This window comes from Anthonomus grandis, chromosome 6 (genome assembly GCF_022605725.1).
Source record: "Anthonomus grandis grandis chromosome 6, icAntGran1.3, whole genome shotgun sequence".
NCBI classification, from domain to species: Eukaryota; Metazoa; Arthropoda; class Insecta; order Coleoptera; family Curculionidae; genus Anthonomus; species Anthonomus grandis.
Genome location: NC_065551.1, coordinates 30,287,242 through 31,316,728, shown reverse-complemented (window position 1 = coordinate 31,316,728; position 1,029,487 = coordinate 30,287,242). Strand labels below are relative to the sequence as shown.

Here is a 1,029,487-nt window from a genome sequence, read left to right as displayed (position 1 = left end):
GATGTTAATTTACGTTAATAAGAAAATGTATGATAGATGCGAGTAGGTATAAAATAATATTTACCAAGGAGCCAAATATTAATAAAAACATTTATGCCTATGGTGAAAATAACAATCTTCAATTCCCCAACCTGTATATAGTTCTCAAATAAGTAAGTTTATCGGAAGAAATAAAATAAAATAAGACTGACTCTGGCTGAATGTTTTTATCATTTTAACTTTTACTTTCCCATTGTAGATGTTTTGTTTTTACTGCCAAACTGGATGCACTATAGCAGACTAATCAGATTGGTTATTTGCTACTGTTTGTGATGCCTTTTAATTTTTTTCTTTTAGTTTTGTGATCCATATATCCCGAGATTCGCATGGAAATAACCTTGTTTTATAAATATAATATTGGCATCTTTATATTTTCAGATTCTTTGTAATATATAATATGATATGCTGGATATTTCCGAATTTTTCAAATGTTTTGATATCAAAAGTTACATTATATTAAGGATTTTTGCTTAAAAACTAATTTTTTGGTCTCATTTTACTTAAGGGTCCTATAGAACCCTTCCTGAAGAATCGTTAAATTCGTAGTGATCTTAGACAGACCAAAAGGTTAAATAAAACAAGAGTAGCAACAACTTATTAAAAGTTCGATAGTGATAATGTCATTTGAAAATTTGGGAAGGTCCTTAATATATTTAAATAGATATGCCACTACGGAATATTTTAAGATTTTGAGTTGAGTTGAAAAGTAATTGCAGTAAGGGTTTGACACCTTATATGATTATAGAAAAAATTGAATTATTGTTAAAAAGATGTTTATTTCTAACCTTGACAGTTATTTGGTCTTAATCCGATGCAATTTTACTAATTTACGGTTAGTTTTAAAATATACCACTATGCTAATGTGGGTAAAACGTTAATAGATAAATTACATTTTACCTGATAAGAAATGTCAACCTAAATATAACATTTAGACCTAGCCACATCATATACTTAATAAATATAAGTGCATTTCGTAATAATCAGTTCTCCATTTATAAGATCTCACAAAGTGCAAAACCGTTTAAAATCGTAACCGCGTATCATATATCGCTTTAATTGGACCTACGAGAACATCATGGACATACCTTTAAAAAGATCGCGGTTGCACCTTGATATTGCAGCAACGGAGCAATATATGGGCGTCTTTAAATCGGTACTGAACCATGATTATTTAAGAAATAATCAGTCTACGAATAATTTCACCAATGTTTGTCATACGCGTTAAGAGCTATAGTTGCGTTTTTAACAACAAGGTGCGAATTGGATCTTGCGAAGTGCCTAATAAATTTTGATCGTCTGGTATTGGTTTTTACGATTGGAAAATTAAAGAATGTGATCTGGTGCGTAGTAAATCTGGTGACCGGGTTTTTTTTGGGAAGGTCTGGAGAAGAAACCATGAAGGCATTTTTTTTCGTGATGTGGTAAGTACTATTTAGAATTCATAGGATATAGAAGTTGACTTTTTAACAGTTTTTAATTAATTAGATCCAAGGTTCCAAATGTTTTCTCTAAAGTATAAGAATTAAAGCTTCTTTAATACAACTTCCGAGGACATTCTACTAATGTGCTTGGCACCTGTAGTCTTTCAAATGTTATGCCGTTCAATACTTGCTAATTTGTTTTTACTGATTAATTGGTATCTGTTAAAATGACAGTATGTAAACTGTATGCTGGCATATATATGTGGACAACGGTGTCTTCCAGCACTCTCTTAGGGGTGTGGTGGTATAAAAATACTATGAATTTAACTTAATAATAAATGTGTTAACAAGTTGTATAGGAGAGAAGCAACAACTGGTCTATGGGAACCAGTTTGAAACTTTTATTTCTTTTGAGTGAATAGTTTTGAAGGAACCATGAAGAAGAACTACAAATTATTAGGAGTGGTTAGGTCTAGTTAGTCGAAGGGCCAATGGTTAACTAAAAGAACTATTACATATTATATAATTACTCTAAAAAGAGCAAAAAAATCATAGCACTCACGTGACCTTAAAACTCACTAAGTCAAACGTTACTCAAAATTAATTAATTGAATCCCAAATAAACCTCAACTACCGAAAGTAATGACAAAAAGGTTATGATAGTCACATGACACTGAAACTTAATATATCAAATATTTATTTATTCTTAACCAAACAAAGGTTGTAAGGGTCACGTGATTGAAAAGATTTTCTGGTTATATGGTTTATCGTTGTTATAACGTTTACCAGAAAAAGTGAAAAAATTGACTTGTTTCAAACAAACTGATTCTTTGGGAACTTCTGGAATGTTAAGATTTCCTATGTTGTATGTAAAAGCTAAATTTGCGATTAAAAAATAAGGTGTAATTTTCATATGGTACAGGGAAAATAAAAATTCATAAAACGCGAAAATTCTAATTTTAGTGGAAAATGTATGGTATTTATTAGGAAAAATCTTACAAAAGCACCTGTACTAAAAAGAATGATTTGTCTCATATGAAACATTATTAAAACAAACATGTCATTAAAATCCATACAGTAAAAAACAAGATATAATTTTTACAACACAAGCGCCTGGACTAAACCAACTAATATAATAATCAAGTTCGATAAAACTTTTGATGATCACTGGTATTGGCCATGTTCTGTCTCTCTTTAACTTGGATTGAACTATGAATAATTAGTATTTAAAATATACAGGGTGTACAAGGATAGAAAGAAAATTTCGGTCAATGAAGACTGCAACACTTGTTTTTGTCCAGATTTAAGGTAAACGCACTAGTCTTTGACCCATTAAAATACTTCTTGAAATTTAAAGTAATACCAAAATTAGAAAGTTTTATTAAAATGTTTAGCAATTTTATCACCATGTAGCTTTATTAGTTATTTTTACGAAAATTACTTTTAAGACAACCGTAATATATTTCAAATATTAAAAAAAAAATTATTTAATAAAAAGTGTTTGACCGGTTAATGCACTAGTTCTTGACACTTGAACACAGGAAATAATACCCTTTTTGATAAAAAAACACTTTTATTTATCAAAAAAAAAATTATAACCAAAAATAAAAATTCAAATTCTTTAAAAAAAATTCAAAATTAAACTGTATTGAAAAAAAAATATATAAATCATTCCAAAACACTTAAATATTTTGCAACTCCCGGCACGCTGTAAGCCCCTCTTTTATTAATAGGTTGTGGCTCATTAATTGTCTCCAACACGTCTTCTTCAGAATCCAGATGACGTCATCTTTGTCTGGCCACTTCCAGTTTTTTCCGCTTTTAGTCATTGCCTTTATAAAATATTCCTGTTTTCCTTCCACCACCTTATGCTCTAAAACAATACCTGGGAATACCGACTCTTCATACTTTACCACAACATATGATTTTTCGGCGACATCTGAATTTTTTATGCTCTGATCCTTACTAGGCTTACTAGTTTGTTTAACTATTTTCTTCTCTTCTCTTTTGGCTTTCCTCTCTAACTTTTCCTTTTCTTTCTCTTCTTTTTCTTTTTCCTTTTTTCTTTGATAGATATGGTAATCTTCAGAAGAAATCACAGCTGGTAGTTTTTCTTTCTTTCTTGTTTCGGACTATTGGTGTGTTTATCAGCGGGCCAAAATAAATATCTCTTAAAAGGAGTAGGAAAGTCACTGTTGACTTGCTCATAAGACAACTCGGGAGTTTTATAAATATTTTTATAAAAGTCCCGGCAGTATTTTTTCTACTAATATTATTTACTTTATCTTCAATAGTTGTTATTGCGTCTAAATCAGTTCTTTGTCGCTTTTTTGGTATTACAGCTTCTCCAGAGAATCTATTGTTTTTAGGAGAAGCTTGGAACTTTTGAATTTTTTCAGGCATATTTTCTTCATCTTCAAATGGATCTCGATGAATTTCAGCAACTGTTGTCATTGTTGTTTTAATATTTGACTGTATTTGAATTTAGTTTTTGACCTGCCAACTTATACGTCTATAACTTAAAAGGTGTTACTTTAAGTATAGGACAGCAAATAAAATTTAAAATATAGGTGCTTTGGTCTGTAATAAAATACTAAAAATAATTTACATTAAAAAAGTATGATGATAATAAAATAAATTTTAGTTATTCTCATCTTTTTTTGCTTGATTGACCAAATTGCGTCAAAAGTTGACCTATTTTTGTTTCAATGTTTAACAGCATTTTTTATTGATGTTTTTATATTTGACCGTATTTTAATTTAGTATTTGACCTACCAACTTACATCTTTATAACTTAACACGTCTTATATTTAGTATAGGTCAAGGATTAAAATTTAAAATATAGGTACTTTTGTCTGTTATAGTCTTTTGCATCTTTGACCAAATTGTGTTAATGGTTGACCTATTTTTGTTTCAATGTTTGACAACATTATTTATTTATGTTTTTTTTATATTTTTAAAAGAAAAGGTAGGTCAGATACTAGCTGGTTAGTAAGCTACTACGTTTTTACATAATGGAATTTTAAAATTTAACTTCTATAGTGCATATTAAAAGAATATCGAAAAATCGTAAAGATTAACAAAGCGTTAGTTATTGTTGTAATTAATAAATGAAAAAATATATAATTTTTCGTTACAAAGAGGTAATTTTTATTTAATATTGAGTATTTAAAAAAACCCTAACCAATAAATATCCTGCTACAGTACATTAAAACAGGCAAAACATTTACACGTTTGTATACAGGTTCCTTAACATTTCGCTAGCAAAACAGATCTGAACTGCATTGACAGGTTGCACACTGTCAAAAAACTATTTATAATCGTGTCTGTAGCAAAGCAACCATGCTTAAATTTATTGAGTTGACAGAGAGAATGTATAGACGGCGTTATAAGGCAGTCATATAAAGACAATAATAAAAAAAAATCCTTAATATTTTGAATTAAAGTGAAAAGCGGTCAAAGACTAGTACTTTTGCCTTAAGCCTTTAATAATTAATTCGTTTTAGATGTTTCTATAAGTCTTATATTGTGTTTAAATTTTGCTATTACCCAGAGTATTTCTCAGTAACTACCGTTTTAATTTATCTCTATGTCTAAAGAAAGTTTGTTTGGTAAAAACAAACTTTTTGGCATAAATTCATTATTATTTGTAACACTACATTTTATTTACTTTTCCGGAAAACTTTCCTGGAAATACATTATTTTATAAATCTCTGTTTCGTTCTGTATTTTATAGTAAAATGTATTAATCAAGTTAATTAACATACTGTTTACTTTCTCTACACTATTATTAGCCCAGGACTCCAGTTTTCAATAGTTTATCATAGATGAAAGGTAGTTAACTCATTTGCGCCTCGATTAAGATATTTAATTACAAATTCTCGTAGTTTGTCGATTTTGTGAACAACGGCAGCAATTTGATAAATAATTGTTAAACCTTTTATTGCACATCGAAGGAAATATTTTATTATTTTATTTAAACAAAAAACCTGAGGTTCTGACGTTTCGGTTAGTATTCTTTGGAAATAAAAAACGTCAGTTTCTTTTAGCCAAGTGTCGTTAAAATGTGTGAAACATTTAAATTATCATTAAAAAACTGTGTGCTCTTTAATATATGACTACTATTTTGTTTGACATCAAAAGTGAATAATAACAATGTCTTTTCGGTAATAATCATACGTATGTGTCTTGTTTCACGCTGGTGTAGGCAGTGCGAGAAATGCAGAAGAAACAAAACTTATTTTTCCACAGTTCGTTACCCAAAAGTCAACTTCTAAAAAAGAAATCTAAATCCCATGTTATTTCAACTAAAATATAAAGGGTTTTTTTTTTAATTTTTAAATCATAATCAGATTGAATTAATAGTCCAATTTTATTAATAGTTTCCTTACTGTTTAAAATCTACGCAATAAAATGCTTAATTGTTTAAATTAGCGTGAGCAAATAGTCATTAACTTAATTCTATTTGCAGTACGCTAGTATATTTGATTTAAGTTACTGAAGGATTCTGTATAGAAGCACCCTATATTTGTTCAGGATTGTTTAGTTGAATAATGGCTAACCAAACTACATTACGCGGTTACGAATAAGTGGGAGTGCGAAGTAATTGGATTGTTTTTGCGGAGTCCTTAATTAATGATTTTGACAAACTTCCATTTATTTGCAATATTTAATTTTGTTTAGTTAAATCCTAATAACCCAAGTTTTTTAAAATGAAAATATTCATATAGTTTTCTTTGGAGAAATCTGATCTCGAAAATCCACCAAAACTAATCAGTAATCATTTATTACTAGTTTTATACTGTATTTATTTTCTAGTAATATTTTTCAAATATTAGCTTGAAAAATGTATTTTTTAAAACGACATCTGTATATACAGAGTATTTTCTTAATATTGCAAAAGAAATCAGAGTTCCTTAAATGCATATTGCAAACGCAATACTTTTGACATACAGATGCCTTTAAGAAAAAACTAAACTTTTTTTATCATATACCTCTCTATGTATTCTTGTGGAATTTTGTTTACAACTACTCTTAAATGTTCTCAATGGTTTACTGATGGGGTACATGCTTTAAAAAAAGACGATAGTGAGACAAGGCAGTTACCAGGTTAAACAAAAAAAAATTAAACAGATTAGGAAGACTATACGTTGCTAAAAAAACTATTCACACCTTCCATAAAGAGAGACAAAAACTTCATACTTTTCAAAAAATGCCAAATAAACCTTTTACGACTTAAAGTTCTTAATATGATAGGAGGGTCATCTAGCGTTTGAATTTTAACTAGCTGTTCTCTTTTTCTTCTTCTTCTTCTTCTTCTTCTTCTTCTTCTTCTTCTTCTTCTTCTTCTTCTTCTTCTTCTTCTTCTTCTTCTTCGAGTATTCACCAGGGTAAACCAATGGTCTGAGCAGCAAGATATCCTTTCCACATTTGACTGCTCATCCACTGCTGAGGTTCTGGCTTTGTAGTATCTGGCATTGGGGATTAATTAGTACAAATAAAGTGTAATTGTCTAAGCTCTAGGGTGCGAGGTCAATATTTCTATGCCACAATCTTTTAGGAAAGAGCTAACAAGTCGTGTAATTACATCTATTTGCTGTCATTTTTGTCTAAATTTAAAGTTGGGAACTGTGTGAATGCTCTCATGAGTTTTGTATATAAAATATCAATCTTTCTGTGATGTGTCTGGCATTCGAAAATTTTTTGCAACGAAACTTGTTGCAATGTACCCACCTCCTTCACTTTTATTCTGTGTAAATCAACTTGACATGACCTGATCTAATCATATTCAATGTTGTGTTTCCTTTGCTGTTCAGGCAAGAGTGATGGAATGAGAGCTTCTTTAGTAGACTGCTAAGAGCTTTTGCGTATTTCACTCCCTTAGTGATGCCTTGATCTTGATCTGATTTTTTCCATGCTAATGAAAGGGATTATTTTAGTTCTACTAGAGGGAGGGCACACCACTTTCATTTGCCTTGCCTCCTTGGCCACCTAATCTGCCTTTTTATTACCATAAATGCCAGTGTGAGTGGAAATTCATGTTAGTTTGATATTCCAAGTTTTCGAACTTCTCTATGGCTCTGTAGATAGCCCGTAGTCAAGCTGATCAAATTGAGTTTCCGTTTGGTATTCTTTCTTTAATACTACCCAGTACGCTACAGTGAATTTATATTCCCACTGTTTTGTCTGATCCAACTAATCCGTTGGATTCTCTTTTTAATTTCATATTAAAAAATGTTACCTCCTTAATTTAGACGTCTGGGCTGTGAAGAACTAGTGTCCGGCTCTATCTTGCTTTGGTGATGTTGCTTGACATGAGGGCAAATGCTTTATAACAATTAATTATAGATGTTGCTACTGGAGTCTTGTATACCAAGGTTCTGCATGTAGCTGTTATTTCAACTATGGTCACTCACAAAATTAGGACAAAAGCAACATGTTCAGCCATTTATTTTACCATATATAACTCACTTTGCATTGATCAAGAAGGGCTTCCATCATTGTCCAACTGCATTTGAAGCTTTCCAATCGCTTGATCAGGTAGTGTACAGTCTTGGTTATATTCGATTACTCAAAAGCTTTCGACAAAAATACGATGCTCTGGAAACAATTTTGAATTTTGCCGAGTTAATTACGGATGCGTATATGTTCTTTGAGAGTTACTTGTCAAATCAAAAACAAGCTGTAACACAATATTAGAATATTTAGTTTAGTTTTCTTATATCTTCCTTAATTAAAAATTTTACAGTTCAAATGTATGCTGGTGATACGCAATTTTCCATTATTTTGCTCTTAAATTTACGATAATTAACAATGATCCCATGACCGTGGCAATCATAGAGTACTTTAAATTGGAGTATCCTAGAAACTCTTAATAACGCTTTTATTTTACGAAAGAGGCCTATTAGATGTTTATTTAAGATTTCGAGAGACTTGTCGTTCCTTGTCTTACTGTGTCTTACACACAAACTTTTTACTTTGTGCTGAATTTTTATTTTAGGTTGTTTCTTATTTTTAAGAACCATAACGATAGACTTAATAGAGCGGATGCAGGTTATATAACTCGGTATTCTTTCTATTACTAAGTCAAATGAGTGAATGAAATTAGAGCAAAAACGCTGTGGCATGTATTTACACAACGGTTTTAAGAAGAGATTTTAACGTTGACGTTAACCAGATGTTTTTTATTGGCATCCTAAATAGAGTAAAAATAGAGAGAAAGGAGTAAAAATATATCTAATTCAAGCATATAATTCTTTAAATTTTGTAAAAACACGATGAGGCACACCACACCAAAATCAAAGTGAACATTCTTTTTTCCCTGTTTCGATTTTCAAATTTTTGTGAGTTGGCAGCACTGAAAATTAATGCAAATTTGGATCTTCTCCTGTATACACGTAACCTGAATGCGCATTACAGCAAGACCATCTACATATTTAAAATGTTTTAAAATTATGCTCTTAATTCGCATAAAAATAATTCTCCTAATTCGCACCCTAAAAGGGTTTACGGATGTGCTGATACATGCGTTTTTTCTTAATTGTTCGCATTTAGCTAAAGCGCATTAACGGTTATGTGTAAACATGGTATATGTTAGATTGTCTATTTTCTACATCTATACAAATAAAAAAAGAACAGTTGTATAAAATGGTTAGAAGATTTTTGATCATCTACTTCTATCCATACGATAAAGCAAGATTTTTTTGTTAAGTAAGGGCTATTACAGCCGTACAGGGTATTTTGCTGAAAGATTTTAGCCCAATTTAGGTTTGCAATTTACATCTTTCCATTACTAGTATTTTATTTGCATGCATTTATGTGTTTACATTAGGATAAATTATAATAATTTTCTGGTCCAATTTTTTGTTTTACTGTCTTATGATTGGCCATTCTTAGCTTTACTCTTTTTTGTAAAATTATGGAATATTTTAGTCTTAGTTATAGCAGTAAAATTTCAAGCCTTATTGACGAAAAATACAAAATTGACGAAAAACAAAGAAAAACACAAAGTCACGGTCTCACAACATGTAATAAAACGGGCTACACGTGTTTCGCTCTACTTAGAGCATCATTAGGTTTTTAGAAGCTATCCACACACTTCACAGTACAAATCTTTGGGATTTCAAGCCTTGTTAACAACAATATAAAAATTTCTTTTGATTATATCGCATATTTTGAATATGATTAAGAGCAAGGCTTTTGGAAAATTGGAAATAATAATAAAGAGTTTCGAATTTTGTAGAGTTAAAATATTTATTTTATAACTGAGAAACACAAATGTCGAATTAAAACTATGAAGTCTTTAAAATGATTAAACGTTGTTTGAACTGAAAAGGGCTACCTGGGCTACTCGTTCGTGTTAAGTGGCAATAAATGCGTTGTCGTAACGAACATTTGACTCTTTCCGAAAACTTGACTCCTAGTCGAGCGTTGTTTATCGATTGCTAATTAATGATCTTGCCAAAAAATCGCAAAATATTACGAAATATTTGCATTTTAAAATAAATATTAAAATAAATTTCGTATATATTTCAACGCGAATTTTTTTTTCAATCAATCAATGTTCAATCCTGCTCCCTTTCATCCTAATTAAATACCCCACTGACTAATAAAGCTATCAAATGAGAGATGCATTTTTTTTTTGTATAAATGTGTTAATAGAACTGTAAAGGTTACAATATGAACAATTCTGTCTGAAAATGTAATATTAATAATAAATAAATTGATGTGTGATTTAAATTTACAATTTGGTTTGGGTTTTTTTGTGAATCCTTCAAAAGTCATCCCGGATATTGATTTTCATTAGCATGATCATTTTAAACGAATTTCTTAAATGTCATTAGTATCGTATTTTTTCCCCATAAAATAAAACCCTCACTATGGTTTTATTTTTCAAATATATAAATTAATTTGTTAGACACTTCCAACAAAATCTGTCCCTTCATTATAGGTTGAAAAACACGGTATCAATCACCAATGAGTATGTGTTCTAGATAGGACAGCTTTCGATATTTAACTGTTATTAGTAGTTCACGGACGACTCTTGCTCTATTTAAAACCACTTCATTTTTCTATATGGGATTCATAAGTAGTCAATGGTTCAAGACTATTAATGGTTGCTATTGAAGGTCCAAACCTCAGCCCCATAGAACAGTATGGACCATATGTAGCAGTTCATCAAATTTAGATTAATATTACAGAAGAATGATCTAGTTTTTTCAAAGGTTCCGTGAGCTGTTTCTATTCTGCACTTGACATATTTATCCGGGTCGAGATGCTTTGCAATGTAACAGCCAAGGTATTGGAAATATGAAAGTCTTTCATTGCTTTCAGCATTTATTAGTAGTACATGATCATTATACGGCTGATGACTGAAAACCATAAACTTAGTTGTAGTGATATTTATGTTTAAGCCCAACTCTTGTCCCATCACGTTGACCAAGGCGTTGAAGATCCTGGAGATCATCACATAAGATTGCGGTGTCGTCGACATAACGGATGGTATTGATTTGTTCGCCATTAATCTTGACTCCAATATTTTATCAGATTTGAAGTTATTACGATATTTAAAACATACAAGTCCCAATACCATTCATAACTATACTTGGCATTCCGATGAATCTAATAGACACGGGGTTCTGGAAGATTCTGGAGTAATGTATCTTCAGTTATACTGAGATGTTTTAGAACACTTAAAAATGTACAACTTTACAATTTGTAGCAACAGGCTTTTGGTACACGAACTAGAATTTCTTGAAAACACCATATACACTACCGGACAAAAGTGGAGAAACAAAGTGTCTTTTGTATTTATTTTTATATTAGTGTATTTGATCATTAATTTTTTATTTTTTTTTAATATAATTTTGTTTCTAGTCTTCAGTACCTCAATAAAAAATTAAAAAAAAAAAACAAGTGACAACTAATATATTTTATTCTTGTTTTTACAGGGGACAAAAGTGGAGAAACACTATTTTTATTTATTTTTTATACACAATGTATTTGTTAGTTGCATATACAAAGACTAATAATGTGTAGCAAAACCCTTATTTTTTATAACTTCAGCACACCGACTTCGCATAGACTTCATTAGGCTGTCAATATAATCTGCTGAAATGGAATTCCACTCCTCTTGAAGAGCTGTGAACAAATCATCCTGATTTTTAAATTTATCTTTATTTTTTTCCTATCTAAATGGTCCCATAGGTTTTCTATCGGGCTTAGATCCGGACTTTGTGCGGGCTATTTCATAAGGGGTTCATTTCATTGTTGTCTTCAAACCATTTCTTTACTACTTTTGCGGTATGCCTCGGATCGTTATCCTGCTGAAACGACCATCGAAGTGGCATATTTTCTTTTAATATGATCCTGAAGAATTCTTAAAATTTGAAATCTGTCCATTTTTCCTTTAACTTTTCTTAATGGTCCTACTCCTGATCCGGAAAAGCAACCCCAAACCATGTATTGCCTCCTCCATGTTTCACAGTTGCCCTGGTATACTTTGGATTAAGTCTAGTATTGGCAGGACGACGAACCCATTTCATTCCATCAGATCCGAATAGGCAGAACTTACTTTAATCAGAAAATAGAACCGTTTTCCACTTTTGGGTTGTCCAATTAAGATGTTCCTGTGCAAATTGGAGTCTAGCCAATCTATTCTTTTTAGAAATAAATGGTTTTTTGGCTGGACAACGGTATAAAGTCCAAATTCAGTCAAACGACGACGAATAGTACGCACAGATACCAAAACCCCATCAGGTATTTCATTATAAATTTCTGTGGCGGGCATAAAGGGATGTTTTGTTGCCAACATTTTTATTTTTCTCTCAATTAACTATTCGTTTTCCTTGGCCGTCCATACCTTGGACGGGTAGTCAAATAGGAAATAATATCTTGTATGCTCTTGTATCTTGATTTTATTGTTAAATTTGTAAATGTTTCTTCACTTTTGGCCGGTAGTGTATATATAAAAAATATACTTCTAGCCATCACTCCTTAATTAGAGCTCTAGTACCCAATAGTACATTAAAATTACACCTACATATTTCTTCTGATAAGGGTGAAAATATGCATTAACATTACAGCCAAAATGGTAAACAAGGGTGCACCTTAAAAAAATCCATAATTAATTAACAAAATGTTCTGCATCAAAACCTGGGTTTCACTATTAACATTTATTGCTATAATAGCAAACTAATCATAATATGCATATGTCTAACAAATTTCAGGGTTTCCGCTCGACATTTTGCTTGAGTTAAATGTTACTTCATTAATATCTTTACATATTTATTTATATCGAAACGTATCCATTTTTATTGGTTCTCGAAAAAAATTTGCATTTTTTTCATTTGGCGCGAGATGAATCGCAGGTAATTAACTATAATTGGCCTCCTTTTTTGTAAATTTAAACGAGCGGATCCACTTGACTCTGTCTTGGCAAACATTTAGCAATTTCAGATTTAAGTAAATAAAGCCATATGTTTAAATATACGTGTGCTTAAGAAAAAAAACTTATGTTATACTACTGACATCATACCTTATATATTCAATCTTATTTGAATCATTTTGATTAAATTAAAAGCAGTAATAGGAGAAGTAATTTAACTGCAAATATCGTACTATTTTTCTTATCAGAATTCTAAAATGTTAATACAAAAACATTTGCTCACGCAAAAGCCTTGATAATGTAATAAAAGACGCCATAAATGGAACACCCTATTTATTATCACATTTTTAGTTAATTCGAAGTGGTCCCATGGTGTATGTAGAACACTAAAATCATAAAAAAACTTTATCACTTACCAAAACTCTTCATTTTACTCTCAACGATGTTAGTATCGGAAGAAGACTAAAACATGAAGTATCCGTGAAATAAATCATACAGGTTGGGGAATCGATCATTGCGCATAGAGAGGTGCTTAAAGACGATATACGGCAACACGCACGCATGCATTTCGTGTATTAAAATATTCATTATCCTGTGTACTGCATAATGAAAATTAAAGCGTTATTTTTATAAAAAAAGGCTCTGATAAAAGAAGAGCAAGTTAAACAGAACAGAAAAATGAAATGAACTTAACAAAAATTAATTCCGTTTCTACTCTTTTGGGTGAATAATAAATAAACTTAACGTAAAGCCCATTTCGTGATTCCGAAGAATTTTCTCTCGCAATTTCTCTAAATTTGTTGGCTTACTAAATACGTATTTGTAAACTGACTTCTTAAAAACTCTAAAAATAAAAGTCACTTAGGAGAAAATCTGGCAATCTAGGAGGCCATTTAAGTACCACTAATAAGAGGGTTTGGAAAAGTGTTTGTTCAAAATTCTTTTACCATAATCGCTTTATGAGCAGATTATGGAATTGACAACTGCCGTGCTCATTTCCTTGAGAGCAATATCGAATAATAGAAGGATTGTAATGATTATTTTCATTTGCTTTTTTTATCATTGTTTTACAAAATTTTAATTGATCTTCGAGAAATATATCTTCTGAAATATTTGAGAAATACAATTTTATGGTCCAGCTCCTCTCCAACACTTCTACTTGATCGTGTTAAATCTTCTTCTAGTGCACTACAAACCATTTCTTGCAGTCATTCTTTCTGCTCCTAGATTCTTTCGATAGAAGTTTTTTGCACTTTAGTGTGGATATCGCCAAATTTTAAACTACCGTCAAAATTATTTTTTCGCAAGGAATCGATCTATATTCAATATTAAAATAAATCCTTATTTTTCACTGCCGAATTTAATAATTTGTATCGTAAGGTATTAAATAATAGCACTGCCATTATTTTGAACAATCCGTAATCTTCAATTCTCCAACCTGTATATTCTTCGGTTTATGTTATTTATTATTAAGATTAAACAAATCTCCAAAAAATGTTAATATGTTCATATTATTTTAAATATTTATACGACACATGACAGCAATAATTATTGGATTATGTTAATCTTTAATCGATCGAAGCGGAACACGTAGTGGCGAAACCTGAATGAATGTTCAAATATATATACATAATATGTGTTTCTTGCTTTAGAGAAAAAAAAAAACTGCAAGTTATAATTTTTTATCATTTTGATTTTGTTGAATGAAAACTGGATTCTTATATTTAAAAGATTTTTTTTTTTTTAAATTACTACGCTTCTCGTGTGCAACTTTTAACATCTTTATATCCCGGGTTATTCAAAAAATATTTAAATGTGAAAATATTTAAAAATAATTTTATTTTAAATGATCCTAGATACATACGAGTAATATAGAAACTGTTAAAAGTTCTACGTATTTTAATATAATATTATTTTGTAACTAGGCAAAATTAGTTAAAATTTATAGTATGATTAAAAAATATATTATAATTTAAGTAATTAAAAATTAAGTGATCAAAAAATAGATTCAACCCACACAAAGCCAATCAAAAAAGTGGAATTCCGTGAATTAGTAAATCCGTTCCAAAAATGACACCAATTTAAATTAGCTCTTTGATGCTTTTTAAAAAGCTTGGAACACGATCGATAAATAGTATAACATTAATTCCGATAGAATATCCAAAAAGATGATTACAAACAATATATTATATACTAAACATATAATTACAAAATATGTAATTATAACACCCCACTTTCAAGAATTTTATAAAGGGTTACGAGATCTCTTCTGTGATAACTAATGCAGACATAAATAAATTTAAAGTTAATTAAAACTTCAATATGCACGGAAAATGATTCATCCATTTCGCTCATTGTAAAAATTAGACTTATAAAAAATATTGTGTCCTATATTCTGAAGAATCGATATATGACAGACGTGAATATGCCACCTTAAAATAGTCAAATTGGTGTATTGGTCTAACAATGACGTTCTTTCGACGACTTTGTATGGCGTCTTTCTAATGTATTTAAAGAGACTTTAAGTGACTTAGTTTCTGTTTCAATAATGTCCAAACTATGAAACTCACATGAGCAAAAATTAGACTTAATTTGCTTTCAATTTACAATATTTAACTTATGTAAGTACCTTTCTAAGTCGACAAAGGTGTAGTGTAATTTGGCACCGTGAAGATTAATAATTTCCTAATCTTCGATTTAAAGAACTAATGGTTTCATAGATAAATAAATTTTATTAAAATTTTTTGTATTTGCATCTTTGTAAGGTAAATTATTGTTGCAAATTACGCTTTATAGTAAATGTTATAAATAAAGCTTGACTAAACATCATCAAGACAATGGAGCAGTGATATTATCACAAAAAAATACAATTTAAAGATAATTAACGAGTTATCTGGTTAGCTAACTATTTTTTATATACGTATTTAGGTAAATGTCTTACCCTATTTAGAAGCTTATTCCATAGCTGAACTGCAACGAAATTAAGAGATTTTTTTAAAGTCAACTCTTTTTTGATAGGGTATCCTGTAACTGTTTCGAAATCTAATATGATATGAATGATCCTGCGTTTCAAATAGAGTGCTTCACCTATTTTAATAATTTTGCGATTATAACAAAGTAATTAACGTCCGCTAGTCATTGTTAACATATAATGTTTATTTTGGTATAGAGCTATGTGGTTACGAAATGGTATTATATTGTAGGCAAACATGTATATGTTTGCGTACATATATATGTATATAGGTTCGCATACATGTATTTTAATTTTTTTATATAGATTTCGCAATTTTTACTATAAATTGCACTATATGTACAAAATGTTGCTATAATCGAATGAAGATAAATTACAGTTTTAGATAAATAATATTTTGTTTGCAAAAATTTTTATATGCGATATAATTTATTTATAGGCATGTATGATATGGGACTTTTTTTCTTAATAAGGGTGAGAGGGTACTATTAAAATAAATACTTGTGTTTCTAGCTTCGGTAACCACCGGTATAACAATATCGGGCAATGTCACCTGTTAATTAAAAAATTCTCCATAAATTCAATAGAATTATAATATAGGCCAAAGTAGCCAAGTTTAAATAGGAGCATTTTATGATTGAGGGTATCAAACGCCTTGCTAAAATCTATTAAACACTAGCAAAGGAAACTGACCTTCCTTTTATCTACATTTGCTCATATACAGTGCATCCCTAAAGTTATGTCTAAATTCATTTAAAATTCAGGGGTGTGTTCGAAAAAAAAAACGCTCGGACCCGTCGATTTTTATTTCAAGTTGCGCATTTTTGTACGTGAAGTTTGTATATACAGGGTTGCTCAAAAATAAATTACGACCATCAACTTCATTTTTTCAAATGAAAGCACCTTTTTTTATTTCATCTTTGAATTTCGCGTGGAATTCTACGTATGTATATTACCAGCAGCTATAGCTACTGGTAATCAAGAAGAAAATGGAATTTGTGCACTTTTTGTTATTGCAGCTATTATAAAAAAAAACTGTTTTATGCATCATGTCCTATACCTAAAGTCAACAGTTATCGAAAAAAAGACGATTCATGTAACAAATAAAAAAGAACAAAAATTAAGTTAAATGTTCAAAATGGTTGCCATTCACGGCTTGACAATATCCAAGGCGATCAAAAGTCTCGTTGCACATTTTCAATCATTTACGGAGTTATGGCGCGCACTTCTCTGCGATTTCTCTGTTTCAAATCGTCTAGATTATTTGGCCTATTAACAAATACCTTCGACTTGAGGAATCTCTATTCCACACCACACATTTAGTTTTTGAGGGTTCTGGGTGTTTACTTCCATCATCCATTCGCCTATCGAAATCGTCATCAAATAACTCATACACAGGAATAACTTTGTAGGGGTGATATTTGTGCTTTTTAGCTATTCGGTGAACTATAGATTTCGCCATGTGTAAATTTGCCCCAATGAGGAGTGCATGGATTTTCTTCCAAAGAAAGCAAAACGTCAAGTTCATTTTCATCTCGAGCAGGACGACCAGATTTCGGCAGATCTCTCACATGACCGAATTCTCTAAATTGAGCCTCTATTCTACTCACCACCTTTTGACATATCGGAGGACGGTCAGGATGGATTTCATTGAATAATTGAGCAGCTTCTCTTTGAATACGTGTTCTATCACCAAACCCAACCATGCACCGAAGTTCTATTTTTTCTCGTTCCGTTAACTTTACCATTGCGAAAACCGCAACTTGCTCGTACACTTCACACTTGACAATATCTGTTTGGCGTACAACTGTCATACAGTTTCTATGAAAATCTACGGTCACGTGGTGGAAAATTGAGTGTGTTTGCCTGGAAGTACGTCCAATACTTGAATTTTTAAATACTGCCTCATCACCATTTCTACCGTAGTGGCCAACGTCAATTGCAGTAAAATTGCTATCTGCATCCGCTATAGCCAATAATTGCAATGAAAAATGACTTTTATAATTATGAAAGGCGGATCCCGTCTTGGCTGGACAATGTATTCTAATATGTTCGATACTATCAATACAATTTGGTAAATTCCAAAGTTCGTCAAAGCGTTCGGCTTTTTCAATCCATTGCAATTCACTTGGAAAAGGCATGAATTCCATTTGCAAACCTGACCAAATATTGTTACAAACTTCTTCAACTAGTCGTCCACTTGTAGAGTCTCCTCTCATAAATTGGAAAGATAACTGCTTGAAACTCATTCCGGTTGCCAAGTATCTAAAAGAAAATCTTATTTTTAGGAGCTGCATGTAAGGAGAAATGTAAACATTTAAGATGTGCTTATATCTATCATTTAAGGCAAAAACCACCACGTGCTGCAAAGAAAAAATATTATTTAGCAGACTATTTGGACTTTCTCGTGCCGTTCACTAAATCTAGGCAACAAAAGGGTAGCATTCCATCTCCCAAAAATATATATGAAGAAACAAATAATATTTCGACTCAAGAAGAATCTTCATGCATTCGAAGAATCCTCTACAAATGAACCTTTACTAGTCACTGAAAGCGCATTAACTCGCAATAAAAGTTTTGCAAAAAAGCGCAAAGAAGTGGACCCTCTATAGAGAAATGTGCCATTGATTATTTTACATTGAACAGCCGAGGCCGATCGGAAAAACCGGAAGATGCTGACTTGCTATTTCTTAAAAGTCTTCTGCCCGATTTACAACGAATGGCAAACGCCCAAAAACACGAATTTAAATATAAAACAATGCAACTTATTGGTGAAATACTTTATACAAACCACCACCAAATAATTTTACCCCATCACTTTCAACACATTCTCAACAGATTTGTTATAATTTAAGCAACAGTAACTTTCACCCATTTTCAAACAGTTCTCAAGCGCAAACTACGTACTCTTCAATCCAAATAAGCACACCTACGACATCTCAAAATACCGATTATGACTATTTAAAGTTGTAATACATAATAAATACTTACACAATTGAAATGAAATTTGATTTAGTTACTTACCTCATTGTAATAATTAGTTTTTCCTTTGGTGTAATGGATTCCCGAAATTTTGTATCCGATCTCTTGATAGAAGGTCCAATTATGTCTAAAAGTACTAAAAATGTCTCTCGTGACCTTCTATAAAATGATTGAAATTTTGCTTGATCTTCCATCATTTCTTCACCAGTACAACTTTTAAATATACTGCGATGAAGGTTAGCTGTACTATATGGATGAACCCAATATTTTCAAGTATTTTTCTTCTTTCGCCTTTGTAATATTAGTACCGATAATAACGCCACAACTTCATCCGAGTATACTACTAAATGTGCGAACTACTAATTTTTGTTTCCTACATTTGTGTTCAACAGTGTTAAAATAACATGTCGCAGACATGTTCGAAACAAATGTCTTATAAGTATGCGATCGGCCTAAGGTTTAATATGTTTGTCGTTTGTCTTTCAACACTTTATCTCTGAGTTGCGGTTATCCTATCCTGTCTATTTTTGGTTTATAAAATATATGTTCCTAATTTATTTGAATTCCATCCTATTCAAAATTATGAAGCTTAACATCACTATAACAAGATTCTAATACCATGTTTACAAGCAACCGTAAATGCGAATTACCGTAAACGTTTTAGCGTTCCTAATTCATATTATTTTAAAACGTTTTAATTATGTGGATGATCCCGCTGTAATACGCATTAAGACTCCCTGTATACGGGAGAAGATCCAAATTTTGCATTAATTTTCAGTGCTGCCAACTAGCAAAAATTTGAAAACCGAGACAAGGAGAAAAAATTTGTACTTTGATTTGTGGTGTGCTATATCGTTTCAAAATTTAAAGAACTATATTCTTTTCAATCAATCAATATTTTACCTCAACCTAAGTAATTTATCTATAAATTATTTAGGTTGACAAAAAAAAAGAGCTGATTAACGTCAACGTTTAAACCTCGTTTTAAAACCGTCGTGTGAACACATGCCAATGCGTTTTTGCTCTAATTGAAATTAGCCGCTAATTCGCATTAATGTCACGTGTAAACTTAGTATATTATTTGAAATTTTTCTGTTTTTATTTGTAGGTTAAGAGTTGAATAAATTAGAGCATGAGCGGAAATTGGTAACACGTTGCTGCAGCAGCAATCTATATTTTTGTTTCTTATAATAACAATAATTTAACTTGACGTAGTTTAAACCATATCAATGTGAGAAATATGTTGGCTAAAATTAAACGTTTCTTGCAGTTTAATTATTTTATTTTTGTGAACAAATTCTTTTATAAAATCTACTAACAAATATAGCAGTATCAAAAATGGTACAGGCCTTCTTAAAAGTCCTTAAATAAAATTGTTCACGTTGGATCCTGGAGGTCTGTGAATTGATTATTTAATTTAATTTAATTTATTATACTCATTAATAACTCATTGAGAATTTAGATGTGCAATAGATAAGTTTTTATTACTATATGATTTTTCACTACTTATTCGCTCACTATTTACAAAAACATGATCATACAACAAACTTTCGCGTAATTATTATTGCCTAATTAATTTTTTTCTTTTTATTTGCCTCTGTATATGCGCATAAATGATCTTATTCAATTTTAATATGTAATTAATAGAAACATGATTTTTAGACCTTTTTATACATATATCACTTAAGTAAAGGGCTGCTAGATAATAATTATAAAAATTATCAAATAAATAGAATTGCACTAAAATAAATAAGAAATATTATACACTTTTCAGTTTTTTACGATGATCTTAACACGAATGGGTACATCTTCTAAAAACAATATTTTTTTAATTTAGTACATTACCTAATGTCTAACGCAATAATAACTTATGCAAATATATCTCCAAAATACCTAATTCTTAATTAGCACAATAACAGTGCTGATGTCATAAATAAATTATTAAAATTAAATGTACTACTTGAAAAACTCATAATATACTTACTAAAAAAAGATAAAAATAAATTTGAAGAGACTTTATGTGTAGCAAAAATTCCATAGTAATAAACCAAATACCAGGGGCAATTCACAACATATAATACCAAAATTGTATTATGACTAAAAAACGCCAAATAAACACCAAACCTTGTTGACCCTAAGATAAATGAAACTAATCTAGCATCCAATAACGAGGTGTTTGTATAGGATTAACTAACAAAGCCTAACAATACTCCGATAATTATTTAACAAATGGTTTCAACAATAATTAATTGAAAATAAACAATAAAAAATTTAAATATTGTTCGGCGCGGGAACGTCAAGAACGGAAGGCGCACTACACAATAATTGTCGGCACTTTGATTTTAATTTTTTTCTCATTCATCAATGGCTTCGGGGCTCCTCCGGTCATTTTTTCTCAGTTTCTAGACGGTTTGTTTGTTTAACAATTTATTCGTTATTTAGAGGATTACGTAATTCCCAGTCAATCTTGATAAATTAAAAGGTGAATGAATTCATATATACATATTATACGATTGGTGATGAATTTTACAATTTTTTTAATATTCCTGAAATGCTAATTCAACCTTGACAGTAGGATGTCCTTCTTTGAGTGGGGACCGGGTATAAATAGTTTTTATTATCTAGTTCTCATCACAAAATCATCCTGGTACAACAGCTATGAAGATCCTACTGGTAAGTACCAAATTTGTTTTACATTCTTTTTAAATTAATTAGTTCTATTTGTTTAAATATTTTAATTTTATATAAGTGTTTTAAAAAGTGTTTTGATTGCTTAGAGGGAGCCACAGTAAACAGTAACATAACCTTTATGTATTTTATTTAGACCATCTATGTTTTCTATAAATATTTTCTCGAATATTACATGAGTACATTATACTGGCGAAGTACAATTAAATATTTTTTTAACGAAACACTTTCTTTCTTAAAAAAAAACTCCAACATTAGTGTTTGTAGTTTAAAAACTCTACAAAATAGTTTTAAAATTTTATTTTAAGTAGTACAATAATTCAGTGAGTTTAATTATAGAAAACATTTGGTATATAGATAAGTTTTGTTACTTTTTCGAATTACTTCTATAAACAGATCTATTTCCTTCAAAATTTACATAAGAAGATAAGTATATAATTTTGTCTATACTTTTATATAGAAGTAAAGCATGAGACGAAATGCAAATATTTTCGTCTAATATTGTCGGATAGATAGAAAAAGAAACATAATTCCCAATAACCAATTTCCAGTATTCATACGATCTTTTATCAATATGTACATACATTCATATTCTGTACAATCTATATTAAAAAAATTCAATATGCATTACTTTTAACATTTGATATGTGATAAAATAGGTTAATTATAAGTGACTTTCTTATACTCGAAAAACAAGTTACCAGGTATCACATATATTCAATACAAAGTCAAGAGATGACACGTGTTTCGCCTGTAGTAGGCATCGTCAGATCTTTTTGCCCACGGTAAAAATTAGAAGTTAACAAATATGACGGAACAAAAACAGTAATAAAACAAACTCTACAGTTTGCTTATATTTTTAATATGGGATAACTAGTCTCCGTCCTATTTTGTTAACTTTTAATTTGTTACCCTGGACTTAAAACTTTTGTTGCTCATCCGTTTTTCTTTTCATAAGTGAATACATAAGTAGAGCTAATGATACCTGGTATAGGCGAAAAACGTGTCATCTTTTGACTCTCTTATAGTTGAATTACATATAATATTATATTTATTATTTCTAACTTACAGCGTCGAAATATTTAAAAAGATACATTAAACTCTTAACGATACTTTGATTTTTCATTTAGTATAAAGCTATAAAAATATAAAACATTTAACTAAACATGCGGCGCGATACGTTTGCAATACCGTATTCGAGGATTTTTAATGAATTAATTGCTTTATTTATATCTACAATATAAGTATTTAATTTACCCCTATTGCAAATAAAAATATGCTTGTATTAAAAAATATTTTCAAGGCTAATTAGGTTAAATGCTGCTATATTAATCAAAATCTAGTACTTAATTATTCAGCATAACTTAAATGGATATTAACATCGTTTCTTTTTTCCAATATATGTATGTGTCATAATATATAAAGTAAATTCTAATATGAAAAATATCTTTCTGCTTTTCAAGGAATGTTATTAAATTTTGGCCTTATGCAGAATTTTACAAATATATTTTTCCAAGTAAAATATTCACTGGAAAATTGAACACTTTATGTATTTGCTCTTCTATTCAAAATAGTAAAACTTCAAAAGTCTATTGTAGTTTTCCTGATATCCGTACAACAATTGTGCAATTAAATACCTGTTTTAAAATTTACCTATTTTACTATTTATTAAATCAGTAATACTAAAACCATTTATTTCCTTTTAGCTTACCACCTTCGTGGCCTTAGCCACCGCTGACGTGTCCCACTTGCTCAACCAGCAACCTGGCTATGCTTACCAAACTCCCCTGTCGAGCTATGGAGCACCCCAGGCCTCAGTCCTTGGTGGAGCTTCCAATGCTGTATCGTACAGCTCCGGAGGCAGCCTTGCTCTACCAGCCGCTTCAGCAGGAAACTTCAATGGACAATCATTGAGCTTCACCTCTGGCTTTCCGTCCAACGTTGGTGATGGCTTGACTGTCCAAAGCTACAGCAACGTACCCGCTGGTGTGGCCGTGTCTTCTACAGCCTCGCCACTGAATGTCGATTTCTCTGGCGGATTTGTTTCTTCTACCCCTGCTTCAGTACCCTCAGTAAACTTTGTGCAATACTCGCAGCAGCAACCCGCTCTGGGCAATGTACAATACTCAGTAAGCAGTACTGCCGCCCCCGCATTCGGTGTTTCCCAATTCGCTAGCGATGCATCTTTGAACTCCGGATTCGGAAGTGCTCTTTCTGGAGGATCTAGTTTTGGTAGCTCTGGTAGCTTTGGCTCTTCGGTTGTAGATTCTAGCGCTGCCAAATTTGGCGGAATCGGAGGAAGCATTAGCAGTGGATTTGGTCTTAGTGGGGGAGTTAGTGGAAGCAGCAGCTACGCAGGCAAAACTTCTGGAGGAAGCCTCGACGAGTCATTTGGTGTAGTTACTGATGCTGCCAGTGGTGCTAGCCAGTCAGACGTATCCAAACATTTGTATTTCTTCGCCGCCCCCGAAGAACCCGAAGAAGAAATCCAAGCTAAAATTGACCTGCCTCCTGTACCGCCAAAGAAATCCTACAAAATCATCTTCATCAAGGCTCCATCATACCGTCTACCATCCACCATCAATGTACCAGCTCAACCTCAGAACGAAGAGAAGACCCTCGTATACGTTTTGGTTAAGAAACCAGAAGTACACCCCAAGGTCAGATACCAAGGAGCACTGCCAGCCAAACCATCCAAACCTGAAGTATTCTTCATTAAATACAAGACTCAGAAAGAAGCTGAAGCCGCCGTTGCTGACATTCAAAGCAAGCATGGTGCTCAAGGCCAAGTTATTGCTAACTTGCCTGCTGGTGTACAACTCGCCAGTCAGCAAGCTGAAGCTATTGCCGCCAATGCTGCTGCCGTAGCTACCGGTGAATCTGCCGGCAGTTTCGGAGGCATTTCCGCTGCTGATTTTGGATCAAACGCTGCTGCTAATTTTGGTTCAAGCGCTGGTATTGACAGCTCATCAGTGTCTGTGGGATCAACCGGTGCTGGATTCGAGACTAGATTCTCTGGTAATGCCGCACAAGGAAGCCAAGGCGTATCTGAGACCACTAGCTTCCAACTTAATATTCCCGTAAGCTCCACTGCTAATACCATTGTTGAAGGTAGCTCTGGTGCTGGTGCCTCTGGTGTCGAGGAGTCTTCTTATCAATCTGAAGGATCCGTAGCTGAACAAAGCAACGAAGTTTCCGGATCCGCAGGTGCCGAAGAACATGTAGTAAACATTGGTGGTGCTGCCTCTATCAATGCCAGTGGTGTGGAAGGACATGTTGCTGCCGATGAAAGTGGAAACCAAAGCGAGAGCCACAACGCTCAAGTTGGTTTTTCTACATACGGCGTTCCTAGCGTGTAATTGGGACTTTTAAAACTTAGTATGTAGGATTCCATCATAGTCATATTATTGTCAAAATACCATAATAGTCCAAGCATTCTTTCAATTAGCTGAGGTTTTGAGCACTGCCATTTTGAATCTACAGAGTTATTGAGAGGCTATTTTGATGCAAAAACGCATTTTTAAACTGGGAAGTATTGATATTTTGATGCTCAATAATTAAATGATATTTAACTCAGGATGTGATTTTGTAAAATAATTTTAAATAAACATACTTGTAAATATTATGTGCAATAAAATAATGATTTTTGAAAAAACTGATTTTGTATTTATTTATTGACCTTTATCGTAATTTATCAAGAATAACTTGTGTAAATATTTTATTTACTCAAAATAATATCTACAAATACAAAAACTCAATCAGTCAATTTTATTTAGATTTCAAATTTGTTATTAGTGTATTACGCTATGTAAATATTAATATACAACTGTCTGCATTTTCCCATGATCAAATTTATACCAACATTTACTTTGCATATTTTACCAAAAGCGAAAATGTCATCCCAATTAATTCGTTGATTTAGGCAATTAATAATCTTTTAAACGTTATTATAATTTTACAGAAGATCTGGTTTTTATTTTAAAAATTCTCGTTTGACCTTTAAGATGAATAACTTGGTTGGTTTTGGATCATTTAAATACGGATTTGAACTGTTATGCAAATTGTGTTTTATTTTTTAAAAGCTAATTTATGGAACTGTGGATGCTAATTATGCAAATTCGAAAACTTGATTTTATTTTTTTTTATTCGGTTATTTATAGCATGTTGATCGGGACATATTTTTAGAATATTATATATATTTTTTTTAATTCTCAGTGTCAAGTCAATAAAAAAGAAAGGCGTGCAAAAAAAGTGAATATTTATGCCATTATAGACTGGCCTATTCATGCCATAATTTTTTCTGTGGCATTTAACTGATAAGAACAATTTTGGATTACGAGTGAGTTTTTAAGCGACATTAAGAGTGATAATAACAATTTTTTTATGAACTGCACAGATCGACAATCTTTAAAAGATTTAAGAGATTTCCAATATAATTGTAATCAAAGTCTTCTATAGGTATGCCAAGTTTAAAGGCAACAAGCATAAGGAATTTTCTTTGAATTTTGTCCAATAATTCAATGTATATGTTATATTGTCGTGACCAAACTGGACTAGCATATTCTAATATAAATCGCACATAAGGGCTCGCGAACATTCAATGTCATTAAAATCCTTTAAAGTTCGACTCATAAAAGCCAACACCTTCATAGATTTACTACGAATAGAATTTATATGGTAATCAAACCTACGACCACTATCAATATCCACATCCAGACCTTTAATTTCATTAACTCTACGCAAGATATCGTTATTATTGCGATAGTCAAATAAATAATTATATTTCTTTTTAGAAATTGTTAAAATTTTAAATTTTTCTGCATTTAGGCTCAATCAAAGGGCTGGCCAGTTGGTTTAACCAGGGCCAAAAAAGAACAAAATAAAACTCAATCCGTTGGCCGAATTTCATTCAGAAATTATATCAAAATCATGTTGCAATTTTAAGTAATCATCAAATTCGTTAATATTTATAAAACGTTTAAAATCATCCGCATAGAGAAGATACTCACAGTATTTAATTTATTTTGTTAGTTCATCAATAAATAAATCAAACAACAAGGTATGTAAGTCCCCTGTTGAACACCAAAGTCGTTTTTTATCTCTACAAGTGGTACTTTATTGCAAATAATTTTTGAACCAAAGAAGCAAAGTGCCATGAATTTGGAACTGCAACTTATTAATAAGAAGATTGTGTTGAACCCTGTCAAACGCCTTTGAAGAATCATCAACTTGTTGCCGGTTTTCCAAACCGACAAGGATTTAACATATGACAACGAGTTGTCAAAAATGGAACAAGTTACTGATCAAACGTGATTCGTGATATGGATAGTAGCGCTGATTTTTACTTCAATTTGTAGATGATAGATGTCAAAAAAAATCGTTTCCCTAGAGACTTTATTTAATAGAATTAAGTCACTTTTACTATTAGTCTCTGTAAGTGCAGTTCGGTTTCAGTACCATTTGTCTTTGTCATTATCAAGTATAGCTCTTAACGGAGTAATCTTGAAGAATTACAAGCATATTACGAAAGATATGCTATATAGACTCTGATGTTTCATATCTGTACCTACATGTAACTAATTTTTGTCTCTTTTTTGTCTTTTTTTTTATAAAAAAAAGTTTTTGTCTATTGCAAAAAATCCTTATGTGTGTAATAATTTCTATGAATTTGAAGTTGATCTGTAAAATAGTTTTTGAATATTTGTCGCCGATTTGAAAAGCGTCGTTTCGAGAAAAATGCGATGCGTTTAAAAATTGAAGGTTTGCTCCCTTTGGTTATGTTTGGCATTTTGGTCATCTATCCATCTTGTATTATCGTTACACTGATTTATGGTTCTGAAATTCTAAATATCTTTTTGAGACAGGTAGGTGTTCTGGTTTTTCCATTCAAATACAGCTTGTTCCTTTCGAATTTCTAATTTATTAAGTTACCTGCAAAAGGTAGTCATAATGTTATAGTTTAATTTATCAATGAGCTTACCATTGAGATACATTTTGTGATTTTAGTTATTGCAGTAAATAAGTCAACATTAGTTCAAACGTTTATCTTAAACATGATTGAACTACTACTAAAAAATCTACAGCAAATTCTCGAATATATTTCTATAAATCTTTTTACTTCTATACAGTGGTTTCATTTCAAAACGATCCACCCTTAATAACTTTCTTAAAAAAAAAAAAAAAAAAAAAAACATCTCAAATTAGATATACAGGGGAACGTTTAATTATGCATTTACTGAAGTTCTGTCAATCACCTCCTCACCTCCAGCTAACCTCACTTTAATATGTCAAATGGGAACCCCCATCGTGTGATACATTCGCCAGTCAAATTTTCTTCCAAAAAAAAATGGCCCGATTATTTCATTCCCATAAATTCCTGCCCAAACATTAATTTTTTGGGGATATTGGGTATGGCCTTCCCGAAAAACATGCGGATTTTCATTATCCCAGTATCTACTACTATCAGCTACCATCTACAGTTATGTCTGTTCACCAGGTCATTTAAAAAAAAGGTCGATTCGTCACTGAAGCAAATGTTCTTCAATAAATGGGGATCGTCGTCAATTCGCTGGCACATCACTTCACAATATTGAATTCTCCTATCAAAATCATCTTCTCCGAGTTCATGAAGAATATGGATTTTATGAGGAAAGAACTTATTTTTTTTAAAAACTTCATGTACGGAACCAGTGGAAATATTTGTTAGTTTTGCGGCCTTTGGTATAGACAAAGTTGGATCCATAGCAAGTTGTCCTAGTACTTCAACTTGGCATGCTTCATCGACAACTCTATTTTCATATTTTTTCTTATTGCAAATCGATCCCGTCTCTTCAAATTTTCGTATCAATTCTAATACGTATTTATGGCTCACGTTTCTAGATATTTTCGCTAACTATTTGCTTACATATTTACCGATTTAATTTTTTTGGTACCGTTGAATAGAGAATTTTACGCTCCTTACTATGATGTATCACACGATGGGGGTTCCCATTTGACATATTAAAGTGAGGTTAGCTGGAGGCGAGGAGGTGATTGACAGAACTTCAGTAAATGCATAATTAAACGTCCCCCTGTATATCTAATTTGACGTGTTTTTTTTTTTTAAGAAAGTTATTAAGGGTGGATCGTTTTGAAATGAAAGCACTGTATACAGTTTCTTACAATAGATAACAAATTTTTAAAAATATCTATTTTCAGGTATCTATGGTATCACATTTCTTCATCCACTCAAGATTGCACTACAATAGCATCGCATCTGCACTGCGAAAAAAGCTTACCAACTGGAAACTTTCCTGGAATTACGGAGCTCCATGTTACGCATATAGACTTAAAAATGTTAGACTTCAATAGTCTGCAAAGTTCTTTTCCCGAATTAAGGAATTTAAGCATTATTGGAAGCAATATCACACAGCTCGAAAAGATTGTAATGCCTAATAAGAAAATGGACTTAGAGGTAATTTATCATAGTATATATCCTTTAATTAAAATTTAACTTTATTTAACTTATTTTTAGGTACTACATCTATCCTGCCTTCAGATCTCCTCTCTCTGTGATACCTTTACAAGTTATTTCCCTAACTTGAAAGTATTGAATATATCCGGGAACTTTATCAGTGATTATCCCTTTAAGCAATATTTTCTTCCTTCGATAAATGCAGTGTACTTATCAGGTAAAATAATGCTTAAAAAAACTTATATACCTTTAGTTAGATATGCATTTATTACATAACTCAAATGAAATTTTTAGGTAATAGATGGAATTGCTCAAAAAGCCTGGATTGGGTATTGGAACTGAACAGAACCATTTTCAAGGATTTGGAAGAACTGATTTGTTTTAAGATGCCACACAATAATAAACCAATACTTGCTATTGCTGAATTTCGCAAGGTAAGTATTGTTAGAATAACAACCTGTATGATTCTGGATACATCCTTGTCCTTTTTTAAGAGGAACGCAACCTAAATGCCTTAGTTTTAAAACTACTGGTTACTAAAACTGTCGAAATGGAAATATATTGATTTTGAAAAGTTTCCCTATAAACTGCCAAAATGAAAAATCGGTTGGCCTATCTCAAGAACTAAGAAAAATACTTGATTCAAATATCAAGCAACATTCATCTACGCCTAGCCACCTTTGTATGCTTTTTCTAGGCGCGTTTCTTTTAATAAAAGAAATCACACTAACTAACTACTTATAACTACTACAACTAATTTCATTCACAAACAAAAGTTACACAGTTGAAGTATTAAACCAAAGACTAATACTTCTATTCTATATCTGGTCTCCTATATTCTTCTGATATTAAAACGAATCAAAAGTATTAGAACACGTTTGCACATCGTTATCACGTTACACTAACAAAAAACAAAAACCCAAAAGCGGATATTAAACTGGTGAAAACTGTCACTGCAGCTAGTGCTGCCAACATAAATCTGGTGACTTGTAGTTTCGAACTAATAATTGAAAGATAACTATGTCATTTCTATGGCGCTCAATTTAAATATACTTAATTTTTTATATAGTTTTGTAAAATATCAGTAGAGATTTAAATGAAATGTTGTGGTGAAGTGGTAGTATATTATATTTTAATTTATAATTAAAAGATTTAATTAGTAAAATGTTTCTAAACCATCGTATAAGAATTTAGAAATTTTTTGGTTTGGGTTTTTTCATTTTCGAGTATACCCCCCCGTATCGATTTTTTCAGAAAATTTTTTTTTTTTCGAAATCGAACTAACTATACCAGCTTGTTCTTTAGATCACCTACATTACGAAAACACCGGGTTATAACAGGATTCGAGCAGAGCTAAGGGAATGAGAGCACTTTCAAAATTCGGAAAAAGTCGTTTTTTGACCTTGTTTTTGAGGCCAAAAATGGGCTCCAAAAATGCGATATCTCAGCTACTAGAAGAGGTACGACCTTGCGGATAGTCTCGTTGGATTCAGAACGACGAAACTAAGACAAAACCGTTGGAATTTTCCCGATAGCTCCGATAGAAGCCAAGATATCGGCCTTCAAAGTTTGGGTTTTTTCATTTTTCGGGTATACCCCCCCGTATCGATTTTTTTAGAAATTTTTTTTTTTTCGAAATCGAACTAACTATACCAGTGTCTTCTTTAGATCACCTACATTACGAAAACACCGGGTTATAGTAGGATTCAAGCAGAACTAAGGGAATGAGAGCACTTTGAAAATTCGGAAAAAGTCGTTTTTCGACCTCGTTTTTGAGGCCAAAAATGGGCTCCAAAAATGCGATATCTCAGCTTCTAGAAGAGCTACGACCTTGCGGATAGTTTCGTTGGATTCAGAACGACGAAACTAAGGCAAAACCGTTGGAATTTTCCCGATAGCTCCCATAGAAGCCGAGATATCGGCGTTCAAAGTTTGGGTTTTTTCATTTTTCGGGTATACCCCCCCGTATCGATTTTTTTAGAAAAATTATTTTTTTTTCGAAATCGAACTAACTATACCAGTGTCTTCTTTAGATCACCTACATTACTAAAACACCGGGTTATAACAGAATTAGAGCAGAACTAAGGGAATGAGAGCACTTTGAAAATTCGGAAAAAGTCGTTTTTCGAGCCAAAAATGGGCTCCAAAAATGCGATATCTCAGCTACTAGAACAGCTACGACCTTGCGGATAGTCTCGTTGGATTCAGAACGATAAAACTAAGACAAAACCGTTGGAATTTTCCCGATAGCTCCCATAAAAGCCGAGATATCGGCCTTCAAAGTTTGGGTTTTTTCATTTTTCGGGTATACCCCCCCGTATCGATTTTTTTAGAAAATTTTTTTTTTTCGAAATCGAACTAACTATACCAGTGTCTTCTTTAGATCACCTACATTACGAAAACACCGGGTTATAGTAGGATTCGAGCAGAACTAAGGGAATGAGAGCACTTTGAAAATTCGGAAAAAGTCGTTTTTCGACCTCGTTTTTGAGGCCAAAAATGGGCTCCAAAAATGCGATATCTCAGCTTCTAGAAGAGCTACGACCTTGCGGATAGTTTCGTTGGATTCAGAACGACGAAACTAAGGCAAAACCGTTGGAATTTTCCCGATAGCTCCCATAGAAGCCGAGATATCGGCGTTCAAAGTTTGGGTTTTTTCATTTTTCGGGTATACCCCCCCGTATCGATTTTTTTAGAAAAATTATTTTTTTTTCGAAATCGAACTAACTATACCAGTGTCTTCTTTAGATCACCTACATTACTAAAACACCGGGTTATAACAGAATTAGAGCAGAACTAAGGGAATGAGAGCACTTTGAAAATTCGGAAAAAGTCGTTTTTCGACCTCGTTTTTGAGGCCAAAAATGAGCTCCAAAAATGCGATATCTCAGCTTCTAGAAGAGCTACGACCTTGCGCATGGCTTCGTTGGATTCAGAATGACAAAACTAAGACAAAACCGTTGGAATTTTCCCGATAGCTCCCATAGAAGCCGAGATATCGGCCTTCAAAGTTTGGGTTTTTTCATTTTTCGGGTATACCCCCCCGTATCGATTTTTTTAGACAAATTTTTTTTTTCGAAATCGAACTAACTATACCAGTGTCTTCTTTAGGTCACCTACATTACGAAAACACCGGGTTATAACAGGATTCGAGCAGAACTAAGGGAATGAGAGCACTTTGAAAATTCGGAAAAATGTCGTTTTTCGACCTCGTTTTTGAGGCCAAAAATGGGCTCCAAAAATGCGATATCTCAGCTTCTAGAAGAGTTACGACCTTGCGGATGGTCTCGTTGGATTCAGAATGACAAAACTAAGACAAAAACCATTGGAATTTTCCCGATAGCTCCCATAGAAACCGAGATATCGGCCTTCAAAGTTTGGGTTTTTTTCATTTTTCGGGTATACCCCCCCGTATCGATTTTTTTAGACAAATTTTTTTTTTTTCGATATCGATTTAACTCTACCAGCTTCTTCTTTAGATCACCTACATTACGAAAACACCGGGTTTATAACAGGATTCGAGCAGAACTAAGGGAACTTTGAAAATTCAACATTGAAATTTATAAAGACCCGTCGACAGCAAATAATGTAATTTAATTTTCCTCAAGTTTTCATACAAGTTTGCTGCGTTTAAATCCTTCTTACATCGTTGTTTAAAATCCCTATTTCAGTACGGGCTCTTTAGAAGGAATTGCATATAATAAAATTAATATCCACATGTAATGGTTTTTTTAAGTACAATTAATAAATTGTTTTTTAAGTTTTATAAGAAATACGATTTATCCTAAACCATAATTAGAAAAAGAAGAGTTCAGGAACACATAGCTTATTATAATAAATATAAAAACTTACTTAATATAAAGGATACAAAGTCTGCTTTTGCAAACCATTTGCTGTCCTGCCAACATTCCGTCAGTATACCGTATAGTGTTAAAGTGTGACATGAGTCTTTCATATCTTGCGGTTTCTTATCTTTTATCCCTACATGAAATGCCAGACAGAGTCCTTTTCTTAATCCACAGAGAATGTTAAGCGCTACTCCAAGGGTTGATCTCATTACTTCTATTATACAAAACAGTCTTCATAAGTTTGGCATACTATTCAAATTTTAATGGACATTATAATTACAAAAAGATTTTTTTGAGAGACCATATTGTAGTTCAAAAATTAAGGGATTAGGCTGACATTTAAGAAATTTTGTTTTTGTCAGAGAAATCCATAAAAGTCTTTTAAAAAACATTCGTTAGAACTAATCTGTTTAATAATTTCAGATAACAGAAGAAACCTGTACCCCGAACTGTTCCTGTCATCTAATAAAGTGCGTTACTGCCATTGAAACGGGCGTTTTAGAGCCAATAATTGAAGTTAACTGTTCATATCGGGGATTTACCGAATTGCCGGCTACATTTCCTCCTAAAACAAAGATATTGCATTTAGAGGGTAATCTTATTAAGGATTTAGGACCGTTGAGAACAAATTGTATATATAGGTAAGTTTTTTTTTCTTCTTTCCTAGGTTTTGCAACTCTGGATGGGTCTAAGCCGGTCCAGTGCCTCCACTTACTACTGCTGAACTTTCTGAAGATCGTGAATTTCAAAAAGCATACATACTATCTTGACGCCAATATATGATTTGTAAAATTGAAAATTAATTGAGGTCGTATTTTTCGAAAAACAGCTGTTGGAAGTTGAAAAAAAGAAATTTTTCAGGTTTGTTTTTAAATTGTCAAAGTTTATTGACTTTTTTTTAGGACAACATTTCTTTTCATATAAAAGTAATTTATGTGAGCTCAAAGGCAATTTTATTGTCTACGTTTTAAGCCTGAATTAGTCCAAATCAATTGAAAAGCGTGGAAGTTATGACCTGTAATGTCAACACATATAATTTTTCGGCCCTTGCACTAAGAAATACCCTTTTACTCCTGTTGAGTCTCATTTTCATGAAGATGCATCCAGCAATACTCACGTCCGAGTTCCTGTGAATATGAACAAAGTTATATGTTAATTTTTTCATAATTTTCCAGTAAATGTATATGATTAATATACTTTGGAGTATTACATTTTTCAATACTAACCAATGGCATTGAAGTTTTTCATCATTGTATATAAATTCCAGTTTTTTCCTGATATTTAAAATTATTGTTGTTTCAGAGTTTTGGACCCATCTTTGTAAATAATTTTTCATTTCATTCCAGGCATTTGGAATCATCCTGTATTTTCTCAAAAGACTTTAAAAAGTGTAGAAATGACAACATATATACTGTTAAATTTTGTTTTATTTATTGTTATATATTTGACAAAATTCATTTTATTTTAGAGATTTATTGGACTTGTTCTTAGATAATAACGCAATTTCAAATCTACACATCTTAGAGAGCTCCTTTTGGCTCACACATTTCCGAGTATTTTCATTGAGAAACAATAAGATATCAGAGGTAGGTAACTAAATATGTATATCATTTCATCACTAATAACTCCAACAAGTTTATAGTAAAATAGTAATTCATAATTTATTTAGGTTAACTTACATTAACCAATTAAATTTAAAATAGTTACCTAAGATGATTTTTTATATTCATTTTAATTAATCAGTTAGTTCAAAAATTACCTTTTCTTGATGAAATTTTAGCTTCCCGTTTATGCAATAGATAATGCCTTACAACATAACGGGAATATGCCAAATGCTGTAAGATTGTACCTCGGAGGAAACCCATGGAGATGTGATTGTATTTTTGCTCCAAGATTAAAAGTAGTACATTGTCATTTTTAAGGAACTTTTTTAATATTTTTTTTAATAGGAAATGCTTCAGAAATATGCTCCACAAGTGACTGATCTTCGCGAAGTCAAGTGCTCAGAAAAGTCCGAAAATCGTTTGATTCCCGTAAGTATTTATTCCAGGCATTTAATGAATTAACTGAGAGTAATTTTAATGTCTAGTTATTATTATTCATTTATCCATAAATTTTGCAAGTATTACTTACCTGAAATTGTCCCTTTTTTATCGACTTTATAAATTGCCATTAAAATTACCTTCTATTTGCCGTCGAATAATAATTAGAGATATTACTTCTTTATTCTCTACTTTTGCATAAAACTTTTAATTAGTTCTGGCTTCAGTCGAATGTCTTAACAAAAAACTACAGTTTACTAAGTCGAACTTAATTTATTAATTTTAATATTTTCGCTTAAATAAGCTTTTATGTTTTTAAGTTAATAAAAATTCTGTAAAAATTTATTACTTTTCTAAAATAGTAATTCATTAATCATTAATCATCTTAATGTTACTTGTCGAATTATGTTTCTAGCATATTGTAGCATTTAATTTTTCCATTTAAATTTTATTAAAATAAAGGAAATGCTCGGGCTCATTGCTCAAATAAATCATAAAATAAATTATTTTTAATTATCAAAAAGCAAGAATTTAAATTTATAAGTAAATCGAACGTTTTGCATAGTGGCGGCGCTTGTATCGCTACACTGCGGATTTCTTGTTTCCGTCTTGATTTATTGGATTCTGGTCACACCTCTATTGTTCATGTGTGGCTAACGTCACGTTTGTCTTCTTTGGGTGTGGAAGGGGAATCTTTCACTTATCAAGATGGCTATCGTTGGCGATATGTTTACGACGCGACTACAGCGCACTCTTCGCAGCTATTGGAACTATTTGAGAAATAAATTCAGTCATCGATATTGCAGGTAGCTACGATACCGACTGAGTCATATTAAGAAAAACGCGGGATATTCGAATTCAGTATAAGACGAGATTTATAATGAAATTGGTAATATTTGCAACCTTGATCTTCATCATTGATTCGATGTGGACGCATCAGTAGTGTCTGAAGGTCTTTGATTTATAAAAAAATAGACATCTGCTGTGTATTATTATAGCAAACATTTAAGAATGTATTCTGTTATTGTTGATAGTTCCAGGTTAGTTATATTTCTATATATAAATTTTACTCAAAGCCCGATCTGCTCAGATCTGATGGAGATTGCAATTCATACTACCTATTCCAACCAAGACAAACTAAATTAAACTTCTTAGAGCCTCAATGTAAAACTTGAAAAAGAAATATCCTGTTTTCCTATAATAATTGACATAAACTATTTTTTTCCAGGTAATAGATTTATCCCGAAGTGCAGTCTGTCATTCACCGTCAGAGTACACAATTCAAGAGGCTTTGGATCTGCTCAATGGTGTCTTAGCTTTTTTAATTGTCTTGGTTTTGGGTAAACTAGCTTATGACTATTACCACTTTAAGAAAACCGGAAGGTTGCCTTGGATAGTCACTAAGCTTCCCTAGCAGTGTGATTTTTAATTTTTTGTTAAATATATATATATAGATAAGTTTACACTGTAAAGAAACAATGTAGAAACTGAAAATATTTATTTAATAAATTAGTAGATAGTTCGTTGTATATAATACTAAGAAACCCAACTAGAATTGTAAGTCTTTAGATATTATGTTAAATACTTAACAATTTCACTATAGATCTATTTTTTTGTAAAAATTTTAAAAACAAAGTTTCAAACAAAGTTACTAGTCCAAGTTAATAAGCATTTTTCGATTTTTGATCCCAGTAAATGAACTAAATATTTACGAAGTTTTGATAGCCTTGATTGGTGGTGCATCAGGTAAATTGGTTATTAATACTATGCCACCATAGAGAAAACTGTTAATAGCACGCCAATCAAATTAGAACTCTATTTGAGTTCCTGACGTACAAAAGTTGGGAGCCGCATCGACGATGTTGAATATTTTAATTAGCACGAAACCCTAGTTTTTTATTGAAAACTCCTATATATTATGAACAAAGGCAATTAATTCTAGAAACTGGAAACTTTACTTAGCAATGCGTATCGACGTTAATTTATTCGCGCGATATTTTCAAAATTAAAAACCATACAGTTATATGGTACATGTTGCGCTTGCCTATAGCCCACTGCTGGAAGAGATACTGAGAATCAACTTTGAGAGCCTATTTGTCTATAGTACTTAACAATTATTTTCTTCAAATGTAAAGTGTGCATTCATATATAATAATTCTAAAAGTAGTAAACGTGGTTCTGGATAGAACTACTGATATGTGGAACAAATAAACACTAGGGGAGCCTCTGATTTATCGTATAGTTAGTATTTTATAATTTACTATCAAATTAATAAACTATTTCCATACAAAATATGGAAGTAGCAGCGCAGCATAACTCATTACTCAGATTAATTGATGAACTACTTAAAAGTTGAAGGCAAGAAGTTAAGATATAAGTGATAATTTTCATTATAGCACTTCAGTTGCGTCTTATAGATAGTTTTGTCTCAGAATAAATTACCAGCTTAAAGCGTTTTCCATCAGCTGTTTAGTTGTTTATTTTACAATATCTGATTCTGAATGATGAATCTCTTCTTTGATTCAAAGCCAGAGAGTGAATAGTTAAATATATCACTGAGCCTAGTTAACAAGGCGTAATGCTCTATATATTTAGCTTTATCCTGGGATTTAGTCATGATAGTAAATGTTGCGAGATGTCTATGGAGCATATTGAAATTATTTCTATATAATTCGATCACCGCAAAATAGACTCGTGGACCAGTGTCAAACGAGTAGGTCTAAAATTCCCTTTCTTAAAATGTCTCATCTTAACATAGTCCTTCTTTCCGATCCTTTGAGATGTTAAGTCGTTTCCTTTAGCATAATTGGAGTACACTAATACACTCATCTGGACCTAAATTGCTGATTGAGTCTACCTATGATGATTCTAATCATATCGACACCCAGGTTTTACGTCTCAATGACTCAACAATGAGAAAATTCCTGCTTGGGCTAAATTATTGCATTATTCGAAGGCAATTGGGGTTGAGTTGAAATTTAAGAGTGAGAAATATCCAGAAATCATATTAATAAATTATTTAGTCCAGGCAGTTGGGCTTAAATGTCTTTTAGAGCAAAAGAAGTGCCTGATTTCAGGCTCTTGGGGTTGAATTCTTTTTAGAGGGTATGAATTGTAACCATATAATTTTGAGACAGTATAAAACTATGAGAAAATTACTTCCTGGACTAACTTATTGCGTTAGCATATTCCAAGCAATTGATGTTCAGTAGTAATTTGAGGGGGAGAAATATCCAGAAACCATGTTAATAAATTATTGAGTACAGGCATTTGGACACAATTGTATTTTCGGGAGAAAAAGGAAAAGGGTGTCTGGAACAAATTGTTACCTCATTTCAAACACTGGGGGTTGAATTCTTGTTGGAAGGTAAGAATTGTATAGATATCATTTTAAGAGGGTATAAACTGCTTTATTCCAGACAATTGAAGTCCAGTTGCAATTTGAGAGTGAAAAATATCGAAAAATCATAAAAATAAATTATTTAGTCCAGACACTTAGGCTCAATTGTATTTTAGGGAAAAAAAGTGCCTGAAATAAACTGTTACCTCATTTTAGGCCCTTGAGATTGATTGATTGATGATTTCTTCCTAGAGGGTAAGAATTTTACAAATATTATCTCAAAAAGGGTACAAAACTAAAGAAAATGAGTTCCTGGACTAAATTGTTGCTTTATTCCAGAAAATTGGGGTTTGAAATTTAAGAGTGAGAAATATCCAAACATTTTGGATATAAACACTTGGGCTCAATTATATTTTAGGGTAAAAAAAGTGCCTTAATATAAACTGTTACGTCATTTCAGGCTCTTATTGGGGTTGAATTCCTCTTAGAGGGTAAGAATTGTACAGATATCATTTTAAGAGAGTATAAATAAAAAATGAGAAAATGACTGCCTGGACTAAATTATTACTTTATTCCAGGCACTTGGGCTCAGTTATATTTTAGGGCAAAAAATTATGCCTAGAATAAATTTTTTTTTTTTTCAGGCACTTATTGGGGATGAATTTTCCTTAGAGAGTAAGAAATCTACAGATATTTTAAAAGGGTACATAACTATGAGAAAATGACTGCCTGGGCTAAATTATTGCTTTATTCTAGGCAATTGGGGTTGAGTGGTAATTTGAAGGTGAGGGAGGAATCTCCAAAAATCATGTTAATAAATTATTTAGTCCAGGCACTTGGGCTCAGTTATATGTTAGGGCAAAAAATGATGCCTAGAATAAATTATTTTTTATTTCAGGCACTTATTAGGGTTGAATTCTCCTTAGAGAGTAAGAATTATACAGATATTATTTTAAAAGGGTACAAAACTATGAGAAAATGACTGCCTGGCCTAAATTATTGCTTTATTCCAGGAAATTGGGATAGAGTTTTAATTTGAGGTTGAGAAATATCATTATCATACCGACTATTTTGTTTGTTACCATTTCTATTTAGAAAAAATTAATATTCATCGATCGATGAAACAGAGATTGGGAAGAATTTTAGGCATGGCTAGGGATGACTTGACGACTCATGAATTCACAAAATTCCATTCTTACAAGATCATTTTTAGTCGCAAAGTGTAAATATAAATAATAAATTTACTTAAAAAAACACAAAGATACAGTGGGTATAGTTTTTTCTTTAATATGTTATTTCTAGGAACCCTAAAACTTGCTCCATAACTATTGGTTTAAGCGCATCTATCCACCAGTAAGCATATGATTTTAACCAAGGGGCGCACTCAATAAAATGAGCGTACGAGGTTCTTGCTAATGTAGTTAAATTTTTTAAGAATTTATCATTTAACATGGCCAACATATTTTCTACGCTTTTTGCCTTGCGAAGTTGTAGCAACTTGTTTCCGAGTTTTATGGCGTCACCTAGTGTGTTACCTTTTTTTCTTCTTGAACCTAAAAAAAATGGTTTTTTGAAATATAATGATTTTTTTCCAAGCTTATTGTTTTAACTTGATGGATTATACTTTTTCGCAAAGTCGGTCAAAGTGGGCTTAACAAGTAAAATTATATCTAATCCGAGTTGTTTCTCAAACTCCAATAAAGGCCCAACAAAATTTCGGCAGTTCTTGTTTTCCATATTGAAGTCCGATATAGAATTTGGTTTTGGGCCTATAACCAGATGAAATACTAAAAGAATTTAACACATTTTTTATGTAAGTTAAGAGTTTGCTCCAAAAATTAAAAAAAAAAAAAAAAAACGTTTGTAGTGGCAGTCAGATGAATTTATTTAACAAAAACGTGTTTTTTGTGCGCAGTGGATTTTTATATTAAATAATACATATACTTACAATAACATATTGTCAACGTAACAATTATGTTACTTCTCATTTTATTAAAAATTTACTTAAAAGAATTTGTCTCTTTAAGCTAACTGACACTATTTAACAAGCATTCATATTTTTAAAAAATGCTCTACTAAAATTTATGCACGTTTAAGTTAAATTAAAATCCCGTATAGCGATGTTTTTATCGACATGAAATATTTTATAGACAAATTAGCATACTGCGTTAAAAAAATCTAAAAAGTAATAGCAAATAATATTACAATGCATAGGGAATTCATTAAGTTAAAATCGAAAGCATGATTAACTAAAAAATGCCACAAAATATAGAACTTATGATATCAAATAAGATCAATGAAGATTATGAAACTAGGAAAAAGGTACATTTAAAACTTTTCACTTTGTAAAATAATTTTGAAAGGTATATGTATATACAGGTTGGGAATCGATCATTACGATTTTACTAAATTCCTATTTGTAAATGGTCTTCATAACGTTAAGAATAAAAGTCATTTGTATATCGCCAGTCCCACTAATAAGACAGTAGTCAAATGTTAGTTGCATTTGTTACCATGCCATCAGCTGTTTCATTGCCGTCTATATCTATTTGACTGGAAATCCAGATAAAACCAATATGTTTACCATTTCTATTACATCTGCATTTTGAATAGTTATGAATTCTGGGTGTTCAGAACTATATTTCTAAAAGTATATAATGAGGTGAGACAGTCTGAAGCAATTAAGAATTTACTGGAAGATGACGTTTTCATTAAAGTAATAGCATGTAGTTCTGCTGTAAGTGTACTGGTATTTAAATATAATTGACAACTTTGTGAAAAATGTCTTGTGAAAAAGGCTGAGTTGGTATGTGATTTTTTTTTTGATCCGCCTGTAAAAATTATAATATGGTCGGACTAATTATTCTCAATAATGATGTAAAATTAATTTCTTATAATTTTGTGATGTCTGGATTCAATTTAGGTCGATTTATGTTTAAAACGGGAAGGATTTGGGTGTGCAGCAGCTTGAGGTATACTTGGGCGTTTAAAGTACCATTAAGAAAAGTGGTCCTATAATATAGTCGCCCAAGATACCAACCCAAACATTAAATTTTTAAGGATACTGAGTACAGAATTACAAAATTCTATTGTTCGTCACTGTTCCAGAAATATCCTGTATATGAAACATTGGTAATCATGTTTTTTTCCAAACTACTTTATAAAAGCTTTTACTTACCAACCGCAAGTTATAAAAATAACTACAAAATGTTTAAAACGCATTGCAGTTTTTAAAACATAGGTTTATTTTATCATACACAAAGAGTGTACCGAATATGAAAAATGTATTTTAAAAAATGGGTGTCTTAAATTATTATCCAGTACGCCTGTTTTTCCATAATAATACATTTTTTGTGGCTAATTAATACACGGTTATATTAATATACAAAATTTGTAATGTTTTCATTTTAATAAAAATTTTATTGTAAATGGGAGTGTCGAATAATAATAATTTTATTTTATTCATTTAATATAGATTCAGTAAAAAATCCTTTAGTTTCTTCTAAATTTAAATTGACATATTAAAGATATTCAGGTTCCAAGGTTTTTCTCTTTAAATACTTAATGTGAACAAGAATTAACGTGGCAGACTTTTACAGTAAAAAGAGACAATCGATCTTCCAATAGTATCTTAGTTAACTTTTACTTTTTTATGTAATCTTCTTTCCCAAGGTGGTGTTGACTTTTTAATACTGGAATGCGTAGGTACTAGAGGCGTATGAAAAACTAATTAAAACAATTAATTATCCAATATTATAGTATTAAAGCTGGCCGATTACAATGACATTTTCATTAATAAAAGTAATTGAATTTTTCGGCGCCAAAGGAAATTACGCGCAATTTTTTCACAGGCCTTCGTATAAACCTTTATTAAAAAAATAGGATTTCATTGAACTTTAATTTAATAAACAGCTGCTTTAATGCTTGCAGGTTCTGTGTACAATATGTATGTCAATATTTCAGCATAAAAAATTAGAGACAAAACATTTTAATTCATCAAAACCTTGCTTAAATCAAAATATTATATTGATTTTTCTTTACTCAACATTAGCCAAATCTATTGTAGCATTTTTACAATTCAAAAGGTGTGAATTAAAACAATCGATGCAGGAATATAGCAAATGATTTACCTACACACTTACACTGTTCAGCACGATCACTTACGACTAATACAAGTATTTATTTTCAACGTATTTACTTATTACTATTTATGTACGATTTAAATATCGCGCCAATATTTCGAACTGTACTGCACTTATATGTCAACTAACTCCCAATGGCGACGCAGCTCCTTATATACTTGACTGACCTTACACGATTCCGGAAGATTCGCTGACTTTCCACGCGTCTCCAGAGATGTCGTGCGGTGTATCCTGTTGTGTCATTCCGGAATGACTAATTATTGGTGGTATCCATCGACCCAGGAAGAAATTTCGGAGGATGTGGTTTTTTGCACACCATACCTTGTTCCGGACCAGCGCAAATACCACAAATAGATCTGTTGCATTTCCTGCATAAATGAGTACCTCTCGTCTCCTTTGTACAAACGGAATACACTCAATGATTGCTTACTTTCTGCTATTGAATTTGGAGGATCGACAAGTTCACGATTTACCTCGGAGATCTTCAATATTGACAGGCTTGAGTTCATCATTCGCGCTTTGAATTAAAGGTTCATCACAGATCCTTAGGCAATCGGATTTGATCCAATCACGTTTCCTAGATTCTCTTCACTTTCCAAGCAAGTATCATCAATAGACAAAGATGTATCAAGCTTAATTTAAAATACGAAAAGAGCTTCGTAAGGTGTTCTTTTAATATTTTGATGAAACGCTCTATTCTTCATGAGTTGTACAAATCTCAGACCATCACTCCAACATTCACTGTCAGTATCTTGCATCCAACTTTTTCGCATGTTTTCGGTGGCTTGTTTTCCATTGCCTTGAATTGAATAAATTGTCAAAACAGTGGGCTGCCATGGCAGTTGTGCATATAGGTCTCCTGATGGACCCGTCATGCCCCACTGGGGGTTACCAGAGCCCAACGGCCTTAGAGAAACCGATAAGGCTCTCTGGTCTGAAGGACTTAAGTCACTCGGTACACTGAAAGTGTTACCCATGTATTTGAACCTGGCGCGCGTGAGTGCTGGGCACTCCCCGACTACATGGTCAACGGTTTCATCCTCTTCACAGCACCATCGGCATTCCGGGTTGTCCGCAATACCGATAGTATGGAGATGGCTTCTTAAGTGCCAGTGACCGGTTAAAAGACCTGTCACTAGCCGAATTTCGCGTCTTTTCAGGCGTAGTAGATTTTTGGTGAGACAAGCAGAGGGCCCACCTATGTGCGCTTGGGCCTGTCTCATACCAGGGGACTCAGTCCATCTTCGGTGGGTCCACTTGTCCAGCAGATCCTTCATTGACGCGACCGCTACGCATTTGGCGATACCAACTATGGGTTCCGGCCCCATCGACACATTTGCGGATCCCAGTCTGGCAAGAGAGTCCGCTTCCTCGAATTCCATTGCCTTGATTTTGCGATTCTGATCAAATTCAGTCAATAACTTATAAGACTATTTATTATATGATTTGCAAGTTCTCTTTCATTTTCATTATAAATTGTACGCTACTTTCAGGCCTCGTAATATTATAAACTTAGTCAAATGATCCTGGTAAACAAGTAAACAGTCTCCATCAGGATCAGATTGGTAATCAATCAAATCTACTTGACAAAAAGGTAGATTAAGAAGATCGTGGAGAGAAATAAACTGTTCAACGGAAAATAGAGGTCTACAACTACAACTACATCCTAACTTGACACCTTTGCTGGAGTATTTTTGATCGGCCACAGTATTTTTTAAATGTAAGGGCAATAACGAGTAATTTTAGATATTTTTCTTTCATGTAATAAGTACTAGACACCATAAAATAAACTTATTAGCCTTTATTGCTTGATACCCATTTTATATACAAAATAATATATTTATTTGAACCATTGTTTTAAATTCATTATAAAGTTTATTCTTTTGTATATTGGAAAACTGTGAAAAGGAACATATTGAAAATTCGACAATACAGGAAATTGTAAAATATAATTGTAAGACGTGACTTTATTTTAATTATTATTTTATGTGGTTTTTGTCAACCATCAAAAATGATTGAAAAAGGCAACGATAACTGATGGGAATGTTAAGGGTGGACATGTAAAGTTAAGGGCTATCTTTAGGTTTTATGTCTTAAGAGGTTCTTTGAAGATGACAGAAATAAGCGGGAATAGCACTTATATGGGTAAAAAGGTCTCTTCGGAGAAAGTTATAATGTGTGGGAATATTGGTCTCTGCAAAATCTCAAACGCATAGGCGATGACGGATCTTTACCAAGATTCTTAAAAGGGATATTTCTAAGATGATCCTTTTTAGAATTCAGTTCGACGGTAATTTAACCCAAAAACAGTCGCGCTTTTCCCTAGTGTTTGTGGTTAGTGCCTTTAATGAATTCATTATACCTGTCATATTATAAAGGTGGGAGTTTTTACTGGGCAATATTTTCCCTTATGTTTTTTCTATTATTTTAATCATTATCAGTAGAATGAGAGTAAAATTTAAATGCGCATCCTTCCGTGCTAAGTGTACTCAAATGATTTTTGTGATATTTAAAAATTACGTTAGCAGGTCGTGAGAAAATCATTTTGTTATCAAAGGTTTTTATTATTAATAAGGTTTACATTTAATCAACTTTAGTAGTATTTGCGTAACATTTCAGTCAACATGCAAGATGGTTAAGAATGAAGTACAAACATAAAATTCCTAAGTGGATTTTTTTTTAGAGAGTTTCCTTCCAACTTGCTAGTTTTATAAATTTAACATATAATTTAAAACCATATTTGTGAGACTTGGATTTATTGTAATGCTTTAAACGGCATGACACAAAACAGTATGAAACTCTATAGCTGGTATTAGGGTTTATGCTAGGGATGTTTAAGTAGTGTCCAACATCTGGCGTGGTACATTTTTGTCTTAGAGAAAAAGGAACTGAGGCTTGTAAACCACTTATTATAATACGGTACCCATAAAATAACTTTTGAAAAATTTTTCGTTACCTAAATCAGTTGACCCGTAAACGCCTCGGTGACAAGTAGTGTCTGTGTCTTGGGTCCATATGGTGTCTGGCCGGGCAATTAGAGAGAAATACAAGGTGAGGGTTTTTCACAGAGCATTATTTTATCTAAATTAGTTTATTAAATAATTCAAACGCTTTGGAGATTTTACCATAGCTTCGGTTTTGTCTTTGTCGGAAAAAAAAGCAAAAGAGAAGAAAAAAATATAAAGGATAGCCAACAAAAGTGAACATCCAATTTGTGTAATGAGTTACTATATGAATAGTATATAGTACCTTTGTTTTTAGAAAAAGAAGCATTTGCTAAAGAAACACGTGTCGGCATGTAATTCCTTAATTTATTCTGCTTCCTATACTATTAGTACCTCTCATTTTACTATATATAAAGCAGAGATTTCATTGACTCAAACAACTTAAAAATAATAATAATAAAAGCTAGTTTTTGAAGAAATGCATATGACTGTATTATATATTATAAAAAATGTAAGCATTAATGTTGCTGTGGCTAACTGATGGCATAATAGTTTCTTAGACTGCACAAATAAATTGCATGCATGTCGTTAGGATATCTAATTGGTATATTCATATCTATCAGGAATATCTTATATCTCACTACACTTTTGGAATAAAAATTCGACTTTCTTGACCTTAAGAGAATGAATTTTAGTAATTTCTTACTAGAACCTAAGATATTCACTTGCCAATAAGAAATAAAATATTTTGTCTCTTACAGGCACTCCTAAAATAAAAATTCAAATTTTTTTACTTTTCGTGAGTGAATTTTAGTCATTTCTTCACAAAAGCCTGAAAGTATCTTCAGAGTAGTAAATAAATCAATCACTGCAAAATATTGACCACTATAGAACCTAATAATATATTTACTTATCAATACGAGACAAGAGATTTTGTTTCTTATAGACACTCTTGGAATAGAAATTTTAATTTCGTTACGTTTAGTAAATGAATTTCAGTCATTTCTTTAGAAAAGACTAAAAGGGTCTTTAGAATAGTCCATGAATCAATAATTACAAACTATTGACTACAGAGACTACAGAGACAAAATATTTTGTCTCTTACAGGCACTCCTAGAATAAAAATTCTAATTTCTTGACTTTAGGGAAGGAATTTCCTCAGAAAAGCCTAAAATGGTCTTTAAAATAGTCCACAAAACAATAATTGCACAATTTTAACTACAAAAATCCAAGACATTCAGTTTTCAATAAGTGAAAAATTTTTTTGTCTCTTACAGGCACTCCTGGAATAAATATTCCAATTTCTTGACTTTTGTTTAGTGGATCTTAGTCATTTCTTCAGAAACGTCTACATGGTAGTCCAAAAATCAATAATTGTAAAATGTTGACTATTAGAACCCAAGATATTCACTTGCTAATAAGAGACAAATTATTTTGTTTCTTAAAGGCACTCCTCGAATACAAATTACAATATCTTGACTTTTAGTGAATGTTAGAGCCAGTAAATAGTTTGAGGAAACAATTTGTGTGACATTTCATAGATTAAGAGAAATTTCAGTTTAAGATGCAATGCACATGTTTTTCCCAATCAAAAGTTTATGATTTTATTGATGGTATAACGGAAGGTCTTGTGATCCCTTGTCTATTAATTTATGACCGAAGACACGTGTTTCACAGGGGCTCAGTCGAATGGCCTTTGAAGCACGTATTGGGTTAGATAAATGTGTTTTGCTTTTGAGAAAACGGAATTCCAACTTTTAGTATCGTTACGGTTTCGACAGCCATCGAAAGCCAATATTTTTCTCGACGGGTTCTTTTTCGAATTTCGAGGCTTTGCTTGCTGAATATTTAACTTACCATTAATTATTATCTATCTTTTTTGTTGTATATACTTTTCAACGTTACTTGTTTTCCTAATTTGGTCAGTTTAAGAAATTAAAGGATTGTGTTTAGAAAAACTGCCTTTTATTTCAACCGAACCGACGTGTTGCTGAGACGGGTAGTTTTGGTGACGCGACAGTGAATAAATTTTACTCGTTTTTTTAGAAAAGACGAAACGGGTCTTCAGAATAGTCCAAAATATAATAATTTCAAAATTTTGACTACTAAGATCGAAGATATTCACTTGTCAATAAGAGACAAAATATTTTGTTTCTTACAGGCACTCCTGAAATAAAAATTCAATTTCGTTATATTTAGTAAATGAATTTTAGTAATTTTTTCAGAAAAGTCTGAAAGTATCTTCAGAGTAGTTAATAAATCAATAACTACAAAATTTTGACTACCAGAACCTAAGATATTCACTTGCCAATACAAGATAAAATATTTTATTTCTTACGGGCACTCCTAGAATAAAAATTTCAATTTCGTTAGTTACGTTTAGTAAATGGATCTCAGTCATTTCTTCAGAAAAGACTAGAAGGGTCTTCAGAATAGTTCATAAATCAATAATTACAGACTACTGACTACTAGAGAACCCAAGATATTCACTTGCCAATAAGAGACAAAATATTTTGTCTCTTACAGGCACTCCTAGAACAAAAATTCTAATTTCTTGTCTTTTAGTGAAGGTATTTCCTCAGAAAAGACTAAAATGGTCTTTAAAATACTCCACAAAACAATAATTGCACAATTTTGACCACAAAAATCCAAGACATTCAGTTTCCAATAAGAGACAAAGTATTTTGTCTCTTACAGGCACTCCTGGAATAAATATTCCAATTTCTTAACTTCTATTAGACTTTAGTCATTTCTTGAGAAACTTTTACAAAAATCTTCAGTGTATAAGTTTCTGTTTACATTTACTTCAGTTTATAGTTCATAAATCAATAATTGCAAAATTTTGATTCCCAGAATCCAAGATATTCACTTGCCAATATGTGCCTGTAAGAAACAAAAAAATATTTTGTTTCTTACAGGCACTCCTAGAATAAAGCTTCCAATTTCTTGACTTTTAGGGAATAAATTTTAGTCATTTCTTAAGAAAAGACTAAAAGAATTTTCAGTAGTTCATAAATTAATAATTGCAAAAATTTGACTACTACTGCATATCTTAGGCATATTCAGGAAATTAATTTATTTAGTTAAGTGAGAGACATTATAATTAATCTTAAAAACAAAAGTAGCACAGATATATTTGGTCTTAGTGTAAAAATCGTAAAATTTGTAGTAAATTAAAAAAGAAAGTCTTTGTTTGAGTGAAGGTATCTTTCCATGTATATTAAAAAAAGCTGTACTTATACCTATCTAGAAAAAGAAAATCATGATGCACCAGAAAACTGCAGACCAATCTACTTTCTCCTCCGAATAATCTTTAAAATTCTAGAGAAAGCTATGGCAAAGCAATTAGTTCAGTATTTTGAAACTAATCATTAATTAACGAAAGTCAATTTGGATTTCGAAAAAATAAAAATACTGTTTTGGGTATCCTTGACTTAATTTCAAGTAACTCAGGGCTCTGTTCTAGGTCCAACAGTATTTACCAATAGCTGATTCAGATCCTGACTTTACTCTTTTTGCCGATGACACCACAATATCTGTCAGTGCCGCCGCTTTACGGTCCTCCAATTGAAATTCAGCTTAAGCACTCAACAGAGGGCAGAAACCTGGTTTAGCTCGAATAATCAGCTTCTCGATAAATATATTATCAAAAGGGTAGTTTTTTTTAAACCAGAGTACTGGAAACTTTCAACTCATTACCCGATGAAACCAGGTTTCTAGGAGTTCTTGTTGATCTCCGTCTCTAATGGGAGGCTCACATTTCTATTGCGTCCAAACTATCGAAGAACAATAAAGCGACTAGAGTATAATTCAAAAAATATAATGAAAAGATAAACAAGAAGGGAACTCAACAATCTCGACCGCATTAATAAGATTTTGCGATAGTTTGTAATTTAAGTTAATCATCGATAATGTTCGCTTTACACTTATTAGTAGACGAAACAATGAGTCACTTTCAGTACGCAATGCAAAATGAAAACATTAGCAAACAGATATCAAATTACTCAGAATTTTCAGAACAAAGCAGTATTGTTCTACTAGTAAATATATCGCAGTTTTATAGCCCATAAACTCGAAACCACGTAAACAAAATGCAGCGATATTCGAAACCCTTGTCGATAATATTTTCCGCTAACCTAATCTTCCAGAACCATCTACGACGTAAGCAGAATCGCTATTGACTTGAAATGCCACATTAGCAGTCTCAACCATATAAAATGCCTTGGTGTTCAGTTAAATTATTATTATCTATATTATAAGACTAAATTTCTTTTAACATTATTAATTCTTCCTTTGATAATTATTTGTAAGGAAAATAATTTAATAAGCGTTTTACAATAACAAAATCTAGGCTATTGTGACTTAACTTTTTAATAATTTTTCGTTATTTTTATAAATCCTCATTTACGAGGAGAGTCATTTCGTCTTAGAGACCTTCTGACACATCCCTTTACAACAAAAGAGATTAAAAATCATTCTACATTTTTACATAATAATTACATGATATTATGTTTTATTACAATTAAACAGTCACCTTGTCAAGATCCTACATTTTCTTATTCTCCTTAATGACATGCTGGAAAACTTTTCGCCAATTCTTTGCAGGGTCACTTCCTTAATAGCGTGATGAAATTGACATCGTTTAGTTTAAGAGTCGTATTTTTTTACTTGCATTCGCACCAGTTCTATAGCATTTAGTTTATGATATAGCTGTATAGGTGCAGCCTAATTATACAAACTTTTTTGCTAAAGTTAATGTTGCTGGTTGTTCTTTTTGATCAAATTAAGTTCAAATTAAATACGTTCTATGATTCATTGTTTTTCTTTAAGATGGCATTGGTATGTTCTCTATGTGCCGTGAATGATAGCTTGAGTTATCCATAAGCATGAAGAATCAGTCGGAAGAATCATTTTGTCCAAATAGTCTTGATGGATGAAAACTTCAATCCAGGAAATCTTCTTTTAAAAATTCGCTTTCGTATTTTATATTCCTTTTATATTATACTCTTGCCTTTTGCTAAAGGCGCTTAAAAAGTCTTGAAAACTTGATGGGTACTAATAAAAAAATCAAAACTTCATTGATATTTTTTTTCCCTTTATCCCTGATAAAGTACTTTCGGTTGAACTTTCTTCCAGAAAAACTTTATATTGTCTAAAAATCTCCCTCGAGTTTTCTAGTTATTTCTAAAAATTTACGTAGGTAAGGTAGGGATTTATGTCTTAAAATTAAAAAAAAAACAATTTTTTTAAAATTGTACATTTGATATTTTATTCAAAGACTTCTTTTGGTTTTCTTGGAAGATTCCACCTCACCGGCTACAATCTTTTGGTGTAATGATTTGAAAACGTTCAAAATTCCACTCGTTCGGGAAGGTTTTTTTATAGTTTCTTAAGTTTGTTCAAGATAATATACAAATTTACTCAATATCTCATTGAAGATTTTGGTTAGGTGAACGTTGATTAGGTGAGCCTTTGATCGCATCAAAGTCGCTGGATTGTGCTTAAAAATCTATAGTATCACATAGTTATACATGGATCGAATCTAGGACAACTACTGTTCTTGCTTTTTTTAATTATCTACCTCATGGTACAATAATCTTATTTTCATGTGTGTATGTTTAGTCTAGGTTCTAAGATCACTTGATTGCCTTTCTTTATTCTTTAAGTTAACTCCAACCTCTCGACGTCTCATGATTGTATTAATACTTTCTTATTTACAGGTCCCACAAGTGGCCCTTTGATAAGGGTGTCTAACTTACACACTTTTAACTAAATACGAAACATGCAAGACTCGAAAGATTTAAGAGTAACTTTAGGATAAACATAACGCGTGGGAAAAGACCACATTTTTTCAATGGGTTCTTTCATTTTTAGTAGTATAAATAGGGCTTGCGCCCTTTTAATTAGTTAGTTAATTCTTAGAAGTGAAAGTGACCGAATCTCCGTGTTTTGTAACTTAAACCCAAGGCCGTCTCTAGCGCCGGGGCAGGCTGCTTCTTAGGGGCGGAAAAATGCTTGACAAGAATTTCGAGATGTTTGCAGTTGCTGAATAATAAATGAAAAAAAATCGTTCTCAATCAATCAAAATTCCCTTTTCCCTATTATTTCTGTAGTAATTATAATTTGATATTTTTTTCTTTGCGGCCGAATTGCCACATAGTAATGCCTCCTGATATTGCCGCTCCATGACCGTGCGCTTCGCATCAAATTTGACAACGTTATGGCAGAGCACCTTAGACGCATCCAGAGTAATAAAAACTTGAAACGGTTTCCCCACTATTTGGGCCCAATTATTCAAAATGAGATAATCTCGCTAATTTCGACAGAAATCAATAAAATTATTTTATCTGACATACGAAAAAATACGTATTTTTCAATCATACTGGATGGTACCCCTGATGTTGCGCATAAAGAACAATTATCAATCATAATTAGATTTGTGGATGTAATGAATGACTTAAAGAAGATAAGAATAAGCGAAAATTTTCTAGGATTCTGCCAGATTACTGACGTAACAGGCGAAGAGATATCAAATTTTGAGACCGAAAAATTAAAGGAATTAAATTTGGATATTTATAAATTGCGAGGACAAAGCTATGACAACGCAGTCAATATAAAAGGCAAAAATAAAGGAGTGCAGCGCCAAATTTTAAATATAAATCCTCGAGCTTTTTATGTGCCCTGCACTGCATATTCTTTACACCTTTTTTTTTTGAAACAACAAACTTTTTTGATTTAGTACAAGAACTATATGTATTTTTCTCTTCTTCCACCAACCGTTGGGATATTTTTAAAAAAACATTGCAAACTACTGACACTAAAAGCTTTATCAGATACTAGGTGGTCAAGTAGAATAGATGCCTTAAAACCACTCAGGCACTGTCTTGAAGATGTGTGTAACGCTTTGGAAGATTTGAGAGATAATGCAAGTAAGGTTATGTCTGCGAGGAATCAAGCAAAAAATATTTTAGAAAAAATAATAAGTTACAAATTTATATGCTCGCTGGTAATGTGCTATAAAATACTTGAAAGGGTCAACGTTGTCATGTGATGAAAAGTTCAGCGATCTATTAGATGAAGCAAAGAAAATTGCCCAAGATGTTGAAGCGGAAACAGAATTTCCTGTAACCCGAATTCGAAGGAAACGTCAATCATTTAGTTACGAAGTAATAGAGGTAAATGTCGTCAATCCAACAGACAATTTCAAAATTAATTTATATTTTTATATGCTAAACGTTTCTATTAATTCAATCAAAGACAGATTCGATTTGATGAACAAAGTTAATAAGCCATTTTCATTTTTAAACTCTCTATTTGAGCTTTATCCGGATCAATTGTTGATGAAATGCTGCCAAGATCTATATCTACTTCTCACGGATGAGGCAAGAGATGAAAAAGACATAAATGGTGACGACTTATTTAGTGAAATCAAAGTGATACGCACTTTCATAAAATCGGAGGCTAGCGCAGAAAAATTACTTAAATGTTTGGGAGTTGGGGGCTTGGCTTCAAATTTTCTAAACCTGACCATAGCTCTCAGAATATATTTAACGTTACCAGTGTCAGTGGCAGAAGGAGAGAGATCCTTCCGCAAACTTAAGTTGATAAAGAACCATCTGAGATCTACGATGTCAAATGAGAGACTTTGGGTTTGTCAAATCCACCCTTGTCAGGGGCGGTGTGGACAATACTTGCCTCGGGGCGCCTCATACCTTATAGACGGCACTGCTTAAACCATTATTATTATAGTAGTAAAAAAAATTCGTGTATTAATTGTCTTTAGCTGCGTCCTTTTGACCACTAATCAAAGAGCACACAATACTTTTTATTAAATACCTCTCTAGTGCTCTTGAATATAATTTACTGTTTGCAGATGATTTAAAGCTCTATGCCAGGATTAATATAATGGACGATTACGCTTTTCTACAAAAGAAAATTAATATTCTGCATAGTTGGTGTGATAACAGTAAACTAGAAGTAAACGCATAATTAAGATATAATTATTATTTTCTGTCACATATTCAGTCCATCGTGTCGTCTGCTAGTAGGGCTTTGGAGTTCATAATACGCAACTGTAAACGATTTGATAGTGCGTTGTATACCTAAAGGTACTGTAGTATTCTTTAATTAGTTGAAAGCTTGATTATTTTTGTTTAATTTGCTATCCTATCTATCAAGTTTATGTTGATGCACTGGACAATGTTCAAAGAAGATTTTTAAAATATGGCATTTATCTAGAAGGCAGGTTTAATAATGGTGTTTTGCTATAATAAGTTAATATTCAATCTAAAGTTATTAAAGATCCTCATTTGTCTTAGTGTGTTGTATTAAATAGTTCGTAGTCTTGCTTTTGGATGATAAATTTTGCATATGCCACAAATCTCCATTTTCTTCCTTTATACAGGGTGTTTTTTATATATTGCGACAAAATTCAGGAAAGTGTTCTTTGGATAAAAATTCGCAAAAAAGTTCCTATAAACATAGGTCCTAAACCTTTTAGATTTTGAGCTACACGGTGGTAAAGTTTTAACAAAAAAATGATTTTTTTTCGATAACTTAAATACCCCTGTAGATATTTGTCCAAAGATTGGTATACAAGGTCTGTGTATCCAGAGCCATTTACCAACATACTTTTAACATTTTTATGTTCTCCAGTGGCGTGTGTGCGGGTTTTCCGCTGAATACTTTTATAAAGAAAAATGGTACGCCACAGGTTTTTCTTGTATTAAAAAATATTTTTAAATTTCTCGTTTTATTTGCAACATTTTTGATCCCTTGGACTTTGTCCGTTAAATGCACGGTTATATCTACAGGGGTATTTAAGTTATCGAAAAAAAATCATTTTTTTGTTGAAACTTTACCACCCTGTAGCTCAAAATTTAAAAGGTTTAGGACCTATGTTTATAGGAACTTTTTTGCGAATTTTTGTCCAAAGAACACGTTCCTGAATTTTGTCGCAATATATAAAAAACACCCTGTATATTTCGGACGTACACTAACATTTTTAATGATAAAAAATACAATTGCTAAACACTTCCGAGTGAAAATATGCTAAACACACCTCAATTAAAATTGACAAATATGATAAAAATATCAATCCTTTGGATGTTTTAGTTAGTTTAAATCTAATTCCTTGCATGTTGAAGTACAATGTAATATACCACACTATAACCAATAACTTACAATGCATTTTTTATGTCAATTACCCTGCACGTGTATTTAAATGATAACTCAGCATATTATCTGCTTACAGGGTATTATACAAATAAAAAGGATGCGTGTGCACTAATATAAACGTATGATAATAAATTTGTCCATAAAATTTCGCCTAATAGTAAGAACTCTCCTGTGGCAGATCACCAATCTACTTTGACCTAAAAATAAGAAATAACTTTATTAACTAAACATTCGCAGGTATTTTGGGTCACAATAAAACAATTGTATATAAATAATTAAATAAATGCGTAATCTATAGAATTGATCAAACGTGCTGCTAGTTGAAAACCATGACAACCTTCAAACAACTTAGTGTCTGTCAAGTTTAGTATTTCTTTCATGTCGACTCTTGAGCCATCAACGGATAAATGATCCAGGAATACCAGATTATTAAGTAAGTGTTACTTTAAATATTTATAACTATTTTAGTTCAGTATTTTTTGTAAATATTATATTAATTTGTAATTGTTTTCAAAATGGTTTGTCTAACATAAAACTCAAGAAATCATCTTAAAACCTTCAAGCCACAATTTCTGTTTATACCGGAAATTACTCTGATTTGAATATTTAATTTGTATCTGAATGATGTCACGATGAATCTTTAACTTGAATTTGTATTAATAAAAAGAAAAGATGTTGACGTGTTTCATAACCTGGGTGATTGAGCAATTTACGACCCAACAATTATTAAAAATATACTATGGTGCTATTACGGTATAATCATTTTTATATTAGTCTAAAATGTTTTTACTTTATTCCTATATTAAATAAATAAAATCTACGATAATTAACAATACTTTTTTAAAGCTGTATACCAAATTACCTTTATTAATTCAGGAACGTGGACGTTTATCGTCTAATCGACATTTTTAATTTTAAATTTATTAATTTAAAAATTCAATTTTTTACTTAAGTATATAAAACTGTTTATATTAGTCCGTCAAGGTGCGTAGTATAGTTTATAAAAACATAGGTCTGTCACCCGAATCACGAACTGTTTAGTTTTTAAAAAACAATTTGCAAGGTATTATCATTGGGAATGTATTGTAAAGAGAAAACATCTTAGTTTTGAAAATTACCACGAATTGTTAGTTTAAGACTGATATAAATAGTTGTAGTTTTGGGCGAATAAATCAGTATTGAATTCTACAATCAAGTGGTTCTTTACTCAACCTATTACGGCCAAGCCACCCGTGCCTGTAAACCTATAGTGAGGCTGCTATAGGGTAATAGGGAATTAAAAAGGTTTAAAGGAACCCTCCCTAAATCTTTTCATTTATTGTACAACTGTCATATTTTTGACATAACCTATCTAAAATTATTTATAGAAAGGGTACAAGATAGCCATCAAGCGGCAATAAACCATTGGCATTACATTTTTTGGTAACGAGTCTTTAATGGTTTCATTTATCGAGTTTATTTAATAGCGCAACTGTTATTATTAGTAATTAATTTACATTATTAGGAGCCGATTTTACATTGTAGTATTAACTAGGGACTTCTAAAGATACAGATGTAATAAACAATGAAAGTTTTGATAACAGGTGATGTTATCAACTGAATTCAAAAGCCACTAAGAAGAGTTATTCATTTTAGTCATTCATTTTCATTTCATTTTTTCTAAAAATAATGTTTGTCAAGGAAAGGCGATATCCAAGCGATTTACTGTACAAAGAAAACTGCTAATAGATATTCACCAAATCTTTTCTTTTAAGATGCTAACAAGGCAACACAAAAAGAGGACCGAACTACAAAACATTACACACGATCACAATACTAGACATAAAAATAATAAGATAAATAAAACTGACAGGACATATAAAAGAATTGGGCAAAGATCCCTACAATTCTTGGGACCACATGTATACATACCGCTTCATTCCACAGAACTTACGAAATATTTTATATATTCCATCTTTTAAAACAGGCCTAAAAAATGGTTACTGGAGCAAGGTAGAACAGCTTGCATAAAGTATATAAACTTATATAGATTCTAAACCTAATTAACAAAAATAATCAAGACAATTTTGAAGTTAGATAATAGTGAATATTGGGATCAATGCATGAGAATTCGTTCATTGTATTACGGGGGTAAGGAAAGAAAAAAGAAAAAAAAAAGAAAGAAAAGGGAAAAAGAAGGGAGAAACTACAATAAAATTTTGATATATAGACTTACCGCTAACATAAACATTCATTAAGTGGGATAGATTAAAACAGGAAAAATAATCCCTAATATAATGGGGCACTCATTTATTATTAATATAAAGTTTGCTTATTGTTGTATATATTAATGCTATTATTAGGTATTGGGTAAATTTAAGTTATAACTCTAAACCCACGCACAAACCACTGGTTTCAGTGGGGTTTACTTATTATTTATTTCTTTACACGCTTTAGAATTAAGGAAAGTAATATAGGTTAAATTGTAATTTGGAAATAAATAAATAAATAAATAAAAAATAAATTAAAAAAAAAATTTTTTTTTAGTCGACTCACTGATTATTATATGGGGATAATAGAGATTTGATTGGTTTTATTTGGAGTCCATTGGTATGAAAAAGGGTTTCATTGTCTAATTTCCAGACAATTCAAAGGTCGATGAAAAAACTTTCCTGGTCTAGAAAAATATTCTATATTTTTTTAAAATCTTATAAAATTTTTTTTACGATTTAAATTGAATAAAATATTAGAAATACGTTTGTTAGTTCTTGGATATCAATTGGTCTTTCTAACAATCCAACGATCCTAACTAAACACACTATAAGAACTACCTGTCCACGTTTTATTCCCATGCTTTTAACCAATTATTTTTTCACTACTTTCTTTAACCAACGTTAAAATATATCCAGCAACTTGAAGGACGCTATTTTATCATTACGTAAATCAAAAAGTGTTTTTTTATCACTGTATGAAAATATGTTTAAATATTTTAATTACGCTTACATTTACTAAATAAAAACAATTTTTATTTATAATTTTAACCGGTACGCTTCTTAATTTTTTACAATTTTATAAGTTGCTGAAAGTACCCTTGTTTATATGGAAAAAAGTCTTATTTTGACTTCAACAGAATACGCTCTTAAAATATTTGCACCGATTTTTATAACACCCTGTATATATAAGAAATAAATTCAAAAGTCGTAGTTCTGCCACTTGGAACCACTTGAAAGAACCCTTAGTGTCCCTATAAATCTCAAATGTTTAGTGCATTACTATAAGGGTATTCCATTAGTCGTTATAGTATCAAATTACGTTGCTTGGTTCCCAAGATAAGGTGTTGTGGTTTGACTTAATTTTGACATACCTATATAAAAATATATAATTAAAGGTGCATCATCATAATGAATTAAATTGTCCGCACTAATCAGAAATTACTTTTAACTTACTTAACACTTTTTTGTCGATAAATGTAAGCACTATATAGTCGCGTGTTAATACTCAGTGGGCAAAGTACTTCTTCAAGTAAGCAACCTGCTATTAATTATTTTATAATTTCTGTATATTTATGAAACTTTGTGTATTTTTTAAGAATATCTTTTCTTGAGTATATATCTACATTCTGGAATGTTAATTTTAAATTACTGATGATGGCCCATAGCCAAAAGCACCAGGCAAAATGCGTATTTTAATTTATTTCGACTTTGCCGATAGTCAGTTGACGAAGTCTATATTACTAAAATTTTATCTAATGAATTAGTTAATTGCATTCTTAAGAGTTCTGTTGCTGAATAATCACTTTATAAATCTAAATACCTTATTAAATTTTCTCCTGATAAATAACCGAGTCACGCGACTCGCTATTGCTTAAATTTTATTTTAATTTCATATTTCAGATAAAATTATAAAATAAATAAAGTTTTTGAAAAACTATCTAATAACTATGTTTAATTTTATTGAAAAATATTAAGAAAAAACATAAAACTAAATAAAATACAGCAGACGTAAGACATTTTATTACCCTATGGAACCCGATATCGGGATCAAATGTTTAGAAACGTTGACGTGGTTTCAGTGAATTTTTAGTTTATTTTCTTTAAGAGTCAAACCTAAAAAGTCACTTAATAATCATAATATTCATAAATTATCTTTTGAAGAACTTTTTACTTGGGTCAGTTAATCTGTAGGCTGGTTAGTGAAAAGTAGTGCCTACGTCTCGTTTTTATATTGGTGTTTTGTCAAATATTTGCAATAAATTACAAGGTAAGGGTTCTTACATAGCATTAATAAGTAATTCATTAATTATGGTTTGTGGACTAATGTCACCGGCAGCGGCATCATTCTTACATTATATACTGTAATATTCGGATACATGACTTTAATTACATATACTTACAATATTGTATATTTACAATCAAAAGATAAAATAGTTGCTCACGAATTCTTTATCTTTTTCAGGAAGTCATACTTTAGTATTGATATTTGTGTAAACTTTGCATTATTAATTTGATGTTTATGGTCTTATCTTAATGTTATGTTGATTTATGCTATCTTGATAGAATTAATAATACTCCTATCAAAATTTTTCGAGATTTTCTATATTGTTTTATGTGTAATATACCTACCCACAATAATACTATTTGAACATACATATATACCTATATTTTTATTATCATAATTTATTAAGTACTAAATAAGTGCTAATTAAGTACTATCTAAAACATTAATATTTATTTTTTTTTAGTTAATTAAAACATTTTAATTTTTTCCATCAAAATGTATTATCTTGTTTCACAATTGAGCCAGCAAAGTGGCCCAAGTGCAAAAAAGGAGTTTTGAGATAATTGACATTATAAATATTTTTATAAAAAGTCAAACGGAAATTTGTATCGTAAAAGATTTATTTATTATAAGTTTACAACTTTAATAATAATAATATGGCACATAACATTATATTGGAACAAAATAATTTCAAAAAACATTATTTTTCTGTAAAAAAAACCAGTTGGGCCACTCTGCCCTTTAAAATTATTAAAAAAAAATCAAATTATAGCACTTGAGCCTCAACGTCTTGTTCTTGTGTCGCAATATCTTCATAAACAGCATTCTCACAATTGGTTGTCAAATTATTATAAAATTCATGGGCGATTGGGGGTATATACCACAGAAGTCCTTAAAGGTCTTTATACTTCAATTTTTCGATAGGTCGGCCTCTGGGATACAAAACATCTAACTGGAAGGCATCCTGTCTCATCTGTTAAAGCTCTGTGAGTTTTTTAGTGACATTCACATTGTAGAAAAGAGCGGCATCATTATTAGAATATTTGAAATAAATATTAAAAGGTTCCTCGGATTTAAACTTTAGCCACTGAATTTTTAGCCATTCGACTTTTACATTTTCTTCTCCTTTTTTTCGATTGGTTAAAAGTTTTTCCAAATTCACTGTACTTCTAAAGTCACCACTTGTCATCTTTACTACTTTAAATTTATTGGTCTTTTTGGCACTTAAAATTACTTTAATCCAATCATCTGGCAAAAAAATGTCTTAGAAGTAGCGTTTTTGCTTTTCAATCAGGCCAAAATCTTGGTCACACTTGGTTGTGATCGATAACTTTCGGACTGAAGTTATCCGAATAAGTAATGTACGCACAAATTGCAGCCATTTTTATGTTTCTATTCTGGCCTCCGCACTGGTCGCTGTACATAATTAAATTGGGAGTTTGTACATAATGCATGATACATGAGCCTATTTCTTGAGGTCCATGTGATGCAATTCCCTCATGCCAGAGGTACATGTGTGCCTGGTTTGTAGTTAGGTTATGGATACCTAAACAATATGTCCATAACTGCCTTTTGTAGTAGGCTATCCCTGTAGAAATATTAGGCGTAGGTAATGTCTTCATAAGATCAAATGCAATGGTCGTTGTGGAATTTGGATCTTGTTTTGGATCTTCTCGCATTCCATTTCGAGCTGCTTCTGCCTTGCGTAAATGAAGTTCTTTTTCCATTTCCACTTTTCTTTTATCTTCGCCAGTTAAACTATTTATTTTTACCTTCATAGAATCACATTTTTTGCACGTATCAGTTGCAGGATACCGGAAATGAAGATTAAACTCTTCGTTAAAAATTTTTGAAAACACAAATTTTGACACTTTCTGTTCACACTCATCACTTTGTAAATACAAGTTGTATAATTTGCTTATGTTTAAATCTGGTGAAAGATATTCCCGGTTTGGATTTTTAACCCTGCTGTAGTGCGATTTATACTTGGCAAATTTGTTGACAAAATGTTTAACATTATCAATATCCACCTGATTAGTTTTGTTTTTGGGGGGATGCTTACCTCTTCTATCTATAGGCGGTGTAGTATGCTTGCCACCCCTCGTTTTATTAATTAGAGCTCAAAAACCCTCAAAGCATTTAAACAAAAAAGTTCACAGACAATAACTTCATCTCTAGTTTCTTTGGGCAGTTTATAAATACGTGTATTACTACGTTTGTTTGGATCTTGAGAATACGTGAAACGACCCTTATTAGATACTGTTACTTGGTCATTGATATAAGATGTCTGTAAATTGAAGTTTGATAAACTGTAAAAATTCTCGAAGATGCGTTTTCTCTCCTGGATACTTAGTAACAAGTGGCATTGTCTGGACCAATTGCATTCTCCGTTAAAAAAAGTTTCTTCTGCAACTTCGTTCCCCCTGTAGTTAAGGTAAGATTTTCCGGAGTTTCTTGCAACTTTACTTTTTTGCCTTTTCCAACCTTCATGTTTTGTCTTTCTTTTTCTACCTTTTTTTTCCTCCACGATGTTGGCATTAGGTGCAATGTTCTGAATCGACTCTCCAGAATCACTTTCGGACTCGTCATCCGTGGGCGGGTGAAAATCCGAACCAGAGTCTATGTCAAATTCACTGGGTTCGGCTATGCTAGAAATATCTGACATTTTCCCCTGAAACAAATCAAAATTATCTTATAACTTATGGTTACGATAAGCCGAAGCCAAGTCACTCCTTGTAATTTGTTTTTATTTTCAGGTTTTTTTTTTTAAATGTTATTCTTAGCTTATTACATGCATGCCATACGTAAACTTAATATTTCTAACTTACCTGTGCTAGCACATCAACAGATTTGCAAAAATTGTTATAATAAAATATTTATTTTCCGTTTACACTCGACAAAATAGAAAAACACTGACAACGAAAACGACAACTTTTCAAAAGTCAAACTGGCCCAACTGCTAGACCAACTGTCACTCAGGCCACTTTTCTGCTACATGTTATGTAAATCCAGTGTGCCGGCCCAAATGTACTAAGAGAGAAAGGTCAATTGGGCCACTTTTAATTTGTAAATAATAAAACGGTATCTACGACTACGGGCCTATCTGAAATATGAAATATGTAATTTTTTCACTTGGCTGCTCCTCAATTAACATTAAATAAAATCATTCCTATGATAAGTGGTTACATTAGTTTAAGATTAAGAATAATTAAGTTGTTTTGTTAATCAAGGAGTAAACAATCAAGTTGTTTACTTGATTGTAAGTCGTACCTCATTACGATGTTATTGGTGGTACCTGTTGATAATTTACGCTATATATATTCAATTGTAAAAGTACATAGCAGTGGTATTCTCATAGACTTAGTGCACTACAAATCTTAATCTCTCAATAATATTTAAGTAATATACAAATATAGTAGTAAACAAACGTTCAGTGCATCTTTTTCAGAAAGTCCATTACACTAGGTAATAAACGTTGCAGTTATTTTAATACTGAATCCTTCATAAAACGGAACAGATATGGTCATATTATTTTCATATATAAGGGAAAGTTGGATGTAGACTTTGATCAGTTACAGACTTTTTATCACCACTCATCTCCTCTTTTCAATACAATTAGAAAAGTGTAGGTATAGCAATTTGAGTTCATGTAAAATATAGCAAGTAAATAAGAACTTGCCCCACTATGCCATGATATTAGAGGATGGTAGTGATTCAACATCATGACTAAGTTAAGATCAAAGTTTTCGATTATATTTTTGGATAACCGATTAATGGTATTTAAAGAACTAAAACGATTTTTACTTTATTTCAGCTTCAACCGGTATAATTTCAAAACCAAATGCAGAGAGGGTTCGGGCCACCCAGAATGCCATTCGGCTATAGTCAGCATCAGAGATATTTTCATCAACGGTAAGTGAATATAGAACGAGCCCCGAATATAAGATTATATCAGATATCAGAAACCCCTGGGAATAAGAACCAACAAATTTGCTCAAGTTTTCCAGACTTCTTAGTAATTTATCACAAAAAAAGGTATCTATAACAAAAAAATACAAAAGTACTTGTATGGAATTGTGTTTATAGATTGCCAAAATTGGATCTATAGTTATTTAGTTTTTCATGTTCCCCTGCCTGGTTTTAAGTATATGGAAATATAATCTCCATATTTTGTATAAGCAACATTTTAAATAAAACAGCATGAAAACAGAGATAAATTCATATCACTATGAGCAGTAGCACGGTTTCGCTGTAGTATAGAGCTACGTCGTGAGTTGCAGGAAACTAGAAGAGGATATGCTAGTCCCTTTATTGGTTCATCAGAACCTGCAGACTAGTTCTGATGAATAACAAAGACCTGACCTATTGTCTTTAGACTTTTACAAATACAATCATATTTTCTAATTTAAAAAATAACAGGCTACATCCACCTTTCCATCACCTGTTTGCATATTTTTAAACTGGATGTCAAATTGGGTTGTAAGAAAATTAGATATAATGAATTCCATAAATCAATATTGATTGTAAGTACATTCCTAGTCGCTACCACAAGCGACGCCGCAAGGAGACTAGAGGTAAGAAGACTGATCCCGCGCTTCCCAAATGAGGTGATGCAAAATTGAAGATTGCCACCTTGGCGCTGTTGGTCAGAAGTGTACCTTGCTCTAATTGGCTACTCTACACGTGGCACTATTCTGTCCTGTTTATATTTTCATTCGCCTGAATCTCACGTTTTAATATAACAGAATTAATCACGAATAAACAATGTTTTAAATTCATTATCAATGGGGATTAAAGTGTTAAAACGTTCGCTGTTGCATGATCGGCTTTAATCCGGAAAAAAGGGAATAGAAGTATCATCACAATATTGCACAGGGAATTATATTGTAATTATTGTATTAAATTGAAAAATAAATAGTAAAAGCTTTGAATCGAATATAGATATTGGCGATGGCATGGCATTTTCATAATTAAGTATTAAAATAACTTTTGAAACTGGCGAGTGCAAGTGTAAGAACAAAAGTGAGAAATGGGTTACGATTTTGCAATTTTGCTAAGTGATGGGTGGGACATTGACTACCCTTTAACTTCTCTGTTATTTCTCTCTGTGACAACTTTGAAGAAAAGGATGTCCCTGTGCTCTCACTCTTATGAGTTGTAGCTATATAGGTTTCAATATCTGTATCTGCATACATATCGTCACTATCAGAATCTACAATAATTCCCGTATTGGTAGTCATAAGTTTAACAGCCATAGTTTCATTGGAATCAGATGAAGTTGAAAAAACCACATTATCAGTTTTAGTTTTATTTATTGTAAGTTGTAAAGGAAGACCACAGAATTTTTCTAAATTGTGCATTGCTTGAAGGTGGCATTTTAAATTTGTTGTGTTTTCAGAAGTGTTGATTTGCACCTTCTAAAATACTGCCATTGTTTAATTTTAGGTGGCATTTTCTTATGTCTGCAAAGATAAAAATACCATATTAATCTGACGTTCGAAATGTTTTTTAATAATCAGCCTTTTAGTGATGCAATTAAATTATTTATTTAAGCAAATATTTGCTTCTTTCGCTAATTTGAATTTATTTTATATATCACCTATTATAAATTTATGTTTAGCGCTATTTTTATGGATATGTATGCCTTTTTTTCTTTTAATTGATGATTTTGCATTATGTTGCTGTATTATTTTTTTTTGTGAGAGTTTCAAGTTCAAGAGTTGGTTGATCTGGTTGATCAAGAAATTCAATTTTCATTATATAATATTATACTCTTTCTTATTTATTCTTTCTAATGTAAATAAAAACATCTAGATTAATAAGAGTTTTGACGTAACTTACCTAATATTGTAATTAACGTCCAAATAAATCACAAATCTAATCAACAATCGCCATCATCAAATGATCAACCTAATTGTTTTTAAAGCGATGGAACTAAACTTATTGAACAATCTATAAACTGATATTCACTAATAGCAGAATAGTACAGATGTAACAAGGGAATCCCCTGTTATATATGTGAGAGTAGTAATGGGACTATAGTTGAATACAGAAATCGAGTAATATTCAATTCCCTAAAGTATTTAATTTTGCCCATTAGTATTCGATCATTATATATTAAGTGAAAACCTCGATATCGTTTAATGATTCTTTCTGAGCAAATAAGCAAAATAAAAACAAATTTCCAATAATTATAATTGGTCATTTTTGTTTGAAGAAATGATAAAAAATTAAAAAGGATTTGATCATAAACAATTAATAAGAAAATTACAATGCTTTGACAACGATGTCAAAATATCAACCATCGATAAGAAAACATCAATGAACATCGCCCAACACTAGTGCTATAATTTGATTTCTCAAAATTAAAATGACTGTTTACGGATGTTTTGTTGTAAGAGGGAAGGAGACATTTCATAGAATCTAAATAAAAAAGAGTGGGACAGCTATATACGATAATGAGCAATGACCGCAGTGACGGACGACATACTGCTGCATACTGCTGGACTATACGAAGGCATTTGATCTTATCAATCATAAAATTTCAGTTTCTATTCGTAATTTTTTTGGTTTTTCCGACAATTCATGTAATCTAATTTTCTCGTATCTTTCATGTAGAACACAGCAAGTCAAACTTAATAATAGCCTTTCTTTATCACTTCCGGTTGAGCAAGGCGTTCCTCAGGGTAGTATTTTAGGACCCCTTTTATATACTGCAAGCTTTTACTCTTGTCTAAGTTTTTGTGATTATCACTTATACGCAGACGATACGCAACCCTATATTTCTTTTAAAAAATCTGAGTATGGTAATGCAATTAAAAATCTTAATTCAGATTTACAAAATATTTATTTAAAATCTAAGTCAGCTTTTTTGATCTTTGGTGAGGAGTATCTTCCATATAGTAACCATATCTATTGATGGCAATACGATTCCTTCTAAGACCAGTTGCAAAAGTTTAGGTATTTTATTAGATAAAAGGCTGAGAATCAAAGATCACATTTCATTATTATTAAAGAAAGCCTATAAATTATTAAAAATTATTTATGGACAAAGACATTGCTTAAGTAAAAAAATAAAAACCATGCTTTGCGAGTCTCTAGTCTTATCTCATTTTAATTTTTGTAGCCCATGTTTAGATTATGCTGATCGAAACAGAGTACAAAAGGTTCAGAATAGCTGCCTAGCTAGATCTTTAAAATTTCTGGTCCAAACCCGATTTCACACAAGCTTACAGAAATTAGGTAGCTTAGTATGCAGAACAGGTTTATTCTACAAAAAAAAGGAGAAAATTCCAGAGTATCTTTTTGATAGACTAACATTTCGAACCGACATTCACAATTTAAATTTAAGACACCATAACTATACCAAGACATAGAAAAGAATTATTTAAAAGGTCTTTTACCTACAATGTGGCTGTGGCTATGGATAATGTTGTCGACTATTCGTTTTCTTTTGATTGGTATAGGAAAAGCACGTGGAATATATTGTTTTCAAGTCAGGCTCAGCGAGTATGATCTACATGGTATTAAGATTTTAAGTTTGTTAAGTACAATTTTTATTATTTTTATTTTTTTTTAAATATTTAATATGTTTTATTTTATTTCATTTCATTTTGAGAAATGGTCGCGAATGAAACTATTTTAATTATTTGTTTTGTTCTGTTCTCGAGCTATATAAATTTATTTTGTTTTTGTCTTTAAGTAACAACGTTTTAAACCTATATATATGAATTATTTTAGCGTGCTACTTATAATAGTTACTCTATTTTGTCTCGATTTTTTTTTTCTAGTTTAATAGGATATTGGGGGAGAATTGGCACTTAGTTGCTTACCAATACTCCTTTATTTACCAGATATTGTTTTAGGATTATTGTGATATATATGTTTTTTATTGTATGCTGGCAAATAAAAACTTTTTATTATTATTATTATTATTATATCCTTATTTTGGCGCCAGATTTAAAAAACTGTTTAAAAAACTACGCCACCGACGGAAGAAGATCTTTTAAATTCATTATATTTTAGCAAACATTCTTTATGTGTCAATGAGTTGCCGTGTGCAGTAAATCCGCTATTAGTTACCCCAATGTAAGTATTAAAAAAATGCAGTTTGGTTGAACGATCTAATGGAATGGAAAATTAATTATTTTTTTTGAATAAATATTTAAAAAAATTTCTTTGGGCGGACATGGATTTATTTGATTTTGGATATTATATAAAATTACTATAGTTTATTTTTGAGAAAGTTTTATTTGAGAAATTTATTTTGCTACTACCTTATAAGAAAATTTTTAATTTTATTTCCCTGCCTAATTGAATTTTTTTATTTGAGTATATCTTGCTTATTATTTTTTATAAAATTAATTTTTTACATTAAATTGTGCTTATTAATAAGAATGAAAGTAGAAAACATTATATGAATACTGTAGGAGCAGTGTCATTTCCTCACTGTGGATGCTTTTGCTGGATAAAACTTCATCCACGTAAGGAAATTGTTCACTTTGCTTCCTTTTGTTATACAAATAACTATTATTTTTTTAAGTTCTCTATATGTGGACATATCAAAAGGAAAAGCCCAACTTAAATAATAGGGTATTGTATATTTGGAAAAAATAAATAAATGGAAAAAAATTAATAAATATATAAATGTTATTAATCTTTTTGAAATAAGTACATATTTTTTTAAATAACTTTTATACCTTATTATTTTGGTAAGTGAAAACACCATGGATTTAATTAGTTATACTATTATATAAATGTACCATACCAAAGACATGTATATGACTGATTTCAAAAGAAACTTAATTATTTTATGCTAAAATACTAATTTACAATTCGCAGTTTTGATTAATACTTATAAGAAGAAACTGCAAGAAACTTATGAGGTTGTGTTTTTACAAATATTTGCCTAAAACTTACATAAAAAATTATAATACACATATACATATATACTTAAACCTATAAAAATATACCTACTATTATATAAAGAAAATACTGATAAATAGAAAAAAATATACAATTTATAATTTTTATTTACTGCTCCTTCTTCTTCTTCTTCTTCTTCTTTGATGGAAAATAAACTTGTTTGTCCATTTTTAGTTTACCTGCATTTGTCTTATTTTCCTGTTCCATCATTGATGTCAGTTGTCTTATGCACCTAGACATTTACAGGTATATGTTAATACATCTTATATAATTTTATAAAAAGATAACTTACTTATCATAAGTTTCATCATTTAAAGATCTTAAAAAGTTTGATACACTCTCAATTTCAATTTCTCTTGTTGATTGCTTGTTCAATTGTTGTACTGCTACTTAGTGATTTTCAGTCGTCTTCTCATTAACAAATGTTTCAATTTCTACACTATGACTAGCTTCAATATTATTGGAAGAACATTCCCCAAGGAGTTCACCTAAAACAGAATCGCTTCCCTTCCTTTGCTCATACACCATAAAGACAATAGAAAAATAAGGCTTACAGCCATGCTACTGGTGATCATCCAGGCCCGTTGTGTTGATACCCTAAAGGACTATAATGTTACCTGCACCATAAATCTTGACATTTAAACGAGAAGGACATACACCATTCATTATAATGGGACCACTACATTTTATTGTTCACTTACTAGATGTGCTTTCAAATCCTAGAAACAGCTATACATTAAGTGCATGTTTAACAATCTTTCACTAAATAGTAAATCTATTTAGTGATATATATACTAATCTCTTCGATTGCAACAATATAATTTTTCAATCTTGTCTTCAATTTTCCTTGTGCAAGCAAGTGCATAGTTTGTGCTTATTTTATGCTCTCTTAACCATTCCTCAAATCTTTCTTCGCTGGAAAAATGAAAAGTTGAGGACTCTATTTTGATATCATGACTTACCTGTAAATGAACTTCAAGTTTTTGATCACAGGAGTGAAAGTCTCACAGGAACACTTAGTCTTTTTGCATAAGGGACTAGAAATGTGTGACTTTTAAGGTTATCTGGAAGCTGCTGCTTATGAATAACCTTAATATGTCTAAAATGGGCACCTCATATTATTAATATTACTAATAAGGTCAAAAAATCATTAAATGTCCTAAGAGCACTTTGTAGGGTATGGTGGGGTGCCGACCCAAAAACCCTCCTAATTGTCTTCTTTGCTTTAGTACAATCCCATCTGGATTTTGGATCAATTTTTTTCAAGCCTTGTTCAAACACTGCACTCAATAGATTAGATGTGGTTTTTTATGAAGGCTTACGTATATGTCTGGGATGTATGCGGTCTACCCCTAAGGTTGCACTTTTGGCAGAAGCCTCTGTCATGGATCTAGAACACAGAAGAAAGATAATTGCCCTTAAATTCATTTCTAAAATCCTATCTATAACAAATCACCCGACTATACAAATAATAAATAATATCCGAATGAAAGTAATCCATAGACCAGGGGTGGGATGGAATGGGAACAAAATGCCATATTTAGTGGAAGCATTACAATCTTATAGGCCACATTTAAAATCAATTTATAGGGGTCCAACTTTTCCCTGTTATGAGATTGACTTTCCTATTCTTTGCAAACCTTTAAAACCCATAAATCTTAACTGTAAAAAAGGGGATGGTATATCTAAAAACATATTTGCGGCAGAATCCAACAAATTAAAAGCCCAATATACATTTATTTTTTCTGATGCATCAAAAAAATGTGAAAGGGTGGGGTTTGGCATATCCATCCCCTCTTTGAATTATAAATTCTCACAAAGACTCCCCAACAATTTAAGTATATATAAAGCAGAAATAATTGCAATACATGATGCCATTAAAACTGCTATTAACCAACAAATTAAAAATGCGATAGTCTTTTCAGATTCAAAGGGAGCCATAACAAAACTCTGCAACCCTTCCTTTGCAGCTAACTCCGAACATTGGGTTCTGTCTACAAAAAGGCTGATTGACACAACTAACAGAAATGATTATAACATCAAATTATCCTGGATTCCAGGACACTCTGGTATAACCGGAAATACGGAGGCAGATACTCTGGCCAAGATTGGGACAGACTTAAATATTCCTAGAAAAATATTATATGACATAAAAGATTAAAATGAAAGGTAGCCCTTATTGCGACTGCGGTATGCTTGATGACCTAAACCACATATTTTTTGAATGCCCTATTAATAATATACCCGATCTAGACTTGTATAAAATCTTTGTATTGAAAAAGAAAATATCACCATTATCCATAACTCAAATTCTGTCTGCCCCCGACGACGAATCAATAGAAATAATCATGCGATTTATAAACATCAATAAGATTAAACTTTGAAGCTCAACTATCCAATACCCCTCTTGTATCCTACAATCCCGCTTGTTTTAGTGCTTGGTGTGGTCCCTCATTCCTTTTGTTGTAATACTAACGTTTTCCTCCCGTATTATAGCTACAAACCATAAAGCCGACGGCCGATACAAGACAAAGCTATAGTCACAAGCTAAACAGAACGAGCAAAGTTGTAATATAAGAAGATATTTCGGAGATTCCTGCATGGTCCAGAGCCAGACAAAGAAGGAGTATCCCCCAAATCGGGCTGGCAATTGCCTCGCAGCAAAGCCATCAACTAAACAAACAACAACAACAACCTTAATATGTTTGTTCTTAGCTGAAATGGAAGAAAACATTTTACTGCATAAGTGGCACATATTTTTGTTGATAGTTTGGTCCTGATTCTGATGGTTTTCAGTAGGGCCGTCCATCTTTACAGCTAAAATCGCTGAATTGGACTTAATACTGCTTTTCAGGTATTATTTTAAAACACTATAAGCAACAATATGGTCGATATTTCACAAAGAAACAAAGGAAAGTTCAGTATAATCGCAATAATCGATCAAATTAGTTAGAGCTTTTTTACGAAAGTAAACAACCAACACAACAAACGCAAAAAAAGCGGGAACATTCGTGTCGTTATTCTTGTCATTCACGTCAAACGACCGAATTTTTCTCCGAACATACACGATCACAGACGCCACTAAAAAGCACCCGATTCCCGTCACCATTCGGCTATCTCCGACTGTTCCATTCGGATATTTAAATATTATGTGAATGGCGGGATTGGCGGGCAACCAACAAGAGAGCAATGTTTGCTGCTAGAAGCAGAGATTTCTGGCAATAAGAATTAATGTAAATAATAATTAATGAAATAATAATTTAATAAAAATAAAAAATAGCGTTTTTGGAATAATAATAATTATTGATTCTCTAAATAAATTAAATACAAATAAAAGATGCAAACAAGAAAATTGAATTATTAATTTTATACATAATACCCTAATGTAAGTATCAAAAAAATGCAGTTTGGTTGATTGATCCAATAGAATGGAAATTGAATTATTTTTTTTTTTGAATAAATATTTTAAAAAATTTCTTTGGGCGGACATGGATATTATTTAAAATTACTATAGTTTATTTTTGAGAAAGTTTTATTTGAAAAATTTATTTTTCTACTACCTTATAAGAATATTTTTAATTTTATTTCCCTGCCTAATTGAATTTTTTTATTTGACTATATCTTGCTTATTATTTTTTATAAAATTAATGTTTTACATTAAATTGTGCTTATTAATAAGAATGAAAGTAGGAAAAATTATATGAATACTGTAGGAGCAGTGTCATTTCCTCACTGTGGATGCTTTTGCTGGATCAAACTTCATCCATGTAAGGAAATTATGCACTTTGCTCCCTTTTGTTATACAAATAACTATTATTTTTTTAAGTTCTCTATATGTGGACATATCAAAAGGAAAAGCCCAACTTAATCAATAGGGTATTGTATATTTAGAAAAAATAAATAAATGGAAAACAAAATTTATAAAATATTGTAGTATTGTACTTTAATTTTACTATATTATTTTTTTTTACTAAATGTTATTCATCTTTTTGAAATAAGTACCTATTTTTTTAAATAACTTTTATACCTAGGTAGAGAGGTAATTTTGGTGAAGTGAAAACACAATGGATTTAATTAGTACTGTTATATATAAATGTACCATATATTAAAAGTTTTATTTTATAAATGCTGCAAAGACAAGTATATGACTGAGTTGAAAAGAAACTTAATTATTTTATGCTAAAATATTAATTTACAATTTGGAGTTTCGATTAATACTCATAAGAAGAAACTGCAAGAAACTTATGAGATAGGTAATATTTTTTCAAATATTTGCCTAAAACTTACATAAAAAATTAAAATACACATATACATATATACTTAAAACTATAAAAATATACCTATTATATAAAAAAAATACTGATAAATAGAAAAAAATATACAATTTATTATTTTTATTTACTGCTCCTTCTTCTTCTTTGATGGCAAATAAACTTGTTTGTCCATTTTTCGTTTACCTGTATTTGTCTTATTTACCTGTTCCATCATTGATGTCAGTTGTCTCGTGTACCTAGACATTTACATGTATATGTTAATACATCTTATACAGGGTGTCTCACGACGAATAGACGCGATCGATATCTCGGAAACTACTTTTTCAAAAATTTTGAAAATTTGGCAACATGGCACAGTCGATGGGGGCTACACAACTAAAATATTTTGACACTTGTGACGTTTCCGGTTATACAGGAAGTAGGTGTCAACTTCGTTATTTTAAATGGAACACCCTGTATATTTTTACATTTTTGGCTTTTACGTGAAATTCTAAGTATATTTTGTGTATAATGTCCTATACCTAAGTGTAACCGTTTTTGACATATTTTTAATTTCATGTGAAAAACTATGTTGATAAGCCCTAACATAATTACCGATTACTCCCTTTTAGTAGCCTTTATTTATTGGTTAGTTTTGGTTTTATTTTAGAGGAAGGACCACTTTAAAAGTCTATTTTAATATTTGGCTAAAAAAAGATACAGGGGGGTCAAAAACTAGCATTAAAAATTAAAATGAAAAAATCATTAAAAGTCATTTTTTTTAAATGGAAACCCCCTATTTTTATAATTTTTTCATAAAGATAATTAAAAATAAGGTTAACTTTGTATTAGGTTATCTAGTCCAAAAATTGATAGTTTCCGAAATATTGGCAGTTTAAATTTGGCCTAATATTAAAAGCCGTATAGTAACACGGCTCAAGGATTGTTGATTAGTTGGGCATGACGGTTGTCATAGTGACCGCTAGAAACGGCAGTAAGATAATGGATTATAACAGAAATGTACACTTTTTAATTAAATTACACTTTTACGAAGAAAACTTAAATAGCAAGTAACTTATAAATTTAATGCATATAATCCATTGTCTTACTGCCGCTTCTAGCGGTTACTATGACAACCGTCATGCCCAACTAATCAACAATCCTTGAGCCGTGTTACTATACGGCTTATAATATTAGGCCAAATTTAAACTGCCAATATTTCGGAAACTATCAATTTTTGGACTAGATAACCTTATACAAAGTTAACCTTATTTCTAATTATCTTTATGAAAAAATTATAAAAATAGGGGGTTTCCATTTAAAAAAATTGACTTTTAATGATTTTTTCATTTTAATTTTTAATGCTAGTTTTTGACCCCCCTGTATCTTTTTTTAGCCAAATATTAAAATAGTCTTTTAAAGTGGTCCTTCCTCTAAAATAAAACCAAAACTAACCAATAAATAAAGGCTACTAAAAGGGAGTAATCGGTAATTATGTTAGGGCTTATAAACATAGTTTTTCACATGAAATTAAAAATATGTCAAAAACGGTTACACTTAGGTATAGGACATTATACACAAAATATACTTAGAATTTCACGTAAAAGCCAAAAATGTAAGAATATACAGGGTGTTCCATTTAAAATAACGAAGTTGACACCTACTTCCGGTATAACCGGAAATGTCACAAGTGTCAAAATATTTTAGTTGTGTAGCCCCCATCGACTGTGCCATGTTTCCAAATTTTCAAAATTTTTGAAAAATTAGTTTCCGAGATATCGATCGCGTCTATTCGTCGTGAGACACCCTGTATAATTTTATAAAAAGATAACTTACTTATCATAAGTTTCATCATTTAAAGATCTTAAAAAGTTTGATACATTCTCAATTTCAATTTCTCTTGTTGATTGCTTGTTCAGTCGTTGTACTACTACTTGTTGATTTTCAGTTGGCTTCTCATTAACAAACATTTCAATTTCTACACTATGGCTAGCTTCAATATTATTGGAAGAACATTCCCCAAGGAGTTCACCTAAAACAGAATCGCTTCCCTTCCTTTGCTCACACCATAAAGACAATACAAAAATAAGGCTTACAGGCATGCTACTGGTGATCATCCAGGCCCGTTGTGTGGATACCCTAAAGGACTATATAATGTTACTTGCACCATAAATCTTGACATTTAAACGAGAAGGACATACACCATTCATTTTAATAGAACCACTACATTTTATTGTTCTCACACTACATTTGCTTTGAAATCCTAGAAACAGCTACACATTAAGAACATGTTTAGCAATCTTTCACTAAATAGTCCAGTGAATATGTACAGTATGTAATAAATACTTTGCTTGAATTGAAATTGCTACAAATTTACCTCTAAAATCGCTTCGATTGCAACAATATACTTTTTCAATCTTGTCTTCAATTTTTCTTGTGCGAACAAGTGTGCATATTTTATGCTCTCTTAACTATTCCTCAAATCTTTCTTCGCTGGAAAAATGGAAAGTTGAGGACTATTTTGATATCATGACTTAACTGTAAATGAGCTTCAAGTTTTACAGGAATACTTAGTCTCTGCATAAGGGACAAGAAATGCGTGACTTTGGGTTACCTGGGTTGCTGCTTATGAATAACCTTAATATGTTTGTTCTTAGCTGAAATGGGAGAAAACATTTTACTGCATAAGTGGCACATATTTTTGTTGATAGTTTGGTCCTGATTCTGATGGTTTTCAGTAGGGCCGTCCATCTTTACAGCTAAAATCGCTGAATTGGACTTAATACTGCTTTTCAGGTATTATTTTAAAACACTATAAGCAACAATATGGTCGATATTTCACAAAGAAACAAAGAAAAGTTCAGTATAATCGCAATAATCGATCAAATTAGTTAGAGCTTTTTTACGAAAGTAAACAACCAACACAACAAACGCAAAAAAAGCGGGAACATTCGTGTCGTTATTCTTGTCATTCACGTCAAACGACCGAATTTTTCTCCGAACATACACGATCACCGGCGGGAATCGGGTGCTTTTTAGTGGCGGAAAATGCTTAGTCGACAATCAGACAATCTTATTTTCGCAAGAATTGACCATGTGATCGGCAGTCGAATTTTCGTATAATTTGTGATGTAGGCGTTTTTTTATGGCTTTCATTATCTTTAATTTTTTATATTTTCGAAAAAGATCTTACTGGAAATCTAGCTTTCTATTCAGGAGGGACCGGCTGAAATTCAGAGACTCTGCCCCCCCCCCCCCCCCCGACGTCGCCATTGATGCATATTTTTTTGAATGGAAACACACACAAATTTACAAGTTCATCGTGTTTCCAATTACATTTATAACTGCTTTGTAAAATTAATTTTGAAATAAACAGTAATTTATTATAATAATAATATTAAAGTTTTTTTTTTAATCGTAAGTAATAAATCAAAAGAATCCCGAATATCGATATTTGTTCCCCATTCCTAGTCGCTACCGCTAGGAACGCTAGTCGCTGACAAGACAGACGTCACTGTTTCCATTTCTCTCAGTAGCATGCGCCAATTACGATTCGCGATATACGCGTACACCACTAACTAATCTAATAGTCGCGTTATTAATCGTTTATCTGAGCGTTTCTGAGATTTCCTTTGCGGAATATTATGTTTTATTACCCAGTTTAAAAGTGACAATAACACCATTGTATGGAGTCCATAACACGAATTCGTTTAGAAATGTTTACTTGGTTGTTGTTTAAGTAGATCTAAAGTGTAATAGGTATTTTAGCTCTTTAAAATATCGGCTATTGAAAATCGTCGCGTTTTGATGGGTCTGAGGTTATGATAAGACCAAAACATTAAATATCGTCGGTGATTTCAGGTAATGTATATTATTTATTTACATATTGATTTTATTTTCTTAAGGATAGGTTTCGTTGGCTTTAGGCCCTCAAAGTCATTAATGACCTCGGATATTATGGCAAATTGGCTCCTACTGCATTTATATCAGTCTTTACATCAGCCAATTTTAGTCGATCCAATTCCTCCTAAAATAAATATGATCTTTCTGAATGTCCCATTTTGTACAGATAAAAATACCTCTATAAAAATTTCTATATACCTAGATGCCGGTTTTTTAAGTTTGGTTAGGTACCTACATAATATGCAGCCTGTTACTTCAGGTTGCAATTTGTAAAGGATGATACATGAACTGATTTTAAGTCTAAAGATACCTACACGGTCTTAAAGGTTTAGTTGGATATGGAGGTAATTAAAACTCTAAAGTCTTATTTTTATTTACGCCAACGTTTTGTCCTATATTAGACCTCAGGGCGCTGAAACATTCACAATACCTGTATCATTGATCAATAATCACACTAGTCAAAACAATTAAAATGGTTAATATACAGTTTAAAATAATAAAAACATAATAACTTTTTTAATAATTTAACGGAAAAATTTATATATAAAAGATACCTAAGTATACAATACTAGCTTTATTTAAACTAAAACATTTTTTTTTCAGTACCCAGTTCTATAACCTACAATTAAATTTTATAATATTCTATAGTCACCAAATGCTACAAAACAAATATTAAAGGCATATAGAAAAACATGAGAAAATTATAATTTTCTTTCTTGCCTATTTCTAGGCACTTTAACAGAAAGTTTATAAGAAAATAGAGGATCATCACTACAGTAAAATTACGTCTCTCAAGTGACTCTATATTGTAAATATTACATAACTCGGTTGAAGAGGCATTATTGATGTAATATTTGTTTTCTCTAAAAAACATGAAATTTGTTTCTTGTTTAAAATATGCTGTAACTCATATTTGTATAATTATTCATAGTAGGGTTCCAAATTATGCAGGCATATTCTATTCAGCTTCTTACGTATTAGGCATATTACAACTGCTTTAAAAATGCTGGATTATTAAACTCTTTAATATGAACCCATATACAGTATTGTGCATAAATATAGCAACAAGCGATGTTTTCAAAAATATTATTTGCTCCTTTATTTATTCCATATTATTTCTTTACTTTTAAGTACACGCCTCTGTATTATTTATAAATATACCGAGATATCATAAGAATGCCAATGCAGAGTAAGGAACTTCATGTTTGTTTATTTAGACAATGTGCATAAATATAGCAACATTCTTGTTTTGCATTTATTTTATCAGTTAAATATCGATTTACCTGCTGTAAAGTTGTTATTTTTGAATCTCAGAATTAACTTAAAATGGGCCGCTCAAAAACCGTCTCTGGTGATGTAAGAAAAATTATTGTGGAGCATTACGAAAATGGTGTTAGGCAGAGTGACATTGCAAGAAGCTTACGGCTTCACAGGTCAATCGTATCCAGAGTTTGCAAAAAATTTCGCCTTACTGGAACAGCTGCACCGGCGCCCATTCCTGGTAGACCCAGAAAAACAAATTTAAGGATGGATAGGCAGCTGCTACGAATTTCCAAAGAAAATCCTTTTTTGTCTTCTTCCTAAATTTTGGCAAAATTAAAAGAGGGTGGAGGAGTAAACCTCAGTTCAAGTACCGTAAGGAGAAGATTACTTGATGCCAACTTACCTGCTCGTCGCCCCGCCAAAAAACCGTTACCCTCAAAGAAGAACGTCAAGGCTCGTTTTCACTTTGCCCAATCTCATGTCCACTGGTCTGTAGCTGATTGGAAGAAAGTCGTATTTAGTGATGAATCTAAATATAATTTATTCAGGACTGATGGAGTGATGTACGTCAGACGCCCCAGTGAACAAAGATTAAACAAAAAGTACATTTGCCCCACAGTTAAACATGGAGGGGGAAATATTCTTGTATGGGGATGTTTTTCGGCTCGTGGCATGGGACCCATAGTAAGAATAGTGGGCAAAATGGATCGTTTCATGTACAAAGACATTCTGCAAACACATTTAGTGCCATATATGGATGAAGTCATGCCAGTAACAGCCATATTTCAGCATGACAACGATCCAAAACATGCTTCTCAATTTGTTAAGAGGTGGCTATCCGATGAAAAAACAAATGTAATGGTCTAGCCATCTCAATCGCCAGACCTAAACCCTATAGAGAATTTATGGCATTACATTGACACCAAAATCAGGCACCTAACATGCTCTAATACAAATATTCTCTTTGAAATAGTGGAAAAGGTTTGGAAAGAAGTGAACAATGACTATATTATGAAATTAATTGAGTCCATGCCAAGACGATGTGCAGATGTTATAAAGGAGAAGGGGTACTACACGAAATATTGAATTGATTTTAATTTAGTTGGATTATATTTTTTTTAGAAACAAAACTATTTTTTGTTGCTATATTTTTGAATAATAAATTTGCATAAAACAATTTGGTGTTTTATTTATTATGATACAAAAAATATGATAATATGAAAATATAAACAGGCTCTAACTATTCTTGTAAATAATATATAAACCTTACTTATAAAATAGATACTAAAAGATATATAACAGGAAAGTTCAATGTTGCTATCTTTTTGCACAATACTGTATTTGAGATGTTTTGTATCTAATAAATTTATATATAATAATAATAATAATAACGTTTATTATTTACCATGGAAATTACATAGAATATAAACTTACAGGTGTATTCAATAATTGAGGTAAATAAAAGCTAATGTATCAGACTCCTGCATTGAAAATGCAGGTTCTGTTCTACCTACATAGCTACAACATAAAAAACTTTTTAAACTAAACTACTTTTTAAATAAAACTAACGAATTAAACTAACAACTAATAAATTAAACTAACTACTAGATATAATGTACATACATTACATCTAGGTAGTTGATGATTTGGTACAGATTACAACAATACAACAATTAAATACGGAAGAATATATCTAATACTAGCCATTCAATTACAATTTATAAACAAGAAAAATGAAAAATAAATCTTCTAGCTCAAATATGCATGTTACTGATTATCCAATAAGATTTGCCTTACTTTTGTTTTGAACCTTTAAATGGAATTCGAAATATCAGTTATATCGGGTGGTAGCGCATTAATGATATGAGAAATATTATAAGAGAATGATTTTTTGAAAAATTGATTTTTGTGTTTAGGAATAGTTAAAGATTTACTTCTTAAATTTAAGTGATGAATGTCTGTCCGAAATGTAATTTTGTTGTATAGGTAGGAAGGACTGCGGTATTTAATAATTTTATAAAATAGCACACTGGAATGTAGCTTACGTCTATTAAACATATTAAGCCACTTAAGATCATTGAGCTTATGTGATACATGACCTCGCCTATTAATGCCATAAATAAAACGAATCCAAGAGTTTTGCATTTTTTGAACTCTATAGGAGTCTTAACCATCTAGACAAGGTCCATAAACCACATCACAATGATTAAAATTTGACAACACAAGAGAGTCGCATAGCTCACGTTTAATATTCAGATCTAAGTAATGTCGATGAGGGTACATGGTTTTTAGAGCACAATACGACTTTTTAAGATTATTTGATATATGTCCACTAAACTTTAGCTGTGAATCGAGTGTTAAACCCAAGCTCTTGGTGCTCTCTACTACTTGAAGTTTTTGATGTCCAACAAACAAGGAAATTCTTCATAAATAGTCCTTATTTGAACGTTACTTCCAGAGAGAATAACTACACATTTTTTAGGGTTTAATTTTAACATATGCTTACGAGAGACTTTAATAAGTGCATCAAGATCAGCATTTATATGGTTCAAAGCAGTTAAATAATCAGAAGGTGCAAATGAGTGATACAACTGCGTATCATCTGCATAAAAGTGATACTTACAGTATTCAAGATATTGAGGAAAGCATGTTATATAAATACTAAATAGTAGTGGCCCCAATATACTACCTTGAGGCACCCCATTAAGAACTGAAAGACGACTTGAAAAGGTTGCATCAATTTTTACCATTTGAGACCTATTACTTAGAAATGACTTTATTAAAGCTATAGCATGATTTGAGAATCCTATGTAGTGCAGTAAGGCTACCAATATTTGATGATTTAAAAAATAATATTATAAAGTTATAATAAGGTATAAATATTAATTTTGGACGAAAATTACTCAGAAACCTTATCGACGCTTTTAAGCAACACATTATCAGTGTCTTGCTTTTTGCGTTTTCTTATGTTAAGTAACCTCTTAGGAAACGTTGGTTCTTGGTTCCGATCAGTTTTTATAATATTTCCTTTTGTTCTTATAATAACACTATGATTCAGGCTTCACCCCTGCTTCTTAAGTCTACAGATGTGGATAAGATAATAAAATATTCAACTTTCACGCAATATGCAAGTGATTCCCAGGTATATATTCCAATGGCTTATTATAATTTACAAATAATTCAAGAGGGGTTAATACTGATTTAGATAATTTAAACATATAGATAATAAATCATTTAGATTTAGCAGCATTTACTACACAATCGTATAGTAAATGCTGCTAAATCCAAAATTTTGAATTTTATCCTCATCTTGCCAGATATTGAAATACGCTGCATTCCAATAGTAGTAGAAGCAAAAGATCTGGGGATAATTGTTGACAAATCTATATCTTTTTAACGCATAAAACATAACCATCATAACATATCATAACATATCATAACATCACCATCTTGGTGATAGAGCATTTAGAGATAAATATGACCCACTGAAAACGTCCATCCTAGATTCAAGTAGTTACATATGTATTAACCTCTTTCAATTCGATCAAGATTATTTTGATAAGTTTCGAGGCGTTGATAACCAATAATCAATTCGTGGAAACAATATTGATTTTATTTATTATTTTAATAGCTAGGTAACCAGATTATATTTGAAACTTTATTGAGTTAAAGAAACATATAGTGATCCCTCGTAAAGTCTCTGCATGTATGTTTGCTCCAGATATTATATTATCAAAATGTTGGGAGAAATTAAGCCTAGGGTTTAAATACTTGACCTTGACAATGTGATATTAATAGAGTAATACACGAATATGTTTGTTGATAAAGAAGTGAGTCGTTTTTAGTGACAACTTGGATGATCAAATAAATTAATGGAATTGATACATTTCTAGAAATTATTTAGTTTATGTTAGACGCCCTCTAGAATGGACAAAAAATAATCAGGCCTGCTGTGAGGAATGGCGACAGGGTTCTTTAATAGTATTCCCTCTTTGAGATAAACTAAATAATACCAAACGTTAAAAGAAATATGGGAAAGATTGATTTTAACCTTTTATCGAAATCTACTTTGTCGATTCGTGTATCAAAATCGGAAAATCATTTCCCGCTCTATAATACGTGGTTGTGCTTCCCTCCGCAGTATGGCGCCATATGACGAAATTTTCTTATTCCAATTTGCTACAATTTTTTACGGAAATTATTTAATCTCTTGAATTTAATTTGTGTGGGCTAGAATGTTCGGTTTTAAATTATGGAAGCATTTGCATAGGCTTTCTTCAACCTTAAATTTGTATTAAATTAATTAAAACTGGTTTAGATAATTATGTGGATTCAGGTATGCGTCGAATCGAAAGCCTGGTATAGGTTTTTCTTATTTCATAGAAAATTATGTTCTTTTTTAAATCTAAAGAACCTAAAAATTAAATTTTCAGATGATCCAGACACTATTAAGAAAATTAAACGATGATATAGAAAATAATCTAAAAACTAGAAGAGAATAAGAATAAAAGGATACTATTTATGAAAATATGAGATAAACAAGAAGTTCCTGGACCACCAAGTGGTACCAGTAAGCTAATACACCTATTAACATAATTTTAATAGTAACGTTTTTACAGTGTTCTTTAGGAGACGTCTTGGAAACTTTAAGGTTTCCAACTTTACACAGTGTAAATAATCTACAAATAAGTTTTTCGAGTTTCATGCTGTCCTGCCCACATATTCGAGAATTTCAATACATTTCAATAACGATGTTACATTGAAGCAAGTTGAGTTGGTTGCAGTTGAGTTGAAGAAGGAAAATTGAAGATTTCTATAGTGGATGATCGAGAATAGGAGACTCTTACTCTACTTCTAGGCAGCTGAAAATTATACACTTAAATTGCTTTGGAGGAAAAAAGATCCTAGACAAAGCAGGAAAATTGCAGATTCTTTCAGTAGAAGTAGGAGAACAGGAGAGTCTAGCTCTACTTCAAGGCAGCTGGAAATCATACAATTTAACTGCTTTGGAGATATACAAAATTTTCCGAGAAGAAAAAGGATGATTGCAGATTTTGGCGATAAACAAGATCCTTTAAGATAGAGAGGGAATATTGTAAATTATTTAAGTGAAAAAAGGAGGACAGAAGAGTCTTGCTCTACTTTCAGATAGCTGCAAGTCATGCCCTTCAACTGCCTTGAACATATACGAAATTCTCCCAGACGAAGAAGGATTATTGTAGATTCTTTCAGTGGAAGAAAGAGACCAGGAGAGTCTTGCTCTACTTTCAGGCAGCTGGAAATCATACACTTCAACTGCTTTGGAGATATACAAAATTTTCCAAGAAAAAGAAGGATGATTGCAGAATCTTTTAGTTGAAAGAGGAGAGTCTTGGTCTACTTCTACACAGCTGAAAGCAATAAACTTCAACTGCTCTGGAGATAAAAAGATCTTTCTAAGCGAAGAAAGAAAATTGCAAATTATTTCAGTGGAAGAAGGAGAACAGAAGAATCTTGCTCCAGGCCGATGGAAATAATATATTTCAGCTACTTTGGCGATAAACAAGAATCCTTTAAGATAGAGAAGGATTAATGTAAATTCTTTAAGTGGAAAAAGGAGGACAGAAGAGTTTTGCTCTATTTTCAGGTAGCTGCAAGTCATGCCCTTCAACTGCCTTGAACATATACGAGATTCTCCCAGACGAAGAAGGATTATTGTAGATTCTTTCAGTGGAAGAAAGAGACCAGGAAAGTCTTGCTCTACTTCCAGGCAGCTGGAAATCATACACTTCAAATGCTTTGGAGTTATACAAAATTTTCCAAGAAGAAGAAGGATGATTGTAGATTCTTTAAGTGGAAGAAAGAGACCAGGAGAGTCTTGCTCTACTTCCAGGCAGCTGGAAATCATACACTTCAACTGCTTTGGAGATATACAAGATTTTCCAAGAAGAAGGATGATTGCAGCTTCTTTTAGTTGAAAAAGGAGAACAGGAGAGTCTTGATCTACTTCTACACAGCTGGAAGCAATAAACTTCAACTGCTCTGGAGATAAAAAGATCTTTCTAAACGAAGAAAGAAAATTGCAGATTAGTTCAGTGGAAGAAGGAGAACAGAAGAATCTTGCTCTAGGCCGATGGAAATCATATACTTCAGCTACTTTGGCGATAAGCAAGACTCCTTTAAGATAGAGAAGGATTATTGTAAATTCTTTAAGTGGAAAAAGGAGACCAGGAGAGTCTTGCTCTACTTCCAGGCAACTGGAAATTATACATTTCAACTGCTTTGGAGTTATAAAAAATTTTCCAAGAAGAAGAAGAATGATTGCAGATTCTTTTAGTTGAAAAAGGAGAACAGGAGAGTCTTGGTCTACTTCTACACAGCTGGAAGCAATAAACTTCAACTGCTCTGGAGATAAAAAGATCTTTCTAAACGAAGAAAGAAAATTGCAGATTAGTTCAGTGGAAGAAGAACAGAAGAATCTTGCTCTAGGCCGATGGAAATCATAAACTTCAGGTACTTTGGCGATAAACAAGAATCCTTTAAGATATAGAAGGAATATTGTAAATTCTTTAAGTAGAAAAAGGAGGACAGAAGAGTCTTGCTCTACTTTCAGGTAGCTGCAAGTCATGCCATTCAACTTCCTTGAACCTATACGAGATTTTCCTAGACGAAGAAGGATTATTGTAGATTCTTTCAGTAGAAGAAAGAGATCAGGAGAGTCTTGCTCTACTTCCAGGCAGCTGGAAATCATACAATTTAACTGCTTTGCAGATATACAAAATTTTCCAAGAAGAAGAAGGATGATTGCAGAATCTTTTAGTTGAAAAAGGAGAGTCTTGGTCTACTTCTACACAGCTGAAAGCAATAAACTTCAACTGCTTTGGAGATAAAAAGATCTTTCTAAACGAAAAAAGAAAATTGCAAATTATTTCAGTGGAAGAAGGAGAACAGAAGAATCTTGCTCCAGGCCGATGGAAATCATATATTTCAGCTACTTTGGCGATAAACAAGATCCTTTAAAATAGAGAAGAATTATTGTAAATTCTTTAAGTAAAAAAAGGAGGACACAAGAGTCTTGCTCTACTTCCAGGCAACTGGAAATTATACATTTCAACTGCTTTGGAGTTATAAAAAAATTTCCAAGAAGAAGAAGAATGATTGCAGATTCTTTTAGTTGAAAAAGGAGAACAGGAGAGTCTTGGTCTACTTCTACACAGCTGGAAGCAATAAACTTCAACTGCTCTGGAGATAAAAGGATCTTTCTAAACGAAGAAAGAAAATTGCAGATTAGTTCAGTGGAAGAAGGATAACAGAAGAATCTTGTTCTAGGCCGATGGAAATCATATATTTCAGCTACTTTGGCGATAAACAAGAATCCTTTAGGATAGAGAAGGATTATTGTAGGTTCTTTAAGTGGAAAAAGGAGGACACAAGAGTCTTGCTCTACTTCCAGGCAGCTGGAAATCATACACTTCAACTGCTTTGGAGATATACAAAATTTTCCAAGAAGAAGAACGATGATTGCAGAATTTTTTAGTTGAAAAAGGAGGACAGGAGAATCTTGCTTTACTTCTACGCAGCTGGAAGCAATAAACTTGAACTGCTCTGGCGATAAAAAGATCTTTCTAAACGACGAAAGAAAATTGCAGATTAGTTCAGTGGAAGAAGGGTAACAGAAGAATCTTGTTCTAGGCCGATGGAAATCATATATTTCAGCTACTTTGGCGATAAACAAAAATTCTTTAAGATAGAGAAGGATTATTGTAAATTCCTTAAGTGAAAAAAGGAGAACACAAGAGTCTTGCTCTACTTTCAGGTAGCTGCAAGTCATGCCCTTCAACTGCTTTGAACATATACGAGATTCTCCTAGACGAAGAGGGATTACTGTAGATTGTTTCAGTGGAAGAAAGAGACGAGGAGAGTTTTGCTCTACTTCCAGGCAGCTGGAAATCATAGAAGAAGAAGAAGAAGGATGATTGCAGAATCTTTTAGTTTAAAAAGAAGAACAGGAGAATCTTGGTCTACTTCTACACAGCTGGAAGCAATAAACTTTAACTGCTCTGGAGATAAAAGGATCTTTCTAAACGAAGAAAGAAAATTGCAGATTAGTTCAGTGGAAGAAGAATATAAGAATCTTGCTCTATGCCGATGGAAATCATATACTTCAGGTACTTTGGCGATAAACAAGAATCCTTTAAGAAGGATTATTGTAAATTCCTTCCTATTAAAAATTTTCCGAGAAGAAAAAGGATGATTGCAGATTTTGGCGATAAACAAGATCCTTTAAGATAGAGAGGGAATATTGTAAATTATTTAAGTGGAAAAAGGAAAACACAAGAGTCTTGCTCTACTTTCAGGTCATGCCCTTCAACTGCCTTGAACATATACGAGATTCTCCCAGACGAAGAAGGATTGTTGTAGATTCTTTCAGTGGAAGAAAGAGACCAGGAGAGTCTTGCTCTACTTCTAGGCAGCTGGAAATCATACACTTCAACTGCTTTGGAGATCTGCAAGATTCTCCTAGATGAAGGACAATTGCCAGATTCTTTCATTACGAGAAGGCGAATAGGAGAGTCTTGATCTACTTCCAAGAAGCTGGAAGTTATACACTTCAACTATTTTAGAAATGAACAAGCTCCTCCAATAAGGAGAAGGCTTTGGGCAGAATCTTTTAGTGGAAGGAGGTTAGGAGACTCTTAGAGAGCCGTTTATTTAGACCCTTAGTGTTAAATATTAGGGTTCAAGCAGAATAAATGAGAACACTTCCAATAAACCAGACAAAAAAAATGTATTTCAAATAAACTTAAACTACGCGTTACAAAGAATGAAAAACGGAATCGAAAAACTAAAGAGCAATGCTATTGCCTCCCTGAAGTCTCTCTGTCTACTACTTAACTCACTATTTAAGTTACTGAAAAGAGAAAGGCGACCCTTATTTCGCCTAACGGCATGCCAGATGGTCTCGCATATGGAAACACTTAACAAAACAAACAAAAAAAGGTCTTTGCCGTTTTTAGAATCTAATAAGCTTAAGGACCAGTAAAGTGCCAATAAATTTAAAAACATCCATAAAATTCAACACTTAGGCTAATTTCTCTCCATACTTTGTAAGATACAAACTATTTAATCCAGTTATTATTCATCAGTTTGTATTGTCTTTTTTAGAGCTACTGTTACCTCTATATGTTTAGTTTTAGCTCAAATGTTGCCAGTAAAAATTCGTAGTTCTGTTTAGTTTATACATAGATAACTAATATAGCATAATTTATTTCAGGGAGGTGCCTTACCATAGAACACATATGCGAAAAAGGCATCATTTAGACGATATCTACTATCCAAATTATGAGGATATCAATGAATATAATGCGAGAAGACGGTAAGTTTCAAAAAAAGTAACCAGTATCTTTGAACATTACAACAAACAAAAACCAATTTTTTTAGAGAACCGTGGGAACACCCTTACTGTGATAGATATCCCGTACACACCAGAATACACGTTCGTGAAGATCTTTGGAACAATCCACAACAGGCGAGTGAGAAATGTAATTCGACAAGGAAGGAAACGTTACCTAAAGGGAAAACCTTCGATACTGTCGTGGTAGAACAATTCTCAAACAGTGACGTGCCTATTAAACAGGAAGAGGAAGTAGAGGAACGGTTTAGTCCTATGGTTGAGGATAACTTAAAAAGTGACGAGCCAAAGCAGGAAAATACCGGAGAGAGTTCTCGAGACTGCCTTAAATCTCAAACAGGAAGTGGTTTTAGTGATATTAAAAAAACTGTGCCAGAAAGAAGTTGTGAACAGTTGTTTGAACAAACGGGTTCTACCTATAATTCAGGATCTGAATTTGTAAACGCTAAAATGCAATATAATAAAGATTTAAACTCAAAAAAATTACAAAGTAGCTCTTGTGCCAACATAGAATCAAATAAACCTAATTTTGTAGAAAGTCTTAATGACAGTGATATGGAGTCGTTTAAATTAATTCAAGAAATGGAACCTGACGGTTCATCAGAAAAGCCCAATCGTAAGATAAAAATTAATTTACCTTTCCCAGTGGCTAAAGGTAAAACAATTGATTTATCTGCCGACAATTCCGATACCCCTCTAGAAGACATACATACTATTGAAAATGAGTTAAAGGATTTACTTGCAAAGAACAATAATGACTACACTAGCCATTTAAACGATAGGAAAACTATTATAACTACAATTGATATTACGGCGGATAGTGACGAAATTAGTGACAAACTTAATAATAAAATAGAAACTATTGATCTGGTTAAAGATGATGTAGAATTAATCGAAGAAAAGTGTGTGCAAAAGAAATGCGTATATCCTGTACAAGTTACAAACATTGATAAAGACAGTAAAGCCAATTTATTAACAGAACAAATGGAAAAGTTTAAAAAGGAAGACACTAAAGATTTTGTGATAAATAGTGATTATCAGCGCACAGTTGGCGGAGAAACACGTATTTGTAAGTATTCAATGTTATTTCGCCTTAAAAACATTCGTATTTTAATTAATTAATATTTATGGTATTTTGACAATCTCCACTATGACGTCTATTTTTCTATTTAGGCCTAAACAAGCACTATTAAAATTTTTTGATCTGGAATACAAATTTGATGCAATAACAATGTCACAGTTTATGAAACTCAGAACACATTTCGTTCATGTATTTGTATTACTTGAATGGTATGTAGTAATTGCGAGAGGAGCTTAAAATAACAAAATAACATGACTATTTCGTATATTGCTGAAAGAGTGATTTTCTTGAATGAGGTCCAACACATTTAAGTTTCATCCATGTTTTTTACTGCCATAAACCTAATCCTTCTTTATAATATTAAAGAGATTTATTACGGGTATATTTGGCAGCGATTTCTCAAAAAAAAATCTTTTAAATAGACTAGAAACTCTTTCAAAGTGATAGCCAGGCAAGGAATGCTTTATATTAGGTGCGTTTACTCATTTATCTTATTCTTCTTTGTTCTATACCTTCTTCATATGAATTTCCCACGTTTTATAGGTTAGGGTAACTTAAGATTAATTTTGTATTATCACGTTGCGTGGTTGTATGGCACTTAGTAACAAATAATAATGTCCATTAAAGAATGCTGTTTTTTTAAGTTAAATATAGTAGTAACGTCTGCAAATTGTTCAAAAAGTCTTAGAAATTTCACTGATTCGAAATATAGAGCCTCCAAAGGAGACATATGCCACAAGCAGTACTGAAAGGTTATAACGATTATTTATTGTGAATGAGGTCAAGGACGATAATGAAAATTGTGTCCTTATTTTTGAGCTGACTGAGTAATGAGGTTATTTCTTACTACAGTCCAAAGAGGTTACCCAAGTAACACATCATATAATATTATCCTTAAATATATGTTTATTCAATGATTTTTTAGTAAACTTTTTTGTTTTGGTATATTTATCAACCGTATATGGTTAAGGTATATTTATTAAACTGTAGAATATACAGGGTGTCAATTTGAAAACTTCCCACCCCTATTATCTCGAAACGGGTTAGGTTTTTATAAAATCGCTAGGACACGTCGATTTTATTATCGAGGGGGAACAATTTTTATGCAGAAATCACTTCGCCTCTTTCAACCCCCTACCCCCCAGAACCTCCCTCTCAAAAATCTTAAATGGCAATAGGGGTTGAGTGATACCTCATTTGAAAGAACTTTTTATTCTCTACATTTTGGCACCCTATTTTTTAAATTTGAGTGCTGCGTTGCCTACAAATTCTTTTGGTCATGAAAGATAAACATTTAATTTTTTTTCCTAACTAACCTAAAACCTAACCTTTCTAAAAGCATATTTATCGAGCTTAGATAACAGTATTCCATGATCCACACAGTCAAATGCTTTGGATAGATCACAAAACATTGCCGCCGATGACTCTCCAGAATTCAAGGACACATAGACGCTCTCCAAAAAGCTAAAAACAGCATCATGAGTCCCTTTACCGGCTTGAAATCCTGATTTGCAGACAAAATGCCATTATGATTTAAAAAGGACAAAATTCTACCGCGAAGTCTGTGTTATGTAAGAACCGAGTGTATGTACCAACTTATGACGAGGAAAACCAAGAAGAGAAGGATGAAGAATTTCTAAAATTAGGTTGGTTGTGTATGTAAAATAAGTCTAAAAGTAAATATGTGAATTGAGAATTAAAAATGTTGTCACCTGCAGTAGATTCTGGCGCATGTGAGTTAGTATTGCATATAGATGATTATTATGATTTATTTTCAAACAAAGAAATTAAGTCTGTTAATTTTAAGGCACTGGTGAAAATGTGTCAAATTTGAAAATAATAAGTATGAGTTACCATTGATTATTTTAGACAGTTCTAATTGATTTGTACTATTATTAGGATGTAAATGGTTAAATATTATTAATCCATCTTGGAAGAATACATCAGTAGAGTCAATGTCAGTCAAGTCAAAGTCAAGTTCAGTCCATCCTAAGTTAAATATCAACAAAAATGTGACTAATAAAGATCGAATTGAGTCTATGTATCATCAGGATTAGAAAATATTGACTGCTATATTGATGATATTATAGTCCATGGATTTTATTTTGAAGAATGTCAGGTGTGTTATGCAGAGGTTGGTGGATTTTAATGTCGAAGTTAATGAAAAGAAACGTGTTCTTTATCAAAATCGTATTGAGTTTCTTGCACATAGTATTGACAAAGTATTGAATGCAAAAATTGAACCCTCACCCGAAAATTAAACACACTTTTTTACTAAATTGAAGCATTTGTATAATTTATGCAAAACATGTGTATATTTTGTTTGGTCAGATAAGTGTGAAAATGTCTTTCTAAGCCGGAAATAACTTTTAACTTCAGAAAATGTCTTAACGCATTGGCTTATTGCAACACTATCTTATCTCGTTTTTATTTACTTACTATTAGAGACACACCCTCAATATCAACAGGTATTTCTATATCAGAAAGTCCTAATGATGACGTTATTAATAGAAAAGAAATAGTTATATGGCCTAAATCAACCTGTGCATGTAAAAAATATATCATTGAAAATGTAGGGAAAAGGAAAAGTTGTAAAAGTTATTAATCATTCTACCTACTTAGTGCAAGTTAACCAGGTTATTAAATTTATGCATGCTAATGATATTAAACTGGTCCATATAACAATTCGGATAAATATGAATGACCACCAATACTTTTAGTGAATCTAGGTATAGACTCTAAAATTAGTGTTCCTCAATTTCTGTGCTGGTAAAATGCCAAAGTAATGTAAATGTATCCAAGGAGATTTTGGAGGTACCATTTGTACATAAATCAATTGTAAATAGTTCTGTATGTCAAACTGCAAATGCATCAAATAGTAAGTAAAAGCTTTGAGGACCTCTCGAACAGGTCGAGTGATTAACTGTCCCAAACGTTTAAATTTTTAGTTTACTTTGTTCTTTTAAGAAGGGGGAGAAACGTTGTATACCCTCCTCATGTGAATTGTCCACGTATTATAGGTTAGAGTACCCCACCTGGCAACAAATAATAAGATTTATTAAAGAATGCTGTTATAAATAAATGGTTGTCTTTTTTAAGTTAAGTACAATAATTCAATAAACAGTGCCCTTATCGTTTTGTCTTTATTGTTGGTAGCAATGGTTAGTAGACCATTTAAGTCACGAATACTTAAATTACGCAGAAATAAATATACATTGTCAAAATACCATAAAAACATTTAAAATTAAAACCTTCATTAAATTCTGATCATTTTTAGCCAAGCACTACGACCAACCACCAAAGTTAGAAAAAATGGTCGACGACTTAGATCCGATTCATGTAAATGTAACGAATTCCGATACAACTCCAAAAGAGATATCGGATGATGAAAGGTTTCTGAGCAATGATTCTTTTAAATTGACGCAAGTATATCAACAGACCATAGGTATATATACCCAAAATTCATCAGGCTTACCAAAGCTTGAACTTAGGACAGAAAAGACTTCCTTAGCAGAAACTGATTCGATATATCTACCAACATGCAGCAGAAAAAGAATTACAAGCCTTACCGATTCACCGAGCAAAAAAGCTACTTTACGCAAAACTAAATCCATTGGTGACTTGCGTTCTAATATTAATGATGAATCAATTACAAAAAACAATATAATTCCTCAAGTTAACTGGTACTCTGATATATCTGAGGATGAATCTGCTCTGCACCCTTATTCAGATGTCTCCGGCATTACTCAAAACGACGGATATGCAAGTGACTCTGACGCTACTGTTGATTTGAGATGTCTCAATAGAAAGAGCACTAGTAAAAGGAAACGTTGTAGGGTGCTAACGACATCATCAGACGAAGAGGACCGTTTAAAAAATGCGAAAGCTGTAAAAAGGGAGTGCAAAAAAAAGGAAAAACAGAAACCAGATAATAAAAATACCAAAGATGATTCATCAAAAGCCAAGTTCAATGATAGGTTAGATCAGCAGCCAAGTTCTATAAACTCAAAAAGTGAGATCAGTCCAGCGAAAGTTAAGCGACGAAGATCCACTTTCACTTGTGATCCTGAAAATGAAGGTGTTTTAAAGCGGGCCGACGACGAAAGATTCCGGGATAGATTTGTGCATCTATTTGGAAGTTTATCGGAGGATGATGATGATGATTCGAGGCCCGATGAAATAAGAATTGTGACAAAAAAGGAATATCAGAATAACAAAATAGTCAAGGGTCCCGTTGAAAGTGAGGCCAGTACTAGTAACAGTAAGTTTTCTTCTTTGTTTGTTTTTATAATTTGAAGTAAAGGGTGTTTCAATTAAAGCGCAAGATTTCAGTGTTGATTAAAACATGGTTTGTTCATTTGGGAATTATGTATGAAACAAAATATCTTATAAACGGCCACCACGGCTTCGTTGGTATATGCGTGCTCTTTTGACGAAATGTTCAATAACGTTATTGTATACATGTTGTGGTGTTTCATTGATATAGAGTCTGATTTCAATTTTTAATGCTTCGATGGTTGCAGGCCTATTGGCATAAACATGAGATTTTAAATGCTAAAATCACAACATGTCGTCCAGATCAATAGCTTCCAGATGAACCACAGCAAACGATGTTATCATAGCACAATAATGTTCGCCATTTACCATTGCTTGGTTTATTGATTGTTTTAATTTTCCTTCACTAGCGCAAGGTCTTAATAAATCCCTGACACTGTAGCCGAATTTTTCACGAAGCTTTCACGAATTTTTCAGCCGAATTGCATCACGTGTTGCAGTTTTCCTAATTGAAAAGGTCACTTGCCTTTGCTAGATACATTAGCCTCTTTATTGGTATCATTCTAAAATTGTATTTTTCTATTGCAATTTACCCAATTACGTATGAAAACACTAATTTTATAATAATTATTCGCGTATTTTTAAAGTGCGTCCAGGATATAGGTATTAGAAGAGGCAAAATCTCGACTTTTTGGCCGGTTTTTGCGACATATCCCTGTCTCAGTTCTTTAATATCTTCGGTATCATTCTAAACTTGTGTTTTTCTACTGCAGTTTATCCAATTACGAATGAAAATACATACACTCTTCGTGCCCTGGTAATTTGGTAACTGAGATTTGGAAGGTTATTATTTGATTCAAGTTCAGCGGATTCTGGGAGGTGAGTGCTAAGCAAGAAATTTAGAGTTTCTTTCCCAGGATGTGTAGACTCCATTTGGGATATTGAGTCTTACTGCAACAGTGGTATTTTTAACCTCTTCGCGGTACTTCCTCCACTATTCAGTTTCTGCCTTTCGGATTCGTTTGTTTTATTCGGTTAAGGGTTGCTTCTAAGTCTTCATTCTACCAGAACGTGTCTTTACTGTTGTTTCGTTTCAAAGGTGGACAATTGTCATGATATGACTGGGCTTGGCCAGCTTAATATCTGGACAACCTTTACGACCTCGACTTTCGAATTTTTTAATTATAGTTTTAGCAGTAGATGAATTTGGAACATTATTTCATAGGAATTTATGAATAGTGGCAATTAAATTTTTACCTTTTTACAATCAGGACGCGTTGTTCTACCGTATGATGCTCAATTTTGTAGCAACTCCCATCTGTCAACTTTCGATCTGTCACGTCATAATCATGTTACATTAGGATTGTCAAATATGGCGCGCAATTCAAATTTTGCCTTCTTATTGAATCACCATTTGTAACTCACTCATTAACTAAAGGTTATTGAGATATAAGTCAAAGAGTCTTTTGGTTGTTGCTAATGACGTTTTTTTTTGTAGATAGCAACTTATCCAACCATAGTGAACTTGGAGAAGGTGGGCCAAATAAACGAAAACGTAAATATACAAAAGGTTCATCAGTGATTACGAGGCAGAAAAGGCGAAAGGTGCCAAAATCGAAAAAATTCATTGATAAAAGTGATTCCGATTCTGATGAATTACTCAAACCCCAGTCGTCTGAAGTTTCACAAAAAACATTAGCTACCGACTCTAGGGCTAGTAAAGTTACTATAAAGAAACCAAATCAAAGAGATAAACCAATTACGGAGAACAAGATAAAAGGCAAAATTAGTCGACCGCAAAAAAATATTGCAAAGACCGATATGAACTGTCAGGGTAAGAAAACTGACAAACTTGTCATTGACAAAAAAAGTCAAGATAATAAGAAAGTAAAAAATAAACTAAATGAAAAAAAGAAAGATCAGAATAAATCAGATGAAAAAGGAGACACAAAAGGCAAGGTCTTAGAAAAACCCAAAAACCATGAAGCTTTAGGCACTGAAGTGACTGCAGACAAACAAACAAAAGCAGAAAAAAGCAAATCGGCTGCTGCTAGTGATTGCGTCAAACTACCAATCCGTTATTCATCGCAAGTTACAACAGAGTTTCCTCAAGAGTCCTGTTGCACACTGGTTCTATTAAAATCGATTTATAAACCGCGGCAACTAATAACACAAAGTGTCGCAGATAAGTGTGTGGATAGATGTCACATAAATGAATCTCCAGATGTCCGCAATGACTCGATAACAGCTTACATTGAAAATGACATTATCGAGATTCAAGAGCCCACACCTCTAGTCGATCTTACACAAAATGAAGAAGATCTTGATTTAACACCCGAAAAAAGCTTGCCTGATGATTTATATAACTTGAAACGTGAAATTTTGGATCTGGAGCGAAACACACAAGAAGGATGTTTAGTGACTTTGTATCCTTCCGAAGAGTCTTCAGCTGATCAAGAGGTTCAAGCTGTGTCGGCCACGGTGCCTCTTACAAATAATCGTAGTAGGAGTGAAGAACTCTCTGATGAGAACAAAGTTTTGGATAGCTGTAAGGAAAGTATAATGAGTCAAAATGTTTCGAAAAAGGAAGAAGAGAATGAAACTGATATGTCAACAAATGTTAAGAGTCCTGATAGAGATTCGTCTTTACCTGTAAAAGAAAATGAAAACTTCACGCCCGCTGTAAGTACAGCTTCGCTATCAGATAATCCAGGTGATATGTGTCACTCCAGTACTATTATAATTGATGGAGATAGAAGTCGTAATTCTCTAGATATAGACTTGCAAAGTAATGCAATTTCTTCTACTTCAATAATTCAAAACTCTCGACTATTGGAATATTCTAGCAGTTCAAAGAAGAGTGCTAATTTGGAGGATTACTCAGTAAATTCTTCACTTGCAAATCCATCGACGTTGCCGACAAATCGATTGCCTATGGCTCAAGTTGCCAGTTGTCCTCCTCCATCAAATTCTTGTAGAAAACCAACTGTAATAGAGTCTGCTTTGCCCGAATGTAATATTAGAGCTGTTAATTTGCAGCCGGATAATTATAAGACTAATGATTCCGCTACTAAGCAAACATTGAAACATAACGAGTTGATTACATCCGAAGCCCGTAATTATTGTCCCGCCCCAATAAATTATGTTAAAGAGCAAGACAGAAACGTTGCAACAGAGCCGGTTTTACGGCAATGTACAATTAGAGCTCCTAACTTGCACGATACCACTCTAAATAATTGCGCTACTGATAAGCAAACGTTATTGCAACAATATCGATTATTTATTGGTCAAGTGGCTGCAATAAGTTCCTGTAGAGAAAAAAAATCTGATTTTGCAATAGAATCGATTTTGCCTAAATGTACAACGAATTCGGATATGGATAATAATTCGACCTATATTCATCCTATCAGTAGTCAATCGATTTCGCAACATCAGTTACCTATAACTCAAGTTGCAAATGATCCTACTCCAACTAATCTCAATGAGAAAGAAGGAAATAATATTACAGAGTTTAAACAGCCACCCTCAATTACTCCCCAAAATAATAGTTTTTTGGGAACTTCAAATTGGTTCCGTAAACCACCACCTAATATACCGCAAAGGAAAACCTTGGTTGCCGCTTCCAATCAAGAAATGTATAATAATACAGCTTCTACAATTACTCAGAATTCTACTACATTTACAGTAACCACTGAACCGAGTCAGAAACCTTTGCAGTACATTTTTAATGGAACATCTTTATTACCTCTTGATGAGCTTCAACTATCTGCAGATGAATTTGTTAAAATCATACAAATTTTTATGAAACACCTTTATTTTCTTATGCATTTACTAAATGCCCAGAATCTGTATAAAGATGCGTTAAGAAGCAATTTGTATTGCCAGGACTTTTTTAGAGTGGAATTAAATCGCTTTCAACATGAGATAAATACACGGATTTTGCTACAAGCGACCAGCTTTTTTAATGATTTATCTTTTTTCTTTGAGATTAAGGCTACACAAAATCTATACAGTACAATAGAAGATTTAATAGGAGCAATAGTGCTTAGATTAAACTCGATCCGAGATATACCAAAAAAAGTGTCTAAAGTGACGATATATTTGTTACTTAAAAGACTGATGGATCCTTATGCAGAGAAATATGCAAGAAATCCTATGTTTAAAGCCCTTATTAACGTCATAACACACGTAACTCAAAAGGCAGGTAAAAAATCAAACGATCAGTCGTTGAAACGACCTGAAATATTTTCGGAAGATATGCGAAATACTTTAATAAAGCAAATCGGACAATATAGAAGCATGCTAAAAAACACTTCATCTTCTGCCGAGAATAACAACTTCGGAAAATCTTTAGATGCTCTTTCACCGCCAAATGTATCCCTTATACCTGTAAACAATAAATGTTTTGGTGATAATCTCCAATCTTCATCTGCTGGTAACAATAAAAGTTTTCTAGCAACAAATATACCTTCTGTTCGACATCAATTTAATCGCAATACGGCGCATACATTTGTAACTCAGACGTGTGTAACTCCACTTGATCAATTATCACGTATGGGGAATATGCCTAGATATTTACCAAATCATAGCGTTACAACTCGAGCCACCAATATGAATAAATTAGCACCACAACACTTTTATGGAAGCAATCCACAAATTGTTTTGAACAGAGCTCAAGGTGTTTCAAACTATCATTCACAACCAACAATAAGTCATTCGAGCAATGTTTCGGTATCGGATATACAGCAACGAAATCAAAATTCGGTTCATGAATCATTACCATCTCAATCCTTATTCGGAGCAAATAGTTCTAGTGCAGTGAATGGAAATGTTGCCATTAGATCTTTATTTCCTATTAGTACAACATCAGCCATCATGGTGCCTACATCACGAGTAATTACAAATGTTTGTAATACGGTACACAGTACTCACTCCTCCTTTTTTTACGCACCAGCTGCAGTCTCAAATTCCAATGCTATTGCACACAACTTTACTACTAGACCATCCACCTTTCTTTCTTCTGCAAAACCATTATCCAATGCTGGTAACAAAGCAGTTTACACTGCTTTTGAGGATGCTACTGATGCTATGTCTCTTAAACCACAGACATTACCAATCAGTGATTCTTATGCAGGCCAAGGCGCACCGGGATTAGCCTTAAGGGCACAGAACTTTACTGGACCTTCCACACTGCACTCTTCTACAGAAATTCCAATGTTTCAGCCAATATCCGGTATATACCAAAAAGAAGAGACACAATACATTACTTCAACAGTTGACAAGCCGCTTCAGGCGGTTTATACAAATACTACTCAGGATACAATGAATGTCAAGTCTGTTATACCACAAATAAGTCATTCATATGAAGGCCAAGAGTCATGTGAGTCAGTCTTAAACCCAAATGCCAAAAATTCACATAGATCGTCAACATTGCATCCTTCTGCAGAAATTCCAGTATTCCAACCAGTATCCAATATTGCTACATACCAAACGGAAGGCGGAAAATACACTGCTTCAACAACTGACAAGTCAGTTCAAGAATTTTATTCTAAAACTTCTCTGGACGAAATTAATGCCAAGTCTGTTAAATCGCAAATATTTGCAATAAATAACTCTAAACTAGGCCAAGAACCATCAGTTCCTGTGCCGACTTCAAATGCTATTGTACACAACTTTACTCAACCGTCAACTTTGCAGCCTTCTGCACAAGTTGAAATGATCCAATCAATTTCCAATATTACTACAAACCAACCTAAATGTGTAGAATATACTGAACAGTCAGGTCTTCCTAAAACGTCTTATGACGTATATGAACGGCAAACATTTCCAATAAGCGATCAAAATATTAGCCAAATTCCGGATTCAGCACAGCCTGAGATGATTGACTCAAGCAAGTCACATAATTTATCCAAGAGAAACGGATCTAAGAAAAATCGACGAGCGACCAAAACAGGTTCTGATGCCCTGGAGACTATAGAAGTTTTGGATAGTAGTGATGAAGAAATAGAAGATGAACTGAACATTCCTCAAAACACGACTAATACTGAGTCAAGAGGTCTACAGGAAGATTATGCTGAAAGTTTCAAACCTGATGGACAAAATACCGCTGCATCTGTGACGGACGACGTTGCAGCTTCCGGAATCTCTGAAGATGCCATTACCACTATCGATTTGACATTCATCGATGATATGGACGAAAGCGAATGGAAAAATGAAGTCGATTTCGTGTTTGTAAAGCAGGAGCAAGCAAATAATGGAGGGGACCAAAGTGCAAACGAGGTGAGAGTGGTAAGTAAGTTTTTTTTTTTAATATAATTCTTAGATAATCTTATATAGTATCATGTAAAATGAACCTTCTTTTCTGTTAACCTCCTTATCATCATATTTTATAAGATAGAGAGAGGTGTAATCTTGCCAGACTTAATTTGTTCAGCATCTCTGATGAGTTTTATTAGAACTCTTATAGTAAACTACTTTGGAGAGCTTCCTCGTGTCTTGATGAGATAATATATTTTTTGTATAATTCGAAGGTCTCTGTATATTCTAATCTAAAATAGAGCTTGATTATCATCATATCTCAAGATATTACAATAAGTCATTTTCAAATTCTATACTACTGTTATAGGAATTTTCAGCCTTTCGTTCGGCATTATGATTCACTACGTTCAACAAGTTTTATTAAAGCTCTTGTAATGAAATCATATGATCTAGTTCGGTAGTCTAGGGTTAAGAATACGGAGTCATTTTTAAGGAACTCCTGTAAAAATATTGTAAATGATTTGATGAAATATAGGCCTCTGAAAGTCAATATCTTTTTGGTTCGGTGTCGAACTACTAAAATAGGCTTTTTGGACGTGCACACATAAAGGAAAGTAAAAAATATTGAATTTATAGCATCAATAACCTGTCGGTGTCTATCTTTGTAGATTGAGATGTTTTATGAAATATTGGTATTTTTCTTAAAACGTCTTGCAGATGCCTTTTGATGGCTTACTATGATGTCATAACCACATTGACTACGAGTACCAAGGATACTTGTTTCGTTTGTTATTTTCATATAGCTTGGCAGAAATGTATAATAATAGTTGTCAGGTTTGTTTTTACAAATTAAGAATAAGCAGTTATCACGCAAGTGATAGAGCAGCAGTGGTTGCTTCAGTATGCCAAATTGAAGAGAACCTGATCGACGAAAAAAAAATGGGTAAGTTGGTTAATGTTTGGCGAATTGCTCTTATATGTTTGAAGATCCCTTGACATCTAAAATGTATCTTCAGTTCTTACGAGAAGAACTGCCTGTGTTACCGAATATTTTCCTTCAAAGCATACAACGGATTTGACTACAGCATGACTATGTTCCCACTTTCTTCTCCACTAATAGAAAGTCACTGAAATTCTTCCTGATGTATGGTTTGACAAAGAACCTTAGTTTCCTAATCCCTCCAACTCACCGCAATTAAATCCTTTAGACTAGTACGGAAATATTACAATTTCGACTTGAATTTAAGGTTCACATAATGAAATATTGTCCTTTACCTCGAGGAACACACTATATAAACGAAAGCTATTGGGCCTAAGTCATAGAAAATTCATGAATGATTATTTCTGCGGAAACCTTTGACCTTATCCATAACCATGTCCCTCTGGCTTAGGTGGTAGTTAGTTGATTACTTGATTTATATGTAATTAATGCGGGAAGCTAGTATTCGAACCACATGTACCCTTTTTAATTAAATCCGTTAATCAATAACATATTTTTTACTGTCACGGTAGATTTCTTTATTTTACTAATGACTTGAAAAACTCAATCAATGCTTCGTGTTTACTCCAGACGTTGAAACTCGTTGCAAAAAAAAACATGCTCAAAAGTACTCAGGTGTTCCGCTAAGGAACATTCCTTGTGTATTGTCTCTCGATCCTGCATATTCGACCACTTTAGTTCAGGTATCTGACATGATTACAGACCCTTCAAAATAAAACGAATACAAGAATTTTGCGTGTTGTAAAATTTGTAATCTTTTATTTTATGTTACTTCCAGGGCTGGTCCGTACTCAAAATTACACTATTCTGTATGAGAGAGAACCAGGGTTTCACACAAAACCTTTCTCAACTGTAGTTTGAGCATATCTTTACTTTTTGATAGAAGAATAATGCCCAGATTCTTACATTTACTCACAATCGTAACTCGAGTTTGACATACGTGAATAGCCAGACTAATCGATGCCCACTTATGATCAGGACCAAAGTATATTGCGATCGACTTCGACGGATTTAGTCGCAAGCCAATATTTTTAGAATATTCAGCTACTGACTCTAAACTCTCACACTCGTGCATATTTCCTTTAGAAAAACTGGTCTAGATCCGGATGCCCTACAACCATTGATAATACAATGCATATCACACGTATAAATAACAAAGAGTGAGGATCCCAAAATTGACCCCTGTGGTACGACTTTGCACAGGCGTTAAAGAAGATTCTGCACTCTCGAAATGCACAAACTGTGTTCTACGTAATAGATATATCTGAGAAAAATGAACAGATAAAAGAGAAAATCCCGAAAAGAACTCAACTTAGAGTACAGCAGTTTGTGATTTATTGTGTCGAATACTTTGCTGTAAACAAGCAGAAATAGTGCTGTAGTTAGGGAATCAGTTGCCTTATATACAGTGGTGGCCAAAAAAAAAAGAGTGCCTGGTTTTATTTGAATATTCCTAATAATATATTGTGCCACATAGAGAAAAAAAACAATAACGATTTCATATTGGTACAACATATGCCATCAGTGATAAAAGAATAAATACACGTTATTCTTTGCCAGAGGAATTTTTAAAAATGGCCATAAAAAATTATAATTACAATGTACCGCAAAAGAAACGACAGCATTAGATAACTGGGTCAGTACTTGGTAGAATCACCTTTATTCTTGAGAACGGCTGCGCATCGTCGTGGCATCGAATCGATCAGTTGGCATGTTGGCATGTTTCAACTGGGATGGAATACCAAGCTTCCTGAACTTCTTTCCACAAATCTTGCTTATTTGTTGTTTTTTTATAAGCTACTCGGTTTTTCAGCTCCTTCCAAAGGTTTTCAATAGGATTAAGGTCAGGCGATTGTGATGGCCATTTCAGAACCGAAACCCTATTTTGTGTAAACCATGGTTTAACAATTCGTGCCGTATGTTTAGGGTCGTTACCTTGTTGATACACCCACTTTACAGGCATGTTTTCTTCGGCATATGGTAGCATGACTCTATCCAAGATATCCAAATATATTTCTTTTGTTATGGTCACTTTAATCCAAAATATGGACCTACTCCATTGTAGGAAAAACGGCCCCACAGTTTGATATTTCCACCTTCGTGTTTAATTGTGCCTATTGTGTTCCTAGGATTATATTCTTCATTCTTCCTCCTTCTAACGAATAATCTTTCATCTGATCCGAATAAGTTGATTTTCGTCTCATCGCTAAAAAGAATGTTGCACCAACTTCTTTGAAAATGTTAATTAAAATAATTCTTAATAAATGCCAGTCTTTGTTTTATATTCTTTTTGCTTAGGACTGAGACTTTTCTGACCACTTGACCATATAATTTTTGGTCTTGCAAACGTCTTCTTATCGTCCTAGTGCTAATACTTAGGCTTAAGTTTCGTTTTATAGAAGTAGATGTGGGAAAAGGTTGTTTACTAACTTCGCGTACAATAAGCTTATCAATCAGTCTTCTGTGTGGTTTTTCTTGGACGGCCTTGATTTTTAGGAACATTTTCTGTTTTACTTTGCTTTCAAAATTCTGGAGATTACACAAGGTGATCTTTTAAGCACATTTGCAATAAATGCATAGGATTTATTTTGACTCTTCAATTACAAAATTAGCGGCTACAATGCTTTGCGCAACCCATACTTACCAACGCGATGCACAAAAAAATATTCATACTTTTTTGTCAACAAGATTTTCAAACAATAATGAAGAAAAACTTGCTTTTAAAAAATAAGGCTTTCTTGGTTTATTTATATATTTTATCAAGTAAACAGATTATTATGCCGGAAGAAAATGCGTAGTATTTTATTGGCAAATTCTAACATATAGCGAAGCTAATTCAGTTTGATTTGAAATTTGATATGCACTCTTATTTTTTTGGCCACAACTGTATATATCATCTAGAACCCATAGTAAAATAGGAGTTATACTATAGCCCTATAAAAGCCTTATTGAGTAGGACTAAAGAGAGACTAGCGTTTGAGATAAGTAGTCACTTGGGCGTAAATTAATTTTTCCTGGATCTTAGAACATACATATATTCACAACAAATATAATTTAGATCGTCAGATTTTAGAAAAAAATATTACGAAGGTGGGCACGACCATTGTTAGTCAGTTGAAGAAGTAACTATTTGATCAAATGGAACAGATTGAGCTTTATTAGAAATTGAGCCAGTTCTGCAAGATCCTTGATGTCCTTAAAGAGTCATTAGGAGTTAGTGCAAAAAATAAACATAACTATGCGGATGATACGGTAATCCTGGCAGAGACAGAAAGAAAACTGCAAAGGCAAACACATAAGTCTAATCAGACTAGTGAAAAATACAACATATCAATCTCCATTAAAAAAAAAAACAAAATCTCTTCCTATCTTTTCCAGAGAACCATTAAGATGTAAATTCGTAATAGTAACAATCCGATAAAATCACAGGTCAACAAAACCGCAATAATTTGAATATGTCTGAGAGTTATCATCTGGAAAAGGAACTAAATGCGCATTGATAGTAAAGTGAGGATATACAAGTCCTGTGTTAGACCGGTGCTAACATATGGTCTCGAGACTTTAGGTAACACGAATAAGAAACAGAATTTCCTCAGAAAAAAAACCATCAGAACCTTAAGAACAATCGTAGGAAAGACACTCAGAGGTGAAAACGAGCGCCCTAAGAGAGGTATGCAAGGTGAAGTGAGATATGGGAGGAATAGAAAAAGATATTGGCGTGACCATTAGACCAAGAGAGACTGGAATGGAAAACCAGCAGGCCGAAAAAAAGCTGGACTCACAGGATAACCAACCAGATTACGCCTTTGCAATTAACAAACCTTAAGATCTTCTCGAAGTATAAGAAAAATATAGAGAACATTCACGTTGGCATAGATTACTTCGAATGACAAGTCTACAAAAGACAGAAAATGCTACTAGTTTATTATTTTTCGCTATGATTTCCACTGATTACATTTAGAATACATTCATTAAGGCCCGGTTGTACAAGCAGTGGTTCAACTTAAGTTCCACTAAACTGCAGTTCTTCGTTGAACGTAGTTCAGAGGTTCGTGTGTTGTTCCAGTACAAGTTTAGTTAAACTAGGTTCTATTTAAAGTCTGCAATGGCCACATAAAAAAGAAGTTTCCTATTCATTAAAATTATTTATTAACTTATTTGTTTTTTGTCTGTTGCCGATTATAAGTATTTTTTAAACACAAAAAAAGACCGTAACTTCCGAAGTGTTGTTTGTTTAAAAGTGTTTTGTGCCGCCTTGCTGCTTGCCAAACCGTTTGGGTCTGCTTATCTGACATGGAGAAAAAAATTAGGCAAGCAATTTCTCCGTGAGAGAAGAAAGTGTTCTTATTAAGTTAGTAAAGAAATACAAGGAAAGCATAGAATGTAAGAAAACGGATCACAACAATAATGAAATTAAAGCAGAGACCTTGGAGCAAATTTGTCAGGAATTTAACAGTGTTCTCGGAGAACCCATTAGAACTGTTACATTTCTAAAAAATAAGTATGAGAATATAAAAAAGGGCCAAGCAAAAATTTATAACAATAACTGCAAGCGAGAGTGATATCCATGAAATATTAGGGAGCCAACTTACAGGACTAACATCAAAATATGACATTGATGCTACTGCAGGTTTTTTAACTTCATTTTCAATCTTAAATATTGTAAACTTTTTAGAATCAATTGTTATTCAGATTAAAAGCAAACAAAAATGCTGACGATATTCTATCTAAGATCTAAAAGTATTTTTAAAGTCTATATAAATAGTGTAATTGAACTAATACAAATCATCATACTTGTCCGTAACAGATGAAACTTGTTCAGAAATTCTATCTTCTATGAATTTTACAGCTTGCTTTTCCAACCTAAATCTAGTCTTAAATTCTTTATCATCCCAAATGTTCAAATGATCCGGTCTATCACTGTACACCTGTGATGATCTAGGGTGTACAATTTTATTTACACTTACACACACTTTTTATAACACTGTACAATGGATTAATTCCGCTTAACCGGAGATCGTTATGAACAACTGTTGATATGCATATCAGATGAGTAATAAGTCACTTGTAGCACCAAAAACATAACTTACGAGTTACATTTGATGCATCGCTGACCTTCATGCGAAACATATTTCTAATATCTAGTCATTAAAGGTGTAAAGTAAATTCTGGTTTACATTTTTTACTTTACTAAGCTGATATCTAGACACATTTAATCACATCATCGTGACGAGGACAAGTCATGAACGCATTGTCTTTTATTTTATTGTTCAATTATATGCACCTACATAAATAGTTTTTATAGTTGGTTAAAGTGCTTACAAATGTAGTAAATTTATATATAAATAAATTACTTGATCACTTGGCATTTGACGTATTTAGGGAAAAAAATATACTGTATATCTAGTTCGACATATGGAATGGTTCAGCTAGTTCTTGTTTGAATATAAGGTATGACAAAAGAGGTTGTCCTATTTGAAATTTTGGGTTAGAGCGTTTAGGAGTTGACTTACTCCAAAAATACATGTTATTTTTTTATAGTAACTGAAAATTGCTATACCCTCTATTTTCAAAATTTTTATCCTCTATCCGCAGCTTGATGACCTTGAGAGGTCAAAAAAATTCTGAATGCAAGATGCTTCGCCTTCATAGTTCCGGAATAAAAAAATGCTAATTCTGGCTGCAGAAACCGTCTGACCTTGAAATGACCTTGAAATGTTACTTCTACTCTATGACTAAATTGAACATAAAATGTTTCGCTTTTTTTGATTCCATGTGAAAACAAAAGTTGACTTTAAAATGACCTTGAAATACACTATCGGACAAAAGTAGAGAAACTTCTAAAAATTCTTTGATTTACGGAAACCATGTATTTAAATTAAATATTTACTACAAATATTGTAGTTCTCAACAACTGCGTTTTTTTACCGCATTTTACATGCCTCTTATCAGTTGTTTATTTACAATAAAAGAATTCAAATATTTTCGGATGGACATAAGTAGAGAAACCTAAATATCAATCGTCCAAATTTAGTATTTAGTTCGCTTTACGTGAGTTCTGTTGATAGTTTTGCATAGTTTTTTTAATCAACATGCCTCGCGGAAGATATTTGTCTGAAGACCTTCGTAGAAAAATAGTTGATGCACACAAGAGTGGTATACGACAAGTGGACATTAGTAAAACGCTTAATTTGCATAAGTCCGTTGTTAGCAAGACAATTTCTAATTTTAAAACACGAAATTCAACAAAAAGCATTAAAAAAAGTGGCCGCCCAAGAAAAACAACCAAACACATGGAAATGATGATAAAAAGAATTGCCCAGTCTGATCCTCACAAATCAGCAAATAAAATTTTAAGTGAATTACCTGGTGTTAATGTTAGTTCTAAGACCATACAAAGACGACTGAGGGAAGGAGGATTATTTAGTAGAAGAGCCGCTAAAAAGCCGTTTATTAGCAAGAAGAATCAGAAGGCCCGACTCAACTTTGCACAAAAATATTTGCATTGGACAACCAACGACTGGAAAAAAGTTCTTTTTACTGATGAAAGTAAGTTCAATTTGTTTGGGTCCGATGGAATCTCATGGGTACATCGACCACAAGGCAAAAGATTCGATCCAAGATATACACAGCCTACGGTAAAGCATGGTGGTGGCTCCTGCATGGTATGGGGTTGCTTCTCTGGGTTCGGTACAGGACCATTACACATCATTGAGGGTATCATGGATCGATTTGTGTATTTAGACATCCTACAAAATGTAATGCTACCCTTTGCTGAGGATAATTTACCTTTGACTTGGATATTCCTACAAGATAACGACCCCAAACATAAATCAAAGGTTGTCAAAGATTGGTTTTTATCGGAAAATATTAGGGTTATGGACTTTCCTGCGCAAAGTCCCGATCTTAACCCGATTGAAAACCTCTGGGAGGAACTAGACCGGCGTGTAAGGCAACATCAGATCAGTAATAAAAATGATCTTATAAAAGTTTTACAAGATTCCTGGAATTCTATTAGAGAGGAAACCATTATGAAACTGTTGGAATCCATGCCAAATCGATGCCGCGAGGTGATTGCCAATAAGGGATACTCTACTTACTATTAATTTTTCTAAGATAGAAATAAGAAATAACTTGTACTTTTGGAATAAAATTTAGTTTCTCTACTTTTGTCTCATAAATATTTTGTTTAATTAAATTAAATCTTAGGATTTTCTTCTACAATTTATTTTACTTTATACAAATTAAGTCTTAACAATTATTGTTGATTTTCATTATGTGTAGAACTGCATTAGTTTTGAAGTATTCAAATAAAACGCAAATTTAAAAAGTTTCTCTACTTTTGTCCGATAGTGTATGTACTTTGGGTGAAGGAACAAGTTTTTTCTAAAACGTTTTGTACACCTGGGATATCGTTATTATTGTTATACGCTTATAATTGCCATTAACGTTAATTTATTTTTTGTTGATTTAAGCGGAATAGTCTGGGACACTTCGAAAAATAGTTACCGGACTAATAATAATACACATAAATCAGTTTATTTACAACTAAAAATTATCACAAAATTATCTATCGTACAGTTCTTAAAGAAGTAAATAAACAATAACCACAGAAGTAGCAATAGACAATTTGTACCATAGACAACTTTGCTCATGTTGCGCTTATGTAACAAATAATTTTATGTCTTCATTCAGGTACAAGCAAAAAAATACCAAGTAAAAGTATAAGCAAATTTAATGTCTCTCATTGAAATGTGTGTCGAGTCTAGCTATATATATTTTTCCTGCAAATAAATTTATAATGAATCACATTTTTATCGCCTTATGTATAATTTAGTAAATTCTTAAACGCTTCTTTGCTTATCTGCCGAATCCAGTTTCTATTGAAATCCAAATCATCCAATTTCTTAATACTTCTGGGAACCGAGTTATACATTTAAGAAATGTAATATTTAGGGTATATTGCTTACGAACAGTTTTTGTATTTTTCCGTTACTTTTATTTTAATTTTTAACCCGAGTCGCAAATGCATTATTTAAATTTTTAATGGATAAACAATTTTTGACCGAATAACTGCCGCAGATATAATATCCCTGACTTTTCTCGTTTTTTTTTTAGGCTTCTACTGACAGCGGTTTTTCCAGCCCTATTCAGACTCAGGTTTGTTTTATTTTTTATAATTTTATATTAGTTTAATTTGTATTAACAAGCGGTGATTTTTTTTTTTTAATTTAGAATGAGGAAGTTACGACATATGTCGCCCGTAGGCTGTGCAATTGTGGAAAACCTGGAAAATATATCTGCATCTGCGAGGTCATGGACACCTCCTACTGCGGTCCGAAATGTCAGGTAGGTAATAGTAAACTATAACAAATAAAATGTTACTTAAAACTAAAATAAAATACTATTTTAGCTTAATCACTGGGATACACATAAACTTGTTTGTCGTGCTGTTATAGATAATACAACTTAGGGCAATTATTTAAAATATTGAAAAAAATTAGGCAATTTTCTATAGCTTAAAAAAGGTAAGTATTAATGTTTATAATTTTTAACCATTTAGTTAGTATGTTTAATGTAGTTTCAGTATATATTTGTCATCATTTTCTTTTTTGCTAACCTCAATCATTATGTATCAGATCGTTGAAAAGTCCAGTTCTACATTGGAATTTTAGAACTCGAGTGTTATATTAAATAGTTTCCGCCCTGGGGCCGTATTTTCGAAACCATGCGAGAATCTTCGAATGCGAACAAAGGTGCATTTTTGAACAGCATTCGAAATTTCATTCGCATACGAACATGAAATGTAGTGGCAACGTAGCAAAGTCGAGTGCTGTTGGAGGCCATGTCAAACGGGATGAAGACGATAAAGATTTTTTACTAACCTAACCTGAAATTTAAGTTTAAAAACATCGGGGAATTTTGAGATTTTTTTCATGGCGTTTCTTGGGTTTTTCGAATTGGCTTTTTCTTTAAGTTAAAAAATAAAAAAATATTGCGTTTTTGTGTCGAGTGAGCAAAAGAAAGAACTAATTTCATTTATGCAAGAGCACCCGGAATTAAAGTCGGGCAAGTTCACCCAAGATTTTTCAGCTAAAACTGCACCAGCCTTTATGTGGATAAAAGTAGTGGACAGATTACACAGTCTTCTATCTGCCAGAGTTTCATCCAGGCGCTCATCCAGTACCACTTTGTAAATTTTCTTTAAAATTTCTGAAGTCGTCAGCTCATTTGATCGACTACTGCGATGTTCGTCTTGGCAGCTCGTACGGCCTCGTTTAAACTCTGCTACCCAATATTTTACAGTTGTTAACGAAGGAGCAGCCTCACCCAGAGTAGAATCCAGTTCAGCTTTTATATTGGTTGGGCTGAGGCCTTTCAAATAAAAGTATTGTATCACATAACGATGACCAATTTTCTCCATTTTCTCAAATTCACTGAAAACGTTTATTATTGATGGCTGCCAAACAAATACTAAACAACGTGACGTCTTCAAACAGTCAAATGGTTTCAAAATTACGGTCCCTGGTCGTTTAAGCACCATACCAACGTCCACTAATGTTTTATTTCGAATGTTAATAAATTTACTGAGAATTCTAAAGTTTGCTAATAATATAAGATTTAAACTACGAAAAATTTTGGTCTACAGGTCTCAATTTCTTGGTCTTAATCGGTAGATGTTGTCGTCAGTAAAAAAGCCTTGTTTGGTTGTTTCTCGTCTAAAATCGGGTAGACAGAAGAGTATTTAATACATTATGAATTATTTGTCTGTCCGTTAGGATTATCCACTGTTTCGTGTCGTCTTTAAAATATATTTTTCTAATATTATTCTTTAGCGAAGTAGGAAGTGTATTAAAAGCTCTTGGTACATAGAACTGGAAACTTCTTTGGTCGACCGATTAATAACTTGTTGGCATTGCCTCCAAACGTTGATTTTGAGCTCTGGTAGGATAAATTATATTGTGCTAAGGAAAAATAAAGATCTTCAAGTACTTTTAATCTAACCGCGGACGATATGAAAAAAATCCAAAGGCTGGAATACGACGATAAAATATACGCCTAGTAACAGGTCTACCTTCTGCTCCAAACCATTGGTCAGCGATCTGAGTAGCAAAATTGTCTCGTAGAGCTCGTTGTCTGAAGCGCCTATCTTGACGCTCTGTGGTGCGACTCGGTTAACCAGTATTCGTCATATTTCTCTACCTTCTTCTATCCATATCCGACACACAGTCATAATTGCAGCACAGTTAATACGCCAGACATAACACAAACTAACCTCTCGATAGGCATGAATTGTACCCCTGTCAAAGTCGCTGTTATGATGATAAATGTGATGTCTTTTAACAATCGAGGCTTTTTGTTGTGTTTAATACTAGTAAATAGACGAGCAATTAATAATCAGGTCACAGAAAATGCTTTGTAATGTAAACAAAAAAGATAATAATAATAATAATAAATCATTTTATTGTTCCAATTAATTATAACAATTTTGCAAATACAAAATAAATATATAAATGAAACAAATGGCCTTGATAGTCAGCTGCTCTCCAAAAGGAGAGGCTGTTAAAGCCGTAGAAAAATTCTAAGCCGTACTTACATTTAGTTACCTAACCTAAGCCTAATAAAAGAAAATTGTATGTATATAATATCTTATTTTCTCTGAAATGCATATAAACGCCCATAAAAACTCATTCACTGAGAAGCCGCTGTCTGATCCTTCTTTTGAAACAGGATAAAGATGTGTTAAAATGAGTAACTTGAAATTTATTTACGGTTGACGCTATGTTATAAGAGAATCCTCTTTTAAAAAGTTCCTTATTGTGCTTGGGGATCGTAAGGATGTGCTTTCTACGTATATCTATATTATGAACATCAGTTCGGTAAACAATTTTCCTACTGAGATAGATAGGACACTGAAATTTAATGATGTTATAAAACAGACAAGCCGAGTGCAGTACACGCCTATTGAACATTGACAACCAGCTAAGTTCTTTAAGCTTATGTGATACGTGTTGTCCACGTCTTATGCCACATATAAAACGTATGCATGAGTTTTGAACCTTTTGCACTCTCCGGGCCTGTGTTGCATCCAGAAAAGGACCATAAACACTATCCGCGAAGAAGTTTAGTGTCACAAATTAAACCCAGGTTTTTAGTGGAATTTTTAAAAGAAATATTAGCGTTTCCGATACTTAGATCCAACTGACTCAAGATATTTTCACGTAGTTTATCATTATAAAATAATAAAGCCACCGATTTCAAGGGGTTCAACCTCAGCATGTGACCCTCGGACACCTCACAAAGCGCCTAAAGATCCGTATTTATTCTAAGGTTAGCCTCTGTCGCATTTTCTGGCTTAAAAGAGTATAAAATTTGAGTGTCGTCGGCATATAAATGATAATCACAATGGCGAAAAGAATTAATAAAATTAGACGTGTAAATTGTAAAAAGAAGGGGGCCCAAGACACTTCCCTGTGGGACACCTGAGTGTAAAGTCATTACCTCAGAGTACTTCCCATCAACTAATACCCTCTGCGTCCTGTTACTTAGAAAAGATTGAATCATAGATTGAGCATTAAACCGAAAACCAATATAAACCAAAATACTCAACAAAACATCATGATTTAATAAGTCAAAAGCTCGTGAATAGTCTAGAAGTACCAGAACGCTAGCTTTGCTGTTATCCAATTCCCCATTAATACGGTCTGTAATCTCAGCCAACGCAGTTGTACAACTATGTCCACGTCGAAATCCTGACTGCTTTAATGGCAAAATATTATTACTTGAAATAAAGACAGAAATTTGCATTGCCATAACTTTCTCTAAAATTTTGGACATAGCTGGTAGGATAGAAATAGATCTTAGATGTCCATAGTCATTGGGCTGATTTACTTTTGGAAAAGGAATAGCAATGGCCGACTTCCAAGCACTCGGAAATGTTGATAATCGTAAACAATAATTAATTAAATGTTTAATATAAGGAATGATAAAGGGGCAGCACAATATTAAAATAGTACTGTTAATATCATCGCTTCCAGAAGCCTTAGATTTCATCCCAAGCACAATATTGGAAATTGTATCTGTTACCTTAGTGAAACAGAATTCCTGATTGACTTTTTTATTATTCTTGTAAAATTAGTAAGGTCTTTGTTAGGAGCAGAGTTTGAATTTGTTGTGCTAACAAAATGTGAATTGATCTCGTTAGGTTTTTTTAAATGAGTCGGAAGTGAATTTATTTTTCTATTCACAACATTAATTTTTTTTAATTCAGCCCACTTTTGTCTAGAGTTACAACTTTGGAATTTTATATTTAGGTATGCTTTTTTTTCTGCGCGATATGCTGTTGTAAAAGTATTACGAAGCTGTTTGTAATATTCCCAATGTTGAGGCAAACGTGTAAGGCGAAATCGATTTAGTGCATCATTTCTTAGTCTTTTTAGTAATTTTAGATTATCAGTAAACCACGGACAGTATGGTTTAGAACCAACTTGTTTTATTATTTTAAGAGGTGCATGTTTATTAATTAAGGTAGTTAATTTAGTGGAAATAAAATTAACTTTTTCATCCACTGTATCCAAAATATAAATAGCATTCCACTCAATTGCTTCCAAGTCCTGCTGAAATTGATTCATATTAATCCTTTTGAAATTTCTAAAAGTTACATTAATACTGTCTGATGTAATCAGATCCTGATCAAGCAATGTACATTTGTAAGATAATGATCAGAAATATTAATATAAGTCAATTAAGCTCTCGCTATTTTGAGTCAATCTAGTTGGTTCAGAGATATACTGAGTCAGATTAAATGTTTCCAAGATGTTATTTAAGGCCACAGTATTAGTAGAGTATTCATTTAAAAAATGAATATTAAAATCACCCAAGCACAATAGTTTATTATAAGTTGTGTAAAAATGCAATAAAGCGTCTTCAAAGCAGGATAAAAATTCATTACAATTAGTATTAGGAGGCCTACAAATTACACCCAAGATAAGAGGGGAGCTGTCATTAATAAGCAGGCTAATCCATAGATGTTCAATATATCCTAAACTCTCGCTTTTACACACCGAAAAATTAAGGCCATTTTTAATATAAATAGCTACTCCGCCTCCCCGTGTGGGTCTATCAAGTCTCAACAATTGATATCCCTTAATATAAACTACACCATCAAGAACATCACCAGACAGCCTCAGTAACACCAAATATATAACTATATTCATATATATGACGCTTAATCCCATCAAAGCAACCAAGCAGCGACCTTACGTTCATATGACCAGCCTTCAACATCATGAAAATAATTAAATATAGCAATTAAATAAATAGAAGAAAAAAAAAACCGAGATATAAACAGGTCTTAATTGTATGTAAACATGCATTGTACAAGAAATACCGGTGTTTGATCCAGGCCAGATAAAAGAACTATATGACCCACCAAAAAAAAATAGAGAAAATTAAACCTAGTTGAATTGTTTCTACCAAATTTCACTCAATTTAAATTTATATTAAAGCTAATGTATTAACTAAACTAACTAAAAAATTAAGGTAACTGATAGTTAATACATTTAAATCATAAAAGGAAGATAAAACGTTGTCGTTGTTACCATAGCATGCTTTAAATTTTTGGTTGTAACACTTCTTACATATGTTTTCCCTTAGTTAAGAATTCTGTTGTTCCTTATATAAGACAATTCCCTTTCGATTCTATGCATTGGCTTGCTTTTACCATCACTGCTTTAACCGTTAAATAATAAATGAAAGTATTAATAAAATTCTTTTTTCTTCCAGGCCAGTTAGTTACCAAATTATCACGCCGATGAATTATTTATCAACGAAGAGTAGTTTTGTTCGAAAAATTACTTGGATATTAAAAATGTAATATGCGTATTACGGTACTAATTTTAACGATACATTTTTCTGTGATAATAATAAGTTAATATGTTTGGCCTTAAGCTAATTTTGAATGTTACTAAACAGCTATGTTAAGTTAAAATTACTTTATTTTTATGCTAATAATATTAGCTTAGAACGTATTTGTTGTTAAAAGGTCTCTATTTTAAGCTACCTAACTTGTCAATAAATCTCATGGTTTGATACCGATATACTAAATCAAATACAAACTCACTTATCTGAGTTACGTAAAACTTCCATATGGTGCCAAAAAAGCCTTTGCAATCGTCAAGTCTGCTGTATTAGTATAAATTTTAGCTTCCTAGATATAAATTATTTAATTTAGTTAAATGTTAGTTAAATATAGAAGTTTTGTTATTTAACTTGAAAATGCCATTAATTTATATTTTGTTGAAATCATTTTTTAAGTTCAGTTAATTAGTTGAGTTTACCTTGTTAACGATTTGTTCAGAGGGGCCTTAAAAAGACCCTCTTTTAACTTTAGAGTAACTTTGTCAGATAAACTAATATATTCAAAAGACTATAATTTTGCTATAACGGGTTTTCCGGTAACGGCTACGGTACCATCAAGCTTTTTCCAAATAGTATTTTTAGTAGTATCTAGTAAATATAATTAGATTTTATCTGACTAAAGTAGTTATATTTTAATGTTATAATTTAAAAAATATTTTTTTTGTTAACAAAATATATATTTTTTATTTTTTCAAAAAAAAAAATTACCAAAACTAGTATATGGCTGACCCCTTACTTAAATATTCATGTAGTATCACGGGTAAAATTGGGTAGAATTTTTAATGTGGTCGTAATTTTTTTTCTAAAGCATTAAGTTAAAATTTAAGTACAATGGTAGCTCTATAGTATTTATTAGCTTCAAGAAAGCTTTTTTACAGTTATTCGATTTCTAAGATAAAATTAGTAAGATACCCATTTTTACCGTACCTCTGTAAGATATTCTGTGATAATTTACGGCTACTTAAGCGATGGCGGTTTTAGTTTGTTAAGCATACAGCTACCAAAGATATTTTCCATTTTTCTACTTTTGGTAATAAAGATATTTTTCATACATCGTGTATTTTTTTATCTTTAAAAACTCTATATGTCCAAATATCTGCCTTCTAATAGAATGACGTTTCAAATATCTTCTATCAGTATTAACTGAGTCTTCGGTTTTTAAAAATAACTAAATATTTTATATAATAAGCTTAGTTTGCCGCTAATAAGCTTAGTTTGACAGAATAGCATTTCCGTTATCCCATGCCCTCCATATAACGGACTCCTGCTCGGTTTTAATTTCATTAAATACCCATTTAATTGACAGATCAATTTACCATCTTCTTGTTAGCGATAATTTGCGAGTCGCCTCCGATTTGTTCGGGTAACTAAGAAGCTCCTGACAAATTGCAGTTATGGATATTACCTCGCTTTGTCACAGTAGACTCACGAAATGCTAGGGCTCTAGTGGTTTAAGAGAATAGTTGAATTCACAGCCCGATTACCCTTCATGTGATTATGTCCGTTGATCAAGCTAAGTCTTGCTCTGTTCTAGGCGGCGCAAAAAATGTCTGTCTGCAATTTAGGTTCGTTACGTTACTGTGGATTAGCTGTTGTGTGGCCAGGATTATAATTTTGTTTAGACAACACTTGTAATAGTCCCGAATACTTGGAAAAAGTGTAATTGGATGTTTCTAGACCGTGCATTAGCTCGAGTCTATCTTATTAAAATGACCCGAATAAATGTTACTCGAATGGTACTAATGTGCTTTATGTTGAATATGTAAGGTTTTTCCAATGCGAAGAATCCACTCTAGCAAAACCCACTGCATAGGGGAGACCGGGGCACGTTGGACACTTTTTAATAAAAACTATTATAAAAAGAACAAAATTTGACTTGGAGCTTTCGTTTTCTACATATTTGGACAATAAAGTTTTTGTAAAAACAAAACATCAAAACAACTTTAAGATTTTTTTTCACGCATTTTTATTTAAGTACAAAATATGACCATAGTGCCCCATACAGGGGCACCTTGAACACATCAAAGGGGTACCATGGACATGACACTAAATATGTAAGGCTTAACTTAAAAACATCTATAAATGTAACATTATATGCTTTATCCGATATGATAAGACTGCAAATCGATGTAAGCTATTTGCCCTTGCAGTTCCACCAATCTGAGCTGGAGAAGGAAGATGCAACACAATATTATCAAAATCTATAGTAGACTGATCATTGATCTATAATAGGGAAAATAAAATTGTTACCATGCTTGCGTAAAAAATTTACAGTTAACTCGCATTGACTCGAATGAGTGTCTGTAACTTGCCCTATATAATACCTTAACGTTTTTTTTCTAACAAAATTTAACCAACACAAAACTATTTGCTGAAATATCGGCAATGTCTAAAATAACCGGATCTGGTTCTGGTTCTAGGTACGAAGCATTCTCGTCACTATCTGCCCGAATAACATTTGTATCGCTGTCACTGTCACTAATTTCATTTAAGTCCTTTTTCTTGGTTTTACTATATTTAGAGATATCTTTTTTTACTGCTTTTACTTTAGGTTTCTGCTTAATTTTTTTCGAAGTCTCGTCTTCTTCTAATCTATTTATTTCTGGCGTAGCCGTGCTTTCGGGTATGGGCGAATCATGTCGGAGGTTACGATCTGTTTTTCCAGAGTTTCCATAAAAACGTAGAGGTATAAATTGGGGTGTCTAAATTAAGTGTTGTCATTATTAGAGCCGCTGATATGACCACAATTCATTGGAGTGTGACTAAGCTCAGTGATTCTTGAAGTCGGTGGTAATTGCAAGCGTTCATCATCTTCACCTGTAACGTGCTCATCCATTGGAAGATTGGTTACTTCAGCTGAGAAAAAACCACTATCTTGAAACATATTTTTGTCAAACGGGAATATTCCCGTAGCGCGGAACCCGGATATTATATTTCTCATGCTAAATGCGAGGAGATAAGCCTTTCGTAACAGTTCCGCTATGTCATATGGAGTTATCCTTTTCCCTAGATTTTCCATTAACCAAAATCTAGAACAATGAAAAAAAATATACCTAAATTAATAAAAAATATAAATTAATTTTAAAATTTTATAGCTGTTAAGTTATATAATCGTAACACCTTATCCAATAATTGCTTTACTAGAAATGACTTTACCATAATAGTTGCTAGTTAAATCATTGCGACATGCAACAAAAGTTTTTTAACACCTACCTGCAAGTATCATTGTAGTAATGTTTTAACGGCCCATAAAGTCTTATCAAGTGGCTGCAAACGGTGGCTAGTATGTGGAGGTAATGTTAATAGTTCAACGCCATTACTTTTCGATAATTTTACTGCCCGGATGCTAATGTGAGCTTCATGATTGTCCATAATAAGTAATACTGAAGAAGCTATTGAGGCTTTTGAAAACGTAATAAAATGTTTAAGCCACTCTATAAAAAGATCTGTATTTATCCATCCGGATTGACTAGCAAATCCAACAGTTCCAATTGGAGCCCCTTTGATCATGGAAAATGGAAATATCATAAATGGGGGTATTGAATTGCCATATGCATTAATAGCACAACAAACTGTAGTTTTGCCTCTTTCAGCCAACCTTGACCAACCTGTTTACATCTAATCATATTGATTCCAATAGAGCGAAAACAGGTCATTGTCAGAAAAATATCTATGTAATATAAGAATTCTGAACAAGAACTTAAACGTCGGCGTGAACTAACATCTGCAAACAAACAGACCTCGTATGTTAGCTCTAGCAAAGACGAAAGTAAACTCCGAAACAACCAAGGTTCAAATGTTGAATCCTGGATAGGATCTCCACACCCGATTTAGGTACAACTTCGGACTCGCCCTCTTTATTAGAAGCCAGCAGAATATATTTTGCCAGCGGGAAGAAGCTCTGGAAATTCCAGGTTCCGATGTTATATGGCTTTCTTTATAAATCACCCAGCGATACACAGTAGTGCACAGCGACATACAGTTTTTGATTAGTCACGATCTAACGCAGCTTATAAGGAAGCCAACCAGAATCCCTGATAGACAGGGAGACTTTGCTAACTTCCTGGATCCTGACTCGTACAATATGTATTCATTTATTTACAGTCAAGGCTCTCTTACAGACAGACGTAGCTGTCCAATAATAAGAAAGCCCGTTATATCACAAATACCAATTAGTAAACAAGTTTTACATAATAATACTTACAACTACGGAGAATTCATTCTAAAAATTACATCACAATCTAGCCATCTTAGGTGTCGTTTAAAGGCATCAAAGCTCAAAAAAAATGAATCAATATTAGAATGCTTTAACTCTAAACTATTATACATACGGGTACATCTAATAATTAAAGAATTCGATAAGTAATTGGAAAAATACCTAGATACTACAAAAGTTTGTCTATTTCGAATGATGTAGGGATTGATGTTAAAATTGAGTTTTTCTAAAACAGATGAAGAATCAACGATATTGTTTACAGTTTTGTATATACATATTAAATCAAAATTCTCAAGTCTTTTCTTTGAAATGATGTCTGTTTCAGGACCAATGATCCTTTAGTGTGTGGAAGCGAGATGTCAGAAGTCACTTTAACAAGCATGAGAGGGTTATATTCCGAACACCTTGAAAAGCTCTTCAGACGTTGCGTGCAAGCAAACTATCGATACCTGTAAATAAATGTAATAATATGAGAGTGATGAAAAAACTTGTCAATTGCTCAAATAGATCAAGATTGTTTGTTTCTGTAGCAAAATCATTTGGCTATGTAGATTACAAAATAAAAATTCCATCATTGACTAGGCAAGATCGTTCCATTGCAATGGCCGCAGTGGAAAGGCAAACTTGCCGAATCAGATATTCGCAATAAGCTCTGCCGTAGATCCACAAGGCAAAACACCAGCGATTTTGCCAAGAAAGGCTTCTTCGATGCCAGAGATAGTCTTCCGTCACAGAGATCTTCAACAAGTTCTCCAAGGCTTAAACACTAATAGGTCTATTGGCCCTGATGGAATACTACCAATAGTGAAATTAAAAAAATGTGTGGTCGTGCTGACACCACCATTGTACAAACTGTTTTCTCGTTCATACAGAAGAGCTCTGTTCCCTGGTAACTGGAAACTTGCGTGAATTCAATAGATACCAAAAAAAAGGAAAAAAGACGGTACCCATCAATTACCGTCCGATTACTTAAGTGACGGCAATTGCCAAGATATTGAAAAAAAACTTGCCAAGCAGCAATTTCTGAAATACTTGGAGTCTACCAACATCATTAGTACCGTCAGTGTGGTTTTCGAAAACACAGGTCTGCTGACGAACTATGTCACGCAGGTTTCGACCAAGGCTATTGAGAAATATGGTAAATCCCGTACAAGCTCGGGATATTTCAAGGGTCAGACGTGAAAACCTCGTAAACAAACTGTATTCTTATGGTTTGTCATCAATACCACTCGATGCTTGGCTTGGAAGCTTCCACGAGAACCGATCCATCCAGATTATCGTCGATGGACCCATACCTAGAGGTTTCAAATTAACGTTGGTGTCCCTCAGAGATGCATCTCGTAAGAACGACCTTCTCGAAAAGACTTTACTAATTCAATTTACAAGTTTGCTGATGACAGTACATTGGCTAATTTTAGTTTAGGTGCCAGTAGAGATGCTAGTTTTCTTTTTCTAGTAAATAGCATACTCTCAAGTTTTTGAGGTTAATGGACAGTGAGCACGCCATTTCTTTATTATTTGAAGAGCCGCTTGCATGGTCGCAAAACTTTAAAGAGAGTGATTGAGTTTACCAATTGGTAGACTCACTATGTCATCTGCATAGGCTATTGTGTAGTGGTCATCATTATTTAGTCGGACGAGACTAACCAGAACATCACAATGGTTAGTTTTGACCTCCTTCTCCTTTCATTGTTCAATTATTTTAGCCAATATATTAAAAATTACTCATCGAGCAACATTTCAGGCGTGTTTCTTGTATTAAGCAAGTGGGTTTGGACGAAATATTTTACCAATATCGTTGATTGACAAAATAAACTGGATGAACTCTGTAGTCCATCCACCTTTTAACTTTGTTCTGCTGATCTCCTAGCTTGCTTTAGCGAATTGGTGGTTAAGGCTTTATTCTTTAAAGAACTTTCTCACAACCATTGATTTTAAGTCGAAGAATGATAGTACGGCTTCCATAGCATTGAAGGAAACACAACTCTGACTTCTCTCCATGTCTTGAGTTATTAGAAATTTGGTATGTTATAAAAATTAACACATCTCCAGGGGTATTAGTAAAAAAAAAGATGGATCTATCAGATTTTATGTGAACTATATGTGACTGAATGATATTACGAACCAAGGAAGGTTGCTGTCCTTTAAAAATTTTATGTTAAAATTATATTAATATGCTGTTTTGATCATATGTACGTACATCTTTATTAATCACACCAGATACAAAGTAGTCTACTAAGTCGTCAAAAGTTACTTCAAGGAAAAATGTAGAGAATAAACTCAATTCTAAATAAATAAATTATCAATTATGAAGTTATTTATTTGTTAAAAAAATCACTTAAATTCTAAAAATAGAAAAATAAAGTTATCTGTTAATACTGGTTACTCGTTTTTTACTTTTATTGGCCGTTTAGCTTTTTGTTCCGATTTTCTTCGATGTGTTGATGTGACATTCAGTACCATATTATAAAATGACTCGTCGACAGTTCGGAAGCACTTCCAAAGTCCGTATCTGGCCTCCCAGTCTTCGAAGAATAAGTCCGGCTTATTCCAGAGTATGTGGTTTTGGGCGTACGTATAGACTGCTTTTAGCGGTGGATTTAATTGTGGTGCCATATCGGATCTACGTTCCATGATTTCCGCCACGTAGTTGTAAAAAATCTATGGATAAATAAATGCTGTAAAAAAATAATCCTGAAAACAAAGGGGGCAAAATTGCACTATGCTTGTTTTGGTTCTGTGAAGTAACGAAAGTGGCTGCAGATTAACCGTATGCTGCAGGCAAACAACATGAATTTTGAGTATCGTTCTTATTAAAATTGAATAAGTATAGCCTACATGAACGCAATTAGTGTGATATAGTAACTTTACACTTAAACGAAATAAATTTATAATAGCATACGAATAAATCGAAACAAGCATGCGGTCTGAGCGCATGAATACGAAACGAACTCATAAACTTTAATTATGGGGTGCTTAGGTACCTAACAGTAGCGTGTATGTGACTGAACAATACAATGCATCTCAAAAAGGTTCTTTATATATAATATCTTTCTGAATATCAATTAACAAGAGGTTGGTATCATCAAACATTAGTTCAAAGTTTACTTATAAAGCTTACCTCAGCCCTATGAACATAACAAACCAACGTCATAAGCGACATAACCATGGCATGTACATGATGACATGACACCATGTCCGGTGGATTTGTCAATAAAAAATACTCTTGCATGGCCATTGCGAATGAAACTATACTTGATGCAACATAGGAACATGGAATTTCGACGCAAATAATTGCTAGATTTGTATAGATGTTCTCTAAGTTTAATCTAGAAAAAAAAAACAAAAAGGTAAATAAAAATTAATATTTAAGGCTCATACTACCTTCGATAATAATGCTGCCGTAGGCCTTTCATCATGACTCTGTTTATAGCCAGTCTATATCTTTTGTAATATTTACGATCTCTTGCACTGTACCTGGCTATTTTAATGTTATATGATACTCCTCTAAAGAAAATTCTAAAAACAAAGTTTTCAAGTACTTTCATCATTTTTAAAGTGAATTTACCGTGAGTGAGTAAACACTAGGAGTAAAATATTTACCTTGGCGTTTCAAATTCTAATTTGTTATGGTGCCTATCCCAAATATTTTGCATAATCCTATTTGCAAATAAATGATGAAAAGCATTGTCCGATACCATCATCATCATTAAACTTTCAGTTAACTGATCTGGAATAGTCTCAGAAAATCTCTGAGTATGATACCTTAGAGCAGCGTATTCTCCGATACTACCAAACTCGAGAAGTGTGCTGTCTTCCATCTCGTAAGATGTAATTTTGGTGACTATGATTACCAGCTAAAAATCATGAGTTATTGAGAAAAATTCTATATTTGGGTAAAATTTTCTAGTGTGTTTTTAATGACTAGACATTATTTAAAGTCATAAAATAAAATAAACAAACTTTTCGTAGCCATTTATTTCCTCTAAGGTGACTGTAAATGATGATAGGTGATGATCTTCTATTAGCCAATAGCCTCCATATGATCAGTATTTATTTATAAAAATTATATAATTTATTTGCACATTTACACTAATAAACACGATCACTTACGACTCTACTAGAAATATATTTTATTTTCACCGTTTTATTTATCAGTATTTATGTGCGATTTAAATCTCGCGCCAATATTCCGAATCAAGCTTCGACTGAACTGCCTCCTAGCGACGACGCGACTCCTTATATACTCGGCTGACCATAATTCCGGAAGATTCGCTGACATTCCACGCGTCTCCGAGACGTCGTGCGGTCATGATCGTTCTGTGATTACGTCCAAAGACAAAATGTATCATCTACTGTCAACAATGGAGACAGTCGTAAAAGGGATAACTGTAAAGGATCTATATGCTACCTCAGAAAGGCTTAAGGTTTTCATCATTGTATAGATGGTTAAAAGATATATATGTTTAATTTTTTATTTAGGCATGTTTGTTACGTATTTCTTATAATGTTTTATACACTTATGGAGACAAAAAAAATCCAGAAATTAGGATTTTCAGTTAAAATATGCTTTATACCTGCAACAATTCTATTTTTTACATAAAAGGTCTTATTAATACCATACTTACAGTTTGGAGTATTTAATTTATATTGTAACTTTTTTTATGCATTTTAAAACCCTTTGTTAAATTTATTTTAATTCATCTTAAAATAAAACATTTAAAAGACAATTTAGTTTTGTTTTTTTTATTTAAAATTTGGTCCCATATCTGTCGTGCCAATTTATTATTCTTGGTAAGTATCTATAGCTAAATATCTTAAATGTCCTAAATAAGCAATGTCTTAAGAACCAAATTTAAATTAAATAATATTTTAGTTGATGCGGTAATTCTTGATTAAAGATGAGTGATGTCTGAGATGCAATATTTTAAATTTTTCTACCCAAGATGGTTGCCCTCGTCTTTGTCAATAAAGCTGTCAACAAAATTTCTGTCTGTTCATTAGACAACACGAATTTCTCTATATTTGTGTTCTGTGGTTTTCATGTTCAAACAGTTTGGATTCTCGGGGTAATAATACTTCATGCCGCATCAGACCACCAGACTTAACCTAAAAGTAGAACCACTCTAGAGGTCCTGTGAAAACCTCTTTTTTTCTACACATGCTGGGAGAGAGAGATTTTCAGGTAATATAATATCAGGCTAAATAATCCAGCCTTACTATTTTGTTAATTCTCTCAATAACATTAGCAGTGGCAAGCAGTAACTTGGAAACTCTAGTTTCAATACATCAACATTTGAAAAATTTGGGTGGAACACCTATATGAAATAGATAGATGTTTTGACGTCTTATTCAGGAATAAGGTTGTAACCTGTAAAATTCTATAATTGTCTTGAGATTCGTATAAGTAGGTACAAAACATTTATTTTCTTGTAAAGTTGGCAAACTCTACATATAGCTGAAAAGTCATGCAAGAATTTGCGGAAGTTAAAATGAAATGAGAAATGTATTAAAATTAATCGGTTGTTGGAGAAAGATGAAACAAAACCAAATGTCCAATGCAAATCGTCCAAATAACGTAAAATCTTGTTCACAGTGACGCGTTTTGGCCCTCTTGGGCCTCATCAGCCGCCCTATGAAATTTCACTCTGGGGATCCAAACTTTAATGACCCCTATGCGGTAATAATTATTAAATGTAGGTTTTGTTCGGTTGTTCCCTAAAATTTATATAGAGTCCACGTTAAATAAGGAACTTCCGTTTTTACAATTTATGTTTACTAAAGAGTTGTTCTACAGTCCACATAGATATACTTAAAAGATGTTGGAAATTCATCATCAAAATTATGGGCGATGCCATTATGAGTGAGGTCTAACAAAACTATCAAAACTCAAAAATTGGTGTTAAAGCCAAAAGTGTTTTAAAGAGAACGCAGGATACAAAAAGAGTAATTAACTATAAGCTTTCTAATATAACCTCAATTTTTTTAACATTACCAGGTTCATTAAATCTGTATTATTCAAGTTCTTGGTAATGTTCCTCACGCATATATTTAATCCCATTCTCATTGGGCTGTATCGGTAAATATGTTCCGGCTTTGGCTCAATGCTTTTTCTAAGCATAACTAAAAATCTCCTAATCATGGTCTCAGACATTTGATTCCATCTGATTTTCTCCAGTACTTCGTAGAGTACTTTTATCATCATCCTGGGCTCGATATCTGACTGGAGAGAAGCATGTTCAGCAGTTACTAAAAGAAACAATTCGTCATTGAAATAGTAAACATGTTATTATTATTTAGACGAGTCACCTAAAATGTCTTCTATAGCTTCCTCTATATCCCCATATAAATATAGCAATCGACAAACCATTTCAGTTAAACGAAATTCAATTGTCCAAAGTCGACCTTCTTTGTAAAATATGATAAGTGAATTTAGTACCACCCGATATACAGAATTTGGTAAAGAGTGTATGAGTCTGTTATATGTGTGCATGCAAGCTTCAGCTTTTCTTCTAAAAAATGTGAACAGCCATTTTTGCTACGGAAACTATGGTTATTCTGGATATCTAGACAAACATTACTTTCTTGTCCATGTTATAATGGATTTAGTCCCTGTTCTAAAACGCAATTGGAAATGATGCATGCAGCTCATTACCGACCAAACTAAATGAACCACATGATGAGTTTTGACGTAACTTATGTCCATCCTTGCTATCACGTCATCTATCATGTTGAGAGCTAAAAAAATATCTCATGTACAAGAAGAAACTTGATGTTATATCTTATCTAAGTAGATACTTTTCCAATATTAAGTGAAGAATGGGAGTATAGTGAAAAATATGGTTAGGTGACTGTTAATATACAGATGGAATTCAAATTTAGTACTCGCGTCTTTAATTTCCTATATAATATATAAATAAGGATATTTGGTAATTAATGTATTGGTTAATGTGGAAATTAGTATTTTAGCTGTAGTCAGTAATAATTAGTAGTTCATTGGTTTCTAGGCAAGTTTTGCTAACTTGGGTAATTGTGTTATAGAAATATGGTGTAATTGATATAATAATTGTTTTAATAAATCAGTTCGGCTTTACACATTACACAAAGATATGGTTGTTTTATTGGTCCTTTTAGGACGATCCCCTTGACATATTACATGGCGACCCTGCGAGTGGCATAAGTATGCCAATATGTTCTTGGGAAAATAGGAACCAATAAAAAGTTGTAAATAATAGTTTTATAGAAGAAAAAATAGTTCCATACATAATTTGTGAAAATGGGGAAAAATCAATCGAAAGAAGAAACCGTAATTGTACAAAGTGGCAATAGTAGTGGCACAACAGCTACGGCTAGTAACGCCGAGTGGCGTGTTGCTGATATTCTAACAGTTGAAGAATTGGTGCTCGTGATAATAGTGTGCCTGTATATTGTATTGTGTTGTTGGTCCCGATATGAAAAAAGATTAAAGCGGCAAATACGTCAGGAGGTAATAAGGAGTAGAGAACAAATAGTATAAGAAGTAAATGAAGAATAAAAATGTACACAGTTCTGTTTGCTCTTATTTCATCTCCCGTGACCAGTGATATATATGTTCTATGCAAGTTCCGAAGGAGTTTAGGTATATTTGGGAGGAGCTCAGAGTTTTCCACAGAAATTTAAGAAAGGATCCAGAAGATAGAAGGCAAAACGTAGATAAGACTACACGTTATATAAGTAAGTTAGATAGAATTAAAAATGAATTAGAAGCTTTAAAATTAAAATTTAATAGTGGCTCTTTTGAGGAAAAAGCTATTCCCGAAAATAAAGAGTATGTAAAGAATATAGATCAGTATTTTAAGGAGATAGGTAGTGTTTTAGAAGATAGGCTACGTTCATCTCGAACTGAACAAACAGCATCTTGTAGTAAACAAAGTAACTCTGACCCAATTACAATAATTAATGTTCATTCTAATTATTCGGAAGAGAAAAAAGTGACGGAAAAATTTGATATAAAAACAGCAGCAAACCTGCTGCCTGTTATGGATGGAACTGAATCCACAACAAAACAGCTTATTGATACCATTGACTTATTTCGCGATTTATTAGACTCCGACGGTAAAAAGTTGCTAATTAATTACGTGTTGAAGACCCGTCTTTCCCAAAATGCAAAACTTAGGTTAAAAAGTAGCTATACCACATGTGATGCTCTTATTAGGGATTTAAAAGACCACTTTCTTACAAAAAGGTCAGCATCAGCATTATCATCCCAACTGAATAATAGTAGGCAAGGTGGAAATCTATTGAAGATTTTGGAAAAAACAAGGTGATGAAGATAGTTTACCTGTTTTGACTAGAATAAATGAAAAGTTGGCAATAGCTGCTTTTGCTAATGGGTTGCAAAATCGTGATTTAAGAACGATTATAAAAGCGCGCAACTATTCCAAACGTGGTGAGGCCATTAGAAGTGCTAAAGATGAGGAACTCACGTCCAAAACTGATTCTCATCAGGTCTTCCGTCTTCAAAGTCGAGGAAATTATTTTCAAAATAGTAGTCGGGGCAGAGGTTTTTCCACTTCTCGTTCTACCACTCAAAATTTTAGTCGACCAAATTTTCGATATAATAGCTCCCTTAGAGGACGCTATAATAATACTTTTAGAGGACAACATTCTACAAATAGATCAGGACATAACTCACACCTTATGGCATCTTATGTAATCTAATGAGTAAAGAGCCAACTAATAACAACCTCCTTAATTGAATTTACGTGCTTCATTTTATTTATGATTATGAACGATATTGTAAACACCGAGAAACAAGTTGATTCTCCGTCATTCCGGAATGAAACAAGTGGCACACCGCACGACGTCTCGAAGGTCAGCGAATCTTCCGGAATGGTCAGCCGAGTATATAACGAGCCGCGTCGCTGCTGAAAGTCACTTGTCAGTTCAGTGAACTAATATTGGCGCGAGATTTAAATCAGACATAAATAGTTGTAAATAAATACAGTGAGAATAAATATTTTTAGTTGTCGTAAGTGATGTGTAAATAAATTCGTTGACTATTTTTCGATTGTTTTAATTCATACCTAACTAACGGGTAAAAGCGCTGGAATATACTCCATGTTTGAGAAGAGTATATTTTAATATAAGTTAACATGGAATTCAGATATCCGTAAATAAGACTATGTACTGAAATGATCAGCAATAATCATAAACTAAACCAGATATTCGATATTTGTAATAGCTTATTATAGAACATATGTAAAGTTAATAAAATTGATGAGTGATGTATATAGGATTTTGATGAGAGGTGTATATAATACTCTCTGACGGGTAGTCTACAATTATATAATTCGAAATTCTCTGCAAGGAATTGAATGTGCAGTGTATTTGGTCAAACGATAAGAAGTAAGATGTAACAAGATTAACTTGTGCTACTGGAGACGTCAGTTGGAATAAGAAGATCACATTTCTTTTTCCACTTAATATGGTTGCAGACTGAAATCATTAAGAGTAATCTGATAAGAGTCTACTAAAGAATTAGTGTTTAACTTCGCCTTGAAAGCTAATTTTCACCTAAATATGTTCATATTACAAGTATTAGCGACCCTGTTGAACCACTGCATCGTTTCTTCCATAATTAGAAATTAATACGTGACTCCATCATTTGTAATCATAGATTCAATTTCAACAAAAGCTGCATAAAAATCTGGAGAGATTTCGAGACTAGAGAATTTCTCGTTTAGAAGTAAAGCAGTCTCCAAACATTCTGGAAATAAATCGATTCATTCTGCAAGTATCAGATTTAGAGATACGGTCAGATTCTTTTCGATTTTCGTGGTTAATACTCCTATTAATGCATCAACATTTAACAGCCATAAAAATGGTATATTTTATTAATATATTATACCTGCCGTTCTCTTGACATGAAGCTCGTGAAGGTCTTTTATATGCTTCAGACAGCAATTACATATTTTCTTTACCTCCCTCTCAAACTCTTTCTGGGTCATTCGATCAAGAAGCCCAAATTTCTTATAAAACTTCTTTTTTAATTCAGCCTTTTTATTGATAGTAGTATCAATATCAGAAATATGAAACAAATCTAAAAATACAAATAAGGCACCACTTGACTGCCATTATTAATTTTATATCATATATTTCTTACAATTTAGAGATTCAGAAGAAGAATTATTGTCTTCAATATTTTCCCGGCTTTTTGGTACTTTATCTTCATCATTACTTTTCTTGATACTGTTAGTTCCCTGAGGCATCATGTTCATTTAAAAGATTTATTTTATTTATCACGGTAATAAAATAAGTGCATATTTTTATTTAGTGACTTAAAAATGGCAGTTTGACAACTGGCTGTCTTCATCACCTGTCTTTATCAGTATGTTCAATTTTCGAAATTAATTCATAATTTGATTCACAAAGAAGCTATATGGTTGCTTCATACTTAAAATATGTAGTTCAATAACTTGATAACTTCTTCTTCCCCTCTATCCACCTTCGATCTTACCTTCAATAAAATGAGTAGAAAAGGAAACCTGGTTTCTATATATTTTTGGCCATTAAAGAAAAAGGGTTGAACTTAGAAGATATTGTAGCAGAAATATGCCATCAAAAATGTACAGAAGAATATACTAACATTTTAAATGACTCCGAAAAAACATTGGATCTAAAAAATGAAATATTAGGTAAACTTCCCTGCACCAATAATCTATATGATAGATGATATCTGACAGCAACTACAAGCAGTTACATTTTTCATTATACCTGTGGATTTACCTTTCACTTCCTTAACATATTAGCATTGAAATTTGTCATTATTTAAGTCCACTTTAGGTTATGATTTGTTTAATCAGAACGTAGCGTCAGGTTACAAAATACCTTGCAAATCTGTATGACCAGCTGTAACTGAACTGCACGTACTGTATATACATTTTTGTTAACTTTTATAAACTATTGATCAAGCACTTGATAAGCACATGTTTTTGTATTTGTTTAAAAGTACCTTTACCTTAAAAAGACAGCTAAAAAATTATCCTTATTAAGGAGATTGAATACGATCAAACAAAAAGGAGAGAAAAATTTTGAATGCAGAGATGAACTTAATGAAGCTTTGGGAAATATGTAATAGTTTTAATCATAGGTAGAAAAAAATGCCACAGGTAGAATAGTCGGTATAGTCCTACCAGACATAACATATTTTGGTCAGATATGATGATCTAACATTACTTTACAACCTTTAATATAATTTCTAAAACGCAGCTGACGATGTTACATTAAAAAATATCGCACGAGAGGTTTAATATCCCAGAATTAACATAAACTTACATTAGAACTATACAGGTTGGAGAATCGATAATTACGTATAGACAGGCGTTTAGGGCCAAATTATGGACCGGCTGATAAAGTGTCTGAAAAAGTTACCCTGCTGGTAACAATAAAAATTGAATTATGAACTTCATGTTTGTCTTACCAGCGGGATAATTCTTGCTTACCAGTAGAATAAATTAACAACAGGACAAAGCAGCGTATAAAAGGTTTACCAGGAATTTTATAACCTCAAATTTTTCAAAGAGTTCGAGCTTGCATATTTTTGTAAGAAGTTTGTGTATAATATTCTAATTTTGTTCTTATTCTGTATAAGTATTTTGTGAAAATGAATAACAATCTTATTAATAACCAATTTTTTCATTTGGATGTGCTGTCGGATGAGGAAGAATTAGAAGATTTTATAAAGATTATTTATCGACGACCGCGTTTTATACAGGAGAAAATAGACCATCTTAATTACTGGGCTGATGTAGATTTCCGAAACAGATTTAGATTGTCCAAAAAATGGTTTACCGCTTGTCGCATGAAGTTGAGGAACTTATTAAAAATTCAGCTTTAAAGGCCCACTTTGAAAATAATGAACTAAATGTTTTATTAATAAGAGATAGTGGTTATGCAATAAAAAAAATATTTAATTACTCCCTTAGAAAATCCAACCAATAAAGCTGAAAGGTTATTTCAGTCGATAATAAGAACTCGAAATATTATTGAGAGAACTATAGGAGTATGGAAAAGGTGTTTTCCTTGTTCAGCTATAGGACTTCGAACTAAAATTGACCTAACACAAGATGTTATTGTTGCAACAACTATTTTACACAACCTGGCAATATTAGAAAATGAGAAGTGGCCACCAGAAAATGATGAAGAGATAGAGGCTCTTATTAATGATTTACAAATGCCTGATGATGTTAATCAGCCTCATGAAAAACAAAATGATCAACACCGAAGATATTTTAATAATAATTATTTTAATAGATTGCATTAACTTTATCAATTCAGGATATTAATTTCAATATATAAATTTTGTTTATTTTTCTATTGCACAATAATAAAACATATATACATATTCCACAAAAAGCAGTCAATTTTAATAAACATTTTTACAAGTAAACAACGCAATAAAATAAAATGCAAATACCTACTAATACTAGTATTAACAGAAAGAATATCGAATTTGGCACAAAACAAGTATACAAGCATCTATAACTATTATCACAAATTAAAAACCAAACACGCCCATTATTTTTATTTATTTTCTCAGGACCGCAGATTCATAACCCTAATTTTTCTTTTTTTCTTAAGATTACTGTACTGGCCACAACAATTACGTTGTTGCCAACCTGTAAACCTTCTGTTACTTAACAACAGGTTAAAATTTGGTTCATAATTCCTCCTACAGCTATCGGTAGGTTTAGCGAGAGGATAGAATTTATCTGCCTGATAACACACAGGAACTTTCCCAGCTGGTCCGTAATTTGGCCCTTAAAGGCGAAATATGGAGTCATAAGCTGGTACAGTCAACAAAATTGAAAATGTCCCTCGCTCCGTGGCTCTTTACCCATTTACACGTAATTTAAGCACAATTTGGCTACACTGTATGAATGAAGAAAGTATAGCGGCATTTTTCGAAAATAAGTAACGGGGGCTGATGCGGGGGCAGCTTATGCGATCGATCCCATTATAACATTGTGTATAAGGTACCATTGTAAATTTTAAGATCTATTTTTAAGGAGGGTTTTTCCATATTAATTGGCAGCACGGGGATATGCAGGTAAAATATATAAGGTGGTAATTATAAATAAATTTGATGGTAAGTAGTATTGTACTGTCTTTTGTGTTTATAAGTGCCTCGAGTCTATTTACGTGTTTAATTTTTTTTATTTTTTAAAGTGTTTTATGTAATATTTTTTCATAATGCCAAGATTGCCTGGACAGAGGGAGAGTATCATGGAAATTCGTACTAGAATTATTGTTATGAATGAGATGGGTGCCACCTTACGAGAAATAGCAATGGCTACGGATCTTTCAGTAAGTTTTTTTTTGTATCCATTTCGTTTAAATTTTTTGTTAGGTAAAATCTATTTAAACTAAACTATGAAATTTGTCAAAAATCTTCAAAAATTCTCTTTAACTTTCATTTAAAAAAAAAAGGTTTGTTTTTATACGGAACCAACTTTTTTTGATATCCCGAAATAAGCTAATAAATTTAATAGATCAAAAACGAAAATTATTATCTCATCGTCCTGGAAATCTATTCAAATAGGAGGGATTTCGAGGGTAATTTATAATTTTTTCATTCAATTTTTTATTTAGAAAAATAGCTGAAAATCACATCTCTTAAGTTTAATTTATCGATAGATATGTAAAAAAGTTATAAAACTTACCTATATTTTTTAACAAAGAAAAATATACATGTTATTGGGTCTATCAAAATAAAAAATGTTTTTGTTTTATTTTTAAAGTAAAATCATTTTACATATGATTGATTATTTTTTTTGAGGTAGTATTTTTTAAATCCAAGCAACCCTTATGCAGGGTGAGTTTTTTTAAGTGTTGCAACGCGATATCTTGAAAACATTCAAGTTTTTTCTAAATATTTTAAAAACGAAGGTATAGTTTTTTTTTTAGATAATAAATAAATTTAATGCAGTACCATACCCTAAAAAAAGTATTAATGGGTTTAAAGGTTTCTTAAAAACGGTAGTCGAATGTAGTATAGATTGGCGATATTTTGAATTTTAAATTTAATATCTGACTCACTACTGCACCAGTTGAGGGTTAAGGGGAGTGGCCCTATTAAAAAATGTTTATTAAAATAATATTTAGTCCAAAACGCACCGTGAGCCAATCCACTACCTATTTACCGCATTATTTCTATCCATCTAGTATATTTTTATATCTGTATTATTATTGTATTTATTATTATACCTGTGAATGGGTTTTTTATGCCAAATTTAATCTGAAATATTTTCACTTTGAAAACTTTGTCAATATTTTCGCTTTATTTGCTTTTCACCATATATTAAAAAAAGTTGTCATAGAAATATATTTTGACGTAACGCTCTGAATGTTTTAAAAAAACACCAACAAATAATATAAAATTATATTATTGTTAAGAGACGCTGTTATTGCTTTTTTAGTACCTACTTTATTAACTTATTCTTAATAATAAAATATTTACTGCTATTTTTCATCTATACCTATATATATAGGCCACCCCTTTGCTAAACTGTTGTCGCTAACCTAATAGTATAATAGATATCTATTTAATTAATTAATACTAATTACTGCATTTGCTTTTAAACAGGTCAAACAAGTTAGACGCTGGATCCAACGTCAAGAAGCAGAAGGGCATGTAGAAACCAGACAACATCCTGGAAGGAAACCTGTATTGACCGAAAATATGAGAGAAGCTATTGTTACCCAAGTAAGAAATAACCCTTTCACAAATAGCCGGGTGGTCAAAGAAACCATGAACTTGGATGTTAGTATGCAAACAATTAGGAATACTCTTCGTTCAGCTGGAATAAATTGTAGACGACCAGCCAAAAAGGCCAAATTAACGGTCGACAACGCAGAGCGAAGGCTTAGGTTTGCTCAAGAAAATATTGACCGAGACTGGTCAAATGTGGTATTTACCGAAAACACGTTTTCTTCGGACATAAGGTCCCATCAATTAGTGTGGAGACCTACAAGTACCAGATATGATTCCCATTATGTCCAAGAAACTGAAAAAAGCGGGAGAATAACATTGTCATTATCGGGTTGGATGACCCAAAATGGACCCGGAATGCTGGTAACCACGCCACCCCAAATAAATTCCGTGGAATAAATTCCGATGGCCTTCATACAGAATAATATATCCAGCTGGACCAATATCCTTTATGCACGATAACTGTCCAATTCATACCTCCCGTATGGCAAGAACATGGTTTGAGGAACATCCGGAATTTAATTTAATTCCATGGCCATCCAGAAGCCCCGACTTAAACCCCATCGAAAATTTGTGGGGTGAAATGGTGAATTCTTGGGATACTTTTAATCAAGGCCAAATTAGATCGAAGGAAACGTTACTAGCCCACGCTCAAAGAGTTTGGGAATCTTTCAGAGGGAGACCCGATTTTAGTAATTACGCGGGATTAATGCGGAAAAGGCTGCAACAATGCATTGGCGCAAATGGTTTTTATACCAAATATTAATTAAGAAGCCATACCAATACCAAATGCACCCTGTGACATTAAATAATTATTATTAAAAAAAAAGGTGTAAGTTTCGAAAAAAACACAATACGTAGGCTATTTAAAAGTTTAAATAAAAAAGTATTTTTATTGTAGATTTAAATTTTAATTATACTTACTAAAGCTTATTAGGAGTAGTGTTGAATGTTATTAATTGTTATTAAGATGTTATACTTAAAGAACTGTAATTTGTCATTAAATAGGAAATAAAATTTTCGCTTTGAAACTGACCTTTGATCCATTACTTATACGTTTTATAAGGTTTAAAAAAAAGTAAATAAAAAAAGATACGGGACTACTACAATTAAAGTTTAGTAATTAAAGTTAACTTCGCTTCAATAAAAAAAATATAAAAAATAGTTTTTTATTCAAGAAGAAATCACGAGAGTGCCTTATTTACAAACGGAAATATTACTTTATTCATCACTTCAGTAAAAAAGTGTGCTTTACTCATGAGAACCACATAGATTTTTTTCTACCTCTTACCAAAATATAGATATAAACAATTTAAAATATGGATTTGCCGAACAACATTTTGGGTTAATCGAACAAGTGGGGACAATTTTGAACAGTTTTTGTAAAAACAATGTCCACTTAACTTGATAATAAGTAAAAAAAAATTTAAATAACGCAAACTAACTTTCTTAATATGCAACTTTTACTATACGAGTATAGGCAATTTTTGGTATATCAACCAACTTCTTTTGACGAGTTCTACACCCTGTATTTTTATATAGGTATACTTATAAATAAAATGTGAGGAAAAGAAACAAAAATCTTAATTTTTTTCCCATATTATGGTAGTACTTAGTACAAGTACTTAGTTTTACAGCGCTAGACAGGGTATTCCAAAATAAGTAGTTTTGGTAGTATCTCAGCTCGTATTACGTTATTAATGCTAGGAGGCGGTGCTAACCATAGCGCGCTATTTTTTATGAAACCTTTAATGAATTGAAATGAAACAGAATTTTGAAGAGCGCATTTAGCCAACGTATAAAACACTATAGCGCATTGTCCTAAAAACTTTACATAAGGAAGAAAAACAAACTGATTGATTTTTTTAATATCAGCTGCACAGCCACAAAAATATTCGAAACGTCCCATTGCAAAAACCCCATCTACTGAAAAATGAGTTCCGTCACCCCTGCCTATTTATACACGACTAAACTCGATCGATACTCTACACACTAGCGCCCGCCGTACGCTACCCCTTTCAGTCAAAAGCCATGTTGCCAAATTGTAAGGCAACGAAGTCCGGGAGCAGATGCGAGAGACATTTTCAAATTTGCCGACTGTACGTAAAGCAAATACATTCCATCAAGGCAAAAATCTAGGTTATTAAAGTATATATTTAAACCATGTCTTAGGATATTTCAGAACGGTGAAATAACTCAAAAACAAAGAAACTTAAAAAATGCTCCTCCTTTTAAGCAAAACAGATATTTAATAATATTGTTGCTATTCCTACTATTGAGTATTTCCAATTCCACTCTAAAGTTGACTGGTATAAGCTTTTAACGGTGTTCGAATTATTGCCCCTATCTGCAAAATTTAGTAAAAATCAAACTCCAAGACAAATTAAAACAACTTTATTCAAACAAAACATAAACAATAATAATTATCGCTTCTAAACAAACTAAAGAGATTACAATGGAGCTTTATGAACTAAATTAAACCAGTAGCCGCATTCGCATCTTTTCGGCTCCCCTTTATGCAGCCACATCCAAACAATGCTCACTGAAGCTTCTTCACATATACAGCCAATAATTCGTGAATCAAAAGCGGAAGGAATTTCGGTGGGTTGAGCTCTGGTGCCAGGGCCCCTTTTGATCCTCTTCAGATCAAACGGATCCTCGTTGCCAGCCATTATTGCTAGCAGTTCACGTTTTTCTATACCTGTGGCATGCTCTATTGGGTCCCCCAAGGTAACTTTTCCTTTTCCCGTAGGTTTTGTGGTAGATATTGATCTGCGGAACGCTCTGGGAATTAGTCTTGACCAAAATGATGACATTTTACTTGTTTAATTAATTTTTTTTTAAGTGCTGTGACAAGTTTTAGATTTGACAGATGCTTGGCGTTTTAGTAATCAAATCAGCGCTTTGTCTGTTGTGACTGTAGGTAACCGTAGTAACTGAACCAAACGATTATTATACATGGTTGTTATTTAATAATGGCAGAGACAAACGAGGCGCGCAACTAAGCCCAAAAATTTATCCCATATACAGGGTGTTCCGTTGATCATGTTACAAACTTCTAGGGCAGATAGAAAATGTCAAAAGAAAAACAAAAATTAATATAAACATGGGTCCGAAAAAGCTTCCTCAGGGAGCTAGAGCTCTTTGAAAATAACCTTAAAAAACTAGTTTTTTTTTAATAGCTCCGGAACTACTTTAGCTACCGCAACCAATTATGAGAGGTAAATTATTGTTAGTACGTTTATTCTTTTGAACCTACTAAATAAAAAAAATATTCACCAGGGGTTTCAGAATCAAGGGGGTATTTGGTAAATTTAGGTCCATTTCTGTAAGACTTTAATTTTTGCCCGTTTGGGCATTAGATTATGATGTTCCTATGCTTTTTACATAAAAAAGGTACTCTTAGTAAAAGTCGGTAAATGGTAAATATCACCGTTTTTGTGAAAATTGACGATAAGCAAGTTATGAGATACAAAAATGAATTACCTATTATTATTAATAAACATAAAAAAAAAATCTGGCGTACATAAAAAATAAATGTTTAAAAAAAATTAAGGTAGCCACTTTATTAAATTGGTACTCAAATTAATTAACTGTCACTTTAATTACCTTGAGGCATAAAATGTTTAAATGATTTTAAGTGTAATAAAAAACCAACAAATTAACAATTTTAGAAACGTAAACAAATTTTATTAAAGATTGGTATTACAAAAATAAACTTTAAATATTAATTGCTCAAAATGCCGGCCGCCACGATCGATACATTTATTGTAGGTATCTACGCACCATATTAAGGTTGACGTGGTTAAAAATATCAGGCGTGGTTTCGATTACTTCAGCAGCTGCGGAAATTGTGGCCACCAGGTCTTCTTCTCACTCGACTGGAGTTTCATGTACGAGACTTTTCATATGCCCCCAAAGAAAAAAATCTAAGGGTGTCAAATCTGGTGAGCGCTCTGGCCAGGTGAGAGGGGCCTCCGCGGCCAGTCCAGCGCCTTACAAAATTTTCATTTATAAACTCGCGGACAATAAGTGAAAAATGAGCTGGCGCTCCATCGTGTTGTAGCTATAAGTTCTGTCGTATATTTAGGGGCAGATCATCTAATAGTTCTGGGAGTACATTTCTTAAAAAAATTAAATAAATATTTCCCGTTAAACGAGGAGGCAACATAATTGGACCAATTAAGCGTTCTCCAACAATGCCGGCCCACATATTGACCAAAAACTTATGTTGATAGCTCCTAAAATGAATACCATAAGGATTTTCCTCACTCCACACATGATTATTCTTAGCCTCGTCAGTAAAAAGGACATATTTTGAAAATTGAGGCTCTTCTGTACACCGGTCAAGAAACCACTGGCAAAAATTCACGCGGGGCATAAAATCATTGGGTCCTAATGAAAGCACCTTTTGCATGTGGTAGGGCCGAAGAAGCTGTTCATTAACAACGTTCCATACCCTAACATGATTTACATGCATCGCATCAGCTACTGCTCGAGTACTTACTGATGGGTTATCTTCAAATCGCTGAAGTACTTCTTCCTCAAAATCCGGGATTCAGATGTTCCTTTGCGCGCCATTATCTTGGCGTTTTATTTTAACGGAGCCAGTCTCCCTGAGCCGTTGATTGACCCTTTCAAAAAGTGTGTGAGCTGGGATTCGCCTTTCGGGAAACCGCTCTTCATATAGTCGAGAAGCAGCTCTACCATTACATCGAACTTCCCCATAAATTAAAAGCATATCGGCGTATTCAGCAAAAGTGTAATCTTCCATTACTTAACCGCAATAAAAAGGGAATTAATATCATGTAAAAAATACTGACAGTGGCAATGAATTAGCATTATTATTATTATTAAAATAATTAATTCAGGTGCTGTATCTTAGTTTGGTTTTAGTCAATTTCCACAAAATGGTGATATTTACCGACTTTTACTAAGAGCACCTTTTTTATGTAAAAAGCATAGGAACATCATAATCTAATGCCCAAACGGGCAGAAATTAAAGTATTAAAGAAATGGGCCTAAATTTACCAAATACCCCCCTGATTCTGAAGCCCCTGGTAAATATTTTTTTTATTTAGTGGGTTCAAAAGAATAAACGTACTAACAGTAATTTACCTCCCGAAATTGATTGCGGTAGCTAAAGTAGTTCCGGAGCTATTAAAAAAAAACTAGTTTTTAAAGGTTATTTTGAAAGAGCTCTAGCTCCCTGAGGAAGCTTTTCCGGACCCATGTTCATAAGAACTTTTGTTTTTTTTTTGACGTTTTCTATCTGCCCTAGAAGTTTGTAACATGATCAACGGAACACTCTGTATATATATTATTAGAATATGTGTCAATTTTTTCATCCAGTTTTTGTTCTCGAGTATTTTCAGATTCATGTTTTGTTGTATTATAGGGTGCCTATTCTTTTTATAGCATGTTTTAAAATCAGTTTTTCTACAACCTACTAGAATCCTGGTACAGAATACGTGGCCACTCTATACGTAAACCACCATGAATAAGCTGATCCTACAGAGCCTTAAAATAAAAATCAAATTTCACGGGCAGATTCTTTTAAAATGCCATCTAGCGCCTTCAACTTTCATGACGCTGAAAAATTATAGATATATGAATAATAATTTACTGTCTAGTTGTGCATCTGGTTGTTTGTCTTTGACTTTTTTTTGACAATCCTCTAACCTAAATTATATTGCATGTCCCTAAAATTTATTTAAATGCTGGAAGTGGCCGCCATTAGGAGGATTTCAAACCAGGTATAACGAGTCATTCCAACTTTCTACATCTTTTGTTTGTGAATATTTGACATTTTTGAAATAATTACATTGAGACACACAGAATCGGAATATTTATTACGCTTCACACGATGAAGTTCGAATAACCTTCAACAATAAATAAGAGAGAACTAGTAAGTCTACAATCAGTAGAATTGAGGCTATGAGTAGAGAGACTAGAATTGTTAAAGATCTTGGCAGACCAGGACGGACTGGCTAGATACACTAGATTATACGAATAAACATTAAACATAATACAGTATAAATTTGAAAACAAACTAAAAATACATATAATAAAACAATATTTATCATAAAGCAATTGGAACAAAATTTTTAATTAATCTTTAAAATGATTATATAAACTCTAACAAAAGTTTTATTCACAATAGTTTTTAACATCTGTATAATATTGCATCAATTAGGATGAAATCTTTACGGTTTTTAATATAATAGGGGCTTATTGGACTAAAAACAATAAATTTATACAATTTTAGTTAACAACGGCAATTTCTTCTACTTGATAGTAAAATATCTTCAATTCTTCAATAGTTGGTGCCCTGTAATAGAGTAAAAATTATTATATCCTTCTTTGGCCTATTAATTTTTTTTTAAAGACGTTTAGGAAATTGATTGTGAGGAATTGATAAGTGATTAGTCAATATTTTAAGAGGTTTTTTTTCGTATGAGTCGACAGTACAATGAGATTCGTATTATTGGTATATCATACGAAAAAGACCATCTATCTTGTTAAAATGATCCAGACATGTCAAACCAAGCTTTATGGTTCCATCAGGATAGAGCGCCTTCCCACTATGTGCGATTGTTAGAAGATTCCTAGATAATGTCTTCTACTATATGATATTTATCTAGTAAACTAAATCTTTATTGAGTAAAAACATCCATTTTTTTTCAAATTATGCATTGTACACGTGCCAACGAGATTATACACAAAATATTTTTAAAATAAAATTTAAACTTCAGTAAAATTAGGTATGCTTAAACTAATTTTCAATTACCCTTTGTTTGTCCTTGTTTCCTAAATAATCAACTTACTTCCGTGCTCGTGGCACAGACCAAAAACTAAATTATTTATTCTATTTTTCTTTAAAAATAACTCCAAACCACCGTTGGGGTGAGGTTAATATCGTATTCATGACAGAAATTTCGCCTCGTAATCAGGTCATTTTTTCAACTAAAACATGAAAAACGCGGGTGGTTATTTTAGAATTTGGTTGCTTTTCTCATTTCCATATTCTATTACATTTTGCAGCATCTTATAAATAAGGTTGCATTAGTAAACAAAAACTTTTAAATAAATTTATAGGTAATTATAATTAAGTTCTTAGGTTTTCTTTTAGATTCACTTTTTTGGTCGTACACCGCACGATATCTCTTCCGGAACAGCGTTCTGCCGAGTATATAAGGAGCCACATCACCGTCAGATTAGTGAAGTAAAGTTCGCAATATTATTGGCGCGAGATTTAAATAATTAATAAATAAATACAGTAAAAATTTCATGGTTTGTGTCATATTTGGTCAAATTTGTGCAAATTTTTCTCGGTCCTTTTTTATGTCTTCATTTTACTCTCGCCATGAAAATTAATCCTTTATTAAGCTTGTATATATGTACATAGAAAATAGCCCATAAAGACTTTTATGAGCTGTAAACTGAGTAGTTGACATTAGCATGATTATAACGTAATTTCTTTTATAATATTAGCATTCTATATTTTCCTACGCATAGTATCAGAAGTTCTAATAATATGTGTGGGTGAGAGGTGTTTTTTATTTATCCCTTAAAATTAAATATAAATAAATTAGCTTTTTAATAAACCTAGTTAAACTTAAAAGCAAATTCTTCTAATGGCTATAACTTTTTAATTGGCAAACATTACTTAGGGGGTTTCCTTTATAAACTTTTAGGCTGTAAGTCGAGAGTATAACGAAATAGGAGTTCTTCTTCGCCGACCCTGAGGGCATTTATAAAGTTCAGTCAAAATAGATCCTCCAAGTAATAAAGCCGCCCATAGCAACTAAAACAGACATGTTTCCAAATAGGATATGCATATAAATGTCAGTTAAGTCGGTTAGTAGCTGTTTACTTTGAATTTTGCGCAGAATTTGTTAATTTTAATAAATATTCATGTGTTCTGAAATGTAAGATAAATATAATAAAGTAAATATATTTTTAGATAAATTTAAGTATCGTCAAATAATTTCTAAGTAATTATGCCATTTTAATCCACTAAGGGGTAGTAATCAATAATTAAACAAAAATAGATTCATTGGTGGGTGCAATCAAAAGGTGTACGAAAAGTTCAAATATTAAGTCAAGACTTTTAACTTACAACAGTTTTATTCTTCCCCCGATCAGACAATGCTGGGGAAACATTTAAGGATCCCAATTAAATAACCTTCAAAGAACTCAGACAAAAAGATCATATTTAAATCAGTGTAACGACATTCCGGAATGACACAACCACGACATCTTTGGAGACGCATAGAAGGTCAGCGAATCTTCCTGAACCATGGTCGGCCGAGTATATAAGGAGCCGCATCGCCGCTGAGAGTCAGCCGTCAGTTCAGTGTAGTGCAGTTCGGAATATTCGGTAAAAATAAATATCTTTAGTGGTTGTAAGCGTATTTAGTATGTAAATAAATCAGTTGACTATTTTTGCGTATCGAGTATTTTAATTCACACCCTATTCAATAGGTAAGATACTACATTAGATTATTACACACTGTGTAATAATCAAGTAAGTATTGTGGAAACTTTTGAACCAGTGAATCTTATTTTTTCTATCAATAATGAAAACCTAGATACTAATTTAAAAATACCAGTTACTACTTAGCTACTCGTAAGCAGATTGTGAGGGTGTGTAATTGTAACTTTAATGAGATCTCAGTTATTCCCAGTATTTTCTTCCTTTTTACTCTCTATATAAATGGAATTGCTACTTTTAAATACTATATATATTTCTATTTGCTGATGATTACAAGTTCTATTACACGGTTTTAAATCCTAGTGACTACCTTAAATTGCAATATGATCTTGACTTGCTTGTTGCATGGTATAAATTTAACTGTTTTAAAATTAACAAGTTTTTGAGGTATATTGCTTTTGCTGTAGATTAAATAAATTATTATTATTATATTAATTAAAAAAAATTCTTGCATATAATTTTAACAAGTGAAAAAAACTTTTTTCCTCTAGAGATTTATCCAAATTAAAATCTTGTTTCGGCTAACTTTTAGCGCTTATAACCGAAGTTAAAAGCGCTCTCTTAAGCTCACCAGAATTTACCATTTAAATTACAGATTATTATAGTCCTAACTTCCCTCCATAAACTTCTTAAATTTATAAACGTATTCCCTGTGTTACCTTGCATATATCAAATATAATTGACTTTAAACTGATATAGAGCAACACGTGGCCTAGTGGTATAGCGTAATTACAAAGTTGCTTAGATTACAAGCCATTCGTAGTTAATTGGAAGACCGGACCTAAGCTGAGCATAATTAAGTGTTCGAAATTTGAATAGTCAAACGCTAAAGAGGTATAAAGTATATTATTAACGTTAGTGAAGGTTATTCGTTAAATTAGAGGTAGAACATGCTATACATCAAAGTCTTGTTACTCTTACGTATCTCATAAAAGGCTTAAAAATTCAATTCAGTTAACTATAAAACTATTTAATTTTTTACGCATTTGCCACTTTAAATAATAAATGCTCATCATGTAATACTATCACGCCCAACCATTTTCATTTCGCAAAAAGGAGACGACCGAAAAATTTCATTATTTTTAGTGGCTTGTCGCTCTATCTACTGCAGCAAAGAAAGGGAGATAAGGAGCTCTCGAAAACTTGTCGTCGTGTATCTTTTGAAAACCACCTAGTCTTCACTTTACCGGCAAGTTCTTTTGTTGAAATTGTATTCAAGGAAGTGTCGAGCGAAAAAAATACGCGTTATTTTTATTATTTCACCCAGGGAATTGTCGTTTGTTAGGGTGTCAGGTCAGGAAGTTGAATCATTGTACCCATTTAGTGAAAACGGGTGCATTTACTTGGGTGGATAAATGGCCTAATAAAAGATCAACTTTCTGAGAATAACGTAGAAAATGTCTCAATAAATGTCCTAATAAAAAGGAGTTTATTTTAATTTTAGGATATTTTGGGTAATTTTAAGGGGATCTCTAAATTCGAAAAAGGTACAAAGTCGCTGCTTAAATTATGACAAACATGCATGATTTGAGGCCTATTAAGGTTAGAAAATTTCAAATTTTTCTGGAGGAAACTGCAAAAAAAAATTGTTTTTTCAAAAGCAAAATGAATTAAACTTTTTCATCAATATTTTTTTTCTTATAGGCACAATATTGAATTGTACTCACTTTAAATAATCCTTTTTCAACTATGAACTTGTTAAGACATTAAGAACATTTGAAGGTGCATATTATTTTATATGTATAAATGATTTACCACCAATCTCTTTCTTATGAAGGCTTTATGGAAAAGACTCGAAATAATTGTTGGATATTATATATGTAGATGTATATATCGGATTCAAAATTCCCACACACTTCTGTTGTTCCAGTGTTCTTCTTTCGGCTCTCTGGTACTCATTGCTTTCTTTATGCCTTCCGTCCAAGTTTTTTTTTTAGTTTTCTGCGATTTGGTAGTACCCATTTTGGACAGGAAAACATATATACCGATTTAATTGATTGTAGTTTCCTTTGAAAGCTGGTGAGTTTCTTTGCCAAAGAGGTTCCTATAAGTTTTCTTGTAGATACAATGCTTATTGAGTATAGAGTCATTTTTCAAGGTATTGAACAAATCTTGATACTGTCAAAGGCTTTACAAAACTCTAAAAATCTTGAAAATTCATAGATAGATTTTATTGATTTTAGTTTCATATGAAAGCCGATGAGTTTCTTTACCAAAAGACTTCTACAAGTTTTCTTCTAGGTTCAACCGTTTTTAAGTTATTGAGTAATGTTTCAATGGATTAAAAAAATCTTGATGCCGTTAAAGGATTTACAAAAATCAAAATATTTTGGAAAATCGCCTATAGATTAAATTGATTAATTTAGTTTTATATGAAAGGAGATGAGTTTCTTCACCCAAAAGATTCCTACGAATTTACGCGTAAATATTACCGTTTCAGAGTTATTGAGTTTTTTTTAAAGGTTGAAAAATCTTCATACAGTCAAAGGCTTTCCAAGAATCATAATGTTTTAAAAACTCATGCTTAGATTTTTAAAATTTTTCCATTTTTCAGAATGATCAGCTGATTTTGCTCTATGTTTGTCATTATGGAACTATCTATTCCCATACGTTGTCATACGTCCTCATTTCTAATTCCATCTCTTCTTGATATACCCAGTGATCGCCTAAAAACATCCATTTCAGTCGCTTCAAGTTTACTTTAATTTTGTTCTGTTATTCTCCATGTCTCTGTTCCATTACTTAAACTGCTGTTAATGAATATTTCATATATGTTGTATTTACGTTGTTTTCCAATAGTACACCTTTTAGAGAAATATGACCTATTATTCTTCTGGCTTGTGCTATTCTTTTTATTACTTCTTCTATCGTCTTTTCTAGACAAGTCAAACTTTACACCAAGATTCGTGTAAACTTTTCAACTAATTACTTAAGATGGTTCTGATCCTATGGGGAGGTATTTCGTTTTCTGTGTATTAATTTCCAGTCCACACTTATTATACTAATCCTGCTATTTCTCTTTCATTGGTACATAACTCATGCTACGTACATCTTAAATATTATAGGTAATGCATAGCAGCCTTGGTGTAAACCTTTCTCTATCGAAAATTTCTGTGACAAGTTATTACCAATTTTTACTCTTGATGATGACGTCTATCATACAGGTTCTTAAGAGCGTTCATAATAGAGTGACTAAGGTTGGTTTTCTGTAAAACTTTCCACAACTTTTTGACAAGGACTGTATCACAGGCTTTCTAGAGATTTGTGAGCAGAAGATGGGTTTCTTGGTTAATCTGTTTTTCTATAACTTGTTCTAAGCAGAAAATATTATCCGTACACGTTCTTTCAGCTCGAAATCCTGACTGATCTTCCTCTTGTTTTATATATTCCTGGTCAATGAGATCTCGGATAATTCTCCCATATAGACCACTAATGATACTTATTACACATATACCGCTGTAGCTTCAAGTTCAGTTCAGTTGATGCACCAAGTGAGTTGTGCTGCTTTTCGATTGACGTTAGATACTGGACTTAATGTTTTGTGGCAATGTTTCTTAATTGGGTCTGTCATTGTATTTACTATGTTTCTTTTATTTGTGGAGTGTTGTTGACGAGTATCTTTAAAGATAACAGTTGGGCTTCTAGTGTAATTGATAGTGTGCGGAGTGATTTAATCTTGATGTTGTTACCTTTAGATGATAGTTTATTGATTTAATTTTGGGAAGGTTTCGTAGCATGTAAAATATTAATCTTTAGTATTTGAGAAAATATTTGCATGCTAGAATCTAGAGATTTTACAATACTACTCCTAATATACATAATTTCTTTGGAAAATTCATTTCTTTAATTAGAGTGACAGTAGGTAAGCAACCTTGTTAGTTTAAAGATATTTAGTAGTTTTGAGAAGTTTATCATTTTTCTCCATAACTACATTAATTTTACCTGACATGATAAGGTGCGATTCTTCTAGATGTTTAATTTGTTTATTGTATTGTGATTGTCTTGTTCCAACATTATAATCTTGTTTCGTCCAGGTTATTTATTCTGGTCTCTTATAGTTGCTGCACATCGTAAACCTCAGTGCACAATTCTGTCGAAAGCCATTTTCTTGCCATTAATATCTTGTTTCAAATTGGTTTTTTTCCACCACTTTTTTCGTTTTTCTAAGGCTATTAGCCTCCGATAACCCTCCCTGGGGCATGACATGCAAATTTCACCATTTCTTATCCCCCGTAAAATAGGAGCAAGTAACGTTTCCAGATATTATGCTATCGTAAGTTAAATGGACCAACCAACATGGGCATATGTGTATACAGTCTGACAATAAATAATATTATTATTAAAGGTTAATTGAAACGAAGAGAGAGAACCAATAAACAACTCTTGGACCAGCATTTTTAATTCTTTATCTCTTTAGTTTTACGGTCTTTTGTTGACTCAAATTAGTGCCTAAACTGTAGATGTGAGACAGATTTCCGTCTCTAATAATGAACTATGTCTATTGCCATAAAAATTGTTTAGAGTATAACGTCAATATAGTTTATCCAAATAGTTAGGGTAGTCATATTAGGCTTAGCTTCCATAGATCAAAGGAGAACAACACAAAGTCTCGGTCTCAAAAAACTCTTTTATTGTTAGAGTGGTGACACGTGTTTCGTTCCTAAGAGCATCATCAGACCTGAAAATAATGTAAACAAAACCAAATGAAATTACAAAAAGACCTTAAAGTAGAACGAAAAAGTATACCTCAAAAAGGTTAAAAACACGCCCGACTGGGTCAAATATACACATACACTGAACGGTAAAATATAAGTTTAAAAAACTAACGTCACAAATATATAAAAAAAAATAACATAGAACTTAAATACAAGAAAATAATAAAAAAAGGTAAAAAGGAACTATCGAGATTTAAACCTACAACCTTACAGCAAGACTGTTACCGTTTGCTGCGTTGACCGCTACGCCACACCGTTCATGCGACAGCTTGAAAAGAAAGGAGGGGACTACAAGATGTTATTAAAAATGAGTCCCACCTTAAAATTGAATACGTCGTTAACGCAAGTTAAAACTGGACTATTCTTCGCTCTTGTAATCTCTAGCTTCTCTAGAAGATTCAGCTTTTTGCCCTTTTGGCCATCATGAACCACTGCTACATTATTGGGGTAGGAAAAATTATGACCTGCTGACAATAAATGATTAGCAAACGCAAACACTTGATCTCGACAGTATCGGTGGCTTTAAACTTGTTCACCAGACCTAGATGTTCTTGTACCCTTGTTGAAATTTTCCTCCCGGACTGTCCCACACAAATCGCAGGGCAATCGGCACAATGCAAACTATAAACTCCCGATTTCTAAAAGAATTTTTTGAGACCGAGACTTTGTGTTGTTCTCCTTTGATTTATTTATATCAGGGTCTCTTTGAGAATATGGACCACTTTTTTCAATTAGCTTCCATAGGCTGGGTCTAATTGTTTTGATCCAATTTTTTAATTTATTACTAGAGAGCACACGTTTGCTTAAAGTTAAAAAGATCCTAATTAATCAGGAGTATTATGACTTTCAGGGGTTTATGGACTTACCACCCATTTCAATTAAACAATTTTAGTAAAGTTTCTAAAATCCAGAGGACCAAATTGCAACAGGCGTCCAACAACGTGGACGCTACGTTAAAAAAAACCCGATGGCAGAGTCGTCGGTCGGTAGTCGCTGGATGTTCGACTGCATCCACAGCGCTTATGCTGACTCAGTCTGCCGTCGCGACGCCTTGGCTGCGGTTAAGGCGAATCCGTCGCCGTCGTTGTCCCAACATTAAACACTTGTTGAAAGTTAAAGGGACGCACTTTGACGCGTAATTTATGCGCTTAATTTCTAAATAACGTTCTGTTTTTTTTTATGTGATGGTATTTGAGTTTTTTTTTGGTAATTGAACTTTGAAAGAAGATATTGCAATTATTAAGGTATGTTTGCTAGGGGTAATTTATAGCGTAGAATTGTTTTGTTTAAAATGTTTGATACGTGTGATAAGATAATTGATAATAAAAAAAATAGCAGTAAAGCGAGATGCAGTCTAAGTCAATTGAGTTGAGTTGACAACTATTTGGAATTATAAATTTAAATAATATTGATTTTGCAAATTTAATTTTAAAAAATGCCATAAATTCAATTTTCAAAAAGGAGCCAAAAGCAGTTTAAAAGATTATTGTTTAACTTCTGTGAAAAAAAGAGTGTCAAAATTATGAACAAAAGGAATGTTTTACCTAAAATAGAATTCATACCAAAAAATACATCTCTACTAAGCCTAACTTTACTACTATCCATACGGATTGAGAAATCATTGGGCATTCCATACCAAAATCTATGGAATACAAGGGGATGACTATGGTGAATCCTGCTATTCGGAATTTTTTAACAAATGCATTACATCTGTCCCAGAAAATCTGGTGTGTTCTTTCACATAATATTTTTACTAATGAAGAAATACTGGACAAACTTAACTCATTGGATGCCAATAAAGGATCAGGACCTGATGGAATCTCACCAGTGCTTATCAAAAACTGTTCATGTGTGTTGGTTGAGCCCAAGAGGTCATTTGATACATCTTCATTTCCCTCGTATTGGAAGCTGTCAGTTCCCTATTTTTAAAAGTGGACGCAAAACTGAGATTGGAAATTATAGGGGTGTTTCTTTGCTTTCAGTTTTCTTCAAAATATTTGAATCAATTTTGACTGATGAAATATTTTACACCTTTAAATCCTATATTTCTACGAAACAACAGGGCTTTTACAAAAGTAGATCAAGCCTAGCGGATTTTCAGGATTTTTTAAGTGAAAATATCGAAAAAGGCTATCAGATTAATGTTGTTTACACCGATTTACAAAAAGCATTCGACAGTGTATACCATGGTCTATTGATAAGGAAACTTGAAGCATTGGGAGTACATGGATCGCATCTGAAGTGGATCGATTCATATTTAATTAGTCGTACTCAACAAGTCAAGCTAAGGGGAGCAAATTCAAGGGAAATTCGAGTGACTTCTGGAGTGCCTCAGGGATCACATCTTAGGCCAATTTTGTTCCTTTTATATATAAATAAAGCTGTATCTGTTTTTAAACACTGTGGAAGTCTTTTATATGCTGACGATCTAAAATTTTTTCGAACTATTGACTGTGATGAAGACTGTTCCTTAGTGCAACATGATTTAAATAATTTTAATCAATGAGTAAATGATAACTTAAGAGCGGAATATGTCCTTTATAAACAATAGTTAATGTGTGTTTTAAATCGTAAGTCTACATCCAAAAATAAGTCCAGACTCCTGCAGACTTTCACACAAGAAGTGTTTCAGTCTCTATGCTAATATTAGTCACCGATTCAATATAGTGCTTATTCTTAACAAAAATTATTCAAGATGTACGTTTTGACAAGTGAAGTACACATCTTAGATCTTCTTCATCAGGCACTTTTGCCAATACCAGATGAGACTGATTGAAGGAATGATAAAGCTGAGTAGCATCTGCTTAATAATATGACTTAGAAGTTTTTAAGCAAGATGGAAAGTTGTTTGTATATATATTAATATTTAAAAGTCTTAGTATAGACCCTTGCGGAACACCACAACTTACCTACCCCATCAACGTCTTATTTACCCCTGCAAGTTTCAGTAAATCAAGATCTATTCGAAAGATAACTTTTCAGAAGCAGAACTACATCCCCACAACGCATTTGTCATAAGCAGATTAAATTATATCATCTCAGTCAGTTCTGAAATGATTACGTATTTATAAATGTATTATTTTTTGTAAAACTTTTGATAAACTTACAGGAATACTTACCAGGCATCGGTCTTAAAAGCTAAAAAAATGGTTTCCTTTTCGTCTTTTTCTTCTTCTTCTTCAGGTACTACCCGATTTGGATGTTGGCAATGATGTTGATATTGTAGTTTTTTTGCTTAAAACTACTAAGCTTTTCCCAAACCAAGTTCGTAAATTCAGTAGCTAAGATGTACTTTGATTTTTCTTGTCAAATCTTGAAATTCAGAAAGTTCACCATCTGAGAATGCGCTTGTAACAAAGCAATATCTAGCGATGGAAATTGAAAACGAATGACTCTCAGTTGTATTTTTGCAACCTTTTTAATAGAGAAAATAACAATCGACTACTCAAGTCTTATTGTGTGTCTTAACTCAATGAAACTCCAATTCAACTCAACTGCCTGGCAGATAAATTGTCAATAAATTCATAGGAACTATATGGATATCTTTTTATAAGTGATAAAAATATTGTTTTTCTTTTACGGACTTAAACAATCTTGGATACCGCCTACCCAATTAAATATGTAATAACACAATTTGCAGAATGACTTCTGCAAGGAAGTAAATGTGAATCCATCTAATTTTAGACTAATTCAGTTGCAGTCCAATGCATCAATTAAACTCTTAGTTTGCTTTAGAAAATCCTTCTGTAACACGAAATTAAAGATCTATGAACTTGCTACTTTCATCATCCTGTTCTTCATTCCATTGCTTCCTACCGAATCTGTAGTTTGTTTGTTTTACAGAACTACAGTTTCTATGATATTCATGCCGTTATTATTAGAATCTAGAATTAAGTTGGACTTGTCCTTACTCAGGTAATTAAACCATTTGTCAATATGGATCTCACTTCTATTTTATACAACCATAGATCCAGTTCTACTACAGAAAAAATGGGTGGTTGTGCTGACACCACCATTGTGAAAACTATTTTCTCTTTCATACAAAAGAAGTCTCTTCCCAGAGTAAAAACTTCAACCGATACTCAAAATAAGAAAAGAGACAGATTTTACAAACACTATTAGCGATCGTCAGCTAGCTTACAACTAATCACATAGCGATCGAGAGCTATACCTATATAAAGCTCATCTGAAATATGGAAGAGTTGGAATGTCAAGTTTGGCTGAACATATTTGATATACTAGCCAGGTTATAACTGATACTCTTTTCAAATTAATATCAGTAATATAGTGCAATGTGGCTCAAGGTGGCTTTTTTCACTGCGGCCATTGTTGATCTATTGTGCTTCTCCTGTCCCTATGTATTGAATTTATTTCGAAAACAAAATCAGCATATCCCATATTCCTTTTATGACCAGTAAGGTTGCCTTAAGGTTTTCTTTCCTGTAGATAGCCCTCGTGGCTACCTCCTTCTGTATAGCGGAAAGATAGTATCAAGAAACTTTAGAACTACCATAATTAATCAAATATAATCCATATTGCCAACTTTCATTAATTACGTCCATGTAGTTCATTAACAATTTGCAATTGATTATTCACAAAACGCTAAGGAAAGAAAAAATGCCAAAGTTGTCATACTTGTCAAATATCATTATTATATTGTGATTTTTTCAAGCTTCAAATCAAATAAACAGTTGGTAATATGGATATAAGAAACGTCAAACGTCGGAACTGTCATAATTGTCAAAATACGTCACAGCACTCTTAGATTATTTACATGTATGAAGTTAAGGGACAGGACTAACGTCGAATCGCACAACTACAATTTTTGTCAAACATCAAATCTCAAAAAGTCATAATTCCGCTTTTAACCAGTGTATCCGCCATTGTTTTCCGGATTGTCTTGGTTATTTAATTTCATATGTTTCAGTTACATATAGGGTTGGGAAAATCTGCTCACATAACACAACAAAATAAACGATTATTACTTCTGTCTAAACTTGACATAATAAAGGTCCAACCATGCAAGTATAACATTGAGTAATGCGCAGTTGCCAAATCTTAACATTATACCTGCAATCCTTAATCAAAAAAAAACATTCATTATCTAATAAAAAACTTATAACAGGATAACATTAAACAAATACATAAAATATTCAATTTAAATATATAAACCGTAACATATTTATTAATGAAATTACCGATGCTATTAGCTTTTCCATTACACCTATTCAGATCGTGGAAACAGTTCGACAATGCCATACCTATTAGCAATTTTCAGTAAATTTTGATTTAATCTTCATTAGCAGTGGGTTTTCAATTTGGAAAAGCGAATTGGTAACACGGCATTAATTAAAATTGAATTGTTAGATCAAAATGGTCCGATGAAATGAGTCGCAGTATGTTATAAATTACACTTTGTTGTCATATAGCCTTTAACAAGTGATTTGATCAATTTGTAAGAGTGTTTTGATTTGGATTTGGTAAGGACTTTCCAAATTAGGTAATTATTTCTAATAACTTTTCAAGTAAAAGTGTATATTCTAGTTAAATAGAATAAAGCCGTTTATTTTAAGGGCGATTGAAAACCTATATATGCAAGAGTTTGGTAAGACAACCGCTTTTACCAAATTTCTCACCTTAATAATAAAAATTTCATATATTCCCTAAAGCTATAAATCGTAATGTACATTACATTTATCTTATAATCTCGTTGAGTCAAAATAAACATTTCTTAAGAATATCAGATCTACTTTCTCGGCCACAGACGTCCGAGCGATTTGTGAGATACGAAGTGGGCATTATATTACGTTTTCGAGCCGACAAATCTTCCCGAAATAGTCAGTACAGCTGTTGCTGACCTAAAAACCCGAATTGACTTTTGGCACGGCTGCCTTTTTCTGGATAGCTTTCTCTAATTCCCATTTCATTAACTTGTCTTCAGAGAGCATTTGTTGGGTTCAATTCAGATTTCAATCCTGAAAGTGTATTAACGAAACCTCGTACCTAAAAATCTTTAATTTCGAATCCAGACATTGCAGAGACGAAAAGTTTCAACAGCATATTATTATCCACGTTAGTGATTTATTAATATATCCGAACATCAAAGGGTTTACAGGCGTCTCGGAAATTTTGCTTTAATTATATTTCAGGTGTTCGGAACAATATCATCATTACTCAAATGCTCACAATGGCTCAGATAAATAGTGTAATTAATTTTAAACTCGCTCAATCGATCACGGACTCACAGAAATTGCGGGCGTGTAATTGTCGAACAATTACCATCTTTTATAGGAAGAATTTTGTCTTAATTAGTATTTCATTGAACATTTAAGCAATCAACCGTAAGGGTTTGGTACTCGAAGCAATTAGTCTCACCTGCGAATAATTTGCATTATCGAATTCAATCGGGTTCAATTAGTAATTGGTTGCATCCCGCGAGGCACATAAGCTTAATAGATCTGACGAAAATCCACACAATAATAATTATGGTAATTGCAGTTATTCTCGATTACCAATTCTTACTTCTATATTTATAGTATCATAGATTTTGAATTTTTTAAAGGCCTTGCGGACTCATATTTGTAAGGAGTTTTATGTGTTTTTTAGGTACTGAATATGTACCTGAAGTATTGGCAAGGTAAACAAATAATTTCATAATAATAAAAATAATCCTGATTTTCATGCGGATTTAGAAAGGGATTTAGTATGGCTTCGCTTTATCATCGGTGCTTGATCATTTTATTAGTAGAGTTTAGATGAAGGACTTGTTAGTGTTTTGTAGGATTTCTCTAAACCCGTTGACACTTTAGACCACAAGCTCTTTCTTATTAGCTAAACTTAAGTACTACGGCTTTGAGACCGATGCACTTAACATGGATGGTTCACTTCCTCAAGACAGATCGCAGAAGTCAATTTAATTAACTCGGCATCAAGTAATATTTCTTTAATAATTAAATCTGATGTACCACGGATTTATGGAATATATCCTTCTTACCTGTTCTTAATCCTCCTTGTCCTCACTTTTCCATTGTTCTATTAAGGTCACTATTTATAGAATGTGACTGTTCGAAACAAAAAAACCTGCAATTTACAAGATTTATAATAGCAGAGCTGCTCCACAAACTAACCAAACATATCTAGTTTCTTGCAAAACTGGCAACCCTATACCCATCTAATTAACCCTAGTTAAATTATTCAAAATAAATTTTAACTGCAATTAGCATGTTTACCTGAGCTTTCTAAAGAAATATCGATTTCCTAACTTAAGCCAATGAGGAATGCTTAATCGATTGATATCTATTGACATATGTGGTAAAGGACATGTTACAGTTTCCAACATATACCCAACCCAAAACCACCAATGTTTGTTTATTTCAGTGTTCAATTTACACAGTAAATCCGAGAAAAATTATAGTATTACCAATAAACTCAGAGGAAACTCAATGGAAACTGACCAATACCCAATTGGTGCAAATGTGTTTTATTAGTTTTACAATTATTCAATAGCACAGAAGCTGAGATAATATTACTTAGGAGGTTTATGGTGTTCTTCATACAATTAACGCACTTATAGGATTGTTGGATTTTCTGTCAAGATTCTTCAAAGTCTGCCAGATTAAGCTTTCTTCTCTCTTGCATGTGCAATTAATGGTTTCTTTTAAAACAACTACATTTTCGAATAAGCTCATAGTCTCTATTGTAAGATGACCTTTCTTACAAAGCACAGCATTTTAAGCAAATGTAAGTTCAGCTTTCGGCAAGGATTAATCACGAATGATCCAACGTCTGGCTTTTCTTGAGTATTAGTGACGTAGCCGCAGCAGCTTTCTATGATTTCTCCAAAGCATTTGATTGCGTGAATTACAGAGTATTACCGGTATTAAGTTCCTTTACTATGGTTTCAGAGGGGTTGCTCTGGAATGGTTTGAATCATTTTTGTCTGTCAAAAAGGCAAATTGTCAAGTCAATGGATGATTTATCTGCTGTAAGCCCAATAGATTAAAAATCCGTGCTTGACCCTATTTCTGGGTCATGTCATTAATTTAAGTAGAGTCAAGTAATGCCGTGATCCTAATCTCCTGTCTCTAAAGATAAATAAGATAAATTTATTGGCATTTAAGTTGGTTTGCACTGATTTGTTGATACAGGTTAAAAAACTGGAACTGTAATAAATTTGGAATTTATTACAGTTCTATAAATCCATATTCCAATTTGTAAATCATATTTTATATGAATTTACCTTGAATTTTCATAAATGATTTTTGAAAATTTTAGTTGTGTTATGATGTAAGGATTGTGTATATCCTTCTCTTATTGAAAGCCCCTTGCGCTACGGAATTGCTTTTTGCTACATTGGATAACGCAGGTGCCACTAAACCTTGTTTACTGTTCTTTATAATAACGGTTTATTTTTTAAGTCTACTTTCTGGTCCATTTGATCTAAAACCCGAAAATGGTCATAATCGATATCTTTATGTGTAAAATCCGTGCATGTCGTTCATATTTGACAATATCAAATTTATTCAAATATTATTTGTCAATTCAAACCCCTATTCTACTACCGAATGCTTTCCTTTCTCGGGGATTTCATAGGCGTGGTAATAGGATATTGGAACCCAGTTGTTAAAATATTCCTCACAATTATATTTTTTTCGACTAAAAAGTGACCTTTACATAACTAACTTTACTACCAATAAAATATAAACACTACATACAATAACATACAATAATTTTATAATTATTAAGGTAGTATTATTTACTAAATGGAATTCCACCGTTACTGTGTTCACATTTTTATTAATTTAATCGTTTTATTAATTTAATGCTTAGATAATTTTTCCTACATTTATTCAAATAATAAGAAAAAAAAACATTTTAATTTAATTAAAAAATATTTAATTTAATAAACAAAAAAGTTACATCATCAAAGAGCGCGTTATTTTATTTTTAAGGGCTTTCAGATAAGGCATAATTATAAATCAAATTCTTTTTGAAATAAACATCCATAATAATATCGTAAATTGGCTCCTTTATGTTTCACTTTAACTCAAGTATTATTATTGGGAATTCTAAACACAGGTGACTGCAATTTATCAAAACAATTTACAATAATGTATTTATTTTTGGAACAGAGAGGTAGGTTAATTTTAATTTTAAAATAAAAAAGTGCTTACTTAAAAAAGCACATGGCATATTTAAGGTATATATATATAAAGTAAATTTTCAGGGCAATCAGGTAACTTCGATTAAAGTTTCCCACTTGAACAAATGCCTAAAAACTGAAAACGTGGTCAGTTTTCCCTTTTAGGGCTTAATAAAAAATGTTTGATGTTTTTTTTTTTGAACTGTAATTTTAATTAAAAGAGGCCATTCATTTCGGACGGTCAAATTGGAATGTTAAAAAGTTACTGAGTATGGCACATTTGAAACTTTTTACTTTGATGTTATATGGGTCTATTAGACGAAAAAATGTTGTGAATTTTAGTACCTATATTCTAGAGTACATATATTATTTATGTAAGAAATTTAGAAACACTTAAATGAATGAACATATGAATATCAACATTGTCTTAATTTATATCATAATGGGATTACTACTTTAACTTAATCTATAAGGATCTATTGAAGGACTTTACTTAAACCATAGATATATTCAAAATTACAATATTATGCAGATTTAAATTTTTTATTATTTAGGCATGTAGTATCATTTGAAATCAATAAAATCTGTTCGAAGTTGCAGAATAGTATATAATTGTCCTTATTAGAGTTGTTTTGTCACAGTAATGTTTTGAGTTGTTCTGTAATTATGAAACTGAAATGCATTAAATCCTGGTCCTTGAGTTATTGTGTGAGAGTAGCTTTATTCTAGATTTTCGCATATTAGCAAGATCGTGTGGCAATCATCTAATAAGAATTCAACAAATTGCAAATATTTAAAACGTAGTCGTGTATTAAAAAATATATTAATGACAGTCAAAAAACGACTTAGGCATTGATTAGATATTACTCAAGAATATAAAAATTCAACTTTTTCTGAATATACAAATTTTTATAAAAAATCAACTGAACCTTTTACTCTTGTGGAAGAGTCTCTAAAAATCATTAAGAAAATGAAAGAAAAAGATCAAATGTATCCAACAAACTAACTGTTTTCCTGAACCAAACCTTAGATCGCAAGCAGTTATACTGTCTTGATATACTTCAAATTATTAAGAGAATAGTTTAACAATTTTCCAAAAAATCCACACAAAACGAAATACTTCAGCATATTCTACAACAACTAATAAAACTCATGACTAAAGAAGTTTGAAATACTTTTCAGCAAGATGGTATAATATGCGGAAAACTTTCAAGACTAAAATTAAAGACTGGATAGTTTTAAAGAGCAGAGACGCTTTTAATAATTTAATTAATTTAAAATACTTGAAATGATTATGGTTTTTTTTGTTTTTGGTAGGTATATACAAGTACGTTTTTGAATACTGCTACCTGTTTATTACGCATGCTATTTAGTATTTTAGTTGATACTTAGTTTATATTGATTTCTTTTAAGTGTATATTAAATAAATAATTTTGTACCATCACATGACTTAGTTTTTTATAATAATATGGGTTATTCATTTGCTGAACCAATTTAAATTAAGAAGATACTTATAACCAATGCGGTTTGTTTGCAACCGCTATTCACAGGCCATAATACGGGTCATCCATGCAATATACAGAAAACATTTTGCGTAATAGTTAGACTTTCGTATCTGGGTTAAAGTTACTACTGTTGTTATAATTGTTACTACTGATTTATAATTATGCCTACTGTTACTAGTAAAAGAAGTATCATTGCTGAGTAATTTCTTCCACTTTTTCTAGCCCAAGCAATACATCATATTTATATCATTATCGTTAAATACATATTTATTCAATGATTTCTCAGTAAATTTTTGATTTTGGTATATTTATTAACCGTATATGGTCAAGGTATATTAATTAAACTGTAGATTGTACGTATATTATATACTATTCTTTTTACAGGGAGAACATTTTGGCATTTAAAAAAATTGGCTCAATACGAAACAAGGATTTAAAAAATTTAATTTATTTTAGAAAAATGCAGTGGTGTACTTTTATTTTATTAAATAATATTTACGATAAACCCCTTATGGACACTACTAATAAAAATGACTTTTTTCTTGAAAAATGCTTCCTGATGCATAAGAAATATCTGCAAATTTAAAAAAATATCTACATTGGTAATAAAATTATTTATAAAAAAATTTAAAAGTTTTAACACCCTGTAGATCCGAAAGTAAGACCTTTAAGACATTCATGTAAAAAATATTTACTTTTTGTTGGAAAATAACCCTGTAAGATTTGTCGGAAGAGTTCCTAGATACCCGGTATAATAAACCACAATTTAATTTTACATAGATACCTTTATTATAAATTCCTTATCAACAATTATTTAACGATTACGATAACAATAAAGGTTTAATACTGGTTTTCTATAGCTAAATATTCAACGTTTTGGTGATGGTAAGTATATTTGTTTATCAAACGCATTTTGTAAACGCCTTTAAATAGCAAACAATATATCATACCTTAACGTTTACAGGTAATAAAGTTTCTTGTTACAAACATAAACATAATATCAAGTTCCTCAACGTATATCACGCGGGCATTTCATCCGATATTTATCGTTGAAGTTCAACCAAAAATGTAGACCTGGTATAAGCCAAAAATAAACGTTTATTTAACTACCTACATGTTACACACGGTACGCTATCTCAACGATATACATTAAATGAATACTAAAATTCTCCTAATTAAATCCTATATCTAGTGTTTTTTTTTTCAAGAACTAAGCAAAAAAAATTTTTCAACAGTTTTTCTTTTTTTTAATTTGTACCTAAATAAAATACCTCCGTTTAAAAATTCATGTTTTCGAGCCAAAAACGAAGGGATGCCGTTCCACCAGAGATATTATTCCGAAACTTTGTTACGGATTTAACGTTGAGGGAAGCCAACGTATAAGCTAATAAAACCGCTAGTTCCGCATCGCTCGTTTGTAGAAATATTATCCCACAGGGATTATGTTTAAAACTAATTGGGATCGGGTTCTGGAAGATAAACGCGTTTAGGTATTTAAGTATTTGTTATATTATCCCTATGCCTATTATTATTATTATCATTATTTCAACAAGTGAAAAAATAATTTAGTTTCTTGCACTAGGTCCTAAATTTTTAGGTATGTAGAGCAACAGTCTGCCTTGCACTTCCCATGATCTTTTGTGATAGCTCAATTTTCTGAAGATTTTGCTTCTATATTTCAAAACTTTCAACTTTATTGGCATTGTGGTGACTTTTATTTGGTACCACATTTTTTCCAGATTTACTACCAAGCTTTCCTACTTACGTTATTTCTTCACCATTCAGGAGTTTTCGGACTATATGACAGGTTTGGCATATTACCACCTTTTGCATAAGTGTCATAATAGTTGGTGATTATCCGATGTCCTAAACGTGTTTGGAAAGTCTTGTCGATATTATCCTCTTTAACGAAATTATCAGTGGAATTATTATCATTTTTTCAGCTTATTTGCTTCATATTTGTTCATTTTTTTCCCTTGAGTTTTGCTGAGGTTGTAAGTCAATGGCACTGCATCGTCGATAATTAAAACCAGTTTTCTTGTTTTTGTCGAGAATGACCATGTCGGGTCTCTTGTAGTTAACTGTCCTATCCGCCGTTATTGCTCGATTCTAGTATAGCACTTGCGAGTCGTATATATAGGACGTCCCATTTGCTATGTGTGATTATTGCTATTTCCGAAACTATAGGTGATACGAGGGCAGTTAAATTAGAAAAAAGTTGCCAATTTTGATGCTTATTCTAAATCCTTTTACAGCGTTGCAAAATATTTAATAGTTTGTGAATTACAGGGTGATTTATAAAAAACACCAAATTCGTGCTCTACAAAATTTCACCTTTAATTTTTTTTATGACATTTGGTATCTTGGCAACAGCTATCAACTTCTTTTTTTTTAATACGGACCTGCTTTTTTTATAACTTATTTTAAAAGCATTTTTTATTCCCTTTAACATGATGTACCTCATTTATATGTTTCTTAACGTTTCAATGTAATAATAACCATCATCAGGAATTTTTCTTTAAAATTTAATTAATTAAAAGGTTAAGCTTATTAAACTAGTGGTTATTTGTGTTAAACCCGATGAACCCTAATCTAAATATTAAAAAATGTAGCTTTAAATTATGATACTTTTTATTTAAATTTACTTTCAATTTAGTTGGTTTTTACCAAACAAAACTAATATTTTTAACAGAACTCATCAAGCTTTCGCGTCAGTTTTTATCCATGTTAATATTTGTTGGATTGGTAATAACGATCCTATAATTGGCCCGCAAGATCTCCTGACATAACACCCATGGATTTTTCCGTATGGGGTTTTATTAAAAACCAGGTTTATCAAACAACGCCTCTAAGTTTAAAAATAAGAGAAGTGTGCAATAAAATTTCAATTCATTCAACAACGTTCAAAGAAAAATTGTAACCGATGCGCACAAATGCTTACAAAATATTGGTGGTCATTATTATTTAATATATTTTATTTATTTTAAATAAGTTCTGGATGTATGTGTATTCATTATTATATTGTTTATAAAAAATATTTATTTTATAAAGTTAGTCAGATTATTGTTGAAATATTAATTTTTTTTGATTCCTTTCTATTATTCCTCCTTTCTATATTGATGTTAAACATTTAGAAGCAATAATGGTATTTAGCAAATGATGTTTATAAATATGTTTAAATAACAACCAAAAAGATAAACTTTTTACTGTATTAATAACTAATAAATTTAGATTTAAAAAAAAATCAGGCCTGCATTAAGGAAAAATTCTTGATGATGGTTATTAATACATCGAAATATTAGAAAACTTATGAATAAGATAAAATATTTTAAAAATGCTTTTAAAACAAGTTATAAAAATACAGGTCCGTATTTAAAAAAAAGTTGGTTACAAAAAAATTAAGATGAGGTTTATAGAGCTTAAAATATTATAAAACTTTGTAATGAAAATTAAGTTTCTAAAATCGATATTTTTGGAAACAATAATTAAAATAAAATTTAGCGTTTTTTATTAATCACCCTGTATCTCGCGAACTAAAACACATTTTGCAACGCTGTAATAGGATTTAGAATAAGCATCAAAATTGACAACTTTTACCTAATTTAACCGCCCTCGTATCTCCTATAGTTTCGGAAATAGCAATAGTCACACATGGCAAATAGGACACCCTGTATAGTGGACGGATTTCATGAAGACAATATTTGAGACCCACTTGTTGGTGAATCATTTTAGCAATTGGATTGTGGCCTTGGTCTAGTTAGACGTTGTCTGCAAGTTGTCGGAAATCTGTAATGACGTGTTCTATCGACTCACCAACTATCATACATTTTCTGCATCTATTTTGCTTTGCAAGTTTAGGGCCGTATATCAATCAAGACGAATATTTACTTAACCCAGCTAGTTATAGAGTATTCACTATAAAGTTTCAAGTAGCAATGAGGACAGCTTTTTGCATAGTCTTATAAAGGTGCTCACTAAGCCCAAGTATCTCGATGTTCTTTAGAAGGTATTTTGGATAGCTACTGTTATCGGAATAATAAATGGCAACGTTTGGTTTCTTTCCATTTTTCACAATCTATGTACTTGGCAATCGTATCATTATGTTTATCAAATACATTGCTGTTATTTTTGGTACTGCTACGTCGACAAGAGTTGTCCGCCTAGGATTCTTATCTACAGGTATGAGATCTGGTCCATTCTGCATCACATGCTGGTTTGTGAGAACACTGCGAACTCAGTTTAACTTATAGTTGTTGTTTTCGAGAACATACTAATAATAATAATGTTACTAGGGGAGATTGTGCTTAGGAGCACTATGAGTTTTAGTGATACAAATATCTTCTCCACTTAATCCTGCCTCTCTTAGTATTCTATCGCTGCGAATGCCTGACAGCCTACAATTAAGTGTTGAATGCTTTCCTGACGAAATATCTCCCCGTAGCATCAATGCCTATAAATGGTGTAACGAAATTGGGAAGCAACGTAAAGGCAACATATATAAAAAACCCATTAAAAGCAGTTTAACTTAGGAAGCAGAGACATGGAACAAAATCGAAGAAAACTTGAAGCTACTGAAATGGCTGTTTTTAGGAGGTCACTTCGAAATGACGACATAAGACAAGGAATAGGAATAGATGGTTCGGTAATGACAGACATAAAGCAGAATAGCTGATATGGTACGGACATGTCCAAAGGATGGAAGAATCAAGACTGCACAAAACTACTAAATCCTCCTCATTTTCTGCAAAGAAAACTTATACAGAAGACAATTTTAATTTTACATTAAAAGTTGTTTTTAGTGTACATACTATTTTTAATGTTGCTATTTACAAACTTTTTAACTTCTCTCTCGGCAAATTTATTTTCCCATAAACAAATGCTTTCTCATTTAACAAAATCTAGAGAAAAACAATTCGTTCTACTTGACTTTTCGACCGCAAAAATCCAAGCAATTTATTCAAATTTATCCCATTTACCAACGTATCTAGTCGAGTAGTCCCTCAAAAAAAGGAAAGGTTGCTGAAACGTATTATTCTTCAAGAATTTTAGTAAAACCCTCGCTTTACTTCCAAGATTTTTATTTCTGTTGAGTATCGTTCTATAACCTAATAAGTCAGAGTTTCTTTTCAGATAGTCAACACGCAACAAATTGAGACCCCGTATTTCATTCCGGTTAATATTAGACATACAACCTTATATCTTAATTTAGAAATCTCGGTAAGTTATGAGGTAAAGTTTGATTTCATTTCTTTAATTTCAAATATGAATTTAAGTGCCATAAAATTTTTCTCTCCAGTCAAGCGTAAAAAAGCGACTTTCAATAATAATATGTTTATGCTACTCTTATAAGTTATGCACTATATTTTCTTCATCAATAAAATTCATACACTTACTAATATAAAAACGGTTTTTAAACAAAAGATATCATTGATTAAGCTTTTTTTTTCTTTTATTTAACTACCCATTATAAAAGTTTCCAGGTCGAATTATACCTGCCATTTCTCGTAAATCAAAGACAAAAATAGCCGTGTATTACCGAACTATCGATTTCCATGGGGATAGTGAATGGGGGGGCTCCATGTCGGAGTAATAAGGCATCCTAACATTTATCGGGTCTAACAACAGAAAAAGTCAAGGCTGAAAGGGGGCTTACAAAATTAGTTAGTTAGTTAGATTAGTTAGAAAGTTAAATAGCAAAACGTGTCTAGGTCACAGTGTACTTAAATTCTTAAATATTTTATGCTAAAATCGATACGCTCATGTCACTGCAGCTTATTTTTAAGTTATTAGGTTATTTTAGTAACAAACCTATTTGTTATTATATTTAACTAAAATGAGAGAGATATGTTAAGTATTAGACGTACCATATACTTATAAAAAATTTATTTAATGGAGTAATACGCGTTTCAGTTTTCGTTGTTTTCGCAGTCTATACATTACGCACATTTAATCTTTTAACAAGGTAATCGAATAAATATACAAGCAAACCGAAACTTGAACCACTCCTTTTCAATGTATAAATGATATTGAGGAATATTTTATTTGCTGCAATTGCCTGCTTTAAAACCAAGCTGTGTTGTCAAACCATTCTTTGAAAAATTACAAAATAATCTAGATAAGCTATTTGACTAGTAACAAATGGTGACATATTTTATGATAGTGGACACCATAGAAAGGATTCAGTTCCGTTATTACCAATTTCTATGAAAATTCATTTTAAACGTCTTTAGGCAGGCTGTTTTAAATTGGTTGAGAAATATGGTGAATGACTTCCAGTTAGTTTGGCCCAGTTAAAATGCCTTTAGTTTTAAATATTCGCTAGTGTGTTGATAATGGATGACATAGAAAGGATTCAGTTCTATTATAAACAATTCTCTTGCAAATCCATTAAATAGTTTTAGTTTTATAAGCTTTAAATTTAAAATTAGTTGTGACGAAATGGTGAAATGTGACCCCCAGTAAAAATGCCTTTACAAATAAATATTGACTGGTCGGTATAAATCCTTTAAATCTAATATTTGTGTCATCCAAAAATTGTATTTTTTTTAGACGGTTGAGGTATCTACTAAATTATCTGGAAATCTTCATAAATAGACGATTTTTCCACGCTTTTCTGGTAAGAGCAATAACTTTCACAAAGAAGATCTTTTCCAGTTTCTAGGCTTCAAAATTAATTGTTATTTTCTTCCAGGGATTTAGGCACAATTCTATTGTTTTTCCAGGGTTTCTTTAATAATTTCTGACGCTTTCGAAAACCGTAGAATTTTCCAGGCAAGTGTTTTAATAACCTACATACAATGAATTTCCATTAGTATACCTTAGTATTGGTGTATATTATTTACACCCTCTAAGACGTGATAAAAAATTCAATTACAAAATTAATCAATACAGTCCAAGTTAACAACAGTCTTTATTATTAGAGACCTTGGTATTCACTGAATAATCACGTCCAGTTTAAGGTCTTTTAGATGCTTGCATTTATTAGATGAAGAAATATCTGTAATAGAATGTAAATAAATTCCTTAAGAATCCTCTGCTATGCCCTTGGACATCCTTACTTAGAAAATGAATCTTGTATTTCTGGTCCCTGTACTATGAAATTCTTATCAACAATATCAAATTGGTTATATAGAAGTTCTTAAAACTTGTAGCATATAAGCGAAATGTTTTAGATAATTATGAGGATTCTTGAATTGCTGAATATGGTTTCTATTACTAGCAACAACACAAATACATAAGGACATCATAAAGCAGCATACCCCTAAAATAGCCGATCTTGTTTTAAGAATTATGAATCTATACATAGTTTAGATGACTAAAAATAATCAAAACTTACCATTGGAATCTAAATAATTTTAGGGTATATAAAAAATTCCCTATTGTACAACATATATTTTTTTAAAAATTCGTTTAAAAATATTTAGTTTTACAAAAAAAAAACAATTGAATGTACATCTCGTATTTGTGGTATCGCCCACATCCAAATGAATTAAAACGTAAACAATGGTTCTTTATTACTGCCAACCGACAAAGGTATAAATTACACCAGTATCAGGTCCAATTAAGTTATGCATATGTATGCGTTGACTGAATGTGTTGTATGAAACAAAAATATGTTACACGAAGCAAAACAAATTGTGGATTGACATTTATATATTTATTTCGTAATTTTCATGTAAAGAGTTCAAAGAATTTGAAATATTAAGGTCAGTTAATAACGATATATTATTTCGTTGTATAAATAGTTGAGCACTTATTTAAATTATAAGGGCATGTACTTGAGAAGTTTATGGAAGCCCACCTATATTACTAGAGAAGTTATCATTAAATAAAACTACATTTATTATATAAGCTATAGAGTTTATCAAAAATTTATAGGCTTGTGATAAATAATATTAATCCATAGAAGTTTACAAAAATGTCCTCATATATTCTTTGATGACTTTTTTGGTTATTATTCAGTGATTTTCTGAAATTATCAGAGTTTATGATTTATTATATGCAGATACGAAAAATAAAAAAACACTTTTTTAGACTAGAGAATTTTCCTTTCTAAAAGCTTTTATATGAATTTAACCTTAAATTAAATTTTAGACTATATGAACGAATTAGCAATTATTGACTTTTTTTTAACTAAATCTGACTATTTGCTTTTACAGCAGCAAAGGTTATAATACTTAATTTTATATTTTCATTTTTTATAATTGAAACAAACCGTAGATAAAAAAATATTGTATTTTTTATTTATTCTTATGTTAAGTCGTATCTATACCTTAAAAACGGACGCTTACTTTAAAACGCAAACAATGGTTCTTTGTTACTGCCAACCGACAAAGGTATAAATTGCACGAGTATCACGTCTAATTAAGTTATGCATATGTATGCGTTGACTGAATGTGTTGTATGAAACAAAAATATGTTACACCAAGCAAAACAAATTGTGGATTGAAATTTATATAATTATTTCGTAATTTTAATGTAAAGTATTCAAAGAATTTGGAATATTACGATCAGCTATAGTTACCAGATAATAGTTCTTCATATTAATATTCGTAATATCCATAGTTAAGCAAGTTATTTAACTTATATGCTACAAGCTTATGGAAGTCCATCTATATTATTAGGGAATATCTACTATTATAAAATTAATTAAATTTGCTACAACAAATTGGGTTTATTAAAAATTCAAAGCGATAAATGATGTGACAAATGATATAATTCCATAAATGTTTACAAGAATCTACGAGAAGGACGAGATTAAGTGATGAATTAGATATTTTGTTTTCTAAAAGCATTTATATAAATTATATCTTGAATAAGATTAACCTAATATTAAATGATAGTTTTTATAATGGTTTATTGAAATTTGAAGTTCTGAGTAAACTTTTGATTATTTTAGCACTTTTTGATCTTTTTTCAATTACAATATTTGTATGTTTCACAATGGTGCAAGTATACGATAACTTACTACCCTCATTTCTATTATTTCTTAAAAAAAAATTCATAACCGAAACAAAGGATGGATGGATCTTAAGAAGTTTTGTTGAACATTCTCCATTTCTATAATTATTTAACTTTTGATACAAAACGAAATCAAACAATAAAGGTATTTCAATAAACATTGACGAATTCTACTGGATCTTGATTTATAATATATATAAAATAAAATCGTTTATTTGCAATTGTCTGATTTACAAATCTGACTACTTAAATCCATTATACATATTTGCACTACAGATAATTGCTGGTTACCAAATAATTGCGATATGCCAACCAATACTTAAAAGTTAAGAGGGACATGCTTAACTTATTTAATGCCAATGCCTTGTTTTTATTTTAATAAATTAATGAAAAATGCTGAACATGTACTGACAAAATTGATCAAACATATACCTAAGCATTTTATTTTTATCCTATTTTTTAACAGTCCTAATCAAGAATTAATTTAGTTTTTTTTTTAATCCTAAGTATAAATTCCACTACAGTTTTTAAGTTTATTAAATTAAAAAAAATAACAGTAAAAAACAAAAAGATTAGTTATCTTATAAAAGTAGTAAATTGTTCCCAAGTGGCTTTTTACGTAATATCCTACTTAATGGAAGTTATTAATCGTCTCACTGACTCATTTATCACAAAAGAGTCTCGGAAAAGTCAGAAATCCGGCAGCGAATCTTTTTTATGACAAGACTTTGCTTTTCGCATTAGAAAAAAGAATGTGCACGGGAAAATTCAAAGCCTCAAAGGTTTTTCGAGTTTATTTGTTTTCCTTCTATTCGGATTTTTAACGTAATAGATTGTACTTATTTCGGCCAATTTTTACTTAACCGATATTATTTACCCTGAGAGGTATAAATGATTTTCGTGTTCTCTGAGACAATGTTGTTGCCAAAGTGGTTCATTTGGGGCGACGTGATACAATAGAGAAAAGAAACAATTCAGTTTTTTGTGATATGTAGAATAGGAATTGGAATTATTGACATCTTATTCTTTCATATTTGGTAAATTCAGTAAATTTTAGTAGATACATACGATCATCAGTACGATAAAATAAATAAGGTCCTTCCATCTATGCGTCAAACTGTCCAAGGTTCTAGTTATCTCTGGATCTTCTATAAGACGTATGTCCTTCTTCTAAATGGAATTAAGCAGCTTCAAGTGGGTTTTTAAAAAATTCACCATATTTTATCCAAAAATTCAATATTCTTTAAAGGAAAAGAACATAAACAAATAGCATTAATTGAAACTCATCAAACATACACAAATTTAACATCAAGGACATATAATCTTGTATGGTCAGGTATCTTACTTGTCAAAAAATGAGTATCTTTAAGAATTATGGAAAAATTTTTCATGTATTATAAAGGTTCTACTCACCACCAACGTATAAGCTCTTAGAATATCCTAAGCAGAAGAAATGACTTTACTTTAAGAATGAATTAATTATGTAACACTAGCAAGCAATAAAAAACAGTTACGTATATATAACTCACTATCTAACAAACAGTATGCTAAAAAGTTTTAGAGGTAAAAGCTTAAAATGAAAGAATAACAACTGAGTTATCTAGTAACTTGAAATTGGCTTTTTACCTGATTCTATTTGAACCCAGCCTAACGTCGATTTTATACCCTCTCTCAGAAAAAACACAATCTGAGGCCTTTTTTGCAAGTTTTGGAAACAACAATGTCAACAACGAAACTGGATTGAAAACTTAATTAAATCGAAAGCCATAAATATACATAGTAAGGTAGCAAAATTCAAGTCAACAAGCACTAAACGAAATACCAATTTACCTAAAAAAAGAAATATATTATCAAAAATACATTTCAGGGTAAAGGTTAAAGGCAAAAAGCTAAATTGAATTTAAAAACAAATATACCCTTACCCGATTCTCGTGTTGGTCGAATCGCGTATAACTTTCAGGCTATACAAGCCGAATTTTAATTTAATTTGTAGAAGATGTTTACTTAAGCTACAGAATCACACGTGCTGCTATTTAAAATAGGCTTTTGTAAATTTTTTTATATACATTACATTTTAAGAATTTTTTTATAAATTAGATTTTTAAATACTTCTTTTTAAATAATACTGTTGCCTAAAAAATACACTTATTACAGTTTAAAGGTGTTATCAATAATAGGATATGTATAGAAAGCTTAGAAGAATAATTAAGAGTGTAAATTTTCACAAAATTGTATTATTAAGAAATATTTTCCTAAATTCTATATTCTATATATAAAAAATTAGGTTTATTTAGGTACCTCTATGAGAAAAATCTAAAGGGTTTAGATCTGGTGATCGAGGAGGCCAAGTTACCTTCTCTTACCCAATGCCTATTAAAATATTGCTGAACATCTGTGGTAAAATATGGTAGTGCTAAAACATGCCTGAATCACCCATCAGGACATATTGCTAAAAGTATTTACTGTAAAAGATGATTCTGAATGGGTCTGATAAACGTAGTAACAAACGATTTTTTCAATTTCCTTCAGAAGTGAGATATGCAATGTATATTTTAGTAAGACTTGGAGCTCTCCAACACATTTTAATAATGCTGATAATCCTCATAGGCTTAGGCATAATGCTATACCCTGGTCTTGATAAAAATCTCAAGTTCTAACTGAACACAATTATTATCCCATGAAACTGAAACAACTATTCTCTAATAAATCTGTTGAAGTTAAGACTGACACCGCAGCTTATAGCAGGTTATGGAACGAAAACTGCAGAGATTAGAATGACTGTAGACATCAGGTTATTATCCTCCTCTTTATGAAATGTCCATGCATTCAGGAAACTCTATTTGTTTAAAATCAATCATAAACTATTCTGATAAGTATTCTCTTCTCCTCGTGGTATTCTAGCTAAGGCCAGTCTTTCCAAAAATAGTTTAAGTTACGAACAGTTGTCAAAAACTTATACTTACTTCTGAAAAATGGGAGAGTTGAAATTGCCTCTAGGTCCTTGTACAATGATAGCCATAATGAAGTAATTTACGAATTCATTAATTCACAGTTAGTTACTAAATAATCACAGTGCTCTGATGTTTGATGAGATATCCTTATGTTTGATTTTTTTCCAGTTCAGACCAATTTTTGGATTTAAAGGTTTAGGCACACGCAAGCAAATTAGGCTCTTATTTTTATGATACGGGGTCTACGAAAATTGTATAAAATGCCATTATCCAGTTCCTTTACTCAGCATACAATTAAAACAGCCGCTCTAAAAATGTTGATTGTTGTAAAAATTAACTGTATTAAAGATCTACAGTCAATTGATCTAGATTCTTGTCAATTGATAGGTTTGTGTAACAATTTGTGACCAAACTGGCCCCAATAGAGTACTGACAGAAAGCCTACTGCCTATCAGTTTATTGGAAATAGACAGTATATTACTACGACCTCTGATATACCATATTTACTAAAATACACTAGACATGATCTTGTTAAAAATAAAATTTAATTTGATAAGGGAAAGTTTGGCACTATACAGTACATTAAGCAAGCTTTTCCATGTGATGACCCAAAAAGAATATATATGTAAGTGCCTTAATAAATTAAGGGAAAATCATGTTTTTATATGTACGATAAGAAAATGGCACAAAAGTCAACACAACTTTTTCTAATCTGTTTGGTTTGGGATAGTTCAGTGCTAATAAAATCCTTTTAAATATTTTTAGATTATCTCTAATAACATCTATTATAATAGCTTATTGTATATTATAATATATAAAGAAAATTAAATAAAAAATGTACTAAAGAAAAACATTGTTTTATTCCCATTTTTAAATCGTACACTATTGTTAACTGATTATTGCAGTACATTAACTCGTTTAGATATGTAAAATAGAACTGAAAAGTTTTATTTTCTCCTGATCACCTAATCAAAAAAGTCCCTATTTGCCATCAGTAACATTTTTGATAAGACGTTTGCTTTAGATGTTGCATTTATATAATAAAATGAGATTTCTTATTAAATGAAATTTGATTTTACCGCCTCAATTTGGCTACGCCTTTCTACCACTTTAATTGGTCCAATTAGGCACGTCAAAGTTAGTTACAACAGTTTCCGTTGCCAAGCGAGAGTACGCTAGTAGATTTGTCAAAAAAATTTCTATCAGTTTGTAAGCAACCACCACTTCTCTATACTTTGTGTTTTGTGGTTTCTGCATAACAAATGCATAGCGATAAAATCACTTATTGTCAAAGTATTTACCTATTTTAGAACTTAAAACGGATAACGGATTCACGTGGAAATATGGCTTAATTGTTAGGCAAATCCCAATCATGGCCTTACCGACACCTGTGTTGACAACCTGGTCATATATCCATCTATGCGTTACATATTGGCGCGTAATTTGAAATTAAATCGCCTGGTCGGTCTTACTCAGCTGATTGGTATTCCCCATATTACACGAACACACGAAATGATACTGTAGTATATATACATTATTAACTAAATTAATAATGTCTGCTTGAGGCACACTGCAGTTGTTTAAAGTTTTAATTTTGGAATGTAATTTGGTTGTATCTTATAAGAAATTGTATCGATAGTACTAAGAATAGTAGCGAATCCTAAGCTTATATGAAACTATCAGACAATCAGAGGTTTATCATTATTTTCTGTGCGAAGCTTTATCGCCAATGATCCCAAATGCTTGGGTACTGTACCTGTAACAATTTTTCTAATAAAATAAACGTTTAAGTAATTTTTATTAATACAGCATCTATTTTTTTTGAAAAACTAATAATTAGGTCTACGCCAGTTCAAAACCGCAAAATACACCATTCCCTGGTAAAAATTGACTGGTAAAAGATTATTTCTGCTTTACTGTAGAAATTTATTTCTAAAAAGTTACAAAAGGCTGGATTTGCCGACTGCACACGAGATTGTGTTAGAAACGAGATTTAAGGATGAACTTTTGAGATTCATTTTTAAAAGCATCCGTAATTGAGTTCATACACTTCTCTACACAGGTGATTTTTCAATATGCTTTGGACAAGAAATGTATTTTTAGAATTGCGTATTTACTTACTAATAAAACAAGAAAACTTTTGAATCAATCTATGGACAGACGCATGCAAGGAAAATAAAACAAAATTTGCTTTTAAATGTTTATAACAAAATCAACATTATCACATAAAAACAGGAGAATAAATTATTTAGAAAAAATACTTCTCCAAAACATTCTATTAGTTTCCCCCTCAGGATCATTTTTTTGGGTTTTCTTCAGTTCTTCTTCAATGGCATAATTAAAGGCCTCTTCAATACTCTTGAGCAGAACTCCCATTGAGGTGGAGCGGAGGTGGCCCATTACCCATGACTGCGCTTTTGGTATGAGCCAACTGAGGGAACCGAGGCCTGACGTATCGATTTCAATGTCACTAGAAATAAAAATAATAATTTACTAAGAGATTAAAACAAAGTAGAAAAATATACAGGATATAAAATTTTAATCTATGAGTCCCAATGTATAGTCACAAAATAATTAATCGACAAAAGTTGAAAAACGACGATCGGGATTTCCATTTGATAGCATTGAATTTTACCTTGAAGTTTGATACATTTGAAGATCATTGGAAGGTTAAAATATTTTGTTTTAACGAAAAAATTCTTTTACGGTAACCTTGATAGGGTCAAATTTGAAAAAAGTGCACAGGCCCAATAATTCAAATGTAATAAATATTTTAATTAAAGTAAGTACTACACAAGTTCGTTGTCAAAGTCAAGGAAAATTTTGCTCTTATCTTCTTCATTAACATCGAAAAAATTTCAAAATTTTAATGTATCCTTGGTAGAGTTTTCTGCTTTTTCTGAATCCCCTGTCAAAAATAGGAGTTTAAAAAATATCTTGACTAACAAATGAGCTTCAAAATTAACCTCAAAATCGAAATCCAAAATTATCAAAATAATGATGCCCATCGTGTGAACTTGTGTCGGTGTGTGTATAAATTTTTTGTCTTAAAGTGTTACCCAATACATGAAACAAAACTTTCACAATCTATATAATAAAGTTTTTAACTCGTTTTACAATGTAACATTAATAGCAAAGACATTTGTGATATTCTTATTCTATAAGCTATCAATCATGTTCCTTATTCTAATGAACGTAACCTGTGAAAGGCTTAAAGGTATATGTAAGGTGAATGAATATAGCCATGGGGACTTATTTGATATTGGATTGAATTAGACCATTAAAAACTCCTGGTGTTACATCAAAATTTTTCAAATAATTACAAAATCCTCCACGTTGATATTAATTTATATATGTCACAATTTATTACATAATATTTAAATTTATTGAAGTTGCAGCAAAATTGACTTGTTTAGTGGAATTACTGCTGCCAACTGTTAATTCTTTTTTTTGCTCTTTCGCATGTAACCGGAGAGATAGATCTCGAGTCATTTTCATTAGGTGTATTTCTTTTTAACCTTTGTAGATTCTTGATTATCTCTGAACTCCTGCTCTTCATCACAATCTCAATATAGGACGTATTTAACTTTGTTGCTCCAATGGCTCCATTCCAAAAATGTTAAAACTTTATTTACATTTTCCCTCTAAATTCAGATTTTTAGGAGTTTCGTTTTTACAACAGTAGTACATCATAATTTTGATAAATGTGTATTTAGTATTCTACCGCGCTAGAGAATATATATTTTCATTTCCTGGGTGTTTTATTTCTCGTGGTAGCCCTAATAAAAGAGATGCGGAAAAATATGCTTTTTACTTTTTGTATATTGTATTTTTAAATACAACAACAAATTCCGGTTTTATTTTTGTTTAATCAGGAAAATGGTTGCGAGATTAGTTCTTTTACTCTAGCATTTCATTTTTGTGTAATTGCAGTTTTTAAATACAGTCCTTTCTTTCCGCTAACTTCAGTGTTTAGTTAACTGCGCTAGGATGATAATAATTGTGAGGTATTTGTAACATGTTTTAAAAAGATTGGGAAGAAAATAATAGTTCATTATTATATCATATCAAAATAATATAGCGATGTGACTAGCTATAGTACGATAAGAAAACCCAACTCTTTTGTTAAAACCGTCCTTCTTTTATGTATGTTTAAAAGCCATGTCAATTGGGACAATTCCACAAGAATTCTTCATAAAGGTAATTTCTTTTTAGAACAACTTTAATTTAACCAACAAAGAATTTTATTATCGCGATAAAATGCCGGTAATCGTCGCAGACGTCTGTATGTTTCTTCTTGCGAAAAATTAATATTTGTGCTCGCAATTTTATTGCAAACGATAAGCGCTCCCTAAAACCAGCTTTTGTTTCTTATGAGGGTATTTAATTTGTAGATTAAAATTAATTTGTTAAAAGATAATTAGAGAAATATATACAGGTTGGCGAATTGAAGATCATGCAGTATTATGTCTGTTCATGCTCGTTTCGAAAGTGCTGTGAGGCAATTCGGCAGTACAACGTTAAGATTTATTTTTAATTACATTTAAATATAGACTGATTCCTTGTGAAAAACAATTTTGAAAGTGGTTTTGATTTTTCGTGACATCCTTTTATCTTAGATTTAAGCTCCTAGATTTTTTATCTAAAAGGTCCAGGAGCAAGGACGACTGGAAGAAATAGTTTATAGTGCCCCTGACGTGAACTAATTTAACTTAAAATAAAAATGATTAGTATGTATTTAGTTTTAATTTTCAGCTTTTATATTATGTTTATTATTAATATTATTAAAATAATCATCTTGAGATTCCGATTCTATATGGACTGTATACTAATGTATGTAAAGCTTGGATCAGAAAAATATTTTAGAAATGCCTGCACTTTCACGTAATATTTCGAAATTTTATTGCACGTAATGCAGTAGCGTCGTTAAAATAACGACGTAACGTGCGTGCACATACTTCATCTTTAAGCCCCTCTCTATGCCTATTGATAGATTCTCCAACCTGTATATTTATTATAATGCAGTTATGTTTTACATCAGAAGTAAATTATAACGCTTACTAAAACAAAATGAGTGGCATTATCTCAAAAACTTTCATGAAAGCCTTCGAGAAGTTTTGCTTCGTTTGCATTTTATAATTGGAGGGCGAAACATTTTGATTCAACTTCATTATTACGATTAAACCGAATCTCATGCAGTTAGAAGTTTATAATTTAATATTCTATTGTAAAGATTTCCGACTGTATTAAGTTATACTTGTTTGTAATTCACGTATAAAAATTGTATATCAACGGAATTATTTCATATTTATTAGAACTAAATATACGTATTTTATTGCAAACTTCCTATATTGCAGTTAAATCAAATCGAACCTTTGATATACATGGTATTTTTTTAAAAAGTAACATATTGTTAACGCAAATAGAAGATATACAGGAGGTGAATAATAATAATAATAAAAATAGCTAAACTGCTATGCGGTGTAAAAATTTGAATTTTAAAATTTGAGGTACATGAGAATTTTTTAAACGTTTGCGAATAAAATTGGAATAGTGGTGCGTTCGACGATTGTCCACATTTAGCCAATTATAACCAGAGATTAAATGTGATACATGGTCGTATTTACGTAATCGATACATAACTCTACAGCACGCATTTGACACCTTTTTTTATTTTGCATTTATCTCTAACAGTTACGATCCATAAAGGGAACTGCAGCAGTTAAAATGAGAGAGAACCAGGTTTCACATAACATTTTTTTCATATAAAAAAAATTAAATATGCCTGTTATTTTTTTTTTATTACTGAGCATAAAACCCTTTTTGGTAACATTTTGTAGATGTTCCCAAAATTCGACTATATCTGTTTAATTTAATATTTTATTGAGATCTATATAGAGAGAGTATATTTTTCTCTTTCTGGTTGTCTCCTGCATATCCTGGCAGTTAAGCAAAGAGCACATTTACCGCGCACAAATGCACATGATTTGTGTATTTTGTGTTATCGGCCACTATGGTCGCGCTGTAGTCCTTTTTATCCTCGGGTTATACATATAGTATATAGTTGTAAAATTTGTTGTAAAGATTGTGTATAATTTGTATATGTATATATTGGGCCACGGCCTCCTCTACTTATGAAGGTAAAGACGGCCGTGATTGGGCAAATAAAGAAATTTGATTTGAATTTGATTTGACATTTGGGTATTGTCAGCATAGGCATGCATAAATTTGATTATAAAGAACTTTTACTATAATATATGATATTCCAATTTCGATTTTCCACAGGGTAGGTATATCACAATATTATAGGTATATAAAAGCCCTACACATGTGTTTCTTCTGATGTAGTTATGGAAAAGCAGAACCCGATTTCACGGTTAAAAATATTGATATTATAAAATTATGTTTTTTCCTGCATTGATTAGTAACTGATTGTAAAAATTGAATAGTATATGTGTTGATTTTCTCCGGACAAGATAGATTTCGCCATAAAGAATTGTGCTTTTGATAAGTAATATTCAGATCTTGTAGTGTTCCAAAGTTAAGAAACATTTTTCAATTGCGAAATATTACATAGAGTTTTTAATTTTTTCTTCCTTTTTATGCGTCATAAAGTGTGATTTCTTAAGAATTAATTTTTATTATAGTCGACCTCCAATATAAATGGAAAATTTATCTCATATAATACTTAATTGGCAACCATGGATAATATTGGGTTTGCGCAAAAATTAGGTATTTTTGTACGAAAGCCTATGTTTAGTTTCTTAGTGAATGGCGCCAGTTCATTGAACCTATTTTACTACTGACTATGAATATTTCTACTATGGAGTACTTAGACTGAATTTCTTGTTAAGTATCAAAAAATATGCTAAATTATTAATACATTTTTCTAAGCATAATTCTTCATGTGTATATTTTATTTCACATTTTTCTTTTGGATTTTCCGTAGAATATTTAAGAATAACAATAATAAAACATATAAATATTGATAATAAGACTGCTCACATTTCCTATACTGTAAAATATGACAGACAAACTCATAGAAGTTATTGCAGTAATGCAAATATTTTTTATAAAATGAAGAGAAAACTCGGATCTAATGTCTTTAAGTACCTTTGGCAAATGCATCTAATTAACTTGGAAGAACAAGCGATGATGCTAAACTAACTAGAATTGCATATACCACAAGGGTTGTAAAAAATATTCCCTGAAAAGTTCACCTACTGAGAAATTAGGTATGAGTTAATGTAAAATATATTTCAAAAGGAATAAAAATGAAACGTGTCTAAAAAGTATACGAGGATTTTTTTAAGAAGTGTTATAATTTCAGTAATAATAAAGTTTGTGTTCTTTTAGGTGCGGAAACAGATGCCCTATGCTTTTTCATTTTAAAGTTTTAAACGCAATTATGTTATTCTTTCTACAAGGGAAATGAGCTGTGAGATTAGTTTTTTTATCACCTAGTTTACGTTTGTGTAATTTCAGTTTTTAAATACTAAGATACAATTGCGTCGTTATATTTAAAAAAAATATTGTTAGCTTTAAAATTGTAGATATCGATAAAATATTTTAATTAAATATTTTAACCTTTTTGTTAAAGCTGTCTTTTCTTAGGCTAATATCTATCTTCAAAAGCTACGCCAATTCGGGCAATTTGACAAGTATTCTTTCTAACAGTGATTTCCCTCTAAAACAATTTTAATTTATCCAACAAAGAATTTTATTATCGCGATAAAATGCTGGGAATAGTCGCGGACGTCTTTTCTTGCGAAAAAATGATAATTGTTCTTTAAATTTTATTACGAACCCTTAGAGCGGTTTAAATTTAGCTGCGGTTTCTTATTAAGGGATTTCATTTATAAATTGAGGTAAATTTAATAAAAGAATGTCACTAGTAATTTTTTTTTAAACAATGCAGTTATATTTTAATGTTTTGCATTAAAGGTAAAATATAATTCTTAGTAAGCAAAGTGAGTGGCACTTTAATGAAAGAGGTCGGAAAACTTGACATTTTATAATTGAAAAACGCGTCAAACATTTCGCGTCAAATTTACGATCACATTATAGTGAAATTTATGAATTTTGAATTTTATAATTTAGTACTCTATTTTGCTTATACTAATCTTTTTTTATATGCGTAATTTCATTATTACCGCTATTACAGTACTACCAAGTTGCAGAAATCGGGTTATTACAGAATTGTATATTACTATGGTGAACATATAGATGGAGGCATATGTTCAGCAATTCTACAATAGCTGGTTTAAAAGTGTAGTAAAAAATTAATAAACATAAATTTATTAATAAACTAAAGAAAATCAAATATTTAATAAAAAATAAAAAGCTGAGAATTTATTTTTCCAGAATGTTTTAACTCATGTATCTTTAAACGACCAGTTTGTAATATTATAAATGTCACTTCGCAATAATGAAACGAAAAAAAGATGCTAGTAATAAATACAGTGTAAATAAATGTTTCTACTATCTATAGTAGCCTTAAGTGATCTTGTTTAGTGTGTACGATCACCAAATGGGTGTCCTATAATAAAATATCCATTATTATCACGAATTTCTGCATAGATTCCCCTGCAAGACAATTTTATTCTGCTTAAAATGAAGTGTCACATGATAGAAGCCATTTATCAATCACCGTGAGGTTAACTGTAGTTTAATAAAATATTTTAAAGTTTCTTTGGAAGGTTTATTGACATGTCTAATTTGCATACTATAATAGTACTCACTATATACATTTTAGGTTCTTCAGTGCCTACCGTCTATTCAAATTTAATATAGTAAATCTCTAATTTTATAGTACTATTTAGCATTTTATAGAAAAAAAATATCAACATAAAGGTTTGGAGCATAATATACCAATAATGTTCATAATATTTAAGGCATAAAAAAATTAACGTAAAAACCATCCCTTTATATTTCCTACAAAATATTTTACCTGAACTTAAAAATACCCTATACAAAAAAATATTTGTGTCCTTGCTAAAATGTATTTAAATTGCCAAATTAGCAAAAACGTACCTGATTAGTAATTAGTCAAATTTCCTCAAAAACAGAGATGAAATAATAAATTCAACTTAAATTATTCAGATTTGCCCTAGAAGTTTAGCACATCTGCCACTGACTGGTATTTCATTAATTTTTTGCCAATTTGTTACTGCATAATTAAATAGATATAAAAACTGCATATAAAAAATTTTAATTAACGGAGCAACGCGATATTTCTTACCTTAATAATCGAGCCTCAATTTTCTCCACTTTCGTTTTTTGACAACTTCCCTGGTTTTTATCGAATGACAATTTAACAAATATTTCAGTCACGTATACTTGCGCCTTCACACTTCCTGATAGCTCATTGTCTTCGAATTTCGTTTCAAATTGTTCGTAGCCATGCTGTAATAGAAAAAGTAGTAATTAAAAATATTGTCTTAAAGTTAATATTCTAGACTGTTACTTAAATTTGTACAAGCAACTTTTATTATGAATTAAATTTTTGTTGCGTGTTCTTAATTATTTGTAAAGAAAACCAGAAAGGGCAAGTGCGTTACTGTCTGCTGTTTCAGAAAGGTTTTTATAAAGTATGCCATACAGCTCATGCTCTGAATTACTTAGAATTTGTTAATGTGTAGCAACATATATTAGAGTCATGTAGCAACAATTCAACTTGGCAACGTTGCGTTACTCCTTTGTAAGTAAAGAACGAATGAGATGCATGTCAGGCGATAATGCGGGCCAATCCAAACGACTGATGCCTTCCGATTCCATCATTTTATTATCCATAAAAATTGTTTGCAATTTACTAACTCAACTATGTATAGGCAAAACAATTAAAGTAACTGGACAAATTGCTAGAAGGCTTACCATAATGGGGCTCAATGAAACATTTAAAGTCAATCGAGTGAAGGTGCACATAAATCTGCTTTATACAATATCGAGTACAAATGGCATAAGCTTAGAAGTACATAATGCGAACAACATTCGTATTCCCTGTCACGGTAAATTGCAACAAAGCAAATTCAATTTAGATACCATTGGGATGCAGCGGTTTCCACTACCGGGGCAACTAAGAGAGAATAACTGTTTGCAAAAGCAATGTATCATTTAAATTTCATACCTACTCTCCCTTTCTCCATTATTCTCTATAATTTCCCATATTCCAGGATTCCGTTACGTAACCTTAGAGTGTAATGGTTTAGAGAGAATTTACATACATTTAGGTGGCATACATTAGCAGAAGAGTAAATAAATTGGGGTTATTGTTAGCTTGAAGTATTTAAAATAACAAACCCTTTATAAATTACAAATGTATAATTAGCAAATTAACTTTTTAATAGTTCTTCGAGTCTAAAATGAAAATGCATAAAGTTTACCCAGCTATGAAATTCGTTCCGTAATGCATAAGGAGAAGTTAGAGCAAACTATTTGTCGGTGCATTGGAGGTAATGTACAGAAATAATTTGATTACAATGATGATAGACCCCGTGTGGAGGTTTAGCTCTACTAACAGTTTGTTTAATGGAATTTTTTTTATATTAACTTTTTTAATTAAATATACTATGAAAAAAGAACATAAGGCAGGTCTGTTTATACTAGTAACCTAAGAAACATATGATACATTATTATCGTTAAATATACATATATATATTCAATGAATTTTTTTGTAAATTTTTGGTTTTGGTATATTTATCACCCGTATATTCTTATTCTTCTTCTTCGTTCAGCAACCCTTCACAGTCCACTCCTGGACATAGGTCTCCCATATATTCTTCCATGTTTCTTTGTTCTGTACCAGTTGGTGCCATCTGTTGCCCACTTTGTTTTTGACATCATCGAGCCAGCGTAACTGTGGTCTGCCAACGCTGCGTTTATGTATACGAGGTCTCCATTGAACCATGTGTCTTAACCATCTCAAGTCGTGTCCTATCCAGCTCCATTTCAGGTGGGCTATGCGTGTTATGACGTCTTCAACTTTAGTTCTTTGTCTAATACTCTCATTTGTGATATGGTCCCTCAGGCTTATTTCTAGCATCATCCGCTCTATGGCTCATTGGGTGGTCCTAAGCTTGTTAGCTGATTTAACAGTGAGTGTCATGGTTTCTATTTCGTAAGTCATCACGGGCAGTAAGCAGGCATTGAAGACCTTTCTTTTCAAATTAATTGGAATAGTTTCATTTCTCAAGACGTGTGACAGTTTAACACGTCTGTTTATTTCGGCAGTTTGATTTTCTTTGCCCAATTTGATGCAATGTCCCAAATATACATATTCTTCGACGTTGTCAATAATTCGGTCTTCTATATGTACTTGAATATTGTCAGGTCACATAACTTTTGTTTTATTTAAATTCATGGTTAAACCTATTCTTTTCGATTCTCTTTGAGGTTCTGCCAACATCTCCTGTAATTCTATTATATTCTGGCTAAAGAGTACTATATCATCCGCAAAGCGTAAATGGCTCAGATGTTTGCCATCGATTTTGATGCCTCTCTCGTTCCAGTCCAGAGTTTTAAAAACGTCTTCCAGTGCCAGTGTAAACAGCTTTGGGGAGATGGTGTCCCCTTGACTTACTCCTCTTTTTATTTGAATTTTGTTTGTTTCTATCTCTTCCGAGATTTTAACGGTGATTGTCGCATTTTCGTATTTATGTGTTTGAGAAGCTGCTTATATCGAGAGTCGATTCTTGCATTGTTCATGGCCTTAAAAATAGCCCACAACTCTACGGAGCTAAAAGCTTTATTATAGTCAACAAATGCGAGGTGTAGTGGTTCATTGTACTCGTTGCATTTTTCTATTATAGTGCGAACGGATTGTATGTGTTCTATTGTGCTATGACCTTTTCCGAAGCCAGCTTGTTCCGGGGGCTGATAGGCATCTAGTTTAGCTGTAAGCCTATTTGTTACTATCTTTGTCAGAAGTTTGTACGGGTGGGGGAGTAAGCTAATAGGTCGATAGTTGTCGATTCTCAACCTTTTTTGTACTGTAAAATCACCTGGGCCTTTTGCCATGCTTGGGGTATCACGCCTTCTGTCATACATTTATTAAGACGAATTGTCATTGCTTCTACAGTAGTTCTTCCCCCAAGTTTTATCATTTCAGCTGTAATTCCATCTTCCCCTGGTGCTTTACCGTTTTTCATTTGAGACAATGCTAGTTCTACTTCTTCTCTGGTGATGTCAGGAAGATTTTCGCCTACATTGAGAATCGTTTTATCAACTCCGATTGCTTGTTCTGGGTTGTCTCCTGTGTACAGTGTGCTGTAGAAATTTTCCATGATATTCATTAAATCTTTACTGTCCTCTTTGAGGTTTCCGTTTGCGTCCCTTAGTTGATGTATTTGGAGGTGTCCATCATTGTTACGTGTTTTAAGTACTTTCATGTTTTTGTTGTTTTCTTTATTAAATTATTTATTTAAATCTTCCCTTGTTTTCTTTTTTATCAATCTGGTAATTTCGTTGTATTCATGAGTCCCTTTCTCCAAGTTTCTTCTCTTCGCCATGAGTTCTCTAGTTTCCTTTTTTATTTTTGAATTATTTTTCTTGGTAGTGGCACGTATCTTTTTGGCTGTCGTTCTAATATCAGTACTTATTCTGTTTTCTAGGTCGTTTATATTCAAGCTGTTCAGTGCTTCTTTATTAGATAATTTCTTGTTGAGTTCAGCTTGGAATTTTTGGCGGTTTCTTGGATTGTTTTTAATGTGGGAAATGGTTGTATTTTGATTAGCTTATTTCGTTCACTCTTCACGTTTATTTCTATTTTAGCTCTTACCAACCTGTGTAGCGACCAGTATCAAAGCGATTTAGGGCTGAAACGTCTTTTATAGTAAGCTTTTTATTGGTTAGTACGTAGTCGATCTCGTTTTTCGTATTTGAGTTCGGGCTTCTCCATGTCCGACGTCTCTGTTCTGATTTTTTGAAGTAGGAGTTCATACAGTACATACTTTCTTTTTGGAGATATTCATTATATATTTCTTAAACGTAGAATAAACGTATATCATATACTATTCTGTTTACAAAAGGGAGAAAACTTTTGCATTTAAAAAAATTGACACGGGATTTACTTATCTACTTTTTAAACTCGATTACTACACGTCGAATATTTGATGAAATTCTTCTGAAAAATCACTGTTTTTCGACCATATTATCCAATGTAATCACGCTGTTTTGATACTAAATATTTATATATAAAGTTATATCAAATTTAAATAAATAGTGTTATTAATTTAAATATTGAATAAATATTTTCTGCAAAAACAATATTTTTCATTAACAGAACCCTTAACCCCCCACCCACCCCAAACATTTTCCCAGTAAGAATTTTTTTTGAAAAATCAGCGATTTTATAAAAAATATTTATTAATATACATATAAATAATTATATCAAATTTAAATAAACAAACTGTGTTATTAGATTAGATATTAACGACGAAACCAGCTGTTAATCATGCGAATTAATTTGGAAAACAATGATTTTTGAAAAGAATTTCTTACTGGTAAGTGTGTGGGGTGGGTGGGGGGGTAAGGTTAGGGTTAATAAAAATCGCTTTTTTTTGCAGAAAATCATTGCCTAATAAAAAATGCTTTTTAAGAAAATTTTAGGTAATAAAAAAGTCTAAAAAGAAATGGGAATTGCATTAACGTGTATGAAACAAAAATTATCCCAAATATCCCAGGAATTCAAATTTGCTCAAAACTAAACCAGGATTTAAAAAAATAAAATTCCATGTGTACGGAGAAATGCAGTGGTGTGCTTTTTTTTATTAAATAATTTTTACGATAAATCCCTTATGGACGCCATTGGTAAAAATTAATTTTTTTCTTTGTACGTCAAAAAATACTCAATGATGCATAAAACGAATCTGCAAATTAAAAAAACTCTACCATAGTAGTAAAAGTATTTAAAAAAAAGTCTCATTTCATTAAACGTCTTTATTAATATTAAATTCTTCAACGTATATCACGTAGATATTTTATCATTTATTTATAAGTGAACTTTAACCAAAAATATACATCTGGTGTAAGCCAACAATAACTATCTTTTAATTTACTTAACTATTGTGTGTTGTTTGGGAAAGATCAAAATGTGGTTATAGATAAAAAAATTTATTTTCTTCTTAAAATTTCTAGTAATATTAATTTTCAAAACATAAAGTTTTATTTCAATTAGGAACTAAAAAAAATATTAATCGATATTTAAGTTGGCTATATATTAGCATTTAGGACGCAATTTACGATAAATCCAACCAAAAAATAAAAACAACACTCGTTACACACTCGAAAAAGCTCTCCTAACTTAATTTTTTTCCGCCAAAAGTCGATAATACGTACGTCAATAAATATTTTATGACATCCTGCTCCGTCTTACTCCCGAATTCTGTTTTTTTTTTCTCGAAGGAAACATAGATATTACCTTATAGATGAACTATAAATTATAGAGTAGCCATTAAGTTCGAAAAAAATAGCTCGATAAGGTCGCCATCGATACATTTTTTTATAGACCTTTTGCTTGATATCGATTGAATTAAACTGTGGTTTTTTAAGTTCAGAAGTTTTCTGGTTAAATTATAAAATTCTATGCCAGGAGTTTCAAACGATATTTTGTTCTTAATTGGTCTTAATGCTTAGTTACTATGAACTTCATTTCTGAGGGAATTTCTTCATCAGAACAAAACCGCTCTATACTCTAAAGAGTATACAACTGACATTTTTTGAACTTAATGGTGACTCAACTCGTTAAGTTTAATTTTTTTAGTGATAAGGTTCTTTAACTCTTAAATGCATCCCGTTGACTTTTGGCAACATACATATTTTTCCCAATAACGAGCGAGTTTAGGTAGGAAATTCAGCGCGCTGCATCGTGTAGTCAATTGTTTACATACCATCGCATGAAACAATCGGGGATCTAGGTGTACACGTACAGGCTCTAACTTGTAGCGGAATATAATCAGCTGTTTGACGTATTCAGCAGGACGCTTAGTAAATAGAATTTAGTGTGTCATTTACTTGAGAAAAATAAAAGCTACACTGTTTACAAATTGTGTTTTATAAAGAGTAAGGTATGTATTTTATTTCAATAAGTGCGTAGTTTCAAAATAATTTTTATATTTCATGTAAATAGGCGATTTTCTTATGTTGCTTTTTGTCTACATTATAGCATTCGGGAACTAAATCTGACATCACGCTTTGTTGCGTTTCGACAACAGTATGCATTTTGGGTATAGATAATGATATAATTTTTTTTTTGTTACAGGATGAGTGATCAACGACGTTTCAAAAAGATTCTATCAGAGCAAGCCTTGCATGATTATTGGGAAAACTTTACAGGTCTGGAAAGTGACGATGAAGTTGAGAGCGACTCGTAAAGCTTGGAGGATAGAACCTACAACCCTCAGGAAGATTTTATTTAAGAGTCTATAAGCGACAGCGAAGAAGAGATAACTATAGAAAATGAGTCAAACGATATTGATTTTAGCTTGCCATCTTGCTCCAAGCAGCAAGACTCACCTCCTAATAAAAAACCAGTAAAAGGTGTAAAACATAAAAAAACATCACCTGGAAGCGGAAGTGTTTGGCGCTAAATGAGGATCAGTTACGCTTTCACGGAAATACAAAACTTGATGATAACATCATGCAGCTCAATTTTTTAGCTATTTTTATCCTGAAGATCTAATAAACAAGGTTGTACAACAAACGAATCTTTATAGTTTTCAAGCAAAACCAGAAAGGCCTCCGACATTTACAGATGTTGACATCCGGCAGTCTGTAGGAATACTAGTATATATTATGTTCTTAGTCCATATGCCTAATTCCCGGTCATTCTGGAGTGAAGATTTAGAATTTCCACAAGTGAGAAATGTCATGAGTGTAAATAAATTTGAACAGATTCGTCAATACATTCATTTCAATGACAATCAAAGCTTTGTACCTAGAGATCAACCTGGTCATGACCGACTTCACAAAATAAGACTTTATGTGATTATTTGAATGAAAAATTTTCCTCTGTATCACTAGAGCAGCATCTTAGTATTGATGAGCAAATGTGCTCTACCGAAGTAAGGCATTTTATGAAGCAATATATGAAAAATGGGGCTTCAAATTTTTCGTATTGGCGGGGATCTCAGGCTATGCATTTAGATTTGAAATCTACACAGGTCAGGATAACTTACAAAGGCAGAATAACGAACCTCATCTGGGTTCTACTGGTAATATTGTGGTCAGATTATTAAGAATTATACCACGACAACAAAACTTTCGCTTATATCATGACAACTACTACACCAGCATTCCGCTTATGGTGTATCTTGCCAAGGAAGGTATTTATTCATTGGGTACAGTTAGGCGCAATAGGGTAACGGACTGCAAACTTTTTACGGAAGCTGCTCTAAAAAAGTCCCCCCGGGGTACTAGTGAGAAATATGTTTCAACCATTGATGGAGTTGATGTTTCCAACGTAATATGGAAAGACAATAAGTATGTGGCTCTGATCTCTTCCTTTGCAGGGAAAGAACCCTTAACAAAAGTCAACAGATATGATAGAAAAGAGAAGAAAATAATTGAAGTAGACTGCCCATATGTAATTCGAGAATATAACAGGCACATGGGCGGGGTAGGTTTATTAGACAGCATAATGGGACCATATAAAATACAAACAAAAAGTCGAAAATGGTACATAAGAATATTCTATCATTTCTTAGATTTGACCATTGTAAATGCTTGGCTTTTGTACAAAAGGGTATACCAAGAAAAAGGAAAAAAAACTATAAATCAGGCAGACTTTAGGGCCGAGATTTCAAAATGTTTATGCGATGTAGGGAAGGGTGCACCTAAAAAGCGTGGAAGGCCAAGCAGTAGTGTCGAAAATGAAATAGCGGCGAAGCGCAGTCGAGAACCAACACAACATGTGCCTCCAAAAGAAGTACGCACAGATCAAGTCGCTCATTGGCCCGTCATTTAAAATCTAAAAATGAGATGCAAGTACCCTAACTGTAAAGGCTTTACCCGCACAAAATGTGAAAAATGTGGTGTCGCTTTATGCCTAAATACATAAATTAACTTAAAAGAAAAAATTCATGCTTTTAAGGGTTAAGAAAGGAAGGCTTTGGTTTTAATTGAGTTCAATTATTTACTGGTGATTACGGTAAATAGAATTTAGTTGAACGAGAAAATCGTGTTCATATGGTTAAGATCATACTGCCTTTGATTGATATTTTTAATCTGAACTTCTTGAAAATATTACTACATTAGTCGTAACAGAAGAAACAGGTCAAGCCATTGCAATATCTAATCAAGAAAGATATTTCTTTATTCACATCAGGGAACTGAAGGGAGATCCTCGCTTCGAAAATATATATATATAAGAAGATCACAGATTAACTAGAGGATCATTTAGTATAAATTGTATATTTTTTAGAGACGAATTAAGAACAAACCAGTTTTCTTAGCAAATAGCTTCAAAATCAAAACAAGATATTTTAAAGAGGGAAAAAAAATTAAGAAAATGAGTCATTTTTTGGCGTCGGTTTTAAGCCCAAAAATGGGCACCAAAAATGCGATATTTCGACTAATATCAGAGCTACGATCTTGCAGATGGTCTCGTCGAAATTAGAAGAACGAAACTAAAACAAGACCGTTAGAATTTTCTCGATAGTACCCATAGAAGCCGAGGTATCAGTTTTCGAATTCGAAGTAACTATTGCAGCGGCTTTAATTGACGTACAACAAAATAAAATTTAAACCAGTCCTCTAGAACATCTTTACACTACTAGAAAAAAATAAATAAACATGCTGAAATTACCAAGTTATTGGTCAAAGACATTTTTGAATCTATCGCACCAAAACTGTTCAACATACTACCTTAAACCCTGCAAAATAATATGAAGCATTTTTAAACCAAGCGTCTTTAAAATGTCTCTTAAAAATTGGATGCAAAATGTCTATAAATAAAATTATAGGCTTATTTATTGTGTTACTATTACTAGTAATTAGTAAAAAGAATTTAGATAACAAATTCCCTTTGATGAAATTAAATTTAATAGCTATAAAAGTACAATACTCATTTAAGTTATGCATATTATATTTTTATTTAATTAATGAAATAGACTTTAAAATAAAATGAAAAACCTTAGACCGAGAGTTTTAACTAAAAATATATTGACAAAAAATTAATATATTAAATTATCAAGTTATTCTAAATAGTTGAGAATCCTCCCTCATAGGGATTAAAATTTCAGTTTTCTAGTATAAATTTACATAGTTGTACTATTCAAACCTAGTAAACACGCTGTCTTTTACTTAATTTTGCTTAGGAATAATATACATTTTATTTAAAAACTAACACACCTTTTTATATTGATGACACATCATTTAATTAATTTTACAGGACTTCACTTCACGATTTACCTATGAAGCCCAATAATTTCCAAAAACCTGGTATATTTTGTATGTATACCTTTTAAAAAAAAAGATTAACTATTTTTGGTCTTGTAGTAGTAATTTAAAAAAAAAACATAGTTCTCCCTCTTATCGCCCCACCTGATTAATAGCACAGATTACTACAACCCTGCGTTTTATATGTGCAATATTTTAATCAAGCAAGTTCAGTAAAGGGATAATTTAGGTACAAATTTTAATGTACTCCTTAAACCATCTAAAACCTTTTAAGTTTTTACAGTTAATTGTCTTCAAAACAAAAAGTTAATATATAAAAAAGAAAACGGCTGCATAAAACAATAAAAAATTACCTAATTAGGTCTTAACAGTTAGAAAAGAGGATCGTTTAAGGGGTTTATTAAAAGGATCCAAACGCTCTTTTAAGAACCCTAAAGAATGACTACCAACAAGAGGCGTTTCCATTAAAAATTAATTTAATAGCATAGGCGTCGTAATACCCTTTTAAATTATGCATGTTTATTTGCTTTTAGTGTCCGTCTTTAAATATTTCATAAAAAAATTATCCCCGTCCCCGTAATTCAGGCATATAATAACAGCAGCTATGGAGCTGACAGCTTGTAATAGTATTTTCAAGTACCTCAATATATCTGCATAACTAAACGTTTTTCTTAAGGCAATTGCTTATTGGGTAACAGAAGATATTTATTTATTTAAACCAAAAAAAACTTATAAAAGATTTTTACGCACTTTTGCTGTAATGTTTTTAAATAATTTAATTATATATCAAATGCAACCTTAGGTGCCTCAATTTCACCTTTTATAAGCATCCATAATTTATACGACCTAAAATGAAACCAAGTTTATCGTAAAATCTGCACATATAAACTAAAAAGGGGCCCGTTTATATTCAATTCCGTTATAATAGGTAACTCTCCTTTATCTTCTGTGCGGGTCAGATAATGTCGCCTATGCCCATCAAATATTTTAAATGCCCATGAAACTGGCTGCCTAATGACCTTTAAACCTTTATACCTTTGCTATTGCTACTCTGGAATATTAAAGAAAAGCGGGACTCCTGAGGCCATTTCAGATATCGATTGTGTCGTTTGCTTCGGAGAGATATTGTATGTGTTTTAACACAAATTCAAATACATATTGTATTTTACTTGTATATATATTTATATTTTATAATCCAAGCTACCTACTCATATCCTATTAGAAATTTGTTTTCTTATTGACAGTGTATTGAAGCAAAACAAGTTAGTTATAAATTATATTGTCAAAAGTCAATGGGTTCCAACTTGTCACTTGACAGCTTTTCTGGCAGAAGTTTTTATGTATTTGGTTCCATTTTCATAGTTACTAAATAAAATGGATTTTTTTTACAATATGAAATATTTTCATTTGGGTAAAAATCTCTATTTTCTCTATTCAAATTTAATTTGTTTTAAATAAACACTTACCTTAAATTCTCTCAGACCAAGAGTTCCATAAACGAATAGTTGCCGCTCGTCTTCAAACAAGCTTAAATCGGACAATCGGCTTAGGGTGGAAAGATCCTGCAACAAAACGAGGTTATGGTCAAGGAGAGTAGAAACGAGCACAGCTTTGTGGCATTTCGTTGTAACGTCGACAATTATTTTCTGTTAACTCTGCACAAATAATGATTTAAATAAAAATTAATATTAGCGAAAAGGGAACGAACAAACTGAGCTACATTGTGTACGATTTAGGTTATAATTGCAGGGGATTTTCTTTCTAAAAACAATGAACCTTGCAATTTCCCTAAACTTGTGCCACTTTTTCAGTTAACTAACCTTATATGTCGCTAACAACTCGCTTTTAAGACCGATATCATCAGTTAGGCCCCTTATAAATGAAAAAAAAATTGTTTATTTTATTCGTTTAAAATTTATATTACTAGAAACATATTTATTATTATTTTATTATATATATTAGTAGGAAATTGAAATATCAATAACAGCTATACAAGAAGTTAATTAACTAAAAATATCACGGTGAGCCATTAAAAATTAGCAGATTAAAAATTTAAATCAAGCGTCTTGATTTAAATAAAAATTTTAAAATGGAATTTTTGAGTAATGTGATAATGTGAGTAAAATCATTTTTTAAACAGTTTAACCAGAGTCCACTTGTAGCCTTCAGATTGTCATGAATGATGTCCTTGAAAAATAACATTTCCGGGAGATCCAGAATATTTCCAGACCGTCAAATACGGTTGAATGTCAAAAAGTGCACTTTTGGCTCGCAGATCCTTATGAATGTCCGTCTCAGATCCAGGAATCTTAGACGATCGTTATAAAATTATGTTTATCGGCTATATTTGGTATAAACACGTAAGAAAAATAATATTTCCAGAAGATCCAGAGTATTTTTAGACCATCAAATGCGGTAGAATGACAAAAAGTGCACTTTTAGCCCTCAGATCCTCATGAATCTCCATCTCAGATTCAGGAATGTTGGACGATCGCAATGAAATTGTATTTATCGTCTGTATTCGGTCTAAGCACGTAAGAAAAATAACATTTCCAGAAGATCCAAAGTATTTCCAGGCCGTCAAATGCGGTAGAATGACAAAAAGTGCACTTTTAGCCCTCAGATCTTCATGAACATCCATCTCAGATCCAGGAATCTTAAACGATCGCTATGAAATTATATTAGTCGTCTGTATTCGGTCTAAACACGTAAGAAAAGTTACATTTTCAGAAGATCCAGAATATTTTCAGACCATCAAATGCGGTAGAATGACAAAAAGTGCACTTTTAGCCCTCAGATCTTCATGAACATCCATCTCAGATCCAGGAATCTTGAACGATCGCTATGAAATTATATTAGTCGTCTGTATTCGATCTAAACACGTAAGAAAAGTTACATTTTCAGAAGATCCAGAATATTTTCAGACCATCAAATGCGGTAGAATGACAAAAAGTGCACTTTTAGCCCTCAGATCTTCATGAACATCCATCTCAGATCCAGGAATCTTGAACGATCGCTATGAAATTATATTAGTCGTCTGTATTCGGTCTAAACACGTAAGAAAAGTTACATTTTCAGAAGATCCAGAATATTTTCAGACCATCAAATGCGGTAGAATGACAAAAAGTGCACTTTTAGCCCTCAGATCTTCATGAACATCCATCTCAGATCCAGGAATCTTGAACGATCGCTATGAAATTATATTAGTCGTCTGTATTCGATCTAAACACGTAAGAAAAGTTACATTTTCAGAAGATCCAGAATATTTTCAGACCATCAAATGCGGTAGAATGACAAAAAGTGCACTTTTAGCCCTCAGATCTTCATGAACATCCATCTCAGATCCAGGAATCTTGAACGATCGCTATGAAATTATATTAGTCGTCTGTATTCGGTCTAAACACGTAAGAAAAGTTACATTTTCAGAAGATCCAGAATATTTTCAGACCATCAAATGCGGTAGAATGACAAAAAGTGCACTTTTAGCCCTCAGATCCTCATGAATATCCATCTCAGATTCAGGAATGTTGGACGATCGCAATGAAATTATATTTATCGTCTTTATTCGGTCTAAACACGTAAGAAAAATAAAATTTTCAGAAGATCCAGAGCATTTCCAGACCATCATATGCGGTAGAATGACAAAAAGTGCACTTTTAGCCCTCAGATCTTCATGAACGTCCGTCTCAGATCCAAGAATCTTGAACAATCGTAATGGAATTATATTTATCGTCTGTGTTCGGTCTAAACACGTAAGAAAAAAAACATTTCAAGAAGATCCAGAATATTTCCAGGCCGTCAAATGCGGTAGAATGACAAAAAGTGCACTTTTAGCCCTCATATCCTCATGAATGTCCATCTTAGTTCCAGAAATCTTGGACGATCGCTCTGAATTTATATTCATCAGCTGTATTTGGTCTAAACACGTAAGAAAAATTACATTTCTAGAAGATCCAGAGTATTTCCAAACCGACAAATGCGGTTGAATGACAAAAAGTGCTCTTGTAGCCCTCAGATCCTCATGAATGTCCATCTTAGATCGAGAAATCTTGGACGATCGCTATGAATTTATATTTATCAGCTGTATGCGGTCTAAACACGTAAGCAAAATTAATTTTCCAGAAGATCCAGAGTATTTCTAGACTATCAAATGTGGTAGAATGACTAAAAGTGCTGTTTTAGCCCTAGATCCTCATGAATGTCCATCTAAGATCCAGAAATCTTTGACGATCGCAATGAAATTATATGTATCGTCTGTATTCGGTCTAAACACGAAAGAAAAATTATATTTCTAGAATATTCAGAGTATTTCCAAACCGACAAATGCGGTAGAATGTCAAAAAGTACACTTTTAGCCCTCATATCCTCATGAATATCCATCTCAAATCCAGCAATCTTGAACGATCGCAATGAAATTATATTTATCGGCTGTATTCGGCCTAAACACGTAAGAAAAATTACATTTCCAGAAGATCCAGAGTATTTCCAGGCCATCAAATGCGGTAGAATGACAAAAAGTGCACTTTTAGCTCTAAAATCCTCATGAACGTCCGTCTCAGAGCCAGCAATCTTGAACGATCCCTAGGAAACTATATTTATCGTCTATATTCAGTTTATGCACATAGGAACACATAGATGCACATTTATCGTAGAAAATATAATAGAGCACACTGCCAGCATAAGTTTTCTGTTAACGTATGATGTGGACTCTATAACAAGAAGCTTGTTTAACCTCCTATTTTTTCAAATACTAAATTAACAGTTAAGGCAGTTTATTTTAATTTTATTCGGAATATTTTACTAATTTGATTATTTAAAGTAGGAACGTTCTTTCAACATAATAGTGAACAACTGACTTTTTGAACAATAATTATTGTTGAGTATTAGGGTACAAATATACAAATATAGTACAAATATTGTCAGGTATTTAATTAAATAAGATTTTAATATTATCAACTTGACCTAAGCTGTATTTTTTGTTGATTAATATACAAATATCTACCTACATTTAAATTCGGTCTTTTTATCATAATTTTTTTTGACGGTTTGAACTAAATTAAAAAAAAAATTAGAAATTCCTGAAGTTTTCCGTAATATTCTTCAAGATTTTATTGCAGCAAGTATATTACAGTTCCCTTCTATTAAAGTCAAACACTTGACAAACAATGACGAAATACGTGCATGCGCGTTAGGCACGTCTCTATACATAGTGATCGATTTCCCAACCTGTATAATATGAAAGTACTCTAGACCTAGTATCTTTCGTTTATGGTTCTTTTTTTATATTAATTAAGCATGATTATGGTTATAATAAAATAGCTTAAACTGAAAAGGTAATACTTTGTATTAAACTACCTAAGATATCGAGCCATTAAATTTAATATGGCATAAAATAGCGCCCTTCTAGGTTAAATCTTAATGGTTTTAGTAACGCCGTTAAAGATATTAGGACTTCTTTAAATACTCTTCAAGTGGCAGAGCAAGAGAAAATGGGAAATTATTATTACGTCACTGTTATTACGTGGAAAAGTTAAATTACATAAAAAGTCATGAAAAGTATTACTAATGTGTGTTTTTATTTTAATTAAAGAATATGTATTTTAGTAGATTTCTAGTCTAACATTCCCATTAACTTTAGAACCGTTCTAATTTGGTTGATATTTTCTTATAAAGGCTTATTTGGTGAATACAAAAATTATTATCTCAGAAAATTTGTGAGGTTGACCTTTAATTCCTTTTAAAAGTTAAATTACGAGAATTCTTAAAACTAAGCTCTGAATAGACTATATGAATCTCCTTAAATCCTTGGATCGTTGCATATTAACTGTAAATTGGAAACACTAAGTTGCTAAAAAATGACGGGTAAATAAATTAACTAGATCCACCTTTAGCAAATCTGCCATTTAGCTACATACGATTAGGACAGGAGTTTTGCATCAACTGCAACTTTGCACCTCAACTTCTTGAAAAATACTATATAACCGACTTGGGTTTGGAAGTTTTATATTTTTTAGTAATTCACCTAATTAACTGTTCTATATTTTTTTTGGGATAATATTAAATTTCGTTTCTAAATTGTGGTTGGCTTGGTTAGAAAATGTGTTTTTCTAACGTACTTTATTAAACTATAAGAGAAAAACGTCACATTATTTCTATACTCTTGTAATTGTCAGACTGAATTTATTTTTTCACATATTTTCTATATCATCTTTTTATTTTCTAAATAGTGTTTGGATCTCCTGGAATTAAAGTTTTTCTCTTGTAATGCGTTTAATTAAACCTGAAAAACATCACTTTATTCTCATCCTCTTTTAATTTTCAGATTGACGTAAAGATATATAAATGAGAACTCGATTTTTTCACCTATTTTCTATATCATCGTTTCATTTTCTAAATAGTATTTGGATTTCCTGGAATTAGTGTTTTTCTCTCATAGTGTGTCTAATTATACCCGAAAAACATCACTTTATTCCCATCCTCTTCTAAATTTCAGACTGAGATAATGATATATAAATGAGAATTCGATTTTTCCACATATTTTCTATATCATCGTTTCATTTTCTAAATAGTGTTTGGATCTCCTGGAATTAGTGTTTTTCTCTCGTAATGCGTTTAATTAAACCTGAAAAACATCACTTTGTTCTCATCCTCTTTTAATTTTCAGATTGACGTAAAGATATATAAATGAGAACTCGATTTTTTCACCTATTTTCTATATCATCGTTTAATTTTCTAAATAGTGTTTGGATCTCCTGGAATTAGTGTTTTTCTCTCGTAATGTGTCTAATTATACCCGAAAAACATCACTTTATTCCTATTCTCTTCTAAATTTCAGATTGAGATAAAGATATATAAATGAGAATTCGATTTTTCCACATATTTTCTATATCATCGTTTCATTTTCTAAATAGTGTTTGGATCTCCTAAAATTAGTGTTTTTATCTCGTAATGCATTTAATTAAGCCTGAAAAACATCACTTTATTCCCATCCTCTTTTAATTTTTAGATTGACGTAAAGATATATAAATGAGAACTCGATTTTTTCATTTATTTTCTATATCATCGTTTCATTTTCTAAATAGTATTTGGATCTCCTGGAATTAGTGTTTTTATCTCGTAATGTGTCTAATTATACCCGAAAAACATCATTTTATTCCCATCCTCTTTTAATTTTCAGATTGACGTATAGATATATAAATGAGAATCCGATTTTTCCACATATTTTCTATATCATCGTTTCATTTTCTAAATAGTGTTTGAATCTCCTGGAATTAGTGTTTTTCTCTCGTAATATGTTTAATTAAACCTAAAAAACCTCACTTTATTCCCATTCTCTTCTAATTTTCAAATTGAAATAAAGATATATAAATGAGAATTCGATTATTCCACATATTTTCTATATCATCGTTTCATTCTCTAAATAGTATTTGGATCTCCTGGAATTAAAGTTTTTCTTTCGTAATGCGTTTAATTAAACCCGAAAAACATAATTTTATCCCCATCCTTTTCTAATTTTCAGATTAAGATAAAGATATAAGAATGAGAATTCGATTTTTCCACATACTTTCTATATCATCGTTTCACTTTCTAAATAGTGTTTGGATCTCATGGAAATAGTGTTTCTCTGGCGTAGTTTATAAAACTACAAAAGAAAAATATCACTTTACTGCTATTATTATATAACTATACATATGGAAATACTATTGAAATTCTTATTATTAAAAGTTTCAAGGTTGATGAGAACCTCGCAACTGCGAAAATATTTTCCATAAGGTATTTTATTAAAATTCATTGTTTAACTTACTCGAATATACCCGGGACCAGAGTTAAATATTCCCGTTTCAGTGCTGGATAATTTTCCTCTATATAAAACTTCAAATGGGGGAGTTTCTATTTGTCTGATGTCTTTGGCAACTAAATAGTCTTTAGCTGCACAAAGTAAGGAATCAAATAGACTGTTTGCTTTGGTTGAGTTTGATTTTGCGGAGGCCCTGAAAATTAAATGAAACGACCCTTAGCATATACTTAGCTTAATCATCTTGTTATTAAATAATAATAAAAATATTCTTGAACATGTTTGTTTACCTTAGTTTTTCGTCTTCGTCAGCCAGCGACTCTTGAACTGAATATTCCACTACAACAGCCTTCAGTTGGTCCTTTAAGACTTTCGTCAAAATTTCTTTAAGCTGGTACCATATTGCTTCAGCGATAATTTGTTCTGAAATATTTTTTATAATCAAACAAATAAATGACCAATATATTTTCCATAGCTCTTTGGCACCAAGATACAGGATTTTAAGTAAAAAATTAACAGTTTTAAAAGGCTACTGTCGATTTTAATTAAACATTTATGCCTCCTGTAAATACGGGACTATAGTTGGGTATTTTTGTGTCTAAATTTGAAAACTGTTTTCGTCCGTACTTAACAAAACTCACGTTAATTTAATATTTTTAAATTGTCTAACTTTCTTTATTTTTCATTATCTTGCATACAACAATAAGTACCTCTCTGATATATTTTGACTTTCATACATTTTATTTACATTAACATATTTGCTTTAGATTTTAATTCTCTAAAATGCTAAAAAATATCACAGTGAATCAGTTTTTTAAGGTCTAATCTTATTTATTTAGAGATGCTTGCTGCAAATTAAGTTAAATAATCTCCCCCAATGCCACATTCAGGCGATTTAAACGTCCACTGAAGTAAAAAAACAGGTAGGAGAATGAAAACGGACAAGCAAAGAGGATAAACTTAATTGTTAGTTTTTTTTACCTCCTGTGGGACTGGTAATCTTGTTTTGGACTTTGGTCTCTTTATCCACGAAGTAGCTTACCTAAAATTAAAAAAAAAAAAAAATTTTATTTCAACTATTATCTGAAGTTTGATTGATAATATCTTCTATAATATAATATCTATACACCATTTTTGATTGAACTTCAACAATAAATATCGGATAAAATGTCCGCGTGATATACGTTGAGGAATTTATTATTATGTTTATGTTATTCACGTTTAACAATAAGGTTTATTACATGTAAATAATATATAATTATTGTTTTATAAAAGTTAATGTGAAAATATAATAAAATAAGCTTCTAAACAAATATAATTACCATCAACAAAACATTGAATTTTTGGTCATAGAAAACCAGTATAAAACCTTTATTTTAATCGTTAAATAATTGGTTGATACGGAATCCAGAATATAGGTATCTATTCAAGCTTAAATTGTGGTATATTATATCGGGTGTCCAGGAACACCCAACAACTTTATAGGGTGATTCTCAAACAAAAAAGTAGATTTTTTTTTATATGAATGTATGTTGTAAACATCTTAGTTTTGGATTTATAGCGTGTTAAAAATATTTTTTTTTTTTTAAAATAACTATTAATATAAATTTTTTTTACATTTGCAGATGTGTTTTATTACCAGAGTATATATTTGTATCTACGTTTATGAAAAGTATACCGCATGCTACACAGTGGCATATTTGTGATATCGATGTCATTTTATCCAACATTTGAGGTGTAGTAATCGACTTTAAAAACTAGATATGTATTTACTTTTGTTTTTTTAATGCCGACATTTTTTCCTTTTTGGAAACAGAATACAGTTTAATAAATATACCTTAACCATATATGGTAGATAAATATATCAAAACTAAAAATTTACTAAAAAACTGGTAAATAAACATATGTTTAACAATAATAATATACGATGTGTTGCCAAATATTTTAATTATGTATTTCTTGGTTCAATTATAATTTTTATTTATATTTATACCTTTCATCTTTTAATTCTACTTTATCAGTTTTTTTATATTATTGGATATAGCATGGGATACATTTTATTTCAGTATTCTTTGCCTAAGTTAAAATCTATCCTAAGGCAATTTCGCTATTTCCAAGATATTTGAAAAGAGCGTTGGCACCCAAAAATAGAACGAAAATATACTTACGGCAAGTTCTGTTTCTCCCCAGGCATACTCCACGTCGTAATTTTCTGGCAAAAAAGAATCTCCCTGAATCAGCATTCCTACTCTGCCTGTTACCGATATATCGTGGAAAGTAATACTAAAAAGGAAAACATTTTATTTATTCAATAAATTGCTTTTAGAGCAAACTCGAATTTGGGTTTATTTATACATTGTTCAGTTTAAAATGTTGTTGGTGAATACTCACTCACTCACCTAATATCTCCGTTACTAGATACAGGCAGCACCTTTTGCAGGGCCATATTATTCGTTTCAAAGTTACCGTGAACTGTCAGGTCACCTAATTTGAAGTCGATATCCAGACAGAGTTTGCATAAGTTTACCGACAAATTGATCACCTTAAAGTCAGGCAGCCAGGGAAGTTTCATATTGCTTATTTCTCTAGAAAATTTATGCGAAATGTCAGTTAGGCGAGACTAAAGGATTAATACTGGTAAAATTAAAATACAATCAGCTGGTAAGCGTACGTATTCCAAAAAGGGTAAGTTACCTAATTTAATTTCGTTTTGAAATATTACCTAATTATAATTTTCTGCTTAGTCTGTGTTTTATAAGAACTTAACGTATATATACCCATCGATCAATCTAGCGGTTCTATTATGGATTACTTGATAGTGAATGCCAATGTGAGCGCAATATGATTGAAAAAATGATAATGATGAAAAAATGTGTTTTATGTTTCACGGTGTATTATGTGGATGTAATTTTTTTAAATTGCGTGGAAATAGAGTTTTTGTCTCGTAATGTGTCTAATTATAACCAAAAAATATCATTTTATTCCCATCCTCTTCTTATTTTTAGACTGAGATAAGGATATATAAATGACAATTCGGTATTTCCACCTATTTTCTATATCATCGTTTCATTTTCTAAATAGTGTTTGAATCGACTGAAAATAGTGTTTTTCTCCCGTAGTGTGTCTAATTATACCTAAAAAACATTATTTTATTCCCATCCTCTTCTTATTTTTAAACTGAAATAGGGATATATAAATGACAATTCGGTTTTTCCACCTATTTTATATATCATCGTTTTATTTTCTAAATAGTGCTTGGATCGGCTAGAAATAGTGCTTTTCTCCCGTAGTGTGTCTAATTATACCCAAAAAAAATTATTTTATTACCATCCTCTTCTTATTTTTAGCCTGAGATAGGAATATATAAATGACAATTTAGTATTTCCACCTATTTTCTATATCATCGTTTCATTTTCTAAATAGTGTTTGAATCGACTGAAAACAGTGTTTTTCTCCTGTAGTGTGTCTAATTATACCCAAAAAACATTATTTTATTACTATCCTCTTCTTATTTTTAGACTGAGATAGGGATATATAAATGACAATTCGGTATTTCCACCTATTTTATATATCATCGTTTCATTTTCTAAATACTATTTGAATCGACTGGAAATAGTGTTTTTCGTCCGTAATGTATCTAATTATACCCGAAAAACATTATTTTATTCCCATCCTCTTCTTATTTTTAGACTAAGATAGGGATATATAAATCACAATTCAATATTTCCACCTATCTTCTTTATCATCGTTTCATTTTCTAAATAGTGTTTGAATCGACTGGAAATAGCGTTTTTCTCTCGTAATGTGTCTAATTACACCCAAAAAACATTATTTTATGACCATCCTCTTCTTATTTTTAGACTGAGATAGGGATATATAAATGACAATTCGGTATTTCCGCCTATTTTCTATATCATCGTATCCTTTTCTAAATAGTGTTTGAATCGACTGGAAATAGTGTTTTTCTCTCGTAATATATCTAATTACACCCGAAAAACATTGCTTTATTACCATCCTCTTCTTATTTTTAAACTGAGATAGGGATATATAAATGACAATTCGGTATTTCCACCTATTTCTATATCATCGTTTCATTTTCTAAATAGTGTTTGAATTGACTGGAAATAGTGCTTTTCTCTCGTAATGTGTCTAATTACACCTGAAAAACATTATTTTATGACCATCCTCTTCTTATTTTTAGACTGAGATAGGGATATGTAAATAAGAATTCGATTTTTCCACCATTTTCTATATCTTTGTTTAATTTTCTAAATAGTGTTTAGATCGAATTTATTACTACTATATGTATACTACTATTAACCATATTCCGTATATTCAATAAATAAATAAATGAAAATAAATAAATTTCGCACGGACACACGGAGTTCTCTCTATACCAGAACAACAATTGCAAAAAGAAATTAAGTTGCCATTTCAAAAAAAACATCAACAGACAGCTCGAATTTCTCTAATGGGATTTAGTGCTGATTGAACGGTATTAAAGGCATTTTAAAAGGCAAAAATCAGACCTATTAACTGTAGGTTCTTTCACTATAGACAGATCTTTACGAGATAAAGTTGATTGACTTAGAATATAATGTATATTTGTTCAAAAAATTAATCGCTTTTGAAGAACAGTGACAGAAACCTGTAGGTCTATTAATTGTAGACTCAAAGTAAGAAATATAGTACTCTGAATTGATATACCGACATTCGTTCAATAACTTTCAGAAGGAAGATAATCATAAGAAGCACCCAAAATCTACGAATATGCAAAAATCAGCAATTTAAAATCTTCGGCTTCCGATACAGAGCTGCTACTAAATTTGCTTTTGTTACACCTCAAATATGGAACAATATTCCAATTGAAAAAAAAAACTTTAGCAATATCTACATTTTCAAAACACATTAAAAATAAACTTTTGCAAGAGCAACGTACAATTTAATGAAAATGTGAGAAAATGTTGAAATTATCTGACTACTTGTGGCTAGATCTGTGCGTTCTCTGTCAGTCCAATTTATAAATAATAATGAATTATTAGTGCTATTCTCCTAGTGACCTATGGGGGGTTCTTGTGCTTGACCGGATACCAAAATTATTGTCATAAACTGAAAATTATTAACTTTATTGTTAAGTATAAATAGTGATTTTTTTTTCTTTAGGTTTTAGTTTTTTATAGGTTTTAGTTTTTGGGGCGCTCTACACATTTCTGAAAATAAGTTCCAGACTTGTGAATCGGTTTATTAATCGCAGGGTAATCCTTTATTTATCATCAACCGAGATTATTGTTATATTTAAATATGAAGTGTAATTTATTTTGGGATAAATAAAAAGTTTTTGAATTTGAATTTGAATTAAATAGTTACTTCCATAATATTGAACATTATCAGTACAATTAGGGGTAATTGAATGATTAGTTGACATGAAAAATCAGCTGGAAAAATCTCAATAGTAGACTCTTTAGTCAGGATACCACATAAAAACACTCTCACGCTTGTTAAAATTGATTATCTCGAATTTAATTCGACACCTTACTTCGGACTTTAATTAGGTAAATTAAATTTCTCCCATATCACACATTTCTTTAGCAAACAAAATCAAAGTACCGTCATCCAATTATTATAAAACGACCAGCCAGCAAATCAAAATTAATATTGCACTGTCATCCGAAACGGATCAATGGCTTTCTAGTTAATTCCTGATTCTGCAATTGCCTTTCTCTGGCTTATCCTATATCCCGTTATAAAGTCTCATACCGTATGATCAGAATGTAAAATTGTGTCCTATTTACATACAAAACATTGACTTTACCTAAAGCATTAACTTAAGCCTAATCAATTAAAAGTTTAAATTAAAAAGTACTTACATTTTCGTGTTATCCAAAGATAACAATATGGCGTCTAAGTTATGGACTGTCTTGATGAAGTCCTTTCGCCGATGGTTGCGTGCCATTTCGTTGTTGAAGGCCTGGAAACGTAAAATCCAATTTCGTTTTAAGTGGTAAACGTAATTAGGCGGCCGCAAGCAGCAGGAGTCTACGTTACGTAGTTTTGTTATGAAATAGATGGGAGTCTTAATTTTAATTATGTTTTGAGAGATAACTAAAAGTTGGTTTTGGTTTTGCTGTAAACGGGCTATAACCATTTATTACCTGAGAGATAAAAGCGCAATAAAGTATACCTTTATACAATGCATTTCAGAACTAATATAATATAATGTGGCGTTTTTATCGTTCTTCAAGGACTGAATGAAATACTCGATTGCACAAAATAGTATACTAATTTATTTACACACTTATTACATAATTATGTTCATCGTATTTATTTACAAATATTTTCTTTAATTTAAATCTCGCGTCAACTTATTGACAGTACAAGGGTGATTTTCTTCGAGTGATTTTCATGAAATACCCCATGAAAATCATGATAAATATTTTTTAGTAAAATTTTGCTACAACATATAGTTTAATGTTTCCTTTAAGCAATTAATACAACGAAACGCTTTAAGAATATAAATATGCATTGCAAAAAATATTAAAAATCAGTTTTGTCAAAATACCTGTTATTGACATCATCATATCCAAAAAAACCAATGATTGAAAGCCAGTAGTAGATACTAATAAAAGACCAGTTAAAAGTACTGTGATATTGTATATTTTGGAAATATACTACAAAAGCTTCATTTAAACATACTGAAATACAAACATCTATGCACATGCATACAATGACATGCATTGGCCTTGATATATTATTTTGTTTTAGTAGTTCAGCTTCAAAAACATCCACAAGTGATTTGAATTCATATTTAATTCGCTCACCAGAAGATACTAAATCAGGGGTAGGCAACACACCAATAACACTATTTTTTTTATATATGACACTTTCCATCACACACAAAAATTTTTTTGTCTCCACCCAAAGATGTCAATGACATTACCCTAATGTCATCATTGTCAACTAGTTCCTGCACAATACAAATATATAGGTATGTAGTGCTCTTTCTTTTGCCGCCAAGAAACTTCACTAAAATAAAATTTCCTATTTGAATGTCTCCGTTAAAAACTTGGCAAAATGATTTGTTTCGATCTTCAAAGGGGTATACATCATCCGAACTATTTCCACTCTCTATTCATTCTTCTTCCTCACCAGAACTCTCTTCTTGTGGCTTCTCTTTCTTCTTTAAAAGTTTTTGTTCCCTTTCAAATTTCCTTTTTGCTTTTTCTTCTATTTTCTTTATTTTCTCGTTTTCTTTTTTGGCGTGATACCTTCGCCATGCGTCAGAGGTGACAACAGATGGAATTTTTTCCTTCATTTTCCTTTTTTTTGTTTGAGGTTTTGGGTCGGGCCAAAATAACGCCTTCTTAAAAGGAGTTGGAACATTTGATGTAATTGACACTTGTGTCAATTACTGGTTTCCCTACTTTGTTTGAAAACAATGAAATATTGGCAACATTGTCTTGATACGTATTTCACACTCAAAATGTGATTGGTCAAAAGTATTAAAAACCAATAGTTGACAGTTGTGTTAATAACTGGTGGAAGGAATAGTCCTTGAAACCAGTTATTGACACCTCCACTTTTTTGTAAACAAATAAATATGGGGAGATTTTTTAATTTATTTTATCTACTTTTAACTTTTTAAACAAAAATAAACCACAGAAAATAACAATACATACTAATGATAAATTTTTAAAATGGGTCACAAAAATTTACTTACCTTATTTTTTACACTAAGGAGCACAAAAAACACCAAAAATTTGGAACACGGGTTTACAACATGAACTGACCTGACAAAATGACCAGAAAATTCTGGAAATATGTTCAGGGTTGCCAGATTTACAGAGGATTGCATAGGTTTCACATTTAATATGAAATTCAAATGCGTTTTCTTATTTTAGGGAAAATTGTAGAATGGTGTCAATGATTGGTGAATTGTCAATAACTGGTTGTTTACCTAAAACCTCTCTACTGTGTAAGATTTTACTTAATTCATTCTTCCTGGCGAATACATTCTTTTCATGCATCCAGAATCTATTTTTATTTATTCAAATTTTGGACAATGTACTTCCAGATTTAAAAGTCCAAGGCAATGATTTCCAATCGTTTGGAAAGATTTGTTGTTTAATGGATACAATTAAACCGTGTACTATTGATTCAGTTGAATATTCTGATATAGTTTGTATGGAGCTTATCTTCAATTTTCAGTTATGTAGGAGTGAAGAGGGGCATAAAACAGTGTCTTTTATCTCACTTTATGACTTTATTTTTTTAGATGCTTAAATGGCCATTAACCATCATTATTTAGCCGACCTTTGTGTCTACGATTATAAAGAATTAAAAAGTTAATATCAGGATCTCGGATTACAAGAGCAAAATACCAAGAAATAGATCAAGGACTATAAATCGTTTATTGATCTGTAATAATTTGGTTAGACCACTTCTAGAATACAATACATCCGTATATCCCTACCGGATCTTATATAATAGGATAGTGAGCCTTTAGATTTATTATATTTTAATAAATAATAAATTTGTTTGGTGCCTTTTATGTGTTTGTAACCTTTTTATTGCACCTAAGAAATTAGTGACAAAGTTTATGGTTGAAAATATTTTGTCTATTTTTAGTATTCAATGATTATTCTAATTTATCATGCTAAGATGGAAGGAAAATGAAAAGAAAAATGTCATTAGTTGCAAAGCGAAATTTGCCCTCGTAAAACTACTTCTCAATTTGATAAGACTATTTAAAGAATATTAAAACTTGATCCCACAAATAGTTCCAGATAAATTAGATCAAGATACTAGAGAAATATGGGATTTACGTGACAAGTACGAGGGTGGTCCCAGAAGTACCCGACGCAAGAAAGAAAACACGAAAATTTTGGAAAAAAATCTATTTGTTTTTCAACATAATCTCCTTTCAACTCTATACACTTTTTCCATCGATATTTTATAAGTTCGATACCCTTTTTATAATAAGAACTGTCTTGCGCCTCGAAATAGCCATTAACTGCAGACATCACTTCTTCATCGTTGGAAAATCTTTGACCACTGAGCCAGTTTCTTAAGTTTGGAAACAGAAAATAATCTGAGGGGACTAAATCTGGCGAATAGGGTGCATGAGGTAGAAATTCAAACTTTAATTCGTTAATTTTGGCCATTGCAATAACGGATTTGTTAGCTGGTGAAACAATACTTTCTTCTTAACCAAATGCGGCCGTTTTTGCTTGATTTCTACGCTCAAACGTTGCAATAAGTTCGCATAATATTCGTCGTTGATAGTTTTACCTTTTTCAAAATAGTCAATGAAAATTATCCCTCGCGCACCCCAAAAAACCGACGCCATGACCTTGCCTGCAGATGAAACGGTTTTCGCCTTCTTTGGAGCCGGTTCTCCCTTTTGAGTCCATTGTTTTGATTGTTCTTTTGTTTCAGGTGTGAAGTGGATCCATGTTTCATCCATGGTTATGAAACGACGCAAAAATTCTGCTTTGTTGCTATTAAATTTCGCTAAACACTCAATTGAAACATCTTCACGACACTCTTTTTGCTCGAGCGTGAGCAAACGCGGCACCAATCTTGCACACAGCTTTCTCATGTCAAAATTTTCAGTTTATATGCAATGTACCGCACTTTTTGAAATGCGTACTATTACCGCGAGCTACACTTTCAGTCGACGATCATCCAGTACCGCTTTGTGAATTTTCTTTAAAAACTTCTGGAATTGTCAGCTCATTTGGTCGACCACTGCGATGCTCGTCTTGGCAGCTCGTACGGCCTCGTTTAAACTCTGCTACTCAATATTTTACTGTTGATAACGAAGGAGCAGAATCACCCAGAGTAGAATCCAGTTCAGCTTTTATATTGGTTGGGCTGAGGCCTTTCAAATAAAAGTATTTGATGACCAATTTTCTCCATTTTCACAAATTCACTGAAAACGTTCACTATTGATGGCTGCCAAACAAATACTAAACAACGTGGCGTCTTCAAACTTGAAACATATGCTTTATAGATTGTATACTTTCTAATACACTGATATTTTCCAAACTACTACCGACATTTCTAGGTCAGACCGGGTACTTCTGGAGCCACCCTCGTAGAATGCTAAGAAGGAGGCTCTTTGATGAATGTCTTTATTGAAAAATTGTTCTATCAAGAAAGCTCTCAATAGAGTTTGCTGGAAATCAACTGGCTATCGAGAAAAATTATATGCTTCTCTTTTAACTATTTTTATACGAAACCAAGAAAGATCTAAAAAAAGAAGCAATGAATCCAGTTTCTATACAAAAAAGTTATGGAGCATAAAATATGGTTTATTGGTCTGTGGAGGATTTTTCCTATCTAGGACAGACCAGTCAGTCCAGATAGGGCAAAATAGATCAACTTCCAATGTCCAATCCTTGGACATCCTTGAACATTGGAAATTGATGTCCAAAATGGACCAAGGATTGAACCTAAATAGCCATCCTATTCTTGAGACATCTCAGATCGCCATATTCAAATGGATTTTCCATATAAAACATTAATAACAACTATTTATCATTATTAAATCAGAGTGGTCGTAAATTGATCAAGAAACATTTCGCATATTGTTAAAAAAATGTTTTTTTTTTTAATAAAATTAATAGATTCATATTTTCATCTTATATTATTATATATATAAGTAAAAATTATTAGAAAATATAATCGTCGTTCTTGAAATTTTCCGTACTACTTTTTATCATGGCCCCTACGTAGGTGGACTATCTAAAAATATAATTTAACACAAACTTTAAAAAAACCTTATTTTTTAATAACGTAATGGAGTTAATGAAAATATGAAATCGTTCTAATTAGACCCTCGGAACATCAAACTCTTGACTAAGGTAATCCAGGGAGATTAAACGAATGCTTGTTTGGTGTCAAAAATGACAAGGGATAAAATTATAAAATTAGACATAGCTTTAATTCAAATGAATTTGTAATAATGAAAAACAAAAGTTGTAAAAAAGGAAAGAAGTCTCATTAAGGGATGTTTCATTTTTAAATAATCTTAAAAATTTTTTGCGATGCTTTAAGCTAGTCGAAAAAGTTTAGTTTTATTACTGTATCATGTTATTAAAGTGCATATAATTAAAGTAAAAGTTCAATAAGTCAACGTTGTCAATACTTATTTACTATAATAGCATATTCTTACCGAAACAATATTTTCCTGAATGACAGGCCGGAACTGCTCGAGGAACTCCACATATTCACCAGTCAATTCTGAAACGACCATTTCGCTCATTTAATTTAACTAAAAAATCACAAAACAACCACAAAAAACCAAAAACTGTCCATATTTTTATAAAAATACACACGCACGCAAACGTCACAATTTATTAATTAATCTATCCATAAACATGATTATTGTAAGTGATCTAATTATTTGTTTTTATTGCCAAGTAAGTAACTTGAGTGTATTATTTACACCTTAACCTACAAATTTGTATACAACAACGCGAGCAACGTATAGGTAGTAAAACGGTGTACCGCTTTCCGTTCTGATAAGTAAAAGTTATTATAGTCAGCTTCATAAATAATGTATTAATATTTTGTAAGATTCCGGTTATGTAGGTTAATCTTTTAAACTTTACACTAAAATAATAAAAACATCAAATCATTAATATTATTAAGTATCAAAATATTAATTTCAATCAAAACATCTATGTAGAGCCTATCATTATGTACAAAGTTATTAGCACTGATAAAAAATATTTAACCTTATATCCCCATATAGTCATATAATAAAACAATACACTTTTCCTTCATTTCTGGAAAAATTAAATTATAAGATTTTTATGCCTAAATATCATATAAAGTGTTGCGCAGTAAACATGCACAGTTTCCAGGCATATTCATAGTTTCTGATCAAATTATGTCATTTCTACTCATAATTTCTCGCTTGTGTATAAATGGGTACATATATTGATTTTGTATACAGGTTGGGGAATCGATCATTATGCGTAGAGAGGTGCTTAAAGGCGAAATATATACACAAAATAGAATCGTATTTTCAAAAATTTTATTACGCTATATGTAGCATAATGAAACCTGCATCGTTATTCAAATAAAAATTAAATGACAACTCTGATAAAAGTAGGAAAAACACTAAATAAAAATAATAGTAATAATAACGTTTAATAGCCCATATAAACTGTACACCGCTGGAAAAAAAATTATGCGGATAACAGGGCGATTTCCTTAGCATCCTAACAAATTTAAGGCTAATAGTTCTGTGGTTGTAACCTTTGGTAAGTGGATGTCGAGGCCACAAAATAAATAAAATGTAAAGATAAATCTAAATTTGCTATAAGAATAAGTGATAAATATAAAAGTAGGAAATAGATAGAGGAAAAAAAGAAAAAGGGAAAAATCAGTCAGAAGAAGAAGAGAGGCACTGCATTTACATAATGGGCCTACCAATAGAAGTGATAGAAGTTTAGTGAGCCATGTACGCAAAATGGTATGTGTCAAAACGCGGATCAAGCGTCAGTTGTGTTAAGTATACTTTGACATTTCATGATGAATCGTTTAAGTCAAGAGCAACGTATATCTATCATGAAAAGGTATTACGAAAATGCCTATTATCGTGCTCTTAGAGAAGATTTTAGCCATCGTGGACGGCCTTTTGAGCTTGCAATAAGGCGCACAATTAATAAGTTTGAACGGGAGTACACTCTTCTGGATAATAAGCCACCAACGCCACAAAAAAAGTGCAAGGACCGCTGAAAATATCGCCGCTGCAAGAGAAAGTGTTGACGCGAATAACAATGTGTCTGTTTTGCGCCGTTCTCAGCAATTAGGCATTTCACCAATGTCTCTGTGGCGCATTTTGAAGAAACACTTAGGCCTATATCCACATAAGATGGTTCTAACTCAAGAATTGAAGCCTGCTGACCATGGTTTGCGAAGAACGTTTACCGACTGGGCCCTGTTGCAGTTGGAACAAAATGCCGATTTTGGGAAACAAATCATCCTTTCAGATGAAGCCCATTTTTGTCTTAGTGGCGTTGTCAATACGCAAAATTGCCGCTTCTGGTGTCAGAACAATCCCCAGAAATTAGTACAGGTGCCATTACACCCGTTAAAAGTGACTGTGTGGTGTGGTTTGCATGTCGGTGGAATTATCGGTCCATACTTTTTTGAGGATTCAGGGGGGCGTACTGTGACAGTCAACGGAGAGCGCTACCGCGACATGATAACAAACTTTTTTTGGCCTGCAATTGATGATGGAGACTTCGGACAGAATTTGTTTCAACAGGACGGAGCAATATCACACACCGCCCGAGCCACAAGCGACATGGCAATATCAACTGGCCACCAAGGTCCTGTGATCTTACTCCCCTGGACTTTTTTCTTTGGGGATATGTGAAGTCGAAGATGTATTCTAACAATCCTCAAACCATCAATGAGTTGAAAGTTAACATAACTAGGGTTATTCGCGAAATTCAGCCCAATTTGTTAGAAAAAATGATTGAAAATTGGGTTCATCGTCTGAACGTCTGCCGACATAGCCGAGGTGGACATCTTAATGATATTTTGTTTAAAACATAATGTTACATAATAAACTACAACATGAAACATCAATCATAGAAATTAACCAATTCGTTCTTATTTTTTAGCAATTTAAACCTATATCATTCTTATTGGTAGACCCTGTATTAGATATAAGCAATATTTTTCCAGATAATACCCTTAAATGGATCCCACAGATGGAACCAAATCCAAGACTGCTGACCGCATTATAAGAAAACGAACATTTAAAAATTTCTTTATTTTGCTTTGGAATATCAACAAGATATCTTTGTCCAATGTTTACAACATCAGAACAGGGCAACAATTTGCTAAGATTTTGTAGAAAAATTTAATGAAATGTCTTCGGATGCCAAATATGAATCTTAAAAAAGAGTTTTGTAAGATCAATGCGTCGTTTAGTTACAATATCGAGACACGTTCTTATATTGTGTCACAAATATGGTGAATATAACATTTTTAAAGTTGAATAAGCTATTCTAAGTTTTAAGGTTATAAGTTCTTTAAAGCGTAATTTATGATCTATTATTAGACCCAGATTCGTTGCCAATTTTTAAAATTAAATTATTTAATATATTTGACCGATGACTATCACCGGCAAAGAAAACTGCAATGGATTTTGTATATAGGGTTAAGTCTCAATGATTACTTAACACTCCTGATACCCTCGTAAGGTCACTGTTTATATTTATGTTAACTTTCTGTACTTTGGAAACATTAAAATTCAAAATTAATTGAATATGGTCCGCATACATGTAATAATCACAATACTGAAGACAAGCCTCATAGCTATGCTCCTGCCTTAAGCCCGATTGCTTTTTAGGTAAATTGTTTTTATTATTTACGAAAGCATTAATTAGAATTTGCATAACTTTTTCCATAATCTTAGATAAAAAGGTAAAATAGAAATAACGAAGATCTTTAAATTCCCTAGGGTGGCTATAGTTAGACCAATGGATCACATTTGCTTTATGCAACTTTATGGAAACACACCACAACTTAAACAATGATAATTAACTGGTCTCAGTCGGTTGCATTTGATATAACATTTTCAATTATCTTTATATATCCATATCGTTTACAGTATTAAATAAAAACAAATTTGTGTTATTGTGCTATTTAGGAAATATATCAAGGTTTCTTGATAATTTTTTTGTATAATTAGAATAAAAATAGTTATTTAGTTCCTCTACGTCAGACAGGTGTTCAGGAATATTGTTACATTACATTATTTTTAATTATATTGCCATTTTTGTTTAGTGCTGCTCTGTCGAAAAGTCGTCCTTAAATACGCATTTTTTTCAGCTATTATAGCAGAGATTGTCAGATTGCAAAGATCTTTGTAGTATTCCCAAAGATGCGGATTTTTAGTTGCTTTGAATTTATTAAGAGCTTAATGGCGTAATTTTATCAAAGAGCGAATATTGTATGTGTATATTGAGAATATTGTATGTGTTTTGCCCTTTACAGTTTCTTGCACTTTAGTGTGTCATTTATTATAATTTTGAAGACAAAGGGATGTCTTGGAACTCAAAACTACATATAAAGTTGTTGTTTCGTAAGGAACCGGTCTATTTTCAAATGGAATTGACAATAAATCCCTACATTGTACTGCCGAATTGGCTCCATAAAATCATCTAATAATTTAGCACTCTTTCGGAAGGGGTATATATAGCCATAATAGGTCGCGAATAAAATAATAACGCCTTAAAATTCAGATAGTGCGGCGTACAGTCACACAGCAAAATGAGGCATGCCGTTTGTATTACTTTTATTCTGTAAAAAATACAAAAAGCAAATACCTATCAGTCAGACTCGAAATATTCCATTATTCTCAAAGGGACATAGATGTATAATAACAAAAATTAAATTCTCATAAATGTATCCGACCAGCAGAGGCGCCCGCTCATTAATGTGTAATCTTCAATTCCCCAACCTGTATAGAGCCGATCGTGATAACTGATGTCACTATGGAATAACAATTCGGTTCAGTGCAGATTTTTCATTACTTAAAGTATTTATTAAATTTTCATGATCGTTAATGTTGATTTTAGGACCTATATGAGAATATGAGAAAAGAGTCTAATTTTTGAGACTTAAAAACTTTGAAAATGAAGCACAATTATATAAAATATGCCATATACGAATATACGAAATATACGAATTATATAAAATATGTGAATCGAGTATTGCATTTTACCAGAAAAATAATGCGTCCTGTCCAATTTTGTTTTTAGTGATCTAATTATCTTATTAGAAAAAAGTAATATCGTGATTTTTGAATATATATTTAAATAATTGTACCTGACCGCGGTTCCTTTAGACGTGAATCCGACTATATATGGAACCACAAACTCTCGCTTTTAGATAAGATAAATTATTTTAAACAAGACGCTGTTAAAATACAGCATTTTATCGGTACTTTAGTCGAAACCTGTTTTATATTTCAAATATCAATTCTACAGATATATTCCCTATAGCGATTTTCATTAAATACAGTGCGATAACTTGGAATAAATTCACTAAATTAAAGGTGTTTTTTTTTTCGGAAATATGCTCGGACACGTCGACTAGTATTTTAAATTACCTTTATTCTAATATAAAAAAAATTTATACAGAGTGTCTTAATTGTGATATATGACGTCATCGATAATTTTTTTTAAATGGCAACCCCATTTTTTTCAGTAACTATTGTTAAAGGATTTAATGAGTTATATATTGGTGCCAAATTTCAATATTTTTTCTGCTTGTTTTCTGCTGAAAAATGAATGAAATTGAATAATCTTTTATTAGTGGTTCAAAATTGTTTGTTCATTTACAAATAATTGATATAATACCCTAAATGGAACTGAAACTAGTAATATAACATTAATTGAAAATAATAAAAAATCGCTGAATACAATTTCGATATAAGGGAAGGAAAAGAAAATAATATAATACTAAATTTGATCCTCCTTATTAGCCCTTGAACTCCAGCCACTCCAACTTTATAATCTTAAGTGGTAACCCCCTGCTTATGAGACCTTACTTGAAAGCTCTTGAAAGGTACTTTTAAACAGTACTCCAGAAAAAAATAAACTTAGTTAAATAAAATATTACCGAATTAAATTAAAATTGCATTTTTCGCGATTAATTGAATATATCTTTATGAACGTTTCTATTACTATCATAGCATTAGCTTGACAATATACATACTTGTTTCTGCTTTGGTACACAAGGAGATAGTAACTGGTACGTTGACTTCTGCATCACTCATTACCAACACATGGTTGTTCCTTGCCTATTTCTTGCCAGTGATTCTATTCTCTAATCTAATATCACTAAATTCGGTAACTAGACCAGATAAGTTAAAGAAGAAGTCTACGACCTATACTCACGTACAGAAGCAATAGGAATCGCGCAGAAAGTGGTCGGATTAGCCAAAGTTCCTTAGACCAAAACAGCCTCACTGAGAATTACCCCAGTATGTTCGTATTTCATACCGCAGCTATGAAAGTGAAAAAGAAGATTCAAATGTGAATATATTTTTTTTTTCGGAATTTTTGACGGGGAGGCCTTACTTAGGTCTCAGTGAATAAAACAACTCCTTTTTGTAGCCTAAAAATACGCGTATTAGGGATGCACTTGATTCAGGCTGAATAACATTTTCTGATTTAAAAGTTTCCTAGTAGATGGATTAAAAGAAAAAGAATATTTTTCTCCCCTTGATTTCTTTTTGTGGAGACATTTTTAAATCGAAAACCTATACCAAGATTAACTGCATCATTAATAAAATTTATCAAATTATACCCAATATTCCTTTTTGAACAGTTGCTGTGCTACCTTATGAAAGTGAACGAGACATTTGGAACAATTAATAATGTAAAACATAAGTACTAATCAATAAAGTTAAATTAACTTTCTCGGCAACCCATAAGCTTATATCTAAAAGAAACGAAGCGAATTAAAAACCAATTAAAAGAAAATTGAATGGCCTTTCAAAATATGTATCACAATCTAAAGAAATAAAAAAGCCCATTTTAAAAAATAAGGGCGAATGCCGCTCTCGATAGAGGGTTAAAGTTATAGTGATGGATGGATATTTATATTATAGCGTTGCCCTCTTGGGTACTTTCCTGCACATTTTTTTTTGTTTTTTTTTAATGTTTAACGTAAATCCCTTCTTAATGAAATTTGGAGCTACTCTAAAAGGATAAAACCACAATTCTGCAGGATAGAACTAACAATTTAAAATTTAATAACGACATTAAACAGCTAATTAATAAAATAGAATTTGAGTTTGTCCGACGGCTACCAGAAATAAGAAAGAGAAAGATGTTAATCTTAACACGCGTCGACGTACACCGCGCGACATCTCTGGAGATACGTGGAAAGTTATCGAATCTTCCGGAACAATGGTATACTCTGTCCGCTAGGAGGCTTAGTCTGTCTGAATATTGGCGCGACTTTTAAATCGGAAGATACAAATACAGTATAAGTAATTGTTTCTTGTAAATCTTATATCATTCTATTTAGTGTGTACGCATGTAATAAATCAGTTGATTATTTTTATGCATTGAGTGTTTTAATTCACACCTACATAAAGAGCAAAAATGTAATAATACCGCTTCTCTTGGTTATATAACAATATTCATTTATATTTACAAACAATTTAGATAAATTTCCTGATTTATTGACATAAACTACACAAGGCAGGTTATGTCAATAAATAAAAACATATAATTGTTATTATGTTTTTAATAATCTGGGTAAGATTCGGAACGTTTATCACATAGATTTATTTTTTAGGATTTGTACCAGTATAGTAAATTTATTCGTAGGCTCTTAACTAAAGTAGACATATTAGGAGCAAGGGTCAGCTCCTTGATGCGTCTCTCTCTCTGAATAATAAATGTTCAGTTTATCCCTTTTTTTTCCTCGTTTTAAGGATAACGAAAGATATTTACCAGAAACTATCAAAAAATCACTTATCCTTATTAGGTTATTCAATTTATCTACTTTAAGGCTTAACTGATTTATAATTTAAGCAATAGAGTTTACAAGTAAATGAAATAAATAACTAAACAATTTCAATATTTCATTGAGAGGACCTACTTAAGTAGATATTTTTTTAAATAAATTTATAATAATTAAATGAGGCTCTAAACATAAGAAAATACTTCTTTTTAAATACATCATTAAACTTGAATTTCATGGAAGCCTTATAAATAAATATGACGAACTTAGAATCACAAATGCCTATGTCTAGGCATAACCATGAATTAGCTATCCTATTATAATATATACATATCTGGAAATTAGAAAGTTTGGATTGGTAATAATAACTCGTAGGGCATAACAGCCGAATTAAACTTTTTTACACGCATTTCCAATATATTGTTCAAATGTAAAAATTTGCTTTTGAGTTCCAGAAACCTACTAAAGGATCGCATGGTAATAAGTTCATTGTTCAAATGAAGTTATTACCTGAAATGTTATTAGTTATTACATTTAAAATTAAGGATATTTGCGTCACACCAGTCTTCTATTTTCAACTTTTCTAAGTTCAACAAATCTGTTCTTATATTAGCATCCATTTGAGCAGCATCTCAGTTATGCCAAAGGATAGCGGTATTATCGGCAAACTATGTAAATATGTAATCAGATATCTGTAATTGTGAAAGATATTTCAAGTAAATTATGAAAAGTAGAGAATCAGCACTAATCCCTGCGGTATACCTATATTTATATACGTTCACGCTCACGCAGTCAAATGCCTTTGACAAGTCACAGAGTACTGCTGCTGCAACCTCACCAGTGTTTAGACTGTTATAGAGGAGATATAGAAAAATAAAGGTAGCATTTTCTGTACACATATATATTTACAAAAGCTAAACTGTTGAAAACATAACAGGCCAAGCCTATTTAAGAATGAAACCATCTTCACCTTAACATGCCATTCCACAATCTTGGCCAAAGTAGGCCAACTATAAAAAAATATCGTAAAATAAGATTTTACTAAAGCACCTTAATTTTTTTAACACCCTGTAAATTTAGCCTCAAATTAGATAACCTATTCATACCTGATTGGATGATACCTGGATATAACATCTCTAAAAAAGCTATGAACAATTTCTTGGAATTAACGGATCCAAAATATCAAAAGTTGTTTTTAAATCAAGGGTTTCTCAATAAACTAGTAAATAAATATAATCATTTACTTCTTGTTCAATCAAAATATTTGATAAATCCCAATTAAATTAGGTTAAATCAATAGTTTTATATCTATGGCTTGTTATTCACCAAATTTTAAATGTACTAAAGTTTTTCTTCGTATTGATAACTGTTTGTTGATTAAACTTATTAAACAATAATAGTATAGTAAACAGCCCACAAATATATAAATTATAACCATAAATCTCAAATATTCCCAAAATAAATAACACAATATGTACGTCCTTTAATTTATGACACATATCGGTCTGGATATAATAACATACGCCTCTCAAAACTTACTAAACCGTAAATAGCAAACAGCCCAAATGTAATATTCGTCAATCTTATTTGACGTTCCATTTGACCACTTTTGTATTAATTTATGAAATTTATACTTGGAGTATTTCATTTAATATGTTGTGTTAATTTTGAATGTTTACAAATTTATTCAAACTATTATTTTTTTATTACTAACTTTAACGAAATTACCGACCGTTGATTTTTCCAGTGGCTAATCATTTTGTGGCTTTTATTGAAAACGCGATACTTCTGCGAGTAAACATGATACTTTCAATGGTTTGCTTGAAAATATTGGTGTGCATGTTAAGAACATAAATTGCCTTATATAAGAATTAAGAGTTAGGCATTGTCCAAAATATTGGCAACACCATTTCCTCTTATCTGTCCTTCAAAATATTTCTTCAAAAGTAATACATTCCCCTGTCAAAGTCAGATGTTTTATTGTAAAACAACGACGTAACGTGCGCGTGGCCATCTTTCGCCTTTAAGTACCTCTCTAATGATCGATTCTCCAACCTGTATATAATTTTCATTTACATTTACGACACGGCATTATTAACTATGGACTAAGGTCAATAAATTTCAGGGTATTCTAATTGAAAGATATCTAGTAACGTATGTAGAATATATTATGTTCCACTTGAAAATAATAAATGCTTTACGTTAATTGAAATATGTGAAGTATACAGGGTCGTCCATCGAAAACATATACAGCAAGGCATGCAGCACAGGGTGGGAAGGAACTCTCTGGCAAGATCCAAAAACACGTCAAATTTGTTTCTGAGGGAGAAAATTTGATTAACTATTTTGAAAAACATGGAAAAATGTACAAATCAATTTAATTTCAGTTCAAAATTTACGACAGTAACTACACTTGGGTGAATGATTTATAATGAAACTTCATTCATAAAAGTGCACAAATAGAAAAATACCATTAATTGCTCGTTCAATCACAAGTTTGCAAAAGTGCAAGCGACGATCAACGTCATCTTCATTTAGCACTAACCGAATCCTATGGAAGGGAAGAAGTTTGATTTTTTTTTTAAATATTGGACACTTGAGTTTAGAGCACTATCCATCGCAATGTGCCCCAGTAATGTTTATATAGTACAAGAATTATAAGTTGCCTCTTTTTCTTATGAACAGAGCCTATTTCGTGAAATTTAATCCTGGATTCCCGAGCAATTTTTCCAGAAATATGTTTGTCCGTTGGTTACACAGTTCTGCGATTTTAGCATATTCATTGCTTTTAAAAAAGTTCTTTCTTTCTCTCTTACTATTCCTGGTAGAGAGTTCCTGTGTGCATGGCAAAATGTTAGATGAATGGGTTAGAACATGAAATAGTTTATTATTCCTTAGGAACGTTTGGAAGATTTTCAGAAATATTACGGTCTGTAATAGTGCATCATTTCTAGGTTCTGTTTTTTCCCTATTTAAGGTTTTTCCAAACCCCTTGTCCACGGTTCTTCCAACAAATTAACCAAGCTATTGTATAAGTTCTAAACTGCTACTAATATGCTTCAAACTTCTTCGGGATTTGCAGGATGCAAACCAGTTGCTCTAGCCCTTTACACAATCTATCCAGTAGGCTCGGAAAATTATCCTTTAGGTCCACGTATAGCCTTGAAAACAAGACTCCATTTTCCACTGATCGAGAATCTCTTTCCATTTTTATTTTCATTGTGGCGAATACATGGGAATAATGGGACGGGAGTTATGTAGAAGTTCTTTGCACCCCATGCATCTATCACCCTTGGTGAAAAGTGGCTTTCCAGGTTGTCACTTGGTTCTCATTGGTTCTCGTGGATTTGACGTAAGGCAGAAAAAGCTCGAATAAGTTCATGTCGAACTAACCGCTCGCATATTTTGTTCATCCACTTTGCATCCAATTGGCATCAACATTCAAAGCTTTATTTACAACCATTGGTGGTACAAGTTCTCCATTGGCATTTCCACAAACCATTAATCTAATGGTGATACAGGAACGCTCCTCAACTCTTTCCACTCTTTTCGCTTGCTTACCTTGGCACCACCATCTTCCTGAAGCCAGGATTATCAATCACCGTCATAGTTATACAAGTTTGAGTTTTTACTTCTCTAATTGCTAAATCAATATTACTAAAGACATTTAAAACTTCATCACGATACACTGATTCTCTGAATGTATTTATTATTAAAGCCAGGTAAAAGTAGTAATGTTACCGATTAATGCCCTCAGCTCTTAAGGCTTCTTAACTAACATCTTATAAATAATTCTAGGAGGGGACTAATCTACTACTAGACTAATCTAAGGACAAGGGGTTTTATTTAAATTCTATTTAGTCTCTATATTCTCCAAATTTTGTTCGTTTTGTCTCCTAGACGTTTTAATTGTCTTTACAATTTTAGTATCAAAATAAATTAAAAAGAGTTCTCTATTATATTCTGATTTTCCCGGTATACTTTATTGAAAACGTTTTTTATCATTATAACCAAATATATGCCATCCTATATATTCCTTTGATCAATGAATAACTTCATTCCACAATCAATGCGAGACTAATCAACTAATTAACTATTTAAAGAAATATTGAACAAAACTAAATTGATTCTCGTACAAAAAGTATTATACTCGTAGAGATATAATCTGTTGTTGATAAAAAAGGTCAATAGAAAAATAACAGATTTATATTATTTTTATACGTTAATAGGAAAATATGCACTTTAGCAGCAAATTTTAAATCAAAACAAGCAAAACTGCAATACTGCAAACAGAGTGGAGACCCGGATTGGAGCGCACTCAAATTATAAATTTGTCAGCACATTAATTTTGGCCGGTTTTTCTTCCTGATTTATTTATCGGTTAGCCCAATAAAAAAAATCCTCCTTTGAAATACGAAAATGTCAGAACAGTTTCCAGCATTTTAAATTAGTTGGCTTTTTGAGAACGTTTTATTTTTGTTTGTTAAAATCGTAAATCTGTCTATAAGGCAACTTTTTAATATTTGTAGGTGGTCAGAAGTAATGCAGTCATTTATCGAGGTTTACATACATTTAAAAAATGAAATTCTTGAATATTTTAATCTTGAAAACTCACTCTTTTGTAATATATTAGCCATAAGGGTATTGACTTTATCGAAACTTAGTTATTAGGCTCAACATATTCGATGTTTGTCATACGTGTTATGTGTGTGTCACACGTGCAAACATCAACCAAATTTGTATTTGATACTTACCTTGACTCATAATACCATTTTTATAAAACCCACCACAATATACAAAGAACACTAATAATAATTTAAAAATCATTTGGCTTACATGACAACGTACTATCGCGAAATAATGATACTCCGGCAAATGCTAATGGAAATAAGATCGGGTTATCCGGGAGGTCACCAGAATAAATTTACAAAATTATATTATTATTTTTATGACTCATAGTCTATCAATTAACATTAAAAGTGTTTTATAGTATATATAATTGAAAAAGCAGTTCTGAATAGACTGCGAAGTCAGCAATATATAGATGCTACTATTTTGAAACATGGCAATTCCATTTATATTTCTTGAATTTACGCAAAAATTAAAAAAGCTTTTGATAAGAACTATTGATTCAAAGAAAGAATGTATATTATGTGAATAAATAGAAAGCCGGTAATGTTAAAACTTAATTTAAACTCAAAATATTTAAGGAAACGTCTTCGAACGCAATCTCTTCTATGATAATTTTGTACTTTATCGGTTTCCTTATTTTATCTTTCATTAGGTGACATTTCGATTACGAACTGGCCCTTTCGATGTATTTTTTCAACATTTATTGCCCATTACCTTTTTAATTGATCACCGTTTTCGTACTTCTCCTTTTTATAATGCTTTGCAGCTCTGAAATAATAGCCTTACTGAATCCAGCGCTTCCCAGTTTATGGACCGTTTTTATTCTGGGATCAGGTGCTTTTTTTGGCTTGATTGAAATTTAACAGTAAAAGGCGAAAGCGCGTTTTATTTGTCCCAGTTATTCAAAGGGATAACATATTGAATGATTTCGAAAGTTTATATAGTAAGTTTGCAGTATTGATACATGTTGAAGCGTTTTAGCGCTTAGGTGTGAATTAAAAGAATCGAAAATAGTCAACTGGATATGTTCATTTTTACCGTATTTATTTACAACTTTTTATGTCTGATTTAAATCTCGCCCCAATATTCCGAACTTCATTGTACTGAATCAGCGCCGATACGGCTCCTTATATACTTAGCTGACCATAATTTCGGAAGATTCGCGGGCCTGCGAGACGTCGTGCAAGTGGCATACCGTTTCTCGGCGTTTCTAATATCGTTACAATTTATTAATTAAATAATAACAGTTTCTTACGCAATTTAAAGAGATCACCGCTATGTCGATGGCACATTTATTATTTGGGACAAAGCTAGCGAACTTTCTCAAGCACATTAATAATATTAGGCCATCAAGTCCACGATGCAAATGATTGGAAACTGAGTCGGTACTGCCCTTCTTAAATATTATTGTAAAGAATAATAATGGATGCCTAACGTTACCCTTCACATACATCAAGACTTACAGCAGAACAGGTATCCAAGCAAACTTCGTCTTCTTTCATTTCATTGCCTTATGTGTTTTTGACGTTGGCTATTAACAAGGGAATTTGGAAGGCTTCTGAATAGTTAGGTTGATTCTAGTCGAAACTTAATATGCTTCATAATATCTCCGAATATATCTGATATCTGAAGAATGCAGCAATATAAAGGGATATCCATTTTATGCTTGGGAAAGTAAAGGTAAATAAAACACACAAGATATTCAGATGGAGACGAAATTTTTATTTTGTTTTAAAGATTGAATCATTCCATTATATGTGAAACACAATATCATTTACATGTCCACCGCGGGACCTCTGACAAACTTCGATCCTTTTAAAAAAATTTCCAATCACTTTTCGGCACATTTCAGGTGATATCTCGGCTAGAACTTCACGAATGTTGGCTTTAAGTTGTTGAAGAGTTTGAGGGTTATTGGTGTAGACACAATTCTTCGCATAACTTCACAAAAAAAAATCCGAAGGTGTGAGATCACAGGATCTTGGGGGCCAATAGATATCACCTCATCTTGAAATTAAACGTTCTGGAAACTTCTCTTGCAAAAGAGCTCGGTTGGCCTGTGTTGTGTGACTTGTGGCCCCGTCCTGCTGGAACCACATGTCTTCCAGATCTTTTTCTTCGATTTTTCTCCAAAAATAATTGGTCAACATATTTCCATACCGCTCAGAGTTTACTGTTAAGGCTCTCCCACGATTGTTTTCAAAAAAATACGGACCAATGACACCACCAGACCATAATGCACACCATACAGTCACTTTTTCGGGATGCAAAGGCCTTTCTACGATCACCTGAGGATTTTCAGAACCCCATATGCGGCAATTCAGTTTATTTACGTAGCCAGACAGCGTAAAATGAGCCTCATCACTGAAGAAAATTCTGCTCGTATGAACATCAGCAGCTTGTTGTTCAAGCGAATGTTCTGCGTTGTCCAGGGTCTGTAGGCTTAAATTCTTGAGTGAGTTGGACTTTGTACGGATGGAGCTGTAAATCCAAATGCAAAACTCGCCACAGTGAGCCGTAAGACAAACCCAAATTTTGAGCACGCCGAGGAATTGACAAATTTGGGTCTTCCTCCACACTTTGAGCCACAGCAGCGATATTTTCAGCTGAACGAACGTTACGGTGATTCACGTGCCTTACAATATCAGTAACCGATCCAGTCTCTTCAAATTTTCTTACTGTGTTCGAAATTGTTTGCTCTGTAGGACGATTATGTCGACCTTAATCAGCTCGTAAAGCTCTAAACGTTGACACAGGGAGATCACCATTTTTATAGAACAATTTAATAATTTTAGTACGTTGTTCGACTGTTAAACGATCCATATTTATAAATGGCAATTACTTCAAGGTAGATTCTATTGTGATCCATGCATTTGCTTTATAGAATGAGACTAGGAAGAGATAATACTTGACCAGTCCTAATTTCTGGTTCCATTGAAATTTTGCTTGTAAACCACTTTTACAAATTGTTAAACGCGTTTCCCTCCTTTTCAATTTGTGCTGTTATTTCTGTTGACTGATCCAATTTCGGCTGTGGTTCCAAGGTATGTGTATGTCTCTACTTGTTCTACGTTTTGGTTGCTTAATGTCAATTGCATCGGAGTGTGTTGTTTCTCATCAGCAGAACCATGCCTTGACTTTAATTGTAGTTCTAGTCTATATTCTTGACTTGCTCTGTGTATGCTTTGCACGAGTCTTTGAAGCTCGATGAGTATTTATCCATTCAATTTCAGAAGATTTATTCAGAGTTATATATTAAACAAAAGCATAGATATGACTCATCCCTGTCGTACACCCTTTTTAACATTTATCTTTCCACTGTGTACAGTGCACATCCTCATCTCAGCACTTTGGTTCCAATATGAGCAGATCCTTGCCATCAATATGCATCTTCCTGCGTTTATTCCTGAGATCATTTTCCTAAGTTTAATGAATGATGAATATTTAATGAATTTATGAGAAGAAACTATGTTCTAAAATTTATATCTATAACTCTGTTAGTTTAAGAGATAAGATCAATTGGTCCCTGGATTTCCACTTTTTTTCAAATTCCAAGGCTAATCTTCTAAAAGTTTTTGAAAAAATCTTTGCTTTGAGGAAAATCCTGAAATAGGTGTTTGATAAATTTATTAGAAAAATCTGTCTTTCGAATTTCACATTTTTAACTTTCTTAATTTCAGAGTTATGACCACTTTGTTCATTTGATTCCCATTTTTTTAAAGATTTTTTTCCAGCTTCCAAGACTAAGGTCTTTACTTTTAAAAATTTTTTTAGAAAATCCTTAAATATTTACTAGAAGAACCTGTATAACAAATCTCGTATTTTTAGCTTTCTTAGTTTTAGAGATATGAGCACCTTGTTCCTTAAAATTCCAATTTTTTTAAAAACATTTTTTTGCAATTTCAAGACTAATAACTCTATTTTAAAAGGCTTTTGAGAAAAGTCCTGAAGTAGGTATGTAATGAATTTACTAGAAGAATCTGTGATATGAATTTCACATTTTTAAGTTTTAGAGATATAATCACTTTGAGCCTTGGAATCCCAATTTTCTTAAAGAAAATTTTCTCAACTTCCATGACTAATATCAATACTTTTAAACGTTTTTGGGAAAAACCTTGAAATAGGTGTCTAATGAATTTATTAGAAAAAGCTATATTTCAAATTTCACATCTTTAACTTTTTTGGTTTCAGAGATTTGAGCACTTTGTCCCTTGAAATCCCAATTTTTTTAAAGACGTTTTTGTCAAATTCTAAGACTTATAACTCTATTTTTGAAAGTTAGCAAATTAGTTTGTCAGCGAGTTTTTTTGAAAACTTACATGAAAAAACAAATACAGTAAGAGTCTGTTACTTGGAATAAATTTGATAATAAATAAGCTCGTCGATTGATTAAATTGAAGAAGTGGTGTCGTTATTTTGGACAAAGCGTAATCTTCAGTTCCCCAACCTGTATAAGAGTTTTCTAGCCAATTACTTTTTTCACTAGTAAGATATTTTCTACCTGAGTAAGTAACTCACTAACTTACTAGCTAGTAAGTTAATTACCTAAAATATGTCTGATATATTTTCGTTGAGTTTTAGGCAGTATGTTTAATTGGCACGAATGTGCTATTGATATGTTTTAGTAATGAATAATATAGATTCATAGGTTTCGCATAAACAATATTTCCTTTTATTCTAATGAATACAATAGATTTTATAAAAAAATACGATCATACCATTTGTGTAACTCCATATAAAATGTTAAGGCCCCTTAAGATGTCTAATTCCTTAATAATTTTTTAAACGTCAATGGACGACGGCGGCTATTACAAAGCTCCTCGGTAATTGTCCAAATTAAATAATAAATAGTGTAACTTTGAGGTCAAAGTGAAGGATATAATGTAATCGTGTGTTAAAAGTGGTGTGAAAAAATTAAAGTTCAGTATTAAGGTAAAATTGAGAAACTGTAAAAAAGTTTGTTTTATATTGGATTCACCAAAAAATCCTGCAGTTAAAAGAACAGATTGGGAAAAGGAAAAAAGCTTTTGTGAGTCAAATAGGGCAATTTGACTTGTAAATGAAATCGGTATTTTTCCCTTTTTACTGCTTTTCTATTAAGGTTTAGATTTTATGGTTATTTCCAGTCACTATTCGTAATTAACTGTTAGTGAATTTCGGGGTGTTAAACTTAAATTAAAATCTATAAATAGTCTTTCTATTTATTACTTCCGTATCCAGTTGTTCATTAAGTTCTAGTTAATTTTACTAATAGACGCTATCCGCCAAGCATCTAATCCATTCAGCTCTCGTATTTTCTGTATATAGCATGCCGGGTTTTACAAGCCGTTTGGCAAGCTTTTATATTTATATAACACCGATGTTCACAATTATTTTAAATCCGAAATAAAAGGGCTTTCAATGTACTTAAAGGCGTAAAATATATTCAGTGCAGCCGCTGAATTTGATTTCAATACCTCTGGGTTTTATTTTTCTGTTAGTATTTTGCAAGAAATCCATTTCATGTCGTTTGTTTTATTTGGGAAAATGTTACGTAAATGACGTGGGATTATGTAAAAGGAAGTTTCGAGTACAGTGGCAAAAATATGTAGAAATATTACACAAAATTCGACCTGACTATGACAAGGTGTCTTTAGAATATTCATTAATATACAGGTTGGGGAATCGATCATTACGCAAAGAGAGATGCACGCACGCATGCGCTTTGTTATTTGCCTACTACGTTATGGTTTGTGAAGACGACGTTAGTAAGTCTTTGGATATCAGTGCTTTATAGTTTATTCTTATTATAATAACGCTTTAATTTTAATTCCGAGAGAGAATAGATTTTTCAGTTGGATCTATTGCCAACAGTAGATAAAGAACAGTCTATAGAGACACAGAATAGAAAAATTGAAGAACAACTACAACTACATATTTGAGTAATAATAATTTGATGTATTGTTTTATTCATAGTTCATTTATTTTGTTGATATTTGCAGTAAGTTTTACTAACCACAATTTGGTCTTTTGTGCGATCAATGCAAGTAATTTAAGGCACAAAACACAATTCGCTCCAATAAGAAATTTTAAATCTTTTAATTATCACCTCTTTCAGTCCGAACTATGGATTTTAGTTTAGTAGTTCCCTGGAACAACATTCATTGTTGACAGAGATAGAGCACTTGCAAATTATAAAAAACCTAATTGAAGAAAATAATTTCTGCACTAATTCCAATAAATATAAAATCCTAAGCAAACTTGGTCAGATTTGAAACATTTGAACCTGAAAGTAACCGAAAGGCATGGTATTCCTATGTAAATTGCTTATGTTGATGTAATTTGTAAAAATATTATTGACTCACCGTCGATTTTTACACGATTTTAATCAAATGTCTGATACAAGCTTCAGTTTTTATTCCGTGACTAAGTATGAAATTTGCCAGTGCCTCAATAAAATTAGAACAACTGCTACGGGATATGACGAAATTAACATAAAAACATTAAATTTATGTCTTCAATTTATTTTACCCTACATAGCTCACGTGATACCATTGCCTTAAGTATGGAATATTTCCCTCTGCGTGCAAAAAGGCATTGATTATTTCAATTCCTAAGGTAGTGAAAGTTGAGTCATTGCAGCAACTACGTCCTTAAAGTATACTTCCCTTATTATTCAAGAGTCAATTTTGCTTACACAGTTATCTACATATCTAACAGCAAATAAAATTATTCCTTGTAATCAATCAGGTTTCAAAACGGGGCGCATAAGCAGCACAGCACTATTGACTATACAGGGTGGCCATTTGAAAACGAAACAGAGCCTATTTTGGGTTCCTCAGAACATTTGCGAAAAAATCCTCGGACCCGTCAATTTTTTATTCAAGGAGGAACCATTTTTTTGCTAGTTTCGCCCCCCTGAGGGCAAAGCCCTAGCGGGGGTGACAAGGGCCCCCAAAATTTTAAATGGAACGGGGGGTCGAGTGATACCTTATTTTGAAGGTATTTTTATGTGCACTATAACCCTAGAGTTTTAAATCGTTACTATTTGCCTAGTCGACACAGGGGCTAATAAAAGTTACAAAAAAATGTTAAAAAGTAAAATTTTAAATAAAGGGCTTAAAGACAAAATCAATCAAGTAAATGTTCAAAATGTTGACCTTCGACTTCCAAACAATAATACAGGTTTTGTTCAAACCTTTCCCGTACATTTTGCAAAATTTCTGGGGTAATTTGACGACATTCATCAATTATTCTTTGTCGCAAATGGTCTAGCGATGTTGGCTGACTAGCATAAATTTTAGTTTTTAAATGGTCCCATAAAAAAAAATCTAACGGGCTTAAGTCCGGGGAACGAGGAGGCCATTCAATAGCTCCTCTTCTTCCAATCCATTGTCCTGGAAACGTTTGGTCCAAATATTGACGAACCCTTGCAGCATAGTGGGGTGGCGCCCCATCTTGCTGAAATACTAAACGATTTTCCAAGTTATTTTCTAGTATCTCCACTAATGCTGGATGAATTGTATTTTCTAATACCTCCAGCTACATCTCTCCTGTTAAATTGCCAGGTAAAAAAAAGGGGCCTACGATATGTTTACCAAAAATGCCAGCCCAAACATTTAATTTTTCAGGATGTTGTGTATGCACCTCACGAAATATTCTGGGATTTGAATCAGCTCAATAGCGACAGTTGTGACGATTCACAGTACCGTTTAGGAAAAAGGAGCATTCGTCAGAAAAACATACATTAAATAGAAAGTGTGGATCATTGGCGGCTTGTTCAGATATAATTTCACAAATTTGTACTCGCCTATCAAAATCGTCTTCGTTTAGTTCTTGTACGAGATGCATTTTGTACGGTTGAAACTTGTTTTTTTTTTAATATCTTCTGAATGCTACTTCTCCATGCTCTGCTTATCAGACACGGTTGATAACTCCCTTGTGCTCAGTGTAGAATCTTAAACAATATGGCCTAAAATAGCTACTTCTGAAGCTTCATTCACCACTGGATTATCCATTTCGCGCTTTTTATTAGCCACACACCCAGTTTCCCTAAATTTTTGAACCAATTCCAAAATGTACTTGCGATGGACCTGTCGATTAGGGTGTTGTAGTGTATTAAAGAGCTGGGCAGTTCTATTAGCATTTTCATTGTTCGCAAAGAAGAGAGAAATTATTTCAACCCTTTCAGCAAGTGAATAAACCATTATCACACTCAATTTTGTAACTAACTAACTTTAAAGAGCTATTTGTTTGACACACTATGATCTGACAGCAGTAATTGACAACTACTACTAAACTTCAAAATGTTGCTATAATAACAGTCTCAACAATAACCAAGAGTTCCCTTGCAGAATTGGCATAGATACCTACGGGTATTAAAAACAAAACAACAGAAAGTACGGTTCACAATTTAGGAGAACAAAATTTTTTGTATTTATTTAACTGCTAAATTTATAAGCATTTTTTTTCATAACAAATGTCACCCCTGCTAGGGCTTTATCCTCAGGGGGGCGAAACTAGCAAAAAGATGGTTCCTCCTTGAATCAAAAATTGACGGGTCCGAGGATTTTTTCGCAAATGTTCTGAGGGATCCAAAATAGGCTCTGTTTCGTTTTCCAAATGTCCACCCTGTATATACTTATGATATAAATGCTAGTTTCGATAAAAAGAAATTAACTGCACTAGTGCTTCTGGACTTTAGCAAGGCCTTTGACAATCATGAGTTACTGTGCTCTATGTTTTACTATATAGACCTCTCTAATAACACAGCAATATAGTTAAAAAAACTAAGGGACTGAATGGAGTGCCTCAGGGTTCCATACTAAGTTCATTTCTATTTAATTTGTATACGTTCTGTTTTAGAAAAGCTTTTTTGTCTTATAGCAGTCAATTCTATACTGACTCCCTCTTTTTTATCAAATAGAAGTTATGAAGCAACTTCTGCAATTAATTATTATTTAGCAACTTTTAGTAACTTATCTATAAGAATCGCAATTTAATCTTAAACTCCTCCAACTTTGTTGCTATTATTTTTGGCAAAAAAGCTATAAAGAGAAATTTAAGGGAACACATATATTCATGATATTGCTATTAATGATTTACCTTTACTACTTAAAGAGTCAACTAAAAATATTGGTCTTATAACAGATATCTTCACCAAGCCTACATTTATCTAAGATCCATATTTCAACATCATTTGTTTTGTAGCAACTAAATTTCTGCGATGTAGTTTATGGACCTTGCACTACTTCTCAGGTACCCGATCATAAAATCTAAATACAATAAATCTGAGTGGCTTAAGATGACACAACGGCAACAGCTACGTAATGTATAAACACTGATGTATTTAGATTCTACGTCAGAAATCTCTGAACTTGCCTGTAATGCCGTATTGAAAAACCACAACGCAATAGAGCATACGAAATGTATGCGTGAATGTTGCCATATTTCGTCTTTAAGCAGCACACTGTGCGTAATGATAGATTCTCCAACCTGTATATATTTACCTAAAATTCATAAAGTATATATAATATTTTTTCCACAGTAGTGTCCACATATCCGTCCCTGTATAAAAGAAATATAATTTTATAGACTTGAAAAAAGAATTGAAGCTATATAAGTTCCTTTCTACTAATTTCAGAATCCCGACTGACCATTACTAGTATATAGAAATTATTCTCAGGCGATACTGACTTTAAATAAGGTGACTTTTTGTCTAAGCCTAATTGCAGTTTTTTTAATAGTGTCAAGAAAATAGAAAAGCCTTCCTGGAAGAAATAAAACTCCCTAAGAACAATTACGAATAAAAAGTTTCCGGCGTCGACTAATTCCATGCCGTAACAGACAAGGGAAAATAGAATAACTGGAAAAAGGGTAATTTTATTTGCAATTCAGATGGGTTGTAGATATTGGCCTAGTGCAGGCTTATGTTATTAAATCTGTTCATTCCGTAAACAGATTCTTAAATTGGAACGCAATAAGGCACTTTATAGGAAAATTACTAAACGGGATAGTTTTAAAGCAGTTTAGTGATTATTTATTTTTTTTATGGATAAATTATTTATTTTTATGTTTTATTATAGATTTTCAGAGCATTGAAAGTTTGTAATTTCTATTATATTAAATATTTGTTAAAAATAGCAATTATTATTATCAAGACTTTTGAAAACAGTAAAAGTTCTGTTTTGATTTCTTTATACTAATTAGTAATCTAGAATTAATAATATACGAAACGGATGGTGGGGAATTTACATTTCTTTAAATAATTATTTAACTATTTCCTGTATTGCTTGTGTAAATTTTGTTCCAAAATTGGATAGATGTAAATATATACTTACATCCAGATCTAACGTATTTAGCAAAAGGAACATTCGTAATTTTCAGAAAAGCAAAAGTTTACTAAAATATCTTCGAAACTGCATGAGAAGGTAGTGACTGTAGAATAACTTAAGAATTGGTAATCAATGGCGAATTTCAATAATATGATTGATAATCGAAGAAAATGTCTCTTGGAAATCTAATGGAAATCTAATCCACTTAAATGGGACACCCTTTATAATAATACATTATTCAATAGCACTACTTTAGGTCAAGTTAGTTTGGAAATATTTCAACAATAATTTCAAATAAACATATTTAATAAAATCGATATAAACATTTTTAAATCCTGACCTGTACAGCTATACACACAACACTTGGAAATTTATTGATTTTTACTCCAGGGTAAAGTCAAGTATAAGGAAATATTTTACTTGCAAATTTACCTCGAAATCTAAATATTAGTCGGATAATTATTTTTATAAGTACTTTGTAATGAAAAAAGTCTTATTTTTTTAATAACCGATGATGTCTATTAGACCATTTTGTTAGAATTACTAATTTTCCAGAAGACCCACCACCATAGGCATAATAGCTAATAACTTGCTACAGCAGTGACTGTTGACCTATTTTCTTGTTCTATATTAGTTTAAAAACTAGGTTAACATTTTTTAAGTGTTTTTCTTTTAATTAGAATATTTCGCTATCTCAAGAAATCATTAAAAAAAACTTCATAAAACATCAAATTAATATTACTTTCCTACTCTCTTTATGTTTAAATTATTCTAGCTACTTTACAGGACCTTTAAGGTCTGTATCTCTATACGATTTAATATAATTAACAAATAATATTAAGTATGTCTTTGTTTTAGATTATCTCCGCACTAAAGAAAAAAAATCACAAAATGCTCGCTAAAATTACCAGTCAAGATGACAGCAGGAGAGATGCAGTAAGATAGGATGTCAGGAAGAAGCTAAAAACTTCGGCGTATTGGCGGAATGACGCTGATTCTTTCCGTGATTCTGACGATTATTTGCGCTATAGGAATCGCTTTTAACGGATACACAGTTCTCGTTATACTTCTAACTAGGCAGGTCAGTAAACATTTTTTTTATTTTTATCTTTAGCTCGATGTATTCAGAAAAAATCCAGAAGTTACTTGAAACAACGGAATTGCAATTTCTCTCAAGCATAATCAATGTATTCTCCATATAACGAGCAATTTTTTAACATCTTGATGTAAACAGATGATCACCGCATTACCAAGATAGCGATCTGCATGTAGCGTCAACTAGAGGTTAACGATCTCTATAAAGAATAACGATAAGCCATTGCCTTATTCACCCGCATAACCTTTTATCGAAAACTTTTAGGTGAGTTTTATTAAAGAGGCTTAGTAGCATCAGTAAGAATGTCTACTTTAATTTTTAAAAAAAATTTTAACTTATAGCTCCCATGTATAATAAATTCTAGTTCCGTATGTCATTCTTACACATAGACGTAAATATAGTTTCCACTAGGAGCTTACTCACCTCTATTAAGCCACGTGCCTTGCAGCGTTGGGTGCAATTAGTCAAGAAAACGTCGACACCGTAACCTTGTTAGGTTACAACGTTGCGCTAAGGGCTCATATTATTTATGAGTATGTAAGATAAACTTTTGTGACAACATACTTTATTGCAGATGGTGTAAAACGATATTTAATACACTATGCAAGTAGTAGTTGTATCCAAATATGTCAATAACTTTTATACATAAGGATGCAATTTAAAAAATTGATAAACATTGTTCTCTAAACTTATAATAACTGAATTATTTATTAAATCCAAATAATTCAAAGTATAAGCATACTAACATACCAAAAAAGGCAGAGGTTCTGCTATAAAAATAATGAAAATAATCCTATAAAAATTGTCTTACTTTTTCTTTAATCCAATTAAAATTGTAAATTAAAGCATAAAAGCTTAAGTTATTACCTGTTTTTAACGAGAATATGCTTCCTCTCTCAAAAATTCTTTTAGGTTAAAAATCTTCATTGAATGACTGGGGTTGGTTGGTTTAAAAAAAGGTCTTAAAATGTAAAAAATTATATCTAGCTTTAAAATTCCAAAATAGTGTGTTTTTTTCGATTAACATGTTACCCTTAAATCTTATATCATATTTGTGTTGTAGTTGTTTTATAGTAAAAGTCGAGAAGATAAGAAATAATTTTAACTATACCGGGATTTAGTTAATAAAAGAAAGCAAATATGCCATTTTCCTAAACAGGTATATGCAGCTACTTCTAAATCCCATGCACAGCACAGTATGTGGATATTTAGTCTCTAAAACAAATATCCTATTTGAGTTTCCCCAGATTATTATATAATAGGTAAGTTGAGATTGGACATCTTATATTATTATAAAATTTTTGATGAGCAACCCTATATTTATTCACTTACTACAAGCTGTTATACCGGTTTAGAGCTAGGCCTCTGATCCAACCTTACTCCCAAAAATGATAGAGTTCCAGTAGCCCTTAACAAGCAAAAAATAAACCACCTGTATTTTAGACACATTTAGCAGAAGACTATTTGTCATAAAGCAGCCTCCCGACTCTTTTAGTAATAAAATAGCCATTTAAATTTTATTCTATTAGAAAATGTGTATTGTGTGCATTTATGTTATGCATTAACATGTCTTGTAGCTTTTTCTTGCAATTATTATTTATCTTTATTATATTAATATTCAAACCATTAAAATTCACTTTTTAAGAGTATATATACATAAAATTTAGAGAAGTAGTTAAATGTACAGTACAGAGTAAATGTTTTTAAATTTTAAATGAAATTTTATCAAGTTAAACACGGCATTAACGAAAATTAAACATAAGTGTTTCATTTTAGTAAGTGTTTATGACCAAGAATAATTCGAGAAATGACTGCGAGTATGCTATTGCATATTTTGTAAAAAATATGTAGTAATTATTTGCTGTAGATAACATAAAAACTGAAAATGTACAATTGGTTAATATTTATATAAAATTTATTATTTTTTAAAATATTAAAAATTCTAGGGATGTTAAAAGGCAAATATTTATTAAATCATATTTGACTGAATTATAGAAAAGGATAATAAATAATAAATAAGGTCTTTATTGCACCAGAATGTATCAAGACAAAAAAGTCTGATCTAGGGCTAATCAACTTAACCTACAATTACAAAAAAAAATGTATTAAGTTATATAGATAGGGATGATAAAAACTGATAAATAATATGAAAATAAGCAATAACATAAAATATATACAGGGTGTCCCAACCGTCACCGATAAGCCGATAAAGGGCAATAGACCAGGTGCTCAGGGATTCAAAAAAAATCTATCTTGAGTACTTTTAAAATTATAGGCATTCATAGAAAAACCGAAAAAAATTGACACTGTGGCTACAAATTTTCGAATTTCTTAACAATTTTTTTTTATGTAACCCTAAATGGAGAGGCACTTATTATATCTGCATAAAATTGTCCTACCGCACCATGTAAGAGAGCTAGAGTCTAAGCACTTTTAGTCATTTGAGGACTATGCCTAGAATGACTTGTGTGACCTGTAAATTTTGTTTTAAACCTATTTGTACCATTACTGGCCCTGGAGCTCAGCAATTTTTATTGCTTGTGATATTAGTTTTAGGCGTCCAGATTGTAGCAGCAATTTTTCTTATATTGGGAACTCCTTTGAGTTTTAAAGTTAATAACGAGTTAGAAAAAGGCACAGGTAAAAATCTTCGCTATTTGGAGATAAATACATTATTATTAGTTTTAGAAGTATCAAATACCTTGCTAGTTTTACTTGTATATAAAGGAGAAACATTATAGAGTGCCAACGTTCTCTGGCAGGCACCTTTCCAATTTATTTTGCAAAACAAACTTAAAACTTTCTTGTTAAATAGCTCTACTAGTCCACCTTATAGTTTAAATGAAATTTACTCGAGTAGTCTTGAATAAATATCGAAATGTACTTCTTAAAGTAAAGTTTCTTTGGCATGTTTAAGTGTTGTACCTACTATATAAAATAAACTGTAAAATGTCCTAGATATTTACTTGGTAAGTATATATATGACAAAGTAAGTTCATATAAGGTTTTAGGAGCTTATTAAACATTCGTTCTCTTTAAAAAAAATTAATTAAATTCCGCAAACGTCCGCTTATTTCCAATTTAATCAATATTTCCATAAGTTAAATTCAGACCAAAGCATTTATCGAGCCGAGATCCCCCTTTAACTTAAAAGGTTGATTTAAATTTTCCTATCTAGATTAAATATCTAGGAAAAGTCAATGAAGTAAACGCCAAATTAAACCCGTAGATCTTGACGATTTTCTACAGACAATTAGACGAACCCTATTTCTGTTATTTTCTTAACTTTGGGAAGGTTAGAAAATTATTTCACCGCTAGAAAGCAAAGTTATAATTAATTTAAGATTGATATAATTTAAATTTTAATTAAATGTTACTTTTGAAGAAAAATAATTTTAACCTTAATATATTTGTAATAAAGTACTATTTTTTTACTAAAGTGAATACGTTAAATAAGTTAAACGTTTAATGTAAAGAGTATTTAACCTTGTCATCTAAATTCTACTGGGCTTCCGCTTGAAGTAGTTTACTTTATTTTAGCATTATTAAGGTTTCATTTTATGAATGAGTATTAAAATTATAGGTGTATTTAATTTTATTATATACCAAGTTTTAATGAAAAAAACTGAATTTGTGCACGTCATTTGTTAGCTTTTAAAATATTGCTTTTATTTAAATTTTCAGATGGTTCTGGTAAAATAGCCTCTTTCTTCCTAAGACAACTATATTGCATATAGATTGTATTATTGGCATACTTTCAAAAATAAAATATACATTTTTCATAGCCAAATTTGAATCATTAAGATCCAAATCCTCCGTTGCGTTTAAGATCTTGCTCCTTACTTAATTCATGGCATAAACTCCGGCTTGGAAATAAGACTTTTCTCATAATCTCTCTCTTCAGTCGTGGTAAATTTGTTGCATGTTTTTCGATATCCTCGCATATTGAGGCGACGTATCAATTTATCAATGCTAAGTTTTTTGTTGATGGTTTTGCTTAGTTTTCTGACTAATGACTCTTAGTCTTCAATCTCCTGTATCCTTTTTAAATGAATCTTCTTATGCAGATTTTCCTGACACGGTCTTAAACATACTTACCATCGTTTTTTTTTTTTTTTATTTTTTAGAGAGGTTAAAAAAATCTGCAAACAGACACCCCGGGCCGGCCCGGGATAGTGTGGGGTTAAGGCTTTTTCCAGCCCCGACCCACTAAAAACCATTCCTCTAAGTCAATTTTTCAGGGAAGCACACTGGTTACATGCTTTGTCAATTTTATTCAAGGGAAAATGCACACTTATACATGCTTGGTCAATATTTTCAAGGGAAAATGCACACTTATACATGCTTGGTCAATATTTTCAAGGGAAAATGCACACTTATACATGCTTTGTCAATATTTTCAAGGGAAAATGCACACTTATACATGCTTGGTCAATATTTTCAAGGGAAGATGCACACTTTTACATGCTTGGTCAATATTTTCAAAGGAAGAACACTTTTACATGCTTTGTCAATATTTTCAAGGGAAAATGCACATTTATACATGCTTGGTCAATATTTTCAAGGGAAAATGCACACTTTATACACGCTTTGTCAATATTTTCAAGGGAAGATGCACACTTTTACATGCTTGGTCAATATTTTCAAGGGAAAATGCACATTTATACATGCTTGGTCAATATTTTCAAGGGAAGATGCACACTTTTACATGCTTTGTCAATATTTTCAAGGGAAAATGCACATTTATACATGCTTGGTCAATATTTTCAAGGGAAGATGCACACTTTTACATGCTTTGTCAATATTTTCAAGGGAAAATGCACATTTATACATGCTTGGTCAATATTTTCAAGGGAAAATGCACACTTATACACGCTTTGTCAATATTTTCAAGGGAAGATGCACACTTTTACATGCTTGGTCAATATTTTCAAAGGAAGAACACTTTTACATGCTTTGTCAATATTTTCAAGGGAAAATGCACATTTATACATGCTTGGTCAATATTTTCAAGGGAAGATGCACACTTTTACATGCTTTGTCAATATTTTCAAGGGAAAATGCACACTTATACATGCTTTGTCAATATTTTCAAGGGAAAATGCACACTTATACATGCTTGGTCAATATTTTCTAGGGAAAATGCACACTTATACATGCTTGGTCAATATTTTCATGGGAAAATGCACACTTATACATGCTTGGTCAATATTTTCAAGGGAAAATGCACACTTATACATGCTTGGTCAATATTTTCAAGGGAAAATGCACACTTATACATGCTTGGTCAATATTTTCAAGGGAAAATGCACACTTATACATGCTTTGTCAATATTTTCAAGGGAAAATGCACACTTATACATGCTTTGTCAATTTTTTCAAGGGAAAAGCACACTGGTTACATGCTTTGTCAATATTTTTTACACGTTAGTTAGTTAAGTCTAGTCAAGTCACGTCAAGTTGTAAATCTTTTTAATACGTTAAATAAACCGAAAAAGTACTTCTTACAATCTAAAAAGGACATTTTCAAATAATGAAAATTAATGTTTAAGATGAAATACGAAACCTATACATCACAAATGTGTTTGCTGTGTATCTACGATTGGATATTAATTTTTTTAAATCCCATTGAATTGTCGTTATAAGAACCTTTATTTCAATTATATTATAAATACAAAGCAATTTCAATAAGGAAATTTAACGCATAAATTTCCTATAGAGAATCCCCAAGATTTTAATAAATTCTAAATTCTTTTTTTTTAATAAAATAAATATTTTGTTTGTCTATTAGAGGCCCCATAATGATGTTGCATTATCACGATTCTGTTTAGAGTGCAGATTTAACGAATGATTCGGCTTTTTCAGAGAGAGAACTAATAAAGAGGAAATTTAACGCATAAATTTCCTACAGAAAACTATTAAGATTTTAATAAATTCTAAATTTCTTTTTTATAAAAATTAGGTTGAAGTGCAAATTTAGCGAATAAATCTGCCAATAAATATTTTCTTTCTTGTTTATTTAGAACCCCCTTGTTTAACTAACATAATCTTGTTTAAAGTGCAGATTTAGCTAATTAAGAAGAGAAATTTTAATGCAGAAAATTTAACGAATAATTTTCCCATGCTCCCTTAAAGTATTAAAACATAACCACATAGAAGAAATAAAAATCACAAAATCGAATAAATTTACAAAAAAATTTTTGGAAAAATATTTAGAGTGATGTAAGAGTACAAGAATTTCTATTTATATTTTAAACCCTTTATTAGTTTTATTTAATTGTGGATTTAGCGAATAAATCCACAATAAACTTTTAATAAAAAAGTTTTTCAAAAGAAGTTTTGAAAAAACATTAGAATTTAATGAAATCTGTATTTGTATTGTAACCCCTTAGCGATTTCATGTAAATATGTAAATTTAGCGAATAAATTCACAGAATTTTTACTTATGTCTTAATTTCCCCTTAATAGTTTTATTTAATTGTGAATTTAGCAAATAAATTCACACTTTCTGAAGAGACTTAGAATTATAGTTTTATATAACCCCTTAGTGATTTCATGTAAATGTGAATTTAGCGAATAAATTCACCTAAAAATTTAGAAATTTTTTTATAGACTATGAGAATTTCTATTTATATTTTAATTCCCTTTTGATAGTTTTTTTTAAATGTGAATTTAGCGCATAAATTCACCGACATTTTTTAAAATCTTTGAAAAAATCTTTAGAGTCTGAAAATTTCTATTTCTGTTTTTCCCCTTTTAATAGTCTTATTTAATTGTGAATTTAGCGAATAAATCCACAAGAAACCTGAGAGAAAACATTTTCAAATTTAATTTTGCAAAAATTTTTGACTGTTTTTGAAAATGGAAATTTAGCGAATAAATTTCCTTAAAAAAATGTTGTTACAACTTTAAAGTTTGTGTTCAGAAAATTTTGAAAAATATTCGTAAAATCCGTATTAGAATTTATTAAAACCCGTATTTGTTTTATATAACCCCTTAGTGATTGCAGGTAAATGTGAATTTAGCGAATAAATTCATCTAAAAATTTTTATAGACTATGAGAATTTCTATTTATATTTTAATCCCCTTTGATAGTTTTTATTTAAATGTGAATTTAGCGAATAAATTCACAGATATTTTTTAAAATTTTTGGAAAAATCTTTAGAGTTTGAGAATTTCTATTTCTGTTTTTCCCCCCTTAATAGCTTTATTTAATTGTGAATTTAGCGAATAAATCCACAAGAAACTGAGAGAAAACATTTTCAAATTAAATTTTGCAAAAATTTTTGACTGGTTTAGAAAATGGAAATTTAACGAATAAATTTCCTTAAAAAATGTTTGTTAAAACTTTAAGGTTTGTGTTCAGAAAATTTTGAAAATTTTGTTTTAGATAACCCCTAGGTGATTGCAGGTAAATGTGAATTTGGCGAATAAATTCATCTAAAAATGTTTAGAGACTATGAGAATTTCTATTTATATTTTAATTCCCCTTTGATAGTTTTATTTAAATGTGAATTTAGCGAATAAATTCACAGATATTTTTAAAAATTTTTGGAAAAATCTATAGAGTTCGAGAATTTCTATTTCTATTTTTCCCCCCTTAATAGCATTATTTAATTGTGAATTTAGCGAATAAATCCACAAGAAACTGAGAGAAAACATTTTCAAATTAAATTTTGCAAAAACTTTTGACTGGTTTAGAAAATGGAAATTTAACGAATAAATTTCCTTAAAAAATGTTTGTTAAAACTTTAAGGTTTGTGTTCAGAAAATTTTGAAAATTTTTAAAATTTTGTTTTAGATAACCCCTAAGTGATTGCAGGTAAATGTGAATTTAGCGAATAAATTCATCTAAAATTTTTTATAGACTATGAGAATTTCTATTTATATTTTAATTCCCCTTTGATAGTTTTATTTAAATGTGAATTTAGCGAATAAATTCACAGATATTTTTTAAAATTTTTGGAAAAATCTTTAGAGTTTGAGAATTTCTATTTCTGTTTTTCCCCCCTTAATTGTGAATTTAGCGAATAAATTCACAAGAAACTGAGAGAAAACATTTTCCAATTAAATTTTGCAAAAATTTTTGACTGGTTTAGAAAGTGGAAATTTAGCGAATAAATTTCCTTAAAAACAATTTTGTTAAAAGTTTGTGTTTAGAAAATTTTGAAAAATATTTAGAATTTATTAAAATCTATATTTGTATTAGAACCCCCTTCGTAATTTCTTGTAAATGTGAATTTAGCGAATAAATTCACCTAAAAATTTTGAAAATTTTTTTATAGACTAGGAGAACTTCTATTTATATTTTGATTCCCCTTAGATAGTTTCATTTAAATGTGAATTTAGCGAATAAATTCACAGATATTTTTTAAAATTTTTGGAAAAATCTTTAGAGTTTGAGAATTTCTATTTCTGTTTTTCCCCCCTTAATAGTTTTATTTAATTGTAAATTTAGCGAATAAATTCACAAGAAACTGAGAGAAAACATTTTCAAATTTAATTTTGCAAACATTTTTGACTGGTTTAGAAAATGGAAATTTAACGAATAAATTTCCTTAAAATCAATTTTGTTAAAAGTTTGTGTTTAGAAAATTTTGAAAAATATTTAGAATTTATTAAAATCCGTATTTGTATTAGAACCACCTTCGTAATTTCATGTAAATGTGAATTTAGCGAATAAATTCACATAATTTATTTTATTTCTGTTTAGAGCAAATCCAAAATCCAATCGTAAATACACATGCTAAAAAAATCCACTTTATTAAAATATACCAAAAATTTTTGTATCCGTAAATTTGTTTGGATTAGAACATTTTAAAATTTGAATTACTCTTATTGAAACTAGAATTGCTTTGTTATTATTTACATGTGAATTTAACGAATAAATCCACAGTAAAATATGAATTAAGTTCCAATTTTCATGTAAATTTAGCGAATAAATTTACTCAAGAATTGCTACTAATAAAATTTGAACACGCATCTCCAATCCTTATATTGCCGATTATTAATTTTTGCACAACACCACCAAATTAAACTTTTAAAACTTGCATGCAATTGTAAAGAAAAATTGGTACTTACCATTTTATTCCAGCAGTACAGGATCCACATTAAAAACACTCACTAAACCATCACAGTAAAAACACCCAATCACTAAATACTTATACTATACCAGTAACCCTAAGGGATCTATTTCACAAGATTTTCATAAATTCTAAATCCAAATATCATTATCTTGTTTAAAGTGCAAATTTAGCGAATAAATCTGCTGATCGGAGAGAGAAATTTTAACAAAAAGGAAATTTAACGAATAAATTTCCTGCAGAAAACCCTCAAGATTTTAATAAATTCTAAACCCCTTTTTTATAAAAAAATAGTTTGAAATGCAAATTTAGCGAATAAATCTGCCAATAAATATTTTGTTCTTTGTTTATTTAGAACCCCCTTGTTTGACTTACATAATCTTGTTTAAAGTGCTGATTTAGCTAATTAGAGAGAGAAATTTAACGAATAAATTTCCCAAGCTCCCCGCAATTAATTTTTGCTTTGTTGTATTTGCAACACCAAATAACTTTTTAAAATTTGCATGCAATTGTAAAGAAAAAATGGTACTTACATTTTAGTTCAGCTGTACAGGATCCACATTAAAAACACTCACTAAAAAAAACACCCAATCACTCACACTATACCAGGAACCATAAGTGAGCTACTTCCTTTGGACCTACCTCGACCGCTGCCCAAAAACGACTGAATTCGAAGTGCTCCACAATAAACCTTTCACCCACCCGAACGTGTCCGAGCATGCCCGAGAGACTCCACGTTGTCAGTAGAGGCTGCGCGCGCTTTTACTTTCACTTTTCATGCGCGTTATGAGCTACTTAATTTTTAAGAAAATTTAAATAAATGTACCTTTTATTTAAATAAATCCTTTTTTTTTTAATTAATCGATCAGTATAGGGGAAAAATCGGGATGAAGGACCAGATTAAGGGCTTGTCCATAGGCCATTTTGTCATCTAAAAATATTTATTTACCTACATTTATTTAAATATTTATTATTCCAATATACACATACCTTTATACGGGGTGGCCAAATAAGACCCGTTAATTTGTCAATCAACAGCGTGCTTTTTCCTTTTTTTCTTGAATGTGATCGTAAGAAAATTTTGGAAATTAAATCCGGCATTCTACTCCTGGTACTTTTTGTAATTTAAAAAATCAATCAAATATTCCCGTTGATCGCTTTTTGAAGGGTTGCCTATCACCCAAAGCATAAGATATCGGTACCCACTGCCATCCGACCTTTTCTACAACACTATAGAGATAAAAAAAACCTCATTTGTAATAGATTACTAGTATTTGTTTTTTTTTCAGAATAGGATTATTAAGACGGAAAACTATATCCTTATGATCTGATAGATGATGTAGGTGAAGAACCCTGGAATAGCCCTCCAAGGAGTCTCTGTTTGTAAACACATTCATCGAGATACAGTCTTTAGCGACAAATTCAAGGTGTCCAACATACAAGCCATAATTTCCAAAAACTTGGCAAAATTGTTATTAGAGGTCCTGTATATGGTAACAAGCTGGGCCGAATATTTTTCTGTTTATTCAAACAATATTTAAAATAAAAATATCGGCATAAACTCATTCGTTCATTCTGTTGACATTGTGAAAATATCTTCTCAATTAGATTAAATAATGTTGTCATAATATTTTCTCGAAAATATATTAAAGTGTATATTAAAGTGTATACATTTATTATATCATCCCTTTAATGGTTTTCCATATTAGATCGTATTTTTGAGAAAAGCAGTCCCAACTGCAATACTCTTGGTAGCTGTATTTGTAATAGGATCATTGATATGCCTAAAAATTAATATTTATAACATATGTGCATTCCTCACAAACTAGTCGAAAAACGAATAAATCCACTTCCTAAAAGAAAGGTATATATTATGTGATTCTATATGTCTACATGGATAAGAATTTGTTCAGCAAATATAGACGATGCCAAATTCCATAAAGAGCATACAAAAATAACACAGAAAGATGAAATAGAATCAAAGTTTCTGTTGCTCCTGGCACATATAGAATTGTCATCGAACTAACTAAACCAGAGTTTATTCCCTTCTCCTACATTACGAAAACACTGAGCTACCAAGGTGATATAATGGGATATGGTCTGAGGAAATGCGAGTACTTTGAAAATTCGTAAAATGCCTAAAAGGTGAGATCTCGGCTAATAAGAAAGTGACGACCTTGCATATGGTCTTATTGAAATCAGAAGGGCGAAACTAAGTAAAGTGCATTGGAATTTTACCGATAATGTCCATAGAAATCGAGATATGGACATTCAGAGTTTGGGATTTTTCAGGTACCTTTTTTTTTTCAAAAGAATTTTTTTTTTCTATATCATACTAAATATACCAGCGTCTTGTCTCATCCTATACATGACGATCTAAGTAAAGTAATTTAGTAAATTCTGCTAGACTTTCACTCAGACAGAACATTCTTGATAAAGATTACGGATGCATCATATACTAGATGAGTAAAGAAAACAATGAGTATGATTACAAGAAGATACTCTGCCCGAATCATTTTGTGCTCAGTTTTCTAGAACCATCTTTATAGATCAAATATCTGGCAAAAAGGTCATATTAGAATGAGCTTACAACAGAAAAACAAATCATTGATTACACTTTACTACGCTGATTGCCCTAACAGTATCAAACAATAAATCAACTGACTAAGGCAATGAGGCTCAGCCTAGTTCAGACCAATTAGCATAATGTCATTTTCTCTGTATATACTCGAGAATTTGGTACCCAGACACATTAGAGACAAAACTTTAATTCCTCATGAAATATTATTGGACGAAAAAAATTATATTTAAATGTATTAATGCAACAATTTTGTCCTTCGTACCTAACGAGCTAAACCCTAAAATTATTCAGTAATCAAACATTTATAAGTTGAAAAGTTCTTAATTAAGCATTGATTGGGTTTCGAAGTTCCGCTTATCGCAAAGGTTTTAAAAATGTCCCTTCAATTAACATGTAACATCGCAAACCAGAATTACGTAGCCTGAAACCTGAACGAACCCTATTAACCCAAAGAAAGGATTTAAATAGTCCAGGGTTTAGAAAAGAAAATTTTAAAAAGCACGAAATTAAACGGCTTTCACGCTTCGCCCGCAATTTTTAACTATTATGGGTCATTTTACTTATGTACCCTTTTATATACAATTTTTTCCTGTAAAACTAATGGCTTCAAATAGGAAGTAAAACATGGGATGTTTTTTTTTTAAACTGTTAATATGATGTTAATTAACCTAAAAAATAGAAACACTTGGAAAAATATGCTTCGCGCTGAAGTAACTTACTAATTTCCCTTATTGGATTGCGAAAGTTTCGATCCTTTTAGCCAGGAACCCATCTGTGAAATTTGAAATTTCCTACCCCGTAACGTAATCAGTTACGGAAGTTTATCACGAATTTAACTCAACTCCTCAGCGTGTCGCACAACTTAACATCTGAAGGTACATAAATTCTTGAGTGTCGCCCTAAATTTAGTTATTAATAGATCACCACTTCGTTTCTTTCGGTTTTAATTCTGGCTCTTATCTTGAATATTGGTATTTTAGAGAAAAACAAATTGATTTTCATGGTAAAACAATGAAAATCAATCCTAAATTCTAACCATTTAGGAGCAATCAAGGTCTTTGAAAGCTTTTGTTCATAGTATTTGAGTACCAATTACAGACAAGCATCAGGAATGATGATAAGACATGCAGAAGAAGAGAATAGGAGGAACTAACAAAGATTCTTAAAAAGGGCTATTACTAAAATAACTATTAAGTAATTTAAAATTAAGAGGCGCAGAACTAGAAAACTTCAAAGAATGTCGATGTTACTCCTCTGGTAAACTGACCAGCCATCTCAATGGAATTCTTTTAATTCCAGTATATCTCTGTAAATAGTCTTCTTTATGAAGTTTAAAATATGAATACTAACAATTATAATAAATGAGAACCATAACAACAAAATAAATAAGAACCCCTAAATCATTAATGCATCAATTACATGCTCTTGACACAATCATCAAATCAGATCAAATATCAAATTATTCAGGTTTTCTGGAAGAAACCTGTCTGGATAAAACTTGAATCTCCTTTGATATAAGAATTGCAATTATCCTTTTACTACCCGATTATAGCAGTTTTAATAAAATTATTATGTCGATTAATATAAGAAGCAAATTTGGTTTATTTGGATGATGTCATAATTCTCAGAAAATGATCTGAAATTTATCATACTAAAAATAGAGTAGAAGTGATAAATAATACAACAAATAACCTTGAAAGAGAGCGAATATGAGTGGATATTAGCAGAAGAAAACAGCCCCAAAAGATAACGACAAAACTCAATTTTTAGTAACTACTAGATTTAATAGAACTGTTATTAATGTTAATTAATATAAGAATCAAATTTCGTTTATCTTGATATGACCTTTGAGAGTTACTAACTGAGCTTTGATGGTCTAACCGTTAATTGAGAGGGTAATACAGTACTTATTTGCATACGTATATTAACAGTTACGTCCTTTAAAACGTGTCAAATAAAGTATTATTTAGTACTTGTATAAAAACAGAGCAGAAGTGTTAAATAATGTAACAAATAACCTGGAAAGATATTGAAAGAGACCTGCACGCTCAACTTAAAGAGGAACAGATAGAGGTGCTGAAAAATAAAACCACATAGATTAAGACTAAGCAAGTATCACTTATTTTCAAGTCAGGATATCATCAAGCTATAATTGTTCCTGTTAAAGTCACCTACAAAGAACATAACAGATTCCATTGAACACTAGAAGAAACCAAATTAAAGTCGTTAATGATTTGAAGCTTATCGGATAAATCAATCTTCCTATACAGGTTGGGGAGTCGATCATAAGTGAGGCTTCGAGATAGATCGGAAAGTTAAAATGAAAGAATGTTATTAAATCTATTCAGGATAAACTAAATGCAATCAAGAAGTAATTACTGCTCAAGCGTCTTCAATTATCACAAAATCATAGATAGGTAAAAGTTTTAGTAGTATTCTATTTGATCAATTTCTTCTATAAATACCATCGCCTGTTATTTTAGGGAAATATGCCATAATATATTTAAGAACATAACTTACTGAGGTTTTATTAAAAAGCTTTTTGTCTAATTTGACAGCAATTTCCCAAGCTTATCATTTTTTCCTATTATAATAATGAAATTTTTATCTATATTAGGGGTTGAGGTTGTCACGATGAACAAGTAGGTCATAATAAGTGTGGCACTAATGACAATCTGATGTCTAAATTACGTATTCCGGGAAGCATTGAAAACGTACGCGTGCTATAAATACCCGAAAAATAAATTTGTATTAAATTGAATTTTGTGGCCATACTATGAAAAGGTATAAGATAATTTGGAAATGGAGACGCTTAAAATTAATGATTTGCAAGTTAGATCCAATTGAAATCAAAAGCGTTTTAATTTCCGCCTTGTGGAGGGAAAATTTGATTTATAGTATCTAACCACGGAGTTTATAAATTATTTTTAATATTAAATCTTGATTAATATGATGGCTACATATAAAAAGAGAAAATTACGTTTTTCTTTCAATATGCAATAAATAGACTTCGATTTTTTTTTCAGAGGGAGAGTAAGTCATTAACATTGAAAAGTACATTTTATCAAGAATAAGCATAAGTACTTTATACAGGGTGATTTTCAAGCTATGCGCATAAACTTGGAAAATGGTAGATGAAGATCAATAATGAGTAATAATGAGAAAAAAATTTAGTAAAATATTTTTGGTTTCCGAAATTAAGTTAAACAAATGTCAACAGAACGCGTATCAGATGAACTTATTTTGTTTATTAATAACTGATAGTAAACAAGTCATAATGTTTGGAATCTTTAGCAGTACTTAGTTTGTTGGTGGCTGTGATCGTTTTCGATCGTTATTTTCACACGAACAAAATAAAAGCGCCAAATGTAATGGCACACATTTTTACAAACGAAGAACTTGTCGACATGGTTTTGGTTTACTGAGAAACGCATCAGAATGCAGTGGCAGCAGCTGATCTGTATGCCCAAAGATTTCCCCAAAGATATCACCCGAGACGTGGGGCTTTCTTACGTGTTATTCAGCGGGGTAGAGAAACTGGCAATTTGCGGCCGCGGCCTGGACAAGATGGAGGAGCTATTAGACCTAGGCACATTCTAAATCTGTAGGGGGATATTTTAGAAGTTATCGAAGAACAACCTGGAATTAGCACTAGAACAATTGCAGCGCGATTTGGAATATCGCAATCTACAAGTTGGCAAATTTTAAGGCACGAGTTGCTGTACCCGTTTCATGTGCAGAGGGTACAAGCCCTACTTCCAAGAGATTTGCCGCTTCATTACTAGGCTTTGGAAAATCCGAATATTACACGGAGAACATACTTTCAACAACGTTTTTCTGTAAATGTATGGGCTGGAATTCTGAACGGGAAGCTCATCGGACCTTTCATTCTGGAAAATCGTTTGACTGGTGCTCGGTATTTAGAATTTTTGCGCAACAATTTACCAGTGCTCCTTGAAAATGTGAATCTCAACGTTAGGCAGCAAGTTTCTTCATGATGGTGCTCTACCACATTTTTCACGACCAGTGCGACAACATTTAGATCGTGTGTTTCCCAGACGATCGATAGGCCGTGATGGTCCAGTTAGCTGGCCCTCTCGCTAGACTTTTATTTGTGGGGTCATATGAAAACAATGGTGTATGTAAACGAAGTTGATACTGAGCAAGAGCTACGACATCGCATAAACGCTGCCAGTGACGCAATTCGCCTACAGCCTGATTTGGCCCGTGCATGTACGTCTTCATGGATTCGACGAGCTCAAGTCTGTATCGAAAATAATGGAAACAACTTCGAACAGTTGCTTTAAATTAGTTTAAATTAAACATGTTAAAAAATACACGTTTCATCTCCAAAACTAAAAATATTTTACTACATTTTTTTTTTCATTATTACTCATCAGCTATCATTTCCCAAGTTTATGCGCATAGGTTGAAAATCACCCTGTATATATTAAGAATCAAAAAGCTTAATTTGTTCAATTTTAAGTGGTATTTAAAAATAAATAAAATGCAAAATACTGGTAATAAAATTGCATCGGGGTTTCGATTCTCTATAGGGCTCCTAATTGAATAAGAAACCAAGGAAGTACATTATCAACAAGATGTAGACTAGCAGCATATCTCGGTAATTCTGTTTCCAACTGCTGAGATATTCATTTCCTCTAGCAAATGGAAAATTCTTCCGGAATTAAATAAATTCAATTTTCTTGGAAATTCGGTAATATTTTAGGAGCCGCTATTTGGGATTTTAAACATTTCGGCATTCAGTGCTCGAATCCGCTAGTTTCATGGGCTTATAGATAAAGGACCTAAAACTGTATATAAAAAATACAACAGTACAGAATTGAGGCAGAAAAATACAAAATATGCAAAAGATTTTAGAAAATCTATTAAGTTTTAAGTAGTAAGGTAAATTTTTACAGGGCCTTGAGTAATATGGTAAGTGATTGAGCCTAATCAAAAGATGTAATATTAGTTTATTGTACATGGTTTTTTTTGGGGATCCCAAATGCATTTTCCAAATCAAATTCGCACAATGTTTGACGTATAGATTTTGTAGACGTGATGTTTCTCTAGCATCAATATAAGTTTGATATTACATAGAAAAGTAATTGTGAGTTTATGAAACATATCATATAGCTAATAATCTGTCAAACTTCTAGCAACTTACCCATACAAAAACAAACAATAGACCGTATAATATTTCAGCTCCCATTCACGGTCCATACACTCCAATTATTTCGGAAAATATAAGGGGTAGAATATATAATTTTATTGCCATTGATAATGTAACTGAAGAAAAATGAAACCTAAAAGAATTATATGCTCCAATAAATTCTCCATATTTTCCACTTTCTTATATTTCTTTGTTTTTTTTATGCCTGAAAAACTCTCAATTTCCAAATATTTGCAATATTTTTAGTCTTTTATTCCCAGATTTAAAAAAGAGGATAAATACAAAACTATAGTTGATCATGTTTTTGTTAATATCTAGAGATTTATATGCATAAAAATATCAGTTTACTGATTTACTCAGCATGAGTTTATGAAAGAAAAATCAATAATAACTACCTATTTTATTTTACACACTTTGTAGCTGATACTTTAGATTAAGCATTTAAAGTAAATACAATATATATAGATTTCTACCCTGCGTTTGACCAATCAGGTATTTTGTTACAACTTTTAAGGATCTATATGTAATAGAATAATATTCTTTTATATTATAGCGTTTTTCTCTTTATTAACGTGTCAATTAAAATAATCGATACACGAAAATAGGGAACTGATTTATTTACACACTACTAAACACAATCACTTACGGCTACTAGAAATAATTTATTATGTATTTATTTACTAGTAATTCCGCCGGATTTAAATATCGCGCCAATATTTCGAACTGCACTACACTGAACTGACAACTGACTCCCAGTGGCGACGCGGCTCTTTATAGACTCGGCTGACCATGATTCTTGAAGATTCGCTGATCTTCCAATATCGTTACAATATGTTACTGGGATATTTACATAATAATGATAAATGTTGATAAAATAAAGGGTGTGACAACAAGTGTCGTTAAATAATAATACGAGTAGGTGTAATGTTGGGACACATTGAAAAGAAATCAACTTTTGTGTGAATATAAATATAATAAATAAAGTCACTTTACCTCGAGTGGGAGTTTAAGGTCTTGGAGTTGTTTTTGATAGAAAACTTTATCTTGCACACTATATAAACTCTAGCAAAGTCTTACAGGAAGAAATTTTAATTTTATGTTGTGTTTGGTTTGATTATTTCATTGGTTCTAGGTTTTCTCTACCTCACGTCCTGGGTTTTATAAAATTTGGTTAATAATAACTAATTAAGGTGTAATTTTCTTGTCAGTAGATTTAGCCAAATTAGACAAACCCTCCTGAGTTTCTGATAACCTGTGAAAGAAGGTACATTAAGTGTAGCAAGTTTTTCATGCCTTGCTTTGCTCAAATATGTATTGTATTCTATATATATTGTCTGAACTAATGCCTGAAGACTTTTCTTAATTATTAAAAGAAAACCCTACAAGATGAAAAAAATTGTTCAAACCCTATTAGGCCTTAAAGGAAAAAACTCCATTAAAATTACATTATGCTGCTTAAAAATTATTGAAACTTTCTAGTCGAGTATGTTATTGGTTAATATGCTTAAATATAAATAAACTAGATTGAATGTAACTTCTCATTTTTAGCCAAAGTATATTAAAGCAAAATCAAATTTACTACATCTATAAAAAAAATATAATAAAGGACAAACCTAAACCTTAAAACAAAGTGATAAGCCCCTCGGGGCACTTTACAGCAAAATCCCGCCGCTTCGCCAATTACACTAATGCAAGAAAAGTTATCGGTCTAGACGTGCATTTTTCAGATAGGAAGTGGTTGATTAGACAGGCTGCTAAAAGAATTGATCGAGTTTTAAAGGAATTACTAAAATCAACGGTATTTGGTAGAAGCAGATTTTTATTTTCAACCACTAGCGGAAACTTACTTTAATTCTTTTTTCCTTATTTTCAGGTTCATACTGCCAACAACATTTTACTGCTACAACTTGGAGTAGTAAACATCTTTATTGGAATTCTTTTTTTAATATTTTGTCTGCCGGGAGTAAAGGGTAAGTAGCTTCTATTAACTAAATAAATAATATTAAATAGCCATTTTAATAAAATGAGCGTATATAACTTAGGTTTAGTGAAATGCTTTTGTTTAAGAACTTATTATAATTAACTTCCAGGAAAATTTTTAAATTAAAGTGAACGAATAAGGTTTAAATAGAAATGTCGGTGGTATTTGATCAGGTGTTACAGTTCTTATGTAAAACATCGCAGTTGCTTTAAAAAAAAAAAGCAAAACTATTCCTCAGATATAAAAAGGGATGTTGCAGCTATGTAAGTGGTTTGGGTCAAGATAAAATTGAATATTTCAAAAGTAATGGACATTTTGTAGTTCCAGTGATAGCATTAAGATATAACTATATTTTTTATGCTTCTCTGGTATTTTTAAATTGAGTTTTAACTGGATTATTGATTTTCTTATTTCGGCAGGTTCTTTTTTAAAAAAAACTTGAATTTGATCGTAAAACTATTTATGGAATATTCGCAAAAAGCGTATATAGCCGACTAAGCTGACCTAATGCAATTTTTATGTAAATGCGATATTCAGGGCTTAATTTTTCAATTTCGCATCGAAATTGCTCAGCTCGCTGTCCGCTTGAAACATTTTTCCATACATAATTTTTTTTCGTCTATAATTGATAAATTTTTTGGCCATAATAACAAGCTTGCTAATAATCGATCTTTTTACTTTATATTAGTTTTTTCAAAATGTTTTAAATATAAACCTGGGAATTCTACATTAGAATATGTAGTGACAATTGAACCTGAAATGTTCGATTTCGTGTAAAGTACATACAAGACTATGAAATATAAAAATAAGTATACAGGTTGGGGAATCCATTATTACGCATGTATTCGTGCGCTACTCGATTGCTATGTTTTTCAGTCTGACGTCTAAGTTTCTTTAAATAAAAGAGTCAGGCAGACTTTCTTCCTTGGCTGAGCAATATGTTTCTCGTACTTCCAAAAGAGTTTCCGGTGAAATGGAATTGACACATTCAACAATTCTTTCGCAAGTCCTCTATGGTGGCCTAATAAATTAGTATTTGTAAATGGTGTCTTTAAGATTCTTCTTTTTTCTATTCTACCGTCTTCAATGAAGGTTTGCGATACATTGGCAAATGCGTATCTATCTTGTGAGGTTCTAAGGACTTGCACGAAGTTCAGGCTGGTCCTGTTTCTTTGACTACCAACTTCTCTCAATTATTAGTTAATATAACTTGTACTTTTCATGCCTGAGTAAGTGGCTAGGCATAATAAGCTGATGAAAAAATAATAGCGCTTTAAAATTCAATAGTTAAGCCTGCAATCACACAGAAAAATGAGACATCCCGCTATTATTATTGTTACTCTATAACAAATAAAATTAGCAAATACCTATCAGACAAGAGGAGGCGATGTTGCGGTTATTTTGACGCGGCGTAATCTTGAATTCCCCAACCTGTATATAAGTAAATAACGATAAATCTGATTGGCTGATTTGCTTGTAGATATCGAAGCATAAGTTCTTATTTGTCTGTAATATAAAATTAGAATTAAGCAATAAACGTCATAAATGTAAAAATTTAAAATTCATGGTTCAGAAAGGGTGTAAATTTTCAAAGTTACTACCTTATTACACTGTGATATACGAGCAATATTAATATTCAGGATATTACATTTCTTGTTTATGTTTCGTGTCATGAAAATGTTTCGGAAAATATGCAGCTATTCGTTTTATAAGTAATATAATATGCATAGATTTAGATGTTGTCAATATAAAAAGTAAAGAAAATCCACAAATTCCGTGCGTCAAACTAAAAAGACAAAGACCTAACTAGGACAATACTGATCCAACAATGATAGCATTTATGATCCGAAGGCCTAGTGTATTTAGATTTTTACATGATGGCTTTTTCATTTAGGTGAAAAAATTGCGAAATAAATGCCGGCTTCGATCTGGTCACATTTGCATCCATAGGAGAGGTTTGCTGTACATCAGAAGCTAGATTTTTTTAATGGAGTCTTCAAAAATCTAGTAATTTTAAAATCACTTTAGTTTCGTAGTATGATATGCATTAAAGGCTTTAAAATTTGACTTATTTTCAACTTAGAAACGCAGTTGTTTTTTCCCATTCATTGGGTGTAAATTAAAACAATCAAAAATAGCATTTCAGTACGAGAACACGATCACTGACTAAAGATATTTATTTTTTTACTGTGTTTATTTACCACTATTTAAATCTTGCGCCAATATTCCGAACTTTACTTTACTAAACTGACAACTATCGGCGTTGCGGCTCCTTATATACTCGGCAGAACGCTGTTCCGGAAGATTCTCGCTAACCATCGACATGTCACGCGATGTACCACTTGTTTCATTCCGAAATGACGGAGAATCACCTGGTTTCTCGGTGTTTACAATATTTATTATTGGTCAAATTTTCCTCTACAATAAATTTCGCAGAATTTCTTTTCTAAAATATATTTAAACCAGTAGTTACCTAAAACAAAACGATTACTAAGGTATATTATGCATAAAATATGTTCTTATTTCTCAGTTCGCTTCTCGAAAGCAATTCGGGTCATGAAATTTAAGATGCAAACTTGACTCTCGTCACCCTCCGTAAATGCAAAAGCATTTCAAGAAAAAGGTTGCGTGTGTCAAGAAAAACCAATAGATACCCTTTTAGGGTTGTAAATCAAGGCTATAAATAGTCGCTTCGCGAATATATTTCACGCACGTACAGTTGCCGAGGAGTATTATCATTCCGGAGATAAGATCGCAGCAATGGGGCATAAGCGTGTTGACTTGGAGTTATTACTAAAGAAATGAGGGTGACGTTTCACGTAATTTGACTATTAAATAAGCCTTTCTTTAAATTAAATTTAAGCTTTAACGGTTTCATTTGTTTTCCTTCATAAAATACATCTCACGTTCCCAACTAATAATGGAAAGGTAGGATCTAACAAATAGGATCTGATATACTATGTTAGATGTCTCTACAAGTCCTTCACGGGAATTTCGACCATAGATTAATACTTCTTAGATAGGAAACTAGTCTTTCATAAGAACAATAGACTTGATAAATTGAATGTTGCGCCCTCTCAATGTCGAGGAGTAGTACTGACCGAAGTGAAAATTATTTTGTGACGTAAATTTAATTATGGCGCCAAGTTTGAATGTCGATCTACTATACTGTTCGTTTAAAATTAATGGGAAATGTGTGGTTCTTTCAGAAATTAGTAGGTAGATTGAAAAAGTGTTAAGTCCTCTATTTGCGTACTATAATTTCTTAATTTGACTTTCTCGAAAAGAAAGTTATCTGAGTGTAGATTTCCTCATGATAGATTGATTTTTTTAATAAATATTTCCAGCTAAAGATATATACATAAATTGAAAAAACATGCAGGAAAAAGCATTTCAGGGGGGAGTTAACTAACATAAACGGAATATCCAATAATAAGTGAATGTATGCTGATGATACAGTTCTTATAGCAAGCACACTCCAAGATTTACAAATACTGGTGAACAAAGTAAATGAAGAAAGCGAAGAATCTGGACTGACAATAAACGTGAAAAAAAAGACAAATTTATGTTGATTAGCAAAAGAACAAGTAATGACGGACAAATCTACATACACAGCCAACCATTACAATCAGTAGAAAAATACAATTATCTTGTTACCATTATTTAAAAAGATAACGACTACTCTCAGATTTAAAATAGAAAAAGCAAGATGAGATTGCTAAGATGCGATATGATATAGGGACATGGATCCTGAATTAAGAAGATATAAGAAGACTGGAGGCTTTCGAACACTAGACATACCAGAGGATACTAAAAATTAGCTGGCTAGAAAAAAATAACAAATATTAAAGTACTAACAACAAAGAAAACCATATTTTATGAGGGGTTCAAAATACAGTTTGCTACTGCTGATAATACAGGGAGAGATTCAGGAAAGAAGTGTTGGAAGAAGACGCCACTCGTGATTAAAGAGTTTGCGTGACTGTTATGGTTCAGTTCTTTATATCTGCTGTTTCAAGAATATGTATAGCTAACCTTCGGAACGAAGGTTGGCAACATTCTTACTACATTAAAGATCCAGGCAACTCCTTTTCGTTTCGCAATCTAAAAATTGTTGATGATGGATAGAGGTTTTCTTTAGACTTTTACAAAGAAATATGCCGAGTGCTTTTTGGATAAATTAAAAAATGGGAGTTTCGGTGGGACAAGTGTGTCTTGTATTTTTGTTAGGTCTAAGAATTTTATGATCACCCGTATAAGCCCAGTCAATATTATAGTTAATAAATAGCGTCTCTATTTGGTCAAGTATATTTATTGTTGACTAAATGATTAACTATACTTATATATTTTAAATAGTGGCTATATATTTGATATATAAAAAACTAGAGATAATAAATTTCATAGCAACTCGATTTGCTCTTTCTCCTACATGCAGTTTTTATGGTAATCATGTTCATTTTTCCTATGTTATTTTGTCTTGGGCTACTAGAAGCTTGTGGACTTTCCAAGAGCTCAATTTCAGATATTATTGTCTTTAAGTGAATACATTTTGGTTAATTACATTTTTTACTTTGTTTTAAAATCTGTATTAAAAAAACATCCAATCAAACGCATTTAGACAAATATAGCTCTATGAAAAAAAATACATCTAATAGAAAATCTCTATAAATACACTAAGTATTTAATAACTGTATCGATGAGGGACACGAGTTATCGAAAGTTCATTCATTAACCTACAGGCCGTAATATTGATAAATATAAAATTTAATCACATTTATTAAACACATCATACGGTATCTTTGAAAGAATTTTAAAAAATATAATAAATAGAAAAATGACGCATACATTATAAAATATTATATTCTTTACTTGATTTTACTACCCAAAAAAATAAAAACCGAGTATTTTCGTTTTCTTGCAAGTTAATCAAACTTTACAGATACATTTTCTTGAGTGTGTCTTGCGACCTAAAATTGAATAAAAAGGGGAAAAGTTTGTCAACTAGGGGTCCCATAAAAGTAAGACTTCTTTGATTTATATATCGATGTTTCGACTTTATAAAGTTATCCTCAGAGCACTTGTTTGTTCTGTAGAGCAGAATATTGCTTTTTGGCAAACCTGAAGAACTGATCAAATATTAACTGAATTGAACTGACGCATTTTTACAATAATAAATCAACCGTTAACTTTAAATATTTTATTGCGGGAAGTAGTAAAACCTATCATTATGCAGCAACGGCAAACCCTGTCAAAACGTTATCGAAAACCCATAAGTTAATAAACAGCTTTTCCATTATTATCGAGAGCCATTTTCGAAACAAGTTAAAACAAATGGGATCATGATGCAAATTCTCCCGTTTTGTTTGGCGAAATGTTACGGGGCCGTTTTGCATCTACCCCTGCAAAATTTAATAAGCCTAAATCGATTAACGCCGAAAAAGTTTTTAACGGTTGTCGGTTAAAAAGTTTTTTTTTTGTATTTAACTGGTCAGAGCTGCGAGCATTTTAAAGATTAAATCTCGCAAACCAGTTTAATGAAAAAAGGAACAATGAAGTGGAAGTGCATTGTTATGTAGTTGAAAATGTTGCTGCATTGGCTTAGTTCCGGATGTTTTAATTTATAAACGCAAATGTTGATTTTGTGCTGAATTCTTTATACAATAAAAATTATTTTACATTATTTCAAAATGATGTTGAAATGATGATCGTGACAAACCTAGATCCTGATCCCGCAGGCCTACAAGTTGGACCATTACCAAATCAATGTCCCACAGTACTTCAATCGAATATTTCTAAATCGGTGGATAGGGAGACGAGGACCGATGGAATGGCCAGCACGATCCCCTGATCTGACATCAGTGGACTTTTTTTATAATACCTCAAAATATAATCTACATAACAAAATCCCTCGACTTATGAATAACGGTTGCGACCTAAGATACGTTAAAAGAAATTTCTATTTAAGATTAGGATGTTGCCAGGACGTTCGTGGCGCGCATATTGAATATCTCCTACATTGACATTAATTTTTTTTTATTGTTTAATTAAGAAACAGTATTACTAATTAGTTCTTGAGTGTGTTGTAACGAGTTTATGTAACCAAATAATTCACTTGGTTTTAGTGATTACTTATGCAATAAATCGGAAAACAATTAGCATCTCCCAAACAGTTGAAAATTGGTATACTACATTCTATGTAAAATATATCTAAAATATTCTCAAGAATTCAAAACTTGAGTAATATGCAGGATGTCGCATTTTAAATAAAAAAGTTGATATTCACCACTGCTAAGTGAAAATACCAATCGACGTGTCTGAGCGTTTTTTCGAAAATATCCCTATTTATTTACTATGGAATTTATTTTGTTTGGCTGATACACACTTTACTCGTATACTTAGAACCTTTACGAACCTATTTATGAAAAAGTATAATAAAAGTAGATTTATAAATGTGAAAGAGTCAGTTATGTCGTATTCAGAGTATAATAGTCGCTGCTGCTTAATGCCCCATAACGCTCGTAAAAATGTTCGCAAATGTGCCGCTGGTTAAGTAGCATTAAATTTTTTCGTTCAACTCTATTCCTTTGTTGTTTTAATTTAAGCAAGCAACTATAATAATGATCCTGGTTTCACTTTTAATCTGTATGTTGATGATCCTACTTTTCTCAGTAAATAAGTTATTGAAACGTTTATGTGTTTTCTTTTAGATATGTTAATGTCTAACAATTCTTGTTTCTGACAAACTATTTGGTGTGTCTCGGGATAGAGTTAATGATTAATAATAGAGTTAATAGAATCATTTAATCACAAAGAAAATAGGAATTATCTTTCACACTATCAAGAAGTATTTTCCCCTTTAATTTTACAATCAGGCAACTCATTTTAGTTGTTTTTACTCGTTGTGTTTGACCTAAAATAAATTGATAATTGATGGTAAGCTTATGTAAGCACATCAAGACATATAGCAACTTTTCAACAGGAAAATGCTCGGCAGTGAATAAATGTTGGGCGCCACAAAATATTTAGTTTCAAGTCTAATCTTTTTTTTAATGTCAATTGCAAATCGCCAAAATTACAACTTAATACTAAAATCATCCGTTATATTTCTTGGTGCAACTTAAATTAAACTTAAAAAAAAAAGTATATTTTGTATATTCGCATATTTTGCTGTGGAAGTTAATAATGTATCATTGTTAACAATTCCGAATTCTTATAAATATTACTTATATGCATCTAAAAAAGCTACGAAATTTACATTTTTATAATTTACAATTACACTTTTATTTATAAAAAATCTAAAAAACAGGTAAACCACCATATTTGCGTGAACGATTTTATTATAGCCAGCACGCATATACGACACTCGCAATATCAGTAAATTCCCCACACCACAACGTAAAACATTTAACTTTCCGAAGTAATTTAGTTTTATAGGGATTAAATCATGGAACGAAATACCGGAGGAACTAACTTTCAAAAAATTTATAAAACTAATTAAAGTTTAATTATTTTCTAAGCAGAACGATGCTGAAAATTTCTTTTCTGGGTATAAATTCTTAGGGTTTCACACCGATTGTCGGGTGCGTACCCTTGTTCAAAGCCTCGTTAATTAAATCTTCAGCTATTGTTTGATATTTCTTATTCGCCTTAATGTTATTCTTTCCTTAAAAGCATAGTAATAATTTTACAGTCTCTTAGTTATGTGAGTGTAGTTTTTACATCATAAATACATTTTGTATTCTACTATAGATCACAGTTTTTCAATATGTCAAGTAATGAAGATGCTTCACCATAATTTGGTAAAATTCAGATGCAATTAAGAGGTTTTAAGATTGACCGTTTGTATGCATTTGACTTTTTCATGAGATTTTTTATACTAAAATTATTCAGCTATTAACAGTTTGTAAAAACCACTCTCTATATCAAGCTTTTTGGGTTCTTTTATAGTATTTAAAGAAATTTAATTATACTTAATATTTGTGAGGGTATTGGACCGAATGTGTTATACTATAAAAATTATTTGCCCTTGTACTATTGTATTGTAAGTATCGAGGCTTAGCAATTCCTTGGGCATCTGTGGATCTGAAAAAATATAATAAAACCCTTTTTTATCTATCTTGCTTTAAAGACAGACCTATATAGATACAAATCTTTTTAATTATGACAACTTTTTAATAAAATCTTTCGACAGTAACACTGAATATAAATTATACGGATATCAGCACATCAAATAGAGAACATAATAGAAAATTTACTATAAATTATATGAGAATCCAAAAATAAATATACTCCTGAATATAAATCGGATGTTAGTTATCAACTACATTACTCAAACCATGAAAAACACACTTTAGTTTTAATTATTTTTCGACCTAAAATTAACGATTCTTTCGATTACAATGTTCGCGATAAAATAAGATAAATTAATATTCAGTATTTACGCTTATTGCTGTTATAAATGCATTCCGAGAGTTGTTCCAGGGCTTCTGGTGAATTTAATCTGATTCTAATCAGTGCATCCCACCTGTGTTCTATTAGATTGAGGTCTGGCGATTTAGCTGACCAATCCATAACATCAATATCCGTATCTTGCAAGTTTGCAAGTGCGGTCAAGCATTATCGTGCATTAATACTATAGTGTTTTTACTGTTCATTAGGTATAAATTTCGATTTCACAAGAAGAGCCAACTAACTTATTTACACACTCGTACTTCTATAAACACGATCACTTACGGATTAGTAGAAATATTTATTTTACCGTATTTATTAACAACTAATTATGTTCAATTTAAATCTCGCGCCAATATTCCGAACTCTACTGACCTGACAACTGACTCCTAGCGGCAATGCGGCTCCTTGTATACTCGTCTGACCATAATTCCGGAAGCTTGTCTGACCTTCGAGATGTCGTGCGGTGTGCCACTTGTGTCATTCCGGAATCAGCTGATAACATACTCTTGCAAAATGCCCGTTATATATCTTTCGGCATTTAAAGTACCTTGTTGAAATATATAGAGGTCAGTACAAGCACATAAGGGTATTCGTTACTAAACTATAAAACCTCCTCCAGTAAATTTTGATTCATCAGGGAACAGTACAGCCCTCCACTCATCAGCGATCCAGTTGCCAAATGCTTATCTGGCAGCACGGTATTGTCTGGTAAACCGTGGACCAGTTGCTCCTAGTCTTCGTCTTAAATCATTTTCTCTCAGTCTGTAGCAGTTAGAATGCTTGATCCCGAATTTTTGTAAGTTTCTAGCCCTTTTTGCGTGATTTCTCAAGTTTTTAGGTCTAAAAATCGACCGGCGCTGCTGTTGTTGTCCTTAGACTCTTGATCTGGACGTCTGGTAAATGCTAGAGTATACCTGAATGGTCTTAAGACCCTACTTATTGACGTGTCGGCAACATGTAGAACGTCTGCAATTTTTTCTGGACTAAATACTTCACCGGACAAGGCAATAACAAATTGCGCTCTAGCTTCCGTTAAATGCCTTGTATGTCATATTGTTAATATTCAAAATAAAATAATTTATGATAAAAGAGAACTTAATTTTTACTTACTAAGCTATAAGCAATTAGATAACATTAAGATTCCAGTTTGTAACTATATAAACCAAACCAACCGTTAAGATAATTTATTGATTAAACTAAGAGGTTTTTCTCATTATTTTCCAGAAACAGAATGGGCCAGGGCAGGCACCTCATGTACAGTAAATGGATTTTTATTTACTTTTTTGCATCCCCTTGCTCTGTGGACTATATGTGGCCTGAACTGCGATCGCTACTATGCAATCGCCTCACCGCTACATTATACTCATATTGTTAGTACAAATAAGGTAAGAAAATGTTCATCATTTATTAGCATCATGTAGCTCCTAACGCATATTTGGTCTATATATACTGTAGGGGTTTTTTTTTTCTTAATTTCGAGCCACACTGTACCAAGTACTAAACTATACACTCTTAACTTGCGACGAAAATGTCAGCTACGTGTGGACTTACCAGAATTAAGCCAAGTCTACTGATTAACTCGTGTTGTATTAACATGAGAGTCGCTTGACTAAATTATCTTAATCTGCTTTATAAAATCTAAAATATCAGCCACGTGTAAACGTTGTGTTAACTAGCCAGAATGAAGCCAAATGGACTTATATTAACAGTAGAGTCACTCGAGTAATTTACTTTATTCTTCTAAGTTAGTGGTTGCATCTGAATTGGGCTTTATAAAGTCTAAACTGTCAGTGAAGTAAAATTGGAAATATTGTCGCGAGATTTATATAGTTCTAAATAAATACAGTAAAAACAAATATCTCTAGTAATCGTGAGTGATGGTGTTTTCGTAAGGAATTGTAAGCTAATTAATGTATTAACATTTTCATAACATAACTATCTATGTACAACAATAAAAATAAAGTTATTTAAATCTACATTTCTCTAACAAGTTATGATGTATGAAAGCATTAAATTTTAGCTTCCGCAGAAGTGAACTGCCATACGATAAATTTAAAGTACATGACAGACGTAACGTTTTCAGCGAAACTTACAACTTCCCTATCGAGTTTTGTAACACGAGTGGTTTCAGGCAGGCTTTTAACACCTTACAAACTGAAAATAGTAAACTAATACCAAATTATGTACACCTACGGAATATTTATTTCGCTTTTATGCGGTCGTAGATGAAAGATTAAATCATGAATTAGTTATTAAGGTGGCAAGTTGCTTGGCCTTTTAGAGGGTGAAATGTTCTTGACTTTCATGACTCGTTTGAGGTAAATATATAAAAGGGGTAATTTTTTACACAAAGGACTGTTATTAATTATTTACAATCTTTTACTGGTTGCCCTTTTTTTTTAAAGTTGGGAACAAAAGAAATGGTTACAGTTGGTATAGTGAAATATTTAAATACTAAAAAACGTTTTTTTTTAAGATATATTTAAAAAAATACCTTAAGACCAAGAAGCCACTGTATAACCTCGTAAAAATTATTATCATTCACGTTCCATGACTATGTTATCAAGCGCCACGGGTACTCCATCCAAAACAACTGCGAGAATTCCTGAGCTGTTTCCGAAATTCATCTACTCCTTTACCAAAACGCAATTCATAGACTAAATTATGACACACTAAACACTGGTCCTCCATTCCTTTCATTCGTCGTGTTAGTATAATGGGACTGGCTGAGTGGATCTTTGCTGATGTAATTTTGCATCAGTTTACAAGCTACCTTGTTGTCTGTGACAAACGATTACATGCCTTGTTTGCCTTTGTTAACATTTGCCTAGAGATTCAAATATCATATAATATAATTGATTATTAAGAAGAGGAAGATTTTATGTAATATATGCAAGACGCACTCGGAAGGTTGACATGTGATGAAAAAAAGAAGAAAACCTGCATGTTAAATAAAGTACTCAAAAAAGTTATTTTTTTTATACGAAACAGCACTTCAGATACTAAAATTATACAGTTTTTAGTTGGATCATCATGTATTAAGTAGTATGTGATTTTCACTCAGTGAAAGAATTTCAGCGTAGTTTCTTAGTACCAATTCTAACTGCAAATTTTATCATGCAAATAATTTATCAACAAAATTATCATAAGTAAATTAACCAAATCCTGTGATAAGGTCACGAGGGAAAAAAATTAATTGGTCAGCAGACTACGATTTCAAGAGTTAAAAAGAGCACATCTTCAATTTTAAGAATCATTTTCTGAATAGTCATTAGTTTTGGATATAGATGCTAGCAATTAGAGCCATTATCAAATAAGTCAGAATTTGCTTCAGAAAAACGCTTTCAAAGCCAGAAGTAAAATATTGATTGACCAGACAAGATTTGGTCTATTGAACAGTTCCATAATTATTTGTCCAACGAATAATTTTTAGGATCGCTATGCTTCGCTGAATTGGCTATTTTAATTGACAAACCCTAAAGGATCTAGCAATTTATTGTTTCTTTAACGTACGCTTCAAACCACGAGCGGACTTGTTAAGTTCCTGTCCAGTGCCGATTCCTTCTATTCCTCGATATATAGATGGCGGTGACAACACGAAATTCTCTCCTCGAGACTAACGACTGTCAAGCATCTGATATGTGCTATTATAACTTTATTTTATTCTTTAGTTTGTAGAGGCTTTAAAAATTATCAAATTCATCTTGGCAGTAGCACATGGCCCTAATAACGTCTCAAAGATGAAGAAATGGGAAGAAAGATGAAGAAATGGGACGTTTATAAAATTAATGTTTTATTGCTAAGGGTAACTTGATGGTTAAGTTTTGAAAAATATATATATTGCCGGCTCTAAAACCTTTAAAGTGAAAGGCATACTGAGCTCTATGATATTGATTGGTCATACAAAAATTATTTCCTGAAAAAAGTATGGAACAGAAAAGTAATATTTCGTAGTCCTTTCACACAGATGTATTCCGGAACTTTAGCTTTGATTTTTTTGTGGATGCATAATACAATTACCAATTTAATTACCATCGCTACAAGCCTCGGTAATTTCGTTAATTTTACTAATTATAGTAACGAATCAAATTTAGGCCCCAACTCGATTCGTATTTCAAAGCAACATTAGGGTGTATAAACCCCTAAAGTACGAACCAACAAGGAAAATTTACCCCTTGGTTATAAGCAAAACACTGTTTAACTAGGGAATGAAGGGTCGAAAAAACAACGGCATTTGTATCCCAGGCATACACCTACTCTCATAGTGTTTATCAGCTCGTTTTTCGTGTAAATGTAGGTGGTTATTTTTCTTTTTAACGTTCAGCTTGTATATTTGACAAGGGCCTTAATGGGAAGGTTTCCGGCATATTTAACTACATAGCATATTATATTAGGGTTAAAATTCTTAGGTAAATAGTTATTTACCTTAAAGGTCTAACTCTACAAAAAAAATATCCATAAAACGGTACGAGCTTAAAAGTTTGCGTAGAAAGGAAGGGTGCATTATAAGGTAAATTCAATTGCAAACTTTGAACTTTTAGAACGTAAAAGGTATATGAAAATATTTTATTGATCAACTAGCATGTGAGTTAGTATAGCATATAAAAGTGTTTATATGTGTAGAGGGAACTTTTTATTCACTTCATTTAACTCAAATAGTTTTCTTATGGATGCCACTTAAAATTTTTGGCTCAGGCAATGTACTAATTGGCACAATTCAAGCGCAAGTATACTAAATGTCCTGATTGAAGTTTCCAATGCCTTATTCCTAGAATAGTAAAGTGTATTCTTGACGTAAGTGTGTTTCAAATAGAAATTACATTTCCGAGTTCCGTTACAATATAAATAACTTCATTTTCAAACACTATTGGATTATTATCTCTCTAATAAAAAAAATCATTAATACAAAGCTCTATGCTTAAGTTAAAATCTTGGTTTTGGTTCGATACCTTTTAGTCGCTATGTTAATTTTTAATATACCTATTATTAAATTTCATTCAATTCATATTTGACAATGTTAATATATATTTTTAAATACTACATTTTCCGAGAGAGCAGTTTTTCGATGTTCGTTAAAATTCAGTTTCGGATCCTTTATTATTCCTTATTTATACTTCCGACCGACTAAAATCATTAAATTTTTTTGTACCAAATAAATTTAACTATTATAAAAAACATTCCATAAATAAAGATCTTAAGCTTTTATCAGAATTTTCTTGACAAAATAAATGATGGAGATAAAATACATATTTTAACGAGACTTTAAGAAGACAACACAAAGTTAAAGTCTCATTTTAATTTGGAAGCGTAAAAATATGTGTAGAGCTATGTCATATATAAATAAATAAAAATTAAATTACCGTAGCGTATTCATGTTCGTTAGGAGTAAACTAAAACAATAAAAAAATAGTCAACTTACATATCTATTTACACATTTACAATAGGAAAACACGATTACTCACGACTACTAAAGATCGTTATTTTAACTGTATTTATTTACAACTATTTAAATTTCACGCCAATAATATTGCGAACTTCACTTCACTAAAAAAACAACTGACTACTATCGGTGATGCGGCTCCTTATATACTCAGCAAAACGCTGTTCCGGGAGATTCCCGCTTAATCTTCGAGATGTCGTGCGGTGTACCACTTGTGTCATTCCGGAATGACAGAGAATCACCTAGTTGTTCTGTGTATTGTATCGTTACATTATCTTAAGAAACTACATACTAATGTGCCAACTAACAGACAAAAAACTTAGGCTAGAATATTACTACCTGCCAAACAAAACTAAAGATATAAAAATTAAAAAATTGCAAAATTGCCTCGGGAATGACCGCATGTTTTCTAAAAAGTCGAGCTCTTTATCCTTAGGGTTATTATAGGAAATAATGAGATTCCGATGGCAAATGATTTGCAAAAGCTCTAGATCAGCTTTCTGTTACTTCACCGTTGTTGTACTTATCAATAAAGGCCATGTGATCTTTAATATTTATTGAAATTTTTCTTACTGATTGGCCCATGTAAACAGCATTCATCAGTAATCATACTTCAGAATGTGTACCTCTGATTTTAATACAAAATTGGCTTTGCATAGGACACTAACTAACTGTGTTTTTAGCCTTTTAGTCGGATGAGAGCTATTACCAAAAAATAACATTAATCTAAAAAATTGCCTATTACTTTGTTGGTGAATCAGATTGTATGTTAGTTTGTTCTCATTTACAAAATTTAAAATATAATTTGTGAAATGATATGAAACAGAGAGAACCCATTGTTAAAGGCAACATGCTTGATTATACCAAGTTTCATAAATAAGGCTTTCCTGGATGACCTGATAACATTGAATGGTCAATAAAAAACATCCTGAATATTGAGAACTGAAGTGTATTAATCGATGTATATAAATTTATATGTTATAGTGTGAATTATATTATCCTTAAACGATTAAATAAATTCCATGCTAAAGTATTAACAAAATAGCAACTAACCCTATTTCGTTATCGGAATTTCAATAATGGCATACCCGATTTAATTGAATATGCGATTACGTAATATTGTATCCAATGTAGAGAGGAGCCGCATAACGAGCGCATAAAATGAGGTTTCCCAGAATTCTCTAAACGAAGCTGACCTGTTGCCCTTTAATGTTAATAAAATTTATCGAGTGTAAAGCCGAACGTAGGGACCTGATTCTAATCACATTAGCGCTTAAGTGTTTCACTCTCTTAATAGTTTTTTTAAGGTTATAGGAAGCAACTGCGGAAACTGTTGTCACTTAAAAACTCTAAACTTTTAAACCATTTAAATTTGTTTTTGGGTAATACTATTAAGATTTATCGGTCGTACTATCTAGGAATATTTATTTTCACCTTATTTTTTTACTATTATTTATATACCAATATTCCGAATTTGCGCTGCACTGAACGCGGCTCCTTATATACTCGGCTGAGCATGATTTCGGAAGATTCACTGACGTTCCACGTGTCTTGGTTTTTTGAATCTGTTGTTCGTGAATTTGTTCACTCACTTTTTTTTACTTTTTGCACTTATAGGCGTAACTAGCCACAGGCCATACATAAATATATCGTTTTAATATGAAGCGACTACAAAGCACCTTCCACATGTGGACTGTAATATTTTCGTGTGACTCATATGGAAAGCAGAGAGGGATGGTATGACTCTAGTAGGCTTACAATACTAAACAGGGAGAAAATCTGATACACGTACGGCTCTACAGTGAATCACACAGGTGATGCAGGCTTTTGTGAAGATGCTCCACTTACCATACAAGTCTCTGTCTTTCAGGCTTAAGTATTTGCTCTGATAAAAGGCAGACGAAAAGACGCCATTAAGACTATTACTGCTAAAAAAGTGAGCTCCAAGCCTGTGGTATATAAATTTCCTAGACGAACTGGTGAAAAGGGGCTGCAGGGTTCTGGGCTTCTCGTCATTCAGACAGTTCTAGTAATTAGGAAGCGGACCTCTATTTCATAAGTTGTATATCATCATTGCTATTCTTACAGCTTCATCTGATAAATAATACACTGAACTAGACACTTGGGAAACGCTGTGCGAAATATGAGAAGAGTTTAATTTTGTCAAGATTTTATTGCAAAATTTGATTAATGAAACTTAGGTTTTCGTTAGAAGTAAAAGCCTCTGCAAGCTAGAACTAGGAAATATAGTCGCATTTTATAATTTTTATATGACAATGACATATCAGATGCTTGATAGTCCGTGTAGTAGTCTCGAGGAGGTAATTTCGCTCCATTACCGCCATCTATATGTCGCGGAGTAGAAGCTTTTTCAGTGTTCCGTAAATTGCCCAAACTTTCAAGGCCCTGGTTAACGACACTAGCATCTTCGGGATAAAGTTAATATTAAACTAAATCTACATAATTAGAAAGTGATATAAAAGGTTAGTTACGAGGCAGATATGCCTGACAATCTGATCGAGCATTGTTTAACTGGAAGTGAAATGGTGGCCACTAACTACGACGTTTATCAATCGAGGGACAACTCGTTGATAACTCTTTATTAACTCTTAGTTTGATAACTCTTAGTATTAGCCTAGTTTAAACTGTTGGAGCTCTGAAATTTAAAAACAAAAATTAAGATTTAATAAATATATTTTACTACATGTATTTTGTAAGTTCTGTAATAAAATTATTAAATATTAACGATACGTTTAGGATGATAAATTAATATTTTTTTCTGTTTCAGGTTATTATAGGTTTACTAATTGGTTGGGTCAATTCATTCCTCTTAGCCATTCCGCCGTTAGTCGACGCCGCTCCATACAAGTTCCTGCCCGGTTTAGGCGCCTGCGCCCCCGACTTTAGAAGTGGTAATGGTACCGTGTGGTACGCTTCCACATATACAGGGTTCACGTTTCTCATTCCAGCTACTGTGTTTATATGTTGTAATGCAAAGGTACGAATTTTTTTCTATACCAGATGTTTTATAGTTTAACAGAGGACTCTTTAAGAAAAGATCAAATTTTCCCTGAAAAGCAATAGATGATTATAAGTTTTGCATCAGTTAGTCGTTTTGGAGAAAATTAGGACGAAGGGATTTTTTGATATAATAAACATGAACATTTCACTTTTTTGTACTTCGCTCATATAAGAGCTCATATTATTTTGTTTGTAAAAATATTAGTTATCCTTCAGCTTTTAGTTATATTTGTCCGCATATTTTCTTAATTTGTTAAATGATAGTGATGATGAGGATTAAAAATTTCAATAGAATTGTTAGAGTGTACATTTATCCTCATTCTTAAAATTCCGAATCCTTGTCAATACAAGCATTATCCACAATTGAATCCAGAGAGATGGGAACAGATGATCTACAGAGAGAAAAGTTTGACTCATGAAGCACTGTTTAGTCTACAAATTCTGTCTCAGAAATGCATGGACCAGCACACTGCACCTAAACTGCCCATCTAATCGATAGAATAGATATTCAATAAGAAATCTCTATTGGCATCAAATAGCAAAAATAATTTTAAATGGAACCAAAGTAAATGAGGAAACCGTCAACAGCATAAGTTCTGTGGTACTAACGGCCGACACAGCTTCAGAATATTATCGATAGTGTTCAAAGAGCATGCTCACACCATGAAATAAGATCAACATTAAGAAAACGAAGGCAAAGGTAATTAGCAAAAATCAGAATATCGCCATTCCACTGCAAATTGACGACAAAGTCTTAGAAATCGTTATAAATATTTGAGTTCCTGGATTGAAAGAGACACAAACCTCTATAACGAAATAAGGTCTAAAATTAAGAAATCACCCCAAGTATTTGTGAAGTAAGTGACTGCTCTCTAATTCATACCATGGACCTGAGCCTGCGTTTGAGACTGGTACGGTATTACGTCTAGCCAATTCTGTTGTACGACGTTAAATTATAGTGAAATTAAAATGAAACTCCCTGTAAATTTCAATTTAGTACATAGAACTGACACACATAATTTTAATGCTTGTTTTTCCTTTCAGATTTTAATTATAGCGAGATACCACCGTCACCGAATCGCCTCCGCCATATTCGAGGTGGCTCTGTCGGCGCAGGTAACCATCACCCATCAGCGCAATCCGTTTTTTGTACCAACGGTAACGGCACCATCTGCCGGTGGTCCCAAATTCCGCGGTTCCAACCCTATTTTGGCTGTTTTTTTACTAGTTGGATCATTCCTCGCCATGTGTGTGCCATACTATGTTTTAATATTGTTCGAAGCTATGTCTAAAGAGGTGCAAAAGTCAGATTTTGGATTGGCTGAAGGGATAAAAGTTAATTATTTTTATATGGTGGCCGGAACTTTGCTGTTATGTTCACCTGCTGTAAATGGTGAGTTAAGATACACTGTTTAATGTTTTTCAGGAGAATCTTTTATGATGGCCATAGTATGTAATTTTTTTTTCTTTTACCGAGATTTATAGTGTAATAACGTGTTCATTTTGGTGCTGGCAAAACAAAAATGTAATATATGTATACAAACATCGACCCAATCAAACGCCATACTATTAAAGCAGTAATTTAACCTTTTACTTAAAAGAGCTTTCCGATAAAGCTTTAGGAAATGAACCCTTTAAATCTTAATTTAAGTGTTGAACGTCTGTGCGGTATTTACTCTTCTCAAGCAAGTAAAGAGGACATTTTTTAATTATAATTTATTAAAATAAAAGAAAAAAATGTAATTTTAATTTTCCAATAGTTCTCGAGATTTTTTGAAATTCTTAAAAGTTTCGAAAAGAATTTGCAAAGTATATGAAAAAAAAATTAATAATTTTTATAGGTTATTTATATGGTCTAAAAAACAAAAGCCTAAAAAAAGCGTTTATGAACTACTGGAGAAAAAAACAAACAAAAAGTGAAGTAAACCATGAGATCCAAGCGAGAACCCCGAGTACTTGTGGATCGAGGAGACCATCATTGACTCCCTTTGGAATATTTACCAAAAACGCTGGAGTTTCCAGAAGGATGTCCGAAACTCTTATAGATGTAAATAAATCCCTAAAATGTCCACAGAAAAGTAAAATTAAGAGAATCACGTCCGAGTTCATGTGGAGACCATCATCAGGTAAAGATTAGCACTTAATATACAAAAAACATACTATTAGTGTTTATTTTTTTCAGCAAACAATTTAAATATGTCCCCTAAGGAAGAACAGCCTCCGAAACCAATAAAACAAACTATCAGCTGTAACACTTTAAGGGTCCCAGAAGAAAACAATATTAACCCAGACGACGAACCGAGAGTCTCAACAGAAAAAGACGCTACGTATGAGTTGCCTGCAAAACCTTATAGTCCCGGAATACTTTTGCAGAAAATTTTTAAATTTGAACAAGAGAAAATAAGTAAAAAAGGAATAAATTTTAGAGAGGGTGGTAGCCCGAAAAGGTTAGAAGACATATTTTCACATTTTGAATGTTTATGTAGCAATTGTGAAACAGGTAAATTAGGTTCGTTTTGTACGGTTTAAGATGTGTTGCATTAAAAAATTGTATTAGTTTGCTTAGCAACTAGTTATTCATGAGATTTTAATTTTTTTTTGCTTTTTGTAAATAATATAAAAAAATTACTATTTTTTTTTGAGGAACTTAAACAGGAAAAACAATTAATCAGTTTTAAAAGTCCTCTTTTTTAATCTACTGCAGAGTTTTTTTCCCGTTCGTTAGGTGTCGCTAGTTGCAGGCGATCCAAACTTTATTAAGAAAATGAAACGATGATATAGAAAAAGTTGGAAAAGTCGAATTCTCATTTATATATCCCTATCTCAGTCTGAAAATTAGAAGAGTATGGGAATAAAGTGATTTTTTTCGGGTTTAGTTTGAAAAACACTATTTTCAGGCGATTCCAACCTTAATAAGAAAATGAAACGATAATATAGAAAAAGGCGAAAAATCTTTGATCCAGCCAGTAACCAAAGTGTCATCAATGCAACCCATACTCTCAATAATCTTATCAGCTTCGTCTTTCTTGGTCAGTGGTAGTCTTCCAGCTCTTTGTCAGACGGGACGAGTATTTCCTGTATTAATTTTATACTGGAGTATTTTGGCCCTTCCTTTCTTCCCGGTAAAACAAATGTCTCGATATCTATGAACCAAGTATCTCAGACTGCTATTTTGGTTTGCCCGATGACGATACCAGCTCTTCTAATTCTTATCCGCTTGATGTCCACTGTAGCAATTTGTCAAAGTATTGCTGAAACTGCAAAAGAGTGTTCCATCTCCATGGCCTTTAACATCACAGGATAATGATTGACAATCATTTGGGATTATGAGGTGTGAATTGTACAAAAATAGCCAATTGATTTATTTATACATTTACACTACTAAAATCGCTTACGACTACTAGAAATATTTGTTTTCTCCGTATTTATTTACTACTACGTACACTACCGCTCAAAAGTATTTGCCCACATATGACTGTTTTAAAGTTATAACTAAAAATAATAAACTCATCAGTTATTCTTATGAAACGATTTATTTATAACAAAATGAATATAAACAATACATTAAATTTAAGAAAATCTAATTTTGGATTCATCTACATGTCCGCCTCGATTTTTAATAACAGCTTCACAGAGTTTCGGTAGTCTTCTAATTAATTTGTCCAAAGTTTTCTGAGGTACCTTCTGCCACTTTTCTTGGATGTTGTGAAGGATCCACAAGTGTTCCTTCGATGTGGGGCATGATTTTCGCACTTGTCTATCCAGTTCATCCCACAGTAATTCGATAGGATTGAGGTCCGGTGATTGTGGGGGGCCATACCATAACTTTCAGAAGATGTTGCCTTTGTAATTGACCTAAATATTGCTTGCACAATTTCGACGTATGCTTGGGGTCATTGTCATGTTAAAAGATGAAGTTTTCCCCAGTTATTCAAGTACCAGAAGGAAGTACATTGTCACTTAAAATTGTTTTGTAACCCTCTTTTCGAAGAATTCCCTCTATTCTAATCAGATCGCCCACTGCAGATCCTCCGAAACAACCCCACACCATCACCGAACCACCACCGTGTTTAACTGAGGCCGCCGTACAGTTCTCAGCGACCCTTTCATTGGTATAACAGCGAACAAAAACTCGCTTCTTCGTTCCAAAAACCTCGAATTTCGACTCGTCACTCCAGAGAACTTTCTTCCAGTCATCAATGGTCCATTCTTTGTGTGATTGGGCCCACTCAAGTCTTTTCTTCTTATTAACATCCTTCAGTAACGGTTTTGATACAGCTAAACGTCCTTTAAGACCAGCATTATAAAGTCGCCGTTTTACTGTCGAAACACTGACCGCTTTTTTACGCTCCTTGTTGATTTTTGCTGTGATTTCAAATGCGGTAAGGCGTCTATTGCGTTTGCTTGTAATTATAATATTTAAATCCTCCTTTGAACTGGTTGCCTTTGGCCCTCCCGATCGAGGTTTGTTGCTAATAGTCCCTTCTCTGATGAATTTCCTAACATTATAATCGACAGTCCGCCTTGGAATTCCCAAATCCGTCGAAATTTGACGGTTAGTCTTTCGAGCCTTATGAAGTCCAATGATAATACCTTTTGTTACTCTACCGATAACTCTTTTGTTTTAGCCATTTTAAAGAATGTTGAAAAACCAGCAAAGAAACGGTGACAATCGTCAATAAGCAAGCGAAATTATTTACCAATGTTACACAAAACCAATTCTTGAAGACTAAACACCTTTAAATGTTTCAAATTTCATCGGAAACGAGCTGTAAACAGATTAGTTTTTTTGAAGAAGTGCATATTTTCACTACATTGTTTGTTATTTGCAAGACTATTTTTAAATACTCAGCGTTTTTCAACGAACCATAGTTGATAGGTATGCTGTTTAAGCATATATGCAATTTACAAAAGAGATACAATTTAAATATAGGTAAAAAGATAAGATTTTTGTATCTAATTTAAAATATTAAAAAGAATACATGGTGGGCAAATACTTTTGAGCGATAGTGTATTTCTGATTTCAATATCGCGCCCATATTCTAAACTTGACTGCACTGACTCTCAACGGCGACGCGCCTTCTTATATATTCGGCTGACCTTGATTCTGAAAGATTCGTTGACCTTCCACGCGTCTCCAGAGATGTCGTGCCGTCATTAAGAGAATCAGCTGGTATTCTCGGCGTTTCCAGTATCGTTACACTATGCATAAAAGTATACAATAAGATAAGAAATATGTTTAGTAGTACCGTTGTTTTTAAACGCTCTTAATAATTTTCCTTATACCCAAATGATACACGATTCGCGACGCTTCCGAATGCAAAATTACCTTTAAAAGCCTTACCGGTTTGTTTAGCTAACAGCTGCAGTTGAATAATCAATAGAACAACAGGGTATTGAGTATTATGATTTTTTAAAATGTTCATTTCTAGGTCACCAAGAATACTTATAACGCGAGCGTTTTCGGAAGAAAGCGATAAAAACTCACAAAGCAGCTCGCCGAGTCGAGAAATAAACAAGAAACATTCCACCTCGGCTTCGAATTTAATTGAAAGAAAGTGGCGGCAAATAAAATATCAAGTAAACACTTTTTTTTAGATTTTTTTTAATAAATAAAAAATTCATACATATTTCAGGATGAAGATACTGATAGCGACTGCGCAAAATCAAATTGCACAACGAAACCGCTGCTGGGTAGCAGCAGCTTAAGCAATCGGTCCTCCGAATCGTCGGAAACATCCGGATCTTCGGGGAAAATTTATATTAATATTGATGGTAGAAGAATGTCGGTAAGGCCATTTTTAATTGAAATATTAAAACTAAAGAGTTTGTAATTATACTGGGAATGGTTATTCATATTCTCAAGGCGTCAGAAATAAAAATTAAACTGATAAATGCACACGTACGTGTTGCAGATTCGGTTTGCCTTCGATGCTTTTTAAATTTATGAATTATTATAAGGTCATTTCAAAATCAAAGTAATAAATGTGTACGTCGATATGTAATGGTTAAAGTGAGTAATAACTCGATTTACGGGGTGCGTCAATAAGGCAAAGATAGTGCCAAACTGTAAGATAGTAAACGTAAATAAATGAGACACGTAAAAAAATAAATAATGTCAATTTATTTTATTTTTTTCTTTTTTAGTTTTTTACTACTGTTTGCTATTAGTTTGCGAGTAAGATTTAAAAAGTAATTTTAATACATTTTCAAAGCATGTATTTTCTTTTAATTTTATAAGCATTATGAACACACAATATCAAAATAATAATTGGTATGGTAATTTTAATTGAATTATAGTTAAATATGTCTAAATATATGGCTTTTAGGTGGATACATCGGAAACCGAAAACTCAAACGAAGATCAGCTTCTACTCACGTGGAATTCCCACAAGAGATTCGGCAGACCTGAAGACGCACGCAGATCTCCGAAACCCAGTATTATGAAGGTCACCGTTCAAACCAAAGAAATTGTTCTTTAGTCTAGAGCTGCATCGTAGCCGACTGATTTTATATGTGAATTTTTCCCATGCTTTCTGTAGTATATGATTTTTGGTTTTTCAGCTCAAATTATCACATATTTAACTATAAATTGCGATTTTAAACGTGCCGTATAACATAAATGTGTCTTGTGATTTTTTTTCTTATTGTGATATTATTTTTACGAACATCTATCTAGTCAAGTTGATTTTGTCCTGTTTTCTAAATGTGTACGTAATATTGGTGCGCAAAGGTGAATGTTATGTGCTAAAATATTAATCATTCCAACTAGTATCTAAGTTTTAGTTTTAGGTTCAGTTTTAAAACTAATTAATGTATGGGTTTAACAGCAAATTGAAATAAGGAATAATATTAACCCATTTATTAAACTAGGTTGTTCGAAGAGCTGATTTTTTACTTTGTAGAAATTGATTTATTAAGGCTAGTAAAATGCTTTCAAAAAACTAAATAAAACATTCCACTTTCACAGGAGTCGAGAGATTAAAAAAGTAATAAAGACAAATTCTTGCCTAAGCTTGCACAAACATAAAATAATTAGGAGAAACAATGAAAAATTTTAAAAGAAGGCTTCTTTTTAAATTAAGCTGATAGTACATCTTGATACGGTAAAATTTTTGACAAAATCAGGCTAAAATATTTATGTCAAAATGCAGATAAAGAGGATAAACCTTTAAAAGGGTACTAACGTTAAAACAGAAAAATACTTTTATCACCTTAGCTAACTGCATGAACATTCTCCAACTCTCTCCATTTTGCAACAATTCAGGATCGTATTCTCTTCCCATTGCTCTCAGAATAGGACAATGTCTTAGACGTGATCTCTCTAAAAATCTCCGCCCTTCCGGATTTTGTTTTCAAACCATTTTGATCACTTTTAATTACTTTGATAGTGTCGGGTTTGTTATAGACCTATAGAACTCGGCATGGTCCAAATATCTTGCACCGAACTTTTCATTCGGAACACTAATCACTATAATAGACTATCAATTTAAGTCTTACTCCGTACGTGACCACTGGTCGTATGACTATTTTATACATTTTCATTTTTAATTTTTGGGATGGATTCTTGCTATTAGTATCTTCTTTTAGAGCATGTACGCATCTACAGCCGTATTGGATTCTTATTTTGACTTCGTCGGATATACTGTTTTCTTCGTTGATTATGTTCAAATTGTACTCTGTCATTCTAACGTTTTGCCCTATCTTATCTCTTGTCGTTTTTTTATCAACATACATGTACTTTGCTTTATCCTCGTTAATTTTAAGACCCATTACTTCCGACTGTCTTTCAACTTTATTGAATGTCATTTTCAAATGCCAGAAGATCCCTTGGGCCATTAATACCAAAGACCTCCATGGTCAATTCCGGTACTCTTAAGGCATTTTCCATACCGAAAAATATCGGGTAGAGGGAATTACCTAGTTTCAGGCACCTCAATACGAATCTGATATTATCTCACCCACTTGTATTAGATTTCTGGAGCCGTTGACACTGTTAAACTTGTTAACTCTACCACTGAGTCTCTTTGAATACTATTGAATGATAAAAGAAATTAAATTCCTCGAATTACTAATTGAACTATTGATTATATAAGCATGGTGGAGAGGGTTAAATGTGTTTTTTTCTGATTAAAATTAAATTAATTTTACTATTACGTCCTTTTTGAAGGGAAAGCGAACAATTTACAACTGCTAAGACAAACTCACACAGACAGACTGTTAGACATATCAAATTAACCTAAAATAAGGCTGCATTCACAGGTGTGTATCTAAATAGTTGGATTGTTATTTCAACAAATATTGCCAGTAAAAAATATATAATTCCTGATGTTGCCTAAGAAAGGACTATCCTACAGCCATAGCTTTAGCTACATTTCTCAAAAGTTATATATTATATTCTCTTCCTATCGTATACTTTGGTAGACAAATATTTGTGAAGCGAAAAAATCTATGCGAATTATTGGTGTTCAATCGTTAGTCAACATTTACCTTTGGATTCTAAACTTAAAGTGGAGAATCTAGAAGGTTCAAAATTCTTGCCATGGACCAATATTTGACTTAAAGAAGTACAATCACCTTAGTGATGATATGGAGTAATAGAGAATGAAGAATCATAGACTATTCGACGTAGGTTCTTTTTTACATAGAGCTTCTAATGTTACTTTTATATACATTAAATGACAAATTTTATGAATAATATTCGTGCAATACAGCTAAACTCTTATCTAGGGATGGGTTTTTTAAAACTTGTCAAAAAATACCAGATTTCTTTTTTTTTTTTAAATTCTAGTAGCATTTCGTAACTTTATGATAGGAAAAAATTAATTGATAGAGGCCAAAAAGTTACCCATTTTTCAACACCACTATGTACATACCTAGGGACGTATGTTGTTGTACCTGGAGACAATTATACACAATGTGAAAACACTTTATTAAACATTTATTTTCAATAAAGTATCACTTCAAAATTCGCTATAAAATATTTAGCTCGAGATTTAATATTGAATAGTTAGTTGATCGTACTGTTTCGCGTTCAGGTTGTCTCAGGACAATGTCGCTCGCCTCCAAAGTGAAAATGTTAGAATTTTTGAAATCCACAAAAAATATGTAAGTTTATAATTTTTTTTTTTAGAGAAATTGAACTTTGAGAATCAGCCTTGTAACTTTTACATTTTTTGCAACGTAATACCCCTTATTTTTTTCGTCTATTGTGTAAGGCTGTAGTTACCTACTTCAAGATATATATTGACAATTTAGCATTTCCAAATATGTATCTGCGTCATCTTGATTTATGAATTCCGAATCTGATGAACCCTCTTGAAAACTGGCTTCTATTTTCTCATTCTTATTACTTTCTCTTCTTAATTCCTTCTACTTTATTATTTCTATTTCTTCTGGGATGTCTGTTATGATTCTAGACTTTCCAACTCTTTTTCTGTTATTGGCACTTTGACGGGGGGAGGAGGGATTTTTAGGGGTGCGTCGTACCATTTCAGAGATAAAAGACTTTCTGGTTCTCTGGTATGTAAAAACCTCAAGAATATTAGTTACGGTTGTTTGACCTTGACCCCACCCTCTGAACTTGTAGAACATCCAGAATTATTATTAAATTCCTCTTTGTAGAAGTGCATTTTGTTCTATTTTTCACAAGGACACTTGAAACAATTAATTTGCAACCTCACAGACTTAATTTGATTAAGAAGCCAATCTTATATTTAATACGATTTTCATTACATTATTTCCATATAATGGACTTCGGCGTTATAAAAAAGCGATGGAATATAAAGAGCGACATATATTAGTTCATTCTTAAAAAAGAATATAAATGCGGAAATGATCCTAATATAAGAGAGGCAGATCAAGAGTCTGAAGAGTTCCATAGTGTGGAGCTGAATAACGTGACAATCAGAATGCATGTTTCCAAAATGAAGAGATACTTTAAGGTTCAAATTCTTTAACTCACAAAATGTGGCCAATAAGCTTCTCTTTGGTTTATGTTCATAAGAAATCTGACTTTCTTGTAGAGTGAAAAGCACATTCAGATGACCCTGCTCGAAACGAAATGACATATTTGTGATGTGACTTAAAATAGAAGAAATAAACCATTAGTGATACTTCAAGACCTAATTTCTCTCTAATCTTCTTAATCTATAATCTTGGTGTGAAAAAGAAGTTTACGTCAGTTAGTTACCAATTTACAAATTTCTCTGTCAATGTTAGTTCGCCTTTAAAGTTTTATACTTTATATCACTCAAAGCCAGCTGTTCATTTATTTATTGTTTTTATGTAAGTAATTAGATTGCTTAATTGAATTAAAACTTATTAATTCTTTATTTAAATAAAAACAGGGTTATTACATAAATAACAATCAGAGAACGCTATTTGAACTATCAAAGTTTGTAGAATCATATAAATTAGAGGATGTGAATATTACATATCTTTATTTATTTGTTAATAATTATACAGTGCGGTCCCAAAGTAATAAATTGATAATTGACTACAAAAAAATTACGGGAGCTAGTGTTTAAAGGAAATTACATTTAGAAAAATGCCAATAAACATGAGAACTACATTAAATAAAAAAATTTTCGTAAGACTTATTTCAACATCATCACTGGTTTTATTATAAATTTATTACAACGCATTGTATACAGTGAATACAACTCTATATAAAAACATAAAATATTTATAATCCATCTTTTTTCTAATTCAGGGATCTTGTACAATATATTAAATAGTATTATAAATTCTCATGTATCAGTATTACTAGAGGCTATCAAAGAAGGCATAAATTATATTTATTTTCAAAATAGGTACCTATATGAAATATTTTAATAAATGTTAGAGAAGTTATTTGTCTTTTTGTATAATATATAGAATATTATGATGATCAGGGTCACTTGTTTTAGATAAATTGAGAATACTACTTTAATAGGAATACCGTGATCGAAGAATATACTTGGTAAGAACTGTATATTTGTAAGTCCTAATATGGTATAAGGTTAATTAAAATTTTATGTTAGCACTAATATCACATTTGCACCATATGGTATGTTTTTTAATTAAATGTTTGTTTTACAAGAAATTCCATGGTGAAAACTATATTTAGATAAAATTATCCTTTTTGGATCAGGTCTTAGTTTCCTACAATTTTTTTCTTTATAATGACTTAAAATTGTCTACTCCTTGTATCGTAAATAGTCGGAAACTAATTAATAATAAAAAGAAAGATCTACGAATCAACCAAATTTATTCTACATACAAAATAGCTAAATTGTATCCCTGTAACGAGAATCCTAATCGTAAACTTACATACATCGTATTTGCTTCAGTTTGATGTTTAATCTATTTTGAATCTATCACTAGCGTTTGCGTAGAATTGATGACACATTTCATTGGTCACATTTCAACAAACCAGTGAATTAAATGCTAATAAGCATGCACCAATATGAGACCATAAATGGATGAGCATTAATTTTTCTTAAAATAAAGATATCTCAAAAACCTGTTCTGAACGTATCTGAATTTGTGCAGCGCATTAGATTACCCAGTATTTGTTTTGTTAATCCCCAAGGTGTATTTTCTTTTTTACTATTGTAGTGTACAGAGAATTTAATTCCATTATTATTATAATTATAATTGATATTAACTTTTAAAAATTACTTGACATGACAAAATTTTTAAAAATGTACATAATATTCAATATTTCTAGGTTATAAAAACACGGCGTGAAATTGCCTTTAACTAGTAGAAAATTTATTGCAATGTAGATATAAAATAATGTCAAAAGGGTGAGATCATTTTTTGAAATGTATTAACACATCATATTTATTAAAGCATCTTAAAATCTTGAGAATGTTACGCAAAGTACAAACCGAAAGCAAACTAGAATACCAATGGGTTCTTTTCTATAAAATAATGAAAGTAATTTTACAAAATTATATATGATATTAATCATCCAAATTTACGTATTATATAAAGGCATGAGTTTGCAAGAATGATATGCATGATAGCAATAACACGTCATAGTTTTATTAAGATTTGATATTGGCAGCGTAATTTAAAAAAAAGCAGCCGATAGCATTGCATCGTCAAATATTGACCAACTCTGTCAAATGCTTTTGAAAAATCAATAGAAACAGCTCCTAGTTGCTTACGCCTTTAGCGTCCAAGAGGAAATCCGAATATAGCATAAGATTCGCCACTGTTGACTTCTGTTATAAGCTTGTACTTCCATGCCAATTGAGTAGATGATGGTCTAATAATTTTAATATACAATTTCTCATTATTAGATAAAAATATAAGAAAAAGTGTTTTTTTTTCTTAAACGCCTTATGAATCGTATACATGCCTGTAGTGATCAAATTACGACGGGATCACATCAGGTCCTGAGGAATAATTAAACCTACAACTTATGATAGTGTTATAGACACCAAAGACTTGAAAATCTAGCAATAGATTTTTAAAGGTAAAATTTTAAAGGTATTTTAAGTCAATTGACTAAAATTTATTTTTATCTGAAGCAGCTGAGTGGTTATAGCATTTGATTAGTCAAGGCAGTTGAGCTAGAAATACACTTCAAATTTTAGGCACTTTACTAATATTTTAAAGCCAATTGTTATTTTGTTGCAGGCAGAGTATTGTTGCATTTGCCTTATTTTAGTCCAGTATTTCCTCAATTCTTGGTAACTGAGGCAAGAATCCTAAAATGTATTTTTATCTAATCAGTTGAGTGATCAAAGCATTTGATTATTCCCGACATTTGAGGCAAAAATTCACTTCTAAGTTCAGACACTTCTGATATTCCAAAGCTAATTGCTGTTTTATTTTTTGCAGTTTATTGCTGCATTTGTTTAATTTTAGTTCAATATTACGTCAATTCTAGGGAACTGAGTCAATAATCTCATCATTTAATTGCCTCGACTAAAATTTATTTTTATTTAGGCAGTTAAGTAGTCATAGCATTTGATTAGTCCAGGCAGTTAAGCTAAAAATGCACTTAAAATTTTAGGCATTTTACTGATATTTTAAAGCCAATTGTTATTTTGTTTCTGGCAGTGTACTGCTGCATTTGCTTAATTTAAGTTCAATATTGCCTCAATTCTAGGCAACTGAGTTAAGAATCTAATCATTCAACTGCCTTAACTGAAATTAATTTTTATCTAAAGCAGTTGTTAGTAATAGTATTTGATTAGTACAGGCAGTTGAGCTAGAAATTCACTTCTAGTTTCAGGCATTTTCTTGGCAGTGTATTGCTGCATTTGTTTAGTTTTTGCTCAATATTTTCTCAATTCTAGGCAACTGAGCCAAGAATCTCATCATTCAATTGCCTCGACTAAAACTTATTTTTATTTAGGCAGTTAGAATATAATTTGATTAATTCATGCTGTTGAGTCAAAATTGTACTTCAAATTTTAGGCACTTTACTGATATTTTAAAGCCAATTGTTATTTTGTTTCAGGCAGTGTGTTTCTGCATTTGCCTTATTTTAGTCTAATATTTCCTCAATTCTAGGCAAGTGAGCCTAGAATTTTAAAATTTATTTTTATCTAATCCGTTAAGTAGTCATAGCAATTGATTAGTCCAGGCAGTTAAACTAAACTTGCACTTTTAATTTCAGGCACTATACTGATATTTTAAAGCCAATTGTTATTTTGTTTCAGGCAGTGTGTTTCTGAATTTGCCTTATTTTAGTCTAATATTTCCTCAATTCTAGGCAAGTGAGCCTAGAATTTTAAAATTTATTTTTATCTAATCAGTTAAGTAGTCATAGCATTTGATTACTCCAGGCAGTTAAACTAAACTTGCACTTCTAATTTCAGGCACTATACTGATATTTTAAAGCCAATTGTTATTTTGTTTCAGACAGTGTATTGCTGCATTTGTTTAGTTTTTGTTCAATATTTTCTTAATTCTAGGCTACTGAGCCAAGAATCTCATCATTCAATTGCCTCGACTAAAACTTATTTTTATTTAGGCAGTTAGATAGTTATATAGTTTGATTAGTTCAACATGCAGTTGAGTCAAAAATGCACTTCAAATTTTAGGCACTTTATTGATATTAAAATGCAGCTTTTTCCTTAATGGTATTGTGAACAGACATAATTGCAGATATCAGTCGGCTTTTAATCCTAGATCATTTAAGGAACTACATACCCAATATCCCGAAAAATTAAATGTATGCACTGGAATTTTCGGCCACCGCATTATTGAGCCATATTTTTTACATAGAAATTTAACCTTGAGTTATTGTAAACTACTATTGAGAAACTGGAAACTACTACTTTAGTTACTGCCATTGAGGAACCAATGGCGCTCATTGGTCAGAAAATTTAATTTTTCTGCAAGACGAAGCACCTCTGCCGAAAGGGAATTTTTGGATGAAAATCGTCATGGAAGATGGATTGGACGGAGAGATCCAACTGAACGGCCTGCCAGACCTCCTGATTTGTCACCCCTTGACTTTTTTTTGTGAGGTCATTAAAAATTCAAATTTTATGCAATGCAGTCCGATTCTTTAGAATATTTGCGACAACGAATAGTGCACGAAAAATTACACCTGAAATGTTACATAATGTGCCCGAGAATTTCGAGCAGTGTCTCCGCTTTGTATGGAAGTTGGAGGAGAGCATTTTCAATATTTAATTGATTTAAAATAGATTAAATATAAATATTAGAACATTTTAATTTAAAGCCAATTTTTATTTTGTTTCAGGCAGTCTATTGCTGTATTGGTTTGTGCAATATTTCTCTTAAATTTTGCAAAATAGCTGATAGGAGATATAAGATCCCTAATGAGTAAATTAAGCGTGTCTTATGAAAAATTTTCTTAGTTGATACAATATTAGTCCATTATACCAAACAAATATTTAGATAATATTATTCTGGTTTGTTAAATTATTCTTGAAGATTACAGACATACTTTTAATTATTATATCATTATTTTATTCAAGGAACATTCCTGTAGGAATCTTCAGTTAACTTTTTCATTAAGGTTTTACAAAAACTTTTATTTTATGATTTTTTCAACAAGTATATTCTTAGTATCACTCCAATATAAAAACAAATGACCTTGCATTCATCGTTTGGGATTTGTTTTTCTATTCGCATTGTAATATGCAAGTTAATATAAAACTTAGTTAAAATATTAATATATATTAACTTGTATAAAGTAAATGCCTACAAACAAAAAACATCCCTGTAAAAAACTCAATGTTAGGTGATACGCGTCACATGCATGTAGTATATATTATTCAAAAGTTCATCAGCTCGATAAAATCAATATATAAAATTGTATTATGTTTTAGTACAAATAAATGTTACCTAAAAGTTGTTATGTGATATTTTATTGATTCCATCTCAAATAGTCCATGGACAAATAGTTTTGCAAGGCACTTTTTATAAGAACAAACTCAATTAGTATTGCTCCATGAATTCATGAATTAATTGGCAACACAATACACAATATTTCCCAAGAAGGCCCATACTTTCATAATGAATTAGCATTTTTTTAAAGAATATTCGATAGGAGTACTATGATTTTAAGCTGTCAGCTACGAGTAAATGTCTCTATAATAGTAGAGGAACCTATACTATGACCTTCACTGATCACGTTACAGGTTAAAACAATTTTTTTCATCTACAAATAGGTTCTGCAAACGTTTTCTGAAAAATCATGTGCAAAGTATAATTAATTAATGATTAAATAATTAATTGTTTAGCAACATTGCACGCATTCCATTGCGCAATAAATTATGTACAAATCAAAAGTATTTAACTTGTGCTACATGCATCCACTAAGTTGCCTCCTTTTTCCTTGTCTAGTTATTGGGCTGCCAGGTGTATACAGGTAAATCGCAGTAGCATGATAATAACATATTATTTTCCAGGTATAATTAGATGCATTACGGAAGAAAAACACTATTTCCAGGAGATCCAGACACTATTAAGAAAATAAAACCATGATATAGAAAAAGGTGAAAAAGTCGAATTCTCATTCATATATCCCTTAAAAATAAGCAAAGAATTATTATAAAATTGGGTATTTTCATACATAATGGGACAAACCTCAATAGAAAAACACCATTTTAAATTATTGCCAAGAATATAAAAAATTGAAACAGGGATATATCCGAAAAACTGACTAAAAAGTCGAGATTTTGGCTCTCCTAAGACCTGTATCCTGGACGCAGTTTAAATAAGTGAAGAATTCTTATAAAATGAGTGTTTTCATACGTAATTCGATAATTCTCAATAGAAAAACACAATTTCGAATTAATACCGAGGATATTAAATTATATTCTAAATACTGCCTTTGCATCACATTTTTTTTAGAAATCAGCGCATATCTTTATCAAGCGAATAGTGTGTTAACTATTAGCTATTCTAATGAGGTACCCATTTTAAAATTCAATAAGGAAATTTACATTGTTCATGCGACCCATACAATTTAGATATGCAAGCTACATATGTACACGTTTTGTATGGGTAATTTACCACTAAGTCTGCGGCCGATAAAATTACAAAACCCAGTTTAGCATATTAAAATAGCCGAGTGACCTAACCTAAACACCTCTTTTACTCTCGCAGACGGACCCAGTACCGCGTGGTTCACGCTAATGGTACGACGAAAAGTGAACGTTTCTATTCGTACCGGAATTATTTAGACCTTTATAGTGCAACATAGTAAAATCTCGTATAAGGATACCCAATATCAAGTGATTAATTGTGGCATTTACAAAGGAGGGCAGAAAGGAAACAGGTGATGGTCTCGTACGTCTGTTTTGTATTTGTTATTGTTTTGATTTAAAGTGAATATGTGTACATACCGGTTAGGGTACCTAATATAACGGAAGGTCATAGTTAATATATTGGCACCTTTTAAAATTATATACAGAGGCTTTTGTGTAAGTTACCAAACAAGTGATAAAAATATAGTTTTGGAAATGTCATAGTGATAACATAATTACAGGAGTTATTTTTGCCGTTGTATATTTATAATTAATTCACTTGTGATTTATATTTATTTGTTCCTTAGGGCTTTGTGAAGAATAGAAAAATGCAACAATACAATTTCAATTTGAAAGTAATGCAGGAAGAACAAGAGAAAATTATCACTAAACTTTAATGTTAATAAAATTAAGAGACAAACAAGAAAATGTTAAGGAAATATGCATGATTTCTTAAGGGATATGTAAAACTTCTTTTGATTGCAATAGAAAATAGAGATAATGGTTAATGTCTTTAACCCATCAAGACGCTAAGGAACAGAAGGTGACTCCTTTAGATTTAAGACTTAATATAGAGAGGCTAGACGGATCTGATTGGAGTTATTGAAAATCACTGTTGACTCAACCCTCATCTGCACCTATTGGGAGTGAATTAAAACTCGCTGTGCCTGTGCTGTTGTAAAGCACATAGAAAACGTGATTCAGATTAGATAACCCAGGGAGGATGAATTAGGATAACCTGTGGTAATCACTATAATACGTCAATATTATTCAATAATTTTAGACACAACCAAAAACCATATGCGAGCATTTAGGATTTTGGGAGGTGTAGGAATGGAATCGTATGTGTCACTGTCCATTTATAATACCAATCACTAGACGTATTTTACGTCTGTTTAGGCGTAGTAATTGTCTGATGACCACAGCGTCAAATATTGTGTTTCTTAATAGCTCGTCTTATGCCAAGTGCTTTCATCCATCTCCAACGAGGTCTATTATCAATTAGATTCTTTGTCGATGCGACGCATTTTCGTAATATTTGAAACATTTATGTTATTGATAGCTCTCTCTTGATGGTTCTATTCTTCATTTAATCCCTTGTTCTGGGTCCCAATTTATTAACTCTCGGAGACTTTAGTTGCATCACTTGCTCAATATTCTTCTTATTTACCTGATTTGTGTGAAATATCAGTGTTACTTACAACCATAAACATAACCTTCGTTTTTTTTTTTTAAATTAATTTTCAGGCCTAAAATTGTGCTTATTTTTTTTACGTGATTCAATAATTCCTGAAGATCGTTTCCATTATTCGCGCTTATTATCTGCATATCTGATTATGTTGATGATACTATAATAATATACCTAGTAATAATAATAATTAATTAAATCTCGTTACCATCTAGACTGCGGTGCTTAAGGTACGATATTAGATACCTGCATTGTCGAAGGCTTTCTCATAATCGATGAAACACATGAAAACATCCTCTCTTTGGTCCTGATAATTTTGTACCAAGATTTGTATACTGAATATTGCTTCTCTTGTTCCAAAACCCATTTTCAAGAGACCGTTTGGGTAACTGTCTCTTGCCGCAAGCTTGGAAGTTCCTCTGGAATATGTCTTAAATATTAATTCAAAGTGTAACCCATCTGCATTTTTATTGGAGGAAACTTCCATCTATATGTCAAAGTATAGGTTAATAACTACATCGAAATTGAAAAAAAAATAGCAAAAGGGTTTGATGAAAGAGTAGAGAAAGCGGTTTAAAAATCAATTCTGTTTGGTTTCAGTACTAGGTACTAGCATTCGGTAACTTTTCCTTGCTAATACCCCGCTTTATTTTAACTATTGTTTTACCAATATTAAGTATGGTTAGTGCGTTTTTACCCCTGTAGCTGAAATAAATTTTCGAGGTCATTCCCAGATTATTTCCTCATATTAATAAATATAATGTATAATAAAAGAATGATTTAAGTTAAATAATAATTGCTCGATTAGGAACTCTCACGATCATAACTACTTATTTTTAAATCCGGTAAATAACACATACTACGCAGTGAAAAAATCTGTGAACAGCCTATTTACTTATGGAAACTATTAGCGTTAAATTAAGATATGGGTTTATGAATATCGTCAATTGCGTAAAGGACAAGAAGGACAACATGCCTACCCAATTCGAGAAAGAACAGGACATCCATCGAGGACTCCTTTGATTACTTCTAAGAAGCATGTACTAATTATTATTATTATTACTACTATATCAAATAAATTTTTCTCTTAGTCCACAGATACGGTCACAGCTCCGATAAGTTATTCGTTAAATTTAAACTGCTTAATTTACTTGAGGCAGTTTTATAAAATTATGCAGAAATCAGACGAGTGATCAAGGTGACCGAAAAATATTATTTTAGAATTCGAATACCAATTACACAATATGTTCTATGGATATTCACTCAGTGTTCATCAAAAACTGAACTAATATTTTATAGATGATCTGAATTACCTGTGAATATCTTAGGACTATTCAGAGAATGAATCAACAATTTTAATATTCCTGAAATATTGTCGTTTACTGAATGTTGATTTTCACATATTCAAGCACAATTGTCTGATGTTAGCTAATATCCCTTATGACAGATATAGTCAAACTCTAAGCTCTTGTAATATAGTTAACATAAAAGAGCAAGTTTGAGTCTGTAGATTTACCAATTTTTTAAACCTACATATATACTAAGAGATCAAGTAATTTGGATATCCTAAAACTATTACAAACTTCACTATCGATAGAATCTTGAACTCTTTATACCTTTAAAACTAGTTGAATGCTAAAATACCCATCCTTTATTTCTATCTAGATTTTGAAATAGAGATAAGATCTTATGACATATTGCCATGCCAAAAAATTACATTTTTACACTCTTATAAAGAAGTAATGCAAATTTAATAACGAAATTGTTAATGGATGCGGATGATTTGAAGCGTCATCATCATATATCATATACGACTGCACTTTTTAAAACTTTATTCTAAACCTAATTACTATTATCAGGTAACAATTTTCATTTATACTCGAGATCATATTCACGCCCACATCCATAAATAGACTTGAACTTTTTAAAGATTTATCTAGTAATATCTAGTAAAAGCGCTTTCACATGCCTTGTTCACGCCCTAAGCATCAGCAAGAGTATGTACATACATACATCGGGCTTTAACTTATTTAATAGTAAAATTGAAATTGCGTAAATCTGTAATGGCGATTGTTATTTGAAGTAGTGTTTTGATGGAGAGATTTTCGTTGACTGAAAAAATTCCTTTAATCATTTTATCAGTAGTTCCTCTGAATTCCAAATTATGATTAATGTTAAAGGTTTCTTCAAGACTTTTTAGAATAAAATTCAATCGCCAAAATCAAATCTCCCTAAGAAAATTTATTACATCCATGTGGCACGACTTTATAATATAATTTGGATAATTTTTGTTTCTAAAAATACCAAATAAATATTAACCTGCTGAATTCTAGAATTAGACTAACGTAAATTAGTGTTAAAAAAATCCCATAATCGAAATGCAGTTTCAGTAGCGTGAGGGTGCATATAAATTAGTTTTAATTTATAGCGCATAACATGCTTCAAATAAATAGATATTCTGGAGTGTATTTTGTTTATTGATATTGCATGCATACTACCATTTACTGATTATGGTTTTTTTTTTTGTAAAAAATTGTTTATTGCAAAATTACAATAAGTGAGATCCTCTATTTCAATTTATTGTAAAGCCATGAAGATGAATTAAATATAATTCGAAACGTTAGCAAAAAAAAAATAAATAGTTTTCTTTGGCACTTGACTAATTTACCCAGAAAACACCGCAACATCTAATTTAGAATTTTGGTCATTAACTCACAAGAATTTCTAAAAAATAATAGAAGAACTTTTGCATTTATCATATACCTTTGCTGATGTCACCATTTATAGCAGGCAGAAATCTATACCCTATATTGTAATTTATAATTTTATTAAAATAGATATTGAAATTTCACATTGACATCATTGGAGACCCCACACTAAGAAGAAAGGTCTGTAATCGCATAAAAAAGCTATAGAAGAAATAGGACTAAGTACTACTAGAGTAAACGGGGAAAAGATCATGATATATGTGCAAAAAGTTAGAGACGCAAAAATAGAAAAGGGGAGAGTATGGATTATGGATGAGTAATATAACATTATAACTAATCTGATAATTCTTCCACATTCATCTGACCCTTTTTCTATTAATTACACCGCATATTATTTTTATTATCATATAAAATTAATTTAAAAATAATAAATATTTAATTTATTGTCTTCCTATTAGACGTAGCGAATATTTGGCGCTTATTCACTCTGTACATTACATAATTTGTAAAAATTTCCATCTATAAGCAATAATTAAAGTGCAAAATTTCAGTGAACATCCGCATATTATTTTTAATATTATATAAAGTTATTATAAAAAATATGATTTTTTAAACGTTTGCTTGCAAGTACAGTGTGAAAATTGCTAGTAATAATGTTATTATTATACATTACGTGTGATAATTTGAAATAAATTAAAATTTTTCAGTGATTTGTTTGTATTTTTATTTGTTTTATGATGACCAACGGTTAAAAAACGCATAATTAAAAAAAATGTAAACAAAAATTCTGAATGGCAAATAATTGATTACATTATAGATAATTTTTGATAGTTGCATCATAAATCTATTGTCTTCTACCAGACGAAAGATTTTTTTATTGCTTTAGACCATTGTAAATTATTTGAATATGATTATTTACCCATTAAAACTAGTCAATTGAATTAGTAAGACGTATTAAAATAACGTGGTGGTATTTTAATAAAAAAAAATCGTAACTCACAGTCATTTCTAGTAGAGTTTTCGGTTATGTATGATTTAGTTTTTGTTCTGCCCATTTTTATAATATGAGGTATGTAGATGAATATTTATTTAGACGTACATATATGGGTCGAATTCCTCACTTAACAATTTATGAATATGGCACGATTATTATTAAATTATTTAAGTTTATATCACAAATCTTAAGTTATTTCCTGTTAGTTCCAGTTTAATGAAAATCGCTTTTCAAATTTTAAGTTGGATTTTCACCTTGCAAATTCCTCTTTTTGTGATCCTCCTGTAATCTTTAAACAAAACAAACTTCTTTTACTTTCGGGGATTAACTTATTAAAATAGTTAAGGGCATCTTCTGCTCTATTGACCTATTGGGACACTTTATTTTTTTCTAATTTATATTTTGTCCCTTATATTACAACTACCTTAAAAAAATAACAAAATAACTTTGAGTCTTTATTTTTATGGCACCTTACTTCTATTAAATCACTCTCATTGCATTATCTTTGCAGTTTTGATAAAATAATTCGAACGCTTCTATATTATACACGTGTGTAACATCTTAGGAGATATCTCTGTGGCTCATTTTTTACTTTCAATTCACAACTCACATTCACAATTTACTCTTGTGTTCAGTATCACTGCGATATACACTTACATTTTATCACTAAACTAAATATCTGCATACGAATAAATCGAAACATAAGCACTCTATCTATGTGAATGTGGATGGAATAATAATTGTCGTACTTAACATGAGATCGCGTGCTAAGATATGGGATACTCTGGTACCTAATTATAGTCTAGATGCGAAATGGAGAATCGAGATACAGATCGACCTAAAACTTTCGTATCTGCATTAAAAGAGCGACTTAAGGATTCTTTATTTCCTTGTTGAATATCTCCGGATTTTTAAAAACGGTATTTTAATAAGCACCAAATTACGCAAATTTTTTAATCGACTTTCGACCTCGAAATCCCAATGGTGTCTCTCGAATTTATGAATTATGACTTGACGCGTTGTACGTTTAAGCAAATATGAATTTAGAGCTTATTTATTGGTCAAGGCTATTAAATTATTATTTAAGCGTTGACATTATTTACTAATACAATTGCAAAGAAGATTAATCAAAATGCTTCCGTCAGATAAGTTAAATAAAAATTACTAAAATTTTATCCATTTTCCATTTAAATATGTCCAGGTAAAAATATATCTAAAGAACCATATTAAAAGGCTTTGATGATCTATATTTTAACCACATAAAAGATATCAGAACAAATGCAGTATATAGGAAAAGACGTCAAGTATTATAAATTTATTAATGCAAGTCTAAATAAAACATTGACACCAGTGGAATAACCAAAAGTATCCAAAAAATCCCTTACTAATTCTTTTCTCATTAATTATATAACAATAGTTCATGCTCTTTTAAAAAATAAAAGAGCAAGAAAAAATAAATGAAATCATTAAAAAATAACAAATAACATAATTACCAAGAAGTATGGACACACTTAATTTATGGACAAGATATTATAACCTTGATGCTACTTAGAGATAGAAGAAGAACTCTTAAAGATTCAATTATTAAATAATTTTTACATTAATATTGTTTTATGTTTGTAGGTTAGCTGAAGAAACTTTAGGCCACCAAAAGGCATAATGGGGTATTACCGTTACTAAACTAAGCTCTAGGGACATCTGTGATAAAAAAAACTGAAAATGACCATTACTTCGCTGGACTTTGTGGATGGCACAATTAAAAGAAGAAGATGGTAAGTTTCTTATGTTAATCATATTTAAGTAATAAATTATTGTTCATTTAATAAGCAATTCCATTACCTTGGAGCTGAACGAGATCTATTAAGAATTGGTGAAGGAGCTAGGGAACGCTCAAGTCGTAATTTAAAATAAATGAAATGTTTAAATTACGATTATGTTTCGGATGAAATAACAGGACCCGGATATGCAAATTAAAGAATAATTTATTTATGTAAAAATATAAAAAGGTGTCTTATTACCTTTGCTATAAATCCATGCAAAAAGTTTATTTTACCAGAAATCCAAGCACGTAGAAATCCTTTGGTGGAGGTACTAACAAAATTTAAACGATTACTAAATCTATGAGTTTTTTTTGGAATTTTCCAAATTGCCTAAAAGATTGTGGATTGAAGGACCAAAGGTCTAAAGCTCATGTGATTGAATTGAATCAAGAAGCTTAAAATTGCGACAATCTGGCTAAAAGAACTTCATTAATTTAGCTGATTGTTTAAGAACTTTGCTCATAGAAGCTTTAAGTTATCAGATACCACAGTTTCTGTTTAAATTCTTTCTATGAATCTTATTAGTAAAAAGACTCATAGATGCGAAAACACAGTCAACCAATCTTAGTAGTTTCTTTAAAGTCTTTACTTCTGAAATAGTTCTCAGCAAGAGTAAACCAATAAAACGGAAATCCTGTCTTACGAGCAGAAGGCTGTTTTTTGAAGAAACATGCTGAAAAAAAGCAGCAATTGTTTTTTTTGCAGTAATCCAAGCATGTGGAAATCTTTTTGTGGAGGTCTTTTTGCTTTTATAGTATTATGGGATTATGTACCCGAAACAGGGTCAAAAGTACACTTTTTCGCATTCTACCGCATTTCACACTTCAGCTACATCTTAGATCATCTTGAAATTATGTTTTTCTGACTTAGTTATGATGTATATAAACGAGAGAGAATATTTCATACCGATCGTCAAAGAATCTTGGGACCCAGAGAGGGTTATGTGCATAAAACAGGGCAAAAGTTCATTTTTTCGAATTCTACCGCATTTCACACTTTAGCTACATCTTGGATCGTCTTGAAATTATGTTTTTCTAACTTAGTTATGATGTATACAAACGAGAAAGAATATTTCCTAGCGATCGTTAAAGAATCTTGGGACCCAGAAGGGGTTATGTGCCAAAAACGGAAGCAAAAGTTCATTTTTTCGAATTATACCGCATTTCACACTTCAGCTACATCTTAGATCATCTTGAAATTATGTTTTTCTGACTTAGTTATGATGTATATAAACGAGAGAGAATATTTCATAGCGATCGTCAAAGAATCTTGGGACCCAGAGGGGGTTATGTACCCAAAACAGGGTCAAAAGTTAATTTTTGCGAATTCTACCGCATTTTACACTTCAGCTACATCTTGGATCGTCTTGAAATTATGTTTTTCTGACTTAGTTATGATGTATATAAATGAGAGAGAATATTTCATAGTGATCGTCAAAGAATCTTGGGACCCAGAGGGGGTTATGTGCCCAAAACAGGGTCAAAAGTTCATTTTTTCGAATTCTACCGCATTTCACACTTCAGCTACATCTTGAATCATCTTGAAATTATGTTTTTCTGACTTAGTTATGATGTATATAAACGAGAGCGAATATTTCATAGCGATCGTCAAAGAATCTTGGGACCCAGAGGGGGTTATGTGCCCAAAACAGGGTCCAAAGTTCATTTTTACGAATTCTACCGCTTTTCACACTTCAGCTACATCTTAGATCATCTTGAAATTATGTTTTTCTGACTTAGTTATGATGTATATAAACGAGAGAGAATATTTCATAGCGATCGTCAAAGAATCTTAGGACCCAGAGGGGGTTATGTACCCAAAACAGGGTCAAAAGTTAATTTTTGCGAATTCTACCGCATTTTACACTTCAGCTACATCTTGGATCGTCTTGAAATTATGTTTTTCTGACTTAGTTATGATGTATATAAATGAGAGAGAATATTTCATAGTGATCGTCAAAGAATCTTGGGACCCAGAGGGGGTTATGTGCCCAAAACAGGGTCAAAAGTTCATTTTTTCGAATTCTACCGCATTTCACACTTCAGCTACATCTTGAATCATCTTGAAATTATGTTTTTCTGACTTAGTTATGATGTATATAAACGAGAGCGAATATTTCATAGCGATCGTCAAAGAATCTTGGGACCCAGAGGGGGTTATGTGCCCAAAACAGGGTCCAAAGTTCATTTTTACGAATTCTACCGCTTTTCACACTTCAGCTATATCTTGGATCGTCTTGAAATTATGTTTTTCTGACTTAGTTATGATGTATATAAACGAGAGAGAATATTTCATAGCGATCGTCAAAGAATCTTGGGACCCAGAGGGGGTTATGTGCCAAAAACAGGGTCAAAAGTCCACTTATTTGCATTCTACCGCATTTCACACTTCAGTTACATCTTGGATCGTCTTGAAATTATGTTTTTCTAACTTAGTTATGACGTATACAAACGAGAAAGAATATTTCATAGCGATCGTCAAAGAATCTTAGGTCGCAGAGGGGGTTATGTGCCAAAAACAGGGTCAAAAGTCCACTTCTTTACATTCTACCGCATTTCACACTTCAGCTACATCTTGGATCGTCTTGAAATTATGTTTTTCTGATTTAGTTATGATGTATATAAATGAGAGAGAATATTTCCTAGCGATCGTCAAAGAATGTTGTAAAATCAAAATAAAATCATCAACTTCTATTGTTTTTCTAAAACTGGTAGCTTTAACCTTCTATTTGTAGAGAAGTTTTGCAAATCCTTCAAGCGCAATTTTTAAATCGTAAAATTTTAAAAACCCGTTTAGTATAGAATTACAGTCCTAAATTATTATAGCACCCTTATCAACACATTGTATATTTTCTGTGCTTCTCTGATGATTAAGAATTTTTTTATGTGTAACATTTTCTGTTTTGCTTTACATAAAATAAACGTGATTTACTGGTTACCTGTAATGCTAAAAGGTAACAAATTTAACGATTTTTTTTATGAAACACGTATTGCGGTGAACAAAGGAATATGAAAACCTGGTTTTTTTTTATCATGTTTTGTAAAATATACATTAAAAAGTAGCTTGCTGTTAAACATAAGATCACGCAAAATCAAGATAAACATACCGAAAATCATATATGTCACTACCATGGCTCTATTTATTTACCTTATTTGATGATAGGCCTAAGGTTTATTTGCTCTTTTTCATAGTAACTTGCAAAATGTTTATTTATTTTTATAAAAAATTCATGTTCCTGATTAGATCACATTTTTTTTCTCACGAGACTTTACATCGGAAATTTTCGCCAATGTCGTATTCCGTTAGTTATATGTAGATATGGATGCAGCTAAATCATTTAAAGTCGGTAAATAAATTAAGTTATTAAGTTTTTTGTGATAATAGTGAAAATAATAATTCATTTGAACACAATGGCTAAGATATCTGAAAGTGCTAGAAATGATGAACTAAAGCAGTTAAATGATGAAGAAAACGTTTGCACGATAAATGATAGACGATTAGGGTACGTAATTTAAAAGCACGTTATTAATATGAAAAGTGAATACCTTTTACTATCAGTTTCGGTTTTTTAAAATAATTAAGTTGTAGATAGTATATATATAGGGGATGGCGCAGTGCTAACTTTCTACTCGGATTACTTTGCCTTTTTTATTTAAGAGTGTTATATTACGTTTAAAGCAAGTGGGTAAATAAAAGTAAAGTAAATGTAAAAAAATTTCAATAAAATATCGACGTGAACATATCAAAATCATCTAATCTTAATAGTCATCAATATCAATGTAACTTTTCCCAGTTTTTCCAACAATATCCTGCTATTGATTGATTTGATGTATGTTATTATTTTTGCATAAGAAAAATCACGACGTCCAGACGAATAGCAGAGCGCACGGAATCCATGCGTGAGCGTTGCCGGATTTCGGCTTTACGCACCTCTTTATACGTAATGATCGATTCCCCAACCTGTATAGTATAATAATGGTTATGGACTTATTTTGGGATTTCAAAGAGCTTAGTTCTATCTATCTATAACCTAATAATATTAAATTCATAATTAGTAGTGCGACCAGAACTTCGTGGAATTTCTCTAATAAGTATAATCACGCAAATCACCCAGCTCGGCTGAAAATTGGGTGGATTTATCCCGTTTCCGTAATGGCATTTGTCGTCACATTGATGTTATTAATTTTTAGTTTTGATGAATTGATAAAAAACGAAACTGGATATTCAATTGTGCACATATCAGGGTTATACCATTAAGAAAACTGATTCACAATGTCTGGCTTAATCAATGGGGTGTTCATTCCTTTGCTTATGTCACAGTCAGCGTAATATTTTGCGGCACTCTTGAAAAAATGTATTCTAGCGCTTTTACCGTTCGTGATCACTTAAGACTGCTAGAAACATTTATTTACACTGTATTTACTTAATACTACTTCGAATCGCGAACTTTTCACACGTCTCCAAAGATGTCGTTGCAGCCCCGATTGCGACATAACGATGGTTTCGAATTGACGGAGAACTGTATCAACTGTGTTCAATATCGTTACAGATTGAATATTTGGGCTGTAATATTCAATCAACGGTTACAGTATGCATGCATTTTTCGTTGCCTCCACTTACCGAATTTATGATTTAAGCGAAAAAGTGCTCTTAAGTGAACCAATCTCCTTGTAAATAAATTTAAATGTCTAATAAATATATCAAATTTATTATGCTAAATACATTTCGTAAAAACCACTAATAATAATTATCAGTAAGCCACACAAATACCACGTGTTTCAAAAATTTCAGAACTAATAAGTTGTGACTTCCATTAACAATTTCGCGTTTATTCAAAACCTGAACAGTTTATTACGGTAAACAGTATTAAGGTACATACGGTAAACTGAAAAAAAAAACGCTGCTGGGCTTAAAATTTAACATCTAAGCATAAAAAGCAATAATGATTATTCGTGTCCTTCGTGAGCTACCAACTATGGTGCGCGATGTAAACCTAGTCGGTAATTATACCCAATCGGCGGGGTCCACTCATCTATACCAGTTTTTTGCTTTTGCTTGAAAAAGGTCCTTAAAAATGTTTCTTGTTGCCTTTTGATCTTCTGTATTGGGTAAAGTTACTGGCAAGAAGTCACTTCTTATCGTAATTTCAAAGCAAGCTTCCAAATAAATTTGTTCTTTATTTACTCGTCTATACCGTGATCTCTTGTGAAAAGTAGTGATAATTAAATAAAAAAATAAAATGCCAGAAGTTATTTTATTGTCAAATCCGGAAGAGGTGAATAGTCTTCAGCCGAATAAAAATGGTGAATCCAAAGTGGATAATAGGTACAGGTCGCGGAACACAAGGTAAGGACACAGCCCTTACAAGATATAAATTGTTTTATTTCCTTATTGTGCGGTTTGGTGTTACTTGTAGATATAAAGTGGTTATTAAGTAAATAAAATCCACTGTTTGCCCATGATTTAAAAAAAAAATCAAAATAAACCCATTTACCACAGCTACTTTCTTCCAACTAGTCGCGTTTTTTTTTTAAGCGAATGAACTGCTCTTAATTGACTGTTTTATTTTCGATGTGTCTAATTAGGTATTTCTTCTAAATACTGCCTATCCAGGAAAATTAATAATAGTAGTAAAATTTAAAATTGGCATTAAAATAAGGTCAGAAGAAGAAAAACAGTTTGTAAAGCGATCCACGGAATATATTTATATATAGTATCTTCGACATAATTACCATTTTTCTCCTACCATGGAAGTTTTAGCAGTTTAAGGGATCTAATTCCCACAAACTTCCCGAATACGTCCCTCATTTACCCCAATATCGATCCACCCTCCATTTGTCAACTTCACATTTCTAACCTCTCGGTTCCTTTTAAATATGTAAACCGAATACGCGTATCAAAGCACTAAATGGCCAAAATTTTAAGTTTTCACCCCTTTTGGGCACCAACCTTTTGACTTTAACGGTTAATTTATAACGATGGTAGACTTTAGACTGCTACTTTATCCAGATATAATACGTAGAACGGGGTCGTTAAGACGAAGATGTCGGTCAAACAAAGGGGTTTCTTGTAATTTGGAAAGGAGTTGTAGTCAGTGTTTATGCGGATCAACAGGCAAATACGACGATGACGTTTTTGAGGATGGTGATGACGAAGAATTGTAAGTTGCTCGTCATGCATTAATAATTAGTTATCTAATACCTACTTAAATTTAAATTGCAAATTTAAAGGTTGATTTTTTTGTTTAGCATAAGTAAATTAAACTATAGAACAAGCTTATGATAACCGAATAATTTATACACTTCCGCATTAAGATTTTACACATAAAATACGAATAGATATGGCATCAAGGCTAATAGTAACATCCTTATTATATTGTTTAGAAATGGAATAAATTGACAATAGATAAACAAAATCCACAAAAGGTAAAACCTTGTCAGTGGTTAAAAATTAAATTAAAACTATAATATTTTAAAATGTAAATGTATGAAACTTATGCGATGACCAGAAAGTGGTGGCAATATTTCTGCTAAATTATACATTAAGCCTGCAGTATATTAGCAACAGGGTGTAAATCCAACTGACTTAATAGAAATTTCGAAAATTTATATTTTTCAAAACTATAATAGTTACATAAAAGTTGTATAAAGTAGAAATTAGGATATCGTAAAATTATTAGGTGCTCCTGGAATAATCTCTCGCAATTTTAGCATGCCATGCCTATATCACCATTTTAAAAAATAAATAAGACTCTTTTGACCGGCTTAAAATTTTACGCTCTTTCCACTACCCCTTTCCCCCTCCTTGAAAAATGTCAAATTTGCTGCATAATTTGAAAAAAGAAATATTTTTTATTAACAGCATAACGTTATAGTTCCTTTACTTCTAATAGAGGACAACACTTAAAAATAATGCATACGTTTATTGGTATAATTTCTTACCGCGCCTAATAAAATTCAAATTTGGCGCCAATTTTGAACACGCCTCCCATCACTTCTTAGTTCCGGTGCGGCTTAGTAGAGGGAGCCCAATTTGCGTTTATAGTTAACTGTAGGCACACCTACATTTCTGGTTCTGCTGGACCATATTCATGGAAATCTCCTTAGATGATCAGTTTAGACAGATAGAAATCTGAATTTAACTGGAAATTATTGTATACTATTAATAGTTGATGCTCTTGGAATAAATTCTTAATAGATTATTCTATTATATTTATATTTCTGACCGTTATTACATCTGCATTACTTTTGTAAAAATCAGACGAAGTATTGGGCATTTTGCTGATGACGCATCAATTATTTCGCATGCTGCTAATGAAAAAAGTGTCACAGCATCAAGTTAATATTTGATGTTGTTATGAAGAAATTATTCTCAACATTGAGAATGTTCTGAAAACAGTTAGAGCTTTCAATTACGAGAACTGTCACTTACAAAAAAGAGCTCTTAGGTTTGTGGAAAATACCATTCAGACATTCTTGTAAACCAATGTTTATTTATACAAAAGTTTAACTGTACTATACTTGTATTTACGTATACAGTAAGGCCCTAAGTTTAGATAAAGAGCAAGGAAGTTCTGCCAAGGATTCAATGCAAAATTTAAAAGTTATTATAGTTCCTATTTATAGAAAAATTATAGGAATTAAAAAACTAAAAAATACATATAATCTAAACTAAACTAACAATTTTCTTTCAGTACGCATAGCATAAAACGCTATATAATTGGAGCGGTAGCAGTACTAGTAGTATTAGGAATATTAGTAGTAGCTTACTATACTGGGGCGTTCAATAGTAGTGAAAATTCACCGGAGGCACAAAATGGAAAGGAACCACCACTTACCCCGACTAATCCAACAAAATCTCTTCCTCCATCCAGCTCGATTTTGAGGGTGTTCAAGAGGGCGGCAGTGTGTGCTGATTCCGTAGTTTGTGCATCCGTTGGCAAGTAAGTACATACTTTTGTATATTATTTTGTTGTGTAGGGTTGGACCTAATTAATTTATGTTATTTTGTCCTTCGGTCCTGTGGTTACAGAAATTGCTCAATAGAATGTCTTATATGTTGCGACAGGCTGTACTTATTATACAGTAAATTTTATTTTCGTTAACTGGAACTAACTGTTGCAAAAATAGAAATGAGTTTAATGGATACAGAGCTATATTAAAAAAAATAAATATATTTACAGGAAGCTACAAATTTGAAACATTCATTAGAACTGTCACGTATACAGTCAGTAACATACAAAAGAGTAGTTACACCCGAGTTAGTGAATCGAGTTTATATAAAACTCCTGCTCCCTTTGTACTTGGTCTTGTTTGGAATAAAAATATGTTTTCTAATGTAATTAAACAGCTCCTTAACTGGCCTTTAAATTCAAGAACATCTGAAAGAGTTAAAAAGTACAAAAACTAAAAGAAGGTTCTTCGAATCAAGTTTGAAAAGAAGGCAGAACATATTTATAAAAGAACTAGATATATTTAACTGAAGCATAAACAGAACCCACAGATTTTGATAATATAGAAAACTTATTGAACTAAAATGAAACAGATCTAAAAAAATCATTAAGCAGCTTCCTTAATATAAACCTGATAGAAATCTAAATTTAGTAAACCATCCCCAAGGAAATAAGTGAACTGAATAAATTTAAATATAGCTCACCCATAACCGTGTGAGACAGGTACAAGAAAGTTCATTGTCCCAAATTAATTTAAACACCACAAGTTATTATTAAATCCATCAATGTCAACAACCGTTTTAAATAATTTAAATACAAAATAAAAAGATTGCACAATATTATTATTTTTTGGATCAACATATATTCGCTAACGTTAGGTATCAATTTCCACGTATTGTTTTACTACTATCAGGTTATAGAAAGATCGATAAAGCCGATAACATATTTGAGTTTTTCTAAATTGATAGGATTCTGGAAATTACGATGATTAATTGTTATATTTTATTGCACAAATTTAAGTTAAAATAAAAGGCGTTACATCCTTTAACAAACTGCCTGCTCAAATAAAAACATTACCACAAAAACAATTTATTTCAACAGTTAAAGAAATGTTGTCTGAAGGGGTGTTCTATAGTTTTGATGAATTTTTGCAATTTTGCCGGCCACCTAGTAGTGATCATTTATTTTTCAATGGATTGATAATCCAGATATATTTATTAAGTTCGTGAGCAGCAATCTTCGACATCTTTTCAAAAACCTTTTAGATTTGTCGGTATTCAAACGTGGTTATATCACGAACTTAATAAAATGTTCATTGGCTGCTAATGCATATGGCTACAATATTCAAAAGTGACCACTGCCTGGTGGCTGCCATTTTTAAAGTGGCTGTGTCCTTTTTATGTTGGTCACTCTAAATTATTTTTAGTGTTGCCAACAAAAAATATATTAAATAACAGTAATGAAGTTGACGACGCTGACGTTTGACGTGTAACTAAACTAATTTTTTAAACCATCATTGGGACTTATAGCGAAATGAGAGATATCAAATGTGGAGTACCCCAAGGCACTGTAATGGGACCACTTTTATTTATTATATATATAAATAGTCTTTTTTCTATAAGAACTGTGGGAAGAATTATAAGTTTCGCCGACGACACAGTTGTTGTCTACACAGGAGAGACCTGGCAAGCTCCAAAACAAACAGCTGAAAATGATTTTCAATTAATTGCAGATTGGTTTAAGAAAAGCAAACTAACATTAAATGGGCAAAAACAAAATATATTAGTTTTAGTTCTTACACCAGAAATCTTCCCCAAATAGGTGCTTTAGAAATTAATCAATTGTTGTCAATTTCTGCATCACCGTCCATAAAATATTTGGGTATTATTGTAGATCAACATCTTAAATGGGATTTACAATTAAAGCAGTTGACCAATAAAATTAGAGGTTTTAAGTATTTAAAACAATACCTAAGTATCAAGAACCTTAGCATAATATACTATTCGTTGGTTCAATCTCATTTGACATATGGATTGATCGGGTGGGGTGGTGTCCGGGATTGCCACTTATAGCAATTTGAGCATCATGCTAAAAATTATATTTAAGAAAAATCGACTACTTCCAACCAGTTTACTTTATAAGGAAACAAAAATAATGGACATGAGGAAACTTTACTGTTTCAATTTAAGTATGAATATATATAGGAAAAAAATTATTCTTGAAACTTTATCGCACACATACCCCACAAGAAATAGGCTTAATTAAAATGTGCATGTTGGTAGTAATAAAAAAAGTATTGGTCAGCATCATTTCAAATATTTAGCACCAAAACTCTATAACATTATACCAAGACCCATACAGGAAAAAATGTTTATAGCAACGTTTAAAGTTTATGTAAGGCAATGGATTGAACAGACAGATGCGACTATATTTCATCATTTGGTGAATAACTTGTAACTTGTTCTTATTCTTTTTGTAATAACAGAGCGATAACTTTTATTAAACGTTTGATAATTCCCATGCTCTTTTGTTGATTCCGATGTGCTACTGTGAGTATTTGAATTTAAATAGTGTCGTCTTTTCTTATTGTTGTGCAAGATGTGGTTGTCCTTATTTTTAATATTGTTTTAAAACCGGCAATAAGAATAATTGAATATGGACAAATACAAATAAATTATGAGTGATGTACTGAAATACCATTGATGGAATACTTTCTCGGACTTGACAAGAAAAACCCGATATTGACCTTTAAACCCGAATTGGACTATATATATCCCTAAAGAAAATGTACCAACAAGCTTCTAAATAGAGCAGCTTCGGTACTAATCGTTTATTTCTTCCTTGTACTTATACATAAAGTAGAATAAGTATTTTGTATTTAAATTTTGTAATTTTGGAAATAAACGTATTATTTTTATTATTTGTAAGGATAACCTCTCAAAAACTCTAATTGTTTTGTTTCCCTACAATTGGCACAACTGAAATTGGTCAGAGTGACCAACATCGAAAGGACACGATCGCGCAAAATGGCGGCCACCTAGTAGTGGTCATTTACTTTTCATTGAATTGGCAGTCCAGGTATATTTATTAAGTTCGTGGGTGTTATGTTTGGTATTGCCTACTTTTAATTAATAATTTTTTTAGTTTCGTACCCTTTTTTAATAGTTTATGTTATAAATAAGTTAAGTATATTTGATTGATTTTTCTGTACACCGATCTAAATAGCACTATATTAAATTTAAATTTTGCGTTTTTGTAAAAAACATGAGTCGTGAGTTGCATATTTTCTTTTGCGGCATTCTTCATCGCCATAGACCTGTACTTAATCTACAGTTATTTTTTAATGGACACAAGTCAATACCGCTCTATTTGTGAATATATAGGAATAGACTGAAATATCTTCTTCTGTAGTTCGTTAGAGTTTTTTTAGGTTATAGGGTCATTTCGCACTGACTTATCTTCGGGATAATTGAGTGTATCGGTTACCCATAATTGTGAAATGTTCTTTATTTGTCTAAAGTAAATTATGTCTTTTACATTTTGTATTTTGGGCAAATAAAAAACTTTTCAATTTGCGCTTGAATATTCATCATTATCTTTTATCTTTGTATTCTGACGTTCTTAAAAGCTTCTAAACAGGAATTCATTTAAAAATCTATTAGGATCTCACAGTAAAATAAGAATTAAAATGGAAAATATTGGGCATAAAAGGCATCTCACTGCGAAAGGGGCTATATCCACTTCCGCTAATTTCTCAGTAGATGCAAAAAACTGTAGCAACTAAAGTATAGGTAGCGAAACCTATATCATTATTATAAATAATTCATAGCAACTCATAATACTAAAATAAGCAGCGAAATTAATCCGAAAATTGATGAAAAGAATGCTATTTAGTTTTAAAATTTGAATATAGGGCCATTTGCTGTAACCAAATGGATATAGGAACCTTTGCCACAGCCACATAAGGATATAGGCTGTTTTGATATAATAATGCAGTTTTAATGAATAACCAAAACGCCTTTTATTTTTATTATTTAAAGGTGTTTACAAAATTTAAAAACAAAATTCTGTCAAAAAAAGAAAACAAAACTAAATTCTTAAGAAACATAATAATATTTTGATAAATTTACACTCGATCAGCAAGTTGCTCATTTTCATGTCCCTCACAAAACTCATTTTCTTCAAGATCTTCTGCTTCATGAATTGCTGTCATGGTTTTCAACACATTTTGGTAGAAAGAGCTTTCCTCCATTGTGGTTCAGGTTTCGCCAAAGTGTTTTTTCAGAAGATTCTTAACATCTTGAATCTTTACTGCTTTAAGTGCCACTCCCATAGGTATCTGACCTGGCAATGTAGCATTTATCATCAACTAATTTTTATCCCTTTTTTTACAATTAATTTGCCAGTGGATATATCGCTATTATAAGATGTTTCTCCCCGGAGCAACACATTTTGCTGTGCAGATTTCGTAAGGATAAAACGTTCATTAAATTTAAAGTGTTTCTGCGAAAGTCTTCCAATCATAAATATTTAAGTCAGTTCCAGGCCTAAAAATAGTAGAATGCTCTGAAAAAACTGTCTCATATTCTTTTGGATTTATTATCACTGGTAACTTACGCAATTTCTTTTCTATAGAAGCAAACACGCGGTCAGCGGGTAACAACGAGTGTCCAGTAATAGGAAAAATAACTTGTATTTCCTTAATGTTTGGAGGTGCGACTTTTGCTAAAAAATAGTGCAGCATTCCGATCATAATCGAGTTACGATTTTGCCCACCGCATCCCTCAGCACACAACCTTATTGTAGAAATAGATGCCAATAATTCGAGGATCGACAATTGATGAAATACCGCGGAAGCAATTTCATTAGCACCCTTTTTATGCTCGTGCTCCATCGAAGTATAACAAAATACATTTTCAGGATACAAACCGTCTTTTAAGCTTCCCTTCACAATGGAAAAATTGTAAATGTAAATTTGTCGACTATAGTATGTCGTCTGATCTTGAACTTTAGGTAAAACTAAATTTTTTTGACAATCATAACTAAGTGTTAAAAGATCTCTTGCAGTTTTATAAAAAAAGGTTTATATCGCATTTTATGAAATGCCATGTCAGTCATGAATTTATTTTTCGTTTGGGCATTGGTTTCAGTTTTAAATTTAAATGTTTTTTTTAATTTTGATAATTCGTCAGGCTGTTCATTATTGTACATTCGATATAATTTATTAATACTAAAATTTCCAGGCAAATATCGTCGGTTAGCAGACTTAACTCGAGAATAATAACTTTCACAGCATTTCAATTTTTCTATAAACCCTCTAATAGCGGTTTTCTTCCTGTCATAGAAATGATTAGGTCTTGCTCCACCTCTCCTATCCACTGGAATTCTACCCGTATTTAGAAATTTTCGAGCTAAGCCTTGAATTCTTTTCCGTGAGATTTGAAGAATATCAACAAAGGTTTGCTGACATACACGTAAACAAAACTTCTCCGTGCCGGAAACTCTAATGTAGTAGTTTGTACTAACTTTCTTTGTAGATGTAGGCTTCTTTTTAGGACGTGGTCTTTTTGCAGTTGTTACCTTTACATGTTTGATGATAAAAGCATCCTGAGAGTTCTTCTCGCGAGTTGCGTAAAAATTTGCATGAAATTATTTGATGTCCCTCATAGTTAGCCTCTTGCATTTATAAGACTTGTTCAAATGGTCGCAACGAGGATATTCTGGTGGCCCTGGAGGATCGTATCTGAAATAATAAAAAACAAATTTTAAAAACCTATATAAAATTAATCAATTCTTTTTTAAACGTTAATGTTTAGAGTGTATTAAATTATCTGTAAATTTTAAACATTAAAATAATAATGCCTGATTTAAATTAATACATATTAAATTTATATATCGCTAATTTAAAGAAAAAAAATAACCAACCTTTTAGATTTTGCTAGGTTTCTTTTCCACTTGCGACGATCTCCAGGAGTTCGCCTAGCTTTTCCTGGCTCTGATGGAGTTATACTCTCATTCATAGTCACTAAACTAAATAAACTTAATTATTTATAACAGTTTATAATAATATTTATGCAGGAGCAAATTAATTAATAAGCTCTTCCTGTGACAAAAAGTAAACAACAACTAAACGGTCTTCGAAGAAACTTTTTATTTACGCGGGAACTTTCTAGCCATTTCATTAGTTCATTGGATATAGGCCCGTTTGACGCGATCAAGTCGGTTAATATGGAGCCCTTTGCCGCGACACCTGATATTTACTAGTAGTTTTATATGGGACAAAGGCATTTTTGGCGTATCTACATTTTAGCCATCTAACAGGCGGATCAAACAGATGTAAAATTGACTTTTAGCTAATTTTTTTTTAAATCGGATATGCGTGCTGTGACACGCCCTCTTTTAAGTTATATAAAATACCTAGTCAGTTAATTATTAAAATTTTAGTAAAATAACTAATACATACACTTAATAACCAACAACGAGATGACAAACGTTATTTTTTTTATTTTGATTTGCAAGTGACCGTCATGAAAATTGATTTACGCGGATTACACCCACAGTGTCGGTAAAAGTAAATTTAGAAGTGGGGACTTTATTTCTCAAGGCATCAAAAATACCAGAATCTTCCATCATGGTATAATAAAAAGAAAGTCACTATTTTTAACATGTTTCCATATCATGTTATCTCTTCGAGCGGTATCGAGCTTAAACCAATAACAAATATTACGCAACAACTGCCTAGACTGCATTATTCTTATCAACAATAATGGAAAAAAATTAAAAACAACATTACATATTATGTTGAACCAATAATAAATAAAAAGCGACAACGTTGCACTTCTATAAAACGCTTCGCGATAATTCGTTTCTAACTGCGAGTGCGCGACCTCTCGAAACGCGCATATAAATAGCGCAGCGGGCGTGTAAAACGCCATAGTTGAACAAAACAATCTCTAGACAGAGAAAGTCAAAGTGACACACAAAAATCAAAATCGTTTCATTGTGAAATCATCAAGTGATAAAATGCAAAATAAAGCGAAAATCTCACCGGAAGCCGAAAGCCATTTGGACGAATACGATCGTTACAACTTCGAATACGATAAATATCTATACGCGGGCCATAGCGGTAAGCAGAGAACAAAGAAGGAAGCTGAGGCGCACACCAATCATTTCGACCCCAATGGCCATACGAGGAAAATCCTACAGAAACTCTCGAATACCGAAGCGAACAAGAAACACAAGGTCTAAAAAGTGAGTTGATCAATCGATTTTCCCTATCCGAAAGACGATTTTCTTGGCTGTAGTTAACCCGGACTGTGATTTTTATTTTTTAATATCGGACCTATTTTGCGCTGTTGTCGAGTATCGATACCAGCCGCGTCCATTTTTCCTCCTCCTACTCCGAACTGCAGAGGCCCCCTAACACTCTTATCAAGGCCCACAATGGAAGAATAACGGAGTTAATGACTGCTTTAATTATAACTGTGTTACAATATTAATTTAATAAATTATTACTTTAATTGTTGTAAGGTTTTTACTGATTGGTTCTTGTATATTTATGTACAGGTTTATTTTCTGTATAGATAAGTGTACAAGCAGTTTTTTTAACACTGGGTGTTAAATAATAAAAAAAAGTTTTTTTTTGTACTTCTTGTTTTATTTTCTAAACCCGACTCGCCTAGCACGTGATGAGATTGATGTGGTTGTTTGTAATCAACCTTCAAAACTAATTAATTTAACTGGTTTTGTGTGGTAATGTTATTAAACACTTGGCTCGGTATCAACGTTCTATAACGTCAAGGTTAGATTTGTTTTTGTCGGGCAAATAGCGAAAACCTGCTGCTGTTCGACGATGAAAACAAAGAAAACGTGAGCTTGGCCAGTGATTTAAAAATTAATTTTTCAAAACCTTTTAATTTGATAAGAACGTTTTGCTTTGTCCGTACATAAAGATATTTTAGTAATTAGGCTGCATGTAAGTAGATAGTTCTCCTATATTGCCCTAGTTAGAAAAAAAGATTGCAAAAATGTATGTTTTGAGATAACTTAAAATTTATTTGGCTGCTACTTTGTTATAAATGGGGTTATTAGGTATATGAAATCTTATATTATATGGGTTATTCTTAAAAAATTACCGGATAATACTAGTACAATTGAAATTAAATAAATTCGTTTTAAAATGTGATTTTGATGAATAAATCCAATAAAAGTAAATTAGTTTATAGAATGACCATAGTGGTCGAGCTGAATAAAATATATTTTGGCCAAATTTTCAAAAAAATTATTTGGGTGGAACACGGACGTGACATGCCATGACCACATGGACATGATCTATTTTCTTGCTAGTACAAAAATTTTAGTTTTAAATTATAAAATTAATGCATTTTAATAGATTTAAATAAAAAAACATGATTCAAAATGAAACTTTATTCTTTTAATGATTTTTATAACTGACAGTAAGAAAGTAAGTAATCTTATATAATTTATAAAAATGTTATAAACAACACTTATTTGCTAAAACAAGTTTGGGATGGAACTTAAATTTTTAAAAAGGTATTCGTCTTTCTTCTCAAGATACTCAGGAGGATCTAATACCATTTGAATTTCCTGTTCTTCAATAACAGCTATTTCTGGTACTTCTGGATATTCAAACGTTTTAGTTCCAGTTTTTTTGAAAAATTTACCAGTATATTTGAATCTACGGATAATATACACGCCACATAATGTCGATTAATTTTTTTCCCAACAACAAACATATTTTTTTTAAACTGGTGAATCTGGTCTTTTTGAATTTTTGAAAGTGGTATATCATCACTTGTATCACTGTCAGATCCATAAATGTCATTGTATTGTAGGCGTTCGTGAACTGGTGACCAGAAATTATCGTCGTCATCATCATCCTTTTCATCTTCCAAAATATTATGAGATTTATACACCAATTTGCCCAAGTTGTAGTGACTGCAAGTTGTATGACAATTTTGGCAGCTCAGCCTTCTAACATAGATGGTGTTCGGTTCAGTACGATGCCATACTAACTGGTGGGCTCGTAATGTTCCTTTAAAACTTGGAATGTCATTTGGAACATTTGTCCATTTCGATAAATTTTTGGTCATCAATCGGTATAATGTGGATCCCTTTGCAAGCTTGCTTAAGTTCTTGAATCGGTATTTCCAAAGTGGATAATATATCTTTTCCTCTTCCTACTAAGCTATCCGCAGTGCGCTTCAAGCACCCGCCGACACCATCTGGCGCACCTTTTCCATGCCCAGCTTCACTAAAATGCCACACCATATTTTCAACATTAAGTACTTTTGTTAGATGTGAAGACGCTAGGTAAAACATTGATTTATTTATTGCGATACTGGGTCGACGGGCCATCGCTGCAAAAATTAAGGGTTTTTTAATTTGGAATTTTTTTTTTTACTTCCTGTAATAGCGGGTCTAAATGTGCACAAATCGCAGCAGGGTCGTGTCTTAAACAGTTAGAAAGGGTGCAATAAGACTCAGCTTTCATATCGCCACCATAATAGATAACACAGGTGTGCAAACTAATTTGCTGCTTTGACGCCCCAAAGTGAGAACTGCGGAAGCATATTTTCCAGAAAAGTCCATGTGGATTAATACTGTTGTATCCGACAGTGACTTTTTAACTAAATCAATTGCAGCGTACTGGTGATTTATGTTACAAATATGTTGCATAAATCTGTTTAACGTGGCTTTAAAAATATTCACTAGTTCTTCTTTGGTGCAAATTTTCGTTAACTTGACGGTCTTCAAACATATTTTTTGCTGACCCTTAATATCAACTTCATGTCTCTGAATAGCCCACGTTTGATAGGATATTTGTTCGTTTTTTTCGTAATGATTAAAATTAACGTTTGTATCTTTGCACCGCTCACATTCCCGTTCCAAACATAATTCTTTGGGAAATTGATCACAGCAAATACGTTTTACTACCTCATTCATACTTGATTCGTTAATAATGGAATTTTTTTTAAGACTTTCCAATATATAAGGCCCATATTTGCATGCTGTTTGCACAAACACGTCTCTCTATTCTTATAATTGGGAGACAAAATCCAAAATGGACGAAACTTGCAAAATGTCGAATAGCTCAACTTTTTAAAATTAGGGTATAAAGCTGTAAACTTTTTGTGAAGATTCAGAAGCGTATCATTTAACAGCCGCTTCTGTTTCTTAACTTTGTGTTTTGTAATTGTTTCTTTTTCTCCGGCTGTTATTCCGCTATTTTCATCTTTTTCTAAAAAATGTCTGACTTTCATTTTTGTCATTAAGATTCTTGCTTGTGTATGTGCTTCTTTCTTCCATCTGATGTGAGCTTCGCCAAATGTGTACGAAATTTGTATATTTTTACCACTTCACCATTAAGCATCGATAGAAAATAGACCTTATTTTTATTTTTGGTTTCCCGGCAATAGTTTTCTTTTACCTGCTCTTCAATCACTTCAGCAAATAAAAGTTTTTTTTTACAGCTGAGGGTACCGTATATTTTTTTAACAAGTTGCTGACGTTTGATTTAGGACTTTGTATTTTAGAAAAGTGGCGATGATTTGCTCTGCTTGCTTGGGTTTTATATTTATTCACGCGCTTTTTTAGGGTATTTACTAAGAGCTCCGAATCCCTAATCTTTTTTTTCATTGTGTTTCGGTTTTTCCTCGCTAGTTTTTGTCCTCTTATTTGTTGAGGAGTAATGTTTCTCGATCCGCTTGGCCCAGGAATATCTTCTAATATCGGTAAAGGGCTGGATGGTGGGGTGTTGTAGTTAAGAAAATTATTTTCAGTTTCAGCGTGTTTTTCGGCATCTTTTTTTCTCTCCCTATACGTCTTAAACGATTTCTCCAATTTTTTCGAATTTTTCTTTGAACTCGATCACTAAACTCTTGAATAGGGCGTCGACTTCGTTTTTTTCGTTCCCTATCTTTTCTTTTCTCTTCTTTATATCGCACAGGATCAGCTTTAAATTTTTCTCTTGCTTTGCGCATACTTAATTTCTTCGCTTCTCTTCTTTTTTCTAGATCTCGATCGCATATTTTCTTTGTTCTAACCATTTAATACCTTAAAAAAAAAGTGTTTTTTAGTTGATGCATTAGTGGGTTATCTAAAGCTACGCAATAAATATCTTTTTATAGATTATAAGCTCATAAAGAAAAAGTTGTTAAAAATACTTTTAATGTGTATAAATAATATTTAATTGTCCACGGAATCACGTCTATAGACTTTATCCACCGGTGACCGCAATAAAAAATAGTAACACTCTTAAAAGTTAAAACTAAATCTTTTTGAGTATACTTATACTTATTTTTAACCCAAACGTGGTTTTGAAAATGTACAAAAATTAAGTAAAATTTTTGTTCGTTTAGTTTAATGACACATGAAACTAAAATAAGTTGGTGACAGTCCACGGACGTGACATATCACGTTCTGTGGTTACAAAAAATAAGGAAATATATATTTGTTATTTTAATTTTGTTTTATAATTCTTTTTATTATAAAGTAATATAAATATATATTACATAAAAAGAAGAAAATTTCGTTTGTATAAAGAATTTTTCTAAGGTTACGTAATTTCCGGCAGTTTCAGGAGAATGACCCATATATCTTCTATTTTAGAGTAAAAAGCAGATAGACTTTTAAGTAGTTTGCTAAATAAGCTTTCTATTTTAAATATTAAACCTCAACTGCGACTATTACACATAAGGTCTTTCAATTAAACAGATATGGGTTCTAAGATAAGAAAATAAACCTCAACAGAAATATATTTAAATAAAAATGCGATATTATTTCACGCGTTTTTTTGCAATAAATATTTTCTATGCAGGGTACCTCAAGTAGAAACGATGAAGTCAACATTAATTTTTTGACATGACACACCCTGTATATCATAACATTTTCCAATTCTACGATATACCGGGTGACACAGAAAAAAGGGAACACTTAATAACTTTTTTATTTTTCAACATAAACAAATAAAATTTAGCAGCCTATTCAAGAAATTAAATGCGTTTATTTATGTGACTTAGTTTTTTCTTCTTATGGACTTATCTATCGACCGATTTAAAAAATAATCACATCAAATTATTGAAAAAAAGAAACCGCATTTCAAAAGTGGTTGTTCCCAATAATGTGCTATTTAAAAAAATAAAGTGAATGTCAAAATAAATAGTTTGGACATTTTAAAGAGGCGTGTAAACGATTTAAAAATGCAATTAAAACTATTTTTCCGTGATTACTTGATTAGAAACTAAAACTTTTAACTCATTCATGGCACCTTATTTTAAAATTTAAAAAAATGATTTTTTCTATGAGAATAAAATAAAAAGTTGCAAATAGAGTATCACTGTTTTCAGAATATAATTTTCTATCGAAATACGTAATAATATACCAAGTGTCCCATTTAAAATAAGAAAGTTAATGTCTTTTCCTGTTAAACCGAAAGTGATGGAAAACAATAGAATATGTCAAAAGATGCTCTTATAACCATTCTATCGATATACCAAATTTCATTTATTTATCTTGAAAAGTAAAAAAGTTATTAAGTGTTTTTTCCTGTCACCCGGTATATTCTGAATACTTTTTGTTTATCGAATTTGACGTAATAGACTAATGAAACATACGACACCAAAAAATAAAAATGCATACAAGATTTACTGCAACTGATGTTGTTCATTTACTTCAATCCATTTTTGAAGTAGCGTCTTAAAAAATAACTTCCAATTGCACATTTTTAATCACTATTAATATAATTTCTTGCCGAGTTCTTTGCTTTAAATCAGCAACATTACTTGGTCTATTCACATAAACTTTGGCGTTCAAATAGCCCCATAAGAAAAAATCTAATGGGGTTATATCATCCAATCCATCTGTTAGGAAAAGTTGCATCAAGAAATTGTCGTTACTAGGTATGTCAACGTCTTGTGGATCAGGGAATAAAACAACTAAAGCAGGGATAAGTTCAAACTTTAGAAAATCCCAGTAGTGCTCCCCGTTAATTGTTTTTTAAAAAAAAAGGATCCAAATCTTCGATTTTTTACAATACCTACACACATTAATTTTTTGAGGAAGCCGTTTGTGATATTCTTGGGTCCAACGAGAATTTTTGATTGCCCAATATCTGCAATTTTGCCTAAGAAATCACATAAAAAATTAATGTTGGGGTCATCGTTTCTACTTGAGACACCCTGCATTGAATCAAATGCACAACAAATTAAGCATTAGTTGCAATAAATCTAGAATACATTTTTATGTTTTAATTTCATATGTTTCGTTAGTGTTGTTACGTCATATTTGACAAACCATTGACTTTAGGCATATGGTTTGCTACACAAAAATTATTCGGAAAATATCATAGAATTGTAAAACGAATAGTATTTTACGTAATTTATTATTTATTACTGTTATATCTTAAAAAAATCCGAAAAGTTTCTAACAACTAGGGTCGCACTAGTCCTCCATCGTGCCAATTCTTCCTATGTGATATCTTCAGGGTGACCAAATATTCCTTAAATCCTTTGCCATCACTTTTTGCATTTCTACAATTAACGATTCAATTTCAGTAATTAACTACATAGCTTTCAAATTTATAAGATACGTATTTTGTAGATAATAGAGCATTTATAGTTCAAATTGTGATTAACGAAGTAATTAAAATAATAATGCTCGAGCCCTGAGATATAAAAGCCACAACTCATAAAAAATTGATTTGTGAGTAAAAAAAAGTTTTAATTCGAGGGTTTAAACTTGAAAATATAACTTTTGATTTTCTGTTATCTTAACCCTAAATAACAACTGCCTACAACAAACTATTTACAATAAAACGTTTTTTAAATATGTACTTCTACTTTAAGTAGTAGACAATAGAAATATATTTTGTATATGCTTTTTTGTTCATTATTTGAAAAGGATGATTTAAACCATGACTCTTAGAAAGAATCAAAACGAAATGTTTACAAACACTTACGAAATAATATAAAAATAATACTCAATTTTACAGAGACATCTTGGAAAAGAATGGGACTGCTGCTGACGCAGCCATCGCCACCCTTTTTTGTAACGGAGTCGTCACCATGCAAAGCATGGGCCTAGGGGGCGGTTTCCTGATGACCATTTATAAACGGGATGAAAAGAAAGCGTATTTTCTGAATGCCAGGGAAAAAGCCCCGTTGGCCTCTACGAATGAGATTTATAAGAGCAGTGAAATGACTTCAAGATCAGGTAAACATAAACCTCTTTTCCAGAACTTGTTCGGTTGAAAGAGAAGCATATAAATTTTAGATGGCTCTTGGAACCTAATAGTAAATATGTAACATATTTATGAATTTACAAAAAAAAATTAAATTATGTAGTTCCGTATAGGCAAATTTCTTTTGTATGTAGGTATGCAGAAATAGGTACATACGTTGCAATTCATTTACCTATTTAACATATTTGAAATGCTTTATATGTAAATCGCAATTCCTGCATATTTAATGTCAGATTAACCTTTTGCAAAAGTTGTAGAGGTAGTTTAATTTTTTAGGTAAATAGTTTATTTTACTGTAATAAGGTAATTGTAGAACAATGGCTTTTTTATTTGCCATAAAATTTTATTTTTTATAAAAGGTACCTGGTAATATCAAAAATATTCCAAAATGTTGAAATAAAAGCGAACATAAAAATTAGTGATTTGGGACAAGTTGATCTATTACTGATATTCAACTTATTTCTTTAGCTGTCCTATTTGTAGCACCTCAATAATTAGTTTTATTAAACATTTAAACGATATGTTTTATTACAGAACCTTTTCAACGGAATTAAAAAAATAAAATATTTAACAAATCCTAGGGCCGCATATTTAGTCAATTAACTATATTTAGCATTTGCTCAAGTTAAATAACATTATTCGTCTTATCAGGATGCTGATTATAGGCACCTGTATTTTTTTTTCATAAAAACTCATATAAAAATTGACCTGTTTAATAATATGTGCCTCAGCGTGTATTGCGTTTCTGCTTTTTTATAAGTATTTAAACAGCTCCTGATAACTCTATTAATGATTAACACCAAAATTTGTAATTTTTCCATTACTATCTATAAATAATGTATAGGAGAATATTAGATTATTATTAAAAACAATAACATACCATAAAATCTTTATCAGTGTTATCGTTTTATATTTAGGTCATAATAAAACATTGTTTTTTTTATAATAATACGGTTTAACGAAAACAGCACGTACGTGTATATAATAGATTCGCTATCTAGTAAATGATAAATGTGCACTCTTATCCGAATTCAAAATAATCTATAATAAGCTTCTAGAACAAAATTCGATTAATTAAATGTAAAAATCGGTAGCAGAGAATCTGAGAAAAGAAACCTCCAGTAGGAGTGACACCCTTTAATTCAATTTGTTTTTATCAAATCTTCCCTTAGGAACTCTTAGTTTAAGAACCGTTTAATGCTAATATTTGCAGATGATATTGAAATATACTATACCTTATAGGAACTAGAGAGTGAACTCTCAGATCGTCATGGATAACTTTTATGTCAATGTCAAATAATCCATATGGATTTTTAAGTATAAAAGGGCAATCAAATATTATTTGCAAGAGCAAAAGATCGTATGTTCTTCAGTTACTTTTTCATTTATATTTACTAGAGCCAAAGATCAGTTGCAGAATTTAAGAAGCGACTTTTTCATTAAAAATTAAGCACAGGAGTACTGTTCGGGTATTGCAGCATTATATTCGTACGTAATTCGTAACAAATTTTTCCAAAATTGTAATCCTGAATACTCCAAACTATCCTTTTAATGTATGTTTCTTAGATGTGAGAAAAAATTATTCTCAAATGTACTATCAATCAACATATTTGTCATAACTGATCCGACATGAATCAAGGGATTTACCGGCACGAATCAAAGGTTTGGGCTGATATTTTCGGTGATCACATAATTGCACCACTCTATTTACCCGGGATTTTTACTTAGACTTGTTAGAGCCCAGCACTGATCGAAATTATAGAAAATCGATATTTCAATAAGACGGATCTCCTCCCCGTTATTCATGACAGTTTATTCAGCACACTAAATAAAACATTTCCTAGTAGATGGATTGAAAGAAGGGTGAAATGGTCTGCGAGATCACCCGATTTGTCTCCCTGTGATTTTTTTTGGGGGCATCTGAAATTGTTATTATTAAGTTATTATTCACCCATGCAGAGCTCTCGAACCTTAATACGATTTCTTTAATTCGAAGTACCATATATCATTCTAGAAAGTATGGTAAGAATAACCCTATTTCTTCCTAATCTCTGTGCATAACAACCCCTTTAGCTCGGCACGGCTTTATAATTCAATTTTCCTAATTTTTAAAATGCTAAAAAGTTGAATCAATACGCATATTATAACCGCTAGTATCAAGGGCACGTATTTCCCATTTTATAGTGAATATATTTTCATATATCATAAAGTCTATTATTGTAAAATGCTAAAACCGTCAATAAACAAAAATATGTAATGGTAGCATTTTCCGTGTAATACCACAGATTTAACTAGCTAACGCAAGTTATCGTTGTGTTAGCTAGTTAAATCTGTGGTAATACTTATTTTAATTACCAAATATACACGAACTTTTTATTTAACGCGCATTAGGGACTGAATTAGCAAATTTTATCTAAAGCTCGCGTTAATTTGCACTAAGCATGTAGGTTTCCAATAATGATTTGTTTTTATCTTTTTTAAAAATTTAAACGTAAATTAGTCTGGTTTGTAATTTATTATTCTGTAATACGCATTAATCGTTCATGCAAACCAGAACACGCCTTGAGAATTACGAGAATATTCTCGTAGTATATAGTCTCGAACTTAACAAAAAAAACAAAAATTTAATTAATTAATTTATTGTTATTTTTTAAGATAGTTTTTCTGTAAATCTAGAGATATTTTCCAAGGATGCGTCCGATCCAAATAGAAGTGCACACTATAAGGTAACTTCCTTTCTTTCTGTGTACTATGGATTTAAATAGTGTATACAGTCTTTCCTCGAACAAGTTGCTGACAAATGTTATTGAGTCAATGTAATTAAAGGTCAATCGAATAAGAAAACTCAAAAGTATTTGTAAATAATTTAAAAGCAACAATTTTTGGCAACACAATATCAAATTTCACAGAGCACTTAATATACGTGTTGCTCCACTGTTTACCAGAAACTGAAGTAACAACTGGATAAATAGAGAAGTCTAATTTTATTTTGCTGCAACTAAGTAACTATAGATACTAGTTTTAGTATAAAATATCATATGTATTAAAAAAATATATTTATATTTATAAAATATATATATTAAATTAAAAATATATATTTTATTAAATATATATTTTTTTTAATATAAGAACAGGTCAACGAAAAATAGACTATACCATGATATATTAACATCATATTGTGCTAGAATATTATATATACAATTGCAGTTTACCAAGCGGATTGATGGAAAACATCTATGACTTGTCCATTTTAATTCTTTTGAGAATTCCAGCTGTTTCGTCATATTTTTATCCAGGTACTGTCCAATTAAAGTAGTTATCTAGTAAAATTAGATTATAATATATGTAGGATTATCTGAAGGACAACAAGCAGGCATCGAAGGTTCAGGCATAAATATATGCCTGAATATATATTATCACAGATTTAACGAGACAAAGTTGTTTGTCTCGTTAAATCTGTGAAATTATACATTGCATACATTTATAGTACAAGCATTAAAGAGTTTATTTAAATGGTCGAACTTCTAGATTCTCTAAATATAAGTAAAAACTCAATTTACGATCATGCATAAGATTAGTTTTTTAAGTAAAAGGTTTCCCATCCTTTCTCGAAGTACCAGTCAATAAGTCTAATGCAGCTTTTACAATTGTTCATTCTTTCAAGAAAAATATATCTTCTTGGTATGATTATCGATAATAACAGTTGATTTTTATAATATTTTAATACTTTAGAGCCTAAATACTTTAACAAACAAAGATTTTGGCTATTATTTTACTTTGCGACCATTATTTTTTCCTAACCTGCATTTAATTCTTTTTTGGTTTTGACATTTCAGTACAAATAATATTGTGCAAGTATCGATTCACGCCTTAACTTTCTTCGTGTTGTCTTTTATATTCTTTCTCTTTTGGTTATTCTCTTTACATTTTCTTTACGTTTTACGTTTTACGTCTTCCTTCTCTTTATATCATTGATTTCTGCTCTTCTATTTTAAGTCGGGGTGTTGCCGGTTCCTCATTTTTAGTCAGGATATTGAATAATACTTGCAATCACTTACCCTTTTCAATAAATATACTCAAGTTCCCAAATATTTTTGTTATTTTTTGCTAAAAAGATATACTTCTAATTAATATTTACTTGTTTTCTCAATGAAGTCTTATTTATTTATAGGACCACTTGCTATTGGTGTCCCAGGTGAACTACGAGGCTACTGGGAGCTGCATAAGAAATTCGGAACCCTATCATGGAAGGATCTGGTTCAACCTGCCATAGACGTTTGCAACAAAGGCTACATAATGACCAAACATCAATATATGGCATTGTTTAAGAACGACCTTAAGAAATACAAGGATTCAACTTTCAAGTAAAAAGAAACCATTTTAAACAAAAACTTTCTTTTTTTTAAATATTACTTTTATTTAGGGAATGGTTTGAAGAGAAGAATGGCGACTACAAGAAGGTCGGCTCGAGAATCGTACCATCGAAACTTTGCAGAACTTTAAGTATTATCGCTGACAATGGTGGAGATGATTTGTATAATGGCACCCTTTCGAAGATGTTTTTAGAGGACGTGAAGAAGATAAATGGAATTATAACTGCAGAAGATTTACAGCAATACAAGTTAGTTCATATATTCAAGAACCATCTAGCTTGAAACATATCAATATCTAGAAAATAGTACAGTTTAGAAGAAAAAGTAACTTAGTATTAAGGGTCATATTTTCAAAAGGTTACCTTTGATTTTTTTAACCCTAAACATATACTTTTTCCTACGGAATTTTGTCGTACAAAAAAGAAACAACTCAGTCAAGTCAATTTGAATGAACCATCCTCTATATCGTTGTAATTTAATAGTGTACAGACTGTTGAACTTTATTGCTTATATGTTGGGGTTATAATGATACTTTTTTAGTGCTCAATGGATGGATCCTGTCAGCGTAAAGTTCAGAAACGAGGACACTCTATATACGGCACCACCTCCTGGAGCAGGTGCTATCCTTTCTTTCATCTTAGGTATATTAGACGGGTATGAATTTAACAGAACCAGCATCGAAGATATTAATTCGACAGTACTGACATATCACCGAATGATTGAGGCTTTCAAATATGCTTACGCCAAAAGAACTGAACTGGGCGATACGAATTTCGTAGATATCAAAAATGTATGTAAACCATTACTGTTGTATATATAAAAAATGTAAACATTTATTGTTTATAGCTTTTATCAAATCTTACCTCGCCAAAATACGCAGAAAGCATAAGGAAAAGGATTATGGATAACACGACTTTTCAAGATCCCAGCCATTATGGAGCAGTGTACTATCAAAAGGACCAGCATGGTACCGCTCACATATCGATAATTGACCAAAATGGAGACGCTATTTCTGTTACTAGTTCCATCAATATATAGTAAGTATCTAATGTATATGTATGTGACTAGTTTTTTATACTTACTTCAATGATATAAACATACCAAGCTTGGGAAAGCAAAAGGTTCTTTTTACGAGCATACCAAAGAATTTTTTATCTGTAAAGTTTACTTAAATTTTGAATTTTCTTTAAAATTCATTCATAATAGTTTAAGGAATGTTTTGTTATTGTTCCTTGTAGATCACCAAAAACATATCTAGTGTTGTCCAGGAAATTGTGTATTGTGTCCAATTAAAAAATGCACATACACAAATATTGGTTTGATTATTAGGAAACTTTATGTCAGACTTATTACGAATTAAAAAAAAACTATTTCTATATTATACAACGCATGGACTACTTAAAGTAAGTTCTTTAAGTGTGATGTTTTTAGTAAGGAAGTGTTACTAGGCAAAGTAGTCTTTCAAGCATTGTCAGTTATATTCTGACCAAAGGAGGGAAAAAAGTAAACTCAAAGTCCAAGTCTCATAAATCAGCGTCTATTAAAATCGTTATAGAGTCAATAACGATACACGATGGTGTAAACTTATTTTATTTTATATTTTTTTATTTATGTTAGTGTGTGGTTTTTGTATTTCGATAGGTCTGATGATGCCCTACTGCGGCGAAACGCATAACCTTTAATAGACGCTGATTTATGAGACTTGGACTTGATGAGTTTACTTTTTTCCCTCCTTTGGTCATATACTTAATTCTCTTTGAGAGTAATGGATGATTATTTTGAGTTATATTCTGGTAAATTGTTGAGAAATTTTGCTTTACCATAGAACAGAGCCATAAGCAGAGACCATCGTATTAATTTTCTAGGAATTCCCACATATTCTGCGACAATTATATACAAAATCTTGTAAGTTGTAAAAGTATCTTGAAAACTGCATTCACTACTCGGCAACATTGCGTTTTTCTAACTGCGCATCACAAATCAATAATAAGTTTTATCTAAGACCTACTTCCAGGGATCTCTCTCTTACACTCATGTCCATATTTAGTGACAGAATCCTTAAGCATGACATTCTTTCGAGCCCCCTCACTCTACCATTTGGGCAGTCAGTCATACTCGCCTCCCACCTATCTTGAAAACCGCATTAACTACTCGGCAACATTAAATTTGTATATCTGCGCATCGCAGACCAATAGTAAGTTTCATGTAAGACCTACTTCCAGTGATCTGCCTCTTATACTCACATCCATATTTAGTAACGGAATTCTTCACTTTTCGATTTGGGTAACCAGTCTAATTTTACCAATTCCAGATTTCTTACTCTTTTGAAAGGCTCAAGATACTAGTTCCAATTTACCATTTAATCCAGGATGACGAATATAGGACGGTTTTATCGTTGATTGAATAATAGGTTTATTCAATCAATTCAATTCAACCTATTATTCAATTAACGGTTTTATTTTTATCAAGTTAATTAAAATAAACAACTTGTTCGTTGAAAACAAGTCACAAAAATTGAGAGAAAAAATACATTTTATTATTTAAAAGCCTTAATTAGATTTCATTCATGGTACACCTACCCCTGTATTTGCAACAGTTGATAATTGGATTCAAAAGTATCCGTTCATTAACGAGCATCGTTCAGAACGATCCGTAGATGTAAGTGCTCTGGAAATGATTACACAACCCAGGATTTCATGTTAAGTAACATGAAAAAAATGCATAAAATAGTTGAGGCCTTAAATGTTTCAGCACTATAAGTGAAACATACGGATAGGTTTCTGTATCTATAGATGAAACATGGACACAGGACAATACTTCCGGGATGAAACAATATCAAGTGAATCGTTAAAGGAGAACAGGTTTCAAAGAAGACAAAATCATTGAGGAAAAGAAAGTGAAAAGAAACGGGACAGATTATTAGATCCGTTAAATGAGAAAAATAAGATTATTCACGAGTGCATGTCTGCGCAGTTTTAATGGCTAAAATTAAGGAATGAAGTTTGATTTAAATAGATTATCCACCATATTCGCCCTATCTGGTCTCGAGTGAATTCTTATATCCATTATAATTAATTATTCTTATTTAATATTCGTTTTTTAAACACTACTGACTGACTATTTTGGGTTTGAAAGTATTCGTCTATTTTCCTCAAAGGAATCTTGATAATTTACAGCAAAACGAAAAAATGCAAAGTTTCAAAAACTATTTAATTAAATAGACCTCAATGGACAAATTTAATATCATCAGAGACACATATTATCTACTAACTATATGTGTGTGTGTCTATAACTGGCTATATTATGTATTTTTTGTTTTCACCCATTAAGAGATGGTATACTTTCAATCACATGTACATGCCAAATAAAAATAATTGAGTAATAAACATGGGTAGATTTAATGTGAATTTTTTCTCATTTTAGTTTTGGTAATGGAAGAGTGTCAGAACAAACCGGTATTATCTACAACAGCGTAATGGATGACTTTTCGTTTCCATACTTTAAAAATTACTTTGGTCTTCCCGGTTCACCCAATAACGAAATGAAGCCCGGAAAGCGACCGTTGTCTTCCATGTGCCCTACCATCATTGTGGATAAAAATGGAGACGCTAAAATGGTTGTAGGTGCTTCTGGGGGAACTGTGATTACGTCGTCTGTCGCTTGGGTAAATAAATTTATTTGAATTATATTTTTATTTTATTACAGGGAATAGAATGTAATGTTTTTTTTTATATATTTTAAGACCATAATAAGAAGTCTCTGGTTCGGAGAAAATATTAAAGAAGCAGTAGATGCTCCTCGAATACATCACCAATTGTATCCAATGAATGTGTTTTATGAATATGGTGTCTTGCAGGTAAATAATTATGTTAGTTTTTTTAGGAAAATTAGGTTCGAATATATGACAGGACTGTTCAGAGAGGAATTATATGGATTATTTGTAATAGAAGAACTAAGTATATGTAAGGGTTGCATGAAAAAATTGATCAGAATTAAACCATACTACTATCATCTCTGTGATCTATTTTAGGGATTGGGATCTATTAAAGGGAAAACACAATATCCTTAACTTCCTAACAGTTTATTTAGGAAATTATTATTAAATATGTATTTGAACATTTTTCGGTAGTATTTTATATTGGAACTTTATGTTCTTTTTCAGCAAGTTCTTGATGGTCTAAAATCCCTTGGCCATCAATTACATCGAAACTTGGCATCAATAATATGCGGGCTCCGTGTAGTCGACGGAAAAATCACTGCTAATTCGGACCATAGAAAAGGAGGTGATGTGTTTGGCTTAGTTTAATATTTATTGCATATTTTATGTAATTTAATATTTTATTAACAAGATCATCAGTATTTTCACAGCATTTATATTATATTTTATTGACTTAAAACAATAGTGGTTTATCTCATTGCATTTGATTTTTTTTTTGAATATTTTGTACAAAATGTTGTCCGTGCTTATATATTTTATATAAAACATTATTTGTTTGTGATTTGTTTTAATAATAACTTAAACATATTGAATAAACGTTTTATGGTTATTATTTTTGTTTAAGTTTCTTTTACTTACCGTTTTTACCGCATTTAGGTCGTTTTAAGTTTTGGATCGTATTTGTCGGTTAGCGAAACAATAATTTACATATATGTATAAAATTTCATATAAAAAACAATATTATTAAAATCTATAAAACAACACTATAATTTGTGTCAAAGGCGTTAATTTAGGACTTACCCAATTAAATTTACAGAATGCAGTTCTGTAAATTTCTGTTCTGTAAAAAAGCAAGGAAATTAAACTTAAACCAGGAAAGTTAACCTTAAGCCAGTCTAAAACCAAATACTTTTATTTTGCTTCAAGTGTACCTGAATTTCCGTTTTTGCGGACACCTGAAAACGTCATCTCAACAACAGAAAACAATAAATATCTATATATATAGGTATTAGATCAGTATTTGCGTTGGGATAAGCAAATAGAATAAATTATCACCAAAATGAGATTTTTGATTGGACGCTTTAACTTTCTACAATTTTTTTTAACGATTGTACAACTGAATATACTATACTATGCCTTTATTCAATCCTAACTTGACTATGGAATAGCCAGTTGGGGTACTGTAAGGCACTGTAATTTGGATAATGATTCAGAAATGGATCAAAAAAATAATCTACAACAAAACTAGATTGTTTCCAATTGAATTACTTTAAAAAAAGGCTAAAATTTTTAATATAAGCCAGTTCTATGTTTTTAAGGTTTTGATGTGTATTAGTACGAAAAAAGGTTTCCTTATTAAAAAAAAACAAATAGCGGAAAAATCAATTGGCAGTATTTGACACCAAAGCTCTTCAATACCTTACCTCAGAACTTAAAGAGAAATTTTTGAGAAATCATCTAAAATTAATATTAGGTCGCATAGGGAGGTTCAGAGGGACAGAAAGGATATTTATCGCTTTTTCTAGTAAAGCGGTAAGTTTACCGCTTCAGTTGATTTACGAGCAATTTTATATTTTTAATAGCATTGTGTATCTTGTGAGTGATTTTATAATGGTTTGCGAGTATTGTGATAGTCCTGTGTATACAATTGAATAAAATGTTTGATCTGTAATAAAAAATAGAAAGTAAACCCCAAATAGAGACGCGGATAGACCCATATAGCGCTAACAAGCGACAATATTAGTCGCTTCAGTGGTTATTGGTTTATTTCATTTTATTTGTCTATCTAAGTAATCATTTATTTTATATTAATAAAGAATATTTGAAAGAAACTATTACTATTATAATTATTATTGCAAATATACAAGGCTAACAAAGTTTATAAAATAGATGGTGGAACGATGCACTTTACAAATATCGCGCAAGATATTAAATTAGACGGAAAATTGTATAAATGATATTTCAATCTATTTTTCATTAGAACTGCGAGATCATATTTTTTAAAACACTTATATTAGCTCGGGTTGTATCTATGTATGTATTTAACGGAATCTTTGATCTTAATTTGCACTGGTTTCTAAAAGTCTGATCAACTTAAAACTTTGCATACGTATCAAGGACCGATGATAATGCAATAATTTGATAACTGTTTCCCGTTGTTCTTATTAGGACTGTCAGGATTAATAAATAATACTTTAAGGATTAATAAAAAAACGAAAAGAATACATTTTTAAAGTAGAAAATATTTTTTAATTACAAGGAGTTTTTATTACAGTAGTAGGTCAAACAATCAATGATAATTAATTCCCTCAAACAAAAATCATAATAAAATTTAAGTTATTAACAGAATAATTCAAATCAAAGTAAAAAGCGATTTTGTTTGATAATAGCTCGATATATTAACTGTCACATTTAATGTATTTTTCCATTGGCAACTATCTATGAAAGAAGAGTTATGAAAATGAAGTAAAGCGCACCCACGCTTTTTACTTTGATGTGAATTGTTCTGTTAATAACTTAAATTTTATCTAGATTTTTATTTGAGGTAATTATGATTGATTGATTGTCCGACCTTCTAATACTGTAATAAAAGTGTGTCCTTTCAGTTTCTTTAAACTATTATTTATTTAGGTCGAAAATAACAAACCCTATAGTTCAATACATTCTGCCGATCATTGTTTTTCCATAAGAAGACAGTCCAGCAAGGTTTAACGCTTTCAGTGTGAAAAAATTATGATTTTGTTTTTAGGGTGACATATTTACATATACCCTAAAGAGGCCGGTATTCACCGCTTGTCGGTATTCTCCAACAAGTCTTAAGTAAGTATTTTCGTTTAAATTTCCCAGTAAAAATGGTCCGTTTATCTATTATTCATCAAAAATACCAACCCAAACGTTTCGTTTCTGAGCATATTGTCTATAAATGTCATGATAGGTCCTTAGATTTTTGTCGTTAGGTTCGACTCTGATGTTCTGTTGCTTGCACATTGTTGTTGATTGATTAAAATACAATACAGTAAGTTCCACTATCGAAAATAATTTTTCCATATACAAATATAATTTACTACTACTCTAAATTAAATCTTGGATATGTTAAATGGAACTTTTCCATTTTTTTTACAGGATTTGTACTCTTGAATGATACTGTCATCTTTTTAATTGTTTCACAGAGCCATATTACACTATTAACCCATTGGTGCATGAAGTAGGATGGAATAAGAAACACATTTTTTATTAAACATTTGTTTAGTGTACTTCAAATAAGCAGGCAAATGTGGAAAAAAATAGAAGTGTATACATTTGAAAAAAGAACAGTCCCTTATGAGGAACATTATGCTAAAAATAACAAAATAAAAATTCTGATAATGAACAAAAAATTTATTCTTTGATATGCCTATTTAGTGTGATAAGCCTTGAAACATGTTTTGGGGTGTAAGCCCGCATTACATTTTACGCAAACAAAATTTGCCTTTTTTTTGCAAAATGCACACCTTCTATCAGTCTCAGAATATTCCACCAACTGATTGACATTATCAAATCTAACATCCAGCGGTAAGGTTGGTCTTAGTTTCCCTTTTACAGACTTTACGCCATATGAATGCAGCAAAGCTAGGGCTATGTTTCTTCGAAATATAACTAAAGAAGAACTTATTGGATCCTCAGGGTGAATTATTCTTATAAGTAGGCACGCATTTACTATGGACACATCAAAAAGATAGGCAAAAATTGGCCACCACCATTTTCTTTGTCTTATTCGAGTTGGCAACCATGTTGTCTAATTTATCTACCCCACCCATTCCTCTATTATAATTATATATTATGCCTGGCTGTGGAACATTTACCTTAGATTTAGTTGTTCTGCAGTAACGTGGAGCTGTTTTGTTTACAGATACGTCAAAATTTGAAGCAGCTGCTACAACTTTGTTGTCCTTCCTGACTTATGACAGGAGCCTCTTTTTTCAGTTTTCCATTCTTGCTTTGACCTTACCGGGCTATTTTCTACTCGATTTTCACGTAAAGTACCTGTGGCACAGTAACCATCCTGAGACAATCGACTAAGTAATTTTAACGAAGTAAAATAATTATCAAAGTAAAATTGATAGCCTTCATTTGGTGGTATTTTAGCTTGTTGAATTAGGGATAAGACAACGTGGCCTCTTATTCCATATTCTCGGAATCAAAAGCTAAAAGATACCCATTGCTGGTACAAAGAGCCCAGTTTTTGAACCCAAATCTTATGGGCTTCCCCCTAATAAATTGTTTCGCATAACGTTTTCCATAATAAGGAATCATGTTCTCATCAATACTTAGTTTTTCAGCAAGACCTCCGTACTTCCTATAATTTTTATTTAGTCGCCCAATAACCGATCGAAGCTTATAAAGTCTATCATCCTTATCTATTTTGGAATTATCGTTCATGTGCAAATTCCGTAAGTCTCTCAAAACGGTTGAGGCGAATACTTTCTGCTAATATTTTTGGAATATCATTTTTAGCTCCCCAATACATTCGTTTGTTTGGATATTTAGCATACCCAGAAAGAGCTAAAGCACCGAATACAACATACAGTTCGTCATGACATAAATTTAAATTTTTTTGAGATGCATACAGATGTTGTTTCGGTAAAAATATGTTCACACATCGTTGCATCAAAAAAAAGTTGAAAAAATGTTAGTGGGGAAGTAATATTCACTAAATCAGCTGGTGGCTGCTCGGGGACACACGTGAAATTTATAATAAAAGACGGCTCTTCGTTATTCCAATTCCGTAATGTTTGAGTTGATTTTCCAAGCTTTTTTTTTTTGTTGGGGTTTCTGCTTGTGTTTTAGTTTTTTTTACAAAATGAAAAAGGGGAAGGTCATCTTCGGAATCATATTCTGCTGGCCTTCTAGTGTAAATAACTGCCTCGCATTCTGTTCTCAATATTGCCGCTCCCAAAGGGTTTGGGTTAGCCTCATGTTCATCATCCGATTTATCGCTGTCTTCATCCGTTAAAGCACCGTCATCGGGAGGAATTAAGTAAATGGAGGCTTTTTCGGGCTCATCATCTTCTAATTCTAGCAGTAATTCATGAAGACTCAATCTGAAAACAAACCGAACTTCAGTGGCTAAAATGCGTGACGTCCCTCAAAAGGGACGGAAAAATTTATTAAGTCTTATTAGGCAAAAATTTGTTAAAATTTTATTATAAGATAAAGACATAAACAAAATTAAATGCCTTGTTTTTGATTTTAACCAAATCTTGTGGCGTTAAGTTTCAAAATATTACTCAAAAATAAAACAATACTTACCCGCCACGTGCTGTTGGGTATAAACTAGGGTCCATGCTGTTTTCCTAATACAATATGGCACTGGAGTACGACTAGCTCGTTAAAAGTTCGTCAACAGACCATAGAGAAATGAATATTAAGAGTCCAAAAGCAGCAGCGACAGCAGCAGCAGCAGTGACGAGGACGCGCCTACCCCTAGTACCAGCCAAAAAAAGTCTTCTGCTCCAACATGTGTAAAGCAGCCATTTGAAGGCAAAGAAATGCCTACTATGTTTGATAACCATGAACCTGAGCCAGTTTTGAGTCCATGGGGTTATTTTAGTAGATATTTCAATGATGAGTTTTTTGAAATGGGGGCAGCATTAACTTCTCAGTATTACTTGCAACAACATGGTAGGGAAATCACTCCAAAATTGACTGTTGAAGACATTAGGCAATTTTTTGATATGCATGCGATTATGGGATGTTTTAAGTTTCCTAGAGTCCACCTTTACTGGAGTATCAAATATCGATTACCTCTCATAGCTAATGTTATGGCGCGTGACAGGTTTTATAAACTTCGAACGAATTTTCACGTAGTCGATAATCTATCAGTATCGGATGATATCAAACAGAAGAATCATCTCTGGAAAGTTCAACCAATGATAGACCGAGTTCGACAAAGATGTCTTGAAATTCACAGGCCAGAGAGTGGTTGTTTTTTAATTGATGAGAAAATGATACCCTTTTTAAGACGATGTCCTATACGTCAATTTGTCAAAAATAAATCAAGGCCGGTTGGACTTAAGAATTTTGTCATTACAACGTCTTGTGGTACAATATTGGACTTCGAAAAATACCAGGGTTCCTTGACGCCATTGCCAACTTGGTTTAGGGCCATCAGTTATTCTTCGTTTAATACAAACCTTTCCACCTGGAAGCTTTATTTTTTTTGACCGATATTTTTCCACAATACCATTATTTGAAAAATTAAAAATGGAAGGAACGGGATCATAATGACAAACAGAGTAAAAGGATGTGTATTTCAAAAAGATGCTACTATGAAAAGAGGCGACGCAGAAGTGCACGTAAATAATGATACGAAAGTATGTTTGACAAAATGGAAAGATAACAAATCAGTCGTCATGGCATCTACGGCTTTTGGAATAGAACCAGTAAAAACTGTTCAGAGATGGGATAAAAACACAAAAAAGCATATAGAAGTATCCTGTCCAAATGTAATTAAAGTTTATAATGAAAAGATGGACGGAGTTGATATTTGTGATCAAATGACTGAGGCTTATCGAACATACTTTAAAACCTGAAAATGGACATTTAAAACCATTCTACACTTATTTGACATAGCTATTGTGAATAGCTAGATGGAATATCGAAATGACTGTAAAAAAAATGGATATAGCTCAAAGCAAGTCTTAGATTTTTTGCAGTTTCGACTAGCATTAGGAGAATTTATGGTTTGTGGAACAAAAAAAAGAAATCTAAACTATGAATACGCTCAAACGGATGAAAATGAAGAACCTTCTGCCAAGAAGGTAAGATATACACCTCTACCTTGTAAAGATAAAAGATTCGATGGGTTTGGCCAGTACATGAGGATCAAAAAAATCCCAACACTTGTCGCCTGGAATCCTGTCAAAGTAGATCAAGAATCAAATGTATTAAGTGTAATGTTTACAAAAAAAACAAAAACAACTTTAAAACATTTCATGTTAAGTAGTGTATTTTCGTAGAAATAAACATTTTCAATATATTTTTCGTTATTTTCACATTTGTGCCAGTATCATTTCGACTCCTATCCAACACAATTGTGAGAGTCCCTAAAATCTTATCAAATGTGATTTTTATTTCTGAAAAAAATTAGGATTTCTAATGAGGTCATAATAAGCATTGGCGTAAAGTTTTGTCTCAAAGTTCTAAAAAAAAGTAGACTCGGGAGCGTAAGAGATATACACTAATGGGTTAACACCTTTTTGACGCTTATTTTGGGTATATAATATATAAACTTAACCTGCAAATTATTTGTGTGATCAAACTCAAACAATTTTTTGTATTTTGTTATGTGTTATTCAAAGAAGTACAAACAAGTTTCCGAAAATTGTCAATATAGATCAAAATAAAGCCAATAAGAAAACAAACAAAAATAATCAAAGCTTATGTGGAAAAAAACCTATATTTAATTAACCTGAACAAAGTTTAAAGTAGGGGCTGTTTTTGTATTTCTATAATACAAATATGAAATATTTTAAAACATTAATAACTTAAATGTTAAGGCATAGTGTCAACTTTCCTCTTCGCAATCACAGTTATTCAAACAGCAAACACCCTGCCGGATAAATAGCGGCACCCACGATTTAAGTACAATATTCAACGTAATAAAAAACCTGATAAGTATATAAACAAAAGCAATAATCGTTCTGACATACCTAAATCGTTTTGTCGATAACCTTTAAATAACCATATAAAAAAAAAACTAAAAACAAACTTAGAAATAAATATAAGCAAATCCTAGAAGCTAACTTATTCACTTTCAGAAATGCGACAAAACCCTTCCAAAGATTTCGTGATCGAATTTATAGCTTTAGCTTCCTCTTTTTTTTGCTTATGCTTCTTCTTTTTGTTCTTCTTCCTCTTGAGTCTGCTAGGACTTTCCGTTTGGCTACGTTTCGGCTCAATTTCTTCTTCACCTTCAAGATATTTCCTCTTCTTTGAAGAGCCCTCTTTGTCCTCCTGCACGTCCTCTTCTTGACTGATATTCATCAGGAAAACGGTAGTTGCAGCATGATTTTTGGCCTCTAGTTTGCGCTTTTTCTTCAGCTTTTTCCGCTCCGCTTTCGACAAGTCGCTAAAGTTCAATCGGGCTTCCTCAAAGGCCCTGTGATTATCCACGTCGAGTTCATTGTTGTTGTTTTCTGAATCCTGTTCGATTCCCTCGTCGCTGTTATTATTTGCGTCGTTCGAAGAGTTTTCATCCCTTACCGAGCCCACTTCACTATCGAAACTCGTATCGGGATCGTTAGTGTAAATTTTCGTTACTGTCTCGTTAAAAGACACACTTTTCCTCTTTTTCTTTTTTATGTTTGACGTACTGGGCATGTCCGGGTCGTCGAAAGGAGTATATTTTTCATCGTATTTGTCTTTTTCGCTTTTGATTTTTCTCAGTTTTTTTTCTACCTTACTACAATTGTTGTCGGAAAGCGAGACCTTTTTCATTTTTTTCAAAAGTAGCTTTTCTTGTTTTTCAATTCTTGATAGTTTTCCGCTTAATTTTAGGCCGTGACGAGCACCTAAAAAATATCTATATAGACATTGTTCAAGTATTTGAAATGTTTCTATATAATCTAATAATCTGATATTTTTTATAGTTATTAGACAATATAAAATAAAGTTAACTGATGTAAGGAGTATTGCATAGAATTTCAAATTGTGATTAATAGGAGATTAGATGTTTTTCTTTCTGAAGTTCGACACTAAATATGCTAAATTCAAAGTACAAAGACAGAATGATGGTTGATACCTAATCTAGACATTCTAAAAGGCAAAATTAAACCTTTAACAAAAATACCTTTGTGAGCAGTTCTGCCTCCACAAGCAGCAAAAAGATCGTCATCAGTCAGTCCTTGATAGCTCTTCAACGCTTCAGACTCTACGACAGGCACACTGTAGTTTTCCGTACCACCTTGAGTGAGTTTAGCAGTTTTTATAAAGGAACCATATTCAAGTGAGGTATTCCTTTTAAGGTTTTTTACTGAATAGGTTTTGGTTGATATCTCCACCGCATCTTTATCCTTCACGGTCATTTTCACATCGGAGCTGCTTTGCTGCGAAGGTAAGAAAAGGATATAAGTCCTAAATATAGAAAAAAAAATATTTTATATTATTTTGCCAAATAAAATAATTAATTTTATTATAGCAAAGTTAGTATATTTAACGTTGTTTTTTTCATCAAGTTAAACAAAACTCTGATTAAGATAAAAACTTTTCATCCACAATTAACATTTAAATAATGAATACTAAAAATGGTGAAATCTATCCTTAATAGAAAAAACTGGAACCTTAATTAATTACGTTATTAAAATGGGTTTATTTCTGATTTTTTTAGTGTAAGCTACTTGAGGGGAATAAGGCCTAGATAAGAAAAAAATTGAATAAAGTGAAAGACTGTAATGTTAATATTTAGTTTAATACACCAAAGTGCTTATAAGGTTATATTAATTTTAACAAAATTAAAAAAAATAATCTCTAAAAAAACTAGAAAACAAAAAATAAATATTAAGAAAAATAACGCAAATCGGCCTTATTATCCGATGTAGGTTTAATAAAGCCTGTACATAAAAATGGCCATTTTTTGACACTCAAAATCATCCATGTCATTGACTGTTAAGCCAATACATTCCTCATGGTACCATTTAAGACATTTGCTGCACTGCCTCATATCGGCCTGCCTGTCTTCCTCACATTCATGGCAATACCGTTCGGTACTTAACTTTTCCCTGGAGCTTTCAATATCTTTATTCAATTTGGCACGACTTTTGTTCTCGGTAAAAAGACCTCTAGTGACTCGAGTTCCTTTGTAGTTTAGAGCTTTTTTTCGATTTTTTCATTAGTTTTTACTGGTGTGGGCAAAAGCTCATTAAAAGAAGTGACTTTTGTTGTTCGTCTCTTTAATTCAGCAAGAGGGATATGGTCATCAGTCGAATCCGAGTCAGAAAGAGTAAACATTGGAATAGGAAAATTTGCCAGACTTGTTGGATGCCATTCCAGACGAACCAGGTTGAGGAGATTCAGGTGGACGCCTATTTTCTTTGTTGGTATCATCCGGTGCCGGTACGTCTGAGAGAATTAAAGGAGCAAATGCTGTTTCTGGAATTGCCTCGGGATTTAATGGAAACAGACCAGTAGCCTTAAAACCATTTATAATGTTACTATGTGTCATGCATTTAGACCAAACATTTGAAAGTATGATGTTAAAACGTGATTTGGTCAGCTTTTTGTTAGGATTCTGATCCAAGAATAATAATACCTCATTATCCCAATGATGCTCAAATGAACGATATACAGATTTGTCGAGGGGTTAAAGCTCATGTGTTGTATTCGATGGCAAACAGTAGAGATCTATATCAAGTGAGTCTCCAACATCAACAATTGACAAATCAAGATGACAAGCTGCACCATCAAAAACTAAGAGGCCTGGACTTTTGTATCGGGCTAAGTGCTTGAGGAATTCTTTAAAAAGTTCGTTAGTCATGTAGCCTTTACTTGATTTTTCCACTAGAGTTTCTGGTGGCAAATTATCATGTAATTCTGGCTTTAGCCTCTTTCCTTTAAAAATAATCATAGGAGGTATTGGTATTCCAAGGGCATTGACACATCCTGCAATTGTCAAACTCTCTGCATGTTCTCACGATTGAAAGTGAACACGTTTTACCCCTTTCTTAGCTAAAACGGTTGGCTGGTGGTGAATAGTCAAGCGGCATCCTTTTCATCCATATTATAAAGTCTTTCAGGGTGATTAATTATATCAAGATCATCATACATTTTCCCTATTTTTGAAAAATGATCATCATATTACCCGACAGACCTTATTACCTGCAGGTACCTTACATGTTAGTGCTTACATGGAAGAGTTTGAACATTTAAGTATTTTCTGCATAAAGTGTTTTATAGAAAAGAAAGGAAAACTGGATTAGTTTACTGTTGCCAGAAAGTCTCTTAAAAATTCTCAATATATTTCTTCAGAGCATGCAAGAAGCGTTATGATAAATGATGTTTAGTAAAAGTACTTATCTTTTTGGTAATTAAGTAAGTTTGATACCATTAAAGAATACAAATTTTAATCAAACCTCTATTATTATATCTTGGCGTGTGAGTCTATGTTAATGTAATAGATAATTCATAAATCTCTATTATTTTATATTCTAAAATAATCAATCTTCAGCTATTGTAGAAATAGAAATTGTAAACAAAGTTACTCCTTTTATGACATAAAGGCGCACACAAGCTTTTCTAAAAGATATTAGGGATATTAAGGATATACGGGAATATTAAAATTAAAAAATGGCATATACTCCTTACCATCTTAAAAAAAGTAAAATATTTCTCATTAATTAAGTATTTATGGTGGCACTACAAAATATATTATGTTATAACAATAATTAAAAGTACTTAAATGTGCATGCTTTATGCCTTAACTATAATAATTGTGGAGTGTGGAAAATAGTGTTTACTTCTAACGGTTAAGTTGAATGTGGAGTCAATTAAATCTTTTTTCTTTAATGCTTACTTTCCACCTTTATTAGGCCTTCTTCAGGACAAACAGTATAGACCAGAACATAAAAGTGTTGGTGTGTAAGCAACAAAATTATGAATAATATTTTAAACTGTAGTGGTAAATAATGATTATAGATCTATATATATTAAAAAGATATTTAAGGATCCTCATAGGATGAATATCAATGACAAGATAATGAAAACCTTTAAAAGCAAATTTGCAACAGATTTTCCTGTATTTCTTCCTGGGTTATCTATGTATTCTTACCAATTCAAATTAAAGAGGTACGTTGTGGTTTGATTGACCTATTTGATGAGATTGAATGAATTCAGTTTATCACATGAGTTTCATTTACAAAATCCTATATCAATCAAATATTTTAAAAAGTCAAATTTCATATTTTTTTTTAGAAGAATTAGAGTCCTTCAGGGAAGCAACTTTCTCTAATTTTGCCCATTCACTACCAGTTAAACTTTCTGAGCTAGACCTCAAGTCTTCACTTTGTACATTACTAATTCTTTTAAAGCTATAACCACAGATTTAACTAGCTAGTTAAATATACGAGCGTAGCTAGTTAAATCTGTGCTATAACCAATTAAGAAGGGAAGAATAGCTTCATTGAAACAGGGCCTTTAGGCTTTCCTTAGTGTACATTGTTAATTGCATAGCAACATTCTGCTTGCAAAGTTACAGTGACTAGAGTTAAAAAACAAATTCTTGCATCAGCTTATCACAAATATAAAAACACTGGACAAAAAAATTATTGATGATTTTGATTATCTTCAAGTACAAGAAGATCTTACCCGAGTTAGAAGAACAGATTAGGAGTAACATAAAAGTTTTAAATATTGAACAAAAAACTTGATAAAACTATGATAAACAATAATTGTCTAAATAATAAATACCATAATTCGAGAATCCACTTCTAGGATAACATACAATTCAATGACCACACCTTGAAAATTCTAAGCATTTTAAAATAAATATAAGTCTGTCTATGTAATATCTTATGCAGAAAAAGGTTAAGTGGTTAGAAGTTATGAATGAAATAAATATAACAAATTGACAAATAACATTATTGGGTATTTTTACCTGTACATCAATGTTATCAGCAGCAGAGTTAAAAACCCTCTCCCACCAATTGTTGGTGAATTGTTCACCAACGTCATGCCCAATTCCGGCATTATCAAATTTGAGTTTTGGTTTCAGTGCTGTTGCTATACCACTTTCGGTCCGTCCCAAGCCCTTACCTGAGAGAAAAATTTAAGAACATAATTGAATTGTCTATTGTATAAATGTATTAAGACAGTTTCAGTTAATACAGTTTTTTTTTAATATATTAGTTAAATGTATCCCAACTATTTAGTGTAAAGTTGATGCATTGCTTCACTCTCAAAAACATGCTTGTACTGCCTTTATTATTTCTTTAAAAATCTTCTTCCTCCTATCTCTCTCGATATCTAACATATCTCTTACCTTAGCATACCAGTACATGTCAGCCTACACTTTTATGATGTAGGCTTAAATAACCAACATTTTCAAATCAGTCTGATGTAATTACATAATAATCATTCAGTTAAAGTCAAAGGGTATTTTACAAGGGAATTTTGGTATCCACCTCTTGGGAATTATTTTGATTATTAACTAGAATCTGACAGATTTATTTAGCCTAAAACTTATATCCCTTAGACAGTTTATTTACAGTCCTGTTAATTAAGTTAGTGATAGTTTATTGAAATTAAAATGTGGAGACCAATCTAATATTCAGGTCAAAAATACACAATTTTTTTTACACATTATTTTCATGAGATAATTTTCTACTAGAAAAACTGATATAATTAAAAACCAAATTTTATTGTAAGAGAAAAGTCATTAAAACATTGTCAATAGAACACAGTAACTCAAAAAATAAATTATACAGTATACTTAAACAAGGTAGAAAAAGGTTCTTTGAATCAAACTTTTTAACATTCATTGAGAGAGATGTTTCAAATATAAACAAATCCACATCAAACTGTAAATAAAACCTTAATGTCTCATTGACTAAAAGGTGACAATAATGTGCAATGCTGAAAAAGAGTTCTAAAGTATCTCTTTGTTATTTATGTTTTAGGTGTTAACATTTAAACTTTGACTACAATGTTTAAATATAAACACCAATAACTTCCAACTAACTGTAATATGGTATTTCCTGATTGGAATATTACTATGGCATTTTACGCATTTGATAAGGGATGACCACAGAGTGTTGATTGCTGAATTAAAATGTACTAGACTCTCTGAAAAGCTGTTAACATGGCTAAAAAGTCAGGATGGTTTCATTGTATAATCCTTTGTTGAATACAAACTCTTTTTTAGAAATGATTCTCAACAAATAATTTTGAATTATGTTTAATTGATTAAGAACATTCGAGTAAAGTTCTCCACAGGAAATAATAGAATATCTTAATATAGTGATCATAATGAAGATTTTTAAGGAAATGTCCCACAGGGTACAGTGCTGGGGCCAGTCTTGTTTAACATCTATATGAATGGGATTTTTTCTGTGTTGAATGAGGGAAGGGTTCTCTGTTTTGCTGATGACAGTGTCATTATAGTAAATGGCAATACATGGCAATCAGCTATTAGAAAAGCAGAATTAGCAATAACATACATAAAGAGATGGTTGGATTTTAGTTTGTTATCTTTATAATATTGATATGACCCATTTTATGATGTTTGCATTGACTCAGGCAACCCTTCCTAAAGTTCAAGAGCTCAAGGTACATGATTATCTTTGCGATATATAATCTTTGCACTGCAAATGTCAATCTACCATTAAAAGAAAATGTAATATTAAGTATCTAGGTGTATTCATGGATGAAAATTTAACTTGGAAATCACACAAAGAATTTGTAACTGCTAAAATAAGGAAGTTGATTTATAAGTTTTATGAGCTATGTAACATCCTACTAATTAAAATTCTTAAAACTATATATTTATCTTTAATTGAATCAATTCTAAACTATGGTATTATTGTCTGGGGAAATGCTTGAAAAACTTTTATATCAGCTTTAAATGTAGCACAAAAGTATATAATTAAAATAATGTATTTTAAAAACAGAGGATACCCATCTGAATTGCTATTTCATGAATGCAAATTATTGACTCAGATTAGAACAACTCTACATAGTGGCAGAACTTTAGATTTATGTTAAAAATAGATTGTTATAAACAGGAAATATCTCATCAATTAAATACTAGAAATTCATCTCGGCAAAATGTTAATATACCTTTAGTAAATAGTTCAGCCATACAGAGACATATCTATTTTCTTGGTCCCAAACTGTACAATTTCCTGCCTCTTTCACTAAGAACAGGAAACTATCGTCAAATTAAACAAAGATTTAAAAAATGGCTTATTGATAGTGAGGTAGCTATTAATAATTTTGGCTAGATTAACTTGTTAATTCCTTCTCACTAGATTTCTTTTTCCACTAAATTAGCATAGTCTCCTTCCATAAATTAACATTATATAACCTCATTATTATTATTATTATTATTGTTTATTGTTCATTTACTTAAGTATTTCTTAAAAATGTAAGTATTAACTACTGCACATACAGATTTATAATCCATTCTGCAGTTTAAAGTAAATTGTATAAAAAACAAATGTATTAAGTTTGAATGAATTGAAATTGAAATGTTGCATATCTGTGAAAATTTGTAAATGAAGTCTCACAGCTTATTTGTTAGATAAAGTGTTAGATGTCAAGTAATGCTTTAACAGTAATTCCTATCATTAAGGGAGAATGCTACATTAATTGAAAGTTTGTCAGAATTTAACCATGTTCTTATTTTGCACAATCCTAAAATTATTTAATTTTTCAAACAATCCCAAGATGAGCAAGTAAACTACAGTACCATATCAAAGGAGGTTGACATACCATTTAAGTATAGGCTTAACAGTATATATATTTTTACAATTTCAGTCATTGAGGTAGATCTAGTGTTTGTGTCTCCTAATAAAAATATGCTTCAAATGAGTGTTTTAATCAAAAATTTGCAGCTCGTAGCAGAAATGAGATAATGGAATGAATCAAAAATCGAAATGTTTAAAATACATCAAAGATCGTCTTTTGAAATTACGAGAAAAAACAACAGTTTGTTTTACTCCTGTATAATATAGCCTAATTGAAAAATGCTACTTTACAAAATGATTTTAAAAAATCACAACAAATGTATCTAAAAACTGATGGCAAAATCGTGAGAATCTGATAAAAAATAAAAAAATTATAAAACATCAAACTTGACCAATATTTCAGGGTGGCAGAATTTTGTGCCGGCAAGTATAGTTGTTATACACTAGAGGATGTGATGTGCACAATTATGTTAGGTATATTTGAAGGACAATCACTCGAAAATAGAACAGTGTTACTTCTTTGGACTATCTTTAGGTCAGGTCTTGACAGTTCTGAGTCAGGTGTCAGCAATATTTAAAGCCCCTTAAGTTTTTATAAATAGTTCCCTGAGACTAATCTATAAAAGATTTCTCCTGTTAAAACTTGTAACTTTCACAAGTATTGGAAGAATTTTTTGAACTAGTTGAGCATCAACATTGGAACTAAAGACCTGTAAGTAAAATTTTCAGGTAATTATCTCAAGTAAACTTAAAAATTTTGAATAGTTTGAAGTATGATTATGACAAAATTATGAATCGTCTTTACTGTTGAATTCACAGCTATGCTAAGTTTATATTGAATAATCAGGCTGAACAAGAATAGTTATTAATTATGAAGCAATCACTCTTTCACATGCAGTAAAAAGTTTAAAAATTATTTCCTTATACCTTCGGACCATCCATATTTTTCAAGCTGCTTGCGGGCAAAGTCCATTCTTTTTATATATGAGATTGACAAATCTAGTTTTAAGTATTCCTACTTAAATTACAAAAGTTTTTCAATTTACAGCATGTGTATGTTTTTGTTTTCCACTTTCCACATTTTTTTCTCAGAATTCACAACACGAATGACAAGTGACAGATGAAAAACTGCGTAGTAGTTCATTTGCATTATACAAAAAAAAATCCGATGTTGCCAGATTTTTAGATGGACAGTGTATAAAGATAGTGTATAAAAATCCGTGTACACACCCATTTACTTAAAATTTTGATGACTTTAGTGAAATGGGACTATAAGAAGTTTGGGATCTAATCTATGCAAGCATGCAACTTTACTCTACAGTTTAAATAAGTGCAAAATTTATTTTGTTAAGTTTAAACGGTTACCAAGTTGCACGAATAAGAAACAAACTTATGTATTGGGATACTGAGAACATGCAGATTTATTTCGAATGTTATTTACTATTTGGAATGAATGTCCGAAAAGCAGTATGTCTGTTTTGTAACAATAATTAAGCTGCCAATATATTCAGTAGCGAAAATGAACATGCTACTAGTTCGCAGGTTTAACTTCAGATATCATAATACATAATATATACAGGTTGGGGAATCGGTCATTATGCATAGAGAAACGTACACGCCTGCATTTCGTGTACTCTGCTACGTCGTTCTTTTTCAATACGAATCATTATCCTGATGGACATCTTTATTATGTCGGTTATTATTAATAAATATTATGTTTTAACTATTACATAAAACGTAGACTATACAAACTTTAATTACATGATTAATAATTTGTCGTAGAACAGAAGGAATGTACGCATGAGAGACCTCTTTTGACCTATGCATTTGACTCATGCAGTCAACTTTAAATTTAAACGCATTGCGGTGTTCTTGGACTTAGCTAAGGCCTTGATACAGTGCCGCATAAAAATTTGAACTGAATGGTATCAGAGGTTTTGCCTATAAAATATTTAAAGGCTACTTCACGAAAAAACTAAAAACTTGAAAAAACTAAAATCAATTACGATGTCATGTATGTAATACATTGGCCCGACGGAATTTAGAATATGCTTTTGTTAGTTAGACAACCACAGATAATGGTATATATTAATAAGATAAAAAAAGAACAAAACAGATTTTATAAACTCACAATATCTATTTTACATGAGCTTATATGAAAGTGTGCTGACCGAAATTAATATGGTTAGATTAAGTATTAGAGGTAGTTTATATGACGTACTATAAATTTTTAATTATTTAAAGTATAAAAAATATTCCATTTAACACCATGTTTCTTGTAGTTCCAGAAATAAACTTTATGCACTTTAGAGTGTATGTAGATATGTAGGTATTTTGTTTTCTCTTTCTAATTTGTGACAGTGAGCACTTTTCACATGTAATTATATTTTCAATTTGCTTGTCCACTATTGTCATTGTACGCCAAATTGCCTCCATAAAACTATCCAGTGTTTCCTGAAGCCAGGAAGTACAAACAATGAACTGATTTATACTGCATCATCTATGGTTAAGGAATTTACAGAAAATGATATGTTGATTTTAATGTTAAATGGTATTTGCTCGTCAGTCGATATTTAAAAAAAATTTATACATTTACACAGCAATAGTTTAGTGATGACAAGCCCTTACATGTATCCAAACCATAATGTAATTTATAATAGCAATAAGGCTCTCTATAGAATATTTCACGCAAATAATATTAATCTAAATAGAATTTTAGAGTCTAATCATGCCAGCAACTTTGGATCAGATTTTCGGCATCATTACTGTATACCCATATTTTAAAACATTTCAAAAGTAGCATTTCATCAAAAAATGTGTCCACAATAAAACCAAGTAATCAACCTGGACTTCTAGATACTGACTGTGATAGGGATTCTTTTTTATAGATAAATACCCAAAAGATGCAGCTCACTCACATTCTATAAATAACATTGAAAATAAGCATGCGAAAAGTTTCAGTAGTTTTATTTTAAATATACAGTCTCTAAGAAATAAAATGGACGAGCTTCATCTTTTACTTGATTCATGCGATTTTCCTGATATTGTATTACTAACTGAGCACTGGCCTAACGAATGTTTCTTAATTTCTGATTATATTCCTATATCAATTTTTTGTCGGCAACACTCCATACATGGAGGAACAGCTATTTTGGTTAAACAAACAATTGAAGCTTTTTTCTGTAAAATTAATAAGTATGATAGCTTTCTGTTGGAGAAGGTTTTTGAATTCTCCCTTTGTTTTTGTAAGCGATTTAATTTATATGTTGTTTGTGTTTATAGACCACACAGGAGATATTGGTATGTTCCTGGACAAACTTGATTCTCTATTATCCCAATTGTCTCTACACTCCATAGTTATATTGGCTGGTGACTTTAATATTAACTTTACTGATGTAAGCTTGCCATCATATCATACATCCCTTTTAAGTATATTGGAATCTTATAACTTGAAGATGCATGTTCTTTCACCCACACGTATAACATCCTCATCTGCAACTACTATTGATTATTTGTGTACAAATTTAAATGATGTGTCATGTAGAGTACTCTCATCTGGTATTTCTGACCATGAAGCCATTCTCGTTAGGATTCCATACAACACTGTATTTCCTTCTTCTCATTATATAGGAAGAATTTTCAGCAGAGCAAATTTTAATGCTTTTTCTTCTACTACAGCTTTGGTTAATTGGAATGCAGTTGAAATGGCTCCTGACCCGTTTACTTTGTTATTTCATGTGCTATGTGACAAGATCAATCAGTGTTTTCCTAAAAAGAGGCTTAAAATGAAAAATAGAAAACCATGGGTCACAGGAGGCCTCAGAACTTCAGCTAAAAACCTCCGTTTTTTGGCTAAGTTGTGCAAGTTTACAACTAATGCAAACATTATTCTTTATCATCAGAGATATCGTAGTCTATACAGAAAGACGATAAAAGCAGCAAAGGTTAAATATTATAGTGACCGCTTAAATATGTCCTCAAATAGGCAGAGAGAATGTTGGTCAATAATAAATGACTTCAGGCATTCTCACAAGAAAGTTTCAGAACCAGAAGTAAGACCAAATAGTTTAAATGATTATTACTGTAATATTCCTCATTTATTGCTCGAGGATGTGAATACTAATATTGATCCTTTGAAATATATTCAACAGGTGTCAGTTCAAAATTCTTTTTTCTTTTATCCTGTTAGCCTTACTGACGTTAGAGATGCAATTAAAAGCTTAAAAAACCATAAATCATAATAATTACTACTCCTTTTGTCTGACCCAGCATTGAATGCCTTAGCTTCTGCCATAAACAATTCCTTTCATAATGGCATCTTTCCAGCATGTTTGAAGGAGGCAGTGGTTATCCCTCTTTATAAGGGTGGAGATTTGAGTGAGCCTTGTAATTTCCGTCCAATTTCTATATTATCTACCCTCTCCAAGATAGTTGAAAAACTTGCAAAAATCAGAATTTTATCTTTTTTGCAACATAATTACATTTTATCTGCAAATCAGTTTGGATTTCAAACAGGAAAAGGGACTCATGACGCTGTTTTCGGCTTTTTGGAGAGTGTCTATGTGTCCTTAAATTCTGGAGAGTCCGCGGCGGCAGTGTTGTGCGATTTATCCAAGGCATTTGATTGTGTAGATCATGGAATACTGCTGTCTAAGCTCAATAATTATGGCTTTAGAGGTGTGGCATTGCAATGGCTGCAATCCTATCTGTCTAATCGTACCCAAAGAGTTACAGTATCAGGATGTTTATCCGATTCCAGATCACTTAATACTGGAGTAACTCAGGGTTCAGTGTTAGGACCACTATTATTTTTGCTCTATGTAAATGATTTGGGTTCATTAAAACTGCAGGGCAAAGTGGTTCAGTTTGCTGATGATACCACCATTTTATGGAATCATAGAGATTCTGATAATGTTCTAACATTATTAGCCCAGGTTTTTAAGGATCTTAAGATTTTATCGGAGTGGTGTGCTGCAAACAGGCTTGTATTTAATGTGGGCAAAACCTTTATTATGGGAATAAGTGTGACGTTCAGGGCCTTATGTTTAGTGAAAACTCCCCCTTGCAAAACAAAGAAAGCTGTAAGTACCTTGGTATTACCATTGATGGTCGCCTTCGCTTCGAAGATCATATCCTAAATCTTGCATCAAAATTATCCTCTGGATGCTTTGCAGTAAGAATGGCGGGGCATGAGCTGGGAGGGGTAGTTGCACGTTCAGTGTACTTTTTCTTTTATTGAGTCCCATCTTCGCTATGGCTTGCCTTTTTGGGGTTTAAGCAACAAGGGATTATTAAACATAATTTTTGTGATTCAAAAAAAGGCAGTTAGATACCTATGTTCCGCTGGGTTAAGAGATTCTTGTAAACCTCTCTTTATATCTCAAAAAATCCTAATTCTTTTTTCTCTTTTTATCTTAGAAACAGCTACTCTTATTCATAAATGTCCTAAACCTGCCTCTAACACTGGTCATATGACTCGCCAGGTTAACGATTTTCCCTTACCAATCCCTACATCCTCCCTCACCAAGAACTCACTTATATACCTTAGCAAAAAAATTTACAACCATGTTCCTCTATGTATCAGACAAATTTTAGAAGTTAAGAAATTCAAAGAGGAATTAAAATCACTTTTATTATCCAGGGCATATTATAGCCTTGACGATTTTTTTAATGATACCTTTTAACCTGTGCTTTAACATCATTTTAGTGTTTTAGTTTTGTTTCCTATTAAATAATTTAATTTACTTCCTCTAAATTCTGTTTTATTGACAGCTTTACTTATTTTTTAATGAAATTTATCAAAAAGATGCTTTTTTTTTCTCAATCTGTTTTGTTATGATTAATTTTGGTAATGTGTTTAAATTTTATGGTAAAGTATTTTAGATGTTATGTTTGCTTGAAATTTGGAATTTTTTAGTTTTTAGGATGCTTGTACACAAGATTTTGTTGTCTTACGTAATATAGCACATTTTCTTTCTTTCATTCATTAATTTAAATTGTTGGTTTCAATTAAAAGCAACGGATCAAACATAATATACTTAATCAGAAATATATAAAACCTTAAAACTTACCTTAGACTTGTGGGTGACCTTGTAAAAACTAACCTTATCGGTGTCAAATACCGTTCATTGCCTTCCCCGCTAAAATTTAAATTGTACTTTTAATTTTCTTTCTCATTTATTATAAATAATAAACATACTGTATTATTTTTTGTCGGGGTACTAATAAAAAGACGTTTTTCAAAAAATAACTTTTCAGTTTAATATTAGAAAAAATTAATCTAACAAAGATCCAGCATCTTTATCAACCAACCAATACACTTGTCCATTAGTAGGCTGCACTAGTCCAGCTGGCAACTTTTCTTTATTCACATGTATTCTCTTAGCCATTTCAGCTTTTTCTTTACCAGCTATAGCAAAAACACACACCCTAGCATTATTTAGCACTGGAAAGGTTAAAGTAATTCTGCTCGGAGGGGGTTTCGGTGAGTCAGTAATTGGGGCAACCCACCTGTTTGTCTCTTGAACAAGCTTATGGCCTGGAAACAAACTACACGTGTGTCCATCAGGCCCCATTCCCAGCAATAACAGGTCAAATTGGGGCAGTGGATTAAGCGGCACTAAATTTTTTATTTGTTCTTCATAGTCCTTGGCAGCTTCATCAGCAGACACACCTTGTTTCAGTATCACAAATTGGTCGGCGGTGATGTTTACTGCCTTAGTGTCAACTAATTGGCGTTTGTAGACCCCAAATGTAGATTCTGGATCATCTACAGGTACAAGCCTTTCATCGCAGAAGAATAATTTCCATTTTGTAAAATCTGATTTAACTTTCGGAAGGCCTGTTACTAAGAAGCTCACCAAAGAGCCTCCTGAAAGACCCACAGAAAATGTCCCATGTTTTTCAATGCTCTCTTGGGCTGTTTTTTCTATTATCTTGCACAGATCCTCAATTACAATGTCTTTGTTTTCCAATATTGTAACACCATGTGCCATTTTTTGATTTTTAACACTTTTTATACAACTCAACACTCCTAAAAGTAATATAAAGTAGACTTGAGTAGGCTGATAAATCATACAATTTGATATCTATTATCAGTTTTTAATGTTTTATGCAAAATCATTACTTGACCCCTATCTAACCTTACAATTTGTGTTGATTTGACATCAGAGTACTACAGGTACCAACTTAGAATTTTGACAGTGGTGGTGGTACTTACTAATACTAAGACTCTACAGTGCTTAGATCTGGCAATACAGCATATAGAATGAAGTTCATTTGCATTTTTTTAAGACATAATGCAAATTGTCCAGATTTTGAAAATATAGGAATAAATAATGTCGTCATAAAAGAAACTATATATACAAAGAACATATATTTTTAGTAAAAATTAGATTCCTCATTTATAAGTTGTAGATACCATACTATATTAATAATAATAATAATAATAATAATTTTCTTTATTGCTTTCAAGATCTAATTAAAATAGACAATAGCTGAATAGCAACGTCACAAAACAAACAAAATCATAGAGAAATGAATATTAAATAATAATACTTTTAATTACTCTATGAACAAAATTAAAATTTGATAACATCTACACAGTACATACTGCTAATAAAAATAGTAAGAACAAAAAGATAACTTGGATTGGACATAATATTGGGTGCATTACCTTACCACCTTTATCTCAAGTATGATACATTATGAAGATAAATAAGTTAGTAAACAAACCCTTAATATTAATCATAATACACATTTAAAATTGTAAATCGAAACTATAGATACACTTGCCCAACAGATACCTTGCAGTGTCTTTCCTAAACTTCATGATATTTTTCTCTTGCCTTAGGGCGAGAGGTAATCTGTTATATGTTTTAATAGCAGCAAAGACCAAGATCTTTGAAAAAAAGATAGAGTGATGAGTTGGGACACTCAGTTCAGCTCTCCCCTTGTCACAATAGACATACCTTCAGCATAATGATCTTCATTAGTTTAAAAAAGATGCAGGTGTTTCTTTGCAAAAATAGCTAACATAAGAATGTACAGAGCTGGAACAGTGAGTAGACCAAGCTTAGTAAAATAAGTCCTACAAGACGTTTGTGGTGTGAGGCTGAGTATGCATCTTATGATGCGTTTTTGTGCTATAAAGACTGACACGGCGTCAGTTGAAGATCCCCAAAACATCACACTATAAGTGATTAGAGATTGGACCGATGCATAGTAAATCAGATGTTCTGACAAGGTTATGGAAGTGTCATCAGCATATTGGTTGATAAAACACCCTGGAAAACACTCACTGAGACCATTTACATATAATATGAATAGTACTGGGCCTAGAATTGAACCCTGAGGCACTCTCTGTACCACCAAGGATGGCGCTGAGTAAACATATGTACCATTGCCAGAGCCAAGGCAAACTGTTTGTTCCCTCTGATCTAAATAAGAGGCTATAAGCACAGATATAACTAGCTAACGCAAGTTAGTTGCGTTAGCTAGTTATATCTGTGCTATAAGTCTGGCACAGTTTCCCCTCAGTCAACAATGTTCAAGGATTGACAGCAGTAGACCATGGTTGATTGTGTCGAAAGCTTTCGATAAATCGAAAAAGAGTCCGGCAACTTTTTCTTTTTTGTCAACATTTTCAATCACAAAGGATATAAGCTTGAAAACTGCCAACTGGGTTGAATGATTGGGCCTAAAACCAGACAAGCTATCTGAAAGAATAGTTTGCCTTTTTAAAAAGTTCATAATACGGATATAAATGACTCGCTCAAAGATTTTTGATGTTGAAGAAAGGAGAGATATTGGTCGATAGTTTTCTACATCCTGCTCATCACCCTTATTTTTAAAAATTGGGAGAACTTTCACCTTTTTTAGTTTAGATGGAAAGATTCCCATGTGCAGACAGGCATTTATTATGTGAGCTAGAGGCACATCTATATGGTGACTAGCTTTTTTGAGTATGTTTATTGGTATTTCATCAAGACCAGCAGAGTATTTATTTGGCAAGGCCGATAGAATATGCTGAACTTCCTTTGAATCTGTGGGAAAGAGGAAAATAGTGGGGATGTGACTTCCTTTAGGCAATTAACCAGAAATTGAAGGAGTAAGAGATGAAGCATTAAATTTCTTTAAAAATATGTTGGCTATCTCATCCAAATTTTCAATAATTTCATTATTGCTAGAATTTAGGGTGACAGGTTTAGATGACTTTGACTTATGTAAGCATTGATTGAAAATAGTCCAAGCAGTTTTAGTTTTATTATTTGAACAGATAATCTTGTTTTCATTTAAAGAAGTTTTATAGTTAGAAATAATTTTTTTATATTCTGTTTTATATTGATTATAAGCTGCCTCACTACTTGTTTCCTTGTACCATACATACAGATCTTTAATATGACTAGAATAATTTTTAATTTCAGAGTTTACCCATTTTTTATCAGGATCCTTTATTCTGTGGCTACTTAGAGGAAATGTTACATTAAAATAGTAGTAGAAAATATTATAAGAGCAATCATATTTTAGATCGACTTCAGTGCAGTTATATACATCTTCCCAGGATTCATGTGTTAAAAGATCATTAAACTTCTTAATGTTGTTTTCTGTGTATGAACGTTTCTTTATAAATATTGGCTTTTTACTCGAGATCTTTAGGTATTTCTATGTGGAGTTTCTGACCATAATGATCTGATATATCTGAGAATAATGTATTACTTGTTACCTGACATTCAGCCAAATTGCTGAAAATATTTTCAATTTGAGAGCCAAATTGTCCTACCACCCTGGTTTTACCCTTTATGTGTGGTGCTAAATCATAGCTAGCTAATAATTGTTTGGTAAGAGAGGAGTTCTGATCGTTTACTAAAAAGTTAATGTTAAAATCTCCACAGACTACCAGATACCTGTTGGCCATGTATATAGTGTGTAGCAACTCATCTAAAATTGACAAGAAAGTATTAACATTACCCGAGGGTGATCTGTACAGACAAATAAAATAATAAGATCTATTTAAAATAAGACACTGACAAACGCAAAATTCACACTGTCTTTCAACACAAGCTGTTTTAACAATTAAAGGATGGAAAACTGTATTTGTTTTTGCAAGGGTAACAGTTCCTCCTCCTCTAAATTCAGTTCGAGATGAATAACAAATTGGTCGATAGTCCATTAGGGCCAAAAACTGTATATCATTGCCCTGTAGCCAATGCTCAAAAAATATCAGGCTCTTCTTTGGCCAAAAGCACTTCTAATTGAAGTGATTTATTATTTATGCTCCGAACATTCAAGTTCAATAAGTATATACTGTCCCCGTTTGGACCATCTGGCAATTTCTTGCTATCCTTTGAGTTTTCTAGGTTTATGGTGATTTGTTTACTTTTTGGTTTGGAAGATGTACAAATATCAGGTACTATATATTGTTAAGTAAAAAAACACTTATAATGATGTATGGGGCTTTTGTAGAACCATTATTGCCCTATGGAATTTAAGTATGGGGTAAAATGTTCACAAGTATTTTCAACCTTTAATGATCTTAAAATTATATTATATATTGTAAAAATTATATAGTAATTTCTATGAAAGCCAAGCCGTTCCCAACTGAGCACTTGTAGTCAAATGATATGTGCAACATTCGACCTCTGTATATATTAGTACTATGCAACTCTAGCACTCTATTCAGAGAGACCCATGTGTTTCCCATAGTATTAAACAAGAAAAAATGTTGCCCATTGTTTTAATATCTTCGACTCTAAAAGATGTCTTAATAAAATATTTCTCATTTATCTCGCTCCAAAATTTTATCTTAAAGATCCAATGAAATAAAAGCTTAAAAATCAACATAAAAATCAACAAATTTTGTTGTGGTAATATCAATTTATTCTTGGGGTACATTATTACATGTGAGTGTTATACAATTATTACTCCTGCACACTTGGAAGTACATATGAGGGTGAAAACATTAGAGGTGCGTTCTTGGACCTAAACTAGTCCTTTGAAACAGAAATATAAATTATATCACTAATGTGTATACTATATCACTAATGTTTATTGAATATCTTTATAACTTATACTTAAAATATCACTTGTTCGAACAATACTTTTTGGGACTACGCCTGGAAGGTTATCTTGTTTCAAGTTTTCAACAACAACATTTTCAAACATAAGATCAAAAGTTCGAATTTGTGCTGTTACTTTTATTTTATCATACATTGAAATTTTACTGGGTTTTGCTAAAAATCGAATAAAATGTATTTGTAAATCTTCTTGTAAGTCAAATTAGATTACCTGGGAGAGAGGCTATAAGATAGAGGAATCTTTCCCTCAGAAACGAGGCGGCCTCCTGCTCCTCTTTTGACAATTCCTTTGGGGTTTCTGTTTCTAGTTGCATTTTGCTTAATAATTTTTCAGAATAAAAAAGTAGTGTTAAATGTATGTTTAATTTTATTTATAGGTTAGGACTATGACAACAAAAACAGTTTGGCCAACCTAAATTACATTGCAGGCAAAACAAGTTACATCACAAAAATTCCAACAATAACTATTTAATTCAAATACACTATTTTATGTACAAACTAGAAAATGTTAAATGAGCACCCTAAATATTAAAACCAAGATCCCTCATACATTTTTTGTGTGCCTCAATTAGGTCTCCGCAATGTTCTTCACCTTTCTCTATAATACTGAAAAATATAACAGTAAACACTATAATTGTTTATTCAAATTTCTAAAGCTTACCATTGATCTCGGACCTTTTTCGTTTCAGGACATGCACAACAGGGCTTCAACTTTTTAGGGGCTTCAGTATTTTCTACTTCTTGCGAAACTGAAGCGGCTTCGACCTTTTCGCTTACGTTTCCCATTATTATCGGCCTACAGATTAAAGACTTTTATACGGACAAGAGCTGACAATACGTACATATATTTAAAATTATTTACCTCTTTAGTCTTATCTCCAAGAGTTTTTAAATTTAGATATTTTTCAAATTTCAACTTGAGTCGTATCAAATTGACATATGACAGTCCTAATCAGGTGTTTTTGACAAGTAAATTAGGTTAGAATTCTAAGGTTGCTTTTAGACGGTGGCAACAATTGCGTAGGCCATGTTTTTTTTTAACATTAACATTACTTTCAGTAACAATATAGCTAAAAAAATACTAGCAAAATGACAACAGCTCCTATATTGTAAAATTTTCAAATGGATATTTGGTATCTAAAGGTCTTAAATTAAAAACGCTTTCTAAAAACTATTCCATTAACTATCCGAGATGTGGCCTTTCCTAATGTACAAGTAAATGACGTGAACTTGTGTTTTGTATGAAGAAAGTAGTCTTCATACAACGATCAAAATTTTCAATCATTAAATGGTTTTATGGAGGCAATTCGGAAGTACAGTGTAGGGAATTAATTTTATGTCCTAACAATCCTGATAAAGTGGCCGCTACTCGTGGTGGTGGCTGCTTGGTCGCAGCTTCTCACAACATCCACCTAGAGAGGGTTAACTTGGAAGACATCCTTAACTCCACACCACTTATAGATATTTTAGGTTGTAAGCTCACTTATGGTTATTTTGTATTTTATTTATTTGTAATCTATGTCCCTCCTTGCACAACCGAGAGAGACTTTCAGACCTTGTGTGAAACAATTATGTCACTGGATCTGGTCCACACAAAACGCGTTATGATTTGTTGGAGATTTTAATGTTCCGTCTTATCAGACAACCGAAGCTAGCAGTGTCAAGTGCAAGCTTTTGACCATCCTATGCGAGATCCTTGGTCTTAAGTAGTTTAACAATATTCCAAATGTTAATAATAGGCTTCTTGACTTGGTTTTTTCAAATTTCGACGTCAGTGTCATCAAAAGTATATCACCGCTTATTGACGAATATTTGCATCATCCTGCTTTGACAATTTCTTTTAAATCGACTTCCCCTCATAAATATAATCCTTCTATAAGTTCAAATAATCTACAGCAGTTTAACTTCAGAAAAGCAGACTTTCCACTCATGTATAATTTGTTGCTTGATGCAGACTGGTTGTCCGTCTTGCAGTCTTCTGACGTTGACAGCGCTTGCAAGGAACTTTACAAAAGACTTGATTCAGCTTTTGCTGCTTCAGCACCTTTAAAACAACGAAGACGACGGCGATTTCCAGTACAGTTTTCAAAACAAATTATTTCTAATATCTTTAAGAAGGAAAAAGCATATCGTGACTATAGATCCTCTCCAACTGAATTTAATCTTTCCAGATACAACAGGCTTCGTCAGACAGTAAAATCTGAAGCCCGTGAGGCCTATAACTCATTTGTGACCCAAGCCGTTTTTTGTCACTGATCCCTCATCGTTTTGGTCTTTTGTTAGAGCTAAGAAGGTCAAGAGAGGTCACTCTTCACTTCCGTCTAACATGTGCGATGCCAATGGTAATTCTTTTCAAGGAAAAACAGAAAATATTGTGCCAGCTTTTGCCAAACTTTTTCAGACTGCCTATAAAGATCCAATCAACCTCGCAGAAACCTATCCTCCTTCTAATTCCTAAAACCTCATTGACATTCTTCCATCAATTACCACTGAGGAAATTATTGCTGCTAGTCGTAGGCTAAAAAACAGGTTGACAGCCGGTCCAGATGGTGTTCCAAGTTTTGTGACTGCATGTTTGTCCTTTGTCAGCCTTTATGTCATATTTTTAACCTTATTTTGAAAACTGGCAAATTTCCAGGCGTCTGGAAATGTGCTAAAGTAATACCAATTCACAAAAAAGACGATATAAACAGAATCGACAACTACCGACCTCTCTCCATTTGATCCATTAGAGATGTTGATGATGATGTAACTAATGAAGAGCAAACAAGATGAAATTTTAGAAATAAAAGAAACTCATCATTCTGCCATGTTTTCAGTATGAAAGATGGATTCAGATAAAAGAAATACCGGCTATCAAAAGGAAGATTCCAACGCAAACCAAAAATTACTAGAATATAAGATTTTAAAACGAAGAGACTGAGTAGAAATTTACACGGATGGGTCATTGGAAAGGAAAACGGGAAAAGCAGGATTTGGAGTATTTTGTCCACAAGAGAACCACAAATATTCTTCAAGGCTACCCGACAACACTCAGATATGTACGGGAGAGGTGGTGGCGATATACAATGTATTTCTTTATTATAGTAATAAAGAAAAACTTTTTATAGTAATGTTCTCAGACTCAGAAAGTGCTATCAAAACTATCTCATTAAGAAAAATAAGAACTGAAAATAAAGATTTAAACAATAATTGTGTTAGAGTTTGTGCTTGTTCGGTATTCCAAGAGATATATAGAAACAAGATGATCTGATTGATTTACCTCAATAGTCGCCGCCAATATATGTCAGGAAAGATGCATTGAAATTAAGAACAAAGCAAAGAGAGAAATCTTTAAAAAGTGCGTTACGTAATACTTGAACACTCTCCAAACTTTATTAATAACCTAAAACTTTATTAACTAAAGGATAGAGGACCAATGGCATAGTTCAATCACGAAAAATGTTAAAATTAGTTTGGGACACGATTTTACGCATTCGCGAACTTATGAACTGGGCCTTACGTAAATGTGAAGTTTATCCTTTCACATTCCGGTGACCTTAATATTATCTTTAATCTTCTCTTTCTCTTTCTTTATTATCCTTCAAGAAAAGGACAGAGCATGTCAGATCACATGGGTTGGCAAATGTCAAAATGACAAATGTCTAATGTCATATTGACAGGGACGCTGTCGTTTATGGCTTTCTATCAAGATCAAGAAATTCTGTGGTGTTGTGGAGTTAAAATTTATGATAAAAACGATATTTTGTAGAGGAAATCTTCCCATTTAAAACAGGTAATTTAATAACAAATTCTTACTTATAATTCCCAGGAAGCAGTTTTCTACGATATGAAAAGTCCAAGGATTTGGTAAGAAGCTAAACCGACAACGCCTCCCCCAGCAGGTTTGTTAAAAAAGCCATTTCCACCTAAGATATGTTTTTAGTATATCGTTTACTATTTATCTTAATTTTTAAAGTTAGCCCTTAAATGTTAAATTGAGATTCAAACTTATTTCTTTTATAAATTGCGAAAATGTGACTTTTATGCTGTATTGATTTTTGATAAATTTACATCGTTGCCATGTTGTGTTGTGACTGTGGCCCCATAATTGAGTTCTGAACTGAGACCTACTGAATATTTAATTTTGTAAATAATGTCTTACGGTAAGTTTTATACACAAGCAAAAACTAAATATTTAACTACAATTCAATTGCTGAGTTAAATATTTTTTTTTACAGATTATTGTATACTTGAAATTTTGTAAGGATGATGGAGCCAGCTGCTCCTGGTACTGAAGATGAAACTATTGATCTGCATTTTGTGACTAAACAGGTAATTTTAATTAAGTAACTAAATACTCTTTAAGATCTTGTTGTCAGTTTTGATCTGTATTTTTTTGTTATTTTATTTTAGTATTTGGTATATTATTTAGATATAGGTAAGTATTGACAATTTTATGATAACTTTTATTAAAAAAAATGGTTGAATATTTTTGAAATGAAACAGGTTGTTTCATTTTAAACTGTCATATAGAAAGATGAGTCTAGTTTACTTCTTGGCAGCAGTTGTTGGTCAAAAAATAGATTTTTTAACAGGTTTTTTTCTTTAGGGGTTCTTACATTACATTGATAATAAATTTCAGTATTTACAAAGAACATTTCAGAAATTTTTTATATGCTATTCAGGTATATTATGATTGATATTATATGCCCAATCCTATGTAATTAGGGTTATTCAAAACTAAGTGTAAACTTGCTTGGGGTACAAACCCTTTATTCAGGAATTATTTAGTAATTCAAATTCACAGAGTTGACAAAGCCTTGCTATGAGCTAAAATAATCCTAATAAAATACAAATATCATAGAGTACAGAATGTCATTCTTGAGTATATCAAAGGGAAGTGGTAATATACATTAAAAATTCAACTACATTAAAATACATAAAAATAAAACTTCATCAATAATAAGACTCATTAATTATGGAAAACGAGAAGAAATTGACCTAGTTGCAATAACATATTCGTCAAGGGTTTTTCTTTAGATTTTTCTTAAATTTAACAGGCCAGTCTATTGATCTAATGTCAAGAGGAAGGTGGTTACAGATTTTCTTTCCTATATAAACAAATTACTTTTATTTGCTCACTATGTGGTATGGGCAATCGAAACTGTAAGTGTGTTAAGGAATTTTATTCACTAATTGTAATTCTTCATTTGTATAATTTAATTTTGTTACATTAATAAGAGGTGTAACTTATAGATTATTGAAATTATTAGTTTTTTGGTGCCTGAATATATGTGAGGAGCTTATTACGATCATAAAAACTATATCAACTCATTTTTTTACTCAGGGTAGGGGAAATTAAACATAAATATAAAATAATACATGTGTGTACAGATGATATAATGCACATAACAGGTAATACTTTATCATATTAGAGGCATTTATTTCCAACAGGTTTGTTACCCAATTACAGGAAAGAATATAAGGAAAAAAAATATTAAAAAAAAAAAGAAAAATTTACCGAAATGATTATAAAAATGAAAAATGAAAATGCTTAACATTCTATGCACCTAAACAGACTATCTATATACATACTAGAAAGACTCTGCATCACCTATTTACTTAATACCTTCTATAATGGACATTAAACTGTCAACAAAAATATCGAACCATTCATGTAAATTATTATTAATATATTTCTGACACATTATATTAATAGGGGATTTAAACAAAATATTAGTCCTAGCGGGATTTACATAAAATAATCTAAAATGCCTAGAGTTTATTCTTGGTACCCAAAAATTTAAACCAGCCAAAAGGGTGGGACAGTCAATCTTGTTATGAATAAGGTTATATAAGAATTTTATAAAAAGAATTTCTCTTCTTTTTGCTAAGGATATAATATTTTTTTTTTTTACAGGATCAACCCCATTACAACAGTAAATTAAATACAAAATCAATTGAACCTAACCATACTTAACAGTAAAATACTAACTATTAAGCAGTAATAAAGCCTACTTATAAATGTAAAATACCGAAAATAGTTTTATAACTTAAATCAATATAACAGAATTCTAAAAATACTAAAAACATACCCTACTAAAGTATAATATTTAGTATTGCACTAAAAAAAAAAAAAAAAAAAAAATTAAACAATTTCTCTTATTTGACTCGTAAATCTAGATAAGGAAATGCCCAAAATTTCAACCTCCCTAGTATTGACAATTCTTAGAGTTCTTTCAATAGGAGCAGGTAATGCATAATTGGCGCTATGAAATGGTAATGAAAAGACACGATACTGCCTTAAATTCCTAGATGGAATATTAAATTGTATTGTCATCAGAAGTTCTGGACAAATTATCTGACCATTCAATAATTTATACAAAAAAAATAAATCTGCATATATCCGTTTTTGTCTCAATGTCTTCATATCAAGCATTTCTAAAACAATATCATAAACATGATCATCCGGAATTCTTATTTGAAGTTTATAGAGACAAAACCTAATAAATTTGTTCTGAACTCTTTCCAAGGACAAGCAATTATTCATGTAAAAGGGCGACCATATCACTGAGCCATATTCCAGCAATGAAACAACCAATGACATGTATAACCTCTTACAGGTCTCTATAGAAAATTCTTTACAGTTCCTTAGTACAAAACCCAGATTCTTAGAGGATTTGAGAACAATATTGTTTATGTGTGCATTAAAGTTTAAACGAACATCAAACGAGATACCAAGATCTTTAACTATGCTGCAATATTGAAGTGTACTTCCTTGAATGTTATATGAAATGACAACCTTTTTAGTACGCTTGAGAAAACTTATATAATTGCATTTGCTTACATTCAAAAACAAATTGTTGTTAACACACCACTCATTCAATCTATCCAAATCACTTTGCAACAAAATCTGATCCAGTATTGATAAAATCTCTCTAAAATCTTCAAATCATCAGCAAATAAAAGGAAGTCACTGTTCTCAAAGCAAGCACCAATATCATTCACAAAAATATTAAAGAGCAAAGGTGAACAGTGCCCACCTTGTGGAACACCTGAAGTGACATTAATATAGCTTGATCTTGCATTACCTATTCGTGCCTGCTGGGTCCTCCCTGACAGGGAATTTACAAACCAATTCACCATAAGATTAGAAAATCCAAAAATATCCAATTTTCTTGCCAAAATACTATGGTCAACTCTGTCGAACGCCTTGGAGAAGTCGGTGTAGATTACATCCATCTGACATCCCCTCTCCAAGGCATTCAACAGATTCTGCTGAAACACTAACAAATTAGTCACAGTAGACTTTCCAGAAATAAATCCATGTTGTTCGCTAAGTAACAACTCTTTACAATAAAAATATAATTGATCATAGATAAGACTGTCCAGGAGCTTCGGAATGGCTGATTGTATACAAACACTTCTGTAATTCTCGATTTTGCTATTGTCGCCAGATTTCAAAATTGGCATTACAAAACTATGTTTCCACAAGGTTGGAAAAATTGCAGAATCTAAAGATCTTTTAAAAATTATAAAAAGAGGGTATGAAATAGTACATACACACTTTATTAGAAAATAATTCGGAATGCCATCGGGTCCTGAACTAACTTTGGGTGGCAACTTGGTAATTTTATCAAAAATCAACCCAATGGAAAGGGTGGGATTAGGAATGGTCATAACTAACTGCTTGCTGATTGATAAAAGCACCATTATTGTTTATATTATTAATAGGACTATAGACTGTTGAAAAAAACTGGGCAAAACCTTCAGCTATCTGTTCACAGCCAACGAACTCATTATCATTATAATACATTAAATTAGGAAGTTTATTAATTGATCTTTTATTGTTTATGTTATACCAAAAACTTTTAGGGTTAGTGTAGAGTAGTTGGTCTAAGTTTGAAATATAATTATCATAACAAATATCAGTCAAAGTTTTACATCTAGCCCTAATGTTTGAAAAAGTAATATAATCTGCCACATTATGACTGACCCTGTAGCATTTGTGTGCAATTTTCTTTTGCCTAACTAAATATCTTAATTCAGCTGAAAACTAACTAGGAAACTTTGAAGTTTTATATCTATATCTAATATTAAATTTATTTAAGTATAATTGATTATCCAAACTCGACTGGAAAGACACCTTCCTCTCTAAACCACAGATACCTCATAAACATGCGCTGAACGTGCTCAATATCATCTATCAGGTATATCTAGCTGTAGATCAATATCATCTATCAGCTATAAATTGGGTACCAAATTAGAGATCCGTACTCTATTTTTGAGCGTATGTAAGTGAAAAAAAGTAGTTTTAAAGTATTAATATTTTCAAAGTGCCGACAGTTTCGATAAACAAAACCCAACAATTTGGCAGAGTCAGAAACTATTTTTGCTATATGCTTAGCGAAACTTAATTTTGCATCGTAAGTAATTCCCAGATCAATCGCCTCATCCACTCTGGCCAACAGAACATTGGTAACAGTTTTCTAGAAAATGAGAGAATAGAGCATTTATTAACATTTAGATATAGTCTATTGATATTGCACCAATTCTCTACTTTGTTAAGATTTACCTGAAGGAATTCGCAATCGTCTTCAGTATCTATTTTTGTGAACAATTTTATATCATCCGCAAACAGTAAACTCTGACAAGACAGTAAATTGGCAAGATCATTTATAAATAATAAAAAGAGAAGCGGGCCCAAGTTAGATCCTTGCGGAACTCCCGAGCACACTTAATATATATGAGACTTAAAGCCTTCATATTCAACAAACTGTTTACGACCTCGTAAGTAAGATTTTATCAAAGCAACTAAATCCGTAGAAAAACCAAAAAATGTTAGCTTATGAAGAAGTAGAAAGTGGTCAATTTGGTCTCTTTGCTTTGCAGAAATCAAGGTATATTACATCAACCTGACCTCTATTATCCAAATGCTGACACAGATACTCATTTAGGCAAGCCAGGTTTACTGTACAGGAGCGATTTTTAATTAAACCAAATTGATTAGGTGCTATGTCTAATTTGACATGGGCATATATTCTATTATAAAGAACTATTTCAAAAAGTTTGGCGAAATTACATAAGCTCGATATAGCTCTGTAATTTTGAATGTCGTTCTTCGGTCCCTTTTTGAGTATCGGGGATATTCTTGCAGTCTTCCATTTATTGGGAAATACTGTTGAAGACAAGATAAGATTAAATATGTGGGCAATAGGCCCTGATAAAGCGCGAATACAATCTTTAACGACAAGACTTGGTACTCCATCGGTACCGGAGGTCAACTTACTTTTTAGTTTATTAGAGGCGGTGACAATTTCATCTTCCGAAAAATTATAAGAGCAATTTAGAGAGTTGTTAAAGGCTTTGAAAGAAAGTTCCAAATGCATCAACAATTTGCTGTGGATCTTTTATTGTACGATCCTGAAACAGCATTACTCCGAGAATACGCGAAATTCCTTTCTTGTTCTGCACATTGTTCCAAAAATCGGAGGGGTCTACATTAATTCGATTTTCAGCTGTTCGAGAAAATTCTAAAAAAGCAATCCTAATTTGTTCTTTAATATTGCTTCGAACTATTTTAAACTGACTTTCATAATAATGAGTTCTGTATTTCTTGAGTTTTTTTCGAATTAAATTCTTTATGATATCAGAATTAAACCAGACTGGAAATTTATATTTTTTACGATTTTAAGCGGAACTGCTCTATGAAATATTTCATTAAGTGTACTGTAGAAGCTGTCGCAAGATACATTAGGATCAAAAGAGGCAAACACCTCCTGCCATTCAGCAGCTTTAATTAAGCTATATAACATGGGATAATTAGCACGTCTAAAATTGAAATAATTCTGTACCAGTAAATTGTGGGTGAAATTATTAGTCTGAGGTAATTTACCCTTAAAACTCATAATTAATGAGGGATGATAAGAATCACATTCAACAAAAGAAAAACTACTCAAATGAACTTCACACTCAGACAAATTGGTTATCACTAAATCCAGGATTCTTTCATTGACATTAAGGACGTCGTTACATTGTACGAATTCCATTATATTCATAAAAGCCAAAGTTGATCTCACAATAGAGTCATGCTGGCGACTAAGAAAATTGGGGATATTAAAATCACCCATTATAATTATTTTCTTGTCTTACAAATATTGCATTGTTTCAAAGTAATCGTACACCATATCATAAACCCATTTGCTACTAGCAGGAGGTATATAGACAATAAATACAAAGCACGTAAAATGGTCAAAGGACAATTGCACCTACAATCTCGATAGAATATACAATTTGAAGCAAATCAGATAAATTTAGAGGTAACATTTTAAACTCGCGTTTAACAGCTAACAATACACCTCCACCCTTCGACAATCCAGTTCTGTTGTAACTAATAATGGCATACATGGTAATTTCATAAAGGTATGTACATATTTGTTTCAGTAGGAGAAGGAACTCTGTATCAATTTTGTAAAAAACAACAAACATTTGTTGCTTATCCTAACTGAATAAGAGCTATGAGATCAATTACATTATTGCAAATCGCAGAAATAAGGGACAATAAATAAAATGCCAAATAAGTTCCAAACACTTCAGAGGCTTTCAAAGTAAATTGGAAATTCATAAAAGATCCTTTATGATTTTCCAGTTTTAGATTTTTTCTAATATAATGCAGACATAATTCTTTAAGATTAAACCATGTTTAATAGCTAAAGGGTTATAGTGTAAATCCAAATTTGCAGTATGAAGTTCTTACTCTACTGCCAATTATTAAATTTACGCATCACATTAGGTCATACAGCTGTGGGGATATATATTATTAAAGATAATCATATAACAAGTTAAAAAAAAGCGGTACAATATACCAATTTTTTTTACATATACAATACATTTCATCATTATTAATTTTTTTAATAATGGCCTAGTAATAGAAATACATAATACTGAAAGTAGAGTTTTTATTGAATAAATAAGGTTGACTGGTATATATGGATGTTACCAAAAGTATTGTCATCGCCTCAACCCTTATTTGCATCCTCTGCTTGAGAACTAAACTTTTTTTTAACGCGTAGGTTTTACCGAATGTTGAATAGTGTAGTGAACTGCTGCCGTATTTTGCTATTATGTTGTGCTACACAAGTGTCTCAACATTTCAGGTGGATTTCGTCCCCCTTTGTGAGTAAAAGAAGAACATTCAAATTTGAGTGTTCTTTTTTTTCTATATATAATGGTCCAAACTTATTCAGTTGTATTTCTTTTAGTACAACTTATTTCCCTCTTCTTTACTTCGCGATTCGTATATTCATTATATTTTTGGTTTCAATAATAATCGATTTTTACGTGTTTATTCCGATTCGAATCTAAACTTTTAAGCTCAGATACGGCTACATTCTTATTATTTAAGTATGTTTACACTGTATTATGATGTTATTGCGTGATTTTTAAAAGGTTTTATAAAGTATTTATAATTAATTTCATTAACCAAACAGGTTGGCTATAAATTCATAAGTGAACATATTTTCAACAAATTTTTCCAATAGGTATTTAAAGTAAGAATATTTGTTAAAATTTTTTTATTGATAAATTATTCTAGAACTGATATAATGCATTACTTTATTATTATAGGAGACTGAACAGGAGCGCCTACTAAAGCTAAAAGTTTCCAAAAATGGCAAGCCTCTACAAGTGTTCGAACTCAGTTACACTAATGGGAGTGAAAGTTGGTTTTGTAAGGTACGTCAAAATGTATGGAAAAATTAATAATAATTCGTAACTAATAAATTCGCAAAAAAAAGTGACACGGTAATTTATCAATAAATGAAGACTATGACTTAATATAGTCACTACCTATGGTAATTTTGAAAAACAGATTGACCTCATGACTATTGGGAGTATAAAATTGTCCATCTTAATAATAAAATACCAAAAAATTGTTTTATTTAGATTTGTTCAAAAATATAAAAATAACATAATGAAATAAAGTTGTAACTGTTAGAGCAGAATAAAAAAATGGTTATTTATAAGAAAATCAAAATCTGAGTCCCTATAACTGTACTTGCATAAGTAGAGTGTACTGAAGAATATTTCTTCGAGATTGCATGCATTTAAATCAAAAAAGTCATATACTTCATCTAAGACCCAATCTAAACATGTTAAACTAATCATGCATATTATATACTGGTAAATTTTTTTATTGCATCTTCCTCCTTTACCATATGCATATACTATGATGTACATTTACTGGTTAAACAATTTTTAAATTCAGAAAGTAAGAATCAAATTTAAATGAGTATATGTATTCCTTTATAAGTTTATTAAAAACTGTAATACTCTGAATCACTACAAATCAGCAAATCTTAGTAAGCATGTCATGTCAAGGATTCTATAAAACCTTCCTTTAAAAAAACAGTTCTATCAAAGTCAAAATCAAGTTTATTGTGCATTAATATAGCATATATACACAAAAGGTGTTATTCGGGTAAAACGATCTTCCATAACACCATACATTGTACATACAATTATGGTACTGTTAAAAAAAAATAATAAGAAGCAAACAGTTAAATAAAAATAAATATACAGACAACTTAAGCCTACTAACACAACCCAGACGTAGAGTATTGAGAAGAGCAAAATAAAAAAAAACAATTAAGCTATCATCTGCTGTAAAAACTTGGTGTATTGATTCTTAAAGGAATAATGACCAGAGCCAGCCACCAGCAAATAATTTGAATTTAGAAATTCCACCGCACGGTAGGCAAAACAGTTTTCAAATTTTGTTGTGCAATAAAAGGGAATATCAAAATGAGCCACATTTCTAAGGTTAAGGTTATGTAAATTGTCCCTTGCAGTCAAATATTCTGTAAGATAAGATGGAGAGTTGTGTTTTACAATTCGATATACAAACATAGCAAAGTGGAGGTCAACACGAAAATTGTATTTTAAATGTTTATTATTGATATATAATGGAGTAATGTGGTCAAACTTACGACCCCCATAAGCAAAACGCATACACATATTTTGAGCCTATTGTATTTTAGTTTTATACTCTTCTGTAAGGTAGCTGTAGTATACTGAGTTACAGTAGTCTAGCTGTGGCAGGATTAAGGATTCTACCAAGAGGTATTTAATATGGGCAGGAAGAACATATTGAAAAGAATAAAGGGTCCTCAATTTTAAGTAAACAGAGCACAGCTTCTTCAAAACATGCTGCCGAAAATTCATCGCAAAGTCCATTACAAGGCCCAGATTTCTAGCATATTCAACAGATGGGATAATTACTCATTTTATATGAATGGTTGTAAAATTGAACCTAATAAACTTAGCTTTGACGGCCTTGGACTCAATAATCAGGTGTACACTTTTTTTGGCATTAAGCAACAATCCATGCCCAGAAGACCAGTCGGAGACATTGTTCAGATCAACATTGACACCAGCAAGTCCCTCGCAAAAATCTTCAGGATAAAATGAACATAGAAGCTGAGTGTCATCAGCATATAGATGTGATGAGCATTGATGAATCTGAGATGGTAAGTCAGCGGTAAAAAGGGCAAAAAGTACAGGACCAAGAATGGACCCCTGAGGCACTCCATGTTGAAGATATTGAATGTCAGACCTAGCCCCATCAAGGTCCACAACCTGCCTTCTATGCTTTAGATATGATGAGAACCAGCCACAAGCTTAATCAGAAAATCCAAAAAAGTGCAGCTTAGCAATCAGCATGTCATGGTTAATAAGGTCAAATGCCTTACTATATTCTAAAAGTATCAGACAGGAGACCTTTGATTAATCCATGTTTTTAGATATGCAACTAGTAACCCTGCTAAGTGCCGTTGCTGTGCTATGACAAGCTCTAAATCCAGCCTGAACATCCGGCAGCATGTGTTGAGAGTGAACAAAATTGTTTATCATGTCGGAAACCAGTCGCTCAAGCATTTTCCCAAAGATCGTCAACAGGCTAATTGGTCGTAATTCATCCAGACTACCGACATGCGTTGTCTTGCGTAGTCTACTATGTTGAATGCTTTTTGGTTTCTAGTGGCTATCTTGAGAATATAGATCTTAATTCGTTGATTCTTTATTTGAAACATGCTCTTTTTTTAAATATGGTAACAATAATAATAAGTTTATTTAAACATAAAAATAACAGTTACATATAGAATAAGAAGGCAATGAATAAACAAAAGCCCGGATTTAACATAATCTAAAAAATGAATAAAATAAAACAATGAGAAATAATAAAATCAATAAAATATACAATTAAAAAAAATGTACCTACAGCTAAAAGATTTACAATCAATAGACAGATATTTATGTATTTATAAAAACTAATCATAATACATTTAAAAATATTGAAACTAGTTACAATTATAAGAATCTGTTGTGACAAAAACTGACAGATTGATTACTTGCCTTTTAATCTTCTTTCTCGTAATTTTGAGCTGCAAACTTATTACTTACTTAATGAAATTTAAGTTCCACATATATATAGTTTTCATTGGGTTGCATAAGAATATTACATTAAGACAGACTATTGGTTTTCAGTGTCATATTTAGGTTTTTGGAGTAATATCCAGGGTTCTCATTTTTTAAAAGAAATATTATTAATAATAGTGATAGTTAAAAAATGATCATTTTGTAAATAAGAAAGTAAAATGCCTAGCCTTTAGTTGGAATTGTTTCAATTGCCAAACATTCTCTATACAAAGGAAGGAATTTATAGATTTAAATATATTAATAAGTTTATGGTTAAGGAGGAAGTAGGAAAGGGAGACAAAAATAATCTTCTTTACATCTGTAAAGTGTAGTTATTATACTCTGGAATTTTTGAATCACTAAAATTTAAGTATTAGAAAACAACATTAGAAAATAATAAATGATTAAAAGAAAAAGTATTTGAATCCAATGTTCTCAAGTATTTCTTCTCATACACTCTTGGATTTATAATTCTTGATTAATATTTAGTTTTATACCATTTCATAAATGAATCAAATTGAAAATGAGAAATCTATGCAAGACATCAAGGTTTATTATGCTTAGTCAAACATTTCCACTACTAAATGTGCCCTGCTTCTTCAGTCAACAGAAAATCTTTAGAAATTATTAGAGAAAAAGATTAACTACATTTGCTATATATATATTAAAGCAGCATTTCTTTCCTCTTGCAAATTTCAAAGTTCTTTTTAGGGTATTAACAGCTTTGTGGTGATTATTAGAGTTTAAGATTAAAGAGCCATACAGTTTCTTAGAAGACTGAAGTGTAAAACTTAAACTTCATTTTTAAGACATTCTGCAATTCTAGGTTTGTGACTGCCCAGTCATGGGCAGAGTGTATCAACACGAGATCGGACGTAGACATACGCAAAATATAGCGGCCCTTTCGGGGGACGTTCCCGAATCGACTAAAAAAGAAATAACTGAAACCAAGGAAGAATTTAGCTCCCCAATTGAAGTGGCTCCTGGAGAACCTGTACCTCCTGGATTTGAAGGGGAGCTCAACCGAAATTGCGATATACAAGTAATAATTAAATGATTTATTTAAGGCTTTTTATGTTTAAAAAAAAAAACGCATTTTTTAGGAGCGACTTGATGGTTTTAAGGTGGGCCCTCTGGTTGCTTTGGAATACCTTATTGAGATGTACGATTTTGACCCAGCAAAGGAACCGTCTTATTTATGCATCCTGTGCGATAAGAAAGGCGACCCAAGGACCGTGTTAACCCATTTGGCTAGTTATAATCATATTTCGCAGGTTAGTAAATTAGTGTTTATAATGAGGCACTTAATAATCTCTTAAAATCCTTTAGTACCTCCAAAAACACTTTCCCACTTGCTATCGAGCCCTTGCTCCGTACATGACTAAACAGTATAAGAGAAACTGGCAAACTGTTTTACAAAAAGTGGCGGAGGCTATAGAGAAGAAGTACGGAAGGCTGAAGCCGTTTTCTCTTGATCATGATAAATTTGAAAAGGATAGGCTTCATTATTTGGAAATAATCTCGAAGGGAAATCATTTTTCTGAGCAGATGGGTCCAACGTTTGTGGAATTGATTGTGCACGAGGAACTTACTAAAACATTTGATGGTAAGAGTAATATTTTAATATTTCATTAAATGGTATTGAAGACTAATGAATTTTAGGGTAGTAGTTTAAAACTAAGATATTGCGCTTTAATTGGAGAATCGATTTTCTTAAATTTTTTATTGTATTACTAGATCAGCTTTCAAAACAATTTGCTTAATGATTTCGAATGGGACAAATAAAGTGGTTAATACGTAAAGTAGGTTAAGCTGTTATGCATGTTATTTAATTACATGCCGTGAAAATTGCCATCTTTAACTGTTCTAAATTTTAAAAACCCACATCTTTATAAATAAGAGTTTAAATGGGATCCCACAGAAAAAAGTTATATGGTGATAAGTCCGGAGACCTGGCGGGCCAATTAATAGTGTAATTTAGTCCACTTACGCGTCCATTAAATACGTTTTGAAGTTATTCCCTGTCTTGCTGTGCATTGTGCGCAGCCATCTATTTGAAACCAAATCTCGATGTCAGGTACAACTTCTTCCAATGCTGGTCCAATTTGATTTTTATTTAAATGTGTCTCCTCCCAAATATTCTTCCATAAAAAACGGTCCAATAATTTTATGAACAAAAATACCCACACAAACATTTACCTTTTGAGGGTACTGGGTCCTTATAAGGACCTACCTGTGTTCGTTTTCTTTACTCCAGTGACGAAAATTTTGAACATTTGGCTCATTATTTAAGGTAAAGGTGCATTCGTCTATAACTTCAAAACAGAAATCTGTTCTTCGGATTCCATCGCTTTCCCTTAGTTTCTGATGTTTTTGATATTTAGAGGAATGGTATTTGTATTTTTTTAACGTGCGCAGTATAATCTACTATGATCTTTTCCTACAACTTCTCCAAGAGTTCTGCTGCTAATTCATTTTTTTTTGTTCAACATGAAGTAACATTTCAAAATCTTAAATATTATCATTATTGTTTTGCTCTGAGGATTTGCATTTACTAACTAAAATGTCTATCAGAGAAATTCACAGAGAACATTTCATAATAATCATAGTTATTTTCTCTTGATTAGTGTTATAATAGACAGTTTTCGGAGATGCATATGTTTTGACCCTTAACATAGACATAAACGTTTTCTTAGCCGCTGTTTGGCAGTTCCCCAAAAAATGTTTTCGAAATCGGTGACACGTTTACCGCTAACTTAACGATAGCAAAATACTTTATTTCCAAGAAATTCGTATTCGTTCGTCTACAATATTATATCTAATTTAATTAGTTAGCCTTATTTAAAAATTGGAAAATACATAAATTTACAATATGATTGAGGATTTTGCAGCTCTAGAATCAGACAATTATTATCTATAATGTTTTATTTTGCTGGATCAACATAGGGATTATTTGCTAGGGTGTCGATTAGAAGTATTTGGTTATCTTCCTACATATGACCCTACTTTTCTTGAATTTTGTCAAGACACTGGAATTTAGATTTGGGTTGGTTGTGGTCATTGTTATGCAAAATAAAAAAACAAATATCTTTTTACTGCTTCAAACAAAGGGAGACTAAATAAACTTCAAAAACTGTCTAATTATTCATACTGACCACTAAATAAATAGATGACAACATTTTGACATAAAATTTTGATAATTTGTCTGGTGATTTCATTTTTTAGTTGGTTTCAACTAAATTCTAAATCGCTTATTAGAAAGTAATGAAATTTGGTATGGTGGCTTATCTTACTCGCACATTTAAAAAAGTCTAATACAGTTATTCTGTAAATATACAGGGGATCCAATATTTACTGAAAGATCCATAATTTATGTGAGTTTCTGCCTTAGGGGGAGCTTGGCGATATAACCCGGGATAATAAAATGTCAATTAAAAAAACTGTACCACCGTAAGACACTGTATTCTTCTTTAGTCGAATGTACGTGTAATACCAAGGTTTTTGAGAAAATGAGGTGTTTAACTAATTGCCTACGACTTATACACCTATTCTTATAGGATCGCTAGTTTCAACTCAAATATTTCGGTACTCAACTCTATGTAAATTAAATAAAACAAGGAAATAGTTTGTTCCATTCGGCTTTCATTGTTCCAGATGAAGGCAAAGTAATCAAAAAACAAACTGCCCAATTCGGCGGCCATAGTTTCATCGAACGTCCGCCGGTGAAGGAGCCACCGAAAGCGAAACGTAGCCCGTCGCCACCGGTGGTAGCGAAACCAACCAAAAAAGCGCGCCCGCAAGGGCCGGAACCTAAAAAACCTTTCGAAAATCGTCCGCCTCTCAAGGGCAACCGTGGCGAGAGAAAACGCAGTTTATCGAGTGTCTCCAGTTTATCGAGCGAAGATGAATCCAGGGGCAGAGGTAGGAGATTCGCTAGGAATAAATCACCTCCTAGGGTTGGCAGAGACAACGCGAGAAGATTTAATGATAGGAGGGACGAAAGGTACGCCATACAGAGTATTGCTTCATTAATTAAGGTCATATGTCAGCAATGTATAGGCTGGGGGCTTTGGAGACAACATCGAACTTATTTAAAACACTTTTTCTTCATAATAAAAATTAGTTTTACTCTCAAACATCAAGGAAAGTAAAACATGTTTAAGAGCTAAAAAGACTAAAACAATAATGACAATATAGAACACGTTTATTATTAATTAATTGAACAATAATAATTCTCTTTTTAATATGTTCTTCTAAAAATTATGGGTTGTCCCACGATGAACTACAGCAACCGATTTCTAGGATAGTAGGAAACTTTGGACTTTTTAAAAATTTAGTAATATGGATTAAGATTACAGGTCTATCTTCTAAAAATAATTTTTACTATGCGATTTAGCCACTTCTATATAAAACTGACAATATTTTTATTATAATTTTTTTTTGTTTATTGACGATTAAAAAGTTTTATAGGGTGATCACTTCAGACCAGGACATGGTTCTCTTGCAAGATGATCTGAACAGATTGTGTGAATGGTGTGTTGGTTGGTAATGGTTTGGAGGTACACTGACTTAGTAAAGGACCTTGGTATCTTTTTTGAGGAACAATTGAATTTTAATAGCGATGTTAATACTATTATAACTAAAGCATCTAAGGTCCTTGTTTTTGTCCCGCGCAATTGTAAAGACCTGTCAGTTAAAACTTGCAAAAGGTTGTACATATCACTTGTTGTCTCTTTGTTGGAGTATAAATCGATAATTTGGTCTCCTTTTTACATGAATAATTGTATAGAAGTGGAGAGAGTTAAAAATAAATTTTTTTACGATTCCGCCTTTACAAACATGGTACCAACTGTGCAATGCACTCTCCTGTCGAAAGAACCTTGAGGCTAGTAAACTCTAATGGAATTAAAGTTTTGGGAATTTCCTAATTACATTTTACGAGTCTTATTAAGAATTTGTAGGATTTTGTTTTTCCGAAATAATTTTGCTCCATGATTAGTATTTTGAAGTAAATTTGATCATTGTCATTGATAATAATATATCTTGTTTTTTTTAGCTAATTTTGCAATGCCAATTGTTTACATTTTGAGAGATTGTAAAACAGTTTAATTATTCTTGTTATCAAAATTAAATCTGATAATTATTGTTAATTAATAATTAGTGGTTAGGAAGTCTGGCTTTTTTTTTTCAGAAATATTTATATTTTTTGTAATGGGGTTGAACCCGTGTATTGATTAAATTAAATAAAATGAAATATTTTGAATGGAATATCCTATGTATTATACAGGGTTCCATCTATAACCTAACACATTTTAACTGCTTATAAGTCGAGAACGGAAAATGACTACAATGTGCGGTTTTCACAGAACTTGATGATTTTCAAAGGCCGATTTCTCAAAAATTTTAAATGTAACACCCTGTACTTTTTAATTTCACATGAAAACCTGTTAAATCCCCTTTCCGAAAATGTATAAATTGTCTTAAATTCATAATTTTTTTTTACAGAGCCAATTTTAGTAAATGACACCTTTTTGAAAATTTTCCTAGAATACATATTCGGTGATTGATGAACATTTTCTGGTAATTGCCTATGTATCGCTTTAGCATGATCATAATTAAATAATTTGCGCTATTGCCATGTCTATAAAAAGTATTTATTTTATGTATTAAATTACAACTATTTACAACAATTTTAACAACAAACAATTGAAGAAATTAATTTTAATTTATAACTAATAAATTAGCTGCTGAATATGACCCCCATTTTGCTCGGAACACAAATGTAGACGGAGAAATAAGTTGCCGAAGGCGTTTTGTAGCATTCGCGGTGTAATTTGGTTTACTATGTTGTTGCGCAGTTCATCCAAATTTCTTGGGGTTGGATTGTAGCAACGGTCTTTTACATATTCCCATATACAAAAATCTGGAATGGTTAGATCGGGAGAATAAGGTGCCCACTCGATTGGACCTGCTCGCCCTATCCATCTGTTTAAAAATTTTTGAGAAATCGGCCTTTGAAAATCATTAATTTTTTTCCTCCTATTTCAGGTAAATTTTGAAACTCGGCAACACTGTCAAAAAAAACTTTAAAAATATTGATGAAGTTCTGTGAAAACCGCACATTATTGTCATTTTTCGTTCTCGACTTATAAGCAGTTAAAATGTGTCAGTTTATAAATGGACACCCTGTATTGTAACGAAATTTAGGAATACACTTTTATTGACAACGTCAAAAACTCCTTTAAACGTTAACCGGGACTCGCGTTTAATTGTTTCTATGCGTGGACTGTCGTTTAATTGTTTCCAAAGTAAAAAACCTGACTAAGCTGAATAAGATGAATAAATTTCACGCAACGCGTCCTTTTTAAAGACCCATAAAACAATTTAAAAATGTTTAGAATTTTTCTTCATTGTTTTTGCCGAAAGAGACCAATGATTTCAAAAGAATACAGTCAGACAGTCAAAGCAAGCAAGGATACAAATTCTTGAAAATTTTAAATACAGGGATCTACATTAATATAACCTAAATTGAGACAAAAATGGAACTCTCAAACAAGATGATTACTTAAAAACTAGACTCTATAGATGAAAATATTAAACTAAACGTAAGTAGAGTCCTAAATAAACCCTTCTAATCAACTTTATAGTATTTTGTATATTTTAGGTACATATGCCATACTGAATTCGTGATATTGAAAGCTTTTGTTGTGAAGACCTTCGTCTACAAACGTAATTTTTTACATGAAATTTAAACTAAATCAAAAACAGTTAGACCAAGGCACAAAATGGTGTTACAAACTATATGTATTACATTACAACAAAGATGTTGCCGGTTTCATATAAAAGTGTCAACATGACATTATTGCAAATATTTTTATAAGGTAGATGTTTACTCTTAATCCACATTCACAAGTTTTCTAAGGGGAAAAAAGTTGTATTTGGGTACATTTGGCCAAGAATGTGTGTTTGTTGCTTTCCTCAAATTACCTTTGGTGGAAACTTAGGCAAATTAGGATAAACTGTAATCAAATAAAAAAATAATAAACTCAAAATTGGTATATTTTATGTTGTACGGTCGGACATTAGATTTCCGAGTTTGGCCAAGGAATTTATGGGGCGCGACGAATTTTTAATCAAATTCATGTCAAATCAGTCATACCTATGCACTTTTTTTTTAAATACATATCTATTCTGTAATTTGTTTTTCAATAAGGTACAAGATATTAAAATGTAAGTTTCTACTCTGGTTTTTATGTAAAGCTCAGATATCGACATGAAAACTGGGAATCGGAGGTTTTTGGGGAGACATATGATTTTGTTCTATTTTTTAACATAAAGTGCAGAGGGTGCTAGTTACAGCTTATTCACACCCTATTTCATGCCATAACTTTCATACTAGTAGGGTTTATTAAAGTAACTGATTGAATAATGATTTTTATAAAAAAAAGGTGTACTGCATTTATTAAAGCGTTTTAGAAACTGTTGCACAGTCAAAAACACTAAACTCCTGGCTCATTAAACTAATGTCAGGCATATTGACATTAGTTTTGACTTTTATTTTTTATCTAAATTTAAAACATAGGTCTTATAACGTTAATAATTCCTAGGCTTAATGGATATTCCAATATTGAAATGAGAGATTTGAGTTACATCTATGTTCAAGTAAGTTTTAACAGTCGTGCGGCATCAAGATGGTACTGGCAACAATATCCAAATAGAAGGCACCCAAATCAAAGTATTTTTAATAGATTATATGGTCTGCTAGGAGAAACAGGGAGTTAAGAGTTAAGAACTTAACGATTACTTTTATTCATTGCTGACACCTTGCCACCCTTAAATAAAACTTGTTAATGTAAAATTAATTGGGCTTATAGATAACTAAAAAAATGTCGCATAATTTCAGAGGAACTTACAGACCTATATCGCCCAAACGACGAAATAATCCGATGGCAAGACCCAGAGACCTTGAGGATGAGAGGCGCAGAAATAGAGAAAAAGAGAAGCAACAGAAAATGGACGAATACGAAAAGTTGTCTAAGGCTATCGAAAATGACGTAGAGAAGTTCATGAAACAATACGAAAAAAATCCGGAGAAACACCCGAAGTATAACGAGGAGTGGAAGTTATTTTGGAATAAACGGTAATAATAATAATAATAAGTTTCTGTGGCTGATCTTATACAAACGCTTATTTACAGGTACAAGGAACTACAAATGGAAGGTAAGGACGCCTCTAAATATGATTTCAAGCCAGAATGGATTGGTTTTTGGGGAAAAAGAATGCGAGAGCTCGCCAATGAGGATCTCGCAACTCGAAAGGAAGGACTTAAAAGACGCTTAGGTTTGTGTTCTTAAAAAAACGTTTTTTTTTTCATTTTGAGAATCTAATAATAAATTTTGTGCTTCTATTGTAGGACTTGCAGAAGAAATTGTTCCCGTTAAGTTTCGAATTGGAGGCGGACCTGTAATGCCCAGCAGTAATCTTAAATCCGAACCGAAGAACACCCGGCCTACGATGCCGATGGCCGCGCGGCCGGATAACGATCCTGAGGTGATTATTGTTGAGGACAGGAAAGACCCCCCACCAAGAAGACCGTATCAAAGGTGAGTTTACGCCCTGGATTTTTTTTTGTTAGTATACTGGGTGTTTACTAAACATGCCGCAAAAATATAGGGGATTATTCCTCGGACCAAGGATATTTTGTTCTTTTATGATTTTTGATAGGACATGTCCAAATTTTAGAAAAAATTAGACGTGTTAGATATGTTCTGTGTTTAATACTTAAAGTCTTGTTAGTGAAGTCTAGTCCTGAAAGCTATCCAACGTCGAGATGGCTGAAATGCCTGACATTTATGGACTTGCTGATGGCAATTCAATAGAAGCTACTCGGATGTACCGTAAACGATTTCCGATCGTAATGTGCCTAATAGAAAAACTTTCCGAAATATACATCAACGACGTGAAACAGGAGCATTGAAGCGAAGTGGAGGACCAGGAAGGCCAATGACATTAAGAACGGTAGAACTAGAAGAGAAAGTGATAGCTATGGTAGAAGATCTAGGTACTATCGTGCCGAAAAAAAACTGGGACAGCAAAATCTCCTAAATCTCTTGGTCTATTAGAATAATATACTTTGATGTTGTCAAAGTTAATTTAATTTTTGTGACAGCCGCGTTAACAAAATCGTTTTTTCAAAATGCCCGCATTATCTTCTCAAGAAAAAGCAATAATATACACTCGTCTCATGGATGGAGTTCCTATAAGAAGAATCGCAGAAGAATTGGGCATTAGTAAAAATACCGTTTTCTTATCTTAGGCAAAAATTGCAGAATATGGAGCTATTATAAGAAATCCAGGTTCTGCTCGACCAAAAATTTCAAACGACAGTCAAGATAGAGTTAGTTGGCTTTCTAAGAAACAATCCGTTTGAAACAGCAATGAAGGCGAAAGAAGACACGCATTTTCCTGGTTCTGCTAATACAGAGTATTAGGATAAGAAATTCGGAAATTAGAAGTTGCTGTGCAACAAATAAAATATTTTTGACTGAAGCAAGCAAACAGAGAAGATTACAATTTGCCCATCAATATGCACACCAAAACAACATATGGAAAATGGTAATATTTTCGGATGAAAAAACCTTTCAATCGTGCAATAATGGCAAAATCCGCGTTTACAGGCCCTCTAATACCAGATATGATGAAAGATATACACCTAAGACTAAGCAAAGTGGACGTTTTAGTATAAACGTTTGGGACTGGATTAGTTTTAGAGGACCACGCATTTGTCAAATAGTGCAGGGAAGGCTTAATGACTTAATATATTGCAATATCCTGAACAATGTTATAATGCCATCGGTTGGTGTAGTCTATGGGCAAGATTTAATCTTCCAACATGATAATGCTCCTATAGATAAAGCCCGTATAGTTCAAAACTATCTAGACGAAAGACGAATTCAAGTTTTACCGTGGCCCTCGAATGTATAAAGATAACTTTAGGCCTAGAAATCAGAATGAATTACGCCTAAAGATAGATGAAGCATGGGACCAAATAACCGAATAATATACCAGAAACTTAATTTTAAGTAGGCCACGACGTTTGCAAGCTGTAATTGATAACGACGATGCCCTTACTAAGTATTAATAATTTGTTATTCCATATTATCAAAATAGATATTAGTTCCTTTTGGTTTATTTATAAAAAGTTTTGTATTAGTATTATTATTTAAATATGTAACTATTAAGACTCCAAAAATTCATAATGAGTAAATATGCATACCATACCCAAGGAACGCGATTTACTATAATAGACTAGGAGACAATTCCCTACCTAAATTTTAATGTCCCAGTTTTTTTTCGGCACGATGGTGCCTCTTCCTTGAAAAATTGCAAATACTTTAAATATGTAAGTAACGGGACAATTTGGAAGATTTTTAGAGAATATTTGTTGTACCCATACCACATACAACGGGTTCAGGCTTTTCACGTATTGCCTTCTGTCAATAGATTTTGCACATATTGGTTTACATACTTCAACTACTGACTCTTATTCTTTTTACCGATGAAACCAGTTTCTCAAGAAATGCAATAAGGAATTTTCACAAAAACCATGTTTGGGGAGAAGAAAATCCACATGAGGTACTTGAAGATCGTTTTCAACATCAGTTCATGTAAAACGTTTGGGTGAGACTTATAGGTGACTACCTAATTGGACCGGTATTTTTGTCAGGAAGACTTACCGTAACTTTTTCGAACAAACGCTACCTTCTAAAGGATGCACCATTGGCTACAAGAAATATAATGCGGTTTATGCACGATGGTGCACCATCGCATTTTAGTATTTTGGCTCGACAGTTTTTAACAGTAACATAGGGAGATCGCTGGATTGGTCGCGGTGGACCTCACGTATGGCCTGCTCGAGCCTCGGAGCTAAACCCATTGGATTATTTCCTATGGGTACACCCACAGTCATTAATTTATACTATTCCAGTGGAAGATGTAGAAGATTTGAGAAATCGGATAATTGCTGGATGTAACGCAATCAGAAACGATCCTGGTGTCTTTGAAAGAGTCGAGACGATGAGGAGGAGATTGGATTTTTGCATCCGAGCGGAGGGTAGTCATTTTGAACAGTTCTTGTAGATTAAGAAACATTACACATGTAATTTTTTGGTAATAAATAATTGTTATTGTCTCTTAAATTCTCTTTCGTTCTTTTAAAATAGTCCAAGGAATAATCCCTTCAATTTTTGCCGCATGTTTAGTAAACACCCTGTATATCAATCCTATAATTGGAACCTTTGGTGTGACACTTAAGTCACGAAACAGTTTTAGCACTAACCAAAGATCTTTAATGACACGTTATTTCTTTATATACGTCATGTAATTTCCTAGATAATGTTGACTTCTGAACGAAATTGGTATCTGGGGATTTTTTGACTTGAATATTTTGAACCTTAATTTAGCTTTTAGTTGTAGAGGGCGCTATCTACGTGTCGTTTATGACATTCAAAAGGCTCACGACTTTATGCAACTTTGTATTATATTTTTGCTCAAAGAAATTAATAATTTTTAGCCGAAAAAGGTACTTTATTAGATGTCGCTAGGATCAATCGTTTTTGAAATATTTTAATTTGAAATAATCGATGCATGGGTTTTAAAAAAGTGAAACAAGATCATCGTTTTCCCTTTCCCGGATTGTTTGTTAATTTTTAAGTTTTTGCAATACAAATTTCATTTAAAGGATAACCATCTTGTAGAATGTCACTAGAAAAACATTGATTCCGGTTTATTCCTAAGCTAATTAACTTTTCCAAGTTCATTAATAATCTAATTAATAGTATTCATGTCAACATTTTTGTAGAGATGAGTTCTTCCCTCTTCATTACTTTGACATAAGGCATTTATGAACAATTGAAGAAGCAGTCAGTCATTTCTGGATGTTAAACATGTTTTAGCAGTCGTAAACTTAGTTTAATATCAGTTTTGACCTGTACAACCTATTTCCTGTATAAAATTATTTCTTGCTTTCCTTTTTAGGTGTTTTATTAACGGAATTAAAATTACATGAATTATTTTTACTGAAAAGCATTTTGATTCGCGACGAGACTAAGGATCTCAATAATCCGTTCTGATGATAAAATAATTGTATTTTCCCTTATAATTACAGACAAAAAATCGCAATTATCATTTTAAGGTGTTTGATTCTCATAGTGAAATAAACTGTGATAATAAACCTGCAACTTATAATGACCGACACTTTCAGATAAATCAAATATTTTTCAGCTGAAAGTTTTAACGTTTAAGAGAAACTTGTAATTAAAAAACTCAGTTTTCACAGAAAAATAACTTAAAACAAAATATTTTTGTGAGAAATTATTTTGCCCTAAAAATATACCTAACAATATTATCCACGACACACACATACTGTATATTCTGTGAACAATCTTAAAACCACGACTTTCCAAACGATTATGATATACCGGCAACTTTCAATTTTCCCCAGAGAAAGATCGCACAGTCCTTGGGAAAGCGATGTCTCGCCGCCACGTAGCAGAGGTCACCGTTCGAGGTCAACGGATCGGCGTAGACCCATAAAACCCAAAGAGAGATCGCCTTCGCGACGAAGCATGGAACGTGACACTAGACGACCGTTACTAAAAGACAAGAGGTCACCTGAGAGAAGACGAACTCCGGATAAGGGCAGGAGGAGCGTGGAGAGGAGCAGCAGGAGGTCGCCGGAGAAGCGAGGAAGATCCCCGGAGAGGACGAGAAGATCGCCGGAGAGGAGCAGAAGATCGAGGTCCAGAGAATTGAGGAACGATAGGCCGAGGAGGAGCTCGCCGCTGCTTAAAGATAAAAGATCAAGGTAAGTTGGAAGATTTGATTTGAACTTTATGATAAATTTTCACTATAATTATTTCTGAGCTAAATAAAACCAAAATGCCATTATTTAATCAGTGTTTTTTTCACACACGAGCTTTTTTTGAGCTTTTGGTAAATTATGCGGGATCTAACGCGAACAGAATTTTCTTCCTCGAAATTGTCATACTTAACCCCCAAAAGGCGTATATCTCAGTACAAATCTGTTAAAAACAATCGCAGCAATCCTACCAAATAAATATAATTGAATGCAGTTGTATAGAACGTTTGTCCGACCTAATAATAAGTTCAAGGTATAGTTTGCGTATTCCAAGGCCTACCTACAGCGAGAAACTTACTCCCTTTTGAAAAACTTTGTGGTGATTTAATATTTTCAGTCCTTCAAGAATTATTCTATCATAATTCTTCAGTCCTTGAAGAATTATTTGAAAAAAATTGGGATATTAGATTTCGCGGTACATTTTTAAAATTAAAGAAGTAGAATTATAAGACAAACGTTTTTGCCAAATAGACTGCTTGATTTTTGGTATTCGCTACCCGTAGATGTTATAACTGCTCCCTCTGTAAACTGTTTAAAAAAAATCGTTTCGTTTGACAAATTGGACTTGTTTAGTATTTAAACTTGGAAAACTTTTTTTTTTAATTAAAATAATAATAATAATCGCCTGATGATATTTATTGTGCAGTTCTTAAATGACAATAATGTTTTCTGGAACAACAACTGATGTTGGACGATCTTCTCGTCATATTGAACGAACGGCGGAACTTGAAAGGTCTAAAAAAATATTCTCGCGAAAGAGTTTTTTCGCAAAATTTTCGAATTATTAACACTTGTTAAATAGCACAAGTTATGCTTAAATAACAAAACGTTCTAAAGAAGTTAAAACGGTAGACTCAGATGGAAACGTTAAATGGCGCCTAAAGCACGTAAAAGAGCAAACCCCCAAGCAGCATACAAAGTCTACTACTAAACAAAATTTATATTATATTAGATGTATTATATGCTTATTAAACAATAAAATATGTCTCATTAAAAATATATATAATTATTTTTTTAAGCTACACGTGTTTTGCTCCTATTGGAGAATCATCAGCCTAGACTTAAAAAAAAATATATACATATATGTTTAACGAGACCCTGACTTTTGTTTTGTTTTTTTTATATGGTCTCTTGGAGATAGAATGGAGAATATGTTTCTAATTAAATTATTAGTTACCGACTTTAATCAAAATAATTCCGTGTTGTACGGGACCATATTTTATAAATACCTATGTGACGACAGTTTACTAAAATTTTTTCTACTACCGTGCGTAAAGTACTCACTTTACACACTTTTTAGGGTATGTAAAGTTTAAAATTGGACGTTTATTTGACATTTAATTTATAGTAAATTAAACATTTAATTAATAGGTAGCAGAAAAAATTATTACATGTGTGTAAAATACCCTTTTTTTATTCCATAATAAGTTCATCTACGTTTTGCAAAGTGTTAATGGCAATATTGTGTTTTTTTTTGAGATAATAATTTTTTTTTAAGTTTCGTTCCACCCGTCTTTATTACTGCAATTTCCAAATTTATTTGTTAAAAACGCTGCGCAAATAGCACAAGTTGTAAAATTCTTGTACTGTTTATAAATATTCCGGTCATTTTGGTCACTGGTGTTCCTAAATTTATCTAGTGCTTTATGCCGTTTTAACCTTATCATTTGCCTATAAGTTTATAAAAATAGTATTAAAAGAAAAACCCCAACAGCTGTTTAAGGTCAGCAACGGATTTAGCAAATAGGCTTAGTAAATATTTTGATATTTAAAAAAAAACACGAATTAACTTTATTATCTTATATAAATCTATATAAAGGTCACTATCCTAGGTCACCCGATTCATACAAATCGGGCAGTAAAAGCTACCCAAGGGAGTCAGAATTTTTGCGAGAGAGAGATCTTGTGAGAGAACTCGATATCAAATTGGGCGGTACCGGGATTATCCCAACGGAAAGGAATCGGGACAGAGCCAGAGAAAGTTCTTATGAGCGCGACGTTAGGGCCAGAGACAGGATTAGAACCGTCGCCGACTTACCGTGGGAAAGAGAAAAACGTAAGTTTGTTATTTTAATTAAATACATTTCGAATCTTATGTATTAATTGACACTGACACAAGATATGATTGAAAAAGTAGCTGCATATAGAATTCGTATGTCATTTTTTACTCATAGTAAATTTAATCAAGCTGTATTCAAGTTTATAGCCATGATTATTTATTAGACTTGAAAGTTCTTTTTTTTAAAGATTTCAAACCTGACTCCATGGCTGGTAAGTATCATCAATCATATCATTAATTTGATGTTGAATAATATGTTAAGCATTATGTTAGGATACTAGTAGTTATTTTTTTTATACCTAACGCTTCTTCAACATCTAAATTATCTCGTTCTGAATATTTTATGCCTATTATTTAATTTAGTTTTAGACGTCTGTGTCTAAGATGTAAAGAAAATTTTAATATTAAAAAACTAATGCAAAGATTGTTTAGCCAACTGTACTAATTTTACAGTTCTGACATTTCATTAAATGTTAATTTAATAATATTCTCAAAAAATACGAATACAATAGAAAAACGTGTAACTTCTTTGATTAAACTACGTGAAAAAAATGGATTTTTTTCCTAATAGCAAATAATGGATGTGGTGATTTAATTCAAAGAGAATGAGTTCTCTTTCTCAGATTTAGAATCTGTTTCTATCATCAGCTCATCCTAGTTCGATGTACAAACATTTCATCCATTCATCTCAAAGAGACCAACATACAGAATTACAGAATACGCACATCATATAATCACAGGCTAAAGTCAAAAATATTAGTCAAAATAAAATTAAAAACTTAAAAATAAAAGGAGCTAAAGTGCTTCATGAATGCTCTAAAGGTAAGAAGCTTGACCTTTTGGAGAAAATGGAAATTACAAAGGCAAAAAAGAGTCGTGTGTTTGAATGACGTATTTACTTTCGAATCAAATTTCATTGTTAAGTATTTTTTTAATAATTTTCCTATTATTTTAGTCATAATCTTCAGCTTACGTTGGATAAATTGTTGACATCTGGGTAATTTATTATTAGGTCTACATAGCTGATAAGTTTTACACCCATACTTCTAATCTTGTGGTACCGGGTTCGATTCTCGAAGTTTGTGTATGACTCTTAACGGTTTTTTTAGTGTTTTTAGTTTTATTTCAACTAATATTTTTCATATTAGGCCTGATGATGCTCTAGCTAGAGCGAAACACGTGTAGCCTGTAATTATATGTCGTGAGCCCATAACTTTGTGTTTTCGTCAATCTGGTTCAATGTCTTGATGAGAAGTTGTGGTTTTTCTTTTTTGTGCTCAGTCATAGATTGGTCTAACAATTTTTAGGTTTTGTAGAAATTTTGCTTTATTTCGATCCATCGCATGTTAATTTTCTAAATATTTGCATTGCAGAAATTGATGCTTAAAAAATAATTATCAGTATAGTTTAATCCTAATAATTGTTTTTTCATTGTCACCCTCATTCGTTAGTTGAAAACCAGTTTTTAGAAGATTTGAGGTCTTTCACTAAAAAATATATAACTTTGGGTTTCTTAGAGTTAATAACTTTATTTAATAATATTAACAGCAAAAAAAAATTAAAAAACTGTTCTTGGATAATTCAACTAAAAAATATTTCTTTGTACTGTATTCCCAACATTTACATAGAGGCATTGAAAGAATCTCTGGTCCTTATTTTATAAAAATATACCACTCATATTTTAATACGCCGTGTTTCTAAGGATATTCTTCTAAACTCGTCCAAAAGTAAGATGTGATCGATAATATACCTAATTTTCGATGGTTTTTATACTTTAAGCATCATTCCTAAAAAACCCATTTAGTTATATCTACAGTAGTGGCCAAAAGTAGATAGACAAAGTATTATTTACATATAATGGTTTAAAGATTTACCCACAGGTCCCCTAGATTTTAAATTATTGTTATTTGTAAGGCGGTCTATAAAAAGATACCAATAAATTTCATTTAAATATTTTGCTTGCTATCAGATAAAGCAATAATATAAATATAGCTGGTCAAAAGTATATAGACAAAAACAAATTTGGAATTATTTTTTTGTCTAGATATTTATAAAATAAAATTAGTATAGTATTGCTTCTCTTTAACTCAAGGTGTAACATGCCAACATGCGGAATTAGATTTTCTCTTTATTTAAGACAACGCATTATTAATGCATATCGCGCGGGTGATCGTCAAATTGATAGTGCTCGTAGATTTGATGTTAAAAGAAAAGCTGTTTGGGCAATTATCAAAAGATATGAACTGTTTTGAGCCAAAAAATAAATCTGGTCGACCAAAAAAAAAATGGACATTAGAGCTGTACGCAAATTAAAACAAATTAGCCAGAATAACCCTTTCATGACTTCTCGTCAAATTCAGATAGAATTACAGGCTCTAGGGATTTGTAATGTGTCCTCAAGGACTGTAAGACGAAGGTTGGTAGAAGAGAATCTATTTGCACGTAGGACAGCAAAAAAACCATTGCTTTCAAAAAAAAAAAAAACGCTTAGCCCAATTGGAATTTGCCCGTCAGCATATACAGTAATCCCTCGTCAACCGCGTGGGTTCCGTTCCAGATAGGGTGCCGCGGTTGGCAAAACCGCGGTTTTCTAAAAACGAAGAATATAAAATATTAGTGTGGAAATACGTAATTAAGACACCAAATTTACCTTTACTTATGTATGTACATATCTATATTAAAAGTAGATACATAATGATTTTGTTATAAACGTATACAACTTATTTTCGAAAATAATGCAAAATTGTCGGGTGCTTCATTTTTTTTATGAGTTCTTTTTGGATCTCCCTATACGGATGCAGTAGCCCATTCAAACCATTTGAAAACTTTAGGCTTCTTTTTAGTGAAGGATCTTCATCATAAACTAAATCTTGCAACTGTTGTGCGGTTGATAAAATTTTTTGTAAACTACTTAACGTTAGGGATGTAGTAGTAATTGTAGTAGTCGTCGGCTCATCGGGGGTTTCATCATCTGTATTGTCTTCGATATCTGATGTATTTTCCAGGATTTCAAGCAGTTCTGATTCCGATAGTTCACTGTCGTTCATAATCGATGAATTATCATGTCCGATAACTCACTTCTTTAACATCAGTTGATTGCAACTCGTCGAAACCATCGCCATGAATTTGGTGCAAGATTTTTACAATCTCTTCAATTTCGGTTGCTTTGTCAGGAATTGTTCATGTCTCTGCCACAACCTCTGGCCACAACTTTCTCCAACAGGCATTCAATGTTGATGAACGTAACTCATCCACTGCTTCTTTAATAAATATTATGTAATGGGCGATATTAAAAGCTTTCCAACTTTCAGTGACTGTGAGACCAGGATTTTGTTCCATGCTATTCAATACATACACTATCGGACAAAAGTAGAGAAACTTTTTAAATTTGCGTTTTATTTGAATACTTCAAAACTAATGCAGTTCTGCACATAATGAAAATCAACAATAATTGTTAAGACTTAATTTGTATAAAGTAAAATAAATTGTAGAAGAAAATCCTAAGATTTAATTTAATTAAACAAAATATTTATGAGACAAAAGTAGAGAAACTAAATTTTATTCCAAAAGTACAAGTTATTTCTTATTTCTATCTTAGAAAAATTAATAGTAAGTAGAGTATCCCTTATTGGCAATCACCTCGCGGCATCGATTTGGCATGGATTCCAACAGTTTCATAATGGTTTCCTCTCCAATAGAATTCCAGGAATCTTGTAAAACTTTTATAAGATCATTTTTATTACTGATCTGATGTTGCCTTACACGCCGGTCTAGTTCCTCCCAGAGGTTTTCAATCGGGTTAAGATCGGGACTTTGCGCAGGAAAGTCCATAACCCTAATATTTTCCGATAAAAACCAATCTTTGACAACCTTTGATTTATGTTTGGGGTCGTTATCTTGTAGGAATATCCAAGTCAAAGGTAAATTATCCTCAGCAAAGGGTAGCATTACATTTTGTAGGATGTCTAAATACACAAATCGATCCATGATACCCTCAATGATGTGTAATGGTCCTGTACCGAACCCAGAGAAGCAACCCCATACCATGCAGGAGCCACCACCATGCTTTACCGTAGGCTGTGTATATCTTGGATCGAATCTTTTGCCTTGTGGTCGATGTACCCATGAGATTCCATCGGACCCAAACAAATTGAACTTACTTTCATCAGTAAAAAGAACTTTTTTCCAGTCGTTGGTTGTCCAATGCAAATATTTTTGTGCAAAGTTGAGTCGGGCCTTCTGATTCTTCTTGCTAATAAACGGCTTTTTAGCGGCTCTTCTACTAAATAATCCTCCTTCCCTCAGTCGTCTTTGTATGGTCTTAGAACTAACATTAACACCAGGTAATTCACTTAAAATTTTATTTGCTGATTTGTGAGGATCAGACTGGGCAATTCTTTTTATCATCATTTCCATGTGTTTGGTTGTTTTTCTTGGGCGGCCACTTTTTTTAATGCTTTTTGTTGAATTTCGTGTTTTAAAATTAGAAATTGTCTTGCTAACAACGGACTTATGCAAATTAAGCGTTTTACTAATGTCCACTTGTCGTATACCACTCTTGTGTGCATCAACTATTTTTCTACGAAGGTCTTCAGACAAATATCTTCCGCGAGGCATGTTGATTAAAAAAACTATGCAAAACTATCAACAGAACTCACGTAAAGCGAACTAAATACTAAATTTGGACGATTGATATTTAGGTTTCTCTACTTATGTCCATCCGAAAATATTTGAATTCTTTTATTGTAAATAAACAACTGATAAGAGGCATGTAAAATGCGGTAAAAAAACGCAGTTGTTGAGAACTACAATATTTGTAGTAAATATTTAATTTAAATACATGGTTTCCGTAAATCAAAGAATTTTTAGAAGTTTCTCTACTTTTGTCCGATAGTGTAACTGAAAGTTCGCTTAACATAATATCTTTTAAACGCTGCTATTATTCCCTGATCCAATGATGTAGTGTTAGGAGGCAGGAAACGATGTTTGGATCAGCAAACTTTAAGGATTCAGGATGGCCGGGAGCATTATCAACAAGAAGTAAAGCTTTGAATGGCAACGATTTTGAGGTTAAATATTGCCTAACACTGGCTACGAAGCAGTTCAGATTGGTTAATCTGTAAATAATGTTGCAGTAACTCAACCTTTTTGATTCGCTCTCCAAAACAGCGGCAGATCTTTTTTGTTTTTATTTTTTAGAGCACGTGGTTAAGAGATTTGTATACGAGCAGTGGCTTTATCATGTGGTTACCTGAAGCATTAGAGCAAAACAGAAGAGTAAGCCTGTCCTTAGCAACTTTAAATCCTGGTGCGGATCTTTCAGTTTGAGACACAAATGTTCGAGCAGGCATCCTCTTCCAAAATAAACCTGTCTCATCGGCATTAAATACCTGATCTGGATGATATCCCTTACTTTCAATTAATTTTTTGAATTCCATCGGATACCGATTAGCTGCCTCGTGATCTGCAGAAGCCGACTCTCCTGTAATTTTTACGTTGTGCAGCGAAAATCGCTTTTTGAAATTTTCAAACCAACCCTTACTGGCTCGGAAGCTTACCGTTTCCTCATTAGACTTTAGGTTCTCGAAAAGACGCTTAGCTTTTTCTTGAATAATTTTTTTGCAGCACTCGCATACGTTTCACCTGCAGCAAGACAGTCTAAGAATTGAATTTTTGTGTCAAGAGTCATTACATTTCGCTTTCTTTTAACAAAATCGTGGCCTGGGGACGCCATTATATTATAACTAAATAATTAACTCAAGAAAAGGACAATCACACTATTATAATTTGCTAATGAATGTAACTTAAATGCGTAACTAATCACACGCCACGTCGCGCCGTGGCTGTGCGTTCCGCGAAAAAGGAAACAAAACGATTCCTCGAAAATTAGAATAGCAGTTTTCGCGCATAAGATCGCGACGAAAACGCACAGCGCTGTTAATTTGTTTGAAAATTTAGAAAAGCCGATTCCGCAAGACAAAACCGCGGTTGATGAGGGATTACTGTACACTGGACAAAGCATGAATGGAAAAGTGTTTGCTGGAGCGACGAATCGAAGTTTAATTTGTTTAATTCCGATGGAATTTAATATGTTAGACGTCCTTCTGGCCAGCGTTTGAATCCCAAGTACACAAAACCCACAGTTAAGCATGGAGGTGGATCAGTGATGGTTTGGGGTTGCTTCTCAGGTTATGGAATGGGCCCGTTACATCGCATAGAGGACATAATGGACAGGTTTATGTACAGGGATATTCTCAGAGATGTTATATTGCCCTATGTCGAAGACAATTTACCATTGAGATTTCAATTCCAGCAAGGTAATGACCCGAACCATTCCTCCAAAATTATGAAGCAATTTTTCAAAGAAGAAAAAATACTAGCCATCCCAGTCACCCGATCTTAATCCCATCGAAAATTTATGGGAACATGTAAATCGTGATATTAGAAACAACAAACTATTCAAATAAAGGTGAATTATTCGAACGGTTGCAACAGAAATGGAAAAATATTGGTTTTAAACTCATAGACAATCTTATTGAATCAATGCCACATAGATGTCAGGCTGTAATAGACAATAATGGGTATTTTACAAAATACTAATATTGTAGATGGTTTAGTTTGTAATTAAAAAAAAATACTTCGAAAAAAAAAAGAGTATTGGTTATTTTTTAAATTTGTCTATCTACTTTGGTCCAGCGTATATTTAGTTATTTCTTATTATTTACCAAATTAGGTGATTGTTTCTAAAGAATGTTTTATTATTTTTATACATGTTTATGTTGCCCATAATATACTTAAATATCTTTATTATAGAATTTTTATTTTCTTTGATTTTTTAAAAAAACCATTTGTCTATCTACTTTTGGCCATTACTGTAGGTGCTAATGATTATTTTCTTATATCAATGTATCTTGTAGATATTTTTTTAATAGTTCTTGCTACTTGTATTTCTATTATGATATTACTTTGTAATTAGCTTTATCCTTGACATCATTAAATAGACAAAAAAATAAAGTTAACACCAATTAAATTATATGATTATACTAATTACAATAATTCTATTGACCACATAATTACAGTTTATGGACATGGACCTCCGCCAATGCGAATGCATGACGATTACTATGCCCCTCGCGATCCCTATCGTCCTGTTTTAAACTTCGTACCCCCACCTGGTGTCCAAGAACCAGAACCTGATGATGAAGAGGTAACTGAAACGTTCTCGGTTGATTTATTAAAATATAACTTTGCATTATATCGGTAGGTTAATATTGTCTCGGTACTTCGACTACTTACAGCCCTCGAAGAAAAACTCGGTTCTCTAGGACCCAAGATCATCGATTTGCTGGCCCAAGCATTAGCTTTGGAGAAAAAAGAAGCGAATAGTAGTGAAATCTTGTTGGATAATGAAATCAACTGCGTTATGTTCGAAACTGTAAGACAACTCGCCATTTACTATTTTTTAAATCTCTTTAATTGTACTTTATAGGTTAAGGAGAAATTAAAGGGACAACTTCTAGCCGGTTTGGTAGATCCCCTGCAGGAGAGAGCGTTTAAAAAGGCCATACAAAAAACGGCAAATTTAATACATATCGCCAGTCAACGGAAAAAGACGACACAAGAGCCCCGTAAGATATTATTTATTTATTTTATGACGAAATTTTATTTTTTTACGTGTTTTAAATTATTTTTAGCTTCTGCAGCAGTTGCCGTACCCGGAGTGGGAGCAGTGGATAAGGCAGCGATTGCAAAGCAATTGGCCAGCGCTCTAGTAGCTCAAGGAAAGACTGATGTAACGCAAGCTGAGTTAGAGCAGTTAATAAATGCAGTGGTAAGTAGCAGAATTTAATTTATTTTAATAACGGGTGGTTCAGAAAGTTGTTCATTTTTTGACGCTTCGTATAAAATTTGGTAGGGGGGCGCGCGTGCTCAATCGATAGCTTGGTTCAGGGAAATTTAGTCACCATGCAGCGCGCTATACGGGAGAGCAACGCTCGTTTTGTTTACGAGAGTATGTCCGTAACAAAAATTCGGCCACCACTGTGCGGCACATTTTGATTTGCATGACATTAACCAGTGCCCAAGCCCACAGCTGATCGTAAAATGGGTACGTAAGTTTAACGACACCGGTTCGACGTTAAATAAACGAAATTTGGGTCGGCCAAGAACAACGAGAGTTCCCGAAACGGTTGCTCGAGAGTCTATACGCCGAGAACCGACTTTGTCTTCTCGCAAGCGCGCAGCGGCATTACATGTCTCCAGATCGTCGGTGCTGCGAATTCTTCACAAAGATTTAAACATGCATACTTACAAAATTCAATTAGTGCAGGAATTAAAGGAAAATGACTCTCCTGCAAGACTTTTGTTCGTCAACGAAGTAATAAATCGATTTCAGCGATTCAACAACATTTTTTTCTCCGATGAGGCTCATTTTTACCTAAATGGCCATGTGAACACCCAAAATTGTCGCTGCTGGTGTGCAACAAACCCGCAGCAAAAACATCAAAGGCCCCTGCATAGCCCAAAGGTCACGGTTTGGGCTGCAATGTCGGGATCAGGAATAATCGGTCCCTATTTTTTTGAAGACGCTCGTGGCAACGCAATTACCGTATTTTCGCAGTGTTACATAGACATGCTTCAGACATTTTTCGCTCCCGCCCTTCAGGAGTTTGAGGGATACAATCGAAACACTTGGTTTCAGCAGGACGGTGCCACCTGCGACACCTCCAACCTGTCTTTGCCTGTCGTTCAGGCGCTTTTTCCCAATAAATTAATCTCCCGAAGAGGGGACATTCAGTGGTCCGGGCTCCGTGACTCCCTGCGATTTTTTTTTGTGGGGATACCTTAACAGTAAGGTGTACAGCAACCGACCCGCCACCCTGAATGATCTAAAGGCCAATATCCAGCAAGAAATTGAAGCGATAACTCCAGAAACTTGCCAACGCGTTATTGAAAATTTTAGGGCTCGGCTTGAGGAGTGCCAGGAAAGAAATGGGGCACATTTGGCCAACGTAATTTTTAAGACATAAATTTCCCAAGTTTTCTGTAAATTTTAAGAATAAATTTGTTACAATTGATCAACGGGTTTTTTTTTAAATTTAATTTTATAAAATTAACAACTTTCTGGACCACCCAGTATCAAAGGGTTTATTTGTGTAAGTGTGGAATAGGAATAATTCTACGTGAGAGTGTAGATTTCTCCTAGTGATTTTAACAGTGTCTAAAAACTGGTTGCATGGATATTGAGTATCGTTTTATATTAATGTAATTAGTGTGATGGTAAAAAACTATATCTTTATCTCAATCTGAAAATTAGAAGAGGATGAAAATAAAATTGTGTTTTTCGGGTATAATTAGACACATTACGAGAGAAAAACAATAATTCCAAGAGATCCAAACACTATTTAGAAAATGAAACGATGATATAGAAAATTGGTAGAAATCAATCTATACTAAGTAACGAATGAAATAGTAAATAGCGTGCGAGTAAATCGAAATGTAGTTGGAATAATGATGATTCACGTAGTCCTATGGTTAGAACCTTTGGGGTGACACAAATTACAAAACTTAAAAGATATTGTGTACCAACTAGACCTTATATGGAAAACATAATTCATGATGCCATTACTCAAATATCAGTTGCTAAAATCGAAACAACAGTTTTATACACATAAAGAAAATTGAAAGTTTATTTGGAATGTAATGGAAACAGTTTGAACATATATCGGTCCATTTAAGGACCATAATTTGAATATAAAAAGGAATTCGTTAATGAATAATAGTCCTGAAATATCACATACACACTTCCTTTGATTCTGTGATGAATTAGTTTAAGTATTAATTTATTAATTATGATAACAGGCTATATCTTATTAAAAGCTTGAGAAAACAGCTATAGTAATATTAATTAGACATTCGAAGGCGTACATATGCTAGATCACGGTACATAAGTTTTGAGTAAAACTTTAATACGCTGTAACTTTAAAACGAGCAAATATATCATCGTCCGGTTTTTACAATATTTTTGCAAATCTTATCTAGTTTTCAAATTTTTACTTTTCAAATATTATGTCAAAAATCTACCATCCAGTTTGGAGTAAAATGAAAAAAAAAACTGGAATTGCTACAAATCGCGCCCTTTAGCTCTTTTAAAAGGAACTATAGAGTAGTAATGGGTTTGGACATTTAAAACAGTTATATTTTCCAATACTTTCCCCACTCCTACTCTATTCGTGAGCCTTAAACCAAAATTATGGAGAATTTTTTAGGCTTTATAAGAGTACATACACTGGTGGCCAAAAGTAGATTGACAACTACTTATTTTTAAAATTTGTTTATATCACGGTTTAGGAAATGATAAATTAGGTGGGACGGTACTTGATTAAAAAACAACGGAGCCTATTGGTAAAGTTTAATTATATTTAAACTATTTATTCGTAACACCCAATTTTATTTTAAAAAAAATTTAAAGCTAAACAATTTTCAAGTGGCCAAAATTAAATTGACAAATTCAAAGCTTACTAAAATAAAAATAAGTATAGAAAATTTAAAGGGTTTTATTCAATAATGCCTTGCATAGCCTCTATTTCTTCTCACTTCCACCAACCTTTTGGGCATTGACCTAATTAAATTGTCAATATAGGACGTGTCAATGGATATCCAGCATGCCTTCAAAGCTTCAAAAAGTTCTTGTTTATTTTTGAAATTTTTACATCGGATGTGACGATCAATGTAATCCCAAATGTTCTCGATCGGATTTAGGTCTTGTTTTTTGTTTCACAGGACGCCTAACATATTTTTCACATCAAAAAAATTACCATATGTGAATCAATCAGTTACCATCGCTAGTTATGTTTAATTATTTTAGAATAAAGCTAGAAACGACGTATATCCAAATGACTAATCTAATATGAGACAAAAATACTTACCTAATAATCATATATTATATATTCAAACTTATTTCTAAATATGGAGCCGACATATCTATATAGTTAGTCTAGTTATGAAACTCAATCTATAGTAAGAAACTATGATATAAGTATAAAATAAATCGTAAAATTCCAATAGCACTTAAAGGAATTTCTTAAACACATCGTATTTATAAATTCACCATCTTATTTGTATTTATACAACTTTGATGTTGATTCGCAATGAATCGTTTTATAGAATATATTTCCGATTATATTATAGTAGAATATGTGCTGTTGCTGTTTTTTTAGTTTATATCTTCTTAACTTTGATTCATCACTAAAAATAACCGTTTTCTATTCGGAGACTGTCCAGTGACTATGTTCTCGAGCAAAGCTCAATCGCGCCCATACGTTTTTTAAACTTAGCAGTGGTTTCTTTGCAGGACGTCTTGTTTTTAAATCACTATATTGAAGTCTCCTTCTAATGGTACGACAACGAACTGAACCCACACCGTCTTCTTCCAAATGCAGTTTGATTTTTTTTGAAGTTGCGAATGGGTCAAGTTTTGCTTTTTTCAAAATTAATTTGTCAACACTACTAGTGGTCTTCTTTGGTCGGCCAGTTTTTTTTTAGAGGAACAACGCTTCCACGGAGATTAGAATTTTTTATTATTTGACTTACAGTTGCCCTCAAAAGAGAAAATTTTTAAGCAATATCCGCCTGTTTAACCTCTTTCCGGTAATCGTCGATTATTTGCATCTTAATATCGATCGATAAAGTTATACCACGTGGCATTGTGAATATTTTTCAAAACTAATGGTAAGAAAAGTCAAATCAACAGAAACCAACGCATAAAACTCAGAGACTCAATAAATATGTTGTTTGTCAATCCAATTTTGGCCACCTAGCAGTCGAAACAAAATTATCACTTCAATTTTTAATTACGTTATAGTGTAATACGGAAAATAATTTCTAGAATTTTTTTATGGCCACTTTTATAATAATAAAAAAGGTTCCATTGTTGCCAGACGTACAGGTCTGAGATATCTGGTAAAAGGCCTACTATTTTTAGAATTCTCTATTTGTTATTATACCTTGTTGAACATATTAATTTATTAAAAACACAAAAATTCCGCGTGCCGATGAAGATGGTGTCGTTAAACTTCTTAACATATTCATAGAGTTAGAAATAGTCGTGTTTTTAACATACTTTTGTAGTATATGCTTATCATTTTTCTTTTTAATTTATATGTTAAAAAATTGTTTGCCTTATAATATTGTAAATTTATATATATTTATTGAGAAAAGTTCCTTAGTTGTTTTGAGATGTCATCGAACTCTCCAGGACTAGCAATTTACAAACTCAATGAATACAAACTCGTTAATATTTACTGAATTTACCGATTGAAAACCCAAGCAGTGAGAATTTTTGAGAACTTTGTTTCTTGTACTAGATTAGTCTTTTTGTCAAAACAAATCATGTCATTCAAATGTTACATTTGAAAATATCCTGTAAATATACTTTATAATCCTACTTTACCTAATGTTTCAGCACTTTCTTGGCGAAATATTAGCTAATTATTGTATACGAATTAAACATTTTAAAAACTAATAGCAGACTCATTCATCAAACATCTTTTTTTTGAAAAATGTACCGATCTGATGATGCCTTAGGGCGAAACACGTGTAATATATATATATATTTTTTTAATAACATATCTGAGACCGTTAACTTTGTGTCCCTCCTGAATATTTAATATTAAGAGGTCTCTTCGAGAAAAATGCACCACTTTTTTGAATCTTTATTACAATCATCCATACAATACATTAAATCAATTAAAATAAGTTTTTTTTGTACAATTTAGCTAAATAAGCATGTGAGTACTAAAATAAATTGTTCTTAGGTTGGAATGGCAGAAGCATCAAAAGGTTCTGGTAAACCAATGACCGCCGCGAGCTTCCTCTCGCAGCTATCAGGTGGCGGTGAAAGCAGTAAGGAGCAAAAGAAGTTCGAAAACCCTAAAGAAAAAGTAATTATTCCTCGAGTAAAATCAAAAGAAGAAAAGTTGAAGGATACTATTAACGACTTGGACTTAATGACCGAACCATTGTCACCCGGTACGCCAGAAAAATCTAGCGCCAGTCATATGGAGAATCTGTCAGATTCGGATTTGCAAACGTTACTACAAAACTTTAAAGATTTATCCACTGAAGAGCAAATGAATTTGATTAATTATTTGAAGAAGATGGAGTTCGACGAACCCGAAAGGGTTGAAAGGTATAAATAAGAAACTTTAGCATTTTATTTTATGCTTATAAACAATAATTTCAGGTTAAGAAAATTCGTGAATTTAGGACCCGAGAAACCATCTAAAGAGCCGATTATAGATGTTGATAGTCCTAGAAGGAATGGTAGGGATGATTTCGACGCGCACGATAAAAGAAAGAAAACAGAAAAGATACATTTAGATTCGGAAGATGAAGATTACAGTTACGAAGGTAGGAAACTTATTTCACACATAATTAAATCGAATGTTTAGGAAACCTGTCAAGTAGCAAAAGTAGTTTTTTATCGATTAAAGGAGACTTTTATTAGAGACTTCCTAATGTAACACTTTTTTGTAAAATTATTTACTTAACGGTTTTCTGGGTTTTTAGTTAATTTATTTGTTATTTTATGAACTAAGAAAATTTACTTCTACTATAAGAAAATAAACTTTTTTAAAAACGCTAATGAAATATATGTAAAAGTTTAAATTTGGGCGTCGTCAGTAGGTTAAAGTTTATTCAAATCTGTCATCGTTTTAATGTTAATAGGCACCTGCAAAAATTCAAACATAAGTCATTACAGAAATGGAAAAAATTAGAAAATTATCATAATACTTCTGAGGTTTTTAATCAGTGGACATTTTAGATCATTAAAAGCATACTTTCTCACCCTGTTTTGATTATTTTCGTATTTTGCTTATACATCACAGTTTGGACTTTTCATCCCGAATGTGACCAAAGTATTTCAGTAGAACTTTATTAATTTCGTCACCCTCAGAGAGATAAATTATTGTACTTAGATCATAAAAAGGAAAGAAAAGAAATTGAAGAAGTAGTCCATACTTGCAGTGGAGTTAATATGTCAAAGGGTAACTAAAATAGTTTCGGTCATTCTCCACTAAATTTATTTGAAAAACATCTATCCTACATGTTTCAGGGATATACAATGAGGGTTTTCATCACAACACATAAAAAGCCACAGTGCTTCTACCAAGGTCAAAGGTTAAAATTACTAACAATAAATAAAAAGGGCATATTAAGATGCATGAGAAAGTGACTAAACAGGGTCTACACAAACATTAAAACTTTCTAATTTGGTTTTCCAACTGTGCCAAAAATTGTCTATAGGGTTCAAATCAGGTGATCGGGCAGGCCAATCCAATACTTGAATTTTTTCAGATAGCAACAATTTTCTCTTCAATATGCATATAACTGTCAGGTTCTCCTAAGTTAAGTTTTACTGTTTTTATAAAAAATGGGTTATTGGACCCAAAAAACTCTTTTTCGAGATTTTTTGAGAAACACAATTTTGTTTGTAATCGTTACTTTAGATTCAGGTAGTCATTTAAGGTCACTATCAGTCGGATAGTAATCTCTGTTTACTATACTCATTTGAACTAAAATGACTTTCAGACAAATTGTCTGAACGCTTTGTTGTTGACTGAATATGCCCAATATATTCTGCATAAACAAGAAAATAATTTAAGTTCTTATTAAGTTACTTTGAAAATGGCTTGTAGTCTTTAAAGTCCAGTTAAATGATAAAGAGATCTCGATCTTCAGTAGAATGTGGCTTATGTATTTTGTTGCCACAAGCACCTCAATTGTCTCGCCTTATCTTCTCCTTTGAACAGTGGTATTATTCCAGATTTCTTAAATCCAAGGTTAATTATAGTAAATAAAGGCTTTATTAAAAATATATAGTTCGATTTTCTGAAATTATTATTTAGCTCGTCTGAAAAGGAAGCATTTTTTTAAGGAGTTAATTGCTGTTAAGAGACTCAAAATTTGAACCACTGACAAGGTTTTATCTATTGTGATTTTTTTTTTACATATATAACAATAAAGCAAACATGCTTGGGACTTCTGGATTAAGGCAAGGCATTTGACACTCTAGATCATAATATGCCTGTGGCAAAATCACATTTCTTTAGTTTTCCTCAGGCTTGTGTTCAGTTTTTTTGTTCCTACCTTAAAAATCATTTTCACTGTATCTTATTACCTAATTTAAATAAGATATCCGTTTATTTACCGGTAAGCAACGGAGCTGCACATGCCTCTATCTTCGACTTTCTTTTATTCCCACTTTTGGTGTAAAGCTATACGACACTCTTGAGCTATACGAGTTTATAAGCCTTGCTTAATTTAGGACAATTTTATCAAAAATGTAACGAAATATTAAACAATATTCATGACTATGCAATACAATATAATCTCGAGTTAAAGAGTAAGAACTTTTCACAATTTAATTGTCTAAATTTCTAATATTTTAAAGACTCACATTAAACAAGTCAATAAGTCTAATCTATAAAAATTTGAGGATTTTTTGATACTCGGCTTTCCTTTGAGTTGACAGGGCTATCTATGACTAAAATAAATTTATTTTCTTAAAAAACATGTTACATGTCATCTAAAATCAAGTACCTTTTATGTAACATATTAATTCTATCTTTATTTCGCTATGGAGATACTGTTTAACACAGCTCCCTCACAGAGGTAAGTTCTTGTATCAGTATAAAAAAATAAATGAGTATAAAAAAAAAGAACTCTTCTTTACACTTCTCTTTAAACATTCGTTGGATAATTTAATAAATCTCAATCGTGATTTATACAACCTGATCAGGATGACCCGGAATTTCGTAGCTTCTTTGCAGTACTTCAAAATCTAAGATGCTTAGCCCATACAAATAGGGACTTTTTCGTTGTAATATCAAAAAACTCCCTATATATATAAAGTGGTAATTTAAAAATAGAGACAATTAAGTACTTAACTGAAATATATTAAACATTTTTATTATATTATATATCTATACTTTTTCACCAGATGTTGTTAAAGCCGCCTCAAAGAACATCAAACAAAAAGAAATGGAAACCAACCGTAAACTCGTCGAAGATTCGATCGTATTTAGTAGCGCTCAGAAAAGCACGGGAAATCTAAGCGATGCGAAATCGATAATTTCCAGTCTAATGGGGTCTTTCAGTTCCGCGTCTGCTTCGAGTAACATGTTGGGACTTCCGTCCGGACCGTCGTCTTCTATGGCAGCTTTAAGTAGTCTGACCACGACGACGTCTTCTGCGGACCTCACTAAGGCCCTGAACGGTATTAACATGGATAATTTGGCCAGTATAGTCAGCTCCGTGCAAAAGGTCAACCAGAACAAGCAGCTGAAATTCGAACCTCCACAAAGTTCACCGAAGAAAGAGTAAGTTAATTTTTAAATGATACATAATATAAATGACGGTTGGTGCTAAAGTATTTGGGCTTTCGAGAGGAGACAAAATTCTTGTCGAATATCGGGATAAATTGGAAGAAATAACTCGCAGTAATGTGGTCTAATATCGAGTAAACTATAATTTTTAGTATTTAATACTATTATACTACTGGGTAGTAGATATTATGCAGGTGTCGGTGAGAAATAAATTTCATTTTGATATCCGTTTATTACTTAAAAATTTGTTGCTAAGATAAGTTTCCAAATAAAAATGTATTACTTCTTATTTAATTAAGCTTTGCAAGTGAATGTCTCTTTTTATTAAAACATTAATTGTTACTTTTTAAAGGCAAAAACCTAGTAGACTAGGAAATCGCTGATGCTTTTGATTTGGTAGACGGAATTGCTCTATTTCTTTTTAGTGCGTATACATTTATTTTTCCTAATAGTAAAGAAATAGCCCATACTTGCAGTGGAGTTTTTTATTATATTAAAAAAATGCATTTTAACAGATTCATAGCTGTTTCTGGATAATCTGTATAAAAGGGGAATTGAAATAAGTAAAATATGAGCACAAGAAATATAATTGTAAACAAAATTGCAGCAGAAACAATTTTACACATAAACTCGAATAAAAACAGTTCAACGGAGGTATGGAGGAATCTAAAAAGTACGTAGCATTCAAAATATTGTTGATAATAAGCCTCAAATAGCAAATTTAATACTAGATTTTCATAAAACGGAAAGTAGTATTCTATTTTCTGAGTTAAAATAAAATTTCAATGGCTAAATTGAAGGAAATATTATAAAGTTTGGAGAAAATGTAGGAGGTGATGAAAGTGGAGTATCAAAACGAGTACTTTATCTGCAGTCTGTGATCGTCTTTTGGACATCAGCACCTCTCTAGAAAATGGTGTTTTCCAGAATAGTGCAAATGATTATGTTATTTTTGTTATTATTTTTTGCATATTTATTATATTTTGCTTTACTCCTTAAATAAATTCCTTATGGTGATGAGATTAGCAACGTAAGTTTCTAAATTGATATTTTCGATATGAGGGGTGTTGAAAAGGGCAACGAGGTACCATATTTCAGCAGTGAACATTTCCACGAGTTTTGTGGAAAACATGGTTAACACAAGTGTCTAAAAGAAATAAGAAAATAAACGCATAAAAATTGCAATGGCAAGTATGCACATAAAAATTTTAAAAAAGCAATAGAAAGTATGTTTTTCAATAAAAAAAGGAATTTTCTTGAAGACTTCAATTAAAGTTACAAAACATAATATTTCTCTGGAAATACTAATAAAATATGTTAATAATTAACTCGATGATTTTATTACTTTTGGAGTTATAATGAAAAGAATATATACTTAAAAAAATATTTTATCTATATTTTGGAGGTTGACAAGTTTTCTATCGTTCTTAACACCAATTTAATACATCAATTAATACTTAAAATAAATTATGCATTTAATCGTGTTAAATTTTTTTCTACTCACATGAAATTTCTTGAAAACCCACTGTAATATAACATCCTCTATAAGATCATATTTATTTTAGGTTATTCTCTAATCCTCCGAAATCTAATCCTCCTGCCTCAAAACCTGCGGAATCAACACTACACATTTCGCCACCGGTAAGAACCTTACAAACGGATAAAGATATATTTTTCGAACCTCCCAAAAAAATTCCACCACTAATGAATGCCCCGATGAGACCGATGGGGGGTCCCGTAAGACCAGTTGGACCGCCACATTTGTCCATGGGGCCACGAGGGCCGGGCCCGAGGGGTCCCGGTATGAACATGCCGCCAAGAGGTCAGTTTCAACAGAGGCCCCCTTTCGGGGGACCCAATATGAGGCCAAGGCCGCCTTTTATGGGAAATCAGAGGTTTGGTGGGCCTCCCAGGCAAGGGTTTAATCCTAGGTGGTAGTTAAGAGTTAGAGTTAAGTAATTGTTATATTAAGATATTCTTTTGTAATTCTGGAAAGGACGATTGTGTAAATATAAATAAATTGCAGTTTGAGTATTTGTTCATGATTATTCTTTTAATAATTTTGCACCGATCATAAATGTAATGGTGTAATAAACACAGGAGGTGTAGTTGAGGGAGTCAGAAGCCAAGGGGTCCAAGTAACATTTTTTCAGAAATCGATCCAAGTGTAAAAACTGAATGGTGAAACATTATTTTATATTATGACAAAGAGAACTAAGTGCGCTTGAACCCCTTTGACACTCAAGCATCAGTCATTTAGTAGATTACGCGCGAAGTGGAAGAGGTTAAGTTTTGCAAGTTTTTACAGTTTTTAAGTTGTTTTGAAGTTTTTTTTAAATCAAAATGGTTACTTTTGATGAAGACCAAAATGGTAAGTTCTCAAAGTGCTATATAATTTGTTGAAATATGTTTTCCTTGAACGTTATTTTTAAAAAAAATTTATATCCGTTTAGTGATAATTCCGATATTGATATGGACTACGTCCCAAATCAAAATAGTTCACAGATCACATTTATAGATACAAATGTAATGAACATTTTACCGAAGAAGTGCGCATCTCTATATTTTCAGATTTCAGGATCTCGGAAAGAAACAAAATGGTTGGGACTTGCAAACTTCATTCATTGTTTCATGTGTTTCTAGCATATTCCTAAACGACCCAATCGACTTACAGTTTCTCAAAAAAACGTCAGCACAATCATAACGTTGAAAAATTATCGCGTTTGTAAGCAGTTTTTTTTGTGTACGTTGGATATTTCTCAGAAGAGGTTCTATAACGCTGTCAGTAAACTTGAAGAAACAAGAATCGCCCATACACATCAAAGAGGTCGTCATACTTCTGGAAATAAACTAAGCGAGGACACTATCAATTTAGTGAGAGAGCATATAAATTCCTTTCCTAAGTTTATTAGCCATTATACAAGAAAGGATAACCCAAACCGTAAATATCTATCTCCAGAATTAAATATTTCAAAAATGTATAGTATAAAAACTTTTGTTCACAACGACGAACAGAGCCTGTAAAAATCAGCAAATACCGTGTTATTTTTAACATTTTTAACTCAGTTCAACCTTAGTTTTCACCGACCTTACACCGACACTTGCTCAACCTGCGATATTTTAAAAATCAAAATGGATGCCCTAGATCCAGGTTCTGAAGAAAAGAGCCTTACTCCGCGATCGCGAGATTCATTTAAGGAAAGTGTCTTCTGTTAAATCCTTGAAGAATCAGGCCACTACCTTAGCTAAAGAATCCCCCCAAACTCGTCGTGCCATATGTTTTGACCTGCAAAAAACTCTACCCACTCCATTTGTTACATGCAGCCAAGTGTACTATTAACGTCAACTTTGGACATACAACCTTGGAATACATGATCTAGCTACTAGTACTGGCAACATGTATATGTGGCATGAGGGAATGACAGCGAAAGGAGGTTTTATCACGTCTAATCAAATATATTGAATGTCCGCCACCCATATAGACACTTTCAGTGACAACTGCGGCGGACAAAATAAAAATAAAAATATAGTAAAATTCTGGACCTATATTGTGCAACATACACCCACATCAAAAGCGTAGGTCATCAATTTCTTGTCTCTGGCCATTCGTTCATGGAGTGCGATCAGGATTTTGCCCTTATAGAAAAATCAAAAAGGAAGCTTACAAACATATTTACTCCTGATGATTGGATCCATTTTGTGGGAGGCGTTAGTCGCAAATTTATTGTGGTTAAAATGCAGCTTCAGGACTTTTAAGTCAATATCTCCAATGGATAGCTACATGAAACCAAACATTGTAGGTCTTAGTAAGATGCAATGGTTGCATTTTGAAAAAGCCGAGCCTTACAAGATGTTTTATAAAGAAGTCTACAACCAAAAAATCGCATTTAATATAATGGACCTAAAACAAAAAAATACTACTGGACGCCCAAGGAATTAGCCAACCACTGTAGCATTGCCAAATTTGCATGTTACCCCACCAAAAATCAAACTGGCTAAGTATCGGAATCTCTTGCAGCTACTACCTTCTGTTCCGCCTGTCCATCATAAATTTTACAAGGATCTGTTATATGAAGGAAAAGCCTCAAGGCTTCAACAACAACAAATTAATGTCACCCAAGGGGGATACAGACACTTACAGAAATTTTGAATCCGATGATGATTAATATGTTTTTCTTTATATTGAGTTCATGTTAATTTCTCCATTAGAATAAACATTTCTTCATTTTGGTAAATTGTTATGTATTTTATTTTTAAGGCAAATGAGTTTAAGTGACTGGCGTATAAGTTTTAACTCGCAAAAAAGCCTTACATAAACCAAAAAATGATGTCTAGAATTTATGAAATGCATTTTGAAACATTCAAATTACAATATTTAATAAAAACAGAAATATAAAATACCACCAAATATTTTTTAATGATCTAAAACTTTAAATCAAACATTCTCAAAACTTTTAATTTGTTACTTGGACCCCTCTCATTTGTTACTTGGCTTCTCACCCCCTCAATTTTAAATTGTTTACAGTTACAAACCTAGTAAAATTCCATGCTTTTTCTGTCAATTTTATAGAGCAGGGTCTTAAAATTGGCATCGTTTCTTTCTTTGTCTTTGATTCCGTTTTATGCATACTGAAAGTTAAAGATGAGTGAGTAAGTATGATGCAATAAATAAATCATTAAGTTTTTAAAACAAAATGAGAAATCCTAAATTTAAAAACGTAATAATAATGAGATTCTGTTACATTTTGTATCAGATCTCTTATTAGCCAAGTTTATTTTCTGTTTCATTGCTATCAAATTCCTTAAACGGGTTTTCAGATCAGACCAATAATTTGCACTAATCTCTTCTGGCATTTGTAAAACTTTTGATTTGTGTTTTGGATCATTATCTAAAATAAGAAAAGGGAAGCTTTAATATACACGTCTGGTGAACTCAGGGTGCAAAAATCATATATTAACTTACAAAACTGTCGCGTTAATTGATTTTTCAATTTTTTAACGAAACTGTTGTACAAAAAATCAAGAAATTCTCAACAGATTCATTAAGTTTCTCGAGAAATGTATAGGTAAATAAAAAAAGTAAAAAATATAAGTGTTTTGTTGTTTTTCTCAGGCGGAAGTAGGTCACACTTTTGTTATAACAAGATGGAAAATGGCCAGCAAGATGTTGCACAACAGGCAACCTAAACGTGAGTATTATATTTTCAGCCTGATACAATACCGATTTTCCAACTACTTTTGGACTAACAAAATTTAACGCAAGTGAATATAAAGGTACTACAAAATATGTATATTATATTACTTCCTAGTTTTTCTTTTAATGCCTTCAATCTTCTATTTAACCAGTCTTTATTCATAGAGAGAACGCTGTTAAACACAAATTTGATTTGATTTAAAATGTTGATGGATCTCTCGCGACACTCGCATGTGGGAAAAAATAATAAAAATGCACTGTCAGCAAGAGTACTCAGTCACTCGTAAACACTCATTATCTAATAAAAGGAAGAAAAGAAAAGGAAAATAAGATTTCGTAGGAGTGGTTATAAAAACGCACTTATTTCTAAATAACCCTTATTGAAGAACTTAGCATATTTATGTCTTAAAAAATGACTTGAGAGTGAACCGTTAATATTTTCAAATTTTGCTTAATTTATTTAAACTCAATATTACCACTTATATAATACATAAATTCTTTTAACAATGATTATAGTCATAAATGACATGGTCTGATCGGTAGAAAGAAACGTACATGATCTTAAAAGGCTAGATCTCATAAACTTGACAAACTTAACTTGTGCTGAACGTTTTTGATCCTGTTAATATTTATCTGATAATTAGTGAACCATATTACATTAGCTAATTGAAGGTTAGATCTGATCAGAGATTACAAAGATTTAAATGCAGGAATCCTACTGAAATTTCTACATATCTTTACAAAGCCCAACAATCTGTTTGCTTTAGATTATAATATGATGTAAGTGATGAGAAAAACGAAGTGTAGGGTCCAAATAGACACCAAGATCCTTTACTGTCACAATGCTTTAAGGTTTCATTATTAATTGAATATTCTACAGGATACAGACTCATCTTTCTATTGAATCTCGTGACCATGTAACAACATTTATTAATATTAAGAGACATGTCATTTAATTGGCACCAAGAAAAGATTATATTAATGTCATTTTGCTACTTCTTATCTTACCCGTGGCATTTTTCTATTACTAATAAATAATGTAATAGAAGAATGCCATGGGTAACAAATAACAGACGATCGGTGAAATATGAGCGACTACAAGTGGCAACCTAATAAAGGTTCAATCTGGAAGTAGTTTTTAATAAAAACGTTTATATGTGTATTTGGCAACTGGCCCTTTTAAGATATACATACTTATTTTATATCTTGGAAGCTGATGGATCGTTGGAAAATCTATATAATCGACGTCTTGTTCGATGTGATCGATTTTTTCTTAAGATCTTTAAACAAATTCTTAAGGTAAATATTTATTGTGGTTCCGCTACTTATGTCCCAATAAGAATATTAGTTTTTTTTAATGATGCATTAATTTAATATTGGTGGTTTCTAAAAATAGAACAAATTATTTAAAGGTTCTCTACTTTTTTCCGATAGTGAAATATCAGAGCTCACCTATTTTTAATAATGTATTTATCTATAATCTATTAAAATTTTTGGACTTTGTTGTGCTTTTAAAATTTTATATTTTGTTTAATCAAGAATTAAAACATGAAATTCTTTAGTTTCTCAATATTTCTGGTATTTGCATTGGATAAAATATTGCAGACTCTGAAATATTTATGTAAGGGCTATAAGATTATTTATTCTGACTTCTAGTACTTTTTTTACCTTTGCATAATTTTTATGTCCATCTTGTTTTTTTTTTAATTCAACAGTATTGCAATATAATAATAAAAATGGTAAAATAAAAACTTGGTTGATGTTCTTGTTATTCATATAAATAATTAGTCATTAACTCATTCAGTAGTTTTTTTATAAAATTTTTGCAGTATCTCCTTTTTTTGGTATTAGAACAATTATATCTTTTTCCAAGCAACTGGGAACAACCCAGATTTTCGTCTTTATCAATGCAGTCATTGATTGCAACATTTTTGCCAATTTAAACTAGGTGAAATACCATACTTTAATTTAGTTAGTTTTTTTAGACTAGCACTTTTTTTACATTTGTATGAATCATCTGTAATTTTTATGACCCACTAATTCCTCAGCTTTAAAATATATAGGTATTTGAAGATTCTCTTGCCATAAATAAATAAAATGTCAAGACATAATAAAATAAAAAGTACTGCCAAATTATAACTTTCTCCTCAAATATTTTAAAAATACAGTCCACATCAAAATATTTCGTTATTGATTAATAAGAAAAGATAATTAAAAAGTCAACATTATTTATTCAACAAGCCATAATTTTAATTTCACTATGATCAACTGTCTCCAATTTTCTCTGGATCTTCTTGTTTCTGCCTCTCCCTTTCTTTTTCCACTGTTGCTATTTCTGCTGATGCAGTCCTTAATGTAAATACTATTGATAAATTAGCTATGACTGGATTGCCATCAAGCTCCAAATGCCTTATCCATGAGAGTAATGAATCTTTCGATGAAGTTCCTGTTGCACAAAGAGCATAAATGACACCGTCTTCTTGCTCATGCACTGATGGCACTTGCACAATACTCTTTATAGGTGGCTTGTAACTAAAAAATGAACCCTTTATATTTTTTATGTTTTCTACATTGTCGGCATCTTCAATGGTATCATCAAATGTCCTAGCTTGTCCACGCAACATGAAATAGTTAATGTAATTTCCTCTAAGAAATACACTGAAGGGTCCCTCAACAAACACTGGATGTTTAGGATCATTTTCACTTAATAATCTTTTTTGGGTTACACTTTGGGCACCAATAATCCATGTGTCATCCACAGAGTCTTTAATATCAGCAGTGTGGTATATTGTAACTTGGTTTGTGGGATCTACATTGCTTATTCTTTCTATAGCGAGCTTTGCTAGCTCATAGGTGTCACTTGGAAGAGGATCTGGAAGGGGAAAAGGTGAGGCATATCTCCACTTTGGCATCCAGTACATCATTCTCCAAAATCTTCTAACTGGATATCCCCTTCTACCAAAGATAGCAACCAGCTGATCTTCCATATCGAAATCTGGTAAAACATGATTTTCTTCCATCTGTTGTAACAAATCTATGATGCACTGTTGTTGTTTTGGGTAATGCATAAACTCTGCTTGAATTATATTTTCCGGGACGAATTTTCCTTTTGGCATAACATCAATTAATGCTCGATAAACCTCGAGATCTCTCTCCACCCCGAACTCTTGCATATGCTTCAAAGCGGAATAGATGAACTCTACATGGCCCCTTCGATAAACATGTTCTTGATTAATGAAAATATTAATCATTTGAAGGTAAGTGTTCTTGTTTTTGTTCTTGCAATCGGAAAACATGTCTCTTATCATGACGGATTTGTCTTTTTGGTCATTATCGTCTTCGTTTTTCTTAAAATAGCGGCTCGAAGTGTTGAAATATCTGGGGGACTTATTAACTTGGTTCGCTAGCTTGTATAATTGAGGTCCTTGACGAAGCAGCTTTTTGATAAACATTTTTCTCTTAACATATAGTAGATTATTCTTTATTGTCATAAGTTATATTACATTTTTGTTTAAAAAGGCCATCAACAGACATCAGTAAGTTAACCTATATTCTAATTAATTTTTGACTTTTGTTTACCTTCACTTACATAACCACAAAAGTGAATTTTTGATTTGATAGTAGTTCAAATAAACGATTAGGCTGCATCCACATGGTTACGTAGTTACGGACAGGTTAAAGCTGAAAATAAAAGCACAAAGTCTTGCTCTTAAGCTATTCTAACAATGATTATATATTCTTATACACCAACGCTCTTAAAGATTGATGTAACTACATCAAATAATTATATTTATGCACTCTGATGATCTGTGAAAGGCATTCGACTGTGAGTTGTGGTTTTCAACATATGTAGGTAGACGTCGACAGTATGTCTCTCTGGGCTTAGAATATACGCCTCTGAGACGAGAAGTGCCATTGAGATCTGTTCTAAGACCTCTATTTTTCTTCAGTATGTCGCAGACCTTGGCATACAACAAAAATTAACTTTGTTTACTCATATGACGACTTTCTGGCATAGTCCTAACAGCCCGTTCGAGAAAACACTTGTAGGACTAATGAATTGGAACTGATGGAGCCCTATTGATTCTTGTCATTAGTATTTTCCTCAACAGTGACCATTTGGGTGACTAGTGCCATCAGTTCCCAATAGTGCTATATTATACAATAATGTAAAATTCATATCAAATACTGGTTTTCTTAATCGAATGCATGTTGTATTACAAGCATATAGTAACGAAGTTTAACAGTATTCTTATATAAAGTGATTTGTAAGAAATTCGTTTTCAAAATGCCTTCTACGAACTGAAAGGAGCATTTATTTTTTCAGTTTCTTGTTTTGATGTTCTGCTTTCGTTCCTTTTTCTTCATCCGATTTTTTTTGCTTTAGCACAGAATTATTTAATTTGTGTTGGCTCTTTTTTTCCATGAAAGTATACGCATCTTGAAGTCCGTTTTTTAATCACCAGTTCTGGAAATTTTAAACACTCAAATTCACATTTTTTAGTAAATCTAATACCAGACATATAGCAGTGGCAATCCTGCACATGTCAATGTGTTTTTTTTGCTCAACGTTCTTGCTTTTATGTTGATTACAAGTTTCAACAGACCAGGAACATGTTCTTTTTTCATCTTTAGTGAAAAGATGTCCAACTTTGCGTTACCTTATTTGTTGGAATTGAACTCTCTTGACCAATAACGATTTTATCCACCAAATTTTGCTCATTATTGCTGTCTACTCACTAGTGAGTCGTATTCAATTTGCAAAGGGATTTTCGTAGGATGAAGACCTGATGTAACCTGAGTAAAACGAAGCTTTTGTGCTTTAAAGCCAACCTAAGCGATGTTTCTATTGCTGTTAACACGATCGTTCAGTTTCGTAGTAGCAACTTTCTTGAGGCTCAAATAGTTGATCTGGCCTTAAACTCTTTGGTTGGAGGTAATTCCCAATCAATATCAATATTGAGCCGATCTTACCAGTTTTTGGTCACAAAAGAATTGTGGTATTCATTTTTCCTCCGCGATCCCATTTAAAAACTCTTAAACTTAAAATATACGACCCTTACAAGCTTTTCGTTTTAGACCTGTAGTTCGGGAGCAAAAGCAGAGAGCCTATTTTTATTTCCGGTATTAAGTTTAAGGAAAAAATGCTTTAGATTCCTAAAAACCTCAATTTTTAATAGTAATATCTTGTATTGCATACCAAAATGGACCAAGGTTTAATATAATAATAAATGTGCCTCCAAAATATATTTAATTAACATGATATGGAATAATAATCTATGTATTAATAATAATCTATTATTTTATAAAAGAAAGGCTCACAAATAAAAAAAAATCACTTTTCTCTAGGCTAAACTTTTCTGTTCCAATCAAATTTCATTATTTTTTCTTCTTTTACTTAAGAGCAGAATAAATTAAAATATTTTTTCTAGAATATACTATTTTTTGGTTTCGGGATATTGGTTACTTTTATATCACATTCTTTACTATAAAGGTAGCTCGTATAATAAAATCGGTGCTATTCGTAAAATCAAATATTCAGGTAAGAGCATAAAAAATTAAATACTTTGTCATAATAAAAATCGTTTATTGTAAAAAAAATTAACTTAAACATATATCACAAAGACACTGTACAAAAAAAAAACTAAAAATTATAACAAGATTCTAAAAACCTACAAAAATTTGTACAAAGATGGCACATTCTTCCAAAAAAAAGGCAAGAAGGCAAATCAGATCCAAAAACTAAAACTAAATTCTTTCTACTTTATTTACAAACATTTATAGCCGATTTATATTTTAAGAGTTTACACCATTTTTTTGTTAATGAGAAACTTTAAAACTTACCGATAATGTCGCTAATTTACGTATATTCTAAACTTACAACCAAAGATCTCTTAAAATTAAAACGCACTGCTGTAGAACTTTATTGATTTGAGTAGGAACATGTAAATGTGCAGATTTTTCAAATGTTCACTTTATATTTTTCATTATAATAAGCTTAAAAAAAATGAGGTAAATTGAATGGACATTAAAAACTTTTATGCCTGAATATTATTTGAGCATATTGTACCAATGAACATGGGAGTAATGAACCTAATTTCTTAGGGTAAAAGTTTAACTACATCCATAATATTGTTGAGAAAGTCTATAAGATCCTCTCCTATAGTATTATTAAGTACACACTATAATATACCTACCTTAAGAAGCTACATAAACAACATAATCAAGCGACACATTTAAGTATCTACGCTTTTAAAATAAATACTTTGTATAAAATGTACATCACAGACTATTTACATAAGGCAATATGGGAAAAATCAAATTTTCTGTTTTATTTGTAGAATGACTTCTGATTCTAGAACGAAAAAGTTTGACGAATTTCAAATTATTGTTTTTTTTTTAGAAATGGATACGATACAGTTAATGTAAGTCACAATATCTCGCATCGCCTATTAAGAACAAATTGAAGTTTTATTTATATAATAGTTTCGCTTCCGCTTCTCATATGGTGAGATCTGGGAGTTTTTCGGTGAGCGTGAGCTCGACTACTCTGCCTAGAGCTGGTGTAAATGGTGCCAGGTACTATAAGACCGGAATGATGAGTAGGTGGGTATCTGAAATTAAAAGCAAGATATTAAAATAGAGTTGTAATATTAAATTTTGATATTATTATCAGAAAGCATACATCTCATATAAATAGTGTAGGCAGTGTAGAACAGCACAATTAGTAAGACCTTGGGTTTTTTAAACCTGTAGTTATGTGGATCTCCACAACTATCAAAATATCTATGCTAACGTAATAATAGAGATTAGGCTAAGTATTGCTAGTATATAAAATATATATATAATAAGTATCATTTTATTGCTTGCATATAAAAGCAGTTTACTAAACAGGATCATCCAAACATTCAGATAAGACTCTGAAGAAGCGCACCAAAAACATCCAGAAAACAGTTTTCTAAATAATTGTGTACACTAAGTGTTTCGGTTAATAATGTCGATTTTTTCATTTGATTTAAACATTTATCATCATACAGAATCAGAATATTGTAATAATTAAAGTACTGGCCATCGTTAGAGGTAACTTTATCCCATCTTTCTGGCAAGGAATCCAAAAGAAGCGCTCGTTTTTGGAAAACAACCATCCAATGCTCTTTGAAAGATTGGAAATGTTCGAAAATGTTGAAATGTTGAAAATAAAAGTTCGTGCTGCATTGATCGAAATAAGTGATAGTCAGAAGGACGAAGTCTAAAAATTATTTTTTTCACCAGGTTTGAGCAATTCATAATAAATAGCACCCTTGATATCCCACTAAATACAAAACATAACCTTTTTTTCGTGGATATTGCATACAGGTTGTAATGTTAATGGTTAACCTGGATTGAGCAACATTTAATACTTCTCCTAACTGCTACATATTTCAGTTGCATTTTCATCCAATAATGCAAGCAAATACACTTTTTTGGGTTGGAGCATGTTTACCATAAGCTTCAGCCAATAATAGAGAGCTTTCAGCAACCGTTTTATTCAAATGAAAGAATGTAATGGCGCTTCACCGCAAAACGTCTTTTGCTGGTATAAAATTCGACATTTTTGATGCAAAAAAGAACAATGTGGTTCACACACGGAAAAACCTAAGCAAAGGGGCTTTGAATCGCTTCTGTTTACTTTTTAAAGCACAGTAGATGTCACTAGTGTTCAGCTACTATTATACTGTAACGCCATCTCGAAACAAAATCGACATTATTAACCGATGAAGCAATTAAGAAGCATGAAGTGCTGCGTATTAACTCTATTATAACCGTATTAAAGTTATTAAGTCAAATACCTTTAAACTCTGGAAAGCACTTGTCAAGTATCGAGCAAATAATATTCTGGAAAAGCTTAGTGACTCGACAAGAAGATGGCGCCACTTTTCCAATTTCACAGTTTAGGACATGGTATCTTAAAAAGTTCTGCCCAAAAAGAAACCGACTTAATAAATCATAATCGTAGTTACGTATTAAAAAAATTGCGTGAGATATCTGAGATGGTATGGAGAGTGCGCCATGATAATCACTGTTTTTTGGTTTCGCGTGATCATCATGATCTGCTGTGTAGAAAAGGATAACACAGTGGCTGGATTTATCTACGCAGCTTTATTGGAATGTTTCAAGTGAGTTATGACAAAAGTGCGTTAGCTATACTTCGAATTACGCTTCCACCCATCTTATTCGTGTTGCAAACGAGTATTATTAAGTGCGCTGGAGTAGATCTAATGAGCTAAATGAATATATGTTGTTTTTAAATCAATCTTATCGATCCGCTATCGTATTCTGGCAAGAACGAGTAGTAGTAAGCCAATGCTTGCAACTTAATTAAAAAAAAATCACTGTTTAACAAAATTTCCTTTGCTTAACAAATCAACTTACTTTAATACTGGATTGTTTTTGCTCAATTGTGATCTGGGTCCTAGACGTCTCAAAGTCGTTTTCCATACTTGGGCAGATTTTCTGCAGCAGATCCATAAAAGTGTACTGATTCCCATTAAGAATGACATAAGATGACGTAAAAGAAGGAAGAACCATAGAGAGGGTTTTTCGTCACCTGCCAGCCATTTTTCCCTAAAAATAGTACAACTCATTAATACAGACACTTTTCAGATAAATTCTTTATATGAAGCTTAATTACCTGTTGATATATTCCACAAAATAACTGACCATCACCAGAAATATCATGAGACCATACAAGGCAGATATGTATCCCAAAAAGTTTTTTTCCTTCCGTGGTGGTCCCTGGGTTAGGGGTGCAGCTGCTGGGTTCAAAACCGGTGCCAGTTTAGTTCTTCTTAAGCCCGGAACCCACCCCAAGGCCAAAATAAAAACTCCCACGCAGAAATATATGAGATAGGGTATCAGCACCAAGTTCCTGAGAGTTTGGAGGTTTTTGTTGCCAATGAAACAGGTGCCTATAATAAAGAATAAAGAAGCATGATTTTTAAGGTCATAGGATTCTAAGTGGTTGTCAATATTCGTGTATAATAAAAAAACTTTCATATTCATGGACCCACTTAAGTAATTTATTGACGAATTTCTCAATAGTGTATTTAAATCTTCAATTGTTCACTGAAGTGGTGACTGAAAAAATTGAATAAAATCAAGTGTTAGCAGTGTGAGTTTAGTTAAATGACCTCATCCTTATTCATATTGAAAATTAAACCTCCTACTCCTTATTACAAGAATTGCATTGTGTTAATTTTTTTAAGCAATAATCCAGTGGCTTTTTTTTACAAAGCACTAAAAGAATATTGAGCACTTTCAGCATTTTGAGAAAAAAACATGAAAAGTAAGTTTTTGAATACCACAACCCAAACATAAATTCTTCGTTTTTTTTCGTTTATGTTCGTTCATACACGTTTGTGCTCGGGGTACCTACATTCTTTTAAAATACGTGCTCCAGAATTTTACATCACTAATAATCGTTGCAACCTTAATTAACCTGTGATTACATTTAACATCACTTATTTAAACTCTCTTAAGTGCCCGCGACAAGAAATTACCTTAAACTTAAGTTGGATTTCATAAATATGTATTACTTAAAAAAATCGCCTATACAAATAGTCATTTGTATAGGCGATTTTTTTCATACAATTTGAGCACCTAGTGTTTGGAAAATAACAAGATCGTAAAGTCCAAATAGGCATTGAAATCGAAGCTTATTATTTACGTCGTAAAGCAGCGAAACTCGTTTTCATTTTTAAATTAAAATACCGAAAGGCGCACAGATGTAAAGTTAACGACTCTTCGGCTCATACGCCAATTTAAAATGAGGTTAGGGCTCATAAAAAGCGCCTTTACGCGCGTTCTTCGAACACCATCGTTTAAAGATAAATTAGTTGCTGCATTTGCTCCGAGATAAATTTTATCTTAAATGAGCTGGTGTGACATACGCTGTTGTAGGTGTTAATGAATTTAAAGAGTAAGTGACCCCATACGTAAAAGATGAGCGACTAGAACTTCAAATTTTAAATTAAATCGGTCATTGAATCTTAAAGACATGCATATTCATCTTAAAATTTGCATACCAAACTTGTTCGTTTAATGAGTACATACATATACGAAATAAGATTCCGGTTATCTGTGCAGGTCAAATAACCCACTCGACCGTTTTGTGGGCTACTTGTGTTGGTAATAGCCGTGACGTTTCGTGGAAACAATAGTGCACACAGTTCTCAGCTTCTCGTTATCGCCTGAGAATGTGCATATAGACAGTGAAAACTCAACATCTATTTTGCACAATTAAATTTAATTTGTTTTTAAAACAGTGAATTTTGCATTCATGCATACATTTTTTTAACAGGGTATAGTCAAATGCAACTGTTATTGCAATTAATAAATAAGTTTTTGTTCGAGTTACTTTGTGTTTGTGTGTAAGGATATAATAGACTGAGAGAATAAGCCCTAAACATCGTGAAAGAATGAGGCACATAGAGGAAATATTTAAAAAATCAGTTGAATAAAATCCGCCCAAGATGGTCCCCTAGAATCTTTGCACCCTCACAATCTGTACAAACCACGAGCCATACCAGGGAGATCCCATAACAGACCTCAACATTGTGTAGGCAAAACATAAAATGGTTTATAAACGGCATTTACTGATTAAGCGTTAAACAAGTCAAGTATTTGATGCAATATTCTGAATAATGGAGGCATCTGACATGTCGTGAAAATTGGTGAACTTGACCTACTGAAGACCATTTTATAACATTTTGCTGCATTACAACAGAATCAAAATGATCTACACGTTTTACTTATCCGTATTCATAATTATCCATCGCATTCACTGTTAGGGGCATTCCGTCATTGATTTCAGCACCCAGACAAACTTGATATTGTTTCAGGTCAATTCATGGAAAAAGGTTGCTTAATGGTGTTTAAATAAAAAAAAGCAAATTTCTTCATTTAATATCTAAGCAACAACAAATCAAAATCCAGTAACAAAGTTGCCCATTTCACTGTAACGATTATTTTATAGATTTAACACCAAGTTTAGCGACACTCATTCCTGCTCGTCACAGAACTCCAATTACAATTAGAAGAGTATTTGAAGTAACTTAAATACGTAACACCTATGACAAAAACGAAGGTGTTTAACTTTAATCAACATTCTTCAGTAAATGCTAAACGCTCTTCGCGATGGCTCTATATAGAAGATTGTGATTTGCCGTTTAACCGCCTATCTGGGTAAACGAATTATACGGCGATTTATTTGGCATAAACTAGCTGAACAACATTAAAGTTATTATCTGTTAATGCGTTACACTTCTCTGATTTTGTTAAGTGAAATACTTGTTTTATGTAAATCCAGGAGTTTTACAAACTGGTCAAATTATGGAGCTTTATGCTTATAATCTCACGGCATCCGGTACATACCAGGATCAGAGGTCCACCATCAGTAGCGTAACGAAGCCGTATTCAAATATTTAAATACACGTCCCTGCGCCTCGATATTTTTGTTTTAAAACTCTGTATGACCGTTTCTACATGTAATGGAATAATAAATGGTCAATCTAAAATAGTAGAAGTCACGCTTGGCATTTTTGACCTAGTGTAGATGTAACGTATTCATAAGATGCCATTCACTACTATGGTGGTTTGTGACTTGAGTAAGGCGTTCGACGTTTTGTCGTCAAAGCATAAATGTAATCCCACCCTCAAAAACAGGTTAATAGACAGGTTTATAGTTAGGCTGACATAATAACGATGACATCCACGATGTGTAGATAGATGATTGTAGTATATTCACAGCTATTTTGTCATTTTCATATATATTTTTAATTATGTCGCAATATCGGTAGTCAATTCTACAATCTTGCAATGCTCTTAACGTGACGACTAGTTCTACTAAAACGAAAGCCTTTTTAAAGTCAACAATTATCAATGCCACGAGAATTTACTTTTTCATCGTTTTTATTTTTGCACAAAGACCTCTTTGGTTTGTTTCTTCAATCCTGCCATAGTTTTTCTAATATTTCTTTTTTTCTTCTGCTTGTGTGATTTGTATCTTGGTGTTTTTTCCATTATTTTTATATAATTCTCAATTCTCTCTCGTTCTTTGTATATTCTTTTCCTTTATGTAAAACAAAACTGAGAATTATAAAAAAATTAGTGAGTATCAACAGTGATTAAATTTAGACAACAGTGTTTTTATTATGAATGGGTTTCTTTCGCTTGATACCTCCACTCCTAGCTAGCTAATCTTTTCACCTACGAGATTATTTTGTTTACTGCCATTTTACACCTTTTGGCTTCTTTAAAGATTACAATAATTAACTGGGGTTTTTCTATTGTAATGCTTATGTTAAATTTTTGTGCTGTTACTTTTGTCTTGTATAACATGCGTCTTCATTATGTCTGCTATGAAAGTTGCATCATCTACATAGCATATTACTTTAATGGCGCGATTGCTATTCTATATTTGTGAGGGTTGCTGAGGCGTTAACAAGGGAGATTGTTAATATTGGTGTTCCTCAGGGTCTGTCCTTGCATCCATTAATAAACATAAAATCATTAAATTAAATGTTAAAAATACACTGTTTGCCGTTAATGCTAGCTCCTTCTTTGCAACTGATAGACTTGGAGATTCCTTTGAGGGTTTTGTGTAAATAAACTTCTGCTTAATGAATCACACACATGCATTCTCTCAACCGTTCTTAGGTTTCTTTTGGAGTACAATGAATCTCCCATTTAACAGGTCGTAAAAAATTAAATCAAACTTAGAAATTGAGTGTCCATTTATTAAACTACAACGTTAATCGTAAAGTAAATCACATTAGGCCTCAAATGGTTCGATGTTGAACTGTACTGCGATTTTTTCATCATGAATAGACCTACTCAAGGGTAAGACTGTGTATGCATTATACCCATAAAGAAAGTAAAATAAGAGAGACGTCAAATGATAGCACGTTTCGGACACCTTATTTTCCAGTGGCTATAAAAGGCGGCGCTACCGACACTGGGACAGCTAATTAGAGACATTATCCTAATTGACAGTCATAATTGTCAAGATGTCGTCACTTTTTTGCTCGAACCTTTTTCTTGACTCAGCATTTCACATTTTCCTCATTTTAAGAAGGTTTCTATTTATCTAAAGAACTCATTTCAACTCATTTGTTGAAAATTTAAGCTGTAATATAATCCGTCTAATTTTACAATTTACTCGCTTTTTAGACTGAAATATGAAAATGTTGCATAAATAAATTTGAGAAAAATTGTATTCCTTTTGAATCTGCTCAGAAAGATTTAAAAACTCGTTTTGCTCTAATATAAACATTTTTCTTATCTCTAATAATTTATGAGATATATAGGTCATAAATTTGTCGCACGCCTTAACTTTAAACCTCCCGCCTTATACTGAATTCGAATATCCCGCGTTTTTCTTGACATGACGCAGTCGGTATATTAACTACCTGCAATATCGATTATTCATATTTATATCTCAAATAGTTCCTATGGCTGCAAAAGATGCGCTGTAGTCGCGACGTACATTTAATTCTGTAATTATTTTTCTATTTTTTGTTCTGTAATTACATAATTACAGAGTTGTACTGTAATTATGTAACTGTTGCTTTGTTTGCGTGTTGGTTTGTATCCTAGCCATCTGAAGAAGTCTCAAAACCGAGACGAAACGTCATGCTATAATAAATAAAACAAGTAAACAGAAAGTGAGGCTGTGTTTTTGGAAGCCTTTGATTTCTATTTTGTTTTGTTTTTCGGATTTATATTTTGTTTTTCTGCATCAGTGTAACAATTATATTTTCTGACAATTGTTGTTACTATATGTTAATTTTTGTCATACTATTTGTTCTATTTAGAAATTGAGACAACTTTACTATTTTCAAACTTTTTCATTATTAAACTAATTATTTATTAGAAACGTATCATCCATTTTTCTCTAAGAGATCACACAAAAACAAAACAAAGGTAAGAACACAAAGTCACGGTCTCATCAAATCCATATAATTCGTTCAAAAACACGTGTAGCTTTGAACAAATTATATGGATTTGATGAGACCGTGATTTGGTGTTCTTACCTTTGTAATTATTTATTTATTGCAGTCTTTGGGATACAAACAGAACATGTCCAAGATTATTATTATGATATTACAATTTGTATTGTATTATAAATTAACAGTGTTAATTATATATTGTATTAGAATACTTGAAATCTTGTATTTTTATTTTCCAGATGATTAAATAATATATTTTTGTTTACATAAAATCAGACAGTTGTGTTTTATTTTGATACCTGTAATTTTAATAAACATTATTACTGAGGAAATATTCTGTTTTGCATATGACATATTAGGTGTATTAATATTATCCGAGGATATTTGTGGAATTGTAGGAAAAGTGTTAAACTGGCCAATTTAGGAACCTACATCAAATTGCACAGTCAGTCGGTGTTCTGTTTGATTAAAATAGATGTGTATAAGGAAAATTTGTTTTTTTTTGTGCAAATTATTTTTATTGTTTTTCTAACTTAAAAAATATAAAAAGGAAATGTGTTCGAAAGAACAAGCATTGATGACAATCTGTTTTAACCGAGTGGAGTACCTGTGAAATTTAGAAGTTTTCTCAAGTTGGGCCCGTCTTAGAATTCCAATTTCCTGCGCTTAATTGAATTCAAATTTAGCGCCGGATTTTACCGCCCTTCCTTTCAAATCTGATTGGTTAAACGGGTTGCCAATAGAGTTATGGCTTACAAATTAGTTCGAACTATGGCACCTTCAGTAGAGGGCCAAGATTTCTTCAATATATTTGTGTTTTGTGATGATTATAAAGCCTAAGCTACGCCACTGCCCACCAACCGCATAAAACCCTGCATGTAATTTAAATAGCAGTCGTGGAAGAATATCCGAATAACGTAACGAGGCAACTCGGCTACCAGCGCCTGTCACCGCACAATTTTTAACGAGCCCGCGCATCGTATGCAAATTACCCTTTTGTTGTTCGCAGCAGTCGCCTCCGACTCGCCTGGACCATTTCTCTTGCTGTTTTGGTTTATTGTTTCTTTTGGACGAAAACAAAAGAGATCCGATGGGTCGTAAATATTCTTATCCTTGGCCCGCTAAGGTATACTCTTCTTCTTCTTCTTTTCTTTGCTGGTTAAGTAGGATCTAGATGACCGAGATATACCATTGAATTGTCTCGCATCTTGAAAAAGATGGCGGCCAGTGTGTAAGAATACCGTTCTGCATTAGGGTCGAGAGATACCATTATTATGCTGATAAGGATCTGGCTGGCTGGTTGTTTTACTCATTATGGAAGATGTATGGTTGTTTTAAATAGGGTGACTCACCTTATAGGACTAATAAAGTAAGGAGATAGGGATCTCAAAGAAATATTTGCTAAACTGAGTGGGATATGTTGTGTGCCACGTTGAACTGCTAAGGAGAGATATCAAAGAAGATTTACTTCGCAACATATACTTATTAACCTAATAGTGAAATAAAAAATTTCGAACCTCAAAATATTAAAACGTGGTGGCATAATAGACCATAGAGTTGTAGAAAAAGGTGGCGATCCTAAACCTAAAAGTTAGAGTGTCTTGCCAAACTTTAATATAATAATATTGTTAAAAAATAAAGTAACAAGGGGAATAACCCTGGAACTTGACGATTCTGGAAATCTTCTTGAAGATCTCTTTCTGACATGTCAATTAAGGAAGGATAAAACTATAATATATTGCATAAAGAACCTCTCTTCCAAATTTTCTCTTTCTAGGTCGACCAGTCTATGTAAAATCCAAACAATCATCCCTGGCTCAGATTCGGATCCCTAGACGAAGAAGTTTTTCTATATTTTCTCCTATTTAGAGTAAGAAATTTTAAAAATCCTTTTGCAAGGTGCTGAGTGATTTAATAACGAAACTTTCCTCCAAATTTTAATTCTCCAGGTCAATCGCTCTAAGGGAAATCATAATTCACATCATTGGCTGAGTCTAGAATCCGTAGACGAAGAAGTTTTTCTAGATTTGCTCCCAGTAATGTTGGAATTTAAAAGAAGCTATTTGCACAATGCTGAGTGATTACATAAAGAACCTGTCCTTCAAATTTTATGACTACAAGTTCTATGACTTAATGAGAAGGCTCAAAAACTTTTAATTCGCTTTTTAGTTTTTCAAATTTAAAGGTTTACCATCTAGATGACCGAGATATTCCATTATTAATCTAACAAGGACCTGGCTGGTCTGTTGTTTCACTTATTATCAAAGATGTAAGGTTGTTTTAAATAGAGTGACTTACCTTATAGGAATAATAAAGAACTATTTGCTGAATTAAATCAGATTCTTATGTACCAGGTTGAACCACTAAGGAGATATTACATGAAAGAAGATTTACTCTGCAACAATTAAATATCAAAACTGAAAATATCAAAACTGTGGTTGCATGAGATAGATATTAGAGAATTACGAAAAAGTGGCGATCCTCATTTTGAACTTAATTTTAAGATAAGGATGACCCAAGTGATATTGCCTTGCCAAAGTTTAACTCTACATTAACTGGAACATAAAAAGCTAAATAAGATTTGTCAAGACTTACCAGACAGATTACTTAAACTAACTAGAGTGAAGTTGTGAATCACTGATCAACATGTGTACATGTCAACAGATTTTAACATATTACGAAACTAGGAAAGTCGGGTGTCTGACTACTTAACTAAGCGAGGAAATCTGCTCTTTGAGATAAAAGAAAGAGAGGACAGGATATATGAAAAAATAGTTTCAAGATATCGCAGTAATCGAAAGTCGTAGACTTGGGCACTTTTACAATTCCGGAAGTCTTCGTGAAGATCCCCTCTGGAAGGTTAATTAAAGAAGGATGAAACTAAATAATAAATAGGTTCCAAGACTCTAAACAAATTTTTTCGTCTTTAATAAACATTCGATAATCTGAGCAAGATGGTTTCCATTTTTCAGACCAGGGATATTAGGGATAGATTTTTTTAATCAGATCTAATTTGAAAATTACCGACTCGAAGGAAAAAATAAATTTTTGCATAAAATATTCAAATATCTAGAGATTGGTTCTTCAGCGGTCATCAGATTATCTGAAACCTTGAAAGAAGGTACACATATTTTTATTGATAGGTATTTTACTACGAAGAAAATCACGGTCACTGATACGAGCACGAAGTCAGGAATTTCTAGGAATGTGTAAATAAGGTCTGAAAAGATAATGACAAGACTTGGACGAGATTTCTCTGAAGTATCAGTTAGAGCAGATGATAACATTTCGGTGGTTTGATAAGAAAGGTATTCTGCTCACTTCTACGGGCCTACAGGTAGAATCTTAAGACGAGTATAACGGCTGGTCTAAAAAAGTGGCAAAGTACTTGATAATTCCAAGACCAAAAATTGTGAACAAATACAACTCCTGCATAGTTGACAGAATGATAATTCTAGATCGGATAGAACACACAAACTGCGAGTAAAAATAGATTACCCTTAATCGTACTAGAAGCAATCTGGCTCCCTCTGGTTCGAGAACCCCTACGTCTGTAACAAAACAGGAGACTCTACATGTACCAATTGAGGCGACTAAAAATTCAAGATGCAAATTGAGGACAAATTTTTTTGCGAAAAATGTAACTTATTTTTGTGTCTAACGGGCACTAACAATTACGTCAGAAGTTTTCATTTACGTTATAATGAGTAGTGATTTTGCCCTGATGTCCAATGTATTGGACCTCTTTTTTTTGTACTTTCGTACCAGAAGTATCAAAACTACCAAATATTAACCTCATATTAGTCTCGAGACTCAGGAGGTTATCGAAGCAAACGAAGATCTGGAACTTTTACTATCCCGGGAAGATTTCGATCCCTTTTTGAAATGTCAATTAAAGCAGGATCAAGCTACGTAATAGTTTTCTTTTTTTTTCCAACTTATGCTGTTATCCTGGATAACTTTTTGAAGATCATTATAAATTAAAACTGCCACGGCAACTAGAGAAGGATCCAAAACCCTTTATTTCGCTTTTTGGTTTTTCAGACTCAAAGGATACAGTGTGTGCTGTTTCAATAGCAGATTGAGGAATTCTCTTGGAAACCCAGGTAAAAAAATAATGACAGAATTTTCTAACAAATACCGGGATGGTCTAATTCTCCGATTTCCAATAAACTAGCAATATCCAGTCTTATTTTTTAAAGCTACTGATACCATTTTCACTATGTCGAATGACGAAAATTGTAAGTAAGAAGTTTCTTTGATATCTATGGCATTTTTAATTATCAGAAGTCCTTCGATTTAGTTAGGATTGATTAATAATTAGAATATACCTAGAATCCTTTTAAAAATTAATATTGTCACATGTTCCACATAACTTAGTACTGAATTCTTCAATTTTTTTTTAATGATATTGATATAAGTTGACTGACAATATGTGCAGATGACACAACAATAACGCGGTTACAGTGACGAATTAAAGCAGAAGTTGTTTTAATTTTACCTGCTTTTTGTGTTAAGATATAAGAAAGCATACCTAGAGCCTTATAATAGTGACTTATATATCCTATATAAGTCACTATATCCTATACTCTTTTAGATTGCAATAAGCAAAATCCAAGTCTTGGAGGTCTTCTAAACTATTAGTATACATACCAATTTTATTTTACGTTATAAACTGGCTACATTATCGCGTTGACTATATAAAATCTTAAGTATATCTTCCTGCTCAGAGTGCAGAATGTGCAACCAGTCTCCGCTCAACAAAAAAAAAATCCCGACGATTCATAACAGATTTAACTCGTTTCTTATGTAAATTCGGGGTCCCAAAGTCGTAAGTCTGGTTAGCGCGTCGAACAGGTTGTAAAGAGATATAAATGAAAAAATAATTGCCAATTTAAATATTTATCTTTCTGAGGAGGTAAAGGCGGATGCCAATGAGTCGTTAATGTCACCAAGAGATCTTATGAGGGTAATCTACATTTCTTATAACTTTTTGTTAAAGTTATCAACTTAATTTACATGAAAATTGAATATAATATCCGATTTATATGCTGTCGTTGTCCATATAAAGTGGTTTTTCTACATGAAGTGGTAAAAGTCCTAGCAGAGTTTTTAATATATTGGCGGATGACTTCATTAGTTTTCTTATAATATATTTGCAAGTGCCTCACTAATGACGAAGCAATTAACCACTATAAATTTTCAATCAATTCATTTTTTAGCAAAATGGGATTCCAGTACCAACATTTCCTTTTACTGTGAAAGAGACTCTTGATTTTAGGGTTGAAATAAATGGAGAAAACTGCAAATATCTCAATTCTTATTTAAAAACTCTCGAGTAATCATAACTTTTAGTGAAAACTCCATTTTTACCTGTCAATTCGTCGGAATCTACATCACTGCGTACCAAAGCAGCAACAGTTTGAATTGCAGGAAAACTCCAAGCGGTAACGTGTAGAGCTGTTGTAAGGCTGCCCATTCTCTCAGGTGTCCAGGAAAGTCTGGCACTGGCTAACCACCATGCGCAGAGGCATACCCACCTATAATTAAGAAAAAAAAAATAATTTCGGAAAAATCCAACACCTGCCATCGCCGTTCCGAAATAAGTGGATTAAATCTTCCATATAACTTTATTTTTATTATTTTATGGAATGTTTGTCGAGCAATTTGGGATTTTTATCGTTTCATTTGGATGTGTTTATGATAGTGCGGAACGCAGTTTGTTTTATTACGGTAATGTATTGATAAGCCTGGAAACATATTAACAAGTGATAATGGTTAACTAGAAATAAATTAATATACGGTTTAGATTATCATTATGTTATTGAATTTTATCCTGTACAAGGACTGATGAGAAACTCACAATGAAAGTGTAATAGATGACAGTCATTCTCAGCGAGAAAATTTTATTTTATCAATAGATAGTTTTATAGAGTTTCTATATATACAATTAAAAATTACTAAAAAATATATTTTGAAATTACTGGCGAATATAATGCTCAATATATTGAATCTGAATTTAACACAATATTTTGAATTAAATTGTTGGATTTGAGTTCGCCAAACGTTTTTAATTTTAACTCTGATACAAAACTGGTACAAAAAGATATTTTGCAAAAATTTTAAAGGAATTATCCACTGAAGTGGAAACACAGTTCTGCTAAATTGGTCTCTTGACAAAAGATTAGGGATAAAAATATTTAGGGAAACATCAATTCCAACACCTTGAGAATCAGGTCAAGGATGATGTCTTGTACATTTGTAATATTGTTACATTGTTTTAGAGTATTGTAAAAGCAAGGAAATCATTAACAATTATGAACACAATCAAGATTAGCAAGATGATCAATAAGTAATTGCATAGTTGAATATATACAGTAAAAATTAAAATTACACAAGTCCTAAACTAACATTACATCGAACGATGTCTACTTCTGTGATCCTATCCTCAAAGTGAGCTATATTGATAATGAAAGAAGGTAGATCTATTCGCACTCCAATCATGACACCACCACTAGTGACATTCCATATAAATTTATCACTGATTTGACCAAGTTGAAAATACACGTTTTTCATTTATTTTAAATAAATGAAAGTTTTTCAATATGTTAAAACTACACTAGAAAAAGTTTATTTTATGTCCTAGATAGGTGAGCCAAATAACGTATTTTACAGAACCTAAGTTTGTAATGCTTTTAGACATAAATAATAGGAAAGGCTTTAAGATATATTGTATTCATTGCATGCAATGTATCAGTCATATCTAGTCATCTATCAATGTATGCATATTTAGGGATACTTTTAGAGAAATCATCTTCTACTGTTGATACGTATTCCAGTGTTTCAATTTTCTGCTAAGGATTTCCTGCAATTTCACTGTCAAATTTATAAATTGTATTTTAACAGGATTGAGGTATTATTGTTACCGGTTGATGATTATCGTGACGATGGATTTAATTTTTAATAATTTAATAATGTTTGAAGCAGAATACACAGGACACTAATTGGGAATTGGAAAAAATTGTTGCTTCAAGTTTTAATAATAAGTGATCACCTCATTAAAATTCTCATTAATATCACCCAGTTAAGAGACCCCATTTTGGAACTATATCAAGAAAATTTGATAACAATGAATAATAGCGAAGTACATTTATCTTTAAAAAATGCGCTTTAAAATGATTTTTAGAACATTGAAATAATATCTCCGGCTAATCTGCAATGCATACTAAGCATGTATTTACTTAACGGTTGTTTCCTGCATGCCGTTTATTACACATGCAATGTGATAAATGTGTAGTTTATTAGCCATAGCTGCTTGACTGGATACCATTCGGCAGCTTGTAAATAACATCTTTATTGCTGGTCTATAATTATTTTTGCTCTTTGGGAGGACTGACACCATAAACGATTGTAATAAAACCAGGATTTTTTTTTAAATTAATAGTACCAGGCCTTTAGAATATATTATTATTTCAATGGTGCGATGACTTTTTTAAAATAACTTATATATGTATAGTATATTCAGATCACATTTATTAAAACATCTCTAACGTATTTTATCAATACTGAATATTGTTTATACAAGAAGTGCAATTAATCAATTTATAAACTCTCAAAAGTGGACAACATTTGACGTCAATTATTTAATTAATTCTTGACTTTTGTCCGCCCTATATAATTTTTGTTTAGCTGTTTTTCATTTGCTTTAAACAAGAGAATTTCTATAATCGTAAAAAATGCTTTTTTAACATGCAATCATTTGATTGAAGCGCCTTGTAAACTTTATCGGAAAAGAAAATAGAAACGCATGTCGTAAAGATATATAAGATATATTTTACAACTGCCGTTTGATTTATTGCTGAAGTCGTAAAGTCTCACCGTGTCTCTTATTTATTTAAGTTATTTTTATGGATTCGTGTTGCACGTTAGATACAGTGTACCGGGTTTTCGGCAATAATAAGATTTTATAAAATATAATATACAGGGTACCTATACGGTTGGTTGATGCCACAAAGCGATCAATTTTCAAATTAGTCATCTCTATGAATGATTTTGAAGTACTATCAAATTTTTTAATTATTTTCACAAGAGGAACTTTACTTTTGGTCCATCTTATAAATCTGACGTTTTTCACAGCCAATTACCGCAATATATAAAAAAACTTAAAGCATCTTTGGCTAAGTGGATAAATTTAACAATTTAAAAAAATATGTTTGAAATTAAATTGTCAGGAGGCAGTAGAATTTCTATTTCTATCGAAATTCCATAATCTTCTTCCATAAAATTAAGACAGGATCAACAATCTCGTTTGCGAATTAAGTTAGAAGTGTCGTTTTCCGCATAACCGATCAGTTAAAGTGGTAAGGTGTAATTGGTGAGAACGACACTAGTACCATCTGTCCTTAATGTTGTGATGTACAAAATAATAATTCGCAATATAAATTGTTTTTATACTTTATCTATAAAATACAATTTTTTGAGTTATGACGATCTTATATAAATGGAGCGGTTATGCTTACCTGCCTGCAGTTACCACAAAACTTGCTAGAAAGGAGCCTTTCCAACGGACTTGCTCCTGGTTTAATGACCTAAATAGGGCAATTGACATTGAAATTTTCAGCCTACCCTTAATTGTATTTAGAAGGCTGAGTTGGTTCTGTCAACATGCAATAATTTCTGTAATGCAATGTAGATGTGGTAGTACCACTAAATTATTTCTGAAATGAAGATCTATTCAGTTGCAACCTATGATATAAAACTTCTCTACGCATAGTAAATAGAAAAGGTCTTGACTATTTATGTGAGAGAAGTTGTTACAATTTAGTATCTCTCCTCAGTAAAAATCAAATCAGTAGTTCTTATTTTTAGCTACTGAACTAACTCTATGATGGTTCCTTTCTCTTTGATGATTCCAAAGGTATATTGGGCAATTTCTAGTGATATTTTAAAACGATTTATCTGCGTCTGTTCCTCTATGCTGCTCACAAGGACTCACATTTAAAGCTTCACAAGAGTTGTCTGTCCTCTAAATTGGGGTATACCATTTTGAAGTATCTAGGTGGGTCCAAAAGTTACACAGTTCGGTATTGAATGCAGTTCTGTTTTTATTTGACAGTTTTAGGATTATTGATGATGAATTTACCCTTTTTACTGTTGACCCTATCATTGAATGATCTTTATTAAATAAAATATTAAGGTGATTCCGGAATCTATGGATGTCTTGGTTCCTGCATATGCCTACCGGATAGTAAATTGTAGTTTTCAAGTGATCGTAGGGAATCTTATTGTGGTTTAAAGTTGGGTTTTATGTGTGCCTACCGAAGTTTTCCTATTAGACCTGGTGTGGTTACTTTTCTTCTGCTATTTCGCCCAACTAAAAAGTCTACGTGTAACGAACATATGTCACGCTCAAAACAAGCCGAAATTAAAATTTACAGTACTTGCTTTAAGGATTAATCGCAGACATTTTCGATATAATACAATACTGATACTACGCTCGAAATTCTTTTACCCGTCACTCTGGCAACGTAATCCTCGTCCCCAATCTCCAAACAAGCTCTCAAAGCCGCTTGTTTAAATCCGGACTTAAAAGTCGGCGCGATTCTCACGAATGCCGCCCATGTCATGTCTCCTTATCCGTCGCATTATCTCATTTATGCCTCCATCTACATAATAAACATAATAACACGAGTACCGAGTAATCTAAATCCAATTTCCCAGTTGAGCATTCCGAAACATCTTGGCTCGTATCGACAAAGAACGAAGTAAAGGTATTACAATAACAACGGCGCGAGAAGTTGCAAGTAACGCTTCTCGTTAACTCTTCGCTCGACATAAAAGAAGATCCTTTTTTTTCTTTATGATTTTCGTGGATGACTGGTCTATTATTATTGTAAGATGAAATTGCTTTGATTGCTTGGGATTTTGGTATTTTTATCATCAAAGTTGCAGCTAAAGTTTGTTTGTTCAGCGTTGGCATCATAATTATAACGTTTATTGAGACGTTTGATGAGGAGGCCAGTATAACATTCTTAAGAAGGTAGCAAGAGATTAAATACACTTGACGTTTGTTGATGAGCGTTTAATTTGCCACACCTGAAATTCTTCATAAAATCTTTGGCTCGATAATTAATTCAGATCGCAGGTGCGCGAAACTTGTGAAATCAGAAAGTTTGGTATCATATCGCTTCTTTTTTTTCATTATTATTATAGTTGCCTTGATGATTGGCGGCAACTATCAAAACTCTTTGAGTATAAACTTCAATGGAGTAAAGTTTGATGCAAGAAGAGCATCGCATCCTTGTCGACAAGTTGAACACTTTAACAGTTAAAGAAGATAATTTTAAAGGATCTAATTTGAGAAGCATGGACCAAGAAACTCTGTTGGCGAATGTAAGCCAAAGTATACCGGCCAGCAAGGTCTCATGTAGTTCCGTTAACCAACCACCCTTAACTTAAACGAACCGTCTCTCTAAAGTATTAGAAAATTAATTACATCAGATATTCAAGTTAACGAGCCGCTAACATACCGCCGACCAGCACCAGTCCGGTGAACCTGCTGGTACCTAAATCAGGCAAGCAAGAGGGCCAAGCTGCGGAACGATTCATCACCGAGATTGTGATCGACAGGTATATAAAAAGGAACATGCTGGTTTCGGGATTGCGCCCATGTCTACAATGTGGTAGAATTTTATGAATATTTAAATAGGGATTTTAATGGTGTATAGATTTAGAGATGTTTTTTTTTCGAAAGAGGATCATTTAGCCCTTTACAGGTTGTAATAAGGAAAAGAGCGTTTAGCTTATTGAATCAGGACTGACATCAGAAATTACAACGATAAATGGAGTGGCTAGAGTTAAAGAAGAGAATATAAGCATGAAGGTACGCAATAAATTAAGTAAAAGAAATGCTGAAATAACTAAACTGAAAAAGAGAAATATTAAAGATTGTAGAGGACTTTTACACCAAATTAATAGAACCAGAGTCAAGCATCAAAAAATATCGAAAGAGATGCCAAATATAACTGAAGAAGAAGTCCTAAAGTCGTTGTCAGAAATAAAGAAAAACAAAGATCCTGACGAAGACAGTGTTGTTATTACAACAGGAGGAATTGAGTTAGTAAACGCAACCAAACTCTTCAATAAATGCTTAGATGAAGGAAAAACTCCATAAATATAGAATAATACTACTATTGTTATTACGCATAAGAAATGCAACATCAGACACGCATCTGAACAAATTATAACATTTTCCAACAAACTATTTAACTTCACCTGTATCAGCCAAGAGAACAAGCAGTTTTCTGATATGGAACAAATGACCATCTCCAGGTGATCAAATCATTAATAGAAAAAAGCATAGAATACAACAAGTACTTAATACTAGTATTCGTTGACCATGAAAAAGCATTCGACTCCATACATCATCATGAGTTGTTTGTTAAATCTTTTGCAATCTATCCTATAGACCAACGATATCTTTCCACATTAAAACGTCGTGTCGTAAATTCAGCGATTTAACGGATTGGGTGTTCTATCAAAAAGTACCAAACTTGAATAAGTGTGGTTTCTCTGGTTCCGAGCTTCACTTAATTGAGTCATATTCCTCTGAGAGCACTCAAGAGTAAGTCTAAATTAAAAGACATCAGATAAACAAATAATTTCTAATGGTAATATCAAATCGAGTCAGGTGAAAGTTTTGTAGTCTGATTGACAATCAGAAGTGTATGGTCCTGACTTAAAAGGGTATTCCTGATAGAAGTACATTCTAGAGAGAAGTGTGTTCCTCAAGGTACAATTTAGTAAATGCTTTTAACCAGAAGGAAGCCAAGATAGAGACTTGAGATGTTAATGGAGATGTTGAAGTATTTTATTGAGGAGTGGGATAAAAACAGAGAGAGAAGAATAAAGGGAATAAAAAGAACAACAAGAAGAACGAAAGAAGAAACAAAGTCCTAAAGAGAGAAAGTGAAAAGCGACAAAGTAAATGATAACACCTGATGAAGGTCATGAGAGAAACGCGATTTAAAAGCAGATCTTCAAAAGGGGCGTCATAAGAGAAATAAACAAGAGCAATAGAAACGAGCTTCACAACTTCTAGAAGATCTTAAGATAAAACAGAGATAGTTATTGACCCACTTTGAAGCAACAGTTACCAGAAAGAAATACTAGAACTAGAAATAAAAGTAAAGCGTGCAACGAAAGTTCGAGGGCATAGAAGCATAAAAAAACCTACTTGAATCAGTTCGAGGCTGATTCGCTAATCAGCAATGATCGCTATAAATGAATGTTACAAAGATCAAGACTTTGATACATTGGTCTTTATTTCCATAATGGCCCTTACTCATTAACATCTTTCTGATTTTTCTAATAATATCAGACAGCCAGGAACATGATCTGGGTTTGCCTACCCATTATCTTAGCAGAATCAGTTCTTAATAATTACAGTATTTTTTACTTAAATTTTGTATCTATTTAGGTTGTTAAATCAGTCTGGAAGGTAATATCTCTGGCTATAATACTAGACACTATAGGGGCACCCATATCGAGTATATTAGAACTACTCGCAATCAAAGTGGCAAGCAAACAAGAAAACGACAACGTTGGTGGTACGACACACAATATGTGGCTACCAGCCCGCGTCAAACCAAATATTTAACTTGTACTCCAAAGTTGGTGTTCGAGTTGTTCGACCAGTATAGGTATGGTCCACTTTATTATGTACTAAATGGTAAAAAAAACACTGGGTGTGTTGACACATGTACTGGTTGTTTAATTTAGGAGACCAAAATTGTGGTTAGACAGTCACTTTGCTTGTACAAATACCTTTTTGGGTGGCTTTCTTGACATCTTTTTGAAACCGTTGGTCGATATATACCTAAGCTATAAATAATACATTTGTGACGCTAAGGTTTTAAATGATCCGACTTGTTTCATTGGAGAACATTTTGTATTTTAATCGAATTTTACTCACATACCCCAATGTGTCAGCAAATGTTAAAAAAATGCTTGTTTAGTTGTCCCACAATGTACTGATCCAGTTCTTAGAGTGCCACCCTGACCCCCAACTCTAATAATACAAAGATGTTCGTGGAATTTTTCTGGATATTTAGACCATTTCAAGCATTTATATATCTTAGAAAGAACAACCCAACCTAACCCGTGTTAGTTAATTATGACAAGTCTATGGTAAATCTTTTTATTTATCCCTTGCTATATAATGATAATGAAATCCTTGATATTAGTAAATCTGTTCCCAAAAATTTTTGTACTGATACCCTTGGTTGCCTACTGTGAAGGTGTATTTCTGACATTCTTCCTGGTTTAACCAGGTGACGCCTCTTCTGCTAAAGATTGTAACTCTATTAATTTATTATCGGTATTTTGAAAAAATCCTTTTAAGAAACAACTTTTTAAACTTTTTGGATAAATTTAATGTTTTGTCTCGTCCCAACTGTGGGTACAGAGCTGGTCTCTCTACAACTGATACCATTATTTCGCTATATACCAGTTTTAAACCACTTTGATTAATAATAATACTTTCGACACTATGAACCACACTATGATTGTAATCAATTATGATATCAGGCAAAGATTTAGAGTGGCTAAGCACTTATTTAGGTCGAGAGGTAATTAGTCAAACTACACTCTTTGATTGGGCAGATGTTTGGACTAGGGTTTCTCAATGGAATGTTCTAGGATACATTCTGCTTTGTATAAATTGCTTGCCTTCTAATGTGAACGGTTTTGCAAATGTCGGCCATAGTAGCAGATATGACGCTTACTGGCTAGTAAATTCGTAGCCTGTTGGGACAACTGTTACACCCTAATAGTTTTACTATGCTGCCGTATAATCTAGCGTATATAGTTTGACATTTAGCAAGTGCGAACAACACTAATTTACTGTGGAATACGACAGCTGTCAAATACAATAAAGCTCGAAATACAAATACTACAAGTTTTTTGTTTATAATATGGTTACTATAAGACAACTATCAAAATACCAATCAAAATACCCTCACGTATCCAACTGCTAAATAAAATCCCAAAAGAACCGATGCAAGTCTAATTTTAACCGTCGATTTATAATTTAAAAGCCGATTTTATTCTTTCACAACCTTGTCAGTTTACATTTCTGTAGTTTAAATTAAATTTATATGGCCGCAATAAATAGGCGTGTTGTGCCCTGCCGCCCAGTTTATTAGTTTTAGTATTGTAATGTTTTATTGGCACGGGTGCACGAGTTTATTACGTCTTGTAAAGTTTATTTTCAGAATGCAAAACTGCAACATGCGAGTGTTGTAATTATAATTTTCTTCATTTTATTAGCTAGACAGTTAGTAAATTACTGTGGTTTCTTTCGTCAAGTGGGTGTTAAATTATTGGTACTTATTAACTGTCGTGCTAGCTGACAGTCACGCCTAATCAAATATTGAAATTTATCAGTATTATAATACATAGTTCATAATAGGAAGTACTAAGGACTCGCATAATTTTTTGCGTACTTTGTAGTTAATGATAGACAATGGTTTGAGCGCAAAATAGGATTTTTTAATTACGTCATAAACGTGGATTTTGAATCTCAAGTCCTCCTCGAAAATCACACCAAGATTCTTAATGTTATCAACTATGTTTAACTGCGTTCCCCCCACGAATAAGTGTGGAGTATCCAAGACAATTTTGTTCTTATTTTTAGAAGAGAAACACATTACAGAACACTTGCTAGGATTTAATTTTAAATTATTGGTCGACGAGAAAGTTGGAATACATGACAAATCTCATTTATTCTACTACAACCCCCCCCCCAATACGTCATCAGACTTAAAAGAATAATAAATTTGCGTACCATCCGCAAAGCCCTGAATACTGCAATATTTAGCAACCTTATACATGTCTGCTATGTACATTAGAAATAAGATAGGACCCCAGAACTTATATAAGAGCGGTTTAACTGAGCTTCATTTTCTAATACTACCAGTTGTTTTCTTTCAGAAAGATACTACCTAAAGAAGTTTAATGAATTATTATCGAATCCATATTAGGTCAATTTTGCTAAAAGCACGCTATGATCCAACGTATCGAAAGCTTTAGAAAAGTCAAGGAATACGAGCGCTGTAGCATCACCTCTATCTAAAGCCTCAATGATTTCTTACTATAAACTATGTACTTTTTTAGACAGTAATATTGTTGGTTTTTTTCTCAATGCCATTATTACCCATTTCTTCCTGTTATTCTTTTTCTTTGTTGTCTTTTTCCTGTGCTTACATATTCTTGTTCGTTCAATTGATTTTGTTTATAATTATCTCCTAGCAGTTAAAGTAATTTTCTATTTATACCAATTAAATTCTCATTTATTTTCTTTCTATTCCAGGCAGTCATATTCAACAACATTTTTATTAACTATTCACAAACAACCAAAAATAACAACCCAATATAAAATATTCTATCGTCTAACTTAAGCAAACGGAATCACTATATTCACTGTGGGTGTTTTCATAACCGTTTAGTTGTGATTCGGAGCAAATTCGAAAAACCTGAGAAATTCACATGACGTTTATTTTACTCTTAATAATGTTATCATTTGTCAGTTTTCAGGAAATATTCTAAAAACTTTTGCATTATTTATTTAATTCTAGACTTCCTTGAGATGAACTGAGATTCTTTGACAAGACACTTTCAGGTACGTTTTAATAGTCTGGAAAAACTAGTTGAATGATCTTGTTGTGACAATTGATATTTCGCTTTGGAATTTTATCCCATACAGTAGAAATTCTTAACCTTCGCGATACAAAACTTATTCCAAAAGACGAGTCATTCGCTTCTCTTATATTCCAAACAGTTCATCTCATATTTTACGATTAATGGTGAATCCAATAAAGACTTTCCTGTGCTGACAGCTACAAACCGATCTGTTTGGTTATGATTCTATTTATCCTTTCTGTATTCTTCATCTAATTTATATACTAGATTTTTGGCTAATTAAGCTACACACACTTCCGGCTACGTGGGTTTTTATTTATCTTTGATCCATAGGTCAGTCTACTTCCAACTAGTTTTTGCATTTCAGTTTTCCAGTCATCCAATGAATCTTCGAGGCTGTAATGTAAAAAACACTCTTGAAGTTTAGATTAATCATTTCGATAGGTAATTTTTCAATAATAAATTATGCAGTGCAAAGTAATGACCACGCCCAGTTTTGTGGCCGCTCAAGTCCAATTTATCGAAAACTGCAAACGAGCTATTCATGCGAGTAAAACGCCCACAGCATCAGCGACCGGTATATAAACGAAAAGCCGAGTCGTTCAAAACCGTTTATTAACAACACAGGCCGTTATTGTTTGCCTTAACTCGAAACACGGAAATTACTCTTTCTGCACTCAACTCCTCCTTACTTTTCACGTTTTATAATTAAAGCTGATGCGTCGTTGGGTATACTGAACATTTCTTATATTCGCCAAAGCAAATACAGGTTGCGTAAATTACTGTATTTAAGTAAATTGCGAGTGCAGTAAACATTTTCTCGGGTGACGTGTTAAAGTAGGGCTTGTTTGGCAGATGTTTGCCATTTAGGCGGATAACTTAGCAGGTCATTGCTTTTCATCGGTTTATGTTAATTTAAAAACTATTATCGTCGTCCTTATAAAGGAAAAGTTCATTAACAATCACGGTCAAGCATTTATTTTCCACATTTTTGCCCGTAAAGGAGCTAAATTAAACACACTGATAACCCCTATTAAACCAAATAGGGCAATTATTGTTGAATGCAAATTGAATGTTAAGAGAGATTCAATCTTATATATTATTAAAAGAAAAAGTTGAAAATTTTAATAATTATTATTTTCGATTCATTTTCAAACTTTGCAGAGATGCTCAATATGGATTCGAACTTGGATATCGATTGGATCCAGGATTGAAGGCTGCGGATAACACTGATAACGGTCATAATTACAAATTCCTGGAAGAATTAAAACAATTCTAAAAGCAATGAAAAATGATTTCAAATCTGTGAAAAACATGATAAATAACCGTCAAATGCCTGGAATAAAATTTAAACATTAGGCTTAAAGTACAAGGGTTAATTTTTTAATCCAGTTAGATATAAAAATTAGGTAGAAAATAGCAATAAAATGAATTAAAATAAAATCCATGCCGTTATTGTTTAACGTTTCATACATTTTATTATTTTATAACAAAATAAAGACTTCTTGTCAAATTCTAAAGTGAATAAAAAAACTAAAACCTTAAATATGCCAAAATTCTCTCAAATACCGTAATATTTTACTTCAAATTTGAGTTTTTGTCAAACCTAATACCAAAAAAAGTAAGTTTCAGTTAAATCTGTAGAAAAATTAAAAATTTAATAAATTATGCCAACATGTTATTCGGATCGAAATAATTTCTAATTAAATCGCAAAACCCCTTTTATATTTCTGAATCTACTTTTATTACCAATTACGTAAAACAAATAACTGAAATTTAATTTTCATAGACATATTTGTACCCAAAAACTAAGAAAATCTCTAACATTTCTATCTCCAATAACAGTCTAACAAAAATGAAGCAAAAACTAATAGAATTTTAAAAAATCCCAATAATAATTGGAATTTCTCGCAAAATAGTAGTAATAGTACGAATGGCCAACCAAATTTCTGTAAAAAGTCCTTATTAAATAATTTCTTAGACTAGAATTACAAATAGTAAAACCTACCCTAGGTAACTCCTAATGACTTGTGGTAGTAAATCTTCAATATTAATCTTTAAATTCAAATTTTGTTTAACTCACGATTTTTTTTGTAATTTGCGTATTTTACAGTGAACGGATCGAATATGGACAAATGCTGTGTTATTATAGAAGATCGGATTTTTTTCTATTTTTAGGAGAAAATTTTAGTAAAGTAGTAATATCTATAAGACTGTAAGTCGAGTATTGTTAAAAAAAAGCAAATTGACAGAAAAATTATGTGTATTCTTGAAAATTAAGATACGTGAATAGCCGTGTTTATCTTTACACATTTACATTTAAGCCCAATACTCCTAGGCATTGCAGAGCTGATCTAAAGCAATGTTTTATCGCCTATTTAGTATACAGGTTGGAGAATCGATCATTACGCATAAAGGTACTTGAGCAGAAAGGTCGAAGTTATTACCAGAAAGAAGGAAACATCGGTTACTAGATACTGTATTAAATCTGGTACAATTGCAAGGAGAAACAAATTAAAAAAGGAGGTAAGGCAACAATAAAATACTCCCTCCTGCTCTAGCAAGTTTTTCCATGGGTCTTTTATTTAGATATGACTCACAAAAAATCTATTTTAGCAAAGTTTTAGATAAATAGAAAAACCAAATGGGTTTTCAAAATTAATTCATCAATAAGTTTTTATGGCACTTAGACTTCGAGAATCTTATAAAATATAGAAAATAATATTTAAACTAAAATGACAGGAACTTAAAACTCTTCATAATACATGTTAATCTTGTAAGTCTGTTGGGACACCCTATATAAATATGTAATATATTACTCGAGTTATATAAGCGATATGGATATACGTATTTACATAATATCCAGGATTAAACGGTAAAATACGACAAATATGCAGCGTTTTATGAATATTTATGATAAACAGGCAGGCGCCTTTGATCTTTAACGCAGGTAAAAATCGATTGCTTATAAAGAACAGTGTAAACATAATATATCGTTAAATAATGAAGCCACATTTTTTTCGCACATCACCAAAACCGTTTTGTAATGATTTATTAAAAAATTAACCAAAAGATAATATACAGCAAAAGCTCCTGCTGTTACAAAAAAGAATGAAGCCTAAAAATAGATTTTATCATTAAACTGGTTAGTTTTACTTTGAAAAAAAAAATTAGGCATTAAACCGATTCAGTTGAATTGCAAAAGGTTAAATACAAAATACCCATTCCTCTGTGTATTCACCAGCTTTCTCGTATAGTAAAATACAAGTTTACTACCGAAACTCTTTTTCTTATTTTTTAATAAGCTAATATTGTACTGCTTCTAATTGATTCATTATATTTCTGAACACTATGCATAAATTAATATTATCAGCATCATCCATAACCTGTATTGTGTACTGAGTAATCTGTATTGAGCGCTATTCCAAAGTCCAATTTGAAGTAATTCTTGATTGTTTTACTTGATTTCCATTCAAGTAACTTCCTAGTTCATCTCTACACTCAGATTTTTGTGTCATGTTTATTCACCACTCACGAGTTTGCAAAACGCAATCAAAGAGTTAGTAATTCTTAGTCACCAATAAAAAGGCTTCCTTCCAGGTCCAAGGTCCACCATTGCTATGGTTTAGATTAGTATCATCAGCAAACTAGTTACTGCTAATGCAGGTGTATATCGGTGATCTTGATTTGATACACACATTTATATAATACATATTTCAAGTATAATCCTCAATTAACAACAACCAACATTTTTTTAAAAACCTACGAACTTCAAACAAGGGGAATTGAAGCCGATGAATGTTGAACAATTACGCTTTGCATTCACTTTTAAAATTGGAGAAGGGTGAAAATATTTTGATTGTCCCAGAGTATAACCTAGGCCTAAGTAAAGAATTAGATATTATGGTAACCATCATTAAAGGTATTTCTACTGGCCTTAAGTCCAAGTAAATTTGAAAGAAATCAATCTAGACTAGGGACACTTAGGGGGTCGACTCAATCGCATCCCTTATTCGAGAAAACCAGACTTATTCGAGAAGTAATCTTTTAGTGGAGGTACTGTTCAGTCTCGATGAGCTAGATGCATTGTCAAAGAAAGGCCCTAAGTTAAACATTGGTTGTACAAAATAATAGTGCATCAACAGAACATAATCGTTCGTTAACTTCCCTTGTAGACACTAGATCGACATATCCTGGTCATCCAGTTGGTAGTACTGCAGGAGTAAGATTTTCTGATTTGAGAGAGCTTACAGCACTGCTACGTCAACACTATGAACCCCCAGATTAGAAATCAAGACTTTTCAGAGAAATTTTGGATAGGACACAGGATCCGGTTCTATTGTGAAGGATGAGCATTTAGAGAAGATTATCACCAGTTGTGAGTTCCATAGAAGAGTTAGAGAAGGAATGTTTGAAGTTGGAAGCTAAAAAATATAAGACTAAGCATTATACCCCACCTGGAAGATCGTTGCTAACTTGCTAGAACCTGATTTGAAACCGAAACTTCATCAAATCCAGAGCGTAACAAGTTTTTTAAACAACCATTATTAATTCCAGCTACGTTATGTGCTGTATTAAATTTATTATAAAATGAATTCTGAGAACCGTCAAGAGAATCCTATAAGGAAATATATAACTGCATTTTAACCAGAGTATACCCTGTCAAGAATAACTAATAAGGTACATACATAATAAAGCCCATCATTGTTCTCAGTAAAGAATGAGGAATATCAAGTAGATGAAAGCACATGGAAAAAATTTTCTTGATTTCTATGTATCAAAATTATATTATGGTACTTAATTCAGGTTTACATCTAAATCGCTACGGTAATAATAAATGTTTTCTGTCCTTCTTGATAGTTTTCTCCTTGTCTGACTGCATCTCGTTATGGGCTCGTTTGTGTTTTTTTTTTAATTCTAGGTACCTGATGGTCCATGGGTCACGCTTGATTTCAAGTATGAGACTTTTTATGGATATTTACAGGCCGGAGTCAAAAGAGGTTATAATTTATTGTTTATGACATATATTATATTTATGACGAATTTTATTGACTTAGGAAATTTCGTTTAAAGTTTATTACTTCAAAAATGTGGAAACTAAGAAATACCTAGAGGCTTTAGGTTCCTACTACTATAAATATCAAAATCGGTAAAAACGATAGTCGCTTATTATCGCTTATAGATATCTTTCACAAAAGTAGGTTTACAATGTTGAAACTATGACTTAATTAACTCAACGAGTAAACTTGATTCGTTAATCATATACGAACGTTGGACGACGCTCTTTATCTACTTCTCCTAATGAGGTGATTCATTACGGGATTATCTATCCTCTACAGATTCTGATGGTGGTGAATCAGTATATGCTCTTTAAATTTTCAATTTTTAAAAGCACAAAAAAAATTATTTAAAAATTCAACACGACTACTTAATGTCTTTAGCATAGTAGGCCAACGTCATACAACATATCTCGTTCATAACCAGGCACCTCTTCGTAATTCTTCGCCCGACCTTCCAGATCTTCCATTTCATGTTCTTTCACGAAAATTCATTTGCACTCTCCTTCTTGCACGTATTGTTAGCGGTGTCCAAAACACTTTATTAAAAATAAAACTGGAGGAAGCACGCATATGGCCTCGCCGTCGAGTTTTGTAGTTTTTTTTTTCTTATTGTAAATATTTATTTTCACGGCAGAAGGCATTATGGGATCCGTGTTTAGCACCCGTTTTAACAACGCGGGATGGTGCAAGATCAGTGGAGTTATACAGAGAAAGGTATTTTAATGCGTTTGATTTGCTTTTCAGGTTCGAGACCCCCCAGCAACCATATATGGTGTGAATTAGATGTTAATCCTTTAGAAATATTTCTTACTAATTTTGTTTTCTTCTAGTTTTTGCTTAATATCATCTTAAAATCTCAAGGTGGATCGACAAAATTGTCTAATTAAATTTTAGTGTTTTATAGAAAGTAAAAAATAGTGATTTTTTCATAAGGTAGTACTCACTATGATTTCCAACATAATTAATTTGTTTTTTAAAATGTATCGTTAAGTAGTTTTTCTGTACATCAAGATTAACGCTTAAACAATAGTGCATACAATAAAATTCCTAAATCTCTTTGTCGAACGACAAATTGACTGACTTGTTATCGTTTATCATGTGTAAATAAACTTAGTGCAAGCAAAGTTGTCTGGAAGACTCTTTTAAATGTGATTCCTGTTTACATAGGATTCACAAACAGTGCGTAAATATAACGCTGTCAGAAGTGAAATGCATGCCTGTACAGACGGGAGTTCTATTATTAATATGCGATTATTGTAAAATATTAATCGCAAGAATGCCTTCTATGATGAAATAATTGAAAGAAATGAAGAAGGATGTAGGAGACATTATGAAATAAAATACTCTAAGAAAGAGTCATATCAGTTGTGCAACACCGTTAACCGATAATAAACAATCCATTAAACATGCCCACAGTTGTTATTAAATCCACAAGAGCACAAAAAAGCAAAATAGAAGTGCAATCATCGATAAATCCTGAAAATTTGAATCTTGTAATGAAAAATATTAAAGAAACAAAAAATTAAAAAATCATAATTAAATGTGGTACAGAACCAGACATAAATTTATTTAAAAAGGAAGTGAAGAAAAACTTTAAAATTTTAAAAAAGAGGTACGAAGAAAAACGTCTCCTGAAATAAAAATTGTTTTGTTTACTTAAGAAGATTCATTCGACAATGTAGAAGGTAAAATTCGTAAACAGAATAAATGGACAAACACTCAGGAGTACGTAAAAGTAACGTACATTAAACGTCTTAAAAATAAACAAAGCAAGTTATATATGCTTTTTAATAAGATGTAATAATAATGAGAAAATATACATAGTATGGGAATGTACGTTTATCAGTTTATCAAAATGTAACAATTTTAAGATGTATTAATTGTCGGGGCTTTCATCATAAGAGAGGAAAATGTATAAGAAATGAAAGATATGCCAACTGTGCGGAAGATCATGGTACCAATGCATGTAATGCAAAGTTTGGAATTTTTCATTTTACTCGAATTTTTTCCCCAAAAATTTATTTTTTCGAAATTGATCAAACTATACCAGCGGCTTGCTTCCATCACCTGCATTACGAAAACATCGGGTTATAACGAGATTCGAGTAGAACTAAGGGAATGACAGCACTCTGAAAATTCGGAAAAAGTCATTTTTCGACCTCGTTTTTGTGCCCAAAAATGGGCTCTAAAAATCCGATATCTCAGCTAATATGAGAGCTACGACTTTGCGAATGGTCTCGTTGGATTCTGAAGGACAAAACTAAGACGAAACCGTTGGAATTTTCCTGATAGTGCTTGTAGAAGCCAAGATATCGACCTCCAAAGTTTGGGATTTTTCATTTTTCGGGTATACCCCCCCGTATCGAATTTTTTTCACCAAAAATTGATTTTTTTCGAAATCGAACTAACTATACCAGCGGCTTGCTTTCATCATCTACATTACGAAAACACCGGGTTATAACGGGATTCGAGCAGAACTAAGGGAATGACAGCACTTTGAAAATTCGGAAAAAGCCATTTTTCGACCTCGTTTTTGTGCCCAAAAATGGGCTCTAAAAATCCGATATCTCAGCTAATATGAGAGCTACGACTTTGCGAATGGTCTCGTTGGATTCTGAAGGACAAAACTAAGACGAAACCGTTGGAATTTTCCTGGTAGTGCTTATAGAAGCCAAGATATCGACCTCCAAAGTTTGGGATTTTTCATTTTTCGGGTATACCCCCCCGTATCGAATTTTTCCACCAAAAATTGATTTTTTTCGAAATCGAACTAACTATACCAGCGGCTTGCTTTCATCATCTATATTACGAAAACACCGGGTTATAACGGGATTCGAGCAGAACTAAGGGAATGACAGCACTTTGAAAATTCGGAAAAAGCCATTTTTCGACCTCGTTTTTGTGCCCAAAAATGGGCTCTAAAAATCCGATATCTCAGCTAATATGAGAGCTACGACTTTGCGAATGGTCTCGTTGAATTCTGAAGGACAAAACTAAGACGAAACCATTGGAATTTTCCTGATAGTGCTTGTAGAAGCCAAGATATCGACATCCAAAGTTTGGGATTTTTCATTTTTCGGGTATACCGCCCCGTATCGAATTTTTCCACCAAAATTGATTTTTTTCGAAATCGAACTAACTATACCAGCGGCTTGCTTTCATCATTTATATTACGAAAACACCGGGTTATAACGGGATTCGAGCAGAACTAAGGGAATGACAGCACTTTGAATATTCGGAAAAAGTCATTTTTCGACCTCGTTTTTGTGCCCAAAAATGGGCTCTAAAAATGCGATATCTCGGCTAATATTAGAGTTAACACCTTGCGAATGGTCTCGTTGGATTCTGAAAGACAAAACTACGACGACACCGTTGGAATTTTCCCGATAGTGCTTATAGAAGCCAAGATATCGACCTCCAAAGTTTGGGATTTTTCATTTATCGGGTATACCCCCCCGTATCGAATTTTTCTACCAAAAATTGATTTTTTTCGAAATTGAACTAACTATACCAGTGGCTTGCTTCCATCATCTACATTACAAAAATACCGGGTTATAACGGCATTTGAGTAGAACTAAGGGAATGACAGCACTTTGAAAATTCGGAAAAAGTCATTTTTCGACCTCGTTTTTGTGCCCAAAAATGGGCTCTAAAAATGCGATATCTCGGCTAATATTAGAGTTAACACCTTGCGAATGGTCTCGTTGGATTCTGAAGGACAAAACTACTACGACACCGTTGGAATTTTCCCGATAATGCTTATAGAAGCCAAGATATCGACCTCCAAAGTTTGGGATTTTTCATTTATCGGGTATACCCCCCCGTATCGAATTTTTCTACCAAAAATTGATTTTTTTCGAAATTGAACTAACTATACCAGTGGCTTGCTTCCATCATCTACATTACAAAAACACCGGGTTATAACGGCATTTGAGTAGAACTAAGGGAATGACAGCACTTTGAAAATACGGAAAAAGTTATTTTTCGACCTCGTTTTGAAGTCCATAAATGGGCTCTAAAAATGCGATATCTCGGCTAATATGAGAGCTACGACTTTGCGAATGGTCTCGTTGGATTCGGAAGGACAAAACTAAGACGAAACCGTTGGAATTTTCCCAATAGTGCTTATAGAAGCCAAGATATCGACCTCCAAAATTTGGGATTATTTATTTTTTCGAGTATTTTTCGGTATCGATTTTTTCACCAAAAATTGATTTTTTTCGAAATCGAGCTAACTTTGGATTCAGAAGGATGATCTACTTCATCTTTACCTATTTGAAAATGGCGGCTTATTAAAAATATGATTTTTTATTTTAGCATTCCTTCTTTTTAAAACGATTTTTTCATATTTAAAATTGGGTCTTCGAAAGTCACTGACGAAGCCAACCTGCCTTGACATGATATTGGCTCCCTAAAGTTACTTTTTTTTTTTGGCGATTTATGGTCCTATTTTTTGCAGCAAAGATTCAAAGTCTGTCGGTGACATTCGTGTAAAATTTTTATACTGTCCGCTGATCCGTTGTATGAATACGCGTCTTTATTTACTAAGAAGCATATAAGCCATTTAATCAATAACGCAGCTTCTTATTACAAGCAACCAGCAAAACAGAAAATATGGAAGATGGTCGGATATATTCCAAACTTTGAGTTTCTTAATAAATTTTAAAAAATCATATTAAATCATTTATGAAATATTTTTTTTTTATAAAAATTTAAAAAGATTTTTACAATTGCCATATAGGTAATCTTAGCTGTAATAATAAAAATTCCATCAAAAAATTAATGTGACCAGTCCTTTAGTTTATTGCCTTTTATCACCAACGTAGGCCAACATGATTCAGAGAAAATACATGATGCAGGTATGGCCTTATGCACGAAAATGAACGAGCCCTTTATAAAAACTGGCTGACCGCTCACGTGGTGCCGGTGCCATGCCAGTCACATTTTACTAAATTACGATCGCGAGCGGTACCAAACTTACTGTTCGGATACTTTATTGCTTTATAAATTTTGTTTTAAACGACCGTTTTAAGAATTAAAAAAAACTGGTTTGAACACAAAACTTACCATATAAAACCGATTTAATAGTACCTAAACGTGATATAGCGCGAGATTTAAACGAAACATAAAGTATAGCTGCCAGAACCCTATATAGCGTTAAAAGTAAAGATTAGGCACCTTTGCAAAGAAGACTTCCTGAACCCAGAACCCTTATAATCTCTTGCTAACAAAGATATCCACGTTTATCTGACGTGTCACTGACAAGGATTGATATCTCAACTAATGGTTTTTGGTTGTCTGTCTTTTGATAGGTTTTAGTCCTACACAAACACAGGTTTTCAATACAACTTGGTCCCAGGTATAAAGGCAGTTGCACTAAAGTAAATGAAAGATAAAACTCAACATATTTCTTATCTAGGAAGTATTATAGGTATAGAAAAAATGGCCTACAAACATGTCAAAGATAAGAAACTTGACCATAAAAGAGTACAAAGGTTTGCTTTAAGCCATGAGTACCAAAGTTTAGACTAGTATAATTATTAATTCTTAGTAATAGATTCTTGTAAAATTTTGATACAGAAAACAAGACAGAAACACGTCAGAAAACAAGATCGTAAATTCATGTAAGAATGTTCTGAATATCATTAGCTAAGACGACATATTTGTAATATGCACACATACCTATATATGTCTGGTAATGTACCTATGGAGGCTGTTTAGTCACCGTTATTTTTACATCCAATTTTTGTTCGCTTTGATTATTCCTACTTTTCTCTGTTATTCTTCTTCTTAGTGACTTTATGAAATCAGCTACTTTTTTTTAGCTCTTCTCTTTCCTATTACTCCTTCCATCCTTTTTATTTCTTCTAGTTTAATCGATCTTTCATTCAAGTTAACTGGTTTATATACCTGATCCATTTCAGCAGTCCATTGCCTGGTTTTTACAATATATTTAACGTAATTTAATAAGAGTCAATTAAGCATTATAGTAAAAAAAATAGCACGGAGAGTTTAATGATGAAAGGAATTTTTTTTCGGGATACTTCGTAAGACATAAATCAAAGCAACAAAGATGATACATGAATCACTCGTTTAATTAGATGCAATATCCCACTTGTAAATGAAGACATATATCATGTGTATATGACTATGCAAAGGGCGATTTCTACTTATTATACGGACTAATAAACAACATTCACTGGAGTGAGTTGGAGGACTGTGCAGATGTGAATGTAAATATGTACGCAGCTTTTCTATGAAAAACTATATGTCTGTATTGGTCATTCAATACCCAAAAAACATTCTAAGCTCATAGCAAAAATCAAACGTAAAAATCATCTTCATAGGCAAATAAATCCATGTAATAAAACTGTTTCCAATTCTCCATGTAATAAAACTGTTTCCAATTCTGCAGTTATAGATGAATATAAGACATTGAGAAGAGAGGTAAAATTGGTTAGTAAGGAAGCATTTAGATCTTACTATGAAAATGTCTGCACATTAGACACACACAAATAATTTCTGGTTTTTTATTAAATCTCGTAAGGTAAATAATAACATTCTAATACAAGTATCTTATAAAAACGACAATGTAACCGTACAAGTATTGCAAATACATTTGCGCAATACATCGGCTCTGTTTTATAAAACTCAAATAGTCTTGATTATTCACTTAATAACTGTTATGGGGTTTTTTCTTTTTCTGAGATAACGGTTAAAGATGTTCTTCAAAATATTTAAAAAACAAAAACCGAAAAAGACCACTGTTAAAGACAATATTCCAGCATATACAATTTGTACATTTTTATGGGATGTTTCCAGACAATTTGAAACATGCAGTTATTATTCTTGTGTTTAAATGTGGAAATGTCGCTCAGATAGAAAATTATAGATCAACTTGTATCATACAGTCCATTTCCTAAAATCTTTGAAAATTTGCATTATAATGAGATTTTGCATGCCGTTGGAGATATGTTTTGTCCAGAGCAGCATGGATTTTTACCTGGAACGTCTACTATGTCTAATCTATGTGTTTTTACAAGCAGATGGCGTTAATAACAAAATTTAATTAGATGCTATTTTGATAGACTGCACCAAAGCCTTTGACAAAATGGATCTCACAATACTAATTGAAAAACTTATCAAATTCAATGTTGATCTGATAGACAATGTTCAAAAAATATTGCTAAGATTCCTTTACGTTAAGAAGTTTATCTATATTTAATATCCTATATTACTATGTAGAGTCATTTGGAGGTTCAGAGACTGAGTAATAGAAGAAATTTGCAATCAGTCTTTTTTATATATTATGTTAGAAATCACATTAAGTATAAAAACTGCTTTTTCGTAAGTAATATTATACTTTATGTTCCGCAGATATAAAATTTTTTAATTCCACTACCAATCGAATTAAATTAATTTTTGAAAGGAACTTCTAGTCTCTTAATAATATTTGTTGTTTGATTTCAATATTTTTATTTGCTCAATTGTAGTCTTAACTGTTCATTTTTGGTACTTTCCTCTTTTTGCTTTTTTAATTTTCTTATTTTAGATTGATTATTATCTCTTTTAATAATTATTTATTCGAGTTGTAGGCATAGGTATAGGTGTACCGGTTATTCGATATATTGATAATAAGCACTCTTTTAATGTGAGTTGATTTTGTGTTTTAAAGGAGTATAAATAAATAAATACTTGCCAACACGTGTTTCTGCTTTTTGGCTTCAAAGCAGGGCAACCAGAAATCCAGAAAAGGGATCTTTTTTCTATCTTTTTTTCCTTTGCAAAAAAATAAAACATTTAATTTAAATATTTATTAATTCGAAATCTTTTCTTTATTATTAAGTCCCGATCTCCAAAAAAAGTCAATTTAGAGTGGACCACCTATCCCACTATCAACTCACATCACTTGAATGAAAGTCTGCTCCGATCGACTTTTTTCGTGTATTCAGGCCTGTGCGATCATAGTAGGTACATCAAAAAAACCTCGTTAACTGCTGTCAGAGACCCAAAAGCCAACGATGAGGAACAGAACTCGAAATGAAAAATACCTGAACGAGAAAGGCGTTCCCGACTTTTTAGCTTCATTTTTGGGATCGTTAATGATCGTTACAACTTCTGGTTATAGTAAGTCATTTAGTGGTTTCTTTTTTTTTTTCATAATGTTTTCGGTTTCATTCTCCTTTTGGAAACGTATATGCGAGACCACATGTTTATGTTGCATCGAGAAGTATGAAATTTCGTCTTAAACGTTTTAAGACTGGTTAACTGTTAAAGATCAAAGACAAGCGAACATGTGCGGTCTTTTACAGCGCTATATGTGAGGAGTAAAATTTTATTAGATGCGAAAATGTGACTGACGATCAGGACATTATAGGAAAACAAAACTTAATATGTCTGGTTTATGATTACAAATAAAAAGATTAAATAAATATTTTGATATCATCAAACGGGCATTACTAATATTGTTAAAATGGCACCATCAGACTTTTAGTATATTTAAACTGAAGTTCAAAGAGATCGATTTGTCAAATAGCATAAAGCTTTCTCGGCGGGTAAAAATAATTACAAGCATTAATTTGACACGTCAAGATAATAAACAGACGGATGGGAAATTAATTAACAGTAGCACGTTTAAAAAAGAATTCAAAAGTTGATGGGTCTCGTCAAGTTGTTTTTCGAGAGATCAAAAAAACATGAAAGGTATAACCTGGATTGTTTTTCAAGTGAATTGTTTTTAATTAGTTGAGACTGAGTATGAGATATGACAAGCTTAAGTTAAAGTTTAGAGTTCAAAGAAATAGTACGCCTTTAAACATAGACTTAATTCATTCAAAATACTTTTAATTTAGATCTCTGTAGGAAGTCGGTCGCAGATGCCACTCATCAGTCCGGCAGATTGTTTTACTTAAAAGCGCATTTCATAGTTATTAATTGTGGCCAAATCCAAAACAGACATTTAATTTCCGAGCGATAACTCATTATAATAACTCAGCTGTCAAGTTTTATAACCGAGTCCGGACCGTATGTTTTGCGTCCTTGTCTAGCATTCGGCCGATGAATGAGGATAGCGCTTCTTTTTAATAATATGTCGGACCAGGGAAAGGTCGAGAGTTTTATTTACTTTGGGGATTAGGATACAGGTCCGGATTTGTCAAGTTAAAGATAAGATTTGTAGGGTCTTATTTTTCAGTTTTAAATAGTCATTTATCATTTTCAATAATTATATAAATGATTAATTCTTCTTTTAAATTACTTCTGTCCATTATACTTTACCTTGTTGTATCGCATCGCTCTCCTAGTTTATCCGCGCTTTCAGTAACTGAAGTGTAATTTTGATGATTTTGACTGGTAAAGAAAAAAGAGGTAGACAATACTGACCCACAGTTAATACTCTTAATGTTGCTTCCGTAGAAAATAATTTATTTTGTAATTTTGTATGCCCAAAATTCTGGGGAATTAATTTGTTTATTTTAATTGACAGCGAATTTCAGTGATAAATAATATTAATTTCAAATAATAATTAAGAAAAATGAATTTCCTAGGAAAATTGCTTGACGGTAAAATAAATCTAAAATCTAGAATTTCCATGCCCATGATGGCTGAATTCTAAAAGGATGTAAAAGGTTCCAGATACTTTAATTTACAGTTTAACGCATGTCTGTTACATGGCCACACAGATTTTCAGATCCGGTGAACTTAATTTTGCGGCATGACTTTTAGATGGCGCCGTACGTTCTCATTCCGCAACAAGGTATGCGTACCAAGAATGAATTAATGCACTAATGACGGAACGTGCTATTACTTTATCCAAAACTATCGAAATACAAATATTATAATCGTTCAGTATTGACATTCCTTAAGATTGTTCCTATCCAATACTAGTACTCCATATATTCTTGACGAAAAACCAACTTTACAACAATGAACATGTGTGATAATGAATGGAACACGACGCGACGGTTTGGTAATAAAAATTCAACTCCAAGTCTCCTAATCATCCCAGATGGTTTGTATTTGCAAGCATTGACTGTATATATAGATTTGCTCCCATACATATATTACCAAATAATATGTGACATGTTGATGAGCTGGGCTCCCTATGTAAATTATAGGGATATTGTAGGTACGCTTGCGTAAAACATATCCACAAAAAAAAAGAGAAAAACTATGAGGAAGACTCTCCCAGAAGCATCTAAACTAAATCAATATAGTTTAAAGTTTAATTCAAAATGTCTGTTCAATCTACAAACACTATGGTATCATCTTTTCAATTTACAAATAAATTCTTATCTTTAATCACCTACATTACTTAAAATATAAAATAAAAGCGTAATATTTTATCCAGTACCACTCTGTACTCTCTGCATCTAAAACAGCCAAGATTTTAAAAGGCTCTAAACGAGAAATTGATTGCCTTCTGGCCCGGCAGACCGGTCACCTTCTTAGCGGAGCCGATTTACCAAGAACCATCAGGAACTATCGGTAGGTACCTTATAAAAGCTAAAACAAATAATAGGCGGTACCATAACCGAAGATTTATTAGGTTCTAGAACCAGCTAATGGATCTGCTAAATCGTGCCTAGTACTATATCTAACGGTCGGAATAAGAGAGTTCTGATTTTTACGTATTAAGTAGTTTTACATAAGAGTTTAGTTTGAATACGATCTTATTGATTTAACTGTTTTGTTGTAAAAAATGTGACACCTTAACTAAATGCCTTAGATTGCTGATTAGAACAGAAAATCTTACCAAAAAAGGTGAATACGGCGCCATAGTATATTTGAACTGACCATTTCGTCGGTGTTCCTTTTTACTTTTAAAATATCCCAGAATCAGAAATAAGCAAATAAGTTGCAAAGATAAGGGCATTTTCGAAAATGTGAACAGTGACAAAACGACTAGGTTCTTAAATATCCAAGGTGATTTATCTTACTGTATAATAAGTTAATTTTGCACCAACTTAATCATAAGACTTTCTTTTCAACAAAACTAACATCATCAAGAGAATGATTAATTAGGACCCGAGCGCGACCTTCCAGCGTCCCGCCTGATTGCCCCTATGATTTACCAGGCATTTACCAGTTTACCTCCCATCGCGGGGCGGCGAGATCAAAGGCTTCCATATATCGCATTATTTTTCGATAATTCGACGAGTAAGCCATTCAAATGTCCCTAACCGTCTTTTGTTTTCGCTGGTAACAAACGAGCCTCGATCGAGAGAACGGCTGAAAACCAGCGTCTTGGCAGACCCTCCTTTACTTCTTTTTTTCCACGCCATGTTTTTGTTTCTTTTTTTTTTTGTTCTTTTAATTCGGTTTTTTAAAGCGGCCGCGGTACCCAGGTGAACGTGCGAAGGTGTTAACTGGGATTCGATTAAGGATTTTTTTAATTGGCCCGAGCACAAAGTGCCTGGGTTATAGGTGCTTTGGAAAGATGCGATTTCCTAAATGGTGATTGCTCTTGTAAAATCTGAACCGGATACTAATAAGATTATATTGCATTGTCTTGTATCCAAATCGCTTACCGGACCTCTAATGCGCTCAGCAGAATTGAAGAATAAAGAGTTAATGTAAGTCTACTTCCAAAATAAATGTTCCACTTAGAAATTTAACTCTAATCTCTGATGAATTATTAGATTAACTTACCAAGCGTTGGCGGCCATTCCAAAATAATACAGCAACAAAAACACAGAAGCACAAATTGCATTTGGCAATCCGTCAACCGATTTCAAGTCGCTGGGGTCTGGCATCCAGCAGGACGTTCCTGTAGGTCCGGCAAATGAACGTAAGGCCCATCCAACTCCGACTAAAAAGGAGCATAGAGATAGACCTAGAAGGGGTGGAGCCCTGACTCTACCACCACCTAGAGCTGAGGTCACAACTGACCCTAGACTTGCAGCCATACAAGCAAACGCCCAAGCCGTGATCCATACCTAGAAATAAAAAAAATTATGAATGAAAGTCGAATATTCAATCATATCGAGAAAGCGGAAAATATCGTTTATAAATATGTTGAGATTTAATTTAGATAACTAAATAAGGCATAAAAGTGATTTATAGTTAGATGTTTAAGTATCTCAGTTGCTATTAAACAATCCCTGTTAGCATCATCAAAGCATTACCTGAACATGAAGATCTATATGAATGCAGAGTTGTTATCTGCTATATTTTAGTTTTATTAGAAATGATGTCCAATGTCACTATTGGATCCCATAAGTGTTTATAATGTTGCTGTAATTCTCGTGGATATTTTACTTCATATGGCTGGAACTTTTCACATTGCTGGAAAATCAATCTTTTAACCATTCTAGGTTATCTTCAAGGCAAGAAACTCATTATAATCAAAATAGGTATTTTAAATCTAATGTAGGATCCTAGGTAGAAAACACCTTGGTAAATCCCTGTTGGTTCATTATTAGGGGGAGAAGAGGTTTTATATCTCTTTAAAAGTAATCGCAGCTTAACAACCAAATAGAACAGAAATTGACAAATATGAGAGATGGACTATGAAAATACCTAAAATAAATTTAAAATAACAAAAGAGACCTTGAAAAGGGAAAGAATTTCTTGGTTCTTTATTAGCCTATTCTCATAAAGCAAATTTATGACCATATGAACTTCTTATTCCTTAGTTCTAATTATAAATACATATGTATGTCTTTCAAAAACTAGTAATATTTCCCATTCCAATACCAGACAAACTAGTACTTAGTAACTTCTTCATACTTTTCCCATTTACATTCAACCAGTGCTTTCTTGTTACTTTTATAACCAAGAACCAATAAATCAAGCCGTAATGCTATAGATTTATAACCCACCTTAACTCATTCCGTATTTAGACCGCAAAAATCCGACATAGCATTAACCAATAATTAATCAACTCATCGGATAAAAACTAAAATATGTTACTCTTCCCTAAATGGTTCCCATGGCCATAGTTATATGGTACTTAGTTCTAGAAACGCGGACTGTTAAACTGCGTAAAAACTGGTCTGAAACGCTTTAAATATGTCTAGTACTCGTCTTTTATGAACAATGACAAGCTTAAGATTCTTACTGCTTCGAAGTACTGTCGTGGTAGGTCTACTGCTCTGAGGAAACAGATATGTTATGGTTTTTATTAAAGCAGTAAGAAATTTAAAGCAATTGAACTTGAAAACTGTGGTATTTGCCTTTCTTTTACGAAATTGGGCTTTTTACAAATTCATAATTTAATTGGGTCTATGTCATTAATCACTGATTTTTTATTTATGTGAACAAGAGCAAATGAGTGGAATGTCGTAATGTAAAACATAATTTTAATGCTTGTTTCTAATTGTTACCTATTCAACAAGTCTGAGTCTGGCGTTTTGAGGTTTTCTTTAATTCCGTCTATGTTCCCTCTTTATCTTCTTGTTTTTAGGGAAGCAGTAATGATTGAAAAATTTTAACAATCATATTTTTTCACTTTTTCTTTCAGATTTTCTACGGTTTTATAGTTAACAGCGCACGTTATATATTATTTCCCTCCTATAATCTCGACTATCTGTTTCTCATTTAAAACTTGGATGTTAACCAGCTTTGGCTCGTTATACAGCTGTTTTTGTTTTATCAAAGGATGTTAGTTTGTTAGTTTAAATCTGTCATTCGGAAATAATAAAACAAAAGTGTAATCGATACCGCTTGACGGAGCGCCGTTTTGCTCTGCTTAAACGAAGGGAGATCAAAGAAGGATGCTTTTAGACAACACAAGAGAGAGATTCCTTACTCCTCTGGATGTCTATGTTTATTTGGAAAGAAAATATTTCGGGAGGCAGCTTTTAGATTTAAATGCGTTGTGAATTATTGAATAAAAGGGTTCTAAATAAAATTATTTTGAATGACTTACTTCAGCCGTCCTCTTTTCTCCCTCATCGAACATTCGGTTATTATCGCAGTTGGTAGGGGCACAACCAGGAACTCCGTTTCTAATGCTGTGAGGTGAACACTCATATTTTCTTACTGCTGGGTCTACTGGGGCGCTGATATCGACTTTTTCTTTGGGACCTTCCATGCACATGTGATCCTGGTTGTTTTCAACAGGAAAACGAGAGCAGTTTAGAGCTTCAGGCCATGGAAAACCGAAACCCTGAAATAAAAATTAATGAATTAGTACCTAGTTTATATAGGGAGATTAGGCTAACTTTATATATTTTTTAATACTTCAATATGTATGCACTTGATAAAAGTATCAATACACAAAATACGTAATATTATTAGTACTTTTATAAATAAAATCTTAATATCTGGAAAACAAAGCTAGAAACAAAAAAAATATAAAAATAAATAATAATATTAGTTATATTGGTGTATGTATATATAGTTTTTTGTCATCGGAATTGAAGAATCTAATGGAAAAATATAATTCCTTTTCAAAATGTACAGTATCCAAGATTTCAGCAAAAATATTCCTCGGATATCACACTGATGTTCTATAGAGTATAATTATCAGTATATTTCTATAGTATTCTGAGACCTTTCAGCCATACATTCCTGACATATCTTAATAAAAACTAAGACAAATACAATTTATGTTTCATTTGATAATTAGGTAGATTAAAAATTGTCGGGACGTTTATATTTTCTCATACGTACCTGTGTATTTTTAGGATAAAATTATGTTCCTTTATTTTTAACTTCATGTTTGAGAAATAATGAAAATTATTTTAAGAATTATTTATTGAATCTGATTTCTCAAAGTTTTTAATTTATTTTAGTATATTTAGAGGTCAAATAATAATTTTGAGATATTTAGGTAGGAGGATATCCCAGGACTTTCTGTATATTTCTAAATATCTTAAGTAATATAGTATAAACATTTTGTGTGCCTTAATAGAATGCCTGATATGAAGCTATCTTAGATAAGTCTGGTTGGATACTTGATTTTCATGATAGATACAACAATTAATAAATACATCAGGTAAAGAATACTGTATTTTAATGTATGTATGAACAATCAGTCTAACTATATTTATACAAGCACCCCAGCTAAGTGTATTGTTAAAATAAATGAAAACCATGAAACTTGTGCTTTTAGCGTGTTAGCTAATTTATTAGAGGCAAAAAAACTTTTAAATTAACCTTTACATAAAAATAGGGCCAGAAATAAATATATTTGTTTGGAATGTGATAGAGTTTTATAACCTTGGCTATGTTTTCTAAGGATTTTAGACTTTATTGTCAATAATTAACATAAATGTTGTTTACCAACTTGTGATAATAATACCTAGTTCTTTAAATATACATACAGTAAAACATTTTCATTTTATTCAGTTAAGAAATATTAAGACAATAAGGGGAATCAAAATGTTTTTCAGTATACCTTTTTTTTTAAAACCCGACAAAGGCAGACAGTAAGCAATAATTTAAAAATATATCTCTAAGATAGATTACTACTATTTAAACAGGATAAGGAAGGATACTTTTGAAAGCCTTTGCATGATTGCTATTGATGTATTGCTAAAAATACCCTTAACATAAAAAATTGTAATAATTCATTTTAATTATTTTAAAGTGGAAATTTAGTATTTTTTATATAAAGCGTCCAACAGGAACAGTTTAAATAAGTTTGTCAGTTAAACAGGTAGTACACAAGTTGTTCAATTCAAAAACTTTAAAATATTAAAAAACCTTTTTTAAAAATGTATATATTTTTGATATTGTATTGATTTATATTCTCAAGATTCTTCCAAACAATTAGAAAAATATCTGTATTTGTTGATGAAATATTAAAAATCTTTTGTTAACAGGACAAAATAGCAGAAACATCATCTGGACCATCGCCATCATAAAAATACTTCAAAGTTTTAGTAATTTTAAATTATCTATTCCTACAAGGTAGGTAGTATTTAAAACAGGTTCAGCCGAACTTGACTTTTGAACTCTTCCATATTTGAACTTGAAGAAGTAATCCATATTTCACATAAGTTCTTTGAATCTGACATTAAATGATGTTCTTTTTTGCCCTATATGTATGTTTTATCACAATCATTACAATTCATCTCATAGATCCTGGACTTTTCTTTGGTCTTCATTTTATTTTTCATCCTACTGTCATAACTATTTCCTCTAGATGGCAATTGATTTAATTGCTTCTTTTTCTTTATTATTAAATTGGTTACTACTTATAAAAAATGCGAATAAATGATGTACTAAAGAAATGCATGCTAGCCATTGTATGCAGAAAACAGTAATTAGAGTCATTATAATAGTAATGTATCTAAAAGTATGAGACAAGAGTATAATATAAGAATGAAAGTTGGTTATATGGTTAAATTTTATGGATGAAAAACAGTTATTGAGCTGTTCTACAGAATAATTAACATTGCACTTGCTTTCTTCAAACACAGCACATAATCTCACCAACATTTCCTAATACAACTTGTCGAAAGTATTTTCTGCATTTAACTCCATGGCGGTACCCTTAAGTTATGCATATAAAAAGTTGCATTGAAAAATTTGTGTTCCACGCAAAGTTTTGTTTATTTTTTAGTTTCAGTTAAATTTAATTACTTCTCATTACATAATTTCAAAAACCTTTTTTACTATTTATTATATTATATTACATACTATGACATAGATGAAGAAAAGAAGGAAAGAACAAAAGCAAACAAGATGCAAGTAATCGAAAAACAAACATACCTAGAAGAAAGAAAAACAAAGTGACTACAAGAAGCCTTAGTAATACTTTGTTCAATGGAGGATTGTTAATGATTTTAGGGGCTCCAGTTCTGAGCAACCCATGCTTTCTTTATGTGTTGTTTTGTTTGAATATTAGTAGGTTTAGTACATGCATTTTGGTACTTGGGTCCTTAGTTTTAAATATTATTCAAAAACATAATTTCAATTGTCCTTTAATAAAATATTCCTTTTCTTGGGTCACAATGTTAAAGACCAGAAACTGCACTGCAGAAATCTGAATTTGTAGGCCTTTTAATTGCATATATAGTTTTTTTATTTTATTTATAATTATTGCATGTATTGCATATTTACAAATAAAAAAACATTTATTATTAAAATTATATTTATTTCAATGATGAGATTTTCTTTTTGTGGTGGTTGGTATTGTATGCATAATATAATAATTTTACATTAAATTACATACCTACTTAGATGCTTTCTTATGATATTTGTATTTAAATTTTTTTTAGCTTTGTCAAAAACATTTGATGTTATTATAATGAATCATATTTGATTTGATTTACTGTATAGTACCTACTAATAGGGATTTCTTGAATTATTAAAATAAATTAAAAAATATCTGGATGTTATCCTAGCTTTGAAAACTCAATTTTTAATTTGTCCTATCCTAACATTTTGCAGAAGCTATACTTCTAAGACTGCATATAGTAGGTCTTTCAAATACCTTGCATATTTAATATTTGCCCATTATTTGTACAATACCTTCCTAGTACCTATTCCAAACTACTTAAAGGTAAATTAATCTACCACAGTAGCCTAAGCATCGAAAACTCACCTGTAGTACAGGATAACACCTTCTTCGAACATTTTCACACAACCCCCTGCAAGGTCCAATCGGATTCGCGACTTTCTCGGTACACATGGGCACGTACACAGAACACAAAAACAATTTCAAATGTTGACTACACCCGTATTGTATCAGAGGTGAGTACGATTTCAAATTATAGTCCGCCTCTTGTTGTACATCATTACCCCCCAAGTTCGGCATTCTGGTCATGTTATACCCCAAACCCCGGCACAGTTCTACGCGTATCGGTTCGCATGTCCTCAAAAATGGTTCGGCCGCCGAGTTTCCATTTAGAAAAACGACGGAAACTAAGAGAAACCCGTAAAATTGAAACGAAAACATCGTCACCACGACCGCCGCGAAAGACCGCTTTTCTCGGAGTACGACCGCACGGTCCAAAAAGTTCATCGGCGCTTTCGAAGTGCCCGAGTGCGCTTTTGCCGTCTCCTTTTGTTTTCTTGCGGTTTCTTCGGTTCGGAGATGATCGGAATGCAGCTGCTACGTTGCCCACGACTCAAAATTTCTGAAAATTGAAGGAAAATCATGAATCACACGCCAGTGCTACAAGCTTCAATACACAGTTTTTTGTAGCACTCATGACAAACTGTGCAAAGGCGTTTGACAAAGTAAGTCACAAGGTCTAACTTAAAAGCTTGGGCTGTTTGGATTTGCTTGGATTCTCTGAGCATATGTACTGAGTTTTTTATTACTTCATATCTTTATTAGGTACGTTATATAGATAAAAGTTTACTAGTTCTCCACCAAGAAATAGTATCTCACAAAAAGCTGCTAAGTATACAGAATCTTAAAAGACTTAGCAAATCAAGCCTGGACATTAATATAGACATAGACAATCCAGATCAGTGGATCCATAGGTAGTAAGGTAGTTTTTGGCAGGGAATATTTTTTCCAACATTTTTATAAATATGAAAATATATAATATTCCTACCATTCTTGTCATTAAAAACTACTATTTTTTGGATATAGCCCTTAAATTAAATTTTAAATTATTAAATAATGCCAAGTAGCTGATCAAGTCGTTCCTCTAATCCTTTTTGAAATTATCAGGAGGAAAGAAAAATACAAAAAGGTTCAATGGTTTTATACCCAATTCTCGCTCTTTGTGAAGTGCCTGGAAGAAATAAATGATTAAATTCTTGACTAATTCCAGGCAGTTGACTGGTCAGATGTCCAGGTAAATTATTAAGCCGAGATATAAGGCATTATTATATTAAGGCATCAGTGAGAGTGACCAGTTCCAAGTCTAAAATGGGTCGAAGCAAACTTCCAGGAGCTTTATCTAAAAAACTGGCATCCTTCCAAAAAAAAAACCATTCGTACCATTTTTGTTCGTCTCATTAAAACTAATATTTTCGGATATAACCTTTAAATTAGATCTTAAATTATTAACTAATGCCAGGCAATTGACTGAATCCTGTCTGAAATTATCAGGAAAGAAAAAGACAAAAGGATTCTATGCTTTTAGACATAGTTCTCTCTCTATCTCACTCTCTTTCTTTCTCAAGTGCCTGGAAGAAAAAAATAATTGATTATTGACCAATTCCAGGCAGTTGACTGAGTCATTCCTCTAAAATTTGCCGGAGTTCTACGCGTCTCATTAACAACTACAAATTTAAATATGTTATTTTTTGGTTTTTAAATATTTCACTAAATTGTAGGTGAATTATAGACTACTAGATTTTTTCACATTTGAATCGATATAAATAATGTACGAGTCGCATGGCTTTTGGAAAAGAAAATCTCCCACCTTTCGATCCGCCCCTGATAAAGCAATGAACATTTGTATTCACTGTATTTGTAAGCACCTCTATATAGAAAAAAAAATAAAAAATTGTAATGCAAATGATATAATAGCTTTAATGAAAACTAATAACCTCGAAATATCGAACTAGCAAAGGAATATAAAAGTTATAGTATAACTTTATTACTTCATATCGTTATTAGGTACCTTATATGCATAGATGTTCACTAGTTCTCCAACAAGAAATAGTATCTTACAAAAAGATGTTAAGTAAGTATACAGAATCTTAAAAGACTTAGCAGAACAAGCCTCGACATTAATACAGACATAGACAATCCTGCGATCAGTGGCGGATCCATCATTTTTGCGAGGGGATATGTTTTCCGACATTTTTATAAATATGAAAATATATAATATTCCTACCATTTTTGTGCGCCTCATTAAACACTACTATTTTTGGATATAACCCTTATTTTAAATTATTAACTAATGCCAGGTTAATTAAGTCGTTCCTCTAACCCTTTCTGAAATTATCAAGTGGAAAGAAAAATACAAAAGGGTTCCATGCCTTTATGCCCAACTCTCTCTCTATCTCCCGCTCTTTGTCAAGTGCCTGGAAGAAATAAATAATTAATTATTGACTAATTCCAGGCAGTTGACTGGTCAGATGTCCAGGTAAATTATCAAACCGAGATATTAAGGAATTAGTGAGAGTGACCAGTTCTAAGTCTAAAATGCGTCGAAGTAAACGTCCGGGAGCTGTATTTCGAAAAATATCATTCTCACCAGAAAAACCATTCTTACCATTTTTGTTCGTCTCATTAAAAACTACGAATGGGTTTAACCCTTAACACCATTAGATCACTATTAACTGAGATATCAAGGCATAAATGCGAGTGAGCAGTTCCAAGTTAAAATAGGTCGAAGCAAACTTCCAGGAGCTTTATCTAGAAAACTGTCATCCTTACAAAAAAAACATTCCTACCATTTTTGTTCGTTTCGGATATAACTCCTAAATTAGATCTTAAATTATTAACTTATGCCAGGCAGTTGATTGAGTCGTTCCTCTAATCCTGTTTGAAATTATCAGGAGGAAAGAAAAAAACAAAAGAGTTCTATGTTTTTAGACATAGTTCTCCCACTTTCTCAAATGCCTGGGAAAAAAATTATTGACCAATTCCAGGCAGTTGACAGAGACATTCCTTTTAAATTTCCAAGAGAAAGAAGAGGTCTACACGCCTCATTAAAAACTACAATTTTGGCTATAACAATATTTTTTGGTTTTAAAATATTCTGGCAACATATGCAAGTCCGTATCTTTGAATTTCCCAATATGACTTTTTGTTAGGATATGACTTTTTGTTAGTAGATTTGCATCACAACCTGGATTTCTCCCGAAAGATCAATATTTAGTAAGTAATTGATGTAAATAAGAAAAAGCTTAATACAGACTTTTAAGGCATGAGAAAATTATTTGTTTTTCTCCCACTCAAACTCAAAATATTTGAGTTCGACACTATAGGAACCATACTTAAGTTTGAACATCAGTATTTCATTTGATTGCTTTCGACCAGGCACAGAATATTGTGGTAGAAGTCAGAAGACTTACTTCAGTAAATGATGTAGATTACCCCAAAGTGAAGGACTGAAAAAGATCTGCAGCGCTGTGTTTTTATATTGGAAGCTGATCGTTGTTAAGTTTTTCTGGGCTGCCTTGTATGTAGCAATTTTGGACCATAAGGTCTAATTTTATTTTCTTTAATAAATCGTCGTCTCTGATACATTCAAGTGTAAATTGCAATTTCATAATTTGCATTTCTTCTTTATGCAAGTAGTTTTTAATGAAGACCAGTTTTATTAAATATTTTGTTAACGTTTCATAAGCCCCTTCTGGTACTTCAGTAGTCATATTCGATAAGTTGTAATATTTTAATTTTTTTTTTGTTATACTGTTTTAGCTTTAGTTACTTTTTTCTCTTGTTTATTTTGGATAGCATGACATAGAGATAAAATAAATATTTAATAATTAGATTTTATGAGTAATTTTAATGATGATGTAAAACTTTGAAAGTGCGACATGGGAAGAAGGAAGGTATAATAGGTATATAAGAAGGAATAGTGGGAGAAAAAGAAGAAAGAATAAATTGATGTTTACAAGGGAAGCTTTTCTTCTAAAAGATTGACATCATTAACATCACAGTTTAAAAAAAATTGTTTAGCGACAAACATATGATTCTTTATTATGCTACTTGGATAGACCGTACGATTACAAAAAGTTAGAATAACCAATTACATACCAGAAATCTCGTTAAATTGCACTCTATCAAAACCAATTCACATCGGCAGCGTTGCAAGTCAAGAATTCACTTTTCCCGAAAGCTTTCCGAAGCACGTCGACTGGTACCGAATTATTCAAATAAGCGCGCACCCGGCTTGTTTAGGTAAAAAAGTCAAAAAGCTGACGACTTTTACGGGGCAACCTTTTTTTATTCGAATTTTCAGTTGCTTTTTCTCCTTTTTATTATGTCCGTAGGTAGCCGAAAGAATTCGCAGATGGCACGAGGTAATAACTTTTTAACTTGCAAACTACTTTAACTGTTAAAAGCCGTAGCAAACTGAACTCACTTACGATAACATTCAGCTCTTTTATAGGAAACCTTCCGAGTCTTCTCCATTGTTTATATTTATCTTTTTAGTAAATTACGCGGTAAATGTATGAAGTTTTTGGAAAACAGACGACTTACGCGTCGCCACTCTTTGAAAAATCTACCGTGGGCAAATAAACGAGGGAGATTAGATAGTACGTAGTATACAGCGGTAGGTACTCATTTATCAGTATCATAGAAAATCCTTAGACAGAGGCCCGGTGTTTTTTAATTAGTACCAGAAAGGCGGCAATTTGATAAGGGAATACAATATTTGCCCAACGTGTACCGAGATGGGTTTATTTGAATTTTCTAGTTTTTTATCACCCCTTATATATTATAGTTATTTATAGGGAGGTTCTAAAAGGAGAATTTAATTGACAAGCGTCGATAGGCAAGAAATATTTTCTGTAACTAAATCTACTATATTACATATCAAGGGGCAAAAGTAAGAGGGAAGAAAAAAAAGCCTAAATGCTTGAAAAAAAATGATATCACTGAATAAATGTGAAACACGATCACAATTATACTATTTATTGTTTAAAAATAAAAGCAAAAGTCTACTACATAAATATAAATCAATTAGCTTACTGTAAAAACTACGCAAACTGTTGACAAGGATAATCACAAGTCGAATAACAAACAAATTGGATGAATATCAGTCAAAAGATAAGCAGCATCCTCGCATATATATACGGAGTGCGTAAAATATTGAATGATTGCATATATTACACTTGACTTTTTTTATTGCATTATCTTCAAAAACATTTTGAAGAATAAAATAAGCAATTAGAAAACGGAGTGTTCTAGAACAAAAAAAAAACCGTATCCTTTTATCATTCAACTCTTTCTTTTTAAATTATATTATATTTCAAAATTTGCTTCTTAAAACGTACTTTTTTTAAGTAAAATCAAATTGCGATACTTTAATGTAACCATTTAATTTTATTGCTTCTAATATTTTCAACTATTAGTATATTAGTAAAAATTAGTATATCAGCTGTCTAAATAAAAAATACTACTTGATGATTGGTGTTTAAATATATATATTAGTATGAAAACAATAACATTAGTTTAACTAAATTATTTTGAAAACTTAACAGTTTACTACCATATACTGAACTCTGTAAAATATATTGAAGTGTGCCAATGCACTTATAGAATGGAAATTAAGTCGATACACATACGCTTATAATCAAAAACGCCGAAAAAGGAGCCGCCATTGTTGATTTTGGCCAAGAAAAAAAACCAAATTGCGGTAGATCTATGAGATACGGGATCCCACCACAACCTTTATATCTTTTAATTATGGTCTTTTATGTTTGGCCATAACAAGATTAAATTCGAATGCGCTCCAAAAAGCTTCGGTAGCACTACAAAGTAGTACAAAGGCGGCGTTTTCTATTTACCTGAAAAGTCTAATATAATATAAAGTACTGTTTGTCGTACTGCGTTTCTCACAGCGGGCAAGCGGATGCTGATCAAAGGCGAATTCTAATATCAATAAGCCGGTTATGAAATTAGGGTAAATATTATGTTGGATGTATGGAAGAGAAAACGGATAATTTTTTATATTATTTGATATTAGTGAAGCTTTTTGAGCATATGGTATATCGTTAGATCATGGCAGATTAATTTTAGACCTCAAATAAAAATATTATGAACATAATTATGAACAGTATTTTTGAAAAATATTGTTATATTTAAGAAGGTATAAATGCCGTTCAATTTAATTTTGCTAACGTTTTAACTATAGACGGTCAATCTCAAGATTCTCCTAAAACGTACAGCTTTTCACATACAATATTAATTATTTCCTGTCTGATCTATTTAAATTTATCTTACTATCTACATCTTGTTCATTAGGGTCAAGATGAGAAGCGTTTGATCCTGTATAGAACGTTCATCCCTTGAAGCTTCTTCAATAGATTCAAATCAAATGGATTGTGCCCGCAATCGAAAGCCTTCGACATAATACAGAATACCGAAGCTGTAATATCACTTGTATTGAGCCCGAGATACAGCTCCCGAAGAAAGCCAAACATAGCATCGCTTGTGTTTTTAGACATCCGAACTGGTATGGATCAAGCAGTTTATGTCTATTGAGAAATGAAATGACCCTCACTTTAACCAGCTTCTCCACAATCTTTCCTGGCACAGAAGGCAATGCTATAGGACGAAAATAGCAAGGTTTATTCATTGAATACACTAGATCTGGTGTAGGTACCAAGCCCAAGTATTTGTAATGATTTAGTTTGCTAAATTAGACTCCTATAATGTCAATCTTGTTGTCTTTTGATTTAACAATTGACAGACAGTATGCATTCACCTTGAAAAATTCAGTATACATTCTTTCCTCAAAGGCTCTGCTCAGGAAGTCAGTAAAATCCAGTCAGTTGCTCTAGGTTGACCTCCAGTCTATGTGTCCCAACCCAACCCTTCACATGATCTAGAAAGAAGAATTGGAAAATTTACAAAAGGCATAACTGTCGCATTAAAGTATCTGGAAAAAGATAATCATGCTTATTTGAAGGATTTTAGTTTTCTTGCTCTAACTTCATTTCTCGTATGCGAAGCTAGAATAGCGGCTGAAGTTATTTAATATCAAAGCAGACATTAAGCTTTTGTGAAATTAAAGAGATTTGAAAGAACTTCCTGAAATAAAAACATCTTAAAACGATGAAACCCTATGATACTCTCAGATCTGTCAACAAAGAAAATCTAGGATAGAGGCCAAGTTCTTGAAGACAACAGTAAACGGATAGATTTCCATTTCCTGATATACCTGTTCCTACCAAAAAATTCTGACACCAATTAGCTCCATTTCTTGCTTATACTGGCCCGTAGGTCAGTATAGTAGGTCCTTTTACAAAGCTATTAAAAAACTCTGTGAGGGCCTGCATGCAAATTGTCGGCCGTATTTGTTTTATAAATCAAGATTAAAATTGGCCCACCAATTTTACCATGATATGTGGTTGTTTGCTTAATACATTCTTAAACCGGGTTTGTTTGATTAGAGGTTCAAGATCAAGCTTTGGATCTATTATAAAGGGATATTATCGACTGAAGAAGGACGGTTTTATTTTTTATAGTTGCCTTTAATTATAAATATGCATATACAGAGAATCTAAAAATTAAATATAATATTTTTTTGGGAATAATTTACGGATTTGAGCAGAGTGATTTAATAATTAGTCTTTTTTTCCAACAAAGTAAAATTATTAATGGAATAATTGTAAGTAATAGGAATCGTTAATTTATATTAATTAACGACATTGCACTTAGAAACAAGGACTTCAGTAGAAGTTGAAAATAAAAGATGCCGATTTCAAGCCCTCATATTCGATGAATGGGATCGATGGGATCTGGGAAACAAATATGACTGAAATAAACTAATTAAATTGAGGTTAATGGTTAACACACTATTATAAAATATTTGAAATTATTGTTTGATAAAGTATCGAAATTGGCCGGTATTTGATTTTCCGATCAGAAGCCTTGGCTTTCAATATAAGTAATATTGTAACTTTTCAGATTTTGCTCTATGGACAAGATGGAGTCTTGATAAGGATAGCTTTATCTACACACTGGAATTTGAATTTATATGTTTCATTCAGTGCTTATTATTGAAATCCCTCTAATATAGATATACTCAAATCTAAAATTATTTATGTATTACGTATAAAGAACAATATCGAAAAAAGTCTCTGCATTTGACCGCAAAAATGATTGGGATACTAATTGATATCTTAAAAATATGTCTTTAACTATTTATCATCAACATTTATCCAGAATTACATAAATTATGTAATTTATAGAATAAACAATACGTGTTGAAATATTTGTGTATTGTTACCTCCAATCTAACTAACTAAAACATTAGGGTGAAATAATTATTGACTCTCAACTACCAAGCAGTTTCACAGTATTAATCTTGTTAAAGTAAAATAAGAAAATGAATGGTTATCATGATAAGGTGTGTTGATCGTGTTGTATGGTGTAAGAGGTACTTAACAACTATTTATAGACACGCCATAGCCAGAATGGTTTTTCTGTTATTAATGTATTATTTATCAGCGCATGTTGTTTTAATATTTTAAGCAGATTATTACACAAAATGTAAAGATACGTAACTTTCTGACATAGAGGCTTGCCCAGGGAAATGAAGAACCATCATTTATATGCATGTTAGCTCTTGCATTCCTGTAATCTCTGTAGGTAATTGCTTTCTTATTACTTTTTAATTTAGACATGTCAAATGTTGAAGTACACATGTGTGTAAATCTCATATACACGAGACAATAATGGTCTTCTGGATCGAACACGAGGATCATCACTTTGAGGTCATCGGCTTTGAATATTTCAAGTTCTGTCAACTGAGAACACTAGTTTTTAGATATATTACACTTTTATTGAACTATGTATCTTATATTTTTTTAAAGCCAATGAGAAAATTAATCAAATCAATAATTAAGTTTTAAGAACTTATACAAATAGTTTAGAAATGTTTTTGAAAATCATTCATTTTCAGTACAAAATACTTAAAAGGGTTCAACAGATTTTATTAAAGCTCCTTAGCAATCTCAGAGTATAACAAACTTTGCCCGTGTATGCCTTTATTACTAGCAACTCCTGTTCTAATATGTATTTTTCGGAAGGCTCACCTGCACGATAATTATGAGCTCAAAAGTTCCGCTAAGTAATGTACGTGGACAAATATTTGCTGCCTCGCATGGGTCTAACGAGACAAATAGTCTACCGCCACGTTAATAGACACCTTATTGTGTGCAACTACGTATTCTACGTTGACTCTTGCCCTTCTTTTCAAGTTCAAATTGTTTTGTGTGTTGTTAACACGTCTTGAAGCTAGGAATATAATAGAAGTTTTGTTATTTGAGCTTGTTATTTGACTATTTACAAGAAAATAACAAAGTAGATGAACGCAAGTAAAATTTGAAGTATGTGAAGACTTATTAAAACTAATTATAATAAGAATATTGCCTTACATTAAGTAACAAACCATGTCCAAATGATCAATTAGATTCGAGTCACCATTTACAAGACTTTGCATTCATCGTTTGGTAAATGCAAACGGAAGGTGAGTGTCATTAATTAAGTGAGCTGAGAATGCAACCTTATGGCACCTTCTAAATTTGAGATATACAACATGCAGGTCTGAGCAGTTCCTCTAACTTCTGTTTTTACAGCAGTTTTACCTATCTTTAGGCCTGTTTCGTTATTTTTGATAATGTCTCCTTAAGAATTTTGTAATTTTTTAGGATGGTTATTGTGTACAAGATTTTGTCTAACGTTATATTGTGTATTTTCTTTTGTTCTTTTCATCTGCATATTCTGAATGTTTTCTTTACCTTGTCTTACTTGTAACCTGACGAAACGATTTCATCAGGTTCTTTGGAGATTCCCTTAGAATGCCACAATTTAGTAATTATATTTGAAGCCTTTAAGTCATAGTAATAATTAATTTTTTTTATTATTTTTTTTTGAAATAATAATGCAATCGAAACTGGCGAAGAACGTCAACAAACGCTTTTTCTGAACACTGATGCTCTACGATGATTCTTACTATGGTAAGATAAATATTCTTACCTTGACTTGAATTGAATGAGATAGATCCAAGTTACACTGAGATTCATTTGGATTGGCATTAAAATATCCGTCAATAACTATTGTGAAACCATTTTTTTAATATTATGATAAATAAGAATCTACTTCTATAGTCGCTTATTTTCCTGACTTTGATTTTTCTCTTGAGATCAACTGTGGTAGGCATACAATCTTCTATTTTTTTTTACTCGGTGTGAGTATCATTATTTATTAAATAATTTTTTTCACATTCGTTAAATGAATAATTTCGTCAATAAAACACTTCATGAGAATTTATTCGGTGCCATGTTGATTATTAAAAATAAATTATTTTATAAATGATCTTTTTCAAAGATGTGATACTGTATTACCGATATAAAACCGATTTAAGGAAATAGATGTCAAATAACTATTAGTTCTGTAAACGGTGTTTTTTGGTTTTGAGGCTTTTTGATAACTAACAGGTAAATAATAAAAGTTTGATAACACATAATGATTATCCGGCCTGTTACGTCTATCGTAAGCACGCGGGGCTTCGCAAATATAACGAGATAAGACAGAAACTCGTTAAGTCCGCCAGTTATTATTCTTTGTTGACACACAAATTATAGGTTATGGGTTCTTGGATGGTCGGCGACTCCCTTCGTGGTGCCCCCTGCCCCCAAGTCACCGCACCGCGAAGATCGAGAAGAACCGAGTTCGAAGATAATATGAAGAACGATCCAGCAACATTTTCTTCATTTATTCTGCATTGTTCGCTGCAAGAATTTATTTGATGGATTCAGAGATAAGTTCCTCGTTTTGTACGCCTCGTCTGGCTATTGCCTAGTTAGGTGTGGTAGCTATTTATCTATACATATGATTTATTATTGGGTAGGTTAGTTTTTTATGTCTTTGGAAATTCCGCCAGTATCTATATATATTAAGCCAGGGTTACTTAAGAAGAAGATATAAGTGTACAATACTGGAGGAATATAAATATTGCTGATGAATTAGGTGTGTCTAAATCTCTTAGCTGTCTTAGAAGAACCATAAATTTGAGAGGCCTGTTACCTCTTTCATTGCTAGTTTATTGTAATGCTTAATTTATAATATTTACTAAGGAGCATTACTGGTGAATTGAGCATGCAGTAACTTCAGAATCTAATAACTACAAAAATGGACATCCCGATTATAAAAAGGGACCTTAATCTTTGTTATCGGTTGAGAAGGCTAAACAAAAATGCTGCATATAGATAGACTAGAAAAAGATAATCAACTTTTTCTTGATATGTCAATAAAAACAGACACGAATTGTTGAAATTCAACATTACCGCCAACAACTGAAACGTTTTTCATCCATACAAATATTTTCTTTTTAATTTGGCAACCTCCGTATTAACGGAAACTACTCTTTCCTCCTCCCACCACCCACACGACAGGCTCTCTCTCAAGAGAGCGACCGATCGAAAACAAATGAACTGACGCTTGCGCCCAGCTTATTATATCTGGCATAAATTTTTCTATGGATGTGGTGTAGTTGGCGAGACAGACAGATAAAGACAGAATCAGTAGGATAGGCATAAAGTTGAACATCTTCCAAGCTTTTCTAAATAAATAAATAAACTTGAGATCTTGACCCAGTTTGTGCTGTTCCATAGTATGGAAAAAAGCCAGACTATTGGGCGCCAGACATTTATATCATGTAATTTTATTTTTAAGTAGAGATGCTATAGAATATTTTATAGATATACTATAAAACTATAGTTTTAATTTTTTAAATATAAAGTAATATTTCGTCCATAGAGTCGAAAGATCTAAATATAGAAGATCATTTAGATGGTCAAAGATCAATGAGGTGTATGAATGAAGGAGTAGTGTAATTTGTAAGATCGTAAGACCTAAAATAGGATTTGGACCCAACTAGTGCATGTATATACATACATACATAAATGATGAGATTTATGAGAGATAAAGCAATATTTTTTCCATTAAAATTTCTTACGGAGTTTAAAGAGCTTTGAGTAGAAAGACTACGATCTTAACATTACTTTCAAATTTTCTAGTATGCTTTATTAAGAGTCGTGTGTTATAAATATCAAGTAGTTTAATACTCCTATGGGCTATATTCAGTACATATGTATGTATATCTCCCTGCGTATAAACGATATAAATCAAAGCAATTTATTCGAAACAACTAGGAAGTCTATTACAACCTACAACTATGGGTCAAGTAACATTTCTGTGGAGAATGAGACCTTAAGAAGGTTATTTATTTAAGCTGGCAACGGAAAGTGGGATTAATATAAAGGCATTGACCTGAAATTAGACCCTTTTAAGTTAAGTAAATTGAGAAAACTGCTCTTGATCGTTTTGAAAACGCAATAAAAATTTTAACCTTCTAGGAACAAATTATAAAATTCTGAAAGAAGAAAAAAGAATTAAGATTCTCTGGAGAATCTCTAAGACATTGAGTCCCTTAAAAGTCTCACAAGAACACAAAACATACGCTGTTCATAAAACCAACATATTGCAATCCTTCTTCCATGTGTTGTGCGGACCTTTCTATTTTCAATTGTTTTTTTCAAAATAAGGAAACAGATAAATTGTGCGATAATTTGTTGGTTCTTCCTGAGATCCCTTACTCTTAAATATAGGAACTATCGGGAAAATACCGGTAGAAATATCCTGGTTTACAAATTTGACCAACACAACAACTATACGTTCTCTAAGAATTTGAACTATCCTAGTATTAATATCAAACTAGTTTCTACTCCTACTGTTTTTAATCTTTTAATTTTTTCTCTTAGAATATTAAAGGAAGTCGGCTGAAATGAAAATAAACGATTGTCTATAGGAAGCAAAAAATAAAATTTATGAAATTTATTACTACGAAGCTTAGATTTCTTGATCAGTTCAAGATATTTTTATAAATTTCCCAGAAGAAGTCTTCAGTTGGGTAGGAATGATACAAAAGGACTCAAATTACTTTCATGAATTAAAAAAATTAAAACAATTCCTGGCAGTTAAAATAATATTCAGGACACTTTCAGAGAGAAATTAAGGCCTTTGATTGCCTAGAAAAGATGTGATGAATTAAAAAAATATTCCAAGCTTTGGAAGAAACTATTGCCTTCAATTGTCTCAAAGTTTTAACTAATAATTGATTGGAAACAAACTTCCTGAAAGAAGTCCAGACCCTCAACTTCCCAAAAGAAACATGCAATAAGTCCAATTACACCTAGACTTATTGGAATCTAATAAACAGTTCAGCTAATTGAAGCTGGCATTGTAGACCTAAGGACATCAAAAATTAAAAAATCACGACTGCGACTTCCTAGAAAAAATTACTTGAACTTCATGGATTTTGTGACATCGAAACTTAAGTGTATGATTAAATATAATTAACAAGGAAAAAAGTGGAAAAGTTCAAACGAGATAACATGAAAAATTACTTCAATTTATTATTAAAATATTCATGTTTTAGGTTCATTATAGAGAGGAAAACTCAAGACAGCTGTAACTATTTGCTACCCAACCCGTTGAATCCATACCAAACAATTTACATAACTGGCATGAAAAATTGACTTTAATTACTTGGAATTTAAGTGACTATTTCAGACAATTGAAACTTCTTTCATCAGCATTTTTCTGGAAAAAATTGAGGCTGTCAATTGCCTAGAAGTCCGGGAAATTACTCTCAATAGTTTCAACTGCCTGGAAATCACTTTAACTTCAGAGAATTAAAAAAATATTACAAGAAACGCTTGAGACCTTCAACTGCCTGGACATACCAAGAAAGTAACTTCATTCCTTTCAAATTGCAATGAGTGCCTAGAAAAATTGATTTTAAATATATTTTTTTTAAGTATAAATCTGTATTTTAATAGGTGACTCCTAACTCCTTCCTTTTCAAATACAGGAAAATTTTTGTTATTTAAATGTTCCTTCAAACTTCAAGTACAAGAGAAACACACCTTAAAGAAAAATTTACTACTCAGTAAGTTAATCCTAAAGATGAACTAGGCTGATCGTAATGATATGAAATGGAAATGCATCAATAAACTGTAGCAAATCATTTAGAGGTTATCGTTAATCATCAATAAAACCTTTCCAAAAGTAAATCTAACACTAGTGACACTTGACTTTCAAAAAGCTTTTGATACTGAAAGAAAGTCATTTACACTTTCAATTCTAGTTGAAAGAGGATTCTCTCTATAACAGGTGATATGATAATTGATAAAATGACTTCATGTTTTGTAACTCGTGCGTTCGTTTTACCTCAGTTTTAGCCTCGGACTACTTTTTCAGTAAGCAAATTAGCAGACATTTATTCTAATATGTAAAGATGAGTAACAACACTATACTGATTGTTTTAGTGTCAGTCTTTGCAACGTGATAACAAAGCACCTATAAATATTGAGTAGTTATTTAGTGGATTAAAAATATATTGATAATGCTTGCCATAAGACCTCTATAAGAAAAAAATTATTGATAGAAAATTTGGAGACATTTTAAATTATTTATTACCCTTAAAATATTTTGAATATTCAATGACGACATATATAGTTGAACCAATATATCGCAACCATAAGCAAGAAAATGGATGATGGTCGCCAAAAAACGAAACGCTAGGATCGATACATCGAAACTAATCGATTTTCACGGCTTGGAAGCGGTTTTTAATTGTCATACACCTCTGGAAATCAAGATGTTTCAAAACCATGTATATTCTTGTTTTCCTATTTGGAGGCTTCCTTATTTGGGAAACGCAACGATTGATTTTATGGTGTGTGGAGGATTCAGGCTAGAATCCCCTGACAAAAACCTTTTTTATTATTTTTTTACGTTCGTGTTTTTTATGTTTTTTGCGTGTCAATTTCATCGGCCTCAGAGCGCTAGCGTGCCTGTGGTAATACCGCAACTTCGCATTTTTTAAATGTAATTCGTGCATTCCCACCCATTTGTAAATCCCTAACAGTTACCCTTACGTATACGATACAGGAAGGATACGATAAAGTATTTAAAGCAGAAAAAATTCTAAACATAGCATAGTCAGCAGCATCGTTAAAAACACATCTGGAAACTGATCTAAAATTTTTGCCAAAAAATCCGTCCAGCTCCCTCATAAATAAATTGAAAAGGAGTGCAAACAAATAATAACCCTGTAGCAACACTTAAAACATGATTTAAATGAGTAAGGGCACAAATTTGTCAATTTTAACCCGAAAACAGATTAGTAAACCAACACAAAAAAGTTGCAATTAAAGGTTTTCTTGATCGCCAGTATCATTATAATTCATTTACATTTGCTACCAAAAGTTGATATTCTTATGCATTTTATTTTAAGTTTTTCTAAAATCTCTTTATGGAATATCAAGTTAACAAAAGATAAATCATAATCTGATAATAATGAAGTGTTAAGAAATACATTAATGGTATTAGTTTAAATAGTTAGTGTGTGTCAAAGTTTTTTGCAATATCCTCAAGAAAACCAATTCGACAATAAATTGAACATTTTCTATTTGTAGCAACTTGTTACTTCCTAATAAAGCAATAGAATTAAGTCCGTTTCCGCCCGTTAAAGTAGATGTTAATCTAAGAACATCATTCACTAACGAGCAGACAGTATCAAACGTTCATGTCAACACCCTGTATAATTACATACTGAAATATATATGTCCGCACGCTCTTCTCGCATTCCTAAATCGCGCGTCGACCACTTTTCTTCGCTGTTATTAATTTAATTACCGAGAATTTCGCAGAGAAATTTATGCTAGACCGGGAGAAAATTATAACGGAGAACGTTTTATGTGAAAATTAGCACGCGAAATTAATACACGCATGCACTGAAGGCTACATAAATTACGGGTTAAATTATTTAATGATTTATTTGACTTTGTAATGAACACTTTTTTTAACTATTATTTAAATTGTGTTTTTTTTAATATTTAAATTATTATTTACCTGCAAACATGTAATACCAAGTAAGATATTTAAAATAAATAAGAATAAACAAAACCATACGACACCTTAAGATGAGGGAATGTTCAGTAAAATGGGTCTGAACTTAGAAAGCTTTACCTGGAGGTAGAGGCTGTTTACCGAAAGATAGAACTAGAGAATCTAGTACAATATAGAAAGTCTTCTCCATTCTATCTTTTCTTATAAATACCTCCTGAGTTTGTTTGAGACGTAATTTCTTGAAACGAAATAACAAATCGAGTCTATAAATACAACGAATAAAGTCTACACAAATTTATTAAAAATTAATAAATCATTTAGCATTTAGCTGTACAATTTACTTCTTGCAGGGACTATATAAAATAAATCCTAGTCACAAATATGATAACGGTACGATGCAAGAAACCCAACATTTTGGATGACTTTAAAGTAACCGCGTCAATATGTTAGCTTAAAACTTAAATCACTACTAAAAGTTACTTCTCATTAAAACTATCAACATTTCCTGTAATATGGTTTCCAACTAAATAGTCACATAAAATAGGTTCTTTAAGTTTAAAATAGCAGATAATTTTAGATTTATTAACATTAATTTCTAAAGACTAGACAGAGAAATTTACTAGAGAGTTCAAATCGTCCGCGTATAATAGATATTCACTGTTACAAAAATTATGAGCGACATTTTCTCCCTTTTGTAAATAGAATTGTATATGACATACGTATATTCCATAGTTTAATAAATATACCTGGACCATTAGCGGTTGATAAATATATCAATAGTTTTAATTTAAAAACTGTATTTTTAAACCTATATAATGAAAAATTGTCTAGGATCAAAAAAAAACGGAAATTTCTTTAAAACTTATTGACTTATCTTAAAAAATTAAAGTTTCACTTATTTGCGATAAAAAATGGCACAACTACCATTGCAATTTTCATAGAGATGCTCTGCTGCAATTTGAGAAATAAAATAGGGTTGTTTCACCTTTTATTATTTTCATTATTTATAATTTTCTTAAAAAGTATTTTTCTCTCAGGCAATTATTTTCTGCAAAAAAAAACGGTTTTTCATTAATCCTACCCTTAAACCACCCACCCACCCCACTTAACTTACCAGTGAGAAATCGTTTTCAAAAATCATTGTTTTCCAAAATACTATGCATGAATAATAGCTAATTCCGTCGTTAATATCCAATCTAATAACGCAGTTTATTTATTTAAATTTTATATAATTATATATATGTATATTGATAAATATTTAATACAAAAACAGTGCTATTAGATTGGATATTATGGATAAAAAATAGTGATTTTTCAAAAGAAGTTCTTACTGGGCAAATGTTTGGGGTGGGTGGGGGGGTAAGGGTTGTTTTATTAAAAAACAATGTTTTTGCAGAAAATATATATGCAATATTTCATTTAATAACACTCTTTATTTAAATTTTATATAATTTTATATATAAATATTTTGTATAAAAACAGCGTTATTAGATTGGATAATATGGACGAAAAACTGTCTTTGTTTGAAGAATTTCATCAAATATTTGCGGTGATTCAATTGCAATTTGAAGAGCAATTTTTTTTAAATGCCGAAAAATTTTATCTTCTGTAAACCGAATCGTATATGATATACGTATATTCTACAGTTTACTAAATATGCCTTGACCATATACGGTTGACAAATTTACAAAAACAAACAATTTACTAAACAACCCTTGAACAAATATTTATTTAGCAATAATAATATATGATGCGTTGCTTGCGTTTTCAATAAAAAGCGTGTTCCTGACATTAAAGAGTTTTCCTGGAGTAAGTGTGTATTCAGAAAGGAGTGTCTGCTTGAATGACGTTACAATATGTATTTCCATCTAAAAAACACGAATGCAGAAACTCGCCCCTTTTTACACCCTTTATTAGGGAAATCCGCAGACACAACGTGGCAACGCGGCCCTCTCGAGCACGCGTTGCGTGTTTTCCACCGTTTATTTTCAGTTCCTTCAGCATTTCCTCCACGACACTCGATCCACACCATCCCCGGAAAAGCGTGAAAGCGCGGACTTTACTCAAATTTCCGTTTAAAACCCCCCCAAAACGATAAAAAATATGCCGTGCACGTTCACATTCGATTTCCTTTACGTGATGACGCGCTCTCCACTGACCAGGTCTCCCCGTTAGCGGTGACTCCGCGTGATGCATGATGCAGTTTTCTTTTTTCTTTTGTTGATTTTCTCGTGCAAGTGTCAAGGCTACCGGGATTAAGTAATATGCAAGATGAAAGTGGATGCGAAAAATGTTGCGGAAAATAAAAATGCTGCTTCAGGGAGCAGGGCTGGGGATGCTGGAGTGCATTCTTGGGTAAGACGAAAATTTTTTTATTGTTTTTTTAAGGTAGTTGTTGATGATGTCATAGTAAGATCATCAAAGATGCCTGTTGATATGAGAAGTTTAACATTTTCAATCATATTGGTATTTTATTGAATCTACATCTAATATTGGGTAAAAGTTAGTTATAATGCTAAGATAAAAATGATTCGTTTATGTGATACAATGTATTTGAAATCTGGAAAATAAGTTTTGAAATATTTTTTGGAGGTAAAAAAAAAAGTAGAATTTAAAAAGAAATAGACTTTCATTATAAAATTTTTCTCAGAAACGTTTAACAACAAAGATACAGGGTGTTAAAATTAAGAATAATTATTTAGTTATTTATCATAACTTTGACACTACCAGCTCAATTTTAATTAAATTTCGCATGCAGTAAATTGTCAATTACTGATGAAGCCAATGTTTAAAAAAATTGTCAGTGGCGTAATATACGGAGGGACTTGGTCCTTTTTTGCCTCAAATCTGCGAGGCCATAAAATATTTTTTTATAAGAAGTCAACTGTTAGATTCTCCATTTAATTTGGAAAAAAAAGTGTGCTCTTGCAAAATTGTGATTTAAGGCACTGTTTTTAAAATATCTTAATTTAATTGTTCAGAAATACGTGCTAAAATGTAAAAAAAATGTAATGTAAAAAAAAGGAAATCGAGCTTGGATTTGTAATAAAGTTGAATAAAAAATCATAAGTTACTTTAAGTCTTACCAAGTCCCTCCGTATGTCACGCCAGTGACAATTTTTTTAAAAAATGGCTTCATCAGTAATTCACAATCCACTACAATAACCTGCATGCGAAATTCAATTAAAATTGAGCTGGTAGTTTAAAAGTTATGAATAAATAAACAAATAATTGTTCTTAACTTTAACACATTGTATCTTTGTTATTAAACATTTCTGAGAAAAATTTTATAATGAAAGTCTATTTCTTTTTAAATTCTCTATCACGCATTAAAATTAATGACGTTTAAACTGGACCACCCTGTGTAATTATAATTTTTCAATTTGTGAGTAGATTGGGACTAATGGTTTATTTGCCTTTTTAATGGTTTTTGGGACTTATCAGTATATATTGGAGAGTATATGTGTTGCGACCTTTGCACATTCAAATTAGAGGTTATCTAGGTGTAGGTTGCAATATTCTGTTCATTTTTATCTTTGTATCAACCGAGCAAATCTTCTACAATATTGTGAATTCCAGTATTTAGGACTTAAAATAAACTTTGTCTACTTCTTTAAAACTATGTAAATGTGTAAGTATAAAGATAATAAAAAGGGAACGTTAACAGGGGTACTGTTCCTTCCAAATAAATAAATAAATTATTCTCGTATATCTTCTTGACTAATTAGACTTATTTTAGTCCAGAATATTTAGGGGTCTACCCAGTAGTTAATTGTAATGCTTTTTTTTCAGAGGAATCCCAGCATTTTTTTACTATTTTAATTATTATTTGTTAAAAGAAAAATTCTTAAGAAATCATTCGTTAAAAATGCTTTTGGGTGTGTATAAATAAATATCAAAAATGCATCTAATTTTTAAAATTTAAAACTTCTTTTTATACCGAGAATACTAATGTTTTGTTTACGCCTTTATTAAATTATCATTTTAGAGTCAAATCAACAAATACAGTGACTATCGTCAATGTCGTAATAACGTCTTAAAAATACATTAAAAAAAGACATCTCCTAGTACAGAGCTTATACAAAGTGAGCCTCTAAAACAGCATTGAACCTTTGTGACAAAAATTAAAATTCGGAAAATCTGAATATTTGTCATATTATTAGATCAATACTCAAAAATTAAATTAAGTTGTTCTGACTTATAACAAGTCAGTAGATATAAGTATACAGGGCTATTTTATGTTAAAACACAGAAATGTATTTATTTATTTTATTTTTTAACAACCAGCGCCAATTACAAAATACATAATTTTAACAATTAAATATCTTAAAAATAAAAACAATATAACAGTAAATAATAAATAAATAAATACATTTTATTTCCAAATGATTCACCATATGTAAACATGGGATATTGTCAGGTACAAATATATAAAATTTCAAAAAAAAAACAAATCAAATTGCAAATATAAAGGAACTAACATACATAATCTTATCAACCTGCCAACGGTATAATCTGTTCAAATTTTTTTGAATTGAATAAAAAACATTCTTACAAAGCATCTTTTTTACCTCCAATTTAAACTTATTCATCTTTTAAATCTGTTTGATTCTTATCGATAGTTTATTGTAGACTTTAATTATTTATTCTAGAGAAGGCTTTTGAAAATACTGTGTAAATTACATTCTAGTTGATATTTGCTTATATGCACTCTGAATAAATTATAATATATACCATATTATTAAATCTGGACTAGAAAAACGTCGGCAGATTTGGCCCAATAACATATTTACTTTCGTTCTAATGGTAGATTTCAAAAGTTTTAGAAAAAATCAATAACATGGAGATTGGACGTTGATTCTGTTTTTTGGGATTAAACCCTAGATGTGGTGCAACTATAATAGAATAAATAAATAGTGCATCAGCCCGTTTATATAATTCTGATTAGATAAAAAATTAAAGGAATGTAAATCTATTATTCGTTATGTTTTAATTAAAAAATATTTTTAGTATGCTGTTCTTTCCTGCTTGGGCTCGTTATAGGACAAGTGACATTTCTTGTTTTCCGCTCTTTTTTCCATCCAACTCAGTAATTACATTCCAATTAATTCGATGAGTATTAAAGACGTAGAGAAAATGTGCAGAATTAAATGTTACTTAAAATAGGTTAATTAAAAACCTAATAAAGGCTAGATCAGTACCCTAATAAAAATGTATGGCTTCTTAATTTTTTTAAATAGTCCACGCATTTAATCTTCATGACTGAAAATGTGTTATATATAAGATCGCATACTGCGAATTTTCTTTTTTTTATAACAATTGAAATTTTTGCTTTTAGCTCTCCATTTCCTGCATTGTGGTCGCATTGGGAATTTTTGCTATAGCTGTCTTTATCATCCGAAAATGCAGGTAAGTAAAGATATATTAAAAAATTATTTAATATCACAATTTATTTTCGATTTTCTCTTATTATAAATAGTTAATTGCTTTTAGTAAGCTGCGCGTACCAATATTCCGATTTACTCAGGTAAAATGCCGATTACCATATCTGAAACATTTACTTTCGTATGCAGGGTATTTTTAAATTGAATTTTCATTTAAAAAATAAACTTCGAGACTCTTCTTTAGAGAAATAAAAGCAACTTCTTTGTAATAAATATTCAAATTCAGTCGCTGACCTTCAAGTAAACTTCCCCCCTTCATTACATCTGAATTCGAGGTATGTCGATATTATCCCTTTTCAAATCTTCATATTAACACTGTTGCTATATTAATTATATATGATTATGATGATCAGTATTGCTACACAATGTTGACCAAATGACTAGGTGATATTACAATAAATTGATACAACTGTGTTACGGTGTCTGCAATTTAAGATTTCTTGACCGCATTTTAACATAGCGAATACTTGAGTTCGGAAGACAGTGACGCAGGTCTTAAGGGAGACTCAGACTTGGCAGATATAGAAGTTTTCAATTCAGTACTCAGTATCTTATGCGTAATCGATATATACGTTATCGATTCCCCAACCTGTATAATAAATAATTCCTATTTTTATTTTGTTACGCTTATTAAACACAAGCTATAAAAAACTATATAAAAGAATAACGACGAATAACTTAATTTAATTATCCCTCAAAATAACAAAGGCAATTATACGAGAAATAAGTATATACTTTGGTTAAAAATGGCTTAATTATAGAACTCACAAGGATCTGTTTCTTTTATTAAAATCGCATATACTTGGGGGAACTATTAAGTTCCATTGAATAATTAGTAATGGTATATGAGTAAATTTAAATATTGTCCGGGTCAGAAATGTTCCCTTAATATGGTTAGTTTTTTATAATAAGAATGTTGGCTAATCTTGGTTATCAGGAAGTTTAAAGAATGCCTGTGCAACTTTAACATCTTGAGCAGCTTTTATCTATGATTAATATCCATGTCAAGAAAAACTATGTTATACACCAGATTACCACGGTATCATTTTACTAGGTGTAGAGGTGATCCGAAGACAGCTTTTTATTTCTTCTGAAAATGCCATTGATGACCAAAAAATGCAGCAGTATATTTTTTCTATAAACTTCTTAACAATGTCAAGTCTCGCAATATGCAAAACAAATCTTTCAGTTTTCTTCACATTTTGATTTTAATAATTCTGATGTAAAAATGAGTTATTTTATAGGTAGCACCTATGGCTGCTGTCACATATTGCTTAATAATTGCTTCTCTTGAATCAGATATAAGTCAAAAACTCATAAAAGAATAATATCTAAGGCGGAAAAATATGTCAATACTTGATTTGTAACTCTCGACCCCGATCGGTCTGTAAATGAATAATCCTGTATGAGTGGATGAGTAGATTCCAAACACCACACACCACATAGTTTGTACCAGTTTACATTAAAACACATTTTTTATCACTCGATATGGTTTGGTGTTTTCCTTGTGATACCTATGCTCTTCAGTGGGATTTTATTATCTTTTTTATAAAATATTTCAATCAGACGGTACTAGCAGCAGTAGAATATTTTATATGCAATTTTAGGGTGGTGAAAATGCAAGGAATCGCTCGGTCTGATAATTTTATTGTAGTAAGAATTTTCTTTTAATTTATCGAGGATACACTGAAAAAGGAATAAAGAATCAGATAGGCTAGCCAAGTTTCCTTACTGCCTCTTTTAGACAGGAAAATATTTTTATATTTAACAATTTTTTGATTATTTTCTCCCTTGGATCATTGCTAGCAAAATGAACCAAATATCATCCAAAAGGGAAATGTTTAGTTTAGCTCTTTTTTTACATAGTTAAATCAAAAAACTAATATTAGGTAAATTTAATTATTTTAGTAAGAAACTTAGTAACCCAAAAGTAATTATGAAAAAAAAAACTCATTGAAAAATAGTTAGCCGAGAATAAAACACAGAAATCGTGCTTGTGTTTACATCGACGTTTCGACAATTTATATTATCAACCCATTCGAATGTTTTTAGTTAGATTTTGCTTACGTAAAAGCATGACATGAATGCCGTACATGTTCCAGGACAGGTCTTTATAAAATAAAAAAACTTATTTTTCTGTGCTGTTTTAGTGACCCAGTTTAATTATAACTTTTAAGGGTTAAGTTGGATAAAGGGTCAATTAGAACCAAGCTCTTTAAAACTTTTTTTCTTTCAATGTCAACGTTTTGGCCTATATTAGGCCTTCTTCAGAGTGAACAGAAAAATCAAAGCTTCTCGTTAGATTGTAAAAAATTGGTTTATTGACGATATCAAACTGCTGGTGTGTAAGTAACAATAATAATAAGAATATCATCAATCCTGAAAAGATAACATAAAAAACTTCATTTGTTAAGTGTGGCAAGCAGTAATATAATGAAATTTTTACATGTAATTAAGTAATAAGAGCCGAATAATAGGATGATAATAAGAAAAAGCCTCAGGAAGCCTCCTTGAAGGGCATACAATCTACCACTCAACGGTATATAAGAAATTATCAACGTTAGTTGTTGTAAAGAAAAACAGCATTCTGTGTTTTAATCTCCTGGTCGTATTTAACAACTCTCCTGAAGAATTAATTAATGTTTTAAGAATTTGAATTACCGACTATTTCGAAATGCTAGCACGGCTTGATAAATTATCCAAGAAGCAAGATATAAGTTTATTCATATTATAAACTTATCCTAAGATAACACTTAAAGTAGTCTTCTGTACTTTACCTCGCACTAAACCAACAGAAGTGTCTCAAGCTTATAAGTTATTGTTTTATTTCAAAACTCATGACCGTCATCTGCCTGTATTTTATTTATTAATTATTTAATTAATGTTCGTTTAATCCTTCACTCTAATGTCTACAGTCCACCACTGGGATAAAAGAAATATGTATTATACCATATAATTATTAGGGAAATAATGAGTTATTTATGTGGGTCTGAATAAATAATAAAACATTGTGTGGAAGAATATCATATGGCTCGCTTATCGTTTAGCCACCATACAATAACAATTTATGGATTTTACCACAGATATAACTAGCTAACGCGTTAGCTTGTTATATCTGTGATTTTACTGTGTGCACAGAACGTGGGATTATTGCACTAAAACTAAGCGATTTTCCATTTGCATATTATATTTACATTTATATTCAAATTACAATGAAGCCGACTTTTTATTTATATTTACTTTTGTAAATATGTATTTAATTTAATATTGCTTTTCATATTATAATTTGTCTATCATTTTGAATGAAATTTCAGAACCTAAATTGAAAACCTCCTTCTAAAAGTCTGTCATCACCAGAGAGAGATAAAATGAATTACATATCTGTTGGTATGAGAGGTAAATAATAATAAATGATTAGATGACCATATCATTATTTTTTGTTAGCCCAATGCAATAAGATGTTCATGCTTTTAAACCTAAGATATTTATCTAGAGAATGCCATCCCAGGCAACCTGTAGAAGCATCATGCTACTGTTTTATATTCATTGCGAGCCCATGAAATTCAGAAACAACTCCTACCTATCATATTTCAGGATCTAGCTTTATCTTTTATCCAGCCTTTTAATATAATATAAAGCAAACAGATCGGGAATTTCGTTTATGTACATTTCACTCAGCCTTGTACAAATACGAAAGGAAATTATTGGTTTATTTATTAAATCACAATACAAAACCATTACCCTGATGGTACTTTTCATCGCTACCTAACTTTTTACAGAATGTGGTCTAATGGTAATGAAGTATGACGTAGTAGATTTAAAAAGAATATATTTCCAACAGAATGAACACTCTGAATGTTCTCGCGTTGTCAAACTCCTCTCTACCTCATTTCTACTTTGACAGTAAAACTTTTGAAATATTTCGTATATCATTATAAAATAGGTCACTATGAGACTCTTTATTCATTAAATATAGTTATCATTGTTCTCCTTTCCTAAAAAATAGCGCCTAATGAAGTATCCTTCTTTGTCTAGACTCGAACAATAAAGCGTACTCTAATTAGACCTCAAATCCCTATTCATGGAAACCGCCCAAGTGTAGTCGTTCTACCTACTCATTTTACCTTTTTTTTTCTCACTTTAATAATTTCCACAAAATACAAAGCGACATATATTCGTTTTACTGCAAATGGGATTAAAGCCATAGAAACGAGCATTTTTGATTTAGTTCGTTATGTTGCTCGCTAGACGCCGGACGGCTCGTTTTAATTCGTATGTGAAAATTAAAATAGTGTAGTTGAAAATTCCTTTTAAAGTCTTGCGTGATTAAGTGATATGTTTAAATTCCCATTAAGTTAACCCAGTTAAATTCGTTTTTGCAAGAATCCCTCGGAATGGAACAGAGTTCTGTTATTTATTCTTTTAATTAACATTTCCTACCGAGTTGCCTGTCAAATTATATATAAATTTGTTATCAGTGTATTCTATTTATATTATTCGACCCAGATCATTAAAATATGTTTAAGCAAAGTTTGAGTTTAACAATTGTATAATTCTTTAAAGTAAGTTACATATACCAAAAGCCTCAAATTTAAATGCCAAGAGCAATATTCGCAACATTGTTGAGGTGTCTAGGCAAAAAACTCCCAATTCGTCTGACTGCGATGTTTAACCTTTACCAAAACATAAACAAGAAAGACCAAGAGGAAAAAGAGTCGCAAGTGATCGGTCACGAACGGTGGTACCAAGAGCGAACCTCGCGATCGAGCCTAAAGAAAAAGAAACGGGTACCGCGAAGAGCTCATAGTGCTGCGGAATTTTCCCATACGACTCTTTCTGCAGCTAATAAGCGTGCAGCGTTTCGGAATAGGAGTCAAAGCTCAGAGAATAAAAGTGACGGAGAAGGGAGCAACAAGACTCCCCAGAGGGTTGATTCTCTAGCTAAAGTATTTTTCGGGTATAAGAGGTAAGGCCTTCATAATTATTAAATATTGAAACCTGTCTGGTTCTTCAGGGTCCAATAAGAGTTTTTTCTACAAAGTCTTCAATGAACTCGCTAATTTTATGCCTCTAGAAATTATAGATTCACAACTAATTTCCTATTTATTTAAAATTTGATACGCATTGGTCTTCAACTATTCCATTTCTGTTTAGTGAAGTAGACAATTATTTTTATCTAGAAATTAGTTTGTCTGCTTGTAGTGCTTTTCAGTACTTACATATCAGACTTTCAGTTACCTTATGAAATGAACGAACCACCCTTTATGATTTCTTAAAAAAAAAGCCTCAATCTAGATATACAGGAGGACGTTTAATTTTATATTTGACAAAGTTCGATCAATTAACTCAAGCTAACCTCACTTTGATATGTCAAATGGGAACCTCCATCGTGTTACACAACATTGTAATGAACATTAAAATGTCTATTAAACAGTGCCAAAAAAATTAAATCGGTTGACGTACTAGCGAATAGTGAGCTAAAATGACTGGTAATAATGAATCTTTTCTCGACGTTATACTTTGATATTTCAAATAGCTATCCTGTAGTGTGATACATCATGTCGAAGGGCATACAATCTACCACTCAACGGTGTATAAAAAATATCACTTTATAGACTTATAAACACTAAAATAATTTAATCAATTCACGGAATTTATTTTATTAAGTGCTCCGAATGTGTCCGTTCTTCGCGAGACAATAATAAAGTCTGTTTTGAAATTCCTCACGAACATTGACAAGTCTTTGTCCGGTAATATCTCTATATGCTCGAATAATTCGATCCTTTAAATCATTCAATCATATTTTCAGGTAGGGTTTTATAAATACCTTCAAAGGAAAAAATCTAGTGGTGTTAAGTCTGGCGATCGTGCGGGCCATTATGTATTATGTACTTTATTCCAGGCTAAATGATGGTGTTGTCGTTGAACCAGTTTTCTGCGATCTCACTAAGGCATTTGATTTTGTAAATTATGAACTACTTTTAGCTCTATAATCGTTAGGTGTAAAAAATAATAGGTGTCTTCAAACTATAGACTTTACAGATAAAGATAGTATTGATTTATATAGAAAGATAAATAAAGTATAGATTTTAAAGATTTTACTGTACTTAATTTATATTAATGAATTGCTTCTATGTCCAAATGAAAAAGTGAAGTAATTGAAAATTGCATCAATCTTTGCAATTTCTCTTTTTCTTGATAAAAGTTCTTCAACATTCATAAGCGTATATTGAGTAATAAAAATTCGAGTCACGAACTTTTATAGATGTCAGATTGGAAATTAGATTGAACTTTAAAGTTTAATAAGCAACCTTCATGGGTTACATGAACGTTTTTATTACAAAATACCATGTAACATATTTTAAATTTATTTTATGATCAATGCGACCCTATTGTCTGATATTTTACTTCAAAAACATCAATATTTTTAAATGTTTAATTTCTCTAGAAATAGAACGGATCCAATCGTAGTTCCGTATAATATAAATTTTATTGTTCCACAATAAGAGGGGCGTTATATGTGGATTTTATGTCCAGAAATAGAAACTACAACTTAGATACAATAACAATCTATCAAATCGAAATCTATGTTTGTATCAAAGTTATGTACGTTCGACGATGGACTTTTTTATTGATTGCTTTTAATAAAATTAGAACCAGAATATAAAAGTGGTAATTAAGTATCGCTTTAATTTTGGTATACTTAATTGCCAGGGTTGTTTTACCTACTGAGTGTTTGTTAAATTATTAAATATTTTTTAGACAATCAAGTCAATCGAAACACGAATACAGCGCGGTGAAGACCGATGGAGGAAACGAGAAATTTCGCGGTGAAAATAAGATCAAAAACGATTCGTATCTGGCTTGCAAACGAAACTTAGATGATAATGAACGATACGAGTTAAGAGGTCAGCTTGGAGATATTGGATATAGAGTTGATAAAAATTGGTAAGTAAACACCAATTGCTTACCGGTTAACTTATTTTCATTTATTCTACTTACAAAGCTTCATTAAAATAACTGGGAAGATTAGGTTAATTTGAAATTGATTAAGGACTTACTTCATCCTGAATGACAATGATGATGTGAATTTTTTTATTTATGTGTACGTTGTATGTTGTACGGCCAGTAAAACCTTTTTCAAATCATAAGAATTTCTTCATTGATGCCCCCCTTCATTGATTCTAATGATTTCTTAATCAACTTGCCACTGAAAAAGGTTCATCTGAATCAATAACAACTATGTCATTTATTTCAGGCCTATGACCCTTTGCAATCAATCTGCACGCTCATCTTTATTAAATATTTTTACAATGATAATTACTTAATAATAAACAATTATTATTATATTTGATAACTCTATTACAACCATGAGAATCTATCTGAATAGTCCTTTATTCCATTTAGCGTGATATTTATTTTTTTTTTAATTTCGGATCAAAATTCTTTTTGTTTTAAGTTTTGTCTGGATGATCATCAATGATTGCTTTGATAGTCATAGAAAACCATTATGACCAATATTCCTCATAATAAATCATGCAATTGTGTATATTACAGCTAACCACAATATTGGAATGGGTGAAAAAAAAACAATAGATCTTTTATGATGCCTCTTGCTTGAATGCTCTCCTTATTGAGCCTCATTGAAATTTGCCTAACAAAAGAACTAGAAAAGCTGGATTTAAACGATATTTTACTTATTAATACTTCGCTCGAAAAGCTGCCATACTTAGCCCATATAGAATTAATCAGCGTGCAGTCACATATGACTAAGCTGTTGATCTTACAGATCCTGGAATACAGATTGGTCAATCCAGGAACCTATGTGCAAAAAAAAATATAAATAGACAGCTCATAAATACATAAGTATCTTCTTCAATTGTGGTTTTTTAATCACGAATACATTTACGTATTTCTGGTTATATTTGGTTTACAGTCGCCTAATCCAACTTTTCTTAATAATTTAATTTTTTCCATTCATTTGTCATTTCATAGCAATTATATGCATCTTTTACATGTAGGTTTACCGTCCACGATAAAATACTCGGTGCAGAAAGACTGCTTACCTTGGTACCATTACCGTCCACATGTCCAATTACCCCTAGTCCGGAAACGCGTGAAACTCTTCTAGAACTTTTTAGGTACGTAGTTAAAAGTCTGCATACAAGATATTTTTTAATCAAGTTTCTCAATACAGAGGTCTACAGCATCCATATATTCATCCCGTCCTAGATATTGATTTTTGGAAAGAAGGTGCAGCCATCGTCAGTCCTTTAAATCCCACTGGTAGTTTAAGGGATATGATCTACGCTGGTTTTTGGCAAGATGATTATGATAAGAAATATATTACTAGGGGAGAAGGGCTACCATTAAGAACCGTAAGATGACCTGAATACAAACTTTTAAATAACTAATTAATGTGTTTTTACAGGTGCAGTGTTTAGGAAGGCAAATTATTGAAGCGTTAATGTTTCTTAGGAGTAAAAATTTTCCAGCCATTTATCATTTGCATTCAGGTAATTAGATTTTAAAGTAATATTAGTGATATTCAACTGTTGTAGTATAACTAACGAAGATAGATAATTAGAGTACAGCTAAGCATTATTAGCAAGTACCAAAGTATTTCCGAAGTACTTACTTTTTCCCTGATACGTAATGGTATTTTCACATAAACCATACGTTTTGTCTTTTGGCTGTGAATGAAGTTTTTTTTATGTGCGTTGTGTTGGTTCTCTTTTATTTTTTAAGTATTTCCAATAAGAGCTGTACAAGAAAGTTCTGTACCCTAAGAACATAATATAGTATTTCGTGAGTATTTTTTGCAATTTTTGCAATTGTACTTTGACATTTTTTGCAATTGTACTTCCCTTAACTTCTTCAACCATGAATCACTCCTTCTTCTGATAGATATTTAGGAAATTATTTCCTCTAATAACATGTCCCAAGTATTGCAGTTTGCGCTTCTTAGTAGTAAGTATCAATTCTTTCTTTTTCTGTATTTCTCGCAAAAAAACTCTACATTTGTCACTTTCTCTGTCCACGATTCTCAGTATTCTATTGTACATCCACATTTCAAATACTTCTATTATTCTTGCATCTTCTATTCTTCTAACCCTTTTCTAGAGAGAAGTCTAGGATCCCATAAAGAATTGTATAATAACATAACAGGAACATACGGAAATAAAATTGGTTCAAACTGTTATTTGAAATGATAAAATTAAAATTTTCAGATCGATAATGAAATAATAAGTTTTATTTATCGGATATTTCCAGAACAGAAAATTTATAATAAATAAAACACACTACTTGCATTCAGCGTATAATAAATTGAAAATTGCTGCCTAGCGCTTTCGGCCGTAGGCCATCATCAGGGCTTAAGACATTATCAAAGCAACGACACTATTTAAAAAAACGGTATTCAATATATTTGCCTATGGCTTCTTAAGTACTTAGGAATACAGCAACCAACTGATACACTGATTAGAAAATTTATAATTTTTTTCATGCCATTATTACAAAAGCAAGAATGCGCAACTTTGCCCTAATTTCACTATCTTCTCATCCTCGACTTTATTGTAATCCTGCTAGTATAGTAATAATAACAAAAACATTTAGTAATCTACGAGAAAACTAAAATTAACTTTTTCATATACCGTTCTCATGTAGATTATACCCGATTCTACTTTTAGGCAACATTATTATACAAAACGGCGTGGCACGTTTAGCAGGTCTAGAAAACCCCATTTTAGGGCTTCTGCCAAAAGCCCCTGCAGCACCCGAAACTCTGGGTTTCGGATACCTTCTGTTCGAAATGACTGCAGGATACGAGCTGCCCAGTCCTCCCAGTCCGGCCCATCTTCAGCTAGAGCTGGAAAGGGTACCAAAAGTGGCCGACGCTTTGGAGTTAATTTTCCAGTGCACAAGGTTAATTAATTGTGTTTTTAGTTTTTATTTCATGTAAAATAATTATTTAAACCTTATTTTAGAACCCCGACTTTTGAAGAACTGATACGATGCGACTTATTTAGATGCGTCGAGTTAAGAGAACTAAGGGGAGCCAGCATAGTTCAAACCGCCTCTCCACCGCAGGTTCTTCAACTTTTAGACGTTATAAGAAATCCTTCGTTGCCAAGTCCATTATTAAGACGGTATGTTAATATTTTAAGCTTTCATTGCTTTTAAAAGGCCATTTCATAAAGAAAAATTTTATATGTTCAACCTTTTACAAAAGATTTATCGCTAGGGCGCGATTTAAATGGAAATCGCCACCCAAGACGACCTTATAAAAATTCACAATGTGGGTTTTTCTATAACGTTTTGTCAAAGTTCGTGCCAAATGGCGTTAACCTTTTACTTTTTTAGTATTTATTTTTTTATCGTCGATGTAGTTTCCGACGTTTTCCATAAATTAAGTTTGGAAAACGAGAGTTTTATATTATTTACACTTCGTGTCTTTTATTAAAAGTTTTTTATTAGTATCGGTATCGTTAACGTGCCACGAAACGTTTGGAGTCAAATAGCAACGTAAAAAATGCTCACGCTATATTTTGTTTAATTAAACTAGTTGATCATATTTTCTTAGGAATCGTATTTTAGGTAAATGTCATATTTCCCCTATTGCTTTCTAGGTGTAAAATAGGACGTATTATAAATCTGAAGAAAAAATTCCACAGGGCTAACGATTCAATTTGAACAACAGATTTTTAGATTTAAAAAATAGTTGTGCACTAAATGTGTCCGATATACTACACTAAAACAATAGGTTGCCAAATATCATAGAATCTTGACACTAAATAAATTTCTCGACATAATATAGTGACAGTCACTTGGTTTAATTGAAACTTCATTTTTGAATTTATTATCTCTTGTCTCTGTAATAATTTTAGCTCTGATTCATGTAGGAGTTGCATTATAAAGAGTATACAGCGTGTTCTAAATTGGAGAGTGATCATTGGAATTGGTCGGTTAAATTGGGACAAGCTTATAAAAATTCTCATTCTTTGAATTAAGTCCGCCAATTTTATAATACATTACATGATCTTGAACGGAAAATTAGCCAATGAAAGTCGATGGATGTGCTACTGTAATTAATATTCTAAGAGCCTCAAATAAAGAACTTCTACATTTGCAGCAATTTTTTGATGATGTTCAAATTTTAAGACGCACTTGTATCAATAAGACAATGTTGATTTATATGTTAATTCGTTGACATTGCTATAACCAAAATGCGTATCGTATACCCCATTATTTCTCTTGTTTTATTTAAAAGAAAAACGTGACAACTCAATTCCCTAATTAAAAAATAAACGCATCCCTTTATAAACTTCATATAAAATATATTTTGCTTTTCGTTTTCTTTGTCCTCAAGTTTTCTACCCTATTATATCTATTTATAGCCAACGCAATAACCACCCATGAACCAGCGTTCCATTGTTAATTTCCCTATGGAAAATTAAATCACCTAATTAATATTAACAACATAATATACAGTTGATTAACGGTATATGTCTTTTGTCTCCTAAAAGCAATAGTAGAATTCCAAATGGAGTTATTTCGCGTCGAACAACAGGACAATTTGGCAAATGAAGTTTCATGTTTTGCTGACATTATTTTGCGCCAAATTATGGTGGTGTGGCGAGGTATATTAATGGATATCGTTTTTAGCGTATTAGCAGCTTTGTCATGAGTAATAATTAATGGAATTTCAGTAATTTAATGACTAGTTAAAATGTGTCTTTTCGAATAGTATTTGGTTGTTTAAATTTAGAAAAGTTACATCATTTAACTTAAGCTTTCAAGATTCCTAATACTTAGTACGTAATTTAGATTTGAACGCCTTTTATTATAATAAATAAGAATGTGTCTTCCCTTTTGTTTAAAAGTTATTTTCGCTCTCAAATTTTAAATTTTTTTTTATTTCTTATTTACTTACTGCAGTCGCCACGTTTCTGATGATCTCGATACTTGGTATCCGTAAACCAAATTTGGTAAAGTATATAAAATAAGAAAAAAAAGTATATAGACTGCTAGACTGCTTTGGTTAATTTATATTAATTTATTCATATAAAAAAGTAACAATTTTAAAAAGGTCGTAACTGTATTAGGTAAGCAAGTAGTAAGCTGGTATACTCTGTTTGCAGTGTTTAAATTTTTGTATATAAATTTAATTATTTTTAAATAACTATGCTTTCATACGAAAGCACTTTCTTCAATTATTGAGAAAGTGCTTGACCTCCAGTTTATTGAGACTCAACTTTATATACAACATTTTAAAAAAACAATTTTCAAAAGTGTTTCAATGGAATCGTATTATTTATTAATTATATGATGCATATAAATATATCTCTGGGGAATGTATGCCTTTTGCGGATACAGATATTATGCAGCTAAAAAATAACATTCCTCAAAGGTGCATTTTATTTTTTATAATCAAATAATATATTGCTCTGCATAAACCAGCAGTCGTTACCTGAGTGGCCAGATACCTAGACAAGCTCAACCCGGCAATTCTTCTTTATCAGTTCCTCTAGAACTTTCAGCACAAGTTGCAGATTATTATGACTATATTACAGTGTCCACAATTTAAAATTTTCTGTATGCTGCCCCCTAGCACAAAAGCCTAGACTACCTCTGTCATTTTGGAACTGTGTTCCAGATACTTGCACTTTTTACCAGGTACTGCAAACATAGAACTCTCTTGAATACTTCTGCCTGCCTGCTATATGGGTCTCAAAGGTCCATGGGTCCCAAGGACCTTTGAGATGGACCTTGGAATAGATCCTGAAGATCAACTGTTGCAGGTGCTATATAGTTCATCAAGCAAGCTATGAGGATAACCTATACTCAATCCTCGAATTATATTGCAAATAGATCGGAAGGTTCAACAGAAAGTGCTATCGAAAGCCCTGCTGCAAACCTCACAGGTATCCTTCTTTATTCTGATATGTGTGTGTTCATACTAGGAGAGTTTGGAGCCTGGAAGTATACCAACAGATCTTCATCGTACAGGCCTAAGCCATTGACTACTAGACACCCCAGGTTTGGTGATAGCTGGTGGATGATTGGCGATATAATTCTCCCTACATATTATTAATCTTGGCAAATACATAGCACTGCGAGACCATAGCCCATATCTATCTGACCAGATAGGGTTCTGAAAAACCATTTTAGAGTGGACGGCAGGTTATTGTAAAAGGAGTGTTATAAAAAAAAAAGCCTTTCCATTTAATACAGCTTTCCACCTTCCTCCTTCCTCATGATGTGGAGTAGCCACCAAAGATCCATGAGTCTGGTAGACGTATTATTGTACATACAGTGGTCTTTTAACTGATATGTGTTCTTTTATGAACCGATCAGGTTTAAAGATGGATGAATTACTTGTTTTTTTAATGTGAATGTGGCTGGAACAACAAATTATCTAAATCCGAACACAACATGAAATTCAATTCACCTTCCTGATTCTCTAGTTATAAAATATATAAGCGGAAAATTCAAAAGCCTTGCTCCTAATAAATTACACCCCTCATTATAAATATTTCCTTAGACATCCAATCAGTGCGGGTAATAAGTTCTTATCACGCGAGTAGACGTATCGAAATTTGATAGGTCGTAAATTAGGGAAGCCGTTTCTATATATACCCTCGCATGATGGTAATTTAGGGAAATCTGTCTTACAGCGCCTGGAATATCGAAGGGCCTAGCACCGTATCGCACAACAAATTGTTTCCATTTTACGAGAACGGTTTTTTTTTTGAAGGTTAATCGTAGATAAGATCAGACTTTTTGCCTTGATTTATAACAAAACGATATAAGTTTTAAAAAAATTACAGACTTTATAATTATAATATTTATAGACAAACTGTTTATATAATTGATTAGGGTGTCCACTACTAGGCACCACAGGATTTAGGACAATACTCCTTGCTGTGGGCAGTCCCTATTTGTCAAGGTTTGGACAACCTTGCTATTAAGGCAGACAGATATATATAGTACTGAGCTATGACACTGAATAGATTACTGCAGGAGTGTTGTCAAACGCCGTTCAATATCTAGTAACACTTCCAAACAAATATGTCTATTTCCCAGAACACCCTTCACCTTTTTTCTTACGAGATGGATCAGGACCAGATCCGTGGATATGCAATGTTATAAGATCTGCTAATTAACATTATTATCGGTCTTGAGCTTCATGCAACCAATCTTACTTGCTGTGCACCTCTGTATCTAGACAAACTATCAAAAACAACTCTATCGACAACAGGTTTAAAAAGACAGTGGCATTGGAGGCCGATGTATTCTTAAGGAATAAAACCACATCTTGTAATTACTAGACTAAAGTCTTACAGACTGTCTTTTTTTAAAGACAGTTTCTAGTTGTGGAGACTATATTGCAATGATATTAGCAACTACACAAATACCATCTGTTCTTCCTCATTTCGGAATGTCACAAGCCGGCACGACATCTCTGGAGACAAATAGAAAGCTAGCGAATCTTCCGGAAAGTGTTCTGCCGAGTATATAAGCAGCCGTGTCGCTTGACAGTTCAGTGCAGTGCAGTTCGGAATATTGGCGCGATATTTAAATCAGATATAAATAGTAGTAAATAAATACAGTAAAAATGAAAATGTCTAATAGTCGTAAGTGATTTAATTCACACTGAACGAGCGAAACATTTTCTAGGTATCTGGTTAGACTATGAGCTTGGTGGGGATTCTTAAAGTTCTGCTATTGTTTGGGGGTTACTGACCTTGGCTGTAAGGATCGCTATATATCGCAAGCTTTTGTCTAGACGAGAATTTTCGCTAATTCCGACTCTAAAATCTGTTACCGTTCGTCATTTTTACAGTTCTAAGTGAGAAGTACATTTTTCTTAGGTTATCAATTATTTTAAGTTTAGATGCTAAAACATTCCATTGATGAAAAAAAACGCTTTGATTTGAAGAGTATTATAAATAAATTTTAATGAATTATTATTGAAGATCGATATTATAAATAAATAAATACACGATTTATTAAAAAACAGTGTTTGGCTTAACTTCACAAATATTAACCCAAAAGTACTCCTTCCTACCCTACTATATTGTTATAAAAAAAAGCTTAAACTCTATAACGACATTATGATTGAGGCAGAATAAATAGAGAATCCGAGAAAAAAACAATAATACAGATTTTATGACATTTACTTGATAATTACTAAACCTATAAAGTATTAATCCTTTAGGTTGGAATAAAGCCATTAATAAAATTCTAAAATTATCTGTATCACATGCTATAATATTCTATATATTTAAAACAAAAATATATATTATTAGATGTATAGATGTTTTCTTTTTCTAATCCCTAATTTTAGGCGAACGATTTTTTTAGACAAGAAACCGTAGTTGTGATAGAAGACTGTAGCAAACGGGTGCTAGAAGATATCATGGAAGAGGACAGCGAGCTTAGCGATAGCAATAGCGTAGCCGGAGATTGCAGTAGCGAGCTCAGATAGTAGTATAAAGTAAAAGTAGAGTAGATTATTTAGTATTTCCCCTTGTTAGTTTAGTGTGGTTTGTTTGAAAAGTAGAAAACTGTACAAATATAGTGGTCTAAGAAAAAGTGTAACTTACTGGAAGAGTTAGTTTCACTTTTCTACTTTTCAATATTTCAACTCACCTCTTTAATATTTTTTAAGCAATATAAAACAGTAGTGTTAATAAAAGAAAATATACGTGAGTTCAATTATAATGCCCGTTTCAAAGAAATCTAATTTTAAATTCTTGATCAAGGATTTTAACGAAAACAAATCACACAAGAAGTTGTGTGCAGAAGTTTCTTTAATCCGCTTTACATATCGCATTTTTTTTCCAAAAGTCTTCTCGTATTACTGTCATTTGCTTAGAATTTTATTGCAAAAGTCGGCATTTCTCAATGGTGTTTTTAGATAAAATTAATATTAAGAAGACTTATTGGATTGTTCTTTTAGGAACGTTGAATTTATACTTGTTTAATTAATATAGGAGACAGTGCATCAGGCAGTATCTTATCAGTGTGACTATGCGGTGAAATTGGACCGATTTCGTTGCATAATGTACATTCCGCAAGTCTCCAAGAGGCTCCATGGAGGTCTTTTTAAACTTTCCACAGATAGAATTATAAATTTGTACGCCAATGTTAAAAGGGAAAGTACAAGTACAATACAAGTGAATTTGCTTGTTTCAATAAGTCGATTCTTCGTATATACCGATCATCGGCGACGTATCAAACTGCGCAAGACTCGATCACTAATATTAAGCATAAAATTCTGGAATAATTTCATTACCGAAAAAGTAAACTTTCAGCAAAATAAAATAATCCAGCAAAATGAATGACCTGACTGGAATTTAATGTTAGACAATACCTACGAAAAACAGCTGACAAGTTGTAAAGAGCACATATGCATAGTTAAAGCTAAAATTTCTCTGTAGCAACTTCTCGCGGCATTTTGGTCGCAAGTATCCATTTTAGCAGATCACAAGATCAAACTTATAATAACACTAATAATAACTTGATCACTATCCATAGTATTTATTATATTTCTAAACAAAAACATATGATTGGCACTACTCATCAACTAACATTTTTCTAATTTTTCTAAAATTCTGGTTATCATAGACTAGAAAAATTTTGTTTATTTATTTGAATGTTGTGAATTTAGACGCATTCTCCAAACTTTTCGCGCGAAATATCCACAATGAGATAAACTAGCGTGATATATCAGGAATTTCAGTATTCTAATTTCAAAGTAATCTTAATAATAAAGTGAACTTATATTGCGGCGACCTCTAAGGTTAGGAGTTCAAATCCTACACAAGGTTAACTCTGTACTTTCCTGTGTTGCTGTTATAAAAATTATAAAAGAAACTTGGCCAGAAAAAAAAATTTAAGCCTTGAAATTTCCGGCCAAAAAACGTTTCAACAACATGAAATAATTGCGATCTGTATTGCGGGTTCTTAGAATTTCTTTGCACATATGTATATATCTCATTTGTCTCCACATTGTACCATTTGAATCAATACATAACATTATTTAAGACCTTAAAACTTTTATACTTATTTCAATCTACAAATCAAATCATATAGCAATCCTTACAGTGCGCTTACCTATTTTTGCTAAAAAATCGAGTATTTTTATACTTGAAAAATTAGATCTGTATATTGCTAGTGTATAGAAAAGTCTTATTGTTAACATCTACTTTCATCTCTTTTTAACATACTTCTAGACTCTATTGATGAAAAATAATAAAAATCAAAAATAATTCAGGTATCTTACAATGTTAATTTTTTGTTTCTTTATTGACAACGTTTTGAGTTCAATAATCAAAAACTCAAGCAATCAAAGGTAACTATTAGCTCATTCTTCTTACATATCTTTTACTTAATACGTACTCATTACCATTTATCAATGTTATAGGGTGTCTTTAAAGTTGAGTCATCAATATTTTAATAACATATGAAAGTTCTTGAACCAAACTTAATGTGCGTGAAAATTTAAAAAATAATAAAAAACATAAATCACAATAAATGACTCAACTTTGATGTGACAACCTTCGTTCGGGTCTAAAAATTTTTGTCAATTAAATTCGAGCCTCAATTTATGTAAATTTCATTAATTGCATCGATTAATGTGCATGTATGTATTGTTTTAACGTAAGTAATAGTATTATAGTAATAATTATTAGTGTAATTTTTTAGTTATTGCTAGGTATTAGTGTGTTTAACAAAATATCGTTAACCTTAACAAACAACTTCGTAAGAAATGTTCGCTGTTAATTTTACTAACGTTAGGTTTGTGCCAAATAAAGAATTTAAAGCCTTAAGTTGAGTTATGATTATTTCTACATAGGATCACAGTATAAAGAACAAGATTCTAGTTTAGTTTTTTTTCTATTCTAGTTTATGTTCCGTGATAGGATGTAGGTACAAATTATTGGCAAAGTCTGAAGATTTCACTAATCGTAAGAGAGAAGAGGTCAACTAGATGTAATTCAAGTTGTGCGTGTTTGTGACGAATAAAATACCGTTTTGAAATTTGGGAAAGTTGACATATAACCGAAAAATCGAATTTCTGCAAAATGGTTTTTCTTTGAATCAAAGTAGTGTTTTTAGATTTAAAATCTGACTTATATGAATATATTTGCCTCACACATGTTATATCATAAATCTGTCTTTCTTTAACAAATTATCTAACGAGGTACTAAAATATAAATTTTACTGTGTTATCAGGACACATGATGAAACACAGACTTCTATTGAAGGCTTGCAAAGCATCTGAAAGTATTTCGTCAAAAATAGACGTCAAATGTCTGCACGAGTAAAAGGTCTTTTTTTCGTAGTTAATCAAAGACTTTTTAAAAAATGTATATTAAAGGCTTATATTCTAACATAACAAAAGTTGATAATAAATCACTAAAAGCCGAAAAGTTCAATCTTCTGATTTAGGAGTAAAACAAGTAATGCATAGGACCATTTGTTTTAAAATTTCTTTTTAAACACACCCAAACAAAAACTATTCGGAAATATTTTTGTTTTTTCAGTGGGTATTCCAATTTTTTCAAATTTCAAAAATGTATTTTAATTTTATCATAATAGTAAAGTGGCCTTTAACCGGGAGCCACATAGTTTGCTACAAATTTGTACTTCACACTGTATATTTAAAAAATAAATCTATAAATTATTAATTTTTAATATTTTTTCTAGCTTGCCACGAAGGAGATTAATTTTATTTAACAGAAGTAACTCAAAACCTATTTATTACGCTATATATTATAAAAAGAAGAAGTTCAGTACTAATAAGATATTTTGTAAGAATGGCTAAAAACCATATGTACTTTTCAATTGTCTTACTTAGGCTTAGGAAACGTCCATCATAAATACGTAACAGTTTTCCTAATAATTAAGAATTATAATGTCTTTTAAAAATAAAATATATTTCTTAAAAAAAGTCGTTTTATTTTACATAAACAAAAGTAACGCGTCATCCTTAAGTCCTTTTTCTTAAAAACTTCGTAGACTTTTTCCCAAATTCTGTTTTATGCCCAGGCTTCGCTTGTCCACTTTTATTTATTCCTATATACCACTCTGGATAGGCCACGGATTTATAGCATGTGTATGATCGAAAAGTTATTTCTTCGAATATAGTTGCGGCTTGATCTGGACTAGGCTGCAAAACATCTTGAAATAATAAAATTGATCCAACAATTTTGGCTGCTGAGCGTACATACCTCGCCATATAATTTTCCGTTATCGTTAAAACAGAGATAAAACTGAGATTCTAGTCCTTTAAACCTGACTAAACCGGCGTCACCGCCAGATAACCTCACAAAGTATGCTGCAAGGAAAAAATATTCGTATTAATAAAAAATATATATTTAATAACAACAAGTACACTCAAACATTCATTCATGAGTTATGTAATAGCTGTTTCCCTAATTTGTGTCGAAAGTACCTTTCTGAAACCGGTAAAGGAAAGTAATAAGAAAAAACAGTTATATAGAGTTCAGTGTCGAAAAGATACTTTTTACTAGATCATAAACTAACGAGAAATTTAATATAAACTATGTAAAAGCGGTTTTAAGGTATGGGAAGAAATAGAACTAGCTATGTTGATCCAGGTACCTCCTGCTAACAGAATGTAAAACTACGATTTATGATGGGGTCTACTGGATTCTTGATCTTCCTGGATTTGTATACTGGAGTATTCATTGCGAGGGATAAACAGAGCGTAAAGCTTTAAAGGTTTCTGGCTTTCCCAGATTTGAAAAGTAGTTCTCAAATGAGTTTGTAATAATTATTTTGCTTTGGTGGATCATAGGCGATCGGACTACTTCGATTTAAGTAAAACTCAGCGCTCAAACTACCATAATAGTTTTGGAAAAAACAGAACCGGATTTTTGACCTCTATTAGTTCATTCAGTTTTGAATTGAAACAAGATAAGCACAAGCTCAGTTAAGCTAAAGAAAGATATAGTTGCAGTACTGTAGACTTTTCTAGTAAGCCATCACTCAGAAGTCCAAATGAGGTCAATGAAGAATTCACTAGTATGCATTCAACAATTAGAATCAGAGAAAATATTTAATCATATTTGGCAGTAGTCAATATAAAAAGGATAAGAAGTGAAAAAAGTTCAGTGCTTTTTTGACCAATGCTATAGATGATTTGGATAAATCCAAGTTTGTTTTTATTGGTTTCTAGTACTAGTTGACTTTTTTCTTTGATTGAGAAATTCGAAACCTGAATATCCTATTGATGTTAAAGAGTTTTAGTTTTTAAAATACGCCATTAACGATCTATACCTGAATTATGGGTCTGTAATTGATGGCCAAGTGATTGATTTACCATTTTTCAGTGTAATAATAATACGACTTTTTATGTGATTTTTCCATTTCAAAAGTTGATCATCATCATTCCTATTTGGACTTTGGAAACTGCTGCCCTGAATAGACCTGACAACCTGATGTGGAACCAACGGGGTTCAACCTTCTGTTAAGTTTAAATACCTATATATATTTCTCCTTTTACCATTTTTACTTGGTTGAGTTACGAGTAGAATCTTATAGTTATCATATTGAAGTTTTCTCTTTTTCACTTCGTATAGAATCTCTACGATCTTCTCTATTCTCCTGAGAACCTACAGATTGCTTATATATCAAACCCATGAAATTACCAAAATCCTACTGATGGTGTGTATCTTGAAAGCTTCTAGTTTCCGCAACTTGCGAGGGTCCAAGTCTCTATATTCAGACTGGGGACACATAACATACTTTTTAACTTTTGAATTGTTTGGTCCGGACTATAGAGCAGCTTTTTTAATATTTATAAAAGGTGTATCGGTTCTCTCAATGTAAATCTTTATTTCTGACAGGATGGAACAGAGATATACATACAGATATACTCAGGATCCACCTATGATGCGTAAAATTTGGCATTATAGATTAGCCAACTGGAGATATTTAAAACAGTTTCTCTTTTCGTTTTCTTGAAATGATGTCTGTTTCAGGACCAATAATTTTTCAGCGTGTGTGACCGGGTCAGAGGTGATTTTGGCAGGTACGAAGGTTTATATTCCGAACACCTTGAACAGCTCTTCAGACAGCAAACCGTGGTTCGATAAAAGTGGCACCAAGATAGTCGACAACAAAAATGCTGCTTATGGCAAATAGTGCCAACACCCAAGCCGTGAAAATCGGGTCAACTTTGTTGCTTTGAGAAATGCGTGCAAGCAGACGATCGAGATCTGCATCAAGATCGTTCTGCAAAATCAGTTGGCCAGAATTTCTGTAGATCAGAAATTCCACAATTGACAAGATGGTTTTATTGAAATGAACGCATTGAAAAAGGCAGACTTTCTGGATGAGATGTTTGCATCAAATTCTACTGTAGACCCACAAGGCAAAACACCACCGAATTTGCCACGAAAGGCTTCTTCGATGCTAGAGATAGTCTTCCGATGATCAAGTTCTCAAGGGCTTAAACATTAGCGACCTTATTATTATATGGTTTTTGAAAATAGAAGTCTACTGGCGATCTATTGTACTACGTCACGCAATTTTGGACCTAGGCTATCGAGAAATATGGTGAATTACGTGTAATAGCTCTGGATATTTCAGAGGTATTCGATAAAGTCTGGCATGCAAATTTTTTAAACAAAAGTTGCTTGATTACGTCCAGAAGAGAGTTACACACAATTTTAATGACAATTATATGGTTGGTGTTTTTCACATTAAGTGTCAAATCATTTTATCACATTATTCATAAAGCCACATATCCTGATCTTGTATATTTACGGTAAGAGGCATTTTATCGTCTGCATAATGCAAATTATTTAATGAGGTGTAGTTAACTAGTATTATTTTTTCCAAGGATTTGGCGAAGATTCCTTCTAAGTATAAGTTGAAAAAAAGTGAATAAAGAATACACCCTTAGCATTAATTTGCACTACCTTCGTCTGCGTCAGTTTGTATATCTCTTATGTTAAGTTTTTTCATTCCAGCACTTTTATGAATTGTTTATGTTTTACTTTATTACAAACTTTATTGTAGTCGATAAAATAGTCGTATATAAATATTTTGGTTGATATTAAATCACCTCTTCATGAGTTCAAACAAAGCCAGGACTCCATAAGATGGCGATATTTATATTTGAGATTGATTTGGGTGTCTGGAATTTTCAAGTTTTTTTCTTCCATAAGCATTAATGTTTCATCAGTCATGCAATCGTTTCAGTTGTCCAGCTCTCCGGTATACTGTCATTCTTTTCACTGCATTCCTGTATCTCTGCTTAACAAGAATTAATCAATTTGGTTTCATTGTCTCTCATCGATTTCCAGCGACGAATTGCTTCGGTCATTTGAAATGGACCAGTGACTTGCTATATACTGTAGATATTAAGCTAAGCTTAGAGAGAGTGGGTTGCTCCTTACTTTTTGTTTTGTTTTGGTATATTCTATAATATGTAATAAAGCGAACTGGATAAAAGATATAGAATTTAGAATAATGGCTTGGTTCGATTAGATATTAAGAAAAAATTGTTTCTTTACAGAGCGATCTAAAATTTTGTTAGCACCATCACATCTGAATATTTTTAAGACGTAGAAAAAAGCAGATTATAGGTCGTCTCTGATTAGTTTGCAGGATAATTAAAGGTTTGTTCCCTTACTGAGTTTCCATTTCGAGAAAGCTATTTTTGAGAAAAAAAGTTCAAAATAAATACTAAACACAATACAACTAACAATAACCTACAAAAATTACCTACTATATGGATCTCCTTCTTCATCAGTTCCTGATACTACACCATTACAATTCATTTGTAAAAAATACCCTCGTTCGCAATATAACTGAAATTCGTTTCCAAAAGGGTCTCCTTCTTGTTCCATTACTAATTTTGATTTTGTTAAAAATATTTCTCCTATTGACTAATTATGGTTAACTGAATAATTTCAATTTAAGAACTCTCCTTATTCCTAAAACGAATAATCCTTTAAATAATCGGTCCATTACTAATGTGATGTCTAACATTTTTACAGGTTCAGCACTCTAATACGAGTTTTACCAAAATCATAAATAGTACGGATAATTTGACGAGAAGGTTAACAAAAAAAAACAAATAAATTATTTTTTGAAAAAAATATATTATCGTTATTTTGATACCTACGTACGTATTTATAATTAACAAATGCAAATCCTTATGTTTCGATAATAATAATGTTATTAAGCTAATTTTCTAAGTGGTTATTAAACAATCTTTGGTTGATAAAATACTTACTTAGGATAATACAAATTACTAAAATTAAACTCTGGTATGACTTTCTCATAACTTGGATCGTTAGAAGAATTTTATTATTTAGATATATATAATATGATTTTATTATGATAAAGGTTATTCAAATCTCGTTCTTCTCGGTAAGAACTTAATGGCTCTTTGACCAAACTTCGTTTTAGATCCTTTTTTAAATTTTCCGGATTTTTTTATTCCCATATACCAGCCCAGGTGGGCGTACTGCCTTGATAGATAGTTATTGTATGAACCATGGAATGACTCTATAAAAACTGTTGCGGGCGAATTAGGATCTCTCTACAAAAAAAAATTAAGTTAAAAAAATCTATTTATTATAATATCATTTGAACCCAAATTGTAAATAACAACGTAGACCATATGTAAAAATTCTAATGCTAAATATAAATAGCTATTTGAAAAAGCCTCGCCTTGAAGAAAAATGTATGGATAATTAAGCAGGCGCCTATACATAGCAAAGTAGTAAATATTTATTAAGGTTGTCTGCATTTTATAAAGATTTTTGACTGGGAATGAGAGTAAAAGGGAATCAATTTTATACAAAAAAATTGTCCTCGTCGTATTTTAAATTATTTAATAGAAACGTACTAATTCCTTGACATATGTTAAATCAGCTATTTCCCTTATAAATGTTTCATAAGTTCAGCCAATTAATAAAAAAATAAAAACATAGGTACAAAAATGTCAAAATAGAAGTTTCAAAGAAGTGAGCCAATATTTATGGTTTTTTTATCAGTAAACTTGCTTAGGTCTACTCCACTGATAACTAATTCGATCTAAATATTGTAATTAAAACGGATAATATGCAATGTTGCCAAGAAGCAAATAGATTGTCGTCGTGCTGTCTCTAATAGTTTGTCTTGAGATGTCTTTGAGAATTTTAAGATAAATAAGTCTATTTCATATTTAAATGTATAGTACTTACTTCCCCATATAGCCTCCCCTTTTTATGCATTGCCACATATAAATTAGTTGTAAGCCCTCTAAATTTAACATGCTCAGGAGGCAAACCGCCTGATTCCCGCTCCAGATATGCTAAAAATTAAAAATTATTCTTATGCTTTACAAAAATAGTTTAAAAAGATTATTCTTTAGCGATTTCACACAATTTATCTAGAAATGCAAAGTCCAAGGTACAATATAAAATATATTATTAAAAAAAATACTCACTATAGGGATCATTTTCGTCTCGACTACCCCGAACTTTCCCATCAGGATAAACAGCTAAAAACCAACCACTTCTGCAATACAACTGCATTTTCGAACCCATATACGGGTTTCCCAATGGAAAATTGCGAGGATCGACGTAGGCGTTTCTAAATGATGGTTGTGAGGTCGACGGTGGAGGCCACACAACCCTTCTTACCATTGGAAATGTCGACATTGGAGGTGCGGAGGGGGTTATTTTTTGTACATTATCACACCTAGACTCAGGTTTGTTTCAAATATTCATAGCTGCTTTATAAATATCAGATAAACTTACCAAGAAACATTTCGTTTTTCTCTATTGTGAAGACTGTCTCGAGTAGCATTAACTTTTGAGAAATCCTGTTCATCTGCAGAATCACCATCACTGTCAGAACTAGAATCACTATCCTGTTGATTAGGCGATGAGGAATATTTCCCAAAAGCACTCATGATTTGTTTATTTATATCAAAAGCAAAACACGACTGCTTCCCGATTCTCAATAAAATATACGCTTTTCAACTAAATTACCATACAAAACATGTAGAATATTATCCAATAGAGCTCGTTGAATGTGTAATGTTTAAACTATCGCGCTTAATTTGAAAATTCCGTCGTCTAAAAATATCATATAAAAGCGCGCAGACTTAAAATAAATCATATTGATAGGTTTATTTTATAGGTCACATTATTGCCCAACTAGTTCCTTAATTTCCCGGTTTACTATGAAAACACGTTGATACACTGACTTACCTGTGGAATATTTACTGATGTAGTCATGTTTGTCTTAATAATATTTAAATTAGGTTAAAGTGATTTTAAGTGAGTCAATTGATCCTAAAAATGTGGAAAAGTGCGAAGACGACGCCGACGCGACGCTCGAAGCTTAAATATTGATTTGCGTCAAAATTTTAGGAGCCCGTTGGAAAAAATGGAAAATTTGTTTTCTTTGCAATGTATGTATAATTTATGGAATATTAATAATGTATTTAACACTATTTTGAGTATACGCCTAGATGAACATGTATAACTAATTTCATTTATTCCATTATCTCTTTAATAAAATTTGTATTGTAATTAGTTTTATTTTTTATTTAGTTCATCGCACCTTTGAAGAAATAACGACAAAAGAGCCACATGCAGAATAAAGGAGATGTCGCTCATTCAATCATTTAAAAAAATTAAACTCGCAAATAAGTCAAAGCCTACAAGCTTAGTTTTAGTGACTTCTATGATATAAAAGTGCTTTAATTCTGAAGGAAGTCTTAATATAGCGAAAAATTAAAATGGTGACTAAATAATACAAATGGTAGAATTTCAAATAACTCAAACTCAAACTCAAAAATGCTTTATTGTCAATATAAACGTAGAAGTTGTAGACAAAGCCAATAGACTGTACATTAAAGGAATACAAACGAGAAACTAATTTAAAATAAAATAAAATTATATAAAACTTTGAAAAATACTTAAATGCTAATCATTAAAAAATTCACCTAAACTATAGTACGCTTTACTAGCAAGAAATATTTTCGTCCTTGTACGTAGGCTTTTTTCAGTCTTAAGTTGTCTTTTTTCTAGTAGAAGTTTATTAAACAGCTTTATACCTTCATATATGATAGAGCTACGGACAGCCTCAACAAATAATTTTGTCGCGTATTATAGTGGCTTCCTAAGTGGAGTTCCTGTTTATATTTTCTAAAAACTAAGCAAACTGTTTCCAAAATAAAAATACTACACAGGGTTAAAATATTATGACTTACAAAAAGCGGGCGACATGAGTCACGAGGCTTGGCCCCACATAGATATCTAATGGCCCTTTTCTGGAGTACAAACACTGAACTAAAAAGTGAATTTGAACATGAACCCCAAAACCAAATTCCATATCGAAGGTGCGACTCGATAATCGCGAAGTATGCAAATCTGGCGATGGAGAAATTAAGACTGGTGGCAATAACCCTTAGGGCGTAGCAGCCGGATGAGACTTTTCTACATACATTCACAATATGGTCTTCAAATTTAAGGAACTTGTCTATGGAAAGACCCAAAAACTTACTGAACGGTGGCATGGTGATGGCTTCGTTATTTAAACATATATCATTTGTATTACATTTAAAATTAAGGATATTTGTTTTGGAAACATTAAATGTCAAAAAAATTGCATCACACCATTCTTTTATTTTTAACAAATCTGCACGTATATTGGCTTTCATTTGAGAAATATCAGAGTCGTGCCAGAGGACGGTGGTATCATCGGCAAACAATGTAAATTTGCCAGTTACCTGCAGTTGTGGCAGATCGTTCACATAAATGAGAAAAAGTAAAGGACCAAGTACTGATCCTTGCGGAACACCCACATTTATATTAAGTTCCTTAGAGATACCACTATTAAATCTGACAGCCTGGATACGATTTGATAAGTAGGAACGAAACCACTCAAGGGCAGTTCCTCTGAAACCATAGAGCTCCAGTTTCATCAGCAGCACTCTGTGACTCACGCAGTCAAATGCCTTGGACAAGTCACAGAATACCGCTGCTGCAACTTCACCAACATTCAGTCGGTTGTACAGGTGCTCTAGAAAGCTAAAGATAGCATCATTTGTGCTCACAGACTCACGAAATCCAAACTGCTGAAGACTCAATAGGCCAAACCTATTTAAAAATGAAACCATCCTCACCTTAACGAGCCGTTCCACTATCTTGGCTAAAGTAGGCAATAACGCTATAGGTCTAAAGATAGGTTTCGATAAGTATCGCTTAAATTACACAAAATTAGTTACAATGGTGAATGGATCTCACCAAAACTCAAAACGACCCGTTAAAAAAAACGATTTTTATTAATAAAGTTACGTAAACTTATAAACACTAACATTGTTCCAAAATATTACAAACTTGTTTCCGAATTATTTGTTTATAGTTTTAATAATTTGCTGTAATTTTGTTTTTTATAAAGTTTAGTTGCCTTAATAATTTAGTTTTTAAATAAAAAAAAGAGAAACAATAACATATTTGAGTTTTACTAATATTATTTATAAGAATTTATAGATAAGAATAAAATAATAAAGATAAGAATTTATAGAAAGGTTGTTTTACACAAAAATAGAAAAAGTAGCATATAAGTTTATTAACTAATATATCAACCTAAGATATGTATAACAAAAAGCTTCAGTTACGTTTTTTGAATAATTCATAAATTTGCACTTGCGTCAGTACGTCTCCAAAGGTGCGATATAGAGAATGTAAATTTGAAATCTTTCAATGACGCACCAAAATTTGATTGATTTTGAAATTCTAAAAAATTAAGAACAGAAGATTTGGCTGGTCATTCTCAGTTAAATCTATTTGTTTAATCGACTGATCTGGAAAATGCAATTAAGAAATTGCCTGACAAAAAGAATGTATTAACAGTTTCTCCATATTGTTAAAAGAGAAACCTTGTGTTTTATTGAAGATAGTATAAAACTATAACAAATTAAGACGTTTAATTGTGCCGTTTCATTAAATACTCCTCAGTAAACACTTTTTTATTTGTCACTATTTTTGTTTGGGAATCAGTTGAATTGTGCAGATTACAGATAAAAAAATATTAATGAATAAAATTACTAATAATAAATGTCAAATGACACTGAGTTTAAACATAGACTATTTTTTGCTAAGATATTTTAATGAACCTTTCGGATTATTAATAAAATTACACACCTTGACTATGGAAGAAGCCCAGAATTACGCATGGAATTTTTCTTTGGGATAAAATCATCAACAGTGCTATTTTCTCTGAAATATCGAAATAATGAAATAATCACATTATAGTGATTGTCTTATTACTAAATCATCTCGATCTAAGGTATCCCGGGCAACCTCTGGTCTCAGAAATTTCAAAAGTTTTATGACTATAGTCTTTATATAATAAAGGATAATCTGTTTGGGACTTTTGAAGATTATATTTATTTATTGCATAAGTACACTATAGAAATAAAATCCCAAATGGTACATTCATAACTTACAAAGTACACATGAGCAAATCAAAAGGTCAATAATCAACAAATTTTAATTTTCTCTTAAAAGCTAATTAAGCTAGAACCAAAAGAAATGGATTCTAGTAAAGTTAGAGTTGTAATTTTTCATAAGTCGATCAAGAAAGCTTTGCTGACCATAATTGTTTCTGTGATAATTCTCATTAAAGAGGCGCCGTGAACGTATTGATCTAGAACATACATTGAATATAATCTAGTTAAAGAGGTAAAGAGCCCTTCGTTGCTTTAAAGACTCTAAGCCAACAAACTACAGACGGATATATCTGGGTACAATTCTAAACTAAACTTAAATCTTAAAAACTTAATAATAGATCTAAACTTAAATAATAGATATTTTATAAGCTTATTTGTTGCGCATTTTCTAAAAGATCAATACCTTGCAATTGTAAAAAGGAGACAATATAATAGAATTATAGTCAAAGATTCTACGGATTGAACTATTGTAAAGACATTTTATTGCTTTGGTATCACTAATATGCGAACAAGTCCTTTGGAAAAAACCGAAGAATCTATCTCTCATGGCTATATTGTCTCAGTGAAATTTAAAAAGTCATACATTTACATCTTTCTACGTTAAGTTTTAATAATTATCATCACACCAAGAGGCTAACCTGGAAATTTTATTTTGTACAATTAAAAAGTCAGTAACAGAATTTATAACATAATATAGCTTTAATTCTTCTGCATACAACAAAAATTTACCTTTTTTGAAGACATAGACAGTATCATTAATAAAGAGTAACAGTTGTGGCCTATTTTATAGTCCACAAATGGGAACCTTGAGAAAGACCAGGCTTAACATTTATTCCTTTAGACATAGCACAAACAGTATATTGGATACGGTTTTTCAAATAGGAGACAATCCATGAAAGGATTTTCACTTGAGCTTTTGTATCAAGAGCTTATGAGGCACTCTGTCAAATGCCTTAGCCAGGTCAGTATACCATACCACATTCACCTGTGTGCTACTTGACGCGCATTTTGAATTAAACAGTTCTGGAATACGGCTAAGCTGGATGTGGTAGATCTTCCTTTGAAGAAGCCATGCTGTTGTTTCGCAATATAACTGCTAAAGGTTTTAAAAAGTGTGAATATTTTACAAAGAGGTTCAGCTAGTGCTTATGAAATTTTTTAAAAGAAAACAGCAAAAACTCTATCTATTCCTGGGCAGTTCAGCTGATCCAATTTTTCAGTGATTTCTAGCACTATGAAAACATGAAAAGATAAACCTGTATGGAATGGTTCACAAATTGGTGCAGGATGTACATTGCAGAAGAACTGCATTGCAAATTACGCAATAGGAATAAATCTTGCCTGACAGAACATATTTGCAATAGGTTATATTGTGTTGTGTGCTTATTCTCATGATCTAGTAATGGTGGGTCTGTTTTTTGAAAATCTAAATGATTTGTACATATTAACAAGATTATATGTATAACAGAAAGTAACGTAAAGAATTTTTACGCTAAATACCCATCATACGTATTTGGTTGTCCAATTTGGCATTTTGACTTGCGAGCTGCTAGATGATGAAACGTTAGTACATCCAGGACCTATCCTATTAAAAATCTGTAAATAGTCCGAAATTGTTAATGTACTTTTATTTTTACTTAGAAAAAAATCATAGAAACAATTCCAAAAAAAACTTCAACTTCTAGCCTTAGTTCTGTGTAGGTTAGAACTACTAGACCGGTGTATTAGAACTACTATATATGACACTGACAATCAGCTGTTAAAAAATAAGGTTAGGAATAGAAATATTACAAAAAATGGCAGCAGCTGAAAAACTGACAGGTATTTTATTTATTTTCATTATTTACTGTTAGTTATTTAATCTTCAGTATTGTTATTCAAATTATTTTCAAATTTCTAGGTTTTGCAGATAAAATGTTTGGTCCTCTAACGTTCGAGGATAGAAAATATGAAGACATTCATATCACAGATACAGAAACCAAGTGTCTCCTATGTGAGGATAGTTTCAACTTGAAACTTCGTCTGGATATATTCTTAAGCCATTTATTTGATGTACATCATTGTGTAATTGAAGACGTACAAAACATTAAAAATTTGCCGCAGTAAGTACATTTATTGTTCCATGATAGGTAAAAACTCAGCACTAAACATTTACTGCTATGGTAAAACATAGTGTATAATCTTTAAAGTTAATCATAATATACTTGATTCCCTTGTTTACCACTGACATAATAGAATTCTATTATGTCAGTATTTTTTACATTTCCATTTAAAAATATGGACCAGAAATGAAGGTAAACTAGGTACTTCGTCTACCCTACTTGCAGGAAATGTGACTAGAAAACAATAAGGTTTTTCATAAAAAATTGTGCAATGGAGAAAGCAGATTTTTTTATGAATTGCATGCAGAGAATTTTTGAAATTATTTTTGAAAACCAACAACAGTTTGTCCCTGGCCGATCTACAGTCGGTTATAGTTTTCATTGTATATCAGACCTCTGCATTAACCACCTTGGAGGAAGGTCATCAAATTGATACAATTTATATTGACTTCTCCAGAGCATTTGATAGAGATGACCACAGACTGCTGACTGCCAAATTAAAATACATCTAAAAGTTCAAAAATGTAGCAAAGTTTCAGTATCAACTATGACTACAAAGTCTCCTTACAGCATATAATCAACCAGTACTATGCAAGTTACAGAAATGAAATGGATAAAATCAATAATTTCCATACATTGTTAATTACTATATGGAACTGTATAAGTTCCAATAATAATAAAAAGATTTTACATCTCTGCAAATTATCAAAAAGTACATTATGTAATATAAAATTTTAATAACAATATTAATAATGTATATTTATTTAGCATAAAAGCTCCAAAGAAAACAATGTAATGTAATGAACACAGAAAAATACAAACAAGAAAATAATAATGATAAAGCAATTAGAATAAAATCCTAATGCCCTGAAATAATTGAAACAATATCTTTCAATATTTCCTTTAGAAATTTTAGGCTAAATATACTGTTCTTTTTACCATTTCATAGAATAAATTATGCAATCCACTTCCCTGTCGAAAGAACACTTACAATAATTATTAATTTAAATAAGATTGAAATCTTGGACATATCTTTATCCAATTTTAACAGACAGATTAAAGACACAATTTAATTACCGGATTGGTTTATTACTGTTATAATTTGTTTTTGTTAAGTTGTAGTGTTATATCAAATATATAAATATTTAGGATACAATACATAATTTTTTAATTAATCTTTTAAATGCATTAAAATTTTTACATTTTTTATTATTTTTTTATCAGGCAATTAAACTCTAACAAACCTTTATTCAGAATAGTGTTTAGCATCTGTGTAGTATTGCATAGATTTACTAGGATGAAATCAGTATGATTTCTAGTATAATAGTTATGAATGTTTATAAGGCAATTAACCCTATCACAAATTTAGGTAGATATAATTTTATTTTTGATCTCAAATAAAAATATAAAAACATTCAGCATTATTTGTTGCTTTACAGACAATATTTGTGAAAAATTTAACATGGTTATACAGCTCTGTTTTGTACTATCTGAAACTCCGCTATTCTATATTTGGGTATTCTAAGCAATAAACTTGAACATATTGTATTTAAAAACTTAAAATTGAAATTAATATAATATATTAAAATTTAATTCATCAGAGTGTATAGAGTGAGCTTATAAAATTTAACTACACCCAAGATCACTTCGACATTTTGTCAAGTATATCAACAAATACATGACAAGACATCTGAGAACTGTTATGTAAACTGCAGCACTCTCTATAGTCTAATTTAGCAATCATTGGTGTAACTGCAATTAAATAAACACTATGTTATTGAAAAGTGAAAATCTTCAAAATATGCAGCACTGAGCAAAACTGAGGATTTATATCAAGATGTAAAGAGAGTTCTCCAACATGCGACCACTAGGTCAATCCTAAGTGACACTAGTTTTAAGATAAAAGTCTGTTTAAAAAAACATTCACATAGAACTCACATTTAATGCTATAGCTATGATTGCTTAAATATTGGAAAATGTAGTTGTTGGCTTACATACTTCCTCTGACCAAAAAAATAATTGTAAATTAGTTTAGTTCATTGATAAATTCCAAATAGGGACTAGGTGGAATAATATGAAATTGCAGATTTTTTCCATTTTTTATGTTATACAACCCAGGTGGTTGGCAAAACAATAATATTTCGCGTCATTACTATTTTGTACTTCATATTTTTACCTTCTCTAATTTATTTAAATTTTGTATGAATATTTTAAATAAAATTACCAACCACATATTATTCAGAATGTCTAGAAGTAAAGGAATTCTTTTTAAATTAAAATGCTTTACTATAACGTGATAATTTTCTAGATTTATATAATGAATTTCAACAAAAAGGTAGGTTTTAAACAACAGTTTAATATTAATTTGATGCAGAAACAAGTACAAATATATTTGTGATTATAAACATTAAAAGAATAAAGAAATTATATGCAGCATCTCAATTTCTCCACTCTAGGCAAACTTTAACTTAAGCTAATATTAAAAGCCAATATTATTTATGACAGGAAGTTTGCCAAGTATTAACTCATTGTACCTTTACTTAATGCAGGTTATTGGGTAATTCTAAATTCCTCCACCTTAAAAAATAATTCATTAAATTCAATATATAGTCTAAATGTAAATTGCACCTAGATTGTTTGTCAAAGTGCTTGATGCTGCTCCAAGGCATATTTTTACTTTATCTTCAGAATACTATTAAATTTATAATAGAAGCACAAGTTTCAGTACTTTATATGGTTACATTAAATGAATCCAGTTTTAATGTTTTGTTATTAAAAATCAAATGTTGTGACAAATTATTGGTTTTCAGGTACATCCTATATTGGCGAGACCGTTTTAAAACAGCACCCATAGAGGAAATAATACCTTCAGTTAAAGTGGAGGTAACTGGAGGTCAGTACTTTTTATTAAGCTCCCTACTTAAAGAAGATCAAGCACTAAGGCACAAATTAACACTGGATTATGTAATGAAAGTTCATGAATTTGAAAGGACTGATGAACATTTTATTCGTCAATGCTTGTTATGTAAACTCAACTATGAAGGTATATTATATAATATTGATAAGCAATAATGTCTTATATGGTATTCTTTAAACTTGTAGGTTCAAGGCAAGGATATTTAGAGCACCTATCGGAACAACATAACCTGCAGCTGGGCAACCCACAGAATTTGGTGTTTATTGAGGATCTTGTTCACCATATTAATGCTAAACTAGAAGCATTAACATGTATATTTTGCGAAGGTGTTTTTCCTGACAGGAATGTACTAAAAGAGCATATGAGGAAGAAGTTACACAAGAGGATTAACCCTAGCAATTCAGAGTATGATAAGTATTATATTGTTAATTACCTTGAAGTAGGAAAAAGTTGGAGAGCCATAGAAATGGAAGATGACAGGTACAATGTTACTATGTATTATTTAATTTTTCTTGACAAAATTATTTTATTTTAGGTATGCCCTTCCAAGAGGAGTAGAAGAGAACTCCGATCAAGAATATTCAGATTGGAATGAAAAAGCGGATAGCATAACATGCCTCTTTTGTCCTCATACTGATACAGACATCAACATATTGTGCCAACACATGGTCGCAATTCACACATTTGATTTTGTACAGTCCACTGAGTCTTTAGACTATTATCAAAAAGTGAAACTAGTTAATTACTTGAGAAAAATGGTTCATATGAAGAAATGTCCCTATTGTGGAGTGTATTTTGAAAATGAGGTGGAGCTACATTGTCATTTAAAAGATAAAGACCATTGTAAGGTGCCTGAAATTACATGTTTTGATCAACCCGAGTAAGTGATCATAATATATTTTGAATTTAAAATATTTGAATTTGAATTTAATTAGTTTTATAGTAGGAAATTTATTTTAGGTTCTATTTTCCAACATATGAAAACGACGCTTTTTTGTATTTGATTGATGATGTTGAAGATTGAGTCTGGTCTTGAGTTTAATTTGAGGTTACTGAGATTTTATTTTACACTTAAAATGGACTCTTCTGACGTGCTGTGAAATATTAAAAAACTTAATGGTTCTTATTTAGTAAAATGTAAAAATGTTCTTTTATTATAAAATTAGAACAAAATAACTACATGTTTTAAGGATTCTGAATATTTAATAAGAATGTACTTAGAAAATGTACCATGTGGAGTCTCCGAATAAAGATCGTTTTAAGTTTGTTAAGTGTGCTGAAATGAAACAATGAGGTAATATATTTGTGATTTTTAAGTTAATTTTAGTATTTCTATATCCTGAATTATATCCTCGAACTGATACTTCAAACATAAATTTTGTTGTACAGATCTAAACTCTTCATACTAGCATTCCAAAGGAAATAAGGATAATTTCAATTTTTTTGCTCAGGTTGTGTTACTGACGTTTGTAATTGAGGCATCAAAAGAATCAGTTTTTATTTCATTAAAACTGGGAAGATCTGCTGTTGTTAGTTTGTTTTAATTTCAGTTACTGTTAGTTTAAGTGAATCTAAAATTATTTTGACCTTATTCGTTCGCAATTTAATCTGGTTTCTTCCCATCTATTTTCCGTAAATATTACGAGGGTATCGTCAGCATATGCCAAAATCTGACCACCTATGTCAAGATTGCGAATTTTTTTAACATAAATAACAAAGAATCTAATACAGTATCTTGTGGGACACATGTTTAGATTTCTTTTGATTCAGTTAGTGTACTGCCAATCTTAACATATTGAGTTCTCCCGGGCAAGTAACGCTCCGATACAATTTCTCTACCGCATACTCCTGTAAGAATTTATAATTATGGATAATATGTATAGATGAGGGTAATTCAAAGTAACTATTCCCTACTGTCAATAAACCTAGCCTAGTGCAAACAACTTTGATAACTATTTAATCTCCACCAATATATGTGCTTTACTTTAACGAAGATAACCTATTAAGTACCCTTTTCGAGTTAATTCTAATATTTGCTTTCTTGATATGGATAGTGATTTTCGTTTATCAAATAAATAAGAAGTGTTTTGAATATTAGTATTATTGCAAAGAATATAAACAGTTTTGAAAAGATATAAAATTATCAACTGCATACCCACCTACAACCTTATCTTAAAATTTCAATTAATATAATGTGGCTCATGGTCACTTTAACGTTATTTTGATTGTATCAATCATGAATTTTTACTATTCAATCATTTTGATAATTTATTTATAAACCAATTGTTATATATTTTTTTCGCATCGATGATCAAGTGCCTTTATCATTCAAAAGATACATTTTATGTAAAAGTTCAAGTGTTTTTATTATCAACGCGATATAAAACGTTAGTGGTTTGGAAAAGATAACGTTTAGTTCAAAATGAATGTTCGAACGGGCCTCTTGTGTATTTTCGCGGTCATTTCGGTGGCTTCCGGTTTTCGCATTAGAGTAAACGAAGAAACTAGTTGTGTAAAATGCCACGATACAGACGAAAATAAGATAAATGTACATTTGGTTCATCATTCACACGACGACGTCGGATGGCTTAAGACTGTTGATCAGTATTATTGGGGATGTAAGTAATGTGTTTTTTTCTAATTGTGGCATTTTCCAAATCATTTGTTTTATTAAACAGTAAACTATACAATCGTAAATGTTGGAGTGCAGTATATTATAACCTCAGTGGTAAACGCGTTATGGGATCATCCAGAAAGAAGGTAAATACCATTATAAATAATGTATAAAAACTTCTTTTTAAATTGATTTAATATTTCAAAGGTTTATTCAAGTAGAGACAGGATTTTTCTGGATGTGGTGGAAAAACCAGGATGAGGTCATGAGAAATAAGATGAAAACCTTGGTGGAAAATGGACAGTTGGAAATTATTAACGGGGGTTACGTGATGAACGATGAAGCTTGCGTGAATTATCAATCAACAATAGACCAATTTACATGGGGGTTCAGGTAATATCAAATTAAATGAGATATTTATTTTTTAAATTAGAAAAACTCAAATATAAAATTAATATTTTATATAAAAGAAATTATCTATATATTATTTTAATTATGTTGTGCTTTTTTCAGTTATCAGCATTAACAGTTTTTAATAGTAGTATATAGAGTCGTATAAAAATACATATATAGGTTATTTTAATCAACGCACTAGAAGCAAATTATCTTTGATTATTTACATATTAAACCGAATTACACGTTTTAAATTTCTACTATCTATCTATTTATTTGATAACTTTTAGGTCTTTTACTATTTTACCAGGAATAATAAAATAACCATTGTTATTTTTATATGGTTTGAAGGCAATAATGAAGCTCCTTTTTCGGGGAAACTAAACTTTTTGTTTCTTTTCACCTTATGTTATTTTTATGTTAAATGCTCTTTAAATTTCAACTTAATTATTATCCAAGAGCTAAAAAAAAGATCTGTTTTATCATAAAAACATTTTTTAAGAAAGTACAAACATTACAAAAATTTAAAAGGTGAATGTTAGCTCGCTAGTAGTTACTCAAAATTAGTACTCTCTTAACATTTGCTTTCGAATCGAGTTAAGTAAATAAAATTGCATTTAATTTGGCAGCAAATTATGCCAAGTAGATCTTACATAAATACCACCTAAGCAAAATAATTATGTAATTGTGTTATGTTCATAAATTAATATTTTACTTAAATATTGCTATTTAGTCCATAAAAGCGTAGGATACGATATGCATTCAAGAAGATCCTGGTTTTTTAATGGAAATAATTTCGACAGTTGAGGCTTAACTCCATATATTTTAAAGGAAATAGGATTTCAGCACGTTTTTTACCTCCAGAAAGATTTATAATAGGTAGATAAACTTGGAAAATACTTTTACATTATAGGCCACCATTGAATCTCCGAGTATACGAATTCAGAAATGTTTCAAAGCAACTTGAAAACATAGACATAAGACAATAGGTATAAGACAATATTAGGAGGTAAGATTTAGAAACTCATTATGAATCCAAAAATTCTAACAAAAACAGGCGATGGTAAGTTTTAGTATTAATGTGGTAAAAATTATTTAGATCATTAGATCACAAGCAATACTTTATGTTACCAGATTTTCAAAAAAATCCGATATTGCTTAACTTACCACCTACCGTAATACACCGTATATATTTACAGGATGTTTAATGGAAAAGGAGATGTTTTAAAGTAGAAGTTATGCAGCACGTTATGCAGAGTGTTTAACAAAGAAAAAAACACTTTTTTAATTCACCTCTAACTTCTACTTCTAGAACAACTACTACATTGTTATTCTAGATTTGGTGTATTTATTGTGGCCTACCTGAAACTTACGACTACGAAAATAAAAAAATCCAATATTTAGTAAATTTTTCAGGGTGAAACAATACACTGAAAACTCTCGCTATATATTTCAAATGTTATTTTAATAGCGAACTATATAGGGCCATAGATTATTAGGTATAATTTCTGTTTGCATTTGAAATATATCGCTTTCCCAATGAAACACCATGTAGAAAGACATTAATTAATTATAAAAAAGTATCATATCTACTATATAATAGACGAGATGCAACAAACAAACCTATAACTTGGACTTTAAATACCTGGAAGACTACAAAATTACTGCAAAGGCCTAAAACGCGAAAAACTATTTCCAACTTCTGGATGACATAAAAACAATTCAATAATTTAATTAAAAATAACATTAAATATGTCATTAACATTTCCAAATAAACATTTCAAAATAATTCGCTTAAGATTTGGTACATTTAAATATTGGCTGTATGTTGTATGATTCATTTACGATTTGTGTGATCAGGGTTATTCCGACTTTTTAGCATTTAATGCTCTAAATGAAATTCTTGACTCATATAATATACTTTAATAATTGCACGATAAAAATTAAAAGGTTACATATTTCGCCCAACTAGGGAAGCGTCACACACAAACATGTTTTCGTTTCTTAGATCTGAATGATGCCCTGGTTGGACCAAACATGTAACCTTGTGACTTATGTTCTATAGATACCGTCTCCGCGAAAAATGGAAAATTTTATTAATTTATATACTTACACATTTTCTTCTGTTACTCTTTTTAACAATTAACAATTTCTCTAGAGTTCTGGATGAGACATTAGGTAAATGCGGAATGCCAACTATTGGCTGGCAAATTGATCCATTCGGCCACAGCAGAGAACACGCATCGATTTTATCGAAAATCGGATTCGATGGTCTGTTTTTTGCTCGGTTAGATAACAACGATCGGGAGACTAGGAAAAATGAATCGAACATGGACTTTTTGTGGAAAACTAGTGCGAATAAAGGTGATAATTTTTTTATAAAAACTCACTATCTATCAGTATAATCTAAGGATTTATCTGTTTATTATTTAGACGACAGCGTTATATTTGGTAGTATGTTCGGACCAGACAATATCTACTATCCACCCTCTGGATTTTGTTTCGACGTTTTATGCGGGGATGATTCTATTGACGATGATGTTACTAATGATGCTTACAATTTAGAAAAAAAGGTGATTAATAATAATAATTTAATATACGAATCGCTCCCTAGGTAGGCTATAAGTGTTTTTATAGGAGATAAAAAATCCATTAATAATGTTTTGGTTTATTGTTCAACTATATTCTCAGATTTTAGATATTATCATGTCATATCAATGGAGTTCCACATCATTCTTAAGAGGGGATGAACAGTTTTATTTTAAATCAGATTTGCATTACTTCAGAATCCTAAGTAATTACTCTAAATTTTAAAAGATGATCTAATGAAATAAGATAATACTTGTCTAGTAGCAAAATAGTACATAATTCCCACAAAGTTGTTACCGAACCCCTATTTGTCATACAATTTTTCAATCGGCAGGTATGGCACATATTTAATCCCATTAGATATTTTGATGTGTTCAAATATCACTTTTTACTGAGGTACCTTTTCAGTTCTTAAACTTACTTAAAATAAAACAATGTTCAAATTATTGGTCATATGCCTAGAGAATTATTTAAACCATAAGTTATTCTGTGGTTGAATATGAAAAGTTAATTGTTACCTTAAATCCTGCTTTGCCAAGTTAAAAAAACAATTTAATAAACCATTAACTGACTTAAATAAAAGTGTTAATTCAAGAGGAGTTAATCAAATCATACTGTTGTTGTCGACTTATAAGAATTATGGTGAATTAACCTAAGTACGTGCTTAAAAGTACATACCGTTAAAAATATATGCTATACTCTATAGTCTGTAGTCAAAATCATGTAATTTTGAATATGATGTCAAAACTATTAAACAATTCTCCTTAAACTTGCCTCTGGTGAGAAGTATTTGAGGGCAATTTCTCATAACACCGAGCATTTTACTACAAGTGTAAAATAAGGTAAGTTGCATTTCCAGCAAAGTATATTTGAACCGAACATAAATCAGATCGAGTTAAACATATAATGTTTCATTTAGATTCATTAAGTTGAATTTTCTTATCCATCGTATATTATTTAAATATCTTAAGCTTTTCCTAAAGATCCACTTGCATTAAGCAGAATTTAAAGTTTGGTCAAAAGTCTCAAACTTCCAATCATCAGACCTGACCAACAGTTTCAACTTACATTCGTGAAAAACAGCAACTTTAAGACGTGTGCACTACGGATATACTTTCGTATCCGATAATTTGATAAATACATACAGTTTTTCATTTTTAAATTTTAGGTTGCTGACTTTGCTGCTTACATCAAATCATATACAAAATACTACAAAACTAAGAACATCCTCATTACCATGGGCGGTGACTTTCAATATCAAGCCGCCGAAATAAATTTCCAAAATTCTGACAAACTTATCAGGTATAAACGTTATTCTTCGCCATAACTTCATCTAAGAGACCTGCTTATAGCCAAATTAAATTTTAGGGCGTTCGAAAACCACACCGAAATCAAACTATTATATTCAACACCCTCATGTTACTTAAAAGAAGTTTACAAAATTAAACCATCTTTAGTGACGAAAACCGATGACTTCTTCCCCTATGGTAGTGCCGACCATACCTACTGGGCAGGATATTTCACATCCAGGCAAAACTTTAAGAGGTTCGAGCGTATAAGTCATAATGTTTTGCAGGTGAGTTCACACGATATCCGGAAAAAAAATTAAATATTCTTTTAATAAGTAAAAAATATATTCTTTAGGTAGCAAAACAAGTATCCGCTTTAGCTCTTGCCTCGAATAAAAACGTCAGTGTAGAGCCAATTAACCGACTTAGCGAAGCGATGAGTATAGTTCAACATCATGATGCCATAACTGGAACAGAAAAGCAACATGTAGCACACGATTACACGAAAATACTTTCCCGGGCTGTAACTCAAGTTGAAAATAAGTTTACAGAAACTATTGGGTATGTATTTTTTACTGTCAAAAGGCTTGAGTTGAAGTTGGGTTTTATTTTTAGAAAACATTTATTGGGAATAGATCTGTCTTCGTATACAACACTTTCTTCATGCCATTTGGCTAATATGAGTATATGTGCGGTCACACAGACTGCGGACCAATTCGTTGTTGTCATTTACAATCCTTTGTCATGGGTGGTTAATCAAACTGTAAGACTACCGGTTGAAAATGGTAGTTATACTGTTAGCTCATCAGATGGTAAGTTTTTTTCTGAAATAATATTTATAAATGCATCAAATACTCAGGACAACTGTTTCCTGTTTCCTGGAGAGTCCATTTTATAAATAGGTCAGTCACTATATCGCCATGAAGGCAGGACTTTTAATAATAAACTATTTTTATTTAGCCCCAAGTTGCTGCTGGGTCTTGAAAGGTGTATGAAGTGTAACTCAAAAGTAATCAAAAAGAAACATAATTTAATCTGTGTTCTACCAGCTAAGAGTTTAAAAGACAAGTGCAGAGGACATTTGAGAGAACCATCAGTCACATCAAAGGCTTTACTATAATCTAGTAAAATAATGATTTATTCTTTATTTTTATTATTAACAGATTCATTGATAATAGTGAATCCTTTGAATATGCTGAAAGATGCCGACTTTGGCAATCCAAAACTTCTTCAAGACGAAGGTCTCTTATACAAGGTGTCCAAAAAGGGTATTAGCAATGTAATGTTTGCACAAACCAATGAAACCATATTTCTATGATCATTTATTTATGGCAAATTAATGTACAGTCAATGGAAATTTATGAACCAAAAACAATGTTATCTAAATGGTGTCCGTTCGAAAACGAAGATTATTGATAACCCGTCCACATATTTCCCTTGATATTAATCTTATTTGCTCCTGGATATTTTGCTTTAATTGATTTGTATCAGCCGGATTATTCTCGTAGACCTTACTTTTGAGGTAACCCCATCAGAAATAATCAAGTGGCGACAGGTCCGGGCTCCTAGAAGGCCAGTTAATATTGCCTCTTCTTGAAATGACTTTATTGGGGAATAATTGTTAAACAGCTTCAATTGCCCGATTTGACGTATGGCATGTCGCACCATCCTGCTGAAACCAGGTTTCTAAGTTAAAACCTTGAAACTGTCGGAGAGATAGTGCAAGAAAATCTTGTAACATTGCACAATACCGCTCGGTATAAACGGTAAGTGCCCGTCCATTTTGATCTTCAAAAAAATACGGCCCAATTATTCCATCAGCAGACATAGCAGCCCATACGACCACTTTGGGGCTATGCAGTGGACATTCGTGTTTTCTGCGAGGATTAACGTCAGACCAGTACCTGCATTTTTGCATATTTACGTGGCCATTTACATGAAAATTAGCCTCATCACTGAATAAAATGTTATTGAAATCGACGAATCGTTCCATCATTTCATTGACAAATTCTAACCGTGTATTGTAATCCCTCGGTTTTAATTCCTGCACTAACTGTATCTTATATGCATGCAGATGCAAGTCTTTGGTCAAAATGTTATGTAAAGGTGATCTTTTGAGAGTAGTCGTCTGACTTCGCTTCTGATTGACGTACTCGTTCGATGTTTTCTGCACTTCTTACGATTCGTGGGCGGCCTGGATTATGAATTTTCATTGTGGATCCAGTAGCTTCAAACATTCTGATCCATTTTCTAATAACATCAAGGCTAGGTGATTGATTGGCAATTGGTAATGAGCGCGATATAGACGGCGTGCTGTCACGATTGAATTATTGTTTTGGTAAAATGCACGTACACAAAAAGCGCGTTGCTCTCCGGTAAACTGCTCCATTGCAACTGAAATTCCTTTAACCCGTTTACATTTTGACTCCCACCGTAAGTGGCGACGTTGCCTTAAAATTAAATACACAAATAAAGTGCTGATACCCTATTTGGACACCTTGTATATATTCTGTAAGAGAAGCAACTTTAGGAATGGCTTAGTTAAATGAAACCACGTTCATGAAAGTACAAATTTAAAATAGTCCACCAAAGCAAATTGACTTTTTTATAATGAATAGTACAAAGCCGTTATATTAAGTAGAATAGCGGTTATTTCGTGCGCATTTCAATATGGGACATCAATGCGGTTCAGAAAAATCCTCGTCCTTCAGCTAAGGATAAGCGATACCTCTAAGACTTTCTTTGTCACTCTTACAAATTATCAATTGTTCAAGAACTGAATGAAAATCATTTGAATTGTTGATAACGAATGTAGATTTTCAGGAACACACTAGTTTCGAGACTGAAGATGAATCTCTAGAACTTAAAGAAATGCTTTTTCAATATTTTAGTTTAAAAGGGAGACTAATAAAAGGCCATTCAAAGGAGACCATATTCTTTATGTACAGGAAATCAAGAGTTTAGCTCTTTTAGAAGAACTCTTCCAGGCAATTGAAGAAATTAAGTGTTAAATTTTTAAAGCTGTCATTATTATATTGGTTTTTACGTCTTGGATGAACTCTAAAGAGATTGGTCTTGTCTCATCATTCTATCTGTTGAATGGCGAATTTCCTTACAGAATATAAGAAAGTCATGACTGGATAAATCTCGGTGCTGAAATCAATGGCAGAATGTCGAAATTTGAACTGTAATCGGTAAATTACAGTTAAAAGCAATTCATGTATTTCTGACTAATTTTGACAATTTGCTGGAGATTTTAAGAAGATTTGAATACCACTTGAATCTCACATATTAAATTCGGAATTTTTTTCTTATGAAGGCAATTTTTATGATTTCTTCGACTTTTAACTATTGACAGGACCATAATAAGTGAACTATTGGCCATAAGTTCACTTAAGAATCGTCATGGATTTCTAGAGCCTCACCAAGACTTATCAGAAGTCAGAGAACTTGGAAATATCAATGAGCCACCTTGGTAAGGTTAAGAAAGTACTAGTAAATTTTTACCCATAGCGTTTTTTAATTAAAAAAAAACAGAAGTAAATTTAGGCGATTTAATAATTTAAATCAGAAAGAATTGGATTGAATTAATAAAAGTACTAAAATATTTGAATTGTTCTACTCAACTTCTGGAACTTTATGATTAAAACTCTGTAAGTGGATTAGTTATGTGTGATAAATTCGAGTTAAATCGATGTGCATGATGAGGCTTATGTAAAAAAGCAGAATTTGCTACTGATGTTCAGAAAATCCCAAAGAACTCCACCAACGACCCCTTTATAGTCTTAGATTACTGCACAAAAGACAAATATAAGGTTACTGTTTGGTGCGGAGTGACACTATTCGGTACAAATGGCCCCTATTTTTTTGAGGACCTGAAAATCCTCTCACAGTCAATTCGCAATGTTATGTAGAAATATTAAATACATTTTTGAAAGCGAATGACGAAGCTCATCGATTTAAATACTGTATGGTTCCAATCAGATGGCGCCACAGCATGAGCGTCAATAGCTCAATTGCGAGTACAGTCATTTCGCGGAATGGAGATGTTCCTTGGCCGGCGAGATCTCCCGATCTTACGGCTTGTGACTATTGGTTTTGGGGTTATCTTAAGCTTAAGATCTATTTAACGATACCAAGAGGGCCATAGAAGAATTGAAAGGAAACATTCGCAATGAAATTAGCGTAATACCACTGGGTATGCTACAGCGCATAATGGAGAATTTGCGAAACTGTTTAGAACATTGTGTCCGCAGTGAAGGACGTCATTTCAGCAAAATTATTTTGCATGAATAAAATGGCATGTAATACACTTTAGATAATTGATATGTAAACATCTTAAAAGATACATTTGTGGTTACATATTAAAAGGATCCTTTGGCGCACTCTGTATATTGTTGTGCACCCTGTATGAGTTATGTGTGGAATTGTTTTGGGACAAAATAATTGCCTGTTAATTTGCTTATCGAATTAGGAACTCAATGTATAATGCCAGGCTAAATTGCACTACAGATGTTCAAGAAATAACAAATGTTTGGAAATTCAATTATGATTTATGTAATTATGTGTCCAGAGCCTTTCATCTGCTCTTATGTCTCAGGAGGAATGCATGAATATCATACAGGCAGCATGCTTTAATTTAATTAATCTACCTTAACCTGAGTGTATTTTTTCTACATACACAACTCTACCAATAAACAATTTTTTTTTAGGAAATCTATCCCACGATGTCTTATCTCCCATAAATGATTTTTCGTATGTTACTCTAAAAAATGTAACTCCTGCCAAACGTGAACTCGTTTTTATAGCATCTAACTTACCCCCATTTGGTGTTCGATCATATTATGTATCGAAAGTAGCAGAAGAGACTGGCAACAACATTTATCAAAACTTAGACAACATCCTAAAGTTCGGTAACGAGGTAAGCATTGAATTTTTGTCATAAATCATTTTATTGTAAGCTACTGTATAAAATCTACCCTAATAAATTTTAGAACATTGGGTTTGAAATTAGCAACGATACAAATCTGCTAAAGTCGGTGACCATGAATGGAAAAACCCTTGAAATCACTCAAACATTTTTGCATTATGTCAGCCACAACGGGACAAATGATACAGACCCTTCAGGTGCATACATCTTCAGGCCAGATGGAGAAGCTATACCATATAAAAATGTCCAAATAATATCGAAAATTCAAGGAGATGTCGTTGATGAAGTGCACCAAAAGTTTGATGATGGAATCACACAAATTATTAGGGTGTACAAGGGCTCTCAAAATTATATTGAGTTCGATTGGCTTGTAGGACCATTAGATATGTAAGTTAAACATTTTCATAATTAGGAACAACATATTTTGAGTATTATTTTAGATCTGATAAAAGGGGAATAGAAATTATCTCGAGGTTTACAGTACAAAACTTCAATAATAATCAAAAATTCTATACAGACTCTAATGGGAGAGAAATGATAGAAAGGATCTTAAACTATAGGCCAACATACTCTTATAACCATACCTACGAACCAATTGCCAGTAATTATTACCCCGTAACATCAAATATTCTTATTCGTGATGAAAAGCAAAATTTAGAGGTCGCTATTTTAAATGACCGTTCACAGGGAGGGAGTAGTTTGGCTGAAGGAGAAATTGAATTAATGGTAATTGAACATCTTAAAAATAAAAAAAGTTTAATTTTTGGTTATCTATTTAAAAGGTTCACAGAAGAATGCTTAAAGACGATAATAAGGGAGTGGACGAACCTTTAAACGAAACTGAATTTGGTCAAGGAATAGTTGCCAGAGGACAACATTATCTAGTTCTGGGACCCAGCTCTGACATTTTAAGTGACGGTAAATTGTTTTTTTTTAGGAAATATCAAAAGTGTACTATACTTTTAAATGTGATCCCTTAAGTTCGGGTTTAAGTTTTGTGGGTCTAGGTAGTCTATATACAACCAAGATTTATCAAACTATTTTTAACAAAGATGTTGGGAGTAACAGGATTGTATAGATGTTTAAGAATTAAGAAATTAAATTATTGGACTTAACGTTATTCGAATATATAGAGTGGTTTTATTATTTTTCTATAAAATTATAATATAAAGCTCTAAGTAAATAAAATCAATTTTGAATGTTTCAGGGAAAACCGTAAGAGCCCAAGAAAGAATTCTTGCCCAAACAATGTTGCAACAACCCTGGATTGGAGTTGCTGATGCCAGTAAAATCCCTGAAGATGAAGTAAATAAGTTACTCACTACAACCGTAAGTAATATTCTGTTATAAATAATTGATAGAAGTTGGGTTATAGTCCAATTCGTTTTATTATCATAATACATAGATTCAATATATTTTATTGAGTAATTTCTCTTTTAACTTTGTCATTAAAATTGTATACGCCTAAAGTTTTGCTTAGGTAATGTGGGGATGTAAGGTACAAACAAGAAGTTAAAAATAGCCCATTAATGGTTTCTTAAATAATTAATATGAATTTTGACAAAGAAACCATTCGTTAATGATTTTGCAACACTCGAAAGGGTTAGAATGAGCATCAAAATTGGAATCAAAATTCTAATTAATGTTAGTTTTCAAAACACTTAATTATTTTTCCGTTAATTTAGTACACCGCTCTAAAGCAACCCACACCCGCAAATATAAACATATTGACCTTTGAACCGTGGACTAACTCTTCTTACCTGCTAAGATTAGAACATATCCTCGAGAAAGACGAGGACCCTAATCTTTCGTCTCCTGTTAGAATTGACATCGAGGTAAGTTAAAATTTGATGATTCTTTTTTTTTTGTGTTAATTATTAGTGGTTACAGTAAACTAGAATTGTTTTAATTTTGTCACATTGAAATTAATATAAAATATTCTAAAGTGGTATAAAGCTATGCTTTACAATTTGCCTATTCCTTTTCCACGCTGACGACTTTAGATCTGAGAAGATTTTTCTACAAATACAATTTATTCTGGATTGTAAACTCCTCCTCATCAATAACTAATAGAATTTTGCAATGAGAATCAATTATATTGAAACTTTGATGAATGTTCTGTATTATCTTTTTCTCGGGGTATTACAACTATTAATAATTTATATAGCTACAAATTAGAAAATTCTTCTTTAAAAAGAGTATCTTATATAAACGAACTAGGGGTCCTATTTGACTTAAAAATGACTTTAAGTTAATGATTGTAGTACAATCTTAGGTTTTATAAAAAGACAACGTGAAAAACTTTCAGAATTATAAAAGAATGATAACACTTTATTAGCACAGTAATATGGAATCCTAGATATAAAAGCAACATTAACAGACTGGAGAAAATCCATAATTTTTTTATGTTATAAAACTCATTTTAGTATTATTTAAGATTATTAACAACTTGTCAAATTCTCCAAATATTTTTTCTAAAATTATGTTTACTATACCTGCTAAGTTCCGACTTAGAAATCATGCTTATTATCACCATAACTCCTCTTTGGTAAGAACGGTAAAAGCTGTTAATTTGCATTTGCACTAGATTTTGTGATTGGTTAAATACTGATGAACCCATATATGTTGAAAATTACAACATCATAGCTAGATACAATAGAACAAACATAACGCATGGAGGCTGGAGGCACATTGATAATGTCCACTAATAACGACTTTTCAGTAGTGACAAAGTTTGATATCTTATTATCTGAAAAATTGTTTGAATTTTCCATTGTTTATAATAATTCACATGATCTCTACATTGTTTGTCTGTATAGAACACCGACTCTGATATACAAAGTTTTAGCCAGAAACTACTAAGCTTGCTAGAATCCGTGCCCTTAAAAAGCAAACTAATTTTATGTGGCGACCTTAATATTGACTATTCCAGTGTGTGTGCTGCCCAAGAATCACTCCAGTCTATATTCGAGTCAATGGGCTTGATAATGCACATAGATTCACCCACCAGAATAACTAAAAATAGCTCCACCACCATCGATTACGTAGTATCATCCTTTGCTCCAGAACTCTTAAATTGTACTGTTTTCAGTTCGGGCTTTTCAGATCATGAAGCTATATTAACCAGCTTCTCTTTGGATTCAATTAACAATAGCACTTTGAGTAAATTAGGCCGTGTTTATAACAAAAATAATTTTCTAAATTTTAAAAATCATTGTCTAACGGAAAACTGGAACTTTCTTTCAAATGATGTCAATAATGAGTTCTCCAGATTCTTAAATTCAGAATCAGATATTGCAAGTATATATTTTCCTCTAAGGCGAATTACAACTAAAAAACAATAGCCCTGGTCCTCCAAAGGTCTTCGTGTATCGGCAAAAAACATGCGCTCACTTTCCTACCTAAAGAAGTTCTCAGAATCTATTGCTTTTCATAATTACGTCAAGCAGTATAGGAAAACTTATCTTAAAACAATTAAAGCTGCAAAAGAAATCTATTACAGTTGGAGGCTGGCAAAATCTGGCAATGTAGCTAAAGAAACATGGTCTATTGTTAACGAACTAAGAAATAAGTCTACCTCAACTAGCACTATCTCTACATCACCCGAGGACCTAAACAATTACTTTGTAAACGCGGCAAAAAATCTAATGGCCACCATAACACCTTCTGATGATCCTCTGTCATATCTGTCTAATGAAAATTTGCACAATTTATTTTTTACGCCAGTATCATTTACAGAACTTCAAAGTACAATTAACGAAATAAAAAACAAATCATCAGCTGGTACAGATGGGCTTACTCTTAAAATGTTTTCAAATATGCCTGATTGTACTCTAATCCATTTAGTAGACTTAATCAACATGTCATTTTAAAATGGGGTCTTTCCAAACTGCCTTAAAACTGCAATAATCATTCCACTACATAAAGGAGGATAAAGATCAAGCCTCAAACTATTGTTTAATTGCACTTCTTCCAACCCTCTCAAAGATCATAGAACGCCTGGCTAAAAAAAGGTTTTCGTCATTTTTGTTTAAATATAATATCTTAACCCCTTATCAGTTAATCAGTTACTGAGCAAAAAATGCACCAACGATGCTATGTTCTCCCTATTTAACAGCGTTTATTCAAATATCAACAAAAATTACTTAACAGCAACAATTTTCTGTGACTTTTCAAAGGCTTTCGATTGCGTAAATCATATTATTTTAATTAACAAATTGCAGCACTATGGATTCAGAGGTATATCCCTTCAATGGTTTAAGTCATATTTGTGCAACAGAAGTCAACTTGTAAAGGTCGATACGGCAAGATCTTCTTGTAAACCAATTGAATGTGGGGTACCTCAAGGTTCCGTTTTGGGTCCTATGCTCTTTCTGCTGTTTATAAATGACCTGGCCAGCCTGAACATAAGCGGAAATATCTGTCTTTTTGCTGATGATACTAGCTTCACTTGGAGCAATCCGAATGCAATGGCACTACATACAACAATTTCCAACGACTTGGTCCTCATTAAATCGTGGTGCGATTCCAATTTTTTATGCCTAAATCTCTCAAAAACTAAAGTCTTATCATATAAAACGACCATTTTTCCATTTATTCTAAACAATACCAGTTTGGAGGTTGTTGAGTCTGTCAAGTTCTTGGGTCTTGTTGTGGACGGCTCTTTGAAATGGCATTTGCACATAGATACGTTATCTAAAAAACTAAGCTCGGCATGTTTTGCCATAAGATCAATCTCAAGAGAATTAGGCTTTTTCACGGCCAAAACAGTTTATTATGCCCTTTTTGAGTCACATCTTCGTTACGCCCTTCCATTCTGGGGTACATGCTGCAAGACCCAAATTGAGCGTATATTTAAACTTCAAAAGAGAGCGCTTCGCTACTTATTAGATAGTAGAGCTCACTGCCAAGTAAATTTTATAAAATATAAGATCCTTACTCTTCCCTCGTTATTTATATTTGAATCTGTCTGCCTTATCCGCAAACATGTGTCGCAGATTCCAGAAAGACCATCCCACAGCTATTCACTAAGGAACGTAGATCATAATCTTCATCTGCCAATTCCACGGTCGGAATTAGTAAAGAACTCTATACTTTATGCAATAATAAAAATGCACAACCATCTCCCTTCCGTAATAAAATCGATGACTACTTTTAGTTGTTTTCGCAATGCCCTAAAATCTTTACTACTGCAAAAAGCCCTATATACAGTAGAAGACTTTTAATATTTCCTTTTAAAGCACACACACTGGCGTTATTAGCTACCTATTATATGCAAAATCTTTGCCTGCTTTTTATTGTAGGTTTTTTTTTTTAAGACTAAAGTTTTTGACAATTTTTATACATATAATTGTGTGTATATTTGTATATAAAAATTATTTTATTTATGTATTTCGACCAAATTGTACAATTTGATAATTTTTACAGTATTTTTGTTTTGTTATATACCTATTTACTTTGTGTGTATTTTGTCTGAGTATTTTTTTTTGTAAATGTAAATTTTCTGACAATAAAACAATTTGATTGATTGATTGAGTGATACTGTAACCCTAAACTGTGTAAAATTAAATTTGATTAAGTATTTAGTTAGATATTAGTGGTTAATTTATAATACGTTTAAATTGTTATTATAATATTAGGACACCATTTTTGGATTTTATCTGTTTGTTTCCTGAAGACTAAATAAGTAAATAAAATGTAAAACTTCGGATTACCTTTGAATTTCTGATTAATACTCTTTTTCTTGTGAACAACAATTAATTCGGTCAACAAATATTTCATTTTCATTAATTACTTCATTTATAATTCACTTTGAATTAACGTTTCGCACTTTTAACAACAAAATTCCATACACAGACAACCTTAGCAAAAAATTGTTTAATTTTCCTAAGACTCCATAGTTTACAGAATTTCATTGTCTACAGATTCTGTCATAATATCTCTCAAATTCGATGAATTATTACACTGCACAACAAATCGAAGGTTATTTTATGTTGACTGAAATATTTTTATTGTTTTGTTTAATAATTCGAGGCATCTGATTTCGAATCTGTCGTCAGTTTTACTCTAACAGCTCGAGCTGTTTAGATATAGCTACGTTCTTCTCATTTATCTTTATTTTTGGTTTTTTATCTATTATAGTCGCGTTTTAGATAAATTATTGTAATTTTCATCATGACTTCGCTAAGAAGAGTCTGCATTAACGATCCGAATTGTTTTTGTTATATTTGTGGTGAATATGTTTTTCAAAAATTTCGATTGAATATGTCAGACTTTGTGAAACGAGCGTATTTAGAGTGTTTTGGTTTTCTTTTGGAAACAGATAACAAGTGCTGGGTGCCCAATATTGTGTGCAAAATTTGTGTTGAAGAATTACGTTTATGGGCCACTAAGAAGAGACTCTCTTTTAAATTCCAATCCCCAATGATTTGGCGTGAACCTTTAAATCATCACGATGACTGCTATTTTTGCGTTGTTAATATAAAAGGAATCAACAAGACGAACCGCTCCAAATGGATTTACCCCACATCAACATCAGCTGTGAGGCCTGTAAGGAGCTCAAAAGATACATCTTTACCATTACCATCTACATCTACAGAAAGTTCTGATGAATTGAATGAACTGAGTAGCATGAGCGATGACGAGTTTGTTCCAGAAAATCTCTTTGAACCAACACCATTCGATCAAAGTGCACTTGATGATTTAATTAGAGACCTTGGACTATCCAAAACTTCGTCTAAATTATTGGCCTCCAGATTAAAAGAGAGAAATCTTTTAACTAAAGAAACTAAAGTTTCTTATTACCGCACTCGAGAAAAAGACTTACTTCCCTTTTTCGCTGAGGAGGATAATTTTGTATTTTGTTCTAATATTTCTGGTTTAATGACTGCCATGGGCTTGCAGAAATATGAACCAATCGATTGGCGTTTATTTATTGACTCGTCAAAACAGAGTTTGAAGTGTGTACTATTGCACAACGGAAATAAACTAGGCTCCATACCAATAGCACATTCAACTAAAGTTAAGGAAGAATACCCCACAATAGCACTGGTCATGAACAAAATCAAATATAACAATCATAAATGGGTGATTTGCGTTGATCTTAAGATGGTGAACTTCCTTTTAGGACAACAAGGAGGCTACACTAAATATCCTTGTTTTATGTGTTTATGGGATAGTAGAGCAAAATCAGAACATTGGTCAAAAAAAAAAGAATGGCCCTCTAGGGAAGCACTACTTCCAGGTAGTCTTAATGTTATAAATGAACCTCTAGTGCCACGAGATGTATCATATTGCCACCCCTGCACATTAAACTAGGTTTAATGAAGCAATATGTTAAGGCATTAAATAAAGATGGTGAATGTTTCAAATATATTTCAAGGAAATTTCCAAGTCTAAGTTCAGAAAAACTCAAGGCAGGTATATTTGATGGTCCACAAATTCGCAAGTTGGTAAACGATCCTAATTTCACCAGCTCAATGTCAGAAATTGAGAAGAATGCATGGTATTCCTTTGTTTGGGTTATCCAAAATTTCTTAGGTAATAGGAAGGGTGATGATTACATTGCGCACGTCGAAGAGATGTTGTCACACTTCCAGCGGCTTGGATGTAACATGAGCATCAAAGTGCACTTCCTACACAGCCATTTACACCATTTTCCTGAAAATCTCGATGACATGAGTAAAGAACAGGGTGAACGATTCCACCAAGATCTTCGAACCATGGAGGAACGATTTCAGGGTCGCTGGGATGCACATATGTTGGCCGATTTTTGCTGGAGTATTCAGAGTAGCAGTTCATTCAAAACTAGTAGAAAATCATATAAAAGAAAATTCCTGAGTGTATAGTTCTTGTAATTAAAAATGTTTGTACGTTGAGTGTATTTTTAATTCCCAAAAAATACTCCCTCCTTTTAACTCAAAAACTAGAGCTGACACATATAAACTGATGACATTATTTAATATCAGCATTAAAAATAGGCCTAGAATCATAAAAATATTCCATGCAACATACATGCTGTTGGGCGGTGTTATATATTATTCCACGATCTTAGGCCATTGGATGTTTAATGTCACAATTTATCATCATATTTAGGGCCTTTATTGCATTATTTATAAATGAAAATATTTGCAAAAAAAAAACATTTTTTAGGACCTATTTGCTTCCATCAAAGTCACCGACATAATCGAAACAACACTGGGAGGCAATCGTAAATTGGACTTGGCCAAACCTAAATTCGATTGGAGTTATGAAAATCATAACATTTATAATAATGCGATAAGAAAGGATGGACAAGGAGTAACTTTGGAACCGATGGATATTAAAACTTTTATTATCCAAGTGTCCAATAATTAATAGGAAGAAATAGTTTATTATTGTAATGTATGTGTTCAATTTAAATAGAGGGTGGTAAACAGTAAAACTAGTGATTTATTTTGTAATAGATAGGCTTTTATTACTCAGGTAATAAATTTAATAAAAAAAATTAACAAAAAGCTATAATTAAAGTAGCAAAACAAAAAAATAAACCTATCACAGAAAAAGTACAGTGTTACTAAAATATAAGAAATAAAGCTTAAGCTAGGAGAGGTTATAAATTAAATTTTGTTAATGCCATTACTAAAACAATATTTTTTCTTTTTTCTCCAATTAAATATTAGGGTGAGTATTGTATAATACTATATTGATTATTTCACCGATTTACTATGTATTTAACATTAGATCTTTTTTTAATAACCTTCTAACTTCTAATAAAAGAAGGAGGGATTAAGTGGGTCTTTGAAACCTTATTATAAGTAATAAATATATAATTTCTTTTACAGTTACGTTTGATAAATAATTAAAAAACTACTCACGTACGAAAAAATATTGTAGATTATTAATTTACTTAACAATCCGAGGCATCGAAATCGACACCACTGCTGTTAGGCGTCGAACCGGTACTGGGCGGCGCCGCTGGTTTTTTCCTCGCCAATCTGTCAAGTTCCGCTTGTGCGTCAGAACGCATCGTCGCCTTATCAGGTAACGATTCTGCTCCTAAAAAGGATCACCAATTTAATTACAAAGTATAATAGCCGAGCACTGAACACAAGCAAAATTGATCTATCGATCTGTGTTTGAATAAGCTAAATCATGTATGCTACACAGGGTGTCCCAAAAGTGGACGTCCAAACAAAAGGAAGCTATAAAGGAGGTTATTTACAATCGTACATATTGTCGACGGTTTAACAGTTATTACCTTCTTTCTGATTTTAATAAAAATCTGAAAAAAGATATTTGAAATATTATATAGAAAAAAAAGTCTAGGGTGTTCAGGTCCGGTGAGCGCGGCGGCCATTGGATGGTTCCTTTCCTTCCAATCCTTTGATTATTAAAAGTGAAAAGAGTGGAGTGCATCGTGTTGCAGCCACACATCTTGCACGCCAAGATAGAGATATGTTTTCAAATAAATTGCTCAGGTTATATTGCAAGAAATGTAAATAATCCTCGCCATTAAGTCTTCTTGGTAATTCGAATGGTCTAATTAATTTGTCTTCAATAATTCCCGCCCATAAATTGAAAATTGATGCTGAAACCGATCAGACGAGGATATTGTCTATTACTATACAGCACCTCCTGACAAAACTGATTCCTTTTTTTATAGTCAGTGCTTGAACACGGTACACATGATCAGGTTATAGCAGATTCCTTTGAAGATTCAATAAACTGTGAATTTAGGAAGTCCCGAACGTCTTGATATGCGACAAACAGTTGTTGGATTCTCTGCTGCAATATCCACAATAGCGTGTCCATCACAAAGTCTATAACCACCATTTGTGAAAAACTAAAAACACCATAAACTCCAAAAAGAGAAACGACGCAAAGTGTAAGAAATCTAATAAAAGGTACATAAACAAAGTACATCTTTGAAGGCAACATTTGTAACAAATAACAAGCAAACATGTGAGCATATTCTTTCTATAATTTTTTTATAGACTGCAGGACACTATTTTAATAAAAAAACACAAAAACCGAAATAACTTTTAAACCATCAGCAATCAGATAATATACACGGTTATTTTGATTCCAAATAATCAATCGTCTATAAAATCATAATACTTTTTCGCCATTTTAAAATGCTTTGGAATTGTCAACAATATTTTATAGATTTTATGTGAAGAATACATGTCACATTTATTACAGGTATCTTCAATAGGGGATTTCTGTCTTAGATTAAACTGGTTATTAAATATATTTTCAAAAAACTGAAAACTAACTTGTTTTCTTTGAGGTCAAAAGGTAGAAATTTAGCGTCAGTTTGTAATGCGATACATACGTAGGAAATTTCTTGATATGTTCAATGATTTTGTTTATTTTCTCTTATCTCCAGATTCCTAGCTCATCTTTTATTAGGACACAACGGTTTTTTCTAATGCAGTATTAACTCGCTTCGTGAATATTTGATTATTTATGTAGGTTTCACGACAAACCTCAACGTCACTAAGCAAATATGGCCTAGTAAATGATTTTCCTGGTTCATTCTTAGCTCACCTTCTTTTAATAGGCATTTCTTTAACTGTTTTAGCAATCTAACTCATTTGCAAATCAAGTCATAGATTTTTTGGGAAAAAAGCTCTTTTTCATTCGCTGTTAATAATTATAGAATATTTTTGCTTCTTTTAATTTTCCTTTCACTGTATAATGCGTTTTATTCGAATCTTTAAATTTTTTTCTTGTAGCGAGGGTCTATCTAAGATATTTATGGTGTCGCCCTTTTTTTGGACGTCCTTTCCATTCTCCTTTTTCTTGCTTCAATTTTTCCAGTAGCTCAACTTCTCTAGCGTCGAATAGAGAGCCTAATACATTTTGTTCAAATCATCAAAAAAAAAAAAAAAAAAAAAAAAAAAGAAACATTTATAAACAATCAGCTTACCCGACTTGTTTGCCAATGATGTATTAGGCGATCCGGTCTTCTTATAAAGAAGCGAGTTAAAGAAATTAGCGAGAACACCCTCTCCGCCTGGCGAATTTACCACTTTAGACCCATCTAACTTTCTTGGAGAAGCTTGGATACCTGCAACAAAAGTAAGCCATTTTTAAGAGAAATACTTGTTTTAACGGTTTTTGAGCTAATAATTATTTTCCATATAGAAAAATGATAAAGTCTTATTTAATAGAATTAATTTCAAATAATATATCATGTAAATACTTTTTTTTAAGTTATGCCACCGATGAGTCTTAGCCAACGATTATTGAACATTTCCAGCAACTTTTTGTAATTGTGCATTGGACGGATTTTCCATACAATTTAAGTCAACATATACGATAATCAATTGTTTAAAACTGACTGAACAATTTGAAAGTATTTTGCAGAATTTAGCGATTCTTCGTAAATGTGATACTTTATTTTGTATTCTTTCAGAAGGTATTTTAGCTTTGATCAATAAATATATAATAAAATTATTTTAAATTTGTTCATTGGTTTATTATTGATTCCTCATAGGGTTGATTCTTTTATGGGTTTATTGTTTAATCTAAATCTTTTCTTTAAATTACACATTGCAATTCTCCAAATCATTTAAATTATACAGGTTTATCGTAAGATATTCAACAGATTTTAGAAATTTAAATGATGTAAAAAACATTATATTTCTCTTATGTACACTCAAAATGAGAATATACTGCAGAGGTTTGGTCACTGAGTTCTGGTATACTTATAGCTTAGAAAAAGCACAAAAAAACCTTTAAATATTTATGGTTTAAATGCGATAGTGTTTACCTACCTCAAGGTTTTCCAAATGAATGTTTACTTACTACAAAGTAAACAGTCATTACTACTATATAAAGTTTTCAAGTTCGTAGACGATAGTTCGCTCTTATGTTGCTATACAAATTAAGTCATATTTCTAATGATCGATCGAGTTGTTACCAAATTACATTTCGTTGTACCTTAATATATTTGTAATTTTTGTAATAATGAGATGAACTTTGATATTTTTAATATTACATGAATTGTCATATATCGGATTCTGTAAAAGTTTTGTTAGATGTATGGTAAATTGTATATTCTTGTTCTACTCTATACTCTTTCTTTTGAAAAATAGATTTGACAAGGGATTTTCAATTTGTTTTTGTATATTGTTTCCTTATGGTTGTATATTGTTTCCTTATTGTGAACTATTAATGAATCAATTTTTGCCTTGTAAATGACCTTTGTGTTGCACAATAAATAAAATAAATATGATTACAAATGAATTTTGATAGTTTTTTATTCTTATTCTTTCGGAATGAACAAAAAATAATGAAAAATAATTATTATTAACTGGAAAACAATTAAAGATAAGACAATTAGGAAAAAAGATTCTTCATAAAGTAATTATAAGTCCAAAAATGGTTCTACATAGGTTCTATCTAAAATATGAAGATGATGCTACTGCTTTTAAAAATTACTATACATAATTTAATTATCCATACCTAGTAAATTTTCAAACTGACACCCCACATATGCCTTTAATAAACTTTTCAACTTGTATTACACTAAATATGAATATCTACATTTTTTAAAAAGATTTTTTTAAAAAATACGCTAGCAAATAAAAACCTTACCTCCCATAGGTCCTTGCCTCATTGCCGTCTCATTTATACGAATACCAGGAACGGCTGGACCCCCAAAGGAATTCTGTTGCAATCTGGCTAGGAATGTTTGTTCATCTTCTGCCACAAGTTCTGTTTCTCTATTAATAGCCTATAGAAAAAAATATATTAATTTTTAAATCTCTGATTTGATTTTATTGCATACCTTTCGAGTTGTAGGTTGTACAATTACATCTCTATAATAATCTTCAGGCTTACATGAATGCATATTTTCATACAATATACTGATTTTCTTCAAATTGTCCCAGCCAGCTGGAATAAAAACTGCATCTTTTTCAACAACCAGAGCAGGAGTATGAAAGGGAAATCCATAAATCCTGTGAGTTAAGTACCTGCAAAATAAGGAATATTAGGACATTAGTATTCATTTACTTTAGTACATACTTATAAAGCAGATCACAATTCTTATCTTCCTTAGCACTAGTATAGAACAAAGCAGCTCCATATTGTATACAAAATTTCCTAATCCACTGCTGCATGAAGTCCAAGTGTTCATCCCTATAAAATTTAAATATAAAAATTAAAAATATCTTATTAAGTATTCCCAAACATACCTATAATCATGTTCTTTCTCTAAAGTTTGAATATAATCAGTTTTAGTAACAACAACCACTATATCCAATCCTAAATTACAAGTTAATGTGCCATCCGGTAATGCACTACTATCAATGTCATCTCCATCATCGTCTCCCAGATTTCTGGAGCTTCTTTTCATTGGAGAAGCAGGATCTAGCTCATCACCTAAATAACGGCAATGTACAGTGAAAAAAGTTAGAAACCATCTTAATAATGTATACCGGGTTCAATATACTCCAGCCATTTTTTAATAATTAATTGCTTTCTATTTTGCCTAAAATCGATATCAAGCTTCAGTTTGTCAAGATGATCAGCTAAAACTGAAGCCCAATGTTGTAATTGCTCCAAAATGCCCCATGGAGTTGTCATTGATACTGTGAGAATTATTAAAGTATCCTAAAAAAAAATAATTGATAGTTGCATGTATTTTTGTTATAGGGTTCTCATGACACCCTTGAATTTAGTTTATGTTTTATAATATTAAAGATATACAAGTCACTACTTCAGATTAGGTTGACAAGGCAAATCTGGTGTTGTTCAAATGTTCATGCTCAAATCAAACTTTAAAAATGACATTCAAAGCAAATATATGATTGGAGGCAATGTATCAAGAATTTGTTGAAAGGTTTTTTGCAGAAAAAGTACATGTCAAAAATTATAGTATAAACAACAAAAAGTGTTCAACTCAAATACTTGTATACTAGTATTCTGCAATGAAAACAGTGATGTGAATACAATCATCTACATGTAATTTGTAAAGATTTATTAAGATTTTTTAAAAGAAAGGTTCAGGCAGTAATTAGCAATATGAAATAATTAAACCAAATATATTCCCATCTAATTGTCAGTTATGCACAGGAGTTCCACATAGTGGGAAAAACATTTTCACAAATTAAAAGAACATTCAAGATTGCAACTAACATACCGTTTAATGTAAAAGGACATACAAATATTTAAAAAAGTTACTACCGTTTCATGTTTATACTTAAATTGTTATATTGGTATATTTTTTAGCTTTTAATAAAGATGTAACAATGTGTTTTAATAGATCTATATGTTGTAATTTATTTCTTATGACAAAAATGTAATATATTGGTTAATTTCCATAAAACCCTTTATTAGGTATCCTGTGTTTTACTTTTATAGTATGTAAGTAATACTAGTGTCAACCAATTAAAACAAAATCTGTTATTTAAATACTTAGTCGATTTCATTTTTTTTCTAACTTACTTATGTTTATTTAGTATGTCTACATAGTCTATTTTATATGTTTATCTTTTTCTATTGTAATTAGAGTATAGAAAACTTTGTAATGGGCATTATGCCCATGGATATATGATTAATGAGCGTATATTTTTTACATGAATATAAATTCTCAAAAATTCATTTTCTGATGCTTTTATAGTCTGGGTTGGTTTGGATTGGGATGGGTTAAGTAGGAATTACACAAATTTTAAGAGTTTTTGCATGATTTCAGTTGTAATTAAATCTCAACATATATATTTACTTACTACCACAAATTTTTATAGACAGCCACATACATAAATATTATTTACCTGAAAAGTTTCCTCATTTAAAGCAAATTTCAGTAGATCTGCATGAGCTGGATCACCATCTAAAACCCAGACACTCAATCTTGTATGGTCATCTCGATAATCATCCCTTACATTAATGTAAGCATACTCAAGTCCTGATCCTTTGCTTGAATTCTCTATCCCTTGCAATTTTGCAACCTAAAAATAAGTACTGTTATGTATGATGTATGCCAAAATATGTTATCCATTTTAGGTTTAACATTGATGTGTTTGGATGAATTTAGTGAATTGACCAGTGAATGGCAAGTAGATATACTGAAAGAATCCTGTAAATCATAGAAATTTAAGGCAGTTTTATCTCACCATCGTTGTTTTTCCACTTTCATTGTCTCCCAAGACTACGATTTGCTTGTTGGGGTTCAACTTTGGGTTTCCGTGTTTTTGGACGTCGTTTAAAATACTTTGCCATAAGTTCGTATTTTCTTCACCGTTTCCATCTGTTGTGGTGGAATGTTCGTTCGTTAACGGCATCGTAAATCGTTATTCTCCTTATTAACTTTTTAGAAATTTCTGGGTTTATTTTTCTCACCGAATATTTGGGCGATGACCAATGACCGGTGACAGTGACCGATGACAACTGTCAAAAAATGACATTGACTGTTGCAAATGGAAAAGATGATGGTGATGTAATATCGCGTTTTTCACGTGCTATTTAAGTGCGAAGAAATAAGAGGCATATACCGGGTGGATAAGTTTTCTTTAAAAAGTCCCTTTTCTTTATTTAAGTAAGCGATTTTATTTTTTTAATTTTTCGATTTATAAGCAAGCAGTTTTTTTTTAACGAACAAATAATAATACTAAGAGATCAAGAATACATAGAGAATCCACAAATACTCCGGACGACGACACCAACTACAGAAATGCATATAATTAAGTAGTGTAAGGGTATAATTTTTATAAAGAAATTAGGACTATGAGTATAAATATGAATAGAATTCCTTAAGATTATTTAGGCATACATTCATGTTACCAAAGTAGGTACAACAGGAGACTGGAGTTGTATAGCTTTTTTAAAGTTGTTTGAAAGCTCTTTTGAGTTTAGTATTTAGAAAGTTTTTGTATTTAGAAAGATATATTTTCATTTACAACAGATATTGGTAAATACATAATGTCTGTTGTAGGTATATGAAAATATACCAATGCCTGGCATTGGGAAAATTTATAATTATTTAAATGAAGAGCTACAACTGCCAGTTTCTTTCATTTTAAATTTGTATCTAGTCTGTTTATTTTCCCTATGAAAGATAAGACTATAGGACAGCCTTGAATGCAATAGACCCATATATTAGTCAACATCCAGCTTTCAGTTAATAAATAGTATTGCATAAGTGTACTCTTCCACAAAACACGACAACTATTTCCAATGAGAGGCTTACTGATAGATTAATTTCATGCTGACATTCTAAATTTAGTAGAAACATTTCGGCGTATATCAATTAAGTAGTTTTTATTCAATAAAGTTATATTATTATAAATAAAAAAAGTTTATTTTTTTTATACAAAAAGAATTAAACATTATAAAGAAAGTTATTGGCAAAACTACCCAAGTACGCCTTTATTGTTGCCTGTATGTCACTTTTATTTGTAAAGAAAAATCATTAATAAAATCTATATTGTTTTGACGATTTTAATTATTTACTTGTTTGATTGGATATTACGGTAATACTATTAAATTTCAGAAAAACTTGAAAAAATACGCTCAATTATTGAAAAGAAGAAGAAAATAGACTTATTCACGTATTTAGAAGAAATATGAATTTAAATCTTTAACGATACCTTTCGTTATATTTAATCCACTCTAAGACCAATAATTCTTAAATACAATCATTTACTTGAGGTAAAATAGCTTTTTTTATGTATCCAGGAGCTGAGATTTTATCTATTAACCTCTGAGTTCGTTTCTGTTTTTCAATATCCTACTTAACATTACTTTTAATTGAAATTGAAAAAAATGAAAAAACCTATTTACTGAATATGAAAACCTAATTTAAACCAACTTTTCGGTAGTTAAATCTACTTAAAGAAAATAAAATATTTAGTATGTTATTTTAGTGAACCAGTTTCATTGTTTTTAGTTTTAAGGGTCTTTTTTTCTTGATTGCCAACGATTTAGCCTATATTAGGCCTTCTTCAGAATTGTTTTCTTGCTTGCACACGAGTAGTTCGATATCTTCAAAAACTAGACAATTAGAAAAGCCTTAATTTTTTTATGTTCGCTCTGAAGAAGGCCTAATATAGACAAAATCATTGGCAATAAAGAAAAAAAGATATGAATGGCATGGATTTTACTTAACCCACATCCAACTTAACCCTTAAAAGTTAAAAAAATTAAATTATATAAAAATGTTTCGTGAATCTCCTTATTCTTCTTAAAACACTCAAGCGAAGCCTTTTTTTTACATGTAGTTTAGTTTACCTATACTCTCAGCAAATTATACAAATTATGCCTGGTCTAGACCTCTAGTCCTAAATATTCTGTTATAATTTTAATCTGATATTTGACTGAAAAATTCGCGCGTCTAGTTTTAAATTGGATAAGCAAAGAAAATTTTAATTTCTCTTTTCATATTCATAATGACATCTATATCCGTGTTTTTTAAACATGAATGACATATTAAGCCGTCATCTGCCTGTCACACGTGGAGTTGTGCATATATGACCTACATACTGGAGTGCTATCATACCCCCCCTCAATACCCCCTCAATATTATTCTATGGGTGCTATTCCTGAAAATATATTTAAACACTATGATATTAAGAGCAGTAGAACTTGCAAGCTAGAAGAGAATATAATTGATATATTGCAAAAGCATATAATTAGAGTCGAACGTCAGGTAAGTTCGTTTGATTAAGTAAGAAATTATTATCACTGAAATTATTAATGCAGTGGCGTTGTATTTTTAATGATCCATTATAATATAGTATATCTACTATATCTTATATATACCATTATAATAATATATTAATTAGATAGGTTTGAAACATTTTTTTTTTGCATTCGCTAAACTACTATCCTTTTTTTATACTTTAGCCTTTCCTATACTTGGATAACTAACTTGTTGGAAACAAATGCTTTTCTTATGAAATTAATTTATGACGGTGGTGTTTCTTAACGACAATTGACAGCTGGTGTTAGAGATGTTGAAAAAGTAACTATTCATTACAGGAGTACTCGTTGCTCATTGATACCCGAAGTAACGAATACCGAATTCAAAAACATATGATTACTTTGATTACTACCTAATACCTATACTCTATACTATTTATACAGCATCAAGCGCAGACCACCGTACGTATGTATGCACGTTTTAAAGTTTTTTCATCAGAAGATAATTTTAATTTGGCCAAAGAACACTTGGAAACAGAAGTAGCTCGGATGATAGGTGCAGAACGCCGGGATTTACCACGTGAAACTGAGCATCTACCAGAAAAAGCAGATTCCGAAACGGAACAACAGGAAAATTTAATTTGGGCAAATTTTGATAAAATTGAAACTGCGCGAAAAGAAATTGATGCAAAAACAGCAGCTATTTTAGAATGTCGCTCTTATATAGCTGAGGATCTTTTGAACAGAAAAGAAAATCCATTAGACTGGTGGAAAGCTAGAACGGCAATATATCCTCATCTTTGTAAATTAGCAAAAAAATACTTATGCATAGTAGCAACATCAGTCCCATCTGAAAGGACATTTTCCACCGCAGGACAGATATTGTCAGAAAGGAGAAACAGGCTAAAAGGTGAAAACGTGGAAATGACCATTTTTTTACATAATAACCAACATTTATAAGTTTTATTTTTCGAAATGTTACGTTTTGTTGTTTTTTTTTATAATAATAAATATTTTTTAAAACAATATATTTTAATTAATAGGTAAATACCAAATCAGCATTTTTATTTTTAATTAAATTTTAATTTTTTTTATATTTATTATTAATTTTTGTGCATGATTATTGTCAATCGATACCGATAGCGGTATTTTACATGCAAATACCAATAAAAGTAACACAATCAGTACAGTAATCATAGTAATCAAAGTAACGAATGCTTTAAATGATTACTTAATAGTCGAGTAACGATTAGTAACGAGTAATCAAAAGTAACGAAAATCAACATCTCTAGCTAGTGTCACTTCAGTGTCACACACCGCATTTTTCTCGTTATAAAACCGTGAAGCAACCTTAGCAATTTATAAATCTTGTAAATGCTCATTCGTATTTAAAAAGCATGTTGGTTGGTATTCGTACAACGACATTGACACGTGACAGCGGTGTATTTCCATTTAGTTAGTAATTTTCGTTTTCTAGGTGTGGTAACAATAAATTTGTTGTGTCTGTGCAGTGTGTTGAGACTGTTGGGTGTTTCTTCGCCATTTTCTTGTGATTTTTCCAATAATTCTTAAAATTTCCATGAAAATTAATGACTCTTAATAATCAAATGTATTTACCGTGAACTAACCGCTTCATATAAACCTGGCAATGCCATAAAAAGGTAAGCAAAAACTTCATTGATGTCCCTATAAACGTTTGTTGGCCTCTTCACCTTTTACAAGCTTGACATTTAAAATTGTAAAAACTCATTGGGTATTGCAAAAATAAGTGGTTGCAGTAATAATGTTTATGTCAATAAGCCAGAATTAAATTGGCTGCTTTTAGGGTGTTGCAATTTAAAACTTTATGTTATTCCCAAGGGTGATCACAGCAGGAGTCATACAATATTGACTTTTTGGGTTTGGCAGTGAAAGTTAGATAATTTTATAAAAATTGATTTTAATGTGTGTATTGATGGAACCAGTATTATGAGTCAAAGCCTTGTTATCAAGACTATAGGAAATAGATATCATTTGAGATATCTTTCCTGGAAGGATTATATTTAAGCCCAACACTATGTTTTGCAAGTGTTGGCTTCAGTTAACCACATAACTACTGGCTTTTAGAGAAAGGTCAAGAGACGATATATTTTTAAATTGAGAATCTTGTTTCTGAAATGCTAGTTGCGAATTAAATGATAGAAATATTAAATTTCACACTCGTGAAAATCCCATTAAGTTAGTTTTAAGGGTTGCACACCCACTAAATTGTATTAACCAAAGGAAGATAAGTTCTTCAAAACATAGATGTTTGAAATTCAATTAACTACATAAAAAATTACAAAAGGAATTTCTTTTCTAAATTGAAAACTAAATTCTTTTATCACTTTTCGTGAAGAAAATATCCCTTCCAGTTAAAATACATAGAACATACATGCAAGGGTTATACATACATACAACTGAAAAACTGTATTTGCAGATGACACAAGTGTATAGTGATATTGAGCTTGAAAGTCTGGAGCGTTTTGTTAATACAGATCTTGAAAAGTATTCCAGATGGTTACTGTGTAATAAACTTAAAATTAATATCTTAAAAACACATTTTATAGTCTCTAAACAAAAAGTAAATTTTCTAGACATCACACACACACTAATATTTGGGAATGAATGCACACTAAATATTTGGGACTTATAGATGAAAACTTGACGTGGAGGGAACACATAATGTGAACTATAAAGTTTTCCAATGATAGGTGCTATATACCGGGTTTGAGACAGTTTAAAATCTAAGAGCAAGATGTATATTTACAATTCCCTTTTTCTTTTTCGAGATTCATGTGATCAGGTTGATTTCAATAAAATGCAGGTATTGCAAAATAAGATATTCAAGGAGTTATTTAAAATTGAATTGCATACAAACACTGTGGAGCTATATAGGGAGTTGGGTGTCTTAATGCTGAACAAATAAAAAAAATATATATATTCACAAACATTATACTAGGACTCAACATGACATCTATTGAGGTAATAATATTAGGAATAATGTAGGTTTATGTAATCCAGCTTATCAAGCCATAATATCAAGTACATAATAACTTAACAAGAATTTATTAAACAGATGAACTCAGTTGAAAAATTGTTAAAAAAACTTTTAAATTATTTGTTAGAATAAGTAGATAGTAGGTATATTTTTGTTGCTTGTGATTTGTAAATCTCTAATATATTATATTAAATTTTAGTTTGGTTAAGGTTAAACACCGTGAATGTTATATATATCCTTGATGCCAGTTGCACTGTTTTAAGGATTTTTACAATCATAAATTTATAAAATAATTGAAGTTAATAAAGAAATTTGTTGCCTGACCTAGAGATGACAGTAGCTGTAGCACATCTATTTTTTTGTTTGTATTCTATAGCACAATGTCTCACCATATTAAGATTAGAGAACCTCATTTTTAATAATCTTTCTCAAAGCTTTAAAAACATTTGATGATTAGAAGGCCTGCTCTGACTTGAATAAGACAAAGAGTTCAGAGTTCTCTCTGAGTGCCACTTCAAGGGTCACACTATAGTCCATTACTCTTTATTTTTATAAAGCCGCTAAATGGTCTTAGATGCTGAAACCTAAATTCCCTCTCTCTCTCTTTATTTTTATCTTTTTATTTAATTTTATACTCTTACAAACACCTTAAATGTAGTTAGAGGTTTGAATCTAAATCTAACTTAATCTAATCTATTGTCTAAATACATAATATCAACTAAAAGTAATACCACAAAATTTATCTGCTATCAAGTTTCCAGTATATAATTATTGTGCCAAGCAAGTTGATGCTTTTTCATTCAAAATATATCCAGATCTAATCTTTTAATTTATTAATTACATACTTAACTCTAAGAGAGTATCAGCATCATATAAAAATCCCTTCTTGTCAATCTCATATTGGGTACATTTATTGATATTTGCCCTAAAAGCTGTGAAGAGCTAATAGATCAAAAATATCCTACTGTTTGATCAATATTGGTCAACAGTTAATACACCTGTCTTTCAGTTGATCCTTGTAAGAAGTTAGAATGAGAAAAGCAGGATATACCACATATTTTTTAATAGGCACATTTAACAAGCCTTTTTTTTAATTTCTTCAAGAGCATGCACATAATTATGTAACCTGCTTTGGACCCCACAATACCGCACCATATTCCAATTTAGATCTATTAAGTTCATAAAATAATAATGAACATGACTTCATCTATTTACCTACTTTACTTTTAAGCAGTAATTACTAAAAACGAATAATTTTGAGACACAGCCAGTGTTGTGTTAGAAGATGAATTAGATTGTTTTCATACAAATCACAGCAAAACTCAATAAGTTGCCCTTTCAAGAATATTTGAATATAAAATATCCTAAAGGATATAATATAATTGTGTAGCATAACAAATAATTATGTCATTATGTAATATACAATATTAGGTCTGGGGGACAAAATTCATGGCAAATTAAGTATGGAAAAAGTATAGATAAATTGTTGGCAATGGATTGAAAATGTTTGTTGCAACACTATTTTGCACTGTAATACTGACAGATCTTGTTTTACCTTGAAACATGTTTAAAACTATATCATTGATCATCATTAGGGAAAGATAAATAGATTAAATTCCCTTGTGTTGTTGACATTAGTCAATTTGTTCCTATCAATAGATTGTGAAGCAATTATCTGGGATTTTGGAGCTGAAAAATCAAGATGCAACAAATGAGTATTAGAAAAAGGAGTTCTTGACTTGGATGTAATAGTTTAAATAAAATACATGAGACTCCGATCATTTTTATGTTTGTAATGCTCCTAAAATAATCAACAATATTATTGATTAAGCTATGATTGTATATGACAGATTACCCTGAACTATGGAATCCAGACAAAAACAACTGGGATGGTCTGTAGTCAGGTAACTTGGGTGTAGAAAATGTAAATAAAAATGCATTATCAAATCTTGCTTGTAAGGTGCTGGCAAAGATCTGTAAGTATAAAAAATCCATGTGGCTGTTGTTTCTTGTCAGTCACTAGTATAAGGAAACTGTTCATTGGCATAGATACTGGCAGTCCATGTTTAAGAGTGCACAGCAACAAATTGTATTGAAAGGAATATGCTTATTTTTCATTATTTAAAATAACATAATATGGTGGTTGCATATTTTTTGGCTGCAATGTATAACTTAAACCAAGTCATAAATATTTTCAAGAACAATTTATATAATTAATTTGTGGAACATTCAGAAAGTGGTTTCATTGATAGGAAAGTAAAATAATATATGATATAATATGGTATACTAATTTTTTTTCTAAGAAAGTGTATTATTTGCATCCCTAAATATTTGAGGTGAGAAACAATTTGCATTGTTAGTGTAAACATTTTTAGGTCATAATAAAAAATTGTATCATTTTTCTTTTATTGTTTATTCTCTAACTTAGTCTGACCTAAAACTAAAACTTTTTTATTGTAAATTTTAAATTATTCAACTAATTATAATTATCTAAACAATTAAATTAACATTTCAACAATAGTAAAGTTGAATGTTTGCATAAGATGTGAAGGTGTATGCATTATTTTATGTCTAAAAAATGTTAATGGTGCCACTAATAATATTATTCTGAAAGCCCACTCTATGATTGGTTTTCTATATGCATATATAAAGCAATTTCCTAAAATCCTACTATGATTTTTTTCAGTAGTTTTAATAAAAAACACATCACAACATGGAATTAAGGTATGCATATGTATTATAGTGTTTTTGTAAATGGATTGTATTTTCTAAATGTTGGCACTTATTAACACTTTTAAGGAACATATCATAACCCAATTTTATCCCAAATTGCCATTCATTAAGCCAAATCATAAACATGTTACACTTCATAAAATAACTTCAATCTCAACTGTTTCAATCTCATAGATTCTAATAAAATAAACAAGCGAAGTTTTTACAGTAAGACATTAACCATCTGGCTTTACATTATAATTTATGGAACAAGTAGAGCATGCGGCGACGAAGTATGAAATTACACACAAACGCGATGAGCCTTTTATATCCTTATTATCACACATCAGGATATGAGTCATTTAAAAAAAGAACTAGTAGATCGATTTTTGCCGTTCAGAGTACAGTTATTTAATAAAGTGAGTTTTTTTTTTAAATCTAAAAACTTTATAAGTTAAATAGAGAAACAACTGCTTATATTCCATTTTATAGATTGGCTGAGAAAAATTAAATCATCCCGAAATATCCCTTATATGTCAGGCTTTAATTTGAATCTCATGGTTAGTTTTTATAACATCTGAAAAATTTAAATCTACCAGTTAAAAATAAATAAACACATTATTTAAATTTAATGCGGCACGTCTGTTATTACCTCATTTAGTAAAGTAATACAAATGACCCGCAAACGACATTTAAATGCGACTAGTAATCCTACCTTGCTTCCTCTTGAAACATTGTTTAGTGAATAATGTGTACTTTAAAGAGTGGAGAGAAGTGTATTAGCCTTTTGGTTTTAAAAGCGATAGTGGTGAAATGTGACTCACAGTTCGTTGATTGATTTATTAGGATTCTTAAGTTGTGTTAAAGTCTGTGGGTGATGTATTGTAACTTTGGCATTTTAAGTGGTTTTCCTCATTTGTTGTATTGGATTACTTGTGTGATAATTAGAATTGTTTTGTGTTTTATTGTCTATGAATAGATTTTGTTTAGAATAATTAGTGCACATCCTGATTTGGTTAATAAAATAAGGTATAGTTCTACAGTTTACGTTATCCTTGCTATTCCAAAATAGGATTTGCTTATGTTTTTTATAATCTCTAATTATAGCCTTCGTGTCTCATACTTGATTAATCATATAAATTCTAGTAAGAGGTGGAAATAAGTTTTTACTTCATTAAATTTTACCATAATATCATAGTTTAAAAATTGATCTTTTTGCATATTTTTACAGATTAATTGAGATCATTTACCTAACCCTAAATGGTAAAATTTTAGGCCCTGTGTGTTTCAAATACCATTCACTTTATTTTTATACAAATGTATTTTAGAATTCTATTCCCCAACATTCAATGATGGTTAAATATGACTGCTTCTATCTTAGAGTTTTTGCATCAAAAGTTTAGCTTTGAATACTATTTTTTGTACAAAGTATTTATTAAATTTTATATCGTTTGATATACATTAAATTAATGTTATTCTTTTCCTATTGTCACACGTTTTATATTGAAATCAGTTTTTGAACGTCTAAAATTTTTAATAATTTAGCATAAAAAATCCCTCACTTGTATCTTGACCTATACATAAAAATTCTGGTTGCAATGCTACATTGTTTCAAGTGTAAACATTTTACAAAGTGTTTAATTATAATTATAAAATTCCTAATATAAAGATATCAGCAATATCTTTATATTAGGAATTTTTATGACGCACTGAAACAGGTATAGAAGGGTTTGGATTTGGATCTGGAGTATTTACAACCAACAATATACTCAAGTGCTGTTAGAGATATGTAATAAAAAAAGTGATTTTTAAATATATTTTTTATCTAGGAAGGTTTTTCTTTTAACACAATTCCAGCATGTAGAAAAGCTCTACCATAATTGTGCTTTGGAGAATTTTATATTTTTTATAAAAATAATTGTTAGCAGTGGGCATATGAGTATTTCTATCTTATTTAAAATAATTCCATTTTAAAACAGTTGTGAACGGCCGACTTTCGCCTGACCGGCTAAAATATGTATATTTCCGTTATTTCTATAATACAAACTGTCATCACCTGTCTGGTCGGATTCCGTGTTATTTCTTTCCCACCGTCAACATTAGATATGATATGTAAGTTACCGGTTAAAATCACGTTATAGGCTTGTAGCTTACACTCAAGAGATAAGAAAAATAAAGCGTTTTGGAGTAACACATTTTTTGCAAAATACCTGCACAAAAAATATATTTAATCTTCCATTGAATTAGATTTTTATTAGATATTTACCGATGTATTTATGGATGGGCTGAAATTTTCAAGAAAAAAAACAAGGGAAGACTAGAGAGAGGTATTCGTTCATAGTGGATTTATTTATTTATCATACCAACAGGTTTTTAGTTTTTATTTATCAGAAAACTCAAATATAGCTACTGTTCACTGTTCAAAAATGCAGCAAATGTTCCACTCTATACTGTCTAACGAAAAGCTTTAATTGCAGTGTACAACTGATGAAATTCAATCAAATAATATTTAACCAAACTTGATATCTCCTATGGTTTGACAAGTCATCTGATCAAGTTCACTAGACATATTCAATAATGTGGAGCTATCAAAAGATCCTTAAATAGCATTGGCATCTTGTTGATTACAAATTTTAAGGTAAACAATATTTTGTTCATACTGTAAATAAGATGGACAAAATTATCTGTTGATAAAATAATTAGTTTATCATAATACCCAAGGTCGTATTGCCAACATCAAAAACAAACGTTGCTTTTAAAGTTAGTATTGAGTTTCGTGGGTAATTGAATAAAACGCTGTTTAAAATAATGTGAGTATTTTTCACTTTTATAGCAGAAGTTGCTTTTTTTATTATTTTATTATCATTACATAGTTTTTTAAAAATGATCATGACAAATGTTTTATATAGTTTAAGAAGCAGAGTTTTAAGTAAGGTACTGAGTGAAATTAATGTAAAATTAAAAAATAATAACATAAAAAGTGCCACGACGACGATGTTGCTTAACCAGTGTTAAAACACTGTTGGCAATTTTCAAATTCAATTGGTTCTTATTCGAAAAAAATGCAATTTAATCTTAAAGGCTTTTTTCTTTTAAAATGAAAATTACAGGTTGCCTACATCCTGTATAATTCTCTTGATACTGTTTTTAAAAATAAAAGGCAATTATTGAACCATTGCTTTTATGTAACGCTTCACTTATAACCTGCACAATCGAGCTTTCGTTTAATTTGATTCTGTGTGTTGGTTTTATTATAGAGAGTTTTGAGAAAATGACACAATATAATTTAAAAACATGAATTATTTTAAAAAATGTGTTGCTACACTCTGACCTAATGCATGTTTAAGTAAAGTAATTATTGAATTTTTTCCAGAAATTTGTGAGCCTCATGAAGCAACAAATTCGGTAATTGATAAGGGATAAGATCGTTCTAACATGCCACTACCGAAGAGGCTTATAGAACCAGTCCATGTGACCAGAGGCACCCTGCCCGAAGATTTGCCTCTACCATCGGAACTCGAGGGAGTTACGAATGGAACTTTAGCTAACACTGTCAGGCAACTCTCTTCGTTATCTAGGTAGGCCAATATTTCATTATAAAGTATAATTCAACTTTTTGAGAACTACTGCTTAGTTTTCAAGTACTACTTTTTCAGGCATGCTGAAGACTTGTTTGGAGAACTGGCAAGGGATGCCCAACAAATCCATGATAGGTCCAATTCCTTACAAGCTAGAATTGACAGGTTAGCTGTCAAAGTTACCCAGTTAGACAGTACAGTAGAAGAAGTTAGTCTCCAAGATATTCACATGAGAAAAGCGTTTAAGAGCGCCACCGTTTTTGATCAACAGGTAAGACCATTCATATTTTAATTCAAAAGCAAACTTAATACGTTTACATTAAGTAACAAACTTACATCAGCTTATCTCTAGAACAGGCTAGAGCTTCATAATACAAAAGATGTTCTCTCTTTTTAAAAAAATAGTACTACTATGACATCTAACAGGAAAAGCGAAAAGAACTTTATGAGTTGATATTGTTAAAGATTAAAATTATTGTTGGTATTGTATAAAGATTTAGGTTGTAAATACTTATACTGTGTACACCAGTTCAATACTGATTTATATTATTTAACAATTATATATTTAACAATTTTGTAGAAAAGTAAATATCAATTTTAAGATAGGAGCTTGGTGCTTTTTGAATTTTGTACTCTTTTTATTCAAAAACAGATCATATTCTTAAAAGAATCTTAGACTCTCAAATTCGAAATTTTTTAAATGTTAATGATATTTTGCCCCCTAAACAGTCTGGGTTTAGACAGAATTTCAGTTGTGCCTCATCAATGGTGGATGTTATTGATGACATCATAAAATCTAGGGATGATGGTATGATTTCTGCCCTTGTTCTATCGGACTATACCAAAGCCTTTGATTTTGTTAATCACAAAATTTTTAAGTCTTAGGTCTTTAATTAAGTCTATATTTCACTATATAGGTTTTTCTGATAAAGCTATTAATTTAATTAATTCTTATTTAAGAGGTAGGGTGCAGTGAGTCAAGATAGAGGAAAATGTATCTGAGCTCTTGGAAGTTGATAATGGCGTGCCTCAGGGTGGTATTTTAGAACCCTTATTTTTTATTATTTATACTTTTAGGTTTAATTTTTATTTAAAAAACTGCCTTTACCATTTTTATGCTGACAATGCTCAGTTGTATTACTCTTTTCTGCCAGAAGATGCTAAAAATGCGGCAGCAAAAATTAATCAAGACTTACAAGCCATATGCGATATTTCTTCAAAACATTTTCTAAAATTAAATCCTTCTAAGTCGTCTGTAATGTTTATTGGTAATAAGCAAAAAATAAACCATATTTTAAACAGCAACACTATAAATATTAAGATGGGTGATGCTAATATTCCTGTTGTAGATAATTGCAAAAGTTTGGGCTTAATAGTAGATAGTGATTTTATCAACACGTTTCTAATGTTCTAAAAAAAGGGTATTTTGCTTTAAAATTAATTTACTTGCATAGGCATGATCTAAGTGAAGATATTAAAAAAATGTTGTGTGACTCTTTAGTGCTGTCACAATGCAATTATTGCGATGTTGTTTACGGTTGGTGCCTAGACTATAATAACAGGTGCCGATTGCAAAAGTTTCAGAACTCTTGTATCTTTTGGCATACGCAGACGTAATCGCGTTTCACATAGACTTTCCGAGCTGGGGTGGTTAAATATGCAAAATCGTAGGGTTGCTTATTCACTTACTTTTTTTTATAAAATTCTTAAATACCGTAGTCCACCTTACCTATACCTTAAGATTACCTTTAGAAATGATGTTCACCATTTGGGCTTAAGAAGAAACACAATTCATATTCAAAGACATAAGACTCAATTATTTAAAAGGTCCTTTTCCTATAATTTTGCATATCACACGAACTCTTTGGGCATAAATTTTGAGTTGGGTTTGGTGTCTGTTCAGACTTTTCGCAAAGGAATGATGGTGCGTCTGATGAGTCAGCAGCTATCTGCGTAAAATATTGAAGGGTCAATATTGTTAGTTTGGGTATGCTTGAAAACCAAAAATCTGTGTTTAGTGTGGGTAACTTATGTGCGTGTTTTTTTTTTTTTTATGAGAGGTACTATGTAAATGTTCTAAATTTTTTTTGGGTAGGTGTGTATAATTAAACTTAGTCTGTTACAAACAAGTTTCAAAATTTTTTTTTAGTTAGTTTTTTAAGTTTTGGCCACAATGTTAAAGACCAGAATCTGCCTTGGCAGAATTCTGAATTTGATGGCCTTTTATTTGCATAAAATAATAAATGTGTATTTTTTTTTATGTAGTTATGATGAGTTTGCAAATAAAAAAATTTAATTATTATTAATATTATTAGTAGTTAACAGAGTTAAAATGAAACCAAACCATCATTGTGGAGGCATCATTTTTTGTAAAAAATAATATCCATGCTAAAGAATATGCTTTTTTTTAACATGAAGTAATAACATCTTTGAATTTTAATTCGCAATCAACAATTAACCCAAAACTTTTAGCTTAATCACTAGATAGTATACAGCATTATTACCTAGTTACAACTTTAATGCAACTGACAAGTATAGCGATGAATTTGCTGGAACTAATTTTTTATAGGTTGGCTTCTAAAGTTTTCTTATCCATTTTAACGATAACTTTAGTTTTAGCTTTGTTTTTGCTAACCAGCAAAATGTTTTATAGATTTTTTCTCGAGCCACAATGCCTACAGCCATGCTAGAAACGTATAAATCCTGCGATAGGCCGCCCCCATTGGACAAACTGAATTGTTATAGAGACGACGGCAAGGACGGCCTTAAGTTCTATACTGATCCGAATTACTTCTTTGAATTGTGGAGACAGGAGATGCTCAATGATACTGAAAGAGTGATTCACGATAAGGGCAAAAATAGGTAAGACCGAAACTGACGAGATCGTGTAACATTCGAATCATTTTCTAACCACTTATGCAAAGTAATTAATAAAATTTTAAATTTATTATATATACATAAAATTATAATAATTAGGGCGCACAAGGGTGGTGTTCTGGGAGGTGCAAGGCAAAGGAAAAGGGTGCGACAGCCTCACAATACCAGGGAAGTACATAAGCAAAGGGCAGCCGAGCATGGAGAACACTTCATGCCTCAAAATTCAATTTATAGGTGAGTAACATTTATCATATTTTTAATTGTCTCTTTATGTCAATCTAAAAACAGATTTTAAGCTTACATGAAAAAATATTAGTATTTTACTTAATTAGTGAAAAGAACTTGTTTTTCAATAAATTATTAATAAAAATTTGTGTCACCAAGAAGTGAAAGTGATACAGACAGTTTAAGATCTATTGGTTGTATATCAAATGAACGTCGCCTATGCTAATTTTGTTATGCTAAAGTGTGTTTCTAAAATTCTTCTTGAGAGAAATTCAACAGTGAAAGAATAACAGTAAACTGCACATTTTATTCTTTAGTATTAAAAAAGAAACTTCTGGACAAAAAAGGAGTTCCTTAAAATAATTTTTTTTCTGCCATTAAAAATTAATTGTAATTTTTTTAACCTCTTATAGTCGCGCCGCTGTTTTCTTTTTTTTTGCACAGGATCTTGTGTATTGCAACAACGTTTGAAATCAATTTTCGCGACTTTCATAGAGATCTTTTCCGTTAAAATTTTTACCCTATATTGAACCGCAGTGCGAGCATTGTAAAGTAAGAGCTATGCCAATAACTATTTTGCGATGTGCGTAGTTTTTCTATTCTAACTGTAGTTTCACTATCAGTGGGCATCGTAGGATTTTTATGAAATATTTAATTTTATGTATTTTATCACTAACCCGTGAATTACTTGACCGATTCAATCCGTACCGGTGTTAACCGCTACATACAAGCAAATTTTTTTTTATCTGCAAGTAAGGTGCCAATATAATTGTCGATTCTATATTTTTGAGTGGCTCGCATATTTTTTTTTTGCAATTAGACTTGCCAGTAAAATTTGCCACTTTATGTAATTAAATTTTAATTTCTTTATTTTTAATTTGAAAAACACGTTATAATTTGTGCCTTGGCATCTGTGTCTTATTACGTAAAAAAGAAAATACGAAGCTGTAAATATAGATTTCTTAAAAAAGTCAATTTAGTCAGATGTTACTCTTTTCGCCAATTGATTTCCGTAATTATTACTTATAATTAATGGAGTACCCAAATTTATGTTAGTAGTGCATTAACAAAAACAGAAAACAATAATGAGAAAATTATCTGAGAAGTTTTTGGCAATTACGAGGATTTGAAGTTTTCAAGACTCTATATAAGTTAATTTCTCATAAGCTAAAATTGTCATTAAATAATCTTTAAACTGCTTTTACCACAAATAACGATGGATTTGATAAATATTTTTGAGTTCCTCATATGTAATGTAATGTAAATCCTACATATATGTAACGTGTTCCCGTCTGATAACATTTGTATTTTTTGTAAATAAATCTTAAATATCGCGGCAAAATCACATTGTTTTAAATTTCATTGAAAATTTGGTATAATTGCAGAATCGGGCGTCATTTTTTACCCGTTTCCCTAGGCTAAGAAATGACAGCCGATTTCGTGCTCATAATAATTTACATTCCGACATTTCGTTATTATGTTAACCACTCTCATCATATTAAATTTACATTTTTCTTTTTAAATCTACAACTCTACTCTATTGAGCTGTTTAATCTATTTTTTTTTCTGAATACGTAGATTCAAATAGAGAAAAGTAGAATATTAGGATACATTTATTCATACGATTTTTTGGTTGCCATTCAAGACATATTTACTTATTCCAATAGTATAACATCAATTATAGTAAGGCCAAATACGCAAATTATACAACACAAACTGATAAAAATAATTTATTTTTACTATTACAATAAATATACAGTCTAGATCTCCGCCATCTATTTCAACACTAAATAACTCCGCCATTTCTTAGCCGATTATGACAGATGACCAATATTATGAAAAGTCATTTTAATCAAAAACCGAAACAGCGCGTTGTAATTATTTGGCTGTACATTGAAAACAACCGTTCAATTGTGAAAACTTTGCGTGCGTATCGTATGAAATACGGGAGACATTCGACACGTTCTGACAAGACAATACGTAGTTTGACCAACGATTTCTTTGAATACGGGTCTGAACTCTAGCTAATACCAACGTCCCAGCAGCAGTGATGAAGCAGCGAAAAAGGTGTTTCCAGAAATGGCGTTGTTATAAAAAGTGCGATGTTAGCGCACTTTGTTTGTCCGAAAATGCGTAAATATGGTCTAATCAACTACTATATTTTTAACAAAATGTTGTCACACGGACTTGCCACACCGCAGTCGTTACCATTGAGTTTTTGCGAAGCAAGTTCATAGGACAAGTTGTATAGTCGTATACCCAGACTTTTTATGTGGGGGCTACTTGAATTGAAGAGTAAGGAGCAAACCGAGGAGTATTAAAATTCGACCGACATTGTATTGTACCCAATTGGCAATAAATGGCGTTGTATGTCCTAAATGAATTTTATTCATTTGTAAATCCTGAAATAACTAGATAATACAACAATTTATTTATTATAATTCGACAAAAACATTTTAATGGTGAGAAGAACTGAAATTGAGAAGAACTTAAAATAAGAGTCAGAAAAGACAATTATTCTTTTTTAACATTCAAACTGCATTTTGTTCTAACCTACCCAACTTTACCACAAGACCGTTTTTATAAAAAATTATGACAAACATGATTTGGAATCAAATTTTGCGAAACAAATTCTTTCATTAGTCAGAGATGAAACGCAAATTTAGAACGATCTGCCTTTTTTTACTGGACCTCAGGATTTGGCCTTCCTCTTTTGGATGGATTTTTTAAATACATTTTCGCGAAAAGCCACAAGATATTTGTTTTTCTTTCATCGTTCCAGCTCGTTATTTGTATTGCCATGAATTTCAGATATGATTTTTAGTAGAGGATTTTTTAGATATGATAAATGAACATTAAAGATTCAATAAAAAATCACTTCCATATCCACTCTTGCCATATTTTCGTTGTAATTTTCTATTGCTTTGAACAAACATAAATTTTATAATTAATCACATAGTTTACTTTTCCTTTAATTTGAATTTCTAGAACGCCTCAGCAAACGAATCAATATCAGCACGAACCAGATGGCTACGGTCAGGATCATCGGCCGCCCAGGCCCAATTCTATCGAAATCAGACGGTCGTATCAGCGTGAGGAAATGCCAGACGGCATGAATTCTCCATCGCTTCTTTACGTAAATAATACTCAAATCATAAATAATTATGACGACCAAAATGCTTACCAACATGGAATATATGGTATCGGCCAAGGACCCATGAGGTATGTTTAACAGTATCGAATAGTTTGTGTACTGATTTATTTAAAATAGAAGCATGGGTTAAATGTTATAAAATATTTGAGAACATTTTCCACCCTGTAGGTTCGCTAATTTAAAGCGGTCTATATTTTAAAAAAATAACTGCAAAATAGTTTAGTTAAGTTTGCTATTTATAATCTGTTCAGCTCAGTTTAGCATCTATTAAATATTACACGCGTCTCAAAAATTAATCAACAATAAAAATAAAAGGCCTAATTAATTTAGACAGGAAAATGAACAATTACGAAGTTTCCAGAAACATTGCGGATAAAGAAAGATTATTTACCTGTTTTTTTTTTTTAAATTTTTAATGTGAGCTTCGTGTAATTTGATAATGTAGATTGAAATATTAGAAGTTAAACGATTTTACTTCTAATATTTGCTCCAACCAAATTATAAACTTTCCCAACCAAAATCTGTATTTTGTAACCTTCAAACAAAGGAAAAGAAGAACAAATTAAAGAAAGAAAATGAAGAAAGTAGAACAAATTAAAGTTCTAAAAAACTTATTAAATAACGAACATTTTTACTTAAAAAAAAATATATTTATTTTTTCGTGTTCATTAATATTGTTGCCTTCAAAATAGTCCCCATTAGATATAACGCACTTGTGCTAGCGCTTCTTCTAATCCTCGAAACACTTCGCAAACTCGATCTTTGCGATAGCCTTCAGCCCTTTTCAGCAATGCGCAAATTAATGTCATCTACGCTTGTAAAAAGACGGCCCTTTAAGGTTCTCTTTATTCTTGGAAAGAGGAAAAAAGTCACACGGAGCCATGTTTGTCAAATATGGGGGCTGGGGCATCGTGGCAGTATTGTTTTCGGCCAAAAATTCACGAACAAGAAGTGTGAATAGTATGAAAAAAAACTCATGAAAAAACTGGAAAACACCTAGACTCTGACGACGAAAAACATGTTGGTTTTAGGCGTTCTTGTTTTTGTTAATGGTACTGTTTTTTGATTCGAATGAAGCTCAAATACTAGAAATCTGCGTAGACCTGGGAACAATATAAATCTAACTTGACTTGAGTTATAAGTTGATCTGTCTATGTATCTATGTATGATTATATGATAGGTTACTGTTAACCTACAAGTTTGGTATTTTTTCAAGTTATAACTTCCTTATAAAATAGATAATACTAAAATAGATATAAATAAGTATTGATTTGGAATTCAGTCTCCTAGTACAGTTAGGAGTTTACGCCAAGAACAACACTTTACGTAATCATTATTATTTCGTTTTAGTTCTGAATCGTTATCTGGCACACCGACGCGATCAAAATCGCGTCCTAGTCAACCACCGCCAGCGCCTCCTTCGAATCAGGGGACGCCGACCTCGACGCCCACGAGGGTGCGGGGGATTCCCGCGGGAAGGGAGCAGCTGCCGCCCCCGCCTCCACCTCCCGAGGCCACCTCGCCTCCTCCGAACGGAATTCCTCCTCACATGATGCAGGTAAGAAAGTTTAAAACTCTTTCATGTAACCAGTATACGAACTCGGGTAATTTCATCTCAACAATTTTTTGTATATTAATAATAATAGTAATATATTTTTTTTTTGAACATGCAAAATAATTAAGACGACGTTTTGTACGTCTGTGTAATTTTTAATTATTATAATCCGCTAAGCGCTTTGGGCCTGTTAGACCATCTTCAGAGCTGCTTTGTCAAAAAGTACACAGAAAAACACACCACATAAAAATGAACGTAAAAAAATTGACTGATGTACAATTTTTTATCTTTGGATAACTAAAAGCAACCAATAAATGTTAAGAATTTAATCGAAATATAAAAACATAAATAGAATACTAACATATGTATTGACATATAAAATCAAAAACAAAATACTATATAAAATAAGATGTCTATAAAATGAAAAATAAAATAAAATTATAGCCATAAATAATGTTACTCTACGTTAATGGTATCTTGTTTCATGTGCTTGTAACAACAAAACATTTACAGAACCATGCTCCAGAACTAATTCTGAAATCTGTCACCTATCAAGAATCGATAATAAGCCCGTGGAAAAGAAGGGAGAGAGAGAGAGAGATTTCAGAAATAGGGGAAAAGCATTATAGACTTTGCTGATTTGATATGTAACGGATCCATAGCTGATCTATGTACAAGTGGAGTCAAAGTATCCTTAAAACGTACATATATTTAAGTCATGAACATCTGTTCGAAACTGAATCTTCCGATAAGGATAAATGGAAGATGGTCCTTTATTATTTTATTATATAAACACGCCCAATTTAATTTCTTTCAGCCGGTCATATTTAACCAGTTGATTTAAGCTTTATGACTTACTGAATTACGCTGTCTTATGCCAAAAATAAAGCTTTAACAACAGTTTTGTACTATTTAAATTCTCTATGCGGTTGCAGCCGTAATACAAGGGCCATATACTACACAAATAATTAAACACCGATAATACCAAAGAATCACAAATTAGTTTTTAAAAGTGAGTACTTAAAATGTTTTTCTAATTATACAGTAACTTCGATTTATACATGGCCCTCCTTATTGACACTGAAGTTTGCTTTTCTAATCTCAGTTTGTAATCAAGGATCAATCCGAAACTTTTTACTTCATCACTAAACTCGAGTTGTGTTCCATTCATACTAAGATTCAAGTCTGTCAAAAGGTAAAATAACATCGCCACAGTTTTCATTGCGTTAAGTCGAAGGCAGTTTTTTAGAAAATTGGTCTATTATTTTCTACTTGTGGTGGCAAAAAAGACAATTACGAGTATAGCTGGGTATCATCTGCGTATTGTTGGATTTTGCCTCTTTTAAGTAATTTGGCAATAAAAATTTATAAAGAGAATATAAAATTGGACTTAATACTGACTTTCACATCAATATTACTCCGACCTTATACCATCCAGAATTACAGCCTGTTCAAATAATTAAAAAAAAAACTGAATTGCTGAATTACTAAAACCTGCGCAAGCCATAATATGTAAGAGTTCCTCGTGATTTAAAGTGTCAAACCTTTAGAAAATTCGAGCAGTATCCACAGCTTCTATTGATTGGAAAAAACGTCATTCAATAAGTAAAAGTTTTAAGAAATTTGGCAACACATGACTATATAATTTATGTGTATTTAAATTTTTTGCCCCTTTGTCATAAAAACTTAAAAACGTTATAAAATGGTGATTTACTATATTTGGATTGCAAACATCATTAGGTAATTGAGGTCTGTTATTTCTCTTCGTAATATTCAATTTTTTCAGAACGCTCCACATAGACCTAGAGTTAATTTTCGGGGATCCTAACAAAGCCTTTTTCTCTCTCAACATAGACCTATTTACAAAATTCCTTATTTCCTTGTAAGGTTGCCACTTTGCTCTTTTTATCTGTTTTATACCTTTTTAATTTTTCATAAGTTACATTTTCTAGTTTAAGCAATTTATTTTACCGAATCATGAATCATAAGGCTTACTAAAAATACATCTCATTTCCGGTGCACGAATAAATATGTTTTTTCTTCTATTATATTCAAATGAAAAATATTCCACGGTACAGATCTTAGGTCATCCTACAGATTTACTTGGGAGATCCTTTTAAAATTTCTATATTTTTACATCTGCTTACACACAACCCTCACATAAAACGCTTTATGATCGGAAACATCCGCCACCGTGTTCCGAGAAAACTACCTCTGAACTTATTACTTAATAAAATTTATAAGAGTGAAGGTACTGGACGTTATTCTAGTTGGATCATTAATATCTTGTTGTAATCCTGTGGGGTCAAGGGTGTCCAAAAATTGTTTAGTAGTATTATTAATGGGCCTTAACTAATCTATTTTAAAATCCCCAGGACAAATTATAATTTCAAAGTTAGGAACTATATTAAATAACATTTCTTCAAACATATTTAAAAAAGTAATACAATTACTATTTGGTGGTCTATAAGTACATCCAGTTACATTGCTATAACATGCATACTTAACATTTATCCTCTAACTCGTTAGTCTTTACAAGAAATTGTTACTTCAAATCCGTTCTAACATAAATTCGAACTCCTCCGTCTATGACAACACCATCTGTAGGTTTGTTCTCACTGCAAATTTCTTACAAGTTTGAAACTGTTTCCAAACCATTCTTGATGCGCATGTGTAAAATATTACTACTTCTGATCGATTTGAAACCGTCTGTGCGAACATCAAATACGGGTTAAGTGGAGAAGAAAAATAACCTCACTTTTTTATCCCAGTAGGAAATGGGAAAATAAATAAAACATAAACAAAACAAAAATTATACTACAACCTTGAAATAGCTGTATATATTAATAGAGTTTAAGATTGTGTGATTATTTGCTACTTCAAGACTTACTCTAAAATGCTCGAGAAATTCTATTCTATTAAATTGGGAGACAGTTTCATGAAAATAGTTTTGACTTTTGGGCTTTATCCGTTCTTCAATTAAATCTTCTTTAAAAGTTTGTGTCGGAATCAACATAATTCTGATCAGATTCTTCCGACGATTCAAAAGCACTTGTTTCCTTAATGTTTATGTTTACACTAATCCAAAAATATAAAATACAATTTTCAAAACGAATATCAAGGACTATACAAAACGACAAAATAGAAACAACAATTTAGAGGTTATGTTCATATTCCGAAGATCGGCGTTGACTGGCTACACGAATTCTCTGACACTTTGCTTGAAATAAATCCGAAAACAAGTCTGACTATGAGATGACGATCAGAAATTTGTGTAAGAACATCAAACTTTTGATTTGAAACCGATCAGAAGTGCCTGTGCGAACGCATTTTACTCTATTGCGCATGTGTATTTGTCGAAAACTTGTTTCTTACTGCTGTGAGAACAAACCTCCTGTCTCTCCGTATAAGCGTATATCACAATAATTTTGCCGTTTCAGCATCGTATGTCGGAAAGTCCGCACCGTTCCTCATCGATCACCTCCCCCGATTTATCGCACATGTCGCCACCACTGAACCACTTACAAGAACTGCCGCCTCCGCCGCCGGTACCGCACGAACAAATGAAGCAGGTTTCGCCGCCGAAACAAACGAACCCCGTATCACCGCCTCCGCCGGCGGTCGTGGTACCGCCGCCGCCTCCACCGCCCCCGATGCCCATGAACAGCGTTCATGCGCCCCCCGGCGCGCCCATCATGAATGGCGATTTAATTAGGGCGCTCACCAGTCCGCCCAAATTGACACCAGTTAAGGATCGAGTGTTGGGCAAACTGGCGCCGCCTTTGGCCGATCCTAGAAATGATTTGTTGAAGGTAAGTGGGAATTTTTGAACCGTTTAACAACGAGGAAATGTGAAAGTACTCGCAGAAGAGATGTGAACACACCACTCATTTACGATTGTCGTGATGTTGAACTTCCTACTATTAATTAAGTCCTGAGGATGATATAAGTCGAAACGTCGACATTGAAGTAAACAGGTTTCTGTTTTATTTCTGACCCCACCCAACAACCCTCCGCAATATTGAATATATTGGGTCACAAACACGAAACTGAAAATGATTGATATTGTTGGGGAACACAACTAAAATATTTTGATAGTTTTGGCGTTTTCGGTTATACCAAAAGTACATGCGAACTTTGTGACTTTAAATGATATTCTCTTTATAATATTATATTTTTAAATTCTGCATAACAATCTAGGACATTTTATGTATGTCTTAAATCTTTAACTACTAGTTTTTGGAGATAATTTAAATTTTATCTAATAAATGACGCTTGCAGGTCGTTAAAAAATCATAATTCTAGTACGGAGGTTTTCACTATTAAATCTGGGCTTTTATCTTTCAAACAAGAGGATTGACTCTAGTAGTATTTACATAATATGTGACGAGCAATAATTCAGGTCGATTAAGGAAGAATTACAAAAATGGAAGTGAAAAAATTGCTCATTTATTAAAATTTTATCGTACATATTATTTGAAATAAGTGACATTTGATAGTTTTAACTTTAAAAAGTTTGTAATTCTACTTTTCAGTTTTTGCGAAGAATGAGTTTTACAGTAATATCACAGCATAAAGAAACCAGCAGTCGCAATTCAATAAAAATACATTGGCTTGAATAAGCGAGTTCGGTGCATGTGTACTAACGCAGGCGCGGCATATTTGCTTATAGTAGGGATGCCGCTGACACTCGCTACGGTCCACTCGGCTTTTGCCTTGGCTAGAGCCGGACTAGAAACATTTTTTTAGATATTATTATTTTGTAAAATAAAAATACCTACATAGTACAAATATTTATTTTTTAATATTAATAAAGTTCATACATTAACAAAATATTTAAACAAAAATAAACATCGCATTTCTACATCTAACAACGACATTATAGAAGAATACGTGCAGGTTATTAGGTATGTACCATAAATTTAAGAGACCATTCTTTGAGTAATTTTAAAACAAAAAGTTCATACAAACATATGTCCAGAAATTCTTCGTTCTCAATATACAGGGTGTTAAAATTTAACAACAACTAAAATATACGCCACTGACTTTTGTGCAATTTTTATTATGTTCTGTGGATTATACAAATAAAAGTTTTTTGTCTCTTGAATTTTTTTCGTAACTTGCTTACTTAATAATAAATTCCAAAAGAAACTTTTCCCCAAATTCCTTGTGTGATCCAGGGATATGCAATTAAGTGGACTTTTTTTTTCTCGAAAAATAAGCAAGATACGAAAAAGTTGTATTTGAGTAAATCAAATAAGATATTAAAAATGGCACAAAATTCAGGTGCCCCAATTTTTTTGCCACAAATATTTCTTCAGGTCCCGTTCGAGATTACACTGAACCTAATAAATTTAATCATGTTAGGGGTAAATTAGCTCCTTAATGTTATAAATAACACCGCCAGAGAACTTGCGGACCTATATTCATATGAACTTTTTGTCTTAAAATTACTCAAACAATCGCCTGTTAAATTATTTATGGTACATACTTAATTAACACCCTGTATAGTAACGCTTTTAGATTAACATCTGACTACATAGTAGTTTAAGGATTTAAACTAATTATACAAATAAAATAATATTTCAAAACAAATAGAAACTTTTAGGCCAATAAATTAAGACAAATATTTGGCAACAATTCTAACATCTGCGAATTTTTGTTTAAACTAAAAAAACTCAAATCACAATTATTTGAATTGTTCTTACATAAAACAGCCGCACAACGACTCATTCCCCGCGATTCTGTAGCCATTTTAATCAAAATCACAAAACAAACACACAAAAGTTTTTATAAAAAACGCTACGCTTTGTAAAAACGCTATCAAAATAGTCACTAAGTACGGCGCTGAACTAGGCGATACACCTATGAAAACAGTTCGATAAACAGTGAGCTCGGCATCCGGAGAACATGGCTGCGGCATGGCTAAGGATGCTATTTGTTCGCTTACATTTTCGAGCGGAGTGCGACTGCTGGTTTCTTTATGCTGTGGTAATAACTTAACTCAAAACTCCGCAACAAGGACTAATAAAGTCGGTTCTCTTCTACCAAACTCAAATTGGGTGTTATCAATGACAACCTCCTTATAGGAAAAAAAAAATATTTTTTAACCATTTGCAAACCTAATTTTTTACATCATATTTAAAATATATTAAATTTTTTTAACATTGAAGTAACATTTGTATTGCTGTTATTCGTAATGAGTTACTTATTTAGTTGGGTATTACGTCACTATTATAGTAAATATCAATTTAGAAGAAATATGAACATAAATCTTTTAACGATCTCTTTCATAATATATTTAATCTAAGCTCATTTAATCTTAAATACAATAATTAACTTAAGACTTACAATAAGACTACTATTTACTTTCTTTTCTACTATGCTTTATTTTGAATATTGAAATTGAAAAGAACGGAAAACCTACAAAATATAAATGAAAGTTTTATTTTCTTTAGTGATTTACATTTAACTCATTATTTACAGGCCATAAGAGACGGCATCACCTTACGAAAGGTTGAGAAAAACGAGCAACGACAAGAAAACGACCGAGGAGTGAACGGGCTCCACGACGTGGCGAGCATACTCGCCAGACGAGTGGCGGTCGAGTTCAGTTCGGACTCTGGCAGTGACAGCGAGGCTGACTCGGAGGGCTGGGGCGAAAACGAGACATCGGCGTGACATAAAAGAAAACCCAGTGAATTCAGCGAACAGGGGTACTAAATTTCATATAAATACACTCGCTTAAGTTGCAGTGTTCCCAAGCAAATTTGGTGTGTATTAATTTTATATTTCTTGATAATAATTCATGGGCTCCGGATATCCGAGATTTCACTTATATTGTGCTGTAATAGTTTAGATTCGATATTTTAGCCAAGCAAATTGGTTTTTCAATTAAAATCTTGCTGTGCAGACAATGGTAACTAATTTATTTGATCGCTATAGTAGGATGTGGAAATTTAGTTCAGTTTGAAGTTTCGTTTTTTTTTTTAGGTGCTAATAGACACTAAATATGCATTTTTAAAGTTTAAGAATATGAATGGTGATCACATTGACCAGTGTCCAATTAAAAAGTTATTTATAAGAGTTTCAACTTGATTTTGAAGTATGTTTATAGTATGTATGAGAGTTGCTAGAGCTGACATAAAAAGAAAAGGGAGGTTTGTGATTCAATGAATTCATATTAACAAGAAGCATCATTCGATTTCGAAAAATCACTTATCTTTACTGATGCGCTTTATTTTGGGGCTTTTACAGTTATTTTGTGAAAAGAAGTTCAACATTACAGGATTATTATTTAATGAGTCTTAAGATTGCTTTTATATTAGAATTATCATATTATTTCCCATCAGAATTGGGCCGATTGATTATTGGGTTGAGTAAGGTGGAAAACCACGCGCTAGTAGGATGTTGGGTTAGGTTAAGCAACCGAGGGTTTTGTAATATTTTGTAAAAGGAATAAAATGGCTCTATAAACCTGTCAATCTGTGCTCTGTGTGTGAAATTTGAGCTCCTTATCGATGAAAATTCCAAGAAATTTGCTTTCAGGTTTTATCTCAATTGAATTGCTATCTAGAATAGTTTTAAGAGACTACACTTGAAAGATACCAATTTTGTTTTTGTGTGATTTAGTGATAGCAGATTTGAATGGCTTCATACTTTGAGCAATTTGATCCCAGTTGACAAATACACATTGACGTCAGGTGTACAAACGAATACGAATATCAGGAAGAGAATTGAACATGTAAAAAAATTCTTCGCTGACACTATGCAACAACATAACCTCTTTCCTATAATCGTTTGTTACTCCTGATGCCACTAAGAAATTATGAACCTGTTACTTGTGCCACCTTACCTGCATTTTCAGTATGATCATTGAAAGTTTAGCTGGTTAATGTTTTATTCCACGGATCCTTGTTTTTCTCGTCTAAAAAATGGCTTTTGAAGGAACCATTAAAGGTATCCAGTACAAATTAAGAAAATCGATACAGTGAGTGTTGATGTTTTGCAAATATGACATGAAAGAATACTTAAGCAGCACTTTTATTAAGTGCGGCTTAGATAATGTTTTATGATTTAATGACTTGCGGAATTCGAGTAGCCAGACATCGCTAACCGTTTTTATCTCAGACCCATCAATCGGCAAGAGTACTAATAAAGTTTATCGAAAAATTTATCTTCTTTTCATCTATGAACTTATCTTATATCACTCTATGGCATTGGGTGTATAGGAAAATCAAATAATATAAATTAATTTTGCCATTCAATTAATATAAAATGTCTGCTTGCAACTTTGGTATTTAAAGAAAAATAAATGGATCATAGTAGTCAGTTAATTTGGCCAGGAGCGCACTTATTAAATAAATAATTTCAATTCATTAGTAATGGTATCACAAAACTTCCTATTCACAGCCCTTTATAAAATTTTAAGATATATTGTGATCTATTAAATCAAATATATATTTATGTTGCCAAAAACGTGCAGTACCCTATTAAACAAACGCTTTTGTAGTGCAAAGTAAAAATATCGTTTTACAAAGCTGCTGTAGCAGCAATTTTCTTTTTGTATGTATATCTACGAAATCACTTTAAAATGTTATACTAGATATTAACCATTTTATTCCAAACAGTGTATGCCAAATCCGCAGTATTACAAATTGAATAAAAAAGGCAAACATAATAGCTTTCAATTATTTATTGTATATATTGTACTTTTTTCAGTTTATTGTACAGCTTATAATTTTAAGCCAAAAGATAGTTTCTTTAAACTCATCTTGCAAGTATAAATGTGTATAGATAGTTTAGTAACTCGTACTATTGCAAATACTCTTTTTAGTAAATTTATTTTATGATTGTAAAATATATTTAATGGTAATAAAATCAAAAAGAATTATGCATATAATTGTATGTTTTTTTTAACGCTGGAACAGAGGGGCTAAAAAAGTAGAACGACGCATAAGGTTTGTATAATTTTTTTATTTAGAAAATAAATAGTAAAAGGTTAACAACAAAATAAAACTCTAAAAAACCAAAGTATTGTATAAATAAACATCCAATTTGTAAGAAGCGAGTGGATGAATTTTGCTATTTAGTCAAGAGCAGACTTACTAAGTATTATTATTCGAAATAACTATAAAATTATTCCTACATTACAAAAAGTATATTAAACAATTCCGTTTATTTTGTGTGAGTATTTTCAGCAAAATTCGAAATAATTGGCACAAAAAAATCGAACAAAACGAATAATAACTGCTCTAGAGATACAGTTGGTTTATATAACATCAATTCTCTTATTAGTTATACAGGGTCTAATCCTAGGAATCACGAACAATCAAATATAACTGTATTAAGTAAAATATCTACAAATTGCAGAAACTGCACACAAACAAAAATGTTTAACATTAACAATAATTTTTAATCACCCTGTATATGTCGCATACGATATTTAAATATCAAATGCGTATACATTTAATATTAACTACTCAAATCTAAATACTATAGTTATTAAAAAATTTTAACAATTTTACTAGAGATACACAGTATCGACTTGATGGGAATATTATTATAATCATAAATCCAGAATCTTAAAAATAACCCGATGAAAAATATTTACGAACAATGAAAATTGTTTACTTGACATTTTAACATTCTGGTTTAATACTTACTACAATTTCTAAGTTATTATAACATCTAAAATCGTATATTAAATATAATTAAAAATTGATGCGTTTTTACCAACGCACTTCAATATGAAGGCAAGTTTTTTTTTTACCGATTAACATTAGAAGGGTGTTATTATAGTAAATAATAAAATATTATTATTTGGATAAGTTTTCTTATATTTCATAAAGGGTGATCAATTCAAAAATGCAAGTTTTAGTATACTTTGTTCATTACCTTTAACACAGGTATTTTATTAGAAAGTTATGCAACATACTATGTCTTTTATGAATCATCTCAACTGGACGACCTCAAAAATGGGTTAGTTATCTTACAGTCACACCAATAAGCAAAAAACTCTGTTTTTTTTTCACTTTCTTTTAACCACTATCCCAGCCAATCAATATGGTTATTCTAGTTATTGATTACGATCCAACATTTGTTTTAAAACGAAATCAGCAAAAAGTAAATTATAAAGTATATATCTGTTTGCAGTTAGATCAATTTTATTATTCAATAATTTAACATTCCAAGAAAGCCTGGCACTAGCGAAAATATGAACGTATTATTAAACGGTTAATTATATATAAATCACCAAATGACTAAAGGTAAAAGTGTAATTTCAAAAATTCTTTTTGTGATAGTAAAAATTGTAGCAAAACGTTTAATTGAAGAGTGGAAATTCAAAAAAATCTAAGTGCCACTGCCGGCAAATTTCAAGTAACACTTGTGTAGTAGTCTACGTGCCAACGCCAATAGCATACAAAAGGGTCTATGTGCCTTTCGTATTACCTTTGTATTATTTTCTGACGTCAAAACCTGCAGCCGGTCTAAGCGCAGGTATCTTTTTTAGGTTAAAGGGGTCTGAGTGCCAAGCACTTAACGTCATTAGTATATAAAATGGACGCACGTGCCAATGTATAACGGAGCGATAATGCAGTAAAAAGACGCCAAAAAGGTACTGAAAGTGTTAGAAAAAAAGAAAAAGGTGCAGAATTAGTGGTTTACAATATTCAAATTATAAAAGTGTTTTTGTGCCGCCAAAAAATCCGCCTGAACTTGAGGTAAGCCATTTCGATAAGCAGGGTACTTTTCTTTTGGGACTGATTTAAGCTATATACGTAGGTCGCAGGAGACATCGTATAATATGCCAGAACAAAGTCGTCGCCAAAGTACGATTACTTATACTGTTCCTAATGGTAGTGGACAACATGTTCAGGTTTGTCGAAAAACTTTTACTGACATATTTGCACTGAGTCATAAAAGAGTGCAAGTACTTGACGAAAAAAAGAAAATGGGACATACTACGTACACAGATCAACGTTGTAAAGGAACGAAAATTAAAAAGTATTTGCCAGAATTTCGTCAGCATGTCAGGGATCATATTCAGAAAACTTCCTCGCGAGGAAAATCACTACAGCCGGAATAAGTCAATCAAAGAATTTCTAAGTCCAGATTTAAATCTGAATCGTATGTTTTTGGCGTAAAATGCAAAATATCCACAATCAATCGTTACTTATAAGTATTACTCAATGGTTTTTAAGAAGGATTTACAACAAGGAGGTAGGAAGGAACAAGTTACGCAAAAACTGGAATTGAATCATCGTAAAGCGGAAAATGCAAGAGTCACAATGAACACCGACATTGCTAAATCACAAACAATAGAAAGTGATGACAAAACTATTTCGATTGATTTAGAACAAGTGCTTTTATTCCGACACTAACATATTCTGACATGTTTTACAGTCGGCAGTTGTCCTGTTTTAACTTCGGAATTAATTTGTCAGATACAGATGATGCATTTATGTGCCTCTGGGATGAGTCACTTACTGGGAGAGGTGGAAATGAAGTAGCGTCTGGTCTGCTAAAAGTAATTTTGCACTCAAATTTTCTTAAAAGAAAAAATTTGGTCATGTGGAGTCACAATTGCATATGACAAAACAAGAACAAGATTATTTTAATGTTGATGATTTACCTAGTTTCTAAGGGTATCTACGAAAAGGTTGAGCAAACATTTCTGATAAGTGGCCATTCATATCTCACTTGTGATAGAGATTTTGCACAAATAGAAAAGAGAAAATTGTTGCGTAAAAAACTACACTCTCGAAAATATAGAAAAAAAAATAAGAGAGGCACGCCACCAAAGACCTTTTAATGTACTACGTATGGAAAAAAAAAACGATTTTAAAGATTTTCAGAGCATGACAGGCGAATATCTAAATACGACTAAACTACAAATTTCACAAATAGCCTGGATTAAAATTGAACAGGGGCAAAAAACGTTGGTTAAAACCAAAAAGACCTTCTCTCAGCTCAAGGAATGGACCACTTGTAATGTTCTAAAGAAGGGAAAAAGGTCGACTGAAATTCCGGTAGCATTGGTTCCAGACCTCGACTGCAGAAACCGTATTTCAGCCGAGAAGCTGAAAAACTTAAAAGATATGATGGACTATATTCCTGTTAAATATGTTCAGTTTTATGATAATATCATAGAAAAAACACAATCGAATTAAAAGGCTCCTTTGGACATAGACCCTTTTGACAGTGTATTATAGTTGGCACTTTTAGTGGATTTTGTGTTATGATTAGTTTTTCTCAATGATAGTTTTTGTTTTGTGTATAACAATATAACACGTTTATTGATTCTTGTTTAATTTGCCTAATAAAACTATTTCAATACAAATTCCAAGTTTTTTTAATGTTATATAAATTTTTTTGTCAGTATCTCAGTTTCATTTTTTTGGCACTTAGACCCTTTTGAATTTCCACTCTTCAATTATAAAAATTTCATTAAAAATTGAATATGTAAACTTTCGATACGATGACCACCTGAAAGTTCTGACCATAAAAAAACTTTCAGGAAGTCGTTAGATCCATGGGTGGTTAGAATAATAAATATTTAAAATAACTCAAAGTTAACTAAATTTTCTCCTTGCGATAGATAATTCCATAAAAAAATGCGTTCATATAATCATAAACTTTCTTTAAAAATGAAAATGTAGTTTTAGGAACGTCGTGTGTAATGAAAACGCCTTACAAATAAAATGTCTCGAAATTAGTGTTGAATGAAACGATATTCTACATGGAACAGAAATGTAATTATTGCTTTTTTACTTTACGATAAGTTTAATATGCTCGGAATCGAAATTATTTTGTCAACCCTAAAATTAAAAGAAAATATTTTGATGTTGCTTGTTTGACTTATTAGAATTATGTTTGCTCACGTTACATTTTCTGTGAACACGTTAATATTAATATAACAAAAATTGTAAAAAAATATTACATACTACATTAATTAGCAAAGATCTTACTTAACGAAGTACACTTTTTTCCTATTAATTTTTCGTTACTGCGAAAGATTAAAGAAAAATATTCTTAAAGACTTATAACAAAAAAAAGTAACAAAGAATTTATTTAACTTTAAATTCCGTAGCTACAGTCCGCTACATAAAGAACATTCGGTTAAATAAATATAGGATTTCTCTTAATAACCAATCAGTGCTCAATTAATTAACCTCGCAATAATCGCTATTAAATATGGGAGTCCATTGTCAATGGGACAATATGTGCATCAAATCATTTTTTTACTTCTCACCATAATTACGTTTTAGCAGAGAACATCGCTAGAATAGCGGCGCATATTTTCTGAGCGTTCGTCTCGTCCGGATACATTTGCATCGCCTGAATGACTTGCTCTTCAGGAAATATGGCGGATAAGTGATAATGAAGTTTGCGACGTTCATCTTCCTGGTTGCCAATGGGGTTCCACTGTTGCCCGGGCCACACGTTTAATTGAGAGTCCGAGGAACTAGACATACGGTGCATGTGTCTAACTGGTGCCGTTTGCTGCAATTGCAAATACACCCTTTTAGTACCTTTATTTAAAATAATGTTTTTTATTTAACTAAATTTGCATATAAGTTTGATTGATGAAAGATTTCTTGTTTTTCTAATAAAATTAGTTTTTAATTCCTTCTAAAACACATGACCGTTTATAGGATTATTGAGATTTTAATTTTGACCACAAAACTATTTTTGCGACTGTTTGCAGTCGCGACTGAAGAAAAAGTTACGTAACTAATTCAATAACTAAATTCCAAACTAATATTGCACGTTTTCTTTCTAGACTTTTTCTATTTCACCTCCTGTTTAAAGCACTTTATCCAGTTTGGAGCTATTGATTTTATTGAGTTTTTTATTATCAATAACTTCAACAATATAGAAGTAACAGACAGAAAACCTCAACTGCCTTGAATTATTGATTGATTTCTTACAGGCAGTTGAGATTATATTTTAATCCATATATTCGTCATGCTTAGTTCATGGTTTTTGCGAAAAAAATTGATAAGGACAAATTTACCGATGGTTAAAGCCTGCGAGGGACAAATCAAAAAACTTAATCCGCAGACAGCAAGACCGTAAAGTTAAATTTAACAGAAACACGTAGTAGCATCCTTATTTCTTCTATTTCCGGATTAAGGAACATCCTGACTAACCCATCATTTTGTTTTATCCTATTTTCGAAAGTTGATATTTAGAAATGAATTTTTATATCTTATTGTTAGTAACTATATTTGTTTATAAGATAAAATTTTCAAACATTTAATTTGCACTTTTTCAATTGTATCTTCATAAGTGGATTAAACCGGACCTCATATAATTGAGGCAAAACTGAATTTACTATCGACCAATGCTTAATAGAGAGAAAGATATAATTTAGCATTTTTCAAATACCTAAGGTTGCGTAAAATCAACTGTACATTTCTAAGCATTTTCGATCCAAGTAATTAACATGTTTATCAAATAAGAATTGACAATGACTAAAGACTATTTTCGCCTACTATTTTTTAGCAAGCTGTGTTTTTTTTTGGTTGGTTACTATTAGTTTTTGCGATGCACTAGTTCATCTTACCACAATTTTATTTGCGTTAATGAAGTAATTTATGTAATGTGCTAGTAAAGGAATGTGTGTTCCTACTTCATACTTTCCCTGATGATGCTAATATAAGTTGAGAAACACGTGTGGAAGGATAAATAAATAAAATAGTAAAACCAGATTCGTTTATGTGAATAACTAAATTATTTTACATATTGTGTACATAATGTTATTTTATTTTTATGTTATTTTTGATCAAATCCTCAAATCGCGTTTAATTAACACATTATTTAATTGTACTGTTACAGGATGATACTGTTTTCTTTCCTATGATATGAAAGGACCACACATCTACCTATATTAAAGTATATTTTATTCTCGATTGACCACTGGATGAAAATATACAAATCTTTTTGTGATTCCCAACAGTCAGCAAGGCTTTTTATTATCTTGTAAACTATCCGCAAACAATAAATCTGTTGCTTTTTTTTTACTTTTTTAATACTATTTATAAATAATAAGGGACCCAAATTGGAACCCTGAGGTACACATGTTGGAATAAATGGCTGAGATTTATATCCTTTAATATTCACTGAATAGGGGACATCCCTATAAAGATATATAATATGATATGTATGATAATTCTCATAAAGATATCCCTTAAAAAATTCTATTAAATTTTCATGAAATCCAAATTCATATCTTAGTTTGTCTAACAATATTGCAGAAGAAACTCTGTCAGAAGCTTTTTTAAAGTCAGTGTATATTAAATCTATGTATTTGTTGTCGAAGATTCAAAGCATCAGAGATCTCTTGGGTATCACGTAAGTTAAATTACTTAAAGCGGACTTGGATTTAAGAAAGCCATGCTGAAAAACGAAAATGCTCTTTTTCACTTTATTTTATATTATTTTTGATAAAATAATATATAATGGCTTAAAATGTCCATAAGTTTTTTTCTCAGTGTAGTTTCTGACTTCTTTGTAAAAAAAAACAATTCCCTCATCAATTTTAAACAGAAAAGGCCCTTTTGTTCAAACCCGCTAAGGGTAGCCGTTTTCGCGATAATTCAGTTTTTAGTCGCTCGATGTCACAACGGTATATTCTAATGTTTTAAATAAAAAAAATTATTTGCTTTATTTAAGCACGAAATTAATTTATTAAATAATGCGGATTTTATAAAAATTGTTTAAAATGTTCTCCATTTTCAGAAATTACAATACAGAAATTTACACGCCTCAGAAAATTAAAATTAACTCTCTGTATTAGCTAGAAGATTATTTGTGGCGAGTTGAATGCGTTGCCATAGTTCCTCTTCATTATTCACTGTTGCCTTGTAAACCACGGACTTATATGAGGAGACTTCTTAGAACATTGAAAGGGTAGAATTAGTAAACAACAACTTTGTTTGAGTTCAACTTGTGCACAGGGGCAAGGGGGTGTTTTGTTTACAAACATATTCATCAATTCTTTGTTGTCAAGTTTACACGCATTTTCAAAAGAGAAAATTTTCAACTACAATACAACACATATAATAATGTTAATTTAACTGATATTCTAAACGTAAAAATAACATCTTCAAAGCAAGAAATAAAATATTAACATTCTTATTCCTAAAACCGCTTCTAAAAAATTTGAAATGGCAACACTGCAGGCAAAAGCTGATGTCGTCTTGCAAAATGTCACCTTGACAAACGGCTTTGTGTTTACATTCGGCATTTGTGAAGTTCTGTATTTTTTTTTTAGTTTTTGGTTAAAAAAGGAAAAAGGTTGAGTCATTTCAGTGTTTTTGTGAACTGTTACGATAGTACAAAAACCTGTGCCGCAACATATTAAAAAAGCGATTTAACCCGATCTTTTGGCAAGTAAATACCGATATTGTCATAACATCATATCAAGGGACAACCGTCGTCATAAACGTAGAATAATAAAAACTTATTAAGAAATTTATAATAATTATAACATATTTAATCTAATTATTAATAAATATTTATCATGTAAATATTTTTTGACGACGTCACTGGTAAAGATCACTTGTGTCAACAATGCGATCGAGCGGCGTTGCGATGTGGTTGCTTTTTTCTCTTATATACGTGATCTACATTCATTTAACTTTGAATGTTGACTTCCTTATAGAGTACCTTATCATATTTAATGAAAAAAAATGCTCCATATTTTATTAAAGAGGAATAGCATTATTTTGCGCCTGTCAAAATAAGTGACAAATTTTTATGATATTATAAAGTGTGTTTGTTTGCCATTTCTACATAAATATTTGGCATCATTGCATCAGAGATGTTGCAAGAAAACAAATTGCCCATAGTTCCACGGCAATGCTAATTCTAGCCTTTCAATGTTCTAAGGGAGACTTATAGACTTAATATGGCTCCAGAAAAAAAAATCCAGAAGAGTCAAATCTGGAGAACGTGGGGGCCAATTTACGGAAGCATCATTAACCTCTACCTATCCACTTATTTGGGTACCGACCATTTAAATAATTCCTGACATCTAATCATAATAGTAAAGTTTGCCGTTTCTATAAAACTGTTATAAATCTTTCTTTCTTTGAAAGACTAGAGGTATTACTTGTAATAAATGATTAAGTTGGTTGGCAATAAATAAAGATATATCAAACTTCTAGAAGGCAACTATTCTAATCGCATGTAAAAAATGCTCTAACTAGACCACTAAAAGGTTCTTGTCAACATTTTAGGATATAAAATACACTTACCCCGTGTTGAATCCCTTGCAAACCATGCCAACCGCTTTGTTGAGCAGTTTGTCCGCTCCGGCAAGAATCCGGCGCGCTCGCTATTCTTGTTACCCCCTGATGCACATCCCACCCGGAAGTCCCGAGATAACCCGTCGGAGGGCCCAGAGGACTGGGACTAAGAGGGGCGTACCTCCTAACGGACGTCAGTCTCGCATCGCCGCCCGGATTTAACGTTAACTGCCTCTGCAACTTCCTGTGCAGGTTATCCGGTGACGATGTTTGATACGCAAAAGTGCCCAGGGTGGGTTTTTCGGAGGTGTTCTGAAACGTGAACGCGTCTGGAATCGGTTGATAAGACGGCGATTGGGCCAAAAGTCCCACGTTGTCTACGCTACGTGACTTCGATACGACCGCGTGTTGAGGCTCTTTCGGTGGCGGTACGTTGGAACGAGTACGGCCCAGAGGATTTTTTCGGATGTCTCCGCCTAAAAAAGAGACAATATTTAATTTCAGGTGTTAAAGAATGCGAAGTGAGATGTTAGCATTGGGATGTTCATTAATTGGTACCATTAGTCGTTGGCTATTGCAATCATTTTCCAAGGTTTATTTATAAAAAATTACCTTTTTAATGCAGTGCGGTCTGACGAGTGTTTTATGAAGGAGATTTTTTTCTTTTCCGGTCTTTTATTACACTATCAAATTGTATGTATCTGGGCCTTGTACCTTGGAATGTTTTTATTACTTTAATAAGCAACATTAAGATAATTAAAAATCGTTTCTTATCAAATGTCAGTAGGGACATACATTTTCAGTTGTCAAACTTGTAAGCATTATTTAATTTGTTCAAGATTTATTTCTTTTCATTTCATACGTTACAAGTAATTAATTCATACATAAATTGTTCCTCAAGTCAAAAATACATAATATCAAACTTCCACATTAATTTATTAATTCCTTCATTAATTTAGTAAAAAAATATAAAACACAATTTTAATAAAACAGACGCAGTTCTTAAAATTCCTAAGGCCAGATTAAAATTAATGAAGAAATTGTTTAAAATAGTTATATATTTACATTAAAGTCTAAAAATTGTTTACAAGTATTGCAGATATTTCCTGACTCTAGAGCTATAACTTGCAGCGGCAAAAAATTTAACTTCGGCAGACAATTTGGTATAAAATAAAGGTGCATAATAATGCACATGAGATGAGATGCACCAAATGAGAAACAGGTTCTTTTACATCAGGAAATTAATTCTTATATCGCCACGGCGCGGCGCCTTGTGTCAGTCATGATTGTGATAAGCATTATTGAGAATGTTTTCTTGTTGGTTTTTATGTTCATAGATGAGATACTCATAAATATACCTTGATGAAATTATTTTAAATGTTTAGGTGTTGGAAAGTAAGTCTAGCATCCTCCCTATAGGCTTTTATAGCCAGCAATAACCCGAATAATTCTTCCTCTGCAGAGGAAAAATGAGAGCTGCACAACAAGAGTGCAGCTCTCATTTTTCATTGAGACGGTCTTATCTGCGTTCAATGATGGTCTTTTAAAATAAATCACTCTTGAAGGAATCCTTCACCACGTAGGTTAGACAACGACACACTCTGAGGACTTCTCTCACTTCTGGCTATGGATGTGTCATCTACAAATTGCCAAATTTTAGCAATGCTCAATCTTAACCCAGTCAAACAGGTGACCCATAAAGAGGGTTCTTTGTAGCTGGACAACAGACGCAAGCCTTAATAATCAATCCCATAGCACACAAATGAGACAAAACTCAGCAACTATTTTATTTTTATCAAAAAAAAGTGATTAAGTAGTTTCCAAAAATGTATTTTCAGAAATTGCAATTAAAACATTGACATCAGAGGTGTCAATAGGCCAAAAGCTAAACCAATCTGTATGCAACTAAAAAAAAATGGCTGTAGATACTTTTGTCCGGGGAAAGCGTATGACTGAAATTTCTAAATAGGTACTTATACTGAAGTAATAGTAACAGTGTCGTCCAACCAAACAGTCAAAAAAATGGGAGTGTATGTTTGCACTTAAATTCGACTGACAAGACTAGAGAAAAATATTGAAAATTATCAATTCTGGCTTCCGTCTAACCCTAAATTCCAACCAAAATATGATTTTCAAAAGAGCCTGGAAAAGGTAGTTTGTTTGGTGGTGGTCTAAAGTGAATATAGGATTATTTACCGAGACACCAAAATAATATGTTGCCTTCCAGCAAGGGTTTCAGAAAGATACTATTAACTTTTGAAATCGTCGGCACAATCACCGAACATAAATTCAGGAACATTTCCAAAAAAAAAAATATCTTTGGCTAATAAAATAAATAATGTTAAACAAATGTAAGTAACATTAATGCTGCGTCGTTACCACGAAGTTATAGACAACTATTAATTTTTAAATAAATCTCTCAACTTATAAATTATAATCATAGCTATTGATTTTGTGACTAAATAGAAAAAAGTGTAATTGCTGTGAGTTGAACTGCTTTGTTATGTTTTAAACTAAAAAACTTCGATGATGACAGGGCATTATTCCAGCTTTATCTTACGTTAATGTTTCTAACTAATAAAGCAGTTTCTGTAAAAAAAGACTTATGTGGGCGTTCAGGTGAAAACCGTTTAGAAAACAAAATATCTACAAATACATTATGAATATAAATATAATATAAATACATATAAATTCACAGATGAAGAAACACAGACCTGACGCCAAGAAGAATTTTACTTATAAAAGATCTTCTGTGTGCTCAATAATATTAGTAAATTTCTGATGAACTTTTTTTTTGGATGAGAAAAGATGTAGTTCGGTGCTTTTTAATCAACTTTCTCAAGAACAATTGGCATTGATTTAAAAAGGTAAATGTTACAGTGGAAAAAGATAAAGGAAAAACATGTTAAAAAATTGGCTTATACTAGAAAATATAAACATCATTAAGACTATTTCTTACCGTCTTTACTTTCCCTAGCTTGCAAATGTCTTTGGGCATGTTCCGACAATCTCTCCGTCACACTCTTGTGAGGCAACGGTCCTCTCTCAGGATGGTGATATTTACACTTATTACCGTAAGTGCATTTCTTTCCGTAAGGACATGGAGGTGGCGGAGGTGTTCCGCTTACATCACCCTGAAACATGTAAATAATAATTCAAAAAAAGTAGTCCATTTTTCTCAAAGAGACCTCTTAATAAAAATTCAGAGATTGGAGGGACACAAAGTTCAACTTAACCTCATTCTGCTTGTTTTATTTTATTTAGTTTTGAAACCGGATATAATGTGAACTTCAGCAATATTTTTTATATATTTATTTTTTATTTTAACTTAAATGTTTGTGGTTTTACCGGTAAGTCGTATTGTAATTCGTGTATATGCATTGTTGTTTTTTATACTGGGGTTGCTTTCTACTTTTAGATCTGATGATGCCTTAAGGCGAAACACGTGTAATAGTTTTTTTTTAAAATAAACATAATCTAAGACTAAGGACTTTGTGTCCCTCCAATCTGTGTAAATAATAATAATGATAATAATCTTTAATCAAGTATAAGTATATACATATACAATAAAAAGGCAAAAGTGGAGTTGAACATAATTTGTTTAGCTGATTTATGCACTTATCCTTAAGAAGAAGTAGACATACACTCCTTTAATAAAATGAAAAAAAGATCCTAAAGCTAAAAAATTTAAAAAGATTTTTTTTTCTATAATCTAGGATAAAACTAGATGTGTGGGCACAAGATTTGATTATTGGCGGAATTAGCTATTATTATGATTTTTAAGTAATATAATTTTTCAGTATTGTTGCCCTTAGAAGTGGATATCACAAGGACGGAGATAGCTATCAGTGGGTGAGGGATCGTCTAAACTTGCCTACACTAGAGTCAAGAAGAATTCTATTAGATTTATGTTTTCTATATAAAGTAATAAATGCTATAGACTGTCCTCAGTTCTGGTCACTTTTTGAAACATTTCACCGTACTAATTAGCGCATCATCAAAAATTAGCATAGCGACAAAAACTAAAACAATTTATGTAAATTGTTCTTTCTTCAATCATGGTCTTGTTAGTAATTTGTGTTAAATTTAATTTGCTTACTGTGGAAATGGATTCCGTTGATAAACACATTAAAAATTAAATTAAATATTCTTTGCAAAATTCTTCCCTTTAGTTATCAGTCAAATTTTAGTTACTTACCCAACATTTGAATTCAACTCAAAATTTTATTCCATCGTCAATCCTACCTTTAGTTTGCGATTATTACTGCATCTGGTGTTAAACATTTCATTTTGACTCCAGAATACCGAAACATCTTTCGCATGATATGAAAATATAGGTATAAAGGGATGGTAAAGTACCAATGCGCAACGGAAGGAAACATATTCTGTTTATTTTGGACTCATTGGGTCATTTTTACTAGCCTTAAGTTTTGTTATATATAAATATATATTTACTACTATTCGCGTTTGTTAATTTGTTTCTAAAGTTTAATAAATTGTTAAATTTATTGAATATTAAATTAGCAGTGATTATTTTCGCCATTTACTGCAGATAACATAAATGTCTTTAAATGTATTAATTTGCACGTAACATTTAATTTTTTATTAAAGACGATTTTATATATTACTAAAAGCTGCATATATCAAAATGATTATAGAATAGTGGGTTTTTGTTTTAAAGTTTTTTTATGGTTAAATCCATTCTCAATTTTTAAAAAGATTATAGTAGAATAATTTCGAAATGGCAACCAATAAGGTTTAAAAAAATTATAATTATTTTCTATTACTTTTCAGCATTTTTTTTTAAATTTTTCCAAAATTGAAAACAATATACCCATTAATCTCAGTTAACTAATTAGTCATTGGTACAAAAGCATTTAAAATTAAAATGCCACGAAAAAAGAACGAACATTCAACTTAAAAGATAATGGAAATGCCCTATTCAGACCTCCTGATTAAAAACTTCCTGACCCAGCATTGAGTTCCTTCAGCACACACATTGATTATACAGTAAGAATCAAATGTATTATTTATTACATTACAATTTGTTTATGGTAGAACGCGACTGCATGAGAATTTTAGAAATCCTTTAATGAAAATTAAAAAAGCGTCGATTAGCCTCGACAAGAATAATCAAAATATCAAAAATAATTAATAATAATCAAAGTTAGAAGACTTGCGGGGAACGTTTTGTATAATTTATTACAGGAACTTAATACTTCATGCCAGTAATTGAAAACGTATTAGGAAACCAGATTCTTTGCAAATTGATTGTCATTTAAAAATGAATGTTTACTACCTTATATATATATTTACCTACATTAAGTTAATTCTACATTGTTAGTATATGTTTTATATCTTTATACTAAATAAATTAAAACTATAATGTCATAAAAACTATTAATTATAAAAACAACTTGAACAAAACAGGAAAAAAAAATGTACAAGTCTTTAAATACCTTTTTTGGTTGCCCACGAAGAAAATTGTCCAAAGTAGGTCCAGATCTACCCAAAGGATCGTCGGGCGGCATAAAGTGGTCATTGACAAAAGAGAACATCAATATTCTTTCTTCAACAACCTTTCTAAATTCCGCACTTTCCTGACAAAGGTCCCTAAAGATAAAATCTACTTTATAGAAACCTTTTTAAGAAAAAAAATTTCTTTACTCTTACCTATAGTTGTCATTGCTAACTACTACGCCATCGTTTTGTGCGGCCAATTTCAAAATGTACCTGTCATCATAGCATACCATTCGCTTCCCACCTACTAGTCTTGACGGTGTAAAAACCAACAGTCTTTCTCGCTCTAGCTCAGCCAAAATATCTTGGTCTCGCACCGGGTTGTCTGGACGGGGCGCCTCTTTTCGCCATTTTGGCACGAACACTGTTATGTCTTTGTGACCACGAGCCTAACACAAAAACAATAAAATCTTTCAAAAGTCGCGCTATAATAATGTCATTTATATTCAATCAATCTTGCCACAGTCAGTCACTTTAAGTGGTCAAAGTTACTTTGAATTTGTGACATGTAACAATTCAAACAATTAACACAAGAACTGGTATTATTTGATAAACGTGGACATTGTAGTACCTTAAACCAGTCGACGCATATCTTGATCCCGCGACAGGAAAATATCTCCTTGTTTCCATGGCTCATTGCAACGTTGCTGCCATCTATAACGATGGGTCGTAAAGTTGTATGACCGACGTCGAGTAGATCAAGCCTGAGAATAAAATAAAACTGATTTTTAACTTTAAGCCTTTCATATTTTTTTTGCAGTTTCATAATTGAACATGAAGTAATTAGAGAAATAGCGCTCAGTTAATTTTGAGAATTAAAATAACAGAAAAAAAAATTTGACAAACACAACGATTTGTCCCAGCTTTCAGATAGCTTTACAATGTTTGTAAATGATATTCCCATTCTTACATATGTTTTGTTGAGCTTAACAAGAGAGTAAATGACCTGCAGTGTTTCAATACATCAAAAACGAATGTCTTTATCTTTAAAACAAATGGAAATATCGTTGTAGATCAAGAACAAATTTCTGTGCAATATTAGTTACCAAATTTCTGACACTTAGTGTGGATAATGTATTGAGATTTTGAGCGGTATATTACACTTGTAAGCAATAAAATTTTTAAGTGTTATGCGCTTAAACAAAATGAAGTTGTAGAAGAAATTTTGACTTTATTATTGTATACTAACTAAAAATTTTATATTTCTTTAAAAAAAAACGTAAAGGCGTAATAAAATTGCTGACCTGACAGACGGCCTAACGTACTCGTTGTAGGGTTAAAATAATTTTCTTTAAAAAGCGTTTTTTCCAGTTATTCAACCAAATAACTTGTTTTGTGAAAAAAACTCAATGATGAGAAATTGCAATATTTCACAGATGTTTCATAATTATTTTTTAATACATTAATAATTTCATCATTATCAAGATAATTATTTCATTCATTTTTCGAGTTGTTTTTCATATTAGCGGTAAGTAAAAAAAAAACTATACTATGTGTAAATGCAAGAAATTACAGTTTAGTCAAAGTCTCGAATTTATATTTAATGATTTATTAGTTACACATGTTTCGCCCATAAAGGCAACATTAGAGCTAAATAAAAATAATAAAACACTATAACCTATTAAAATTAACATATATAATAAAAAGAAGTACCTGATCAACAGTTTCTAAAATTTACATTCTTAGAGACAGCAAATTTAAGGCGTGCACACTTCGGATAGATTACGGATACTATATTTTATCGTTAAAATTAAATTATTTATCTTTACAAGAATCTAAAACAACCGAAAACATGAATGAAAATATTAGTAATGAAAGTTCGAAAATTGTAGTTTTTTATAAAAAGTGAGTGTAAAATGAAGGACTATTTTTCAATTACGTATAGGTATCTATTTCCGACTGACTTCATTTTAAAATTCCGCTGAAGCACAAAAATATTCTCCTCAATTTTTAAAAGGATTTCAAGTACTCCAAATAAGGGTATTCTATTTCAATCAAATCTAATGTAGATATTAAAATACCGCAGCACAATAAAGCCACTACAACAGAAGACAAACTGACCAAATTAAAGCAGCCCAATTACTAGAACTCGTCATTATCAAATAAATACTGGACCCTGAGGTATAACCCATAATTCAAAATAGTTGGAAGCTTTTCACTATCTTTATTTAAAGTGACAATAATTGTAACATATAAATTCATGTTTTGTCAGTATTTTTTGGTCTAGGTTTTTTTGTTTAATTCAATTGAACAAAAGTATTATAAAGTGGATGGAGTTTCACAATTAAAAGCAAAATTTGGGGAAAATATACAAAAAAATTCATAAAACAATGGAGAAACAAAAGAAGTTACACATATAATTGTTCTTGTTTAAAATAGTACTTCGAATAACAATATACATTCTAGATTTTTTTCTAAATAATTTATTTTCATTGATGTTTCTTATTTTTAGTGGAATAATATTAAGCCAAATATTGACAAATCTATGATTTATATTTTTGTTACTTCTTGGTATTTAAATGTGCTTGTTTATATTATTTCGCATATTATGTCCATTATCTACATAAATCTTGGAGTCATCATTTTTATGAATTAAAAAACAAACCTCTAAGATAAAAATAGTGTTCAAGATTTAGTATTTCATGATTATACAATTGAAAATAGTTTATTTATTACTTTAAGTATATGGACAATATTTAACTGTCTAAAAGCTTTCATATAGACTATTGCATAAAGTATTATTGAGATGTTAGAAGCAGTTTGTTTAAAAGGCCTCTCAATAAATATAAGTTATAAATTAAATTTCTCAAATGTTTTGTAAGATACAAAAAAAGCTGATCTCAACTCAAGTGCTTATCAATATTAATGTGGTCAAGATATTTAGTGTAGGAACTCTCTTTGATTGTATACTTAAAATTTTCATTATGTATGTAATTAAAATGAGGACGATCGGAATCGGTGGGAGAGAGCTATATAATTTTTTTTTCGAGATTAAATTTCAATTTACAACCGTGGAACCAATGCTTTATTTTTGACAGGTCAATTATTGTTTTCTCTAATACAGTGTCCTAAACTGATCCATTATCGGTGTGTAGGCCTGTTAAAGAGTTTATATATGTGATAAAAAGTATTGAACTCAATACTTTTATTAACTAGGTCTCAAAAATCTACGTCTTTTGTATACTATTATTTTTTTGAGAGGATATAGTTTTTTTTAAACACATTTTCTCAGTCTTTCTTTAACACATATTTAAAAAATTATTTATAACACTAATTATAATTGCATAAATTTGCCTTGTTCCCGGATTTTAAAATTGAATTCACAATAAAAATTTTGAATTGTTTTGGAAAACTTTGCCAGTATTAAAAAATCAAGTTAATTATATGTACAAAAGGTGTGCTTAAATATTTAAGTGACTTTATACATTTAACGTCAATGTGATCTATTCCAGGAGCACTTTCATAATTTCGTAAAGTACATATTCTATGTTTTATTATTTCATTTGCATCTACAGATTTTAAAAATAAAGATTTGTTTATTTACTGTTAATTCTACCCCAAAATTTTATTGACAGTTACATCTATATCCGCAAAATAGTTATTACAGTAATTCGCCAGACTCTTAATATTACGAAAGGATTTGTATTATTATGATCTGTTACAGGTGAAGTGGGTTTATTCCCATTTTTATTTTGCTTATTCCCATTTATGGCATCATATATCAAAAAGGTCTATTTTCAGATTTTTCCCCACACTTCAAACCTAGTTGCAAATTCTTCTTTTAGTTTTTGTATAAGTTTTTAAAAAATTCTATAGGTTTTGTGTATTTTGTTGTCCGCTTCTTTAAAATTTAATAAATGTTTCTTTTTGACATTGTTTCTATGATTTTGCGTTTAGTTTGTTTCTTTATATTAGGTTATTTATTAAAACAGTATAGGATACTAAGTAGTAAATATAATTTTACAAGTTTACTTGCACCAGAATTAATTACGAAACTAGAGATAAATAAAATATGTAAAGACAAAGATTTGAAAACGAACCAAAGATATCTGTTTCAAAATAGTAAAAATAGAGACATTTTCCTCACCTATCTAATAGTCCTAAATCACTAACAAGACTCTCAGTGGGACTGCTATCACACGATCCCCCTTTCTGAGCGCCTAGTTTTATCAGTTCTGCCAGCAGCTCATTCTGAGTAGGGTCTGGTCCCAGTTTTTGTAACGCTGCCTGGACATGCTTCTCGGTGTATCCTAGTTTCAGTGCAAACTCCACCCTGAAAACATTAGTTGAATTCCAGTTAGGCGAGCGTTAACATTTATTTAATATTAGAACGTTCTTAAATCATATTAACTAATAAAAACATAATGAAAGGTAATGTAATATCCGAGTTAATAACTAATTATTAGAGCAAGTGACTATTACCAATATCAAATTGCGTTATTATATTTAATGGCAGTTCATTTAGATAGTGATAGATTTTCATAATTAAATTTACGTCTGACGTCTATTTCAGTGTTGTGTATAAAACTAATGAGTTTGTTTTTTTTTATTAAAAAAATATAGTGTGAATTTCCATTAGGAATTTACCTCGCATTATATCCAGGATTGGTTTCCTGGGCACCTTGGACATACTCCGCATATTCCGCAGCTAAAGTATCACTGGCCGTTCTAGAAACATCCTGATGGCTCCCAGATAGTACCTGGGCTCCGTCGTATCCCTCACAGTCCGAGTCATAGGAAGAATCCTCGCCGGTAATGGAAGTCTTAGACAAGTTACAACCTTCTAAGCAGATATCGTCTACATATTTCTGAAAAAAAGGACTAAAAGTTACTTTTTCTGCTTTAGCAAAAGTTCTTTTATATATTTTACTAAGATTTCTATTCGCTATATTTAAACAAGCTAAGAAACATGTCTTAAAAGGTTAATAGATGTGTTGTCAATCGCCCCCGTACTATTCGATATAAAAAGCAGATTAAAGGTTAAATTAACATTCTAAATGATCATTTAGTTATGTGTCAGATGCCATTATCGGTTAGTGACGTTAACATTTGATTGATCATACATTACATATGTACGTCAGGAAATTTATTAAAAAACATGTTGATATTATTCTGACTTAGGCAAAATAATAAAAAAAAGTAGACACTATAGGGCTTTTTGGGATTAGCAGAAAATGGCATAAAAAAAAATTAAAAAGTTAAATTCTCATTTATATATCCCTATTTCAGTTCAAAAATTAGAAGAGGATGTCACCCTGAACCCGTTTTGTACACTTAATTTAATAACGTTTTATTACTCTCTACTTATTGGAAACAGACTATAGAAACTCAACGCTAAGGTTACAAACTGGACACAACTCCAGGGCTCTTAATTTGTAGCACTATAGCTTTGGTGGGCATTTTATTTTTGAGTTATTGACATTTTTCTTTAATGCATAGACATTTTTTTTGAGTGTAATAAATTATTGAAGTGCAAATAAGATTTTTGAGGTTTCACTTTGGATTTGTTCAAGGGTGTTAAAGTACATTTTTTGTTTGTTTCAGGCAATTGAATGTCTCCTGGAGAGAAAAATCAAATTATAACCATTGTATCATAACCATAATTCAAAAATTATTTATGTACAGATTTGAAAATTTGCATTGAGTTTGTTCGATTAAATTCATCAGACCAGATCTTAATACAGAAAACTCAACACTTGTAAAGAATGTAACAAATGAAATTTGTTTCAAGAATATTCAAGTTACTGATACAGTTCATACAGGTTTATAATTTCCTGGATATTACACGATTCGATCAATGGTTTATTTATGATTTATATTGTGTTTGTCAGGAAATAAGTTCATACATAAAAAAATTTTGATCCATGAAGCAATCTTAATTATGAGATTAGACTTATGAATGATAATAATAATGTATATATCAATATTATATATATGTTCCATATCCCATCATATTGCGATAAATGTACAAAATGTAAACATGAAATAAATCTAAATTTAAATTTCATTTGATTAAAGTCATAACAGTCACAATACATATGTTTAACGATAAAGAAGAATTTTTTTTAAAATTCTTGTTCAACCATTAATGCTTTATCAGATTTAAATCTGTAATGGTAGATAATTCTAAACGTTTTACGGCGCACTAAGGATAAAATTCATATGACGTCAATAGATAATCCCACAGTAATCTTCATTTGTATAACTGGTTCTAAAGCCGTCTAAAAATATAAAAAACGCGGAAATTGTTTATGATAATGGCTATTATAAATGGCTGTTTTTTGAAAGCAAAATTAGTGCTCCCACTCATTTTTGGTGTGTAGCCTAAAGAAATAGACAATATTACTTCTGACCTACGCTATGAAAATAAATATTGTTAATACATACCATATTAGGTTGATATACTAACAACAAACAAGGTCACTCTTATTATGACTTGCATTACATCAACCTGTATAAAAACTATAATATAACCTCCCCACTTTTATTATTCTTTACTGTTTCTTCCAAACAGTAAGAATTTCTCCGAAGTCATAAAGGAAATTCCGATATGTGTATACATTTCTGAGATATCAATCGTTTTATGATTTTCCCTGGTCACACCCTCACATACCCAAGGCTACCTACCATTTTAATTTGGAGATCATAAATACTGAATTGCGGACGTCAGATTCAAGGTTTTAAAGATTCATTTTGTTACATAAGTTACGTCAGGTGATCTAAGATGATGAAATTTTTCAAAAATTACAGAATTAGGTCCGTGATGGGATCGATGTAATTTTACACACTGAAAAACACAAGGAACTTACAGTAAAAAGGAAAAAATAATCTTGTTAATGTATAGTCTATAAATATAGACTTCTCAATAATGACTGAGGTACAGGTATTAATCAAAAAAGCTCAGGCAACTGTTTTCAAAAGGGTTTAAACATCGATTATTGCCTGAAACCTCAAAATAAATATTTCATTCAATTTTGAGAACTTTCCTAGTCTTCATACCGGTTGATGATCTCCTTAAAGATCATTCCTATTACGAGTTATTTAGTGCCTATGTTAAGACAATATATTTTCTTAGGATTAAATGTGGATGTTTAATAGATTATTTAAATAGTTTGTATTCTTCTTTATATTTTATAATAGTATACCTTATACTATTACTCTTCTCCCTTATAGCAAATAATCCCGAAAATAAACTGAAAGAACTGGGATCCCTTATATTTTTTCTGGATATTTTTTCGGTATTAATACCTGCTAGCTTGGTGAATGCGCCAGGCATCAGACATCGAGCATGAAACTCATCAACTCAACTCAACAACAAATATTGGTAATCGAGAAGTTGGTGGAACTACGTGGCAATATTGGGCTCCTCCACACTATGTTCAGGCATGCGATGGTTAGATAATGAATTAGTTAATTTATGGCAAAGATGAGCTGTAGATTTGTCTGCTATATCTCCTGATTTGAACACAGTAGACTTTTTTGTAGGTATTCATTGAAATATTTGTTTTGTGAGATATTCAAGTTGGCAATAGTATAAGGCAACTCCGGGTGAGCTCCAAAGTCTATATCTCTTCTAATTTTAGCTTTGTTCAGGCTTTTTATGCCTTACTACTTTACATCCCAGTAAATAAGCGGTTTGCACCGATGAAACACTGTGTTCGTTAGATGTAGATCACTATGTTGGTCTTTTCTTTAAGAAATTTGTCTAGTCTGTTCCTGAATATATTTTTATTTTCTGCAGTCACAAGAAATTCTAGAAGAGAGTTCCATGCACTAACCGTAACGCTGCCGGTGAGGTAGTGTTTTCTTTGCAAGAATGTAATTTCTTCTGTTTGGAGTTTTTTAGTCTGTGCTTGGTAGTTAAATGTGCCTTTTAGAGCTTCTTCATAGTTGCCATAGATGATTTCCTCCTCTTTCTCTTTTTTCATTATGAGTTGTTTAATTGAATTTATCCTTATATGGCAATTATGGTATGTCTCAATAGGAATTCTGGTCGCTCTCCTTTGGACTCTTTTCAAGAGCTCTTTGTCTTTGACAAAGTAAAGATCCCAGATTATAGGGCAGTACTCAAATTTTGATCTGATAAATATTACATACAATTTTCTTATGAAAGCTAGAGATTTATTGCAAAATGCTCTTCGTGTAAGGTAGATCAGAGAATTAGTTTTTTTTAATAATTTGAGCTATATGTGTTGCCCATAATTTGTGGATTGCCTTTTCCTGTATGCAGAATAGTGCATTCGTCCTTGTCGTTGAGTTTCATAAGCCAGTCTTGCGTCCATGATTCTACGTCCTAGTTCGTATGTTGGCAAATAATTTATCAACATCAGTTAATGGATAGCAGTAAACCTTCTTGTATTAGTTTGCAAATTTGAATGTACGTGAATAGCACGAGTCTAAGAACTGAACCCTGAACAACGTCACTGAGTACTGCCTCACTATGAAGCTTCTAGATTTATGGGGGTCACTATGTGCCCTCTTATTCCAGCAAAATGGTTTAACTTTTAAACGAGAAAAGCTTGTCAAAAAGCTTTTTCGTAGCATAGATAAAGCACATCTATTGGTTGTCCATTGTCTATAGCTTGTGTCCGCAGTCATTCAAGCATCTTAGGAGGATTGGCCAATAATTTAGATTTAGATTTAGAGAGAAATCTTTAATTAATTTTGCGTCTTGCCTGGTGCTTAAAGAATATTAATTAAAACAAGGTTTTATTGCTTTTGGTCTTAATAGTCTTTTATAATAAGCTTGATTTGGTCCATAAAAGACTCGCACAGATGGTGTAAGCCCACTGAATCCAATAAGGTAAGTCAGAAAACATTGCGGAAGTCCCTGACCAACCGATTATAAAACAAAGGATGAATAAAACAACTGCACAACAATAATAAAAGTCATTTAGGCGGAACTAAATTATAATATAAATATTAGTCACATAATAAGATTGTAAATCAAAAGGCAAATAAATTGCTTATATTACAACATTTACTCACTTTTTGGAATAGCAAATTCATAGAATTAAGGTAACTTAGTAAATGCTAAAAAGGTTCTGATGAGTGGTGATATTACTTCCGAGATTATTTTATCGAGTCAGCTTATATTGTAACGCCCGGTGATGTTGAATTTTAATTGAGGGAAAACCTCAGTTACCAACACTTATTATTATAATTTCTTTGAGAGTTTCACTATCACTTGTGTATAATGCATACCGCAATTGCAAATGCAATTATATGTTAATTTTGTGAAATTTCGAAATGGCTTTATTACCACCTTCCATTATTCATTAAAAAAAAAAATGTATAGAATATTATGAATTATGCATGAGCCTACCTGTAAAATCATAAATATATTTTAAAGGTAATTAAAACGATTTGGCATTGCGTAACAAATAAAATATTTTTGCGAACCACTTAACAACGGAAAAAAAACTCGTGTAAAAAAAGTTACCTACATAATTGACACCTATACAATTAATGATAAATATACATCATTTACATTAAATTCGCTTTGTGCTTTGTAATTTGCAATTAACACGATGGTAAAAGTACTTCTGTCTGTCTATCACGCTATAGCGAAAAGTAAAACCGATACCCGGAACTCGGGGGATTTGTACGTGTATTACGAGAATCTAGCAAAAATGCATTTAATGATTATGTAGTCAGGTATTTCGCATTAATAATTATTAATTTAAATTCTCTGGAAAAAATCTTTTTCACCCTACTTAGTGAGATTTTTTTATTATTAGTAAAGGGAATCAGGAAACTGCAGTAATTATAAAAAAACATTAAAACGACAAAGGCTGCTAGTTTAGAAAACTAGACTTAGAACTAATAAAAATTTGACAGTCGTCTAGTTTTAAATTGAAAAAATTGGATATCCACAGGAAATTATATTAATTAAAAAAAAAAAATAAATTAAGTATATGATGTGTGGTCAAAAGGAGAAACATCGGATGGTTAGTATAAAAATATCAATAAAAAACATGCAAATATTAACTGAAAGATCACTTCAAAAATATTGGAATATTAAAACATTTAATTGCAGCAATGAAGTTGCTTTGCAGTAAAAGCTTTTCAATTAAAAGCAATTTAAATCTAAAATATTAATTAAATCTATGCATTTATGGAAACCATTCTTTAATCGATTAAAGATTAGGAAGGAAATACCTCTTCGATTTTTAACAATTCAACTGTTTAACCATTTCTTAAGCTAACCTTATTCCCTTATTAGATTTTAAGTGATTTTTCATAAAATGGATAACTATATTCTTCCGTTTTACTCGATAATGATCCATTCATGTATTTTGTAATCAGAAATCTGCACAGTTGACAAAAAGCTCTTAAAGATAGAAAAAGGTAATTTTTTTTAATGATTAAAAATCATAGCAGTAATTTAAAGGTATTTCGACCTGGAATAAGTAGAAATGTTTTTTTCCCTTATAAGTTTGTAAGAATTGATCGGCTTGGGACAATTGACGATTGACTGGAGAGCCTGGAATTAATAACATATTTATCACATATTTTCAGGATTTTTTGAACCAAACAAGTTTTTTATAAGTTATCGTATTTCCAGGGGTTCATCGACTTGGATCGACATCTTTTTTCTAATCAGTCTGAAATTACAAAATATTTATCTAAGCAGTGATTTAAAAATTCACCCACAGAAATGATTTAAATAATTATCTTCATCCATTCATACGTCATGGGATCCAATCTTCCTCCATTTTTAAGAAATTTGTGTATATAAACAAGCGTTTGAAAAACCTCGAGGTCCAACAATGGATTACAGGTTTGGATTCATGCCAGAATCTTAAAATGCAACTATAGAAAACAGCAAATATGTATATCTTCAATCATCGGTTCAAAAAGCTTATATGATGACTGGTGGAATAAGTTTTATATATTATTTTATTGGTAATATTTCTCATCAACAAGTCACTTTTTTAATTCTGTCGACTTTTCTATGATCAAAATTTCACATCGCACACATACCAACAAAATACCTAAGGCATGTTGCCTATTTCCGCTTATGATAAAAAAACAACTTAAGTTATAATTATTTTGTATTCTCCGAATACGATAAAAAAAAGAAAATTAAAATGAAGCCTTCTGATACCGACAAGTCAATAATCGCCAAATGTAATGAAATGTCTTAACTTTTCAATATTTCTCAGTTCAATAAGTCTCAGATCTCGTATATTGATTTCTTTTATCTTTTCTCCTCAAATATCAAAACGCATTAATGTTGCTTTCTTTTTAAATATTTTTTTCTTTTTCACTCTCTTAAAAGAATCAAGCAGATGATTAATTTGGCTAGACATTGCTACTCATAACTCAAGCTTTATTAAAATTTTATTAAATTAGTACTTAGTAAATTAGACCACAGCATCCCATCTTTAGTATTTTCAAACAGAAGGTATGAGCAGGAGTATATTTTCGGACTCTTGGAAGGACAGCTTTATTAAACCTCTATTAAGGTCTGAAGAAGATAGAGCCTCTATTGCTAATAATTATCGTCCCATTTTTATACTCGATTTTTGAAAATTTCGGCTATGACATTCTGATCCATTAGTGCTGCAATCATTTGAATTTAGACCTTGTTGATCTATAAAGCTAAATCTATTCACTCACACAGACTTCACATTGGATGCCTTGGAGAAGGGTTTTCAGGTAAACACAATATACACCGACTTCTGCAAGGCATTTGCTAGAGTCCCACACAACATGCTGCTTCATAAGTTTAAACTGCTTGAGGTTGATGGAACTTTGGGAGTCTTGGTTCGGGTGCCACTTATCTAGCCTTATAAAAGCCTTATTGTTCGATTTGGCAATAAGACTTTTTTTCTTTCTGCAATTACCTGATTTTTGCAGATGATCTGAAACTAATCTATGTTGTCAAATCATTCCAGGACTGTGAAAAATTACAATATAGTCTGGATAACCTGTTTTACTGGTGTTTGAGAAATAGTACGTCATGGAATTCCTTTAAACGTAAAACTTTGAGCTTTTCCCGGACTAGACGTTTTAGGATAGAATTTAGTATATGTTATCAGACCTTGGTGTTGCATTAGATAAGAATCGCCAGTTTAATGTTCATTTGAATAAAGGTGTTGCTAGGGCCGTTCAGATGCTTGGATTTACTAGAAGAAGCATTCAAGAATTTATGGATATAAAGTCGTTAAAAATCCTCTACTGTGCCCTTGTGCGTCCTCACCTTGAGTACGGTGTCTTTTATCTGGTCTCCATACCCTGGAATTCATATTAATAGCATCATCTGCATCACATTGGTTGAGCACAAGTGCTTAAAACTTGTAGCATCAAAGAAGAGACGTCTTAACCCTTTATAAAATTCTTGTAGTATCTTGTAATTGGCGCTGGCCGTTGATAAATAAATAAATTATAATTATAGTTTAAACTATACCTGTTATTTTCTTCTTTACTTTGTAGTTCCCCTGCAGAACCTTAACATCCTTTGAGTTTCACTAAAATATAAGTGTAGGGAGTCTTTTTACCTCATAATGGTTGGTACTTTTCATTGTGATGTGGTTCATAATTCTTTAATTTTTAGTGAAAATTAGTAACAGCCATCTATATACAATGACTTTTGAAATGCATGAATCTATCAAGTATTACGATTTTCTCAATCAAAAAACTGATTTTATCCTTACATATACACTTTTTTACACAGTAATGCCAGCAGCTGAGATTGTATTTTCTTGAAGGAATTTATCCACGCAAATTTGGCTAAAAATTTAATCACGTGTGGGCTATATTTTTAGAAATTCGCATGTCTTTATGTTTAATTCTTTAGGGAAACATAAAAAACGAATAGATCTTTAATTATGCTAATTATACAAAAACTTACTATTATGCATAGTATTCAAAGGTTTTCCTACAGTTATCATCTGATTTCTAAGTCCTATGTCGTTTCCAGTGACAAAGACGGTGGAATAATTAAACTCCTTGTTCTTTTAATTTACACCTGGGCGTTATGGGTCTGGGAGAGTATAGGGTATTCTCAAACAGATGCTGTTTCATGACTGTCTATTTTGAGTACTAAACGGTCCGAAGAAATTCAAAGAAACTGGCATTAATTTAACTTTTAGATCGCTTTTCCCTTGTGTTCTTACTCACTAACTAATACGTTTATCTGAATATTCGAAGCAGTTCAAAAAAAATATGAGAAGACCAGACTCAATTATGAACTCGAATTACTAGAAAATTATCTTTCACTTTTGTGTTAGTTTTTAGTAAGCATTTCTCAGACAAGTTTTCGAATAAACCGCTAATCTTCAAATGGTGTGTACAGATACAGTTTTATAGATTTTAACTGTAAATTTAAAAAATTCATTTCTTGGTAATGAAATTATTTAACGGTGTAATAGCATGATAATTTTTATGCTTGAGAATAATTCCTCAATTATTGTAAAAATCAGAAAGCACTTCATTACAATACAATAATCTAATCAAAAGTAATCAACCTCGTCATCCTTCACTTTTCCTTTTATCGGACCTCGACGAACAAATATTTAAAAAAAAAATCAACCACGTGATTGTAATAAATAAAGGATGTTAATCGGTAATTAAATTATAGTAATTATTTTTCTAGATATGTTTACAAAGCAAACATTAGGTATAGAGAAAGGATTCCGGATCTACCACGAATTCGCCGCGTCTCATTTATCAGATAAAAACGTTAAAAAAAATCACGGTGCGATTTCGTGAGAACCGCAGGCGTTAATAATAGTACCGGCTTCAGATACTAATCAGGTATATTTGAAAATCTTTGTCATTATTGTTATGTGTAGTGAAACATTATGGAGAATAAACGTTTTATCGCACTGATTTTTGTAAAATTGTTTGCGGGATAAAAACGGGGAGATTAAATGTTTAAGCTATATTTTATTATAATTTTTTGGTGCATCCATTTTGTATGTAAAGTGTCGTTTGTCATTTCTTATTGATTATATTGGATAGCAGAATCAAATGCACAAAGCAGAATTCAAATTCAAAACATGCTTTATTACCATAAATACGTAGGATTTGTAGACAAGGCTATAAGTAATTATGTAAAAATCATGTTTTAAAAATCATTTTACACATAATAAAGGGTATTATTATTTTTTCGCCGAGTATTGTGGTGTCTTGCAGATCAGATATGTTTTGTATTTTTTGTATATCAAGCTTCAAGTTTTCACTATAAATAACCAGTATAAATGTCAATGAAAATTTTCTGAGCCTTTAAATAAAAGCCTATATATGGCTCTTTTGGATCTGATCGCCCTTTTCTGTAACACAATAACAGAATTAAAAAGATATTGACTGCAGCAACCCCATAATGCGATGGCTTATCTCAAATGACTTTCTACAAGTGCAAAAGCTTTGCTGTCAGTCACGTTCTGTCTTAAATTTACAATGTCTTCATGGGATTTCAAATTATCGTCAATGTTCACTCCAAGGAACTTATTACAGCTATCTAACTGTTCGGACACATTTCTAATCAGTGGTTGCTGATTGGTACCAGACAGCAAAACCGCAAAGTGTCCCTTAATGTAGAGCCAAGCACTGAAGCCTGTGGAATTCCATGTTCTTATGAGCATAAATCCAGTAACCTTAACCAGTTTAACTCCCTAAAAGTGTAAGAAATATGGGCATACTTTCATAACTCAAATATAAAATGTGGGCAAGTATTTTGTACCTTCTGAATATGGGTTTTTTCAATGAAATCCATACATGGATAAAATTACAGTAGATAAAGTTGGACAAGATGGCCATTATTATGTAGAATTTTTATCAAAAACGTAATAAATGTATTCGCGAAATCTCAGCTCAGGGTCCAAAATCAAACCTAAATTCTTGACACAATCCACCTTAGGAATACCAATGTTATCCAGTACAATATTCAAATTTACTTTAGAAAAATCCTTTTTAGGGCCAAACACATGATATCTGATTTAACAGGGTTAATTTTGACATTGTGCTCTGAGGCTAATTATTTAAATGAATTTATATCTTGATTAACTAATAAAAATGCATTTAGGTAATCACGATGGTCAAAATGAAAATAAATTTGAGTATCATCTGCGAAAGCCTGTAGTTCATAGTACTTTAAAGCCCTAAGTAAATCAGAAGTGTAAACAATAAAAATGAGTGGGCCAAGAATAGACCCCTGGGACACTTCAGATACTGCGCTTCATCAGGCAAAGAATTGTTAGAAAATATTTTTGGAGATCTCTTTTTAAAATAAGAATTTACAAGTGATACTGATTGATCTCAAAAACCATAATAATTTAACTTTGCTCTTAAAAGGTCTGGCTTGATTAATAGTATCAAAAGCCTTTGAGAAATCCAAAAGTACCAGTACTGTTGAAATTGTTTTGTTAATTGCTGTTATTATGGCATCAAGTTATTATGACCCAAATTTGTCAATTCCTCAGCGTGCTCAAAATTTGGGTTTGTCTTACGGCTCACTGTGGCGAGTTTTGCATTTGGATTTACAGCTCCATCCGTACAAAGTCCAACTCACTCAAGAACTTAAGCCTACAGACCATGGACAACGCAGAACATTCGCAAATTGGGTGCTTGAACAACAAGCTGCTGATGCTCATTTTTCGAGCAGAATTTTCTTCAATGATGAGGCTCATTTTACGCTGTGTGGCTACGTAAATAAACAGAATTGCCGCATATGGGGTTCTGAAAATCCTCAGGTGATCGTAGAAAGGCCTTTGCATCCCGAAAAAGAGACTGTATGCTGTGCATTATGGTCTGGTGGTGTCATTGGTCCGTATTTTTTTGAAAACAATCGTGGGAGAGCCTTAACAGTAAACTCTGAGCGATATGGAAGCATGTTGACCAATTATTTTTGGAGAGAAATCGAAGAAGAAGATCTGGAAGACATGTGGTTCCAACAGGACGGGGCCACAAGTCACACAACACAGGCCAACCGAGCTCTTTTGCAAGAGAAGTTTCCAGGACGTTTAATTTCAAGATTAGGTGATATCTATTGGCCCCCAAGATCCTGTGATCTCACACCTTTGGATTTTTTTTGTGGGGCTATGCGAAAGACCTAACCTAATTCATTAATCAATCTATTGAAGAACTGTTGAAAATTGGCTAGTAGGCGAAAGTACCTTTTGTTTTTTTAAATTGTATCGCATTTTTTAACTTATTAAAATATACAAGCGTATAAACTATTCTTTGTGATAAAAGCCCAAGCGTTTTGTTTGAAGATGCGTATTTCAAATTCAAACTTATAGTTCCATTCTATTCTATTTCCATTTTATTTAAAAAGTTGTATCAAAAGATTACTATTCTTAAATAAAGCTTTTATCCTACTGTAATATTTGCAAACGTGTTCTGCCGACTATTGCTATACTAACAAAATAATATTAATATTTAAATAAAGTGTAATTTTTGCATTGGATTAACACCAATACGTTTTCTGAAATAGAATTAGTTGTCATTGCGGATATATGAATCTAAGCTTATCTTCAAGTCAAGATTATTAGTCTTAGTTATAGTGGAGTTTTTTTTCCGTGATAGTAAAACGCTTATTTTAACATTAATCAGTCCGATATTATGACATAATAAGAGACTAATAAATAATGTAAAATTTTTCAATCAGTCATATTACGTAAATATTAATCTAGGTACTGACCTCGCCGAAAGTAACAGTCATATCCAGACAAATCGGTACCCGGATCTCGCAACACATTCAACAGCTTTATTTGGTTACACGACTTAAACAATCGAATTTCGATCGAGAGAATCCGTTTCACGCTAACATATTTTTATCAAATGCAATAGATAATAATAGTTGCTTTAAATCCAGTGCACAGCACCGTCACTTAACTAGCACTAATAATCACTAGATCTAGTTCACAGTAAACTACATAAAATCCAATAATTTGCTCACTATTGGTTATTTTTAAAACTGCAAATGCAGCCTCCCGCGACACAGATGAAACGACGAAACGTTCGAAACGACGGAGAAACGTGTAATCGCTGGAAGAAACCGCGAAGAGCGGTGAAGAAAATGAAGATCCGGATAATAAGCCGGATGTAAAAGAGAAAGAGCGGGCCCGTAGCCTTCTACCAGGCCGTTGAAATTGTGTAAAATTTTCGGCTCAGCGAGAGAACCGACTATCGGCCAGTTTCACTACGTTTGCTTTGCTCGGGTCGACGATTTTATTCGACAATGAATGAATGAATGAAAACATAAACCGGACCTAGAGAGTCGAAGTGTGTGCGTTTCGTTTCGTTAGTCGCTCTTACCTCGGTACTTACAATATACAGATATTTAAGGACAGACATTTTACAGTATGAAAAAAATCTTCAGTATATTACTTGGTCCACTGAAAAAAAAATCGTGAAAAGACTATTTAGAACTATCTTTGGGCATTTAATGCTTATAATTAAAATTGCATTAAGAAGTGCTCATATGATCGTAAGTGAAAAGAGAATCTCAAAACTCAATTCATGAAAAATTGAATGAAGATGACGGTACGTTAGCCGTAAATAGAAAATGGAACGTAGAATTTTTCTGAAAATTTGGTATAGTTCACTCAAAGATACCGTTGACTGCTATATTACCATAACGTCAAAAAGTCAACATAAGGGTCCAACTTTGTTAAGAGGTGATTAAGAGAACAGGGTCAGATTGAAAATGATTCTAAATGAAACTTACTAATTAAATAAAGAATATTATTTTATTAGAAAAGGTTAATCATTATATATAATTCACTCAAAGATATACCGTTGGCTCCTACTACCCTAAACCAATTAGACCATTAACCCCCATTGTGCTAGGTCCAACGTTTTGAAGAAATAATAAAGGGAACAGGATCAACTTGAAAATGATCTAAATGAAGTAAAGATATCATGAGTATCCAACAAAGTTTCGTCAAGGTAAATTATTGGTCGATCTTCATCCCTATATTGTTTTAAAGCCGTTAAGTATTTATCACACCATTCCCGTAATCGTTGAGATTCCATTATTGCTTAGATTTTATTAGTCGCCTTATACTTAAAACCCATTTTAAGCAAAATATTTTATAAACTAGATATGCTACAAGAAATATTTTCTTCGTCTTTAATTAGTCTTTTTCTTAAGAGTAACTACAGTAGTTTTTGATTGTTCTTCATACATCTGATAAATATTTATTTTTAATACATCCAAATGACTCTTATCCGGAGTCGCTTCGCTTTCTCCTGAAAATTGTGTATTTCCCTAGTATGTACTTAACTTGAAACAAAAGTGTTTGTGTCAAACCACACGTCTCGGCTGCAGCATCGTCAAGTTAAAATCTCTTGATAGTAAAGATTTAGGAACTTAAATGCCACTAAGAAATTATCACACTCAATTTCTTCTTATTAATACTAGACCCTAGATAGGTAATTACAGACCAAACATCACAAGTTTTAATTTGGACTAAGCTCAGGTAAATATACATATTTACATTTTTTGCCATTGATCGTACTTACTTAATATTTTGCAATGCAGGTAAATATTAAATTTCTAATCCGGCTCTGACCATAAATACGATAATTTTGGGTCGTTTTATGATACTACAGATAATTAGGGTTTTATGGCGATCAAAAGATCAACGGTATATCTTTGAGTGCACTATATAAAAAATACACAAATTTATATACTATTATTTTAATAATATTACTTATTTCTTCCTCCAAAGTAAAGCAAAGTGACGAGATAGTTAAATAATATTTATTTATAAAAGTATATAAGAGTAAATAACATTAATAATAAAATAGGATCATAATATACAGTGCGGCTCTTAATTGTCCCTCCCCCTCTTATGTTTTGAATACATTTATATAAAAATTTGAAATTTGGAATTTTGGTCCCTAGTTCATTTTGCAAAATTTTAAAATAGCGGCGGGACACCATTTTGAAAAATTAAATTAAATAGAAAGCGAAAATTAAATAATAATTAAATAGAAAATTTGAGAGGGGACCTTTACTTAAACCTGTTGGAAAATGCGGTAGAACCACACCATCCTTGAGATTATTGAAGACAATCCTCATGAATTTGAGTCGGAAACTGAAAAAGAAATGTTAGAGAATATTTGACTAATACTAAGACTAATCGGTGGATTGGTGGTCGAGGGCCTACCGAGTGGCCATCCAGGTCCCCCGATCTTACACCTCTGGATTTTTTTTATGGGGGCTATACTTGAAGCAAAAAGTCGTCTACGTCACCCAGCCAGAATCTATCTTCGATCTACGTGAAACCATAATTAATGCATTTCCAACATGTTGGTGAATAGTTCTCCAATAGATTATTTTATTGTCTTGAAGTTAATGGTGCACATGTTCAACATCTTTTGTAGTGAAATAGTTACATTTCTATATTACCTAAAGTTATTATAATGTTATAATTATTTTAAATAGAAATAAAAATGCGAATAATAAGATTTTGAAGGGCTGCCATTTTTGTTATGGGTCTAGGTAATGACTTAATATTCTAGACCATAAAGCATTTCAAACGATGTATCGCATGACCTTTCTATATATTCTAATTAATTTAATTTTTCAAAATGGCGTCTCGCCGCCATTTTGACAGCAGTTTTTCAAAGTGAACTAGGAACCAAAAAGTAGTATCGCTCTATCGGTATAAGATATTTTGAACACTGCAGCGTTGCCGTGTATATAGAAGAATAGCAACACCTTTGATTTTTTTAAATAGAACATCCTATATTTTTAGATATTTTGATTCCCTGCTTCATTCTGAGTTTTTTTTAGTCATACTTCTCTAAACCTAACTTAAGCGGTTTTCTTCTTTTTTCGGAAAAAAAAAATGTGCGTGTTTTTTGTTAACAACCAAGGGATAACTAATTGTTCATTTCTCAAAAACCTCAAATCTTAAATATCATTTTAAGGGACTATCTTGATTAACTTCCTGTAAGCTGATTCAATTAGCATTATCGGCAGCGTCCTCAAAAATTAAATTAAAATCTTTCGTTTAGTAAAATGGTAAAAAGTTAATTTTTTTAAATTGAACACACTATATTTTATTTTTCACTCTAATGGCCAATTAAATTACCTTTAATTTAATATAACATATTCCTATACCAAGGTAGGCGCGTTTTAAAAATTAATATTTTTCTGAAAATTCATAATTTTAAACATTTTTATTTTGTAAATTCCTTAGATATAAAAATGTCACAACAGTATAATAAATACCAGTTTTTATTTTACTGTTTTTCAAAAAATATACAGGGTTTTGAAAAATAATATATTTTTTTCAAAACCCTGAAGAGGGTCGAAAAAAAAATAGATAGGAGGCTCGATTTTTTTCAAAATTTCACAAAAAGCTTATATTTCAAAAACCAGCAGAAATAAAGTTCTGAAAATTTCTGCATATATTCCAAGGATAATTCGAATAAACACCTATTTCACCATTTTTTTTAAAAATTAAGTGTTTTAAGAAAAAAAAATGTGGAATCGATTTTTTATTTTAAAAATTTATAAAATGTCCATAACTCAAAAACTTAACAAAAATTAAATTTCTATACAAATTCCAGGAATAATTTAACTATACACTAATTTCAGCATTTCTCAAAAAAATTAACAAAATGTTGAGAAGAATTTATTTTAGAAAGATATTTTTTTTTCAAAACTGCCCATATCTCAAAAACCATTAAAAATTAAATTCTGAAAATGTCTATACATATTCTTGGGATCCAATTCTTGTATTCTTACCCATATCGCGAAAACCAGTAGAAATAAAATTTTGAAAATTTTTACACATATTCCTAGGATAATTTAACTGATGGATACCTAGATCAACGTTTTTCAAAAAATTCACAGAATTTTGAAAAACAAAACATTTATTGAAGACGTCGATTTTTTTAAAAAATTTCACAAAATGCCCCTATTGCAAAAAACAATGGATATAAAATTTTGAAAATTTCTATACATATTCCCGGAATAATTTGAATGGACACCTATTTTAACGTTCTTAAAAAAGTGTATGGAACTTTGAGAAAAAGAAATTTTCGGAAAGGTCGATTTTTTCCAAAAATTTCACAAAATAGCTATATTTCAAAAACCAGTTGAAATAAAATATTGAAAATTTCTCGATATATTTCATGTATAATTTGACAGGATACCTATTTAAGCGTTTTTCAAAAAATCGAAAAGGTTTGGAGGAAAAAAATCATTTTGGAAACGTCAATTGTTTTTCCAAAAATTTCACAAAATAACCAAATCTCAAAAACCAGTGGCAACAAAATTCTGAAAATTTTTACATAAATTCCTGGAAGAATTTGACTAGATACCTGTATTAGCGTTTTTTAAAAAATGTACACAGTTTAAAGAAAAAAAATTGCAAAATGCTCATAATAACCCCCATCGTCTGATACATCATTATAAGCAGCATTAAAATGTCTATTCAATAGTGCAAAAAAAATTAAATCGGTTGATGTACCAGCGAGTAGTGACCAAAAATGTCTGGGAATCATAAATATTTTATCGACCTCAAACTTTTGTATTTCAAATAGCTACCCTAAGTGTGATAGATCATTTTAAAGGGCATACAATTTCCTATCTAACCAAACCGAAAAAATCAAAATCGGTTGATGTATAAATTATTTTACTGGTAAATCGCTTTAACTTGCATCAATTTTTTTTAGAGAAGTAAGATGGAAAATTCTGAAATAACATTTTTGTTCTTATCTGTTTTACTTACTTCCTATATTTATTGATACATTTATCAGCTAATTAAATGACCAGTTTTATGGGCTATAACGAGTCCCTCGTTAGATTTACGCTTATATGCCATCGTTTATCTAGTTTAATAATAGCAACCAATTTTAGCACACGCGAACCGCACCCGGATGTAAAATCATCACAGATTTAACTGCCGCTGTATAGAGAAACCGGACTTTGAAATTAATTTTGTTTTCTTTTTTGGTCCGCTTTTTAATTTCGATAGGTACTTTAATGGTTTTACTACCAGAGTCCAGGAATCATTAAATAAATTAAATAATCAAAATTTACATTGCAAAAGTGTTAATAAAAGTCTAGACATTAGGGGTCATGATCGAGGTAAAATCATTTTAATTTATTGATTTTACTTCGATTGAATAAACATTCTTAAAGCTATCTTAATGACAATGGACAGGTAGCAATTACCTGTAGAAAAATATGGTTTTCTTCGAACGTATGTTTACAAGGGTATTCCCACCGTTTTTTATACGTTTCTTCTTTGAAATATTATTGTTTTGTTGCATACCTTCTATTTGTCGAGAAGGTTTTTGACTTGTTAAATATTGTGGTTTGTAAACTAAACCTACAGGGTAATTCCAGTAATTATTGGACCCATTGTTTTTCATTTTAAATTAAAACAGACCTATTGATTTGCACCTTCTTATTGTGCTTGATTTTTATGTGCAAAGAAATTTTCTTGTAGTGACACAGTTACAAAACATGAATAAACAAAAAGTTAGTTATTGCACTAAAATTTCCTATGCCAATTTTTGTTCATTATTGCCTATATCTAATAAGCAATGATACTCATTCTATTTCACATTTATTGTTTCTTTCTGGCTTATTTGGTTGTTCTAAATAAGTACTAATATTATATCTTTGAGCTTATTGATAAAAATTGTCTCTTTGAGGACTTTTTCTGGAACTCTATTTTGCATTACTATTGAAAATTTTCTATGTTTATGTTTCCAAATTTAGAATCTCGCAAGCTAATTAAATTACGTTTTAATTTAATTCATCTACATCATACACTTTATCTGCTTGGCATTTATATTATTGAATGATTGTTGGTCAATAGCCTTTGAACCACTGATTTAAATAATGTTCTTCCAGTACACACACAGTGTGTAGCGTGAATCTGCTTATCCTATCAAGTTCTAGAATTTCTAAACGATCATAAGCTCTTCAGAAAGAAAAGATTACACTTATGACTGCATTTTTTTTAAATTTAAGCTCTTTTTCTATTTCTTTGCTGTAGTACTCTGAAATAAATACCAGGTTCATCCTATACTTAGTTATATATAACACATATATTTCAATTCTTTGTAAATAATGTTAGTTAGTGGTATATTCGAAAAAGGGGCCAGCTATAGAAGATTACATGCTAACATTACTGTATCAGAAGTACTTACTGCTATGTTACTGTGCTGAATGTTATAGTAATAAGGTTTTCTTAATTTTAATATCCAATCTCCACAAACACTGCATAGCAAAAGGATTGAAAATATTTGCAATTTTACATAGATTAAAATATTCTATATTGGTAGTTTACATTTAACATTTTCAGCATATTTTTCTCCAATTTACAAACCATGGCAATATCCTGTATATGAAATCCTTTACTATCTAAAAATAATTCTTACTCAGAATCACTGAAATGTTACTAAATGGCCAATAAAAAAAACAGAGATTATCGTTCTAATATGTGTGGTGAAATTCGATTTAATTAGCCCATTAGATTTGCTTAAATAAATGCTTGCATGTAATATAAACAAACAATTTCAATTATGATAATGCAAAATGGAAACCAACTGGGAATGGTTGATTGTTACTGTTTATAATTAAACTGATAGTTGAATTAATGTATTAAGATAAAGTAAGATCTTGTACTGGAAATAGAATAGTATTTTTGAATGCCCCAGAACCCAAAAATGTTGCTTTATGGTCAACAATACATTGTCACGCATAACTTGTGACATCTTCGTTGAACTTTTAATGAAAAATATCTATATTTCTACTAAGCCAAAATTGCCAAATAGCACAGGGGCATCATTGGTCTTTTTTCAAAAATAAGGAAGAGAGCCTTGCACTGTGACCTCTGCTAATGCACTAGAGTGATATGAAAACTTTACCATCAAATATTGGGCTCTAGGACCTGAATCTAACCTTATGAATATTTTTAAAATAATATCTCTTTGCAACTTTATAACATATGATCAAGGTGAGTAAACGTAATGTTAGTGCTTGGCATAGAGGTAAAAATGTTCACAAAATGAAGCTCACAATTGCAATTCACTAGCAAAATGTTTTTTTGTGAATATGGTCAATGAAACTACATCATGTTGTAATATAATCCACAGGCGAAAATAAAATAATAATAATAGTTAATAGGTTTGAATGCATGTATGATGCTTTTTTTTTGTAGTTTTGTTTAAATCTTTTCTATGTTATTTGATTAAGACTTTCTATGTCCTACAAGGTTTGGTTTAAATTAAGTTTACCCTCTATTATTTTATATGCAACTTAAAAGTAAAAGAATAATAAATGTGCTTTGCCTATTGACTAACTTAGAAATTAATGATTAAAAGATAAGGCTTTTTACACAACATTATTTTGTTAGTTACAACAAAGAATGCGAAATTTCAAGATTCTTTATTTAGATATTGTGCATAAGTATAGCAACAATTTTTGGTTCATATAAATAAATTTTGTTGAAAATCAATTAACTTGCGGCAAAGTTGATCTTTGCAAAGCACACTTTTTGTCTAAACCTCTACAGTCAAAGAAAAATGTTAAGTCCCAACTTAAATTTGCACAATCTCATATTCACTACGGTTAAACATGGAGGGATAACAAATATTCTTATATAAGGATGTTTCTCAGTTTGTGGTATCGGTTCAATAGTGCAAATTAATTGTTTCATGCAAGATATTTTGGAAGCTAATTTAGTGCCATATTTGAATGAAACAATGCCACTAAGAGCTATATTTCAACATGATAATGATCTGAAGCATGCTTTTCAGTAAGTTAAAAGTTGGTTACCTCTGAAAAAATCAATGTAATGTCTTGGTTATCACAGTGTCCAGATTTAAATCCAATAGAGAACTTGCGGCATTACATTGAAACCCAAATTAGATATCAAATGTACTCTAATACTGATTGCACTGTTTGAAAAAATAAGGGAAACTTGGAAAGAAGTAAATAAATATCATGAAGTTCATTGAATCCATACCAAAGTGATGTGCAGATGTTATTAAGAAGACGGGCTACTATACTAAATATTAAATATTTTCTTATATTATAAAATCCAAAAAGTCCAAAAAAATTAATATTAAATAATTACAGTTGGGCATAAAATAATTGTTTAAAATCATGTACAAATCTCCCTGATACATGAAATGTTGATAGTTATTTAATGGATAATTATGATGTTGCTATCTTTTTACAAAATACTGGATTCAAATTTGAATTTTATTACAGGCATTGATTGAAACCTTACGTAGATAAGATTTCAATCATCTTATTGAAAAGGAGCAGATGGATCGTCAAGGATTCATGGATTTCAGACAGGTATAAAGATCAAAAAGTACATAAAAAGTGCACTTTATTGATTTCTACCGCATTTGATGGTCCAGCCACTCCTTAAATTATCATAAAATTTCACTTTTCTTAAATAGTTAACCCCAATAGATGTGAAGTATCATTTCATAGAGATTGTCAAGGATTCATGGATCTCAGATAAGTTTAAAGATCAAAAAGTGAGTAAAAAGTGCACTTTATCGATTACAATTTGAAATGTTAATGGTTATTTAATGGAAAATTATGATGCTGCTATCTTTTTACAAAATACTGGAATAAAATTTTGTTTGAATTTTATTACAGGCATTGATTGAAATCTTATCTAATCATCTTATTGAAAAGGAGCAGATGGGTCTTCTTTCTGTTATAGTCTATGCATTTGTACATGCCCACTAAAATAATAACCCTTACATATGAATGACATTTACACAAATTGTGCCATTAGTGCATATATATGGTTCGACATATAAGACCTCAATCATCCCAGGTCTGAACCTCATATGACATATCTTTCAATTTTGCAAAAATTCCACAGTTGATTTATTAAAGATAAACATTAGCCAGATAATAGAGCAGAAATAAATATTTTTCTTGGCAAACAATGAGAATTTTACAAAAATGTGTGGGTATTTTCAATACTTTTCTGGAATTTATTAGGATATTTGGTAAATTTAGATATTTTTGGATAATTTAGTCGACAACAAAAGGCAGAGTTTTTCCTCTCGCCTATTTATATAATGTACCTAAATAAACATTAATAGTGTGGATGTTCTGAACCAACTACTACTAATATAGATAACACCAAAGTATTGTATGACATAATTAAGCAAGAGTTTAAATGAGTCTCTTTCCATCTACATCCAGTTTGCACCCCGAGACTTAATTCATGATGTTCTTAAATGCCATGAATTGACATTTACATAAGAGGATCTGGTTCTTACAAAAAATAAACATAAAAGTAAAAGTGTCCATGTTCCCATTTTCCGTGGGGTCAGATCCGTCTCGAATACGTTTATATTTATCCGCCTGGCCCAGTTTTAAACTAGGTAAAGTAGGGTCTGACAGCTTCATTTAATTTTACACTCACCTGAAGTCTGGGAATGAAATCTGCGCTTACGGTCCTTACTATTCCCTCGGGACCACTAAGAAGTACCTCGTAAACCACGGTATTCTCACTATTATTACTACATCGGGTTTTTTCTTTTAAAATAGCCGCAAAGAGAACCAAAATCCTGTCGAAGTTCTCTTTCAGAAACGGTACGCAGGCCGCTCTGATTTTTACCGTACCGATTGCGTTTTTTGACATCTCGTACTATGTCCATTCTTGCATTTTGTAGATGTTGCGAAGATTTATGTTTATTTTTTAGTTATTTCGAAAAAATAACGTGAAAGTTTATTTTGAGCAAATTTGTTTTCGCGACGACATTTTTTGTTTTTCGACGTTTGTCTACCGATCGGAACGCCATCAGGTGGAAATATTTTGACGGTGGCCACACGAACTACTCAGACATCACTGGTTAGGTTTGCTTAGGAGACTTTTAAGCGAATTCATTGACAAAAAGCGTGAAGGACAGACCAAAAAATACAGGAATTGCATTTTAAATCATAAAAAACCCTATTAAGCTTAACAAGAAATGCAGCACTGCGTCACGATAAAATTTACAGTATTAGATTTATTAAACATTAAAGAAGACATAATATTTTAGTCCAACATATACGACGTTGCTGACTTTCCCTAATTAAAAATATTTTCCATATAAGTACCTATGCACTCTATAACGAGTGGGTTTTCGAAATTTATGGAAACGTTGATAAAAAACTATCAATTTATTTATGGAAGAATTTATCTCTTGTGATTCTGCAGGAAAAACTGCAAAGTACGTTGCTACTACTGTAAAATATGGTGGCGGCAATATCATGGTGTGGGGCTGCTTTTAGGCTTATAGAATAGGTCCTATTTACAGAATTAAGGTTCTAAAGTGGCCAAAAAATTAATGTTTTAAAGTGGCCACCGCAATCGCCAGACCTAAATCCCGTAGAAAATCTTGGGCTATATAAGTTGCATATCTTTGACTTGCTGTTTTATGTTGAAGTGGTACAATATATCTGTGGCTTGTTTCTAAAAGGGCCAAAGTCATAAATCGCTATTTTTGACAAATTGACTTTAAAGGTAATGAGGTCGCATTAGGTTTGGTTTTTACAACATAGATATTGGTTTTTAAAAAAAAATCTTAAAAATGTATAAAATAAATTTATTTTTCAAAAAAAATTGACATTGGCCTTTTTTTAATAAATAATAAATTAAACTAATAACACTTTGGCCCAACTTAAAAAAATCAAAATGAAACTAAAAACACAAGAAAAAACTTCGTAAAAGTCGTTGCACATACATTTTGATAAAAATATAGGCACCTAAAGCGAATCTTCATCATCTTCACTTTCACCAAGATTATCAATTGCAGTCTCAAAAGAAGTTAGTCCATTAAAACTGCAGATAGTATGGCTGACTGTTTTTATCAATAAATGGTAATAAGTCCCTCAAATGTTGTACTTTATTTTTTGGAATACCTAACGGTTTTTTATTAATAGGGAAAATTTTTATTGCATTTTCGGAATTACGGGTTGATTTTCTTAATAAATTTAAAGTTTGATATGGCTCGTCTTCAGCAAAAGTGGTTTTGTATTTCAGCAGACCAGGATTTTCAGTAGAATAGTGAATGACTCTTATTTTAGCCCAAACAACAGGGTTTCCCAAAGTATTAACTTTTTTGTTCTAAAACTTTCCCGAAAGGAGTGACTTAAAATTCAAGAATTCTTCCTGAGCCATCTCATGCACAAAAATTGGGGGTTTCCTAGGCACTAAACGAATTAAATTGGCCCAGTCTCTAGAAATTTCTATTTTTACTGTGGTATTTTTTCTAGCCTTTTCAATGGCTGCATAAATTTGGTCGGCTTCCATATGAGTATGTCCCGGAATAAGAAATTTGTGATATATGCTGACATGCCTTGCTTCTCGTTTAAAATATTCTTCAATAATCGTTAGCAGCATAGCAGAAATTAAAATGTTTTTGTTTTGTCCAGAACAACAATCACTGTACATAATTATTTATATCGATATTGGCCTTATAAGAAGTTATATAATATTGGATTCCTGGGGCCTATGTTCACATTGGCCCTTTTATTGAAAAAAGAGTATAAAATTGAAATGTTGACATTGGCCTTTAGCAGATTTGTAATTTTTTTCCTGTGAAAGATAGACTTTGGCCCTTATTACACATAATCTGGTCTGTATGCCGATTTCAAAAATGCACTTAAGCCCAAATCTAAAAAAAATGACTTTGGCCCTTTTAGAACCAAGGCCCAGATATATAATGTACATTTAGATTTCTTCTTTTTCGTCTGTTGTGAGTATGATTCGAAGCTATTTTAAACTGATGATTTTTATAGTAAAACATGACAGTAGCATGAAAATACAGTAGACTTCCACTTAAATGTGCGTGTACAATATTAACGTTCAGTAGAAGAAATCTATCCTTCCTAAACATGATCCTCAATACGTAATTTTGCATTAAATTTACTGTGTGAAAGCATTATCATCTGAAATATGTAATGAATGCTTTGTATTTATGAATAAGCCTTTTACTGAGAACTACAGCTTGTGCTCATACCACTTAAGGTACTTGTCAATTTGTACTCCTAAATAGGTTACTTTATCAACCTACCATTACTATACATAATAATACTTAATTTATTTAAATCTGGCATATTTTTTAGAGACATTTTATTTTTATCCAGCAGTTATTATTTGATTATTGCTGGTCCTCTCTGTTGTTCTATTTCTTAGCTTTACAAGTATCGCCACTAAACAGATATAGTATCTGCATACAAAATTATTTCTTCATCTAATTTGGAGGTTTTTAATAGCGAGTATAAATAACAATGGGCCCAAAACTGTGTCTTGTGGAACTTCCATTTCAATAGTAAGTATCACTAAATATAAATAAATAAAGTCATTTAGTTTTATTATTGTTTTAAATAAAAACCAATATGATTTATAGACTGCTATTTTTATTCAAAAAAGATGACAAAAAAAATCCTTATCATATAACCTTAAGTATAAATCCTCATTAATTTAATCTTACACTGTAATGTCATACAAACTTATGAGGTTCTTATTGGCGGAGACACTAAAATAACACCATCGCCTCTAACAAAAAGCATGGGAATATTTCTTTTTGTCGTTTTATAAACTTCTTCATAAGTTTCTTCATCAATCTCTACTGTTGTAATAGTTTCTTCAACATCACTCAAGATCATATTCATATGCTGGTCATAAGCCTATAAATAAATTTAAAAAAAACATAAAGATCAAATCAACTTTTTGTTCATTTTGCCAAAACCCCAAAAAAAATTAATATGAATGATATTTTAACAACTTCTCAGTATAAAACATATATAGCCAAATTTATAAAATCGGTTCAGTTCAAATTCCTTTTAAGTCACAATAAAATTAAAATAATAAAGTACTGTTAAATGCCTCTCTGGTAAGTTTTTATTATTTCCTATTTAAATACTTAAAGTATTTTTTTTGTTTAATTCGAAATTTATATATATAATTTTTAATTTGAACAGAGCAATTTAATAATAATAATAATAATAATTTCTTTATTGCTTTCAAGATCTAATTAAAATAGACAATAGCAATGTCACAAAACAAACAAAATTAAAATTTGATAACATCTACACCGTATATACTGCTAATAAAAATAGTAAGAACAAAAAGATGGTAAGAGCAAAAAGAACAAAAAGATAATGTTGGACATAATAATGGGTGCATTACCTTACCACTTGTATCTCAAGTATGATACATTATGAAGATAAATAAATTAGTAAACAAACCCTTAATATTAATCATAATACACATTTAAAATTGTAAATCGAAACTATAGATACATTTGCCCAACAGATACCCTGCAGTGTCTTTCCTAAACCTCATGATATTTTTCTTTTGCCTGAGGGCGAGAGGTAATCTATTATATATTTTAATAGCAGCAAAGGCAGGAGATCTTTGAAAAAAGGCAGAGTGATAAGTTGGGACACTCAGTTCAGCTCTCCCCCTTGTCACATAAGACATACCCTCAGCATAATGATCTTCATTAGTTTGACAAAGATGCAGGTGTTTCTTTGCAAAAATAGTTAACATAAGAATGTACAGAGCTGGAACAGTGAGTAGACCAAGCTTAGTAAAATAAGTCCTACAAGACGTTTGTGGTGTGAGTCTGAGCATGCATCTTATGATGCGTTTTTGTGCTATAAAGACTGACACGGCGTCAGTTGAAGATCCCCAAAACATCACACTATAAGTGATTAGAGATTGAACCGATGCATAGTAAAGTTGCTTCAGACAATTTAGGGAAAGCTCTTCTCGTAGACGCCTTATTAATCTGCAGAAACTATTTAGTTTTTTGCCAAGAGTGTCTATGTGTGGGACCCATGTGAGACAGGAGTTAATTTGTATACCAAGGAATTTTAAGGAAGCCACCTCTCGAAGAGACTTTTTTTCAAACTTTACAAGTAGGGAATTTTGAGGTAAAGTTTTGGAGAATGTCAGTAGCCCAGTTTTATCAGCATTTAGCTTCAGAGCATGATTGTCACACCACTCCTGCATCCTCTCTACCACCTGAGAAGCTCTGACAGATAGTTCTTCAATCAGATGTTCTGACAAGATTATGGAAGTGTTATCACATATTGGTTGATAAAACACCCTGGAAAACACTCACTGAGACCATTTACATATAATATGAATAGTACTGAGCCTAGAATTGAACCCTGAGGCACACTCCCTGTACCATCAAGGACGATGCTGAGTAAACATATGTACCATTACCAGAGCCAAGGCAAACTGTTAAGATTAAAAAGATAATTAAATAATTTAAATCAGTTTTATTATGCCTTGAGTAGTCTGCCCTGTCGTGAGTTCATATATAAAATTAACAACACAGGTGGTAGTTATGTTCTCATAGATGCGGATAATCCTTCAGACATTAAAAGGATTTATATTTATATAAAAAAATTAATATTCCCAATACATAAATATAATTTTTTTACTTACATGTAAGCGGCCCCTTAGCTCTCTATCATTTCTCATTTTAACATAAATTTTCTCATCAAGACTCAATCGTACCAAATCAAGGGGTTCCTTAACCGTAATTTGGGGCACCTGTAAAAATAAGACAATGGTGTAGGTTTGCTTTACTTTAGGCTGTAGAACTTAGTTACTGGTTTTTAATTACTTACAATATCTAGTTCGTCAGCCATACTAGAATTTGGAATAATACAGATTTTGGAAAAAAGTGTTTATTACAGAAATGCCTGAATGTATAATTATATAAATTTATAATTTATTAATTGTTGATATTATGTTTGTGCATATTTTCTCACAAATAGTATTTTAGGTTAGGTTCTGGCGGAAACGTCAAAGAAAACTTCATTTGTCTTAAGGTGCTTTTACATAAGCGATCTGCAACGGCGACTGTAGCTAATGACATTTTTTCGGAATACCAATTATTATTTTACTACATATGAGATCACGTATAATAAAAGATTACACATATACAGAAATACAGGTTAAAACTAGGTTAGAGTAATCCAGATGCTACAGAGCGAGTTGTAGCGGACAGTACCTTGTACGTGTCCCCTGGCAAGGACTTTCCAAACATATAGTGAGGGTATAATCTCAGCAGCCAACATAGGATTAAAAAGTATGGCAGAAGCTAATCTCTTTAATATCCTGGTTTCAGACCAACCCACCCACTTGCCCATTGCAAGCACCTTAGATATCCTCGATATGGTTTTTATCAAAAAGTCTCCAGCCACATCAAAGACTCACTTCTAATAACGGTATGGTCTATCATGAAGTTGGCAGTGACGATAAAAATTCACACAGTACACTGAATGACGTGACGTAGTTACAAGGAACCGTGGAAAAGTTTAATGGAGAAATGTATGAGGCTCTCCAAGTTGCGAAGAGGACCACTCCTATTACTTCCAACAAACGGACAAAAAGGACATACGTGGTGTACATGTCCAATTCCCTGGTGACTTTAAAAACAAATCTGGCCGTCGCATTAGGAGAGTATTTAGTGGGAACAATTTGAATTTATTTTCTCAATCTATTTCGTCTGTTAACTAGAATACAATTCAGACTGCTCCACAACCTTTTTCTGCCTTTTATTATACATTACGTGATAAAATAAATATCTGCTTTCCCTTGGTTAGACTTAAATCCAAGAGACGAAAACCATGGATCACCGCGGGACTAAAAACATTGGCCCAAAATTTGCGATGCTTAGCAAGACTTCGCAAATCTGTTGACAATCAATTCATTAGGTCTTATTTTCAGGATTACCGGAAAATTTATAGGCGTCTGATAAAAGTCAGAAAGGAACTGTATTACAATGAGCGCTTAGACTCGTCCGGTAACAGACAGAAGGAAAGTTGGTTAATCATTAACGAATGTAGGCAGTCTTCTCGTCGGCGGTTGGTTGAATCGGACTTGAGGCCCGATGATTTCAATGACTATTTTTCTAATATTGCTGAGAAGTTACTGGGAGCAGTTCCCAGTGATGGCGATCCATTGCAGTATCTTAATCGAAATGCTATCAACCAATCATTCTTTTTCCATCCTGTAGATGCCACCGAGGTCCTTAAAACAATTCAGTGCTTAAAGAATCATAGGTCTTCGGGTTTCGATGGTATCTCTTCACGTCTGCTGTCACTTCTGCCTGCGAGCGCTTTGGGTGCTTTGGTTTGGGCAATCAATCAGTCATTTCTTCAGGGCGAGTTCCCATCCTGTTTAAAGGAAGCTATGATTATCCTTCTTTATAAAGGTGGTAGCTTGGACCGACCCTCTAACTTCCTTCCCATATCAATTTTGTTTACCCTCTCCAAGGTTCGTGAGCGGCTTGCAAAAAAGAGAATTGTCTCTTTTTTGACCAAATACAATGTCAGAGGATGCCATTTTCAGATTCTTGGAGAGTGTGTATCTATCTATGAACTCCAAGGAGGCTGCAGCAGCGGTGTTCTGTGATCTGTCCAAGGCCTTCGATTGTGTGAATCATGGAATACTGGTGTCAAAGCTTGATTCTTACGGATTTAGGGGAGTGGCTTTGGGGTGGTTCAAGTCATACCTGTCTGGTCGCACCCAGAGGGTGGTTGCATCTGGATTTTCGTCAGGGATAACACACCTTAAATGTGGTGTACCTCAAGGGTCAGTGTTCTGGTGTTAGGTCCTATTTTATTTTTATTATACGTTAATGACTTAAGCTCTCTATCACTGCATGGACTAGTGGTTCACCCACCTCCCCACTTACGAGAAACTCTCTTATATTTATTAGTCGTAAAATATTTAATCATGTTGCTTTTTCGATTAGGACTGTTATATATAGACCTTAAAAAGTTTAGGAGAGAACTAAAGAAATTAATCTTACCAAAAGCTTACTACAGCATTGAAGAGTATTTTAACGACTCATTTTAATATTTAGAATTAATTATATATTTGTTGATCAGATTTTTTTTTATTATTCTTGTTTTATGTTGGTTCTTGCGTTTTTTCTTCTTCTTTTTTGGTTTTTTCTTTGATTATATAAAATATGCTTCTATGTATAATCAAAATCGATTCTGTATTCTGTTTTTTTATCCTGTATAACCAAATAAATACTAGTATTATAAATTCTAGGATTAGGAAGCTTTTAGCACAAGTTTGTAAACTTAGCAAATAAAATATATTTTGACTTTGACAAAGTCTCTCCCTGATGAGATCAAAGAGGCTATCAAATACCGTAATCGTTGGAAGAGAAACCTCTTTAGGTCAAGCGATCTTAATGGTAATACCGTTAACGATCCTCAGCAAAAGGTTGAGGCCTTCTTGGATGCTCGTGAGAGTCAGTTCTCCTTAAACCCTTTCACCAATTCCGTTTGCGATGTTTCCTAGGACTGAACAAGCAGTTCTTTATGCTAAAATTTTCAAGCGGAGAGAGGAGAAACGCAGTCTAAGTCACCATGTCAAGCAGATTATTTAAAACATGGCCAATAAAGAAGCGCCGAGATGACTAATATGCATTTGTGTAAAAACTCTATTGCTTAAATTATGTATTATTACACTAGCCAAAAATTTAGCATAGAAAATGTCAAATAAAACAACAATTTAAAACTTAAAATTTATTATAACACGGTTACACATTAATACTTTAATAGACAATATAAAAATATGAAGACATTTGCAAAAACCTAATAATATTTAATGCAACCTAGTATTTTACCACAAACTCAACTTTTGGATATTGTTCAAAAATAGGCGTCTGACCTACTAGAGCAGTAACAATCAGTAATTGAAAACAATTTGTATCACATAGCCTTAAGGGTACATTTGAATAATTATTTTAAACATCTAGCTTTCAATATAGTACGTGTTTATTACTAATATTGTACATAATTATTTCGACTACAATTGCTGTTAGTACAATTATGATAATAGCGTAACAATTTATACACCAATAAAGATAAATTCATACTTAAATATTACCATAAATTTATCGCCAGACGCAACTTTTTACCATGGTGGTCTGTATGCAGGCTGTTGGGGATTTTGTGGATATGTTCCAGGTGGGTAGGCTCCTGGTTGCTGGAAGTTCGGCGGTTGTTGATAATTTTGGTAATTTCCTGTGGAAAACATGTACAATGAGACATGCCAGCGCGGGAACTTAAATAGGGTATTCCAAAAATCCACTGTAATATTTTAAACTCATTCCTCATTGAAAAAAATGTTTCTTCATGGAAACTAAGCTGTACTACTATGCATACAATAGGCAAAACAAAAGGATTTTTTAACTATCTTAAATAGCCTATAGCCCGAGATTTTGTTGAAATGTTTGGTGTTAATTCTAGCAATAAGAGGCGAATTTTGGCCTGATTATTAAATAAAGTGGTATCAAAAGCCTATCTAGTATTTTTTCGAGAAAAACTGCAACAGAGTATTTGAAATCCCTGTATCTTGGAAACCAAGCATTTACGAATCCAATACTAACCAATAAACTTATTGGTTATTAAAAACCAATAAGTTTGTTGGTTTGTGTTAACACTCTGCATATATATAATGATAATAACAAAAGTCACTTGTCATTGTCCTTTTAGTCTTTGAAACAATATAATATTGAAAATGTGATGAAAAGTGAACTTATATAATTATAATAAACTGAATATTAAGAAGTGCAAGTGTATGTCAATCTCAAATATTTGCAATGAAATAAAGCACAGTTATAGGTTAGGTAATACACTTCTAGAAAATGTCGACTCTATGAGCGATCTAGGGATCATAGTTGGTAACAAACTGACATTCAATAAACACATCGATGAAGTTGTTAAATCTTCCTTGAAAACTCTTGGTTTCATAATCAGATCAACAAGAGAATTTTAAAAGTCTCGTGAATTTGTATAATGGCCTAATTAAGTCTAAATTACTTGATGCAGCAATCGCTGTTTTCGCTGTGTTTGAGTCAAATCAATTTTTGTAGACTGTTAAGATTTATATGCTGTTTACCTAATCTGCCTAAAGTATTTAGTTTTTTTCAGTTTATTGGTTTGTATAATTACTTTCATCTGTTAAGCATATCCATTACCCAAAGTTCGGAATCCATCTCGTGTTGAAGATTTTAGACCAATTAGCTTGTTACCTGTTGTATCAAAGGTACTTGAGAGGGCTGTGCATTCTCAGGTAGTTGAGTACCTTGAGGAAAATAAACTTAAAACTTTTATCCCATTGAGCTCTGTATAAAAGTTGCAATATCGGTGTTTCAATCCCTGCTCTTGCAAATTCTTTAAAAGTTATTTGTCAAATAGGCAGCAAAAGTTAAAGAATAAATAATGCTTTTGTACCAGGGGATATTGTCTCGAGGGTACCACAGGGATCAATTCTTGGTCCCCTACTTTTCCTTCTCAAACTTGCTCTCCTTTTCAAACTCCAAGTCACAGGTCTCAAATTTATTAAATTAAAGTCAGAGGATTACATGTGTTTCTCCCATGCTAAGCATTATCAGATTCTCTTGTGTATTCACTAATAAAAAAGAACAAAAAAGAAGCAGAGGACAACACTACATGATACAAATCAAGCGTAGAAATTAAGTTCAACATATAATTGGTTTATATGAATCATGTATCATGTAGTGTTGTCCTCTGCTTCTTTTTTATTAGTGAAGACACAAGTGGACCTGACTTTAATTTAATAAGTTTGAGACCTGTGACTTGGAGTTTGTTTTCATTACTATTTCATTACTATATTGACAAAAATTAACTTTTTATAAATTCTGGTAAAACACAGGCAATCCTGTTCTCAAGATGAAAGTACCTTGAATAATGGAGCACCAAGTAAATTAAATATTAAGGGTGTTGAATTGGAATGGGTAGATCAAGTAAAAAACCCGTGCCTTTGTATGGATAATCGAATGTCATTTAATGCGCATGTAAATAAGATCTGTCAACAGTCATATTATAAATTAAAGTCATTATATGAATTTAAGGATATTTTGCCTGCTAGTACAAAAAAAATCCTTACAGAGAGTTTAGTGCTTAGTATTGCTGGATACTTAAATATTGTATATGGTCCTTTTTTAACTGAACAAAATAAATATAAAATCCAGAAAATTAAAAATTCCAGTGTAACATTTACTAGAAATTTGCCTCGGAGGGTTCATGTGAGTGAGCATGTAAAGCAGGTCTATAGTCTTAATATGGCCCAAAGAAGATTTTGGGTATAAGCTGCACTGTACATAAATTACTGAATTTTCATGAACCAGAATATCTGTCAGAATTCCTTATTCAAAGGGGAGATACACATAATGTAAATATTCGCTATAAAAGCACACTGGCAATCCCCCCGCATTAGACTGAATTTCTGAAAAGTTCTTTCATAAATACTTCAGCCTGTATTTACAATGGCCTACCTGCAGAAATTAAAGATTTAGGCATGGCCTCTTTTAAGTCTAAATAAAAAAAAATTTTGGAGACTGCTGATATTTTAATAAGGGTGTAACTTTGATTCTGGTATGGTTCTCTGAATCATTTTTGTTCAAATTTTTATTTTTAAGAAATTTGTGTGTTGAAAAGTGTCGTTTTATTATTTATTGTGGTGGTTATTAAAACACGCCTAGCGGTACTTTCCACCTTTGTATGTATATAGAATAGATTTAATTTATTTGTTGCATACAAAAAAGATTATTTTATTTATTTATTTGCTGTATGCCGGTCTCTTTGAGAAAAGATATACTATTTCTTGGAATTAAAACTAAATGAAAGTAAAACTGAGACCTTACTGTTTTGCAGAGAGAACAAAAGGGTAAAGTTGGAGAATGATGTAGTAAGTCTCTATATTGATACGAGTCTTAGGTTAAGAGAGCATGTAACAAAATTGTTACAAAAGACATATGTTAAAATGAAAATATTGTACTCAAACAGGCATATTTTAAATTTTAAAATGCGGAAAAAATGTGTGAATCTGTAGTTTTGTCAATCCTAAACTATTGTAGCATTGTGTACTACCCCTGTCTTGATCAAATTTCTAAAAATAGGCTTCAGTATGTGCAGAATGTCTGTTGTAGGTACATTTATGGTTTGAGAAAATATGATCATGTCTCCAAAAAAATCAATGATCTTAGTTCGTTAAGAATAAGCAACAGAGTGCGATAACATCACACCACTTTTTTGATCGAATTGTTACCTTCCACAATATCCATGTGAAAAGCTTTTCATGAAGAAATTCGCGATAGAGTCTTTAGACATAATTATGCGGTACTCTCTAACTCGATAAACATAGAAATAGACAAGAAAAAATATAGAAAGAAAATATCTTTCTATACGCGATTAGCACTCGCTAATCTTTTTTCTATGTCATTCGGCATCGTTCGGCTTTAGATATTCTTATACTACCCAATCTACTAACATTAGCCTATTTTTATAGCTAATGGGATTTTTCACAGCCCACAATGTCAATTACTGAAATGTCATTCGACATTATCGATCTTTTAAGTAATAAGTATGCTTTGTTATTGTTTCTGTTTTCATCCTATGTCCATAAGGGATGCTGATAAGGGAAAAGTTTTCTTATAGATTTTTGAAGTAATTTTAGGTATCAATAAGACGGCGAATTTTATGATGGATCGTCCTAATTTTATCTTATCTCTTTCCTAGTGTGTATTTATAATAGCTTAATATAATTTTCTTTTTTTCTTATTTAAATATATTTACTATTAAATTTATGTTTTAATATTTGTCTTAAAATATAGATTTAAAAATATTATTAATTTTGCCTTAGAAATGGAAGAGAAGGAACAAACCATTAAATTAAGGATAAAAGGATTATATATATTTTAGGACTATATAATGACTATATATTTTATATATAGTATTTTCAAAATTTGTGAAGAGTAACAAAACCCATTTTATTCCCTTCTGTGGAATCACTGGGAATTTCCCAATTTCGGGGCGTAAATAAGCGTGGATAAACTATATGACCTTATAAACTTAATGATCGTTTTAAACCTGAAAAAAGTAGTTAAAACAAATTATAGTTCACTCAAAGATATACCGTTGATCTTTTGACCGCAATAAAACCCTAATTATCTGTTGTAACCAAGTGATTTAAGTAAGTTATTTTTTTGTGGACTTTTATGGTTTAACATTTTCTAATAAAATACTATTCTTTATTTAATTAGTAAGTTTCAATTAGAATCACTTTCAAGCTGACCCTATTCCCTTTATCACTTCTTAAAAACGTTGGTCCTTGCACAATGGGGCTTAATGGCCTAATATGAGAATTCGTTGATTTTCAAATCTGCTACAAAAACATCACCACAACAAAGATAAATACCTATTTTTTTCAATGTACTAAAAAGAGACGAAAGTAACAGCAAGACCATACAACCTCTTTCTATATTTCTATTCCGAAGGTTGCCGACGGCAACCCGAACTCTACCAGATCGAAGCCAGTTGAGATTGAGAGTAGGGTTTAGACTTTTTTTCTATAATAGAAAGAAATTTTCTTTCTATCGAGTTAGAGAGTTTGCTCGCAGGATCGTCTGACTGTGCCAGAGCACAGAACAGCACTTTTTCAGGGTAGTTTTAGTTATGTAGCTGTGAGCAATTATAACTCTTTAAATGGTGATCTCAAAGCATGTCGTATCGGTTTCTTTAAACGGAAATTTAAAAGCTACCTTTTAGCCTTGCAAGCATATTTCTAGGTATCACTTCAAGAGGTACACTAATTGTATAAGAATTTATATTCTTTGTTAGTTTTATTGTGAAATAATAGGTTAATTGGGGCAATTGATGGTTAAGTGTAAGTGTAACCCTAGGTTAAACTTCCTGTTAGACAATGTTTGGTAAATAAATAACTAGAGAGCTCTCCTGTTAATTAAACATACACCAGATAATTAATTTAGAATTTTTAAAGTGTTTACCTGGCCAAGTTCCATATGGATTATACCCTTGAGGCATTGGAGGGGGCACATAAGAAGGATACGGGGCCGTGGTGCTTCCATAAGGGATGGGCATCCCTTGAACATAAACAGGATAAGGCAGGTTCGGTCCTTGACCTGGTGCCAGCGGTTGGGGCCCAGACGACGTTGTCGGTGAAGGATTTTCCGGTTTCGGTTCTGGAATTTAAAAAACAAAAAATATTAAGACATCAACCAAACGGTTCCATTACCTGTATGGTAACTAGGCGTTGCCGGTGGTACCGCTGGAGTAGCCCTACTACTCTCCTGGGTTAAATCCTTCATCAATTCCTCTTTTTCGGTTTTTCTCGCGAAACAAAAGTCGGATACTTTATTTTGGAAGGTTACTAAAAGCTATAAAAAGTATAATGTTTAATATACATATGACCATAAAAAAAAATTACCTGTGTTAAATCGTTATAAAATTTAGTGCCTTCTTTAAGATTATTTAATAAGTCTCTAAAAACGTCGTGAGCGGCTGCCAGTTGACACATCATGGCATCTCTACCTCCACCGGTGCTGCCTCTTTCTGCAGTAAACTCTTGATGCGCTTGCTGTAAAATAATATTATTTCGTTTTGTCGATGTTCCATTCTAAACTTTTAATCTATTGTTATATGCTTTATTACCAAATGTTTTAAAGATCTATAATATTATTACATCTAATAATAAAAAACTATTTTTTTTTTAAACTTTACCACCCTGTATCTCAAAAGTTAAGACATTTCGGACATATATTCATAAGAAGTTTTATTCTTAAAATAGATCCAAGAATCACCCTCTTGACTACTAGAATGTTTTTGATATTTAATTAACATCCGAGAGTATAACATATTAATAGTTTTTAATTCGAATGTCAAGTTTAATAATCATTTCATGTACAGGCTCTTAAATCTTTGGGTTTTATAATTAGAAACAGTGAGAATTTTGAAATACCAACTATAATAAGATTATATAATGCCTTGGTGAGACCGCACCTGGAATATGCGTCACATATCTGGATGCCTAGGACAATAACACATATTGATCAAATTGAAAAAGTTCAAAAAAGATTTGCCAGGTATCTCCATGTTAGAAACCACAATGAATATCCTTATATGATCTCATATACGAGTATGCTTAAGACTTTTATGATAGAATCTCTTTTGGATAGGAGAAAACAACAAGCGGTGATAGCGGTGATTCTTTATTATAAATAACATTAAATATTGTAACTGTGATCTTATAAACTTCATCAAAATAAATGTACCAAAAGTCACTTTAAGGATTTGGAATCCACACAATTTATTTTGTGTTATTTCTGACAGCGTGTCTCCAATGAATAATGTGATGGCAATTACGAACCAGTTCCTTAATCAAGTTCATGTGGATTTATTTAATATGTCTTCTGCAGATCTAAGGCTGACTCTTAAAACTAGATATAGGTATAATATAGATTTATAGATACAGTGGTATCCTATATATTTTTTTATTACAACCCATGTTATATTTTTATTTATTTTAATTTTGTTTTTCGTTGTATTTTATAGTATTTTAAGGTTTTAATTTATTTTTTGTTGCTGCCTTTACATGTAATTACTGTCTGCTCAGTGTTTGTAAAGAGAATCATAAATAAATAAATATTCAGTGATATAGTGTTAATATTTTAATCTGTTGCTTCACTTCAATATTAACCCTATTTTAACTTTTTTTTAAATACTTTTTTTATATGACCTAACACTTCATCTAGTAATTAATTAATGATATCGTATTTGTGAACCTTTTCTTAATATTTCGTTAAACCAATAAAGCTCAATTTAACTTACCCTGATCCTCTCAATAAGGCTCTTCTGTTTCTCCAAACTTTCAGCGACCTGTTTTTGTAACGGACCGTAAGTTTGACCCAACGTCTGATAAGACAGGGCGGGCTCGTTAATCTCGCCCTCTTTAGACAACGCCAACAAAAATTTGTCTTTCATGTCAGTGGTCGCGCTTTTTAGCTCTGCTTCTATGGCCTCACGTTCCGCTTTAATCGTTTCAACCTGTTAGCATCATCAAACATGAGATTTAATGTAAAGTAATTCTTTTTTCTAAATGTCGATTTACCTCTTGCATCAATGATCTCAAAGTGGACACAGACGAAGAATTTTGGAGACTACTTCCGTTTCCGCTTGGTAAGGAGGATTCTAATTCCGAAGCTGGTTTACTCAGGAGCTCAATCATTGGTTTGTGAGTGGTAAACTTAGATTGGACTAATCTATCAGCCTAGAGATGAAGAAAAACTTTTGTTCAAGCTTTTAACAGCAAGAAAATGAATTACACTGATAGTGAAAAAAACTGTATAAGTGACAATTAAATCACAAAACAGTTTTTATTTCACTAAAAAACTCTTAAATATTAAAACTCTTAAAACTCTTTAAAACTCCTTATTTCACTCTCGACACATGAAATTACGACGATTGATATTATACCCGAAAAACATCATTTTATTCCCATCCTCTTCTAATTTTTACTCAGATAGGGATATATAAATGAGAACTCGATTTTCCCACCCATTTTCTCTATCATCGTTTCATTTTCTGAATAGTGTTTGGATCGGCTGAAATAGTGTTTTTCTCCCGTAATGTGTCTAATTATACCCGATAAACATAATTTTATTCCCATCCAAAATCATCGTCATTTATATATCCCTATTCACACACGACAAATTAAAAAAAAAATTTCATACAACATTTAAATGCTGAATTATACAATTGACTATAGGGAATTGGGACTTTTAAATCCATTAAGAACAGTTTTTTGATTTCGAAATATTACTAAATTTTCATTTCGATTAAATTTTCTATTGTTACTAGCTAGTTTTACTGATTTTAAATTTTAATAATAAATAAATAAATATATTTTTATTTGGTCATCAAATGCACATTACATTTGCCCAAAAAGGTGAAGATTAGCTAAAGCTACTTTTATCTTTTAACCCTAAAATTAAAAAGCATTACAAAACTTTGACAAACAAGCAGTAATAGTAATATAAAAATTAATCAAAGAACAAATAGAGAGAAAACAAAAACTAATTAAATATATTTGTAAATCCCCAGAGAAAAAAAACTAATTGTGCTATTGTTCCTCCAAGAACATAGTTTTATAATCATTTTTAAAGTGAGATATTGGAATTGAAAAATTAGGTCTAAATCGATTATAAATTGTTACGGCAATGTAAGTATAACTACGTGAGAAATGAGCTGTGCTATGGTGTGTCAATGTCAGAGTCTTATATCTCTATCATGAATCGCATTTTTTGGAATTTATTTCTCTAACAAATATTTTGGCTTTTGGTTTTTATAGAGCCGATACATAAATGTAAGAAAATAAAACTTAAAAAGAAATAACATTTTTAGCCACTGCAATCGATAAATATACATGTTTGGCGAGTTAAATCTTACGGATTGGGTTTTAATGTATTAGACCTAATAGATAGAGAGTAGACAGAGAAGGACTGCATCGGTAACCTCCCACCGATAGCGACGCCGATTCTCCGTACCGCTCGCAATGTGAATTTAATTTCGGCTTGCTCGCAGTGATGTTTAGCAAGCGCTTGCTAAACATCACTGCGATTTGATGGAGATTTCTATGGAGATGGGTAGGTTAGCCTCGAATCAAGTATTGGAATTTTACGCGCACACGAAAGATAAAAATTTATGTTGTTTTTTAACGTGTTCATAATCGCAAGTCAAAAAAACAACTTTAATATGCTCAAATCTTAAAAACCTTTGGTGAAAACTAAATACAATATTCTAAAATAAAATGAAAATAACTCTTAAACAAAATAATAATTTTAATTAAATGGATTATTTAATAAGGTGTTCAAATACACCTCCTTGTTGGGCTTCACAGTATCCCAACCTGTCGTAAAATTCTCTACGTACATTGGCTAACATTTCAGGTGTAATGGACCTAGAAATATTAATAATTCTAAGTCGCAATTCGTCTAAATTAACGGCTCTTTCATGTCGGTGTTGGTAAAGAATTTCCGTCAAATAGCCCCGTAAGAAGTAGTCGCAAGGCGTTAGATCTGGAGATCGCGTAAGCCATGGTATGGTACCTTTTGTGGAAATAAGCCGTTCAGGAAAAGTGTTTGTTAAATAGTCCTGCACTTGTCTAGCGTTGTGAGCGGGACATCCGTCTTGTTGAAACCAAATTTCCTCAAAATTAACATCCAAGTTTCGTACAGCGGGTATAATATCTTGTTGCAATAAAGGTAAATATCTCTCAGAGTTTAAGGTACCATCAATAAAAAAGGCCCTACAATGTGATTGGCTAAAATACCAGACCAAACATTTACCTTTTGCGGGTATTGAGTTCGTAATGGTACACTCAAATGTAGATTTTCTTGAGACCAATATCTCATGACTGAAGAATTATGTCGACCTATAAGAGAAAAAGATGACTCGTCTGTAAATAAAATATTACTTGTGAAGTCGTCATTTTGATCAATTTTTTCTCTTAAGATTTCACAAAACTCCAAGCGTTTTATTTGATCTTCTGATAAAATTTCTTGAGTGTTTTTAATTTTATAGGCTTTGTACTTATTTCTTTTCAAAATATCACGCACTGTATGACTTGGAATATCAAGTTCTTCAGAAATTTGGGAGCGAGAACAAGGTTCACTTACTTCCACAAAAGCACACACCTTGACTTCAGGTGTGTATCAGGTGTTCCACGAGGTTTCTGATCGCCTCTAGAACATTTTGCACACCGATTTACACATCCCGACTGCTCAAACTTATGCCAGATATTATAAATTGTTTTTAGCAGTAGGGACTTGCTGATCAGGATATGCAAATATAACACGGCCGACAACTTCTTCTGCACTATCCGCATGACAATACCATTTATTCATATTAATCTTTTGATCAACAGTGAAAACCATTTTTATTTTATTACTGTATCCGTCTTCGTACCAAAGATTGAAATAAATTGTAAACATGATCGGCTAACACGTACATAGGTATGCGAGGAATTGCAACCGAACTTTAACCGGACTGATAAGCGCAACGACGACGCGATAGCCGCCCAGGGTGGAGCTAAGTTTGTTCTCGCTCTACTCCGTCTCCTTCTTACACATTACGCAAAAATCATATTCGAAATTTTTCAACCGCCGAACGTGTATATGGACACATGATAAAATTTTCTTAAATTACACGCAAATCGACAACACGTATTTTGTACACGTTGCAGTTTCTGCTGGGTTATTTTATGAAGACAAGGATAATAAATGATAAAACAGTAATTTAAAATGCTAACGATACTGACAGTTTTTTTCTTGTCTTAAAATTTAAAATATGTTTGTTAGCATAGAGCAAACGCATACGCAAATAGCACCTCTGCAAAACAGCAACTGTCCTTGGAATCTTAAAGAAGAATCAATAGTTAGACCTAGAATCTTGACGCTCTCGGCAAAAGCCAAAGGGTTATTATCATTATTGAATGTATATATTTTTTTTCAACGTTAGCACGACGATTTTTATTGGCGAAAAAGTAATGCGTTAGTCTATGCCTACAAAGTGACCAGTATTTCACATAAGCTACAACATTAAGTGATCTTCTTATTTGCCCTATATATTTCTCATCATAATCGTTACAATTAATCTCATAGATACCGGACTTTTCATTGGTCTTCATTTTATCTTTTGAGTTTCCTATAAGATTTCTTAATTTGGCCAACTTTTGATAGACCATTCTTAGACTTAATTCTTTATTTAAAAACCCTATCAAAGCAAAGCCTTTTGTCATGATATGATTATATTGTATTGCAATGAATGTTTGCTCATTTAAAATCAATTTCAACGCAGTTTCGGTAAATTAAATTGGAATAGACGCAGTTGAAGAAAACCACCTATTTTTAAATTACATGCGTAGTATGTTATATTCGTTTGGATTTGGTATTCAGCATGTCGCGTCATCTTTTGTCAAAAATCTTTTTAATTTTTTTTATTGCATAACGGCAGCCCATTTCATGCGCCGAGGGTTGTTTGGGAGAGTATTTCTGGGGGTTGCTTTTCGGAGATGTTTCCGTCGCGCGACGAGGGAAGGACAGAAAGTAAAACACAGCCATCGAGGGTACTACTTTAAAAAAAAATTATTGAATCGTATTTAATTTGTGTTGAAGTGGTTTTCTGAAGATTTTCTACAGGTTAGTAAATTTAAAACCTATTAGTTTGTTTTTTTTTTATTGGCAATGTGTACATATATTTTTATTATTGTTTATAAATTTAATATTTTGCGTGAATAGGAGGAAATAACTTATGCATGTATTTATCTAAAATTGTTTCATGCTGAAGAGAAAATTAATATTTAAAGTGATCGAATAAGATAATTTATTTACTGAATTTTTAGGTATATTTTCAAAATTAGTTTTTTTTTATTATTTGTGTGTTTCAAAAGTAAGCTAGAGCCTTGTTGAATCTAACTAACATTTCGACCCTGACTGGGTGAATATTCAGACGTAAGAGAAGAAGACGTAGATAAATAAATATATGTTTCGCGAATTTGTCCGTCTATCTGTGATAATACCTAGAATATTGACTCAACTATTCAACTCATAGCTGGGTAGCCACCCGTATGGGACCTCAGTACCTTCTAGTGATGGCTGGATAACTAACCCAACTCTCTTCAGTTTTAAATGACTAGTATGTATGAGGAATTAGACAGGAACAGTAAATAAATTATCTATTTTTTTTGTAACCGAAGGCAGAACTCATTAGTCAGCATGATTCGATTTTCAGGGAATTGAGATCGAGGGTTTCTCTGCCGTGCTCTTTCCCCTCGTGAATTCCAGGCTGAGTACGGCATTATTTTTTTACATAAATAAACTAAGTAGGTGTATTATCAAGACTGCATTTTCTTTAATACCATCCTAATAATTCAAATTTCCCTAATTTTGTCTTGTCAAGCTCATCCGAGATAAGTAAAAGAGAGAGTGATTCTGTTACAAAACACAACGTAGGAGGTATTGGTTTCTTATTTATTTATTTTTTTCTCGTTCGATCTTTTCTTATTTATTTAAAAAAAAACTTATCTCATCCATTCTTTATGGACGAACCTGGGTTTGTTATACTACACAGTTAAAAAAAACTTTAATCACCAAGAATATACTTTGCACAGTTTCTAAGATTCAGCTTTTATATACATATATTGTTTGTACATACTTGTTTTATTTACTTAATTTTTTCTAATGAAATGATTTCCTACAGAAACACAAGAAACATTAAGATTTTAGATAACTTCTTTTAAATAAAGATTTTGAGTTTGTTATAGTAACCAGCAATAACAAGCATACAAAAAATAAAAAATTAATGCATAAACAAAAAAACTACTTACCTCAATAGCATTTGTAATAATTTGCCTGTACTTAGCAGCATTCGACCTAAACATTTCAGTTAATTTATCAGAAGGTGTTCTAGTCCACTTATCCTTAAATTGTTGCCTTAGTGCATCATCTGCAGCTTTTTCCTCATTTAACATCCTAAAAGTTATAATTTTATTTGTATCATTAAACATTTTATAATATGTAACTTTTACCTGTCCGTTTCATCCAAAACATCTTGATTCCTTTTGAGCAATTCAGGTAATTCTTCAATCATCTTACTTAGCTCAGAGATACCTCCTAAAGATGCGACAGTCTGAGCTTTTTCTATTATGGATGGTGGTAAACCAGTATTTGAATCTGTTACTTCTATTGCAGCGGGAAGGTTCAAACTGGCTAGCATTCTAAAAGAAAGTAATCAATAAATTACATTAAGTATAAAATAAAATTAATGATAGTGGCTGTTCTTAAGTAGGTATAAGAGTATATTATTATATCTTACCCATTAAGTTCTTGAGTAGACTCTCTTAATTTGGTTATTTCAGTGTTCACTATTTCAGTTTTTCTTAGGTCATAGGAAGCCAATGCTTGATGGACGGCAACTGGTACTAAGCTCGAGAACAGGTCTAAAAAATTATAAAATTTTACTCTACTGATATATAAGACAAATTTTAATTATAGTGACATTAATAAATATATAAAGATTTTATAATTTCGTTTAACCCAACCCAGAAAGTTGACAACATCGAAGATTAAATAGTTATTTATGTAACTAGTGTGTAAAATGATCCTTTTTTTATTCATGGGAATGACAAATTTCTTATTCATAAAAAAGGGAATTTTACACAGGTGTAGCATATTAAAATTTGTCTACTACCAAAGAAAACATAAAGACAAATCAAAAATACCAAATTACTTTACGCACTGGTGCATAAAAAATTTAATTTTATAAGCCCTGAGAAGTGTGTAAAGCGAGTACTTTACATTTAGCAGTGCTCATCCTTACTCTACCTTTAAAGTTTTGAGACATTTTTTCAGCCACAGGTAATAGCTTGGCTAAAGGTGCTCTTCCAATGGGCTCCAAAGATTTATAGTCCGGAACGCGTTCGTGATAGATAAAGTCATTGTCCTTCTCTACTTCAGCTAAATTTCTCTCTGCTTTGTTCAGCAAGTCACTAAACAAGTTTTTACCAGATCTAGATTGGGCGGCTTTGAATTTTTCTATCGCGATCTAAAAATTATTATAATCCATAACCCACATGACATAACTCAAATGACAAATGGGATGGAATTTACCCTAAGTCTGGCAATTTCCTCTCCTATAGCTTTTTTCTCTCTGCATACTAAACTTTGATAAAACTCAGCGACGGCAGAGAAGGCAGCCTGTTTTCCTCCAATCTAAAAATATAGATTCCATATAAATATACTATATATATTTAGCAGTACACTTACAGATGAAATCCATTCCTTGTCCCAAATAGCCCTCAAATTTTCTCTCTGGAACGTTTTTAAACATTCAGCATATAGATCGTCAGCTTGTGCAGCAAGTTTCGCCACTATTGAATCTTTCATATTGTCTAACAAGTAAAAACACTTGATTTCATATTATATTGAAAAAAGAAATAAAGAATTTCAATTCAATTCAATTTATTAGGTAATAATGCACAGTATATAAATACAATAGACATAAATGACACCTAGATACAGAGGTATCTGTGTGTGCCACATGATTCAAAATAATACATCAACTTAACACGTTGAACGCCACGTGCTCACCGCAGTCATCATTAAAATCAGGCAGGGGACCTCGTGGTCACGGGTGGACATTTCTTGTGTCACTTGTCAGGACCAACATTTGTTATTTAGTTTTATCGATATTTTGGACTTGGTATGACCTTAGAGTAATTATTTTTGATAAATATTTTCTTATTATGGTATCTTTACTTGGTTTTTTTCATGATCCACCGAAGGTCACTTGGTCCTAGAATGTAATTTTACATCTTGGGACCAAGTGTTCATCGGTGGGCATACTGCTTTTTTAACCGTTTTTTTATTTTAATTTTATGTTTTGTTTAGGTTTTTGTTTTACAAATTAATTATTTGTTACGGAATTAATTAAAAATGACTGGAAGACGCTTAACAGATGCTGAACTTGCCGCTGAATTAAAAAATTTGACTGATTAGGAAATAATACCAGGATTTTCGGATGATTCAATCAATGATCGAGATTTTGGGCCGATACTGATACTGAAGATGGAGGAAATAATTCGGATGAAGACCCGGATGATGCTGTTCCTTTAGCGAATCTTATAAATGGCCGGAGATGGAAGCCTGTAAATGGAGACCGTTTAACATTCGATACATTTCCGAACAATACAGGAGTAAATCCCGCCATAGCTGTTGAGTTAGCTGGAAAAGATCCTGTGGATTTTTTCAACTATTTCATAAATGACGATATAATAAAACTGTTTGTTACGGAAAAAAACAGATTTGCTTCACAAAAAATTATCGGCATTACAAACTCCGGCAATCAGACGGGTAAAGAAAGAATTTCAAAGTGGGTTGATACCAATCCTTTGGAAATGTGTAAATTTTTAGGAATTATTATTTAAATGGGCTTACTTCAAGTACCACAACTAAGGGATTATTGGTCTAAGAGTCTCCTGTATCAAAATAATATTCCTAAAATAATAAGCCGAAATAGATTCGAAAACATATTAAGCATGTTTCATACTTGTGATAACGACAGTTCAAGAGATATGGATAATCGCCTTTATAAGATAAGTGACGCCCTAAAAATGATCCAGTACAAGTTTCAAGAAGCATATGTTCCAGAAGATATTGTTTGTATCGATGAAAGCAATGTGCCATTTCGAGGAAGGATACATTTTAGGCAATACATACCGAATAAAAGACACAGATACGGCATTAAAGTTTTTAAGCTATGTGTAACAGGAGGATATACTTGGGCATTTAAAGTCTATACAGGCAAGGAGAAGACCGATAATATAGCAGTCTCAGAAAAAGTTGTAACTGAATTGATGGATGGCGACTTAAATTCAGGAAGAACACTCTTTACGGATAATTGGTATACAAGTGTCTCGTTAGCCGATAAAATGATAGAGCAGAAGACCCATCTCGTTGGAACGTTAAGAACCAATCGAAAAGGCAATCCTCCAGAAGTTACTAAAGCAACTTTAAAAAAAGGAGAAGTAATTGCAAGACAGAATGAAAGGAAAACAGTAGTGCTAAAATGGAAAGACAAACGGGATGTGTTGATGCTTAGTACCAAACATAACGATTCAGTTACAACTTTTTAAAAAAAAAGGAAAATGTATACCAAACCAGCTGTTATGTTAAGACTACAACAAAGGAAAAAACATTTATCGATCTCTCAGATCAGATGGCAGCCTATGCCCCCTACTGTCGCCGTACTATAAAATGATATAAACGTGTACTTGTTCATCTAATAACTGCTACGACAGTTGTAAATGCCTTACATGTATTTAACAAGGTACATAACAAAAAAATGAATATAACCCGATTTAAAGAATGTATTGCTTCGGCCCTGGTAGAATCTACTGATAATTTGGATATGCCATTAGCTGCTCACCCATCAACTTCAAGAGAGTCCCAAAGACAAGTTCACACATTAAAGGAAGTGGAGGGTCAAAAGAGGGTGACTAGAAAGAGATAGTAAAGTCTGTTATACAAATATGTCAAGACAGCATAATTCAGCCTATGCCCGAAAAAATGCTAAAAAGGTGAACACTATTTGTCAGCAATGTCAACAACCAATGTGTATACCGTGTTTTAATGACCATAAGTAAATTATTTTTGTGAAATTGCTTAAGAATAATGTTAATTTGGTTTAGAACGTTTTTTCAGTTACTTATTTTTTGTTCAAAATATATATTTTTTTAATTTTTCACAAATATTATGACTTGTTTTGAGAATTGATAAGTCTCATTATAAACTTTCAGTCGGAAAATAATGTTTTATTTCCTAAGAATTACCCAGTATTTTTTTGTACATTATCAGACCAAACTACCAAGTCCAAGTAAAAAAAGATTACATTCTGGGACCAAAGTTTATATTTTAAATGCTAAATATAAGCAAAACGTTCCCACCGATGAGCACGTGGTCTCCAAATATAATTCGTAGTGTGCCCATGGGTGGTCATATTGTCATAGCAACTAAAATCACTAATGACTAATGACCACCGGTGATCACTTTGCCCCACTACAAAAAATTAAAATGTCCACTGGTGGGCATGTGGCGTTCAACGTGTTAAATATACATAAAATATTCTCTCTACAAAGAAATACAGTAAAAATTGATTTTACCAAAGCTGGATTAGTAAGTAAAGGTATCTAATAATTACATAATATAATACTGAATTTATAATGTATAGGTATATCACACAGAACTAAGTTAATAATATATAATGCATATATAATGAGCTCTAGAGATTGCCCGTTGATCACATTTTAGATAATATTCATCATATGTGATCATTATATCTATCCTATAAAAACCAAGAAATTAACTGGAAAAAATTGATATTAAATAAAGTATATGTTAGCTCACAAATTTTGTTTTATTTATTTTAATATAATTAGTAACTAAGACATTAAACTTTTTAAAAAATTTTACTTGCTTAATTTCATTTGGCAATAGGTTATAAAATGTGGGGCCCAAGAAAAATATTGTTTGCTGACTTAATGTTCGGTTTACTTTAGGTAGGAATATATTTTTATTTAAATTGCACCTGGTTTGATGATGATGATTGGTAATTGTTTGTTTAGAATGATGGTTATGTACATATATAGGAACAACATGTTGCAATAAAAATTGTCTAATATCACTTATATCACCTTTATACAATTCATTAGTTGAAAACAATCTGGGTTTCTTAAACATTATTTTTATGAATGAATTCTGTACAATTTTAAGTGCACCGTTACTGTTTTCGTAAGCTGCGCCCCAGGGCAATATTCCATATCTTAGTAATGGTTCAATTAAATAAAGCCTTATATATCAAAATCAGTATTTTTCTTGAACGAATTTCTCTAAGAATATAAAAATTATGGATTAGTGCTCCAATTTTTTTTTTTTTTGGTTACGAATTGTTAATTGTCTTATGTATTTGGTATATTTTATATTCTTTTTTAATACCAGTTTTTTTTCATGTGGCTATTATGCTAAATAAATGATGTTATTATTAACTTACCCTATATGTATTTGAAAATTATAAATGAAACACTAATTAATGAAATAAAAAATTAATTTGAATCAACTTACCATGCATTGACTTATGAACAAAAACTTCTTGAGCTTGGGCCAGCATCAGCTGTGATAGAGCACCGAGCGTATCAGGATTTAGATCTGGAGTAGGGTCACTCTGAATTGCTAGCATTACTGTCGACTTTAAGTGACTAAAAATTCCTGCTGCTTGCTAACGATTTGAAAGTAAATTTAATAATAAGTTAAGGTTTTGTGAAAAAAACAATAGAATAATGAAAAATTACTGGTTTACCTGTAACAACTTGGCAGCCAATTTGAGCCCATCATCACTTTCAAGGCTTTGATTCGCGGCAATTGCACTTTGAAGTCCCGCAATGTTGAAAAGAACACATACTTTTTCAAAGCTAAGTGATGGTACAGCTGAAATGGCATTGTATTAACCAACTTGTTGTAAAATTTTGATTGTTCATCACAACAGCAATATATAATTTATTTATAGACATTCCACTAAGAAATTTGTAAGGAATGCAGAATATAAACAAAATTTATAGATAAGAAACGACGAAAATAAACGCGCGTATAGTTCATTTCAAACCTTTGTACTGGTAACAATTTGTGTTTTTTGCATCTACAAGCCTTGTCTTTGTGTCTTCCACAGTTTAAAATGGGTAGAAAAAAAAATTGTGATCCGTCAAGGCGTAAAATAATTTTTATGCTAAGGGAAAGAGGTTGGACTTATAGTAAAATAGCTGACCACCTAAAATGTTCAAAAAAAATGGTTTTCTATGCACTCAAACACATAAAAGAACATAAAACGTACGAAAATATTCCACGCAAGAAAAGATCTAAAAAAACCAGCTAACGAACTGATGAAACTATTGTTCGAATGGCTAAAATGAATCCATTTTTAACCTCCAACCAGATTAAAGAAGAACTTTCTCCAGCTATCGCGATATCATCACGAACTATAAGACGACGACTTAATGAGGCCAACATATTTGGACGAGTATCCCGCAAGAAACCACTGCTAAAGAAGAAAAATCGCCAGGCTAGATTAAAATTCGCTAAGGACCATATTAATTGGACCATAAAAGAGTGGAAAAAAGTATTATGTTCTGATGAGACAAAAATAAATCGCATTGGTAGTGATGGTAGAATATTAAAATTTGTGAGAAGACCAAGGGGTGCGGAAAATAATCCGAAGTATACAACCAGCACAGTCAAACATGGAGGTGGAAATATAAAATTATGGGGATGTTTTTCGTGGCGTGGTGTTGGTCCATTAGTGAAAATTGACGGTATTCTTGACCAAGAAAAATATAAACATATTATGGAGAACCACATGTTGCCGTTTGCTAATGAAACTTTGCCGGTGTCTTGGGTTTTGCAACAAGACAATGATCCCAAGCACACGGCAAAACAAGTCTGTAAAAAAATGGTCTGACGATAACCATGTTGATGTACTTGATTGGCCCTCATGTAGTCCGGATCTCAATCCCATTGAGAATCTTTGGAGAGACCTGAAAAAACTTTTAGAACATAAAAATATTAAAAAGCAGGCGTGGAAATCGATACCACTGGCGAGATGTACATCTGGTGGAGTCAATGCCCAGGAGATGATTTTTAGAGCTGTCATTGAAAATAAGGGATTTTGCTATAAAATATTGATTTATTTAGGGTTTAGAGTTCTTATTTTGTTTTTTTAAATTGATAATTCTATGGTTTCTAATTAGTTGTCCAATTCAATATTTGTATAAAAAATTAACTTTTTTTTTAAAAGTATATATATGTGAAGACAAATCCACTAAATTTATGGTAATATTAAAGGTAAATGTTAGTTACGACAATGGGCGAGAAATTTAAGAATAAACAATTTTATTTACAAAAGATTTATGATTTTTATTAATTTATTCACACTGTTTCTAATTAGTTGGCCACCACTGTATATGGATGCACATAAATTAAATGTCGATATTTTTCTAAATATGATTGAAATGAAAAGTACAATTTGCAATTAGTATCCATTCTTTCTTTTAATATACCATACTAGACACTAGAAAGCCATGCCATCAAAATAATATACAAGAGGCAAAGAATAAGAGACCAATATACCCAAGATAAAATTACAATTCATAGTATTAAAATTTCTTAATTTGTCTGATTTGATGTGCTCTTTGATATCTCTTGCAGTGGCGCCTTTACTTAATGTGTTGATTACAAAATCCTACTAAAAAGTTGCAAGCTTCAGACATTTAAATTTTACTATTTAACAATATTTTACTGAAGTCACAGGAAATTACATCTGAAAAACCTCAGAGCTTTTACACTATTTTGTTTATAAATCAGAAATGAACTAATGGTAATTTTGCAGGTAATTAAGGAAATATTTAAATGGAGTGCTTTAGAATAGGTAGCTTCTAACCATCATATTGGCATGTTGATAATAATGCCTTTACATGAAGAATTTAAATCAATATAGAACAAACATTATTTAATAATTGCTTTATCTATATCATTTGGTCACAATTAGAACTCAATTATTCTAACTGTTGTATACATCACACTATATATTAAAATTTTTTTAACCTTAAATACCAAATAAAATAAAACTGAAACTTCATGATGACATATTTTTTTAACTAATTTATCATTTGTATATGAATGAATTTATGAATTACTTTAAATGCCTGTTAATATTTTTCCTTTTTACTGGTCTGGCTTGGACTTTTACCAAAATACCACCAATATAATACTTGGAATTGCAATCAACCTAAGATGATACTGCTAACTATAACACAAAATGGAGCTTTAATACCCATTTCATTAAAGAAGTGATAAAGTTATTTACAGTCACAAACAATAGTCAATGACAAAAAAGTAGTCTATTTTTCTCAAAGAGACCTAATTCAAATAGTTTATTGTCCAACAGGAAAATTCCCAATTACAAGACAATTGAAATAATTAAAATTAAAACAGTACAAGTTATAAGCACCTTAAATAAGTAGTACAAAAAAAAATAAGATCCAATATAGAGTGATAACAAAATTTAAAATTTAAAACAATAGCATAATTGTAAGAATATAAGACACACTAACCAAATGATAACAATCACAGAAAAATAATCAGGTATCATTCAAATTAGGAGAGGAACACATCCTTTTTTTAAAAACATATTCAGTGTTGCTAAAGATGTAGACCTCCTAATAATAAAAAAAATTGTCCCTCCAATCTCTGAATTTTTAATAGTCAATGAGGCTGGTGGTTGTATAAAGAATAAACACACTAAACTAAAAGTAAACAATACATTAAGTTACAATACTATAAATTATACTATAAATTCTACCAGGTTCCTAATATATTCATTTCTCTTTTAATAAAAAAAAAAATCTAAAAATGAGCACTGTCTCACTCCTATTTACAGGAGCATAAGCTTATCGTCATTCCTGACTTTGTTCATTAACCTAACATTGGGAACTATAACAAAAGCTTCTTGAAAATCTAAAGCTACTGACAGAATTGGTAGATGAAGAATTCTATATGTTCCAAAGATCTACTTGAGAAATGTTCTAAAGTGGCTTAACTAGATTATGGGAGAATGTCTTGCAAAGGTATGAGGGGCAAAAACCTTACTGCTTACAGTAAGAGCTGTCTACTTATTATACATATTTATTGGTTCAGGTTTTTTTCAGGATTGGTGTAATGGATTTACAATAGGTTTTTTTTCCAGTCATTGAATAAACAACAGTGTTTTGATCTTACAGTAAAAATCACCTTTAAAAATGGTCTAATACTCTTCTCTGTCAACTTAAGTATACAACTGCAGATTGCACGCAGGGCCAGATTTGCATTTCCTTAATCACCTTAATATACTAAACTTATCAATGGCAAGTTATTAATACATTAAATAAATAAATAAATAATATAAGAAGAAAAACAGTTATCATTTTTACTTTATTTAGCAATTTGTCTTGTTTTAATCCGTGAAAGGTGATATTTTCAATTAATTATTCAATAACTTATCAAGAAGAATCAAATGATAAAACAGGAACATTGCCAGATTGTAAAGCTATAGGTAGAAAAGTTTATAAAGAACCGGCTGCTCAATATGCGCACAAACCCATTTTTCAACACAAAATCGATAGAAAATCCGGTGGCAGAGAGAAAAGACGATCACAATATATTTTCTCTCCCTTCTTATTAAAGAAACCGCAAGAACAAATCAGCCGCCCTACTTCGTTTCTTTGTACCTGCCGGGGATTTAAAGCCTATGCCGTAGCCTGAAGGCCTACTCAGTGTCGTCTCGTACGGAAAGTGAGTTAATCGTGTTATAAGGCTTTTAAAATCTGTTGTGTGTTTTTTTTTAAAGTATAATAGTGAAATAGACTATAGTTTTTTTAGTTAGACTATCCGATTTTTATTGTAAAAGGTAAGTAAAATTGGTTTAAATTATTCAATTGTCTAATAATTTAAAAAAATAAATGAAAATTAATTACTGTTAAAAATTATATTATTTAAAATATACTTTGATTTTAAGTGACAAAATAATAGGTATTTAACTTGTATAGGTATATATGTACAGCCTAGAGTGTGCATGTGTTAATAAATTTTTTTACTTTCTAATTTTTTTTTAGATGTCACGTAAAAAAGTAGGCAAACAAGGACAAATAGAGAGATTATTTCTAACGTGGCAGCTTTTATGAAAAAAGAAGCATAGCAAGGAATTACTAATATTCCTTTGAAAAATTTTAGGTAAGTGAACAATATAAATTCATATTTTATTGTATGATGTTTTCAAATTTTAATTTTTAATGTATTGATAACTTACAATAATAGTATATAATTATTTTAGACAATGTACATTAGCTGCCACTCGAGTATCCCAGTCAACTTACAGAAGAGTGGTCCAAGAGTCAGAAGATATAGAAAATATACCTTCCTGTTCCAGCAGGCATACAGGCTCATCTGATGAAGAGATTGAATGGTCTGCATCGGATTAATCTGATTTAGGTTATAATACACTATCTGATAGTGAATAAAAATATATAATATGTAAAATAATGAAATAAAACTTTAAGCTTATACCAATTTGTTTCTTTACACAAGTCGTTTAAAATACCTAATCCTTAAAAAAAAATGTGAATAAAGAATAATTTTCAGCTACCTATATGAAGTTCTGTTTTAAAAATAATTAGCGAACTGCATCCTCCTGTAAGTAAAACTATTTTTTATTAGATTTTTTATGGGCAAATCACAATGCTAAAAAATATAATTTTAATTTATCTACATCTTTTTAAACGAATCTCAGAGCAATTAAATTCAAATATATACATTCTTAGTTGGTATTTCAACTAAATCAAACGCACTTATAATATCGCTAGCTATACCTACTAAAAATCTAGGGCTATTTAAACTCTAGTACAAATAAATATTAATAATTTCAACAAGTGTGCTGCCTCCACTGTCTTTAGACCTCAACATAGTCATCTGACCCAATCGATAGAATAACAAGATGGGCAGATTTTGCCGCCTGTTGATGTCACCGGTTCTTTATAAACTTTTCTAACTATACTTAGTAACACTTTTAACAATATTTTCAATTAATTCTTATGAAGAGATTCGAGTGTGTTGGGTTAGTTTGAATTGTATTGGGTTGGTTAGTATTGCGCTAGCTTGGGATGAGATAGGTTTTAATTCATATTTAGTTACGGGAAGATAAACAATATTGAAAATGCATTTGTATTGATTCATCCAGATGATTAGGGCCACCGAATTTACAGCAACTCTACTAATATGTACATTAATAATTGACTAGTTATCTGAAGTTGTTAAACAAATCAGGCATTAGTGGTTGCAGCAAGGCAGGTTTACAAGAGGTGGTTGATTAAGAAAAATTGACTCATTTACAAATAAAAAATAATACTTACTTAGGCTGGCTTTATGACCAAAAATATTCCCTCTGTCGAATGCATCTTTCCACTTAAAAGGCACTTGTAGCTCTTGAGCAGGTATTTTACCCTCCAAGGCTACCAGTTGGTCATAATACCTAAAAGAAATAAAATCCTCAACCGCGTATTATAATTAAGCAATTTTATAGATTAATAAAAGAGATGAATCATACCCATAAATAATATCCAAAGAGCTCTCATATTTTTCAAAGGCTTTCCAAATAGCATTGTTCCGAAGCTTAGAAAATTCATTTACGGCCTCCGTACAGTTTTCGGGATTATCTGCGGTGCTATATCGAGATTGAATTAAGTTTTTTAACGGTGTGGTGATATCAACATCGCTGGGTCGCTTTAGAGGAACGGATAATAAGTCAGCCATCTTCACAAAACTGTTTCTAAATTGATTTGAATTAAAAATAAATTCCAATGAAGTTTATTTTATGAATGATGACATGACAACCGAATGCCACTAACAAATGTCAAAATTAAGGTGGATTTACATGCTTGGGCACTTATCAGAATTCACCAGTTGAATTAACCGGTTAATTAAAAAATTTTCCGTAAATCGCAGGTTGCCGCTCAGTTACTTAAATATCTGAAACGCTTCGGTTTTTCGGAATTTTTTTGACAGTTGGCGGCATTAATAATATCGATGTCTGTTTATGTTTATATTTTTTAATTTTTCAAAGCAAACCAAACAAACTATGGAAAATGCTAGAAAGGTTGCCACAGTTTTGGTGTATATGAAACTAAAAACCAAATAAAAACGACACGGTTCCATTGTAAGGGTCTCAGTTTTTGTTGCAATCAGTTTCTGGCTTTTATAGTCGGTACCTATACACAAACAAAATTAATAAAAAATTGTATTAAAGTTCAATGTTATCCTTCTACTATCCTCACTCGACCGTCAAAATAAACTTACCAAATTAAAATATTCACAAAAAATCAAAATGAATAATGAGCAACAAGAAATTTACAAAAACTAAACCGCAAAAAAACACAAAATTAGGTTAGGAATTTTAGGAAGAATATATTTGACCGAGATTCCACCTTAAAATCCCCGTTAATCCGATGCCTCGTCGGTCGCAACCAGCTGATCTCACCGGTTAATTTTGAAATGTGGGAATTTTTGTACCGAGTTAATTCTGAAACGCCTTGGTTACTACCGGTGAATTCTGAAAAGCGCCCCTTATGTGTATGGATGCTTAGCTGGTTAAAATATGCCAGTGTGTATGTGGATGCAGCTTAGGTTATTTACACCTTAACTGTCAGTCATTTGTCAAATGTCAAATCCATTCTCTATCTTTCAAAAAATTCTAAAAAAGAAAATAGCTCGTGTTCAAATTTAACAAATTACCAAAAATGGCAAACGACCCCAAAAAGAATGATAAGAAAGCCGGTAAGGGTGTAGACCCTCAAGAAATTTTAGCGGGATTTCAGACTCTCCGTGCAGACCAGCAGAAACTATCAAGTAAACTTTCGGAGCTAGAGTTAGATCAAAATGAACACAAGTGAGTCCCAAATGGGTCTTATTTATCGGTTTTCTTAGCAATTTTGTGTTAAATTGTAGATTTTATCACTGTAATCAGAATACTATTTTACAAAAATGCCTTTTATACTAACCATGATTATATGCCCATCTTTTAATATTTTCAAGAGGTCAATATAATATTCAATTTGCTGTTCATACATTGCATCAAAAAAATATAATCTATAAGGTAGGCCAACTATCTCTATAAAATACATTTACCTGCTTGGCATATGTTAAAATTATGCATTTTATTCATCCCTTTATATTGTTCCAAAACTAGTATATTTTTTTCTACTTGGAATTGACGACTCAAGGAATGAATTTTAAAAAGAGTTTGACAATTGAATTTGCAGAAACTAAGAAGAGCAGAGAAGAACATCATTTAGAATATCTGGACTAGAATACCTTGTCAGTCTATATTTTCATATGTAGAGTGGTAATTAAAGAGCACAATGCAAATACTTGGATTTTGCCATAGGCCATAGAAGAATTTTTACTATGCCTTTAATTGAATCTCAAATTCAAAATTTCTTTATAAGTTATTCTCACTCAAAGTTCTAGTAACTTGGGTTAAAATTTTATTTTATGTGTAGATATGTGAGCCGTTCAGCAGAAAAGTGGTGTAACTCCCTTAAAGTAGAAAATTGATATTTTGCATCTGGATGAATTAAAAAATCACAGTAACATATTCTTTACTTTTTTGTACATATTTATAATAACCCTGTACTAAAATTTCATATGGTAAACATTTTTACTGATTGCGCCCATTAATTACATTTTTGCCGCCCAACGTCATTCTTCCAGTAAGTTTTTTTCAAAAACATAGCGGAAAAGTGGTATAACTTGGAGAGTTATATCACTTTTCCTCGTAAAAGTTAACCAAATTTCACAAAACTGATGAACTAAAGAAAAATAGTAGCTGCAGTAGGTTTACTATGATATCTATTACTGATAAAAGTGTTCAAAACATATAGAGCTTGAAGAGCAAAACATTACTACTACTTATCTTACATACTAAACTTACAGTAAGGAGAGTAAGAACAAGTTATTAAACAAATTAATCTTCATCAGAATCGGATAATGGACCACTGTCAACAGCATCTTCTTTTGTCAGTAAGTCCAGGAAGAACTGATGCTAAATCGGGGGAATCCACTGAAGAAGTTCTATCATATCTTTTTTCTTAGCTACAGTAACTGACCTACACACTACGTACCATAACACTAAAAAAACCTGACTAAACAAGAAAAAGCGAGTTTAATAGGACCTGGCGCGACATCGGAACAGCATGGTGCTGACTTATACCAATAGACAATACATGGTTTTGATTTATACCAGTTTTCGACTAAATATATTAGACCAGTAGAAACATAATTAATGGTATAACGCAAAAATTAAAAAATACTGACATATACCACTTTTCCTCTGAGCGGCTCATGTATTAATAACCAGAACAGTTTATAGATTGGCCTTTGAGAGGATCTTAGTTATATGTGTAATGTGGTTCAAATACCATTATATGGCAAATATTTTGTAAACATAGAGACCAAATTCAATATTTCAGAGTATTTGTTTTTTGGAAGTCCTCTTTCAATAATAGCAGCATATTCATTAATGACCTGGCCAGTTGGAATAACCAGAATATATTAAGATAATGTCTCATTATTTCTATTAATAACTTGTAAGTTTAAAGAGTAATATTTGTTTCTCATTATCTGGATGATTTTTCTTGTTAAGCTAACTCACTTTAGAACCAGAGAGGATCGATTTATGTTACAAAACAATAAATTTCATTATTCATTCATCTTTGTAAATTTGAGCAAAATTATCATGATTTAGTTCCCAAGATCTTTTCAGTAATTTATATTTTAGGGAGAACAATAATTTGCTTTTTATGTGAGGTAAAGATAAAAACTAGTGAATAATGTCATTATTTATGTATAAGAACTCAGATTTATATTTTTTTTAAAATATCACATTATTTGTTCAATTACATTGTAAAACTTATATGCAATGTACAGCTCTCCTTTTTTGCAACATACTGTCTCCAAGTATGTTGCAAAAAAGTTCATATCTGTAAATAACTCTTTTTTTTGGATTTACAGCACATATATTTATACCGCATTTATTTATACAAAATTCAATAAAGTACCCAGAAATTAATAAACAGACATATTTTCTATTTAATTTATGATTCAAATAAATGCAAACTTTTTTTTAGGATAGTGATAGAGACCCTAAAAAACGTCAACGAAGACCGAAAATGTTTCCGTTTAGTTGGGGGTATTTTGACAGAAAGAAAAGTCAAAGATGTCCTGCCTGTCCTTCAATCGAACTCAGAAAAACTGGGAGAAATAATTGAAAAGTTAAGTGAACAAATCACCAAAAAAGGCCAAGAACTCAATGAGTATAAAGAGAAGTATAACATAAGATTTAGAGGTTTAGACAATCCCAAAGAAGATGCAGAACCCAGGAATCCAGAAGGCGGGGAGTCATCTAGAGGGAATGTCCTAGTTTCTTAACAGTTGCACTAATTATGTGAGGTTAGATTTGCTTTAATTTCATTTCAAAAACTCTTGATGATAAGTGATGAATCTAATAATTAATTTTACATCAAACACCAGAATGTTAAACTTAGCAATAGTTATTATTAAAATATTTTTATTTCTGTAATTGTACATAATGAAGAAGTGGCATTTAATATAACATAACATTTTTGGCAAAAACTTATTGCTATTGCAAAATTTTAAACTATGCAACATGGTTTGTTTACTTATTGAGCTTCTTTATTGCATTTACATTCTTTGTAAAAAGATGAGTTAATTAACAATAAAAACCTTTTTATGACCTCTTGTAGTATAACTTCTCGTCTTAAATAAGATCTGTATATTAAAAGAAAACAGAAAACAACATTAAGAAGTTTAATGATCTTTTAACACATGAATCCTGGGAAGATGTATATAACTGCACTGAAGTCAATCTAAAATATGATTGCTTTTATAATATTTTCTATTACTATTTTAATGTAACATTTCCTCTAAGTAGCCACAGAATAAAGGATCGTGATAAAAAATGGGTAAACTCTGAAATTAAAAATTATTCTAGCCATATTAAAGATCTGTATGTATGGTACAAGGAAACAAATAGTGAGGCAGCTTATAATCAATATAAAAAAGAAAAAAAAAGAATATAAAAAATTTATTTCTAACTATAAAACTTCTTTAAATGAAAACAATATTATCTGTTCAAATAATAAAACTAAAACTGCTTGGACTATTTTCAATCAATGCTCAAATAAGTCAAAGTTATCTAAACCTGTCACCCTAAATTCAAGCAATAATGAAATTATTGAAAATTTGGATGAGATAGCCAACATATTTTTGAAGAAATTTAATGCTTCATCTCTTATTCCTTCATTTTCTGGTCAGTTGCCTAAAGGAAGTCACATCCCCACTATTTTCCTCTTTCCCACAGATTCAAAGGAAGTTCAGCATATTCTATCGGCCTTGCCAAATAAATACTCTGCTGGTCTTGATGAAATACCAATAAACATACTCAAAAAAGCTAATCACCATATAAATGTGCCTCTAGCTCATAAATATCTGTCTGCTCTATAATCTCTAATAAATGCCTGTCTGCGCATGGGAATCTTTCCATCTAAACTAAAAAAGGCGAAAGTTCTTCCAATTTTTAAAAATAAGGGTGATGAGCAGGATGTAGAAAACTATCGACCAATATCTCTCCTTTCTTCAATATCAAAAATCTTTGAGCGAGTCATTTATATCCGTATTATGAACTTTTTAAAAAGGCAAACTATTCTTTCAGATAACCAGTCTGGTTTTAGGCCCAATCATTCAACCCAGTTGGCAGTTTTCAAGCTTCCTTTGTGATTGAAAATGTTGACAAAAACGAAAAAGTTGCCGGACTCTTTTTCAAAAGCATTCGACACAATCAACAATGGTCTACTGCTGTCAATCCTTGAAAATTATGGACTGAGGGGAAACTGTGCCAGACTTATAGCCTCTTATTTAGATCAGAGGGAACAAACAGTTTGCCTTGGCTCTGGTACATTATGTTTACTCAGCGTCATTCTTGGTGGTACTCAGGGTTCAATTCTAGGCCCAGTACTATTCATATTATATGTAAATGGTCTCAGTGAGTGTTTTCCAGGGTGTTTTATCAACCAATATGCTGAAGACATTTCAGAGCTTCTCAGGTGGTAAAGAGGATACAGGAGTGGTGTGACAATCATGCTCTGAAGCTAAATGCTGATAAAACCGGGCTACTGACATTCTCCAAAACTTTACCTCAAAATTCCCTACTTGTAAAGTTTGAAAATAAGTCTCTTCGAGAGGTAGCTTCCTTAAAATTCCTTGGTATACAAATTGACTCCTGTCTCACATGGTTCCCACACATAGACACTCTTGGCAAAAAACTAAATAGTTTCTGCGCGTTAATAAGGCGTCTACGAGAAGAGCTTTCCCTAAATTGTCTGAAGCAACTTTACTATGCATCGGTCCAAGCTCTAATCACTCATAGTGTGATGTTTTGGGGATCTTCAACTGACGCCGTGTCAGTCTTTATAGCACAAAAACGCATCATAAGATGCATGCTCAGACTCGCACCACAAACGTCTTGTAGGACTTATTTTACTAAGCTTGGTCTACTCACTGTTCCAGCTCTGTACATTCTTATGTTAGCTATTTTTGCAAAGAAACACCTGCATCTTTTTCAAACTAATGAAGATCATTATGCTGAGGGAATGTCTATTGTGACAAGGGGGAGAGCTGAACTGAGTATCCCAACTCATCACTCTGCCTTTTTTCAAAGATCTCCTGCTTTTGCTGCTATTAAAACATATAATAGATTACCTCTCGCCCTGAGGCAAGAGAAAAATATCATGAAGTTTAGGAAAGACACTATTATTATTATTATAAAAATATGACTAAAATATTTTTTTGTGTGGCAATACACATATTAATTTGGGATAACACCATGCCTTATAGAATTAAAACTAAATTGAACATTATTTCATAAATATTTATTTCACAAAATACATCTTAGAGTATAATTATACTTATCATTAGATTTTTCCTATATGCCAGGTTTTTGCAATTCTTTCAAAAAAAATACTGTATTTTTGTTCTGAATCGATCATCACTGCATATAAAAGCATTGTATAAACCTGACATTTACACCATAGTAAAATGACTAGTAACTTGTGTTTATGTCTAATTAAAGTATCAGGCTAAGACAAACATAGAGCAAAGAACAGAATATGCATCTTGGGATTTAGTACGTAATTTCCAAAATAATACATTAATAGAAAGCCGCATCTTAGTGCCCACTTAAAATTTGATTAACTATTTTAGGCTTGATGTGATCAAAAGACTCATGTATCTTTAAGGAGAACTTTTAAATAAAAAGTTGTATATAATCATTGAGTGACTGCAAATTATAATGCATATATCTTACTGCTTATTTTTAATCACAATCTGATGTTGGTCCTATCAGAGACTCAGTTTGTTCTGAAGTTTTTGATTCGCCATAGGAGGTACTAAAACAAAAGCATATATTAGATGTTCAAAGAAAAGTATAACTTCACTCATAGTGGGCTTATTGTACAAATTCTAAAAAAAGGGAAAGATATACAATAAGCTCAAAATTTTCCAGAAAGTTGATATTGGCAACTAGTCTCGCGACTTGCCGCATTATCAGGTCAAGGACTAAAATTGTAAAAAAGAAGAAAGGAAAGGAACATTACAAGTAAATCAAAATTAATATATGGAAAGATTAAACAATAAATTTACAAAAATATACCAGACAAATTATAGCAGTAACATAGATAACAGCAACTTTGTAATTATGAACTCAACCAACTAAAAAGTACTTCATATTGGTCAATTGGACCTGTAGTTTCATTTACTAGCTCAAGATCAAGCTCAAAAACTCTCATCTCATTTCTCTAGATGTAGCAAATTTACACAAGATAATCCTCGGGTTATATAAATAAGTACTGAACATATTTTTTTTTTTAACTCTTTCCATAGGGTCAAGTGGTGTAAAAATGAGACACCGAAGATTTTGGGTAGAAATAAGACTTAAAAAATTATTTTAATGAGACGAAAAAAGGATGTAATAAAGTCTAAATATTCTAAAACCTAAAGACACATTCATTCAAACGATAATATGAATTTATACATGAATTATTTAATCTACCGTAATATAATGCAATTTTCATGACAAAAACTTTTAAAATCTCAAACTTTTGTTGCGCGCCCGTTGCGGTTAAGATCGCAATGTGAAGACTGATGTGTCACGGCGTTGTGGGAACAAGCCGGGTAGTCTGAAGTAAGTTGCTAGAAGTAATTGAGTGTGTACGTGTTTGCTGGGGTAATTTTGAGACGACTGTTTGTGTAAATATCAGACAAGTCATGGGGTAAAAATAAGACGTTAACCTGTATAACAATTTTAGGTATACCTACATAAAGAGCAAGCCAGAATGCCTAGGAATTACGTTCCAAAGGCAAAACCCTATACAGACGACGATCTGAAACAGGCGCTTACCTTAGTAAAGGAAGGTAAGTTGTCTATTCGAACGACAGCAAAAAAATTTCGCATTGAAAAAAATGTTTCAAAACGTAGCCGAAAACAAGCGCTATCCGATGAACAAGAAAGAGATTTGACAGAAAAAATTAAAATTATGGCTAAATGGGGATTCGCCTTATCCAAACAAGAAATTTCAGTTAGTTGTGCAAACATATGTTAATGAAAAGGCTATAAAAACCACATTTAAGGAAGGCAAACCTGGTAACGATTGGTTTCGTTCGTTCTGTAAAAGAAATCGACTGAGCCAGAAGAAAATGGAACAACTAGAAAAGTGTAGGAGAACAGCTACCAGCTACCCTTTTATAATATATTCCTTCTATGATCGCCTGGGTGAAACAATCCAACAACTTGGTTTGCAAGACAAGCCTGCACACATATTTAACTTGGTTGAAACAGGGTTTAATATGGATTCAGGCAGAATAAAAGGAGTTGGAGCATTGGGCCAAAAAAATTCATAGAAGCATAGAAGGATCTGGTAAAGAAATATTACAACCATGGCGTTCATTTCTGCTAGCGGCGTATTATTACCGCCATTAATTATATATCAAGGACAAAACCTATGGAGCACATGGAAGGGATCAAACGATTTGGAAGGAACCTGCTATGCTGTCTCTGATAAAGGCTGGATGGCAACTGCGGTCTTTAATAGTTGGTTTTCCAAATTTTGTTCAATGGTTTCCGAAAGACCGCTGTTACTTATAATGGATAGTCACGTCTCACATCTGAATAGGGGAACCATTGAACTTGCCATATAAAATAATACCACATTGTTTAAATTACCACCTCATGCTAAAGATATTTGGACCTCTGAAACTAAAATGGAACCAAAAGCTTACAGAGTGGCAGAGATTAAAACAGAGACGTCTCACCAAAAGCAAATTTGCTGATTTGATCTGCGAGTTATGGAATGAAGGTATTACAGAGGCTATAATAAAAAAGTCGTTTGAATCGACTGGCATATATCCTTGCTCTAGGGAAAAATATCCAATCGACCGTCTTAATAAAATTAAATTGCAAAAATACAATGAAAGTGTTCAAAACCCCAATCCATTAGATGTGTTTGAATTAAACCAAGAAAAGGAAAATGATAAGGTTGTATCAAACAATGTAAACAATAGCGAGCAGAAAATAATTGAAAAAGAAACAACAAACGAGACTAATGACACTAAAACATTTCAAGATAATAATGTTGAGCCACAACCGTCTTCGTCCACTTCATTCGAGAATATTTTGCTAAATAAGATAAACAAAACAAATCCTGAAATAAAGCGAAGGAGAAAAGTTAGTTCCAGTTGTGCTGTTTTAACTAGCGCCGAATATTTAGATAGTATTAAGGAAAAAGAAGTGTCACAAAAGAACCAAAGAAAAAAGTGACAAAAGTGGCCTCTTCAGATGATGAAAGTGTAACTTACCGAGAAGAAAGCGACATTGAAAATATGACATTAGACGAACTCATAGACGAGGAAGAAAAAAATTATGCAGCCGAGAAATTTAATACAAATAGTGACATAAATATTGGCGACTATGTTTTGATTAAGTTTTGTACCAAAAAAAAAAAATGCATTACGTTGCGCTAGTAGAATCTATTGGGGATGACGAATTTTGTGTGTCTTATTTGCGTCGAATGGGGGACAAATTCATATTTCCTCAAATACCTGAAAAATATGAAGTACCAAAGGATGACGTAGTAATGAAACTACCTCCTCCAATAACCCATGGAGGTACTGCCAGAGTTTCACAGAAATTTGTGTTTTCTATCGCTATAAATAAGTATAATCTTAACTAAATCGTTTAACTATAACTACATGCAGAGTATTTGGAGTTTTTTTATTTATTTAGGTAATATTTTTGATATACCTATCTAGAATTTATTTTCTGTTTTTTATTTTTATTTTATTTTCAAACTGCGACATGAGTTTGATTGAACTGTTTTTACATATTTATGTATTTCTTATTAAAGGTTTTTAGTATGGGGTAAAAATGACCCAAAAAAATGTTTTTTTTTTTTTTTTAATTATTTTCCAGTTTTTATTGCATTTTTTAAATAAATCTGAGAAAAAACGTACAAAATATTGTTTCATCTCATAATTTCCCCATACCACGGACAACATCATAAATGCCTGAAATTGCCATGTATCATTTTTACCCACCCCTGTCTCATTTTTGCCCAAAATGGCAGGTAAATTGATGACAGGAGTTTTATTTTTTTTCTTAACACCCATAAGGATATCCTCATTTTGTCATTTCTATGTTATTCAGCATCAAAATCTACATAGTATGATCATTTTTTGAACATTTATTTCAAAAAGGAAATGGTTTAAAAATTAAAGTTTTATAAAATGTCTCATTTTCACACCACTTGACCCTACATTAATTTAAACATAATTGTACTGATAATATGACAAGTCTATAGTCAGAACTATTTTCTAATAAATATCAATTTTCTGGAAAAATTTAGTAGGTTTTACTCCTAAATGTGACTGTAAAAAGTACATTAATGGATTTCAAACATGTTTTAAAGTGATATACTGTTGAATATTTTTTAAGCTCACCGTAAAGCCATTGCTTTGTTGCACAATTTGCTATAAAAACATCTTATAATACTGAGCATAGGATCCCAATTATCCCAATGGCAACATATTGTTACCAGCAGGAATCCCAGAATCATAAGTATGACTCCAAAATAAAAGAGGGAGGAAAGTTTTGTGTGTTTTAATATCACATCTGCTATCAGTGTCATGGGTATAGTCATGCTGAACCCTGTCATGGTTATTAGGGGTGAAGTCAGAAAGCATGCCCTAAAAGCAAAGCAAAATAAATTGGTTAAGTTGTGACTTTTACTCATAATGGATACCATAACATTAGGGTTTGTAAAATAACAGTCCCCATTAGGCCATTAAGGAATAAAATTGTTAATTGTTCCCTTGTAGGCCATTCGAATGGTTCAACTTTGGAAATATGTAGATATAAAAATACTGGCCAAAGTAAAAGAAGATTAAATAGTCCTAAAAATCCTGGAAAAAATTGTAAATTTTTTAGAACTTGAAAATATTGGCGTAAATCTTACCTAAAAACTTAGAAATATCAATTTTCTCTTCATCAGGAACAATCTTTTTCAGAGATACTAAAAATACTGAATAGAAAAATGCGCTAACTAGACATAATACTGTTCCTTCAGGAATGTGCAGCTCTTTTAAATCATTGCAACCAATAAGACCCTAAAAATGGTATTGTCTATGCAAGTTATTATTAAGCCTTATTACTTACAATTCCAATGAAGATCACTAATATGGCAAACATCTTAGAAATGGTAAATTTATCACCATTACTGGCAGGACACAACGAAGCCAACATAAGGGTAAAAAAGGTTGATGAAGATGACAAAATGTTAACGGTCCTTGCTTCAGTTTTGGACAAGGCTACTTGGTAAGTGTAACTTGCAACAAACCACTAAAAATTATTACAAATAATAAAACATTTATTAAAAATAAACAATATTTAATAACAGCCATAATATCTAACTTTGGTAGCCTTTAGGCCTAAATCTAATCATATTAACGATTATGTACTACTTTAATTACCAGTATTATTATGAATATTATTTTTATTTATTGTATCTTTTCTTGAATTTTACATTATCTACCAATAAAAAATTAGTATAAAAATTTTTCTTATGTGTGGCTATATAGAAGTCAAAGTGCAATAAAACTATATAATTTTGAAAAAAACAATCTTTAAAATAGGAAATATATGTAAGTAAAATTCATTATCTTATCACATGCATAAGTATCCTTAAATAAATCCTTAAATTTATTGATTATCCCATTTCTAGGGTTTGTTTAATAGTTCAGGAAGCAATTTACTAAAATTAATTTGCCATAATAATGCCAAAGCCTAATTTTGCCTTGTTTAAAAGAGCTTAATAGAACATTTATTTACAAACCTTGCTTAATCTCTAATATATGAAGCATGTAATTGCTTGACTTATATGTTTTCATTACATGCTAATTTCCATCAAGTAATTGATAATCCTATTATAAATATCCTACAATACTTTAAGTCATATTAATGTCTCTGTCATGCCTGTAATATATTGGTTTGATTCTCTCATTTAAAAAGAATAAATAAGGCATAAAAATTTTTTAAATCTTTTTAGGAATGTTCTTAATAGAACTTACCAACAGACTCAAATTTATTGAGATATTGTCTATTAATTCAAGTATTATGTATTCACATAACAAACCCATGAACAATTGATTAAATAAATTCTGATCTATAGATTTAAAACTTATTAATAACTTACTAATAAACAAAACACAAATGCCAGTTTAATAACATATTGTACTGGTAACTTAGCTGCATTAGTTCGACCGACAACTGTAGCTTTCAAGGTAGCTTGATAAGAGAGCCTCGCCAATAAAGCGTCGGCAGCATCCAATTCCGATAGCTGCCTAACTTCAGCTAATTTACTAAATCTCACCGACCTCACTGTATCCGAGTCACTTTCAGTTCCAGAGCTTTTGTCTTTATCTGAAACCTTGACAGGAACATATGTGGGTGTACTTAGTCTAGCCTCATCCAAGCCACTATCGTCTTGTTCTTGTTCTAAATAGACGTAATTATGAGGACGGATGCAATAGTCTTCTTTCCAAACGGGCCAAAATAAGTAGCCAAACAAGTACAAGGTGAACATGCCTGTTTTAATGTAGGCGCAAAAAAATGGCTTTTCAAACGTTTCATGTTGATAAAGGTACTGGAAATATGAGTCGTATCTTGGAAACATATTTTTTTTTAAATTTCTATTTACCTTGGTTAATGCTGAGGAAGAGACCCAAATAACATCCACTAAGATTATAACTGTTAGACCCAAATAAATCCTCTGGTTCTTGGATAATGCTGTACTGGAATCCATTATTTTACAGATATTGAATTGTTGAATTAAAGGGCTCATTATCCAATAATTGCAAAAAGCTGTTGTGAAAACGCGGAAACATTATGACAGTTTATGGCTGTTATAGGCAGCAAATTAATACTTTTAAATCTTTGGATTTGGGTTTACATATTCATGTAATATAACGATAAAAAACGCTAAGCTGATGCCAAAATTAAAATTGCACAAAAAATTAAAAACAAAAAAAACGTCACGGATGACATGTACGTGTAAACTAACCTCAAACTAGAGATTTTAATGGCAAAAAAAGGCGGAGTCTAGGTTAAGGAATGGGTAGGTTTACATAGTTGATTTTATATCGTAAAGTTCGCATGTAGTCTCATCAAAATGGGATGTAAAATATATAAATTAAAAGCAAAATTTTCATATATATATATTTATTTTCTACTTATTATTCCTATTAATAATGAACTAATTAGGTATTACGGTTTAATTTAACACTAATAAATAAGTTAATATTTATAATAAACAGAAAACTACAAGTTTGGTCAAAACTCTCAAACTTATTGAATTGGTTGCACATGTTTCGCCCTAAAGCCATGATCAGACTTGATGAACAGTTTCTAAAAATTAGCCTTTTTAAAAACTACTAATGCTGTTTTATTTATGCTAAGAAAATGTGCAATTTTTTACACACGACAAAAAATATATATCTAAAGGTCTAAAATAACCGATTTTTCAAAATTACTACATAATGAACTTAGTTATAGCACAGCATAAAGAAACTTAACAGCATAAAGTTTCTTTATGCTGTGGTTATAGTAACATCTAATATTAAGAGAAAATTCTACGCAACACAATTATACACAGTACAACAATATTATAGTTATGTAAAATCAAGTAAAATATTTGACTGGCTAATATCTAAAAATTCATTTAAGCTGTAGAATTTGCACATGCAAATTTGCGCAAATAAAACTTTGGTGTATTCATTTTCGTTCATTTCAAATTGCACAAGTAGTTACAACAGTTGTATTCTGATGTGTAGTGACCAGTGATTAGGGTGTGAGTTTGTGAGCATAGAAACATAAAAATAAAGTAAAACGAGGAATCGGGAAGACGAAGTACTTGCAGTAGCTGCCGTTTTAATAATCAAAAAGTTGAGAGAGCCAAAAAAGCGGAGACCAAATAAATCTTGGATTGAAAAGAGAGCAACTTACTCTCATATTAATTTAATTCGAGAATTAGTTAATCAGCCAGACGATTTTCGTAATTTATTACATTTAGTTAAACCAATAATAATAAACTGTTACTGTTATAAAAAGTTCTATCACGCCACATGAAAGATTAACGGCAACTTTAAGGTTTTTGGCAACTGGTAGAACCTATGAGGATCTCAAGTTTTCTACGTGTATTTCTAAATCCGCCCTCAGCAAGATAATTCCTGAGACGTGCGATGCCATTTACACAGTATTAAAACAAGAATATTTAAAGGTATGTAAAACTTATTATTAACATATTATTATTATATCTACTGTACGCTAGAATTAGTAAAATTCGCTAAAAATTGTGCAGCAGTTTGCGATTCACTGTCTTCGTCTTGTTCAGGAGGAGGTAATTCAGAATTTCCTGGAGAAATTGATGTTGAAATTGTGGAAAAATTTGATTTTGATCATAATCTAGTTGATAAGGCGTTTGATTCTGATGAGACACTGGTTGTGGAATTTGTTGCTAATGATGCCACGTCACTGGTGAAGGTGGCTGATATGATGATCCCATAAACTCTCTCTCTTTAGTTGAAATTAATTATCATAAATTTACCCAAAATATCCGAAAACCCCAGCGAAAACACAGAGCAAAAACAATAAAACAATACCGAAAATTTAAACCCGGCGGAAACCTGTCAAAACAAGAAAACGGCGTCCAAGTGCAGGCGCACGATCGAAACTGTGTTTAAAAAGTTGGAGTGTCGTTTATACCATAGGCTAACGAGAGAAGTTTGTCTAGTTATTCTATTTTATACGGTCATGCATTTGCGGCAACCACATGCAAAATATCTGATTGCGCTAAATTCACTCAAGTCAAGCTTTTTGGCTTGTGCAAGTGAACAATTTTGGTTTTTATGCAACAGTTTACTTGCGCAAATTAGGCATGCACAAGTCAATTGTCGCAAATTGCATGAGCGTGAAAACGGGCCATTAGACAACAACACACAGTTGTAATTTTTTTTTCATTCATTCACCTAATATGCATCTGCAATTTATTAAAAAATTTAGGTCCAAGATAATTGGACTTATACATGATTAATTATTAGGCATTATATATATACATTATTAACCCTTATGTCTTCCTTTAGTCTAGTATTGTGATTCTGGCAGCTACTTTGCATTTCATATTGATTAAACTAGACACCTCAGTATATATATTGAGGCAAGAGTTAAAATTTGAAGTTCAACAAATGATCTATTCACATCAGCCTTGTAGTCTAGACCTTGGATCACAAGAAGCACCCTCCTATGTAGTGAAAAAATTCTCTCTTACCTTGAGAGGTGTTTCAAGCCAAAGTTATATATCACATTGAGATTGAAAGAGTGTATGATATAAACTGTCAATAGTATAGACTTGTCGACAAGTCGTTTCATATTTCTTAGGAGAAAACTGGAAGAGTTTAATTTTTTAGCAGTGTGATCTTTATGTTCATTAAAAATAATAAAATGTTGTCTATATGTACCTGTAAAAGCTTCACACAGATTTTGTATTCGAGCATTAATGTATTGTAAGAAGAGGTCTCAAGTCGGTTTCGAGGTATAACATAATTAGGTTGTTTTAATGTTTCTTAAGAACCAAACCTCGGATATAAAATCTAAAAATTCATAGTCTTAGAAAAAAAACGTTTGCAAACAAATTACCATATTTTTAAATGAAAATGAATTACTCCCCGAATACCAATTAGGTTTCAGAGAGGCGCATGTAGCACCATAAGCGTCTTAGTGTTGAATCTTTATACCAAGCTTACATACTTATATAGGTTTTGTGACTCTTTACTCTTTTTTTTTAAATACTACCTGATACATAATAGAAAGCAGAGTGTTATATCAAGGTTCAATATTGGAAAAGAGTATAAATCATATTTTTGATATATACTCTTTTCCAAACTTAATTCTTGCTGCTATCACGGTTACATACTGATGCTCATATTCAACTTTGAATGCTAACTCTCAGTTTTTGTTATTTGGTAATAACCGCCAATCCAAGTGTATCTAAAAAGGTTGTAACCCTATTATAAACAACGGAATAGTACCCTATAAAGCATCGGCACGAAATCTTGGGTTTATAATGGACTCAAATTCAAACCGAATGATGATGTCTCAGGCTATTACCGTTGATTGAATATTAAATGGAAATTTAATTGCTTAGGCGATTGTACGCGACTATCAAGATGTATTATTCTTCTAAACATATTCGGAGTTTTAATTTAATCTTAGGAAAAAACTATGTGAAGTTTGATTTTCTGATCTACATAAGCCAAATTTCAATATTGAAAATTAATAAATTCAGGGTGTCAAACATGAATGCTAAAAGTTCATTTATATTTATCTTATACTATAAAGCATACAAAATAACGGTTTTGATATCATTATATATTTACACAAAAAAAAAACATTTTAATGGTAATTCCCTTATATCATTAGGAAAAGTATATCGTTACCATTATATCATGTCACAATAAATCAATTCTAGCTAATTGCGAGACTTTACTGTTGATCGTAACTACGACTGTAGGTTATGACTCTTATTAATTGGGAATTGATCTAATAATTTTTTCTAGAAGAATATCAGATTTCCCATAATCTGTTAATTGTTATTATATTCAATGTTCTTGTAAGCAACTACGAGTATATATAAGAATTATGCAGAATCTTGTAAACATTTGATTATATTTTTAAATTTTAAAATACTTACTCTCATTAGCTGGGATTTACATATGAGTTTTTTCTTCACATAATGACGTACGTACTGGTCTTTCCAGTATCTATATGCAATAAAACAAAGATTAAAAGAAGGTGACCAACAGTAGCCGATAGCATTTCAGACTCGTTTGTCGAATTGTAGCAAAGTGATAAAATATATTTTTGTTTTTGTTGTGAAGAACGTGTTCATAGGCTGATAATATGTACAAGTTTACGCTGATTTCAAGTAAGTATAGCAAGTATTTATACATATTATTATATTCTTTATTTAGCGATGATCCAAACATATTTAAAATACGCAGTATTCTGTTATTTTTTTAATAAAATATTCTAAACTAGTCAAGAAAAAAACAATTTAAAAAAATTAACAAACTAGACCTTAGCGACCTATACGTATTTTATTAGTATAGTATATTCATAAAATATAGATACATTAATTATATAGAGTCTCATTTAAAAAAAACCTATTCTAAGCTTGGACTTCATGACACTGGAAATTTCTGATAAATAAGTTCATAAAACATTGAATAGGATTCGCCACTGTTTTCAAATAAGTGTTAATAATTATTTTTGTGATTTTACAGAAACTTGTTCTTAGTACAAAATTAATATTATAAAAAAAAAGGCATGGACGTTTTTATGATTTTTTTGAGGGTTATCATTCTAGAATTTTATTAGATTATTTCGTATTTTTCGCATCATATTGTTACAGTTATTATTTAATATTAAATTCCCTGGACATGGATAAGTTTTTTATATAGGAAAAAAACCAAAAAGTTCAGATTTTGCGTAGTTGGCAATTCTTCTGCAGATAAAACAGCCACACTCCTACTACTTGTAAAGAAACTAAAATAAATTATCCTAAAAAAAAATAAAAATTATTCAAGGTCCATATTATCTGAACTTTTTCTTAAATAAAAAATGATCTCTTGTATGACCTTGTGCAGTTTGGACCATGACCTATCAGACACCATATATTTGCAGGGTGTTAATTTTGCAATTTTCAATACACCTATTTTGCGAAACAAAAAATAGTAAAAATATAATTTTTAAATTAAAATTTAGCTTCAATGAGAACAGAAAAAGATGCGTATAGGCAACAGAGATTCTCAATAAACAAGTGTGACTAAGAATAATTTTAGATAATGGTTAATTTTTATTATAAAATCGTACTTAATTAGATTTATTAAAAAACCTAATCATTACTCCCTCTCTCTCGACTCTATTCGTAATTATTTTATGTTATTAGATTTTAAAATTAATTACGCGTTTTTGCCTTCGTCCACATAAAAAATTGATGTTTAAATTGATACAAACTATTTGCTATTGCATCGATGTTCAAGACGTAAAAACCCGTAGGTGAATCAAGACAAACTACCTGTAAATTAAGTAACTATGATTTTTCTTTAATAACTGAACTATGTACAAATTTGCACTTAATTTCCTAGGTGTCAATAACATTACTCCTATGCTTGAGAAATTATATGAAAAAAAAATTTGCAGATGAATATCCCTAATGACACCTTTGTGATACCTACAAGGAGAATAGTTTTCGAGTTTCATTTGAAATTTTCGGTCTTACCCAGATTTACATGGACTGTAATTTTTTGTAATTAGTGTGTATGTAATTTTGTAATCTTCCTTAATAGAAGCTTTGGAATAATAAAATAACTATAAAATGGGAACCTTGAATTTCTACCAACCAAGCTTGGAAACGAATGAGGTACTAGTCCAAAGTAAGCAGAGCAAAGATTCAGTTAAGCTTAAGTTCAATATTGATTATTGGTATGCAATGTTTCTTACAAGAATTGCAATCAAATTGTACTATTGTGATACTAAGAAATTTCCCACAGGAAAGGTCATCAGATGATAATCTTACATATTAACTTATACTAAAAACTAATATATTTTTCCTTCTTTCAGTTGTTGCTTTGATGTTGTTGCTGCATCACCCATGCTTAGCGCAAGACGACAATTTCTTATCATTTCCTACAGGCCAAGTTAATAATAATATCCAAGGCAATAGTAATGAACAACGTCAAAGTAAGTTATTGTATAGAAAAATCTTTAATTTAAGAAAGTGATAAAAGTAAAAAATAAGCAATATCATATACTGTTATAAAATAGAGTTTTCCAATTTAGAGTAGAGTGGGACATAAGTAGCAATAAAAATGCTGTAGGATCTGCTGAGGAATATTTCAATATATCTGCATTTTATGAATATTTATAAACATCATCTAATATTTCACCTGCACTAAGCATAAAAATCTCGAATTGAAATTGAATATATATAATACAAGGTTGAGTTCTTTAAATGTCAATTCATGAAACGCAAAAGGTGAGTATTTTTATCAAATTAAATCAAATCTTGACCAATGACCAAAATTATAAAGTACAGAATTAAATTATTAGGACATATTAGAAATCAAACTTTCATACAGAATCAGCAGATAAATGCAGATAAGAAAGTAAGACTCCAAAATGTAAAATTAATATTGTTATTTTAATAAATACAAGTCATATAGAATGCTTATAAGAGAATCCAATATTTTATATTATCGAAATCGATTTATAAATTCGAGAAACAAATAAAAAGAAAAATGGTCTATTGTAAATGATATACGTTTAAATAATAATTCATCTTCCAAAATCAATACATAGCGCCATACTGAAATCAATAAATTTTACAGCTCAATAGCACGAGACTTTAGGTTGATGAGTGTTTTTTTATTGCACATGCAGATCTGGCTAAATTAAAAGAGATCATGTCATGTATCAAACATTAAAAAAGTTTCGGGGATGATGGTCTAGTATTAAACATTATTCTAAAATTATCTAATACGGTTCTTCAATATCAATACGCAATCTTTAATCTCAGTATTTCTATAAATTACTCTTGGGGAATCAATAATTTTCCCTGACTATCTGAAGCTAGCAAATATCATCTTTCTGTGACCTTTCAAAGGCATTTGATTTTATACAAATCATAGAATAGCAATAGGAAGTAGCCTTGAAACGGCTAGAGTCATATTTATCAAATTAGAGACAAAAGGTTTGTATGTTAATTCCACCGAATCTGATATATTGATAAATTTCTGAAGTGTCCCTCAGAGCTGTGTTCTGGGCTTCTTGCAATTTTTGATTTTCATAAACGACTTGCCTTTCTTGGACATCAGAAGTCATTTTACATTATCTTGTGGTGCTACAAAAATCATCACAGTTTCCAGGAGACTTTTTATACCTCACTTTGCCAAAACCAATGTTATTACCTGTATGGCAAACCGTTCTTTTGATATTCCTTTTAACAATAGTACTATTATGAATAGACCTGCACCAAAGTTTTTAAGGTTTACCTATTGACAGTGAGCTAAGTTTTGAGGCACTTGTAGTTGCACTTGAAAATATTTTTTCTGGTGGCTTTGCAGTTAGAGTAACTCTTAGTGAACTGGAAAAGTCCATGGAAAAAATGTGTATTATGACAATTTCTTTTAAAGCTAGTGCTTAACTTATTGGTCTTCGATGCATTAAGGGAAAGTCTATTGGCCAAAAACCATTCATGAATATTTTTATTGCCATCACTTATTATGTCTAACATGTGATTAGAAGCAAAGTATTGGATAACATTACCAGTATCGTCTGCAAAAAGGATAGGTTTTAAATATTGAACATTTGGAAGAATACTCATGTATATAAGAAACAGCAGAGGATCGAGGGGAGAACCTTGTAGTACATCATGTATGTTTCTGTTAGTTGATACATTATTCATAAAACCAACACCCTGAAGGTCTGACTCTGCTTTAAACTAATCTTTCACTATTAACTATTGTAATTGATATAAAAGAAATACAATCAAATGCTTTATGAATCTATGCCCAATTCCCTGATATGTTGTGTAAGTCTATATATTGCCAATATTATAAATTTATCATTTCTAAAACCAAATTGGGTGTCCTTTTAAATAGATAGTTAAATGGTCCTCTAAATTGACCCAAATTTTTTTTTAAAAGTATGGGAAAGGGAGAAATTGGACGATAATTTGTTAGATTATCCTGAGATCCCTTACCCTTAAATATATGAACCAGTTTCGCTCTCTCAAGTACACTTGGGAAAATATCGGCAGAAATAGAACAGGCATGTACTTAAGAACTGAGGTCGATGAAGTGGGAATATTACTACGAGTGTTATTTTACTTGTTATTATATTATGTTTCATTATTTTAGGTGTATTTTACAGCTGTATTATAATTAACTTATATAAGAGTGATATACGGGATCTTTTAAGACTTGATTGAAAAAAAAATAAAAAAATTCGAAAAATAGTGATAGTACGTATAATCCTAATCAAATGTATTATTTATATCATTATGTCAATATAATATACATACATATAATAATTACTATTTTAAAAAGTAATAAGAAATTTTAATTTTCTGTTTTAAACCTTTCTTGATAAGTTCGTTTGGTGATATTAATAAAAAGGTTTATGTAAATTACATAATTTCCTGTGCATAACCCCTTTTTGGCAATTCTCAAAAAAATGGTAGTTTAGATACCTTTTAAATAAAAATATTGCCATCTCAAAAATCAATACCTAAAACTTAATGTCCTAATTTTAGGGCAAAATCAACCTCCAAACGTCCCATTACCAAATTTACCGATAGACGATACCACCACTACGACCGCTTCCCCAGTATTCAGATCTTGTGTGGAAAACTGTAGAACTATTCAGAACTATAATCCGGTATGTGGAAGTGACGGGGTGACTTATAATAATCAGTTCAGGTTGCAGTGTGCAAGAAGATGCGGCCTAAGTACGTTATATACATTTTTTGCACCTTTATGTGAACTTCAATTAATTTTATTTATTTTTAGACGTTGAGATGGTCCGTGGAGGTACCTGCGTTTCTCTGTAATGATATTAGAGCTATATGACAGTCTGAGTTGATCATTTCATTAATATATGTTGTGTTACGTTTCTGAAATCAGGGTATAGTTCTCCTATAAGTCATATAGTATACTTGGCTTTCCAGTATCTACCGCTTCAGTATATATAGGAATAATGCTTAAAATTGACTTGATATTGTATAATTAACTTAATAGCGATTACTTAAAAGTGACAATGCTAATTTTCTATGCTAAGTTGTTAATGATATATCCTTTTAAAATAACAGGTATTTAATAAAGATTTAAGTGAGTAGGAAACATTTTTGTAACAATTGTTTAAAAACTCGTTTTACGAACATAATTTAGCGTTTCATTTTTACACCTATATTTATCTGAAATTAATCTTTTCTTAATCTAATTGTAAGAAACTATTCCAAGAAGCGATTGCGATGATTGGATAAGATATGGAGTAAAGTTATAATTACAAGATCAAACGAACTTACCTGAAGTGAAGTTCGATCTTGATTTTATGAAGCGTATTTCCCGAAGTAAATCACAATAATGTGTGAAGGCACCTGTTTCAGGCACCTGAAATAATTTCTTGAAGTCGCTTTTAATTATTTTAAGACACTCGATTTCGTTTTCTATTTCTTTAAGACAGTTGAAGTATTTCCACATATTCTTAGAAATTTAAAATAACGTTTTTCACTTAAAATAATTTCTAATTTTATTCCAGGCAGTTGAAGCCCTTTTCTCAATATTTTAAGGCACTTGAAATAACTTCTAATTATTCTAAGGCACTTCTTGTTGTTTCATATTACTTCTATGAAGTTAAAGCCATTCCTAGTTATTTTAAGGCACTAGAAAATATTTTTTGTAGTGATTTTTATTTATTTTAAGGCCCTTGTCGTCCTCTTATGTTTCGTCCAGGCAGTTGAGCAATTTTAAATATTTTAGGCACATGAAATGATGTCTTGAAGTCGTTTCTAGATATTTATAGGCACTTGGTATAATTTTTGAATTCTTCCAGGCAGTTCAAGCCCATTTCTCAATATTCTTAGATACTTTAAATAATGTCTAATTTCGTCCAGGTAGTTGAAGTCATTTCTAAATACTTTGAGACTTTTGAAATAATATGTTGAAGTCGCTTCTAATTATTTTAAGGCACTCGATTTAATTTTCTAGTTCTTCCAGACAGTTAAAGCCATTTCTACATGTGCTTAGGCACTCAAAATAATTTCTTGAAGTCATTTCCAATTATTTTAGGGTCACTTGAAATAATTTTTAATTTTTTGCAGTCAGTTGCAGTCATTTTACTGATTTTAAGGCACTTGACATTATTTCTTGAAGTCGTGTCTAACTATTTTAAGGTACTTGATGTAATTTCTCATTTCGCCCAGGCAGTTGAAGTCTTTTCTACGTAATGAGGGAAATACGCTGAAATAAAATAAATAGTTTGGGAGAATTTACTTAATGACTTATCAAATATTATCTTCTGACCGTCTGTTCAATCATCAGGTTGCAATAATTGTAATTCTTGCAGTACAGTTATTCAAATATACAGTACAGTAATTTGCCAAAGAATCTGATAAACAATTTAAATAGCAATTGCTAACGAAGTTGTGACCCGTAAAAAGCAGGAGTCTTGACTATCGACTTTTCTTGAATTGTAATGTTAGTCGTTTTCCATAATTTCGAATTATCTGCATTAACATTTTTCGGTAAAAAGATTAAATTAACAATTAACTTCTAAGGATCTTAAGTATGAACCTCATGTTTGATCCTGGGATACATATACGATGTCTATTAACAGTGCCATTGAGAGAAAATAACGCTTGTCTTAGCAGCATTTACAATTCTTTCGAATACTACTTCACCCAATTATTGTAATAGCTGCCATTATTATCACGCAATTCTTAAAGAATTTTATATAGCTGCCATTTATATTTGTAGCGTTTTTCCCGTTCCTTAGGTATGAATTAAAACAATCGAAAATAGCAATAGAACAACTAATTTATTTACGCGCTTCACTACGAAAACACGAAATCACTTACAACTATTAAAGATACTTAGTTTTGCTGTATTTTTTTACAAATGTTTAAATATCGCGCCAATATTCCGAACTTTACTTCACTGAAATGACAACTGACTATTATAGGCGATGCGGCTCCTTATATACTCGGCAGAACGCTGTTCCGGAAGATTCTCGCTTAACCTTCCAGATGTCGCGCGGTGTGCCACTTATGACATTCCGGAATGGCGGAGTATCAGCTGGTTTCTTGGTGTTTACAATATTGTTACGTATTGTTAAACAATTCCTTGTTTGTATTCAATATCCATACTTACTCACCCTAACAGGAACAGCGACTTCTACTGCCTGATTTCTCATCAAATTTTTGCTAACAAACATATAATAAAATGTCCAGTAAAATGTTTAAAATTTACAATTGCACAACGATGCCAGCTGCTACATGGTTCCAAATAAAACAATAAACTAAAATTAATATTTCTAACTTTATTAAATATGTTAAAAACATACAATAAATACATTGTCTGGATGTGTATGTGCTTATAACTAATGCCTTTTTTAAACAGAGAATATCATAATATAGACGCATTATTTTCCTAATAAACCTATTTAAAGTGAGTGGGACAAATAATATGACATTCCACTCATGGACAACATCAAAACAATTAAATATCATTTAAGACAGATAACATTATATCAAGAGATGAAATTAAGGAAAATGTCATTGTCTCATTCTTTTAAATTTAAGGTAGTAGTGAGCTTGTTCTAAATTCGACTTATACTAAAGATGACTAGTTTGATTTAAAGATTTTTTTATAATTTAGATTGTTACATCTGCTATAAGTCGATTTGGCTCTACAAAATATATCTTTTTTGATTCAAAATTATTGAACGTGATCTCACAATTTATCAAATAATTTCCCTACAAACCTGGCGGCGTTAATGCGTAATACAATAATTTCTAAATACAATCCACACATCCTATATTAATATTTAGAGATAAATAGTAATAAAAATTCTAGGTATAGGTTTTTAGGTTTAGGTATAGAGACGGCACGATAACATTAAAGCTGTATAGCAGAGTTTTTGGAATCTCTAATGTTTAACCGGCGTCTGACTATGCATAAAAATATTTTTCCCTACTAAAACTAAATTTTACTACTAAAATTTTAATATTGCATCAAAGTAATGTTATATCACTTTTACTATAATGAAACAAAATATATATTATGGGCTATAAATTGTAAAGATTGAATAAAACAATTAAGCAACCAATGTTTGTTATTTTTTTTAATAAACATTAAAAAAAGCACAAAATTGTTCTTTGATTAATTTTTAGTTGATTTATAAAAGTTTCCAATCAACCTAAGTTCTACAAAATGGAATGTATTTACACTGATTAACTTGTTCTATTAATTTACCAGTTATTGTTTGCTCTAAAATTAAACTTGACAATGGTATATTGAATTTATTAGATGATGATATCATTTTTATGAAACCCAATAAAATAGAAAATACCTGTAAATGCTATAAATTTAAAATGAACTTTCGTAGGTCATCAAAAAATATAAACAAATATTAATAGACTGCTGCGAATATTTATTATCTTTTATAATCCGGTTCGATGGACCAAAAATGTTGGGGGTTAATAATAGCGGTGCCCATTTGTTTTTGCACACGTTTAATACTACATAATAGCATTTAAGGTTTATTTGCTACAGATTGATTTTTGCAAATGATAATAATGGTGTATGTATAAGAGCTTAAATATTTAATACAAAACACTTTTGGTAAGCTCTTATTAAATTGCTTATAGTCGATCCATAACTGTTTTAGTTCAACTTTTAAATTGTTAAATGGACTGAATCTTATATCAAAGAACTAAAACTGTTTTTAGATCTACTATGGCTGATTTTGTTTTAATTTAATAATCGTTTGGGTGATCTGCGCTGCCTTCTACTTGATTATCGTCATCCTCATCGTCGCTGTCTGTGTTCACGCTGTTACTCTGGCGCGATTCTTGTTTGGATTGTGCCGAGTTTGATGGTAGAATTGTATCTGAAGAAGGAAAATATAATTAGTAGAAAGCGGGTTTATATGTCGAATGAAATATAAAATTATATAGAGCCAATACAGAGCCGTATATTTATAAGACGTGACAAAAGGGATAAAATATGAAAACTATATAAAAAATATAGAGGAGAATATTTATCCTTAACTAACGATGCGGGCTGATGAAATATGTTCAATCGACGAGTATTGCATCTTATTTGTTTTTTTTAATTAATTAAGTAAAAGTCTCCGTCATATTTACATAAAAGAATATACGCACAATAAGGAATTAATCAAAAAGTCATTTTCATACTTGATTACGCACTACATTAATAAGTTTAACCCTTACGCTACCCGATGTGACAATTGTGACTTCCTTATTTACTAGTGTTATAAGGATCAAAAAATGTTTAATCTGGGTGGAGAACCGTGCGACATGATTGTGAATAGTGCATTTTATAGGTGTGCACGCGCAAATCGTTTATTTTGCCGGGAGTGCATTCTTGTCATAACCTAAAAAGTTTCAGATTATTTTCAACAATGGCTCGTGCAGGTAAGTTATTATTTATTTATAGAATTTAGGGGAAAAAAGAAGTGCTTAATATTAAATAGGTATAATAAACTTCAATTAAGTGTATTGTTCTTAGAGATTAAAAATATCTTTAAAATTGTTGATTCCAAGAATGGTTTTGTTATGTATATCACAATTGTGAGCCACGGGAGTTAACGTGGTTTGGTTTTAATTAAGTTGGATACAATTAATTCTTTGTTACAGGAAGAAGTAAGGAAATTATTGATTTGGACCATCTAAGGGATGACGAGGAGGCATTGTTCCAACTTCTAGACGAAGTTGGGTCGGATTTAGAGTCCGAGGAGGAAGAAGATGAGTTTGAAATTCACGAAAAGATCCCAATTGTAGCACCAAATGAAGCTGATAGCTCTTCAGATTCAGAAAATGATTTACCCCTCATACATTTCCAGACTTTCCAGTGGAAGCGTGGACACTTTAGGAGCAAGGATTTTCCTGTAAAAGAGGGCTATACTCCATCCATCGTAAAAACTCCAAACAAATATTTTGCTAAATATTTGGATGATGATTTTTTTGAGTCAGCCGCAAATTTCACTTCCCAGTATATTTTGCAACAAAATGCAAAACAAAACAACTTTACCTCTCAAGAAATTTTTCGGAATGAATGCTTTGATGGGATGTATTCATCTTTCAAGGATACCATATGTATTGGAATAGAAAATATAAGTTCCACTTAATTGATGGGACCCGACAAAGGTTTTACATGATACGTGTAAATTTACATGTCGTTGACAATCTTAGCGTATCAGAAGAGGAACAAAAAAAGAATAGATTGTGGACAATACAACCGGTAATTGATTTAGATGTAAAGCCATTAAAAGAAAAGAAAAGACAGCTTTTTCTATTGACGAACAAATGATTCCTTTTTTGGAAAGATGTCCAGTTCGATAATTTTCTTAAAAATAAACCAAGACCAGTGGGACTGAAGAATTTCGTTCTTACGACATCCGACGGACTGGTATTGGATTTTGAAATCTACCAGGGCAATAAAATTAATTGACGATTTTCCATTTTACCGTTCTTTTCCTTTGAAACTTTGTCTTTGAGTATTTCAATATAATTGTCACATAAACCTCGACTGATTTTTTAATGACGGGAGAAAATACTAACAGGGTAAGATCTTCACTGTCTTATCGTATTCCTTGTGAATACTTGAGCAATATAATTTTTATATTTACTTAATTTATCACTTGATTTAATGCTTGTTGTTCGTTAAGATCTGTACAAAAATGAAATTATAACTTATGACCACTTCTAAATCAATGTTCGTGTGATACATTGAAAGTATCTTACGCGGTTCCTTCATATTCCATTTTTTTGAGATATAAGAATCGCTCTAATAAGAAATTAGATGAATGTTTTGCCTATGCACAAAATCCTTAAAGAATATCTTAATTATTTCGTAAGAAATTGGAAAATAAGGAAAAAGCTTTAGAATGTTCACTGTGATGAACTTAATGCCACTAAGATATTATATTAGTGCATAAACTTACCACAATTAGGCCTAGAATGAGTACGAGTATTAGCAAACTCAACTCCATGCTTGTCGACGCACCAACACATTCCAATTGCGCTGTGGCATTGTACCGATTTGTAGTAACCTTGGATGTCACATTCTGGCACATATACTCCTAAAGCAGCACGAAAAAATTAAAATCAAAAACACAAATTAAAATAATCCTAATTTCAAGCATAACCTAAATGGATACTGGAGTATTATTATAAAATAATTAAGAATGAAACTAAAAATTATTATGTTAAATATTCATTTTCAATTTGAAATTATTTACCTAATATTTCTGTGGAAATTTTACGTCTAACGGCAGCGCAAGGCCTCTCCGCCCGTTGGAAACATTTACACCATTCCTGGGGCGAAACGATTAAATCTTTGTCGACGTCACACTGTTGCAAAAACGGCTTAAGACAGATTTCGTTTTGATCGTTTTCCAAATCGTACAATTCTTGTAGGGACAGTTTAGAATCCGCATTTTCGTCGAGGTGCTGGAACATCCATCTTACTTCACCTTTGCAAGCTGACGGGAAAAGAGCTGAAAAACAAGAATGACATATAAAATAGTATTAGTACTATAAACTTTATATTTTATGTATATATATGATGTCATATCAAGTAGCAAATAAAGACAAGCACCCTTTTATATTTGAAACTTACTTGAAAAAAAACTCATTTATTTTTTGTGCCAGTTAGGTCAAGTTCCCTATAAGTTTCAAGTAAAATCTTATAAAAATTTGAATATTATTTAAAATAATATTCTCTATAAGCAGCCGGATCAAAATCACTGGAAGAAAAGTTATAGGATATCATACTTCTATTTCAAACAACTGCTTTAAGTAATTTCCATATCATAGTGCAGCGTTTTTCCCGTCCGTTAGGTGTGAATTAAAACAATCGAACATAGTCAACTAATTTAGTTACACAGGTTACTACGAAAACACAATGACTCACGATATTTATTTTTATTGTATTTATTTGGAACTATTTAAATCTCGCGCCGATATTTCGAACTTTACTTTACTGAACTGACTATATCGGCGATGCAGCTTCTTATATATCAGACGGAGCGCTGTTCCGGAAGATTCCCGCTTAACCCTCGAGATCATCATCGGAATCAGGAGAATCATCCTCGGAACGATTATAGTGGATACCCAGGGCTTCGAGTTAATCTTTAACCAAAGAGTTCTGAAGATAGACGATGAGGAAGTTGTTTTCGATCGTGAGAGGGATTACAGTGTTCGAGTGCTTTTTTCGGAGAAAGCTTGAATACGGAGCGAGGTCAATCTGTAGGCCTGCGTTGATAGCAAGACCATGGACGACCAAGAACTTTTGTACAATGCTGAATAGTGGTTAAATAGAGAAACTATATGTCAAGTTTCATATCTCTAAGCTAACGAGTCTAAGAGAAATAGTAATAATTGTCACTGGCCCTCATTTTTTGCTACTAGAAGTTGTTATCATAGACTGATATCAATCCTTTCGTACAGTACTGAGTGGTTAGATAGAAAAACTACGTTTGAAGTTTCCATGTCACTTTCAAAGAAATACTCATTAATGTCACTGAGTCCGAATCTGCCAGACGAAGGTCGTTCCTTTCATTTTCCGCCACTTAATGTTCTTATATAATGGTTCCATTTTTTCTTTAAAGAAAGTTTTCGTTTCGATCATCATCATCAATAAAGCCAATAAAAAAACCGATCGCTGTGTTTCAATTACAAACAGTTTTGTTTCATTCGTGTTTTGGATTCGGCAGTATTTAAAAATGGATCTTTCGTAACAAAACTTAACGAGAACTCCCGATGGAAAATCATTATTTGGTTCTGACGAGACTAAATTGCCACACATTATCGTAGGTGATAAAGCCTTTTCATTCACAACACAACGAGACTGTTGGTCGAGGCATAGCAGTCGAAAAGACCCTTGTATGTGCTGAAACGATCTATTAATTTATTCCCAATAATCTATTCCTGTGAGGGTAATGAATGTCAATCATTATCCTGCACTGCAGTTTCAACAATACTTTGACAAGTTGCAGCTTGGACATCAACTAACCTGAGGCCATCGAAAGGCACCGGTTTAAGGCCAGACCATACAAGGAGGCTGAGGCATTTGGTCTATAGATTTCGAGGCTCTTTTCATACTGGAAAGAAAGAAAGGACCAACGTAGTTCAGCATAAATTAAATAGAGGAAATGCTTGTCCCATCGAGGCTGATAAGATTATTGAGAGTATGCCCAATGAAGGCGTCATAGAACCATCTAGCTGTCCATGGTGTTCACTGGTGGTACCGGTAAAGAAGAAGGACAGCTCGACCAGATTCTGCGTAGATTACTGGCAGGTTAATAACATACCTAAAAAAATTGAAGATATTTTTGGACGTAGACCTACAAAGTGGATACTGCTAAGGTGAGTTAGTCCCTGAATATCAGGAAAAGAGGACCTTTACGATGGTTACTAAATTATGGCAATTTAATGTAATGCCATTTGGTCTATGCAATGCCCCTGTCATTTTTGAATCGGTGAGGAACAGATTTTAAGAGGACTGTCCTGGAAGATATGCCTGGTTTACTTTGATGATATTATTGTGATATAAAAATCCTTTGAGGACCACATCAAAAATCTAATTATTCTGGATTAAAGTTGAGCCTAAAGAAATGTTATCCCTTTCAAAGTCACGTCGTTTTCATTCAACGAGTTGCTGTTGAAAAGGCAAAGATCGAGGCTGTCAAAGATTGGCCAGCTCCCAAAGACATGCATGGCCTAAGCAGCTTCTTGGAATTATGCATTTACTACCGACGCTATATTGAGGCATTCGCCAACATCGCTAAATCACTGAACTGTCAACTATCGGCGATGTGGCTCCTTATATACTCGGCAGACCGCTGTTCTTAGATTCTCACTTCATCTTCGAGAAATCGTTACACTTATTCTTTTCTCTTTGATGGAGCTCCTATGCGAAATTTAAGAATAAAAGAATATAAAAACAAGAAGGTATTGTTTTATTATTTTATATACTATTGGTTTAAACTGCTCTCAATTTAGCTTATAAACAAGTGAAAAAAAGACTTTCTCAACTTGTCCGAATATACTTGCAAATACGTCAGTACTGCATGACTAAGAAGTTTTTCTCAAAGCCTAGAAATGCAATGCGTTTTAAATTTTTAGTTTATCTACATGGCAATGTTTGTTCGATTACATTCGAATTACATTTTTCTAAATTTAAGACCACTTTTAAATAATATTTATTAAATTCAGAGAATTACGTGGAATATCCAGTCAAACGGACCTGATATTTTGTGACATTCATATGGGAAATATTTACCTTTTGATTTATTCTTTGGTCTTCTCCTTCTATTAGAATCAGCCATAACTACAGAGAACCAATCCAGCAGGCGATTTCCCATGGCCTGTAAGGCAGTCGGAGAACACTGCTTTGAAATAGGAAGGGCAGGGTCCAGGCCGTTAATTGCATTGCTGTAGGCTTTATCATCTGTCACTTCATTATAACCCTTAAGCTTTTCCTTGTCGTCGCCGTAAAGGAAATTATTCTCCTAGAAAAATACTCTTATATAAAGGTCTGAAATATATTTGTAAAATAACAATACTTACCTTATTATACTTTGTATACTTAATGTACTTGTAATGTTTGTTATCATATTTGATTTCCTGCGGCACGTATGAATAAATGTCGTTTTTCAATGTGGGTTTTTCCAGGCTGGCGCCGTTTACTGCTCCGCTACTAATGGTTCCAGATTTATCCAGAGTCGCTTTGTATTTTGTCATGAAGTTGTTTAAACGGTCAGGTTGGCGCTGTTTTTTATGGACTTTTATGTCTACTTCTATAAAGAATAAAACGAAAAATTGATTCATAACTATATACATAAAGCTCCTTATGATTACGTATTCAGAATCCACAATAAGAAAACCGTAAATTCAAATTTAGTTTCCAATCATAGATTTGTAGACGTATTGGGAAAACAGATAAAGAATAAGTGAGAATAGTGATCAAGTATATTTGGGCTGCTACTTATTACACTGTTGTCGAGATTCAAGTATAACCAATAAATTTTCAATAAACTGTTAGGCTTTCAGTTCTTAGGCCCTTTCTCACACCCCTTTTTGATAAAATATGCGCTCAATGACAACTTTTGAACCCACTAAATAAATAAACTGGAGAAAAGTCACACGGTCAAAGTTTAGTTGTTACAGTCGATCTTGGCGAGAGTGAGACATTGTTCACGAATTACTCCTAATTTCATTATTCCTAACATGGGTCTCTCTTCAGACTCACATTCGACAAATCTTCTGAAACAATCTTTTATTGTTTCTGACTTTCGAATGCCTTAATGGTTGCGCTTCTGTATATACAGTTCGTGGTAGACTTTTTACCAGAACTTAAAAGAAGCTTTCATCACAAGTACTAAAAAAACCAAATTCATTGATTTGCTGAATACCCTACATTTTGTGATAAAGAGGGCGAATGTCTCTAAGTCTCTCTAAATCGTTTTATGCTATTACAACGTTAAATTCCATAAAATGCAAGGCATGTAAATAATTCCTCCTCACTTTAAAAGCCGATTTGTAACTGGGAATAAAATAATTACTACAAGCTCTTAGCGGGGTGTTTATAGTCGGCACATCTGTTCATCTTCGCAGGCCCAAAATGCAAATTGCAAGGTTCCACAGGTTTGTAATTAATAAACTTAGATGTTGAAGTTTTTTGAGGAGCCTCTTTAGAACAAAAGAGGACTTTTTAATGGAATAATATTTGAATAATGCCTCTAAAGCTGATGAGTATGTCAAGGGTAAAATAAATGAGAAAAATGTAAATACAATACATTAAACAAAAGAACCAACTTTAAATTTCACTCAAAAGGTAATACGGAGATCTAAAATCAGTTTATAGTTAGTTCGCATACCGCCCAATGAACTACACGTAATCTAAAAGGCAAAATCTTAAGGAACATACACGTACATAGACGTGTGCAAATCCAGATTGCAAACAAGATTAGAAGGACCTCTGGAAAGCAATTTTCGTTTATATAACGCTCTGGGGCTGGAGTACGTATTTGCCTTTAAAGAAGTAAAATAAGATTAAGGTTGCTTTTACTTTTCTGAAGTTTAGTGTGATTTTTAGTTTTAAATTTTGCCGACATTTCTGGTGGAATTGCAATAAAATAAAATATATACACGCTCTAGAAAAGGTTTAAAAGACTGACTGAAATTGAAAAATTTGTGATGAATTCTTCCAGAAACCGTTCTGAACGTATCAACACCTGGATTTCTTCTTTTATTTAAATCCAGACACCATATTATACTCGTAGAATAAATTATAAAAAAAACACAATTTTGCCTGAATGAGATATGAATGTTTTGAAATATCCAAAGGTGGATCTAGGATCTAGGCAAATAAAAATACTTTGTTTAAAAGTACCTATTGTAAAACATGGAAGATAAATACAGCTTATTAATTTATTAAATTATTGCTTTCTACCCTTATTTATACTATTCATTCCTTCTTTACCAGAGAGTGTTTTCCTTGCTGCTTCAAATTTTCCAATATTAAGCTGATACATAAAAGAGCCAATGCAACTGACCCGTCGAACTATCGATCTACTATCCATTATATCTAAATTGGAAAGCCTGGGAAATATATGCATCATTGACTTCTTTACCATCTCCAACCTTACTGAATAAATATCAGTTTAGGTTTCCACATCAAAAACGTATTGATGATGCTGCCCTTTCACTATATGCAGAATTTATTTAAACTGCGAAATCAACGGTAGTTTGCTAAGTATTTCGTTCCTGTGTTCTATGATTTGTTACAAGCATTTGATTGTGTCACGGAATACTAGTTTTGAAGCTTGTTAAGTACTATTTCTATGCTACTTAGTTTGAATAAATTATATATAAGTCATATCTATCTAAGCTCTATCATTAAATAGCAGATCATTAAATAATTTCTAATGGGTACTCAAGAGCCTATTTTAGGTAAAACACTCTTTAATTTACATCAATGACTTTGGAGCGTTTGCTGATAATTGCACAGGAGAATTGACATTAGAAGATCAAAATTCAGTCTGATGATTTAACTTTTTTCCCTTAAGTTATCGAAAACTGAAATTCAGAGATATGAGCCTAGAAAATATTGACACTCATGATTTTAAGATACAATTTTGACTCTTTCTTTTGATAAAAAACTTGCTTTAGGCTATTATAGTTAAGGTCTACTGTCAAAAATTCAGTATCACTATTGTAAAAACTAGATATTTCATACTGGTCAAATCAAATTTAATATAGTATGTTCCATTCGTTGCATCCCTTTTAATATATAGCCTTTTACAATCCCAAAAAGAAGATCTATTAGCTCGTTATGTCTATCATTTTTTATTAAAAATAAAATCCCTTCATTGGCAAGATTTGTTTTAGAAATGGAGTATGGTGTGTTATTCATACACATTTCTCTGATTCTTCGAATAACAGAATAAAACAAACACACCAGGAACATGTTCTGGGTTTGACAAGACTATATTATTCTAGCATTTTCCCTGTTCGTTAAGGTGTGATTTATTTACACACTTACACTAATAAACACGATTATTAGAAATATTCATTTTCATCGTATTTATTTACTAATATTGATGTCCGATTTAAATATCGCGCCAATATTTCCAACTGCACTGCACTGAACTGTCTTCCAGTGGCAACGTGGCTCCTTATATACTCGGTTGATCATGATTTCGGAAGTTTCGATGACTTTCCACAGATCTCCAGAGATGTCCTACTTAGTCATTTTCGATGGAAATTGATTTTTTTGTCAACTTTGAAGGACCGTATCTTAGAAAATGTCAGTCGTATGCTTTTCCCAGTGGTACCACACCATTTAAGAGGTCTTAAGTATTTTAGAAACGTTGGAAAAATATATTGAGTATCAACGGTTTTTTCTGGAAAAAATTCCACAGCTAGGCATTTTCGATGGAAATTGCTAAAAATCGATTTTGTTTCTCAATTTTGAACAAGGTCGTAAAACTTTCCTATTAGTACCAAACGATTCAGAAGATCCCAAATATTCCAGAAACATTAGAAAAATTATTTGAGAGTCAATAACGTTCCCTGGAAAGAATTCCAAAGTTGGCCATTTTCGATACAAATTGATTTTTTTCTTAACTTTGAAGGGTCGTATTTCAGAAAATATCAGTCGTATGACTTTTCCAAGATACCAAATAATTCAGAAGATCCCAGATATTCCAGAAATGTCTCCTATCTGTTAATTGTCTTTCTGTGAGTTTTTAATTATCAAATTTTGCGAATTCCTGACAAACCTCTTAATGCATTTAATTGGATTTAAATTTAAGTTGCTCTCAAGCTTCAACTCTCTTTTGCACTGAACTGTGGAGCTGACTACCAGCGGATTTAATTCTTCAAATGAAGCATCTTAAATACTAGAAAACTAGATTGGCGCTTCATTAACATTTGATTTAAATAGCGCGCCAACATTTCGAACTGCACTAGACTGAACTGTCAATTGACTCCCAGTGGCGTCGCGGCTCCTTATATACTCGGCTGACCATGATTCCGGCAGATTCACTGACTGAGAAATATTGTAAAAATTTTTATATTTTGTAGTAACTATACAGAAGCAAAGCAAAATAATAAAATATCAAGAGAGTGTCAATCCTATAGATCAAATATAGGATTTCATCGTTGGTTTGTCTAAGTTAGAAATGTTGAAATGATGCAAAGTCTTCTGAATTAGTCAGAAAATTAAAACACTTCTGCTGGTCTATTAAGAGATCATGAAGACCATTCAATTCATTGAAGAACATTCCATCAAGGTTCAAAATAGAGCTTGGAAAATATATTTCTTGAAATCCATAAAAGCTATCCAATCTGTAATCATTTCCATCCATTAAATAATCACTTGAGTTATTACACAACTTGTTTCTAAATACTTAACCCAGTAGCTTCAAAAACTAGACGATCTCTTTACATCAAAGTCTAATATTTTAAAACAACTTACCTTTACAAGGACAAAATCCTTTACAAGCGACCTTAACAGATGTTTGACGAAAACAGTTATGATAGTCTAATCGACAGAGGGTACTATAAGTGCGATTGTCTGTACCGCAGATAAAATCTGGCTTCACTACTGGACATATGTGACATCTGAAAAAAGAATAATTTCACTAACGCAAAATAAAGAGAGAAGAAAAAACTTACGGATCCTCACTAACTTCATCATCAGCATCATCTTCGCTATCATAAAATATATCATCATCCTCCTCCTCGTCTTTTGGATCGTCCGTTTTGGAAGTCGACTTTGGAACAACTATATCACTAAAAGTATTTATATTAATTAGATAAAATTCATTTTATATGATATAATTTACCCATTTTTCTTAAGTTCCTTTCGAGACACGCAAACAGCGGTAAACGAATCTTCTAGCAGACATATTTCTTTCTTCTTACAATTTAACGGACGGCATAAATCACCTGCAAACAAAGCAACATATTTTATTTAAAACCAATTGCAAACATAAGTTTTAAATCAAATTGCTATCGTAATAATTTAAATAATAAACTATGTTAACACGTATTCGTTCATTATTCTTTTATGATTATCGAAAATAAACACATGTTTAATTAAAATTATTTCTATGCTAGTAAATTAACTAAAATAAATTTGGTTTTAATATAAACTTCAAATGTACAACTTCATTAATATAAATGCTATTTATTTAATATCCATAGAATAGAGTAATATTACAGTTATATTTTAGCCTCCCTTTAATTTAAATTTATGTTTTTGAATGCATTTTCATTTTTTAGTTAATTTGAAAGGAATGAAAGGTTTTAAATTCTATTTTACTCTTTGTGATTCTCATGGATAGTAATTAACCAGTTGGAGTAGTAGAGCTTTTAACTAGAAAGTAAATGTGAGACGCATAATAAATATTATAATATGGATGCGTTTAGTTAAGGCGGATAATTAAGTGAATAGAAAACAGGATTTAGGAGAAGGAGGATACTATAAAGCAGACATAATCAGACCGATGGTCTTAACTGATATTTTTTTTTGCTTATTGGCTTCTTCATAGTACCCAAGAAACCGAAAAAAGTTTATTTAATGAATTATTAACAGGAACAAACAAATAATTAGTGTGCTCACCCATCCAATTTTAAATAAATAAATTCAATCGTAATAAATAAAGTCAATCGTATCCATTTAAGTTATGCCTTAATAATTGTATTATTTTGACTGGTTTAGAGTGTTGCAAATAGCATATTCCACATGATGACCCCTTTAAAAGTCGCTCGGTCTAGCGTAAGAATTTTTACTAGAAAATAGGATTTATCAAGGCAAACATTCGAAATTTCCAGCACTGAGGTGCAGTTAAAAATATTTTATTCAGTATTTGAATCTTCCAATGTTTGTTCAATAAAATGTGAAGAAGTACGAAATAATCGTACGTACACGTAACCCAGATTACCTGCTTCTTTATCTGGCTCTGAAAAAACTTCTCGCATGTCTCCTACTGAATGACTGTATCTATGTTTTCTTCGCAAAAGCCAATAGCAGTTCTGAATCTTGATATGCACGACCTTCTGTGAGCTCCAATGCTATTCTTCTAACTACATATTTCAAGGCAAAATTAAATAATAACGGTGAGAGGAGGTCTCTTTGTCTGAGTACTGATGTTACACTGTTTCCTACATACAAATTAGGAAAAAAGGAAGCATTAATCTATCTCTATCTATATTGAGGATTATTTAAAACAAAATTTATTGTTGTGTGTTAAGCAATATGGATTTAGACATCAACATTTAATGGATACAGCAGATAGGTATTTGTGTGATAAAATTCTGGACGATTTTAAATGCAATTTCCATTCTCAGGCTACATTTTACGATTACGATTTGCTTTAAATGGCTACAAATTATTTATTATTGGAGTAATCTGAGGTTGTGGGCGATATCAAATTGATTAAGCTTTAATTGACTTGTCTAAGAGTATTTTACTTATTGATGAATAAATAAATCAGACTTATGCATTGCATCTCTCAGATAAATTTCTTTCTTTCTCTCCTTCTTTATTTGATTTTGTTGAATTTAAAATACATCAAATGTCTGTTCTATGCCGCATTGCTTAATAATTCTTTCAGCCTAAAGTACGCGAAGCAAGTTCTCTTCCCTTCTATTAGCAATAAAACCTATTTCATAACCTCTGCAGTATCTTGTATTTATATATATGTATACAGCGGTGTATAGAAAACTGCAAAACGAAAGAGCATTTTATTGAAATGCGATCGTAAATTTTCCTCGCTCGCGAAATAAAATATCTCCTCAGGAAAGACAACAGACTAGACGACCGTAACAGAACCGATATTAGTTTTCAGGTTCGGTGAATTAAATCGGTTTTGTTTTTTTTGCTATATAAAATCGGAGAGAAATAAATAAGGAAAAACTAAGATATCATTTGAATTTTAAGTTTATTGCTTACATTCTTATGTTTTTTTGTAATCTTTGACACACTTAATATGAAATTCTATAAAAATTACAAGATGTTCATCATCGCCTACGGCCAATCTCTTCACAATTAAAATTTGAGACTGTGGTTTGCCTTTATTATCAATGAGAAGGCTTTTGATAGTGTAAAACTGTAGGCAGTACTTAGTACAGACTATATAAAAATGAATCAAGGTGATGTGATATTTCGAAAACTCTTAACCATGGCCTTGGAGGATGTTATTATAGACTGATATTATAGCGATTATTTTCTATAGCTTTTTCAATCAGTAAACATTACTTTTTACACTTAATAATCCTAAAATTCTTCCACCAAAAAATTCTGTAGGTTGACGTAGGTTGTATTGTGACCATCCGTTTAATACTAATATGATTTTTTCCCTGAATTATCAGATATAGTGATGTAGATTCACCAGAGTATAACATGAGGTCCTAATAATAATAATATTACGTTTATTTCCAAAATTACAAAATTTAAATACAAAATACTTATTCTACTTTACGTACAAGTACAAGGAAGAAATAAACGATTAGTACCGAAGCTCCTCTATTTAGAAGCTTCTTGGTACTTTTTCTTTAGGGATATATATAGTCCAATTCAGGTTTAAAGGTCAATATCGGGGTTTTCTTGTCAAGTCCGAGAAAATATTCTCATATATTATATTGTATCTATAATCTTAATATTATTTGTATCTGTCCATCTTCAATTATTCTTATTGCCGGTTTTAAAACAACATTAAAAATAAGGACAATCACATCTTGCACAACACATACCATAATAAAAAGACAACACTATTTAAATTTAAATACTCACAGTAGCACATCACAGGAATCAACAAAAGAACATGGGAATTATCAAACGTTTAATAAAAGTTATTGCTTTTTTATTACAAAAATAATAAGAACAAGCTACAAGTTATTTACCAATTAATGAAATATAGCCGCATCTGTCTGTTCAATCCATTGCCTTACATAAACTTAAAACGTTGCTGTAGACATTTATCCTGTATGGGTCTTGGTATTATATTATAAAGTTTCGGCAAAGTATTTAGACTGTGATTTCGGTGCTAAATATTTGAAATGACGCTGACCACTCCTTTTTTTGTTCCTAGATTTTATAATCAAGATTTTGTGCTTCACGTAACTTCTGCTTTATTATTACTTGCTCATTAGTTTGTCTATCAATCAGAAAATGCCACTATCTTACTTCATGAGAAATCCGTTTATCTCCATGTTTCTTAATAAGGCCGAGCACACAGTTTGTTACAGACATTCTTGTGCCACTCGAGTTTCTCATTTATCATTTCGGTGCTCACCAATTCCTGAATGTGCTATTAAACTATTTTATCAACTTGAAGTCACAGTTGTTATAAACTAAAATGTGAGATTTTCCAGTTTATTCGTAATAAATTATATTATACTTATTGGAATGAAGGAACTGCCCTAGTTTTCTTTAAAGTTTGGCAGTTTTGGCACCGTAATATACACATATCAAAGGAAAAAAAGCCGTTTTATCGACAAAAAATTGGTGTTTCAAGGATAAATTGTGTTTATTATTTGTTGGACATTTCTTTGAACACACCTTATCACAATTATCATATTAAGTTGATATTAAATAACTAGCTTAAATTGTTAGAGATAAATAAAATTCATTTAATTGCCTTTTATTACCTTTGTTTCATTTATCAATTTACATATTAAAAGAAAAGAAGCTTAATAAACACTTAACATATTATGACATTAATTATACATGATCTTATTTTATATTTCACTATTTCTACTTACTTTAAAATGATTTATTAAAATATGACAAAATATTTCTGCTTTTCCTAAATCCCAATGTTTATCGTTTTAAGCCAAACATTTATTACTTTATAGTCCATTCATATAATGAATGTCGCCCACATAAATCGGGATCAGGATGTTGCAACGAGAATTTAGGATCGATACATTTTATATGTATACGCCTCAATTAATGGATCAGAGGGTTCGGCTATATGCGGACTATTGCGTATGTCTTTGGCATTTACTAATTACATTATAAGTCTGAAAAAAATTTAATGAGATTTTGATGTGACAGGCTGCAGGGCGTTTTATAAATTTGTAAAAGTTCATTTTTATATTCCTATCTCACTCTGAAAATTGGAAGAGAATGGGAATAAAATGATGTTTTTCGAGTATAATTAGACACAGTACGGAAGAAAAACACTATTTTCAGGTGATTCAAACACTATTTAGGAAATGAAACGATGATATAGAAGAAGATGGGAAAATCGAATTCTCATTTATATATCCCTATCTCAGTCTAAAAATTAGAAGCGGATGGAAATAAAATGATGTTTTTTGGGTATAATTAAACATATTATGGGAGAAAAACACTATTTCCAGGTAATCCAAACACTATTTAGAAAATGAAACGATGATATATAAAAAGGTAGAATAATCGAATTCTCATTTATATATTCCTATCTCATTCTAAAAATTAGAAGAGGGTCGAAATAAAATGATGTTTTTCGGGTATAATAAGACATATTATGGGAGAAAAACACTATTTCCAAGTGATTGGAAACATTTTCAAACACTATTTAGGAAATGCAACGATGATATAGAAAAAGGTGGAAAAATCTAATTCTCATTTATATATCGCTATCTCAGTATAAAAATTAGAAGAGGATGGGAATTAAATAATGTTTTTCGGGTACAATTAAACATATTATGGGAGAAAAACACTATTTCCAGGTGATCCAAATACTATTTAGGAAATGAAACGATGATATAGAAAAAGGTGGAAAAATCGAATTCTCATTTATATATCCCTATCTCAGTGTAAAAATTAGAAGAGGATGGGAATTAAATGATGTTTTTCGGGTATAATTAAACATATTATGGGAGAAAAACACTATTTCCAGGTGATCCAAATACTATTTAGGAAATGAAACGATGACATATAAAAAGGTGGAAAAATCGAATTCTCATTTATATATCCCTATCGAGTAGATTAGGGATATATAAATTAAATCAGTATCAAATATCAAATCAAATATCCCTAATTGAGTGTATTACAGTATTGTTTTCTTTAATCATATTCGGTTACAATAAATTCATATAAAGAAAAATCAGATTCTAAAGTTGCCCCTTTGAAAATGTATGTCTCTATTATTACTCGAAAAGATCAATAGCTTTTCCATTAATATTGGATGAAAATAAAGCGAGGCCAAAATGTATGTAATTTACTTATATAAATTTAACTAATTCAGGTAGTAGCAAAAAACATTAATAAAATAGATGTTAATGCTTATTATATAAAACAAATGTAGTTTTCTCATTTTTAATATATAATATAAATCAGAAAACCATTCTCTAAAACACACCCCGATTTTAATCCAGTTAAAATCGTTCCACTCTCTCCGAAGTTCTATAAAGTAAATTGATTTCTGTGAAATTAAGCTACAACAGCCTACTCCCAGAGGGTTGTTCGGTGAAGATTCGCCTAAAGGATTCGAATTCCTTTAATTGCTTCCTAACTTTAAATCCTCTACATTCAGCTGACTGGAGCCACCGGGATCGAAACGAACCTATGACCCGATTCACATTTAAATTTAATATAATAAAGAGAAGTGGAGTGTTAAGTTGTATGAGGTAGTTAATTGTCGCTAACAAAAGCAGTGAACTGATGAATAGGCAGCCAGTGACTGTGGTAAAATTATTTGGGACAGTATTTAAATATTTTATTCATCTTATCAATGATTGTATTCAAACTCAAAATCATATGTGATTCCGCTAATGCAAGGTAGCTTTTAAATGCAGAGTCTTACAGAGGAAGCTAGTTTATTGGCTAGAGGCGAAATATGAGGAAAAAATAAACTTACAGTCGATAATCACTGCTAAGAATTTGCTGCTATCAACTGGGTTCATCTATTGATGTATTCTGCAAATTACGTTTTAAAGAGAGAAGCTTGAGTAACTTGTCTTCCCAACATTTAATTGAAGTGACTGACATACTCCAAAGCCTTTGAAACATCGTAAGGCTATAGTTGACCCTTCACCCAGATTGAGTGATTTAATTAATTACATATATTAGTTATGTTTATTTTCTCCTGGAAGCTAAAGAGACTTGTACTTAAGATCTGGTGTAACATCTAAAGTAAGATGGGTGTTATAAGAAACATTTTTATTTTATCATCTGAAGAAAAAATAATTACGGACTTTTCTTCCATTTCTTCAAGAATGTTGAATCAGTTTTTGTTGCAACTTTGACGTTATTCCACAATAGTATTCATTCTAGGTGTCTGGGGAAACTTTAGAAGTAGAAATGAGATGATGACGAATTTTCCGACGAATATCGTTTAGCTATTTTACATTATGAGTGGTAGCGAAGTCTGTCAAGCAACTCAAGTAGTAAAATTGTCTTACTAGTTTGATTAAATGGACAGTCAGTTTCTAGACAATCAATAAATTTCCTTTTCTTGGAACAAGAAACTCAAGTCTTCCGAAGATGCTTGGTAAGCCAAGATTTTTCAGATTTTGTCGCGGGTATAATAGGCAATAACATTATACATCTCCTCTTCAGTAATGGTGAAATTTATGCAGAAATGTTAGACACAACTATAGGACATCTTATAGTTTAGGTGGAAAATCAAAGGGACGCCAATGGAAATCTTGCTCTAGATGAACATTTGCTGCATTTCCGACAGGACGGAGCGCACCCGTATTATGTACGCCCAGTAAGAGAGTGGTTGGATAATCATTACCCAGAGCAGTGGATTGGACCCATAGAATGGCCACCTAGTTCACCGGATCTGACACCGCTTGATTTTTTCTTAAAGGATCACTTGAACTCCGTTGCATTTAAAACTCAACCAGATTCTTAAAACGTCCGAAAACATTTTGAATACCGGCTGTTCTTATGCTTGGAGAAAAATGGAACGCGTTTCGAAAAATTTTGAAAAAAAAATTAAATGCTGTTTATGTAGAATTTTATAAGGAACACAGACATGATAAAAAAATAGGGGTTGCCTTAAAAATTAAAATTTTAGGTAGGTACACTGGAGGTCAGGGGGTTGAAAGTAAGACGACAACAAATGCCTCAAAAATCGTCCCCCTTGATATGTAAATTGACGCTTTTCGCCTAATTTTCATACTCTCATTGGTAGAGGCAATTTTAAATGCTGTTCGTTTTTAAATTGCCGGTATAGACTTTGGTATAGCTATCCGGTTGTCAAAAATTGGCCTTACGAGAGCGACTAAGTACAAAATAATAAAATATAAATAACTACTCGAATCCTTTAAACATGACTTTTTTCTAACTAATTTCAATATATGTGAAAATGCAGTAAATGTCGATCTCCTGAACAATCACGTTTATATTACTGCGCGATAAGAGCATAAAGGAAAAATAAATCATAAAACTGGAAGCGAATGTCAGTAAGACTGCATTTTCAATTCGAACAATATTTCTAGCGTATGCATTAAAATATGCATGCCAGTCAATAGGGGAAGAAAAATGTATTGGCAATTTTAAACGACATTTTAGACGCCTTTAAGGTGCACGTAAAAATATTGTTCGGTTGCGTTTATACAGACTGTTTCATACTTAAAATGTGTTAGACGTAGTCCGTTATTGGAAAGCAAAATTATCCAGATATATCTCCAATAGGTTCATTTTACTTAGGATTTTCTACTGATCATCATACAAAAATTTTAATAAATGGTTGGGGCTAGAATGAATGCTTAAAAAATATTTTAAGCTTTGCCGCGTTAATTGGGTGTAAGTATTAGAACGAAGAATTTTTTTTGTTATGCTGATAATAATGCCGAAAAACATGACCGACAACGGATTGATGAAGTCACGCGCCCAGTCAGGACTCATTTACTTGTTCGCATGTTTCTGAATAATATAAACGGTTTTCTGAAGATGACCAACATCCGGGTCGACTTGTTTTTGATAGCAACTACGGAAATAGTAAACAATATCAACAAAATTGTGTCTGAAGATCATCGTACTCGTATAATTGACTAAAGATGCGAGTAAAAATGCCTATTAAGAAACTGTCAGAGAAATTGTACTGATTGAACATGAAGAGTCTGCATGAAGCTGGTTCCATAAAATTTGACCTCTGACCAAAACTTCGTCCGTTAACAGACCTGCTCACATTTTGTTGAGATATTGTAGGAAGAGCATCTCTTCCTACTAGCTTTCTTTGCATTAAAAGCTGGATATTTCAATACGGTGTTGAAACTAAATGGCAATCGATGCATCAACAAGAATAATCAAAATCAAGATTTTAAGCCATACATATACTTTTTTTGTAAATCAACCATCTCGTAACAGGTTTCAGACGGTGAAACTGTAAACGAAACTTATTATTTTACAGTTTTCGTAATACTGCGAGATCAAGTTTGCAAGAAACGACCAAAGTTGTAAAAAAAACAAGAAAGTTGCACCAAAAATTTTTTTGAAGCATTATTGAGCCGCTGAAGACATTATTTTGCCCGGACACTAGATAGATTTGGTCAATTTTAAGTCTGCCTTCTAAGGAACCTGATTTAAGCCGATGAATTATGAAAATTGGCAGAGCTCCTAAATATCCTTACAAAAGAAGATTCTGCATTGCTTTGACCAGTGGAAAAAACGAATGTAACGGTGTATGGTGAGAGGAGAGGAGTACATTGAAGGGATTTCGATTTCAGAATAATTTAAAAAAATAAAACTGAATGTTTAATAGCCAGACTTGTTGATTTTGACATTTGGCGCAGTCAGTAGGATACCAATCTTTAAGCTTTGTTGGCCTTCTATCGATTTACGTGGAAAACCTGTCAGAACGAAACACTTCGAGAGGTCGTTTCAACTACTAAAACTTAGTTAACTAAAATAGTACATAGCTCTTAAAATATCTTGCTAAGGCGACTAAAAGGTATTAGCTTAAAAAAAGAAGAAGACAAAAAAGTATTCAACAACCACATATTTAGATGCAACCACGAAAAGTTTATTATAAATATCATTATTCTCAAATATTTGATGCTTAACTATAAAAATTATAAATATTCTTTACTAGTATATGAGAAATCATTTAGTAATAACATATGGAGAGCAGTTATATAAGCATAGCTAATTTAAGAACAATCTATATTTACGAGTCAATATCCACGAGTAATATCAAACAATTAATTATGAATTCCATTAAAATTAAAATACCTGCCAGCCCTAGGTGATGAATTTTAGATTAGTGGAAAAGCTCATGATATTCGGATTATCCAACATCAGTTAGTTACTACTCACTAATAAGTGTGATAAATCTTAGTTTAGCGAAAATCAAATTAAAATTCCTTTGCACTTTATTTTCAAAATCAATAGGTCATCTCTCGTTATTGTCTATCTTTCTCGTGTTAATTAATAAGAAATAACCATCTATTATTTCTTATATTACCTTTTTAAAAATAAACAAGGAAACTATATTCCAGACTCAATATTCTTAGAATGATATTTAATATTCGTACTTGAGGTTTGTTCGATGATAAGTGTTCGCAAACGTTCCTCTGTAGTATTTAATAGCTCCGCCGTATTAAATAATCTAGTTTTCATAGCTTTTTCCTACACACAGTTGTCTAATATCTCATAAGAGCTTCGTAAATCAAACAAACCAATTTGGCAAATCAGCTAAGCCCAGCTAGCTCATTGCTGTAGTAGTTACTATTATCCTATTGATTGCTAATCAGAATAACTTCTCAAAGATGTTACATGCAAAGCATATAAGCAGCGTACTTTATATACATTATAGGAGGCCTACTAGAAACTTTAATATTTTACAAAATGGTTATACTAGTTCGAGTATGTTTACGTCACACTTTTGATACTTTTACGTTAATAATCAAAATCTGTATCTCCCAAAAACATTTCCGGGAAAAAGTATCGAACTCCGATTTTTGACACAATAACTTTTTAGTGAGCTTACCAGCGAAACTCGAATCTCTACTAGAGTTTCCAATATTCGAAATAAAAAAAAATGTTTTTGATGCAAAAAAGGAAGCCAATACAACTGACAGGTATGAAGCCCAAGTTGATTGAATTCCCTGAATGATAAATGTGTTTTAAAGTTTGATGGGCATCGATTGATGTATGGGACGACATACCGATAATTTGTCCGCAGATACGTTTTACACCGTTTTATTTCTATTATCAAAATGGCATTTTTTTGGATTCAGAATTCCGATCTTTAATAATATGTCTTGTAGATGAGCTTATATTGATAATAAAATACAAATACTAGGTACTTACTTGAGGGATCATGTATCCATCTTTTCTTTTCGCCAACTTTAAACGATTTAGAGTCATCCTGCAATAAAAATTAAAAAATTAGATATAAAATACTAAAATGATTCACTTTTTAATCAAAATTCAAAGCAACGCGGAAGAGGAATTTTAAAATATATTACGCCTCTTTGCTTCCAAAGTTCAAGCACGATATTTTAAAGTCCTAAACTACTCTTAATTTAAAAGGGTTTTAAACGTAAAGCAAGTGGTTTTGTAATTACTTAAAATAACGAATAAAACTTGAAAAAAAGGATTTAAGTTTCGAGTAGTTTGCTTAATGAACCAAATCATTTTGTCGCCTTAAAACAAGGAAAAGAGTCACCCTTGTCAACTAGAGTGTTCTTCGCTGGTTTTCAATAGGATACTTAAAAGTGCATCCCCCTTCTTTGCATATAAAAGGTCGTTTCTGGGGGTCTATTTTAAAATCCTTTACGATTTTGTTAGTTGAGTTTTTTTTGGAAAGCTGTTTTATCCGAAGAAAGTATTCGGGTTTACAATTTAATTACACGGGATTTGCGAAAATCAGCCATATACATGCTAGAACACTTGCATTCCGAAATACTTGCTAAAATAAAACTAGACTAATATTGTTATGACCTGTTAGTTTAAATAAACAATTAAGAGTATTAAAGCTGAAAGATTTCGATGCATTTTTTGAGCATCTAGAACGGTCAGATATATGAACATAGAAAATAAAAACAGAAACAGATGTGGCCTTATTTATATTGATATGAGACCTGAATATGTAATTCTCCCATGTTTGACAATAACACTTTAAATGAAAATATTATTAACCAAAAGAAAGTTGCAACTTTTTACGCTTAGTTGCAAGTAAAACCAAAAGCATCTACTAATCTTAATACTAAAGACACATTTTCTTGTCAAATTTATTAGTTCTATTGTTCCAATGTTTGCGATGATACTTAAATCATAAAACAGTTTTAATCTTCTCCTGAAGATGCTAACATCGTTAGCGAAACACGTGTCAAATAAGAAATAAAGAACTGCTTCAGTATCACCATTTTTAAACTTTACTCGAATATAATGAAATCTTACATTTATACACGTAATTTAGTTGCCAAAATTTTTTCTACGTATTAATTTTGAATGTGGTCAACTAACCATATAAGTTTAGATTTTCCGCTCATCGATTCTGTCGGTAATGAATGGCATACGGGTTTGTGTTTGATACAAATAAACAATTTGTATTTTACCATTTATAAATTATTGAATTTATATATTTATTTACTTGTAATATTGTGTTTCTCTAGTTTTAGACCTTGAACTTGTAATCAAAAATTGTTCCTTCCTTAAAATTTTTAAAAATGTAGCAATCATTTATATCAATCATCATAATCGTTGGTTTATAAAGTTTATGTAAGGAAAATATGTAAAATCTGGCGATGTTGTATATAATGTGATTGATGACTTGTGTTGAAGCTTATTTTATGCTTTATGCCTCTGAGAAATTCTGTTATATAGTTTACAGCGTTAAATACCAATAAAAGATTCGTTGTCATTAGCCCATTGAACCAATGAATGATTCTTTACAAAAAGTCTAGCAACTCTTACTACAAGTGAAATGACAGAAGTTCTATAGACCTATAAACGACCTATATCTGCGGACTGGTATGAAGCTATTAAGAAGTTATAGCTTAAAAGCGGTAAGAAGTTATAATAATTTTTCTCTAAAACTATGTACTGAAATGGGAAGTTGGAATACTTGCTCTTCCCTTTCTACTCGCGTTTCATCTAGTATTAGGAACGGTGCTATGCCATTACTGTCCATATTTAGTATAATTCTGAATTTGACTATTAGATATTCTTTTACAGCCTCTTTTTTTCAATAAGGATGATTACCTTTCTGTTCTTAGCCTTTACCTCTATTAAACAACTATATATGCAAATGATTCAACATCCAAAAACTTTTAAAAGTTTCAGGTTTTTGGCTACACCACAATTCATTTGGCATAGAATTTAGAGTTAACTTTGTTTATGTCTAAATGTCCAACGTTGTTGAGCTGTTGAGCTAAGAGAGAAGTAGCCCTCTCTTATTGAGACCATATTATATTTTGTTCGTATAGATATCATCAATTTCAGGCTAAAACATGTTGGTAATAATCGACCTTTCATGATGGTTGGCTGCTTATTTCTTATATCTGTATTCTTTCCTGAAGATTATGGCAACACCACTGCATTTACCATTTACTTCTACTATTAGAATTTTTCTTATATTTCTACTATGCTTTGCCCTTAAACTTTCTAAATAACATTTTTAGAGAGATAGTTTGGTAAAATTTGACGAACGAAATAACGTTATTCTTAGGCTAAATTCACGATGGGGTTTTATACGACGAAATAAGGCCAAATAAAATAAATTTAACGATAATAAAACTATATACACCTATTATAAATGAGTAACTGTTTTTAATATATTCACAAATTAACAAGTAAAGTAATAAAAAAAAAAAAGAAATACTTGGCTAAGATTGTGAGATTTTGTTTCCTTCCTCTTATGATAATGACTATGCTTATCTTATCTTGCATAAAAATCATTGTCAGTGGAACATTAAATTAAAATAGTCAAACATGCTGAAATACAATATATTAGTTCTTTACAAAAAGACAATCGACTACACTCTAACAGAGTAGATCCACCGTATATAAGTGGCTTTTCAAAATTCGAATACATTTAGGTAAAGTTGATCTTTTAGTGTTCGCTCGAGTTTTGTTGGAAAATGATTGTCTCAAAGGCATAGCCCCATGAGAACGTTTCGCAATAGAAAGGAAAGTAAAGTGCATGATGTCATGGGAATATAAAGTTTAATAAGCTCTAGTCTTTTGTTGTCGTTATACATTGCATTTTTAAGTTTGTAAGAGGAAACAAAATGAATATTAAAAATTAATAAAGAGGTAAATTATCAAATTCGCTTGTAAGTGCAATGTCTGATTTTTATGGACACATTTAAACAAACTACAATTTTAGAAAAAAAAGAAAAGAAAGTTGTTTTTTTTGTGCACAATTTGTTTTAAAATAATTGGAAATGAGGCAGAAGCGTCAAACTTCAATTCTCCAGAATGCAATTTTCTTTCCGTAAACTGATTGCATAACTTGTAGCCTTAAATGCACTGAATTTTAGAAAATACAAAATTACGCGATTTGACGAGTACTGATTTGTAAAAGTTTTTCAATAAGTCAGTTTATAGCATAGAATCTTAAAGACCTTTTACTATTAGAAAAACTTAGCAGCAGAAAAAATTAAATTAACAAAATAGAGCTGGCTGTAACTTTACAATGTGAGGAAAATTCAGGTAATATATAATTTTTAGAAGAAGAAAGAAAGAAGAGCCATTTAAAAATACTACTATTAGTTTCTATAATAGAGATAGATTTTGTGGATAGGGTTTACTACCCATCATTAGCGAATGGTATGGGGGAGTCCTCGCCTTGTCGTTAATTATTCCGGCAAGGTCAGGCATTTTAACGTTAATGAAAAAAATAGATAAACAACTGTATGTGAATCTATATACTTTGAACTGTTTGCTTCACAAGAGTGGACTGTAACACCTTGGGCGATGGAAAACCAAAATGCAGTAAGCGGAAGTAGGATGAAATACTGTTCATTTAAAAAAAAAATAATGGTAAAATCAGAAATTCTCGATATGCATCTCGATTTTTACGTCACGCCGCCACTAGTGTTGGGTACCAGGGCATCTCATCTCATCTTCGGAACAAAAATTATTATTCCACGAGCTTATGCTTTAATTTTTTATATGTAATTTATTTTTTACTTAGTTTTAAATACTTATATACTATTACATAAACTATATTAATGTAGGTGATACAAATTCAATTAAAATAAAAACGATTCTTAAGGTTCCAGTGGTTTGTCTACAGCCAGTGGTTTCTTGAAGTCATAGAAATCGATTTACGTTTTAAGCGGATATTCGCAATTCTTACTAGAATTGTACTCTCGTACAATTCTCTTGTTAGTTAAAAGCTCGTTGCCGTTGAAAGGCGTGTCATATTATCTTAACTGTTGTGAATGCGCCTTAACACCGTACCGAGCATCGTACGAAATATAAACGTAACTTAAGTTTACATATGTCAGGTTGCTCGCGTAAATATCAGTATTGCCAACCATAGAATTATAATTACTATAAATAAATACTATAAAATTATATAGTATGTGTACAATTATTCTTCTGCATGCGTAAAAATCTTTAAAAATGTATAATATCAGCACCAAACCTTTTTAGTAGAAAAAATAAACTGTACATTTAAAAGTAAACTATTACCCTGAAAACTAACGAAAATGTTACCATAATGACCATAATGTGCAACAATAGTGGTCATAACTATCTCGGCTCCCTTCTACTCTTATGCGGTAAACAAATACAGATAGATGCCTAGCGAAGCCGTGACTTAGTCGCATTATTTTATGACGTTTTAGCGTTGATTGAATATTTTAACCCCAATTTCTTATTTCTGTGTAATTTGGCGAAGACGATTTTAAACTTAAATAGATTATAGTTATAACATCTTAATAATCTTAATATATAATTTCGCATATGTGAATATGTGGTACAATTAAAGGTCTTTTATTATAACAAATACTTTATTTTATTTATATGATATAGTAAGTACCGAGGGTATATTCCGTTTTTATTGTTTTCGTGGGTAAAAGTTAAATAACAGTATTTTTGTACTATTTGTACTATTACTTTGGGGGAACTTGGATTATTATGTCCAACATATAAGTTGGCAGCACTGGTACATATGGAAATACTAGGTTACCAACTACCGGTCACTACTACTAACTTTTATCAAAGCCATAGGACTGTACAAGGTAATATAATTTTAAATTAGCATCAGTATCAATTCAGTTTATTAGATCGCAATGCAGTTCTTTTCCCTTTTTTAATTTAATATTTCAACCATCAATATCACACTTTATCTTTCTCTGCCACTTAATTGGACATTCTGTTGATTCAACGGTGTTAAAACGTATATTAAATCCATTATGTCAATAATAGTGGTCCGCTAAAATGCCCGTAATTTAATATATTCGCCTTTAGTTAGGATATATAAAATCACCTTTGTCTGCTTGCTGCCATTTAATACGCTTTAAGCTACGAATTACCCAATCAGCTTACAAAGATAATTCAATTTTAGAGAATAGAGGATTGGCGATTCCGCTTCATTTACGATAAATTGTTCAGAAAACCAAATTATTTTTATTTCTCCTTTAAAAAAGTCCAATGTCTACGGTGAAAAAAATATTTATTACCACAAAAAAGCCAATGAATAAAAAGTATCAAAAGAACGTATTAAACTTCATTTTCCCGGGGTTTCTGTACGCTTTGTTTTTCTTCCCTTTGCGAAACGTCCTCGCGGGACCATGTTTTTGATACAATCTTTTTCCAACGAAACTCCGGCAAACACTAAAAGGTCTCCTTTGTTTAAATGTACTCGAATCTCGAAAAGCCACTTACTGTCTGCCGTTATAAAAATGGTTTTATTTATCTCGCAAATTGATACAAATCGTATTTCCTTATATTAAACGTTAAATTAATTTTTCTGCCTTATTAAAGAAGCGGCACATTTTAATGAAAAAGGGGCATTTGATAGTAAGATTTTAGGATGATATTGATGTTACATTATTGATATGTTTTCTTGTCTAATCACAACTTCAGATTTTTATTATAGTATATGCCTTCTATTGGCTATGCATACCTTTTAACCACCCAATAGAAGCCTCTGGTCTAGTACAGAAACTTACTAAAAGAATATTAATTAATTAAATTTTCTACTAACCAAAATCAGCATCACCCTGTAACTGACATACCAATGAGCTTCATTTCGTGAAATTCTAAGTTCTTAAAATGAAGTTCACTCACATTACAGATTTTGCTTGAGGTATGGCTTATAAAACCATTAAACTAAACTTTATTATATAAAACTCCACAGGAGATTTATAATCGAAATACAGGGTGCTTTGAAAAAAATGCATTTTTTCAATTCACCTCTAGAACAAGCTGGATTTTTTCCTCATTTGGTGTCCTATTTGACAGGTATGCAGTTAATGAATTTTTGTACGTTTTTATTTAGTTTTATTTATGCAAACTGTAAATAATTAATTTACTTAAGTCAAAGTCAAATATAGCTTTATTCTTTTGTAGCACTTTGTACAACTTTGTTAACAAAAATATAAAAACAAAATAATCTAACATATCTACACATATTATGATGTACAACACAATATCACAAAATGTTAAAAACTAAATAAATAAATGAATTCAAAACACAATAAGGGCACCAAGTTACTAAGTTAATTGTTCCTTTAATAATTAACATTAAGCAAAACTTAACTACATCTAAAGCCTAAGCTAGTCTAAAAGTGGTCTTAGAAATATTCCTCTATAGTATAATATGCATTTTCAATTAACCTTTAACTTCATCTCTTTCTTAAAAGGCTTATGATAATATGGCAAGTTCATATTAAATACTGAACGAGTATTATTCGTATTAAGTCAATGTGTTACCTAATAACCTTTATACATCAGGCAAGCTGTCTCAAGAACAAAGACTCATGGAAGAGTCAAAATTTATAAACTAAGAAAATTAGGCTTACGAGACTCCTTATACTTACTCCTTATACTTTACGTTCGCAGAGGTATCTGACGGCTCTTATCTAGGTATCTTTTCTCCAAAAATCTGTTACAAATCATAAAAATAGACTGTACGCCCAGACAAACATCTTCCTATTTAAAGATACATTTAAAAAGTAAAATATTCGTTTTGTATATATTAAATGTTAAGTAGGTAATGTCGCACTATCCTTTAATTTGAGCCAGGTCCTGGTTTATCATTTCAAGGAGACTACGTGTCATGTCTATCGACCTTACGTCATTTACATACATAGAAGAGTGGACCAAGGACAGAGTCTTGTGGTACCCCTGCAATGACACTCAACTCCTCCGATTCGTAACTAGCAAAACGAACCTTCTGGCACTTATTTGTCAAAAAGGACCTTACCCACTTTAAAATAGAGCCTTTAAAGCTGTAGCCTTCACAGTATTTTATTTGACACACAGTCAAAGGCTTTTACCAAATTACAAAACACTACTGTGGCAACTTTCTCATTTCTGGATGTCTCAGGAAAATTATCAATCAAAAATTGTCATTCCAATCTAAAGAAACTTTATTATTAATTTGGCGCAAAACATCTACAATGTCTAATCAACAATCTACAATTTGTTAGGCTGTTATATAGGTGTAACGTGAAATCACTCTTCAGAGACTCTTGTTATGAGGGATATTGGGTCAGCTGAAGTTATGCAGGTGCTATTGAAAAATTGAAAGAACTTATTGTGTAGCTGTCAAAAATTGCAATTATTTGACTTTACACTTTGCAGTGAGTTAACAATGCTCCAGGTCTTTCTGTTTATTACTAGCTGATTGTAACCTGTCACTATGATATTTATTTTTAGAATGTTTAATGGTTTTTCGATAAATTCTTCTCAGTAAGGGTTGCTGTTTATCGCCGAGTGTTATCCAATCAACGTTCCTTCTGTGGTGTAGGTATTAAATAAGCTTATGTAGATTTGTGTCAAAGCCATTCTTTAAACCACTGAGCGATATTCCTTATTAAGTTATGCTTTATTTGTGTAATATATTTTTCGAACTATATCCTAGTGAAAGTTTTATTTTTCTAAGACCTATTTAAGGGACATTTATGTCCTTATTATAAGTTTTACTTTATTTCCGTAAAATTATTTTAAATGTCAGCTGTGTAAATAAATAATGTCGTTACTTTAGTAGCTTCAAGACTACCAATACCTCTATAATTTGTATATGCCTTACTTATAATGTCCCAATTTGTCAAAGCATCGAGTGGTTAGGGTCAATTCCACCAGAATAGCCAGATAATATAATTCCTGTTTCGAGAGCAAATGCGGTTTGCCCAAGTAAGGTGTTCGCTGAACTTGACAGATTGTCTTTTATGCTCTATTATATTCCAACACACAAAGGGTAATAATGTAAGTTAGAGTATTAAATAATTTGCTGATGTTTAATAATTGTTAGGATCTCCGCTTAGCTTCAGCTTTTATTAAAATGAGATATTTAAAATAAAATTAGCTTGCTCATCTGCAAAAAGGCACAAGAAGCGATAAAACGCTAAGCGTTTTCAAATTTTAAAGCACCGCTCGACAAAATAAATAGTGTAGTTCAGATTACACATATTACGTTTACCAGCTAACAAAAGCTCTAACATGCCGTAAACTTTACAAAGCATGCATGCTACCTTTTGGCATGTAAAAATTGAAACGAATTTCCTGCAAAAAGGCATATTTTCATGAAAATGCTCTTGTACGGTTCCGGTACATATTTAATACAAAAAAGTCGCTTAAAATGTTATTAGACAACCCGTTTTTGCTAAATAAGATTATCCTGGTAAAGTAGAAAAAAGTTTCAACCGTTACAAAGGAGTAAAACTGTGTCCTATTTGCAATAAACTCGGTGAACATACGACCAGACAGAGACGGTACAGTAACATCCAGGGGCACCCCAGAGAATTTTTCCATTCCGAATCTACCGGACAAGAATAAGGAATAACGATAAACACGAGAACTCCGAGAGCCAGAAATTTGATGGGTTTCTGGAAAATGTGTCTATAGTAAAATTTTACGTTTCTTACTTTTTTAAGTTATAAAAACAAACAAATAGACAATTTAGAATAGTTTTAATATTATAATTTTAGAAATATTGAAAGAATTATTCTGGACGTTGTTAAGCAGAGGGGACCGTTAAGAGAACATTTTGTTAAATTTTACCAAATATTTTTAGCAGTATTAATACAAAAAATGGAAACTTGATATGAACGAGTAACAATCAATCAACTTGTTATCGATAAACGTTTTTAGGCCACTATGCATACAAAGAAAGAAAAACTATATTCTTTGTAATAGGTCTCCAACATTTATCTAGTAAAAATAATCTAACAGCTCACGAGTATTCTACAGTCAAAATCATGCAAAATCAAGTTAATTGTGAAGATGACCTAGTTCAAGTTCCCACTATCTCAGGTATGTTGAACTACTGGAAACTTCTTTTGTAAGCATCTATTTTCAAAGTTTGTTGGCTTTTATTGATAAAGGGCATTCAATATAGCCCATGTCACTGGTAAAATTTCATCCTCAAATCTTTGTCGATATTGCAAAACAGAGAAATATTGTACAGTATCCATTCGTTTTCTATGCTATTATCCGTTCATTTTCTAGATGTTAATAATCGATTGGCTCCTCGGTAAATAAAATGACGTGGAGCCCAGTCTGACAAAACTAATGCAGCAAATACGTCACCCTTGGAAAAACCTTAATTTGGACTAACCTTGAACCTAAAAATATGGCGGACATTGGTGGACTTATTGTTAAATGAGTCGAATATAAGTCCTGATTAAAAATACATTTAAAAAAGGTGCCATATAATAAGTTATTGACTACACCTATAGTTGCTTGTATCATTTTCTAGGATGAAATTTAAGAGATGTAAAGAAATGGATTTTGACAAAACAATCAAATCCGATTGAAAATTCAGATGATTTTAGTGATTTAGACTTATTTTAATATCTGTGGTTCCTAAAAACTTGGTAATTAAAAAGGACATTAAACAAACTAATAATGATAGTCAATTTTCAAAAAAAAACACGAAGTACTCTAATATAAACTAACCTAGAGTAAATGAACTGTTTTCATAAAATATAGACAAAATATGTTGAGCCGTCTGCCAAAAATACAAACGTCGCAAAAATATTTTATCCTAATAAACATCATTAGGCGGATTGTTTAGGTTATACTCAGATAAATCCAATATTCAATGATTCACGAAAGTTGTTGTGTCTTATATACGTGAATAACAATGACGAAAATATATTTGAAACAAATAAAATACTTAAAAAGCAGACGTTTCAATTTTTTTCTAATGAAATAAGGATTTTTTTATTAAATTATAACACGTTCTCCTTTTCCTATTACCGCCATATTATTCCCTTTGTGTTTTTGCATCCTTGGCAGCTTCCGGCATTGACTTCGGCTTATTTTACCCTTGAGAAATTTCCCTTAATTATTTTTATTCGTAATAACTTTTTTACGAAACGAATATGCATAAATAAGAGATGAATATTCTTAAATATAGATTTGTAATCCTAATAGTTGTCTCTAAGATTTTCCACGTCCTACAGTGTTAATTAAAAACAACGTTCCAGGAATAAGGTGAGAAGTAAATTAGTGTTTGATTGCAATATATCCTGTTTCCAGAAAGCATATTATTGTGCTGCCTTCTAGACATGTAGTAATAAGGCAGGCTGGATCTAATAACAAAGCTCTACTGAAAATTGCCAGAGTTCTCGGAAGCACAATTTTAAACAAAATATGAGAGAAAACAATCTCTTGATGGTAGAAATATAGCAAAAGATAATTGACTATCCAGAATTACTTCCCAGCAAGTAAAATTTTTACTTTAATAAAAAGCTCTGAAAAAGTCGGCATAATTTTTTGCTATATCAACTATGAACAAAGAAATATAGCCAGGACCTTGACCTCAATAGCAAGTAAGAGGCTCTTCGGTCATGATGAGTAAATCAAGCAGTCTTGTGTGAAAAAGTATGCAAAATGAATTTAAATAGGTAAATATTCTTTAAAAGGTTCCCTACAATCGTCTGGCTATATTAAAGACCCTTATAATTTTCAAAAATTAATAATTTACCACGAAATATATAATTGGCGCAGTCGGTTGGATTGTGTCCGTTGAATAATGTTTTTCATTATGAACGAGACATATTTCGTTCTGTTACTTTCATGCACGATTTGGCACAATTACAGACTAAGACGCTGCTGCAGTATGTAGATTACACCGCGATGGTAACTTCGTCTTATAAAAATTATATAAAAATCTATTTTACAAAAACACATTTCACTTATGGAGATTCAACTTCAGGAAGTCCTAGGTGGTGTTCTTTTCCAAATCCTAACAGAACTTCATCAGATTTATCAAATATATGTATGCTGCTCCATTGATGAATATGTTTTTAGGAGGATACAAAGTAAAATCAGTGATTCTCAAACGTTTCTAAACATGTCAGAATTGTTACAAAAAATATATGCGTCATATCCATTAAAATTATGCAATCAACTACTAGGAGTTTTATGCTGCCTCAAGGGTGTATTATTAATACTGAATTAGAGTCCCTTTGCACTTTAAAATTTATTCATAGACTAGCGAATGATCGGCATTCATTATCCCGTCTTAACCAGCTTAAAAATGAAATTGGATAATAAATCCTGCCGAAAAGTCCGTAATCCGTTCAACACTCTGTCCGAACTTTATTACTTTCTTCTCATTTCCGGGGAAAACTTATTCCACCAAATCCGGTGGGTAAATTATCGCTCTCTTTTCGAATCATTAGAAATATGGGGTACTCGTAAATTGCAACACTTTTTACTTTGTCGGGAAGCCGAATAGTCGATAAACCGAGATTTGCACTGAAAAATAAATCTTATTAAATCGACAAATTAAATATAAATATTAAAGTGTAAATTACAAGGATTTTTTTTATGGCCAAAGTAATTATAATAAGTGGAAATTGCGGAATGTTATTAATTTGCTAAAGCTTATAAGCTTATATCCTTAGGAATGTTTATTTATATTTCGCCCGTAGCATAAGTCCAAAGCTATTAAAACACTAAAACTGCATTTGCCAACTTTTAGGCTAACTCCAACCTAAGTAGAATTAGTAAAGTTTAATCTATAGCAAAGCTTTAAGGTTTCTATTTATAGTTGAATACAAAATTCTAGCTTTCTAGTTTAGTAAAAACTTAGCTACAATAATATTGTGAAACGGATGATTGCTGTAAAACGAGTCATTTTAAGTTAATAAGACTTTGATATAATGTCTTGGCCGCTGATTTCTTTGGCGAAATAAAGTTTTATTGAGAATATCTTAAATACATAAACTTAATTTGGGATACTAGTGGATGTACGGTTTCCGTAATAGCATTCCATGGGTAAATAAAAGAGCTGTGCAGTTTTTATGGAATCATAAAAAGATTGTCTAATAAAAAAAGCAATACTTCAATTCGATGGACATATCATTGATGGATATATCAGATAGATTGAGGGATATATCAGTGTCATAGTATTTACAAAGCAAATAGAAGAATCTGGAGAGGGATGCTACTTTTCTTACGCAACTTTTAAATTCAAAATTAGCAATTTTAATAAAATGTGGGTATTTTTAAACTGATAAGCGTATTGTTAATTTTAAAATAAAATAAAATAAAATTCTATTTAAATATATCTCTCATCACTCTTCAGCGCATTCTCGCATCAACTTCTGTAATTCTGCGAATGACTTCAAATTCAAAAATCGCGTAATATTGAGAGCTGTCAACGGAATTTCTGTCTGATCATCAGGCAACTCGCATTTCTCTACATTTATGTTCTATAATAAACTACAGTTGAACGATTCGAATCTTTATTCAGATTCGAGTCGTACTAACTTACTGATTCATATTATTGTTGTTGTTTTTACGATTCGTATGAGTCCACAGTATCATGAGATTCGTATCATTGGTAAAAATCGTATGAATACGACCCATCTTTATAATAAATAACAAAATTGGATAAAATGTCAGGAAACGCGATCCTTTTTAAAGACCCATGGAACAATTTAGAAATGTTTATAATTTTCTACAATGTTTTTGCCAATGGAGATCAATATTAGCAAGAGAATACTGAGAGTCAAAGCAAGCAAACATAGAAATTCCAGAAAATTTAATCTACAGGGATTTGCAATCATATATCTAAAATAACCTGAATTGGAGCCCACCAACACTATAGGTGAAAATAATAAACTAACGTAAGTAGAACCCTAAATAAGCTTAACTAATCAACTTAAACTACGCAATACGAGCAAAACAGTTAAAAAATCATAAGAATAATTAATGTTTATGAATGAAAAATCGGATTTTTTTACATCAAGATCAAGAAACTGAAACACTGTATTCAGAACTTTGAGATAAGCACGTACAACCTTAAGCAAAGAATATTACGGTAAAAAAAAATTACACGCTCTTGATAAACATTTTTTGTAAACCTACATATTTTGGTAGACCAGGACACAATAGAAAGTTGTGAAAACGTTATTTCGAAAATGAAAAATTAAAAATCAATACCTATAAACGATGCTAATTTAGAATCATAAATATTATTGAGAGCATGCTAAAATGACACAATAGTTCTGATAATAATTTCGAAACCAGCACAGCACGCCTCTATTTTTTCACGACTTTAATAGCTTTGAAAAAAATATGATCTTTTTTTTGCCGATGCAAAATTGCATCGCATTACTGACTAAATATACAAAATTCTACAAAACAGAGCAGTTTTTTTAGGCATTCAAGACATAATGAACTATGAGCCTTCCAATAATAATAAAATGATTCTTTGGGGTCAAAATATGAGAACTGCTTTAATTAAAATTTTGTATAGAAGTAATTAAGAACTGCCACAATTTCGAAATCCTTTAGAATTCAAACTTAGAAATCGTGGTAGTATATGCGAGGAAAGCTTTGTGCCAAGTCGCGCTACTTTGCTGCTGGCGGCCAAACTCGATTAGCGGTTAGTGGGTCGCGTTATGGGGGGTGTGTTGCATAATGGTGGTTTGCAAGATGTGAAATTTAATATGCGTTGACTCGAATATCATTAGCCGAGTTAATTAGGTTGTCAAGCTGTTATATATAATCTCAGTATAATATTCTTTTGAATATTATTTTTGAAGCCTTTAAATCTTTCATTAATATCACAAGAAAAGTAAATGCGTCAAATGGATATAAGATAAATGGGAACGTAATATCATTAAGCTCATCTATCGGGCCTACTAGTATTTAGTATAAAATAGGAGGGCTAGGCGGCCATACGTATCTCGAAAATGGTAAGATAGAAGGTCAGTTAAATTATGGCAAAGTTGCATAATGTGGTGAAAATGTAAACGATGACAAATATTTCTAGAGAAATCTGAAAAACCAATAATTAGAAAAAATCTTTAAGCCGAAGAGGCACAAAATACACTTTTCGGTGTCACTTTTACATGATCGTGATTTAAAATTGATAATAAGACGATTCTTTTAGCAACCATTATCTTTTTTTATGGAAACCATATTGAATAAAATTTACTAAGCCTCGTTTATCGTTTTAACGATGTATTGCACTTTCATATTAAAAATAATTTTAGGGCAAAAATTATTTTATGGCAGTCTTATGTATAGAATTAAAACAAAAAACATCAAAGGCCTTACAAATATCCATACGTTTTTATCTCGATTTCAATTTCTTATGAAAGCTCATGCGTCTGTTCACTAAAAGATTATCCAATAATTGTTTCAGATAATTTCAATAAAATCCCTTTGAAAAAGAGTGTATCGTATTGTAGCATTTTTACCGTTCGTTGTGATGTGAAATAAAACACTCGATGCACAAAAATAGTCAACTGATTTATTTTATACGTACACATTAAAAAAGGTCACTTATGACTATTATAAATATTTATTTACTATGCATATCGATTTAAAAGTCGCGCCAATATTCCGACTTGAACCGGCCTCCTAGCGGCGCGGCGGTGGCTCTTTTTACATAGTATACTGCATTTCAAAAAGGTAGAGAGTAATCAAAAGTAAATTTCCGAGGGTTTTGTGATCATACATGGGCGTAGGTAAACTTATTACCTAGTTAAAGAATAAAGCGAGAAAAAAGCTAGGGTTCGAACGCTAGAAGAAGGGTACAGGTAACACCGATAAGCGTAAGGGTTAATATACTAATTTGGCAGTTAAAATTGGCTTCATTGTACTTCGGTCAGGTAATCTGGCAGATGTAAATAAATAAATAGGGCTGGTACAGTTTACTCAAAAACATACCGTTGATCTTTTGACCGCAATAAAACTCTAATTATCTGTTGGGTCATAGAAAGACCAAAAATGATCATATTTATGGCGAGAGTCGGATTAGAAATTTCTATTTACCTGAATTGCAAAATATTAAGTAGGTATGATTAATGGCAATATACATATTTAGTAGCTATTTTTATTAAGTGTTCTACAAAATTTGTAGTCTTAATTTAGCATACGACTGTAATAACCTAGAGCATGATAAACAGTTTTCAAGCAACACTGGCTCAAATTTAAAACCTAACCTGCTTATTTCGTTACTTTAAACAAGTACTAAGACGCTATACACATCCATTACCATAAGCTATGATCTTACTCGAATTGAGCATAAATACCAGCGATCGTAAATCATACAAAATCCGTATGCATAAGGTTACTTACGATTTTGAGTGTACACCAAGCGCAAATTTCCGATTTAAAAAGATCGTTTTTCTCCCGAAGAAAAGTTTTGTCTCATAAATTTATTCCGTTGTGCAGTCACATGTTTCTTGTTGCTTCGCTCCTCGTACATAAATATCGTGAACAACCTTGCAAGTTTGTCTTTACGGGAATTTACTTATAATAAATAGGTTAGTCTTATATTATGCATTGTAGGAGGTTATTAGTTTAAGGAAATTGGACAAAGATGAATTAAGGAGGAGGTACGTATTTTTTATGTGTATATAGACAATACATTTAAGCTTCTTCTAAATGAACTACTTAAAATAAAAATATTGCACTCAACTCAGCTGTTTCAAGCTTATAAGCCGTACCTTTTTACCAATAAAAATGCCAGAGACGATTTTGAGTCGTGACAGTGTACTAGCTCGCATATGTAATTAAGGGAAATAAAAAAGGTGATTAGAAATAAGAAAATTATATTAAACTTGCCCTCAATATAGACCAACCTTTTGTCAACTGCCAAGAACAATGATATTAAAACAATGAATCAATCCTGAAAGTTAAGGTGTCACACAGTGGTAAGGATTAATTAAAATATCAAGTATCTTATATAAGGTGCAAAATATGACTTGGATTTTTTAAGTTGATTATAGTTTTAGCGCAGTTGATGAAACCTGAAAAGGTCCAAGAGAAAAACAAACAAATTGAATTATAGAGCACTCATGTAAATAAATTTTATGAACCCATGCAGACATATAAGGCACCAATTGGGCACAAACATCGAATATGTTCCAAACAAAACCCTGGAATAAAAGTTCCCAGATTTTTAAGTTCAATTTGGTTGCTCCGGTTTGGCTTTGTTGTCCTTGTAATAATTATAATCATAATATATGCCATGAAATTGTATTTATTTACTAAAATGTTTGCTGTATTTTTAGAAAAGCCACCAAATTTCTATTTATCTATTGATCTTTTATTTCTTTTTCTTATTCAAGTGCCTATTCATCCCAAATATTGGCGATCATCTTGATTTTTTTTGATTTTCCCTTGGAGAATGGACTTTTAAAACTCATTTCTTCCAAGTAATTCTTAATTCTCTTCATCACTGCCTTGTTGGTCACTCTGTCCACCCATGATATTTTTAAGAAACCTAAAGAATGGTCGAAAATCTGCCATTGAGCTCTTTGTTGGCCCCTGTGACTTTAACTAATTAATGGGGAAAACCTTCTCCTACAATAACTTTTAGCTTCCACTTTCTTGTTGTGACATAATAATACTTCTACCAGATTAAACAGGGCCTTTCTTAAGACTTCCTTTTTATTACCTAACCCAGCATTGAATACACTAAACGATATATTTAACATGCAAGAGTATGTAAGTTTAAAAGTTTCAGGCTTTTCCTTTAAAAGTTCAGCCATTCGCTTACAGTAGTTAGATGGAAAAAGGCTGTTTCCAAGTAAATACCGAATCGTCTAATAAGTTCGGATTGTTGAAGTTCTGTTTATAAGCGCTGTTTCTAGAGGACCTATCGCTACTCCATTTACTACGCATAAACTTCGCATTATAATTTTATTTTTTTGAATCCTTAGTAAATTACTTTTTAAGTTTATGTCAGGGAAAATGCATAAAAGAAAATGCCTTGACGTTCTATAGTATTTAGCTTGATAACTTTTCTGAAGTGTTTTAAAATTTTGGTATGGTATTGGTAAAACAATGTCTAATCTTTTTATTAAATTGCTTTTAAGTTCTGTCAGCAAATGTTATATATGATATTGAGTCGAAAATAAGTGAATTCGCGAATAAGTTCGATAAAATATGTACCAAAATCATTGCAGTATTTTTTTTATTCTGTATTAAATATTGTAAAATTTTTCCCGTTCGTTAGGTAAGAATTAAAACAATCGAAAATAGTGAACTAATTTATTTACACACATACACTATCACTTACTACTACTCGAAATATTTATTTTAACCGTATTTATTTACAACTATTTATATCTGATTTAAACATCGCGGCAATATTCCGAACTTCACTCCCAGGACTCGGCGGCTACACGGCTCTTTGTATACTCGGCTGACCATAATTCCGGAAGATTCGCTGACCTTCGAGACGTCGTGCAATGTGCCACTTGTATCATTCCGAGATCAGTTGGTTTCTCGGTGTTTATAATATCGTTACAATATATTGTAAGAAAATTGAATAAGCTTTGAATGAGATTTTTGACAACGCAAAATGTAATAGGACGTCCTTCAAATGGACAATATGGCGTTCTTAGGGTCGAATAGTTAAAAGCAGTAGTAATAACGGTGTAGGTGGGTATCTCTTTCAATTTAAAAAAAATATAATTTATTTAAAACCGTTTCAAATATTTCCAGGTCCCTAATGGTTTTGAATGACATCCAATAAAAATTTCTTGGTTCTTGTCGTAACTTGATAATGACTTGAGCGTTCTCTCAACATATTTCTAAGATAATAATCAATGCAAGTCTTAAAATTAGGATATACGTTTATAATATACGTATTTAATTAAAGATATCAAACTCAACTCAAACTAGAATTTGTGATTCACAAATGTTGTGCCCTATTTCACATTGCAATGTTGTTCACTAATTGGCGTTAAGACAAAAGGATTTTCCTGCAAAGGATACAGAATTAGGGTTTAAGATTTGCATATGGACTGCAAAAATTTGATCATGTATCAAACAGTTTGCATGATTCTTACTGGTTTGAAGGTGTATGAGTGTTTTAAAATACATATGGCTTGTATTTTTTTAGATGAAATGAATCTAGCCTAACTACTTACCTTTCTAATAAGCTAATTAAACGTGGAAACATCAGTAATTGTCACACACGTTTGAAGTAAAGTGTTAGATGTTGAGAAGAAGCAGTACAATGATTGAAAACTCTTAAGATGTGAACTTTCTAAAATATTCTTTAATGTGTAATATTCAAAAAACGTATACTTACTTATGGTGACCTAATTGAAACATAGCACCGCCAAAAAAATCCAGATCAGGCTTTATTAAAATTCTCAAAGTGAAACAATACTCTAACAACTTTTTTTCGCAAAAACACTTTATATGAAAGATTAGATGAATAAATCGGAAAATAAATCAGGTAGATCGGCATTTATCGCTAAGGTAAAAAAGAAGATGTCTCCCTTTATGTCAAAAAAATACAGCTTGTTTTATGATCATACCTTAAATTAAAGATATGTATGATGGCATCTTTACGGTTTATTATTTAAAACAAAAAAATTAAATTATGTTAGAGAAAAGATGAAACAGAATACTAAATCATATTATCTATTTACATTGTACTTAATTAAATAATTATTACAAAGTGTCCATCAAATTGGTCTAAGCGTTTTCTGACTCTCAATTACGAGTTAGAAAACCCTCATATTTCACATTTTATTAAAAACATTCGATATTTAGTGAAAACGCTGCTCCCGATTCGTAATAACTACGCCATACATATAATATAATAGCCAATGGGATTAAAATCAAAAAGAAAATTGTCGTTTAAGTCAGTTACATACAATGTGCGCAAGCATGTTTATGTTGAAAGTAGATTCCTTCAATGTTTAGGTTTACACCAAACAGTAAATTTCTTAAACTATTTAAATTAAATTAAAAAGAATCTCGCTAGTTAGTCTATTTAGAAAAATAAGTCCAACAAGCTTATTGTCCTAGTCTGCACCATACATTCATAGAAATTTATGCTGGGAGTGTGATTCTCGTGCAGCTCCTAGATTTTGATCGGTTGTTTAAATATGCATGTTTACTGAATTGTATCTCTATAAAACAAAGACCGCCTAAATATTCTTTGACTTTCAAAGACGCTAAAATTCATTCTTCGAAGAACCTGTGGACTCAACTTGATGCTAACTTCTGAACTATTATTAACCACTTTCTTGATATTTATTTCCATTTTAGCATCTCTAAAATAATATTGGCTGTTGTGGCTGTATCCCTTCTTCTTGAACTTACCTGTACAACTTTCGAACTTGAAACGCTAAAGCAGCATTTGGCACTTGACCTTTATAATGTACACAGTAAAAGAAAAATAAATATTTCAAAAATATTGAGTCAAGGCATGACTAACAATATTCATTACGTTGACGATAGGGTCATATGACTATAAATTCTTAAATAATGTGGCGCCCTAGTCATGGTTAAACTTGTTTGACATGAAAAACTTTAAGCGCCAGATTTTATCCGTTTAAAGTATAAATTTCATTTTAAAAGCTCTAAGGAAAAATAAATTTAGGGAAAGTAAAGAGAAATAATTTTCCATATTATGTTTTTAAGTTGACAGCGAGCTAACAGAACACGCTTTTCAATTTTGCAACGCTAAAAGTAATTTATCGAGATTATTGCCAAATCTGTTGTGAAAATGTCAGACAAATCTAGCTTTTTCAACAGAAAATAAAATAAATGGCCTTAAAAAATCATTTATAAAATCCCCCATTTATTGTTAAAAAAGTTTTTTTTTCTATTCGTGCTTCTTGGGAAATAAGATGAAAAGAAAGGAACCTCAATAATAATTCACTGATATCTTAAAACTCTCAGAAAGGAACGACACCTCTTTTATCTTTTCCAAGAAAATTTCAAAGATTTATTGCTTCAGATTGACGTTCGGTAAAAATATAAAGAAGTATTTCAGGGAATTTTATGCTCGAATAATCCGTAATTTATTTTAATGTATTTATTGACAATTATATTATTGTTTTGCGTTTTGTCGATAAATCGCAATTTAAATGCGTTATGTCGGAACCCAATTCTATCAGTAAAACTCATTTTCCCCATTTCGAAATTAATTTGAGTAATATATTTTCGGGTGAAGCTGTTATTGACCAGTGGGATAACAAACATTGCGGTTTAATAATAATTTGTGTGCTAAGATATTTATAAAATGTATACACATATAACATTTTATTACGAGGTACAAATAATTAATACAAAAATAAAATTATAAAATTAATTTCATGTAATTTAAATTGGATTTTTTGGTAGAATAAATTGGAAAGAGTTATTATTAAAGTTTTGCCCACTGCGTCTTGCTCCAGTTAAAATCAAAATAATGTCGAAGTTCCGTATAGAACGAAACGAAACTTTCTTAATTTATTTAACTGCCTAAAGTTCCGGATTTCTATTATTGTTCAGTTCGGAGTAATGCATTATTCGGAAGCCAGAAATGCAGCTCGTAATTGTGGCCTCAATACTGGGAAATTTGTCAGAATTTTTCATGAACTATTATGGTATAAAAATTCGATTAGAAATACAGTGAAAGAAAAACATTGTTAATTAAGAACCTTCGGGTTAATTTAGCTTATAAGCCAATATTTACTTTACTTTACAGGGGCCTTGTTTAGCGAGTTGTATTATTGTAGACCCATAAAAGGTAAATTTAAGAAAGTCGTGTTTTGTGCCTTATTTACCTTCTGTTTTTGTTATTTCTCCTACATGGAAAAAGCCCAATAAATGTACTCCTTCCAAAAGAAGACTTAAAATAATAAGCTGTAAAACAATTAAAATATTATAGGAATCTATAGATAATTGTAGATAAGAATTTTATGAAAAAAAGATGGAACAAAAGCCAAATGATATTAGGTAAAACAGTAAAAATTTCTTGATTACCTCGAGGTTTTTAATTTGGAACAAAAATATTCTTTTTAAAAAAATTTGAGTGAAAAAAAGGCAAAATAGTAAAAAAAAATTAAACTCTGTTTTGTGATAATCAAGATTATTTCCTTGATACATTTTATAAAAAATTGGCAAATTTTACTTCCTACTATGCATTACTCAAGTATGATCGGTATTCCTAATGCCTATATGTTAATTTTTTTTTAATTTCTTAGCTTCAAACTTCGTTACAAGTCCGAAAAAGCCGAAATAACAAAATTACCCTCATCAATTTCTTTCAGAAAAAGACCACAAATTTTAATTATCACAGATTCATATAAATGATTTCTTCAGATTGGTTTGTTCCCACATATTACATTACTAATGTAATAGTAATTTTGCAATTTTAACTGCTCTCCTAAGACCGGTATCCTGGACGCAGTTTAAAAATAAGCGAATACTTATGTACGAATACTATGAAATGAGTGTTTTCATACGTAGTTGAATAAATCTCAATAGAAAAACTTAATGTTGAATTGATACCGATGATTTTAAAGAATTGAGAAAGGGATATGTCCGAAAAACCGACCAAAAAGTCGAAATTTTGGCCCTCCTAAGACCTATATCCTGGAAGCAGTTTAAAAATAAGCGAAGAATTATAAAATGAGTGTTTTCATACATAATTGGATAAACCTTAATAGAAAAACACAATTTTGAATTGATATCAAGGATTATAAAGAACTGAGAAAGGGATATGTGAGAAAAACTGATCAAAAAGTCGAGATTTTGGTTCTTCTAGGACCTATATCCTTGACACAGCTTAAAAATAAGCAAAGAATTATTATGAAATGAGCATTTTCATACGTAATTGGATAAACCTTAACAGAAAAACACAATTTTGAATTGATACCAAGGATTATAAAAAACTGAGAAAGGGATATGTCCGAAAAACCGACCAAAAAGTCAAGATTTTGGCTCTCCTAAAACATGTATCCTGGTTGCATTTTAAAAATAAGCAAAGAATTATGATAAATTGAGTTTTTTCATACGTACTTGGATAAACTACCTAAAACCTATATACAAGCAAAAATTTAATCATGCTTTATTAAACATTAATATAAATAATAATTCAAATAAAGAATAACCATTCATGGCTCAACCTGCGAACCAAGACATCATTTAAATTATCTTCAGGGTTCTATTGACCCTATTCGAGAGTTCTTTTTCTAGAAAACAATACGTTTCAAAATTAATGTGGACTTACTTAACTTAAAACGACGCGCCCTATATTTTAGCCCACTATTTTTCTCAGTTAAGAAAAATTGGATACTATAAATTACAGTTTCCACCAGGAACCTTCTTTATTCCCATGCTTGTTTAACGTTGCGTCCGAGCATTATGTAAATGCAGTCAGCTTAATGCGTTTTTTAATTTATAACCGCATTAGGGAACAAATGAAAATTATACTTTTGATTTATACTACGGCCTTAGTTTTTAATAAGTTAATTGGATAGTTTGTTATAGATCTTTCAGTGTAGTAGCCCTAAATAAATAAATCATGCTGTCGCACCATATGTACATACGCTGATGTTTGTCATTCAACAAAGTTTTGGGGAAAAAAACTTCAGTGTGCAGAGTTATCCAAAACCATTACGAGCTGAACTTTGTCAGGAAGTTTACAGTATTGCCAGAGCGTTTAACAGAGTACTATATAACAAGCGATCGATACGAATGAAATAGTTTTGCTGCTTTAATATCCTGAGGGAGGAATCGGCGAGGGCTGTTTTATTTCCTTTTGACTTTGTCCGCCATAAACGTTAAAACCGGGATGTTAAATATGTTATCAAAATGCATGGCCTTGATGTAAAGCTGGCGTTTATTTAGGGAGTTTGGGACGAAATTACTGTCCCTTTTTAGCATAATGATACCATACATTTTAGCATTGTTACTATAAAGAACAACATTTTATGAGATTCTTTAAAAGACTAAATTTATTATATTACACCATCGGTTTTAATCTTGTTAATAGCAATATTATCCTAACTTTATTATGGTTTTTTGGGTCATATTAATAAAAGTTTATATGTTGTAAAAATAAAGTCGTTTTAAAATAAGTACGTTCATAACTTTTATGGGATATATGGATTTCTTATCAGCAAGGTTTTAGTTTTAACCATTAAGTTTATCCGAATTTTTCCATACTATTTTATGCTTTAAACATTAAAAATACTGACAGTAAAAGTACATCTAGACTAACCAGCTGTAACTTAGATAAGTGCGAATTATCCTTTTAAGTTATGCTTTCAACAGTATACTTAAATATATTTCACTAAATAATAAAGCGAAGAACCTGCTACTTGTTCAGCCTCTGTATGCCAAAGTACACTGCAAAAGTACCCATGACGGTTTAACAGTAGGGCGTAATGGCGAGTTACATCTGCTATGCATGATAAAAACCATTTTTTTATAAAATTTATTGGTTAAATTAATTTAATAGTTAGACCTAAAAGTAATTTTTAATTTAGACTATGCAAAAGGCGTAGTATTTGATGATGTTTCTATAATGTTTAAATGAAAATAGTTCCACATTAGTTTCTTTCTAACCCAATAACTTTACACAGATCAGATTGGCAAAGTCGTTGAAATTAAATGCACGAGGTAGCACATCTTATACCTTAAAATTAATACCAAAGTTTGATATCCGGTTACCTAATCCCCTTACCAAACCTAAGCCACCAAATAGAGCCTTAAGCGGCATTTTCGTCTTTGAAGTATAAAGACGCTTCATTAAATAATGTTCAGTATCTTCAATTTTATTTAAATGTAACGAACATGTTATTTTATTTTGTTTTAAACGTGTCTTGTATATACAGTTTTGACACAAAATAATACGTTAAATTTCAAAGAAACATAGGAACTAGCCATTAGTAGAATGTCATGAAATTTTGCAGAATGATAACGCTTGACCTACAAATCAAAAAGCGTTCACGGACACGAATCTCTAAAAATTTGTTCTTTTCGATTATAGTCATTTGAAGTTATGCCGTATGTTAACTTAGTCTACCCTTATATATACTCTATTTACTGAGAGGGATGGCTGGGAAATACAACAATGATAACTTGACATTATGTGTAAAGCACACACATAATGTTACAATACCAATTTCTCTCACTACTAGATTTGCCTGTCGTGTATCAGCTGTCGGAAGTGACTTCATGGAGGTTAGATTTAATAACTAGAAATGGTGTTTTCTGGTATACTTGTACGACATGAAAATTCAACTTTTTCACTTTTTTCTATACTAGTTTCACCTTCTTAGTTGTTTGAATCTTCTGGAAAAAGCGATTTCTTGGCACAGTTTGTCTATATAAGAAAAATATAATTTTGTATTATAATTTCCTATTTCTTACCACAGAATTCAACTTTTTTCAATCTTTTTATATCATCGTTTTATTTTTAAAATATTGCTTAAAATAGCTGAAAATAATGCTGCGAAATTTAATTACTAAAAACCATTGGAACCGCCAAAACTTGATGCCAAATTTACTTGCTTCCAAATCCCAGATATCAATTTCCGAAGACGATCTAAACAAAATAATCCTACGTATCTTTATTATTTCGTATTTCTCTTCATATTTTTCTACACTTACCTTTTATTCATTTTTTAAACAAACAACATTACATCCTAAGCTTCATACATTATTTCGAGCATGTACCATGTAGTCATGATATCATGCATGATAATAAAGCTGACGTGCGTCCTTCATTATTATTACAACAGTAAAGCCTTAACAGCATCAAGTTTCCATCAACAATGTCGAAACAGTATTATGTTTATAATTAACAATCAGCATGTACAAAATGTTGCGCGGTAACCAGATTATATCAAAATCTAATTAAGTCCCCGAATCACAATTTAAATGGGTCTTTAGGGGCGCTTATTTCTAGGCTAGTGAAAGAGGATTTGTTTGCACTTAGGGCTAGAGATCTTAGTGGAGATATTTTTCTTTTTTTTAATTTATCGTTTTTCTGGTCTAATTATTATGCAAACTATGACATATCCTAAATATTATTATGTGAGTTAAGTACTACTACAAGAAAATTCACAATCAATCTTCTAGTTATAAACCAAAGTCTGTTAACCAATAAATCTCCAATCTACATTTAAATGACCCTATCCGTAGTAAAGTTCATGTAAAGTTTAATGAACAGTTGCTACACAGTTCCCATATATTAAAATTAATAAGCTAAATTTTCCGAAACCTATGGAAACTGAAACATCCCGAAACCGCCCTATAAATCCAAAAGTGGCCTATAATAGCCAAGATATCTAATAATATATCGCTTTGCAACTTCTGGTTTTAGTCGGTATATTGTTGAGTAGCCCAAAATACTCCGGTTAGCAGATATCCAACTTCGGATGTACAGAATACAACTTTGCTGGATCATATTGAGAAACTTTAAAGGTAATCTAGCAAGTGATTTACATTTAATAATCAAAGTTAAGGTAGCTTCTAACAATGTTTCGTTTAAAATAATAAGCTACCTTATACTTTACAAACACTGTAAAGTTCCAAGAATAAACCTATATTTTTAGAAAAATAATAAAGCTTTTATGCACCCTTACAAGTACACATATTCTCCAGGGAACAGCCGATTGCCATCGCACTCCTCCGGCTTCTTGGTAAAAATATCTTTAGTTGACCTTATTTCGGTTTTATATGTTTGTAGGTTATAAGGTCCGAATAAAATAAAAACTTATATAACGCTGTAAATGGTCAGTTTTATGTAACGAAATTTCTAGAACTTCGGTTATCTTGGTAAGGAGGGTTATTTAAGGACAGTAAAATTGTGCTTATTGGCAAAATAAAAAGATATATACTTAGCAGATATTTTTTTATTCCATCCTTCTCCATTCCACATATAAAAAAATTAAGGTGGGCCAATAAAAACAGTTCAGTAAGGTTTCAGTCAGTAGTTGTCCAGGCTTCGCAAGTGAAAATGTTAAAAGAATGCTTAGATATCTCCGTCATTCCGAAATGACACCGCACGACATCTCGGAGGTTGGCGAGAAGCTTCCGGAACAGCGTTCTGCCGAGTATATAAGTGGCCGCATAGACAACAGTAGTCAGTTCAGTTAGAAGTAAAGTTCCAAATATTGGCGCAAGATTTAAATAGTTGTATGTACATAGTAATGTGTAAATAAATTATTTAACCATTCTCGATTCTTTTAATTGACACCTAATGGAAAAACGCGACAATAACTTTAACCCCCTATCGAAGGCGTCATTCACCCACATTTTTTGAAATGTTGTGACACTTCTTTTGATCGAGTATTAAATTTACTTTAAAATAGCACTTTTTTTTAATTTGAGCTACGCGTCGAATTTATAGCGTTCTTCTCTTAATTTAAGACATCTTAAGATACATATGCATTGTATTTTTAAAGACAGCAAAAATATTTGTCGCGTAAATTTAAATCAGGTTAAATATTCTTTCCAACTTTAACTGACGAAAAATTTAACTTGTGTATTGTACTGCCAATTCCATGTATTACCGACAAGAGAGAAATTTATGCATGTTTATTTTCGATATTTTCAACTAGTTTAGACTTTTTGACACAAACTTTTTAATAAACGCGTGTCCGAATTACCGTTAAGGAGTTTTATAAGTTGTTGTAGACTTACAGCGAGCCTCTCCTTGACTATGACTACTTGCGTTAATATAAACTTTTGTATCTTGTCCATAATTTATAGAATCAAGTCTATACCAAGATTACTGTGCGACATAAATTTCTTTGAAATAAACTGAAAACCGACTGCCACATTGGAAAAAAATGCGGCACATACGAGTAAATTTAAAATACAATTCACAGCACAAATTTTTACTGATGTGGATCCACTTTAGGTTCGTTACCAAAAAATGTTTTCAAAGTAACCAAATATTTGTTTATTAGTATTTAAATTAAAAAAAATTATTTAGCATTAAAAAATAGTTGCCTCTATTGAGTAGAGAGTGGACTTATTGACTTGTATTTTATAAACAATCAATGTACAAGAGTTATGGCAACCACCATAAATAAAATTCCTTTAAATTATAACTAGTGGAATTCTCCATTCCTTTGAAGAAGGCAAAGAGAAACTAAATTACCTCAATTATCTCTAGACCCAAGTAATCACTTTGTCTAAAAACAAAACAATACACCAAAAATGATCGTAATACGTTGACAGATAAAAGGTTTTAAAACCACATTTAAGCCAGGCTAAATAAAAACCCACAAAGTCAATTATCAATGCATAACCTAAATGTATACTATTAACGGTAATATTTGTTTTATTTTTAATGTTGTTTCTTTAAATACTTACCTAATTAAATATTCAGTAAGTTTTAATACGTCTGAGTTAAATAACCATTTTGGAAAGAAGCAACTAAGGAGGTTATTTCAGATTACCCTTACTATTAGTTTATTTAAAAGCGCATACCTATTTCATGTCATAATTCTTAAACTAATAAACCAGATTATCCTAGCATCAATTTAGTTTTGCGTTGTCGTTTGCATATTTCGTTTTAACTTTATTACCTCGACGAATATTTAACCATCCAAGTTGCATTTTCTTTCACCCCTTGTTCTGCTTAATAAATATTCATGCTCGCTGTGAGTAACATTAAACATATGATAATTTGTTCCATATATAAAGCACAAATAGCTTCTTTCCACCCCAGAAATTGCACGGGTTATATTTAAGTGAAATATCCCAAAAGTGTTTTGCATAGTGTTACCCTGCATGGTTTGTTAACCAAGTTATTTGTAACGAAAGAGAGGGTGTATCACAAGATATAATATGTTTAAAAAGTTATTAAGGTCTGTTTAAAATTTTAAGGTTAAAATAAACAAGGATTATAACATTAAATATTTTTTGAAATATTTTTCATTATGTAGTGTTGCTGTTTCAACATTATGCTGCCAAAGTTTTCGATATTCTAAATATAGAACACTCTGTATGTACTCATACTATATACATACATAATTTCTAATCTTTTCTAATCACTCTTAAATATATTTATTTCTTTTTAGATTATTTGAAAGAATATAAACTTTTAATAAATCAGCTCGTTTTTAAATCTGGTGACCAAGTTACACACTTCTATTAAGCAAAGAACATATAATGCGTTTTCAAATTTAGTTGCTGGAAACCTCATAGGTTGCCTAAAATCTACTGAAAAACATCTTGGTTTCAAATTGATACAAAATAGATCTGCAAGACATCAAAGAAAGAAGAAAATCAAATATATACCTCTCCAAAAAGGTCCAAGAGGTTCATCAATTTATTAAATACACTTCACATGACTGGAATAAAATTGAAATTTACTCCAAAGGCCTGAAATATGTATATGAATAAAAATGCCCTAGAAAAACTTGAAAATAACTCCAAAAGCCTGGAAGAAATTTGAAATTAGTCCATATCGCTAAAATAAAAGTGAACGTTACTCCAGAATTCAAAAAAACAAGAAAAATATCCTCAAGCAGCATTAAAAGCTGGCTTTAAATGCCTGGAAGATATTTAAAATGACTTTGAATACCTGATATGAGAATAAAATTTACTCCAAAAGTTTGAAATATACTAATAAAAATTCTCTGGAAAAACTTGAAAATAACGTCAAAAGTCTGGAAGAAATTTAAAATTACTCCATATCCTTAAAAGTTATTAAGTTATCCAAAGTTACTTCAGATGCCCGAAATACACGAAAAAAATCCTCAAGCAGTATTTTAAACTGACTTCAAATGCCTGGAATATATATAAAATGACTTCGAATGCCTGGATTGAGCTTGAAACTTACTTTAAAAGTTTTAAATATATGAATAAAAATGCCCTGAAAAAAATTTCAAAAGCCTGGATCTGAGGCTTCGAAGATATTAAAAATGACTTCAAATGCCTGGAACGAGATTGAAACTTACTCCAAAAGTCTGAAATATACTAATAAAAATTCTCTGGAAAATTTTGAAAATACACTAGACTAGAGACTAGCTAGAACCGCTTTTAAAAAGAGTTATTTAACAGAAAAAAAAAATTACCAATAAATTATTGAAATATTTACGCTAGTGTCTGGTTTTGTAGCAGAATGACTAATGCATCAAATATTACTGGAACATTAAAGTATGATAAGATCCTCCTTAAATTGTTTGAACTTCCGGATCGCTTCTTGAAGCCTAAGCAAACATAACTAATTAACTAACATTACAAGTTAATCTGCGTGTAAAGCATGTTAATATTGAGGCAACTAACTATAAGAGCGTGTTTACTAATTCCGGTCTCGTCAACAATCCTAATCTATTAGGATTGGTGGTTCTTACTCCAGAGAAAATGGAAATTGTTGCAACTAGAAACAACCGTCGGCATAACAATTACGTAAGGTAAATTTAAGGTAATGGAATAATCCCTTGGAATGCTAAGCTATTTACAGGGGATTAAAATGCAGCTTTTGCAACTTTGGTCTGGTGCCTGAACATGGTTTGGAAAGTAGGTGTTTAATAATTATTGGTCTATGTTTTCTTTTAAGTCGAATATTACAAATACTGTATACGATTATCTTACATAACGTCCATTGTTCAAAAATTATACAATTTTTTTGAATTTGCAAAATATAATGGATGCTAATGCATTTCATCATTTTTTTTCATATTTATTCGTTGTTTCTTTTAATTCCCTTGCTCCACGACTAAAAAGAGCATATGGGAGAGGAGAAATATCCAAACAATACTACCGTTGGTACATAAAAGACATTATGCTTTAAAAATGATTTTCAGATATGGAAGTGCGGATTTTATACATACAATTCTATTTAAAATTTTTAACAATAGGAAAAGTCATTCTTGACCGATTATAAAAAACCGTTTCTACTAACTCTACAAATTAAAAGTAAAAAGTAGTGTGCAACAAACGTAATAAAGAATATTTCAATACTTAAAATTATCTACATAATGTGCCTGAATCATGGTTTTAAAAATATAATCAAGTTCTTTTAAATGCATAACTAAAATGAATATCGTTCGCATTTTTCAATGTTTATTTTTTAGTAACACGATACGAGAAAATGGGAATACTCGTAAATAATAATAATAAAAATTTCAGCAGATTATTATATGCCTGTCTATGTAATTATTTTCAAAAATTGATCAAATGTTCAAGTAAATAGAAACCTAAGCAACTAAACTTTTGCAGCAAAAGATGACGGTTAAAGTTTCAAAAAACAAACTCCTAAAACTTTTAACAAAAACATCACGAAAATTTGCCTCAACTAAAGTGGGGTTGTATTTTAGATAGTGAACAATAGAAGCAATAGTAAAATAAGTTATTTGGAGAGAAACCTGACATTTTAAAACTCCCGATTTTTTGATAAAAATTCTTATATCAATAATAAATAATATAAATAGTGAGAGCTTTAGACCATTCTTGAATATGAAATAAAGTTATTCATTATTAATAAAGTTGAACGTCCTTAGTGTAAAAGGGAAAGAAAGTGTCGCAGGTTTAGGACTTCAAATAAAGCTGATTTTGTTTCAGAAGAATTGTCAAAGTTTCAGCCTTTATTTAGGCCATCTTCGGGACTGGAAATGGTACCCTACAGTTTACAAATAAATTAATACATAAATAAATTAAAACATTTAATAAAAACCACCGTAAAACAGACAGTTTTATTTTTTTATGTTCACATAAAATTTTAAAGATTATAATTTACAAAAAAAGGAGGAGAAAGCATGCATTTCAATTTCGAATATGTACAGTAAAAGGTAGTGTTAAGATCTACATACCTATTTCATTACATTAGTATTATTAAGGGAGTTTTTAAAGTTTACTGGACAAAGGTTTTATTTATCATATTAGATCATAAACAAACAGTTTTATCTCAACAGATACATTGATGAAATAAATCGGTGAGTTTAAAAACGTGACCATATCTAAAATGCAGACAAACGAGCAATTCAAATTTCCCGCTGAATGTAGTTATCGGCCCAACCACTAGCGGCGCTAAAAATTTTTCCAAGTAGTCTTCTGACAAATTTGCTAGCGTCTTCTCGCTTGGTAACGGAAACTCTTGTATAAGTAACCTGACAGTTTGACGTGCCTAATTGGACCAATCAAAACGTAGAAAGGCGTAGTCAAATTAAGGCGCGAAAATCAAATAATTTAATAATAGATCTCATAATATTGTTATTTAACCGTAATATTTAAATCAAACGTCTAATCAAAAAAGTTTCTTTTTGATGAGTGCATCAGATATTGAACACAAACATAGATTTAATAGAGGATAATAATTTTTATTACTATTTGTTAGACCCATTTAAAATGTACATACTTCTACAGGAAAATTTAAATCTATTGGGTTGTGAACACAAAATGAGGGGTCAAATATTTTGTAATATGTATTTATAATGGCCAAGCTAAAAATTAAATATTTAAAAAGTGAAACATGTCGATTGAAACTAACTGAATTTGACTTTATTAAAGACTAAAAATTGATTTGATGTAAAACAGTTAAAACATACTCCTGGTATTGAAAGAGATAATTTTTCTGGAAAAAAACAGTAACTAATTTAAATAATATTGAAAAACAAATTCAAATGATGTTCCATCAGTCAATGTCAACAACGTCATTTCTGTCAAATTTTGCCAAGCAAAATGGCGGACATACGATTCCGATCTAAGGTGAACTATGGTCTGAGCCATACTAGAGAACTCAATATAATGGCATTTGTAATTTTTTAACAAATTTGAAAATTTTATAATAAATTTAATCGATAGAGTCCAGCTTCCATTTCCCGACAACGCCTGGCTCTCTCTTTACTCAAACAAATTAAATAAAAAGATAAAAATGTTTTCAATTATTTTCTTTCCACTTTGGCGAACATATCTGGCTTTGTAGCAAGCATATCGCGGAAAAGATTTTTATGGCTTTGATTCCATTATGGCGTCTAGCCTTTCACAGTGGGACGTGGAAGAAAATGAAGGCCGGCTCTCGTACATAATAGATGACCGGCTGGATTCTGGATCCACGGAGCCAGCACCGTATAGCATTGTCTAATATTAGATATTCATGTATGGAACGATATCAGCGTAATGAGAAACCATTGTTTTCAGCGAGAAAAGTAGCACGATAACCGTAAAGCTAGTAGTGAGTTTGTGTCAGATTTTAAATATTTTATTGTTTAATAAAACATTAATTTCAGTTGCGGCGAGAATAATTTATCAGATCTATCCTAGTTGAATAGAAAGCAAATATATCATCAATTCTCGTCTATGTGGAATATTATTTATAAATTTTAAAGACAATTAAATTGTTTAGGGATATACGCTTTTAAAAGCTTGAAAGTCGACATGAATCAATACCGGAGATCGGAATAAATATTATAAAAATCTCCCTTGAATATCTAACTCTTTTTCTAAACGAAAAGGGGTGGACCGAAGTATTTTGGAGAATTTATGCGCCATTTATCAATCTTGACAACACTGAACAGCTATGTAAATACACTGAGTTTTCAGTGTAATTTACAATAATAATTCATGTAAATTCAAATTGCTGCAAATGTTACTGAGGAACTACAATTAATTAATTAAGAGACATGCATTCAAATGATAGTTCGTGGTGAAGTTCACGGTTTATAGTGCGGAAGTTATTGATTCGCTAGCTTTTATTAATGGTGGATAGTAAAAGAATATTATTTATCGGGTCATTAAAAAGCATTTGCAGCTAAGAATCAATGATAGTTTTGTAAAAGTAATTTTATTTACTTCGGGTCATAAAATTTAATATTACAATTATTACCTGAAGTTTCTTGAGACACAATCCTAATCAAATACATCTCGTTTTATCCGTCTTCTTTTTCTATTATCTCTATTCATTCGGCATCTTGCTTAATAGCTTATTCGTATATTTTTTGTAGAATATAAAAGGAAAGAGTTTACTTTTATAATCAGCAATTATTTTAAATTTTAAGGAAATAAAACAAATAAATTAATTTTGTTGAATCTATATACCGATCTAAATAGAAACAGAGTATTTAACATATGCAGATACAAAATTTGAACCGAATAATGAATAATCATATTAATCAGGTTTAAACCAACCAGATTTATTACTACCACTGAATAGTCAGATATATGTAGATAAACTGTAATCAATTGTTCATCAGTTTTTATGATTGTGGAAAACTTTTTGATAAGGACAATAATGATAACCGACAATTAGACGTATTTTACTGACCTTGTTTCTATTAATGCAGACATATTATTCCTATACGTTTATACCTCAAAACCAAGGACGAATCTTAAATTAAATAAACTGAACATGGCGTTAGCTCAGATCTTTTAAAGGAACTATCCATTTTTGGGCGACTCCATGTATCACCAATTTCTGCAATGGGGTTTAAGGTTCCATTACTTATTCTTCCCTTTTAAAGTATTTGTACAGCGACATCTATCCAAAACACAGTACCCAAATAGGACCGACCCTACTAAAAATAACGACCAAATTCTTGACGTTCGTAGCAATCGCCCTACTTTTCTAGTTATTCTTTTAAATGGCTAGAAGTGATTTGCTTCTTACTAAGTAATATATATGATTTTAATATTACCAAAGCACCTTGTGATAAATTCTTTGTTAAGTGTTCTTTAACAGAGCAATTGTCATTGGATAATCAAAATTTTTTAGAGTGACTAGACACTAGTTTTCTCACTCGAATTATTGACACTAAGTGCAAAACTACAAGGCAATCTGAAAATACACGGTTACTAATATCTTTAAAAGATATTTGTATGAAGTGCGATATTCTTTAGGAATCATAGAATTAAATATCTTATTGAGTTCTTGGAAGAAGTCGAGGAGTGGTACATGCTTTACATTTACAGACTTGGTTAAGGCCTTTGACAACGTAATCATAATTATTAATCTAGCGTCCATTTTCACAAATTAAATTAAATTTAATAATTATTAATTTTTATTTTGTTGTACTTTACCTTCATATAATAGTAGTGAATTTTATTAATGTACATACAATATTCAAATCCCGTAATTTCAATCTTAAAAATATATTGAGTGAAGAGGATGAGCCACATTACCAGACAAGATTTTAAAATGATGTGTTGCATCCAAGATAGGACGACGTTTTTTTAAGAAATAACACTCTATATAGAAGTATATATCATAGATAAAGATAGTAATATGCAGACCAAAATATATCTTGAAGTTAAAGATAATTCCAAAATCTTTAATCTCCTAGTCAAAAAGATACTATTAATAGAATAATTAGAAATTACACTAAATCATAGTATATCTAAATAATTAAATACAGTCTCCTAATAGCATAAAAGGACAAAAAGAGAGACAAAGTATTTAAACTATTGTTATTTTAAACGTAACACTTTTCGTAGAACTATTGATTGGACTAAATTCACATTTTAATAAATAACATCAACAAAATAGATAAACATTTACTTCATTACTGAAACAATTTAATTTCAGCAGGTCAGTTCCCTGGATACTTATTTCCACGAACGACTAAAAATTAATAAAATTTACAGTATTAAACGCAAAACGGTTTTTGCAAACTTAATTAATTTCTTTTTACGAATACAAAGTAAATGTATTTTCTAGTAATAATATTAAAGCTAAACGTGGTTTTCTAAAAAAAAAACTTACTTTTTTGCGGTAAGTTTTTATTTAAAAGTGTGAGATTGAAATAATTTGTTTTTAAGTCCAATTTTGGATTCTACGTTCACGTACTAAAGCATAGACATTTTTCAAATGGTTTTTAAGATTTTGAAAGAATATTCAAAAAATTTTTAAAAATTGCTATAAATATAATAAAATTTTACAAAATATTGAGTCTTTGCAATACAATTTCCCTGAACTGCTTATAGTATTAAACCATCTTCTAATAAAACGTATGAATAAATTTAGTCACCCCAAGTCATTATTAATTTCCTTAAGCTAATATTTCAAAGCTATGTCAATAATTCATTTAAATAAATCTTTAAACTACAAAATATCTTCTGTGAATAAACTTAAATTCAATTTGCAACTGTATCGTGGAACCCCATTAAATTAAATCAACATTTTCGAAAGCTTCGGAAGTTATTTGATGCAGCCAATTATAAATAAACATCTACTTCACTATTGAAGCTTTTAGTTGCACCAATAAGGTCAGTACACAGGAGACGTATTTTCTACGAACGATTCGAAATTCATTAAATTTAAAGTATTATATAGTTTTACAAAATTCATTAAAAGTGCAGTATTATTGAAGTTAATTTAATTAGTTTTTGTACAGATGCAAATAAAAATGCATTTTCTAGTAATACTGACATTAAAGTTAAACAGCGGTTTTCGAGTAGATTTTTATTTTCCTGCAGCAAATTAGTTTAAAAAAAAATGAGTTTCTTAAAATTAAAGGCAGACAATTATCTTATATTTTTAAAATAGGTTATATTTAGGATTAGATATTAGAACAAATTATTTAAAAAAAAGAGGTATTCAATTATAGTGACGTAAGACGTAAGACGTACAAATGAATATTCAGTATTGCCTTCTGTCGCTATTATAGCTGCTATAGAATATGTTTGCAACCTACAAATCATATCCTGAGTTATCCGTAACATAGCTTTTGCAACTGAGTAATGAGCACCAATTTATTTTTCTAGTTTATTTTTCCACAAGTGACAAATATCGATCAATCATTTATCGAAAGAGTAAATTTTGACTTATTTGAGCACAGTACAGTACGTTCTCTGGTAAATAAACGTTTATCTTCTCTCATCTCTCAGTTCTCTCTTCTGGTAAACAAACGTTATTAGCATCATGTTATTCGGTGGACTGAGAACGAGTCGCTGCTCTTCTTATCTTTAATGAGTCTCTTTCTAACTGTCTGATCACTAATGAGTTTTGATCTTAAGTTTTTGCCAGCTCTTCAGATTTGTGTAGAGACTTGGAGCAAGATCTGCTTATTGAGCCTGGACACAACATATTTTGTAATTTTTTTGCTGCTTTTATAGGGTTTATTAAAGGTTGTTAGTGCAGAGACCAAGATGTTAAAGATTTACCATAATACTTCATTATTTATCTATCTATGTAATTTAAATGTACATGTCTATGGCTGTGCCTAGCTCTAGAACCATAATACGGAATGACGTGAAAATTTGCACTGTTATTAGTTTTTACCCTTGGAAGGTTACATGCATGGTCTTATTTGCAAACTTGCTATCAAACTGACAATGATAAGTGGCTCCCTCGCTGCTAGCTGTACAAGTGAAATCGGTAAAGTTGAAAACGTTATTGACAAATCCATGTGTTTGGAGTAGAAACTGTCGATTTGTTCAATGTACTCTCTTTGAGGTGAATACATCATACTTTCATCTTTTATTAAGAGTGTTAACTTTCCACCTACAGTCATCATCTAGGATGCGCATACATTTTACATGTATTTATTTTGTTTGTATATTTATGTTTATTGTTATATTTTGTGTGCTTTGTTTTGTTCTGTTTTTATATGTTTTTTTTATTAGCTTTGTCTACAAAATTTTGTAATTTTTTGACAATAAAGCATATGATTAATTGATTGCGAAAGAAGACACGGGTTTAGCTTAGTAAGATATAGATAGATATTGAGTCCAAGGCTAGTTAGTGCTCAAAATATCCCAAATACTCGCTTGCTCATACAGTATATTTGAAGCATTTTTTTTATATAAACATCATCTTAGCCTCTCTAGGTAACTATTCATCATCTATATTTACCGAATGAATAGAATCATTAATAACTTCCATTCCAGCAACCTTAAGTTAATGAAAACACATCATCCATATATAAACAATATTGAATTTTTAACTCATTAAATTTAATGGCGATCTTACGTGTATAAAGATGAATATCAAACAAGAATACAATATTAAAATTGTTTAGGGTAACTACTACTTCTCCATACATAATCATTGGCATATTTTATTTTATGGCGTTTTAATATTTTGAATTCATCGATTTTAACCATTTTTACATGACTTTAAAGTGTTATCTATTTTTATTTGTTTACCATATTAAGGAGACAGTATTTTTTATATAATAGTAGATATATTTTTAAAGGCTTAAGTATATAAGTATATGTGTATTATAATTTTTTATGTAAGTTTTAGGCAAATATTTGAAAAAACATTATCTATCTCATCAAGTTTCTTGTAGTTTACCTAGGTAATTCTAGTTTCTCTACCTAGGTATAAAAGTTATTTAAAAAAATAGGTACTTATTTAAAAAAAAAATGACATTTATATTTTTAAGAATAAAATTAAAGTACAATACTACAATATTTTATAAATTTTGTTTTCCATTTATTTATTTTTTCTAAATATAAAATACCTTATTGTATAAGTTGGACTTTTCCTTTTAATATGTCCACATATAGAGAACTTAATTTTATAAAAAATAATAAGTAAGATATACTCAAATAAAAAATGTAATTAAGTAGGGAAATAAAAACTTTCTTATAAGGTAGTAGAAAAATAAATTTTTCGAATAACACTTTCTCAAAAATAAACTATAGTAATTTTAAATAATATCCAAAATCAAATAAATCCATGTCCGCCCAAAGAAATTTTTCAAAATATTTATTCAAAAAAAAAATAATTCAATTTCCATTCCATTGGATCGTTCAACCAAACTGCATTTTTTTGATACTTACAATTAGGGTATTATGTATAAAATTAATAAATCAATTTTTTTGTTTGCATCCTTTATTTATATTTAATTTATTTAAAGAATGAATAATTATTATTATTCCAGAAACGCTATTTTTTATTTTAATTAAATTATTATTCCATTAATTATTATTTACATTAATTCTTATTGCCAGAAACCGCTGCTTTCTAGCAGCAAACATTGCTTGTTGTTGGTTGCCCGCCAATCCCGCCATTCACATAATATTTAAATATCCGATTGAGACAGTCGGGTGCTTTTTAGTGACGTCTATATTAAGGTACTTCTAGATTGTATAAGCAAATTAATTTTTATATAACATTGGGTTTTGGTATCGTAGATAAAAGCCAATCAAGAATGTATCTGAATAATAAAACTATACGAGTCCTGGAAACCAAAGCTGGAATATGCTTATCTATATGAAATTTCTATTATGTCAAAGATATTTAACTGATTAACAGAGCCGTATTAACAGATACTTATGAAATTAAGAGATCTACTTAACTGCAAAAGACTAAATTTATTAAACCTCACAATACTAAAAGAGAAGAACAAGAGAAGATCTTATAAAAACCTGTGAGAGACTCAATTAATGGTCCCTACGCAAACAATTATATTTTTTTCTTTTTTCATAAGCTCCTGGAGTATTATATAATTGAATTTTCTTAAAATTTAAAAAAAAAAATTAATTGCAATAAACAGGGAGATTTGGCCAAAGAAGGATGCCGTCATGGTGATACATTTTTCTAAATAAACCACTTTGTATTATTGTAATTAAGCATTACTAATTAAGAAACCAGCAAAGAAAGTAGTTAAGAAAATAGTTAAGAAACCCTTTTCAAGAAAACGATTTAAATAATTTAAATGATCCATTTATGAAATACCTTAACCTTAACTGTACCTATAATTTTTAAAATGCGCTCGGATATCTCCGAGTCCGAGGACGGAAGTATAATTTCCAGATTCGTAAGAAGATGCCATATATATTTCTTATGAAGCATAATGGGAGGCGGCTGCATTGCAAATTTGCCAAGGACTCGGGGAACTGGATAAAATATGGAACGGGTCACGATGCCGGAGCATGTTATGAAAGCGATTCGTTATGCGTTTGGAATAAAAAGTATGCATTTTTGTAAAATAATTTAAGCGATACTAAACTAAAGTTGAAATAGTTTGCAAGTTGATGCAGAAGAATTCAGTGAAATTTATTTATTTATTTCCGAACAAAATATGTTGAGGAAATAAAATAAATATTTAAAAAATCTTGCGATTTATTTTAAGTATTCAATACTCTCGAATCAGAAAAGTTAAATATAACGTATAACGAAATAATTTTGATGAAGTGAAATCTATTAAAGCCAATTATAAAAGTACATAAAATTATCAATAAAGAACGAAATTACCTTATTACTATTTAAGTGAGGTAGAGTACCTATCTGACCAGTTAAAAGAAACAAAACACAAGCATACACAAATTCCGCTATTTTATTTTCTTACTTTAAATATTGACATTCAACTAATATGATTCATCAGATACGATGTATAACTTAAGGAGTATCGTAGTTGAAAAAATGTATCGCCTTATTAATAGACTTATCTAAGGCATTTGACAGTATCACTTATCCCATCTTTTTTAAATGTTATCGGACCTATATTGTCTAATATTTACGTAAACTATCTAATTGGAGCTCATTGTCTACGCTGATGATACTGTGGTCTAATGCTATTTTTATGGAGAATCATGGAGTGCTGTGATAGAAAAAGTTATGTCTGGTTTTGTGAAAATAAAAATGATATTTGATAGTCTCCAACTTACTGTAAATATGCAGAATTTCGCTTTTGCGAGTGAGTTGAGATTGTAAGTCATTTTATCGCTATCTTCCATGATGTTATCAGGGGGAAATGAGAAGTAGATTGAAGTATTATCGGCACACAAATGAACTGATGAGAATTAAGATTTTTACATAACTTAGACCTATACAGGTTGAAAAAAGTAGACTAAGTATAAATCCTTCTAGCACGTCGTAGAAGGTACTAAAATAATTAAATTAAATTAATGTAATTAAATTTCATCCTATAAAGCTTCACCGACTGATCGCGTCCTATCAAGTATTCTCTGATTAGAGTTCTCCAAAACCTAAAGATCTTAGTATTGTCAGTATAGATGGTAACTTCATTTGTCAAAGGATTATCAACTCGTTGCTATCAGCCACCTGTAATATACTGTTTATCACTTTTAAAAGAGTAGTTGAACAGCTGAAATCCTTCCTGAATCCAGATTGAACAGCAGGTAAAATTCATTCATTCATTTTTAAGTTTGCTCTGATCTGACTCTACGAAACTCCCTTCAGTACCTGAAGTGAAATAGCAGAGAAAATGCTGATTATCCTAAGTTCAGATAGTTAATTAGGTAAAACAACTTAAGATATGAAGATTTAATAGTTGTCATAGAAAACAAAGGTTTACCTGTAAAATGGAACACTTAATTAAAATGCTTTATTTAGCACAAGACATGTGTTTTTTCTTTCAACAAACATGAAATAAAAATTTAGTTCATTAAGTTAAATGGTGTAACCAACTATAAGAAATCATTATTTCGAATCGTTAAAATAGCTTTGGTTTTTATCTATTGCTATTGACATATTCCAGTAATTCTAATACGGAAACATATATTACCTCTCTAATGTAATTCACTTGGTCTATATGTTCTGTAAAGCTGATATTAATTGGTCTTTAGTTGGCCTTACAAACATTACAATAATTGATTTTGTAAACATGTAATGCAAACGATGTATGAAAGTATATTAATATTATTACAAATTAAACTTGTTTAATTGAAAATGCCTTATACAAAAAGGCAGTTTTCGGATGAAAACAACTTTAAATGTAAAAATTAGGTTTTTCTATTAGGTAAATTTAATTTAGCTTTCAAATTCAATTGTTTCAAAACTAGCTCAACTAAAATTTACCCAACAAACTTAATATTTGAAGCCTGGTAATTAAGCGAGAAAAATTATCTCTTTTATAAGATTTCCGACTTAAATCTTTTAAAAGTTTATGGTAAACTTGTTTGAGACATTAACATTACCTTAATAGAGCTTTTCTATTAAAAATCTGATGAGTCTATTTCAAGAGATTTAATATTTAATAGTGCTTAATGAAATTTTAGTTTTGTTTGAGAACTTCTCTGTATTCAAATATTCTGTTACCAAAAACTTTCGAATATCTTAATGATCTGAAAGGAATGGTTTTCATTTTATAACTCTATCTGGATTTCGTCTTATTCCATATTTGGTTTAGATCCATAGTTGACGTTTTGCTAAAGAAATTTAAATTGAACAGAAACTCCCAATCTCAAAGTTAGAAATAAAAATCAATTTCTTATGAAATTTTACATCTTTAGAAAAAAAACTTTAAACCCGTTCAGATATGTGACACATCGTTTATGTACATAAAATACAGATAAATATTTATACAGAGCTATAATTATGATGATAACATGTAAGAAGGTGTACATTTAGAATAAATCTTAGAAAATACACATTTTGCCATGATATACACCAAACACACTTTTTTTACAATTTATCGATCCAATTCTATCAAAAAACATTGATGTGGATAGAAAATTAAAAGATTTCGATTGATGTATATAGCTAGAAAAAAAATCTTTTGCAAAGGTTCTTAATTAAAATTTTTACTTATGAAAAGTAAGAAATTACGAGATTAGCTATATTTGGTTTATAAAAAAATACATAAGGTAGAATAGATTATGTCATGCGCTTATTTATACATTTCTTAACGGTTAAAAATATTATTAGTAGTCAAAGATCGTGAGAAAAATGGGTATCCAGAGCTAGATAATCAATTGAAAAATACATTTCATCTCAAATTCAATCAAGTACTGCACTGAAGGTTCCAGTAATACAAAATTAATCGTCCAGGGATCATCTATTTTTCACAACCAAATATGAAGGTTTCGACGCTATATTAATTATAGTGATCATTTTTCTAGCTTATGATTTAACAAGCTCCGAAATGTATTCTAAGAATTAAATTAGGAAGGTCGTAATTAAATTAATAATTAAATGTTATAGTGATAGAATTTTTAAGAACGTAATTTTTTTATTTAATATGCGTCAATATTTGACGTATTGATAAATTATAAAAGTCTGTCAATGGCATACCAATCAAAATATCTTAAAGAAACATTTTTGGGATTAAAATTACCAAATTATCAGCATTGGTGTATGAGTCAATGTAAATGATCAGCCAATTTTCCCATTATCTGTATATTTCTTGAATATTCATCCTTGATGGGGCTCTATAACAATATATTTTCCTATTTCCAATACACGAGATAAATCTGTTCATTTTTTGTGATCTATTTTTTAGTTTTTCAATCCGAAACAATTGGCCAAACTTTCAATCTAAATAAAGGCCATATTTAGTATTATTTAATAAATTAATCAATTTATCAAATGATGAGTGTAGATTACAATGCTCGAAAACATATTTTACTCTCCTGCTGATATAGATAACGTACAATTCATTCGAATTATACGTTATCAACGAACGCATAATTCCTGTTCCATTAACACTTATATTTCTAAATTATTATAAATTCCTAATATTTGTTAAATTTATAAAATCTATACGGATTTCATGTTGATATTAAAGTAAGGTATGATATGTTAATTAAAAAAACCATATTTCCAAATAACCAATTATAATTAATATTTAAGGTACGATTGATATTATTTTGAGCCTAAAAATTGATTTATAAATGATTTTTGCAAATTTCATCATCATACTGAAATCATATAATTGACTTATCCAATTCTGACTTGACATTGTATATAAAAATAAGGAAGTTTACTGATAGGCCTAACTTTTCATTGATATAACTACATATCGTTTCCCTCTAACTTCATTTGATTCTGTTTCGATAACTGAGGTATAAAGCGAGGAGCCTTATCGTGTATCTTTTCAAAAATTAAGGTCATCAGAAAATGTTTGCTGACTCTAACTGCTCTGAATATGAGAAGGTATCCTGTGGCCCTATACTTTACCTTTTGTTTTAGGGAAACTAAGACTGTAGATGCTAGAAGTAATAAAGAACAGAAAAGAGATAGCACATAATGAAGAGCCTTTAACAGGGCAATGACCAAGGAATTTAGAAAAGACATAAAAATACTTAATACATTGAATGACCATGAAATTTTTTCTGAAATCCAAGGGATCGTTGAGGTAAGAATATCATAACCAAAGTCCTGGCAGTACTGTGTCAAATCAAATGGATATTTTGTCAGTCATTCTATACTCAACTGTACACCTCCTCTATGTCAGAATATAATACTGCCACTGCATATATATGCATGTGACCACGGAATACGTTTAGCATACAAAAATGTCCCTTTGAAGATAGGATGACATGTGAGGTACTGAAAAGTGGAGAAGATATCTTATAAATGAAGGTGCTGTTCAATAGATGTTTATAGATATTTGATATTTAAAAAAGGCGAGAATATAAACATTACTATTATACTGATATAAAGTATTGACAAAAATGCTAACAAATCGACTAAGAAATAATTTAGGCGAATATCAACCATTCGAAGAGACTGGTTTTCGGAAAGAATATAGTACAATCGATCACCTTAAAACAATAAGATCACCAAAAGAAAAAAACTACCGAGTATACTGCTCCCTTACATTGGGCTTTTGTTGATTTCCATAAAGGTTTCCAATCTATCGAAAGATAGTCTTTTTTAAAGGCCATGAATGTAGTCAGACTTGATACTCGACACTTTTGAAGAAGAACATATAACAGAGAGCTACTTTTCACGTAAAAATCAACGATGATCTAAAAACTAAAATTATTCCGATGGACTATTTCAATAATATAAATTATTTCGCTTAACAGGGGTGTTCGTCAGAGAGATACTAGATTACTCACTCATAGAGGGATACTATTTAGACATATTTACAACATATTTATTGCAGAAAATATGTTATGCGGCTGTCATTGCAGGCTTGCTGAATTCTTAAAATTAAATCATTTCTTGTTAAAACGATATTAACCTAGACTCTATCTTTAATAGTTCTTTTTATACTTGTATCTTTAATAGTACCTCTATATATAGAGGTATGACATATAGAGGTATGAGGAGCAAATTCATCTTTTTCGCCGACGATACAACAATCCTCTAGCTTAGTTGAATGATTGGAATATTGTGGAAATGCCAACACACATAAATGTATGTTGTTCTATAATGGTAGAACTTTTGGGATGATTATTGCGATCTTAAGTCAAAGTTCATATATGTGATCTTGCAAGCAAATTATCTTCGGTGTCGGAAATAGAGAGGCACAAAAAATTCTTTCATAAATTAACAAAATCATCAAATCCAAATATCGTATATAATAGAAAATAAACAAAAAATAAATATTAAAATATTGGAGGCAATTCTTAAAAAAAATTATTTTTTTACTTATTTTACATATTCTCTTGCTAAATATAGGATCAAGAAACTAATCCTACTATATAATACATATACCTTTTCATTGAGAATGGCCATTCGAATCCCTTAAATTTAAAAATGTGATTGGCGAATACAGATACGCAGAATAATAGCCCCTTTTCGGGTCGGAAAAGGGTCGAGAGTTTATGCCTTAATATTCGCATTTTAGGTGTTTAAATTTTATGGTAAGCCCGTTATTACGGATCGGTTCAATACAAAAATGCCGAATTTGACGTGTTCCGACCTCAAATGTCGATTTGGCCTAGGGTCTCTATGAAAGAGACCTTTCAAGCGAGTCGTTCGAAAGAAATTGGAAGCTATACGGGTAATATGTATGGAAATTTTTGGCTTAGTGAAACGTGTTTATGCTATCAAGTGAAATTTTAAATGATTCTTTAACTATCTTCGAGCACGCATTCATTATAAATCTATTAATTTAGCTTGGGGAGTGAGTTTAATGAAAACATTATTATAATCCTATAGGAGAATACACACAATACGTAATTAAAACACCCTCTATTTACTTTACCAAATCGCACTATGTCGACAATGCATTAATTCTGCTTAGAATAGCAGCTCGATGAGCGAGCCTAAGATAACCTCGTTATGCTTATAATTTGCGTTCCTTCCCTAAGCTTATGATTAGGCATAATGGAGTTTGCATTAGCGAAATGTTTCTGATACCATCTGATATTATGCACCTGTATCGATTTTGGACGTAGAATTATTCCAAAGAACTAGAGAAAAAGAGCTGAACAAGTACATTATTCCGATAACTGTATTGGAAATTATGGTATGCATGAATGAAATGCTACTCCGGGAAAGCAATTCGTCAAAGAAAAAATAAAAATCAATGTGAAACATAAAATGGAACATATGGAGTTCGTGAGGAACAACGGAATGGACCAAGAACATTTTAACAATAGGATCGATGATGTTACTGAAGATCCATCCTTTTCCTAATAAGAGAATGTCGGACTATCATTAAACACCCCAGAAATTCGTTTAATGTACAATGCTTTTAGGACTCCCCTGTCTATTCTGAAAGTCGCAATATTTCCAGTGTCGAAATTTGTTCAAAATATTGACTTTAAACCAATTAATGTTGTGGTTGTTGATCCCGACCTGTTCAGCTACTTCTGATCTACATTTTCACATTGGCATAATACTATATAAAGTAAAAGGAAGAAAAAAGCAATATTATGTGAGTTCCAAGGTATCAGATTGTATAACTTATAAACCAAGAAAACATTGTAGGAAAAAGATCTATTGGAAAGAGAAAAATATTTTAGATCAATCACTGGAGAGAAGGTTTCTGCTCTATCCCAGAAGATGGAGTCAATACGTGTAGAAGAGACAAGATCGAGGATATACGAGTTTCATAAACTTGCGTGCTAAGACCACACAAGCAGAACCATATCTTGGGCTCATAAAATATTTTTAAAAAAGACAATGGTCTTTTTGGAATCAGGAATAAACAATGAAATAAACCTTTGCTAGAGCACCAAAAAATTAAGAGAAATTTAAAGACTGATATCAACTGATCACAAGTTCTCTTTAAAAAGCTCAGTTACAACAACTCAAGTACATAAGTAAACGTTATTCAAGCCTGTAAGAGATCTGATTACGTAACTTCTTAGTTTTGTGATAATTGTCCTTAAAAACATTCATCAATGCGTAATTTTCCCTTAACAACATTTACACCAATCAAAACTTAGGTTTTGTTTAGGTCAAATCAATAAATACAATTATCTTGAATATGTAGAAGGATCATTTATGGCCAATTTTTTTTTGTTTAAGGAACCATCATGACAATTCTGAGCTACTAATTACATTATCTGATATTGAACGAATTACTAGATTTTTTTATTTAAATACATAAAACTGTTCAAATAATATTAGTCCTTTAAATCGTGCATCTTGTGACTATAAAATGGAAAGAGTAAAAATTTAGTTTGATTTTAATACAGTATTAAGGCTTTCAACATCTAAAGTGCCCACTCTGTTATCAGGTATATATAAATATTGATCGAGCGAAGCAGCTGCACGAAATGCGCAAAATTTGTAACGAAAGACTGGACTATTTCTTGTTAAGATTTGTGATAACATCCAAAAGATTTGAAGGCATCAGTTTTTTTGTAAATGTAATATGATGTAAGTTAGGGTGAATGTGTCAGACGATGATTTTAAATACTCTTCCCTCAGGTTGCCGTTATATCTTTTCTTATATTTAACTTAATCCATTACTTCTTTAATCTTGACGTCATTTATCTCAAGATCTACTACCACTGTCATGTTACCTTTTTAGTTATAAGATGTATTATATAAATAAGAAAGCTTTTTCTTACTGTTATTTCTGATGGTCTCTCTTTCTTAAGCTGGTCAGTACTTCTAACTTCATACTAAAGTAATGGTAGCTGAATCAATTATATAGAATAACTCACGTCCCTCAAGTAGCCGAATATTTTAATTATCGTCTCATGGTCTTGCTCTAAGATGATCTCTTTAATTTCTTAGTAGAATCATATCCAATAGGCTTCTGACAGACTGAATAGACAATAAAGACACTGCCAGTCCGACATTCTCTTTATATTATACACCATTCTTTAGTCTACTACCTTAGAAATAATATTTTAATAAATACTTGTCCCTATCTAAACAAAAATTGTCATCAGGCATTAGGAAAGTAAAAAGTTGCTTTTACTGTTTTATCGATATATATCTATATATATATTTTCTCTTTACTGGATATCCAGCACTACGTATTTTTGCCTTTATCCCAGTATCTGCATAGATTTTTCATCATGATCATCAAAATTCATTACAGCCAGCAATTCTCTCAAGTCTATATGCTAATAGGTTCTTTATATACCAGCTTATTGGGACACTTAACTCATCAGACAATTTTGTATATTCTATTTGCTTTTAATTTTTGGATATTCTCATTTATAGGTATAGTAATATCAATTACATGTTCAACTGGTCTATCAGTTGTACAAAGCGTCCAACATATTATATTTAATTTCATTTTTCGAGATAAAGTTCTTGATAATGTTGCAGTACCAATACTATCAAGTAAGTACAGGCAGCTAAGATGTATTGAATAGTTTCTGTATTTAGTCCATGTCCATCCTTACCTGATTCATGTTTCATTGGCAATGTAAGTACAACAAAAATCTTTGTTAATAGTTAATATAGTTTCGTCACATTTACGTCATCCGTTTATGTATTCCTATACATTTCAGTTTAATACTCTTAACAGTGGGGATATAAACTTTTAATGGTTATAGGTATTTCCACTTTTGACAGTATATAAAAGAGTAATGATTTACTCGAATAACTAAACAATTCACTCAATTAGAATTAGCTAATAGAGATAGATAACTATATGAGGCCTCTGTGATCTCCCGATTTAAACTCATTAGACTTTTTCCTCTGGGGTTACCTAAAACAATTAGTTTATACTACTCCAGCTGAAAATGGTGGAGAATTAAGAAATAGGATAGTGGAAAGTTGCGCAACAATTCGAAACACAGCAGACATTTTTGACTTCTAGTTTTACTCTACTCCTAGTTTATGTTTTACGTCATATCAGTTACTTTTCTCTTTTATACAAACGTTTGATTTTATAAGAATTAAAGTGAATAAATAAAATGGTCAACTCAAAAAATATAGTACGTGTCGCCCCCTTATATTGACATCAAAATTACCAAAAAAACTCAATTTGGCGCTTTAGAAAATCTCCCTATACCTATTTTCATATAATTATTCTCGTTTACTTTTAAATTATTCAGAAAAATTGAAAATTAAATAAAAATGTTAGCGCCCTGTATCTTGGCAGGGAAGCATCTGCAGATATAGGTTTGTAGGAAGTTTTTTCAATACTTTAACCCAAGGAATACGCCCTTAAATTTTCGTGTAATATTAATGACTCAATCTGTATTATGTAATTTATATAGTTTCTCATTACTAATGGTGTTTGACCCAAGCACCTTAAAACCCTTGCTTTGATCATTATTAACGTTCTGACTTATGCTAAAGAAATAGCAAAACTTTACCTAAAAAAAAATGTTTTTTGCAAGCCATCAAATTGAATTACGGACCAAAAAACTCATTCCAGAAAATGGCCCTAACTTTCGCATGCATTGGCGTCTCGATGAAAATTAGTTCGAAGAAACTCCGCAGGAGAAATCCGAGTTATCGATTTTATCATTAGCGGAAAATTGGGGTTTTTGTGCCGGGGTTAAAGTTTAACTTTGGATAAGATTAGGTTTTTAATGCTACGTTGGGGGAGAGAGGGAGAGTCTTATCACTCCTAATGAATATTTACAGCTTCTGCAAATTGGCACAAAAAAAATGGTTTTTGGTGATTTAGTAATTTCAATTTCTGTTCCTGATATTCTTCATGGAATAATTCTGAAATTACTATCAAACCATAGGTGTTGGGAATCTATCTAGCAATAGATTCTCTATTAATGTGCACTTGTTCTACTCACTGCTAACTTTTCAATACGAAATTACGTTTTATTGTTTCTGTTTCATCAATAAAATCAGTTTCTGATTAATTCTTTTCATGATTTTAAAAACCTAGAATAGTATGAAAGAGAGAAAAAAACATTTTGGTTGTCTTTTCAGAAAATAGCTACAAGCTTTCAGGAACAAATAAAAAGAACAACCATCAAATTCATCACATCACAATCAAATAATGGATTTACTCAAAAATCTCAGAGGATGAGTAATAACGATGACGTTTGACGAAAACGAAATGATTGAGATATTATAATTTAGAAGTGTCGGATATTACCTGAATGTCTGCTTAAAAGAAGTGACAAAATTAATAATTTATTGAGTAGAATTACCGCCGAGTAAATGGAAGTGTTGTTAAAGTTCAGTTAATTTACGAGCCTGTCCTAATACCGAAAGTCTATGAACTATATATTTCAATCTATCTAACATTGGATTGTGAAGTGCTAATTATACCTGAATGATATAATAGTAGCTAGACTTTCACACAAAGTTAAAACTGCCATATTGGACTGGCGCGGTAAAACTTTTGCATCTGCTACAATTATTAAACTTCCTACTATTTACTAACACACATTCCTCGCATAGAGTTTAACCCTTAGGTTTTAAAGCTATAGTTAAAAGTTTTATTAAGTTTATGGTGTTAGTGCTTAAGGTGTAACCATATAATATGCGGAGAAAAATATGCAAAATCGGTGTTTATGGATTGCTACATTGCTCTAGCACCTGGGCCTTTGGAGAGTAATTTCTTCGGAAACAGTTCTATTGTAAATCACTGCTAAGATTGGGATCGTAATTGTATATAGTTTTGGCATTTTAATAGAATGTTTTATTAATGCCCACTTAAGTTGATGAAAACAGTATCCAGTATTAATGGGCTTTCTGAAGAATATGTGTCTTTGTACCCACTGACAAAAAAATCAATCAAGGTAGGTGATTATAGAAAAAAGTCGAGCAATTCAGTTATTTTTTATTTTCACTATTAAATAAGGGAATTCTTATTATAAAAGGTCTGCAAGTTAAATTTTACATTGACGTTTTTTTTTCCGAATCCCGGCTGATAATTTCATCAGTAGATAGGCGATTATCAGATATATATCAAGTAAAAAGCACGGTTTCTGACGAAATCAAAATAATATATTTTAAATAAAAAATTTCCGCATTTGTATAATAGCCAGCGAACAAAAAAACCTAATACTTTATCCCAGCCTTACTTTCTCATGTAACAAAACCAATTTGAGAATCCGGAAAAAGCTCCGAATAAAGGAAATGACGAAGAATATACTTTATCTTGTTCCGGAAAAAATTTAGGAGAAATGTCAATAAAAAACCGCCTAAAAGGGATCAAAATCGTTGATAAATGAACGACCGAGACCCTTCCTGAAAGAAATTTACACATTAAAAACAGTTCATCCGTGCCCGATCAAACTTATTTTTTTCAAGCTTTAGAAAATCGTGATATAAAGCAGCATGACAATTTTTTAAAATTTAAAGATCGATTTTTATTACTAATATTTATTTTAGTTAAAAAGCATTTGACTAGCGTAGACCGTAAATTTTATTACGGGATGTTGATGGAGAAGTTATAGGATGCGATAAAATTGGTTGATAGTAAAACTAACCCAAATAAAATTAATGACCCACGTACAACGTTTAATAGTTACGTATAGGGAGTCTATATGAGAAGTTAGCAATAATTTTAAAATTCATTCGATGGAATTAATGCATAGGGAAAAATTAAATGTAAACAAAATTCTATCACCTATTTTGAATATGAAATGAAACATGGTTGTTTTGGAAGCACAAAACCGGACATATTGACATAAATATATAAACTATTGATATTTATATTGGATGATGATCAGTTTTTTTATAATATAAATAATTGTGGATGGACAGCGATGGTATATGAAGCAGCTTCTCGCAATAATTATTTATTTAAAATTCATATATTACATAGTTTTATAAAATATTTTTTGCTAGTTAAAAACTGCAAAAATAAATTTAGTAATCTAATGAGATGATCATGGTTTGGTGTAGATAAAATGATAAGCACAAATGGCAAACCCTTTAACTTAAAATTTTTAAATTTTATAAATTGTACCACTGCAAAGTGCTGTATTTGCAACCTGAACAAAAGAGGCATTATATTTTTCTTAATAATTTATTACAAGTAAGAGGTTCATAATGTTTCTCTATCTTCTCTATGACAACAACTATATAAACAAACATTTATAAGACAGAGATAAATACAAAATTAAAAATGTATTGTTTTTCTTTTGTGGCTCATTCCCATGTATTGAATAAAACATGGTAATGAATAATGAACGATGTGTTAAATAATACAAATGTAATGCTCGGATATGTATTACATTGTTTAAAATGTTCAGTGTATCATTATAACAATCTATCGATAGTTTATGTGCATTACTAAGATAAAATGGCAGTGGCAATAAAAAAAAGCAGGTTTTTAACAACACAAAGACCGAGTTAAAGAGAGTGACAGAGAGTGAATGAACAATAGATCGGAATCGCATCGAGATTTTATACGATTTTTTTTTACTTGTTTTTTTTTTTTAATAAATAAACGAGTTTTAGTTGAAAACCGTAATCGGTATGGTATTCGAGAGAAACATAAGAACTATTGATGTAACAATATACTTAAACAATAATAATTTTTAAAATTGTATATTAGCTGTAAAAATAAAATACATATTCGGTTAATTATAGGTACTTTATAAACGAAATTTTGAAAATTAAATATATACTTTATTGAAAAATAGAAAAGAAAGTTTTATTTATTTGAAAACTTATGCCGCTAGTATATCAGATATGAAAATTGATTATTTTCTGCATGTCTACCAGAAATATTGCTTTTTCATATACGATATTTGGCATATACTTCGTCAAATAAGATCTAGGTGGTATTCCATGGTCATTGGGGATAGAGGCTGAATTTCTAAAGCTGCTGCATGATGCAGATGATGGAGTAATAGCCTGGATTACCGACATCTTCAACAAAATCTATGAATCTGGAAATATCTTCAAGTTGTCAAGAAAATCTGGAGCAAAGAAGTGCGAGGAATATCGGACCATCAGTCTGATGAGTCATATGCTAAAATTATTTCTTAAAATCATCTACAGAAAAATTTACAACAAATATAAACAGAAGAGCAGATATTCGAAAACCAGTTTGGTTTTATATATATAGTCAGAACCATAGAGGCACTTTTTGAAGATCAAGTCCTAATCTAGAGATGCAGAAACGTCAACTGCGATATTTAATTAATTATGAAAAAGCCTTTGATCGCGATCAACATCACAAGACGAAATCAATATCCTTGGATGATAAAGATATCAGATAAATCAGGCAGTGTATATAAGAATATCTCTTGAAACTGAAGTAAAGCACTTAAGATGCTAGGTAATTTTCTGGATACTCACAAAATCCACCACTCAAAATCAAAATGCTTAGGACAGCTCACATTATATAAAGGTGCTAAGAAGAAGAATTAAAAAAGATCTAGAAGTACACCATTAAAAAGAAAATTAGAACAACTGTGGCAGGTTTTGAGAAAAGTCGATACTCCCTACTGCAAGCAATAATACAAGTAAAGGAATTGGGTAAAAGAGAAGCCGGAAGAAGAACTTCATGGTTGCGGAACCTATGAACTTGGTTTAGATAAAGCTCAATAGAACTGTTACAAGAAAACTTATAACTGCCAATATGATTGCCAACAACCTAAACGGATAGGTACCTAAAGAAGAAGAAGAAGAAGAAGAAGAAAAAGAAGTATATAAGGATGTTATGAATGTTTTAACTTGTTAACATAATCTTATGTTCATATCCAGGCTTATCTATTTTTGTACGATTGTATAATATTGAATACTAAATTGAAATAACTTCTTGCCGACCTGAATTGCCCTTTTGCCCAATTATATTCGGCAACGTCAAAAATATTGGTCCATTGTGTTTCTGTGATATGCCACAGAAAAAATTGCCAGACCATAATTAAATCGTTATAAAAATTGCATGTTATTATAAGTTATGTAATTTAATGATAAACATATGCCCATATAGGGTTTTGTAAATATGAATGCAAAGGCCTAGCTTTATAATTCAAAAATAAAAAAAAGGTTCATATAGTGGGTAGAGTACATTTAATAAAAGAAGGCATTCACTGATTTTTTGTGCAAAATTTTCTCTTTAAGTAAAAAGACTTTATTTTAGGTACTTTTTAATTAAAAGAATCCTATCTTCTGTGGAAGTCCTGCAAAGACCATTGTTTCACAGATATTTTCATTTGTAAGATATTTTTTTCCAATTATGAGAAAAGTTTTCATTTTTTGATGTTTTGAGGGTAATAAGTTTTGCTTCTACCTAAAAGGTATTTAGATTTAATTTTTAAACATGTTTTAATGCGATAGGAAGTGCGGTATTTTAACATATGAAGCCTTCAGAGGTAAAGTGAATTAAGTGACGGCCATTTACAATGTTTTGTTTCATACATAATTTCCAAATGTATATTTTTTAAATCAATGTATATTTCAATACTTCAATTGCTACAGAAAACCAAGTTTTATTGAACACTGATCTTGCGATTTTATTGAAATCTTTATATGACATACCATTTTCGTCTACAAGATATAGTGAGAAATTATTATGATGGTATTCCTTTTACCAGAGGATCAGCAGATCCGGATAAAGGGATTAATTAACACAACTCTTTGAGAAAGCTAACCTACCTTGAATTGTCAAGAGACACCAAAGTCAATTAAATAAAATTAAGAAACAGAAGCATCAATGCTTATGGCAATAGGGAATTCAATTCTTAATGGCACGGTGGCCGGCAACTTAATTTGTATTTTTATTATTCTGGTTTTGAATATTATTCACCTTCTAATTCTAATCTTCTAGGTATCTTCTATGATGAAATATTGATATTTTATTCTGTTTAAAATTCTTACTTTTAAATTCAGTGCCGGTTAAATAATCGTTTTTTTTTATACAAAAGAAATACTTTTTAAGTGATTCTCATTTTTCAAATATAGTGACAGAGATAAGATATTAAATACAAAAATAATGTTATGTATTTACGAATATATTATTTCCATTTCAACTTGATTCCACACTTCAGTAAATGGCAAATGTACACACCGGACTTATCTCTGCTTGATGAGTTCTCACAGAAAGTAATACAATATATTTGCGAATCTGAAAATCGAATATTTATCCATGCATCAAAAATTAATCTGTTTCGTTTATGCGCATAAAACTAGAGATGATCTAAATAAAAACGTTCTAAAGTTCTATGCTGAGCTTTGGATAAATGACATGACGCTTAAACTTAAAGGGACCTAAGGAATCGCCGTTTATCAAGGGGTGAATAATGAATTTCGCTCCGCTTGATGAAGGAAAATACGAACGTAAAATTTTAGCCATACCATCCGAGTTTAATCTCTGTTATAAAGATATACGTGCTTACATTAAAGTGAATCATTTAATGCTTAACAGGGCAAGGCTGTGTGATACTTAAAATTATAGTTACTGCTTAGCCCATTTAATTTTATTGCAAAAAATCGGCTGCAATAAAGTTCCTTTATAAGTTTTTAATTAGCTTGAAATGCCTTCCAGATAAAATTAAGGTAAAATCAACAGCATTTCAATGCGGCAAATATTGGATAAATCCGGAAAATTGCGAGGCGTATCGGTTACCCTTTGAATTTCTGCGCTATTGCTGCCATTATTTTCCGAGAGCAATTGGGATCAATTAGCCGAAAAATTAAGGCCATTGAATCTGGGAATTTAAGGCCGTAAACGTTATTAACCGAAAGCCGAAATTATTATTGCGTTGCTGTCCTGATAACATTGAATGGGCACCGATAAAATTTTCATTGCAAATTGGAAAGTTCGTCCTTTCATCGGGCACATTTTCCAGAAGAAATGACATTGATGAGTACAGGCTGATTGCATTTTAGTAATTAAATTATGCGCAAAAAAAACAGTTTGGTTAAAATTTAAATAAATTTACAATAAAAAACTGTTTGAAAGAAGTTTTGATCAGCCAAGCATGGGCATTTTAGAGGTATGATCTCGAGCATGATTTGCTTATGGACATTCAACTTGAAAGTAGTTTTCTAAGCTTCAATCGCGAGTAAATAATTTAACTCTGACGTCAACGATCTTGAAAGACTTGTTGGAATATAGCTTTACTTGGCAATCGATGACATTAAAAACGGCATACTTGAAACAGTTTAAGAGCACAATGGTTAACAGAATCAAAAGCTTGAGATACGTCACAAAACATTGCTGTAAAGACTAAAACTCATACTATATATTTTACTACGGAAGAAAATGGGAAATGTCACCATTGTCCTGAAATCCAAACTGCGACCTACTAAAAATATTGTTAATTAATTATGAATTTAGCGACTTTAATGTGAAAAATAAAACGCAATTTCACTTTATAACGGTTCGGTTATTCAATGTGACATTCATCAGATAATTTTTGTCCTTTTTCACTAAAAACAAAAATTCTTTATTATCACCTGCGAGCGAATTTCAGATTTTATGTATATTATTTGAAATGTACACAAGTGTAGTTGGTCCCACTTTTTTTTACCCTTGTGTACAATATATGGAATTATTATGTATTTTTTATTATTATGTATGTATTTATTATCATCTGTGTTAGTTGCCATATTCTCGATCGCAGCACGATCTGTCTATTGATTACCAAGACCATTACTATTGATTTTTTTAGATTAATTTACTTGCTTATTTAAAATTAAATTAAAATTTAATGTATAAAATTTATTAAAACCTTATATAAGTCCTATAAACAGGAGAAAACTAGGAATATTATTAATGGCATAAAGGAAACGACCTAATTTTGCATCAGCTTTCCGAAAATCGTTGATAAGGTAGATAAGAGGTTTATCGGCCTAAAATCAAGGGACCGGTAAGCTGGTAAGCTTTCTAGTCTTGCAAACTGAAAAGATTTTAGCAGAAATAAGACATGTAGTGTAAAAATAGGGTCAATCCAAGAAGGTTTGAATAAAACTACTAGTATAGCAAAATTCTAACAGGTTTCAGTATCGATGAGCATTATTGTTACTTATTCTCGATTAAAATTATTCCCATTTGCATTTACTGCTGGGTATAGGAACCTTAGTTATAGATATTATAGATAAATTATTCAGTGTATGAATTAAACAGAAGAAAAGTATACAGCCTTGGCGAACACTTTTCAGAATCGTAAGTACCTCCGACAACTGTTTAACCTTTGCTGTTTGTTTTCAGTAAAAATTCGCTATAATTCTAATATTTCTATTGTCAATATTCTGTTTAGTGAATATTTTAATGGGCTTATAATTGGCTAACTTTGGGCAGAAATTATATAGTTGTTCGAGGATCAGAATATTCACTTGCGTTGGTTTTTTAGAAAGGGGTAATTACTGTTGAATATAAATACTCATAACATCATTGTCTAAGAGTTTAAGAAGTTCTACCGGTAGTTTGTCTGGGCCATTCGTTTTACCTCCCTTCGTTCGTTTAATTCTATAAAGAATTTTTTCCCGCCAAATTGGTGAGTCAGTTTCTTCTAAAAGATTGGTCGCCTAAAACTGGTTTAAACCCTAAAACTTGTCAAAGCGATAATTCTCACATAAATGTTTAATATAAAGGGCAATTTAAACTCTCGAAGTATAAGAGCTCGTGGCACTAAAAAGCAATTAAATAAAAAGTTGGAAAACGCTCAAGATGGGATACTTTGTTTTAATGATTATTACTTACCCTGTATAATTTTATTTGCATTTTCTTCCAGAGAAATTTAAAAAGTTTTTTACCCTGACGAGTCAAAAAACCATAAAATCGGTTTTATGTTAAATGTAACTTTTACGCCATTAATGTGCTTAAGAATTTTATTCTAATGCAATAGAAATACAAACTTGATTTATGTTAAACTGATGATTCTTGTAAGATTGCAGTTTTCTGCGTATTTCTATATGGTTTTTCATGGTTGAAGTTTTCATTAAAAGTATTTATGTGATTGACATGAATAGGAATACCGACTTATGAATCGTCCGCGTGTTGCTACAAGGAAGAAATTTATATATACATACATATACAATAAAAATTATACATACATATATACACACCAAGGTGAATTAAAAACGGTAACGGTGATATCTGGAAATCTCTGAAAAATCTGAACATCTGAAACCTTGATTTATTTTTTGAGACCTATTATGTCTATTTGATAAATATGCTTTAAAATAATTCTTTTTCTGAAATAAAGATATCGTAATTAGCAAGATTTTATGGTTAAGGGTATCGAAAGCTTTATTGAAGTCCAGTAAAGCCATACATGTAGGAAGAATAATTTCTGTAGTAATAAACAATAAGTAATATTTTCCGAATTCTGACTGACATTCGGATATTTTTTCCATTAACAATTGTTAGAGAATTCACTTTATTAACAATTTATATTAAGATACAAGGCGAAAGGTTTCTATTAATCTTCTAATTTCTATAGGTACCATATAGTACAAAATTTTACACTAATTGAAAATTTGTACTAAAATCGCTTTATGCGTGGCAGGAAGCCTCGCACCAGCACACAATTTTTTTTAATTTCAAATACTATAAATTATTTCTTAGTGATGCCGGTTCTCTGGTTTCTTATAGAATAAAGCTAAATTACTAATATAACACTAGGTGATAAATAGTTAAAACGATATTGGTAACTCCGCGAATATATCGGCTGTTTTTCGTCAATCAAGCAAGCGGGTACACCGCGCGACATCTCTGGAGATGCGTTGTCAAATCTTCCGGATTCAAGTCGTTCAATATTGGCGCGATTTTCAAATCGACATATATTGTAGTAAATAAATATAGTGCAAATAACTATCTGTAGTAGTCTTAAGTGATGAGCATGAAAACATTGAATGTGAAAATGCACAAATTGATTTAAATTTAGAAATAAGGAACAATAAATTTCCAATGAAGCAAATATATTTGAAAATTTTGTTTATATTGGCTTAAACTCAAACTAGCATTTGTAAGTAATATTCTTATACATTTTCTTCTGTTACTTTAGTTGATCAGACTTCAGAGCGAGTATCGCAACCTGTAAATTTCATTATTTCCAAATTTTTTATATGATTTTCTGATTTTTTTATTTTATTAATATATTTAGCTTCTCTTAGAATGTGCCTTTGGTTTTGCATGCCCTAGCAATATCTCGTATGTAAAAGTAGATTTTCAGAGTTAGGAAAAAGCTTTCGTAAGTAAAAGTAGGTCCATATATTACCACGGACTATCCCACGTCAACAGCAGCCAACCCTTTACAAACGATTTTTTGCAGCGTTTCCATCCCCGCCATACCCCCATTTTTAATGACTTGACGTTTCTAACTGTCTCCATATTTTATTTTGCAATTCCCTAGCGTTTTGGTATGCAAATACTTTAAATTAAATTGAGGAGGAATCATATATCTTCCTCAAACGACCGCCGGCCTGTTATCTGTTATATTTCAGCGCGTATAGCATTTACGGTTACGAATAAAAATGACTGAGTGGAAAATATCTTTTTGGCTAGGCGAGGATTACCATCATTTATAAAATTATTTGATAAAGTTTGTTTTTTTTTGTTTATAATAAATTAATAAGCTAGAAAACTAGTGAGAAAAATAAAGGAATCCTGTTGCATCAATGTGATCGATCCTCTTTTTTTTGTCAAATGAGACATTTCTTTAAATTCCAACCTTTCTCATTTGATTTTGCTCCTTTTCTATTAACCATACAACCTGATATTTGGATAAGGATAATCTCATTACATACTAGTTCATTCGGAGTTTTTTGCCTACTTTATTTCGCATTTACCAAGACATTTATTTATACATAACTGTCGGTACAATTTTGTATTACTGTACCCACGTTTCTCAGGATCTCAATGGTGGTTTTACGAAATTTACCAAATGCCTAAAACTCACCCTATCTCTACAATGGAAGTTTAGAAATACCACTTTATTTCTTAAAAATTCATTATTCGGTTTGACCTGGAATCACTATTTATCAAAGTTCTAACGTCACACTCTAATAATATATTCTATAACGAGTATTTCTCTATTTTTATGAATTCTTTTGTTTGAATAGTTTACCTTTTTCGCTCCGGATACCTTATTTCACGTTCTAAAGCATGTAGAAAACGCCTCGGTACAAAAGTGCATGTATTCAAATACTTCTTCACCTTTCAGTAACCTAAAGAATTTCCGATATAATGGTAAACTTGACGAGCAAACATCAGGCACTTAGAGGGATTTATTAGAGTTATTTATTGCTGATAGTTTCACAAAATGGTTCAAAGCCATTCATAAATTTGACTTTGCCTCTTAGTCAGATTTTACGACTACTCGTCTCACACCATCGTATAAAAAAATCTTAGCTCAGAACTATGTCTATTATTGATATTAATGTCTATTAAAAAATATCTTAACACTCTTAACAGAACATGAATAATTTTAGTGTAAAGAAAATCACAATAGTATTTTAGATCACCATTAACATGATGACCGCTTAAAATATTTCTAATTAAACCTGATCACCAACTGGTTTCTCTATGCACGAAAAATACGAGAGTCTACACAACCTTAACTCGGATTATCTACTCCACCTATTCCTAACATAGAAAATCCTCTGTTAGGATGGGTTGGGTTGTATTTCTGGTTGTACTCGTATCATCCTGCTCACTTTTTCAGGATATAGTCTGGAAGATGATTTATATCAAACAGTGACATAGTTTCAGACTACGTTTTGAAGCATAAGACTCAGAGTAGAGCAAAGCATGAATCCAAAAGTATTTTATCAAGAACTTTTCCTTTCGTTCCAGTTGTCTTTGAAATTTTTCTATCCCAAATAGAAAAAATTGATTTGACTTCTATATAAAAAACTCAGGAGCACTTCACTAAGAGAATCTTCATGACGACTCTCTAAAAGCCAGCAGGATAATCGAGGCATCATTGAATTTTACGAATTTTAATATACATGTCCAGAAACTAGTATCTTCAGTAGCTTATGGGAGGTTTAAACTGCAAGATGCAATGCTCTAATTACCATAGATCTTACACATTAAGGAAATATAACTGATTTAGACAACTGAACAAATGGGCCGATATATTGACGTCATCTAAATGAGCACTTCTTTTAACATTTAAATCTTGATAATCGGCAGTCTGATTCATTTCAAATAAACGTTCCAATGTATCGAATAAAATTAATCATTTGAGTAATTTTAAAATTTATCATATCCAGCCGCAAGATATGACGTAAAAATAATAAAATTCCTAAATGAGAAATTGCTATTAAACGTATATGAAAAAAGTACATCAAAGAAATATTTAATGAGATATACAGGATTATTTAATGATATGGAAAAAAAAGAAAAAGTCTTATAAGGAAAAATTGCTTTTAGAACATTTATTTAAGATTCGAGAATCTAATGGATTTTTCGCATTGAATCTCGCCTGATCGGGCTAATAATAATGGATCTGTTAAGTGGATTAGTAATAGGTTTCCGAGTTTGCCATTAAGAGAGATGATGGAATTCATTAGCTACCGGAGGAATTTAAAAAATATATTACGGAAAATTTAAAAACAATTATTGATTTTACGTTTTATTTTATTAATGAAAACTCACAGAATGCATCGCTTTTTGCATAAAGAAGTTCCATTTTCAAATCATCACTAAAAAAGTTTATTAAAAACGATGAAGGTTCGCGTCCGTTATAAAACAGTAGGAAAATGTTCTTACACTGTACCGGCAATCTATAAATTGCCACGAAAACTTTTTATCGACGTCGCGACGCCTTGGAAGCAAACGGGTATCGGACTGAATAACAATATAAGTTTAGCATTTGAAAGTTTGTCTATTTCCAGAAGGAATTGATTTTAATACGGTTGGGTGCCGAAGATTTCATGAATCCGAACAGCGTGAAATGTTTGGAAATTATATACAAATTGACTTTCTATGTATTGAATGATTTTTACATTGAGAGGATTTTAAGAATATCATCAGAAATATGCAGTTCAATATTAGTTTTAAAGGTCTCTAATATTTTCTAAACAGGGGTAACGAATTCTGCAAAGAGATTTCTCGATTCCCCAGGTATGCGATACAGAGCAGCGGCATAGTGGACTTGTATTCTCGGTCTCTTTTATGTCAATTTGGATCGAACTCTAGTTAGTAGAAAAAGGGTAAGAAAAACGCCATCGCTCTCTTATGAATTTAATTTGTTATAGCGAGCTTATACATTGATTTTCGCACCCTAGGTCCGAGTTAGCCAGACCTGTATAGAGAAATCGAGATACATGAAATTACGGCGCGCAAAGAGCCTTGTACAAGAGCTGCAAGGTAAATGCATTTGATTACAAATAAGTGTCTACAAATAATCTTTGCTGTTACTTTATTCTTCTTTTACTCTTTTTCATTAATTTCCCGTTCACCAAATAGAGGGAATAAAGAAATTATATGACGCTTCCAAAGCAGAAAAGTAAGCAGTCCGAAACCTGCAAAAACTGGGAATTTTAAAATTACTTTAGTAATTGTATGCTTGATATACCTCGTAGAATATTAAGATTTATACCTAATCCTTAAAACTCAATGCTAAAACGTATTAATGCAAATAAACTTATCAACTTTTCAAAAAAGTTTCAAATAAATTAATTAGTGTGGATGAATTGAAAAGTAAAAAAAAATTATACACAAAAAGATTAAACACGAGGGAAAGAATATGAAATTGAACGCATACCTAATGGAGATCCTGTAAATAATTCGTCTAACTTTATAGGAGATCCTTCTCCATAAGGCTAAACAAAAACCAGAATTTCCCTAAACGTTGTTATGAATATTTACTAGATTTATAAGCAAAAAGATTAATGACTACCATAGAGAAAATCCAAATTTATCTAAATCACGATCCTACTTTCTATTTGTCAGGCATCGAAGAGATGAAAGGAGAATTTTGGTATTTAGGGCTGAACAAGAAACATCCCTTACCAGGAGAGTGATAACTTGCGATGGAATCAGCTTATATAGTATTTCTTCAAGGCCAATGCAGAGGTTCTAAAGCAATTTGCTCATAACATACCTTCATATCCCTATACTGCAATGACAGTTTCTTCAAAAATTTTTTATAAATCATGCGTTCATATGATCCTTCTTATAATAAATGCGTCACGATTACTTAGATCAGAAGCATGCCTTAAGTGTATATTTAAAAAACTAAGTGCTATTTCAAAGCCCTAGAACTGTCAAAATATTATTTAATTACCTTTACCTTCAACACTTTAACTAAAAAAATCGAATATCCAATATTACAGGCAATTAACAATGTGTGTGTGTTCGTTTATTACATAATGTACTATAATAAGTAATTACCGCAGGAAATGTAGGTGCCTCGCTCTATAATATACATACTTGGAAATAACTTTAATTATGTACCTTGCGTAAAGGGAAAACTTGGAGCTAAATATACCCTCGTCTTATTTTGAAGGCGTAAAGACAGTTATTTTGGGCTATTTACGATCTCTCATAGCGTCTAAGAAGCATTCTCTTTAATTAAATGCCTACTTGGTTTAAATTAATATTGTTATCATTATGTTGTTGTTTAAAATTACAATATTACTTAAAAGGATTTGATAAATAAAAGCAAATACGAGTAGTTCACAAATTTAATACTTAGTTCCTAAATATTCAGGAATGTTTGTAGCAATTTAATTGAGACAGCAAACTAAAGGATTTATTGTACAAATTTCTATTAAGCTCTAAATGTAAAATGGTTCAACGGTAATTCACAGTGGAAACTCGATGTACGCTAAAGCATCGAAATTCCCATTTGACGATGTCGAAATAGTAAACAGGAACAAATACAGTCGTGGGACTTGATGGTAAATTGAATTATCAGAAGCAAAGGATTAACAAAAATTCAAAAAAATTGGCATTAGCTGTAACATTCATTCGTTCACTTCATGTTTTTCTTTGTATTTCATTACTTTTAATTTACAAGAACTTACCTAGTAGTCTTATGAAATCAGCATTTATAATGGTCAATTTTTTTTCATAAAAATCACTCATTTCCTTCAGCACTTAATTTCATTGTTTCTCTTTTTTTTCTTGATGCTAGAAAAATTTAAGTTATCTCTACTTCGTAATGTCTATCTGAATATCATGTCTTGTCTAAATGACTTTATGTTTTATGTCAATGATTATTGACATAAATTATATTGTTTCAGCCTATTAAGAGATATGGCAAAATGACAGATGACGAGAGGTTAGTCAGGTCAGATCGAATTACTTAACATTGAATTAAGCTCGTTTTTACAGGAAATTTAGATTTTTCCAGACTATTAAATTATCTTATTTTTTTTCATAATAAATATATCAATTAATGTTCCTTTCCTAAGAAGTCATTTGATTGTTCTGAAGGCACTGGGTAATAATTTTATATAATTAATAATAATGATAATTAAAAATTAATAACTATTTTAAAATGTAGTTTGACTTATCCACATCAACACCCCCAAGTTGTTTAGGAAAGAGCTGATCCAGGAGTTTTAGTACCAAATACCTAGCAAATGCTGACGGATTGACTTGTAATTGATTCCAAAGGGTTGCAGATAGGCCAAAATTGTAATGTAAGTTGGAAGGATATTCCTATTCTTCCTGAATATAGGGCTCTCCAATTTACTTTCAAGTCTCTCTGTCCTGTGGTATCTATAACCAGTTTCTATAAGTAATTTTCTCCACGTCATCTCTTCTGAGGTCTGCCTACGCTTCTTTTTGTTTGTCTCGGTCTCCATCTTGTTGGTATTGATGCCTATCTAGCTGTGTCACTTCTTGCTATATGCCTTGCCCATTGCCGTTTAATTTTAGCTATACTTTTCACTACATCTGAATCTTCGTTCCTCCTCTTATTTCTTAATTTGGTATTTTGTTTTTTACTGATGCCCAATATCGCTCTTTCTATGTCCCTCTGATAAACTCTTTAGCAGTTCTTTCAGTGATAGTCATGGTATCCAGTCAGTAAATTGTCACTGGTAAGATATAGATACCATACTACCTTTTTCCCAAGTATATATCCAATCTTCTCAAATGCAGCCCAAGTAAGTTCAATTCTTTAATAATTTCTATTGTGATTTTCTTTTCTTATTCTGACCTTATGTCCCAGTATGTATGTTATATGTGCTCGCTGACTTTTTCCATTTTTTCGTTCGAACACTTAGGCATCGTTAAATTTTTCGTCGTTCATTTCTAGTCCTATTTGACACGATACATTTTTTAGTTGTTTCAAATAGTTTGTATCTAATCTACATCGCTACTAATGAGCACATTATCATAAGCAAGGAACACTAGTGGGCCTTAATTTTTAATCGCCTTTCGACCATCTTTTTTGCTCATATCCTGCCAAAACAACCTTATATCCCAGTGCAGGAATCTTTAGTGATGGTGATTATCTATATTGTTGCTAAAGCATTGCTACTTTATTAAAATTTTAATTAAAATCTCCCATGAAAAACTTATCCTGTGACATTGTTTGAGAACTCGCGTTCTTAATCGATGTGTATTATATTACTTAAACACTAATTATTTAGAAACACTAAATGAAAAATTTATTTCTAATCTTAATCTAATTCAATTATAAATCTTACTAAATGTGAAAATGGTGAGCTCCTATAAGTCAAATATAAATAACCTTTAGGTTCCATCCATTTAGGCTAGTGTAGGCTTCTGTGAAGAATCCTCAAATACAAACAAAGCCCTTGAGGGAGTATTCTTCAAGCTGACGTATTCGTCATGTTAAAGTACAGAAAGGAATTCTTGAATTAGGAAGGCCCCGAACCTAAATCCCAACCCGCATATAAAATGTGCAGATTGGGATAAAATGTGTCCCATTGCTTAAGAGTCTGCTCGATAGCAGGACTCTGTAAAAATGGACAGGTCTCACATTAGAGTGACTACTCTTTTAACTTAAAACTGGTATTCAGATGAGATATCCACAATACGAACAATCCAGAAAGTCACTGGAGTTGGGGGAAGGAGGAAATGGTATAACGCAATCTTTAGAGTTTAGCCAGCGATATTAAACTTCTCAGACTAAAACACCTCATTGGCCATTCAGGTTATTGGCCTCAGATGGCTTGTGTGCATTAGGAACGTAAAACGCGTTTTAATTTTCTCAAACATTAATAGTCGGAATACCAGGATCATAGGAAACCTGCAACAATGAGTCACAGGGAATTAATAGGTAACGGAGCAGCTGCATTCCTTAAAAAATAGACGAAGTGCGAAAAAATCACGCAAAAAATAGCAAGCGTATAATCTTTCTGTAAGAAAAACATTAGTTTAATGCTTAGGTTAAGAATGCTAATGCTTAACTTTGCTATATGGTTTGGAAAGTGATAAAAAAAAGAGAAATGGACTAACAAAATCGCGAACATAGAACATTTTGCATTGAACACTTTGCATTGGCAAATTAAAAAGGATGAAGGGAATCATCAATACGTTGATGAAGAGAGAGTTGGATTGTGGATGAGTAATTTAGATGAAACAGTAGGAGAGCAAAATATTCGTTAATTAAAATCATAAAGAGAAGATGTAAAGGAGATCAATAAAAATGATGTGAGTGTGAGTGTAAGCAAAAGGAAATGGCTCAAATCCTTGGCTCGAAAAATGTATATCAACTCACATTAGCCAGAAATAAAAATAAAAATGCTGTGGTGATTTTAAAACTCCAATGAAAAGTAAAATTTGAAGTAGCAACGTCTGTCTATCCAGGTAAAATAGGCGTAAGTGACGCTTGAGTCCACTAGTTTTCAAAAATGTAGATTTTTATCCTAATGGAGGGCTGCGAGATATATCTATACTGCTGAGTTGAGACCAAATTAAAAAAGTACAAAAAAACTTTACACGTATAGCGTGTACACACATCAGAGCTCAAATTATGAATTACGAATTGTAGAGAATTTTATGTAAGAGAATGAAGAAAAATGAGAATAGAATACTAAAAATTGTAATACAATAGAAGTGATAATGCACTCTAGTTTTTAAGAAAATTCCAAAAATATTGTATTTTTAGATCCAGTTGGAAAAATTATCGAAGAAACTTAGATTACTTGAATCAGTACATAAAACCATCCCAATAATTCGCATGTTTATTAGATTTACCAAAGCTTTCGATACAATTTCATAAAATAGAAGGTTCAATAATCCCTGGAATTTTTAGCCAAACCTCTACACTACAGAATTGAATAACGATAAATATTTTTATTAAAATCATTTTATTTTTTAAATAAATGAATAAATTTAATTTAATAAACCAATCGAATAATATTGCAACACATTAAATTTATTTTTTTGCCACGCTAATTCCAATTAATATATAATAAACTGAGCCATAGTCATTTAAAATATAAGGATTCGAATTGTCCATTAATTCAAACTGGAAAACGATAGGTAGGTACGTTGTTTTCCGCTCCAATTATAATCGCTTAAACATATTTCCGAATTAAGCCGGCTGGAGAGAATTAACCAATCCGAACGTTTTATAGTCGACGATCTACTGTACTAAAATGGGGTTTTCCGATATGCTACTGTTCGGTTTTGCTGACAATGTGCGGCACCTTTTTTTAGGTCTTTTTTAATCTATTTAACAATACGTTATTTGAAAGATACGTCGTTTTAAAAGTGTTTTTTTTATGCAATATTATTGCGATTACGGAGGTATATATTTTTTTTTAACTCAGTTAATTAATTTACATACTGAGAAACTCTGGAGTTACTATGGAGTAACCGTACAAGAGGATTTAAAATACACGTCCATATATCTAGAACAGGGTTGGGACAACATCGGGATTTTCCAAAATAGTAAACGCAGAAGAAACAGATTCAGATAGAAATGTGGATCAGAACAGACTCTCTAAAGCACTGACATCAAAGATAGATAAAAAGTCCTCACTAAAACTGATTTACTCCAATATCCACTACTTTAGTAGAGTAATACTGATAATTTGTTCGCAAACATCGTCAGTCAATATCTTTACCCAGAATTGGAAAAAAATTAGCAAGGCAAAGGGGAGTCACATATGAAGTGAGACTTTTTTATATTAGTGGCTCACAGGATTAAGTCTGACAATACATGAATTGAAAATGTTAAAAAATTGTCCGGATCTTAAAGTGAAAAATTGTTCACAGAAACCTAAGATAATCGAACTTCCTATAAAGATAAGAAAAATATAGTTAGAAGCTAGAATAAAAAGCAAAATCCTTATTTGAAGATAGAGGAATACCGTCTGCTGAACTTTAAGATATAATGAAGGATAAATGATGGCTTCGTTGAATCTTACAATTATAAAAAAAAAGCAGAATAGATATGTCTATTTAAGAAAGAGAAATTTAATAAATACTTTGACTATTGAGACGATGCGATAATTCTAAATGACGATAAAAATTATGCTAAAACTGCAGCAACCATTTTTAATGAAGAAACCAAAGAGTGGTAAGAATATAAGCCTCACGATAACGAATTTTTTACCACATTCATAAAACAAGACCTAGCTATGCCTTCTTGGGTTACTTACCTACCTAGTGTTAAAGTAAGAATCTATAAAACATTAACATTAGTCTACTGTAGATTTGAGTTAAAACATTTTGAGCAGTATAGGCTGAGTAAAACTTGGCAAACCATTAATCTTTTGGGCATTAAAAATTCATAACGTTTTTCTTTACAATAGGCGCTGATCAAACCTCTCAATATAATATATCAAGAAAATCAGACTTGTGACAAAGCTTTAGAACATAGTCAGTATTTGGATTAAAATACATCTTGTTTTGAGAAATAGCGTCTTTTGATCTGTAAGATATATAAAGATTAGTTACTTGTGGATTGCTCATCGAATGGGGTATCTAGATGTAATAGTTCTCATCAATACTCGCGAGTCCTCAAATTATTTAATGCAGGAAAGACCTCTGAAGAATCAAGTTCATGATATCATTCCTGACTATAACAATAAATTGAAAAAAAAGCAAAGGTTCTAAAAATTCTGGAATACATAAACTACAGTAAATAGATAATAAAAAAGAAGATTTTATGGATGAAGCTCTATAAGGGCCTGGATAATGCCCCCAGATTAGACTAAATTTAATTATCACAATCTATGAAATCAAACTATTCGAGGTTTGGAAGCAATTAACCACTAGAAGTAATAAAGGAATTATGAAGTGCTTCGAATATTTTAGATGCTATTAACTTGGTGTCTCTCTGGTAGTTTTAATTGAAATAGAACTTGTCAGTTTTAATCTGCATCTCTCTTATCATCCTAATAGTATTTTCTTGGATTTCGTATTTTATTGATGGATTATACGCATAAATGAGGACGCGGTAGGAATTTTATTTTATTTTAATATTTAAATATTTTTCCTTTTTTATTGATTGAGTTTTTTTAATTTCAAAGGTAATGAATAGACTCTTGATCGCCTGATTAAAAAATTAAGTCTCAACTAACGTCAAGCACAAAAGTTGTTTGTGCTTTGTTAAGTTTGGTTATATGTAACTCAAAAGTAGTAAATATGTACTTCATTCTATGTAAAAAGAGCTATAAGAATATTATTTTAACTTTCTAAAAATGGAAGGATAACGGAGATACGAGAGTCTTAAAATACAACATTTTTAAAATTTTCCTCTATCTTAAAAACTAAAACGACTAAAAATATAAATTTTGCTATTACGAAAACCGCATCTCGTTAACGTCCTGTATATAGGACACCCTGTATATAGATATAATTGACTAAATTTATAAATTTTTGTGTAAATACTTTATTGCATGCTAACATAAATATAATAATTTAAATTTGAAAAAACATGTTTTATTAATATGTTATATCAGGAATAATCTCTATAAATCATTTAATCTGTCCGTAATTCCATATTTTACTCCGTTTGGCAGACTAGTTTTCTACTTATTTGCTATTCGGGACCGAATAAATTCAGTTCCGGATGCAGGGCGTGCCTTTCGGAAAATCGTATTAAAATATTGCCTCGTAAATTCGAATAAATTTATATAAAATGAAATGCAAATATTAGTTTTTAAATAGTAGTTGTACGTTTTCATTCGTACCCACTGCAGCCATGTATAAAAATATAAAAACATTTATATACATACTAAATATATGATTTTATATTCAATTTTTTATGCATATTTAATAGATGGGCATATCAGTGAACTGTTTATTTTTTTCCAATAAATAATTCTTTTCACTTTTAAATAGTAAGTTTAAAATTATGTTTTTATTATAAAATTACCCATCCGAAAATTAAAATTGATGAAGCACGTTCATTCTGCAATATGGGCCTTTTTAAAATATAAAATGTAAAAAAATGGCATGCCAAGTAGAATTTTAAATAGGAATGAGTCTTCCATGTAGTTTTTTTGTGTTTAATGTTTTTTCGAATAATATTTTTAACTATTTATCTTTAATCAAAAAAGCTACTAAAATAAATATGAAAAAAATTAATACTCATGTCATGTAATATTTTAAGTACCATTTGTTAAGTATATATTAATATAGATTTTGGTTTTACAGAATATATTTTCCTCCCAGACCTAGAAGACCTTGACTGCTAATCGAGTCTCGATCATACTATCCTTCCTTATTCAAATTAAAACAATCTCTAAATTATATATAAATATACAGGTTGGGGTAACCATGACTACGCATAGAGAGTTTTAAAGACACAATATGCTAAACAATACGCATTTCGTGCGCTCTACTACACGCCTGCTTCGTCATTCTTTTTCAGTACGATGTACCATGTCAAAATTTTTACTATACCTACTATGATAAAAGTAGACAAATTGCAAAAACTATTTAATCAGATCGGAGATTTAGATCAATCAACGAGAGGAAGCGGTGTTGCCCTTGTTTTGGATAATTCTCCAACCTGTATTTGTTACTTTACTTACTATAATATTCATGTATACCTTGATTTAAGAAATCGTTTTCATTATATTATCTATATTCATTACACCTTTTAAAGTAGTAAGGAGTTTTGCGTAATTAGGAAAATCTCGTAATAGATTATTTTATTTTTTTATATTTTAAATTTATATATTTTTTTTGATCGACAAGAATGGATTATGTCAAACTTCTGAAATGAAATATCGTTAATAAGCAATAGAAAACCACAAGTAAATCCTTAAGTAAACGGGGGAATGATAGCGCTTTACCGATTCCCTTATTTATCACTTGCATGCATATCACCCAGGATCTATCAGTGTGTCTTGATAATAATACATTCCCGCCAATTACCTCTGGTTCAAATACGGTTAATTAGTAGAATATAAGAAACGATATCGTTTTTAACTTGTGAAATTAATAAATTAATTTCTACACTTAAGACCCAAGTTGTTCAGACCTGTATACACCTTATAATGAAAAAATATTTATGAAGCTGCTCCTTGGTAGAAAAAGTACAAAACTGGAGCTGCCATAATAAGACCTTTAAAAAAAAGAAAAAAAAACCATAATGCGATACATTCGTGATATGTTACGATACATCTGTGATAGTATTGCAATTAGTGTTTATTGCGTGTCAATTGTACATTTTTAAAGAACGACGTGTTCGAACGGAAAAGGAAATAAGCTTTTAAGGAAATCAAAGTCGCACCGACAAAAAACGAGGGGGCACTTTCCGCACGTGGAATAATTAATGAGGTCTAGATCCCTTTATTTACAACGTCATATCACGTAATCGCTTTTAGCTGAAATTAAGCAAGGCCGTTCCAGGTCGTTAAGGAAATTAATACTAGGTCGCCCTTATTCAGGTCTCCAAAGGGGTTGAAATGGTTTGGCCATCATATATCGGCTATTTTCTTTATTAAAAATTATTTTTCGTTTTAGTTGAAGCGAAAGGTGAAAGTAACTAATAATTACAAGGCAGCATTAACCTAAATAAAAGCAAGCCAGTACCATTAATTTGCCATGTTAAGTAAACCGACTTTTAAGAACGAATTTATTAATTTATCAAGGTGTGAGGTATTTGGTACATTATTTTCGATATTTAGAGGTCTGTGTCATGTTGATATTGTTTTTCCTATTTATAACAAAAGGATAGGTCGCGGCAGAAAAAATAGGGATGATACTTGCCTGTTGTTATGTAACATTTTCCGTGCTAACCTTCTTTTTTTTTAATTAAATTTACTTCAAAATCCGTTGTATTAGAGCTGAGTACGCAAATTAAAATATTTAATTTTATCATTACAGCTAAAAGACGTAATTATTATACACATTGTCGTATTTGAAAACAGGGAATCACCCTACTTAAAAGGGCTTTTTAATACGCATGATATCATACTATATTTCAAAATACTTCACCAATGACTTTCAAAAATCCTTGACTTTTGCTGCAGTTTAGCTACGCACTGAGCTTCCAAATAGTAAAACATTTATCTATGTCGTTAGTTATCTTTAAATTGTATTTTTTATAATAATATTACCCCTACATCAAGCCTTAGTGTAATGTCTTCGATCACCGGTCTAAAATTATATTTCGATTTCACTTTAAACCATGGCGCCATCCAACAGTCATACTTTAATATATGAATTAAGGTATCTGAAGCGAAAAAGGTAAAAAACGAAATAAAACTAGATTGTTAATTACAGAAAAAACTCTAGTCTATAACATGTTGCACTAATTTTCAAATCAATAATAATTATACAAATAAAATTTTCAATAAATTTATTTCGTTTATTTTCAAAATGTATATTACCGACAATTTATTAATGAAAGTTTATTTATTCTGCTTTGCGAACTTTTTGGCAATATTCGTGTTTCATACGAGAAAAGGTCATTTTCCGGTTATTTACAGACCGGAATTAATAAGGTCATTATAGCAGAAACTGACAGGCATTTATGCTATTATCCTGAATTGTTTATTCTATTTATAAACCTTTTAATTTATTACTTTATATAGGACTTTTTTCACCTATTTATTGTAAAAATGTGGATTTTTTTAAATTTCGCTAACGACTAAAAACCAATAAGAAACTAATAAAAACCATGCATATCTTTCTAAAAAATTAAACGTCACAATCATTTTATAGCTGTAAAAAATCTCACTAAATTAATATGATAAGAGCGATTCATTGCATACCACAAAATAAGTGATGAAATTAACTTTGAAATAGTTAGAAATTTATCACGAAAGTTGTCAAGTTCCCAACTTATTATAGCGATAAAAAAAGCAGAAAATTAAGACCTGGGTGTCACTTTTGATAAGAATTTGAGAAGGTTTTCAAGTTGCTGGATTTTTTTGTTAGAAATTATAATAATTTTTCAGTTGAGGCAACCAGACTCGCGTTTACTATTCCCTGGTCAGATCAGTCTTAAAATACTGTTCTGTGGTAATGTCCCCCTATCACCAAATTCATATTAACACTCTTAAAAAGGTTTAACATACATTTTTAAGACATTGTGGTTATAGATCTCATATTCCGTTGGTTGATCATGACTACAGTTTTATTGAGAAACATCTGATACTGATGATGCTTGCCAGTCATGGGGAGGTCTGTGGTGATATTGATTGTACCTTTCTTTTTTAAGTTGTATATCATTTAATATTTTATATTAAAGGCTTAGATATCATGCCTCGTTCAATGCCCCTTTACATAGAATATTCTTGGCCTATCAGGTAGCCAACAGATCGTTTGTTTAAGAAATAGCGCAATGAATTAAGAACCAAGCAGAACCATAGTGGATTAAAAGAGTCTCTTTAAAAAAATCCTCTTTGTATTGCTATTTTATCAGTGATGATATCACCTGTATTCTCTTTTAAAAGGTGCACCCTTTGGACATGGATTGGAAGTTGGATCAAAGTTTGGTCTATTTTATAAATTTCTACATCGGCGTCTAGCCTGGGCTATTATTATTAATATTATTATTATTAATATTATATCTGCATTTTTAAATAAGCCAGTTTCTATTTTTACCTTTTATGTTTATGTAGCAATGAAGCTAAATGAAATGAATTGAAATATATATTTGAAATTTTCGTGCTCATAAACGATACATGTCTGTTTAAGGAAATAAAGCGACAAAATATATTTTTAAGCAAAAATGTAACACATAATAATATAACATTTAACTCGTAGTTTATTTCAGATGTTTTACATTATCGTAATTCGATAAATGGACGGAAAATGCAAATGGACTGAGTGAAAAAACGATTTCTTTGACCTTTACGGTATTATTACCAAATTATTTGCGAGAAATAATTACGTGTAATTTAATTTAATTTGAGTTTCATAATCTCTGTATAAAGCCTAATACGAATCAGAGAAATTCCAAATATATCTTATCTTTTGAAATCCAAGTGTTAATTTCCTTCCACCCTTCGCACAAAATTATTAATAATTCGAAAATCTTTCGAATTTACTCGTAAATGTACGCTTCTCGTTCACATTTCAAATCCTTTAGGAACACATCCCTCCATGCCATGGAAACATTTGAGTGTAAGTCATTCGAAACAATTATATTACTAACCGTCGACGTCTGGATTGGGGGAGAAGCCAATTTCCTTATTTTTAGTAGGGAGAAGCAGGCACGGTAAAACGAACAAAAAAACGTCTTTGTTGAAATTTTTCTGCTTTTTCCCTTATTCACATTATTTTTTTTCGTGGTTCAAAGCGAGGAAAACGTAGGTCTATTTGTCTGTTTTTTAGGACTAACGAACTTAATTGGCCTTTTGTGCATTGACGCGAACTTAGCCATTCATTTAACTTAATTCATTATTACGGCTAGGGTTCAGCTTTTTGCTCTTTGAATTCCTAATTATCTGAAAAAATTTTTTTATGTAGCTAGCTTATTTTAGATACCTTGAATTTCTTTATTAATATGATTTTATAACTGGCGGTTAATGCAGGAGCAATAAATTCAGTCACAAAAGCAATTAAATGATTACCAAATTATTTATACTAGTTGTGATTAGTTGTCATACAAATTTACTAGTTGATGCCTTATAATTTGCACTCTTTTGATAATTCATTATTATTATCTAGTAAGACACATTATGAATGGTTGTGGCTTGCTTACTTCCGCTATTAAAATTATTGATTCAAACATTACAATAAAATATATTGCTGTTCGCTGACCCTTACAGTTTGATCTACAATGAAGTAAAAACCATTGTTTACACACTAATATCTTTACTAATAGAGCATCTCAAATATCAGTATCTCTGAATTAGAGGCAAAAAGTGTATAAATATAACAATCTCATAAAGAAAATAATACATGATACTAATCGAAAAAAATACTTCTTTATTTGCTTCGATTTTTTTTGGAAAGGCAGAACTCATTATTAGCAATATTTACTGAGGAAGATGAATAGTGTGCTGGAGGTCAAGATTTGACTTGGAAGAAAGACTTCAAAACTTTTTGAACGGATTGATCTCTGGCACCCAACATTTTCAACTTTTCCTATTAACTATCATCTTCTCAAACGACCAAGTATGTGAGGATATTAGTTTTACTTCAGCCTCTTTGGATGTGCGTTCCAAGTTTCAGGATAACAACTAAAATTTCAAAAATTTTCAACTGACCAGCATAGCAATACTATATCAGATGTGGGAACTGCACCAACCAATACTCACTAACAAAAATCAATTCTTATAGTTACACAAAAAAGAATCAAATCGATTCAATTGCTTTTGTCATTTGAGGATTACCCGCAAGATATTCGTCTAATAGAAAAGTGGTTCTCGGGCTATGAAGTAACTTCTATTAGAGGAGTGCACAACATAATCCCTCTACCTCTGTGACAGAAGTCATTGCAAAGGTGTGCACAATTTTGTGAAAGATGACATTGGAATTGTGAAAGAGATGTTAGACTTAGAGATGCTAGATGTTAAAATTAAAGACAGCAATGTGAAAATTTAAGATGACTGTCATTCAGGACATTAGATCATATCTAATATTATTTGTTGTATACATCGTACTTTTAAAATTATGCCCTATAAAATTATTTTTTATAGCACTTTGAGATAATGTTAAATAGAGCCGGATTTGACATTTGATATACTCAAGGTCCATCATTCTAATATGAAGTGCGTCAAGACCTGTTCTCTGTACTAGCTAAATGTGCTCTAGCGCATTGCGAATGTCTGGACCAATAGATAAGGCTTTCTACAAAAAGGACTGACAAGTTTAAGATCTGCCTCGGTCTAACCCCAGATTCGGACAAGCACTCAAGATAACTAGAGGGAGAGACTGGTAGAAAGATTTTTTACCTTAGAGGTGTCACATCAAAAGAAAACCTTTAGGGACGTTTGGGACGCTGTGTATTCTCTAAAGGAATAGTTGCTTATCGAGAGTCTGAGAAGCCTGGATTTGGACTAGAGGATGACTCTCGTTCTCTAACGGACTCTGGTTAACGATCATAATATCTGCGAATATCCCAGCTGTTCTTGGACGTTCGGGAATGATCTCGTCCACGTTAGTATGATAGTCATATCGAATAATGTTTTTACTGTACAATAACTTGATATTTTTTTAACATTCATTCAGATTCAGCCGATTCTTTATTAACCATTGGTGCAATTCCTGTAAATTCCTTTACACATTTTAACTCTTTCACTGAATTTAGTTATGATAATCTATGATTTTGGGGTAATTTTTTTAGCTACAGAAGTTTTTTATGAATTTCAAGCATTCTAAGCACTTTTTCATTATTAATCCAATAATTTGATACTATTTTTTGGTTTTCATGAATTTATTCTCATTTTTTTCTTCAGTTTTCTGATAGTGGGTAAATTTTTTACTTATTCCAGGGATTCGAGATAATTTTTTAATGTTTAACCCGTTGCGAGCAAGGAGCGGGAACACCGGGCCACATCTAAGGAATAATAGTCTAGCTATATAATAACTATTGTGATGACTCTTAAAGAGGGTGTTTCAAAGTCAGAGATTGAGTCATTTATTTTAACTGGTTGTAGAACTTTTGAAAAGGAGTTGATATACCAAAACTTACCCATATAAAAGTTGCATAATAAACACATTTTTGTTATTCTAGGGGGATGCCGTGTAAATTGTTACCGTTTTTGTTTACTTCTCTTATTAAAATTTGTATTATTTTATGGTTTTCAGTACGAATCTTTGATTTGATCAGTTGTATCAGTCTTCTAATAGTACGTATTTCATTTGTCCCATTAGTTAGTGCGGTAAAATGGCGTATGTTTACCTATGGAGAATTCCAACAAAATGCAGCTGCAGCATGCAGCTTGCATGCAGAAAGGCTTCGTTGAAGAAATCATCCAAGGCCTCACGTATATTTGTAAATTGAATTATTGGACTTCGTGACAAAGAAAAACGAGGAATCTGACATGTTATAATGACAAAATATGTTAGAAATGGTCTTAACTTAAGTTGAAATTTCTCGTAGTAAAGTATCGAAGACAATACGACAAGAACAGTATTATCATTATCATTATCAACGGATACAAGCGTTACAACCTGAAGATGATGATGGCTTCTAAAAAAGTTGGGCAGAAATAAAGATTTTACGAAATTAATATTATGTACAAACAAGGCCACATTTACACGAGATGTGGCGCAAAATGTCTGCAACAATCATGTTTGGGCAGTAGAAAATTTGCACGCTGTAAAAAGATCTAATTTTCAACATAGATTTTCATTAAATATATGGGCTTGGGTGATAAATGCCAAATGAACATAATCTGCCACTGCTCTAAATGTGAGATAGAATATGTGGTTCTTACGTAATGGAACTCCACCAGATTTTAGATGAGAAGTTAAAGAACATCTAAATAATGTGTTCCCGAATAGATGGATAAGGCGCAATAGACATATTTCTAGGCCTCTTCACTCTACAGACTTCACACCTTCCGATTTTTAGTGTGGGGCTATTTGAAAGAGTTGGTGTATAATAATGAAGCAGTAAATACTCCGTAAGACCTTCACGAGCGCACTGAAAATTTTTGTGATTTAATTCGTGGACATCAAGATTTTATTTTTGAAGCTTGTTGTGGATTCGCCAAGTAAGATTGTGTATTAATCGAGCAAATTTAAACAATTTTTGGGAAAACGGTCGAAACGGTGAAAAAGTCTGGTAAAGTAGCATGGTCTTTTAATGGTAATCATCCGGATAAAAGGGTAAATTATCCTTGTGTAATTGATTTGATGAGGAAGCTTTAAGAAACAGGGTCAGTACGAAACAGAAAAATGAAGTTTAGCATCCAGTATGAAATGAAGTGATAGAAATTAAAGTGTTAATTGAAAGTGAAAAATTGTTACTTCATATTCTGGCGTGTCTAAAAGTACCATTCACAACATTTTAAAATTAAACAAATCCCATGCTTACAAAATCAAACTCGTGCATGAGCTAAGTGAAGATTGTTTTGATCGTCGTGTACAGTTTTGTGAGTATTTTAGTAATAGGATCAATCGTGAGAAAAAATTGCTGTACAATATCTGTTTTTTGGACGAATGGTCCTTTTATTTACAAGGTGAAGTCAATGCCGACACAACTGTCGATACTGGAGCGACACTAATCGTAATTTATTTCGAGAAACACATACGCAGCGACCTCAAAAACTTAATGTATGGGCTGGTACCCTGGAAGATCATATTGTTGGATCTTTTTTTATTAATACAAATCTTAATACTGAACATAACTTGGAACTTCTGCAGAATATATAATGCTTCTGCCGTTCATCATTTTTTGAACGACGTATTTCCTGGACGATGGATTGGCCGGAGAGGTACCGTGGAATGGCCTGCTGGATCTCCCGATCTTACTACTTTAGTTTTTTTTGCGGTCATCTTCAAACCAAAGTATTTGCCACAAAGTCTTGAAAATCTTCGAGATACGAATGTTAGTTAATAACGCCCTAAATGTTCGCTAAAGTGCGCAGACGTTTTGAACAATAATTGTGTTTTTGTATGGAGGCCAACGGATATCATTTTCAACATTTAATAAAATAGGTGTTCGATTTGATACTTTTTATTTTATTTTTTTCATTTAAAATCAGTTTTATTTTTTATTCACATTTATTCATATTTTTTGAGAGCGAATTGATAAAATAAGAGAGCCCTACTCTTATGTAGCGAATAAAATCATCTTTATCTCAAGGTACTTCTCGACCCCTATTCCCATTTTAAATAAATGGGATGACGTCAGAGAAACGAAATTTCTGTCAATAAATGTCTCCCTCAATATAAAATTTTGACGTGTTTGGGACAGGTTGGACTCTTTCATCTCAGACATCTTGTATAGTTCGTAAGACAAACAATTTTGCAAGGTAAAACATTTAGATGAGTTGAATTATTAGGTTTTTGAGGCTAAACTTATGCATATAATCATCCAAAAGTTCAAAGGCTGTCATATATGGCTACTGCCCCGACAAAAAGGCAAAGAGGTTTTTTCTTATATTATGAATTACCCAGTATATTATTTAACACTCAGTGTATCTGATCAGTAGGAATTTGAATGCCAATATTTATAAAATAATTTTTCGGAAAATAATATACGTAGGTATACGTTATAATTTGAAAATACTCGGAAAAATTTAAATTTTCTTTTACAACTTTTTTCCGACGTTTCGATAAAGCGATAAAAAACTAACCCTTAAATAAAATTTAAACAGCAATAAATGCTTCAAGTTTCCTCGTGAATTATCGGCCATCAAATTACCCCACTAGCGTCTTAACATCAATCCTATTTAATAGGTACTTGTCTGACCATCTTAAGGTATTTGAACATTAATAAGCACACACTAAACCAGTATACCTGAATCCGGTATTGCCCCACTATACGCTTCTTTCTATCTATCTACCTCAACCGCGGGCTCGCAAGAAGTCGGTCGAGATACAAGAAGACCTAATCTAAGAAGAAATAAAATCAACGAACAGACTCGGCTCACCTCTTCAGCGAACTCGAAGTCCCCTTCGAATTTTCTCTTGCGTTTCGCCTCGGCCTGACAAGCCACCAGCCCGACCAGCAGGAATAACACGAACACCCTCATCGCCGTGAAGGTGGTCTCAGTCAGTCGAAAAAAAAGGGGCACAAATTATCCACGTACCAATTCGGCAGTTTTTTTTTCTTTATTGTCTTGTCTTGCCACTTTACGATCGGTCACAAAATGTGGGCCCCCGTGAACGACGTCGCGATTTTACTTACGTTCCACCGGCAACGACCGGACTTTGGTTTATCTGAAGACCTCAGTTTTCGCTCTCCTATACTCTTCGGTATACGATGATGTGAGAGTGCGCGGGCGCCCTCTAAAGAAAATAGGCGTATGGAGCAGGCGAAAATGTCGATCGGGCGCAAGCGGTTTCCATTTTCCGCGGCATTCCCGTTATGTCAGGGGTGGTTCGGAATATAGGGCTGTTTTTCAGTTGTGTAAATGTACTGTTAGTCTTTTTTAGTTGTACTGGTTAAGTACAACTTGGAATATTAAACCATATGATTGAGCCAATTCTTATCACTAGGTTTATACTGGGTCTATTCCATGAACTTATAAATACATATACGTGTACTGCTAATGGCCACCATGACCAAAAATAACCGATGCTTCGTGACAGCCATTTTTACAGTGGGTGTCCAAACACCACAGTTACGTAGTAAAGACATATTTTATACGTACTCTACGACATAATATACGTTCATAGTACGTATCCCAAAAGACGTATTACGTACTAGAAACGTATATAGGACGTCCACTTTCCGCAGCACTATTCTACCTCATACTTACATACTTTCAGGACCTTTTACGTCATTTATTGGACATAGTATAACGTATCTAGAATGTTTACACGATGGTAAAATGTATTTGGGAGAAAAAATAACTTATTTATAAAAACTGAAAATATATTGATTAGAAAAAATAAACGTTCAAGAAAATACAAAAAAAAATATATCATTTGTTCTTCACAACTGTTGTGAAATAGTCTTTCTTTGTGGTTCCAATCCCTGTTTGCAGTGTTGCACCTTAAAATTGTATTTTAAAATAAGCAAATTATCAAATAAGTATTTTATTACTGATAAAATGAATAAATATGCTCTTACCTACCTACTCTAACTATGCTCTTTACCATGAATTAGGCTAGATCGTAGTAGATCCTTCCTATCACTGAGTGAACAGTAAAACTAAATTTAAATGTAATAAGAATGATATTATAAGTTGAATGATGAATAAATGTCACAAGAGTGTAAACTTTTATTACAAAGGGACAAGGGGACAACCACGAATGTAATAAATATACCTGAGCTGCTAATGCCTATGGCCCCTATACCCTTGATGTTGGTCACTCTGAACATTTTCAGTGTTGCCAACAAAAGATATATTAAATAAAAGTAATAAAGTTGACGACCCTGACGTTCAGGGCCTTAAAAGGTTGGGCGATTTACGGAACACTAAAAAGATTCTACTCTTCGACATTTAGATTGCGCTAAGAATCTAAAAGTACTTAACGAACTGCTTTTACAGAGAGTGTACGGATTGTAAAGCCTCAAATTATGTCATATAAATTGCGGCAAGCAATTTACAAGGTTTTTTTAGAGATTTATGGAAAAATGCAAGTTAGAAAGAAAACCTCAAGTATGTTCAATTTCAACTGTGATAACGGCATTACTGCTTTGAGTCAATTTTCTAGGTCATTTCAAATGACCCAGTTGTTAGCCTATGGTTAACTGTGTTAACTATGTTTTAATTCAAAGTCCGACCATGCATGGCTATATGAAATTTTCGTCAGCTTTACAACGCTCCTTCTAAGGTCGTAATAAATAATTTTAAGAAATCATCTATGCTCTACTAAAAATATAAATAGTTATCCTAACTTATCCATCCGAAACCTAAAAAATCAAACCACTGCCATTATACTTCTTTTACTGTTCCTACGTGCTACTTTAGTGCAACGGATAAATCCTATAAAACGTGCCGATTGCCTTTGGCTTTTCCAACCGAAATTCCATTATCAAAATTACCCTTCGGCCAATAAATCGTCACCAACACCCACGTATTGGCAAAATGTAACCCGTTCCCCTACATTTTTGATAATGTTTATTCTAACGTATTCCATAAATATCTAATGGTATGTGTCTTCACGCTTATACCTAAACTGCACCAGCCCATTCTTTATTTATGGGTTTGTACATTAAAGCTGAAGTGGTTTACAGGGGTTTGAGCAATTTTCCAGGGTATTTATTATGTGATGAATTATCAAAGAGTCTTATAAAAACGATGTTTAAGCTTTTGGTCACTTTGATTTTTAACCTCATATAATTAAAAAATGCAACGCTCGAATAATACTCTGCTTAAAGATGTTCTTTTTTTAAAGATATTAAAAATATTTCTCTAACTTATTCCAACTGGTGTTGATGGCTTGCAGCGTACGTGGTTCATTGCAGTTGATGCAGTAGATATACCTTTTGGATTTAAATATTTTTTTTACTTCTGAGTAATCGCTTTATCTATATAACCTTAACAGCTATCTTTCGTAGATTTGAATGTATTATTATGCTTTAAACTGCTTGATCCTGGATCACCTCTGATTAGCTTCTCAGTTATCTCTCGATTACCCTTGAATCATCGTAAAAAAGATATATTGATCCGACAAAGCAAATCGTATATCTGATCTCCCAGATTATTGTTTGTGATTCAATTACAATGGTAAAGTATAATACACAGATTTAGCTCCTCCACTTCCTTGGGCTGTTCAGACACATCGCAGAACGTCAGCAAAGAATAAGAAGTGATTGAGTTGAGGCTTACGGATCATTATTTTAGGGTCTCGCTAAAAGTCAGCATAATGATAAGGCTGCTTCTATATCTTTGGCACTGAACTATTTTTAGTCTCTTGCTCTTTCCTTTCTATTAAATTCCTTTAACGTTTTGATTAAATCTCTCAAATTCTGACTTCGGTAGGTCAGCAGCTTACTTAATGAGTTTAACACATAACTTACACTAACTAGAAGCTTAGTTTAATTTTCTGCTAGTTGCTCACATAAATTTTAAATATTAATAAAGGCTTTCAACGTTCTCAGAATAAGAACTTACAAATATTGTTTAAATTGACGTATCAAAACATCATATTAGGAAGACATATATATTTCTTTATAGTCCCCGAACCTTTCTGCTGTCACTTCGTTGTAACTCAATAAGTAAAAAAATGGTTTTATGAGTACACATACGAAAAAAATCTTGTCTTGGCGTCACTCCATATCCGTCGTAAATTGACACTTGAGAAAGTGGCAGCGCGAAGCGAGGGAAAACGGAAATCGACAAATATTTGACCTGATTTACCTGATGGGCCGATATCGGGGTGCAAAATTCATTTTTCCTTTAACTATATACTTTTTCTCTTAAGTCTGAAGGGAGTGTTTATTTAAAATCGATAATGTTGTTTAATGGAAATTCGAGATAGAAATTTGTTTTATAAATTCAAAATGTACTTTAGATGTGTCTTGTTTTTAAATAGTGTTAAAAATTAGCAGCAGAAACTCAATTTAAAAAGAAAATAAAAACATCGGCACGAGAACATGAACAACCTCGTCGATAAGTCCTGATTTAAGTAAGAGACAAAAAATAGAACTAGTGCGGATGGCAAACAATTAAAGAAGAATGTTATCGAGCAGATCTATCAAACTAAGCAGATTAATGAAGAGATGGGAAATACCGGCATAAGTTTCTGCTTGTCAGCTTTATCTGCTTGTCAGTTTTAAATGGTATTATAACGACCTTAACAGCCGGGCAAATACTAGCGGCTTTCGAGAATTCGACTATTATCTTCGCCTAAGCCTAAAGGTGCGGTAAGGATGAAGCAAACCTCGCGATAACTCAGGACATGCGTAGAAAGTTAATGAATGTTCGAGAACAGTGGTCTACCTAATATATAAGAAGCCCTCGCCACTAGGAGGCAAGTTTATAGTCATTATGTTTAGTGTGTAAGTGTGTAATAAATCAGTTGACTATTTTTGTATATCAATAAGTGTTTTTTAATTTGCACCTAAACGAATAGTTAAACTATATGAAAAAATTAAAATACTCGTCCAGGCAGTTGAGTAGCAGCTACCACTCTCTTTTTTCTATATCATTTCATGTCACCAAATGCACTCAATTCCCTGGAAGAAATGTAAAAAACTCTTCCAGGCTCTACAATTATTTCTTCTCTCTCTGAAATGGTTAAATGCACTCAACTGCCTGGACAAATATTTTAATTTTTGAGTGGCAGCTATCACTCTCTTTTCTCTCTCTACTTAACAAACAAGGAATATGTGAGATCACATTTTCTGTCATCTCTATATCAGTAAATGATCGACTTAACAGTATCTAGGATGGTATATTAATTGACATGTCAAAAGGGAGATCAACTTTCGCATGAAGGGTAGTACAAGTGATGTGATATATTTCATTTTTCAAGTTTTCATTAAAATATTGTGCCTAGTTAGAACATATAATAGTAGGTTTAGTATATATTTAGAGACCGACAAGTTTCGGCCTGCTACAGTTTTAAGACGCTTAGCATTTGCAAAAATTACTGCAATAGTTTCATCGCTTTCCAAGAAATATTTTGGGACGTTCTTCAATAAGCTTTCCAACCATGGTCATAGAAGAGACTATAGTGATCCTTGCTGGACGTTTAAAAATGCTTTACCAAACTTTCTTTTTAAGTTCATCCTAAAACAAGAAATATACAAACGTATCTGTGACTAAATCGAAGCGATGCTAAAAAATAGAAGAATGCTTCCCTACAAAGGGAAGAAGGGCATTACAGGTCTATGACCTCTTTACCATCATTCAACTATGAGATGTAGAAGTACAGAGATGCGCTGATAGTCTGAGAATTTCAATTCAGCCAGTCAAACGGTGGTTTACTTGTAATTATGCCATTTTGCAGAAACAGAATACTGAATAGATTCAGACCTATCGTACTCAAAGGTGAAACGTATTTCGTTAGGGAATTTCTTAAAATCACCCTATGGATAAAACGTTCAAGCGAGAAAAAAATGCCACTCTAAAATGCGACATCTAGAGTTGCAAAGAGGCTAATGAACAGTAACATTATCCTTTAATATAATTTATATATCCAGTAATGGGTTTAAAGGTAAGGCGGATAGACTAGCGAAGTCTGGATCCGAAAAAGGCCAGGCTAGATAGAAATCAGGATTAGCTTTAGGCATTACATATTATACAACAAGACAAAATATACGATATGTATTCGTGGGATGTATTACTAGGGTGTATTAACTAATATGTATTACTGGGACAAGTTATAATGCGTTTATCTCAGAGCTAAACAGAAAGCTTAAAAGTTATATTTAGGCATTAAAAGAAAAAGTGCCATAGTATATTCTGGTTACTCTAAAGATATTGAATACATAAAATTGGCAAATCATGCTGAGTGTAGATTAGGCATGAACAAAGAAAAAAACATGACACATACTATATGAGCAAACCTGAAAAACATCGTTTATACACTGTGTCCAAAACATGTCGGGCATTTTAAAAAACTGAATGTTTAATAAATAAATGGAGGAAGACTGCAGGATTTTCATTTTACCTTAATCTATGACTCCACTGCAAGTATATACTATTTCTTCACTATCGTTGATACTGTTTTTCCATAAAAGGAAGATAGAAAAAACACTTCGTCCAATCAAGAGATGGAACTCCTTGAGAAGGTGGACTTAATGGAGAAAATTTAAATAGATAAAAGCAACAATAATAGACCAGTGAATCGAAGTGGAGAGTTATAATAACCGAATTTGAATCCCTGACAGTACAACGAGTAAGATTCGGTCTCATGACTCCTGTGTTGTAAAGAAATCCTCTGACAATTGCATTTCTACTAGGGTAAATCCTTGTCGCAGAAAGTCCTAGAAAATTCCTTTTATTTTTGTCTTAGAAATTTTGTTCTGATTGGCTATGAAGGCTATTAAACATTCAATCCTTGGACAATTTACTTACAAGTCACGCTATTCTATTCAAATACCACAGAGCTATTTTAACCACATAACATTTAAATAGTTTTTACGTGTAATGTAGTTTTTACCTCATTTATCCGACCCCGATATAGCAATAAATCGGTCCATTTAGACCCGTTTTCCTTCACGTTCCATCCAGAATCACAGAAATCTGAGCTCGGCTACGTCATTTAAATGGGTTTTTTGCCGAGAACTTTAAATTCTAAGTGGAGCGGGAGGAGTCTAAGCCATAAATCGATGAGAAACAGAGCTTTAGTCAGGGCAAGAAAGATCAAAAGTATTTTAAACGTTAGCGCGTTATCAACTTGATCCTAATCTAATCAATTAAGTTGTAATTTGGCATGGTGGTCTTTAACTGGAGCTCTATACAAAATGCCTTAACTTGATCCTGAAAATATGTGAGATTATCGAAAAAAATTACCAACATGTAGTAGACTATAGTTTCTATAGAACTATCAATTTACTTTTGTTTCAGTTTCTTTTCTATTCATATTTTTCTAAATAGTAAAGTCACTTTTTGATTCCAGAAACCTTATTTTATATTTAAACGTTAGATGGCGCCGCGGTATAAAACTTAAATGGCTTACTTTTCAGATCCGGTGATCTTGGATGGTCACCACGAGGGTGCAAACAGTTAATTTCTCCGAATTAAGTGCGGGAAATATAAAATGTACTTTCTACACTGGAACATTGAGGGCCCACTATTATTCCTGATATATCGAGAGTAGAAAACGTTTGTTGTGAATTAAACGTATCTGATAAGTCCAAATAATGTATCTACCCTAAGACTAAAAAAATCATGATTCTGATCTCATCTAATACATGAAGAGTTTTACAACTGTTATTTCAGAAATTTTCCCGGACTAAGAAACTAAAGAAAAAAAAGCCTTCTCCACTAGTTTCCCGCTGGGCTAGTGCTGACGGCCGCCCTTAGCATCGGAATTTTTGCTACGCTCAGGTCAGATTGAGCGCATCACATATAGAAACTCGACTGTTCATATTCTGTACCACGCAGTAGGATAACGTGAGACGCAAGGAGCGCCAACCCCGTTATTCGTACGTAAGACCCGGACTTGATTTTATGGCAAATTGAGACGGGAAAATTATGGAGACGCCGTCGCCAGCGAGGTTATTTCCCTTATTCCTCTATTTGCGACATCAGTTTTGGCACTATCGAATTTAAAGTTTATTGGTTATGGTTATCGTTAGTCCGAGTACCATAATATGGTAATATAACAAAACAGTAGCGAAATCTCTTGCGAAACTCGTTAAGTCAAAAGGGATTGAGAAAGATGATCTAATGGATGAGTGTTAACAAAGAACTGAAAACTTAAGGACTTGATATCTAAGGCAATTCCAGTGTGAAAGAAATCAAATACTTGGGAGGTAGTTTTTTTCTACAAACTCCAAATCCAAATAAAGCCAGGGCCTTGTTTTCAGTTAAGCAGATGAGTAAATATAGATTTAGAGAAATAATGGAAAAAGATCTTAGGCTTTTAACTGACTGTAGGCATTCCCGAACACACTTTTGACATACAGAATTATTTTTAAAAACTTTCAAAGTGGTATTGTAACCAGGAAACTTGAACGTAAACCAATTTTAACGAACGAAAAGGACGGCAAACTAGAAGAAGAATTGTAAGAGCGGCAAATATTGGAATTTCCAACCCAAAGGCTCTGCGAAGAAGTCTCATCTTAATTTCTTTGGGAATAAAAAAGATAAAAGAACCGTTGGGAAAAATTGACATTCTGGATTTTTCAAATGACATTCTAACATTAGCAAACGTAGAGCGCATGCAATGAATACTAGTTTGCCAAATTACACCGACTAATAGTGAAAGATTATTTAAAAAAATCATCAGCAGATAGTCTAAGCTCTAAAAGGATCTAAGTTCATGTTGCATTTACTGTCACAAGAACATGGCGAGAATAATGGAACTATAGTAATTTATCTTAATGCATTGGGGAACCTGGATTTGAACATTTCAATTATAAAACAAGGTAAAAATACATGACATTGAGTGGCTGTGCCTAGCAACCAATGCAACGAGTTGCAGTCTCTGAATAAGGTTGTATTTAGGTCTTTTAAACAATTCTGAAATGACAGATTATTAATGTTTTTGACTTGCTTTAAGCAGTATTTACGCCTGTTGAGAAAAAGTGTAATTCCTCAATCTCGCAAAGACCTGTAAGACAACATTTCCTTCTGATGACAGCATTATGCTTTTTTCTCCTTTATGGCTGAATCTAAGTCCAAAAAATGCAGAAATAAATGATACAACTATAAGCAGTTATCAGAAATAATTTTTTGAGTCAGAATGAAAAAAAGCTCAGAAGAAAAGGAGCTAGTATCTGGGTTATCTCGTTTAGTATAACCTCAAAGTAAGAGATTCAGGCTGTAACAAAACATCGCACAGTTTTCCTGAAAAGACCAGATTTGGCAGCAAAATTATGAGTTGTAAGAAAAAGGGCTCTAAATTATAAAATAGAATACCTAACTAAAGATTTGTTAATGTAAATCACTACCCAAACAAAAAAAAAATCGTTGAATAATTCCAAAAATTAACATTTGTATTCATGGTTTTGTTACCTTTGTTAAACTGCTTAACTATAAATTTGAGTCTTTGTTGTTCCTGTCAATTTTGGATTAATGAAGCATGGTTTGTATTTAGGCTCCTGATAATCACGACGAGTTCCTATACTCCAAATATTCCAAAGAAATTCTTGTTTTTGCAAATAACACTTAGTTTATTTTTTTTATTTATAGAGATAGTATAATAGTCTATGACTTTCAAAAATGTTTCATTTGCTTAATATTCAACAATATATATACACATTTAAGTGTTTCGTAATGTATTTTATTTGACCAAATCTTGTTCACTTTCTAAATTAATAATATATTTTTCCTAAGTGGGCCTTATTACTTAACCCTACAGTACATTTGTTGGTCTTTGATAATACATTAAATACATAAAGCGGTGGTCATGAAAGTTTTAAATCGCATAAACTTTTTACTAAGAAACACGTACATAAACTTTTAATAGGATTAACACTGACGACAAAGGAGTCCTGTGGTTACGCGAATAATCAGTAAAACGAGCAAAACTAGATAAAAAGCTGCTTATATTTGACACCGTTCTTCGCCATATTCTACTTAGTATTAGTTTTCATGACCTCCGTTGCTTGATTATGTATTTAGCAATCTAATAATAGAACGTTAGTTGGAATGGTCGAGATGTGGAATTTTCTTTTCTGCAATAAAAAGTGGTCCAAACTTATTTGGTACCAAGAGAAATTCGTAAGCTGAAATTTGCGTATTAGTCCATGAAGATTGATCCTTTGCAATCAAGAATGTAATATTGAAGTGAGTCTACAGATCTAAACTGTCTAGGGGCGATAACATTGAGTCTTTCTGTAGTAGCTTCTAGGTTTCTTGGGATTAGTAGGTCCACGATCCTCCACTTGTGACTTGGGTTGGGTTTCTCCTTGAGGTTATGTTCAAAAAGTGTAAAAATCAACATTTACGTTAGTGTGCTGCTTGTTAATAAAACTTCTGTATGTACCAAAAACAAACTTTAATATCATGTTTATTCTAAGATTTATATATAAAATTTGTACCCATAGTCTAAGCTGTAACTTATATTATCGTCTAGGCCTAGTTGTATAGTTCTAGTATTCGCAAAGTCATAAAATGACAATTTGCAAAATCGAGCTTTGCTAAAAGCATCCACATAAAAAATCCAAAAATAAAAACTTTTATAGTTTGGTGTAAAAAGTAAAATCTAAAAAAGAAACATACATAAATTAATAAACTTAAAAAAAAACACCTTCAATAACTCACTACTAAGAGGATGACTTACATGTAAGTAGTGATCAAAGATCTCTTCGAAATAGTTTTATTCTCTTTCAAAAAATGTATACGAACATATCGACAACACGCCAACGAATACTCATAACGCTCCTTATCGCCTTCTGGCATTTTGACAAAATTAAACTCAGAAGTTTCCCTGTCAGGTATTCGTTTGAAAAGCTCTTGGGCTTTGGTGTCTACGAAACTCCACTCATGCGTTGTAAAGTAAGATACAGCCATGTTTGCTATGTAGATTTTCCGTTGCAGTTTTACTATTCTATAAATTAAAACGGTTACATTTTGCAAAAAGTACAACAATAAGTTTAGGCACCTCGGCTCATAACCAGCTATTTGAAGAAGTTTATCAAAAACCAGAGCGGGAATAATATGAAATATAATGATCATTAAGTTGAAATACAACCAATTTCCTGTGACTTCACCGTTAGGAAACCACAATTTGTTTTCAAATGGTTCGTCCCAACGAATCCTCTTTCCATACTCCACATATTTCTTATACGTAAAGTCTTCAATGCTATATTTACTACTATGGTAAATTGATACTTCGTCACCATCTCTAAAATCACGTAAACTGATTGCATGTTTTTTTTTAAAGCATAAATACTCACTTTGAAATTGATTTATTCCAAGCGGCAGCAATAATTAACTTAACAACATTATCGACTGGTATGTACTCGGTCTTTATATCTGAACCAGCATAAAACACTCTAAAAATAGCTGTCACTCCTGCTAACAACAGACCAACGGGTCCATTAAAGTTATCGACCCATCCCATAAAAGGTTCCGAGTAACTACTAACCACTAAAATTTTAAAACAGGTAGTTTTTAGAATTTTTTATGCATTTTGAGAAGTTCTTCCTAATGATTGTAAGAAGATATGATATACATATACGGAAGCACATGAGGAAGAACATAGAGAACGATGAAAATTCTTAAAAGTATTATTTCGTCAGGTATAGATCAAATTTCCATTAGAGAAATAAAAATAACTATGTATATTGCCAAACCGCTTCAATACCGACATATTTTCAACAACAATAGTCAGTTGTTATTCCTATGCACAAAGAGAAAACAGAGAACTACCGCTCAAAAAAAAGGTTTTTATTTAATGATAAATATCCCTGATAGAGACTGCTAAAGAAGTTCTCTCAAGAAAATCGGATTTAAGCTTAAGCCTCCACTTGAAAGTCATATACATTAAGCTTCAACAGCAGTATAATTGGATGCTTTTGACAGATCGCAGAATACTCCTACGCGTAATAATAATGTAAAAAACAGTATCTGGAATAGTTAATAAATCTACCGTCACTTCTTTAGCACCATATTTTCCCCACAGCTATTGGAAAAATTAATTTTACAAATATGTTGTCAAACAAATATCAATGTATCCCTTATTTGATCTAAAGAAAACATGTCGAGCTTCTCCTTCAGCCTTATCGATCTTATTTTGAAAGCCAACTTAGCAGCATCTTAACTCACCAATATAAATAATTCACAATCAGCTGCGTCTCGCCTATTCTATGTTTTGTAATAAGGTACACTATCGCCAGAGGTATATTTAATAGTCCTTCCAATATTTAATAACGATTCTCGGTTTAAATATATGAAACAACCGCGAACAATTGGCCAAATACAAGCTACGTCTCGTAAAACCTAATGTTCGAAACGTACTTAATCACGGACAATAAGATTTCTAACAAATAATACTGCCTAAAAATCTGTAAACATAGAAAATATCAAATGGTCTAAACTTCTAAGACGATTCAAATCAGTTTATGCACCCTAGTCTCTAGTATATGTATACTGTTGAAAGACGGTTTTTTTTTTTAATTTTACTCATTCTTCACTATATATAGTGGAGTAACCGGAGTAAATTATCTACTTCTCCCAAGATACATCCGGCATCATCCGGCCTGGCTGCCGGCTTGAATAGGTTCAGCTGAGCACCTATTCTAGTTCTATTTCTATATATACGAAGTTGCATATTATGATCCATAGAAGTCTTCTTTTACGCTTGAATAGGGCACCTAATCGGTTAATATCATTTGTTACTGTTTTGAATATCTGCTGAAAAAGCTTTAAGCAGATTTTTGAATCTGTTGACGTTAGGTGGGAACGGATAGCCGTTGAGAGATGTTGTACCAAATTTTTGGAACCAATAAGAGTATTTGTCATTGCTCGTTGTTAAATAATCTGATGCATACCAAAATATTCAATTTTCCCATTAGTAGTAAGATGTCGGTATATCATAAAAGAAACAAAGGCGACAATATCATAACTCTAGATCCGCTACATCTAAAAACCAAACTACAACTAACTATCTTGACAGCTGGTGGAAATGTGGCAAATACGATACAGCTTGGTTCAGTTTCGAATACTCTGGTATGAATCCTTTCTTTTCTTAGATACCTCTTCCGCAGATACCTCAACCTAAGGGCTTTCACTGCAAGATATTGTAAACACCGAAAAACCAACTGATTCTCCATCCGTAAGTTTTGAATGACACAGGTGCCACCGCACGACGTCTCGAAGATCTTCGCTAATATTCCGGAATAATCAGCCGAGTATATAATGAGCCGCGTCTCACTGGGTCAATTGTCAGTTCAGTGAAGTAAAGTTCGGAATATTGGCGCGAGATTTAAATCGGACCAAAATGGTTGTAAATAAATACGGTGAGTGATCGTGTTTAGTAGAATAAGTATGTAAATAAATTAGTGAACTATTTTCGATTGTTTAAATTCACACCTAACGAACGGGAAAAACGTTACAATATTTACAAGGGAGTAAAAAAAGAGATAGTATTAATGGTATTTGCCGATATATGTTTTTGCTTATTAGACTTATAAGTAAACTGGAAGAAAGTTTATGATTTTTTCTGTAGGTTTCCTTGACAATATTCATTACTGATATTATTAACTCTGATTACTTCATAATTACGAAATGTTTAGATCTGCTAATATCATGTGAGAAAATATTAATCTCTTCATTTTCTCGTAATTTATAAACTATCCCTTTTAAGAATTATTCCAGCTCACCAATAGATGGTCTACAGATCACTGTAGGTATTCTTCCTTTTAGCAAGTCATTTACACAATGTTCTGCCAATTGTTTGGTGTAGGTATAAGTGTTCGGAAATCCCTCTATATATTTTTGTGATAATATATTTAGGACTTCTGTATTGCTTGTCTCTGCTACCGCTATCACTTCCTTCCAATCGCCTTGAGGTGGATACAAAATTTCATGAACTACCTAAAAAAAAACAAATATAATTATACATATAATTTTATAAATTATATTTTCCTCATATATTTAATATATATAAGGATAATAACATTTATAGCATTTTTTTAAATCGATACAATAACAGTTTACCTTTCTATTGTTAGTGTTGCAGTAGGATGTTGAAATATGCACGAAAACTTCGATTTGCTTCATTTCCAATGCTAATAGAGCCGCTTCCCGAGCTCCTCGGATGTTTGTAAAAATCGCGTCTTTTAGAAAATCATCGAACCTAACCGAGGCCGCGCCATGAAAGTATATGTGGATTTCGTTTGTTAAAAGTGCTCGATCAGATTTGGATAATCCTAAAAAAGTTAAACCTGCTTGAAGGAAAATAACGTTTATTCCTAGCTTTTATGCAAATATTTTAAAAATCCCTAATAAAAACCAACGTTGGTAGGATTTTCATGCACGAACATGTGGCCGTCTGAAATGCAATTTGTAATACTTTATTAAGTTTTGACTAGTAAATATGATCGAATTATCCTCACACAAAATGAAGATAAATCCATTATATCAGATAAAAATAGCGGGCTTAGTGACGGAGCAGGAGAATGAAGAATCAATAGACACATCCTGGGGTACCAATATCACAAAGGTTGATAATGTAAAAACATTATCAAACAGCTTTTAAAACAAAATACTTCATCATAGACCTGTTTTTCTTAAGCCTCGAATAGAAATAGTATCACGATTATGACCCATTTGTATGTTGTCTAGAAAACAGCTGCCGGATATGGAGCAATAGATGCAGAGATGGAAAATTGTGAGCATCACTCAATTATTTCAGTTCACACCACCTTTGCAATCAAAATCAATGTTCTGTATTGACACACAAATGTCAAACTTTTTTTATATAATAGATTTGTTAATGACTGCATACTGCTAAGGATTTAGAAAGGAATTATTGTGGTATGATCAGATGGTACGATAATGAATCTGCATTTACAGAGAACAAAATCCAATATGTAATAGATCAATGAAGCTGACGAGAACGACTTTTTAGAGTAAGCATTGAACGCTCTTACTTATAAGAACCAGAAAGTAGACAGTAAGATTGATATAAGGTGCAACTGATAAGTCTATAGAAGATTCTTGCCTGCAGTAAGCAAGCAATACATGCAACGATTAAAATTCTGGACTAGATGAAAGTGTTGCTATACTATGTTTAGTTTAAAACATCATTTACCCTATGTCAGTGATAAAAAATAAGGAAAGGATTAAACTATTTTACTTAAGTTGTCTGGTTTTCCATTATGCTATTTAATTGCCTGACGTAAAACATGTTTGGATTGCAGAATTTTGTACATGTAATTATCTTTTCTTCTTTGTGCATATAAAATCTGATGATAACTTAATAACAGTTAATTAATAATCGGATGATGCGTAAATCATGGTAATATTTTTAAGTGGGTTGTGAATATAAGTAAAATAGTTTGCTTAAAAGGTTATACATAGAACAAATAACAACCAAAGACAATAATTAAAAAATTCTTTTTTTATTAAAAGAACCCACTACAATTAATGAACCTACTTGTCGACTTTATTGTATATCAAGACCCCGTATCGAATTTTTTCATCAAAAATTGATTTTTTCGAAATCAAACTAACTATACCAGTGGCTTGCTCGAACTTGCTCGAAATTGCTTGCAGAACTAAGGGCACTTTGAAAATTCGGAAAAAAGCTATATTTCGACCACTGTTTTGGGCCCAAAAATAGACCCTAAAAATACGAGATGTTGACTAATATGATAGTTACAGCCTTGCGGATGGCCTCGTTGGATTCAGAAGGACGAAACTAAGTTAAAACCATTGGATTTTTCTTGATAGTGCCCATAGAAGCAGAGATATCGACCTCCAAAGATTGGAATTTTATATTTTACGGGTATACTAGAGGTAGTAACGACAGCATCTCGTGGGTGCAAAAGAATAACTTCAAAATAAGTGTTCTTGTTTTTCAAGTTCAAATTTATTATATCTTTATCATTTAAAGAGAACAGTCTTACCGAATCCTACTTGAGTTGTATCGCCAGCTATGGGAATTAATTTTTTTAGCTTATCAGAACCTGTTTCTTTTATAACATTAAAAATCTGAAAAAAATATATTAAATTATTAATATTTTGTTATAATTATGGTCTTTCTTAAAAAAACTATTCTCAATTATTGCATAGTATATTGCTGTCGTAAAGTAATGATATAATCATTAGATTATTCGGTACATAATATAGGTCAATCAGGTATATTATATAAAATAATATAATATACCTAATTTATTTAATGGTATATTAATGTAAAATATGTTTTGAAATTCCCAAAATGCTTCTGCTAGCTTTTTGGAATATCTCAATAAATTTAGTATAATTTAAAAAAAAGTCTATATTCATTTAAATTAATAACATTATTTAGAAAAAAATACATGGTTATTACTCTAATAAATTAATACTTACAGGATTCTCTAAAATAGCTTGAAGTCGTTCTTGAATACTTTTGCCTTTTTTTTCCCTCATTAACACATAAATATTGCCAATATCTGGAATGGAGCGAAGCAACTTTTCTATAAGAGCTTTTCCCACAAATCCAGTTCCCCCCGTGATAAATATGTTTTTACCTTAAATAAAAAAAAATAAAATTGACTTCAAAATAAATATACTTAGATATTAATAACTATTATAACTTTGCACAATATTTCTATAAAATATGTACGCAGTACTAGTATTGATTAAGTTTTTTTGCCCTATAGAGGACATATCTGTCGTGTATCAGTACAGTATTATTATTACATAAGAGCAAAAATATAATAAATTAACAACATTGTAAATCCTAAACATATTTGGTCTAATTATACCTAGAATATTATTGGCATATAACTGATTTTTACTGCCACTTAATATTCTTCTTATATTTAGGGGGTAATAAATCCTCGTTTCCTGTAATTATCCACACGTCGATGAAATTGATTTTAGTCATAATAATATGTAGGCAGTCCTTCAAACTATCGTTTAAAAAAAAAACTTAAATATAAATAAAAAATTAATTTACCTTTAAAATATTCTTTAATTAATGGTTTCCTTTCCATTTCGCCTTCACTGTTGAACACCCACTAGTTTTTTAAACCCGTTCGCAAACAATATAAAACAATTCTGATGTAAATTTATAATAATAGCAGTAACAGTTACAATTTATTACGGATTAAATATCTCGAGTGAGCGTTACTTTATGCTTAAATATCTATTTATTATAAGTTTAAATTAATATAAAAAAGAATTTAAATATTAATTTATGTAACTATATAATATTTTTATCGTCTAAAAATACTTTTTGAAAATTATTCACACATTATCATGTGAAATTGTCATTATTTATATTACAGACGCTACCGCTTGCACACGGTCGGTAATCTTAAAGCGTAATATATAATTATGGATAAAATTATGGTTTTCCATTCTATTTAATTTCGTTTATAAATTCCATTTTAGTTCTTTTTATAAGATATATATAAATTGTCTTTTAATGTTTTCTATAGAGGATATTCCATTGAAGATTCGGTGTATTTCAGTTCAAAAAATAAAAAATCGCAAAAAAAAAACAATTTCTTGGAAAACAAAAGACTTTTTAAATTACCCACCCTATTTATTATTAAATTCTTTGATTCTATGATCAATTATGTGTGTTTTAAAGTTTATTTTTATCTATATTTTGCTCGATACACTGGGAGTCTCTAACTTGGCACGTCGATAACTATTGTTAAAGGGTTTAACAAGTTACACATATTTGCCAAATTTCAGCTTTTTATTAGCTGTCTTTTTAAAGCTATTTAACAATTATTCTAATTCGAAAAATTTATTTTATTCAATAGCCTTTCTTTAATAAGTGTTCAAAATGTTGCCAATTTACTAACTGACAATATCCTAAACGGAACTGAACCTCGTTTCCATTTCACTTCAGTTTTCGTCTTATATTTCTAATTATTTCGCCGGAAATTAATCTACACTCCTGTCTTATTCATTCTTTTTAAGTATTTGCCGGTTTGGTCCTAAAAACTTTGCTCTTCAAGTAACCGCATTAGAAAAAGTCCAAAGGTGTTAAATCCGGAGACCTGGGTGGCCATTCAAAGGGTCCTCTTCTGCCAATTCATCAACCTGGAAATAAATCATCCAAATACTCACGGACAGGTCTTGATGCTTTGAACAAAATAGCTAAGTTTGCAACTAGGTCCCCCTGCAAGAATTCTAAATATCGTAGTCCCTTAAATTTTCTTGGAACACCTTTGGTTTAGTCAATTTACTTTAAGCTAGAGACTGGCACTGTATTTATATTTATACTCGCACTATATTTATTAGTTTTTTATAATGAATTATTCGTTAGATGAAAAACTAGAGCTAGTAGAAGCAAAAAGTTTTTCACGAAAATGGTTTGGACACACCTTAAAAAAAATTCCTAAAAAAAAGGCAAACTCAGTAAGAAAACTTATTTTCCAAAGATAACTTAAAAATTTAATATATTTCATACTATTAAATTTTTTGCCATCAAACCCATAATTTCGAATGATCAATCAATCCTAAATAAAATGGTCGATGTAGCGTGAAATCCAGATAATCCTAATTAATAACCAGACGTTCCGTTTGCGTCCGGACATAATGATTATAGATTGCGGGACGGTTTTTTCGTTCCAAGACTCCACTTATCGATTAAACCGGAATGACCATTAATCAAGATGGGCGTCAGTGCCAGATCTACGTACACAAAACAGTAAAATTAACTGCATAATCCGTCCTGCGATGGACGCGGACAAAAACAAACCTGTCAACTGATAATCACTTGTGTCGGCACTGTCTTTTAGACGGTTTTTGCTGCACCGTTAGTTGCAGGACATTGGAATTTAGGACTTTATCTGGATAATATATATTTTATATACAGGATGACTGTATATCCAACCCTCCTGGAGATTAATAGAGAAAGTAAACATTTAAAAATAAAAAAATAAGCAGTAACGTAACTAATAGTGTTTCTTCACATAAACCTATGCAGTAATGCCACCGCACTTAAGAAACTTTTAATTAATCTTTGAGTAATCACAAAGCATTTTTTATATTGCATTTATCAAAGATATTTACTTTGTGATCAGTTACTATGAATGTTGCTAATGTTATGGATCATGTACTTTCTCCGATATTCATTATGGAAATTTGTTAAATTCTACCTTTATTTTTAAATATCATTAAGCCCCTATATATATATAAAATAGCCCTCTATGGTAAACTATTGAAATATGTACGAAAACTTCGACTCGATTCATTTGCATTGCTAAATAGGTCCGCTTCCAGAGTTCCATGGAGATTTGTAAAATAGCGTCTTTTAGAAAATCATCGAATTTTATTGTGGTCGTTTACATACAACAAAAAATCTCATTAGCGCAACTTTTGGAACATTTTTAAATCTAGTTAGAAATATTTACGACCGATTGCTAATTGCACCGAGTTAATTCTTCCTGTACGAGACCTAATATGTAATAGATAATTTATAGGAGACATAATAGGATATATTTCTTTACAGTAAATTTGAATTCACATTTGAATCTCAATTGTTGATAATGATTAATTCATGAATCTACTAATGAATGGTCATCAAAAGCATCCTCCAAAAGACATTCATTCCCAAAATAAAAAATCATTGTGCCAGCTTTAACTTTTATTACTGTTGAGACCTTGCAATACCGGTAAATTTATTGGCTTTGTGATTGATGCTTACATTAGAAAAAAACAACCTGCCTACTCAACGTCAAATGAGTGTAAATAACTCCTAATAGGGAAATTCGGCTATAATAACAAAATGACGTTTAGGAGATTAATAAAACGCCCCTAAATGTCGGTGCAATTATTAATGGTCCGTTAACGGTCCATTAACTTTTTGGACTCGTAACAGAAAGTCGGTGCAAATGGCCGTAAATTATTGCAGCTACAGATACTCGTATTTGTAGAATAAAATAGATACTTGGCAAATTAAAAACCTTTATTTTAATGAGGTTCTTCAGCATATCCAAACTTAGCTTAGTCGAGTTAGTTGCAATTGTCGAGGAATTATTGAAGGACTATATTGTCTCTTGACATCAAGAATATCTTGAAAACAACAAAAACCCAAAAAGATGCGACGTGCAAATATTTCCGATGAAGGATTTCATGCAATATATAAATAAATTTGCCATTTGCCTATAAAAAAGCAAATAAAATATAAATAAAAAATAAGACACAGCATAATCATAGTTTAAGTTATTTTATCCTAGTCGATATACTCCCATACAATAGTTATGTTGTTTGGATCAGAGTATCTAAATTACAGTAATGCTTTATGTCTATATTTGGATATATCTAACAACATACATGAAGCAACGCTTCTTAACTTCAACTTTAATTATAGCATCGATGTACGTTTAATTTATCAGTCACTTTGTAAAATAGATCTGCGTATAATATATTACTAATTTTAAATCCGAATATTCTTATGATCCAGAAGTATCTCTCTGCTTTATTAAACATTACGTTCGCAGTGTAAAATTCGATGAATCTGTTTTAAGAATACCCTGGAAAGTCAGTTTTTCGACACTTTAGGCGTTTAGGCCTATTTCTAACTAAAGAGATTTTTGCATCCAGACCAAAATGCCCAAAATAAGATAAACTATTTTGTAAACATAATTTGTTCGACAATAACAAATCTACTTTATACCTACCAATACTACACTTGCGCGCATAGAAATCGCCCCGTTATAAACTTTTGACTTTAACTATATTTTTTTTTAAGAAATATGCTATTTAAAAGACAATTTAATATGGTTTAATGTAAGTATACATTTATGAAAACTTATTTTGACCTATGTTTAACACAGTGAAATTAATGCTTACGCAAATAAATCTTTTTTATTATTAACATAAATAGGGTTACCGACTGTTTTAAACTTTACGCCTAATTTTTGAATAATGGGTATGACCCTCTCCTGTCCTAATACCATCTTTTTTACGATGAGGCATAGATCTAATCAAGTTTGCTATTGTTTCTTGTGAAATATGAACCTACTCTTCTTCTACTGCAACAATAAGCTCTAGAATCGAGTTTAGGATATGAAATCTAGCTCGAATGCTGCGTTTTCGCTCAGCCAAAAATATTTGATCGGATTTAAGTAAGGACTGTATGCTGGCCACTCCATAACTCGACTTTTGCAAAATACTATTATACGATTGTTGCGGTGTGTGGCCTTACATTGTCATGCATAAATGTTAATTGGTCTTCAATGTAGTCGACATAAAAAACTACATGAAACCTCTTCTTTCGGAAACACGGTCGCCCCTACGAATGAACTCAGGGTCGGTCGGTCTTAGATCATGCAGGAATCATCTCGATAAGCACTTCGCTCTTCAAATGAGCAATCGGTAAATCGCTAGTTTAGTTTTCGGTGCACTTTCCTGCTTCCGTCGCTACCATAGAGGCATATTTTGGTCTCATCTCAGTACAGAACAGACCCCATTAAGATGATCCCGTGTCCGTTTTGGACCAATCGAAAGTGTTTTAGATGTCAGGTTATAAATCGCAACTGTTTTAGAGGTTAGGACTAATATCCCCTCCTTGCACCTCACAGAGCTGTCGAGGTCCTTAAATGGCATTAAGGTGGCGATTTTTTAATGTTGTTGACACAATAAAGCGGTGCTCACGAGCTGTAAATCGCCTTATGCCTGTTCCAGGTTGTCTATGAAAGGATAGAGTCTCCTCATAACGTTAACACACTCTTCGACGCGCGTTTCATCCAAATTGCAATTGAATAATATGCAAATTTCAGTTGCAAATTATTCAATTAATGTTCTTTATTTGTTTACAGTGAGCCGATTTCTATTCATGCAAGTAAACATCAAAAAGTCATGTTAGGATGAATTGTCAAATGAACCTTATTAGCTTGCACTTGCATGAATTCCGTCTTCTCTGTTGCTTTTGTTAAAGAACGCATAATCATAGTCATAATATCAACCGTAGTATTAGGTGCTGATTACTTGAATTACAAAAAGTTTCAATCAGAAACTGATGGTCAGCTGCTTCAATTTGATTTGAACATGGTGACCGACTTATGATTAATAGTCTAGATGTCAATGTTAAAAAATAACGTGCAAGATAATAAAAATATCTTCAATAGCTTAAACATTTAGGATTCCGGTCCCTTAAGTAAAATACTGCGATTACGTATTTGCTTGTAAAGCTTTAAGTCATTACTTTCTAATAACTTTTTTCCTACTACTTTTCACAGAATTGATTGAGTGTGTCAAATTAACTTCGTCTGTAGTTATCCCGATTTGCCAATATTGCCAACATAAAAATTTACTGAATACGCTATAATTAAAAAACATATTTTATTAAAATACTCTAATCTTAGAAACTAACATCAGTTTGATCCATACAAGTAACTTTTGGTTTCCGCTCAAATTCGGGCAAGTCTTGAGGACAATCTAAAAATAACAAATTCGTATTATTAGAGTTCACAAATGCGTTTAAACATATGAGAAGATCATAGAATAAAACAAATACTAAAAATAAAACATACCAACCATAATACGATTGTAAAAATAATATACACTTAAGGCTTATATCAAAAAGATTCTTATTCTTTAAAGACAAAGCTAGAATACCTCAAAACAAATCTCGCTTTAAAAAATAAACAACAGATTAATGAATATCCAAGGTATAAAAATTCAATTTTTTATTTATTTTACCGAATTCTTCCATATGAAATTTTAAAAAATGTTTCCAAAATTAAATTTTGACTTTAATTTTGTTTTTGTTCCCCTTCTTCAAACCCAAAAGCTTATATTCAAACAAATGTTAAATAAAATTCAGCAAAAGAAATATTAATTAAAAATAGAAATTATTTTGCCATATGTCAAAGATATCCAAGAAACGTTTACGTGAAACATGCCTAAAACTACCAGGAACGCATTAAATATTAAAACCTTTATCCTTCATAGAACATTGTGAGAGATTCCAAGAATATTTATTTGCCTATTAAAATGTGATATTCATGAATTTCGAAAAGGACTCAACTCGGATTTTGATCAAATTTGACTTTTCCGCAAATTTTTCAGGTTCAATAGTAGGCCAACATTTTATGAAGGAAAAGGGCTCATATCTGATTTTGTTCTTACAAATACGAACTCGTGGTTTTAAAACAAAATTTCGAAAAGGACTCATCTCGCTGAGTTGCACGCATTGCGACGCGTTTAGTAAATGAAGCGAACCAAAAAGGGGATATCTTATTTTTATAAGACGTGAATTTTATTGGAGTATAGGCATCGTAAAGTTTGCTTGTTTCAGTCGCTTTACGACAGTTGCTTGGTGTACGTCAAGTTTGTCATTTGAATTAGTAAACAATCACATATTTTGGGTACTGTTTCGTTCAACGTTACTAGTTTTTTTCTAAACAATGAGCGAGTCGAGTAGTTCGGACGAGGCAGATACAGGAGTAGAGAAAAAGAAGCGAGGAGTAAGAAATAGTGAAATGTAATTATCAAAAAAGCCAAAGTTAAGGGACTTGCACACACAAACCACGTGGGTAAAAATATTCCTTGTAGGAAATCTGCGCGTAGTTGTAGGTAAGTATATACCTATGTTCTATTACATAATTAAAAAATAATAGGAGATGTGGATAGAGGTAGATAAATAATGTTATTTATTTAGTAGGTAGATATTATATTCAATATATAATATATACAAAAATGGTTTTGTGAAAAAATAGTTTTATCTTTGTAGGTGCATTCGAAAATGTTTCGATCTTTCCGATTATACCAAAAAAGCAATATTGAATCGCATAAATGGTTTTAATATCAAAGATGAACAGGACATATATATTCAAGGATTGATGGAGGCGTTCCCTGTGAAGGATACTTCTAAACGTCAAGAAGATAAAATTAGTAAGCCAAAGAGTTACTCTTATAAGTATTTTATCGAAGCAGATGGAAATAGAAAAGAAGTATGTAAAGTAGCCTTTCTAAACTTGCAAGAGAATTCGACTACTAAAAATTGCAAATAAAAGCCCCCACGATATGCGAGGAAAATCTGCCGGGTCTAGAAGCAATGTAATGCCCGCAGAAACATCTGCTTTATTTGACAACTTTATCGAGTCAATTCATGTTAAAGAAATTCACTATTCAAATAAATGTTTTGAATGTGACAATATTGCATGAGAGATTTTCGGCAAAATATCCAGAAAGCAAAGTAAATTATCAGTTTTTTTGAAATTATTTCAATGTAAATTTTGACTTGGCATTTGGAAGGCCACAAATTGATGTGTGCTCAAAATGTGAAGAAATTAGCGTTAAGCTGAAGAATCCCCATTTAAACGATAATGCCAAGAGGGTCGCCAGTGCGGAGCTAATCATACTTAAGCGTCGGCAGAATCTACCACTGTCAGTACTTCCAGGGCAAGAAGTGTTCTGTTACCGCCAACTTTGGGTATACGAATTCTGCGTAAATAATATGAAAACGGGGAAGGCAACTTTTAATATCACGAGGCCAAGCGTTGAACGAATTACCTTCGTTTTTAAATGACTTTATATGTAAAAATGTTCCTGAAAATATTACAGAATTACATTTATTCTGCGACGGATGTCCTGGGCAAAATAAAAATAATACCATAATAAAATATCTTATCGCTTTGTCACTTACTCGAAATTTAAAAGTTTTTCTTTATTGTCCCCAAAGAGGTCATTCCTTTAATGACTGTGATAGAGATTTTGCAACCATAAAGCGTAAGATTAGAAGAGAAGATCGTTTATTTACTCACGAGCAGTATACGAATTTAATACTCAGTAGCACTAAAACAGACAAATTTTGTGTAAAAACGATAACTTATACCGATATCATTGATTTCAAGGCATGGTGCAAAGTACACTTTAAAGCAAAACCGTTATCAGAAAGATGCTATGGAAAAAAAGTTGCTAAAGAAAACAAAGTATCTTTGCAAGTTTCAACTTTTTATGAACTTGACTTTAATCCAGAAAAGCCTGGTGAAGTTTTATGCCGCCCCTTCATTGATAGCGAAATTAATACTGAAACTTTTAGTCCTTCAAAAACTAAAGGTATTTGTGCTAATCTTCCTACTGTTGAAGACTTTCCATGCTACTCCTCAAAACTGCCAATAAACAACTTAAAAATGACTGACTTGAAAAAGTTGAGGCAGTATATACCTGCAGAATATGAAGACTTTTACGATAGTATTTTGAGCTGGCCGACTACTGACAGAGAGGCAGGAGCTGACATCGAACAAGACTTTTAGCAGAGTTACTTTTTATTTGTTATTATTTTCCAAATAAATTAACAAAAAAAAAATTTGATCTTTAAGGATTTTTTTTAGTTTTTTGTATCTTTCTTTAAAAAATAAAGTTGAAGTTTCTTTATTAATGTTCTTGTGATTATATAACCTCTCAAGGGGTGCTTAAATTTCGAAAACGGCTCATCTCGGCAAATTCTAAAGTCCATTTTCTCCATGTATACTTATTTGAAAAGAAAAAAATTTGGCAAGGTTAAGATGTCAAACAAAGGTTGTGAATATTAGGAAAATTCATATTTTCGTAGTTCAAATCTGTCAGAAGCAATTCAGTTTTTAGCTTTTCCTGGAAAATTACGTTTTTGCGAGATAAGCCCTTTTCGAAATTCACGATTCAGTTATTTAGGACATTTTTTAATTCTTGTTTATCTCTTTAGATGTGCCATATATTTTCTCGATATACATTGCTGTAGGTCAGCTATTTTCTCCGTTTTTTTTTTGATGAAATTGATAGTTTTTATTTCATAAAGTTTATCAATAAAAATTTCTTATTCGTTAGAGAATTTGTAAATCTAACTTAACACTTATAAACAGATATGCAACACGCAAAACAAAAAAATGCATTTTGAAATGATTGAAAAACTACAGATACAAACCTTCAAATGGTTTTTCCTCTTCAGCACATTGATCGACAACGTAACTTAACATTGTCGTGCTAAATGTGTCGTCTCTCTTTAAACTTAAAGCCTTATGGAACCACTCCACTCCCTCCGTATAACGATCCATTAAAACATGAACATATGCAATTGCTGATAAAGTTGCCGAATTTTGAGGCTGTAAAGACATGGCCTGAAAAAAAAACGCAAAAATATAAGTTTCAAGCAATAAAACAGTAGCTAAGCTATGTAACCATTGGTAACAGTTAAAAATATTAAAAATACATATATTAAGTACTGTAAAATATGCTTGTAAAACTAATAATAAGTTAAAAAGCGAATTCAATCGACAATCTTCAACTTAATAATGAATTTCGGCAAGCTTTCAAATAGCCAAACTTATTTTTAACAATTCCGGCAAGTGCATCCGTTGAAAGAAGTTTTTCAGCAATGAAGCTGATGGACATGGACATGGATAAGATATGACAAAGAAGTACTCAATTAAACAATCGAAAATCGTAACTTCCTTTAATTTCAATTGAACGTTTTTTAAATAAATTTTTGAAAAAAACCTCTACCTACGATTCTGTTACAAACATGTTTGCAAACAAAAAAAGGTAAAAAAAAATTGAAATACTTGTCTTTGATATTTTTGCTATTTAGTTTTCTTTATTGTATGTTTGTTCTTGTTGCTTTACATATGTTTGGAAACAGCGATTTGGTTTTATATTTTATACCACAGGGTTGAAAAGTGATCAAGTGCCCCCTGTGACCTAGTCCAGCAATTTTTACTTCAAAGAAGTTTTCAAATTAAAATAGGAAAAATTTGTTAAATAAACATTTTTTTTAAATAAGATATTTGACACCATACACTTGACAGAAAAAAAGTGACGCGTCTCTACTGCAATAAAATCATACAATGACAAACGAAGATTAATATTTTATATGATCAGTATATGGATAGATTTTATGGCTTACTTGATTATGGTACTCTATTGCTTCTTCATACTTTCTTAATTTCCTACAAGTGTGTCCTAAATTGTTTAATAAAGAAGCCCACGTTATCGGTATAGGCCACTGTTTTATCCTTTTTATCTTATCTAAAGCCTCTTTAAAATGTTGTTCCGCAGCTTCAAACCTAGAGAAAAATATATAAACAACAGTAACATTTAACATCTTTTAAAAACCCAGTAAATAAATTCTCACTCCTGATTTTGGAAACAAATCACTCCTCTTTCGTGGAAAATAAATGGATCCTCGGGTGCGATAACTTGGGCTTGATGAAAGAATTTTTCGGCTAGTCTAGCATTGTTTGTAAGACCGCATTCTAAGCCAATATAAAGAAGCGGCAGATGACAGCTAGATATAATACAAAATTGAATATTGTTAAATTTGATACTTTAAATGACGTACCCTTTCATAAGTTGAGATGCTTTGAAATAGGCGGCCATAGCTTGATCGTGTTCATTTTCGATGGCAAACGAATGTCCGTATGCGAGCCAAGCTGGCCCGAAAAGTCTATCGAGACAAGTGGCTTTTGCTAAGTACCGTCTTGCATAGTCACTTTTACCTAAAGTTTGTTAAATAAAACAGCTTTTTGTATGAATGAGTGCATTGTAAATAATCCCTGGTGGCACAAATAACAAGAGGTCATATTATTATTAAACCAACTGGTCAGGTTCTTATAATTATACATAAAATCAAGTTTGAAGCTTGGAAACGTACCGAAGTAGACATAATTCGAAATAAATTAGAAAACTCTTAATAAAATGTACTTTTTCATACACCAAAAAATGAAGGAAATTTGAGGATCGATTTGAGGATAAAATCGTGGTAGAATTAAGGCATTGTATACTTAAGAAAGTTTAGGTAAAGACATTTTAGCAATAATCAATTCACCAGTGGCGAAGCGTACGAGTAGACAAGGTAGACACTGTCTACCCAAAATTATCCAGTTATTTGTTATTAATTTATCACGTAATTATTTCATGTAATTGTTGAATTAAAATTTAAAAAAAAATAACACAGAACGTAACCTCTCCTTACTATTATTAAATAGTATCTAAACATGATGAATCCGAAGGCGCGCCCCGCCTGACGCACCAATTAAAATAAAAATGTAGGGTTGACACCCAATTAATGTATACGAGCCCCAAGAAGACACATTGATATTTGTCTTCCGAAATTTGAAACATCTAATCGAACCAAATAGACATCAAACGGGTGACAGAGGTCCGGCCGCATCAGTATTCAGCCTATTACGTCTGCAAAAATTACTCGCGAGAAAGACATTCGAGCTTTTGTCTATCGAAGTCGCCCAGCTATTTTATTATGGTTGAGGGTTATTGTTTTTGGACACGCTTGATCTGGTCCGCCGTAATACATGTTCAGTTTTGTTTTGATGAATCTGCATTTGGCATTTGGTGCGGGCGCGTGCTATAGTAATTTAATAATTAGTATTTTTATTTTTGGGTGTATAGAAAAGATTTTTTTAGTGGATATTTTAGTGGTTATTTATCAACGACTGTTCGATATTGGCAATTCTATTTTAGTTGTGTTTTTTTGTAAGTTGTATTTATTTTTATCTATCTATCTTTTTATGCTAGTAGTAATTATTTTTTTTTTATATCACTACATAATTTTTCCCTTTGAGTTAATATTTCATGCGCCTTCATTCTCTATTTCATTAAATTGAATAATATCAAATACACATTTCTTTCTAATTAACGATTTTTATTGTTTGTCTACCCGAAAAAAAAGTTCACGCTTCGCCACTGCAATTCACTGATACAGATCATTCGTTAATAATTTCTGGAAGGTTCACAGACAATTCAAAATATGCATAGAACGTTTAATCAGTTCTACGTAGAAGTTCAGTGAATACTCGTGGAATGTTTTCCACGGCTACGGACGTATGCGCGAGGGCACTCTGAAATCTGGATATGGATTTGTCAAATTTGATGATTACCGTGACGCGGATGATGCAGTTTATGAATTTAAACGCAAAAGAATCCAGGGAGAACGGGTAACTGTGAGGAGGGCAAAAGGGTCTCCTAGAGGGCGAGACCGCTGGGCCGATTCCAGAAGGAGTAGCAGTAGAAGAGAAATAGCGGTAGAGATCGTTACGGACACGCACTGCACATAAAGTGATAATCGAAAACCTCTCCAGCAGTGTCCTGGCAAGACCTGGACTATATGCGCCAAGCAGGTGGGGTTACTTACACCGACGCCCACAGAGATAATAAAAACGAGGGCGTAGTAGAGTTCGCGAGCCGCAGCGATATGAAAAAGGCTATTGAAAAGCTGGATGTCACCGAATTGAACGGTAGACGTATCCGAGTTGTGGAGAACAAAAGCAGGAGTCGTAGACCAGGCGAATCGAGATCCAGAAGCCGCTTCAGATCTAGATCTCGCAGCGAATCGAAGTCTAGAAGCAAATCCAGAAGCAAGAGCAAGGAAAATAAAGCATCTTGCTCCCGTAGCCGCTCGAACAAAGGCTTCCGGTCCAGATCCACTTCGAGGGAAGATAAAAAGAATCGCGAGGACCGCTCTAGGTCCTGATCTAAAACCAACGGACGCGAAGATACGTCCAAGTTTTAGTAGGTCTAGGTCAAAGAGCAACTGAAAATGCGCCTCCGATTCGGGATTTTTTGGTGTTAAGCACTTTAAGATTCATTTAGGTTAAGAGATTTCTTCATAATAACTGTATGACGCCGGACGACGTTCACTAACTTTTTTATTTCTTCAATTATGTTGTTTTTTTTGGTAAGCATTTCTTCTCGGCCGAGATGGGTTTTTTCTGTAGTGAAATATCTATGTAGGGACAGTTTGTAGTAGAATTTTGGCATAACACAACTTTATTATATAAAGTTTTGCAATTTATTTACTTCAATTTTAAAAATGATTTTCATCTAAGAAATTTGCATGGTAGTGACATTAATCAATGTTATTTTGAGAAAGCTTCTTTCTTACCTATGACATAATAATAACATCCAACGGCGAACCAAGATATGGCCAAATTGGGGTAAAGATCGACCAGCATATGCGCTAATGAAAATAGCTCTAAAAAATAGAACATCTGAGTAAGTAGGTAACTATAATTAATAATATTTAAAAGTCAGTAGGAGACACAAATAAAGAACATATTTTCTTGAGTCGAGCAGAGCTATTTTTTAAATCTTTTTTTTTTTTAACAAATCATTGTAAGCAACAAATAGAGGCACCTGATTTTTTTTTTTGGCTACCATGGTAATTTTTTCGTTCACAATGAATTTAAAATTTTCCGACGTTGGCAAATAATAAATTAAATATCAAATAAACTTCAGATGTACTTACTGAGCGCATTAAAACATGCATAAAATGCTCATTTAAGGTGAGGAAAAAAATTCACATCCTATTTAATAGTTTCTGATTATTTACTTTTAGACTAGAGATGTTAAAAGTGGACAAACTAGATTATAAACTGAGTCCAATTGAAACTATAACTAAAACCTCTTGGCAAAAACTTACTAATGCTTTCCTTTAACTCCGACAAACACGAAATATGAATGGGTAAACAAGCTTCATGATACGGATCCTTATTCAAAATCTGCTCGGTCAAGTTTATACAGCTTCGATAATCACAGTTATAATAATACATTTCTGCTTGGGCCACGGCCGCTTCGAGACATTCACGTAATTTAGTCAATATGGAGGTGTCCACTCTATCTCCCCTTATTCTCTCGCCAGTAATCGATTTAGATCGCGAATTTCGTTCATGGAATTGCGCTACTGTAGGCGTACTTATTGAGGTTGGTGCGGTATGTAGACTTGGTGAAGAAGGAAGCGATTTGACGCAGCCTGGAGTACTGCTGACTCTTTTGTTGTTTAAAAGGATTGTGGGAGGATGACGGATTACATCCACCACTGGGATGTGATATTTTTTAAGTTTTAATCCGTAGAGCATTCGGATAGCTTCTGCTTCGTCTGGAGTGCACTGCTGGTCAATTGGGATGTATCTCAGAAGTTCCTCTTCTAAACAGTTATGTAAAATACAAATGCCATAATTATTAAAATGATATATAAATCCAGTTATTAATTTACCTTCTGCAGCACTTAACATTTGATACTTAATAAGTAAGTCAAAGGCTTCAAAACAATGAACATCGTAATAAAGAGCTTGCTTATAACATTCTGCTGCTAAACCTCTGTTATCCATTGCTTCTAAAATTCTGCCTTTCAGTAAGAAAAAGGCTGACAAAGATTGCTAAAAATTAAATAGTTAAACATATGGAAAAAATATTATAGACTAGATTTAACTTAATTACATACATGTTTAGGTGTGTCATCATACAATATCAGTTCAATCTCTGATATATTCGGAGCAAAACTTATATTTGCAAAGATATTGTTTATATCACTGTTGTTTACTATTTTAAGTGCTTCATTTAACTCATTTGATTCGTAAAAACATCTGGCCGTCAGATAAGTACATAATATATTAATCTGAAATAAATCATTTAGTAAAAAAGGATAAATAAATAAATATATTGCTATATAGAAAACTGGCACATAATAATATATACCTGCCTGCTTCCTTTGTAAGGGAAAATATATGTCACCCTAATCAAATTTAAGAAAGATTATATAATCAATTTATTCTAAATTCACTAAGTTTTTATTATAAAAATCTTTGACAAATTAGGATGAAAGTTTTTATTAAAAGCATTTTTTGGACATATAATTTAGAACTTAAAACCAATAAGATCAAAGTTAATAGATCAATAAAAACAAGCAAGTTTTTCAAAATATATTTAAATTGTTAAGATTACAACTACCTAGTTCTGAGTTGTTATAACATTTGATTCTTTGTAAAATATAAAACTTGGTACTTTAAATGAGCTGTTGTGTTACCAGTTGTTACCTGATTGGGGACAACTAATCTCAGGTGTAGTGAAATATATAGTAGTATACTAAATATATATACTTGTATACTAGATTCCTGTTTTTTAGTAAAAAAATTGTTAATCATGATTATTGTCCCAATCTTTGCAGTTAATTTATTTGGTAAATTTGTATATGTTCATGCCAGTTTAGTTTTATCATCCACCAATAAATCCAACCTATTTTATATTTGATACTCTATTTATTTTGTGATTATTTAAGTCCAATAATTCATACAAAATTTTTCAACATTTTTCGATGTCCATAAGCTAGGGTTTTATCTATATCTACCACTCAGTATTCTTTTCAATATCCTATGTATCTCAGAAAAAAGAAAGATCTTTAAAAATATCCAAATAGTAATATATAATAATTAGTAAAGTAATCACAATCAAAGTCAATAAATGTATGCTAGCATTATATTTTACTTGCTACAACAGAACAGTATTGTGGACTATTCAGTTAAAAATGGTCTTCAAAACATTCAAGAAGATTCATTGAAGTACTCTACAAAGACCTTTAAGGACAGACTAGTATCACCAATAGTAAGCCTATATTAAATATTTCAGTCATCTATAAAAGGTAATAAATGTCTCAATGACACATATGTTTTAAGTTTGAAACTGGGACATATGCAATATAAATGTTGTGAGTTTATTGTAAAATGAGTCTTATTATCATCATATGACCAATAACTAGAGATCAGTAAATTAAAGCACAAAAAGAGCTGCTAGAGAAAGGCAATAAAAAAATTAAGTTTGTCGATAACATTCTATAACTATTATTAGATCAATTTTATATATATAAATATTTAACATTTACATTGTTAATAATGTTTAGGTAATTTTTAATCAACTTATGTAAGAGTTATATACTTTTTTATGCCAATAAATAAATTGCAATGTTTGTAATACAAGTTTTTTTAAGGCAAAGTTAGTTTTTAACAATTAATTCTAATTGTAGTTGGATTAAAACAAGGGAAGCTAAACAAACTAGTTTGATAGTGAAGAAAAAGCTTTAAAAGAACTAGTTTTATCTTAAACTAGTTTCATGTTCACAATATTGAACCATACTTCATATTTGGCACCTCCATGATCACTTTAATTTATTAACATTTGAATAAAAAGTAGTACTTTCCCCTTCTATACTAAAATAAATTAAATACGAATATGAATTTTGCTCTTACTTTATCAAGCCCCTTTGACTGCAATAAAGCTGCAGCTCTATGATACTGCTTTTGCAAATACATACATTGCGCTAACCAGTAAATGTCTCTAGGGTTATCAGTGAGTGTTACGACTTTATCTGCCCAGAACAATGCTGCTCCATATATATGCTAAAATATATAATTTGTTAAATAATATGCATTTAGCTATACATTTCTAAAAAGTATTTGAAACCATGATGTACAGGTATTACCAGATCTATGTATTTTTGAACAAAAGCCCTGTATTTTTTAACAATTTCGGTAACTTTGTTCGTAGTTTTCATATCTGTTTATAACGGAAAATTAGTTTAGATTGTAATTTTTTTTAAATAACTATATTACTATTTCTTCATTTGGTTTGTTGTTTCTTTCAATGACAGATCTGTCATTAGTGACGGAAAAGTGTGGTAGTTTCTGGTAATACTGCTAAAGTGTACGAAGAATATTTGCATGTATACGTAACACAGTACTTGTTAAACAATAATTAACAATAAAAATACATAAATGTAATATTCACAACATTTTATTTAATTTTCTAATAAATACTTTTCGAAATTAAATTGAAAGTCTAAATTGACGTCATTCAAAATATTATCGTTTTGGGTGACACTCGTCTTAGTAGACACTACCATATAAAGATGTCAATTTCTTTTTGAAATTTTACATAACCTAAAAATTTTCAATCTTTAATCTTTTGTTACAGTCATAGAGTAAAAGGAAAATCTTGGAAGGCAGACGGAAATCATAAATAATGCTTAGATCCTTGATATCAGCATCAAAAACAATAACAAAGTTTGCAATTCAAACTCCCTTATTGGCACAAAATGTATCCCAACATTCAAGTCTGGTGTCCTCTGCCTTTAATAGGTATTATTCGATTATTCAACCAAAAATCACTGCCCCTTTATTAAACAATTTGGGGACAAACCATTTCCTAAGTAATGTCCCATCAAGGTCGATAACAAAATATTCCATACGAAAAGGGAAAAGGAAGAGTAATAAGGCAGTTCTTGCAAGGTAATGTTCTAACTATTAGGTTAGCATGTAGGTATGTGTGTGTATTTAATAGTATTTACTTGTACTTCATTTTATTAGTTGTTAGAATGGTAGCTGTTATTTCCCTTTTCACTGTTAATGCTGACATTATAAATTAATTAGTTTCTAATATTTTTACTTCTTCATAAGATTATGGCATCATCTATTGTAAATGTAATTATTCCTTCTACGCCTACAGTGCCTAGTAATATAGACTAAACCTGAAATTATTCCCAGTTCATAGAACCTTGAAGTACTCAAATCAAAATCATTTATTACAAAGATAGAAATATAATATGTATACAATAAGTGTGTAAGATTAGTGGACATAATATAGATACATTTTTCACTCCATGTATCATACTTTGTAGCACAACTATTATCCTTTTATTATAAAACCCAATTGCGTCAATGTAAACATCTACATGGAACATCATTAAACATTAAATTTATTATAGCTTAAGTTTTTTACAAGTTTTGGTAAATTATTCCACATTTGTACACCTACTGCTGAGAAAGATTATTTGAATATTTCTTGTATTATGTACATGTGATACAAATGGTACATGTGATATATCCAATTATTACTTATATTTTTCATCCGATGGTCTTTTAAAAATAGGGTTGTATGTGACCTGAATATTATAAAAAAATCTATGATTAACTATATGGATATGTTTATTACACATACATTCATTTTATTAAGCACCATTTTGATGAATAAGTACTCATTTTGATTTTTATCAGACCTTTTGAAATAAACCTAAGCAAATAAAAAAAAATTAAATACATAAATAGGTACGCTAGATTGAAAATAAGCATGTTTTGGAAATTATGTATTTTAATTCTTTATCCTCAGGTTCTACAGACTGCATTGGGGCATCTGGATAAGGAGAATTGCAGGTTGTCACAAGAAATTGTGGAAAAAGAGCCCTCCAAGGAGGAGGCGACTAAGACAACATGTGTTTTGCAATGCCACTCAGAGCAGGATGCTTGACAAGATGGTAAATAACTTCTGGAGAAGGCCTAAATACTATGTCGATAATCCTTATAATCCATATCATACTAGAGAGGAGTTTCAGTTTACATACACCAAACCTAGACCATACTCACCTCCAGAAAATGTATAAGCTTAGTCAGGCTTTGTAATTGGTTTAATCTTAATGAATAAAATTTAGTGCTGTTTTGAAAAGTTTTTATTTGAAATGCCACAGACAATAGTATTTAATTTTATTTAAGAGATTAAAATTAACAACTTACCCTTACAAAATACTCAAATATATGTGATGGTATTAATATGTATAATCACTTGCCCCTGGATTTCATGGTCACGAGTGAAGCAAGCAGTTTAACCATTCTGTAAAAATTTCATTAATTAAAAATGCATATTACTGCCTAAAGAGTTTTATATTTTGTAACACTTGTTATATGGAGATATACAGTGCGGCTCTTAATTGCCTCTCCCCCTTTTATCTTTTGAATGCATTTATATAACAATTGGAAATTTGGCACACATCATTAGCAACCTAAATACTAATTTTTGGTCCCTAACGCATTTTGCAAAACTTCAAAATAAAATTAAATAGAAATGGGGGTCATGCGACACATCGTTTGAAAGCTCCCACTGAATGCGTCATAGTTCTAGAATATTAAGTGAATAAGAATAATAGTAATTAAGAGTTGGTGCCCTGTAATAGAGTAAAACTGAATTTGTTAGACCCTTCTTAAGCCTATTAAGTTTTTTTTTTTTTTTTTTTTTAAAGAGGTTTAGGAAATCTGCAAACAGACACCCTGAACGTTGGACAGGGTAAATTCCCTATTAAGCGTCCAGGATAGTGTGGGGTTGGAGTTGGCTATGCCCCGACCCACTAAAACCCATTCCTCTGGTCAAGTTTTCAGGGTTAAAGCACACGGGTTACATGATTAGTCAATAATTAAGGGAATGCAGTCTTTTTTTTTAATTTTATTGGATCTCCCAACTTACCTGCATTTTAAATATTATTGTCCTTTATCAATGATTTTTTTTTAAGTGTATCCAATCTTCTCCCGAAGATTAATCATTACATCAGAGAGTAAAATAGAGTTTTGGTTAGTGGTAAAACTATTTTGTGATTAGAGCTAGAAAAAGGGTTATAATTAAAAGTTGTTGGTAAATGCACTCCTTTCTAATGTTCTAAAGAAATGTATCCTACTTGCACCATTTTATTAGAACATCAACACAGAATAACTTTGCCAAAATAGCATTGCTTATAAGAAAGATGTGTTTTTGTGTAAAAAAACATGGAAATAAAACAGTTGGATAAGTAATTGCTTAATTTCTTTTACAATTATTAATAAATCAAATTATATAAAAAATTAGCATTCTTCTTATTAAAGATAATCCTATAGCTCTCCTTTTTTTTAAAAATCGGCGTTCTTTGATCATCCATTGGTCTGATTAAAACCAAAATTCGTTATAATAAAATCACCTTTTCTGCATCCAACAATGTATTGTTTCATTTTTACTTCAATTCTTTGAATCACGCAAAATTCTAAAAGTTATAATTAGCCATTATTAAAAAGCCATTATAACATATTATTAAATACCTCATTATCCGAAAATAGTTCCTCATCTTCATCACTTGTTAGATCATCAAAATCATGCAAACTAAGCTTTAATGTTTGCACACTGTGAATACCATGTTGTCCCAATAGTGTTGGATTATCCCTTATAGTGGCATAAAGCAACTTGGTGCTTAGTGTTACTCCAGTTTTTACCTAAAATTAAATGAACATAACTATGAAAAACATTTTCTATAACATGACTAAATTTTACATTTTTGCTTGCTGCATATGCAAAAGCCCTATTGCTCATTGTTCTTTCTAAGGATGTTTTGGCCTTAGGCAAAATGCCATTTTCATTAATTGTAATATTAGACTGCAATGTTTCATCTTCTATATTGTTGGAGTTTCTGAGAAATGGATCAGGAATAGGCATGTTGAAACCATACTGGAATTTGCCATCTCTTATTTTGTATCCTTTGGCTTTTGTTACCATTGCGGTGATAATGTTTTTAAGAAAATCCTTGAAGGGATTCATAAGTTATCATAAAATCCACTCACATTTACCAATTTTGTATTTAATTTTTGAATTAATAGAATAGAAAGTAGATTTTTAAAAAAGCTTTAAATAATATACATTTTTACCTTGCAAGCATGACTAACTATCTGTGTGACTTCATCCTCGGCTTTTTCCATGCCACACTCCCATGCCACAATATTAATTCTACATAATATAAATCCACTATAAGGTGTAAAGAGTTCTGTGGCTGCCTTTGGATATGTAAAATTTGATGGAAGGGTTTCTGGGTTTTTTGCATGGACATACTCTGCAATAATTTTATTAAATAACATAAAAATAATATTGGTTTTATAGAAATAATTTATTTTGGTCACCTGTTAAAGAACTAGACAAATAATGAAACTAGCAGATAGTAACATAGTTGTAACAAGTAAAAAAGCATGATTTCCACATATCACATGACTTTAATTATGTCACTATATGAATTGATTAAAAACTAAATAAACTTGTTATCTTTAGAAGAATCAACTCAAATTTGTAACTCTATTTTTTGATTATATGCTTTAACCTGTAGACCAATGTTCTTAAACAAAGTGACTTTGTCAACTTGGACAAACATAAAAATTATGTAAATATTTGAATATATACCCCCTATTATAATACATATATGTTATAATAGCAAATAGGTGGAAAACTGATGATAAACTAAGCTGCATTCATTCAATTTGCATGCAGTTTCTCTAATTTTAAATACATCTGTGTTATATCTATAAAAAAAATAAATTCTACCTTACACACCTAGGTGACTCAACTCCTTAAGTTAGACTTAATTATAATATACAATTTCTTAGCTAAGAAACTGTAATAATAGTTTTTTAAGAAAGAAAAAACTTTTTTTTCAGTTAGTTTTTAAAAAACTAAATTTAATCTCTCCATTAACCAACTTAACAGTATTTATTTCCTCCTAGTATCTTTTATATCAAAATCATTAATTAATTGCTATTTTAAATAGTTAGCATACAGGAATATATGCCAACTTGTTAAAAAACATTAAGTAGTTTTCCCTTAGTAGAAAATAACATAATAAATTTTTACTTGTGTATGCTGCAGGTTCAAAACAACCCGAGCTATGCAGCTGCCTTACTGGTTTAACTTTAGCGGTGGAACTTGCTTTGTTTAGTATTCCCAATAAAAAATTATTGTGACAACTGATTTGCTCTTCATTATAAAATAGATTTCTGACTTTTGAATCGAATTCTTCCTTTGTTAAGGTCGGATTGAACAAAAACCACTGCCTCAGGAAGGCAAAATATTGTGGTTTTAAGTCGCCCAGTGCCAGTTCTAGATTTCTTCGGGCTTCATTAACGTCTAAAATGATATATAAGAACTTACATTTAGTTGATGAATAAATTTAAATCATAATATTTTTACCCATGATTGTGTTTAAAGTAATCACTTTCAAAAATTTTTGTTTATTTACAAGCATAAACATAATACAAAAATAATTAATTAATTTAGGAATTGTGTCAAAGTGAACTGTCATTTGTCAACAGTCTTAAGCCCGTCTCAGACATGCAATATATTGCTGAGATTTGTAGTGCCAGCAAAATGTAGAGATTTTGTTTCCTTAACCTCTTACCGCATATATGGCACAATTACTATTCCTAAGCCTTACCCTTATAAACCAAACCTCAATCCAAAGTATTTATGCATGATATGTTCATATATGGCACAAATTTCATATAACCGGCCATGTGACGCCATCTCAATACACAAGTGTCTACGTAACAACTTTTCCGATGTAGCGCACTGTTTCGCCCCGTCGTCTGATCGCCCCGTGGCCCCGTCGATTTATTTAAATATGTACTTGCACTTTATATTATCCTGTATTGATTGTACTTAGATATTAGGTTTTTGAAGCCGAACGGAATGGTTGTTTTGACTTTGATAGATTTAATTATACTGGTGACACGTTATTGAGTTATTTTACGGATATACCTGGTAGTAATAAAATATGTTTTGTTTTATTACTACATGCCTACCCTGTAAGGGGTTTCAATTTTTTTAAAAGTCTAGTCGGACCCGTCGATTTTTGTTTCGAGAGTGTGGTATTTACTTTCATACTCTTTGGGACAGTATTTTGTGTTTTGTTGTGTAAGCTCATATGAAAAAAATTGTTAAACTTTATACTATTCCAATAAAATTTGGTACAAAGTATCTTCTTAAGAAATAAGAAGACATATTTATATTTTTGCAAAATTCGAACCCTAAGGGGTGCTAGGAGCTTTCGAAGAGTTAGGGGTTGTTGCCCCATTACTACCCAAACATTATCCGATTGGAATCAATTTTGGTACATAGCATCTCCTTGAAAAAATAATTGACACGTGTTTTTGGTTTTTCGAAATTCAAGCTTTAAGAGAGTTAAGTTAATTATAATGGCAACATTGCTAAAAAAAATTTCGCGGGTGTAAAGCTAGTATTATATATTTCCTTTCGATTATTCGAATACCCTGTACGAACAAAACTCGAAAATTACCTTAATTTTCTGTATGTTTAAGCATTGTTTTTTATATGATTTTAGGCCTAATTAAAAAAAATAAAACTACAGAAGTCTAGTTTTGTCCTTTCTGAACAAATATTTTAAAACCCCATATCAAAAAACCTTTTAGATTCTTAGATCTCATCTATCCAGAAAAGCCATTTTTTGGCCAATTTTCGCAGGCGTATGAAGCCTCTTTTTTTGGGCGACTCTCTGTTTGTAAGGTTGGCGCATCAGCTATAATTTTTTTGGCGAATGTGCACCTCACGTTATTTTAATAAATTGTTAAAAGTTGATCCAGAGGTCATAATTTTATTTAGAAATACTACCTACATATTTAATATATCTACATATTGACCTACCTACCTACATATTATATTTTATTTCCTGGTTTTTGGCTTGTCTTTTAATTAAATTTATTTTTTATTACTTCTACGACTGCACAATTTCACCTGGCCGAATGAAACCTTTAAAACGAAGTATTTTATTAAATTTGTCCTTATTCTAATTTAAAATCATAAAGCTATCTCCTCCCTCTATTAAGGTACCTACCTGGGGGTTGCTGGTTGCCGATGCCGGGTTAATTCCATAAGGTTGGTGAATATAATAATATTGTATTGTCATAAGACAAGAACCCAATGTTTGTGTAAAATTTTGTTACAATCGGTTAAGTAGAAGTAGTTCAAAAGTCAAAAAGTTAGTGCAATATTTGAAACAATCAAAATGTACATATATTTTAGATACGGGCCAAAGATGAATAAAACTGTTAAAAAACAGATTTTATTAATACTAATATACCTAAAATAACTCAATTAACGTGTCACCAGTAAATCTATCTAAATCAAAACAACCATTTCAGCTTTCAGCCTCGAAAAACGTTTTATTTATTGTACAGGTAATACAATTTCAGCGATGGCTTAACGGGGCCACGGGGCGATAAGGCGAGGGGGCAATACCAGTGCGCTCTATCTGAAAAGTTGTTACGTAGACTCTTGTTCTCAATACGGCAAGTTGAAGTTTTATGAAATTTTGCAAATGGCCGTTGTATTGCCAGGTGCTTCTAAGAATAGTGAAATTTGATCTTCAATCATGGGAGTTTCTATTGAATATTTTCATTCAAAAAGAATATTCATATACAGTGAGGCCTTCAAGAAAGTGATCCTGTGGGTAATTTCAAGTATTTCCTTATATTTTGGTTTTTTTTTACTAAAAAATTGTTTGTGCCATATATGCCACAATATGCAGTTTTGTGCAAAACTGTCATGGACATATATGGCACAACATGCTTTCTGAACCAGGTATTATTGTATTTTTTCTGGTATTTTAGGAAAATGGATCCGAAAGACTTCGATGGCTCAAAAAAAACTTCTAGATGAAACTATCAGATGATGATATTCCTCCTATTATATTAGCCCCAGAGTCAGACTCTGAAGACGATACAATAGAAAATAATGAATCAAAAATGGTTATCCCAGAAACAGATTCAGAAAGCGTTTCACAGCGAAGATGATATGATATTTCCTTGAACCAATTACGGTGTAGTCTAATAAAGAATAGAGGTAAAAATCATCCAACTTGGAAGCGAGGTCATTTGATAACATCAGATAAAGATATAAAATTTCTCAATTCTACTAACCTGCCTAACCTGAATTGCAACAAGCAGATTCCCCTTATGCATTTTTCAAATTTTTTCTAACAAATGAAATCATCAATGATATAGTTTATCAAACTCTATTATATTCAGTAGAAAAAAGACTTCAAAAACCTTTAGATCTTACTGAAAATGCACTAGAACAGTTTATAGGCACCTGTATTTATATGTCAATAGTGCAATTGCCAAACGCTAGAAGTTATTGGAACTGCAGCCTGAGTCACCAATTGATATCAGATGTTATGTCATGATGAACTTTTCAAAATCTGACCGATTCTAAATAAACTACGAGAGCAGCTACTCAAAGTTTCAAAAGAGGAATTTTTAGCTATAAGTAGATGAACAGATAATTTCTACAAAAGCGCGTTTGTCCATAAAATAATATAATCAACAAAAACCCACAAATGGGGATATAAAGCGTTTGTTCTTAGTGGAGTAGTAGGATTTTTCTACAATTATGAAATTTTTGCTGGAAGTCAGACCAATATTTTACCTGATCTGGGGGTGAGTTCAAACGTGGTTCTGCGGCTAACACAAACAGTACCCAATCATAAGATATTTGTCGATAATTGGTTCAATAGCGTTCCATTGCAAATTTATCTTGTCAATGCATGGATTCTTTGGAGGCAATGAACATAATTTAGCTCTGGCAGATTTCAAAATGGCAGTAGCAAGAGTTTTTGTGCAAAGTTAATAAAGCTGGTTCTACTAGAAAGCGGGGTCGTCCAAGTGGAGCTATGGAAAATTTGCAAAACAAGAAAAGAAGGGGTCCAGCAACCGATTTTCCTATGCAAGATGAACAGATGATATGATCATCTTCCATTATGGTGTAATGAAAGGCAAATATGCAAATATTCCTGTGGCGCAAAAAGCTTCATAAAATGCGAGAAATGTAATGTTTTTCTCTGTTTAAACAATGATATCTCCGACTTAATTAATTTTTTTAATTCAAGCAACTTTCTATAATTATTGCCAAGTTAACCGAAATTAATTCGTCGAAAACATAAAATACCTATACATCATTAATTATTAAAAAAAAATTTGATAACAAAGGTATATTGTTATGAAAAATTATTGATTATTATTATTAACAAAGGAAAAAAAATATCTATAAAGCTTCTTTTTATATTAAAAATAGCGGCTCGTCATAAAAGGCGTGAATTTCTAAGGTCCATTTATTATGTTCATTTATTTTTTTAAATACGCTCTTTGATTTTCACGCCAGTATGTTACAATAGAGAGGCAAAAATATTACAACCTCAATTATAAAATATCCAATTATACAAATTTTCTATTTAAAATAACAAGGCGTCTAAGTTGGCGCCTATTTTAATAGAATATTTATTAAACGCTACTAAATATTTAGTTAATATGACTAGAAATTTTTCCTAGTGTTTTTATATCCTCCTGGGAGCCGGACATGTTTTTGTTAAGTTAGGGTTGTGAGGCTTTTAAATATAAGAAAAAATACATAAATAAACATTGTTTACCAATAACTTTTTTAATTTTTTTTTCTTACTTTGACAGATACATGACGTCTATTAAAATGGACATTGGGTCTTAACCTAAACAAAAATTCCTAATATGTTATTTTTTTTCAATACCATTTCAGTCTAAACCTAGGAAAACGCAGAAAATAAATGCAAAGTTAAATTTATTTGCTATGGAACTCCATGAAACAGTTTCTGTTGCCAGTAATGCAGAAAAATGTGTTGCATGTAAAAAACTTGTTTTTTTTTGGCACAAGAGTTAATTTTACATTTAACCGAATTTTTTAAGTCTGTGGTAATTTCTGGAAAGTGTTGTTTCCGTTTTCTTTCGGTGCCTAATGACGATGACGGTGAACCGACAAAGATATTTCCCTCAGGATTTCTTCTAGTACCTACACCTCGGATGTTTTCTTGGGATTCACTTTGTGGGTTGGGTGTAATTGTCAAAAGTTGAGTGGCAATTTCGATTTTAAAATCTAAATATTGTTGTATTTTTCATGGAGGGATTTTAAATATTTTTTTATCTCTTCGATAAAAAATCCATGAATTAGCCATTGCTAGATCAAAGAAATGGAAAATGACCCTTACAGTCCATTTTTTTGATCTGGCTCGAATTCTATAATAGATAATCATTCGGTCTATCAAGTCTATTCCTCCCATACAATCGTTGTATTTAGCAACAACGTAAGGTCTTTTAACCTGAATGTATTTAGAGTCTTTTTTAGACCACCTTTTACACTCATCGCTAGGTTGAATTCCTAGAGCAGTAGATGCCAAAAGTACAGATTTTCGACCATACCATTGTAGAACTACTATTTCGCCATCTTGTATTACAATTTGTTCCGAGCTGCCTCTACCTATCTTGGCCATAATTTTTTCCGCTGTTAAAGTTAAATTTGCTGCCGCTGGTACACGAGATTTCATAATGGTTCCAGTACAATATTTCTCTTGTTGACGAATATATTCGAGAAGTGGTATTGTCGTGAAATATCTATCGCAGCACACATGACTTCCAGGAAATAATGTCCTTCCAAGGCGAATAACAGCAGTAGGTCCAACACCAAGTTGTTTTACAGAATCATCTGGAAAAGTATCTTTTCCTTGATATAATTCAAAGTCTACGACAAGACCATCAGGGGCAGCAACAACAAAATTTTTTAAGCCCTCTGGATTTGGCTTTCCTCTAACGAACTACTTCATTTTACAAGTCCCTGTAAATGGGATCATCTGTTCATCTACAGCAACCACTTTCTCTCTAGGTAGCTGCAAACACCCCTGCCATACTACTTTTATAATAGGACGTACTTTCCAAAGACTGCCTGACCTGCGTACCTTTTCAGCGATGCTGCCATCAATGACCATTTTAAGGTTACTTCTTATAGCAAAAAATCTATATTGAGTCATTGTATCTGCAATAGCTGAAACTTTAGTGGTTTTTGCCCAGTACATTCTGATTTTGGGATATTTTAGACAGGATATCAAACAAACTATTCCAAAAAATGTTTAATCTCATTAAGAGTCAATTTAAGAGATACTCCTTTAAGTTCAACGTACCTTGCATTTGTGCAATCACACACTTTTTGGAATAACTCATCTTCAAAGTACATGGCTAAATACGATTTTGCAGTCCAATCATACCGGAGCTCCGCGCTGCATTCACTAGACGGGCCTTCAAAATTTGGAGGTAAAAGTATCATCTCTTCTCCACTTTCGCTTTAAAGGATCCACATGTTGCTTGGCCATTTTTAAGTTTTCTCTCAGGACACTAAGATGAATATCTTCTTCTTTCTCCTCACTGCTGCTTACTAGTTCTTCATTAATTATTTCTTCTTCTCTCCCCATTAAATTATCCATAGTTTGAATTTCTTCTTCATCATCAGACATTTCAATGTCAGAGTCATCATTTCCAATGATTTTTAGTATTTGCTCCAATTTTTCGTCATCTTCCCCTGGCCGATCCATTTAAATGGACGCGAAGAACTTAGGGTAATACAAACCTTATTTAATTTTTTTATTATTGTAATGTTATTTAAATTTGTCTATTAAACATTTGTAAATAAAAACTTTCACAAAAATCATTACAAAACGTTAAAAAATAGGCCACATACCATCATAACGAAAACCGTAGTGGATGCGAGGTATAAGCTGCTTAAATAATAAATTAACGAAACTGGAAACATAAAACTGGCATATCCATTTAAATGTCCCAGGAGGATATTACAAATCAAATCTATCATTCTCGTAAAAGAACGTATCTTGTATAAAACTATACATCCTAATGAAAACACGTAAAAAACTATTTTATAGGTATTCATTCATCCTTGAGATCTCCAGCAGGAATTTTCAATCATCAGCTGTAAACATGCGCGTAGGCGGGAGTTTTCTCATAATATACTTAATTATATACTTCCCAGTTCACGTATTCGTCAACATTCGGAAGTATGGAATTATTTTTACATTCTTAGCAATTTTTCAATGACTTTTTCCTTATGACCACTCCAATAATATTATTTGAATCTGTACAAAAAGTTGGTAAGTGGTGGAAATGTTCTTATCTGCGTCGACCTTATGCCCCTTCCGCATTATCGTCTCGTAATCGCGTTATCTCACCGAACGTGAACTTGTCTCACTCCTCGCCGTTGCCATTGACGCTGTCACTGTCAGTTCCAAGTTTATTTTCGTCGGGTCGGGTGCCTTTTTTTAATTCGCGTCTGAGTTTCCGTAATTTTTGTGTAAACAGCAGGTTAACAACAACTAAAAAAATGGCATGCACCAACCCGAAACAAGTCTGCATCATCGGCAGCGGAAACTGGTAAAAAATTATCATTTTTTCATTCATTTTAACAACAAAAAAAAAATTAAATTACCTAACCTATACCTATTTGTTAAGTAATCAGTAGCTTGGCAGCGGATTTTGTTATTGCGTTTAATTTAACGATAATGTCAAGGAAAAAGAGCTTTTAAATAATGTACAATATTTATGGGGAATTAATTTTTTTAGGGGCTCAGCTATTGCCAAAATTGTTGGATCCAATGCGGCTCAATCAAAAGCTTTTGATGATAGGGTTACTATGTATGTTTATGAGGAAATGATTAACGGAAAGAAGTTAACCGAGATTATTAATGAAACCCATGAGAATGTAAAATATTTACCTGGACATAAATTACCACCCAATGTGGTAAGTATTAATTACTAAGGTAATAAAAGGTGTTTTTCCTGAAGAACTCAAAATAACTAAAGTAACATGCAATTTATAAAAATGGGAAAAGTGATTGTGTCAATAATTACAGGCCAATACACAGTTATATCTGTGTTTTTTAAAATAGAGAATGTAATTAAATATAGAATGACAGATTTTATAAAAAAGCATGTTAAATTGGATCAGCTTCAGTATGGATTTGTTAAGAATAGCAGTACCCTAGGAGTAATTACGGATTTTATAAACCACATATCGGAAGTACTTGATAAGGAATTATTTTTTGATGCAGTCTTTGTCCATTTAAAAAAAAAGCCTTTCATGTTGTCAGCATTGATATTTTATTAAGAAAACTGCAGGGTATGGGTTTTAGGGAGACCATATAGAATCTAATTATGTCTTATTTAGTGGGGAGAAGACGGTTGGTTACAATTAAAACTAATACTGCCGTCCTTAGTTAAAACATCCTAACTCGCAAATCGATAAAGCTGAAAAAATTGAGATTTTATGAAAACTAATATGCAGTCCTCATGTTTTGAAGTAATTCCCTGATTCTTTTTATATGCTTAGAAATTTGCTTTTTACATTTGTGGGTGAAGTTTAATAAAGGACTAGATTCAATATTTGGTGAAATTTTCGAAAAAAAGTTAGATAGGACTTTTTAACTTAGGAAAGTAATTATAATAAAAAAAATATATATATTTGGAATAATCTTTATTAAAGACACAAAATTACTAACTAATAAAACATTAGAACATTAAAAAGAGTATGAAGGTAAATCATGAAATCATTATGAATGGAAATCAGTTACTCAAAAAGTGCTTTACTCTTACTGGAAATCTACATTTTCTTCATTGTCAGTATCACTATTTTGGGAAACGGCTAATTCCTCCAGAATATTATTCGGTTAGCCGGAATAATAGGACGTAGCTTAGAAATCAAATTTTGTTTTCTTTTTAATTTTACACTTCAACATTGTGTTCGGCAAGAAGGTTTTGGTTCTTCTGAAAAGGCATTTTTGTAGTACAACACATTTTATCCCCTTTTAAAGTAATGTATCATATTCTACAAGTAAGTTTTGGGAACATTGTTTGAAGCATAAACTTGGATGAACAATCTTTCCATTCAAAAAGGTTTTGTATGTTCATCTCTTTTACATGGACTTTAGATGAGTTTGCCTTTTCTACAGACGATTTAAAATCATTAAAATCGAATACCTTACCGTACCTTTTCAATAATTGTTCTACCTGGTAATGGAACGAGTCCGCGGAAATAAAAGTGTGACCAGATTGAAAGTATTTTATTTCCAAATTCTGCAGTTTTCAGATAGAGTTTACAACGTAAACCAAAAAAAAATAAAGCCCAAGTTTTGTCTTGAGCTGCACAATCGTCAAGCCAGATCGTAATATAAGTCTCTGTTATATATAAAAAAAATTTAAAAAAAAAGTGAAATTAAATTTTCCTTATTTCGACCCGCAACCCCTTTGCTTAGCACTTTTCGAATATGCCCCTATTGGCATATTCGAAAGCATTTCATAGAGTTTGAAACCTGGACTATAAATTCTGCCATATTTTCATTTAGGCTCTTTTTTTACGACTCGTAGAATTTTTCTCCTGACTTTTGTTGGCTCTAAACAACCCTCCCTGTATACCGATTTTTTCCAAAAACCTTACAGTTCTCAAGCCTCCATTGAACTTTTAGTCCTGGAAATTTCAAGTGGTTTGAAGGTTTCGAATTTGAGTTATTGTGTTCCAAAGAATTTGACATTATGCCTCCTGTTTTGAACAACTTTTAGATTCTTGTCTTCCAGAGACACCTAAAACCCCTAAATATAAAAAAAAGACTTAAGACTCAAAAATCTAGGATAAGAGTAGCCATTGATAGGCTAAACCTTATATTATACTTCTGAATGCACAAGGTGTGTCTCTCTCGTCTCATCAATGAATATTCTACAAACAGAAAGCTACTTAGGACATTTAAATTTGGGATTATCGTCTTTTCTGCACATAGAACAATATATTTAGGTGAATTTAAGGCATAAAAAATGTAGTTAGGACTTTCTAATTTAGCCAAGGAGGCAGATACCATTTGATAGGTCAATAAAATGTTATAAGCCAAAAAAAAGAGAATTTTGTAGTTAGGACGTTGTAACTAAGGAGGGCAGAATAACAGTAAGGTACTTTTCAACAAGTTTGGAATACCTCAAGGCTCTGTACTTGGACCTCTACTGTACTGCATTTATGTTTTAAACATGAGATGTGCAAACGTTAAAGCCCATTACTATGCTTTTGCTGATGATATCATATTATTGTATACAGGTGACTTCATAAAATCATTAGTAGAAACTATAAATCAAGACTTAAGATTTTATTTAAATTGGCTCTATTATAATAAACTAAAAATTAAAGCTTACATTAATAAGCACATACCAGAACTAAATATAAAAATTAATAACTTAAGCCTTAATGAAGTCCAAAAATATTTAAGATTAATCATTGACAATCAATTGAATTGGTCAGAACATATAAGATACATTTCCCAGAAAATAGGAGCAATGATTCCTACTATCTAGAAACGCAGAATTTGTTTGAATTCATTGACATTTTTTATATAAAATGTGTCCACATGCAAATTCTCTCCTTCACCATAGGAATATTGTTTCCATTAAAATTACACCTTTTTCCATAATTTTAGGTGTGATTTTCAGGAAAGTTGCTAAACTAAACCTTATTACCAAAATAATACGCACAGATCATTAAATCATAATATAAGCAATTTATTTACAATTAAAAAAAGTGTATAATATACATGTTAAACCACAATATTTTTTCAAAAGTTGCTTTTCATAAACTGGTGTAATTAACTCCTAATGTAAAAAGAATTTGATGTATGAAATAAATATTAAAAGAAACAAATTGAAATATTTCCATTGCAACAAGAATATATCTACTCATTTAAACTCTGCAATTATTCCTTACTTAAAATTAAGGAAATGTTTGCAGAATACTTTTCATCCGTCTATTCGGATGAGCAAGTCAATGACATACCGTCTTTTGATTTTGATAAATCAATTTGTCTGAGCAATTTAACTCTGTCAACGCAGGATGTTTATGAGGTTATTATGTCCTCTAAGAATAAGCTCTGCGCTGGACCAGATGGGATTCCGGCATTCTTCCTAAAGAAATGTGTTTGTGTTCTTACGAAACCAATACTGTTCATTTTTAACAAATCTCTAGGTACTGGTTCTTATCCCACTCTCTGGAAGAGAAGTTTTCTAAAACCCATTTTTAAATCTGGTAGTAGAAATTAAATTTCCAATTATCGGGCTGTGTGTAACCAATCTGAGTTGCCAAAGCTGCTTGACTGCCTGGTCAGTCATAGGATTGCCTGGGGTTTTAAATCTTTATTTAATCCTGAGCAATTTGGATTTATAAAAGGCAGATCTACTGATGCTAATTTGGTGCTGTATGTCAACTACCTCTACCGCAGCTTGGAGAAGGGACTTCAGGTTGACTCAATATATACAGATTTTTCCAAGGCTTTTGATAGGGTTAACCATGGGATACTCTTGCAGAAGCTTAGGGCTTTAGGTATTGTGGGGCCTCTTCATCAGAGGTAGAATCCACATTGTTAATCTTGGAGGTACATGTTCCTCTGAAATTTTGGTGCCATCTGTGGTGCCACAGGGCTCCCTCTCAGGCCCTGTTTTGTTTTGCCTCTTTTTGATTTAGTTTGGAAACTTGAAAATTGTCGTGTGCTAATGTTTGCTGATGATGTGAAGCTATTTAGGCCTATCACATTCCTTTCTGATGCTGTGCTCCTGCAAAAAGACCTTAATTTGTTCTTTGATTGGTGCCACTTGAATAGAATGTCCCTTAATATCAATGAGTGCCATAAGATTACTTTTTCTAAGCAAAGAAACCTTATTGCTTTTCTTTATAAAATAAATAATGTAGCAATTGGTGTCAAAACAGAGGTTTCTGACTTAGGAATATTTATTGACTCCAGGTTGTCTTTTAAAAGTCACATCGATCAGGTGACTGATAGGGCAATGAAAATGCTGGGTTTTATCCAACGGTCTACAACTGTATAACTGCTACATTGAGCAGATTGAAAAACTCAAAATAAATTTTTAAGGGTGGCTGCTTTTAGATGTGGTTACAGGAGACAGGAGTATTACTATCAGTGGGTCAGGGATAACCTGAACTTACCCACATTAGAGTCACGAAGAACATTACTCGACTTATGTTTTATGCACAGGGTTTTAAATGCTACTATAGATTGTCCCGAGTTATTGTCTCTTTTTAAACTTAGGGTGCCTTCCAGATTGAATAGACAATCAGAAATGTTTTCAGTCCCATTCCACCATACCAATTATGGTATTAATGAGCCAATTACACAAATGGCTCGAAATGCTAATGGTTTGTCAGGACAGATAAGCTTTTTTGACTCTAGGATTACATCTTTTAAGGGGCAGTTAAAGAATATTATTTCATAGGGGCTTTAATTAATTAACTCATCTACACCTTTCATTGATTTATAGGTAGTTTTGTATCTGAATATATATGTTTGTATGGGTATGCTATGTAACACTTTTGTAAATGGATTCCGTAAATAAATAAATAAAATTATATGTTAGATGTTGACTCCGTACAAAAGAAAATTTCTCTAAGAAGAATAAAAATGTCAGTTCTTAATTATAATAAGCTATTATCTATTATCAATTTACTTGAAGTAAAGTGCTAATCCTTAGGATAGACTGGTTCCACTATCGTATTTAATTGAACAAGAGTAAGCCTATATAAGAGCTATAAGAAGAGTATTCATTTTTAAAACTGGGAAAAGGAATATCATAGAGAGATCCTAATATATCATTCCCTTGGTGAAAATGCATGGTATTGCACCATAAACAATTTGAATTTATTGTACTTTGATTCATAATTTTAATAATTACTATAGCAAAACATCTAGACTATATAAGTATAAAATTGCAAACAAACCAGTTTTTTAATGAAAATTTAGATACAAATCTTATAAAATATAAATAAACTACTGTAGAAAAGCATCATGATTATTTTTTTAAGTCCTTCAGGTTAATGGTAATGAAGATGTCAAAAAATCTCATGAAGAAATCAAAAAACTTTTTAGTCTGGGGTAGGTCCAGGAATTGAGAGCATTTACATTTTCTAACCATATTTTAAACATTGAACAGAGAATTCTTTTTTGAACTTAAGGCATTATAAAATAAAAAAAACCTTTTTAGTGTTATTTTTTATAGGTAGCAATTCCAGATGTGGTTGAAGCGGCCAAAGATGCCGACATTCTGATTTTTGTAGTACCACATCAGTTTATAAGAACATTATGCTCAACCCTATTAGGAAAAATAAAGGCGACTGCCATTGCTCTCTCCTTAATTAAGGTAGGTACAAAAATGTTTTTTTACAAATTAAATTAGTCAGTTGTATTTGCTTCAGAAACATTCACTTTGAATTAACAAATCTTTCTCATTCGTGATTCTCGAGCATCATACCATCTATGACTAATATTGGCATTATCACAGGTTAATAACGCAATAGAAATACTCTTAAATTGATGCCAAAAAACTGTAGCACGTGTTATTTTAGTGAATGTTATAAGTATTACTTAATTATAATGATGTCATTTAGGTTAGATTGACGAAATTTTATGTTATTTAAAAACATGTTTTATTTTAATTATGCTCAAAAGGAAGGTTTATAATGTTTATGTAAATATTGTGTTTGCTTATGTTTTCTAATCTATTTAAATTGTAATATTTTTGCTACATTTGCAAATGATTCAAATTTAAATTAGCAAGCCTATGAAACTTATAATGCTAATAACAATATTTCTATAGATATTACAGACTGATTGCTATGAATTATTCAACATAGAACTAGAAACTTAATAACATTATCCTTATTTAAATAGGCTATTTTGCCTTTGTCAGAAAACATCTAGAGTGTATCTGCAGGCTAAATTTACCGCACATTTTTTATAATTACGTCACATTAATAATTTGTATTAGGCTTAATCCGGTAATAAATTTAAAAAAATTATAAAAAGACTCGTATTTAAATCGCCGATAGACTTAATCTGCTACACAGTGTAAATGTGAACAAACATTTTATTTTTAACTTATCTAGAACTGTTGTTATTTGTTTACTCCGAAAAGGTAAAAAGTTTATTGCAGTTTATCAAAACCCGATGATAGTCTCGCGGTACATACGTAAAATATTATGTAATAAAACGATAGCATCTAGGTGTAATTATTAAAAATGGTATTCTCATTTATAAATATCGGTATTTGTTGAATACGTTTAAAATCACGTTCTTTAGTCATGCATTTTATATATTGACAATATTTTATATAAAAACTGAATATATTTCCCTTATAAATTACGATCACTATTACATGCGTTTTATCTATTAAGAATACTCTTTTAAAAAAAATTAATTTCATAAAGTCTCGCGAAAATAAGCCTGGATGATAAAAAACAACGCTTTTTATTTATTATATACCGTTTATTTTTAGTATATGCCAAGGTCAGATTTTCCTTAAATATTCAAAAGCGATTCAACAGGCAGATCTAAAAAACCGTATTAAAATTTATCATGCTGACCTTATGCGTGAGCTATAATGTTGTTAATTTAAATTTATTTATAAGTGCAAAAACATAATTAGAATGTGCTTTAATTGTATGACCTGGCGGCATTTAGACATTTTTTAGCAGATAACATTGCCAACATCGTGTTTTATAAGACTATTGTTGCCGATGTTTTTATATTCATGAATAATTTATAGGTCTATATCATGGTTTCCCTACTCGAGAGTAAATTGTGAGTTTTCCGCATATTAATAATAACAGTGGTTTCAAAACTAGTCTTTCTAGCACATCATGTTTTAATTTACCAATTTTCCACTATTTGCCTTTGACTAATACAATATGACAGGGCCCAAACCACATTGAGGTGCTCTGTCTCTGAAAACATAATTCTCTAACTTACTCGGCAGTACTTCATGACTGACACAGTCAAATGCTTAGGTTGAATCTTAAAGTACAGCCTAAAAGTTACTGCATCATTTATATATCCAAAAAACTAAGTGTAGCATCAGTAAACACGTGTAAAAAACGTGTCATACTGGTTTTTGCTATGGGTAGTTAATTTTTATCCTTAAAGTAAAGGGATCATTTAATTCGAAACGTGGTACTATCGAAATATTTGATATAAAACAGTTAAACCAACAAAAAAAATACTAATTCGTGTTCGTTGTTTTCAAGCACTAGGGTCATTTAATAAAAGTATCTCATTTACATTATTATTATTATATATCAGTAGTCAAATATTTATTTATATAGTCAATTACAAACACCTTAACAGGTAAATTACTGTAAATGTTAAAAAAAAACACAAATAATATGCAATAAGCTTATAAATCAACATACATAAATCAAACAAAAAAGCAAAAAAATAAAGTAGCTACATATATTATCTAACTTAACCCCCTGTTCCTCTTATAACCTTATTTTTAAAACTATTACAAGACTCCCGTAAATAGATCATACGAACTATAGTGCGTATTATACAATTTTATTAGTTAGTCTGTTACTGCTCTAAATCCATAATTGGTACGGTGAGATCGTTCATAGAAAAGGATCCTTTGACGTGTAACCCTATTTGGGACTTTTAATAATATCCTATTTAAAAGATAAGAACTATCTATTTTACCGTTAAGTAATTTAAACAAAAAATAGATTCTGGCATTATTTCTTCTAATTTCCAAAGTTTGCAGCCCAACTAGCTAGTTCTAATGTTATAGCAAAAAGTTTCGTAAGGGAACCTATGGTTATAAAGTAAAAATTTGCAAAACTTATGTTGAACTCTTTCTATATGATTAATATGTATGTTATAAAATGGTGACCAGACAATACAGTTGTATTCTAAAACACTACGAACTAAACTATTGTATAAACCTTTTATGGTTCTAATATCACTGATTTGTCACAATGTCTCCTAATAAAACCTAGTATTCTAAAACCCTTCATCGTGATGTTATCAACAAAGCATTAAAAGTCAATTGATGGTCAAAAATAACGCCTAAATCATTAAAAGTGTCTACACTTTCCAGCAAAAAGCAAGGAACAGTCTTCATCACAGTCAATAGTTCGAAAAAATTTTAGATCGTCAGCATATAAAAGACATTCGCAGTGTTTAAAAACAAATACAGCTTCATTTATATATAAAAGGAACAAAATTAACACAAGATGTGATCCCTGAGGCACTCCAGAATCGATCTACTTCAGATATGATCCATGTACTCCCAATGCTTCAAGTTTCTTTATCAACAGACCATAGCATATACTATCGAATGCTTTTTGTAAATCGGTGTAAACAACATCAATCTGATAGCCTTTTTCGATATTTTCACTTAAAAAATCCTGAAAATCCACGATATATCATTATCAAATTATAGTGTTCCAAGAATAACTCGATATTTTCTGCTTTTATACTTCATAATATACCATTTAATAAGTAATGTTTTTATCAAATAACTCTATTATGATAGGGTTTCGACCGTGCAGAAGGTGGCGGAATCGACCTTATTTCGCACATTATTACAAGGCATTTAAAAATCCCTTGCTCAGTTCTCATGGGTGCCAATCTTGCCTCCGAAGTAGCCGACGAAATGTTTTGTGAAACGACGATAGGATGCAAAGATGCCACTGCGGGACCCGTATTAAGAGATATCATTCAAACCTCTTACTTCCGGGTCGTAGTTGTTGATGATGAAGATACCGTTGAAGTCTGCGGTGCTCTGAAGGTAATAAATTAACCCCTCTAAAGTAACCTAAAAATTCTGATTATTGATTTTTTTTTAGAATATTGTAGCCTGCGGTGCGGGATTTGTAGATGGTTTAGGTCTGGGGGATAATACGAAAGCGGCAGTAATCCGTTTGGGTCTGATGGAAATGGTTAAATTCGTGGACGTGTTCTATCCAGGCGGAAAACTGTCGACCTTCTTTGAGAGTTGTGGTGTGGCGGATTTGATCACCACTTGCTATGGTGGTAGAAATAGGAAAGTCAGCGAGGCCTTTGTCAAAACTGGCAAGTCGATAAAACAATTGGAAGATGAATTGCTTAACGGACAGAAGCTGCAAGGTCCGTACACCGCTGAGGAAGTGAATTATATGTTGCAGAATAAAGGAATGGAAGAAAAGTGAGTATTATATTTTTTTTTACATTTATTATACACTATTTATATTATTAGATTTAAAAGTTTATGATGTAAATGGAGCAACTTTTAATTTATTTTCTAATCATGAGGTATTTAATATTTTTAAGCGACTATGTCGTTTTTCTGAGCCTCAGCAATAAATACATACAAAAAAATCCAGATTTTTGTCAAAGGAGTGTGAGTAATTAACGCAAAGTCTTTTTTTCATGTGGACATAAATGGAGGAACTATTTGTACACACGTTATTTACTGAATATTTTTTGTTCATATCAATTCGTTTCTTAAGAAGCTCAATTGTTTGCCAGAATGCCCCGACGTGTAAATTTAACAGTTCAATTAAAAGAACTTATAATTGAGGAGTACAACGCCTTTAATTAAACAAGTCGTCGCCTTGCACACATAGGGGCGTATCTGAAATAATTGTATTTTACAGGAAAATCATTTTAAGATGTTGGCTCAAGAGAAACTCTCGCTGTGAGAAAATGGTTTGGAATTTGCGGCTTAAATTTTGTGCTCATGTGGGCATCTATGATTAGAACAATTTGCTATTATGAAATTTTAGATAAGTTTTCCAGTTTTTCCAAAAATCAAAAAAAGATTGAGATACGCCTTTTTGTGTGCTGTAATCGAATTGTTTTAAAAAAGTTACGCCCTTTGCAAAATAACAACAACCCATGGTAATCAAACTTTTATTCGAAAAATTAAACATTTATTAAGTTTCAAATTAACCTAGTACTTCAAAGAAAAGTGCAAATCCTGGCCTGGCCTAAAAAAATTCTTATCGCAAAAAAATAAACGTAGGTTCCTTAACGCCCTTAACACTATTTTTACTAACATTTTTGTTAATTTTTTAACTTAAAAAATATATCATAATAAACCAAAAGTAAAAAACTCTAACAAAAAAACTAAACTATAACATAAAACGATAAAAATAGGGACTTATTCATGTGGAAGAGATCTGTAAAATGACACATGCTCCTGAGATCGAATTACAGGAGTTTCTCCACTGCACAAAGAAATTAGGTCCCGATATTTTAGACATGTTATCTTTGGTCGTTCGTTGTTAAGTTCTCCGAGGGAAAAATGATCTATGTTTGTTCTCTTCAATGTGAGGCTTCTATAATGTTCATCACAGTGAGACACTTTAAAAAAAATATTATCTGGCCTTTCCTTTTCAACTTTAATTTCAAAGATTTCTGTCCAGTTGATGTGGTTTCTGTCATCTTCTTGGCGTATGCTTAAAACTCTTAAATCTTTCGACAAGCCTTTAAAATCTATGAAATCGGAATAATTCATTGGAATTACATTATAGGGATTTTTAGCCCTAGCTAGTCTAAAAATAACCGAGATGGAACAAATATGCTTCCTGAACGCGAAATGGCAGTACTTATGGCAGTATGGACTGAGTCCCCTTCACTTTGACCATGAAAGAGCTCAAAAAATCGAAGACGAATTTGTTTAATGTTCTTGCTGCTTCTTACAAAATATAGTAACATTATAGCGAATTTTTATTTTGGCCGCTACAGCTATTGGCAAATAAATCTGCAGATTTAACCTCTTTTTCATCGTAATGCATCAAAAATTTGTAGATACATGTTGATATTTCCGATAAGCCTCTTTTGCTGTCAATTTCACTCCATGTATGTAGCAAAAACATTCCTTAGATGCCAAATTGTATAATGTAAACAATACTATTAAAAAGTCGTATCTAAGATACGCCTTTTTGTCTGCTGTTTTAAAATGACTTGATGAGATACGCCTAAACAGTTTGCGTGCATAACCCAGGCAATAAATTATATTGAGTTACGCCCCTTTGTATGCAAGGCGACGAAGTGACAATTGCTAAAGAACTAAATCTACATAAAAGTTGGGGTTGTAAACAATTTAAATTGTGGTACAGTAGAGGCACTACTGCTATTATTCGGAAGCCAGGTAGACCTAAAAAAACTACATCTGGAGGTTCTATAAAAAATCCATTAACCTCTCCTGAAGATATAAAAGAAACTTATCCAACCCTACATCTCTCAGTTCGATTTATTAAGAGCCAGAAGAATAGTGAAAAAATCTTAAATTTCAATGAAAAATAGACAAACGCGTTTGAGTTTCGCAAAAGAACTTTTGGACTGGAAATATAATGAATGAAAAAACATCTTGTCGTCAGATGAAAGTAAATTAAATTATTCGGATCGGATGGTATGACGTGGATTAAAGGTCCAATAAATCAAATATATAACTAAATAATATCTTGTTTTTGCTAAAACAAGATATTTGGAAGCTTATCGTGAGTATTATGTATTCAATACCAGATATTTTGGTCACTCATCATTAATACCAGTTATGGTACTCATTTAAAGGATTTTAAAAAAGTACAAATTTATTCCGTATAAGTACCAATCAGTTCAAACGCTTTTGCCAGGGGATCCAGAGAGAAATCATGTTTTTTTGCCATTGGTATCTTAACATCTGTCGCCAAAGTGTGAATAACTCTTGTTACATTTTATAGACTCAAATTCTGGAATGTGTAACAGAAAACACCGCTTCAGTGTCAACGTTTGGTGCGGTATAATGGGTTCAAAACTTGTTGGCCCGTTCTTATATGAAAGCACCCTCACTGGTGAAAGACGGAAATTTTGAATAATTTCTTAGGCGAATTGGATCTTATAAGTAGACTGCATTTGCAGCAAGTTGCACCTGCCCAGAACTACAGAAGTAGTTATCATTTTCTAAGTAAATTCTCTAATGATTAGTGATAGGAACATATGGCCCCATCCAGTGGCCTCCCGGATCGCCAGATCTAACCCCACTTGATTACTTCTTGTGAGGTTACTTAACTCTTAGCGGCGCCTAATTGAGTTGGTAATAATAAATACCTAGTGGAGCCAAAATATTTTTTTTACGAATTTTTATATTTTTTGTAAAATTGTAGCAATTTAATACATTAGTAATAATAAAAAAATGAAAATCTGCCAATCAGTTTTTTGTTAAATTTGAATAATTCGGTGGATCATATTGTGGACCACCGCGACACAAAATAAAAAAACTAAGAGTAAGATAACAAATTTATTTAAAAACTCATACAAACTTGGGTACTAAAAATTACGTTGCGTGATAACTTTGGAAACACTCTTTACGTTTTCCCAAGCACAAAGGGACTTTACATATGGAACATACACAATCCGTCCTTACTGGGTTAGTCTTAGTGCTACAAAGCGCGCATCTTCTTCTGGTACTCCTTGTAGGTTGATGAGCAGATGACTGCTGTCTTATCTCTAAGGTTACGTAAGGTTTGTATTTTTTTATTTCAACATCTGATGGTGCAACCAAATTTCTCTTTCGATTACAAGCATTTCTGAGGTTAATATATGACACTTCGTCTAAAATCTTTAGCAGACATTTTTGGTAACTCCAACCTATTATAAATAATATTGGAATTTACAATTGATGCATCTAATAAGAAAAATAATATTCGATGCAACCACTTTTTACTGCGACGGTCAATCTTGTAGTTAGAAAGTCTTTGGTCAAATATGTCGACTCCGTTCATATTAGAATTGTAATCGAATATAGATTGAGGACATGGAATTTCAGTAATTTGTCCACTTCTTTCTTTTCTTTTTACTGTTCCTACATCTTCTGGCCGATGAAAATTTGATAACATGTGAACACATCGACGGTCCTTCCATTTTGCAGCTAACAATCCGCTACTGCTTGTAAACCATTGCACATCACCGCGTTTCAAATTCTTGTCTGGTTTAAATTTTGGCATATGACGACGATTAACATTTACGGTTCCAACAGCATGGATTTTTCTTTCTTTCAACTGTTGAAATAGATCGACGCTAGTAAAAAAATTATCAACATATAACACATGGTCTTTATTTTCTAAGTGTTTTATCAAATTTGTAACGACTCTTGAACCAAGGCACATTTCTATCTCACCAGTAGGTGATTTTCCAAAAAAATAAAATTTTAGGCAATAACCAGATTTATCAGCTAACATCCACATCTTATATCCCCTTTTGATTGGTTTTTTTGGCATGTACTGCTTAAGGCTACTACGACTCTTAAATTTAATCGTTGATTAGGAATTAGGGATTTTTCAAAGTTATGAGTCAACAGTTCTAGCATAGGGCGAATTTTATAGAGCCTATCATAGTCTGGGGAAGATTTTGGAGGCATCAGAGAATTATTATTCAGATGGAGATGACTCAAAAGCCATCCAAATCTTTTTTGGGTCATTACTGAGCTGATAAAAGCATCATGCAATTCGGGAGCAGTTGACCAATAATCCTTATAGCTGGGATTAGGTTTGATACCCATTAACAAATTTATGCCCAGAAAAGCATTAATTTCACACTGATTTGTAGGGACATAGCTTTTCCCAGTTGAAAGTTTTTCCTGCTCGGCATAAAGATTTGTTTGAAACATTAAAGTATCAATAATTTCCTTAGTAATAAACAGTTCAAAAATCATATACGGTGTTGGATCATTAATGTCTTTGATAAACTGAGGAATTCTAGAAGGTTCGGTAAATTAAGGAAGAGGATCAGGTCTATGAACATTAGACCAAACAGGAATTTTACCTTTTGACCACTGTTGTTGTAGTTCGGAAAGGGGGATATTATCACTTGGATCTTCCTCCTCAGAAACCGGCAGATCTCCTTCCATATCTGTAGGAACTAAAGTTTCGTCCTCTATATCGGAGGAGTCCATAGTAATTTCTGACTCAGACCCCGAAGGCAGTGTATCGACATAAAATGTGTCGATTTGTGTGTTGACTTCATCGTAAGTCAAACCTCCTACCGTCTTAAATGGCAATGGCTCCATACCTGCAAGAAAATATTGTATAGGTATTTTATAATTTGTGAAACTCAATATTCTAAGTGGAGCGGTGGTAGTAAAAAAGGCCCACATAAAAACAATGTTTTTATTTTACAACATACTAATAAATATATGTAAATTAAAATATCTATACTTACTGGAATGATGTAAGCTATCACTTTTTGCAGGATCTAATAGTATTTATCAATTTAGACACAGATAACTAACTTTCGTTTATTTTAACCTCAAATTTAATTCGTAACAGGTGTTTCATCAACGCTGCTATCCACCGAATAAGAAATCTAACCGCCAAAGTAAAAAAAAAAAACGTTAAAATATCCACGGAGCGAGCTTCAATAGGTGGTTTAAATTTTGTGCTTCGGCAGCGCATTGCAAAGCAACATCAAAATATGGTCTATTTTTTGAACCACCGAGCCTTTAAACCATTAGTCAGGGTGGTTTAAATTTTCGACCATGAATACTGAGTTAAAGAACCAAATTTACAAGAGAAGGTACGATAACGTCGACGCTTTAAAGACTGCAGTCAGGGAAAAGATAACCCAAATAGGTGGTAGGACCCCAGTTAACCACGTGCCCAATAGAGTATTGAAGAACAAGGAAGAACAATTTTCGAGCGTTTTCTTTAAAACAATTGTTTGTACTTACAAACAATGTTTTGTAAGATTATAAGTTGATGATAAGTTGTCGATACATCTTAATTGTTTCAGTTTGGGTGTCATAACTTCATTAATTTATAACCTAAGAGAAAAGTCGTTTCACATCTGTTTTTGTCCGTATAAATTAACCAAGTGAATGACGACAGACAGTGGCTATTCTATGAACGTGTATCTGTGGAAGTTGAACGGATTTTTTTTTTCTTTTTGGTTTAATCCAACCAACGTGACTTTTTAAGAAAAATGTGTAGACGAGGTAATTGTCCATTTGAATGACCTTCACGTAGTTAAGCAAGGTTCTTTTTGTGACATTTTGTTATCTATGTAATAAACCGCAGCACGTTATCCAGGATTACGTGTTTCTGAATTTTTATATACGTGTATACGAAGTTAACTTAATTTACAACAGAATGATTGATTGAATGGTGAATTTTTCATAATGAACCTTATCAACAACCCTGTAATTCATAAACCAAAAGGGGTACACTTTTGAAAATTGGTACATGGGTTGTTCAATTAAAATTATTGGACACCTATTTCAGCATTTTTTAAAAAAGATACAGGGGGTTGAGAAAAAAAAAATTCAGAAAAATTGATTTTTTTCATAATGAACCATATCAACAACCCTGTAATTCATAAACCAAGAGGGTTACACTTTTGAAAATTGGTACATGGGTTGTTCAATTAAAATTATTGGACACCTATTTCAGCATTTTTTGAAAAAGATACAGGGGGTTGAGAAAAAAAAAATTTTCAGAAAAATTTATTTTTTTATAATGAACTCTATCAACAACCCTGTAATTCATAAACCAAGAAGGTTACACTTTTGAAAATTGGTACATGGGTTGTTCAATTTAAATTATTGGACACCTATTTCAGTGTTTTTTGAAAAATATACAGGGGTTGAGAAAAAAAAAATTTTCAGAAAAATTGATTTTTTTCATAATGAACCATATCAACAACCCTGTAATTCATAAACCAAGAGGGCTACACTTTTGAAAATTGGTACATGGGTTGTTCAATTAAAATCATTGGACACCTATTTCAGTGTTTTTTGAAAAATATACAGGGGGTTGAGAAAAAAAATTTTTTCAGAAAAATTGATTTTTTTCATAATGAACCATATCAACAACCCTGTAATTCATAAACCAAGAGGGCTACACTTTTGAAAATTGGTACATGGGTTGTTCAATTAAAATTATTGGACACCTATTTCAGTGTTTTTTGAAAAATATACAGGGGTTGAGAAAAAAAAAATTTTCAGAAAAATTGATTTTTTTCATAATGAACCATATCAACAACCCTGTAATTCATAAACCAAGAGGGCTACACTTTTGAAAATTGGTACATGGGTTGTTCAATTAAAATTATTGGACACCTATTTCAGCGTTTTTTAAAAAATATACAGGGGGTTGAGAAAAAACATTTTTTCAGAAAAATTGATTTTTTTCATAATGAACCATATCAACAACCCTGTAATTCATAAACCAAGAGGGCTACACTTTTGAAAATTGGTACATGGGTTGTTCAATTAAAATCATTGGACACCTATTTCAGTGTTTTTTGAAAAATATACAGGGGGTTGAGAAAAAAAAAATTTTCAGAAAAATTGATTTTTTTCATAATGAACCATATCAACAACCCTGTAATTCATAAACCAAGAGGGCTACACTTTTGAAAATTGGTACATGGGTTGTTCAATTAAAATTATTGGACACCTATTTCAGCGTTTTTTAAAAAATATACAGGGGGTTGAGAAAAAACATTTTTTCAGAAAAATTGATTTTTTTCATAATGAACCATATCAACAACCCTGTAATTCATAAACCAAGAGGGCTACACTTTTGAAAATTGGTACATGGGTTGTTCAATTAAAATCATTGGACACCTATTTCAGTGTTTTTTGAAAAATATACAGGGGGTTGAGAAAAAAAAATTTTCAGAAAAATTGATTTTTTTCATAATGAACCATATCAACAACCCTGTAATTCATAAACCAAGAGGGCTACACTTTTGAAAATTGGTACATGGGTTGATCAATTAAAATTATTGGACACCTATTTCAGTGTTTTTTGAAAAATATACAGGGGGTTGAGAAAAAAAAAATTTTTCAGAAAATTTTTTTTTTTTATAATGAACTTTATCAACAACCCTGTAATTCATAAACCAAGGGGGTTACACTTTTGAAAATTGGATAAACAGATAAACTTTTTTGTTTAAAATAGTTTTTCTGTCTGATTTAGAAGAACGTTTTCTTTTAGATTCCCCTTGTTTACCGCCATCCACAAAATCTGCACGGGCTTACTGGAACCCAAGGACTTCATCGACTGCATCAGAAACCATCCGGAGCACATGTAAGATTAGAATTTTATCAGTTTTTGTTTTTTTTTGTTTGAACCCCACCCACAGTGTGGTGTGCCTAATCTACTTGTTATATTTATTTAAGTCTTATTTTTTCCCGGGTATTTTAAGTAAAAAACGAACAAACAAAAAATTTTGCGCTTTATAACTTTTTGTTATATTATTCATAAGTTTTTGCAAGAAAGCTTGGTACAGCATGGAAACTGGGATGCGTCATTAAAATATCCATAAAAAGTCATTTTTTTGGTGAACAGTAATAAAAATGGAGCAGTCGCAATTATAATAATTGTAGCTCTGTAATGGTAACTGTAACATAATAATAAAATTATATTTTTGTTGATTGTACGTTCTAGAATTGTTTTTTTCAGATATACCCCCAAACATATTGGATTCCAATAACCCCTCCCATCCTTTTACTACCTGCAACTCAAAATTAATTTTACCATTATACATCGTATTTGTATGTATCAAATTTTCAAATAAACTATTTATTCGACCAACTTTATTCAAAATTACTAAAAGTGTTGTTTTTTTTTTGTAGTTTTGTTTAAATTATGTTACTAATCGGATACCTGTTGTTTTGTTTTAGGGATTCTAAAATCGATCATTCAAACCCAGAAACCTTAGATCTTGAGCAACATAATAGCAAACTTTAGACACGACCATCTAATAAGCATTTATCACTGTCCTTTGTGATAGGCATGCATTTTGTTTGTTAAAATATTTTTTTAGGTATTGTATTAGGGCTACGCGAAAATGGATTTTTAATCAGGGATATTTATATAAAAAATATAATAATTAGTTCTATTTTTCTATAAATCATTTTACATTTACATTCACAGGTCTAAGCTTTACAAAAACTTTTTACGCACATTTATGAGAATTATGACTTTTTTATTTCATTCATCATTTTCCATTTAAAAAAATGTGCCTTTTCTACTACACTATTAAATTCCATTGAACAGGCATATCATATCATGTTGGTTTTATCGTTAAGAATCCATTTTTACTCATATCCATAACTAGGCGCATTAACACTAATACCTTCAATCAAGTTTTCTTATCGTTTGCTGTTTTAATTTTGCGTTCGATTTATGTTAATAATATTCAATAATGTAAACTATTTTAAAGTGTTATCGTTATGCAATCGCGTTGTAATATTAAGGCAACGAAATTTACATATCGCTTTTAAGTCTGATTGGTTTTTATTACACCTATTTGTATAATTTATGTCATAATTCAACTAAAATGCATGTTAATCGTATTGCACAGCAAGCATATTCTACCTGATAATGTAATAGTCAAGAAAAGTATTCACAGATAAAATTTTATTTCCTTATAAGAATTTTTTTAAAATTTCTCATACGAATCCATGAAAGGGTGTATTTTAAGATTTAATAGCATGTAATTGCATAGCTAGTTTCCTTGCTTAAACGAAAAGGGGTGTGCTTTGTGTCTTACTCACCGTACATTTAATTTAATTTTTATTTTACAGGGTTAAACAATGTGGAAATTAAGTTTGTCGCTACTCTTCATAAGCTTCTTGTAAGCTGTCCATTTTTCTTAACTCTACGTAGTTCAATGAAATAGTAAGAAAAGTGAAGACCCCGTTTTTCGTTAATACTACGAAGTAAAATAACGACGTTACATTTTTAAGAATTTTATTTTATTTTGATATTGAAGTTCTAGTCGGTATATTTTTTTTAAATGTTGTAATTATTATGATTGTTGTACCAACAGTTTTTTTTATCTGAAGAGAAAAGTCTTTTAAAAGACACAACAAATATTTCGTATATTTTTTTTTTTTATTGAAAATTATTGTAATTTTTGCTTTCATTTTGTTGCTTGGTTTTGTTGGCTATTTGTTTTGTATTTTTAATTTTGTATACACTGCTAAGACATTGTAATTCGATGTGCAATTTAATTTTCAGTATCATGTAATATATGATAATGATTTAATATTTAATAGAGTGGTTCACTTGATGGTTCATGAAAAAATCGAAGTTTATAGATATTCATGAGGTTAAAATCTATAATCTTTGGGTATGTCTTAAACGTGCAATTAAAAAATAGGGTATATAATACCAACTTCACGTTTAAAACAAAGAAATTTCTAGTTTTAAAGACATTTATTTGTACGTTATTTTAGATCAAAATGTACAATTACAAAAATGTTAGTAAGTAATTTTGTTGTAAATAAAAGTAATAAAGTAATGCATGTGTTTTTTTTTACAGTAAGATCCTCTTCTAAACAAGATATATAGCTAAATAATAAATCATGGCTTTGTTTTTTTGTGAAGTATAAACTAGAGCGAAAGAAGATCCTCCGGTAAAGAGAAGGTACAATACAAAAAGATTTAAATCATTCATGATAAAAGGTTTTATTTAAAGGATAAGGACATATCACACTCACGTTCTTTTTTGGAAAATTTATTTATACTAAGCTAATAAGCAAAAATATATTTAGAATAGTTAGTTGTACCTATAAGAAATTTTAACATAATTACATCACAACTACACTCGCCGGCACAAAATTCCGCCACCCTGAAATATTGCCCAAGTTTGATGTTTTATACATTTTTTATCAGATTCTCACGATTTTGTTTTGAACCATCAGTTTTTAGATACATTTGTTGTGATTTTTTAAAATCATTTTGTAAAGTAGCATTTTTCGATTAGGCTATATTATACAGGAGTAAAACAAAATGTTGTTTTTTCTCGTAATTTCAAAAACTCTGTAGGAAAATTAAGGTGGATAATTCTGTTTACATACTGTTCCTTGTAATCTTTGATGTATTCTAAACATTTCGATTTTTGATTCATTCCATTATCTCATTTCTGCTGCGAGCTGCAAATTTTTTATTAAAACGCTGATTTGAAGCGTATTTTTATTAGGAGAAACAAACACTAGGTATATCATAAAGTTAATAAAAAAAAACAATTTTAATAGCGTGTATTTCCTCCTCTCGCAGCAATAACAGCTTGCAGTCTTCCTCGGCATCGAATGAATAAGGTTCCTTATTCTTTCTTGAGGAATAGCCTCATATTCTTCGATCAGCGCTAGTCGTAAGTCTTGCAAGATTTGTGGTTGTACAGGACGACGACGAACGGCCCTTTTAAGTTGATCCCAAAGATGTTCTATTGGGTTGAGATCCGGGCTACATGCGGGCCATTCCAATCTTGGGAGTCCAACTTCATCCAGATATTCGCTCACTACATGTGCAACGTGAGGTCTAGCATTATCATGCATTAATGTAAATTGGTTCCCAATAAATGCGGCAAATGGGACAACAACTTCTTGAAGGATTTCCTCAATGTAACGGTGGGCGGTTAGAACTCCATTTTCAATAAATACAAGATTGGTGCGTGCTTCGGTAGAAATACCTGCCCAAATCATGACTGAACCGCCACGATACGAGATTTGTTCTGAAATGGTGCAGTTAGCATATCTTTCATTTCTACGTCTGTATATCCGCTCACGACCATCCGGCGTCCTTAAACAAACCCTGCATTCATCTGTGAATAGTACGTCTGCCCACTGTTCTAAAGTCCACTCAAAATGCGATCTTGCAAACCTCAGTCGGTGTTGTCGATGCCGACGAAGTAATTGTGGACAGCTTGCTGGCCTTCGTGAATAAAGTCCAGCTTCTGCTAATCTTCTACGTATCGTTCCTTCACTTATACTTACTCCATGAAGTATTCGCAAGTCATTTTTTAGACACACAGCAGTAGATCTTCGATCTCTTAAAGAACTAATAGTGACAAAGTGATCATCAGCTGCAGTGGTCATTCTCCTTCTGCCAGAGCCTTGTCGTCTAGTAAAAATTCCCGTCTGTAAATACCTATTCCAGGCATCTCGAACTGTAGACCGCGGAAATCTCGGAGTACGGGAGACATAACTTTGGCTACGACCATCCTCTATTAACGCAACAATTCTACTCACGTCTGCTGGAGTTAATACCATATTGACACACAACAAATTATAATAGTGACACTGTCAAACTTCATGTTACATTAATTGCGTCCTTAGCCAACGTCGATAATTTTTAACCGAAAAATTGACATTAATTATCTAAAAATAAGCTTGAAATCAGCGTTTTAATAAAAAATTTGCAGCTCGCAGCAGAAATGAGATAATGGAATGAATCAAAAATCGAAATGTTTAGAATACATCAAAGATTACACGGAACAGTATGTAAACAGAATTATTCACCTTAATTTTCCTACAGGGTCTTTTGAAATTACGAGAAAAAGCAACAGTTTGTTTTACTCCTGTATATTATAGTCTAATCGAAAAATGCTACTTTACAAAATGATTTTAAAAAATCACAACAAATGTATCTAAAAACTGATGGCAAAGTCGTGAGAATCTGATAAAAAAATTATAAAACATCAAACTTGGCCAATATTTCAGGGTGGCGGAATTTTGTGCCGGCGAGTATTTTTTTTTTTCCTTACATACTATCTACCAATTTATTTTTTGATCAGTCAGAAAGCCGAAAAAAATGATAGTATTTGCCAACACGTGTTTCTGCTTCTTGGCCTCTTCGTGGCAAGATCACCAGGAATCAAAGGAAAAGAAAAAACACATAAGGAATCATGAACAAGATTTTCTGACTATCCTATCCATTTGTTATATAAATTTTCCGTGCTATTTAAGTATGTGAAAACTTGTTTTATTGATATTATTACATATTGCACTACAAACTTACAAAAAAATTTATGAAATTTAATTCGCTAAAAGCATTTATGACTAAGGGTATCAAACCACTTACTAAATTCTAACAGACCCAAAAATGTATTAGTTTTATTTCTCAATATATATAAGCACGTCATTTATAGATAATGTCATATTATAATTAATATTTTAGCAATTTTCAAGCTGGTTTTCGCCACAACTCCATTGTCACTATTTAGAAAAAAACTGTTTATGGTTGTTTTAAAAATACTAGAAATCTTCTACTATTTTAATTTTTTGCCTTCAGAAGTAGGTGCAAGGTGCTTTATTATAAGAATTGCTATAAAAATTACCTTACTAAAATGGAGACCAAATTTGCAATGAAGAAACCTTGGAGGTTCGCCTAAATAATTAATTTAAAGTATACTTAATGCTTTTTTTAATACCCGTTAATATTAGTTTGAGCAAGCTTTTCCTTTGTGTTGATTAAGAGTTAAAAATAACTCTAAGAACTGGGTTAATTTGGATACAAAAAATTATGTCACGAATTTGTATATTGATGTTGACAAGGAACACATGCAAGTGAGAGAAAAAAAATTTCTTGCTAATTATAAGAAATCAATAAACCATACCAGAAGTCAATAAATAGTTCAAACTCCGATAATAAGAGTAAAACAGCTTAGATAATTATATACTCTAAATCAACCAAAAGTAGAAAATTACAATTAAAATCTGAGACTGGTGACTTAAGGCTTTCTCCCAGCAACTTGAATTAAATATTAAACTCACAAAAGATCTAATGTGACTTAAACAATAAATATTTAACATAATAATGCAATTACCAAATTTAATAAGTCTTTTTCTGGCAGTCAGTATGGATTTAAGAAATCAAATTCACCAAAATTAGCAATTTTGAAAACAGAATTTATTACTACTCAAATTGATAAGAATGACAATGTAAGTAGCTGGATTGTATATTTCGATCTGGCAAAGGACTTTGACGTGATTGACCAGGAAATCCTTTTTAGCATATTTGAGAAATCTGGTATTACAGTTCAGATTGAAACCTTACTTAATACCTATAGGATGCATTTTGATATTTCAGATCTGATCAGAAATACCTTCAATTGAAGATTCTAGATACTACTCATATTTGCCTTACAACCTAAATAACCCTTATTATTTTAAAACTAGTCTTAAAATTTTTCACAAAAGAATTTAATTGTTTGCAACAAAGACCAAGGGGATAATATAAATAATACACCTCAAAACTATACAAAATAAGCATTTTTATTCTTATCTACCTTAGAAATAAACCCATTGTAAAAATCGGCAGCAATCATAATCTTCTTACCTTGTACTCCGACCCTTTTTATAGTAATCCAAGTTTTATCGGCACACTCTACTATTAACACCTTATTTTTTCTACTATATTCAACAAAACCTGGTTGCACAGATTGCCTTTGATCCCCATCCCATATGTCAATATCATATAATTTGACAGGTATCGAGTTCCATGTTGTCGTAGGTTGCATTACGGATTTTAAAGCTCGGTGTAAATTGAACACATTTATGGCTTTTGAGGACGACCAGTTTACTCGGGCGAATTTGGGGGTTATTTTGGGAGCTAAAAAATAATAGTATATATTGATATATCTAGCTGAAGATTGGTTAATGTAGGTAATTAAATGTGTGATCACCTGGAGTGCCTGGGACCTATACCCTTTGATTTTTATAAATGATTTGCCATTATTTGTAAATGAAGCATACATAACCCTATTTGCAGATGATACTTCAGCCATTATTCATGCTGAATATTATGAAGCAAGGTAAACCAACAGGAGACATCTGAATGGTACAAAAGAAATAGACCTCATCTTAATTTCTGTAAGACAAGCTTTGTGGTCTTCACTCCACTTAGAGGACATCATGAGCCAATAAACTTCTTGATAGGGATAGAGAATGCCATGCACTGACACCTTACCTGAAGTTCCTATATTAATGAATTGAATAAAAGTCTTTCGAGCTAGAATTATGTAATTTAGCGACTCATGGATTATGTAGATTAGAATACCCTAAAGATCTACTACTATTCAACAATTTGGTTTACAATAAGATTTCTTTGTTTTGCTGATGACCTCAAGTGCTTTATGTCTGTGTCATCCGTTCATGACTGCAGGCTGATTTGGAAAGACTGGAGCTGTGGTGTCAATGTAATGGCATAAAATTGAATACATCTAAGTGCTATTTTTTCTGTTTCTCAAAGAAGAAAAACAATTTAATTTTTGAGTATAAATATTCATTGAGTGGAGTGCCCTCCATTGTCGACTTAGGAGTTACAATTGATCACATTGATAAAATGATATCCAAGGCTCTAAGGATGTTAGGATTTGTGAAACATTGTACTGTTGAATTTATCGATCCTTTATCATATATTGTTTCTTAAAAAACTAATAATAAAATGTTTTATTTCATTTACTAAATTTCAATTTTTTTTCTCCATTTAGTGTATTATTTTATCCTGATATAGATATATGATAATATAAGTGCCTTTATGGCTTTTAACAAAGCTAATAAATAGTTATCTCTATATGTAAATTTTTACCATAAGTGATCCCATGCTGAGGTTGTGTCACAGAATTCTCCAATCTATCATGAATATGCCTGATGGTTTCAACTAGACAATCTGCCCCCATCTTCCCTAACTTCTCATGTAATTCTGGCATTTCAATGTGTGGTGGTATATCGCACTTCTCTTGCCAAAGAATGTTGCCTGTGTCAAATTTGTTTGGATTTATTTTCATTATTGTCACTCCAGTTTCTAAGTCTCCATTAGCTATAGCATAAATTATTGGAGATGCTCCTCTCCATCTTGGTAGTAAACTAGCATGTACATTCAGCATACCTCTGAAAAACATCTATTTTTCAATTAAATAATGTCATAAGTCAAATGTGAGGAAACTTACAGCGGGAAAATATTTATTAGATCCTCAGGTATTAAGTTTCCAAATGAGACAACTACTCCCAAATCATAGTTGTTTCTTACAAGGTTAGGAGGCCACTTTTGCACAGTTAAATTGTGTGTAGTAGAAAATTTCCAAATTGGGTTTAGTTGCGAGCAAGTTACCACATCCAGCACTTTGAGTAAGGCCCCATTATTGTTTTGGCTGTTGAAGATTGTGGGATATTTAAACAGTTTCTTAACTCAGGTGCAATAATTGTAATTGACTTACTATTCCTTAAATAGAGCATTTAAACTGTATAAAGAAAACTCATCACTACCAAAAAAGAGAACTCTCCAAGGAGGTTTTACATTTGTGGAGAAATATTTAAAATTTAAAGGTCTATAAAACTGATACGTCGATTTTATAAAATTATAAGAATGAGAGAGATGCTTGGTCATTATAGGTTTAAATTAATCGAAAATAGCTTATAATATAACGTAGTTAAAAAATAAACTGAACCACAAATTACAAAATAAATAAAAACTTCCAAAAGTCGATATTTTATGAGGTTAGAACACAGACACAGTGTTGCCGGAATTCCCTACAAAATCCTTAGGTCTGTCCTAAGATTATGAAATAAATCTTATTTTTGAATTTATTAATAGACGAAGCAGTTTTGTGGACCAAAGAGAATAATAAAATAAAAAGATTTTTTTATGTTTAAGAGCTTAAAAACCAGTTCTGATACTAGTACACATTTTGGCGGTACAATTTGGGATCCCTACGTAAACAATTGTGCAGTCTCTGTAAAGTGGTCCTTCCCTATGTATTTTGGGTAATAATTACATTTTTTGCAAGACCCTACATAGGTAACCTGTGGCATCTTAGTTTTTTCTCTTCTCTTTTTGTGAGCTAATTTATCATTTTGTTTAATTTATTTTGTAGTTATTGTCGTGTCCTTACTTACGTATAAGTAAAAATCTGATGAACTCTACAGATAAATTCGGAGAGTCGGCAACGCCGCGAAGATCATACGTGCGATCATAACCTACAATTTTTGACGTTTTGTTGCTTCGTTCCTGTTCAATTCGAATATTTGTTTATCTTTTATGATTAAATAAAGTAAATACATTTCAGTAATTCAATCATATTATTAGGTTTAGTTTAAAAATCCAGACACATCATGGCAAATTTTGGAAAATCATCCAGTTTCCCAAATGTTCCTCATAGTCGTTCAAATGATAAAAATCAAGATGAGGTGAGAATGTTGCAACTATTTTTTAATAACACATTTGCTCAATTTTTCATAATTTACATTCCTGTTAGGTGACTAAACCTAAATTCTACGTTGATTTCTCAAGGTAGGTCTGGATATTCTATATCCAGAGAGAAAGAGAGTGTACAACATATCTAAGTGTCACTTGTTTACTCTAAGGCTTAAATTCACCATTGATCAGGCTTAAATTTTCAATATTTTAAAAAATACTATTGCAAATACCTATGTCAATACAAAAATACTACTGTTATGTTTGTGATATTATTAGATTATAATACAAGGGATGATTAAAAGAAGTATGTATGGTTGGAGTATAGAAAAGATGTTGGTCAATTATAATAGCTTTTAATAGCAAAGCATCCAAACAAAATCTGTAGGACGAAGAACTATTTGCCCACAATTGGGTGGTACAATACCCACAAGTACAAATAATAATAAAATTGAAGTTTCTTTATTTCCTTAAGTACCAATACTATGTACATAAAAAATGTGTATTCTCTAAAATCTAATGTACAGTACAACAAATAATTAAGTCCTGTTAAAAAGACTTCAGTGTATTAACTAATAGTTAATTCAAAGTTCTTGTAATATTCCTTTTGAGAGTATAAACTCAGTAGTGTTTATTTAATTTTAGTTAAAGAAAGTGGCTGATCAAAGGAATGAAAGGAAGAATCTTGTATAGTTCTTGATACAGTTTTAATGTATTAAAATAATGAAATATTGGGCCAAGAAAAGGTTCTCCCTGTATTCAATTCAATTCAAGAGTGGCTACTGTGTCAAAGTTAGTTTCATATTACTCATTATATTACAACATACCTATCATTGATCAGTGTAAATTTAAATTTTATAGGCTTTTACATATACAGCTCTATTAATTTTTTTAAAACTAACCAACATTTTTATGGACGCTAGGATTTCCCTAGAATATGAACCAGTATGATAACTGAATGAAATTCTTAACATAATACATACGGTTCCTTGGTGTGGTGTCCTTTCTATGAATGCCATGTTGGCTACATCGAGAGTGTTCAGAGAAGGGTTTTAAAGTTTCTTATGTTTCGTGAGGATGGAATATATCCTGTTAGGGGACATGATCATGATCTGATGTTAGGTAGATTTAATCTGCAATTTTTAGCCAAGTTGGTCAATAATCAAATAAATTATCCTCCTCTCTTGAACGATATTCTATTTCATGTACCACAATTTGCTTCTAGAGCAAATATCACTTTTGATTTAGATAGCGCCAGAACTAATATTAGGTTTCAGGATCCCGTACATCAAATGTGCAGAATTTTTAATTCAGTATCATCAACCTGTGACATATTTGTATGCTCCATAAAGGATCTAGTTTTGTCTCTGACAAACCAACAGTTACCATAATTCCTTTTCTCTTCCTTTTTTCCCTTGTCCCCCATGAATCCCTTTCTTTGTTCATTCTAATGTTAATTTACATCTCCTTTAATTTTGATATATACATGATGTTACTATAGTAGTTTAAGTTTTCCTTATTTTTCTTTCTTTTTGTTATTTAATTTATAGTAATTTAATACTTGTTTACACTTTCAAAACATTAATTGTAGATTTTCCTGTAACTGGGCTTTGCCTGTTGGAAATAAACTGCTAAATAAATATTGGAAAATGTTCCATATAAACTATTCTGTACAACATTAAAGAAAAAAACAAATCTGTTATTTACTATACTACTGTTATTTACTATAATCTGGAGTAATCTACTTAAACAGTTCTTGTCTATGTTTTATCACTTTCAAAACAAATTATAACCAGTACTACTTACATGTCTATTATTGGTATTTACTTAGTTTGATAAATACCCTAATCTTAAATAGTTCAAGTAAGCATAGGGTAAACTCCTGTTTAAAAATTGACCGACGTTACAATGTTAATTTAGACGTCTTCTTCAAGGTCCATTCTATACATTGCAAGTTTGCTTTTAAACCTATATGATAAAAATGACTTCCCCAGATTGCACATAGTATATAGAAACCGAATTTATGTACAAGGGTGTTAAAATAATTTGATAAACAAATCCCTAGTTAATTAATAAAAAAACCACAATGATCAGAATAATTATTTAGATTTTAAATTAATGATAAAGCTTCTACTTTTCTCAATAATTCTTTACTTACTCAACATATCTTTCCAGGAATAATTACTATGTTGAGCTTGATCCTCTCCTTTTGATTTGCATTCTTATTAGTGGATAACATAATATCTAAATGATTATCAGTTTCTTGAGAATTCGTCTTTATATTTTTATTGTTGCTCTTCATATAAAAAATTATATTTAAATATAATAATATAAAAAAAATATGATTGTTTATAGTTTATTGATTAGATTTTCTTGTAGAAGTTATTGGAACCTCTTAGTTATATTTTACAAGTGCCCGGCAAGGAAAATCGGCCAAAACTAGCTCGGGCTTTTAATTTTTGGTTACAAGTACCTGAAGAAAAGCTAAACATGGTGGCTGATATTGTGCAGCTTTTGCATAACGCTAGTCTCTTGTAGGTATTTTTTTAGCCTTTCTTTAAAAACATTGTGATAAAACAATAAATATATTTCAGAATAGATGATATTCAAGATAGTTCTATACTAAGGAGAGGAATTCCAGTGGCTCATTCAATTTACGGGATTCCTAGTACTATTAATGCGGCCAATTATGCTTCATTTATTGCATTGGAAAGGGTGCAATTATTGGAACATCCAGAAGTAAGCGTAAATGATATATTACCATCAACCAAGAAAAAAACTATATAAATACAGGGTGTTCCGTTGATCATGTACAAACTTCTAGGGCAGATAGAAAACGTCAAAAGAAAAACAAAAGTTCATATAAACATGGGTCCGGAAAAGCTTCCTCAGGGAGCTAGAGCTCTTTGAAAATAACCTTTAAAAAATAGTTTTTTTTTAATAGCTCCGGAACTACTTTAGCTACCGCACCGAATTTTGGGAGGAAAATTATTGTTAGTACGTTTATTCTTTTGAACCTACTAAATAAAAAAAATATTTACCAGGGGCTTCAGAATCAGGGGGGTATTTGGTAAATTTAGGCCCATTTCTTTAAGACTTTAATTTCTGCCCGTTTGGGCATTAGATTATGATGTTCCTATGCTTTTTACATAAAAAAGGTGCTCTTAGTAAAAGTCGGTAAATATTACCGTTTTTGTGGAAATTGACAAAAACCAAACTAAGATACAGCACCTGAATTAATTATTTTAACAATAATAATAATGCTAATTCATTGCCACTGTCAGTATTTTTTAAATTTGCCACTGTCAGTATTTTTTACATGATATTAATTCCCTTTTTATTACGGTTAAGTAATGGAAGATTACACTTTTGCTGAATACGCCGATATGCTTTTAATTTATGGGGAAGTTCGATGTAATGGTAGAGCTGCTTCTCGACTATATGAAGAGCGGTTTTTAAAGGTTATTTTCAAATAGCTCTAGCTCCCTGAGGAAGCTTTTCCGGACCCATATTTATATGAACTTTTGTTTTTCTTTTGACGTTTTCTATCTGCCCTAGAAGTTTGTAACATGATCAACGGAACACCCTATATATAGTTTTTTTGTATCTAAAACCAAAATTATTAAATTTTTAGGCCGTCTCAATTGCATTAGAACAAATTCTAGAATTATATAGAGGTCAAGGAATGGAAATTTATTGGAGGGATAATTTTTCTTGTCCAACAGAGGAAGAATATAAACAGATGGTGATAAAAAGTAAGTATATTATAATAATATTCCTTTCCTTTATTTAAAAAGTTTCACTTTTAAAATATCTGCTTTAAAACTCGAAAGTTTTAAGGAACCAAGATGATCAAAATGCATTTCATTAACCAAATACGTAATATTGGCTTTTAACAAAGGCCTAAATGTCTTTTAAGAGTTTTGAGATCCCATTCTGTGCCATAGTGATTAGGGCTATACTGCCCTGCTTAGGCAAGTTGTCCTAACTGCTAAATATTAGTTTTGAGAAATCTCACATTTTAATGTATTTGTATGCACTTTTTTTATTTATTTAATCTGAATATTTTTTTTCTAAAATAACACTAATTTAGGGTTAGGTTTATTAACTCTCTTTATTCTCCAAAATATTTGTAGTTAGGACAATTTAAACAACAGAAAAATACAAAATCCTAAGCTCAAATATTACAAGTGAAAAACAAATAATAGCAACTTTAGAGCCTAAAAAAACTTAAACAAAAATAGATGATAAGGTACATATACAGGGTGTTAGGTTTATTATTTGCTAAATTTTTGCTAAACATTTTTTAACTCTTCTTTCAGCCAATTAAATTTGCCAAATGATGCACCAAACACCCTGTAATTCTTAAAACTATTCATTTACAGTTCATCTCACCAGAATCATCAATCAATGAAATCGGTAGATTTTCCCAAAATAAAAGCCTGTTTGGTGGTATATGATCCTTTAATTTACCGATTAAATTGTTTTTTTCTAATTAAATTAATTCCCTTAGGAGCATTTCTTTGTTTTGGCGTGGTTAGCTCATATTTGCAAAATTTAGCCAAAAATATATTGTCCAACTGCTTAAGTTCATCAGAAATTTTTTCTTTATAATATAATATCTTTCAAAATTTATTCGAATTATATTTTTTAAATAAACGCGGTAATTAAGTTTCTGCTTTGAAGTATAATCAGTAAAAGTAAAAAAATTATAAACAGTCATTTCCAAGACATTAACTTTCCTTGAATTGGCATTTTGAACTGAGTCTCTAAAATCAGTAAAATCATAAACTTTTTCTAAAATCTATTTAAGACCATTCGTTTTAGGAGTCCTTGCAGTTTTTGCAGTTAGGCCAAAATGAACAGTACTATTTCGGGTATTTCAAATACACATAGGACTTTCTCGTTTAGAAGGCCGAAAGATTATTGCCATTTACCGTCTTAACCTTAAAAACCATTTTTTGCAGTTAGGACAACTTGCCTTAGCAGGGCAGTATACTATATTTTCTGAAAAAAAAATATTTTAATCTTGTCCATCAATAGATAAATAATATGTGTATTACTACAGTATATACAGTTAACTTCAACATTCCCACTCTTAAAAGCCTAGGAAAAATGTTCTTATTGCATCAAAAACTGACTAAATAGAAAAAACATGATAAAAAAAAAGAGGCTATTAAAAACTTATAATAATAAACAAATAATAAAATAATTATAAAATTTATTAGATATTCACTCCATTTGTATTTTAAACCGTTTTATTTTAGAAACGGGTGGATTATTTATGTTTGCTATAAGGCTTATGCAGCTATTTAGCTCCAATAAAGAGGATTTTACCAAAATAACTGCAATTTTAGGACTTTATTTTCAAATTAGGGATGACTATATTAACTTAAATTCCAAATATGTAAGTATTGACTACAAAAATTAATCACTAGGGTTAAGACTGTGATTTTTTAGTATATGTTGCACAAAAGCTATTGTGAAGACCTTACGGAAGGCAAGTTTAGTTTTCCGATAATACACGCCATAAAAAGCAGACCTGATGATCAACAAATTATACGTATCCTTTTTTGATATTGATATTAACCAAGTGGGTCCTAAAATATATGTCTTAACTAAAATTGTATAGATATACTTAGACAACGACCAAAGGACGTCGAAGTAAAGAAGTATTGCGTGGCATTATTAGAAAAGTTCGGAAGTTTCGATTATACCAGGCAAACACTTCAGGATTTGGAACTTGAAGCTAGAGAAGAAATTAAGCGATTAGGGCCAAATAAACTCATGGAAGATTTATTAGATTCGCTTTCAAAAATGGAATAAAAAAGTGTAAAATATGTAATTTAAGGAGACATTATGAGAAAAAAACGTATTTTTACATGTTTCTTTTTACACAACTTTATTTGTCTTTAAGTATACATGTACTTATGAATTTTATTTGCCTGAAAATGTTAATATACAGTGCATCCCAAAATTTATGTCTAAATTCATTTAAAATTCAGGGGTGTGTTAAAAAAAAAACGCTCGGACCCGTCGATTTTTATTTCAAATTGCGCATTCTTGTACGTAAAATTTGTATATACAGGGTTGCTCAAAAATTAATTACGACCATCAACTTCATTTTTTCAAATGAAAGCACCTTTTTTTTATTTAAACTTTGAATTTCGCGTGAAATTTTACGTATGTTTCATGCATCATGTCCTATATCTAAAGTCAACAGTTATCGAAAAAAAGACGATTCATGTAACAAATAAAAAAAGAACAAAAATTAAGTTAAATATTCAAAACGGTTGCCATTCACGGCTTGACAATATTTAAGGCGATCAATAAAGTCTCGTTGCACATTTTCAATCATTTCCGGAGTTATGGCGCGCACTGCTCTGCGAATTCTCTCTTTCAAGTCGTCTAGATTATTTGGCCTATTAACAAATACCTTCGACTCGAGGTATCCCCACAAAAAAAAGTCCATTGGTGTTAGGTCAGGCGACCTAGCAGGCCATTCGATAGGTCCTCTCCTTCCTATCCACCGATTGGGAAAGGTTTCATCCAAAAATGTACGCACAGTGGCAGCATATTGCGGAGGAGCGCCATCCTGCTGGCAAATTAGTTCTTCGTCAGGATAGTCTGGGTACAATGTATTTGAAAATAAAGCTAGTAATGCTGAAACTAATTCAAATTGGAGAAAATCGAGATATACTTGTCCCGTTAAAGTCAAAGAAAAAGGGACCTATTACTCTTCCGCGCACTATTCCACACCACACATTTAGTTTTTGAGGGTACTGGGTGCTTACCTCCATCATCCAATGCGGATTTTTTGTTGCCCAATATCGACAATTTTGTCTGTTCACACTACCATTCAAACAGAACGTGGCTTCATCGGAAAAAATAATATTTGTTACTAAATTATTATTTAGATTGCACATGTTTTGTAAGCGTTCACAAAACTCATATCGAAATCGTCATCAAATAACTCTTGCACAGGAATAACTTTGTAGAGGTGATATTTGTGCTTTTTAACTATTCGGTGAACTATAGATTTCGCCATGTGTAAATTTGCCCCAATCTGCGACAGAGGAGTACATAGATTTTCTTCCAAAGAAAGCAAAACGTTAAGTTGTTCATTTTCATCTCGAGCAGGACGACCAGATTTCGGCAGATCTCTAACATGACCGAATTCTCTAAGTTTAGCCTCTATTCTACTCACCACCTTTTGACATGTCGAAGGACGATCAGGATCGATTTCATTGAATAATTGAGCAGCTTCTCTTTGAGTACGTGTTCTCACCAAACCCAACCATGCACAGAATTTCTATTTTTTCTCGTTCCCTTAACTTTACCATTGTGAAAACCGCAACTTTCCTCGTACACTTTACACCTGACAATATCTGTTTAGCGTACAACTGTCAATACAGTTTCTATGAAAATACGCGGTTACCAGCCAACAATAAAAAAAGACAAATGAATGGAATTTTGCTTTGTATAAAAATTCTCAGAGATAAAGTGACTCGTATAAGGTGAACTTCAATAATAATGTTTGGTCGTCTTTTATTCGATAACCGTTGACTTTAGGTATAGGACATGATGCATGAAACATACGTAGAATTCCACGCGAAATTCAAAAATGAAATAAAAAAATGGTGCTTTCATTTGAAAAAATTAAGTTGATGGTCGTAATTTATTTTTGAGCAACCCTGTATATACAAACTTCACGTACAAAAATGCGCAACTTGAAATAAAAATCGACGGGTCCGAGCGTTTTTTTTTCGAACACACGCCTGAATTTTAAATGAATTTAGACATAACTTTTGGGATGCACTGTATAAAGCATATTCGTGATAAAGGTCATTTCATTGTAAATTTACATTATATTAAAAAATTAAACTGTAGGCTCTACACCTGGTGTTTCCCTTATTTCAATTTCCTTATTTAAGACCCTTTTTAATATTATTTTAAAGGGTATTATAACGTATTAAAACTTCAAAGGTATTAATCGATTATATATCAATCCTAAATTAACACCTACGATTTGTTTCTTGAATATTATTGGGCTTATGTTTATCATGGAATACTTTTAAGTGAGTTAATTCTTTGGACCACATTACAATAGTGTCCAAAATACGCTGTTAAATTATTAAGAACTAGATAATAATAGGCGAACTGGTAGGGTTTTAATAGCACTAATTAGTAAGAAAAGTAAATAAGTTATAGTAATTAGTGAACCAACACAGGTAATTGAAAAACTAAACAAAAAACCCTTTCCTCTGTGACCCTGGAACCGCTCGTGAGCATTACTTTAGGGTTTTCGCCTTTTTACGACATTAATTTTGCTTCTTCCCTCTTTCTTGCCTCTCTTCGCATCTCTTCTTTTATTTTGATATTCAGTATGTTTCTACACATTTTGCTAATACTGTCCCGATCTTTCTCGCTGCGAAGCAACAATTGCGCTGCATTTAGTTTTGAAACTGCAACATTGCAGATTTGATTGGCAATTTCTCTTTGAGGTTCGAAGTTTTTGCACTCTTGTTGCTAGAACTGTAACATATGAGTGGAAAGCATAAAAAACTTAAACAATTCCCTTGTATTAAAAATTTAAACAAACACGAAGGATGTTACCACTATTAAAATTAAAAAGTTTTATTATGAAGCTTATGCTAGTAATAATTAACAAAAGTATATTCTTTCTTAAAACTTCAGTATGTTTTAGTTCAAGAGTGTATTTGAACCTTTCTTCTTAAAATCATCTAAGAATTCATCTCCTTAAGGAATGAAGTTTCACTTGAATTTTAATAAATAAATTACATTTAGAAAGAAAATTATATCCTAATAATAACATAAAAATTATTTTTAAATTTTCATCTATATATATGCCCTCTGAAAATTATATTTTCTATATACCTTTGTCGCAACATACTTTGCATGTTTCTACGTTCTCTGAATTTATTTTCAAATTTGATAGTAATTTAATATAATTATGTTTACATAAAAGTAGACTACATAAAAATCACGCACTCAATTAATAATTATTTATAGTGATAAAGCGATAAAGAGGCATCAGTATTTTATCGGTTGCAAGAATTTTTTACTGCCTACTGTTATATAAATTGGGTTGTACGTTCACAATCATTTGGCAGTTACAATGATGATTCTTATTCTTATACCGTTAGCGGTGTTATTATTATTTTTATTAAAATATAAACACTCTTATTGGACTAGAAGAAATATAGCACAGGATGAACCCAGTGTATGTTTCGGAAATTTAAAGGAGTATCTCGTGGGAGATATAACCATGAATCAGGCTATTCAAAAATCTTATCACGCCTTGAAGAAGAAAGGAGTAAAACATGGTAGGTCCAACCAATTTATATAATTATTATAACTATTTGACTGTTTATATTATAGGTGGAATATATTTTTTGTACCAACCAGTATGGATACCAATTGATTTGGACCTCGTTAAACGTATTTTCACTGTTGATTTTGAGCATTTTAATTCGCACGGTACACTATTCTTTAGTCACGAAAAGGATTTCGTCACTATGAATTTGTTTAATTTATCTGGACCTAAATGGAAGACGTTAAGGGCCAAGTTCACGCCAACTTTTACTTCTGGCAAAATGAAATTGATGTACGATGTTGTGTCGGTTATTGGAGATCGTCTGGAGCAATACGGTAAGTTGTTTTTTATATTTCATAAAAAGCTTGTCTTTTTAGCAGCTTAAAATATAGATACCTACTATGAAGCCATGATTATATAAAGCACTGAAATAGTTATAATAATATGCATATAGATCAAAACATAAGAAAACTAACCTAATTTTAAATTAAGTGCCTTAAAACAAAAAGGGGAAAAGTTACTATACAGAAATATTACTTATACATACATTTTTAATTAAAAAACTCAACAGCTTTTTTGGATTTATTTAATGATTTGTTTCTACAAACACAGTATTTCTACACTAATTTGTATTATCTTTAGGACTGTGAGGAATATGAAAGCTGTTCGTAAGCTATTGACAATCAAATATTTAACGAAGAACTATGTTAACATTGTTTTTTGATAAGTAACAAAGATTGAAATAAATCATTCATTTAAGTTCGTGTATTCGCATGTATGGTATACCCTATTACCTACTTTTCTAAATATTAAAGATTTATTATATTTAAATAAATACAGTGTGTATCAGCCAAATGGAATAAATTCCATTATAAGTAAATTCAGCTATTCTCGAAAAAATGCTTAGACACGTCGATAGGTATTTTCACTTGCCTATTTTTTCCAACAAAACAAAATTATAGAGAGTGTTTATCATATAGCCTGATGTATATTACTCAATTTTTAGATTATTCAGAATATTTTCGACAATGTGATGTACAAATCCCTATATCAATTTTCAACTGTTCTAAAGGTATTAAGCATTTTCCGATTTATTGCAAAAATTCATTACAACCCACTCAATATTTATTTTCCATTTCAACATACCTTCTTACTGATATGAGATTAAGAAGAATGAAATTGTGTTTTTTGGTTTAAGATGCCTGGCTTGGGAAATTATTGTCTGTCAGCAATAGTTATCAGTGTCATAGACGTTTGAATTTCATTAACTGCTTACCAGCTTATTTGACAGAAACACACAAAATAATAATTCTACAGATGATTGGTTATGAAGATAACACAGGGACACAAATGCAAGTTGCTCGCAATGGCATGGCATGAACAAATTTGCTAATTTTTCTTCCATATCCTAAGGGACGATTAGTAGATAAGGCTTGGACATGTAGTGCAATCAAGCAAATTGGATATTATGCTTGAGTTTGAGGAAAATCCACATACTTCCGGTCGAAAACCAGCGCCAATGTTCGATGTTACCAATTCATCAATTAGCCGAACATTAAAAGAAAATAACGTGCATCCCTATAAATTGATACCAACTTATGGAAGATGATTTTGATAGGCGAACATCTTTTTGTGAATAAATGATGGCAAAGTTAGATAACAATGAAATCCAGTTAAAGTATGTTTTGTTTTTTGATGACTGCATCTTTACACTTCATGGCCATGCTAATCGAAAAAATTACCGCTATTAGTCTAAAGAAAATCCTCACTGCATGAGATAACAACATACCCAACATCATGTAAAGGTCAACGTTTGGGCGGGAATTGTTGGGGATCATATCATAGGTCCCTTATTTATCGATGGCAATTTGAATGGTGATCACTATTTAACACTGCTCCAAAATAATGTCGTGCCAACTTTGACAAACTTAAATTCTGATCCAGGAAACCCACAAGCGCTGCAGCTAATATCATACGGTTTCAGCAAGATGGAGCACCACCCCATTACCAAATTCAACGTCAATCGAGTATTTCCAAACCGATGGAATGGCCAGCACGATCTCCTGATCTAACATTATTAGACTTCTTTTTATGTCAAAACTATTCTCTAGAAAACTAAACCCTTCGACTTAAAAAGGCGAATAACGGTTGCGGTTGATACTATCACGCCTGAAATGTTGAGTAGCGTCAGAAGAAATGTCTATTTAAGATTGAGATGTTGCCAGGACTATTTACTTGTCATGGAATTTATTCCATTTGGCTGATACACAATTCATACTAAAAATTAATTACTTGAGTTAGTAAAAAATAAAAATATGGTATGTATAAAAACTGGGAATAGCCCCCGCTTTATTGATTCACTGAATTTATTTATAGTGAATATACTACAAAACAGTCGTTAATAAATGAAAATTTTAATAAATCAAGCACTGAGATAAGCTTTTTGATTTTAATGTCGGTCGCTATTGTTTTAAACTAATGATCTGGAGATCTGTGGTCTCCGCGCTGATTTAGTACTTTTTGCTGGTGACACATAATGAGAGCAAAAACTAGGCAACATTTTTTAATGACTCATTTAAAAGGTTTAAATATGTCTGAACATTTTCTAGAACACTGCATCGATCTTAAATTAACGTGGAATTTTTACGTATGACGTACATCTAGATTCTACAGTCTTATAGATGTGGTCTCTTAAACTGATCTTGTGTCTAATTACAAGGCCTTTTCCTATGCTCGCTATGCTCTTACAGCTACCATGAAGATGTTATCAACCATTGTGAATTTTGGAAAATCTATGTGTAATAAACTCACATCCGCAAAAATAGGCGTTTTTGAGAGAAATGTTTCAAACAAGAGTTTCAGACTCTCGGACCTAAACGATGACCTTGAAATTTATAATCAGGTACTTGAAGATCAACTTTTATTTTTCAAATTGAAACTCCTACGGAAAATTGTATATTTGGTTATATGCACGAAGGTCCGGCTTCGGCAGGTAGCAAAGTCTATTTTCTAATCTAGTTGTTCTATTTTGAATTATTTTAAAATCTGCTCACTTCAATATTTAATAAATAGATAAATGTTTTATTCTTTGGTCATTTGCTTAATGATTAGAAAACAAAAAATGTTTGATAGACCTAAGTGCTTCAAATTCTTATTTTAAATTACTGACATAAAAGTATGTACATACCTATTATATACTTATATAGCATTAATAAATTAGTTTTGTATCTATGAAAATGTGTACCTCGACTTTTTATCTAAGGTTGTATCAATAAGATAAAAAAAGAAGTTGAAAGCAACTAATTTGTTTTAACATTCTAGTTGACGAATTTGCACGAAACGGTAAACCAATTGAAGCAAAAGACACTGCTTTACGATTCGGAAGCGATTTGATTACTACATGCTTCTTTGGCGTTGATTCCGATAGCATTAATAAACCAGAAAGCAGCGTATTCCGAGAATTCGGGCAGAGAATTGGGACTCTACGGCCGCTAAAGATGTTACTGGAAAATATCTTCAATTGGGACTTACTGGCAAACCTGGGTTACAGATTCTCAGATAAAGATATTACGGATTTTTTCACGGAATTGGCCCGTAATACTGTTGAATATAGGGAAAAGAATAATTTTACCAGGTAAGTTTAGTTTAGTAGAAATCCACCTAAGCATGCGTATTCAGCGGAGACACTCGAGTGTTGCACTCAAGTAGCTTTTAATTACCATGTTTACAGGCAATCAACAAACTCGCTGTAATGCGTATTAAGGTTCCGTATATACGGTAGAACATTCAAATTCGCATTAATTTTCAGTGCTATAAACTAACAAAAATTTGACAACCGAGACGGCTTTATTCCTCTTTGATTTTGTTGTGGTTGTACTTCATATTGTCGCACAATTTAAAGAATTATGAAATAAAAACACAACATAATTCGATAGTCAATTTTTCAAGTAATAAACTAACTAGTCAACTTAACCAATTTTTTTAATTCCTAGGTTGGCAATGGTAAACAGCATCTTAAGGTGGAATCACTTTCTTAATCCTTTCATGTGAACACTAGCCAAACTTAATTATCTCTAAAACGATTTAGCCACTACTTGGTAAATGTTTACTGTGTTTATACATATTCTTGAACATTCAACAAATGTTTCACGTAGGACCTAAATAAGTCGACTATAAATTTTGTAAAATAAAAAATTTAGGGAATTATTTATGCCAGTAATTAGTATATTCATGGTACATTTTATTGCCTTACGTTCCAAGTCAAGTAAAAAATCTCTTTGTTTAGTAGAAAATCTATAAATAAAAATTTGAAACAAATATTATCACTGGTGTCCTTTGAGCACCCCAAAAGTATTTCATTCCATATCCTATGAGATTGAGCATTATAAGGTATTCCAACATATTCTCCTTTTTCATTTGCCTAATTCAGAGACGTGAATACCATATTCTATGAATAATTCTAAAGAAGGCTTCCAGTAATATTGCTTCAAGTTTCGGCACACTCAGGAGTTGGTAAGACTTTAGTAACGAATATGTGTTCTGATTGAAAATCAATTTAATAGCGTTAACATATCATTAACCGAAATCTAACCATTACAACTAATCTTTTATTTGTGGCACTTTTTTGAAAGAGTTAAAAGGAGTAGGCATTGTGAGATTATTCTAATGTGTGTGAACTAGATCTTGAAATGCCCTGATAATAGGTTCTTCAGGGGTTTGGAATGTCAATAGTAGGGCTGAAGATTCCTTGATTTTGGGTGAGGTAAGTTGCTTCCAAGATCTTCTATTTTTTCTAATTTTGCACCTTGCACGAAGTCCTTGCTTCTGTCCAACGATTGTGTAGCCATTGGACCAAGTGTTTTCTATTCCTGATCTGAAAACCTTTTCTATTTGGTGATGAAATAGTCCATACTTGCAGTGGAGTCGTAGGTTAAGGTACAATCAAAATCCTGCAGTCTCCCTTTACTTACTTATTAAACATTTAGTTATTTAAAATTCTCTATATGTTTCGGATGCAGTGGTGTCCATCATCAGGGGGTAAAAGGTTTAAAATTGGTATTAGATATACGACCCAGGGTTTGATTCCACGTCAAAAAAAACCTCTATTTAATAATAATAAAATAAATCTTTTCACGGAAATTTATTAAAATGTTAGAAGCGAATTATCGCATTGTAATTCACATATTGATAATTTTTAAGGGCGTTTGTCACTAGGTATAATTTAATTTTAATCTTATCATGAACTTTTAGACTAAGGCATGTTCGACCAGATCATTATTATCAGATCAGATTTAATTGCCGAGGTTTGCGATTTTTTTTTCTGCTTCACTCTGTATATGCAGCTTTTATTGTTATAAATATTTTATTTTTAGAGGTGACTATTTGGACATTTTAATACAGTTGAGGAAAAAAGGAGCCCTTAATGATGATGAAACGCTTAACGATGGCGAAGGTGGATTTCTAACCCTTAAAGAAATGGTTGCTAGTATGTTTTTAGTGTTTGCCGCAGGTAAGCTTCCCTACCTACCTCAATATATTTGAATTATTATTTTATAAACCTTAATTTTCATAAGAAAACTGTGGAAAGAATGATTCCTATGTTAACTTAGTGTATGAAAATTCTATACAAAAACTGTTTTTTTTTTAGCATTTAAACAACTACCAAATTAACCTATCAAGTATTTAAACAATTACCATCCCCTTTCAATTACGCATACTAATATAGAACATTTTTTACTATTGGTTAAAATAATTTAAAGAACTTCTCTATTCTTTAGTATAACTAAATGATTTTTAAAATATTTTCGAATTGTCTATATTAATTTGTGAATAAAAAATTTCTGTATTAAATTTTTGGTTCGACAATTGTTATTTATTGATGAATTTAAACAATTTTATTATCAGAAAATAATTTAAAAAAATTATAAAAAGTGTTGGTAATTTACAAGCTGCGCTTATTTATTGGCCATCCGGGCGTTTGATTTCAGTTTTTGGTCCAGGTTTCTATATAAAAAGATGAGTTAAAGAATCAATAGATTCATAGAAGAGGCAAAGGAGTTTCGATTAAAACCAAACATTTTCAAATAACCATTTATTTATTTAAATTATTAAAAATATTAATTAAAATTCGTTACATAATATTAAAGATTTAAATTACTTTAAATAATACGAAAAACGAGCCTAAAGTCAAAATTTTATAACAAACCCAACAGTTGGAAAAAGCACCACCTTACTTACCTGTATACCCTATGTACTGATTGCAAAATTTTGATTTTTTAATAAATAGGAAGTTTTTAATTACACTGCGACATTTATGACACCTATCTGTTATGATTCTTGATCTGGATCTGTTATAGATTCAACTAACACGAATATCAATACCTGTTTTGTTCAGTACCTTTCGAACTCTCATGGAATCAAAGGCATTATTTACACTGATAAAAAATGTACTTATATCCAAATTATCCTCCCTAAAAGACATCTTCAGTAGTGCAGTAATCATTATATGAATGAATTTGTATTCTTTTTTGAAAGAATTCGTTATGGTGTGAAAGTTTTTATTTTTGTTTAAATTTTATTTTGTCTTTTTAGTACATCCAGTGAACCAATTGTTTCAAGATCCTATTGCCAACGTTTTCTTATTTTTTTTTGTCTCATGGTTTATTTAGTTTTCAATAATATATAATAAAAGCTTTTCATAATTATGAATTAAGCTGTAATATATATTACCGAAAGAATTTCTTGTTTTAGGATTGGACACGTCTTCTTCGGCAACTGTACATTTACTATTCGAATTAGCAAAAAATCAGGAGATTCAAGATAAATTGAGAAACGAAATTAAATCTTTAGCAGATAAGAGACCCGATGGCAAACTTACCTACGATGATTTGATGGAAATGAAATACGCTGATATGTGTATTTCAGGTAAAAATATAATTTAATATATATTTCAAATTATCACTCTGTATATATTTTTTAGAAATACTAAGGATGTCCCCGTCCTTGCCAGAAGTACCCAGAGAATGTACAAAAAGTTACAAGGTACCAGGCGAAGATGTTATTATAGAAAAAGGTACGAGAGTTATGATCTCAGCGTTTGCAATACAAAACGATCCCGAAATTTATCCGGATCCGGAGAAGTTCGATCCGGAACGTTTCTCGCCAGAAAATAAAAAGTTAAGACATGAATATAGTTTCTTTGGGTTCGGAGGAGGACCTCGGTCATGCATAGGTATGTTTAAAATTTAAATTTATATAAATATGACTTGTGCACTTCAAATCCACGCAGATCTCATTTGTTGGTTAATTTTAGTTCATATTAGATTTTTAAAAATGATTTTCTTATGCTTTGCGTTTATTATATGGATTAGTTAGTTTGAATATAAAAATAGTTGCTCTCAGGAAACTTTGCACATTTTTTTCTTATTTACTCATCTTTTTAAGTACTTTTTTTATTTTAAAAATTTAAACTTTGAGTGCCTAATTTTTCAATTTTTTTATTTGTCGCTTCAATAATGATTTAAAAATACGATGTTGTTTAATTCATTATAAGTACTCTCTTCTTGAAACTGTGAGACTTTGCTTGTTATTTATATTGAGTCTTTTTTTGGCTTTATTCATTAACAAATGACACAGATTAAAAAAAAATTAATATTATTATTAAAAAAAAAAATAATATTTTAAAGTGCATGCATTTATCCCAAGTTAATTGAAACTTTGTTTCAATTTTGTATTTGTAAACATAACGTCTCAAAAACTTTAAATGTTTTGTTTCCCTACAATTGGCACAACTGAAATGTCAGAGTGGCCAACATCGGAAGGATACAATCACGCAAAATGGCTGTCCCCTAGTAGCGGTCATTTACTTTATATTTACAGAATAAACGATCTCTGAGATCGTTTATTCTGTGTTAATTATTAATTAATCCATTATTTAAAATATATTAACTAAGAATCTGATACTCAACTGCAATTTTGTTATCAACACCTCTTGCTAATTCTATCCATAGACACCTTGTATCAGATTTTATTTACAGAAGTTTTAATTTGAATAATTTCTTATTGATGTTACGTTTGTTGTTTTAGGAAGCCGATTTGCCATTATGCAAATAAAATTGGCCCTGTCCAAATATCTGACGAATTACAAATACACTTTAAATCCGAAGACGCCAGAGAAATTAACTTTAAAGAAACACACCATATCTTTGACTCCACGCGAAGATGTTTTATTAGACGTTACTCCTCTTAACTATTAGGTTTTAAATTTAGTTATAGTATTATTTTTATAGTTGTACAAGTACTGAGACTTAACATTTACTCTTGTTAAATAAAAGAATATGCGTAATTAACAAAAAATCGTTTATTTGAACAAGGCGGTAAAAACCTTCACCAATCGGGACTTGAAACGTTACTATCGGTTAAAACCATTATCAGGTTGATTAATATGGAACAAACTAGCGGGCGGGAAACCCAACGCAAATGACTCGAATGGGTTCCCACTACCAAAACCGAGAGATTGAAACATTTGAGGCGTTGGCGTCAATACAAAATAAGTAGTATTATTATTACCAACATTAGGACTTTCAGGTATGTCATCTTCTGTTTCATCAGGTGCCTGATTTTCAGGAGTTGAAATGATATTTTCTTGCGAGTTATTCGGTGTACTTGTGGCGAGCGGAGCATTAAAAGAAGTGCCCACTTTTGGATTTATTTCTTCAACCACAGATTCTTCTTTAGTTAGGTAACCTTCGTCATTCGTAATTGGATCTTTAGTGTTAGAACTTTCATTATGAGCTTTAGTATCACTTGACATGTGATTTGAATTGGTTATCGAGACCGAGTTAACAATTGAAGTATGTTTTTTGCCAAATTTACTTTCTTTTTTATTTATGGCACTAGTTGGTTTGTCCTTACTTCCTTTTAAGCTTTTATCAATGCTTTTGTTATTACTCATCTGATCTGTGTTTACTTGTGAATCCTGTTTGTGATCTGTACCAACATTGCTTACATTTGGTTGATTATTTCCAGTAGATTTATTATTTTTGTTAGGATCCTCATTGGTCTGTGTTGATCCATTGGCTGCAACAGCAATATTTTCTTCATCGTCTACGTTTGTATTGAAGCTTTTATCCAAACATCCTAGGCAGTGCGAACAGCAACATGTACCGTCTTCCAATAAACTGTCACACTTGCCACAAGCGCATTTTTGAGTCCCATTATCTTTAGTGGTACTAGTGGCAGCACTTTTCTTTTCGCACACAACAGTTTTCATCGTCGGATCGTAGCAAATCGTAATATTACCACTATCCTTTTGCGTAGTTTTGTTATTTCTTACCTTGGCTAATGACTTTTTTACTTTTATTCCGTGACTGATTAATTCATCCATTGATCTTTTGAAACATGATTGCATCGTTTTTAAGGAAGATACCGAAGCTGACTGTAATTTAGAAGAAAGCTTTTTTGCAACCGTTTTTGTTTTTTCCTTGCAACAGTAAGGGCTGATCCCGATTTTTTTCGTCTTGTATTCATCTGGACACATACAAAGTATATTGTCTGTGTTTAATGCGGCTCTTCCATCTCCGCATTTTGAAATAAAGCATCCGCAACTGTAGCATAAATCTGCTCGATCTGAAATTGACAAGGTTAAGGTAAGAAGTTAAAAAAACATTTTTACACCTTTCCATAAAAATTACATCTAACATAATCGTTAGCAATAATCATTAATTTCAATTAAAGAATTTCAGAAAAAGCAAAGGCTTAAACGAAAGAAAATTATGTTAGAATATAGTATATTCTTTAATAAGTGTGGATTATGTGATATTGTACACGAACAGAGAGGTTTGTTACCTGAGTCAAACTACTTCACAAGAATAAAATTTAGAATTCTGCGCATGTTATAGAGAATACTTGTACAAATATCAATTTCGGTTTCTTTTAGATGGCCCCACGATATCAAAGTGCAAACGTTTACTTTTTCAGATCCACTGACTTTAATTTATATCTCGGAGCTTTTAGATTGCGCCACATCTACTCATTCCGAAACAAATGTGACATACAAAAATTATTTATAATACAAAGAAATAAGAATGAAGTTATTCCTTTATCAAACTCTATATCGGGTTCCACATATAGCATGAAGAGTTGTGAAAAAAATTATTCTAGAAGTCTTCTGAAACTGCCACATCGTTCTCATGCTTGGGTTGTTTGATGCTCCGTAAGAATTGACTGTTTTGGGGTGGCATAGAAGCTTCGCATGAAGTGGAAGTGCTCTTGGAATACTGTTCTGTTAGAAAGGTTGGTAGGATCCTTAGTAAGAAGCTGGTTTATTAAAGGTCCTCTCTCTTTTAGTCTAACATGGCCTGGAAATGTCTTTCCATTCAACTAGGAAGAAAGAAATGATATAGACTTGATTTGAAGCCTCATGCGTCAACCTGATTCTCAAGAACCAAAACTCGGAGGGCTACATTGCCCTCATATTCTTATTGTCCCCATAACCCATATGATTAAGATGATCTTATTACTGCTGAGAGAGATCAGAATTAGAATGTGCTGCCGAAAGGTTCAAGTTAACCCATTCATGAGGCCTTAAGGAACCAACCGTAGCAAATACACAAAACCAGTCTTTCTCGATATATTAAAAGTCTAATTCCTCGCTGACAATCGAGTTTTTTGGGTCAGATCAAGGCAGGAGCCTACCAAGATCTTCACTTCTAGTCACCATCTATATGTTCGACTCTTTCTGTTGCAACCTAGGCAAACCTCAAGACATGTTAAAATAAAGGACATGCACACCAAAGCATACGAAACATTTCGAGAAATTTTCTAATCAGTGACATACATGCTGAATCAACTCATACCGTGCTGATTATTCCTCGATAATCAGAAGGTCAGAAAAGGCGCAACAACTATGCTGGAAATCCTAAATAATAGTACTAAAAGCGATCGATCTATATTCTTCTTGGACAAGAACTCTGAAGAGCTTGAATCAAAATTCTTAAAGCACCGACATCTGCGTTCCAAGATACAAAATGTTATCCCCGCAAAACGTGCAGAAATTGATGAAGTTGAATTGGACAAGACCATCTCTGTTTTCAAAGAAGTAGAGCCAATTGAATTTACTGAAATTACGGAAAAAAATCCGATTTTAAAATGTGGAAACGTGTTAAATGAAACCTCTTCCCAAAGAGCGATTAAAAACAGTCGAACCTCTTGATCGGTGTGAGGTGTATTTTACAAACACATCTACCAATCACAGTAGTTTCAATTTTACGGAATTTGAAGACATATCTCCCTAAGATGACTGAAGAAGAAGGACCCAACGGGTTAGCGTTACTCAATATTCAGCGTAATATTTCAGTGACTAGTGAACAAATACTGGATTTTATTGCGAAAAAAGAAAAGAAGACTAGAGATTACTTTGTGCTGACAAGTTTATCCAGATGATCATTGAATTCTATTGTGGATATTAAGTTGACGTTGATTCTGAAGTACAGTGTATCAGTTGTATCAGAACAACTGATTTGTACTGAAAATTATGCCTTGCATTAAAAAGAATATTGAATTTTCTTTTACTTTGCAGCCTCATACAAAACTATGATTATGATGGAACTTTAACTGTTTCAGTTCTTGATTCTCTTTTGTTAGCTCATCTTTTCTAGACACATTGCAATGAACTAGATTGATTCAATCACGATAAAAAATTAAATGTCAGCGCACAGAAAAAAATTTGTTGCAAAAAATCACTATACTTTTGAGTAAACTGTAGAAGAGCACGATGTAGAGAATATTTTGACAGTTTGAGGAACAAAATGAGCACTATTACATCCGTTCTGAGTTAATACTGAGGCAATCGGGTTCAAACAGAGACAACAATTCCACATAAAGTTTTAAAATAGGCAACCTATAGTAATTTTCTCTCTATAGTCTATATAGAGTATTTGAACTGCTCATCTCTTACATTTTTATTTACCATGCACTGAAACTGGTGCTCCGCAATACAAAATAGTCTCCCAACAAATATTTTCTAGATCCGTCCCTGAACTCCATCAATCTGTCAAAAACAAGCTGTTCGCATTATCAAATTGGTTCATCCATCATAAAAGTGACAAAACTCCGAGAAGTACACACACATAAACCATGATGTACAAGGATATATATATATTGAATAAGGATTAACAAATCTGCAATCCTAGCTGCTTACTGTTTTTTCAATGATTATCAATCCATTTACTATAATTAAAAATTAATACTTGCCTTGTGAAGACATATTGAAAAACTTCCTCTGGTTTTCAAACTTCTTGCAAAGGTCCTTTTCGACAGAAGAAAACAGCATTTTTGTTTTACCAAAAAGTTTCTGCATCATTGATGGCTTCTTATTTAACTTACCGTTACATGCACACATTTGGTACACAAAATAGTCTATCGGGTTAACAGTTTCGTTATTTTGAGCGATCTGGTGTTTAACATTTTCGTACTTTTCCAAAGTGTCTTTTAATTGGATCAGTGATTGATCTAACGAGTCGGGATCCTCGCTTTCAGTGACGAAACCGCTTAAGTAGGGTGAAATTAGTCCTGGGCCAGAAACCGTAGAACTAAGTGAATCTTCGCTTTTGAACTCATTTACCAAGTAGTGAACGTCCTGCTGGCAATTTCTTTGATATGTTTTTAAAAAATTGTCCGTTTGCCAATTGGTCGAATGAAATAAATAAGCCAGCAAAGTGTCCGAAGTCTGGCAAGTTTTTGTATCGCCAAAAATGATTGAAGTTTGCAATGATAAATTGTTAAAGACGCAAAGACTGCTGGGATGGTTCCGGTTTGTCAAAAATGGAACGGCGATACATATTTGAGACTGTTTGGCTTTCAGCTCATGGTGGGAAATCTTTGTGTTCTTATGTCTTGATAAGTCATTTACTGTACGCCGGTAAATTTCATGTAAACCTAAATTAAACAACAGTATTTATTTATGTTAAGACTCTTAGAACATTAAAAGGCTAGAATTAGCATTGACGTGGAACTATGGGCAGCTTATTTGCTTGCAATATCTGTGATGCAGTGATACCAAATGCTTATGTACAAATAGCAAAAAATACTCTATAATATCATAAAAATTTGTCACTTATTTTGAGAGGTAGAAAACAATACTACTATTCCCCTTCAATATTCAATCAAGAAGTCAATATTCAAAGTTAAATGAATATAGATTGCGTATATTAGAGAAAAGGGCAACAATATCGCAACGCCGCTCAATCGCATTTTTGATGCTACCGACACAAGTAACCTTCACCAGAGACGTCGTCAAAAAATATTTACAAGGTAAATATTTATTTATAATAGATTATTAATATAATATAATTAGATACGTTATTTTTTAACGTACTTCATTAGAGTAAAGGTATCTATCTAATAAAAAGCATTTTTATAGAAATTAAATATTTTATAATTATTATAAATTATTAATGGTTTTTAACATTTTAATATGCCATTTTTCTTCAAGACCAAACTCGAGTTTGTTTTTGTTAATAGCCTATTAATAGATAAGAAAAAAATAGGAAGATTCTTGTATTTTACATATACTTCCCAATCAAATTTTTATTTAGGTTTATTTCCCATATGATCCCATATTCTACGCTTATGATGACGGTTCTCCCTTGATATGAAAGTATCGGTATCTACTTGTGAAAAGATCGGCATAAATCGCCTTTTTTCCATGGTGCGAAACAAGTTTTTAGCATCGGAACAGTTCACAAAAGCACTCAAATGAGACCTTTTACCTTTTTCAACCAAAAACTAAAGAAAAAACGCAGAACTACAACTACAAATGCCGAGTGTAGACACAAAGCCGTTTGACAAGATGACATTTCGCGCATCACTGAGCTTTTGATTGAGATGTTGCCATTCCACATTTTTTAAAAGAGGTTTTAGGAATAAAAATTTGAATATTTTTTTTCGTTCAAAGATGTCACTTTTGCTCTTAAAATAGGTTATATCTTTTCTACTTTTTATCTTTAGTCCAAAATCCAACACAAATAACTTAAATTAATATTATCATATATGTTAAATATATAGCTGAAAATTTCCTCTTTTGAAAATCTTGTTGTTTACTGATTCTAGTCTTTCAATGTTCTAAGTTATCAATTCAACAATTATAGAAAACGAAAAACAGAATTGTAGAATCTATTGGGAATATATTGGAATTTAAGGATACTCACTTCTACTATCTATACTGGTACTATCTGTCCCAACACCCACATTTAATGCTTTTCTTGAGAGTTCTTTTTCCAATTTTCCCTTCATAACTTTCTCAAGAATCATCTTATATAAAGCTTTTGAGAAATAGTTTAAAACTACTCTAGAAACATATTCCTCATCTTGTAAAATCTTGGATGCCTTTGATTTGTTGGTACAAGATGAAGCGTCTTCATTTGCTTTTTTCGATCTTTTTTCTGATTGTATCTGCAGTGTATCTTTTGCAAGAGGTTTTACTAGAGGCTTACATTTCTTTGGTTTTGATGTGAACCGTTTTAAGCTGGTCATGGATATTTCAGATTTCGATCTAGCAAGATAAAACTCTTTCTTCTTTCTTTTATTTCTACTGTTCGAACTAGATAGGGAACACTTTGATGATACATGGTTTTTCAGGCTGTCACCAGTGCTGGACTGCGGAGAGAACTTGTTCTGTAATTGTTTGCTCAAATTTGTGGCATTCTTCTCTTCTTTGGGAATATTGTTTATGAATTCAAGGAACGATTCTGAAAATAGCTTAGGTTTTTTATTCACGATTTGCGAGCATACGTTGCCTCTAAGATCTTTTTTGCGTAAACCTAAACGGTAATCGGTTCTGATGATTTTAGTTTGTGGATAGTTATTGCTTGTACTCGTATCGTTGACTTTTAAAGATGATTTACTAAATCCAAAATCTGTAAACAGGAAAAAAGAAAATTAGTTAAAGAATGATATTTCCTCTGTTATGATGATTTAGAGAAAAAAAGATGCATGGGATTTAAATATGCAAAATGCACTAAAAAATTGAAAAGGACTAGTGCAGATAGATATTCCTTCATAGGCCCATCAATATACCATCAGCAATTTAAAGACGGAATGAATGTATGTTTTGTGTCGCAGTTTAACTATCCAAAGCAACTATAGGTACACGTCAAGTCAAATCTTGGGTGCATAAGTTAATATATTAGCGTGCAATAACAAATGAAGTGACAACAAAAGAGCAACAAAAAAAAGAGAACTCTATTAACTAGTGTTTGATACAAATTGAACGAAACAATTCAACTAGGGGCTTGTGAACCATTGTAGTTCTCTCTTTAATTTCAGGCTTGACTTTGAAAGAAATTGGCCAATCATGTATGCATAAAATCTAGAGATTTACCTCTTTGCGTAATGTATAATAACTGCACTTCTCATTGTCTCTTGTTAGTTTATTCCAAAGTAAGACACTTTGATTTCAAGAAAATATTATTTTAAATTTTATTACCTTCTGACATTTTCTCCAAAACGTTTTGTGATGGTAATGAATCCAAACTAGGTTTATAAATCAAATCTCTTGGCCAAGATGTCTTCGCAGCAGCGGCTTCAGTTCCCAAATCAACCTTCTTCTTTCCTTGGTAAACTGGTATTTTACTAACAAATGTTTTTTTCTTGTAAACACTAGACTCTGGCACATGTCTTAACACTTCCGGCTTTTGTAGGTTTTGTAAATACGAAGATCTGCGGTCATAAAAGAAATTTTGATGGCTCGGTAAAGGAGTCTCATCGTAGCTTCTTAAATAGTTTATTGGGATAGATTGTATATCAGCGATATTTATATTCAACACCCTATTATTGGGTATTTCATCCTCCCTATTTGGAGTATTATTTCTAAGATGGGTATTTTTGACGACTTTCTCTATTTCGTTTTCCACTCCAAAATACAAGACAATATATGAAATTTTAATTTCAACTGGTGAATCATTCACAAGATTTATGTAGTAGTTTAATTTTTTTCGAATAAAATTCTTTTTCCATATAAATTCTATTTGTTCTTTGGAAATATCCTCTTCCACGATAAAATACATAACAGTTCTAATTTTGTTCCTGTAAAGATCCTTTTTTATATCAATAGAATTTTTAACCTTTTGCAAGCTCATTTCCAATGATTCTTTAATAACTCTCATGTCCTCATCGTCTAAAGGCAACGATCTAATACTTGGAGCATATGGAAGGCACTTCTTCATTCTTTCGTTAAGAATTGCTTTTCTGCAACATTTAGCCGGTCTGCATGCTCTTAGCAAGTTATCGGTTCCAAGATTTTCAAGTTGAACAACAATTTTGTTATCTTTGTGTTTTATTCCTTGTCGTCTCAATTTGGAATCTGCTGTACCAACATCGAATTCTAATGAAGAACAAACTTTGGTTCGACCCAACGGAATATATCGGTCTGCAACATAGTAATTTATTGGTTGGGTTGAAGAAGATTGTTTTTCCAAGTCTTCACTAAATATATCCCTAAGGCTAAGCTTTCCAGCTCCAAGTTCTCTAGGTGTTACAGTTAAAGAAATAATGAGTTCTTGGCCAGTGTCAGTTTTAAGACACAAGTTGGTGGTTTCAAACATATTTATTCTTGAACAGTCCACATCCCTTTGCTCATCTTCTTCATCACTACAGACAATACTACCTCTGGAGTCTTTGTTATGAAGGATGGTAGATTCTATTTCTTTTGGTCCCGTCCGCACGTCACTGTAACTAGTACCCACAGAAAATGATGGTCTCATAGCAACTGACTTAGTATTAGTTAATTGGTTAGTCCCTTTTACTTTTTGAGCCATTTCATTTTTATTGCCCTTTTTGCAATCTGGGCACTGGCGAATAACTATTTGAACATCTCCTTCTTCTTCGTTGCAGCCTTTTATGCAGACTATCACTTGGTCGTCTTCACATTCCTGTAAAGAAAAACCTATGTAATATTTTAATCTAGCCAATAAGGAAGATTTGTACTAATATAAAAATTAAAAAACTTACTGGTCGTACTCCATCAGCAGAGTCTGCAAAACACTCCTTACAACAACAGTTCCCTTTACTATTGGTATTGTCAGCAGTATTTCTACTATGATCAGTTTCACTGAATGTACCAGCATTTTCTACTTCCATCAAGGAGCAGATTGTAGCAGCATCCTTTCTAGGCATTCCCAAATAGTCACTGACGTCTTGTAAGTCTCCAATGCATCTTACTAAAATTTTTCGTGCTCTGTAAACATCGTTTACGCCATGCCCAAACTGGTCTTCTACAGATGATGCTGATTGGATCCTTCGTAAAGCAGAAAGATCTTCTGCAAAGGAGCCTTCAACAACTTCGGATTTTGATGCACTAAGTGGGGCGGATGCGCTTGTTGATGATGGCATTACAAAGAAGTCGCTTGATAGTAAACCGAACCGAGAGCTCCCTTTTGTTGGTGATTTTCTAAGCTATAAACAAATGTTACAAATAAAGATAATCTTAATTTAAATTTATTTAAATCCTTCTTCTACCTTAAATACAATTTTGTTAGGATTAGCGGATTCAACACTAGCAAGGGATAGCAATCCTGACTCAGTTTGTACGAAAGAGTGTATGCCTATAGATCTATAAAAAGCATCTAGTTCTTCTTTTATATTCTGAAGTGTATTATATAGTTCCATAATATTCAAAAGCAAAATTGTATCTACATAAATCAGTCCTTTAGAATTTGCATGTTCTTTATAATTGTCTAAATCTAAGTTTCTTAGCTGAATATTGACTTGAAAACCAACACTTCTCAAAGCAATTATCAAGTCTCTTATAATCTCCTGAAATTCCTCGATTCTGCTACAATCTTTCACGTGAATATAGTGGGCCGCACCATTTGGGTTATCTACAAGTATTTTTAAAATTGGTGCGATTTTTTCTTCGGCCAACGAAATTATTTGGTCAATATCAGCATTATATGCTGGTATTTTTAAACCCTTTAAGCGACGATTTAAATGTGACGGTGACTCATTAAGTTTATTCGGTTTACGGTGTTTCATTTTGAAGTCATTGATAAGTTTGCAGAGAATTTACATTGGTTCTTTTGTATTTTAAAAATGTTGTATACCTAATTTTTGATGAATTGACAGACGAGCTTGTCAAAACGTGCCAGAACTATATCTGTTGTTGGTCTGTTCGAATATTATTTTATTAAGGGTTCTCGATATTTTTGTTTTGAAGGAATGTTCTTATTTAAGATTCAATTCCTGTGTTTAAGATCCATCTCAAGATAAATCTCCTATATTTATTTAAATTCTGACTGTACTAAAATGTAGTTTAGAAAGAAGCAATGCAACTTTTCATCTTACTACTCTTGCCCTGACAAGATAAGGAAATTTCTTTTTAATTTAATGACTGGATCATACTTGGAACAGTTTTTGGCGTTTTACCAAAATTCGACCTAAGTGGATCTGCCGGGTTTTGAATCTACGGGATTCATTTGTTCCTTCTCCATTTTTTTCTTTTGCATTTTCTTCCACTCCTGATTCAGTTGTATTCCTAAGTTGTGTAACTTTCGTTTTTCATACGCTTTAAATAGTTCCGCTAATTTTTATAAAGTACCCTATTTTTTTACTCTGTTTTTAAAGTTTTTGCAATGTAGGTACATTTCATAATTCTGGGTATACCTTCAATTAATAAATTAGTAAAAATCCTACTCCAAATACGTCGTTTCACTATTTTTTTTTAATACACGGTAATATTGCACTACTTGCTCCAAATATTTCGGAACAGTTGCGATATTGATAATTGCAAATTAACTTGCTGAAACCGTTGATTGAATATTGGCGTAAATTTAACCCGAATATTCAATCAACGCTGAAACTCGCCGTATATACTACAAGCTCTAGCAAGCCAGCAAGTACTTGCCCGGCAAGTAAACTCTCTGCAATATTACTCTAATTCTTGCTAAATCTAGCAATTTTACTTGCAAGTGGACACGGGGCCTTATCCTATTTAAAAAAATAAAGTAGGGTTAGGTTAAACCAGGAGGGGTTGGAAAAAAAATTTATATATTTTTAAAGACCACAAAAAGTTGTAGTAGGCAAGTTTTTGCGTTTTTTCTGAAATATTTTTTCTAGAGAACTTGAGAATTTAATGGGTCCGGTAAAGTTAAGGTCGGGGCACATATATCCGTACCGAGACCGCACCGTGCCCGCAGCGTAGCTCGGCCGTGTCTCGGTGCGTTATCTCCCAAAACACACATCTCCGACACAAGGCCGCATCCCGCATCGCATTGGACGGTCACAAAAAATAACACAGGGGTCGCTTAGTGAGGGAAAAATGGGTACTGGGTATGATACATGTCTAAACAAAAAGATCATATATTGTGTATATTAATGATAGGTCGAAGGAAACCTTAGAGCGGGAGATTATAGTATGTAAACTGAAATCTGAACAGACTGCGGGAGAGGATACGCGGCCCTCAATACATTGGGCGGGGTTTCACAGTACGTTTACAAAATAGTCAATCACTCAAGAAATGTTGTGGATCCCCAAACACGGATTTGCACAAATTTTATAGAGGGACATTGGGCGCATCTGAAGAAGTTTCTCCGTAAACTCGACGTCATGAGTTCCCCATTTTTAGCCGAATATATTGGCCAATTTTTATGGTTTCAGAGATATGGAAAAAATTCTTCAGATACCATTTTTAACGTAACAGTGCAAATAGCCAGACGTTATGTCCTATAATCTACCCTTTTTTTTTCTAGTTTTTAAATGCGGCTTTGCTAATTGTTGTTATTGTGAATCCTGATTTTATAGTTTAAGTTAGTTAAGTTATTTGATTCACTTAGATTAATTTTTTTAGTAGGATATAATTAATTTTGAAATTAGTAAATTAGAGAGTAAAGTGTAGGTTAGTTCATTATTTTGGAGTTTTATTCATGATTTTGCAATGAATTCGTATTAGTTCTTTTAAATATGTATTTAGAACAGTTAATAATAATTAATAGATAGAGTTTAATTCCGTAGCTTAATCATTAGATTATAGTTTTGAATTAATAAAGTGTATCTCAACATTAAAAAATAATACTTCACCAGGTTATTATGGTATTTAAGCAGATATCATTAAACAGACACATTTAGAAATAATTAAATTAATCCACTATTACACATACTAAACCTTATATTAGAAACTGGTAAAGTACATTCATAAATAAGATTCCAAAACATCCATTAATAATTACAGGCCTATCAGCCTTATAAGTAATTTTACGAAACTCTGTGAAAAATTTATAAAGATTAGACTAATGAATTTCTTAAGAACAAATAATGTTTTATCCTCAAGTCAATATGGATTTCTTGAGGGGTGCAGTACAAAAGATGCCATGCATCAACTAATAACTGAGGTAGTAAATAATTTAAATTCAAACAGAAGATGTTTGGCTATATTCTTAGATCTTGCAAAGGCCTTTGATACTGTGCCTCATAATATACTTCTTAATGTTCTTGAAAGATATGGAATTCGGGGTAATGCTTAAGAGTTGTTTTCAAGTTATTTATCAGGGGTACTACAAACAGTTAAGCTCAATAATGTCCTGTATTAAAGAAACTTCATGTACAAAATACCTTGGAGTTGTAATTGATAAGTTTGTGAAATGGCGACCACACATTGATTATCTTTCCAGCAAAATTCGAAAACTAATTCATATTTTAAATATTACTATTTAATAAAGATATTTTTAACATTCATTAATCATAACATATATTTAACATTTTTAACTTTTTGATCTCTTTGATGGCCTTCCACGACTGTTTCTTCGAAGTTTGACTGAAGTTTGCTGTTGTCCTTCTTCGATTAGGTCCTCTGATAAGGTAAATAAAAATTCCAGTAAGGGTATTTTTTTTTGGGTACGACGTAAGTCATTATATATTACCCAGCTGTTAACAACAGCAATCATCAAAAGTCGATAAAATACTTTTTTCCACCATTTACATAATTTTCTGCCAAAGTCATACACACCACTCATCTGATCAGCCAGATCCACACCACCCATGATTTCATTGTAGTATGCAATAGCAGTGGGACATGGTAAGTCAACTCTCTGCCCAGTCTTGTCTTTTCTCTTCACACAGGTCATATCAGGGGTATGGCAGTTACTCAAAAGAATAACCTGCTTTGCATCTTGTCATTTGATCGCAATAGCGTTTGTTTGATTTGATAAAAACTCGCTTTCACCCCTAGACATTTTTCATTTTTAATTTTTTTGGCATGTCTTTTCTTGTAATAATGGCTGTTCCCATAGCTGGGTACTGGAGGGAATCCATCAAACGGACTGTTTGGATTTTGTATAGTTTCACATAATTTTTTTACAACAGTTTCGCCCAAAGTTCCGCTCGTTTCAACGTCGTCCTTGCCGCAATATACATTTGCATCGTATGTATATCCTGTTTTGGCATCACATCTAGACCATAATTTTATGCCTCTTTTCACAGGTTTTTGTGGCATATATTGTTTCAATGAAGATCTTCCTTTGAAGCGCACCATGCTTTCGTCAATACTTTGACTTGTACTGTCGGATCGGTATTTCTGAAACATATATTTGAAGCTCTTGTACATAGTAAATCTTACTGGGCCCTTCTGGCTTGACTGGATTATTGAAATAAAGCTTGGGTAGTAAAAACAAACACCTGTTTTTGGATATATATAGCCATATTTGATGGCCTTGTTTCCCAAAGATGGATGCGATGACCAGTAATGGCGAAGTTTTGGCACCTTATTGAAACACATAACTAATGTGCAGCCAATAGTAATCATAATCTCCCCTGCATCAGTGAAAGTCGCCTGCTTTTTTTTTATTTTCCTTGTAAATTTTGATTCGCTGGTTTGTAGACTCAGCAATAAAAGTAAATAAATTTCGAGGACAAATTTTAGTGAATACATATGTCCAGCGGGGAGGCATTTGCAGCAATTGAAGGATGTATGATACATTGACTTTTATTTGGAATGCTAAGTCTTGGGACATAGGTATTTGTAGGTAATGACCAAATTATATTACCAGTTGTAACAGGAGTTTCAGCCTCTTGATCTGAATTTTCAGCAGAAATAACGCCGTCGTTGGGTCGGGTTAGGTTCTCGTTTGCATCACTTTCAATGTCTCCACTATCTTCGTCCGAAGTATCCGAGAGCTGATACAACTCGTCGGACTCTTCACTATTATGGAATGGGTCTTCTTCTGAGGAAGAGTCTTCATATGGGGATTGCACCTCTTCTTCGGATTGTCAGCAAGACCTTGAAGCTCTTGCCTAGTCAACTTCTTTCTTGACATACTGTAAAATACCATTGGGATATAAATCACCCTATCAGAAAACCCACTGGGACACATATATCCCATAGCCAAATATTACACCCAAAATGCAAAAACCAAAACAAAAAAAACCATCAAAATACTTTGCTATTATATATGCTGAACTTACCTAAACAGATTGTTTCAAAACCACACAAAAACTAGTAAATTTGTAAAAAAACAGTGTCAAAAACCAACAACGTGCTCGCTTTTCGGCGTTTACAATCAGAATGACCTCCAAAAAGCGTGTCGCTGCCTGTCGAAAAATTGTTAAAACCTTGAAATAAAAAAAGACTTAAATTTTTTTTGATGGAAAAAAAAATCCATTAAAAACGGGACAGATAGCGCCCAGCAGATGTTATGAAATGTATGTTGGGATTTATTTGTCCCATTGGGGCCGAAAGGGTTAATTATCTATAGTAACTTTATATGTAATTACTGTTATATGATGTTTGTAAAGTATACAATAAATGTCTAAAAATATCAAAAATAAAAAAAATATATATAGTTTTTTATAGTTGCGGTTAATTATTCAGATATATGTTTTATTAATAAAAATATTTATTGTTTTTTTTTTCAAAATTTATACTTTATTTATAATATATTAAATTACATAAGATATGAAATAATTTAAATAAATAATACCAAAATCTATACTATATTATTATCTAAACTATATTACTATCTAATTATATTACTATCTAATTATATTACTATCTAACTATATTATTATCTAAAATTGAGTGTGTGAAAAAAAGTGTCGCAGATAAAGCCAAAAAATACTACTGGGGACAAACTAAAGCCATTCCCATTTTTGTCAATAAGATTGTTGTTTTATTTTTCGAGTGTGTACATTACAAAATATGTAATTATAGGGGTACAAAGCGATCAAAAATCCTATTAATTTACAATTTTAGCCTTCTAGAGGCTAAAAACCCTTGCAAGGCGGAAATATTTGCGTATTTAACGTATGTATGTAGAAAAATCTCCAAAATTTCGAAAATTTTGTATTTTTTCTGATCATCCTCAGTTTTTTATTAATATTTTGACCACACTCAACGTTCTATGTAAAAATGTTCAAAAAAAACGTCCGGTTTTAGACGTCCCTTTAACTTCACGGGACCCAATTTAATAAGTTACAGTCCCCACCCTGTATATTCTATTTCACCGTTTCATCTATTGGTTGTATATTAAAAAAGTAAATGTGGCACATAATTCTGACTGTTCCACTCTTATATTCTTTTTGATCAACTTGAAATATTTTCACATCGCTTTTATAAGGATTTAAATTCAATAAGTGAGTACAAAATATTCCGGCGTCGGCATTATACCGTGTGCCTACCCAGTTTTCAGCTTAGCCTAGTTTACCGTTAGTGTCCGAGGAGACGTACGAGAACTTGAGCCGTTTGACTGCGAATGCAACGGGCCGAATACCGGGCATCGAGCGGCGGCCAGAAACGTTGTTTTAGCTTCGGCTTTCTGATTCTGAATTTTATTCTCTCAGTCAGTCAGTCAGTGATCGGCGAAACGCTACAAGTACGAGATCCGGGATTCGAGTGAGAGACGACGAAATAATCATTTATTTTAGCGTTTTGCCGTGGTGCCGCGTCGCCTCCAATTCGATTTAGTTAGTTCAAACTGCACGTAGTGTTTTGTGAGACTTTTAGTGCATTCAGTTGGATTTATTTAATATAATGGCGGAAAGTAGAGGATCATTATTAGCCAAGTCGGTACAAAAACACGCGGGACGAGCCAAAGAGAAGGTCAGTGACACTTTTTTCCAATATAATTTCGCTTATTAAATGAATTTCTGGTCATATGTCAAGTCAAATAGGGATATTATAAGGTGGGCGCGGCGTTGCCGAGTTGCGTCTCTTGGAGTATAATATTGGGATTCTTCAATAACAGGTTGAAGGCAAACACTGAGTGTGCCGCGTCCCATATTTTACAAAGTACAGTTTCTTCGTAATCGGAAGGCTTTTAAATAGGTCACACTTTCACCCGCATAATTTTATTCGAAACTACAAAAATGCAGGAAACCAATTAATAAATAGCCTTGGGGTTTACATTTGAAGTTTTTGCCTCGTCTGGCGTGTTATGTCACGAATTTCCCAGAGAATTTCTAATAGGCGCACCACAGTCGCGTTTTTGTGTATTAATTTGCAGTTGAACGCAAAGGAAACTCGACTGGAGCCAAAAATAAATTTTTAGACGTTTTTAGATGAGCTCAATTTAGTTTTCCGTTATTTTTTTAGAAAATGATTTATTCATTTTATTTTCGATCATCTGTTAAGGTTTATGTGTTCATTCCCAGGTAGCACTATTTAGGACCGGTATTATCAAGATTTTTCAAAAGCTAAGTCTAACTTTATTCCTTAAGTTACCCTTAGCAATAAAATATCAGTTTTATAAACGTCCCATTTCTTCTTCCTCGTCTTCCGTTAATCGAAATCGGTTTTTAAGCTCTGTTTTATTCGACAAAATGAAATGGGTCTGATTTTGCAAGACATTTTTTAGTAGCAAGGGTACACTCTATAGAACATTTTAAAACAAAAAAAATTCTATATGAACCATATTCGGTTTTCACTTAGAATTTCTTGGAAAACTTACAAGTTGTAAGTGAATTTCTTATTGTTCAATGTTTATATTTTAACATGCACCATCTGTTTATACAGGGTGTCCCAAAAGTGATGGATCAAACTCAAACAGGAGATAGAGGGAGTCATTTACAATCAAAATCACCCCCTATGTTGTTATGCAATTGTGAATAGGTTAAAAGTTATAGCCATATATGTGTATTTTTTTAATTCCAGCACCTTTGTCAAATAAAAGCTTTTAAAAAAATTATACAGTTGATTAAACAATCTGTTTTTTTTTATTGTACCTAGAAATGATGTGCCTCTCCAACAAAAATATGTTTCTTAAACATTACTTTTTAAGAGCACTAGAAAAACAATTTTTTTGGACTTTTTACAACTTTAAAAATAAGTACTTAACTTTGATGCCATTTTTTTGCGAAGAAAATATAAGACATGCGAGTGACCCTGAACCTTAAAAACTTCTTTCAATCATACTGATTCCAGCTTGAATAGGTTATTAAAATTTCTTATTGCCTAATTAAATTTTTATTTTTTTAATAAATAAGCAAAAAAAATATTCCATGGCTAAATCAATATTCTGCTTTATTATTTTACGAAAAAATAATAAAATTAAGATAGTAAAGTGTCTCAAAAATGTTTAAAAATACATAAGTATGTCGACTTCTAATACTGACCAATTTATCTGCCGTTATTTTCAAGAATGTTGATTTGTCGTGTTTTTTGTCGTAAATAAAATTTAAAAATAATTTAAAATAGGTAGTGTTGTGTTGTCCAGGTACTGGCTAAGTACATAAAATTTTGGATTATTTATACAACTGAACACATACCTTATACCGTCCGTGAGTATGCAGAAATGCATTATGTTTATGGATTTTGTAATGGAAACGCTCGAGCGGCTAAAAGGGAATATCGTGAACGATATCCTGACTATAGGGTGTTTCAACGAGTGCATAACGCATACGTGGAGGGGTAGATTCCTGAAAATCCTCGCAGAATAGGAAGACCTGATGAAAATGCTGAGGCAGAAGATGACATCATTGAAATGGCATTAGAGGAACCTTCAACTAGTGTTCGCTGCATATCAAGACGGTCTGGTATTCCGAGAACAACAGTACACCGCATTCTACGAAGAAACCAGTTGCATCCCTATCATGTACAACGGGTTCAAGATCTATTACCGGGTGATTATGACAAGAGGGTGGAATTTTGTAGAGAAATGCTTCATTGTAATAGGCAGGATCCACAATTTTTTAACAAAATTTTATGGTCAGACGAATCTAGTTTTCAGAGGGCGGGAATATTTAATATTCACAATTTACACCACTGGACATATTTTAACCCCAGAATTGTTAGAAATGACCGCTTTCAACATCAATTTAGTGTGAACATGTGGAGTGGCATTCTTAACGGTTCATTAATTGGGCCGTTTGAACTACCAGCCAGATTAAATGGTGAAATCTATAGGAGATTTTTGGAAGAAAACTTACCTGTTTTACTTCAGCATATTCCATTAAATATTCGTCAATCAATGTGGCTGCAGCACGATGAAGCGCCCGCCCATTACAGCCTTCAGGTGAGACAGTTTTTAAATGAGTAGGCCTCCTGGCCTTGGTCCTTGGATTGGACGGGGAGGTACAATTCGTTGGCCACCGCGCTCCCCCGACCTCAATCCAATTGTTTTTTTTTCTATGGGGGTACTTTAAGGAGTTGGTATACGCCAGGGAAAATCGCAATGAGGAAGAGCTACGCCACCAAATAATTACAGCAACTAGATTAATTACCCAAAATGAACGTTCATTCAGAATGATTAAGAGAAATTTTATACGCCGATGTAGGTATTGCATTAGATTTCGCGGCAGACATTTTGAACACTTATTGTAAATGATAGCAAAACTATCATGTAAAACAATAAACCATTTTCTAATGTTTTTTGTACCTTATTGCAATCCACCAACCCAACAAAACACAATTATTTATTTTAAAAAATTGGTAAATATTGTTTTTTCAAAAATTCTTTTTTGTCTCTTTTTTGAAAAACTCAAAATTTAATTAGCCAATAAGAAATAATGTATTTAAGTCATGCCTTACTGGAATCGGTATGAAACGTAGAAGTATTTAAGCTACAGGGTCACTCTTATGTCTTACATTTTTGAGAAAAAAATGGCATCAAAGTTAAGGGTACTTATTTTTAAAGTTGTAAAAAGTCCAAAAAGAAATTTTTTTTAGCTCTTTCGTAATAAAGTAATATTTAAAAAAATATTTTTATTAGAAAGGTACATCACTTCTAGGTAAAAACAAAGAAAAAAACGCATTGTTTAATCCACTGTATAATTTTTTTATAAGCTTTTATTTGACAGTGTGCTTGAATTTAAAAAATACATAAAAATGGCTATAACTTTTAAACTATTCACAATTGCATAACAACATAGGGGGTGATTTTGATTGAACATGACTCCCTCTATCCTCTGTTTGAGTTTGATCCATCACTTTTGGGACACCCTGTATAATATATTTTTCATATAAAAAGTTTGATTATTTTTTTTTTTTAAATAATTGTTAAGGATCCCACATTTGATATTTAAAATTTAAGAGTGTAAGGGCTGGTATGTGTTTAACTCAACTCAACCAAAACAATCCAACCCAACCCGTCGCAACAAATCACATAAGTTACTATTAATTCCTTGTATAAAAAACTCGACATGGAAATAAAACTTGAAACAAAGTAAACCAACTGACCTGCCACATTTATATTATAAAATAATAATATGAAAAATATCAATAAAATATCATAGCTTTCAAGAAAATAGCTTCATAATCTGGCAACTCTCCAGGAAAATCCTGGTCCATATACAACAAATTTTCGTTTTTTTCTTGTTAAAAATGGCAATTCTCTTTGCTTATCAGCTCTAAATTGTAGTTTAGAAGCAGTTAAAAAAAAAGATAAGATGAGACTTTCAGGATGAATGAAAATCACTGAACACGATTTTGTAAGAGAAAAATATGAATCTCAATATTTAAAAAAAATACTAATAATAGTTTTATTATTTCGCTGATTTCACTAAATTAACGTTTAGCAATTATCAGTCGATATTTTAAAACAATTAATTTCAATTATAAGCCTCCTATTAACATCGGCCCAGACGTTAAAGATTAATAGATACTCAAACCTTAATTATTTAACATCAGAGACATTGAATTCCAAAATTGATGAATGTATGTACCTTTGTACCGTATATGTAATAATATGAATGTCAAAGCTACGAACAAAAACATGGGTATCTTCATCTTATTAAATCAAATCAAAATTGGAGTTTATTATAGATACAGTGAGAGAAAATTAGAAGAAAACTCCAATATAAAACACATAATTGAACTGGAAATAAATGAGAATTATTCGCATTTATACGGGTAAATTTGTTGTATGTTGTTGACCTAAACAACAAAAATAAGTTGCAGGATTAATTTTTTATTTTTATCTTATATTACATGATATGATTTAAACTAATTTTTCATATATTAACAAACTATATGCTGGACGCTTGTAATAATGTAGCTGTTATCCTGAGCTTTTCAATATTTCTGATATGCAGGAAAGAGGCAAACAACATTATATCGTGCATAACAATTTAGCGCATTGTCGATAACCACCTCGTGACAAAATATGTGAATTTTCTTGATAGGTATGAAAAATATTTTATAAAATTTTGAAAGTTACTATGCATATTTATTGTCAACTGTAATTTGAAAATGCCTTATCGTTTAAATATATGAATTGTAATAATGTGTGATAATTTTTAACCGAAATCTTATAACTGATCCAAATGATTTTTAACACGTTATACATATCCCATAAAACTAATCGATTTTCCTGAATTTCATTTTAGAAAAACAATTAAATTGTCGAAAACAATCAAAATCTAATCTTAACGTGGTATTTATAATATTTAATAAAGTTACGCTTTTAATCAACCTTTTAAAATGCCTTGGCTAATAAATTAAATTTAATTTGGTTAACTTTTACATACTTTTAATGGTATAAAAATAAATGGATTTAAGAAAGAGGTACAATAAAAATATCTAAGTTGTAAACAAAAGCTCAAATAAAAACAACAGATTTTTAGGTAAACTTTATGTTATTAGAAAATTAAAAAAACAAAACAAAAGTAAAAACTCCAAGTCAAGGTCTCATTAAACATACGTATATATAATTTTTTTAAAAGCTACACGTGTTTCGCTCCTACCGGAGCATCATCAGGCCTAGATATACACCTACACAGATCACAATACAACTAACAACAAATCTAGAGCTTTAGATGAGACCCTGACTTGGAGTTTTTACTTTCGCAGCTGAGCAATTTCCACTCTACCGAATTTATTATTGAATGAAATTTATAGATCCCCAATATCACTACAAATTTACAATAACAAGTTCTTATACAGATGATCTGAAGCAAATATAACATTTAAAAAAAAAAATTATTTCATTTTTTTAACTTTTTTCTTTTCATAATTTTCTGCATTAATAATCAAAATTTTATTTAATAATAATACATAGTAATACAAAATATGCGTGTAAAAAGACTTAGCAATAGCAATAACAAAGAAAGTGTAAATATTAATTAAGGCAGAAAAATGCACATATATTTTTTTTAATTGCAAAACTATGTTGCTACAATGTATATCATATTATGCCATCAACGCCTTGTATATCTACTATAGTATTTTCATATTAATTTAAAATACGTAATAATCTAATTTATGTATGTGCCCTGATATACTTTTGAAAAATACATTCTTTAAACAGTTTAACGCTACTTAATGTAGCGGTTTTAAATTGGAATTGCCTTCACTGCGGTGAGAAGCATTCGATTTGCAATGGCTCAGTGAATTTGCACTGTGCAATTCCATTGGAATATAATTAATAGTTTTTAGGAAAATATTCAACCAAGCATTTTTTACGTAACGGGTGTACTTTTCATCTAATTAATTAGGAATTATCTGAAGAAATGTCTTGAGGATTTTTTAAATTAAACACGTTGCCATATATTCCCAAAACGGAGAATAATGAAATTAAAGAGAATGTTAGTTGGATTCAAAAGTGATCTTAAATATACTCACGTCGAAGCCATATAAGGCGCCCTGTGGCTCGACTTATCACCCACGTTTTGCACATATTTTTTTTAAATTTTAAATTCTACTGAACGAGTATAAGGTTATAAGTTACGAGTGTGTAGATACACTAATAGTTCGTTTTTATGATCAATAATATAGGTATCATTAAGAACATTTACCACCCACTTAACTGTCTTTACATGGAGCACTTCTTAATTTTAAATTATATTCGGTTTCAAATGAATTAATTAAAATTTAAACAACAAGAAAGCCATGGGTTTTAATGATATTTTTTTTAAATTAGGAAAATACGTAATAATAATAAATAATAAAATACGTAATTGCAATAATTAATTTATTAAAGGAAGTGCAATAGGTACAAGTCTAAATTTTCAGAAGCCCCAGTGCTTTTAGCATAATGTGGCAACTACGTTAATGTGACCGATTACGAGTTTTCGCGATGTTTAACAGCTCAATACATAACTATAGCGATCTGTTGCACAACACTTGCGCATTAATCAATGTTGCTTTATTACGGGAAGAGGATAGAGTCTGAGTCTAATTAATAATATTTTTTAAGTGTTTTTGAAAGTTTTCCTTTCGTCCGCCCTCTTAAAACTCTATGACATGCATACTGTCATTTCTTTATTATTATTGCAGAGCCTTGAAGATGAATTACGTATAATTCAAAACCTTGGCTAAAAACTGTTTTTTTTTATAATTTGTTAACACACCCACAAAATAATACTTCTTGTAGACAATCTTTGGTCACAAATTCTCAAAAATATTAATTAGGAATTAACAGGATGGCAAAACGTACATGTGTATGGCACTTAAGAAAAGAACATTTAAAAAACAGTTGAGTAGTAGAAGGCAGGTCTTACTTTGTAGTAGAAAAATTTGCATTAGTCGCGAGACTAATTGCTTGTTAAAAATAAAACTTATGTATACATTGAGGACACGATCCTGACCTATTAAAATTGAGCCACCTTGCTCATATACCTACTAAAAACCTATAATCTCAGTACGAATTTATTTTTCTTTCTATATATATATCAGTCTGACCTAATAAATGGCGATTTTATAACCCAGTTAACACATAAATAATTTGTTTATCTATACTACTAACACCAACATGTTGTTGCAAAAAAGACACAGTAGGGGTCTGATAATAACTATTTCATGGAGATGAAGATCAAAAAGCTACCGAAATCTGTTCCTGTGGCCGAATACATAATATGATATTTTTAGAAACAAACATGAAGGTTGGAGTTATTTTTGTCGTAAAATTCTAGTAGTTATATATTTCATGGGTAAAATTTCGCTTGATAATATCTTCTGAAAGCAGTCAATTTTCAAAAACAATTTTGAAAATTTCAATGCAAAAGTTATACATCCTGGTAATTTTAGAGCTTTAGGCTATAAAATATTTAACAAAACAAAATATTTGTTAGAAATTTGAACCGAATAGCCAACACTTGAAACATAATGCATCAAATTACAAATTGTTAAATTTGCATGTAAAGTATTATTACATTGGATTAATATTATTAGATTATTACAAAGGAAATCCTTATTAGGAAAAGCATAGTGGAAATTTTATAGTTGTCGTCACATAAAACCTATTGTACGATTACATCACAAAATAAGTATTGATTAATGATTGGTTTTTGAAGGTGGTATTCTTTAGTCAGATGAATCTACAAGAATTCCTAAGATATATAAAGGGAAGTTTATGAAAACTTAGATGCTTTAGCAGCAAGTGCAGTAATGATGCCCGAGATTTCCTAATTGAAGATCACGTGTGAGTGTAATCATTATTTTAAATGTAAGCCAAAATGTTCCTTAGAAGATCATTTAGTAATTATTAAATATTATCAGGAAATATAATATTATAATATTATAATATTATAATATTATAATATTATAATATTATAATATTATAATATTATAATATTATAATATTATAATATTATAATATTATAATATTATAATATTATAATATTATAATATTATAGAACTGTTTAGAGATCTACACCTTGGTAGATACCAAGGAGTGCATCTATCAGATGTCGTTTGACCGTGATTAAAGATAATGATGTTTATTAGATGTAGATCTCTAAGATCTCTAAGTAGATCTCTCGCTTACTTTTTAGAAGTAAACAGAAAGAAATTTCAACGTGAGTCCAGTTTCTAGATTGCTTATTCGAAAAGCCTCATCATTCACTGATCTGCTTACTAAGTCTAAATATATGTATATAATAAGTATTTTCTGCGTCTAAGGTGGTTTTATCTTAAGTATTCAGTCCAGGCTCACGAAAAAACAAAATATAAAAAAAACGTTTCAGGCTAATCATTTAGGGAATGTATATACTCAAAAATCCATAATGGACGAAGTGAAAGGACACACGAAACATAGAGAAGTTAATTCTAAACACAAAAATCGAACCATATATGTATATATTTATGAGATTTACCATTATAACCATAGAACCATAGAACCATTTGAAATCTTATTCAGTGCGATCTCAGAAACTTTTTCTCTTCTCAGAAGCTTTTGCTCTACCTCAATGCGTTTAGTATAACATAAGTTATATAAAGTCCAAACTACAGATGTATACAATATAAAGTAGGGATCGACCTAAAGGGCGCAGAATGTACACTATTTCTAGTTTTGCAACTTCTTTTCATAACATTCTCAAATATGACCCAAATTTAAGTGAGACGCAACTTAATCTTTACTAAGTGTCCATAAAATTTATTCGTCGTAGTTCTTTAGTTAATTTCGTAATAATATAGTTTAATAGTCCTTCATTCAATAGGGTTATTATAAACTTATCGAAATAACCATGATTATTATTTTTTTTATTATCATAATTATTAAATCCATCATATATAACATCATCATAGTTACATTTAGACTTGTAGCTGTACTGATTTAAAGTTAGTGGTTCCATTAGACAACCCTCCACTCTGACTTATTTATGTATTATCTGGCTTGTTCTGTCATGATTATCTGATGATCTTTAGTAGTATAGCGTCAATTTTCCCTTATTCTGGAAGGTCTTGAGCGTATTGTAAGATGGTTCAGGACCTTATTAAAATTGTAATCTATCAGATTCCGTACACCTATGATATAGAAAAAGGTGAAAAAGTCTAATTCTCACTTATATATGTATATCCCTATCTTAGTTTAAGAATTAGAAGAGGATGGAAATAAAGTGATGTTTTTCAATTATAATTAGACACTTTACGCCAGAAAAATATAATTTCCAGTCGATCCAAACACTATTAAGAAAATTAAATGATGATATAGAAAAAGGTGAAAAAGTCGAATTCTCATTTAAGTATCCCTATCTCAGTTTAAAAATTAGAAGAGGATGGGAATAAAGTGATGTTTTTCAAGTATAATTAGATACATTACGCCAGAAAAACACTATTTCCAGTTGATCCAAACACTATTAAGAAAATGAAACGATGATATAGAAAAAAGTGAAAAAGTCGAATTCTCATTTATATATCCCTATCTCAGTTTAAAAATTAGAAGAGGATGGGAATAAAGTAATGTTTTTCGAGTATAATTAGACACATTACGCCAGAAAAACACTAGTTCCAGTCGAACCAAACACTATTAAAAAAATGAAACGATGATATAGAAAAAGGTGAAAAAGTCGAATTCTCATTTAAGTATCCCTATCTCAGTTTAAAAATTAGAAGAGGATGGGAATAAAGTGATGTTTTTCGAGTATAATTAGATACATTACGCCAGAAAAACACTAGTTCCAGTCGAACCAAACACTATTAAGAAAATGAAACGATGATATAGAAAAAGGTGAAAAAGTCGAATTCTCATTTAAGTATCCCTATCTCAGTTTAAAAATTAGAAGAGGATGGGAATAAAGTGATGCTTTTCGAGTATAATTAGACACATTACGCCAGAAAAACACTATTTCCAGTCGATCCAAACACTATTAAGAAAATGAAACGATGATATAGAAAAAGGTGAAAAAGTCGAATTCTCATTTAAGTATCCCTATCTCAGTTTAAAAATTAGAAGATGATGGGAATAAAGCGATGCTTTTCGAGTATAATTAGACACATTACGCCAGAAAAACATTAGTTCCAGTCGAACCAAACACTATTAAGAAAATGAAACGATGATATAGAAAAAGGTGAAAAAGTCGAAATTTCATGTAAGTATCCCTATCTCAGTTTAAAAATTAGAAGAGGATGGGAATCACTTTTACTTAGATGAAATAAAACGGCCAGGAGTATTAACACAAGATTTTATTATTTATTACTAGTGAAATTATTTGATCCAAGAATATCTACTTTTTCTAGACTGGACTGTCGAGCCGGATTATTTGAAAAGAATAGCAGAACTTTAATAATTCTCGTTGCAACATTATTTTTATTAAGAGTGCTGCTTATTATTATAAAGCTGCTTATTAAGCAAACACTCAATATTTAAGAATAATTTTTTTGTACCAAGCTTTTGTTGGTTTCATTTTTAAGAGTTCACTACTCTTTTGCTTGTAAAAATGCAATTAGATTATTTTGTCTTGGCAACCATCGGATTTTGGCACAACCTTTAAGTATAATTCTACACTGATGCATCTAAATCTATCAAACATAATGGCTCTTCTATACTTAGCATTAACTTAATGCTAAAATAAGAATAAGCAAATTGGTTTCAAGGCAGTTACCCGCGTACATATAGACAAACATAAAACGTGAATGGCAGATACGAAATGACGTAAAAAAATACACACTGTTTTTGTCCTTATCTTCTATTTAATTAAGCACAAACCCAGTTTTACCTTAACAGTAAACTCTTAATAAAAATTGTCGCACACATACGTACGTAGAAAATGCTTTCACTATTTGGACGGTTCGTCCGTCTAAGCCATTGTTAGTCAGGTCTATACCAGGTTGATGTGGGAAGTGGTATATCATTAAAGTACTGTTTCTTATTAACCCACTTTGACACCTCTTCACTCGACGATGAGTTGTTTTTATAGATGTTTTCTATAAGCAGACATACTTTTTTTTAGATATTTAAGCTATTTGTCTTAGAACATTAAAAGGCCTTTCAATGTTCTAAGCTATTTGTATTTGTTTTTGTATTGAAACGGTCAAATTGGAACATGAATTATAGCATTGGATATCATGTAGCTATGAAGAGTTCTTTAGGAAGTCTTTGACGACAATCTAAAGGTATCGAAATTATTGCATAACTAGTTTTGTTCTTAAATAAAAAGAAAGTCTATTAAAATTGGTTCCCCTTTACAAGGAACCTGACAAAGGTTTCGTTATAGGTAAAATTGATAATTATTCTAAAAACGTATTTTTTGCAAAAATATTCAAAGATGGTAGGACTTAGATATAGGACTCGAAAAACTCATCCATTATCCCAAAGATGCTGGTCATACACTTTTATAAAAGGTAAAAAACACGAAATCTACAGCATCACAAATACATTATACAACTTAGATGTAGGATATTATACACAAAGAGTATTTAGATTTTGATGTAGAATTCAAAAATGCATCTAAAAATGAATATATAAGGTGTTCCAGACGATCGATAGTTCACAGACGATCGATGCAGTTTCTAGAGATTGAGCAATTTCCGACCCAACGATTCTTAGATTTTTTTGATATGTTTAGGACATTTATCTTAAATCTATCATCATCAATTACTGATGCACTTAAGCCTCAGTTGATTGCTTCCACATTCTTCTATTTTCTGCCTCCTGTACCCAATGTGTGTAGATCCACTTAATATCATTGAACTATCTAGTTTGGTGGTCATCCCCTACTTCTATATGCGTCTTGTCTAGGCCTTCACTCTATGATCTTCTTGGTCTATCTGTTATCCCGCATTCTCGCATTGTGTCCCGCTTAATTCCGCTTTAGAATTGCTATTCATTCTACTACGACAATCACTCCTAAGCCACCTAGAAATCTATTACATTAAAAAAATACTTGGATCAACCACTTTCTAATAACAAAAAATGTATGTTAGATACGGACGACGATTTTCCCATGCACTCATTAGATTTAAACACTAAACTGATCGACTTCGGTAAGTTTCAAAGTTTAGTGGTCAAGCATAAGACTTAGGCCTATGCTCTTTTTTTAGTAAATACTAATGAGTAGCAATACTGAACCAATGTTTTATTCATGACATTACTTTTTTGATTGTCTGATCTATCAACAAACTAGCTAGAGAGTTAAATCGATTGTGGTCGATGATGTATGTCTCTTAGATCCTTGAATTCCTTTGGAGTCTAGGTGGAACTATGATGTTTTTAAATTATTTTGCATGTAGGATTCATCTGTCAGTATCATACACTGTTCCTTGTCCGTAATTTATATTGGCCTTAAGAGGAGATGCTGCCATCCTACAAAGAATGTCCTCCAAATAACAAGACAACCTCCTACTGATGCATTTGGAGGTGCGTTATGGCCAGTTCCACCTAGAACATATCTACTACACAGCTGAAAAATCAGTGCCAATAATCATGCAGTCCTTGCAAAAATTCCAAAAAATTCCAAAATCCAAACCAGGTGTTCAAGAAAGCATCAAAGAACGTTTTTCAAACCAAGTATTTCTAGATGGACTGTGAAAGACCAAGTAATTCAGACAAAAGTGATTCAGACCAAACACAAAATTTTGAACTAAGCTTGTTCCAGAATATCTGTTCAAGCTCAAGTCATTCACTTTAACCGACTAGATCCATATTATAAAACTCACGGAGACTCATAATAACCGATGAAGAGACTGGTAGGATGATCTTCTACCTGATTACCAAAGAGGCCTAGCAATTCCCAAACTCGCATGCGGACTTGATAATCTGGACTTCAGAATTATTCACAATATGTTAGAATTGGTCTTCAGGTCTACAGGAATGCAAGTTCTGGTGTGCTGTTATACTCTCCAAAGTCGTTCTCAGAAAACCGTTGTTATTTCTACAAGAAGTCTAGTTCCCCAGAGAGGTTCCTTCTATGGAAATCGACATCCACCATCTTTGGAATCCTTTCGTGACGAAATGACCTTAGTGGCACAAGTGACATAAATGGTACATCGCACGGAGACGCCTCGAATCTTTATCACGGGGCTTTATCACGGTTGAAAATAACCAATCTTGCCGTAATATAAATATTCAGGCCTAAAAACAGTGACAGTGAGCAACAAAAACACTATTTTTCTCCTTCTCCAACTTGTTTATAAAATAATATTTTTCAGTCAGCATTTTTTACATTTAGATTAATTGAAAAGATCATGAAAAAATGATAAAAAGTACTAAGTAGAAGTTAACAATAACCGGGGAGTTTCATTTTCCGGTTTCAGCGTATCAAAGACTTCAGCGAGATCATTTTACAATCACTGATCACGAAAAGAGATATCCTACTATAGAGTAAAATTCTGTTATATCTTACTAGTCTCGACAAAAAATGCATATAAAGTCAAGATAAAACTATTTTTTATACAAAGTGTGACAGCTTATGGCATCGGTAATATATAATAGTGTCAAGCTTTCACGGAAAATATTTCATTTTGATTTTTTTTGTTGTATAATTTTGCTGTATAACGGCATTTAAAGCAACATTTTCTCAAGTACATCACGGAATTTTCGGATTTATTATTTAACAGTTCGTCTTGCAGCGACCATCATTGGCTTTAGTTTTTCTCATACATTCCATGCCTATTGGATTTGAATAGTGTTATTACACTCCAATTGATATAGTCCAAATAACTATTTAAAACTGGTAAAAGTCAGTCTGGGGCTCCTAAGAAATATACTCGATGATAACTTAATGATGAAAACTCGGACTGAAAATTTGAAAACGTCAATATAATTTGATGAAAAAGATGCTACGAATATTTATTAATTTTTTGACATTCTTAAGACAATGGGCAGCCAAGGAGAGTGTTATGCCTCCAGGGTTACCAGAGACAAATAAAATCTTCATCATCAGGAACGAGGTCCCAATAGTGAGAGTCCAAATTACTTTTTTAAAATTTACATATTTAAACATTTAATCCTCTAATTTATTGGGAGGTGCTTCGGAAGGTCAAAAACATCTTTAATAACTACTATTTTCTATTGGCTTATGCTTTCTCTTTTGATGTAATTCTTAGTGATAATAGACCAAGTCGGTAAATTAACTTTAAAAGCCTTATAGCGGTTTAGTATCTGTAGTTAGTATATAACATGTGAATCGTTTTAATGTTTATCGATCTGCATGCGTGTATACATGGCTAATAGCCATGTAGCCTTTGGCTGCATCTTAAAAAAAAAATATATGTATAGTCAATGGAATATATATGTGGTTTTTGGAATTGGAATCTTATTTGTTATTTTTATAGCGCTAGAATACTTAAAAAATAGTGATAGTTACTTTTGTAGAATAGAAAATGCGGCTTTTAAAATGGCTGCTATGATCATGTATTTATTATACTTCCAAATTAATAAGTCTTGGCTTAAAAATCTTTTACTGAATCATAAACTTTCATAATATTATTCAAATTTAATTTTTTTTTTCAGCTTTTACAAAATCTGGGAAAAGTCGACCGGACAGCAGACGAAATCTTCGACGAGCATCTAGAGAACTTCACAAGACAACAGAATGCAGCCAATAGATTACAAAAAGAATTTAGTAATTACATACGATGTATAAGAGGTATGGCATGTCAAGGAAAATACTTATTTAAATTTTTTTTACAATTTACATACTTTCAATTGATGCATTAAGATACTGAATTACATAAGTTCAACAGCAAATTTAATCTTAGGAAAGACAGGAAAACAGAATAGGAAAAGGTGGTTAAACTGATTTCTGCGACCTTAGTGTTTTCTTGCTTTTAGGTCAATCTCTTTTTATTCAAAGGTCTCTTTGAACAAAATGGACAATATATTTCACTTAAACATAAAAAATTTGATCAAACAGCATTTATTTTAGGTAACAGAAAAAAAATTTTCATTTTATTTAGAGATTGACAACTCTATTATCTGTTGCAAAGATATTAGTTATAGGTCAGGTATAATCTAGTTATATTTAAGACTAAGAAGTAAAACCATTTTTATGCAAATTATAACAATAAATTTGTCAACTATTATAGACTATTTACAAGGAAAAGAATGTTTTAGTTAAAATGTAATATTTAACTATTTTAACCATAACTTGTTATATGATATTGAGTTCAAAAAGCTAATCACTGTCTTAAACTTAGGAGCATTAAATTAATAAATCTTTAAATAGTAATGAAAACAAACTCCAAGTCACAGGTCTCAAATTTACTAAATTAAAGTCAGAGGATTACACGCGTTTCGCCTATACTAGGCATAATCAGATCCACTTGTGTATTTATTAATAAAAAATACCAATAAAGTCTCCATTCGATTTTACCATTTTGAACTTAATTTCTATCCTTGATTTGTATCATGTAGTGTTGTTCTCTGCTTCTTTTTTGTTATTTTTTATTAGTGAATACACAAGTGGATCTGATGATGCCTAGTATGTGCGAAACACGTGTAATCCTCTGACTTTAATTTAATAAATTTGAGAGTGTGACTTGGGGTTTGTTTTCATTACTATTTAATGTAAACCGGTCTCTTTGAGAAAAGATGGACTATTTCTTGGAATTGAATAAATTTTTTGTCTACAACCTACTTCTAAACCATTAGACAATGTTCCAAAATTGATCTTACAATAATGCAATGATCAATATTGATCATTCATCATCATCAGCAGCGATGCTACTATTGGCAATTTCTCATAACAAAACCCAGCATCTTAATACACTTTACCTATGTGACGATCAATTGGTCGATTGTCAATAAAAATGGTAGACATTTATTAAACTTACGGATAAAACTCTAATAGCAACGTTTGTTTTACATTAAGGTCAAGTTGAAATCGGTTGAGAACTTCTTGTAAAAGCAGTTCATTGATCATTTAACAACCCCAAAATTGACGAAAACAAAGAAAACACACACAGGTCTCACAATGTATAATAAATGACTAAACGTGTTTCGCTTTAGCTAAACCATCATCAGGCTTTAAAAGCCATGTCACAATCTTCACACTACATAAATAAATAAAAAATTGTAGGTTAACTTCCAAATATCAGCATCATCTAAATCATCAGCTAACTTCAAGTATTGGCTATCTTTAAAACAATCAACGATGTGATGTACAAATTATAAAAAGATATTTAAAATACTCAATAAATAGATACTTTTGAGTGATACTTCAAAGGACTGAATTTTTATACGAGGGATAAATTTTTGTTTTATAAAAGGCCTTGACTTGATAAAAGACCTTTGCATAAGACTTAGTTTTACAGACTAGTCTTACATAAAAAATCTACACTTGATAAATTCTCCTTAATATTTAAGATGAAGTATCTTGTCTTTTGGCAGAAATTTTTTGGAAAGTAACCTTGAGATAAAACTAAAGAAAATTGAAAATCATGGACAACAATATGAGAAAACATTAACACAACGGTTTTAAAGCAAGCTACTACATAGTAAGATTACGAAAAAATAGTCGAGAAAGTAACCGGAACTTGATTGCAATTCTAACCGACCACTGTAATATCAGTTATCTACATCTTATGGCATGATAGGTTGCCTCTATAGCTGTAATTATTTATTGTATAAATTTTTGCCATATGTTTTGTCAGGCATGCTATACAATATCAATAGTTGTTAATATCTCTGTATAAATAGAGTCAAAAGGTCTTGCTGATTTGACATGATGCGGTGTTAGTAGTAACGAACAAAGCTGACTACCCGATTGGAAAACTGAGACTGTAAAAAAGCGTATATTTCATGCTAATACACAAAAAAATGCATGTACAGTTGTACACAAGTCAAACAACAAACACCAAAATGGTATTATAATAATGTATAATGATAAAATAATTAAAACCATATTAAACTACACAATAGGTTACTTCATATGCAAGCATATATCTCATCAGGTGCTATTTTTTATTGAAATATTTATCCACGAGTCAAAGAGGTGTAGTAGCAAATATCAGTTAATGAAGCCTTTGCACTTTGGAAGATGAATGTTCACTCCAAAACTGTATTTCCATTCATTCCACTTCCTATAATATTCTCCTATATTACTGCTGCTATTAGTTGTGTCATCAGCAAATATTGTCCAACCAGTGAATTATTAATGTAAATGCCTGGCATTCCAACTATAACGGGCACAATTCTCATCAAACCTGTCCAGCTGGGTTTGTCTTTGCAAATATACCCATCAGGAGTTAATGGGTATCATGTACATAATAGTTTTAGATAATAATTTTAAATAGTTTTTGATGCTATACAGCAAGCTTGTTTCATTCAAATTGTCATATTTGTCTGCAGGATTAACATTGAGAGGTACATTCATATTTTTATGAATATCATGAGCAGTCTCTATAAGGTAGTTATTAAATTTGTGAGTAGTAATCTTGCTACTACCTTCCTGTTTGTAATTATCTACCATTAAAACCAAATACCAATCTAACCATTACCTATAAATTTTTAACTGAACCCCATGCCAATGCAAATATTGAATGTTATCATTAATGTAATCTCTGTTATGTTAAACTCTATTTGGTTTATAAGAAAACCGCGATATCAATCAGAAGCTAATAATTTTAAGAATTTCACTAGAGAACAATGACAAAATTACTTTTTAGTAATCTGACAATAGTTTTGCATTGTTTTAAAGACTTAAATTTGCTCTCGGTCTTTAAAACAAAATAACTTTAATTACTTTAATCACAAATTGAAATTATTAAGAAAAATTGTCCTTTAAAAAATCTCAATACTACTTTCCTTTACATAATCAGTTACACTTCAGTTAAATTTTTCTATTGTAATTCGAATATTTGTCACAAAAATAAAGTCGACATCCCTTAAACATAACAAAATAGGTTACCTATTGCGTTTTTTGGCAATGACCGATGAAAAGGAACCTGAACCTGACGAGCTTACGAAACCTGTATCAGTGTCATTTATTGACCCTGAAATGTTATGAGACAATGATAGTTTGAACAGTAGTTGCGATGGGAAATGTTTTACTTAATTCATGTGACAGCATGACGTATACATAAATTAATTACTTTAATAGTATACATACTTACTGTTGCTAATAATTATGTTATTACAGAACACGCCTAGCAGACTTTGCACTAAACAATTGCCTAATAAAATTGCCTTTTTTGGCTAGACAAAAAAAATACTATTTCCAACCTTTCCAAAGTAGCATACCATTTAAATTGAGACCCTCCGGAACTATTGTATAAGAGACGCCATAACATGCTAATGATATCTTATTCAGCATCGCATGCACGGCATTTAACTTGTTGCTCTCATTGATATTACGCGAATAACCATCGTTATTACGTAGATCGTGAGCTGTATTGCTAATACTTAAATGTCATCCACCTATTTATGTGTGTTTGTTCATGTGCAGTGGTAGTATGACTGTGCCATTATAGAAAGAAACAATTGATAGATAAAGATGTTTGCATATATGTATGCAATCGACGAATAAATACTTGCATTCCAACCTACTATGGGTGAATGCCCATAGAGCTGAAAGGATATGCCCACAGTTTCATAATTTAGTCATCACATTATGTTTCCTAAGCAAGAGCTGGTGGCATCAAGATACTGGATTTATTATTCTTTATTATCTCTTAAATTAACACACATATTTCAGCCCTAGTGGATTTAGATATTGCAGCAAAGCTGACGTTGGGTGCAATTTGCACCCTAAATTGAACTTAAGGCAATGAATGGAAATGAACAATATAATCCACTGAGGTGGAAAACAAACAAATAGTTTTGGTAGTAGAGTTTGTAGACATCTTAAAAATGCTGTTCGTTTCGATTTGACCCAACAGGTAGATAAAAAAGAAATGCAATATTTCATAGCAATAAAGTTTTTGCATCATAAATTATGGGTTCTCCAATTCACATTTTAGATAACAGATTAAAAATTGAGATTCAGCTCCAAAGAAAGCCTAGACAGTTGTTTGTGAAGTCACAACATCAAGATTTTTTTGGGATGCATTTGGAGTATTTTACTTAAATCAATATCGAAACTGTCATTTTGTGACTTCTGTCACTGCAGCGTTTGTATAATGAAATCAGAATAAACCCATTTGGTGAAAAAGAGTGTGTTTTATTCACCAATTCCCATATCTCCTTATTGCCATAGTGCAAATTCAAATTGCTTCCTTACTGATAGTTTTTGCAGTATTTAACTCCTTTGAACTATATTTTCTGTTTCTAAAATTAAAAAAACTCTAATATTAAATATTTGCCAACAATGAAGAGGCTACTCTTGATGGCTATTAGAATTCGTTCTTTGTAAAGATGGTTTAGAGTTAATAGAAAAATATATTAAAAAATACAGGGTTCGCTCATTTTTACTTTCAGAATAATACAACCTGATAAGATTTGCTTGCATCCTGGTAGTCTGCTATAAAGATTCATTAGAAGAAACCAAATACAAGAAATAAAAGTCTTAAAATTTTGGACAAATACAAAACTATCGAAAAAATACAGCGTCATAAGGTTAAATGTTGTCCGTTAGTCTCTCATGCATGTTAGTCTCAAACCTCGCAATTTATCAATGCACAGTAGTTCTTATTTTCTAATCATATATTTTTCTCTGATATATGTCTATTGTTAAAATAGCTCTTAAAACTGTAGTTATACTTTAGCAATACACTCTTCACAATATACTCTTTTCGATTTGTCATTTTCGTTGATGCATCTAACTTATTGTGTAATATAACCTATTTGCTGTCTCAGTCATAGCCTCCTTATTAAACCACTTCCTCATTTTAGATATTTATTCTAGTGTAAGTATCAATCAGTAAGGCTTAAATATAATAAAGAAATAAGTTCTCAATTTCGGTTTTTATAATGCCTTTTGAGATGTCTGCTTACACAGACGGTTAGTTTGCTCATTAAGGATTATGATTGCAGAAATGGTTCAATCTGAGGCAGACGGCTTGTGAGGTTCAAGTGAGCGTTTGATCATTGACGTTCTAAAATATTCCTCATCGGTAACTTGATTGCATATTGCAGATTTTACTTTACTCGATATTCACAAGCCTTACCTATTCTGACTAAGAAAAACTCTATTCGTATGGTTTACTTTTTTGAAGTTCTTGGATTGCCGGTATATTTGAATCGACCTAATATACTCATAATACTTTTCTCTTCTATTATAGCTACCCAAGCAGCATCTAAAACACTGTTTGAGGCCATAGGAGAAACGTACGAGAGCCAATGGACCGGACACGACCAATTATACATTCAGACACAACAGATCGATATATTGTGGCAGGATTTTAGTCATAAGTTAGCAGACCAAGTACTCTTACCATTAAATACGTATCAGTCACAGTTTCCAGAAATGAGGGTAAGTTCTTTAGTATTAATTGGCCATCAGCTCTTTTGATTTCAAAATATTCTTTATGCGATTTTCATTAGAAGAATATTCGAGTAATATTATACTTAAGTTATAAATAGAGTTTCACGTACATTAAAGGAATACAATACAAATAAATATAATTTAATAGAGGCCAAACACAAATTCTTAACTGGTAACTCAAAAGTAAATAAAATTACTACTTCTCATATCACATGGCAACAATGCGAGCGTGATTAGTCAATGCGAGTGATCTGACATGTAGGCTCGATAAGCTCGAGAATAAACCTGTGCGCATAGCGATGTTGCCATATGTGGCCAAAAACTGTAAAAAATGAAATAATGGTTTCATATTCCTTTAGAAAAAAATCGATAAAAGGGGTCGAAAACTGATCGATTATGACAACCAGCGTCACAGTTTCCAAGCATTACAAACCAACATGAAGAAGAGGGATGACGTTAAAATCGCGAAAGGTCGAGAACAATTGGAGGAAGCCAAAAGGACGTACGAAATTCTTAATTCGGAACTTCACGATGAACTTCCAGCCTTATACGACTCGAGGGTGCTATTTTTGGTGACGAATCTCCAAAGTTTATTCAATGCCGAAGATACTTTCCACTCAGAATCTGCAAAGGTAATAATTTATTTTTTCACTATTGTTAATTTATTTTGTAAAATTAATGGAAATATATAATATGGGTGGATGTTTTATTATGCTCACGTAAATTGTCAAAAAACCTGTTTAAAATATTCATTTTGTACTTGTTTACTGGTTCATTTGGTGTTTAAAAAAAGCTTATGATACGGTGATAATTATAATGGTAAATTGGTACTAGTAAGAAAGCGATAGACGTAATGACGTTTCACTATTTCGTAAATAAAGTAACTATATCTAATCAGTTACGTACACTTAGTCATTTAGTTTTAGTATACACCTACAGGTAATATATAAGATTTTAATGTGAAATGATCTTAAAATGTCATTTCTGTTATACGTATAAAAGTAGACGTATTTGGCTCTGTAAAACCTACAAAAATGAGGAAGTACATTTATTATGAGCAAACGTGTTTTTACTGTGACTTCTGCATTCTCTGAATATATTGGTGAAACTAAAAGAGGAACGTATTAATGGGAAAAGCTTTAATATAGATGCAATGGCCTAAATTATTATCAAACTCTTTGAATTGATTGAATTTCTATATGTATCCGAAATAATCTTAAAATAAAAAAAGGCACTCCTTAAAGCATTTTTTCACACACATAGCAAATTTGCGCACACTGTCTTATCAAAAAACTCTTTTCGAATTTTCCAATAATTTATCCTGCATTCCTAGGCTTCTTTAAATTGATAAATCAGCATTATAAAATATTCGTCAGCCACTCCCAGACCTTACGTAATCCCTAGCACAATATAATGACTTCGGATTGTAAATCTTGGTCGCATGCATACCACCTTAGCATATAATAAAACATTAATTTTTATAGCTACCTGTAAGTATCGTAAATTACTGCATTATCTTATTATTTATTTTTAGATATTCAGTGATCTTGAAAGTATCGTGGATAAATTAGCGACCGACAGTCAGCGCGGTTCGTACAATGTAAAGAAAACCAATGGAACAAACAGTTTGCCAAGGCCTAAAAATGCACTACTGAAGGAATCTCCAGAGCTTATCGTAAATAATGTGCAATCAAAACGGGGTAAGGATTGTTTTTTGGGATGTAATTTGTTAAGATTTGATGTGTTTGCTTGCAAAATCCATGATTGTTAAGGCATTAAAAAAACTAACAGGGATTTACAGTTACGTAACCAATAGTTCAAACAAACCTTGGGACTAATTACAAAATTACAGTATCATCCTTGTAAGTATTCGTTTCTAATGCGGTTTTTTTTTTCAAAAAATATCTATTCAGTATTTAATTTAATAACACTACTTATTAAAATTTAATATAATTTTATATAATAATAATAATAATAATAATAATAATAATAATAATAATAATAATAATAGGTCGTTTATTTTCCACTATTTACATCATACTATTTAACTGAAATATTTATTGACATAACATTTATTTACAAAAATCGCAAAAAGAAGGTTAAAAACAATTTTAAAAAGATACAAGTTTAACCTCCTGTGTGAAGTAAATTACAAAACTCAAAAAGAAAAAACAAAATAATACCATATTATCTATATTACTCGTATCACAATCTATACACAATCTATAGAATATAAAATTTATATTTCTTCTTATAAAAGTATTAAGAATTTGTTGTTTAATGCAATTAAAAAATATATATATACAATTATTTACATATATTTACATACATACAAGTATTGTCCAACCAAATGTATTAATTAATATTTTCAATAATTGCAACATATATGATGAATGAATTTATTTTCGATTTGAATTGGAAGAATATTCTTAGGTGAAAATTGAAAGAATAATTAGGAAATATTCGGAATATATAACAAAGATATAGTTCTAATAAATAAATACTTTGGCGCCCAACGAGTGGGTTTTTTTTTCAATAATAAATTGTTTTCAATTGATTTTTCTTTCCATCTGCTCATATTTTCTTAAAATTAATTAGGCATTCAAATCCCATTAGGAAAATACTCGTAAACCCTTTTAAAATTAAATAAAATGAGTTTTTTCTTACTTATATGTATTGAAATTACTAGCATAATAAGGACCTACTATAGCAACACAATAACGCTCAGTGCCAAATGAATGCGATAAAAATTTAAATTTACCTTTTGACTCTTTACAATATTTGAGTATGGCTGTTAAGAAAGATTAGTATTTTATTAATTGATCTTTTGCAAAAGTCGGAATTCCCGGGTTAATTACTAATCGAAAGTGAGTTAATTACAGCGTGTAAAACAAGAATCACCCTGTAATTCTTTTATGTGGGCTTCCGCACAAATGAAGTCTTCACAGCTAACATCTATGCCCTACTGCACGCAGGCAGTAAGCTTTTTCTTTTTTTAAGAGAAGTACCTTTAATAACTCCATGTTTTCAGCAGAACAACCACAACCATTGAGTTGAAACCACAAATATGCTCCACCAATATCTTTAAGTTTTGATAACTAAAATCGAGTCTATAGCGCATGTCATTGGCAGTTACCGTTAAATCTGTCACATTTTTGAAGAAATACGACCCGATGATCCTGCCGGTCCATAGACACCGAACATTCGGGATGCATCTGGTAGATCTTGGATTACTTCTAACTGCACATCTATCCAAATACGACAATTTTACTTGTTTACCGTTGATCTACAAATAAGCCTCATCTCTGTTTTATTATTTTTTGGTAAAAGTAAAAGAGTTGTATTTTGTAAGCCTTCATTACAAGATTTCGTTTCGAAATACGTCACAATATGCGATAAGAGAGACCCAAATTGGAACAATATCCAATAGTAAAGTAAACCGAATGGTGTTTCAGTAGTACGATTATGAGCGCCATATATTAGTCGAAGTGCACAAAAAAATATTTTTCACTAGGCACTAATTTTGGAAACACAATCCTATTTGCAAGCTCAGAATTGCTTTAGCGTGAATCTTCAATACTGAATACAAATATCGTGTCAGCTAAACCTAACTCCCTCGTAATCTATCGAAAATACTGTATTGGAAAAATGACCTTATGCTGGATGTTTTGGGGAAAAAATCAGTCTGTTTTGATTAGTTGATTGAAATAGGTTAAAAAGTTTATGAAATGCCAAAAGGCTGAAGATGGTGGAACATCGAAGACGACTATCATCAATTAAGGGAATTTAAAACAGGATTCACAGGATTAGTTACAAATTACAAAACAGGATTAGTTACAAAAGACGGGAATAGGGTTTCACACAATTGCTACACAAGTAGAAAGATATATTACCACGTTGTTGAGGAAGTTGGTCAGAGGAAAGAACATTGGTACGGCTTTGGACGTCTTCGAGTAGTAAAGTTGGGGTTTTCGGATGAACTCGATTTTGCCTGTCTGCCCAGAAAGAGGTAAAAGCCCTTTTTGGAATTTGTTCTATCTATGATCTATTATGTCAAAAGACTTTCTAATGAACCAGGGACTTTTGATATTTCAGAAGAATTTGGTATTGCAACATATATGTACATTACAGTTTCTTCAAGTTGGTAATATTAATTTCTCCCATGGCTCAACCTTAACCTTTCCCCCAGTGTCTTTATCTTTCAAGTACATGATACTGGACATAGATAGAAGGTTAAAAATTCACTCACAGTACATATAGTGTATCTTTGATCATCTTTATGCAGCATCTCTATTGCAGTTCGCAATCAACACTTTTTTTCTTCCAATCCTCAATAGCCATACTAAAATTTTGTAAAAAAAACCTTAACATAATCTAACCGCAAGCTAGATCTTATTGACATTAGACATCTAATTACCTACAATACTTTCATCGGTTCAATGGTTAAAATATATACTTGTGAACAATATTTAAAACTAATTTAAAATTGTGTCTACAATAATAACATTCAACCGCGTTCCACTAAAATATCATCTTATAATATCGTATATCTTGCAGCTGTAGACGATGACACAGCAAACTCAGTATCACAGGTGGACACGTCCCCATCACCCGCGAAAGCTAACAATAACTCCCTAGAGAACAGTAAGAGTGATTCTGTCCCAATTACCCCTAATAGCACGACGTCAGTCCCAGCCAGTCCCACCACTCCCACAAGCCCTATCTCGAAAGAACTAACAAAATCTAATACAGCAAACAATAATGCCGTGTGTGAGCCAAGTGTTGATGCTGCTGACACCACTAACAAATTAGATGCTGTTGCTGATGTCGAGCCAGTTGTCAAAGAGGATAACAAGAGGCTAGAGGAGCTTTACGATATACCCGTTGGTAAGTATGCCTTGTTGTTGTATATAGAGTTTTAAACATTAATTAAAAAAATTTAGAAACTATTGATTTATACATTACTGTGAAGACTTTTTTAGTCTTGCTAAAAGAATTGATTAAAATCCATTCACAAGAAGTAAAGATATAGAAATTCTTATTCCAGGAGTGCCTGTAAGGAACAAAATAATTTGTCTCTTATTGGCAAGTGAAAATTTGGGGTTATAGTAGTCAAAATTTAGAAATAATTGATTTATAAACTGCTCTGAAGACTCTTTTTTAAAGATATTATTAACACCCATTTACAAAAAATCAAGATATCGGAATTATTATCCCTGGAATGCCCCTAAGGAACAAAATAATTCAGCTCTTATTGGCAAGTGAATATCTTAAGTTTTAGTAATCAAAGCGAAGACATAATTGATTTAAGAACTAGTCGATAGACTCTTTTAGTCTTTTTTTAAAAAATGACTAAAGAGTCAAGATAGTGAAATTCTTATTCCAGGAGTGCTTGTAAAGAACAAATTAATTCGTCTCTTATTGGCTAGGAATAATCTTAAGATTTAGTAGTCAAAGTTTAGAACTGATAAGCAGAATAAGAGCAGATCTATACTATTATAAATATGTAATTACTTTGCATCAGTTTAGTGCCAAAGGAATATTGTAAAGTATTGCAAGATATAGTAGAAGGATCCTCTTGCGTTTTTCCTAAAGATAATCAAAGAAATATTTAAATTTGTAATTTATTAAGTCCAAAATTTAATTCAGCAAAATTTCTGGCTAAGTATTAAATTACATTTTTGTTCAACACATTTTTTTTTTCATTTTATTCAAGGCATTTAATATCTTCCACAAATTTTTCATATCTTTTAAGCATGTATCCGTAATTGTTTATGTTTTCCATTTGAAATAATAATGTTTCGTCCTTTCCAGACTTTTGAGTAATTTCCTATATCCTATATCTGAAGTGGATTTGACATAAATCTTGGTGTTCCGGAAATGGAAATATATTTCAAGTAATTTTTCATTATTCTAAGAAAGAGTTATCTTCTAAGAAGCATTATTTCTGTTCTAGGTATTTTGAATTTTTTTTTTTCCTAAATTTTAAGTTGTTTTAAGTTTATCCTACTATTTCTTCGTTCATTTTCATTCTTTATAATTTAATGAAGGAGCTGCTACTGTTATTTCCGATTAATTTAATGATTCAGTAGATTTCAGATTGCACTTGCTTTGCAATTTTTCTTTAAGTTTTCCCAATGTGCACGTATAGACTAACTAGAAATATTCACAAAAAAAATCCAACGGATGTAGGACTGGTGATCTGGCAGGCCTTCTATGGGACCCTTTCTATCCAATATCTCAATATGCAGTTAAAGAGACATTGGAGATCCGGAAATAAGGTTAACAATATAGGACGTATCTGGAACTATAGGAACTTAAGTCGGTTAATGCCCCTTCAAAAAAATTAGGGCCTTATTCTAACTCCTATTAGAACCCACATTTTTCTGAATGTTGCGTGTGCACTTTCATTATTTCTTAGATAAGTTGTGCCCAGTACCTGCAATTTATTTGTATAACTAGAACAGTTAAGAGCAAATGTAGCTTTGTCCAAAAAGAAAATTACATTAGACCAGCAACATAAGATAATGCAATGTATGAATTGTCCTCTACAGATAATAAGCTACTAAAATCATCTTCAGCTACATTGGGTTCTTATGGTGGGCCGGACACGTCCAAATTCTCTTAATTTCCTTTCTACTTTGTATATCGTTGTTGAAGGATGACCAGGGTCACTTCGGTTAAATAATTGATATAATACTTTGTGTTTTATTTAAAGATTTTTCTTTAAATCGATTGTGTGTAAGAATTAATATTAGGTATGGCTACCTCTTGCTCCTGTAGAATCAGATTTGTGACATACATTTTAGATATGCCATTCCATTCTCCTGCAAGTGCTTCCAACAATTATTCCATTATTGCAGTATTGAAATCTAGTTCCAAGTTTTTATGCATCCTTAGAATCAATCATTTGTTAAGATAATTAATTTCGACTCATCTGATAAGAGTAAGGCACTCCAGTTATTCGTGGTCGAATTGAGGTGTTTTTCAGCAATAATTTTGCAACTATTAATACTTAAACTGCAATTATAAAGTTGCTTGATGAGCATTGAACCAGTTATTGCTTTTGTTGGTCTTCATTTTCTTTAAGTCTGTTCATGTCTGTTTTACTTCTTGTCAGCTGTATTTATACGGTTGCATCAGTACCAGTTATCAATATTGCAAATCAATTCGATCCTGCTTTTAATGCTGCTGAACACTTAATTAAAGGCAAAAGTCTCATCATAAAAAATATTTCAAATTCTAGTTGATTTACTCTATTAAGAATTATTATTAGATACTTTGTAACTGGAAATTACGTAGCCTTAAGATTTGCATAAGTTTTCACATATGCTATAAATAAGGAACCTTCCATAAAACCGAAACTTTTAATGTGAAATTCGTTTGACACTAAAATGCTAGAAAACAATACCATTAATAATAATCAACAAAGTTGCACATTTAATTATAAATTTAATCAAATACAGATGGCCTTATCAAATACATTACAATCCCATTTATACATAGTTAGATATTGCCGAAATATTAATTAACTTATCATCCTACTTATTATCGGTTCTGCTGCTTATTGTATTTCATAAATGATCTCTATCGAAAGTACGTAATATATTTCTATTTTTTCAGTAAGTGCTAATCCATCACACTTTAATACCTACTCTCAAATAAAACAATTAGTCCACAATTAATAATTTGACCTTATTAATCACTAGCGAAAAATGCGCCTCTCTTATGTTCATTACAGACACCACTAAATGTGCCATTGTTCTAGTAAATAACCGCATTATGTTTTTTTTGTACCGATGCCAAGTTTTAAAAATGTTTGCCCACTTTATTTTTGAAAGCTATTTTTGACTTAATAGAATTACTCCAATTTTTTTATCCTGAAACCTCTAAAATACTTAATGAATGTTAAACGTGGAAGTTATGAAATCATTTTTAGAGTGATGTATTATAATAGTACATTGATAACTATTTATTACGTCACACCAGCTTATAAATATGTTTTTAATTTCCAGGTGCTTCCACTGAGCATCTTCCACCAGGTGTTCTTTACAGGGTAAAAGCAACATATAAGTACACCAGAGAGGATGTCGATGAATTATCATTTGAAGTCGGAGAAATTATTTCTGTAATCGAATATGATGATCCAGATGAACAGGTAAGGGATCTTAATTATCTATAAGTATATATAATATAAGTATATATAATATCTTATTAAGTTCATCCTAATTATAAATCAAGTAGACATTTTAATATTTGGAATGTCTTTGGATATGGACGAGACTTTTTATATATAGCCTCACCAAAAGTAAATTTGTCATAAAAAATAATTGACATTATTTTCTCGAAATAATCATAAAGATCAACTGAATAATATGCAATATGTTAAAACCAAAAACCCAATGTTAGAATTTGGATCAATCTGAAAATTTGTAGGTCTAGGTGGACATTACTATTTATCCAGAAATAATTACAAACAGAGATAAGCCTACTTACACTTACTTTCAATAAACTGGTTAAATTATTGCTAAATAAACAACATTTAGGTAATAAAAAGTTAAAAATAAAATAACAAGGAGTAAGCTGAAAACAAAAAATGATGAGATGAGTTAAAAGACATCGGTTATGAATGAAAACATTTTACTAAACAGAACCTCTGATCACTTATTATTACGTTTTTAGGCAATAGTCGTTCAAATGCTAAATGGTGTGATGCTTCAACTATCTAGAGTCTATATTTTTTTAATAGTTAGAAACTTCTAATTGGAAATGGATGAGACTTTGGTAGTCATCATTAGAGAATTTTTTGAAATAATTTAAATCATTACTTATTGATTATGATTAAATCATTCTTTATTGATCTCTATGCAAAATTGGTTAAAAATCGTTTGAATATTGAGGCGTTTTTACCGTTCGCTATACTCGATTGCACAAAAATAATCAACTAATTTATTTACACACTTACACGATTACTTACTACGACTGTTAAAAATATTAATTTTTCACTGTATTTATTTATAACTATTTATGTCTGATTTAAATCTCGCCCCAATATTCCGAACTTTACTGCACTGAACTGATTCCCAGCGACGACGCGGCTCCTTATATACTCAGCTGACTATAATTCCGGAAGATTCGCTCGCCTTCGAGACGTCGTGCAGTGTGCCACTTGTGTCATTCCGGAATGATAAAGAATCAGCTGGTTTCTCGAGGTTTCCAATATCGTGACAGTATTAAATAATTTATTAAGAGAAAACTAGGGTGTATTTTTGTTGCTTACATTGTTTTAAGGCTGAAGCTGTCTAAAAATTTAAAGTAACTAAAAAATACTGTGAAACAAACGACACACCTTAAAAACAATTACACCCAACGTTTTTCCAGAAAAAGTATACTTATGAAAATGTTTTTTTTAATAATAATCTAAACCCATTAATCACTGTATACCTATGAAATGGATTTGATGAATTTTGGATATTCTCCACAATGCAAAAATACTTTAAAAAGTATATGTGTTCAAGAATAATCTCTGTATTTGATAATATTCTTAATCATAATATTTTTGCAAGACCAGTTTTACTCTTTATTGTGTTTAAATTTTATATCTTTCTTTGGAATTCCTTACAGCTATGTATTAATTGGATTACTGCACTATATTATGGCTTTGCCCTTGGTAACTCGAAATGTCTACCTACTTATCTACTGGTTTTCATATATGACTTTTTTTACAGGAAGAGGGTTGGCTTATGGGTGTCAAAGATAACGGAGACAAGGGCATGTTCCCCGCTAATTTCACAAGACCACTATAATCATCCCTTCAAGCTCCATTTTGGTAAATATCAACGTACAATAATCTGCAGCCATTATTTTGTTTGTAAAAACATACATTTAAAATATTACCAACTTTTTTTAGACGTTTAATAGACTAGAAGATTTTTTGTTGTGTTAGCATAATAGTTTATTTTATTCTGTTATTTGTATTTAACGAGGCAGCATCTGATCATATCATAACTAAGGTGAAATCTTTTTCTCCCCACCGTAGGCAGTTTTTATCTTGTTTTCCTTAAAAGTTTGTATTATCTTAAAATATTACTCATTTAGTGTTAAGTTATACGAAACATTTTGAGCTTTTTTAACGTTTTTAACTTGTACTTATACTTATTTATTAATCTGTTAATTAGGAAGGGTCTTGTAGATTAATCGTAACTTTGGTTTGACTTGTTAAGTATTTTTATTTGTAGGTCTGTTAATATTAAATGTTTTGTTTGTAGCTGTTTTATGTACTTGCTGTTATCAGTTTATTTTGTTATTTAAATCTGTAATATGTTAAGCGACGATTTTTTCCACTTTTAATTTTCAACTAATTGCATAAAAAAATCATTTTGCACTATTTTCTCCACATTTAAATAATTCATAACAACTTCTATTTAACTCGAGAAATCGCCCAAAAATCAAAGTTTTTGAGATGTGAGTAACTGTGAATCTCCAGAGTTAAAACAATTTTATTAAGAGGGGCAATATTAAAATCGCACGTGCCATCTGAAAGTGAGATTACGAAATTGTTTGAGCTGTATTTTTTATAAAAGTTTATACATTGAAATTTTACGGATTGTTATTTCTATCTACATTTATTTATTATGTATGTAGCTTTATACTGTATTTAAATATATGATCGACTCAAATTATTGATTCTTACAGCAGTTGCAGTCGAGGAGCTTATATAGATAGGTAATAAAAAATTAAGTCTTTAGTAATTGTAAATTATACAGAGTGTTTTATTCTGTTGAAGTTCGATTATAACGTTGAATGTTCATTTATATATTTACACAAACCTTTAAAGGTTTTTTAAATGTTTTTCACTTATATGTGTACCCAGGAAATATTTTAGGGTCAAACTTGATTTAGCGACAATTGAAGACAGTATTTAACTTTACCGCTTAAGGTGCATAACGACGTGAATTGGTGTGATGACTGTCTTTGTTATATAATAATAATAATAATAATAATAATAATAATAATAATAATAATAATAATAACGTTTATTAATCCATACAAACTGTACAGCGCTAAAAAAACTTGCACAATGTCTCCAAAATCAATTTTACAGGAACATATATTTAGAAGAATTTAAGATAAGCTAGTGGTTTCTCCAAAAATTTCTTCACATTAACATTTTATTTAATAGACAAACTAACTTAATGCTTACCAATGAATAATTTAGTCTTACGTCTCTTTTTAAGCTGCTTTATTTATCGTATACAAGTAATTTCAAATGGGTTGAGTATTAAAAGTATATGAAGCACCAGGGGCGGATCCAGGGCTGATTTTTGGGAGGGGAAAATTTTTTTGAACACAGTGAATCAGCATAATTATAATATATTGTAATTAATGTTCATTTATTCAGCCACAAATCCTTGTTTTTGATGAAAATGTTACAGAAAAATTATTTCATAGAACAAAACGACGAGGCCCCAGTTTTGCGAATCGTTCAATGACTTCTTCAGGACTGACTTCAATGTCTTGGTGTATGTATAGCAAAGCCAATCCAATCAGTCTTTCTTGTAGCATCGTTGACCTCAGCCATGTTCTCAAGCAGCGAAGAGTAGAAAAAGAGCGCTCAGAGGTTGCATTTGTGACAGGCAGTGTGCAAAATATACGAAGATAAGCATTGATAGTCGGGAATATTTCAACATCACAGTTCTCCAAAGCTTGTAATGCAGTAGTTGGAAGTGGATTCGCTGAAGTCTTTTTCTTCTGCTGCCAATAGCGCTGCCAGTGGTTCAACTCGCTTTTGAACTTAAAACGCTGCACGATGTTGTCATCAGTTATGAGTCCTTTGAATCTTTCTGTCAAATAGCTGATAAGATTTTCGCTTTCAGTTGGATTGAGCTCACATACTTTCGTAGGCAGCAGCATACTCAATTGAAAACCGTCTAGAACTTCTTTCGAAAAACAAGTCTTGAGATCTTCGCAGATGGTATCCAACAAAGGAATGTATACCAAGACCCTGTAGTAATCTTCGCAACTGCTAACGCTGTAATTATCGCGTTTCGTTTGTTGGTCACAAGTTCTCGGTTTTTGTTCAGGAACATCCAGTTTTTGTGTAATTTTTTTCGCATCTGAATTTTTCTGCATCAGCTTTTTCTCTCCGATCTTGAAACGTTGCAAGCAGCGTATCTATCATCATTGATGCTTTTGCATTATCGACGGACTCTTTTTGAAGCAGTACGCTGAGTGTCACAAAGACAGAAAAGTTCAACGATAAATTCGAATTTGCACAAAGCTGCTATTAGGACTGTTGCTTTTCCGACTGTTTCCTTGTTTTTCCACCCACTGATTTTTGTCAAAGCTTCTACAATCAACGACATTTTGGAGGCAAATTGAACAACAGCATCATGACGTTGAACCCACCTTGTTTCGCATAACTGTACCAGGTGTCCTCCAAGTTTCTTTACTTAGGAAAGGACTTCTTGAAGAACTTGTTAACCTCACTTATAGTGCTCTATACCAATTCAATCACTCGAATTTTGGTAGATTTAGATATGGTGCTGTTTAGTTTGTGAGAATAACAGGTTGTTACTACAGCGTTTTCCGCTTCTTTCCGGATTTCGTTAACAGCTCCACGATCTGATAGCATCACAGCACACGCATCAGTTCCTATTGCAACGCAGTGTTTTGAGTTGAGATTCATTTTCTTTATTTCTGCGAGGACGATTTCCCCGAGAGCAATCCCGGTAAGTGATAATTCCACATCAGGTTGGCTGTCTTCTTGAGCGTTTTAAGTAGAGAGTACTCCAGTTTCTTCTTCCGAGTCGTCAGAGTCACTACTTTCTGCAGAATTATTCTTTGAAAGGAAGGAACTGTAGGGGAGTATGTCATTTACTAAGCTCCCAGATGGAGCTAAGTGTAACTGCGAGTACGAAAAATGTTGCCAGTGAACTACACCTTATGAAAACACTTCACTGATCACTCCTAGGTGACATTATTCAGTTTAATAATTTAAAAAAGCAGTGAAAAGTCTGAGAGAAAAGAATTTTTTAAATTTTCATAAATATATAAATTTGAAAGTTGCATCAATTTTTTCATGCAAATTGATCGATATAAAAATGTACAAATCGAAAAGTTTTTGGAGGGGGAAATTTCCTTCATTTCAGCACAGCGATTGAAAGAAACCATTTTTGTTTGAAATTTCACTAAATCTAGGTTAGGACATCCAATATTTTCACTTGCAAAATATGACAAAAAAATCCTTTATTTAAATAATACCGTTTATCTTTGACAAATAAATTATGCATAATCAAATAAACAAATAATACCTTATTTAAAATATAATATTTTTTCGTGTTTGAATAAAGCTACAAGTTTTAAAGGTATTTTTAGGCAACTGCTTTATTTTTTATTAAATATCTATTCTAAATGTAAAATTTTGCAATTTTCTTAAACAAAATATTAAAATAAACTTAAATGTTTAAAAAGTGATCAAATGGGTTTTAAAAAAAGGTAAAACAGGTCTAGTGTTAAGCTTGATTCACAGTTGTAAACAGATTTAACCAATTGTCATAACAAGAAAATTTTTAAATCTTAAGTTTGCTTAGTTTATTATTATTTGCAAATGTTTCAAATTCGTAGCCGTAATATGCGGATAACTGTCTGTAAGAGATCTATCTGAAAGAAAAGTTATCTTCAGTAAAAAAATTTAAAAAAAAAGTAAAAAACATTAAAAAGTGTATAAAATATATACTATTTCTTAATGTACTTTTATCTATCACAAAGGCTAATTTTACTTTTATTAAAAAAACGAGTCTTCATAGAACAAAACAACAAATGTGAAACGTGAGCAATTTTCTTATTTTTTCGCTCAAACTTTTTATATTAATCGGTTTTAAATCCACCTATTTAATATATCAATTACACCTACTTAAGTCATCTTATGTAAAAACATGAAGACTAGAAATTGAATATATAGGATATAAAGACTGGTGGCTTATATTGTTATAGAAAGGGTTGGCATTTAACTAATGTATTATAAAGGGTCTTTTAAATATATGGAGACAAAAGACCAAGGGCGATTTATCTTTGTCCAAAATATGAAAAAATGGTCTGATAAATATCCCAGTTAATTTAATTGTACAATTAGACTTTTCACGGCTACTTGAAAAGTGCAAAAACATTATTTGTTGATATAGCAAACTTTTTGGTATTTTATTTGTGAGAAATCTTCTTTAGGCTTTTGCACTTAACTCTAAAAACCCTTATCATAATGTCCCTTTAGATGTTTATTAAAAATTTATATTTTTAATATCTTACAGTCATGCATATTTTGTTATTAAGTCCCGGTAGCATTTTTACTAATTAATTTTTTCTACAGACAAATATAAAACTGATAAGAAAAAATAAATAAACCAAATTTCAATTTTCACTCAAATGAATCATGGGTTTTCATGTATTTTATCAAACATTACATACTTTGTTAAAAAGCCGATTTTTTTTTTAAATTAACAAAATTAACCACTTAATTTTTTCGCAAATCATGACAATTACCTCCTTGTCTCTAAATTTAGTAAAAGTATAATTATTTGCAAACTTCTATGGCGATTGGTGTATTGTGTTTTGTATCTTGGTAAATTCTTTTTTAAACTATTGACTAATATTTCGACGGAAAATAACTTGACTTTGAACGGTAGATTGATTAAATCGAACAGATTAAGATAATTTTTTTAATCGATTTTTGTTAATAGACTTTAAAAGTAAACTTGCTGTACATGCTAATAACCGCACTTCGCTGATCGCCATAACCCATTTGCTTATTAAATCATATATATTCAAATGCTCCTTGTGTATAAATTTTAAATCTCTAGAACCATTAAATAGATCCCGGAAATGAAACATTCTGTATAATTTATAGTTCTTTAGATCACATAATACGTTTCTTCCCTTAAGAGTTGTGGCCTAAAAATAAAAATTTTTAGACTGATAATAATTGTAATATTTACAAGTTTAAAAAAAAATCTATAGTATGATGTATGCCACCGAATTGAAAAATGACCATCTTAACATTAAATGTTCTTATAGCATATTAAACATTGACGAAATATCTAGTTTTAAGGTTAAATTAATGATTATATGATAAAGATAGTAATACCGAATATCAATTTAAATCTACTATGTATTTCCCTTTGTTACTCATTAAAAGTTTTATAATAAATCAAATACTCGAATGTAATTTCATATGTTACAAGTTTATTTCAATAATCGACATCTTGTTTGCTCGCAAGTGAAACTTTTGATGAAACAAACTGTTATTTGCATGCATTTGTGTTTTTTTTATATATATATTCTATGCAGTGTGAATAGTTTTGTAACAACTAGTCATTCAAACGTTTGCTCAAACAAATCATCAGATCATGTTATTTATTTGAATTGCGTTGATTATGAAAGTAAAGTGTATAGTTGGGCAATGAAAAATTTTTAAAATCTAAAGACTAAAAAAGAGTTCTAATATATTTAATATTTATTTTAAATAAATAAAAATAAGTTGATGTATTTGTTTTTAATTTTTGTTCCTTGGGATTTATATCATGATTGTATATCCATCGCAAAGTTTAAACAACGAATAATAATTAGTTTTTTAAATACGTAAATGATCATTGAAAATACGACAATTATCGAGCGTTCATGCTTGATCCTTTCAGCAAAAATATCGGAGAACTAACAACTGACGTCACGCCCTGCGGGCAAGGTTTTAGCGTGGATTTTACTTTAATTTAAAGCTTTTAAGTCATGCAACTTATTTATAAGAAAATATATTAAGAAATGCTTAAGTACAAGGCTAATAAAAACAGATCTTTTAGTTAAAGGAAACTAGTTCTTATAAAGATAGAGTAGATTTCTGATTTTTAAGAAAATACTAAATCTATTCGTTTACGTAATTAAACTTGATATGCTTCTACGGCATATATTTTATTTTCTAGGAGAGAAAATGAACTAAAAGGCTAATATGCAAGTTATCCCTAAAAATTCAGCTCATTGGCACTGATCAAATACACCTAGATAGGCGCATTAAGCAGCAATAAATTTAAATACAAAAAGGAACAATGTTGCGTTGCCTGTAATCTAAATATGCCAAATATGTTTAATTATATTAATTTTAAGGAGGCTTATCTTGTACTGTAATATGAATTGTTCCAGAATCTGATGAATCACAAAAATTATATAAATTCCTTACACTAATTATAATAAAATCATTTTATACTGTAGATGCATAAAAAATTAATTTAATTCGAGGAAAATAAAAAATCGTAGCAGTATCAACTAACTATATTATATTAAATTTTATACAATCGTAATTTCTATGAAAAAACTGAAACATAAACTGCTGTTAATTTTTAGATATTTTCAATTAGCAAATGTGGTATGACCTACGAAGATACCATGTCTTTGTGATAAAAATGCGTACTAGGCCAAGTTGAACTCCTTTAAAGCAGACTGCATAATAGTGTCTTTCACTGCACAAAATACAAGCTTGATATTTTCAGTATCTGTGTAGATAGCATGGAAAGTCCAAGTTTGGTAAGCATGAAATAAAAAAAATCATATCAATATATTATAAAAATGCAAAGACTGAAAAATCATAAAGAACCGACAGCTTTTGGAGCGCATTTAATTGATATTTCTATCAAGTCTTAAATTTGTATGTTGTCACATATGGTGATTAGGTAGAGGGGTAAGGTGATTTGCGACTCAAAATAAACTGAGCAGCTTTACTTATAAAACAAATGTTAGTCAAGTTGTGCATAATTGCATAATCTGACTAAAAAACTTATTTCCACTTAAAAAGATTACACTTAAGAGGATCTACATATGCTAATTACACAGTCTCCAGTACCTTGAGATTTAATTGCAGATTTTTATCTTGGCAACAAATTAATCATTTTTTCTGCATTTTTCTTCTTTTGGTATATATACATAAGTCCCACTAATAACTACATAGAATTCGACATAGCATTGTTAAAAATAGATATGAAGAAGAATTCCACTAAGTATTAAAAGAGCTTCTTTAACTTCTGGCACATTTTCAGATAACTGGATGCTTTCAAATGTTTGCAGTGTGTTTGAATGTGTTGTCTCAAATTATTATCCAATTACCATTGATTGAATATTTGAGTAAATATTCCCAAATATTCAATCAACGCTATCACCTTATTCGCAATTTCTAAACCCTTTGTTGATGTTTGGTAAAAGAAATTAAAAGATCAACAGCATGTTGTTTTACTAGGGGTTGCTTAGTGGGCAATATTTACATTTACAGGACATTTACTGGAAAGGAAGCTCATACAATATACACTGACTTTAGTAAAGCCTTTGGCAATGTTACAATATTTGTATCTTATACATTTCCCGTTTTACCATAAATAGATCTATTTTTGTCTTGGGTTAAGTTCTACTTCAGCAGAAGCAGCGTTATATAGATGACTTTATCTATACCGTTTTTTAAAAAATAAAATTAGGTATTCTCCTAAGGCTAAGCCTACTGATCTTCAGTTTTTTTAATAATGATCTTGGAACTTCTTGCAGATAATTTGAAGATCTACAGTCAAATTTTCTCGGCGCTTGATCATCTTAATCTTCAAGAAAATAAGAAGTGTGGTTTCATGAAATTTTTGACGCTAATAATGACGCTTGGATTAATTACTATTATCATTTTGGGACCACTGTAAAGTAATTTAAGTACTCGTAAGTACTAAGCTCCTGAGTTGCATAAATACACCTTGTAAAGACTTCAATAATGTTCTGGTTTTAAAGATGCCTTTTACTTAATTGTTGCGACGTATCTTTGAAGTTGCTTATGTAATATAGTCTCCAGATTCACATTGATCGCTTTGAAAATGTTTTACCTAAATTTGGTGAATTATTTATCGTTCAAAATTTTGTATGGAACTGTTACTTCTCTATGATATATTTTACTCTAATACGAACCTGTAGCTGTAGTAAAATGAGAATAACATTGTCGTTCCGGATCTGGATTTTCTTTTAGATATCCTTTTAAGATAAATTCTCTTGCGGAAATGTGATCTTGTTTTGGACCTAAAATCCGAAAAATCTTTCAAAACATCTTAAAAATAGAACAAAAATTGATCAACAATTAATCCTAAAAATCTTTGTCGTTATCTTGGCAAGTTTTAAATATTTAATGTACCCTCTTTCAAGTGACAAGATAGTACTTCAGCAGCAACATAACAAGGTCTTACCATCAAAATCTGGAAAATAGTCAACTAAATGTGAAGTCATAATTTTCTCTTCCAATAAATCTTTCTTATTCAAAAACAAAATAATCGACGAGTTTTGAAACCATGGATAACAAATGATGGTTTTAAATAAGGCTTTTGATTCCTCCATCCGGTTCTAAAAAAATATACTGATTTTCTTCTGGTTTATTTATAGGACAATTTAATTTACCTCGTTTTCAGACTCAAATAAAATTTGGTCATATTCACTAAGGGCTACTAAAAAGATAATGGAAGTAACATTTTCAAAGCAATGAATCCATTTTCTTCTTTCTGATCTCTGCCCGCCTACGTCTACCATCCTAGAAGATAGGAGATTATTTCAATATGCCTAGGATCTGTAATATTACCTACCTAAATATAATACTATCCAAATCAAAAGGATATTCTAGTATACCAGTAGTTGGTGCCCTAGCTCTCAGAATATCCTGTTCTGTGGGAAGGTAATCTGGATCTCTTATTCTTGGTAAATCGGATAGATAGCTTAAAATTAATCAAAGATTAAATCATCAAAAAAAACTGATAAATTAAGTTTCAACTATCTTATTTGGCTTACTATTTTGCCGAATCCGTAAGTTGATATTCTCTTCGCCTATCATAACATTCTTGAACTCCCGAGTCGCTCCATAAGTCAGCAATCGCGTCACCATAAGGATTTTCGAAGCTAGTGACTGTCTCATAATCTACACCTTTTATTAGCTCTGCCTTGTCCTAAAAAACGAATTTAGGAAAAAAAAATTTAAGCCTAGTGGTACTCTAGTCGTGATATATAAATGCTTAACGTTATAAGCACCACACATGCCATGGAAGGATCTATGCATCCTTCTTATATTTTTTTTCTTTGCTTTCAACTGCCTTTTCAATTCTCTTTACTTAAGAATGAAGTGTTATTTTAGTCAACTTAAACTTTCTATAGGTGTGTGATACATGATAGTTGCTGTGCAGTTGTCTTTGTGGAACTTTGGTGTTTTCTCCAAGCATTGGATATATGCCATGGTGACTTCGAAAAGCTCTTTTAGAGACTCACAAGGAAATGGGTGAAGATATCTTTTAAAAAACAGTGTTTCCAGTTACATGCGGGATTGTTCGAAGTCTTAACTTTTTCATATTTAGCCATTGCTCAGATCAGTGGATGAATCTTTTTTTATGTATTACTGGTACTTTTTAAGATAAATTGATTCTGTATTGTTAATTTTTGATGTTTTGTTATATCAATCAATAGACCGTTGTCTGCATATTCCTGAATTAAATCATTGTGGAAGGAAGTTAAAACATTTAGCTCCTGTGTCTGATTTAGAGTTTGCCAACCTGTTTATTTAGCATAATTACTTACTTCACTTGCTTTATCTCCGAACGATATTTGCAACAACTCCATGGCCCTCAGCATACTTTGCATCGCCATAAAAATGTTTTGAAAGACTAACTTCACGAATCCACGTTTGTCTTCGTCAGAATAACCAGCACCGTGAATGATTCGCATCTGTTTGATAAAGGTTGACTTACCGGACTCACCAGTACCTAGAAATGAAAAAATATCGAATACATGTTCTTTAATATTAAATAGTTTAATAGGAAGTAGTAGACCTAAATATTCTGGATGATGACTTTAATTACTAGAAATTTTCAAGTAGCCTACAATCACTTAATAAGGCTTATACAGTAGTAAGTATTGGAAACAGCAATAATTATGATATCAATTTGTGATTCCTATAAAACTGAAGAACATACTCAAAGAACCTACAAGATGCACTACTTTTCTTTGCTAGTCAAATATGATTTGTCACATTAAAAGAGACTGAGATCAATATGTTACTGGTCTACTTCCCACAAATCAAGAGAAAGGTAGAACAAGTGATTCAGAAGATAAATGAGATCGGTAAGTAAGGTGTTCAATCTGACCACAAGATATTTGAATCTGATATCTTGACAAACTTTATTGCGGACTTTTTCATAAATTCCAGTTGGGTCTATGAATAGTTGATTATTAATTGAGAATTGATAAATTGCAGCCATGGGTATTATTTCACCGTTTTTTTTTTTTGGAAAACGTGAGTACTTTTTTTATTAGCTCCTTACTTTTGGCCGTAATCAGACTCACAAAAAGTGTCAATCAACCAAGGAATCGACAGTCCAATTACTGTGGTTGTAACTGTTGATCCAGCTGATTTCTACTCTATTTTTAGAGAAACACCAGATTGCAGTGGTATTACATTACACTAGTTCTGACATGAGGCATGGTCCAGGATAAGAAATTCCTGTCTGCAATTCACAGCAATCTTATCAACAACTGTAATTGTAGGCAGCGATGAGTTATTAAGGATACTATGATTTGTTGATCAAACTATGATGATGTACCTCCTATCAAGTGCTGATATCAAGGAAGACTGGCCTAGTATTCATCCAAAGAAAATATGATCCAAATATAATCACACCAACAATTAGAGTTATGGTTGAGCTGATTGGGGTAATTGGAAAAAATATTAAAATTCAACAAATGAGTTTCTATATTGTATGGGTTTTCTGAGTCTTATATTTTTTAGAGATGAGTCAGAGGAATGACTGTAATAGCTTAAAAATATTTCATTACTTGCGTCAAAAACAATTGTAGCTTACTTAAATGCAATATTGGATTCTGAACATCCTGTGGAACGTAATAAGTAATTTAATGATATAACTGATTTTAAGTCTCATCTACGATGTCAAAATGTCTTGTTCCAGAATATTGCGATTCACTTCTCACCTTCAAGTAATTGATTCAGGCTGTGCTAGTTAATTAATGAGATAATAAAAATAGCAATAATTCTACTTTAGATCGATATTAGCATAAAATAGTAGTTATGCAATGGCCCTAGTTATGCCTGACAAACTGTGATGCATATAATTTTATTTTTATTTCTTCTAATCTTACCTAGCAAAAGTAGTTTCAACTCCCTCCTAGCATCTCTCTTATCCCTTTTTAACTGTTTTTCTATTTCGGCGTTGATTCTTTTTTGTTCCTTGGCCTCATCGGATTGAAAACAAGCCATTTTTTCCTTAAGACTTTACCACTGCCACTTTTGGCTGCGTTCATCTGGACCGAAGCTGACCTTTAGCTATGTTTGCGGCTTTAAAACTAACCTTCTGCTTAAAGAGATTCATATTCACGGGCATATTAAACTAGTAATCTTGTTATAGTAACTAGATTGCGGAAGCCTTAGAAGTTTTTGTTGTGTCGTGCATTCGAGCGACACGTGAATTTTCTCGACATAATAAAAAATATTTCTAGTTCGCTGTTGAAGAAATATTTGTTACATTTATTAAGTTGAGTTTATTAGGGACAGTTGACCTCTTTGAATAAAAAAAAAACAAAATTACAAAAACACTTTTTTTAATTCCTTACTCTTCATCTCTTCTAGTGAAGAAGCTGCCAAATATGCATGGTGTTTTGGAATAAGATGTCAATCAGCGAGAGTCAATCATTTGTTGATTTTAATAATAATAATAATAATAATAATAATAATAATAATAAACGACTTTTATTTGCAAAAATTCATTACATAATATTTGTATAATATGTTTCTTAACCTATCAGTTGGCGAAGTCTAGCCTAGGGCTATTCAAACTCAACCCTCACAGATTTCAAAAAATGTTAAATAACACACATGTGCCAAATAATTATGCACTTGAAACGCACTTTAAATAATGTAATCTTAACTTATAGTTAACAGTAATTAAAGAAAAAAAAATGCTCAAAAAAGCAAATATAAAGGAACCTGAAAATGTTTCCGTAATACACCCAACAAAAAATAAATAAATAAACAAAAACATCAAAAAGAAATGGTCACTTTGCTGAGAAAATTTTACGCTTCGGGCAGCAGGCGACAGACTAGCGGTGGGTCAAATTATAGTCCTGTACTTGCTTACTCATTATTATAGACTTTAACACAGATTTAAATTTTTTTGTTGTAAATACTTTCATATAATCGGGCAAAGAATTATAAAGATGAACAGAGGTATACAAAGAACTTTTTTGAAAAAAGGCTGTTTTATATTTAGGAATCACGAACTTTGTTTTATTTCTAGTATTTCTAGAGTGTACACTGTCATTGGTCTTGATTTTTTCTATGAAGCACGTTGAAATATATTTGCGTTTATTTATAAGTTCATGAAAAAAGATTCCAAGATGTAATAGCCTTCGATTTGTCATATTTAACCATTTAGTTTCATTAATTTTATAAGATATGCTATCATATTTTCCAATATTGAATATTAAACGGCAACACATATTTTGGATTTTTTGTATTCGAAACTTGTCACAATGTCTGAGGCACGGGCCATAAACTATGTCTGCATAATTAAAGTGAGACAAAACAAGGGTTTCACATAGCTTTCTTTTTAATTCGACGCTTAAAATTTGACGACTATTATATAATTGTTTTAATGATATATATGCTTTTTGAATAAGGTTTTTAATATGGCTTTCAAAATTTAATTCAGTATCTATTACTACCCCTAAATTACGTGCTTCTTCACAGAATTCAAGCTTTTCACCATTTATTTTTATATTACTAACAACTGAAAATATATTTTTACTTTTTTTCGGCCAAAAAACATAAGCTTAGACTTTGATGAATTAAGTTTTAATGAATGTTCCTCTGAAATGTTTGTTATTAATTGCAGATCCCTGTTTATGTTTTCTATTGTTTGGTTATGATTTTTAATATTAAAATGACAATAAAGCTGAGTGTCGTCAGCGAACGCTTGAACTTTACAACACTGAGGAGATCTTAACACGTCAGCAGTGTAAATGATAAATAAAAGTGGACCCAATATTGACCCCTGTGGCACTCCGGATGACACTCTACACTCCTCTGAATACTCTTCACCCACTTTAACTCGCTGTGTTCTGTTTGAAATGTATGCTGTCATAAGAGCCAGAGCATCAGCACTGAATCCATAATATTTAAGCTTGGCGATTAGAAGTTCGTGATTAATCGTATCGAATGCCTTTGAGTAGTCCAAAAGTATTAGAACGCTCTCTAAACCTTCATCATAAGCTTGAATAATATCATGTGTAACAACTGCCAAAGCTCCAACCGTCGAGTGTGCTTTTCGAAAACCATTTTGGAAGTCTGGGATAATCGCATTTAAATTAAAGTAATTATACATTTGTTGATGTAATATTTTTTCCAAAATCTTTGACATAGCCGGTAATATAGATATAATTCTTAAATCATTATATGTAGTAGGATTTTTATTTTTTGGTAAAGGCAAACCTACACTATTTTTCCAAGAAGTTGGAAAATAACTCTGTTCAAATAAATAAAGAATAAAGAAAGTTTAAATAAACCTGTGTCCTAAAGGTCTCAACGTTAAAGCTACAAGTATTAAATTAAAGTAGCTACTGTTTCAATATCTTAACTACCTCTGTCTTTAACTTCTACATAAAAAAATCACCCAAACCTTGCATGATCTTTAATTTTAAAAACAGCTTTAAAATAGTTAGCTCTCATTAGCCACGTTTACTAAAACTAACGCTGTTTGTCTACAAGCGTATTTATCGTTCGTTAGCTGTGATTTAAAATAATTGATGCACCCAAATAGTCTACTAGAAATATTTTTTCCAGCGTATTTATTTTTGATTTAAATATTGCGCCAATATTCCTAACTTCACTGCACTGAACTGTCACCGCTACGACGAGTCTCCTTATATGCTCGGCTGACCATGATTCCGGAAGATTCGCTGAAATTCCACGCGTCCTTAGACTCTAGATATAAAAGGTTTTGTTCATACAAATAATCATACAAATAAAAAAAAATTAAATAGGAATCGTTAAATGATTTTGATTAATTGTTGATTCCGATAAATTGAATAATTTTAGGATATCTATCTAAACCTTGAAGAGCTCACTATAACATTGAGATTATAACTTTCTTTGAAAATTTACTTGAAAACTATGTAAATCAGTGTGGGTCTTCATTCAAACTTATTTCAATCATAGTAATATAACTTAGTTGTAATTTTAGATTTAAAAAAAAAATACATTAAATTTCCGTTTAAAATATCCCACACGTAAAATCAACAAAACATTATTGCATAACTTTCAACGCTATTTTAGGATTGCTTTGAGAAAATCATTGGCATTGGCAGATTTTTCTGATACATCTTCTTTGAGGAAAATCCTTTTAAACTATTTAAATTATAAATAATTATGTGGGATGCGGAACCTTACTAAGTATCATACTGAATTCTTTTTTATATTATTAGGGTAAAATAAAAAACTTGATCTATAATTTTATTTGTTTTTATTTAAACAAAATAGACACCTTATAGGTAAAAACACAAAAAATAATTGTCCATTTATATTATTTTTTGTCTAAAGACTTACTATAGGTATCAACCTGATGATAACAAATTTAAAAAAATATTTGTACCAATGTTAAAAGGTAAAAAATCAACGGGTTCTCTTAAAAATATTTTGAATCTCTAGTTCCTTTTAATATGTAAATGCAGTTACTTCTATATAAACGAACATTAAGAAAATACATTAAATGCAAGAAATATTGTACACAGATTTTGCATTTAAATGCCTATAAATTGTTTCTAAAATTGTTATTTATTCATTTTATATTTAGCTCATTTAATGTTCCTTCTTAATGTAAGCGGTTCCTTCTTAATGTTAACATGATATCTAAATTATTATCGTATTATTTAATTATTCTCCGCTTTCTAAGTTAGAACCATTTAATTCTATATTTATGACAATCTAAAAAAACTCCTTAAAATTAACAAAAACTCAGCATTGGCCAAATAAAGTAACATTTCTGGCCTTCACAGCATTACCACTCATACTTTAAAATTAAATCTGTCTTATAGCATCAAACATTACATGGTTCAAACTTTCTGTTTGAATTTCGAAAACAAAACGCTCTTCACCATATTATATTATTGCTCTTTTGGTACAAAATTAAGTAAAATTGTCAAATGCCACGTCATTTTTAAAACCCTTCAATGTTTGTTCGCTGCTAATCGAACATGTTTGTTGTTGGAGCAACTTCTAGTAACATTTGTAAAAATGCGGTCAGACCATCTAAAAACAATTTAAAAAAATTACATGCATAACTTAAATGGCTATGAGTGATATAAACTGCTCGACAATCGAACTGGATATTTTATAAATTACCGAAATTTGCCTAAAAAAATAAAATAAAAAGTTGTGTTTTATGCTATGAGTAAATCCTGTTGATAGCAAATATTTTTTGTCGTTTTTTCCTTTTTTTCATACATTCTTATCTCTTTTAAAGAATTCGGTTTCAAAATCCTAACAATTTAGTCATATAAAAGTGCTTGTAGAGACTTTATTATTCTCATTGTTCCAATAAATCTCTTTGCTTTCTTAAAAATAATGGTTCTACGAAGGTTAAAACAGTGCAACTCGAGCAATTAGTACGTTGGCTATAGGAGGGCCCAACTCAAGAAGAAGTTGCTAACCGGCTTAATGTGTCCCAAAGTGTCGTGAGTCGTGCATGGAATCGATATGTAGAGACTGGGTCTGCAGCTTACAGGCATGGTGGAGCCATGACTCAAGACCGCTATATAACAGTAACCGTAAGAAGAAACCGAACATTTACGGCTTCGAGAATTAACAGCTACTTAAGGCATGCTACTGGGAGGGACTAATAAGACTGTTAGAAGAAGATTACATGCGTCCAATTTAAGAGCCAGACGATGTGCCACACATCCACGGTTGACGGGGGAACATCGTGCATGCAGAAATCAGTGGGCAATAGAACTCAGTAATTGGAATTTTCAAAACTGGAGGTCTTGTATGTTTACGGATGAGTTTAGATTTCGGCTACATATGTGTGATGGTCGAATTTTGGTGTGGAGGGAAAGGGGACAGCGATACCATGAAAATTTGATGGCGCCCACCACCCTTTTAGTGGTGTTAAGAAATGAAACAATGAACGCTATAATAAGATATATATATAAAATATAGAGACATTATTATAGAAAACATAATTGTACCATTTTTTGGTGCAATAGGCGAAGAATTCGTTTTAATCGATGATAATGCGCGCCCGCACCGTGCGAGAATTGTCAATGATCGCATTGAATTTCATGGCATTACCAGAATGGACTGGCCACCACATTGACTCGACATGAATTGCATTGAACATGTATGGGCCGAAATGTCTCGAAGATTAAACCTTAGAACAACTAGCCAATCAATTACCGGAAATATGGCAAAACATTCCTCAAGACTACATTAACAACTTAATAAGAACTATATGCCAAACAGGGTGACAGCACTAAGACGAGCCAGGGGTGGACCTACGAGGTATTAATTTTTATGACAGGGCTTTGGGGCTCGCTTTACAGAGTGTAATTTTATTTTAATTTTTCCTGTTGTGTGTTAAAAATTTAAATTTTTTAGGAGATATCTGTTTATTTAATTTTTTTTGGGGCTATTGTGAGTGAACTTAATAGAGATTTATTTATTACATTTAATTTTGTTTTATTGTAAATCATTGACAAACTAAAATTGCAGATTTTTATAATATCCACTTTGATTGTTGAGCAGTGTATATTAATATAATGAATGTTCTTCATATTTTTAATAATATATCAAATAATAAAATTGGTTTTTACCCATGAATGGTATGCGCCATTTGTAGTGTACAAAAGGAACATAAAAAACCATCCCGCCTAAAATAAATAATGCAGCATACAGGTACTCAATAGTCGGTTTATCCACGATAGGACCTATTATCAGATAAAACGAGATCAACAATACTAGATACGGTATTACAATTGGCACCTGAAAAATCAATAATTAAAAACAAAACAAATCTGTGTTAAAAGTTACCTTATAGGGTCTAGGATAATTTGGTTTTGTATATCTCATAACAATGAGTGCTAACATAGCTCCACCATAGAAAATCCAAGCGGTGAAGCTGAAGAAATCTATCAATGAGTCGATCGTTCCATACATGACCATCGCACCAGCGATTATTGACTAAAAAATAATTCTTGAATTAATTACATGCCTTATTGGCTAAAAAATTAATCATTATAGTGATTTTAAGGAGTTAAGGTATTCCAATTAGCCTTCTTAATCTATTAGAAGTTTGCTGAAATCAATGAAATGATTCTTGATATAATTCGGGAGTAAATGATTCTCATTATGCCCTTAATTTTATCATTTTTTTTACCTGCAGTTTTAATAAATCGATTAAATATTTGTTGCTTAATATAATTATTGATTTTATCATTATAACTATTCCAAAGTATTATCTTCCTAGATTTAATAACGCAGCTTGATTTATGATTGAAATTATATATATTAATAGTGTTAATAGTATATTATCTTCTAGAGTGAGACATTAAAGCAATAAAATAGAGACTATTTTATCCTTTCGTCATAGTGACTAAGTGTTGAAATAATTCAAAATGAAATTTAATATTGTAAGGATTCCGATAAGCCTTCCTAGTAACATTATGTTATCAATCTAAAATCAATAAAATAATTAATTATGAAAAAGATTATCAAAAATTATTTACGATTGCAGATATGTCACCAGTATTAGAATGAAACTAAATAATCATTACTGATTATTCAGTCAATACCGTTCTTTAATATTAATACATTAAAATTGATTTTAAAAACTGATCCACTTTAAATAGACCAAATATTAAATAATAACATCACAAGGTAGTCAAATATTTGTTATTTACTAATTACTCTTCTCTATCAATAAGATTGGTTATAGGAACGCTCTAGAGTGAATAAAAATGACACAAGAAGATTACGACTCTTTATTTTCGATTTAATAGTTAAAAATGAATACATGTAGATAAGCTTTATCCTTTCTTTTTCTCATAATTAAATCCTCTATTTTAGTCATTGCTGATAAATCTTTGAGTTTGATATTTGATTTATTAAGTTTGTTTATCTTCTCTGTACAAATCTTGTTACGTGAAGTTATATCCTAAAAACGTTGATAAAGTTCTTAACAACGTTTAAGTCAATTACTAAGTTTACACGTGGCATTAATGCGAATTAGCGGCTAATGCGAATTAGAGCAAAAACGCTGAGTTTACACAACGGTTTTAAGACGAGGTTTTAACGTTGATGTTAACCAGCTGTCTTTTATTGCCAACCTAAATGATTTATTGATAAATTAAACAAATTATAAATAAAAAAATAAAATTCTTTAAATTTTGTGAAAACACGATAAGGCACACCACAGCAAAATGAAATTAATTTTTTTTTCCCTGACGCGGTTGGCAGCACTGAAAATTAATGCGAATTTGCAACCTCTCCCGTATACACGCTACTTTAACGCGCATTACAGCGAGATCATCGACATATTTAAAACATTTTAAAATAATGAGACGTAGGGTCTAACTACAGTTTTACCACTAACCAAAACTCTTTATTTTTACTCCCGACACGTGTTTCGCTAACGATATTAACATCTTCGGGAGAAGATTAAAAAGGTTAGTGGTAAAACTGTCTCGTAATTTGAGCATCACATCAAAGGTTGCAACCATAGGACTATGAGAATTAAGGTGTCCATGCGTTTTATGTTAATTCACATTTCGCTAATGCGCATTCACGGTTGCGTTTAAACATAATAAATGAAAGTAGTTAGGCATCATTTTTTACGGACCAGATAAAACAAATTCAATACGGCAATTCTTGATCGAAGTATTTAATAGAAAGGAACCTTGATAGTTTTTAATAGTGGGAAAAAAAGAATTAGATCAATCAAAAAAGTGTGTCTCAAGCAAAAGGCTTGTTCGAGAAGTTATCATCACCGCTCATTGCAAATCCTAACTGTCAATCGCATTCTATTCAATATTTTGCATTTCTACAAAGTAAAAGCTAAAATGTACTCACTTGCTGGTTAGGCTTAAATTTAGCTAACTACGAGGACTGCATTGAATCTTTACTAAAAAAGGATTGTTTAATTTAATACTTTTTCAAAATCTGGCAAGTGTAACTCGCAATTCCTTTCCAATTTTAAAAAGGTCCCTAATAACATAAAAATTTATTTTGAATCCAAATGCTACCCATATTGAAAATACTCAAACAAATTTAAATTGTTACATGAAGATATACACCCTACAGCGAACTTAAGGAACAGTAATAAAACCAGAACAGGGAGTTTGGAACCCTTAAAAAACGGATAACAATAGGTTTGCACCCTCATTTTATAAAAAGCAATAATACAAAATCTACAGCATCACGTAAAAGATTTTGCGTTTTGTGTTATTGATTTTTAAAAAACGTATGACCAGCATCTTTGGGATAATGGATGAATTTGTCGACTCATGGCAAATTTGTAGAAGGTAGAAAAATCATAGGCACTAATAAAAGATAAACTAGATGTGACTTTGATTAAAAACTAAACTTACGTGAAAGATTAACCCAGGGGACGGCGTATATCTCCTCACATGCACATAAGACAAAATATCCAAAAGGTGACCCTCTCGACTTGCAGCAAAGCACAGCCTTCCTGCGGCAAACAGTGTTCCGTTTGCAGACCCAAAAGTTGAAATTGTAACCGACAAAGGCATCAGCCATGCCATAACTCCTATAAAATAATATTTAGCTTAAGAAATATTATACAAACACCTGAATTACCTAGCAATCGATTTCCAAAAACCACTGCCACAGCCTCACTGGTCATCATTTCCATAGGTGACATAACGGTCAGATATGATATATTTATGAGGGCGTAACAAATGGTTACCAAAGGAATTCCTATTATTATACTTCTGGGCAAATTCCTACAACATTAAAAATATTACTTCAGACTGATTAAGGCGTTTTATTGAGCGTATACCTGGAGGGATTTTTTATTTCTTCGGTGACGTAGTTTAAATTATTCCAGCCGTCGTAGGCCCATAAGCCAGTGTAAAATGCCGTCGCAATATTACCCACGGAATACTGGGTATTGGCGAAGGGATTTTTTAAATGCTGGGTGTTACCTTAAAAGGGCACAATTCAATATTATGTTATTTTATTGGATAAACGTATATTTACCATCAATCATTTTATATGCTCCTCCCAATATTACAATTAAGACGGCCACTAGCTTTGCTGCAGTAAACACATTTTGTACACTGGTAGCAAGGTTCACGCTGTAGCAATTGACATACAAAATCACCACTAAAAAACACAATAATTTATGTTAAAGTAAACATCAACTGTATCCAGTGAAACGAGATAATGACATCAATTTTACAATTTGTTGTTACGTTTGCTTTCTCCATCTTATTCATAAAGATGGGAACCTTTCAGATAAACTGAGGACTGGCTTTGCTGCACAGGCTTATCTCACTGGATAGGCTTTAGTAAATGTTAGGTTAAAAAAAATACAAACCCATAGCGAGTAGGGCAACCAACTTAACTACGATCTCCGGCGGTTCGCACTCGGTAACAAACGCTTCCACGGCGTATTTTCCAAAACTTAGACATATTATTGCCATTTGCGAGGGTTTCAGGACGAGGGTGCTAGCCCAGGAAAACAGGAACGCAGGTGGGGCACCAAAAGCATCCATGAAATAGGCGTATTCTGCACCGGATGATGTGTTCATCGTGCCTAACTCGGCATACGCGAGCGCACCTAAAATAGTTTACTAGATTATTTGATTTTGTAATAATATTGTTCTGGATCCAAGGAACCAAGAGATTGACGTAATATTTATACCCAATTCCTAGCTTTCTTTTTCGCTATATCTGATTTATCTTTATACATTTTTACCAGATTATTGAGCACACGTTGGGCGCCAGAAATAATTTTCTATTTTCCACTTGCAGTTTTATAAATTTAGGGTTTGTTTTTATCTTAAAGAGCAACGTAACGCAATTTTCTTTATAATAGATTCTTACTTAATGGGCTTTTATATTTATTAATTAAGTTATTATATTAGTTAACTTAGTTAACTTATTTTATTAAGTTTGTTCATACCATTCACAAATGAAGAATGATAAAGAATGAATTTGTTTTGGCTCTATTTGTTTTTTAATACGAAAACCCATTTAATTTTTTTTCCAAGTTTTGGACCCATTGAGAGAATATGTCCAAAACTGGTCTAAATAAGTGCCCATTATGGGACAAATAATGGCCGTCCAAAAGTGTGTTGTTCGACAGTCCATTGGATATCATTTGAATCATTTTTGGATATCTACTAACGCAATATGATCTAAATCTGACAAATTAATCACGTCGAATAGAGGTTGTTTTTACCTGCTTAATTTCATGAAGCATCAATATCAACTCAATAAAATCATTTGCAAAAACTTGGAAAAAGAAAGGTTTTATTTGACTTATCTACGACTATGATACATTGTTAATGACTCATGCATAGCAGTTAGAGGAATATTTGATTTAATATGACAGAATAGAAGATTGTATAGCCGTGTCACTACCTATCCTCAAACTTTCTATTTTAAATATTATAAAATTATCTCCAGGTTGGGCGCCACGAAAATGTAAACTCTTTCGAAAACATTTTATGTTTATTCTCATGAATTTTGTACAAATTGTTGGCCGCTGGTCGAGCGCCAAGACCGAAAAATTATATTTTATTCACGACATTTTATTTTATCAGAAGCGCAGTCAGGCAATTTTGAATTCCCACTGTTGCAACATTTTTAAGCATATAAGTACACTAAACTTATGCATTTGGGGCTGCCAATATAAGTCTCCGTGTAAATAAATATAATTTACCTAAAAGAGACAGAAGTCCACACGACATCCAAATGACAAAACTCATTCCAATTGAGCCGGTTCTTTCTAATAGACCCGACGGTGACACGAAAATTCCAGACCCTGTAAAAGAAATGTATGTTATTAAAGCTTAACCAACTAAAGTATATTGTCTAATCCATCATTTAATTTAAGTTTAAACTTTTAAGTTCCTTAGTTCAAAGACTATATTTTTCTTTTGTCACATGTCCGTTTTCTTACATTTCCACATTAATTTATTTTCCTAAAGAAATAATATAAAATTATAATTATAATAATAATAATAAAGTTTATTAATCTACATATACATATGTTTACAAAGCTGTAAAAAAAAAACATCATGGTAACAAAAAATTACAGACAAAATGCGGATTAAAAGGCACAATTTCAGCTTCTCAACGCAGTTGAGGGCTGTTGTAGCCTATAAAGTAGAATAATTGATCCAAAAAAGTATCTAATAGTAAGTACTTAAAGAAAAATAAATAAATAGTGTACAAAAATCGAGAAAACACATTTAAAACATTTTTACATAAATGAAATGAAAAAGAGAATATACAAAAATAAAAACCTAGAACAAATCCAAAATTCATATTTTTAATGCATTGCTCTGTTTTTAAATAATATTCTGGAGGTTAGATTTCATGCATTTTCGGAAGCCATTTGTCGTTAGCGAAAGATCAGTAATATATTTATTTACTACAGATGCAATATTATAAGAAAATGATCGTTTAAAAATTTCTTTTCGATGTCGTGGAATATCTAAACGCCGTCTATTTCTAACATTAGCCTGATGATGAATATCAGCTCTAAATACCACCCTATCCAAACGAAATTGTGGGCACCTCATCTTAAAAATATTGTAACAAAACACCACATAATGTAACTCTCTCCTCGATGACAGACATGCCACTCAAGATCTTTCAACCTGTGCGATACTCCATATGGCCCGCGAATACCAAAAATAAATCTTATACATGCATTTTGTAATTTTTGTATACGCTTTTTATCTTTGTCGTCTAAACAAGGGCCATATCACAAAAGTTAAAAATGAGAAAGAATGAGAGAGTCGCACAGCATTCGCTTAGTATCCACATTTAACTCATGGCGCTGCGGATATAAAGTTTTCAACATTGAATAGGCTTTCTGCAATTTTGATGTCACATGATATGAGAATCTTAATCCTACATCAATGTACAAACCGAGATTTTTGCAAATATCTTCAAATACGATAAACTCGTTATTAATTTATATCTTTAAATTTTCCAATAAGTGCTGCCTTAAATTTTGTTTGGTGAATAACATCGCAACAGATTTCTTAGGTTTTAACTGTAAGCCATGTTTTACAGATAAGTTATATAGACTTGACAAGTCTTCATTTAAACAGTCACCAGCATTGCCCGGATTTGACGAATCAACTTATCTATCCTCATTCCAACCTTACCTATCATCGTTCCAACAATTAAAGCCACCCCACTGACGAGTCCCACCCGTCTCTTGAGGTGAATAGGGTCATTCTCAGTTGAGCGCCCCCTCTCCAACTGGTTAGATTCAATAGCGGAGTCCACATTGTCGCAGTCGTACATGTTTCGTTCTGTTTGGTCACCCCCGTTCCCGATACCGAGGGTTCCGTTTCCGGGGGTGCCGCCGTTGACATGAACGGTCCCGCCGCCCCCTGTACCGCCACCGCCTCCGCCTCCTCCTCCACGGCTGCCTCTCCATTGAACGCCATCACCTCCCTGATGCTCTTTGAGCAACTGATTGGGGCGAGAATTATTGTTTCCTATAAATTAAAAAAAAGTTGTTGTTGTTGTTGTAGACATCTCAGAAGAACACAAAATCATAATGATTGTAAGCGAATGAAGAAAATTAGATCAGTTCTATGAGCATTTATTTATAAAATGGGAGAACATTATTTTAGAGAAGGTGTGGTAGAAGATTTGTTTGTAGAACTTAGGAGTCTGCAAGGTTTTTATCAAAACTAAAGAAAAACATCAAAAAGCTTGAATATAATACATATAGTTACATAGCTCTAAAATGTCAAACTACAAGAGCAAACATTAGCCAATTACATCAAGACATCAAAATAGAATAGATCTAGAACAAATAAATTTCACATACAAGGTTCATATGTTATATCCTGGATACGACCTTCACAACCGATTAAGGTACAACTTCTTTTCATAAGAAGCAACATATCTTGCCAGCGGGAAAAAGCTGTGGGTTCGATGTCAAAGTAATTATGCTTCCTCTACAGATCACACACTACACTACACACACTACAGAAGAATTTTCACCGACCTTGCTGATCAACTAATTGCACCAATAGTTATTACAATAGTTATACGCCAAGCAAAGAGCCTTGGGAATAGTCACGGCTTAACTCAGCTTATACAAGACGCAACCAGAAACCCTGATAGATAGGGAGACTTTGCTATCATCCTGGATCTGTTTTTCGTAAGGGATCCTGACTCATACAATATTTCATGCACTAGATCAACATCAGATCACAAACTAATAACCGCTAATTTGAACTAGAAATGATTCGGGATCCCTCCATGCCGGGTAGATTTTGGAATTATAGATCTGTCAGTGTATGCGATCGAGATTTCAGAGGTGATTTTGGTAGATATGACTTATATTCCGAACACATTTTCAGACCACACACTGGTTCGAGATACACCAATACAGTCAACAATAAAAATGCTGCATAAAAGGCACCAAGACCCAGGACCACAAATCACGTTAACACTATGGCCTTGAGAAATGCCTGCAAGCAGACGATCGATATCTGCAAAGAAAAGTATAATAAGAAAGTGAAGAACAATCTTCGTAATAGCCCAAATGGATCAAGGTTGTTCTGGTCTGTAGGTTTCTTCAAAAATTATACCATTGATTACGGGAGATTAGTCCATTATAATGACCGCAAGGAAAAAAAGACTTACTGAGTCAGATACAAAAAAGGCTTCTTTAATGTCAGAGATACTCTTCAATCACAGATCTTGGCAAATGTCTGAAAAGGATTAACAAGGTCACCGGCCCTGATGGAATACCGCCAATGGTATTAAAGAAAATTGCGGTCGTACTGGAACTACTGCTGTGCAAACTGTTTTCTCTTTCATACAGAAGAGGTCTCTTTCCTGGAGATTAGCAACTTGTGCAGATTCAAACGATACCCAAAAAAAGAAAAAAGACGGTGCCCATCATCAATAACAAACTGTAATCTTAAATCATCTTAAACAAACTGTATTCTTATGGTTTGCCACCAACTTTCGTTAAAAAGAGCTATACACTCAAAATCTACTGATGAAAACGGAGTGCATCTGCCTAGAACATCGCTTTATCGGGACTCTTTTTTTATGAAGAAATTTTAGTCTGTGGAACCAACTCTCAAAGCACGTCTTTTCCTAATAATACAACATGATACTCGAGTACCATAGGCTTTGCCCTTTTGCGCCAGTATATTCGGTAAAAAAAGTGAACTAAGTAGTTCTAAAAATTCTACGTCTTAAAATAGCTCAAAATGTTTACATCGAGTTTGTTTGAGTTCACATAATAACCTAAAATCTATTTCTTGTTTAAATTATCTTACTTTGAATCGTAATTATTAGTGGGCTGCGGCTCATTAGGTATTTCGTCAATTTCACTTCGTTACTTCCATAATTTTCTTTCTTGAATTTCAAAAAAACTTAATTTAGCACATGCAATTTGAGTCTTTTGTGCAAAACATATTTTCCATAATTTAATGGATGGATTCCGAAGTTATATCAAGAAATAATTATTTAATGACTTTTCGACTTTTTGTTATCGGCATACTATTACAAATTGTTATTATTTATTTTTACATATAATGATTTCAATTATTGATGGTCAAGTATGTTGGTAAAAAAAATTATTCTTCAGTTTAACGTTTTATCTAAATGAATTCGGAGTTGGAAGAGTGAGAGGACTTGTTAAAGAGCATAGTAATCACATGAGAAATATGATGGGATATGTATTTACGTATTGTATGTCTAATCTTACTATTGTTAAAAAGTTCAAAAAAATGGTCATTGGGATGGTGTTCTGGAATCATAATAAGTTGGTAGTTCAATCTGGCGCATGAAGAAAATAAGTTAAATAAAACATCTTCGAGTTACAATTCTTATATATGTATAGTATATATTAACTTATGTATTTAACAGTGATACAGAAGATAAAGATGATAATAATACATATGTGAATGCCAGCCGGATAGTTCTACATATGCCAAGTATGGTAGTTTTTATTAGTAAGTATCATTTGATGAACATTTTTTAATTTCAATTCCTTTTCAGGTGTATTTCCCGCTTTGTTATATATTGTGACTTCTCTATCAATAGCAATGGCTGTTTTTTTAAGGCTAAAATCATAATTATTCTTGGATTCCATATACCTACTGTGTTCTATATTTGGTCAATATTTTTCTGTGTTTGAGGCTTTATTTAAAAAATCCACTTTTTTATTTTCACCAAGAAATTTTGAGGAGTGTGATCCCATTGTCCTGAATCTAAATTCTAAATTAAATACTTTAACATTAAATTCAAATTAAATAATTTAAGATATACATTTTAATTTTTGGTTAAGTCATCATAAAATTAGTATAACTATATTATATGAATATTATCGATTCAAAGAAACCTTGTTGGTACAATTTAAATGACGATGTTTCGATATTACAAATAGCAAAGCTGTGTTTGTTAATATCACTGGGGAAATCTCTAGCTTAAGGTCTAGACGATAATGACCTTCAGAAGTTCAGTCTATGACGCAGATATAAACTAAAAAATTAACGTTATATATAGGAAGATTAGAAAAGCGAAATAAAATCAAAAATTAATTTTTCAATAAATATTTAAATAAGATATTGACGATCGCCTTATGAAGTTCGTTGTTATTTAAGCGATTAAGGGTGACATTGAAATCTCCACCTAACTCATGGCTATGTCTTAAGCTGTGCTATTTTTATTTTTAAAAATTTCAGAGATTTTAAATTAAACACTATATTTAAACACGCGTATCCATTTAATTGATGACAACAGCTGCTTGTGCGAATTTATTTTTTAGCGCCAATTAAATATGATAATTAATTGTTTTTTAAATATTCATTCCTACTTGCTATTATCATAATATTTAATTTAGATTTTATTTGATAGTCATTGCAAAAATATTTTTCTCAGTTTTTAATAAATGAAAATTCCCAAAATAAGCACCACGTTGTCCAATGGAAAACTGCCAATTAACTACACCCTTATGCCAAATAAATACGCCCAATAAATGCACACAAACCACCTCAACACCCTCATCATAATTGACTAAAACAGACTTACCAGAAAACAAGTGGCGGTTTGTAAAGAATTCATCGTCATACATGTTCCCACAAACAGCGGCAAATTGAACACGCACTTTTCCACCGATTTCATGTCATTCACTGACTGGGCAGGACGCGATCGCAGGAATCAGGAATACAATAATATCCATACATCGCATAAGACCTGCGTTTTCGGGACTCCGCGCCCTCTGCCGGCGCCTCCATGAAACCGAGATTGGACAGGAAACTCTGGATAATATACTCCTGCTAATTGGGAGCGGTTACGTCACACCATATTCGAGACAACGTGACCCAAGTCTCGCGTAAAATACTTGGCATAATTGTTATTGTGTTATTATTTTTGGAATAGGACAACTGTCGGGACAAACAGTCGGATTTGGGATCGATTTGTAGCGTGTCGTTTGCTGAATATGCTATTTTCGTACCTGGAACGTAATGTGAATGGACGGTGTTTGTTGGGGTCCCATTACATCTTCATTGAATTAATTAGTAGCACTAGGCATTGTTTCGATTATCCTAATTACTAGTATTTCATTTGGTTGAATACATAATTTCCTTGAACTCTTCTTTTGTAATATCATGGAAATTTAAATAATTTAAATGGTTTATCGATCCGTGCTAATTTTTGTTTTAAATTCTGAGCTTAGGAATTATCTTATAAAGGGTCTAAATAGGTCAAAATATTTCTATCCGGACCCTCTTTTATCCAAAATTTTTCGTTGTGTTATAATTTGCAGTAGAGATCTTTATTTCTCATAATATGCCCCAGGTATTTTAGTTTTTTTTAATGATGTATATGACTTCTAGATCTTTTTTCATTCTTCTTAGCACTTCTATGTTTGTAATGTGAGCTGTCCATGGTATTCTGAGCATTCTCCTATAGAACCAGATTTTTAGTAGTGGCTTCTGTGAGTGTCCAGGATTCTTCGCCATACAATAAAACAGAAAAGACATAGCACCTTAAGTGCCTTACTTTCGTTTGAAGAGATGCCTTGTACTCAATTTGTTACCTATCATATTATTCATTTATTGATGGTTCCAAGGTAGCAATATTGTTGAACACGTTCAATTTGAGTTCCGCCAACATACAGGTGATCTCCATTTATGTCTCTTTTGCTGATGATGATTATTTGCTTTGTTTTCTCTATGTTCATATTAAGACCATATTGTTGACTATACTGGGCAATATGGTTCATTAACCTTTGCAGTACTTCCAAGCTAGCTGCTATCGCCATGGTGTCGCAGGCATATTGAATATTATTTAGTCTGACTCCGTTCAAAAGGACACTCTTTCTACTCTGTTTTTCGGAATATTAGTTGAATATCATCCCTGCCTGATCCCATAATGTATTTTCATCCGGTCAGATTTGATCTCCATCAAGTCTTAAGCATGCTGGCTGATTCCAGTAGAGATTTGCAATTATTCTGATATCTTTATTGTCCAAGCTGGCTTGTTCTAGGATATTGATCATTTTATGATGTTGATCGCGATCAAATGCTTTTTCAAAATTGATTAGACATGCTAAGCTTCTTCCGACAGTAAGTACGTCACATCCGGTCTTTAATTCTCAAAAAGCTTTTCTAATTATGACACCTATTTTTCAGATCATGTCTAGAGCTTTTAATACCCTTCTTCATTACTCTATGTGTTCTTGTTTGTTTCATTAGTTTTAAAATTTCATTCAAGATTTTTTGATTTCTTTTTGGTGTATTCATTTTCTGCTTGTAAAAGTTGTTTCTTTGTTGAATTTATTATCTTGGTGAATTCGTCAATCTCTGCCTGCATATCAGTTACTTCTGTAATTTTTTATTATTCGCTTGCCTTTTGTTTTATTAAAGGTTGTTGTAAAGCCTTTTTATTTTAAATTATTTAGAGATTTATAACCTTATTAAAATTCGAATTCTTTTTCAAAATATTTCAGATCCGAAACAGCTCTAATTTTTGTTTCAATATATTTACATGTGTTTTCCTGTATGGGTAACTTTTCTCTTAATTTTTATATTGATTGGATCTAAAATTTGATTCTGATAGGTTTATAAATTTGGACTAGCAAGAAGTATGCTCACAATCTATTAAATTTTCCTAGTATTTCATATAAAATTGTAATAAATATCCATTACGCTTACCTTACATTTCAACCCCAATAGATATATGTTTCAGTAGTAGAATCTCAAACTTTCTTTTTTGGGGTTAGGAAAAATAGGTCCACCAGTAATGCTCTTGCAGAGGTGCTTAGTCACATTCGTCGTACACTTTGAGAAGGGTGAGTATATCTCTGCATTTTTCTGTGATCTCTCAAAGGCCTTTGACTATGGATCGAATTCAAATGAATACACATTTGACTGTCATCAGCATCGGTTACATCAACTTTCGGCTTACATGTCAAGGTTTAAAGTTATCCAGTATGCTGATAATAGTACTCTTCTCAGCTATGTTAAAGATTTTTTAGAACTTCAAAAGTAGCTCTAACAAATTATGGTCTCCAATTATGGCTTGTAGGTAATAATTAATGCCTCAACATAGAAAAAGGTGAGCAAGGAAAAAGTGTCTTTTTTCCTAGAGGAATATCATGTGAGGTTACTTGACATCTGTATTAAGAGCCTCTATCTATTACATCAAGTCTCCGAAATGGCTCTCCTTGAATTCAGCCATAGATAAACAGTTTATAGGGGTGAATTCAGCCAGACTGCATATACGGGTCTTTTTCAATATTCGTCATCACTGCTTTTATTATATACGGGCGTTATTGATAAACCTTAAGAAGTCTATTCTTAGGTTTCTGTTGATTGATACTTGTTGATAAATAACGACCATAAGCATAGTAGAAAAAAACAATTGACGTAATATAAAAGCTATTATTATTAGCACAGTAAAAACATTGTTTTTTCACCTAAGTAACCTCAAATGAATTGAGAATGTAATCAATGAAGCATTTACAAGCCTTGATATTTATATGGCAAATTTTCACTTCAACTATAAAGATATTAGGAGAAACATTTCCGTCCAACCTTAAGTTCTAATATTTTGTTACCCAGTTAGACTCTTTTCAATTAAGGTATTACCAAAACCATCATTAATCTAAAATTAGCGGCATAATAATTCGGTGACATCTGTATAAGGCATAACATAGCGAGAAAATATTTATTAGTTTTAACTTTTAACGTAACGAGCTTACAGCATTTTTTGTTAGTGTGTTTTTAAGCTTGGGATCATATTCCTTAGATGTCGCTGTAGATTCTTTAATATATTGATTTTGGAAAGTACGGTTTTCAGACATACGAAAGCCGTCTATTATGAATTGAATAATTTTAAGCACACTGTGCAAAAATTATTAAAGAGTTCTGCCCTAACTGTATTTGTTTTATATGCATCTTATCTTAGTGCTTGTATTTTCCCTATAAAACATTTTATTTTTGTATGTAACTTTTGAACATAGAGATACAATTTTTCTAAATTTCTTTAAAAGCATTAGAATTTGGTTGTCCTAAATCACGAAAAATCAATATGTAGATTTTATCAAGGGAAGATGGATCATGGATCATTTTTATGAATGTATTCAGGATCCATCCTGAATACATCCATAAAAATGCCAAGATCGGTAAATTTCAGACTGAAAATTTTACTGCCAGGTACGGAATGCCATTCAATGGCACCAAATACTTGTTTATTTTACATATAAACCTTCGATATACGAACATTTAGATTGCATAAATAAGGGAAAATACTAACACTGCTTATGTTAAGTTTATTCATTGAACTGAGAGTTTTATCAAGACTGGCCCTAAGATAAGCTGTTCACTTAACGCATGACATAAAATAGCACCTGTTTTCATATCATTTCATTTGGTTGAAAACTCGTCTAATTTTACTACTAAATTTCTCCGAAGCATTCAAGAGGTGCATAGGACATACGAGTACTGTTTGCTTAAGTCAAATATCTTAGACACCAGAACCCTCATGGCCCTTCTCACCCTAGGTTAACCTGCACAAATTTAATGTGAATTTTTCAATAAGCAGATGAAGGATCTTAGCTGATGAAGACAATCAGACAGTAGTTAGATGTTATTTATACAGATTTAACCAAAGTTTTGGATAAGATGAACAAAAAAATTACGCTGGGCATTCTAATATATGTTGTCAAATTGTTCTCTTCCTATTTAGAAAATAAACGCCATTTTGTTCGTTCGACTCATTCAACTATCGTGATTAGGTAGAAACATTACATTGTATTATAAAATTTGTCTTCATTTTTATCAATGACGCACTGTTCAATATCTCTAGATAACGTCTTCTGTTTTCATAGGTGCTCTAAGAAAGTGCCTGGTTGTTTAAGATGACCTAAATATCTCTGATAGTTGCAAATTAAATTATTTCCAAATGACGAGTTGCTTTTCCTAGTTTGCAAACTCTTGATTTTATTATAACATCAACTTTTTCGACTTAGTAGAGGAATCTTTCACAATCCCAAGGTATCACAATAAATCGGCAATAGCAAAGGGATTCCTCGATAACTGATTCAAGGCAGTTGACAGAAAAGTAATGATTTGACGACCTACCAAAGAATTCCTCTTCTATGTTCATTGTATCTATTTTTTCAGTTGTACGAGGTTAATATAAAAAATATAATAACATATAAATCTTGTCAAGAGGTACTGAGTACCGTTCTAAAATAAATCAAGTGGGCAACACCAAGAGAATGTCCTGCACAAAGGGTGTTAAATCTGATTACCCATTACAACATAAACCGGATGAAACTAGTCCTTTGGTGTGTTATAAACATTGATGAGATATAAGACCTAGCAGCTACTATTGGTAATTTGGAAATAGGGGAACAGTTAAGAGAAATATTTTTATGCTTTATCCTTTTACGTTGTATATTATAATTGCCTTAGAATATTTAAAGGAAGCAATCCTTGCAATTTTATATTCGGTTGGACAAATAAGGCGATAGTCGAAGAATATCAATCTCAGTGGCCCGCAAAGAAGGGTTATTCCTGCTCTTCTATGTTTATTGCAGGTAGACGCTGATTTTTCAAATGAACGTTTAAGTTGAAGATCTAATAGTTCTGGTTTAAGGACAAAATAAAGATATAATTTGTAATAAAATATACGAGACAAGTCAGCAAGGTCACTTATTATTTAATACATTCACAAAGTATGACAAATCTAATTATCCGCTACAACAAGGTCCAGAGGAGAAACCAATCCTTTGGTGTAACACACTTACATGCTTATACATCACAGATAAGTGATGTATAGCCTACCTCAATCATGAATTGAAGAAAGTAGAAAAGTTTGGAGAGCGATGTACGAAATTTTACAAGGGCAAATGATTTTTCTATTAACAATGCTTCTCTTCGAACTTAACAATAATTTCTTTATAAACAATTAACAAATTTACAAATAACAATCATGTAAATAAATATATCATAATTTTACTGGATAATGACAAACATTATTTAGTATGCAATAGACCTATGTAGTCTATGTTAAGTACAACTCTTTGCACTCTCTGCATAATTATTAATAAGTACATTTCAACAGAAAAAAATGGAGATTGTTGAGTATTGCTAACAAAGAAGGCTTTACTGAAATAAAGAATCTGATAGTGAGTTGTGACTGGATGAAGTAGGCGAACTAAATAACGATGTTGAGAGTCAGATGGAGGGAAGTCAAAGTTCAAGAATACGCTGAAGTATGATCTTATAACTTTAGTTAAAGAACATCATAATTGAGTCTTCTCAGAGTCACTGAATAGAGCGAGAAGGATCAAATGTCTAACTTTGATTTATGAATATACTATGTGACCTAACTAAATCTTATATGTTCTATGTAAGAAATAAAGCTCGTAAATAATTAATAGTTTTTGATCACTCTAAGCCTGAATAAAAAAGCGGTAAATTCAAACGGAAAAGCGTAATGTGTTCTTTAAAATATTCTTCATGCCTTTGATTAAGAGCAATTTTTTAAAATTATTGCTTACGCATCTAGTAGCACTATGACTTAAATTAAGTTTTATGGATTTTATTTCGATGCCATGTGTGGTGCATTCGTCTATTTTTAGAAGGATTGCATAAATCAATTACTTATGCGTTTATTGTATTTTTAATAGTTGACTTGAGTAACTATAGTATACAATATTAGTTTTGACAAAAAACTATATAATTTCAACAAAATGCAGAATATGTAAAAATAGAAAATAACTGTCATGAATTATATAAAAAAAGTATATATTTATCTCCCTAGATATATTCATCATATCATTTTAATAATTACTTTGCAACACTATGCTTAATTGGGAACTGAACGATTTACAACTGCGAGTAGGAAGTTCCATATGTCGAACCTATTTCTTATTTGCAGTCACCATTGCTGATTGTTTTTCCACATTTCATAACACACTTTTTTATTAGGTCACATTTTGTACTGACCGTATTCCAAACATGAATATTTATGATATTACCGGGTGATCAAATTAATATGGCCAATCAAAAAACAAATATGTATATATAAATGAAAAATTAAAACACGGGAGAGTTGCTAGCTTTGCATACCACATTCAGATTTTTTTTGTGATTTTAAAATGTTGGTAATTGGGGGAGGCTAGAAAAAGATATTTCGCAACCCACTTCTAATATTTCCTCCTTTCCTTCTTTCTACTTTATGTTCTGTTTATTCACTTATTTTTGTCTCACTTTATTCTTTTTGCTTTCTTATTTACCTTTAAATTATTCTTATTCGCCTTTCTTTTTTACTTTACATTAGAAGGATTAAATTCTATCTTCTCGTATACTTCAATCATTCAGGCTTTTTTATACTTCTCTATTTATGCGATAGAGGTTTTTTCTCCAACAAAACTGGCAAACGTATTAGACCCTCATGATCTCCAGTTAATAGCCTTACCATTTTTGGGTGTTGTGGTATGTTCACGTTCTAAAGCAACTCTTCAATTGGGAGGACCTTAACCCTTTTTTCTTCGAGTCTTTGTTTACCAAGCTATCCAAGTTCTCCTTGCCCCTTTCTCATTTCTTCTTTATAATAGTGTTTTTTTGCTTCAAGAATTTTAGTTATAGGCTAAATTATCAGCTCTTTTTAAAAAATTCAAGTGCTCAGTGTCCTAGTGTCCAAGTTTTGAGGTTTTGCCCTTAATCGATCCAGATTCAATTGAATGGAATTAAAGTTAGCTTCATAGCTTATAGATTTTCTGGTGGACCTGATATAATGCGGTTTAAGGAGTACATATCAAAAAGTAAACAGTAGAAGTTATCCAGATTTTTAGTTACGTCGAGCTTGTAAGTATTGGACACTCGATGACGTGATCTACGGTTTATTACTTTTATTTACAGGTACTCTAGGTGTAGAGATGGAGCTATCTTAAATGCCAGTATCTAATTAGAAGGTAAAACACTACTGACCCGCCGTAAGTTCGGTGAGAACTTACAAGAAAGCTACTAATTAACATCTGTGAATGACCAGAAGCTGTAAAGCCCTTCTCATCTATTCAATAAAGCGATTTCAGTTTAATTTATTTAAATCCTAAAATGTTAGGTCTGTATTATGTAAGAAGCTCTGAAAATCTTATTGCTTAATGGATAGTAAGTATTCAAAAACTCCATGGCGAATTTAAGATAATAAAGGACTTAATTACTTTAAATACTTTGATTACCGTAAGATTAGTATTCTCCCGATTGAAATTGAAAGTAATCTAACTGACTCTAAAACTTCATTTCATCTATTTAGCTTAACTGATTCAATAGCATTCATTGCCAATACCAGAAAGAATCCTTTGAATAGTTTCTTAGGCAATTGCATCTAGCTCCGAATTTTCTGAATGTTCATAAAGTCCTATTCCAGAGATCGCAATTTGGATGGTCTTGGACTGTTTTTTACGTCATTATTAGTCTTTCAAAAATATTATGGTGATCTGTCCATTAAATACGGAGTAGAATTTTTTTTTTGGGTTTTCAGTGACCTCCAACCATCGTTGAGACCCTATTTGAAATGTTTAATTTGTTGGCGCATGGCAAAAATCTACATGTTAAATATGGGTTTTTCAATAGAGTGATAAGAAGCATTTTTTTGGCAACAATTGGGCTTAATCTCAACCTTTAGCTGGAGGTTATATAATTAATTTTTTATTCAGATTAATTGCTATTAATCGAGTACTCTTATGGATTTTTAGGTCGAAAAGATACTAATTACTGCCTCATCCTGTATACTAGTAACTCATCTCGTCATATGTAATTACGCGAATCTTCAAGCAATCTTCTAGGCTAGGAGATTATCCCCTCTTTTTTCTGGATAGGCCATCGAACAAGACAAATAAATAGGAGTCGAATAGCGTAAATTCAAATTATTCCCAGCCCTGTATCGGGCAAGTTGGGGCTACAATTTTTTTTTAAATGATTTGTGAATGATTAGTTTCAAAAAAATTGTGATGTTTGGAAGTGAATTGGTTTAGGGATATAATATATTATTGAGGTAAGTTATTTTGAGATTTTTTACATCTTTTTTATTGTATTTAAAATATAAAATATAAATTGAGTGACACAGGGGATGATGTATTAAAAATAATTATTCAAATGTATAAGATATATCAATTGAAACTAGAATGAATAATAAGTGGGCGATTAATTTGTATATTATAGTTTCTGCAAGATGATTTTTTTATGTTTAGTATAAGAATCTTGGTGTTTAATCACGCATCTTTGAAAAGGTGATAGAAACCACTAATCTTCATGTTATTAAATTGAAACAAAAATTACTAGACATTGTAAATATAGAAATATGGTAATAAATAAAGCCGGAAATATTCTAATAAGTAAAATGCTATAAATATATAATTTTTTTTTTATTTCTGTGGAAACATTATGAATATTGGGTTTTTTTACAGTATTAAATAATACTGATGATTGGTAACTATTACGGTACATTCCTTGGCCCTACATACATGGAAAATGATTTTTCTGAATTGCATGTCCTGCATATTGGTGCAAATTAGGTATACGAAGACTCTAGCTTAAACTAAATGCATTTCATTCTTATATACTTTCAAGAATATGTCAACAGATTTATTTTTTCGCTGTATATGATAATGATATAAAATTGATAAAATGACGTTTCGTTTTCTAGCGTCATCATCAGTTTTTTTTATAGATATTTAACAAAGAAGGTATATATCTTAAGATGAATCATACAAGATGGAAAATATTATCATAATCAAAGTATAATTTCATTTATGGTTTTAGATAAGATCAGAAAAAAAAAATTTTTTAATTAGCAATGAATTAAAACTTTGCCATGATAAAATTAACCTTAGGGTGAACGAAATTCCAATACTACCTTATGATGCCGAATTTGAGATGCATCTTCACGTTTGTAATTACTTATAATAAATTACAAACGAACTTAAGTAGGCAATAAAGAAAAAAATAGGACAAAATAATAAAAAAATTTAAAAAAAGTTTTTTGACACCCGTAATATCACAACATAATATGCTAGTAAAAACAGCCTTAAAAAATCCCTATTAACAAACTTTTTTTATATTTCTAGAAATTTAAAGTCGTTTCTAATATTATTAAGTTCTTCCAGTAATTTTATCTCATTTTTATGAGTTTTCTCTGATATTTGAAGCCGGTTTTAAGGCAAATAAAATTTTGGTTTATTTCCTGTAAAGAATTTTGACATTAAAGTCTTCTGGGTATTTGAAATAAATTTTTCTTGTCTTTTAATGATTTAAAATATTTTTTAAAAAAGTTTTTTCCACATTTAAACACGTATATTCCTCACTTTTTTACAAAAACTTTCTTCAATAAAAAAGAGCATAGAGAATTTCTCGTTCTCAAGACACATTCCTCATCTTGATTTAAAATAAAATAAAAACATGTACTAGATTCAATTTTGTGCATTAATTAAAGTAAATTTAAATAATTGTAAACGACTTTACGAGTCTTGGTACTTATTCTTGAGAAAATAATATATAAAGCCTTGGATGTACTTTTCCATTAGGAATCAAATTCGTCATGTCGTCATTCTAGTGGAAATGTTTCTATTGGTGTAGTTTGAGGATAGGTACACATATCTTGGTCATGAAATACGAATCTCGAGGGACAACCAAACATGCGAATTAAAAATAAGAATTACGCTCTATTGGGCTGCATATAACAGACTTAGGAAAGTGTTAAAGTAAGAGTAATTTGAGAATAATATCCCAATTTGTCTAAAACGAACGGCTTTTAATCAGTGCATTTTACCGTTTATGATGATAATGATGATGGATGTACTTTTTAAAGGTTTATTCTTAAGCCTTAAATTGACGATAACAAATAAAACATACAGTCACGGTCTCACAACGTACAATAAAAGGCTAAAATCAGAAACATTATTTTAAACAAAATTAAAATTTTATTTTTAGTAAAGGCAGTCCTTAAAATCCTAACTCAGACGAGGAGTTAAAACTGCTATAAAGGAAGAAATCTAGGGGCGTTAGATCAGCGTAATGACAAATCAGTTTTCCCTTTTCCATAAATATTGTTGGGTTAAAACCATAAAATCAACTGGATCAATAGTATTTTTCAAGCTTACTGCTGTTAATAGTTCCATAATTCTTGAAGTAGATTATCCTAAGGAGAAGAAATCTAGAGGCGCTAGGGCGGTTGATCATGGTGGCCAATTCGAAGAAAATGTTCACTGCCTTACTGAAAAAAAGAAACTCATACATCATTATTAAAGGTGAAAATCGTCTTGCCAACTGCGTCAAGTTCCCAGAGAAGGAAATCTAGAGAGGTTAAATCGGTTGATAGTGGTGTCTATTAATATAGTCTCTTTGACTTCATTCTAGAAAATGTTCATTATTAAAAATCAAAATGGTATTGCCAACTTCATCAAGTGGTTTTTATAAGATTTCTGCTATTATTAATAGTTCTATTATCTCTATATCACACAAAAGTACACAGAAAAAAAGTATTAGAAAAAATCTAAAGGCGTTAAGTCCAGTAATCGTGGTGGTCAATCAATGCCACAAGGTGGAGCCCACTAATTGAAAGAAAAGGATCATATTGCCAATTGTGTCGAGTTGATTTTCCAACTTTGCTGTGATTAATGGTTCTATTACTACTTTAAACAGATTACACTATAGTTAAGTGATATTTAGAGAACGAGATTTGGGTTAGCATTGCTCTAGAAACAGAAATTGAAATGTTTTTTTGGTTGATGCTCATTATCATGACATGAAACTGAATCCATTATTTTTTCACAAAATTCAATTCTAATATCAAAAGCATAATTAAAAAATATTATAGACTTTTTGCGCATATGTACCACCGTACAAAGTGAGGTGGTTGGAGTTACATTAAAACAGTAAGATAACAATATCTAAAGATATCATCAACCTATTAAATAAACATATCTTTCTTCTATAAAATATCCACCAAAAATGCAAGTTTTGATTCGTTTTTTTGATACTTCATTGGGTCTCTCATATTGTTCGATTTTAAATTTAACACGTTATATTGCGTTAAATACAAAAATTATTAAGTAATGTAATTTTACATTATTGTGTCAAATGCAGAATGCAGATGTGTTTTCGTCGTTATTACATCAGCAATAGAATTTAATGTTACTTCAATTAAAATAGTCAACATACATTTGCATATTTTTATCGAAATAGCACAACACTCGACCGGCAGTATTTAGGCCATTTTAATGTAACTTCTTTTCATGTATTATTTGTCGCGCGCTATTTTATTATGGAATCAATTAAGCTTCAAGATTTATTGCTTTTTGATTAGAGAAACGCAATCGAATAACAATGCTTAAGAACTTTTCCTTTTTTAAATATAAATTTGTAGCAATAAATTCTGTTTCAGGATGAAGTTCCAACTATACCTACTAGTAGCTCTAGCAGCAACTATTATTTTGGACGTAACAGATGCCAGGGTTCGCAGGAAAAAGGTAAAGAAGCAACCTTCTTCTACAACTGAAAGTCTACCAGAAACAACTTCAGAAGAAACCGTGCACCAAGAAGACGCACCTACAAAACTTAGTTTAGATACTGCCGATTTAGAAATAAGCGAACAGGAAGTTTCGTCGGAGCAGGTCCTCAAAAAATCTAAAAAAGGTGGAAAACGTAGGGCTGTAAAGAGGAAAGTTGACGGTGTCCAGAATCAAGAACCAAGTGATGACTATAATCCCGATTATGGAGACTACGGTGAAAATTATGCCGAATATAATGAAGTAAAAGTTGCAGGTAGGTGAAAAAAACATGGAGCCTTCAATACTCTAATTTTCTTTTAAGAAATCGAATCTAATGTAAGTCTATTTAAGATTCAAATTGTTAATGTAGTATATCCACTTTTATTTCTTGGTGCCACCAGTATCAAAGTAATTTTTATCAAAACCACTCGCAAAATTAAACAAACTTTAAAAACTTAAAAGTTAAAACTGGTTGATGACTAAATAGATTTTCAACTCTACTTCTGACCAAATTGGTGTTTGACACGCAAGTTATATATTATGAATTATATATTATGAATAAATTCAATAATAGAATTCCTTGCACTATTAATTGGGAATACAATATATGTATTTATTAACGATTCCTATCATACCATATAATATAATATCTGCAGCCTCAACTCGCTATCTTCCAATCTGATGGTATCAAAGAAGGGAACAAACTATGATGAAGTTAACTCCACCATCCAATTTCCAAATTGCATTTAGAAGCTTCTTTGCAGCTCAACAAGAAGCAAAACAGCTTTATCTTAAATTGCTCTTAAGCTAAACCTACTTTTATTTATAAGGTTTTATAGCCCTTTATATTTCTTAACTAGCTCCTTGATGACTAAAGTCATTTTTTACTATTTTTTTATTATAGGTGTAACAGAGCGAATAACTACTCCCCAACCTTACGATGAACGACCAAGATTTGTAGAAACATCAATTAGACCTATAGGTATAAATACTACTCCAAGCCCTAGAGGAAATGTTCAAGTAAGTGTTATTGAGCCATCACCTGAAAGCCATATTGGGGCCATTAATGACTGCAGACAAGATGGAAAGTAAGTTACCAGTAACATTAATTTCTAAATATTACCTTTATTCAAATGTAGATTTTACCAAGACAACCAAAAATGGACAATAGGAGAATGTACCAACTGCACCTGTATCCGGGGAACAGTTGACTGCAAAACTGACGAAAGTTGTTTACAAGGTTTAAAGCCAAGGGAGCCACAAATCGATGATACCTACCCAATTTCAGGTACTAAAAATCTACTACATCTTAATTAATACTTAGTTAATATTTTCACTTCAGGACCCAGGGGGGAAGCAGGTTATCCAGGAGAGCAAGGTCGTCCAGGAGACTCGGGGATTCCAGGCTCACCAGGCACTCCGGGGGTCCCAGGACCTCCAGGTCCACCAGGATCAATTCCTGACCTTACTGCGTACTATGCTCAACTGGCTGCTGCTAATTCAGCTAACGATAAAGGTAAAACATATAACTATTTTAAAAATGTACAATTTAAGCGAAATGCGTGGTAGGTCCTCAGATAGTGGAGCCTTTTCAATACCTGCAAGCACAGGTGGGACCGACGGGCTCTAGAGGTCCACCAGGTCCTCCCGGAGCTGCAGGTCCCCAAGGGTTTCAAGGAACCAGAGGCGAAATTGGAGAACCGGGATTGCCGGGACCTATGGGACCAGCTGGACTAAGAGGTCCACCTGGACCACCAGGCAAAGATGTAAGTACTAAGATGTAACTTATGATTCTCACAATAATTTATGGCATTTTTCATTAGGGTGAGCGAGGAGAAGATGGGGAGTCTGGTGCAGTTGGAGCTACAGGTCCTCCTGGATCTAGAGGATTGCCTGGTATTCCGGGACTTCCCGGTAAGTCTATTTAATTTTATTTTTAGAACAGTAAATATTACTTATATACTCTTATTTACAGGAGCAAAAGGCCACCGTGGTTACCCTGGACTTGATGGCACCAAAGGCGAACAAGGACCACAAGGTGAAAAAGGTGGACAAGGAATTCCCGGTTTTGTCGGTCCTATTGGCCCCTCCGGTACACCTGGACCAAGAGGAGAAAGAGGTAGAGAAGGACCTCCAGGACCTCCTGGCTTAAGAGGACTTGATGGTGTAGCTGGACCACCTGGCCCAGCGGTAAGTCACCACACATCTTATAATTACTAGATTTCCAAATCACTACAATATTTTTAGGGGTCTGTGGGTAAACCGGGGCCACCTGGCTTTCCAGGAATACCTGGAGCAAAGGGAGATCAAGGAGCGATTGGTCCTCAAGGAAATCAAGGCTTACAAGGTCCTAGAGGAGAACAAGGACGTCCCGGTGAACCCGGTAATTTTCTTACCGTTTTAATAAAAATAATTATAATATCAAGTCGCTTTTCTTAGGTGAAACTGGACCCTCTGGTCCTCCTGGAAAAGATGGATATCCCGGTGAAAAAGGGGCCACAGGATCGCCAGGACTAGTGGGACCACCAGGTTTTCCAGGATCAAGAGGCCCTCCTGGAAACGACGGTCATCCTGGAATTCCTGGAGCCAAGGGCCTACCTGTTAGTAACTTTATTTTGTTTTAATTTTATGAAAGTACACGTTTTAATGATTTAGGGTCAACCTGGAGAAAGAGGTTACAAAGGAGAAACAGGGCCAAAAGGAGAAATTGGCTCCCCAGGGTTGAGAGGTCTTCCTGGACCTTCAGGACCTGAAGGAAAAAGGGGAAGAAGGGGAAACAGAGGTCCACCAGGACCCAACGGACCACAAGGCGAACGTGGTATTCCTGGAATTACTGGATTACCTGGACCTGACGGCGCACCCGGCCCCAAAGGTACGTTATTTAGATTTTTGGCTTAACATTTCACTGTATTCCTTTCCTTGCCAATATAGGACAAGCTGGTGAACGAGGTGCTGTAGGACCACAAGGCATTAAAGGCGCACAAGGAGAAATGGGACGTACCGGAGCTATGGGTCTTCAAGGTCTCAGAGGCTTAACGGGAAGAACTGGTGCAGCTGGAAAAACGGGGCCTCCCGGTGAACGTGGATTACCAGGCCAAGATGGAAAACCTGGTGAGCCAGGAGTACAAGGTATTCAAGGAATTCCAGGACCTATTGGTTTACCTGGTGATAAAGGATTAACTGTAAGTAGAGATATTAAAGCAAAAATTCTAAACACTCATTTGTGAATGCTACATTAAAATAATTTTAGGGTGCACCTGGAAAAGATGGAGAGTCAGGTCCTCAAGGACCACCCGGTCCCAAAGGTGATGTTGGCAAAGACGGTTTACGAGGTCCACAAGGACTTCCTGGTATTCCAGGTAATGATGGCGAAAGAGGTCCTCCAGGTGTTACTGGACCTCGAGGATTCCAGGTAATGTTTGTACCATATTATACATATGTTTCTTACTTTATAGTGATGTTGTTTTAGGGCCTACCTGGAGCACCCGGTAATCCAGGTCAGCCAGGAAAAGATGGAGAAGTTGGTCTGCAAGGGCCGCCAGGAGTTCCTGGACCATCAGGAATGAGAGGGGAGAGAGGTTTTCCTGGAGAACGTGGGCCGGTAGGACAGCCTGGCGCTACAGGACAAAAAGGATCTACTGGAGCTCAAGGATTAGATGGACCTGCGGTAAGATTCAAATATTTTTGGCAAATAGGGTAGTTAACTAAGAGTGTTAGATAAAATACAAGAGATTGTACGATTACAGGGCTTACCAGGTCCAAGAGGAATGAAAGGTCATCAAGGTCCGCAAGGTCTTATAGGATTACCAGGCTTGAGGGGTGTACCTGGATCACAAGGAGAAAAGGGCGAAAGAGGCGCATTTGGTCCTATTGGACCTGAAGGACCTCCTGGTTAATATACCTTAACTTACTGGGATAAACATATTTATATTATAAATACTCACAGGTCGACAGGGAGAAAGAGGACCTATCGGTCCATTAGGCCCGCCAGGTCCACCAGGCGAACCAGCTGCCCCTGGAGAGCCTGGTACACCAGGATCTACAGGAGAGCCAGGAGCTCCAGGAACCCCGGGAGATAGAGGACCGGTACTAATTATGAATGCATTCTTATTGAAAATATTATATTTGGTCATAAATTTATTTCATGCTGCTATATTGATTGTAATTTTTAGGTCGGACCAAGTGGTCCCCAAGGATTCCCAGGACCACCTGGTCTAGTTGGCTTGCCAGGCCCTAAAGGAGAAAGAGGAACATCAGGATTAAAGGTTGTTATCTTTTTACAGCATTACTATGAAAGAGATTAATGATTAATTTTTATAGGGTGAACAGGGAAACCCCGGCCACATAGGTCGTCCTGGAGAGCCAGGATTACAAGGTCCTGTTGGTCTAACAGGTGCGAAAGGCGCAAGAGGTGAACCCGGTCAACGGGGAGACGTAGGGTTAATGGGTCCACCAGGGCGACCAGGAGATCAAGGGCCTGCTGTAAGTTTAATTATTTTCCTTTTTGAAGAAATTTGTTAATTTGTTAACCAACTTGCCAGGGCCATCCAGGCAGTACAGGTTCACCCGGTCCCGCTGGCCTTCCAGGAATTAAAGGATGTCACGGTGATCAGGGTAAGCCAGGAAATAGCGGACCTCCAGGTTTACCAGGTATACCAGGTGTGGAAGGCCCCAAAGGAGAATCAGGTTCAGATGGGCCTCCAGGTATAGCCGGACCCGTCGGCCCGCAAGGACCTGCTGGTGACAGAGGTAAGGATTTTTTTTTTGCTTGGTGCTAGTTTTACCAAGCATACATCTTGTGCAGGTTTGCCTGGACTACCTGGTGCGCCTGGTTTACCGGGTCAACAAGGACACCGTGGGACTCCTGGAGAACAGGGTATACCAGGAAAGCCAGGAAATGAAGGACCGATAGGTCCCCAAGGAATAGCAGGACCGCCGGGACCAACAGGACCACATGGAGATCAAGGACCTGAAGGTATTTTTCCACAAGAGTTTTTCTTAAGGCTTTGGAAATACTTAATGTAATAATTTTTAGGCCCACCTGGAAAAATGGGAGTTCCTGGGTTACCTGGACGACCTGGCGACAAAGGACCGGTAGGACCTCCTGGGCAAACAGGTCCAAACGGCCCACCTGGACTGCCGGTAATATAACAATACATAAGTTGTTTTTTGTTACTCAAAAATATCTATGCTTCTTTCTAAGTGAATGACTTCACATCCAATTTACTTAGCAAGAAGCATAATACATAAGTTACTTTTCCTATAATTAATAGTAAAGTAATTTAACTGTCATACACGCGGTCAATGTAAATATGCCTGAAAAACAAGTTTTCTTAAGGGACCAATGGGATTGGCGGGTCCCATCGGTCTTACTGGAGAACGCGGTCCTAGAGGAGAACCAGGACCACAAGGAACCGAAGGACGACCAGGCGAACGTGGTAAGCAAGGAGCACCTGGCATAGAAGGTCCAAAAGGAGAAAGAGGTGAAGTAGGTCCTAAAGGAGCTAAGGGCCATACTGGACTTATGGGCTTACAGGTATAATTATTTTTATCATTTATGTGATTTTTTTACGTAATATTTTTCCTGCTGTAGGGCTTACCAGGAGCACAAGGTCCTCCAGGAGAAAAAGGTATGACGGGTTCTCCAGGTCTACCAGGAAAAGATGGCGATACAGGTCCTCGAGGTCTACCCGGTCACGATGGTAGCCCAGGCTTACCTGGATTAATGGGTCCTCAAGGTTTAAGAGGTGAAACTGGTTCTGACGGAAGACCTGGCCCACCAGGAAATCCAGGTAAATATATTTTTAGTATTAATATGACAAACGAGCTATTTATGTGCTTTATTAGGCCCTCCTGGACCACCCGGACCTCCTGGAGATGGTATTGGTTACGATGCAGCATCTCTGGCAGCAATATTGGCAAACGCAAATACTCAAAAGGGCCCTGATCCACAGGGCGATCAACCCTATGTTCCAAGAGTTTTTGGCAAGGAGCTGACAAATGAAGAAACTCGAGAATTAATTAACAAAGCTTACGAACAACTGAAGGCTTCATTCGAGAAATATAAAAGACCTAACGGCGAGAAGAATAATCCTGGAAAAACTTGTAGAGATATTTGGGCGGCTTATCCTGATTCACCTAGTGGTATGTTTTAATAATTTAAAGTTAGCAAGGTTGAGAAATATATTTCTTAGGCCAGTACTGGATTAATCCGAATGGAGGTGATGTTAAAGGAGCAATTCTGGTACATTGTGACATGGAAACAAAATCGTCATGTATAATGCCTAGTCCCACGAGATCACAAGAACTTTCGTATATTGGTACAGATCCAGAAATTTGGTTGGGAGAGATTGATAAGGGAATTAAGGTAACCACATTCGAATCATATTCCTTAATTTTAGTTGTTAAATCTTGTACTATAATCAAGATTTCTTAACATAAGTCCTTTCTATTTTCAGATTTACTATAAGGCAGATTCTACCCAAATAGGTTATTTACACCTTCTATCTTCTAGAGCCACACAAAATATTACTTATCACTGTCTAAACTCAGTTGCCTATTATGATGTTCAGAGACATACTTACAGAAAAGGAATAAAACTCATGAGCTATAATGATATGGAAATTACTCCTAAGGGAGCCAAACTAAAATACGAGGCAATTATTGATGAATGCAAGGTATTTTTATTTATTTTTTTTTTTGCAAATATTATCTTTTTATAATTTTTTCTTTAGCATCGTCCAGCTACTTGGGCCAAGTCAGTTCTGCAATATAATACCGATAAGCCTTCTAGGCTACCAATAACAGACATCGGTATTCGTGACATCGGCAAACCAAACCAGGCATTTTGGGTGGAAATTGGAGCGGTATGCTTTTCCTAAAAAGCTGCGGTGATCGTACTTAATACTGCCATAATATTTCAAAGTGAAAGTGATAACAGTTATGTATTCCTATAATATTTTTTTATAAGAATGTTATGTTTAAATAATAATTTTGTAAATTATATAGATATGTCACATTTTTACATTGTCTAGATAAGAAAGAGTGCTAAAATAGGTTACATTTTAGGTATATTTTTATTAAACATAAGTGTATATTTATGTATTGTTTGTATTATTTTTTTGGCTTAGTTTGACACCTGAAAGTCTTATACGGGTAGTTTAAAGATAGCACGGATAGCTGATTTCACTCTGATGCGTCCAGCAAAAGGGCGAATCCATTTCTGTGGTTTCCAGATAATTGTTGTAAGTAAGCCGATGCGTATCATGTTAACTATGTTGCTGATGAATATCGTATTTATTAAATTACTATTTAAGGCATTGAAGCAGTGCTCAACCACATTCGTGTACCCTCTTTTGAATTGTATTTTAACAACATAACGTTTTCTGAATCTGTATAAAATATATATTCAGGATACTACATAAGGACAATGTTGAGTTAAAGAATACATCCTATACCAAGGTAAAATATTATTCAGATAAAATTAAAATATTAAAAAGCATAGTAAACCATAGAGTACTTTACATGGGTCTTCCTTCCTATTTACTAACGTAATTTTGTTTAATTACGATTATGTAGGTATGTACATTTGTTTTGACAGGATTTTAAATAAATAAAAAATGGTCCATTCATAACATTGGTAGAAGTTTGGCAGAATGTTGCTATGGAACTGTAATTCTCTCCTCTTCATATAGACAGACCAAGTAGAATGGAAATCAACTGGTAAAGTCGAAATAAATTTCTTCTATTTGGTCTCTATACGCTATACAGGTTGTGTAAGAAATGTTATTGATCAAATACCATCTACCTATTGTCATCTATCATATTATTTGGAGAAGAATTAGGTAAATATGGGAATAATGATGTAAATATCCTCTCTTTCGCAACTACGCAAAGCCATGAACTACTACGACGATATATTCATAAAATAATAATTACCTTAGAAATAAGATTAAAAAAACTTCTTGTTCCATGAAAAAAAAAACGATAAAGTTTCGATGTTTCTATTTTATTAACTGCTTCACATTTCTTTATAATGTCAACATATACATTGTAAAATTAGGAAGAATCTACGATACTATTCACCAAATCAAATAAAAAATAATAATTATTAACTAAGTTTTTATTCTACTTTGACCGGACTAAAACGATAAAGTAAACTATTCCGGAATGCAATACGCATTCGTCCAACACGATGGAGACAAGCCTTAGTTTGCGTTTCGCTGACACGTGACAACTATGATATATGACATTCATTCGGTTCATAACCTAAAAAAATGACATCTTTTGTTAAATCTTCCTCTTGTTCCTGTTGATTCCCGTTAAAATTTTTTATAAAAGAAAAACGGTTTTTTTGTCGGAACGTAGTGATAATAATTAGAGTAAGAATGGAAAAGAAAAAAGATAATTTAATTCCAGGAACAGTGTTAAGCACCAGCAATGGCCAGTTAATGGTATCTTCCGGGGTAGCCTCTTTAGATCATCTTTTAGGTAAGATCCCTCTTTTAAAAGGAATATATTGTATTGAGTATGTTAGAGAGCCCTAGTTAAAATCCTTATCTCTTTTAGGTGGTCTACCGGTGGGAACAGTGGCTTTAGTGGGTATGTAGACATTATTGATTGCATCATTATAATTCATTAAATTTTGTAATCTGTAATAATGATTCAGTGATTTCACTTTAAAATCGCATGTGATTTTTTTTGTGAATAAGAATGATTTGGATTTTTTTTGTTATAGAGGAGGATTTAAGGGGGCTTCATTCAAAAGTAATATTGAAATATTTCCTGGCTGAAGGATTGGTCTCGAAACATTCCTTATTTGTTGCTAGTCAAGATGTTAATCCTACATATATAGTGAGTATTCTCTGTAGAGTATTTTTTATAATTGTATAATATCTGTTATAAATTTCAGGTTAGAAACTTACCAGCTGTGATTGAAAGTGATCCTGAGAAGAATGATGAGGTAGCACAGCAAATCAATAGCTGTGATAAATTAAAAATTGCATTTCGATATCAAAATGTATCAAAATCACCGGAAAGTCAAAAAATGAGCCATTTTGGCCACCATTTTGACTTGTCAAAAAGCATATCTCTTAGTGATATTGAAAATTCAGATATATTTTATTGGACAGGACAAAGAATAGAAGGTGGTAAGTTAAAATATATAGAATTAATTAAAATATTAGTAGAAATTCATGTGACCTTAATGATGTGATATCTAATGATCTAAAACATTTGCGGAGATATAGGGTGGTCAGTTATACCAAAAACTAGCATCTTACTAATGGTTTTTAAATTAATAATAATTTTCCATTATTTACAAAACTAACTAAGTCTTTTTAAAAAACTTTAAATTCTGGGTGTAGCTTCATAAAGTTGGTTTTGTTGTGAGAAATTTGTTTTCAATTATACATAATCTGAAAGACCATCAAAATCCCATTATATTAAGTATTATAGTTGTATCATTTTTAATTACACCATTATATGCCTGTTATAGGCTATATATAATAAAGATTTACCTATAACTAAGACTTGACACCCTTACTTTATATTCTGACAATAGTAGATTTTTGATAAGTGCAAAATTATTTAGTTGAACAAGGGAATGAGAGCATGAAAACTTTGAGTTACTGGTTCAGAGCATACAAATTAAATCTCAACTAGAGTTTAGCTAAAAATATTATTTTTCACTTATTACTCAGGATATTCCACATGTATACAATGACACATTTCTAGGTATTACACTGGATCATATTATCTTTTGAGGACAGTGTAAATATTTTATTTTTTGATTTTAAATATTAGTTAGATCTGATTTATTAAATTAATAAATTGAGTACATTTTAGAAAATCAACCTTATAACTTTTTCTGGGATTTCATGAAATATATCTATTTCTATTTTTTTTTAATTAATGATCAAAATAAGCTTATATCATTAGTAATGTTGGTGGGTTTAGGGATCAACATTAAAAGCTATATCTATTTGTATGTAGGAATTAAGGTTAGTGTGTAACTAATAAAAAAGTCATTAATCTGTGCATTAATATGAGAAACAATATGATTGAAAATTGATAAGGATTTTGGCTCTTTGTTCATATTGTTCATTAAAGTCATAAATTTTTTCTGTTTGCCAATAACAATTAGTCATACTGATTACTGTATCTTAACTATTAACAATCAAAATGGAACTGATAACTTTGCTGTAACATAAGACTTGTTTGTATGTTGCTAAATTTTCATTTAATAATCATAATGCAATTTCACACATTGATTTTAAATAATGATTAATAAATAATGAAATAATACAATGACAATGTTAATTTTTTAACCTTATTTACAGTATTGGTTATAATAGTTGGAACTTTTGAAAATTTATTCTATTTTGTGTGCCTTTTAATTAGCATTTTATTTTCTTTTATAAAGTTGTTGTACATGAAAAACTAGTGTTAATTAATTTAAATGTTGACAAAAATTCAGCACCAGTAGCAGTTCGGAATAAAAATTTTAAAAAAGCTTGACAAAATGCTTGGAACTAAATGATTTTTATTCAAAAATGACATAAAACATAACTTATTGAAACCATAATATTATAATTAATATTTGGTATGGTAACCCTTAGCATTAATTATAACATTATAACATTATAACCCTTAGCATTAATTATATACTGCCTGCATTCTTCTGGGCATTGATTCAATCAAATTTTCAATTATTTGTCTGTCAATGTGAGTCATGAAATAGTTCATCAGCATTTTTGACTGTTCCAGATGCCCGAATTTTGCGATTCAGATGGTCCCATAAATTTTCAATCGGGCTTAAGTCTGGACTCTGGGACGGCCACTTTAAAACTGTGATCTTTTCTTGGTTCAACCATTCTTTTACCAATTTTGACGAATGTTTTGGATCGTTATTATGCTGGAATACAAAATTTACTGGCATAGACTCAAATGTGTAAGGCTCAATTATATTTCGCAAAATATTCCGATACATAAATCGATCTATTTTCCCCACAATTTTATGTATTGGCCCAGTACCATATCAAGAAAAGCATCCCCATACTATCACATTACCAACTCCTGTTTAACCGTAGGTAGGATAAACTTTTTCTTGAGTCTTTCACCTTTCGGTCGTCTTACATGAAGTATTCCATCACTGGAAAACAGATTGAACTTAGATTCGTCACTGAATAGCACTTTTTTCCAATTTTGTACAGTCCAGTTAAGATGATCCATTGCAAATTGTAGGCGTAACTTGACATTTTTCTTCCGCAGCAAAGGCTTTTTAGCAGGTCTGTAGCTGTTAAGTCCACCAGAACACAATCACCTTCTTACCGTTCTTGCAGAGATATTGGAAGGCTCACCTTCATTTATGTTTTTTTGTAAAATTTTGGAGGATGACAAAAATGGGTCATTCTGGGAAATATTTAAAATTCGCCTACCTACACGGGCAGTCGTGGCTTTAGGTCTTCCAGTGCTTTTACCTGGTACCACATTTCCAAATATACGATATTTCTTAATTATCCGTGACACGGTGTTCTTAGGAACGTTTAGTCTTTGAGCAATATTACGCTGCCTAACACCCTGATTGTAAAAATCTAAAATTCTTTGGTGAATGTCGCTGGAATAGGCCTTGCCTTTTCCCATAGTAACATAAAATAAAATAAATAAAAAGAACCCACTCGCACACTAGTGTGTCAAAGACTGCCTGTAAAATACATCTCTTATAAAAAGTTCCAAGCATTTTGTCCAGCACAAAAATTTAAAGTATTTCTTATTGTCTGAAACAAGGTAATGTTGAAATTCTGGTATGCTTTTTTGTTTACTTATAAATATGTTTATTGATTGGATGTACAAAAATAAAATATAAATTTAAAACATTGGAAAAATTTTAAATTTTTAAAAGTTCCTAAACTTTTATGGCCAATACTGTAGATCCTATTTAAAAAGTTTCTTTTCCATTTTCTTCTAATTAGGGACTTTAATTGCATTTAATGTTTTTTAGTGAATATTTATAACATGAAGAGAAGTAAAATTTGTCTTGTTAGATTAAACTTGTTAGACACTTAAGCCAAAAATTATGTTATTTTTTCCTTTGTACAAAAGAGGTTAAAACATTGTTATATTAATTTATCAGCCTTTCTTAAGCTAGGTTACAAGTTTGCTTTAGTGTTATTAGTATTTAAAAAAAAGCAACTGGGTTCTGTGGTTACCAAAGATTCTCTCATCAATAAAATGGCTTTACTTATTGAGAACAAAGAAAAATGTACTTAAGAACAATGCATTATTAATGAAAATATTTATTGTGCAAAAAAAAGAAATGAGAAACACTATTTGTGTATAATTTTAGTGCACATGTCTTCCATAGAACCTTGGTTACATATCACAGAATTTACAAGACCCAGGAAATATGAATACAAAAGACATATTTTCGCATGGTACATGTATAATTAATTATAAAAAGCTATTTTATTAAACTTCAGAACTTAATCCACTATGATCAGCTTTAAATATTTCAATAATCCAAATATTTCCGAAATTTGTTATTGTATTGTAAATATTAACCAAAATTTTTTATAGGCTTAGGCATCAAGGCAAACATTACTTACATATCAGAACTTCTTTGTTATTATTTAAAAAAGAAGAGTATGAACTTTTTAAATGAAATACTGATTTTTTATTGATCTGCCATTTTTTGACCTCTTTATTGATTTATAATATCTAATCCTGTTTCTCAAATAAAAGACGCATGTTTCTTCTTAAATAAATATTTGAATTGTGTAGAATAATGCCAGTGTTACGTAGTATAAATAATACTCTTTTTTTTTCTATTTTAGGCTTTAATACCTTTCTAAATCCTGCATACAATGATCTACTTAAGTCAATTAGAAATAAAATTAAAGATGGACATTTCTTTCTTAAAGATAATCCAGAGAAAAAAACAATACTTCGAATAGGAATTCATTCTCTAGGTAAATATGATATTTAATTGTGTTATTGGGCTTAATATTCTTTAAAATGAACTCGTTTTAATGAAATAATATACTTTTTGCTGCAGGTTCACCTATGTGGCTATCTCCAAAGAAATCAATATATTCCTTAGAAAGGCATAGTCAAGATTTACATATGTTTATATTTTGTCTTCGGGCATTAGTACGATCTGCTCATGCCGTTGCTATGATAACTATACCGTCTTATTTGTATGATGAGGTATGTCCTAATATGACGTCAATGATTCTTTTTTACATAAGTAATTGTCTTTTTTATATACAGGATTCAGTCAATAGATGCATTCACTCGAGCGATATCGCAATAAAACTGCAGTCTTTTAGCGGAACAGAATTAGAGAAAAACCAAAGTCTCCAAGATTATCAAGGATTTTTTTATTTAACAAAACTTGCAGCAATAAATTCATTAACGTCTAAACATATCGGCGCGGAGGATTACGCTTTTAAATTGAGAAAGAAGAAGTTCAGCATTGAAATGCTACATTTGCCACCTGGTAAGAATTTGGACTTATTTATTTCTACTGCGTTGAGCAATAAACGCTATATATACATCGTTTTTTGAATTTAAAGAAGATAACTAATTTTGTGGATGTTTTAATCCGTTTGTCTCTCATTTACATGCTTTAAGGGGTGTCCTAAAATTAACGTTAATTTTGCGGCCATTCTTTCTAACATATGTATTACACCTTTTGGCAACCATTAACGACTCTCTCTTATTAGTGCCAAATTTGCTATTTTAACGATTTATCGCACTTGCATATTACAAACATTCTGAGGCATTTTTAATAAGCAAATCTGAAAATGTTGTACTCTTTTCTCTTTGTCAAGGAATACTCCAAATAATTTTTGGATATGCAAGTCTGATACATTGTTAAAAAGGTTTTAAGGGTGTTATTTAAATCTGGTATAATTCATTGTGACACTCATAGTTAACCCCAACATTATTTGTTTCTAAAAAGAGAGGGTGTAGAAAGAAAATATGTATTACCTTAGTTCTACAAATACGTATAGTATAAGTGCTTATAAACATTAACGTTAAAAAAAAATTTGCAGCGAGTACTCGCGAGTTATTTATATATGCTGCACTTAATGGTAACAAGCTCAGTTTTGCAAGGGCCTATTTTCCTCCTATAAGAAGTTTGAAAAGTATATTTCGCTCCTATGCATTATATATTCTGTACTAGGCAATCTTAACTTTTCTAGCTCTTTGGTCTCAGGAAGCCTTTGCTTTTGTTGTGGTTGGTCCCTTCTCGAACAACATCGCCAGATAAAGTTGAATCCCTTTAAATTATGTCCGTACTATAGTCTGTGGTAGGTGAATTCAGTCAAAAATGGAATTTTCACTGCATTTTTTACAAGTCTAATCATCTGGTCAAGTCTGCTAATAAACTCTTATTGCTACTGGACCGTCACCATCGGATTATATTATGGGAGCTGATAGGATGGGAGTTTTTCTTAATGGATATCCTTGTTATTTCTTTCTCAGCTTGATTGGGATTCCTTACTTATTAGGCTATTGTCGGATAAATTGAGTATTTTTTATACTACTGCATAAAAAATACTTTACATGCTAGGGCGTAAAATGCCGTCAAAGTCAAATGTCAGCAAAAACGCTGTTTTAAATGCCACAATAAGGCCCAATAATATGCCAGACCAATTCTGGACACTGCAAAGTGCTTTATGTGTCCTATTTTTGAAAATATATTAGTGTAGCAATCAAAAACCACTTCCAGATCGTGAAACAGGATAGGCTTTGATAGAAATCTGTTAAAAATTATAAAAAGTGCCAGTAACCAACTTCAGACCGCAGCATATGTTGGTTGCTTTATTAAACCAAACTTATATAACTCCCATAGAATTTTAATAAAACTAAAAAATATATGTATTAATCGATTTATAAAGGTTTTAAACCTCTACCACGCGGTCTGGATAAATAAATAGGTCGGTGGAAACCAAAATATGCTGCGTTCTTAATTTCGTTGCTGGTATCCGACCGGACGTTAAACCTTCTAAAAATTGATGAGCAAAATTTTAAAGTAAGGCTATTTGTATTATATAGCTATTTTTTGTTAATAGTGTACATAATACATATTATATTATGTTCATTATCTATGTTATGTACATATGTATATGTATTGAAGAGAGTATTACACATATATATGAACATAATAAATATAAAATAATGGAGAAATATTCTTTATATAGTTATGTATGTAAGTTTAATATGTAATTATTTTTTGAAAAAGTCTGCGATTTTCTTCTGTTTTTTAACCTTCAGTGAATTTCTGAATGCGATATCCCTCCATTTTCTAATCACCAAAACGTCTAATGCTGTTGACTCATGTTGCTGCTAATGTATTTTAATGCAAGTTCCATTACATTTTTGGCTTCTTCATGAGAAATCGTTTTTTCCTCTTCAATGTCACTACTCTCATCATATTCCTCTGGTTCTTTGGTTGTTAAATCTATGATTGCTTCATCATTCAAAAATTCATTTTCAAGGTGATCGTCACAACTTATCATCCAATTTTCTGGTTGCAGTGCTTCGTTACCCGTTAACTTTTGAAGGTCTTGTAGAGTGGATTTGTTTTCTTCTTCTTCAGTCCCTGCAATATTCGAGATCGCAACTAGATTCTCAACATCTCGCCAAAGTTTTCTCCAAGACGTTGAAGAGGGCATTTCTTGAAATGCTAACATATAGATAACGTCCTTGATATTGATCTTTTTGATTACTTCTAAAAGACCTTTGTCTTCACTCTCCGAGTATTGCAGAATTTCAGAAACAAGTTTACGCCTGTATCGTCTTTTTAAGCTTTCGATCACTCCTTGGTCCATTGGTTGCACTAAGCTTGTCACATTAGGAGAAAGATAAACTAATTTTATGTCATCGCAGTCATGAGGATGGGTTGGAGCATTATCTAACACTAGAACTGCTTTGATAGGCAAGTTAACACTTTTTAAATGTTTTTTAATTCTTGGAACAAACTCTAAATTAAACCACTCTTTAAACAGGTCTTAATTCATCCACGCTGATTTTTGTGACTTATAATAGACCGGACTGGATTCAAGTTTTTGAATGCCCGTGGTTTAGCAGACTTGCCAATAACGAAAAGAGGAATTTTATGAGTTTCCGCTGCATTCGAACAAACGGCCACTGTAATACGTTCTTTGTTCTTTTTAAAGCCAGAGGCAGACTGTTCATGACTGCCTAGAAAAGTTTTTTCTGGTAACATTTTAATGTTTAGCCCGGTCTCGTCCATACTATAAACTTGTTCTGGAGATAATTCCTCTGTTTTAACCATTTCACCAAACTTAGTCTTGAATTCTGTCGCACCTGAAGTATCAGCAGACAGTTTTTCTCCACTTACATGTGCGAAATGAATTCCGTGTCGCTTTTTCCATCGATAAAGCCAACCATCACTTGCCACAAATTCGCCTCCATTATTAATCTTCTGGTGGATAGCCAGAGCTTTTTCTTTCAAAATTGGGCCGCCAATCGGTGTACCTCTTCGACGTTCCTGAAGAAACCAGATCCACAAAGCTTCATCGACGACCTCGCAAATCGGTTTTTTTCTCGTACAACAGCTGCCCATATTCTTATCAGATTCCATTTTCGAACAAAACTCCTCAATCGAATGCCTATCTCTTCGCCAGTCATTTACGGTGCTTTTTCCAACATTAAATTCTGCACAGATTTTCGCCACAGATTCACCTGCTTTAACACTTTTAAACGTGTTTCCATCAAAACCACAATTCTTTTGCGCTTTGCACTCATTGTTAAGGAAATAGTTATGTTTTGTACGTACCCACAGCAAGAACAAACCAAACTGATCAAAACGACAAAATAATCCTATCCAACATCCATGTTTATAGTTCAGTTCACAGGGATCTCTCCGTAATAACGGGGAAATCCCAGCCGAATCGCCTCGCCGGTGAATTTCTTGGAAAATATTGCGTTGCGTTCGGCTGTTGTAAACAGGCCGGTTAATGCTAAGCCGGTTAAGAGGAATTATACTGTAACTGTTAGTGAGACATTTCTTTGTAGAAATGTAAGCAACGTTGAGAAGTTTGTTAACAGTAAAAGGAAAAATTATATTACTGTTAACAAAAGAGGGCTCATTCAGAAATGCTCTATAATGATTTAAAATGTTCCTCAGGTCTTGAGATTGTCAACCTTTGTGCAAAGTACTGTAGTCAGGTATACAAGGTCTCCACATAATGACATGTTATCTCTTGATAATCTACTTGAGAAACTGTTAAGATTGGACATTGGAGCCCCACAAACGTCCTCATGGAATTCTTCCATTCCTTTTTAGGCAGTTGTCATATTGTCACAACCACTTTTTCTAATGTTCATCATACTAAAAAACTAATTTCGTTACACGAATATTTAAGGCTGGGAACGATTCTAACTATAGGCCCGTAAATATTTTGAGCTCTATTCCCAAGGTTTTTGAGAGCTTAGTTTGTGATTTCCTATCTATAAGTTTAAACAGACAATTTATTGATATCTTTTATAGCCGAAACTCTGGAGAATGCCGGCCTATTTTTATGTAAACTTGTAAGTTAACGGATCTTGGACGAAATAGAAAAGTTATATTATAAAACTAAGGAAATAAATTAGTTTAGAAGGACATTTTAATGTCCTATTTTGGTCTATTGAAAAATGTCAGTTGGGATAATATTGAAACTTCTCTAGACAATATTCTTAACATTGTATTTTCTTTTTGCAGATATTGGAGATGATACAGAAAAGCGAAAAGATAAAGGGATCACTTTAGGTTGTGGTGGGGATAAAATGCATCTGTTAGACTTTTAGTGATAATTGTACCTCAAATATTTTTTTAATTATTTATTGAATAGTTTATATTTTCGATATTTGACTAATAATGAATGTTTTATATCAGTATTAAAAACATAATTCTTTGACTAATGGTGAATATGTGTTTTATTTGTATCTCAGAACCTTGAACCTGAATATCTCATATTTTTATTGCCATGTGGGTGATAAATCAAGACAAAAACATTAATATTTCTAAATACTATTTAATACTTTAATGTTTCAGTTTAACAATAACAAGCATCTTTTGTATTCGACTTGATCCAAGTGATGTAACGGTTCACGCGTGTATAAACTCCTGGGTAATTTGCTTGGGCACAACCTTCTCCCCAAGAAACAATACCTAGAACAAAAATTTCATAATCATATACAGGAGAAAAAGTACTATAATATTTATAACTTTTATATTAGAATTAAATACGTTACTTTACACTGGATTTAATGACTTACCAATCACTTCATGAAAAATTCCATTAATTATATGTAGCGGCCCTCCACTGTCGCCCTTGAAATGGAAAACCCAAATTAGCTAAATAACATTAAAATAATTAATCTTCCACACCTGACAAGAATCTTTCTTTCCTTCCCGAAAGCCTGCACACAGCATATTATCCGTAATCCTGCTTGTATATCCAGTTTGCCTGCAGTCTATATTTGACATTACGGGTACTTTAACTTCTCTTAGTTTTGGCGATAACGCCCCGTGTTGAGCCGTTGCACCCCAACCGACAGCAATAGCTTCAAATAAATAGAATAAATGTTTATTTGATAATTCACCTCTTAATACAGTAGTAGTATTTGAAATAAATAAAAAAGCACACTAAAGGTGCTAATTTGTTTCTGTTAATTTTGTACGCACCTCTTTTTATTTATAGCCGTGTAATACAGGGTGATACAATGGAGGACAACCCCTTATTATTTAATTCTTAGATTCTCCATGAATTTTTTAGTAATTTGTATAATAAAATTTAGCCCCTTCAATCGGTGTGAAACTAATTGGGTCAATAAAATTGGACCAGCTTACCTAAATATTGATGATAATGGATTCTGACAAGAACATTTAGCATCAGTCAGTAAAACTTTATTTTTTATAACTGACTTAATTATATTTTTTAAAACTACATTAAAGACTATAAAATTAGAATTAATAAAGCATTATTATAAATTGAAATAAAAATTAAGATCCAACGAATTTTTTTGTTTAGGGTACGGTTTATAGAACATTTTAAAACAGACAAAAATGAATAGATCATATTTTGTACCAAAAAAATCAAAGAAATTTTCTTATAAAATGTCTTAAACTAAAGATGGTTAAGGATCCTTCATATGATATGTAAACTTATTTCATGATATTAATTTTTTAGATTAGTGTGGCATCAAATCATATCATTGACAGTAACTATACTATCAGCTTTTATAACACAAAGACAAACTTTTAGTTAACGTACCATTATACCCAGTAAAACTTTTGCCAGTAGGAGGCAGACAGACAGGCCGTGTCATATCGCTAAGGGACACCTCATTGTCCAACTCTAGCAAAGCAATGTCGTTGTTAAAAGTAACGTCCTGTCCGTAAGATCTGTGTCTGATTATCCGCTTTACTTTTCTTGTGAAAGTGGTAGTTTCATAGGCGTTGGTACGGTCGTGGTCTAGGAAAACCGCTGAGAATTTTTCTCTACTAAACCTGTAAAAATATTGTAATTATTTGTTCGGTGGTGAAACCTTACTAAACATACCCGTTGACGCAGTGAGCAGCTGTCAAAACATACTTGTTGTTGATAAGTGAACCGCCGCATAGAAACCTGTTATTGTAATGAAGGGCTACCATCCAAGGATATTGGTTTACTAGCGTTTCTATACCTCCTATGATCCTTTTGTGTTTTAAAGCTATACCACATGCTAATAAAGGGTTATTCGATTAATGTGCATTTGATAAGTCGATAAAGAAAAATTTAAATAAACTCTAGTTGTTTATTTAAAATAGGGCAAATTTTATAAAACTAGCATAAAATTATTGTCAATGTAGCCAACTCTAGTAATATCTAGATACTTACTGCATTTAGGACAATTTAGATTCTGATTAGAATTATTAGGTGGCGTGGAACTTTCATTTTCATTGGGTCTTAAACCTACAACCCCTAGGAACCAGTCTATTATGTTCTGCTTGCCCGTGGTGCTGTTACGTGTAGGGTCGTTAAGGGTTAATATTGGACTCGATATTGAAGTTTCGGTTATTACATCTCCTGGTTGTGGACTAAAAGATTTTTAAAAAAATCTTATTGTGCAAATTTTAGTATGGCTAGAAAGAATGGATATGCAGTGCGGTCGTCAAAGTGATTTTTCACAACTTTTAGCTTCAGAACGAACTTCGTCGAATTAAATGTAGCTAAAGTAATTCGTATTTACTATAAAAAAAAATTGATTTGTTTGATATCTGAAAACCCACTCTAATTTTTGGGAAAAAAGTTTGCATTTGATGTGGAGGCATGAATGAAAAACTGAAGATTTAAATATTTGATATCTAATTACTTCAAAAGAAGCTGTTATTGATTTATTACTTTTTCGTGGCAGAGTAAATCTAAATTAACTTTACCTTTATGATTGTGCCACTGGTAGTCTTCTATTAAAAAGTTTACAGATGCTTTTTAAAATTATCTTTATCCAAGATTTTTTCTGTCATTTAATCCCCTGATTAAGGTAGCAGAACCTTTTGAAAATTAACTAAAGTACCTAACTAAAAAAGTTTTCTTAACGGTACCTATAAAATGATAAACGACAATTATTGATGAAGTAGAGAGCCATTGATATTAGCGGTGTAAGATTGATATATTATAGCAGTGTAAGAAATAAGCCCAAGCGGGAGAAGTGATAGTTTTAGGTCAGGTTAAATATCATTCTTAATAAAAATATAATTATCATAAAAGCTTTATATCAATTACCAATTATAGGCTCTTCTGGATCCAGATAGTTTAATACAGAACTGACTAGTTATGTGAGGAACTTGGATAACTAACTCTAGGCCTCATATTTTAAAGGGTAAAAATAATAGGAATATTAAAAGTAACTCTTGTAAGAAAAATTACATAGATTATAATTATTTAAACATTTTTAGTTCCAAAAACTGTGGAAGGTGACTCTCAAATATATTGATAATTTTTTTCATACCAAGTCACTGTTTTTCATACCTATTCTATTTCATACTCAATCTTTGGAATAGACAAGATTGGATAACTTCTTAAAACTATAAGTTTTAAAGAAATTATTCTAAAGTTACTACTTATCTAGAAAATCGAATCCAGGATGCTTGGACCTCTTCAGTTTACAATCTATAATAATGATTTTCTAAATTATAAATTGCCGGTTTCTTGTCAAGCTTTGCGGATAGGACTGTAGGTAATTACTTTTAAGACATAATATAATTAAAGATAATGCAGAGAAAGACATTGAACGATTACTTAAAAAAGTCCAAATTCATGGCCTGTTGTGTATAGAATAATTCCATAGTTTGTGATTGTAACATTTAAAATAGAAAAGGTTTTATAATATCCAAATAAGTTAGAATTGTGCTGGAGAGATACTTCCAATTGTCTGGGAGGGCGGTTGGATTGCCTCATATACCAAGGTTAAGGGAATGAAGGATCTTTGCAGTTTTTATGTAATTCTCAAAAGAAATAACTGAACATTTTGTCTCTTCAGGTTTAATGCTTTGCTTTCTTTTCTAAAGGACCATACTTTTCTTGACCCACACCTCCGCTAAAAATTCGTAAAATTATTAAAAAATCTATTTTAAAAATTGAAAAAGTCAATTTTCTTTTTTTTCTAAAATTAAATTTTTTGGGTAATTTTTTTGTAGGAAAAAAATAGTTGCTGTATACACCTCTGGAAATTGTGGATAAAATCTAATTGGTTTAGTAATAAAAACTATTTAAGTCTTAAGAGCCTGTATCTTGGAAGCGTTACTCGTATTCATGAGATCTTTCATATTTTAGTTACCGAAACCTTCTCTAGGCTTCTCTCTATAAAATACTGTATTTTCCTGTTTTTAATCTTGACTTTTCCTTAATTTACCTTTTCTAAAATGAAATAGTATGTCTGTATTTTCTGCAAAAATTCACAGAGTTATAGAAATAGATAGTAGACAGTCTTTCTGTCCCATTTGAAGCAACATTTTAAACAACTATTTATGAAGCACTCTTTCTCTACACTCTATAAGTTTGGAAAAATATCTTGGCTTACCTGCTATAGTTATTTTTAGCGACTTCTTGGGTAGATATTATAAGATTTCCATAAGTTTTATAAAAATGTCCCTTATCGTCGATGTTTTTAAATAAAACTTTGCGTCTTGGTAATATTAGTTTTCCACGATTTCCTAATGAACGTGAACTATCTTCACCCTCATGTCGTTCACAATATACGGCACTTAAAGATAATATCACACAGAAGAATATACGCATTTTATTGCAAAAATCTATTTAAAATCCGTATTTCTTATATTTAACCGGCAAAGTCAGAGCCACTATACTAGTACATCTCTTTGTCTTAATCGCGCTTCTTCAAGTATCCTATAGATCGGCAAATAATATAATAACGAAGATCTATTAGTATCTAACTGTTATTAATAAGGCCGATTCCGGTCCGATGCGAGCATCATCAACGAAACCAAACAGAAGCCGCACCAAAGTGGGTTAATAGGCGGCAAGGTACTAATCACGGCGGGTTTTTGTCTTTTGCTTTTCTTTGTGTCGGCTAACGATGAGCAAAGATGATGGGGCATTTTTCTTTTAGCTGAGTTCGTGCAATCCATCACCTCTACCCGTCTGCTTTGGCGGACAACGGTTGAATTATAATAGACTTAGTTTTAAGAACATGTATAAGAGAATCACGCTCATTTGCTTGTCTAAGAGAGTCAGTCGGTTTAAATAAAATAAGAAGTAATGTGAACAAAAACAAAACTGAATGACGATACCCCGCCAATTCCTTCCAATATTATCATACTCCGTCTAAAATACTATATAAATACTTATTATCACAATATTACATTATAGATCTTCATATACTTACAGTTAGTTTACCTTTGCATTTTTTTGTAGGTATTTTTAAATTTTTTCCGTACACAATTTTTTTCCTTGTTTTTTAATTAATTTTTTTTCTCAATTTTCTTGTCTTTTTTTTCCTTCACTATAAATGTATTTTGGAAAACTGAATATAATTATATAAAATTGTGTAGACGTTTAGATTCTTTGTTATGAGAATAGATTTCAAATTAAATGGTAGATCAATTAAATTCTTCACATTACCAAAGAGCATAGGAAGATCATTTTTAAGATTTGTGCAATTTAATATGCAACGTTCCAAGTCGCCAATTTCTCCACAGATACAATTTTCCGTCAAGGAAAGGCCCATTCTCTATGTTTGTGTTTGAGATATAATGCGTGAGAAATTCTTAATTCATTACCTATTATTCCATTAAGTCAGCTCTCACGTAAGATTAGTTACTACTCCTGATTTCCAATAGACAAAAAACTGTTTTAGACTGAAAATATTTTGCAGAATTTTAATTCTAATTTGCATACTACATTTTTAGTAGGTTAGTAAATAATTTTAGGTAATGCCGCTAATTAATATGTACCCAGTGTAAACCGTTATTGTCGCTTTCGACTATCATTTCACTTTTCACGGGACGCGGTACTCATGCGTGCTATAAGTCGATAAGTATCGAATTATTGCAGTTTATTTCGGTATAGAATATTAACGAGGATATGCAAATATCTTCTCCATTAATTTACATTATACGAGGAAATTGGTTTTGGTTGTATATAGTACAGTTTCAAGGTATCCATTTAACTACAAACACTAACTTTTCATTTCCAAAAATGTATTTATAACATCGGCAGGTGAAAATCGTTCGCGCAAGCACAAGAATCGTATCCTTTCACTAAAATTTCAAAATTAAGAAAAAGGCGATTTTCAACTATATATCTCAGAGTTTAAAAATCTAATAATATCCAGACATTTACTTTTTAAAAATGAGTAAAAAAGATGAACTCGGCAACATTACCTGCACCCTACCACAAATTTTCAAAATCTGTCACAAGTTGTACAAAACTGTTCCTAAAATTAAAAGACACTATTTAATTAACTTGAATCCGATTGAGTGGTAGTAGAAAAACAATTATTGATTATCACAGAAAAAAATAACTATACTGTATACTCTATATATTATTAAACGAAATGATACCAAATCATTTTTTAAATAGAAAAGCCTAAATGACCTTTTCATTACAAGTTTAAAAAAAGTTGTGAAAGTTAATATTATTTGAATATTCATGGCCACTATGAGTGAAAAATTCATTGAAATTACAAAAAATGTAACAATAGGAAAAATTGTATGCTGGTGCATTGTTACTTAAGAATCCACAGTGATGGAGACATTTTATATTTAAACAAAAAAGATAGAGGCCTCTGTTTAACCAAAGTAAATTAAAGACCTTGTATAATATGAAAAGAGTAATTTAAGGGAATTCGAACCTTTACCTTTTATGCAAGGAAATATTAATTGCCACCTGAAAAGCTCTATTTTGAAATGACTTCTTAATTAAATTCTTAAGTTTCAGGTGCATTCTGATTCGAATCAGATCTGATTCGAAAACATTTTCAAGGTAAGCGCTTATATCTAGTCCAGATAGAGTTTTATTTATAATGTCATTTATTATGCTGCCAAACTCTGCTACAATACTATGATTGTAAAACTGAAACTGTACACATTCTCATTAGAAAGGTATAAAAGTGACTTATGGGAAGGAATATACATAAAATTTTTTAGCAACATTTACAAAATAATTGTTGGACTCTTGGTGTTGGAGGTAGTTGTCCTAGAGCCAAGAGCTTCTTATTCTTGTTGATCATCACTACCAGCCCATATTATCAAAATATCTTTTAAAAGTTATGAAAAAATTGGAAAATGCACTTGACATTGTATTATGTTCTAGGTTACTCGTAAATACTTCACAACACGATCCCATAAAGCTTTAGCATTATTTTGCTTATAGGTTTCATTATTAAATCGGGAAGAATTCTGCTCCGGAACATTCGCCACTTTCTATGTGTGTCGCGAGATGTGTCTTCTGCTCGCTCCATCCTTGTCGCACTTTCGGGTCTAGACGATAGACGATTGAAGTGTGATAAGTGAGAAAAACGATATATTTCTCACGAGGGGAGAGGTTTGTTGCTAAACCAAGCGAGGGAAAATTAAGATAAATAATGATGTTAGGTACCGACACTTTTTGACTTAAATCCCAATATTAATAATTGTCCTTTGATCGAAATAAACAATAAAATGATACAAATAGGCGCTATTTAATAATTTATTTGTAATGCAGGTAAGTCAAATCAATTAGGAGAGGAACAGGACTAAAACAAAACACAAATTAAAAAGGAAAATAATTATTGAGGTCAAACAATGCCAAAAATACCGCATTTATACCTAAACTAGTGACTTCTCCGGCATGAGAATCCCATTAACTCTGTAAATATTTAAAGATTTCTCTTAAGCATATACATATTGAACAATATTCTAAATACAACTTGTGCATGGCCAAAGGCCACTGCACTAAGGATAACTCGATAGCAATAATTTTCTGCCATTTCTCTAAAGCATTCGACTGTGTAATTAATATCTTAACTGATAAATTGAAGCACTACAAGGAACACCTCTGAACGTCAGCGGTAAAATCTGTCTCTGCAGACGAGATTTACTTGGAGCAACCCGACTATTAAGGCATTAGATAGAAGCGTATGAAATGAACTAATCACCAATAAATCGTGGTGCGATCTTTATCTTCTATGCCTTAAGGTTTCCAAAATTAAGGTCTAAATATAAAAATACGTTGGAACATTTTGTACTTCATAACATTCGACTTATTATAGACACATTTTTAAATTGGGACTTGCACTTCCCTCGATGCACTACCCAAAAAAATTGAGGTCTGCAACTTTTGCACTTAGATCGATTTCCACCGGGTTAATCTTGGTAACGTCTAGATCAGCCCATTCTGGAGCATTTTTAACTACAAAAGAGGCCTGGCCCTTATTCACTGAAACTAAATAGTAGGCCTTCCTGACAAAGATTTTTTAAAGAATATGTATAAACTATTAACTATTGCCTCTTTAATCATATTTAAATACGTTTGCTTAGGCACGAGAATGGCCTTTATCTTTCACCCCTTTAATCGCTACAGGGTATTTAATTTAACAGGAAAAACGGTATACCTATTTTTTGCCGTATTTTTCAAGAAATTCTAGATATATGTATTTCTTATTACAGACTCAAATAGTTTTTTTTATGTTTTTTTTTTTAATACCAACCTGAGTACTACAAAGTTTTATTAGACACTTCTAGGATAGCAGTGTAAATACAAATACAAAAAGATTTTATTTGTCAGTTTTAGAAGTTACATTTTTGTGTTCACTTATTTTATTATGACAAATTCTAAGTGTCTCTCGATTAAAACAACCGTTTGTCTGCACCATCAGTAAACTGTAGTACAAGTGACATAACCCTTTTAAAGACCTTAAACAACTATTGACATTCCAGTTGCAATACATTTTAAATATTTATGAGACAAACTTAAAAGAACCTATATTTTAATAGGAATGTAAAAACTAAATAAAAAATCAAGAAAAACCACTATTAAAAGACATGCACACTCATGAAGTAATATACCCTCAATGGGGAATGGGGATACCAGCTTAGATAGGGAGGCAGCGCTGATGCGAGAAGGGGGACCGGCACGCAGAGAAATGCAGATGAACGGGCGAAACTAGTCGGAGAGACGTAAAACTGTTTGTTTTTTTTGCAAGTACACAAACAAAAAAACAAAATCAATTATTATTTTGACCCAAAAGTATTTTTAATTTGATTTGTTTACAAAAGCTTTGGAGAGGTAATTCCTTTAGTTCTTGAGAGAGACTGTTCCATTTCTGAACAGCAACAAATTTAAAAGAACGCGTAAAAGCTGCTGATCTGTGGATAGGTACAATAAAATCGTTATATCGAGTTGCATGAGAATGGACAAATTCTTGAAGCTGGTGTCTTAAATATGCCAGTTGTCCTCTTTATATGATTCTGTATACAAACATGTGCATGTGCAGTAGTCTTCTATTATTCATATTAAGAATTTGATTAGCGTTAAGATACGGTGTTATGGGATGTCTATATGAAATGTTATATGTCAATCTCATGCAGGAATTTTGAACTCTTTGAATAGCCTTTTTGGTGCTTACAGATAAGGAATCTCCATAAATTACGTCCCCACAATCGAACAAACACAAAACCAGACTTTCGCAAAGTAGATATTTCTGTTTTGGGGTGAGAAATGTTTTTATTTTATAAAGCTGCCTTAATCTTAGATATGCAGCTTTAATTTTGTTTTTAACATGGGATTCGAAACCCATGGATTGGTTGAAAATTATACCCAAGTTTTTTGCTTCTGCTACTATTAGGATTTGTGTATTATTTATTTCAATAGAAATTGTATTTTTTATGTTTTCTCTTAATAAATTATTTGCCGACATTATCAGAATTTTTGATTTAGTAGCATTCAACTTAAGGTTATGATTCTCTGCCCAAGCATTTAGGTCTAATATGTCTAAATTCAGTTTTTCTTGCACTGTATTTAAATTTTCGCAAATGATGAAACCACAACCACGCCCGCATGAATACAAAAGATCTCATAGATTAGAAATTATTTTAGATTCCTTGTAGTTTACATCTTGACGAAGAAATTATATTGACTCTGTTGAAACTTGCATGAATGATCTACAGGGCATGATAATAATATAACTAGTTAACAATAAAAAGTCTTTATTTTTTATTTTGAGTTCCGAGCATGTCGAAAAACAAAACAAAATCATATACGGATATACAACAAATTTGCTTTTTAAAAATTTCACAAATAATAAGCATAAATAACTAAAAAATAAAATAATGATCTGAAACCATATTGGGTTGTACAAATTTTAAAAAATTTAAATTTATTAATATTCATTATTCAATTACCGAAAGATCCTAAATAGCGACCATGAAAATGCATTCTTAACCAAGATTAAGAAGAGGTATGACGAAATACATTACTACAGCATTAAAATAATGTAAATTATAAAATAGGAAAAAACATTATTGATCCTATTGAATTAGCCAGTCTGTAAATTTAGCTGTTTTTTCATTACTTCGTTAAAATAAAAATAAATATAAAATAAAATATTTAAGAAATCTAATGGATTAAAATAAATGAATTATATTATGAATTTAAATGATGATCGAACAATATCCGAACGCTTATTTGTCGTAATATCTTCTCTTAACCCGTAATATTATGGTTGTAACCGGAGGCCGATAATAATAACACTTCTAATTCACTTTAAGTAGTCTTTTAGCGGCATCTACGACGTCAGCGGGTCGTGGCAATGCGGCGGCTTCGAGACTTTGGGTATATGGCATAGGCACGTCAGCCCCTAAAAAGTTAATTTAATATCAGTCACACCTAAATACACAAATTCTCAATATCTATAATTTTCAACAGTAAAATTTTAAGATTCAATAAATGGCAATGCAATTCAAATGAATGATGCTATCGATAACAGCAATATCTCCTTTTTTGTGATCTCTTAGAAATTTTCTTCAAAAACTAGAAGTATACGGTTTTCTTGCAGAACGATATCAAATGGTTGGTATTAACGGTGGAATTATCGATGAGAAAAATTACGTTCGGTGTACCTTAAGGAACACCCACCGCTATTCATAGTTTATATTAAAACATAAATTAAATTGGAAAACCCAAAGTAAGGTTGTATGTTTCGCTGCTATGACCCTGCAGTTTCTTGTAATTCTAAGACTTGGTAGGAGCTAACACAGCTAGTGTTTTCACAGTTGACTCATTTATTTTAACTGCTTGTATGGCTTGTTGACAAGAGTTGATCAAAAACACCTATACAAATAACATTTTAGAACCAGAGCAGCTCAAGTTGAAATATTTCATAGTAAAGCAAAAGAATAGGCGAAAGGTCCTGTTTACTTCACAAACTTTATTTCAAAAATCGCGACGGGCTACGGTTCTCGTCACACAAATGTTTTTAGATTAATGTATTGTAATGTTATGTGTGTGCCGTTGTTTTTAACCTTCTTATGGACATTTTGTGATAATATGTACGTTTTACTATGTTTTTAATTAATTTATTAGTTTAATAACACCCTTTTATATTTTTACTTACATAGTTTTCCCTTGACAATGGTTTAACAACCAAAACGCGTCGGGATTTTTGAAATAAAGTTTGTGAAGTAAACAGAAACCTTCGCCTATTATTTTGCTTTGCATAATAATTGGTAATTCACCCTGGAGAAATCACCATGGTAATTTTATTGTCTTCCACACTATACGACAAGAGCATTATTATCCTTATCATTATCAACGGGTACAAGCGTTACAACCTGAAGATCTTCTACTTTCTTCCACCTCGACTGACCAGTGAAATTTATTTATATTTTCTTCGACGTAATTATTTGCCACAGTTATTAGAACTTCTTTCTATAAATTTGAGACAGAATTAGTGGTTCCTACATGATGGGACTCCACCACATTTTAACCGAGAAGTTCATAAACATATAAATAACAAATTTCCGAATGGATTGATAGGACGCAACGGACCAATTTCTTGGCCTCCTCGCTCCCCAGATTTAACGCCTTGCAATATTTTCTACGAGGTCTTAAAATAAATGACTCAGCTTTGAAAACATTCTGTATAGTGTAGAATAAACAAAAACATCCAAAAAATTGTAAAAAATATATCTTAAACTAAAATATTAACTGTTACTTCAACAACCATGTCATGCTCCTTACAAGGTTTTCCACATTTTTCAAAATTTTTCAGGTCAATATTAGTTTAGCTAAGATAAGGCTTCACCTTATTCTAGCCAAAAAGTCAAGTAATTGTTACGGCTTAGTTTTTCACGGTATTTATAGAAAAGCATTTTGCAAGAAAAAGTACACCTTGCGAATTTAGTGTTCCACTATCTAGAGGGTATCTTGGTCACTAAACATTTTCGTTGAAACTCTGGATTTATTAACAGTTACCTGTGTATTATTTTGTATGATTTAATTGCCTTTGAACTTTTATAATTTTTAATTGGTTGTAATCAATTATAACATTGTTGTGTGATACTTGGCGCTCATTTATCGTCCCATTTAGTAACCTTTTGACCGCTCAGTTATTCAGTTTTTTTTAAACCGATTTCACTTATCGCCTTCGAATATAATTGACCAACCAAAGTAATTCAACAAAAAAATAATTCTTAAGTTAACGTCCTTATAATATCACGTACTATAAAAATCAATACAACGTAATTTTTTTAATATAATTTTCTATATGTTTTTAAAACCCACGGTTCGTGTAATCCGTGAACTATTTCTCTGCTCGATCGCATAAATTGTTACCTGAAAACGTTCCTAAAAAAATCCAAAATTGTGTAGATTCATAATTCATAATTCAAAAGCGGATTATTGAGAGTGGGAGAAATATATTTAACGATTTCGTTAATTTAAGTCAAGTAAAACGATTGTATTACATATAGGCTGTCTTTACCTACAAGTATTGTTACTCTTAGAATGCCAATTGAGATTTTCTTCACTGATGAGTGTCTTTATTTACCGATATGTGCTATTTTAAAGAGTAGTTTAAAGTTCAACCCATTTGTGACTTTTGAAGATAATTAGCCAATATTTGTAAAAAAATTGATGAAATCACGCCACAGCTGTTTAACTTAAAACAATTCATTTCAATTCTGAAATTAATTCTAGTAATGTAACACTAAAAACACGTTTGCAGAACTCAATTTTGAAGAAAACTAAAGAATTGATCTACTACTCTCTACATACTCGGTACCGTTTCTTATGGTATATTTTTGTTCCCTTTAAAACGATTTTTTTGTGCGCGATGTGTACAATTTTATTAAACTTTACTTGACGGTATAATCAGCATTTATGATAACAAAATTAACTTTTTCTAATTATAATATTTTAATTTATGTCTGACTTATTTTTAATTAATTGCATACTTTCGATGCATGTTATATCGGGATAGCAGTCGATTAACTTTTATATTACATACATCAACGATATTAACTAAATTAGATAAAAGCAGTAGAGTTTGAAATGCTAATTGAAATATAAATTAAAAAACATGAATATAAAGCCGTTTCAAAATACCCTCTGCTAGAAGTTGAAGTTATGGTCATGTAATATGTCTAAATATGTTCCCCTGAAAACCTGTACACTTTTTTTTTGCGCGGATTAACATCACAACAGTTAAAATTGACAAGATGTGCTTGCCAGAGCTTCTTTTCTGAAATTCGCCATTTTCTGATGGAAAAATTACCTTATAAAACATATTTTTTTTTAGGCTTCTATAAATAACATATTATATAATTTTTGCTTCATTCAAATACGTTTTAAAAACTGTTTGTATTTTTGGTAACATTTGTAGTAACCTTATAGTTCGGCATCCTCAGGATGGATTAAACAGAATAGTAGGTTTTACCAACAAACTAAAAAATCTAAAAGTAGGATAGGAAGAAGCGCACCTTCTATGGTTTTAAGAGAATTAAAGATGAAGCTACTTGTTAAGCAGATTATTATCTTGAAGTAAATTTAATAAATCGTTGGCCAATTTTTTTTTTCTATTCTATTAATAACACAAAGCTAGTCTTTATACTTGATAACAAAATAATCTAAAAGGACAAATTTCATAGCGGGGACATGCATGCACAGAATTGCTTTTAATTTTTGTTTCAAAGTGTTTGATAATTGTATTTATAAACAAAGCTAAATAAGCAAATAGATAGAAATGTCAAGGGCCTCCTTTTCAATATGCGTTGACAAACAAAACCTTTATATATTAATTATAAATAAAAATAAACCATACCTGTTACTCTAACTGCTGGCTGGTCAAGGTGGAAAAATACTTCACTTTCCATCATCCTCGCGAGAATTTCTGCTCCAATTCCGCAAGTCGGCCATCCCTGCTCTACATTTATCAAATGATTAGTTTTCATTACCGATTTCGTGATAGTTTCAATATCTAGCGGTCTCAGTGATCTATAAAATAAAACAACTACCAATTTAAAATCCGTTTACACAAAAACCTAATGGTTACCTTAAGTTAATAACTTCAGCCTCGATTCCTTTGCCAGCTAATTCTTTTGCAGCCTCTAAACATGTTTCCACAGCTTTCGAATGGGCAGTGAGAGTTATATGTTTTCCTAAGGCATAAAGGATTATTACCTCAATATTGTTTCAATTCATGCAGCACTGACGTACCTGGTCTTTCAATTTTAGCTTTACCAATAGGTAAGATAAAGTCCGGTGAAAGAGCCTCATCGGACATTGGGTACTGAACACCATAAAGAATTTCGTTCTCCAGACATACAACTGGATCTGGGTCTCTAATTGCAGCCTTTAAGAGACCTTTCGCGTCTTCTGAATTGTACGGAGAGATTACCTATAAAGTTAGTGAATGAAGAATGTGAATTACAAAAACAAAAAATAACACCTTTAATCCTGGACAATGAGCATACCAAGCCCCGTAGCACTGTGAATGTTGTGCTGCTACTCCAGCGGCGGCGCCGTTTGGTCCTCTAAAGTAATAAAATTGATGAATATAAAAATAAATGTCAAAAAGGATTCTTTTCACCTAAAAACAATTGGTACATTCACACGTCCAGCAGACATATAGAAGGTTTTGGCAGCAGAGTTAATGATTTGATCAATGGCTTGCATGGCAAAATTAAATGTCATAAATTCGCATACTGGACGAAGGCCTGCCATTGCCGCACCGACTGCAATACCTAAAAGAAATATAGGATTTTTAAGCATATCCTCCAGAATTTGCTAAAAAGTGCAAGAGTTAATATATTAATTCTTCTCTAACAACCTCCTAGATAATCCCTAGAATAAACAATAGGCCTTCCAAATTAAAAATGTGAGAAAATTACTGTCAAGATTATGCTGGAACCCAACTTGTAAAAGTTAAGACGATTTTTAGCCAAGGATCAGTTTTTTTAATAGAACAAAAATAGTTTTAGTGAGTGCCTTTTATAATATGGAAATTAAACAATTGAATAAAAAGATTTGTTTGAATAGTATAGGTATGTAATATAATAATGTAAAGGAATTTATTATTTTAAATAGATTGTAGTATATCAATAAATCATTTTAGATTACTGACTTACCTGTGAAACCCATTTCAGTAATCGGGGTGTCGATTACCCTCTTGTCGCCATATTTCTTCCACAGTCCTCTTGTCACCTTATAAGCTCCATCGTATTGAGCTACTTCCTCTCCAAGTATAAACACCTTCTCGTCCCTGGTCATTTCCTCGTCAAGAGCAGAATTTAATGCATCTCTATGAAAATTCTTGTGAATTAGTGACCCAAATTGTATATCACTGTGTTTTGTAGGTAAATTCATCAATTGCTGCATTAAAGGACATTATTTGTTTCATGCAAACTCTTCAAATTATATTTCATTTATCTTCAGAGTGGAAGTCGTAGTTTTTTCGCTTTGAAATTAGAACTAAACATATCACAGGGATATAGAAATCATAGATATCCCAGATACAATTAAATTATAATAAAATAAAATATATGATGTAATCAAATCAGTAGATTACAAAAAAATCAGTATTGGCCAATACTAATTTGGTTGGCAAGAAACAAATAAGCAACAATTTCTCTTAGGCACTTTTTTTGGTAGAATTACCCTTACAAGCTAAGTAATAAAATCTTTATTCAGGTATTTTTTATTTCTTCTACCCTTTAAATTAAGTTCTTTTATGCATAAGGGTAACAAAACAATGATGACCTTATCTCCGAAAAAATTACTAAATTGCCTAAAATAAGAAAAGAAGATGATGCAAAGAGTAAAATAGAAATCTTAACATTAAAATTAAGATAGGGGAAGAAGGAATTGGGATATTTCTTTACTTTACATTGATATATCTTTGCATTCTTTTGACAATTTAGTGGCGCCAATATTAAAATATGCATTAATTATTTAGTCACGACTGTAAGCATTTGGATTGCAATGTTATATACCTATATGAAATCAAATCATTTATTTCCATCGACATCATAACAATGTATAGGAATTGTTAATAAAAAACTACAATGCTAATAAAAATAGTATAAAATTACAAAGATATGAAACAAATTTCACTTAATTTAGTCAATAAATCTATAGTTAAAGAACTCTGTCAACGAATAAAAAGGACAGTCAGCTAACATGGTCCTAAGAGCCCTCTTAAAAGTTGGAAGTCTTAGCTCTCTTTATTCTACATAGGAGATTATTAAAAATTTTGAGAGATGTAATTTCCGGACCATCCTGTACCTGCGACAACCGAGTAAAAGGGATGTATAATTTATCTGCATTTCGAGTTTCATCAAAAATTAAGATCTCCAGATCTCATGTAGTTTGAAAGATTTTTATGAACTTGACATGCGCACTCCAAGATATAGATGTTAATTATAGTTAGGATTTTTTCTTTTTTAAAAGTACCACGGCAAGTTTCTCTGAAGGAAATTCTAAACATCGTACATACAATGCGCTTTTGATTTATTAGCACTCTCCCAATACTGGAGGAATTACCCCAAGCTAATAAGGCATAGGATAGAGTGGAATGCACTGAGGCATAATAAAAGTTTTTAAGTGTATATGCATCCACATAGTCTCGAAGTTGCAAGATGGCATAATTGCTGCGGGACAATCTATTGCATACCAGATTCCACCTGAGGATCCCACGATAGATGTCTATCAATTACAATTCCCAAGAACTTATATATGCTACAGATGTTTCATGTTTTTACCTGTCGTTCTGTGACTATACTATTTTTGCTTGAAATAATTTAAGTGGTTATCTGTAATTGGAACTTCATCTATGAATAAATATTTTTCTTTCATTTTTTTGCGGATTTCAAAGGATTCTGTAAAACCATAAAAAAATGTGAGTAATTTATTAAAAAATTAATATGTTTATTGGCAAAAGAAATTTCAAATCACAAAAATCTATTATTTCCTATCAAAAAAATATTTGAATTGGCAATTTGGGTTGGCATAGGGTGCTATATAAACATTTTATTAGTCCTAATTTTCTAATTGGAGGATTTTTTCATTTCATTTAGTAACGTGGATGAAAAAACTACAGCTGAAAATGTGAAAAGAACCTTTGTATTAAACTTATTTGAAAAATAATTAAAAATTTACAAATTTAAAATAGATAACATTTACATTTATATGCTGTAACAAAATTTATTTATTTAATAACTGATTCATTAATTGGTTCACAGAAAGGGAGAGATAACAAGTTGCAGTTTTCACATGATCGTTTCAGACATCGTTCAATATAACGGTCGCAGCAGAGTGTAATCAGCAAATTTTGATAAGTTGGCACCTTAAGAACTTTGACTTTATTTAAAGCTGTCACAAGTAACTGTATGTTGCTGTGCATTGTACACATACATGTATCCCTATCTGCAACCTTTGGAGCAACTATCCAAAAGGGTGTTAGCTTGGCAATCATTGAATAACTGATGTATCTAGACTTTAATGTTGGCCACTATTTTTTCATATCTAGCTAAAAATGTTGTAAGAATTAAATTCTAGAAATACTCTGTACAGTACCATTATATAGTCCAATGTTAACTATTTTCTTTAATCTTTTCATTACTTGCTAAAAACAGTAAAATGACTTTACAAAATTCATAGATATGTACATGGCCACTGACTAAGATTAATAAATATTCTATGATGCCATGACTTTAATATATAAAATTATTTAGTATCTGCACCTGAAATGCAAAGAAAGAAATACGAAACTTCACATAAAAGAAGTAAATTCAAAAAAGCTATGAAACAATTATTTAAGCTCTTAACCCATTATATTATTGAAGAAAACCACCTATTTTTAAATTATATGCGTAGTATGATATATTCGTTTGGATTTGGGATTCAGCATGTCGCGTCGTCTTTTGTCGAAAATCTTTTTAATTTTTTTTTTTGATTTGATAACGACAGTTCTATTCAGGCGCCGAGGGTTGTTTGTGTTAGCATTTCTGGGCGTTGCCCTTCCGAGATGTTTCGGTCGCGTGGTGAGGGAAGGGCAGAAAGTAAAACCCAGTCCTCGAGGGTACTACTTTTAAAAAAATTATTGAATGGTATTTAATTTGTGTTGAAGTGGTTTTCTGAAGATTTTCTACAGGTTAGTAAATTTAAAACTTATTATTATTTTTTTTTTGACAATGTGTAAATATATTTTTAATAATGTTTATAAATTTAATATTTTATGTAAATAGGAGGAAATAACTGATGCATGTATTTATCTAAAATTGTTTAATGCTGAAGAGAAAATTAATTTTTAAAGTGATCGACTGAGATAATTTATTTACTAAATTTTGAGTATATTTTCAAAATTTGTTTTTTTTTAAATTATTTGTGTGTTTCAAAAGTAAGCTAGAGCCTTGTTGAATCTAACTAACATTTCGACCCTGACTGGGTGAATATTCAGACGTAAATCATACCACAGATAAATAAATATATGTTTCGCGAATTTGTCCGTCTATCTGTGATAATACCTAGAATATTGACTCAACTATTCAACTCATAGCTGGGTAGCCTCCCGTATGGGACCTCAGTACCTTCTAGTGATGGCTGGATAACTAACCCAACTCTCTTCAGTTTTAAATGAATAGTATGTATGAGGAATTAGACAGGAACAGTAAATAAATTATCTATTTTTTTTGTAACCGAAGGCAGAACTTATTACTCAGCATGATTTGATTTTTAGGGAATTGAGAACGAGGGTTTCTCTGCCGTGCTCTTTCCCCTCGTGAATTCCAGGCTGAGTACGGCATTATTTTTTTTACATAAATAAACTAAGTAGGTGTATTATCAAGACTGCATTTTTCTTAATACTATCCTAATAATTCAAATTTCCCTAATTTTGTCTTGTCAAGCGCATCCGAGATAAGTAAAAGAGAGAGTGATTCTGTTACAAAACACAACGTAGGGAGGGTATTGGTTTCTTATTTATTTATTTTTGCTCATTCGATCTTGTCTTATTTATTAAAAAAAATTATCTCATTCATTCTTTATGGACGAACCTGGGTTTGTTATACTACAATATAATTATTTATTTTTGGTTATTTCTATATATTTTTGGTAGTAATCATGATATTTATACCTAGTTTTGTTATCATATTTTTATGTATTATTTAATTTAATGTCTTAAAGACACTAACAAGTTTGTGAAGAATTGAAGTCAATTACATGATTCAAGTTAATATAAGTTCAGAAATAGGGAGATCAGATGTTCTGAAACATGTTTTCTTTGACACCTAAATATAACTACACTGCCTCCAAATTTAAAATATATATAAATATGAATGTTTTTAATATGGCAAAAAACAATTTAATTACCAAGCTGATATGAAATAAAATATTCTGTAAACATATATTCCAAGAATAAAATATTAAAATGAATCAATTAAAAATAATTTTGTAAAATTGATTAAAAATATCTCAATAAGATAATTTTTTATATGGGATTTTTGTAATGTGTAAATTAAGACTTTTGATTTCATATGGAATTATACTGCAAGATTGTTATTGAGTATTAATTGAATAAAGAATTATTGGATTGATAGAATTTTCAGAAAACTATATGTATTCTGAGCAAAAAATTTTAAATCAAGTTTAGTAAAATGCTTTCTGCCTATAAATCATCAATTCAGGGATATCTAAATGTAAGGACATCTACTTTATATTAAAGAAAAATGTTCCATTTCTTTCTATTTTAATATTTATTTGCCTAGAAAACCATGGTGTGATCTCTCATTGTAATAAGAAAATTTAAAATTATTACAAAATATGTGAAAAAATGCAAACTGTTGTTATCAGTCTTTGCCAACAGAAAAATTCCAAAATTATATCAAGTGGATATAATATGTGAGTAGAACTTTTCTTTCTACTTTTAGAAACCACAGTCACTTTTGTTCTCAAGTGAAGTGTATTAATGAACTAAAAGAATATTTTCATTCATCATTTACAGCCAATTTTGCGACGTAAACAAAGCTACAGTCTTAATTCTTTTAGATTTTTCAAAGGCTTTCGACACTCTGGATCATGATTTGCTTTGTGCCAAGCTCGAATACTATGGCCTTGATCCGACTTGCATTAAGTTTTTTATAAATTATTTGAGTGCCCAGTATCAGAGAGTCGTGATTGGGGATATGGTGTCGGATTTGGTGCGGATTACTTCTGGAGTGCCACAAGGATCCATACTTGGACCGCTATTATTTTTGGTATACACTTCAGACATTTTTGGTTCTATTATATATTGCAGTATGTATTGTTTTGCTGATGATACCCAAATGCGATATTCATTCGACCTTTCATCCATTGTCGAGGCTTTTTATAGAATAAATAAAGATCTTGAACAAATATATCAATATTCAAAGAGAAATAACCTTGTGCTTAATGCAAAAAAATGCTTAGCTTTTACTTTTTATTATCCAAAGCACCGAGAAATGATAGAGAGCATTACTAATCTAAACATAAATTCTAAAAAGCTTCCATATGTGAGCAGTGCTAGAAATCTTGGGCTTATGTTTAATAATAACCTAAATTTCCGCGAACATGTCTCTTTTGTTACTAAAACATGCTATGCCATTTTAAGACCACTATATAGTAATATTCACATAATTAATCATAAGTTAAGAAAAAAGCTCTGCAAAAGTCTTGTCTTTCCCATCATTGATTACTGCTATTTAGTATATTATGCCTCTTTAGATTTACTTACTAAAAATAGATTGCAGAAAATTAAAAATACTTGTTGTAGATTTGTTTGCGGAATAAGAAAGTATGATCATGTTTCTGAAAAACTGGTTGAGCTAGAATGGCTTAAAGTTGATAAATTGCATATATATGCCTATTCAATTTTTATATACCAACTAATTCTTTCCACATCACCCCAATATCTCTATGATAAACTTGAATATCGCTATAATGCCCACAACGTTGCCTTAAGATACAGTCATAGATTTAGTATACCTCGTTTTCGTCACGCATTTTTTAAGAATAGTTTCTCATACATCGCTCCGTCTACCTATAACTCGCTAAATGACAACTTTAAGAATATGAGCATATTGAAGTTCAAGAAATCGATTAAATCCTTTCTTCTATCTAGTGAATAGTTACTATCTGCTATGTGTGTTGTATTTCTTATAATTGGTTGTTTTAGATATGTGACTCACGAATATCGGTCACGTCTAGCTAAAAATATTATTTACCTGCTTAATAATATTTTATTTTATAAGTGTTGTTGCATGTTAGATTTAATTTAATTTTAATCTTTCGCTTTTGATATCATGTTTCTCTATGTTAGACTTAGTTAATGGTTAAGTAGAGTAGCTATGTAAAGCTAAACTTCGCCTTTTTTTTTGTATTCTACATTTATTATTATTATTAATTTTACATAATGTAACCAAGGCTTATAGAAAATGTTGATATTGATTCTTTTTGTGATGAGCTTAGTGTAACTAAACCTTAAAGCTTTGCAAAAATTTCTTGACATACAGAAACTACAGAAAAGTGAATCTGATTTTAAAAATTAAAATATAATTTGCCCATTTTTAAGAAAACATTGCAGTTAAAAATATTAAATCTAATTATTCATTGAATGCTAATGGAGAAACATTTTCTCTTTGTTCGGTGTTATGGACTAATGAAAGAAGTAATAGTCATAATAATAATGAATCTTAAAAAAAATAGAAGACTTCTGTTACTGCTAACTAAAAGTAACTTCAGTTTGTTACCATTTTCCATTAAGGTAAGTATATTAAAGTAAATAATTTTTCTTTATTTTGTAGTTTTTAAATAAGTGATAAAGAAACATAGAGTTAACCTTCAAGAGATGTGAATAATTTATATTGTTAAAATGCTTTTATATACAGTATTGTGCATAAATATAGCAACAAGCGATGTTTTTTTTTAAAAATTATTTGTTGCTCCTTTATTTATTCCATATTATTTCTTTACTTTTAAGTACACGCCTCTGTATTATTTATAAATATACCGAGATATCATAAGAATGCCAATGGGGATGTTTCTCGGCTCGTGGCATGGGACCCATAGTAAGAATAGTGGGCAAAATGGATAGTTTCATGTACAAAGACATTCTGCAAACACATTTAGTGCCATATGGATGAAGTCATGCCAGTAACTGCCATATTTCAGCATGACAACGATCCAAAACATGCTTCTCAATTTGTTAAGAGGTGGCTATCCAATGAAAAAATAAATGTAATGGTCTGGCCATCTCAATCGCCAGACCTAAACCCTATAGAGAATTTATGGCATTATATTGACACCAAAATCAGGCACCTAACATGCGCTAATACAAATATTCTCTTTCTATAATACATTTTTCATCTTTTCTATAATACAAATATTCTCTTTGAAATACTGGGGTACTACACGAAATATTGAATTGATTTTAATTTAGTTGGGTTATATTTTTTTTAGAATCAAAACTATTTTTTGTTGCTATATTTTTGAATAATAAATTTGCATAAAACAATTTGGTGTTTTATTTATTATGATACAAAAAATATGATAATATGAAAATATAAACAGGCTCTAACTATTCTTGTAAATAATATATAAACCTTACTTATAAAATAGATACTAAAAGATATATAACAGGAAAGTTCAATGTTGCTATCTTTTTGCACAATACTGTATTTCTGCTTCAAATAAGTATGATTTCATATTTTATACCATAATCTGTATGGAGAATATATTTTTAGTTGTATATAAAACAACTTATTGTGTAATGTCTTTTTAAAATGTAATAAATTAATCTGTTTTTAATTTGTTAAATATTAGTAAACTCAATTAATTATTTAAGGACTTGTGTGTTATTATCACTATATTATTTGACTTTTAAATGTATTAGATTGTAATAAAAGTATTAGAATTGTATGAACTCCAATACAAGGTACATTATTACAGCTATCAAAACTACCTTCATAGGTTGGATAAGTCACAATCATGTTCATTCAAGTGACTGATACAAAAGGTGAATTTTAAACAACAAATGAAGGGTTATCGAAGAATACTACAGGGCTAAGTAAAAATTTAAAAAAACAGACCCTACCTCACAGTCATCTGTTTGGCACCAACTGCCCTCGTAGTCGAAAAGGTTCTCCTGCTAAGTATGCCATTGAAACCGGGAAAGTTCAGTACTGTAAGCGTCCGAATAGCCATAACTAGTAATATAAACTAAAACATAGGAAGCCCAATTAAAAAAGACCTTTCAAAACAAGTAAATCAACCCCTTTCACTAACTTACGGTTTTTTATTTGAAGGTGACTGAGGTCGACTGTGAGGTTTAAGAGACGCTTATCAGTCGTCGGGACAGTTAATACAGGCCACTGCTTAATGTTGAATACGTAACAGTATTAATGACGTTGGTTATCTCGCCTTTAAGTTTTTAATAACACTTTTTTTGAGTATTTGGATTTGAAGTTTGCAGCCAGTTTCACTTGTCACGTGACGCGATTAAGTTTGGTTAGGATTTTACCTTGAAATTACGTAACGGGAGTGTCTGTTGCAAACCAACCGTATGTAATGTGCGGTAGGCTAGCACACCACAAAACACAAATATAGAGAAACGCAGGTTGCCTTGTTAACGGGAAGAAATTCTCTGCGCCTTTGCTGAACGTGCAATAATTCGAACTAATTTTGACCATTATAGCCCATAACTCTGTTGGTAAACCAATCAGATTTGAAAGCGTAAATCCGGCTCTAAATTTGAATTTAATTAAGCGCGGGAAATGCGAATTCTAAGACGACTTGAAAGCCCAAATTGAGAAAACTACAAACACTCGAACAAAGAAACATTCGGAATTGAGAAAACCCCATTTTTTCCAATTTAAATATTGCAGAATCATATCGTCTCATACATCGTATTCGTAATAATTATATATTATGCTATTACTTTTTATACACGGCATGTAAAAAATAAATTTGACGATGGTTTATCCGGAACGAAACATACGGAAAATCTCTCAGTGCTGTTTTGTAGAACTTAAAAAGAGGCCCGTAATTGAGAAAGTGTCTTATCCATATCTCCTTAAATATCGCCAGAAAAAAAATCGTCAGATTTCGGAAGCTATTCGGATTTTAAAACTTCGTAACCGGCATATTGTTAGGCTTGAAAATGCGCAATTTTTCTCTAATTTAACCATCTTCGTATGTCTGTATGTCTCTTTTGTTTTCCAAGATCCCCATGATAGACATCCTTAATTTATCTTGGACGCACTGTTAATTTATGATATAGTAGAAATTGTAATTGTATTAGACATGTTCTGTTTTGTATCTCACATGCTGCAATAAATAAATAATTACTTCAATAATAAAAGTTTAAAAATAGTAAACTTGACTGAACTTCTACATAGAACAAAGAGTATGAAAACCCCAAAATTCCATTTATATGGATAACTATAATATCCTACAAAAAATCCGCAATCTTAAGCTGAACATGGGGTTGTTCTTGTTTAGTCATAAGTATGATTCTTGTCCCTTAAATATTTGTAAATAGTTAATCGAGCTTTTACCTTGTCTACAGATTTAAGAATATCATGCTCCAAACTCCAACAGAAAAGAAAAGTTTTAAAATTGATCCTCTAAATTATCATTATTGCTATACTTATCCAAAATCCTATACAGCTGATAATGTATAATAATGTATATTACTTCAATTAAAGAAACTAATTTACTTGGAGGATACGTTAACCTTTGTGCAATATCATAACTTTAACTCAACTATCTTTAAGTTGGACAATTAAGTACTTTTCTGGTATGTCATTTTAAATCAAATTTTCATTTGGACACTCTCTGCAACTATTAAGATTTAATTTTGTTAGAATTTGTATAACTTGCCACATAAGATGTAACAGTTTCCTGGCAAAATTTTCCTTAGAACATTAAATACACTATTGGTACCTATTAAATGTTCCAAGATGGGAACCATGTCCAAGTCATGAAATTTTCGGTGTTGTTTTATATCAAAGTCTAAGTTATTTACAAATTCATCAAAAGAAATCCGTTTTAAAACTTTTCAAAAATAACCAATCATTTTAGTTTTAAAACTTTTTGATATTGGAGAACTAAGATTATTTATGACCAGTGTTTTTAATGCTGCAACAGTTAGAATTGGAAACTGCTCTTATGGTAATTTGCCCTTCTAAAAATTTGAACCGATTACTGGGTCTTCACTTCCAATCAATTATTTTCCACTTTTGTAATTTTGGCAACAAGTCAGCCCTTAATCCTCAATGAGGTAAATCAACTGATAATGCACAGCGGTGTGTTTTTCATTACTATTAACGAACTATGAGCTGTTAAGAAAATAAAAAAAAGGCTAGAGCTTAAGTGTAGGCAGATATAATATTACGTACCTACCCTACACTACCTTTTGTCGCCTAGAAATCACGTAATCTTTTAACTGCGCACCTTTTTCTATCGCCATTTATTGTCCCCTTCTCAACTTGGGAGCAATCTACAGTGGGGCACAATACAGGTTGGGGAATCGATCATTATTCATAGAGAGGCGAAATATGGCCACGCGCACGCATGCTCCGCCCTACATCATTATTTTTCAGTACGAGGTTATTAAGCGCCTAGAGAAATTAAAAGAAAGCATCAAGAAAAAAGAAAGCAAACTTTAATTTCTCTATGAGTAAGCCTCTGACTTAGGAGTAGTAGTAATTCATCTGAAAATACAAGACTTTGTTAACAGTTTTCATTGTCGCCACTGGTCTTCGTCGGAAAATAGAGTTTTGGAAGATTTGATACATTTGTACCTATGTTTTTTCCAGATACTGGTAACATTCTCCAGCACTCTATTGTGTTGAACCCACTTTTAGGGCACTACACACCATTTTTCCCATCGTTTTAGTTCATGGACCCTTTCAATAGAAGTTCTTCCACTTTAGCGTTTAACAGTCTTGAAGCCAAAGGGACGTCTCAAAGTTCGAACCCATGTTTAAAACTGTTTTTTTTGCAAGTAATCGGTCTAGCTTCAATTGTAATTGAAAACAGATCCCTGTATTGTAGATACTGATGAATTTTCTTCAGAAAACCACTTAATTAATAACTCTTTCGGAAGGAGAATAAACAGTCTTAAGTTAAGGAGATAATAGCGCTTTAAAATGCAACAGAGCTATAAAAAATAAACAAGTGATGTGGCGATTATTTAGGACGATGCGTAATCTTCAGTGCCCCAACCTCTATATGCACCAACAATGCTTATGTAGTGCGTTTTATAAATTTATAGAGCACTTAAACCTTATAAAATATGTAAGAAGCTATAAGGTAAGCCACCAATAATTTATGCCTCAGTCATAGTTTCGCATTCGTTTTATTGCAAAATTATTTCCTTTTATCAAGTATAGTGCATTACCATGTACATATGAGTTTTGCCTCGTGTCATCCACTGATGCACCCTGAAAATGGTACGGCAAAGTCGTGCAGGTTCGATAATACGTTTAGGAAAAATATAAATTGATCGTCATTTTATTGAAAAAATTAATGTAACATGTACATAATATACAGAGATAAAATTATTATTACCTTATTATGCAACAGTTAATGAATAAATGAAATTACAAACAAACTCACTTATCTGGCGGCGACTACACCTACTTTGAATATTAGTTTATTATAGAATTTAAACTTTATTAGGTATGTAAAGAGTATGAAAGGCCACATCAACGATCAATAGTTTTATAAAGATCAAAAAGTTTATCTACGGTTACCGACGCACAGTATTGCAACTTATAGGGAAATCAGGATAAAAATCATTATCTAATTAAAAGTTAAAGTAACCAATTTTTTGGTTTTATTTATATATGAATACTTTTACCACAGATGTAAATAGCTCCGCACAGATATACTCCGTGCGGAGCTATTTACATCTGTGCTTTTACCAACAACCTATCAAATTATACATAGTTTGAATAGAAATTGGTGTCTTTATACAGGGTGAAAAAAAAGAAGTTATTTACAACACTAAACATCTTCGGGTACATTATCATTTTCTAAAAGTAACGAATCTGTTTCTATATGGTCACTTAAATATTCTACAATATCCATATCCCACGTTATGGGTTTTATTTTGTTTTTTTGACAGATTTCTAAGATAAGCCAAGTTAGGGTCGGAAGTTATCAAAAGGGTTCTAATGAGGTCTGTATTGCTTTCAATTCTCGATACTTTTCGTGTGTGATGTAAACGAATTTTTCTAAATTCTTTGTGTCTGGCTTCGAGAGCACCTTCTGCCAGCTGCCCTACAGGGAGTTCAAAAAAGCTAATAATTTCGCAACCGTGCCTTAAAATTTTTATGAACAGTACTAGGCATGTAGTACCATTCATAAAAATTTAAATAAATGCTCCTAGTATCAATAAGTAAGGACTGAAATTTAGGTACGTTAATCTTAGAACCTGAAGAAAGTACTCTTAAAATTAATTGAAAGTTTTTAATTAGAGTTGAGTCGATACCTGTTATTTCAGAGCTAATTTCTACGTTTTTAAAAAATGTCCTGGCAGTATTTCCATCATTTGTGGAACCATACCCGGGCTTTGGCTTATCGACAATTAATCCCAATTTGTCTTTAAATTCTAACCAAATTCTTTTTTTTTGTATTTTCAAAAATTTCCTTACTTTCACCACCTTTTACTTGCCACGTTTTTAATGTAAGCGATAGGCGATGTGCAATACACACTCAAAAAAACGAATCCAGCAATGAAGTGTCGATAGGCCAAAGCGATAGTTTTCAGCATTTGGTGTTCTTTGGAGCACTGAGTCCTGGTTCATTTGCCTTCGTGTGGCTCCACGAATAATGCACCTGGATGTAGAACAGGTTTCTGAAAGGATATTGGCCACACTACCGTCAAACATAGTGAATAACATTTCGTCAGAAACATTTAAATTTTTTTCTGAAATAAAAAGATGGTAATTATTAAGATTAGTTATTAATGACTCAATTTCGCCATGAACGGTTCGAACAACATCTGAAGTTTCTTTTGTAAATTTAAATGCAATTGGTCGACAATACATTGTTGATGATGAACGTGGATTAGACCATATACTTTCTTCATTTTCATTATCAATTAATCTAAGAGGAACTAATGCGACAAGAAACATGTACTCATCTGTTGACAAACTATCTTCAAATTTTTGCTTATAAAGACTATGCCCTGAGCTACCGTCAAACCCCCATTTGCAAATTAATTTAAAATTTTTGTCAGAATGTATTATAATATCCTGAATTTTTAAAATACTCTCTGCAGTTTTATTTAGAAGCTCTTGAAGATTAACTTCAGCTGAAGTGTCAGTCACAATAATTTGCGAGGGTAAAAATGTTTTTTTACATTCAAATAGAGCGCGATAGCTCGAAAAACAGTTTGAATGCAAAGAATTAATCTTAGAACGCAGTATGTTATATCTCTCAAGCGAAAGGTTCAGCCTAAACCTAAACCGTTTAGGTCGTGGTAAAGTACTAATGCGTCTTCAGGTGTTAATTTTTTTGCATGTGAAGAAATTTCCTTTCGTTGAGAATTAATCCTCTCTGCCGCAAAACATATTTCTTCTGGCGTATAATTTGTCAACAACTCTTGTACTTTGCGCAATTTGGTACTTTTTGATGCAGCTTCAAAAGGCACATGCGGTCCACGACTAGGTCTTGGTTGAGGATCCACTTCCATGTCAGTTGCTTCAGTTTGAATATTTGGTTGAAGATAAGGTAAATGAAGAGTGTTTTGTAACCATGTCGAATGTTTTTTAAGAAAAGCATCTCGGCGTCTTCCACAATTGTTCCACATTCTTTCTAACGAAACAGAAAATAGCATTGCTTCAATGTCACTTGAACAATTATCTACAGCAAAATAAGTTTTAATTGTTTCCATTATTCCTGATGCCTTTTTATTTTTTTCGCAACTTAATCATTTTTCATACAGGATTGTATTAGGTATGGTTTTTTCTAAAAAACAAAAATTCCGCAAAAAGTGATGGGTGTCATTTAAAAGCAAACACTTTGGAGGATTAATCCTAAAAATTTTATGAAACAACTTTAAACTACTTTTTGTAAATCTTGATGAAAGTGAGAGAAGGGGTATTTTAACACTTTTAATTATATATCTGCAAAAGGCTTAACATGAAAATGATAACTTACCTTCGTTGTTCACATTTAAATGTACAAATTAAAAATATATTAACTTTAAAACACTAGTGCACACTACAACAATTTTATTTTAAACTAAACTTCTAAAAATAACCACAAATCTTTATCGGTATAAAATGTTTTTATTATCTTACTCGGGTATTTTGCTAAACATAACACCAAGAATGTTTTAAAAATTAAATACTTTATTTGTGCATTTTTGTCCATTGGTTGCAACACTGTGCTACGCCTCGAAATTTAGCTACACTTTTTTAGACGGAATTCGCCATTTAATTTCCTAAACATTTCTGAAATACTCTGTAAATGAATTTTTTTGGATTGTATATCAATCGCAAAGTTTAAGCAATCAATAACGTAATAAGTGATTGCTTAAATAATATACATGAATTGTAAAAACACCAGGTTTGCCGAGCCTTCACGTTTGATACCTGCAGTAAAAATATAGGTTAACTAACAAGTGACGTCACGCGACGTATCTGTCTGCGGGTGGCGTTTTGGTGTAGTAGTATAATTCACTTGTAAAAAAACATATATTGAAAAATGCTTTCTGGTGTAGGCTTGTTATCGCATGTTATTAAAATTTTGTATGCAAGAACGTCGTTGTCTCGACTCACAGTGCCATTACACAAAAAAGTCGAAAACACAAACGTAAAATAAATATAAATTGGTGATCGCCAATGATACGTTCGCTCATATTTTCACAAAATCGCAGATGTTGATCTTTGTCCACTTATAGTTCAGGAAGTGATCATTGAGCGAAACAGTAACTCCAGCCAATAAATACCTTAATATTAGACATACTAATACTTACCATGCATGAAATTTGCAAACTATATCCATTGAGCATAGAATATCATCTATGTCATGTAATGGATATAATTTAAATCTTCTTTTTTGGTCATGGGTTTTACGAGTTATCGTCGGATATACAAAGTTGTTTTTTTAGTAGAGAAATTTCGGTTCGTATTTACCCGCATCTTGTCTTTTTTTATAAATTTCTAACTAAAATCAATACTTTAACAAAAAAACTGACAAGCAAAAGCTGACGCAAATCCAATACTTTATTTTCAAAAAAGAGGTCGTCAGTGGGATTTGTCCTGTGTCTCCCAAAAATTAATTTTAAAAAGATTTGTTCTTAATCTTTCTATATCCGTTTCAGACACACTTTTCCATCCTAAAATACCATAAGTTAAATGAGTCTGTACAACAGACATAATATAAAATTCCCAAAAGTATGCAAATTTTGGGAGGGCTTAACTTTTGAACTACTTCATCGACATGTAGGTTCCATCTAAATAAATTAATAATTTTCATATCAAGGTATTTAAAAGATGTTGCTTCTGGTATTTTACTATCCGCAATCTTAATATTTACAACCTATGCAATTGCAATTTCTGTATGTTGAAAAAGGGTCACAGTAAATGTGACTAGGTTAACTGGCAAGTGATTCCTTATTTGCTCAAAATATTATTTAATGTTTTTTTTAAATATCGTCAGATCAGGTAAATAAATATTGTTTAGATGCTTTTATTTGAGTTGTCTGAATACATTTTATATATTACACGTTTTTATACTAATTATGGAATAATGCGATTACATTTGAAAAACTATGTAATAAGTACTCTAATAATCAACACGTTTCCTCGGAATTTCATTTTAACAATCATTTCACAAGCGATGCTATAACAAGAAGAACATTAATTTTTGTCTGTTAAATTCTACTCCATATATACGGAACATTAAAAAAAAAACGGTATAAAATCAATTAACTAAATTAATCTTTACTTCTCCTAAAAACTTATTCTTCTTTAACTTGACCAGCGGACTCCAGAATGATTTCGAACGAGAAAGGCTGGAAAGCATAGCCGGATCCTGAATAAAATTTGGAGCAAAACTCCACCCTAAAAATATCAAATTAAGTAAATAATGTAATTCTTACAGTCTTTGGAGGATGTAGCATCTTAAAACTTAACTGACTAAATTTCGTTCTGTTTTTGTGACTTACCAATGCAGACGCAAGGTGTGCAAGAACGCAGAGAGACCTTCCATCAATACAAGAATGGAAATGGTAAGAGTACCCCAAGCGGCAAATATAAGGTAAAGGACCACGCCACCGGCCCAACCTTCAACCTTTAAGCCTTTGCTCAAGACCATTTGCCATAGTACTTCAGATAGTTCTGAAATAATAAATAAATATTTAATTTTACATACCTGTAATAATAACGTTAATTAAAGATGCGTTGTCTAATAAAATAAAACTTCCGAAATTATTTAAATTATCAAAATCTTCTTTCTAAAATAGAAATAGCTAAAAGAATTACATTGCCATGCCAAATAATTCTCAGTTTTCTAACAGAGTAAGTCATTAGAGACTATGCACTTATTTGAATATGTATACATTTTTTCAAATTTGATGGACCACCAATTTAGAAAAAAATATTCTGAACTATTGCACCGAACATAAACTAGAAGGATCACTCTAAGCGCCGCCCAAAATGTTGCCTTTCTCACTCGCTTTCTGATGCTACTCTTTTTTGCTGCCCGGTGGAGAATTTAGGTCTCATTCGGCCCGTCGATGTTTGTGTCCGCGTACAGGCTTACTTATCGCATAAAACTTTTGGTGGTTAGTTATACAGGGGCGTCTTCAATATTAGAACTATAATAGCGTTGTGCGGAAATTTTGGACTTTAAAAATGCCGGCGATATGTTGCGTAGATGGCTGCAGGAGTAAAAGGGAACCGGGAAGATCATTCTTTCGATGCCCGAAAGATAAAACTAGGTAATATAATTTAAATTAATTATCTATACTTTATTTATTAGCTTATCATACTATTCTGTTTCGATATTATTTTTTTTTTAATTATACCTTTAGATGTGAAACTTGGAAACTCGCATTAGGGTTCCTAGGTAGCCATAAATATGCCCAATTAACACCTGAGCAGTGTTATAATAAATTAATTATTTGCGATTTACACTTTCCCCTGGACAGTTATATGAAAAATAATGTCAAGAGTTACTTGCAATATAATGCTGTGCCTTCGCTGAATTTGCTAAAAAATAGTAAGTATTTTAACCTAAATTAAAAACTCCTATGCCATTTTTATAGACAGATTTATATTTTTAGTGTATACCTCTGTATGTTTAAATTTTAATAAATATTTTAGATGAGGTTAGAGATTACAAAGAGGCCGCTGTGCAAACGGAACAAGATCAAAAAGATGCAAAATCATACAAAGATGTTTCTCTTCAAACACTTGATTTTGCAAGAGGTCAAATAGAAGGTATTTACACATATTATACCTAAATTACAGTATAAGCAGGGGCGAGCTTAAATGCCCAATAATATATAGGTATAAATATTACGATATTTTTTTATATATTTTATTTTATATGTAAATATATTATTTTCAATATTCATGTAAAATTTTTAGAGGTTACTAAAAATTAATTTTAAAAGCAAATAATTAGGCATTTAATAAGTTTTTTTTTTATTTAACTGCCTTTTTATATTTCACTGTTACCGAGTTCCATATGCTGAGTGTTGTTATCACATTATTATGTAAATTTTATTAAATATTTAAAAAATGAGTATATTAACGAAGTTATTATTAATTAAGTGTATGTAATATTAGGTAGGTAGTTTTTTGGTCAGTTGAGAAAAGAGCGTGAAAGGAACGTAAAGCTAAGATTCGGTTGTGTACATTCTAATAAACTTAAAGCTATCTACCAAGTGTTTTTCTTACAGTTATTTGTTCAAAAGAGATACTTAATAATATTCTTTCAATTTCATTTTAACAATAATATAAAGTGCCTTTAATTTCAAAAAATTCCATATTTTATATTACACGCCGCCCGCCGCGATGTACGAAAATATTTCTTATTAAAAATGTTTTAAACACCCCCCGTATCGATTTATTCCAGCCACATTTCTATCCTCATAGTGAAGCGCCCATGTTTAACCCTCGTATCGTAAAGACTTGCCGCCGAAACTAAATAATGATTTACGACGGCGTAAAAAAGTCGGCACTGTTTAGAAGTCCCTACTTCAAACGGCCGCAAGAGAGTGAACCTACTGTCTTATTCTTTATACTGTGACTATTGCAACTGGGCATGGTGATATAATAATATAGTCCCACTCAGATTCCAATACAGCAGTTTTTTTATTGATACATGTTTTGCGGGTTTTTTTAATTCCTGCATTGAACAACGTCATTTTTCATACAATTCATACAATTGTGTACAGATATAAAATGATTGAGTCACAGATTAGTGTCACAAATTAGGGATCTTGAAGTAATTTTTGATACCGAACTAAAATTTAACAAACACATTGAATTTATTACGTCACAGGCATATCAAATGCTGAAGTTTGTGGTTCGAAACTCTCATGGTTTTCAAAATGAATGAACTTTAATAATTCTTTATAATGCATATGTAAGAAGTCGTTTGGAATATTGTTCGATTATATGGAGTCCCTTTTATGCAATGCATAAAAATACCATTGAAAAAAATACAAATAAAGTTTTGAGGTACCTTTATTATAAAAAACATACTGTATATTATTTTAATATCCCGTACGTTATTTTAATCAATGAGTTTAAATTTATTTGACTTGAAAAAAAAGGAAAGTGACCGAAGCAGTATTTTTGTCAGTTAATTTGGCAGCCAATAGATTGAGCCTATCTTGTTAATCAGTTAAACTTTGGTGCCAAAATAGCTTGTTGTACACTGTGTCCCAATTTGGTTGTATTTGCAGGTTATCTCTGTTATTTTTAAAGATAGAGATGTGCGGTTTTCGCGAACCTGTGTCACTTTTTTGTAAAACTTTTATTGCCTTTATTATTTATGTTAAATTTATTCAGTTGTTACAATATTTTTTTTAATAAAATTGCTTAAAACAAGAGTTTTTGTATCTAAGACTTTTAAATATTATATAATTAAAAGGTTTTTATTTGGTTATAAAAACTTCTATCACGGTATGATTGACATCTTTAAACAGCCAACTTCAATTTTTTCTGTTTCATGGCCAACTAATGTTTCTTTCGCTATGATTTGTTTTTTTTTGCATATTTTGGCCATTTATCATGACTTAAGATACCAAGTGTTATATATCATTTTAATCGGAAAAAATAGCGCAATTTATTGGTATGAAAAAATACAGGGTGTTCTATTTAAAAAAATGCAAGTTTGGGTCATATCTCTTAAATAATGCCTTTAATAAAATTTTTGACTACGCCACTGAATTTTATTTAAAATTATCTATCCATAGCAGTTTTTACTTTTTTTATAACTTATATGGTTCGTGAGATAGAGCAAGTCGTCAAAAAGTGAACATTTTCAATTTCACCCTGTTTCTCAGAAACAAAAAAAGGTATCTCAATTCTGTTTGCGGCAATAAAAGTTTTACAAAAAAGTGACACAGGTTCGCGAAAACCGCACATCTCTATCTTTAAAAATAACAGAGATAACCTGCAAATACAACCAAATTGGGACACAGTGTACAGAATGTTTTCGTTGTTTAATAATGAGTTAAAAGAAAGATATTCATTTGAAATGGGTTTCAACAAATTTTGCTCAAAAACCTTAAGTAACTGTAGTATTACTATTATCAATATTAATTTTTTTGTTGTATATTTTGTAAACCGGTTCAACAATCTTAATATATTTTATTGAATGGGTAATTTTTAATATGATATTTGCTCTGTGCCTTATGCATACATTTTTGTTATTATGTACATTTATTAATATTTGTAACCTATTATTGGGTGAAAGCCTCTTAATTACTTAGTCAATAAATAAATAAATAAAGCCATGATTCTGCTTGAAAAAACATATTTTTTTTTTAACTTCCGGTTGAACTGGAAACACCTACAACTTTATCATTTTTGATGAAACTATATATTTTTTATGACATTCGTCGCGCATTAATATTCTCTTTTCAGTGACATATTACAAACTGATATTTAATAGACGAGTCACAGTTAAAAGTGAGTTGTAATGTAAATCATCTAGATGGCTATAGACATCGCTTTAGCAATCGTTTTACCTAAGTGTGTTGGTATTTAGAAATTGAAGTCCTCATGTAGGAATATTTAATTGCCATTGTCTGTTGTTGTCAATAACCATTAATTTAATGTTATTTTTTTGCAAAAAACAATTCACTAGATATTTTAAAATATAGGATAGAAATTGAAACACTTTATTCAATATGAATAAAATGCATTTAGTTAAACTCTGTTATAACATTTTAAAAATATAAAATTATCGTCTAAAAAAAGGGGCAATTATTCTTATTTTACTTCTAAAGCCTCTTTTATAAGCTTGCGAATTTAGAAACGCGAATTGCGGATAATGTTTCTATTGGCTGATTTAGACTTAGCCATCTAGATGATTTACATTAAAAGTCCTTTTAACTGTCGCTTGTCAACTAAAGGTCAATTTGTGATACGTCGCTGAAAATAGAATTTTAATGCGCGGCGAATAGCATAAAAAAATATATAGGGTTCCATAAAAATAGGAAAGGTGTAAGTATTTCCGGATAAACGGATTCATAGCTTATACACATATCCAAAATTTAAAAAAAAAATAATAAAATATAGAAAAAAATAAAAATTAATAAATTAACTCGAAAAAATTAAACTTTGGTATATACTACATCGATCACATTCTTAAGTGCATGCATATGAAAATTATAGTCAAGAATATGTTAACTTCTTAACAACCAATGCCTTGACGGCGGCAGTAAATTTAAATAGGCAGCTATGTATAATCAACACTATCTCTCTTCAACATAATTTAATATTGAATCCAAATAAATATCACTAGTTGAAAATAACACAACTAGAAGAGCATCAAATTATTTAAACTTTTAAAAATTAAATAAAGTATACTGAACCTATTAATTCAATATTATCTAAGACCTACTATTTTGGAACTCTCAAATCTACGGTTATATCTTAATATACAACATCGAATAACATAATAAACCAAAAACGAAAACATAAGTAAAAACATGGCAAGGCAGCAATGCGAACCATATTGATTTGAATACAATGATTTACATTAGACATGTATGGATGAATCTTTATGTTAAACTTACGTGCATGAGCCAGTGACAATGCCCACAATCGAAGATAAGAAGCAGTGTGCGAGATCGAGCCCAGTACGTATTCGATCGTGTGGATTCCCTGGTGGATATAAATTTCTGACATTGGTTCGTCGTCATGTTCTCCGCCTCCCTGCTGTGCAACTGCCGTCTGTGACGTATTGTTATGTATTGGCTGTTCCGCGTCACCGTTTTCAGTAGCGGAGTGTAGTTGGTTATGATTTACCTTTAAATAAATTAAATTAAATAACTATCCAATATTATTAAGTGTAATAGAATAATACACGTGTATTTATTTATGTCGGGTACAGTTTGGTTATTACAATAACGTAGTACACACATTTTTTTTTAATTTATATACCCTAATGGCGTGATAAGTTGTCCTTTCAACTCAGATCTAAAAAGCTGAAGTTAGCTGTAAAGTCTTATTTAATAAAAACAGTAATGAATCTATAAAAAGCTTTGCGTCTAGTATATGCATTCAGCATTTCATAGGTAGAAGTGTCTACTATTCGAATACATACGTATTTTGTCGATAGAGGGTAGAAACGAATGTGTTTTTTCTCGGGTAACACTGTGTAACGAAAAATCTGAGCAAATCGGCTTCGATGTAAGTGTTGTAAGTTGGCAAATAAGTTCTATGGTGAGGATTCTCTATCTCGTGCGCATATTTTCGAATCGTGTAAATGGTTTTTCTGAAGATTCATGCTAACAAATTAATTTTAAATTATAAGACTAGGAAAAAACTTACTGAAGCTTTTGTTTTATCCATTATCCAATATTGTTTAATAGTTTATTTTCCCTGTTTAGATCAACAGGCACAGTACCGTTTACAACGTGTTCAAAACACCTGTTGCCGATTTATTTTTAATTTAAGAAGGTTTGATCATGTCTCTCAAGGCATTTATAATTTAAAATGGCTCAAAATATTGTATGTATTTAAGTTTTTATTGTCTACATTTCTATACCGTTTATATAATACCCGAAGTCCCAAATATTTGTATGAAAAACTTTTACCTAGAAATCGTGTACTACATAGTCGAAATATTAGACATAATACCCTCACTATGCCACACCATTCAACTGCTCTGTTTACCCGTTCTTTTACGTACAATATTGTTCTTTTTTATAATAGTCAAAAACTTATGTTTAATGATAGTTTGTATACATTTAAAAGAAATTTCAGAAATTTATTTTTGGAAGAACCAATGGGATGAGGTATCTTGTTTATCGTTTATTGGGGAACCGCTAGTATGGAGGTTGGTTGTTGTTACTTATAGTGAACTATAATGTATAATTATAGTTGCAATTATTATTTATTTAATTAATTTATTTTTAAGTTTTTTTAATGAAGGTTAAGAGTTTAAGAGTAGCTTGTAGCTAATCTTCGCCTTTGTAAGCAAATAGGCATTATTGTATCAATTGCTGAATAAAGACATTTTATTTTTATTAAGTTCAATTGCTCGAGGTTGGGACTCGATCTCATGGTTACCTAATGGCAACACTAGGCATGGAATGTGAAAGATTACTTTAATACACTTTATAAAAGGCCCTCTAACATCTTGAAGTAAGCTTGATTCCTATTCTTTATAAAACGTTTTCTCATAAGGTTTTTAAGGCAATTTTTCACAGTTAATTTTAGGGCCTTAGGTTAGATCTTATGCATGGCCCTAAGCTAGATTTTATGTCAGGTTTTAAGCTGAGTCTTAAGCGAAGTATTAAGTTTTAAGGACCATTCCAAGACTATCCCGAGCCACCTCAGATGCTGTTCCAATTTCCCATCATGAATTAGAGCTTTATCGGGATTTATTGCTCCTTCATGACCTTATTGATTGGACTTTAATTAGCTGCTGTCCATCCAAACCAGATAAAAGGAATGTATAAGCAGTGTCATTTCTGATTTGTTATTTGGATTTCGGGACTAGTCATATTGGCTAATATATATTATTTAATGGCTCCTTAATTTATTAATTATTGTCTTGTGATTAACGTTCTTTCTTGGCAATTTACAATGTAATGTAATTTGCATATCTACCTAAGAAATAATTTTTAATTTTACTATCCTGATTTTCATGCAAAATTATACATAATGTAAGCAACCGCACTGAAAGGTATATTTAGTTTTTACTTTAGTGTACTGTGCGGTAGGTTACTGACTTTGACCAAAGGGTAGTTACATACTGCCGGGTTATTGATTTTTTTTATAACTTTGGTGCATAGAGTTTTGATTTCAGGGGTTGCACTTTAAACAAGAAATTGTCTTATAATTTTTGCAACAATGATTTATATAAGTGAAAGGTTAAACAATGAACGAACAGTGACCAGCATTTGCATATTTTTATAATACAGGGTGTTATAGAATAATGTGCTGATCCTTAAGGTGATTTTAAGAAGACAAGTTTAAATAAAGCTATGTTCTAAACTCCTTAACTTTTGCGGTACATGGTGTTAAAATCTTACGAAGAAAAAATGTTTCTTCATTATAACTTTATCAACTTCCTAGTAGCGTCCGTACAAGAACGTAGACTAAATATTTTTTTCAAATATTATATACGCCACCGCTTTTCCGTAAAATATATTTTTTTTTAATCCCCACCCATTTTAGGGCAAATTTGACTTTTTTCCGTCCGATATGCGATTAGCGCGGAAAAACAATTAAAATATTTTTATTCATGGTTAATTTATTAGTAAAAATAAAATTTATTTATTTTATAAACACACATAAGTACATTATTTTACCATTACATTATAACAACTCTAATTATAGAAGTCGAACAGTACTAATAATAGCTTAAAAAAATTTCATACAAGGTCTCCCAAATTTGTCTCTAAGGATGACAACACTGTGTAGCTCAAAAGTTAGGGAGTTTAGGATTAGGCTTTATTTAAACTTTTCTTCCTAAAATCATCCAAGGATTAACACCCTTAAGGATCATCATCTTATTCTGTAACAGCCTGTATAGTGTTGTTAATAATTGAAGCTTATTTTGTGTTTTACTATGTGTTACATTTCTTAATCATCCTTTTTGTTTATGTGAGAACCAATTTTCCCGTTAAAGGTTCTTACAACTGTACAACGCTTTCAATATTTTTCACAAATTAAAAGGTAAGCATCTCTAGAATAATTCATGCCAACCCACCACCAATTAGTGTTCTCCAGACTGATATGCTGCCGATACCATATGTGCCACTCTATTAAAGACTTTCAACATCAGTCAATTTTTATAAAAAACAGAAATCTAATAAAAAGTGGTTACCCAATATTAAATAGAATTGACTTACATTTCGAAGTTCAGCTTGTTTTCTCGCCCTCCTGATCATTAGCGGTTTAGCAAGTAACATCCATGGAACACAAAGTAAAGCGCAAATAAGTAACAACTTTTGGATTATTCCTTGTCCGGCATACAAATAACCTGTCTGACATCTGTCTTCATACACAGGATCCTTATTTAAAATCATTCCAATAAACAGCAAAAGGATTGATGGGGCGCACCTGGTTCCATAAATAAATTCTTCATCTGTATCTAAATTAAGATTTAAATTCATAACATTTCATTAAAATCTACTAATACACTTACCGATCCTATTTGCATAGTACATAAACCATTTAATAAACATCATCAGGACCATGTAGAGGAACAAAAAACATAAGAAAATAACTTGGGGAATAAATTCGCAAATAATATTTAGACGGTTATTGAAATGCCTGAAAAAGTTTATGAGTTAGTACAAAAAACCATGGCCAAATAATAACTTACATATTCTTAATGTAGCTAATGGCAACTCCAAACAACATGTGAAGGATACCAATAATAATCGAGAGCTTCATTTTAAAAGAATTGAGAAAGATAATTTTATTTTTTGCTAGTTGCCATACAGGATCTAAACCAAACACATATGGGGATTCTGCAAACATTTTTAACGTATTACCTTAAAAAAAATATTCAAATATCTGATGCAAATTACCTGAATAATCGTCTGTCGCTGGATTTAACATATGTTCTGATTGACCAAGACCCTCGACATAAGAAGTATTTAAATTTGATACTTTCCAACTGGATCCGAAAATATTCAGGGACTTGGAAAAAACGTCGTTATATATCAGACCGGTGTACATAGAGAATATGCCCATCAGTAAAATTATGTATCGGCCACCAAAGAATATGTTCCAGATCTAAAAAGATAATTCATTATTTTTTATACGGTGTTAAAGGTAGTGAAATTAATTAATTGTTTATAATAAGCGTTTGGATTATATTGGCAGGAGTAGACCCCTAAAGTTCCATAATTGTTGTATTCCGCGTTTGCATTTCAAGTTTCTTATAATCTCTGTAATTTGGGAGTACTCTCAATTTTTTAAACATTCCCGTTCATATTTATTTATTTATTTAGAATCCTGTCGAGTTACTTATTTTATTGGGTATTACGTCACTTATACCAAAAATCAATTTAGAAATTACTTTAATTTGAGTTCATATTTCTTTTAAATACGTGAATAGGTCTATTTTCTTCTTCTTTTCAATTTTTGAGCGTGTGAGATAGTAATTTCTAGATTGATTTTTGCTATAAGTGACGTAACACCCAATAAAATAAGTAACTCATTATGAATTCGTCACAATACAGATTTTACTTAAAATCCTGCCAATACAAACGTAGATACATAATTTTAATCAAATAAAATTTGACTAGTAAATAGGAGAGGTAGCATAAAAAACAATAATACATAATATAGGATACAAGAGCTGCATCTACAACAGTGACACTCTTATGTTTAATCTTAATTTAACCATGTTATGCTATTATGATATTTTTAATTAAAGTTGGTAGCATATTTATTACATTTGGCCCTATACAGAGTGTCCCATAAATAATAGCAAATAATTTAACAGCAATTTCTTTTTAAAAAGAAATTGAGGTTAAGTTAAATTTTCCTAGTCTGAAAGTCAAAGACAACCAAGAAACAGGGTGATAAACTAAAAATGTAATTTCTCTTGAATTTTGGCCATAAATTTAGCATTTATTCTTCGTTTTTAAAAGTATGTCGACAGAACTTTTTTAGGATTGGCATAATTTAATTTTCTATTTAAAATATGTATTGTGCAAACAGTTTTGCTAAAAAACTTCACTAGTCTCGCTACGATTGACCCTTTTCGAGATTAAAAGTTTTTTTTTAAACACAGATTGCAAATCTAAACGTAAACCCAGATTTGGTGGCACTTTCTATAATATCCAAGAAACAATTACTTAATTAATTGCAATAAAAAGAAAAAAATACGCGTTTTGGACAATTTGCAGTTTAAATTTAAATGATTTAATCATTTTTAAACAGCAAAAAACTATAAGGTAAATTAAAAATGCTTTATTTTATTAGTTTTCTAATTCTTAACTTTCATTAATTTACAGTCTCCGAATCCTCCTTATTACAAGCAAATAATTTTCCTGTTATACATGAAAATCAGTTTTTCTTTTAGTGTTCTCCTGATGATGGACATTGCTATGTCCGAAACACTTGAGGAATTTTAGTATTTTTTTAACTTTTTAATATGTAGAATAAACAAGTAGATAGAGACCATGTATTTTATTTATTTTTTGGACTTATTTGATAAGAAATATTTTATTATTAAAAATATGTCTATTTTCATATATTTAATTTTATGTACCTTAATTACCTTTATAGCGGTTAAAGATTTAACTACGGAAACGTTGTTTCTAGTTAAGATTTTCAGTTAAGTAAAATATTGAAAACAATAAACGAGCTCAGAGGTCGTTAGATGAAACCTTAGCTTCTTCACGACGTATAATAAAAGGTTTTACTTCGTATTTCTTTTAAATAAGTGAATAGGTCTATTCTCTACTTCTTTGTAATGATAAAGCCTATGAGATAGCATATTCTAAATTATTGAAATGGTGAAGTAACACTCAACTAAATAGGTAACTAATTATGAATTCGTCATAAAAATATAGGATCTTATTTAATTATGGACTTGACAAAATTAAGAATAGTTTTTGAAGAATTGTACAGGTCCTATATCAAAACTTATTATAGTTCATCTCTATAAAATCTATTTTTTTATAATAAAGCCGCTTTATTGCCAACTTGCTGCGCGTGCGAACAACTTTGTAGAAGTTGAAGAACTGGTTTTATTAAATGCAACCAAATTGCTTGATATTATTCTTATTAGACCAATTCTCTCTTCAAGTACGGAGTTTCTCTTTTACCAGGTCGATAAAGATATAATAGAAAGTGGAAGATCGTTTCTTTTTTTTACGATTTTATACACTCAAATTGCATATTCCAATGATTCATAATCACAGGGAGAATAGTAAGAATACCTTTCCCGCCGAGCATTAAAGCAGAGTTTCAACTGACATTTGATTTATATTTAAATTAATTATCACAGTCTCAATTGGATGTAGTTATGCATAACGCGACCAAGCGCCAGAATGACAATTGTGGGAAAACACAATAAAAAATCGATAAAATCTAATACAGATCTAATTTTTGCAAGCTATATCCAAGACAGTATTTTAAATTATACTATGTAAGCTTTTAGCAAAAAATAATAAATTTTAGAAGTTATGATAAAAAATGTCACCTAGTCTGGTTATGCTTTTTTACTTATTATTAGGTTTTTTATTTTACAAAATTGAACCACACGCCAAGCTTGTCACATAGCGCGTTTATGCAATGCCATGTATTTTCTTTTTAGACTATATATCTCGACTGACAGCCCTATTTTTCATTAAGGTAGTTTATGAACAGCTGAAAATTTTGTTAGAAACACCGACTTGAAAATGAAAAGTGACTATTTAAAACCCTTACAGATCTTTTACAAAATCCTGCAAAAAAAAGTAAAAAGCACTTTTTCTTTTAAAGTAAAAGAAACAACAAAATTACAGTAAAACTAAACCATTTTATTTACTAACATAATAAGCAAAGCAAATTACAACTGCATAGGTATATCATACCTTGAAATACTTTTTACTTTTTAAACTAAAGTTTCTTTGTAACAACTAACGATTACGTGAAAAATTCTATTACTGCCCCATTTCATAGTAGCACTAGATAGTTTGGTATCTACTTACCTCTAAATTTATTTCATATGCGCGATTTAGTATATTAGCAGTCCGTTTCAGCATTTTTTTAAAATTTGAATTAAATCACTCAAAAAACTTCAGTTAATATTTCCTAGCTAAGTTCGGTAAATGCATCTGCGAGAAAAATGATCAAAATTTGACAAATATCACGTGATATATTACCTATTTCTTATCTATATTTGGTATCTACTTACCTATTACTTAAATTCGGTGCCAGATCACGTGACCGAATTTAACTGCTATTTGCATTACTAAACCAAGCGCCCAGTATGATGGCGTTTAATTGACCTATGCAATTTCGTGGCATTTAGTCGTTTTATGCAAAATGCAACTAGTGTTATAAACCGTTTGGCGCTTAGTTTAATTTAAAATATATCCTTAACTATAGATTTCTAACGCTCGAGATTTTTTTCGTAGATAAATATGGTATTTGGCCGTCAGATGACACAATAATACCAAAAAAAAACGAATTTGGCGCTTGGTCGCGTTATGCATAACTATGTCCAATTATTAGTTGTCCAGTATTTTGTAAAAAATCAATTACATACTTCAAAGGACAACTCAATGTTTATCCTATACGCTTTAAAAAAGCTGTTTTTGTACGCTATAGATTTGCCTAATATTTTAAATTCTAATCTGTTTGCTTTTAGAAGGTTCGTTCATATGTATTTGTTTATTTTATACAGCAGAATTTTATTATTTATTGTACTTTAAAATACCTACCAATAAATGTTATTGCAAAACATGCAAGTCAATAGTTTAAGTATGATTATGTTAACTAAAAACCAATAGCGCTCTTTTTTCCAAACACAAATCAATTATTCCTATGTAACCTATAAATACAATAATACTTTTGCACCAAATTGGGTACTCAGAATATCACACCTTTTTATTTGTTATGACTTTTATGTTGAACTTTATATTGGCACAGCGATTTTCTTACCTGTAGTACCGCTATTCGAAAACATTTAACAGTTTTCGAAGATATAATATTTAGATCTTTATATTTCAAACAGAATGAAGCAAATTACCGTTTTCTGCGTCTCTACTTTAAGTATAATAAATCATTAAATTTTAATAGAAATCATATTTACCTCGTTATCAGATTTTTTGGCGGCTAACGGCTTCTCTTTTAGAACCATCCAGGCACCGAAGATGGCCATGATGAGACCGTGCCCGAAATCGCCAAACATGACAGCAAACAAGAACGGGAAAGTGATAATTGTGTAAGGAGTAGGGTTCATTTCCCTATACGACGCTATACCGTACGAGTCGTATAAAGCTTGAAAAGCGGTCGTGAATTTGTTCGTGTGATTATAAGTTGGCGGATCTTCGGACGTATCCATCCTATTTAAAATCGGCGGTACAGAGCTTCCACTGCGTTCCTAAAAAAAATACAATCAAGGCGTTACTACAAACGTTAGCCTATTATAAGTAGTCCAAAAATCTCATCCATTATTCTCTAAGAGACCAACATACAAAATTGACGAAAAACAAATAAAAACACAAAGTCTCGGTCTCACAACATGTAATTAAACGGGCTACACGTGTTTCCTCTAGTTAGAGCATCATCAGGCCTAAAATAAAAATACTACTTAAACAAGACTAAAAACTTACATAAAACAATAAAAACCTTTAGAAGCCATCCACACACTTCACAGTACATAAATAAACAATAATTTTAAGGTTATAAATTGTACAAAGCAGAAAATAAAAAAAATAAAAAGTGGGACGCAACAACATAGACTCAACGAGAATCGAACCCGGTACAACAAGGTTATAAGTATAAGTGTAAAACCTCTCGGCTATACGGACCTAATGCTAAAACAACTTAACATGTTATTAATGTAAATTGAAGAAAGTGACTACAAGGAAAATGTTAAACGATACTTAGCTAAATTAAATTGTTAAAAATTAAATTAGGTTCAAAAGTAAACACGTCATTCACACACACGAGAACAGGACTCTTTTTAGCTTTCGTAATTTCCATTTTCTCCAGAAAGTACCTTCTATATCGCTTTGAGACCGTGACTTTGTGTTTTTATTTGTTTTTCGTCAATTCTATTATAAGTAGGTTGTGGGTTTATTCCGAGACCTATAAACTCAAAAGTTTGCCTCACGCTAGCTTTATAGCGAAGAAAATGCGGTCAATGATGCAAAGATTACTGTGATGTATATTATTTTTCAAATTCAGAATACGAAAGAAAAATTGCGTTGGCCCCAAATTCATGTAGACGTTATGTCTATGGAGTAGGAGTCTATGCCAAGTATCATCATATTACTTCGACAGATTATTATGTTAATAATATCCATCCGAAATTTAATTTACGTGTTGGTATAAATACTTGGTTCGGTATTTGGTGCCTCGGGAAGGGCTTCGTAACCTGAATCTCAGGAACGTTGTTAGATACCATATTCCTACTCACAAAACTAAAACATTTAAAAACTGTTCTACGTACAGAGCCATAAGCTTTTTGAATTCTGAATTTTATGCATACAGAGTAATATTTTTATTTTAATTAATATATTTTTTTAGTCTTTAGGTAGACTAAAATATGTTTATGAAATATATGACATCTTGTCAAGTGCAATTTTAGTGTTTACTAATATTTTAGATGTTTACTGACGATATTTCTGAAAAACTGCATTTCAATAGTGGTTGTTTATAATAAGGTGTTAATTAAAAAAATAAAGCAAATGCAAAAAATATTAGTTTGGTCAAATAGGCTTATAAAAAAATCAAGTAATAAAATGCAATGAATATTATTTTTCCGTGATTACTTGATTAAAAATTAAAACTTTCAGCGCATTTATGGCATCCTATTTGAAAATTTAAAAAATTGATTTTTTCTAAGAGTATGAAACAAAAAGTGGCAAATACGGTATCTTTTTGATACTTGACATATTGTATTTTCATGTGTGTATAGTAATTGTTAGTGTTATATAATGTAGAATATGGTATATGTTTATGGTATAAGAAATTAAAACATTTTTATCCTTCTTTCTTATCAAAAAAGGTAGCACGGGTAACAAAAGAAATTAGACCTAGAGTTCTTGGGTTCAGATCTTGATCACCTTCGTTTGCCTCTATAGATCTTGTATTTATTTTACAGGTTTTGCATTTATTAATTTATCTTTATACGGAGTTTGTTAAATATGAAAAAACGTTTAAAACTTTTTACCAGAAAAAAAGGAAATCTATCCTCTTACCGTTCCCCTCCTAAGAGCCAACTGAATATTTTCCAAATCTAACACCGGCACCCAACACTCGGCTATCAAACATTTCTGCGTCACGTCCAAATTGAATAAATTTAAAGTATGGTAGATCGCTTTGATTTTTCTGACTTTGACGAACCAATTCTTGATATTCTTCGCTGCCGCCACGAGAACTCTATGTCTGTGATCTTGGGTTTGTCCCAAAACCTGCAACATTATATAATTTATAGTAAGTTTCGTCTCCTAAAATTAATTTCTTCCTCAAACGTTAGAGTTCGTCGAAACTTAAAGAGTAAGAATGAAAAACTATTAGTTTACTGCGACGTCTCGCCGGTTTAATTTCAGTGTCCTTAGACATAGAAATAAAGGCATGGAATTACATAACAAAAGGAGGAAGAGTCCCTTTCTGTGAATGGTTGGTATTATTATGTTCACCATGCAACAAAAAGCAATAAAACAATATTAGCTGGCCATCACTTTGACACTGAACATATTTTTTTATTTAAGTCTGGTTTTGGATCCCGAAACTAACAACACTAAAAAATATATGGGCGAAATAATCCACATTTATTTATGTAAAGATAGTATAAATTAAGGAACGGACACCTTGGGCCTGAGTCATATATATAGAAATTTTTTAAATAAATATAGTTCATTAAAATAATGAAACCTTATGCAAGGTATTTCAATATAAATATTCGTTTACTTTTTAATCATAATTAATTAATAACTCTTAAATAAGAAATCTACTAATTAAATATGACGAAAATAATTGTTTTATAGACCTGTGACAGAATCTGTGATTTTTAATTTTAGTTATTCATTTTTGCTTTTTAGGGTTTTTTTTTACTACCGCATATCTCTGAGCACCACATAGAAATAGGATTATTAATTTGCAATACCAAGCAAGAAAGCATCTCTTAAGTAATTGTTATTTAAGTAGGAAAATTAGTGATGTATCTCTTGCGTTGTGCTTTTACATATTGTTGAATTACCACCGATTGTTAAGGTAGTTGATTGCTTTGTTTTTTAACTTTAATTTTTCTTTTAAATCTTCTCGTCTTAAATAAGTTTCTAATTCTTTCAACTGTGTTGTCTTTTTTTGTATTTATATTTGAACAAAATCTGTAATCTTTGTCTATTTATGAAGAAAGAGCCTTCTTCCTATTTTGTTATTTAGATTTCTTTATTTCAAGGCCTGAGGAAGCCTAATCCTACAAGTTCCAACGAACTCTAAGATTTTAGAAAGAAACTGTAAAATTTATTATGGACTTCGTTATTTTTTTAAGTCAGAAATCATATTTGTTAACAGAAAGAATTACTTACCGTATTTAAATCTTCAATGCGGGTCATGACTCCCATGGCCATTTCCCTACGGTCAGCCGGCGCCTCTGGGCACGGATACAAAGTCGCCCTGAATCCTTCACAGATTTTCTTTACTCGGGTTTTCAGCTGATCACCTTGAAAGAAGATGATGAACACTGACTTGTAGACTTGATCACCCTGCAAATGGGATAGTAAGAATTTATTTAATCTATCCAAAAAAAAAAAACTAGTAGATGAAAAAACGAGTTTGTACCCTCCCTCAACTTCACAATTCTTGAATTAAGTTTCGTCAGTTGTACGCTGTAATTGAGTATCAGGAAAGTCAAATAGAACACCAACACACATATTCAGCGTAAGAAAAAACGTTTCTTATTGCTTGCTTCTGCTTTCTTACGCTGAATACGTGTGTGACTTTTCTAATGATCCAGAATTCTTTTTTTAATAATATTTTTTGCACCTTGTAGAAAGTATACAAAAGTTCTTATTTACTTATTCAAAGTTGTATGAAATATATGAAATAATACTTCAGATTGTTAAATAGTAGGAATTTTTTAGCAAACAAAAATAAATTTTATTTTATTCCTCTTAATGTTTTGTTATAATTGTAGAGGATTAGTCTCGAGAAACATCGCTCAATTGTAGGAAAAGTGTAAGTATGAAAAATCTGAGAATTTGATAATATCTAGGTCGATGGGAGCAACTCAGCTAAAGTATTTTCAAGATGAAAGTACTTTCGGCTATACGGTCTCAAATATTGAAAAGAATAATTATATGACTATTTGAGACTATGGGAAAGTGATTTCCAAATTGATATATAAAATACTTGATAACATACCTACTAACGCCAAGAAACCGAATTTTAGAAAGTTTAAATTATCTCACTTTAAAATTGATATACAACACAACATAGAAATACATTGGATTACAGACTAGGAATAACCTTGCTATACTGCTTTTAAAAAAGGTAGAGAGCTATTACTCTCTACCTTTTTTAAATGCAGTCTAAATATAAATTTCCGAGAGTTTTGTAGTCATCCATGGGTGTAGGTAAACTTAGTACCTAGTTAATAAATAGAGCGAGAAAAATAGGTAGGGTTCCAACGCTATAAGAAGGATACAGGTGGGTGCGATTTTTAAATGTAACACAGATTTGCATAATATTTAATATACTAATTTGGCAGGCATAAGGCAATGTCAAAATTATTGTGCTTCCGCCAGGTAATTTGGCGGACGTAAATAAATAAGGCTCAAAATAAAAAACACAGAGTCTAAATATTATTTCAAAAGTGTTAAACCCGGTAGTATTTGCTGTTATGTTAGATATAGCATACACGCAGTAAATAAAAAATAAATAAGGATCAGACGTTTACTCCAACGAAAAGAAGTTCTACTAGTAGATCTACTACTCATACTCCTGCATTGTCAGTCGATGAAAAAGTTACTGTTTTAAATGTGCATGGTTGTTTAAAACACGACCACCCTAGATTTGTGGTTCTAGAGGAATGTTCCCGAATGACTGGAATACGAAAATACCATTTATAGACTATTGTGGGAAAGACAGACAGGATAAGTAGAACCTCTATAGCATAGTACAGGAAAACTAACCAGAGTCATTATTCTATAGTCATCCTATATCCCTTTTGCATTCTTAAGAAGATTTTTATTACTCTCTACCGATTTGAAATAGACTATAGTACATACATTTCAAAACCCAACCTATTGTGCAACCTTATTTAGAACTGATAGAATTAAGTATTGCAAAACTGTTTTAAGATTTAATTATCAGATAGGAAAAAGTACATACCGTAGACGGGTCTTCCAGAGGTGTCTCAATTTCGGCCTGACGAAGGAACACATTTCCGCGACAAGCTCTCCAAAGCATACGCTCGAAGGCAGGGATCCTCTCGCGAAGAATGACTCCAGCGACGAAGCTATATATTTTAAAATAAAATATTAATACGCTGGTTTTCAATTGTATCAAAAATTACAATCAAAGCCTCGGCAGACTTTTAAAATATTCGCTTACTTTGGCTTTGATTGATCAATAAAGCTACATCGGCACATCAAAAGTAAATTTATTTGTTGTTAAACTTAAGATAAGCCGATCGAGATCGAAACAATTGTACATTGAACAACATGTAAATTTAGTAACCAAAGACCAGACACAGTTTGTTAGAAAATTTTGTTCTTACCAGCATAAAACAACAAAAAAAAAAATGAATTAATAAACCGTATTCTTTGAGCCAATCATTTTTACCCGTACTGATTTGAAGATTGCATAATTAAAGCTAAGCAGTCAACCCAACCCAATAATCTAGAATCTAGCGCTGCCACTTTAAGCGAATACACAGGGTGCAACGGAAACATTTAGTAAGATTCACCCTGTATATTTGTACTACTAATATAAACAAAACAATTCTTTACCATGGGTAGTAATCCTCTGGATCATAATTCTTCTCCGGAAAACTGTTTTAAGTATAAAATGTAAATAGTTTAATAAACATTCTTAAAACATATTTTATGAATGTACATTGTGAAATAGAAATTGTTTATGAAACGCAATACTGTATCGCGTATCTATTTGATTCGCTTCTAAAAAGTAATTTAAAAATCGATAAGTTGAAGGACTCGTCGTGACAAGTGAATGGTTTTATTAAAATGTTTGAGACAAATTGCAGTTTATACAATCTGATTATAAGCAATATGAAGTCATGATTTATATTCTTCAGAATAAAAGTATGTTTTGTAGCAAAAAAACCAAGTCCTTATTTAGAAACGATAAAATTACTGATAAATAGAATCAAAACTATACCTACACACTAGTAACAAAAATACTATTACTATTTGATGTTGATTGATTTCATCAATGCTATAGTATGATTTTTTTAATTAAAGTTTTTTTGCTTTTATGCAACATTTTAATATTTTCATAAAAAATTGTTCCTGTGAAAGTGTAGAAATCATTGTCAGGTATTCATAATTATCCGATTATATTATGAATATACCGAGTGACGGTTTTTCAAAAGATCATATGCAGTTTAAACCACAAACAATTGATTCAGTAGTTTACGTTTACAATTAAAATATAGGGATAAAGAACATCGCAGTATTTAGCCTTATTTGGAATTCTCCAATATGTTGAAATTTAAAGCTCATAAAATTTCATCCTAAATTACAGGGCTAGAAGGTTGGAGGTACACCACTTTTATTCATATCTTAACTATACAAAAATATCCGTTGATCAGTATATCCCAGCAACTACCATTAACACTTTTTTTTTTTAATCAAATTAATTAGAAATAAAAACTTTGTTGTTCCTGATAAATTTTCTCTATTCTTTCTTAATTTTTCTCTATGTAGTTGATATTTCATTATGTAACTCATTTTATAATTATTTCAACCTCTGAAAATAAGAAAAAAATAATATGGAAATATAGTAAAAAATAAGTTCAGTGCATGAAAACTTGTGAAAAATTTAACATGGTTCTACCAGGAGAAGAAGGTTTTTGTTTTCAAATTAATTATATATTTTTTTAAAGATCATAATTCAGACACCACCAACCATCCTGCTTACTTTTGTGAAATATTTACTGATCATCATAAAACCTTGCAAAAGGAAGAATATTATCGGGATTTTAGCAACGCTGACTCAATAGCAATAATTTGTATACTTAATTAAATTATTAGGGGAATATTAAAATACTTTTAGGTGGAAAGTGCAAAACGTTTTAGGCCAAGAAAGCGAACGGAATAAATCCATCCACAGGCGGATTGGATAGTTGGATGGTTGGTTATTATGAAACTATAACTCATGGTAACTTTTGCTTTTACTTAATAATAGAAGTTCTCTTATTGAAAACTTAATGCCTTAATACACCTATTATTTATTTGCAGGTACTACCAAGAAAAATAAAAACATTCACCTGAAAATTCAAGTTAACATTTACATCTTAAACACATTTCAGAAGCAATTCTATTTCTCAATACCCTAATCCAAATAAAACTATATAATATATAATGGTCACTTGATCGATTTCAATTTTTCTTCATGCATAATACCTATATCGAAATCCTTCTCCACAAAAAAAAGGGCTCTGATTTTATAATTCATATTATGTAAACATGCAACCGTATTACCATTAAATGAAAAAGCTCAAGTGACTTTTGATTACGCAATGTGATGATTGTAATTTAATTGACATAATACAGCACGCCTTTCATTGTTTAGAACAATATTTATAATGGTATTATCAATGATTTATAAAACATTTTAAGGCTGACCTTAAATCGGCATGATATATTATGCGGGATTACTAGAATTGATATATTACATACATACATAGTGCAAACTTCATATGATACAAGCGCTAAGATGACACGTCAAGCAATGAGTGATGTATTTTCAATTAATTCCCTAATTAGTAACCAAAACAAAATTGGGTTGCAGAATTATAATGTATTTCTCGGATCAGGACTAGTTCGAAAATTTTAATAACTTTTTTCCTTAAAATATAAATATTATAAATAATAAAAAAGGTGAGAACGACTTATTGAATCATTGACGTCAAATATCAGAATGAGAAAAATAGTAGGTTTAAAGGGATTACGAACTCTTTTATTCTTAGAACACCCTTCTTGGAGGTATTTATATTTATTGGACTTTATTTATTTTCTTTTATCAGTGTTAAATTCTTTACCCAAAATTTTGGCATCCCACTAACCAGAAAAATATTTACAGACATTGACAAACATTTTTAATCTCAAAAGCAGTAGCATTGCACTGGCATCTATAATTATATTAACAGTAGTTCTTCTCACCCTGGTTAATTAAAAAATACAACCGCAAATCTAAACATCGTCAAGAGAAATCCTTATCGAAAGTCCTTCAAGCTTTAACCATTAATCAGTTAAATTAGCAGAAAAAATGACAAGAAAAGGGAAATATTGAAATCGGAGTAAAATAATAAGATGTTTTATCTTCTGCCCATAAATTATTTCAGTCTGAAGTTGGATCTTCATCCAAAGTTTTATCAGAAAACATTTAAAGATTGTCATCGATCATTATCGGTTATCAATACCGGTCATAAGCTAAGTCAAGTAGATTATCTACATCACTTTCAAACATTGTTCACAAAATTATCAGGTTCTTATTGGTTAAGGACATACTATTTGAACCAAAAAGATTTCCTAGTCAACAATAGGAGTGCAGACTGGTTCGCTATGCAAAAACTCCATGACAAATTTTACATTAAATGTCGAGCACGTTCACAATCAAGAGACATAACACCCATCGTTCGCAAGGCGTTTCAGCATACATATTCATGACCACATTCCCTTGAGATGCCTACGGTCACTTTCACTTTGCGATTATTCGATAGATCGATTTTTGGCGTAGCAGATTCTTGTAAAATATCCAGAACTAGTGTTTACGATTCAATTATTTTTTGGGGCATTTACGTGGACGATATCACTAACTTACAAACTTAACCAGCATTAGTAAGTACATAGGTTTACCACAATGACCAAGTATAACTACTTAGCTATACTAGATTGTTCAAGCAAGTACTGAAAACTAAAAAAAGAGTAAATGACAAAAAAATACTGACCAATTAACCTGGTTCTTTTGTATAAGCAAACGTCATTGAAGTTTCTATATGAGAAAAGGGTTTAAATATAAAGCTGTCAAGTGTGACTGATCAAACTTTCAATTATAAGAAGGAAATATAATGCATGTGTATGCAATGATGGTTTTAACAGAATATATAAACACGTGATCACACGCGATCATTAATACCTGATTTGGACACAAGTCTTTTACAAACAACCTCCTACCCAGTACACTATACTAATCCAGTTACCATTTGACTGATGTATTGAAAATTATGATGTTGCATTAATCGATTAGTATAACAAATGTTATAAAAAAATGTTAGTAAATGGAACGCATATATTAGTGGCGAAATCCTCGTAAATAAAAACATTCTAGTTTTTAGTCGATGATAGATGCAAAGTGATAACTGTGGGATAATGTGTGGACTTGATATACGTACCCTAGCTGAACGGAGCCGCTCTGTCTGGCAATAGAGTCTTCACTTATGAGGGCTCTGGTCATAGATTCAGTGGGGTTAGTGCCCCCCTCGTGCTGCTCAACAACACAACACATTAGCAAACCCGTGAGACATCAAGCACCCATTTGCATTTTTTTACATTGATTATATAGCTTTTTACATACAAAAGGCGAACACAGATTATGTAATCAGTTCTAGATTTTATGATAAGGTCCGTAATATTATTGGTGTCTGAGGATTGTGTTGAACATTTTAAATTTTACAAAATTCTATTAAGACGAGTCTCCTCTAGTTCTAAAATTTGTGAACTTGATTTGTGAAAACTATATGAAAGATCGTTTGGAATAACACATAATAGATCATAATAAACAAATGTGTTTGAGATGTGTTGCCTCGACAGACAATGAAAGTTCTGTTTATATTTTCTCATATTGACCATGAATTAAAAGTAAATATATATAATTTTTACATATATTTGGAGTGTTATTGCAATGTTCAAAAAATTAAATAGAAAAACAGATGCTAAAGTAATTATCACGTCTGACCCACATTTTCCGAAAAAGGATCCTTTGGTAGAATTTGCATTAAATAGAAGAAATTCATTAAAATAGAAGAAATATATTAAAAAATACAAAATCAGATAAAAGAATCCTAATAACAAAATATCGACTCAAGAAATCATCCACATTAAAATAAATTTAAATCAGATTTAAGTAAAGGGTGCTTCGCGACTCTAATGCTTTAACAATACCGAGCAAAAATACTATAAATGTATTCAAAACGCAATATTCGAAAAAATAGAAAATTAGAATTTAAAATTACAAACCATAGCAGTTAAACTTTTTTGACAAATAAAAATTTATTTTTGTAAGTTATTTTAGTACTAAACCCTATATTGAAGAAGGAAGTCTATTATCCTAGAAGTTCACATTTTTGTTTATTAATCATCTTTTAGATATACAGAAGAAAATATGAAAAAGCTTTTTCTCTAAAATCACAGGAATAGGTAAAGTCATCAGAGGGACTGAATATCAATCAATATTAGCCTTTCCACCCTAGATAGATTTCCACTGAACATAAAACGGTTTATAGAAATGCAAAAAAAAAAATTCAAAAATTGAAGTAAATGAAAATCTCATATACAATTCTTCTAATCCTATAAGGGCTCTCTGACAGATTCTAAATGGGAGTAAAAGTAGAAATGACGATAATAGTGAACTCTTTTTGATTTAACTTGAACCACGTGGAAAATTACTTTTAAGGACATGAACAGTTCTATAGAAAAGAACTGAATTAATGAATAAAATTATGATTGTTGGTGCAACAATCCAGGCTAACCAAGATATTCTATGTACTCCATGATAAAAAGAGATAGATAGTATATTTAATCACGAGCTTACTTTTAACTATTTGAGTAAGTATTATTGCTATTTTGCAAACCTATTAAATTATATTAATTTTAATTGTCCTAGCAAATAAAAGTCAATGGTAACATTTGTAATATTGCGTTTTAAATACATATATGTATATTGGATATTTTTTACTGAAAAAACCTTTAAGAAACACACCCCTAGACTATGATTATAAAAATTATAACAACCGCAGTATTACGAAATTTCTTATGTAAGTCAACATATTAATATAAAATCACAATTAGCAGGAACGACAACACAAAGCAGAAACATAAAGGGAGGCGTATATTTTTAGAGTGATTCGTCCCATATCCAGTCTGACAAGCGGTTTGCCAAACTGTTTTATTATCAAATGTGTATTTAATGACTTACTTTGCAATATTAGGTGAGCCTCATCAATAAAAACCGGAGATTAATCCAAAACGCCTTCTGATAAGCAATAATAGTTATTTATAAAGTATTAACATTTTTAAAACCCATAGTAATTACGATAAGATGATGTGTCATGAAAGTTGTCTTTATTAGGTTTCGCCTTTTGTATGTTTTCAATTATGTTTGCGCGTAGGATCGATGCCTGTATTTAGGAAATATATTCATTATCTTATTTATGGTTTAAAAAAATAGCATTCATTAACATTTACATATCCAAAAAAGTATACATACAGTGATGGAAAGAAGTGGGATACATACACCTAATTAAAATATGAAAAAAGAGGGATATATATTTTCATAAATAATAAAACATTTTCAAATTGTAGTTGGAAATTAGAATGGACACTTTTTTATTTAGAATGCTCATTAGCATCAGACTGCCTGGCATCTTTCAGGCCTAGAGTCAACCAATAATTAATGAGTTTCTGGAGAAATTTATGACCACTCTTTTATATAGGGAAATCCCAAAAATGGTCAAGTTTGGTGGTTCACTTGACTATTTCAATACAGTTACTGTTAAAATCCTTTAGCTATAATTTGTATAACTCCACTCAAGATTTTTCTAAAGCTTCTGTAAACTGCAATTATTAATCACTATATACTGCAGAGACAGCATGGACTATACTTTTCCAGAGGGGCATTTAGACAAATTCAAAAGAAAAAAACTACTGTAATAAGTAAATTTCCAGCAACTAACTTGTAAATTGAATTGAAAAATGTGTACAGAATTAAATCAACCTGATAAAAGACCATCACTTGCAATAAATTATTAATACGGGGGAAGTAAAAGCTGTCATATAATCTTAAAACTTAATTCTAGTCCTGGAATTGATCAGACTACACCTGTTTTCTTAAAAACTATTTGCGAACCCTAAAAAAAGCTTTTGCAGCACTTTTCAGCAACACTAATGAAACTGGCCAGTTTCCAGAGCTATGGAAGATAGCAGTGGTGTCTCCAGTATCCAAAAAAAGGCTGTAATTAATTTTCAGAGAACAGAGTCTGTAACTTCCTGTGTAAACGTAGTGAAAATAGATGATGTACACATTATTTCACCACATCAACCCGATCTTCTTCCAAAAAAGTCTACCTTTACCAGACTTAACAAATGGGCAAAATCTTATAGTGGCAACAAGCCAATTGACGTATCTTGACTTTGAAAAAACGTTTAATATGATATTCTGGTTTTCCTATTGCTGAGCTCTTTGCAAAGCATTTATCTTCTGTATATAATACTAGCAACCAAAAGACCTCATTTAATTCCGATAACGATATCAATTATAAGTTAAATTTATTAAGTAAATCCTACTGATGTTGAAACTGCACTTTCACAAGTTGATGCAAATGAAGTTGCAGGTCCTGATCAAATACCCAACAGGGTTTTGATAGAATGCTGCCATTCTCATAATTTTCCTCTGTACAAAGTATTTAGTGGTTCAATAAATCATGTCTGCTCCCTGAAAATTGGAAGCTATCCAATGTTTGTCCATATTTAAATCTGGAAATAAAAACGATGTGTCTATTTACCGTTCTTATTAGCATCATCCCTTCCTAAGTTTTTTGAGCAACGTATCGAGGCTGTTCTGAAAAAGGTTTTTCAAGAGATTTTGGTTGATCCACAACACGGATTTTACAGTGGATCTTTTCATATTTAATAATTAGTTCATTCAATGAAGACCGTGAGGTACATGCAATTTATATCGATATTATGATGAAGAAGCCTTTGACAAGCTTAACAATTCCATTTTCATTCATTAACTATCAGAGCTTGGCATCACTGGCACCTTGTCCTCTTGGATCAAATAATATTTAAGCAATCGTGAGCAGCAAGTTATAATGAATGATTGCCTGTCTCAACGCTTTAAGTCTTCAGAAGTTCCACAAAACTTGCATCTCGGTCTTCTCCTGTTTATGCTATTTATAAAAGATCTTGTTCTTTGCCTGAAGTCAAAATGCCTCGATCATATTGACTTAGCTCCAATTATAGGGCATGCCTCTTAATATTATTAAATGTTGCTTCATGAGATTCAGAAGAAACAGCAGTCTGTACCTGTAGAATACTCAATTAATAGCGCAACTTTAAACCATGTTTAGTAAAGGATCTTGCTGTCTATTTGGAGCTTAATATTCGTTTTTTTCATCACCTTGATCATATTATATCTAAGGCAAACAGAATATTGAAGTTTCAGTAGTATTCCTCCTATTTCAGTGAAAATTTCAGTAGTATTCCTGCATTTAAATCTCTGGTCAGATTTAATCTTGACTTTGCTAATGTAATATGCTGATTGAAAATATTCAGCCAAATTGGTCAAGTTTATGAGATTTATCCTTTAAGATTAGGTACATTTCACTTAATCCCTTGTCAAGTAGAAGGATGTATGTTTTGCTGTTAAGGTTCTAAATAAAATAACAAGATGTTCTGATTGTCTTGCTCTCTTCTCAATCCATTTCCACCTTACTCGACCCGAAATCATTTACTTCTCCATGTCCCTTTCTGTCGAACAACATAATGTTACAACAGTCAATAAGCAGGCAGAGAATCTTGATTTTTTCTGTTGCTCATTAAATTCCTTTAAAAAATTTGCAGATGACACAAACATATATTGCAAGCCACTAATGCAGCATACTGATAGCAAAATCATCATTTTTTGATGGTGACCTTAACCCCAAGTATCAAAGGCAGCCAAAAAAGCCTACTCTCCTATCTAACTTCTTTCATTCAAGGATTTACCTCAAGAAATCTAAATTAATCTGTAGAAAACCGCAAGGCTGGAATATGCCTAGTCTATTTGGAATGCCTATTATGTCAAAAATACTAATCTGATTGACAGAGTAAATAGGCATATGAGCAGAATACCCATCGAGTTTAAAGATCTACTTTATGAGAGGCAACGAAGTTAATTTAACTGAGAAAGGAAAAAGCAGAGTGTTTTTTTAGTTGGTATTAGATAGGCCTATAGGCATTAAAGTGAACAATAACAGATGTGCAGATGATACTGTAATAATCGCGGATAATCCAAACGATCTTCAGGAATGATTGAATCGTGTCATAGAAACAAGCACAGCCTGAAAATTAACATAAAAAAATGAAGTTTATGAGTAAGACTCGTATTCCACAAATCAGAATTCAGGTGAATGAGAAGAATGTTGAGCAAGTGACCGAATTTAATTATCTGGGATGTATGTTGAACCAAAATTAGACATAATTGGACTATTAATTAGATGTAGAATAGAACAATCAAAAGCACCGTTCGAGAACGCTATGAATTCCAGTGCCTTATCTTTAACAAGATATAAGAAGGAGGAAAGAGTGGAATAGAAAAAAGAAAGCTTTCGTGGTTGCAGAATATTAAACAATGAACGGGGATAAGTAGTTTACAAGTACCCTAAAATGCTGCAATTGACACAAGCATATGACGGACACAATAAGAATTTGCATGGCGCTCGAAGAAGAAAAAGAAGGAATAAATTTCAAATTTACTCCAGGAATTAAAGGTTTTTTTTTTCTGGAATTCAAACTATTAATGTTTTTGTGCTTTTTAAGCATTTTAAGGTCACTTTTTCCAAAAATTTATACCTTTTTTTTCTTTAAATCAACGAAGAATTTTCTGAATAAATTCCAGACTTTTGGGATCATATTCGTATTTTATATTTCACAGGCATTTGAAGTTATTTTTGATATTTTAAAGGTAATTTCAATAACTTCTTATATGAATAATTCTTCTGAAGAATTTTTAAATTGTATTCCATGTATTTGAGTATCTATAAGAAGCTCATAAAATTGTTAAGCGAATACCAGCATTACTAAGAGCATAACTAAAAGTGTAGTAAAGAAAGATGTAACAAAAGTAAGAAATGAGTTTCTTCTCTGATAGAAGCGGCTTTTGTAACAGCAAGTCTTCCATAAAGACCTCCATCAAGTAGACGGTTCTGCTTGTTACGTTAATATCGAATTGCACTGATGTTTCGTTTGTAATTTATTAAAAAAAAATGTTGGGAATTAAGTATTACCCACAATATAAATAGTTTCTATACTTATTTCCAACCACAAAAAACATATTTCAATAATTTAAAAGTGTATTAGTCGAGTTCCTGTAATATTTAAAAGGCTCTCGACAAATTTACTATTGAATCCATTACTGTATGTAGGGAATACTCATAGGATTAGAAAAATAGATTAGCATACCTAAATATAATGAAATATAAAACTAAATACAGGCCTTCGTACGAAAATAAGGACAGGCAAACAACGACTAAAAAGCATATTACATCAAAAATCATATCAGTCAAATACAAAAAATACCTAGCATGGACTTACGAACAATATGAAATACATATAAAACAGTTTTCCGCAATACATTAATGTAGTGATAAGCACCATTCCGATTATTGGAAATCATGCATCAGATTAGAACCCATGCCAAAGCAATTTATATTTACAAAATGATAAATTTCAATGATTTAATTAATAGGTAAAATATATTAAGTTAGTCTAATTAACTTATTCGTCCTAATTTTACTTTAGAATTATAGTATAATTCTAATAATATTATAGTAATACTTTAGATGATAAGTTTTTTTGATCCGTCACTTATGATGAAGTGCTTTTAGTAATTGATATCAAGATGTAGTAATAGGAAAATCAATACAAGTGTTAATCCACATTCAATCCACCATTGATCATGCAATGTACGAATGTATGTTAATTTAGCCCGATTGAGCAATTAGTGCCACTACAAACAGGTTATTTGCATACATCATGCGAATTTTTATAGTTGTTTAATTTTTTTTCCACTTCATTTTACAGTTCATAAAAACTGAAAGGCTCAGAGAACGTCTAAATTTACATCAATTTAATATTATTATACTACTCGCTACGACTTGTGTTAAGAATTCATTTCAATTAACTGGCTATGCCAAAGACTTATGTCAAAACGACATTTATGGTTTTAAAAGTAAATAAAAAATTATTTAATCATAAGTTTTTGGCATTACCCTAGGAAAATGTTAAACATCGGAAAAAAGTAATTTTGAGTTTTGACAGATACACAGTAATCTTGCCTTAATGTCTTCCGGTAACCGACCGTGTCCGCCATCATGAACGTAAAGTGCTGTAAGAACGATATTTTCCAATTTAGTGTCAAAATTAGTTAGGTCAAATATAGTAGTATTTCAACAGATATGATTAAAGTTAAATAGGTTCTACATCACCATTAATTCGTTTTTTTAATAATATGAATGTATTTTATGATGATTTAAGTTGAACTGAATTATTTGGTTTAAAATTTCAGACAAAACCCTTTTAATTACTTCATCAAAACTAATTTATTTATCAGTACTCAATGACTTTTTAATCAAATGAGATGCGAATTCCCTACGACTTATGTAAGGACAAGGAATTGAAATCTACTAATCAGAAGCTACAATATCAAATCTGTGGTGATTATAGCAGAAAGAAAGCACATGAGACCAGATGAAAACATAATTTGCATCTAAAAAATTTTAATTTGTATAGATTATTACATACAACATACTCGTTTTACTAAAATACCCAGATTATGTTACAAAAGTGTTGTGGTAATCCAAAGTACCAAGAAGCAAATCAGGTGATATCAAAAATCATTTGTTAGAGAAATTTCCAATAAATGTCAAGGTTCTTGAAATAGAGCTGCATCACCATTCAACCTATTGTTAAAGAACCAAACAATCAATAAGATATTGAAGAAAATATAACCTTAAATTGCCACTGGATAAGAAGTCAAACAGAACTTGTTATTGCCATTAAACTCCTCCCTTGACTGAAATATGACGGTTTTAGTTAAACACATTTTTTATCAACTCATTTATTTTGAAAGAAACATTTTCAATTTCAACTTGAATTGATTGATCAGGTCAAGTATTGATGACTAAACGTGCAATTTATTGAAGACCTCTATATGAAAATTTGCGATGTAACAAATTCAATTTATGGACACAAATAAATAAAGTTCAATTAGTGATGTGTGTTCAGATAGTGATGATTCAATTAGTTGTGAATTGAAACCTAACCGAATTACAATAATTTTAACAATCTAGGAAACGTTTGAATGGATTCGTTTAATTTTATTAACACGTGGGGGAAATACCACAACAGTAAAATTAATCAAGCAGTACTAAGTTAGCCTTGAATAACAACCGAACGGGAATTGGTATTTTAAAAATATTAAGTTTTTTCTTTTATAGAAATCACGAGGTGCTTAGACATCTAACCACAGATATAATTATGATAATGGTTTGTTTCGTGTCTATTTTAAATCAGTATGTAAGACAGGAAATGTATAGTCATTATATATTAAGTGCTTGGGGGACATATCAATACGCTTTCATTGGATTCAATAAATTAACTGAAATACAAATTGAATTTATTATGTATTAAGTGCTTGGGGCACATATCAACACTTTTTCATTGGGTTCAAGAAATTAAATGAAATACGAATAACTGAGTGATTTACTTATGAACCAGAAATCATAAACCATGTAGAAGCCATAACAACTGATTATGTACCATACACGTAACGCAAGATAAATTATATTTTTTTACATGTGTTAATCAATAAAAGTCGTGGATTATTATATATTTTTTAATATATAGGCTAGGCCGGATTTATCTATGTAAACAATTTAATTGTCTATAATCATAACGAATCAGGTAAAATTTCAAACAAATTATAAAAATTAAAATTCCATTTAAATAAAAACAATTAGATAAATTAAAATATTTTGACCCTGTACCGAACGAATCCTGCGTAACGTGTATTATTACAACCGACTCTCGTTTTTGGCAACAACTTCTATTTGTTCAAAGGTAAAATGTTTTGGCAGGTCCACCAGACAAAAGTATGCAGCCGCGGCGATTTAAGAGAGGTTTTAAAATCGTTTATTAGAGTCGTTGAAATTTCGAGTAACAATAAAATTATCGTAAATCATTATTTCAATTTGTAGTGTTAGCAGGATTTGTAATAAAAGAATAAACATGAATTAACATTTAATTGCATCACTTAGTCGGTATATAAAGCTAATATTCCATATCCAATTTAATGTAAATAAATAGAAATCATTCTTGTAATTAGAATAAAAATGACGACGCTACCTTTGGAATATCGAAAATCATAAGATACAGGTTCGTGTAAATAAGGGCACCTCAGTTTTTTTTTCAGTTCCACTTATTTCAAACGGGCAATTTTACTGATTTTTTTTACTGAATTCTCAGGATTTATTTTAAATGTTTACACTTTTAGTTATTTATTTAAATCTTAAAATAGACAATATAAGCGACCCGTGTTACTTCACCAATATTGCCAATGCTTTACTTGCCAAAAGAATATAAAATCATTTTCAATTGCAAATTCTTAAACTTCCCACAATAGTAATAATTTTAGCCTTTTATTCAAATATAAAGTCTATGTAAATTAACAAATTTTACGTTGTCAATGTATAATTACTCAATCCGGCTTATCAGTAAATAAATTTACTTGATGCCATCCGTAATACTTCTTAAGCATATCCAAATACGTAAACGTATGCCAAATTACTGGGCCACACTGCCTATAGTTCCAATGTCTAATGCACAATAACAATTACGTAAAAGTGTTTTGTTCGTCAATTTAAAATTAAAATGGGCGTTAAAAAACATAAAGTTTTACGATGTTTACTGGAAGGTACAATAGATGATTTTAAATTGTGTGTCTAAAATGGGTGATGCATAGAAAAAATGCGTAAAAAATATCAAATTCGACCCTCAACATGGGGATCTCGGAATCTATAAGAGATACGAAGATGGTTAAATTATGGCAAAGTTGAGAATTTTTGAGCTTAACAATATGCCATTTAAAAAAATTAAAAATTCCAAATGGTTCCTAAAATATTCGAAATTTTGTAAAATCGATTTGATTTTAAAATAGTTTGCACTTTTGTATTGCCACTCTTTTCATCCTACTAATAGTATTTTTAATACGACGTTTTGCCTTTTGCCAACCATCATCTACCTGTTTTTTCTTATAGGCGCCATATTGAATTTTTATATTTTTAACGATGTATCACAAGTAATATTTATTTTTTGTAAAAACTTGAATTTTTGGAAAAAAACTTAATTTGCCGCAGTAGACTGTGATTTAAACTGTTATATATATCATATGTTTCAAATATTTGAATCTTTTGTTAGGATTGTAGTACAAAGTGTGAAGTAATTTAGTAATAATTTAAGCAATTATGGTTTTTACGAATAAAGAAAATTTATTATAAATATTATAGAAATGCCGTTAGAATGTCAGAAATGTATTTGTTGATGTATCCGGAGCGACATCAACCGCATCATACTTTATTTAAATTCCCCCACATAATACACAACAAGTTTCAAATTATCTTACAGAACGGTTTGGTGACAGGTGGACTGGAAATAATGGTCCTGTAAGATGACCGGCAAGATCTCCTGATTTGAATGTTTTAGATACATTTTCATGGGGAACACTAAAGAATCGAGTTTATGCCAGGGGGAATTTCAAAATATTGAGGAGATGCGGTTAACTATTACTAGGAAGTTTAACAGATTTAGTAGATGAGAAATAAATCGCGAGGTGCTCAATATTCGTAAGAGATGTCTTGGTACACATAGACAACAATTTGAGCACTTTATATGATTTTATTTTAAGATAGATATTGTTTGTTGTTAAATTTATTGTTTCTTTTTTATTTATTTATTTATACACCAACGCGTGTCAAGCTTAAGATGAAATAAAATTGTTAACAGTTTTTTTCGTTTTTTTTTGAGTAAATAGATTCATTTAGTCAATTTTGAAATATTTACAAGGTTTCGAAAATAATAAGGGTCTAACCCTGAAGTAATATGTGCACTACTACGGTATTGCATTGCTAGTATTTCTTCTCTATCTTGTATTGTTAACATGTAACATTTATTAACAGTTTAAATATTGTCTTGGCAGTTTATGCACAGCCTACTGCGGAAAATTTGTTTTTTTTTTCAAAAATTCGGGTTTTAAAAAAATAAATATTACTTTACATCGTTAAAAAGTTAATTTTGAGATTTTAAAAATGCAAAAAGCAAATATGGCGCCTATAAGAAAAAATAAAGTTGATGATGCTTGGCAAAAGACGAAACGTCGTATTAAAAATCTAAAAACACCGTCATGTATCACGAGAAAAGTGGCAATGCAAAAGTGTAATCGATTTTTAAAAAATTCGTATTTTTCCTAATATTTTCGGAACCACTCAATTTTTTTAAACGGCATATTGCTAAGCTCAAAAATTCTCAATTTTGCCCTAATTTACGATCTTCGTATCTCTTATAGATTCCGAGATCCCCATGTTAAGGGTCGAATTTGAACACCCTGTTTATATATTAGATATATATACAAGATATTATATATATTATATCTCGGGAATAAATAGCGATTATCTGTATTTAGATGACGACAATATTAAATAACCATAATTTTTATTTCGGTGACGACATAGCTTAGTCCGATGACACTGGTGACAAGGAACTTGTAAATTTACTTAAGATAACAAGCAAGCTAATTCATAAGTAATAATATTTAATTCTTAATGAATTCCACTTAATAATTGTTATAATTAAAGTCTTAACAAAACAATTCATTTCTCTTATAATATTAATAACTTAAATTTGTATATGCATGGTTATCCATTATATAAACTAGTGCAAGTGTGACCCAGTAATTGAAGTATAAAGATTCAACTGGTTTTTATTAGGAAACTAACCCTAATTTGAGGGCCTGGCCGCCGGCCCTCATTCCCTCCTCCCCGAGTAGCGTGACTTGCTCCTCCTCCCGAGACGGGTCGGCCATCTGGGCAGCAGAGGCCTGGTTTTCAGCCTGGCGACACATTGCAAACGCCCCCCGGGTCACGGGGGTTAAGAAACCAAAGAAAACAACAAAAAAAAGGAAAAAACCACCCAAGAACGAACGAGCTTTGTTTTGCGGCACACCGTGTAGTTGTGTTAGGTCGAATTAGGGTTAGAGTCGAAGCAAAGCTAAGCATCTCCGGTGTAAGTTATTGTTAGGAACGAACACATGATGGTAAAAATGAGAAAGTTCACAGAATAATGAAATATTTCTTGGCTATTCCAATATAAGTGAGGTGTTTTTTTGGTTAATTTTTATGAATGCATGTTAAGGGGATGGCTGTGTCCAATGGATTCATGTATTTTATTATTTGAGTTATTTCAGTGAGGCTCCTAGCTCAACTTTTCAATGTCAATTAAACTTTTTTTATTTTATTTATCTTATCATGCCAGTAGTGACAAAACTAAAAACGATGTTCGTATATTGATTTTATATTATGGGATACTATTCTCTTTTAATGATTAATAATAAAATGAAACTATTTATAAGGTTTGTTCTCACTGCAAATTTCTAACAAGTTTAAAACTGTTTCCAAACAATTCTTGATGCACATGCGTAAAATCTTTCAGCTTCTGACCTATTTGAAACCGTCTGTGCGAACATCAAACACGGGTTGAGTGGAGTCCAATTTAAAAGAAGAGCAAGAAAAATAACCTCACTTTTTTACGCCAGTGGAAAATGGGAAAATAAATAAAACATAACCAAAAACACGCGTCATCCTTCACCCAGTCAACACGTGGTTGTTCTCGTCCTTTCCTATCCTACGGATTCCTTTCCTTAACCCCTTGCCGTTAATACAACGTGCATTTCAGAATTAAACTTTGTGAAAGTTTCTATCCCACTTCCGCGTTATCCTTCATCTCACCAACACGTGGTTGTTCGTCCTTCCTATCCATTAAATCCCTTTCCCAGACCCTTCCCAACCCCTTGCCGGTGGTAGCCGATCCTATTCACGCCGGTAACCAGGCCGGATGCATCGTGGGGAGGCGACATCGTGCATTGAAAAGTCTCGATTGTGATTGATAATTTAATATAGTGAAAGTGTCGATTCGGGGAACAGGGTACATATCCGACGGTTTTCCCCAATCTCCAAATCGTGCTGGCAAATTGCCTCATAGCAGAGCCATCAATTGAACGGAACAACAACATAACCAAAAACAAATTTAAAATACAAGCCTTAAATAGGTATATATTATTAATAGAGTTTAAAATTGTGTAATTGTTTGCTACTTCAGGGCTTACTGAGAAATACTGTTCTATTAAATTGGGACACAGTTCCATCTAGATAATTTTGATTTTTGAGCCTTATTCTTTACGCAAATTTTCAAGTATGTGTCGGAATCAGAAAATTCTTATAATGCAGATTCCTCCGACAATTCAAAATCACTCATTTCCTTTACGTGTGTTTTTAGAATATTCCAACGATTTGAAAAACAATTTCAAAACGAATATCAGGGATTATAGAGTAGAGGTTATGTTCATATTCAGAAGATAGGCGTTGATTGGTCTGACGAATTCGCTGACACTTTGCTTGAAGTAAATCTGAAAACAAGCCTGACTATCAGATGACGATCAGAAATTCGTGTAAGAATATCAAACTTTTGATCAGAAGTTTCTGTGCGAACGCATTTTACTCTATTGCGCGTATTTATTTGTCAAAAACTTGTTTCTTACTGCTATGAGAACAAACCTTATATTAACCAGTAGAACTGGAACGAGCTGTATTATCCAAAGAATTACACAGATTGTCTGAAATTAAGTTTTACTACTGTTATATTACCAAAGCTGACGCATTTTTTTTCTGCTGATTAACATAGTGAAAGCAGCGAAACCACTAAACATCGCACCTCATCCTTTACCATTATTTACCTTACCCTTTACTAGCACAAGGTGAATTTAAATATACAAAAAGCGACTCATGCCGGAGGCTACGCATCACTAAGCGTTCCTTAACTGCATTTAAATATAAGTCAAATAAAACTTAAGTGAACCATATTTCGCAATGTCAGTTGCAATTAAATATTTAAAAAACGAATAATAACGGTCTGATTATGAGAAAACTTACTGAAATATGATTTAACTAATGAACTCTTGTGATAAGACATGAACAAAAGTAAAAAAACATTGTTGATCATGTAAGTTTTGTAATTAAACAAGAAAACTGGTATATACATTTTACATACTAAAGCAACAAAAGTAAAAACTTTAAATCATGGTCTCATTATATATATATATATAATTTTTTTATACGCTATACATGTTTCGCTCCTATCGAAGCAACATCAGGACTAAAAGTAAATTAAAAATTAAATCACATTATAACTAACAACAAATCAAAAGTTAGGTTAACAATATCTACCATAGAAAAAAATTAACATATAAAAAAATAAAAACGTAGAATGTCATAAGTGGGGAACGATCCAGCAAGATTCACAGGCGCACGTTTAACCCATAGGTCACCAAATCACATGACAAAACCAGAAAAATAATCCTAACTATATCAATAAACGTATATAGTATTTTAACAATAAATTTAAAATGAAAAGGACTTAAATTCAAAAAGAGAGAGCTTGTTATAAATGAGGTGAGGTTCAAACGTGAAAATGTCATTGACACACAGGAGGACGGGGCTTTTCTTAGCTTTAGTTATTTCCATTTTCTCTAATAAGTCCAGTTTTTTGCCTTTTGGACATTCGCGTAAAATATCAGCTCGCAGGATTAGAGAAAACTCATATAAGGAGGCTAATAAATGATTCGCAAACGCCGATTTAGTCTCGATCATGTCAGTATCCCTGTACTTGTCCACCAAACTGAATGTTTTTTTATTTTAATTTATCTTAATTATTTATCTTAATGAATATACCCCTATCTATCGCACTAACTAGTTGCGTTAACTTTTAAAATGCTCGTTGTCTTGAAAGCAGTTGTAAGATTTGAAGACTTGAAAGATTTGAAAAAAGGATATTGATCTATAAAGGTGGCTATTTTCAATATTAAGATAAATGAAGTTGTAGATGAATTTGTATTTATTAGCGAATTAAGAGGCAAATTTGTAGGAATATCGAGATTTTGAGGAGTATTGGTTCGAAGGTTTGCGGTAGATCTCAAATTCAAGTTTGTTGGTATTTTTTGAATTTACCAAGAAAAAGTAAACTTGCATCTTTTTCGTCCTGAATTGTCAATTAGATATTTGCGTGAAAAGGGTTTATAGAAATGAGGAAATCCGCCAATTTTAGATCATTGCCATTCACATAAATATCATCAAAGTATCTCCTATATACAGTGAGTAAAGCACCAAACCTACCATTGCCAATCCTTTTCTTTAAAAAGTTCGTAAAAATCTCACTCAGAAGAGAAGAGAGGAAAGACCCTGTTGCAAGACCAGTAACCTCTCTAAAAAACTTCTCAAACTCATCAACAATAAGTCTGTCAAGCGTTGACTTAAGCAAAAGACACCTGACGAAATCAAGGCAATCATCAGGTGGAACACTTAAGAAAACATTTTTAATATCCAGAGAAATTAGTTTTGAACCCCCTGGTATGCAGATATTTTTTTAAAAATTAGTCAACTCTACTGAATTTTTTGTCGAATAAGTGCTTCTAAAACCAGTTACATCCCTAAGAGTGGTATTTAACCAGGCTGATAAGTTGTAACAAGGTGAGTTCACAAAGGACACTACTGGTCTAATAGGACAATTGGGTTAGTGGATTTTAGGAAGGTCATAGAGGACAGGATTTCTAGGATTAATATGATGTAATTTTTCTTTTCAAGTACCATAGTTCCCCACTTCGGAAATTTTACGTTTTTACTATTTTATTTTTCATACGTTCATTTTTATTTACGGGGGATATTGTAGCTGTAATGTGCTCTGTATAGGAGTAGGTCTAGCTAAAAAAGTTATATCATATTTTAATTAGTGAATTGGAGTTTTTACTTTTGTTTTGTTTTTTGTTTGGTCTGTTGATAAAAAATGAATGATGTTTCTATTTACATACTAAAGAAAAAATTAAAACTTTGCATTCTAGTATAAGGCACTGTTTGAGCCATAAGGCATTACAACTAGGGGATGAATGTATACGATTAATTTAAAACAATGACAAAGTCTACAAATATATGTGCATAAAGTAATATGTATAAGAAAGAAAAATTTAAGTTATTATCAGTCATGCTCACTTGATATAGTTTACCGAACTAATTAGTTACTTATTTCATTGGATACTACGTGACTATTTAAATGAATATCAAATAATAAGTAATTATGAGTTCGTCATAACAATATAGGTTTTGAACAACAGTACATTCATCCCTCTTTGTCAAAAAAAGTTAAATTTAAAATCTTTGACCTACCTAGATTCTTCAACTTTTTACCGATTAGAATAGAGAATTTATTTTATGATGCAGAAACCTTCTTTCTAAATTTTTAGATAACAGTTATTGTATTTTCAAAAATCCCCGATTAATAGAAAGGTTAGTTAATAATTTAATTTGTGAAAAGTTAATAATGTGATGAAGTATTGCATGAATGAATTATTTTTCTGGTAACTTAAATGCTGCAATTAATCATCTAGATGATTTATAAAAAGCTGCATATTTATGCCAATTTTGTAATGTAAAATGAAGCTGTAACTGTCTATTATTTACGTTATATACATATATGATTTGATTCGGCTACCCACAAGTTTTTTTAGTACAAATTTTTAATTTTTTTAAAGATCTATAAATATTCTTAAGTTTGAACTAATGAAAGGCGCCATACCAAGATCTCCAATTTCCTATAATGTATCTATTTAAATATTAGAAAATACGATAATAGAACTGTCACAAATTGTATTTAAAACATGTTTTAGCGGTTCAAAGTACCATAATATATTCTTTTATAATAATTAATTATTCTAATCAGATAATTCTAATCCAGATAATCTATATTTAAACAGATCAATATTTGTTTAAATATTTTTTTCTTTGGATATCAATGTCAACTTAATCTACCGTGAAAACTGTTCATAATTCCGATATTTTATGAGTAAGATGATCCCATTTAAGAAAAAGGTATTTGTTTTAATAGCTCGAAAGTATGATGTTCAATTACTTTATGATTTTCCTGTTTCCACTATTTTAATCAGCGTAAAAAATGCGTTAACCCTTAAAAGCTTCCAAGCAAAAAACCCTTTAAGTATAATTTGATAATTATTTTTAATTTTTTTGATAATTATGCAACACAAAAATTATTAAAATACCCTGCATACAAAAAACAATAAAAACTGCATTAATTAAATATATATAATTTCTAGGGCACCATTTATTGTGATGAAATCATTTCCAGTGAAAGCAAATACATATAGATTCACGCGCTAAAAATGTATTACTCAATTAAGTGAAACATTTAACCAACACCAAAAAAAAAATGTTTATTTTACATTTAAATTTATATCATCAATAAAGAGTTAGGGATAATCCTAAGGAGGATATAAATTATGACACGTACTTGGAGTTTATCAGGTAACCGCTTAACTCAGGCTAAGCCGCCTCATAATTTATTTTGACATATCTTTGACTTATAAATAAATAATGTTTTTTTTTTTTAATTTCAAATAAGTAAAAAAGGCTTATGTAATTAAATTTTAAATTTAACTAATAATAATCTCATGAAACTGTTATTATTGAATATTACAGTTTACTAAAGAAATCTCAAATTAAAAAAAGGAAAAAGCCTCTTGATAGTAGCAAAAAAACGTCATTAAGTGCTTTTCATTCATAATTACTTAAAATGGATTATCTTACGCTTTCGTGAAATATCAGTAGATTAAAGGATTAACTTTTTTCTAAAATAATCATACAGTACCGAGCAAAAGTGGAGAAACATTTTATTTAATAAATATAAAGCCAGAGTAATCGACTATTGCCAATAAACAAATACTCGCATTATTTCTTTAGGTTCAAAGGAATGGAAAAACATATTTAGTATTTATAAATTCTTGCAACAAAAACAATCTATTTGCTTATCTTTATTTTATGAGGAGCAAAAGTAGAGAAACATTTTCAAAGTTCTTAGTTTATGTTTGCTTATTGAAAGCAATACACAATAATATTTTGTTAATTAATAAAGAATAACCTGTAAATATGCCTCGAGGTATTACTTTGGCGTTATGTATAAAACAGTTGATAATATCAAAATATCAATCGGGTGTTAAGCAAGCAATCATTGCTAAGCAGTTAGGATTAAACCGCTCAGTCGTTTCCAAAACCATAAAGTTACACCACATTAGGAACTCATTAATAAGTCCACCTAAAACTGGTAGGCCTAGAAAAACGACGCCTAGAGTTGACGAGAAGATTAAATCCATAGCTCTTGAAAATCCATTTAACACAGCAATGGATATAAAATCTCAACTAGACGATGTAAATATTAGTATCCATACAGTTCGAAGACGTTTAAGGGACAGTGGCTTGCCGGCAAGAACACCATCCAAGAAACCCTTCATTTCGAAGAAGAATCGAACCGCCCGAGTTCAATTTGCACATGGTCAAAAGCAAGATGGAATACAGTATTATTTTCGGATGAAAGTAAGTATAATTTATTTTCTTCTGATGGTATTTTATGGGTCAGGCATTCTAAAAATAAAAGGTTGATCCAAAGTATGCTTTCGGCACTATTAAGCATGGAGGGGGAAATGTATAAGTGTGGGGTTGTTTCTCTGGTATGGAAATGGGCCCCATTGTCAAATTTGATGAGATTATAGATCGGTTTAAATATTTAGAAATATTAACTGATAATATGTTGCCATATGCAGAGGAAAATATGCCATTGCAATGGAGGTTTCAACACGACAATGATCCGAAGCATACAGCTAAAATTATAAAAAAATTTTGAGGACAAAAAAATAACTGTTGTTAAGTGGCCAGCTCAGAGTCCTGACCTTAATCCCATAGAGAATCTATGGGATTTAGTAGACAAAAAAATTCGTAAGGAACATCCCGAAAAATTTAAAAATGGAGACGAGTTGTTTAAAGCAGTTGAAGCTGGCATTCTGTACCCAAGGAGACCTTAGGGAATCTGATTGGATCTATGAAAAGGAGATGCCTTGCAGTTATTAAAAATAAGGGATATGCAACTAAATATTAATTTGTTGTTATTATATATTTTCTTTAAATATGTGTTTCTCTATTTTTGCTCCATGTGTTTTTTTTAATTAATTTACATATGGCTTTATAATAAGTAGAATTATATTGTTTATGTTTTATTTTTATTATCTAGTTTGGTGTAGTATTATAGGATAAAAAAATTTTAGTTAACTTTAATAAAATAAATTAAAAAATAATCTGATATATTGAAAATATATATTAAAGAGAAATTTTTAAAATGTTAATTAAGACTTTAAAATGAGTATATGTTGATTTTCTGTTCTGTTTTTAGTTGAAGATACTTCCCAAACGAAACGTCGTGATAAATTTATAATGAAGACAATGGAAGTTCGAAAATGAGACTTTAATACTTGTCTACCACTATCAAGCTTAGGATTAATAATATTAAAAACGGTAATTCTATTTCTTCAAATAATTTGTTAGAAATGTTTGAATACATACACTAAACCTTCTAATCTAAATAGCTACCGCCACCACACATAAAAAGGGAAAAACCCAACCCAAGAAACTAAAAGAAAACGTTGTCATCCAAGATATGCAATGTGAAACCAGGCTGTAATATTAAAATATAAAAAAAAAAACAATAATCCATATAATATTATCGCTAATATCCAGCGTCTGCCCAACACATCTATCTAATAATGTCCAAAAATTAGTAAATAAGAAACTTTATACAATTTTTGTTTTGAGTCGACATGTGTACGCCTACCCTAAGGCAATTCAAATCCAACCAGATTGTTAATTGGTTATTGGTTAATGTTAGAATTATTATCAGGTAAAAACTGTCCAAAATGAAAAGTAAAAAACCAACCAAAAAAAAAACATGCAAAAGTAAGATGCTGTATTTAGACACAGTGTTAGACTGGGGTCAAAAAAAAAAACAAAATTCATTCGTGGTAAACCAAACCTTTGTGTGACTTACAAAAATATGAAATGCTGCGTAAAGGTGGTTTCCTGATTCGAATTTGAGTTGGAAAATTGATCCTAAAGTAAAGAAAACATTAGTTTTGAAACATGTGATCAAAATATAAAATATAAATTTGTAAAATAGGTTCTCTAGTGATATTATATCACCTCTAATATTAGTATTGCTGTTTGTTGAATTGCCTCTCTTATGAATGAACAATATCATTCAATAAATCAAAATATTCTTAGAAATATGCATATAACAAAAAAGCACCTTTTTAGTGTGTGTCAATTCAACCAGAAATACATATTAACAAAAATAGGTAATTTTAAATTAAAAAACTTTCCTTGCAGTTTATATTTAAGCTGAAACAGTACCTCAGAATCTTAATAACATTACTCATAATAATCAGCAGTAGCAATAAAAATACAATTGCTAAAACCAAAAACTCATTCTTGTATTACTATGTATAGATAATATTATAAATGGTTAAAGTAGGCAAACAAGTAAGAAAATAATCACATCATGTGCAACATAAAACATCAGAGGTGTGCAATAGAATATTTAATTTATTTTTAAAGTACCAATTAAATACAGCATCTTACTGAAAAAAAAACATATGAAACAATTGAGAGCAGTTTAAACATTGACATTCTGAAAAAGAATAAACAATTTAAGAATAAAAGAGTAGTCAAAGTATATGGCACTAAGGCAATAAAATATGTGACACAATTGATTCAATACTTTGACTAAACTTTGTTATCAAAAAAAACTGAATTGGGTTCATCATGCTAGGTGAACAGCTTAAAATGTAACGAAAAAAAAAGTTAATATAAAAAACTTACCTCGTCAAAAAAGACTTGTGTCTTACGCAAGATTTGTTTCAGTTCCGTCAGCTCCAGGAAGTTCCTTTTCAATGCTTCTGCATTCTGATTCACTTCACGTAGCTCATTTTCCAGTTTCTCAAAAGTGGCCTGTAAGAAGAAAAACATTGTTACTATGATTGATGCTCTATAATAATCTAAATCAAGAGGACTCACTTCCAGATCGATCATTTCTCTAGGCTGCGGTGCTTCTGGATTTTCACCAGTGTCCAGCATCGGAATTCCATCTTTCTTAATTTCCTTCTCCAAGTACCGAAGTTTTCTTTCCATTTCGTCACATCTCCGGACTTCATTGACAAATTTTCTTTGGAAAACATTTACGTCAGGGTTTAACTGTAAACAGATAATAAATTGTATTTTATTTAATATTTTTATTTAAAACTCCTAATTATCATATAGACATTTTATTAATCTGAATGGGTCTATGGATTAGGGAGCCTTTAGACTTTAATCTAAAGTAATGATTTTCAAAAAATAGCTATATTATTAATTTATCCTTTCAAAAATAATCAAATTTTCAATATAAATTTGATTGCCGAGAAAAAAGGTAAAGTTTTTAAAAGGGTATTGACAGGTTTGGTATAGACATAATTCCAGATGCACAGCAATTTTCAAATTATAATAATTGCGCAAACAAAAGGTTATAAAATTGTTATAACACGCAACCACCTGCTTCTATAGTGCTCATTTCTTTCTTGTCATATTTATAAAATGTTACAGACATTTTTACTTGGAGGAAGTACTTCAGTACCTTGAAAAAATATAGTTTTCTAATAAAATTTTTCAAATCTTATTTCACAAGTTAGCTCTTCTTAAGCCTACCAACTAGAGAATATTACATGACAAAGAGAAAGTAAGATTATTATGTGATATACAATGATTCATGGAGATTCATGGCCAAAGTCAAAATATAAAGATGGTTGTCTGAAGATGAAGATGAAAGTGCAGTTACAGCCAAGTGCACTTTCATATTATGTAATAGTACTATGACAGTTTTGCATCTCACAAAGTAAAATCTGAGAATTCCAATGAATTGGAGTAATGTTATTTATTTATTTATCCATTTACATTATAATTATAGAAATATATATATCATAAATTATGTCTAAGTTTAGTGTAAACTATTATACTCCATATCACTCTATATAAAAACTCCATATCATAGTACTCCAAAAAATAGTAAGCAAAAGCATAGTACATCATTTAACACAAATTACTAAAAAGACCATGATTGAAGAAAGCACAATTTACAAAATTTGTCTTTTTGCTTAAAAGTACTAAATTTATTTGTCCTAGCAGGCTATTAGCACTGCAAACAGTCATGAAGTTGGTTCATTCATGATGTAATTAGTGTGATGACATTGTATTACAAAAGTTTTGGACTGTCTGATATTTCTAGGAGAAATTCTAAGTTTAAACAGTGACAACAACTGGGGACAGTCTATAAAAGAATTGACTACTTTCTGTAGAAAACATAAATTTAGTAGAATTCGTCTTGACTCTAGTGTAGGCAAATTTAGACTATCCCTCACCCACTGGTAGTTATATTTGTCTTTTGACTTTTTCAAGCTGCTCAATATAACAATTGTAAGATGGGCACCAAACAACTGACCCACACTCCAAAATTGGTCTAAGAAGAAAGCAATAAAGTATTCTGAAAGTAAACATAGACAAGTCAACATTTGACCTCTGAATAAAACCAACCACATTCATTCCCCTATATGATTGATGTGAAATGCATGAATGAAATGATCATTTTGAATCCATGCAGATTCCGAAACTTCTGTTTTAGAGCCAATTGAAATATTATGTATATAGTATGAGACTTATTATTTTCTTAGATAGAGTTCAATTATGGAAGTACATGTTCAATGATACAAGACAAAGTAGATATTAGTGTACCTTCAGTTCAAAAATGCTGAAAAAAAGACAGTGGCTTTATGGCCAAAAATTGATCCAAGAAATCCTTCATTTGGAAGAAGAACTGAACTGCCCAACTTCAAATTTACATATGAACTGGTCAGAAGCAAGATTGAATACAGTATTATTTTGTTTGATAATACTTGATTTCAATGAAAGTAAATTTCCTTTATGTTCTTCGGATGGTATTTTATGGGTCAGGCATCCTAAAAATAAAAGATTTGAAGTAAAGTGTACTTTGGGCACTATTAATCATGGAGATACAACTTTGGGGTTGCTTCTCTGGTATTGAGATGGGTCCTATTGTCAAAATTAATGGGATCATAAAAGTGGTATAATTATCTGGAAATATTAACTGATAATATGTGAAAACATGCTATGGCAATGGCGGTTTCAGCACAACAATAATCCAAAGCATACAGCTAAAATCATTTTAAAAAAAATGAGGACCAGTGAATTACTGTTACTAAGTGGCCAGCTCAGAATCCTGATCTTAATCTCATAGAGAACCTGTGAGATTTGAAGAATCTTTGAGAAAAAATGGAGCCCGGTTGTTTGAAGCAGTAGAAGCTGCTTGGCTCTCTATAGCCAAGGAGACCTTAGGGAACCTAATTGGATCTATAAAGAGGAGATGCCTTACAGTTATCAAAAACAAGGGATAATATTCAAGAAATAAATTTTTGGTTATGATATGTTTGTATGCATTTTTGTGTTTCTATATTTTTGCTCCCTAAGTTTTTAAATAAAATTACAGGATGCTTTTATAATAAGTAGAATGATCTTTTTTATGTTTTATTTTCATTACCTGCTTTGTTACAGTGTCAAAAGAATATTTTTTTTTTAATTTTTAATAAAGTAGAAAATTTTTTAAAAAATTGAAAGTTTAATAGCAAAAGGTGTTCTCTTTTAGGAAACCTTGATTTCCAGCAACAACCACATTTTAACTTCAAGTGTCTAAGAGCATGCTTTTGCAGCACAAACATAGAGTTAAATAGATTTGTGGATGAGTGCTCCCAAAAACGAATCCCATAGAGTAAGTGTATACCAATGAAAAATGGAAGCTGCTCAAGGTGATCTTTGAACTTTAATCTACGGCCAATAAGTATACCTAAGAATTTATTAAAATTATTAATAGTAACGATTTGTGAACCCAAACTTATGTCTTCTTAAGTCTCATGAGTCTTGCAAAGTTCATTTTATTATCCAGAAAATCTTGACTCATCCATCTTTATTTATATTGGAGACTGTTTGCTTGATGCATAAGAAGTAATCTTTAGTTATCCAGTCAGAAAATGTAAATAATACTTGGTCCTGATAAAGTATAAATTTACCAATCCCTACATCTTCCTTAATGAAAAAATCATTTTTTTACAAAAGTAAAAAAATATTTAACCATCTTCCATGGCCTCTTCGTAAGACAGTTTCTTATAAGTTATTTAGGAGAGAGCTAAGAAAGATAAGGCTACTACACTATGGAAAAATAATTCTTGGACAATTTTTAAAGTTATTTGACTTTGACTTTATTGATGAAAAAAAAAAGTTGATTTATTGTAGCTTTTACAGTATTGCATGATGATAAATTATGACACAGATTTTGACAAATTTTAGTCACAACTACTTTAAAGGTTTTTATTATGCTTTTTTATGTGATATTTAAATGATTTATAAATTTTGATATTCTAATTTTATCTACCAATTTATTTTTTATGTGTTCCCATTTGTTTTTTTTATTGTCTGTTTACTCTATATTTCAGTCATCTTTGTCAACAACATTTTTATGTTATGTGAAAATAAAGCATATTTAATTTCTCCTTTCTCAAACCAGATAATAAACTTAGTAATGCTACTAAAAAATGTATCCTTTAAGTGGTTTAAAGCCACTGTGTTTCCTTATATAATGTGCATTTTACAGCACCTCTAGGTATATCGCTGCCTCTTTTACAATTTAGATATATAATAATTTATCTAATCTATACAAATTTTTTAATGTTTACAGTCAGTGTCAAGTGTGTGATTTAATATTTCATAAACTTTTCATAATTCCTATATTTCTTACCACTGACTTGTAAGCAAATTTAAATATTTCCAAGTACTGTAATGTTTGTACTTCTTAAAAGTAGTCTTCGAAATTTTAGATTTCAATGAAATTACTAGTCAAAAATACTACAAAATGGTGATATATTTTGATTTGCTGCTGTTTATTTTGATAACACAGTGGGGATATCCAATGAATATTATATAAATTTCCTGGCTTTTTCTGACATGTTTTAAATATCCTAATTGATTATTCATGTAACATTCCTTTTAAATTTAAAACATAAGTTTCTGTTCTTTTTTTTGTTTATAGTACATTTTGTTAAAAAAAAATTATGTCAATAATTTTCTTCCTTGGGGCAGCCAGATTTTATATTTATTTATTTATTTCATTATTCCTAATATTACACATAGTGTTTTTACAATATAAACGGTAATATATAAAATGCAATTTAATCATTTAAAACTTAAGTATTAACTAAAATTAATAAATAAAAATTATATACGCACATATACAGTAAGATTCTAAAATTTATATATAATTAAAATCTACAGAGACTCAATTTAAAAATACTTATAATAGACACACAATATTTATAAAACAGTTAAATTAGGTCATTAAAATTGTTATTTAGGTACTCTTCAAATCACTAAAAGACTTTTTTAACAAATAGTTTTTAACTTTTTTAATAAAAGCTTGTTCATTAAGTTCCCTAACCTGCAATGGTAACACATAGAAACAAATCCCATGATTAACAGTTCCTCTGTGGGTTCTCCCAAGCCTGCGAAATTCCGGCAAAATATTCAGACTGTTTCGAGTTGAATACTGTGTGTTAAATATGATGGTAGATTATTTTTTATAAAAGTCAAACATTGCAAGATGAATACACATGGAAAAGTGAGGATGCCAAGTTCAGAATAACAGTGTCGACAACTAACAGTCACACAATTCATTGCTTAAATGAATTTCCCAAAGTTTTAAAGCAACTTGGGCAGACAATTTTTTAATAAGAGTCTCTTCTTCATGTATTGTGGTAAGGGAATTGGAATTATTAACACTCCACTTGTAAACCTGCTTATTCTGAACAAATATACACTGGGATCATTGCTTTTCCCAGGGCTCTACATTACTCCCTTCGCCAACCCATTATTTACCAATTTTCACCACTTAAGAAGTACATGCTATTTTAATATAATGAACTGGGAAAACAAAGTAGGTGGCATGTGTTAAAAGTGTTGAAATACTTACATCTCGAAACTGGACAAGACCCAGTTCACCAAGTTCTGACACACATGCATAGGCAGCTTCACTTTGCAAGAAAAGTTGACAAAGCGTCATTTCGGCACTTCGAAACAACGACCCCATTTTGGCGAATCTTTGAAACAAATCGGTCTTATTCTGTAACAATCAAATAATACACGGAATAAATAAAAAAAAGATCAAATAACTAAACGATGACCCGACATACTACCACCCTAACTGGGTCTGACAGGAATGAAAGCGGCTGCGGCTGCGGCATAGATCGATTTTTAATTTACAAGACTACACCAGGATTGAGCATGCGCCGCGATCGGTAATCAGGGGATCCTGAAAAACCGGGAAGTGCGAATGATCTTTATCTCCAATAATTTATTTTTATCGGTTTATAAAATACAGGGATGAACGGCTAATAGATGGTTAATTCTAAACGTAAAACAATCCAAGAGCATTTTTGACAATTTGTCAGCAAAACCATAATATGCAGGTTACTGCACATATTTCGTTTCTAATGTGTAGCGCCACCTATGAAATATTTTTTAAGCACACTAGCAGAAGTAAATACCATGGAATTTTTAAGCAATAGAAAACTGTAGTGGAATTTCAGTTATTCCATTAGTCCGGTCGAAATGATTACATTATGTGAATGAATGATTTTTCCGACTTTTTTACTGGTATTTTTAGAATGTTGGCCTCCAAAAACGTTATTGTATGAACCACTAAATTAGCAATTCTTCAACGCGACAATGTTGCTAATTGTAACGCAACGTACACCAATTTGAAAGAGATTTTTTTGGTTGTCTCAACGTTACGCAGTGACTACCTGTTAACTTTCTAAACGCTTTTGCAACATTTTAGAGTTACTGATTTTTGGACGGATGGACG

The 1,029,487-nt window shown here is 31.7% G+C and overlaps 47 protein-coding genes, 4 long non-coding RNA genes and 1 pseudogene across 89 annotated transcripts; 25 read left to right on the top strand and 27 right to left on the bottom strand.

Annotated features, from left to right (window-relative positions):
* Positions 1-1,038: 1,038 nt before the first annotated feature.
* LOC126737638 (protein singed wings 2) lies at positions 1,039-36,352 on the top strand. The gene is made up of 9 exons (XM_050442617.1): positions 1,039-1,460; positions 28,685-28,940; positions 29,001-29,157; positions 29,235-29,374; positions 33,212-33,429; positions 34,257-34,374; positions 34,569-34,688; positions 34,738-34,821; positions 36,059-36,352. The coding sequence occupies exons 1-9, from the start codon at positions 1,435-1,437 to the stop codon at positions 36,242-36,244; spliced, it is 1,305 nt and encodes a 434-aa protein (XP_050298574.1). The 5' UTR covers positions 1,039-1,434; the 3' UTR covers positions 36,245-36,352.
* LOC126737637 (uncharacterized) lies at positions 21,425-25,142 on the top strand. The gene is made up of 2 exons (XM_050442616.1): positions 21,425-21,472; positions 23,194-25,142. The coding sequence occupies exons 1-2, from the start codon at positions 21,458-21,460 to the stop codon at positions 24,844-24,846; spliced, it is 1,668 nt and encodes a 555-aa protein (XP_050298573.1). The 5' UTR covers positions 21,425-21,457; the 3' UTR covers positions 24,847-25,142.
* Positions 36,353-54,725: 18,373 nt separating the features above from the next.
* LOC126737113 (uncharacterized) lies at positions 54,726-114,011 on the top strand. 5 transcript variants are annotated; one of them, XR_007660883.1, is made up of 10 exons: positions 54,726-54,867; positions 62,506-62,603; positions 86,289-86,390; positions 86,456-87,495; positions 90,785-91,768; positions 93,281-98,061; positions 107,159-107,200; positions 107,276-107,389; positions 107,454-107,568; positions 112,826-114,011. XR_007660883.1 is itself a non-coding variant. In XM_050441846.1 (9 exons), the coding sequence occupies exons 2-9, from the start codon at positions 62,533-62,535 to the stop codon at positions 112,832-112,834; spliced, it is 7,152 nt and encodes a 2,383-aa protein (XP_050297803.1). In that variant the 5' UTR covers positions 54,729-54,867; positions 62,506-62,532; the 3' UTR covers positions 112,835-114,011. The 5 variants fall into 5 exon arrangements, 1 of the variants encoding a protein (XP_050297803.1); XR_007660884.1 differs by having other exon boundaries at positions 54,729-54,867; positions 93,281-98,070; positions 107,276-107,393; XR_007660882.1 differs by having other exon boundaries at positions 54,730-54,867; positions 93,281-98,070.
* On the bottom strand, positions 71,858-74,946 carry LOC126737114 (uncharacterized). Of its 4 annotated transcripts, XR_007660889.1 has the most exons (4): positions 74,484-74,864; positions 74,247-74,362; positions 73,706-74,132; positions 71,858-72,126 (listed from the first exon to the last, which is right to left on the bottom strand). It is a non-coding gene; the product is annotated as an uncharacterized LOC126737114 (long non-coding RNA). The 4 variants fall into 4 exon arrangements; XR_007660888.1 differs by having other exon boundaries at positions 73,706-74,362; positions 74,484-74,872; XR_007660887.1 differs by having other exon boundaries at positions 74,247-74,861.
* Positions 114,012-119,475: 5,464 nt separating the features above from the next.
* On the bottom strand, positions 119,476-127,528 carry LOC126737365 (uncharacterized). Of its 2 annotated transcripts, XM_050442232.1 has the most exons (9): positions 127,321-127,527; positions 127,066-127,257; positions 123,758-123,914; positions 123,486-123,688; positions 123,172-123,425; positions 120,780-121,033; positions 120,561-120,695; positions 120,298-120,505; positions 119,476-119,837 (listed from the first exon to the last, which is right to left on the bottom strand). In XM_050442232.1, exons 1-9 carry the CDS (start codon positions 127,433-127,435, stop codon positions 119,559-119,561), a joined length of 1,797 nt encoding a protein of 598 aa, XP_050298189.1. In that variant the 5' UTR covers positions 127,436-127,527; the 3' UTR covers positions 119,476-119,558. The 2 variants fall into 2 exon arrangements, with proteins under 2 accessions (XP_050298189.1, XP_050298190.1); XM_050442233.1 differs by lacking the exons at positions 123,172-123,425; positions 123,486-123,688; positions 123,758-123,914 and having other exon boundaries at positions 127,321-127,528.
* A 6,850-nt stretch (positions 127,529-134,378) lies between these two features.
* On the bottom strand, positions 134,379-134,744 carry LOC126737991 (cytochrome c oxidase subunit 5B, mitochondrial-like). Its single transcript, XM_050443145.1, has one exon. The coding sequence runs from the start codon at positions 134,742-134,744 to the stop codon at positions 134,379-134,381; it is 366 nt and encodes a 121-aa protein (XP_050299102.1).
* A 4,896-nt stretch (positions 134,745-139,640) lies between these two features.
* On the top strand, positions 139,641-140,375 carry LOC126738039 (uncharacterized). Its single transcript, XR_007661202.1, has 2 exons — positions 139,641-139,788; positions 140,077-140,375. It is a non-coding gene; the product is annotated as an uncharacterized LOC126738039 (long non-coding RNA).
* Positions 140,376-146,191: 5,816 nt separating this feature from the next.
* Positions 146,192-279,440, top strand: LOC126737191 (tachykinin-like peptides receptor 86C). Of its 3 annotated transcripts, XM_050441953.1 has the most exons (11): positions 146,192-146,384; positions 228,201-228,423; positions 247,152-247,248; positions 256,935-257,095; positions 263,939-264,148; positions 265,216-265,564; positions 266,013-266,297; positions 266,354-266,618; positions 269,604-269,751; positions 269,808-269,960; positions 270,501-279,440. In XM_050441953.1, exons 2-11 carry the CDS (start codon positions 228,328-228,330, stop codon positions 270,651-270,653), a joined length of 1,917 nt encoding a protein of 638 aa, XP_050297910.1. In that variant the 5' UTR covers positions 146,192-146,384; positions 228,201-228,327; the 3' UTR covers positions 270,654-279,440. The 3 variants fall into 3 exon arrangements, 2 of the variants coding, with proteins under 2 accessions (XP_050297910.1, XP_050297911.1); XR_007660968.1 differs by lacking the exon at positions 270,501-279,440 and having other exon boundaries at positions 266,354-266,671; positions 269,808-269,945; XM_050441954.1 differs by lacking the exons at positions 146,192-146,384; positions 228,201-228,423; positions 247,152-247,248; positions 256,935-257,095 and adding an exon at positions 262,731-262,887.
* LOC126737192 (uncharacterized) lies at positions 169,886-217,305 on the bottom strand. Of its 3 annotated transcripts, XM_050441956.1 has the most exons (11): positions 217,152-217,305; positions 205,064-205,131; positions 199,755-199,855; positions 196,287-196,472; positions 196,056-196,170; positions 194,869-194,929; positions 194,178-194,310; positions 193,897-194,083; positions 187,559-187,654; positions 176,941-177,104; positions 169,886-170,169 (listed from the first exon to the last, which is right to left on the bottom strand). In XM_050441956.1, the coding sequence occupies exons 1-11, from the start codon at positions 217,222-217,224 to the stop codon at positions 169,944-169,946; spliced, it is 1,410 nt and encodes a 469-aa protein (XP_050297913.1). In that variant the 5' UTR covers positions 217,225-217,305; the 3' UTR covers positions 169,886-169,943. The 3 variants fall into 3 exon arrangements, with proteins under 3 accessions (XP_050297913.1, XP_050297915.1, XP_050297914.1); XM_050441958.1 differs by lacking the exon at positions 205,064-205,131 and having other exon boundaries at positions 217,152-217,175; XM_050441957.1 differs by lacking the exon at positions 217,152-217,305 and having other exon boundaries at positions 205,064-205,342.
* Positions 279,441-280,744: 1,304 nt separating the features above from the next.
* LOC126737324 (scoloptoxin SSD14-like) lies at positions 280,745-318,746 on the top strand. Of its 5 annotated transcripts, none has more exons than XM_050442186.1 (11): positions 280,745-280,933; positions 287,416-287,564; positions 295,306-295,554; positions 309,575-309,795; positions 313,995-314,187; positions 314,247-314,444; positions 314,737-314,986; positions 315,043-315,233; positions 317,620-317,860; positions 317,939-318,052; positions 318,359-318,746. In XM_050442186.1, the coding sequence occupies exons 2-11, from the start codon at positions 287,512-287,514 to the stop codon at positions 318,500-318,502; spliced, it is 1,854 nt and encodes a 617-aa protein (XP_050298143.1). In that variant the 5' UTR covers positions 280,745-280,933; positions 287,416-287,511; the 3' UTR covers positions 318,503-318,746. The 5 variants fall into 5 exon arrangements, with proteins under 5 accessions (XP_050298143.1, XP_050298142.1, XP_050298144.1 ...); XM_050442185.1 differs by having other exon boundaries at positions 280,745-280,944; XM_050442187.1 differs by lacking the exon at positions 280,745-280,933 and adding an exon at positions 285,742-285,867.
* Positions 299,566-302,115, bottom strand: LOC126737327 (uncharacterized). Its single transcript, XR_007660996.1, has 3 exons — positions 302,027-302,115; positions 301,489-301,593; positions 299,566-301,306 (listed from the first exon to the last, which is right to left on the bottom strand). It is a non-coding gene; the product is annotated as an uncharacterized LOC126737327 (long non-coding RNA).
* LOC126737326 (nuclear protein 1) lies at positions 302,490-303,210 on the top strand. The gene has a single exon (XM_050442188.1). It carries the CDS (start codon positions 302,587-302,589, stop codon positions 302,809-302,811), a length of 225 nt encoding a protein of 74 aa, XP_050298145.1. The 5' UTR covers positions 302,490-302,586; the 3' UTR covers positions 302,812-303,210.
* Positions 318,747-322,291: 3,545 nt separating the features above from the next.
* On the bottom strand, positions 322,292-323,457 carry LOC126737990 (piggyBac transposable element-derived protein 2-like). The gene is made up of 3 exons (XM_050443144.1): positions 323,423-323,457; positions 322,971-323,214; positions 322,292-322,597 (listed from the first exon to the last, which is right to left on the bottom strand). The coding sequence occupies exons 1-3, from the start codon at positions 323,455-323,457 to the stop codon at positions 322,292-322,294; spliced, it is 585 nt and encodes a 194-aa protein (XP_050299101.1).
* A 19-nt stretch (positions 323,458-323,476) lies between these two features.
* On the top strand, positions 323,477-324,336 carry LOC126737989 (piggyBac transposable element-derived protein 3-like). Its single transcript, XM_050443143.1, has 2 exons — positions 323,477-323,487; positions 323,556-324,336. Exons 1-2 carry the CDS (start codon positions 323,477-323,479, stop codon positions 324,334-324,336), a joined length of 792 nt encoding a protein of 263 aa, XP_050299100.1.
* Positions 324,337-325,552: 1,216 nt separating this feature from the next.
* On the bottom strand, positions 325,553-334,676 carry LOC126737843 (G patch domain-containing protein 4). Of its 2 annotated transcripts, none has more exons than XM_050442904.1 (4): positions 334,498-334,676; positions 330,762-330,919; positions 326,964-327,219; positions 325,553-326,685 (listed from the first exon to the last, which is right to left on the bottom strand). In XM_050442904.1, the coding sequence occupies exons 1-4, from the start codon at positions 334,541-334,543 to the stop codon at positions 325,919-325,921; spliced, it is 1,227 nt and encodes a 408-aa protein (XP_050298861.1). In that variant the 5' UTR covers positions 334,544-334,676; the 3' UTR covers positions 325,553-325,918. The 2 variants fall into 2 exon arrangements, with proteins under 2 accessions (XP_050298861.1, XP_050298862.1); XM_050442905.1 differs by having other exon boundaries at positions 326,964-327,247; positions 334,498-334,646.
* A 5,129-nt stretch (positions 334,677-339,805) lies between these two features.
* LOC126737419 (6-phosphogluconolactonase) lies at positions 339,806-340,729 on the bottom strand. Its single transcript, XM_050442319.1, has one exon. The coding sequence runs from the start codon at positions 340,644-340,646 to the stop codon at positions 339,846-339,848; it is 801 nt and encodes a 266-aa protein (XP_050298276.1). The 5' UTR covers positions 340,647-340,729; the 3' UTR covers positions 339,806-339,845.
* A 7,571-nt stretch (positions 340,730-348,300) lies between these two features.
* Positions 348,301-392,499, top strand: LOC126737193 (uncharacterized protein CG7065-like). Of its 5 annotated transcripts, XM_050441962.1 has the most exons (20): positions 348,302-348,420; positions 348,866-348,959; positions 356,253-356,360; positions 359,926-360,141; positions 360,203-360,373; positions 360,429-360,705; positions 362,754-363,102; positions 367,003-367,239; positions 367,297-367,439; positions 367,513-367,702; positions 371,602-371,964; positions 373,851-374,074; positions 381,157-381,284; positions 381,342-381,512; positions 381,567-381,705; positions 381,772-381,908; positions 386,893-387,266; positions 387,321-387,487; positions 390,081-390,459; positions 392,031-392,499. In XM_050441962.1, exons 2-20 carry the CDS (start codon positions 348,894-348,896, stop codon positions 392,401-392,403), a joined length of 4,212 nt encoding a protein of 1,403 aa, XP_050297919.1. In that variant the 5' UTR covers positions 348,302-348,420; positions 348,866-348,893; the 3' UTR covers positions 392,404-392,499. The 5 variants fall into 5 exon arrangements, with proteins under 5 accessions (XP_050297920.1, XP_050297919.1, XP_050297916.1 ...); XM_050441959.1 differs by having other exon boundaries at positions 381,567-381,908; XM_050441960.1 differs by lacking the exon at positions 348,302-348,420 and adding an exon at positions 348,507-348,529 and having other exon boundaries at positions 381,567-381,908.
* A 5,371-nt stretch (positions 392,500-397,870) lies between these two features.
* Positions 397,871-399,235, bottom strand: LOC126737375 (evolutionarily conserved signaling intermediate in Toll pathway, mitochondrial). The gene has a single exon (XM_050442256.1). The coding sequence runs from the start codon at positions 399,148-399,150 to the stop codon at positions 397,924-397,926; it is 1,227 nt and encodes a 408-aa protein (XP_050298213.1). The 5' UTR covers positions 399,151-399,235; the 3' UTR covers positions 397,871-397,923.
* Positions 399,236-401,423: 2,188 nt separating this feature from the next.
* On the bottom strand, positions 401,424-465,857 carry LOC126737028 (frizzled-2-like). Of its 2 annotated transcripts, none has more exons than XM_050441712.1 (8): positions 465,723-465,857; positions 447,904-448,438; positions 444,277-444,516; positions 442,056-442,342; positions 415,021-415,187; positions 404,331-404,607; positions 404,072-404,263; positions 401,424-402,273 (listed from the first exon to the last, which is right to left on the bottom strand). In XM_050441712.1, exons 2-8 carry the CDS (start codon positions 448,321-448,323, stop codon positions 402,135-402,137), a joined length of 1,722 nt encoding a protein of 573 aa, XP_050297669.1. In that variant the 5' UTR covers positions 448,324-448,438; positions 465,723-465,857; the 3' UTR covers positions 401,424-402,134. The 2 variants fall into 2 exon arrangements, with proteins under 2 accessions (XP_050297669.1, XP_050297668.1); XM_050441711.1 differs by lacking the exon at positions 465,723-465,857 and adding an exon at positions 451,975-452,375.
* Positions 465,858-465,878: 21 nt separating this feature from the next.
* Positions 465,879-488,268, top strand: LOC126737029 (slowpoke-binding protein). Of its 5 annotated transcripts, none has more exons than XM_050441717.1 (9): positions 465,879-466,224; positions 469,208-469,278; positions 476,076-476,261; positions 477,335-477,454; positions 477,511-477,691; positions 477,745-477,829; positions 479,003-479,237; positions 479,300-479,461; positions 484,680-488,173. In XM_050441717.1, exons 1-9 carry the CDS (start codon positions 466,141-466,143, stop codon positions 484,801-484,803), a joined length of 1,248 nt encoding a protein of 415 aa, XP_050297674.1. In that variant the 5' UTR covers positions 465,879-466,140; the 3' UTR covers positions 484,804-488,173. The 5 variants fall into 5 exon arrangements, with proteins under 5 accessions (XP_050297674.1, XP_050297671.1, XP_050297672.1 ...); XM_050441715.1 differs by lacking the exons at positions 465,879-466,224; positions 469,208-469,278 and adding exons at positions 473,540-474,279; positions 481,251-481,300 and having other exon boundaries at positions 488,031-488,179; XM_050441714.1 differs by lacking the exons at positions 465,879-466,224; positions 469,208-469,278 and adding an exon at positions 473,539-474,279 and having other exon boundaries at positions 488,031-488,268.
* Positions 488,269-488,554: 286 nt separating this feature from the next.
* Positions 488,555-530,014, bottom strand: LOC126737030 (cytoplasmic dynein 1 light intermediate chain 2). 2 transcript variants are annotated; one of them, XR_007660857.1, is made up of 11 exons: positions 529,756-530,014; positions 529,414-529,590; positions 528,079-528,253; positions 527,836-528,022; positions 527,666-527,779; positions 527,427-527,613; positions 527,234-527,372; positions 525,561-525,701; positions 523,504-523,684; positions 492,085-492,292; positions 488,555-488,661 (listed from the first exon to the last, which is right to left on the bottom strand). XR_007660857.1 is itself a non-coding variant. In XM_050441718.1 (9 exons), the coding sequence occupies exons 1-9, from the start codon at positions 529,921-529,923 to the stop codon at positions 523,536-523,538; spliced, it is 1,437 nt and encodes a 478-aa protein (XP_050297675.1). In that variant the 5' UTR covers positions 529,924-530,014; the 3' UTR covers positions 523,078-523,535. The 2 variants fall into 2 exon arrangements, 1 of the variants encoding a protein (XP_050297675.1); XM_050441718.1 differs by lacking the exons at positions 488,555-488,661; positions 492,085-492,292 and having other exon boundaries at positions 523,078-523,684.
* Positions 492,441-494,538, bottom strand: LOC126737033 (fibroblast growth factor 1-like). The gene is made up of 4 exons (XM_050441720.1): positions 494,108-494,538; positions 493,795-494,048; positions 493,550-493,659; positions 492,441-492,903 (listed from the first exon to the last, which is right to left on the bottom strand). Exons 1-4 carry the CDS (start codon positions 494,260-494,262, stop codon positions 492,709-492,711), a joined length of 714 nt encoding a protein of 237 aa, XP_050297677.1. The 5' UTR covers positions 494,263-494,538; the 3' UTR covers positions 492,441-492,708.
* On the top strand, positions 499,567-504,154 carry LOC126737032 (zinc finger protein 277). Its single transcript, XM_050441719.1, has 6 exons — positions 499,567-499,635; positions 499,715-499,916; positions 502,727-502,959; positions 503,019-503,313; positions 503,369-503,713; positions 503,794-504,154. Exons 1-6 carry the CDS (start codon positions 499,611-499,613, stop codon positions 503,855-503,857), a joined length of 1,164 nt encoding a protein of 387 aa, XP_050297676.1. The 5' UTR covers positions 499,567-499,610; the 3' UTR covers positions 503,858-504,154.
* Positions 505,217-523,070, top strand: LOC126737027 (lysosomal alpha-mannosidase-like). Its single transcript, XM_050441709.1, has 16 exons — positions 505,217-505,451; positions 505,512-505,593; positions 505,655-505,840; positions 507,999-508,204; positions 508,274-508,413; positions 509,598-509,731; positions 509,798-510,005; positions 510,074-510,279; positions 510,334-510,530; positions 514,431-514,639; positions 514,713-515,035; positions 515,089-515,374; positions 515,431-515,566; positions 515,856-515,977; positions 516,334-516,483; positions 522,800-523,070. The coding sequence occupies exons 1-16, from the start codon at positions 505,256-505,258 to the stop codon at positions 523,001-523,003; spliced, it is 2,985 nt and encodes a 994-aa protein (XP_050297666.1). The 5' UTR covers positions 505,217-505,255; the 3' UTR covers positions 523,004-523,070.
* A 3,749-nt stretch (positions 530,015-533,763) lies between the features above and the next one.
* On the top strand, positions 533,764-556,492 carry LOC126737121 (actin-binding protein WASF3-like). Of its 2 annotated transcripts, none has more exons than XM_050441863.1 (9): positions 533,764-533,940; positions 541,384-541,588; positions 541,667-541,859; positions 544,242-544,450; positions 544,565-544,699; positions 547,679-547,912; positions 549,195-549,402; positions 552,840-553,211; positions 555,886-556,492. In XM_050441863.1, exons 2-9 carry the CDS (start codon positions 541,446-541,448, stop codon positions 556,078-556,080), a joined length of 1,689 nt encoding a protein of 562 aa, XP_050297820.1. In that variant the 5' UTR covers positions 533,764-533,940; positions 541,384-541,445; the 3' UTR covers positions 556,081-556,492. The 2 variants fall into 2 exon arrangements, with proteins under 2 accessions (XP_050297820.1, XP_050297821.1); XM_050441864.1 differs by lacking the exon at positions 533,764-533,940 and adding an exon at positions 540,749-540,820.
* A 4,229-nt stretch (positions 556,493-560,721) lies between these two features.
* On the bottom strand, positions 560,722-598,932 carry LOC126737120 (endoribonuclease ZC3H12A-like). 2 transcript variants are annotated; one of them, XM_050441861.1, is made up of 9 exons: positions 598,568-598,932; positions 576,765-576,985; positions 576,265-576,450; positions 572,749-572,881; positions 572,331-572,566; positions 572,117-572,270; positions 569,617-569,791; positions 566,667-567,133; positions 560,722-562,905 (listed from the first exon to the last, which is right to left on the bottom strand). In XM_050441861.1, exons 1-9 carry the CDS (start codon positions 598,784-598,786, stop codon positions 562,660-562,662), a joined length of 2,037 nt encoding a protein of 678 aa, XP_050297818.1. In that variant the 5' UTR covers positions 598,787-598,932; the 3' UTR covers positions 560,722-562,659. The 2 variants fall into 2 exon arrangements, with proteins under 2 accessions (XP_050297818.1, XP_050297819.1); XM_050441862.1 differs by lacking the exon at positions 598,568-598,932 and adding an exon at positions 588,829-589,338.
* A 2,596-nt stretch (positions 598,933-601,528) lies between these two features.
* LOC126737494 (U6 snRNA-associated Sm-like protein LSm3) lies at positions 601,529-603,941 on the bottom strand. The gene is made up of 3 exons (XM_050442408.1): positions 603,778-603,941; positions 603,593-603,700; positions 601,529-601,818 (listed from the first exon to the last, which is right to left on the bottom strand). Exons 1-3 carry the CDS (start codon positions 603,796-603,798, stop codon positions 601,642-601,644), a joined length of 306 nt encoding a protein of 101 aa, XP_050298365.1. The 5' UTR covers positions 603,799-603,941; the 3' UTR covers positions 601,529-601,641.
* Positions 603,942-606,684: 2,743 nt separating this feature from the next.
* On the bottom strand, positions 606,685-630,973 carry LOC126737489 (programmed cell death 6-interacting protein). The gene is made up of 16 exons (XM_050442403.1): positions 630,733-630,973; positions 630,539-630,657; positions 624,907-625,034; positions 624,672-624,825; positions 620,820-620,944; positions 620,664-620,765; positions 620,379-620,598; positions 619,870-619,993; positions 619,583-619,771; positions 619,382-619,526; positions 614,108-614,266; positions 613,828-614,043; positions 612,428-612,577; positions 612,236-612,377; positions 611,988-612,182; positions 606,685-607,200 (listed from the first exon to the last, which is right to left on the bottom strand). The coding sequence occupies exons 1-16, from the start codon at positions 630,936-630,938 to the stop codon at positions 607,091-607,093; spliced, it is 2,484 nt and encodes an 827-aa protein (XP_050298360.1). The 5' UTR covers positions 630,939-630,973; the 3' UTR covers positions 606,685-607,090.
* On the top strand, positions 628,223-629,567 carry LOC126737490 (uncharacterized). The gene is made up of 3 exons (XR_007661035.1): positions 628,223-629,040; positions 629,246-629,363; positions 629,464-629,567. It is a non-coding gene; the product is annotated as an uncharacterized LOC126737490 (long non-coding RNA).
* Positions 630,974-631,837: 864 nt separating the features above from the next.
* Positions 631,838-634,935, top strand: LOC126737913 (prefoldin subunit 2). Its single transcript, XM_050443005.1, has 2 exons — positions 631,838-632,070; positions 634,310-634,935. The coding sequence occupies exons 1-2, from the start codon at positions 631,922-631,924 to the stop codon at positions 634,608-634,610; spliced, it is 450 nt and encodes a 149-aa protein (XP_050298962.1). The 5' UTR covers positions 631,838-631,921; the 3' UTR covers positions 634,611-634,935.
* A 2,177-nt stretch (positions 634,936-637,112) lies between these two features.
* LOC126737816 (solute carrier family 35 member F5) lies at positions 637,113-643,858 on the bottom strand. Its single transcript, XM_050442875.1, has 7 exons — positions 643,505-643,858; positions 643,001-643,450; positions 641,965-642,147; positions 641,765-641,915; positions 641,552-641,711; positions 641,250-641,495; positions 637,113-637,645 (listed from the first exon to the last, which is right to left on the bottom strand). Exons 1-7 carry the CDS (start codon positions 643,646-643,648, stop codon positions 637,573-637,575), a joined length of 1,407 nt encoding a protein of 468 aa, XP_050298832.1. The 5' UTR covers positions 643,649-643,858; the 3' UTR covers positions 637,113-637,572.
* Positions 643,859-647,617: 3,759 nt separating this feature from the next.
* Positions 647,618-652,803, top strand: LOC126737337 (uncharacterized). The gene is made up of 4 exons (XM_050442200.1): positions 647,618-647,785; positions 649,483-649,602; positions 652,175-652,369; positions 652,431-652,803. The coding sequence occupies exons 1-4, from the start codon at positions 647,761-647,763 to the stop codon at positions 652,469-652,471; spliced, it is 381 nt and encodes a 126-aa protein (XP_050298157.1). The 5' UTR covers positions 647,618-647,760; the 3' UTR covers positions 652,472-652,803.
* A 2,134-nt stretch (positions 652,804-654,937) lies between these two features.
* LOC126737796 (proteoglycan Cow) lies at positions 654,938-756,570 on the bottom strand. Its single transcript, XM_050442849.1, has 10 exons — positions 756,250-756,570; positions 677,430-677,487; positions 667,018-667,120; positions 666,848-666,964; positions 666,648-666,793; positions 662,234-662,463; positions 661,947-662,175; positions 658,903-659,160; positions 658,606-658,743; positions 654,938-656,529 (listed from the first exon to the last, which is right to left on the bottom strand). The coding sequence occupies exons 1-10, from the start codon at positions 756,349-756,351 to the stop codon at positions 656,396-656,398; spliced, it is 1,515 nt and encodes a 504-aa protein (XP_050298806.1). The 5' UTR covers positions 756,352-756,570; the 3' UTR covers positions 654,938-656,395.
* A 9,301-nt stretch (positions 756,571-765,871) lies between these two features.
* On the bottom strand, positions 765,872-772,654 carry LOC126737738 (putative fatty acyl-CoA reductase CG5065). The gene is made up of 9 exons (XM_050442750.1): positions 772,499-772,654; positions 771,907-772,067; positions 771,465-771,549; positions 769,552-769,763; positions 769,215-769,428; positions 766,788-766,980; positions 766,493-766,735; positions 766,172-766,438; positions 765,872-766,093 (listed from the first exon to the last, which is right to left on the bottom strand). The coding sequence occupies exons 1-9, from the start codon at positions 772,533-772,535 to the stop codon at positions 765,967-765,969; spliced, it is 1,539 nt and encodes a 512-aa protein (XP_050298707.1). The 5' UTR covers positions 772,536-772,654; the 3' UTR covers positions 765,872-765,966.
* A 5,178-nt stretch (positions 772,655-777,832) lies between these two features.
* On the bottom strand, positions 777,833-788,898 carry LOC126737737 (cell division cycle protein 16 homolog). Its single transcript, XM_050442749.1, has 11 exons — positions 788,753-788,898; positions 788,520-788,669; positions 786,722-786,895; positions 786,494-786,656; positions 785,921-786,424; positions 785,384-785,473; positions 782,825-782,981; positions 782,618-782,770; positions 782,390-782,549; positions 781,412-781,604; positions 777,833-777,942 (listed from the first exon to the last, which is right to left on the bottom strand). Exons 1-11 carry the CDS (start codon positions 788,822-788,824, stop codon positions 777,866-777,868), a joined length of 1,893 nt encoding a protein of 630 aa, XP_050298706.1. The 5' UTR covers positions 788,825-788,898; the 3' UTR covers positions 777,833-777,865.
* On the top strand, positions 783,013-785,036 carry LOC126737023 (serine-arginine protein 55-like; annotated as a pseudogene).
* Positions 788,899-789,200: 302 nt separating the features above from the next.
* LOC126737900 (39S ribosomal protein L35, mitochondrial) lies at positions 789,201-790,767 on the top strand. Its single transcript, XM_050442987.1, has 2 exons — positions 789,201-789,557; positions 790,435-790,767. Exons 1-2 carry the CDS (start codon positions 789,292-789,294, stop codon positions 790,703-790,705), a joined length of 537 nt encoding a protein of 178 aa, XP_050298944.1. The 5' UTR covers positions 789,201-789,291; the 3' UTR covers positions 790,706-790,767.
* Positions 790,768-791,875: 1,108 nt separating this feature from the next.
* Positions 791,876-794,167, bottom strand: LOC126737899 (transcriptional adapter 1-like). Its single transcript, XM_050442986.1, has 6 exons — positions 794,068-794,167; positions 793,732-794,004; positions 792,762-792,943; positions 792,391-792,639; positions 792,162-792,332; positions 791,876-792,106 (listed from the first exon to the last, which is right to left on the bottom strand). The coding sequence occupies exons 1-6, from the start codon at positions 794,126-794,128 to the stop codon at positions 792,095-792,097; spliced, it is 948 nt and encodes a 315-aa protein (XP_050298943.1). The 5' UTR covers positions 794,129-794,167; the 3' UTR covers positions 791,876-792,094.
* Positions 794,168-800,937: 6,770 nt separating this feature from the next.
* Positions 800,938-820,840, top strand: LOC126737159 (glycerol-3-phosphate dehydrogenase [NAD(+)], cytoplasmic). 3 transcript variants are annotated; one of them, XM_050441916.1, is made up of 7 exons: positions 800,938-801,128; positions 801,318-801,495; positions 806,793-806,933; positions 810,102-810,356; positions 810,415-810,752; positions 818,527-818,619; positions 819,216-820,115. In XM_050441916.1, exons 1-7 carry the CDS (start codon positions 801,079-801,081, stop codon positions 819,280-819,282), a joined length of 1,122 nt encoding a protein of 373 aa, XP_050297873.1. In that variant the 5' UTR covers positions 800,938-801,078; the 3' UTR covers positions 819,283-820,115. The 3 variants fall into 3 exon arrangements, with proteins under 3 accessions (XP_050297873.1, XP_050297874.1, XP_050297875.1); XM_050441917.1 differs by lacking the exon at positions 819,216-820,115 and adding an exon at positions 818,995-819,126; XM_050441918.1 differs by lacking the exon at positions 819,216-820,115 and adding an exon at positions 820,122-820,840 and having other exon boundaries at positions 800,940-801,128.
* LOC126737160 (methionyl-tRNA formyltransferase, mitochondrial) lies at positions 814,892-826,790 on the bottom strand. 2 transcript variants are annotated; one of them, XM_050441919.1, is made up of 5 exons: positions 826,538-826,790; positions 826,271-826,471; positions 825,910-826,211; positions 824,659-824,931; positions 814,906-815,599 (listed from the first exon to the last, which is right to left on the bottom strand). In XM_050441919.1, exons 1-5 carry the CDS (start codon positions 826,705-826,707, stop codon positions 815,304-815,306), a joined length of 1,242 nt encoding a protein of 413 aa, XP_050297876.1. In that variant the 5' UTR covers positions 826,708-826,790; the 3' UTR covers positions 814,906-815,303. The 2 variants fall into 2 exon arrangements, with proteins under 2 accessions (XP_050297877.1, XP_050297876.1); XM_050441920.1 differs by lacking the exon at positions 826,538-826,790 and having other exon boundaries at positions 814,892-815,599; positions 825,910-826,222; positions 826,271-826,416.
* A 519-nt stretch (positions 826,791-827,309) lies between these two features.
* LOC126737792 (terpene synthase) lies at positions 827,310-835,410 on the top strand. Its single transcript, XM_050442843.1, has 7 exons — positions 827,310-827,507; positions 829,894-830,048; positions 830,109-830,253; positions 831,149-831,269; positions 832,782-832,921; positions 832,975-833,077; positions 833,147-835,410. The coding sequence occupies exons 1-7, from the start codon at positions 827,433-827,435 to the stop codon at positions 833,338-833,340; spliced, it is 933 nt and encodes a 310-aa protein (XP_050298800.1). The 5' UTR covers positions 827,310-827,432; the 3' UTR covers positions 833,341-835,410.
* A 1,201-nt stretch (positions 835,411-836,611) lies between these two features.
* On the top strand, positions 836,612-845,206 carry LOC126737335 (cytochrome P450 6a2-like). Its single transcript, XM_050442198.1, has 7 exons — positions 836,612-836,861; positions 836,917-837,186; positions 840,173-840,485; positions 842,224-842,360; positions 843,602-843,775; positions 843,831-844,082; positions 844,937-845,206. The coding sequence occupies exons 1-7, from the start codon at positions 836,654-836,656 to the stop codon at positions 845,104-845,106; spliced, it is 1,524 nt and encodes a 507-aa protein (XP_050298155.1). The 5' UTR covers positions 836,612-836,653; the 3' UTR covers positions 845,107-845,206.
* Positions 845,193-854,983, bottom strand: LOC126737334 (uncharacterized). The gene is made up of 6 exons (XM_050442197.1): positions 854,366-854,983; positions 853,859-854,302; positions 852,336-853,779; positions 851,059-851,766; positions 849,104-849,787; positions 845,193-846,478 (listed from the first exon to the last, which is right to left on the bottom strand). The coding sequence occupies exons 1-6, from the start codon at positions 854,879-854,881 to the stop codon at positions 845,262-845,264; spliced, it is 5,013 nt and encodes a 1,670-aa protein (XP_050298154.1). The 5' UTR covers positions 854,882-854,983; the 3' UTR covers positions 845,193-845,261.
* Positions 854,984-860,571: 5,588 nt separating this feature from the next.
* LOC126737110 (myc box-dependent-interacting protein 1) lies at positions 860,572-896,888 on the top strand. Of its 2 annotated transcripts, XM_050441843.1 has the most exons (8): positions 860,572-860,934; positions 875,438-875,573; positions 881,146-881,336; positions 881,708-881,980; positions 882,883-883,048; positions 885,906-886,235; positions 889,364-889,506; positions 891,077-896,888. In XM_050441843.1, the coding sequence occupies exons 1-8, from the start codon at positions 860,866-860,868 to the stop codon at positions 891,152-891,154; spliced, it is 1,386 nt and encodes a 461-aa protein (XP_050297800.1). In that variant the 5' UTR covers positions 860,572-860,865; the 3' UTR covers positions 891,155-896,888. The 2 variants fall into 2 exon arrangements, with proteins under 2 accessions (XP_050297800.1, XP_050297801.1); XM_050441844.1 differs by lacking the exon at positions 885,906-886,235 and having other exon boundaries at positions 860,577-860,934.
* Positions 896,889-897,647: 759 nt separating this feature from the next.
* LOC126737112 (G protein alpha q subunit-like) lies at positions 897,648-902,754 on the bottom strand. Its single transcript, XM_050441845.1, has 8 exons — positions 902,538-902,754; positions 900,963-901,147; positions 900,186-900,340; positions 899,984-900,112; positions 899,802-899,931; positions 899,594-899,747; positions 899,322-899,429; positions 897,648-897,883 (listed from the first exon to the last, which is right to left on the bottom strand). Exons 1-8 carry the CDS (start codon positions 902,653-902,655, stop codon positions 897,801-897,803), a joined length of 1,062 nt encoding a protein of 353 aa, XP_050297802.1. The 5' UTR covers positions 902,656-902,754; the 3' UTR covers positions 897,648-897,800.
* A 3,292-nt stretch (positions 902,755-906,046) lies between these two features.
* Positions 906,047-918,890, bottom strand: LOC126737835 (b(0,+)-type amino acid transporter 1). The gene is made up of 11 exons (XM_050442892.1): positions 918,718-918,890; positions 914,814-915,152; positions 913,355-913,456; positions 912,005-912,247; positions 911,665-911,790; positions 911,465-911,609; positions 911,263-911,408; positions 911,034-911,212; positions 908,479-908,628; positions 908,262-908,430; positions 906,047-906,699 (listed from the first exon to the last, which is right to left on the bottom strand). The coding sequence occupies exons 1-11, from the start codon at positions 918,758-918,760 to the stop codon at positions 906,635-906,637; spliced, it is 1,707 nt and encodes a 568-aa protein (XP_050298849.1). The 5' UTR covers positions 918,761-918,890; the 3' UTR covers positions 906,047-906,634.
* An 8,190-nt stretch (positions 918,891-927,080) lies between these two features.
* LOC126737814 (collagen alpha-1(I) chain-like) lies at positions 927,081-937,794 on the top strand. Its single transcript, XM_050442873.1, has 27 exons — positions 927,081-927,201; positions 930,589-930,968; positions 931,599-931,782; positions 931,834-931,982; positions 932,037-932,210; positions 932,264-932,460; positions 932,518-932,608; positions 932,670-932,884; positions 932,942-933,077; positions 933,134-933,294; positions 933,350-933,566; positions 933,626-933,876; positions 933,945-934,106; positions 934,164-934,361; positions 934,441-934,585; positions 934,641-934,780; positions 934,867-934,959; positions 935,015-935,176; positions 935,236-935,443; positions 935,499-935,669; positions 935,730-935,836; positions 936,033-936,230; positions 936,288-936,486; positions 936,542-936,838; positions 936,889-937,061; positions 937,153-937,371; positions 937,429-937,794. Exons 2-27 carry the CDS (start codon positions 930,590-930,592, stop codon positions 937,573-937,575), a joined length of 4,773 nt encoding a protein of 1,590 aa, XP_050298830.1. The 5' UTR covers positions 927,081-927,201; position 930,589; the 3' UTR covers positions 937,576-937,794.
* Positions 937,795-938,963: 1,169 nt separating this feature from the next.
* On the top strand, positions 938,964-948,638 carry LOC126737838 (elongator complex protein 4). The gene is made up of 8 exons (XM_050442898.1): positions 938,964-939,184; positions 939,263-939,295; positions 939,432-939,547; positions 939,606-939,843; positions 943,528-943,662; positions 943,749-943,900; positions 943,964-944,192; positions 948,432-948,638. The coding sequence occupies exons 1-8, from the start codon at positions 939,082-939,084 to the stop codon at positions 948,515-948,517; spliced, it is 1,092 nt and encodes a 363-aa protein (XP_050298855.1). The 5' UTR covers positions 938,964-939,081; the 3' UTR covers positions 948,518-948,638.
* Positions 948,639-948,728: 90 nt separating this feature from the next.
* Positions 948,729-953,265, bottom strand: LOC126737328 (trypsin-1-like). The gene is made up of 7 exons (XM_050442190.1): positions 952,775-953,265; positions 950,593-950,792; positions 950,275-950,437; positions 949,987-950,222; positions 949,101-949,276; positions 948,989-949,043; positions 948,729-948,881 (listed from the first exon to the last, which is right to left on the bottom strand). The coding sequence occupies exons 1-7, from the start codon at positions 952,990-952,992 to the stop codon at positions 948,766-948,768; spliced, it is 1,164 nt and encodes a 387-aa protein (XP_050298147.1). The 5' UTR covers positions 952,993-953,265; the 3' UTR covers positions 948,729-948,765.
* Positions 953,266-958,383: 5,118 nt separating this feature from the next.
* On the bottom strand, positions 958,384-972,195 carry LOC126737584 (pyruvate dehydrogenase E1 component subunit beta, mitochondrial). Its single transcript, XM_050442566.1, has 9 exons — positions 971,993-972,195; positions 971,798-971,922; positions 963,819-963,991; positions 963,281-963,434; positions 963,140-963,224; positions 962,908-963,088; positions 962,744-962,849; positions 962,513-962,685; positions 958,384-959,050 (listed from the first exon to the last, which is right to left on the bottom strand). The coding sequence occupies exons 2-9, from the start codon at positions 971,905-971,907 to the stop codon at positions 958,947-958,949; spliced, it is 1,086 nt and encodes a 361-aa protein (XP_050298523.1). The 5' UTR covers positions 971,908-971,922; positions 971,993-972,195; the 3' UTR covers positions 958,384-958,946.
* A 7,199-nt stretch (positions 972,196-979,394) lies between these two features.
* Positions 979,395-1,029,003, bottom strand: LOC126737075 (V-type proton ATPase 116 kDa subunit a 1). 6 transcript variants are annotated; one of them, XM_050441767.1, is made up of 17 exons: positions 1,028,814-1,029,003; positions 1,028,594-1,028,743; positions 1,023,547-1,023,723; positions 1,023,352-1,023,480; positions 1,002,679-1,002,770; positions 999,053-999,094; positions 998,433-998,559; positions 996,629-996,805; positions 995,297-995,509; positions 993,181-993,471; positions 988,955-989,162; positions 988,747-988,894; positions 988,567-988,694; positions 988,271-988,512; positions 984,983-985,214; positions 979,889-980,060; positions 979,395-979,784 (listed from the first exon to the last, which is right to left on the bottom strand). In XM_050441767.1, the coding sequence occupies exons 1-17, from the start codon at positions 1,028,862-1,028,864 to the stop codon at positions 979,682-979,684; spliced, it is 2,682 nt and encodes an 893-aa protein (XP_050297724.1). In that variant the 5' UTR covers positions 1,028,865-1,029,003; the 3' UTR covers positions 979,395-979,681. The 6 variants fall into 6 exon arrangements, with proteins under 6 accessions (XP_050297724.1, XP_050297728.1, XP_050297725.1 ...); XM_050441771.1 differs by lacking the exons at positions 999,053-999,094; positions 1,002,679-1,002,770 and adding an exon at positions 1,022,522-1,022,583 and having other exon boundaries at positions 1,028,814-1,029,002; XM_050441768.1 differs by lacking the exons at positions 999,053-999,094; positions 1,002,679-1,002,770 and adding an exon at positions 1,014,313-1,014,425 and having other exon boundaries at positions 1,028,814-1,029,002.
* On the top strand, positions 1,020,433-1,026,895 carry LOC126737076 (uncharacterized). The gene is made up of 2 exons (XM_050441773.1): positions 1,020,433-1,021,020; positions 1,026,221-1,026,895. Exons 1-2 carry the CDS (start codon positions 1,020,577-1,020,579, stop codon positions 1,026,266-1,026,268), a joined length of 492 nt encoding a protein of 163 aa, XP_050297730.1. The 5' UTR covers positions 1,020,433-1,020,576; the 3' UTR covers positions 1,026,269-1,026,895.
* Positions 1,029,004-1,029,487: the final 484 nt, after the last annotated feature.

Bases quoted from the DNA above. Each gene is read 5' to 3' on its own strand.
- LOC126737638 (XM_050442617.1), top strand. From the start codon at position 1,435: ATGAAGGCATTTTTTTTCGTGATGTG. The intron at 29,158-29,234 runs GTAAAATAATGC...TGAAATTTTTAG, and splicing joins AAATGCAGTGTACTTATCAG to GTAATAGATGGAATTGCTCA. The intron at 29,375-33,211 runs GTAAGTATTGTT...TAATAATTTCAG, and splicing joins CTATTGCTGAATTTCGCAAG to ATAACAGAAGAAACCTGTAC.
- LOC126737113 (XM_050441846.1), top strand. From the start codon at position 62,533: ATGCAGAGAGGGTTCGGGCCACCCAGAATGCCATTCGGCTATAGTCAG. The intron at 91,769-93,280 runs GTAAGTTTTCTT...TTTTTTTTGTAG, and splicing joins TGAGGCCAGTACTAGTAACA to ATAGCAACTTATCCAACCAT. The intron at 107,201-107,275 runs GTTTGTTTTATT...TTTTTAATTTAG, and splicing joins CCAGCCCTATTCAGACTCAG to AATGAGGAAGTTACGACATA.
- LOC126737365 (XM_050442232.1), bottom strand. From the start codon at position 127,435: ATGAACATGATGCCTCAGGGAACTAACAGTATCAAGAAAAGTAATGAT. The intron at 123,426-123,485 runs GTGACTCGTCTA...TGTTTCTTTTAG, and splicing joins AGCTATAGAAGACATTTTAG to TAACTGCTGAACATGCTTCT. The intron at 119,838-120,297 runs GTAAGCTTTATA...ATTTATCCATAG, and splicing joins GTTATGTTCATAGGGCTGAG to ATTTTTTACAACTACGTGGC.
- LOC126737991 (XM_050443145.1), bottom strand. From the start codon at position 134,744: ATGTCATCATTTTGGTCAAGACTAATTCCCAGAGCGTTCCGCAGATCA.
- LOC126737192 (XM_050441956.1), bottom strand. From the start codon at position 217,224: ATGATTTTTAAATTATTATTAGTGTTCTTTGTATATTGTGGTGGGTTT. The intron at 199,856-205,063 runs GTAAGAATATGC...TTACGTTTCCAG, and splicing joins TTCAGGAAAATATTGTTTCG to GCCTTCAACAACGAAATGGC. The intron at 196,473-199,754 runs GTAAGTACTTTT...TAAATTTTCTAG, and splicing joins TCTTTGGATAACACGAAAAT to AGAAATAAGCAATATGAAAC.
- LOC126737191 (XM_050441953.1), top strand. From the start codon at position 228,328: ATGACGCTGATTCTTTCCGTGATTCTGACGATTATTTGCGCTATAGGA. The intron at 257,096-263,938 runs GTAAGAAAATGT...TTTCTGTTTCAG, and splicing joins ATATTGTTAGTACAAATAAG to GTTATTATAGGTTTACTAAT. The intron at 269,961-270,500 runs GTAAGGCCATTT...TATGGCTTTTAG, and splicing joins TTGATGGTAGAAGAATGTCG to GTGGATACATCGGAAACCGA.
- LOC126737324 (XM_050442183.1), top strand. From the start codon at position 293,591: ATGGTAGACTTTAGACTGCTACTTTATCCAGATATAATACGTAGAACG. The intron at 314,188-314,246 runs GTAAAAAGAAAC...ACTTTTATTTAG, and splicing joins TACAAGGATTCAACTTTCAA to GGAATGGTTTGAAGAGAAGA. The intron at 314,987-315,042 runs GTATGTAAACCA...TATTGTTTATAG, and splicing joins ATTTCGTAGATATCAAAAAT to CTTTTATCAAATCTTACCTC.
- LOC126737326 (XM_050442188.1), top strand. From the start codon at position 302,587: ATGCAAAATAAAGCGAAAATCTCACCGGAAGCCGAAAGCCATTTGGAC.
- LOC126737990 (XM_050443144.1), bottom strand. From the start codon at position 323,457: ATGGACCCTAGTTTATACCCAACAGCACGTGGCGG. The intron at 323,215-323,422 runs GTAAGTATTGTT...GTTTGTTTTCAG, and splicing joins TACCCAACAGCACGTGGCGG to ATTGAGTCTTCATGAATTAC. The intron at 322,598-322,970 runs GTAAAAAAAACT...AAATATTAGCAG, and splicing joins ACCTTCCCCTTTTTCATTTT to AAAGTATTCGCCTCAACCGT.
- LOC126737843 (XM_050442904.1), bottom strand. From the start codon at position 334,543: ATGGACTTTGCCCGCAAGCAGCTTGAAAAATATGGATGGTCCGAAG. The intron at 330,920-334,497 runs GTATAAGGAAAT...TTTTTCTCTCAG, and splicing joins AAAATATGGATGGTCCGAAG to GTAAGGGCTTGGGACGGACC. The intron at 327,220-330,761 runs GTAAAAATACCC...TTACCTTCGCAG, and splicing joins CTGATAACATTGATGTACAG to CAAAGCAGCTCCGATGTGAA.
- LOC126737419 (XM_050442319.1), bottom strand. From the start codon at position 340,646: ATGATTTATCAGCCTACTCAAGTCTACTTTATATTACTTTTAGGAGTG.
- LOC126737193 (XM_050441959.1), top strand. From the start codon at position 348,894: ATGATGGAGCCAGCTGCTCCTGGTACTGAAGATGAAACTATTGATCTG. The intron at 367,240-367,296 runs GTAATAATAATA...GCTTATTTACAG, and splicing joins AAGTTATTTTGGAATAAACG to GTACAAGGAACTACAAATGG. The intron at 381,909-386,892 runs GTAAGTAGCAGA...AATTGTTCTTAG, and splicing joins AGCAGTTAATAAATGCAGTG to GTTGGAATGGCAGAAGCATC.
- LOC126737375 (XM_050442256.1), bottom strand. From the start codon at position 399,150: ATGACAATAAAGAATAATCTACTATATGTTAAGAGAAAAATGTTTATC.
- LOC126737028 (XM_050441712.1), bottom strand. From the start codon at position 448,323: ATGAACTTTTTGGACCGTGCGGTCGTACTCCGAGAAAAGCGGTCTTTC. The intron at 444,517-447,903 runs GTGAGTTTTCGA...TTTTTATTTCAG, and splicing joins GGTGTTATCCTGTACTACAG to GGTTTCGGTTTTCCATGGCC. The intron at 404,608-415,020 runs GTAAAAATGGAG...TCTTTATTATAG, and splicing joins AGATTCCGACGAATTGACAG to GCACCTGTTTCATTGGCAAC.
- LOC126737029 (XM_050441713.1), top strand. From the start codon at position 473,909: ATGCCAAGAGCAATATTCGCAACATTGTTGAGGTGTCTAGGCAAAAAA. The intron at 476,262-477,334 runs GTAAGTAAACAC...TTTTACATGTAG, and splicing joins TATAGAGTTGATAAAAATTG to GTTTACCGTCCACGATAAAA. The intron at 477,830-479,002 runs GTAATTAGATTT...TTCTACTTTTAG, and splicing joins CATTTATCATTTGCATTCAG to GCAACATTATTATACAAAAC.
- LOC126737033 (XM_050441720.1), bottom strand. From the start codon at position 494,262: ATGAGTGCTTTTGGGAAATATTCCTCATCGCCTAATCAACAGGATAGT. The intron at 493,660-493,794 runs GTGAGTATTTTT...TTTAATTTTTAG, and splicing joins AGACGAAAATGATCCCTATA to CATATCTGGAGCGGGAATCA. The intron at 492,904-493,549 runs GTAAGTACTATA...TTTTTTTTGTAG, and splicing joins AGGGGAGGCTATATGGGGAA to AGAGATCCTAATTCGCCCGC.
- LOC126737032 (XM_050441719.1), top strand. From the start codon at position 499,611: ATGGCAGCAGCTGAAAAACTGACAG. The intron at 502,960-503,018 runs GTATATTATATA...TTAAACTTGTAG, and splicing joins ATGTAAACTCAACTATGAAG to GTTCAAGGCAAGGATATTTA. The intron at 503,314-503,368 runs GTACAATGTTAC...ATTTTATTTTAG, and splicing joins ATAGAAATGGAAGATGACAG to GTATGCCCTTCCAAGAGGAG.
- LOC126737027 (XM_050441709.1), top strand. From the start codon at position 505,256: ATGAATGTTCGAACGGGCCTCTTGTGTATTTTCGCGGTCATTTCGGTG. The intron at 510,006-510,073 runs GTGAGTTCACAC...TATATTCTTTAG, and splicing joins TAAGTCATAATGTTTTGCAG to GTAGCAAAACAAGTATCCGC. The intron at 510,531-514,430 runs GTAAGTTTTTTT...ATTTTTTTTTAG, and splicing joins TACTGTTAGCTCATCAGATG to GAAATCTATCCCACGATGTC.
- LOC126737030 (XM_050441718.1), bottom strand. From the start codon at position 529,923: ATGCCGTTAACGAACGAACATTCCACCACAACAGATGGAAACGGTGAA. The intron at 529,591-529,755 runs GTGAGATAAAAC...ACTTATTTTTAG, and splicing joins AAAGTGGAAAAACAACGATG to GTTGCAAAATTGCAAGGGAT. The intron at 527,614-527,665 runs GTATGTACTAAA...CTTATTTTGCAG, and splicing joins AATTGTGATCTGCTTTATAA to GTACTTAACTCACAGGATTT.
- LOC126737121 (XM_050441863.1), top strand. From the start codon at position 541,446: ATGCCACTACCGAAGAGGCTTATAGAACCAGTCCATGTGACCAGAGGC. The intron at 547,913-549,194 runs GTATGTTTAACA...ATTTCGTTTTAG, and splicing joins ATCGGCCAAGGACCCATGAG to TTCTGAATCGTTATCTGGCA. The intron at 553,212-555,885 runs GTAAGTGGGAAT...CATTATTTACAG, and splicing joins CTAGAAATGATTTGTTGAAG to GCCATAAGAGACGGCATCAC.
- LOC126737120 (XM_050441861.1), bottom strand. From the start codon at position 598,786: ATGTCAAAAAACGCAATCGGTACGGTAAAAATCAGAGCGGCCTGCGTA. The intron at 576,451-576,764 runs GTAAATTCCTAA...TAATGTTTTCAG, and splicing joins AATCCTGGATATAATGCGAG to GGTGGAGTTTGCACTGAAAC. The intron at 572,567-572,748 runs GTACTACAATGT...TTTTTGTGTTAG, and splicing joins TATGCGTCGACTGGTTTAAG to GCTCGTGGTCACAAAGACAT.
- LOC126737494 (XM_050442408.1), bottom strand. From the start codon at position 603,798: ATGGCTGACGAACTAGATATT. The intron at 603,701-603,777 runs GTAAGTAATTAA...TTATTTTTACAG, and splicing joins TGGCTGACGAACTAGATATT to GTGCCCCAAATTACGGTTAA. The intron at 601,819-603,592 runs GTAAGTAAAAAA...ATTTATTTATAG, and splicing joins AGCTAAGGGGCCGCTTACAT to GCTTATGACCAGCATATGAA.
- LOC126737489 (XM_050442403.1), bottom strand. From the start codon at position 630,938: ATGGCTGACTTATTATCCGTTCCTCTAAAGCGACCCAGCGATGTTGAT. The intron at 619,994-620,378 runs GTAGAGTAAGGA...ATAATTTTTTAG, and splicing joins AATGTCTCAAAACTTTAAAG to ACCTGTTCTCGAGCTTAGTA. The intron at 614,267-619,381 runs GTAAGTAGTTTT...CTTCATCTCTAG, and splicing joins TTATTACAAATGCTATTGAG to GCTGATAGATTAGTCCAATC.
- LOC126737913 (XM_050443005.1), top strand. From the start codon at position 631,922: ATGGCAAACGACCCCAAAAAGAATGATAAGAAAGCCGGTAAGGGTGTA. The intron at 632,071-634,309 runs GTGAGTCCCAAA...ACTTTTTTTTAG, and splicing joins TTAGATCAAAATGAACACAA to GATAGTGATAGAGACCCTAA.
- LOC126737816 (XM_050442875.1), bottom strand. From the start codon at position 643,648: ATGAGCCCTTTAATTCAACAATTCAATATCTGTAAAATAATGGATTCC. The intron at 643,451-643,504 runs GTAAATAGAAAT...TCATATTTCCAG, and splicing joins CTTCCTCAGCATTAACCAAG to TACCTTTATCAACATGAAAC. The intron at 641,916-641,964 runs GTAAGTAATAAG...TACCATTTTTAG, and splicing joins TAGTGATCTTCATTGGAATT to GGTCTTATTGGTTGCAATGA.
- LOC126737337 (XM_050442200.1), top strand. From the start codon at position 647,761: ATGTACAAGTTTACGCTGATTTCAA. The intron at 649,603-652,174 runs GTAAGTTATTGT...TCCTAATTTTAG, and splicing joins TAGTAATGAACAACGTCAAA to GGCAAAATCAACCTCCAAAC. The intron at 652,370-652,430 runs GTACGTTATATA...ATTTATTTTTAG, and splicing joins TGCAAGAAGATGCGGCCTAA to ACGTTGAGATGGTCCGTGGA.
- LOC126737796 (XM_050442849.1), bottom strand. From the start codon at position 756,351: ATGAGGGTGTTCGTGTTATTCCTGCTGGTCGGGCTGGTGGCTTGTCAG. The intron at 666,794-666,847 runs GTAAGTTTTTTC...TTCTTTTTTCAG, and splicing joins GATGAAGTTAGTGAGGATCC to ATGTCACATATGTCCAGTAG. The intron at 662,464-666,647 runs GTAAGTTGTTTT...TATTCTTTATAG, and splicing joins AGGATTTTGTCCTTGTAAAG to AAGTAGACATAAAAGTCCAT.
- LOC126737738 (XM_050442750.1), bottom strand. From the start codon at position 772,535: ATGGAAAGGAAACCATTAATTAAAGAATATTTTAAAG. The intron at 769,764-771,464 runs GTAAGACTGTTC...TAACTTTTTTAG, and splicing joins TACAACTCAAGTAGGATTCG to GATTATCCAAATCTGATCGA. The intron at 766,439-766,492 runs GTGCCTAAACTT...TTTAATTTATAG, and splicing joins ATAGCTGGTTATGAGCCGAG to AATAGTAAAACTGCAACGGA.
- LOC126737737 (XM_050442749.1), bottom strand. From the start codon at position 788,824: ATGAAAACTACGAACAAAGTTACCGAAATTGTTAAAAAATACAGGGCT. The intron at 785,474-785,920 runs GTAAGTTTTTGC...TCTATTTTTTAG, and splicing joins GGAGTTAAAGGAAAGCATTA to AGCTATTTTCATTAGCGCAT. The intron at 782,550-782,617 runs GTGAGAATTTAT...ATTTTTCTCTAG, and splicing joins ATTTGTTTCCAAAATCAGGA to GTTTGAAGCTGCGGAACAAC.
- LOC126737900 (XM_050442987.1), top strand. From the start codon at position 789,292: ATGCTTAGATCCTTGATATCAGCATCAAAAACAATAACAAAGTTTGCA. The intron at 789,558-790,434 runs GTAATGTTCTAA...CTTTATCCTCAG, and splicing joins AATAAGGCAGTTCTTGCAAG to GTTCTACAGACTGCATTGGG.
- LOC126737899 (XM_050442986.1), bottom strand. From the start codon at position 794,128: ATGTTTATGCTTGTAAATAAACAAAAATTTTTGAAAGTGATTACTTTA. The intron at 794,005-794,067 runs GTAAAAATATTA...ATATCATTTTAG, and splicing joins TACTTTAAACACAATCATGG to ACGTTAATGAAGCCCGAAGA. The intron at 792,944-793,731 runs GTAAAAATTTAT...AAATTATTGCAG, and splicing joins TGAACCTGCAGCATACACAA to AGTATGTCCATGCAAAAAAC.
- LOC126737159 (XM_050441916.1), top strand. From the start codon at position 801,079: ATGGCATGCACCAACCCGAAACAAGTCTGCATCATCGGCAGCGGAAAC. The intron at 801,129-801,317 runs GTAAAAAATTAT...TAATTTTTTTAG, and splicing joins ATCATCGGCAGCGGAAACTG to GGGCTCAGCTATTGCCAAAA. The intron at 801,496-806,792 runs GTAAGTATTAAT...TATTTTTTATAG, and splicing joins ATAAATTACCACCCAATGTG to GTAGCAATTCCAGATGTGGT.
- LOC126737160 (XM_050441919.1), bottom strand. From the start codon at position 826,707: ATGACCAAGCATCTCTCTCATTCTTATAATTTTATAAAATCGACGTAT. The intron at 826,472-826,537 runs GTAAGTCAATTA...AATCTTCAACAG, and splicing joins AATGCTCTATTTAAGGAATA to CCAAAACAATAATGGGGCCT. The intron at 826,212-826,270 runs GTAAGTTTCCTC...GATGTTTTTCAG, and splicing joins CTAATAAATATTTTCCCGCT to AGGTATGCTGAATGTACATG.
- LOC126737792 (XM_050442843.1), top strand. From the start codon at position 827,433: ATGGCAAATTTTGGAAAATCATCCAGTTTCCCAAATGTTCCTCATAGT. The intron at 827,508-829,893 runs GTGAGAATGTTG...ATTTTCTTGTAG, and splicing joins ATGATAAAAATCAAGATGAG to AAGTTATTGGAACCTCTTAG. The intron at 830,049-830,108 runs GTAGGTATTTTT...AATATATTTCAG, and splicing joins TTGCATAACGCTAGTCTCTT to AATAGATGATATTCAAGATA.
- LOC126737335 (XM_050442198.1), top strand. From the start codon at position 836,654: ATGATGATTCTTATTCTTATACCGTTAGCGGTGTTATTATTATTTTTA. The intron at 836,862-836,916 runs GTAGGTCCAACC...TTTATATTATAG, and splicing joins GAAGAAAGGAGTAAAACATG to GTGGAATATATTTTTTGTAC. The intron at 837,187-840,172 runs GTAAGTTGTTTT...TTAACATTCTAG, and splicing joins AGATCGTCTGGAGCAATACG to TTGACGAATTTGCACGAAAC.
- LOC126737334 (XM_050442197.1), bottom strand. From the start codon at position 854,881: ATGAAACACCGTAAACCGAATAAACTTAATGAGTCACCGTCACATTTA. The intron at 854,303-854,365 runs GTAGAAGAAGGA...ATTTGTTTATAG, and splicing joins CTAACAAAATTGTATTTAAG to CTTAGAAAATCACCAACAAA. The intron at 846,479-849,103 runs GCAAGTATTAAT...TGTCAATTTCAG, and splicing joins TTTCAATATGTCTTCACAAG to ATCGAGCAGATTTATGCTAC.
- LOC126737110 (XM_050441843.1), top strand. From the start codon at position 860,866: ATGGCGGAAAGTAGAGGATCATTATTAGCCAAGTCGGTACAAAAACAC. The intron at 860,935-875,437 runs GTCAGTGACACT...TTTTTTTTTCAG, and splicing joins CGGGACGAGCCAAAGAGAAG to CTTTTACAAAATCTGGGAAA. The intron at 889,507-891,076 runs GTAAGGGATCTT...CTTTTTTTACAG, and splicing joins ATGATGATCCAGATGAACAG to GAAGAGGGTTGGCTTATGGG.
- LOC126737112 (XM_050441845.1), bottom strand. From the start codon at position 902,655: ATGGCTTGTTTTCAATCCGATGAGGCCAAGGAACAAAAAAGAATCAAC. The intron at 899,430-899,593 runs GTAAGACCTTGT...TTCGGATTTTAG, and splicing joins CTATTTTCCAGATTTTGATG to GTCCAAAACAAGATCACATT. The intron at 897,884-899,321 runs GTTCGTATTAGA...CTATCTACACAG, and splicing joins TCATTTTACTACAGCTACAG to ATACTGAAAATATCAAGCTT.
- LOC126737835 (XM_050442892.1), bottom strand. From the start codon at position 918,760: ATGTATGACGATGAATTCTTTACAAACCGCCACTTGTTTTCTG. The intron at 911,791-912,004 runs GTTTGTATTTTT...TGTGTTTTTTAG, and splicing joins GGTTGCCCTACTCGCTATGG to TGGTGATTTTGTATGTCAAT. The intron at 908,629-911,033 runs GTAAGTTTAGTT...ATTATTTTTTAG, and splicing joins CCCCTGGGTTAATCTTTCAC to TCAATAATCGCTGGTGCGAT.
- LOC126737814 (XM_050442873.1), top strand. From the start codon at position 930,590: ATGAAGTTCCAACTATACCTACTAGTAGCTCTAGCAGCAACTATTATT. The intron at 932,885-932,941 runs GTAAGTCACCAC...CAATATTTTTAG, and splicing joins CTGGACCACCTGGCCCAGCG to GGGTCTGTGGGTAAACCGGG. The intron at 936,231-936,287 runs GTATAATTATTT...TTCCTGCTGTAG, and splicing joins CTGGACTTATGGGCTTACAG to GGCTTACCAGGAGCACAAGG.
- LOC126737838 (XM_050442898.1), top strand. From the start codon at position 939,082: ATGGAAAAGAAAAAAGATAATTTAATTCCAGGAACAGTGTTAAGCACC. The intron at 943,901-943,963 runs GTATGTCCTAAT...TTTTATATACAG, and splicing joins CGTCTTATTTGTATGATGAG to GATTCAGTCAATAGATGCAT. The intron at 944,193-948,431 runs GTAAGAATTTGG...TTCTTTTTGCAG, and splicing joins AATGCTACATTTGCCACCTG to ATATTGGAGATGATACAGAA.
- LOC126737328 (XM_050442190.1), bottom strand. From the start codon at position 952,992: ATGCGTATATTCTTCTGTGTGATATTATCTTTAAGTGCCGTATATTGT. The intron at 950,223-950,274 runs GTATGTTTAGTA...ATATTTTTACAG, and splicing joins GCTGCTCACTGCGTCAACGG to GTTTAGTAGAGAAAAATTCT. The intron at 949,044-949,100 runs GTGTGGAAGATT...TTCCATTTCAAG, and splicing joins GAAAGAAAGATTCTTGTCAG to GGCGACAGTGGAGGGCCGCT.
- LOC126737584 (XM_050442566.1), bottom strand. From the start codon at position 971,907: ATGGCTATTCGGACGCTTACAGTACTGAACTTTCCCGGTTTCAATGGC. The intron at 963,225-963,280 runs GTGAAAAGAATC...TTATTACTTTAG, and splicing joins AATGTACCAATTGTTTTTAG to AGGACCAAACGGCGCCGCCG. The intron at 962,686-962,743 runs GTAACCATTAGG...TTTATTTTATAG, and splicing joins GCTGAAGTTATTAACTTAAG to ATCACTGAGACCGCTAGATA.
- LOC126737076 (XM_050441773.1), top strand. From the start codon at position 1,020,577: ATGCCTCGAGGTATTACTTTGGCGTTATGTATAAAACAGTTGATAATA. The intron at 1,021,021-1,026,220 runs GTAAGTATAATT...GTTCTCTTTTAG, and splicing joins AGTATTATTTTCGGATGAAA to GAAACCTTGATTTCCAGCAA.
- LOC126737075 (XM_050441767.1), bottom strand. From the start codon at position 1,028,864: ATGCCGCAGCCGCAGCCGCTTTCATTCCTGTCAGACCCAGTTAGGGTG. The intron at 998,560-999,052 runs GTAAAGAATTGT...TAAAATATATAG, and splicing joins CCAGAGGATTACTACCCATG to CTTCGTCGCTGGAGTCATTC. The intron at 988,895-988,954 runs GTAATTTGCATC...AAATGTTTGCAG, and splicing joins AGCGACAGACGATTATTCAG to AATCCCCATATGTGTTTGGT.